The 991,266-nt window shown below is 34.1% G+C and overlaps 23 protein-coding genes and 3 long non-coding RNA genes across 75 annotated transcripts; 12 read left to right on the forward strand and 14 right to left on the reverse strand.

Moving 5' to 3' along the window:
* The first annotated feature begins 298 nt into the window (after positions 1–298).
* Positions 299–66,987, forward strand: LOC106620676 (uncharacterized). Its single transcript, XM_036361558.2, has 7 exons — positions 299–568; positions 45,653–45,923; positions 46,082–46,397; positions 46,469–49,402; positions 59,072–59,351; positions 59,556–59,676; positions 66,249–66,987. Exons 1-7 carry the CDS (start codon positions 512–514, stop codon positions 66,647–66,649), a joined length of 4,380 nt encoding a protein of 1,459 aa, XP_036217451.2. The 5' UTR covers positions 299–511; the 3' UTR covers positions 66,650–66,987.
* A 17,054-nt stretch (positions 66,988–84,041) lies between these two features.
* Positions 84,042–300,790, reverse strand: side (sidestep). Of its 2 annotated transcripts, none has more exons than XM_036361143.2 (17): positions 298,729–300,790; positions 256,194–257,763; positions 202,098–202,230; positions 199,526–199,740; positions 199,157–199,267; positions 194,481–194,693; positions 194,164–194,333; positions 188,652–188,787; positions 185,030–185,166; positions 160,656–160,794; positions 149,766–149,914; positions 146,865–147,015; positions 144,124–144,326; positions 137,297–137,471; positions 123,656–123,935; positions 102,729–102,937; positions 84,042–88,256 (listed from the first exon to the last, which is right to left on the reverse strand). In XM_036361143.2, exons 2-17 carry the CDS (start codon positions 256,531–256,533, stop codon positions 88,192–88,194), a joined length of 2,826 nt encoding a protein of 941 aa, XP_036217036.2. In that variant the 5' UTR covers positions 256,534–257,763; positions 298,729–300,790; the 3' UTR covers positions 84,042–88,191. The 2 variants fall into 2 exon arrangements, with proteins under 2 accessions (XP_036217036.2, XP_036217033.2); XM_036361140.2 differs by having other exon boundaries at positions 84,042–88,268.
* A 186,524-nt stretch (positions 300,791–487,314) lies between these two features.
* On the forward strand, positions 487,315–489,933 carry Cdk2 (Cyclin-dependent kinase 2). The gene is made up of 6 exons (XM_014239720.3): positions 487,315–487,605; positions 488,235–488,430; positions 489,044–489,154; positions 489,213–489,374; positions 489,452–489,649; positions 489,714–489,933. The coding sequence occupies exons 1-6, from the start codon at positions 487,481–487,483 to the stop codon at positions 489,828–489,830; spliced, it is 909 nt and encodes a 302-aa protein (XP_014095195.2). The 5' UTR covers positions 487,315–487,480; the 3' UTR covers positions 489,831–489,933.
* Positions 489,934–490,014: 81 nt separating this feature from the next.
* Positions 490,015–491,564, reverse strand: LOC118680633 (uncharacterized). Of its 2 annotated transcripts, none has more exons than XM_036361252.2 (3): positions 491,457–491,564; positions 491,073–491,155; positions 490,015–491,008 (listed from the first exon to the last, which is right to left on the reverse strand). In XM_036361252.2, exons 1-3 carry the CDS (start codon positions 491,472–491,474, stop codon positions 490,015–490,017), a joined length of 1,095 nt encoding a protein of 364 aa, XP_036217145.2. In that variant the 5' UTR covers positions 491,475–491,564. The 2 variants fall into 2 exon arrangements, with proteins under 2 accessions (XP_036217145.2, XP_036217144.2); XM_036361251.2 differs by having other exon boundaries at positions 490,015–491,011.
* A 2,680-nt stretch (positions 491,565–494,244) lies between these two features.
* Positions 494,245–524,679, forward strand: LOC106621036 (solute carrier family 35 member F3). Of its 12 annotated transcripts, XM_070105945.1 has the most exons (12): positions 494,245–494,987; positions 506,733–507,299; positions 507,375–507,825; positions 507,883–508,061; positions 508,146–508,274; positions 508,385–508,574; positions 508,633–508,722; positions 509,918–510,047; positions 510,556–510,625; positions 515,383–515,412; positions 516,511–516,530; positions 522,267–522,331. In XM_070105945.1, coding segments are annotated over exons 2-12 (1,740 nt in total). In that variant the 5' UTR covers positions 494,245–494,987; positions 506,733–506,849; the 3' UTR covers positions 522,268–522,331. The 12 variants fall into 12 exon arrangements, with proteins under 12 accessions (XP_069962046.1, XP_069962045.1, XP_069962047.1 ...); XM_070105944.1 differs by lacking the exons at positions 516,511–516,530; positions 522,267–522,331 and adding an exon at positions 519,989–520,355; XM_070105946.1 differs by lacking the exons at positions 516,511–516,530; positions 522,267–522,331 and adding an exon at positions 519,343–519,668.
* An 864-nt stretch (positions 524,680–525,543) lies between these two features.
* Syp (synaptotagmin binding cytoplasmic RNA interacting protein) lies at positions 525,544–648,667 on the forward strand. 20 transcript variants are annotated; one of them, XM_036361165.2, is made up of 14 exons: positions 525,547–525,776; positions 525,840–526,146; positions 611,935–612,053; positions 612,517–612,838; positions 612,904–613,145; positions 615,819–615,954; positions 624,835–624,968; positions 625,306–625,434; positions 625,503–625,643; positions 625,718–625,824; positions 626,504–626,631; positions 629,694–629,935; positions 633,950–634,193; positions 641,779–648,667. In XM_036361165.2, the coding sequence occupies exons 2-14, from the start codon at positions 526,134–526,136 to the stop codon at positions 641,949–641,951; spliced, it is 2,130 nt and encodes a 709-aa protein (XP_036217058.1). In that variant the 5' UTR covers positions 525,547–525,776; positions 525,840–526,133; the 3' UTR covers positions 641,952–648,667. The 20 variants fall into 20 exon arrangements, with proteins under 20 accessions (XP_036217061.1, XP_069962051.1, XP_036217069.1 ...); XM_036361167.2 differs by having other exon boundaries at positions 525,843–526,146; XM_036361168.2 differs by lacking the exon at positions 615,819–615,954 and adding an exon at positions 620,090–620,225 and having other exon boundaries at positions 525,544–526,146.
* Positions 526,915–534,173, reverse strand: LOC106621039 (uncharacterized). Its single transcript, XM_036361146.2, has 8 exons — positions 534,128–534,173; positions 533,086–534,072; positions 532,728–533,023; positions 532,408–532,588; positions 532,224–532,341; positions 530,875–531,404; positions 530,025–530,142; positions 526,915–529,885 (listed from the first exon to the last, which is right to left on the reverse strand). Exons 2-8 carry the CDS (start codon positions 534,003–534,005, stop codon positions 529,619–529,621), a joined length of 2,430 nt encoding a protein of 809 aa, XP_036217039.2. The 5' UTR covers positions 534,006–534,072; positions 534,128–534,173; the 3' UTR covers positions 526,915–529,618.
* Positions 648,668–650,790: 2,123 nt separating the features above from the next.
* On the reverse strand, positions 650,791–652,216 carry Mpc1 (mitochondrial pyruvate carrier). Its single transcript, XM_014245893.3, has 4 exons — positions 652,066–652,216; positions 651,783–651,938; positions 651,629–651,729; positions 650,791–651,297 (listed from the first exon to the last, which is right to left on the reverse strand). Exons 2-4 carry the CDS (start codon positions 651,866–651,868, stop codon positions 651,137–651,139), a joined length of 348 nt encoding a protein of 115 aa, XP_014101368.2. The 5' UTR covers positions 651,869–651,938; positions 652,066–652,216; the 3' UTR covers positions 650,791–651,136.
* Positions 652,217–652,532: 316 nt separating this feature from the next.
* On the forward strand, positions 652,533–675,625 carry Ppcs (phosphopantothenoylcysteine synthetase). Of its 5 annotated transcripts, XR_004976229.2 has the most exons (7): positions 652,533–652,838; positions 653,714–654,154; positions 654,550–654,993; positions 665,318–665,503; positions 669,155–669,292; positions 672,490–672,654; positions 672,722–675,625. XR_004976229.2 is itself a non-coding variant. In XM_036361255.2 (6 exons), exons 2-6 carry the CDS (start codon positions 654,029–654,031, stop codon positions 672,538–672,540), a joined length of 945 nt encoding a protein of 314 aa, XP_036217148.1. In that variant the 5' UTR covers positions 652,533–652,838; positions 653,714–654,028; the 3' UTR covers positions 672,541–675,625. The 5 variants fall into 5 exon arrangements, 4 of the variants coding, with proteins under 4 accessions (XP_036217148.1, XP_036217153.1, XP_036217154.1 ...); XM_036361255.2 differs by having other exon boundaries at positions 672,490–675,625; XM_036361260.2 differs by having other exon boundaries at positions 652,533–652,766; positions 672,490–675,625.
* A 1,071-nt stretch (positions 675,626–676,696) lies between these two features.
* LOC106622341 (cytochrome P450 CYP12A2) lies at positions 676,697–679,618 on the reverse strand. The gene is made up of 5 exons (XM_014241485.3): positions 679,471–679,618; positions 678,888–679,294; positions 678,180–678,296; positions 677,667–678,117; positions 676,697–677,601 (listed from the first exon to the last, which is right to left on the reverse strand). Exons 1-5 carry the CDS (start codon positions 679,552–679,554, stop codon positions 676,987–676,989), a joined length of 1,674 nt encoding a protein of 557 aa, XP_014096960.2. The 5' UTR covers positions 679,555–679,618; the 3' UTR covers positions 676,697–676,986.
* A 1,296-nt stretch (positions 679,619–680,914) lies between these two features.
* LOC106622343 (probable cytochrome P450 12a5, mitochondrial) lies at positions 680,915–684,129 on the reverse strand. The gene is made up of 5 exons (XM_014241488.3): positions 683,956–684,129; positions 682,825–683,213; positions 682,642–682,758; positions 682,122–682,572; positions 680,915–682,044 (listed from the first exon to the last, which is right to left on the reverse strand). The coding sequence occupies exons 1-5, from the start codon at positions 684,121–684,123 to the stop codon at positions 681,430–681,432; spliced, it is 1,740 nt and encodes a 579-aa protein (XP_014096963.2). The 5' UTR covers positions 684,124–684,129; the 3' UTR covers positions 680,915–681,429.
* Positions 684,130–685,214: 1,085 nt separating this feature from the next.
* On the reverse strand, positions 685,215–687,361 carry LOC106622344 (cytochrome P450 CYP12A2). Its single transcript, XM_014241489.3, has 5 exons — positions 687,203–687,361; positions 686,634–687,043; positions 686,463–686,579; positions 685,958–686,408; positions 685,215–685,893 (listed from the first exon to the last, which is right to left on the reverse strand). The coding sequence occupies exons 1-5, from the start codon at positions 687,281–687,283 to the stop codon at positions 685,282–685,284; spliced, it is 1,671 nt and encodes a 556-aa protein (XP_014096964.2). The 5' UTR covers positions 687,284–687,361; the 3' UTR covers positions 685,215–685,281.
* A 1,351-nt stretch (positions 687,362–688,712) lies between these two features.
* On the reverse strand, positions 688,713–691,223 carry LOC106622342 (probable cytochrome P450 12a4, mitochondrial). Its single transcript, XM_014241486.3, has 5 exons — positions 691,055–691,223; positions 690,099–690,469; positions 689,917–690,033; positions 689,407–689,857; positions 688,713–689,351 (listed from the first exon to the last, which is right to left on the reverse strand). The coding sequence occupies exons 1-5, from the start codon at positions 691,151–691,153 to the stop codon at positions 688,764–688,766; spliced, it is 1,626 nt and encodes a 541-aa protein (XP_014096961.2). The 5' UTR covers positions 691,154–691,223; the 3' UTR covers positions 688,713–688,763.
* A 2,274-nt stretch (positions 691,224–693,497) lies between these two features.
* On the reverse strand, positions 693,498–807,045 carry LOC106622345 (serine-rich adhesin for platelets). 5 transcript variants are annotated; one of them, XM_036361104.2, is made up of 11 exons: positions 806,897–807,045; positions 804,812–805,120; positions 780,822–780,873; positions 745,644–745,677; positions 719,387–719,438; positions 705,600–709,278; positions 697,175–697,960; positions 696,958–697,103; positions 696,212–696,349; positions 695,349–696,133; positions 693,498–695,271 (listed from the first exon to the last, which is right to left on the reverse strand). In XM_036361104.2, the coding sequence occupies exons 6-11, from the start codon at positions 709,177–709,179 to the stop codon at positions 694,839–694,841; spliced, it is 5,868 nt and encodes a 1,955-aa protein (XP_036216997.2). In that variant the 5' UTR covers positions 709,180–709,278; positions 719,387–719,438; positions 745,644–745,677; positions 780,822–780,873; positions 804,812–805,120; positions 806,897–807,045; the 3' UTR covers positions 693,498–694,838. The 5 variants fall into 5 exon arrangements, with proteins under 5 accessions (XP_036216997.2, XP_036216996.2, XP_036217001.2 ...); XM_036361103.2 differs by having other exon boundaries at positions 806,703–807,045; XM_036361108.2 differs by lacking the exon at positions 806,897–807,045 and having other exon boundaries at positions 693,498–695,268; positions 804,812–804,954.
* On the forward strand, positions 805,459–806,000 carry LOC138855847 (uncharacterized). The gene is made up of 2 exons (XR_011394956.1): positions 805,459–805,587; positions 805,716–806,000. It is a non-coding gene; the product is annotated as an uncharacterized lncRNA (long non-coding RNA).
* Positions 807,046–807,620: 575 nt separating the features above from the next.
* On the forward strand, positions 807,621–808,804 carry LOC106621706 (SRR1-like protein). The gene is made up of 3 exons (XM_014240662.3): positions 807,621–807,714; positions 807,774–807,935; positions 807,994–808,804. The coding sequence occupies exons 2-3, from the start codon at positions 807,802–807,804 to the stop codon at positions 808,685–808,687; spliced, it is 828 nt and encodes a 275-aa protein (XP_014096137.1). The 5' UTR covers positions 807,621–807,714; positions 807,774–807,801; the 3' UTR covers positions 808,688–808,804.
* On the reverse strand, positions 808,796–811,107 carry Ice2 (Interacts with the C terminus of ELL 2). The gene has a single exon (XM_014240661.3). It carries the CDS (start codon positions 810,851–810,853, stop codon positions 808,799–808,801), a length of 2,055 nt encoding a protein of 684 aa, XP_014096136.2. The 5' UTR covers positions 810,854–811,107; the 3' UTR covers positions 808,796–808,798.
* A 1,011-nt stretch (positions 811,108–812,118) lies between these two features.
* thoc7 (THO complex 7) lies at positions 812,119–813,315 on the forward strand. Its single transcript, XM_014240663.3, has 3 exons — positions 812,119–812,279; positions 812,340–812,463; positions 812,527–813,315. The coding sequence occupies exons 1-3, from the start codon at positions 812,270–812,272 to the stop codon at positions 813,197–813,199; spliced, it is 807 nt and encodes a 268-aa protein (XP_014096138.1). The 5' UTR covers positions 812,119–812,269; the 3' UTR covers positions 813,200–813,315.
* Positions 813,316–813,323: 8 nt separating this feature from the next.
* Positions 813,324–813,985, forward strand: LOC106621708 (protein FMC1 homolog). The gene is made up of 2 exons (XM_014240664.3): positions 813,324–813,454; positions 813,518–813,985. Exon 2 carries the CDS (start codon positions 813,519–813,521, stop codon positions 813,822–813,824), a length of 306 nt encoding a protein of 101 aa, XP_014096139.2. The 5' UTR covers positions 813,324–813,454; position 813,518; the 3' UTR covers positions 813,825–813,985.
* An 11,735-nt stretch (positions 813,986–825,720) lies between these two features.
* Positions 825,721–903,193, forward strand: FER (tyrosine-protein kinase Fer). 6 transcript variants are annotated; one of them, XM_070105956.1, is made up of 15 exons: positions 825,721–825,885; positions 831,557–832,018; positions 840,300–840,487; positions 889,901–889,997; positions 890,264–890,597; positions 890,657–890,935; positions 891,011–891,182; positions 892,406–893,012; positions 893,148–894,250; positions 899,507–899,881; positions 899,953–900,166; positions 900,331–900,417; positions 900,498–900,626; positions 900,878–901,060; positions 901,547–903,193. In XM_070105956.1, the coding sequence occupies exons 2-15, from the start codon at positions 831,823–831,825 to the stop codon at positions 901,696–901,698; spliced, it is 4,116 nt and encodes a 1,371-aa protein (XP_069962057.1). In that variant the 5' UTR covers positions 825,721–825,885; positions 831,557–831,822; the 3' UTR covers positions 901,699–903,193. The 6 variants fall into 6 exon arrangements, with proteins under 6 accessions (XP_069962057.1, XP_036217010.1, XP_069962055.1 ...); XM_036361117.2 differs by lacking the exon at positions 893,148–894,250 and having other exon boundaries at positions 825,728–825,885; positions 892,406–892,609; XM_070105954.1 differs by lacking the exon at positions 893,148–894,250 and having other exon boundaries at positions 825,728–825,885; positions 892,409–892,609.
* Positions 903,194–904,268: 1,075 nt separating this feature from the next.
* On the reverse strand, positions 904,269–907,619 carry LOC106620945 (phosphotriesterase-related protein). The gene is made up of 5 exons (XM_014239619.3): positions 907,443–907,619; positions 905,212–905,727; positions 904,979–905,143; positions 904,703–904,920; positions 904,269–904,642 (listed from the first exon to the last, which is right to left on the reverse strand). Exons 1-5 carry the CDS (start codon positions 907,459–907,461, stop codon positions 904,505–904,507), a joined length of 1,056 nt encoding a protein of 351 aa, XP_014095094.1. The 5' UTR covers positions 907,462–907,619; the 3' UTR covers positions 904,269–904,504.
* Positions 907,620–909,298: 1,679 nt separating this feature from the next.
* Positions 909,299–913,387, forward strand: Rsph4a (Radial spoke head protein 4a). 2 transcript variants are annotated; one of them, XM_014239621.3, is made up of 5 exons: positions 909,299–909,541; positions 910,897–911,254; positions 911,314–911,506; positions 911,637–912,549; positions 912,611–913,387. In XM_014239621.3, the coding sequence occupies exons 2-5, from the start codon at positions 910,926–910,928 to the stop codon at positions 913,315–913,317; spliced, it is 2,142 nt and encodes a 713-aa protein (XP_014095096.2). In that variant the 5' UTR covers positions 909,299–909,541; positions 910,897–910,925; the 3' UTR covers positions 913,318–913,387. The 2 variants fall into 2 exon arrangements, with proteins under 2 accessions (XP_014095096.2, XP_014095097.2); XM_014239622.3 differs by lacking the exon at positions 909,299–909,541 and having other exon boundaries at positions 910,728–911,254; positions 912,614–913,387.
* On the reverse strand, positions 913,302–915,632 carry LOC106620948 (L-threonine dehydratase catabolic TdcB). Its single transcript, XM_014239624.3, has 7 exons — positions 915,400–915,632; positions 915,266–915,336; positions 914,981–915,077; positions 914,565–914,918; positions 914,220–914,512; positions 913,923–914,143; positions 913,302–913,777 (listed from the first exon to the last, which is right to left on the reverse strand). The coding sequence occupies exons 1-7, from the start codon at positions 915,517–915,519 to the stop codon at positions 913,449–913,451; spliced, it is 1,485 nt and encodes a 494-aa protein (XP_014095099.2). The 5' UTR covers positions 915,520–915,632; the 3' UTR covers positions 913,302–913,448.
* Positions 915,633–916,834: 1,202 nt separating this feature from the next.
* On the reverse strand, positions 916,835–921,644 carry LOC106620947 (L-threonine ammonia-lyase). The gene is made up of 7 exons (XM_014239623.3): positions 921,193–921,644; positions 919,554–919,624; positions 918,335–918,431; positions 917,900–918,253; positions 917,541–917,833; positions 917,248–917,470; positions 916,835–917,163 (listed from the first exon to the last, which is right to left on the reverse strand). The coding sequence occupies exons 1-7, from the start codon at positions 921,511–921,513 to the stop codon at positions 917,035–917,037; spliced, it is 1,488 nt and encodes a 495-aa protein (XP_014095098.2). The 5' UTR covers positions 921,514–921,644; the 3' UTR covers positions 916,835–917,034.
* Positions 921,645–926,838: 5,194 nt separating this feature from the next.
* drn (doctor no) lies at positions 926,839–968,709 on the reverse strand. Of its 4 annotated transcripts, none has more exons than XR_004976200.2 (6): positions 967,483–968,709; positions 935,420–935,939; positions 934,715–935,326; positions 934,458–934,616; positions 930,205–930,373; positions 926,839–929,883 (listed from the first exon to the last, which is right to left on the reverse strand). It is a non-coding gene; the product is annotated as a doctor no (long non-coding RNA). The 4 variants fall into 4 exon arrangements; XR_004976203.2 differs by lacking the exon at positions 967,483–968,709 and adding an exon at positions 937,774–937,792; XR_004976193.2 differs by lacking the exons at positions 934,458–934,616; positions 934,715–935,326; positions 935,420–935,939; positions 967,483–968,709 and adding exons at positions 932,364–933,338; positions 933,415–933,983.
* Positions 937,873–938,672, forward strand: LOC118680631 (uncharacterized). Its single transcript, XR_011394957.1, has 2 exons — positions 937,873–938,054; positions 938,642–938,672. It is a non-coding gene; the product is annotated as an uncharacterized lncRNA (long non-coding RNA).
* Positions 968,710–991,266: the final 22,557 nt, after the last annotated feature.

The following is a 991,266-nucleotide window of genomic DNA, read 5'->3' on the forward strand; positions in this document are numbered from 1 at the left end:
TAACGCAAGCGCAGAACACAAGGGTGCGGCGTTGAGTATGAACAAGCCGGGTAACGGTAAACTTAAGAAGCGTCTACAATTCCAAAGTCCGTTATTAATGACAGCGTCAACTACTGCACCGTACTGTTCAGAATCTGCAGTGTCGACGCGATCAACACATGGTACTGCCAGCGAAACTGTTCAAGAAGACTACAGGCATACCGGCATGCATGCCAAAAAGCACACCAGCAACATAAAGAAAGAAAGAACAACAACGCCAACGGTTAGTGCTAGTGCGACAGCTTCCACTGCAACGCCTATATTTCCGGCGAGATCGACTTCGACATCGACACCGTCGGCTATAAAAAATGTCTACGCGTTGACAGCTCGCCAAACGACAGCTGCTGCACCGAAAACACTGGCATCAGCGACAGCAACAACAACGGCGACAGATGTATGCGACATCAAGGTTGGCGAGGGCGTTGATGAAGGCGGCGCGCAAATCCGCTTGGCGCGCGGCTGCACAAGTCTTATGTATGCATGTCAACATGGCGACATTGCCGAAGTTTTGGCACAGCTGCGCTCGCGGGTAAGTAGTTAATGACGGTGGCGACATGGCCGAACGGTGCATTCGGGGGATAAGCGCACAAGAACTTTTAAAGTAGATGCGCACATATGTGCCACCACAGCGTTATTTCGTTTCCATATGAGGTTTTATTGAAACTCATGGTGATTTATGTTTAACCTTTATGAGTTATTGGGATGAAATTAACTTCTACATGTATGAAGGTTTTTTACAGAAGCAAATCGCAGATTAAAGCTTAATTTTTCGCAACAAAATTCGAAACCTCTAAGATACTTTCTTCTATTCCTGCTGATTCGAGTAAGTAATTTATAAGAGCACTTATCCGGCGGGTTCTCATCCTCGATATGTCGGTGAAGTTATAGTTAAAGCTTTAATTTTTATTCTTGTAACAACATGAAAAGCTTTACAAAATAATATTTCGAAAACTGTCGTGTTAAAGTTTTTGTTGCATAAAAATTAGGATCTTTTCCTGTAGCTTATTTTTAGAAGGTCTCTTCGGAAGTAAGGCTGGTAGACTCATAAACTAGACTCATAACTAGATGTGCGACTTCGGACTACTAGTGTATTGTACTATATAAAGATATAGTTGCGTATCCCGTTAATTAGTCTGATAGACTAATGTCGAGTAGATTTTCGGATTTACTGAAGCTCCATCGATCTGTATTACTTTAAGACAACAAATTTGGTTAGTAAACCTTTATATATGCAAAATCAGACTCGATCTTCAACCTCGTTCTCTGACACTCCTTAAAGTTTAAACCTCCGCCACGCACGCACACAATTAGTGTTGAAAAGTGTGTAAAATTTTGGTGATGAAGTGTTGCAATATTATTTGTGCGGGCGTGGTAGTTACGCGCCTGCATGCATGCGACACTATAATCAGATCCGACGCTTCCTCAGCTGCTGCTGCTTAGGTTAGTGTTTGCACATTTCGAGCTCTCTTAGCTCCCACCGAAACTTTTATGTAAATCCACACCGGCATACGCCTTAACACGTCGCCTGTCGACACATCCAGCTGCCGTGAAAAGCTCATGCATACACACACACACATGCATAGATATATGCTTGTACAAATATGTGCTTAAAAACTCTCGACTGCTGCGCACGAGTGTGTATTTGTTGAGTTTAGTAACTCTTTACCTTGGCTCAGGCAATATTTTCCCCGAAAAGCAAACAAGTAAATAAGCAAACAAGCGGGAAAGTCAAAAAGTCTTCGAGGTTGCCAAATGTTGCAGCTCCATAGATAGCAGCAACTAACTATTTAGTATGCCTGAGTGGGTAACGATACAAAGGGTGAGGACAATGTGTAGGTCGCAACGAAAGAATGCCTTTGAACGTGTCTCAGGTAGCAATGAAATGTGCGCACAACCAAAGACAACAACTAACGCGCGCTGCCCCACAACGCGGCTACCAATCCAGCCACCGCCACTAGTTAAGCCTGGCAATGCCTAGGCGTCAGGGTTTGGTAAAGTTTTGCGCGTAATTTCAACAACAGATTTTATGGCGCACACAAGTGTCCTTGAAAAATTAAAGGCTTTAGCGGCTTGAAATGTGTGTATGTGGGGGTAGTGGAACCAGCACTGTGCATTTGGTTAATATTTCGTGTTGCCTCAAAACAAATGGCGAGTATTATAGCATAAGCGGTGCCTTTTCAAAAAAGTGGATTATATTTGTATTTGTAAACTCCGCTGTCGGCAATTTGAAATTGACTGTTTGTTTAGAACTGTATGAAACGACTGCTGGTTTCCGCGACAAATAAAATAAATGTATTCCCTTAAAAGAACAACCACTTAACTTTCCGTCTTAAATAACTTTTTTATACCTTTAATTAAACAAAGCGGGTCAGTTTGAACCCAGGCCTTTTCTACTTGGTATTTCCAATGCAATAGAGGTTTGTTTCTTCTTTCGTGGCTGTAGTTTTATTTTATACCACAAATACAGCAGAGATACTTTGCATCCATTCCAAATGTGTACACAAGCCGGACTTTCCGTTTGCGTAATCGGCCCCATTTTTATCCGACCAAGGATAATCCAGCCATCTAATTTGCTGTGGAAGATTTGACAACTATTTCCATACTATTGTTTTTCTAGCCTTTCTTTCGGCTGCGAAAGAAACTCCGTTTAATGTAAGACCACGTAAACTTAATATAAATTAATTTAACTCAAAAGCTTTCGCGTTTCCCATAAATTACGGGTTACATAACTATTCTGTATAATATATCTACTCTTACATTGCCATATCATCATATTTGATAAATAAAGATTGTCTTCACTCACATTTAAGTCACTTACTCTATCTTTCGCATATTTTACATGACTTCAATTCATTTTAATCGAAATTCATTAATTATTTTAACCCAAGTGGACTCACTTCACAAGCCGAGAGCTTTGTTTGGCCTTCGTACCGCGCTGCTTGTCGAATTAAAAGTATTGAAATGTGTCAGCTAAAGGACAAAACTGACATTTGTTGTTGTTTTCAGCTGACAGCTTCAAGTTTTGATTAAAAGCGCTGACGTCAGCGGCGTAATAGCTGTAGGGTTAAATAACAACAGCCGACGTAAGGAGCTCACAGTGGTTCAACGCGTTTGTTTATGTTTATTTGACTTTTAATCAACGGAAGAAAAGCTTTAAGGCTGTGAGACTACTTTAATTTCCTATTGTTTTTTTGAAAATACTGTTATTGGCAACGTCGCTTACATCGACCTCGTTGAGTTTGACAGTTTTGCATGCGATTGCCTTTGTTGGAGAGTTTTGTTTAAATTGCTAAATAGTTTTGGTGTAATTTGTCGTTTACTTCCTTCTATTTATCTTTTATGATTTCATATAATATTTTCTCTCTCACTCTGTCTTTTGTGGCCTCCGTCTCGCTCTCTCTATCTCTTTTCGTCAGTGTTTGGGTAATTGCCAGTGGGTCGCGTGTTGAACTTTGCTTACGCTAAAAATCGATGCGATAACTGACTAGCGGGGTGGCGGGGACTTAAATTCTATAACGAAATAAAGCGAATTGTCATACTGACAGCTAATGGAGATGTAGTAGAAGCACAGAAAAACATGCGCTCATAAACTTATTGACGAAATCCAAGATGTTATTTGAAGCTGCCAAGCTATTGCACTTTAAATGATAGGGTGAGAGAGAGAGAGAGAGTATGTGTAGGAAAGCGCGTCTAATAGATGTCATTTGCACTCTGCTTGCGTCTGTGTGTTAGTTTATGTGAAATTTAATTGAAATTTGAAAAGTTTTTAATTGGTGCAAGATAAATGGCGGCCGGAGCCACGACATCTTGGCGCAATGGCAACTTGAGCCGCACTGTTTCGCCATTGATGACGTATAATTGCCGCAAAAGTAATAGAATTTCGAATGCTTTCTATGCTGAGTGCTCTCTCTGGCAATGAGTGTTTGTATGCCTCGTTTAGCAGTCGACAAAACGAATTTGATTGCTTTGCATTGAAGTTCGGGTGAAGGCTATTGAACGACATTAATTTTGCGGAAATAATTTCCAAAGTGGCAACCACAAAAGGGGCTTGTACGTTTTCAGCCATCTAACCAAAGTACAAATAAAAGTAAGAAATCAAGAAAATATAATTTGAAGGGCGATGATAGAGGTTTGGGGTTAAAGTGACATTGAAACATTTATCTTGATTTTGAACACACTTACGCTCACTCCCAGCTTATTATATAACTAAATTTATATATCGCGAAATACTGAAGCTTTAGAATATTTTTGCTATTGCTACTTTCAACATAGCGGGTTGAGTAGAGATTACGGTAAAAAAAATATATATATACAATATATATGAGAAATAGCCTTAAAAGAAATTAACTAGCTTGTGGTGCAATATAATTGATAGTTGTTTTGGAAGAAGTTATGGATTTATATAATGATAGCTGAGTTATAAATTAACTTAAACGTTTTTTATTTTGAGTTTACATTTTGTTGCATACATTTGGGAGCAGTTTACGGGTTTAGCTAAGTTTCATATCCAATATGTTAATAAAATAATTTTTTTGTTTACCAACAAGTTAAAGTTAAACATAAAAGTTAACAAACATTATATTGTTTGGAAAATTTGTGATTTTTCAATCGACAAATAAGGCAACAATCGTACCCAATGCGGCGAGCAAAAATTCTGTTAAGCGCCTGAGATTACTCAACTATTTAATAGCAGTTCCAGGATACTCGAAATCAATCATATCACAATCGCTTTTAGTGAGATTTTATGCGAAATTTTCATAGGGATAATAATAGAAGAATCGAAATTAGCTACCAAAAAGGATTAACAAAAGGCGCACAATAATTCCCAATTTGTATTTATTTCTTGCTTACCTATGTAAAAAGCCTTCGTGGCGAAACTCCCAGAGAGGCAACCTGAATTGAACAGGATTAGCGGAATGTTTCAATTAAAGCCACATCTTCGCCTTAACAAATGTATTATGTGTCTTTTAAATGTTATGCATATCCACAAAATATTACAAATATAAAATTATTTAGTTTCTTCGGAGCAAAGTCTAATATATTCATGGTAAAAAGGTTGCCTTTCGCTACACTCTTCATTTTACTTATGTAATTTGTCAACATCCCGAATTAATTTTCGGCAAATGCTGCTGTGCGTGACAAAGCTAGCGTCATTCGTATCCTGTCGATTAAATACACTGGTATATTTTTCGGTACCCCAACACAATCGTCATTCTTGTTGGCTTTTGCCAATAACCTTGAGCCAAATTTTACGCATTTTGCTTTCGACATTACGAATACAAATACATAAATACATACAAATATATAAATTTCTCTATAATTCCACATGCACACCTTGAGACGTACCGCTAAATAGCGGTTTAGGTTATTACAAGTGTTTTGAGCCATTCAATTCACCGCGAAAGCATTCATCTGTCATGGCAAATATTTCATTTGTAACAATTATGTCATATTAGCCGCATATCAATTGTCAAGATCTGTGCGCATGGTGCGAGTGTTGATTTTTGCTTTTGACTGTATTTCTAGTACAGCTGCTTTGACCTAATTTCGGTTGAATAAAGTGAGCAAACAAAAAGTTGTGACACACTTTTCAACGCAACTTTGTCTCTGGTGGTTTATTTTTGAATGACAGTCAGTGTGTGTGTATTTATAACTGTGGTAGAACCTGCTAATATGAGTGATTCTAAGCTTTACTGATTGCAAAAAAATGTAGAATTAAAGTTTCTTACTTTTGTTTAATTTCGTGGCATAGAAAACGTTGATATATTGCTTGCTTAAACAAGTGAGTGTTTGAAAGAATAATATATCAACATTTTTTTAGAAAAATGTCTACGTGTTAGTTAATAATAATGTTAAGGTACAAGATCTTAGTGGTACTCTTTTTAGATATTGAAATTATAAAAGTTTGGAAAAATTCATTTATTTTTATTTAATTTTAATTGTCTTTCCTTACATTTCAAAATAAAATCCAAAACCTTGCCTACCTTGAGGCGCAAAATTTAAAAGTTTTCTCCTACGTAAAGTGAAGACAAACGCTTAATATAATCTGAAAAATTTTATCAAAACATACCACAAAGCTTAAGCAACTTCCACAAATCTTTAAATACGAAGAAATTACATACTAAGATTTAAAGGAATTGAACATATCCTTAATATGGTCGTATAATTTGTCAATGCTCTACTGATTTTAATTAAGGGTCGTTTTCCAAACCCATAAACACATTTGTCGAACTTTTTTTCTCGAAATTTTCATAATTGCATTGAATAATATTAATTAATATTAATTAATTATATCAGTGTTCCGTAAAAAAAACATTGTCGTGCTAAATCACCCCATCGTTAAAAAAAATAGCAAATGGTCTTGACATATATACTACAGCGATTGGTTTCGATTCCAGCTTGTTTGCCTGGAAGAAGCTATCAAAGCCCAAATGTTTTAGGCTTAACACAAACCTTTTTGGGGGCTAAGAATTCAAAGCTTTGCGAATATACGTGGTTGTACAGACACGCGAGGTCCAGTCGTCTAGCAGTAAATCGTAAGGGAACAGCGAAGATATGAGCCATCCCTAGTCTGATAATAAACTCCATACAATTTTGTAGCTGCCGTGGAGTTTAGAGAACGCTTGTTGAACTCTTCATTGTAGCAATTGCTCTCTTTCAGCAATGACTTCCTGCAATTCACCGGGAAATATCGAACTTGAAAAGCAACTTCGTTTTATGAGCTTTACGCTCAACTGGCCAGGCCCGTGCGTGTGGCGGTGTGGATGCGCTAGACTATCGTGCGCCAACAACAAGCAGCAAATGTAGTGCAAAGATTGCGGAAATCATTCAAAGCCATCTTGGCTCAACAAGCAATCAAGGCAAAGTGCGAGGAGCACAATAAGTAAGTTCAAGTGCGAACAATGTCGACGGCAAACTCGAAACAATGTTGGCTTTAGCAGCTCTGGGCTAAACTTTTGTAATTTCGTTGCTGCTGTTGTTGCCCTTGGTCTTCTTGTTGTTGGCGTTGGTTTTGTTTCATATTATTCTCATTTTGTGTATTGCTTTTGTTGTTGCATTTGCTGTGCAACTTTTCTCTGTAGTTTGGCTATCCAATTTTTGAGCCAATGCTCGAATGTGTCAGAAGCAACTCATTTTGTGATCTAAATGGCACTTCTCCCCCTTTTTGGGCAACACTTCCCACGCACACATGACGAGTTGACACAGTGCTCCGCTCAGTCCGCTTGAGTACAGCAGGTGTGAATTATTTATTTTCACTTAAAAGTGAAAAACGCTGCTAAAAGTTTTAAAAAGTCAAGCTCCAAATTCGGTTGTATTTGTGAAATGAAAGGTATGTGTGTAGGTGTGTAAGTGAGTCCGAACAGCTGCGTCAAGGTGTGTGCTGCCATTACCTACATATGTGTGCGTGTGTGTGAGTGTATGTTTTGGCTTGGTGGCAAGCAGTTCAGAAATCAAAATAAATGTTGTTTTTGTTGTTACATGGTGTGCTTGCTTGACTCAGCTTGGCTCGACTTGGCCACTCGGCGGCTTGGTTAGATAAACAAAGTTCATAAGAAGAAGTCGACGCTGGCGGCGGAGGCAGGTGTTGGCTGGCAGATGCTCGCGTTTTCTCGTTAACGCATAACTTCTTGACGCATTTGGGAGTTCACAGTCAAACCACTGTTGGCGTTGAGGCGAGGAACAAAAGCAGCAACAAAAACAACAGCAGGAGCAACAGTGGCAGCGTTATAGCTGGGAGTGTAAATACTTACAAATAAGTATATGTGTGTGTGGGTTTGACGGAAAGAGTAGAGATTAAATAGGTTTGGGGCACGTTTGGGGAGCTGTAGCGGGTGAATTTCAAATTACATTAATTCAAATTGTATGAGGGCAAAGAGTCACACACATACACACCCTCGTCCACATGGGCTATCATTAAAATTTGCACCTGAGGGGAAAGGTGTAAATTAATATGAAATTAAGATAAGCGGAAAATGGAAATACAAATATACAAACATAGACGCACGTACATATAGATATAGATATATACATACACACATTTATTCTAACTACTGACTTTGCCACAGGTAAGAGGGGATTGGTGTTACGTACATACGTGCGTTGTGTACCTTTCAGAAACTTTTGTTTAAAACCACGTATTTGCATTGTAATATTTACACACACATACACCCGCGATGTGGCGATTTATGCAACAAACTGCTTCTTCCGCTCTCTCGAAACTATATTCGCGCACTACTTCCAAATACTCTGTCAACTTCTTTGCTTCTCTATTGTTTGCCTGGGTACTACTGTTGTCTGCCAACGGAATTTGCTTTAATCTAGATAGAATATTTTACCAAATATACAACTTTAGCCTTGTACACACACACATATATGCTTACATATGTTGAAGAACCCCCTCCACGCAGCTGCATTTCCATTTTTATACATGTGAGTGTGCGCAATCTGAGTTTGCGGGAGCACTGTGTCTTAATTGTAGACAAAATATTAAATGAAAAAAGAAATTTTCGTTAATAAATAAAGGAGTATGTACTAGTTTTTTTATGAAGCAAGAAATAATGTTTACTTCGACTGCACCGAAACTATAATACCCTTCACAGGCGTATTTCTTAAAGCAATCCTTTAAAATTATTAAAATATTTAATTTAATTTTGATCGGTTAGTTTGTAAGACAGCTATAGGTTATAGTACATTCGGCGATTGTAACCTTAACTTGGATATTATTTTTTATACTAGAACTTGATGTGGTCGTTCAGTTTGTTTGATAGCTATACGCTATAGTGGTCCGATATCGGTGAATCCAACAAATGAGCAGCTTCTTGGGGAGAAAGTGACAGATGAAAATTCCAGATCTACATACATATCCAAAAAAAAAGAAAAAAAAAAACCGACAGTTATAGTGACCAAAAAAAACTTGTATTATTGCAAGATAAGCGTGGGTTGGTTTCTGCCATATTTTTCATATATCGAGCATACCACACCTTACTCACAATAATACTAGTATTTTTCGGTAAATTTTATTGTCAGTTTATATAAGGGATTATTTTTCACTTTTTAGTTTAAAATGCTTTAAAAGCGTGTTTTTTAGCTTTATTAAACTATATTTCTTTTTTTTAATAATCGCAAAATGCATATTTTTTCATTATTACTGTTTATAAATAAAAATTTTCAATAGTTTCAGTTTTGATAATTTTTTTCCAGTTGACAACCCTGTTATAGTACGTTGCGGTAGAAATCTTTACAATTCTAAGAATTATTAAACGTTTATCTAATTTAATTTTTCAGTTTTGATATTTTTGGTGTAGTTGGCAACCCTGTTATGATACTTTTTTCGTAGATTTATAAAATAATATTACATTATTTACACTTCTTCGCACTATGTAAATATATTTTATTTAATTGTTTAAGTTTAGTTTTTAATATAAACGACGACTCTATTATGCATATATTTGCGTACAAATTTTAAATTGGAATTTAAAAATTCATAATTTTGATTAAACATTTTTGTTTAACATATTGTGAGTGCCTTGTTTTATTTCGTGCATATCACAATATTATTAACAATAGATTTAACTCACCTAGATATTCTTTCTCATTTGATTTGGTCATAAAGCAGTTATTTTACAAAAAAATATATGTTGCCTACATTTAGGCATATTTAAGTCAAGTTGCATACCAAAATTACTTTAATTTGAGGTCGTCTATCTAAAAGTTTATACCCACTTGTGAATTTCAAAAAAGGTTAAGTTTTTTTTGCTTATGTGGTGAATGTACATATATTAAAAAATATTCTTCGAAAATTTGAAGTTGATCCGGTAAATAGATCTGTATGTATGAGCGTACTTTAAAGCATTTTTTAACTTAGTGTAATCGGCTCTCAAAACATAAAACGCATTTTTTTTTTCAGCATCGGTGAGAAAGTTTCTCTGAAAGGGCTGAACGATCCTCTTGAAATTTTTATGCGACCTTCTCTGTTTTGTCAGCTAATAATAAAATTAATAAGATTTTTGATAGTAATTATTTCGACCTTTTAAGTTACTTTGAAGTGTAAATTTTTCAAAAAAAATTACTTTTTCATTATTCTTTCTTTTCTCAAAAAGCCAAAACTTTTACTAGTTCTTGGAACAATACCAGTATTTTCATATAGTTATGATGTATTTTTTGGAGTAAAAATAATTTTAATTTACATATAACATTATTTTTATTTTTATGTATTATTAAATTTTGAGGAGAGGCATTTTCTCCTAAAAAAAAAAACAAAAAAATTCACGAAATTACGCGTTTTTTCTGAGTTGCTGTTGGATAATCTTTAAGATGTCGAATTCGTTTCGATTTGCAGAATAATTTACAAACGTTAATTAAATTATTTTGTTTTACATAAGCTCGGCATCTGTCCACTGTGCTGGCTTAGTATGCAAAACTAAGCGCGAAATTCTTCGAGTTGTGCATAATTTTTTTGTCGGTCCACTCTTTTTGTGTTGCACTGTATTTGCGATTCCTGTGAGTGAAAAAGGATGCTGCGCATATATTACTATATTTTGCAATTACAACCAAGGCACACGGGTGGTGCCACATACACACACACATTTCTATATATATATATGCGGTACAAATTACATATACGCGCTTGCAGATGAACGACACTGTGGGCAGAGCTTGCGCTGTAAGCCCCTATGCGTGCGTTCGCATGCAAACTGTGGCATTAACTGTGCTACAACAACAACAGCAACCACTTTAAAGCAGCTAAACAAAAAGAGAAAAAAACCGAAACTTTAATAAATACAACAAACCGATAGTTGCTGCTAAGACAGTGAAGTGCAGAAAACAACAATAAAACACATACACACACACAAACAAACACAAAAAGTGCGGCTGCAACAGCAACGCCAGCATCAAATGTCAAGTGACAATGAAAGGAAAATATTAAAAAATACTCAAGCGGGGCGCACTGACATGACCTGACGCACAGCAACACTTGACTGGGTGCTCTGACTGTCTGGCGGCTGCACCCTCGCCTCGTATGCTGCACGCCCGAATGTATGCTACCCAGTTGCATGCTTGTGCGCTTGTGTCGCGCTGTCAGCCGCAATTCCATTTCGCTCGCAGTGTGCAACCCGTTCAGCTAGTTCCGTCAGCTCTGCTGGCATTGCACTACATTTTGCAATGGCACACTTTAGAATTTAGAAAGTGTACAAGCAATATACTTCCCCCTCCCCACACACACACACACATTTACACCCATGTATACTTGCAGATGTTTATAAAGTATGGGTGTGTGTGTGTTTAGAAAAGTTGTAATTTATTATGTACACAAGCGTGTTTGGTTTCGAATTTGAATTGCGCTCAAATGTAGCTCCTGGTTGTTGTCGGTGTTTTATTTTTTTTTGGAAAATATTTGTTTGTTAGACCAAAAATCCTGCTGTTTGCTCCTTTAAACTGCTGGCCTACTGGCAGATTGATTGCTTGCGAAAAATTATAAAGGAGTCATGTGTGCTTGCCTACACTGTCGTTAATGTTTGCAGAACTAAGTGTTAGAGGGTGTAGCAATTGGTGCATTGCACTTTATTTATAAAATTAAAAGTCCAATCATTTCAAATGAAAGTTAAAGTCCAAAGTGCTCCAAATTTTTTAAAATATTTCTTAAGTGTCTGAATATTTATTAAAAGTTGATAAAATTGGCCAAAATTAAAAAACAAAAGATTTACCCTGGCAACACAGGGGGTCTCAATTTAAAAGGCAGAAAATCGAAAATTTTCCATGCAAAAAATGGTTTCTTATATTTTTGAGTAGTTACAAAACTTTTTATTTTATTCGTTTTATGAAAGGAGTATTTTTTTAAAAAAGTTCACACGCGTCAAAAAAAACAAAATCATAATAATAATTTAATTTTTTATTTATTCTTTGTACTTTGTTTATTAATATTTATTATGTTATATATTATAGGTGGCAACACTTTCCTTAATATTTTAGATTTATTTTTCAGATAGACATATTTTTTTGAGATTTCAAGCATTATGAAAGTAATATTTTAATTTTCAATATTTAGGTTTGTCTTGGAAAGTTATTTCGTTTAAAAAAGTTTAAACATGGATATCTTTATGATAAAGAGATAGAGATAATAAAATTCTTTAGTTAAAACGTACTTATATTTAATTGTTATATTTTTTATAGTTGGAAACTCTAATTTCGAGCCATCTTTAATTTTAAAATTATCAAAGAGTTTCATGTTTTTTTAATTATTTGAACTTGGTGCAATAATAATTTGAGCTGGCAACCTTTGTAATAAAAGAAAAACAAGAAAAAACGTTAAGCTGCATTGAAGCACTTAACATATACAAGAATTTCTTACCAAAACTTTGATCGGTCATTTTATATGGCAGCTGTATTCTATAGTGACTCGATGAACAATTTTTTCGGAGATTGCATTATCTCGTCAAATAAAAAAACGATCGTTGAGTTTGTATGGCATCTAAATGCTGTAGGTGTCCGATATTGGCCGATATTCCGTCAAATAAGCAGCTTCTTGGTGAGAAAATAACGTGTGCCAAATTTCAGATCAATATTTCAAAAACTAAGGGGCGGACATGGCTTAATCGACTCAGCTCTTCACGCTGATCATTTATATCTACACTTAATGTGGTCTCCGACGTTTTCGTCTAGGTGTTGTAAACATCATGGCAAATTAAATATACCCTGCTCAGGGTATAAATATGAATTTAGGGCTATCACACATTTTGATGTAATTTACTAAGAAGTAAATGAGGTTTTCTAATTATTAAGCGACAAACTACAAACAATCAAAACTCAAACCATATCAAAAAATATTTATTATTATTACTCATATTTAAGGCCCCTTTATTTACAGATCTCCTTCTGTGTGCGCATATATTTTGCTGAGAATGTGTTGGACCAGAATAAATGTGCATCGAAGTTGAGCAGGAAAAACAACTAGCCGAAAGCATTGTGCTGAGGCATTATTCTTCTGCAACACTTTATTGCTTTTCCAGCAGATATTTGTGCTAAATACTTGAAGAAAAGTTGTCCATATAAGCAGACATATGTACCATTTGTAAATGTATTATATATGTTATATATAGTTTTTAATTACATGGCAAGTTCCAGTTAAGTAAGCATATATAGATAAATATGTTAAATGTCTTTTGAATCCTAACAACATCGCCGAAATGTAGGCAACATTTTTTTGATCAGTATATTATCTACATTTAGGCGCTTTACTCATTAGCGAGAAAGAAAAGCAAAAGTTCATCAATCGCAAATTTATTGAAACTAGAATACAAGCAGCTTCTTAAAAAAAAAAAATTAATCTCTTCGAAGGGAATTAATATATACATCGTTGATATATAAAATTATCTATTTCAAATAAGTTATCTTTGTGCGAAAATATGCAATTATTATTTTTTTAACAGTACGCGGCACAAAGTTTATCACTAAAATTTGGAAAGCTCTGAAATTTATTTGCGGCAAAACATTCTCGTATAATTTAAATGCCTAGCTGCCTACTTGCCTCATCCATGTCAACCAGCTACCGCTGTCTGTTATAAATAAATTTCGCCTAAACGCATGCTTCAACTATTTGCCACATTTTATTTAGCGAAAATATTTTGGTCTTTTCTCATCGCACATTTAACTAAATGTCATATTAGAAGTAAAATGTAATGCTGAAAATATTTTTTGTTACGTAAAGGTAGGGAGGTATGATGACTGTGGGCAATTTGCTTTGTAATCACACATTCTGAGTTCTATTTAGAATGATTTGCATTTTTTCGACATTAGTATTTCCATATCAGTGATTCTGAATCGTCCATACAAATTTAGGAGGTTAACAGGTACCAATTATATGAGATGTTACCAGTATTTCGGGCAAGAAAAAATGAATTTAGCAGCAGTCTGCTGTGAAGAGATGCAACGAAAAGTTCGACTAAAATTTAAAGAGTTCGAAGTTTAATGTAATATCATACCTCGAAGGTACCTGAAAAATTTTGTTTCTTTTATAAAAAAAAAAAAAAAATAGCAAAGTCACTAAGACAACTTTTTTCTTTTACGAATTGAATTTTTTCCAATTAAAAACATATCTTTTAGAAGTGTGAAGTTTCTTGAAAACCCTGACACACTGATGTTTAAAACTTCAAATAGGTTACTCACTCGACTAAAAATTTGCGTCTTATTTGTTTGTAGTGCGCCAAAATGTAGACAACGCCAAATGCTTAACAATAACATGAAAGGCATTTGATTTGAAATTTAAATTCTGACTTTTTGCAACGAAAAAATATATTCTCTCTAAACGAATTTTCACAAATAATTTTTTTTCGCCAAGAAGGTTCTTTATTTATACAAATATATACATAATATTTGCGTTCAACGTATTATTGCTGTACTTATGTATTTATTTTTTATTGTATCATTATGCTAATGACAAATTTCTGGTATTGCTTATATAATATATACCAATGTCTAATGAATTCACAGCTACACGCGTGTGTGCGAATGTGTGTTATTTTGCATGCTTGCCGTGTGTGCGTTGAGGGGCCAAAGGCAAAGCACAACTACTCATGTAAATTAATGAGCTCCCTTAATATCTTGGTGTGTGTGTGTGTGCAGAAGCAGTGATGTGGGAACTTGGAATATTTGCAGCAGAGGCAATGGTGCTGAAGAACTAAGCTAAATTTGTGGCGTGCGTTTGACAGAAATTATAAGAAATATTTAAAAATAAAACTTTAAAATGTGATCATTTGCTTATTACGTCCTTGATAAAATTTCTCTTTTACTTTCACTTTCAGGTAAGTGGCTTCAAATTACTGTAAGGTTTTTGACTTGAAAAGTTACATCTCAAAAAGGTATTTATGTATGTGTGTATGCTCTCAAATGCTATGTTATTATTATAAAATTTGTTAAAAATATGTAAAATTACATATAAAGGTGCTTATTCTTTAGTGATAAGCTATACATTTACTTATAAACTTTAGTTTAATAAATAAAAATCTTAGTTTATTATATTATGTTATTTCCGTTATCACCAAAAAATAAATGGAGTTTAACAGCAAAAAGCAATATTGAGAAGTCGAGCTTAAGTAAAATGCTTTATATAGTGTTACTTACATTCGTGTTTAAGATTTTACTTAAATTTTTTAATTTGAGCGAAAAAGTAGAGGTTTGTTCGTGTTTATGAATTTAATACTACGATAAATAAACTCGAAATGTTAGTGTTACGAAGTCAAACTAAATGTTTGATATGAGGAGTTTATGAAAAGCTGTGTTTATTAAAAAGAGTTGTTTAAGGCGAGTTTAAGGAAACTCTTTTTGTATGGTAAAATTCATGTTTTTTGTTTAATGTTAAACTCGTTAGTGACTAATAAACTCGAGTTTATGCATTTTCCGTAAGTGTTCTCTTTAGGCTTTTATTAAAAAAATATATGGTTAAATTCATGTTTGTTGTGTAATGTTTAACTCGTAAATGTCTAATAAACACGAGTTTAAGATTTTTCTTTCAGTCTTTTAGTTGGAGTTTTTAATTAAACCTGTTTTTTTGTATTTTGTTATAAGCAATAAAATGTATATAACCCCAAAAAGTGGTATTTAGAGGCAAAGGAACACTTTCTTATGGTTTATTTCTACGTTGGTTCATGCTTATGATATGTGTTTAATGTTAGACTAATAAACTCGAGTTTATTGCGCAAACCTGGATATGTCTAACATTTGTATCTCTAGTGCTGGCACTTCTATAATTATAGTTCTCAAGGACAAACTAACTTCGGAAAATCTTCCTAGCCTAACTCCACCTTTCTCTTGTGGACTTCACTCAGTTTTATCACAAGTTTTAAATATCTCCAATTATCGCTAATTTTTCATGTGACAGCATAATTTCGCTTTCTCTCATTACTACAATTACTCGAAATAGATTTCCTTCAGCCACCTTAGTATTTTCTTACTTTGCCCACACTAATATTTAACTGCCGCCTCATTTTCGGAGCCAATACGAACTCCAACTATTCAGTGCCAATCAGTTGTCTTGACGCGCCTTCCATGCTCAATCGTAATTTCATTAAAAGCTTCACGTTTCCGACAACGAAAATTGCTGACTTCGCATCTTCGCGACATCTCGCCTGTCCCACGTTCTGATTTTGTCTGGTCTTTGCCAGCGTAGCAATTTTCTTTGTCGTCTTCGTCGTTAGGTTTTTGTCACTTCTTTGCGACATGGTTGTTGTTGTTGTGGTTGCTGTTGGCCTACAATCATTTCGTGCAGAAATTTGAAGTATTTAAATTTTCCATTTCGATCTTTAATTAATCTGCAATGCCGTTATACAATGTCGTTCGGGGGGCGCTTGAAGTCCGCACGCGCTCCGAAGCTTCCGACACAGTACGCAAAAAGTTAAGTGAAACTTGTCGCAAAAGCCTAATTTCACTTGGTGAGGTGCGGGGTGGACTGTTCGTATCAGGGCGAGAAACGAAAGGATGCGATGTGCAATTATTTGTTGAAATTTGAGAAATTTCGCAATTAAGAAAATGTCCTGTTCAATGAAATGTCTACAACAATTGTTGTTGTTGTTATTGGATCTGGCATTGTTGCTGTCTGCTGTGTAGATATATCGTAATAGATTCGGCCAACTCTGGTAATATTTGGAGACTACAACTGTATTTAATTAAGAAAACACGCACACATACCAGTAAACTCACACATACAGTCTTGCATGCTATCGCTGTCCCACACTGTATAACTGTAGTTAATTACTGCATTTAAATATGCTAGTGTGTTTGTTTGTATACATATATACATGTATAGGCAATAATCTACCCATTTCGTTGTGGGTCTGCAATCCACTACAAATATTCCCGAAATTATAAATACTTTTCTGTTCCTCATGAATAACGAAGCCAACTACAAAACTGTTCGTGCTCTATTAATAATGAAATCATTAGAATACAATCAAACAAAGTTATATAGAATATTGAAGTAAATTGTCTTGAATTGGAATAGCTGAACTTTCTTCAAAAGGTCAATAGTAAGAGGATGGTTTGAGAAGGCTTTTAAAATTTTGAGTTTCTGTTGTTAATGAACTAACTGTTATCAAGTTTTGAGTGTGTTATGTCATTTATTATGAATATAAGACTTTGTAAATAGAAAATCTCAGTAATTTTGCGAGAAGAAAATTATATTTCCTATTAACTGAAAAGTAGTCTCTATTGGTCTAGTATACATATATATATAGCCTTCTTTCTAATTGTTCTGTGAAGGAAATTTTTGCTTTTAAAAACAGCTTGTTGACTTGTTACCTGATAACTATCAGCCTTTATGTCTCAAATACGAGGTAATAGATAAAAATCGGACTTCTTTCAGCGAAAAGCAAAAGAAAGCCAATGAAGAAAGTTGCTATTTGTTGGGTTACACTCGATATAATTCAATTTATGTTATTCTTCGATAAATGAACGTTCCTAAATAAGAATTATTTTAAACTGCTGCACAATTTCAAACTTTTTTGAGCAAAAAACTCTTACTTTCTACCGAAAAAATCTGGGTTTGCATTGAAAATTCCTTCATTCGTGGTGTTAAAGGGAAAATTAGACTGAAAATATATTTTTTCAATACTTAGCAATCCCCACTCGTAAAACTAGCAACGCTGTGCTTATTGCCACAGTTAGTTGTAAACAACAATCGAATTCTAATCGGTGGCCCAACAGTTGCTATCGAAAACTAGACAAGCTCGTAGCAAATATATATCAGTATATTTATAATTACTATTATCCATTTTAATTTTAGATAGAAGAAAATATTAAGAAAATTATGTATTATCTTTAATGACTTAATAAATTTTGAAATATAGTAATTTGAAATTAAAGTTGAATATATTTTAATTGTTTATTAAATTATATACATGTTATTATTATACATATATATATATACATATATGTCCACGAAATTTCTATTTATTGTGCAATGTGTAATAACTTACGCTTGCGTATGAGTTTTGTTGATGCCTGGGCGTATGATGAACATTTTCACTATTACAATATGAAATTTAACAGTTTGCAGTGGATCGATTAGTAGAGAATATGGTATGTGTAGAGGTACTAAATTTTATGCAACCAAAAAAAAAGGTCTGTTGTAAAGTTCAGAAAAAATAGTTAAGTCTCCATATGAACAGCACCATCAATTTAAAACTATTCTGACTTCAAAAGACTCCACTGAAACTATCGCTATTACATACATTTCCAAACTTGACAAATTTTGAAACAGAAATGAGCTCAAATAGATTTTTTTAGTTACAAAATTAAACCTAAAAAAAATCAGTTAAAATACGCTTCAGCTTCAATCTGGACCATTATTCGAAATTATAGTTCAAAAACTCGATCAAAATGCTTACAGTGGTTGGATTTGCTATCAACGTAGCGCCTTATGGTTAGCGACAGACATGGTTTCCGTTATTTTTTTGTAGTTCGATCATTAAAGACTTGTGGTGGATAATTCCGTGAATATTATTAATAATTCCATTATATCTTTTTACCAACTTCAGCTATGAATCCTTGTTAAGATTAATTTTAATAAAGGAGATACGCCAGTTTTATCGTTTCTTAGATCATCGAAAGTGTTAGAAGGAGATCTTATTCACAAAGTGTCCAAAGACTTCGGACATCTGACTGATGTTTTTTGTTGCTGTCTTATAAAAAATAGTTCGACTGTACTTGTGTAAGCAATTGGCTAAGACTGGATGCAAGGTAAAGTCGTTTAGGCTAAACATACCAGTTTATTATAGTGTTTAATTCATCAGTAGTGATTATAAACTTGACAAAAATAGTTAAAATATAAAACAGAGCAGAATTTGCTGAGCGTAAATATGTAAAAAAGGAAGAGTTGTGAACTTCTCTGGAAAACACAGTTTTGGATTCATGATTTTACTTTTGAATTATAACGTCTCGTAATTAGATTATTTAGCAGTAACAGCTTCTGTATAAATACTACCCCAAGGCTTCGACTGCTAGCTTAGTGACCTGATTTAAAAGCGAATTCTAAGAGCGATGCATAAATAATAATTTAACGTAGAAGACCTGCAGCGACTACTAAAACGAGAAGCTACGGCCAAACCAAATACGATATTTAAATAATATGATCAGTCATTATATTTGGAAACAAGTACGCTTTATTAAATAGCCACAAAACTCAAATCTTATGCAAACGTTTATTTTTGGGCCTGCATATGCTACAAGGCGAAAGAGCAAACGCAAGAGCAACTTATGCAACTCATCAAATCGAGCAACTTCATCAAATTGCACCAACCCAAAAGGGCACTACCACTGAGGCAACATGCAACTTGCAGCATGCAACTTAATTCTAGCACAATCAAAACTTGGCCGAATTAACAGTTGCCTAACGGCACATAAACGGAATGAGGAGCGAGCAACTCGAGCGATTTAGCCGCACAAAGCTTGTAAGCCAATGCCTACGATGGCTTTTACCGATTATAAGTACTCATGCTAGCTAGCAGACAGAAGCGGTGAAGGTTCGCCTAAAGTTTCGTCATCCGTATCAAAATACCATCAGAAACTTTGGCACATTCCGTCCCGCAGCGCACTTCCGCTGCCCTCTCTCGGCCACCAATTGTGGCAATGCAAATATAGCAAAAACAAAAAAGTGTGTGCAACAACAATAGTGCGACCATTCGAACACCGACAGTCAGTCATATAGTTAGACAGTCAGTTAGCTGGTCGCTTGGTCGGTTGCGGCCACAATTAATTCAAGTCCTGCTAATTTGTGTCAACTTTCCTGTCATTATGCACTTTAACAAATATTACATTATCCTGCAGCGCATTAGCCGAACAATGGCAACTTTGACATGGGATGCCGAGCAGTGCGGCGCACACGTACAAACACCACACACATACAAACACATAATGCATGAGCGTTTAGATCTATGCATCGTTGCATCGCTTCATACTGCATGAATGTTGTATGATAGTGTGTGTATGTGCGTGTGCATGTGTGTGACTTCGGCAAGTCAATATATGCACAAAACTTTTGCCATAGCCGCCTGACCTGAACCGCACTATGTTCCGACATGCTCGAGTGGACCACAGTTCCTTAAAAGAGCGCCTGCAGCGGCCAGCAGCAGAACGACCTACGCTGGTAGTGGTAGTGGTAGCGGTAGTGTTGTTGTCATTGTTGGCGGCAGTGTCTGCTGCTGCAACTTGTGGCCACTTGCCACATGACATGCTGCTTTCGAGTCGAGCGTTTCCTTTTGACCGAAAATTTACAAATTCAAATACACGGAAATCCTTAGGCACACAAACCCACACACATTATTTCAAGTGTGTCTTTCATGACTTCAGATGCTCCATATGTATGCGCAAGGCTACCCTGTAGTAAAAAAGCGAGAAAAAGCCTAAGAAATGTATATATTCTATGGTTATTTTCGGGGCGTGTCTGCTTGTATAGCTGTATAATTAGATAATGGCCGGATCCCTCGATTCTTTTGCAATAAATGCATGATTGGCGGAAAGAGCTTTTCAGTTTATACCTTCCGTTGCACTAAAAATTTTTGGTGTGACACGTTCAGATAAAATTTCCTTGAAAAATATGTAGATGAACAGCTCTTCATCTCGGCGCTAATTTCTTTCCATAGCACAGCCCTTAGCACTTTCTTGCACCTTTCTTACAGATACGATAGTTGGGTAGAACTTTCTTTGAGCTGAACTTATTGCTGTCAATCAGCTTTGAGATAATCAATGAGACGTTTGGAATGCGAAAATAAAAGGGGACTGAAGATGAAGTATACTTATATTCTTGCAGGCAATCCCATTTATAATATTTAAGAAGTGCTTCATGGAATCGTTCAAATCCTACTAAAAATATACAATCCATATTGGAGGTTATTTCCGGAGCATGAACTTGGCTTACAAGCCCCGAGCTTCTTTGAAGATGGTTTAGCAAGAGCATTTGACGGAGTAAGCTAACTTTCAATCAGACGTTTCACTAACAAGCAAAGCCTGTATACATCGCTTGAAATATATGAGAAATTAAGTATATTCTTTGGTTATAATAGAAGTATGTATGTACATTAGCGAATATCTCTGCCTCAATTTGTCGACTGAAAATTAAAATAGCTTCTGGTCATGGAGGAATTTGCAGAACTCTATTAAACCGTATTGAATTTATCCGCATACATATATAAGCATACTTATATATATATAGATATATATATGAGTTTACATAAACACTCTCTGTGCGGCTATGCATGTGATCTTAACCAACGACCAGCTTTCGTGGCCGGAAGTCATTCAAATGTCAGCCAGAATGACAGCGACAACGGCAAATGGCTGTGCAAGGAACAGCAGCACGGATTGTAGCGAGTGGGCAGCGAATGTATATGGAAAATGTGTGAGTGGGAAGAGAAAATTTTAAAGCGGAGAAGATGCTGAACCAGAGACACTGTAACAGGCTAAAAATTTGGTGGCACATAAGGCGAATCAGGCAAGCAGCTAGTGCAGTGGTAGTTAGGATCTATGTATGGATGTATTAGATGTTTGCCAGTAGACGATTCTAACAATTATTAGGAACTCTTCACAAGCACTCCGCGCAAGACATGTATGTGCGACCTCTCGCTCAGCATACAACTTTAGTAATTAATTTCACATTTCGGCAGCCCAATCAGTGTTTGCTGCAGCCGCGTTTGCACCACGCTCAATCTCCCTCTCTCTATCTCTCTCACTATCTGTCTCACTCTCTCTCTCTCCCCCTCTCTCGATCTTCTGCCTGCGCCGACTGCGATAGACCGCCGACCGCCTGGGTAAACAATGGAGCATTTGACGGTATGCAATTAATTATCATTGGTGAGTGGCGTATGCGAAGCTGGTGGTATAAGTGCTCTTGCTGTTGTTGCTGATATTTGTTGATGTTGTAACCAAGCCAAGCATAATCTACCAATGCGTTATCAAGTTGCCGTTTGGTATTCAAATGCTATTCCAATATGTGTGTGTTTATTCATAAGTGTGTGTGCACCTATGTGCCTCAATCGGCGGAACGTGTTCTAAGTGTCAGTGGTAAACGTCATTTCGTAATTAATTAATATTTGATTTGTCAGTTATTGTTGGCGCAACTCGCTAATGACACCAACTGCTGATTCGATATTCATATGGTAAAACATACATACGTACATTTATATGCTTCTGCATACCTAGGATGCAGAATGAGCTGCATTATTCTAATACCTGAAACATAATGTTAATAATTGTCTTAAGTTTGATCATTATAAAATCAAAACTATTGCAGCTGTTGGCTGTTATTGGTACGCAACTCACTATATTTGAACTAAGGGACAGTTTCATCCGAAGCTATAATACCCTCTACAGGTGAATTACTTATGGCAACTATGTATATGTACAACTGAAAAAACTAAACTGTAAACGTAACTGACCAACAATTTGCAGTCAACGGAAAGCGTTTTTTTTTTGTTTGATATAAATAACCTTTAAGTCGAGTTAAAGTTGCTTAATAAGGAAAAACTACTTTTATAAAGATCCTTATGTCGATTTTGATCGATAACTTTGTATGGCAGCTATATGCTATAGTGCTCCGATACCTGATTTCGACAAATGAGCAGTTTCTTGAAGAGAAAAAAAATGCGCAAAATTGCAAATCCATATCTCAAAACTAAAGGAATAGTTAGCATATATACAGACGATACATGGACAGTGCTATAATGAATTAGCTTGTCACGCTGACCTCTTATATATACACTTTATTGGGTCTCCGCCGTTTCGTTTTCGGGTGTTCAAAATATAATGTATGTTATATTATATATTAGATATATGAATGCTAGGCGATGTACCGTGTCGATTTGAACCATTGTAGCTTATCTAAAAAATAACAATACCGATATTTTCGATATGAAATCAGATATATTCAACAAGGTTCTTACAATCGATATTTGGCGATTTCGACCATTTTACAATCACAAACCACTCCTTGACGGCTCTATTTGTGCAATTAAATACGAATGGCTAATTTCTATATTAAAAATTGAATTAATTTGATGAAATTCAATAATGTGTTCGCCTATTTTCATTGTTTAAATGACTATAAACTCCCTTTCCAACTACACCGCTTCTTCAGGGTAAATAATGTCACACCCTAATACAACACACCACACCTTGGAACACAACACGCACTCACAACATAAACGACCACACTGCACACGATGTCAGCACAGAAGTTACCACCATACACGATGACACCCCACACAATCAACAAAAAGAGGGATTGGATCTTCAATTCACCACATTCGAAATAATTCCGACCTCTTTGCGCAACGTAAATGTATGAAATCGCTATCTCCGCTACCAACCGTCAAAACTTTCTGAGTTTAAAATCGTAGTATTAATTTTTATCACAAAAGTGTTAAACCAATAAAAAACTTGTGAAACATTCAATAAAAAAATAAAGAATATTTCAATTTAAACCTTAAAAAGGCGTTTGTGAAAGAAAGTAATAATGTCAATGTTGAGTGCTAACATTATAGCATAATTATTCATTCATATTGCCAATATAAACAACAACAATATAAACACAAGTTATCGCTTTCAGGGACATATAGACATTTGGATTCATAAATTTTTTGTATATCTATTTAGATTATTATGCTCTAAAATATTTATTTTTATAAAACACATACGAGAATATATTAGCTGGTATTAATGCAATATTTTAGTTTAATTAATAATAATATAGTAAGTTTTTAAAATCACGTCACATATAGAATATGCAGACCTTCAACTTCAGTTAAATCCAATTGTGTTGCATCAAATAAATTCAATGCTAAAAATAACTTAATTCCATTAAATTAAGTGCAGGCTAAGTGGTTTTGTTGGCTTAAATTTGTGGGTTTACGCTCTGAAATAAATATTGATCCAAGTGTTCCAAGCATAGACGATTATTCACCTTGCCCATAAACACATATGTAATTTGACGATGTTATATGTAGCCTTCTCATTAATTGCTAATTATTTACGAAAGCTTCACACAAATACACGCAGCTATGTGATGCTACCAATTAAGTACAATAAAAGTTAAAGTAGTTAGGAGAAAAGCAAAAAACCAAAACCGAAAAAAGTTATCTGGCAACGTCAGCTTTGTAATTAACGGTGAATGGTGAATATTAGAGGCCACTGCGTTTGGCACACCTTAATCTAAGCAAATATGCGCATACTTAATCAGGAAGCGACCTTCTGACGCAACCAGCTAACGCCCACTGTTATTACACTATATGCGGCCGCTACATTTCTTTTATTGTTGCGCCACCTTCAACAAAATGAAGGTTAAGTTAATTTTCTACATTTCCTTCTGCTTGTGTTGCGCGACGATTTGCATCTCGTTTCATCTTCACCCCTCAGCACGCGCAACGTAACCGGTGCTTGACTGCTTTGGCGCTTTGCTGTGTGTCTTCCTGTTTCTCTGGCTACGCTCGAGTACCGGGGCGCGTCGCCCCTGTCGCTCGAGTGCCCATGAACGATAAGTGCATGACTGAATGACAAACAAAGCGGCTGGAGATAATTGTCGCAACTACTTAGGAATATGCAACGCATTTAATATGCATGCGCGCACACACTCACGTACGCATGTGTGGATGAGTAGATGTATGTGTGTGTGGGTGTGTATGTGCGAATTCGCCTGTCAGCATGAATAAGTAAAGTGTCTGCTGCATGACGCCTAATTCACTCATAACACCTTCTTCACACACACACACATACACATAATTCTGTCTCTAGTGCACACACATACATTTGTATATCGTTGTGTGTGTTTGGGTGTGTGCGCGCTTACTTAACTGCCAGTCGCCTCATGAAGGTCCTCGAACATCTTTGCGCTCATCGCTTTCCGTCTGCCCAGACTGTTGCTGTGCTCCTGCTGTGCTGTTGCGTTGCACTAATTAGGAGTATAGAATGCAATGAGCTTTAGAATTATTGTTGTAAACACATCATGCGTACGTGTGTGTGTGTGTGTGTGTTTGACGTCCATTTATCATATGTATGCAAAAAAAATTTGCTTAAGTAGAGTTGGCGTTGAACTGGTAAGTGGATTCTTCCTTATACTTTGTGCACATAATCTTATCGACTAACACACACTTAAATGCATACAAAAACCAGACACACACACACATGAGCATACTTAAATGTCACTTTATGCGCTATAAGGATTAACCATCTGTATAATTTTTAAATGATTTACATAGACTCGTTGCCTTGTCTTACACTGCCGTACTTCCGCACTCATATATGTACTTGTATGTGTACATGTATATTTGCATGTGTGTGTATGTGAGCTCTTTACATAAAATTGCATTTATTTGCTTTGCTTTACTTTGTCAAGAACTCAAGTCCTCGGCTACGGCTGTTGCGTGAAGCCAACCTTCTCCCACAAGCGCTTACAGCGTTTCAAATGTGCTCTTGCTCTTCTTAAGCAGCCACAATTTCCATGTATTTACACACACCTATACACCAACAAGTAGATATATATATATATATATATATACATAGTTGAGTCTATGCTGCGCAGGCTTCCCAACATCCTTTCACTGGTTGGTTATCGTAATCCTTTAATTTTATTTAATAACTTTGCTGTGCCTTTGAGTAGATTAAATAAGACTCTGACTGCCGCAAAGGCTCTGTGAAATGTGCAGTGCAAAATTGTCGAGGTATGCCAGGAAACCTATTTATGTCGCAGTAAATGGAAGTAATCTAATTCTCAAAGGCAGGAGATTCGTTTGAGTGCCAATTCTAAATTTAGAATAGACTAGAAGAGAGAATTTGCCATGCCAAATATAAGCTAACTGCCGTAGCTGCTATTGGAAATATATCTGGATGCATTGCGAGGGATCACATCCCATAGAAGAACTTTAATTGATCATATTCAAAAGCCTGTGGCGGTCAATTTATTTTGATGGAAAACAAATATTGGGCGTTTGGAGCAGTTGAATAAGAATGACATATATAATGTATACAGGTTGGTTGTAAAGTTTCTGTAAAGTTTGTAAAACGTTTTCTACGAACGAATTGTTCATGTTTATTAAGTGGTAGTAGTCGCTGGAAGCCAAATCTTCTGAATACGGTGGATGCTCAAGCTCATTGTTAAAACATCTTTGTGAGTAGGTGCTTTGTCTTGATGAAAAATGATTTAATTTTGTGCTGCAAACCAGGCCTTTTCTCATGAATTTTTTCCTCCAGCTGATCCAAAAGGCTGCAATAATATTCAGAGTTAATTGTTTTACTTTTCTGCAGATAATCAATTAACAAAATTCCTTTTTCACCTCAAAACACGAACGCCATAATCTTCTTTGCTGATCGTTGTGACTTATCATGCTTTGGAGCTGAACAACCAGCTTCAGTCCACTGTAAACATTCTTGGATCATGGTGGTAGATCCAAGTCTCATGCATAGCTATAAAACGACGCATGAAATCGGTTTTATTCTGCTTAAACCGTTCCAAGTTATGCTGAGAGATTTGTTTTCGATCCAGTTTTGGTTGATTGTTAACGTGTGCGGCACTAACTTTCCAAACAGCTTTTTCATATGTAACTGTACATGTAAATTATGAAGTACTCGTTCGTCTGAGATGTCCATGGTATTAGCAATTTCACGCTTAGTCAAGCTTGGATCTTCGCTTAGAATATAATTACCTTACGCCGTGATTTCTAGTGTCGCTACGGTTTTTGGTCCGCCTTCGCGTAGATCGTCTTCAAACCCAGAGTAACCACGTTTAAATTCACCAGCCCAAAACTCAACGGTGTGTTTTGAAGCTGCGGACTCTTTACACACTTCTAACAATTTTTCAAAAATTTAATTTGCTTTTAAGCCTTTCAAAACAAAGAATCTAATCACTGCGCAATATTCACTTTTTTCGATATTAAATGGCTTGTAAACAAAGTATTAATTGACAGAATGATTTGTAACTTTGCATGTGTTCTTACGACAGATGTACCGATTTGAGAGAAAATAAATTTGGAGCTAGTAGTGCTATTTCTGTGTGGGCACTACTCACTTTACAACCAACCTGTATATAATGTATAAGGGATGAAACTCTAAGCGATATTTTCAGGCGCCATGCAGTTGAATTACTTTGATTGGGCAGTAAGGACTCCGATTTCCTTATGACCAAGTACTGTAAAGGCTGCAATATTCAAATAAGTTGAGGGATATTTTTGAGATTATTACAATAATCGACCGAGACTTAATATTTTTCGGGTAACTTGGCATTCAGATACCCAACGTTTCCGCTAGAAACAAAATTTGAACGAAAATATAGAGAACTTGGTAAGCATATTTTTCTCCGCACATAATTTGTCAAATCCTTTTATGCCTTCTGAAATTCTCTCAAACATGAAGCACCAACAGTATATGATTTAAACAACGCTTAATATTAGATATTTAAGTTATTTGCTTTTGAGAAATCTATTTAGCACTTAACACTACTTACAAAGTTCAACTTTGTTTAAATGTTTTAAAGTGCATACAAGATTTATTTTATCGAAATTATCTTTTAACTCGAGTTACCGAGTTAAGCACTAAACTACACTTGCACAGTTTGGTTTATACAAAAAAGTCTTCGAAAACGTGTTTAGTAGTCATCATTTAGTAGTATTTGTTTAACTTTTGCAAAAAATTGTCATAACTCGAGTTTATTGATGAAGTACTCAAAATTTCCTGCGTAGTTGAACTTTTGCGCAAGCGTCCTTTAACTCTTGTTTAATGACAAATTCAGAATTTATCATTTACCAGTACTTGGATAGCTCAGCTTTTACAAAAAAAAGTGTCTAACCAATTTCGATTTTAGCATTAAACGACTCGCTTACCTTGAATTTGTTGATAAATTTTGTGTTTATTGATAACTCGAGTTTATTTATAATTTGTGTCAAAAACTGTTTACGTAGTCGAACTTATGCCAAGCAGTTGCTTAACTCAAGTTTATTGTTCAATTCGGAGTTTAGTACTAACATAAACAACACTTAAATAGTTTAACTTATGCGAACGCGATATTTAAATCGAATTTATTGACAATTTTACTTTATCAAAAAATTTGTTTTTACTTTTCTTAAACATCAATTTTTTGTTTACGGAGTTACAGTTCTGTTCGAAATCCAAAGTGGAGTTTGTGGTTAAGTATAAACGTACTGGTGGTGAAATATATAACTATTATACCACAAATAAACTGCAATAAAAAATAAAACTATTTACTCAAGGGAGTAGAATTGTTGCCTTTTCTATCGCAATTCCACACAAATTGTTATATTTATTATATACATTTACTATAAACAATTGAACTATACAGAATATCCAAAATCTCTTAATTGAATATTATTTATTTATATAACGAGTATGTAAGCATGCAGGCCCCTTTTATATACCATGAAATACAATGTTTCGTTTCAAAGTGCCGCCTTAATTAACAGCAAGAAGTTTCATTTTAATAACTTGCATTTTTGGCAAACAAAGAAATTCGTAAACTCGCACACACACACTCTCAAGCATTTCCACATTTCCATATGTGTGTGCGCGCTCGTGATTAAGGCACTTAACAAGAGGAATTTAGTAGCAGGAATATATGCGGTTGCACTTGTGGAATTTTGTCAAAGACAATGACACAGGAGCATTGTAGTCGCAGAAGACGCCTAGAAACTATTTAGCTGGCTTTGTTCGCTGTTAAGATAGAAGAGTTTCACTTTAACTTTTTTAAATCAGTTTATTCATGCACCTAACCTCTTTGCTTAATTGTGCTAAATTCTCTAAGGTGAAAGTTGTAAATTTGTTTAACAAAAATTTATTCTTGGAAATATTTTTTTTTGTTGTAAATTTGTACGGTGTACTTGGTTTTAATTAAAAAGTCAAGTTTTCGCTAATCAAGCCGCACTTGCGAAGTATTTTATACGCACGAGTACGCTCAGTTTGTAGCGGTACTTAAGGCAACTAAAACAGTGAAATATATATCTATTTACAACCAAATATTGTAAATTTAAACTTCTCAACTGACTAAATGTTGCAGAAGTATGAGATCAGTTACGTAAGGAAATAACTTAGTAAATACCTAAATGTAAGGTATGCATGTTTTAACTGAGATATCAATAAAATGTTATTCACCGGCAGAGGTCGTCTTTCGCTAAGAAAATATGCGGCAGTCAATTCCTATAAAAACCGATTAGTTATTTGATAAGAACTAAAATTATGCTAGTTCTTTTTAAATTACAAATTATAAGGTCTGCAAATGTTTAAATAAATCTTTCACGCATTTACTTTTAACAGAGGTGGTACCATCATCTATTGCTAGGCCTACTGTGTTAGTAATAGTGACAGTGACAGTCACTCCTAAAGTCATGAATTCGGCAGTCGAGTGGAACAAAATATTCGCAAAATTTTCTATTCATTCCAAAGTAATACAATACATACATATTAACAGGAGTGACTTCCAATTATAGATGTTCCAACTAGGGAAAATTTTTGTTTTTGGTAAAATAAGCGCTTAGTAGACTTATCAAACGGCCCTCATATCATTAACATATTAAGTCCATTTGCAGTTTGTCTATTTCGCGTTTCATTTAACTGCCGTGTTGACTACATTTGACCCGTCTGTGTCTGGTCACATCAAAGCCGCTACTTATGACGTCCGTCGTTTTTTATTGGTATATCGTTACGGCTGTTTCTTTGGCGCCGTCGCCGCTGTGTTGTATGTATTATTATTATGCTAATGACTTGCAAATAATGGCACTCTTATACAAGTCGGCGGCATGAACTGTAGGGTAGTCTCTCTAAAAGAGATAGTGCTTCAAAAATGCCTATATATTTTGTGTGAATGGGTATACGTCATATAAGTTATGTTATTTTAATATAACTCTCGCATATCATAGTTGAAGTTATGATCTTGTGGTTATGATCTTATGCGACTTAAAGTCAATTTAAGTATGGTTAGGTGGTAAAAATATGTTACATATTAGTCAACTACGACAGGCTTTGCTATTACGTATTCATCAAGTTTATAACACAGAGTGCCATCTGTCGGAAGCTTTGCAATGTTGAGACCGTTCGACTTTTGAAGCTTTACCAACTAAATTTCATTTCGTGCTAAAATTTCAGTATTGAATTTACTTTTAATTTAATTTGCTTGAAGTATTTTTATTAAAAAGTGGCAAGTCTTTTAAAAAATATATTCGGCAGAAAAATTTCTTAGATTTGTTAAGCTAGTTGCTCCCTCTTATACATTTAAGTTTTTAGTCAATTAACTGCTATAAAGCTGTTATTACTAAAACTTTTTGAAAACTTTTTTTCCAATAGGTGGCATTCCTCACAGAAATATGTTTAACCATACACTTTATTTTGTTTTGTACTTATAACGTTACAAAATTAGAGCCATCCGTACACTCAAGAACCGAAATAAACTTTTTAAATCGGTTTCATCTGCTCTATGGTGGCATTCTGCGCCTGATGTGCGTGAACAATTTTTGTTTCTCACATAATTTGCGGTCGATCGATTTGACAACTTGTTAATTTAAAGTTTGTCTTCCGAAAAATTCTTAGACGGAAAAGGACTAATACATTTTTATTTCTGATCATGACAACAACAAATGGATGCACTTGTATAACGGTTCCAGATATCCTATACTGTTATATTCGAACAGTCGTTTTTCAAACATATTAATGATTGTTGCCAATCTAGCAAAACAGCTTTTTACATGTATATCAACTATAAGCTTGGAGGTTAACAATCCACGGTGTATATATGTATAATGCTGCGAGCCAACAATAACTGTTTTTTGTTCTATTACAATTTTTCAAAAAAAAAAAAAATTATATGAAATATTTACGAATTTTTATCATATCATTAAAAAAAAAATTATAATAAATTACCACAAAAGGCGACTGTCATTAGCGCTGATTCGTCTAAGAGATAATACAACTAATAAGTTCGCGCAGGTGTTGCCCATTTGTTTGGCTAAGCTGCGCCAACTCCAGCTCCCGTCCGGTGTACGAGTATGTTGCAGCTACAGATGAAGCCGCTTCCGCCATTAGAGAGTTGCCGTTTAATGGCAGCCTTTGCCAAATGATTTGTGTGCGTTGGGTGGACAGGTGTGTGTGGGGAGTGTGTATGGAGAGTGAGTGTGAGTCTGTTGGCAGTGTCCTCAGCATTAAAGAGCTACTTTACTACAGTTGACTGCGTTGTTTTTTTTCCTTCGCATTTTACCGTTACTTTTAGTGACTTGAAAGCTTGCAGTCAACACATAGTAGCGGCACTATGACAGCTGCAGGAGTGGCAGGATAATATGTGAAGCGCAATGCACAACAACTCTGACGATCTGACGACGACAGCGTCAACGCGTTAGGGAAAGCTACTTTACATGCTAGCCAAACCTTCGAGGGTGTTCGCCGGCGACGAATGCGATGCTTTTTGCTTTGTTATTGCTGAGGTGGCTTTAATGGCTATTAGAGTGAAACGTCAACCTGTCATTCCAAAGAGATGAACTCACATACAGTTACAAACACACCGCCAAACATACACACACACACACACAGTGTGATTGTGAAGGCGCACAACAAAAAAAAAGCGCCGGAACAACAAAGACAATAATGACACCATTGACGCCAGTTGAGATGCAAAAAGTCGCAACAGCAAATGCGCAAAAACAACAGAAACAATATATGACCAAAAAAAAAGAAACAAAAATAAATAAAAAACAGCGAAACAAAAAAACATGAAACACAGAAATAAATGTAAAGCTGTAAAGCATAAAGCAAAAATAAATATATGTCTGTATATGTGCACGGCTTAGCGGGGGGAAAATACAACAGAAATAAATAAATAACACGCTGTGACTGCAAAGCGTCTGAAAGTAGACTTAACGTGGTATATCGCTGTTGGTGCTGACGGACAGTGTGCGGCTAACAGCCGTTCAATGTGTGTGTGTTTTTGAGAGGGTATATGTTTGTGTGCATATTCGAGTGCTTGCGTCTGTGTGCGCACACCATACATAACATTTATGCTCGCAAGACAGCGACGACGGGGCGCGACCGAAGTGTGATAATGCAAAAGAGCGCTGGAGTGTCGCTGTTGTAAGCACAACAACAAATAATATACAACAATAAAATGGCAAATAGAAAGCAGAAAAAAGCACATGAAACACTAGCTGGAACAGAAATAAACACCTACAACAGTAATAACAACAAATAACAGTTAAAAATTGAAATAATGTGTTAAGAGCATACGAAAACAAAACCAACAACAGCAACAATGGCATGAAATGAGTGAAAAGTGAACGCCTGAAAAAACAACAATAAATTGCGTCGACAACTATAAAATATAGCGCGGCGCTTGTAACAACGGGCGGTGCGGCGCGTCAGTGTCGCGGCAAACGCCAAGTGGCAGCATCAGCGGCGTTTGCGACTAGTGACAACAGTGCTTCGCCGCTTTATAATGTTGTCCTTCGCTGCTTGTGCAATTTCTATTGCGTGCTGTGGTTGTTGTTGTTGCTGTTGATGCCTTTTACTGCTTGTTACAAACACAAAAAAGAGCCTGTAAGTTGTGGTGTGGACGCGTAGAGAGGCAAGCAGCTGCGCATAGTGGCGCATAGTGGCGCAAAGCGCGATTAAAGGCTCGCTGAAAGGCTGCTCAAGTAACTAAATCAGTAGACACTGCGACCCAAGTTGGTTTAACTAAATTCGTACTTCATTTGGCTGTTTCAGGCTGCGCGCTTTCTTTGGTAAACGTAAGTAATAGTTTGGTAATTCGATGATGGTCTGGAGGCGGTTTCTTTCGACAAGAGTTTGGTGAGGTTTCCATAACCCAATTTTTGATACATTCCTCGACATCTTTGTTTTGGGAATTTTCGCTATGCCTATGTTAAGGCCGAAAGCTTTCTGGCGCCCACTTTGGACTGGGAAAAATTTGACTTCAATGTAGTAAACTAATTAGTATACATCATATCTTGATTTGTATCAGCTTTGAAAAGTTTGACTTGACCTATTTCTGTTGCTGCTCTGCATTTTTCACTATTTTACTATGTCTGCAATATTCAAGGAAGATGCCTTCCTATCTTATATCTAATTATTATTTAAGCAACAAAAGCAACAAACTTTTGCTTTAAGATCATTTAAATGCCAATGAATCAATCCAATCCTCTCCGTCTATTAATTCTTCTCAATTAAGCTATCTTCGGTTATTCAGTCTTAACGAATCAAACTTGGTGCCCGATCCCATAATCTCACTTTTCTTAAAAGTCCATTAATTTTTCTCAACTCGCAAAGAGGCCAGGAATGCATCTCTTCTTAACTGACAAAAAGAGAAGCAAGCGAATTGCAACCTTCTTCTGACTATCAACGACAGCTCAGGCTCAAAGATTACATACATACATACATACGATAAATAACGGTTTCATCAACTAGTTGCTCTCAAAACAACTCTATGACACTGTAGCTCAGCGCTTTTGCTGAGTGAGTCAGCTTAAATACGACTTTGGTATTCGCCTGCATTCACTAAAAAATATAATATTTTCATTCGGTTTCCACACCATTATTATTATTATTGTTGGCAAAGTTGCTGAACGCGCATTTGGGAGGTGCCGGCGCGATGGGCGCTCCGTGATGGACGCTCCGTGATGGACGCATGAAATGGCGTTTTAGCGTTTTTATTACTTTTTCCAGCAAAAAAAAAAAACGGGAAAACCCGTGTTAAACCAAAATAAAATAAAGAAAAATTCTAAATAATGGATTTACCTAGAAATGGTTGAATAACAACAAATAACTCCGTTCTGTGCTGTGAAAATTTAAGTGTATTTATTTAGCGATAAATGGGAAAGAATATAAAATAGAAAATATGCTGAGAATGTGGTCATCAGCGTTTGCATTTGACTGAGTGGCTTTGTCACCGGATTACTTAAAATATTGAATTTTTCGTTTTAATAGGAAATATGCGAGTATATTTAGTAAGAAAAAATATATGGAATGCATCAAACTATAATTTGTTTAATGAATTTTCCTTTTAAGGGATTGGTTGGCTGACAAAAATTTATTTCGTAATACTATAGATAACTACAGGTAATGCTGGAAGGACTAGTCAAATTTTTTTGACAAAATGGCAGCTTTAGTTCACAATTCAGAGTGGCTTAATAAATCAAAATTACTATCAAAAACCTTATTCCTTAAATCAATTTCTTAAATATATATCTAAAAAGATAAAAAGTTGATTAGTTCAGCCGCTCGGAGAAATTTCCGTTATCAACTCTTAACCAGCGTTTTGAGAAAAACGCGTTTAAAGTTTTGGGAGCCAATTATATTAAGCTAAAAAAATTTTTCAAACCTCATATCTCTAAAACTATTTGCTGGTACAACGTCAAATTTTCGAAGAATATATTCAGTAGTAGAAAATGATTCCAATATTTTGATCTCAAGCTGTGAGCTTACACGGCGCGCTTAATTGCCTCAAATTTTATATTCGAAACTATAAGGTCTAGTAAAAAGAGTGAATTATTTTTTTTTAACCAAACTCTATATGAATTCGTATAACGTACTACTTAGCAAGTGACGTTTTAAAGCTCATAACGTCATACTTGCATATTTCTCTGTCAAAGGCATTCAAAAAATGTGACGGGAGGAAACTGTCGTATTTTCTATTTTTATACTACTTGCACATTAAATACTCTGTCAAGCTAACAATTAGAGATTCATATAATTTGTAATGTAGCAGTTTTGCGAAATTTTTCTTAAATACTATTTGCTTTGTAATATTACAAATAGTTAGAAGCTTTGAACAAACGCCATCATCTCCATACCATTATATTGTGCTCTACCCTCTACAATACTTTAACTAGACGACAAGAATCGTATTTTAATCACAGTAGGCTTGCAGACTAATACATATTTTTTCCTTTCTTAGTGGCGTCTCCCCAATATAAACACAAACTTTTAATTGCAACTAAGTTATGCGAGATATTTAAAGACTTTTTTATGAAAGCTATGTCCGACAGCGGTCGTTACATTACTAGTTACTTTTTTTTTTAGTTTTTTGTTATTAGAAGTAGTTCACTTGAGCAAATTATAGCACTTTTTGAGATACAAGGTATGTAGCAAGATTTTTAAATTTTTAGAAATTATCTTTAAGGCATATGGTAGATTAAGTTACAAAATTCATGCTGGTTATGTTGTATTCAATAAAGCAATCAGTCTGATAGGTAAGTTTGCTGCTATCATATTAAGTATATATATAAGAATAGAACAGGCTATATTAAGTTTGAAATCGCCGATATCGGACCACTATAACATATAGTTGTCTTACAAACTGAACTATCAAAATAAAGTTCATGTATGAAAAGCTTCAGTATTTTTGAAGTGTATTTTAGCTTCGGTGCAACCAAAGTTAATGGTTTTTCTTTATATATTTTTCTGTTGCTATCCTTCTCTATGCCTTCATACTATGCTAGCAACTAGTAAAGAAGCCATCGTGTTTCTAATTATACGACCAACACTACAAACGCATTGCAACAGCTATAAATGCTGCACCCTTATTTAATTAATTAAGGAAACAAGTTGCTCGTAAAGAAGGGAAAAATTAAAAAATTCTTAAAGTTTTTATTAATCAAATTTGTTTGATCCTCGGCATTAATATGCGCTTTTATTTTTGTATTTTTAATTTCAATTTCAGCATTTCTTACTTTAAAACACAATAGGATTGTTTGTGTGTGTGTGTTGATATCGCATTCCGTTCGCCTGTTTTAGCCGAAGAATAAAGGAGCGAGGAGCGAGGGCTGTCTTTAGTTGGTGGTAGCGATTACAACTTATTTGAATTATTCTGAATTATTCATAAGTTAGCAAAAAGCTTGGAAACAAATATTTTGAGTGCTTTACTTACATATTTCTTCAATTTGCGCAAACTTTCTCTTTTTCTTCGTAGTTATAGCTGTGAAGAATTAGGTGGAATGCTAAACAGTTAGACGGCAATTGAAAAAGAAGTAAAAAAGCGAAAGGATGTATGAAAAATTAGATTGAAAGCACATTTGCATGACGTCACTGCAGATTATGGGTTTTGGTTTCACTTTCTTCACTTTGACACCGAGCCGCTGTGAGTTTATGCAGATTCTGTGCAGGCAGTTTATAAATACACTCAAATTCAGTTAATTATTAACTTTATTTTTTTTTTAATTACTGAATACTTACTGATTTGTTTTATTACTTTTTTTCGTTAATTTCGATATTTTTGTTCTTAAACCTTTATCAGAAAGGTTTAATTTAACAAAAAACTTTCCTTTAGAGCTGCCAGATCTTTCTCAATCTTAATTTTAACTGAAGGTTTTGTTCATTTTCAACTATCTATTTAATTGGATGCACAAATTATAATAATTCGTTTCCCCTAGCTTTTCAAATAGATTGGGACTATTAAAAAGGTGACAACCCTACTTGCAACAATTTTCCAACTGTAACCCTTTTTAAAAATTTTTTAATTTATACTCCTAGTTTAATAACTCTTTTCGCTTATCAGTTTTATTGAATTGAAATTATAAATATGTGGCAACACTTTTCAAAACTATTAACTTGCTATTTTATATATGTTGACCTCTAAACCGCTGGCAAATTTTCACATTAATTTTACTAAATTTAATATTTTGTGCTGGTGTCAACTTATTACTGCAAGCCGGCTTGAAATTCTTTAATTTGATACCGTTATTGTAATGTCTGCTTATTTGAATGCTTTTATTCATAATTTTCATACAGTTGACAACTTTTAAATTTTTTGGAAAATAAATCCGATAAGCTACAATTTCCTTACAATTTATATGATAGACAGGTTCACCAATTTTCCAGTTGTTTTCCTGCTTTTCTTTTTCTCCACTTTCACCTAAATAAACACGTATGTTTGTTATATATACTAAACCAAATTGTGACACTTGTACCAAATTTAATCACTCAAAAATTGCAGTAAATATTTTATTACGCGTTGGAAGGTGAAAAGCTGCTTTTCTACCCTGCTGTCCTTGATTGGTGTAGTGTTGAAGATATTATGCAAATGTGTCAAATAACCGTCATAAGTACAAATAATAAAATACTTGCACGCGAAGTCAATAATTAATGTACCCAGTAGGAAAATTAGCCATTAGTAAGGAAAAAAATGAAATAAAATAAAAAATAATGCAAATTAAAATCCACAAAAATGTATTTGTGCAAAATATTTGAAAAATTTTACATATACTTTAGTATTATTTATTGAAATTATAAGTTACATATATATCTGAATTAATCAAAAATATTGACAATAATGTTTTGTAAAGATGTGCTGCTAGTGATAACAGCCCCCATAATTTTTAAAGTTTTTAATGTAAATTAATAGTTAAGACCTAAATTCAGGGAAATTATGATTTCGTTTATTTATATAATTCTCCTTAAAGCCCTATAAGTATACACACTTACCTCTCCAGACCGCTTACAAGTTGTATATATATAGTTATATCTCCGTCAAATCTGCCACTAAGAAGCCAAATATTCTATATGAATTGCTCAAGTGCCTATGTATAATATCTGTGTGTGTGTAAGTGTGAGTATTTCTGTTATGAATGAGCGCGTATTTTTGTTTATTTCTCACGACAATGAATTCATGCAACTTGCTTAGCTTCCCACCTTGGATGACGTTGCCACTCGAGCGTCAAGTGTGTGGGAGGACAATTGTGCGGCACAAAGGGCACATGAGGTGGAAGTCAGGTGGCAAGCGGAAGTTGCCAGCGCACAAGTATTGGAAATCATAAAGCCGTGAAAAATTGCTTGTCAATTTCTTTTCGCTTTTTTTGCTTTTGTGTTTTTTTTTTCTTTTTTCATCGCATTTTGCGTTTGTTGGCTTTTGTGCCACACGGCGCTTGTATTGCACGTTGTAGGTACAACGCTTGTGTTATTGTTGTTGTTGTTGTTCTTGCTGTTGTCTTGACTCTTATTGTTGCTGGCTACGTGTGCTACATACACATACATACATAAACACACGCCAGACGCACCTATTGTCGTCTAAAGGCTCGCTCAGTTTTTGTTGTTGGCAACGCCGTCAGCCGCCTACGTAGAACGGTTTGGCGTGTTCACTGAATTCCTTTTGTGTTTACGCGATGTTTCTACATCATGTTTGCTTTGCTTTTCCAAGCGCTTACCCGAACATAACTTTGTGTTGGCTTTACGGTAAATAGACGCTTGTGCTATGTTTAGGCCTATGTTTGCTAGCAGGCTGCTCACTGCTCACTGGTGTTTGTTACCTAATTTTAGGTGCCAAAGCGTTGCCGATGGCGTGTGTTCTCACAGCTGAACGTAATTGAAATGCTATCGAGTCGCTGAAATATGACGAACTGCCATGCTTTGGTGTCTGAGGTTTAAAGCTTGACGTTTGGTCCGAGCTCGGCGTGTGTTTTTGTATTTTTTTGTTTTTCGAAAAAGATGAGTGTGCATTTCACGGTGGAAAACTTTCCTATGTACGTGTGTGTACTGGTTAGCGTTGTCGAGGTTTGTGGTTTATTCAAAGCACTTTAGAGAGGCGTTGCAGGTAAATAGCGGGTTAGTAGATCAATAATATGTATTAGAGTGCTAAAATTAGCTTTTTTAATCAGTTAAGATAGTAGTTATATTAAATGTTTTTCACCCTTACAGTGACTTGAAGTAACCTAAAAACCTTTTATAAGATAACTGTAAATAATTTTGAGGCATGTTGCCGAATTGACAGACTGCGCTCGGCAACATTTTGTTCTGCTTAGGTAGAACCGAGTGTCACGAGAACGGTGAGATCATATACTTTTTCAAATCGTGCGAATTTGGATATAAATTTATAATATTTATGAATTTTTCATTAATGCATCTTTACCTTTGTTTTTAATTTCCAGATGGAAATGGATTGCAGCGTTATGTGATCAGCAGGAGGTCCGTAGAAAGCAACAAGAATTACAATATAAGAACAAGTCACAGTGTCAAGTCAAGGGTCACAAAACCCCTTTGGTTGAAATATTTTACATATTTTTTATCTTAGAGCTCCAATTTATGTTGTTTATGGTAAATGAATATGCTAGTACACCTGCAACATGAAACCTAAAACCATGTCAACCTAAGGGTAAGGTAGTCTCGTATCCCACCTCTCCAAATATTTGTTGAATTTAATATGTTCTATATGTATTGTAGTAGTTGAGGTGAACCATCTAAGGTACTAGCGATAGTAGCGATGGTTCATTGCAATCTGGCGGCGAACTATCGGTTTGTCGTTCAGTATTATCAGCTCTATTGAGAAGCTGTACAATTGTCGTAAGGCTCTTACTTAACATATCTAATGCTCGATAATGTTGTTCATAAATTAATAAGTACAGAAAATATAATTAATTTTCGCCAGCATCGACAATGGCTGACAATGTTATCATCAACATTTTAGCAAGTCTGACGAAACATAAATTCATCGCCATGACCTTAAAGCTCAAAGTTTACTATGTCAAAATATATTTTTCCCAATAAAGCCCTTTGTCTTTTTACCTCCATACATTTTTCCGTGCAATTTCATTTGATGGAACTTTTTGCGAAAATAAATTTCTCTATAAATTATTATGAAGCGCTACAAATAAAACCAACATCCCTGTCTCAAAAGAATATACAGCCATACACACCACTTTCGTAGAATTCACCACTCGCACTCGCGTCATCAACTTGAACGGCAAGTAGCCACCACATAACGGTTGTTGCTATGGTCACGGCCATGTGGTCGCACAAAAGTTTGTTTTGCTGCACCGCCGCATACACCCCTCCAACGCCTTGGCCAGCATGCAGCGCCGCTGGCCGATTGTTTACCTGCCATGAATGTGTTATTAGCCGCATCGTTTCGTTAGTAACTTTTGACGTTTTCACGTTTTCGTGCATAAAGCTTTTGTTGCAGTCAGATTGTGAATTACTTTTTCCGAATAATAAACTAAACTAATTTCGTTGGCTTTTATTATTGTTGGCCAACAAAAGCTTTTGTTTTTCTTGAATTGTTGCTGCTTGCGCAACATTGCGGCGAAAGAGGTGAGAAAAAAGCAAAAACAAAAAATTTGTTTCAACAACAGTGGCGCGCTTGTGATAAGCACAATTGTTAACGGAATAAATGTATATATTATATATGTATATATAAATGTGTGTGTGTGTGTGCAAGTGCGTGTGTCTCTTAAATAATAAAAAAGAGAAAAAAAATTAAAGTTAAAAAAACAATAAGTAAATATTCATAACAAAACAAATTAAAATGCAGCGTTGCATTTAGGTGTGTAAATTTAATTGGAAACATAATTTTTTAAGTTAACACTTTTTAGCGAAGAGATAAGTAAGTAAATAATGACAATAGCTTGTGGGTGTCCTACACACACACAAGTTGAAACGCGGCAGGGAAATTAGTGTCGTTCTTACACTGCATGTTTCATGAGCACACCTTTTCTTGCAGGGTATTTACTAGGAAGCAGCATATAGAAATGTGTGTGATTAGATGTGTGTTATGATTATTTGTCTTATTAACAGGGTGATTATTCATGGTAATATTCTAACTAGCAATATATGTATTTAATAAGAAATAATTATTTGTTATTCAATAGTTCCTAGCAAACGCTAAATATACCAAGCAGGGCAGGGCTAAGTTCGAGTGAAATCGAATATTTTATACCATCGGAATATTTTCAAAGATCAAAGTAATACTTTTGGTGTATTTAATTGGTGAGCGATCCCACGTTTAGTAGTTTTCAACATTCCGGATTAGAGGGAGCGGGCGGGCTTATCATCCGATGAGCAAATTTAGTTTTAAAAAATTTTTAAACCACAGTTGGCTGTACCAAGTTACAGTTTAGTATCGTAACTAGTTATGTCATTTTATAGATTTTTGATTAACGTCATTTTGGGGGCATGACAATGTTCCGATTCTATCCATGAGTTATATACATTTTCATGATGACAAGAGACATGCGAATCAAGTTGATATCTCAATTTTTACTAGAACTATCCTGTGCACGGCCAGACGGACGGACAGGCACCCGGCTTTAATATTATCTCGTCATCCTGATCATTTGTATATTCATAACTCTGGTTGTTTTATAAACAACCGTTAGCTAAACAAAATTATTATACTCTATGGCATCATGTTGCAAGATTATAAAAAGTTATGCTGATAGCAAATGCACACACTGATCTTTGTAGTTCTAGTTAAAATCCATCTACTTGTATCTTAAATTTGATCTAATACCTTGTCCAAATAATTTATTGCATTAGATCAGCGATCCTTCTGTAATTTCGCGTTTCTTTTGCGAAAAGTATGTTAGGTTATGTGAGGTGTCTAATCCTCGAGATGGAAATTAATTAAATCTTTGACATGAAATATGGATATTTATTCTAACAACTATCCATTATATATAATATACCTATATTGGTATACCTATATTATATATAATCTAAATCAAAATTACCACAGAACCCCCTTTAAATGCGCGAGTGCGCTTGAAGGTCGGCTTGTTTAAGCGCTTAAATTGTTGTGTAATCATCCTTACATACCTAAATATACAATGCCGTTATTGTTGTATTTGTTATTTTTTTTTTGTTTTTTCACGTTCTGAATTTGTTAAAATGAATTAATTACCGTTTCACAGCTGATAAAAGAGCGCAATATGCGGCCTGTGTAACACGACCACCGTGCGGCATTACTGATAAACCTATTAATTACTCGCACGCATTCCCATACATACACACACACACTGGCGCGCAAAGACAATTACTTCACATGCAAAAATATTTCATAATTATTTAATTAAAAAGCGTTTATTTATATACAACACAGGAATGCCAACACAAACTTTCTTTTAATTATGTCCTATCTCGGTAATGGTATTTCATTTTTGCGGGATTTATTTTTCACACGCACGCTCACAGACATACCAATACACGCATACTTAAATGTTTGCATTCAATAAATTAAATTTAATCATCAGGTGGCAGGTGAACTCTCAAAGGAGCATTCTCGCATTACCTGAAGTCTACTCTTTGATACTCCTGACTGTGAAATTGTTTACCGCTGCAAATCAAAGCATTTCTTTAAAAAAAACTGTCAAATAAAAAAAACTTTGAAAGCTTTAATGCGTTATAAAATTGCTTTAAATTCAATTTGAATTACTTTGTATTTTGCCTTTAAATTAACCTTTAAAGGATGTGTTTGCAATCGCTACTAATTTTATTTTGAGTATTTGCCTTAACAGTTGATTTGACAGTTATCCCTCTAGGAAACTCACTACAGCTTTAAAAAACGTCTTTATACCATACATTAATTGCTCATCGAGTGGAATTTTCTTCTGAATTAAAAGCGCTGAAAGGTTTTATTAACTATTTTTATACATTTCGCAGACTTACAAAATTTCTAACATGTAGCAACATCCATATTTTCGATTTGGAATAATAATATCTTTAATAAATTTTTTTAAGCGTAAGTCCATTTTTTATAACCTAAATAGGTTTACTACGAAGTTTATAACACCCAGAAGGAACGTCGGAGACCTCATAAAAAAATATATATAAATGATGAGCCATGTCCGTTTGTTCGTCGGTCTAAACGATTATACGCACGAACAAATTCCTTAGTTTTTGAGATTTCGATCTGAAAAATTGCACACATCCTTTTCTACCCAATAAGCTGTTTATTTGTGGAACCGCCAGTATCGAACTACTGTAGAATATACCTTTCACACAAACTGTCTGATCAAAATTAACCTCTGTTAAGTAAAACTTGAACCTGTGAACGGTATTATAGCGTCGGAGCAGTCGAACGTTTTTTCTCGTTTATGAAACTTTGATTGCAATAACTCACGTTCCCTTATATTTTGTTTGAACTTAAATTTGTTTTTACTGTTGGAAACCTTCCTACACATAGCAGTTTGATTTTAATTTTGACTAGTCCTTGGATGGTTACTTTTATTTAACCATAATAGCAATAATAATTTTTTTGATTTTTTGATTTGAGGTAATTTTAAGCAGACAAATTTTCTTCAACTCGAGACACCTTTCTTCGGAGGTGCTGGTGGAATTCGGCTATGCGAACAAAGGAATCCAAATTTTGTCAAAACTAATCGCTGATTATTAAAGTACATTATATTCTCTAAATGTATGTTTTATTTATTTATGTTTTGAATAATATGCCTCATCAAAATAAATGTACAAGAAAAAGCTTTTTTTTCATATTGGCAACTGAATATAGCTCCTTTAACCATCCAAGCTTAGATGACCAACTATAAATGTTGACTAAGATCACAATGTTAGCGGTCTATATATTGTACATACCTATATATGTTTTCGATTATATTAAAAATATCGTTATTACGATGAAAAGGTGAAAAGTTATCAGCTTACATTAAAGAGAGATCATTAGTGAAGATAACACTTGCTAAAAAGTAATCTGCGTTAAATAGTTTTTCAAAAAAATTGTTCTCTAAATTTGAAATAATTACTTTGAAACTCAAAAAATTTGACACAAATATAATCTTTTTAGAAAACGCTAATTTTTCAAATATTTAAATTACCCCTCAACTGGTGAAACCTGCCTACCTACGCCTTTGCAAAAAGTTATGAGTGCAATAATTCATTATTTCATCCTATAAAAATATTGATGAATTAATCTTCGAACACATTAAATTTTGTAATTAATGTAGAATGTAATATGTTTATTAAAATTTAATAAGCAATTACTGATATCATTCTGAAACATTAGATTCCAATTAGAGTACTCGTATTCCAATATGCGTCAGTATTTTACACACAATTTTAACTTGCTTGGTGATTTTCAAATGCTTCCAGTGTGCAGTGATTTAAATCATTATTAATTATAAACACGATTGTGTATTTGTTAGGTTTCAGTTTACGGTAACACATACATAATTAAAAGTATAACAACAAAGAAAAAAATTATTAAATGCAAAACATCAGTTTATCTTTCATTAACCAATTTACGAGTGAAATATAATATGAAAAATAAATTTTTGCTTATTAAATTGTGAATAAAATTCAAACTTAAGTGTTTGCATATGGGGTATATATAAATAGTTCTTCACTTTTTTATATAACAGTTTGCTGCACATTTACGCACACAATTGGCCTTATATATCAGTGTATATAAATATCTACATATGAATATATATATAATATAATATATCAGTATATATACATAAATATTTTTATGAAATTCATTACGTTGAAGATATGACTCGTATTTGCTTTAAGCACATTTTTACACTAACCGAAAAAATATGAAAAAAAGTGTGCTACAAAAAAAATTGAAAGAAATATTTTTAACAATGTATTATATAACAAAAAACTACAAATACTAAGCTTATCATTTAGCGCGTAAATTTGTAATCAGAGATTTACCGTTAGTACAATGTTATATTTATTTTGTTGTTTATTATTGGCATAGATAATGGACTGGGAGTTCGTAATTTACTCGCGCGTTATAAATCATTTAATTTTATCTAAATTTACAGTTTTATATACAAAAAAAAAAAAATTTACATATTTACCTATTGAAATACAACACTGTATTTATGTAGTTTCTTTTTTATACACGTTTCTTTTTAATTTTTAGCTTTTAACAATAGCTTCGCGCAAAGTAATGTGAAGAGCAAGGAATGGTTCTACGGTTAAAAAATCATGCTTCACAAATTTAAGGTTTTTATAATCATTACAACTGAATTTAGGTCATATGACTAGTATGACTAGGTCTTTTGAAGGTCATGTTATTATTTTTCCAATCAGTTCACTTCTTTGATAAATCTATGTAATTTAATTTGACTCAATCATTCCGTAAATCATTGTAATACCCCAAAAAATATATAGGTATAATATCTATCCTGAGTACAATGTATAGCTAAGATACAAAGAACAGCATATTAATACCTAGAAGCCAAATGTATTGAGATTGAAAAGTTAGTTCGTTACACAGACGAAGCGAAATCGTTGCAAAAAACTTTTAAAACATCTGCTTTTTGAATGTCGCCATCTCCATTACCTCTGGGTCTGTATCTTTCAACTAACCCATTTACGATTTTTTTTGAGCCGAACACGACAGAACAGTTTATTCCTTATATAATATTTATCATTAGAGGAACTCAACTATAATACCAGTAAGATTCTTCTGAACTCGGCCGGACTAATATTAGTATTTTCTACTTCTGTAGAATGAAATATTATTGAAAAAATTTATTAAAGATCGCTGGTATAATTTCAAGACGTTAACTACGAATTATAGAAGAAACACGTTAAAAACTATCGATGTGCAATGTGAAATGGTGGAAGAAATTATTAAAGCTCTATTAGGTTAACATTCATTAAGAGCTCTAGAACTAAAAAGTTTTCTAACAGAGCAAACTCCAATTTAAGCAATATGTCTTATATCACATAAGCACTGTTCTAAAACCTACAAATCATATATTTTACTTTACATATATTAACAAACCATAGTTTTTATAATATTCTCCATTTTCTTTCATGACCTGGTCTTTCAACTATTAAATGGCTGCGTTCACACTTGATTGCCTCTCTACACCAACTGTTACACTGGAATGGCTAATACATGGCTTCGCTATTGTAGCCGGAACGCATACGTCAACGTGACAGTCGCAACAAAAACGCACTACACTATTGTGCCGCGCAAAACGCAGAGACACGTGAACTCGTGGCGGCTGCCAGCATCGCCGTCGCAGCTCCAGAGTTGCTGGAGTCTGCCGACGAGGATGGCTTTACGCCGCTTCACTTGGCTGTTATTCAGGGCAACTTGGCGATGGTCAATTTGCTGCTGGCGAATAAAGCCGACGTGAATGCGGTCGATAACGAGGGCCACTCTGTGGTGCATTGGGCGACGGGTAAGTAGCCAGCTCTAATGGCAAATGTCAATGGACTGACAACGACATTTCACACCAATATATGGTGTGCAGACTGCATGTGTGAAGCCACAATCGAAATCGCACGCACAGACACACACATGCGGCTACAAAGGCGATAAACCATTGTTTCATTACAGTTTGCGGTGAAGTGGAGGCTTTACGTTCGGTGCTGGCGGCTGGTGCGAATATTGCGATTCCCGATTTGAACGGTGGCACGCCACTACATTATGCGGCGCAGATGTGTGGCGCCAGTGTTGACAACAAAGTGGGTCAGGCTAATGCCACTAAGCTGGCGTTGGAGATACTCGGCATTCTGCTAACACACCCGCATTCCAGTGTTGACGTACAGGACAAAGACGGACGTCAGCCCTTATTATGGGCCGCCTCGGCGGGTTCCGCGAAGGCTGTTATTGCTCTGGTGAAGGCTAGTGCACGTGTTGAAAGTGCAGATAAGTACGTTGCCAAACTTTTTTATTTTTTTTTTTGAAAAGTTCTTAACTAATTTTGTGCTTGTAATTTTCTAGAGATGGCTTGACGGCGCTACATTGCGCGGCCTCACGTGGGCACACCGAATGCCTTGACACTTTGATAAGTCTTTGTGGCGCCCCAACAGACCTGATTGATTCGAACGGCTGTACGGCACTGCATTACGCCGTGACACTAGGACATGCAGATGCCACCGCACGTTTGCTCGATTTAGAAGCTGATCCGAATCGACAAGACCGCAAGGGACGCACACCGGCGCACTGTGGCTGTGCGAAGGGCCAATTCGAAACGGTTAAACTGCTGAAGGAGCGTGGCGCTAATTTGTGGTTGCGCAATGCTAAAGGCGACTTACCGGTGCATGAAGCAAGCTCATCGGGCAGACGTGAGCTCGTCGAGTGGTTGTTGGAACAGCGACCCAAGCAGGTTAATACCACAAGTAATGACGGACGCAGTCTCCTACATATTGCCGCGAGTAATGACTACACCGATGTGTGTAAAAGGCTGCTGGACTATGGTGGCGATATCAATGCCATATATCGCAGCAGCAAAGGGATGGTCTTCACACCGCTCGACTGCGCATTGCAAAAGGGCCATCGCGCAACTGCCAAATTTCTGCAGTCGCATGGCGGTTTGCCAGCTAGTAAACTGCGCTTGGCAGCACGACGGTCGAATCCATTTAACGAGGTTAGCAGCGATATGGTGCGTCCGTTGCGATATGTGGAAAAAGAAGAGCTGCATGATTTACAAAATTCCAAAAAATATGTTGTCTACCTGAAACACTCGGACTCGGATGGTGCTGGCGGCGAGGGCGATAGCAACTGTAGCTGCCACGAACAAACTTATCGCAGAGAACAAAAGTTTGCGCACACATGTCGGCGTCATCAGCACAATCGTCGGCGGCAAAGTCGACGACGCACCAGCAGTTGTGGTGAGCCGAAAGATTGTCACCATCATGATAGCGGGGAAGTTGATATTTGTCGATCTAAAAGTAATATTGAGATAAGGCGTCGAAAATCACGCGAACGTTATACCAGCTCAAGCGAATGGGAGGATAAAGCCGACGAAGACAATGACGACGACGAAGATTCTTGTGAGAATTGTTGCTATCACAAGCGGCAAAAGCAACGTGTTATACGAAGGAAGTCCATAACATCACGTCGTTCGAAAGAGCGCGATGGACGAGAACGTGGCAGTGAAAAAGAGTCATCACCGGAGAAAAGTAAAGTAAGAGAGGTTGAAGTGGTACGAGAACGCGAGGAAAATGCGCCAGAAACGAAGACGGAATCAGCAACACAGCCGAGTGATGGTAAAGAAGAGGATAAAGAAAGGGATAGCCGTCCACAATCGGCTACTATGCGGTCAGCAGCAAATACGCTGGGTATCACAGCAAAGGAAGCAACATTTATTAAGTCCACGAATCAAACTGAAACACAATCTATGGAGTTGACGGATGAAGATGATAAACTAGCAGCTGAGCTAGTAACTACACAAGTAGATGTGCATCATGAAGCAGACCCTGCTCCTATGCAGCCGCAAATAGAGCCCGCAGAAAAGACACAAACTGAGGAGGTTAATGATGAGTCGGAAGATATGACCACGTTGGCAGATGAGATGAGAAAAGAAGTGGATCAAGTGATGAAAATAGCTGCGTTGGCACTTGAAAGCGATGCGACGAATGATGAAAATAGCAAACAGATTGAAGAGCAAAATGGAAGGCCGGTGGAGGCGGATGATAAAGAAATTACAGAAGAAGCAGCGGACACCGCGGAAACCAATGTTATGAAAGTTGATGCACTATCTACCGCACAACCTGATCAAGCCACAAAAATTGTACCTAATTTAACGGAAACTCCAGCAACGCCAATACCAACACCATTGCCAAGTCCCATACCTGTAGAAACAGCTGAAGAGCACCCTATTTCAGCTGCTGCGACCACTACGCCAACTCAAACTGCTGATCCACCGTCCAAAGTTGTTGAAACCAAGTCATCGGAAGCTCCAGATGCACCAGATGACACTGCAGCGGTAGCGACAGCTCCAATTCAAAACAATGACTCATCTGATGTAGCAGAAACTCCTAAAATCACCCCAACTGCTGCAGTTACTTCCGAAGAAAAGCCCACCGCAGAACCAAGCTCACTTCCGTCTAACACTACTTCCGCTCAGCAGTCGCCAAAAATCGAAGCACAAAAACTGCCGCATGAACAAGAACCCCGGCGATCATTTACCTTATTGCCATCTGATTCAGCCGAAGATGACGGCACCGAAGAAGTCGTGCGCAAATCAAGCTTCCAAATTTTGAAAAGTGATGATTCCGGTGGCGAAAGTGCGCGACATCCAGATGAGCTTGAACTCAGCGATACGCAAGTCTTCAAAATTGTTTCCGAACCACAAATGCGCTTGGGTAAGCCATACCCGGAAACGGAAGCAAGCTCAGTGGACGACGAACATAGACAAGCTGTTGCCATCGATTATGAACAAGATGATGATCATATAAATGAGGAGTACGATAACGATGAGCATAAGAAAAGTAAAGCAGGTGTGCTTAACCGTCATGTCGTGGGAAACGCCGAGGGTCCATTGCCCAACAGCGCTGTTCTCGGCGTCTACGATTATTCGAACGGACGTAAACGTCGTTTAAAAAAGCGAGTGCGTAGTGGCCCAAAAACGCGTAGTAATTGGAAAACTAAGGCAGATATTACGGATGGCGATAACGAGCAGACGGGCAGCTATGCGCACGCTACACAATCCAGCAAAGATCACGATTCCGGTTTCGAGCCAAGTCCACGTGCTTCAAAGAGTAAAATACCGACACCGCGCAACATATACACAGCACATGTGCCGCGACGTCACATCTACGCCACGCTCGATGGTCGCTCGTGCAGCAGCCGTGTAGAGGGGCGCAAGCCCGGCGATCGCGGTACTTGCGATATGTCAGCAGTAACGCGCTCCATACAACGCAACATCCGAAGGTAAATAAATTTATGTTTGACTTGGCGGTTGCTCTTGTTTTTGCAGTTGTTGTTGCAGGCTATAAAAATTTTATTTGCACCGATTTGAGTGATTCCAAGAATGTCTTCATTTTCGGCGACTCATGACGTCCAACTTCATTGGTTCAACAAAGGCGAGCACGCCCGAAGCGCAACAGCGTCCTGTAATTGAGTGTTCACAACAGTGTCTTTTGGTGCGTGTTGCCTGCGGCAGCGGTAGTAACTTTCGTTACATTTGCTTAATTTATGAGCTGACGTAAATTCTCGCCCACCTTACGATTGGACGGTGTTTGTATGCGCATAAAATTCCACTCCTTCCACGCGCCGGCCATTCGCCGCTGCGATATACATATGTAAAACCGTCTGTGAGTTTTTCAATCAACATAGACCAGGTGCTCCACGCCAGCAGATGCTTCCGCAATTGCGGATGCATATTTATATGCGCCTATGTGTGTTCATCTGTGTGTGTGTGTGTATGTGCGGTGTTATTTATAATCAACTTTGAAATTTCATTCCTTTCTAACATCATTCCCCCACACACCTTGTGCCCGTTTTTATTACTGTGTAGTAGAAGATTTATGTTGAATTTCAGAGTGGCTCCTGTCCGCAGAGGCACTGTGCGCTCGCACACACAAACAAATACATAATTATGTACCGTTACATTGTTAAATAATCTTCCTGGGTGCGCGTATTATGCTTCCGGCTACAATGACCGGCCGAGACGCCGCCTATAAATATTTGCATATACTTACATACATTGCAGTACATGGCTACTCGACCTCTGAACTGCGCCAGCCTACCTGTGAGTGCTTGTACGCTCGTTCGTCCAGCAGGATTAAAATAAATTTAGTTAAAATTAAATGACTCGCCATCATTTTTCATTTTTGATTGTCAATTTTTATTTACCGGAGTTCATCGTCTGCCGGAAAATGAACGAAAATACGTAGTAGTATATACATACACATATATAATATTAGGGCGATTCTAAAATATGGGTAATGTTAGTGTAATGTTACAATCAAAGGTGTACACTTCTATATATTATTAGATTTTAAACGCTTGCTTTATAATTTACTAAAATTTCCCTTTCCATTTATCTGGTATGGTGTCCGATGCTTATAACCTTCTTAAACTGGAATCTGAATATACTTGGCGCTTTAACTGACATTAGAAAATTAAAATTTGTATTGCCTCGAAACGCGAACTGGGTCTAATATTAAGGTAATGGTGGTGTGCGGCTCCAGCAACTACTTTACGGTTGCTCCAAAAGTATCAGATTAATACGTCAGTCCCGATCAGTAGGTCGCTTTTAAAATTTAGATCAAAATGTATTTGTATCTTCGTTTATACTTATATCGGTTATTAAACTTAACCAAGAAAACGTTCTGACGCCAAAGCGATGCTCCATAACCAGCTTCGTCAACAAAAAAAAAATATATATATGATCATTTAAGCTATACAGTTTGAGGGCATGTTACTCAAGAAAATTAAATATGTTTTTTCGATTTTTTATGAACCACCCTGGTGTATACCTACTCAATTGACTTCACCTGTTTAAGTGTCTTTGGCTGCTGATGTTGTTGGCTTAAAGGTGAGAATTTAAGTACCTTTTAATGTGGTTCCCTTGCAATCAAAGTGGCATTCATGGTATTTTTGATGGGATTTTCTGGTGGGCATTTTTTGGTAAAAGTAACAGAGGGTACATTTTAAATGTTAATTTGTAGGGCAATGTTTGGGATAGTAAAATAATTTACGGAAGCGTCTTCAGTGTTAATCATAATTATAAGTGGTTTTGGTGAAATATAAAATTTGTTTTTAATACTTTTAACATATCCTTTTGTTTTTTTTTGTTTTAGTTTTTTGTTGCATTAAGTAGATGAAACGTAGTCTAGTTTCAAAATTATTTTAAAAAAAAGTTAGAAATATACTTTATTCCACCAGATCCAAAGTATCATAATGATTTATCAATTTTTTTAAATCGACTAACCTTATAACGATTTTATTTGATTTCATTCCGAAATAATTGAATTACTACCTGCCGAGTCTAGCCCTGACAGTAATATCTCTGCTGACTACTCTCGAGAAACTGAAAAGCTGATGAGCTTGCTAGGTCAGATTCTTCAGTGTCACTAGCTGCAGAATGGGAACGGGTAGAGCTCCTACCTCCTCCCCTGACTTCTTGTGGTTCATTACTGAATGGTTGGGTCTCAGGTGAGCTCGGAAAATGCTGGACAGATGCTAGCAACTGTGGCCCGCAACAGTGGTCCGCAACTGTACATCCAAGGTTCTTCAAGAGCACAAGGTTCTCAATTATACCGGTTGCCATTTGTATTAGCTGCTTGGAAGAAGATGGTGAGTTAGAATCGTCTCAATACTTCCAGAAGTTCACTTAGGCTTAACTGTAATTACTTATAACTTTTTACTAAGAATGAGCTTACAATCGATTCTTCAAACATCAATAAGTACCATCGAGTAAAATTTGATGGACTTGTAAAAAATATTGCATTTATTTTATTACTACTCTTTATGGTCGCTTTCAAAATAGGCAAAATAGGCCAAGCATTAAATCCAATTTTTCAACGCTTGTAATAAGCCTCGGCTAGGTGTTCAGCGAATACTGTTTTACCTTCAACAGGGTATATTAAGTTTGCCATGATGTTGGTAACATCCAAAAGGAAACGTCGGAGGCGCTATAAAGTATATATATAATATATAACTGATCAGCGTGACGAGCTGAGTCGATTTAACCATGTCCGTCTGATAGATATATAGGTGAACTAGTCGCTCAGTGTCTAAGAGATTGATCTGAAATTTTGTAGACGTCCTTTTCTCACCAAGAAGCTGCTCCTTCGTCGGAACCGCCGATATCGATTAAGAACTTTTCAGGTCAGATCAGGTCAGGTTTTAGATTTTTAAGGGTATTAAAACATCTCTTTTTTGACCTATACTCGACGAAAGATACAGGTCTTTTGGTACGAGTCCAGCGTTGAAACGCTTCGTACCCAAAACATTAACGAAAATGAGTTAATGTGATCTATAAGAATTGTTGAGATCCTCTGCTATTCCTCTGATGCAAACTCTGTAGTTTTTAATCATTATTTCCTTAACTTTTTTGTTGTTATTGTCAGACGTGGATGGACGATCTGCACGAAGCAAGTTTTCTGTGACTTCACGACCTTTACTGAGTGCTTTGTGACACTAAAATACTTGCGTTCGGAAAAAAATATACTTCCCAAAATACTTCTGAAACATTTTCAACAAATCCGTAGCCGTGATTCTATTGTAAATGCAAAATTTCAAGCTACTTAGCTCGTTGTTCTTTTTTTCCATGGTAATGCCATCACACACTAATTGACATATGGAGATCAAACAGCACGTAAACATAATAAAGGTATACTAATCTAGAAAAAAAAATTTATTGATTCGGTTTGCGCGCACAGTTTAATTGGACCAGTTCGAGTCATGTTTGATTAAATTGTATAATCGATTACTCAACATCAATAAAAAATATCGGAAGTTTTAAGGCAGAGTTAACGGAACTCTTCTAAGAATTACAAAAATGGCGCGAAATGGCCTTTCTTGTAATCCGGAAATTTCATTGGCTCAATATTAGCTGATTTTACTGTTTTTATCAAAAATTGTTAATAAGTTGTTAGTTGTTTGTGTTATTCATTTATGTTAATCGGCAACTTTATTTTCTTAATGCACTTAAATCTGTTAAGTCTAAGTCGCTGCTGCTTATTTCACCGCCTTGTTTCGCAGCAGCTTTATACAGCTGAGTCTCCACACACACATCTGCACTTTATTTGGAGCAAGTTTCGCGTTGACAAAGAGATAAACAGCCGTTATGCGCACATTATAAAATCTTCAATGCGCCTCTTAATGCGTGTTGTTTGTATAATTGCCGCTGTTTGTAATAAAAACAATACAACTAATGTGCAACATCAACAAATCAACAAATAAACAATAGCAATTCAGACAGCGATTGCGGGGAAAAACAACAGCAACAGCAGCAGCAACAACAACAATTTAAACTTGTCTAATAGTCACTTATTAGTTGACAGTGGCAAAGTAGGTGCGTGTGTGTGTGAGTGTTTGTTGGCATGTTGCATGTCGCTGCCGCAAGTCACTTGTAAGTCTATGAATAAGTGTGTATTTACCGCTTAGTCCTTGTAACTGTAAAATATATAAACGCATTGCTGGTGCCACCTTCAGCCTCGTGTCAGCAGGGCTGTAGTTGTTGATGTTGTTGCTGTTGCCATTGTTGTTATTGCTCACTATTTGCATTTGTGCTAATGCCAATTGTAAGCAGAATTAACAAGGATTTAATTTTGTTAAGATGTTTTCATCCCGCCGCGCCGCTCTAACCGCCACATTGTGCCTCCCACTCTTTGTCGCTCTATTTCATGAGTGTGCTTGTGTGCCTGTGTGTATGTCGGCTTGTTGTTATTAGCGCCGCTCAGCCATTTGCTCGCTGCCTCACCCACGTCATATCGTGTTTTGTGTTTATCGCCACTTTGCCGATTCAGCAGTTGTTGACTGTGTGTGTGTTGTTGTTGTTGTCGGCTAACATCGCACGGATCTAAATTAAACGCATACGCCGCAGCACAAGCCGCAGGTCTTCATGCTCACAGTAAACTTTTAATTCCCGTAAAATACTTTAAACTTGTCGCATCGAACCTTCACCATCCCCCGACCCTTCGGCCCCCTCGTCCCTTATAGATGTCGCGACGTTAACCGGTATCGGTTGCGTTCAACCGCACGCCCGCATCTTGTCGCCGCACTTCGTTTAGTCCCATGCGAATATCTGATATTAACAACAATGTTCTCCCGCTCTCCCGCTGTCGCGCTCTAGCGCTCTCACATTAAGCGTCTAAAAAGCGAATCAACAGCTCTGAATATGAAGCGTTTATTTACACTATTTTCCGTTGTTTTTGATGTCTAAGTAAGCGGATTAATTTAATTACATTCAACAAATTATAACAGTACACTTGCAACAAAATGTTGCTATTTGCGCTCACAGTTATTGTTGTGTGTTTATGTTCAAGGGTGTACGCTTGTGTTGGTTGCGTTACCCCCCACTGTCCTACACCCGTGTATATCATCTTTACACTCGCCAGTATCAAAGTAATGAGCGCGTAATTAAAGCTTAGTTGGTGGAGTTGCACTGATAGTTCTAAACTACCGTTACTTACTTTGGAATTTCATAAAGTGAATTGTCGCACAGATCAAAATAAAACTTTTTCCACTTTTGTAGTAAACTTTTAGTGAAGATATCTAGAATAATGGTTGCTATTTCGGTACATCACTTTTCATTGCTACTGTAGTGTTCACAAATCTCATTCGATTTGAATCAATTTCAAATTTTGAATATGATAAAACTTGAATAAAATAAAATAGTTTTTTGTAAGTAAAAGTCGCTACAGACTTTTCTCTAAATATATGAAAAAATGTATTCGATTTCTTAGAATAAGATTGAAGATACGTTTCCTTTTGATAGTCCTCAGACTATACTATATATAGAAGCGGACTAGCGAAAATGTTTGAGTCTTGTGGGGTGTGTGAAACGTTATAGTGTTGTTCCAGCAGGCCGATCTGTGATCAAATTTTATATTGCTGCCTCTAAAAGATCGGTTACTAATGTTTTCAGATTAAAGTTTGCAAACTCTGTTTTCTCATATTTTAATTTCGGTTTCGCTCTATTTCTCTACTGTCATTATTTTCCTATCTTTTTCTCACTCGGCTTCTTTCATCTCTCTGTGCTTATCTCTCTCTTCCTCTCTCTCTATCTCAGTGCAATTTCATTTCCTCTGCCTTATCTAAGCAGCTAATTTTATTGAATTTCAAAAGTTTTTGCTTTAGCTCTCCCCTTAGCACGTTATTGGTTTGTGTCAACGAAATCAACTACTTCAAGAATTGCCAGTCAAGAGATGATACCCGCTGAAATGTCAGAAAGTAAATAAGTCCATAATCAATTTGAGCACATATTCGAAGAACACATTGACTACTTCTAGGAATAAACTAAAATATATGCAAGAAAAATTCAAAATTGTAACGTGCAACCAAATCATTGCCATTTGTTGTCACATAAGCCGCAGCAAAGCACTAGGAAATGCGCACCACTCAAAGAAAAGACAATCGAAAGAAAATATTCTATCGCCACTAAGCCGCCAATCGCGGCATTCAGAATTGCCAACCAGTGGCAACAAGCAGCGGAAAAACGAATTTTTAAGTACGCAAATGCTAAAGAGGCAAAAACCGGGTCCCCAAACTGATAGCGCATGGCTTACTCGGCAATTACCGCTGACCCTATGATACAGCAGCGTGCTACAAAAACAGCAGCAAATCAGCGTAGCTTTTTAACTTTTCTTAACAACCAGGCATGTTTGGGTCAACTGTAGCCGGTGGTGGGGCGAAATCCACAACTGTAATCTTAAATACCCACTTCACCTTTATCTTCGTACGAATGGCCTTTTAAGTGCTTTTAACGATTTCCCAACGGCAACTTTACCTGCCAAGCGAAGGCGAATATCGAGCCGAATTGTGTGGGCGTCCGAATGCCGTTCGTTGCCATGGCGCGCTCACTAGCGGTTAAGTCATAAAAGAATGCGCGGCAGCGTTTTTGCCGCATTGCTAGTTTGTGTTGCAATTTTCGGTTTTGCCGTGTTGGCTATTTATCAGCACAAGCGGCGTGCGCTGTGCCGCCGCTCCCCTCAGCTAACACTCACTATTTAGCCACTCGCAAGGATCAACAGTTTTCACTATTCACTTTTGCTTGCGTTGCTTTGAATTTCATTCGTCAACTACTTTTTTATTGTTGCTGCTCAATATGTTTTTTTGTTTGTGAGCTTTATGTTGGCCTTGGCATAAATATTTCGTGCGATTTTCATTTATTTCCCTACCCTTTCCACCGCGTGCTTTGCTCTCTTACGGTGAATTGCAGATTTGAGCTTTTTGTCTCCATTGACATGCCTGCGGCTGTTCGAGTGCGCTGTGTAGCAATGCGGCTGTGCTGGAGCCGTGCAGTACTGCGACACCTCCACTTAGTGATACAAATTTGACAAGTACAACGTGTTGCTGTGCACCTTGCAACAAATGTCGCGTAAACAATGGCGAAAGAAATTCTAGCGAAAATATGCGAAAATGTGAAACCAACCAACTTGAGAACCCAGGAAAGAACAACGATGCTAGAAATAGTTGCAGCGCGACGCCAACGGCGTCAACTAAGCAAGGCAATGGGTTTTTTTCTAACTTTTGCTCACTTTGACCAATTTGGACGTCTCTTTCTGCTCGGGAAGTGTGGTTGGAGTGACAAGCTCTTAATAGTCATCATTTTTCTAAGTGAGTTTGCACAATTACATGCACAGTGGCCGCACTGGAATTGCAGGCAAATGTACACCGTGCAACGAAATATGCTATTTTCTGGCGTAAATGGACGGAGCGTTAAAAGGATTTGTGTACCGATGTATCGCTGAAAACTTAAAAGATGAAAGCTTAGCGAGAGAAATTTACGTTTCATTCTGTTTGCCCTACATTCCGGACACTAATCATATGGAAGTTTGCTAGCTGCGAGCTTAATGAGCCATAGTGCGTTTAGATTCCGTCCATTGGCAAAATTTGCAACTTTTGAAAGTTATTCAAATTCGAATAACATTTCCGACGGGAAAACCCTACTGCTTCTTTAAAACACAGTAGCCAGTAGGTTACAATGCATAATTCGCTTTCAATCTCTTCTCTTCAATATACTAAAATTTTATCTGCACAAAGTCGAAAAATTGATATCTGAGAAATCCAACACAATTCTGGAATTCATGGGATTCTATGGGAGCCGAAAGTCGAAACAAGCACAATGAAGTTGGGAGCCGAAATAGACGGTTTACTTGCACTGGATTCGATAGAACCCAGAAAATGCATATCGCTGATATAATTTGCATATTTAACTTTAATTTACAATTGAAATTATAAAATAAACATAATTTGTTCCCAACTTTATGCGACACAGAGAAGTAACAGGTGGACTGAAAAGATCGTGATGATAAAAAAACACTATTATAATGATTTTAAACTTTTCCAGCGACCAATACTTTGAAGTCTAAATCACGGAAAATGTCTCTATTGGCCAGATCCGAACAATATAGTGGATAGAGGAACAGTTGAAAATGTTTATAAATTTTCTTGATCATTTTCATTGATTTGTAACTCGGGAAATCGCTCCACTTTCCAAAAAGCTTTCGGATACCGATTCAATTTATATATATCTCTGAAAGTTATTCTGTATAACTCTCTCTTGTACGTCCCTTGCATTTACCGCCTTCAGTGCTGATATGAGCTATACGAAATGCGTCAAACCACGTATGAGTGAATGGCGCTATAATGAAAGAAGTAAATAAAAAAGAAAATGTCCTTAAAGAAAAATGTATGTAATGCGAAGAGTGTCGGTAGAGTTTATAAATTATTTAGAGGCGTTTATAGGAAAAGTAAAAGAATAGTAATAGTTTGGTATATATGAATTTCATATCGAATATATCGTTAAAAAAATAGTCAGTTCCCACAACAATAGGTTCTACATAACCGAAACGTACTCGGCGCCAACGACTCGAAACGCCAACGACTCTCAACACAGCAGAATTCGTGACGATAGTTTGAAAGTATTGTATTTGTATTGTGCGGCAACAGCAAATGCGTTGAAAACAAGCTAAATATTATTTCCATCTTTTATCGGGAGAATATTTTTCAGAGCCGTTTTTGTGCTAAACATTTTGGTGCGCATCTTTCTTGAAGTTGTTATTGTTGAAATAACCATTTTAAACAGCACAATATTTGTCTACCTTGGCCGTTACAAGCCCTCAACTGCGCACTATCTTATACGACATTAAAACTAATAAATTATGCCTCCAGACCTTATCTGCCATTTTGTGATGTTTTTCGTCGGCAATTTCTACATTTTTTTGTATTTGACGAATTGACGCAGACATTTGAAAGCTAAATGATCGAGTTTAACAAAGCAGAGTGTTGAAGAAAGTTGGTTGGAGAGTGCGTGCAAAGAGAGGGGAACGCGTGAAATGCCTTGCGGTCGAAAATTGACAATTCACTTCGTCATTCGTTTGAGTTTTGCATGCTGTGCCAGCCCCTCCTTTAAAATCTCTACTTTAGTATGTTTTCCTTCACAACTGTTATGGCTTAAGTCTTTGAAGAGCTGGCTTTTAGCAGCAAGTCCGTTTGAAGCGCAAACAAACAAAATATCATGCAGCAAGGCACACTCCCTCATTTCCCACGTCAAATGCAATACAACTCGCCTCAGTCAAATAAAATGTGAATAAGAGAAAGTGACAGCAACAACAAAAACAACCACCTTAGTGAGCCGAATCGTGCAAGAACAGCGGCAGTTTGGCAGCCGTTCGCTATTGCCTCTATTGGCTTTGGCATTTTTATGAACTTTTTTCAAAACCCTCCTTCCTCTCCCACACTTACACATGCACACACATACCTCTTTCTACAAATCAGCAGATGCTGAATGCTAGTCAGTATTTTGGTGGCGCTTTGATTTACTTATTTATGGCTTTCTTTATGCGTATGTGTGTGTGTGGCTTGGTGTTCGCTCCCTCTGTGCTTGCACAGTTTTATCACTTTACGTTTTGCTGTCTATCGCAGGTATTACATGGAGCGCAAGATCTTTCAACACCTGCTGGAATTGAAGTCCCTGCAAATACGCTCCACCAAATTGAACGAAGCTGTGCTGGTGAAGCGCGCCGTTGACGATTACCACAAATCATGTGCAACTCTGGGTGGTGAGACGGGCACACGCTTGCGGCGCTATCCATTCAGCGAGTACACATTCAAAAATTTCGAGTTGTTCCTCTACGAGACACTGAAGGCACTCCAAAAGCCGGGCACCTATAATTTCCAGAACATCAACGAGGTTTACGAGGAGGTAAGCATTTACATGCAAATACAATACATATAAATGTATATGCATTTGTGTTTGTGTCTATATTATGATTGACATGTGTTGAAAGTGAGCTTCCGGCTGAAAGTTATTGAAAATTATGCATACTTTATATGCATAGCACTCGAAGCGGCGCGAAAAATGGAGTGCGAAATGTAATAAATTAAATTTTTATTTGCATACTTTTAGGCGGAACGCCGTTTGAGTCCCGACTACAACGCTTACGAGAAGGCGCTCCAGTGCACCACCAAGACCCACCGCTGCCTGCATGCTGCCCACGCCTACACTGGCATACCGTGCGCCGCTTACAGTGAGTATTTTGCCTCATAGTCGCAAGTATGCAAATAAATGTATATATATAAATATGCGTGTGTGTGTTTGTGTGCGTGTGTTGTGCATACTTGCAGTGGTATTTGAGTACTGTGCTGAAGGCTTTATTGGCTGTAAAATCGAATGAAAAATTCGTATTAATCTAAAACTAAAGGGTTGCCAGCTGGTCGATTCACCGCGCGTAAAGTGAAACTTCTCTTCCCTAGATATTTATGTATTTGACGGCATATTTGCTGTTGATTACAAGCTGTCAATACTTGTTTAAGCACAGAAATAATTTATTTGCCTTTCTCTTAATAATTAGAGGGGAAGCATTGGTATAATTTTCACACGCTTTCCTCTCAATTAGAAAAATTATTAGAGACAGAGGGAATAAGTGCCAGTCTTAGGAGCACACAAGGTGAGAAATTTAAGAACAATTTTCTTCACTTGTTTCTGAGTGCTTGACAAGATTTAATAGATGGACCTAATTGAGATATGAGTCTACCATCAGCCACTTGAGAGGCACTCTAACTTGCCACGGCAATACGTTTAATACTACTCTTTCCTGTTTTTACACTTTTGGCTAGCTGTTGTATAATAAAGTATATTTCCTGTATACCATTATCAAGATCTCATCGCACTTATAACATCAATTGCGATGGACTTTATTGTACAAAACTCTATATTGATATATGGTAATCTCTCTTAACCTATTAGTCTTCTCTGCGTTGGAGAATGAGGTTTGGTACGCTTGACACGAATTATTTTAATATAGAACACTGGTATCGCTCTATCAACGGAGTTATTAGAGAGGATTTGTTGCCTCAGTGGAAGCAGTGAAGATATTTCAAAATTGTTTTCTGAAACCTATTAAATCGGTCGTGTGGTCTAAGTAAAGAATTCTCATGTTGACGACAGATGATGGGAGATTCGAAGGCAGAGCGTTAGGTGTCGGGAGACTGTACTAACTCTCAATTACCTACACTGAATTTTCAAAGGTTGGCAAGAATGGTACATCAGTGCCTTGAACTGTCATAGGGCTCATTGTTTATGCCGGTTCTACGTATGTTGGACAAGACGCCTTCAATTTCAAAGTAATTACTAACAGCAGTGATGTAGAAGGTAAAATGTTAACCTGCTGATTATTTCTATTTACTTAATTTCGCTGCTCCAATTGTTTTCACCAACATTATACTAAAGAAATCACATTTTTACAAGTTGGACTCTTTGAGTGTTTGATGGGTTAAGAAATGGGCGCTTAAAACTAAAAAATGGAATGAGGTTGATTTATATTTCTAAGCGTGTTTCCAAAATTCGACGTATTGTGAAACTGCTCGATTGGATACTTTATAAAACAAAAACTTGCACTTACAAATCAAAAACCTCACATATAATGTCCAACGATACTAAACGAAGCAAGCTTGTTATATGCAGTAAGCTTTCTATTAGTTTGTGGTTTCGCATTGCCTGCGTAATGTGAAGAGTATATTTATATTTGGTTTTTGAGCATTGTTTCGAAAATAATTTGCATTTGTTGATCTACATTCAGCAGACTTCTTGTAACTGTCACCCGAAGTTTTGTTGTTCTTCTACTTGAGTTTATGAATTATTCGGGTACGAAACATGAATTCCTAAAACTTGGTTTGTAGTTTTGAGTTCGCCGCAATTTTTGTATTTTTGCTTTATATCTTTTCTTATATGTACTCTGAGCGATATGAGATCAAGCGTTCAATGCAATGAAATAAACTAAAATATATAATGTGAAATTCATTTAACTAAAATATATTGAAAAAATTTAAAATTGAGATCCAAACAAGTACAAGAAAACCTGAAGAAATTTTAGAAATACTTCCCAGATTCATGAAACTTCCTGCTTAGTTCACAAAATATAAAAGAAGTGCCTTTTTGCTGAATGAAAAGCGAGTTAATTATGTGTTTGTCGCTGAAAGAAAAACCCCGCAAAAAAGGGACATAACCGTATTTTTAGCTTCTCAGTGGCTGCCACTTTAAAGTTGGTCTAAAGCAAATTTATCACCATTTTATTTTGCGGCTTGTTATTATGCTTATCATATTTGAAAACAAAAGCAGCTTCAAAATGTCCGACGACCATTATACCATTATACACGCAGGTATATTTATATACTACAACTGTATATATATATATATATAAGTGTGTGTGTATGTATTTGCATATCCGTTTTGTTTAATTTCGCAAGCAAACTTAGTTAGACAAAGCGGTTGAGCTTGACAAGCTTCTAATCGGGCCGCTTACACAAAATAAAGTCGAGAGCATAACTCCTTTGAGCGCAACTGAAGCAAGCGGCTGAGGACGAGCACAAAACACGGCGACAAAAGCCCGACAACACCGGTGTGAGAGGCCACGCGTGGAAGGAAGGAAGGAGCGACAGCAGAAAGGTTAAAGGGCCAGCAGTAGAGAAAAGTGATTCATTAAGCGAGAATTAAAATTTAAATAGAATGCAGGTGACAGCAGACACGAGCGATGCGCTGCTGATGAGACCTAAGCAACAACAAAAGCAGCAGCGAGTTGGAATTGATGGAAGTCGGAAAATCTTGAATGACTGGCGTTTGCTTTAGATTAAGTAAAGGGAGAAGAAAATTAGAGAGAGAGAGAGAGTGAACGAGAGAATTAGTTTGCAAAGATTGTAGGTGGGCAGGTCTAAGGGCAGCGGGGAGTAGACACTTTTGAGCTGTTAAAGTCAGTTTGTTGTGCGGGTTAAGCCGTCAGTTGCCTCACCTGCAGTGACTTTGAAGCATTTTCGTCCTTTGCTTCGTCTTTCGTGTGTTCTGCGCTGCCTTGTAGGCATTATTTGGCGCCTTTTGGAAAGACAGTCAACGACTGCGGCGGTTAGTTATTAGCATGCTCTAGGTGCGATAGTCGCACTTGGCATTTGAGGCTTAGCAAAACCGTAAAGGTATGTTTGTAGACTGTAGTCGCACTTTGTAGGCTTGTCCAGCTGCGACACCTAATGATCTGTTTGTTTGACACAGAGCGCACCGCCTGTAACCGCAAAGCAATTGAATTTGCCTACACGTGCGCGCAGATAAAATAATTATAATTATGAGCAGATGCTTATTATTAATCATAAATTTTTCGCGGCTTTCGACGTACAGATAATATAGAGCTATTTTGGGTTGGGAAATTGCTTCTATGTGGATAGAATATTAACAAGAAAAGTATGAAGTTGATTTTTATGAAACAACATTTCCTTTCAGCCGATATGTAAAATTTGCTTTTTGAGGACCTAAAAATAATCGATATATATACATATATATGGTTATGTATTTGGAAGTATTATACATAAATGATCAGAAGATGAGTTGAAATCGGAATGAATCCGCCTGTTAGTCCATACAAACGATAACTTGAGTCAAAATATAGATAATATTATGATTATAATGAGATTTTCTATAAGTGTTCCTTAGTATTATGAGTAGGTTGGGATGGGCTTAAATGTTATTTAGTACAGAGGATCGCTGTAGAGACTGACACCTGTGATTTGGAAATTAGCAAAAAGTGTGCGTGGCCCCGTCGCATTAAAGGTTTATATAGCTATATCAAACATACATACTTGCTGAGGAGGAACCCCTTGGAAACCTGTGGTAATGTGTGAAATCGTATGACAACTGCGCCCACTCTCCATATAACGGTTATGCAGAAAATCGGTAAAATTAAATCCGCTCTTGTTGTGAGGAAGTCGAGGTCTCTAACCTCAATAGTAGTCTTTTGTTTAAGGTCGACCACAATTGAAGATTCTTGAAGGGTGGTTTTGAGTGCCTCGCAGAAGCTGGCCTTTTTAGTTTTGCTCGGGATCTTGTTTTGTGGATCCCTTTGATCTTAACATCTGCTACCTTTAAGTTCACCTTACTTCGGATAGCTATTGCCTTCTGTTGGCTTGTATATTGTAGGTTTGCACATTTTATTCCTGGAATGAAGTCCCTAATTGTTTTATATTCAAAATATTTATAACTTGTAAAGCGAAGAGATCAAGAGCATAGTTATAGCAACGAGCTGGTTATGTGATCATATGATCTTATGTGCTTAGAAAAATTAAATTATATCATAACCAGTGTATAATATGCATCAAAATACTTGTTTGCAAGAAATATTACAACGCAGGTCATCTGATTTAATTTACCATTTTATCCAGATCGGTTGTACTGTTTTTGGCCCACGGCTTGCTGGTTAAAACGTATCGTCATTTTGTGTGTCCTTTCGGTGTACCACTTTACGCACACTGCGCCATTTGTCATTCACCGCTGTCTCTTCTGCATCCGTCCACCCGACTGGCTGATAGAACGCAACACTACTACAAACATACACAAACGTACTACTTATATTTGAACTCATTCCCTCAATCTTCTTCACAAGTATTCCGTTTTCTCTCCCACTTATGTTTAAAAATTCGCCTTTACTCGCATTTAAATGTCACTTTTGCTTCGCATTTTATTTATTTTATTTTATTTGTTGCTTTACTTTCATTTTGCCGTTGTCACTGTCGCTGCTTTGGCTGTGTTCTCCTTTCCGGTCGTTTTCTTTCACTTCTGCAAATCCATTGTTGCCATGTTAGCTGCCTGTTGTTGTTAGGATTGTTGTAGTAGTTTTTGCTGTTGTTGTCGGCGCTGTTTTCGTTTCTTTAATGTGCTGGCTCACAGCGCGCGCGAATGATACAATATTTCAGTGCGTCCCCCCGGGGAGCTCAAAATGCAACTCTGGTGGAACTTTTATTATAATTTTCTTTTGCAAACTATTTTTTATTTTTTTTGTTTTAATTTCCAACACAGTTGCTCAGACTCTGCTTCTTTCTCTGTGGACATCTTCGCCGCCATTGCTGTGCTGCTGCATTTTCGTAACGGAAAGATCTTAGCGATTTTCGGTTTCATGCATGTGTGGGTGTAAGTAACATAATTAAATATGTATGTGTGTATGGGTGTAAGGATATGCGAGTGTGTTAATATGTGTGCGCTGAACATTCCTTACAATTTTGTGTAAATCTATTTGTAGTGTTGTTGTTGCAATATTCAGTTGATGCAACGGTCTGACGTTGCACTGTTACATTACTGACAGTGTCCACATATGGTGGAAGTGGGAAATGAACAACCGCTGGCACGCATACATGTATGTATAGCAGTATGAGCGACAACAATCAGCAAATGCAATTTGTTTTGGTTAAGTAACAGAAAATAACGAAAAGACACAATAACAACAACAACAATACATCCGAAATTCTTAGCGCGAATAATGTGAATATAAATACAAAACTGATTTCTCTTGTGTGACATACATTCGGTTGCATACTCCCACATATAGTTACATACACCCGAACACTCACAAAGTCCAGAGCCGGACAGTATAGGAGCCTTCAAAAAAGTGCGTTTTTTTTTGTCAAAGTGCAATAAAGTGTGTCAGCAACTTGCAAAAATTTAAGTCAAATTAGTATCTGATTTATCTGTCTGCGTTATGAAAGAGGGGTTCTGGGGCTCTGGAAATATCAGAAAAAAGTACTGATATCCTAAAATAAAGAAATGTTTTAAATTTTTTTAAGTAGTTTTTTTTGCAACTTTTTCGGTACTAAATTCCCGAGCATTTTCACAGTTATTTAACGGCCAATATCTAATATCAAAAACTACTTCTATAAGTTATTTTGTTTAACCTTTTCTTGGAGCTATTGCCTTCTTGATTGATAGAATTGAACATACCTTGTCAGCAGCTGTGATTACTGACATTCCTACAGCTACCATCAGCGTCAGTATCTGGGTTCTTGGATGGCTTAAATGTAGACAATATACCAATTTTAAGACTTACACTCCATTGCTGGTTATTCATATTGCTGTGCCGCCGAGCCAAAAGCTTACCTCCTAAAGACTGTGAATTATGCTGATCTGCTGGAGGAAGGGAACGTTATGTTTTCATGTTCAAACATTATTATAATTTTAAATTTCGAACAGACCTCTCGGTGTTAGCTGGTGAAAACGATTATGAACATTTTTTGATTTCGGATGATCCAGCCCCAACTAATGACGAGCACCACAAACCTACATATTTACGAGACACGTTCGAGTTTTTAAGCATTTCTTGTTCTTGCACGAACGTACCAAACCATTCTGTAGTGAAATTGGTCTAAGTCTGATTTTCGATTTTCCGGTCGGAGATCAACCACGATAACATAATTTTCTCTGATTTTCCCAGTATAATTGAAAGGTTACAAGTCTACCTTCATGGCGATACATCCTGCCATCAAGTTATTTCTTGGTGGTTGCGTTCGCTACATTGTGCTGCTCTGACAGGTTGTGCTTGTGGAGACGGTGCCATTTTATCAACTCGCGTTCACGGTAACTCATTAATTACTCCGCCAATTCTCTAAATGACTTAATCTTGTGTAAAATTCGTTGTAATCACTTTTTTGCACTTTAATTAGCTAAGAAATTTCTCAACTTTCTATTTATATTTGCACGAGTAAATACTTGTCTAACAACTAACTGTTTGTTGTTTGTATATATTGTTTTGTAGTTGTTGTTATTGATAAATTTTACGCATTTCTTGCTTTGCAGTACCCATGATGAACCATCACACGATGCCGAAATTCGGCTTTGGCTCGTACAAGAAGACCGGTGTGGGGAGTTTCTATCTGCCGAAGATACTCACCAGCGGCGGTTGCGGCGGAACAAGTGGCAGTGGCGGTTGTGGTGGCGGCAAAGTTGCGCTGGAGCTATCGCATGGCAAGAGCAAACAACTTATTTCACTGCCCTCAGACAAGTTGGACAGTAATAAACGGTACTACGTCACATTCACCGTGAAGGAGTCGGGCGGCGGCGGTGGCGGTGCAGCGGCGATGGGCGCCACAACTGCGGCAGGTTGTAGTGGTGGTAATGCAATGGATAGCGCCGGTATTGCAGCCGATAAACAGGCAACTGGCGGATGTTGCGGTGGCAACGATGCAACCGGAAAGTAAAACAACAAAACAACCACCCCAGCGCTTGCTGTTCGCTGTCTATTTCAGTAGCCTCGCACTTCTACATCAGCCGGACAAGTTAATAACAAACGGAAATCAAATGCAATAATGTCGTGTGCACTTCCGCCGCACGCGCGTTGCACGTTGGTGGCTAGCAGCGGAGCGCGTTGAGTAGAAACATGAGAGAGAGAGGTTGCGGTGGCGGGTTGTGTGTGTTGTGCGGGGCGAACATGTTATGCTCGGGAAAGCGCTAAGCGGCGCTGCGTAGAAACTTTATTATTTGATAGCTGCAAACGCGCAACAACACACACATACATAAATATATATATACACATAATACACATATATATATATATATATGGTAGAACAGGGGGAATGCAGCGAGCAGCGCGGTATTATTGCTTCATTGGTTGCAGTTCAACTTTGGCCAATTTTGTTTTTAGTTCGTTTTATTTTTTTCAATTTTCTACGGTTTGGTTGTTGTTATTGCTGCACAGTAAAGCATTAATACCCTACCCGATTGTGTTGCAGGTCGATTACACAATTACAATTTTCGCCAATTTTGAGTTAAGATCTTTCCACTGCCTATTTTATGTGTGATTATCAATTATTTTACTATAATTTCCATTCATTATACTTTTAAGTGAAATATTATTAAATTGATTGCTTATGATGGCCGACATGTGAGTGAAGTGAGTGGTTTCGACGAAGCATTTTTTGTGCTTTGCAAGTCAAAGAGGCAGCACAGCACGACCCCAAATAAATATGTTGCAACATTCTGTTATATATAAATAAAAGTGATAAATTCATTATATATGTTTACTATATATTTTCCGATTTCGCCCTTTTTTCTTTTAATGTTTTGTTTTGAATTATTCTTTAATATATATTTTTCTCAATTTTGCTGAATTTTTCTCAGAACATATTGTACTTATATGTATACATACACAGAAGCCAAAATCACAAGTTTCTTTTTTTTACATTTTTATTTTGACTTTTATAAATTTTACGCCACCCAAAACTATTGAAAAATGCCAACAAAGCATTTCACTCATACAAAATGAGTTTGTGTGTTTGTAAGTGCCACGGCACTTTAGGGTCCAGTATGATTTTATTTAGCTCTCTCTTGCTTGGTTGCGCTTAAAAGTTGCAAAATTCTTTTGGTAACTCAGTTAGTTCATTAAGAAGTTGTTGCAGTGCTCGAAGGACAATGCTCTAAAAGTTTTATTTACGCACCGAAATTAAAGCGTGTGGAGTTGGAGCCGGATAACTGTTCGGCTGCTGAGCAAGCCACGATAATTTAATTTTTGGTGGAATTTCTGGTTTTCAGTTACTTGATTTTTTAGTGTTTATAGATATTTATGTGGTGAATAATTAATCGTGTTTTTTCGCCTAATGGCTGCGCCCTTAAAATATATATTTATATATATTTAGAATGGAAAAACATCTTTCAATACAATTTGTTTGTACTATAATAATAAAAATTTTGAAGAAAATATTTTTCGAGTTACCGTCATTTCCGACAGCGCTAAAAAATCCAAAAGATCCAAACGTCCTCCACGATTGCTGTGATTTTAGCGTTCGATATGAATGAAATCTAAAAAAAAAATTTCACTACAAGATTTTGTACGTTACGATTATTTTTGTTTGAAAAAAATCAAAAATTTAGAAAGTAGCGTCGTTTTTAAGATATAAAAATATATACCATAACTGTTTGCAGTAAAAATTTGATAGCGATTCGTGTAATCATTGCAGATAAGTCGAAAATTGTAGTTTGAGAAAAACGCCTTCAAAACTAAACTGATTGAGTTGATGAAACTGAGCGGATTACATTTTAGATGACTGTGACTCAAAACCTATTTAAGATATCGACTTTAAATTTTAGTATGTTATTTTCAAAGGTGTAACTTATTGAAATATTTCACATTAGGCATGCGCCTTAAACAATTTTAAGCACAATGTAACTGTAATATGAAAATAGTTGGCTCTAAAGCGACAACCTTTTGAAGCGTACTGTATTTTCCTCAATTGATATGTCATTGATAAATTGATTGTAATGAAGAATTTTATTACTCATTTTCATTCATCCGCTAAACACGCCGAGCCGACTCTGACCAAATTTGTTTTATTTTCAATAACGGTAAAGTTAGTGAAGCTGTTGGTGCTGTTAAGTGGCATCATGTATAAAGAACTGCAACCAAAGAAGTGTTAGATTTAAGCAAATTATCCAACAACAAAAGAAATATATATTAAAATTGACAAACAAAACGCAATAACGGTATAAACTTATATATATATATATACTTCTATGAGGATGTGAAATATGAGCGCAAATACTGTAATTAAGTGTAATAACTGCATTTTACTAATACTATTGAAGACAACAATGAAACAATTAATACTTAATTAACAAAGAAATATTCAATTGAAGAGTGCTGCTAATCGAAAGGAGCAACAGCACAACACAGTTATGTTCTATATGTACCATATATGTAATTGTAACCTTAATGTGAATCATACTTGTAGTTAACTGTAATATTTTACAAATAAAATGAAGATAGTAAAAACAAATTGCCGACACACATACATAAAGGTGCTTTTAAAGTGGGGCGGAGGAAGGCTTAATTTTTCAGTTTACACACACATAGACATGCATATACATGCATATATATATGCACTACTAGGGTGTCCGATATTTCCCATGTTTGCTGTTTTTTTGCAAACGCCTTGTGAAGTTTCAGTTTTTGCCATAAAAAAATTAAAAATTCTACAACATAAGCAAACTCCGTATTTTCCATTCAAACCGTGTCTAGGTCATGTTTCTTTTCCCCAGTAATAAGCAAGTAAATCTACAACTTTAATAAACTGATATTCTAATACAAAAATTTCCGCGCTGCAAAAAAGCTCCAAGCAATTTTTCCATAAAGCTACTCTTTTAAGAATTATACGCTTAGACAATAAGATTACTGAGCATTCTTATGGTATACCATGCCGTATGAGCAACTCAGATATTCTAATTCACTTGTGTGAATGCTCAGTACATTTGATTCACTTAACGGAATATTTTAATGAAAAAATCATTCAAACCTTTTTGTATAGCGGAAAACTTTGTATTAGAAAGTAATTCTTTTGTACGTTTATTTGCTTTGGAGATTTAATGCAAAACATCAAAAAATCCCATTTTAAATACTCGTAAATGGAAAAAGTAAATTTAGGCACGGTTTAAATTGAAAATAAATAACTTGTTTCCGTTGAATAATTTTATTTGGGTCCAAAATTGAAACTTCAGGGGGCGTTTGCAAAAATATAATCAACTTGGGAAGTAACGAACATAAGCATATGTGCTCCTGATCTACCCAATTGAGCACAAATTGGACTAATGCAAATTTATATTTAATTTAATTGTATTTTGTATTACAAATTCGATTGAGAATTTTTTTTTACAAAGACACACATATAGACATACGGATATTTCGAAACAAATAAATACACACACGTACACCTAAATGCCAATTTTAGATACTTCAATGATTAAAATGCAGTGGCTTTAGGTGAAATATTTGATTTCCTTTGCCAAACAGACGCACACGCACAAACCTACACTGACACACATGAATGTAAATATATAAAAAAAAGTATTGCCAAAGCAAGTTTGCAATACTATATTTTCAATAAGATTTATTTATATTTTTATTTGTTTATTTTTCTTTTATTTGTTTTTAGTTCGGTATTTTTTTCTTGCTGCTGTTGTTTTTGTTGTGCGACAAGTCACTTTGTTTTGAGTTTTATGCAGATTTTTTTATATCTAAATTGAAATCAGAATTTATTGCCGCACGATGGAGCTAGCACAGCGCTGGCGGTGCAATAGAGCCATCATACATTGCTGGCAATCGGGTAGAAAATTTATGTTTTCAAGTTCAGACGATATTTTCAGTTTATTTTGTAATGCAACGCTGACGGCGCGCAGTAAAGAACCAAAGTAGTGAGGAATAGCGTCTGGAGAAAAAAAAAAACAGAATGCGAATAATGTGCAATGCAGAGCAGAAGAATGAGAGAGTTGTATGAAAACAGTGGACTTATGTACTTTGTAGCGGCAGAACTTGCAGCTTTAAACGACTTATGAAAGGTAAGAGACAAGAAATATAGTTAATAACATACATGCATAGTTACAAACTGACTGTATATGTTTTTGCACTTTCCCGGTAAGTTTGATGATTACAGTAGTAGAAGAAGCAATTCATTTTGTTTTTATCAATTTTAATATTTATTCAAAAGTCACGCAGTTATATCAGCTGCTTTGCTAATATAATAATTGTCAACTATGTAGTTGTTTATCATATCCTCGCCAAACTCTTTATTAAAATTCCGACTCACTAATTAAGTTATTCATGAAATTAATTTTTCTTTCTAGTCAAAAAAAAAAATTACTCACTCAATTCTGAAAGTCTTAATCGTCCTCCTGTGTTTTTTTCACGTATAGCTTAGCGAATACTGCTTAATTCACCTAACGTTGAGAGAGCGTTAAGCATTAAGAAAGGATCAACAGGCGGAGAGTGGAGCAGGTAGCAGTTGAAAATGAGCGTCGACATTTTAAAGGAGCGTATGAGTTGCAGGATTTTTTACAAACTCAGATAGAAATCTGATCTAGGCTTAAATGTCTCTTGCCCATTTTTATGCGTATAATTTTCGGTTGACCAAAATCAGTTGAAAAGAGTGGAACGTCGGTTGAGCATACTCTCATCCGCTATATATTTAAAAAACTTACTTAAGAAGGACTTCAATTTACTTAGAATCGAGCGAGGCATTGAAGATAAAGAAGACTACAAACATTTCCATTTTACATAAGCCTTGAAAAAATGATGGTAGTAATCTAAGGTGATTTTAAAAATTACAAAAATTAAATATTGTATACTCAACATGTAAGATTTGCTTGTATTTTGCTAGTCAAAAAACAGTTCAGATTTTGTATGATATTTTCAAGTCACAGGAAAAGAACTTTGTCGTATTCCGAAAATTTTTTTTTACGGTTGGAAACTCTCTCGTATATTAAGAGAGCCCCTAAGTTTGAATTTAATCACTAATAAATTATTTTATTAGTACTTTTGGGCCCGTTAAACCACTTAATAAGAGTTTGAAAGTCATAGTTATATCAAATTATTCTGAATCATACTTACTTGAATGGATACAAAGGAAGTTCGTGCCACATAAAATCGATCCATTTCTGAAGCGGATAGTTACTGGTCAAAACGGTCGTGGTGGTATCGCAGTGTGCCGGGGCAAAGGACAGCTAAGCCATGATTGACAGCAAAGAAGCTTTAATTAAGTGTTTTGAGAGATTTGCAAAGAATCATCTACTATGAGCTGTTCATCTCCGGTCAAACTCTTAATACGTATCTGTAGTGGTAACAATTGGACCAACAGAAGGTAGCAATCGCACAGAAGCGGCCAGCCTTGGCCTATAGGAAAGGAAATATGTTCCATTAGAACTACGAAAGACCACAAAAATTGCTAGTGCCTTGCCAGAAGCTCCGGAAGCTTGTTGAGATGTTCTTATGCATCTACGAGTACCATATATTACGGGTACCAAATCAAGTGATTTCAGTTTTTAGCCTATAGAGACGGGGTTTCTATGATAGTGGCATTATTAAATTACCTTAAAATAGGCAATAAGTTATCAATAGAAACGGTGCTTGTTTGACCTAAACCTCATCATTCTAACTATGCTAAATAAAACCTTTAATTTAATGCAAAAAGTCTGAATTTAATTTTATTACACCTTATATAAAAGCCTCTGCATTCTTTAAACTATTTGAAAATATGAAAGTGCACCGTGAGACGAGATTCATGGTGACGAGCAAAAAATGTCCAACATTAATATAAATCTGTTTGCTATTTTACTCTTTCAATTCAAAAGCAATGTAAATTACACAAAATAAATGAATATAAGTTCGCGGAAGACTAATCTCGTTGAATCATTATTAAATTCTTCACGAATACCTGTTGCATTCATATGAGACCTACTAACACTATACACACCAACACAATCGCAGAAATTCACACACACACACAGGTAATTGAAGGAGTTCATATGTCAACGGTGTTGAATGCTGTGCAACGCTGACATTTAGTCGACATATTTTTCACTTGACACTTGTCACCGTTATTGCCGTGTGTCTGTTGCAACTCGATCACACACATGCGCGCACGTCCGACGACTACATATATATAGATGTGTGTAGTGATTGTCAAGTTAAGTTGTTTTCGTTCATGGGCTGGTGAAAGTGTCACTATGTGATTGTGTGTGTGCGCGCATGAATCATATTTGACAGAAATGCTAGAGTTGATATGACTGGGCCAACAGGCGAAATTACAAAAATAGCAACAAGTGGCGGAAAGAGGGCCATGTACTGCGTAATAGTGACAGCAACAGCAATAAATTCATTAATTAAGTTACGTGCAACAATATGTAACAACAACAGAAAACATTGGACCCATCGTAATCATAATGTCATAACGTTGCTCAGCGCTGATATGCACTAGTGTATGTTTATTGTCACAACCGCTAACGCAACCCGATAACCCATATGTAGCAGGCGCAGTAAAGGGCGACCCAAAATGGTATTTGTGCACATGTTTCTTGGATTACATATTATTAATACTCCTTCTTTATTTATTTTGATGACATCACGTTAGCTAGAGTTTTCAAAAAGTTTGATAGTTAGTAATATACCCGTATATGTTCATAGCCTAGATAAAATGCTTCATGGATATCCTTTCGGGGACATCGTATTTTGTAGAGAGGTAATATTGGAAGCCTGTTTTTATTTTCTGTGTCATACATGGACCAAAAAACGTGTTAAATAATGGGTGAATTGAGTTAATGGTGGGTCTGATTTTCAGTACTAAAAGATTTCTTTGCAATATTTTCTAGAGTATTGAAACCCACCAAAATCTAACGTTTTTTTGCTTTGTCCATCGTTTGTAAAATTCTCTAAACTTATGCTCAGAGGCCACGAGTATTTTTGAAAATGCCTGTACAACATGGGAAAAGCCGAGTGCCCTGCATGTATTTACGGAGACGAACCACTCGATGGTGTAAACCATACCTTCTTTAAGTGCCATCGATGGAATGAAGCTCGGAGAAGTCTAGAGAACAAAGTTGGAGAACTAAACACGGAAAACCTAATAGCGAAAATGATAGCGCGGCGAAAACTGACAAGGAATTACCACATACGTGGAACATGTACTACGCATCAAGAAAAGGGACATGGACGCGAACCCTCCGACCAATTCCACTCAATAGAAGATAGTCAGCCTGATGCTGGCTACATAGGCATCCCTGGACGAAGGGAGAGTAGAAACTGACCCGCTATGGGCCCGTCTTGGGATCTTGAAGTAATGCGAAAGCGATCCCAGGGAAAGGAAAAAATCAAACAAAAAAATAATCCATGATAGAAGGAGGGAGTATTTTAGTGGGTACACCACTCACGTAAGATGGCTATCCCTATATGTTGCGAAGGCATTTTAAACCCTCCTTACGGCCTAAACAAAAAAAAAAAAAATTTATTTTTTATTTTAGTTTTAATTTAAATATTTATTTCTATTTATACTCTTGTATTTCATTGGAATTTAATTTTACATTATACTTTTAATTTAAATATTTAGTTTAACTTAATTTAATTTTAATTTCCTTTTAAATATTTATTTTTATGTTTTTTTGATTTTAAGTTTAGTTTTAAAATAATAAATTTAAATTTAATTTTAATTAAAATTTTTACTTTAATTTTTATTTTATATTTTATTTTGTTTTAATTTATTTTATTTTATTTCATCTTATTTTTATTTAAATTTTGTTGTTGTTTTTTGCATTTAGTGTTACTTAATTATTTTACTTCATTATATTTGCTTAAAAGCAAACATTTTTTTGTTGTTCATTTTAATTTTAATATTTTTTTAAATATATATGCTGGTGTTTAATTTAATTTAATTTTACTCAAGTTTAATTTTATAGTAAATATTAATTTTAATTTGATGTTGTAATTTCAACTAAAATATTAATTTTATTTAATTTCGTTTAATTTCATTTTATTATTTTCTGAACCACCCTTTACCGGCAAGTGTATTGAGTATTGGGGTCAACCACGGTACACCGTGTACCGTTAGCTGAACTTTGCGGAGGCGAGTGAGGTGTATCGGTCGGCATATTAGATTGACACGCCGGTTCACTGTCGAAATGTGCAAACGCATATTGAACGAGGCAAGGACATTGGTTCCTACGAATATATGCTTGTGTGTGTGTCTTCATAAACACATGTATGTACGTAGATACAATAGCTCTCAGCGCTCACTTACTCATTCTAACTGTTGCGTCAACGGCAATGCAAACATCAGTAAGTGCGTCACACAAACACACACACACACAAGTAGTACTTATAAAGGTAAATATAAATGCATACACATAGGTAAATGTGTGTCTATGTGTGGGTGTTTCAGTGCAGGTGATTTCGACGTGCCTCATGCGGCTGCTGCTGTTATTGTTGATTTTGACTATTGACCATTTGAAGGTGACGTTGACGAGAATGATGATGTGAGCCTGAAATTGAAGCCGCAACCCCAGTGCTTGTTGATTCCCAGACCAGTAGGAGAGTAGGGCGAGAGGAGCGGGGTTCTTATAGTACAATTGTGGATAGTAACACTTTCATCACCTAACAAACGCTGCTAGTCACAAATCAAAATGCAGCGCAGCTGACGCATTCATATACGCAATTGCACGCACGTAGACACATACTGACAAGAGCGCCTGTATGCAAGTATATAGTCGCATGAATGTATATGTTTTGGTGTCTGCATGATGAACGAAGTGTTTGCAACACTGTTGTATTGTAGCACCTACCTGGGCGTCCAAGTGGTACATTAACCCTTCAACACACATAACAGATTCCGTTATATAAATACGTATATTTTTTACTCCTCCTACGCTTTAATGACACTTCCTGTTGATTCCACTTGCAGTTGCAATTAATGTCTGCTGCTTTGTTTCTTTCCGAGCCTCTACAGTATCCAAGCATATATAATATAAGATAATAGTTTGGCTCTCTGTGTGAAACCTTGGAGAGGATTTTTTTTTATATGAAAAAGGAATTTTCATCAGTTGTTTGTTGCTCTCTTGAAATATTTTAATTATTGGATGACTTTATCACTACCCCCTTTATGTTTAGAGTACTTCGTTTTTATCTACAATTTATAAAAAAAGGTTTTTTGCTCTTTAAATGTCTACTACTATTTGATTAAAAATAATATTTAATTTTTTATATTTGAGAGCGCGTAGCACCTGGCTGCAAGATTAAAATATGGGCGCTTTAAAGTATTTCACTCCTCTAAATTTTTGTTGTGACTAATTTGCAGGACCCTTAAATATTGTTTAAACTAAAATATAATTTTCTGAAAATCACACAACGAATTACATTGTGGTCAAATAAAGACAAAGTAGTCAAAAAAAAAATTGAGATGTTTAAAGAACAACCTTTTGTGAAATTTTGAAAGAACAATTTATTTGTATTTTTTACATATCTATATATTTAAAAATAACTTACTAAAATTTTAAATGAATATTTTAAGCAATTTTTGAGTTGCAGGCTACAAAAGTGTAGCCGCTCAGCTCTATCCGCTCAATCATGTTATCTTTGAACTCGTTTATCTTACATTCCAACTACATTTTTCAAAATTCCTTGTGTGATTAGTCGGCGAAAAATATGAAGTCATTTATCAATTTTATCAAATTTCTTTTCATATTTTTTGTATCTGATCAGAAGTCGTAGTTTGGCAGGCCTTCTAGTTTAACTTTTCTTTTCACTTGAAAGTCGGAATCACTGCAGCAGTGAAGGACCGTAGAAGATCGCGTGTATTTCAAAATATATTAAAATTTTTTATAAAATTTTTTTGTGTATTTTTAAAATAGGTAAAAATTTATTTTTAAATTTGAAATTTTCAAAAATCGTCTTTTTGGGCAGCCACTCTAAATGTGCCCTCAAGTAAAATCGCGGAAAAATCCTAGTCGAACTCACTTTCAAAATGTAATAGGCAGAGCTGACTACGTTAGCTGATGATATCTCTCAGCAAACATTTCACCTTAGAGTTACAGTAATGGTGTATTGCTATAAATGTATGAGTGCTAGCGACGACATCATGAACAATTCTTCTAAGTCTGTTCATTAATGTCCGCGAAAGTGGGCAAATTCACTAACATAGGTTCACATGCAGACTTCAGAACAGTGCATCGATGTTTTTAAGCAATGGAAAGGTATAGAAAGATTGCAACAACAAGCCGGAAGTTTCGAAGGCTGCTGAAAAACGAAATTACTGAACTGAAATACATATATATATGAAATACAATTTTTAATAGTCATTTTTCAGAAACAATTTATAAACCATTTAGTATCGAATAAAATAATATAAATCTTTTAAAAGTAATAATTCTTCCAGATTTTCTCTTAAAGACTTGCAATTTAAAGCGAGAGCAAGCTAAGCAATTTATTGACATTTTTGTGCTGAAAAAAAAATTGCAAGTCTATACAGTTGCATACTTACAAACACACACATACTCGCGCATATATACATGATAGCAGCAGGTAACTCTGGCACTTGGTTACTGCTGCTATCGCGTTGCTGTTGCGGTGTGGAACCTGTTAACGAGCGAGGTAATCGATCGCTCTACTTCAGGAAAATAGCTGCTCACTGCCATGCAGAGTAAGCGATAAGGAACACACATGTGCGCATATATGTATATACAGATGTATGTATGTATGGATGAATGTGTGTTTGTGAGGAGATAGCGTCGTGTGCGGATTAGTAAACCTATACGCTTATGGATGCTTTTACGCGAGTGGATAAAACGATAGAGCAGCATTCTAAGAATCAGATAAGTCACACAGAAACACACGCACACTCATACATATGCAGGAGCATTCGTAAAGCAGATACAAGCTGAATGAGAATGTATGGAAACCACTGCTTAAATAGACAGCTGAGATGTTGCGTGCATGCCGACAGCTCGTACACTAATGCATATGTAGTTGCGTGCGGCGGTGTATGTGTGATTGTGTATTGTAAATTCAACGCATTCATTGTAATCAATCTTGTGTCTGTTTCTTCCTCCTCTGCCCGCCGCCATTTACAACTTTTTCTTAACGCTTCGTCATTGTGCTGCTGCATGGTATTATTATTGCTGTTGTTGTTATTGTAAATCATTGTTGTGATACTATATGGTTGTTGTTATTACCTGTCTGTCTGCCCGTTTGTTGCTTCGACAGGCGTTTTGATGAAAAGCTGCCATGCGCCCGTGTCTCCATGTGTGTGTGGGCGTGTGTTTTGTACCCGAACGCCTGAGTGTATGCAACAAACGTAAATAGCAATTTAGCACTTTCTTCGCATGCGCCATTGTTTATTGCTTTGCCAGAGCAGCAGCAAAACACTGCTTTCCCGCCAGGAGCAATCGATTGAAAGCCCTAATCGAGCCGAACAAACGAATGCACGAACGAACGACGCAACGTAAAGGAAGGAATCAGAAGATGCACCAGGGCAGCCAATGTGAAAACCACAATTGCAGGCACGGCAGCATTGCAGGCGTCTTCCTCGTCAACATGTTGAGTACGAAAATGATAAATTTTTCTTCTTCTTTCATTATTTATTCATCTCAGGCCGAAGGCGCTCACATGAACACGCTTCAACTGTTGTACTACTAATGTGTTTGTTAGTGTGCATATGTGTGTGGGAAGTTTGTTTGCATTGCTACGTGACTGAATGGAAGCACTTCAATGCAATTTGATGGTTAGATAATTGAGCGCCATTGTGACGGATATGAATGCTGGAGTGAAATATGCTCGACGAAGACGGTAAAAATTCAATAAATAAATAAAATTGGTATAATTTCATTTTGTGTTGCACATACTTACAAGTAGTTCGTTTGGTTTCTTGTTCTTTACGCAGGTAACAATATTTCTCGCATAAAACAACTTTACAACTCTCTGCAATTTTATTTAATGATGCGACGCTTGTGGAATATTAATGCTATATTTCCCTGTGCCGCTTTAAGTTAGTTTTAATAGCATATTTATGCAGGTTGCTCCAACTTTTAGCCATAATAAAATGTGCGCTCTTTTATAGCAAGTCTAGTAGTATAGCGCTAATTTCCACACGAATGTTTGCCTTCAACTCGTTAGTGTTTCCAGTATTGCTGGCGCAAACTTCAAAAGAAGCAATGATAGTCGAATCTTAAGATCTGGCGGTAAGACAAAGCCACCTCATGTTGACCCAGTGATGTGGAAGACCTGTGGACAATGTGCTATGTTTTTTAAGGAAACAAATTCTAATCATTCTTCAAAATACGCTGCAAAGTGATTCTTCTGACACGCCTGAACTGATTGTTGCCGCTCTTCTAATTCTCCTTCACAAAAAAACTTGAAATTAAAGAAGTAATAGTGTAGCTGACAACGTCTGTTGGCCAATATACTATTCGATGCAATGTATTTTAAATGTTGATTGATGTTGAGAGTTCGAAGACCGCTTTCTACATATGTCAAGCATAATTTCACACCCTGAATAGATAGAGAATTTCTCCACATAGTATGTTGCAGCCAGTAGAAAACGTCGAAGAATTTATAATAAATTTAAGCAAAAGTTTTCGCTAAATTCTTTTATTGTATATACCAATTTTAATTGCTTTACGTTTGCCAATGCGTATACGTAACATTTTATATAATATTTTGTGTTCTTGTCTGTGCGGAAAGTAATTCAATCTTTAAAGGATAGAAAACAGAATTGTCGAAATTTCCATTTTCTCAAGTTAAAATGCTATTACAGAAACGGAACTTAGAGTCTGCACTAATACTGAACATTTAAATGATGACAGATATTTCGTACAGTCTCCATTCACCAAAAGACTCGTTGCTTAACTCATTACGTCGACATTTTCGTTGTTTTTCATTTCTTATTTATTTTCACAGTTTAAGAACGAAAATGAGTGGTCCTATTTGTAACTTTCTATGACATGACGGTACTGTCGATGCATCGTTAAGGACTGTATACTATTAATTCAAATATAAAAACCAAAAAAATATCTATATATTTTCACCAGAGATGAATATATGTAGTGTTTGAACGACTAGTCAAACTTTTGATTTTGCCAAAATGGCGGTTTTAATGTCGTGTTTTGAGACAAAACTTACACTTCAGAGGAGCTTAAAAAATCGAAATTATCAGCAAAACTGTAGTTCGATATAACCCATTAAGTATGTGCAAAATATTTTGTATTTTTTTTTATTGCAACTGTAACAAAATGTGAACTTTAAACACCCGCATTTCTTTCCCATGATCTACCCTTCATTTTTCTACTTATCGGCACCTCAATTTTCAACTGAATGTTTGATTTGCCTTATCGACAGTATGCTGTTCAACGTATTCATGTCCTTAAGCTTCAACCTTCTTAAGCTTCCGTAATCGGTTGCCTTTAACTTTTGAAAAAAAAACCTGCACGAGTACAATGTATTTCCTTTTCAGCTTTCCATTGCAGTTTTTAATGCATTTGGCTTTACAAGACACTCAGCCATGAAAAGAAGTTGCGACTTAATGCATCGAAATTGAAAGGAAAATTAATTATATTCACTGCGAACATATTATCACCATCATTGTCAATCTGTTGTTGGGATTTCATGTAGTCATTGAAGGGTATTGTAAATACATGTAACGTCGTGTTGTTGATTGTATTAACAATACCTTTTAGTGAAGCATTGAGTTGCGTTAATGTACCTTTCTAGTATAACTGTGAGAGTAGTATTTTTTTGGCTTTTACACTTATTTCGAAAGACTTACAATTACGTTAAATAAATTAAAAGGTATGAAGTGAGCATGAAGATACAAATGTGTTGGTAGGGAATATTTGTTGTGAATGAGGCCTATTTTATTTTTCCGTTGGCATGGTATCTGTCAAACATATTCAACAACCTTAAAGTCATTGAACAAACAACATGATGTTTTTGCATTGTGTTAAAAATGTCATTAATTTTTGGTTTCCATTTGAAGAAAAATGCTGCACAGTCGCATCGAATGCTTGTCGAGGTACATGGTGATCATGCGCTATCAGAAGCAACATCTTATATGTTTCAACGGTTTAGAGATATTGATTTTGATGTGAGAAATGAAGAACGTGGAAGACCAGCAAAAAAAATTTGAAGACGCTGAAGTGCAAGCAATATAGGATGAAAATGATACTTTGAGTCAAAAGCGAATGGCAGCCATGAAGTTTATTGTTATTTCAGAGTGTTTGAAAGCTATGGGATAGATCCAAAAGTGTGGAAAATGGGTGCCACATGAATTGAATGAAAGATAAATGGAAAACCAAAATAACAGTTGTGAAATTTTGCTTCAAAAATACAAAAGTAAATCAGTTCTGCAGCGAATTGTCACTGGCGAGGAAAAATTAATTTGTTTTAAGAATCCCTAACGGAGAAAATCAAGTTTTAACCTGGGACAACCATCAACATCGACTGCAAAAACAGATCGATTCGGTAAAAAGGCAATATTCTGTGTTTGGTGGGATCAGAAAGCTCTGGTATATCATAAGCTTCGAAAACCTAGAGAAAGTGTCAATACTAATTTCTACAAATGATCGATTTGAACCATACATTGATAGAAAAAACACTAAAATGGGCCAGAAGACACGACAAGTAATTTTGTTGCACCTGCACACAAAGCAAAATCGGTTCAGGATACAATCAATGTATTGTACTTGACTGGGAGCTGCTATCCCCCTGCCGTTTTCACCAGACTTGGCACCTTCCGATTTATTTATTTTTTTCATCGATGGGACGCGCATTGGCTGCGCAGCACTTCGTATCCTATGCAGATTACACTTGGTATAATTATTGCAGAATATTACTATAGAGGATTTATATATGCACAACTACCTTAAGAGTGTAGTGATCTTAATATTTGCGGTAGAGATTTTTACTAGAACATGAGTTTGCTTAAAAACTTGTTGATCTTCTAGTTAGTTTAATATTTGAGCAGATTTCGGTGAGTTTATAGCACGCAATAATGAATAGAACTACGGATAGGGGAGAACCTTGACGTATATCATTGTTAGGAAGATTTACCACGAAATACGTATTATTAACGCAAACTCGGAACCGTCGGTGTGTCATAAATGCTTTTATGATCATAAAGACTTTTGGACCAACCTGTAAAGTAAACGCTAATGCGATCAAGGGCTTTCTCGAAATCGGTAGCCAAGAGAATTTCGGCTGTAGAAACCTGTCTCGAAGATGTTGTTAATGAAGGATATAGAGGGATTATTTGTTTTGTTTGTCGCATACGATATACGATCGATACCGGATGTTTTGCCTTTGGCATGCCGCTCAGGACAAATTTGTTGGGACGTACGTCTTGGAAAGCCAATGATGCTTTTTTTGGCAAAATTTTTTAAACAACTTTGGGAAGGTGAGTAAATATCGGATAGATCTACTTCGGTGAAAGATGAATGAGTTGAAAAATGGGTATCAACATCATTCTAATACTGCTTGCAAGATAGTGCTTTGATGATTTCCTCTTCTGAAATATTTTAGAGAAAAGGAGCATACACGGTGCCATTCATGGGGTTGCGCGATGTATGTAGCCTGGCTGATATGGGGCACACGCCAACAAGTTGTTTCACTTTTAGAAATATTTCAGCAATTTTGATATTTTTCACATGAAGTGTTAATATCCCATCACGAAGTGTAGATATGTTGTTCATTTGACTGCTAAGAATGTATGGATAGTCGATGACTGTGTGTATTATTACTGAGTGTGCCTTCTTTTATTCAATTATGGTAAAAAATAATGCTTTCCAGAGTCCTTAAAAGTCACATCGTTGTCGTGTTCGTGCCGCGTCGACTTTAATGTTATGACTTTTGGCGAATTTTGATAAATTTTAATATTTAAATAATTGTCAAATAAGTTCAGAAAAAAGACCAACCGGATTCCGGATTTAACTGTGCTGGCTTCTCTCGTAGAGTTTGTTTGAAATGAAAATTTCAAGCCTACAATTCTCAAACTATTGACGAGCTAAGACAATCATTTGAGCCGCAAACTCGGTAGAGTATTGGTAAACTTTTTGGCTGAGTGAGCGCAAGTTTTGTTGAGATTAATAATTAATGTCATATCATTGTTGTTGTATTAAAAAAATAGTCCAAACTAATCGCAGAGGGGTTAAGTTAAAGAAATTTTTCGCAAATATCTTGTTGTTCCTTTAACTAAATAAAAGCTTTCGTAGCAATGAAAACGTAGATGACTCTGAATATTTAAGAAAACTGACACTTAAGAAGTTATATCCAATAGTAAATTTCAAAAAGCTGTTTTTTGTTTTTTAGTAAATGTCGTATGAACACATATGTAAGACTGTTCTCCGAAAATTTGAAGTTGAGCCGGCAAATAGCGTATTCTTAAGAAATTTCAAATTGGTGTAATCATCTCTCAAAGCTTAAACGCGTTTTTCTCGAACCGATGTTTTCAGAATCGACTTATAATTTTCACAATACCTTCTTACAAGTAGATATATGTGCGAGGTAACGAGCGAAAACTTTCAAGATTTTTAATAACAATTTCGATTTTTAAGCCACTCTGACACACAAGTTTTTTTTTTTAAATAAAGTAAGGTTTTTTGTAGGAAAGCCGCCATTTGTACCTGTATTCATTGTTGTCATTTATTGTTTAATAATACTCTTTTTGATTTTTGGTTTTGAGTTACTTCTAAGCAGAAAAATATTCCTCGCCACCAAATAATTTGATGTCCTCCTTTAAAGGATGTCCTTTTTAAAAATGAATTGCCGATTATTAAAGTATATTAAATTCTGTAAATTAAAATTTGTTGTTTATTTATTAAATATAATGCCTTAAAAAAAACGCGTTTTTTCTGACACGCAAGGGGTTATAATCCTTTAAATAAACTTTTCTTAAATATGTTGTTTTTTTTTTAACTCAAAGAAAGCTTTCATATCAACAAAACCGATAGATGATTCCGTATAGTTGAAAAAATTATAATACAGATATAAGTTTTAAATATCAAAATTATAGTTACGAGTTTGCGATTTAATTTTGTAGTTTGATTCTATGGATTCGTACTATTATTTAAATTTCATAAAAAAGCCAGTAAACTATTTTTTTGCATCCCAACACTTTAAAATATTTAAAGTATGCCTTCTCTTATTAATTTTTTTTCCATACGTTTTATAAAAATTTATTCACAGTCTTATATACTTACCGCACTTTCAAAATTTAGCATATTGCCTGCTAATGGAATGCCCGTGGAATGCCTGTGGAGGTTATGTATGCCTTGTAGGTAAATAAAAAACTCAATTCGTTTAATTGTAATTATTTTTGCATTTATTTGTTTTTATTGTGTTTTTGTTTTCTTTTTTCTTGTTCTCGCAAATACTTTTAGTCTTTGTTAATTTAATTTCATTATACTTTTATTACAATTATTATTTTGTTGTTTGAATGAATGCTCAATGAGTATATGCGCTTACAAATACATACATATGAGTCGCTGCAGTTATGTGTGTGTGTTTTTGTGGGTGTATGCTTGCGAGCACCTGCAAATGCAGCAAGCGCATGCATGCAACACACGCTGCTCATGAAATGTGCATAATTTTCCATGATGTTTTATTAATTATAAGTTTCGCCATTACGTACGACTAATATTTACTCGCTTCCATTACTATTTATTTATTTCCGCTGCAATCGACCAGATATGCGTAAACACGTATGTATGTGTATGCATGGCGTGTATATGTGCGATTTTTCGTGTTTTTATCAGTGTGTGTGTGTGTGTACAGTACTGTTGTGAGTTTTTAATTGCGATTTCGGTAATTATTTATAACACACTCATTAGTAATGATGCACTTTTAATTACACAACTAATGACCAACTGTGCGCGGTAAAAAAAAAACAATATACTGTTCGTCTGTATGTGTAAGTGTGTATAGTTAGTGCATTAAAATGAATAAGAAACAAAAACAATAAATAAATGCGCGTTATGTGTTACAGTTAGCTTTGAGTGCGCATAAGTTGAAATTGAAATAATAAACGCAGCAATCTGGCAGCACTAAAAAATTCCAATGCATTATTTTTGTGTGGTATGCGCCATAAATATGTGTGTTATTGAGGCAGGAAAAATGTGAAAAGTGCGCAGTATGCAAAATTCAGCGATAACCGTTATTTACGTGCCTACGATTTTGCATTATTCAAAATCGAAATGCAGATATTATAAGGAATGCTGCTGACATACAAGTTCCCGATGACTATGTTCTGCGGTGCTTAAACCGCTTTTTGTTGTTTTTTTGTTGCATCAGTTGGTCACTTTGCTGTTGTTGAGTTTTGGTTTACCGTTATGGGCATGTTTTGTGTTTTTATTTCAATTTTTTTAATTAAACTTTTTGTGTTGATTTTTTTCAGTACACCTGTTTTTGCACCTCCCGTTACTCAGTATGTATGCGTGTATGTATGCAATGTGTATTTGCCTATGCATGTATATGTAGCTATTGCATTGCCATGGCTGTAAATTCAATCGTATCACTTATTAATAACATTTATACATTTACATAAATTTTTTTCAGTGTATTCTCAATACTCGTGTCTTAATTTTAATTTTTATTGATTTATTTTTATTAACTAGTTCCTCAACAGCTGCAGTATAAACACATAGTTTTTTTTTTATTTATTACTATTATTTTTTTTATCATTTTATTTATTTTTAGTTTTTTGTATTTTTTAAATTTTATTTGTTTATTTTTTATTTTTAATGTTTTATTTGTTATTTCTGCAACTAAGTCTCAGAGAGGTTTAACAGCTGTTGGTAGCAGTTATGCTTCAGTGCAGCATTGTTGTTTTTTAAGTATTTGCTAATATTCTTTTAACTTTATACAAGAGTATCGTTTGTTGTTGTTACTGTTGTTTAATATGGTTCAATGTTTATTATTATTTTTAATTGAATGCTGTTTACTTTTGAAGAGAATAAATTACATTTAGCAAAAATTTGTGAATTTCCAACGGAGTTTATTGTTTTAACTGCAGCTCTGCTTGCATGGGTATGTGTGTGCGTGTGTGTGAGTATATGAAGTTATATATTTATGTATATGTTTGTTTAATATTTTGCATACACTATCGTAAACACTAAATGCCACTAACACTGTTGTTGTTGTTGCTGTTGCAATTGCATTTATTTTTATACTTTACTATTTTACATACATTTTTAATATATTTTTTAAATTTTATTTATATTTTTTATTTGATTTATGTTTTATCTCCATATTCTTTGTTTATATTTTGCGGTTAATTCGACATTTTCATTTACCGTTGTTCAACTTAAATGTAATTCCTTTTGATTTCCATCAGCTACACTAGTCAAACTTAACCAAACTTAACTTATACATATGTATATGTATGTATGTATGTGTTTATGTATATATATATATGCTCTAGATATATTTGTCTAATCGCTATATAAAATGAAATAATTTACAAATGATTTTGATTATTCTCTTTGTCTATTTGATCTTTGAATTTACTTGTTTGATTTCAATTGTTAGCTTTGTTGTTGTTTTTACAGAGTTATTTTTTAACTATACTATATATTTTGTTGTTGTTTTTTTTTTTTTTTTGGTTACAATGAAATAGCATATATACATATGTTGGTGTGTGTGACGCCTTTACTGTACAGTTTTTCATTTAGTTAGATTTCGTAACTATCCTTTTTGTAGTTGTAGTTGCAATTTTGGGCACACTATCGCTTAAGAGGCTTATTTATATAGCAAAACCAGTGTAATAGTTGTAAATTTACAAATAATTTAAATAATGCATTTTTGGCAGACTCTTGTAAGTACTTGGTTTTCTGGAACTGGGAACTGCGCTTATTGGCTTAAAATCATTTACAGTTGGTAATTTTTTTTTCAAACAGAGTGCGGCCGGATTTCAGTTTGCTTCATATTATCATAAAACGTGGCTTAAAATGTTTTTTTTAGTTATCCTAATAGAAGTAAAATTTAAATTTATGGCACTGCTCTTATATGGAATATAGTAATCACTAACTATTTAGTGCTTATAAATTAAGCTTAACAATTACTTGATAATAATCGTATATTAATGTAAGGAAATATAAAAGCTGTATATAAAATTATTATAATCGGCTCTCGGAACTAGAAAATATCCAGCGAGATCGCTACATTTATGTTTTGAATAATATCTAGATTATTCAGTTACTATATGTTCAGTTAATAAAATTATTTTTGAAAAGCGATCTAATTCATATAAAAATTTCCAAGGAACTTAAATTTTTTTTGTAAATTCTGGCTAGATCTTTTGTTGTTATTCAATTCACACTCTTTGTTGAAAATATATAAAGATTGTGGCTGTCGAACTTTGAATTCGATATATATCTTACCTCAAAACGAATCGACCTCAAACGATAGTGATAAAAGAGAAGTACGCTGAAACTATGGTAGACTAGTCCTTAATCGCTATAATGAAAATTATTTACTATTATAGCAAATATTATTTTGCTAGAAATTCAAAAAATTAGTTTTATTTGTACTGTAATATTTTTTAGGTAGACCCCAAAACCCCAAAAGACATCAAAAATTAGACCAGAAACTGTAGAGAAACATTTTTCGAATATTAAATCATTAACTACGGTAGATATATCTACTGCCAACTTAAACCCAAACACTACTAAATTAATATATGGTAGCTTACGTGCTTTTTAACCTATACGCCTAACTATTAGCAACTAGGACTATTTTTGAAAAAAAATTGTTATATATTTAATTTTGTTATAAAGATAACGGCTATTATGTTATAATTAACAAGAAGTCGAAGTTAAAAGTTCAATGCTTTTGGGTTTGCTCCAAAACTTATAGGTTTCATATATATATAACTTTTCTTAGTTTTTTAAATATTCGAAAATATTGGGAACATTATTTAATTTTCTTAACAACTCGATTGGTAACTGGCATGCCGCACTCTGTTGTTGGAATTCATAACTTAGGCTGGACGCATAGTGGCGAAGAAAGAGTATATGAGCGAGCGTCCAACCTTAGAAACCGAATATAAATTTTGCAAAGAGAGCTGTTGTCATATATGGTTTTTCAATTTACTCTATTTGCCGTATTTCTAGCTTGCTTTTACTGCGAAGTTTATTTGAACGATAATGATTTCTAGAATTACATATTTGCTTTGTGTACTCATACTATGTTAAATATTTACAAATTTTATAGAAACTATTTCATTTTTATTTTTGCTTTTATTTATTTTTTATTATAATACTCTGAACTTATGCTAGCTATGCTCTCTTAATTGGACTAAAACTTAAATTTATTTTAACTATAATGATTTTACGCTAAATTTGTTTCATAAAAAAATTTCAATCTTAGAACATGGCAAACTGAAATTCCTTAAAATGCATTGTTTCATGTTGCTGTTGTTGAGTTTTCAACTTCTCTGCGGTGGCAAGTTGTTTATTTCAACATCGGATCCATCGTCGTGAATTCCATTTCGCCGCGTGGCAAAATCAAGTCGGGGTCTGTAATGTAGACTGGCGTTGCAATAAAAGAAAACACACCACAGTTGCAAATATTTGAGCATTTATTTTGTTGTTGAGTGTGGTCATTGGTGGCAAGTGTGGAATTGAGGGTCAGGGATGTGGTGTTTTCGACGGGTTTAGAAAATTAAAAAGTACAGAGGTAGAGTAGAACAAAGCGAAAGCACGAAAAAAAGACAATTAATGAAAGTGTGGAATTATTAGTATTTTAAATACATACATATATGTTTATTTTTATAAATAAAATCAGTAGTGCAGTTAGTTTAATGTGTGTAATACTTTAGGTTAGCTGTAGAAGCCAACTGGTTTTGATATAAAGATTAATTTAAATTAATTAAAAATAAAAGGTTTTGATATGAAAACAAAATTAATAATTAATATTAATTAAAGTTAATTTAAAAACAAAACATTTTTTCCATAATTTTTTTTTAGAAAAATTATAGCAAAATATTTTTATAGCTAACAATTATAGCATATTATTTACTTTATTTTCTAAGAAACAATTTTAGTAAAACATATATATGCCATGAAATTTCTATAACAAATAACTATGGCAAAACATTAATTCCATGATGTATTTTAAGCAAAATGTTATAAAAATATAGCCCTACCATATTTTTAGAGAATATATTAAAACAATATTTTTATATGTAATAATTGTACTATAATATCTTTTTACCATTTATATTTGGTGTCAGAACTGTATTCTCACATTAACATATGTTAAATGTTAGATTTTGTTTTTACTCCACATAGCTGTATATAAAGGCACCTTCAGCGTAGACTAATGGGTTCTACATTTTATCGCTCCAGTCCCGACAAACAAGCAGCTTATTAGTGAAGAAGGCACAGTTGCAAAATTTCAGAGCGATAGCTTATAAACAGAGGGACTAGTTTGTGTATATACAGACGGACATAGCTAAATCAACTCAGCTCATCATGCTGATCATTTATATATATATTTTTTAGGATCTCCGACTTTTCCTACAGTTACCTACTGGGTGTTCGTGGCAGACTTAATATACCCTGTTCAGGGTAAAAAATCTTAAATAAATTACTAAAAAAATTAATTTTTTTAAAAGGCTGATAATTCTCAGTTTTGAATATTTGAACTTTTCAGCATTTATTAAATCTATTTAAATTATTATTAAAATAAATATAAATATTCAACAACTTTTTATTTCAATTATTATCAATGTGCTATTATTATTTATACCTAATGCATCAAAATAAGTTGACTTCTTCAAATATATTTATTAAATTATTTAGCAGAGTGTTTTGAGCATTTTGTATAACGGAAACGTACACATATACAACGAAAAGCATACAACACACAACGACAAATAAAAATGCATATTAAAAAGCAAAAAAGGTGAAAACGAAAATGTGCAAAACTACGCAGCGCTATTAAAAGTCATTTCAAAGCCATGCCGAAGTAATTAAAGCAAAAGGTGCTAAAGCTTCCACAAATCACAGAAAAACACGCAAAACTACCGCTTGCCGAGTAACACTGCTGAGCGCTGACATGCAATCAGCCGAGTGCCGCCTTGACCCCTGAGCCATAAAGGCATAAACATAGACATGAGTATGCATTTACCTATGTATGTGTGTGTGTAAGACAGCGTGACATCCACATATAGTTTTTATTATTTTATTTTCACTCGACGTCACCATTATGTTTTGAATTTATTTCATTTTTATATCGTTTTATTATGTGCGGAGCTATTGCTTTAGATTTGCTTACACTTCTTTTTTACTTCTACGCTGTCAGCGCCAAATCCCCGACGCGGCACTTACTCATACTTGCAACATTTTTATGCGACGCAACAAGCGTGCAACGTGTCGCAACATATATGAGACGCTTTATGTATGTGTATTGTGTGTGTGTGTGTGCATCACTCCTCCCGGACGCACATGACTGCTGCCGGCACACGCACGCTGGCAAGCGCTCACATTCGGCTTTATGCCGTTAACTTTCAGCTTTTATATAGCTCCGTTATTTCTGTACATTTTATTGTTATTGCACTTTATATGAGTGCGTCGCAGTTGTGTTGCTCACTATATGGCGTCTTATGGTCATAAAGACGAACACACAAATGCATATACGCACACTCACACACACGGAACTCCCTTAGTGAAGCTCATGCGGTTTGCCATCACGCTGATAGCATGTCGAATGTTGATGTTGTTATAGTTGTTGTTGTTTTTGTTGCAGTTGAGTGTATTAAACTGCGTTGATAGAAGTGTTGCATAAATGCGAACAAAAAATCACACAAAAGCGATATGAAGAGCAAATATATCACACTTGCCATAATACTGTACTCAGGCACACACAAATATGCGTATGTTTGTCGCATGTGTATATAACATACATATATAGCACCATATATATAGTATTCATGTGAAAATCGTAACGCACGAACCATCAGCCACAACCAAATCACCGACTTCATCATTTCGATTACATTCAGTTTGTGCAAGTAAACCTGTTTGTAAAGGCGGAAATTACGCAATGCACACACACACACAATCGTACTCTTGCGCATACATAAATGCACTTACATATATGTATATGTTTATACATACATAAAACCCGAGTAAGTGTAAGTATTGCAACTCATAGCAGTGTCGAGATGAAGAGTATCTGCCGCAGAAGCTGATTTCGACTCGGCCATCTCGAAAGGAAGACGAAGCTTTAAATGAATTTTAGTGCTTTAAGTACCGCTGCGTTGTGCAGCTTAAGCATTGAAGTTGCAGTAAAAAATCCTTTCACTTTAAAACTTAAAATGTGAGGGCACTGGGTGGTCACTTCATGTGTAATGGAAGTCGAATCTGGACAACAGCTTATCAGGTGGCGCAGACAAGATTATTTTAGGCTTTGCGTTTTTCTGCTGAAGCATTTTTGTAAAGGTATAATTTGCGAGAAATGTTTCGGAAAAACCGGTAACTGATGCAATTTGTGTTTACAGCAATTCGAAAAGAAATTCGATACAATTTTTCGATAGCATGAAAATAAAATGTTTAAAAAAGTTTTAATTCTTAGTGATGGCGTAGGCAAAAAGAAAGTGTAAAAAAGAGAGAGAGTGCGGTGTATTTGGCTTTATAAACTATATTTTAGGCTTCAAAACATCTACATTAAGTGATCGATTCTTTCATAGATATAAGCCATAATTGTTTGATTGGTATTTGCAAAACATCTTTCAGTCATATGTGCAACACAACTCAACCTTAAAAAAAGGTCCACCACTACTACAGTGATTCTGGCCTTCTTCGTGGATAAAACCTAAAAGTTAAATCTCTACTAGAAAATATTGTGCGTAGAATAACCTATTTTCGAAAATAGCTTGAAAATTCACAAAGTGGTTACGTTTTTAAAAAAGTTTGAATTCAAACCAAAATTTTGGTCAAATATCAAAATATAGTTTTGATAAAAACGCGTTTCAAGACAAACTAATGAAGCTGAGTGTATTAAGCAGAAACTACACTTTAGGAGACTGGAACTCAAGAACTATGTGAGTTATCGAGAAAAATCGATTTGGTGCCCCTGTGGCCCTTAAAGTGAGTTCTTGTTAGACTCTGGACAAATTAGCATTTATTAGAAGTGAAGACATGTATGCTAACGAACAGCATTTTGAAGTTGTGACTAAAAAAGAGATTTTAAAGCAAATGTTCTCGGGTAAAACATAACTTCTGTTCTCAAAAAGAACCAACAACACATAACTCTACACTCAAAACACTGTGAAATGCTATTTAAGAATAAAAATTAATTGAAATTTTGTTAAAAAATATTTTTTAGGTAATATAATATTTTTCTGCACTCAAGATGAGGTCAACTTGATACTATGACTTTAGATGAAGTTTCAAAATGCAAAAAGTATAAACCAAGTGTCAATTATGCTTTAGAAATATCAGAAAGACAGACACGACTATAAAAGTGCCATAAAAAAATTGCGCAATATTTAAAAAAATGAATATTTGCGTTAGAACTAAGCACATTTATCTGCATCTAAGCCTCCGTTCATATCATTAATTACTTCATAATGTCTGACTAGATTTTTAAAACAAATTATTTTAAGAAATATAAGTAAGTTCATAACTTTATTATACAGAAATATATTATACAAATCATTATTAATTTATAATGCACAGTAATTTGCGTTTGATGATAATCAAACTTCAGAGCGACGCGATATTTAAGTAACATAATACACTGGCCGTTATGTTTAACACCTTTGTAGGTGACAAAGGACATTACTCTAATGAGCTGAGGGTTATAGTGAGCGCTGAGCTCAAAGGCCAGAGAAAATTATGGCATTTGACACGCAACAAAAACAAGCATATTTTATTACAAAGTAAAGCAAAAATTTTCACCAAAAAAAATGAGGTGATAAAAATCTTACAAGCCAATATTCTGAAGTCACATTGTGCAACTTGAGCGCTTTGCTCAAGCTTTCATTGCAGCCGACGCTTCACTTGACAGGTGAGTTCGTGCAAAGCTGCAATTTTTTCTCATTTAATTTGACTTGATTGTCGAAGCAAAGGCAATTTTTAAACAACCAAAGGATGAATGCATTAGAAGAAGAAGAAGAAATAGTAGAGTTGAGAAAACAATCAATTGCCTGCTAATGGCGTACACAAAAACACATATACATGCACTTGTGTGTCATACACATTGATGTTGTGTATACGCCCTGGCTGTCATGTATTGCATGTTATGTTTTAATTCAGATACACGTATGTATATGTATGTGCGTAAGTGTTTTAGCATTAAACTGACCCATTACTCCTCATATTGGCTGATCACAGTTATTTGCGTATTCAATGCAAATATTTACATTTGTGGGTTGCCTAATTGGGCGCCCATCTATTACCTGCCCAACTGCCCACCTATCTGAGCGCACTGCATGGACTCTCGCATGGAAATAATACCTGTGCGTATTTTTACCTTTTATGCGTAAGAAATACTAAAAATTCTAAAAGTCTTGCACTGAAAAATGAATGTTGATTTTATTTGATTTTAATTACTCTCCTAGAAGTTTTTATACAGTATTTTTCTGGGCACATTTTTGTTACCACAGCAGCCAACAATCGAATTTTATAAGTTCTGTGAACTCTTTGTGATTTTTTAGAAAAATATATATTCAGGCAAAATAAACGAATGCACTCTCAGCAAGTATTAAGCAAAACTAATCAATGCGAAAAATTGAGAAATAAAAGCAAAACTTGAAATTAGAAACGAGAATGTGCTTATTCAAATAACACTTGTTTACGTGTGTGTGTATATGTGTTTACCCTAATCTCCTGGTAAATTGCAACATATGTGGGCAAAATCTTCAATTTACATATGTCAAAATACAGCGTTATGAACAGCTGTTGCTTTCATATCGAAGGTTAAAAAAATAATTTTTGCAAGTTTTTCTAGAATATCGCTCAATTTCACACACTTCTCAGAAAAGTTGAAACCAATATGCAATTTGATTGTAGCTATTTGCCAAATAACCAATTAAGAAAAATTTGAGAATGCACACAAGTGAGTTGAAGCAATGAAAAGTGAATGAAATTTACTATGAGTTGATATGATTTGTACATATGTATATTTTTAGTCAATAGCAAGCAGTTAAAACTATATTGCAAGTTTCACTTTTCTAGCATAAACAAATTTAAGCTTGTTATATTGCTGTTAATACTTGGGAAATTGTGTGGCTGAGGTTATGGAAATAGAAGCTCAAATATATCACGGAAATAGTGATAGAATTTTCTTTGTCGAATTAAGGATTAAATTAGAGTTGGTTACGTATACGCCAAGACGTTAATTTAATAGGAATCTCTGTTTGTTTTTACATATGCATATTAGGGTGTCCGTTATTTCCCGAGTTGATTATTTTTAACGAACGCCCTCTGAAGTTTCAGTTTTTGCCCTAAAAAAATTTTTTTTATTTTCAATTTAAACAGAGCCAAAATCATTTTACTTTTCGCATTTCTTCAACAAGGGATCTAGCGTTCTACAAGGGCTAATTCGATTACTTCATAATACTATTCCTTTGAAAGTTATACGCAAATAGAGCTAATACTTCCACATGTTGACTCTATTGATAGGTAATTGAAATCTCAAAATATCAGACTCCAAAGGAGGCCGTAAAAAAATCTAGCAAGAGTTCTGTGGTGACTCATTTTTTACAAGCGCTTCATTTGCTGGTTCCACAATCTCAGTCTGGCAAAACACGACGATAAGTCCTCATATTTCCATAGTGAAAGAATTGCTTTCCAATCGAAATTATTTGTACTATAAATGGCAAGAAGGCCCTCACATTAGAACGGCCGATAGTGGACCACTATAGAAAATAACTGTAATACAAACTGATTAAAAAATCTTGATGACGTGCTATAAGAAAGCAGAAGGTAGCTTGGCTATTAATTAGCTTAATTCTATTGAAGTCCAAACTTTCGTGCCTCTTTATATTTAGCAAGCGATTTCGAGCCACTGAAAGCAGACCAAATACCTGCAGAACCTTTATTCTTCTGTAGAGCGATGTAAAGACCTGAGAAGCTCAACCAAGCTGTTGTCAGATGTGTAAGTGGCGATCCCAGACACGAGCATTATAAAGACACTAAAAAGCTTCTTAACTTGATTTAAAAAAAAAAACACATTGTTTCTACATTAACCTAACGGCACTTAGTCGAGTTGATCGAGTACTCTAGCAATCAGTAAAGTTGAAGGAATTACCAGAGACCGAAAAGTAAAAACACATGTAGAAACAAAAGCGCATAAGGAGATGAGTTAAATGATTGAAAAGTAGGCAAATTGTGCAACTGTAGGTGTGTATATATGAGTGTGTGAGAATATATTGATGTAAGACCAAACACACTCGCAGAAGTGTGCAGAGGTTTGCCAGGTTTGAATTTATTAATTAGTCAAGTTTTTGTTGTTTTTTCGATTATACGTATGATCGCTTGTAAGTCTGCCTGTCTGTCTGTCTGTCTATCTGTAGGTATTTGTGTTTGGGCGTGTAGATACTAAGTGGTAGCCGAATTGTACAAACTCAAACATCACTGCAGCTCTGATAAATCAGCAATTTCTGTTGCCTTCCATTCAGTGGCGCCATGATTTTGTTGCCCCTGCCGCCGCACGGCACGAACAGGTAGGGGGGATAACGCTTCGAGCGACTGACAGCTGCAACACCCGAGCACTGCTTGCTCTTGCCACTTGTGTTGTTCGTGCCTTCGCTTGCTGTGACTGTGAAATTGTTGCTACTGCCGGCATTGTTGGTGTAATCAAGCAGAGGTATTAAGAAGTCGCCTACGAGAAAATTGTTTTTTTGTTGGTTTTGGTTTTTTTTTAGTGAGAAAAAAGCTGGAATAATTTTCTATGGGGGAAATTTGAATTGTTTTCTCTCATGAGTACTACAACCACTGAGATAAGAAGAAGTTGGAAAAAGGTAAGTACAAAATCGAATCGCTCGAATAACATTTTTGATTACATAGGAACAGGAGTTAGAAAAAGAGAGAGAGAGAGAGAGAGATAGAGAAAGTAAGTAAGAAAGATAAGATTTAACAAACGCTATGGCAGCAATAACTAATTGCTGGACTAACTAAGAGGGATATGAACGTAACAAGAGCGAGCAATAATTACTCAACCTGCTCGACTTGTTCAAATTTTTGGAGATATGTATGCAAAAGAAATTTCTAAATATTTGGTTCATCTAAAAGTTCTAAAAGTATTTTTTGTCTTAATTGCAGTGTTCGTATTACATGGTTGCTCATATGTTCATATCGGCTTTCAGTGTATATATGGGAAAATGTAAAATGTGGGTCAAGTGATTGTTTTATATTTACACATAGGAATAACAAAGTAATGTCTAACGGTAAAATTGAAATAATGGATCTAATGTAGTTGTACTATCATTACTTATTTTATGATTACAGTATACGAATTACTACCGAAATCCTGCGGCTTTTTTTATGCCATCGAACCAATAACTTGGAATGCTTTGGGTAGCTACTGGCCCTGCACGTTCTTCTAGTATACATATGCCATGCATTTGAAGCCCAAAACAACCATAATTTTATTCATTTAATATGTCTTGCTTTGTGCCTGAAAAAGTATTTTTGCGGGAAATTCTTTTTCAATGCTTTAATATAAAGAACCCCTCAGTCGAAAATCATCATATTTCGGTGGAAGTCATGGTGAACATGCTTTAGCTGAGTGAAAGTGCCAAAAGCGGTTTGCACAATTTAAAAGTGATGATTTTGGTGGCAAAAAAAGTTTGAAGACTGAGGGACTGAAATATTTACTCCATTAAAACTTGTTGGTCAACACAAGAAGAGCGCACAGAACTTTGGGAAACACTCGAGCAGCCATTTCCAAATGTAGCTTGATACATTCATAAAAACAAGGACATTCGGTGCCACCTAATTGAAGACAAGAGACGGTGAAAGGTTATGAAAAATTTACCCATTGCGACAAACCAGCAAGAAATGATTTCCGAAACCTGGCCACCCAGCCAAATAAACGGCTAAGTCGGATATCTTTGACGCCAAGATAATGATCTGTATTTGTTTGGATCACAAGTAGATGATGTATTATAAGCTGCTAAAATCAAATGGAACCATTAATGCTAAACACTACCGACAACAACTCATTAAAGCGTAGTGAGCGATTTCCGAATGACGTCCGGAAATTGGGACAAATACGAGACAATAATTTTCCATTATGACATTGCTCAACTTCATGTTGCAAGATCGGTTAAAAACTATTTGAAAAACAACGACTGGTATGTCTTGCCCAGATCTTGTCCCCTCTGACTATCATCGGCACAGAGCATCCAAACTTGACATGATTCATGCTTGATCTCGCGAAACCGCCGCAGTTCGTTTGCGATGGAAGCCACAAATTGCCAGAAAGTTGGGAAAATGTTATAACCTCAGATGCGCAATACTTTAATAATTCTATTCTATCGTACATGTTTTTTTTTTAATTAACTTAAAAATTTTGAATATAGTTACTAGGGTGGAGCGAATTTTTTTTTGCTTAGCCTGAGGGTAAAATTTGTAGATTAAAAAAAATGTTCGCTTCACCCTAATAGTTACAGACAATAGGGGCTATTAGAAAACGATATACCAGATATACCATTTTACTATTTTCCAAGACCCAAAATACAGAGAAAATTTAATTTAAGACCTTTTATTTTAGAGACGAAAAAGAGAAAGAAAAAATAGTGCCGTTTTAGATTCATTTGTGAAGAGGCCGTGTTATTTATCTAAAAGGTTAGGCCAGTTTATAGCTCTAAAAAATAGGAAAATATTAGATAGGAGCGATAGTCTCTGTGTACCATCGTTACCTGAAAAGTACTGCTTTGGAAAAAAGTCTGAAGTTTTACGCGCTGAAGCGGATTGACCTGAACACTTCGACACTTCAGCGAACTGTACATTTTGTCACTATTCTACCAATGGTATAATGTGTTTAAAAACCTAAGGAGTACTTTAAAACCAAAATAACGATTTTGTGAAAATTCAAGACCCACGTAACCCTTTAAGTAGTGTTGAGAAAATAATGGTATCTGCATGATAATAAATTTTCATCAAACTTAGATTTGGTATCGTTTTTAGGAAGAGAAGATATTTTGAATTGTCATATTGGTCTTCTTGTACCTTTTTTGTTTGACAACGAATGATTGGTAATGAAAAAAATTTACAACTTATAACGCTCAAATAATGCTCTCTCATGACTCTCTTAGAACAAGTGACTCTTATTTGAATTGGTAATACTTTAAATTAAGAGCTCTGATATTGCTACAAATCTTCAAACTACGACATGTATTTAGTGTATAAAAGCATTGAAACGCATAAAATAGGAAAAATGCCGCATTGCAACCACCACGGAGGAGGGGGTGGCGCAGCGGTTTGTTGTACCTCAATTTGTGCAATTGGCAACAGCCCTTAAATACAAACAGAGGTAAATTTATTGAAACTGCATGTGTAGGCACAAACAACTACACATACATCTGTGTAAGTGTGTATGGCTTTGTGCGGTGGATTTATTGGCGTACACATGTGGCACTAACGGAAATGTTGCACGTAAAGTTTATTTAGTTGTCGGTTTGGTGGACACCATTGTTGATGCTTTCAACTTCATCATGTTGACATCAAATAACAAATTGTAAACTTTCTTGTTATTGTTGTTGCTGTTGTTGTTATTGTAATAGAGCGTTGCTAGTGCCGGCCATTCAGGGTTGTTCTCGTAGCTCAGGGCATCAGTGGCGTACGCGCTGTGTTGTTGCTGTATATTGCATATATTTTTTTTTTAATAGTTTTTCATTGTTTCGTATAACTGTTTTTTGCCGGTGTTCCCTTTGTTGTATTGCAAATGTATTTTTCGTGTTTTCGCCATGATGCAGGCCACAAACTGTTGAGTGAAACAACGACAACAACAACTGCAACAATCAACAGCAGTGGCCACAAGTGCGTTGCAATGTTCGTTATTTATTACACGCACACATACACAGTAATATGCATAAGCGAATATTTATATGCATAAGCTCCATGCACACAACCAAACACATATACAAATCCATACATACAGACGCATACATAGCCAGCAATTATTGCAAAAGACTGAATGGCTGACTAACAATAAATGAAATTCAAACAATGCCGCGCACAATAAACACAAGCGCTTCGGCGGTAAAATCGTCGGTTCCAATCGTGCATGTCCTCGAGTGTTGCATAATTGAAATTTTAACTTCAATTTCCAATGGTCGATGGAGCGGCATAAAAGTTTTGCGCGTCTGTCCGCTTTGAGCCAACATTTGGGCTTAAGTGCCGCAGATTCTGAGGTTTGTACGACCATCGATTCACCGGAAGTAATGTCTTTGTAGAGCAACGAAAAAATTGATAAATCGAAGTAAATAAAAATTAAGTTATTAAAAATAAAGACAAGAGAGGATAAAATATTTCGCAGAGAAGCGAGCGAATGAGTGTTTGTATTTGCGAAACGATATTTTTCGGTCGCCTAACATCAGCTGAATTCGGATTGAAATACTAAGCAACACCCAGCCAAGCACTAGTTGGTGACAGATATTGCACTGTCTCTGAGCTTGATATCCTTGCTTGTCTGTATAAACTTGAAAATGAATTAATATTGTAGCTACCTAGTGGAAAATTAAAAAAAATCTTTTTATTTTATTTTATTTATTTCTTTTGTTTTTTGGTTAAGTTATTCTTTTAAATAACACACTAAAATTTTGAATCGATATTTCGAATATTTTTTTAGTTACAGGCTTCTAAAGTGTAGCCGCTTTGTTCAATCAGATTTTCTTTAAACCCGTTTTTCTCAGAATTAAATTTTTCGAATGGGCTGCACTGATTACTTGGAGTCAAATGGGTTAATGGAGTCAAAATCACTGTCAAATATGATCAAAACTAGAATTTTGCGAGCCAAAAACCACCAAACGGAGAAGGCTTGAATCATATCAGCAGTGAAGGACTGTTTTAGCGCCATCGGAGATCGAGTGTAACTCGAAAAGTATTCAGTTTTTTCTTTAAAAATTTCATTGTATTTTAGGAATTTAAATTGGTATAAAATGTAGCCTTAAACATTTTTTTATGCCGAAAAATCGTATTTTTTTAAGTCGTCACACTATGTGTGTCCCATAAACGATTTGAATGTTAGGAAAGAGGAAGGTTTAGAGAGTACAACAAAGAAACTTGTTTGTAGTCCTTTGTGTAGAACTGTAGGGCATATAAAAAAATATTCAAACGAATAATCCGATAGATGGCGCTGGTTTCAAAATATCGCACAAATCCGCAAAAGAAAGACATTAATGCACGATTCTCATTCGGTCAATTCGTGAACAGGTAGGAAAACAATTCGTGAGTATGAAAAGAATTGTCATTAAGTCAGAGAGCGTGTGCTTGCTGATGGAGTTTATGTCAATGTAAGAATTTTTAAAATTACATATTTTTGAAAGAAAAGAAATTGTAATTTGCAAATGGTAGATGTTGCTATATAAAATACCGTTAAATAGCTTTAGTATTTCAACGTGGAGTTATAAGAGAAGAAATCGATAGTTTGCAAATATTTTCGCAATTGGTTTGAAGTTGATCCAGTAAACAGTTTCATAGCTATGAGCATATATGTAAAAATTTTACGTTTAAACATGTTTTTTTTGAACGCTGTTTTCTCACAAATGGGTGGACTAATCGACTTGACATTTTCACCCTCCTACCACCTTGAACTTCTTTTATGGTATATATTATATTTGTCAGGTAATGTTCGAAGGATTCATAATAATTTCGATTATTAAAAATTTTTTAGGTCTTGGCTATGAAATAATTTTAAGCAGAAAAATTATCTTCACTGCAGGCAACTTTTTATAGTGTAAGCAGTGGTTATAAAAAAAATTAATTAAAATATTGCAAAAAAAAAAAAAATAAACAAACAGTCTTAATAAAAAATCAAATACGAGTACATTTATAGGGTGCAAATTGTCCATATATATTTTTCTTAAGCTACACACCATAATTTTTAAACTCTTAGTATGACTAGGCAAGTAATCTAAGTACTACATTACACAGAATGTTACAAATTTGATAAAGATATTTATACATGTAATTTGATTTTAATATATATATACAATTGCTTTCGAAGTATTTACACAAGCAATAGAAAATTTATAAAAAACTTGAATAAAATAAATTGAAGTTTAAAATAGAAAAATACAAACAAATGCTTAATAATTAAGTTTTCACATGCCAGCAGAGTAAAAAAAAATTACAACAATTATAAAAAAATCTTTTTTGAAGTTAGAATTATATAACTACAAAAATAGCTGAAATGCATGAAAATTTATTATAACTTAAAATATTTTGTGTTTAGTAAATAAATTTTTACAATTTTGATATTTTTTTATTTATTCGAAGTTTGGATATAGGTATAGGTATAGCCATATTTCAGTGGCAAGTTGCAAAAAAACAGCATAAGTTCATTTCGGTCAAGTTCGGTATTTGGACTTCTAGTTAAAATCTGTGATTATGCTTTTAATAAAATTTATTTTTGTTTTGAAGTTTACTTCTTTAAAGCAATGTGTAAAATAAAATACAGTAGAAAGTCGTGAATAAGTCGTTCGGAATATTTAAAATCGATTGATCGATCTAGCTTAAAGCAATTGAAGCTATTTGAAAATATTAAGTCTTGTTTATGTTCATATTGATCGGTTTTTAAATTTTTAGTAAAACAAAAAAAGTATGTGAAACTGATGCTACAATTTACACAATTAAAAAATGTTGTATTTAAAAATTTTCGGAATTAAAAAAATTTCGATAAGTTCGAAAGTTTTCAAAATTAAAGAATTTTTATATAAAAATTTTCATAATTAAAGAACTTTAAAAATTTTCAAGATTTATGTTAAAAAATTATAAATTATAAACAATAAAAATATAAGTTTTGTTAAAAAATTTTCAAAGTTAAATATATTTTTTCAAATTTAAAATTTTCAAATAATTTTAAAAATTAAAGGTATTTAGATTCAAATATTTTAGATTCAAAAAATGTTTCAAAAACAAAAATTTTAACAGTAAGAAAATGTTATTTAAAGCATTTTTTGAAATCAACACTTTTGTTCCATCGAAATTGGTTGAGCAATAAAATATGTTTTTATAAAAATTCTGTTTCAATTTTATTTGCCAATTTTTAGTTAAGTTAAAGTTGGTTCGCTTAAATAAGTGCATAAAATGCTTGCTGCAACTTCTGTGGTTTTTTATGTTGAATTCTCAGCAAATTTGTTGTTGCAAATGAAGTTATAGAATAATTGAATGATTTCGAATCTAGTAAATCAGTGTCTTTACATGTCACAATCTACAACTACTTACTCGTAATAAAATTCTAATGCAACCGCTTCGAAACATTGAATAGCAAATACGAACACAAATACAAATAGAAAACACACAGAAATGTGTAGAGCAAAGTGAAAGCGGAAGGAAGTTAGCGCAAAATATCGAATTGAATAAGTTTTTTACAAAGGTACATATGTACATACAATAAACAAAATCATATACATTTACATAGACATGAATATATATATATATACACAAAAACAAATAGAAAATAGTAGAAGCAACTTTATTAATTTTTTATTTTACTTTTGCACACACAAATACAAACAAGCGACGAAAAAAGACAGATGGGGAGTGGTAAGAGAAAAGTTGTAGAAGCACTTAAAGCAAATAAAATAGAGAGATTGAAGGAAAATGTGCAAAGTAGTGGAAAAGTTTGAACTAAATCTACTACAACTACAACTAAAACAAAGATTTGCAAACTAAATGTAATAGTAAATACAACACACACACATATACATACTAATACATATTTATCAAATAGAGAGAGAGAGAGAGTAGAGTATACAACTAATTTTGCAGATTATAGTTTATTAAGTATAGATTTAGGTATTTTTCTCGTACCATTGAGGCTGGGTTGTGCGTACTGTATGAAACCCTCGGAGATGTAATGGTGTTGAGTGCCCGTTGTGCTGGCGCTGCAGCGCGGCCCCAGCGTCGAGGGCAGCACGCGTGCGGCACGTATGTCGGCGGAGCGTGTACTGGCCAGCGCCTCTTCGTCATTCAGCGCGTCCTCCTCAATGTACATGGACGGCACATCACTGCGGGCAGGTCTAAAAATACAACAAAAAAAAAATATATATATTATATATATATTAGTTTAGAGATAGGCAACGTATTTTATTACATCACGAAAAATTTTTTGTGAGAGCATAAATTTCATATTTCAGCTTAAAGTTAATAAAGTTTGAAAGCGAAATTTAGGTGGAATTAATTGCTGTATTTTGACATAAAAACGTTTAATTTCGATTATTTTTCGAAACTTGCTCTATTATTCGGCCTCCAAACTTTTTACCACCAATCATTTTTTATGATCGTTAGCCCATTTCTTCAGTTATATAAAGTCGTAAATGAGGGAGTAATACGCCGCCGAGTAAATTTCATTGCATTTTAAAGCAGAATGCCATTAAATAAATATTTATAGCAATTTGTTTTCTTTGACTTTAGAACCTTCTGCTGATACTCACTTCTCGTAACCATTAGCACAGTTCTTAAGGTACCTACTGGCAAAGAGTTGCAAGGATGGCGTAAAAAATTCGTCATCTAATCAGTTTTGTCTCTCTGACCACTCACGAGCCACCTCTGAGAGTTGACCTTTTCCAAAAACATCTTTTTCAGCAACAACAAATATAGAACCAGTTTAAAATACCTTAAAAAAATCATGTTATCGTGAGAGATGTTATATGAGAGAGAACATGGATTTAACATATGAACAGTAATATTTCACTTCGATCCCCTTCAGCCAGATAAGCCCGCTAATAAGACTAAGCATTCTGCTAAAATGTAAGTTTGAATCCATGGTGAATTGTCTATCGTAACAAAACTCGTCTGACACATAAGCGCTTGGGTTTGGTGAGACCCAATAGCGTGTATAGATAAGCCCACGGTCTCAGTGCTTTGTTTCAGAATTGAGATTTGCATGCATCTGCATTTTTCATGTGTTTGAGTAAATGGAGTTAATTTAACTAACTGTCATTTTCCCTATATCAGTAATCCCATTCGAGTTCTGTCATCATTCAAATAGAATTAACTTGAAAAAATTTTAACTTCGGTTGCACCGATGCTATAATATCCTTCGCAAATACAAAAGATTTGTTACAAAAACTTTTTAGATTGTTTTGATGGCAGCTGTATGCTATAGTTATCTGATCTGAACAATTTTTGGCAAATTGCATTATTGCCGCAGAGAATAGTATATGCCAAATTTCCTGAATATATCTCGTCAAATTAAAAGCACTTGATTCTGATCGTTCAGTTTGTATGGCAGCTGCAAGCTATAGTGGTCTGATTTTGGTGGCTCAGACATATGAGCAGCTACTTGGGAAGGAAAGAACGTATGCAAGATTTCAGATCGATATCTCAAAAAATGAAGAGCTAATGCGCATATATAGAGACAGACGGAGAGATAGTCGGACATCGCTAAATCGAATAAGCTCGTCACGCTGATCATTTAGATATATAATTTATAGGGTCTCCGGCGTTTCCTTCTTGGTGTTACTAACATCATGTTAAATTTAATATACCCTATTGAGGGTATAAAAATCGTGTACTTATAGTTAAGTTGTTATTATCAACTGTAATGAGATTATACCCGTCTCGCTTAAATTGCATACGTATAGTAGATTTGCGGTTATATTTAGCAAACTTTTAGGCTACAATTTCAAAAAAATAAGTACATTTTTTTTGGTTTTTTGTAAATTGTTAACTACAGTTACAACTGTATATCACACCTGATTTTTTTTATTATATATTGATATCATAAAATATATCTTTGCTTTGGAGAAAAACTAAAATTATTCTGTAGAAACTTGAATTAAACGTTGAATTTTGTAATTTGATGAAAACCGTTGCTAAAAAACGCAGCAAAGTTATGAAGTTTAAATTTCAGTTATAAAACTACCATACAAGTTCTGCACTATCACTGTTAAAATAATAAATGCAACGCAGTGGCTTTATTTGTGAAACTTTGGCAACTCAATCGACAAACAATGTACATAGTCGATTTTTAAGTTCGGTTTCGTTTTTAGTTATGTTGTTATTGCCATTGTATAATGTAACCGAAAACAATGCGCAATAATATCTTAAATAAAGCAGAAATATTTGTATAAATTACTTGGGCATTTATGACCGCATCGTTAAAATGAAATAAAAATTTAACAAACAAACAAAGGCAAGAGCAAAACGGTAGTGCAAACAACGCAATATTCATATTTTTAGATACGCATGCGGTTAAAAGCAAAAATGTATCATATATTGGAAAAATGCGTGTGTGTGCGATTCCCGGTTCATTGATAGCGGCGCATTGTGATTTAAATTCATTGATTGTTCCACCAGCAATCTCGTTTTTTGTTATTACATTTTTTTACGCGTTAAGTTTTATTTATTTCCTCTTTCGGAATTATTTAAATTCTTTGTTATTATTGTTGAAGGCGCAGCCACTTGAAAAATATTGCATACTTTTGTGCGCATGACGCCCGTTGGAAAGGCAACTAGAGAATTTTCGATGTAGGTTTGACAATTAATACGCTAGTTTAAAGAAAATTTCTTTTTGAGTCGTTAAAATTTTTAAAAATAGGTTGTTTAAATATTAGTAAACTGTTTAAAAAACATAAATGAATATTGAAAAATATAGTGAGTTTACTGACTCACTCTATTAGGCCCAATTGTGTGTTCGTAGAGTTTATAAAAGGTGTCTTAAAATCAAGGGAAATATATTTTATCCTTAGACTCATCACAAACGAGATACATTGCTAGAAGATCTAAAGGCTCTACGAAATATTCGTCAAAAATGGTGACTTCACAAAAAATCTAAGTTATAGGCGTGTTATAAAATTTGCTACTTTTGAACTTCATCCAAACAAAAAATACGTATTATTCAAAGAATCTTTTCATAACAAAATTCAGCAATAATTTGAAACTAATTTTTATTTTATTTTAAATACTTCGCCAAAACTTTTTATTTAATTATCATATTTCACAAGTCTCATCAAAAAAAAAAAATTTAAAAAAAAATTATTTTATAGTCCACTCAAAATTTCCTAACTAGAATTTGTACATTTTTGAAAACCGCACACTTTATTACAAGCGTCGAAATACGTTGCGGAAATCGAAACGAAAAACAATAACAAGAAAACCAACTGCGGTGGACGGTTAATGCAATAAAAACGTTGCTGCATGCCATAAACAATAGAATGAATGAAAAGACAAAAGCGACAATAAAAACAACAAAAAAAAAAAAGAAAATCAAGCTGACGATTTCCGTTATGTTGCGGCGGTAGCAATCGTCAATAGCGAAACGGGAACCGTGGCATGTCCTGTTTACATTTCGACTATTTCGGTGTGCCGTGACTGCGTACACACGTGTGTTTTTTGTTGCAAAACAACAGTGGCGCTAACACACTGGCATTCACACACACATTTGTGTGACACTGTATAAAATTCATGTGTGTGTGACTGCGTAAACAAACACAATGCAAACATCAATACAATACTCACATCCGACAGTTATTTGAGCTGGAAAAATTATGAAACCACACAAACGAGCAAACAGACAAATTCATTTATAACGGCGAGTAAGCTTAGAGTGGTCTACAGTGCCAGCGACACAAATTTTATCAAATTCTTTAGTAGCTAATATCTAGTATTTCTTAGGCAGTTTTATGCTTAACGTTATTATTCTCGTTTTCTATGTGAAGTTTTTTTATAATGCATAGAAATGCTGTTATGTCTGTCCAAAGTCTTCTCAGGGGCCTTTACAAAAAATTTCAAAATATTAGTTTTAAGGAAAAGGCGCCTAAAAATGAACTGATGGAGCTGTTTGAGCAGGGCGATTACACTTACTTAAAAAATATTTGAAATACTCGATTAACATGTTAGTATGGTGTGTTTAAATGTATAGACTTTCAAAATATGCATAAAATAAAAAATTATTATTATTTTTTTAATCTTACATTTAGTGTTTCCTGAAAATTTTCCAAGCGATCAGAGTTGGTTTACAAAATTTTGTAGTTATTTGTCCATCCTTAAAGCTTTTTCTTTTAAGTACAAATATGTAGCCTTTCAATTTAGTAACTATCAGAAAGATATATTCGATAGCTCTGTTTCCAAGAAATTTTGCCATCTACTGCCTACCGAATCAGGGGAAATCTACTCGTAGATTGTAAAAAGCCAGATCTGTCCTGCGAAACTAGTAGTTCACATAATTCTATGTTAAACGTTCCGCAGGACAATAGACTCTCAATCAATTTATTTATAAATATGCACGATGCATTATGTGGAGAAAAAATTTTATAAGTCAAAGGTTTTTTGTAAAACTAAAAAAAAGAAAGAATCTTACTCAACTGTACATAACACTCTGAAAACCTTAAGGTAGTAATACGGATAAAGTTCAGTCTGAAATGAGCTTGCAAATAGTTGCTTATTGTTGCTTCGAGGTTGCAAATAGCCTTAATGCATTTTTGGCAGTTTATTATACCTACTTTTATAAATTTATAATTTTAACGCGTTTGTAGTTTTTTAGGGATTTACCAGCGATCAAAACTACTATTTGGTCATCAAATTTTTTCAAATTCGTTATACTACTTCTCACACTCTTCAAAAATTATGGAATTGTTTAAAGGAGCACAGCTTTTTATCCTAAGCAACGAATAAAAAATTAATTTCAATGAACATTGGAAATCGCCTCGTTCAGTGTGGTCCAGTCAGTCTTTGATTTCCAAATATTTAGAAAATATGTTGTGTTGTTGTAGTGGCAGAAAAAAACATTATTCAAATATTTTTGGGGTGACCTTTAACCTCAGCCATCTCAGAAGTTCCCCTCATTATATGTTTTGCTGTAACATCAGTTCATAAACTCAACTATTTTTTGTATATGATGGCCTACTTGTAAAACTAGAACATTTGAAGTTTTCTAAATCGATTTTGAATTTCATTTCGATTGATCTTTAAATCTTATACATACATAGTTTTCTGTCACAATCTTCATGACATTAATTTTTTTCATTATTTGTTAAACAGTTTAACAGTTTGGTCTTTAATTCATATTTATGGTGGTATATACGCTAAATTGACGAATACTTAAGTCTGTGACCACCTGGTATTGGCAGATGGATATTATGAGAAGTTTATTTAAAATCCAAAAACATTAGTGAATCGAACTAATCTGCCTAGAGCGTTATCCTAGAAACCATATATTTCTGAATTAATTATATACCACTAACTAGTGATCTTAGTATTTCGTGTGAGTCAAACATTAATTTTAAATACTGTTAACTGGGTTGCCACCACTCTTCGCACACATGATCTGTACATAAGCAAGCACTCATGGTTTAGCAGATACAAACAACATTACACTACACTGTCCACACACATCACAATACTTATGTATGTGTGCATACCTACTCGCTCAACTGTGTTATCATAGCGGCACACAATCAATGCGAGCACGGCGCGTACCCTAGGCAGTCCAATAAAAATGGAAGTGAACATCAATTTAATCAAGAAATTGACTCAATTAATGTAATTGAACGGAGTGCTGGCTACGGCGCTGGACCGAGCGGGCTGAGCAAGCAGGCGCTAGCAACTGAGAGGAGTTTGATGGAAAGCGAATTGTTGGCACTAGCGGGATATCTGGTAAGCGGAATTTGTGTGCAAGCAATATTACAAATTTGTATAAGTGCATAAATGTGTGCGTGTGTAAAGTTTATGTGTAAAATTTTAGACAAATTCGATTGGAGCAACAAAAAATTTCGAAGCAATTTGCATAAAATTATATTTCGACGATTAAGTTTCAAACTAAATTTGCGCAAATGTGGGAAATCTGCATAGACTAACTGTTAATGTATGCACATAAGTAGCTTAGAAACGAAATTTATGCGCGTGTGTATTTTTCTGGAACCTAAGCGGGTCACAAATTTGCACATACTCGAGTGACTGGTAATATAAAATGCAAATACACATTTGTTTGACTCCTTTGAAAGGACTTCTAAGTTTTGCCGCTTATTTGTATTCGAATTTGGTGACCTTTTCGAGCGCTTCGCTGACTCGCGTCGCTGTGGCGCATGTGTGTGTGCCCAATCATAAGCGAGTCACATGGACTTGGCTTCGTCGAAACATGAGGAGTGAGAGAACGCGCACTTATAACGCCACTATTATTGCCAAGTGGATGTACACACTTTAAATAAACCTTAGATGTGTGTGTGTGTATTTGCTGCTCTCGCCCACCAAGTTAAGGGTAAAAGTTCTTGAATGGAATTATGCTATTAGAAACTTTTTATTTGTTTATCAACAATCATAATTTCGGTGTAGTTTGTAGTGCAGTCACACGCTCACACACACACACACACACACACACACACACACACCCAATAAAATGCCACGCTAACGGCAATGTGACAATAAAAGTCAAGCCATTGATGTTGCGATTGCGCTTTTATTTTATTTTCTTCAACTTTTTTTTGTTGTTGGGTATATGATGTCCACCTTCGTTCTGTTGGCTGACAACTTTAAGTGCTCATTGTGGTCGATAGCAGTTTAGAGCCATTTTGGGACACGGCCGGGCAGCGGCTTAGCGCTGAACTCTAACACGGCAAAGATATCCGATTGTACAGGTATAGAAGAATAAACAGAAGTAAAGAAGGCAGTCACAAGAACACGGGTGAATCGGATATTCGGTACACACACAAACATATCTAAGTACATGCTGCTGTAAAAAAATTGTTTTTGTTTTTGTAGCCATTAGTTTTATAGCAGTTTTCTATTTTCCTTACGACTTCGTTGGGCGGTTCAATGGATTATTGAATTGAATGTGCCAATTTATTATTTTTTTCTGGGAGTAAAGTATATTTTTGCCATTAGTGTTACCTTTTTGTCATAACTTATGATTACCGTTAAGGGGTTAAGCGCTTTTGCGGTTGTTTCGAAAGTTTTTTGTTAAAAATATGGCGCGAAGTGGGTTAATTGTAAGCTGTTACATCATTTTTGAGGTTAAGGAGGCGTATCTTTCTATAAATATTATGTATTACATAATCTAATAGTTTAATAGTGATGCCAATGTAGTAACGATAAATTGTATTAACTGCAGATTTAAGTTTATATGAATATTATAATTTTCTTCCATGATACAAAAATATTGCAGACAAGAAAAATTTTTTAATAACGTTCTGTGAAATCATTGAAGCTTTTTTTGTTCGGATGTTGTGTCAATTAGTCGTATTTGCCAATATATATTCAATTCCATTTAGGATGTCAATCAATCTATCTGCTATTCAGACAATAAATAATTTAATGTTAATTCAAAACAATTGATTTGAAACAAGGTTGCTTCATAAAACACAAAAGATTTCTATTATCTGTGGGTATTCGATTAGATAAAAAAGTGCTCTCCCATATTGATTGCCCTCTTCAATAAAAAAATTATTTGGACATATTTTATATGAAAAGAATTCATGTTTAAATTAGACGGATTGTAAAGATAGAATATATAATATATGGTATATTAGGGTGTGTAAACAAGAACGAATATTTTTTTTTGGTTCGTACTCTAAAATACTGGTTGATAGACATCTCTAAGAAAAGCTCTCCAAGTTTCGTTGCATAGATTTTGTAGCTAATTGAATGCTCTACAAAATAGTCCATTATGGTTTTTCTTAAACTTAACAGTTTAAAAGATATAAACGGTTGAAGTTTGTATATTCTGGAGCCAATTTTTTTTTTTAAATTTTCTGTAAAAAATGGGTTAAAATCGGGTAACAGTGTGCCACTAGGATGTTTTAGAGATCGTGAAAAAGTAGTTAAGCAGTTAAGCAATACTCTCCTCCATGTAAAGTTTTTGATTTTTAAGCAGGATTCGGCTCCAGCTCACAAGGTGAAAACTACCCAGCAGTGACTTAAAACAATATTCCTGGTTTTATTGCTGCATATGCTTGGCTGTCTAGAAATCCAGATTTGGATCCCTTGGCCTCGTTAAGAGAAAAAGTGCGTGAGGTTATTGATTAACGGCCGAATCGTTTGAGGGCTTGTGTGATAGCGAGTGGTTTAGCGCAGTAAAGTGCTAATTGCAAGATTTTAAAGCTTAATTCAGGTTTTTAGAGTTGTGGTTTAATATTTTGTTGTTGTTGGTTAATATTTTAAAAGCATATTTGGTAGTAAGGTTGCCACAGTTAAGAAAATTAGAAATAAAACTTTTTTGTCTAAAATCTGGGGTTAAATATGAAGTGAATAATGTTTTAAAATAATTTTTTATTTTTTTGATTAAATCAAATATATAACTACGCTCTGAAGAAACCCAAATTAAATTGAACTATTAATGAGCATCACTTCAGTAGCATTACACAAGATTATTTATGAAAACATTATACCTATAACATTTTTTTGATACATTTGCCGCTTACTAGTCTTTAATAGTGATCATTTAGTCTTTAATACATAAAATAGGGTTGCCATACGCTAAGATGATAACCTTTATAAATTCTTGCCTAAAAGCTTTTACATGAAAAATACACCCGAGCACTTTATGCTATTTATATTTACTTTCACAAGCCGAAAATTATTATTAATGTAATATTGCTAAAATCTAAATATTAAAATCCGTTTGCCAACTACAAAAAGCACACTCATTAACCCGCATCTGGTTGAGTTTGTTTGCAGCAGTACGGTCAACAACAACATATGCACTCGTGCTATTTGCTTTCATATTAATAATACTATTTGTGCAGAACGATATTAAATTTCGCAAGCAGAGTTGCACATTCGACTGATATTTACAAGCAAAATCGATTAAAACTTCATTTGTATCAATAAACCGAATTTTGAAATTTAAAGTACACATGTGTGTGTGTGTGTTTATGCAAATATATTTATTTTCTCACATGTAAATATATTTGCCGTTGAACATCCACATACACACGCAAATATAATAAGCGCTTTGCTTTGGCTTATAAAGTAAAATAAACAAGCGTGTATGTATGTGTGTGTGTTTATGAATATAATTGCATTTATATTTGTATTTGTGTATGTGGGTGTGTTTGTGTAAGTGCAGCTCATTGCTGTAATTAATATGAAATTCAGTCGGTAAATTGCTACCAATTTTATGCCTACGAGAACACACCGAGCCTTTTCCACGCCACTATAGCACTGGCTAGTATGTAAGGGGTTGCTTGTGTATATGTGCGTGTATGTGTGTGTATGCTGCGTCTGTTTGTGCGTGACTACTAAGGCTCACTAACGCATTTTAACAATATTATTATGTATTCACTATGCGCCTTTTACACACACACACATACACGCACACCAGTAAATACCACCACATTTGCAGCATGACAAGGCTCAATACAGGCGCGCCAATAAAAATCGACATCGAAATGAAATTATTGCAATATAATTTCTCGTTTAATTTCATTGCGTTGCGGCAGAGTAGACTCTGTTGCCTTTGTGCCACAGATATTCATGCAGGTCGTAGAAATTAAAGTTCATTGAAGTTCATTAGGTTTGCGCAAATTCCAGCAGCCAATTGCCTTTTGCCTGTGTTATGCCAACTTACACCACGTCGCTCTAACCTCTTTTTCGCTAACCCCACACAATACATACACTGGCACTTTCAGTGTCTATGTATGTATGTGCTTGTGTGTGTGTGTTTGCTTGCTGTGCCAACTTTCACTTGCCGAAACCGCTTGGTCAGCAAAGGCTGCGGCATAGACCGACATGCAGACATTCCGGACATTCCGGGCGAGAATGACTATAATGGCCACAACTTCAACCTGAACATTTTCATTGGCATATCAATAGACGGCAATAAATTTTCTATCGATGTGACCTCACCACTGATTTCGTATACTCGTACGTCGTCCATGGTCTTTGATTTCGATTTGGTTTTGCTTTCGCAACGGATTTTGGCTGTGGCGGGCAACTAACAAACACACACACTTACACATTTACACGCACACACCTAAGCATACATAGAGGCGTATTAACTGCGTACGTGCGCCGAGGCAAGGTGAAGTGATTTCTGCTATAATCAGCGCTTTATTTTCGAGGTGTAGGACTGACGACGGTTGCTGGAGTGCGCTTGCGAGAAATGGCTGACAGAGCGTAAAGCGGAGAGAGAGAGTAAGAGAGGTGTCAGCGTCCGCGTTGAAAATTTTAAGATAAGCGGAGAGTATATACAATGTATGTATGCGAGTGTGTGTGGAATATATCTGTAAGTGAGTATGAATGTGTGTGTGTGTGTGTGTGTGGTCTATGCTAGCGTATGCGTAACCACTATATGAGTATGTGTGTGTATAGGTTTACTTATCCATGATCCAAGATAAATTGTTTTTGTGTGTGCGCATTGCTTTGTCTTATTTGTCAGTGTTTTGTTGCGTGTGTTTGGCTTGTCGGCAGTGTCGAAAAGAAAACGCCAACAAATTTCATCTGTTCAGCTCAATTAATTCGAAATTGAGATTGAGCATCAACGATAAGTGTATCCAATTAGGAAAAACGGGCGCTCGCCACACTAGAATACCGTTAAGAAAGCTCTGTCACTGTGTGCGGTAATAAGTTACGGTACATTTAGGCAAGAACGTACATAAGTTAGCAAACGAAAAGAGCAAGCAACATACAAAAACAACGAGAAAATGCAACAAAAACCAGAACAGAAGCGCAACAAAAACAACAGCAATCGAAATAGAAATGATTTACGGATTTTCTAGATTGAAAGTTTTTGAAGCGGCATCCACTAAATAACAACAACAACAAAATTACACACAGGAACTGACTAGTTGTACGCTGCGCGGGTCCCAAATGGCAAATTACGGAAATCACGAGTCATTGCTTCTGCCGATTGAACACTAAACGAGGGACGAAATATTTATGCTTCGGTTAAACCGCAGCATTTGGCCAAACTAAAAACTGACCTTTTATAAAAATAAAGCAAAAATAAAACAAGCGAAAACGTTAATCTCGGTTGCACCGAAGCTAGAATGCCCTTCACAAATAATGAAGTTTCCGAACAAAAACTTGAATTTGATCGTTCAGTTTATATGACAGCTAAAATATATGATGGTCCGATCTAGAAAACATCTGCAGATATTGTATCATTGTCTTAAACAATAATCTCGCTAAATTTGGTGAATATAGTCGTAAATAAAAAAGTTTTTCATACAAGAACTTAATTTGAACTTTCAGTTTGTATGGCTGCTATATGCTATAGTCGTACGATATCGGCTGTTCCGCCAAACTGTGGGCCCAGTTTGTGTATATACAGACGAACAGACGTACTTAAAACGTTAAGTCAATTCATCTCGTCATGCTCATCATATACAGTCAAACCTGGTTAAGAGAGAGTCCAAGGGACCATGATTTTTTTCTCGCTTATAAAGATTTCTCACTAAAACGACAACACATTGATTTTTCGTTTAGACATTATAAGTTGTTGTAAGCGCTGTACTATTCGTTGCAAATTATATCTATGAACTGCAGTGAGCATGACAAATAAGTTAATACAGTTAAATATTATTTCTTTGAATTTAAAGAAAACAACATAGTTCCTGATTCCTGAAAAAAAATAATGAGTCATACATAGGAAAATTGTCGCTTATAGAGTTAAAGACAAAAGAGGCTCTTAGTTATAGAGTTTAGAATGAGAAAAACGACTGTCACTTATGGAGTTTTTGTTTCTCACTCATAGAGGTTTTTGAGAGGTCAAAGTTCGGCACCTGAGAAGTATTCTTACTTATAGAGTTTTTTCGCTTACCCAGTTCTCTCTTACTCAGGTTTGACTGTACATATGTACATATTTCATGGGGTTTCCGACAACTCCTTTTGGGTGTTACAAAATTCGTCGCAAACTTAATATACCCTGCACAGGTTGAAAAGGCAACTTAAAAGAAAAAGCACTAAAAAAATAGAAGAAATTCTGCATCTGTGCGTGAGTATATCAATAAATAAACCAAAATGTGTAAAAAACATTACTTTTAATTCAACTCGCATTGAACGCCGAAAATCTCACTGCTTTAAGTTACACAACAACAAAACAAACAAGTAAGAAAGGGATAAGTTCGGGTGTAACCGAATATTTCATACTCTTGCTACTTGCAAGGATCAAAGCTGAAACACCGTCAGATGTTGACAAAACTTTATATTAAACTGTTCTCAGTTTCATTCCTATAACTTCATTGATGTTTTCTTTTCTTATCATCATTCTTGGAAAATTTAACGCTTGTGGCAAATTTATTCAGTAAGTTATCACACTTTCAGTGGTTTTCAACATAACCGTTATATGGCGAGTAGGCGTGGTTATCAACAGATTTTATACATTTTCACATAGTTTGAGGAGGTGGTAAAGCGAATTTGATTAATTTATTTTAAGCGGTTTGGAGATATGTACATTAAATCATTTAATCCACAAGCACTGGCTACCCGAAATATCGATTAGATTAGATTCTGCCATCTGCAATACGTGTCAAGGAGCATGTGTACTAAGTTTCATTAAGATATTTAAGTTTTTACTCAAGTTACCTTTACCTTATATCTCGATTACTTTTAGGTGATAAAAATAACCGTTAGGTAAACAAAACTATTATACCCCGTAATAACATGTTGCAAGAGCATAAAAAGTAAAAGTTTGTTGCCACAAAAACTTCATATGTCATTTATTGCCGCAGCTCAGGCAACTTGTACACCCAAATATTGTGAGCATGCTTTCCTCGGAAAGGGCTAGTTCTACAATGCGAAAACTTTCATCATTAAAGAGAATTGATAACGTTTTACGCGATGGCGAAGAAAGGCACCTTTTTCGCTCGTTTAGATGCACGTTTCTCGTATTGTTGTTATGGTTGCAGGGGTGTATGTGCATGTGTATGTGTGTCTACCTTTGTGATTGAAGATAATCAGCGTCAATTAAAAAGTTGGCAAATATATTGAGGCCCAATCGCTCACGAGTCAAGTGGAATGGGACCAATTCGGCGCACGTGCTAGTGCTTTTACCCAATAACTACTTCATATGCAATTAAATCGAGGAAAATTTGGCGCTTCTGTAAGTGGAAGCAGGATTTTGCTTGGATGAATTGTTTTTGGAAAGTGGTAAAATGTTCGATTTATTTTGTCAGTTAATGTTGTGTGGATATATTAGCAAGTGCAAATTTAAGTCAGAGTCCGGTTTACACATTTGAGTAATCTGATGTCGATCAGTAGTTCAATTTTATGCTGATGTAAACAATTCGCAGGAATCTTAAGGTTTTGTCTGATAGAGATGGAAAGAGAGAGAGAGAGTTAGCTTTAATACAATCACCTCGATAATATTGGCTGAGATATGTCAAGAAACATTTATTTGCGATGAACTTTTTAATGGGATTTTATTTTTGCGAATATTTACCTATGGCCTTGAATATAGGTCCTTGAACTGACCATATAATATATTAGTTATTCTAGAAAGCATTAAGAAACATACCTGGGTTCATTTATTAATATATTTTAATTTAATTCCCGACACTTGGCACTTGGTCTTATAAAGCATATTAATTCCTCTCGCCTAAGAAAATTTTCTTTAATAAATACACTATAGGCGCGAATAAAGGAGAAAAATCCTACCTTTATTCGCGCCTATAGTGTATTTATTAGAGAAAATGTTCTTAGGCGGGAGGAATTAATAATGTAAGGACTAAATAAAAATTTTATATAGTATCGAATTTTATATAGCTCGTTCGATTGGATTACATTTCACAAACAGTAGATGTTCCATCTACTAATACCTTTAAAACTTAAGTGAGTTGCAGACCTATCTCACTGGTTTAAGGCAGGAATCGTCTCGTAAAGTAGGTTTTTTTAACAATACAGAGAGCGAAAAAGAATATCTTATATAATTCTAACTCAATAACGTGCTATTGATAAAGCTTGGCCTACATTTAGGAGCAAAATGTTGAGTTAATTTATCGAAGACATAAACCAGTTAAGAAACAAATCAAGGATCTCGTTTATGTGAACATTGGTGTAACTATGTGTAATAATTGATAATTAATAATAGCAGTATAAATATCTGCATATAATTTCATAACCTATAAACGAGATTCATAAATAAAATGTATGAAATGTTGAAGACTCGGAATGGAAAACAAGAAACAAAGACTTTCCGATTAATATACATTTCATAAGTGCATACTAATCGCTCTGTGATGCGTTGTACAACAGACTAATTTTATAGAAAACGACTTTTATATAATTTTATATTTAAGCGGTGCGAAATTTTGAAAAATAAAAATTTTTACAATTCTATAGGTATACCTTTCAAAATATGATACTCAAATTTAAAATAATAATAATTTTTAAATATTTGCTGATTTAAAAGCTTCTTAAAAGGAGCCGCTCTGTTTCATCAGCTCTGTGAGTTTTTCTTCAAATGCAACTTTCTCATAGCTACTTTTTTCTAAAATTTGCTTGAGCGATTACTCAGAGACAAATAATCCGATCAATTCTCCAAGTTTTTAAATAGTTCTTCATACAATAACTTTTCAGTTTTTTTGATCTGATCAAAACCTAATTTGTGCAAGCTAAAAACTACCAATTTTTGAGTAAATTTTATAATCTTTTGACCTTAGATCATTGAGCTCTTTAAATTATGAAAAAATTCACTTAAATTCGATGTGAATGTGCGAAACTTCATTTTTGCAGAATACTTTCACAGAATACTTTCAAAACTTTCATAACAAATAGAACGAAAAGCTGTGCCAAATATAAAAATACAATAGCAATTAAATCTTCGGAATTGATGAGCTGACTACGTTAATATCTCTATGATCTCTTTCTATATATAATATAAACATCTATTTTAGATTGAAAAACGAAAGAAATGTCAACTCAATATAAACTGTTGAAATTATTGATCTATTTTTATAGACGTAAAGCAGCGTCTTCCAAATTTAACTCAGTTTTACTTAAACAAAATAATTCTAACTGTATTTATAATGAGCAGAAATTTCGTTACCCAAAAAAAGGCAGAGAGGAGAAGAGGTTTGCAAAACTGTCATCTGCAGAGTGCTTGCCTTTAGCCAGTGCGTTTTGACCTACTCTCACCAACATACACACACACACACATACACATACAATTCAACTGCGTTTCTTTACAACTTGTTAAGCCTCGCCTTTGTCTCTACCTCATTAGAGTGCTGTATTGTCCGCTTTGCTTTCAAATTACTGTGCTCCTCTCGCATGTCAGGCGCTGCCATTTTGCATTTTATCTTTCATACATTCACCCTTCATCAACATCATCAGTCGGCTTTCTTCTGGGGCTTCTGCTTTGTGTGCTGCATGTGCTGTGATTAGCTTAATTTAAAGTTAATTTTAGCTAAAACAAGGTGTTGTTGTACCTGCTAGGCTGCTGCACTACAAAGCAAAATAAACAACGAGTGACTGGAGTGCGCTCCGCTGCGCTCGCCCCTTGAAGAGAGCGCGTGTGCTGCGTCATTGGGGCAGCACCAACACACCTGCCGCATGTTGTCGCACGGATAATATGTAGCGCTTGCAACACCCAAGCGATGCTGTGACTCCCAGTGTAGCTGTCTGCTGACCGCCCTAGTAAGATTTCTATCTAAATTGATGCGTTTTTCCATGCTTTTGATGAGTCCAATTAAATTAATTACCGGGCATTAGATAATCCAGTGGATATGCGCCAGCAGAGTGCCAGACACAGCAGTGCATAGCACCTACTGTTTGTATGTATGTATGTATGCTTAAAGCTATGCGGCGTTAGTTCTAATCAAAAGGTGGCTCAGACGTCTCGCATTACACACAAAGTTGCCCCTAGTTCTCGTTTGTTCCGATACTTTTTTGTTTCGCTGCATTTGCGTGACGACCGGGGGCAGAAAGGGGTGTGAGCGCATAAATGGCAGACTTGACAGTAATTTTTTTCACCATTTTGCCGTTACACACGCACAAACAGCGCTACACCAGCTTGCGTTGGTTTGTGCGCCAGGAAGTATGCAGCGTTGTGCATGGCGTTCGAGTAACAAAGTTGCGGCGCTACGATAAGCAATTTTGTATTGATGTAGATTGATTAAGTTAATTGAAATTCAGACAAAGCCATTCAGTAGCTGAAATACCAGAGTAAACTGCTTAATTGATGCAGTAGCAAAAAAAAGCAGAGAAAAAGCAGTGAGAAAGCGAAAAAAGAACTCCTGAGTGTTTGCATCAAAAAGTAATTACCCATTTAATGACTTGCTCACGCTACGCTGAAACAGCGCTATTGAGCGAGAAAGAGAAGTGTTGTTGTGGTTATGTGCCCTGGGTTCCCGTGAATTTTACTTTATATACCATACATATGTCGATATATGTGTATTAAGCTCTAGGCAATCTACTCTTTAATAGTTGTAGTTTCTAAACTATTTAAGCTTGCTTTTTGATTTTTATAAAACATATAAGCGAATTCTGAGGTTTTTAGAAAACCGTATACTTTTATATTTTTAATATATTGTAGGTATGTTAATTAGTTAAATGTGCTCTCAATAAGGAATAGTTTAACGGACGACTTCTGCAAATGTGTATAGAAGAGGGTGAGATGGAATGATCTAGGAAATTTCGCTTCTGCGAGCTAGCCTGAGATTGAAGTATCACGATAGATACACTTTTAGAGACCCTAGCTAAGTAGCTGAGATTGATACTAACTTCCTTAAAAAATGTGTGGTAAACTCAAAATGCTTTGTGAATTTATGAGGACTTGGTGAACCCTTTTTAGAAGTTTTTATCTATCACAAAAGACCAAAGATCACAAAGGTACATGTGAGATCCAGCGCTACCTTTGGCATAAGTATCAACCCTGCAACCACTAATATGTGTGTTGTAACAGAAAACTCACTGAAGGGCTATAGTCTACGTTAGTTAGAAGATAGCACTTACAAGTACACTCTTACTCTCTCACTTTTGTGAACTTGATGGATAGAGATTGAGTTTTAATTACTTCTCGCCATTCAGCATGCATTCAGCTTTCGAAAGATTGATGTCTTTCTTGGGAACTTTGCTTGTGAGGTCCACTAAGTGCCATATATAGGACAAGACAAGCATGTCTTGAAGGCGAAATGCTCCCAAATTGCAAATTAGATTAACTAGCTTTAAAGAAAAATATAATAAATGGCAAACATGAAGCTTCAACTTACTGTAAACCAGTTTTCAGACCGATTTACAATTTGTGGTTTGCAAGGAAGGTAGCACTATTTGCAACACGACACAATAGTTCTTAGTAAAAAGAAGAAAAAGATTCTATACATACGTATACATACAACGTCATTAACATTTAAGTAAATTTTTTTAAAGCATTCTACATTTAATAAATATTTTTTTTTTTTAGAATTTATAATTAGTTAACTTTCATTAGAACTAACTTAAAACTGCTTGCTTGTACATAAATAATGAAATAAACTTACTATTACTTACAATACTCAAGCTTATTTGCTTAGCACGCTTACCAAACCGGTACTCCGTGACGTATAAGTAACTTGAAAAGCGCAACTTTGTATTATAATACATTCACACAGAAACACACACACACATACAATTGCATGCAGCAATAACTTAGAAAAGGTATAGTAATAAATAAAGAGACAGAAAATCAGTGGTTGCCACTTATTTGAATGGCCATGGCCTGGCTTGCCCCGCACTTTGCGTGCAACGTTGGCAAACCATACATTTTCTGATTAAATAATTTTTACATAAATTGTATGCAAATGGCAACTGCTTTTAAGACTTTGGTTGCCGCATAACTGGTAATTAGCGTTTACACATTTACACATAGAAAAATAATTGTAAAGCGAGTGCAACCAGACTGCGCCGCGCGCGTGTTGTTCTCATTTGCATCTCGAACTCAGTCTGTTTGACCACTGAGTAAACTATGCCTGCTTGTCGACTGGGCGCGGTGCAGTTGCGGTGCAGGTGGGGCGCGCTTAATTTCATTCACCTTTTTTGTTTGCACTCAGATGAAAGCAAAGCTCCTAAATAAACGGTGTAAAAGAACTTGCAATAAAGCTTACGCTTGCACAATAACAAATGCAACAACAAGCAGGCCATGCACACACCGCATTATTTATTTCCCTGCTCCCGTGTTGGACGAGATGAAAGGGGGCCAGGGGGGACTTGGTGTTAGTTGCGTGGTGCCATTTGGTGCGTAATGCGAAGCGGTTGCGTAAGTTTTGTGTGAATTTGCGTTTCCGCGTGGAGTTCAGAGCTCAACCGCTCGAGTTGGTGGGTCGGTAAGCGGCGGAAATGCCTGGATTCTTTTAATGTAAAGTTTCGCGCTTAAGTGAATGCTACTAATTACTTGGAGTTGAGAAGTTTGTTGACGGCACGCAGACAGACAACCGGCCCCAGCGTCTGCGTGAGTTTGTGTTCGCGGTGTAGAGGACTAAAGTGGCGTCAGAAGTTGCAGTTTGCCATTGGTAAGCTGCGGTAAATGCCAGTTAAGTTTGTGAAACTTCTATATAAACTCCTGTTAACAGAAATTGTAGTAATTAGTGTCTGCTTAAAATTTGTATGCTACGTTGCAAGCAGATATATAATAAATAATATAGTGAAATTATGAATGTGTTTCTATTTTGCATATTCAGTGGGCTTGCAATCCAAGCATGACACCGTATATTTAAGCCTTGAAGTTATATAAACAATGCTATGAACAAAAATGCTTTGTGTCTGATCAAAAGCAATAGATTCAGATGTTTATATCAGCGCTCTCCGAGTCAAGGCTTTTATAATTTTTAAGGTAAAACTGTTAATTTAGCGTCTCATATTTTTTTGTCCACTTGTCACATGTTGCGTGTCGCGTTACAGTTCTCTATAATTACAAACATAAAATGATACATTTGTATATTCAAAGCGTATTCTAGTGTAGAATTACAAAAAAAAAATCGATTTTTTTATATTTTCGAAGTTTAACTATATAAGCATATGTCTGCGAGAGCATTTTTGAAAATTTAAATTATCTTAGGAGATATAGACATTTTACAAACTGGTTCGGCTGGGTCTAATCGAACAAAAGAGTTTAGGCGAAACTTTTCGCAAAGACCAGAGTTTTCAATAAGATACCCAAAATTTCTCTGAACTGATTTACTTGAAATTTTCAGAGAATCTTCTTTATAGACCTCTCTCGAGTATAAACTAGCCTAAATTTAAATTTTTAATATTTTTACGATACTAGAAAATAAAAAAAAAATGGTAAACATCTTTTTTTGTTTAAACAATTGCCATTTTGTCAAACAAAAAATTTTTTTTCTTTAAATGCGACATCATTGCAGATTGAAAATCTTGTTTTTTTTTATTTCAGATGACTAGGAAGGTTGAAATCAAGGAAATCTAGGGTATGCTCATGGTTCACTTCATCACTCGTGGTCCGTTTCATCAGCTACCAGTTTTTAAAATTTTTAATTTTTTTTTTAACTTTTTTTTTAAATTTTTTTTAAACTCTTTTTTGTACTCTTGTAACATTAATAAATAACTGATTAAAAAATCGATGGTAAAAATATTGACTGCCCTTTTTTCGACACTTTAAAAATTACCTAAAATTCATGTCTCTAGACTAGAATACCCCCTTAAACTACATGCAAAACAAGAAAAAACTTAACTTCGCTTGCACCGAAGCTATAATACCCTTCACAAATACAAAATGTTCCTTAGAAGAACTTGATTCCGATCGTTCAGCTTGTATGGCAGCTATATGTTATAGTGATCCGATATCAGAAATTCCAACAAATGAGGAGTTTCTTGGTGAGAAACGGTCATATGCTAAATTTTAGATCGATATCTCAAAAACTGAGAGACTAGTTCGCGTTTGTACAGACGGACGGACGGACAGACATACGGATATGGCTAAATCAACTCAGCTCATCATAATGAGCATTTATGTATATATTTGATAGAGTCTCCGACGTCTGGGTCTTACAGACTTTGTGGCGAACTTAATACACCCTGTTTAGGGTGTAACTAGGTTTCATCTAGCTCTACTTGCCTAGTTTTCGACAAAATTTTTCAATTTTATGTATACTTTACTTACTGAACACTTGAGAGAACAGTATATATATATATAACAAAAGCATATAGTAGTATGATCGATATAGACTTTTCTGGATACATTGAAAAGATAGAATTGTTTACTTATTTTTATAAATTTACAATTAAATGCTTACAATCTATAAACAGTTTCACTTTAATCGTGGGTTCATAAAACTACACACTTTTGTTTTTGACCTCTTTTAGAGCAGCTGTATCATACATATACACATAATAGTAAATTATGTTCCACACTAACAACCGAAAGCGGTACATATCTTCCACCAACCAACGTATATCGAAACTCCTTACGTTCTTTTACTTTGTAAGAGTGCTCGATTCGCCGAAACTTATTTTTTACCTAGTGATTTTTGTACTCAATGAATTTTTACTCATTTTGTATGAAATATTTTAACCTTCCATGAACAGTTATTGAAAAAATATAGTTAGAGGATTGAAATTATTTAAAAAGTTGTTTAGATTTTTACTAAAAGTTACCAGCTCTAACTAACAATTGGAGAGAACTGACCTAACTATAAACCGAATTATATTTTGATTATAAAAAAGTAAATTAACATATCTCCTCTTAATAAGTTTACTGGCTATATATCTATACGATCTAATTAAGGCTTAAACAAAAGCTTTACAAAAACGGACACCCTAACTGCCTGTGAAGGCTTATTTCATCACTCTATGCACGCTTATTTCATAATATTCTGCATTCATCGCATTAAACACAAAAAAGATTATCTACAAACTACATATCCACTTACCGCATACTTTTGCGCACATCCTGCGGTTCAGGTGGTCGCGGTCGATGCCTGCAGACGACCACAATACCCGCGACGATAATTGACGTTACAATGACGGCACCTATCGCCACCACGGCGGCCAGTATGAGTAGCTGCGACTGCTGTTTCTCATGTCCATGAGCATTGATGCTCGCCCCCGCCCCAGCCGCCACACCGCTGCCGCTGGCGCTGGCGCTCAAACCGCCACTTGAATGGTGTGTCGTTTCCGCCGGTGTGGGATCCTCGGAGAGTATGGACTCGTCTGCAATAAAATAATTTTGAATGGTAGAAAAAAATTTCAAACAAATTGTATACACATAACCACAAAAAAGTGAAAGTGAATAATTTGCGAACGTAAAAAACAACATTACAATAATGTGGCAATGTGATGTACCATATGTATATTTCTAGGGCGCTCAACAGTGGTGGAAACCACTTGCAAGTTTGCTGGCGAATGTGCGCGCTGTGCAAAATGTAGGGCCACATTAACGCGTACTTAGGTCACAGTTAAATAGATTACATATACACATAACCAACTTACTTAGATGTGTATGTCTATGTCAGTGTGTATATGCATACATATATCGCGCAAAAGTTGAAGGTAGTTGCCATGTACTTCACTTTTCCCCAGCGTGGTACGCGTGAGCACATTTTCCACTCAAGCTGGTGTGGGTGTGTGTGTGTCTGTATGTGTGCGCTCAACGACTTACATTTCAACATACGCCACTAAAGCATATTTGCTCTATATTTGCTTAAAATTAGTTTACTTTAATCTCATTCCAAGCATACTTCCTTTTACATTCATTCCGATAAGCTTCTAGCAATTCATGTGGTTCTAAAATTTACTTCAAAATAAAGAGGTAATTAATTCGTGCCTTTTTAGTTTATATATTTTGCTTTGAATTCAATCATCCATAAAAATAAATTTATACTAGTATAATATATTAGGTTGGTCATATACTCATAATAAAGAGCGTATAGAGAGGTAAATGGTTAGGCATAAGATTTAGCGATTGCACGCACCCAATGCAATCGAAAATAAAAAGTTTCAGATATTTATCTTTACAAAAAAATCATCTAAAAAAATAGAGAATAATGCAAAAGATAATTATTTAGTCCAAGACTTTGCGGTCGAGGCTTTCAGTTTATAAATTATTATAATGAATCAGACAACAACGGTCGGACGAGTTATAAGCAGTTTTATATAAGTTAATAAAAAAAATGTATATTTTAGTCAAAACGTGAATAAAATTTTTAAAGGCGAGAATATATTATATTAAAAACTACATGCCATAAAGCGCTTGCCTGAAATAGAACTAGAAACCTTAACCAAGTCATATACCTAAAGTAAATTGATCTAACAAATTAAGTAATATCAATTGCGCAACACACATTTTAGCAGAGACATACACCTTAATACATATAACCCAACATTTTGAACGTTAAGCTTCAGTAAAAATCAAAAAGTATTTAAAAAAAAAAAAAAAATATGCTTAAATCAAATGTGAATTTTGAATATTGAATTTTTCTTTTAACAAAATTTTCAATTTCAAATTCCGCTTACATTTTTACAAGGAAAAGGTATTTTGCATGAAATGCTACATTTCAATTTTCCTGCAGCTCGCGTTTTACGCTATTCATTGGCAGATTTGTTCCCCTTCATTCAACAATCTCTCTCATTTCACCATTCTTGCAGTTTTTCCACACACTAAACGCTCAAGTTTGTTTGGCTAATAGCTTTCATCCTCCAGCGCAAGCTGCATGTGTATATGTATGTATTCCACTTATACCGTTCCTTACATTATTACATACTTACAATATGCATATGGGTATATGGTTATGTGGGTATGTAGGTATATGGTGATGAAAATTGAAATTAGTTGCCTGAATGTGGGTGTGAAAGCCATAGTTGCCAACATTTACTCACTTAACTGTGCCACACATATTTTCAACGAGTGTATGTGCGTGTGTGTGACGTTGCCTGCGAGCGAGGACCAGAAAGTTTATGACTTTGCAAATGGTTGAGCACCGTGCATCGAATGGACATAAATGCCTCAAAATTGCGCTGCGTCCCCTCACGGTCTAGATATGCTGGGGAAAATAGTTTGCCAAGCCATTTCACAATTCTTTAATTTTAACATATTGCTGCAGCGCTTATGATATGAAGTGTGTAGTTTTTTTAAGATCTGGCAGCGCTGAGCACATTTGTGGAATGTAAGTGACTTAGCCAATTGCATTTCGTTGGTATTGGGAAATTTATAATGCGATAACTGCGTTTATCAAATTAGAATAAATTATTTGTTTAACTCTAATGGATTTGAAAAGATTTTAGGGATTATGAGTATATTAAAGTTATTGGGATATTTTTTAAATATTATATATTAAAAATTTTGAACGCGGCTACTATAAAGTCATCTCATACCAATATAGAGATAAAATTTATTGCCTCTGGCGTGTTTAGTGCTTGATTTATCGTGCTTTAAGTAGTTTTTAACAGTACCGTTATATGGGGAGTGGACGGGGTTGTCACTCGACTTCACCCATTTTCACACCATCGATAGAGATGCTAAAAAAAATTTGTTCCCAGTGAATTTATTATAGCTTCAGTGGTATAGAAGATATGCACATTAAACTTATTAGGGGGTGGGACCACGCCCACTTTAAAACAAATTTAAGCTGCAGATGCCTCTACCTAATGTGATCCTGTATAGTTGTGGAGCTTAGTTATGGCAATTTACTTGTTTTTAATTAATGGCGTTTTGTGGGCGTGGCAGTGGTCCGATTACGCCCATCTGCAATACCAACCGTCTTACGGTACCAAGAAACATGTCTACCAAGTTTTATAAAGATATCTAAATTTTTACTCAAGTTACAGCTTGAACAGACGGGCAGACAGTCACCCGGATTTCAACGACTCTTCATCCTCATCATTTATACATATATAACCCCATATCTAACTCGATTCGTTTTAGGTGATACAAACAACCGTTAGGTGAACAAAACTATTATACTCTGTAGAAACAGGTTGCGAGAGTATAAAAATAAAAATTAGACTTAGATAACTTTGCTATAAAAATTAGCAGCCCTAGTTTATTTAAGATAGATCCAAAAACCCTAAAATTTGGAAATCGCAAAAATATCAGAGAATTTATGAAAATATGCCAAGTTTACCTGATTTTTTAAAGTTTGAATTAAAAATGTATCTACTTGTACAAGTACAATAAAATAATGTTTTTGCGTTTTTCATGGTTTTCAGAACAACTTAGCAATAGTTGATATTATAAATTATAATAATATATATATAATATAAAACTTATATAATCTAATAAAATGCATATTCATAAAAATACTGCTATTAAGAGAATTAACAGTTTTTGACTAAGCTGCCGCCATACTTCTGAAATTTGGGGGTCTCCGGCATTACGCAGAAATTTTTTCACATAAGAATTAAGCTTATTTAATGTTTGCATACCACCTTTATTTTCTAGTAAAAAACTTTTCTATATCTAAAATTTTTCTCGCAGTTATTTAAATCCGCGAATGTAAAAAACGTAATCATTAATAAATCATATTTATCGGAAGCTTCAATCTTTTCGAATTTCAAACGTCAAAGACAGATTTCAGTCTCTGTTTTACCACAGATTTCAACGAGCTTCCTAGAAAGAACCTTTTTATAACGATTATTGGTTTAAGTCGAATTAATGCTTTTTCAAATTCTAAACATTAGCATACGCGTAAACTCCAATAAACACATACTACATAAAACAATCTAACGCATAAAAGCTTCTTATTTCTACACCTCATACTAAACTGCGTTCATTTTCGGGGCTCAAGTGTATGTGAAAGGTTTAAGTTTAAATGATGCACACATGTAAATAATGGTAAAACGAATTGCCATTTAATTTTATTATTTCGTGCATGTTCGAAACTTCATTTCATTGTATGGGTGTGTGTGTGTGTGTGTGTCGGTTACACTGTTTAATATGCCGATATGCCGGCAATTGTTTTTATTGAGCCGCTTATGATTTGCTTAATGTTCACCTTTAACCGGCAAAATACTTTCGGAATCACTTAAGCGCCCCCGCGCCGCTTGTCGACTCTTTGCTCTCTATCTGCTGGGTCTTTGGCTGCTGGCTCATTTGCCTCCGATCGAATTTATATTTATGCCGGAGTATCCGCATTTATTTGATATTTAAGCGGTAACGGCATATTGTTTTATGGCCACGTTAAGCAGCAATGCCACATAAATTATAGGAAAATAAATTTAAGATGCGATATCCTACGCCGCAGACAACAACAGCACATTGGCAACGCACGTACACAGGCAGGCTCTTATGAGCGGCATTCGCTTTGTTTGTGTCTGCCTGCGTTCGCTGCGGCGCAGGAAAATGACCATAAAATATTACCATCTGAGTCAACTCTACGCACGGCATTAAGCGCCCAGAGCGATTTTCGATTCCAACAACGTACATTAATATGCACACATACGCACGCACACATGCGCGTACGTTCCTATAACATTGCTGAGTTTATATGTGCGTGAATGCGTATGCACCAAATCGGACGCTTGGCATATTGCGTGACTCTTATGTTAATGTACATGTGATTAGAACAACAAGTCATGGGTGCCTCATTGGTGCGAGTGGTAGACTCTCCAAATGCCTGTATAAATGCAGAAAAATTACGATTGCCGAAAGTACTTACACAAAGGAGTGAAGAAAGTAAAAAAAAGATGAAAATAACATAAATTTACAACAAGTAAGAAAGGGAGAAGAAGTTCGGGTACAACCGCACATTTCATACTCTTGCAACTTGCAAGGTTCAGAGTCGGGGAAATAACTTCCGGTGTTGGCTAAAGTTTATATTAAAAATGTAGCGAAACTGTTCAATTATTGTTCGACGAAATGATGAATGAATAACAATCAAATTTGGTATCATATTAACATATTTTGAAGGTCATAAACTCACTTAGTTTTATTCCTATATTTGACTTCACTACAGCGAAAAATCATAGAAATACAAAGGCTGATTGCATTAATTTTTAACATGGCTCAGGTATACTTGAGAACTTTTTTTCAAGCAATGTTATAAATATTGTATATACATAAGTATAAATATATGACGTAAAATAAACCAGGCATTTCTAAATCCTGCATATCCGTTATATAGGGGCTTACGCAAGTTGTCACCCGATTTTATCCAGTTTAAATATAATATAAAGATACACTGTTATTAGACGCTTACTCAATTTCATTAAAATAACTAGTACATTGGCTGATATATGTGATATTAAGTCAACTGGAAGTTCGAAAATCTTTATATTAGGTATAATGGAGCTTAGGGATGTATTAATCCGATTCAACCCATTTTTGACTTAAGTATATATTATTATCAAACAAAAAAAAAATATTTTTTTTGACATTTTATTATACAAGTATATACTTGTATATCTGACAGATTGAGCGATATTTTCGACAAAAAGTCAGCCTTAGGCTCTCTGGTCAACATTTCCGGTATCTATGGTCTTGAATAGTTATGATCCGATTTTGACAATTTTTAGACCTGTGGTGGCATACCTTAAAGGAAATATTGGTGCAAAGTTTTATTCCGTTAAGTTATCGCTTGCACGGACGGACAGACAAACAGACGGACGTCTCATGATCCTGATCATTTATATGCATATGTATAACCCTATATTGAACTCGATTATTTTTAGGTGAAACAAACAACCGTTATGTGAACAAAACCATCTTTACATCTTTCTTATGTGAACAAAAAAATCTTTACAAATTTTCAGCCGCTATTTAGAAGACGAGTCACGGCTAGTTGCCGACGAAAGTTTTTGTGGCATTTTCGGAGATGTAAATTGTTATTTACGAGATAAGCGTATGTGTTGTTTTTGTTTTTAACATTATTTGGCTCATAATTGTTGCCTGCTGTTGCTGCACTCCGTTACACACACATGTTCATAGGCAGCCGAGCATGAGCACATTTGCTTGAGTAACTGTTTATTATGAGTACGGTTGAAAATGCTTTTGGGGCAGCTATTTTCATACATGCGTATATACTATGTATGTTTGGGGGGCTCCTTCAGCTTTTCCACACTACTTAGGCACCCTATTCCCTAACGGTAATAATGCGGCACTTGTGTGCCAGTAATCTGAGCTATTGTCTAGAGCTTGTGGTCAGGTTGCCGGTGGGAGAAGAGTCTGTGTGGCAACGGGAATTCATGTGAAATAAAAGTGGCATACAATTATAGCAAGCATTCGTACTCTAATTTGTGTATGCGAACAAACACACATACACACGGTAGTGCGTTTGTATTGATGCTTTAATGCACATAAGAATATATAATATATATATTTTATTTTACTAAAACTATCTGCAAGTTGTTTGTATTACCCTAGAAAGTCCTCCTGAGAGCATTCAATGGCTCATAGAGAAAATGTTACTCATACGCATCCGCAGTCTAAGAAGGCTCAGCATTGTAATCTACTACTTTGAAAAGCAGTAATTATGTAGCAAATGCGCATTTTCAGTTATCTTTGCCACTAACGAAGTCATTTAATTGCGTCTTTTTCATCTTTACTCAAAATCGGATTACAGCATATACACTTACTGAGTATTTGGTCCAATTGTAAGTCATATATTTGAATGATAACGAGCTATGAGCGCTACAAATTATAGCGGATCTATGTACATATATGAATTGTAAAACCATAAAATTCTTTAGGAAGATTTGCACTAAACTAAGCAAGTTCTGAATATAGTTTTCATGAGTATATGCACTTGAAGTGAACAGAAATAAGCCATGGCGATGAATCGGGAATACAAATATTAATTTCGGGTTGTCATAGCAATCACAGGAAGCCTAATTGATCACTTTAACTTGATTTAAATATATTCCACTATATTTAGTATGCTTACGTATAAACATACTCACAGAAATCTTTAACAGGATTTCAAGCAGCAGACAAGTACCTCCACGAACTAAAAGTAATCTGCCTGCTTACACTCATGCGTCAAAACAACCGCAGATATTAATATATACTTGTATTATATATTTATTTAACTTAATATATAAGAAAGTCAAACTACCCGCCCACTCAGGTGTTTTCACTTGTTTCCACAGAAGCTATTATTAAATGCCTCCCTTAGCGCTCTTTAACTAAAACGAGATAATATTTCATTGATTCATAATTTGCAGAGAAGTGCGGGGCAAGAAATGTATTACAAATTGCCACTTTGTTTGCTCATAATTGATTGAACATTTGCGTCAAATATTTCTGATTCTTTTGGGCGTTGTATATGAGCACTTACAGTAACTAATGCAAGTATACAAATAATTGAAAGTACATAAAATATATTTTTTATTTAATTTTTTATAACGTGCCAAAAAAAATATTAATGTTAAATTTTTTAGGAGTTATTTTATATAAATAAGGTCTAATTATTAGGACGAGTATTTAAAGCCACCACGTTAACAAGACCGTAGGCCGTTCCCATGACAGTCGGGTCTACGTAACCGGAACGAACCCGGATTTTTATCCGGCCAAGGACTGTCAACTCAGCAATCTGCCGCTACAACAACAACAAGACTGCCGGATGAGCCTGACTTGTGCTACTGTCGTATTTTGGACCCTCTCAGACCCTTTTTTTCCGAACAAAAGAACCCGTTCCCCGAAATTTTTTTACAAACATTAGTCTGGCTAAATCCCACATTGCCCGATATTTCTCACGTGCGGTAAATAAGTCGTGCTTTGATTATGCGGCTCTTTAGTAACTTCAGCCATTTATCGTCCTGTTTTTTTATTTTTATAAATATCTGCACTTACACACATTTTTTACTAAACTAATTGATATTTTTCTATACAAGAAAAAATTGCATGCTAATCCAACTAGGAATAGCGAACTTAGTCAAACTTAAAGTGGGTGCAACTACTTGACCCGTCTTTAATGCCCAGTTAAGCCCAGTTAACATCATTCTAAATGTAGGCAATATATTTTTACAATAAACATCAAACAATGCCTATAAGGTAATATTAGGCATACATTTAATAATAACACTATTATTAACAAGTAAGGAAGGGATAGGTTCGGGTATAAGCGAATATTTTGTACTCTTGCAACTTGCAATGAGTAAAGCAGGGCAAATAACTTCCGGTGTTGGTTAAACTTTATATATAATAATATTAAAAAATGTTGCAAAACAATTCAACAATCATTTTACGATGAAATTTTTAATGGATTACGATCAAATCTGGTATTTTATTAAGTTATATTATAGGTAATAGACTCACTTAGTTTTATAACTATATTTTACTTCCCGTCAGCTAAAATTTTATTAAAATCATCTTCAAATGAAGTATATAGAATGCAATGTCAACTGAAGAAGCTAAATTTATCATAACTTGATGTGAAAACGTAAATCATAAGAAAACTTGTTAATTTAATTTTATTAAAGTGTGACACATTTTGTCAGGTGGAAACTCCGAAATTATTATACAAACTATACAGATTGGGAACATAGAAAGGGATGAGGGTTAATTTTGACAATGCTTAAGTATACTTAAGATCATATTTTCAAGCATTTTTTTTAAATATATAAATCACACATTGAACGACATGTTCGGCATAAGGTTTGCTACAATAACGATGGGGTAATACGTAGACTAAACTCACATTATTGCGGTATTTAACTATAGTATACCCAATACTATACGTTGAACTAAAGTATATCCATTATTAGTCAGTTAATTTTGCTAAGATATCTTGCATATTGACTGATATATTAGGTAAAGTAAAAAGTTCGTTCGGTTTTTATCTAAGAGACGGCGTTATTGTCCATAGTACTAGTGTTACGTGTCGCATCATGTCATACTATACGGCGCTGAAAACGTGTTTATTCGCGCTAAAAGTTTGTCTTTCACAGTTTTTCGATTGATTTACTCAGTTCGTTGTGAGCGCTCGTCAAAGATGGACACCAACAAAGAGAAAATTCGCTATATTTTACAATTTTTCTTCGATCAAAGCGAAAAAGCAGCCAAAGCGGCTGAAAACATTAATTTAGTTTATGGGCCCGATACTGTAAACGAACGTGTAGCACAAAAGTGGTTTGCTAGGTTCCGTTCCGGTAATTTCGATGTCAAAGATGCACCACGCGTCGGGAGGCCTGTCGTCGAAAATTGCGTTAAAATCATGAAAATAGTGGAAACAGCCCGTCACGTGAGCACTTATTTAATTGCTGAGGAACTAAAGATGAGCCAGAAAACCGTTTGGAACCATTTGCATAAACCTTGGATTCGCAAAGAAGCTCGATGTTTGGGTGCCACACGAACTAACGCAAAAAAACATGATGGACCGAATTTCCATCTGCGAATCGCTGCTGAATCGCAACAAAATCGACCCGTTTCTGAAGCGGATTGTGATGTAAAATTTAATATCTCTGACGAATTTAGTTACTAATTTATCACACTTTTAGTAGTTTTTAGCAAAACCGGTATATGGAGAGTGGACCTAGTTCACCTATTTTTAGAATATCGTAAGAAGTGTTGAAAATATTTGTTTTGTGAAAATTTGGATGATATAGCTTTATAGGTTTGGCAGATATATACATTAAACTTAGTAGAGGGCGAGGCCATGTCCTCTTTTTCAAGATTTTCAAACAATAGGTGACATCTTACTTAGATTCGTTGTGATTTTGATTTCAAGTTTCATCAAGATATTTTAATTTTTACTCAAGTTACAACTTGCACAGATTTCAACTGGTCTCTTCATCCTGATCATTTATATATACATAACCCTACTAAAAATTGAAAGAACTGTTACTTTCGCTCATATCACATACAAAAAATGACGCAACAATCCCAGAAAATATTTTATGTTTAACGTTGAGAAAAAACATTGATTTTAAAATATTAAAAAACAAACATGAAACACAAGCTCAATGCTTAAGCTTTTTTTTGGTTCCGAAAAGCTTTTTGTTTTTATTTATCGCGTTAGACAACTTATCTTTAGAAAAGAGTCAAGCTGAATGTTCCCTTCCCTGCAAAAAGATCTTGCCTATACGTACTTTGCTCAGTCACTGTACATTTACAAAATAAATTCGCACATATGTATGTCTAAACAAACTTGAAAGAATACAACTGAAATAGCAATTTAGCAATTAGATGAACAAAACAAAAAAAATTGGTATACCTTTGCGTTTGTGTTTTAGCCAAAATGCCGACAATAAACACTGTTATTTGCGTTATTATTTCACTTTACTGTTATTCATATGCACATAATTTGATGGCAAAAATTAGCGAAACACGGACAAATTGATTAATATCTCCATCAGTGGAGATGAAATGTGTACAAATGCGTAGTAAATGCTGATGGACGAGCCATGAATAAGCTTATTGCGCACGCACACATAAACATATACCTATACAAATGTGCACCAACATGCATACATACATATGCGCATACATAAGTGTTAGCAATCATCAATGAAAGTGAAATAAATTATTAGTTGCTATCTGAGACTTGGTAGTCGTACATAAATGCATATATACACACAGCTACACATATATAGTTTATTTATAATATTCTGCCGGAGAAAAACAAAAAAAAAAACAAATTCGCTGCGCTTGTACGTGTGTCTGTTTACAAGTGTTTCGCATTCATTTACAGCACAATATTTGTAAGTGGCAAAAAAAGCTGCTGGCGACACAACTCATAAAATCGCCATAAAGCAGCAATCAAAATAGAAATAAAAAAGTTATGGCAAAAAAACTGTGGCAGAAAATGAAATCATTTCTGTTTTTGTTTATGTAATAATATATTTTCATGCAAGGAAATAAGAGCAGAGAAGCCATTTGTTGGGAGCATCACGAGGTGAGAGGTTAAGTGCTTTTAAGTGGCATCTTTCTGCTTTCAAGCAAGAAGAAGAGTAATGGTGTCAGGGAATTAGCTTACTGTAATTTGAGCTGGAAAAATATATATTTATATGTAGGTTTCTGTGTATATATTACATAAGAAAATTTATTTATTGCGATAGTTTTGCTTCTCAAAATTATCTTACAGATATAACAATTTTTAATATTATTTTTATTTTACCACTATAACAATTTTTAATATGATTTTTTAATTGATTTGTTATGCAGATTTTCAAAGTTCGTTGTCGGCGCTCAAACTATACCCGGGTATTTTCAGCGCTACAAAATACGAATTTTTTAGAATTGTTTAGAACGGAGCACTAGAGCATATAGCTGCTATATAATGTACCTATGCTATAAGAAATGCATCTGTGAAAAGTGTTATAGCTTCTTTGCAGCGGAAGTTAAGTTTTTTTGTTGTTTTTAATCCTTTTTGTTGATATATTTTTAAGATTTTTAATCTGTGCTGACGCGGCTCTAATTTGCATTATATACATAAGTATAATATAGTATGGTATATATGTAAAAATAAATACATTATTTTACTTGCACTAACAAAGCCATTAAAACAATAACTCTAAGCTCTAGCAAGAAATCACTCAGTACTTATATAGTTTCATACATATACACATATGTAAGTACCTTCATATAAATATATGTATATACTTTAAGAGCGAATCCATTTTCTTTTCTTTTAAGCTTTTCGACTTATGCTATATATAGATATATATTTATTTATGTGCTCTTGGAATAACTGCTTTTACAAATATAGATACATATATATATTCTATATATATTTATATGTAGCTATCAATTGGCTGCTTCCTCACAGGTTTCCTTTCCATCAACACTAATACCGGTTTGTCGCATCCTGAGTTTCTTTTGATGACTGTTTTCTCGTTTTTCTTCCATTTTTTTCTTACTGTACTGCTTTTTTAATACTAATACTTCATATTTTGTTGCTGTACTTTCACTTTCGTCATTGAAGGAGAAAACAAATTCTTAACGCTTCAATGTTCACGCACGCATGCCAATTTCTGTACGTGAAAGTTGAACTTCTACAAACACACACATATACACAGAATGTAACCGTAAAAAATAATTGTACTTGTATGGTAAAATGTGGTTGTCTAAGCTGAGCTTAAAGTATTATGTAATAAATGAGGCGCACTTTAAAGGCTAAAAAGAAAGAGTCGTGAGAGAGTCAAAAAATAAAGACAAAGGTAAGCAGTCCATTAATCTCGTACAGAAAGAACGCAAGAAAAAAATAAAATATCTTAAGGCAGAAATAAACGTTTATAGGGTTTACCCTAATGTTATTTCTAAAGCATTTAATACATTTTTTTTATGAATTCGATATAGAAAATTCCAAGCTTCATTTGATTACTTGCCTCCAACCGTTGCATATAAAATAACTGTGACAGATAGTCAAAGAAGTTTCATATTCCTTGATGCGGAGAAGTGCTCTTTGTTTATCTGAAACCTTTTATAGTTTACCCTTAAGTAATTTAGTAGGGTGCAGCAACTTTGCGGCTATGCTTAATAGAGTTCCAGCTGCTTGGAGCTAACTATTGTAGATCTTCGACAGGAATCCATTAGTAAAAGGAAAACAACTTACTCTCTGATAAATATTCATTCATTATTTTTCCTCTTTACTATTTTGTTTGATTTTCGTATATTGATATGTGGTCAGTGTGAGAGTCCTTCTAAAGTAGATTATTAAAATTTTTGCATGAATAAGATTTTTATCTTCAAATAAGTTACTTCTAATAGAAATAACGTACACTTTTGTACTCTCTAGCTAACTACAGTTACGATAAAACTTTAATTCAAAGAAGTGCCAAGTTCTCTATTTGTAGAACAGCAAAGGCACAACCAGAAATTCGAAGGAATCATTTTCTAAAGACAAGCCGTACAAACTGCGGTTAACAAAACAGTCTAAGTTAATTCTCTTTCCACACTTTTCAAGATATTGACAATTAATGGAATTATCTAAGTGTTTTCAGGAAAGAATACGAATTCAGGTGCGCTTTCCATATACAAAAAGTTGTTAGAAGTCTAAAGAGGAAGAGCTCAAAATTGTGTCACAATGAAAAATTAGCAATGTTGCAAGTAAAAGGCGACGACTCAACAATTTCGAGCTGTGATATCAGGTTTTCTGGATTTCTAATATCACACAGTGTGGCAAAGCAATCTACTTGCAGCCAGCTAATGTAGAACTTTTCACATTGCTTGCAGCTATTGCCATAAGAGTTACCGTTATACTCGAAGAAATCGAATTGATGATGTGAAATTGTGTTTGTGTTGAACTGTTGACGCAACCAGGCGAAGAATCAGCAAATGAAAAGGAATTTTCGAGACTCAGGCAGCTTATTTGGCACACACGCAAACACACATATACAGAAAGGGACACAAAGCCATAGATGCAAGCGCTCTCACACAAATGTGAGCTCAAGTATTTGCTTGTGTCGCAAAGTGTGTGAAATCATTTGAGTGGAAGACGTGCGAATTCAAGAAGTTGCCGAATTATAATGGAAAAAGGCGAAATACGAAAGGCGACAGGCGTAAGCGGAAAGCTACCGCTGAATGCAAGCATTTTGGCGACATTCACTTCACAGCCACCAACAAATAGCTGACAGTGTTTGTAAAATTTCTGGAAAAAATTTCAAAAAATGGAAAAATGGAAAAATTTAACGTGACTTACCGTATGGTCCCAATTGTGCCGCCACTCGTACACGCTCGATTACGACCGGCGGTTCGCTGCGTCCCTTCGCATTAACGGCATATACGAGAAATTGATATTCTCTGCCCGGCTCCAAGCTGTTGAGACGAAATTGCGGTTGCGGCTCTTGCATGCGAAGTACCGGTGCTGACGTCGCCTGAAAGTATGCAAAATATGGGAATTCAAAAACAAAATTCTGCAAATAGCACGAACGCGCCCACAAACACACACACACACACACTCATACAAATAATGGCATAGAAAGTGGGCACAGATAAGAAAATGAAAGATGAAGTGTTGCAGAGCCTGCCATTGACCGGCTCATCATTGTTGGCAGCAAGCAATTTGTGGGGCCAAGGCGAAATTATTCGAAAACTTTCCTTTTATAGCGTCCAAATAACAGTGCTCTCGGCTTGCAGCATTCGAAGAGCGCTTCGAGTTCGTTATTTCTCCTTTCATACATTTTGCTTGAAAGTAAAAAATGTTTGCAGTAAATTTATGGCTTGGAAGTCGAGTCGTTTCCAATTGAATAGCCGTTAAGCAAATATGGTAGCGCTTTGTGCTTGACAGTCTTCAAAAACTCTTGCCGCGTTTTCTTACTAAGCCACTCCACATTATATGCTATGCGAAACTATTTAAAACTTTCCATTTGCAATCGCTTAAGAAAAGGTTTTTGGCAAATTCGATTGAAATGTGCGAAAAATCGCTATAAATCTCCTTAATCGTTTTTGATTCAGGCGAAGTTCGCAATCAAATATGATGGCTGATGGTGCAAAGCAGTTTGCGGTATAGCGACTTGAGGCTTTTTTACCGCTTAGTGTTGCATAATAGGCTTAACTTTAGTCGTACAAACATTAAATTTTTCTTCCCAAAATTATTTTTAAAACTTCACGAATTTCCACTACTTATTATGAATTAATTAGGATTTTTAACATAAACAAAATATTTTTCGTCAGCGCCAGTGCTGTGCGACTTTGCTATATTTGTACTTAATTGTGTGCCTAAAACTAGGCAATAAATAAATATAAGATTAAAAAAAAACTTTAGTTTTGGAGATTTTCGAACATTAGTAGGATTTTCAAAACTTTGCGGCGTGAAGTTTAAATTTGGATAAAATCATTTGCTCTAAAATAATTTTGACTTAAAATAATTTTTTTATTTTTGGTTAAAAGTAGTGTTAAAGAAGGTAAAAAACACGTTTAAATCTTCTAGAAATTGTTGTTCAAAAATATAAATCAATTTGGAGGTTATGGTCGGACTGCTTTATTTTTTATATTGAGTGAGTTCATAAAATTAGCTCTTTGGGTCATTGCTTAGGTAAAAGATTTGACATATAGTTTATACTACAATATTTTTGAGAAATCTTTCTGGAAATGAATAAAAGCGATATTTCACACGTGATGTTAACAAACTTGAGCTTTGAAGATCTTCAAGAAGTATTTTATATAATATAATGCTGACCAAGGGGAAGCCATGAGTTGTATGCACAGGAAGAAAAATGTGTCTAACGAAAAGTATTATGTAAGTGCTATCAGGCAACGCTGTATATAGGTATATTTATTCCTGAGTTCTTCCTCTTAGCTGATCTTTTTATACCCATATCAATATATAGTATAGTTAAAGCAGCATATTTGCATTGCCCCCTTATCAGATGAGAATTCCTTTACCTTACCAATTTTCTTATCTTTATAAAACACAATGAAAACGTTCGACTATTTTCCGTGTTTTCAAACCAAGTCAGCCCCATATACATTTGAATGTCATGCTGCTTACTAGTCTTCATCAGTTAAAAGTGCGTCTCCAAGTCATATTTCAATAGGATTACGCCTATAAGCGCTCGACTAGCCAATGGCAGTTGACTGATTGTGTGTCTGCGGAGCCGTAAGACAAACGCCAGGTAATTAGGCTTCTACGTTATGCGGACTTAAGTGAGATTTGCATATTCGTCGGTTGCATATTAAATATTTTCACGAGAACTGTTCAACACCTAGATAAGTCAACTCGATGCAGAGCATATAATCTTTGCGATAGGAAACTTGAATGAAGAATTCTTATATTTTGCTTGCTCCCTTCTATGCTGTCATATCGAGTCTCGTTTCTAAGCTGCAAAGAAAAGCAAAGCAAATGACATGTTCGAAAAGGAGGAAACTAGAAGAACGTGAGTAAAGGAACGCACATTGTTGCCACGGCAAGTAGCAATAATCGAACAAGTTGCAAAAGTTTCTCAAACAATTAATCATCCTTGCAAACTCTATTATAAACTTTATGTTCAGCACAGATCTTTGCAATTTTTTTTCCAACTTTGAATTTTTTCTTTTGCTCTTTCGTTGGTTCTTCTCTGTTAGATTATCGAAAATTGTTTATTCTCTTTTGTCTACGGCTCAAGATTTATATTGTTGTTATTTGTGTTTTGCTATTTTTGTTGCTGTTTGTCCACAAACGCCTGACTGACCACTTGTGCTACTAAATATTATTGTGTGTATATAAACTTTTGCATATATACATATACATATACGTATACAACAGTGACATACACAATACATAAACATATTTCTCATATACGTAAGTATATATATTTACCCAGCAGATAAGTAATGAACCAATTAAATATTTTGAGTAAATTACATCGACTAAGAGATTGCTGAAATACAGTTGGATTTTTCTTGATGAACCTCTGTAAGTAGCCGTGTATGTGTCGCCACTTCTCTGATCTTATTTATTGACATCTGCTCTCTTTTCAAAAAAAGTACCAGGGAGATTAAAATTACCTCACGAAAATGGTATAACCGCTAACAATACCAATTATTATTTTTAGCCCAGTTATAGTGAATTATACCAGTTGTTTGTTCGATTCGCTAAATAATTTGACAATTTAGCTTGCGGTGTCAAAACGCGGCTAGACGATACCTCAAGAAGTGTCGTATCTACCGAAAGATATCCGGATTTTTGCTTGAATTACTATCATTCACTATCATAAGACTTAAGTATTTCCGTATTGCGCAGAACTGATTCATATGTAAATATGAGTCTTTTACTTCGTCTATATGGTACGATATCGCAATTTTCGCTTTCAAACTCTTCTGCTTTTATTAACATATGAGTCGGACTTGTGGTACCAAATATTTTTAGGTATGTTTCCATAACTCACATTAGCTGATCAGAATTAGTTTTACTAGGTTCATAATCTAGCAATAATATTTGTATATCAGTAAGTATATGGTTCGATTCAATGTTTCGCAATATATTTGCTATAGTCACGTTTCTTGTTGATTCAGCATCAAATTTCTCTGGGAAGATATGTTTTCGTGCCCTCCAGATTACCTAGAAATGGAATGTATAGTTGTATAGTACAATATAATATATAGGTTCAAGTGGTCTATTATCCTTAAATTCCATACATGTTTTTGGGACTCGTTCAAATTTGAATAATATCATCACAATAATGTCTTGTTCGATTAAAGCTTCGGGTTCCCCGACTTCCCTTAGTGTACAACTTAAGTATGCTAGCTATTCAAGCATTACATTCTCTCAGGTATTCATGAGTCAAAAGTTTCAAAAGCTTCCGACCGTTTTTAACCTTATCAAAGCGGAGCTCAACGCAGAACAATTCGAGCGTAGAACTAACTAATATTTCTCTATAGGGATAACATAATATATATTTATATATGTTGTACAATATATACGCATTTATGTAATCAGCATGTTTCCTTAATAAAAGTTCGAAACCTCTTTGGAAGTTCTTAGCCATGGTCTTTATTGTTGATTCATGTCTAGCCAGCCATTGACTGAGCTGCTTCTTTTTACGAGTATTACAGTTGCTTTTCTTTGCTTTATCTACGCTGCGCTGTTTACATCTTCAGCTGATGCCTCTTCTTCCCGCACTTATCAGCGCGCGCTTCTTGTGCTTCTTCTGCTTCATTGTCTGCCTTTTCTTCTGCGCACTTGTTGTGTTGCAATTTGTGTTTGCCGCTTTTGCAGATAGATTTGTTGATTGTTCGACAGCGGAGTGCGTTGCTCGGAGGACGCGGTTGCAGCAGCAGCACGGTCTCTTTAAATGGTTACGCACAAATTCCCACTCAAGTAAGTGGAAGTAATTTATTGTGTGTCCCTTTTGTAACTGGCAATCATACAAATGCATACACATACATATATAGACACATACACAAGCATATAGAGCCCTGTGTGGTAGAACACGCAGGGTTGTATGTGTGGCTTGAGCTTGTGTGCGCGTATTCTTTACTTGCGCAGCCTGAAATACTCGGCACTTGGTTATGCTGAACGTCGAACCAATTGCCCATCCGTTCTTCATTCAAAGCTTTTGTTTGGCTTATTAAAAAGCTTTATTGTTTCTTCGCTGTTCGAGTGGAAGCAAAACTATGAAACTAATAATAGTTAGGTAATGTTAAGCAGCACGATAACGTTATTGCTGTTGCAATTGCCTGTGAGTTTAGACGTTGTTGTTCTTGTTGTTTTTTTCATTGTAATTGTTGTTGTTTTTCTTTTCAGCTAGGGTCAGGCGTTGGAATGTGGCACTTCAAGCATTATGGGTTGCTTGCCACTAAATAGATAGACACACACACAGCCTAAGCACATATATGCACAGTTAAACCATAAAATATATATATGTCTTTGAGTTAAATGGTGGCCAATGAGCATTTCGTAAATCGCATTTACCCGACCCTGACCCTGACTAATGCCCAAAACATTCAACTGCAAGCACTCCAGTTGCCTGTACATACCATTGTCTATACATATACATATGTGTATATGTGTGTCTGTTGCATGTGGCACGCGTGCCTGCTGGATAAAGTCAAGCGGGTCCGTTTGAGCAATAATTGACCGTATGAGTTACAAAGTTTCCTTTTAATTTGAATTGGCAGGCGTATAGTCATAATTGTTGGCAAACTCATTCATTTGCGCAATTAATACTTATGTACATACATACAAACATCAGGAATATATATTATATACGTGAAAGCAAACAATTGAATTAAATTGCATAATGAAATGCTCTTGATATTATTATTTTTTTCTTTTACAAAGTTTAGAGTTCCAGTAGAAAGTTGAAAGGAACAAGTTGGGCGGGTGTGGCGTATGAGCAACCTAAAATCTCTATGTGTAGTGTAAGAATTTTTTTTTTTTTGGTTAAATGGCTGAGGATATGAAGTACGTAGCTTGTTGGAAAATTCAATTAAAGTCCACATACTCGCATATTTCTTAATGATTATGTAATCTTAATTTTGGCTCCTTGTTAGTGTTGAGCTTATGTGACAAGGAGCAGCTGGAAACTTTGAAAAGTTTTGTCTACAAATTTGGCCTTTTTTATTATTGTAATTGAGCTAAGACTTTCCAAATGTTTTAAGACAATATGCTCTAAATATCTTATATTCGAAGTTTTCTCCATGGTTAGTCCGGTTTCTTACGCTGAATTAATTGCTCAACCGAGAGCAGCGAAAATAATTTAACTAATTTTTGTTTTCATGTTTAAATATTATTGGTGGTAAAAAAAGGTAAAGGTAAGGCATGCAATTGGAAAGTTATGATTTTATTTTAATAATTTTGATAAGTGATTTAAGATTTCTTGAAAAAAAATTTAAAAAAGGTATAATACTTTAACAAGAAATTTTCGATTGCACCAAAGTGATAATAGCCTTCACGAATAATTATACAAGAAATTAACTTTGATCGGTCAGTTTAAATGTCAGCTTAATGCTATGCGATGTGAATGATTTGTTTGAAGATTGTACCGTTGCCTTAAACAATAAGTCGTGTCGAATTTCGTTAAGATATCTCCACAAACAAAAAAAAATTGCATGCAAGGACTGTTTTGTTTAGATTGTTCAGTTCTTATGACAGGTGTATGCTATAGTGGTCCGATATCGGCGATTGCGACAAATGCGCATCTTCTTGGAAAGAACAGAATTTCAGTCTGACATCTCAAAATCTGAGGGACTAGTTCATATATAGATAGACACACCGGCAAACATGACAAAGTCGACTCAGCTACTTTGTACGGTATCCTATGTCCCGTTTCCTGCGTACTACAAACTTCGTGGCTTTTTTGATTGGATTATTAGTGGCAGAACTCAATGATCCAAGTCCACAGATGATCATATTTTCAAAATTTTTTGCTGATCTCTCACGACTTTTGTTAAAGTTTTCGATAGATGGTGAGTCGAGTCAATACCTTAATCATTTGCAGTAAATATATTTATAAAGAAAATATATATAAGTATATAAGTAATCCCAATATAGAACCAAATTTTTTGATGTGAGTAGACATAATATAACTTTTATAACACATTCAGCCGTATAATTCTCCTAGTTTCGTTGCTCATGGTACACTGATAAATTTTGATAAACTCTAGGTGTATATCTGCAAAGCCTCCTTAAAATTGGATCCAATACTGTATATTATTATAGAGTATACAGAATTTGTATGTCATACCTGAGTTGGTCTTAAATAAAGGCAACGAAGCAACCATCAAATTTAAAGACAACAGCCTATCCATATTAAAACCAATTTAACTCTCCTCTTCATCCATTGACTATTCAAATCCAAGTTTCTATGAGCACATTCCATTCAATAGCTATCCACGCACATATTGTACCCAATCAAGAAACTGTGCAAAGTGAATACAACTCTCTATATCACTGTGTAGCTTGTCTACAAAGCCATTGAGTTTGATAATAATTTCCAATATTTGCCTTCATTTGCACTCAATCATACAAGTATGTGCATCAACACTCATACACAAGTAAATACAAATAGCCAAACATATTGAAGCATGTGCACATATGTAAGATACCTGATCATTCATGGTGGAGAGCTCGTTGTCGCCCACATTTGCATCGGCAAAGCTACGCCCCGCATCGTTAGCATAAAGTGGATCGCCGCCAATTACTTCAAGCAGGAAATATTGCGTGAGACCACCGTCATTGCCAGCCACACAGACTACTTCCAAGACGGTGTCGTTGCGCAGTTCGCAAGCCTTTGGCGCCTCCGGTGGATCTGTAAGAAAAGCATTGGTGCGGGAGAAATAATTAATTACAAACACTTCGATAGCATATCTAAGTCATCAATAAATATACATATATTTTGGGTGTATGTTATGATAAACAACAACAATGCCAAACTTATTGAATTTGTGGTTCCGTATATATTGAGTGCACAAGTAACTATATTAACGGGACGTTAGTGAGAATAAAGAGAGCCCTGTAGGAAAATTTGTTTAACTATCCGAATAAAGAAGAGAGATCAATGTAAAAATGTTCAACCAAATATAGGCGACTGTATATAGAGATAAATAGATAAAACGTATAAAATATAAATATAAAATATTTTAAGTAACATAAAGCAGTTTTGTAACAAAACGATTTATCCTTATAAAATACCTACTACACTATCTATACTATCTTCTTCATGATAGTACCACAATTCAAACCGGCAGCAGAGCGGCAATAGCGCTTCAAATTAGTCAAAGAGTGTCTGTCCTCATTCGCATCACGTTACTTCTCTTTTTTTGTGCCTGACCATAGTGGAATCGCTGCAAACTGCAAAACCAATGAGTTCTCAAGAGGGAGCATCCTAGTCCCACTTACATCGGCGTGGCACGAACTGCATTTCGTGTGAGCTAAGCAGGCGCTCGTCAACAACTACTCCTGTGCGACTGCGAAATCTTTCGTTATGCAGAACGCAAGAGTTCCACTAAGCTACTTGCTTTCAGTAAGGTTCATCTCGGGGTTTTCAGTGAACATTACCTAATAGGTGCACATGCGGTAGAACCGAGAATTTCGTCGGACGCTATCTGTTAAAATTGTGTGGAGAAAAGTAAGGTAGAAACATCCAGGCACTTTGTCTTCCATTGTCCAGCTTGTAAAAGAATCTCCGATTCCTGGCCATATAACCGGAATTTATATCAGCCATTTTGTGCGAAATTTGTGGCAAGCTCAAAGCCCTTTTTCGTTTTTTGATAGTCTTTTCGATCAATACTTGGAAGTATATTCAAATAGCATCCGTTTTTGGATCTACTTTTTAACCCAAGCTAACCGAATTATGGGTTAGCACAACTATCAGGGATTTTATTAAAAAAAAATTTTCATACCTCATAACATAAAGAAACGGAAGTTTTTACTAAACAAATCATCTTAAAATAGACGATACAATTTAAGTGGTATCCTGTCTTGAAATGTATATATTACATGTACCTCTACCATATTTGTTTTCTTTGATGCTACTTCGAAGCAGAGGTATAGCCCATGTTCAGCGAAGTACATCACGAATACTGCTGTCAACAGTTGGTAGGATGAGATTCACTCGTAGCCAAAAGGAATTTGCTATCAACCTGTCAGTTACCTAAGACCCAGTGTGGAACTCCTCAGTAAAAAAAGTAATATACCGCGTCAATAAAGTTGATATTTTAAAAAGTTCCATTTACTTTCTCGGAATTTTTACGAGTATAATAGATTCATTTTCTAAAACTATTTATTACAGACTAAACTATGGGATAATGGAAGTTAACAACACTACAGCTTCGGAGCTATTACAAATCTATGGATGGTGGACTTTGAACAAATTTTAAAGTAAATAGATCAAAATAATAATAATTCAAGCTCCCTGAGAACGATCATTGAAGCTATTATAATATAAGACCGGCAAAGATCAAACACAAATTCGATGTAATATTTGTTAGCGAAAGAATTATAAGCAAAGGTTAGATCAGGTTTCGGAGATTTGAGCACAAGAATAGTAAAAAAACCTATGGTTTATGATACCAATACTACAATATATGGATCAAGATTTTTGTGATCGTCGTGTATCGATGAAGAGCTTTAAGCCTAACACAAATTTCTCGCAGGTAACAACCCAAGTCAATTCGCCGAGTTTGAGATTAGAGCACATTAGAGAGTAGACTTAGGATTAAATGGTAGTTCTTAGGGAGAACCTTACAAGATTTTTTTTTACAGATTTATCAAAAATTATCGAAGTCTCTATTACTATTGGTTTGAGAAATTGTTGGAATACTTTCATGACATTAATTGCTTTAATTTATTTATTTTTTGCAATATGTGTGTGTATCATCACGTGAATTGAAATTTACCAAATATTTGAACTGCTGTTGCAAGAGTACTTGCCACAGCAATGTGCCATTCAACAAATACTCTAATGCAACAGCTTATTGTTATTGTTATTATATCGTTGTGTGGCCGAAATTGCAATTCGGTAATGAAAACATGAAAGCCGAGCAAGTAGGCGAGAAGTAAGAAGAATCTCACATGATAAACGCATGAAATGCCAACTCACAAATTGTTTTAGTTTCAACTTAAATGTTCTTTTCAATCTTGGAGTTAACTTTGGACTTCAAGCAGCCGCCCATCCAATTCACAATCCAGTGTGTCGCCCCAGCTAAACGACACTTAAACATTTACGAAGCAAATTGCCCTGAGAGCTTAATAAGCAGTTTGGTTTTGATTGCCGTAGACATTTTTGTAGAATTCTCACCCGATTACATTTTCACTTCACTTCAATCCGATTCAATTTCACACTTACTTGCTGGTAGTATATGTACCAGGCAGGGGATGGTTTGACGCCCCACCGAGTTGCTGGCCCAGCAGGCGAGCGTTATCAGCTCCGAGTCCGTTTGCGGCAGATACGTAACGGTGCTGACCAATCCATTCGAAGTGATTCTCGAATTGAGCACCTGCAAAGAAGAGCATAGATATGGGTTTAGAAATGCCTGTATGTGTATGTGTGCGTGTATATATTATATGTGCGCCTCAAAACGCACAGATTTAAGTTTTCATCATTGTGTGAATGGAGTTATTAAAATAAATATTTATTTTCCATAAATATGAATACGAGTGTGTCGTTCTAAATATAAGCACTTGTGGATTTAGCATGAAATATCTGGCCAACTCGACGCGCACCAGTATTGCCACACGAAGCAAAAAGAAGAGGAAGAAGGCAGAAACGCCCACAAACAGTAGGAAGTATATAGAAGCGGAGGCGGAGTTGAAGACACGGCAGCTGCAGAAGTGCTGATAGCAGACACATAGCCTTGAAGTGCTTAGGGGTATGTATGTACTAATATGTACGTGTGTGAAATGCACACAGGAAGGAATAAATAATTTATAGTCGCACAAGTTTATTAGATTTTCCTGTAGTCACGTACGCTGCCGACTGTCTCGTGCGACGCTGAGTTGTTTCTGCACTTTCACGAACGCTGGTGTCGCTGCCACACTGAATGTCTTAAAAAACAATATACATATATACAAAATATATATATAAGCTCAGCGCAGTGTTGCATGGTACACTGACGCCAGCAAAGTGACCACCCAAGCAGCGGATAGTTGGCAAAGTAGAAATTGTGACGCTGGTTTTACTTGTCGCGCGCCTGTGTGTGGCTTTAAAGTAAACCAGAAGAAGAGGCGTGGCAAAAGCAGTGCTGGCGCCAATATTGCAAACACAACGGTATAATTGAGTCCCGAAGGTGTTGCGCTCGAGCATTTGTCGAAGGCACACAAGAGCAAGTTGCAAACATAAATGAAGTTCTACAGTGAAAGTTTATTTATTTATATGAACAGTGAATGGTTAACTAACTGTGGCAGCGCAGACAACAGATAATAACAAAAAACGTGCGTGAAAGCTATAAATAAAAAAATGTATATATATTTATTTTAAGACTTGTGGCTTAATCCACACGGAATTGAGTCACTGTTCGTTTTTATTTATTTACTTTAATTTAAAATTTGTTTATTTTTAAAGCAAAGTGACTGAAATAAGTTTAAGTAGTCGTGGCTTTTACGTGCGACCCACCAACACGCTTTTGCGTTTTTAATAAAATGAAGAGAAAGTACTCTGTCTGAAAGTAGTCTGCAAACGATGTTAGTTTAGAATGTTGAAAAAATTAGAATTTTGTTTAACCCTTCCCAAATTTCCTGAAGATATCTCCTCAAATGAAAATGTTTTCTATACAAGCACTTGATTTCGATCGTTTTTAATTTCAGATCAACATTTTAAAAACTGAAGGTCTAGTTCGCGTATATACAGACAGACAGATGGACTAACGGATAGATGGACAGACGGAACTGGTTAAATCGACTAAGTTCGTCACGCTGTGACGTTATTTATGTATTATATTTTATAGGGTCTCCGACGTTTCCTGCTGGGTATTACAAGCTTCGTGACAAATTTAATATATCCTGTTCAGGGTATAACTAGTTATTGTAATTAAAAATTTTAAATGGAATTATGAGAGATAATTAATAATATTACTATTTTCTTTTTGCAGTTTGAGAATTTTTTTGGAAAATACCATCTTATAAAATGCGGAAATTGTCAAGCATATCTTTTGTAACCTCTACTCGACGTCGTTTTTGCAAAAGATTCAGTTATTTTTATATGAGTCTAGTAGAGTATTGGCACGCTTTATGCCCAAAACTTTAACCAAAATAAATGGGTCGATCCGTAAGAGTTGTTGCTCTCTCTCTTATCTCAACACGTAACGTTTTATATAAAAAAATTCCTTTAGAAGGTGACTTGTTGAATACAAGTTCATACAAAAATTGCCAATTTAGGCAACAGCAACTTATTTGATGGGCAACTCTCTCAATATGTTCCTTATATTATACTCTGTTATACAGATTTAGCGACATAATGGTAGAAAATCCAAAGGTAGATCTGGTGAATGATTATCGTACTTTCTTCAACAACTCTGCTTTTCAGTTGAAAAAACAGTAAAACATATATTTACAGAGTCGTTAAAGAAAGTTTGTCCCAAACGGCTGACCGATTAACTTGTATGAAAATACGAACTTATTAGATATATTGGTCAACTAATGAATGAAGGAACAAACGTTTTGATAATAATTTAGATTTTTAAACCATTCTGAGGTGTAAATACTTTCATCTAAAACTGTTTTTTGGGAAGCCGCCATTTTGTAAAAAATCAAAATTTCGAATAGTTCTTGGATGATTACCTGTATTAATCGATTTTTACAAATATATTTAATAGCTTTTGGATTTCTAATAGTTTTAAATAAAAGAAGTTCAACTTGCCGCCAGACAGCTTTTTGTGGAGGTCTTGCTGAATATCGGCTACGGGATAAAGAAAATAACAATTTTCTTATATAAATTGCCGATAATTAAAGTACATTAAATTCCGTTTTAAATAAAATTGCAAAAAACGCATTTCTTACGACTTGAAAGTGAACTTTTAACCAAGTTGTACCTTTTAAAGTACTTGATTCGTCCCTCGTTATTAGCATTTATCCATTGCAATCGAGAAACAAGATGAAAATAAATAATATTCTCCCACATTTAATTTCATGCTCAGTGATAAATTTCAATTATTGATTGGAAACAAAATTTATCCTTTTAGTGAAGCATATCTATTTTATGTGGCACACACACACATATAAATAGCTGAAATGAAATCAACGTCATACTAACCGGCGACACATTTCTTGTGTTGTTGTAAGTCCAACTGAATTTCACCGAGTCTGGCGGATCCGCATCCACTTCGCATTTTACCTGCACTGAGTGCATATTCAGCGCTCCGATTGACGTTTGCTCGGTGCCCGGTCGACATCTGGGCGAGTCTGCAATTGAAGAGGAAAACGATTTATGTAAATGTCTTTGGTTTTTCGTGCACTTCAAAAAAGAAATAGGAAAATGAACATAAAACAAAAACAAAGCGACAACAACAAAACGCAACTATAATGGGCTCTAAACCGTTGCTTGTGGCGCCAAGCATTCGAAGAAGTTATACGACTGACATTGCGATTGTCGACTTGCGGTCGCTGGCAACGTATGCGCATACACACGCACACACACATATATGCAAATATACGTGGCATATACTTTGTTAGCTGCTATGCTCCTCCCAGCGTCTCAATCAAAGACTTCGAAGACTTCCTCCTGGAGCTTGCTCTAGAAACCAGAGGCAAATCGCCAGTCATAATCGCAGGCGACTTCAATGCGTGGTCAACTGCTTGGGGTAGCAGGCACACAAACCATCGTGGTCGTTTGCTACTGGAATTCCTAAGTCAAACGAACCTTACTATAATGAACAGCGGAACGCAAAATACCTTTCAAAAAGGAAACAAAGGCTCTATAATCGATCTCATGTTTGCAAACGATGCTCTAAGCAGGCACATTAAGTGGACGGTGTCGGATATATTCACAAATAGTGACCACATGGCTATTATTGCTGATGTTTCGTTTTCCGGAGAGACGGAACCCCGCAGCAAGGGCAGCTGCCAAAAACGAAGCTGGAAACAAAAGGAGTTTGATGCCGACCTTTTTGAGATAGTCTGGAGCTCTGCAAATACACCAGGCGAGGACGCCACCGACTTGGTGTCTGCAGTGCGGAAAGAACTGGTCACAGCATGCGACGCAACTATGCGCAGAACAGTACACCACAACAAACGAAAGCCCGTCTATTGGTGGAATGAAGAAATAGCAACGCTCAGAAAGCTCTGTAATGCAGCTAGACGCCGTCTACAGCGTAACCAAGGCGGGGGAAATTCAAACGCTCTCAGGAAAAGAAGCTTCTAAAGTCGGCCATTGCCCGCAGCAAAAGGAACAGTTTTGAAAAGATATGTGAGGAAGCAAACGTCGACCCCTGGGGTACGGCGTACAAAATATGCATGTCAAAATTCAAGAATAAGACACAACAACCCAAAAGCGCATCTTTTATGAAGAATATCGTGGAAACATTATTCCCTAAACATCATCCGATTACCTATGGTAAACCACGAACCGAAGTTGTAGAGCCACCGCTACTAGTTAGTGAAGAGGAAGTATTGGCCATAGCGGGAAAAATTAAAATCAACAAGGCGCCTGGTATAGACGGCATACCAAATAGTTAAGGCTCTAGCTCTAGGAAGCCATAAGTTTAAAACCAAATGTGTTCGTAAAAATGTACAATGCATGCTTAAAAGAAGAAATATTCCCCGACCCATGGAAAGTTCAGCGATTGGTTCTACTACCTAAACCAAATCAGCCTCCGGAGGAAGCCTCATCATATCGACCTCTGTGCATGCTTGACACGATTGGCAAAGTGTTCGAAAGCATAGTAAGAAACCGCTTGGAGTTAGCAATCCAGAAAGCCGGCGGATTATCAGAAAGACAATACGGCTTTATAAAAAAGAGGTCCACTATTGACGCACTAAACAATGTCGTTGGCACCGCGAAATGCGCAGTAAGTGGAAAAAGATGGAAAGGCGGGACTAAAAAATACTGCGCCCTGATCACCCTGGATGTGAAGAATGCCTTCAACTCAGCAAAATGGGCAAACATTATCAAAGCTCTGCATGAGATACGCGCTCCTCAATATCTGGTAAACATTATTACAAGTTATTTTGAAAACAGGCAACTGATATTTGACACTGATGAAGGCACCAAGACCTACACTATTACGAGTGGAGTACCGCAAGGCTCGGTTTTAGGCCCCCTTCTATGGAACGTGATGTATGATGGGGTGCTAAGAATAAACCAACAAGAAGCCGTTAAATTAGTCGCATACGCTGATGATCTTATAGTAGTAGCAGTGTCTAAACATCTTGATGACCTCCGGAGCAAATGCAATGAATGCGTCAATAGTCTGCGGCAATGGTTCTCCTCAAGGAGTTTAGTTCTGGCCGAGCACAAGACAGAAGTCCTGCTAATAAGTACTAGGAAAGTGGAGGAACGAATATCTCTCACCATAGGGGAGTGTGAGATTCAATCACAGCCACAACTAAAGTATCTGGGAGTAATAATAGACTCTAAGCTTAAATTTAAGGAACACTTAGAATACACCTCTGGTAAAGCAAGCAAAATCCTCAACGCCTTATCAAGAATGATGGCAAATAAAGGCTGCGTGCGTTCCAGCCGGCGATTTTTACTCGCAAAGGTAATGAGATCGGTTGTATTATATGCGGCCCCAATATGGATCCAGGCGCTAAACGTTAAAGCATATGCCAAACTAATAAACTCAGTGCACCGGCTGTCGGCACTTAGAGTAATCAGTGCTTTCCGAACGATATCCAGCGAGGCTGCGGAAGTAATAGCCAGTATGATGCCCATTGACATCCAGGGTGACGAATTCGCGCGAGTATACAAGTTACCAGAGTCGTCTTTAGAAGCCAAAAGAGCAGAGAGAGTCAAAAGCTTATCAATATGGCAGCAGCGGTGGCAAACCTCACTCAAAGGACGGTGGACCCACAGACTTATACCGGACATCCACCCGTGGATAGACAGACGACATGGGGACCTGGATTTCCACCTTACCCAAATATTAAGCGGACATGGGTGCTTTAGAAGCTACCTGTACAGATTCCATCATGATGTTAGTCCGAACTGTCCGATGTGTACAGAGTGCATAGAAGACTCTGAGCATGTATTCTTTTATTGCCCTCGCTTTTCGAGTACAAGGGAAAAACTTAAAACTTCACTCGGTGGTAGTTTTATGGTGGAAAACTTGACGACACTTATGTGTCAGTCCAGTGAGAATTGGAAAGCTGTCAGCGAAGCGGCAAAACTAAGACATATGGAACAGATTAGGCGTTCGTCAGTCCGTACTATAGAGGAGACGTAAATGTCTTATCACTCCCACGAAGTAATACTTAATCAGGTGGTTCCGTGGGAGAGTCTTGAGTTGGGAGTAGGTTAGGTTTAGCGGATTAAAGTTCCGCACTTCGGCTTTCGATGCTTCCCCCTACTTATAAAAAAAAAAAAAAAAAAAAAAAAAAAAAAAAAAAAAAAAAACACATATATACATATAAAATATAATATGGCACTGTACTCATTGGTGTATACACGTATTTAGGTGTATATGCAATCAAGCTGTGTTTGGTTTTCTTCGAGTGCCTCAAGGCGAGTAATTAACATGGTTCAGTTTGGTGTTGTGGTCGTTTTCCTTACACACGCATACACACATATATATTTATATGTATATGTAAGTAAACGCGTGAGTGTGTGCATTTACAAGCAAGGAGCCAAGCTGAGGCATATTTACATTCGCATGAAGATATTTCCATATATTTTCTGCATTTAAAGTATACTTTTTGGTGTACAACTACATTAGGGCAGTTATTTGCAAGGTATTTTTGGGTTTTTTTTTTGGGTGGACGCCTATTTTTATTTTAAACCGTGTCTTAATCATTTTACTTATCCCACGTATTTATTGCCAGATTTTGTGAATCACCCTAATCTACATATTCAAAGCTAACTGTTGCCCAACAAACAAATATATGTACATATTTATTTACAAAATCTACGTGCTTGGTTATCTGCGGGGTTTCCAATACCCTCTAACGTGTAAAGTTTACGAAAAACACATTTTAAATGCTGGTTGTTTGAAGATTACTAGTGGAAAACTTATTAAATTTAAGTTTCTTCTCATTAGGAAATGGCGGTAGTACCTAATAGATTACCGGATCAAACCCAGCCCTGAGTCGATTCACCTCGAAACTTTTATGATCAAATTACAATCCTCGCGAATTTACACTCCCCGGGCTCAGTTCGCCTGTCTTTCTTTCTCCATAAGTTTCATACTACTATTAAGATTATTTTGTTTCAAAACATATCGACCTTGGTCTATCTCAATATTTCTTAACTATTTGTCGGTATGCGAATTAGCTTTTCATTAAATTTTATTAGTATAATTTGTATTGGAAGTTTTTTGTCTAGAGTAGCAGTCTTCTGTTTGGAGATGCTTGTTTTTTCTCTTAACGAAAATTAAAAAGTTGATAATGTTTAGTATAGTATTGTGGTATAAGTTTCTGCAAAAGGCACTTCGCGCACTTCAATAAAGAAAAACATTAATAACATTACCAAATTTCGAAATTGACGCCATACTCGGACCAAAATATATACGAAATTATAGTATTGTAAGATTTCCTTCTATTCAATATTATTTGTTACATTTTTCTTAAACCATGTTTATTTTTATGATTTTGACCAAATTATATTTATATAATTGTTTTTTTGGTAATACTATAACATTTTTGTATACAGTCATAAAATTAACAATAATTTATTATTTCATGAAAATTTCCCTCCCTACGCCCATGCAAACAGTTAAACGCATACACTCAAGCAAATGTGTGCACTTAACTGTTAAATATTTCCTACTTGTAGTTATAAGCGCATGGAGATAAATATATTTTATAACGGTAGCGTTATTATGTACAAATTATACGTACATATATGTACCTTTATATGTTGTATATATGTATATTTTATATACGTATATACATATTTTTGTAGAGGAGATATCAGTAGTGCAACTGGCATGTAGTTTAGACCTGCTCGAATTGGAGCAATTTCCAAAGCCTCCATTTTTAAGTTGATATGAAAGTATATATATATATATATATATATATATATATATAGAAGAATATGCACACATATGTATATATATGAAATGCATGCAACAAACAGCCGCCTGCATCTCATTGCGGAAGTCATTTACTAGCACTTAGCCGCAGGGTAAATGCATTTCTGAGTATCTGTGAACCCTTTTCAAGTTTTTAAAGAGGACATAGTGTACCGTTATAAAGAGCCAAGGCAATATATAGTACACACATGCACGCATACTCAGATTCAATCGTAATCGTTTATTGAAATGTATTTATTATTTATATGACTATTTAAGATAATAAATCTATGAGGGTTAGGGTGAAATAAATCTTTACGATATGTTCTGGCAGAACACATTTGAGTTGGCATTGTATGTGTAAGTGAGTAGGTGAGCCAAAAATATCAAAATTCTGATTTTTCGGCGCTGAGTTTCAAAGATAAATTTACATGTTTTGCTGTCAGTATTTATAAGTTAACGAGCGCTTTGACAATGTCACAACCCAGTTAAGGATATTGAGTGATCGAAGTCTCAAATGGCTGTGAGCGTTAAATATGTGAAAATACGTTAGATTCGCGTTGTGTTGTTGCCTAAAATAATAAACATTGTAATGACTGGTTTATATCCGGGTAGAACGAGTTAAGTGTGATCTTAGTTACATTGAAATAATTTCTAGGTCAAAATTTTAAAAGGCTATATTGACTCATTAAGAAGCATGATTATGTATTCGAAATTAGAATGTTTTAGTTTAAAAAAATTTAATTTGCTCATTTTTTATTAATTTCAGCATACGAGGTCTTTGTCTTAGCTAAAGCGCGCCCAAAGATAGGCTACGTTTTTTGTTTTTCGCTTTTTAATGAAAAATCTTGCATCTGATATCATCTCATACGTTTTTATGTTACTAAGATGGAAGTTTTACATTAATATAGCACAATTTCTGGTTTGTGGAAAATATTTTACTTTAAAATGCCTAAATATGGGAACTGGAGATCGAAAAATGAATTGCTAAGGTGATATATATTTATTAGTTACACGCAAGAGCCCTAAGTAGTAAACATACGAAAATAGTTACAGAAAAAAGGTACATGCCTTTGCCAAAACTAGCCCAAATATACACAACGTTTTTACATATTTATTAGGCTTATGCAAAGTAAAGAAATCTTTTAATAAGTAACTCTAACTACGTGCCAATTGCAGTTAATAGTCTTGAAGCAAAATATATTTAAGATGATATTCTGAGGAGCACGTGTCTACTGGAGCATATGAACATAGTTCCGCTTTCTGGGTAAGATATGTAAACTGAAAACAAAGCTTAAAATAGTAGCAAATAAGAACCGAGAAAAATGGTGGGTAGAAATAAAGCATAAAATTATCAATGACATTACACATAAGTGTCAGTGGGCGGATATTAACAATACCCGACGAATAAGACGTTGTTCCTGTTCTTTTACTTCTTTTTTTTGTTTCGCCGCATCTTTGTTTCGTTTCTGCTTCTTTGCCACCATTCAACAGCATTTTTTAGCGCGTGTCAGAAAATCCTATATGTGTACCAATTGTATTTCCACCGCCCGTTGTCAAGGCTTCACTTTTGTTTTGCGGTTTCTTGCGTTGTTGTGATTTTTATTTTATTTTTTGCTTGTTTTCCATTTGACTAACGCATCATTTTTATTATTTCTGATGCTATGCCTTGTTTAAGTTTTCATTAATTATTCATGCCATTCTTGCCTTACGCAGCGCGCCGTTTAGGCGAGGACGAGGACGAGGCTGCGACGGAGCTAAGGCTCGTTGTGGCGGCGCACTGAAATTACTCGTACGAACGGATGGCAAAGCGCCACTATAGCGGCCTAAGTTTTATGATGATGATACGCCTGCAGTTGGAATCCACTATCCGCTATTCACTCATCATCTATTCAAATTCAAATTCGAATTCAAATGTGCTGCCATTGAACTGAAGGCAGTGAAGACAGTGGCTTTTGCATATGTTAATCGCCTATGCGTCGGCAGTGGTGGCGGCATTGAGCGCTCTGCTGGGAACCTGAGCACCGCTGACAGCGGCGGTCGGTGTGGGGGGGTGGCTTATGTGGCCTCAGTATAGTTACTTTAGTTTCAGTTTATTTATATGTGTCATTTGTTTTGCAAATAATATCTATTTTTCAATTTCGTTCGACTGCGGATTTGTTTGTGTATGTTTTTTTCGCTCATTTGTATTTTTATGAGCGGCTGGGGACTTGACAAACATTTGTCGAACCTTTCAACTTTTCTGCGATGGATTAGAATTGATGTGGGCTAAATGTAAATCGCTGCTTTGTATATGATTCATTTATCAGCTATATATACAATAGTGTGCGCAGTTGGGTGTTTCATGGTATAATGGACAATGTGCATAAATTTGTAAGAATCCAAATTAATATAAATTTATCGTAAAGCCGAAAAATTGTGTTATTTATAGTTAAATCGACTTTTTGTGTGAGTTATTTTACATGTGATTATTATTGACTCTTGTTAAAGTAAATGTCTATGCAAATATGTGTACCTATGTATATGCTTCTAATATTGTTTGAAAGGTGGATTTAATGGATTTAATGATACCCGTGGGTGTATTTCAGCTTCTTGAATACTATTTACATATTTTTACCAAAATTGTCTATTTTTTCTTACAAATATTTTAAGGGATAATTTAAATCCATTTCAAAAAAAAATCTATTCTGGCTTTTTGGAAAAAGGGGCGCTGAATCGCCATTATAATTTCCAAACTGGTACAAATGGGTCATCTCTAACTATAACTATGTTTATTTAGCAGTTTCATCAGAATTTTAGTTATTGGAATTTATAAATTTAATAATTGAAAAATGCCCACTTAAGATTTTGTAGAAGATAATTCATGAAGATATATTATGACGTCTAATATTTTTTCTAACAATAAACATATTTAAGTTTTCCATTAATTTTTATGATTTCCATTTACCACGTTTTTTTTTTTGCTGTATTTTGTCTCATTTTGAAATATAAAGTCCCATTGAAGTCGCTGGTAAGTTCTCTAGACAATTGTCAAATATGAGGATTTGTAAAAGTCCCACAGATACTCACGCCCAATGACGGCTTTAAACCCTCACACATATGACTTCACATAAAATACATACACATGCATCAGTAATATGTGCTTATGCCGTGCTTATGGGTATCCCCAGTCAATATTTATGGAAACATTGCGAATAATTTAACGCACTCCACAGGCGTGATCACAAGAGGATTTGCTGTAAAAACAATGGGGAGACAACGAAACGCATTAAAGCCCAATACACCATATGCCAAATAGACGCAATTCAATGCAAATATGCTGGTACGTAAGTATATATTATATTATTGTTGTTGTTGCTGTTGTAGTACAATGATGCGGGAATAAAGCTGTCGACAGTCAAATCGAGTCGAAAGTACGCTCGCATAGGGAGATCAAATGTTGTCAGCGGCCCAAATCCCAGTTATCCACATACAAGCAAGTTCATATGCTATACCATGGTATGTGTCTGTGCTCGTGTATGTACAGTAAGAGAGCAAAATTTGGAAACACTCTATTATTATTTATGGTTTTTGAAAATTTAAGGAAAATATTCAAGTTTTCATTCTTTTATGTGAGCCAGGTTCCACACATGAGTTTCGGTCGATTTGAAGTTTTAAAGGAAAGCCTAAAAAATTCCAAAAAGAGTCTGATCTCTTCTGATCTCTCTCTAATTTACTTTTATCGGCTTCGAAATACCATGCAATAATTAAAATCTATCTCTTTCTAAATCAGAATTTCACGTCGACCACTTGCTTGTATCTGGAAAGCTAGCATCTGTTTGAGCAACATATGCACTAGGGTAAAATTTTAATCAACCGAATCCTGATTTAAAATCGATAGCCCTTCTTCAACCCTTTTTTCACCTTGCGTAAATATAAGGAGACACTTTACTCAAAAGAGTAGTTATGCTGCCCTCTATAGAAAGAAAGACAGGCTTAATATATACCGGGGCATATGGTCAATCGAAAGTGGATACTGTAGAGTTACCGACCTTTCCTGTAATATAATATATTAATTATAAGAAATTGTATCCTCCCAAATCACACTTCTATTCAAGCAGATTCTAAGAAGAGTTTTGGTTATTAAAAAAGTATAAAAGATATCAAAAATAGCGCTTTATATTGACTTTGCTCTAGCAGCAACTATAATAAAACATAGAAACAGATCAACCCAATAATTTATCTTGTGAGCCTATATTTTTAACTTATGTGACCTCTGCAGTAAATCTGTAAGGTTGTGACAGCTGGGTATCGTTTATGCTCTGCGAATTGTGGCACAACAAATCTGCATATCAATGTTTCTGTCAAAACGTGAAATTTTCATTTGAATTGATAAACTGAGATTCACTAGCGCTACCACTGCCACTGCCGCTGGTTCTTGCTACCACATCTTTTGTTCCTAACGAAACATTGCTTCTGCTTGCTTAAGCATCTTCAGCGCAGCCAATGTACACTGCTCGGTGTATGCGAAGTTTGTTTTTATAACTTTTGCATAAATTTCAAAGTGGATCGGAGAACTTCGCATTTCATTGCGGCTTAACATAAAGTGTGACGGCTAAAGCGTAGCTCGGTCGGGTAGGTGGAGCGACAAGGAGGTTAAGCATCGCTGAAAGGCAAGCAAAAGAAATGCGTATGTATTGGGAGGCTTGAATGGATTTGCGGCCTAATCTGAAATTGATACGCTTCGAAGACGACTCTACGGCGAAATTTGTAAGGGATTTGGGTTTTTTGTTTGCTTTGTCGTTTACTTTTATCGGAAATTGTGAATAAAATCAATTCAATTGCTTAAGTAAATTTGAAATATCTCCAGTACTCGTATGTGTACATATATGTATATATTTCGGTGTTGGTTAAATTTGAACGAATAACTTTGAAAACAGTTTAAGTTACTGAATATATTGAACGAAACTTCATCTATACTTTTAATTAACGGCTTGAGGCGTTTAAAGTTTTTCGTATAGGTGTGGATCAAATCTTATACTCTACGGCAAAATACTTCTCTCAGAAACCAAAGTTATTATATGTTTTAAAATACAGAAGTAATGAACTGGCTGAAAAAACAAAATTTTTTTTCTTGATTTTAAGTAGTTTATCTGAACGTTAACCCTTGTATTACCTAACAATAATAAATATATTTGGTTTTTATGAATATATTATATTTGGCAGACCGTAAAAAAACACCCACATAGTTTTTAAGAAACACTCGAAATGTTCTAATATTCTTTTCTGCACTTAAACTTTTGTGTTACCACTTCAATAGCTTAGAATAATATTGAAAAGGCGCTGTATCAATGACAATTACAGTGAATGGTCAAGAATTCTCAAAAAAAAATTTGTTATATTTTTTTAGCACCACCCTAAATGTTCCGATATGTTTTTTGAAACCTTAACCCATGTGTTATAGATTCTAACAATTACTAAAAATATCAAGTAAGTGTAGTACTACTTAACAACAAGATATGAGATATTCTTAACTGACTGTAAAAAAACAATATTTAACTGTTAGAAGCACCATAAGTATTCTGACTGGCTTAACCAAAATTTAGCTCTTGTGTTTCACATTTTAACAAAACCTAAAAATAACAAATTAACGCAGTACTAATGAAGAAAGGTATAAAAAATCATACTTTTATTATTTTTAGAACCACCCTAAATATTTTGATAAACTTATCGAAAATTTAGCTCTGCTGATTCACACTCCACAGTCTCCAAAAATATATAATAAGAGCGGTATTACTTATTGAAGATGTGAACTATAAAAGTATCGATCGTTTTATATTTTAAGAACCACCTTAATGTATATATATAAAACATTATCTCCATATTCCAAAATAAATATTTAAAAAGCTGTTACTGCAGAAACAGACTATTTTAAATACTGAACTATAATAAGATAATAAAAATATATATTTTAAAATATATCTGCATAAATAACTCACATTGCACTTTCAGCGTCAAGCTGGAGCTACGCGTCTCTCCCTCCGTATTGGCTGCACCACAAGCGTAAGCTCCAGCACTCTCGCGCGCCAATTGAGTCAGATGTAGTATTTCGGTGCTTTCGCCGGACATACGCATGCCCTGTAATGAGAAAGAAAGTGAAATGATGAAATATTGACATATAACGAACCGATATAATCAAACGAAATCGATAATGAACAGTAGCCAAAAGAGAATATCAACAAAAAATTCACTCTGGCAAAACAAAAAGCTTAAATATGGCTACCTGCAATAATCATTTTACCGCAAATGAAACGCGGCTTCGCGCACAATTTCCTTCAATTACGATAAATTTTTTATGAATGTAGGTATGTATCACACAATCAGCGAGAAAATTGCCGATAAACGTTTTTTATTTAACCCACAAGTCGGTAAGGAAAGCGTATAAAAAAGCAATGAAATGGCGAAGGGAGAGAAGGAGCCCCACAAATTTGGGCCTCATTAAACATGAAAGCCGCCAATCGGAAGGTTGTGTCAACCGCAAAGCCTTATTGCCAATACTATCGTCGAACGCTTAAAGGTCCCACTGTCTACTTTCGACCGGGAGGCCGTCTTTCATTTTATTTATTTCCTACTTAATTAAGCTTCATCCGACTTAAGTTCTTTTTCGGGCGCTTTCGATACAAAAAAAAAAAATTAACCGACTTTATTGAATAATTCTTTTATCATATTTATTTTTATTTTTTCTGCTTTATCATATTTTTATTTTTTATCTCTTTCTTCTTGTCATGAAAAGCTTGACTCTCTTACGACACTCAGCGTGTTGCCATAGTTAATATTACTCGCATTTATCTACATTCATTTACGTAAACACTCGTACCAGTCTTTTGTCGACTGCCGCGTGACAATAACTGAACAACAACACGTGTTTCGTATAAATTTTTAATGAAAATTTTAATATACTTTACGGTATAAAATTATTAAAAGGAGCATAAAATCTTCAAAGCGTACTTCCTAAGTTTCAGCTCGTATTCTTGTTGGAAGCCATTTTAAGGTTTTCTTTTCAATTATTATTTATCAATGTTTTATCACGAATAATAAGTAATAATAAGCAATTCAATATACTTCTAGTAGTAATCAAAAACAACTCAATGAAAACTAACCAGCACTTTTGTAGACTACCTTCAGCTAAATAACTGTAAATTTAATAAAAAATTTACTAGATCTGGTAGCCACTAAGAATTAAATAGTTTAGTTATATTCGTCTTTTGGTTGTGTATTTGAAAAGTTGTGCAAAATGTCGAAACCATGCGCCGACAGCTTAGAGATGTGGTTTCATATGGAAGACGCCCTGCCAAAAAACCGCAATTAACACAAAAAATGAAGGCTGCACGACTTTCTTGGATTAAAAAGATTTTGTGGTCTGACAAAGCAAATTTAATTTGATAAGCTCAAAAAATTTGCTTTACGTGCGCCGTTCAGAGGAGGAAAGTTTCTTCAAAGACAATTGATTTAAGGCTACTTTTCAAACCATGTTTTGGGGCCACTACACATTGATGATGGAATAATGAATGCACAAAAATATATGACAGTGGTTAACAATTTAGTACCGGCAAATTTGATTGAAAACAAATCTTGTATAAAACATTTATAAAATATTGATGTATTCAGCTCGAATTCTTTTTATAGTTGGTCAATAGATTTAACGATATAGGGGTTCAACGCTTGGATTGGTCTGGAAACTCGCTCAGTTTAAACCCTTTTGAGGACTTATGGCACTTGATGAAGTGTGAAGTTGTTAAACAGAAGCCAACAAATAAAAGTCACTTGACAAAGATTTTATAACGGGTTTGGTATGTTCCCGTTATAAGGAAATCAATTGAGGTCCTAATGAATTCCAATAGAATAGAAGAGCCTATTTGGTAGTCTATATTTTTACCGTTAGTGGTGAAAATGATTTAGTCGCTTTAAATTAACTTCACATTGTCACATCTTTTAATTAATCATGAATATCAGGAAATGTATATTTCGACATTTTTTTTTAATTAATTGGATATTCCTTATAAAAAACCATTTTCGTAAAAAAAATTTTATGGATAACTAATTTACACTATGATAAGTAGCCAAAAAAAATAAGAATTTCCCTAATATTGTAATTCTAATTCTTATATTGAAATAAGTGGTGGTGCGCTTTTATTGACCGCAAGTGTATTTTTCTGCGTATTCGACATAACCTTAAATCAAATAAAATAACATCATCGAAATGGCAATTACCAAGCCAATGAGCACCGAATATAACTAAGGAACAACAATTAAAAGAATTCTTCAGCTCAAGGCAAAGTGAGGGTCCATATCACTGCTGATGAAGATAACAAACGAACGAAAAATAAATAACGTCCTCGTATACAAGCTATAGAAATACAAACCCTTTCTAAAGGAAGTTGGGGTCGAATGCAAATGTTGAAGAAACTTAGAAATGTTTTTGAAGGTTTAAATTTTATTAGGTATACTTATAAAGGCGGAAAACTTTCTATTGAAATATATGTCATTCATTGAGAAGGATTCCTAAAAACCTTGCACTCGCATTTATATGAAAAATCTATAGGTTACAATAACAAGATAACGATAGCCATTCTCAGAGCGTGTATTCTACAAGGAAGCAATCACTAGCGGTAAGCTTTGGCTAATTGGAGTGGAATTGTGCTCTGTCATGACAACGACAGTCCACACACATTGATAATGACTTGTCTAAATCTTCAGGAGCCTGCAAGAGAGGTACTTTTGGATCAAAAATTTACCTAAAGAGCAGAGTGTGGCCCCATTGATCCCCAATTAAATACAAAAAAAAAAAAAAAAACTGCCGGCTTATGATTTTAGGCCATTGGAGCCAGGCTAGGCGTCACTACGTGCCCTCAACCTTGTGAATGAATTAGGGTTAAACTGGCCCGTTCGGGCGTAGCTGGAGACACAATTCCCCTAAGCTGCCTCAGGCCATTCAGCTCCTTCAACTGTTGTTTGAAGCTCTGAAGCTCTGAAGCCGAGAGGAGACTTTTTATCAAGTTCACGGAGTTACTGGAGGAGGCTTAAATTGGTTACCACCCGTGAGCACAATGGCGCTTTCCTTTTCAACTAACAAAACGCAATGAGTAAGAATGTTGTCTAGTATAAAGATATAAATCTGAACGGATCGTCAACTGATAGTTTAAGGATGTAAATATCAAGCAAACGAATTAAAATTTTATAGGAGACATATTATAGTGGGCAAAAAGTTAAAAATGAAAATGAGTTATAACTTTCGCAACGAAATTTAAAGTTAAAATTGATTTAAAAATGTTTAAAATTGAATTAGTAGGGGTATTATATATAATTTTTAAAATATGTTAGTGGAGCTGGCGGACAAGTCAGAGGCTTCATTTGTGTGAGAGGATTTTCTCTGTGCAAATTTGCATACTCTCTGAATTGTGCAATTTCATCTGAAACTTTTATAATTTGCTCTGATTTTCATAATCGATAGCGAAATTGGAATTATATAAAATTTAAATAGCGTTTTTTTTTAAATTAATACAAAACTTACATATCACGGCTTATATTGGATTTCTTACATTCTTCATAGTAATTCTAAAGCATTCTTTGTTAATCTTGAGCTCTCAGCGTGTTTCTTAACAATAAAAAGTGCTTAGTTGACATTTTAATCATTACTGTTACATTATTTACTTTATTTCTTTTTTTGACACATATAATAATACTAAGAAGTATACAAAACTCTCGGTTCAAAGGTGGGAACTCTTCACACGTGCAGCTCTACATACATACATCTATACATATTTCCGAAATTGCTAAATAAACAGGCAATGTCTTTATTTGTGTAAAATTTAAGCCACTTTGCTGCTAAAGATTAGCTGGCTCAGTGACACCGAGCGCGTGCGACATAAAAATATACACACCTGTATGAGGGTGTATGTGCGCACAGGCTTCATGTAGCAAGTGAATTGAAGGTTGGCTTTGACTTTCACGGAAATTATCATAAGAACAGCAGATCAACTTGGATTTGCAGCTAATGAATGCTGATGCTGTTACCGCAAAAATTATTGTACCGTTAATGCGCACGCTAAGGTGGCGAAAGAACACAAATGTACAGGCATACACACGGTTTTATAGACGTATGTATGTTTGTCGGTGTGTGCGGCAGTCGTAAGTTTGCTTAATTAAAGTCAAATGCAGTGGTGCGAGCCGAGAAGTCAAAATCCGAATGCTAATGAATATGAAATTAACAGTTATGGCAGGCAAGGCGCCGTTGCTGAGCTTTTTAGATATCACAATAACATTGTTGTTGCTTGGCGAATAAGCTTTGCCAATACTTTTGGACAATCAGTGATGCAGATTGTGAATTAAGAAGCTTCGTGCCTATGCAGACAGGTATGTGTAAATATGACTGCGATAAAATATATTTAAGTATGTGTGGGTTTATATATGTGCCTGGGTGACGATGAGCTCGAACGCCGCTGACTTTAGTTCATAGACGCCTGTAAGGCGGCCATTTAGCTGCGAGCAAAGCAATTTGTAATTGTGGGAAGCAAAAATACAGCAACTGTCACAAACACACATACTATCTACACATACATTTTATGCAAGAAACAGCATCCATGCTTAGGGAGCTCCCCCGCAAGCACCTTTGTCACTTCACTATGAGTGCGCTCTTTGTCTCCAGCATGGGCCAAAAACATGCAAACACGCCCCAACAATTTCAATTATATTTATTAATGTCGTTTTTCATTAGGGAAACATTTTCCTTAACCGAATGGCAAAATGAATAAATGAATGAGCGAAGAAAATGTAAAATGAAATAAAAATAAAAATGCGCATAAGAAAATCATACTTGAAATGAAAATGAAAAGGTCTTGTCTACATTTCGCGAGCTACTCCTGCTGCTGAGCTAGTTATGCTTACTCTAATCATTGTTGTTGTTGCTGCTGTGTTTGACTGAAATTTAGCATTTATTGTAAGAACGCCTATTCAGCGCTGAAAAATTTTTGGGCGGCACAGAGCACCCGCGTAATTTAAATTACACCCACACACACATAAATACATACATAAGCACACACAAGCGCAAAATCACTTTGCGTGCCCTGTGACCCGATTTCGCTCCATATGCACGCTTCGATTAAGCCGCGCTGGGTTTTCGCCTCTGCGTTGGCTTTGCTACTTCCGCTGCTAAGCAGCGACCAACCGTTACTTTTGCTTCACTTCATGCGCCACTCTACAACAGTTTTGCGTTTTGTCATTACTTTCCATTTTCCGACAACGCGAAATGAATTTAATTTTCTCATTTGCGTAGCAAGAAAAGCAACGAAGACGACACACACACAAACTAGTGCAAATGCACGCACATACAAACACACTCACACACATGCACACAACTACATTTCCCCACATGTCTGCCATCCAGCCATATTTTTTTAGCGTGCAAAGAAAAAAGTTGGAAAAAATTACTCATACGCTCAGGTGTCTCATTGTAGCGCTTGCCACCGTGCGCACCTTCTTTTGCGTAAGAAAAAAAGTTGTTTCACATCTTCAATCTCTTGTTTGAGTAACAAAAACGCTGATTGCATGTGATTTTAATGTTAAATGGTTAATTTGGGTAAATAGCGGTTTTAATGTTACCGCGGAGAATGTGCAGCAGCTGAGTTAGAGACATAAAACTTACGTGTTGTTGCATATGGTTCCGCGCGGCGCACACGCGCATAAACATGAAATGTTTTCGGAGCATTCTTGTTAAAAGCATATGCTAGTTGGGCGCCGTTGTACGAGAAGTGCTCAACTCGCCTATAAATCTTTCAGTTCTCCCCCTCTGACATTACAACGCTAATTTTAATGAATTTTATTATATATTTTTATGGTGATTATATATATAATATATTATATATACGAGGTTTCCTTAGCATACGTATATAAAGAGATATGTAAAGAAGATAATATTCTTTTAAGTAATAATGAATCCTAAATATCATATTCATAAAGGAGCTTAGCAAGCTGTATTAATAAAAAATGTGTTTTTTTTCGTTTTTTTTTTACTTGTTTGACTTTTAATGTGGAGAAAAGTGACGCAAAGCTAAATAATGTCAATGGAATTAGCTGAAAACTTCAACTCAAAAAATAAAAACGAAATAATTAAAATAACTAAATATTCGATTATTACTTGCGCATACTTATTTCTCACGAAAATAAGCGGCAAATTTAATTTCAGCCAATTAATGGTAACTAGGCTGGTTACACACCAACACCAAAAACTAAAATGAACAACCGAGACCGGTGGCTTTTTTCTCTAGCTGCTATGCAATGAACCTCAAACCGACTTCCACTCGTTAAATTTTGTTTTGGGACTCGTATCTATATTCTTTCGAAACTGTAGGTATGTGTAGACTGCGAGTAATTAATCAACAGCACCAGTGAAAGACATTACTGTGAACTTTTCTGACCATTAAATTTAGTTTGAAGAATATTTTGGCAGGAAGCTTATAAAATTACTAATTTTTTATAATCTCCAAACTAAGCAACAATGAATTGATGAGCAACACTTAGCAAGAAGGTATCGAATCGACCAAACAACTGGTATAAATGGAAGAGAAAAAAGTTGTATAACTTTAGCGAGCATACTCTCTTGTATTGAATTTTGCTGCGCTACCTTATTATAACGATAAGGGTGTGCCAATATGTTTTAGAAATGAATTCGGGCAACGCCGTGGCTGGCTTGAATAAATTCTAGCCAAGTCGTCAATCGTCTCGAGCTTTTCTGCATAGACGAGCTACTTTACCAACATTAACCCATAAAAAATAATCCAGCCGAGTTAAATCTCACGATCTTGAAGGTCACGCCAATAAATTGATTGTTTCGTTGGTTGTATGGTATGTAGGGACGTCTTGTTGGAAACAAAACTCGTCCACATCAACATCGTCCAACTCAGGCACAAAAAAGTAACTAAACATAGTTCTATAGCGTTTTCTATATATGGACCAATAATTCTCTCAGACTACAGTGCACACAAAACAGTGACTTGTTGAGGATGTAACGGCCTCTGAGCAAGGGCTTGTGGATTATCATTACACCAAATGTGACAAATTTGTTTATTAACCTACTCATTCAACCAAAAATGCGCTTCTTTGCTGAACCAAAATTTTCTTGTGAAGATCGGTATTGGTGGCCACCTCGTTTTGTATTGTATTTTGTCATACTCGAGTAAGTCTGTTCAGTATGAATGGGCAACCCAAGCTGAGTATAAATCAAGTCGAAAAGACCAACTCCGAAAAATTATTAAAAGTAGCCTCATTCAAAATCACATGTCTACAAAATAGCCTTTACTTAACCAACGTTATCAATGCCAGTAACTAAAATTTTAAAAAATAGTGCTATTAGTTGTAAACGTAATGAATACTTTGGGTCCATATGGCAAACTAAGTCGCCCTGATTTTTGTATTTAAGTCTGTTCTTTATGCTATATTAACCGATATGGGCAGTGAGAGAATAAAAATAATATATATTTTGTTAATGGAAAACCTTTTATGAAACCTTAAGTAAGGCATGCTTAAACCTTGTCAATCTACTCAGCATTTATCTACAGTTTGTGGAAGAATTTTGTAAAGATTATTACTTATTGTATGGGTTCTACATACATAGACACATATGTAAATGTTTCCAGTATTTATTCGCATATAACTCTTTGTTTCAATCAACCCACCCACCAGTGCAGACATTTGAAATTCCATTAATTTTAATATTGACTCGAAATAAAACAAAAATCCATTTAACTTCACTAGAAACTCAGCTGCTTTTCATTTGAACTTGCTGGCTTGCTAGTTGCTTATTCATGGCAAATAAGTAACCACACTCTTATGTTGCTAAATTCCTACACCTACGTACATACTATATATAAATACAATATATCAATATCTCTGTGTGTGTATGTGTATGTATATGTGTGAGCAAACAAAAATTACCTTTTTCCCGTGGCAAATAAATGCACAAACCTTTGTTCAGTCGCAATCGTATGTGTTACACACACGCATATCTATGTATGTATATAACTGCGCATACACTCTAAATTATAAAAGCACATACACTCAGCTGTGTCGTAGGAAACACGTTTGTGCAATAAAGTCTCCGACTGTAAAAGACACGCACAGTCAATAAGTCAAACATTACAACAACAAGCGCTATGTGTATACATCAATAGTCGCAGCAACAACAACGACAATAATAACAACAGATCAAAAAGCAACAATAACAATAACAACAACAACGGCAACAATAAAAGTAATCAATGATTGCAAGCGTCCGAAATTTATTACTTTTCAATGTCACGTTCATCATCACGTTTCACCCATAATCACATAGGATTTTCCACCATTACATGTGCGTATGCTTAAGGATCCCATTTATTACACACCCGATATCCCAGCGACTTTGCACTTCACAGCACATTTTATCTCAGCTTAAAAATGTGAAACGGTTGGAGAAAATGAGGCGAAAGTCCTCGCTACGAGTGTTGAGCTAAGAATTTATGCCATTGAATTTATGTGTATGCGTAGCTGAATATTCGAGTTAATAGAGTTTTATATTGGTTTGCGGCGCGAAAATGAGTCTTTCAGCAGAGTATTGAAATACCAACGTATAAGTGTGTAGTGGAGGGCTCTTTCGAATATGAAGGGCTTTAAGAATTGTGGAAAGTCTTTGTGATTTTTGATGTCCACTAGTTTTAAGGTGTTTTTTTTAGCAATATCATTATATGTTTATGGTATTTCGTTATGCACACTTCTAAAGATTTTTAAAACAAGTGAGGCTGGATCATGACACTCCTTTCGAATCAAGTTGGCTATAGCAGTCCAAGCACAAAGTCACAATATTCGGCCGACTTAAAGAAAAAGTCGATTACTTGGATTCCTGAAAGGAAAACAATTTCCATCTTGCACTACCTTTCAGTACTAAGAAATGTTTTTTTCTTCCAAATTTAAATAATTTTTTTTTTATATATTAAATATTTATTTCCACATTAACTTGTCAATGTTGTGTCTCAATTTTTTTTCTTGCGGCCTATGAGTATTATTTTTCTTATGTATATAAATTTTTGTAATCGATTTTTCGATTGTTTTAATCCACTTTCATTAAATTTTTTGATCGAAATTTTGTTTTCATCGATTATTTTAGAGCTATAAATCATGCTTATACATACATTTATATCGATTTTTTTCGGACTTAAATATACATATCTCATCAATATATTAATCGGCGGATTTTAAATTAATGAAATTTTTCGATTCTTCAACAGAAGATTTTTGTACCTAGTTACGTATATTCCCGATACCTTTCCTACGCAGTTGATAATTTGACACTTAGGTTATTATGTTCAAAATTAAACAATTGTTGAATTATTTTAGAGTCGATAAAAATTTAAATGCTGCCTATAGTAAATCATTTCCTATAGGGTGCGCTTATAAACGCATATTTATATGTATATATACCCATAAAAAAAAGTTAATGTGTTGGTATTTGTAGTTATTTGCGCTATCCGCCTCAAAGCAATATGTTGCCCAATTTTTCAATTATGATGCTGATCACTGCACTTCGGCCCAGTCATAATTCTTACGCGCCGAACTCAAGAGGCTGGAGAGAGCACGAAAGCGCTTGACATGAGAACAAAACAAAGAAATATGACTTGACGAAAGTGGAAGAAAATTCGTTTGACACTTACCAATTTATGCGGCTAAAGCAAGGACACACATAAAATACATATTTATACTTTATATATAACTGAACACACACATGCGTATAATGTATAATATAAAAGCAACAATTCATAATCAACGTTAGTGAAACAATTACGTACATGAGTGGCCAATAAAATAAAATGATTCATTGTTATGGCAGGCGAAATGACTACGGCGCGAGTGTGAGTTGAGATTTTATGCGCTTGTGATGGGTGAGTGGCAAGCGTAGCATACACTTAGAAACTCATACATATATATGAGTGTCGGTGGGAAACATATAATTGGAAGCTGCACATAAGTCAAGTTTAAATTATATTTGAGTTTAATACATGTGTAACACATGTATTTGTGTGCTAATTGTATATGTGCAGCGCATAAATAGTATTTACGGCTTGTACGCCTTAATGTATGCAATGATTTTTTTTTATTACCCAAAGACATGAATTATTTTGGAAATAACTTATATCTACATATAAGCGGTTGCACTTTTGTAGCACGTAGGAATCTTTCGACTGCCAATTTGAGTAGAACAAAATTCTAATTTGGTAAATAATAATGCTTTTTGAGACATTCATAAATCAAGAAATGTGTCGTATGCAAAAGAATGGCATTTAATTAGTTTTATGTCAACAAGCAGATACATCCACATTTATATGTTGCAAGTGTGAGTGTATATGTGTGTGTGGCAAAAGTAGTGCACCGAGCTGTATTTCTTACTAATTTAGTGCTGCCTTAACTGCAGTCAAGCACACATTTCACGAAGTGCAGCGACATAGATGCCGCAGTTTTCAACTCATATACATACATACATAGATTGTATATATATTTATACATTATCCTTCCACACCAATAGTTCGCCTATCGTCGTTGATTTTCGATCGAATATCGCAGTGACATTCGAAGCGCAGACTTTCATTTCAGTTTTGTAGGTGTGGATGTGTGTGTGAGGAAGTTTCAATAAATGCGCGTGCTACGCGTTTGATTTTTTTTGTTGTTGTGCGTTGCTGTTTTTTCAAAATACTCAGATAATGTTTGTTGTTGTTTTTCTCTGTTATTGCTGGCAAGCCTTGGTGCTTGTGCTGCTGCTTGTTTTCCACTTTCGCTTCTGCTTCTGCTGCTCTTCCTATTTTTCTTTCAATTTAAATGTAAATGACTTGAGAGCAAATGAAAGAAATCCAGACGCGTCAAGAATTTAATTTTGTGCGCACTGAAGCGCATTCGCAACGGAATCAAGTTGCCGAAGTTATGGCCAAAGTCAATTGGGCTAGCATGTTGGCATACTATGGCGCAGACTGTTTGCATTGTTCGACACAATTTGGCGAAAAAATAAAAGTCTCTTTAAAAATGGAAATGATTTGAAAAAGTAATCGACAGATTAAGTGGTGGCGGGTGTGGGGATATGGTGAAATGGGAAGGCTTCATGGAACTATTTTTCTTATATGAGAGGACTATTCAAAGAACTGGTTGGAAAGTGTGGTCAAAAAACACAAAGAGAGAGAGAGAAAGAGAGAGCCACGCATCGCAAATTCTTTCAAACATGCGTTAGAACTATCGGAGCTTTTTGAGAACTTAAATAGAGACAAGGAAGAGAGTAGTACTATAAAGGTGCTTTCGGTTTCTTATCAGAAGACAAGGTTAATCAAGCCAGCGAGCTTAGGTTGAAACTGCTACAAGAACCATTTTAACCGCCTTATTTGAACAAATAGTTCTGGATTAGTTGTGACGCAATATAGAGACCATAAAGTAGTGGCATATATGTGGTAATGTAAAGTTAAGAAATTTTTATTTTTTTGCTCTAGGGTTAGAGTCAGAATATCAAAAAACAATGTTTTGGTCTCTCTAATATGCACATCGGCAATGCTTTCTATAGATTCTCTATATTTAGTTATGATACCAAGAGTTATAGATATTGTGATATTATGCGACAATTGGGGAATTGGCAATATGTGGGGTCCCTGAGGACGTCTCTCTCTCTGCCAGATCTAACCGAAGCACTTCTGGCTCAAACTTGGTTAGATTTTAATCGCTTTCCCTGCTCTACTTCTCAGTTGAGCGACTTTTATCAGACCTAAATATAATATATATTTCAGTAAATTATTTGTCTATTTAACTAAAGGGTTTTGCAACTCAGCCCTATATCAGCTTTCTAGGCTGCAGGTTGTTATCAACTATATTTCCTCTTCTCTAATAGGACCCCGCATTACTCGAAAGCGTCGAAGAAAATATAAAAACTAAAGTGAATTAATGCACTTCGCTTGAGCTTTTATGAGCTTTTTAGTGGTGATCTTTAAAAACCTCAAATTAAATCGAGTGTGATTTGAGCTTTTATAAGCTTTTTGGAGATGATCTTTAAAAGCTCAACTTAAATCTAGTTGATATGAGCTTTTAAGAGCTTTCTTGAGAAGTTCTTGAAAAAGCTCGATTTTCACTACTTAAATTTTAATTTTTAGTGGCCAAAGTAGAAATTAAGCAAGAACTATTTTTCTTATTGAAAATATTCTTTTAAATTTTTCTTTCTTCTTTTACAATTTTTCACTGCGTTTCGCATGCGCTTGCATAACTGTTCAAAACTTCGATTGAAATCAATGAGACTGTCACCGAAGTAGAACAAATAAAAAAGCAAAAGTATTGCGTAAAAAAAACAAACGAAATTTTTAAGTATAAACTTATGTTCTACTGCAAACTTTTGCATTTCTTCTTGAGTAAACAAGTGTGTGTGTGTGATTAAAGTGGGTTTTTTGTGATTTTTCACCAACTTCATTCCATTTAAAGAGAGTGCTTTCTTTTATTTTTTATAGTAAGTAAGGAGTACGATTGTTGACAAATATTGGTATTCAAAAAGTTTGGCAACCCCATTTTTCAGAGCTAACTAGTGAGAAGGAAATATCATGATAACAAAACCGAAAAACTATAAATTTTTAGAATAAAATAATTTTTACACTATAAATTATGTTTTTTGCACTTTTATATAAAAAAAAATATATAAATACTTTCTCGTATAATTTTATCCACCAACGCTTTAACCCTTCAACACTGGCAGCAACAAATTTATAAGCCACTCTCTACCAATAAAAGCTAATAAATGGGTCACAGCTGATGCGGACAGCACGATTTAATTTGTCTGCAACCGAAAATTAGCGGCGCTGGAAGCCACAGGCATGCGCTTGCACCAGTGTATATATATATATATATATATATATGTGCTTATGATAAGTTATTCTCAAAGTTGCGCACAAACAAAAAGCTGGCAGTGAATAATCCAAAATCGATCGCTGCAATTTGCACGTTTTAGGCGACAAACCCCTTCGAACAACAAAAACAACAACTGAAATTGCGCAATAAATGAATTGTTGAAAAAGTTTTCGAGCGTCAAATAGGAAAAAAATGCGAAAAAAATGGGGGAAATTGTGAAAATGTCTCGAAACATTTAAAGATATTAAAAAGTATAAGAGCCTTTGGCTTGTCAATGGCACAGCTGACAGCTTCACAAATTAGCTTTTGCCATAATTTCAATATGGCTGCGTTTTTTATTCCTTTTTATTGACCGTTTATTCGATGATGCAGCTCACTGTCGCGATTTAAATGCGGCCAAGTCTATTGTTTGCTTAACGGCTATATTCGGTATGTGTACCATAATTTTGTCGCATTGAAACTTAATAGAAAAATTTTAAAAATAAATCGGAAAAAAAAAATTTCATTGTATTGTTAAGATTTATACTATTTTTAGTGACCATGAACTTCTTTGCCCTCAGCTGATTGCGAAAGTAGGTATTATTTGCCATTGATTTGGTTGATAATTTGGCGACGAAACGATAAGTTTCTTTTCTAGACTTTAGCAGCGGCGATGAAGGATAAAAGTACCATGACACTTATAAAAAAACATCACTCTCATTAAACATATTAATCGATAGTATTCCGGTATTTAAGCAGGCAAATACTCATTCTTTTAGGACTTGCCGCCTAAACGACATTTACTTTTCAATCAGCAACATAAATAAAGAGGCAACTTAAAATACTTCGAAGAAAAATAATTTCGTTGAATCATCATCAACATATTTTTTGTAAGCGTGTAGCATACGAACACATAGAAAAATACAACAAAAAACACTAAAGCAACAACACAAACTCTAAATAAAAATTAACAACTTGATTTGAAACATTGGAAAGCTAAAAGACTTCATCCTTATCAAGGTCTCATAATTAATACTACGCATATTCAAGCAACCACAAAGAGAGTACTCTGATATGTTAGGAATAATGATTGGAAACTTCAAAATACCAAGTTCTGGTATAAAAATTGTTAGTGGAAAACTATATTAAGAGTTAAAATCTAGTAACAATCCAATAAACTTCCACTTAAGGTGAAAAAATTAAATTTTTAGTGTAAACCTGGCTAATTTGTTATTGATTAAATGTTTATATTAAAATTAAAATAATTAAAAAATTTGAAAGCGACTTCACGGCGTTATCACATAATATATATAAGTACAAACAGAACATTTAAAATTTCAAAATAATCGGTGGAATAGTTCTGAATTTATGAAAGGCACTGACTTTGTTAGCATCCATTGTGGAGAAAACGGGGGCATTCTGGTCTAGAAATTTCAAAAAATCTATTTTTTTTTTCATATTTTCAAAGTTTAACTATTCAAGAATGTGTGTACGAGAGGATTTTTCGAAAATTCGAATTATTTTCGGATATAAAGGCATTTTGCTGGCGCGGCATTCAAACTTTAAAAGCTTTAAAGCTGGCGGGCAAAACTTTAAACGCGTTTTTCTCGAAACTGTCTTTTTCAACCTGATACCCATGATATCTCGAGTTCTACTGGACCGAATGACTTGAAATTTTCAGGCAATCTTTCTCATAGACTCCTCTCGGTCATGGACTAGCTCCATTCCCAAATTCCAAAATTTAGTATTTTTAAAAAATGTGAGAAAGTCAAAAAAATGGTCCAAAAATTATGTTTTTTTTCAAACAGTCGCCATTTTATCAAAAAAAAATTTTTTTTACTTGTCCCTAGTTCATGATCTTGCGACATTCATGTAGATTAATAATCTTTTTATTTTTTTCATTTTATTTTTTTGTCTGTACTCTTAAAAGGTTAATAAATAACATACAAAAAAATTTATAGTAAAAATATTAATTGCCTATTTTATACAGCACTTTAACCTAAAAATCATGCCTCTAGACCAGAATACCCCCTTAAAGTTTTGAACACTAAATATATCGGCTGTAAAAGCTTCATAAGGTAGGTATAAAAATAATCGTTACTTCATGAATTTTGTTCCAATCGACCTGAAATTTTTACACTATATTCTTGTAATATTATGTATATATTTAAAATAGTAATAACAATAATAAATAAATATGAAAAATCACAAAATCAAAAATGGAAACAATTGTTAATTAATTGTATTTGCTGGCATTTAGAGCGCGAAATAGGAAGAGACGAAGAGAGAGAGAGAGAGTTGAAGAAAAGTAATTCTGAAGCATTGCACCTTATAAAGATTATTTTAAATATAGTAACTACCACTCATAAATTTTACCTACACACACACGCTTAGTTGTCCGTGTGTGTGTGTTTGCGCGTGTATACATTTCTAAGTGATTTATGATGTATTACATGTTGAGCGCAGCATTTTAGTTCACAACTACAAAAGAATTAAATTGCATTTGGTCGAAAGAGCAAAACAAAGTGGCAGTCAATGCATATAAACCAACAACAAATATGTGTGTGGGTGTGTGTGAATGGCAGTAAATAAAAGGCGTATGAAACTAACGACGGCATAAACAATGCAGCAAATGATGAAATGAAATTTATATTAAAGCGCATGCGAATGTGAAGAAAAGGAGGCAAGAATTGCTGCAGCAAATTTGAAAACGAGGCCAGGAGACACACATACACACATAAAAACACACGGACTTGAGGGTTAAACTACCCGCTTATGGAGGCATAAGGGACAAGTTCACATGTGATTGCATGTGTGCGTGATTTTGTGTGTGTGTGTGTGTGCGGCAGTGCAGCAAGTACAACGGCGGAAGTCCGCGCTCGCATCCGCTTTTAATGTTTTTCATTAAGCAAACAAAATACAAACGCACGTCACATCCGCAACCTCGTCACCACACATACATCTACTATATATGCGATACACACACATATGCATATGTATAAATGTGCGTGTTATAACAGTTTATAGGCGTGCTGCTGACATCGCTCCTCTTCTTTCTTCTTTCCTCTTTCTTAATTTCATTTTATTTATTTATTTTCTCCATTTTCTTTTTTCTTTTTTATTTTCCTTCCATATGCTGTTATTTGTTTTATTCTGCTACATGCGTGGAGGAAGCGACTAAAAAATTGTGGCAGCTAAGAAAACAAAAGGATTAAACGAATTTGTTTGTTTCTTTATTGTTGATGTTTTGTGTTATTATTTTTTTCGGTTTAACCGGCTTTCCTTTATTTTTAGCTTTTATTTATGCAAACGGGAAAAACCAATTACCACCCACACAAACACTCCTACACATATGAGATTATCGCAGTAGGTGCGTGTGGCAAATGTTGCAACAGAAAAAAACATAATTTTCCCGAACTGTAAATGTATGTGTGTGTGTGTCAGCAATAAATTATATCAGTTTCATTGCGCGCAAAAAAAACAGATCATAGTAGTAAGTTACATGCAATTAAAAACGCAAATATTATCGCGTATGAAATTTAATCATAAAGAAACATATTGCAGCAGCACAAGCGACGACCTTGGCTGTCTAAAGAATGACAATAGGGCTACCGTCAGACTTAGGTAGTGTTCAATTAGAAACCTGAATGACTTTGTCTGGTCTGCCATTATGTAGGTATACCCGAAAATTATTTAAATACAGCGCAGTCCTTTGAAAAGAAATGTTATTTTCGGATCCAATTTTCGTAGTATAAATAAAATAAAAGTGAGAATATTGCCATCTGTTAATAAAAGCTAACTTAAAATGTTCAAATAATAAAGAAATAGGACAAAACAAGTAAGGAAGGTCTAAGGTCATGTGTAAACGAACATTTTATACTCGTGCAACTTGCAAGGAGCAACACAGGGGAAATACCTTCAGATGTTAGGAAAACTTTATATTAAAAAATTTTGCGAAACAATACAAAATTCATTATACGATGAAATTGTAAATGAATTACGAACAAATTTGGTATTTTGTTAAGTTATATTATAGGTCAAGACTCACTTAGTTTTATTACTATATTTTACGTCCTGTCATTTTCAAATGAGATATATGGGATATAAACTCAACGTAAGAAAATCAATTTGATATAATGAGTTGATGTAGAAACGTCTACAAGAGTTTCACTATTCAATATTTTAGGCTTATAAGGTTTGAAACAATGTCTAGACCAACTTCATTCATATTCCCCTAAAATATTTAAGAAAACTTGTTCATTTCATTTTAATAAAGTATGACACATTTTGTCAGGTGGAAAGTCCGAAATTATTATATAGACTATATTGGGAACAGAGAAAGGCATGAGATAATTGGGTTAATTTCAACTTTGCTGAGGTATACTTGAGATCATATTTTCAAGCAATTTTTTTAATACATAACTCACACATTGAACGACATAATCGGCATAAGGTTTGTTAAAATAAAAATCAATATATGTAGTACATGGGAGTTGGGGTAATACATAGACTAAACTCCAATATAATACGTGGGACTAAAGTATATATATAGGCACTGGGGCCCACATATTCGTATCTAGGCGCTTAAAAAGTTTTGGTTCGATTTAGACAATTTTTGGTTACACACACTTTAAAGGGACTATTCGTACAAAGTTTTACCCCGATACAATCATTGCTGCTTAATTTGCATAGTGGTATGTGAAAGAATCAGATGGTATTTAAATTCTGTTATGTGAAAAGTAAACGTGGTTGCGATACGATTTCCTGCATTTTCACACCATAACTTGAGAATATTGTAAGAATATAATGTAATGAATTTGGTTGATCAAGCAGATCCTGAGATAATTTAATAAACTGACGAATTTATGTATCAATTTATCACACTTTTAGTAGTTTTTAACAAAACCGGTATGTGGGGAGTGGACGGGGTTATCGTCCGATTTCACCATTTTAGAAGTTTTAATACAGGTACTTGGTTTATAATAAACAAAAGAAAAGTTGAACCATTTAACTAGCTGAGGTTGCATCATTTAACTCCCTGAGCTTCTTTACCTGGCTAACCTAAACTAACTTAAACATTTGAGCTATAAAAGGGAGACCACAGGTGATTAAAAACCATCGCTTACGCAAAATTATAAGTAAATTTATAAAAATATTTTTAAAAAAATATATATAACTAACGCGAAACAAAATTAGCAATTGACAAAGCATTAAGCTTTACAACCACTTACACCTTTTTCGGAAGAGTCTATCACACGCCTAATTTCCATATAACAAACTTTTAAATTCCATCTGATTCTTTTACTACACAGTAAACAAATCAAACATCAATATAGTTATCAGAATAAAAATTTGCAAAAATAGTGCACTTAATGTATTTCATCTTACGTTCAAAAGTTGTCGAAATCACACTACAACTTGTGCTAAAAATGCGTAAAAGCAGGCCAACATTTAGTTTAGCCTCCATATACCCAACATAAATATTTTTGAGCTTCCGGTGCACTTTATAGTCTATCTAACGGTCAACATGTAATAAATCTAAAAGAAATTCAGAAATAATCGTTTTCTGATAATAGTGTATACTTTTTCCTTAAATGAATAGAAGCACAGCGATACTTTTCTTTGATTGATAAAAAATTTTGCTAAAACCTGAAGGTGTTCCACCGTCTTTGTTCCTTTCCCACCACTCGAACTTAGGCTTTCCTTACTTGTTACTAACTAGTTTTGTGGCTTATTTGTTGTTTCACTGCAACTCTGATATTTATTTATGATATGTAATTACGCTTGTTATGCGTATGTATGCAAAAGTATATGCTATGATTACCATCTTTCCATCTTTGCGCTTGTAAAAAGTATTTCATATTCAGTTCTAACATTCATTTAACTACATGAATATGAATAAACAAGCAACAAAGTTTGTTAGGGAAAACTTTACCTAAGGGTAGCCACTATGTATAGTGAAAAAAGAAAAAAATATATAAAAATACTTACAGCAAAGGCGAACTAAAATTTATTTAAAAACAGAAAATAAATGCAAAAAAGTAAAAAAAGTGGAGCAATGAAAATTGGCAACCACAGAAAATATTTTTTTTTGTATTAAATATACATAGAAATGAGAAAGGAATCATATACATGTCAAAGCTGAAAGTAAAGCGCAGTGAGTGAAGTCATACTACGTCTGTCAGCGAGCGCTGATGCAGCCTGCATAAACAGCAAGCGGCAAGTTGCAAGCAGGATGCGGGCTTGCGGGTTGCTGTTAGCGGGGTGTGTGCTTTTCAGAGTTTGTTGTGGTGAAATAAATCCTTACGTCGCATGCATATTTTAATTACTTCATTTCTGCATACATGAATTTGTATTAAGGTGGTTCCAAAAAAATTTAAATTTTATTATATTTTTGAATTTTCTAATTAATTACCGTTACCATATCAAAAATTTTCCATACAATAACCTGATTTTGATCGGTCAGTTTAGGTGGCAGCTATATGCTATAGTACTCCGATCTGATTTTTTTTTTTAAATAATTTACAGTTACTTTGAACAATATTTTTTGTCAGTTTGTATGACAGCTATAATTAACAATTTGTCCGGATTTTATACCAAATGCGCTGGAAAATCATCTACAGTGGATCACAGCTTATTTGATACAGCAGTCGATATAAATTTCGAATCCCAATATTTTTTAAACTGAAAGGAATATTGAAAAAATTTAAACGCTATATTTTAGAGTAAAGAATTTCATATATATAATGTACTTCATTTATTTAAAAAATATTTTATTTTCAACTATATGTACATAAAATTAAAATTACTGCTAAATTTCAGGTCACAGCTTATTTGATACAGATATTTTTCCATCACGAGGCGCCAGCTTGTCGCACCGCATAACTGTATTTTATTTTGCCATGCATATTGGCGTCGTTTATGATTAGTTTTAAATATTTTTTAGTGTGTTATAATAAACCATGGAGACAGCAAGTGCGTTTATATAAAAATGGGTCGTCGTACAACAATTGAGCAGCGTGAACTGGTCATAAACAAATTTAAAAACGGTAAATCGGTTCGACAAATTGGTGAAATTGTGAACCTTAGTGCCTCCACTGTACAGCACATCATTGAGCGATATTTACATGAAAATCGAGTGGAAAGTAAAGGCAGAAGTGCGCCAAACAAAATTTTTAGTGCTTCCGAAGAGCGCTATATTGTTCGAAAAATCAAGGTAAACCCCAAACTATCAGCTCCAAAATTGGTTGTGGATGTTCATCAGGAATTAGGAAAATCATGTAGTGCTGAAACTATCCGCCGCGTACTCCGCGAACATGATTTTAATGGTCGAGTTGCTCGTAAGAAACCATTTATTAGTAAAAAAAACCAAATATGTCGACTAAAGTTCGCTCAGGAACATGTTTGTAAGACCCATGATTTTTGGAACACGGTTATATTTTCAGACGAGTCGAAATTCAATATTTTTGGGTCCGACGGCATGTCTTACGTTTGGCGAAAAAAGAATAGAGAGCTAAATAAGGAGAACCTAAGAGCTACAGTGAAACATGGCGGTGGAAGTGTGATGGTTTGGGGTTGTATGTCCTCAGCCGGTGTAGGAAATTTGGAGTTTATTGAAGGGACAATGGACAAAAATATGTACCTTAATATCCTGAGAAGTAATTTGCTGCAAAGTGCCGAGAATCTTGGTATAAAAGAAAAATTCCGCTTTTATCAAGATAACGACCCAAAACACAAAGCAGCAGTCGTTCAATCCTGGCTCATATGGAACTGTCCCCATTTGATGACACCCCCGGCACAGTCACCTGATATGAATGTTATTGAAAATTTGTGGGCTTTATTAGACAAAAACATTCGAAGCCACAAAATTTCGAACAAAGAGGAATTGAAAAGGGCGCTACTAGAGGAATGGCAGAAAATTACCCTAGAAACCACACAAAAGTTGGTCCATTCAATGCCAACCAGGATCCAGGCTCTTGTTAAGGCGAAAGGCTTTCACACAAAATATTAAGAATTTAAGATTGAAAGTGATTTGTTTTTGTTATTTTAGAAAGAATTGAACTGTATCAAATAAGCTGTGACCTGAAATTTAGCAGTAATTTTAATTTTATATACATATATTTGAAAATAAAATATTTTTTAAATAAATGAAGGACATTATATATATGAAATTCTTTACTCTAAAATATAGCGTTTAAATTTTTTCAAAATTCCTTTCAGTTTAGAAAATATTGGGATTCGAAATTTATATCGACTGCTGTATCAAATAAGCTGTGATCCACTGTATGTCAAATTTCTTAATTATATTTTGTTAAATAAAAAGTTTTCCATACAAGAATGAACAAAATCCATTTCTCAATTTGTATGACAGCTATATGTTATAGTGGTCCGAAGCAAAATTTCAGATCTATATCTCAAAAGCTGAGGGACAAGTTCTCGTACTGTTGAAGTTATAATGAATATATGTGTATATGAATATATACATATCGCAGATTGTATATAGTTTATCGAGTCTTAATAAGATAATTGCAATTTTCATTCTCATTGAATTTAAATTATAGTTTTGATACATCCGCCTCAATTAGTACCAATTGTGCTTCGATTTCGAAAATCTATTTTACAAATATTTTTGCCACATTTAGGGGCCACTCTAATGCATGTAACAGAACAATGCAATAACTGCCATAAATAAGATCAACAACCGACAGCGCAACGACTTAACTCTTGCTCACGTAGATGCATACTCTCTCGCTCCCACACGCTTTCCTCGCCCGCGTCACTTTTTCAGCGATTTCCGCCAAAAGTTAATAACACCGGAATTTAAATGCGCAAATTCGCACACAATTCGTCATTTGCATTCGAAGTCAGTCAATTATTTACGTTCGCTCACATACAAATATACAAATATATGACCAAGCATATGGGCATAAGTGTATTTGTATGCGTGCGCGCACTTTAAACTTGACGAATCGAACGCTCGACACGCGCCACCACTTTCGACACTTTCATTTACAGCGGAAAATTGGTAAATCTCTTTATGCGAGGGCATAAATTGAATATTGTCACTTCTTGCTGTTTGCCGGCACTTTTTGTGCGGCGTGTGTGTTGCATGCGGCGCAGTGCCAACACCCGGGTAGCGGATCAGTGTTGCGCTAGTAGTGATGGTAGTGGTACTTCAGCACTTTGCGGTTCACCGAGCAATTTGCCAAATTAAATTAGACCACAAAAGTGCCGTCAACTCCAGGCAGGGTAACAACAACAGTGCAAACGCTGAGCTGCAACAACAATCGGTGCTGTGGCCACAGTGCTGTATAGTGGCAGCAACATATAAGTGATCGCCAGCAACGAATAAATTTCAGTGAGTTTAAATAGGGGCGTGCGTTGAACCGAGCAGTCGAATGGCAAAGGGGGGTGTGGCGCACATAACGAATGCCTCAAATAACTAGCAATAGTTGGTAAGACGCGCTGTTAGGCTGCTAAAAATATATATATTCATACATATAACGGTATTGCACAGTTGCTGGGGCACTGCGAGCAGTGAGTAATAATGTAAGGAATACTACATAATGAAATTGTGCTGGTGCTGGTCCATCAAGTTGAGCTATGCCGAACACGCCACAGCTTTGACCCCAATATAAAGTATGGATAAATAGATAAATGCTCGAAAGGAGCCGGCATAAAAAAGTAAAACCGTGTAAACGGATAAAATCGTAACTGTAATCTCTACGCGCTCGTAAACAAGGGTGAACAACGAAGACGGGCAGTTTAAGAGGCACGATGAGCGGGGAGTGTGATAATAATTAAATAGCTGCTTGAATGGCGAATAGTGCCACAGTTTGTGGACCCATTCACCGCTAGAAATGAGCTCAGCTGCATTTTGCAAAGTTGTTAAGCATTCATTTTCGCTTTTGTTGTGTTGTGTTTTAACCACCTAAGCATTGCCGACCGCGGCAAAATGACTGAGGGCAATTGTATCTTGTGGTTATTCATCTAAAATCTAAGAAGGATTTTAAATTTAACTTAAAAACAAATGTGACCTTAGAGACAAAGAACTAAAACTTTCTAGAACTATTTCGTAAGCTGGATCCATTCGGCTTGTATTAGATATTTCAAATTCACCTAGCTTGGCTTCTGGAATTCGAATATTGTTCAGTTAAGAAGGTTCTATTCATAGCTTTTTGTCTAAAAGTGTGTGGGAAATCGACATTCGGACTTTATATCCACTCTCTTTCATTTGTTTTAGACGTTTCTTTTAGCCCTCTGCTTGAAAAATCCTATTCGAGGTTATTAAAGAGTCATTAAATACAAAATTTAACTGCAATCACATTCTGTTACAGAAGAGCACATTTTATATGCTTACAATAACCTTAAAAAATTAAACGGCAGATTTTTAAGAATAATTATCACCAAAAGTTTACGGAAGATCTAGGTTTTAAAGTACCGCAAGCTCTCGAATGTACATAAGAGCCGGACGGCTTTAGGGATATACCATAATCTAAATATATTTAAAACAGCAAAATGTCTCTGTGATGATTAGTGCTCTCTTAGCATGAGTCTCTTAAAATATTACAAGCCAGCCTTAGTTTATGGTAAAAGGCAAAACTCATCGGTACAGAGTTAAGTTTATACCCACTATCATGAAAAGAGCTCCGGACTTGCATACATTTTTAGTTTTGAAACCATCGGGACCTCAGACGATTCAAATTTTCGCCGTACTATGTAGAGGTCGCACTTGGTATCGCTGTATATTCATCAATAACCATACCATTTTTTAGTTAAACTGGCGATTAGTATTTGCTGTCTCCCTATGTCTAAAGAGGCAAATGCACAATGACTTAAGCATACCAATCACAATCACTGATATTCTTACTGAGGGTTTGTTCAATCAGACCACAGGTCAGCAATTACTCACGGGCCTGTTCGAAAGACTACAGATACAGAGAACTTTTATCGATCTAAATTTTGTTCCTAAAACTCGCCTAAAGCTATAGTGGTCTTTTGGTCCATCCAGGGGATCCTCTTCCGATCGCTCATAGATAATAACATTTCACATGAAAATCTTTAGCTAAATCTTTCAAAGAAACTAATCTTGCCGTGCCCATAAAAGAAAATCTTAAGGGGCTTACGTTCGGAAATTTGCTTTTGAGTAATATGGCTGGGCTTAGCTTTTATTTTTCATTCGGTTTTCCAACGCGGAGTAGGCTGGCTTCAACAGTCGTATTCGTTATCTGAAAAGTTAAATACGTGAAAACTAAAAACAAAATTAAAATAGTGTAGCTTTTGTCACAAAAATACAGTTTTAGAGACCACAAGCCCACTTCAGCCGAACATTAAGCCAGGCTTTTGTGAAAATAAGTAATTTTAGGAGCCAAAATTGAATCCTTAACAAACATATACCCTATTTACAACATAACCAAAATAAATATTTATTAATAGTTGAACTTACATTTTTGAACCAAGCATACGAGCTCACTGGAGGACGCGCATCTGCACGACACTTGAACGTCACATTTTGTCCCTCAGCCTTAGTAACAAAGCGACTGGGGTCCTCGTTCGCTAAGTGCACCGACACTGTTGGTGGATCTGTAAATACAGTAAGGCAGAAATGTGCTATATTATATGCGACTATATATGTGTGTGTGTATTACACATTATATACATTACTCGCTTACGAGCATTTGCGCTGCTTGCGCATTTGAGCGAGAATGTATAAAATAAATATTTGCTCGGCTGTCTAATAAAGAGCAACATTAATAAAAATGTAAACAAAAACCAACTACAACAAACAATAGCAACAGCAAAGCAAAAATAAAAATTAAATGTTGCTGAAGTTGGCGGCAAGTTTAATGAGCGATACAAATTGCAGCATAAAAGTAAACAAAATTAAATAAATTTGAATGAGTCAAAAGCTGCCGCCACAATGAGCCACAATGCAGCAATGCGTAGCCGGCAAACGATAACGACCATGTACAATAAGGGCAACAATAGTAGTTGGCGCTGAAAAATCATTTGTGGCAAAGCCAAAGACGCGCACTTGGCTGCGCAGGACTCGAAGAATGCATGAAGGGTGGAGAAGATTTTGTATGGTAGGCACATATGTGCATGTGTGTGTGTGTCTATACTTGCTTAGCTATATGTTCGCGCAATATTTATGTCTCAAAAAGTTGTCAAAATTAGTTTCCTACACAAAATTTAAAAGATTTTAATAAAGTTTACTAATCTTTAATTATTTACGACTGACTTTTATGATAGCAACTGAATTCAAAATTTTAGTTTTAGTTTAAAAATTGTATTGCCAAGTATATTAACCAATTTTCAACCGCTCAAAAATCAACAGACTTGCGTGGGTATTTAAAAAAAAAAATTTGCTTTACAGCAGCTTCACCCACACCTGCTAAGGCAATTACTCGCTCGTGCTTTTTCTTATTATGTTACCCATTATATTTATAGCCACATATTTATTACATTTTTCAACTACTTGCACCCGTCTCAGCGCGTCGTGTGGCGCCTACTGTACGCAATGTCTATTTTATGTAAACAATAGCACAACTCAGATACTAAATATATACCTACTACAAGTATAAATAAATATCTTTATATTGCAAACTTTTCTAAACAAAAATGCCAAAAAGTTGGCAGTCGCCTTAAGTAAAATGTTGTCTGCCCCATCGCAGGGCATTAAGTGTGGCCCATTAGCTACGCTTCCGCGCGTTTCACTTATATTCCAATACAAAGTGTCTATGCCACAACACACACAATCACACATAGTAAAGTATAGTAGCGAGCACTGGCTCTGTCTGAGCTGAAGAAGATTCATTTGAACTAAGGTTATATGAAATTTACTGACTTAACGAGTACCATAGTGAAGTCGAGTTGAGTGGATATAAAATTAGGCTAATACGCTCACGGAATAGAGCGTAGCGTAATTGGATATATGATGTGCTCTACACTGATCACTAATTCACTTTCAAGCATGAAATTGGTTTGACTGAAATGCGATTATAAATATACACACATATATACTTTCGTATATATTTTTATTACCGAACAATATGCAATTTATAGTTTGAGGCGGCAAATGACCAACCAAAAGGCACTAAGCTAAGCGGTGTGCGTACTTTGAGGTTAACAAGCTTGTTATACACTCATTTGGTGAAATCAAAGCGAAGTACTTTTCTTTTAGATAAAAAGTAGCTGAAGACATAAAGAAATTGTTGGAAATTAAATTAGGCAGCATATAAATGACAAATTGAAGCTTTAAGGTGTATGGGAACGTGGATTTTCGAAAATAAAAGATAAATCATATTCTAAAAATCTATGACATCCCAAAATCATTGCTTTTACTTAGTATACTAGTATTACTATGAATTTAGTACAACTATCATCTGATCGAATCATCTCAAAAGCTTTCTCAGAACATTTTTTTCGAGTTTTTCTTAATAAGTTTTTTTTTCAGTAAAGTAAAAGAATCCTAAGCTAATCGCCACATATTTGATACTCTTCCCATATTTCGACAATGGACCCGTGTATTCTTTTTCTTTAAAGAATTCTTTCTCGTAATATTAAAAAAAATATATAGGTAACAGTCAAATAACCTTTTCAGAATCATTACATTCAATACCAAACATCTAACGTCAAGTGGCTAAATATCGGACACATTCCCTAACTATATTCCTTAAACTCAGCTACTGAAATCTACTGGTCTGCTTCTGTATTTTGGATGCATATTTGTCTACATCAAATCTTTAAACTGTCAATTTGGAGTCGTGAGAGCGTCTAAGAACCTGCGAGCTAATATAATATCTATAAGCCGTATAAACTTTTCATACTGAATTATTTGTTCACAAGTGATATAATACGTATGTATATCTGTTAAACTGGAATGTAGGTATAGACCCAGCGACATTACGTATCATTATATATATTTCGCATATCGAAAATCACGTCTTGTCGTTTCACGATATATACTGTGGTGAACTCTGAGAGTACTACTTGTATATTCAAAAAAAAAAATGTTTTTTTCTGAAATTCGAAGTTTGTAGATATCATATGCCTCCCTAAATTATCTATTTACATATATTCAGATTCAGAAGAATATTGGTATAAGGTATATGTTTTCGTCTAGTCAAAGTTGGCTTTAAGTTGACGTGGTTTGTTGATATGGCACCTTATGAAAGCGCACATGTAATATTCAATTATCCATTAAAAGTGATTCTTTGCTTAAATTTAATGCGATCTATAAGATCTTCATACAACATTTTAGTAATTTCTTTAGATTTGTCTTACATTCTAACGGACGCTATGTGTGCATTCGAATATTTTTGTTTTAGTTTTTGGGGTATTTAGCCGATGTAATCGTATTTCGTGACAGAGAGTTAACGGAGAGTGCGAGTTATACCGTAGGCTTGGTTATATCTCTGAGGGTTTCAGTGTCATATTTCACCCAAAAAGCTACTATAACATATTGCAGATTATCTATTCTGGGCCCATATATGAAGTGTTATATTAGTTATTCTTTTATACTATTGAAAATCCTTTTTAAACCTTTATAGGCGCAAAGACACAAGAAGAACTTGAAATATGCCGTAGTTGAGGTTGGCAGAGACTACAGCAATATTTCTTAATTATTCAATATTAGTTGGGTCGATGTAATATACAGTTAAAATTATTCCAGAAACTTTTAAACAGTCGCAGCTTTCGGGAGAAATCTATTTATATCACTTTTAACTGTAAATCGGTATTCGGATCTGAAGGTATAAGTAGTCTTTCTTACCTCGACAGGGTATTATAGAACCCACGGATTTATTTTTAAGGATCCATCAAATATATATATACTATATGTATATCAGAAAATATATTTTTTCAATTACGTTTAGAAACCTTCAGAACCATTTACCCATTTGACAGCAAAGATCGAATCGAATTAAATTTTATTTTTCGCATTACACACTCACACCAAGTACGCAAATACCAATTCACTTTAATGACTTTAATTGTACGAATATCTGTAATTTCTGCAATATGGATACTTATACTTATATATATCTACTCAATGTACTTTTACTTACATGCCACACGAATGATGCGCTTGTCCTCAATGGCGCTGCCGGAGAACCATGGATTCGACGCACGACACATCAGCTCGGCATTATCATTTTCCGATGTTACCTTTAAATTGAGTATGCTGGTTGTGGTATTTGAGTCCTGCGAAGAGGAATAAGCAAAGAAAGGATATAACGATGAGTAAGCGTATCAATACCCATAGAAATATATGCATGTAACTGTATTGAATAGCGAAATGTTAAAGGGAAATAGTGAAATGAATTTTTAGCATCTGTCGGAATGGCTAAGACATTGGCGCACATAATATGTGGATGGTTAGGGCCGTGAGAGATAGTAATTCTTATAATGGCCGACTCAGTGAAAAGGGGCAAGAGACAAGTGCTCGTGTGCCAGTAATAACGGTTAAAATGAGCACAATACACACACATACACCATCTGACATTCGATTACATTGGTTGTGGTCGGCGGATAGAGGGGCCCCATAGAGGTGCGGCGGTGTAGTGAGAACAGCAGGAAATAACAAGCGCCAGCGAGCGTAGAACAACGGTAAAGTATGTACTCGCATGTCGTTCTGCTGTTGCCAACGAAAGTGCCACAAACAAGAAATTATATTTAACAATGCCAGCAAGAACAGTGCCACACACACACACGGTCGCATTTTTCAGTTAAGGTATGTGTGCAGGCCGTTAGGTATGCTTTAATATATGTGTACAGATACTCGTATGTGTGGCATTGTGCCGTCTAGTGGATAACGGCAGCGTTGCTGTGATGTGACGATATGGTAATGGCTCAACATATGTGTCCATGAAGCACAGTGGGTGATCTTGAGGCAACGGAAGTTTTCTCTGTTCCAAAGGGATTTCTTTATTATTTACTCGATGCTGAAAGAAGTATATGTTTTTTTTTTGTTTTTGCGGACGATTCAGATTTAGAAGAAAGCTCACTGCGAGGGAGTAAAAATCGGCTAATTTCATCTTGGAAAAATTAAAAATAAAAACCAAACAGTCTTACAATTTAAATTTTAGGCTTGAAATTTTGTTTCAATATCATTTCCATTATAGATTAGGTTATAGATTAGTCGAACAAATATTTTACCATAATTTAATTTTAGTTTTAATTAAAATATGTTTATAGCTTTAAAATTTAATATGCTCTTTAAAATTAAGTAGCGATTTAAAAATATTAACTGACTTAATTATATTTAAATTTAAACGTAAATTAAAAATAACTAATGTTTCTAATTATTTAATTAACTAAAAAAACTTAGAAATTAACCAATTTTAATTTAGTGAAAAGTCCATATGTGAAAAAAATTAACTAAATTAACTCATAAATTAGAAATCCAAACAATATTTAAATTTAGGGTAAACAATATTTCACTTTTCTTTCAGCAGCATTTTAGTTAAAGTTGTTTTAATTTTTTTCTTTTTTTAAATTAATAATAAATTTACACAGTTTAAGTGATAAAGTCCATTTGCGGTACAAAAGTTATTATCACACTCTCAATAAAATTGAAACACAAGCCAATTAATTGCCTGACACTTAGCACCGGCAATAATAGTAATTCATAACCGCAAACAGGCCCACTGTGCGCCGATTTGGCAGGCAACGGTGACATTCTTTTAAGTACCGGCACTTACATACTTATGTGGTACCCACAAGATAGCAGTAGAAGAGAATCCCAGCAAAGTGGCATACCGAATTGCAAGTGTGTTGGTGTGTGTGTATGTGTGTGTGTCTGTGAACAGAGCCTTGTACGGCTCATTCTAGAATGTATGCGTACAAGTGTTTGTAAGTGTACAGTTGTATAGGTATTTGGATGCCTGCAAAAGTATGCTGCGCCGTGAGTGTATCACGGACAAAGTCAAATAACAAATTGGCTGCACAACAATGGCAGCAACAACAAGAAACAAACGGCTAAACATTACAAGTATGCAGCAATAATATCTGTGTATGTATTTGTGTGTGCGCTGCTGCTGTGGCATATACTGACAAAGATGAGATCAGACGAGATGACATAATTAGGTTAAGCAACATGAGCATTCTTCGCTACTAAACGCTCCCCCTACACCTTGATATTTACCCCTTCCCCACGAGTTGCTTCAGCTTCGCTTTTTCGTTTGCTTTACACAGCTGCAGGCAGTTTCTTATTGCAATTGGTGTCGTCGTTGCTTCCGTTCACTATGTGGCTGCTGCGGTGGCTTAGAATACCGTTAGCTGGCAGCTGAATTTCGGTGGAGTTGATTGGTATGCCGTAAACTCTCGCTAATACACCTACCTTAATTGCATGGTTTAGTGTGTGGTTGCTGTTGTTGTTGTGCGCCAATGGGCTTGCGTATCAGCTTGTAAGCCACTTTTCGTTAAATTTCGTTGACTGTGAGCCCATTAGATACATACATACTATATATGTGTGTATGAGTGTTAGCATATATATATGTATGTGTCAGTACCCATTATGCATGATTATTGCGCCTCTTTTGTCATCAGCGTTTGCTTTCATGTTCTTGTAATGATTTAATGTCACGACATTGGCGGCTTTCACTGCTTATGTAAGCAAGTGTGTGTGTGTGTGTGTGTGTTGTATGTATGTCAGTTATGTTCGCCTGCCTTTTGTGTTTAGCTTTCAGCCACTCTGAGTGCTCTAAGTGAAATTTGTCCAAAAATGAAGTTCGTAATTCAAGTGGCCTTGAAGAAATTTGCGCGTTCTTTTGTGTAATCACACTGCCCCCACCTCCTACCTCCAGTTTGCTCCACAGTTGCGTATAAACACACACAAGCACACACATTTCAATGGCAATCACTGTGCTGTGCTATGCGGAGCTATTTGCAACTATGGTATGCTATGCTGCGCGCTGGCAGAGGAAGCGCTTAGTTATGTTCGAGTCAATACAAGCTCTGAGCGAACTTCCAAAACCAAGCAAATATCCACATTTATTCTTCAACTACCACTTTATACATACAAGCTCAATTCCTCGGGCGAATTCATTTCAGTTGATTTCAGCATTTGACAATTGACAAAAGGACTTGATGTAATGGCAATGAAGAGCTCTGCGGTTGCGGTTATTTTTGCTCTTCGGCGGCCACTGGACCAACCAGACATGCATCTTTAGCTCATTGCTAATGCACATACATATATGTATACTCTATACTATTTTGTGTGTGTTTGTTGTTTTCTATTGCAGCACTTGTTTTGTGCGCCGAACAAAAGCGAATGCTTTTTATTTAATGCTTCTGCGTTTCACATTACCGACTTAACAAGCACTGGTGGTCTGAGATGAAATTGTTTTCGAAGATTAGTGAATGGCATAGTGAGCTGCTGCTGTAGTTACTCGAAAGGCCACAATGCACTTATTTTTTACTGGCTACTATTTTTATTGTAATTTAATTTCATTTTGTGCATTCGTTTGCTTCAAATGGCTGTTACTGGTGGAGCTAAGTCCCCTAAGAATTTTGGTGCACTTCCAGCAAGATGCACTCAGTTTGGGAATAAGAGAGTGCAATATGTGCTTGTAATACTCAAGTAATATGCAGCATTTTAGTTTTAGCTTAAGCCGCATTAGGCAAAAAGGAAGGCTATTTTAATTGCTTATCGATTTAATCTCAGCTTTGGAGCGTGTCCTCGAAAAATTGTTTATTATTGTTTTGAAATAATTTTAAAAGTTGTTGGTTTCAGTTTGTAAGTATCAGGTCAATTCACCCTAAATGTAGGCAAAGATTGCTAAATGCTGTGAATATAAATAGTAAAATGAAAACGTATAATAAAGTATTGCTTATATTTAGGCGTTATATGAGATTTAAATCAAAGTCACACACCAGCTGTAGTGATTTTATAGTTTTGCGAGCATATTTTTCGGCCCGAATTATATTTGATTCTTTTTAAAATTTACTTAAAGTACTTCGCTTATACTCGTATATGAATTTATAAAATTTATTATAGCTAGGCAGTTTTTTTTTTGAAATATATTTTTTTAATAATCTGTGTAGCACAGAAGAAATATTGACGTAATTTTTCTGCAAAAATAGTCCAAGTGGATAAGTTGGTAAAGTTTATTTTGCGAAGGCCATTGGATTGTTTGTTTCATAATTACAAATTAGTGTTTCCAATCCAACTATTATGCGTACCTAAGCTCAGTGAACATAATTTGAAAATACTCAGCAGGAGTATGCAAACATAGAGAAAACTGTTGAGAACAGCTGCCAAAATAAAGTTCTGAGTAACACTCTTGTAGCTTAGAATAAAGTCAATAAAACTCTCTCTCTTTGGAAGAAAACAATGTCAAGATTTGTTTTCTTATTCGAGTGATTTTGAAATTCAAACTCCAAAGTACAAGTCTTAATTCCACATCAAACTTCTACTTACAATGTTTGCCTCTACAAACTGTATCATATATTCTTCTTGACTAAATACCACTAATACGATTTTGATTCAGGTGTCCTTAATGTACTGACTACAGCTAAGTATGCTTTTAACTTGAACAATAAACTGTAAATCTTTCGAGAAACTTGCAGGAACTTATGCGCCTCAATCGTGAAAGCATCGTTGGTAATATTAGAGAAACTGAAGCGAACACATAATATGACATGTTGTTTAAAAAAGACAGCGTCAAAGACAGTATTGAACACTACTGATTCATAGCTTTTAAAACAAACAGAATAATTTCGAAACTAACTAAATTTTTAACTTTTTAGGGGGAACATTTGCAAGACTGAGGTTGAAACATCTCAGTAGTCATATCTTTGGCGAACCTGGCGAAAAAGCCGTAATTGATATCAGCCGCCACCACAAATTTGTGGTATGGTCACAGTGCTTTGTCAATTTTGAGAGTCTTTTCGATCAGTACGTGGAACTTTTGACATCCGTTATGAATCGACCTTTTTACCTAACTCAACCTAACTTAGGGGGTAAAACCTCTAAGGTTTGGAGATCTCTTCGATTATAGTAGCAGGAAATTTCCTTTATCTGTGATTCAATATAGCTCTCTCTCTCTTGGTTCGTCAAATTATAGAGTAGTTTCCAAAACTGCAGTACTTAAAAAATTCACCGAATTCAAACCAAATTATTTGCTAAGTCATTACAAAGAGAAGTTGTAGATGGTATAAAGGTTTTTAGCTGGTATAAAGGTATTTCAGCCACCGATTGAATAATTTTCAGTTATCAGTCGGTCATATTTGAAGCAATATATTTTTTCAATATTCAATATTTCAATCCTTTTTATTTCTCCTTTGCCATTTTCTTTTACTTAATTGAGAGGACAAATTTAATTTCTTTAAGAACTTTATGGATATATGTTTTCTCAAGTCATCTTATCATTTTACATTTCCTTATTCATTTTGTCATATTATCATCTTCGCATGTAAAGAAAAATTACATACGAGGCAAGGTCCTCATTATCCGCTGCTGACGCACTCACTTTGCCATTTCAGCATGCAAACATACGCACTTACTTACAGGAAATATATATATATATATAGACGCAAATAAGTATGTGTGAAACATATGCGATGTGAAATACGAACCTCTCTGTCGCTATGCACAGTCACTTCCGCATTCCGTATGGGTTCGCCGTCCAATAGCCATGTAATCTTCGCTGCCGGATATGAGCCCCATGAATCGCAGCGCAAAGGCACAGGCTGGCCGGCAGTTAGCAGGTCATTGGCTGTGAGGATTTTCACGCGCACCGGTTTCACTGTGGAAAAGTACATAAATACAAACATACATATTAATTAATTATATGCTAGGGAGCTGAACAAATATATGATATTAATGAATGTATATATTTATATATTATATATATTAATGTATGTATGTATAAGTGTGCAACAAGTTCACTTACAATGAACTTGCACCGTTACATCCTTCACCACAGGCGCTATCAGTTTGGTGCCTTGCGCTCGACACTCGATTTTTGCGCCGAAGTAGTCACGGGTCGTGGTGCCAATCAACAGCTGATTCACCATAACGATGACACCCTCCTCCACGGACGTGTGGCTGGTACCTTTGAGTTCGACGTCATCGCGCCACCAAGTGACTTTAGGCGCTGGACGACCTAAAAAGAGGAAATGAAAAGTTATAATCGATATAATTATTGAACTAAGAATCAAAATTGAATTTTAATGAAAAATTCCTCCGCTAAAAATCAGACTTATCGTTTATAACATGGTCAAACACGGAGTCCCACTGTACAAAAACATTTCATCCAACTTATGATAGATGATGATGACTTATGATATGAGAAAGTTTCACTGTTTAAATATCTATCGAGAGCTTGTTATTATAATAGTTTTTTCGAAAAAAAGTCCAGCTGAAGCTGTCAAGATCGCTAGTACATGTTGACCTTCAAATCCAATATTTTTGATTGGTATTGAAGGTACTTCATTTTTAGTGAATATGTAAATTTTAAACCACACTTTTCCAATTCGAGGATCATAAATCACAGCTACGAGTCTCTTTGGGTTCTAAGACTAGCAGGAAAGTTCGGCAGATTATGAATCATGAAAGGAGAGAAGGTTTGGTTGAATCTCAAAAGTTTTATTTTCATATGATAAACTATTTGCTACTTATTTAATATACTTCCTACACAGTCGCATTAAAAAATATATGTTTTGAAGCTTTCCTCTTTCTCTCTTCAACACTTGTGAGTACCGTTCATTGTAGCCTAATCCCAAACACCAAACAAAAGGAGCGTCTTCCTCTAGCGTCTATATATATTTAGTGTACACTGCTCAATACGTATATTTTTCTTCATAAGAATAATAAAGCTGCCACATAGAACAACTACACAACCAAAGTTCTAGAAATTGAGTAACATTTTTGTATACTTATATGTAGCATATTCTTCAAAACGATTTCATTTTTTACATACATGGTTGTAAATCTTAAAACATGGAATAGTTATCTCCTAGTACTAAACTAAAAAAAATAAGTTATTTTCTTTTAATGTCATGTTATTTACAAAAGCTTAGCTCTATTTGCATGAATATATTTACTAAATTCCACTTGAAATGCAATATTCACAATATTTATGCAAAGTGCACTCGTGAAGAAACAAAATACGATTAGCTGCTGCGATCAAAATAGTGTGATAACTCTTACAAAGAAATGCCAATCGCTGTGACAAATAAATACCAGCAATCTAGTTTTAAAAAACCAACACTTCACACACAGCAAAAGCGGAGAAAGCATATCTATTCATAGAAATTCGATGACACAAAGAAGTGTGGAGAAAACAACAAGCCACATGCAGCAAGCAATGTTGATAAGAGAAAACTCTATACATAAATACACATATGTGCACACAACTTAATATCGTTGCACTAGCTGGCATATCACAATCAAAGTAGATATGTATATGTAGCGAATTTAAAAGAGATGAAGGAAGGACATTGCTGCGTATACGCAACATTGCTGCTTATTTGCAGCTTTTCTATTTATCATTTCGACAGTGGGTGCTGCGGCAAATAAGTTTATATATATAAATACATGCATGCTTTTGCTTATGCCTTATATATAATATATAGTATATAGTATATGAAAGCATTTCCTACAGGTTTGAAGCTGAAGAAATCGAATTGAGTAAAATAGGTTAGCTATTTTCATAAAGAACATGTGCATTTATTGGTACTAGGGTAGTCTATATTAATGGTGGAAACTAAGAAAAGATCTAAACCCTACCTTTAAGATTTTTTTAATTTCTTTGTGCTTCCATAGAGGAATTTGATTCTTTACCACCTATAACTCAACTTAACCACCTGCAATCGTGAACCAAATGGATATTTAATACAACTTATGAAATGATAGAAGAATGAACTCCTTCATTTCAACGTCCTTAAGCATTAACCTAATGTAAACAAATTGGAAGGGGGTGAAACATGCATGTTCGATGGAAAAAATGTCAGCATAAATTTGATAACAAGAATGGAATGGTCGCTGTATAAAAATTCTTGTCATGGTCATGTTTGGCCACAAGCCAGCAGCAGTGAAGCCAGCAACGCACGTGAATGCCAAGTCGTGTGCATCAGCAAAAGCATAAACATTATTCCATCTGCTTATATTTTTTTTTAGAAATTTGTATATTCTTACATATACTTTTCTTGTTGCGGCTACCGACGAGTGAAATTATTATTAGCTAATGCGCTACCTTGTGCTCCTCTGTTAGAAATTCTACGCATGAAACCCTTTTAGTGAAAAGTTTGTGCACGTCTTTGTGTTCGTGTGTAGCACGAGTTGATTGGGTAAACGAAAAGCAAAATAGTTTGTATTAACAAAGGTGCTATGATGTTTTCAAGGACACGTGCGTTGACAAAGTTTCCAACAGCAAAATAATTAAATTAATTTTTGTGCGCAGTGCGTGGGTTTATCGGTGTCAGTGGGTATACAATTGACTCTTAGATTAGTTTAAGCCGGAAATCAAGTTAGGTTTTTATTGATGGGAAAAATATTTGCGAAAATGCGTACAAAATGTGAGCAAAGGTTATTCAATTTTAGTTATTGAGCAGAAAGGAGCATACAAAAAGGTGAAAAGGGTGCTTGAAGGCGATTAAAAGATTTAGAGAACATATGTATACTAGAGCAGGTCGATTTTTTTTTCTATAAAATCGCATATGCGGGAAATATTCCACGGATCATGCTGACAACTTTGCCTAAGAACAAATTTTAGCTCTTAGGGGTTATAAAAATTTCTTCGTCATTGCTTGAGATATCCCAATGAAATTTAATATATATGTGCACTTTGATATGCTATTGATCTTTTGGTGGAATCGGCCACATCGGACAACTTTATCACATATCCTTTATATTACTAATTATTCATATTTTTTTTCCTGTAATCTGCGTTTAATTAAAAGAACTGTTTTCTAACATATACTTAATAATGACAGCGAAAATTAAGAAAATCGGACAACTATAATATATGTGTACATTAGGGTGGGTAAAAAACATATTTTTTAGCTTGGTATTCTTCAAACTTATGAATCGAAATAAATTTTCAAGCGAGACTTGAATTTTTCTATCTGATTATAAGAAAAAAATAGAAAAGTGTGAGGCAGGGGACCTTCTCGTTACAATTAAGAGATCATACTTGGGGAGACTTTTTTAGAGGTGTTTTTCAGAGTATCAAGCGAAAAAAATATTCGTTTTTTTTACCGACCCTAATGTATGTATAGAAAAAAGTTTGAATGGAGAGTGAAAAATGTAATATTTTTCAAAACACCAAACAAAACTAGTTATTCTTAAAGAGCTTATATGAAGCATCATGAGTACATTTCAGCAATTAAGATCTGTAGTAAGCTACTTCGACTAAAATTAGTTTAAATATAGTTTACAAAATTACTTATAAGCTTTTGCAAAACAAATTGGGTAAGTAGAAAATTCTGACACATAGAAATAGTGGCGAAATATTCTTCTGATGGTTGAAAATCTTACAAAATATTTCAAAAGTAATAAGGAAAATATTCGCCTAACGTTTCTCAAATCTTCTATAAATAAAAATGTATCTAGTGAAAAGTTGAAGCCACAAATCTTAACGGCAGAATTAACTGTCCAATTAAGAAATGACGACGACTTAATTTGGGATCGTCAGAACATTGCGATTCAATATATAATTTAATTTTGTAATCTAACTATTTTAAACGATACAAGTGCATTCACAGTAAGCATAACCTTCCTTAAGGTCTTTCTTATATAATATCAGAAAGTACTGTTTTATCTAGTGAGAGTCATTCGTTGTTTCGACTCATTTGATATTTATTCAATGCTCAGCAAAAGTTACTGCTTATATCAACTTACTCTCTAGTTTTCTTAAATACTTGTAAGCTGAAACTCATAAAATGTTCTGTAGAATGGCTTTTTAGAGAGAATGTACTTGTATACCTAACAAGATGGCCGGTTCTAACACCAAAATAGTGAAGGCACTGATATTACATGGGAAATTAGGCATTTTTGACTTTCTTGTTAAGTAAGTTTGTCAGATGGTGCCTTTCCGTTCAGTTACGAGGATACGCGATTCCATAAAATAGTTGTTTGTTGAGAGAATCCCACGTTTCAATATCTTAGGGCGTTGTGGATAGAATAAATTTAAGTATTTTGTTATTATACAACACTACTTTTACAAAACCAATTGAAATTAATTGCGGATAAGGCGGAAATAAATGTTTTAAGTACAATAATTCCGCGAAAGCTGTCAAAAAAGCTGGTTATTAAGAGTCCTTTGAGTTTGCCTAAAAAGTTACATGAATTTAAAGCGTACCTTTTCCATTCTAAGGTCACTAGTTTGATCCAATGTATATCAGATTAAAATGCGTAGCCACACATACATGAAACACGTTTAGGCTAACATACAATTGCATACAACTGATGCCCGAAAAAGGAGAATTGCGGTTCTGCACGAAACCGCGTATACCCATATGTACATACAGATGGGAAAAGTCGAGATACATAGCGATATCACGCGCATTCCATTATGTGTTTGTATGCGTTGATTAAAAAAGGGACTGACATTTACAAATCACTTACCTCCTTTAACTTGGCAGCATAAAAACAGTTCATAGCCCTCACGAAATGGTCCGGCCATTTGGGCAATCTCCTTGCCTTGTGCATCGAAAATGCGTGGCTCCTCGGGCGGAACTGTCAACGCAGGGGTGGCAAATATGAGACAGCGCAGCGGCGAAGGATATGCGAAAAAGAGAGAAAAAAAACGAGCAAGATTAGAGAACGGGTTAATTGAAAGTAAAATAAAATTAATTTGTTTTGAAGTGAGCAATTGGTTTTGAAATGCCCGCAACCGCATGTGTGCGCTTCAAAACACAGAAATACATTTATAAATATATTCTGGTATGTATATATGCGTGCAATTTTGAAATTTTTATTTTATCTTTCACTCACCGACTAATGTTAAATTAATTCTAAAGTTGCGTGTTGGCGAATTGAAAAAGTCTATTCTACAACGGTAAATGCCGCCATCTGTTGGCTTCACATCGCGTATCTGCAGGCGCGAGTCCTTCAGATTATCGCCAATGGAGAAGAACAAACGCTGACCCAAATCGCTAGCTATGGCCGAATGCGGTGCTAATTTGATGTTTCCACCGCGCGAATCCAAGCTGCAATGAAGATGAAAAACACATTTTTAATTAGGACTAATGAAATCATAAGTTTTCTGTTTTAAATTTGTTGGGTAAATTTAGATCGCTAGAATTATATTCGTAGATTTAGATTAATTTTAGTTTTGAATATATATGAAATAATATATATGTGTAATTAATATACTACTCCATTTAATAATTAATTTTGTCATGTTCTTTTTATAAACAAAAATCGTTAACACGCTCTGCTGTCACCATATAAGGTGTGCGACTTTGCTAAATATCACAAGTGGAGAGCCTGGTTGTAGGCTAGGTTTTATATAATATTTAATTTATTTAAATATTTATTGGAGAACCAAGTACATGAGTTTGCTAACAATATTCCTTTGAATATTAACAGATGCAATTAATTCAAAAATGTTCAGCATTTCATAACTTTATTCATAATAATAGCCATAACACATACATTTTCAGCTGTAAAAGCCTCTATCATATTGTGCTTCTGGTTTGCGGTAAGAAATCGATATAAAGCTTAAAATTTAATTAGTGTTAAACCCTTGCTGAAATTTCAACCTGAGTTATCTGCGAGAGTAATTCCTTAGTATATGTGTGTGCAAATGCTTACATTTTAAACAAAAAATGATTAAAAAGCTTCAAAAGAAAACATACTTTATTAAGAGAATTTCTGATATGTAGGATTTCATTTCCTTGAAAAATTATTATTCTCCAGTTATTAAGGTAAATTTTAAATTGAATAACTGTTTTGAAGTTTAACATTACAGATACTAAAACTGTTTAAAATTTCTTATTCTCTTAAATGCCAGTAATATTCAAACCACTGTGTTTTGGGATAAAGGAAGAATATTACAAAGTAGTTTGAAGCCAATATTTTTATTTTTGGAGGGTACATCTCTTCATAAATTTCCCTGAAAATGTTTAAAATTATTTTCTGGAGCATTTCTTGTAGAATATACCATATATAAAAGAGCTTTCGGGACAATTTATTAGAACAGCACAGGTACCAAATTTAACAGCATTTTTGGCGAGATATATGTTAAACAGTGAATGTGAATGAGCTTGGGTTTGCGAGGGTATCTACTAGACAGTTAAAAAAAATTTATTACGGTTTGTTTTTGTGGCACAATTTGTGCGTCATCCTGTACTAGAGACTTATTTTTAGATATTTGCCATATAAAATGTTAGTAAAATTATAGATTATGAAGTAAATTCTGCCATTTTCACATAACATACAAGTATATATTTTGATAAATTAAGAAACAAAAAAAACATATTTGAACTTTTATATTGCTTTTAATACCAAATTGAATTTGCGATTAAATAACTGTGACTTAGATGCTTTAAAATAATAAATATAAATCGATAAGTTATGACGTTAAACCAAGACACGCCCAACCAGAGAACATTACGACATCAAATTAGCGTAAGACTTCGAAATACTCCCACGCTTTGAATACTGAAATTTATTTATAGACTTATACAACAAAGAAAAAACGAAAATACAACAAAAGTTTTTTAAAGTAGACACATATATCTCTACAGCAAATTTAACAAGTAAAACCACAAAAATGTCTACTTAAAATGGCGAATAAACCAAAACTGAAAACGGGTCTCGCAAATTGTGTGAACATTGGCGCCTTAGCGTTTGCGGTCTGCTGAATATGTATACATGTGGTTGTGTGTGTGCTGTGCATGTGTAACTGTAGTTTTTGGAGTATAATGTGTGTCTGTCACCAACCGTGAGCATAACGCGTCAGCACCCGAAAAGGATGCGAAAAGCCAAGACAGCGCCAACAAGCGTTGCTGCCGCTGCTTATGACAACTGAGCTTGTACCGCGAATCGAGCCAATCTGCGTTGCTAACACGTGAGGAAAATGACAATAAATAACGGAGAAAAATGGCTAATCGGAAAAACAAAAACAAGCATGTATACATACAAATATATCTATGTACATGTGTATGTATATATGTACTAGCTCTAACCACAAAATTCTCAATTTCCCTGCCTTTATTTGTTTGTTTGTTTGTGTGCAATTGGCATGGTGGCGAGCCACTAACCGTGCGCCTATCTCTACACATATATATTGTATATATGTATGTTTGTGATTGTATGTGAGTGGTGTTGGCCGCAGTGATGAGTTTTCAATTTCCTTTTAAAATTTATAACCTTCATTGTAGCCTTTCAACCATTTGCGAATCCTTTTGCCAGTTAACGGTACACTGGCTGCTTTCGCCAGTGATGCAACACTACACTTGCATGCATGTTTGTGTGTGTTACGGTATAACAAATAACTACACTTATAAATAACATAGTGAGCGCTTGTAGTCCGAGCTAATGATTAAGTGATTTTAACTACCTGTAAAGTGGTATTCCGGTAGAGTCCTTGAACCACAACAGCAGCTTCACGGAGTCCTGCGGCGTTGGAGGCGTTAGATCGCACAGCAAATCGACGCTTTTGCCAACTGCAGCCCAAACAACTCTGGCAGGTACTGCAAAGAGAAAGAAAAGAACGGAAAAAGAGCTAATGAAAAGTGTGCAATGAATATGTGAAAGAAGTAAGCAGGATAAACAGCATGTTGTTGTTGTGCTCTAAATAACTCGCTAGTGAATAAATATATCTATATACTACATATATATGTATTTGTGTATAGAATTGTTTACCGCTACAATGCCGCACAACAAATATGCTCATTGCTACTTATTACAATGTTTATTCCGTTTCCTTAACGAACTGCAGAAACTATTTCCTATTTTTACATCCTTTTTGCTCTGCGCCATTTCCTTGTCTATGGCACGCCTTCCCGCACTCCCGCGCCCAGTATTGCATAGTCTTAATCTTTATCGTCTTGCTGCTGTATAGCCTGCACAGTTTCCTCCACCTGATCCTTGCTCCCGCTCGCGCACTCCCTCGCTCACTAAGCTCTCCCCCGCCCTATAGTGCTGCTGCTGCTGTTGAAGGGCAATAATTTTGCTCTATTGATTGTTTGTATATATATATATGTTGCTACAACTTCCGTTCTGATTCATTGATTTCGTTCTACCCTCTTTTGCGTCAACGGATCCAGCTATTTGTAACACGCTTGAGTGAATGCAATTATGTGCTACTGCTGTCGGTTCCCTTCTTGCTTCGACTGTCCTCGCCGACGGTGCTCTGTTTAGCGCGCCTGTTGTTGTCGCCATGCGTCAGTGCACGGCCAGCAGACCATACGAGTCTTTATTTCTTTCATTACTTTTTCTCGTGTTTTTTCATTTTCATTTTCTTTTTCTGATCTTTCTTGGCGAAAGTTGTTTGCTACTTAGCTGGAATATCCGTTGCTGAATGCTTTTTTATGGCCCTACATTGTGGTATTTACGAGTTTCGACGTGAATTTGCTTATGTTGCCTACATTTAGGCGCATGTGGTTTTCTCAGCGCCACATCTCAGCATCGGCTGTCGTTAACTGAGGTGCCAAAAGTTAGCATATTTGGCATTTTTTCGTGAATTCTTTGTAAATTACGTTATATACGCGTTTATTGAACTCATAATTGAGAACGAAGCAATACAAACATTTTCAATTAGGCGTAAGTGCCTAGGACTATGCTAGTATTTCCAGATGTCGAATGCCTTGGTAATATAACTTAGATTTACAGTATGAACTAAATCAACCAATCAATTTGTATTATATTTTTATATAGTTTTGGGCTTATAAAAATTTTGTGCCATAAATTGGCAATCTTTTTTCAGTCTAAACCTTTCTAACCTAAGAGGATATGTTAACGGTCCATCCTTGCGCCAAAGGTCAATAAAGAATGGGCAGATACTGCTGCTGACCTTCAGATATAGCTTCGAATAGTAGCGAAGACATCCACCTTTTATATGACATTCAAGCCACTTTTTGTATGATAAGCGTATAATTACTAGTTTTAGTTTTAAAAAAAGTATTTTATAAAAAGTAAAAAGTAGAGAATGTTTTTATTCACGAACTTTTGATTCACTAATTTATTAAGACCTTTCTTCAGTATTTGTTACTTATTGGAAATTATTATTTTATATTATAATGTCTTCGAAATATTTTCAAATGACGATACTAAAGAAAGATATGGAATATACACGATATGTCTTCATCCGTTTCAGTCTTTAACGGAAAAGTCTACAGTGTTTGTAGAATATTTTCGAGCTAGTGAAGTTTTCTATTTGATTTGTTAGATTTTGGCGTTTCTTAAATTCGAAAATCATTTTCGTTGACTCAGACATGTCTGTCTAGGTTAGGATATATTACATTATATTATAATATATTATGTTCAAATTTTTAACTTATAATATATATTATTATTTCAGGCATTTAGGTAAAATAATTAATAAAACTTTTATAATATTTTAATAGAATATAAGCAAAACTAAAAATTTCATTAAAAAAAATACAAATTCCTTTCGAAAGAACTTAGAGAAATTGCAAGCAAATATTAGTTTTTGCAAAATAGAAGAGTTTCCGGACGGATTATAATGATTGGCTTTCTTGTTTTTGTGTTTAGTGTTAGTAAAGGTGATGGTCTTTCAGCAATGCTCGTTATTTTCACTTTCTAATTCGAAGAGGAACATGTTTTTTTCAAACGCACACTTTGGAAATGATGAGAGTTTTTTATCAAAGCTATTTAGAATTTCATATGTAATAAATTTTTTATTTAATTTTTTTTTATAAATTTTGAAGACATACATATGCACTATTTCAAGCATTATCTACTTAGTTCAAAATTTACAATTCTTATAAGAATGTACTTTATAATGGGAGATTAATTGGATACCTTGTTTAATTTCTATTTAGTAAAAGTGATGTTAGCTGCTAATTTAGTTCGCACTAAGTTAGTTTTCAACTTCGTTTTGAAATGAAAATATAGTCGACATATATTCAAAAATATAAAAATACTTTTTTAATAAGAATAATCCCAAAATAACACGTTAGTACTCCCCTCATACCAAAACTTAAAAATAAAAATTTACTCAATTCTGGCACAGAAATTCATTTTTAGTGAGAAATATTAAAAAATTTTAAGAAACTTAATTTAATTAGAAGGTAGACAAATTCACACATACACAAACCTCTATACTTGTTCTATATGCTCAACAGAGAAAGCAACCCACCTACGCTTTAAAACGTTGCTGTCGCTGACACAAATTCCATTTTTTCCAGCGGCAAATTCGAGGGGAAAATCATTTTCAATTAACGCAAAACGTTGCTTTCCAAATTTTCAGCTTTTAGCTTTGTTTGTTGGATGAAAAAAGAGTAGAAAAGTGGGAAAAAATGTGACAGGACAGACGACGCCCTTCATGAAAGCTATTAAACAGCAACAACAATGAAAGGGAGACATCAAATGACACTGCTTCAATATTTTCATGTTGTAATTTATGAAAATGTGAAATGCTTATAAAAACCTTCTGAAGCAACGCAGCGGCACATATCTAGATATAATATATAGTCATATATACATTCATATATACAGACATGTGTTTGTGTATGAAAATCTTTTATTTGCTTTTGACAGTAATATTTTCCATTTTCGCCCCTCTCCAATACACACACTCAATACACACACATCTATATTGGAAGCATCGACACAAATGAAATCGCTGCAGACCTTTGTCGGCCTACAAAATGATTTAGTTTAGTTTTTATGATTGCTTTTGAAATACAACATAATTTTCTAAAAATACCTGAGCGAGCACCCCAATCACACAAATTAATGCATTGTTGTTGTTTCAAAAACATTTCGTTCTTGTTGTTGTTATTGCATACACATAGTTGGAATGTTGCGAGCCGGAATGGAGCATGCCGGTGTTGACAGTTGCTCTGTTTGGCACGCATTTGCCTACAACAACAACAGCAGTGCTTGAAACCACACGCACTTGGCCCCCGCTTCATAACGGTAAGAATTTGATGAAGTGCATAAGTGAATGCGCTTTTATTTTAAGACGCAAAGTGCGCATTCGCTTTCGTCGCACAAATCACTTGATCGAAGTGAATAAAGAAATGTTGCAACCGAGGTGGGTTGAGGCAAGGTGTCAGGGCTACAAATGCATTCACCGTCTCTTAAGCATTTCCAGCTGTTCCGTGCAACACATTTAAGCGCTAACATTGCAGTTGCATTAGCATTTGATGCTTAATTCTGCCTTTCAACTTCCATGTTGCAAGCGTCAATAATAAAACGAAATGCTAAGGGGTAGCAAAAAGGTTGTTTTTCAATTTAAACTAAGAGTTGTTGCATTCAATCACCGGCATTTTTATAATGGGTGATCCAAGTAGAGGTACTATATGATGAATAATACACGATCGAATAGAGCACGTCCAGCACGCAGTGAAGAAAATATAGCGGCCGTAGTTGATAGTGCACACGAAGACTCTGGATAGTCGATTCTGCGCCGCTCGAAACAACTCGAACTGACGTACGGAACAACTTGACGCATTTTACGTCGAGATCTTAAATTGAAACCGTACAATATACAGCTGGTGCAAGAACTGAAGCCGCTTCACCTTCCCAAGCGACATCCCTTCACTCTATGTGCTCTTGAAAAGTTCCAAGAACATCCGACATTTTCGAGCCTCATTTTGTTCAGCGATTAGGCCCGTTTCTGGCTCGATGAGTATGTAAACAAGCAAAATTGCCACGTTTTGGACAAAGACTAACCTGAAGAGATTCAAGAGCTGCCATTTCATCCGGAAAAAAACAACGGTTTGGTGGGGTTTGTGGGCCGTTGGAATCATTGGTCCATATTTCTTCAAAAATTTTGCCGATGAGAAGGTAACCGTCAATGGCGACCGTTATCGCGCCATAATAACTGATTATTTGATGCCTGAAATTGAAACTGATGATCTCGGCGATATTTGGTTTCAACAAACCGGCGCATCGATCAATGTAGCTATTCAGAGAACACTTTGATGAGCAGATAATTTCACGTTTTGGGTCGATCTATTGGCCACCAAGATCGTGTTCTCGCTTCGATTCAGGCCTTGAAGCAAAACATCAGGCGTGTCATTTGCCAGTTACCAGTCGAAATGCTCGAACGAGTCATTGAAAATTGGACTCAACGGTTGGACCCAAAAGTTGTCAAAGAATGTTCTTTCAAATGATAATAAACATCCCATACTAAAATTTGAATTTTCTGTATTTTTCCTTCAAAAAAATAGCAATGGATCACCCTTTATGTTTCGTTTTAATTCGGCTGTTACAGCATTTTCATTTGTTGGCGAGCGCATTCAATTTGATTATTGCATGTCATTTCGGGCGCTAATGAGGTGCAAGAGGTGTAAGAGGTGCAAGTGGCACGCAATGCAGTCAAATGCGCTTTAAATTGTTATTGTTATTAATGTTGTAATTATTGTTATTGTTTTCTAATGCGCTGCGATGAAGGCGTGCGCATTGTTTGCTTACAACCATTGAACTCTGCATGCGCCTTTATTCAACTCTTTGTTTATGTTTATGGATTCAGTGCTTATTGGGTGCTAAATGCGGATTTATGTTTTCAAGTTACTTGTTTACATGCACTGCAGTGAAATTTAGTGTTTTTCCGATTAAGAAGACAGCCATTTTGACATGAAATGTGGCGATAATTCATAAATGATTGACAAGGGATCATCTATTCATAAAACAAATTGGTTGAAGTATTTGGCTTTGTTTTTTGTTTAGAAATTTTATGCGACAATCAATATGTGTTGAGTTTTTTAGGAAAAAAAAAATAGATTACATTCATACGTTATATATATATTTCGTGAAAAATTTTACGTATTGCATGACAATTAATTTTCTTTATATTATAATATATTTTTTAACATTTGCAAACAATAATTTTAAATTTTGTTTCTAAAGGAGCAAAAATAAGAAAAAACCTTTAGTTTGGAAACATCGAAGCTAGTTGCTGCTTAAGTGCATTTCTTAAACAAAAAAGTAGAAGCAGATCTTTATATCGATTTTGATCGGTCACTTTGTATTATAGCTATATACCATACTCATCCGTTGTAAGCGACATGTTCAGAGATGGTAGAGCTGTCTTGAGAATAATCCATGCCAAATGTTGTAAATATATAATATGATATCTTCTCAAATAACAAAGTTTCCATAAAAGAACCTGATTTTGAGCGGCCAGTTTATGTAGCAACTATACTGTGCTATAGCGCTCTGACCAATCTGTTCGAAAGTTGTGTCGCTGCCTTAGCCAAAATTTTATTCCAAACTTCAAGGTATCTCGTCAAATAAAAAATTTTTCCATACAAGAAATTTATTTTAAACGATCAATTTGTATGATAGCTATATGAACTAATGCTCTGAGAGCGACAGTTCCGACAAATGAGCAGCCTCTTGGGGAGATGAGGCCGTGTGAAAAATTTTAGTTCGATATATAAAAAATTGAGGATATAATTGGAGTAATTACAGACAGATGGACATGACTAAATCGCCTCAGCTCATCAGCTCGTCAGTGTGATCATTTATATATATATTCTCTCAGTGTCTATCGTCTTGTCATATATATGCACTCAAATACTGCTCCTCCAGGTTTATTTTAGGCGAATTTTAGTTTTTGTTTAATATTACCTTGACCCGTTGTCTTGGTTGTGTACTTCTAGTTGAGGGTGGCGTAAAATTTAGAAAAAAAGTGATATAAAAATGAGAAGGGTTTTCAAAACCCACGCGATCTAGCTCAACCGACTTACATCAGTCGTACCAAATATTTTTTAATCCTAAAGAGGTCGTTTATTCGAGAAAAGTAATTGAATATTCCTAAAATACAGCAAATGTATATGAACTTTTTTTGTTTTTAAACTTTTTGTACTTAACAGATCATTTTACTAAGACTCGCATAAAAAAAAAACCAAACATTACAAGAACTCTGGAAATTGAAAAACACCAAAACTGTACTTTCATATCAATAGACCTAACTTTTTATTTTTTTTGTGGATCTAAGACTCAATAAATGAAAGAAATTTGCATTAAATTATTCTATGCAACGATAAATGGCTCTTGTTTAAAAATAAAAATCATACACAATTTTTCATCGCTTTACTCTATGAGAGCGACAATATAATAGCAAATTTATTATCAAACAAACTAAAAAATCATCAACCCAAAGGATTTAGAAACAAAATTGAAGTTAAACTTGCCAAAAGTATGTTTGATTCGAATAGATCACTTTCGGTTCATACACTCCTAAATGTAGGCCAAAATTTTTGATTTGTAATTAACGCAAATATAGTTAAAGAAAATTTCAAAAACGAAGTGAATATGGTTATGCCTTAAATGAGCCATGGATACCAGTTATACCTATTGCCCTGTGTTGACTTCAGTAATTTGTAGTAGATTATATTACTGTGAATTACTCTTACACGTAATTAAACCTTAAAAAAACTTTTCAGATTGCGCTCTCACTTTTCGAAAGCAAGGTCTGACAAAAGTACTCACTAATGGTAAAAGTGCAGAAAATGTACGCCAGGTACACAGAGTACACACATTCTCACGCCGTGTAAAAGAAATTATTTTGTAATTGTCGCCAAACAATAACACACAGCAAAATATATGCCATCGACGGCAGAGCGCGCTTAGCAATTCACGCGTAAAACTTTTTGTTACATGTGGTTCATGTATGTATGTGTGTGTGTGTATGCGTTAACAAATTTGTATGCACAGCGCCATTTTGTAATTAAATCCCACAACCAGCGGCTCGGCGCGAGCTTTTTTCAGCCGCAGGGCGTGCGCTAAATGACATGTTTTGAAAGGGGTGGGCTATAATGGGTGCGTGGGAAAAAATTTGCAATATTTTTGATTTCTTACTGATTGTGCGCGTAATTTACAGTTATTGACGTGAAATCCGCTTAAATGGCTTCGATGAGCACACGATCTGCAGAGTTGCAACTGAAAGCAAAAAGTGTAGAAATCTGCGTTTTTCGTGGAAAAATTGCAATTCATGCGCATTAAAACGCCGTAATATGCCACGGTTGTGCAAGCTGTTTTTCGAGTATTGTAAAATTTGTTACAAAAGTTAGTTGGCGTAAAAGTTTTTATTAGGTAAACGCGTGAAAGTTTTACAATATTTTTAAAATTATTATTAATATTAGTTTTTACGTTTTTTTTTTTTTTAACTGCCACTCAGTAGTTGCACGCGATTAAGTTTTGTGTTCCTGTATGTCATTTGTGCCGCAAGCCGCTTGCCACCTCACAGTTGCCTGCTGTGTGGCGTCACCGATGCGCTGTGGCTACATTGTGTCTTTGCAAAGGCAGCAACAGCAGCGGCCTTTCTTCAGTTGTTGCCATCTTATTTTGATACCGGCAGGTCTTCAGCTATACCCAAACCATATTTGTGTGTGCATAATGAATGCGCGCCGCGCGTTCGCCCCCAAACGTGGGCGCCACACTCCTCGTTAGCGCACACAAGGCAGCCAAAAGCAAGGGGCGGCGCTGTGAGAGGCTCAGTTGGCGACAGAGTGTCCTTGACATTTTTCATTACACTAATGAAGTTGCCAACTGCTTTCGAAAAACGTGCGCAACGCTATGTTTTCACACAACTAAAGAGCTAACACACACTCTTACATACGCGTACGCACTTGAATGTAAACACACACACACACACATACATAAAACCCATGTAAACGCGTTTACATTTGAATGCAAGTAGGATGCATGCAATTATGTTTTGTTTTCCAAATGTCATCATTAAGTTCAAACAGCATAAATTATAGGTGTATGAGTATGTGTGTGTGCGTCGCCTATTCAAACAGCGGTTGGCAAATAAATAGTAGTGGCAGACAAAAAGAGATTCAAAAACGCAACAAAGGAAATTTTGCAAAGAATTTGTGTACAAAAATATGAAAGCTGAGATATTGAAGGTGATGCTGGCAAAAGCGAAGCGCTGAGGTGAAGGTTATAGAGAATTTGTTGATAAAAAATTCAAAAATAGAGAAAATATTGACACAATAATTGGAATAGTTTAATAACTTTTACAAAGATAGTCCTTGCAGATGTTTAATTTTGAACAGATTTACTCTAAAATCCTCCACCGGATCTATTGTCTCTTTTATTACTTAAAAATTTATTATTTAAAAAGAAGCTTTTTCAATAAAGCCTGAATGTAGGCCATATTTTGTCACTTCCTATGTTTTCAAATAAAGCATTGCCTACATTTAGGCACATTTCAAAAAATACGTAGCAAAGTTGCACACCGTCAGGAGTACTAATTAGAACTGCATGGAAACAAAGAAATATAAAGACCTGTTGATAGAGTACGTTTACATCAAAAACTCTTTTCACCGATAGATAATAAATAGTACGAATTCTTTATATGTATATTTATATATAAATGTCAAAAATTTTGAAATTATTTTAAGTTTCCGTAAATTTGTAAAAAAAAAAAATTAAATTAAATTTTTCGGCAGAATATTATTCGTAGATCACCGTCTTTCTCCAGCAGCATTTTATATTATTAAAAAAATTATTAGTTATCTTGCTATCTTGTCTATTGCTCTTTAATTTCTACACTTTACCAGTTCAGGATCAGAATTCGCTTTTTCAACCACATTAGTCACATAGTATATTAAGATTATCTCAGACCATACTAAAGTACTTTTAGTTATTAAGTATATTGTCTGGTGACGTCAGCTAGCAATGATGCGGAAAAGGGTTTAATATTTTTTATATGCAAAGCTTTTATTAGGACCTTTTTACTTACAATGAACATAGTAGCATTGGCTAAATAATTAAGTGAATTTGAAGCCTGGAAATTTAAAAAAATATACCGGTTTTCCTCACTTAGCTAGTGGGGAATATTTTATATGCTCTACTTCTGAAAAACTATCATCGTTGCAATAGAATAGTCTTTCTACGAAGTCACACAAACTACCAGAACTCAAAACTAAACTCCACAGCTTCCTTATGTTTTAAAAATATTTTTATTTACGGCGCAAAAGAGGTAGAAAGGAGTATTCCAATATATTTTAAAGACAACTTAAGAAAAGGCAGCGAATTAAGGGAATTATTAGGCAACAGCTGATATATTATTTTTCTCATACGTATGGTTTTGCGCCTAAAAGCTTACTACAGTAAACGAGCTCAAAATTCATCAAAAATTAGTAATTTTCTACAAATCTAGCGCGCCAAACATTTGCTCACCCCTGAAATGTTTATACTCGTGTATTTGTGTCAGTATGCGCTCATATTTCACATAGCCCCTTAGAAGCTAAAAAATTGCCACCTTCTTCATCTGCTGCACCGTCACTAATTTAGTTTTTTTCATTTACTGCTTTGCTGTTTCGCCATCCCGGCGCATTGCCACGTCGTTATTTGTATCATCTTCATTGGCGCTTCTTATTGCTTGTTGCGTTTTGTCGTGCTGGTGCGTGCGTAATGTTGCATAATTAATGAGGCAACAGTGGCAGGCATATGCGTCGACGAATAGACTTTCACACTGCACCAACAAAACCAAACGCATACATACACACGCATAAACGCACATGGCAGAGAAGAGTATCTGCTTGCGTTCTGCGCGTTGATGCTCATCTTCAGGGCCGCCTCTCCACATCACGCGGCGCTGTGACGGCAAATAAGTTGCTTTGTGTGTGGGTATGTGTGTGCGCTCGTGTTAGAAATGCGAGTATTTGCGTGAGTGGCAGAAAATATGGTTCCAAGCCTGTCAAGTGGCACATGAGAGTTACAAAATGAAATTTACTGCAACTATTCGAGTCGTCTGCATGTGTATGTGTGTGTGTGTGTGTATGTGAGAGCCTGCAAACAACTTGTAATGCAATATACAAACATATGTGAGTGTATATGTGTGCGTGTATAATTTACTGATAATAATAATAAGAGTGTTTGGCTAAACATATATTTGCAACTTAGGGCGGCGCTTCTACTCTGCTGATTTCACATTTCGAAGGAAATACCATCCACTTTTGCTTCTGTAAGTTCTAGAATACAGCTTAATGGTATATTCTTGCTAGAAAAGCTTACAAGGGCTAATCCTTGCCTGCTTTATATGTTATAATATCCTTAAAGCAATTCTAGGTTTCGAACTCAGCTCTTTCTCTGCCACTTGGCATCGTGAAAATGTGCTCGAGTACAGAAGCCAAATATAGCTCGCACAACAAAAAGTCAGCGTAATTGTATAATGAGTTGCAAACAAGGACACCATATTTTCTGGGATAATATAGCGTCATCTTAATTTAAATATTTAAGTGCGTGCGCGCACTTGATTGGAGATGCAGATAAGTGACAACAACAAGAAAAAGCACATACAAAAATTCAATAAAAAATGTAAAATTATTAAAGCTTAATATAAAAAAATTTAAGAGTAACGCAAACATTAGCCGCTAAAGATAGAAGGAATGCAGCAGCAGGCCGTGGCGTATGAGTAACCTGCACTGCAGCGGCAGCCTCCATTTTTAGCCACTTCGTCGCTTGTCAGCGTTTAGTTTGAGTTCTCTTCACTTTCCGCAGCTCATCAGAATTTCGACACTTCTCCCCAGTGACCTTAGCCAGTTCGCGAGCGCTTTTCACTTTTCACGATTTGTTCGCAGAAGTCCTTGTGCCGATTTGACACAGAGCGCTCGCCAAGTGGCGTGCACATTTCTAAGAAGCGAAAACAAATTCCGAGTTCAGCCTCAGTTCGCGCACAGTTGCTTCCGCTGCCCATAGCAGCAGGACAGCCAACGCCCGCTGGGCTTTTTGCAACTTGAGCAAGGGCAGCTGGGGGCGTGTTGCAGCAGCCGGATGGCAGCGCTCCTAGCGCAATTGCGTTAGTTGCGCGCCGAATTTAAGCTGTTGCAATGCTGACACATGCTGCGCGAATTGAAGAACGAAGACGTACACAAGAGATGAAAGTAGGGAGTGCTGCAACAGCGTCCGGAAGATTGCAAAAATGAGAATGTTGAAGAAAGATTTCGCAAGTAAATAATATTGAGGATGTAAGTGAATGTGAAGAGATAAATTGAAAAACGCGACGTGCAGTGTTAGCGCCGATCCAGCGCTGAGTGTGGTTTATGCTGCGTACAACGTTAAATTTCGATTTGGCGCTAATGCGTGGCTGTGTGCGTGTGGGCATTTGGTGCATGTCTGCTGCAGCATTGTATTATTAGATTTAAGGTTCTGCGTATTTACACTGCTTTCAATGAAATGCGATTTTGATTTTATTTTAATATCTGTGCGAAAATGTCTCTGACTTTTGAATCCGGCTGCTCGTAAACTAAAAACAAATGTTTGCAATGTAGTTCGAGAGGTCTGAGAGCTTAAAATATTTTAGGAAGTCAAAATTATGTAGGTAGCTTGCGGAAATAATGCTTTTTTAGCACGAAAATGCGTTGAAAGTTTATCGTCTACTTAAAGCTGTTGACGGTTTACTGCAGTTTACCGCTTTTTGAAGGTTTACTTTGGCGCTTTAGTTATTACTGACTGCTTCGTATTTCGTCATCTGCTAATTTTTACCTATTAACTCTTTACCTTATATGATTTACAAAAGTCTTTTATTCCTCTGCACGACTGACCTTTAACTTCGCTTTTAAGTACAGGCGACTGGTGAGCATGTCCGCGCTACTGCTTGCTTGCGTTTCCACCAACAATTAATGACTGCCAACTTTTTTATATTGACTTATTGACAGAATATTGACTACTTACTTCTTGACTTCTAATTTTGACCAATGATCGTTGCTGACTGTTGTCGCTTGACTGAACGATTATCGAGTGCATGTATCGAGGTAGCGACTTTCCCACAAGAGCATTTACCTAATTGCATTAACTAAGTTAAAAGGAGCTGATTCATAACTATCATTTACAGTTACTATTGACAACTGATTGACAATTTTTTATTAATTTTTTGATATTTAGTAATACTTATTTTTCAGTAGGACATTTTTCTATTTGGTGTATTTAGCACTACCTTTTATGATACATTGTTTTGACTAACTAGCTGAGTTTACCTTTGTTTGTAAATGTTTCTTATCACGCATTCTGACTACTATTTCTTCCTAATGGTTTGAGAAACTGACTTTGACTATTAATTATATTGAAGCCAATTATTATATAACCGAATTGAAGTTTGCTTATTTAATATTTTTGGCGGCCTTAGCATTGATTATGGATGACTTTTAATTTTAATGCAGATTATTGAATTGGAACTTTTCATAAACGCATTACGATGCTCGCTTATTTACCCGAAACTTTTGTTGATTGATTTACGGGATTTCGATTACTGACCGTTGATTTTACAATATAACATTACTTGACCGATATTTAAGTTACTGAATTATGGCTAATTACTGCTGATTTCGTTTATGGGGTACAGAAATAAATTTATAAAATATCGAATATTCGAAATTAGGAGTATAAACAACTATCTTTTTAAATACTGACTAATTTCAGTTGCTTACTTGTGAAATATGAACACCACGAAAGCAAGACCTAAAATAAATATGACAAAGTTAAAATGCAACTATTTACTTTTTTTTAACCATTTGAGCAGTACATGGGAACATGAAAATAAGAGAGCACACATTGCATATCGCCTAAATGTAGGCTTAGAAAGATAAAAATTAAGCTACTGAAGCGCGAAATCGCTTAAATAAGTAATTTATTAAAGAGTAATAGATATGTTACATATATACTTATCAGGATAGAATTCAGTTATGGCTTGGACCTGAATTTCACCTTTCAGGGGCCACATAAGGTGACGACTGAGAGACAGGTGATTTTTGGGTATTAAAACTGCATAAAAAAATGTAGTGTAGAAATTTTTTGAGCTGTTGTCAAAAGTTTAAGAAAAAGCGCAAATTGTTTACGCATGATCTTCGACTGAAGTTATGCCGGCCTTTTTAATAGTCGAAACAAGTCTCTACTAGAAGGTCTTGGCCGTACAATGACCCGCAGTAAAAAAAAATCAAAAATTGACAAAACTGTTTAAAATTGAATCCAAATTTTTGGTCTGTCCAATAGTGAGCTGCGTGGGGTCCAGCAAATTTGAAAAATGTTGTTTTGTTGGAAACGTGCTTGAAAATAAACTAATGGAACTCATTAATCAGAGCGGCTAGACTTTAGAAGCCTGCAACTAAAAAGCCATCTCAGATATCGATTTTAAATTTAAGTATGTGTTTTGTTAAGCTATCGAAATATGAAATAATATTTTTTTTAAATTTCATACCTAACATAGTGTCCTCTGTTACAACTTACACGCTTCATATTAAAAACAAAATACTTTAAACGAAAAATTAAAGTATGTATGTATGGTATGTATGGTATATATTCTTACATACCAAAAAGCAGGCTTACTTCATTTAGTAAGCCCATATACACTCGCTCCTTGTTGCTTCATTACCGCACAGCACAAATTCAAACGGACACACACTTGCTAGCAATTCGTACGCTTTTCCTCAACACTTTGATCTTGCTGCCATAATTACGCAGCAATGATGAAGATAAATATTAACTCATATAAAAACATAAATTTAAAATTTGCCTTATTTGTTTTACGCTTGAGCCGCAAAGCGTTCAAGATTGCCATTAATGTGGTAAGCGACGAGGAAAAAAACGAGCAAAGCGAAGCCAAACGCAAAATGGAGATAGGAAAAAGGAAAAAAACGCAAAAACGTAGAACGATATGTGCTATGCAAATAAGACTTAATTGTGATTACACAGGGTGTATGTGTATTCGCATAGCCTACGTACAGGGGGCTATTCTACAGGAGCCAAAGGCGTTGAGAGGTATGCGAAAATACAGAAATACCTATTGTATATGTATGTATATGCGAAATTTTTACACTCCAGAATGAGTTAGAGTAGCCGCGAAATAGTGCAGAACTATATTTAACGTGCGCTACTGAAGGTACCGTTAGTTCCGGTGAATTATGTAGAGAAGCGTTCGATTGTCAAGGTATGTAGATGCTAATTCCGTTGGATTTTGAGGCAGAAACTCTACAAACGCTTCTCAATGTAGTGGTGGCTATATGCTGAATTGATGGAGGTGAGTCGTACTAAAGATAGTAATAGTCATCATAATGAAAAGGGAAAAGTGTAAAGTATATATATATACATGTATAAATACTTATATACTTTAATTATAAATATTATTTTGTTATGTGTAGGTTAGTCCATACTGCTATGTATGTGTGTGTATGTGCGCTTTTAAAAAATAAATATGCAAGTAATGCGCCACAGCCCAACTATATACTTTTGCACACACAACCGTCGCTAACTACACTGCCGCATGAAATACTTGTATATACAAATATATGTATGTATATATACAGTTAGGTAAGATGGCTGTTCTCTCAGCATGGCAGTGAAATCGCACATAGCTACTAATGGAAACCGGTGCTACCACATGTTGGACGCTGGCAAGTGTGTGGTGTGCGAGTGTAGTTATGAGAATTTAAGTAACCAAGCGTTGGTTGCCAGCCGGGAAGGGCGCACAAAAAATAGTTGGAGAGGGTCACTACAGCTGGCCCTAATGGCGGTTTTCTCACTTTTCAATTTCTGACTGCATTGCGGCCGTGCAGCTCAACACTTTGCCTTTATATTTTGCGGTTGTGCGCAAGTGTGTGTTGATAAGTGTATGAGTGTTAGCGTATGAGTATGTTATGTATGTATTATATTATGTGAGTGTGTATATATGTATGTCTGTCTGTATATACAGTTAAGCGAGCAAATATCTTTTAAAGCGTTTCTCTCTGTTTTTGCGAAACCGCTGCTTTGAATATTTATGCGTGCGCTCACATGCACACACTTCTATGCAAACATACACACATACTTATCCACACACACACACATATATACGTGTATGTCGCACAAAAGCCTTGTGGCTAATGGCAAGTTTATTTATCATTAACTCGCAAATTTATGTAGTCTATGCGAGACTTTGGTTGTCCTCTAATTTAACCCATTAGGATTTTACATATGAATAATTGGTCTTTAAAATATAAGCTTTTTTCTGTAAAAAAAAAGGGAGAAGGATATGCATATCAAAGTGTACGAGTATGTATTTGCTATGAAATAGTCATGGTCAGTAGCTTTTTAACTAACACAAAACTTGCCACATACATATACATATTCATGTATGTACAATATATCATATGTGCCCACGGAGGCGGACGGAGTAATAAGCTACATAGTTTTTGATTACGCAAGTTTGCTTTTAAAGGACATTTTTTAGTAATGTTGTGTGTAAAATCCCTTTTAAGTTTATTTGTTTATTTTTGAGAATGGTGGTCACAGAAAATAAATATCTCACTTATACGTGTATAATGAAATGGATGCGGATAGTTAAATTATCTCTTAAATTTTACTCTGCATTCAGTATAGCGTGTATGTTTTACACTAACAATTTTTTTTTCATATTGCATTGAGTTTAGCAGGATTTATTTACTTAATCACTCGTCTAAAAATTGATTTTTTCTTTTTGAATAAGTAAACTCTCACTTGCTTTTGCTAAAAATAAATGTTATCTAATAATAAATATTTCTTCAGCTGACCTTTGGGTTTTTGCAGAGGTCACATTTGAACTGTAACTATTATATTAGTATAACAATCTCTGAAAGATGGATTCATACAATCGACAAAGCTGTTTTAGCCCATCACAAGTCTTCCAAAGCAATATATTTCGAAACCAGTTAGTTCAACTTTACCTGGATGACTAGATGTATGACATCCAATAGGCTTCAACCTTAGCCTTGCTAAAGCTGGATATTTTATAACAAGATGTTTACGCTCCTAACATCCTCATTTCTTTTATGTGAGCTTATATTCTTTAATTTCTGAATTCTCTCTCCCTCTCATCATCTTTCAAGATTACCGTGTATAAGAATTCTTTTGTTATTCGTATGCTCAGGAAAATTAAACCCAAGCGATTAGCTTTAAGTTGTAACCGGTAATTGATTAATTTTTAAATGTTATAAAATGTTAAAAGAATTTAAAAAGTTGATTAGTTCTTGTTTTGTAGCCTCTCGTGTATAAGCCGCTACATAAGTCTTGTCTGAACAACTAAACTGAACTGTTCATGTTATATAAAAAGATCAAAAGTGCCATTTTCAGGGAACTTGTTAAAAATGTTGCGCAGCGAATTTAATTGAAACCCACTGAATACACTCTAATTTAAGCAAATAACGAGATAACGGAAACTTTTCGAAGAAAAAAACAAAGAACGAAAGTAATAAAAAACAAACTAAGCAACTTTTTAGAGAAGAACAACCAGATGAATTAAAACAACAATGATGGGAAAAACGCAAAAAGTCTGCGACTTAATTTACTCGCCAATCAAAAAGTTTGGATTTTGGCAGGTGCGGCGAACGCCCGAAATCCGGGAAGTAAACTAAGTAAAATGACAACAAATTAAGTAGAGATTTGTAACTTCATTTGTCTCGAGGCGACGTTTTGTTGCAACAAACAAATGACAACACGTACGCAGAGCAAATTACGCACACACACACACGCACATGCTTATTTACGGCTACGTGTGTATGTGTGTGTGTGCGCCCCGCGTATTCCAACTGTCAAAGTGACCACAGTGACCGAGTTGCGAGAGCTGCGCTTAATTTGTGGCGAGGCAACTCATTAGTACTACCAAAAGACAGCTTTCAATGATGTTGCTCTTTTCGCATTATTGCTGCTGTTGTTGTTGCCATGTAGTCACTTCGCTGCAGTGGAGAGTAAATACATCTTCAAATGTGCTAAGATTCATTACCGTTGTGTTTCTAATTTAGTATTCGTGACACACAGAAAAATGCCTTCAACTGTTGCACGTAGCGCCGGCCACCGTCCCTACGTTTCCAACAGTTCGCCACCAGTTCGGTAGGACGCCGCTGCGTTGTGATTTATACACTAAACACCACCCACTCATTTGCACTCAGTTCGACTTACAGTTGACAGCGCCCACTGTGTCGGTGGCACTACAAAAGTCCACCAAAATCGCGCCAGCCCGAGTCTGCGTCGCAGGGTCGTTGTGCAAGTAATGCATGTCAGCGACGGGAACTTAGGACGTGGGCTTAAAATGAATCATTTAACTTCTTATTAAATAATTTATAAGAATTAGTCGAGATTTACATTATGCAAAAGCGGCGACGGCGACTCAAAGACTGCGGGTGTAGTGCTCGTACCAGCCACTAGCGACTGCAGGAAGCCCGCTACGCGAGCAGGCGCTTTCCCTTTGCCTTGGCAAAATAAATTTTCGCATAATTTTAAAATTCTCAGCAGCTCGGCGCATTGGTGATTTGCTGCGCGATGGCTTTTGGTAGGGTAGGGAAAATAGATGTCGAGCTTGGTGCTCGGAGCTCGAAGCTGGTAGCTGCTTGCACCAAACTTGCACGACTCACAGAGCTATCTGTCGAGTGCAGGGTTATATACGAATTTCTACTATTGCTTTTGTTGTTATAATATTTAATATACATACATACATATGTACTTATATAAAGAGACAGGGTTGCATGTAGTTTTGTAGCTAAGTTGAATTTATTAGCTGCCACGTAATTTGCGCACTTTTCGAACACTCCGCCATTGCTCGGTGTATGCAGCGTCATGTTGAGGGAAAACAGATAATGGAATATGGAAAATAGTTGAGCTGAGAAGAAGTTTCGGCTTGCACGACCGCGCCTGCTGTTCGCTGTCGCCGCTATATAACGAGTTCAGGTCTTAATTTTTGCTTTGCGGAAAGCTTGTATTTGCTTTAAATTTCGGTGGAACTTTTCGTTAGGAATTTATCTAATAAATTTTAGTCTTAGAGCATAGCTGACTGCTATCGTTTCAAAGCTGAGGCTGGGTGGTGTTATTAGTAGGTCACCATTTTACGGCTTAAAGCTGTCAGTGGTGTTGATGTTGATCGCAAGGGTTATTTATTTGGTTTAATGCGCTCAAAGCCGAATTTAGTTATTTTAGTGATATAATTTTAAATAAAAATATTTTGCCTGAAGTCAAAGCAGTTCATTTGGCTACTATGATGATTTATGTGTACCCATTTTATTACCAACGACTTTTTCGATAAATATTTCAATACCGAAATTTTAAGACGATTCATTTGTATGTAGTTAAGGTGGAGAACGTTCAGAAACGGGCTCAGGATTTGTCAGTTAAAAGAGGCGGCCACTCTGCAACGTAATTTTAGTTAGTTCTTTAAGGAATGATTAACTCCATATTGTGCTTTATTATTGTCAATATTTCCAAGCTCGCCGAAAAAAAAAAACTTGGAGCTTGTACTAATGACAGTGGTGGGGGAACCAAGGAAGGAGTACTCCGATTGATTACAAAAATTATTTGGAAATGTACTCCTTCGCGATGGTACTTCTTAAAAATACCATTTGAGTCTACGTAATAGGTTGGAAACAATACCTTCAGTTCTTGGTGATATCAGATTGGGACATCGCTGGTAAAATTGACGAAACTTCGATAGATTTTTCACTGTTTATCGAAACTTTTTTACCGTAGTCAATGCGAATATCGTCTACTTTTTCAGGAAGAAATTTGTTCCCTTATATATCTCTCACACAACGACCTCAACAGGTTTTCTAGTAATGTTGTTGTTGTTGTAGCGACAGAATTCTGCCGAGTTGACAGTCCTTGGCCGGAATAAATCCGGGTCCGTTCCGGTTACGTAGACCCGACTGTCGTGGGAACGGGTTTTCTAGTAATAAGACTTCGTGGTAATTGACATCGATTATGAAGTCAGCACCCTCATGAATTCGCCCTTTTTAAGCATAAAACCCTTAATCAGGTCTGACCATATTCAGCAAAATATCTGTGTACATAATAACTTTCCTCCTTATAATTTAAATGGTTTAAACGGTGGTCGAGCTACCCTAAACAATCCAGACCTTTCTTCATAAAACTTCAGACCATGGCAGTGCTATGCGAATCTCGTTAAAGTGTAGTTACCAGATAAACATTTTATACCCTGAACAGAGTATATGAACTTTGCGATGACATTTGTAACACACAGCAGGAAACGTCGGAGATCCTATAAAATATATATATAAATGATCAGCACGACGAGCTGAGTTGCTTTTTCTATGTCCGTCTGTATGTATATACGCGAAGTAGTTCCTCAATTTTGTGAGATATCGACCAAACATTTTGCACAAGACTATTTCTCTCCAAGAAGCTGGTGATTTGTTGGAATCTCCGATATCCGACCACTATGGCCATACCATACAAACTGACCGATCAAAATCGAGATAAAGATAGTTTTACACCTTTTTTGCTATAATATGTAAGTTCACCTCTGAAGCGTATTCTAGCTTTGGAACAGTCGAAGTTTACTAGTTTTTTATTGATTTCTAATCATTTCACTTCCTGTGTAGCAAGTACCAATAATTATTCAACTAGCAAAATAGTGCTTGCTTAAAATTCTTTTGAATTTCCAACTAGCTGCTCAAAAAGCACGACCTCTTGTACCATTATTGGTATAAGTGCAATGTATTGTGATATGTAAGCCTACTTTAGCAAAATGCCGCTTGAATGCGGAGAGTAATGACCCATATATAAAAATAAACGCTTTCCGTTAGAAATGTCTTCTTTGCAATCGGCAATAACAGTTGCGAGGCGCTTCCAATGAAATCTCGCAACAAAAACAAAATAGAAACGGAAAATAAACTACACTCGACGAAGGCTATCAGTAGTTATGACCTCTTCTTCGAGAAATTCCGTGAACCCTTTTTTTTAGGGCGGCAAAGAGGCGAACAGGCAAAGCAACAAATATTATTCAAAGGAGCGAAATAATCAAACCCAATATCAAAACTAATAACAACAATTTATTGCTTGCCATATAAAGTTGTTGTGTATATATATAAAGAAACGGATAGACACTGGGCAGCAGCAACGGCACCAAACCGCTTTGACCGCGGCACGGGCAGCGACAACCATAACCCCAGATCAGCAGCAGCAGCAAAGCAGTGACAAGGACATTGGCAATAAAGAAATGTGCACACGTGTATGTGCGTGTGTGTTGTTATACACAGCAATAAACAACAACAAAGCTTGCATGTTAAGAGATTGCTGCGGCAAGGCACACAAGCAAGAAAAACCACTCACGTGCAACTGCCACGACACGCCCAACCGCCTATCAAAACATACACACACATACACTTATACATGCACCGTTATATTAGGATGCTTACTGGCATTGTACGGTTGGCGCGAAGACCTCAAAGATGCAAGCAGCCAACCGCGCACGTACGCGCCACAGAATGCACGTGTGTGTGTGTTGCCATGTATATGTACATGGGCGTATGTGTGGTTGTGAGGCATGTGTGTGGCTCTTGGCCATTTCGGAAATGCTGACTTTGTTGTATGGCCTAGCAGCTGAAACATCGGTGGCGCCAACACTGCCCGGCATCAGTTTGAATGGCAGCGGCAAGTGAATACTCACCATGCTGAACCAACTAAACAATAACAATAACAACAATACCAAGATAGTCATGTTGCGTTATTCAAGCATGAACTGCATACAAAGCAGCGTTGATACTGCCATAGTATGTGACCATGAACGATAACGGAAAACAGGGGGTTAAAAACGAGTTGCAGGCGCCAAAGGGGGCCGCAGGGGAAGACCTGGTTCAATGCAGGCAACACTCACGATGAGTTGGGAATAAATTTTTGCTGCTTTATCGATTTTTGTTGTTGTCAGGTGCCTTTCACTGCGCTCACATGTGTGTTTGCTTCACTTTTTCCCTATCTCTCTTTGCTTGTGTGTGTGTGTGTTGGTTTAGTTACCGTTCGAGAAGTAGAATTTATGTTTGATTTCCATTTGAATCGTAAATGCACTGTGCAATATTTCGAAGTAACCAATTTGTTGGGGAATTGAAAAGGCTAAGGAAAATATTTGTGCACTCGGCAAGAAAAATATGAGGCATATTTCTCTGGATAGCTTAGCGAGTAAAGCTAAGCGCTTCAAGTAATTCACGTAACCATCAGTTGCGCAGGTTAAGAAATGATAACTTAATACATCAGATTGCATTCCAACAACTCAGTCAACTTGTTAGAAGTGGGTGGCCACATCTTTGAAGTTTGAGCCTATGTTTTGAGTTAGACTCACAAATGTTTTGACATAGATTGTGAGTTTATGAATTTAAATGGAAGTACGTATAACGGCTTTGCATCGGCCTATCTATCGAATCGTCGAATTGGTGTCCTCATATCACTTTTGTACAAAAATTCCACTCTAAGACTTAACTCAGATTAAAGCTCAATATTCAGATAAAAAATATACTTGGTAGGGTGAATTTTGGTAGTAATTTTGATGTCAAAGTTGCACCACGCTTTGGAAGCCCAATTATCGAAAATAACCGGCCCGCTTTGGCCAATTGGAGAGGAACTTTGTTCCGTTAGGACAACGCCAGCCACACACTGCCTCGCCACAAGATTCGGCAGTTTGATTAGGAGGTTCTCTATGCAATTAGTCCGAACCTGGCACCAATTGATTAATACTTGTTCCTGTTTGTCGCGAATGATTTTGCTGGTGAAAACTTCGCTTCAAGAGAAATTAGTAAAATTCGAATATCTCAGTTTTTGCCAATAGGAACCAGAGCTTCTATGCGAGTGGAGTTATGGAATTACCTTCAACTTCTCAAGTTATCGAACAAAATGGTAGATATTTGACCTAAATCAAATTATTCTAACTATGTTAAATAAATTCTCCATTTTACTGCAAAAGTTATGGTTTTCTAGACAAATATATTATGTACTATTTCTCACTTTCTCGCGTTCTCCCTCTCTATTGAACTTTAGTGACTCAAAATTCCTCTTAATTGAAAATCATTGTTTAATGCTTCTAAAATCAATTTACTCAAATGTGGCAAGCAAACAATGATGACATCGGAGGTTTCACTGTTCACGCCGAATTGAGAAATTAGAGTTTATGACTCAAGCTCCCTTATCGTTCTCTCTGAGGCAATTGTATGTTAGAAGACTGTGTGGTTTTGAGTATTTCCACTATCTTCTTATAAATACTATTATATCAAACTGTATAAATATACCCATATTGAGGTTACTAGTTCACTGCTTGACTTAAATTAACCAAAATTTTTCTCTTTAAATATTTTATTTGAACTCTTACACACGAGTAGAAAGAAGAATAATTGGTACCAAAATATATAAGCAGTCAATGAAAATAAAATCTCCTACAGACAGGCATTACTAATACCAGCGAATTCCCCGTCAGCTCAAAGCAAATTCATTCAATACTTGTTTAAGCTCCAGGTGTTAAGTAGAAACCTTGCTGGGTAGCCACAAGAGCCGTTACTATGCGGCAACACTGCTCTGTCATACCTAATAATAATTATTTTGTTGTTGTTGTTGTTATCGTTTTTTCAATCTCCCATCATTTCAATGGCTAAGCCACAACTCACTAACTCGCCAACTCATATCACCACCAATCACATTAAATCTGGATCAAAATGTCTTGTGGGCTGTCGGTGAGTAGGCATTTCATTTCCGCTACAAAGCCGGCATCAGAAATGGCAGCGGCGTAAATCAAAATAAATATCTGCCACTCACGTATCATCACCATTTAAAGGCTCTAAGCATGGCAGGTGAATAACTAGAACAAAGGAGAAAAAGTCGAACAATTTTAATTTCCCACACCTGAATAAATGCCGTGTTAGGGGGCGAGGTGGGTTCACGCTTCGCCGTTGTTCGCATGTCCTGCGGCACATTGCGGGCTTTCTACTTTGACTTCTTTTATTTCTTCTTTTAATATGAATTTTTTCATAAATTTTATATTTCAATTTTGCCGAAATCCGCTGAGTAAATGTGCGCACACTTCAACAGCAGCGACTGGCGCTCGGCCAGTCACTTGTCCTGCTTTCGCAAAGCATTTATATAGGACATATTATATATACAGTGGTGGTAGGGCTGTGTTTGCTGTCAAGTAGGTGCGCGTGCACACACTTTTTCACGCATATATATTTACATGCGCTCCGCATGTTGTACGTTCTCATTAAAATTGAATGTCGAGCGTTGAAAATGCCAAAGGCGCGGCGGCTGGTGGACTTCATGTTGCCGTGTCCATTTGCATACATACTGACGCGTGTATGATTGCTTTTGTTGCTTTTGTTTATTTTGTTGAATTTTTAAGTATTTTCCTTGAAACGCCCGCACAGGCGTCACTCACATAAGAAACGACCGAATTCTTGCGCCTGTGGCTTCATTTATTTGCTGGAAATAATTGTATGCCTTCCGCGCGCGTGCTCACCACCGAACGCAAACACACCATTGCGCGTTGTGTTGCGCTTTTGTTGCAGCTTAAAATTCTCGTTGACTGCGCTTCGCATACAGTTAATTACGCGCGCTTCATTTATTGATGGCGCTACGCACGCACTTATAAATGCATGAGGTATTTGTTGTAGTGATGGCAACAAACGTGTATGTGTGACATACACAGGCGCTGGCATGTATGCGCGCATGTAATTACATACAGAAGCACATCATTTCTCTATTTATTTATTTTTGCGCTTCGAGTATTTCTCGGAATTAATGTCAAATCATCAAAAGCAACAGCGTTTTGGGTGCGCAAACAAATAATTAAAATGTTGCTGTGTAGCTGCAGAAAGGTGTTTGACGGCGTGGCTGTTGCTTGTGCTGGCTGCGAAGAGGGCGTTCCTCTCGCTTGCCCCACACATGTTGTGGACTTTGTATTTTCTTCTTTTTTTCAACTTGAATGTGAACGCGCGTAACCCGCATGCCGCAGCCACATGCGCTTTGCCGTTTAATCGCCGCTGATGTGGAATGCAAATAAACGCGCGCATCATTAAGGCGCGCGCAGCATTAAGCGGCAGCGGCAAAATTAATCATCCGCAGTGTTTACGCATCAGCAGCAGTTGGGCAATAAGAATTAAACAGCACAATTTTAATGCATACACTGTGCGCACATATACGCGCGCAAACATGTATAAGTGTGTGCGCACGAAGATTGTTTGATGCATTGACATGCCAGCGCGTTGTCCCGCCGCCCTCGCCAACATGCGCACAACAAGTGCAACGCAAATGTTGACAATCACTTATGCATAACGTGTTGCTGCTTGCATTTTTATTTATTATTGTTGTTAAAATGCCGCGCTCCCACACTACAGGCTACACTGCGTTGAGAAACTGACTTTCTTATTCCGACTGTGTTTGTCATGTGGCGCACAGTGACAGCAACAAATTTGTTGCCATAAAAAAAGACAACAGTAAACATGAAAGCAGCAGTTTCACCCGCTGTCGCCTCAAATGCGCTTCTCTTATGTTATATGTTTTGGACTGTTTCCCATCGAATAGTATAAGTATAAAGCAGCGCAGATAATCACATGTTTATCGTCATCAAGTAGGGGGTGCCGTCAAGTTTGGGCGAAATTGAGCGTTGCCAGAAACAGGCATAATTGTTTTAAATTATTTATTTATTTATTTGTAGTTCAAAGGTCTCTGTAAATTACTTCAGCGCATTGTTTGCTTTGTATTGTTGTCTTCTATGGTTGTATTGTAAGGCAGAAGAGCAACAGCTTCGAAAACGCAGCTCTAGCAGACTAATTTTCCTTATGCAGAGGTGGGTTTCTTAAAATGTATATACGGATTTCGAAATGCTTCAGCACATGCTCATATGAAAGAAGAGTTCATAAATATACGAATATGATTTTGAGTTTCTTTAGTCGTCTATTTACAAAAAAAATATTTCAAATACTGCCATAAAGTATTTATTTTTAAAAAAAGAAGAATTTTTTTTATCAATACGTGTATCATAAATACATAGGAGTGAGAGTGTTAATTCAAACTTGAAGTGAAATAGAGAGAGAAGAAAAATCGAAAAATAATAAAAAAAACTAAAAGAGAGGTCGATAAAGCTCGTTTCGCTTTGTTTCAAGTGAACTTCGGTTCGATTTTCTTTGTCTTATTAACGGTCATTTTAAGAATTAACTTTTGATGTTTTTTTGTTTTTAAAGGAAAATGTCACGTTTATAAGATAATTTTCGGATTTAATATGGACTCAAAGTTTACGTGAAAAATGTCACAAATTTTTTAAGTTTTCTCTCAAAACGGTTACTAGTCATGACCTAATGTGTGACAGTTATGGATTAAATTTTATCGAATATTTTACTCGAAGTTTTACCATATTTTTAAGTAAAGAATTACTTGATATAGAGTCTAAGCTTGGTAATAATAGCTACAAATAAACTGAAAATTCTTTTCGAAATTGATAATATTAACTTAGTTAAATGTTAATTTAACCTTTCAAGCACCACTTTTTGATGGTGTTCATATGACTCAATTTGCTTTAAGACCCATAAGAGCCAGATATGGAAAAACCAGTTACGGGTACAATTAACATATAGTTAATAACTATTCGCAAGTTTCTTCTTTATACTTAAAGTTTCTTCTGAGGCGCCTAATGATAGTTTTCTTTAATTCAATTCAAAATTGCAAAACCATTAAAGTTGGAAACTTGGAATGTGTGTATTTACCGCACTTCATAATATCATATTTCCCGCAATAAGCACTAAAGCGTTGAACCGCCGTCACGCGGGAGCTTGCCGCCAAAGACAGCCACTAGTGGTTTCGCGTGTGTTATATCTGACCAAATCCAAGTGCCGGAAAAACCTTCACGCACATACATACATACATTCATACATATATGAGAATATGAGTTGATACACGGCAGGACGTTGGCTCTACATGCACATCAATGCGAACGCAATTTGTAGTTGCTCCGCCAGGCAAGACGTACTTAATGACAACGCATCGAGTGGCGTGCGGTAATTGTCCAGATTTAATTGTCCACTTCAGCAGCACGTTTGCTCACTCAATGTGAATGTATGTGTGTGTGTGTGTGTGCTCGCATTGTTAAGTGGATGTCTTCCCTCGGGCCGATGAACATGTTGGCAACAGTTTTCAAGCAGTCACATGATACATTTTCATTTTCAATAAAATTCGGAAAATTTCAGCAGCATACTTCACACATCTCGGACGTTGTTGCTGTCAGGCAAACAACATACAAAAAATGGAAATAAAATCAAGTGAAGAACTTAAATGAAATAATAATAAGTGAAGACACACTTGACAAATTGTAATTGTGTGTGTGTGTGTGGGTGTGTGTATATGTGTTGTAGGTAAAATTCAATTATGTTGCATGTGAAGTGTCCACTCGAAAGCAATTCTTACAAGTATCTACTGCTCGGAGATATTAAGCACTTGCAAAAATTGTTGGCAGACACACAAGCGCACGTACACACACACACACACATTCACAGTGTTAAGTTGATGAAGATGGTGGCTGTGGAAGACACAGCGGCGGAAAAGCAAATACTTGCATTGAAATTCAAAAGCTCATTTTAATAAAGTGATGCTGAGTAAATAAAATATATTATTCCGTGTATGTGTGTTTGTGTGTGTATGGGTGAGGATATCCTTAAGGATGCTGGAGCATGACTTAACTTGTTTTTACTTTTGGCATATATAAATTAACAATTAGATTTTGGAAAATGCACAAACGAATCAACATGAATTGCTTTTATTTTCAGACAAATTTCGTAGCAGGCTGAAGAGCGTTTCACTAGAATGCTAAAAAGACTAAATTCAAAGAAAGTTGTAAGTATAGACTTATATTATTGCAAGGCCTCTTGAGCTGCTAATTTCTTAATAATTTTATTATTCTTCTATTACTCTCTCTCTCTCTCTGAGCTGAAACACTCTGAATAACGTGCTTTGAAATAATACAAGTATGTCTTACATGCTTTTTCCATCATTACTCTTCCTTCATATATGTGGAGAAACATTGAACTCTTACAACTAAATAATATAAATATATTTCATTCGAGTCTTGCTCTATATTCATCCCTCTTTTCAGCATCTACTTCGATTTAGTAAATCAGCAAAAAGTATATGATGTTTAATGCTTACGTTTAGCAGTAGTTATTTAAGGGGTTACATGGGTTTCACGGCTTCAAAAAACAAAAAAAAAATTTATTGTCTTATTTAATTCTATAACATCTCTAGAATATTGTGCTAAATTCTCAAGTTAATAATACCAGTAATAATTTTTGGGATACAGCTTTGAAAAGTTGCGCGCTCGAGGTCAGCTTTATAGTTACTTAAAACTTCAAAAGCGTTTTTCACGAAACAAAGTTGGTTGTCAAGATTTCTTACGAACTACTCAACCGATCTTGATAAAATTTTAAACAGGTGTTTGTGAAACAATTTACTCGCGTTTGGACGAACATTCTTTTTTTCAATTACAACAATTTTAAGAAAAGAAATGTCGAGCAAATTTGACCGAAATTTTCATTTTGTTGGAAAAAGGTCTGACAAAATTCAAATTTTAACTTTTTTTGTCCTTCATTCAAGCACGAGTTTAAAATCTTAACTAAAACACATATTTTATTTTTTTCATATTAGATGATCCTGTCAGGAGTTATGCTGACAACGCGGACACACCTTTTTTTCGAGGGGTCACCGGAAATAACGTTACAATGGCGGAGTTTTAATTTCTCTTTTTTTGGAAATCTCAAAAATTATTCTTTAAATATGTATCTTTAAGACAGAAAAAAATTTAAATTAAATAAATAATTTTTTATACAGAAAAACATGCGTCTCAGCTCAAAATATGAGAGGTGCAATAAAAAACGGCACCTAAATGTAGGCAATAGTTTTTATTCAATACTGGTTTTTGGCAACTGTAGTACAGCTAATAAATTTTTACATGCGTTATGGGATATATTATGAATTATGTTAAGGTAAAACGAGTAGGAACGAGACGCGCCGAAATTTTTTTTTTCACAAATTAAAATTTAAGGTTCTCCAACTTTTATATCAAGCCAAAGCTTTTATCATAAAAATGTTTTGCGCTAATCTTTTTTTAATAACTGAAATTTATTTATACAACAGATGTACTTGCAATTACATTCGGACTAAAACAGAGTATTGAAAAATTTCCTTCGGCTGTAAGAGCGCTTCAACACGCCTGTACAATGCAAACAATCGTTTAATGGTAAATGAATTCATTCCATTTCATTTTGTAAGCGTTGGAAAGGAAATGCGATTTTAAATTTTACATGACTTAATAAAAAGATATTAAGACAAAGGCAGCGCATATATTTCGCCTTCAAAGCGATTACATATAATATATATACAAATATATGTGTGCCTGCTACTAAATTTAGATCAAAACGAAATGCGACATTTTGCGTGCTGCCGCTGCGGGGGGTGTGGCGCACTTCGACGGGAAAACTCAAAACTCAAGGGGTTTCCACATTAGTCATTTTCCATTGGCGCAACGCCCGTCAGCTGTATACAAGTTTTGTTGATACGCAGCGCGCTGCTCGCGGCGCTGGCAGCTTTTTTGACGTGCACGCTGTTTACTTGGACGTGTGTGTATTCGAGCGCGCCTTAGGTCTTGCCCAAATATTTGCTTTGATTTCCAGTTTTTTTTGCGCGCACACATACTTGCAACACAACACCATACACACGCAATCTACGCTGCTTTGACGCTGCTGTCATGTAAATGTAAATTGCAAAGAAAAGTGACTGCGGCGAAAGCGAAACAAGCGCCAAGTGGGAATTATGATGGCCGCCAGCACTTGCGCGCCCAAAAAAGCACACATGTATAAATATTCGGAAATGTTTGCGCTTTAATCGTAAAGCAAATTAGATTTTTAATTCTCCTTGCCAGAAATTTTTCACAGCAGATGCGTGCGTAAGTGTATGTGTCTATGTGTGCGACCTAACATATGTTCGGCGCGTAGCTGTGTGCATGTGTGTGTGCTTATTATTTGTACACGCTAACAGTTGTGTTCTAAAATGCTGTTTAAAAATACATTTTGGCAAAGTGACAATAACAACAAAAAAGAAACAACGAATTTTTACGCAATTTCCTATTTTTGCCCGGGTAAACAAATTTTATGCATAGCAAAGTATTTTCGTTGAATTTAGATTGTTGGCACACGCACAAACACACACTCACACATGCACGCAGAGATTTTATTTTCATTTCTATGTCATTTTATTTTTACTATTTCATGCTCTCCTAAGCTATGCGGTGTGTAAGCACTGCTTTATTTGCAGGCGAATATATGCAAATTCTTCAAAATAAATCATAATATCTCTGCAAACACACACACACACACACTTCCATATGCATACAAATTTACCATAACGGCACTTGGTGCAATGTCATTCACCTCGTGCGCAGTTGGTTGTGCTGCATTTGCTTGTGTGCATGTGTTATATGTTTAACTTCTACAGTTTGTAGACAAATATGGCAGCTAAATGCATAAACTTGTGCATAATTTGTAATAAAATTTAAATTTGTGCACATTTTCGCTTTAAAATATGGGCAAGTGGTTTTGTTCTTTATTCGGCACACGTAAAATTATAACGGCAATAGGCAGAGCAGGAAGTAAAAAGCAAGTAGACAGCTTTTGTGTCGGCGCATGCGCAGCTGACCTGTCAAAATATGACTTAAGATGTTGAAAAGTAACAATATATTTGAATATTCTCAATTTAATTAAAATTTAAGTAAATTAAAGGGGAGTTTTAAAGCGAGAGCATACATTGACTTCAGACGTTAACTTAAGCTTTTGAGTATGTGTGTTTGTAAGCTACTGTTCTAATAGATCTACTATAACAGAAAAACTAGAAAATAAGTGAAACTCATTTTTTTGAATTGAATTGATATATGAAATAGTTGTATAGAATTTAAGCATTTAAGCAGGCAGACTAGTCTCCCAATTTAGAGCTACGATCGGAAATTTGGTACACGTCCTTTTATTTCCAAAGGCACAATATACCCTATCGCGCGCATACTTCATTTCCATTCAATCCTCAAAAGGCTGCTCTTTTGTCGAAACCGTCGATAACCACTATAGCATATATCTGCCATACAAACTGATCGATCAAAATTCAGTCTTTGTATGGAAAACTTTTAGTTTGACATCATATGTATGCGAAAATTGGCATGGATTATTTTCCAAAGCAACAGTACAGAAGAAATGCTGAGATTGAAGCACTATAGCATACAACTTTTATATTTGCGAAATGTATTATAGCAGCGGTGCAACCGAAGATAACGTTTTTTCTTGTAAGTTAGCTTAATCGACCGGAAGTTTGTTTAGATAAAACAAAATGTTTAGCAGGGACTAGCAAAAAGTTTTTCGTTGAATGAAAACCGTTGGTATAAGAAATGTAACTGTGAAGAGTATTAAAGTCTCTGTGCAGCTGAAGTTAACATTTTTACTCGTTTTATTTTAAGCTAAGCGACTAAAGACAACAGTTTTATCAATAGTTTTGAGTGAGAGTATAGGATTGCACATGTAGTCTCTTGTAAGCATGTATTGCCAAGCGCCCTTATGTATTGGTAAGCTGTTGTAGGCGTTGACTTCATATGAAAATGATTGAAATTATTGCCATTTAATTTTTTGGAGCTTAATTAGACTACGCTATTGTTTTCTAGCGTTTTCTTTTCTCGATAAAAATGTTGCCTGTTTAAATGGCAACATTGTATAAATGTAACATTTTTTACATTAATAGAACAACAAATGCGAAACGACTACTACGAAAGCTCGATAACTCGAAATAACTATCAATAACGAAAAATAAACATCGCCTGGCCAACTCTCACTCTTTAGTTGTAAAATGTTGCACTGTTTTCTGGTTAAATGGTCACATTCTGAGAAAAGAATACGAAACTTTGACAGCCGGGGCAGTGGGCAGAATAAATGCAACACGCTATTAGTAATCACTTCGATAGGTAGCTCAAAGATTATAATTTTTTTTTTCTATACGAAATCAAATATTTCTAAAATAGTTTCATTAATATAAATATTTTTTTTTATTTAAACGAAGCATTATTCATGTTAAGCTTAATTGAAAATGTAATTAATTGTTTGAAATATTTTTCATTATTAAATTTTATTGTAAAAAATTTTTACTACAATACAATTTACTCGGAACTCATATGAACGAATAAATTTTAGCTAATTTGCTTCGCTGACGTACATATAAATGTATATATGTATATACAAACGTATGCATATTTGTATATATAAATGCAGATATGTATATATGTATATACAAATGTTTGCATATATATGAATGCAGATGTGTATATATGTATATGCGTGAGAATGTCTGTGCATAAATTGAGTTGCAACTGAAATGCATTATTTAGTGGCGCTAATCACTTATGCTAATTAGAGCAGAATTAGTAGCCGTTATAAAGCAAATAAATTTAGTTGATAACATAAAGCTGTTATATTTTTTTCCACGTATGCATTGCGCTTAAATATTGTTTTAATAAACCGAAAATATTCGGACCGCAACAAATGTACGCTAAATTCGCATGGAAACCGACAAAAATCCAGCTTTATTGTCATTAAAGGAAACACACACGCATATACGATGTGTGTGTGCATTTGAGCAATTGTCATTGTATGCGTGTAGATGACGTTGTGTGGTCATTATGGCAAACTAAAGTAATTCATAAGCAGGCATATCTATTTGAAACTAATTGCAATCCTACACTACGGCGCTCAAATGTTTGCGACCACGGTACATTGAACATAGAAAAACATATATATGTATATGTGTGTGTGTAGGTGACAACAAACGGCGGCCACAACTCATAAACAAAAAAAGTGCCGAATATATATACATTTAAAAATGGTTGTATATCTGTTTATATGTTTATAAGTGGTTATTGTGTGTGTGTGTGTGTGTGTGTGAATTGCTCAAAATTATAATTGCAAAATGTTGAATGTGTAAAATTCACTTCGCTTCACACCACATTGTGGTTTCCTGAATGCATTTCACGCTGCAATTATTTCAATTGTCACTAAATCACTTTCAGCTTTGGCCGCGACAAAGGCAGCCGCGCAACCACAACTTTGTGCAGACGCGCGCGAGCGTTCGCAATGGAATCATCGTCATCAGCAGCAGCAGCGACAACAGCTGTGCTTTTTTACACCGGCGCATTCCAAAGCACGCAAACAGGCGCTTCCACATACACACACACACATACATACAGTGATATGTAATTATAAACATCTCATTACAAGCACTCATACACCCACACACGCAGAGTTATCTCCAGTCTCTTGTGTTGTAATTCATAATAACTCATAACCCAATTCGCCGCCTTTCCCCGCTCTCTACGCTCAACAGTTTTACATTTCCTTATCTTCATTGAAAGTTGCTCGTATCTCTGCTGTCTTCTACTTTCTGCTCAGCGTTACTATTTTCTATGCTAAGGTGGTTCTGAAGAGCTGTGTGAGTGAACTTTTAAGTCAACCGCCTCAATTCGTAAGACCAAAGGTCTTAGTTCGACAAAATGGGTTCCAAGTTTATTGACCTAGGGCGAATATTGTTCGACAGGTTAAAATTAGTCGAACCGGATTTGAAATTTGAGCAACTAGGGCTCTAGCAAGATTCGTCAAAGCAGGCTAAAAATTCATCGAACCAATGGCAAATTTGTTGAACTAAAGTCAATAAACGTCGTACTGTGTTCGAAGCTCGTCGCACTCGATATCCAAACTCGAGGAAGTAGGGTCACACTGTATCGAAATTGGTTCAAAGTTCGGCAAATATCAATTGAAATTCATCGCACTGTTGACCACAGTTCATCGAATTGGGGTCAAAGTCAAATTTAATCCAAGAAGTAGTAGAAGATAGATTTTAGAATTTTATTTGGAACCGAAGTTATTTGAGACTTCGTAAAAAAAAAGGGAGGAGTCTAGTCATCCTTTGAAAAACATGTTCTCACTTTTGTTAAATTTTCAAAGCAAGAATTGCCGCTAGGAAATCCTGTATAAAACTTCCACCCTTCATATATGTAAGTACCGACCTAATGTTGTGTGCAACACAGTGCTATTTATTGCTTTTCCTCATTGCTGTGCAAAATAAGTTCATTTAAATTGTGCCATCGCGTACACCAACACACACAAACACAGGCACGCAGGACAGTCACACCTCTTTGCATATGAGAATACTCGTATAAATGTAAGATTGTGTGTGGTTGTGTGCGTGTGTCTGTGCAATAATGTGCCAAAAATGCGCTTACAACGCACTTCAGTTTATTGCTGAATGCAAAAATTTCACAAACATCCTGGCACCAAGGATACGCCACGAATACGTCGTGCCGCAGCATCCTTTTCTTTAGCGGCGTTGTGTTGCGTATGCGGCTGCGGCTGCGGCTGTGACTACGTTGTGTGCTTTGTGCTACGTGTCTTTGGGACTTTCTTGCTCATTTGTGTAATTTTGTTTACCTTCTTTTTTTTCTTTGCCCCTTTTCGTTTGCGAATTTTTAAATTATTCCATTTGCATTGTAATTGCATTCTTCTACTTGCGATTGTGTTTGTTTGTGTGGCGTGTACTCTCTGAAAGTTTAGTGCAAAATTGGTGGATTTGCTTATCGAATTTTTTTGTTTTTACGCTATAATTTCAGCGCCACTTGATATTGATGAGATTTTCGTTAACTGTGCGTGTAATTCTCAGCAGGTTTACATTTTCTGCTTTGTTCTAATTTTGTATACAATATTTTTGTGTGCGAATGTATGTTGGATTTTGAAGAAAGGAGATGTATTTTTTTAGTTGTTAAAGGCCTTTAGTGTATGTAAGGATAGCTGAAGCTCTTGGAAAGTTCATAGATTCAATTGTCATTAAGCTAGTTCAAAATTGTTTCTTTACAAATATTATGAATCAAAATAATTAGCAAGTTTAAAGAAGAATCTCAGCCATATACCATACACCTATATATATCTAGATCACACGCAAGTTCACAGAAATGGTATATATGGCAACATCTGCATTCTTCTTTTTAGGATTAATCTCGAAGGTTCAAAGAGAAGTCTAAAAACTGTTGAAGGAAGTTTTTTCGAATACAATATGGTCTGCTCAATTACAAGTATAGCTTTGTCAAAACTTATCATACGAGTACACTAGGTAAAACTTTAAGGATCGCTTCCAGCTTCAAGGAAAGTTCCGCAGACTTCTTATTTTTTCTAAAAGAATGAGCAACTACCTGGAGCAGCGAACTTAGGAAAAAATTTAAAAAAAAAGTATTATAAGGTGAAAAATTAGTTTGACCACGCATTAGCTGGAGCATATAACGGGATGCTCGGTCGAATAAGTTATACATTTTTTAGAGTTTATTTTAAGTTTTCATTTCATTGACGTTGGGTTGGGTGGAATGATTGACTATGACTCAGAGGTGTTTGGGTTTAAATCTTAATACTCTGCTGGAAATGTCAGAGACCCTATAAAGCGTATGTATATACATATAAATGAGCAGCGTGATGAGTTAAGTCGATTTAGACATGCCGGCATGTATATGCTAAGCTCTCAGTTTTTGAGATATCGATCCGAACTTGTGCATATATTCCCTTCTCTGCTCATTTCTTGGAACCGTCAATATCGGACCACTTATATTTTTTAGCTGTCATACAAAGTGGTCGGTCATAATCAAGCCCTTGTATGGAAAACACAAATCCTATCGGAAGAAGTTTTGTTCTTCTGAACACTATTTTTCACTACTGTCACACGGTACAAAGAATGCAATCATAATTATTTATTCTCAAAATCTAAGCAAAATTGGTTTTTAGTAAGCATTTTGGGTGTATATTTTTGTTTTTTCAATTTTCATTTTGGGTATTTCACTAACGTTCCAAATATTAGTTTTACACAAATGTTTTGAAAATCAAACTTTCTTCATACTCATTCACTAACACTTTTTGAAATATAACCAAAATACTGGAATGTATACCACTTATAAATACATACTAAAAACACAAGTATCTATTCTGGTATGAAATACAAGCCATGTTGTAAATGAACTAATATTTATGAGTGAGCCCCCTCACTCATCAACGGTCCGAACAGTCAAATTAAGTTTGGTTAACCCTAATTTGCTATTTACTATTCGCTTTCACTCGTTGCGCATTGTTCGTTTTGCAAATTTTATGCGAGTGAGGCCTCCGCTTGTCGCCGCTGGCTTTCATTGTTGCATTCTGCGCCGTAATTGCATTGACTTTTCATTGAGAATTTCGCATTTTAATTACGAATGCAGTGGCGAACTTTCATTTCCCATTCAATTGATATTCGAAAAATTTATTTTCATTTCATGGATTCACTGTTGCACGAATCGTTAACAACAACAACAATTTGTGGCGCATTTTCGACCGCCAAAATACGTATTGGTTGGCAAATAGAAAACATAATACAACTAAAAAAAGGAAGCTGTTGAAAAATACATAATGTATGAAACTGGTTTCGAATTCGTTTGCTGTCTATTTAAATATGCCAACGCGCACAATTTATTTATTAGAAAGTAACCATTTCGCCTCCAGCGGCAATACATTTTTAATAATATTTGTTTTTCACGCTGCGCTGACAGTGAGCGAATGGCAAATTTACAGTTATTTTCGGCGAAATGAAACAGACTGTCACCGTTATATGTGTTTAAATGATGAACGTGTTTTTTTTTTTTTACAAATTAAATAGAATTATTTGCGTTAAATTATGGTAAAAGGACTGGAGAGACTGAGCTGTTATTTAATGATATTTGGAAATTGAAAAATATAAGTCTATTTATAATATTTTTACTTACAGCCTTAATAAGTTTAACTATTGGGTGCCTAATATTTATAATATCAGTTTGGCCATGATTTATAGAACGAATATTAAAAGTGAGCAACGTATTTACAATTAGTTTGGAACTGGTCGGGTAGTAATTCCTAAACTAATAGTTTGAAACTAGTTTACATTTAGTTTAGATTTATTATAGAATAAGTTGTAGTTGGTATAGAAAAGTTTTTGATATAATATGTTTGGAACTAGATTGCGATTAGTTTGGAATTGGTCTACACCTAGTTTGGAAACAGGATAAGTTTTGAAGTTTTGAGTTAGTTTTTTGACTTATTTACAGTTACATTTTTTAAACCCTGTAAACAGTGTATATATAGTTTGCCACGAAGTTTGTAACACCCAGAAGGAAAAGCCGGAGACTCTGTAAATTATATAAATGCCTGTCTGTATATACGCAAACTAGTCCCTCAGTTTTTGAGCTATCGATGCGATGTTTTGCACACGTTCTTTTTTTCACAATAAACATTTGTGGGAACCACCGATATTGGACCTCTATATGATAAAATTGCCATATAAGCTAAACAGTCAAAATCAAATTCTTGCATTTGTAAGTGACAAGAATCTCTTATTCATGCACTATGTAATAATCAAGGTGGTCTAAAACACCTCCAAGAAGTGAAAACTGACAGAATGTTTCCACTTCTATAAGAGCTTGGTGTTAATCGACTACTGTTGTTGTAGCGCCGCAAAACATTTTTAAAATTATTATTTAAAACCTCTCCGAATTGACAGTTTTATAAGAGTTCGATCCAGATTTATATCTTGGTCCATTTCGGTTTTGTAAAATCGATTACTGCTATGCAGATTTGGTTTGATATATCTGCTCCTTACATGCATGTCGAGCAAATGGTCTGACGCTAGTGATAGGAAAATTGAAAAAGCGAGAAAAAAGCGTGCTAATCGCACTGAGCGACTACACTTTAAAAGTCTATAACTCAAAAACTATTTAAAATATAGATTTTTAAACGTATAATATATCAAAATATAGAAATTTATATTTTTTAATTTCTCCAGGTATGCCCCTTAAATAATTAGGGGTTGTCAGACTGGTCATTACATCGCTCGTGTGTATTTGTAATCGTGCGAGCAGTGAGTGTTTTTTTATTAATTCGGTTTATGCTAAAGAAATAATTACACTCAGAAATATTTATGAAAATAGCCTCTTATGTGAAAGATCCTGCTTTTACTAGGATATAATTGAAGTTTCTAGCATCAGCTTTTCAAGCTTTGGTTTGTTTGTCAGAAAAGCATAGGGTTATTGTCGATGGAAATAAGAATTAGAAGGTATTTTTTCCTAAAGGGATAACACTACAATAATCTTCAGAAAAGTAAAGCAATTTGAAGTTACCTTTAATATCGTGTACTATAATTGATATTGCCCGAGTTATTGAAGGTATGCCCAAAATTTCGGAGATATTAAAGAGAAGAAGAGAAGCAAGGCTTATACTACTCTTAAACCAAAAAAAAATATATATCCTGGTTTAAAAGGTCGGCTGCTGCACTAAAAAAGTAAACCAAACCAATATAGACATTTTTATTTGTTCTCTACTTCATAAATAGGTAACGCATATTGTATAAGTATTGCATAAGTTTATTGTACACTTCTTCAGTGTAGAAAAATGAAAAATTATTTAAATTCGTGAGCAAAAACAATAAATGTTTTCATAACTGCAATTTCTGTTTAAAATTATTTTAATATCATTTGTTGTATGAGCAGATTGCCTTTATCTCGGCGAGTAGATGCCAGGCAGCAAATCCATTATGTGGCATGCAACCGCAACTAAAAACAACTTGTGCAATAGTTATGCGTAAATATGAACACGTAAATGATTTCAATCTACATATGTTTGCGGCGAATTTAAGTTCAACACACTCACACGCATACACACACATATATGTATTGCTATTACGCAACTCACTTTTCAGCAATTTTTTATTTATTACTAGTAATAATTCTGTGTGTGTGTATGTATGTGTGCTTTCCACGCATTTATTACGCTTTTTCAGCTCGCTTATTAATTTTTTCACCTACTATTTAGATATGACTGTATATTTTGCTGCTCAAATGAATTATTACATTTAATTAAGTGCATATGTGCGCACACATGACCGGCAACATCATTAATCATTTTGTGGCAACAGTCTAACAGGATTTACGTGTCTTTTGTTTTATTTTTGCAATACATAAAGCCTTTTTCCTACCCCCCCGAATACAAACACACACACATAATATGATCGGCCTGCGTTTTTGTGCAGCTCCCAGTTGCCAGTTCCCGTTAGTGCGTCGGTGGTGAATAATTGTTCATTAGAGTAAATTATTTTCGCCGCATAGCTTATCCTTTAACGCATTGTTGTATTATGAGCTATTGGCAAACACACGCGCATACAAAAACAACTAAGTAAGCGGATAAGTTTGTGTAAGCGGTCGTTTATAAAAATAATTTATTTAATTTATGCATTCAACAATTTAAGCGCTTTTATGTGTAACTAAAAAATTTCGAGTTTTTCGTATTTTCATTAGCATAATTCAATTTTTTTTTTTTTAAGTTACTTCATAAGCTTATGACATATTGGTAATTGTCTGACTGGATAATTATAACTATAATGGAATGTAATGGTTGAAATAATGACGCAGATATATTGCACAGCTGGAATGAATTACTTTCTTTAATTTCACCCACATATTCTAGATTGATATTTATAAGTTATAACTACTTTTAATCATATTTATAAAATAGTTGTGATTTAAAAAAAGTTCACGCCCCAAAAATGTTTGGGAACAGTAATTGATCTACTATGGTGCTTGCCATAAACAAATTTAACGTGTTTTGAATTTAAGGTTATATCCACTTGCAAGAGAGAAAAAAACGAGTTTTTTCCTGATTTTTTTTTTTTTTTTTTTTTGAGGAGACAATTAAAAAATAATTTCAAAAAATTTACATTTACAGCAGTTAATATACTTTAATTTGCCTATTTATATTTGATCTCAAGGAAGACCTCTACAAAAAGGCAGTGAGGAAGATTGCTCTGCATAAAATTATCTCAAATCCTAAAAGCTTGTTATTGCATTAGATGAATACAGGAAATATTCGAAGGAATAGACAAAAGTTTAATTTTTAACCAAATGTAGGCTTTCAAAAAGAAAAGCTAATGTTTTTGTGATAAATTTGCATTTCAGAATGGCTTAAAAAATCAAACTTATTATACATTTCTTATTCCTTCGATCATACATGACATATATACAAATGTATGTATCTAAGAAAGCCGTGTAAAAATTTGAAGTCCCAAGGGCCAGCTATAACTCTGACTATATGACTCTGAAAACAGTGTTTCGCGTTTAAAGTTTAAATTTTCTCACAAATTATTTTATTTTCGAAACAATATGCCTGATCAACATCAAATTTTTGAATAATATATTTAAATATACATATGTAGATTCAATATATGGGAAAAATATTAGATAACTAGGCCTTCTATAATACAGTATTTCCAAGTTATAATGACACTCTACAATTCGTGCTGAACCAGCTTTCTGAAAACTGCTTTAAAAATCTGTTGCTTTAAACTTATTTTTGTAAGCTGACTAACTGACGTCAGAGAGTTAGTTTAATTCAATTCTTAGTTGAGCATTATACTAAGCGCTAATATCTGAATTGAATAACGCGATCAATTCTTTGCGGTCCACTGGTTAATATCTGACAATTAATTTTTCGATGACTTCACGATGAAATCTTCATTTTAGTGTCTTGTTATTTGAAACCAAACTTAAAATGCTTTGGACGTTAATCTATTCCGCAGTAACTGCAGCGGCACGGATACCAGATAGCCAAATGTTGTCAAAGCGAGTTTTGACAACATTAATACTAAACGACAGAATAGAGTCTGAGAGAGAGAGATACGACGATTATAGATTAAAAATTATATCTATCTAACTCTTCGTTTCGAATAAATACGGCTTATGAAGTAAAACCTCAAACTGAATAGGCGCTAAAGCTTCCTTGGAACTATGAACTGAAGTTGGTTCATATGCCACAGATTATCCTCAAGTTCAAAACCCATGTCCCACGGACGATGCGACAACATACCCACAATTGAAGTGTTACGAACACAATCTCCCGAAGGATATTCGGCTCGAAGATTTAGTTACTTTTTGTTATACCTTAATTTTTTTTTTTTAGTTAGGAAGAAGTTTTTTTCGTAAATACTGAGTACTACTTTGCTAAGTTTCTCACCAGACCAATAAAATATAGCTGATTACTTCTGATTGAGAGAAAGAGTGAGTTCTCTAACAGCAGTCTTATTTAACAATGCTGCTAATAGGTGGCGCCATTTTTGTAACTTATTTGAAAATTCACTGCGTGGTTGATTGCAGAGCATATATGTAAAGTATATAACTTACTTATCGATATCTATAATAAATTAAAAGGAATCCAACAGGTTACGACTACAGATTTTAGCTTAGTATTATTATTAAAGTTATGCGTTAATAAAGGTAATTTTCAGAAATTATTATTTTGCATGGATAAAAAACTTTCTTTTTTTTGTATTTCAATAAATTTTCGAACAAAAGCTTTCAAGTTTTAAATTATTCAAAGGATCCGAGCTGAGTCTTTTAGTCGAAGAACTTTTCTTGTTATGCACTTAATATCTCTTGTATACTATTTATATGCTACTTTGCATTCTTATTTTCCAGTTTTTATGAATTAACTCACACTTTCATTAACACTTTAACCAGTTTAACTGCTACTCGTGTTCGAAATCAATTATGACACTTATTTTTGATTGTACCCGCCCAGCTTGCAACGCACTTCAAGCTCATACCTTAAGTGCTTAAGTTTTGCGATTTATTTCATTTGCCTCACCACACCCTTGCACCCGCCACCATTCAAACATTTTCGTAGAGACTCGAGAGTAAGACATTTGCTAACTACCCCTTTTTCAGTAGCATTTAAATACGCCCCTTTGACTAATTTTCAATTAACGCTAAATTCCGTCCAAAAATATTATAAACGAGGTATGTAGTTGTGTACTCTCTCTCCCTCTCTCTCTCTCTCTCTCAGCTAACTGTTGGCTTCCCTGCAGCTTGAGCGTCACACAAAGAACAGGAAACTAATAAAATTAAATTTAATGACTTTTTGTCATGGCAATCCACTTGACCCCGCCATAATCTACATACTTAAGGGTTCTATGAGTACAAGCGAGCGTTCTGTGTGTTGGTTAGTATACTTGTAAGTGTGTTGAGATGTGTGTATGTGAGCACGCAAATGCCACGCGAATTAGTGAGAACTCGAAATCGACTTTCCGCTTTGTCATAATTCACATTTCAGTGGGTGGTATGACACATACATTCAAATATAGACGCATATGTATATACTCAGACACACATACATACACAAACATGTAGCGACCCATTCGTTAATCGCTGTGCAATATGACTAATCTGCACGAAATAAATCGAGTCTATGGTCTGAGCGCAGATATACATACATATACGTTTATACTTTAGTCCCCAGCGCAGCAAATGTCAATAGTTAAGTAAAAACAGCTGGGAGCCATTAAAACGCACGCTTGGCTTCCAGGTGTTGACGGTGAAACGTTAGCGCACTGACCCGCTCATTCACTCCCTACCGTCTTCACCTCCTCATATGGTCATCGGAAGCGTGCCAAAATGTGATAACGGTACAGAATGACAAAAGGGCGAATGAAATAGAATATTATTACTAAGAAATTAAGCAGCAGAAATATTTGCGCCGGTGGCGGTAACGTAATATTAACGATTACACATTCATTTCGCCGGCGGCAAAAGGGTTTGGTCAGTGCAAATACAAACGAACACAATCACATACACACTCATAACAGCATACCCATAAACATAATTGTATTGGTAGAGCACGCAAACTTTGTAGCAAGCGCCGTCCGTTAATGAATGAATTCCTGTCTGACTGCTGTCTGGTATGTTGCATGAAAGTATTTCCAATTACTGAATGGGTGTGCCGTTGAATTGCCATTTAAGATTATAAAAGGAATGGAGCAATAACCATAATACGAATAATATAAGTACGTAATAACTTTAGTTAATATATATATTTTTTTATTAGGCATTATAGTAAAATAAGTGATTTACAAATATAATTTTATTTTAATAACTATAACAAGAAAAAATAGTAATATACCCTTCACAGGTGCATTTTTTATGGCATAAAATGGTGGTCGGTTCACACAAATAAGGAGATTCATGAAGAGAAAAGAACGTAAGAAATTTTTCAGAATGATATCTCAGAAACTGAGAGACTAGTTTGCGTATAGGCATACGTACGAGTACCATCGACAGTACCAGTGGCTAAATCTATGTGGTCACCCAAGAATCCCAAGGTGAAAGAGGAACATGATCTCGCTTGTTCTGTAGTATTCCAAAAAGAGAAGGTAGAATCAAACTAAATGATTACAATTCAGTCCTTCAGGCCAAAATTGTTGCAAAAACAGGGCGTCAAATAGTCTTCTGCTCTTCCAAGCCAATTTTATAACTTCCTTGTGGATAGCCAAGAGCCAATAAAGACGCAGGGCATATCGCAAAAGTACTTTGGGATAATGTTAATCATGGACAGACTAAAAAGCCTGTAGGGGAATCTAGGAACCAACCTTCAGAAACTTGGTGAATTATAATCGATAGAATGCTGAGTATAAGTAGAGGATGACGAGATGCCAGAATATTAGCTCTGCGAATGCCCAGCCTTGAGACGTTTGATTGATGGATTATCTTTCACGGCTTCCAATGTTGCAACTTAAAAGACATTGATCAGCCAGGTTAGAAAAAATCAGGTATTTTAACAAATCTACTGAGTTGCTGGATAAGCCTTAATTAATTAGACTTAAGTAGAGCATTTTATAAAAAAAAATCCTGATTTTTATATCTTAAAAAAACCGGCTACTAGCAATTAGCTTAAAGTTTACATTTACTACTACTAGTAACATTTTTTCTGCATGAATCTCAATCAAAAATATTTCATAAAATGCTACCAAGTTTAACCGAATAAACCTTATCCAGCAACTTAGTAGATAATTTCGCATAAATCCTAATCGGACAGTGGCCAGTTACTGGATATAGAACAACTTCTTGAATGTTTCGTCACTACCAGATCAAGACTAAAATATCTCAGATCTCATAGTTTTAGACGTTCAGATAAAATAGCGGAAATAGGAATAAAATACCTACAAAGATATGTAATGGGTTCTAAAGCGCTTTATCGATATTTAACATCCAACTACAGCAAAATTCCAAACCTATTTGTAAGAGCCGTAGAAATTATTTTTGTATGCTCTATTATTGCAAAATTCCTCTTTCAGATTTAAACGTCGGAGAAAACACGTGCATTTTCCACTACATCGCCGTTAATTATAACTTCAATTCATAAAACTGCTTCGTGACGTTTTGCCATTATATTCTACATACTTATGTGAATATAAACTAGGAATGTCACATAAAATAAAAACACAGTGTTGCTGGATTTTCGAATCAGAAAATAACAAAAAATATATAAACAATATTATTATGATGCACGTAGCACAGCACCGTAAAACACAACACAGCATAGCAGAGCACAGCACGTACTCCACATCATCATATGTTGTAGAATTTGCGGTTTCGCCACCACACACAGACGTGCACACCGACGCGCATCTGCATATGCTGCAGCAGAAATGTCCAAAACTTTGCGAGATGCCAGAAAATCCGATTTCATTTGCATTTCGCGCTATCATTTCGCTCGAAAAAAGACGCTGCATAATGAAATCAGGCGACACACACAATTATTTGCGTGAACTTGCGCTAGGGGAGCGCCGACACCGATGGAACATCTGTGTGCTCATAAATAAGTATATATATATATATATATATCTAGAATATACTTATACATATATACATATTTATGTGTCTGTGCGACCTTTGTGCACATGCCACGCAGCTGGGAAATGGCAGAAAGGAAACGCGTGTCAGCGCTAAAAAGTTGGAGCGCCTACCGATAATGACAGTAACATTGCAACAGTAATAACAATAACAACAACAGCAAAACCCATTGCTGTAAGCATATAAAGAGTAATAATCGTTGCTGTTGTCGGCCGCACACACACAGAAACGTGTGCGCCACTACCCTTGTTGCATGCCACCATGTGCTGCTTGAAATGTGAAAAGGAAATGTTGGCGCTTGTATTTTCCGCAAATAGCAATGACAGCAACAGCAACAACAAAAAGGAAGAAGGAAAACAATGACAACAACTACAAAACAAAAGTAAATAAATGAAATAAAATAAAATGCGATGGAAGCTCTGCCACAAGGCTATACTATCTGGCGGCGGTTTCTTTATACAAATAAACAAATTATATATAACTATATACATATATATGCATGCAGTGAGATGAATGAATTTGTGTTCATTGCAGTGACAATTATAAGTGCTAAAGAGCTTGTCCGCCCACACACATACGGACAAACCTACTCACTCGTGTACAAGCGCTCAGTGCATTACAGTTTGCTGCGTTGAATGCAGGAGACGCCCATTTAAAAATAGATAATAAAAAATTCATTATTTATGTAATATTATATAGTGTAGCTTTGGTCCAATAACCTTCACAGATGCCTTTCTTATAGCGTGAAAGGGTGTCAAAAGATCTCTATCATGATCATGATTTTCATTGATTTTCATCGTTCGTTTGAATAGCAGCTTTATGCTATAGTGGTGCGATCTAAACAATATTATCGGTGATTGTAGCCTTGCTTTGAATAATAATCTATGCCAAATTTCGTGAAAATATCTTGTCACACATGTCAAATAAAAAAGGTTTCCATACAAGAACTAATTTTTTGTCGGACAGTTTGTGTGGCTGCTACATGCTATAGTGGTTCGATATCGGTATTGCCGACAAATGAGGAGCTTATTGGGGAGAAAATTACATGTGCAAAATTTCAGATCGACATTTCAAAAACTAAGGGACTAGTTCGTGTATATACAGACAGACGGACGTACATAGCTAAATCTACGCAGCTCGTGACGCTGATCTTTTATATATGTACTTTGGGTCTAATTTTATAGGGTCTAAGGCGTTTCCTACTGGTTGTTACAAAATCACAACTAAATACAGAAATGAACAATAAACATTTAAGCATTGATGCCACATAAAGCAATTCCAAAGTGATCTGACTTTTTAACAGAGTTGCCAACATTAACAAATATAAATATCCAAATGTTAATTCGAATATCATGTTTAATAATAATAAACTGAGCATCTGGTACATACATTTTATTAAAAGTGATTATTGAACGTAGAGTTGCCAACGTCATTTAAATATTTAGTTAAAAAATTTAAAGAAACTTGCCTATGAATTAAAAGATATATATAAATATCTAAAATGTAAAACTTCTCAAGATCAACATATCTGTAATACCTAAAAATTTGGTATCAGGGTTGCCAACTTTAACAGGCATACATAAACTTACACAACTAAAAAAATAACATAAGTAACTTTAAAGCAAATATTCTTTAAACAGAAGCCTAAGGCTATTTAAAATTTTTCATAATAGAGTTGCCACCTATTTTTGATGATACTTTATTTGAAGCGTAATTTTTTTTGGCTTTTTGGATTAATTTTTAATAATATACTATTTTTAAAAGAAATTATGTAATTGATCTTGAGCAGAGTTACCAAAAAGTTTTAAATTTTAATTTTAAAATTAGAAATTACAAATATTCAAATTTAAGCGTATAGTATCAAACAAAAATGTGCCGTTGTTACCGCTACGCATTGCCATTTGATGTGTATTGAAAATATTTTTCAACAACAGTTATTGATACCTAATAAATATGGAATCAATTATTACAAGTATGCGTCTATTGAAATATCAAGTCAATTAAAATAGACTAAAAATTGTTGAAAACAGAAAAATATGAAATATTAAAAAAACAATGTATAAGAGTTGCCAACATATTTTTGCATGTTAACAGAAAGCAAATATGTATTTGTATTCAGTGTGGTTTCAATTTAAATCAAAAACTCGTTAAGTTTTGCCAATTAGCAAGAAAGCATAGATAATTACACAAATTGTAAAAGCTATAAAAATTATGTGCATAAAATAGTAAATATGTATGTACACATATACGAGTAGATGTAATACAAGCTAATTTTATTATCTAGCTCTTCAAACTTAGTACAAAAATGCAGTATTTCTGGTGAAACGCACCAGTACCAGCCCTCTTAAAGGTTACAGAAAGTATATGAAGACAATCATACATGAGAAAGCAGGTGTATGCATGCATGTGTGGCATCAATGAATCTATAAAAAGTCTTCTATTCACCAATATAACCGCTGGCATTCTATATGAGCAACCAGGATCTGCTTCACCCTAACCTAAACAGCAGAGTTGTATGCGCTCACTCCCTATCTGCTGAAGCTTCTAATGCACATGCTGAGCGCCCATAATAGATGCGCGCCTGTTGCATTTACAAAACAGTTTCATATGGCAATTAACTTTGAAAAATGCTGGTGTTGCATGAAAACGCTGCCACGCTTAGCCTTAAGCATCGATAAAAACATGTGCAGCAAGTATATAAAAGCTGACAGAGCCAGCAGTAGCAGCCAACAACTGACATCGCCTCAAATCGCGGCACCTGTAGCATTAAGTCAGTGTGTACAGCAACAAGAACGAAAAGGAAATAGCAACAACAAAATGCACATGAAAAATTGAGTTCAAATGCCAAAAGCGAGTCAGTGCCAAAAGTAATGTTATAACGGTGCTTTGCATGCTCAATATAGGCTTGCACACACCCACACGCACACACTTGCATACATGCATAGACACATATACATGCACACAGCATTCAAATGGAAAACAAAAAGTCGTAAAGCATTGAAAGCACACCGGAAATCCCGCATGTTGACTGCATTTTTACGACCCTCGTGCAACGTCAGCGCCGCGCCCCGCCACACAACGCCTGCAGTTGTGGCAACAATCGTACGCAAACAACAACAACAACAACACCACGAAGAATAAAATTGCAGTGGCCACGCCGCCACTGCTGCTGCCACCCAGCGTGTTCCGAGTACTTGCCACAAGCGTTAACGTGTACCAAAGCCCCGCTAAGTGCTAAATCGTAAGTCGTGTGTCGCCTTTATCCGACTCCGAGTCAACCGCTTGACATCTGGGTAACACATAAACTCGCCTTTTATGACTTTGCTTTGTAGAGCATTGCTGCTGCGCCATGCTGCAAGCATGCAATGTCTTCAAGGCCAGTGGCGGCGTGCAGTCGCTTCGCAAGTTAGTTCTAAAGCGTCTTTTAATGCTACTTTTTTGTATGCAACGTACCGTAATATTTCATTTTTTATAGTCCGTTTTGTGTGATACTTCTGTTTTTCCTCATTTTTGTGTGCGCTTTCTGAATGACTTCCTGCCGCTGCCACCGCTACGTTGACGTGCCGCTTTCCCCTCAATTTCCTGTCCTAACACGCCCTCTACTTTGGTATTCTCGTATGCTTGCTTGAGGTCGTGCTTTGACGCATGCATCTTCTGGCGTGTCTGTCCGCCCCAACAATTATTGGCGGCGTCGCTGGCAGCTACTCCTCATCGTAAACAGACGCAACAAGCGATGTTAAATCAAATTCATGCGCTTGCTTGCAAATGCCTTCATGTGCAGCATAATTATGCTAAGCAGGAGCTAATGCGGTACTAGTCAGTTTTTAGTTCGATTAGAAGCTTGACTGGTTTTTGTTTGTAATCTTTTTGCTGTAGCGTACTGAATATTTATGAAGGAAATCGCGACACTTTGAGAAAATAACTAGTCCATTGACACTAACTAGTTCTGAACTCAATAAACTAGTTCATTTTATAACACATTTATTTATAAATTTTGTACCACAAATCAGGTTGATTATTGATGTAGCAGCAGACACAATAGAACTATAGCATAATATAAACTAAACTGAAGAAGCGAAATTTAATATATTGAGTTGATGTGGAAAACGTAAACCAAATGATCGGAGAGGATTATATTAGGGATATGGGATTTAGACCTACTTTATTTATATTTAGCCCTAAACTATTAATATAATTTTATAACATTAATGAACACTTGTCCACTTAATTTCATTGGAATATCACACATTTTGACCAACCTAAACAATTTAACGACAGCGGGAAAGTCGGAAATCACTATACAGGGTATATTAGGGGCAGAGTAAGGTTTGAACTGATTTTATAAACTTTTCCCATTACTAAAGTACACTCAAGCGCATGTTTCTATGTATGTATGTAATATATAGGTGCTGGGGAAATACGTTGTTCAATTTCACACAATTTCGGCTTTAAACTGTAGTATATGTATGTTAGTGTAGTGTTATATTTTGAATTAATTTTCTTAGGATACCTTATGTATAGATCGATATAACATATGGTATACGGTACAAAGCCAACCGGATGATTAAAATTATCATACATATTAGGTGTATGGGAGCGAGGGGTAGTATTGACCCGCCTTTATCTATTTTTGGCACCACGACACATCATTGGCAGAAAAAATGCTCTCTGAGTTTAAATAATATACATCCACATATTGACTAATATATGAGGTGTAAAAGCCACCGGATACTTAAAAATCTTCATAGAAGTTATATGGAGGCTAGGGCAAGTTTTTTCATGACTTTATGCACGAAGAAACACTGTTAATAGAGAAACACGCTCTCTAAACTTTATTAAGATAACTCTTATATTGGCCGATATATGCGGTATCTGGTCAATCGGAAGTTCGAATATCTTTATATTAGGTATATGGAGGCTAAGGGAAGCATTGTCCCGATTGAACTCAATTTTTACACAGAGATATAGTACTACCAGATACAGATCTCACAAAGATATATCTCACACAATGATCGATATTTCTAGTCAAAAGTCAATCATACGCACTGAACAGTAATGTTCCGATTTTGACAATTTTTAAACTTGAGAATGCATACATTTAATGCAAAATTTGTACAAAGTTGTATCCCGATATATTCATTGGTGCTTGATTTGTGTGGAAAGTGAAAACAGTATATGGCATTTAAAGTTATGTTATATGGGAGGTAGGCGTGGTTGTAGGAATGTCAGGATAATTTTACGGACCGAATTGGGTTGAAATCGGTGGCATAGTTCCCGAGATATGGGTTTGCACCTAAATGTGGGCGGTGCCACGCCAATCGTACAAATTTGACAGCGGCTCCTATAAAGCCCTGTACCATCCTGGGTATAAAATTTAATGTCTCTGATAAATTTAGTTATTCATTTATCGTAATTTTGATAGTTTTCAACATAACCGTTATATGGGGAGTGGGCGTGATTATAATCCGATTTCATCTATTCCAACGCTGTCTGCTGAATTTGTCAAAAGTATTTCTCTTGTGTAAATTTAGGTGACATAGCTTAAATAGTTTGGGAGATATTTATGTACGTTAAACCTATCAGGGGGCGGAACCACGCCCACTTTTTAGACACTTTCAAAGCTGTCCCTATTTAATGAAATTTCTTATACCAACCTGCACTTTTGTGTTTTTATTTTCAGCTTAGTTATGGCTATTACTTGCCCCGAAAAAGTTTACGTATTCAAGTCTGGTAATGTCTAAGATAGTTCATAATCTTTAGATTATGTTCTAAGTACCATTAACTTTCTTAACTTGCTACACTAACACATTACCTTGCTAAAAATGAGAAACAGATAGATAACTGTACACATTACCACTTCCATTACTTCCAATACATATTTTGCATTCCACAGTATTTTTTCTCTGTTTTATAACACAAAAAAAAAGTAATAATAATTTGCTACGCATCTCGTCAGAGCTGCTCTAAGCCGCTCACACATACAGTTAGATACTATGCAGTACGTTCGTATGAGTGAAAACATTTTAAGTGCTGTGATGTTGCATGCAACAAATGATTCTCGGAACGTTATAAATGTGTGGTTTTAATAAACATAAGTTTAGGCGTTTTTAGGTGGAATTATGCAGGTATTGCCATTAGCTTGGGATTTGTAATGGAATTATTTAACACTCCTCTCGGTTCTCAATACCAGCTAGTAAATTGATAACGAAGTGAATTTGAAAACGAACGATGTTCTTAAATCGTTTTCCGTGAATTCAAAGTTTGTGATTTCATTCCTTGAATTCTGTAATGACAACTGCGTGACATTAGTATAATCCCAGGATTGTTGTGGATTTTGAGAAAATGTTAGATATAAATTTTCGAAGAACAAATTTGCCATCTCTGATAACATTTCTGGAAATCGCTTTTGATGCAGAAGAAGAAAGTAGAAAAGAATAGCTATTCTAGTTTGAATTCTAAATATAAATTGCACTAGTTGAAGTAAGAGTTTTCAAAAGACTTGATAAAGCTACTGGAAAATGAGGAATCGAACATTTTTTGGATGCAAACTTAAATGTATTTAGATGCAAGTTCCTCCGAAGCTATTCAAAGTGTTCGGAATTCGTAGTTGCTATGAGTAAACATTTTTTAGTTTGCTTACTTAGTAGAAATTTGAAAAGCTATAGAAGAAGAAAAGTTAATGGCATTAAGATAATTAAGGAATCACACATAGGTTTGCCAAGTTAAATTTAGTCAAGGATATATAACTGAAATTAAGGTAAACACAAAAAATGTTCGATCAGAGTGGCCAATTGTTAATAATATATTTGTTTTTAAATTTTTGAACTCCGAAAATAAAGGAAAAACATACTTAAAATTATAGCATGCTACTTTTATAATCGCAACTAAGTTTAACTGAGAATTCTTAAAGGGAAAACGAGAAACTTTTGGGAAACTTGATCTAAATAGCTATAATTAGTTTGCATAGACAAACGTTGTTAAGAAAGTTTCGACATAAAAATTAGGGTCTAATTAATAAGGGGTTGCCAATTATACAATTTATTTTATATAAAATTTTAGCGTTGCCAATTTTTTTTTATTCCTGCCATTATTTAAAATTTTTCAGCTTACGAGATATACCTATTTACTTACTTTATAACTTATAATACCCAACATTGCCACACATTTTTCATTTTTTGTGAAAAAGAAAAATTTTGCATACGAGTGCTTTGGCTAAATTATTCATCTATAGTAATATTTCATATGAGCTTATCTTAACATATGAGTATTTTATTTAAGTATTATGAAGCTCTTGAGTTTTATTTGAATAATTTTTTATGAGAAGCTTCTTTTGACAAGCACTTGCCGTCATATATGCATATATAATCTGCTTTACGAAAAACAAGCAGTCGTTTTTTACGCTCATATTGATTTATCATATTCCAACACAGTTTTGAGTTCGTTTCCTGGTTTGCTAGAAGAGTTTTTCAACGAATCGCTTGCCACACTCTTTATAGCAGTTAAAAAACCGTAACTTCCACACAAAAATAGTACGATTCTCCAGTGCGAATTAGTCATTGCGACGAGTTGTGTACGTAGCATGTATGTTCGTGCGCCCTCGCGTGTGTATAAGCCGAACATTTTTCCTTCACATTTGAAATTTTCAGGACCGAGGTGCGTTGCCACATTCGGCTAAATGCTGTCCTTTGCACATTTCTTCGCTCCAACTCTCAGCTGTTGGCCCGCAGCTATGCAGTGAAGTATTGCAAAGAAGAAGCAAGCGCAAAAAAAAGACAAAGCTCTATGCAACAGTGCGCGCTACACACACACACACCGATGTCTGACTGTTTGCTGTTGGCGTTGGTGTTGCTTGCGCTGTCAATGACAGATTGGGAATTTGAAGCAGCAAAAAAAAAAAATGCTGAAAAGGAAGCCGAAGCAGCAGCGGCGCACATGTGACGCGCGTTACAGCAATTGGTAAATGCACCAGCACACACTTACGTACACATATATTCATATGCATGCGCAGTGGGCGTGTGTTTGTTTGTCTTCATGTTTGACTTCCACTTAGCGCGTTGTCAATGCAACGCCACGCCACGCCAGCGCATGTCAATGTGTGTATTATATTCAAGCGGAAATCCACACAAACACACGCACATACATATATACAATATATACAAATATATGCTTTCATACATTCTTATATTTTTTTCAGCGCCTTCTCAAGCCACTAGAAAACTCATAATGCTATGTTCGCTCGGTTGCTGGCAGCAAGTAGTCGCCAGAGAGCTAAAAGCAATCATCATTTAATGTCATAAATCGCTTTGGAATTACAAAAACTCTCCACATTACTATCCAGCATGGTTTATGAAGTTAAGAGCTAGTTCATTTTATGGCATTACGAATGCTGGCGTATAAACTGAATTTAAAGTTTGACACATTGTGTGTCAAATTGTTGCTGAAATAGTCACTTAGTGTAAATTAAGACTTAACATACTTGTCAGATGTCATATGCAATGATATTATTTGGAAATCAGGAAACGTATGACTTTACTCTAGCACATGCTACCATGAGAAAGAAAGGGCATCAGACATATAATACAATTTATTTTCTGGGTGAAATATCTGTAGGCTGCACCGATATGATTGATTTTTTGGATAGTTACACAAAAAACAAAAAAAAAAGATTTTTAAGTAAAAAAATAATTTAGATTAGTAAAAAAAAAACAAGAATAACGTTAACAAACTAAAAAGGTTATAAAAAGCAATTGAATTTATTTTTGAGGGGTGTTGCCACCCGTTTACATTTACTAATATAATAGTATATTAAAAAGATAAAGTAGAAACACAATTTCTGGTTGATATTCTTTAGAAAGGTTGCCAGCAATTTGAAAATGTAAATTAATTTGTATGTATGTTCATATAAGATTAGAAAACACTCCAATAGGGGTATTCAACTGGAAGGGTTAAATCTCGAAAAAATAAAGTGAAACTAATTGTTGAGATGAATTTTCGAATCAGCGACATTGCTGTTGGAGATATTCTTGAGCACTGTTGGCACATTTTTAAAAATTTATATGCAACAAATTTTAAAATATATTCAATTTGAGTATAAAACTGGTGGGGTTCACGAATGTTGGCAACAGAAAATACTTTTTTAATAAGGTTGCCACCTATCATAATCTGTAATTTAATTCCGTGTTACGCAATTGCATTTTTGTATTAAATTAATATTGTACATATAATAAAACAAACAATAGAATTTGCATACTAATGTAAAGATAAAGTATAATAAAATATCAGAAAGGTTCTTCCGGATATATTTTAGATAAAAGCTGTCGATTTCTTGAAAACGCGTAGGCAAATAATATATTATTGTATATAAAAACAAAATTAATTAGAGGCATAAAAGTGGTATGGTTCCAGGAAGCATGCAAATGAACCATTTATTTTGAGAAGTGTTGCCACGTGTTGGAGTTTTCAGTTTCATAAAATTAAAAATTTCTCTTAAGGCGTCAAACTAAATAGCGTCAAAAAAATGTTGCCAGATATATTTTTGAGATGGGTTCCGATATAACTGAAACTATTATATGTTTATGTATAAACAATTTGTTTCGGAAGCATACGTAATATTTACTAATACTAATCGTTATTTTTTCTATCGATATATATTTTTGAATCTTTTAGGAGTAACTTTTTAAGATATTTTCATCACATAATCTAATTAAATGGAAAATTTTTAAAGAGTTAAAATTAAAACTTAATTTTTCTCAGTAAATTTGACTAAAATATTTTTGACATAAAATTGCTTGCAGAAAATAAATTTACTCTAAAAATGGGCTCTTCAAAGAAACTAACTAAAGCGGTAATTTTGGTCACAGAATTAGAACCTCTAAACAACGCTAACATTTTTATGCATTACTAATCAATCCTCCATTCAAGAATTCATATAGACATGTGTGGTTCAAATATATGAAAATTTCGACTCACTCGCTTTCTGAAAGTCCTGTGACTCGTCGCAGCCCGTTGGATCCCACGTGCTGGCGAGTAGAATGCATACCAGCAGCAATTGTTCGCTCCAACCAAGGTGAAGCCAGTGCAGCGAGTGACGAGTACTGCCGCTGCTCTTGTTGTTGTTGTTGTGCTTGCTCTTCAACCCAGTGCAACAATGTTTTCTTCGCACCCAACGACTCTCTTGAAGACGACATAGCTTTGTGTTTGTTGTAGTTGTACTTGTTGTTTTTGTTGTTGTTAATTGGATTTGCGCAACAGCATTTACAAATGGGAATTTTTGATTGATAATGACTTGGGAAATTTGCGGGGTTGCCATTTTGTTGCACAAGTCTGCAATCCGTCATTTATGTATGTGCAACACCGGATAACTTTTAGCGGAATTTCTTGTGTTGCGTAGCTTTTGAGTTTTATCTTTGTTGTTGTAGTTTTACTTTTTAGTTGCTACTTTACACACAATACTTTGTATTTATTTTTAATTTAATTTTACTTTTAATCGCTTCGTTTTTGTTGCACTGGCAATGCTTGCACGTTCTCTTGATATGTTGTTGGTATTGTTGTTTTTACTGTTGTAATTGGCAAGAATGTGTAATAGTTTTTGATGCGACCGAATGTCGGCAGTGCGTCTAGAATTCTTGCCTTTTGTAATTGGATAGTTTTCATGCTGTTTGTGGCAGCAAAAACTTGGTATTACACTTAATTACAGTGTTGCCACCTATATATGTTTTGTTTTTGTGGCGTTGCTGTTGGTATAGCGCACGCTAGCGTTTGTTTGTGTGTAATTGCTGTCTCAAACATTCGGCGTTGGAGCAGTGACAATGGCATCAAGATGTAAGTACTTATTATTATTATTTTTGGCTGCGTATGGCAACACTTTGGTTTTATGTTACGTGAATTTTCTTTTCCGTGTTTTTGTTTGGCGCTATTACAGCAACTACTGACACTACCACTTACCGGAAGAACTAATGTCATTTACAGTTGTATTTGTTATTGTTATTATAGCAGTTATTCTTGTTGTTGTTGTTGGCAGCAACATTTGTTTTAAATGAGCTTTTGCTGTATGCGTGCACCTCTGCAATGCCATAACATTTTATTTTCGTGCCAAATATTTGTAAGTACTTATTGTAGTTGTTGTTGTTTCGCATTTATTTAATTTCTTGTTGCTTTCACCTTCCTTCGTTTGGTTTGTAATTTTTTCTGTTTGCCTTGCTGTAATCAGCAGTAAATATGCATGCAGACGGTGCAGTGCTGTTGGTTTGTTGGTGTGTGTGTGCGCTTACAAGCACTTAAAATACACGCTATTAATGTTTATTGTTGTTGGTTTTTTATTATTTACTTGTTTGCTTTATCATGCGAGTCCTCACTCCACCTTGTTTTCCCCTATTTAAGTATTATTTTTTTATTTATTTTTTTCTCTTTTCAGGTTAACATTTACGCTCGATATTTCAACTGTCACGCTTACGCTCACATTTTCGAGCAAGGTCGTGCCTTCTGGCGATCCTTGCGATTGTTCAACCGTTAAATGTGCCGCACCAAGGTTCACAAAAATCTGAAAAATTGGCAGAAAATGCAAAACATTTATAATTTTATGTTTTATTAATTTGGACAGAGAAGAAGAAAGGAGAAAAGGTTAAGGACACAAAAAGAAGTAAATTTAAGGCGCTTGATATACCCAATGCACACCACAGTTGACTGTAACCATTAACTGTAAGTGGAAAAATTAAATTAATAAAATTTTACTCACATTGTGAGTCTATTTGCATTAAATAGTTGTTTGCCGAGATGATCTTTGATCTATGAGGTCAAGATATATACTTGAGGGGATTCAGATAAGTCCTTAATTTATTCAATATAATAAAAAATTGTTAATTGACTCAATCATCGACCACTCTATATATGTAGGTATGTATAACGATATTTCGCCCAACAATAGCTGTCTACGATGCGCCAAGCGTTACTCTCCAGCATATCGCACAAACTATACTAGATGCTCAAACAAACGGGCAGCACTTGTGGTGCAAGCCTACGCTAACCTGCCTTCTGACGCATGCGCAATAGTGTTATGATTCTTTCTTAGTGAATAAATTCTTTTTTTTTTGCGTTAAAAAACATTGCTCTAACCATTAAACTTATGCTTTTTATATGTAAATTATTATAATTGATTTTATCTTATGTTTTAAAAATACAAGAAAAAAAAAAGAAATTTTCATTTGTCATTTGAACCATTCACAATAGCAAAAGTGAGCTAAAATATGCAATACAAAACTTGGCTCCAATTAAAACAGAAGTTATATCCCTTTAATGAGATATCCGCATACTCTCTTGCTACAAATCATATCTCGATAATTTTGTTGTTGCTTTCACATGTAAGGTTTTTAACAAGAGAGCAGCAGCGTGTACATAAATGGTAAATCGAAGAATGAATTGAAAGTCAAAATAAGGGTTTAATGATTTTTGACTTCAAGCACGCCATGACATAATCAAAACTACGAACCATTCATTCGGCACTGATGTGTTCACTCGTTCTGAGCTGAAAATGTATGAACCTGGTGGTACCCCAAGGTACCCTAAAACCTAATGTGATAAAAAAAATGTATTTGGATTTCAAAGGATGATTAGCGAACAAGCCTTGAGCTCAAAAATCACTCCCAGTCACACAAAAAAAAACCACAAGAATCTGTAGCCCAATATTGATAAGAATTCATGTCCAATTCATTCGAATTGGTTCTTCTTAGATTTACATTCCCTTTTTAACGTAAACTATTATACTTGTCGCAAATACTCGATGAACCAAAGCAAAATATCAGAAATTAGGAATACAGTAATCTATTGCTGCTATATCTTCGAAACTTCGAAAAAAAACCTCTGTATTATACTATATGACCAACAGGAACCCCTCAAATATTCTCTACCACAATCAAAATTTGCCTCTGCTTAGTATGACTGAATTTGAGAATTTTCAAGCTTGCACGCTGCAGACGCCGAAAAACTTTTTTTATTTGTGAAAGATGTTATATAGATGTCGAAGTTAACGGTTTTCTTTTTTTTTTAATTCTGTGTCTAGAAAAAGATGGGAAAAAATATTTTTATTGCGCACTGTATAAAAAAAAAAATAAAGTTGAAATAAGCTTAGCACCGTAAAAACTAAACTACTACTAAATTTAGCCCACAAAAAAGTGTCTAAAGGAAAATTTAAAAAATCTGTTAAAGAAAGTGTTTCTTAAATCCTCATAGGCAAAGTATTTCGTTCCTGTTACACTTTTTGGCATTTCTAGTAAATCGGTGCTGGACATTCATGGCATTCTTTCGCCAAGCAGCATAATTTCATTCATGCAAAAAGTCACATCAAACGCACAAACACATATACACACATATATGTATATATATATATATATATATATTCACAAAAGCACATACACACAAACACATTTACAACCTTACAAACAGCACTAGCCGAGGCAAAAATGAAGATGAAACAGCGCAACCAACAGTAAAATTGTTGAAATGCAGCAAAAATTTACATGTTTCTATCTACATACCCTATGTATATATATAGGTATATATATATAAGTATTTGCGCATGTGCGTGCGTGTGTGAAAAAGTCATTTTTATTGACAGACGCAAAATCGTAAAGTCGTAAATTGTGATCGTAAAATGTAAAAACATGAGGTTAAAGGGTTGAAATAAGTTGTTTTCGCATATTTTTCTACTGCTGTCATTGTTGTTGTAGCTGCCGTTGTTGTTATTAGTACACGACTGTTTAACACTCTTTTAAGTGCTAGTTGACTGGTGCAAATGGCGATGATTTCGACTCAATAAAATACATTTTTATGTGCCAAACACATTTACATATGCAAATCAGTGTGTGTGTGTGTGTGTGTGTGGGTGAGTATGTATAACTTTAACTGTCTGTGGACACATGTAACTTCTGTGCGAGCATGAGCAGCCATAAAGCTAGTGTTAAATCTTGAAGGCGTCAAGCAGCAGTTCGTCAAAGAGCAGTGGCATATACAATTCTGAGTGTAAAAAATTGTAAAATTATTCGCTATTTACTTAGTATGTTGCAAGAAATTCATAAAATTGCTGCGATGTTAGCTTACTTTAAACGGTCGTGAGAAATTATCCAAGAGTAGGCTGCAATTAGTTCCCTGTTAATATTTTATGAAACAGCAATAATATAGAATTAATATAGCCAGGCTCAGAAGGCGGTTCAAGGGTGCAGAGAAGTAGGTGTGGACTTGTTCGAACACATCATTCCTACAGTTCGCCTCAACTTTTGGCTGCACTTTTTTTGTATTTTGTATAAGTTCCTTTCGAGCTTTTTGTGTGAAATTTTGAAGTCTCATACTGATTGGGTCTTAAAAATGTGAACACATACCTAAAAATATATTATTTGGCTTATTAGCTAGTACAGACTAGAGGTATTCTAGTCCCATGGCGGTCGGGCTTACGTAACCGGCATTGAGATTCAAACTTCTCAAAATTATTTAAAATAGTGTATAAGCCGGTTTATCAGCCTAAGAATCTTCTAGGGACTTGGATCTTGTACGTTTGTGTAGTATAAAATGATCGCGAGCACGAACTCCGATAGCTTATGGATGAGCTTACCAAACACAATGTCAGTGTTAGATTTTATAGAAACGTTCTTTCTAGCTAAAGTTACTTCGAATACAGTTGACAATTTAGAAAAAGAGTTTTCCCAACAAGACAAGCTGTTTTTCGTCATGCAGGATTTGATATTTGATGTATAAATAAGGATGATAAGAACTTGATATGAAACGTCTTTGAGAGTCTTCAAGAGAAAGTCCGTGTGCAAAAGCAGCGACTTATACCATATATGACGATGTTATCATTTGGGAGAAGTCTTTAGATTAAGATCCATGAATATATTTGTGACGTAGCCATTGAAGATTATGGTTTGTGCTGCGAGCTCCAAATAACCTTCTTGTGAGACAAACAACGGCAGTTTGTTAAGTAAGATAATTAGCTTAGATCTATATCAAACCGGCTCATGTTTGTAGAAAAGAAGAAGATGAATTTATAAAGTCGTGGCAAAAATAAAGTTGCCAAGATGGCTATCTTAACCGACGCTCGCGACTCGTTGCGTCTCGGGTTAAGGCGGATAAACCCGAAACCAAAGAGGTTTATTTTTGATACCGTTATAAAATGCAGAATATAATCATGAACACTCAAACATACGCTTGACATACCGGAGTAAAGAGAAAGAAAGAGAGGTAGAAATATTTTGTAAGAGAATGCCCTTAATTTACATTAAGAGGAAATGAACATAAAAGTCAAAGAAATACTGAAACTTATAAAAGCAGTTTGTGTATATTAAAGACGTAAAGTCGAAACTATGATAACCTTTAATAATTCCAACTCCATTTTAGAACCTCTTAGCAACCTGCCGTTTTGCAGCTAACACATCTGTTACAAAATCAATAGTAAGTAAGTGGATTTATTTAGATTTCGAACCTTTTTTTGAGAATACCAAGTGACAAAAAAAATTATTTTTTTTACCCACACAAACGTGTTTGTTTTTTATTGGACCTTCTATATGCGTTCAAGAGAAATCGTGACCTCAAAAATCCCTAAAAATGCAGTTATGGCTCAACCATATTGTCATCGAGTTACTTTTAAAGCTAAAATAAGTAATTTTGAACAATACACTCATAGGCACATTTGTACCTACTATTATTCAAGTTTTCAGCGTCAATTTTATTGCGCAAAAAACAACTGAGTTCCACAAATCACACGGCGCGCTCTGTGGTGAATTGATGGTTGAAATGTGATGCAAAGCAGAAAATAAAATTTTGATAGCTGCTCTAAAATAAAATATTCACGCTATGAATATTATAAATGCACATTGTACGTTTTTGTTGTTTTTTTTTGTTTTTGTGGCACAATGCGACATCGCACGGGTGGCCTGGCAAGCCACCCTCTTTGCGCGCTGCCGTTTCCGCTGCTCGACTGTACTCGTCCCGAGGGCTAAGCGCGCATTCTCATATTTATGCGCGTCCCCACCAGCTGGAGAAGGCTTGGCAAAATAAGCAATTCTACAGGAACCAACAACAACAAAACAAAAAAAAAATTTTAATATCGAAACAATCAACACTTTTATTGCGTGTCAAACTTTTCAGCAGATGCACTCACACTAGGATAACAGCAGGATGACGGCAATTAACTCGCAGTGAAAAATATTTAATGTAAAAAAGTGTGGAAATAAAAAAATGCATATAATAATTATTACAACAAACACAATGGCCCGTTTGGTGACAACCCGTCGGTAAAGTGCGTTACAGAGCCAACAAACACACACGCGCCAAACAAATAAACAAATAAAGTCATAAATACACAGACACATACATAGCTACTTACATACAAATGTACCTATACTTGTATATTGTGTGCTGGCACTTGAGAGGTTGACTAAAGGGTGGAATGCTTCATGCTACAAGGTTTCTATTGATTTAATGAAGATACTTCTGAGCGTAAACAGTTATGCGGCGTCGCCCTTGTCTTCACGCCACATTAAAATCGCATAAATATACAGTTATGTTAATGTGCACGCAGCTACATATGTGTGTAGATGTCGCATGCATAAAAAGTTGTTAATAAAAAAAAAAATACACACATACAGACACAGCCATGCGCACACGAGTATATTAAGTGGGCTGTCAGTGAGCAGACGAGATCCACTCCTTCCATAACGCGCGGCGTACGGCGCCAGCTAATTGCTTGATTCAAAATACGTCTACCGAAACCGAAAAATATGGGTGGACCCACCCAACAAACAAATACATTTGTAACTCCAATGGTTGTGGCACCTTTTGGGCAAGTTTGAATAAAAATATGAAAAACTGTTGTCAAATATGCATTAATAGGTGCTATTTGTGTATGTAAAATACAAGATCGGGTTAGCTCAAATGTGTATTTAAAATAAGCAGGGGATTATTAAGTACAGGCATGCCCTCATTATTACTACCTCAATCTGTAAATATACAAAGCGAATGAAATATTTTAAGGATCTGCGAAAATTTTGAAAATACAGTGATAAAGCAAATTTCTTGTACCGATTTCCACAATTGTCGCATTATACAGTTATCTCACTTGGTATCTAAAAAATCTACTTGAAAATAATCGGATTTATTACCCTTAAGTCACTTTTATCGTTATATGATGGTCAAGATAAGATATAGTTGGATTTGACTAAGTTTTCGTATGGAATCTGGAGTCAACCGTAATAATTTTATTCGGTATTTTTAAGAAAGTTGATACATAGAACATTCTAAAATACATACATATTTTGATAGTCATAGATGCATGAATAATCGTTTTGAAAGTCGAATACGTTAAAAAAATATATTCGATTTTTACTGGTTTCCAATCTTACAACGTGCAAAGATCACGTTTGAGAAGGCAATGCATACAATAATATAAAAAAAATTCAAAAAGTGTAAAATTTGCCACCTTATTTAAAATGTTAAATAAATAACATTATTAAACTGAGAATTGTTCCTTACTGAAAAATATATGAAATATGATAGAAAATACTTACAAAGACTGAAATTTGTGAGGGGTAGCCATTGCTTATTAAGTTTTGTTAATAATTAAAAACATATTAATTTTTCTCCTACAACATTTGAAAAAAAAAGTTTCATGTAAAGAAATATATTACTACAAAGCGAGTAACAAACTAAACAGATTTAAAAAGGCTTACTGGAAAAATTTGTTTAAAAAGTGTTGCCACCTGTTTAAATTTTGCATTTATTTACGTAGTTAGACAAAATAATTATAATATTACTAAAGATTTAAAAGTTTAGGGAAAAACTATATTTTTTTCAATAGGGTTGCCAACTCTTTAAATATTTGAAGACAAATATTTAAGCTAAGAAAACACAATTAAATAGGTATCAAATTAAAGAATTTAAGGTGGTTTGAAATTATAAATATGCTTGAGAAGGATTGCCACCTTACTACTAATTTATTCAAGTAACTTGAAAGGTAAGTTAAATATGGGGACATCAAAGTAAAAATTTTTATGTCGGAATACTTGTCAAAATTGTTATATGTTGTGTCTTCGCCAAAGTATGACAGAGAAAAAATAAAAAATTTGTTTAAAAAGTGTTGCCACCTGTTTTCATTTTGCATTTATTTACGTAGTTAGACAAAATAATTATAATATTACTAAAGATTTAAAAGTTTAGGGAAAAACTACATTTTTTTCAACAGGGTTGCCAACTCTTTAAATATTTGAAGACAAATATTTAAGCTAAGAAAACACAATTAAATAGGTATCAAATTAAAGAATTTAAGGTGGTTTGAAATTATAAATATGCTTGAGAAGGATTGCCACCTTACTACTAATTTATTCAAGTAACTTGAAAGGTAAGTTAAATATGGGGACATCAAAGTAAAAATTTTTATGTCGGAATACTTGTCAAAATTGTTATATGTTGTGTCTTCGCCAAAGTATGACAGAGAAAAAATTTACTATAACTGATTTAGGAAATTTAAAAAACCTATTTGTGAAATACTCCTAAAGTGTATGGCACTCTTTATTTGTATATATTTCTGTTTTAAGAGTCTTTAATAAATAAACTTAGGTCAAATCTCAGAATAAGTCGGCTTTAACAAAATAATATATGTAGCATGTACATCAGTGAAAAGTTATGTTCTTCAATGAAATACAGTTATTTTGACGTTTGCCCCATTCACACCCCACTACAACTTTTTGTACTTCTTTATAGAAAAAAATAATCTTGAAGTATAAAAAGAATTGTTATGCAACAAATATATAAAAAAAAGGGCTCTAAGACCTTAAAATCGCATCCTTACTAGAAACCTTTTAAATACTAATTCCGTTTAAGGACTTTCAGTATTTACTAAGCGTTGAATATTAGCGATTGCATTCATTTCATCGAACATTTCAATTTAAACTGCTGTTAATCAGAAAGGTAAGCAAATCTTTTATATACTCACAAAAGAAAGCTAAAGCAGATTTTTTCTAATCCCAAAACACACAAAAAATTACACAGAAGCAAATAAGAAGATAAACATACAAAGATAGAAGCATATGCGAGTTATTTAAACTGCAATACAGAGCGGCTAAATAAACGTATAACACACTGGATTACGACAGCAGTGAAAAGGTGTGATGACGAAGAAACCCGTATTAACAACTTTGTGCAAACAAAAGAACTGCTTTGAAGTGTTTTCGAAAGTCACTTAATATTTTTCTTTGACTTTTTTTCCGTTTTTTTTTTTTTGTTTTTTGTAACTTGTCCGACAATTTATAAGTGAAATTCTTATGCAGCGCCAAGGCAGAGTAGCTCAGCTTGCCGAAATAAAGCTTGGAAAAAGTGTCGTTTCATAGGACACTGCCAGCTGTTGCCTACTTTAGGGCGCACGGCAGCTATTATCCTTTCAAAACAAACAAAATAATTACAAATAAAATTTGAAGAAAGTTCACACAAAATGGAAACCAAAACAACAACAAAAAAATATTAATGCCGTAAATATAAAAGTTGTCTAAGAAAAAATGCCAAATCCGTTTAACATGCATTGTTTGTCTTGGCGTGTTATGTTATCACCCAACAAACGTAACGACACCAGCAACAGCAGCAACAACAGACACCGGGTAAGGACTAACTGAGCAACGCAAAATGTGGTATTAAACAAAAACACAAGAAAATAAAAAATAAATTTATTCGACTCGCACAAAGGAACAGCGAGGTGGCAGGGCGCTGGAGAGGCGTGAAGAGAGGAGATTTAGAGCGAGGTTCAGGTTTTTTTGATCATGCCGTGTGTTTGTGTAAGCCTTTCATGGCCAAACAAATTGCGAAAGAAATGCAACCCCACACACAAACAGAGAGCATAAAGTGCGGCCAGGCAAGGTTCGGCATTTGTAAACTTTCGGACGCATTTGTGTTGAGCCAAACACAGAAAAAGATTTAAAAAAAAAAAACTGAACATAAATGCGAATAAAAAGTGTAGCGCCACTAAAAAGCGAGAGTGTACGACAAGATTATTAATTAAAAGGGTTTGGAAGCGATTTAGAGCGCTCGCCAGAAAGTGAAATTAAGTCGAATTTGAATGGTGGACCCAGCCACCGCGTTGTTTGCAAGGTCGGTCGGGCGCATAAGTGCAGCCGTTGCTTGCCAGTATGAAGGCGTGCAAAAGTTTAGAAGTTACTAAGCTCAGTAATTGTAAATTGAAGTGCCTTTTTAATAAGATGAAGGCAATTTTTTAAATCCACCCGAGCAAATTTGACAAATGACATGAACGCTGTAGCAGGGAGATATGGCAGCTGTCATATTTGAGCACTTCTTTAATTCTTTGTTATAAGTTTGCAAATGGCTAGAGTTTGACTGACGGCGCATAGCTTTCACTTTAATTTAGCATAAACAAATAATATGAGATGACCATTTAACTAAAGCGCTTCTAAGCGTAGGGGCGTTGCAATGGAATGTTGGAAAGAAATGTCAAAAGCACCGAATGTTTGACATGATGGGCGTAATTGAAAATTTAAAGGAAGTGAAAAAGAAGTTGAAAATTAAACAGATATGAAAAACAACGAAATTCTTAGAAAAAAATGCGTGAAAAATTTTAAAAGTTTTTGACTTTTATTAAGCTAATCTAACTCGCCATTTGTTGTTGTTTGGCAACGGTCTGCTTGTTAGCTTAAGTTTTGCACTTGTGAAATGCTTAGCAGTCAAAATTGATACGGGATGAAGTGCAAAATGGTAAAACCGTCTGTGGCATCCTTATTTTATTGCACTTGCTCATTTTATGAGTTGTTGGCTATATGAAAAAGAAATTGCAATAACAATAAGTGGAAATAAAACTAGAAAAAAACTTAAATTTCGGTGCAGGCGGTAAGCTATATTACGCATAATAGGTGCATTGTTTATAACATATATACACTTATATGTACCATACTTGTATATCATATCTTCATTTTGAATTTGAACGTTCAGTTTATATGACAGCTATATGATATAGTGGTCCGATCTAAACTATTTGTTCGGAGATTGAAGCGTTGCAAATATTCCGTATACAAGTTCCGTAATCTCGTAGTAGTCCGATTTGAACAATTTGTTTGAATATTGAAGCGCTGCCTTGAAGAATAGGCCGTTCAAAATTTGGTTTAGATATCTTGTCAAATCAAAACAGTTTTCCATACAAGAATTTGAGTTTGATCGTTCAATTTGTACGGCCAACATATGCTTTAATGGTTCGATATCAGCGATTCCGACAAATGAGCACCTTCTTGGAGAGCAAAGCATGTGTGCAAAAATCCAGATGGATATCTCAAGAACTTAGCCCTATTTTTAAACTTAACTTATCATATATGGTCTTTATAATTGAAATATTTACAGCAAATATGAGAGAGTTTCATAAAATATTTCACATCAGCAAAGTTGCCCTGTAGATTAGTCCACTGTTACGTGATATTATGCTTATTTTCGAGATGATAAACTATATTTTTCTCTTTCTTACTTTATTTCACCCAAACTGTTATAACGCTTTGCTCTGCCTAATTTGCAGAAATATCGGTATTCCTATAGATTACTTAACTAATGAAGATTTTCATCTGTAGTACAATTTCAAAATGACATTAACTGTTGCACCAGATCCACTTGTTGTTTGTCTTTTTGTGCAGTCATTTGAAAAGCAATGTGTATGAGAACAGTCCAGGGACAACCAATGGGTTGAAAAAACATTTTTTTATTTAGACATTCTTAACGAATTTATCGATTTACATAATACCCGAGATGCTTGAAACGGTAATGAATAATGAAACAAATAGTGCTCATTTCGGAAAATGACAGTAAAATAAGTTATAAAGTTTAATATAAATAGAAATTATGCAATTATAATTTATACATGAGCATGAAAATTTTTCTCAATTCAAATTTAAGCTGAAAATAATAGATTAACTGAGAAGCATACCATATATTATTTATGTAAGTAGTATATTTGCACTACTGGAAAAAGTTACATAAATTTTCAGTCTCTTTCTCAAATACTGCTTTCGTTTTCACTCTTCCCAGTCTGCTGACATAAAAATAGTAAAAAACAAAAAAAATCGGCAAACTCCGCTTTGTGTTAACTAAAGACCATTTAAATGCCACAAATACCAATTCCATTGAACTTACACAACTTATGGCTGTAGTAAGAGAACTTGCGCCCGAAAGCACACTACATACTGATCCATCCGAGGCCACCTTATTATTTTTGGAAAGTCTAAGCAAAAGTTCTGCTGTAGCGGTAAATACGAAACTAGCAAGTAGTCACTTGAAAGTGCTGTAAAATTATCTCCACAACAACAATAACAACAATACCACTAACTAGGTGTATGTGTGTGTTCGCTCTTAAAGCTGAATTTCTTGAGCGTCTATCCGATTTAATTGCCACTTTGACTAAGCGAACGCCAGCAGCATGAACAGGTGTTGCAAGTATCGCAGAGGGGCAAGCGGTGGCTGCATATAAAATGAGAATAACAAATATTTTGCGTAACTAAGTGCTTTGATAAAACTTGCAGCAAGTGTAAACAGAAATTTCACTCGAAAGTCCAGCAGCTTAAGTTGGTGCTTCGAAACTACTAGTAGCAAAAACAACAACAATAGGAAAATAACACAAAAACAAGAGAGAGTACTTGAAATGTGAGGAACTGTAAATTTAACGAAATTCCATTGAAAAGTGTAAGTTCAAAAGTTGAAATATAAGTCGATAAGAGCGCATTAATTACCAAAATACATACAGATGCGCTCGTACAGACGCTTAAATCAGAGCACAAAACTTTGCGCGCGCTCAAAAGCTGAGTAGCTGGATATGCAATCTTACATATATAATATATAGGTATATATATATATATATATGCGTAGAGATGCATATACATAGACACAAGCGAGCGCGCTGCGCGGAAAGGTGTTGCTTTAAGCCAACATCTAAAAATGCAGGCTGGCGCTGCTTTCCGGCAGGGCCTAAAAAGTTTTAAATTTTTTTAATTTTAATTTTTAATTTCATTATGAGTTTTTTTCGGATTGCTGTTGTTTGCTATTCGTTCTTGTTGTTTGTTGTTGTTGCTTCGGATATTTTAGCTTAATGAAGTTCCCTGGATTCGGCGCACACTAACACCGCATTTTATCGCTGTTCAGCAAACACTTGTGCGCAAAACGCGTTTAGCGGACCGCCGGATGGACGAACGGACGCGGCTACAGTTAGACGGGCGGACGGACATGTGCCGCTATATGCCACGCTGGCGTACGCAAACTTTATAAATAAATAAATAAGTTGGCCTGGCGCACAATCAACCCAACTTTAACAAAAATAACGCTATAATAAAGCGTACAAACTGAAAAAAACACACACACACAAAATGAACCAAAAACAAAAACAAAAGAAGCATAGCCGAAAAAAATGAAAATGAAAATTTTCAAAATGAGGTAAACGAAAATGAGGCCAAAAGGTCAATTTGACTGCGGTGGAATCGTAAACAGCGAGACTATGTGTGTGTGTTCATGCTTACGTGCAAATGCGCGAATTAACGGTGTGTTGGTGCTCGCCGCAATCAGATTTTTGGTCCGCCGACAGGCACGCAGTTAACTCAAGGGACACGCACACACACACACACAGAAACATAGCAAACCTACACACACACAACATAATTAGCCATGTACCGCTATGTACGCGTAATTATATATATGCGCTTGTAACGGCGCGGTGCAATGCTGTGTATGCTTATTATTTAATGGAGCGCGAAAAAATTAAAAGCAACTTACAAACACATACACACATAGTTACATGTATTTACACAAGCGAGTAAAAGCAGGGAAAAAATACTGTTGAAGAGCAAAGCATTCATTGTTGTTGCTAAAATGAGGTGGAAAGGGCTCCTACTGGCCGCTTCCACAGATGCCGCAATCACAGGTGCTTCCAGTGTTTGGCGTAAATTTATAATTTCAGCGCAAAAAATGCACGCACTCACACACACATACATGTATACATTTAATAATAAAATGTGGAAAATGCAAACTCACAACAATAAATGTGCAAGTGGCAGCCATTCACTCCACACTCATAAATTATGCAAAGATTTAAATGTTCGGGGATCCGATAATTTGCTATAAGCCATTTGAGAAGCAAAATCAGTTGTGGATTTTGGGTTTTTTTTTATTTAAAAAATTAATAAAATCAAGTGAAATTCATTTGGTATTTTGTTTTAGCAATGAATTTGCAATTCTTTTCATGCTGCAACAATACGCTCTGCTTAAATGGGTCAATTAGCTGACGCAATTAGTGTTTCGAAGTAGACGGAGGAGTTGTTGATGAGATTTGAAAGGAAAACTCATACTCTAGAAATTGTGACTTAGCTTCTCAATAATTTCATAGAAAATGCATTCGATTTTTCGGCAATTAGTTAATTGCATGATTAATATAGTCTCAATTAAGTGTTCAATTTGCAATTAAAGCTTAGAGTACAGATGAAATTAGTAGTAGCGGGATTTCAACTTGTCCATTGAATGGATAATAAATGGTGTATAAGCTTTAAGTTAGGATAGGAACTTAGTTACGTGACTGTCCTACTGCTGTAATATAAAAAGAGATGGAGAAACGAAGAAGTTGTTAAAAGCGTAACAACGTCTCTATTTGGTTCGGAAAAAAATTATTCGAAAATATAAAAAGTATTGTGTTGGAATATGAAAGGGTCACCTTAAGTTTTCTAATTGTGCTCCCTAAAACATTAACGACGCCGTCAAGTTTTAAAGCTCTTAGCGGAAAAGGAGAGGGAAAAAATTTAGTAAAATAACAAATAGGATAACCCATTTTTTTAATTTAAAAGTTAAGGAATTAATTTAATCAATTAAGAAATTGAGTAATTAGTTAAGACACTAACGATTTGAGCAATAAATTTAGTTAATTTACACATTTAATCATTAATTTATTTTATAAAACAAAAATAGGAGTTACTTTAGTCACTTAACTAATTGAGAAATTTATTTAAACACTTAACAAATTTAATAATTAATCAATTCAAATAGAAAATCTAGCAGTTAATATAGGCAATTAAAAAATGCAGCAATCAATTTATTATATTTAAAAATTGAAGTGAGGACTAAATTTATTCCATTAACAGATTGAATAATTACTTTAGTCAACTAAAAATTATGAAATTTATTTAGTCAATTACGAATTGAGTAATAATTAATTTACTAAATTAACAAACTTGATAATAAATTTCGTCAATTAACAAATTTAGGAGTTAATTTAGTCAGTTAGTAATTTAAGGACAATTAGCTAATTGGCTACATTAAGTTCAAATTTTTATTTTTTGAAAATACATATAAACCGATCATAATAATATTGACAACCCAAAAAAACACTTCAGCGATTAGTCTATAGTTGTACTTAGGTAAGATATAATTGCAAATTTCGAGCTACGCTACACTCAATAACAAAAGTTAGCCGGAGATTAGTACAGTCTTACGAGATGGGTCCTGGAGGATTAAGGAACTCGATTTATTCATGATCTTTTTCGCGGAAATTAAAGCGTACAGAAAGACCAGTGACTAGTTATTGTCGCTGTCACGGTAATATTTCAAATAAATACATTATACGCCAAAAGTATTGATTCTAAAATTTCATATTACGATTTAAATTTATTTATTTAGTAAGTTCAAGAACGCATTAATCATTTTAATGTCATAAAAGCACATAAGAAGCCGAAAATGTATGTTCGAAAGCTTTGAATATAGATTATTTATATATAGCCAGCTTAATGTGAGTGACAATGTGTATGAGTGTATGTAGAATGCAATTCAATTTATTTAAGAATTATCCAATTAAAATCCACTGAAGAGGATGAGAAAAATCAAAGTGCGAAATTCAGAAAATTCAATATAAAATTATTGAAAAGCTGCTTTAAAGTGTCACAGGCAGCGATGCACTTGCAAACATATAAGCACATACGCAAGCATAAGTACACAAACATACTATTATGAACACCGAGTTTAAAGCAGACTATTAGAACGCATCTTTTCAACACCACAGGCGAGCCGTACATGGCGTATACGCAACATTGGTGCGCGCTTGCGTGCTCAGATGCTTTTTTCTCAGAGCTGGCTATCGGCTGCTGTTTGAATCTATTATATTTGATGGAAAAGATTTTACGCTTTTGTTGTTGTCAACTGAAAGCGCAAACAAAAAGAACAAAACCAACAAAAACAAATCGAATTTTTCATGCAACGCCAGCGCCGTCCGGCTGCCGAAGTCCGAAAATTCAACAGAAGGGAAAATAATCGATGAAAGTGTGCAGTCTTTTTTGTCAATAAATAGCTGCTATAGCGTAGGAATATTGCATATGTGCACTTACATATTTACACACACACACACATGTATGCACATGCTAGCCATCATTATTACATACTACCCATGGAGTTTGGCTGTCGACACCAGGTAAATAAACTAGCATAGCGTCGCAGGCTTGTCTCCTGCTGTTATTTGCTGCGCACATCTATGTTACGGTGTATAAGTGTGTGAGTGTAGGTGTGTGTAGACCTGCCAAGCGCTACGTTAAAGCCTCATCTGTGGCATACTGTATGCAATTAATATGCGCTGCTCGCTTGGAAAATATGTTGCGCTTACGTTATAACTACGCTGAACGTGTATACCATATACACACACATGACTGGTGCACATGTAATGTACAAAAAATGCATGCGCCGCAGCTGCATAAGCTATGAACAGGATATGGCAATAATTCCAGCTTGCAGGTATATACATGTGTATGTGTGTCTTTGTATATTTCCTCACAGTTTAATGTTCAGCAAAAAAATGTATCACAGCTGTGTGTTGCTGCCACTGAGCCGGACCCAGGCGAAAGAGTATTTAAATTGGCGATTCGTGGGAAAAACTAGAGACCACACACACATACATACATTCATAAATGAAAACATACATATTAAAGTGTGACAAATAAAAAATATTTTTGTAACAAAGGTATAAGTCTGACAAGTGCAATCAATTATTCGCATATATTAGTTGAGCCGAATCCAATACACTGCAGCAACTGACACAGTTTTTACATAATAATAAATTTTTAATATTTTTTCCAAATATAAATGCATTAAAATTATTAAATTTTGCACAATTCTATAAATACTACAAACTCTTTTTATTATGAACCTTACGTTTCAGCGCTGCAGCTCCACGTACAATACTTGCCACATAATTCTGTGCTTTCTTGAATTCTTCACCCTCTCACTGGAAGCATGCTTGTTTGTTGCACAAAAGAAAGAAATATTGCGCATTCAACGTGCAACACTCGTGGCAGCATTCTTAGCCGCTGTAGCACGCAACATCTTGGCATCTTAAATTGTCAACAGCTGCTGCTACATGCCAATGACCTTAACCGACCGTATCTAGGCGGCAAGGGCGTGGCTAAAGAGGGTTGCATTTGTGAAATTACTATTTTATGAATGATTGGGCAGACGCATCTTGAAAGGCATGGCCAAAAATGTACAGAAAACTTTTATAAAATCAGGCGCATATTATGAATCATTGTGACTTTCTTAAGGTACTCGAAATTTAAAATTATAAAATTATTCATACTGGGAATACCAATAAGATTGTTCCGAATTCGTCGGTCAACTAATCTAAACTAAGTTTAGACCAGCAAGTTCAAAAACTTCAAGATAGTTGCCAATTCGCACGGTATTGCAGATAATTTTTAATTTTTAGGCCCCTTTTCCACTCTACGTAGACTTTCTCAATACTTATCCTATATAATGTATTAAGAAAATCAGCAGCTCAAAATATTGTATCGTAACTCAGACAGACATAATTACTATACATATAGTGTACTAAGGAAGACTACTTGAGTCAGTTGAGCAGGCACTGTATAAAAAATTTGATGTGAAAAGTTTGTCCAAATGTGGATGCTTAGTTTTCAGATAAATTTTGTTAGGTGAACGAATCGCACTTAGATGCGGTGATATATTAAATTTGACCGTTGCGACGGAGCTCACTCTTGAACAGTTGTAGTAGTGATTTGTAATATATAACTCCCCTATAGATAGATTGAATCTCTCTTATAGCGACAAAGCATTTTAAGCTAATTGCAGATCTACTAGGGCCACTGGTTTGGATGCCAGCTGATTCATCTGGATTACTGAGGGTATAAACTGCTATTTGCTTAAGCGAAATTGGAGCAGAAAGTGCCAATATTAATCGGTCTAAGTCTAATACATATTCTTCGTCTTGTCTAGTGTCGCCTCGCAGATATTACCGATTTCAAGACAAAAAAAAATTTTAAAATTCCAAATTCGAAAAACTTAACATATTAATAATATTTAGAGAGAGATTTAGCCTTCCGTGATAGTAAGAATTGATTCTTAAAATTCTTATTGATATGCATTTATATTGAGGTATGATACTTGTGCCAACTTTTTGCCACAAAATACATTTATTTAAAATTTTGGTTTTTAATAGAAAAACAAGATCAAAATTTCATTTTTATATTATTTTAATAATTTATATTTTTTTAATTTTTTTTTAGTTTAATATTAATTATTCATATATAAGTTTTTTTTTTAAAGAAAAAATTAAAATTGTGTAAAAAATTATTAATAAATAAAACAATAATTATAAAAACTAAAAGCTTTTTTTTATTGTGAATTTTCAATAATATATTGTAATTATTGTAATAGGTAAAAAAAAAATTATAAATAATATAAATATTTTTAAATTTAAAAAAAAAATTATTAAGTGTTCCTTAAAATTTTTTTTATAAAAATATATTTTCTATATTTATCTCAATATTCGACAGTTAAAATTTTGTAATTTTTCAAAAACAATTTGATTTTATTAAATTTTTTTTTTAATTTGACAGTTATATACTAAATATAATATGTATTTTAGTGAGTTAATCTAGAAAATATTTTTTGAAAAATAATTTTTAATATTTAAATTGCATATATATTTCTCTATAAATTTTAAATAAAAAAGTTGTAGTATACCAAATAACCCTACGTAACTACGCCACTGCACCGCGTGTGTGTACATACATATATTATACATGGTATATTTGCTAATATTTATACCTCAACAAGTTTAGTGCACATATCGCCGGCACAATGTACGAGTGAATTTCCAAAGCGCATATACACACACGCGTGCATACATGCATTTACGAGTAGTATGCGCAAAATGCGATTCGCCAGCACTGCCGCCACCCAACCAATCGCGCTGCACCTAGGCCATGCCACAACCAGCTGCAGTCTTGGCAACGCGTTTCATTTAAAAATAGCTGATTGAAATAAGACTTCAAGAGCACATTACATGCGCGCAGCCATAAGTGAATGGAACATTTTTTATTTTTCTTTTAATTTTATTATTTTATTCCGTTTTATATCCATTTCACAAACGCGCGCTTTGTGAGGCCGCGACACCGACGACCGATAGAGTTTTCCAGCCACGCGCTTGATATATGTTTGTGTGTGTGTGTGTGCGTGTAAACATTTATGTGTGCTGCCAACTATTTGGGTGACATATTTGCTGCATGGTGCAAATGGCTTGGCAGGATGCTGGGCGACGCAAGCCAGTCATATACTATATATTAGTATGCATGTGTATATGTGTGTGAGTTTGTATGGCGTGTGTGGCTGTGTGAGTAATTAGCTGTCTGGAAAAGTGGTATTTTGTGAAAGTTATAATTATATTGCTGTTTATACCGTTTATAATAAGCGTTGGTAACAGGAAGCTATGAAGATGATTAACTCGCCAACACACGCACACACACACACATACAACATATCCGTATGTTTTTGAAGTACGCGCGGTAAAAATATTGAAAATTTAATCATTTTTATGTGTTAGTCACTGAAGCGTAGAGAAAACAGTCATCAATAACTGTCAAATTAGCGGCAGCAGCAAAAAATTTCACCAGCGTCAAGCGCACTCACCAACTCACACACGCACTTCGGCTGGTTAACAGTAGCATAAAATTATGACAAACGTCATGCATTGAGCCTTTGCGCACATAAATATGACAGCGACGTGACAGCAGTTATGGCGATAATGCCAACAACAATGTCACTAATAAATCAACCCTCAACTTGTCAGGGTAAACACTTGGCGTACGAAGCGACGAACATATAGACAGACAACCGCGATGTGCACCGAAAAGACGGCAACCAAGCAAGTAGGCTTCATTTGTGCTTTTTCGTTTGCATTTGTCGCGTCTACCGTTACGGTTTGCCGAAAGCTGCTTTAGGCTACACAGCTGGTATTCAAATTTAAATGAGCGCTCTCACCAACATGCCGCGTATAATGTGCAGTAAACACATGTTTTTTATGAGTAGCGAAACGAAAATTAAAATTGACAGATGACATTTGCTGTTTGACAACCCACGCGGCAGCCGAAGTTGACAGCGGATGCCACGAAGCGGCAGTGTAAGGGTTTCCAAATAACAGACAACGAACATAACAAGTAAAGCGTTGATAATGTTGAAAAAAGTACGATACAAAGAAACATTAATGAACATAGCAGCAGGGGAGTATAGCTGGGAGGACCAGTTGTCAAAAAAGTTTCGAGAAAGCTTAAATACATTCCCACAAGTCTTTTTTCGTATACTATTCATTGAGTTCCGCATCTTTATTTTCTGTGCCGCCTCTTGGCTGTCAAATGCACATTTGTGTCGAGTTTTTCAACGAGCGCTACCGAACTGGCCCAGCGCTGCTGCATTGCGCCGAGATGCCAAGTGCGCGACCCCACTTAAGACCAAATGTTGCATTGCTGTGCACTTTTTTCTGCTTCATTGTTCATGCTCCCGTTCATTTATGAAATTGAAAAGACATAATTTATGGCAATTCATTTGGAAATCATGTATTGAATGTGCGAACGAATTTAGCAGAGCTTCGGTAACTGTTGCTGTTGCGGACGTCTGTCGTTAACGGCAATTAACAACAAGTGTTGCCATACTAATGCGTTAATTGCGCTATTGTCACTGTTGTAAACATTTTTCTTTTCTCAGCCGAACTCATTTTTAAGGTTCGGTGACAAATACCAGGGTGTTCGGCACAAGTGATGCTACGACGTTGTGTCGTCATTATTCAAGCAATAAAACACATAGATGTGAGTGTATGTGTGTGATTTGTAAACTTCTTTATTGCCATATTGTTGGCAAACAAATTCCAAAGTTTTCAAAGTAATTCAATGTTAAATTTATGACTGCCATTTGGCTGAGAACTTTTAAGGCATTCGTAGGAAAAGAAATATATTTGAAATACTCATGACAGTCTCAGTCTTAAGATTTAGTGTGTGTAAAAAAGAGCTTAGATTATTTCGAAAACATATGTGTGTGTTTGGTTTAAAATAGTTTGAGTAATAAGACATCAAAAAGTGGCTTCCACTGTGGGAAATATGATAAAAAAGTCTTGGTGTTGGTTCAAATAGTCCTCTACAACTACTTGTTTTGGTGGGGTATCTCGAATTTGGTTAATAAGTGCCTTTGGTAGTTCGTAACTTGTCACCTATTGAGTCATAGTGAAAACGTTGAACACTTATTAGCTAGAAGGAAACGTTGCTCTTGTTCTAATACCATAAGGGAGTTACTACTGGAATACTGAGTCATAAGTGAACTCGAGCTCCTCTGAGGTTATCAAGACGTACCAGAGCGACAAGAACAAATGGAATTCTTTGCACTCAGCAGTTCTAACTAGTCATGAGCCCAATGTGTTTTTGTGCAGTGCGATTAAAAACCTTTCGTTGTGGTTACCAATTGTCGAAGATATTGGGAAGAAAGCGAAATGGAATAATCTGGATTTTCCAACTTAGGTTGAAACAGCTTTGACGCTCAATTTTTTGTCATCCAAACTGTCATCTTATAACTTTAGTCATTTAGCTCGAATCTAAATGAAACGGAACAACAGGGTTGTGATGGAGTAAATGAACTTTTCTGGAATATACTCGTATGGCTTTACATCGAACTTTATGATTATTTGGAGCTATAAACCACCGGTCTACAACTTAGAGAAAAATTGCATGCGATCTTTGCATTCAAAATTTCAGTTGTTCTATACCAACTTAAATACCCCTATTAGGGAAGATAATGACGAACCTCGAAATGAACGTTTCCAATGATAAGATTTCTCTTAAAATCATATGCTATTCAGAGGCGGCTTAAAACATACAAGACATTCCAATTTGTAGGAAGACATACACCTCGGACGCACAAATATTTCTTTATTTTCTCTCAAACTTTCGAAAAACCAAATATATTCGTCATCATAGCAATTTGATCACATAGATATAACTGCGTAGTTGCGTTTAAGATTGTTATTTCGGAAGATTTGTAGAGCGGATACAAATCTATTTGCCAAGAAGTCAAATGTTTTCGAAACAAAAAAACCGCTTCGGGGAACGCACCAGGAGTTTATTCAAACCATTCAAAGTCATTTGCTGAAGGCCATAAAAGCAAAGGCTTATAACAAGTGCATGAAGATTTTAATAAGGCGTTGACATATTTTTATAGCTTAGAAGGAGCCTGCTTTGAAGGCGATGATAAAGATACGTGAAAAGTTTTAGTAAAATATTAGCATTTAGTAAATTTTTTGTATTGGTCCAGGTTCAATTTGATCAGACGGTATATAAATGAAAAACGATATGATTAGAAAACCATATTCATAAGTAAACCACAATAGGTTAACAAAACCTTAATTGCTGGAAAAATAGTAGAAAATGACACCCAAAAAAAAAAACAGCAAAGCGATTTGTGCTCATGATATTGGGTCATATGGATATTCCTTAATGGAACGCAGTTTAAGTGCAAATGTTTGGATGCTGAGCACACACTATGTTACTAATAAATTATTTATACTCATACATTAACATCAGAAACAGACATATACTTGTGTATATAAATACAGAATTATTTGAACTAAATGCAGTGTCTCTTGTTGTAATATGCGAAGCTTCACTTACAAAATGTCCAACCAGCACATGCATAAATACATGAGGCTTATTTTAATTTTTTGCTTTTTTTGTTTTGACAAATACGCACATACATATACATATAGCTAGGTGTAGTTGTTTGAACTGGGTTAAGATTACAGAATTTCTATTGAAAATTCACATGAAATTTATGCTAAGATATTTTCGGTTTTTGTGCATACTCAGCTGGTTGAGTATTTGAGGTTTCACGTTGCCAATTAAAATTTGGCAAAGCATAAAAACACCAACACAAGCAAACACGCACACATACACAGCAAGCACTACTATAATGTAAATAATATACATGTGTGTGTATGTGTGTGTGTGTGCGAGCATATGCTTTTAGTGCAACGCAGAGAACGCCATAAATCATAAAAGTTGGCAGTAAGTGCATATGCATGCGTGAGTGTATGTGTGTGTGGCGCTTATGCCGACATAACAATAAAGCACAAGAGACAGTCGAGTGAAATGCGTTTAAATAACTGTAAATTAAAAGAAAGTAAAACATAAAAGTAAGCACAAATTGAATTTAAAGTGCCAAAAAGCATACGGAGCACCAACGCACACACATATACATACATACATATCTAAGCATAAGTGCATATGCTTGTGAGTTGCTAAATGCTGGAATTATGATTGTACAATTGTGTAAGCGAGTGTGTGCAAACGAATTCGAGCGATTGCCAAAAATTTCTTCATAACTCAATGTCAGTGAATGCACATGAACACCCACATACACATATATATGTGTGGATGTGTGTGCGTTTGGGTGTGTATGCATAGGAATACGAATGAAATCATAGATAAATGCATTTACGAACGTTATCAATTGCAAACATATCTACATTGAGTACAAAAACAAAAAATTATTCTTTCATTCATCCTGGTCTTCTGTACAGTAGTCGACGATATTTTTCATACAAAGTCGATTTTTTTTAATAATGGTAGAATAGAACTTTCGCGCCAATATCATAAGACGGCAAATGTTGGAGCTCGGATATTTTCATGCGAGTTATTTCTGAAATTCTGGGTCGCAAGTAAGCTCAAGCTCTTCTGAGGCTATCAAGACTTACGTGATTGCAAGACCATTCTATCCCGCAGTCGATTACAAAAGGCCCATAGCTGCTTGCACTCAAAGGTACTAACTCGTCAAGAGTCATATGTGGACTTATGCGTTGAAGTTAAATATTGGCAATATAATACCAGATATGAAATTGAATCATCTAGATTGTTCACTTATTGCAAGACTTGGATCGAAACACTCTTGGTTTTCAATGTTAAGCTAACCCGGCTTTGAGCTCATTTTTAGATATTTAGATGATTGAAAAATTAAACATCGGTTTGGAATGAAGTAAAAGCACTTTGTTGATACAAAGACCTTATATCGGTCATTATGAACTTTTGCAGCTACAAAAGACCAGTCTATGACCAACAAGTGTAATCTCAGTGGCGCCATTAGCGTTCAAATTGTACTTGACAAATGTTCTATATTTCATTAACTATAAGATTACAACCAGGACACTTTTGAACTCAAAAACTGATTGTTTTAACTAACATATAGCACCTCAGAGAGGTTTTTAGAAGTACTTTGATATCTTGATAAAGTTTAAGACTTAATGATCTTTGAACTCACTTCAAGGTGAGCACTGTTAGTATCGAATTTAGTAACGATATGATGGTTTTTCTCGAGGCTCATGGATCGAGTATTAATGCAAAAATCTTTGGTTAGAGGCAATAACTTCAGTAAAAAAATTTCAAAAAAATCGGAAGCGAATATATGAAATAAGGTTCTTCCATTGATGATTAGATGATAAGTAAATATTATCTCAGAATTTATTTACAGTTTCTGCAGTACCCAGATTTGTAATGTGTAATAATTTAAAAAAAAAAAAGTCATAATATTCGTTAAATCATAGTATCTAGCTTAGCGAATACCACTACAGTCATCCGTCCGCACTCATTCCGTTTTTTTTCTAAAAAGTTGTAGAATATGGGAAATACTAAACTAAATTTTGTCAAAATATTAATCAAAAGATGTAGATTCTCATCATGAAAACCGAGATTTTGTGAGAAATGAGTTTAGTGGGTTCATCAGGCCGAACTTTTAGCATCAATCCAAAGGCACTTAAATAACCGTAAAGATGACATTGTAAAAGCTGCATAATGAAAAACAAAAAAAACAAATATGTATAAATAGATTAATCGAGTTCATGGAATACATTAGTACAACACTTTAGTTTAAATAGAGAGTTCTTGAGAGCATATTTGATATGAGCTTTTCTAAGTACGATCAGCTGTTTAAAAGCGCTTAAAAGCTTGAAAGCTGCTCTTTTTTTTATTTATTTCAAACAAAACGAAGACCTACATATATTACGTGTATACTGGAAAAGAAATGCTTGAACCAACATGTGTGATGGTAAAGCTTCGCTTACCTAACAACAATCTTAAAAAAAAACAAGTTGAGGGCTCATCCTTATAAAGCTTAAAGCATATATTATTGTCTAAGCGCAATATTTTTGTGGCACAGTGTATGTTATGATAATATGATTGCCTTAACATGAAAACGTATGCATATTCCCAAGCTGTTACAACACGACAAAATACAGCAAAATGAAGTTTTGTATCGTCGCTCACCCAAAATGTGTCAAGAGCTTCACAATATTGTCGAATTACTTAGTGGATGGACTGCAACTGAATACATTTATATTTATATTTAAATAATTCAAAAGTATGGCATGCAAAAAGCATGTCAGCATACACATACATACATGCATAACTATTTAACCGCAACTGTGCTTTGCCTGGAGCACGTGCGGCATGTATACTATGCGGAGGTGTGTATGCCTGCGTTTAGTATTCTCAAGATGCTGACTAAAACTTATTTGTGTGTATATTTACATATAAGCAGATTTGCTATAGCTGCTCGCACTGACCAAGAAGCCGTGCTAATACCCACTCCCACACACACACACACACAAACGCGCAAGGTATGGACATATGCCTGCTGAAACTGGGCCGGTCCGGTAAATGGAAAATTCATTATGCCATATGGAAATTTCTTTAGTGCTTGCGGTGCGCTCATGTGTGCCATTGCCATTGCCAGCGTCGTCATCGCGATCGTCATCCACGTCGTCAGAGTCAGCGTCAGCGTCGGCGTTGGCGTTGGCGTCAACGTGAACGCCTTATTGCGTATGCATGCCTTTGATAGTGACAGTAGTAGTAGTTGTTGCTATTGTTGTTATTGTTGTTGTAGATGACTCAGTGAATATGTAATTCAATGAGTGCACACACACATTATATACAAAGATTTGTGAGTGTGTGTGCGAGTGCGCGTGTTGGCACGTACATTGCATCTAATAGAATATATTTGCCGCTCGCAGCACAATGGCATACGTCTATCTCAATGGAATCAGGCAGATTTAAAGTGATTTATTTGTGTTTATTGGTCCGAGAAAAATTTGTCTGCAACTCTTGAAAAAGCTGTCACACACATATGCACAAACTTATATAATCACTCTGCAAGTATTAGTGCTGAAATAACATTTGACCTCGTGCAATGCAAATATGCCCGCACACACCGACATACATACACTTACCCACATACTAACACATATGGACTCATACATATATTGATACAGTTACCTAACGCCTTTCGTGTACAATACTCAATAACTGCCGGCATTCGAACTCATCAAAATGCAAGCTCAAGCAAATAACAGCGTCGAAACGCATATGTATGAGTGTGTGGGTGTATGCGACTGTGTGCAAATGCCATACCAGTGCAGATAATTCCCATGAGCGGCAACTAGTAAAATTGCAGGATTTTTTAAATATTTTCCAGCTTTAAATCGCTTTGCAACTGTGAAAATACTAGTATATAAATATATGAGAGTGCATGTGTATATATATAGGTGTGTGTGTGCGCATTTTAGTGCATGGAGACTTGCTCACTCTGCTCCTGCTGCTTTTTCGGCTCTTCAGTAACCTGGCCTAACTAACTTACCGTTACGCAAGCACATCTATTGGCCTACAACAAATATTACAAAAACAACAGCAATAACAACAAAATGTATTGCACATGTTGTGCTTATCGTTTGTTGGACAATGAATGTTGACGTAAAAATATATGAAGCTTCGACTACGTTGTCAAGACAATGGCTATTATGCATATACAGGGTGCTTCGGTGAAAAATACAGCATAAACTTTTAAATGTTTATAACAATTTAAAAATTTCTATGATACTAACATAGTGTTTTTATGACAAAATGCAAACCTTTTAAGTCTCCAACGAACTGGAGCACATGTATTACATTGAATTTGGAAAAAATTAAAAAGTTAGATATATACATATATAGCAATTTTGGAAAATATATTTGGACTTTAGAAAATATTTCCTCACAATAAAACTTCGTTTTCGGTAGTTATAGTTAGTATATAAAACGAAGCATGTTAAAATATTAAAAACAAGCTGTCTTTGCTATACACGATTGCATGACGCCTAATGGTAGGCAACGTTATATTTATAATTTTTTTTCTGTGTAATACTGAGTTTAGCTGATATTTCGGTTAATTTTTCTTTTAAAAGGGTTTGGATGCTCCCTACAAATACGATTTTTACAGGTCTAAAAAAGATAATAATGAAATATATAAAACAATCTTGGAAAATAGTTTCCAACTCAAGAATAATTTTGCTTTCAATAAAACTTTGCTTTTGCTAGTTGTATGACTAAAGACTGCTAAATTTGTTATGTTAGAAGGTACAAAAAAGGTTTGCGACTTCGGCATATTCTTTTATATGACGCCTAAGTGTAGGCAATGTTGTATTTATTATTTTTTTCGGTGTAATATAGAACACCAAACAGATTTAAATTTAAAACGATTTGATGCTGTCTAGAAATACGATAATGGGATGGTTTTATTAAAAATACGTTCCCCTTATGATATGATCTTATTGAAACGAAATATTAGTTTTAAGAATTAATATTAAATGTATGCTTAAAGGAATTTTGATAGATGTGCCAGACTTAAATAGACTTTTGGATAGTGCGCCTAACTGTAGGCAACATACTTTTAGCATTATTTATTTACTGTTAATATATTTTTTAATAATTTGGAGTAATCGTGAATAAGCGATAGTAAGACTGAGGTAGAAGTAAGTATAGTGCGAAATGGTATATTACTATTTATCAAAAAAAAAAAACTATAATTCTTATTAATTATGAGAAACTTCATTCACATATAGAAGCAGATCAGATTAGTTTCGCTAAAGTTTCAAGTTTAGATCTATGTGTAAAAAATAGTAGAAGCTATATATGACTTTGGCTATAGGCATTTCGATTACGCGTGTCAATGTGGGCGAAATGTTATATCAAGGTTTTAAAATTCACCGTTATGTAACCTTAAATGTAAGGTTTAATTTAGATATTAAAGCTGTACAGGTCTATAGAAGTAATTTTGGCAATTGGACCACTTTCAAATCATATCTTAAGGATCACAAATCTTAATTTTTTGAAAGAAGAAAAAATTGAAGACGTAAAATTCGTACTTTAATATACCTAAAAAATTTAGTTAAGTCCACTTAACCTCTAAAGTGATTTGAAACGCTCACAGACATAATGTTAGTAGTGAGCTTATGAAGGGCCAGATAGATCTCAGAAAACTATAAAGCACCGGAATTTATATTTATTCATTAAGGTTTCTTCATGTGAATTCTTCATGTATCTTTAGGGTTCTTTTTAGATGGTTATAGTGAATTAGTGAGGTCATGCTCCATTATTTTGCTGTCATACATACCAAGAACATTTAAAAAGGAAGAACCAAAAAAAATAAACCTTCTTAGTTCAATAAATGTATTCAAATAATATAAAAATATTCTATAATAATATTTGTATAATAATATTTCGAAAGAAATATGAACAAATTTTTGGGGAGTAAAGAACAAAGCTCGCCCTGTATCACACGCACTATTGCCTATGGAAATCTATGGTCATATAGAAAAATATTTGTCGTATATATACAGCAATGCCGGCATTAAATAAATTTGTTGAAATATGATGAATTTTATTTCATAAATTATTCGCCTGAGCTGCTTCAGATCCACTTTCTCTCCATTTCTATTGCTCCTGGTGGTTCTTTGTTCTACATTATATACGCACACACACACACACATCGATATTGTTATGTATGTGTATGTATGTATATGAGTGTTTCGCTGTAGTCTGCGTACAAAAAGCACTCAAATTACTCATTCGAGACAAGTTGGAGCAGAGCTTGTGGCGCAAGTAAAAAAGCAGATAGAAATAGAAAAATAAAGAGTGGCAGCAAAATCGTTATGGATTCGAAATGTAACAAAATCTCGGCAGAAACGCTTTGGGGCCTTAATTAAGCTATACATTCATGGGAGTACGCATATTCTCCATACGTTAGCACGACTTCAGCTCGAAAGGCCCTCCTGTATCGTAGCGACGTATACATATATGCATGTATTATATGTACGTGTGGAGGCTGCCGCGTGTGTTGGTTATATGACATAAATGTCATTGAAGGATAGTAATCCTAGAAATATTAAGCAACAACGCACAGAAATTTTCTTTTGTATTATACTTTTATTATTCAATTTGGTATTGTTATTCTTGGAAAAGAAAAAATGAATGAGTCAATTTGCTGCACTTTCAGCGTTCAAATGATATTCGAGTAAGCAAATTTTCAAGTTGAGCTGGAGCGAGTTTAATAGCCAGAGCCACCAATACAGCCGATTTCCAACAATAATTGGTGGATTAAAATAGCTGTCGGGAGAATGCTTGGAAAATACGTAATTATTTTATGGTGCTTTGCAGAGGAAAGAAAAATGCGGAGCAAAGACTGTGAGCGGCATGAAATTTGAAATTTAACAGGCAATAAATAATCTTTAGCTCGAAAGGTTGAAGTCTTTGACAATTTAAATCAGTATAAAGACTGCCATTTTTTATTTTTGGAAATATTTTTCTCTAAATGTCACGGTATTTACTAATAATACTATATTTATCATAGAACTCTGACTTATGTCTAAGCTTTTTAAAGAGAAATATGTAATAGCGATCTAAATAAACTCAACAGAGAAAATGTATGGAACCAAACAAAAAAAATATTGAGAATTTAATTCCAGAACTTTTTTTAACCATTTAGTCTTTTAGCAGATGTTGTTGTTTCAAACAATCTCTAGGATGCATCATAATAAGAGCTTAAACCTTTTCAACTCAGTTACAGACTATAGTTACATCGGTTTAGTGATGATTTCCATGGTTGGCGAGCTTTCACTGAGCTTTCATCTGACTCATCGTTGAGGAGCTATCTTTGGTTAGCCAACTCAGTGATGACTACAGTTAGTTGATTTAAAGTATGTTTAGATTTTTTCAGTGGAGAGAGTTTTAGAAAGAAAGAAATAAGAGTTTCCGGATAAAAAATTAACACTTAATAGAAGAGGATAGCAAAGGAGCTTTGATGTTCATTTGCTGCTTTATTGATGGAAAAATATATTTTGATTCAACTAAACTTTGGGACTATTTTTACGCTATTCAACACCAAATATTAATAGCTTTATAATATATAATAGCTGCGCACAATTGAACACATTCAGCAACTCAGCACTAAAGTTGTAGTGCTTCGGAGAGCTCTAATGATTTCAAAAGGCACAATTCTTAGCTGTTAAACTTTTATGAGTTTTTTTTTATGTCTAGTTAATATATATTATAAAATCTTCTGAAGACGCTTTAAAAAAATGTGAAAAACGGTTGGCCTCAAGGGCCATCCCTGCAACTTCCGTCTAATTTCATACGCTAACGTTCAAATTTCGCTTTTTTCACTGCTTTTGAGCTCTTCGAAATTTTTCGTTTTCGATATCTAGCAAGTAAATCAACCGATTTCGACCCGGTTTGCGGCAAACGATGTGTTTCTTCAAGGTTTAGAACTGATTAGTTTTTGGTGTCGATCGGTCAACGATTTTTCAAAATGTTTATTTTTGAGATTTCTCGAAATCTACTGGTCCGATTGGGTCCAAACTTACACGAAATTCAAGTGCAATGAAACCCTTTGGAATGCCGTTTAGTTTATTCAGCAGTTTAATAGTTATAAGAGGGTCACATACATCCACACACACACACATACATCCACACATACATACAGACATACGGACATCATCGTAGAAATGTTCGGGGAAGCTTCCTCGACCCTCAGAACGTCGAGATCTGTTGAGAACTCGATTTTTGCAAAATGGGGTGAAACCAATATCTTCCCGATTTTTAGAAAATTTTCCATTTTCTTAGCGGGAAGTTAAAAATGCATAACCTTAAAAACCTTTTTCAGCTAGCTTCCCGATTTCACCAGCTCAACTCAGTCGCTGACAGTTCAGCATCGTCTCGCTCACCATCTAAGCCACTCAAAGCTGTATTAGCAACTAACTTTCTACAACTATAAAGTTAATATTAGTTTTAAAATTTAATTTAGCTTGCAAATGTTTTCATTTCTGAATTCTTGTGATGTCAACAGACTTCCGTTGCTCGGCTCATATCGCCTGACTTCAGTACAAAGATATTTCCGTCATTTTTCAATACACTGACACATTGACAATGTACAAACACACAGATAGAGGCTCACGCACACATATACCCTGACAATTACTCACACACATATATGTATATATTCTCCGCACTGACATTGCTTTATGTTCGCTTTCATCAGCCTTCAGCCGCTCCGCCTCGGATAACAACCATATTCAGATATTGCAGACAATGAATAGAGACTAGTCAAAGCTTAAGCTCAATAAAAACGTTTCGAACACACTGCAGCGGAGACGGACACTGCCCATGGCTGACGGAAGTCTCTTAAATGACGAAATACAAAACAGAAGCAATAACAACGACAAAAACAAAAGCAAACTGCAATGCGTCCACCCAAAGCGGCGACGAAAACTACTGAAGAGGCAATGAATTGAACTGCTGTACACACACCCTCACACACTGGAAAATATAAACACATGCACGCACTTGGAGAAATAGCTTATCCTTCTCCGTTTGCGTCAAGCAATAACTCACATGCACAGATATGCAAAAAAGTTACAAAACCAATAACAACAATGGTAGAGCTACCAAGCCAAACTGGGGCACAAAAACTGAGTTTGATGCTGTGCTGTGCTATGCGGTGCCATGCCATGCTAAATTTGTATGACGTAGCTATGTGCGAGCATATTCATATGTGTGTATGTGTATGTGTGTGTGGCCTACTTGTATGTACGTGGCCTACTCGTATATGTATGTTTGTGGGTGGAACCAGTTTCTCGCACAAGTCGCATTGCCGGTGTTGTTGTTGTTGTTGCTGCTAACATCAATCAAAATCAAAAGCGAAAGCACTTTTGACGTTAATTTATTCAAAAGGACACGCATAAGCAACAACAACAACGGACACTGCGTACGAGCATAGCGAGAAGCTTAAACTTCTCAGCACACCAATACACGCACACATACGTAAGTACTCCTGCGATTAAAACATACATCTAAATGCACACAACCGCAAAGAGACACATACATACACACATATTTTTACGGTTACGGTATGTTTACTCTACGACTAGACATTAACACAGCGAGCTACCAGCCGAAAGTGTTGATCATGGTCACGCTACGGAGTTTTCTGTGTGTGCGTATGTGAGCATATTCACTGCTTTTGGCTCATACGCCCCTTTGCTTGCTTACTCATACATAGTTAGACAGCCACTATCTGCCATGCGGGGCTTCAAGTGTTGGCGCCATTTTGCATAGATCAACGATTTCGGTTGACACTTGCTCAAAAATATGCAGCGAAAGCTGGGCAAAGAGCCAAACGTCAACCGCGCATCAACCGCTGTACTGGTCAACTAGTCAGCAAGACGATGGCAGCGATAATCCGCGTACGCGCCGAGTTCAATTTTGGCAGACCACAGCGTCAGAGCCCCGCTAAAGTTAGCGCAAGCTTCTGTGAGTACGCGCGTATTGCGTTCCGCAGAGAGTTGGTAACTTCATTTCGACTTTGGCTTAGGGCAAATCCAGCGGCAAACTGGATTTCGTGAAAGGCGTATAACGGTGTATGCATAAAAATTTGGTGGACAGCGTTAGTCTACTTAAGCTACAGTGGCGTGTGTGTCTATACAAATATCGCCGAGACTTTATCACAATGCGCGGGCTATTAGCAAAACGTCAGTTTGTATTTGACTTTTTTTCATTTAGTGCTGCACTCTTGTTAGCCAACATTCTGCTTCACCTTGTGCCCTCACGACGAGCACTGAGTAAAATTGAAAAACTAGTTAAAATTGAAAACCAAGTAATTCATATGCAATTATATTGTCCCATCCTGCAAGAGAACTTTCCGTAGCAGCGAGAGTTCTGAGAATCTTATAATGTCCTCATGGCTTGAGCAGAAACTGAAGACTTATGCATATACTTACCGATCCAAACTTAATTTTTATTGAACTAATTCTGAAGTCGAGCAAACAAAGACAGAAAAGCAGCATGAAATATGGACTACATACTAGAATCTACAAAACAACTTAGAGTTTAGTTAAGTTTTGAACATATTTTTTATTTACACATACATCTGTATTATTTGAAGGGAGTGGGAAGTGGTAGCATTTCAAACGAACTTAATCAACCAATGAACTGCGTAATCTGAAATATTACTATTTTGAGGGAAACTTGCAATTTAAAACATGTTTTGACAGCAATCTTCTGAATACCAATAGAGTCTTTTAAGAATCGATAGAGTCTGTGATACCTTTAGTAGCGAAAAGAAAATTTATTTAATTATTTAACAGAAAGATAATTATAAATAATTATATTACAGTTTAAAGGCACTAGCAACGAAGGCTATTAGCCATAAGCGCCAGCGAAAAGAAAAAATTCGGATGCTAACATTAAACTAGAATTAATAAACGGATCTCATAGAAATATCGGAACTGATCGAAAAAATTGAGCGCTGCTGAAAGTAAGCTTCTCCTACCTAAAGATTTACTAAACACTGAAGAGCTGCTCGGAGCATTTAGACGACTGGTTTTTTGGGATATCTAAAAGGATGAGCAAAATACTTCTTTAACTGAAGCGTACATAAAGAGCAAGCAAATATTGTCATTAACTTCAGGAATGTACCATTATTAAAGTATGCACAAACAAATTGTTTCTTTACCGGCACAAAATTTAGAAAAAACTTCGTTTCGTCTAATTTGTAGTAACTGAGTGTTTAGTTCGAGAGTTTAGTCAATCAAAGAAAGATTTGGAAGCTCTTTAACATTTTTAATATTCTTCATATTCTGGTGCAATATTTCAAGTTTGGTTTCAAATCTAACTTGTACAAGATATCGTATGCTTACTTAACACAAAAGGGATTAACTAAATCTCCAAAACTATTGTAGTTATAGTTGATAGTTTTTGTAATGAGCAAGCTTTTTTTTATGAAGGAAAAGTGTAAGTTGTTACTTCACAGAACCATAAGTTTATAAAAAAAATAAAATATACAACAAGTAAAAAGTTAACTTCGGCTGGCAAGGCAATGAAAAAATACCTTATATAAAGATCTTTATCTGGAGTTTGTAGCATTGCCTTGGATAGCACTCCACGCCAAATTTTGTGCAGATGCGAGTATCTTGTCAAATAAAAAATTTTTCCATACACTGGCTTAATTTTGATAGATCAGTTTGTTTGGCAGCGATGTCGGCGATTCGGACATTTTAGCAGTTTTTTGGGCAGAAAAGGCCGTCTGCAAAATCAGATCGATATCTTAACAACTGTGGGAGTAGTTCGCCAATTGGGAGACATACTGACGGACGGATAGACTGTGAGTGTGTGAGTGTCTGAATTGAATCAGCATATCATGCTGATCTGTTATAAGATTTTCGACGTTTCCTGCTTACAGTTACTCTGTTAAAGTTATAAAAATGTGGAGATAAAGCCTTAATATTTGAGTGAAATTTTCAATATTAAATTATTATAATAATATAGTTATTGCTGAAGATGTGTGAAAAACATGTTTTAATAATAATTACTTCGCAAGCTTTCATTGAGTTAATTCGAATATAATATATTTTACATAACAAATATTTGAACACTTACAATATATATTGTTATTATTATAATGTTTCATATAAATCCGAATGCTATATGTATTTGTTTTTTTTTTTTTTTTTGTAATTGCATAAGTCATTTCATACACCGGCATACATATACATATATGTACTACCGAGCAAAGAAGCAGTCGCTCTTGATTAATTGATTAATTTGCAACTGCCAGCCAAATGGTAATATTATCCTCACATTTCGTTTGTCTTCCGCTGCCGACTGTGTCTGACACTTGATGCTCCACTCGAAAGACGATGTGATGTGCCGCAAAAGCCGGTTTTATGGCCGCAACACAATGCATAACAACCTGCACAAACACACACACACACACACAAGTAAAAATGTACATACATATGCACCTATATAGTATTTTGTACATATGTATATATATAGATATGTGAATAGTTTGTTCTAATTTAATACAATGCCATTGAAGACTCACAGTTCATTTCGATGCTAAATGTGATGGTTTAGGCTGGGAGGCGGCTTGGCGAGACAGTAGGTAAATAAAATGAAATGTACATATGTGTGTGTTTCTAATTTAAAATGTAAATTTTTGTTATGCTAATTGTCTTAATTGCATAAAGGTTATAGAGAAAAAGCTTTGATTACGTATGCTTTGCATATATGTACATATATAAATATATTCTCTCACATACATATATATAAATTCACTCAAATATCACACAAATAATGTAATTCGAACAAGGAATTTAATAAAAGTTAATTTAGAAGTGATAAGTATTTTTTTACTGTCCAAACATTTTGATAGAAAACAAAAGAAAAGTGGCAAAAATATAATGGAGCGATAGCAGAATCTATATTTTACACAATTTGCGTGTGAAAAAAACCGTTAGAAGTACGATTTCAGAATAAATATTTAAACAGCTAATAGCTATGTATATAATTTGTTGATGCAAACGGCATATGTACTGGTGTTCAAACTTATTAGAACATTGCAGTGGAAACAACTAGTCATAAAGTACTTACTTATTCAGCCGACTGTCATTATTTTGCATATAGATGTGCTTTGAGTAGTCAATTGTCAGCTTTTGGTCAGATATTGATCAGTTTCATATTAGACCCAAAAAGATATTCAACAAAAAATTCCTGTTTTTTTATAAATTCGCTTTTAGTCAACATACTCTAGTTCCGAACTGTCATTTTCCCAGAACTCTTTGCCATTTAACTGCTGGGTCATTAGAATTGCATGCAATTTACTTATTTACTAATAGAAATATGCAAGCTGGCAATCTGCCGTCATCAAATGAAATGTAAATATCAGCTCCAATGCAAATCCAGTGAAATTAACAATAAATATTATGAAGCTTACGGTGGTGAAAATATTTTTTGTGGGTTTGAGTAATTAAATTTTAAATACTATTTCTTGTATTATTTCTGGTATCATATTTAAATGCGAAATAATTTCTTTTTGATTTTTTGTTGGCAACTTTGATTGGGTTTTGATTAATTTAGTGCAATACTAGTATAAATAAATTATTTTTCAAAAATTTCATAAATTTTATATTATCTAATTCTTTAGAGTAATTCTTAAGTTATTTTATACCTTTAATCATTTGCTGTATATATTTATATAGAAAAAAAATGGTTTTCTATGCTGGCAGAAACAAAATCAACTGCATACATAGAATTATTTAAAGCATATATGCAATTATGGATATGCTACTAAAAATTTTGCTATGCCTAATTACATTGGGGCTTTTCGCAAAAAATATTCAAAAAAAATTGTGTTCGTTATAATAAGAGTGTTCAATACTTTAAAAACTGTGATTAAAAAGTTGTTATTGAAGTTATATTCGGCGATATTAAACACCCACATACGTATGTGTAATTTAACAGAGCTGCCATGATTTAAGTTTTTATTGAATAAAAATTAACATTTCTGCTACCAAGTATATATTGTATACTATGTACACATTATTGTAGTAGTAGTAAAATTAGGCGATTTTTATTTGAGCCATATTTCAAAATAGCGCTAACAATGATTTTTAATTAGAATATTCAAAAATACAATGAGATTTTTTATTTAAATTTAAATATAAACTTTTTGAGTAGATTTTAAGTTATGTGTAATTATATTCGCTCCACTTCACTATACTTAAGCACTCAAATACCGTTCGAAAAGTAAACGGACTATACTTCGACCATATAGCATCGAAATAGGTGGTAAAGAAAACAAAACAAGAGTATGCAATTAAAAATGACAGTAGTCAAAACTTATTACATAAGTTCAGTTGCCGCAAATATAATTTTTTTTTTTCTTAAAATAATGGTTTTTGAAATGTTTAGAAATTTTTAAAATCTCTTTAAATAAAAATGCATATACCATCATAATTTTTTTTTATTTAAATAAAAACTATATTGCACATATTTTAAATAAATAATAGATTAGTAGAATAGACTAAAGGTTTTTCGAAAGTTAGGTTTAATAAAAACTGTTGTTTTATACAAACTAGGTAAAAAATGGTACACACAAAAATGTCTACACTTAGATGCTTATTAAAATATATTATATTTCGTTTTCGTTTGTTAAGATTGGTAGCAGCAGAGTTGCATTTAAAACATGTTTCTCCTATCTCTCCCTTCATGCTAAGGGTTTTCTATTCACCACAATTGCGCTTATAAGAAATAAGAATAATTTGAGGCAAAAGCTCAGTTTTGCAGTTGCATGATAGTAAAAAAGTAAAAACATGCATACACTCAGGCGCATTTGTATATGAATTGCTAAATTCTAATATTAACGAGCAAAGCTTATATCCCTTAGTGAATACTAGTAAAAAAAGTAAGCAAACTATAATGCCTACATTTAGGAGCATACGTTATCAAAGTCACAAACTATCAGTTAAATAAAATGAAATGATCAGTGGAATACGAAAAAAAAAACTTTTCTTCACAGAAAAAGTTACATAATTGAGCTTAGCTTTTCAGTTATTTGATATATGATACAAACGCAAAAACATTAGGCGCATATACGACCAGTAGTTGAAATCCCAAATCATTATGTTTTAGTAAAAAAAAAAGTGTAGCTTTACTGCGACTGATGTTTGAAATAAACACATATATCTAAAATTAAATGCTAGTATAAAAAAAATTGCCTACATTTAGGCGCATATACATTTTTTTTATCAAAATCGCAAACCATAAGCTAAATAAATTTAGGGAGCTATAAAAATAGTTTATGAAAATAAAACTTTCAAATTCCTCTTTTGAGTACAGAATTGATCTGCTAAGCATAATCACAAGAATTTATATAATATATTTATATACTTAATTGATGCTCTAAGCTTTGCTTATTTTCGGTTTATAATATTAGTAAATATAAAAAGAAATATTAAAATTTATTCATAAATACCCGAAATAGACTGCCACTCAGTGGGCGATAGCTTAAATATGCGATGCAATTAAATACAAATACATTTATCTCAACAGAACAGAAAGAAATTTAAAAAAAAAGATTTGCTTTGAAAAGAATTTTTTTGAGACTATTTTTTTTTAAGCAGCTTACTCTCTATCTCTCTCTACAGTTTTGTCCTTCAAATTTTTTTGTGTCGTTTACTAGTTATTATGTTTTGCTGCACCGACAATGCTGAATTATTTGTGCACATTTTCACTGCTCAAATTCCTATTAAAAAGCTTTTCTATTTACTGGCAAACGTCACAGTTTTTTTTTTTTGCATACACTGTGCGTCAACAACTCACAAAAAGCAAACAGTTTTCGTGGTGATATTATATTTGGGAAATAATGTCATACAAATAGCATAGAGCAAATGGTGCCCACCTTGACACATACACATACTGTTTCTCGCTCATACAAGCGCACGTGCACGCAATTAGTGCTGTGAAAGTAAATTAACTCTCAAAAGCCGTAAAAACAAACATTTTGCCATTTACTTATTATTTACATGGATTTTTATTTCGAGTGTGTGCTTTACATGTGTATGTACAAGTATGTATGTGTGCGCATGGCTGGCTGAGTGTCAATGTGTTGCGTGGATTTTCAAAGCTTAGCGACTGCATGCCGCATGTTTTATTACGCTCTAATTTATGGTTAACAATTTTAGTTAGTTTTATAACGGTTGTTGGCAGAGTTGAAAGCGTTGAATTTTTAACCATGCACTTTGGTGGTCGCAAAGTTTCCTCATTTCAACGGCAGTACACACATACATACAACGGCTCATATAGAAATTCGTGGCCGCAAGAAAAAAAACACACACATACACAAACGTGCATGAGCGATTATGCCATCATAAGAAGGCACGTTGAAAAACGCTTTGAATGGCGCTTAACAGCACTGCGGCGCAATCCAATTGCGGCTTTTACTCAACATTTTCGCTAACTCATCAACAAATATGAGCTAGTTCTATATGCGAGTGTATGTGCATGGTTGTTGTACAGCAACATATGTAGCTGAGGCAAAGTGCTGGCGCAAATTTAGGGACCATTCAGCCTTGATGTGCCCTTTCGTTAGCGCCACGTCAGCGTCCTAGACGCGCGCGCGTCGCTTTGCATATCAACTTTGTTTTGCTGTTGTTGTGTTTTTTGTTATTTTTGATGTTTTTTGTTTTTTGTTTGCTATTTTCGGCATGATTTTGTGTTTATGATGCGTTGCAAAAGAGTCGTACATCATACTTTCGTTGGCGTTTATGGCGCTAAAGCACACACAGACACACACATGTTTACTCGCACTTAGGCTTACATAAACACTTATACATTCATACATACATTAACACATAAGCGCACGCACTTTTGCTCATTTGTTCATATTTATGCGCATTCGACATGATAGATTCACATGATACACTCACAATACATATTCTATGCATGTATGTATGTGTGTATGTATGCGTTCATTAGTAGTAGTATTCACCATAAATAGGTATGTGCGGCTTTGGGAATGTAAATTTTATGCGTGTAACTTACATTGGCACATGATGCCTGGCGCAATTTTATTGTTGTTTAGCGCGTTGTGCGTTTGCTCTGCTTAAGCGCCCTAAAATATACTACTTTTTTTGTTTTGTTTATTTCTATGCCAGCATGCGTTCAATTTACTACTCATTCGTTGTGTGCAAATAGGTAAATAGTTTTAGTTTATTGGCATTCTGGTTTTGATTTACTGCACAAGTACGCCTGACGACACACACGCGCGCCCACAAAAATGTCTGTATACAATATCCACAAAAATATACTTGCACAGCCATATCTAGCATGAGAATTGATAGCATGGTGGCACTAAAGCGCAGAAACCCATTCAAGCGCGACCAAACCGGCAGTGAGGTTACTCGAACAAAAGCTTGGCGCTGTTGGCAACGCGGGTCTTGTTATTACTGCTTACTCAGGGTAGCAGTAAATTCAATTGTTAGTGCGGTTTTCAAGTAAATTCAATCAAACTCTTTTCGAAAAGCTATTTGCGGCATTAATAAATAACTCATATGTGTCTGTGTATTGGGAAAGCTATATAATATCTAGAATTTTGATAAATTTTATCTTCGAGTACTTAAAGAAAATGTATTGCAATCACACAAGAGAGAGCCTTGAACATTATTGAAAATAACATAAAAATATTCTTGTCTGTTAAGCACACTTAACTTATGAAATTTCGGAAAAGTTTCCTTTAAGGAGTTTTACCTACTTGCAAGTCTGAGAAAATGTGTTTTTTTTTTTTGGGACTTTTTTTTTTTTGAAGAAGCATTTTATTTAAAAAAAATTATCGAAGCTATAATACTCTTCACAATTATAAAAGATTTCATACACTAACTTGATTTTGATCGATTAGTTTGTAGCACAGCTATATGCTATAGTAGTCCAATCTGAATAATTTCTTCGAAAATTTCATTATTGGCTTCGACATTGTCATGCCAAATTTGGTGAAGCTATCTCGTCAAATGAAAACTGTTTTCCATACAAACACTTGATTCCTATCGGGGTGTTTGTGTGATAGTTATATGCTATAGTAGTCCGATGTCGGCGGTGCAGACAAATGAGCAGCTTCTAGGGACTAGTTTACGTATTTACAGACAGATGAACAGACATATGGACATGGCTAAATCGACTCAGCTCGTCATACTAATCATTATTGGTTATATTTTGTAGGGTCTCTGACACTGCGTTCTGGGTATTACAAACATTGTGCCAAACTAAATATACCCTGTTCATGTTATCAAAATTAAATCCAAGACCATTGTCACTCAGAAGGAGACATCGGATACGTTATTAAATAAAATACATATACATAAATTATTAGCATGACAAACAGAGTGGATTTAGTCATATGCGTCTGTTTATCTGGCTCTCTGTCTGTCTGCATACACACAAACTAGTTGCTCAGTTTTTGAGATATCGCTCTGAAATTTTGCACATACATATCTCTTCTACCACAGGAAGCTGTTCATTGGTTGAAAGCGCCGATATCGAACCGTTAAAGGATATCGCCGTCATTCAAACTAACCGATCAAAATTAAGTTCTTGTAGGAAAAACTTTTTAATTGACAAGATATCTTCAAGAAGTTTTGTATAGACTACTATCCAAAGCAGTGATACAATCTCTGAATGAGTTGTTCAGATCGAACGACTATAGCATATATATAGCTGTCATACACGATTGTCTCAACCAAATTAAGTATTTCTTTTATAAATTTTTCTCACGAAATCTGACATAAATTATTCTCTAGTGCAGCGGAATCTGGAATCTCCGAGGAAATTATTCAGATCGGACCACTAAAGCATATATCTGCCATTCAATCAAGACACATATTTTCATAAAAGATCTTCTTTCCTTTTTAATTAATTCGATTTGAAAGTTATATGCAAGTTTATAGCCAACATTGTGGCTAGTAAGAACTAGCAAAACGGTTTACATTCGATGCAAACCGTTGGCCCGTTAGGTCTTCCGCTTTACCATAGCAGCACATATAGGTGTTAAAAGAAATGTAGTTGTGAAGGGTGTTATAGCCGATGAAGTAGTTTATTTCTATACAACGCAGTTAATATCCGAAATTGTAATTTTTTTATGATTTAGCCTCTGCTTTTCGAACTAGCTTTCCTAAACTAACCTAAGCAACTAAAACAAAAGTTTTGCAAGTTCCAATTCGAAAATAATAGCAACTACACTCATTTACTCTCAGCAAAGAACCATTTCAAATTGCGGCTGTTGACTAATTATTATTGGCTTTTTGTGTGCTTTAGAAAATACGGCAACCACAGCGCATAAAATATTAAAACATTTTACTGCGCTTTTAGTATCCATATGCGCTTTTAGTATCCATATACGCTAGCTAACAGGATGCATGGAAGCGTGCACCAAGCACGGCGCCATAATTACAAAAACAATTGGCAACATAGTGTAGTTGATTATATATACATAACGGTAAAATGTCACTCACCAAATACACTATACACTTGACTGTGAAACCATCAACACTGTTGTTGTTGTTGTTTTGCTTGTAGTTGTGGTATATAATTTATTTGCTATTAGTTTCACTTTCGTTGAGCACCACTACAAAAGCGCTTCGCTTAGCCACTTTGACTGACTGCTTGTGCCACAATCGGCCAGTTGGTCACTGCACTAATCGCTTGACGCGCACGCCGCTGTACTCACGCACGCAAATTGTGATAAATTGAAATTATTGCATGCGGTCAGTGGTGGCTGCGCCAATTATTCAACATCAAACACTCAGCACTAGCAACAGCTACACTTCGCTTTGTTGCAGCAATGTTGCAAACAAATTTTAATGCGAATTTTATTGACGCTGACAAATGCCAAGAAGCGGCGCCTGAATTACTATGAAAAAAATTAATTTTTTTTATTAATTAAATTTTTTTTTATTATAAATTTTTAATATTTTTGTTTTTGTTGTTTTTTGTGTAACGGATATTAATGGTTTGTTGCAAGAATAAGACATAGGCTAAGTTGATCTTCGGCGAAGTTTATCTTGCTGTTTTTCTGTCAACAGAAATGTCGGTTAGCGCTAAGCAAATACGGTAAATGGGTCGAACGCCAAGTGGCATGCACATATACATACATATGTGACATATGAATGTATGTTTATACGTGTGTGTTTATATGCTTACTGCCAAAATTCGACCAGATTGTATTTACACAGGTCTGACAGCTGGCTCGCAAATTTCTTTTCACCTTTTTTTTGCTTAGCTTTTTGCTTTTTGCTCGTTGTTTTTTGCTTTTTTTTTTGCTTGTGGCACTTTATCTGCACTTATTTTTTTATTTGCAGTCACTCAAAACACTTAGGAGACCGAAAGGCGCACTAACTCTGACGGCACAACACATGTGTTAAAGTAATAGTAGTTGTTGCCGTTGTTGTTTTTGTTGGCCACAATTCGGTTGTTTGGGGATATATTTATACACAGTTGCTTGTATGTTTGTGTTTTATTTGCTGATTTCAAACACTTTCAAGGACTATTACCAAACTGTTTAACGGTAGAGACTTTTTGATTTTGAGTTTGTTGCCTTTTTGATACACTATGCTATACACTATAAATTAACGTATTTTAGTTATTTTTGTTGTTTGTCTATTTAGCTTCGTAACTGATTGTTTTTTTTACTGTCACTTTTTCTTCTCACGGCTGCCTTTACCTGATACTATTTTTATTTATATTTTTATTTTTTACATTTATTTATTTATATTTGTTTTTGTTGTAGTTTTTTTACATTATTCACCATTTGCCCCACGAGTGGCCCAATTTCATTACATCAACCAGCAAAGCTGCCAGCTAACGCGCTCTCCGCTGCTTTGGCGCGTGTTTATTTTTACGCAAACGAGAATCGCACACGCTTCTGACTTCAAAGGCGCCCAAGTCGAACGAATTTAGACGCGTTCATATCGCGGCGACACAGCGCCTACACCGTTAGCAAGCACAGCTACTCTACAAGCCACAGTACGCACACACGCACAGCACTTGAGATGGAAGCAGCTGCTGGGCGACCTGTATGCCTTCGGCTGTAATAAAACGAATTTCGCCTATTTAAATGTGAAACTTTCCAATTGACTTCTGCTGGTTTTATTACTTTTCCTTTTCGCCCCGAAAATTACACGATAAACATTTTCACTTTCACGCATTCACACACACACACAGGCGCGCGCGTACCCGCTTGTACGCCTGTGTTTGTGTTGTCAGATTTTGAAAGCTGTGCCACAGTCACGCAAAATATTGTTATAGAGCACGAACAGCTTCCGGCAGAGCAGGCAGCGCTGAATCAGCTACACGCAACATAACTGTTTGCTTTACAACTATTTCTGGTTAGTTGGCACAAATAAGGGTCCACAAAATATATGCACTTTTTATTTTCGACTATCTAGAAAGGCACCAATTGCCTTGCCGCAACGCGCACTAACGTTATTAACGACGAACGCTAAATGTTCCGTTAGCAATTCGCTAATAAATCACCGTGTCACCGCGTCGCATACGCACGTTGTAACGGAGACGAGCCACGAATTTGAACTGAGATGCACGAATCTCCCAGCAGATACTTTTTGTGATATCAACAACATATTTACACTCGGCGACGGAGCGCCCACACGACACGACGAACAGCTGCGCGCTGACAACAGCGCCGATGACGCCGGCAGCGCAGCGCATCGCACATCGTTTGTAATGTAAAAGCGCACGAAAACGAAAGCAACAGCAGTCAAGAGTCGATAATGCACAACAGCTGTTCGCAACACTCTAGCTGTTAGCAACAACAGCGCTGTCGACAGCTTTACAGCGACGCCTAAATGTACGTAACATCGTCGTGGCTGCGCATGTTACTTGTAGTTCGCCAGCACACGAGCATTTGGCAGCGCTGACGATGTCGTCCATGTTGACGACGAGCGCCCGTACTGACCTGTGTTTGGTGCGTGGCTGCGTGTGTGCGTGTGTGCGTGAGTCGTCACCACTACGACGAGTGCGTTGTGTGCAAATGTTTACTTCGTGTTTTGTTGACTAGTTTTTCTCGATTTTCATCACTGTTTTTCACTTAATTTTCCGCTCACAATGGCACATGACCAGCATTAACTTCGTCGTACTGCGGCAGACGATGCGCACGCCACACGGTTGATTATATTATATTATATGTGTATACGTGTGTGTTTTTTGGTATGCAACATTTCTGTTCGACTGTTTGGGGTGCGTCGTCCGCGCTGTAAAGCACTTCATTCGTAGTAGCAACAATATATTTGCTTCGGCAATAATGTTGCCGCAACATTTGTTACTTTAACAGTTTGTGGAAGACGAAATATATTGCGAGCGCGTCTCTCACGTTATTTGAAGTAATAACAGCGACAAAGAATATAAATGTGGTTCATTTAGCAGTGCGACTGATAGAGAATCTTTAGAGGGCATTTAACAGTCCCATTTCTTGGCATGATTCGTCCTTTAAATTTAGTTCCAATATAATACCTTTTGTCTTTTAGTATTTAGAAAAGTGATTATCAGGGAATGTGAAATAACCTGCTGTCAGCACCTTCTTCAAATTCAGAAGAGAACTTTCGAGCAGTAATCTGATTGTACCGAATTATATCCACAATCGCTCCAATAGCTTGGTACAGTAGAGCATTGTGACTATTTTGCCCATCTCCACTTTCACTTTCTCTACTATACTTTTTAAATACCAGGAAACCAGGATGGCCTCGCCTTCTTAGGGTTGGTTTAAATGCGCTATTTCGGCTATGCCTAGGACTCTGGTGCTCCATGTTTCGTCGACGGTTACGAAACGACTCAGAAGCTTCTTCGGGTTGCACTTAACCAGCGTAAGCAATTACTTTAAAGTGATCTTACCGTTTATTTGTTGACTGGAGTGAGTGAGCGCATACACATTTCGCTGACAGCTTTCTCATACCTAACATTTCACCTAGGATATGAGCCATGCGGTATTTTTAGACACCTGCGCGCTCCTTCCATTGACGATCTGCCAATAAGAGATCAAGAAGTTTATCTTTATTTAACTTATCCGCCGTGGTATTCACTTCCAAATGTCGTCTAAAGAAATCTACTTGTCCACTTCGGCAGCATGCTTTACATTAGCCGCCTACGAATACTCGTCATGTTGAATTACCTTCCCACGTATCTTAACTTCTCACAATTTTTTGTAATGCTTCGTTTGAAGATTTCTATAGAATTTCTTTTTTAATTTCAAATTTGGACTCAGAAAGTTGAGCACTTTCGTTTTCTGCTTTATAATTTTTGAATTTTAGAAGACCCCTTAAAAAATCGAGCTAATCAACTCATCACACGAGGAGCTCAACTAACGTTTATTGCCTTAATTAATCCTGATTAAATGACGAATCTTCCAGTATATGTTGAGAGAATGCCAAAAGAAAAAAAAGATCATTGAATATTTTTATTACTCGTTCCATTATGAGTCTAGCTTTGCTATTAATTAAGAATAAATATTTACGCTCTTTGTTAGCCTTCGACACAATTTTTTAATTCCGATAAATGTTCGTTAATGAGAATCTTCAGTTAATGAGAAAGGAAATAAAACCTCAAAAATCAATTAAAGGTTTAATATTATGCGAATTTAAGGGTACTATACGCTAAGCGAAATGATTTTTATCTGATTTGTAAAAATTTAATGCAGCAACTACGGTTGCATTACAAGGGAAAAATCGGATCCCACGAGATGATATCAAAATGCTGGAACTTCATGTGCCGACGTACGTGCGAGTACATATAAACAACGAAGGCTGCCGCAGATTTGTACAGCCGCATAAACAGGGGATTAACTTTGGGCGGACCCTGACATTGCAGATGTGTCATAAGCGACATAGACACACCAACGAATGCACCCTCGGGAATACAGCCAAATACTTGCTCTCTTGTGTGTGTGTATGTGTATAGGTTCACTCGAGCCAGACTTGCTGGTGCATCTGTGTGTGCTAGAACCTGATTAACAAACAGGGATTTAGCCGTTAGATTAGATGTGTCTATATTTTGGGCGTTAATGAGCACACAATGCGCTGCTTGACAGAAAGTCAATTGAGTCAATGACATTGGCGATTACTTCACAGCAGCGAGCGTAGCGTGTGAATTCGTTGGCGCTAAATCAATGTCGCCGTCTTATAGAACTCTAAATGTAATATATGGCCTTTTAGCTATTATAAGAGGCGGGATAAATATTTTGTTGGTTTTGCTTCTTTTACTTTTATACATATGTACATGTGAGGAAATGGATGCTACATGGTTCCATCACTGAACTGTGGAGTCTAACACTCAGTAACCGACCAAAGCGGTAATGGAACGTTGGAAGGACAAAAATATGAAAAAATCCTATCTTAAAACCTTTAGCAAATAATTCGTATATACTATATATACAATAGGGTGGAACGAAAAAAAAAAAAATTTTTTTTTTACTTAGCTTGAGGGTAAAATTTGTAGATTTATTTTAACGTCTAGAAAAAATTCCCCACACAGCTGTAAAGTAAATTTTCAAGTTAAAACTTTTATTTCGTAAAAAAATTTTGATAAGCTGTGTAGAGTCCTCTTTCTGGCCAATTAAAAGTTATCAACCTAAAAAAAATGTTTGTGCTCAAAATTGGAGTTTTAAAAAAAGTCATAAACGACAACATGCTTTCCATAAGCGTTAAAATAAAGTTTGAGTCAAAAATCGTCACATTCGGTAATTTTTATATAAATGTAAAGAATTTAAATTACAATTATTTTTAATTGTCCCAAAAAATTTTAACTTGAATTTTACTTTAAAACTGAAGGAGCCGCCTTTAAATGTTAAAAAATAAATTTTTGGACAATAATCTACAGATTTTACCCTTAGTCTAAGACAAAAAAAATATTTTTTCGCTCTACCTTACTATACATATATATATATATATATATACATATATAATATTTGAACAGTAAATTAGGAAACAGTCTTTCACGTTCACTTTTTCATCTCTAGTACTGTATATATTGGTCGAAGTATTAAATGTGATAATTCAAACCAGCCGTTCTAGAACCCATTATTGGTATATAATTATATATTATCTCTTCGTTCAAATATATCAATCACTCGGTGAAGCCGAGCAGCTTTGTCCTTCTAGAGAGTATATAAATAGATGATTATGTACGACATCCCCAATTTAGCAAATTTTTTGCTAAATCGACAGACTTTAAAACGATTACGATGAAGTCCTCAAACATTTGTCACCAAGCTAGAAATAACTCATTCGCAGTTTTGGCTCAACATAAGGTAAAAATAAAATTTCATGGCGACATCTATCGGAATCTCATAATTAATATAAACTATATATAATATAGGTATATAATATAACTAAATAAAAAACAAAAATTGAGGAGCATATCGTTCATTCAATTAATTATGTAAAATTATTTTTTAATTGATAACTTAATGAAACTATATGTCTATATTTACAATTTATCTTAAACTAATACTCCCACTCGATAAACCGGTTACCCATCAATATAAATAGAGCGGCATTCTCATTTTCGAAAGGCAGAAATAACACCTCTGACTCTCGTAAGCCAATCAGCGGTGTCGATGACCGCTGAACTTTCTCATATCCGTTTTTCCATTCACAGTAGTCCTTTGCTTCAGGCATAGTAAAACTAACTATATCATTTAGTATATTTTCTTGCTCTTCTTCTATGTCTTGCTCGGACTCGATAATTCTGTAACCCATCAACATAAACAAAGCTGCATTCTCCTTTTGAAATGGCACAACTAACATTTCTGAACCTCTTGAACCAATCAGCGGAGTCGATGATCGCTGAGCTGCGTGAATTTTCCTTTTCCATTCGACGTAATCGATCACTGCTATCGATTTATTAATATTGGTTGAAATATTTTCATTGATTAATTCCTCAAACTCTTGAGCTGCGCAGAAGCGCTCGTAGAATCCACCTTGGTCAATCTCTCGTAGTTTGTCAAACCTGCCCGTAGAGATCATTGCTAAATATTTGGCTATTTGTGTCAATGTAATTCCGTGAGTGGCCATATTTTTGAAATATTTTATCCACAAGTATTTATTTGTAATGTTGCGGAAGTGATTTAGAAGTTACCGATGTGAGTGTTTGGAAGCGTATGACTTTAGACCATATGTGGCTTCCCTTTCATAGCTGAAATGTTGAGGTGGAAACAGGTAGTAAGGCTTGGGTAGTTAATTGGCGCAACCTTCTATTTGTTTTGCATAAATCAGGTAAATAATATCATTTGAACTTGGTTATTGACCTTGGCAGTTACCATTTACTTTAAATATTTAACTAAAATATTTTCATTAGTTACGCGTTTGGAGCGATTGAATACATTGCTCTTGAACTTCATAAGTAATGGTTCGATTTCGTACCAATATTAAAAATCGATATTTAAATTGAAAGACTGGTTACTCTCTATCTCTCTATCTCTAGTACCAAAACTGCTCTGGTCTATATTTTGGCATTTGCATGAAATAATATCTATCGACAATCTTAAAAAGATTTTCATTCAATACACATGCTTTGATCCATTTATTACAAAAATTATAAAATCGAAGAGCACACAAAAACGCGACTAACCTTTTCTGTTATCACAAACAACTACAAATCGAAATTGGCTCCTAATGCAAGCGCATAATAAACATATGTGTCCAATTATATTAAAAACAAATTATCGATAATCGTATGCACAGCCCGCGAAAAATCAAAATTCACCTTTTCCTTTGAACACACCCCGTATAATAAGTATAAGACCGTAAATTTTGCTTGGCCGAACTTAATAGTTATTTAATTTTTAGTACCCCAAAGGTCCGCGATAGAGAAATCTTGAAGCGAACGGGTTCATTCATTCATAATATTGCATTCATTCAAAGAACGAATTACTTTTTTGACTTTATCATCCAGTACCTCATTTAAGAATTGCAACAAGCCTCGATTGAAATGGGTCATCACTAGAAGTGATGAGTGAAAAAGTGGGTAAAGTGTGCGAAGGCATATTCTGCAGAAGCTTTCCTGAATTACTATAAAACATTTTAGGTCTATTTGCTGTCCACTTTCTCACTTTAAATTACATCAACAACAATACTTTATTCTTTTTAAATAACTGTAAAATTTATGAATAAAATAAAGTTGCCAACTAAACAATACCCGGCAGCTGCTTCAAATTGTTAAACCAACTCCAGCTACCTTGTCTGTGCCGATCCCTTGTCATGTGTGGGTAAAATGAGGTGTCAAAACTGCGGTTGTTGTATGTGGAGCACAAACCGACCGGAAAACTAAAGTACACACGCACCCACAACTTTTATAAATAAATATTTAAATGTAAATGTACATATATATAATATATACTAGTATATAAATGTATATGTCTAACAATGCGGTCCACACGTGTGCATCCTTTGGTGTGTTGTTGTGTGGCAGTTGGCTCTTTAAGTTGCTGACATGTTGTTGTTTTTCCACTCAAATTATGAACATCAACAGCTTCACTCAAGTCTTACATTCTAATGGACGTGGACTCCGACTCCACACAAATGTTACTCCTCGTTTTGCTGTCGGACGATACGGTGGCATATTGTATGTTATTGCTGCCGCAATGTGGATATTTCTAAAGGTAACTCCTCCATATTTGATGAGTTCATGATGATTGTAGGTGGTGCAATGTGGTCTATGGACAATGTGGTTTAATAAATTAGGTGTTAGTTAAGAAAGAAATTTCATTAACTAAAGCTCCTCCAAGCAATTTGTTTCTATATATGGGAGAAATACTACAATGAAGCAAAACTATAATATCCTTCACAGGTCCATTTCTTATAGCATGAGAATTATAAAAATATCTCTATATTGCTTTTGATCTGTCAGCTTGTTTGGCAGCTATATGATCTGAGCAATTTGTACGAATTTTGTACCATTGCCTTGGATAATAATCCATGCCAAATTTTGTAAAGATATCTTGTCAAATAAAAAAGTTTTCCATAGAAGAACTTGATTTTGATCAGTCATCTTGTATGGCAGCTATATGCTATAGCGGTCCGATATTAACGGTTTCGACGAACTGAAAGTTTCTTGGAGAGAAACGGATGTGTGCGAATTTCAGCCCAATATCTCAAAAGCTGAGCGGTTATTTCACGTATACACAGACAAACAGAAGAAAATGGCCAAATTGACTCAGCTTGTCATAATGCTGATCATTTATATATAATATATATATCTTTGGTTTCCGACGTTTCCTTCTGGATATTACAAACTTCGCGGCAAAATTAATATACACTTCACAGGGAATAAATATGCTGAGCAGAAGACAGTAGAGTCCGCGGGTGAGTTTACGTCTTCGTTTCTCTCTTTATAAATCTCTTGCTTTTCCTTCAGGTATTTAAGCCCACGCCAGCAAATTTTGCCTGACTGGCTCTCGCGCTTCATACTCTCGCCCTTCATATAACTAAGACTTGCCGGCAATACTTGCTTACAAAATCCGTTAAAAGTTCTGATTCAAACTATAGACACTGTATAGTAGCCAACATAAGCTCGAGCGAGATATTTCTTGGAACAAAGTTTAATAGAGCCTTATCAATGGTTTTGAAAGTTTTGGCTAATTATTTGCCTAACCAGTAACTAAAGTGTAGAACCATTAGAGGTTGTCCGTTCCTTGGTTCCTATATGTTTGATTTATTGATTGTATGGAAGAATATACATAGAGCTTATACACAAAACTTTTGTAGTTTTTTTCCTGGGCTTCGGACGATCAATTTCCGAAGCCGAGTACGTTGATTGGTTTTTTTTCACTCGACAGAGAATAAGTCCCACTAACAGTAAAAGCGCAAAAGGTGCGTAGGCGGCAAAAAAACTCGCGGACAGTATTTTTACATGAAGAAGTCCCTAATAAAAAGATATCAAGCTTTCACAGACATTTAAAAGTTTGTAGTCGATCAAAGTACATATAAGAAGTGATATAGCAGTTTAAAACTAAGCATAAGGGATTAGTGTCAGTTGTTATGTCCTCTATTGTAGAGAGACTAAATCAGAGCATACGAATATTGGGCAAAGTGTAAAAATAATACAATAGAGCTCAAGATTTGGGAAATTAAGAGAAAAATCAATTGTAAGCATTATATGTATATGCTTCTGATTATATAACATTTCATGTCCTTATGTTTCTGAAATTTTTCCTGCATATTACAAATTTAATTTCTTTTCAAGAATCTCGTGCTTTCTTCTCAGAAAAATTGATGTAGCGAAGAGGAAGCAAAGAAAAAGTTGTATCATCATCAAGCACTTTTTTTAACAGGCCTACTTATTACAAGCGCAAACCCAAATTTAATTAGTCCCACCAAAAGTATAAATTAAAATTTAATTTTCCGAAATTTATTACTCCGACATAAATAAATTATATCAACAGCTAATAACAAGCACGAACAGCTAATCTTTAAGCTAAAACACATTTCCTACCACTTTTATCCATTTTCACTGCCGTAAGCCAAGGTTAATGTACTCCGACCAACTATTGTACTGTTCCCGCCGACCAGCATATGGAGTCAATATTTAATAGCTGCTTTCGGATGAAATTTATAGAATGACAGCCAAACAATGCACAGCTGGTCAAAGAGCTGATTGGCTTCTGATTATCTTTGTTGCGCTAATTAACAGCCTTGGGGGGCATTTTTGGCTAATTATGGATAATTGATCGCCTTTAACATTGCAGCACAGCAGTGGTGGCACTAACAACAGTAACCACAGCAGATAAGTCAACAAACGCACACGCGCACATCTCACTCACACACACACACACACAGCGATGGTCGTAGGAGAGCGGAAAAGGTAACTGTGATAAGAAAAAGGACACTGAGGTATTTACTACTAACTCATATGCGATGGGTGCATATGGCGTGCAGTGATATATATGCCAGTAGTTATGTGTGTATGAGCATATATACATATTCATTTATTTTCGTATACACACCCTTTAGGAAAAAGTGTACTAGCAGGAGATGCTTCGGGTTCGGTACTGGAGCGGGTTTGCTTGAAGTTGAAGAATTTCTCATTGTTTAAGCTTCCTTTAAATAATCGAGCGCAACTTTTTTTTTATCAAAAATATTCCCTCAGACCTAGAGAGAAACAAATTTGGTTAAAAACCCGTATTAATAAGTATATATAACAATATAAAATATATAACAATATAACATTTTTTAAAAATAAAATAAAGATGGTTAGACCAGTCTGAGATTGTCAAAACTTCAGTATTATTTTTTATTTATTGGCTTAAAGCATACTTCATAGTTCCAAAAGCAGAGTGTCCAATTCGCTGTGGTTTTGATACGTTCAAAGCGGTCGGCTTCAACACGTAAAACTTAAGTCGCGTTTTTTCAAATTACAATTTTCAAATCGAACGACGATTTTACTCGGAAGTGCACATATCCACTTGTAATTTTTAACAGCAGCTTTACAGTAACTCTGTATGGTAAATTAATTAAGGTTGTTTGTAATTTTAACTACTTTTTTTATGCACATATTAATTTTTTTTGGTAATTTACTTTTTACAACGTCGCACTTTTGCGAATAATTGATGTAAACCCAAAAAGTACGTACTTTACTAGCAAGTCTTATAGTATATATTAAGATTCCTTTATATAACTTTTTTTCTTTGTGGACTTGAGTTGATTTCACCTCAAACCTTTTAAATATAGTTAACGGCTATAACTACCCGCTACTAGCTATATTTTGGAGTCTTTCGGCGTTTGATTTTTCTTCCAATTTCATATAAGATCGGAACTAACTAAGTCGGTATTTGATATGTTTTAAGGCCACGTGACTAGCTAGCGAAATAGAGCAAGAATGCCAGCTAGTAATGGTGTGTTCCACTAGGCCTGCAACATTTTACTGAGCAAGTGCATTTTCCTGCAGGGAATGTGTGCCTCGACGGACCTTTCACATCACGTCACTCATCGATAGATATCTAAAGGCACACAAACACCACACAACATTCCCATTCGCACTTACACACTCACTCACTAGCACACGTGTCCCACCGAGAGTGTTGAGTGACAACAACAAGGGTGAGCGACATTAGATGTAATGTATATATGCCAGCGTGCTGGCCTGCGCCCTGCATCCGTTCTTGCCGAACACCGAAGTCCTCATGTGAAGCGCTCGATCGCTTGTACGTTCACCTAACAATTCCCTTAACAGCAGATTCGGCCGAAAATGACACAGGACGAAGTCAATGAGCGAGACTCAAAGTATGTGGTGTGTGTGTGTGTGTGTTATGAGCAGCAACTAGCAGCCAGATTACAAGGACACAATGCGTCGCACTTTCCCTGCCAACATCTGTTATTTGTGTTATTCAATAAGTTTGTGTTTTCTACGCTTTATGTTGCATAAATTTTCTACAAAACACATATTTTATTGTGTGTGTGTGTGTGTGTGTAGTCTAGTTTATAGCTAGATATTGTTTTCATTCAACACTTTTTTGAAGTGTATGACGAGGTGCCACAGGACAGGCATGCTCACAAGTATTACCACACGAGTATACACAAACACATACACCCGCACACCTACAAATTGTGCTCTGGTGTGTCATGCTGACAGGCGCGCAGTTTTAAATGCCACTGCCGGTCGTCAGCACCACAGTACCACAGCGCGCCACAATGTGCTCCCTGACTTGCTGCCCGCCTGGCCGACTGACTGGTTGCCATTCGTTCAGCACATTGGTTGTGTTCACACCTACGCGCCAGCACCGCTGCCCACTTGCAGTCAAAGTGTGAAAAATGAAACCACTGAATTTTTAATGAGGAAACAAAGGACAAAAGGTGTCGCTATCATTGATTGAATGGCTGTGGAGAGCGCGGCGTTTGCAACGTAAATAAATATGTGCCCTCGGAAATGTATTGTTTGCAATTTTTAAATCAATATTGTATAACAATAAATAAATAAATAAAGCTTGGTATTTATTGCAAGCGAAAAAGTCATGGAATATATTTATGTGTGTGGACTTAGTGTTCAATCAGCTACATAGTTGCAATTATACGACTGTCCCAGCGAAAGCTCACTCACATAGCAGTGTGAGTAAATCTTTGGCGAGAGAGAGCGAGTGAAAGGGAGATAAAGACCGAGAGAAAAGGCTTGATTAAACTTTCTTTGACACTCTTGGATTAAGGAACTCGGGCTTATAAATTGAACTCCAACAATGACGATCACTCAAATCTGCTTAGATCTACTAGTACCGGTGTGAAATGAGCGATATTTGTTTGTGAAAATTAAATACTAATTTTGAAAGCGAAAGTAAAAAAAAATGTATACAAAGTATTGACCATTGCTTTTACACATTGTAACCACCTTCTTGGCAATTTTTAAATACTATGCCAATCGTCTTTTGAAGCAAACCAATCAGACACCCAAGTACACACAAGTAGTTTGCTTGTATCCTGAACCGATTTTGCTTTGTGTACAGATGCCTTGTCGTGTAACAAAATTACTTGCCGTGTCTTCTGGCCCATTCTGGCCCATTAATTTTAGAAGCTCATGATATACCATAGCCTTCTGATCCCAACAAACACAGAGCATTGCCTTCTTACCGAATCGATCTGATTTGGCAGTCGATGTTGATGGTTGTGCCAGATTAATGCATGATTTTCTACGTTAAGGATTCTTAAAATATATCAATTTTTCATCGCCAGTGACAATTTAAGTTAACTAAATTCCTCTAATTTATCCTGAATTTAGTGTTTTTCAAACTTTTCCGTTACCAGCGCTTTAAGCTCGCTTTCTGTAAGCTTAAAATCACTCATATGAGTATTATACAAATATTTACTGTGGGTATATCATTTGAGAACTCATCAAAAATTATTGTACTGCCATTTGCGTCATGTCTGTAACAATAGTGTGCGTTTCGGAGTTAATGGGACTAATTATATTCTACCAAGAAGCTTTTATTAGTCTACACATAATATAAATTGTGATCAGTTCCTAGTTTACGCTCTCTGATATGTATGTCGGTTATAAATATATCATTTGAAGTTCATGCTTTGAGCAGTCTTTTAACAAATTGTAACCAAGGCAAGTTAAGGAAGAATTTACCATTAATGTTGGACCCCAGTCTGTCAAAATGTTATTATGTTGTCAGAATCTTAAAGATAATCTTTAAAATTATCTTTTTTAAATATTCTTTTCAGAATGAAAATTCTTATTCTCTTGTTGAGCTTTGAGAAATACAACTCAGAATAGAGTAGACAAATTTTTAAACAATTTTTAATATTTAAATATCTGGTGCTTTCGTAAGCTTATAATTCGGGACTAACAGATTAAAATATCTCATATTGATTTGATTTTACTTTGCTCTGTGGCTCATTTCAATGCATGTATCAATAATTTATATCTGAAAGAGTACTTCTTTCCTTACCATATATTCAGCTCATCACAATTCTTCGTCTACTTTCTTCGAAAGTTTTCTCATAATTTTCCCATTTTAAACAAGACAAAAATCCTGTGCCACTAAAATAATATTAGTTTTAAATTGGGTATATAAATAAATAAATCTGTGCACAATTTGAAGTTATGGTGGTGCAGTATTAAGCAATATGCCGAAGCGCTCAGCTGCCAGCGAGTGCCTAATCTACAAATACCGCAATAATTATTGTCAATGATTTATTAGCGAACCGCAAATAGATTAGCGAGCGACCATTGAATTGTTTACTGTGAGGTAAGATAAAATAAAGGTAGATATATTTCTTTAAGTGAATATATATTTTATATTTAAATCATCATTGATGTCAGTTTGAAATTAAGATTTCTGAATTAAAGATAAAATTTTGAATTTAATTGAAAGATAGTATCATTAATAGAGTTCGTCAGCGAATGCAAAAAGGCAGAAAAAGCAGCACAATGATAGTGAGCAGAAAAAGCGCAACAACAAAGGAAAATCTTGCGTTTTTAGAAAAATGAACGAGAGTAAAAATTGCGATGTAAGTGAAGTAAAAAGCTAAAAATTTCACTTTCGTTTGCTGGCCGGCTTTGACACATCGGTTTTGGTGGTTGAGTTCGCATTGTGCGGGCGACAAACGTTTGCACTTTTTCGCTCGGCACCTCGCGCTTTGTGTTCGGTTTGTGTTTTTTTTCATATTTATTCGATTGTCTTTTCCATTTCATATACTGAATGTTGTCGGTGTTGATTGCTTTTTTTTAATTTTTTCTGCATTTATTCTTTATTTCTTTCATTCTTTGACTGTAGTTGGCATTGACGGCAACTCAATGTTGCTGTTCCTGTGGCTGATTTATTCCCATTGTTGTCGCTTTGTATTGTTGGCAGTGTTGCCATTGTTAACGGAAATGCAATCGTCGTTTTTTGCTAGCTACTTTTATTGCTGTTGCCATGGCAAAACTATATATGTGTGTGTGTTTCAACGATGTGGAAAATATGGAGATTATCAATTTGATTGATAAAGTGGACATGTTATTTTCTGAAAATATTGCTGAATTTTTATGTGTTGAAATTTTGTAGAAAAGTGAGTGAAGAGATTTGATAAGTAGGTTGAATTACAATTCTACAAAATTTCAACACATAGTCATAAAAGTTTTTGAAATGTAATTAGTATTTAAAGAAATTTTTTTAAGTATTTTAAATATTTAAAATTTATAGACTATATAACTAAATCAATTAAAATATTTTAAGACTAACATAATTTTTTTAAGATTGGTGAATTGAGATTTCGGGATCCCGAAAAATTCGGTTCCTTTTAAAACGTGTTTATTTTGGGAGTTGTTATTGTAAAATTATTAAATTAAAATTAATAATAAATAAACTTTGGCCCAACTCAAGCAAAAACCAAGCAGTTTCGGTCGGTATCCCAAAAATTTTAGTACATTTTGCATTGAATCTTTTGATAATATAATATAATATAATAATAGATTTAGTAAATATATGAGTTCAGAATTTTTAAATAAACTAATAAATATAATAAAACTCTCAAGGAAAAGGTTAACATTTTTCGGGATCCCGAAATATTTCGGGATTTGCAAAATTGCTAATTAAATTTTAATACAACTTTATTTAAAATTAAATTAAAATCGTAGAGATATTTAGTAAATATGCAAAACAAAAAGTTGCAAATAACGATATGGAGAAGAAAAGGACGAAGGAATACTCCTAATTTTTAACGACTTATGCTTATGTTATATTTCAGTATTCTATTATTATACATATATTTTATCGACGAGTAAGTTATTCTCGTTATAATCAGTGTTAATTATTTTGCAACAAGGCTTTTCTTCAGTAGTCCTGCCCCTCTTTTTTATCACCACCACTCTTAAAACTCAATCAAACTTCGCTTTTTGTTCATTCCACAATATATATATTGAGTTTTAATTTATTTGCAATTATTACTTTTAATTAATAACAACAATCTAGCATTGTTGAATTTTGTGTGAAATGTTCATATGTGTATTTGGACATTAGGGTGGCACTTCAAATTATGTATCAGAAAAACGTAGCAAAGCTCTTAAAATTGGTTTTAACACGGCGAAAAATAATTTCGGTTTAGAGAGGAAATTAAGGCAGATGGCAGAAGTACAAAAGGTAAGAGTATTGTTTTATACATAAGCATTAATAATAATGTGTATAATATAATATTGTATATATCTCGTAAATCGGTAATACATAATTTATAAATGATTGGTAAAATCTGAACCCTTCCCTTCTGACAACTGCCAACTGAAAAGTGGAAAAACAAAATACCAATGAAATTTTCTTCTTCTTACATTTTCGATCACCCTAGCAATTGCGTCTTTATGTGGTTTTAGTGAATGCAGACGTATATTTTTTAAGTAGACTGCAGCTTGCTGAGCTCAAAGGCACAATAAATGCGGATAAAATTCCAATTAAGCAAAAAATGTCTTCTGCTAAAAAATTATTTAAGCTTTTAACTTGCGTATAAATGAGATATGAGTACTGTTTAATAACTCTTTGATGACAATTTAATTGATAAATTACTCTCTCTACCACTCTTTCAATAAATATGCTTTAAAGATCGAAAGGCATCAATCTTAGTTAAGGTAAAGTTCGTAGTTTGTAGAGTTTTCTTTAAGTCTACATTAGTGAATTTAATCTGTATGTACAAGAAGTGCATAGGTCGATATGAGCTTTCGTTTTTTTGCTTAAATACTCAATGTTTTTTTTTTTATAATTTTTCAAATTCAACTTTGTTCAACCGACTGTATTAAACTTGTCAATTCTCTACTAGCAGTTTAATAATATCTTGCCCGGTTCTCCGGTTACTTTAATATGAAATATAGATAGCTTGTTTCCATTTTATCTAAAGCAGAATATTTCCAAAAACACACGCACAATAGAATATGAGAAGCCAGATCAATAGCATGGCGTTCTTCAGGAGAGAGGAGCGCAGTATAGTAAACTTGCCTACTTATATATTATACTTGTATATAAGTAGGTCCATCTTCTCGCTGCACATTGGCTAGCTTACGCTTGTTGCATAGTAAAGTTTCATAAGTTGTTGGACAATATTGCAATATTCGCGTACGCTGTAATGTAAACGGAAACATTATTAGAACAAACTGTTCGATATTGCAAACAAAGCCATAGAGAATACTTTTGCCTGCGCTGTATGTTGACGTTGTTTACAGTTTTTCTCTCATCTTGCTTCATGACAACACAATTGCATGTTAATAAATACAGCAATAAGCATATTATAAAGGACACGCTGGGAAATTAGAGCTACAGCGATGAGACAGGACTTAGAATTTCCGCAATATTTAAAGAAGAGAGAGAAAATGTGTTTAAGGTAGAAAGGTTAGATGCAGCAGACTTAAGAGGATAACTGTTGAAAACTTAGTATTTCGCTGAAAATTTTGCAGAGCTGCCAACTGTAGTAAATAGAGAGAGCTTATGCCCTCTCTTATCGAGAATAAATACCTATAACAAATACCTACAATAATTCCTTGCGGTGCGAGGCATTGACAATTAAAGGAAATATTCACAATTAACGACAGTAATTTCAGAGAGATAATAGAGTATCTCAAAATCTCTTATGGATCGACTCAACCATTTTGGTTAATGTCATACCCATAATACCGGATTAATTCGAACAAAAGTACAAGCTAGTCACGATCAGGCTGTTTTGCATGTTTTTTCCTAGTCGTGAGCTCATGGCGGAAATGTCAAACTGCTGTAATATTTTCTTGAAGCATGTAAACACACTTCTGTGAAGCTCCAATTGCAAACCATTCGTGCGTACTTAAATATAAATTTCAATATAAGTAATGGGTATGTATGTGTGTGTGTCTTTATTATTTTCCTTCTTTCTTTGCGAATATGTTCCAGTTAAATTCACGCTACTTCTCGTTACTCCGGCCGGGTGGGAGTGAGTGGTGTTTATTATTGCTTCATAATGTACTTGTCCGCCGTCAGACATCCTGTTTGCCGTTCGCTAAGGAAACGGAAACAAGTAAGGCGAAATTGGCAAAAATAACGTCCGCAACAAGTAAAGTGATAGCACGGCATAAAAGCGAGTAGTCGAAGGGGGAGAGAAAATGAAAATCGTTGCACAAATATTTTGCAATCATTACAAAAAAAAAAAGAACTAAAATTGAAACTGTAAATATGTATTTGACGCATACGCTGGAATTAAGCTGTATTAACTGACTAATTTCGAATTAGTGGAGTGATTTATCGGAGCATAAATATTCGACGTTTTAAAAACTTAACTAATCACTGGAAATACAGTTTGACGGCATATGTATATATATCAGATTATCAAAAAATTTCCTCACGGTATATTTGCGAAGTTCAGTTTTCGCGCAAGCTTTCGTAGCTACCTACTTAACCTGTCAGATGTCTCCGGAAAAATTCTCACCTCTGAGAGCGCCAACACAAAAATGGCGTTAGAAGAGGAAGACGTTTAAGACGTTAATGTCTGATGGTTGGTTTGCTGAGTTAAGGTTAGTTTAGGTTAGGTTCAATAGCGAATCCTCAAGATGGGGATAGCATTTAGATGACTACATACATATATACAGTCCTTTGTAAAGTCACAAAATATTACAAGTCAACAAAGCGTCTTGAAGTCAATTCCAATCTGTTGTCTCGTTTGATTGCTCTTCTCACCAACTTATCGGGATGTCTAAAAGGGTGAGTAGTAAGGAGTTTCTATGCAATTTACAAATAATATATCATGCCGAATATTGCAAAGTATTTCCGCCTATCAAAATTGTCAAACCGTCACTTTTAGCGACGAAAGCATTTTGCCAAGATATTTTCAAATATTTTTATTGCAATTGAGTATGTATTTTTTAAAGATAAAAATTGAGTATTGACACTGAAAGAATAACTCAAGTATAACCTCCTCAATTGGGTATGCTTATGTATGATTTCCTGACTAATTAAACCAGTGTGATTTCGTCAATTATAAGAGGCTTTATTATCTCGCCGCTCTTTATACAAACAGTGCATCTCAACGAGTATTGTCGGTTAGTTTCGATACCTTTGAAATTTTTGAAATTCCATAATTCTCACGCTATGTGTTGCAATTCTGCAGATCAGACTTCTTCAGACTAGGCTACTAGTGATACATATAACCCAGTTATAGATTCAGAGAATATTATTGTATTTCTAGGTTCCAGAAATATCATATTATGATAAATTTACCGATCTTTCTACTCCAAAGCAAAATTTCAATGGTTGATACTACTCCACTTAGGTTCTAACCCCGTAGTTCGACCTTCGGTGAAAAGTGAGTCATAAATAATATTATATAAATTTTAGTTTGCCATAAAGTTTGCGCTTTTGTGCTTATTAAGATAGAAAAATATTAATTTATATATTGGACCAACGACTGTCAACTCGGCAATGGTCCCCAAAACAAATGTGTTGATAGCATGAGTTTAGCAAAATTGAGTTTCTTCTTAATTAATTAATTCTATATTAGCCCACACGCAAATAATCGAAAACTGATTTTCTCTGCTTATTTGTACGTGCTCTCTCCTATAGCTTTTGACTTCCGACTTTATTTATTTTTGCTACAAACACGGTAAATTGCGAATGAAAATTGCTAACTCGTTCCAACATACGATCCTTAGTAGCTGCGACTTCTCGCCTTGGCTGGAAAAAAGTTCGCTTTGCCGCGATTTTCCCAGTCAACGCTGACTTGCATACAAATTTTACTTATGTTAATTAAAAATGCTCAGCATATTTACAGACAATATGCAATTTGAACTAAGCATTACTATTTGCTATTTGAAGGAAGGCGGGCGTATTCTCGGTAGAGAATGAAAAATATAAATTTCATGCAATTTTCATTATACGCTCTAATGCTAAGTACCAGCATGCATAAGAGTGTAGAGTTTTATACTGCTTTCTTCCGTTATGTGAAAGTAGCAAAAATAACTCGCACTCAGATCCATATAGAAAATATTTACCACATCATATAGAATTTACAAAAAAATGTGTTGCAAAAGAATATTTTTGCTATGCAAATAACTACAAGCAGACGGGAAGATTACAAGTTGAGCAGAGAAATTTACCAAATGCATGCTGCATGTGGAGAGAGGTGGCAGAAAATTTTATAGCAAAGATAACAACAACAAGTAATGTGCTAAATAACTGACAGCAAACATGTAGGGTTAAACTAATACTAATACATGCGTATATATTTAAAAATTTGATTACACCCTGTAGTGAAGAATTGTAAAGGTTGCTCTCTCCTGCATACTCGCGTCAATGATCTAGCTGTGTAGGCAAGGCAAAGCCTCAGTATTCTGCACCAATTTATCGAACAATCGGGATTGTTACAACTCTAGATAAGAGAAAAATACACGATCTGTTGTCTCTATACTTGATCAAGCGTAATTAGAATCATCTTATTGTGCTAAATTAAAAACTATAAAAGAGAGAGTGAGTTCAAATCGATCGTAAAGAGGTTTTCTCTTCCGAGTCACTTTCTGACATCGATAAGGTACGTATTTGCTCAGTTACAGTTTTTTTGACAATTATGAGTCCTTTGTACTACTTATAAAAAAATATTAGAGCCGAATATTGTTGATAAAACAGTATGCGATTTAAGCAAAAAATTATTCGCAGAAGAGAAAGCGAGAGAGGAGAGAGTTCAATCACATAATGACATAATCATAGAGTTTTTGTAATGCGGAAGGGTTCTTCTAACGGCATATAAGTGTTCGATGATTTTAAATAATTCTTAGAAATTAGCTACGACTAACATGTGGAATTTTGAGCTTTTTTCGGGTCTGGAAACTGTATAGCAATCAGAATATCTCAGAATATGTAAATTATTTGCTTTGGATTTTAACACAAAAATTCAAACAAAATAATCACATTTTATTTCCATGATCAAAGGATTTTTTTCAAAATTTCGACTTTTTTAGAACAATGTTTGTTGATTTTTTCCCAAAAATGTAGATAAAAATATCCTGAAGCCGCCAGTTTGCTAATTTAAAAAAGAAAAAAAAAGCTTAGGTCAGGCCCAGGATTATGTATTTATAAAACTTACTTTTAACAGCCGATTGATTTTAGATGAATCTCCAAGAACTTATAATTGTCACCGCAAGGACCTTATTTTGGAACTTGGGGCAATACAGACAGCTATAACTTTGGAAATAAAATTTTTTTTTTGAAATTTTCGTGACTTCAAGTGAAAACATTATATAATAATGCCAATTACTACTTTTGTAAAATAACATGATTTAATAACAAAAAAAAACAAAATACTGAAAATTCTAATTTTTTCGTGCGTCTGACTATCCCTAATCCTTTATGCCCAATGAAATATATACAAACATATGGAAAATTTTTTTATTTGACAAGATGTCTTAACGAAATTTGGAAATTAATTAATAATAATCATCGATGACAATGCTATAATTAGGAATCATAGTGCTCAGATCAAAAACTACAGCATATAGCTGTCATACAAACTCGACCAAAAGCAAGGTAAAAAACTTTTGAAACCCTTTTATGCTATAAGAAATATACCTGTTAAGCGTATTATATAATTGCTTCGGTGATGCCGAACTTAACGCTTTTTCTTGTTTTAAATAGTTCGGTGCACATAAATGACAACAGCAACAATCACCATAAAACACCAAAAACAATAACATATTTTACGGTACTCACTTTGGTAACACCAGAATTTTCTCGCTTGGCACTGAAAAGTGTATAAATCTCAACACAGGCACACACACACACAAAAACACACTACTGCTAATATTCACTCACGTGCAAAACATCAATCTCGCATTTTAACCTTTGAGACTGAATTTTGATTTACTACGAGTAACGGAATTAACTACAAATGAAATGTAAACCAAGCCAACACTCCAATAAGCAAACGCATACACACACACACAACCATACACATATGTATGTAAATATGTATTTGAAGCAAATCTGGCATAATAACTACTGTCACTATGCCGCTTGCTTTGCCCCAAAAGTCTTTAATACACATACACTCGGGTAAATGCGTTCGTGTATACGTATGTGTGGATGTGTATGTGCTTGCGCCTGTCTGGGCATTCTATAAAATGTGCATCAAAATTGCTTGCAAGCGACTTTGCATATTTTGCGTCACAAAGAATTTTACATCCTGAATTACAGTTATTTTCATTTGCATTTTAGTGCACAACTTTGTTGTTTTTGTTACTATATTTTTGCTTTAAATCTTCTTTTTTATTTCTACTTTTGGTCGGCAAGGCAAATGGAAATGGAAATGCGTGCAGAGTGCAAACTATTGTATATATGCACACACACACACATGTAGAACTAAATACATGCATACATACACATGCATAATAAATACTCTTCTCGAATGCGTTGAAAGGCCAGATGGATGACCTTGCTGATATTACTGTCCTGTGCTAAATGCTGACAGCAACACCGATTTCAACACACCCACCTCTCATCTGCGTTGTTGCACAAGCAATGAATGTTGTTGCATGCACGTACAGTGACTACATATACATAATTGCACAAACAAATGCTGGACAAAAGTTTCACCATGCAATTTGAAAGTAGGATAGAAATACAAAATAAAATTCACCCACGTGAAACGGAAATGCATAGCAACGAAGGATGACAACTGTGAGAGCAGCAATTTGCTGAGAAAAGTTGTCAAGAAAAATTTGAATTTATTTGTGGCAATTAAATGTGCTAAAGTCAAATGACTTGCGGAAAATATAATATGAAAATTACGCATGCTTTCTAAATTTATCAGACAAATCTAGTTAAAGGTAAATTTTCAAAAGCAGCTTAAATTTAACTTCTGTCAGTTTAACTGTAAAATTTGTACGCCGTTGTCTATGATTCTGAAAGATTATTGCTGGCAAAGGTTATCCAAGTTGGTGTTATCTAAGTTTATCACCGTCAGTTAGATATATCGTTACCCATGTTCTAGAGTCTTTAAAAATTAAGTTTAGTTCTTAAGTTTAGACTGAAGACCCACACCATTAGTTGTAACTGCAACATAAAATAAATTATTATTTCTATTTTATTTGTCTCTGTCAGCAGAAAGTGGTCCGCGCTGCCTCACTGAAGCTAGCGATCATTAAACTTTAACCGATCTCTCTAACTAAATTGATGAAATGGAATATTTCTCGGAGAGACAGATTATAAAGGCTTATTTTCCAATGGGAATATGTAAAAAAAAATCTTTATTATTTAATCCAGACTATGATTGTTATCAGACTCCGAGACTCTCATGGTCATAAGACTCCGACGAAATGCTTAAAATCAGCGAACTTTTTTGTCAGACCCAGCATCTCTTTTACCTGTATTGGTGCCTATTTGAAACTCATATTAGCAATTTTTTTCCGAACCTTATATTGAAGGTTAGTTAGGGTTAGATTAGTTTTTATGATCGCACTTAAAGTGATTATAATCAAGCTTTTATGAGGTCAAAAAATACTGAATTAATTAGATTTTAAGTGTTGAAAAATCATTTGGGACCTATTAAAAATTTGCTTAGACTATTAATTCATAATTTAATTTCCCGCCAGCTTTGTTGGGTGTCTAAAGGTGTAAGGTTCAAGTTGTTTTAGCTTAGATGTCACAAATGTGGTATAATCAAGAAGAAAGTATTGAGATGTTTCTACATCGTATTCCCCAAGCATCATCCTCAACTGGCATCAGGTAAGCTTTTTAAACTTGCGTGGTTACCAATAAGACAATGTCCTAATGTATGGGTTATACATTAGGGAAAGCTTAACCTTGCTGAGAGCGAACAGCTCGCTGATTTTCTTACGTTTGACTTTGGGCCAGAAGGCACAGGTACCGTAAGTTGACCAGCGCTCACCAAGTTTCCGCCAGCCCCAGCTGTCCCATAGTTACCCGAAAGAGGACAGTGGACCTCCGACTATTTGTAGTTGTCTGCGATCCACTATCACCTGGTAACCAAACTAGCCTTATCCAGAAGTAATCTGCTTTTGTTGCTAGTAAGGTGAGGCATTCCTTGCCTAACCTCGAGCGCACGATCATTGAGTTCAACGCTAGTATTGCGTTCCATTAGTAGTGGAGGGTCATTTCGCGAAAGGAGGCTGCGCTCGGAAATAGTAGATCAACTGATACTTTGATGACAGCAAACTCGGCTTGAAAAATGCTAAAATAGTCAGAAAGCCTGAAACTGGTATTGACTAACCTTTCCTCAGAGCTTTGAACCATCCGTGAAGAAGTGCAAATTTAAGTAGTAAATGTATATATGAATGCAAAGTATTTTAGGGTTATAACTATTATTTATGACCAGTTCCTGCAATGTCACTTCAAAAATACCTTTTTTTTTACTTGAAATAAATTTTGTAATGAAAATTATATATAGCTTTCCGATTCTCTGATATGCTAAATTAAGTGACGAAGAACGTTCAGCTCGTAGTTGCCTGAGCTCAGCTCCTCAAAACTGGACGGCAATAGCATGAAATTCACATGCTTGCTACAGAGTGCATAAAAGACTCTAAACACGTATTTTTTCAGCGCCTCCGTTTTTTAAATATAAGAGAAAAGTTAAAATCTACAGTCAGCGGTAGCTTTAAAGTTCCGCACACCGGCTTTACCCTTACTATAAAAAAGGTATTGAATTTACCTTTTTGTATACTAAGAATTTAATCTGAAAAATATAATATAACAAAAAGGTTTGCTCGACCCACCGTCACTAGCGCAGGATTAAACTAATGAGGTTTCCATTCTAGCATACTTTTAAGCGCAAATAGTTATTTAATATAAATAGAAAAATACAAATAAGCACTGCATACAAATTTTGTATAGCATTATTAATTTGCAATAATCTATTAAGACCTACTAAAGATTCTTCTTCTATTGTAAAAATAATCTTCAACAGAAATCTATTAATGCCTTTGGTGACAGTTGAAATTGATGCGCTAATTGAAATCACCAGAATACACACAAAAGTTTAAAAAGCATGCTGGGACTTAACAGTAAATATATTGTTAGCATGCTTTCAATGCTAAAATGCTAATAAAAGCTTACATAATTGCGTTAAATATTTTTATATAATTACTGATGGGAAAAAGTTTCTATTACTATTTTATTCTAAGCTTTAAAAATATTGTCACACCAAATATTTAAAATTCCGATTATACCTATGAATAAAAACCAGCATTTCATGAAATACCAACAAATACATACATATATGGTATACTAAGAAATTATTTTTGTTGTAGTTTAAGAGAATAAATTTTATTTATAACTAATAATATTGACATACCTTTGCATTTCTATGAGCTTTTGAAATTCTATTTAATTTTTACGCTTTTACACACACACACCTGAATTTTCCTGCTTCTATTTTGATCTCAAAAGTTTGAAATTCACAGTAAAAAGTTTTAAGTACTCGAATTCATAGGAATGATATGTAAACACAGAGGGAACTTTAACTATTACCATGGTAGGCCACCACGTTCTCAACAGCACACGAAGTAAAAGTTAATTGCTGCCATATCAATGCAAAAAAAAAATTAATAAATAAAAGTAAGGGACTTGTTTGCAAATCGCTTGTATTTGGTTGGCACATTTTGCCTGTGTGTCGCTGAGTACAGAGGCTTGAGTTAAATGGGTTTGGTTGTAGTTGCCATATGCCAGTGCGTATGTCAACATGTGGTGTATAAATCAACACAGATGGTGTGTTAAATTCATCCAACTCCGGCAGAGCATAGCAAGTGCAACAGCCGCAACGACACATCATTGGTGTAATGGAGCTGCAGCATAGTGTTGTTGTTGTGAGTGCTGCTGTATGAGTGTATGTGAAATGAAAAAAAAATTGTAAATTTTTCTGTAAGTCTAACGAAATATTAAATAAACAAAATAAAATTGAAACTCAAATTAATAAAAAAATTAAAATTAATGTTAAAAATAAAACCAACATTAAAACTAAAATTCAAATTCAAATTCCAATTAATATTAATATTAAAATTAAAGTTGAGATTAAAATTAAAATTTATATTAAAATTAATATTAATATTCAAATTAAAATTCAAATTCAAATTCAAATTCATATTCAAATTAATAATAATACTAAAATTAAAATTTTATTAAAATTTAAATTAAAAGTTAAAATTGATTTTAATTTTAATTTTATTATTTGAAATTTAAATTTAAATTTTAATTTTTTTTAATTTAAATTTTAATTTGAGTCTTAATTAAATAATTAATATTAATTTTAAATAAATTAAAACTGAATTAAAAATAAAAAATCAATAAAAATTTTAATTAAATTTAAAATTTAGACCAAAATTAAAAAAATTAAATTCAAATTGATATTATAATAAAAATTAAATTAATATTTGAATTAAAATTAAAACTGAAACTGAAATTGAATTGAAAATAAAATAAAATTAAAATTAAAACTAAAAGCAAAATTAAATGAGAATAAAAATGAAAATGAAAATTAAAATCAAAATTAAAATTAAAGTAAAGTAAAATAAATTTTAATATAATTAAGAAGTATATATATATCAATTTTAAAATTGATTTCAAAATTAGTAATTCTAATCTTAGAGTTAACTAAGAAAACCCAAAATTATTACTAACATTATTATTATTATATAAATAAAACTAGATGAAAAATATTTTCAATAACTATTTTAACTTTTGCAAAAAACACCTATTTCGGTATATAATAAGTGTGTACTGTTCCATTTTTTTATTAAATACTTAGTAAATCCCAAAAAAAAGTTTAAGTTCTAATTTTGTTGTGAATTTAAACTATTTTTTCAGATTTTTTAATTGAAACCACCTGGCAACCTTTTAAAACATTAATAAATTAAATATTTTCCTTGTGTACTCATATTGTACACTTTCATAAACATTTTATGCTATACCAATTTATTATTTACATTTATATGCCAACCCTGTTCTTCTGACTAGAAATTTGGAAGACGTTTCGTTTCTAACCGGAGTGTCGCTTTGTCTAAAATTTTTGTTTTAATAATGATCAAAAGATTTTTTTATAACAATAAGTTCCCGCAATAAATAAATTCACAGTTAAGTATGTGCAATTCGATGACGATTGAATATGAATATTGCAGGGTCTCAGTAACCTAATGAGTTCAAATCATTATCTTGACGAGAGATTGAAGCTCCACTAAGCAGAAAAGTTTTCTATAAATTCTAGATAAAATTTGCATCTCTTCTGAATGTAAGTTCTAGCTACTTTGCTTAGAGCTAAGCTCATTAGCATTTCTGAAACGCAACAGGTTAAGACCCAAATAGTTTTTTCAAAAGGACATAATACTCTATTTGAATATTAGATTATATGTTTTGATACCTTTGATTTACCAAAGACTTCTCTGACTTTATGCATCGATATGTTATTATCAAGAATATAAAAGCCTTGACATGTAATGCTTTATAAGCTCTAAGACTTGACTACCTAACTTTTATAGACAATTTGTCAAGTCTAATTTGTGGGGCGGGTCTTCTGGTTGTACCAGAAAGTATTGACATCAGCACGATTATACGTTTAAGGTATACCTAGTACCAAAATGTGGTACCGCAATTGTACCGATTCTTGTATCTAGCCTACATTATTTCCCTGTACAAATTCTTCATTTTCAAAGAATACGTTTAAAAATCACAAATCAAATCCTTAAACAGAAGAAAATCACCGTTTAACAAAAAAAATCTGTTTGTACTCGTATAGATGGGAAGGCGCTGGAGGGCGGTATTGTGCGGAAAATTAAACTTAGCCCGCGTGGCAATAAGATAAAAATTAATAATTTATGAGTAAATAGCATATGAGGGAAATGGGTCACCAGCGCTGCGGACACATGAATGGGCAACTCAATTGCCTGTGGAGACACGCGGACGCCGGTGCGGACCACTGTGGATCACCGAGTGCGTCCTGCTGTTATCAACAACGAGCGCAAAATGGAAAGTGGGACACGCGCAGCATGCAACGAAGCATGTAAATGTGCAAACACATGTTGGTATGTGTATCTACGGCAAATATGTTTGCATGTGTGCGCGTATGTAAGTGCACAGCTGAGCTTGTAAGTCGCACAAACAGCTCGACACATCAGTTCTTTTGGCATGCCCGCCCGTTCATCAATGCAATAATGCGTGACTGTGGCCCAAACTTTGCGTGAGTATCAACATTTGTGCTACTGATGTATGCATGTGCCGGCGTGTGTGTGTGTATGTTCACCTGACGTTCAACTATAGCATGCCCACGAATTGTTGTTATTGACGCGTGACCCAATTGTAAAACCCACACAGCACTGCAAATAAAAAAAAACCGCACATGCGATTTGTATATGTTTGTAGGTTTGTAAGTATGTGTGTGTGTGTGTTCAAATGCAGATTCGCTGCAAACACAATAAAAAAGCAAAGCAGCAGCAGCCAGCGGACAACCAACAATGCAGCAGTGCTATTTGTTGATGTAATTCCAGTAGTTATCGCTGTTGTTGTTGTTGCCAGTGTGCACTCCTTTCATCATCAGCACCACATATTTCGGCGGGCGTCGGTGGTCATCGGGTTTATTTTTTCTATTTCACGCCATTGTTTGGCACTTGCTTTGCTTTGGTCTCAGCATTTTTTTTTTCTTCTTTTCTTGCCTTTCCATCCATTCCTTTCGCTTTCCAATTGCATTTGCACGGATTCGTGTCCTTGCAGCCAGCAATGCGTGTGTTAGCTATACGTATGCCTATATGAAGTGTGTGTGTGTGTGTGAAAATGCTCATGTTTATGCACTTAAACGCTTACGAATGCTTGCGTGCGTTTAAATATGTGCAGATGCATTAACACATTTACCTTATGTAACTACACGACCATTCGGACACAAATGTAATGCGCTTGTGTGTGTGCGCTGACGGTGCGGATGTAAAAAACGTGATTTTGCAAAATTGGTTCTTCGCTAATTTTGCACTTCCTCACTTACGTACGCTTGTTTTCGTTGTAGGTGTGTGTGTATGTGTGCGTGCTTTGTATTTGTTGCTGGTTGCAAATTACATTCGCACTGTGAGTGATCGATGCGTCATTAGTGCAACTCTAACGATCGCAATTAAGTGTCAAATAGAGGAACGTCAAATACTTATACACACCTTTGAATTGAACACTCCTCAAATGGATGCATATATTAACATATATGACTAGCAAATCTGTATACGCACAGGTTTTAATATTTCTAAACGTCAAGCCACCATGCATAGCTCTGTCTTTGTTCTTGTCAAATCCCGTAAATTAACAGTTTTCGGTTTTGATCGAGCACTTTATCTAGCAATATTTTCCATTTACTTAAATCAGCCTAAATGTATGCTATCTTAATATCAGCTCTGTAGCAAAATATTGCCTATGTGAGTTGTGCGAATCAAATAATGTTCTATCGAAGTCAAACATCTACTATAGAAACAAATGCAAATGATTGAATCTTATTATAAAGACATGGATCTATGGTACAATATAATACCCTTCGCAGAAGCATTTTTTATAGCATAAAAATAATATATATGAAAATGATTTTGTCTTAATTTTGATCGGTCAGTTTGAGGTGTATCCGATCTGAACATTATGTTCGTATATTATAGTATTGTCTTGGACGGAGATATATTGTCAACTAGAAAAGCTTTCCATACAAGTTCGATGTGATCGATCAGTTGGTATGGCAACTACATGCTATAGAGGTCCGTTATCGGTGATTTCAACAATAAGCAGCTTCTTGGCAAGAAATGAACTTGTGCAAAATTTAATGGCGAAATCGACTCAGCTCTTCACGCTGATCATCATATATATATGATCATCTTATATATATATATATATATATACGTATACATATATATATATATAACTGTATAAATTAAAGGCTCTCACATGTTTCCTTCTGTGCTCTACTGTTACAAACTTCATTCCAAACTTAATATGTGTATACTCGGTTAAGGATGTAGAAAACCAGAACTAGAATATATTGATCACAGATCATTTTTTAGAACTGTAAATCTATATGATTCATTGGTTGTATAACAAATATCCTCAATTATCGGCTTAAGTACTATGAACATTTTGGTAAAGTATGTTATGATCTGTCACTACTAAAGACCCACTTTAGATTAAGACATGTATTGTAACTATTTGATGTTAAAGCGAGCTAATTTTTAAATGTTTATAAAGTTAAAAAAGATTAAACGGTATTCATAGAGCTGAGAAATTTTCATAAAATTTAATATAAATATTGTACAGTGACTTCTATACGTCATTCCTTGTCAAATCGACAAGTAGGTAGACGCGACCCTCACCGATTCGAATGAATTTTCGTGGAAAGTTTTGTCTTATCATAAAACGAAGTTCTGACAAAGGAAAAAATTTGAAAAAATTTTTTTCTAAGAGCTATGCAAAATTAAAAATGTCATTGTTTTCCCCATTTTATGAGTTTATTTACTTAATATTTCAGAAACTATTGTATATTAAATAAAAACCGTTTATGCGTTTTCAGAGCACACTTGGAGATGTGAGAAAAAAATTTTGAAAATTACCAAAATTAAAAAATTTTGAATTTTTCAAATCCTAAAAAGTGACTAACGCGGGAAAATTTTGGCCTCAAAACTTTTTATATTATACCTCTAACATATCTAAACAAATTCTGAAATTTTGAGAGTAGCGTTCTTTTTCGTTTCACAGATATGAATTTTTGAATTTCGGCAAACAAATTTTTTTCTATTTTTTCAACTTTTTTTGTTGAATATCATTATTCTATCACACGATTGTCGATTTTTCTTCAAGAATCTTCAGTAATGAATTTAAACTTTATGCTAAAAGAATAGGAAGGATAAGTGAGCTGGTAAATAAGTTAACTAAATTTAAAAAAAATGCGAATATAAAGAATCTTCTTAAAATCCTGCAAACAGGTGAAGATCCTCTATAATGCGATCTGTAATAGATAATATTCCTATATAAGCTAATATTATTATTTAACTTAGTACTCTCTAGACTTCATCTTTTGACTTCAGTGGCAGTTTTGGGCAGCTCTGGAAAACGTTGTACAACGCTGCAGTTTAGAAAAGAAGCTAAGGCTGTATATTTTGGTTGACCATATAAATAATATATATAAATACTTGATAAATACTATTTTTAGATTCCGTCCTTTCCGGACTTTAACTTTTCTTCTATAGACTTCTATTGGGGGGCTATAAGTTAAAGTTCTAGAATAGAACGATACTTTTGCAAACCAGTCACCACTTTACAACACATAAATCAAGCGCAAATGATATATAGCATGATTATTTCTTAAAACGATGACAATGTTGACCAGCAAGTTCGTTCACACCAAACTTCCTACAAAGTTTCTTCAATATTAAACCGACCAATGTACCAACTGTCGAGTGCTATAAAAGTGATTACTACTTTAACATTTCTTTATGTTCCCTACACACAATTACACACTCTCCAACAGACACAAGCTCGCCGGTGATAATTCAATTCAGCGCTGCACAGGGGTGCATTATTAACTGCCAGTGGTGCTTTATGACACCGATTCACGCACGTTCCGTCGCTGCAGTGGACGCACGCACGCACACTAATGTGCACGAAATAGCGGACACCTCGTTGCATGAACGCATATCGATGCAACGACCGCGTTGTTTTTGTTGCAGCCATCTGCATTGGTAGCACACACTCAGTGAGCTATGGACAATGTGCAGTGGTCAAGAGGCAGCTGAGTCGCCGGGCCGCTAGCAGATGCTGCTGTTGTACAACTCGCCGTATTTGCACTTTGCCGGTCACTCACGATTTGAGGCAGCCATTAATGCACTATTTGCAGAAATAATAAAGATAATGGTTTTCGGCTGCTCGCACCTTTCGTGCCTCGCCGCAGCGTTTCATCTGTCTGTCCCGCATTTATAGCATATGTAGTTGTTATATGTAGGTCAATGGCCCCATTCGGAGGAGGGCTACAAAAATTTGTTGCATACAAGTATATGTGTGCGTGCGTGCGTGCGTTTTTGTGTGTACATGTCCCATTTTCGAGGATAATTCCTCTTTTGTATTGTACTGCCGCGCATATGTCCTGCGCACACAGCCTCGTGCATCAGGCGACAAATACGAATAAATGTTGGCATGTATGCATGTATGTGTGTGCGTGTGCATATATGCAGATACGTGGTCTTATGTCAGTTGGCGTAATCGATGTAATCAGTTTAATTTATGTTCATTTTTACTCTTCGCTTTACACACTTTTGTCGCGTGCGCATGCGTTTGTAAACTTTAATGTCGGTAATTTGCTGCCTGACTACACTCATGTAAACGAAGATGTGTGTGTGAATGTTTGCAAATTCATGTATATACAATAGTTAGAATAATGATTTATTTAAATCGGAATTGTGTAGATTTTAATATTTTAACATATTTCTTTAAAGAAATCTAGAAAACCAGCTTCAACTTATACCTTTCATAAAATTAATGAAGAAAGCTCAAAGACCTGCTTCTAGGAAAAAATTAGAAAAATAATGGAGCGGCTCTGATACGCTTTTATTTGTATAACCATATGTAATACTGGTCACTACAATCCTAGTGAGATTGCAAAACTGTATCTCTTTAGCAAGGTCTCAAACCTATTCATCATAGAATGGTTGCTGTCTGTGCCTTCGAAAAATTACCCAAGTACGTCAATGAATAAGCTGAAATCATTCCGGCAACTCGATTGACCTTTTAATCGATTAATCTTAAAATGTTTACCAAAATTTTAACGATTTTAAGATCTTAAGCTTTTAAGAATTCAGATCTCAATCTGCCAAAACAATGTTTCTTTTACTTAATCCTTATACTAGTCATATATGCCGACTAAAGGAAGAGGGGGTTAAAATTGGAGAAGTAAAATATACTGATCATCACTTTTTGGTTACGCGAAAAAAGCGTAATTTTTAGCATTTGGAAATGGAAATCTTTAAGCGGTTAAGAGGCACTGTAACAATGATACGCTTTTGATTTTCTTCTATTGTATAGAATCTATGAAACGGATTTGAAGAGAATATATATATATAGATATTATAGATTTCGCCATAAATAGTATAGAAGTATTTCGGAAGTAGAGTAAGTATCGAATGTTGCCGACAGAACGGTACAAAAAATGTGTCTTTGGGAACGTAATAGACGACTCGTAAAGCTTGAACTTAATTATAGGCAGGCTTACGTTAAAACTATGACGCCATTAAGAATGACACATATTTTTTACGGTTACTAATTGGCCAAGGTAATGAAAAATGTGTAGAGACAACAACAGTGACAGAAACGGCGGCGCTGACAAAACCTAAGATAAATAAAGAAGTAAAAAATAGAGCAATGGAAATATAATATATAGTAATAAGTATAGAGACATAGATACAGACATAGAGAACGAAATGAACAGACATAAAGATATAGATAGAGAAATCGAGAGATAAAGATAGAGAAAGAAATTGATGTTAATATAGAACAAAGTTGAAGATATAGATATTAAAAAAAATAATCAAAAGTAGAGATAATGAGGCACTAGGGTAACCATTACATAATTTAATAAAAAAAATAATATGACTAATTTCGTTTCCTTTTTTACATTAATAAAGGATAAAAGACCTGGAGGCGCTAATAATACCTGTTTGGAAAAAATTCACTTAAACAATGTCAGAGATAGTTTTTCTGTATTGAACGGGTGTATGTTAGTATTTGAACTATCAAACATGGTTCACATCGATCTCATTACCAAAATTGGAAAGAAAGTCATATATGTAAATTAGTAAAATAAATTAAAAATGGAAAAATAATTCAAACAAAATGCTTACTGCCCAATATGGAATTAAATGACCGACCTTTGTTACAAAATTTAATTTTTTCATCCACACTTTATTTTACTTTGACTAATGGAAATTGCCTGAAACCTTAAACGCTCGCAATTCAGATATATATGATATTTCAATTTTGAGTGGCACATGCCTTATCACATAATTGTTACCCAAACATAGATCCCCTTTGCCACATATCTACGCGTATGTGTGAATATACGGGACATGTGTTGGTTGCGTCCCAACCACTTAAGTTTTATGTTGACCCTAAAAGTGGGTCAACTTGTGGTTCGCACCAAAGCAACACACGTGACAATGGCATCGGTTACTCACTGGAAAATAAATCCAAGCTTACTTTTGTATTTACTGCCTAAAAAACTTTACGTTATTCCTCTCCGCAATCTGACCAGCCTCAACACTCTCCATTTCAACACACGAGTGCGACGTGTCCCGTGGCAAAGGTGTCGGCTGCACAACAAGCAAATGAATTTGGATTTGGTGGTGGGGCGATTTGTGGAAAAATCGTTGGTCAAAAGCTGACTGCAACCAAAGTTTATATGCAAGTCACGTACGCGATACCGCCGTCCAACGTTCGCCAAAAGGCACAACGTGAAGGCGACAACGCCTTTCAAGCCATCAACAATTTGACAAAAGGCCAAAGGGAGGAGATAAAAATGTTGGTCTTTCTGTGCCTATGCCTCATGGATCTAAGTGAAAATACATGTATTTGAATTATCGGTCTGTGCACTTTAAGTATCTGATTGTTCCATTTATGATTTTGCAATTTAATTCTTAAAGCTAAGAAAGGATGTAGAGTAGTGAAAAAATTCAATAGAAATAAAATATTTAATATTTAATCTATAATCTATAATCTATAATCTATAATCTATAATCTATAATCTATAATCTATAATCTATAATCTATAATCTATAATCTATAATCTATAATCTATAATCTATAATCTATAATCTATAATCTATAATCTATAATCTATAATCTATAATCTATAATCTATAATCTATAATCTATAATCTATAATCTATAATCTATAATCTATAATCTATAATCTATAATCTATAATCTATAATCTATAATCTATAATCTATAATCTATAATCTATAATCTATAATCTATAATCTATAATCTATAATCTATAATCTATAATCTATAATCTATAATCTATAATCTATAATCTATAATCTACAATCTAGAATCTATAATCTGTAATCTACAATCTATAAACTATAATATATAAACTGAAGTCTATATTGATGAATGAACGTATGTCAGAAAATTTAGTAAAACAGAGTAATGCTACCCACCGAAATAGGTTGAAATCGGTCATGTAGGTTCCGAGATATGGGTTTTCACCTAAATGTGGGCGATGTCATGCACATCGTCAACTTTTGGCAGCGGCTTTCATAAAGCCCTCTCCTATGATCTTGGCAGTAAAATTGTATCTTTTTGAAGTATTTATTTATTGATTCATCGCACTTTTAGTAATTTTTAACAGTACCGTTATATGGGGAGAGGACGAGTTTATGATCCGATTTCATCCATTTTTAATGCATCTTTAGGGTTGCTTAGGTGATTTGTTCTGAGCGAATTTGGTTATAACAGCTTGAATAATTTAGGAGATCAATCAAGTATCTTTAATTTGGTGAAGAAAACAATTATGCTCTCTAGCAACATGTTGCAAGAAAATAGAAACCAGCAACCAACTGGAAAAACCAAATCCAAAATTATAAACTTAAAATCAATATTTCAAGCCACTGACGGTTTATTATGACGATGACTAAAAAAAAAAACAAAATCTTCCTTAAATTTAGTTGTTTTTATATGCAAAAGCATATCCAAAATAAATATGATTTCCCACATATGTGGGTGGCCGTGCTATTCAAAAGCAGCTTTTTGTAAATCCCCAAAATTGAAAAATTCAAAAACAGTCAATAAATAAAACTCACTAAACCAACTAATCGCTGAAGGAGTTTTCAACCATGCGTCAATGAAATAGACCCTAACACACACACACGTGCAACAAACGGCTTTAAACCCACTTAAATGCATTACAAAGGCTGGTGAATCGCAGTTTTCTGTTTTCATTCAGTTCATGCCGCTGGAAGCTCTAAAAATTTTCAACACTTCTCGAAGCTGCAAAAGTGCGTCCGTTGTGAAATAAAAGTTATGAAAGCTGGAGTTTTTTTTCTGGTTTTAGTATTACCATAATTGAAACTGGAGAATTTTGTAGCTATGCTTGGTTTAGCCAATTAAATTTTTTTTCAAAAACAGTTCGATTACAACTTCAATACGATTACATAAATATGTATGTGTATGAATACGTTTTGAGTGCAATGTGTAGTATACATTTATGCGCCAATGTATAAAATACTTGCATATATATCTATTTAAACACTACGTACTGAAGACACACATCACATTCAGCTTTGACAAGAACCAACTGATATCAATAGTTTAGTATTGGTAATTTGCAAATTATGTTTGGAGTCTAATACAGAATTATTTATGTAAAATCTTCAGGGTATTTCAGTGTGTCATTCTTGGGTTATTAAAACAATTTAATTCAAATCCCTTCATCATTGCTTTTAGTTAGAATATTTTTGGTAAAGAAATTAAAAGCTTTTCAGGTATCGTTGTCACTTTTTGAAGTTTTAGAACTGACTGTTGAGAGAGTGCATCATCGGTTTTATATAACTGAACCCCGGAATTTTATATGTAAATTCTCAATCCAGCAGCAATTTACAAAAATTATTGAGAAATATTTTTTTCGGATATAATAACAACAATGTGCTGTGGTGAAATACTATATATACTTTGTCCAATAGGCGTGGGTTATTGCCTAAGACAAAAGTGCAATCTGACAAGAAATATCAGATCAGGCCACTATAGTAAATATTTGCTTTATAGTTATAATAAATTTTTTGTATTTGTGAGGGGCATTATAGCTTCGGTGGAAGCGAAGTTAACGTTTCTCTTATATTTTATTTCCTAAATATTCATATATATGTATGAGCGCATACATATATACACATTTGCATACAATAATGTACAAATATAGAATAAAACTAAATTTTTCGGAAAGTGCAAATTGAATAAACAATTTATTTTGCTCTAATTAAATGTTGCATATTTTACTATCATAAAACGTTTATTTTACCGTAGATGACAGCAAAAATAAAATTATACGAAAAGGTTAGCACGCATACAAACATAAACTGCAATTTAGCTGTTCATTTGTCACTTATATACTGTTAGATCTATATATACTTGCATATATTATATTTGCATGCATGCTTGTGTGACAAAGTCGCTTTTGCAGCACTTAGTCGCAATATCATAAATTTTTCCGAAAACACAAAACCATTGTAATTTATTAGACTTTTCCGGCATTTCCCCCTCCCAACCATTTGCCGCAACAACAAAGTGTGCGCTAAGTGCGGAATGAAGTGTGTGTTAGTGAAATTAAATGAGCGTTTGCAGGCAGACCACTCAGTTGTCGGCTCAACCGGTTAGTTTAGTACATTAATAGTCAGCATTTTTGAGCGCACTGCTGTTTTCTAATGAACATACAGACATGCCGGTGACCTCTCTTGATACATAATGTCGAGCTATTAGCGCTATTCAGTTTTACCTCGGGCTACGTATGTACATATACAAGTATTTCATCAGCTTGGGTGTGGAATTCGTGAACGAGCGAATTTCGCGATTTGAAGCATATAATTGCCCGCAATATTTATTTACCGTTGCATGTGAGCGTTTGCGCGCAATGTGATCTCCAAAAAAGAAATTATGAAAATTATAATTCGCATGAAATCCTGTCTAAATGCTTAAGTTAACCGAGCTACAAAATAGTAATAATTATATTGCATGCAACAGCGCTGCGACAAATGTAGATAAAAACATAGTTTAGTATGGCAGTATAAGAATATTAAAGGCGTTTCAAAAATACACTAGCGCCACTTAAAGTATTTTGAGACTACTTTGAACTTCCTTTAATCTAAGGCGGTCGAGAAAAACCGAGCAGAGTAGTTACTTGTCTCGAGACAGCTGTCTACTTGATTGATTTAATTATGATATGAGCTTTTAAGACTCACTAGAGTTTTTAAGCTTAGTACTTTTTGGAAATTTTCCAAAACTTAACTGCACTTAACTTACTTTTGCAGAGTGTTTGCAAGAATTCTTTAGCTTAGTGTAATCGTCTCACGAAACTTTAAACGAGTTTTTTCGAAACGTTACTTTCAGAGTCGTTGCGGAAAATTTTCCCGAAATATCCCGGATAGTAAGCTACTCGAAATCTGAAAAAACTGCAGTAACCTTATTCAAATAAAACCACTTTAATCAAATGAACTTAACTTAATTGTACTCAATAACTCGACTCAATAAAACCTAATTCTTCTTAACTTAATATAGAAAGCATTTAATGAAATTTGTCTTGTATAAACGTATAAAATCAACTTAACTTAAATAAGCTTAATTTAGGTTGACTTGGCGTAACTTAAACTTAAATAAATTTTAAGAAAGTAACATAACTTCACTTAAATAAATTTTAATTTCATTAAACTTAATTAAAACTAACTTAAGGTAACTTAACTTAAACAAATTTCAAGAAAAGTAACATTAAATTAACTTAACGTAGTTTAAAAAAATTTCAAGTAAGTAACATAGCCTCACTAAAATAAATGTTCATTTCATTTAACTTAATTAAAATTAACTTAACGTAACTTAACTTAAGCAAATTTCAAGAAAAGTAACCAAACTTCACTTAAATAAATTTTAATTTCATTAAATTTAATTAAAATTAAAATAACTTAGTTGTACTTAACATACATAAATATAACTTTAATTAACTTAATTCAAGTTAACTCTAACTGCCTTCGGAAACTTTTAATTGCACTGTTTCAATTTTTTTAAAAACTTAGTTTCACAGGCGCATGCCGAACTACCATTGGGATCATATTATCTACAGAATTGTCAACTTTCACAGCGCCAATTGTGCACAGAACTCGAAATTGCAATTAAACTGTAATTTGAATACAAGCGTAGAACATTGAATATGGCATGTGGCATGCGGCATGCGGCGCGCTCAATACAGCCTGCATGCGCTGTTGTTAGTGGTTCGTTGGAGTTCATTGTAATATTCAGATATCTGACCGAGCGGAAAAAATGCGGCCAACACGCAGAAAGGCAAGGCAAAATGGCAACCAGGGCCACTCAAATTTCCACCTGCGTGCCTTAATGACATAGGCGGTGTAAATGTTGCAACTATTCCGGTGTTTTTACCAACGCCAAGGCAACGCCACTTTTATGGCCGTCATTCACTGCATATTGTATTGTTTGCAATTTATTAATATTTATGGACATTTTCGATGCAAAGAGATAATTACGCACACCCGATGGCCGCGGCGCGCGGATCCGCTGGTCAACCGGTGTACTAGCGAGCGCTCAATGCCTATAATAAAAATCTCGCGTCCACCCACGTGAGCACATGTGGCCACATGCACGAAATGAGCTTGCTAAGCACAAAGTTTAGAGCTAATAACGCGCAATGGCAAACTAATTTCATAGTTTTCCTTACTATTTCATTTCATACGCGGCGTACGAGCTCATAAATGCCCATTTGGCATTGATACTCGTGCAGCTGTGAATTTAGCGATGCCCGCAGCGGCGGCGGTGAACATCTTTCGGCTGTCTGTAGCATAAAAATTTAATCAGGCCAACAAATAATGATTGCTCAATTAAGCGATTATACACACACATACACTCACATATGCATATGTGATGTGGAATATTGTTATGGATAAGAAGGGAGGAGGATTGCGTTTGTTGCTTTTCCTTGCAACAAGTAATTAGCTAAATCTCTAAATTATGCCTAGCGCTTATGAGCTAAGTCAGAATAAACTACATATTTGTACTCATGCACACATATGTATATACTCATAAACATGCTCACATAATAAAATAGAATATATAGTAGAAGTGCATTGCATTGCTTATTGTTTCGAGAAATTAACTTTAATTGCAACAAATAGTAATGACTTAATTGTTTTTAGCTTTCAGCTCGAACTTTGAATGTGTACATATATCTAAAATTACATAAAATTCTTGGATAAAAACATAATAATTTACTTTTGCACTTCCTTTTGTGCGTAATTTGAATTGATTTAACCTTTTAGTAGAAGCTTAGATTTCAAATATTTATAAGTTTTGTTAAAATATTAATTTCAATAAGCTGAAAACATGTACGGTCATCTCTGCTTCTTCTTTACTTTTCTTCTAATAATGTGCAGAACCTCACCGAAATCGAGGTATCATCTAGCTATATTTTAGAAACATATTAGTTTTGAAGCTTTTTTGTACCCTAATTACCATATATAGTATATCTACGGACTGAAGAGCCTCTTCTTGGCAATCTGCGCCATTTACTCACAATTTAAATTAGGCGGAGTATCGTAGTAATCGACGATATATCCTTTAAGCAACTTATCCACTTAAGCACTATATCCTTTAAGCAACTTAAATGTATTAGTCCAATGACTTCCATAAGCATAAAAGCGGACTTTGTCGTCGAGACAGTCATTTCTAAAGACTCGCTTCATGTTATGAGAAAAGACCGCCTATAGCATAAACTATTTTTTGGTTATCTATCAAATTTTTTTGAAAATCGCTAACTCTCAGTACTACCATTAGGCATTTTAAAAATGATATTTTTTTATAACAATATTTGTAAATTCCCAAAAATTTCATGTAAAATAAAAAGGAGATATACTCTAAATTCGATTTTTATTAATTATGCCTGAACTTAACAACTAAATAAATTCCAGTTCCGGATGATATATATTATACTTGTATGTATACTTGTACATATGATTTAAGCAGGAACATTTTTCGAATTTTTGAAAATATTGGTGGTTAACGACCTTCTTTAAAAACTCGAGGAAAGAGGCGACCGGGTAATAGCCTACGATGACGACGTTGGTTATGGTTAAAAGGAAATTTCTACATACCGTCGACGAGACAACCGAAGGGTACCTCAACGTAGTAACCAACTAGGCAAAAAGAAGCGAATTAGCCGTCAACCCAAATAAATTTGAAATGGTTTTATTTACTAGGAGGTATAAGAACTCGCTGATGTAGAGGCTTTAATGTACTCATTTTTACACCGTAATATACAAATGTCAGAATAATATTATGCATTTTATTATTATAGCTTTTATGATTTAAGTGATATATATATCAAACTAATTAGAGTGCGGAGCCATGCCCACTTTTAAAAGATTCTCAAACCACAGGTAGCTCTCGTCACTGTAATCATCTGCACCAAATTACAGCTTTGCAACTTAATTTGGAACTTAGTTATGGCACTATAAAGATTTCGATTAATAGCGTTTTATGGGCGTGGCAACGGTTTGATTCCACCCATATGCAATACCAGCTCTCCTTGGGCGCCAGGGGACATATGTACCAAGAGTCATCAATATATCTCAATTTTTACTCAACTTAAAGCTAGTACTAATGGACGGACAGAAAGTGACTCGGATTTCAACACATTTCGTCATGCTGATCACTTACAGGTTGGTTGTCAAGTTTCTGCTCTCACCAAGAAATAGCACTATTAATTTTTTTTTTCAGTTGCTACATCTATCGTGAGAACACATGCAAAGTTACAAATCATTCTGTCAATTAATTTTTTGTTTACAAGTAATTTGAATATAAGGAATCCTTACCTTCAAAAGCCATCGTGGAATTTTAGGCTGGTGAATTTAAACGTGGCCGTATTAGGATTGAAGACGATCCACTTCATAATATTTTTAGTAAAGATCCATGTTTGACTAAGCGTGAACTTGCTAACGCCATAGGCATCTCAGACGAACAAGTACTTCATATCTTACAATTCAACAAAAACTGGATCGAAAACAAACTTCTCAGCATAATTTGAAGCATTTTAAGCCGAATAAAAACGATTTCTGGCGTCGTTTTATAGCAATGGATGAGACTTGGATCTACCACCATGATCCCGAATTGAAGCAAGAACGTTTACAATGGACTGAAGCTGGTTGTTCAGCTCCAAAGCAGGTGAAGTCACAACGATCAGCAAAGAAGGTTATGGCATCACTTTTTGGGATGCAAAAGAAATTTTTTTGACTGATTATATTTTTGCAGTGTTCTAAGTTAGCTGGATAAAAAAATACGTAAAAAAAGACCTGGTTTGAAGCACAAAAAAATCATTTTTCATCAAGGCAATGCACCTGCTCACAAAGGTGTTTTAACAATGACAAAATTTAACGAATTAAAGTACGAATTGCTTAAGCATGCACCGTATTCACCAGACTTTGCTTCCAACGACTACTAACGCTTCAGAAACCTGAAACAATTCCTTCGTAGAAAGTAGATACTATCACAGGCGGAAGTCGGAAAGTCATTATAGGGATGGCATAAAATTATTGGAGGGTCATTGGTTTAAGTATATTGAGGGGAGATTATATTGAATACAAAAATATATTTCGTACCAAAAATAGTTTATTTTTTCATTTCAACCAACTTGTATAGATACATAATCCTATATCTATCTCAACTAGTTTTAGGTGATACAAACAATCGTTAGGTGAAGAAAACTTTTAAACTCTGTAGCAACATGTTGCAAGAGCATAAAAATCTTGCACATCGTCAGACACCCTTTCTGTGCAGCAGCAGGATGTTTAGAACATTTCAGGTGCATTTCTTACACTCTCTTCGACAAGTTTTTTATTATTTTAAATGAAAGGCAAAAATATGTATAAATTAAATTGGAACGAAGTTTTTCACACTTAAATTCACCTTCGAAAGCAACTTTCGTTGCCAAATGAGAATAGTAACCCTCTAGAGAGCATTCTTACTATTTCTTACTATTTACATATTTGAAAGTATACCCGTATTAAAGAACTATCTCAGATACATATATCGCCACTATGCATACAACATGGTCAAGTGCGCTCAAATCATATTCAAAGTCAGATATTTTTTCTTTTTTTCTGCCATATATTGTTCCATATGCTTATTCTTGTATGTTTGTAGGGTTGTGTATTTGCGCAAGCAGTCTATTTGAGTCTATACTCGAAGCAAGTATGCATAGTAAATTTACCATTATCTAACTTCGGCAACAAGAATGTATGATTATGTAAGTATGCAACTGCCGCTGTTGTTGATCCCGCACTTCCTCCACCATGCGCCACACGAGCACAGAATGATGTATGTATATCCAAAGTCGGGGTCCAATGTTAGGCAGTGAATTTATTTTGTTGCAATTTTGCAATTCTCCAGCAAGACTCGTAACTCTTTCGCACGACATTGACATGCAGAGAACGTGTGTATGTTCGGTTTCTAATAATATCAGGTTTTCCAAAAGGGATGATATGATTTCTAAGTCTCGTTTCGGCATTCTTAATATGTCATGATGGGGGCCATTTGAATGATGTTATATTTAGAACTTAATTGTATCAATTGTACTTCACACTTAATAAAAAACATTTGAATCTCCTTAAGAGTTAGTGTGTGATTTTTTTTTTTTTTAAACCTTATCAGACGTACTGGAAAACCCTGTAAATGCACATATGTTTGTATTGGTGTGTATAAGTGGCATGTGGTACGTGCGAGCGCTTTGTGGCACATTCCGTTGCAAGAAGCAGGCAAAAATGCCAGCGATATGAAATGGAGAGTAGTGCAAGAAGAAGTAAAAGCAACGCCTGATAAGTTTCTGCGGGGGAGCGGCTGCTGTGTGGTACAATATTGGATGCAGTTTCTTTAAGCATGTATATGTGTGTGAAGTTATTTATTTTTATGCATGTGTGCGTGATGTGGCAGCACTGGCACGTGCTTGTGTACAAGCGAATTTATCACTGTGTATTCATATTACACACACACACACACACACATACGTAAAAGAATGTGCGTGTGTATTAGTAAATTAAGGCGCTTGCTATTATTATCACATTTCGAGCGCATTTTACCGCTACAAGTTGGTCACTCTATACACATACACATACCGTATCATATGCACTCTGCCATCTCCCTGCAGCAACAACAATAACTTCCCGCCTCACACACCTCGCAGTGACATCCACTCGCTGTCCATGCCGCCGCTACTGCCTCCACTCTTACACGGTTAGTTGACTTGGTGACGACGTCGCCTTTTGTCGCCAATTTACTTCTGTCACTGGCACTTTCCTAACGCATTTTTCGCGCACATTTTGCGTGCAACAAAGTAATGCGTTTATCTATGTGTGTGTGCGCTCAGTTTTCTTTTTCGCCCTGGTTGTCGAGGAAATTAAGTTATATTTTCGCAATTTGCGCTTTCACTTTTTCTCGCTTCACAGTTTGTTAAAGTGATGTCCTTTGAGTGAAATAGTAGCTAAATAGCGAGTAATATGCCCGCAGTAACACGTGTTGTCATACTCACGCACACGTGGCCAGCAAAAACACAACCGTTCATGTGTGGTGAGTGGAGGGAGGAAGTGAGGTGGCATAAGTTATTTACGACATGTTTTCATCTAAATAAAACATATATATCTCGCTCTGGGACACATAAAATGGTGTTAACTCCTCGTACACGGGGTTTATTCCAAAAAGGCATAAGTGCAATTCGCTCACTAAAGAAAAAGAGTGCTAAAACATTTACGCTAATAATATTACAAGTTACTTAGATATTTGGGCGGTATAAAAAGTTCTTAAGCCATTCCCAAACGACTGATAATGTTGCGTTTAAAATACTCTAAAGCGTTTTCGAAAGGAATGTATTTAATAACTAAAAAAAGTTCCAAAAATATAACTAATTTATTTACTTAAAACATGTTTAACCATATGTGGTCTTATCAATTGAAAAATGGTAGGTAGTAATAAAGGGGAGCTCATATGATATGCTATTGGGATCTGATTTGCCTTTTTTTTTTTGCAACTTTAGTTAAAAAACTTCACTTGATTAGCTTACAACAAATTTGTTTCGCTTTACACGAATGAGTCATAAAAAAAGAATTTTCACTGAAAACCTGCAAGGCCACGCCCATAATAAAATATAAAACCTATCTTACAATTTAATTTTAACTTCTAAACACTTTTATATCGTTTTTTTATTACTTTTGAAAAAAAATAAATACTGCCTTTTATTTAGATGAATGCGGTGATTATTTGCAGTTACTGTACACCAGCCAAAGTTGAAAAAAAAAGTTTTCCACGCCACATTTTCAAGTTTAATCTCAATTTTGCGGTGAACTTATAGATAGTTTTTAAAAACTATGCACACTTAATTCTGTAAAAAAGGCTAGAACTTAAACTAATTAGTTGAAACAATATTCCTAAAATTGTATCAGTTATTTAGTTCATTAACATTTTTCCACTTATGGTATAACCTGAACAGGCCACGATGTTTGTACCACAACAAAGGAAACGTTAAATACATTTATAATTAATATATAAATGATCAGGGTGACGAGCTGCGTCGATTTAGCCATGTCCGCCTGTTTTTCTGTCTGTACAAGTATGTACGCCAATTAATCCTTCAGTTTTTCAGATAACAATCTGAAATTTTACAGCCGCCCTTTTCTCCCTAAGAAGCTGCTCATTTGTCGGCATGGTCGATATCGGACCACTATTGCATAGAGCTGCCACACAAGCGAGCGATTGGCAACAAGTGCTTGTATGGAAAATGTTTTCATTTGATATTTTCATGAAATTTGGCATAGACTATTTTGCAAGACAATAATACAATCTCTGAAGAAATTGTTAAGATCGGATCACTATAGCATATAGCTGCCATACAAATTAGCCGATCAAAGATACTCTAAGAAATCTTTTGTATTTGTGAAGGATATTATAGTTTTGGTGCAACCGAAGTTTACGGTTTTTCTTGGGTTTTTTTTTTTTGTTTTGTGAATTGTTTATTTTGAGCTTAGAGGGAAGATATACATAAGTAGCCTAAGACAACGGATTAATACCTGAATTCAGATATTTTCGAAAGCGACACTATTGTTAGTAGAAATGGAAAATCTGAGCCTAAGTACCCAAAAAGTATATGCAGCAATGTTTTTATTGCCGAATGAAAGTAGCATATTAAAATTTCAATGAAATTTTAAATTTAAAAACCCTTAATCGCTTTGCCTCCATCTATTTCAGCTTTGAATGGTCAACGTGGTCATATACTATAGTTGATTAGTATATACCCCTCATGAAGAAGAGATATAGTTATGATTTTGGCTTGATATTTAAGAGTATAAAAAGTTAAGGAGCGATGATCCCCCTGATTAAGATGTCCTTTCTACTAAACACTATCCTTTATGTGAAATTTTAAGAAAATCGTGTTTATAAAAAAATATTTATTTATAATTGAAGCAATAAGAAACAATTAAAAAAAAATACTAACTAAAGATTTTCATATATCAAAATAAAGCATTTTTTCGTAAATTAAAATCAGCAAACACAATATCCACTTCTGGTGATGAAACCTAAATTTTGACAAACTATTTTACTTACATAAGGAAACATTATTGAAAGAAATATAGAGAGAAAGAGGAGAAGATCATTAAATTATTAAACCTAAACAAATGCGACGCCTATGAGACTCCACGTCCATACTTAGAAATTGATTTAACGAATACTGATAACCTAGCTATGTCTGTATGGCTTCATGTCTGTATGAAAGTAAATATTATATATATTTATAGGGTTTTATATTTTTTAATGCTTTATGGTTAGAGATAAAGGTAGTGCCATATTTATATAGCAATTTATCACAGGCCATTCAAGAAATAACACAAGTATTGTAAACGGACCAAAGCTTCCACCATCTATCTATCTATTTTTCTATAAGCACAAAAGTTATAATACAATGTAATCTACGTAAATGTTGCAATCTTAAGCAATATTTAAAAGTTTCAAAACTAACGACTCTAGTGTTGAATGTAACTCTTTTTCACAAAAGTCTTATTTTGCGTGAGACTAACATAAAAATTTTACGAAGCTATGCAATAAAAGGCACCCTTATGTGTAGAAATCTGACAATTTATTGTTCACTCGTCACTGTCAATGCGATTATTCTTACATATTACTGTAAAACCGATATCTATTTATATATTTATAAACTCCAGGTTTGTATATGTCTGCTTTATGTATAGTTACTAATATATTACATTACAGCATCAACGCACGCCAGCAGACTGCAAATAGACCCATACATTTATAAATAATAAATTCGGATGCAACACGGCGTATGAGTAATTTTTAATTAAACTCTCTCTTTCCAACCACCTACTCGCTGAAGTGAGCGATTCAATTGAGTTGCATGCAGTATGGCACTCGATGGCAGCGCTTAAAAGCAATGAAATCACACAAGTGGCCAAAGCTGAGTCAGCGCACCACTACACAACCGCAAATCAAGTGGAGAGCGTGTGAGTGAGTGTGTGAATGTGTGAGTGATGCTACTGCGCAGCGAGTGGCTAAGTGATAGTGTGAATTCAGCTACAAATCGATGTGTATACAATTACATATATATAGAAATATATATATATATATATATATACATGTGTGTATACGTGGCATCACCTTCGGCGCTGTCAGTCAACGAGTCATAAGTAAGGGTATGAATTAAATTTTTTTGTAGTAGTTGCGGCTCGTTCGTACGCTTTCATTGCCATTGCAAACGGTGGCACTTCACATCACGTGTACACAGATATGCTAACGGCTGTTCGTAAATGCATAAAATGCATAATTGTGCGTCAATAGCGGACTAGTAAATAATTTGACGAGCTTTCGACAACGCGCTCGCCGCCTTCACTGTCCTCACCATGCTGCCAACAAGCGACGCAGTCAACAGTTTTCGTATGAGTGCGGCAACTAAGTGGCTGTAGCTGTGTGGGTGAGTGAATGGGAGTGTATGTAAGTACAATATTATAGTATGTATGTATATGTACATATGTGTATGTATAAGTGTATTTGTGCGTTGGGCGCGTGTGCGCCACTTGAAAGTCACATAATTCGTTAAGTCGTTGCTTTAGCTGCACTTAAAATGCACATGCAACGACAACAAAAACAACTCATGCATACATGTGTACATGCATACATAGATGCACTAAAATTGCTAATTAACGTACAAGCCGACGTCATTCTACACTGATTAAATGACAATCAACGACTGTTGCAACATCATAGTGGCGCGTTGACATCATTTTCCATGTTCGAGTGCATGTGTAGATGAGTGTGTGTGTGTGTGTGTATGTGTACGCGTAATAGTTGCGCCTACCTCAACTGACACATGCCAATCGCTGTCGTCATACACACACACACACAGGCACCAATACATGTGCTGTTGCGAGTCAGCGCGTCAGCTTGCCAGCAACTGATAAACGCCACTGCATGTATTGACACATTGATGGATAACAACGCGGTCGTTATCGTTATTGTTGTTGTTGTTGTACGGCATGCGATACTATGTAGCAATGTTGCAGCCGTAAATGGATGTTTGATATTTAGCTGCGAAATGCAAATTGTGAATTTGAATTGCAAATATGCGCAATTTTCGTTCGATTCAAGCGTGTGCTATAAATAAGTCGAACTGAAAGCCTATCAAAACGGCACACAATTTGCAATTTTTTAAATTAATTTTCCAATGCTGCCTGCTAACAACAATGCAATTACAATGTGATAAAAATAATTGGATTGCTGCAAAATGGTGGGACGACGCCGTAACACAGCGAATAAGTGGGGCAAATATGCGTGCAGTTATGTGAGCAGGTATCGTATACCGTTTGTGTGCATGAATACTAGTATGGATATGTATTTTTGTTTCGCGATCCGCAATACTCGCATAAAATTGGATTTTTTATTTTTATTGTAGTCACTCAATCAGTTGAAAATTATAAGCCGCAAGCGAACATTCGGACTACGTGAAATATTTCACAATTGGTTTTTGAAAGCTTTATTTGTTCAATCGAAGAATTTAAAACTTTCGATTGCCCTTATACCGAAACTATCGGTCAATCAAATCAAATGATAATAATGTGTCAAAAATGTGGAAAATCTGTGCAGTACTTTTCCTAGCCTCCACACACCCAATATAGTCATTTCCGAAAATACAGCCGCTTTTAAGCAGTGATTTAGTGGTACTATGAAAAACCTGTAGAAAAGCTGGTAAATTGTTATATAAAAACTATTGCCTACATTTAGGCGAGGTTGACATTTGCAGAAATTCTTCGCAAATAAATAAAGAAACTGTTAGGTTATGAAAAACTTAGACAAATTTTATTATTTCATTGATTGAAACTGCAAGAGAAACTCTTTCAAACTTGAAGAAATTACTATGCAATGTGGTTAATTATCTTACTTTTCAGCATCAATGGCGTAAACGTTTACTCCGATAATTAAATAGATTTTTAATTGCTTGTGAAATTATGTGTTGTCAGTTAAAAGGCTCGTCCTCTATTTCACGCAACAATTCAAATTATTTCTAGTTACATAGCGTTACATATTCATATGCGTATATACATGTAGCTATCTCAGCGGAAGTGATTACATACCAACACCCTCCTGGAATGACAAACCGTTTGTCAAATTGTGCGCATAATCACTGCTAAAATTTATTGATGCCATTTTCCTCACTGCATACTTGAACGCGAACTCATTCGTACTGGCACGACACCGCCGTGGACACATACACAGCGGCAGTAAACGGGATGACGCAGGGCAACGAAGTCAACTGCGAGAAAAGATGCTGAATAGCAACGGGTGCAGAGTGTATAATTAATTACATAAGAGCTGACTGTGATCCGCTGTGTAAACAACGACAAAGCATAACAAGCAGAAGCAATTTCAGCCAAAATATGCTCGACTTTATGAATGGTTTATCTGTTCTTGTAATTGGGTTATGTACATACGTATAACATACATACATGTCTAGGAGTTTGGTTCTTCTTTCGACTTTCTTCTGTACATATTTTCAAGTGTGAGGATATATTTGAAATACATGGGTTTGATAAATTTAATTTTGCTAATTTGTCATACCCATAAAATGGATTTTGCTGAGAACGAACTTTAGTTCTTAAACAAAAGCTTAGACGCCCTGTACCTAAATTTTAATTCAATCAAAGTTTCTCGAAATTTACGAGCAGAAGGAGCCTTCTAGCAAAGCGCGAATTTACTATTTCAACACATCATTAGAGATCATTTATAAAATCGTTGCCTACATTTAGGCGCAGATTGCATTAACCGATATTTTTACGAAGAGACTACAATAGATAGGGGAACAGATATCCAACCATAATTGAGAATGTGTGGAATAACTGAACAGCTACATCTTTAATAATTATATATATGTATATAAAATGCAGCACCGAAAACCTCTTTGAAACGATGTCTTAAATTCGATTACCAATGCATACGTCAATCTACATATATTGTATAAGCAGCAATCTACGTCAGAATTATTTCGAACAGAAACAATGTATAAACTTAAATTAGTGCGACTAAATAATTATAAACATATGCAGAGTAAAAAGAAAATATTACTGGAAAGAGAAATATTTAAAGCAAGGAGGAACAGACATATTGTATAGATGGAATTACAAAATTTTTGACTCAATTTATTTCAAATAGATTTCCAAATAATAAGCAGCTGAAAATAATTTCCACAGTTAATGTCTACAAAGTCAAATTATATAGTGATGTAGTAACCTATACCTTGATACTGGTATCAAATAAAAAGTTGTAGAAAATTTGTATATTAAATGTTTCGAGTGAGAGTTTCAACCTTAAAAAATTTTATTATTAAAATATTAAAAACTTTATATATATATTTTTTTTCATAAAAATATCAAAGCTTACCTAAGTATACTAAAAGTTTTATATCCCAGAGTTGCCATCCTTTTTATACATAACAATTAGTATTCAGCATGCAGAAAATAAAGGGCACAAGCGATTTGAGCGTTTTTTATAAATTACAATGTAGGCACTAAGCATGATATATTCAAGAGTTGCCACCTTTTTAGATTGCAGAAAATACTAAGTAAATACAAAAAATTTGGAAAAAATTAAAATATTAGTTGCAATAAATCAATTTAGAGTTGTCATATTTAAAAAATAATTAAAAATGATTACGTTGCTGTGTAGTTCAAGTTGCCATATTCACAAATATTTATTTTATACTTGTATAAACCTTTAAACATGTATAATACTTCAACAGAAAACAAGTTTAAGTGTTTTCTTAATTTTGGTTTTGATTAGAGTTGCCACTTTATTATTCGAAAGTTATAAGATTTCGTATTATTATATTTTTGGTGTTAGAGCTAAGGAATTGGCTATGCAGAGTTATAGCTATTATTTTAATTAAATACCGGCTCTATGTACTTGAAACAAATAGAGTACTCGTACGAAGAAAAAGTATTACAATAAATAAAATCTGAATCTTCATATCACTTTTTATTGCAAATAAAAATGCTTAAAGCTTGTAAACTCTGTAAAAGCATAACACAATAGAATATATTTCTCAAAAAACGTATACTTGAAACACAGGGGGGCTCATATTTTCTAAAACAAATGTATATGCATATTCAATATGTACCGTGAAATCTGCAAACCAACTGAATAGACAATTCTAGAAAACATTTCAATAAAAGCACACAATAAAAATGTTTGGCATTGCCATATGATGTGTTTTTTTTCAGGTATCTGCCCACACAGTTGGAAAATGAATATGGCAAAAAATCATAAATAAAATTACACATACAATGGCCAACAAATGAGAGTGCAAACGAGGAAAATACCACGTACACACCTACCTAATAGATGCCATAAACTAAGAAATAAATATTACAATGAATATTTTTGGCATAAAACGTTGACAAACAACCGAAAGTAACGACCAGACACAGCTTATCTCTGTTCGCATGAATGTGTGCGGCACTGAGCGGCATGGCAACGCAGAAAGCGAGGTATGGCAGGATTTTGTAGATTTCATTGTGCGCTTAGGAAAGTCGGTTATGTAACATCAACTCCACCTGACGACATTCCCACACACACACAACACGACACCCGCCGGAGCACAGTTGTTGTCATTAGTTTGGCTTGAATAATGCTTGTTTTAGAGTTTAACAACAATAACAAGTGACAAATACAACAATTTACACTTAACCAAGGCATAAACTGAAAACATTCCCCTAATGTCACTTTATTTGCTGCAACATAAACTTATTTTGATTTTTTGATGTGCCATTCTTGTTGTAGTTTTCGTTTTTATTTCCTAGTTGTTACTGTTGTCGCTTGTTTGTTATTTTGTGTTACTTTAATATTGTTTACGCCATGGCGGCTGCCATTTTTGGGCCCTTTCGCTGGCAATTTTCTATTTCCGGCAAACTCATTTTCATTTTAATGTGCCTCCAGTACGGTTACAACTACTATACATTACTGCCCCTACTACTCATGGCAACGCTCACACCAGACCAGAGAACAGTCGGCGCGCCTTAAGTGTGAGAGTCGGAGGTGTGGTGCTTGGAAAGTCAGTGGCAGGCGTTACAAAGCGAAAGTGGTGTGTGAACTCTACACTACTCCGCTGCTGCCTGAATGTACGTGCAACAACTCATGTGTATTGTTGTTGTTGTTTGCATGTCATACATTATTTGCTGTTGTTGCTCGTACATTAGACAAGCGTGAAGCTCTCGAGTTACATGTCGCTAGTTGGTGCCTGGCAAACTCCAAGTTGCTTGTTGCTATTATTGTTGTTGTTCTCAGTTTTCGGTGGGTGTCGCTGTGTGCTGGTATGGCACATAAATGCCGTACCGAAATTTACGAGGCGGACACTGCAGCGCCGTTTCATTGTTTAAAATCAAGCAAAAGTGTAGTTTGCATTTTAAATATGGCAACTCTTCCGTTCGGCAACCGGAAATTAGTGTCTACTGTAGTAGTTGTTGACGTCGACGAGTTACTTGGCTGCCTGACTGCTCGGTTGCTGGTTGTTGTTGCAGACATCGTTGTTGCACTTCCACTTACAATCCGGCCTTCTTGCATACAAACAGACATATATAGTATACAGTTGCCTTCATTTGAATGTGCTTTTGATGCTGATTTCTGATTGTATGTTATCGGAATGACAGAAATTTCGTACTTCCGCTTGCCTGACATCAAACGCGCTGAAGTCAAGTGACGACTGTAACGGAATCTAGTGAATTTATTTCGCAAAGTAAATGTCCAAGATTCGCATCTGTATATATAAGCGGAACGGTAAATAACTCGAAATCATTTACTCAAAGAATGTAATATTTCTTGAAATTAGGGTGGGCCAAAAACACAATAGCACAAGTTAATGTATAGGGAGTGAATTCGTATAAGAAATTTAAGGATTTTCAAATAAGTATGATTGTTTGTTAAGTCGACTCGCCCAAAAGTTATTCGAGGTCAAAGTCCAACCTTAAATTATAAAATATAATTTTTAAAATTTTTTACATTATTTCACAAATTATTGCCTCAAAATCATAAGAAATCTTATTTTGTATGACCTTTAATGGTCCATCTTAATACATACGCGTACATATATACATTTATAGAGCTTCTCTTGCTACTTGCGGTCAGTTTGAACAGCAGTATGTTTATGCTATAGTGGTATGACCTGAATAAAATGTGCAATGATTGTAGCCCTTCCATGGACAGGAATATCTATGCAACATTACGTGATGATATTTTGTAAAATAAAAACGTTTTCCATGTCAGAACTTGCTTTTGATGGGTCATTTTGTATGACAGAATAGGAGGTGTTCAATTTCAGACCAATATCTTTAAGGTATCGTGTATATACTGACGCACATAGCTAAATCGACTCAACTTATCAGAGTGTAATGGAGTTTACAGTTCTTGGTCGGATAGAAATCCGATTGCGTTTCGATAACGTAGACCTGACAGGGAATAAAAAAGGAAACCTCGTTGAGTTCGATTACAGGAAATCGTTGCTCGAACAGCAAACAGTTAGTTTGAAATAAATGGGAACCGAGTGCTAAATTCAATGAGTTTACCAGATTTTTTTCCAGAGCGCCTCACGCTATTACTAGCTAGTTCTCGCTCTTAAAATCTTGTGTTTAAATGAACAATAAAACCTCAATTTTAAGGTCGACATTTTAATAAGATTTCAAATACCCTAGAGTATATCAAAAATTTAACTCAGCGAGTGATTTGATTTCAAATAGGGAAAGTCAACAAGATTCGCCAGCTTGATGACCTTTTACATTTAAGACTTAAAACCTATATAAAGAGAAGAGTTCTCGGGCTGGTAATTCATTATATAGCGCACAGTTTACTGGATTGGACCTTTTCAAAGCTACTGAACTCGAAAAAACTGGTTTATTATGGGATTGAAAAAGCTTAAAAAGATTGTCATATGATTATGAACTTACCAGAGATAAATCCACAGGTTTACTGAAAAACGTAATTCTACTAGCTTTACTGGAATAATGAGATCTCTTATTGTAGCGATATCTCATAGAAATAATGCTTCAAGCCGATTACTATAAGCACACTTTTGAGAATCCAAAACGAGCTTAAGTTTTGGCTATGTGTGTAGATATGCTGTTGAACTCCGGTTAGGTCCATGACTGCATGAAAATATGCATAAATATTAAGAGAAAATCTTCCTCTCAACAAAAGATGCTGCCAACAAAAGCTTCCGTTTCGACAAAAATAGCTGAAAGCACCGGAATCACGTGTTAAATAAAGCAAACAACTTCCCGCTGGTTTAATATTATTCTCACTTCATGCGCACTTTATTGCTAAGTATTGATTTAAAACGCTTACAGAGCAGGTATAAAAATAAAAACAAAAAATACACCCAGCACTTTTTATTTGCTGGAGACACAATAGTTATGAGACCATTCACATTGACCTACACCTGTTAAGTATCTCCTCAACCCACACACACACACATACATATACAAGTGGGAGTATTGGAATAACAGCTTTCACACCGAGTGCCACTACAACTTTTCAAAAACACGAAAATATGACAAAACCAATTTAACAACACTGCAGTAAGTTCGATTTCGCCACAGCAGCCCCAACAAGCTGCATGGCATGCTTTAGGTGTTTGTTGTTGTTGTTTTAGTGGTGTATATATATGGGTATGGATGTTTTTGCTATGCTTCTTTACTTTGTTGTTGCATAATCCTTAGTCCTGATACTCGCACACGTAAAAGCGATGCGATTTATACGAATTTGAATTTGAATCCTGATTTTCTACACTCAGCACGTGTCGAACGCGACTGCAGCGCTAAGAATTCAGTGTAGATATGTTACGTGTACACATATCTAGTATGAGGAGCACACTGTCGTTGGTAAAATGGCACTGCGTAGAAATTTTTCAAATAAATTAAAAATTATTTTTTTTATTTTTTTAGTTGTATGTTTGTTTGCGACAGATATTGTGAATAATTTTTCTTCTACTCGGTCAAAGAGTTCGCTCTAACGATAACGCAATTAGCAAAACCACATCTAAAGTCTGTGTAAAAGTAGGTTAGATAATTTGGAAAGCACTCAACGGCTAGAGCTTAAACCGTTGGTTGAAGGTTGAGAGTCTGGAACAAAGAAAAAACAAATTAAAGTAAATTATTAGTATAAAAGTGGCAACATGATCCAGTTATAGGTAAATCATACAGTGGAAGCATGCAGTTATGATCGCAAAAACATCGACGAAGTGATTCGTAATGACCGCCTGAAAGTAGTTTAGAAGGAAGTAAGACACAATTATGGGACAAGAGGCTCCAAAAAGGTGGTGTAATTAATCGAAGTGGGTCCTTATCTAAATGCTGTCCACCACTTCAATGTTTCTCATAACAATTATTTATTGATATATTTTTTTTATAACAAAAACAAATGCTTTTTCACTGATGATGAAATACAGGAGATCAGTGGATCAGTGATCTCTTTAGAGAGTATTTAAGAACACAATGATATATTCTTGAACATATGAACAAGAAATAAGAATCGGAATTTTTATTACAGTTCAATTGGTTTTTTATGCCTAGCTTGCCACGCTACAAAAACCAGTTAAACAAATAAATGTCTTCTCTAACATCACCGTTGCAGTCTATTAATACAGAGGCGACTGTAGACTAAAAAGTTTTATAGTATAGTGTTCAATCTCGAAAAGCAACGGTAAACCTGTGTACGTATATCTGCGTTGAATAACTTCACATAATCACATAAGAGTTCTTTGAAGGCGGGTTTAACCTTAAAAAATAATCAATTTGCTACTTAGTCTTTACTTAGGCGGAGAAAGATTTGGACCCTTAAAAATTCAAGTAAACTCAATGTAAGCGATGAACGATGATAACGCTAGGATTAGTTAGTTCTTGAGGTATCGATCTGATCTTTTGCAAACGTTTTTTTCTCCCCAAGAAGCTGCTCGTTTATTGTAATGCTATAAGAAATCCAGCTTTGCAGGGTATTACAGCTTCGATGTAGCCAAAGTTAACGTTTCTCCATTTTTTATGCTGCATTCTCTCCAAACACCACTGTATAGTCTTGTTGATATGTTGTGAGTCTGCGTGAGTGCATACAAACCAATATTTTCGATGTCACAAGTGTTTGATACGCGTCTACTTTTTTATTTGCATAAATATCAAAACCAGTGTGTGTGTATGTGTGAGCCTGCAGAAATCTACTTGTACTCTGCTACACATATATCCGGTTCCGTTGCAGTCAGCAGCAAGCAGCGAGCATGACAAAACCCAACGAAGTATGTGGGGTGCATAAATCATGGTCGACTCAATTACAATTGTTCTCACATTGAAATGTTTTCACTACTGCGTCATTTTGTTGTAGCTGTTGTTATTGTTGTTGTCGACACTTTTCCACCATTTTTCATTTTTATTTTTTGCTGTTTTGTGGCATAATCCTTTTTCCTTCATTGCGCGTGCTAAGCGCCTTCGCTGACGATTTGTCTGTGTGTGTGTGTTCATATGCTTCTGTAAGGCTATTGTTGTTGTATGTGTGTGTGTTAAAACTGTTTGTTTGAGTGCTATATACAAATCTGTCGTAATTGCGTAAGCACTTCGTTTTTTATACTCAACAAACATTCTTCCCAGCCTCCTTGTCGCCTCGTTCGTATTTACGTGCACACTTCTTGTAAATTTTTTACGGGTTTGAAGAATTCCTGGAATATTTGTTGTTACTTCTAACGGTTATTGCATAATTGAGGACTAGCAGCGCGGCATTTAAAATTTTATTTTTTACTTTTACGAAAGCTTTTTAATACACATTTAAATGTGTGCCACAGTCAGTGTGTCACAAAACCGGCACCGTGACTTTAAATTTTCTTACCGTTAGCTCAATAAAAAAGTCATAGTTTTCACTCAATTTTCTGTGCTTCAGTTTTGGCACTTTTTAAAATTATTTTGTTATGACTTTCATATTTCCACGGTTGTCCCTGGCACTCCAGGAGGAGCGTCACCATGACACATATTTTTGACGAAGAAGTATATATGTACATGCACAAATACTTAAATTTACCTATTGACACATTTCTTTTATAAACTAATATTAACATATCATCAAAAAAGATGCGCTAAATGTTCTTGGAAACAGCACTTCCTTTCGAGAAAAAGAAAAATATGGCATACAAATAAACTGTCTTCTAAGGAAAATATACAATATACATTTGCATAAGTATGTATTATCTGAATATATATTTGTGTTTTTGTGATGGCGTATCCACGGCAAAGATAAGCACAAGCAAACTTCAACTTCGTCAGCAGCAAAGAAAAGGAAAAGTATGGCAGACAGAGGAAGGAAAACAAAAAAACGAAATATGTATATAAGCACATACATACATAAAATGATATTATGAAATCAAAATCAAACTACACAAAAAAAAACAGAAACCGGCAACAACATTCAAACGTAAAAAGTCAGTGTGTCAGAGGCATCAGCGCGTCAACTTGAAAAGTGGCAGCTATGAGTGCGTCACGCAGTCGGAGTCCCGTTTGCACGGCAACTCATATGGAGCACGAAGGAACTGACAAATATATGTATATGCATACATTCACATGCAAGCCCCGTAAGAAAATATTTGTGCAATTCAATGAAGATACTGTATACTTTAAGGTACAACTGATATTTCAGCAATGTTACGCACCCTATGCTTTTAACATATGGCTGTATATTGAATAAAAATATAATGCAGTTTTAATGATATACATAACGTACCGTGTGAGGTAATATAATTTAAGGGATTATATTTACTTCTGGATTTGAAAAATTTCGAATGTGCATAAATTTCAAATTATTTTTCGAAAATTTAAATTTGATCCGATAGTCTGGGAGTCCGTAAATTAATTAACTTAGTTTAATCGACTTCCAAAATTTTAAAAGCATGTTTATCGAAACGATGTATCAATTACTAGGTGACCCCCAATTTTTCCGAAATAGCTAAACGGCCTGTTTTAGAAATATTTTATATTTGTCAGGTAATGATCAAAGGAATAAGAGTTTTGATAATAATTTCGACTTTTCAGCCACTCTGAAGTGTACATTTTTTTTATAAAAAATAAGTCTTTTTTTGTGAAGACGCCACTGGTCAAAACAAAAATTTTGACTAGATGACGATATTAATTTTTTTTTGGTTTGAGAAAAATCCTCAGCACCGCCAGAATTCTTTTCTCGGAGATTGGCTACAGGATCAAGAGAGTCCCAGCGGTTTCAAAATTAATTATCTATTATTAAAGGTTATTAAATCTTGTAAATGTACATTATTTTTATTTATTTATTAAGTAAAATGACTCTTCAAAAAAAACGTACTATGACGAAAAACGCTTTTCTGTCTTACAAGTGGATATAAGCCTTTAAAACACATACCACTATTTCAAAAACTTTAAAAGAACGTATTATACTAACTTATGAAAAATTAAAGGCTCAAACCTTACAAAGAAATAAAATTAAGAAATTCAAAAAGTATGAACGAAACTAACTTTTGCATGCATAAGAAAAGTGCAGACACGAAAATCTTAATTTCTTTACAGTATCTGTCGACTCCAGTTTAGTTGGGATTAGGTTTCGGAACAACAGAAAGTTCGTCGATCATAGCTATAATCCGAGTCGATTTATTAGGAAGTTTGTTTGGCTTAATCGGCCAGGTGTTCCATCTACTTTTACACCTAGAGCAGGGATTGTTCAAGAATAATTAACGTCTGCGGCTGTTACTAAAATACGGACTGGTGAATTTATAGGCCGAATTACTCGGTTGCCAACGTCTAGTAAGCGTGAACAATAGATTTGCAGGACAATAAATATAAAAGAATTTAACTATCTCCTAACTCAGAAACATAAACTGTCGAACATCAAGCTGAAAAATCATTGACACTTGCGTACTCAGAATATTATAACTGTTACTAAAGCTTCTTTGTTCGTATATAAAATTATAAAAGATTATTACGATAGTTTAAGCTGCATTATGTTAGAGCATGAGAAGGGTCGAATGAAATTTTAAAATGTTAAACAGAATTTAAACAATGCAGGGGCAACTTTAGTTAACTGCAACCCTAACAAGCTGAACAATTCTAGCATCGTGCCCAGTAACAGAGCTCTAACCTAACATTACAAAACTGCGTGAGCAAGCAATTCATCGTAGTTATTACTAGAGCGCAATGGTAATTTTATTTTTCTTTCATTCTTTTGGACAATATTTTCCGCAGGGATTTGTACCGAAGCTCTTTCAACCTACGACATATTTACTGCTTGCGACCTCATAAGTTGCACAGTATGTAGCGTGTGTGGATAGTAGATATGAGAACAGCTTTTTATATCACAAATTCAATATGAATTTCAATAACGTTGCTTATTACCGTGCAAATGTGTGACTGACAGATGGTGCGTAGCAAGAAGCACACAGCCATCTAAATACATAGTACTGTAGACCTAGACGTAGGTACGCGAATGCAAGCATGTAGTTTAACCCACAACAAGTGAAAGTATTCCCTGCTATATAGGTCACCCACAAGAACATATGGTAATACATATATATATTTATGTTAGAACGATGAAAAAAGATAGACGCTTAGTAACATAAGCAAAGTTCTTAAAGTGCAGTTTTTAAAGTGGCTTCCTACTGTTCCTGCCTTGGATTCAGGTATGTCGAAAAAAATAGCACAACTTTCTAAGTAAATATTTAAATGTAAATCTAAGAGCTCATTAAAAAATATTTCTAATGCTTATTATACAGTCTTAGTTTGCGAAATAGAGCAAGATTCTTTCAATTGGTCGGAACCTTCTATGTTTTTTTTGTCTAAGGTTTGATACAAACACCCATATTCATTGAGTAAACCAGTATTAAATTTAAAAAAAGCTACATAAAACTCTGGAAAATTTGAGAAAAACAGGAATTTCTTTTAAACAAACAAAAATTTTAGATGAATAAAAATACGAACTATTCAGAGTTTGGTACGATACAAACAAACAATCCTCTTTGGAGGTAGTAAACCCACGCAAGACTATATTTAAGTTTATTTTTGCTCTTGTTCCACTCAATTACACACGTCTTAAAAAAAATGCTGTGAAGTAAGTAATTTACATAAATCGTTTAGGTTGCACCTTAGATATTATCAACGGATATGAAGTAATATGGATATATGAATTTGAATTTCTTAACCTTATAAAATCTCAAATAAGGTGTCTACAATTCTGAATGTTCACGTTTGTTCTAAAATGCGGTCCAAAGTATATTAAACCCATTAGAGGCGGTAGAATGAAATCTGCTCTAAAAGAAACCTCCTAAAAGGCATTTTGGTTAAAAAAATTTATTAAACCATTCTTAAAGACAACTAGCGAATTCTTCCTTATAATCGTTTTGTACTAATGTAACTTTCGGTTAACAAGTTAATGCTCGACGGGTTTCAAAACACGATCCGATTAACCACTGAAAAATAAAAAAATTTTTTTTTCTCCTAAATCACCTTACTTTCTTCTTTTTCTTCTCATTTTGCTATTATACAACAATTTCCAAACTTTTGGCTTTGCATAAGTTATAATCTAATGGATCCATTAAGTGCTGAGAGCTAAACTATTAATTTTTTATTCTTAATTCACTTTAACCGCCCCTTTTCTCCAATTTTAATCTCCTCTCAATGATATTTGACTTGCTTTAAAACACCAATTTCACACTTATTTATCTACAATATGCTTCAATAAAGTGCGAACAAAAAGCATTTTTTTTTCAAGGCCGTTTCCAACGTAATATGCTATTTTTGTTGTTATCGAATCTATGCTAGCTCAATTAAACTTTGCTAATTACAAATCAAAAAGCTTGGCAAATTAGAGCTTTCAATATTAGGACTTTTACTTTAATAACTTAATAACTAGCGGCCAGAAGCGTTTAAAAGTGTTTTTACTAAACGCTGCGGTACATTAGGGTGCGAAAGCAGAGTGAAAATTTTATAATTAATTTATTATAGTTTAAATATATATTGTAATTAAACTTGAGGCTCTACTATGCACCTGCTCCCCGGGCGCCAACCTCTTAATTCGAACATGGACTGTCAACAATTGCACTGTCAGAAAAAAGTAATCTTCATTAAGCAGCTAACTTTAGCCAATAGGAACCACCCTGTGTTCCAACATTCCAGAAGCTTCGGGAGTTTGATTCGGATGTTTTTATGCATCCACCTTAAAATCTGGAACTACCGCCAAGTAGTTTTCTATTTCTGTCTATTGTGAGTGATTTGGCAAATGAAAGAAAAATTCGCCACAAGAGAAGCTTATGAAAATCGACACTCCCAGGCTTTTCAATACGGACAAGGGTGCCGATGAGAGTGTCATTATGAAATGACCTTTAAAATGGCAAGTACTTATCACGCATAACGGTGCATATTTGACTTAAATCAGATCATTCTAACTATGCGAAATAAGATCTTCAATTTAATGCAAAAATAATGATTGTTTTTTGTAAATCTTATATATACTTATTCCTGCCATTAATTAATATGTATCTCGAATAAGTCCTTACATTGATCTGGTCGATATATCTATTTCCTTTGACATAATTTTCTGTTTTCTAAGGGGATTTCTCGAATGCGTTTGCGAACGATTTCTATGGTAAAATTGGTTGGAGGAACACTACTTTTTCTGTCATCAACTATAGGTATTTGGGAAACACGATCAATAATGTGGTAAACATACGAGTTTATACTCGAAATTTTAAGTTTTTTTTGAGAAGCTCATAAATTTCACTGCCAAAAGCCAAAATGAATTGTACGGATACAGCGACCATTTTATGGACACCTGATATATTTCAATTCAAATTATTAATCGAAAAGTGAAAGCTTTCAGTTTTAAAAGCTCTCGGTGTAAGCACATAATATTTTATATACCGCAACAATTCTGGATCATCCTAATAAAAATACATATATTTTTCCACACATCTATCTCGACATGGCCACTTAAATGTATGCTCCATTTTTTCGCATTTCCGCTGAATTGGCGCAAATGGCTCCAATTTGTTGCCGCAGTTTGCAAAATTACAGTTTATTTCATGTCCAATATACATAAACATACAAATGCATTTGTTTTTCGAGCTTTTTGTTTTTGTTATTTTTGCGAATGTTTTCGTACTGTTTAGTTTAGTTGTTGTGTTTAGTGTTTTGCCAGCAATTGAGAGTTAATTGCCACTTGCTTAGCTGCAATGTGCAACATGCAATACAACACACACACACATACATGCATGCTAATGTTTGAAATCATCACTGCCGATCCACCAACACAACCGCCAATCGCCGTCATCGACATTACAACTTCACCTAAATGCGATTTAGCTGCCATTTGCCGAGCACTTCACTCGCCCATATTTACGTGTGAATTGCGCTGTTGTGCGGTTGCAAGTATGTATACATATGTATGTATGTGTATGATTTTTTCTTCGTGCTCGCCGCTGTGTGTTCGGCGTTTATTTGCGTGTTGTGCAGCAAATGGTGGCAGTAAATGGCAGTGTTGCACTAATAGCAATGCAATTAGTTTTAAATTTTTCAAGAGCTCACACACACACACACCGTGACAAAGCAACACAACGAAGCCAATTGACGAAAGCAGTAGAGATATTAGTTAGCCGGTTTCAGTTGAAGCACGTCATTTGCACGCCGCTGACACATGCCCAGAAACCCAGAATTTATATTAGTTGAGTTGTAAATATATTGCAAATTTATGCACTTGAAAGCAAGTATATGTACCATATACAGTTATGTTAAAGTGCATTTATGTTAGCATATAAAAAATCATAAGTGCTTGTTTATACAAAATATTAAAATAATACATGCTGCATGTCACGTGCTTTATGAATAATAAACGCGTTTTTTAAAGCGCAAAAATGCATTTGACTTAAATGTTAGTAGTAGAAAGGGGTTAACACCACGCATGCACTATTTTTATACTACAAATAACCTAGATTATAACCTACCTGTGTCATTCCCGCAGTTTTAAATGCTTGTAAGCAGAAGGAAGCGATGATCTGTTTACTATAGGCGAGTAGGGAGACATATTACACATAAAGGCAAAAAATGACCGTGACCGTCCACCACCCTTAATTTTTTATTAGGAAACATTAATATGTGCAAATGAGGATATGTTCATAGTGATGAGAATGAAATCTGTTGAAAGTAATTAACTGCGAGTTATAGGCGAATTTACGCAGCCAGTATATAGGAAAAATACATAGAAAAGAATAGTGAATGAAAATGTTATTTAATATTTATTTCAAGTTAGCAAATGGTCATGCTGATTCGTTGCGAGTTAAAGGATTATATCGAATTGCAAGTCAAAAAAAAATGATTTTGGTGAATTTTTTTTTAACAACCTCAACATAACTAATTAATAAATAAATATAAAAAATATTATTTTAATACAATTTAAAAATCGGAAATAATTTTGAAAGTTTCTGGATTTTCTTGATCCCATAGGTAATATTCATAAGGACCTCCGAAAAAAGGTGTATTACGATGATGAAGAATATTCTGCTTAAAATTATCTCAAATCCATAAACCAAAAATAATTGTATTGCTATAGATGAATACTGGACTAGTTAGAATTTTTATTTTTCAAAAAATTGGCAGTTTTCAAAAAAGGTTGTGTTCAACAAAAAAAAAAAAAACAGCGCCCATTGTGACCAAATTTGAGTGTTTTATTTAATTTTAACATCACGCCGCTCTAGTTGGTAAACCCTATATGTATGTGTGTGTACTTGAAAAGTAAATAAATTCAAAAATGTCTTAACTAATCTTCTGGTAGTGAGAAAGTTGAAAAAATATCTTCAACCCCGTATTTTAAAACAAACTTAATCATTAACATATAATTCCGGTGCTTCGAACAAAACCTTCCACGTCCTAATCAAATATTCCGTGGTATGGATCGTAGCTGTTCATCAAACGATCGTCATGAACTGATATATTCTTTGACGAAAAAATGTTATAGCGTTATATTTTAGCACCGTGCTTACTTTTACCGTAATCTCACAAACAGATCTTATGTTAGTAAAATAGCAGCGTGGCCATTTACGGACTTTGAAAGTCTCAACAAATCGCCTAATTTACTTTCACTGTGCCTATGATCCATATTTTTACAGTTATTTAAATTTAATACAAAAAAAATGTGTTGCTCCTGGCAGATCAATTTCATTGTTTTAAGTGTCTTATATATTTAAGTAGTATCGGGCCGGAACTTAGTTTCGGAAATGATGCGATTCTGTAATTTTTCGACAATATAGTTTATTTGCCCTTAAAAATATTTATATAGTGCGGAAATGTTCACGGACCCACGTTGGACCATATCGAAAACCGAAGGTTTTCCCTAACCGTTTCCTAAGCGCAATACACGACACTAAATTTCTTGTTTAACGCCATTCTTCTGATAGGATTTCTACACTTTGGGGATGGGCTTCCCTGGTTAACATCTCATGTCTGTAACAATGGAAACATTGGTATGAAACACGCCGAACGTCTAAGTGAAGCGTTAGTTTGTTACGTTGTTGTAGTCAATATATTTTGGGTAAAATTAGACATAGATGTATGTATATTTCTATGCTCTAAGTAGTGAGGATTTGAGGAAATCTGCAAAAGTGGGCAGTCTTTTCAGTTTTTTCAATAGTTATGTTTTTTTCATGGCAGTTTTACTTAAGAAATTCCTTAATGAAGATGCTCTCACAGTCTAACATTTAAAAGGCATCTATTAAGATTTCTGAAAACATATTAACGTTTAACGGTATTGGTCCTGTGTTTGGGATAATATATAGTCCTTATAAGAATCATACTTTACAGAAACCCAGATCAGCGATTGAGTTTTTCTGCCATTTCTATCACCACAGAATATAGCAAGCGAATCATAAATAATACTGTTGGCCAACATCGACTCATGTTTTGATATTATATTGGAAGTTTTTAAATGTAGAGATGTAAAGAAAGCACTCTGGGCGTGACATAGCTTTATTCCATAAAGTTTATAATTAGATTGTAATTTTATTTTAAGGTCTCGGTACATTTTTTTATTCGTTTCTGATGTTAGTAAAAGAAGTATTCATATCTCTTATCTTTAACGCAAAAGCGGAAGTCTTCTGAATGATATTACTTTCCACAATTTTTGCCAAACTCACACAAAACAAGACGCCACAACAAACTTTTAGGATAACGGTAATAATTTATTATTAATTATATAGTTGATAGCTTTGCTCATTCGGCTGCACTTTGCCAATAAACTTGTAGTTCAATTCAAATTACTACTAAAAGGAACGCAATAAAATATAATATTTGCTGCTTCGGCTATAAATACGAGTTACGCGTTAAACAGCAATGAGCAATAGAAGGGCACAGCAGAAGCGGGTGGGGCGAAAGAACATAATTCAGAAGTCACTTTATCAGTACGCTGCCATCCTGAAGCCATAAAAATTGGCGTAAAATGTCAAAAAGTGTTGGAGAAAATAAAATTTCGGTTACAAACAGCTCAGGCACACGCACGCACTCACAAAAAAGAATGTGTGTGTGTGTGTGTGAGTGACTACATAAATAAGAGCACAATACCCACAAAGGTGGCACACATGTCATATGGCGGAAGGACGCGGCACAACTTATGGCATAAAATAAACAACAACAAAAACAATGAACGGATATGTTGAGCGCCGCAAAGCAATGAAACAAACGGCAGCAAAGCAGGTAGTAAGACAAGAAAAAAAAGTTTTTATATGGAAAAAGGAAGAAGAAGAAGAGAACAAAGTGAAGTTGAGTGGAAAATATGCACAACATTGCGCTTAGCCCGTTTTTTTTTTGTCGATGTTTTTGTTGTTATTGTTGTTGTAAGACTTCAACTCGTAAAGAGGGCCGATATATGGCTGTTGTGTTGTGCCAAAGTCGAGCGTAACCAATCGTTTATGGTGAATTGCACCTGCAGCCGATACCAGCGCCAACACCTCTCCCCCCCCCTCTCTCTCACTGGCTTTCGGTTGAAATCGAAGCAGAAACAACTGTTGACTGGGCCAAAGTAAGTGGGTATGTAAGTAAGGCTTGTGCAGCTACGTGCGAACTCGGCATCGGGAATGGATTTTCCGCATTCTTAGCTGTAAACACAACAACACGCAAACGCCTTTCCTGCACACATACATACTTATATACACATGCAGACATCCGTGTGGCAAAAATGTGTTCACACGTAGGTACATTACTTTTTAAATACGAGTACTTAACGGTACACACACTCGAGTACATGCATGCCGTTATGTTTATGTGCTTATAGTCAGCACCTAAAAGTTTAAGCTCTTTGTTCTCGTTATGTTCGATAGCTCGTAACTTTTGCTTTGCGTTTATTTATTAATTTCTCGTTGTTGTTGCTGTTATTGGTTTGTTGTTGAAGTGCTATGTGCCCGATTTTGGGCAATGGCTGAATGCCTCGGTGCAAAAATCTTATAAATTGCAGCATAAAAGCCAATTATGAGTTGGAAAATTATTTACTTTACTTTTGATTGCGAGTGCGGGTGTTGTTGTTGTAATGTGAAGTAAAGTACAATTGTCGTAAGCTTGCAGTAAGTCCGATTACACCACTATTTAAAGGAATTATGGTTTAATACCAGCTGTAAAAAAATAGCTTGACAAAGTGAAATGATTATGTGATTTACTTCCGCTGTTATTAGTGTTGTTGTAACAGTGTAAAGTGTTGCAAAAATCATTCGTTTTTTACGGGCTTTGGTAGTAATGACTTTTCGATGCAAAGTTTTCGCTAATAACTTTGTCTAAAATTGTACGAGTTTGGCACTAATCAATGTAAATTGTGAGGTTAATGTAAAAATAGAGTTGCCACAAAATCTTAAATATGAATTGTATGTCAATAGTGGAGACCGAATTCCGAATTTGTACCAGATTTTTTCGTAAATCTATTTGAGAAGTTTTGACAATCAACATCTTCATTATAAAAATTGTTAAAGAAAGCTTTCCTTGAAACAAGCTCCTTTTTGATATTTTTTAGATTTCCCCGTTTTTCAATTTTACTTGGAAATAAGAAATGCGCACATTACAGGTAAATATACTAAACGTCTGTGCGTTCGTTCACGGGTTCCTATAATTTTGCTCGAGAGCAACGTGATTATCAAATCGAAATTCTCTTATTTATCGGAGACTGCAAATAAACATTTCCAAGCAGCATGGTTCAAGCAGCTCGCATCTTTCATTTATTAATTCAAATATGCACTGATTAGCTGAAAATCAGCCTTTCACAACCGAGAAATTTTTGAGAGACTCATTAATTAAGACTGTATTACTTGAACCATGTACAAACTCATCTGCACTAACTTAGGCAAAGCAATTCCGATAAAAAATCGCTCTTCGATACTTCAAACCGCTCTGTGCCTTGCCTCAGGCTGAATAGTTCAGATTAACAAGGACTGCTAACAAAATAAAAATTAAGTCGCTTTCCTTAATACATTATACTAGAAATGCCTAGTTGACCTTAGAATAATTAATCATTTGTATGAAAATATGAATCAGATTTCAGTTCCGTTGGTTCCTTCCACTGACCGTTTGAAAACATCTTTTCGATGCTCACGAATCAGTTACTATTTGACAGTTACTATACTTGAAACTCTGCTTTAATCGAAAAAGAAGCAAGTAAAAACAGTCTAAGTTGTGACGAAATCCATTTTGAAGCAATCTCACCTATTATGATCTAATTTAAAAACGCATTCATAGTAAATTCCTAATTATTTAATACGACAAATATTTTTCTAGAAATATTTTAGTGAATGATCCGTTCACTAATATGTTTATTTTTTTTAGGTTTCATTTCCATCTAGGCGGAACCGAAAACCACGAATTTTCCAACTAGTTTATTTTCCCATTAAAAATGTGATCCCAACGTAATTTAAATATATTCGGTTGACTGCCGGTTTTCAATTTGTGTTCTTCTCATACGAAGAGTAGCATCGCAACGCCAAAGACACGCTTATTTAATATAATTATTTTATAATAAATTTAATAATTCGTGAATTTGCTTAAAATCCAGTACAGTCACGAAAAACTAAAAGGCAACAACAGTAGCACGACATTTTAATTTTAAGCTAACTGATAATATAAGAAATTAACAAATCCAAATTATTTACACCAGTACTAACACACACACACACATGTGTGATTTTAATGTTTAATTGCAAGCTCGCTTTATGCACAGAGGATGTCCGTTCATTAGATAATATATATGTGTGTTTGAACATGGCGTGAGCCGAAACTGTCTAATATTATTTACTATTAATGCATTTTCTGTATATATGATATTCCTACTACGCATACACACATAAAATTACACAAATTTTTGGCATAAATATGCATATTTGGCATATTTGAAAATATTATATTCAAAATTATTTAACTCTAACTATATACGTATATATTATACATACATATACACATAAATATGTACTTCAAGTTCTGCATTTAGCTGTCTGCTGCTCATTTGTCGCTTCTGTGGTGGCATTTCTGTGATTGCAATGTAATTAGTTGAAATAAATTGCATAGACCTCATATTTATTGTTGTTGCCTTTACTGGTGCTCTACACTGCCATAAACAATATGCATATTTATATCGCTCTGATTAGTTATATATTTATCTACATTAATATACCTATACTATATATATTTCGCTTCTGTGTTTGTGTGTATACATATGCTTCGCCATGCCAGGCAACAACCTCAACATAACTAATTATTGCCCGGCACATGTTAATTTGTGAATATCAGTTTCATTATTATAAATTTCTTGCTAAATATGTAGACTCTTCCGCTTGGCGTTTTGGTGAACAGCAGCGCATGCCCTGCCCTGTCGTATCATGCCATGTTATGCCGGTCATGCCGTCAGCGCCTTTTGTGCGCTTTATGTAATTAGACTGGGGTGTATTTTGCCCAGTTTATAAATCATCTACATTTATTTTGAAATAAATATTCGAAAACACACACACATTTACATACTTACATCTGCAAACGTGTGCTTAGGTGTATAGCTAATGCTCCTATAGAGCTGAGTTCGATGCAGAGGAGTGCGAAATAAGTACATTACTATGTTTTGATTCTTGTACGAGGGCGTTTGACATTCGCCAATAATTCGCCGATAAATACTTATCTTCAAAGCTTCCATTCTTATCGTCTTATTTTCTATATATGGTATTTGCAGAGCTCCGCAAAAGTATGGCCCAACAACCGTCAATATTTAGTACGTCATCCTTAATTAACTAATTTTGGGCTGAATCAGGTGTTGTTCTCGCTCAACTTTAAATTAATTTCAATAATACTGTTGCAAAGTGCCAAAATAAGCGATTTAATTCATTTTCGTGAATTTACCGTTGCGCAGTAATCATCGCAATTGCTTTGTATATCCATCCACACAATCATGTTTGTATATATACAAGTATAAATATTTTATAATAAATTAGTTAAATTAATGTTTGATGACTCAGACATTATAGCATACAATTAAATCAGTAAACTTTCTCTGGGTGGATGTTATGAGTAACTTAATTTCTTACCACAGTTTAGATGAAGAAATTTCCACCCAAAGCGTTTTCGTCTCCAGTGCTAATATGAACCAAATTTCAGATTACTGAAAAAAGTCTGGGTAAATCTATCCGCAATAAACAATTTCCACTCTGTGCATTAGCAAATAATAAATTTGAAGTGATTTAAAGCGAAAATTGATAATTACTGAAGTAATTTACTTGAGATAGTTCTCTCCGTCACAGCTCGTTCCTAGCCACTAAGATTTCGAAGCGGATACCAATTATCTCATAAAACAGTTGAACCAAGTGCTCTGGTATAGAGCTATGCTATAATTGTTGTTTCGAAGGCGAAAAATGTTCTAAATGCTTTAGTGAAACAGTTTGAAAATAGAAACAATTATACACGAAAACAAATCGAAAATATTTTTTTCTAGATTGGTATAACTTTTTTATGTTCGACCGAAATTTCATGTCCATATGTTTGGCAGCTGTTTGCTTTCGGAACCAAACATTCGTTTTTACTTATTGGGTACATAGACTCATGGTGCATTTTCCAAACCGAATTTTTCAGTTTCGAAAACAGAAGAGAATCACAGAGAGCCAAATATGGCGAGGCCAATGGTAAGTCACAATAATGCTAGAATGTGTCGGCACATTTAGGTCTTCTGGTACGAGTCTAGCATTGACACGCTTCATACCCAAAACATTAACCAAAATATTTTGCTTCGATCCCTAAGAGATGTTGAGATCATCCGTTATCTCTCCTATTGGCCTGATATCTCTCTGATCTCTTCTAGGCAAACTGTACAGTATGGCATATATTTTCTTTACTGCGTATATTTTACAATTTTTATACCCTGAACAAGGAACCAGGGAGTAAGTTTGCCATGAAGTTTGTAACACCCAGAAGGAAACGTCAGAGACCCCATAAAATATATGCATAAATGATGATACATAAATGATCATATCATCATATTAACTGAAGGATCGGAGTAAAGTGCTTCCATGAAAAACATTTTCATTTGAAGAGGTATGTTCGTAAAATTAGGTTAATATTTAAGGCAACAATGTGTTCTCCGATGTGTTTTTCAGATCAGATCACTATATCATATAGCTGTCATACAAATTGAACAATCGGAATCAAGGTCTTGTAAGGAATCTTTGTATTTGTGTAGGGCTGTCAACTCGGCAGAATTCTGCATCTACCACAACAAAAACAATGTTGAGATAATGGAATGCATCAAATTTGATTGAAATTGCTCGTATAATTACTGAGGTAGGAAATTTCACCTAAAGGTGGCGACACGCCCATTGTGCTATTTTGTCACCAGCTCCTATGAGACCCTGCTGTTTCATAGAGCATATGAAATTGAATGCTTCTGTCGTTATATATTTTTTTTTAATGCTTCGTGGCCTTATTAATAGAATGTCAGATAGCTGGCATTTTACTTGTGAACGCACTTTGAAGCATTGTCAATGCGCCTAAATGCACAATAACTACAACTACACAAACACTGCGATAAATTAATAGCATAAAGAATTTTCCATCAAACGAATGAAAGCCGCAAAATGCGAAAATACGCTTTATACTGCACTTGTTTGCAACTGAATGCCAATGCAAAAGTGTCATTAGCACACAGACATATGTATGTATATATGTGTACTATATATAAATGCATGTGTGTATATACATTATATATAGCATAAATACATGCACTTATTTACGCTCATGTATATAGAAACTAATTTCTATGAGCAAACATAACATTTATTTATGTATATCCAACACATCCACACACACATACACACGTTTATGAGTGCGCGGGAGTGCTTACTCAAGTATGTATGTGTGTGTGTGCGTGGCTGTTTGCTTGCTTGCATTGACAAAATTATTGCAGCATATTTAATGAATTTCCAATAATGCCGCTGCACTCTACAAGTAATCCATTACACACACACACACGCACACACTCAAACAAACGCTTGCCACGCAAAACAAATTGCCTCATCATGAGTTACGTGAATCGCGCATTGACAAAATAATTTCGTAAGTTTATAAATATTTAAATATTTGCTGAATATGCAATGGCAGAAATTAGTTGGATAAAATTAAATTTTGCCAAATATTTTCAGCGCTCCGGGCAATATAAAATGGAGCGCATTACTTATTACCCTGCGTGCCAGCGTGTGTATGTGCGAAAATACCGTGTGTGATTGAAAATGCGGCAATAGCATATATTCGCGCATTCATATACATGTGTGTGTGTGTAAATTAGTGCTCAGGCAGCTGGCTGTTGCAACAATTTAATGTTTTAGAATTTTATACGCGCTCCGCATGGAAAAGCGACGCATTCAAAGGCTTGCAATTAGTTAATTAATAGTTAATCCATTCTCATTGATGCCATCGAAATTTACGTTATTCGATTAAAGGCTTTACATAAAGCCGAAATGCAGCTTGTGCATATTATAGAAAGCGCTTTTGTTGAAAAATACAAAATATATTTATGTTTTATGCTTATTGTTATTGTTGTAATTGTTTTTAAGTAAGGGATTTCGTAAATTTTTAGCCTTAGCATAATTTATTTAATTTTATGTTTTCATTTGGAAAGCTATTTGCTGCTATAACCACGGTTGGCCTAAGTGTTGGGCGCTCAAAAGTATGCAGTGAACTTTGGTCTCCATTTTGCTGTCAGCTGAATATGGGAAGGCTGTCAACTGACTGTCATATTCTTACAGCTGAAAGACAACACTTTCTCAGAAAACGAAGCGGGCTGTTAATTTTGTATTCTCGGTATTTAAATTGGGCCACCACGGATAACACTTTCTACTACACGAATAGTTTAATTAGATTCCAAAATGCATACCCAAGGATTCAATAGATTTTCGAGAATCACCAAAAATCTAAACTATTCGGCACCCATATTAAGACAATGACATCCAAATACAATGACTACGTCTAGTCAAACGTATATAGACAGGGACACCATCACTAGATAACAAGAGATGGAAGTCGATACAAAATTCGCTACTACTTATACCTTACAAACTAGTTTACTAAAAGTTAGAATAAGAGGTAGAAATTACGAATACTTTACTAAAATTTATGATAGGTTCTTATTTTTAATATAATACAGGATAATATTTAGTATAGTAAGGTCTTTTGGATTACGTGCGCATTGTTATTGATCAATTGCTTATAAAACTTTCATCTTATGCCTGCTGTACTTGACTTTTTGCCAGAGCTTTCTGCAAAATTAAGGCCTTAACATATTACCAATATTTTTGGAAAATCTCTCTTGCGCTTAAAAATTTTTCAAACTATTTGTTTACATTTCGGCCGCTATTTGTAGTAGTCGAATCATGGTCAGAAATTTCAATATTTACTACTGTAGAGGGACTGCTGTCTGGAAAAATATTGTTATCTTTAAGGTAAGGTATCTAAATACCGGGCGAAAGTAGCATCTAAGCGTATTGAAATAAATCAATCTTTTAATAGTTGAATTTACGGCGAGATTGACTATTTTACCGTATATCCTCATTTAAGGTTTGCTAAGATAGCTAACATGTAATAATTGTAGGCACATTTAATTTTAAGGGAATATGGTTAAGCTATCCTAACTCAAATATTTTGACGAACTTTTTATAAGTAGAAAACGTAGTTTGATTAATTGTGACTTTTAAAATATTTTATACATAAAAATATTGAAGTATATATTATTGAGGATATAATTAATTATGTGTGTGGGTTTTTTTTTAACTTTCAAACATTATTAAAAAAAGAACATGAACAATGTTATTATTGAAAGTATTGGTCAATTAAGCTATAATATTTTCCCTTCCTTTTCGAACCATATTCCAGTGTGAGCGTTCAGTAACAACCGGAATAAGGCCAAACCTATCAGCCGTTGTTTTCCAAATGGTTTGTAACCGGTCTTGTAACACGAGGCCAAGCGTTGTCATTTAATGGTTTCATTAATGGTTTCATCCGGTTTTAGAAGCTCATAAAACAGCATGCCCTTCTGATCCCACAAAAAACATATATTGAATTACTTTGATGATTTTTTTTCGTTTAAAGCTGTCGTAATGGGTTCATTTTTCTTCACCAGTCATTTCCTTTTATGACTTATAGCAATAGAACGAGTTGGATTTTTTTTTTAATTTTAAGATCATATTTTTCAATAGTTTTAAGATGAAAATAGTTGTATATTTGTGCAAAATTTTGTAGTCCCTTCCTATGAGGAAACATTTCAAAAATAACATAAAAAATATATATGTAAGTATGTGAATCTTTATAACAGTAGTGCATACGCAGGCTTACTAACACTTTGTTATGGAACTGTGTAAAGCTCTTGAAATGGTCTGATATGTGCATATACATTTGTTTACCGTTATATTTGCTTAAGCTATATACCTATACTTCTCAATAATATTTTTATACAAAATATTGCTTATGCTTAGAGGTTATTATAAACAAAACCCTCAACATAGAATATCACTTTTATTGCTTGCTTCAATTTCCATTTACATGCCTACACATATGTACACATACATGCAACGCAAATTACTCTCCAGTGCATTAACGCATGTCTGTATGTTTAAGGGATTAACTTGTAGCAAGGTCAATTGGGACCAATAAAACACTCAAATCTCGACCAAACTAAATCGCTGATTAATTTAGCTCCGCTGAGAAGTAAATAGGTAAACACACAGGAGTAATAACAATAATAAACTTACAAGCACACAAACACATACATACAAACAGAAATGCATAGGAATATGCAAATACGATTATCAGCAAATAGAAATGAGCATATTTTAATATGCATTCACACACACACACACTTATACACCCCTGTTGCCTGGCGCATTGCGTTTTGTTTTCCTGATTTTATTTCATCCAGATATTTACAACAAATTAGCCACCCGCCTGCTTCTCGTTAGCAGCGCTTTGTTAAACAAACACTAGTGCAATGTGAATTTGACAGCATTGTTACGTTGTTGCCACAACTTCCGGTATTATGTTGCTGTCCTACCTGTGTAATAGCAAAACCGCAAAATTTCGAATTATTTTGCGTCCGCCCGCAAACTAATAAATGCCACAGAGATGTGTGTGTGTATGTGTGTGTGTTAATACCAGCAGCAGTCGTTTTAAAGCAAGTCAGAAACAATAACAATTGCAACAGCAACAACAGTGTTTTTGTATGTAATAGCAATGCCGTTGCTACATGTGTGGCGCACCAAATCCGCTTGTCGGTCGAACATCTCACACGTGCCTTGGGTTATGAGAGCACAATGTAAATACGCACATCTACATACACATATATATATATACTTGGCATAGAAATGTCCATAAAAGGTACATGCGATAGCTTTATTGTTCAACTTGCAGTAATTTATTGAAGTGGTTTTATTGGTTGCTAGTTTGGAACTACTTACCTTCTTTTCTTAATTTCCTGTCCAGCAGTAAAACTACATCTGATATATGAGGAACAAGTATTCAGTATATAAACCCTAAACTCCGAACTCCAATTTGAGAGAGCAAAACGTTTGAAAAAAAACCCCTGTAAATGTGTCAAGCACTTCACGAAGGTTTTTTGTTCTTAAAAAAAGAAATTTGAAGGTCCTTCGGCAGCTGTTACCCCAATCTTTATTTATTGTCTCAATTTAGGGAACTTTAAGGTATGGCATATTTCCTCACATTGGAATCTAATACACTTTTCAGATCAGGCTGATCTTAAGATTTACATAAAACGTCTAACAATAGATGATCCTTAAAACCAATCTCACCACCAGGCATAATAATAATTATTGGAGACACATGGTTCCAGACTGTAGCCTTTTCTAGTTTTCCTGCGTGAAAGACGTTAAAACTCCAATTTATACCAGACATTTACGCAGTCGGTCCTGAATGGATCTAATATTCCCGATATCAGAGACGAAATTTATGCACATTAGACAGAGGAAGCGAGAATTTCGCAACCAATGCTTTCGAGCCGGCTAACTTAAATTTTTTATGAAACTTAATCAAAACAGGGAAAAAAATGGAACTAACAGAGCCACCATTTTCAGCCTAATACTTCCCTGAATGCGATATTTGCATCATAATTCTTTGACAGAAATCTTTCTTCTCCTGTGAGCCTTGCCATTTCAGAGCCATTAACAATAAAGGTATGCGAATCTGAGCTACTAAGTATTATATTTCCGTGCCAAAAAGTCCGCGCCTACCAAGATTCAGTTTTATATTAAGATCAGCTTCCATGACAGGAGGGTCTACGCTATCAACATGAACCCCGGTTTCATACGGCCAAGCACTGTCAACTCGGCAGCAATTACCAAAATTATTTGAACTATATTTAGACACATCGTGACTAAGCTGAGATATCAAACCGCTACAACAACAACATCCAACCACATCGTGGCTATGCTTAGGTATCAGACCGCTACATAAAGGTATAACTTAAAAAACGGGATAAAAAGGAAAAGATACCTTCTTAGCTGCAGGCTTGAACTCCTTGAAATTATTTGAAGTTGCTTTCTCTCGACCAAACTCAATTTAAAATCCTGAGGTAAAATATTGGTAGCAACAAAGGAACTAGAAGCACTTGCAAGACGTAAGTGTTAAGGTATTTCAAGTTCATAAACTAGTGACGACTCAAAATTAATAGGGAAGACAGCAGCTTGTAACCAGCACAGCAACTATTTCGTTGTGCACATTTGCATACAAACATAATTACTTGACTACAATTTTATACTCATATGTACTCGTATATAGCTGACAGTGTAAAGTCTGCTTTCATAAGCATTTTTCTAAAGCTCTGGGGACCACAGAGTAAACACCAGCGCATACTAACATATGGTACATATGTATGTCTTTACCTACATGTATATATGTAAAAACGAACGGGGCCACCTTAAATACCGGATAATCCTTAGCGAACACACACGCGTACAAACATCCACCTCGCCCTTGCCAAGTGCAATGCGAAATTTTGTGGTTTCATTTACCGGCAATACTATTATGCGGTCTTACATAAATATACTTGCTTATAAATGAGTGTGTGTATGTGTGTGTTTTTTGTGCTACTCAGCTGAAAGTCCATCATTTAAAATGTTTAAGCTTAAATCATTTTTAAAATACCCAGCATTTAACTTGCCACAAATCAGTTTGCACAACTTCTAAGCTACTTAGGAAGCAAATATGTGAGTGTATTGGTGATTTAGATATAAGTGTGTGTGTGTGTTGATACTATAAGGCGCTTGATTTGAACAATTTGCAATTTATCTACTTATCGACTTTTCTACTAGCAAATTGTTTAGACGTAAACAAATATATATATACGTATATATATACATGTATATATAAGTATATATGGTACACCTACATTTGTTGTTGGTGTTGTAGTTAGATAAAACCAGGCAAAACATTAAATTCGCTCACACCGAAGCTATAATAGCCTTCAGAGCTACATTTCATATAGCATATAAGGGTAAAAAATATGTCTATATTGATTTTGACTATATACTGCTATATGCTTAGTGGTCTGATCTGAACAATGTGTTCGGACATTGTAGCGTTGTCTTGGACAATAATCTCTGCCAAATTGCGAGAAGATATCAGATATCTTGTGAAAAAAAAAAGTTGTCAAAGAGCGATCAGCTTGTATGGCAGCTATGTTCTATTAGGCTCTGATAGCAGCGTTCCAACAGCGTGACAGAATTCTGCCGCTACAACAACAACAACAGATCGATATCTTAGAAAACTGAGGGACTAGTTCGCATGTATACAGACGGACGGACAGCCGGACATTCCTTAATCGACGCAGTTCGTCAACCTGATCACTTATATACATATATACTTTATAGGGTTTCCGACGTTTCCTTGTGGGTGTTACAAACTTCGTGGCAAGTTTTTCATAGACAGATTTGCAGTTTTCGATGATTTAGCTGTGACCAGACCCAAAAACTAGTTTAAGAAAAAAGAAAAACTAGTTTAAGTGTACCGTTTTATAGTGCCGCTATTTCCAAAACAACCGGCAGGGTCCCGAATTTCTCTAACATTGGAGTGTATTGAGCGAAGAATCAAGGTTCTTAAATTTTACTCTCGAAATTCAACTGATATTTTAGTAATGCAATAATCTTAATTTTGAGGTTAGCTAGTACAACTCCTAAAGACCTTAACTTTGATTAGGGCTAACCCAACAATTTCACCAAAGTTTGTCATTTACTTACTTGAAAGAATAATTTTGAAAGATCCGAAATCGACTTTGAAGACAGATCTGTCAGAGAAGTGGTGGTCTGCAAAAAAGAAAGAACGAATTAAAGCGTACTCTTCAATCAAAGTGCCGTCTTCTAGTCTCCAATCGTCGACACGGGTGTTTTGTGAATGAAATCATTAGTACCCACCGCTGATATTTTAGCCTTCAAAATTAGTTTGCGAGGTTACTACTATCTCTGACCCAGTAGTTGAAAATTCACGTGATATTTAAAGCTATTGTTTTTGTTGTAACGATATCCTACAGCCAAAGGAATATTAGATGTGTTAGAACATGCAATTAGGTTTACTATAAAAATAGAACTTTTTGTGTACAGGGCATATGAAAGTTTAGTATAGCGGAGTTCAGGGTGGATATTCGACGATTTCATGTAGTAGAGCCTAATGGAGCGCAATGATGAATCTGGATATCGAAATAGATCAGGTTTGTATTTTCGGCCATTTAGCGAAATTTGAATCAGTGTGTCTTAGGTCAAGATAAAGCTCGGTAGTTGTAAAGCTCGCTACAGCGCTTTACGTATTTTACTCAACCGAAAGAGAATGTTAGCTGCAGTAATTTACAGCCAGTATGCAAAGCATCTTCTTCATCAACGAAATTTACAAGACATCGAAACACTCTACTTCAAATATTCACCCTCTGACCGATTTTCAAGGAATCACAACCGAATTTAATTATTTAAGAAAAAGTCTCTTCAAACTTTCCGAACAGCAAAGACACAACCGTGTTCTACACATTCGTGTGTGCAGCAACAATTTCGTGTGTTTTTTTGCACAATTAATAAATTCTTATGAACTTCGTATATACTCGCAGCACAAAAACAAGCCAAAATGATTAGATGATAAATTAACACACACTCTTTTAGCGGCACTTGAGGAGCTCTGATGAGTTGTGGAAGATGTTTTGTGTGCAAACTTTTGCCACGGCTGCGCAAGCGTTCGCCTTTGCTGCGGTTCTCTTTGTTTCTTGGTCTTTGGCCACAGACAAATGCTCACCCACAGGCACATACCAAATACTCGTACATGTGTGTATGTACAGAAGGTGTGATGTACAAATATAAATGCCGTTAGTTTCTATCTCTGCTCCTCTTTACCCGCTGGGTGATGCCTGGCATCTTCAGCTCACCCACCCACACAAACAAATATTTCTTAGAGGTTTCAATTTTTATTTATTTTTAGTTGCACGTTTGCGCGAAATAAAACATTGCTGTGCTGTTGCATACATTCGCCGCTCGCAAATAGCGTGTTTATGCGCTGACTGCTGGAAGTTTACTCATTAGAAATTGCATTTTCATTGCAGCACGACTGAAGGGCGTTTGATCGACTGCAACACACCAGATGTATATATATATATATATATATATATGTGTGTGTGTGTGTGTGTGTATTTGTACACCACTGAACGTATGTTGCATGCAACACATGCTGTTTCATTTTCACATTGCTATGTATGTATGTGTGCATGCGTGTGTAAGTATGCATGTATGTATCTGTGTGGGCGTGCTAAAGTTTATTGCTGATTAATTAACTTGTTGTTGTATTTCATTCTTTTCCCTCTTTATTTGACTCACAACTCTTTGTTGCTCAGCCATTGCGAGCATTAATTGAAAAAGTTTTGCAGCAACAAAAAAAGTTCGAATTTTTACTGGGTCCATGTAGACAGCAGAGACCTAACGGCGCGCCTAGATGCCTATTGTTGATGCAGTCGATATGCGGCAGCACGCGTAAGTGGCGTAAAATATGGTTATATAGTAATATGAAGCGATAAATTGGACTATATCCGGTGTGATAAAGTACTAGTCTATTCTGTGGTCTATAGATTGTACAGACTTTATCTAATCGGCTTTATTTGACTAGAGATAAGTCTGACTTTAGCTTTTCTGTAAAGAATTTGGGAAGCGTTCGCAAATATTACACTTCGACCTTAGTTCAGTGAAAGTTATTTAGTTTATTGAGATTACACAAAAAATTTAATTTTAATATTATTGTAAGCTAAATTTCATTAAAGGAGTATGTAATACTATTCTTTCACACAATCCATCTAAATTCCTGCTCTTATAAAAACTAAAAAAAATATATATATAAATCGTTGCCTACATCCAGGCGCTTAGTCACATCTAATCGAAGATATGCACCCGATGCAATTTAATTATTCAACAATTATGAATAGTTTTCTAAATGAAAATTAGAGTTCATGCGATTAATATCAGATTCCAAGATATTACATAAAAAAAAAAATAAAGACACAACAAAACTAGTTATTTTTGAATATGGACAATTCTTAACTACTCTAGCGCGCAATCAAACGCAATGTAGGTTTATGTGTATTCTCGCATTCTGTAGTTAAGTAGTAGCACTATTTGCTGTGTAAAAATGTTATTTTGTTCATTTTTGCTTTAGCTTGGAATCCTTTGTTGCTGGATGCTCAAAATTTCACAACATTTCAATATTGCATTGAAGAAACTTTGATCTACTTCACATTGAAAATCCTTGGTGAATGTTTAGTTCAATGACATAGCATAAGTATTCCTCTGAGCATTTAAATACGTACCTACAAGTATATAAGCAGTCAATAAATACTGTTAATGTTAAAAATCGTTCACCGAAGAAGATATAAATAAAAACTAACGGAAAATAAGTTGAGCATGTAAAATTAAAAATACAGTTATCACTGAAATAGAAAAGACTGTTTATGTTAAACACGAAAATTATGTATATTCAACGTTTTAACTACAAAAATCAAAAACGAAAATTGTGCAATGAAAATTGGTATTCGTGAATTAAATTTTAATATTTCAAAGGGTGGTAGTTACTAATCTTTAATTGCTCAAAAATTGCAAAATTCGTATTTACCTTGCTGAAAGTATTTTCGACCAAATGAGTGCATCTAGCCAGCTTATCCAAAGATATAATTAGTTACGGTAAGCCAAAAAGAACCAAAAACCTCTTCGAACTTCGCGCCTTTTGAGACAATTTCAAGAGACATAGTTGAAGCTAGACTTTGGATAGTTTTTCATAGTCACTTTATCTGGTTTATCAGACTAGAATATTAAGGACCAAGGTACAACCAACTTTGAGAAAAATGTAGACTGTAGCATCTTCGTAAAGTCAGTATTCCGTATCAAAAAATGTACCAAATTAGATATGAAAATCTAGAAAAAATTTTATTCTTGTGAACGAATGGAAAGGAAGACTTTTGCTTACGATAGTATTATACTTCAGCTTCCACTGCATTCTACGTATACCCACTTCTCAATATTTTGTTCGGATGGGTAGTAGCTAAAAATGTTGTACGACAACAAAATGATGAGTAAAAAGTTAATGGCCTACATGATATGGGCTTAACTGACTGCCTAATAAATTGAAAAGATGGATAAGCAAGAGTATTCATTATCTTGTCAGTGATAGTGCTGAACCTTCAGCCAAATAATGGAAATAAATTCCTCCCTTTGGACGTAACTACTTTGAATTTAATGACTTCATATCGAAAGATCTATGCATTCTATCCTTCGTGGTTGTAAAATGGATTCCACAGTGTCCACCACAAAACTATCTATATAATAAACATATATTTGGCTTGCCTCTTCATCCATTGTTCCAATATTCCGAATTTAAAGCTAAGCCTAAATTTGCGACTAGAAACGAGGCAATTATTTTCAAGTATGATAACGCCTGGCGACCTGTTGCAAAACCGATTAATAATCAATTGGCAAACAGCGGCTGGGAAATTTTGCCTTATCCGTCTTATAGCGTAGACCCTGCACTTTTTGACTACCACTTGTTCCGGTTGATATAGAACGCTCACACTGGAATATGGTTCACATCAGAATAGGGTACCAAAAATTTGCTAGATTCATTCTTGGCCGCTAAAGATGGGAAAATATTATAGCTTCAGATAGTAATGGTGGATAATATTATTGTACAATTTCTTCTTAACATTTTGCAAAAACTTTTTCTTCGCCTTAGTATTCCATTTTTAAATTAGTGAAATCTATTATGCATATTTCCAGCTGGCAATTTTCCATCAATTAGCCCGTCACAATAGAACGCGAAGCATACTCTTAAGAGCAACGAACACAAAACTATCATAAGGCGAGCGCCGCCGATGTTATCTCTAGCATTTCCATAAACAATTGAGTGTTTGCCTCTGTGTGTATATGTGTGCGCTGTCAAAGTGCATAAATCAATGCGGTTTGAAAATGCAATAAATCATCATGATTACTGCCGCCCTAATTATTTATGTTGGCTAATTAAGGCGACGTTGCGGCGATAGCGGCGCATCAAATCAACGCTAATTAAGTTATTTGTAGCGTGCAAAACGCGTTGCCACTTGCAGCCAGTTGGGCAAAACGAGCGCAGTGCGCCGAACGAGTGAAAGTGCCGGAAAGAAGCCAAGAGCCGGCGAAGCGACTGAGAAGAAAGAAAATAGAATAAAGTCATAAATTAAAATTAAATTCGCAGCGAAAGTGAAAAGCGCTAGAAAAGCAAGCTGCCGACGCTTGCTGACTGGCAAACGGCTTGTTTCTCTGTGTATGTGTGTGTGAGTTTGCTTAGGGCACAAGACGTCTACACGCTTGAAACCGTCCAGCGTAGCAAGAATTCGAAGGCAGCGCATAGTTATTGTTACTGCCATCGGTACGGTATTTCACGAACGCTGTTACTTGCTGGCATTTAAGCAAAGCACGTTCGTGTAAGTGTGGACTGAGGCAAATAAAGCCGAGAATTCCACAAATTCAAATAATACCGCGGCTCTGTACTTTGCCGCTTGCTGACAGTGCAAGTGGCGCCACAGCGCACTGCAACAGTGATGTTGCATTTTATGGCATATTCGAGAATTCATGTGCGAAATGCAAGTGGTTGCATGCCCCTTAGCTTGAACGCGGTCACGCGGACAACGGGTCCATTAGTCGGCGGGCCTCGAAATGCACACGTCGGAGTTGCAAGCGAACGACCGTTACATACATGTGTAGCTATATGTGACATCTGTTGCATGCAAGTAGACGCGGCAACAATTTATGCAACTCACTGTGACTTAAGCCGCTAAAGAAAGTAGTGAATGCTGACATATAAGTAAGTAAGTGAGTAAGTTGTCCCAGTTACGTTGCGGAAGCGCAGCACTTGCACTGGCCGCAAGCACACGTAAGCACTCACACACATTCATATGAACAGTCATATTTGCACTACTTGCAACAGCTTGCCAGATCATCATGCCGCAAACATGTCTCGCAATAGTGCAAATCACATTTAAGGCGGCAAGCATTTGCTCCCACACACACACACACCCACTTGTGTTATCGCTCACTTACGTTTGCCCACACCCACTCTACCCCCCCTCCCTCGCCAACAGCTGTTAGCGCGCTTCGACTGTCAAGTAGCGCATAAATTTGTCATAAAATTCATTGTTGTCTGTGACAGGCGGCGAATGTGCGCAACGGCACTCCTCCGACGTGGAATTGTGACAATGCTGCCACACTCGCTGCCAACCGACGAGCAAAAGAGTCAATTCTCGGCGCTACGAGCGGATTGCCTCAATTGAGTTACTATGTATTTTAATTTCAATCATTGTATGCAGTGTGTCAAGCTCAATAAGCGGAAGTTACGATTCTGATGGCATATTTGTAACGGTACATACATTCATTTGATGCATGAAGTATACAGTTGAGTCTATAAATAGTTAATGGGCAAAATTGGCACTTTTACTCAGTTGATCCATTTGCTTAACCCATATTTGATTTTCAAGATTTCATTGAGGGAGAGTGAACCAAATTGCAAGCTGGAATTGATGCCGCTTATTTACTCGGGCATAAAGAGAAGGCAACGGTAACGGTAAATTGAGTTCGAAATTGAGCTAATAGAATCGACAGAGGAAAATGGTTTTGCAGATTATTATTATTATCAACCTAGGGGAATCTTTTGTGATCCGAGATTAGCAACAAGATTTTCGGTTCGTGAAAAACAATTTAATTTTGTGGTACTTCAAAAATTTGTACTCCTCTTGAGTAGTGTGATCTAAAGCCATTTGTTTCTAATAGATGTAAGTATGACTTGAGAATTCTTGACTTCTGCAAAAGTGTGCTTTAAAGTACAATCTCAGCCAACCAAGCTATACTTTTTTAAGATGCAAACTACAAAAGTCATAATCTTTTCCTTTGAATGTCAAAATTTAGTTCGACCGATACTCTTCGGAATACACTTGGAGTTATATAACCAATTAGAGATTTGACTCAAGAAAATTATAAAACCTCTTGCTTTAGGCCGGCAATTGTTTGATTGATAACTTATACTGATAGACGTCTTAAACTCATTTGATATACCTACACAGACAATTAGTTTCAGGTATATACAGGTTGGTTGAAAAGTGTCAGCGCATGAAATGAAAAAATACTGTTTTTGGTACGAAATATATTTTTTTATTCAATATAATTTCATTTAACTTAAATACACTTATTCCAGTGATTCTCCAATAATTTTATGCCAACCATATAATGACTTTCCAGAAGCTTCTTCTTTCGACGAAAAACGTTTTTCACGAAGCAATTGTTTCAGGGTTTAAAGAGATAGTAGTCGCTGGGAGCCATATCTGGTGAATACAGTAGATGCTCAAGCAATCCGGTACCTTAACTCGTTGAATTTTGTCATTGTTAAAACACCTTTGTGTGCAGGTTCTTTGTCTTGATTAAAATGATTTGATTTTTCAAACCAGGTCTTATGCCACGAATTTTTTTCCTCCAGCTGATCCAAAAGACTGCAAAAATATTCAGAGTTGATTGTTTTACCTTTCTGAAAATAATCTGTCAACAAAATTCCTTTTTCATCCCAAAAAACTTATGCCATCACCTTCTTTGCTGATCGTTGTGACTTCACCTGCTTTGGAGCTGAACAACCAGCTTCAGCCCATTGTGAACGTTCTTGTTTCAATTCGGGATCATGGTGGTAGATCCAAGTCTCAAAATATGAAAGTTTTTTAAATAAAATTTTCGCATTTTCAGTTTTTACATAACAGGAGCATTGACAAGGTCTGTAAGTATCTTCCCATATTACAGCGCTACAAGAAAACATATGGAACGCCTTTTGAAAAACTCTGTCTAAACATTGATCAAAAAACTCTATTTTTAAATAAAATACCTAATGTTCGAGTGGAATATTTATCTTGAATTATCGCAATATTGAAATTTGAATTGCCATCGATTTGGAATTTTTTTATTGAATCACACGTAACAAAAATGCGCCACTTAATACCGACAATGAAGTCTTGTCTGCAAAAGAAACGAAAAAAACGCAATCTATAATAAATTTTGTCCATTGTATCAACTCAATTCATTAGCGTTAATACACATTTACCGTTAATTTATTACTGCGAAGCATATAAACAACTGGATAACTGTCAGCCTTGAGCTGACCAATTTACCATTTGGATTTAATGAACTTTTGCGTTGGCAAAAAGAGTGACACTTCCGCTTACATTGCAAGTTCTTAAATTTAGTGCGAAACTGGATTTATTTAATTGAGTACCACGCACGCATACATACATATGCGTATAACTGTTATTTGTTGACAAAATCTAACTTTGACCCTTGTAACGCCGATTCCATTAATTTGCGTTCATTTGCGCTAACGGTGTTGCTAATTAAATTCACTTCTTTTACATTACACCTCATCGGTCGGATGTCAATCATTGGGCGACTGATTGATGAAATGACACATTTGCGCATTAATTAGTTGCAAACGCGTATTTATTTATTTGCCTGTTTATTTATTTATATTCATCCGGCTTAACGCGTTTAGTGTCACTCAAAAGAAAGGGGTTTCGAGTTCGGAAGGTATTTCGCCTCTTCAAGCGTCCACACTAAGAACTATGATTGCGTGTGTGTTTGTGTAAGCAGCCTTTACGGCCACTAACACATATAATGTATATACTTGTATATACAATAAATATATACAATATGTATATATGTGGCTTACATAAATGAAATTAATAGAATTTGTCCAAAATGCTAATAAATATTACGCAACTCAATCAGGCTTAAGGCATACATATACCTACAATTATAAATATACATATGCACATTATATAAATATTTATATATTAAATTAAATTTATATAAGCCTCTATAACATACCTATACTTATGAAATAATTTATTAAGTAATGCGTATGAATTTATACGATCTAGCTTACGTCGCTTTAAATGCGAGTTAAAGCTTTAATTCCAATGATGTTAATCTGTGTTGAGGTATTTTCCACAAAATGTTTGGGAATCGCTGGAATCTTTAGACAAATCTTCTAACATATCGGCTGGGCATGCGAAAGAAAATAATCATTAAAACAAAAGAAAGCATTAACTTCGGCTGTACCGAAGCACTAATATCAATCACAGGTGCATTTCTTGTGGCAACTATGTTTTATTGCGATTTCGACAAATGATCTGTGTTTGAGGACGTATGTATAATTCAGAACGATATCTCGAAAACTGAGGCTCTAGTTTTCATATATACAGACGGACATAACTAAATTGACTCATCACCCTGATGACTTATATATATACGAGGGGTTATAGAGTTTCCGACGACTTCGAAAAGTTTAAGGTGTCGCATGCTTTAATAACCAAAACACTGGAAAATATATATTTAAATTCTTGTAGACCGATAAGATCTCTGTTTGGATCACGATTTATCAACCAAGGTAGTACAAATATACTTGCACCTCTACTCAGTGTAATGGTAAGCTTTACAAAATTGACAACGCCCATTTTTAACGGCTTCATTACGATTCTTATGTTTTAGGAAAGTGTTACTTAAAGATTAAGCTAATTTACCGGAAAATAAGTTGAGCCAAAATCTACCAAAATCCGATGAACCACCAGTGCTAGAAAGTCCTATCATAACTGCATCATAGAAAGGCCAGGTGGATAACAGAAGTGGACAAACTGACAATCTTCTTAAACCTTCCAACCCGTTTAGCTCCGTTCACGGCTTATTAAAGCATTGGATGCAAGAAGAAAACCTCAGGTCTTGGACTATCTCCAATATGCGATAGAGCATAAAATTTTTTTGGTGCAATGCGCTTGGCTCACATGCCAAAAATCGTATATTTTTTAACAACCGTGAACTAAATGATAAAAGTCATTATAGCGGATTTAAACCTACAAGCATAATATTATCACGAGAAGCTAATTAAAGTCAAATCTGGTGTGTGTGGGTTGCAGAACTGTAATAAGTGGGAATCCCTGAGGAATATTTTTTAAGACTTCGACTAGCCTCGCGATAAACTTAACTAGAGAGTTGTTGAGACTACTTGTTGATACCTTTATCAGGATAAAATAAACCTTTAGACTACTTGTTCTTTAAAACATCGACCAACTCATACATAATCGGTCATATTATGGATAGCTGAAACGATATTCCTATTTAGTTTGACCGGAATACCTTCTGGCGTCGAAACATTGGCTGAGCTAATAATCATTTCATTATATTACAAGTACAATATGATTTTAAGAAGTCTGTGAACTGTTATTGGATTCAGACTTTTTCTATGGACCGCTATTGAAAATCAATAATTTGTATTTAATCGGATTGAGAAACTTTCTGTGTTCGAATAAAAGAATTTATAACATAATCTGCAGTTAGTGCTGCTGTTACAGCATGTGGTACTGACCAAATGCAAATCCAGTCCGTAGTGCCTGAGTAGTCCCGATTATTTGGTAATCCTTATATTTGGATACTCTTATTCTAATATGGCGTTCTAAAGATAAGCAATAAAGGTCTTATAGGATACATTAGACATTTGGTTGTACCTTCAGCAATGTGCGACTGTTTGTTAAACGGATAATATCAAGTCAAACCACAAATAGAGAAGATGTTTGCAAAAGCATCTCGTAAAAATGTAAGACTCTATGTATCAGCGGAACCAATACGAACTATAGCAGCGTTTTGGAGCTTTGAAACTGAAAGAAGTTCGGATGAGAAAAAACAATACTCATGCTTGTATCACCAACTCAGGGAGTACTTAGATAAAAATTATGAATTAATTGCGGAACCACAAGTAGATTCCGATACATAACTCAGAGCAAAAAAGTGATATAATAAAAAACAATTTTCGCAATAAAAAGCTGGTCATATACTAAAGCAACAAATTCCGTAGGGATAGTTTCAGATATGACTTTATATTTTCGAAATATAAAATAGTTTTTTAGAGAGAACTTTTCAAGTTAATGCAGGACAAAGAGGGCTGAACAACTAACAAAACTGAAAACTTTTGGAACTTCTAGGGTCAACATACTTGATGTAGATATATATACTTCTAAGAATAAATACGCTAAACGTTGGCTCAATTCCGAAACGTAAAGGCTTTGGATCACCCTGGCAGACAGTGAACTAGTCGAGCGTGAATAAGTCCCTTGAGCAAAGCATATGTGTGTGTGTGTAAAATACATCACCGTGAACTACATATGTTGTCTTTGTTAATTTTTATCCTTGCCTTTATGTTTTCCTACCGATTTTATTGTTGTTCACATCCTCTACGCCTTCGCACCGCCCGCAAAACCGGTAAATAACATGTTTAAGCCATTATTTATTTCAACGCACAAGAAAAAAAAATTAGAATAACAAACAAAAGCCACAGCTACGACAACAAACAGAAAGAAGAAAAGTAAGCAACAAACAGCGATGATACCATTCGCTCTTAACGCCCCCAACCCGCAAAGACTTTCAAACAATGCGCTACCGCATTGGCTGGCGGCGACGGTATCTTCAGCCGTTAGCTTTCTCATATATCCTTGTTATTTTTATAATTAAATCCCGAGACGAGTGGCTTTCTTTTTGCCAACTTCTCTTATTTCTTTTCAACTGCCATTTGTTCTTGTTGTTATATATTTTGCATACCCACGCAGCTGAATTCTATCTGTTCCATACGCCCACGCACGTGTAAACATGTTTTTGTTTCTAATGGCATTTTTGACACAGACACACACTTGCATACACACATACATACACAAAAGGCAAAGGCGTCTACTATTTATGTGTGTGCCTTTATATTTATACTTTGTTCCCACTTTCGCTTTACCGTTATTAAACTCGGTCTATCAGTGGTCCCAGCACATGTCTACAGACGTATGTGTGTGAGTGTCTCCTGCCGCCGCCTTGAAGGTCACATCGAGTGTGAATAATGTGCGAACATATAAAAATTAATTAATAATCCTTTGTGAGTGGCCAGTCAGCCAGCTGAAGTTTCGCGCTGGAAGAAAGTTTGCGCTCTGCTCTGGATGGCAGTAATTTGGCGAAATTTACGCATTTCGTTAATACTACGCGGCATCACGCAGCCGTCAAGACGCTGCCGCGTTCATAAATAATAATCCAGCTAATAACTTTCAGGCGTGCTGTTGAAATGCTTGAAGTGTCTTAAAGCGTGCTTGCAAAAATTGAAGATTAGTCCGACTCGTTGTACAAGGGGAAGTTTATTGCCTTCTAATTAAATTAAAAACAAGAAAAAAATTGGCTGCTCCGAAGCTATACTACCCTTCACAGGAGCATTTTTTATATTGTCTTGATTTTTATCCGATGGTCTGATTGGAGCAATTTGTCATTCTAGAGGTCCGATATCAGCGGTTCCGACAAATGAGCAGCTTCTTTGAGAGAAAAGTTCACGCTGATAATTTATATAAATACTTCATAAGGTCTCCAACGTTTTCCTCTGGATGTTGTTTCGTGGAGTTAAGCTCATTATTATTTGGCTTTTTACAAAAAGGCTAGTTTGTTTCGAGTTATCGAATAATTTTTTAAAAGTTTTTTCGGAAAGCTCAACTTAACTTATCAACCATTTAATACTTTTCCTAAAAGTAAAGAAAACCAAGCAGTAAATTTATGGTAGAGCTTTCAGTTCGCTAACCTAAAAGCTTTTTTATTTGCCACGTTTAAAGTGAGAGTGTCAAGTAACTACCCGCCGGTGAAATGCCATTTATTTCAATAAAATGTGTCGAAAAGCCATTAATTGATGTACATGTAATGCATAGCCTTTCATTACTTTAATCAAAATGCCTGATTATCCTTATCTTATATTATTATACAATATAAATATTTCAAAAGTGCATAATGTACTTTTAGAACAAAGTCTTTGCAGGATAGTGTTCGTAACTTGTTATAAGCTTGTTAAAATAAATTTTTAATAGGGAAAGGTTTGTGACATAAATATCATATATATCTGGTCATGTAGATTAGTTCATCTTTAGAATAGGGTTAAATTTACTATCTATATTCAATGCAATTATATCATATGAGAGTGTTTTTTATATTTGAATGATTTGCAAAAACTGTTTCGCTTTTGATCTCCGCCAGTTAGTAATTACACTGCGATATTTACTGCAATATCCTAAACATTCAACTCTTTTCAGAACCGAACACTGCCTAACAAATTGTTCTCTCTCTCTGCTAAATGTGTTGTCTTCCACGCAAACCATTTTCCATACTTGATCATGCCGAATAACTTCAGTCTTGTAGGCTCATTAAACTATATATGAATGAATATATATGAATCCCACAGTTTTTGAGATATCGCTGTGAAAATTTTCACACCTTCTGGCAAAGATTATTGTCCAATGTCGTGATACAATACAAACATATCGTTCAGATTGGACCACTATAGCATTAAACTTCCATACAAAATGAACGATCACAATCAAGACAATGCTATAAGAAATGCACCTGTGATGAATGACATTTTTTTACTTTTCTAGAATTTTTTTTTTACTGATTAAAAAAAATTCCATAATAATTTATGTGTTGGCTAAAGGATTTGGCTTTTTTTAAATTAGTTAATTAAAATTAAAATTAAATTAGAAAGGCAAATAAACGCATTAGTTAGCGTTTATTAAATTAAATGCGCTGGAAATAGAAAGTTTGAACTAATCAATTACTAAAATTATAAACCAAAGTGGAAGTGGTCTCATGGACCTTGCCACTATCGAAAATACCACTTTTTAGCATACATATCCAGTTTTATATTTGCATGGTATGATTACACTTACACACATACAAGTATGAATGTATTTTTTTTCTTTAGTTAAAGTACCTTGGAGGCTAAATTCAAATTCATAATGCTAATTTTTTTCCGATAATTTTTATTTTTTATGCCTTCAGTAGTGCTATTAACGGATACTAACAAGTATGCAACGGAATTAAAATAACACACACCAACACAGGCACACACACACGCGCACCTTATGCGAATTGCTGACAGAGACAGAGGCCGACGGACGAGCACAAGTTTCTAGGGCATTTGTGGCGTTGCGTTGATTAAAAAATATTTTCGTAATTAAATGAAATGGCGTATTTATATTTAATAATTATTATTAATGAGCAAATATACGCCGTTTTATTTGCATATCCAACACTCATACATAATACACACATACTTATACATGAAAGCAACGGCCATTACTTTTGAGCATTAAGAGTAGCCTGCATTTGCAGCTTCCTGCGAGCGGGCAAGCACTGTTATGCCGTTATTCGTTACGTATTCAATGTGCTGACGGCTCGATGAGTTGAAAATATTATTAACACGAAGCAAATATTATGCAAGTGAAATATTATATTATATAATCAAAACAATAAGAATGCCGTTGCGTGCGCATGTGTGCATGTGGAATATGTGTGTGGGACATCATTGTTTTATATAAGTATTCATATTTGTTATTTGTTTACCCAGCACCTTGGCCGGCAGCTGTCCAAGCGTTGTTTACTTTGTGTTGCCTATGGGTGCTTTAACGGTGTGTGAGTAAGCGTGTATGTGTGGGTGTGGTTGTGCTTTTATATCAATACATAAATACTCTTAATATACATATTTAATTAATTATTTACTGACCGTTATGACTAGCGGCTTTAAATTACGTACGTTGCACGCATGGCGGATAAGCTACTGCTTTGTGTGCGTGTGTGAGCTTTTTGGTGAACATTACATTCGTAATTGAAGATAAACATGAAAGCTACATACATATGTATGCACTTGGGTTGTGTGTTGGAAACTCAGTAGTTACATACTATTTAATTTTCATTAATTTTAGAACACTCACAGCATTGGTTAAGAAAAGCTAGTCTGCAGACCGGAATCCAGATAAAAGAGCAAAGTTTCCTGAGCACACACACACAAAACTTCGAGAATAAACGTGTCCAGTTAACTATTACTTTCTGGTGGCATATTAAAGATGTTCCTCGTTTATGCGCCTATAAATTGTTTAACAAAAGCAAAAGCCCAATCTTTGCATTAGTTATAATCTAGAAAAATGTTTTATGACAAACAACGATTATAAATTTAAAATAACTAAGCATTCTTATCCATCACAAACCCTCTTCATCTTGCCAAGATATATAATTGTGTAAGATACATATATAATTGAAATTCATATAACAAAATAATTAAATGAAACTCTCTATAATAGTATTTTTTCGTATCAAAAATGGGTTGAATCGGATCAATACTACCTCTAGCCTGCATATACCTAATATACTTGTAATATATTCTTAGACCCATTGACTATATAAATTATTTTAAATCTTGAAAATGGCACTTTGGTCCTTATATTAATATTTTAAGCAAGCCAACCGAAATTTTTTGATTTAATTTTTTGATAAAGCTGTTTTTATGTTCGTGTGCAGTTCAAACAATTATCTGATATATCTCTAATATTGTAGTTATGTCATCTCGTACAAAGCGGATTTATATTGCGGATGGGCGGAGTCATAACATTGCCACGGCCACATAGTGCCGTTTAGCGAAATTATATAAAATGCCACAAAATACAAAAATATGATGTGCCGCCACCCGCTAAATGGTGTAATGTATTCTTGCAAACATCTAAAGTTAAATCAGTCAAACTTGCTGAGAAATAGACCCTTCAACATTTCTTCATACACTGTGAAAACGGATAAAATCAGACAATTACCACGCCCACTACCATACAACGGTTATGTTGAAAAATTATAAAAGTGCGAAAATTCACTAATAACGAGTAAGTGCGCCACAAGCATTAAATATTACAACAAAGGTAGTTTGGAAAGGCTTTATAAGTTGAACAGTAAAAATTGGACAAGGGACGTGGCCCCGCCACCTTTAAGTGAAATCCTATATCTCAGGAACTGCATGACCAATTTCAACCAAATTTGTGTGTGTTATCCAAACATTTTTATTATACGCTGTGAAATGAACTAAGCCACAAATTAAAAAACAATGAAATTATCAGAATAAAACTTTGCACAAATATTGCCCTCAAGACATTCCATCTTACGCCCAAAAATTGTTGAAATCGAACTATAACTTTTTAAGGACCCACAGAGAAAATATGGGGATGGTGCATAGGTTGAATTTTTACCGAACGTATCGGTTAATCTGTGAGATTTAGTATTGAAAATCGTTTCTTCTTCTCTTAGTTCCCGTATACCAAATATAAATATTTTCGAACTTCCGGTTGACTTTATACGATATATATCGATCAATATGTGAGTGATCTTAATGAAAATAAAATGCCTGTTAAAACTAATTACACAAAACAACGCGCTTTTTCTTAAGTAGTCTCTTGTAAAACTGACCATAAAGGCTTTTCTTCATATTATATTTCTAGCCTGAGTGAATCATTGCATACATATCATCGAATAGGCATAATCATGCGGTCGAATGGACAAAGCAGGCGACTAGTTCTTACCATGTAACAGTCAGCATTCTGGGTTTGAACGCATTTTACGCGAATAAAGTTGAGTTTCAATAAAATCAGAAAAAAATAATAATAAGAAAATAACCCGATTTAAAAATATATGCAACGGCGCGGCTGAGCGCTTTAAATTCTTCGCCATCCTTTGAGGTTTAATTTCCGAAAAATTTTATCTGGGCTTGGCCTTAATGGAATTTCTTTGAGAATAAGTGCAAAGTGTTGGCACATAAACAGTGCGCTTGTGGCATGCATAGCAGCAGCAGTGGCGGCAGTTGCAGCTGTTGCCAATATCTTGAGACCGTCACTTCGGCTTATGCTGCACTCTGATCTGTATGTGAGTGTGTGTATTTGTGTATAAAGCGCGGAGCTGCAGCACGTACGGCGGTCTCGGCGGCACGAATGCCACTTTGACAGGGTGCGCGTTTGGCAGCGCGGCGTGGCAGGAGTGTATGTTGCATACACCACTCTCCACGCCAATGGTGGTCACGAGTGTAACAGGCAGCCGCGCGTCAACACACCAAATATTCATAGCGCACCAACAAATGTGCATACAGCACATATACATACATACACTTTCCATAAGTGTATGTGTGTATGTGTGTGTGCGCAAACGTTGTGTCTTTTGAATTTTTAATTAATTAGCGCTCATTAAATTGAAAATTTTGTGTGACAAGAAAATTCGTTTTGTGGTTATTCGGTGGCGCAGGAATAGCAAATGCACAGCCAGCGGAGCCCAGCCCCAGTAGCGGCGCGAGCCCCAGCCGCCGGCGTGGCAACTGCAAGTTGCTGTTGCACGTCTAATTACAAACAATGACACTCTGCGGCACTTCACAAGCAAATCCCCTCAGGAAAATTGAATTTGTTTTTAAGTTCACCAGGGAACACATACCCACATATATATGTTTATATGAGAAGGTACATGTCTCGTACTAGAATAACAACATATTTGTAATTATAGATAAATATCGTGGCAACAAAGTACAAAAAGTCAGCATAAGTTGGAAATAGTAATTGTAACGAAAACAAATGAAATATCTTCGTATTTGCTTTACTTTCCTTTCAATATGGATTCTTTATTTGTAAGTATTATGCCTGGATTCTTAGACTATTTAATCAAATTAAAATTTATCTGCTAAGTTTTTAATATATCGAGCTATTACTATGAGAAATTATGGAAAGCAGGGAAAGCCAATTTTTCTTCACTTTTCCTTGCTGGACAGAGGAGGCCCAAATCGTCTTATAAACCTCGTCAAAGCTATCTTCGCTAATATCTAAAATTTCATATAACCGCTGATCAAATTTACTACAGTGAACAGCGCGCTTAAATAGGGTATGGATAAGTTAGTTGCTTAAGACCTGACGTGTTTATAAAAAGTCAAAGTTTTCGAAGTATTATTCATAAGGCTTCGTTGCCTGCGCCTGTTTCCGCTGCCCTTCATTGTTTCCACTTCTACCCGAAAGAATGTGTTACGGTCAATTAAAACCCTTGATGAACATCGTTTTACAATTTGATCACCCGAAATGTACTCTCATCCTTCAGCTCTTAGTGCCCACTGTGTATAAGCCATTAACCTACAAGTCCGTGAAAATCGATCATTTAGCCTTCCTTAACACTTAATACTCAAGTCATATTTATGCCAAATTAATAGGTTATATAGGAGCAGACATAATTTAAAACCATTCGTCGGTAATTCAATTTCGTTTTACTTCTGACTTTCATTACTTTGATCTTCTATCTATTATTACTTCAGCGTTATCCAGTTCAAGTTTATCAGAATAGCAAGGCCTACTGGTTCACCTAGTGGTTGAGGTAAAAAAGGGATTCGAAAAGATGAAATCTCGTTTACTCGATAATCTAACAGATCTTGAAACATTTGATTTTAAGAACATTACACACTGAACAGTATTTGTAGTACCAGAAATAAACAAAGAAGCGGTTCTCTAGTTTCTTAACTGAATTACTAGGTTTATTCAAAATATCTAAAGATTCTATGTAATTAAGAGGTGAGGTCGACGAAGAATGAACAGATATCATTATATTTGGATAGCTTATGTTTAAGGAAGGTTAGCGTAAGAAAATGACTGATATAATATTCTAACCTCAAAATATCAAAAGTCATACATTCGCAGACATTCGATGAGAAAACCTCCAAATCGCTTCCGAAAAATTAAAAATTAATATATAAAGTATTTCAAATATATGGCAAAACAAGAAATTTTATTGACAGAAATAGCCAAATATATCGCAGTCATCTCACAAAAGTTCACAAGGTTTGGAGATATTAGTTGTTCCGCTCGAGAAGGAGAACGCAGATTATAGATTTGCTTATGTTGATGTGTCACAAAATTAACGAATCAGAGCAAAAATGTATATTGGATAATACAGTTAGTTTTACTATGACTGAAGCAACAGATTACTGTGAATCGAAAACGGGATTTGAAAAAGTTCAACGGTCAACGACAACATTGTTGCGAAAACAGGGTTCGGAGTTATTTCAAAGGGTGATGCAGTGTTGTTTATGTTGATGGGCGATAGTATTATAGAGTTGGTATTTTTCATTTAGAAGACTAGGAAATATTGTACTTATATCTTAATTATATAGCTTTCAGAGTAAAAAATGTTTTACACGTGGAGATAAGTTTTTATAGATATATTCTAGTTCTAAGGCCTGACACCACAGTGTTTCGTACTTATTTGGCTCATATTTCAAAAATATTATTATGCATTGTAGTAGAGTATTTAAATCGGTATTACAATGGAGTTTGCTCCATGCTATCTAACATTTTTCCACCTACAGAAAATTTGCTCTGAAGCGTCTCAATCTTAACTGAGACATTAAATTCTATATCCAAGTAAGTTTTTTTAAAAATAGAAAATATCGACTTTAAACCAATTTAAATATCTCTTTTTTTAACTTCTTATTAAATAAACATATGAGATAATGGAAATGGAATGCAAACAACCATTATATTTTCATAAATTAAAATTTGAAATTAATATTCCCGTCTTTATTCATAACCACGAAGGTCAAAGCACAAACAGTGAAACCGAAACAACAAAAAGGGTAAACAAAGAATTCAATATTATGATTACACTTTTCGCTCACATTCCATTTACGGTTAAACTCGAGTGTTTTGCATTTGCTTACAATTCATTTAATTGCGGTCCGAGTCCACGTCGCGTCACAACGAAACCCAAACAACCAACAACAACCCGTACAATGTAAGCCATCCGGCGAAAGGCGCGAGCGTATTCTTTGTAAGCCAAGGACCATGAACACTTTCATGGTTTCACGTAATTAGCTTGTTGTTTCCCCAAGCTTTAGACACAACTTCCACTTTCGGGCACATGTCATTCGCCATGATTGCCGGCCAATGCCGCCAACAGTCGGCAGGCCGCGAGAGATGTGCGATTTCATGTTTTGGTATTTACCCGCGCACAGAAACCCAGATAAGCGCGTCACCGGCCAGACAGACAACGCAAATGTTTAACTAAAGTGTAAAAAGGAAAATTATACAACATAAAAAACAAATCGGTTCAAAACACACACATGCACGCGCATATTATATGAATTCGTGTAACACTTGGTGGTTGTTGGGCGCGCTTTGTTTTTGTAAAATGTCATTTAAAACAGCACGAAGGCGTGGGATCAAAAAGGATGTTAAATGTTCAAAGTATAGCACTTTATTTAAATAGGATGATGTCCTTGAAAGATAAATCAGTCAAACACCCGTTCTCGCTGTGTACGCTTGCTCATGCATGTACTTGTATGTATGTTAGTGTGTGTGGGTGAATTATGTTTGCATCACGTTTTGGTGTATAAAAGTCTAACTAACTGTTGTCAGCAATAATAACTGTTATCATAAAAGTAATTGCAGGGAATATGATAAAAATGTTCACACATTTTAAATCTGCCACATGTACATATGTATGAATATGGCATTTATATTTGGTTTTTTTGTACTCAAGTTATATATTGTACATATAATATATCTTGTGGCAAATATAGTAATTTTAAGAGAAATTATATTATTTACAAAAAAATATATTGATTTGTAAATATTATTATGCAAATTTAAATAATGTGCATTTAAATTATGTAATTACTAAAGTAGATACAATAAGTTGTAGGAAATTATAGTCATGACTGCAATGATACATAATTTATGAATTTCGATTCATGGGTTTGATTTTGAATAGCAAATTTTGAATTACGAAACATAAATTACGATTTATCAATTATGAATTATAAATTAAAAATTATGAATTACGAATTATGATTTATAAATAATTAATTATGAATTATGGATTACGAATTACGAATTATGATTTATAAATTATGTAAAAATATAATGAATTATGAATTATGGATTACAAATTACAAATTATAAATAATGAATTATGATTTATGCGATATGAACTTTAAATTATAAATTATGAATTACGAATTATGCATTATAAATAATTAATTATGAATTAAGAATTTTAAATTATGATTTATGAAATAAAAGTTCTTATTTCTATTTATTTTACAAATTCAACATACATATCTGTGGAATTTTATACTCTTGCAACATGTTCGTACAGAGTATAATAGTTTTGTTCATCTAACGGTTGTTTGTACCACGTAAAACTAAAAGTGTCCAGCTGTCTGTGCAAGTCGTAATTTGAGTAAAAATTTAGTTATCTTGGTGAGACTTGGTGCACATGTTTCTCGGCTCCGTAAGACGGTTGGTATTGCAGATAGGCATAATCGGCCGATTGCCCACAAAACACAATTAATCGAAAACCAATAAATAGCCATAACTAAGCTCCACAATAAGATATAAATACTGTTGTGTCGAATCACATTAAGGAGGGGCAGCTTCAGTTTAAAATGTTTCGAAAAAGTGAACGTGGCCGCGCCCTCTTATAAGTATAATGTGCATACCTCCTAAACCGGGAGGGTACAAGAAGGCTTTATTAGAGCCGTGGTCTACACCTTGGTCCTAAACTCATACCCTTAATATCATCAATGGCCATCTTCTGGTGGACGTTTTGCACATAAACTCAATATATTATATATTAAATTTAGCCTTCCGGGTTATGTTTATGTAAAGTACATCTCATTTGTGAATGGTTTTAATATAATTTTCGCTGACGGAAGGTAAATATAGTTTTAAAACTAATTGAGTATATGATCTATAATATAACTTAATAAAAATTTGATCGTAATCCATTTCCAATTTCATCGTATAATAAATGTTTAATTCTTACGCAACATTTTTTTTCTATAAAGTTACTTCACCTGCTTTGCTCATTGCAAGTTGCAAGAGCATAAAATGTTCGGTTACACCCGAACACTAAGCTTTTCCTTACTTGTTGAGAAAACAACATATTTCACAGTAACAGGATTTCTCTAGAATAAAATTTTAAGGACACATTTTTTATAATTAAAATTTCCAAATCAGTAAATATAAAACATTATAAATATAAATTGCTGCACTCTAATGACTCCCATAAATAGTTGAAATAAATGCGCCATAATTTATCAATATCTTTTGGAGGCAGACGACACCTTAAAAGTCAAATGAAATATTATGTGCCGCGTCTGCAGTTCGATCAATGTTACGCCCCTACAAAGCATTTTAGCATTTACACATGTCAAAACACAAAGTAGATGTGCGTCTAGTGTATATATGTGTGTATGTATAATACACGCCTAACGAAATAAAAATGTTATTTTTTTTTTGTAGCTCAAAAAGCACACAGACGTCAATTGAGCCCCCCTTTTAACACACTCACACCTCGTCGCCGAAATTGAAAAGTCGTACGCAAATTTTACACCAGACGCGTTGCTGCATAAATTCAATTTAATTATCTGCCCGAAGAACAAATCAGTGTCGGCATACATCCATCAGCGAAAGGGAAAATAACAGGCGAACACGCACTTCGTGACACTGATGTATGTAAGCTACTAGGTTACGTTTATGAAAGCCTAGAGGGGATTGTGCTACTCAGCTGATGAGTCTGGGATCATTATGATTTATTTTCACTTTTCAAAATGAATGAATGAATATTAAATATTGAACATTGATCACTTTTAAAAATCAGTGTATTTATAATAACAAAAGATATTACCCAAAAAGCCATATATGTTGTACTTATATACTTATACAGATTAACTTTTCACAGGCAAACCTGATACAAAGGCTGAAAACAAAGTTTCTCTCCATCCGAAATTATTATTATTATATATTCCTTTAATACACACCATAAGAGAAAATTGCGTGGTACTGGCTTAGCTTTAAATACCACTAGTTTATTTTGGTCATATTCGTACTAAGTAAGCTTAAATAAGAGCATCCGACTACAAAAAGATGAATAAGTTCTAGGTTTAACATTGTGAGAAAAATTTCTTTGCAAAAATTTCTTTTCGGGTCTACATAATCAAAACTGACCCGAATTTTCGCCCGCCCAAAACCTTTCAACTCGGCAATATGCCCGCAAATTACTTCAGGAGTGTTGTTTGTCACTACAACAACAACAACAACAAATTTCATCCTCATTCCAAAAAATCCACCTTTCTTGCCAAACTGTGACTTAGGAAGCTGATAAAATAAATCGGTAGGTGGTCTGTATAGTGTTTGAATCGATAAATTTTATAAACCATAAAGCTGGTAGTGGGAGTTCATTAATGTCATGATCCCTTGAAATAAATAAAACTCTGGGTAAAACATTTCATTCCATAAAACCAAAAATACTGGGTAAAAATTTCGCACAAAAATTGTGTGTCTAACGCAATGTTATTGAAATATGCACACATCTCCTTAAGAATATAATGCACGCAAGTTCCGTTGCATAAACATACATATCTATATATGCACCTGTGCGCCACCAACAACAACAAGAATTATGGCATTTCATCAAGCATCAAATATTAAGCTATAAATTGAGCTCAGAGCAGCGATGCCATCAAAACATCAGCAACCGAACGACCACAACTAAACAATAGTAGCAACAACAGTGACAACAACTTCAGGTATAACCACCACCACCACCACCAACAGCATTGCCACGAAGGGAAGCCAAAAACTAACTAACATTGGCATAGTCGGTGGCAGCGACATGAACTCGTTTATCTTTATTGTCATCATCAGCGATGAAATTGGTGAGTTGGCGTGTGTGCAGTGATGTTTGTGCGCCAGCTTTTAGGCAATTCATCACGCAACAAATGTGGCAGGGAGAGAAAACGGCGGCGCCAAATGTAAAGGCACGCGCTCCCGTGCCACAATAGTCGCTATTGTTGTAATTGTTTGTTGTTTTTGCCGCCATTATTGGTTTTATTGTCATGTTGAACGCCAATGACTGCGTGTGTGAACGAGTGTCAGTGTGTACGAAACAAATGGAATCGATACTTTGAATGGCAAACAATACTGACGGAGGCCCCTAATAACGATAGTTGATGGGAGGTCGGCGGGAGTGTGCAGCAGCAAGCAAGTGAAGATTTGATTATTTGCATGATTAATGATTTTTCCACAAATTATTAATGAAATATGAAATATGGTGTCATCTATGCATAGGCGCAACTGCCGTCAAGTCAAACGCTTCCGAGTGGAGTGTGGCTAAGAAACATGTGTAGTTGTATATGCAGTTGTATATAATCATATGCGTGTATATTATGTGTGAGTGTGTGTTTCCACTTGAGAAAGTCAGGTTGCCAGATATATACACACACACACACACACAAATATATAAAAATGTCGGAAATGTTTTGCAGGCAGTTTGACATGTCGACTCGGAGCTTTAAACACACACACGCATGTACATTCATGTTAGCTTAGCTCACACAGTCGTACATGTGTATGTGTGTATTTTAGATTTATGTGTAGAAAAATGCATTTGCGGTCTATTAAGGGCTTTCCTTCTTTAATTTGTATTGTTTACACTGAAGCCGCACAAAGCTCAAGTTGACTCGACGTTTTCTTATATTCTCAGCCGTTCACATGGAAATTCACGCAGTAGAAATGTTAAATTTATGTATGTATATATGATAATGGACAAGATTTATTATTAAAGAAAAGAAGCACAGAAAGATGTGAATGCAGACTTTTATTATTAAACATAAATTGCAATAATACTATATTTTTAAAAGATTTCTCAATAAGAATTGAAATATCATAAACTACTCTTTGAGAGCGCAAATGAATTAATTATTTTGAAAAAGCTTGTATGTGAATTTTTGGAACGAAAGCTATTAAAATACCTACTATTGTTGGCATTTTTTACGAATATCTTTAGTTGAGTAATCGAATATTTAATGATTTTTCCTCTTAGTGCACATACTTTGACATAAATAAAAACCCACAAGCTCACTTAAAAGGATTTAAAGCAGAAAATTGTAGGAAACATTTCTGTGAATAATTAAAAAAATAATAATTTTTGTACATTATACGCATAGAACAACAAATTCAACCGCAATTGCAACACTCTTCACAATCTTACATTCAATTTTAACAATTATATTGCCATTTTTATAGATTTTCGAGCTATAAGCGTCAGTGTATATCCAAATGAGATCTAAGCAACATAAAAGCCTAAACTTGAGAAAGAAACATCTCGAATCATGCGTCAACTAGCTTTACTAGACTCAAGAAACTGAAGATGTCAAAAACTATGAGCGCATTGCTGCAGACAACAGTATCTATGCTAATGGAGTTTTAATAATACCTTTCAATATCGTTCTACAGAACCGTATAAGCTTTGTGGAAAAATCAACATTCGAAAGTGAATTTTATTCCGCGATCTTGTTTTATAAAGTGTTTGAGAAATTGAAATGTGGTATGTGTCCATCTATGGAACGTTGATATATCAGTCTGGGTTCTGAAAATATGACCAAATTTTAGGTCCAACGACAAACTCCAAACCATTCCAAAGCCCAACTGTTATGCACAAAATAGCACAAGTTTATACCAAATTAAGGATTGTTATGTGATATTATAATAGGTTAAGAGATTGCTTCTGTTGTTGTTAGTATACTTGTAGAATATACCGACCCTTTTCTAGATTGAGAATATCAAACTTAAAATTTGCTCAACAAACAAGCCACAATCGGGAATACTTATTATACTTATATCTCGAGCTAGTTTTCGTCTACTATGTTTGAATAGCTAAGCACATGCTGCTTAACTCTCGTCCAAACTTCCTCTTAGGCCACTAAAGAGACGTTAATTGTATTATTTACAATTACTGTTTTATGTTTTGCTTTCCAAAATGCCTCTTCGCTGAATTGGAGTGGTTCTGCCTTATGATTAACTTATTTCTTGGATGCCACCCAGCAAATCTCTGATAAATTTTTACAAGACAATTCCTTGGCCATTGTAAGGCAGGACTCTTAGTACTTTTCTTGTCTACTTAAAAATCTTCATTTACACACATTCTGAACCCCCTTATATATAAATTTTTGTTATTTTTTCCTCAAAAATTCTCTTAGACTTTTCTTGTCGGTTCAAATTTCTGGGCCCTTGTATTTGCTGGGTAAGAAAAAGACAGATGAAGACAAAAAGAAACTCGTTAAAAGATCTAGAAATATCTCGCCTCCCATTTTAGCGCCCGTTAACCTTCACATATACCAGAAAACCCAATCCTCTAACTGCGGCTATATACATTTTGGTCTTGAAGGTGGCAGCATTTTGCAGATGATCCCTTAACCAGACTGATTCAATTTCTATGATGTAAATGGTATATGTTAAATCTGGCATTCTTCTATGTACTTTAATTAGTTATTATTATTCATTTAATCCACTCTGCAGAAAAAAAATGCTTTAGAAGTATATTTTAAGCAAGAGTAAAAATTTTTCGAAGTACAAAGCAGCCACTCGCACCGAAACACCAATCCCGCTTAACGTTAAGCGTGCAAAATAATAGCCAACTGATGTCAAATCGCTTTCGAGTGGCTATCACATTCCCGTTCGAATAATTTGATGCACTGTTATATATGCGAGCGCAAGCAGAATTCCCGATTAAATCGCCAAGCGCCAAAGCAATTCAAGTAGTGCCAGTTGCAAATGGTCAGCAATTAAATGACGAAAATTGAGACGGAGAATGCAAAATAGCGATTTGTGAACTGCAGCACGAAATGCGAAATGCGAACTGTAAAATGCGATGTACGAAATGCGAAACATGGCTGAGTGCACAAAGCAGAAAAACTATTGTCGTTGAATGCCAAAGACAAAGCATTTGTCGTCATGACAATGCCCCTTCGGTGTAGAGTGGCAAATAATGAGTGTGTGTGTGTGTATGTGTATATGTGTGCCAGGAACAACCGTTTCGTTGTGTTATTGTCTTAAGCGAAAGCATGTGAACGCTCTGCAACTTCACACACACACACACACACATGTAAACCTGTATTCATATACTACCACAAGTGTGCATGTGTATGTGTGTGTGTGTGCATCTTTCTTTTAATGAGTATTATTGTGCGCTCCAATCGACTGCACCGGAATGCTCCATCGTATTCAAATGCCAAAAGCAATAGACAAACTAGTCGATATGCTACGTACTTGAACAACAACAACAACCGCAACAAGAACAACAACAATAGCAATAACAACCTGAATATCTTCTTCGTTTGCTGGCGTCCACCAAGCTTAGCGCTGTCTGTGCTGCTCCGCTCCCGTCGTGTGTCACACCTTGCGGTGCATCCATTCGATGCGGATGCGCAGTGAAATCAAGTCCTTTTCCTAATACGATTATCTCCATCGTTACACCGTACTGTGTGCGGTCGAGTAAATTAATATGTATGGCTCTATATGTATGTGTAGTGTGTGTGTGCATTTCTAAGTGAGCGAGGGGCTGTTGCACTCATGCGTGTGGCATGGTGAACGGGTATAAACAACAGCAGCTCAATGCGCCCTTAGCTTTGTTGTGTTCATTAATGTTTAAGTGTGTATGTATTTACATATATATATGTGTTGGTATGTGTGTGTGTGTGTGTGTATATGTGCGATTATATGTATGGAGTGCTTATGACCGTTCGAATGGTCGCATTTAGAGCAGTTGATTATCGTTGATATTTGGAAATGTTCGCAATTGTTGCGTTAGCGTATGTGTGTGTATGTGTGCTCTGAATGTACAAGTCAGTGGCTTTTAAACGACTTGGTTACTGCACTACAGATATTAATGGACACCAATGTTGCTTCGAATACCGTCATGCGAAACACTTTTGTCACCGGTGTCATTACACACATACATACACATATATACACATACATGTTCGCTTAAAATTACATACTCTCTTGCTTTGCTATTTATATTAACTTAAAAATAGTTATGAATGGGAACCATCTGCTCAACGTGTGGAAAATGTGAGATCTAACTATAATTGAAACTGTGAAATAAAGGTGGAATGGGTCAATAATTTAATATATGTTATTCGCGCATTCCTTTAACTTAATACATTAAATGAAAGAAAAAGAGGCACATGAGCAATTAAATACTTTAGTTTTACTTTAAAAAATATATAACAATAAAATATCTAAAATAACTTTAACTTTTGCCATATGTCAATCCCCGCTTAGGTGGTAAGTCTCAAATTAGTTATCATCGAAGTCATCAAACGGTGGGCCGACGTGTTGTTTCGGCGGGGTCGGACTTTAGCGATACTATTAGATGACTGTTAGATGAGTGGGATTCATTTAATTGCAAAAAGGTGGTTAAATGCAGGCGGTCACACTTTAGATTGTCGGGGCAATTTGAGCTCTTCGTCTGCTTCATTTTGACTCCGAATACGCCAATCACTGGGAAGGAGTCGGTGAAGATGTTGATGGCTACACTGTAAAGGAGGTCAAGGCGCGTGTGAAGTTAGTTGCATTCGTAGTCTGGTCGGTGTACTGTTCTGCGAAAACATTCCAGCAGAAATTGCTTGGAGTGGAGTGCATTGTGTTCCTTGATCGGAAGCATACAGGCCTCACTATGTAGGTGTTCAACAGGAGACATCAAGAAGCATCCGGTAAATGTACGGAGAGCAGTATTCTGACACATCTGAAGCTTATTCGTCTACGTTTCACTACAACCAAGCAACCATACGGACGCAGCGTAATTAATGACCAGCCGGCCCCTTGCCTCCTATGTTGCCAACAACGTTTTTTTGTCCTTTCCCCGGAGCTGCTGGCTACCGACTTAAGGATTTTTTTTCGGCTCTGTACTTCGTCAATAACCGTGGTCGTTTGTGGAATGAAGGAGCAGAGATTGTCAAATATAACGCCTAAAATATTTGAATTCTTAACAGTCGGAACATTAACGCCATCGACTTTGATATTAAGATACACTCTGTACTGCTTCGTTCGAGAATGTGAACGCTGTGGATTTAGTGGAGGAGAGTGTCACGCTCCTTGCAGAGAAGAAGTGAGAAAGATCGGTAAGATAGCTGTTTAATTTCGAACACCTGTCATCGATTCCATTACCTGACGACAATATCGTACAATCACCTATATATGAGATGATTCCTTCTGGTAATTGACCTCTAAGGTTTATTTGTATGTACATACAATATATTCCAAATGTAATCTGAAAACCCAATGCTTTTATAGGAAAATTTGGTAGTTTTGCACTGTTTCTAATACCCACAAATAACCAATGCCATCTATTAGAAAAATCGATTTTATGTTAATGGTAGAAAAGTTTACGTCCAGCGTTTTAGACATGACACCCATTTTCGGAGATTACTAACTCTAATACTAATTAATTAATTAAATTTAAACTCTTCTGTAAATTTATGTATACCACACATTAAGGTATAATAATAATAATAAGAGACGTTCGCTAACAAGCTTCGTTTCTGTAACTTTTTCTCATTAGTTTCATCACATGCTGATGGCAACAACTTTTTTTCTTCTTAACTAGCCAACAACTGAGCATCGGTTTTTATAATATAGTATTGCTGAATCGAACTTCAGTCTAATAGTCCAGTCGTATAGTAAGTTCACCTCGGAATTCAGATACCCAGCTGTAAGTCTGTAAATACTTGTATATTGACACCCTAAGAGTTGTCTCAAAACCTACATATGGTAGGGTGTACACAACTATTAAATATCAAGGTCAAAGGTCACAAAAATCGGTTTTTTGCGCTTTTTTTGTAAATATCTCATTTCCTATGGGTTTTTTGCTATTGGTATTTATTATCAATATTGTAGAATACAAAATTCTCTACAAATTTTGTTTAAAAATTTTTTTCATACGGTGAACCGTTTTCGAGATAGAGGGCTTAGAGCGCGCGGTCACAGCATCACTTCAGGTCAACCGGTGCCTCCGATCAAAAACGCGCCATATATAGTTGATGAACTATCGATAAATCAATGATTATAAATATTTGTCAATTTTTATTAACTATTATATTATATTTTATCATTTTCTTCATGCCTTAAATCTTTATCTATTCAATAATACTGATCACCGTTTCCTAAAATTAAAAAATAATGAAGGGAAAAACTTAAATCTTACTATAATTATATTCCCATTAACACTAATGACATTTTAATTAGAAAATAATTAAGTGCATCTTCTTTAAAATCTGTAAATTTGTAAATAATAGGACAAGATATTGATTTACTCATCATTTTAATTGGGCGTACACTGTCTTACGAACAAGAAATTTTCTTTAAAAATGTTGGGAAAGGCAATGTAAAAACGGAGATATACTCGACTAAAAGTTTTGATAATTATCCTCATTCCAAAACACATATTTTATTTCTGCACGCATTAAGTGGATGTGACACAACTTGTGCGCTTTTTAAAAAGGGGAAAAAAACATTTTTAAAAGTTTTTGAGAAACTGACCAATTTGGAAGAACTAGCTGCAGCATTTGAGGAAGAAAATTGTTCGGCCCAGAGATTATTAGAGAGTAGAACTCAAACCTTATTGGCAGTCTATAATGCTCCGAAATCTGTGAAAAGTCTCGATCATCTTCGTTATATGCATTACGTCAAGTCTACAAAACTTAATAAACCTGTGCAGTTTTCAAATATTCCACCAACAAGTGCAGCTGCTCATCAACATTTCGAACGTGTATATTATCAAGTTCATACTTGGTTAGGGCATGATTTGGAACCCCAGGTATGGGGTTGGGCAATGCGAAACGATTTTCTGGAGCCTATCATGACAATTTTACCACCTGCTCCAGAACATTTGCTAAATACAATTTTCTGCAACTGCAAGAGTGGTTGTGGTTCGCGATGCGGATGCAGGAAATCGGGCTTGCATTGCTCTTTAGCTTGTGGCCAATGTAATGGGCAAGCTTGTCTCAATGCTCTACCATATCAGAACGACATTAACGAAGATGGAACTTTTGACCCCGAAATCATGGAAGAACTTGAAACAAATGTCGTTGAAGATGATAATGAAGACCAGTTTGAAATTTACCAGCAGCCGGAAGACGACGATGAAGAGGAAGAAGATGATTAAAATTATAAATTGTCGTTTTTGTACCCTTTATTCCATTTTTTTACTTTTAATAATAATAAATGTATTGAATGATATTTTTTAATAAATTTTTTTTATTTTTTTTTTATCATGTAAGAAGTTATTAATATTAATAAGGTTTAAATTCAAATATAATTCCTATATTTTCATTAACAATTCTGCAATTTCATGGGCAGGTAAGTGTTGTTAAATAAATTAATACTGAATAAAAAGTGGATAGGTTAGGCAAAAATGATAAAATATAATATAATAGTTAATAAAAATTGGCAAATATTTATAATCATTGATTTATCGATAGTTCATCAACTATATATGGCGCGTTTTTGATCGGAGGCACCGGTTGACCTGAAGTGATGCTGTGACCGCGCGCTCTAAGCCCTCTATCTCGAAAACGGTTCACCGTATGAAAAAAATTTTTAAACAAAATTTGTAGAGAATTTTGTATTCTACAATATTGATAATAAATACCAATAGCAAAAAACCCATAGGAAATGAGATATTTACAAAAAAAGCGCAAAAAACCGATTTTTGTGACCTTTGACCTTGATATTTAATAGTTGTGTACACCCTACCATATGTAGGTTTTGAGACAACTCTTAGGGTGTCAATATACAAGTATTTACAGACTTACAGCTGGGTATCTGAATTCCGAGATTCTTACCTAATTTAAGCTTAAATTACTGGACTATAACACCTACAGCGCTATGAGTTTTAAAGAGCAATAAGAGAATGTAGAATTTCGAATACCGAAATAGAAGACAACCTTCAATCAATAAATACTTTTATTAAATCACCGGGAATTCCATCTTTCGTGGGTTGGAGAAAGCAGTAAGCAATAAGAACGCGGAAAGACAAAACGTGTCCAATTATGCAATCATTTAATTAATTTGGGAAAACACGTCATTTACAGAGATATTTTAAACATTTTCATACAAACATAAAACAATCAATACGGCTCCGGCTGAGATCTCTCAACACAGTCTGCGTGAGTTTTCGATAACGAGATTTTTTCATCTCGTGGAAAGAGGCATAGTGAATAGCAACCAAACGGAGCAGTTGTCAAACTTTGTAATTACGATGACACAAAAACATGCCAAAAATTAGATGTAGTAGAACAAGAATTAGTAGTGGATCTATGATCAATACCATGAACTATTTATCTTGAGCTCTACGAAATTTATATTTGTTGATGACTATAAAGGGTGAGCTTACTGTTATGCCAGTTTGTAATACTGAATAGCTTTAAAAATAGAATAATTGCCGTTTGTACTTAAAATTTTTTGCTTAATTTAGCCAATAAAATAACTGCTTTTGTTATTCTTGAGCTTAAGCGACAGAGGCTGTTATTAGACTCAGAGAAGCTGGATACATGATCGGTCCCAAATAGGGGCATTCGAGGAGAAAGGCACTTTCTACTCAACTTTCCAGCTGTTACCAGAATAAGGAGGAAACATCGCTGAAAATAAACCTTCTGTAAACCTGAAGAATTGGCTGGGATTGATATTAGCCGCCTTAACAAATTTTTAGTAGGTTCGAGCTGCTTTATCAATCTATAAGAGTGTGGTGGTCCATATCCACAAATTGAAGTCAGTTATTACCAAATATGGAGATCTGGTAAAAAGCATATTTGCTACACAAACTAAACTATTCACTGTGACATGGTAAGGTTAAACTTTTACTAAATTGAGAAGACAGGTGCTTAAGCACCTTAATTGGTTACCTTTTTTTTATCATTGTTAATTCTTTCATAGTTATTACATTTGCTCTCCAACTTTTTCAGCTCCAAGCTTCTTGAAAAGCTAAAAAACGCTTCCCTTTCTTATTTGCATATATTCTAAAAGCACTGGAATATAAAGATTTCAAAAAAGGTATTAACAAATCTAAATCGAAATTAATAAAACATTTTTGCTCTTGGCATATATATTCGCACCGAATAAAGAGCAGTCTAGACACTAGGCCAAAAGCCATTTAATTTCAAACAAAAAATATTACGCAGCATAATTATTCCACGTACACATATTAATGAATCTATACGTACACTCAACGATAAAAGTATGTGAACATGCCAGAAGCATGTAAATTTGCATTTAAAAAAAAACGTACTTATATACATGAATACAACGCTACTCTCGTTACATATGGCTGGGTGTGTTTTTATCTCTATGACTCGGCGTGTAGCAAAGTGAAAATTTCACCAATAAACCGCAAGTAAATCCTTCCAGGTTCCCGTTAATGGCTTATAAAGTAATTAAACGTGCACACAGTGCGAATATTGCAGCCGACAAGGATCGATTTGCAGCGGCAACTCAGCCGCTAACAGTTGCCTATTGCACGCTCCGTGCTGCAGGCGCCGGAACAGAGTTTGGCGGAGAGCAAGGAGAGCGAGAGAGAGCAGCGACCTCCGTCGTACATGTCTGTTCTGTTATGCTGCGTAAGTTTATCTGCCTGAAAAGTTTGCGAAAATTGGCAATTATGAATGCAAATTGCGATTTAATAAATTGGGCACCAGCCCCCTACACTTCACTCCCTCAAGATAGCGCCGGCAGAGTGCACTGCCTGTAAACGTGTTGCGCATTGCTGCTTCGGAGTGCACACATTGTAGCAGGAATCGGTGTATATGTACATATATATATGTAGGGTATGTGTATACAATATTGTTTGTATATGTGTGTGTGCTTGCATATTTAAACATTCCGCTGGCCGCAACATCAGCTCGGTTTGCCTTCTGCGCCATGCCCACCACAAGATACGTTGCATATTTTCGCAACTTAGCGCTGTGTAAACGCGAGCTATGTCCATAAATATGCCTTTAAATATATTTACATATGAATGTACAGTATTGGCAAAAAGAAAAACATCGTCACCATTTTGTTTGTTATTAGTATGATTAGAAGGATGTAGATCCTACGAACAATGTGTCTTTAATAAAGCTAAATATTGAAATAAAAGAGTTGAAAATTTCGATATTAAGCTTATTTTATTATACAAGATATATCAATCATATTTTTTTATGTTGCTGTAGACTTCATGGCTTTCTTGCTATTGTTAAAGAAAATAGTTAGAGGTACATTTCGGTTATACAAGCCCAACTATGGTGAGAACGTGAAACCATCCATCAGTCCGCTTTACATCCGATTGTTTATTCTAGCTCTAAGGCTTAAAAATATTTAGGGAGTTCTCAAGCGATCTTAATAGAGTCATAGTTGGAGTTTTCAATTCAAATTAGATGTTACAAATGCTTTAGTCTAACCAAATATTTTTACTCAGAAGACTGTGAGCTCAATCTGTAACTCAACTGAACAATTTATTTGGTAATCTAAAGAAAGTGCAGCTCCAATTATATCTTACAAATCAGAAGATTTCCGCTGGACAAATCCAAATTTTCTCAAATTTGAACGAAAAAACTTTCTCTCTATCAATGTACATAGCTTCCAGGTTTTTACTAATAGAACTCAATGCCTCTTAGGCTTTACTACTGCTTTCCATTTTTGCCATCTAATTGTGGAACTAAATATCAGGATAACGCTATCTTACTTTTATACTTACTCTATCTTTTGACTAAACGAGTCAAAGCTTAGAAGATCGAGTGGAATCGCAACAAGAATATTATGTATGATGATGAGCTCTCTCTTTCTCTATAGACCTAAATAGATGAAGTGAATAGAAAGTCCAAAACCCACGCTTGCAGCATTTCCAAAGCGAAAGAAACACTTTTCCAACTCACTGCTAATCTTCGATTCCATACTGTAAGCAAATAATGGTACATGTGTGTTTATTCACATGCCATGCTATGCACTTAAGTGGCAGCGATTGCTTTTACTATGTAGCCAATTGCACGTCCATCGCTTTTCTGACGTCGGCACTAAAGTTTGGCGGCGCCGTAAAGCGGTTAGCTGGAATATTCATTTGCCTGAGCATATCCGAGAAGAGAGAAGCTGCAATGGAGAAGAGCGCATAAAGACAAATACATAAGTGGGGTGGAGGGTCGAATCACGTGAAATTTCTTTGAATATCTCGCCTCAGCGCGCAATCAAATGCCCGTGCAACGGCATATCGCCCCAGTTACTTCCTGTTGCAATGCATATAGCTTGCGCACACACACACACACATAGTGCAGTGCATACTGCATGCCTGTCTTCATCCCGCCAAAAAACCGCCATAATATGCAGTCAACTATGTATGCTGTAGCTTCATAAGTTCAGCGGAGCTCGTCAAGTGTGTGGTAGTTCGTCTCACGTCTAATGGATGTATGTTATGTTGCACTAGTGAAGGCATCCACGGATTTTATGTACGTATATGTGTGTTCACTTATTTGCATTAGCGCATGCCAGCATACAAATAGTCATCATTCATATATCTCAGATATGCATTGATCATAATTGCTCCGCTTGCTTTTGTATGGCTGGCATTGCTTCACTAAGGCGAATACTTATCAAATATTTCTTTTTGTTCCAAATCGACCAATGAACTATAACAGTAGTAGTTTGTTTCTGCCTCTCCTTAGGCATACGAGGAATCATATTAAAGATACTAATTTGAATTACTACCCTTTAACCGTAGTTTTAATTAATAGGGAACTTGTTTTCTACTTTCCAATAGATGGCTTTAGTAATCTGTATATCACGTTGTATAAGATCGGCTTGCACTACATGGCGTTAGAAAGATAAGGTTTCAACTAAACAGCTTTCGACAATTTTGTGATTGGTTGACTCAGTATTGTGTAAGCACGGTTCAAAGATAGACGCAAGAAAATTCACCATATTTTTAGGTTTTTTTCGAAAAAGGCGAAAAACTTAACTCCCTACAAAAAATTTAAATAGTGTTTATGGCCATGAAACTGTAATATCATATTACTAGCATTTTCGGTTGCGTCGATGCTTTACCGGTAATTTGGATGTCTAAGATGCACCACTCTCAGGGAGACCAACCGCCCCGTCAGCAGTGTTTCGATTTCTCAGTAGCTAAACATTGCACAAAACCCGTTCGGAACCATTTAAATAAAACTGAATAGATGCTTCATTTATGGTTTCCACTCGAGTTAACGCAAAAGAACCTTATAAACCGAATTTCATCAACGAATCGATATTTAATCGCAACAAAATCGATAAATTTCTAAAGCAGAGGATTACCGGTGATGAGAAGTGGGTCACTTATGACAACGTCGAGCGGGACACGACACGACAGGATTGACGCTTAGGAAGGTTTTGCTATATGTTTGGGGTGATCTGCCAGGAATAATCTACCAAGAGCTGCGCCTTTACGATCACCCTCTTGATGTAGACCTGTACTTTAACAAATGGATCGTCTGTTTTAAGCAATTGCTCTGAAACGGCTAGCATAGGTCAATAGGCATTGTGTTCCAATAGGACATCGCTAAGCTAACATACACACATCGCTAGTTACTCGCCAGCTGCTCCGAGAGCTTGGTTGGTAGGTTCTTATGCCTCAATAAAAAAACTTGTGAAAATTACTGTCCCTAATAGGGATGAGAATTTTAAGAGAGTGGCATTTTTATTTTCAAAGTAGCAATAAATCAAATTAAATCAATTATAACCGCTCTTTGGTTTTGTAGGTAATATATAACCGTCGTTTCTCTGGCCTAAAATAACTTTTCATAAAACGTATTCAGACATTCGGATAGCGAATTAGTCCGGTAAGTCTCTTGTTAACAAGGACACACACCCCAACTAGCAGCAATAAATTACTCACAAAAAGAAGCAACTTCTTAAACAGGCTTCAGAATTTATGTACGGTGTTTATAAATGAATACTTATTTTAAAGAAGTTGGACGCAGTCATCTTTCTGCCATACATATTTGCTTTTTGGTATAAATGCATATTTACAAACGGCCTACATCATATGATATTTTAAGAATAATTAAACAACCTTTAACTCGTTAAATTTAACATGCAACACATTAAAGATGGTGTGTCTGTATATGTGCCTGCCATTAAACCTACCAGTATAAGAAGATAATTAATGCGTTGGATAACCTCAATAAGTTTCAACACGTCATTTGCAAAACAAAAGTGTACCAAAAAAAAAAACAGAAACGAAAACAGGCAATTGAAAACCGGCAATGCCACTTCAATAGTAGCATCTACTCCAAAGCAGATTTTGCGACTGAGAGCAGCGTTAACACCCAGAAACGCTCGGCGATACGAGTTCCGCTGAAGGTCTTTTCATTTGTATGATGTTCGCAGTATCGTGGCTTCGCCAAACCAGTTGCACTGTAATATGTACATATAAATCGAGCAAAGTGTAGCAACATGCTGCTGCAACATTGTGTCAATGTGCATATGTGGTTGTGTGGAACTTGTTTGTGAGTTTGCGCATGTGTGATCACGTGTGTAGCAAAGAATAACAGTTAGACAAAAGGTGGAAATTCTTCAAGGAAAATAATGCGCAGTTAAAATATATACAAGTACAAGTACATATGTAGATGTATGCACATTTTTAAGTAAGACAGCAATTAATCTCTGACTTATAAATGTTTTATTGTTATTTAATTACTTAGGTCAGAGCATAGGGTGACCTTTCAATATTTTGTCTTCATTAAACGTTTGCTTAACTGCTAAATGTGTTAGAAAAACAGTTGGTGCGCCTCAAGGTATACTGTATACATATACTTGCATTTAATGTATGCTGTAGTGTAAGTTTACGGTTATTTTTCTCTGATAGAATTTAAAAATTTTTGAGATATAGGTACGTTCGAAAAAAAAAATTTTTTAATAAAAAATTAAATTTTATCAGAATTTTTTTTTGTATGCCAGGTGGAGTTTTAAAAAGTTTACTAAAATTTTTTAAGTCACAATAACAAGGTTCCCTTACTAAATAATATATTATGTATGGCAATTGGTTTTATTTTTTTTCTCTAATCAAATCGTGTTTCCTTTTGGTAATTTGTATAAAGTCTAGATAATCTTATTATAAAACATTAAAATTTCTTTTAAAAAGTTTTCCTAAAACCACATATTGTTATATTGAAAGCAACAAGTTGAATTATGTATGGAGAATTTCACGTTATTCTATTTACAGTCACTTTCACTAAATAATGTTAATTAACATGACAGAATATTTCCAAGCTCTGTAAGTGGATTTCAATTAACATTCACCGACAAAATCTACTAAGTACTTATACATATATGTTATTTGCCTAACTGTTACTCACTCACTAAGTCATGTCTGGAAGCATATTTAAATTAACCTGATTATTAAGCTATTGCTGTTATTAACATCATATGGTTTCTGTAAAAAGTTCAATAATTTCAAAGCATTCAAAAAAATAATGCTTTTGATATTTGGTTAGAAGATCGTCGAATTCTTCCGGTTATGTTCATTAAGTGGCATACTTAGTGTGAAATTAAAACAAAATTAATTTTTTTAATATGTCGATCGGTTATACCTTTAAAAATAAAATATTAAAATTATAAATCGACATTTCCAATATTTTTATACCCTTGCAACATGTTGCTACAGAGTATTATAGTTTTGCTCACCTAACGGGTGTTTGTATCACCCAAAATTAATCGAGATAGGTATAGGTTTATATATATAAAAGATCGGAATGATGAAACGAGTTGAAGTCCGAGTGACTGTCTGGCTGTCCGTCTGTACAAGCGATGACTTGAGTAAAACTTAAGATATCCTAATGAAACTTGGTACACCTTGGCGGGAAATAAAATATATTGTAGTATTAAAACTAAGTGAGTCTATGACTTTCAAAATAAATTAATATGATAACAAATTTGGGAGTAACCCCTTCACGCTTTCGTCGAACAATGAAGTGGAGCTTTTTCGCTAAATTTTTCAATATAAAGTTTCGTCAACACCTGAAGGTAGTTAAACGGCTATGATACTTGCAAGTTGCTAGAGTATAAAATTTTCGGTTACACCCGTACCTAGGCTCTTACTTACTTGTTGTAGTTACAGTGTTACAAAGTGTAGCTGCTCAACTCAATCAGCTTCATCTTAAAACGCGGTTTTCACAAAACTACACTTTTCAAATATGCCTGAGTGATTACTCGAATACAAACGATCCGATCGCTATCACATTTTGCAGCCTGTTTTGTACAATATATCACCTATCAATTTGATCTAATCGAAATCAGAATTTTGGCAGAAAAAATACGACCTAAACTTTGGGTAAATTAAATTTTTTTAAATGCAGCCAGTTTGTAAATTTTTGAATTTTTTTCAACTGTAGTTACAATACTTTGTACAAAGACACGTTTAGAATCAATAACGTAAAGACTACAATATAAAACTAAAATATATAATATATATAAAGTAATATAAGACTAAAATATAAAAGTTTGTAAAGTAAGCAGTGGCATCATCTAGGTTTTCAAGAAAGCAATTCGGCCATTAAGTCATAATAGTAGATAAAGGTTAGGCATTTTAATTGAAATTAATATATTTTAATGAAAAAATATATATTAAAACTTAATGAGACGAAATTCATATATGATTATTAATTTGAATTACTCTGAGTCGTCGTACTGTTAAAAATCAAATAAAGGTTTTATAGGTATTACTTTTCACAAAGGAAACTGTTTAGTCTTAAAAACTCAAATTCGAAATGCTGCTTAAAGCTGGTACTACGATGTTAAAGCTTCAGTTCGAATATTTGGTTCAGTGAAAGCAAATCATCCAAATATTATAAATGCTGAAAATGATAGGTTCTTTTAAGCAAGCAGCCTTATTAATTGTTTTCTGCCGTGAGGACTTTAAATATTATACGAAATAGCTGCTACTTAGCCTGAGGACCCGCATCCTTCTAGGTTCTTCAAAGTGTACGCCATCAACCGCAATACAAGTTTGTCACTCTATTCAAATTAGTTCATCGTTTATACATTTCCACCCACACAAACACACACACACACATATGCGAACTCGTACAAATGCTTTCGGAATGCTTGCATTTGAGCGGCACACTTGGGTCTAGGTTAGCAGTGGCATTTGCAGCCGTTACAGTAACACCAATAACAATTGCCATAACATCGCAAATAAGCCGAGGACAACCGTGCGCAGAATGAGAATAAAAAGTGTAATAACAACAACAAACAAACAACAGATTAACACATCCTATGCAGGTGCATGCATTCATGCAAAACCGAACAGTGGGTCGATTTAGAAAAAATACAAATATTTCGTTCGGAAATGATAATATATATGATTTTGAAGAAGTATTGGAAGTTTTTAACACCTTTTTGGGAGTCTCAGAGAATCGTTACGGAAATCAACAAAAACTTCCTGAGTTTTACCACATATTCTCCTTGATATGGAAATCATACCTATTTATACGTTTCTTCTCAGGGCTTACGAAGAAGGCCAATGAGCTTGATATGATCTTAGTTTAGCTATACTAAAGTTTGAACATTTTCTACTTGTCTACATTTCAGTCACTGAAATTTTTATGAGAGAATTCTTTAATGTCTGAAATATATCCGAAATATTTGCAGCTGAAGTGGTCAACTGATTTCTAGTATTTTAGAGACAACTTAGCGGCTTTTCGTGTAATCGTATTTCTGAGATTTTAAAGTATTTTTAATGAGTTAGGCGACTACCCTTGCCTTTAAGCTGTTCCATAAAAAGCCATGATCGGCTGTCTCCAAAATCTATGTTTCTTCCCGTCAATATCTTAGCCTTTATTTGATCCAAAAAGATTTTCATAGATCTAAATTATTATTATTTTCTTTTACTATGCAAAGAAATTAAAATAATCATATTTTGATAAGGATTATTTTTAATTCTAATATTTGTAGGAATTTTATTTTTGGTTTGAACTTGAACTTTCTTTGTGAAGTGTTAGCGAAAAAGCACAAATAGATCAACACTGGATACGGAGATGAAGGGTTTCGAATGAGTTTATGATTGACAGAGTTTGAGACCGGAGTTTTCTCGATTTATGAACAAAATTTTATATTTTTCGAGTTACACGCGAAAAGGTCTACCACTGCTATAGTGTTTCCTGACTTTTCCGTGAATGAAGTTTAAAAAAAAATGTGTCTACAAGAAGATATTGCCCTAGAAGTGGAATCAAAATAACGAAGAAGAAATCTAAAATTGACAAAATTGCGACGTTTAAAAAAAATATAAATTTAACCAAAATTTTAGATGTCAAAACTCAATGATTTGATTAGAACATAAAGCTGATAGGTAGGTCATTGTATATAGAACTATATAGAGAATAAAATTTCGGATAATTTATCTACGAGTAATCACTCAAGCAAATTTGAGAAAAACAAGGACAATTGTCTCTCATTCCTACCAAAATATTCTGGTATGGCTTTTATAGTACATAAATTTTGAAATTTCTGCAAAGACTTTTGCAAACATCTGATTTTCTTATTAAAATGTTCACAAACTTATGATACATACATATATAGTATATGTAGGATATGTATATACATATTTCTATTCCCCTGAAAGTTCTGTGTTCACTACTGCATTTATTCAGCTGTCTTGTTGTTGTTGTAACATTTTCCCCTCCGTTTTTCCTGAATCTTAAGTAGCACACTGAAAATCTAAATAATCTCACCGGTTATTTGAGAAATTTAACAAATTAATATCAACACTTTTAGTAAGCCATCAGTATCCCTACAACCCGCCCGCTCGCAGGGAAACACTAACAAAGTCAATGAATTACTTCGAAGCAGCTCGCATCTGCCAAAAGCAAAAAAGCAATAACAAAAGATCCCTAAGGCTACTTCGCTAACATTTTTATTTTTCATTCATCTTCTTCGCCGAGTCGTTCAACTGTGCGCCGCGCACAGCAACCCTTCACCGCCGCTCATTTCATCTCCATAGCGCTCTTCCGCCAGTCCGTTAGCCCGCTGTTACGGCTTGCCAAAGCGCGGTGGCTGTTGCTAGTTGGCACATTGGCCGCGTTGCTGTTGCTGGTGTTGTTTATGCCACGTTAAGTTGTTGTTAGCATGGTTTTCTGTTGTTGTTGTTGTTGCTGTTGTAGTAACGATAGTCGCGGTTTAAGTGCAAATTCTCTCGACGTTTGTTTTTGTTTTAATATTGTTGCTTTCGGTTTTGTTTCTGTTTCACTTTTTGTTATTGTATTTGGCACTTTGTTTCGTTGGTGTTGTTGCTGCTGCTGTTGTTAATGTTTTTGTTTATATTTTGCGTTTTAGATTTCATTCGCCCGATTTTTGCCCGGTCTACTGTGCCACTTTCCACTGTTGAAAGGCAAAATATGTAATTCAAAGGCAGCGTCGTAACCAACAAACAATCAGCAACCAGCTGCAGCAACAACAAAAACAACAACAGCAACGGCAACCACACCTGCGTCTCATATACATTTTATAATGCTCCTGCATAGCTGCGCACACACACATACATACATAAATTTTTACTAACTGTAAAGTGTGCGTGTTTTGGTGTGTGAGTACAGTTATGTACCTATGCATGTGTGTGTGTGTGTGCGTTGTTGCGTTGGTATTCGTTAGGTACCAGCTGTGGTAGTGACTTGCTGGCACGCTTTGTTGTTGCTACCTCTACCCCACATACTTTCTTTCACGTGCCATCCACTTTGTTATTCTAGTTGTTTTTGTTGTTGTTGTTCGCATTTTGTTACTTTTTTCTTGCCGTTGTTGCCTGTGCTTATTGTGCATGTTGTTGTTGTTGTTGTTTTTGTTGTAACCGTTAGTGGTAGATGTTAGCTTTTAAGCTAAATGAAGTTAAAATCTCAACTAGAACAGTAGTCGGCGACTAACTGCATTTGAGCTGTTAAGTGCATTTGGCAAAAACATTTAAGAATCGACACACAATCATACATATTATATATAATGCCCTACACACACACACACTCTTACACTTATGCTCACGCATTATCTAAGAACTTTGGCACATCGTAACACCTACCACAAGCACACTCACACACACGCATATACGTATACATAGATATACATACATATGCTCATATTCATAACGGTCTGCTTGTACGGTGGCATGTGTAATGTCCTTAAGTATATCTGCCAACAATGCAGGAGAATCTCTCGTAATGCGTCCTCTTAAAAAGTAAAAAGTCTTTAAAATTTGCAACTTTGCTTGTTTTCAGCTTTGGAAATTATTCTCTGCTTTTGCTACCTTACCCACATATAAGTACATGAGTACGTAGAAATTCCCATATACTTGTATGTTAATAACATGACTCATGTAAATACACTTATATATTCATTATATTACCATAACAGCATGTCATCTAAATTGAAGAAGAATAGAGAAATAATGTGATAAATAAAAATATTAAATTAAGCACGACAACTCCGGTAATAAGTTGAAACCACTTAGAAAAAATTTATGATAATATTTTTTTAATATCTTTATAAGAAAATACATTAACTTCGGAGAACCCGAAGCTAGAATACCCTTCACAAATCAAAGTTTTCCATACAAAACTAGATTTTGCTCATTTAGCTTGTATGACAGATATTTGATATAATGTTCCAATTCGAATAATTTATTCGGAGAATATTCTGCTGTCTTAAGCAATCATTTGTGCTGAATTTTGTGAAGATATCTTCTGAAATAAAAAGAGTTTTCTATACAAGGACTCCTTTTGATCGGTCAGTTTGTATGGCAGTGTATTGCTCTAGTGGTCCGATATCGACGGTTCCGACAAATGAGGAGCTTCTTGTAGAGAAAGGAACGTGTAAAAACTTGCAGATCGATATCTCAGATTGAGGGACTAGTTCACCTATATACAGACGGACATGGCTAAATTGTCTCAGTTCTTGACGCTGATCATTTATGTACATACCATATATTTTATAGATCGGACGTTTTCTTCTGCATGTTGCAAACTTCATGGCAAACTTAATATACCCTGTTCATTGTTTGTAGTGCAAGTATATAATTTCTGAGAGATATTTCGAAGAAATCAATTTTTTTTCTTTTTTATTTCTATTTTAAATACTCGTATATATTATATGTATCTCCTCTGTACTGGAAAATTCAGTTTGCTTTAGGCGATCACACTAAGTGAAAGGTAAGGCATTTTGAATTCGAAAATATAAATATCTCCACTACTCAACATTTCGAATGCGAAAATATAAATATCTCAACTACTCAATATTTCGAACATTTCGAGATTTTAGAACAATCTTTTGTCATAATTTGTCATGCACATTACAATTGAAACCAACGATCCACCAATAGATCTGTGCATTGCTTTAGTAATTCGTTGCCGATATAGAACTTTTTAAAATATAATAAGGAGTTTCCTAGAGGGGTAGCTGCCGAAGCAGCTGGCAAAGCATGTACATGTGTGTGACTTTTAAGTGACAAATTTATCAAATTATCACCGAAATTAGTTCAAAAATATGATTTATCGCCAAATCGTCTTCAAGAATGAGGCAAATTGCAAACTTAAGAATGAAAAAATTGGCATTTTTGGTATAAGAAACATTTTGAAAAGACTTTTCAAAGTCTGATCTGCATGCCAATGGTACTATTGGTGCATATTCGCGACTCTCTAATTCGTGGAATCAATATCATTCGTTTAATTGCTAGGTGATTCCTGCTAGAATGCTACGTCTAGGACTGCAACACTTAGTCTGTACAGAAAAATCAATCTACGATTGACCATTTGAAAATGAAATTAGTAGTAAAATTAGAAAGTGGTGAAAAATTAGAAACGAATGATAGTCTTTATAAGTTGCAGTCGCAGTGAACATATGTACGAAATTTTATTCAAACACTGAATACCATAAAATTTGCGAACCAATTAAAGCTGTAGCTATTCCGGATTAAATTAATTTTCTGAGTTTGATTAAAAGACTTAAACACTGAGAAAACTCCATTTTTACTTAGCTTTCCTGAATCTGTGGAATCTGAGAGCCATAAGAAGCAAATCTCGATAAAGATATTTTGTTTTATGGTTACACTTTTTTGTATTTTTTTTTTATTAACATTAAGTTTTTTCAAAATACAAGTAAGTTCCCTAAAGGTCAAGCCACCACATATGCTTACAAGAGAAGATGCTCAGACCCAAAATGTGTTCTAGACCGAAATTAAAGAATCGAAACAAACTCCGAACATTTAGCATAGTATGTACATAATTATAAGATCATTAGGGAAAACTCAAGTTTCATTGACAATACTTCGAAAGAATGTAGTTCTTCTAAAGACTGAAACTCGAACTGGGACACTGAACAATAAGTTCGATTCCAATGCAGATCAGGTAGTTAGTTTCATATATGTGTAGATGTATACATTCGAAGTGGGATCCTATGTTTAGTAATGATTTGAGAAAGTAAACTGTAATTTACAGTAATGTTAATGACAAAATTATAAACGACCAAGCTAGTTAGGTACCCTTTATGTTTGGTCTTTCAAAGGCATATTCTCAATAATAATAAAAATTAGGCTGCCTTAACCCATCGGTATACGAGGTGATAAATCTCAGCATGCTGTACTAGGTTTGGTTTGCTATAGCACAATCTACAGTAAAATCGGCAAAATTGTTATTTATAACTGTTAAATAATAATAAATATATTTATACCATATATCTAAAAATAAAGGTAAAAAAAAAATTCTTTTGACATTAGAATAGACTTAATCAATAAAAGTACAAAAGCTGAACGTTAAATTGTAACGATTTTTTAACTATTTAAGATTATGCTAACTAATAATACTCGCACATTTTACATCAAAGCCTAAGGAGTGAAAGTTATCTGAAAACACTTAAGTCAATTCTTAGCTTCTAACCAAATCCATGTGCCGCCTTATGGCAATCACGCAGGTTACCACGTTTTGAGCTTCGCAAATAATCAGAAAGTAATAAATAATGCTACTCTCATGAGAGCCTATTAGCTTTTCATGCATACCTAAGATTTTTCATTTCACTAATCACAGATTCTTACTCCCACTGTGCACACATACATTTATAGAATAGGAATAATTCATACTTGTAGAGTAGTGAAAAAGAGAAGTTCATTGTAACATTTCCGCAAATAAATAAAAGTGAGTCTAACGACAAACAGACGAAGATACACACATATGGGAATCGAATGTTTTCATTAGACAAAACGGTCCATTACCAAACGAAATAAACATTTCTGAGGCATCTTAATGCTTCGGTGAGAGCAACAAAGCTCCCAGCTGTCATCATCACGACTTACTCTGACCACGAGTACCGTTCGTTTGTACGCTTATGACAAGTGGACTGTGCCTGCTATGGACATTCATATGTGTGTACGAGTATGTACAAGTTGTGATGAGACAAAGCGGTGTAGAATCAAAACTGCTGAGGGTCTGACTCTCACACATATACACACACTTCTGGAGTCAATGGGGATATGGCTTGGCCCACCCAATACCCACTGAATAGGCGATTAAGTGTAAATACCACTTAAGGTGAGTGGATATAGCTGTCAAACAGATAGGCAGCGCCGCAGCTCGAGCTCTGCTTATGGCCACTACTGGCACACTTACGCTGGCGGTTATGTTTAGTCAATAAGAGTAAATGTGGGTGTTTATATGTTTTATTCATATGTGTGTATTCAAAGCCTCGTCTTCGCTTGCCCTGCTCAAAAACTTACATTAATCCCCAACGTATGGAAATTCATTGCTCATATGAATGAGAGTGAAGCTTTCACAACAATAATAAGTCTTTGTAATTCCAGCTGTGCAATGATTCGGAAATCGGCAACCCTTTCTCTTTCTATACCTTGTTTAAGACACTTAAGTCGAATATGAAATTTAAGGAACCTTCTACAATAGGCTTCTCTTACACATTATATTGCGATATTCCTAAAACTTGCTTCAATGACCGATTATAGTTGGTTGTGTGTGTGAAAGCTTTGCTACTTTCAATAGTTATCAGTATTGTATTGATTGCTTCTGACATTTGTATTTATTGAGATACTGGCGTACAAATATTTATCTTTTGTAACAAATCAGCAGAAAACAATGCAGAGATATGACATTGGAAATGTAAACTGACATTTGCATAAAATCTTTGTGCTATTGCGAACTTTCACACGCATCAACTTAGCTTGCAAAAGCTTATCAGTGCCGCTGACAGATTTGAGAGGTTATGTTTAGTTATGGAAATTTATTAGGGCTGTATTTAAATGAATTGATTTGAACGAGTAGAGCCTGAGGTCATAGTAGAAAGTAGAGAGTGGAGTATGAGTAAGAAGGGTTTCGCCTGTTATTATAGGGTGAAGAAAAAAGTGTGAATAAGAAAGGAAAAAGTAATTTTTTATTAAAATTGTCTAAATCTTTACGCTGTCTTGTTTTGTAAAATTTTTTTTTTTTCAGGAAAGAAAGTATGAGTAAGAATGAATACTTTTCATAATCATTGATATATTCCGCTGAGCTTCTTTTAATTTTTGTAAAAATTATTTCCAACCAGGTACTTCTTTCAAATTAAGCAATATCAAATAGGTACTCTTTTCTTAACTGAAAAGTTTTCCAATAAGTTTTGACATAAACTTAAAGAACTAAAAAAAAATTGCGAACATTTCCCTATACAAGTAACGAGTCCGACTTACTAGTTGTACCCATGTTTAAATATTTAAGCATAATAGTGGCAAAGATATTTACATATCATGAACGCACATAACACACAACAACTCAGGTAAGCTACTTCCAATGAGGACAACAATTAATATCATCAGCTCTTATGTAATATCCATGCTGAGGGTTAACAACCAAGCAAAGAAGAGGATCAGAACACTTTAGAAATATCTTTAAAAATATTTAAAAGCTGTTCTGATATGGAATATCAAGAAGTTGAACGAGAGAGTTAAGCAAGGATCTAACGAGCGTTTAAACGATTTGATCTCACCGTCAGCAAACTGAATAGATCCAAGAGTTTAACTGATAAGATCTTAACAAATACCTGTGTGAATTAAGTTGAAATCCATCGTTATTGATATACATTACAGTCGCTTTTGTTTAAAGATGACGACGAAGGTTTATTGCGTATTGAAAAAAAATTAAGTTAGGTTCTAAAGATCACCACTTAGTGACTAAGAGCAGAGACAGCGCAAGTCGCTTAGACGTTTACAACGCCAATCATAATAAAAGAATATACAATTTATTTATTTTTTTTAGATTAGATTGGATTTGTCTAAAAAAATTTTACAAATTAATTAATTTTTGATTTTCTTTTCCTTGCCTAAACCTAATCTCGTGTTCATTGGTCTTCACTCATCCAGTTGACATCACAAACGGTGTTCAAACAACAGCATGTACCTGCAAACTTCGTATGACAACAGTGTTGCCGGACTTTCTGGTCCCTTATCACACGTAATTCGAGCTGTCAGTTGCAAAACCTCGAAGATAAGTGACACAAGCACATCAATTTCGAACCGTACACAATCACTCAAGTATACTTCAATTGGGTTTGACAATCCCGATCAAGTAAAAATTTCAACTTTTTTCATTAATGAAGGCACAAACTCCACTTTAATTTCAAATTCTCAAGACATAATTAGTTTTCGAAATATACTGACTTTAAATTGCTCCAATGAAACTAAATTGTTTTTCTAAATTATTAACTAATTTAGTTTCATTTTTACAGAACTAATCTTTTCGGGACTAATCGAGATCACGGACAATGACAATTGTATTAAAACTATTGGATACTATGTATATTACAAAATCTACCAATATAATACTAAATCCCGAAATTTCGGGATAATCAATATAGGGACTATCAAATCACTTCGGGATTGATGTATCTTCTTTTGTTCGTATGAAAATATTCCATCGTGCGTGAACACGATACACACTAATGTTACAGCAGCATTTGTTGTTGTTATTGTTGTCTTGAGTTACATCAAATTTATTCAAAGCTACCAATATGACTTTCGTTGCGCTTCAATACCAACGTCACCTTCCTTCAACACTATTGATGCCGTAGTCATTGACAACAGCATCATTATACAAGACAATGGATACCTGCATACACATACAAACGCACAAAAACTTATTGAGCACTGCCGACGAAAGTCTGTAAGATATAGGCTGAGCAGGCCTTGCTTCCTGCAACCTACGTTTGTACTATTAACTAACCTTGTGATTTGACGTCTTCACATCAGTTTTTCCTGTTTAATTGTTTAAAAATGTGGGTATGTTCTTGTAGGTTGATGCAATTGTGTGGATTGAACAATCAATATTGTGGGTAGATCTTGAAGAAGTTTGTCTGTGTGTTGAGAAGTTAGACAGATTGAATAAATTGACGAGTGGAATTGTTGACTCTTTACGAGTACAATATAGGTAAGTCTATGAATGGTATCCGTAACTTCCATTGCCGAAACTCGGACAAAGTTATATCTTTTAATAACTTGAGTTTTGAGTTTTCGGTACTTTTTCTCGAAATTGATAGCATATCAATACTGTCCGATTAACGAAGATGACTGAACTAGCAATGCCAACGACTAGACAACAGAAGTTGCAGTATAGTCGACTATTATTAAAACCAGACATCATAGGATAAAATCTAAGATAGGAAATCGATGGAAAAAACCGACATAAGCCATAGATGGAGAATTAGAAACCTCAGAAAAGTTTACACCTAATGATAGTGCTAACAGAATTCAGTGAGCTCCCGATCTATATTTGAATTATACTAAAATGGTTTTGAAAATTTGATTCTGAACCTATAGGAAGCAGAGTTCTATACAAAAGGATATGTTAAGTACAGTGATCTGATTTTTTGGAAAAGTCAAAAGAAGCGATGGTACTACTTCTCCCGAAGAAAAGAGGAAGATATGCTACATAATTGTAGCTGTCAATCGAAAGCTAATTATTTAGTAATTTTCTTAATTCTGACTTGAACTGAACACGATTCTTAATTTTTGGCGGCATTATATGTGGCAAGAAAATCAAGTTCCAAATTAAATACCATAAAAATTGCACTTATTTCGCAGTCACAAGAACTATAAGCCATTAATTTTACAGCAATAAAAAAACTGTCACGCAAATTACATACAACAAATTATGCATAAAACTCAACACACTGTTTTTTTTTTTTCTTTAAAATCCTCACAAAAGTTGGCCGAAAAGTGCACACACACACTCAAATTTCAGACAGTCATTGAAGCCAGGAAGTCGCTGGCACCAATGGACTCGACTACAATGCCTTGCAACGTGCATACATTACCGCTATTCACAGCATTTCGCGTTGCTTGTAAACTTCGCACCCTTGCACTCACTCTCCCTGTCTTACTGGCGCATTTCACGCTGTAAAACTCACTAATTTCACATTTCCTGGCAGCTTTTTCATTTAATTGCTGCCAACTTCTTGGACAAATGCCAAGAAAATTAATTTATTTGTTGCCATTTGTTGGTCACACATATAAAAAAAAACCCTATAAAATGCCAAACGAACGCAATACAAATACGTTTATATGTATATCAACTTGTGTGTGTGTGTGTATGTGAATAATGAGTTGTGAATGTAAAAAACAAAATACGAAAGGAGAAAGTGAAAAGTAATTAGGAACTCATTGCGGTGACACTTGGCGCCAAAGTCGATAAATATGCCGAGGTACATACATATATATAGATTTACGGGAATGTGCGGCTAGTATTTTTAATATAAGTCCTGGCAGGACCGTTCGTTGTGACTAGTGTTGCATTTAAGAATTTTAACTAACTTCAAGCCAAAGTCATTATTTTGGATTTCGGAACATAGTCGTAACAACCGATAGCCGGTGACAGTATCCCAATATTTACAAGGAGTAATTTTCACAGAATCAACGAACGCTAGTAAATTCGGTGTATAACACGAACTTTATGTATGATTCTAGAAATAAAAACTCTTTATATTTAGTGCCTTCATACTATCTGGATTTTTATTGCAAAGGAAATTGGTGAAATTCTGTTCCAATGTTTTAGAAGTTCATTTAAAATAGATAATCGAAAGAGTAACTTTACTTTTTTGAGAAGGTGACAACTCTGGTTAATATATTTCTTCAATACCTCTCACTATATATTCTTATTTCATTTCAAAAATTTCCAATATTCACAAAAAACTATTCTTCATGGTTTTTAGTTTTTAATGTCTAGGATATTACAACCCCTATAATATGTCACTCTAATCAGTAAAAGCCCATAGTTTCAGTTTCAGAACGTCTTTCTTGCCTCCAATCCGAAACGTTCACAAGCATTTCATTTATTTCCTTATAATATAGGGTTACATAAAAGAAAATTGAGGAGAAATATTCCTTAAAATCTCACTGAATTTTTCAAAACCGTTCTGATGGTAGCTTCCATAGTAACCATCGGTAGCATTCCTACTTACATAGCTAGTTCTGTGAATATTAAATATTTTGTTGAAAAATTTCAGTACAACATTCCTGAAGCGCGACTGGAAGGACAAATGAGCAGTTAATTTTTATGGGCAAAACGGCAAAGAGCATTGCAGGAATGTATTTTTAAGTATGTATCGCTATGCGCAGGAAAATGCGGTCATGTTGACTTCCCTGCAAGGCAACGTCTCTGTTCTGCTCCTCATTAACGATGGCAAACAATGTCAAGCGAACGGACACGCATCCATGTACGTCACAAGGATCGTCGAAGATACGCCGTCGCAAGTAAGAAAAGTTTGCATAACAGCATGTGGCATGTTCACACATTTGCACACATTTGCACACGATTCCGCACATATTTAAACGCTACGAAGAAGCACTGAAATACATCAAACAGACACGTGAACCGACTTACGCCTGACTTCCACGCCCTTTTTCTTCCTTATGCACAACGAAAGGGCGAATGCGCATAAGTGCAGCATGGCATCAGCAACAATTGCAACAGCAACTTTCCAGCAATTATTTCGCAAATCCTCATCCATTAGCACACTTCAGTGACGACTTTTCTCGGTGACTGATTAAATGCACGGGCGGAGCCACGGCGCAGCGCATTGCAACAACACAGGTCGGGTATTGAATCGTGTTGTTGTAACGAGATCACTTGGTCATCCTGCCGGCAGTTCGTGCCGCATAGTCAGCAGTAATGGAAATCACAGTCATCGTATTGCACTTTAAAAATCGTCACTGCATCCCGTTGCTATGCAAATAAGATTGTTTGCGAGTCGTTAATAAAGTTTAACTCGTCGAGTCATTTGGTGGGCCACAAGTCGCAATATATTTGCATTATTTTCAATTTTTCACCATTTCCCTTTTCGCCCTTTTAATTAGTCATTAACAATTAACAATATTCCCTGTTTAAGGAGTCCAATTAAACACAATTAGGATGCTGCTGCGTTGGCGTGTATATCGAGAGGAGATACGGAAGAAAAACTCCTTGTTAACGTCTGCCATACAATACGTTCCTGGCCACAGTACTTCTCTGAAAGAAATTTCGGAGCAACATTTGAGCTCCTGTCTGCAGTCGACCCGTTCCTTGCAGAGGGTCCGGACTTTGACTTAAAACTATAGCCTAAAATTCATCAGTCATCGGAAGCAAATTATATGTCGCAGCAGAGCGAACCGAATGAATGTCGATCGATTTATGCCTTGATTAAGAGCCTAGACCTCAATCTTCCTTTAATCTGTTTGAGTGTTCCATGAATTTATTCTGGTTATGGCATGAAGACATCTTAACTTCTGAAGTCTTCTTAAGCCTTTTACAGACTTCCTTCAACTCTCTTTCATAAATTAATTTTCTTTCAGTAAAAATTTCATTTTTATCCCAGGTTACCGACATCACATGCATTATATGAATTACCCGCTACTTGACTGAATTCATCGGAAAATTTGTTCCTTCCTTCGATCGTAACAACATACTTCCTTGAGTTTTCAGCCCAGCACCGTTTGTCTATGCGAATTCTCTATTTCTCTACAAGAAATCCACAATCGTCTTGCTTCAGCTTTTAGTGTTCTTAAAAACAGTCGAAAAAAAACTCATGGGCCTTTAAGTAGCTTTGCGTAACAATTATTTACCGCTGGAATTGGTAATTGGAAACTTTAATTTCTCATTGTCTATTTTTTTAGCATTCTTTACCAAATGTATTCGAATTACATATCCCATTTTGTTCACTTATCATGTAGAAACGCTATACATAGTGTCCTAATTAGCATTTATTCAATGCAAAATTCGACCAGTCTGAGCCGGCTGACTTCATTAAAACTGCTCCCGTCATCACCTGTCAGTTAAATTTCACATTTTAACTAAAAATTTCATCCGCACACCAACACACGAAAATCATGCTGGGGAGGGGTGCCACTTAACCGGTAGAGCAAACAGCAGCAAAGCCGACTGACCGACATAAAAAGGTAGCTGGAATTCGTTGAAGCGTAAACGCCACAAAATGTTTGCATTTCACTGTGCTGGAAGAAAATAAAAACACCAAGAAAAACCACATCGAAAGGTAAAAAAAACAACAGCAACAACAATTCAGAAAAAAGAGTGTTGAAACAATAGCGCGAAGGAAAAAATGCAAGCGAAAATTTTAATTGGTTCATTTTTGCCAACCCGGCAAATACATTCAATCAAAAGCTGGGGAAATAATGGTAAATAAAAACGTAGTTAAACATTTCAACAATTGACGCAGCCTCTATCACAACGGGTGGTGGATATTTAAATTTTTTTTTCCATCGCGATATCTGAAATATGTGGCTACACTGCCATGCTGGATTATAGGAATTTAATTTAAAAAGCGCTTTAAATGCGCCTTGAACTTAAAAGCGTTTTAAATGCTGGATAATAACTGCTGTTCCAGGTGAAGTAAAAACAAGAAAAAACTTTTATTTTGGTTGCACCAAAGCTTTAATGCCCTTGACAAGTGCATTTATTATAGCAACTATGTGCATAACTAAATCTGAAAACGAAACCGGCGAATGGTCTGCAACAACAGCAAATTACTTATTAAAGATCAAAAGTATTTAGGTAGCACAATGAACCCATGTTCTCAGCGGTCCAAGTGGGTTTTTGCATCGACATTTTAGCCTAAGCTACTTAATGGTAAAAAAAATATCTGTATCTTAATTTTGATCCAATCTGAACAATATGTTTAGAGATTGTAACATTATTTTAATAGATAATAATATATGCTTAATTTCATGAGAAAATATAGTCAAATAAAAAAGTTTTCCACACAAGGAGCAGCTTCATGGGAATAAAAGGACATGTGGATAGTTTCAGATTCTCCCATTCTCCATTCGCAATAATCTGTTGCCTCAGTCACTGCACCATCCAATATATATTCTTGCGCTTTCTCCTTTTCAAATGGCACAACGTTGATTGAACTCTGTCAATTTCTCAAACCTTCCAGTGGAGATCAGTGTTTGACAAAAGTAGCACTTTATTTAGTTAACAGTCAAATTTTGGTAACACATCCTTTTTGCCAAGTTTTTCCAAAACACTAGCACTTACGTCGCCCAAAACGATTTTTCTCACTCTTGGTAAATGTTATATTAATTTAATTCGAGATCTCGAATCTGAACAGGCTGTTGGGGCGTATGAGTAATGTTGCGGACGCATATACAGCTTCATATCACCACTTACTTATTTGTACTTTTTTTACCCTGAACGAGTTATTTTAAGTTTTCAACGAAGTTTGCAACACCCGCAAGGAAACGTCAAAGACTTTATAAAATATATATATAATTGAACATCGTGACGAGCTGAGTCGATTTAGCCATGCCCGTCTGTCTGTATACCAGACTAGAAAGTTTCCGGATTTTGTAAATTTAACGAAATATGCTTCTTCTTAAGCGATATACATATGCCACCTCGATTTCCATTCCATCGAAACATGCCTTGTAGGCGCAGACCGGGATCGTATTCAGTTCTCTCTGCGAATTTTCTTTTACGGCTCAATCGAGTGAAAACGGGTACCACGGAGTGTTAACTTGAGTTTTGGAAACAAAAACAAAAAGGTCACATGTAGCTATTCGGTGTTACGGTGGCTGATCGATGGTATTGAACGATTTTAAGACCGAAATAGTCTGTAACAACATGTTGCACAGAAAGTTTCCAAAAATTGCATTTTTTTCCATATTCGCGGTTTGGTTCACCATGAATTCGTTTTAACGTGACAGATGTTTAATAAAGAGTAATATTTGAGCGGCTGGAATTGTGGGCCAACACTTTATGACATATAGCTGGCATACAAGCTGAACGATCATAATCTAACATGGCTAAGTTGACTCAGCTCGTCACGCTGATCATTTACATATATATAATATTTTAAAAGGTCTCCGACGTTTCCTTCTGTGTGTTAGAAACTTCGTGGCAAACTTAAGATAGCCTGTTCAGGGTATAAATAGAGATATTATATCAGCCGAAAATGCAAGCAATTGAGGCTGAAAATAAAAACTAATTACTCAACTTTTATGTCAGCGGGTATACAAAACCCAAATACAAGGCTTTTGACTAAATTTTCATGCCACTCTCTCTCCCCTTTGCCAGTCGAACCCAAACTTCTCCAAAAAAAAAAAACGGCTTAATGAGCACAGAATAAATAATGATTGCAGCAATCATAAATACACTAACAAAATCAATCACTTCGGTGAAAGTAATTGTATGAACATACATATGTATGTACGAATATATATGTACCACTCAAAGCACTTGATAATCATAAGCTTAATTTTAAAGCGAAATTATTTCCTTCCTATATCCTTCCGCTCTCACTCGCTGTTTGATCGCTTCACAATTATCTGCAATCGCTTGTGAACGCCAAAGGGAAATGCAGCAACAACACACCAGCACCCCTTCTCCTGCTTCCACTCACCTCCTTCCACACTCAATATTATTTCTCACTTGGCGAATATTCACAAATTAACTTCAATTGCTGTGCGGAAGCAACACAAGTATAACGGTACAAAGCTTAATAACCCAGCTGCAGCACAGCAAAGTGAATCTTAATAAAGCAGCCGAAGAAAGCATGAGGAAATCTGCCGCCAGTGCTTCCGCTGAATTATCGAACCAACCGAGCGCACAGCCAAAGCGAAAGAAGGCAACACAAAGCAGCGACTGGCAAATGAAAATGAAAATAAAATTGTGCAAAAAAAAAGCAGAATTGAATTGAAAAATCTTACGTAAGCGACACTCAACAGTGAAAACACGACGCATGTTTATCTGCGGGTTTCCGCCAACATAAATACAAATCGGTGCGAGCACATTGGTGGCACAGAAGACTTCGAACGTCAGACATTTGGGCAGATGTGCGGCATGTAACGGTGCAAAAGGAATGCGATTTAACAGAATACAAACGCTGATGAAATCAACACTGCGCGCTGACAGGCGCCAGCAGCAACAACAACAGCAGCAGCCACAACTACAAACTGGATAACCACTAAAAACCCAACACCAAACGCATTTTCAACGAGCTTTTAGCAAAATTTTAAATGCCAAATGGAAAAAGAACAACAAAAACAAAAGCAAACAAAAAGCAAATCGAAAATATAGCGAAAGAGCGCGGCAACAATAAAAGCGCCGCGAAATGAGAAAGCAAACGAAAAAGTATTGTGTTTGTAGCACAAAGCAGTGTTTGCATTTAGCTGTCACTATCAGCATAAACAGCAGCGCCGCCAGCAGTGAGGGAGTGGTGTGTAGCTGTGTGTGTGTGTGTGGCCATTGGGATGTACGTCATAGCGGCAGGCACCGTTGGGTTTGACACAGCATCATCATCCGTTACGTAAATAGCAACCGCAAAGCAGCAAGCGGTGTAGTGGGTTTCATGTGGCGACGGCCAACGTTAAGTGGCGGGGCGTCGACGACAATTTCAGCTCAATAACCCAATCACACCAGATCACTTGGTCGGAAAGCGCGTTTGGGTAGATTTGCTTATTTGGCCGCATTCAACACGGGAGTGCGCCTGGGAATATCAAATTTATAGTTCGGATTCAATGTGTGCAATAACAAATGGATGTAGAATGACGTACACAGCTTTGGAGGACCCGAAAAGCGAGTTGCCGTTATAAAGTTGGCGTGTGTTTTGGTTGGAATTTGTAAAAATACGATTGATAGCACTGTTTTGGCACTGTTCCAAGCCTAAGTGAGGTTAGTTGAAATTGCATTGACTCAATTCGTTGGCTTTCGAAATTGTGAAAGAATTCAGCAGCTCGGAATATGAAACTTGTCCTTACAGCCGGAGAATTTCAATCGATACAAAATCTAAATTTAGCCCTTTTTTTTAATAACTTAATCTCAATCTCAACGAAGGCTTCCGTAAAAGCTTTAAGCTCCGACACAAAATATTCTAAATAATACATGAATAAGAACTAAAGAAAACTGTTTGTCATACTGGCCACTGACAACCATTTGAAATGGGTTTGAGTCGTAGATGTAATTTTTTACATTCCTCTTCAGAGAATATTCGCACGACAAAATTCACATTACACAAGATTAGCGAAGTTTCATAGTCTAAGATCCGGAAACTCAAGGGTTATTTTGAAAGAACTTTAGAGTCATCTAAATTTTATTAGATTATTAAGTCTAAATACATCAGAACTGACTTGCAGCTCACTGCAGTGATTCTTCCATATTTACGTAAAGGAAAAGGTTCATTATATTTTAAGCTATAATGTTGACAAACTTTAAAGAAAGAAAGGAAAATAATAATAAACGCAAAGAAATTTTGAATGAAATATTTGACATATTGTTCCACAGTAAAAGAATTATTTAATTAATTTAAGAACTACAAATGACGCTCCGTTAGCGCAATGAAGCTAAAGTATTGACTCAGCTGAACACTAGATATGAAAATAAAACACAAAATAGCAAATTGGCGTTGTTTCATTCCGTTACTGGTAAATGTTTATAGGTAAAAAAGTCGGAAGCTATACTAGAGCCGTTTTCCAGTTAGTTAAGCAAATATATGAAGGGCTGGGTTGGGATGGATATGAGTCAATATACCTAGTTGTGAAGAAAAATAGAAGAATTACCTTATACTATATCGAAAAAAGTTTTGGAATCATTAATACACTACATACGTATATGTACAGATTGAATTAAATGCATGTCTGCTATAACTCGGCACTACCAAAATTTCGAATTGCACAACAGGTATTTCTTCACACCAAAGTGGTTACTTGGAAAATATAAAATTCGTTACAGGATTTCGCTTAGATACAATAATTACTTGAATCTGAGTAAGCAGTTAATAAAAATAAATTGCTCCTTAAAATAACGCTCCAAGAGCTTTTAAGAGAAGTGTGAAAAAGCTATTGATTAACGAACTAAACGACCATCTTATTACTATCTTACATTCATATCTAGTATAGAAGTAAAGCTTGTTTGGTTAGTCCAAAGTAACCGCGTTTAAACGTTTTTTAAACTGTTAAGCTGTTAAGGACAACGAAAGAGGACGATTTCCTCTGAGCCACAAAATAAAGACTCTTTTGTTTTTTTTTTGGGTAACCTCGATCGAACCAAACTGAACCAAATTACAGACCAACATATACTGTCTTGAAATCTCCACTTTCGGATGCTATAAAATATGTATACAGTACTATTGAAGATTTTATCAATAAATACAAAAACAACATTATGTTCAAAAGCACTTTTTTTTTATAGCATGCGCCTGTTTCTTCGTCAGTATTCGATTTTTCAATGAAGAAAAATCGCTTTTTTTAATAAAATAATTTATTTTTGACGTAAAAATTTGTGAATCAAAATTGGGGTAATTTTTCGCAAAATCAGTTGAAAAATTAAATATTTTAAATTCAAAATTACGGTGAATTTGACACACTAAAAGGTTAGTTTATCTCAAATTTCGTGAAAGAAATTTTGCTTTATAAAAGATAAAAGAAAAATTCCAAGAACTTGGTTATTTGAAATTTTCATAATTTTTGACGTTATGTCAAACAAAACGTAAACCTTTACGATTAACACTTAAAAAATCTACCACCCTCTCGCGTCGACTTCCCGACGAGAGATCGCCCGTAAATTATTTTTCCTTTCATTACACCCTGTACACGGTGTACGAGTATTACTTGTATGTTTACCACGAAGCTTGTAACACGCAAAAGGTAACATCGAAGACCTTATAAAGTATATAAATAAATGATCAGCGTTACGAGCTGCGTTGATTTAGCCATGTCCATTTGTATGTACTATATACACGAAATAGTTTTTCAGCTTTTGAAATATCGATCTGAAATTTTGCACACGTATCATAAGCCCTTAACTCTACTATGTTTTCAGCCTTACTTTGGCAAAAAAAAATTTTCTCCTCAACGTTGCCACTTCGTGCGTACACTTTAACATTTGCAATAAATAGTGTTATCTTTTGTTGCAAATATTAGACCTATTTTCTGCAGTGCTCCACCATCACAAACTCCTTGAATTAGCGGCAGCGAAAAGCAATAAACATTTCGATTATAAATACATTTGTTAAATTTATCATTACTAGCACAGCCTTGATTAGCCATTGGAAAGCAAAGCGAATTTATTGGCTCGGGTTCAACACGACCAGCTCGAGGCTGAGACTCAATTTTCAATCGCTTACTTAGCACAAATTCCGGCAATCGCCGTTATCCCACCGTTCTTGGATGACGCAAAGTGTTGTTGATTTTACTTCACTTTTTTATTTAATTCCCACCGTTTTTATTTAATTCCCATCTTTTTTTTTGTTATTGCTGTTGTTGTTGTTGTGGTAGTAATGTGAAACGATTTTCGTGTGTGCGTTTTTAACAATTTCGATTTTTCGCTTTCAATTGGCCCACTTTTCCTCGACTACAACTCTAAACAGTTTCTAATGCTTTCGCGTGTGTATGTGTGCGTGTTAGTATATATTCATGTGTGCGTTTGTGAACGGGTGTATCACTTTAGTAAATGTGCCAAAATTCCTAGCTTGCACCACTTACTACCCGATACTTGTGTTTCTCAACAAGCTTTTACTATTTTCCAATTTCATTCAATTCCTCTTCAGCTGTTTCCAGTTTTCAATTCCTTTTTTTGTTTGTACCTTTTTGCTCTGTCGAAATCTACTTTAATACCTAGTGTCCCACCGCCCTACTCATTTAGACTCCTTACAGTTTGTGAATTGAATGTGAAGTTTCGCAAAACTTATATGTGTGTGTGCGTATAGCACTTGCACCCGAATATTGTTGTTTGTGTACAGTTGCAAGCGAGCAACGAAACCAATTTCAACAATTTATCGCACATGCAAGTTCATATAACTCGTGTATGCCATCACAGACTACCAGCCCCACTCACTATGCGCTCTTGCTTGCATCGGTACTTCAGGTCGTCATTTCGTCGTTTCTAATTTCTATTTTTATTCCACTGTTTCCATTACTTGCAACCCACTTTTATTTCGTGACTGTTTGATTAACAATTTTGCTCATTTAATGCATGTGTATATCTGCGTGTGTGTGTGTGTGTGTGTGTGAATGAATATCGCATTGCATTATGTTACAGCAAGTAAGTACCTTGGCTCAATGCTCTTACTTCCACCAAAAGCAGTGTCTAATTTAATTAGTAACTTTTAAGATGCCGACAAATGAGCTACGTTGATCGAGAGCGTGGGTTTGCAATTTTCATTAGGGAATTTCATTACCGTTCGTTGTATTTTAATACCAACTTACAAGCAGTGCAGGCTTGAGACTCAGTAGAGTGCTAGTTGGAAGCTTTGCTCTTCATATGTAATTTATATTACGGTAATTTTAATTATTTCATGCTTGAATTGCATTAAGAACGATGAAAAATTCGAACTAATTTAAAGGTTAACATATTAGTGTTTTCAGTTAAGTTTGAAAACATAATCACACAAAAGTTCATCTGGGAATCTCTGAAAACCTAAATCAAAATTTTTAAACAAATGGTTCAGCTTTCGAATCTGAGACGAAAATGTAATCGAGATATAGCCCTGGATTTACATTAATCCCAAAACTACGGCGTTGTGCTTTTTACTTTTTTGAAATATGAATTTTTATATTTTTACAATAACCGATAACATATCCTTCCTTAGTATTGCCACTATGGTACTTAACACAATTAAGCCTGAGATATATTTTTCATTACTTGAACTACTCAGAAGCGATTTTTAACACTTGTCTACGGCTCTTTTAATTAACCTTTTCCCAAGCAATCTTAAGAACATTCCCTCAAATGATTCACGCTGGTCATTTCCAAGAAATTATTATCCAGTGGTTGAAAACGGGCAATGGCAACTCCAAAGAGCCGACAATGCTTCTAAGTGACTCCACCGAAGCAGCCATTCTTTTGGTCGAGCTCTCCAATAATTTGTTACCTCATCGTGCACAAGCGCTAATGAAAAATGCCACAAAAGCATTTATTTTTTATGGTAACCCCTACTACTATTTTTTTAAGACCTTTACCTGAAATCACCGAACATGTTAAGGTGAAAAATACATACGGTCTAGTTTAGCTTGATGTTCTCGTCGTAACCATCAAAGTTATTCACTTGTAAGACTGACCAAAAAAATTAATGATAAATCGCTCAAAACTTCCCCCTTTGAGTGTGATATAGCATAGCTTCCGACCGACCTGAGGCTGAGGCTGTCTTCGCCAGGTCCCATACGTATGTGAAGAATAATCCAAATTTTTTAAAGATGTCTCGTCAAATGAAAGAGTTTTCCATCCGGGGTTGCGAGATCGTACTGTTCCATTGATGTCCTTTTAATTACTTGCTCTTAGCATTATTCTTCTCGCCTCAATTGTTGATGTTCTGACTCTACAATATCATTCAACCAGAGAGCAAGGTTTAGAAATTGCCCGCGGTAAAGCATGCCTGTCGTAAGAGGCGACAAAAATCAACCGGCAGGTTAGGACGTCGACGGCAGGTACTCACAAAAAACACAACGAAAGTTGGACAATATCCTATAGGCTTACATACGGTTAGTCGAAATAACTGACTTGACGCTAATTGCCAAAGTTGAATGGAGTGTGGCGAAGTCAGACTGAGGTTAAAACAACTCGATAGATACACCTGGGGCGAACCTGGCGAAGGGGCTGGGATTAATATTAAGTAATACGCAGTATGGTAACAAAAATTGGTCAAACTTTTCAGAACCCATATAATAAATATATTGATTTCAATCCGCCGGATTAACTTCAAAGTCATAAGGTTAATTGGTATGAAAAAGTTTCACAAATAGTTCGAAAAGTCACCAACTATGTTGACTTTTCTTTAACCTTGGAAATTTTCTAAATAAATGAATGCCGGCAGCACAATATACACATTTCAACGATGTTTAGTGATTAGTTGGTAGTTCAGTTCATACTAGTTCAGTTATACTTATTACAGTTCCACTCGGCCAAAATTTAACCCAGGTCAGTGGCTTTCGGGCACTAGTCCTCCAAATAAACTATATTTTAACCCTAATATCTAGGCATGTAAAGAGTTAACACAAAATAGTAGACTGAATTTATAACGAAAGTTATTGATTGTAGAAAATATTCGAAGATTGCTCTTTAGCCTACTATTTTAAAAACCCCTCGAATAATTGAGGCCTCATAACAAAGAGATTCGTAAGCCAAAAACAATAAAATGGAATTTAAACAAATCCCAGCACTTGACACAGAGCAAACCCAATGCGATAACTTACCGAAGACACACACACACAGTTATCTAAACCTGTACAAGCTAAGTATGAGACCACGATTCTAAAGCAATTTAATTTAATTTTATTTGTTTTGGCAAATTCCCATACGAACAGCTGTTTTTTCTCGCGCCGCCTGGCGCATTAACCACACCAACACCACTAAGAAGTACGTGTGTGTTTGTGTTTCCGCAAATATGTTTACAAGGCACCTTCGCCCGTAACCCCATTCAATTGTTGAGCAACCTCGACGAGTTGTCACCAAAATATATATATACAAATCTCTGAGCTGGGAGATATTTTGTGTGTGCGTTTAGCTACTTGACGTCGTTCCGCCTCCTTTTTGTGGCATAACGAATGTCGCTACGGCGCCAAAACATAAGTTAACGGTAATAAAGGAGCCAGCCACAGCGACAAAACTCGGCACAAATCGACGTAAATGACCGGCCGCAGAGAGAAAAAGTGACAGAGCGCTCTAACGAGAAGTGGAGAGAGAGAGGGGGAGAGGAGAGTGGCAACAGCTAATAGCGAAGAGGAAACGACAAAAGTGTGGAAGTTTTTAAAACTTTTATCAATTCCTGATAATCCTTTTTGGATACAACCCAATGCCATTTTATATTTCGGCTGCCAAGTGCGTTCCGTGTTTGTTAACGGCTTTGCCATTTGCCATTTGCCCTTTCTATAAATGTGTGTGTGTTTGTTATTGTTGTGTGCTGCCAAAGACGCTGTCGCCATTTGTAGCAATTTTATGCGAATTGTTTCTATTTTATTGCAGTTATACACTTTGTTCGAGAATTTATTTGGTTTTATTTTTTTCCCGTTTTCCTTTTGCTCTTTTCATTTGATTTCCTTTCTATTATTGTTAAGTATTTTTTATTACAGTCACTACGTATGCTTTTTACGTTGTTGGTGCTGCACTTAATGAGGTGTACATGGACTCCAACTGATTAAACTTTCACAAAGCCAACAACAACAACAAGAAATCTCTGATTTTCATCCCACTGACCGCTTCGTCCACAACAAGCTCAGTTGTAAGCTACTGGTCGGTTAGCAGTCCATCGAACTTCCTCTTAGTCGAACGCAACTTATTAATAATGTAGTTATGGCCTCATTTCTATGTTAGTGCTTGTAGATTATTTGTCTGAAATTTGGGAAAAGTTAATAATAATAACCAAAATTTGCAAAGCCATCGATAATCATGAGTCTCTTTGGGAAGCCTCAAACGAAACAATGATGATAAGTTCATTAGGGTGGCCCTTGAATGTTAAATTAACAATAATATTTTTGTCACTACATCTTAATCGGCACTTGGGGCCAGTCATAAAGGATACGGTTTCATTAAAACTTAACAGAAATCAGTATTTTCATCGTATTACTATTGGATGAAGGTAAGTTGGCCATCACTTATTTTTGATGCCAAATCAAACTATGCTAAGTGAAATAGTATTGCTTAATTTGCTGAAATGTCTCCTTCACTAAACGATATGGACAGTATAAAAGCAAAAAGGAAGCCATATTCAAATATTTTGTATAAGGTATATACATATATAAACGATCAGCGCGACGAGCTGAGTCGACTTAGCCATGTTCGCCTGTCTCTCTGTATATACGCGAGCTAGTGAGTCAGTTTTTGTAATATATGCCTGAAATTTTGCACACGTCTTTTTCTACCCAAGAAGCTGCTCATTTGCTGGAACCAGCGATATCGCACCTCTATAACATATATAGCTGCCATACAAACCAAAAGCAAGCTCTTTTTATTTGACAAAAAATGTTCACCAAATTATACATAGAATATTGTCGAAGTATGATTGCTATAAGAAATGTACCTGCGACGGTTGTTATAACTTCAGTGGTTTTTGTTTTACTTTCCGAACTTTGTGCCTGCTTCTGACGACATTTTGAAAACAGTTACAGCACTACTAGTATATTTAAACGTACCTTTTATATTGGTGGTTATTTTCCGATGTTAATTCGTGACCGCTGACCAATTTTATATACGAGATGTGTTCACAAAATAACGGGGTATTTGTTTTTTGTAAAAAAAAAAATTATTCATGCATGTATATTAATTATGTCGCCTTCAAAATAGACTTATGTCAGCGCTACTTCCAATCGTCGAAACACTTCTCAAACTCGATTTTTGGGAGAGTCTATATTTCTTCAAAGATTCTGTCTTGTAAAACGACGGCTCTTTAAGGTTCTCTATATTTTTGATTTCGACAATTGGACTCTCCAAACCAGCGAAATCTTAAAATCCAAAATTCCCGTTATTTCTTGAACACACCTTGTATAAATAAGTAACTCTATAACAATCTCGTTTAGTTCTTGATGTTACAGAAAACTATTAGGTGAAGAAAATACTCTGTTTGCGTATATATTGTAATATTATAAAGCATAAAAAGTTTATTTTTCTCAACATATGTACAATACGTAGCTTAATTTCAAATTATATTTACATTTTTCTAATAAATGTTTGTATTAAATTATTTAGCCACCCTCACATAGCCTTCAATAACTGCTTGTATATAAAGTATAGTATATAATATTGTAAGAGTTCAAAGCCCTTTGACTTTTTTAATGGATGTTAATAATATAAAAATACTAGATATAAGTATGTATTTCTGTATTTATGACACCATCTGTCATTTGTCTTGGTGGCAGTCCTTAGCCGAATTAAAATATTAAACAAGCCGAAGCAAACCCTGCTGGTGTCAGTCTACAAGCTGAAAACAACTCAATTAAAATTGATCTAAGCAGTACTTACGTTTGTAAGCAAGCACAACCACCACCCCTGATATTAAGCAAAGAGTCGCGAGAGCAGCTGGACACCGAAGAACACATAAAAACTGTGAAACCATAAAACTTATAAACTGTGGAGAGCCTACGTAGTAAAATCATTTTATTGCTATGTATTAGAAACTTTTCTAGCAATAAAATTTTAAGAACAGCGAATTGCTTGTGGCAGAATATCGTCGATCGCCCTTCCGCCCTTGTAAACTGGAACCGAATTAGTAAGCGCTCTTAATCAATTAACTATTAAGTGTGGATTAATGGTATGAGGAGTTTAAATAGAAAATGCATATTAACAGAATTTCACATTGCTCATAAAACCATTATTGTCTTAGAAAAGTGGAGTTTTATTGTTAAAAAAACTATATACGTACATATTTTTATATATGTAAAAATGATTTTAGAGTTCATATTTTGCTTGAAAGTTTTTGTAGAACTATTTTACTTTTAATACAGTAATCGTTCGCAATTTTCCTGAATAGTAACTATTGTAATTTTTACTAAGTAGACTACCTAAATAGTTCCGGAACTGATTCTTACCTGAGTTTTATGAAACCAGAAGTTCAATCTCCACGCGGGCTTAATTCCCATTTTAGGCTCAAATGTGACGTTAATGTCTAAAATAAAAAACTACACGCTATGTCTACCGCTTATTTCCTGAAGACATAGACATAAGAATGCCTAATTTTCGACGATCTTTTTCTTATACTAAAAGATGAGAAGGAAAAAGCCACAAAGTAGTGATTCCAAAAGGAGCCAACTTCTTCTCTCTTTCAACAGAAATTAACTTTAAAAGCGATTTGAGAACAGTTGAGATTTTTGCAAAACCACTCAAAACAAAGAAAGAACTTTGTAGGCTTTTTGAATTTTATCCGCCTCGCTCCAAAAGCGATTTGAGAACAGGTTTAGATACCAGCGAAATAAATAACTTGTGAACTACTTTTACATGTACATTTGTTCAGCCTCCTAAAATTTAGCATATTCTGACAAAGTACGGTAAACAGAATGAGAAAGGGATATGACTGCCTTAAGGATCTGTGTCTTGATTTACTTGATGAAATTTGATCCAGAGTAGTCCATTTAAATTATCTGCACAAACCGAATGGATAACAAATTTTTTTTAGATTAAAGTCATCGAAAACTTGCATCATGCCATTGGTCCATCCACTTCAGTTAATGACAATATGGTAATATCGAAATATCGAAATAGTTAAAGAAACAGTGCTTGAAAATCGTCGTGTTGGCATTAGAGATAAGAAGAGGATCTCAATATCTCTTCGACTCAACACATTTTGGTTAAAGTGCTGGGTATGAAGCGTGTCAATGCTAAACGCATACCAAAAGATCTGGATCTTTCACAAAAACGAACAGAGGACGAAGAGATACTTGTCAACGTAGCTGTGTACCTTATATTCATTAAACAACAATCTAGTGAATGGCGCTCCAAATATGAGTCGAGACCGAAAAAATCAAATACGCTGAAGGCACTCAAGGCCCACTTAGCCGAAGCTAATAACAAGTGTTGATGGTATAAGCCTTCATATCTCCAGCGACTGTCCTTTACATGAGTTTCTTCTCTTCGTTCATTACAATAGTTAAGATTTCCACAAAAGTTATCGTTATTCCTCTCCCAAACGGTTTTGGTAAAATATTAATGTTGAACCTACCTGAAAAGAGAAAATAATATTTGCATTTAATACAGATATTATATTTTAAAATTAAAAAGCAAACAAAGTATACATATATATTTATCTATATACAAAGTGCAAATAACTGATCTAAATGCTCCTACAAAAAGCAGTATAAAAAATTATTGCGGAAGAACACTGAATAAAAGCTAGAGCACTAGAAATCAAACTATGAAAGAATCATTTTTCAACAATGTTTGAATATTTGAATGCAACCAACAGACACGAAGAAAGTTTCCTCACAAAAATGGGAAAAACTCGTTCGAAACGGAACTAAAATCGAAATAAGAAATCGCGGCAATAAATTTCATAAAAGCGAAAGACTTTGTACTCTACTTTCAACTCGAACGTGGCATGTGTGGCGGTAAGGATTGCAGCCGTGTCTTGGCCACCGACGCCGTCAACACCACCATCTCTATCACTATTACTGCCACCGTCGCCATCGTCGTCGTGGCCGCAAGCTGAGATGAAACTCAACTGCAGTTTATTAAAGCTCAGAAATTTCACAGCCACTGCACCAAAAAGCGTTCTGCATCGGCGACTTGAGCGTGAGCTGGTGCCTGTGATTGTTTCCAGTGCGCATTATCCTGCGGCCACATGTGCAACTGGCATTGCTGCCTGCTGTGCACAGCTGAGTGCCGACACATTCACACCGCGCCAACGCTACGCCGCCACTAAGCGAATTTGCGAACGAAAAGTTTTGCTTAACGCCTTGTTGTAGTTGTTGCTGTTACTGGGGTGCTGGTGTTTTAAGCAGCAATCCACGATACGGAGCGTTATTATTTAAAAATGCAATATTTCAGAAATCTTTCGCCGTTCGCTTTTGGATAAATATGTGCATTTCGGAATGGTTTTCATAAAATTTTATAAAAGCCGAAATTGAAAAAGGCAGCAGTAGTAGCAGTAGCAGCAGAATGTGATCACCGCCGGGCAAATTCCGATGGAATAAAAAGTCGCATATAAATTTCATTTTATGTTGCACCATCGCACCGCGAGCAATACTCGTAATGCAAAATGGCAGTGGCTGAGCAGGAGGGAAGGTGCGACAGCAGGGGACGCTTGCTGCTTATGCTTCTCAATGTATGCATGCATTGCAAGAGTGGGCTCTGTTGCAAGTGCATACTTATAGATTTTTATAACCATGCATTTGAATATGCAAGCGCTTATCTGTATGTGTAAATATGTGGCGCTGCGTTGCTGCTCGTATTTACCGTCATTGTGGCCGCCTGCAGTTGATTCAATTTTATGAAGCTTTTAAGAAACACTCGCCAACTTTGATTCGGCACGCACACAAGCGCTTATACATCCACACACACATACATACATACACACATACATCCATACATACTCACATACGAATACCCCATATAATCACACACACCCAGCGCGCGCTTCAAAATGCAATCAACGCTGCATATTCGGCTGGGTGTTGCCGGACGCGTTGCTAAACGTTAAGTGTATTTGCATACAACAAGTTGAGCGGCGAAATGCATTGGCCGTGCGGGTAGCAGGGTGGTAGGTGTGTAAGTAGTCAACTTTTACACTCTTTGCTCGATTGCTTTGAATTTACTCGCCTCTTAATATACATGTGTGCTTATTTTATTCCATTATTTGCTTACTCTCATATGAACTTGTTCAAAGAAACGAGAAGAATACCTTTTGTTTGTAGTGCTTCGGACCATAAAAGCGTAGGCGAGGGAAGAAAAGCGAGCATATGATTTGTAATTTCAAACGACTATTGCATTTCATAAGCTTTTAATATTTTCTTGCCATGAATTGATTATATGTTCAAGAGAATTGCGTATGAATGACATAAATATTTTATAGAATGATCGCGAAGAAATCAGATTTAGAAATGGAAAAATCTGCAAAGGGGCTTATACAGTTAAAGTAATGAGGATATAAATATGTAATACCAGTATTTCGAACATACCGCAATTGAGAGGATTGGGTGAGTGACTATCAAATTGGGGTTCTACATATATTCAAATCCCCGCGGAGGCATGACAGTTGGATTTATGGAGCTAGAACGAAGCCAGATTTTTATCCGACAAAGGACAGTGAACCCGATATAATTTCTCTAAATTATTTGTAGCTACAACAACAAAATTTTATTTGACAATAGCAGTGTAATATGGAGATCACATCCAAGACCATAATTTGCGAAAATATATTTTTTCGTATATACTGAATATTTACTTTAAATTTTTTCTTGCTTTCTTGTTTTTTCTTGATTTCTAAGTTTTAACAATTTTCAAGCAATATACAAACTACCATATACATATATGCCACTGTTCATCAGAAATGTAAAAATTACCTCTTACTTCAAACCAATATCTTTGATATGCCGTATCCACATATTCTGAATAAATATATTCCTCTAAGGTCCTAAATAATTCATGTTAGACCTTCATGGGACTAACAGCATTAATCATACATTCGAGGTACTCAGTTGACATTTTCAACATGGCTATTGTTGTTATTGTTGTAACGGTTACCTAGTTCCCGCTTGGATGATAAGTTATAGTTTGATTGTCGTCGAGGTCATCTAACTGGAGGCCCAAGAAACAAGCTGTTTCGACGGGGTCGGGCCATAGGAAAAAGGGTGTTAGATGAGTTGGGTTTGTTGGGCATGCAAAGAGGTGGTTAGTATCATGCGGAGACTCATTGTACGCAGGACATATGTTTGGAATGTCGGCGTCTATTCTGGATAAGTATGAGTTTAACCTTCTACAATATCCAGAACGAAGTTGCGCGAGGGTCACTCTGGTTTCGAGAGGCAACTCGAGCTCTACGTCTGCTATGGGTGGTAGTTTGACTCCTAGTACGCCATTTACTTAGAGGGAGTCGATGAAGGTGTTGATGGCTCCATTGTGAATGGCGGTCAGTGCTTGTTTATGGTTTTTTGCGTCCGAAGTTCGGTCAGCGTACTGTCTGTCCTTTTGATGTTCTGAGGCGGTTCCGCTTCAAGCAGACGACTGCAGGGGTAATTTCTACCAAAACACCCCAGCAGAAACTGCTTGGAAAGGACCTCATTATGTTCCTTAACCGGAAGCATAAGGGCCTCACTGTGCAGGTGTTCTATTGCGGACATCAAGAGGCATCCCGTGATAGTCCGGAGTGCAATGTTCTGACAAGTCTGAAGCTTCTTCGTCTGCGTTGCACTACATCTAGGCGACCATATTGGTGATGCATAGTTTAGGACCGGCCGGCCGATTGCCTTGTATGTTGCCAACAATGTTTCTTTGTCTTTTCCCCCGTTCTGAAACTAAGGAACATCGATTACCAAAACGACGTGATGTCCAAAATGTCACTATCTGCGGATGATAATTGTCTAATCCCTAAAAGGGGCAGTTACGCTTAGCTGTTTATGTTAGTTGTATTATTTTTGTCAAGATTTAAGAGCAGAAGCAATAATTAACCTTAATCTACAATGATGCCGAAACTAACATTCTCTGAATGAATCTAAATAACCAAATTACGAATTAATTACGAAAATAATGTTGTCAATTATTACCTATTGAAAAATATATTTAAAGCAAATGCTCTTCTGCATAAAAAGCGAAATATTTCCAACTATAAAGATTTTAAAAATAAGTTTAACTAAAACCCATCAATTAAAAATGAAAAAGAAAATTCAGTGCCAACAGTCAAATATAAACGACAAACTATCACCTTACATACCTACTCAATACCGATATGTAACGGTTACTAACATACTTACATGCAAAGCGTAGAATATGTCAACTGAGGGAAAAGTCGCCAAGTCTCGAAGTTTTAATGAGCACTCCGAAATGTGTTTGCCTGACGCCAACTAAGAGGGGCTCACTTGGAAGTATCTTCATGAATTGGCTCGTTTCATGTTCTACTTAATAGGTATGAACGAGCGTAAGAAAGAGTACGTTGGCCTTTGGGTCTCATTTTCCGTTGCAACTGTAAAGTAGTACAAAATTCCTATTGACCAAACTAAAGTTTGCAGTTAATTTCTACTTTAGTTAAAGTGCTCATAGTAAAATTTTAAGAATTGACAAAATATGTAGGTATATGTAGGGGGGTGTACGTCTCATTTAACGGAGAAACTATGACCCCCAAAGGTTATTAACAGAACTTAAAAGTAAAAATGAACATTCAATTGTTTTACAAAGTTACAATTTACAAGCAACAGTCGTCGCTAAGGATTAGGTGAGGGAGAAAAGGGGATGAGTGTTCCACTACCTGGTATAAGGCCAATGAGCGTTAAATAGAAAAATAGTCATAAATAATTTATAAATAAGTAATTCTCTTTAAATTTGGGCAAAATTAGATGGGAACGAAATATCAAATGAGATGTTTTTATCATTAAGCTCAATAGGAAGCTATGGGCGTCTTCTATGTGAGATTGAGTATTTTTTGCTACGAAATTTTTAGAATTATTTTCTATTTTTGTAGTTATCTGACTTGCCTAAGGAACATAATATCATAACTGTGGACACCTAAAATATTCTTTGAAAGAGAAGAAGTGAAAAAATAGATGTGGAGGAGTACTTTTGGTAAGATTAGAGGATACGAGATCTTATGATTCCATTGCTCTGATCGCTTCTACTTCAATGACTGTTCAAATGACCGCACAAACTCGTATACTCAAAGCTTAATTATGCACATTTTTTGCGCAAGATGTCGCTCTAGTATTGCTTAACAAAGAAACATTCTAAAGATTTACTAATTATACGATTTTTATCTAATGAAAATCTCTTACTCCGTGCCTTTTTTACCTAAGCTCCAGAAATTAGATACTTTAAGTTTTGACTTATATCCGAAAAAGTAGTTGTAAACCAACTATCCAACCTCATTTTATAAGAGGTAGTATTATTGTAGCTTTCAGAGAGGAGTTAGAAAGGGGCGTAGTGGACAGCGAAATAGGGATAAGCTTCTATAAGGATAGTTAACTAGATAACCGAGTAGGCTGCGGAATCTTCTCAGCTAAACTAGATAACAAACTCACCTTTCACTAATTGAAGTTCTTGAAAGTAAGCCTTTTGAGTAAAGCTACATCAAATAGAATTAGGCGAAAATTTTGCCATTTATAATTAATTGGGTTCATCTAAATACTTTCTTCTAGTCACCACTATATCACAACTTAGATCAAATCAAACTATTTCTTAATTTCTTGAAGCAGCTTCATGGTGTGGCCATGACACACCGATTTCAGTCAATGATATAAGGAGTCCTGAAACTTCAGTTAGAAAAATTTATACGAACTTTGAAGTCTTCTCAATCTGTAATCGGTTTCTTTTTGGCAGTTAACAATATTAAATTGGAACCTTTCTTAATGCACTCAATTTCACCAGAGTCCAAGACTTTCCTGTCGGTCTCCAAAGGATCTCACTACTTAACGAAATTGCTCTCCTAGCAGAGCCATTTCCAGTCGATACTCTCAACTAATTTTAAATAAATATAACTTTCGAAATTCAAAGAATGCCAATCAGCATCTTGAAAGTGTAGTATACCAACAACAATGTTTAAGCATTTTTTAGTTCGTCATAAATGAGTTCAATTGATTGAGAAAGATGCTTACATTCCAGCTATTAATGGCATTACAACTAAAGCAAAAATAATAATAGCAAAATAAGTGGAATAGAAAGAGGGTGTAGCAAACAAGTACAGTACGCTTGCAATAAAATCGCCTGCCTTCGCCTTCATGCACGCCAACTGATGATGAGCCACTTCAGCTCGGACGATGGTTGGTGCTCCATCATACTCCATGCTGCAACGCTCGCGCAATCATTTATCCACACTCTTGAGGATGTGTGTTAGTATTGTTGTTGCTGTAGTAACTGTGCTTGGCACATGGTGCTTAAGTTCTCTCTCAAATGAAAGCACCGATATGGTTTCTGTGGTACGCTCAAATGACACTCACCAGACCAATTGTCATGATGAATTGTACTGTTGGTAACGTCGCAGTGGAGAAAACAAAAACAACAACTGTCACTTCATGGGTGGTGGCTTTGACATTGCTGGACTTATTCGAAATGAAGTCACGAATCGTTGCTGTCGTGTGTTTGCTTGTGACTTCGAGTCATTTATGTATGTACTTGATCTCACCCATAAAGTGTCGCGGTTAAGTGGCCGATTGTATGTGATTTTGATATTCAATGAATAATATTGTGTGATAATGTTGTCATCGCTTGCACTATGCTCCATTTCGCTTTCTCTTGAAGTGGGGTACATCTTTGGAGATTTGTAAAGATATGAAGATCGTTATGAAATATACTGATATATATAAGTATATTGCAGATATGGATAAAACAGAAGGATCGAACATTCAACCTAACCTGCTATTATAATTCTAAAATTTGTACACTACTAGATGCTTTGAGAATATGATAGCAGCATGCTTCGATTACGAAGGCCCGACTTTTCGTAGGTACTTAAGAATCAGCTATTAATTGTCGTTAAAAAACCAAGGTTTATCAATTTTCGCGACAGTAGAGTCTAAGTAACTCGAATGAACCTGACTTTTTATACGGCTATAGACCAACAACTCGCCAGCATTTCTCATAGTTAATCGAGAAATTCATGCGCTACAACAACGACAGCAAAAATCTATAAATCTTATGGAGAGATTGAACCGCCCCAAAGTCCAAGCATCTGATATATATTTAAGGAATGAACATAATTAGTGAATTGTCAATTATATGTATCTTAATTTCTTACTAAAATTAAGGTATGATTTATGATTTCAGAGAATAATTTTTTGATTGCTAAAGTAGACGATGCACAACTTCAGTAGTGACATGGAAATATTTAGAAAGGAGGCGTGTGTGAATATTTTGTTTTATTAGATTTTATTGTAGGAGATTTTTCCTAATTAATGAGAATAGGAATATGGAATATATTTGACAGGCTTCTATATAAATCTAGAAAATATATAACTCTCTTGGTATTGGTTTACAGCATCTGTTGAATCAGTTGGTAAATTTAAGGTTTTGCGTCGTGGTTCACTAACTTTTAACTAAGATTCGAAGGTTAAAAACAGCTACCGTGACACTACTCTTAGCAATTAATCAAAATTCAAGGTCAAAAGACTTAAAGTGACTACAGGAGGGTTGCTACATGTACGGCCCTGAATGGTTGTTGGAGTTTATTGTAATCTTTTTAAAGCTTGGTGTGAACATGTTCAAACCTCGGGTCCTATAAGATGGACTCATTTAACAAATACACCACGACTGCTGGCTTGAAATTCTCAGAGGAAACTATCGCATTTTAAAGGGGAAGGCCGGCTTTAAAGTAAAAATAAAAAAATTTCATACATTCCCAATCAATGAGTTAAATTTTTGCAATTAAATTTTTTAAGTAATTAAACTTCAACAAAAACAACAATTTCATATATTCAAGTGTTGTTAAGTTTAAAGCGTTAAAAAGTGGAATGCTGCCTTTGCGCTCATTTGACCACCTCTCGGCGAGCTGCGTTGTCGTCCGCCAAACACTTTGATAAATCCTGCCTGCAACTACTTCTGTATATATATAAATACATGTGTATGTGTGGGTGTTTGATTAAAGGAAGGCGTTTAGAGGAATAGAGCGTCAAGAGCTCCACTACAAAGTGCACTGATTTATGCTCGAACTTGTGCAGCTATAAGCATTAACACTACAAATGTATGTGTGTGTATGTATTTTTTAGCGACTGTGTGTGTGTGTTTCCGTGGTTATTCTGCGGTTTGCATGGAAATCCACGAACGTTCCAGCGGCTTTTATTGCTGATAAATTGTATGCATTAACGCGAAAGGAGACTAAAAGGCTTGCAAATTGAGAGGCGCTGCACTGCAGAGCGAGTGAGGTCTATTTGTGTATTCCTTGTTGGAGCATTTGTGCGAAAAGCATGCCAAGGCCATGGCGATAAGAGTTATATAGTATAAGTACAAGTATATAAAACCGAGATTCTAACTCATGCGGCCATTGTTCTATATAAAATCACAGCTTAAAATGGAAAACACATTTTAAATATTATTATTCGTGACATCAATCATGACACATTTAAAAGCTTGTGCTCTCACACTATTTAGTGTCAAAATAAAATTGTACTAAGTGGAGCATAATTGTCAGACCATTCATTCTACGATGTGAAAGTGCGTGAAACAAAGGGCAATAAAAGAGTAATAGTGGAAATTTGTAATTGTGAAGAAATAATAAATGAGGTTAAGCGGAGCTCATGATACATAACTGATCATTTGTAAGCAATATATTCAAACAGGTGGCAGTATTGTTCGATTCTATAATATTATTCGGTTTAGATGATATGTGATGGGAAAGGCAAAAATCATACACAGTATTCTTAATATAACAATGGTGTCTACCACGTGACCACTGTATAGCAAATGTATAGAAAACTAAAATCAGAGTCGAAAGCTCAAACTAATAGATAAGAATACGTAGGTATATAGCTAATTGCCGATCAAAATAACTGTCATTTGTCATCTGTGGAAGATGGAAACTAAACAAATGTAGCAAATAGAAAGCTTAAAGACAAAATTGTAAAAAAAACAAATTTTAAATCACATTTATCTTGTCATTTGTCACCAGTCACTAATGAAAATTTAAATTTAATAGTAAATGAAAAAAATTATGTTATCTGTAGTGAAGAATACGTAGAGAAAAAGAGACTAGCTGTTCACGAGCACGATAAGGGCAATAAACAATACTTGTACATATGTATATAATACCACGTCATGTATCACTGATTAGCTTATAACAAATTCGGTAAAATTTGAAGCTAAAAACAACTTCAGCTGCAAAATAACAGTAATATGTGAGACACACTATCATAAATACAAGTATTTGTGTAACACCGATCTGTACTCTGTTACTGGTCATGTGTCATTAGTCACTTATGACAACTGAAAATAGTAAAACTATGCAACTAAAAGCAAGGATTGCTAACCATTTTTTAATATACATGCTATTTTTATCCCTAAAATAAAGTAATCACTTATTAAATTCAAATCAAAAAATTTAAACAACTTCTCATTTGTCAATAAATATTTGTGACAGAAAAAATACGTGCCAAATAAAATATCGTAAGCCAAATTAATTTGTCAAGGAACTGTCACTCGCAAAAAGTTAAAAATGTTTATGAATCACATTAATTTAATTTAAGAAAAATAAACTCATGGTAAATAAAAAGGCTATATTGGCTAGTAAGAGTTGTCATAGTATGTCACTCATGTCATCTGTCATTTACAACTGCCAAATGAAAAGTTGAATGATTGAACCGAGGATCGCATAGAACTTGTCCGAAAGCATAAAACGCATTGGTTTTAATGACGAAGAGGATGGCAGGAGTTGTCAGAAATCCTGTCATCTGTCAATTTTTTAATAAAACGCAAAATAGATATTCAAGAAACATTTATTAAATGACAATATGCAATCAAGTGTTGGTCAGTTAGCTGTCTACAAGTCGCTTTGAAAATAAGCTCCTAACCAAAGCAAACATACTTGCGCTTAATCCAACATTCCATACACTTGTTATAAGCCTTGACTGGGATGACGTTCAGCGAATTTTGGTTATTCGATTTCGGCTAATTTTTCAAGCGTCATTCGCTAGATTGTTGAACAGTTTTGACGAAATATTCATAAACCCACGTCTCGTCACCAGTGATCATGCGTTTGACAATAGAGGGCGCTCAAATACGTTGTCAAACATCTATTTTCCGACCTCTACTAAAAGACGTCTTTGCAAGAGATTCAGGTCATTTGGTACGAGTATAGCACGCTTCATTTCCAAAACATTATCCGAAATGCGTTAATTCGATCTATAAGAGAAGTTGCGGTGCTCTGCCATCTCACTGATGATTTTCAAACACTGTTCCTTTAACTCCACTAAATGCTTGAGCCGGGTCGAATTTGATGATGTGATTTTAGTCTGTCTAGCAAAATTTTTTAATCTGCATTGAATTAAGTAATAATAATAATAGAGTAACTTTTGGAAACATATGGAATATATTCAATTTGAGTGATGGTATCTACTCTATAATATAGCGGGGCCGAAAAAGCATGTCGAACAAAATTTATGGTTCAAATTAGCCGAAGAATCAGAACTTTTTTATTCTGCATTTACTTTATATTCTTCTTTTATATCTCTTTTACCTGGTCTTTCTGTTTTCTTTGGAGTTTAGAAATACTTTATTATATGCGAAGTAATTATTAGGATTCTTCCGAACTCTATACATATCATTTTTGTCTCTATTGCTTTAGCCTTTTTATAGCTTTTACAACATTACTTAGTCAAAGTTTTCGAGAATATTCTAAATATTCTAATTATTAATCCGATTAATTACGACGACTAATTTTGTATAAAACTAAAAAAATACACACCTTTAGTAGCACAAACATAACGGAAAACAAAAGCAATAAGAAGAAGAAGTCTAGTGGGTTTCTTGGTCATTGTAAACCGCAAAGACTTGAGAATTCAAAGAGTAAGCAGGCAAGCAGCCAGCAATCAAGGCAAGCGGAAAAGAAAATGAAAACGGCAAGAAAAACAAAAACAAAAATAAGCGCGGGAGCAAGAGCGATGATGCCATAAGAGGAAATAAAAACGAACTTAAACCGCAATTAAAGTGAATGTTTTTACACGCTTCCACAATCCGCCAAGATGAAAGTTTTCGAAGGCTGACGCTGTCGTGGCCACTGTATGGATAGTCGGTCAGTGTACGGCTCGGTAAAGAGATGTAGTGCACTTAAGACGTTTTGGCAAACTTTTTGCATCGCATTGCCCGAAGAGCGCGCGCGAGTGACGCGATCGCGTTATGCCAGTTACTGCGGCGAGGTGCAACGGCAGCGGCAGTTATTGCTTTTAATTGCCAGCACTTTTATACTTAGCAGTTTAGCCATTTCAATTTTCACTTAATAAATATTTTTTTCACTTTTGCCGGCTTTTTTGTCTTAATTTCTAAATTGCAGCTAAGACTGTAAAAGAGTTATTCTCCCCAACTATGCGGATGGAATAATGTAAGAGTTTACTGTTTTTTGTTTGTTGGCGAATTGCTGTCAGTTGGGTTGGCAATTCAAGGCGCAATTATTAAATAAATATGAGGCGAAATATTGCTAGTTTCTTTATTTGAGTTTAAGTATTTGTAAAGTTGCCCTAAGTTTTGATACTAGAAACTGAAATGAAACCTAACAACAACAGTATTCTGTAGACAGCAGCCCCTTTAATAGACATGCAATGCGATAGATTCTAAAAGAATTTGTGTTAATACTTTCATTCTAGGATATACATATCATACTTCTTTCCATTAAGTAGCCACTAACCTGTTTATTCATATGAAGAATTCAGATTGTCGTAATGTCTCTTCTTTAACAAAAGAATGAAAAGTTTTAATAAAAATTTAATCTTATTTCCCATTTGGAGTTTGCTAAGCTTTACCGCACATTCCTGGACTAATAATTGTTTTATCTTGTAAGTTAAGATGAGATTGCCTAGAGTGTACAAGTATATGCATAGATTTCTCAAGTGGTTCCTCTCACCTTAACTAAAGATGCAGATCTCTCAATTTTCCTTATCAGGACCTAACGGAGGAATAAATTTTAAGCCAAACTAACCTCACTTATCGCTAAAAGTAACAAATTGTCATAAATAACAAAATTTCGGACTCACGAAAAAACAGTTAGTCAACACTTTTTAAAAGTGATAAAATAAAGTATCTGGAAATGGATAAACATAAGTAATCTACTCACATAAATGTGTCGGCTTTCAAATCCAGTTATGCTACAACATTCCATTTCATTGCTCAAAAAAAAAACTGCTTTATAAGCCAAGTCTACCAGGAATATGTAATTATGCATGTTTCGACAGAGAATTATGCAACATAAAATGGCAAAAAAATGTAGAAAGAGATAAAAGGCAAATGGTCAAAAAGTTTATTTTAACACGACAAAGTTGATTTTTATTTGGTGCTTTTTTCGGTTTTTGTTTTTGGTGTTCTATTTTTTATTATCCTAAACAATATTTTTGCACGCAAATTGTCGACATGCTCCTGCTGTCCTTGTGTGATCATTGCTGCTGCTGTTGGCACACACTTTTGTTGCAGTAATAAATTATGGTTGTCAACACTGGCAAGCAATTTCTCATGCACTTTCGGCATTTCAGATCAACAGCCAGCCAAACAAACCGGCCCAACGGCCAGTCAGCTGCCAAGCGAAAGGACACCCCTTTGAAGTTGGCAGGGCAAAAAGGAAAGCTTACAGGATATTGTTTGTTGGTATAAGTATTAGTTAGATGGCGATACAGTTAGATGTTCACACTACAATACTATATGTATAGTAAATGTGTAACTAGTGAGGTTTGAAAGTAAATGAAGAGAAATTCGCTTTTTATTTACTGCTTTATGCAAATTCAGCTGGGGGAGGAGGCGTAGTGCTGCAGAAAAAATGGACAGCAAGTCGGGTATGCATGTACGTATGTATGTTTGCATGTGTGAACCGAAGCATATAGCCACTACTACTTAAGCATTTATAATGTTTCGCCGCCTCCAGAATCCGTACGTTGACAGTCAGTCATTTCTCTCTAATATTGCTTATATAGCTACAGAAATACAAACATACGATATACATACATACCATATATACATACAGATGCATTTGTAGAGCTTATGTGACTTAAGCAATTTGTATGCAATGGAATTTACAATTATTGACATATTAATAGAAACGATTTGAATACTTTACTTACATATTGAAATTTTAAATTTTCCTCTTCAAACAGAATTAGAAATTTATTGCTTTAGAACAATTTATTACTTTTCGACCTTACATTATATGTATACTATGTAAGAGTCCCCTCCTTGGTGAGAGTAAAACGGAGAAAGTGCAAAATATATCTGTGCGGCTTTCAGTTTTTATACTTTTAAGTCTTTTGCAAAGCAATAATTTAAACTTCAGAGTTGCCAAACAAATTTAATACAAATGTTAATTTAATTATTTTTTTAATGCATTATTTGCAACCCTGGTTGCCACCCCCTACATACATACTACTACATACCAAGCCTTGTTGTTCGAATTAGAGCTACGAATCTAATAGTTCCTATATTAATATAGCACATTGAAGTAACTAAAATATATGTAATGTAGTCGTAATAATTTGATTTTTTACAACACTTTTTTTCATTTTTCCAGAGTTCCCACCTTTTCGTATTCACAGTAAAATTCTTTATAAAAGGCAAAGTTAAATTAATAAAATGAATTTAATAAAGCTTTTATGCATCAAAATTATCATTTAATTCTGGCAGAGTTGCCACACTTTTGATAAAAAGAATAAAGTAAAGATAAGCTTCGTAAATATTTATCAATGTCAAGTTTTATGTTTCAAAATATTTTTGAAAATAATTTTAATATAATTAACTTCGATAAAAAGCGTGTTTTATGATGGTCAGCATATGCCAACTGCAACTTTTTTGCAAAAGCCCAACTATTATGAACGAAATAAAACTATCAACTGGCAATGCCTCTAGTTCAATATAAAAGACAAAATATCTTTGATAAGCCAATATAAGTCTTGGCTAAGTCTTCCATACAAAATAAGCTAAAAGCTTAATAATTATATTACCTGCTTTTGAATGTATTTCAAATTCATATAAGTTGTTTTTTATTCTTGTTAAATTTCTAGCAATATTGGTAACTATTTTCGTAATCAAATATTTCAAGTGAACCAAAGAAAAATTAATTAAATGCAGGGATAAGTATACACTATCCAAACTTTAAAAAAGTATGGGTATAAAACAAAAGCGAATTTAATTTTGTATAATCTTTTCACAGTGTGAACAGGGTTGCCACCTTTGTCGTTAATTTAAAGTTTTAATAAAAATATAATATGAAAAAGGCAGTTTAACACATTTTTGGAAAACACTTAAATATTCGAAAATAAATAGAAGCTTAAATATATTTCAGGGTTACCACACAGTATCATATATAATATGAGATATATATTATTTAGTAATAGTATAGTACATATAAGTATGTGAATTCCAAAAAACTTTCAAAATTAAGAAAAGCATATACATTTTTGACAGAGCTGCCACACTTTCGGAAAAAAAAATTATTTCAAAAATAACTAATAGAAAATAAAGTTTAACACTCGTTTGAAAACGCTTAAATATTAAAAAAAAATTTAATCTTACATTATACATAATTTGCATTGGAATTACATAACTGAAAAAAGTAATACAACTTTTGTTGTTGCTTTTGTCATCTAAAATAATTTTAAGGCAATTTGTATTAACCCATGACAATCAGTAGTTGCATTTACATTTTTTTAATTTAAGGGATTGCCAGAATGCACTAAAATTATTGTAAAACATTAATTGCGCTATTAACATGAACAAAGCTGTACATAAACTGTTGAGTGTATACTTTAAAAGACGCACAATTTCTCATTATACATAAAATATACGAGCAGCAATCCATCTTTTCACAAAACACACCAACCCACCGAGAAATAGTCGGACCACCGGTGTTAGGTGTGGATATGTAAACTGAATTATATTCAAAAACATGTCGATTACCCTTTATACCAAAAGAGACAGATAGCGACACGTACGCACCAACACACAGCCACATAATTTGCCACTACCAGTTCCGGTGAAGGACAGCTACAGCTTCACCAATATATGCATACATGCGAGTATAGGAGGAGTTCAGGGGATTTGAAGCGACACAACTTTGAGATGCCATGTTTTAATAAACCCAGAATTATTCTTATCACACGTGCAGAGTGTCCACAAATTTATTTGCGACATTTTTCCACAAACACACACCCATACTCACACGTATATAGATTCAGAAAAAAACCTTGCACTTTACATGAAACTGTTTGCGTTTGTACATAAATATATTATGTGGGTGTGTTTATGTTGTCATTTCTTTTTTTTTTTGCTTTTACTCCTCAAGTGACCCGCTGTGTTGTTGGGCAATATATTTTACATGGAAAATGTAGAATTTTAAGTGAAAGAAATTAAAAATGTGTGCAAGTAGCTTGAGCACGTGATTTTTAGCTAAAATATTAAAAGCTCTAAACTAACAGTGTCGCTCTAACAAATAAATATGTGCACACACACACATGCATATAAGTAAATGTTGGTGTACACGTATACGTCCAGTGTTGCATGTAAAAAACTGTGTACTTCTGTGCTTCACCAGACGATCCAACGGAAGTTGTTAGATACGAGTACACCAATCCAATGCCATTTGCCGGCCGGTTTTTCGCATTCATATCACGTTCGAGCTTATTCTCTCTTATCAGCAGAAACTACGAACTTACTAGATATTAGTGCGCAGAACTATCCGAATACGAATACGAATGCAGATGGAAGTGTGTGTGTGTGTATGTGTGAATTTAATTGTATAGCTTCTAGTTTAGAGTAGATATTCTAAGGAATGTATAATTTATTCTCCATCGGACCACCAAGAGATGCTGAACTTAACTTGTTTTCCATATTGATAAATTATATTAGATAAGGGGGAATAATTTACAGTTATTTAAGGAAAAATGAAATAAACGTTTTAAACAAACACCCAATTAGTATTTCAAAGAAAATAATTAAAAGCTGGGTTGAAAAGTTCATATTGTTTTTAAACAGAGCACTTTTTTAATTAAAACTGAATTTTATTATAAACATTACAAATATATATTTTCTTTGTTTAAACTACATATTTCTAACAAAAAAGGGAACCGTCTAGGCTTACTTTCTCAATGTAATCGATACTGCCGTTACGCTTCTCTGCAGAGAGCATTTTATTGCTGTCTGACTACAGAAAATGTCCGCCACGGCCAGATACAGAGAACAGGCTGAAAGCAGGAGCATTTTGAAGATCACTTCATGTATAGTAATTATCGAGGCAACCATAAACAAATATTCTGCACGATATATACAATATATACAATACGATATATACAATACGTTTGATATAAGGTCTAGTAAAAGTAAGTTCAATATTTTTCCAAGAGATGGCTTTATATATTTATATTATATATCGAGAGTGGAATCTCTGGAAGGCGAATAATAGCTGAATACAAAAAGAAACTCCATGTATGAGTGCCACACGAGTTTACGCAAAAAACCTCATGAACCGAATTTTCATCTAATCTACTATGAGCTACTCCACAACTGCCAAATTATTAATTCGGATTGATACCGTCTAAAGGAAGTAATCGCCCAGAAGCGGCTAGCTATGGCCAATAGAAGAGGAATTTGGTTCGATCAGGATAACTTCAGACCTCACACATTCGTAATGACTCGCTTTAAAGTTCCGAATGACATCGCTGGTTCGCCTCAACAGAAGCTTGTGAAAATCGTCTTTCCCATATATAATATTTATTAAGTCAGCCTTTTCGTTCGTAATAGCCGCTTTCCCGCGGCCACTAGGTTTATCGTCCTGTGTATTTATATGGGCCATAGAAAATTTAGTAAACTCCCAATAGTTACCTCTCCTGTTCTATAGCCCGAATAGCACTCATGAAGTCACTTTTTGGTATAAGCAAATGTAGCCATTGAGAAAAAATCATATAGGAAACCTTTCTCCATCGGCTTCGTTTGTCCACAAGTCCGTAAATCCGCTCATATAAACTTTCTTAACAAAAGCATTTATCAAGTCAAGTTACGATAAATTTATCTGGATTGTGTAGAACCTTTGTACTGATTATAAAAATATTCAGTTGAAGAAAAGCTCTGTGAACTCTGTTTTTCTCATCTAAAAGCCACAGACCTTTAGACTTTTTCATTGATCTTTAATGACACTGTAGAGACCAAAACTACAGCTTCAAACTAACCTAACAGTGGTTCATTACATTTGGTTTCATTGCATTGCATAATACTTGTACTTTAATCTCAGCATCAAATGCCAGATATATTTGGAATAACAGGCACACCAGTTATCGGCTTTATGCAAAAAAAACGAATGGTTGCATCATTTAACTATCTGCGCTTTTGCAGCTATAAAAGCGACGACACAAGTAATCTAAAGTCATACGCTCCCTCAGACTCGCAGTGGAAACTTTCAAATCGCTTCACCAAATTTGCAAATAAATTGTTATACTATATTTCTAAAATATGGCAACTCACAGAATTATATTGACACAATTAGCCAAATACATCGCCATGAATTCCATAGGCAAGTTTGAGAAAATTACAGAGTTCAACCAACAATGATGCTACAAGCGCTTCTGCGCAGCTCAAGACTTCGAGAAAGCTGTGGGAAAGATATTTCAACCAATATAAATTTTTTCATTAAAGCGACCGATTACACCGAATGGAAAATTTTATTCGTTCACGAAGTTCAGAAATATTGGATATGCCGTTCGAAAAGGAGGAGGCAGCTTTGTTTATGTTGTTGGGTCACAGAATTATCGAGCTTAAATATGAGTTTTAATCAACAATCTAAAATATATTGTTAATATTTAAGTAAAATTTTAAATTTATGTACTTAAGTCAACGATATAGCAAAATGATTGTAAAATAATATAGCTTTTCTGATTCAATGAGCATGGTATAGTATTTGCTTATCGACAAGCGGCGCCGTAGTATTTCTTACTGAGTCTTATATTTATTCATTGGCAGTCAGCGACACTGAGGTAATTGGGAAAGGTTCGCCACTTGTAGCACTCACATCTTTGACATAGTATCTCAAATTATATTCGACATACCAGGCTGCTGCCACAAAATGTTTCTTGGCGGCTAAGTGGCATATAGAAAAATTGGCAAACCACATGGTAATGTGCAATACGACGGTTAAGCCACGGAATATCAGGCTTATGCACTTGCAGCCAATTTCCTCAAGTTATATATATGTATATTGAAAACAGGGTTCATGACTTAACTATAAAAAGTAATTCTATCGGAATACGAGTATTCGCATACCTTATCGATAATACCTTTTTGGTTTCGATAGTAACCGAATGATAATGATTAGGTCCTTATGATTTTTTTAAAATGAATCTTAGAATCTTTAATGCCACTTATTTAAAACGGCAAACAACCCCTTATAATCATATTGCAGGTATAAAATAAGTTGGTAAGATGATTATTTTACAAAAGGCAAATAGCTGTTTAGGTGATATCTTTGTTTCTGGCTTTCCAATATATGATCGATGGTTCTAAGTTATTTAATAAGATAACTAGTATTGCCAGCTTCCTCTAAATAAATATAAGATAGATATTTAAAGGCAACATAAACATGCTTATTACTATGGTATACATAGCAGATAAAGTAAATAACAAGATTCAGGTCATTTGGTTCGAGCCTAGCATTGACACGTTTTATACCCAAAACAATAACCAAAAATTGTTGAGTCAACCAGTAAGAGATGTTAAGATCCTCTGCTATCTATCTGTTGCCAACACGATGTTTTTCAAGCACTGTTTTTTTAACATTTGTCGATGTTATCGTTATTAACAGAGATGGATGGACGACCTGTAGCCGTGATAACATTGGAAACACAAAATTTCCAGCAAACTCGTTGTTCAATTTTTTTTTTCATGGTAAAAATCTCCAAACAAAGCGCTGCCAAAGGCACACTAATTGACATATGGAAATCAAACTTCACAAGAACATAAATAATAAAAAAAAAAGTTAGATTTGGTTTTCGAAAACACTTTAAATGGGCCTGTCCGAGTCAAATTGGGTTATATTTTGAAGTGGGCACCATTTTGGTCCTATTTCTGGGCAGAAGTTAATATCCGATAATAGTGATTTAATGAAAGTGTCACACGTTTGCATACCAAACATTGCAAATGTTACATGTCACACCCTGTAAATTTTGCATATTGAGTCACTGTGCCAAGCTATAAAAAAGCTTTGGTTGGTAAGAGCTGAGCTAAGCGGGCTTAACTAGTATTTATAGTAAAATTTTATCACATAGAGAATCAAAATGAAAAAATGCACGTATGCTTTAGCCTGTCTATAAACCGCGAAAGAGAGAAATCAGCAGCAGAAATTTTTTTTTTTTTCACCGAATATTAATAATAACACCAATAAAAATTGGCAGCAAAGCATAATAAAAGCAATAAACATCTAACGAAGTACAACAATAATGCCAACATCATAACAAGCTAAACAAATGATGTCATGAAAGTGTAACAAATGTCTCCACTATAAAAGCGGAAATGCAATGCTACTCTAGAAACTCTAGAATAATAAAGCAATAACAATAACAAACATAGTATCAGCTTACTCAGAAACTTGACTAGGTCGCTGACAAGAATGCGAACACCCAACGAACCCATGCCATTAATCTCCAACCTCAAACATAAAAGCCCCACTCCCAGACCCACACCATTTCATCACCAATATCTCTGTGTGGTCCTTTGCAAAGCAAAAATATCAAAAGAGCACACATTGGTTACTAATGCACCACTAGAAGCTTGTGTATGCTTGGCATGATAGCTGTGTGTAAGGGGCAATGAAGATTCCGCTGAGAGAGAACTTTACAAGTCATCACATACTTCCGATTGTAATTTATGTGACACGTTACATCAATAGATCACTGCCGCACAGCCAAAGGCGATGAGCTAGAAGCGGAAATCGAGTGTTTTTACTGGTCGCTTGGTGGCACCACAGAGTTGCATGTATACCATTGCTGTCGACAGTGCTTTTAACGTTTGGCTATTTTCAGTTTGCGGCATTGCGTGTGTGGACCCTTATTTTATACCCGCGTTCAATGTCTAAAGGACCAATAGAACTTTGAAGATGCAAATATATATATGTATGATACGATATGAGAGAGAAATAGAGATAAAATAATTGAAATGTTCAAACAAATTTTAATAAATTTATGAGAAGTTCCACAATATTCAACCGAGGGGCATATTAACACCATAAAAAAATACTAGACAGTTTGAAATATGCAGACAATGGAGTTACTAAAGTTTTTGAAATGTTTGGGATATGAATCCGGCATCTTCACATAAATAATACTGAAATTTATCTATAACTCACTCTCATAATTTAAGTTTCGAACCAAAAACTCTCAGTTAGAAAAATTTTCTACATAGAAAAGTTCACAGCAAGAAGCATATTCGTGTTCGGCAAGAAATGAGAAGCAGCTTATCTTTAAACCGGAACCACGAGCCAAAATACTTCTGCCAAGTAAGAATACTTTAGTTCCGAAAGAAGAGGTCGATAAAGGATTCTGCTGCCAAAAAGGAACTTTTTTCAGCTTCCTAAAAGTATCTAATATACGGTCCCACTCGAATGCATCACTCTCCTACTTTTTTTATGTAATGTTAACTCTTGGTCGCCTTAAGGTATGGATTTTCTTTACTGATTGGACGGAATGCCGTTTGCTGTCGTTATTGCCACAAGTGTGGCCACAATGATGGCACCGAAGACGCTAGAATGCGTTCACCGTTCAACTTGAACAAATTGTTATATCCACTGCTACATAATATGTATATGTATGTATGTGTTTTTTCGCGTACTTAGGGAAGGTGATCATTCAACGTTCAGCGTGTGCAGCACTTGACGGTGGCTACCTCAACGAATTGTTGCACATTTCTCTTTTACACCAATAATCGTCTGGTCAATACTTGTATTCTTCACTGCCAAACACTCTGTCAACGAGATTCGCAGTAATTTTAAGGATGACTGTGCGTGTGCGCCTGTGTGTATGTGTGTGCGCATTTGCGTTGAGTGACACTGACACATACTCCGAAGTTTGCTTTAAAATGAGAACAATAACTAAAATGGTGCGTTATTGATTGGACATCATTCTGCACTTAACGAAAGTTTTCCTCAGTTCCGACGACTATGCGAGAGTAGTGGTGTGTGTTTGTGGTGAATCTGTGTTTATTTATGGCGAGTAAACTTTTCATAACCTCTCGTTAATAGAGATAATATCGAAAGTTAGAAAAACGATTTTATTAATACTGAAAGTGGTAAAGTAACTTTAATTATTTTTTTTAAGTTATAATATATTTTATAGAGTATGAAATTGTTTGATTTAGAGATTCTTAAAGAAAATTTAAATTAAACGAATTTTTAACAAATTTTAAAAACAGGGTTGCCACTTTGAGATATCAAAATTAAAATTTTTTTGAGAAAAAATTAAAATATACAAAAGATATTGTGATAATATTTTGAAGTAGTGTTGCCACTTTGTTATATATTAGGATTTCTATGCTGAATTCAAAAGTTATAAAATTCAAATTTTGAATATAGGTATTGACACAAGCAAGACACATTAAACTATAGTTTTAAAAAAAATTCAAATTTCCAAGTAGGGTTACCACCTTATTTCTATGTAAATATCATTAAAACCACCAAAAATGCGATTTGTAACTATCTCCGCATTTTACCTGATTGCCATATTATTTTTTAATGTTTTTAATTTTATCTAAAATTATACTGATAGCTGCTTATTAAATATTCGACTAGAGTTGACTACGAATGTTCAAAAGTAATTGCTCAATATTTCTTTTGATTGAAAGAATAAAATTACTTGGATCGTCACTCTTCTAATTTAACAAGCCACTTGCTACTTTTTGTTCAGTATATGTTGTGTACTGCCAGTTTTTTGATCTTATCAAAAATCGAACTTTTGTAGACCAAAAGCAACTAAAATTTTGGGTAAAATTCAACATTTTTAAAACGCCGTCATTTTTTCTATTTTTGATTTTATCTTACATCGTAGGTCATTATACGGACAATATCTTCTAGCGAATTTTTTTTGTCGGTTTCATCCACCGAGAAGTCCGCAATCAGTGCAGCATTGGAGTACTTTTTTTAGCGCCGTCGGAGATCGCGTATAACTCTAACAATAATCAATTGTTTCTTTAAAATATTTAGTGTGTAATCTTAAAATTTGTATAAATATACCCTTTAAATTTTTAAACGTTTGGTACAGTAGTTTTGTCTTTTAATTCCCAAAAGTCGCCATTTTTAGGCTTACGCACCCTCTAATAATGACCAGATTGATTTCTAACAAATTTTGAGTGTTCAGCAAAATTGTAATTAAAATTGCCAATAAAGAGCGCTGGTAAAATAAAATAAATATATATTTTACATGGTAAATATTAAATATAATTAAATTATATAAAGCGTTAACAGTCTGCTGAAATACTACAATATTTTCTGTATAATAATTATTAATACTTTATAATTATAATCAATCAAATATGTCTCTATATATGAAATGTCTAACATGCAACAGCGCCGAAACTCATTATCTGTCGTCTGCAGCTGCGATGGGATCAAAAAAAAAAAGTTTTTCAGAAACTTTCAAAGTAATTTATTGCTTACTATTATCAATTATAACAGTGTAATGACTTTAACTTCGGCAACATAAGGCGTCAGAGAGGTGGAATGAAACGGTTAAGAAGATAAGATTTTATTCAAATAGATATATATCTAAAAATGGAGGGCAGTTTATAAAAAACATGGCAACTCTTATAATTTTCCTAAAAACTAATTTCTATTAAATACATTTATGCAACAAAGCGTTGAATACTATTCCCGAAAAGCTACTTAACCCAACGTAAGTGGAATGTAAATGTTTAAATATACAAGTAATATCCTATATAAACCTATAATAGAACAAAGCTTGAGATTAGAATCATTTTGAAATAGTCTTCTTTTTCATATTCGTACAATTGTAAGGCATACACAAAAAAATTTCTAATTGGTGCTAATATAATACAAACTAATAAATATTAAGTTCGATGTGTGAAATTATTTGTTGACTTTAACACTTTCAAAGCTAATTACGGTACTTTGGCTTACTTACGGTAAACAAATAATAAGGATATTTGCTTGTACATTGATATGTACTCATAAACACCTATTTTAACACATACATAAATTTACTTGAAATAAAATAGACTTGCTTCCATCGTAAAGTATGCAAATAGAAAGACTGTTCCGCCTCTCTTTTAATAGATCAACCCACTCTTTCGCACGTTGACGTGATTTCTAAGAGATTATTATTCACCCAAACATACATAACAATATACAAACTGAGTGTAAAGTCATATTCTATTAATTTAATTAGTTTTTGAACGGAATTTGATTAGAAGGTAAGTAATAGCAAACATTTGGCTTCTTTAGAAAAACTGAAGCCAAAACGCTTGAGTTTAGGTCGAAAGTAGTGAAACGAAAACAAATAGATAGAAATTTCTCTTACACTTACAAGATAATTCTTACTTATTTCTGATACGAACTATATTCTTTCTCTTCAATCTTTATTTGTTTATTCTAGAATTTATACCAGTTGTTTGAACGATTGGATAATATTATACCATATGTATAAGTAACTCGTTGAGTTGTGTATGTATACGGAATTGAGCAAAGCAACACATAATATATATAAGAAGTTGTCAGTTTTAATACCATGTTTGCTATAAATGATATATTTTTTACTGTTGTGAAATATATTCAAATTTAGTAAGGTCATTAATAAAGTATAATTATGTCTATAATATCTGTTATTGAAATTGGTTTGGCAGATTTTTTCTTATAAATATGCAGTGTTATCCAAATAAACAGAAAAAATAGGCTTCGAAAGTGAGTTATTAAGTAAATTTGCCCTGAATATTTCAAGATGAGGAACTGAAAGTATTACTCGATGAAGATCATTGTCAAATACAAGAAGAGGTCGCAGAATCTTTGGGAGTAACTCAAGCAGACAATTCAAAACGTATAAAAGCAGCCGGATTTCAAATTCAAGGAATTTGGGTGACATATGAATTGAAGCCAAGTGCTATTGAAAGACAATTTCGACGACGGCCTCATGTTTTATATACTGACTGGGTGGATAGTGTGAAGCTTTGAGGTATTCAAAATGGACATGCCGACAATGGTTTCATCTTGAACATCTCATTTAATCTTGGAATCCTTTTCAAATGAGGCGCCTTTTGTGTATCGGAAAAAGAAAGCAGTTGCTGGAAGACAAATTTGACGAATACTGTGGGTAGAGAACTAATTTATAGCGTAATTCTTTCTTTGATCTTCCTTCGGTCATATAGAATTTTTTAGCAATATTTTAGTTAAAGTTTGTGACGGAATCTCTCGTTCAAACCAAAGATGTTTAAGCCCGTGTAGTACTAGTACAGGAAATAGGTAAAAACTGATGATAACTGCTGCTGCTACAAGCAGATTTAATAAAGTTTGGGAAATTGATGACACATTGCGATTAGCTTAGAGGCAATGGAATTTTTTAGAAAGCAATAACTTAAAAGAAATAGTAATATTTGACACATATATATGTATGTGACTAAATGAATGCCCATCACTGTATATCAGCATACTTAGTTCTACAAATAAGTATTTAATGAACTCTGAGTACAAGCAATCAATGAAACTAATAGAGTTACTTAAACAGTAGTTAAGCCATCGATTTATTTGCTATGTGGATACTTGTGTGTGTATGTATGTTTATGTAAGTAAGCATTGATGTCTATGTGTGTGTGTATATCGATGTGAGCGCTTCATGCGTATCGCATTACATTTGAGCCATGAAAACCACACTTAATTTGATATCAAAATGAAAAAAAATCAGAATGATTGAAATACAATTTTTAAGCGCTTTTTATAACAGATTTTAACACCGCCATTTGTACATTTATATCATTTTATTAACATATCAAAAAGTTAACGCAATAAATGTCGTAATCATGTGGAAATCAATTAGCTGCAAAACATTGTGTGACTGTGTAGAAGCAATGAATTCGATGTGAACATGTGAAAAATATGGAAATGAAATAAATATTGACTTGGTGTGCATTCACACACACACATACAAACATATAATACACAAAGGTGAAAATACAAAAACACATGCACACTCGAGCGTGCAAACTTTGATCATAAACAACAAAAAATCGCGTGCATTTTCACCGGTTCGCGGGCGCAGTGAACCGTTAAATAGTGGAGTGTGGTGCTGGGTGTTTCCGGCGCAACTGAATGATGAACGGAACCTGTCAGCTGCATAATTCTTCCGTTGCCAATACGCTCTTTTGAGGTTATGCTCTCACAAATAAACGAAAGAAAGCACACAAGCGAAAAAAAGAGAAATCAATGTAAGTCAATTGGGTTGCTGTCACTACTCAAAATCAAAGTTGAAAAAGTCAGTCAAAGGAATTTTAATATTTACATAGTGGTTAAATAAATACGAGGGTATGTGAAGGGTATTTTTTAAAAGCGTAGAAGTGCTTAGAGTGTCAACTATCAAACCAGCTGTCACAGTTTACACATTTATTTGACATATTATATGATCATGAAGAAACTTACAACGTACCACAGTTTAAGAGTTGTGCACAACTATTTACAAAACTATGCAGAGAAATTTCGGAGTATTTCTCAAACACTAGCGTTGAAACTAAATTTCATTAAATTTTTGGAGTTTTATTTTTGTTCTATACCTCTAAAAGAACACCCTGCACTAGTAAAGCGCGTTTACTTAAAGTATGAATATTTTTAAAGTCTTCTACCACTTCAGAACTTCCATTACGCTTTGTCAAAGTGGTATTCTTTTGAAGTAGCATATCTTAGTTTGAGTATAACTATGACTAAATGACATTTCGATAACCAGACTAAAAGAGCAATTCGGTTACAGAGAAGTCCTTAATATTGCAATAGTATAAATATTTCAGCCTGAACTAACCCAGAAGATAGTTTAATGGTAAATCATTGCAAAAGTCAGCAATTGCAAACTAAACATTATAGCTGTAAAAGAAAATTTTACTTTAATGAGTAAAATACATTTCAACTTATTGCTAGCACTTAAGTGGCTATATGCACTTCTGAATTTCCAAACATCGCTCTTTTTCTGAATATATAGCGAATGTACATATATTTTAGAATATTATGCAACAATTTAAAGTTAATCCGGCAAATAGTTTCGGAGATATGAGCGTATTTTTTAACATAGTGTAATTGGCTCACAAAATTTCAAACACGTTTTTCTCGAAAAGCTGGTTTCATAGTCGCTGAGAAAATTTCTCAAAAACGGCTTAACCGATTGACTTGAGATGAACTTCTTATATAAAGTATTTCTCAGGTAACAATTAAAGAAATAAGGTTTTTAAAAATTATTTCTTTTAAAAAAAAATACGACTTTTTTGGAGAAGCCAAATAGCCTTTTTGTAAAAAACAAAATCTTTTGTCCATTACCTTTATTGATTGATAATAATAATATTTTTGTTTTTTGGATTTGAGATAATTTTAAGTAGAAAACTTTTCCTCACCGCCGTTCTCCTTTTTCCGGAGATCCTCATGTAGATCGGTTACAGGATCAAGGGAGTAAAAACTTTTTTAAAATGTATCACAGATTATTAAACTACATTAAATTCTGTAAATGCACATTATTTTTATTTCATTACTAAATAATATGCCTCAGAAAACACGTTTTTTCTGACTTACAAGAGTTATATCACCTTTAAGTAAGGTTATAGGAATAATAAGATTCCACTAGATGCCGCCATAATCTTACAAAATATTTAGAGACTTACGAAGTGTGGGGTAAAAATCGGTAATCACATAATATTTCAAAATATAAATAATTCATCGAGGATTGCAAGCATTGGGGGCAAGCAGACTCCGACTTGATGAAATATTTTCAGTACTCAGGCATTTTGATGATATCACGTGTTGTTATATAGCCCTCGAAAGTAAAGTAATATAATTAATAAATTATAAAAGCAATTTTTACTAATATTCATTATTTTTATTTCTTAAACATAACTTCAAGGTGACAATCGTTTATAAGGTAATCTTAAAGAACTATAATTACTATGTTTATTGTTATTATTAAAATGTGAAATATTACAAAGCCTCAAGTGGATTTTCTTAAATTTCTGCTTAGTTATGGGTATTCATACCTAATTTTACCTCCCCAATGTGTAAATTTCAAATTCGTTAAGTAAGTATTTTCTCTGAAAGAAACTCTGCCTAAGGTAATATTATTAAGTCTGAAATACTTGTTGCATTTTTGACTCAACTACGCAAGTACTTGTATGTTAACAGTATTTTCATGCAACAAATGTGTTCTCGTAACCATGCAACATCGTCATAATGGCTATGCAATCGGTGGCAGTCAGCATTGTCCCTGCTGATATCACATTGTTCCACTTTGGTAACAACAACAACAACATCAAACACAAATTGACAAATGCAAATTTCCACTCTGCATATTGTGACAGCTTCCCTTTTTGTACATACACACATATTTTTGTTTTTGTCATTTCACTTGACCTTATTGTTGACATTGCCATTGTAGTGTTGCCATTATTATTGCACTGACTGCTGTTATCAAACGCAATAATTACAGTTATTGCATTGTTTTTGGTAACGGTCGTGTTGAAGCCACTACAGTGTGCTTTGTAGAGAAATTTTGCAACAGAGTGACGCGAAAGACGTTGGAATTTGAGGAATATGAACAATGAAAGTAAAGAAGAATATTATGATAACATTTATTTTTAACAGCGCTGTTGGAAGTGTACAAAATTTTAAAGTTTTAATTATACTTTCGGGATAACGAGTGAATTCGAAATAATTGTAGAATTATAAGCTATAAAAACTGATTTTTAATTAATTTTCCGAATTCTTTATTGTACCTATCACGCTTTTTGTAAAAGTTAGTTAATGGAAAAAATGTTGACTAACTGTCGGCGCAATATAAAAAAAAAAACAAAGTAAATAAATAAAATCGGGTAAACTGCAACCAAGTTCTTTTCCATAAACATAAAACATATTCCAATTTAGCTCATGGTGACCTTTTATAGTTGAATAATATTTTCAAAATTTATCAAGAGTCCATATTTATGATTTTTATAATATTATATTTTACCAAATATTATATTATGAATTCTTGCATTAACTGTTATAATTACATAGAATAATTATCAGTACATACCGAAAATAAACTTTGATGCCATTGACATATCCAATAAATCATACAAATCCGCTTTTTTTAATTTTATAAATCTTAAGGCAACATAAATTAGTTCTTAAAAAAAATACCCTGATACTTTGATTGATATGAGAGACTTTGCATGAAGTTGGATACTTTGGATGTGACAGTGACACTCTCCATAAATTAAGATTTTAAAACAACAAAATTATTGTGTTTGTAAAATTAATATTAGGATTATGATAGGTATATATGTATAGAAAAGAAGCTTTGCTAATAAGTATTTCTTGTCTACCTTTAGGCTTGCTTTAGCGAAGGCGCGCACCAAATATTGAAATAAATAGTTTTTATTCAAATATATAAATTCACTTTGTGAGGTTTGTTGATATTTATTGCATTAAAAATATATTACTAGCTCACATTTTAGTGGGGTTATATAAGATGTTTAAAGGAACTAACAACGGGTCCAATATTATCCCAGTTAGTAGATAATGGTAAATTCAAAGGACCCTCAGAATTTCTACTTAAATGAAGAAAAGAAAATATTTTATGATTATATAATATTTTTAAGGATTAATATATGGCAAAAGTGTACTCTCACTAAAAATGTGTGTAAAAAAGTATAAGTAATACGTACGTATGATAAAACAAGAAAAAACGTTAACTACAAGAACTTGATTTGGAACAAAAAAATTTATTCGAAGGTGGTACCGTTGCCTTAAGCAATAACTCGAGCCAAACTTCGTGAAGATATCTTGTCAAGTAAAAGACTTGATATTGATTGTGTTTTTTTTTTTTATACGGCAATTATACGATAAAGTCGTCTGTTATCGGCAGTTCCGCCAAATGAGCAGCTTCTTGGGGAAAAAAAGACGTCTGAAATTTTGATCGATATTTCTAAAACAGGGACTAGTTCGTATATACAGACGGGCATGGCAAAATCAAGTCAGCTCGTCACGCTGTTCACATACGAATTTATTTCAGATGGTTTCCGATATTTTCTTTCTTCGTTACAAACTTCATGACAAACTTAATATACCTTGTTTAGGGTACATTATGTTTAAGTTTTGCAGCGAAGAAACATTATTGTTTTCTTTTTAAATTTAAAATTATTTTGCAGTAATGCTGATATGAGTATTATTTGTGTTAATTGTCCATGTGGCAATGAGTCATGGTTTCATATAAAATTTCCCATGAAAAAAAGTTTCACACATAAAAATCCTTTGAGTTACGAGAGATTGTGGAATCTACCAATATATTTAAATTTTCCTTGAATAACAGCATACACATACCATGGTATGTATGTATATATGTGTGTGCTGCTTTAGTAAATGTGACGCGTTATCAGTGACCATACATTTAAAGAGCACACACACGCTCGTAACTGTATTACAGCGCAAATTTGTTGTACGAGTCAAACAACGCGGTTTCACAACAACAATAAAAACTTGCATCATACATACCTACATATGTTTATGTGTTCGTTGTAAGTTGTAAATTTATTAAAACGTTCATCCTTTGTAAACCGGCACTGACCTGCTGATGCGGGTGTCAACGTTGGCTGGCGTTGTTTAAGCGCTTACGCTGTGGCAGCCAGCATTGCCAAAGCCAAAGCCAAAAAACCAAAACTGCCAGCGAAGTCGCAGCCATTGCAACCGCATTCACAGTTACAGCTGTTATTATCATACATTGCTTTTATTGTTGCTGTTATTAATGTTCCTCTTATTGTTGTTATCATTATTTCTGCTGTGGTTGTTGCTATTTTTGTTGTTGTTATTATTGTTGTTGTAGTTGCTGTAGTTGCTGACACTACCATTAGTCCATATCTGCATCTGTCAATTTGTCCAATAATGTCCGACCTTTTGCTCTCGCTCACGCCAGGGCCACCCCTCCTTTCGCCAGCGTACGCGTGAACCCCCTCAGCGTCCCTTTTGATAAATTATTTTTAATTTTAATTAAAATTTTCACATAAATTTGCGGTTTAGTTCCACAACATCGCACACATACATGTGTGACAGTGGCAACACCGCATTGCATCGGCCTATTCGCTCTTCGCTCTCGCAGCCGCCGCTCGCCACATTTTCAGCGGATTTTTCGCATTAGTCTCTGTATGTAATTTATCTCATTTAGCGCTTTTAATTAAATGCCAGAACATGACACGCCACAACGCACTCTCGTCACATTAGGACGGCAACGCACTCACACACATGCACGCGTAAGCGTTAATAGATAAGCACTGCGCGCTACTTAAGCGATTGATGCGAAGTGAGTGCAATCGATGTGTGCGACATGTTTTTGATTTATGTATGCATTTGACCCATTCTAGTGCAAGTACAGTTAGCGGTGAAATGTTGCAAAATATTATGGGCACTCTTGTGGTCAACGCACACACACGCATGCTTTGCAATGTTAAAACCCGATTTATTTTATGATTATGTAAACGATTTGTCATAAGCTCTGATTAAAGGAAATTAAAATAAATGCCGAGTTGCTGGTGTGTGAGAGTGTGTTTGTGCGCTGCTGTGTGTGGTTGTGCTTAGTAAACATTAGCAGATTAACTGTGGTGAATTTTTGGTGATAGTACTACACATACATTCCATTACATCATACACATACATGAAACTGAAATTTTAAATAATTTGTCACTAAATTTAGATCCAAAGCCAGTCGGTTGCGGTTATCGTGATTTATTGCGCTACTGCTGTCGGGATTTATAACTTTGCTCAAATAACGGTTGTTTGTAATGTTATGGAATTTTAATATATACTAGACTAAATGTACATAAATACATAGACATTTTATTGCGTATACGAAAAAGTTCACAATTAAAAATCAAATAGGCACAGCCATAAAGAATGGTTTGTACGTCGAGAATTCGACTCAAAATTCATGCTTAGACAAGAATATAAGATTTTTCTTTCCTTTCGTTACTTCGACGAAATTGTTTGCATGTACTTAGAAAGCATCATCCTGGGTCATATTTATATTTTGAGAACAGCAAGAAGTAACAGAGAGCCAAATCTGTTGAACAAAGTGGTTGAGCATTAACTTTTTGTACTTCGAAGCTAACGTTTTTTCTTGTTTAAGTTTTTTTATTTAATATTTCTATTAAAAGTTCTTGTTCTTGAATGGTGGTTTTGTCACTTAAGACTTAACTTTTATATCAAATATTTCCAATAGAAAAGTAGCAATGAATAAACCCTGATTACGTAACACAAAAAGTCAATAAGTGAAGGAATTAGGCACAGGTAGTCGATTAGATAACTTCCGCCATAATATTTTGTGATACACTGACCCAGGTAGCAACGAAATAAACGCTGTCTTGTTGTCATCAAAACGCATCGCTATCCTAACCTTAAAATCGTATATTTAACTGTGTAGATAACTGTATACAAAAATACAAAAAATATTGTTGAAACTAATATATAGTATATGCTTGTTGCTGAAATGTAGCTTTAAATACAGTGTAAACACAAAATGGATTAGTTTTATTGCAACTGGTTTGCAACTAGTTTAGAGGTAATTAAAACTCTTGTAGAGCTTTGAAGTGGTTTTATAAAATTATATAAATTATTTTGGTAAAACAACCAGCATGCATGATCTACCTTACATAACCTAAAGACTGTGTAATTAACTTGGGTTCACCATGTCGTATGAGTAATTTGATTTAACTTTTTCATAACTTAGTATTTATATCATTATACCCTGAACAGGGTATATTAATTTTACCACGTAGTTTGTAACACTCAGAAGGAATCTTCGAACAGCCTATAAAGTATATACACGTATCTGACCTGAGTGACGAGCTAGGTCGATTCAGTCATGTCCGTCTATCTCTCAGTCTATATATACACAAAATTTTGCACATGTCCTTTTCTCCTCAAGAAGCTGTTCATTTGTCGAAACGACCGATATCGGCCCACTATAGCATATAGCTGTCATACAAACTGACCGATCGGAATCAAGTTCTAGTAAAAATCTTTTGTATTTGTGAAGGGTATTTTAGCTTCGATGCAACCAAAGTTAACGTTTTTTCTTGTTCTTCTTGTTCTATCAGTTTCAATCAAATAAACATCATAAAATAAAATGAATTATTTATTTAATACTACTTCACACACATATGTAAACATATGAAAAACACACATAAATATTGCTTACGTAGCCAAATGGTAAAAAAATGTGGCAACAAAAAACAAATTGTTGCACATAAAAATTTTTAGCACCAAAGAACATGATTATTTCGTTAGCACAATTTGTTCAACATGCCTTAACAGGCCTTCGAATTTTTCTGTAGCAATCGCACATCACTTTCACACATTTACGCAACTACATTTCACTAATGCCATTGTACAACAGCTTAAATGCTCTACTTGTTGTTGTTGCATAGATTTCACTACTGCCTTATTGATCATTGCCACGCAGTGGGATAGCAATTAACGCTTTTTTATTGCATTAACAATTGACAATTAAATTGTGAGCAATGGCTGGCGCTGTGCTCTTTAACACATAGATACATACATATGTATGTATACATAGAGCACTACGGCAGCAGCCCTACGCAACATGTTGCCGTCATTGCTGCCACGTGGAGGGTTTAACACTCTCTTTCGAAATGTCAATAGTCTTATAGATTAAGTGCTATATATAAATATGTATTATACATATATATTCTTATATATATATATTATATATAATATATAATTATATTATAAATAATTATAATTATAATTACTATAAAATTAATCAATAACAATCATTTCCATACATTGGCATATTTATGCCTAAAAAACCTACATACGAGTATATCGATGTATTTAAATATAATACTGTGCAACAAAATAAGTTTTTCTCATGAAATTTAATAATTATGACTATCTAAAACCTCGTGAACTCATCTAGGCTACCTCAAACCAGCAATATATTTGAAAAAATAATACTTTTGTTTCGAATTTAAATTTTTTTTTGTAAATTTCGATTTTGAAAAATTGTTTAAATTTCACTGTTATTGAGATTTTATTTATAAAAAACTATTATCAGGTGTCTCGCTTATCTGGTTAATCGAGAAAAACGTCTTGTAATAGTGTTCTGTGAGTCATACAGAATAAACAATATTACAGTTTTTGAAATAACACATTGTTGCAAACTTTTTGTAACGTGTATATCGATTTTTGAAATTTATAACTGTTCTTTTTTGAAAAAAAAAATTGTTCCATCCAAACTAAAGCATTATAATTACCTATTAGCATTTAATTCTTGCCTACATTTAGGCTTCTAATATTGAGGCGCACACGCAATACGTTTTTTCACATTTTTTTCAAAAATAATAATAAAATATGTGCAAAAAGAATTAAGAAGTCCAAAAATGCATGCCAAATTTCGTTAAGATATATTTTCAAATAAAAAAGTTTCCCACACAAGGACTATATTCCCATATATTGTGATCCGATATGTGGAGAAAAGAACGTGTACAAAATTTCAGAGCGATATCGATAAACTGAAGGACTGGTTTTATATATACCTATATACAGACGAACATGGCTAAATCGAGTTAGCGCGTCAAGCTAATCATTTATACACTCTATAGAGTATCCGACGTTTGCTTCTGGCTGTTACAAACTTAATATACCCTGTTCAGGGTAATTTCTTGTAAAAAAAAAATATGATTAAAAGCAAACACATATTTTTTTAGGTCAAAAAGTATTTTTCATTATAATTATGTATAATCTTAATGATAATAATATTAACTTAGAAATATGAAATTTCAACGTATAACTAATAATGTTGATTTTTAGAAAGATATGCAGACAGTATCACAGAGGCACCGAGAAAATATCACGCTGGGTGGCACATGCTCATACAATACAAAGATACATACATATGTACCATACATACCTAAAAATGTAAATTTGTTGCGAATATTCCTCGGAAACTGCATTTTGCCACAATAACCTTTCCCGTGTTGCATCAACGTTGCTGCGTATGCATGTGTGCATTCGTGTATGTGTGTATTTGTGGGGCATTAAAAACGCATTAAACCGTTGATGCCCAAAACAGTCAGCGTTGCATAATTAACGGCCAAAGATGCAACGACACATGCGCCATCATTATGCACATAACAACAATTACAACAACAACGTTATGAAAAAACGCCAACAACAACAACAGCGATATTCATCAATATACGAAATTGTGTCGAGCGAACTGTTTTTCAATTGTTTAAAAACATTTCGTTGTTTTTGTTGCATTCCCTGCATTAAATCAGCAGCAACAGCCTTGTTGTGATTACACTACTGATGACCGGAATCTGAGGGTGCCGGAGGTGCCGCGGGGCGCTGTGGATGATAATCAGCAGTCTGATTGCCGGTCAGCCATTGTTCTTAACCGATGAATTGCCTATACAGTTATAATACGTAAGCGATTTATGTGTATGTTGCTTTCTTGTTGTTGTTGGATGTGGGCTTTGCACAACATTTCCGTTGGTGTTGCCTAATTGTTTTTACATGAAATTAAAACACGTTTTGAAGCAGTTTGAGTTACGCAATTTTCCAATTAGCAGAAATGTTGAGCGATCTGTTGTGCTTCGAACTTTTTGCGCTTTTTTTTTTGGTTTTTTTTTCTGTTTTGCTGCTGTGGCAATTACATGAATTAGCAGTTTAATTGTAAGGCTTGCAATTGTCCGAAAACAATCCTTTTCGTTGTTGTGGCAAATGATTTTGTAAATTTTCAGAGAAATACGAACCATGTAGACAAATGTAATTGTGTAGGTATATATGCACTCATATTAATGCTAATGCTTACACCGTTTGTCATACAAATACTTCAGTGCCTATGGGAAAGCTTGAAAATCTGCTGGGGTTTTATATTTTGACATGCTCTCCACATATGCGCCGGTTCTTCTTCACATTCACGCAAGTCACTTGTGCACTTTGTGTTGTGAAGCCGCACTGAAGCCTTACTTAAGTGTGATTTAATGTGATGCTGTGCGCCTGAGGTTCAACGTCGCGACTCCAAGACCAATGTCGCCGACTGGCCGGCCACTTACTAAAAACGCCATAAATCATTGTCCATTTAGCGCGGTCGGCACTTAATTGATTTGATGTTTATTGAATCGCCGTAGCGAAAATATGTTTGCGCCATATGCTTTAGCAATTAACTGTAAATTAATATTTTCGCATTGCACTCTGAGCACATTTGGCGGTGGAATGCCAAGTGAAGAGATTACTCACAGCATGTTTGACACAATGACATAAGAGAGCTTTATGATTTGGCTGTAGTTCAAAAAAGCGACGAGACAGTGAAATTTAAGGTATTGATAAAGGAAATTCATTATTTTTCTAATAAATGGCTTAAGTGATCTGTAAGATGCTGTGCTAAGAAAAACATGTCAGGCAATATTCTGTTACTATTGTCAACTCAAAGATGAAGATCAGGAAAGAGAAAATACGCCATATTTTACGATAAAGCAAAAATTCTAAGCCAGTCGGCTGAAAATGTGAATGGTGTTTATGACCCTTTGGTTTCCCGTAATTATTATGACTAAGATGCACCACTCTCTGGAAAGCTAATTTTCGAAAATATTCATAGAATAATAAAGCCTGTATAGGTGACAATTGAACCGTGTGAAGGAAACAATCGCGCAGAAGCAGTCAACTTTGGATAAAAGGAGAGGCTTTTGTTCCATCAGAATAACTCCAGACCACACCCAACGATAGTGACACGCCAGAAACTCCGGTAGCTTAGTTGTTCTCATGTAAGTACACAAGACCATTACTACCTAATTTCTATCTAAGATTAATGATTTTGCTAGTAAAAAATGCGCCTCAAGAGATGTTTTTGGCAATCTACTGTCGCATTTTTTTGCCAATAGAAATGCGGATTTGTTAAAAATGGCAAGAATTTATTGAACAAAACGGTGTACATTAGGATGGGTCAAAAAAAAATAATTTTTTTTTCGCTTCGTATTCTGAAAATATTGGTTGATAGACACCTCTAAGGAAGGCTCTTCAAGTATGAGCTCCTTATGGTAACGAGAGGTTCCTCTGCTTAGCGGTTTCCTATTTTGTTCCTATTATCAGATAGAAAAATTCATATCTCGCTTCAAACTCCTTTAAAAAAAATTTAATAGACCTTACGGTTTTTTCATAAATCTAACAGTTAAATTAAAGAATTTGAAATTTAAAAAAAATTTTAAATTGCAAAGCTCATAGTCTTATAGGAAATTTTCTACTCTATAAAAATTCTTTATTTCTTTCTCTTTTTTATTTTGTGGTTTTTTTTTTGTTGTTTTTTAATCGAAAAATTGTACAAACCATTTTTGTGGAGCAGAAAATTTTCTACCAGACTCTGAACAAGCAAATTAATTGAAACGATCGATTAGAATGTTATTTAGTACTAAGTAGTAGTTACTCAGAAAATTTTGTTAAGCTAATTGATATATTTTGAGATTATGGAATAATCCATAGTTTCCATAGTTTTTAGCCATCCATAGCAGCGATCATAAACATTCTATCAAAAGATGGACGCTTTTCTTCTTAGTTCTTCAGTTAGCTTAAGAAGTATTTCAAGATAAATAACAACAAAGCTGATACAGCCTCATTTTGAGACACATTTGGACCTTTTCTCGCTCTAGCCAAGCCACTCTCTTTCATTGTTGTACTGCTACTACTGCCTCCGATCCAGTGCCCCAGAGAGTTGCTCAACATTTAGCGCAGGGATCTCAGTGGCTTCGCACGACTAGCTACAACAAATGTTGCTAACGTTACATAAATATGGCACATATTAATTCACTTATACACATACACATATGCATACGCGTGCATGTGAATGTGGAAGCCTTCATACCCACAGCGGCGTTAAATACATTTACACAAGAGCTTGGCATTGCAAACTGCGAAGAGCTTCGCACCACCAGCGAGTGCTTACATGCCACCAGTGCAACTGTCACATGCACACTTGCACAAAGCACTCGGTTGCTCTTCATTTGCTGCACAATATAGCATACATACATGCACACATTTAAGTATATGCAGTCAAGTATGTGCCACTGCTCTAGCAACACAACGGCCGACATGGCATTTTCTTGCCACATGCAGCAGTGACAAATAAAACTAGTGCACCGGCATTTTGCATTTGCTGACACAAGTCCCCAAGCGCAACATTCACCTAACCTGCCGCAGACATACATGCGCACATCGGCACATAAACATGCTGCCGTTACACGCTGGCCAAAAACAAAACAAGGCAACACCACAAAAATCACCACATCTGACACGGCCGCTTGCTCACGTATTTATCAAGTTGCATGCACCTAAACAAGTACCGAGATATGTAGAGGAATATATCGGTAGTGAAGTAAGTTGAAAGTGAAAGTATGCTACATGAAGTCCTAGTGCTGAAGATTTATTGCTAGGTTCTTACATTGAGACGCTGTCCTTAAAATTATTGCACTGACATAGTTTCGGATTTGTGACTCAAGCAAAGCGATTGGGATGTTTTAGAAGAAAATGTAAATGTGAACTCAAGGAGAGCTCGAACTGAAGCAAAAATACAGACCGAGCGTATAGTTATATAATATATCCCTGAAAGACTCCTAGACCAGAACTGCAGCATTAATTAATAACTGTAAAATACTAAATGCTAATTTCCAGTTTCATGTATTCGAAAATATATTTTCAAAAGGTATAACTCATGGTTGATAAATTATATATTATTTGGTGTGTGTCTCGGATATATTTTAGCATATTAAATATTATTGTTTTTAGGCTCAGCTATTATGTCATTAACTCGTGGTTATATAATAAACGTTTTTTGAATGAAAACATGTTGGAAACAAGAAAAAACATTGCATTTGAGCTAAAATACCCTTCACAAATGAAAATATTCAATTATTGATCGATCATTTTGCAGAACAGATATATGCTATAGTGATGTAATCTGAACAATTTTTTCGGAAATTAGATGTTAGAATATTATCACGCATCAGTCTAATATGTTATTAGAGGCCAAAACGTAAATTTTTTTTTGGTTCACAAATTGTTATTAAAAGTTAAAGCTCCACGTATTACGGCGTTAAAAAACTCAAATATGATATATATAATTTTTGTTGATTTCTGGTGCTAAGAACCCTTACATTTCTGACTTGATCTTACATTTGAGCGAGTTTGATAGTTTGTCTCTCGTCATAGCACTTTATCTAAGCATATTAACTAAAGGAAGTAGACAAAAAAATGGAACGATTTGTAAATATCGATGGCTTTTATTTTCTATATTCATATTCAGCTTTAAAACTAGCACTCAACGACCGCATTCACCGACTTCATTCCTTTAAACTTAACGGCCCCTAAAGCGGTTTGGACTTTGCGACATTTCGAAAGGAAAGAGTCATCTTCCTACAACATTCTCACGCCTAATGGTATGCCAGTTCCTTTGCCCTCGGCTATCCTTCCGCCTTCATCAGTCAGAACTACAAATTGGCACGGTCTTGCATATTACAAGCCAGCAGTTGCATTTACACAATTTTGCTTTGCTTGTAGCACACAATCTGCTTGGGCAGCATTTCTTCTCCTTTCCTTTGTTTTTCAATTGGCCAACTGCGCAGCTTACTTGTAGACGATCCTACTACACTTGACATCTCGTGTAGAGGCACTAAGCTGCACATACCCAAAAACTGTGAAGTAAGGCGCTGTAGAAGCCTCTCTACACTCCTTGCATTACCACTCTCATCCATTCAACGCCATTGCTGGTTAAGTTATGCGCATTCAATTTTATTGCAATGTTGCCGCAAGTTGCAAATGTAGGACTGATGTTCCAGCCGCTTTTTGTGTGATGTCAATCATTGTTGTTTTTGCTATTGTTTAATATCAGTGGTTGTGGCTTGGTCATACGGGTATGAGTTTTGAATCTCAAATCTAGTAGCAATTAGAATCACATGTCGTTTAGTTTTGTTATAGAATACAATTAGCGGAAGAGTGGGAATAGGCGAGACATATTTCGGATTTATTTTACCTAGAACATATACAAGTATGTTGCTTTCTTGAACTTATGGAACGGTTTATTTTGTACCCGAACGGAAAACGATTCGAATCGCCTAACTCTTGTGCATAACTACTAAGAATTAACTATTTACTAGTACAAAACTAAGTCTGAAATGAAACGTAAACTGTACATCATTCCATTTTCGAAGAAGTTAAGATATTTGGTATTGATTTGAATTCTTCCAGCAATCTGTATTACTTTTCGGAACGGAATACAAAAGCACAAATAGTATATTGACAATCCCAAACAAGTTTAGTTTCATAATAGCTTTTGTGCGATTATCTTTATTGTCCAGACAACTTTAAAGAAAGAATTTATAAACATTACTTTACAGTAATCAAATAAAAAAGTGAACAAACTCTATTTCTTCAGTTTTGAGTCTTTTTGGGGAGTATAATTATTTGGTTTAAATGCCATTATCACGTATCAACATTTCGCACGCGATTACAAGGCTTTCAGTCATTCAACAGTTCATAATTGATGCTTATGCGGCAGTTATTGTGATTAAATTTATGAACTTTTGGAACGTACTCTAAATCTGTACTAATCAAAGTAATTTAACTGGATACGAATGGTCTAAATATTTCACATTTACCGTCAATGTATTCCGCAAATAGATTACTTACAATTTCTTTTACAAAGAAAAGCTCGGTATGAAAAAAGTAGGACACCACTAAGTCACTAAGTGAAGATCCATTAGTAAGGTTATGTCTAATGACAAATATTTTTTGCATATAAGTTGATTAAGTGTATGGCTATTACCTAGTGGCTCTTGAGTTCAAACAAAAGTTTTTCATAAACGTAGTCATTGTAACGGATTTCCGTATATTTTCGAAGTAAAAAAGTTCACTAGAACCCCATTAGCAAACCTTTAATATAACTAGATCTTAAAAGATCTTAAAGATCACACCCAGTCTGCCAACAAAATTAAATATTTTTCGAGTTACATGCGATTACAATCGGGGCTATAAAAAGGGCCCTCCATTACTGCAGTGATTCTGGCCATCTCCGTCGTAGCTTTAAGAAAAACGGTTACACTTTAGAGGCTGTAACTCAAAAACAATTTCAGATACCGATTTAAAAATAATATTTTAAAGGGTATAAACTATCATATAAACGGTATTCACAGGAGCTGAGGGCATTAAATAGTAAAAAACATCATCTAATCTTCAGTTTCTTTTAAACATGAAGAACATCATCTGAAAGTCTTTCAGTGATAAGGAGGGTATAAGTGAGAGCAATTTAACATTTTTATCCAAAATTGGAGTTATTTTAAAGTCGTCAGTGGTGCTTAGTAAATGCTACATAAAAATTGAAGTAAAATATGTTCATTTCACTCTTTGCTCCACTTATTCATAAAGTAGCGCCTCTCTCAAGCGACTAAGAAACTTCAACTTTGGTTGACTGCTTAAGAATAAGCAGCAAAAGAAGTGGCAAATAAACGCACAAGTCCAATGCAAATGCGTCAGCTATAATATTGACTATACACTTCCGCACACATACAAATATGCGTATAGACACACTCAACTACAGCTACACCATATGTGTATGTGAGTGGAAGATTATGATTGGCATACTCATATCTACACACTGCACTCATATTTATGTATATTTTACAAGTCCCTTTGCCACTCACTTTGACCGTTCAACTCGCCATTTGCAACAGTGTCCAAAGTGGCAAAGAAAAGTCAAGGAGTAGCAGTAGAGAATATGCCACTTTTGTGAGTTTCACACAAAAAGACGTTGATATTGGCCACTCCGGTGGCATTGCTCCGGTGGCCAAGTGACTGCCGGCTGCCCCATAATGTTGCCAAAGTGGTCGCTCGCATTTGATTCGTCATTGGAAGCGTTTTTGGTGCATACAACAAACAACAATAACAATAAGGCTTTCTTGGCGATAACAAGGATGTATGAAGTAGTGAACCATAGTACTACTTTGGTTACGGAACTTTTTTTTTTTTTTTTGTTTATATATTTACTACTTTTTCTTCAGTTTATTTTATCAATAGTTTTTGTTGGCGTTTTTTCGTTTGTTTGCTCGGGAGCAACCGAGATTTATGTGTTTGCTATTATCTTGCGTCTCAGCGTACGCTGCCGTATTTTGTTGCACAAAGTTAGTTTACCGTAATTTTTTTTTTTTTTTTTTTTTATTTATTTATACTTCTTTTTCACATTGTAAGCCAGCATTGACTTTGTCTGTGCGCAAAAAAAGGCTTTCACAAGTGCAATGCAGGCGTGTATGTGTGCGTTGTCGGTTGTTGCTTTGTTGCTGTGCGATTGTGTTGCTCGTTCGAGGTGACTTTTGCACTTTCTGCAAGTGGAGTGTGGCATAATACAACTTTGATCTGCCACATTTGGCCGAACGGAGATACTTTCGGTCAGATTGCTGTTTCAGCTAGTTAGACTGCTGCTACAACTACTTCTGCTGCTGTTGCTGCTGCCGCTGCTTTGATAACGTTTCGCTTCATTCAGTTTTTCCACTTGTTCAAGTCGAAAAGTCAGAAGTTGTCGAGCATTGCAATGGCAACATTTTTTCCAACTGTAGTTTATATCGTCTTGGTTGGTTTGTTTGCGCAGCAGTGACACTAAACTTGTATCAGTGGTTCTTGACGTTAATATGGAGGCGAAATAAAATTGGTTGTAGTTATTTTTTAACTTTATAGTTGTCGCTAGAAAATGAAAATAATGCACTGAAGTTACTGAATGAAGTTCTTACATAGCTTTGTAGTAGCTAAATTGGTTGAGCAATAAACTCAATAGGTTCGCCAATACCCTAGACGATTATGGATGTGTTTTTTTTTTAAAGGAGTGGCGTAGAAAGCGGACGTAACGGATCATTGTGTGAAAATTTAATACTCATTATTCAAATTATTGCCCATCTAAAGCTATAAAATATTCCCCTCTTTCTGGCAATTTCCAAAATGAACTGCGCCGACTTAACGAACAAAAACGAATCAAGCCAAGTTTTTATACCCTGTTCTGAAATTAACCGTATTCCAGTAAGGCGTTCTGTATCGAAGTGAAGAAATGTTAGTGAGGAGCCTTAACTTGGCGCCAAGGATATTCAGCTTTATCGTTGATGTCAATTCATACGGCATCGAATTTCCTTGCTTTTGAATATATCCAGTTGCAATTAAACATTTTAAAATACCTGCTTGAGTTAGCTGCAAGCCCTTCTCGTAATCGGCAACAATCTCCGTGGAGTAATGCTTTCAGTTTCCCATTTTCAAACCTTTTTGGCCGCCGTCTTCAAAGCCAAAATGACATTTTTTAAATTATGCTCTGCGGCTGAGGTGTTCTTCATATTAAAATAATGAACACAAACAGCAAATTTATATGAAAAATCTATTGTTGTTTACGCTTCAAATGAATGACATATACTGAAAAAGACGCACAAAAACAAATTGCTTTCCAAATCATGTTTGGAATATACTAGTTATTAAATAGTTCGACGGATAAAAGATTTGTCTCTAGTGAATTTGGTTGTTATAGCTTTAGTGGTTTAAGAGTTATGCACATTAAATCTATTATATAGCGGGTTTATGAACACTTTTTTTTAGACTGAAGATACCCCTTTATAATGCAATTCATTGTATCAAATAGCAGTCTTGTATCGTGTTATGTAACTTAGTTATGGCAATTTATTGGTTTTCGATGAATGACGTTTTATAGGCGTAGCAGTGGTTCGATTACGCTCATCTCCAATACCAATCGTTTTACGATGCCAAGAAACATGTGTACCAAATTTCATTGAGGTATCTCAATTTTTACACAAATCACAGCTTGCACTGACAGACAGACAGACAGTTAGGCGGATTTCAATTCGTCTCTTCATCCTGATCATTTATATACACATAACTCCATATCTATCTCGATTAGTTTGAGGTGATACAAACAACCGTTGGATAAACAAAACTTTTATAACATACTCTGTAGCAACATGTTGCAAGCGTATACAAATATGAATAGAAGTGATATATAATTTAAAAGTTTTGCAGAAGAGCTACAAACAAGAGTAAAAGAGAATAAATTTGAGAAAATAATCACAAATACCTAACAAATCAAACAATTTTCAGATTACAGTATATTTGTATTGACTTTGCTTAATGGTTTGTGTCTTTGCTAAAATGCGCTCAAGGCAAAGCAGCAATTCGCCGTGGGTCAAATAACTTATAATCGGTAGCAATTCCAAATTAATGCATACATATGCTCTCATATTAGGAGAAGTTGCAACACTAGTTACCTAAGCAGTTTAATTAGGAAATAATACGGAATAAAAAAAGTTCATACAAAATATAAAATTATAATATACATATGTTACCTTGTAATTGCAATAGATTACACTGCTCCATTCAAACACGCAATTCATATTTTCACTTTACTTTTCAATATCACCTAAAATAACTTTTGGCATGTAAAATCTTATAAAATAATTAATAAAAAACATGAATACGTTAATGTAATACGAATATAAAATATAATATATAAAAAATAATGTTTTTTATATTTTAAAGATTTTATAAATATTTTATTGAAATATTTTTTATCTCGTAGAAGGCGATTCTATTAAGATTATTACTGCACACATTAATATGTACGCATACTTATAACATTAACCGATTTTTAAGCAAAATATGTTCTGCAAGTCACTAGCGTAAGCACTTACTTATCAACATATGCGAAAGCTAATTTGCTGTAAATGTACCAATACATATGCAAGTGCGTAAGAGTAAACGCATCGAAGACTCATTATTTTCGCTTCCACTACCAAATTAAATAGTTTGCTCATTTGCAACAAAAATTTTCTCATAGCTTAAAAATTGCGGCTTGCTTTAATTCCTCGACAACAAATTTCAGATTTGAACAAATAGATTCAAATAATTATAGATAATTTTCGTATAAGAATACTAACCTCACTTTTTCTGACGCCACCATCCGCCGGAATTCCTTTCTAACAAGATTTGAATTGGCAGACATTTTTTTAATAAACACTTTGACTCAGTAAGACTAACGCACACGTAATCTAAACAACACATAAAATACATAATAAACACTAAGCACTTAAAAAACACGTAATATTACACTACACTTAATAATAAATTTACTTTCTTAAACTTTTGCAAAATTTACAGTTTCCGCGCACAACGCTAACAACCGCTACTCCCTGTTTGCCAGATCGTATCATTTACTTGCATTACCAGACTTACTAATTATAGAATTTCAAGAAATATTAGTGAAGTTAAATAGGTTTTAAAAGTATTTCCAAGCAAAAACAAGTTGCAATGACTTAAAATAAATATAATAAAAAAAGTTTCAATAATTATTGCGAGTTCTTCATGAAACATAATAAAACCGTTCAACTTAATAAAATATAGCAGAGCAATTAGAGTGCTATGTATTTGGCAACGCGACTCACGCCGCGCCATCTAGCGTAAAATCTGTTGAGAGAGCCGCGCGCTTTTGCGGCGCGTTTACCACTGTCAATTTCTTATTTTCGTTTTGTGCATTTTCGCTTGACGCTAAGCAGTTTATTATTGTAGCTTATATTATTTCTTATAAATCGTTGACACTGTGTGAAGATAAATAAAAATCGTTAGCATATCTAATAAATGTTATTGCTTTTGAGGCTTGTGTTAAAGTAGTGACGGCCGGCAGAATGCTTGAGGTAGGCGACTTTAAGAAAATGCAAAAAATTGGTGAAGGTACTTATGGCATCGTTTACAAAGCAAAGGATAAGAAAACAGGCCGGGATGTGGCGCTAAAAAAGATCCGTTTAGATAGGTGAGTCAACCAATATACCAATTAGGCGAGCAAGTTTATTATTTATATTTAGCATGGAGTAATTTGCGCGCTGCCAACAACGCCGCTGTTTTACGTTTGTACGTCTATATCCTTGGCGTAGGTGTAGAGACAAGACACAAACACATATGCACATTGAGAATAACGTAGTAGCGCGGCGTATGTTGGTAGCAGGTGCGTTGTCCTTGATGAATGTCATTTGCCTTGGGCAATCGAATGCCCATTGCGTTGACATGAAAGTGTTGATAAATAAGCATAAGCATTACAAACTGGTGTATGTCGGTGACTGATGTGTTTATTTTAGTTGAAGCCAAACAAGTTTGTTGTTTTGAATGAAGCAGCCATACAAAGCCCGTATCATGTGGATGCTGCGCTTTCATCAAATAGTACACGTAGCACCACATGATTCGGCTTTGTCGGGTTCAGCAGAGTGCAACGTCTATGTGTGTACTTAATTTAATTATTTACACTTTATTGATTAAACTAAAAATGTGCGCCTTTCTTTTTTATGCACTCACTGTAACATGATGAATGGACAACTATTAAGTAATGCAGAAATTAATAGCTTCATGAAGCCATAGTAAATAAATACATTTGTAATTAATTTATAGTGAAACTGAAGGCGTTCCATCAACGGCAATACGTGAGATTTCGCTGCTTAAGGACTTGACCCACAATAGTATCGTACAACTCTACGATATAGTGGTGGCGGATTCCAGCTTGTACATGGTATTTGAATATCTCAATATGGACATGAAGAAATTAATGGACAAAAAGAAGGATGTGTTCACGCCTAAGCTTGTCAAGGTGTTTGTATTTACTAAGTAAAATAAGTGTTTACTTCAAAATTTTGAAATTTAATTGTTAAATGCGAGTTATGTTGGGATATTGGCGGTATTATATGAAATAAAACACAATAGGAACAATTTATTTTTGAATATTATCTTTTTATCCACCACTGATAGACCACGTCTTCTTTGTCATTTACTTATAGCTTAGCCTCAAGTTTTCATTTCTATTTGAAATAGTTTAAGTTTTTTACTCTGAACAGGGTGTAAAAGTGACACCCAGAAAGACACCACGGACCCTATAATATATATATATATATATATATATAAAAGATCAGCCTGACAAGCTGAGTCGGTTTAAATATGTCTGTCTGTATATACGCGACTAGTCTCTCAGTTTTTGACATATCAATCGATCTGAAATTTTGCACACATCTTTTTTTCCCTCAAAAGCTGTTATTTGTCGGAACCGCCGATATGGGACCAGAATATAGCTGCCATACGAAATTTTTTATATTTGTGAAGGGTAATATAGCTTCGGCGCAACCGACGTTAACGTTTTTTCTTATTATATTCTCAGTTCTGCAATTACTAATTTAATTTAATTTTCCTTACTTATTTGTTTCATTTAGAGTTACATGCATCAGCTTCTGGATGCTATATGCTTTTGTCACACAAACCGTATATTACATCGTGATCTCAAACCACAGAATCTTTTGGTCGACACTGAGGGCCACATTAAGGTATTACTTAAAAATCTTAAAAATAGCTTTAATATTTATATATATGTATGCATTCCAGTTGGCAGATTTCGGTTTGGCGCGTGCCTTCAATATGCCAATGCGCGCTTATACGCACGAGGTGGTAACGCTGTGGTATCGCGCACCAGAAATACTCTTAGGCACGAAATACTATGCAACAGGCATGGATATTTGGAGTTTGGGTTGCATATTTGCGGAAATGGTTAGTAAACTACTTTAGAGTATAGCTTATAAAGAGTAAGTAATAATTAAAAAACAAAATGTCCCACTCACTTGCAGATAATGAAGCGTTCGCTTTTTCCCGGCGATAGTGAAATTGATCAGTTATATCGCATATTCCGCACATTAGGCACACCGGATGAAAATGTATGGCCAGGTGTTACACAATTACCCGATTACAAAGCCAATTTTCCACGTTGGGAGAAAACGAATATACCTGAAGTGCTTGTGAAGCACGAAGCTTTTAATCTATTTAAGGTATTTCAGTTGCAGCTATTTTATTTCCTTTAATTAACTAACTAACATATTTTTTTCTACGCAGAATATGATGCTTTACGAGCCAAATGAACGAATATCGGCGAAAAATGCAATGATCCATCCCTACTTCGACGATGTTGAACACGTGAAACATGTAGAACTGCCCGTGGATACGCCTTAGCTGCTAGATTAGTGTACATTTTATAATTTATTTAAATTTTAGCTAATTTACCGATTTATGTGTATAAAAATAATTAAAGTAATTTCCCTTTTAAGAAGTATAAGATAGCTTTTTGTTTTAGTAATTTCAATTTTTAAAATTTAAGTAAAAGTAGTCAGTTTAATTTAATTCAATATATGCATCGCTAAATTTGTTGCAACCTGTAGTGAGTAAATGTTTGCTTTGGGTGCGGTTTCACTCTATTGCGCAACATTTTGTACCTCTGCGCTGTATTCGCTTGCTGTCGCATTCTATTGAAACGATCATCCAACATGTAAGCGTTAATCGCATTACGCAATTCTTCGACACTTTTAATATTTTTTGGTTTGCTCATTTTAGTTGCTTCCATCAATTGTTTTACTGGCGTTTGCACTTCTTCGGAGTCGTCGAAATTTTCCATATCCGCTGGTATAAGCTCCACTTCACCGGAAACTTCTTCAGCATCGCTAAGAGCTTCCTCTTCGACTGCTTGTGGTATCTCTTCATTTTCGGTTTCACTGATTTCCGCAGCTGCTTCCATCGTTGGTGGCTCGATTTGTGCCGTTTCTGTTTCCTCTTGCTCTACTAACTCATCTATTAGCTCTTCTGGTTCCTCGTCGGAATCATCCGATTGCTGTTGTTGCAGTTCAGGCTGTGTGTAACTGTTTACATATGGCGTCTGCATTTTAAAATATTGACCAGTGCTCGGGTCGTAGTAGTAAATAACCTTGTGTGGATCGAAGTCGAGTGTGTAGGGCGTTGCGTAACCATTATAACTGACTGTGTGATAAGTCTCATCAACGTCATCATAAGCATCCGTATGTTTCTGCTTCTTGGAATGCTTTGTCTTCGTATCGGAATGTTTACGTATTTTTTTGCTCCTCTTACGCTTCTTGCTTTGATGATTGGAGTTAGCCACAGGCGTGTCGATGACATTCGTATAGCCAGCGTTGAAGAGATTCACCAACGGATTAGTCATATTCCAACTGATCGTGGGTACAGGTACGCGTATATTACGTATGAAATTATTCCAATAGCGTATAAATGGGCGCTGAGTTGTGGTTGGATTGGAGTTTTGATGACGATGCGCAACTCTCCGTTCCTTTGGCGCAAAATAGTCATAGTCAAAGGCAGTGCCTATAAGATGCTGCTTCGATGCGCTGCTAAAAGTGATAATTGGGACAGTTATTATGTGTAGTAAGTATATGTTTAAGTAAATTTTACCCAACATTTCGTTTCTTCATTGTCTCCTTTAGTACTTTTGCTGTTCCCAAATTGAGACACACCCCAATTACCACGAGCCATAACTGAAAATATTTAAAGAAATATTGTGTAAAGGCTCGTTTAAGACCAGCTGACAAATATTGATTTTATGGGCTCAGGAAATAAACCGCTTCAGAGACATTTCTCAAGAAACGAAGGGATATTGGATGCAGAGATTTCTAATATATGAAACGTCGCTTTGCAAGGACTTAAACAGTCGTAGCTTCTAGAGCGCAATTATGACTTGGTTGGGCCTCGCAAAATAACACAGGAGCATTTTATCTTTATAACTATGATATGTTTACATGTTTCAAATATAAATTATATTCCTTATTATTTACGCACCAATTGTCTCAAAAACATTTTCACTAGTTACAACTGTCCGCTTTAACGTTTTTCTATTGCAAACTCTTTGAGGAATTCCAAAAAACTGATTTCATTATTTGCAGAAATTTGCTCATTAACCGTAAAACTATCGAAAACTCGAACTACTTACTAAAAAATAATCTGTAAAGCTGAGGAACCATTGAAGACAAAATGATTGCAATTTTATTATAATATACCGTTGCAGAGCCGCAGAAGCGTAGCCGTAACGCATATATGTTTGCCTGTCCCACCTTTTGCCGAGCCACTTTATTTTCTCCAAAGAAATTTGAATATGAATACCAGCGTAACAAGGAAAGTTTGGCGCATCTATTTGTTTGTGTTTGTGTGCATTAATGAAAAAGTAAGCGATTTTATCTACAACAAATTGTCATTTGCATAATTTTTTGCGGCATAAACAAACAGCTGGTCGCCGGCCGAGTTAATGACCGTTTTAAATCAAAGTGGGGCTTGGAGGTGTCGCTGGTGACAGCTTGGCGTTTGGCTGACGAACTTTAAAGGCACATAAATGCCCTTTGATTTGACTTTTGTTTTCGTTTATTTTTAGCATACAAGTTTTATTTTTACATTTTTATATTCATTTCGCGGACAACTATTTACATTTGCATACATATTTACATATAACATATATTGTTGGTAAATATGGTAGGTATTTGCGGCAACCTAATTCTCTTTCATGCTTTTCAACATTTAATGCTCTGCGCTTTGTATTCTTATGTGGTCAATGGATTTATTTTTAAAATTTATTTTAAATTTACTTTTAAATTTATTCATTAATTAGGTTAGTCATAATAATGCTTTTTATGTCTAAAGAGGTTTATGAAAGAAAATGTATTATATTATAAAAGTAACATAAAAAACAAGATTTACTTATTTAGATAGGTCAAATAACATAAACAAATTTTTAAATGATACCTGTAATAGTTTTTGAGTTACAGCCTTCTAAAATGTAAGAAGTTCAATCAACTTAATCAGTTTATCTTTTAAAGCGTTTTTCTCGAAACATAATTTTATAATTTGGTTAAATGATTACTAGGAGCTAAATTATCCGATCTTTAACAACAAATTTTGAATATTTTCTTAAGATAACTGAACTAAAAGGAATATTGTTTGTATTGATGGTCCGAAGACCTTAAAGATAGTTATTATAAACTATTGACTTTCTCGCTTCTGCTTTACTTGTATGTAGAATGGCGTCACTTTATGTCACTAAAACGCAAAGTACAAAATACCATACATATTAAAGGCCATGCCTGACCAACACTCTCGGATTGTAGAATACGAAAATCGAATGAACTCGGAAAGAAGTCAAGTTGAAATGAATAATATATGGCTATTTCCAAAAAAATAAGTAACTCAAAAGCAAATAATGTAGCACAATAATAGCCGAGATCTGTCCGAGTGCAAAGGAAAATGCGTTTAGGAGAGGAATCGGATGCCTTCAAGAAGTCTATAGTATATTTAATACAACAACTTTGTGCGTAATCCCATACAAAGAGACAAGCGAGTTCTTTGCTAAACTTTCAAGTATTTTAAATCAAATCTTTATTATATTAGACTCCTTTGGTGCCAATACAACGTGTCAATGCCTAATACAATTTACAAATACTTTTAATAAGCCGCATCCTCTTAGGATGGTCTTAAGTCTTTAGTGCCTTTAGCGATTTTTGGTTTCTTCGGTTTCGACTCATTCGTGGCGCGCAATTCGCTAGACAGTTGCGCTGTCATATTCACAAACCGATACCTCGTCACCAGTATAAGTGCGTTTAATGAATATAGGGTGCTTAGCAACGGTCTTAATTATCTCTTTTGCAACCTCTATTCCACGACAGCATTGACACGCTTCATACCCAAAACATAACCCATTTGGCTTGCGACCGCAGTTTAAATGGAAATGTTCTGGTCAAATTTGATCAGATAGTATGTGTATAGTAAATAAGGGGCGCATAATGTTGTTGTATTATTCAAAAATTCTACTGAAGCTCGTTGTTAAACATGATTCATCATATCGTTTTAAATGTAACGTGACTGCAGAGGCAATGCTATGTTTTCATGCATTCCAATTTGGCAATTGATGCTTAAAAATAGCTATTTTCTAGGAGATTCAGAGCCGATCTTCTTTCATTATAGTAATTCGACGGAGCTTCCACGAAAACGCATAGTGGTGGCAATATCTTTCAAGCTGAAAGTCAATCCGAGTATTACTTAAACGGGGCCGAGATCGAGTGGTTAAAGTTAGGCAGCGACTTTTTGTGAGTAATGGCCACATAAGATTCTAATTTATTTAGCAAACCACAAATTCTAAGTGAGAGACTTTCATCGATTTGGAACTTTCTTAACTATTTGCTCAGTGGACTTCAGCACATATATAAATAACACGATTTTCCTCCTGGCGATTTAAAGTGTAGTGCTGGAAAACGCTTCATTTATAGGTATACACACTTCTATATTTCATTAGCATCATGATTATTCATTATGCATGCGATTTAAAATTAGTTGTTATTTTTAAAAATACCACACAAACAAATAACAACAACAAACAGATAAAAGTTAGCAGCGCTTGATGAAAGGATGACGAAATGACACGCAAACGAGTGCATTGACACCGAGCCAAACGCCAATAATATCGACGAAAGCAACCGTGCGCATGCACCAAAAATGTTTGTTTTCACCAACTCGTAACAACAACAAGTGTCGCTGTAATAGCCAAACATAAACAAACCGCCGAAGGGCCCATAGCAAAGTAGGGAAGCATTTTTGGCGCCAAACTGCAGTGAGCAGACGTAAACAGCTGCCGAAAGCCGAGGATGTAAAGTTAAAAAGAGGCACAAGAGAAAACACACCACCAAAGGGGGTGAAGAGAAGCTTTTGAGCTTTCCACCCGCCACCCACAAAGCCGACAGCAAGCGCAATTGTCTTGAGAAAGTCTGCCAACGACACGAAACGAATGGTCAATTCAGTCAAAACGGAGCTCCCCAGACAGAAACGCGACGCGGCAACGGTACTTCGCTGGCAGTTATGGCAATAAAAATACAAAAAGATAAAGCAGGAAGAAAAAAGTGAACAAATTAAATAAATGTTTAAAGATCTACATATTATTTGTACAGCAGCTTATTGTTACTCGCCTATAGAGGCATTGCATTGTGGTGGTGGTGCGCTGGAAAAGGGCTCAACGCGGTGCCGTTAATTTTGTGTGCGTCCCTGCGTATGCATCGGAATGTGGCTGTGGAAAAATTGAAATTATGACCACAAATTCCGAGTGTAATCAAGTGCAGAAAAGTGCTCCGCCAAAGTGAAGGCGTGTGTGCGGGGCAAAAGGGGGCGTGAATGTGGTAAAGAAGATTAAAATAAAATAAAATAAAATATATATGCATGTCAAATTACTCGCTGTAAAGTGCATTTAATCCATAAGTAATTCAATTAAAAAGAAATTGCATAATTTTGTTGGTGAAAATGTTGCGGGCACTTTAAACCACAGCGCCAAGAAAAGAGGTATGCCTTCAATTACATATGCATACCATCCAATTTTCATAAGTATAATATGTAATTAAATTTGAAATGCGTTCAAGACCTCAGGGATTGTGGGAATACCACCCATTTAAAAATTTAAAGCGTTCGATGTGAACGAAAATGTGTATGTATGTGGCAAGTAGGGAAAATTTGTGTAGGTATAAGGAGAGAAAAGTTAAGTATTGTACATTGAAAATGCTATGCCAAGTTCGGGTGTACTGAGGCGCATACATATTCACAAACACACACACGAACCTGCTGGCGCGTACTTACAGTTGTGTATGCTACGAAGCACGCATGAAGCGCGAACACATAATTCTTGTACAAGCACAGCGGTGATATTTTAGCCAAAAATTTAAGTGATTATTGTGAACGATTTCGGTTGAAATACATAGCTACAAACCTGATTGAAGTTAAAAAGTTGTGAAGCATAGAAAGCTTTGATAATTTTTGCATGAAATGAGTACGTGCACCAGAAATACGAGAAGAAGCTTGATCAAAAATCAAGAAGTTATTGGAAAATATTAATGTAATAAGGGATCTCAAAATTTCCCTCTTTAGAGCTTTGTGCTTTGTGCGAAATTACAGACAAATTTATTCTTAAAGGTATAAGATGATCAATCATGGTTCAAAGAAAAAACCCAGAAAAAACGTATCCTGTTTGTGATCAGTCAGTTTGTATGGCAACTATACGCAATAGTAAGCTGATATCGGCCATTCCGACAAATGGGCAGTTTCTTGGAAGGAAAAAGTCGAGTGCAAAACTTCAGATGTATATTTCAAAAATCTAAAGACTAGTACGCACAAATAGACAGATATGGCTAAATCGACTCAGCTTGTCAACTAACCATATACTCTGTACTCAGCCGCGCATTTTTAGAGTTCGTCAAGTTTGTAGGTCTCTAAGGAAAAAGGTAGCAATAAAGTCTAACAAATCTGTGATCCTTTTTCTTAAAGGGTTAAGCATCGCACCAAGAAATATTCTGTCATCTAAAAAAGGAGAGGTCGTGTTTAGGACTTTACCTAAAATTAAGCTGAAGAAGATGACTTAAAGTACGGTCATCGCTTAGAAAGAGGGTTATTAGGATTTATAATTTTTATTCCGCGTATCGAGCTATGCAGCCGATCGATTTGAGAGAGAGTAATGGATAATGCCAAAACTGAAAGTTTGGGAAGTAGTTTTCTTAGTAGCATGTTATTCCCTCAAAGATATACTTACCTGAAAACAATAAAGTGAAGCTCCCTTTTCTTTTAAAAACAAATTCAGAATCTTTGAGTTATTTAAAAACACAATCGAAGTTTGAGAAAATTCTACAAGGACTCGGATATGCGTACTTTTTCCCTAAAACAATCGAAACAAATTAACAAGTTCAAAGACTTTTGTATTAAATGATATAGATTCAATTCACAAAAATCAAGTAATTGAATTAAATATCCATAAACACATTTTACCACTTTAAAGATAAGCTACACAATCCACTCTAATTTTCCTACATGGCATTTAACCCACGATGTTACGATGTTGGCCAAGTCAGGGAATAAATGTGCTCGGCCACTGAGCTTCGTGTCCTATTTAAACATGCGCATATATACACATGCATAAATAAGAGTTTGTCTGTGTGTGCGCGAAGCATGTTGGATTACACACAAGTATACGAAGATAAGCTGTTGAAAGCAAAAATAAAATATAAAAAATAAATAAATAAATAATCCCAACAAAGCAAGGATGAAGGAAAGTGCAAAGCAAAGAAAATCTTGTATGGTAGAAGGCTGTCCAACTCACAGTAGAACTTAGGTAATTACGAAAAGTATTCCAACCCAGCTGTTAAGCGTTCACACAAAAAAAGAAGGAAAACTCAGATGGAAAACGCAAAGGAAAAACCACAAACAGCAATGTGCAATTCGTACCCCGTAGTGACCGCGCTTGTAAGCGCAAATGTAAGAAATGAAACATAAACACAAAAGCGGAAAAAAGACAAAAAACAAAAAGAAACACAGAAGGCGCTGCGCGTTTAACCACATTCGTATTTTTTACATTTATTTTATTTTTTTCTTGTTCTTTACTTTTTTTTATTTTTTTTTTTGTCTTTTGTTTTTTCATTTCGCCTCGCTCAATGGCATGTAGAAAGCGCCTCATTGCCTTTTAATGCATTTCCTACTTCCGTTTTGCCGCCGTTCAACATCAAATCGTATGAATGAAAGTGTAAAGCTGCATGCTCCTCACCGTCAACCAAGCGCCATCGCTTCGTTCACCTTTCGTTTGGCACTCTGCTTTTACGTTTGTGTTTTCTTCTTTTGATATCTGTCGGTTTTCAGTGTTTATGCCACTCACAGCCACAAAGCGCTTTTTGTGTTATGCCTGAAGGCCTTTCAGTGGTTTATCTTGTGTTGTTGTGTATCTTTTTTTTTTCGTCTTTCCTCCAGTGAACATTGTTTGCATTTTACTTGATATTTTTGTGGCTTGCTTTTTCCTCAGTCTCTTGTTATTTGTTGACTGTCTCGTTACATCGCCTTTTTCTATTGTTTTTGTTTTGTTTTTTCGGTAGACAGGCCATTTAACGTTGCGTTTGACCAGCTCCATAAAACTGTCATGTCGCGTATACGCCATGTTGAGTGTGTGCTTGTCTTCCCAAGGCAATTTCTTGGCAGCTTTTAGACGCGCACACATGCGTACATATGTGTGTGTAACTAGGTATGCGCGTTTGATTACCGCTTATTTTAAGTAACGGCAGTACATAAGCACACAAAATATTTATTTCGCAAATATTTGCCTAAGCAGTCAATCTATTTACGTATAAATATAATATATTGTTAGCAGAATACTGTATTTAAGTCTCTAATACAAGTACAGTAGTATCATTACGATATAATATATTTGTAAGCAACATATAATTGTTTATATTCATAATAGGACAATATTTGTTGTTTTTGCTGTAATACTACTACTTCATAGAATAATAAATTCAAAATTCGAGTATAACCAAAAGTTCCACCAAGGCTGGAAACTGGGTGAACAACAGTCACTAAAAACGGCATCTGGCCAAAATACTTAGTTAACTAGAGACATCGATTAATTACTAGATTTAACATTACTTTAACGAAACCTATTTGGTTTTTTAATTTAAGATGATCCAGTTCAGAGATATAGTGGTCACCGAAAAACGTCTTATTTGAGAAGAGCTCCGGGAGATCAGCTGTAGCTCTTTTCCAAATAAATATTTTTACTAGTACTAAGTCTTAAAATATAGTAAAAAGATACCGTAATACGTGTATACATTTTTGGATCAATAAATTTTAAAGTTTTCTCAGAAAATGTTTTTGGAAAATTCACTTTTTTCGGCCTTCTAACTGTATATAAGCCCTATACACAATTGGATGGTTCAAGAAGATTTAAGTCATTTCCTCAGGCAGAGAATTTATATGTTAACTTCAGCATATACTTTCCGTTAATATTTTAGAGACCATTGAAAAGAAGCTAAACAATAAGCAAGTGGCTATAGCAATTGAAAATAGTCAAAAAGATTATATTGTTCCATTTATGACTTAGGACATACTACAAGGTGCAATACAAAAGTTTCAGGACTTTAATTAAAAAAGGAATATTATTTTTTTTTTTTTTTTAATTTTTTGGTCGCCTTCAAAATAGTCTCCTTCCGCCTGAACACAACGTTTTGCACGTTCAAGAAGATTATCGAATGACTTTTTTAGGTCATTTGTCGGTATAGCGTTGAGGATGGCGGTCGTCGCCTTTTGAATGGCATCAACGTCAGCATAGCGGTTTCCTTTCATGGCCAAATGTAGTTTTCCGAACAAATAAAAATCGCAAGGGGCCATATCAGGCGAATAGGGTGAATGGTTGATGATATGAATGCGATTTTTGGTCAAATTGAATGTTGAATTCTGAGGTATTTTTCGTGTTGTTTCAAAGTGTGCGGGACAAATCGAGCACAAACCTTTCTGAGGCCCAAATTTTCTGTCAAAATACGATAAATCGACGCTCCGGATATCGATAATTCCGATTCCATATATTTAAGCGATGATTTCAGCTCTTTTTTTAATGAATTCACGCACAATTTCCGTGTTTTTTTCGTTCACAACATCTTTTGGCCGGCCCGAACGTTCGTCGTCTTCCAAGTCCTCCCGTCCCTCTTGAAAACGTTTAAACCACTCGTGAATACGGCTACGGGATAGACAATCATCGCCATAAATTTGTTTCATCATTTGATGAGTTTTGATAAAAGTTTTACCAAGTTTAAAACAAAACTTAATGTTGGCTCTTTGTTCGATGCTCATTTTCCGACCGACACTACAAATGTAATGTCACATGTAGCGCGATATCTCAGCTGTTATACAAGCCAGCTGTTATATAAATTTCATACGACAACACTGAAGAATACACAATTGAGGGATAACAATTTCAGACAGATGGCGCCACTAGAAACCGCGTTGTTTAATACATATATACATTAATATACAATATGTAGATAATAAAATGACTTGTGTCCACACGAGTTTTTGTTCAGTTTACTTTTGTGAACAAATTTTGGACTCCCTGTGTCCCTTACATTAGGTTTGAAATATTCTTCGAAAAAGTCGTACATTTATTCATCCCATATATATGCCTAAGACAACTCACATTGTAATAGCTATCTTTCTGCATCATCTCTTCCTCTCTCGCGAACTATTTATTACTGCTGTTGGCTTCACTGTAATCATTGCATGTCCAGTTCGCATTTATCATTTCAAATTGCCAGTGCTCAGCTTGTGCAAAATTCACTCGCAATTACATTAATACATTATTCTTCGTGTAATTTCGTGGATTTCTTATTTTGTGTGTGGAATGATTAAATTTAAAATAAATGGTTGGTAAACAGTACAAAATTGCTGTTATTAGAGAAAAGCTTTTATCTCGATTTGCTTCATAACATATGCTTGGATGGCATTTTTAGTCTAAGTTATTTAAACTATACATATATGGTTGACTCTTTACGAAAATTCCTCCAATATAGTTATTAGTGGTTTGTTACGTTATCATACTGACGGCATTGACTAGCTTTATCTTATTTTTTTTTTTTTAATAAGGATAAAAATATCTTCCGCCTGAAAACCACACCCGTCAATGTTTGTCATTATTCTTAGATCCAAGTAAATCTATAGAAATTTTGAAATTGTTCACACTTTCGGTACGAAAATTTCGCTTAAAAAGTTAAGCCAAATCTGTTAGAAAGGCAATATATCCATTTCATTTGAGAATTTTTGCACTGAACCCTGGCGTACTCAAAATATGTTTCTGTGGTCTTAAGCTTACCATGCAATATACCCATGTGTACCTCCTGAAACCTATATAATTGACACCCCTTTTACTTTGGCTCCACCCTGTTAAAACGGAGCGTTTACGGAAACCACTCTTAGATGACCTTCAAACCTAACCTACAGCGCTTATAACAAATAAATATTTGGCTAAACTTAATAACAACAAGTAACGAAGGTCTAAGTTCAGTGTAACTGAACATTCTATACTCTCGCAAAGTAAAGTGATATACCGGATTTTCGTATATATTTTAATTAAAAGTTGGAAGCATTGCATCCATTATTTACATTCTGGAATTTCATTAACATATCTTATATATTGAACGATAGATGCAGCATAAAGTCAACCGGAAGTTCGAAAATATTTATATTGTTAATATGGGGGCTAAGGTAAGTATTCACCCGATTTTACCCATTTTTGTCATAAGGACATGCTGTTATCACAAAAATATTCTCCCTGAATATCAATATTAGAACTCATAGACTGACCGATATGTTCAGTTAAAAGCCAGCCAAATGCACTAGTATCCACAGATTTGGTGTCTGGGTCCTCAAAAACTTATAGTGCAATAGTAATAATATAATAACCTCATACACCAAATTTCGTTGAAATTGGTTAAATAGTTTCTGGGATATAGGATTTCATCTAAAAGTGAGTGGAACCACACCCATTGTCCAATTTTTACACTATCGCCTATAAAGCCGTTCCTGCCATCCTGCCTGGGAATGCTTGTGCCATTTTCACAGCGCATAAAGAAATGCTATCTCCATTTTTACTCAAGTAATCAATAATCACAGCACTATTATCATAAAGGAAATTATCTTTCAACACGTCTTTTTTGTTATTTATTACAATATAACACGGTTTTTTGCGTACAAATTTGATTTTATCCTTTAATTCGATTTGGCTATTACTCCCTACTAATTATAACCTTAACTACTCGTATATTAAGTTTACCACAAAGTTTTGTAGCACATTGAAGAAAAGGTCGAAACCCTGTAAAACCAGCGAGACGAGCCAATGATCGTCTATCCGTCTGTCTGTCTGTATATGCGCGAACTAATATATCGGTTTTTGAGATGTCGATCTGAAATTTTGCACAGATCCTCTTCTTTCCAAGGAGCTGCTTGTCATATCGGACCACGATATCATTTAGCTGCCATACAAACTAATCGGCTATAGCTTTTGAAGTAAACGTTTTTTCTTGTTAAATAATAATTCAGTCAGCATAAAATTTAATATTAATATATGTAACTGGTTTGCATCAAAAAATTGGTACTATCATATAAAATTAATGAAGTTTCGATTTCGAGGAGGAATAGTATTGAACTCGAGCTTATTGATTAGTGTAAGGTAATTATACAATTAATTTACATGGTTTTTTTGATTAAACACCTCAAAATTTGTTACTAAAATCAACCTTTCCAGGTTACATTGTTGTAATTTAATCTCCCTTCGAATTTGTAAATTTCATTTCATTTGAATATGTCACTGTCAAAGTAATTCTATTGTAATTGCGCCATATAAATGCATGAACATATATTGTATATATGTATGTATGTGTCTACGTATAGGAGCAATTAGCTGGCTTACCTCATTTGCTCTCACAAAAATAATACTCAAATACGCACATCAGTCCTCCATATTTCTCGTATCCATATTATCCATTAGATGTTATATTATAGACCACTAAAAGTGTCTATGTGTGCATGTCCTTCTGTTACAGTAACAATGCAGACTCAAATCGTCAGACAACTGCAGCAAAAATGCAATGAAATGTCATGGGAAGACAGACAGAACGTTAAAAATAAAAAAAAAGAGCAATATTCGAAAGGAACTCAGAGATCGACGGAATAGCGGTCGTCCAAAAAGAATGCAAGAAATAAATAAATAAATAGACCGCATACAAATAATTTCACCTTGCTCCAAGTGATTGTTCAATTGCGACTGTAAGCGCTGCAAGTACGAACCAATAAATAATAGATATGCGAACACACACGCACATGCAATCTTAAATATGAGCACACTAACTTCTGGTATATACAAATATACACTTATAACGGTAGTGTGTTGTCAGTCCATAACAGCTCGTCGGTCCACCTGTTGTACACAACGTTATTCCAACTAACGAAGCCATCTCCAAGCTGACAAGTTAAAAGCATTAGCATACATATAGGCGCGTGTACTTGCACAGCTGTTTAGAATATTAATTGGCACAGCCCTGACCACGAAAATGGGTAGTTGGTGTACAAGGCAAAGGCCTGCTACTTGTCAAGTCTTGTGGCTTTAGATAGCCCGCCTAATAGACTGCCACGAGCCTCAATCGTTTCATCACTGAGCACCCCGCCGGTCTCACCACAAACACTCAAATGCACGGACAAGTTGTGGGTGTTGGTGACGTTTAGATGAGCTTGATTTCTGTTTTCTCTTTTGATTTTACCAAAGCAGCACTCGCTACTTGGGCTCGGTTGTTGGTGGCTACTAAGCTGCCTATTTATATACACACACATATTTACATATGAAAGTTTATATCTTTATATTTTTAATACTCACACAAACACAAATAGTCGGTTGGTAAACAAGTTAGCATTGTCACATACATATACAAATGAGACAATACTAGCAAGACGCCTCAAAGTGTGCTACATCAAACTTGTTTGGTTGTTGTTATGCCTTACTTTTATTTTTCCACAGCCTGCTTTCACTTGTAGACATTGTGTTTCATTTATCTTATTTATTTTATATAATATTTTGTTTTTGCGCCTGCCAATGCTATTGCCACCTTTTATTATTTGTAGACCTTTATTTGCTTTTTGCATTTTTCATGTTCTTTGTTGCTGCTCATGCTGTGCCACTGCATTGGCTTGGATTGCTACTACTGCTGTCATGCGGCACTTGAGTTGATTGCTTTGCGCCGCTGGAGAACACTAAGTCTATGCCTCAGTCTACATACTCACATAGCTACGAACATATGTTTATATATAATAATATACATAAATAATTCTAATCGTTTACTGTCAGTTTTTTTTTCATTTTTCATTCAAAGATAATTTGGTTGAAATGAATTTTATAATTTCCACTTGACCTAATTGCACATTTCATTCCACACAGTGCAATCAACAGCAAATAATACATATTCTCTATACAGTAGGGCAAGCAAGTATGCGACAACTTTAAAAGCGCGCACAATGAAAGAAAATTACTTCTTTTTGATATTAATAACAGAAACGATGAGAAAAACATTTTTTTCCAAAAATCGATTCCTATTTCAATAATCGATAATAGATACGATTCGTTTCACTAATCCATAAAATTAACGACTATTTACAATAATCGATTACATAAAAGATTTGTGTTGAATAATCGATAATATAAACAATTTAATTACGTGAAAATTATTATTTATAAATTATTCATTGTTGTGGCGCAATTATTCGTTTATTGAATTTAGTTTAAAAAATCTCCTGCACTAAATTACATACCAACGCCCTTGGATGCCAAGAAATACATGTACCAAGTTTCATTAAGATATCTAAATTTTTACTCAAGCTATCACTTGCACGGATGGACATACGGAAAGACAGACACTCACTTGAATTGCAACTCGTCTTTTCATCCTGAATATATATATACATATATATAACTCCATATCTATCTCGATTAGATTTGGGTGAACAAAATTATTATACTCTGTAGCAACATGTTGTACTAAAATAATCGAGGTTTATGACCCTTCACGAGTTTACAAAAGTGTTTACGTTTTCGCACACACTCAATTTGACGGTTTTTTACGTTCCCTCTTCTCATTCTATAATCTAAAATATGATGTTATCTGGTCTCTAAGCTTCGTAAAAGCAATGAAATCACAGAACCGTTTTTGTCTAAGCACCAGCCATTAGCTTGCCAAAGTCTGTCATTTTGAAACAGTCGGTTCCCTAGCATTCGTTTGAGAAACTTTTGAGTTGGGAAACTTTTATGTAGCTTAATTTTGCTTTATTTTAGGTGTGTTCCAAAAGATGAATGCAAGTAGAAGATTTATATAGTACGCGTTCCGTAACTCAGATGTTTGAGCTGCCTATTTCAGCATCTTTCGCCCCGAAATGGCAAACCACTGATGTCTGGTATAAGAAGATATATTAGTCATAACAAAAATAACGTGAGATAAACACGGCATTATGGTTTATAACTTATCTAGATGGGTGTTTGCCACGACATTTCTCCACAAGAAGCTAACAATTTGTCGAAAACGTCGATAGCTGCCATACAATTTGTACGATCACGATACGATTACAATCAAGTCTTTGTATGAAAAACCTTTTTATTTGACGATGTATCTTCATGATCAACATATGGTCAACATATTATTGTTCACGTCAACGCTGCGAACAGATTTTCCAGATCGGAATATTATAGAAAAAGCTTCGGTGTAACCGAAATAACGTTTCTTCTTGTTTAAGTTGAATTCAAGCCTGAGTTCTTCGTAGAGTTGAGTAGCTAACTGTCTGGTGTTCTGTTACAAACTTCTCGAGACTCCGTTGAATAACCGATCTGACTTTTTAATAACAGCAAATTTTTCTCTTCAAAGATTAGAGACTCAATTTTTTAGTGTCAAGTCATCTTTCTCACATTTATTTTGAGAACAAATTTTGTATAGTTTGAACTTCTACCCTGTCATCCGTCATACACGATTTAGTTAGGCATCACCACCCACATCAGCCTATCCCAATTGAATAACCCTGTCGTTTTCTGTCATGCCAGCCCCATGCGCTATTACAACACACAACTCTGCTTCGTTTTAATTAAAGCTTCTGAAATTGCGTGAACCAAACACTTGTGAGCGCATAAAAAATGCAAATGCCAATGCGAAACGAAAAGTGTAAGGATATTGTAATAATAACAGTTAAGCCAACACAGCCTTGGCAGGTATTTTGGGGCGAGTTTTCAGCCGAATATACTCAGCTGCAGCAGTTACCACTACATACATTCATGTACCGTTCCATACTACATATATACATTCATGTACCGTTCCATACTACATACATACAAGTATGTACTATATGCATCCAAGTACGTGTTTGAGTTGAGGAGATCACGTGACATATGCAAATTTTCAACAGCAACATGCAAGCCCAACATTTCTCAATCATAAATGTGTAAATTACGACATTTTTAGGCTGACATTGCCTTCAGTGACCTTCACCGAATGAGTTGTAAAAGAAATTTTACAACAAACACACAGATCATGGACCAGAGCAAAGACCGTCGAAATTGCTTTGTTACAGCGCTCATTAGGCCAACAACCAAATCGCATAATAATGCGACTCGATGCCTTGTAATGACGTTTAGCGGTAGCGTCTGTGTATATGTGAGTGTGTTGTCGTTGTACTTGACACTGTTTAAGGTTGTGTCGCGTAGACCTCAATTCAATCTCGTCGGCCTCCCTTTAAGCCTTCACAACACTCAACGCATTGAATCTCTTCCACACACTCACTCATACTCACACACATATGTATAATGTAAACACGTGCGAGTCACGTAATAGCGGCTTTTACGCTTATTTGTCAAAAAAGTGCCTCTAAGTTGACAGTTGACAGTTAACCGTTTCTTCGCTTCGACGTGCAACACTTAACGGATTTTTATTTAGTCCGTTAAAAGCGTTTTTAATTCATTTTTCTCACTTTTCGCTCGGAACAATTCGGTAGTTTGAAAAACAAGTTGATCGCAGGGAAGCCGAAGTGTGCATGGCCTGTGGCCGTTAATCAAACATGGCGGCGATTACGGTTAGTATGGCTAAGGTTTTTTTAGTGTGTTTGCGTACATACATATGTATGTAGGTATGTGTGTATGTCGACGTGTAAATTTATAACAGTACAACTGGAGCTTGAACCTTCGCCTAATCGTAATGCGAATAAATTATATCGTCATTTGCACGTTCGCAATTTGGCGCTTCGCAGAATTGCCGCCAACATTGCACGCATGTGTGCAGCTCACATTCACTCGTGCACGTACGAAACACTTCACGATTGACGATTGTGAGGTTAAGTTAGTTTTAATTAATTTCCACACGTAAAGCCTCCAGATGCATGAATTTGATAAGAAAGTTGAGGTTTTGCATGCAACCAAATTATGCATAATAAATTTGGACTTTCTTTTAACTTTGGAACTTGGCACATATTCTCAAATTACCAGAATTAGAGGTAATGGAGGTCAACATTGAAATCTTGTTTTCCTTTATCTACCTTTCGTAAGAGGTTTTCCTAACTCTAGGCCTTTGGGGTCCATGGGGTTAAGACGTATGGTACATGATGTACCGATGACAGCCGGACTCGACGGTTTCCATTGTTTTATCGATATTTTCTACAATTACAATTATCACCTAATCCTTACTAAATTTTGGGTTCCTCAATTTTTTGCAGCTGTCAAATTACCGTGACGTCAATTCATTAACTAACTAATAGTCGCTTAACTCTAAACCCGCAGCCGAAAAATAATGTATCGTCATCATTGTGAGCGCACAACGAATCATCGATAGCATGACCCGTGACGGAGAGATACCCGCCATTTTCAACCCGAAACGGGTGCGTACACCATCCGTTGTCGTAACCGGTGACTCTCCGAATGGTCCCTATGGTGGGTTTAGTAATGCGCTCAACTCCAGCAATCCACAAATTGCCCACCAAGACTCAATATCATCGAGTCAACAGGATCCGAGTGAAGTTATAACAATACATCCGGATACACGTGATGCGTCGACGCCGATTGGCACACATCCAGGTCTGCGACGTGGACTTGGTGCTGGCGGTGGCAGTTTCGTAAGTAGTTGTGGTGTAAGTGGTATTGTCGGTGTGGGGCCCGGTTGTGTTGTTAGTGGTACAAATGAACCGGATACACCCACTTTGGAGGCGGGATCAGATGGCACCGAAGTGCGGTTTCGCCGATTAAAAGCATGCAAGGAGTCGTGTTGCTCCGAACTGGCGCGGAAGGTGAGTAATTGTATTTTTAGTAGTTAAGCTTGAAATTTAACATTTTGGTCTATACAACGCCTTGTTTCTGCACAGATGTACTTTGGTGTTTGTGTCACCATACTCGTCACCGCGTCGTGGGTCGGCGCAACGCACTGTATCAAATTTCTCTACTTGAATCGCAGCACGTATGCTAGTATTACGGCAGATGACATCGATAGCACATCCAATCGCGCCATCGAGCTGGACTTGGTCACAAATATGGATGATGACGATGATCCAAGAAATATTTTGGGCATAAGTGATAACGCCTTGAGCGCCGATGATATGGAGGATGCTACAAAATTTTTCCATGTCGCACAGCCAATTTCGCCAGAGTCGACAGTATTTCGTGCGCCCTTCTTTGCCGCTTGGTTCTTCACAAATTTTTCGTTCTTCTTCTTTCCCATCTACATCTTGGGACGTGTGTCGTTGCGCAAATGTGACAAACCAGGCGAGATCTTGGGCGATGTCTTGCGCGGTTTCCGCGATCGTGGTTTCACCATCGGTAAGAGCCCAGAATAATGTATTTGATCTATGTAACTCACCTAAACCTTCCGCATAGGTCGCTTCCTTAACCGTTGTCTCTCCTTCTGCATCCTTTGGCTGGTGACCACTTACTTATACACCATGTCCCTACGCGTACTATTTGCCACCGACGCGATGGCGCTGTTTGCAACCAATGTCGCTTGTGTTTACCTGCTGTCTTGGGTCATTTTACACGAACAGTTTGTGGGCGTGCGGGTATGTGTACCTGAAGCGCCGTGTGACATGGCATTAAATTGTTACCGAAATAAATTCAATTAATTGCTTTTTAATCTCCTCTAGATTGTTGCGGTTATTCTGTGCGACACGGGCATTGCGCTGCTCGCCTACATGGACGGCATTACCGAGAGTCGCACGCTGAGCGGCGTTGTGCTGGCAACACTAGGCGCTGCTGGTTATGCCGTATTCAGGGTGGGTATTACGACCGTGCGTCATTTGCATATTGTTTGTGTGTTCGCATTGCGGAAATGTTTCGCATGCTATTTACCTCTCTCTTTATCATATATTTACTTTGCTTTTAGGTTATGTTCCGCAAAGTGATGGGTGATCCGCCGATTGGTCAAATTGCTTTCGCTTTCACCACTCTCGGCTTCCTGAATGCGTTGCTGTTATGGCCCGTCTGTGTGGGCCTTTATTTGGCGGGCTATGAGAGCATGCCACCGGATCGTATGCCATGGATTATTTTATTAATCGCCAGTATTTTATTATTGGGTAAATGCACTACTGTTAACTATATAAAAAGTTTATTAAATGCTTTTTAATATTTCAGTTTTCCACATACTAATGCAATTCAGCGCAGCGGTCACTTATAATATGTTTGTTACGCTGGGTTTGATAACAGCAGTGCCAGTTTCAGGAGGTAAGTGTAAGGACCGAAAGTAGGGGGAAATACTCTATTGAGCACAGTTTAGCGTTATCTATAACACTATAAATAATAATTATGACCACATCAATCAGAATAAGAAGTATACAAGAAAGAAAGGAGCTCAGCTTCTCCTTGGTCATTTCAGTAGATGACCACTTCAAAGATAGCTACAAAATCAGCTTCTGAATTGTTGTATTTCAAAGAGCTCGTCATATTGAGTTTTACATGTATCCCATTTTTGTCAAAACCGTTAGCTTTACAGTAGATGAACCATTAGATTTCTAGCTGCGACAATAGAAGTTTTCAGCTGCTTATCACTGAGGCTGTTGATTAGGGTTTCAATAAGATGAATATCATTTTGACAAAGCACTGCAAATGAAACTAGAGAATTAGCGAAAAAGACGACGACGACATGTTTTCGAGTTTTCCAGTTAATAGACCAATTGCGCTCTTTCAGTCATTTGGAAAATGTATGAAAGAGAGGTACTGCATTTTTGTCTACACATCTTCTCGATCGCTACATCTTTGAACTACCATATCTTAACTAATAATATTGTAGTATATATTTTACGGATAGTCTGTCCGCATTTGAGACTGAAATCCAAAATCTAAATCATTTTTATTTTGAATAGATTATTAGATTTTCATCTCGGCCTTTTCGGTCTCGTTAGTCTACGACGACATCTTACGTGCATTGGATGTTGCTTTATGGACGATGCAGGCTGAAGATGCTATAACGCTTATTTAGTCAAGACGTGAAAGAAGTCTCAAGATGAGATTAGACATTGCATCCTTTTGTGACATATCCATCAGCTATACATTTTCGGGAACCGTTTAGAGAATTTCACCTTCATTTTCCTAACTTATGTTCTCAATGCAATAAATCTCTTTATGTCAAGATGTCTTGGCTTGCCTTCTGAAGCCTACCCATTTAATACCTTTCCTGTCTCCTTTTGAGATTAGCTTAGTAAGACTTCTTATTATCCGACAATATGGTCCTTCATGTTTCTAGCCGCCTATAAATGGTTGTAAAGAAGATTTTCATGACCGAGACATTGTCTCTCGAGCTAAAACGGCCGTTAGAAAAAACATTTTATTTCGTAATAATTTTTTTCATCGTAGATCCTAAATTAAACATTTTTTCAGACATTAATATTAAAGTTTCTTATACATTTTATATTTATGCCAGCTCTGGACGTTGTACTGTACGGCGCCACATTTGCTGGCATGAAATTGGCTGGTGTCATATTAATCGCTGTTGGCTTTTTCCTAGTTATGTTCCCCGAAAACTGGCCAGACTATATAACACGCTTGCTAAGGTAAGACCAAATTTCAACTGATACAAGAAAAAATTAATAAAAATATCTAATCATTTCATTTGTGCTTGTGTTAATATGCTAATTTTTTGTCTACGTCCAAATCAAAAATTATTTATTATTAAAATTAGTTGACTAAATACTTTGATTACACACTTTCATAATTAAGCTAGATAGCAGTCGAAAATTAAATAAAATATAAACACTTGAAATTCATTAAAAATACTTTTAAATACAAATATTTTTTAGTAAGAATCGCTAATTTTTAAATTAATTAATTATTTTAATATTAAATGCTAATTCAAAAGTTTAAACCCGTTTATATACAACCCATGCATATATTTACATACTTTATAAGCATTGAACTTTTCTTGTTTTTTTAAACAAAATACTAAAGCATAAATTTTCAAGTTATTACATTTCATTTAAAAGAAAAAAAAATAAATAAATAAAAACTTTTTAAATTAATAAATTTTAATTTTTTCATGTTCTTATGCCCGTAATATTTCAGAAAGAGTGGTCGTGCTATACTGCGTTACCAATGTTGTTGTGAATTAGCCGAAATTCATTATCCCCATGCGGTAGGCGAACACCAATATTATAAAACTGCCCAAAAAATAAATTTATCGAATGAGTTTACTTACCATCTAGACAAAATGGAAAATTGTGAAGTTTTTTCTAGAGTACTTTTTTTTTTTATAGCTTCGAAGTTAGCCTTGCGCTTCTATAACCAAATATTTATGTTAATAAAAACAAAACCAGCGAATGCGTCTGCCGGCAACATTTTAGGATGTTAAAACGCAAATGCATAACTGTTTAAATGTTTTTTGAAGTTTGAAAACACTTTCAAAATCCCTTATAGAAGGGTGTTGCACTGTAAACAATATTTAACAGCTACTTTGCATTCGTATTTACCGTTATAGTATGCCATACAAATGTTAATTTTCACTAGCGCTGCTTTGTAAAAAAAAAACAAAAACAATCTTTCTGAGAACCAGCTATTTAGAACTAAATGTTGTTTATTCTTTCAAAATTTTGTAACAGCGAAATGTTACAACACAATTTTTTTGTTGCAATTAGCGCTAACAGAGACTTTTTACTGAGTTCCTGAGCTGAAGTGCGTTTTGCGTTTCTTTTACCAACTTTGGTTGCCTACCACTAACTACAACTACTATATGTATGTTTCTACTATCACTACCACTACTCTCAACCTACTCTTACTACTATATACTACATATATATAAACTATCAAATAATATAACCTAACCGCTATCTTACTCTATATACTAACAACAATCCCTAAAGCAAACACAAACAAGCTACTAATATGTACATAATATACATACGTACTTACATATACATATGCAGTTACTATTATGAGTTAGACATATAATACTTCAATAATGAAATAACAATCTTGCCACCCGCCCAACCCGAAAGCGTTTACAAAAACAAAACAACACAAAAACCATACACTTCCTTACATATCTCTTTATGTTACATACATATAAATATGGCTTGGGGGCGCGTCTGTAGTGTTTCCCTTTCGCCTCCGGCTTTCTGGCTTTTTGTGCATTTTTCGTAAAGATTTGCCAGTGTTTATGGACTGCCCAACATCACCTATTCATTTGTATACCGCTATTTGAATACTCTTGTACACAAAAATTTACAGTTAATATTCGCCATATACATACATACATACCAGTTTAATCGTTGTTGTGGCTAATAAGTGATTGGTTTGTAATATATATTTTTTGTTTTTTTGGAAAACCACAACGAACACTAGAGTTTGCTCAACCCGTTTCTTTACCCAGGCGCTATATATACATATATAGAGAGTTTACTGTATCTAACCTGTATTTGGTATTGTAAACATATACATACAGACATATTTGCTTGTTGATAAGCCTTTCCAATAATTTTGAGATTTGTACAGTAAAGACACGAACCACATGTAAATCCACATGTACATAATTAATATTTACACTGAAATTTTTTTAAATTTATTTATAAAAAATTTTTAATTATCAGCGCATATTAAAAAAAACTATATAATTTTTTTAGCATTTCTTTACGATTTATGTATTGATATCAATATCTTTTGTTTTATCGGCATAAAAAAGCAATCATAAGCAAATAGGGTTTTTAGCCAAAACTAACCTAACTTGCACACAAAAAATATAAATTTATTTTTTTTTTTGTTCAGAACTTGAAAAAATTTAAAATTTTTGTATAGAATACCAAATTTAGTGAAAGAGATTTTAAAGATTCTATAAGAGTGTTCATTTAGAGGCTAAAATTGATAAACAGAACCCTCAAATTAATGCCTCTAAAATCCTCCGAAAAAATCATAACCTTTTCAATCTAATATTGAGGGTCTAGATAGTTATTAAGTCAAAGAATACCTATGTACATTAGGGTGGAGCGAAAAATAATAATCTTTTTTTGCTTAGCCTGGGGGTAAAATCTGTAGATTATAAAAAAAGAAAATTTTTGGACAAAAAAAAAATGTTTGTTTTAACATCTAGAGGCACTCAGTTTTAAAGTAAATTTTCGAGTTAAAAGTTTTATTTCGATAAGTGTTCTAGAAGCTATAAAGAGTCCTCTTTATGGAAAATTAAAAGTTATCAACTTTAAAAAAAATTTTGTGGTCATTATTGGAGTTTAAAAAAAGTCTTAAACGACAACATGCTTTCCTTAAGCGTTACAATAAATTTTGATTGACTCAACCCGTCACATTTGGTAATTTTTATATAAATGTAAAAGGTTTAAAACAAAAATAATTTTTTCTCTTAAAACTGAAACAGAAGTTTCGCTCCAGACTAATGTACATATGTATGTTTCATATCACCTTAGAAATATTACAGAGCCCGATTATTAAATCACTTATCGATAACTAAATTTCTAACAAATTTAGAGATAAACAAAGCAGCAATAGGCCCTAACTAATGCCTAAACAGATAAAATAAAACAAACAAAACTTTTATCCACGTGTTCCAAACCCCTAAAAACTAATTCGGTCGCAGTTTAATTTATCGATTATTAAAGGAGAAAAGTCTTAATAATGGCTTAGTGGGTATATTTAACGGCTATATGCCTAATGGTTTCTTCCTCTTTTTAGTATGTTCAAAAACTGACGAGGTCTCTTGTGTAGCCATTCAGTAACCACATTTTTAGATACCTACCTCAGAAGGAAATAACTTTTCCATTAATTGAATTTTTCAATAAATGCTCAAACAATTTTGAACTTTATCTAGAAGTACCTGAATCCAAGTAAACGCTTTATCCTTATGTACTTATACTTTCCAAAAATATATCCGGGTTCAAAATTCGGCTTCTGCTTCTGTATTCTGTTAGCTCTTGACTAAGATAAGGCTCTTACTCATTAGGTATTCTCTTTCTGATGATTTTTAGCGATCTATCTTCATATCTTGTAAGATATCGAAAAATAAGAAAACGGGAACTAAATATGAACGCTCCACTTCCACTTTTTCAAAATTTTTTTATAGTTGAAGGTCAGGTCAAATAAAAATCTACTGAAGCCTACAGGATTTATTTGATATTTTTGATTAATATTTTAAGATTTTCTTATTATTTAAGTGATTAATATTGCTAACGTTTTAAGTTTTAACAACAGTTTCGTAAATTTATAATTAATTTTTTAGTTGAAAGATTATTATAATACTTGTATATTAATATTTTGGAGGAAAATTCAAATAATTTTTTTTTGTTACACATATCTACATATATTTTTTATTTAACATAATACTATATATTTTACCAAAATAAGTTGTACTCATATTTTTGTTAAATTTATTTAATTATAAACAATAATGTTTAAAAAGTACTTATATTAATTAATTTATAAGTAAAAATGTGATACTAAAATTGCCTTCAAATTCTTAGCTTTTTCTATGCAATTGAAGTAATTTTTATGTTATTAACTAAATTACTATTCAAATCAAGCTTTGTATTGAAAACACAAAATCAAACTTTTCGGTATGAAATTGAGTTGTTAATTGCACCAATTGCTTTGCGGCATTTTTCAGAAGCACCACCCCAAGTGTTGAAGAAACGCATGCAGCTGAAAGCGATTTTGAAATTTATTCTATTTATTAAAAAAATAAAGTTTTTTATTTACAATTATGATTTCATAAAAATACAAAATGAAACACTAGATTAATTTAGTATCAATTTAATCAAATAAATAGCAAAAAAAAATAAATATTAATATAAAAAACCCCAAAAAGATATAAATTAAAAACTAATTCTTAATATTAATGATAAAAGATATTAAATATTCAAATAAAGCGCTTAATTAAAATGTTTAATATATTTTAAGTCTTGTAAGCCAATTTAGACTTGTATATACAAATACATAAAATAAATCATTTTATATATTAAGAAATATAAATAAATTTTGCGTTATAAGTGAGAGACATACTTACTAGATTTTTTAGAGCCATAAAATGCAGAAAGGTACGAAGAAAAAATAGAAATAAAAACAGATTCTAATATTCCGGATAGTTCATTAACAAAAAATAACTTTAAGTTAATAAATTTAGATACAATTTTTTATAAAAAATTTTCTGAAGACTAAGAAAACTAAAGAGATTGTACTGAGTTGTAACTTAAACTCATACTCGTAAAAATGTAAAATTTCCGACCAAGAAGAATATGGATATAATAGTGACAACATTTCCCAAACTTTACCGATCAAAGAACAGTATTCTAACAGTACTTAGTGTGACTTTACACCGCATTAACGGTATAAAAATACTTTCTTTCGATTCTTCGTACGCATGCGAGAATTTTTCCATAATTTGCCAGTTGCCGAATACTTATTAGTTCATTATCTGATATCTGAGGTCGCATATATGATTAAAGTTCGTTCAGTGCAGATTTAGCAAATTAATAGCAGCATAGATAAGATCCTGGTCAATTGGATAAATATACTCCACTGCTAAATGTATGCTTTATTTTTATTCGACAAATATTTCTTTTATTTGAGCGAAAGTAACTACATTTTTTTAACTAAATAATAAAAATGTTGACAACTTATTCGAATTCTATTAATTTTATTACATAATTAAAGTTATGCATGTATTTTTTTAACTAAAAAATATTGTTTAAATAAAATTGTAAAAAATCACAAATTTTACATATTAAACACACAATTTAAATTGAAATAAATTAAATTCTATGTAAAGCTATCTTATGATTTTTATTTATCACAAATTTTTAAAACTTTTCGTTTTTAAGTCTTAAACTATCTATATTCGTGTTATCCTCTCATTACTCGTATAAAACGGTATCGATATTTCCATTGTATTTGCAGAAATATCATCTTGTTGGGTCACAACGCGAGGTGAGTTTTGTTTGTAATGCTTTCATTTTCACTTTTCTATTTTTTGCAAAACGAAAACATAAAATAAATAAATTAATAAATACAACAAACAATTTGATTCAAATACAATATATTTTAACCACATAAACAAACCAACAAAAACACATGAGTTTGAGTAATTTTTACTTTGAAATTAGGAAAAAACGGAGGTTTTATAATATTTTGTAATGAAATTAAATTTTGTGTATATTTAAATTCTTATGTACTATTTTTTAATAATTATTACTTTTTTTATTTCATTTATATATATATAGTATATAATTTTGTTTAATTATTTTTTTTATTTTTATTTTTTTTTAGTTCAAGTTTTTAAAAAATTCTAAAAAAAAAAATTATTGATTTTCACCAAAATCACTGAAAAAAATTCAATTTCTCTACTAGAGACCTAATTAGCGAGCATAATTAGTATTTTTATATTGTAACTATATACATATATTTTTTTTTTTGTTTTTGTTTATATTTCTATTTTAATATTTTTTCTCGCTCTCCATTGGTTACACCTTATTTCTCATCTAATTTGCATTTCTTCCTAACTGTATACTCTATTTGCATTAAATTCAATTTCAATATTAATTTCTAACCCAACGTTCAATTGTGAGAGTGTCATTGTTGTTATTGTAATTTTTGCGTAAGAAATTTAATTATAATGCCTTGAAATATCCATTATAACCAATATATAAATGTGTAAATCTAATTCCATTACTAATTATATACATTTAAATACTATATATACCGGAAACCAGAAAACTCACCCACAATACATTATGTAATACATCACGACTTATACTTATACTATATACATACTATGAATATTGCAAAATGTTATTGAAATGTGTTTTTTGCTCTACTTCCTTTATACATACATACATACACACATGCCACATATTGATATTGTAATGATGAACGAGTTAATGTTTTTTGACTGTGTGTTTTTTCTCTACTTTTTTGCATATACTCGTACTCGTTTACCTACATAAATCAATCATATGCATATCTATATGTATACCTGTAATCAAATCAAATCAAAATAAAATCGTTAAATTTAATGCGGATCAGCAGATATACAAACTATTATCCTGGTACAAACCTTCATAACTTTTATTGCGATTAACTTTCACCATTTTTTCTAAATATTTAAAAGCATTTTTCTATATAAAAATTATGCATTTCAGCAAAGTCTATGCAACAGCTTTAGTTTGACCTATTTTTGTAAATATGTTTGCGTAATCTTTGCTTTCTACTTAGCTGAGCTCTGTCACAGTTCAAAACCCCACACTTGGCTTCAATTATGGCTTATATTTATATTTTGCGAAAATAAGAATCATCCTATACTTTAATAGATCAAATAGTTTACACTATTTTCGTGTCGAAAATAATAGCAAAGAGTATAATTGGAGACTATATTTTGGATAAGTTGTAAAAATTCTAGGAACGGACTTGATAAAATTTTTAATACTTGATAATTTAGCGTCTATTTTTTACAACTCTTGGTAATAATCTAAAGTCGTAAATTAATCGAAATATAATAACGATAAGTATCATTACGAAGCACCACTTATTTCGAGATGCTCTCCAATCCTTTCGATGGTCAATGCCGGTCGAGCTTGAATCTAGAAACTCATGGTCCTTGATATCTTAAGAAATCGGAATTGGCTCCATGCCGCACACAACTGTGCGATCCAAAAGTCAAAAAAGTGCTTTTTTAGCTACAAAAGTTTTTCACATTTAAAGATGTCGAAATAACATCTATCATATACATATATGTAGTATCTCACATTTGTGGCAATTAATTAAAAAAATTGATGAATTCGGTCGATACCTTGTTTTAGCCGAATAAATTCCACTCGGTTAATATTTGGAATTATATATCTGAAAATTTGTGAGTACTTTTATTGTGTTAGGTAATGTGACATGGTTTATATTTTCCCATAGGTCCCGTTTTTACCGTCTAATTCTACATTAGGCGGGAATATCAGATTGAGTGCTCGGTGGGTATCTTCCTCTAGATAATCTTCTCATGACGCCACTAGGAATTTTATTTCAACAATTATTTTTTCTCTTGGTGTAACGAGTCGTGAAACCAATTTAATGACTAACAAGTAAACACGTTAGCTTTGACTGCACCGAAACTATAATACCCTTCACAGGTGCATGTTTTTAATAGAAAAGCGTATACAAAAATCTATATTCTGATTTGGATATATCAGCTTGTATGACAGCTATAAGCTTTAATGGTCCGATCTGAACAATATGTGCGGAGATTGTAGCGATGCCTATAATCCATGCAAAATTTCATGAAAATACCTTGTCAAGTAAAAAAGTTTTCCATGCAAAGACTGGAATTCGATCGTTCAGTTTGTATGGCAGCTATACACTTGTAGTTGTCCGATATCGGCGGTTCCGATAAATAGGCAGCTTCTGTAAGAAAAGAGGGCGTGTGTAAATTTTCTTAAAAACTGTGGGACTATTTCGCGTATATACAAACGGACAGACAGACGGACGTGGCTAAATTGACTAACCTCGCCAGCTGATCATTTATATCATTACACTATCTTCGACGTTTGCTTTTGGGTGTTACAAACATCGTGCAAAAACAAATACGGAGAGGTATTGATTGACTTATAACCGACCTGAGTTCGTCCCAAATGATATATAATATGTATGTACGAGAGTATAGCTCTATATACTCCAAATATACTTATGTTTATTTATTTACTGTTGAAGCAGAATATAAAATAAATCTTTTTAGGAATAGGCCGCTAGATCATAAGATTTCTTCATCTAGCAGTAAATTATTTTATTATAAAATGAGTTTGTAATTAAATTTTGCATGCAATAAATGTATATAAAACATTTGCAACAAAACGTATATCCAATAAATGTAATTGAATTTTGTGAAAATTTTTATCAGACTTCGTGAATTGCTCATAATATCGACATGCTTATTTTTTAACGCACAGGTGCTTTAAGGCCGCACTGCAAAATTTCAAGAGATCTTATATTTTCCCCACAGAAGAATCCTAACGAACACTGCCCAATCAATTAAGCCAAAATTGTGGGAGAGTCATGGTGCAGATCATTAAGTGAGGAAAGAATTGGGAAAAAAATCCAATAAGTTGTCTGAAAATGTATTCAAGAACTGAAGTTTTAATATATTTCGTAAAATGGTAAAAAGCTTATAGACTGTTTACACAGTGCACTCTCTTTTAGCATAGTTGGGAATACGTTTCTCACCACAAGCAAGCTATAAAATTATTTTTATGTAAATGAATGCATCTAATGTTTTTAAAGTTTTCCCATAGAGTATCTCAAGGCCTTTTTTTCGAAAAACCTGTCTTCTAAACAGTTACAGTATAAGTAAGAATACATACATACTTGTATATTGCCGAACAAAGCTTCTACTCACTAGCTTTACTTCGATGAGCATTTACGATCTCTGATTTAACCCTTCAATGACACTCTAAATCCCATACTTTTAATTTTTTGCTTCAACAATCATTATTTTCTATATTTTTTTTTAGTAATTAAGAGTTACTATTTAATATATATTTATGAGTATGTATACTGAGTTCTCTTTGTGGCTTTAAAGTATATTTTTTATCACACGCACTAAAATTTTAGTTAGTACTTGTACGTTGAAAATATTTCATAAATAAAAATATACGAGTATAAAAGATTACACAAACAAAAAGTATATAACACACCACTGTCGCTTCTACTCAAATTTTATTCTTTCATTTTCCTTTTCAAAATTTTTTTCTCAACTATGTACATTTTAAATAAATTGGTAAAATCGCCTCAAATGCTTTCGAAAAACAAAAATATATGTAAATTCAATAAAAAATTAAACCACGCATTGACGTAACCGTAAATCACGCAACGTAACTGCAGTCGCCCAGCGTTTTGTAGAAGAGATGTTGTGGTCGCATCGCCCACCTCAAGATAGGCGTTCACGCAATGCACAAATTCATATGTCAATTCTAAAACGTCAAATAATGTTAAAACACAAATGTCAAATGAGCGCACAGCATAATTGCACAGAATTCACCATGCGTAAACGTAAAAGAACTCACCTCACTGTACAAGAACATATAAGTATAGAAAATTTACAAAAGAGCGAATCAATGAGGGTTATATCAAATGATTTATATTGTAACGGTTGTACACATTAAAGAGCAGACAAACGTAACGTAAGCGTAGCCGCTGCCAGCCCCTTTGGTAAGTAGATAAGTGTCAAGCTGTACAGCACATAAGCTGTCGAACGCCACGTAGCAAGCAAGCAACGTACAAGTTTTAAAACCGTTCGAAAACATCGAAGAACTTAATTTTTTAATTAAAAATATTGAGATTTTTTTGAAAAAAATAAACACACACAAAAAAATTCTGATTTGCTGCTGGGTAATGCTGGGATTGCATATACATAAATCCTTTTTTTATAATTCACTTTTCTTTATTACATAATTTACTTCTATTTTTGCAAATATTTGTGCGTTTTTTGGCGAAATATTTGATATTTTTTCTACTTCGTAATTCACAGATACCATCAAATACACGCGTACGATTGCAACTTGAGTCAAAAGTATTATACGGTCAATTTTAACGCCTTTGCCGAGTAAAATGATCAAAATATTACAAAAATGTTATATAAAAGCAGTAAAATAGCGTTAACGTAACTTAGTAAAAACACAAACGATCACTACTCACCACACGATACTAACAGTACAACGTTTTGCGAGTCGCTCTCTCTCTCTCTCACTCTCTCTGTCTCGCTTTAAATGCGCGCTTAATTCATTGCAAGTACTTACTACAACTACTCTGGTTGCACGTCTCTCGAATTGGCCGCTTCTTCTTCTTCTATATAATTACTTTAACTCACTTATCGTTTATTTGTAAATAAATAGAAGGTAAAGAAAATTGTTAAAATTTTCGCATATCTCACGCCTGCAAATACACCGCTTTTCTAGTGCTAACTCTATATATTTGCTGCATAAAAATTTTAATGTTACCATTTTATAGTAATTAATGAAAATTAAAAATAAACAATAACAGTAAAAGTGCATGTAATAATTATAAATATTGGAAAAACACTCGTTCTGATCAAACACACATATTTCTAGTTAAATTTTTGTAAATTTTCTACTCGTTGCCATTGTAAAATATTATAACCTCACTTTCTCGGCAGGCTTTTTGGCGCTTTGTCGTTACACCGTACATCGTAATGCATATTTCGTAACTCCTTTGCGTTTTTCTTTGGCTTACGCAGTCCTTTTGCATCCCTTATTATATAAATAAAATGTCTACCTCACTCTCTTTCTCACTCCGCCTCTCTACCCACGCTGTACGAAGCTGTTTTCTTCTTATTCCTTTATTTATACTTTTTTACTTGTAACTCCATTAAGATTTTATACTATTTTGTTAGAACTTCGATTTCTCATCAGTAAATCAGTAAAAATTCTAATAACTAGATGCATTTAGCATACATACAAGTATATGTATGTATGATACATATGCATATTGTGCGAAAAATATCATACATGTACATACATACAAGTATGTATGTGTACGTAAAATATTTGAAATAAAATCACATGTTTAGCTAATTACCAATAATTCACGTAGATTTGATAAGGATGAGTTTACATATACTACTTTTGTTGTGGCGAAATACAACAAGAGGTATTTTTGGTGACAGCAACTTACCACAAAAATTTTCTGTTTACTTTGGAAATATATTAAAATAATAGTTTTCTATGCTAAAATTATGTAAGCTCACCCTAAATTGTATTAAAAAACATTATAGAAAATGTACACCTTGTTGCAATTGGTTCGAAGTATTCTAAAATAAAGTTAAGAACTAGGTCACAGCGGTTTGACAGATTTATGAATCCAAAACAAAACCTTTAAATCTCTGTCAACTGAAAAAAAATCCATCTCAAATTTCTCTGCTTCTGCTTCATACCAAAAATAAAGTTTAGGTGGATAACTTTTGATGGAACAGAAAACAATCAGAACACTTTTTCTTAACATTTACGGCCAACAATCATTTTACAGATATTTTTTTAAGTTTCCTAATAAAAGGCTCTTGAAAATAAATTCATATTTTGCGCATTTAGATGAAACTTTTATTTTGCGTAGTTAGAGTGATCCGATTTAAGTCAAATTTGTCCCGTTTTGTAATTAATATTGCCATTCTCACAGAAACCCTAGTGCAATGCAAACAACTGGGATAGTCGATCTGTACAAGTTCCTCTTGAGGCAATTTTTGGAACACAATTATTTTCCTATTGACCAAAGCAGGCCGTTTCTTTTCTACCTTGTTATAATTACAGGCCCGAATTAAGAGTTGTCCGTAGGGGAGCAGCTTATAGCATATGAGTTCTGTCAATCCGACCACACACATACCAAAACCTTCATGATCGTCAATCTTTGCTTGGCTACCGTTTTCGCCAACTCAGCGTTGTCGTAAGCGATCCACTCTTCATTACCAGTAACCAGCGATTCGCAGTTGAAAATTCAATCCAAGAATGTTTTGCGTTAACTCGCGCGACTCCCACTCAACTCTCAAATACAATAAATAACTAAACTCACAAAAAATTCTTCGCGCTCCGAAAGTAAAATTCAAATTATTTGAGTGATATTTTACATAACCTATATCAATTTCAGCAAGGTCTGCATGCATTTTATAGCAATGTATCTAAATTCAAGTAGAGAACTCATACCTTGCAGTCTTTCACTTTACCATGAGTCTAATATAGCATTTCTTTTATTTTCTTCAAAACGTACACGAATGAAAAAATTAAATTAAACAAAATTAGATGGGGTCGAGGTCCTCGCCACGGATCGTTAGCCGGTCAGCATCCCACCATTATCGATTATCGGACGGGATACATAAGGTCCCATCTTCGGTCACCATCTGGCCGTGTGAGATGACTGATATGTCGCCTACTGGATTCCTACTCAATCAACAGCAACAGCAATTACAACAACAACAAAACGCAGCACACCAACAACAATATGCCGGCTATTCGACATCATCGGGCGCACACTCGAGCAGTCACAGCCACAGCAGCAGCTCAACGGCACGTGCGCCACCGATTGGCAGTGGCGGCGGCGGTGTTGGCGGTCGTCTATTCCCCTATTTTGGTGGTGATCACGAACGAGAGCGTAAAAAATCGGAAACGTCATTCTTCAATTTGGGCTTTCGCCGCAAATCGACCGTGGTCTATTACGCTTCCACTGATTAAGGGAGAGTGCACAGCATAAACGGTGCTATTGAGGCACTTCGATGACTTGACTTGTTGACACACAATCATAGAAAGTAAGGTTAGATGGCGCTTGTGCAGTGTTGCTGAGCAAATAATGAATTTAAATTACGAAAATGAGGTTTGAATTTCACAAACGAAATACGAGTATAAGAATTTATGCGATTAACAGTAAGAAATAAAAAACAAGACAATTTAAAATGCAAATTAGTTAATAAAATATAGTGTATGTGGAATTATTACAAATAATGCATTATTTTAGCGTAATCCATTTAACCAGCAAACACTTGGGAGTACATATGTATGTTAAAAATATTGAGGCGAATTAGTGCTGCGATCTAAATAACATATATGTTACATATATGACTACTAATAATATAATTAATCACATGATATCACCTTCAAGGTTGACATACACACACATATAACCATAAAAAATGAGTTACGCGTACACACATGCATACAAACACATATATCGTACATAGATGCATATCTGTGGCCACAAGTCACGTGGTAAAGTTATACTGGAAAAAAATATTTTTATGAAAAATTCGCAACATTTTTAACTTTTTGACTATAAAATGTAAACTTTTGATTTTATAAAGTTCCCAAAAATTTACTAAAATAATTTTTAAATAATTCTTCAGCAAAGACCGTTTAGTTGTAGGACCTTGTGGCTACAGACATGTATAAAAAACAATAAAAAAATTTAAATACAAGTAAAAATTGTTTCTGCTCAATTCAAAATCTCGTAGAGAATAAATGAAAATAAAATATAATTATTAAACAATTTTAAAACACTTACATACACCATTGTACTAAATGATAGCAGTTATTACTAACGTTTCAATTGTGACAGACGTATTCGTTTAAAAATATTTAAAAAATTTTAATGAAAAATATGTGTATAAGATATTTAATAAAAAAAATAAATATAATAATAACATAGTTGTTATTACTATGCATTGAAAAAATATATAAAACAATCTGAAATTTTTACTGACAACTAACTAAAATCCACTATTAATTGTAACGCCAACTAACTGTAACTGTTCGCAATAGAGATCACAACACGATAATCGATATCAAACCTCATAATATATATTTTTTATTACACACAATTTAGGAGACAACTCCAACTACAGTTTGCAGCCGCCTCAAAACTGTTAGAACTCTTTATTATTAGAAATATGTAATAACCAAATTTTTGAACTGAAGGTGTTTGAAATAAATTTTTAACGGTCGTTACTTACCATATATCCATATGTAATTTTGAACCAATATTATGTTTTCAAACATTTCAAAGGAACTGACCAAAAATGCGAGATAATTACAATAATTAATTTTTTTAAATGTTGCTTCTATTCAAAGTTCTTTCATTTCATTAAATAACGATCATCAATCATGGCACTACATCTTGATTTCAGATTTCACCTGATCCCAGCCATTCACTTATCTAAAATAATTGTACTATTTGTCTCGAAGAGCTATTCAGTTTCGTTCAAGCCGTTATAGGGGAAACCAAACCACAAGTCAAACTTCGTAGAAGGCAAAATATAATACATTTTTCAAAAACCATTTATGATTTTGCACTAAAATTTGATAAGAAAGATGTGCGAAAATACGAACTTGTTTGTTGTTAAAATCGATTAATCGATATACTCGTACATACATATTGTTGTTAACTCTTGAAAATGCGTTAAAGTAGTAAAGTTTATTTTTTTATAAGTTGATAAATAATTATGTAAGGAAGTGATGAGATGTAATCGTATAGTTCCATGTTAATTAACTGTACTTGTATTGTCAACACTTATTTATAACTAAAGAGTACATTTCGGTACAAAAATACCGAAGAAATAAAAATGTGAGAAAATTGTTCAATTACAAAAACAAATATATTGTGTTATAAGAAATACTATAAAGTGAATAATGTCGAAAATAAATAATAACTAAATGGAAAGTTAAATACTGTTTTTTTATTTGAGAAAGTCAAGCTGTATGTTAAGCCAATTTTTTTAAATGAGAAGTTTGTGTAGAAAAAAATTTAAATTTAAAACAAAAAAAATATTAAACTTCGGTTGCACCGAAGCTATATGCTATTGGGGTCCGAACTAAGCAACTTCTTCGGAGATTGTACCGTTGTCAATAATCTATGCAAAATTTCGTGAAAATAACTCGTCAAATAAAAAAGTTTTCCATACAAGCAAGTTTCTATGCCAACATAATGCTATAGTGCTCCGATTCGGCGGTTCCGACAAATAAGCAGCTGAGAAAAGGACGTGTGAAAAATTTCAGATCGTTATCTCAAAAACTCAGGGACTAGTTCGCGTACATATATACAGACAAACGGGCATGTCTAAATTGACTCATCTCGTCATTTACATACGTGTCTCCAAAGTTTTCTTCCAGTTGTTGCAAACTACGTGTCAAATTTAATGTACCCTGTTCGGTGTGTAGCTTTTGCTAATTTATGATTTTTGCGGTATTTGTATTTAAAACCGAATTCGGAGGATGCTATTCTGAGTATCAGACAAAACACTAATACATTTCTTTTTCTTGTTCTTGTTAAAAAAAAAAAAACTGCGCCGAATATTATTTTAATAGAATGAAAACAACAAATAATGTCTCTATATAAAGCCATTTCTCTTATATCCTCACGACATATGTACATTATTTATAACATTAATTTTAAAACCCGTAAATTTCGAATACATGTGTAAAGGTCTGCATATGGTAATTAACACTTGTGCGAAATTTTGAAAAAAATCACCGCCTTTGTAAATGCCACATAAGCATAGATAACCATGAGAAAAACGTTTCATTTGAGAAAAAATATTCATAAATTCAAAAGCAAATAAATTTTTTAATTAAAATTCAAAAACGCTTTAAAAATATTAAAAAAAATACATATATTATAAATCAAAATTTCGCCAAATTTATAAACAAATTATATGGATATATAAGCGGAATACGAAGGCATATCCAATTTGAGAATTGAACGAGAAAACGAAATACGATTTTTGTGCAGTTTCTTTGGTGTTGTTGTTTTGAGCGTTTTTTCCTGTATTGTGTTTAAACAATTGTTACAAAAGAATCAATGAAAAAATAGTTTTTTTTTTTTAACAGCAGAGCAGCTTCAACGAAAAGAAGAAAACAAATTGCAAATTTTCCTTTTAAAAATACTACAACTATCTCTTATTCTATTAATTCTTTTCAAATTCTCTACGCCTCGGCGGCAAAGCAATTGGTATACAAATCAAAATAGCGCACGAGAACTTTAACTTAACTACAAACACCAACGATTTCAAAAAACATCTTTATTTAAGCATTTAATTTTAAAGAACAAAACTACAATTAACAATTAACAAGCAACAACAAGTGACAACCGCTTTCGAAGAGATTTATTTTAAGAGGAACAAAATGAATAAGTACGGTGAGTGGTTTTATACGATTGCTTAAAGATTATTTTACGTTTATAGTTTATATTGCGTTGTAGCAATCAAGCAAAATAAATGCAATTTTGAGGTTATGTGATGTTGTATGAACTCTTTAATGCTTAATTTATTAGTTTTAATTAATAATTGAAAATAATGGTAATAAATGCGCGAGTAATACAGGTTCAGCAATAATTGCTTTTAAATAGTAATTGTTTCAGTAATGATATCTTCAATATGTATACTTAGTCCTGCCAGAAGTTCTGTTACACGTTCGGGCAGTTATAAAAATGAAACTATAATAAATTGTTTAATAAAAATAATCATACATATATTATATGAGTGATGTACAAAATTATATTCGAATTGGTCACCATTTGCTTTCACACAAGTCGCTAAACGTTACGACCTTTGAACAAAAGCAGCACGCACAATTTCTATTTGTACAAAAGCAAAAATCAAAATAAACGCGCGTCTTAGAGTTGTATTGAAATACATATAACTTATAATATAAAATATAAAAATGTTACAAAAATAAATTGTTAAAGTAGTTACCGTTAGTAAGTTCCATACAAGCAGCTGTAAATTCAAATTCCATGTGCCGGAAAAGTCCTAGAATACCAAAAAAACATGCTTTGCTTACAGCAGCAGACTACAGCGAAATTTGTTACATTTTAAATATTCAATGCTGACGAGAAAGTTCTGATCAAAAATACAAAAATAAATTTTACGCAATTTTGGGTACAATAATAAAAACACATTATCGATATATATATATATTCATTTCAATGATTTTATTGTATTAAAAATGTCTTTTGTATTTTTTCATTTTCCTCCAAGTTGATATAAAAGGTCTTAAGCATAGAATTACAGCAGGCTCTGTAAGTCACGGTTTGTAAAAATAGAATTTGTCTAGCATTACATTTTTAGCTTCTTTAAAATGCCTTACAAATAAACGCTAGCTTATTTCATTTGTAAACTATTGTACTTATATAAGTATATAAATCGATATGTATATTTTACATGAATTCAATTTTATAGAGACGCGATGAGTACACGCTTATCAATTCATTACGATTCTCGTTAAAAAGGCACAAGAGCAATACATATACACATATATAATATATATAAAAAAATTTAACTTGCAATTCTTATTATTTATGTATTCGAGTGGTTTTTATTTATTAAAGAAATCACTATTTTGGACGGATTCTATTTTGCCGTAGTGGCAAGTAAATTTTTGTAAAAAAAAAATAACACAAGCTTAGACGATATTCAATATTGCATAGCGAAACATTATTGTGGCTATAGGTTCGACAATTAAAAAAATATATATATTCGTATAGATATTCAGTTCATAAAAATTCAATGATATTACGGTCACAACAACAACAACAGCATATGCACAATATAATCATCTTGATATTGGTTTGCTTGTGCATAGAGCACAGCTGTGGCGCAGACAAAGGCCGCCACACGTTGGTGGCGCGAATACAATAGATCACGGAGCGCATCTTCAGCAATCCACAAAAAAAAAAACGCAACATGAACTAATAAAAAATATAAGCGCTGAAGTTTAATAATGAAGAAAAGCAGCAGGAGGAGGTACCACCTCAACGCTTACCACCGTCCTGTTTGTCTGTCTGACTGCGGCCAACGGCAGTATGCTGGAATGCTAGAACTAAATGCTCGCTCACTGAGCGCTGACTATGAAAAATGTGTGAAAATATTTTGCTGCAAAAACGTTGGTCACTAAAAGGTACGTGCAAGCATTTATGCAGCGACATAATCATGCACAACGTCTTCGTATTTTTTTTTTTTCGTTTTATATGTGTAGATATTTTTTTGATATGAAAGTGCTGCTATGCGCCCGATTTTTTGTGACTGTTCAAAAAAGTAACGGCGTTTTTGCCGGTCCAAGTGTTGAACTGGTTTTTTATGCCAATGCGTGAAACATAACCTCTAGCGGCAGTGGAAAAAAGGTTCTCAGGGTGTAGTCGCCAATAATAAATATGCAGGCACATTTGATAATCAACTAGAAAAAAATTAATTCATGCAAAAAATAATGAAATATATAGAAAAACAAAGATAGAGGCCACAAAAAGGAAAAAAAAATTATAATAACAGAAATGATGCAGGCAACACAGGAGGCCACAGGAAAGCACAATAAAAAGCGTCGTAAGGTACAAAACAACTGAGGATGGACGGACGGACTGGCGATTTGGCATGCCAATATGCGCATCCTTGTGGACAGTTTATAGAAATACATGCATAAAGGGGTGCCAGGCATACAACAAACCAATAACAACAACAATGGGCACACTCAACTTTGATCGCCTCTGAATGTCTAAGACTTTGCGACCACAACGTTGAATAGCGTAGCCAAACAAAAAATGAGCGCTTTCAAATGGTTTAGTGTGAAGTAAAGCAGTAAATCTCTATGAGCGGCCGCAGTAGTGTCATCGTACTGTATAATGAGGCGTCTTGAAGGTAGAATTCAACCCTTTCGGGTAGCACTCAGTCTACTCAACTCAGTAGAATATAGCGAGTGAGAGATTTTCGCCAAATATTGTAGCGTTTGCAGAGAGAGCGGTAAATTTGGTATTTGATTGAACAGGTTTTCTTTTATTGCGATTTTGTCGCTTTTGCTATATTATAGTTTTGTTGTAATTTATACGCTCCCTCTGCCAATTTATGTAGTTTCTCAAATATTTCGTCCGTTGGCATTTCCGTTCTTTACATTTGCCGAGTGTAATATGAGCGCTGAAGGCGGAATAAGACAACACTGTATAGTGGTTGCTTGCTCAATGAACATTTGCGCTTTTCTTGAGCGCTGCTATCACGTCTACACCGCTTCAAGGCTTGCTGTTGCATGGTTTCCCGCTGTCTCCCCACCAACCAACTAGCTATTATACAACAAATGACAAATAACTAGATGCATTGTAATAGATTATGTCTACAACTTAATCGCCTTGGATAAATGATGACACTGTTCACTGCTCCTCACATTACTAGCATTGTTGTGCAGTATTTGCTGATGCCATTGCTACATTGTTGTTATTGTTGCTGATGCCGACATTTACCTATGCTGCTCATTCCGCAGCCTTGTTGCTAGCTATTTCACTTATGATTTGCATATGCTGTTGATGTTGTTGTTGTTGTGGTCTTATAAAGGAATATATGTGTTGTCTTTCGTAGATATGTCATTTGAGATTCCTGATTTCTTAAACATAACAAAAAAAAATAAAAATAAAAATTATAAAATAGTAAATGTATGTTTGGCATTTAAACTGCTTTGGAAAAGAGATAATTGTATGTTTGCTGCTTTCTTCAGCTTTTTGTTATCAAATATTTTTACTTACAAACTAGTACTTATGCGAAAATGGACGAATTGTTTGTGTGTAGTTTTTGTGGAAGGCGATGCAAGGCACTTGCTTATGTAACAGCATCACTACCAACTCATTCGTCTGCTCATCTAAACTTATACATTAGTATTAGTGTTAAGCCAAGCAGCGATACGAGTAGTGAGGTGGCGACTTGCAGGGCAGATGCACCAGCCAAACGGCAGTGGAATGTATCGTAACGCGACTGCTTATCGACTACGATATTCTGATATTCAGCTTCTACTAATTGACCATCGTAATAGGTGATCAAATCTTCAAAGGGATATTCGTAGCCTTGCAGACACTCACATTTGTAGCCACCAGTTTCATAGCCACGACCCATAATAGGCACACACTGCAAAAGTAGAGATTACATAGTTAAGGAAAGTATATATAAGTAAAAGATACTTTAATACTTTGAGGTTATAATTATATACATACATATTTATATATAATATCTATGAAATAGTATTGCTTAATTAATTTTTACTTACATATGATGTGAGATCATCACATTTGTGTGTATTTTTGAAAGCATTCGGTTCATAGAAAGAATCGGGACATTGATTGATATCCAATTGCAACATATCCATAGAGACTGCAACGACACCCCTAAAAATATTTTGAACAATAAATATTAATAATTTTTATAAATATTAATTACAAATTAAGTTACTAAATAAAGTTTCCGTTTTCTAAATAATTATGCTTTTATACTACCCTGTGCGGTAACTGTCATTTATTGTTTTGAGTTGTTTATACAGGATTCTTCACATTATATTTTTGCAGATTGTCATTTTAAGGAAAATATGCAGTTATGAAACAAATTTATAACAAAATTTCATAACAAAATAGAAATAGAGTGTTTAGCATTACTGATAAATAAGAACTTAATTATAAAATATGTCAATTCAACATTTATGTGCAATATTTTAAAAACAAATTAAAAATAACTCAAAAAGTATCCTACACTTTAAAATGCAAGTAAATGGTATCAACAATAACCAGTTATACAATTAACATAAAAAATCCAAACAGCACATTTGTAATTTGTGACCCATAAATTCGACAATTGTTATTGAAATTAGCTTAATACTTTGCCCCGACGTTACGCAGTACACTTGCACAAGGGTTCTATGATTTAAAGGTGACAAAAGAACGCAACAAAAAACAAAATAGAATAACATATCTGTCTAGCATTTGCTAAATCATACAAATAATAGCATAATGAACATCCCCGTATATACAACAATAAATACAAACTAAACCCTAATAAAATAAATCCGGTTGTCCCGCTTGTGCGTCAACATCCTTATTTCAATACGAATGTCCGCTACTACTCACTTAAATTCCAGTTTCACTTTAAGGCTATCCCAGCCGAAAAAGGGTGCCGCATAGGTCACGAGCCATTTCTTCACATAACCATTACAGTCGAATTGTGGTTGTGTCCAATAGCCGTGCTTCAAGCTTGCCGCACGATATGAATTCGGATAATGTTCGTATTTTTGCATAAATTCACCTGTTTCGTTGTGACGCAACTTCATTTTTAAATAGAACGTTTCTAGGTCATCGAAATTTGTAGACCAACGTTGTTTCAAAAACTTGAAATACTTCTTTTCCGTGTAGATTTCGTGCGTCTTATTCAGGCGTGCCAAATCTTCAACTTTGAATTTACGTGTATTCAATTCGGTCTTGTATGCGTGTGGTGCAAAATATGTGCGGTTGGTGAATTTGTTGCGTTCCCAGAGCATAGAAGACGACCAGACCTTTGTGTCGCCCAGAACAATGGCCAGTGTTTCGCCGATCATTTGATCTTCGGTCAGCGGTTTGTCGGCCACACGTTTGCCGGTATACACTTCATTGGGATCAGAGATCTATTGTTGGAGAAAAAAATAAAACACAGAAGGGAATATGTTACAGTAGACGTATAAATAGTAAATACATAGATATTGTAGCATATGAATTACGAAAACAAAGTGCTCGTCTAACAGTTCAATGCAAGTGAAACTAGTTCCACTGGCCCTGCGCTTGCTGTGCTCAAGTGCGATATCTAACATTATAATTTTTGTCGTTTCTTGTACTTTTATTTGCATATGTTGATTTTTAGGATCTTCAATTGTTTTTGTATTTTATGAAACTATGCAGGTTTTACACAATTTTCATTTGTTTTTACACTCATTTGCGCTTACGACAACGTCATTTGTTGCGCCAACTTGTGCAAATAAAATTGTGGCAAACATGTTTTTCTGGAATTATCAACACTTTTTGCACAAATGATTTTAGCATTTTGATGATGTTGCTTTGACACTGAATATTTAATTTTATGAACTTTTCAAGGCGACAATGTGCCTGTGGACACGTTGGAAATTTGAGCAACTTGAATTAGGCGTGGAAAATCATAGTTCACACTTGAAGGAATATTCATAAAATTTAATGATGTTACTTTGGTAATGCAGTTTTTTGAGAGACGCAAACAGCCGTTGCGTAACGGATTTTTAAAACTTGATATTTTACGGTTTAAAACAAGAAAGTCAATAAGAATTTTAAGTGTCCATAATTAAGAGCCAAGATATACAAATATTTTTGTGTGAATCACTAAAATAACTTCAGACCGCATTTAACTATCACTTTATTATTTTATTTAAAAGTGTAAAAATCTTAGCTATAATTAGTAAATTTAACAAGTCAGTTACCTGCAAGAAAGCGCTAACAAAATTCGCCAAACGCACGGCCATTTTAGCTTCATTTTCAAACTGTTCCTTAGCACCGTAACCCACATCACCACGCAATATCAGATCTTGGGGATGGAAACTAGAATGGAAATGCAATGAAATTAATGCAATCTTGGAAGGAAAACAATTTATTATGCCCACTCACTTTTTACACGTGCGGTAATTTACGCCGTGAATGAATTTGAGCACTTGATCGATATTAACATGTTCCTCATGCAAAGCACGCGAGCCTGTAGAATAGTTGCGATATTCCGGATGTAGATCCAAATATTTCTCACGCACATCATATGATTCGCGCTCCCATTGAATTGGCACCTTTTGCACCCCTATGGTCATCAAAAAAATATATTGGTCAGTAGCGGAAGTGTTCAACATATTTTTATGCATTTTGCCACAACAATAACGAGCGACTTTAGAACGCACGCATGACACTATGACACTGGCAATGACATTCTCAACACTTACATCCAATTTTGAGACAATCATAATCGTTATAATATTGTTCTGCCGACGCTCGTTCTACTATTTCACCCAGGTATGGTCGCCTCACAACGTTCGGTAATCGATAACCGGGCTTACATCGACATTGGTAGCCGCCACGCCGGAAGCCCCAACCGTGCAGCGGCTCACATTCTGTAGTTTCTTTTTTGCAACGGGCCGTGTTGGCAAAATGATTTGGCCCCTTATTGCCCTCGCCCTTCGGACATTGATTTATGTCTAAACGCTCGAAATCCATTTCCAACACTGCAATTGCAGTGTATCTAAAAAGAGGGTGGCATTTTAATATTTAAAATGCAAAGCATTTATAATTGATGGTACTTACTTGGGGTATTCAATGTGTCTGAATTGTGTATGGCGTGGGTAAATATCTGCAATGGGTACAACAGCTGAAACAAGCCACTTATTAGAACGACCACAGTCAAAGTAAGGGCGTGTCCATTTCACTGGACCAGGACTTTCATCGGCTCCAGGTGGGCCGTGGAATGTAAATGTTTCGTTTGTATTGTTCGAATAGCGTATCTCAACTTGATAGGTAGTTTTCGTATCGTGTCGCCCCTCTACATCATCTGGCAGCCATGTCTTGTACCATTCATTTATTTTATACAAGTCTGATGAGTAATCCTTTGATTTGGTATCTGGCAAATGCGCACCCAGATCTTGTACATCGAACGTATTCCAAGTTGAAATTTTTTGCAAATGTATGGGATCGTTAAAATCATCCAAACGGAATGTTCGTGGCCCAAAACGTGGGAACGTCTTATTGAAGAAACCGCGATAGGAGGACGTATATGAGCTGTTTGGCGCAAAGTAAATAGCAGACGCGTTTATGTAGGGATTAGCAGACACATCTGCCACAGTAGACAAGAAATAATACATCATGCCAGGATCGTAGGTGTCATTTATAGCTGGTCGTATAAACCGTGACTGTAAAATATAACTCCAAAAGAAACTACGACTCATAGCCATATTGTGCAAATGAAGCAGTGCTGTCCGATTGGGGAATATCGGATTGATATTGATTTCCTTGATATCCGGTTTGTGAGAAACTGTGTCCTCTGGCAAATATAGATCACTCACATGTTGTATTGGACAATTATCACCGTTTACTTTGTCAAATCTGTATTTTATCTCGTCAAAAGCATCGCGTTGCTGCCACTCAAATTGGGCGAACACACCCACCACCAGCGTCAGCAGAAACAAAGTATAACTCCGTACTAAAATCGATGTTTTTGCGCTCAACATGTTGGCGCTGACTACGACAATTACTTAAATTATTTATTACAAACTGCGGCAGTTGTACAAACACAAACTATAATTAAAATTTATTAAACACAAAAGTACAAACACAAAAATACAGCACCCACAACAAGAAAGATTACTAATCCAAACACTTGTCGACTACGCCCTGTTAAAGAATGACGTGAAACAAAGTGGGAACGAAATAGCGAAGCAAGTGTCAGCGCACAGTGTTGCCGTCAGCAATAAAATTGTTTTAGAAACGGTTACATATTTAAAATCGAAATGGATTTTATTCAGTAGCAATAATACAAGTATTTCAAATAGAAATTAATAGTATAATATAATAATATATTTGTTATGATAATTTAACATTGTTTATTGCTTAAATTTTTAGAACATGGAAGCAAATATGCGGCATCAATTCAGGGTGGTTTTGTTGGTGGTTATGTGGCTATCAGCACTTCTGTGTTTGTTTTTGGATGCCTTCCGTTAAAGCGCTGAATAGTGTTGCCAATATCAGATTAATTTTGTTTCTTTTTCAAATTTGAATGTTGGAGAGGAAGTAACTGCAATACAGCATATGTACTTACATATATGCACGTATTTTCATATCAAACCCATGAACATATATTGATATTTTGCTATACATAATAATATTCACTGTCAATATTGTTTTATTTTTTATATGCTTGTTTTGATATTTTGTACTTTGACATCAATCATCATAAATTTTGTTTACTTGCTTGCGAATTTTAAATGATTTTCTAATTACTATTTGTACTTGTTTATAATTCAGTAAAAATAATCAAATATTGTTAGGTTAAAGATAGATATGTAACATGTGATACGAGTTGGTGAAATTTTAGCATGAAAGTAGTTTATCGCAATTCCGCGCAGCTATAGGTAAGGTTCTGAAATTCTCATTCTTTGTAAAAAGTTTACATACATATGTACATGCATTTATACATAGCTCTTCACGCAAGCGTGGTACTATTCGGGTGTCGTGCTATCATTTGTTGAGGTGAATACTAGAGTAACTGAATACTACTCTTATCAGACTGATATGATTAGGAGCATATTTCCTTTCTGCAAAATTTTTATATTCAAATCTGAAAATGCTCAATTTTCACGGGATATTTTATCAGAAGGGGTGAGTTCATAAATGAACGCACACTGATTAGGTTAAACAAATGAATATATTTGTATAAAAATATCTAAATGTTTAAAAGTAAACTAGTAATTAACATAGGAACAACGTCCGTTTCCACGAGTCGGGTCTACGTAACCGGGACGAACGAAGATTTTCGGCAACATTTCTCAAAATTACTCCAGGAATGTTTTCTGCAGCAACAACAACAATAGATGCAATGTAATCACAACCGACACTACTTTATGTATTGCATATGTAAATATGTATATTCGGTTAATAGCTGTATTCAAAGTAGTGTTGTATAGGTATAATCTTGCAAATCGCTTTTATTTAAATGTCATTGATAGGGAATTGGATATCAATTTGGATTGCAAGCAAATATATTAATATTCCGACTACTCTCTAGAAATTATTTATTGCAGAAATATCCAATAAAAAAAAAACTATCATACTCTGTGCAACATGTTTCAGGTACTCAAATCTCCGAGGTAGTGAAGAAGTCACCAAGAGACAGTTTAGATGTGCAACTGCGAAATTTTATTTATACATAAATATTTTTCCTCCAATACACCATAATTTTGCATACAAAATTGTAATTGTAATAGCATGTGGACATCAGTGTATGGTTTCTGTGGCTGCCAGTAAGCTAGTTTAATTTGCAATAAAACGCCTCCGCCAACATTCATAAGTAGTGACAATTTATCGCATCGAAAAGTGTCCTCAAAATCGGATAGCAAACAACAAGTACAAATACACACATGTATGTAACATATGTGTCTACACTATGCAGCACCATGACTTTGGCAAAACGCCAGCTCGCCGAAATTGATGAGGCACTGTTAACGACAACATGTAAACATGTACATACACATCTATACATGTATATATGTACATATATGCGCGGTTTTGGTACCCGAGGTGTCAACTGCGACGGTATCGTTGGTCCTGCGGTGCTATTATTTAAATCACGTTAAATTTATGCACTGCACCAAAGCCAGAACGAAAACCTAAAGGAGTTATAAAGCAAAAACAAATTGCTCGTAATATCATCAAAACAAATGGCGAAAAACCCCCTTACCACACATACATACACGCATGCAAAAGTTTCGAAAATCAGGTCAATTACTTGGCAGCGCTTATGTTGTAATGTTATTATTGCGGTTGTTTGGTGGCTCTTAGCGGTAGTTAGCGCTGGCTGCTCTGGTACGGGAGACGACCGCTTGGTGTGCACTGTTGCCCTACTAAAAACTTCACTTCCTGACATTATCATCAAATGTCAATCTCTGACCATATCGCGGCTATGACGGCCACAAAAACAATTACTTCGCATACAACAAAAACAATGATCAACGTCAATCCGATGAATTAGCGGTTTTAGCCACTACGAATTGAGGTTAAGCAACTGAATCAGCTGCAGCAGCTGTTGAATTGTTTCCCATATGAGGGAGAGTTTGTGTGTTTTTTTTTCAATTTTATTTTAGTCTCACCTGCTTATACCGCTTAGCGGGAGAGAGGGCAAGTAAAGATTTAAAGAACTGTTCGGTAATTGGCGATCGAGCGTATAAATTTATGAACTTTTGCTTACTTGGTGTGCTAAAAAGGGAAGTCTATTGGTAATCATCAATTTGCAATCAGCCCTCTAGATTGAACCTTTCGTTTTATTAGGAAACTCTGTGGGATTTATACTAATACAGCTTTCCAGTAGTAAGCTTTCGACATCGGTTAGGGTTAGTCTATGGACACGCTCTGCTATAACAAGTACTTACATATATCCAATCAGTAACTGTCAAAACTATTTGGTTTGTTGTGGCGGTTGTGCAGGCCGACACTATTACTCCTAAAGCACCGGCCCCTTGAGAACTCCGGGCCCCGGGAGTTGTCCCTAAACTCTTCCCCTCTCTCCTTCACTATCGTGGAAACGAACTATTAAAAATATGTTCTACGCTTTTATGACCACAGATCTATTACAGATAATCTCCATTAATTACGAATAATTGAAAGTAAGAAGCCTTACAACCACAAAATATTTCTAAATAGAAACTAGATGACTAGGTAATAATAAAACGACAACAATTAATTTTGATCTGTACTAATTTGCTTCTGTTAGTGCCACTCAGCACTATTCTTTCAGGGCATATGCATTTTTATTGAAATAACTATTGTGTTTGGTCATAATTGTTTTGCATAAGAGCTTGTTCACTTCGAGTACAAAGGAAAGGGTGTCAAACGCTAATATGTGTAGACTCGTGTGTGCCAACCAGCGCAGATGCGCCTCCGTTAGGTGTTCACATTTCGGCTACTGTAGACTTTTCCGGTTGTCTGAACCTTCGGGCTACACACACACACACACACACACACACACACACACACACACACAAACAGTTATCGCCACACTTGCGCAAATAGTGAAGCATATGAATTGTGTTATCCTTTATATTGTCGTAGGTCCGTAAAAATGCACTTGTGCCGTGCGCTGTTTTTGTAGCACACACACACACATATATGCTCCTTGCTGCTCGTCCTGTTATACGAGTGCAAACTTGCAACTGTCGCTGCTTCCAAAATTGCCCTCAGCCATACAAGCATATGTACATACATACATGCAAATATACTGAGAAATACCCTATATGGAGCGGTAAAAAGTGAAAAGGTTTGTAAAAGGAGAAACAAAATTATCAACTTGTTTTTTGTTGTACACAAAATGGCAAGTGGTTTCGACTAACTGGCTTATTGACAACTTGCAACATTTAGACGACGCTGTTATAGAATATATAGTTATACATATCTGTATGTATACAAGTAAGGCCACTGAGCTTGAAATGACGTCGGAGTACCAAGTCGAAGCGTCAGCTTACTGAAAAACAATGCTATCTTCAAATTTTCTATTTCTGCACTTGTGTTTCGGCCATTGTTGTGATATTGTGATATTCCTCAAGAGATATTCCTTGAATGCTAACTTTTAACTTAAGACTAATGTGAAGATAGACACAAAAAACTGAGTTAAGAACTGCGAAAAAAAATAAAACATAATTGCAAAGTTGTATTCTAGACTCGATCGGGTTGCCTTTTTTATGTTTAATATATTTTTAAAAACTCTCGACTAACATTAAAAATTAACATTTGACCTTCGTTGCCATGGTCCGATTATATATATATTTCTTTTAATTTTTGCTTTTCATTACGTTTTATGATGGCAAAATAACATTCGAGACTCGATCGACAACGTTGTCATGGCCCCATTATATTTATATTTTTATAATTTTTGACTATCTTTAAAATATTAAATTGTGTTTATGATGGCGAAATGCCATTCGTTACTCGATCGAATTTCGTCACAATGATCTAATTATATAATTGTATTACGTTTTGAGATGACAAAATGACATTCGAGACTTGCTTGGCTTTCCTTGTCATATTCCAACTACTTTTAGGTACATTGAAAATACATATATTCACACCCACACACACCTACATTTTAAGCTATACGGGACTGTTTTTATTCTCAACGAAATCTGTTTTTTCTTTATATTGCCACTTTTATGTTCGTTTTTGTTTTTATAGTTACAATTTGTTGTTTATTATTACAACATGCATACGTACTTACATCTGTACAGTTCAGATATATAGAGGGTGTACACATATTTCAATATGTTAGCTCTAGTTGTTGTTATGTATATATGTATGTACTAGAATGGCAATACACTGTTACACATACATATTCATACAGGACATTTCGGAATTGTTACTTGTCGTCGCCCTATCGAAAGGATGAAAAAAAAAACTTTGCTTGAGCGGAAATTAGGTGACAGGAAGCAGGTTTCTTCCATTGTTATGCCTTTGTGGCTTTTAGTAATTATGGTATGGCTTTTGTTGTGCTCCAACACGAAGGGGACAACTATTGTTGTTGTTTGTTATTTGTTTTAACATTTTTTCGCTCATTGTTCTCCATCAATAAATGCCAGCATATATACTCATATATATATATATACATATATACAAATATAAAGTTCATGTGTGGCTGCAACGACGGTGACGAACAGCATCGAGCGGCTTGGAAGCAAAAGAAAATGGAACTTTTACATGACAACTCACGTGCTGGAAAATGTGACGACAGGCACAACAGCGAGATCTACACTTAAATAAATTAAAGTAAAACTATTTGACGTGCGCAAAAGTAATTTTTTCCTTCCAAATTATAGCTGCATATACACATAGATACCCATACATGTAAATATGTATGTATGTGTGTGTATTTTTGTGTGTGTAAATGCCTGTAAGTATGTGTGTTTGTTGCAGCAAATGAAAACTGCTAGCGATTGTCAATCATGTTGTTCAACGCTGGAAAACTTTTGGTTTAATTTAAAGTTGCAAATACTTTTCTTTACAAGTTGTTGGTTGAAATATTTCCAATTTGGCTTGATGTAACTATTGCTAAATTTTAAATACATTTAATATTGGCTTATATGAAATTGCTATGTTTGGATGCTATGTAGATAAGGAGTTGTTACTCCAGTTATAGTACTCAGAATGTACAATAATTGCAGCAAAGCATACTATCTTTTGGTCGTTCACTAAGTATGTAATTTCGTTTGATGACAACAGCTGATCTTATTGCATTTTTTCGCAAACAACTTCACACTTAACCGCTTTACCGTTATAACGTAGATGGCAGATCGAAACCAGCATTTTCGGCATATTTTACTGTTTTACTATCAAAATGCAATTCAAGCAAGACGAAAATTATGTCATAAGTAAGGAGAAGAGGTGTTGATAGAACGCCTACCCAAAACTATTTTGCTAAATTTCGTTCCGGCAATTCGATCTTGAGGATACACCACCTTCTGGAAGGCCTCATGAAACCCATGTGGATAAAATAAACTCGTTGGTCGATGCAAATTATCGAATAAAAACTGGAGATATTGCCAAAATATTAAATTGGTCTTATTTCATAAACTGTTTTGCACAATAAAAAAATACTCTTTAAATTGCACTAAAAAAATGAAATTACTTAGTGAACGACCCAATAGTTGATTGCAGTTATCGTGCATTTAAATAATTTGCTTTTGAGAGAAAGTGTTCCAATTTTCATCGATTATTCTATCGTCGTAGCCAATTGTCCGAAACAAAATATTAAATTATATGTTGTCGTTCCTAGGAAAGCGATAGCAAACCTCATAATATTTTCTATCAAGAAAAATATTCCTTTAAATACTCTCAAATTTATCAAAATATAAAAATACCCACGTCCCTTAAATTTGTTCATAACATGACAAAATTTTTATTTATTATGAGAGTAAGCCTAAGTGTATTTTTTAATGGATAATATTATATAATACATATCTGTTTTTGTTTATTTAACTCTCACTAACACTTAGATTGACAATTTCCAATATCAACAGCACAGGTGTTTATTATCAGTCTCAAGAGTCACTGATTGGCCATTACATTTATTTCTTTTTTTTCGAGCACGAACACGTGCCCTTCAATTTTGTTTTTAGATTTTTTAGTAATATTCGACTAAATAGTAGTTTTCTTGAATTCCGCCTGGATAACTGTTAATCTATTCCTAGGGGTTTGATTCCTTGCTGCTTGAATTTTACATGTTCATAAGTGATCTGAAGATGTTCTAAGCACCTTTAAAGATAATTTAAGTGGCTCACGAACAGTTGCTTTTACTCTTTAATTTTTCGGGAGCTCTTGATGTTTGCTAGGTTCTAATGCGATTGACTCATTTTCAAATCTTTAGCTTCAAAGTGAATTTCATTCTATCCTTTTTAGAAATTTTAAAGCCATTTGCAATGATACATATGTAGTCCATACTGGCTTCCAAAAATCGCTGTACAGTCAACCCAAATCTACATGAACTTAGTAGATGTCATGGATATTAATGTATGTGTGTATGCTTGTGATGCAAATATTCTGACAACACAATTAAATGCATTTAACGCTTTGTACCTGAACGTATTCTGCTTCTATTGGCGTATTGACGGTAACAGAATGTAGGGGCGAGGCGGTAGTGGGGCTACGAGAGTACGACTTTCGAATCGTGTCGTTTTGGGCTATTTCCTGTTCTTTGTTTCATTGTTGTACAATAAGCACACTTATACATACATATATGTAGATATGCATATGTATTCGTTAACTATGTATGTGTGTGTGAATTACATTTATGCGTTTATTTGTGCAACAAACGAAGAGCACGCACGCATACAACCGCAAACTTAAATAGACATGTGTATATAAGTATAGCAAGATGTACATACTTATGTGTGTTGTATGTGCATATGTGTGTGTCGCACAGGTTCAGTGGTAGAATAGGCATTTGAATATTTCCAACTATGTGCCAGCTTGGTTGGAGGCGAGCCAGACACGCCAAACGCGCCAGACATGTGCCAGACAGCAGAAAATGTCTTTGCGAGTGTGCATGTGCGAACCGTTATATAACAGTATGCTTATTGCAAGTATGTAAAGTGTAAGCTTGTCTGTCGGTGTCTAATATCGCCTCGTACATACCTCCCGCCACCCGTTCACCGGAAGTGGGTGTCTGAAGACTTCGACTTGAATCTAGTCTTCCTCTCAATGCAGCCCATATGTCGACTGGTGTCGGCTGACGCCGCTCAATTGCACACACAATCCATTGGCTCCACCAGCCATCCCACTGGCGGGCGCTAGCAGTGTCGGTCTCGGGCTGTGTGACTATTTGTTCGGCTGTTGTCGCAAATTCAATGCCCTTCAAGGTATTTAGTCCACGAGTGTGTTGTGATTTCGTTCAGTGTATGTCTAAGTTGAAGGTGTCTGGCTAATAGCACTGCAGTCAGCAATGCATAGCAACAACAACAACAACAATGCATACCACTCGAATATCATATTGGTTGTGGCAACGCGTGTTGGGTGTTGCAACTGTCTGGCGGTTGGCAATCTGAATTCAATTCAAATGTGCATTTTCCTAGTCCATCCGCCCATAGAATGCATTATATCTTGAATCACGAGACAATATACAAATGTGCAAAGCTGACAATAAAAATGCCAGAATAATGGTAAGCTCAAAGCGGGGAGTGTTGCTGTCGCTGTTGTTGTTGCTGTTGTTGTTGCTGTTGGCACTGATGACGTCGTTCATGACAACGAAAGACGCTCTCATGACAGACCGCAGCCACAGCGACGGTGAATGTGAAAACGGCAGCGGCAACCTCAACCTCAACCTCAACCGCCAACAATGCCAATAAAAAAAAAGCAAAAACAACTTGTATGCTCGCATGCACACACAGACACTTGTGCACACATGCAATAACAGCGTTGTAGCAGTTAGTCTTCGTCGTCATTATCATGCCTGCCCATGCTCATTGTCGATGCCGTCACCCGTCAGACACCAGCCATCAGCCACCAGCCCCCAGCCACCGACTCGTCTGCCGGTCATTCACCCTTAACGAAAATTACGCTGTTTAGGCTTTGGCGAATTTTGTGTTTTAGCAGCTTCCACAGTGTGTTGTTGTTGTATTTCTTTCAAATTGTATTCGCTCAGCCGCAGCAACACAACGCTCAATTTGCGCCGTAATAACATAAGCCTTTCCGCCCCACCACGTTCCGCAGGGTCCACTTGCTCGCCTCCTCCAACTAATGCAGCGAATTAATGTGAGCTTTTGATTTTGTTTTTGTATTTTATTGCTTTTATTTTTGGTTTTTCAAATTTCGTTTCTCTGTTTTGATTTGAAGCCTTTGTTGGGGTCCATTGTTGTATGGTGTTTACTCCACACTAACTCTACAGTGTTGTGCAATAAAGAAGGGATTTCAAGTTATTGTCTTTTTGATACCTAGATTTTTTTTTTGAAGTCAAAACCTTTAACTTGCTAATAAAGTTGGTCGTCAAATTAATCATTTTATTTGTCTAAATGAAAGAGAATACGCTACTAGGCAGCAAGTTAGGCCACTGCAGCCAAGCTTTTCTATTTTAGTTTTTGAAAGCATCCTTGCTTTGCCTCAACACCCGTTCGACTAGCCGAATTTTTTCAAAGCTGAATCTTTAATAAATTTTTATAAAAAAGTGCACACATCGCGGCAGAGCACCTTCGGAAAAGTTGTTTTCCTAGTTTGGTACAACCTCGTGTTTTCCATATGTCAATAAGAGTGTGTTTGGAAGCTGTTTGTTTGACGATTTTTACCATGCACAAAAACAAATTGAACAACGAGTTCAATATCATGCGAGTCGTCCATCCAATTCTGTTACCGACTGGATTGTAGAGGATCGACTCAATAAATTTTGCAAAACAACGTCAAGTAGAGGTCGCAAAAGAAGAGATGCTTGACAATTTAGATGTGGACTCTAGATTTATCAAACGCATCATTGCTGGTGAGAAAACGTGAGTTTATGTATATGACGTCGAACTTGTCGAACGATCTAGCGAATGGTGCTCTAAAAATGAGCCATAACCGAAAAACCTCATTAAAGTCAGTATTTTCGAAACTGAAAAGAAAAATGCGCTTCGGTGAACGAAACGAAGTCTTTAAAAGTAATTTACTGAAGCCACTGAAGGCCATCCTGCCGAGGCTTATAACATGTGTATGGAAAATTAGATTTAGCTTTGGTATGCTTGTATGGGTCTAATATTTTTCTCAGTTCGGGTCATATTTGATCAGATGGTGAGCTGCCGATATTTGTGTTATTTACTCTGGATGGGTAAAGGTAAAGTAAAGGTAGGCAGCATCCGAAAAAAGTCTTCAAGGACTTAAAGATTTCTCTAGAGCAACATATTTAAGTAAAAAAAGCAAAAAAATATTGAATCTAAAATATTAATTGCTGAATGTTGCATAGACATAAATGAAAAAAAGCCATGTATATGTATTCTATTTCGGTATTTGGATATCCGGAAATTATGGACTACAGTATAGGGGGCAATATATCTGAAATAAGAATATAGTGAAAAAATATAATTATTTTTAATTTCGGATAAGTGAATACTTGCACGGATAACCCCTATGGATATCCGGGCGTACGACTTTGGGGATAGTCCCGTAAAATATCTATAAGGGGACGTAACTAGAATTGAATCTATTTGTTTTGTAGTTAGTCGTAACATGTGCCGTCAAGACGCTGACTGAGTCTTGTTTATATACTTAGACAGTTTTCGATTGTTTCTAAAAAGTTATCTTTCGAATATGATAACCATAGCTTTCGACATATGAACCGTGATATAAGGTTATTTATTTATTTAAACCAATTGTAATTAGATTGCTCATACGCACAGTACGATTTAATGCTTACGTCACTTTAATATGCATTTTGACGATGTTGAACACTATGCGGAATAGATTTCCGAAATATGAATCAAGCTTAAATATATCAACTACAAAAAAAATTTGTGAAAAGAAAAAAAGACAAAGGAATTCTCAATTCGAATTCAAGTAGTCTAAATTTGCATTTATTTTTAAATTTATGGTTAGATGAAAGAAATGTTTACATGTACCTATGTAAATATACATATGTTATGTATGTATATTTTCACATATCTGTATATACAAGTACATATATGGAATTTTTGCTCAAATGCTCCTTGACCTCAACACTCAGCCCTGCTGGCAACTTACTTCCTATTGCAATTATTTTAAATTAGAGCCTGTTTATACAAACTTGACAGTAGACATTTAAAATAATATCACAGCTTTCCGCAATTCCTCATTTAGCTTGCGGTTCGCGTGCTGCAGTCCCTAGCGAGATGATGCGTTGTGATCTCTTGAGTTGGTAATCAGTCGTGACCGAAATTTCGCAAGTACTGACCAATAATGCCTCGAAGCCGACCAAATTTTAGCTGCCAACCAAATGTCTGACTCTCAACTTGTCCAGCTTCCCTTGACTACCGTTTCGGTCGCTGCCGCCCCCCACACATTCTTAAGTTATCTTGTCTTCCCCGTTTTGTTCACTTTAGCTTGCGGTTGCTTTGTTCGCCTTTTGAAGATTTCTTATGCTCGATTTCTTTGACGTTTCTTTTTTCTTTTGTGGAGCCAATAGACACAGTCATATATACATATGTACATGAATGCTATATATGTATGTATGTATATATAAATAAGCGCAGTTATGCACATTTGTCTGCTAAATATCTTATAAGAGAGGAGCAGCGAGTACCACGTCTGTCTGGCAGCCAAGTAGCAGTCATTGCATACAAACACACACATATATACACACAGACAGACATATTGTTGTTAAATTGTTTTATTTTCGCATGTTTATTTGTTTTTTTTTTTTTGAATGCTTTTGATTGTAGTTTTGTTTGCATTTTTTATGTTTGCACAAATTTGTACATGTGTATGAGTATCTGTTTGCACTTCGTCTGCCATGCATTAGCGATGTTTGTCTGTATGTATGCTCGAGTGCTGAGTTTATCTTCGACTTTCGATATTTATTTTTTTCCTAAATTTTTCGCATCATCCAAAGGAAGCTTTTGGCATATTTTTTCAACTGTCAGTATTTATCGTCGCTTTGTACTGTTGACGTTTCTATTTTTTATTAATTTCTTTATATATACGAGTACATATATACATATACCTAAATGTACAAGTATATATATTTATATGTATGCATGTATTTTTTGGTTTTTGAACTTTCGCAATTCATGCGCGATTTCGGTGGCAATACCCCCAAATTTCGCCGAGAGTTTGAATGCCGACTGGTGAACGGGAATGCAATGAGAAAGATGATTTGTGACAACAAATTCCATATTGTTGATTTATGCATGCATTTTTGAGTAATTCCGCAAAATTTGTGTTGACTTCTTGGCTGCGACGAATTTGTGATATTTTTTTAACATTGAAAAATATGTCACTAAATAACTTACTCATGTGTTAATTAAAATATTTTCACTTCTCTGCAGCTTGTGCAGGAAAATGTTTTCCGAAAAATTCATAAATATGTGATTTCAATTTGACTGCATAGCATAACAATATACATATGTATATGGAGACTAAAAATATATTCATGCACTTTTTTTCAAAATTTGATAGTTTGTTTAAGTAAAAGCTCTGTCCATCTGCGAACTAGTCTCTCAGTTTCTGAGATATCGATCTGCAATTTTGCACACGTCCTTTACATCTCAAACAACTGCTTATTTGCTGGAACCGACGATATCGGTTGTGATCCGAACATTAGCTGCCATACAAATTGATTTTTGTGAAGGGAGTTATAGCTTCAGTGCAACCAAATTTAATGTTATTTTCATATTTGATAAATATTTTATAACCAAAATATCAATAGTTTAATAGGATTATCAAACAAATTGAACTTCAAAAAATTGAATATAATCTTTTTGGTTGGTTATAGTTGAGTTTTGATGAGATAAGCCGTAAGCTCCGCCAGCCAGTGCTTTTTTCGCATAACTAGCGCTATTATTGCTGGTATTTATGAATTCTATTAAAACTATCGATACCAATTATATCGGTAAGCTGGTTGAATAGCCAACTAAACCATTGTAACGGAATATCTAAAAACTTGTCTTGTGAAAAACATGATTTCTAAACAAGAAACAAAAATATTCTACTTATTTTAATTAGGACTACAGATAATTTCGTGAATAAATTACTAACATATTGTTGTAATCGATATCTGTTAATGAGTATCTTTTCAAATAATTTATGAATAAATCTAGCGCCTATGATGATTGTACAGTTTTTGATCACGGATGTAAGATAACTAAAGGGCAGGCCGTAGTATGGACAACAAATCATACACATCAAAATACTTGTAGGTTATCAGTGCCCTGTAGAGCCGGTTGTTGACGGTTTAAGAAATATCATTGAAAGGCTTCAGAATGCTAGATGATATGTTCGCGTTTAGTTTTGATATTCTTTTAAAGCTAACGAAATGGCTTTCGGGCCAATTGATCAAATGTTGCTTAAAAGGATATGTGTTTTTTGTTGTTGTATAGCCGCAGGATAGAATTTACAATAACAAGAGTATAATTATGCAAGTCTTCTGCTGTCTGTTCTTGCAATTATTTACAAATGCAGTTTTCTTAGAACTGCGCATATTAATTACATTCGCATCATTTCTTAAGAATAAAGCCTAAATTTCAACCATTTCCTGTTTTCTTTATTAATACCTACGACATTGCAGTTACATCTCGGTATGTGTGTTTGTATGAGCATAAGTGTGTGAGTATCGCATGTGAGATATGCTTGATTTGCATTTTATTGCTGCTATTGCCTTTGCTGTTGTTGTTGTGGTTTATAGTTAAACACACATGCATGTATGCCGCCACAAAAAATTGCATTCCCTTGTTGCTGTTGTTGTTGCTTTTATGGAATTTGAATTTTTTTGCGTGTTTTATTGCTGTTCTGCATCGCTGGAAGTGAAAGAATGCATTTAAATTTATGGTCAAACGGTCGGCACAAACAATTGCGCTAAACTGCGCCAAAATGAGAGAACAGTGAATGAGGAAAGGCAGCAACAGCAACAAAAAATGGGATTTGCATTGTGTTAATTCCCAAACAATGCAAAAGCAATAACAACAAAGAGGCATAATGCCGAACGGGTAAGGTAGAAAGCAAAAAAACAAAAAAAAAAAATACAGTTGAAAATAAAAACAACAATGTCTTGGAAGGTAGTCTCCGAAATGCAAGACGCTCCATAGACACATGGACGGGTTGTGGCCCTCGTTTGCAGTCACTGAGGCTCCCTTACCCCTGGCCAGCACCTTGCCTTCACTCTGCAATTGCAGATCTCAGAAGTACCCACGTGTTTTTTGAGATATACATGTATGAGTATATCCTTGTTTTGCTCCTTTAATTATACAATTGGTTAATGTAAACCTGCCGGTTGTTGCTTCAGCCGCCTCGATGGTTGCATGTGCAACTGCGTATGTCCTCAGTGCAGTTTGCAAGCAGACAGCGAAGGGGTCCAAAAGCTGTATGAACGCACACACACACACACACAAGTAAACTCATACTGATTCCTCTTTGCGATGGGCATAAATAAAAGCGGTCGAGGGTTTTACGAGCACTCGTAGATAAATCAAAGTGGCCGTTGCTTAAAAGCGTTATAATTTTTGCAATGAGGTCATCGCTCGATCTACTACCATCCCTTTGAGGGGAACCCTGTTTAAGGTGTTGTAGTTGCAATACACTCAGGCTATGCGTCGTGGTTTTTGTTTTTAAGATCGAAATCAACGTTCGACGATCAAAAGCGGAAATAATATTATGCGTAACTTGCAACGAAAGCAAAATCAAAAGAGTTTCCCTTTTCGTAAAAATTTATTTTGTTGGTATACAGCATTGTTTTATTACAACGAAACAATTTCTTCTTCTTCTATAAATTCATCGAAATAATAATTTCTTCACAAATTTGTGTGCTACTCACAAAAGAGAAAAGAAAGATATACTTTTGTTCTAAAAGGACATGCAACAAAGTTTAAAAAAAAAACATTCATAAGAAACCTGTGATCTAAAAATTAGCTATATTTTGAGCAAATAAAAATAATGATTATTTATGATTTTTAGTAAAATTAATCAAAATGGTGAAGAAAATCATAATAATCCGAAATTAAAAAAATCATAATGGAAACGCTAAAGATGGTTGAAAAAGGATAAATATGACGTTATCTGTCGCTTTGTATATCGATACGAAGTGCTTGATTTTTTCATTTAAAAATCGCAACAATAATATTTATTTATGGTCCTTGAATAAAATTTTATCTCCAAACCGTGAAGAGTCAGAGGGTAGGCTCAAATTATTTAATTGAATAACTCTAAGCCAGTGATTTCTGAAGTTTATATTCATACCGTGAACAGCGTCAGAAACCCTACAAAAGATTTATTTAGCCATGTTTGTCCGTCTGTCTATATATACGTGAACTAGTCCTTGTTCCTCAATACTTGAGATATCAATCTGAAATTTTGCACAAATCTTTTTCAACACAAGAAGCTGCGTATTTTTTAAAACCGCTATCGGACCATTATAGGATGTTGCCGCCATACAAACTGCACAATCAAAAACAAGTCCTTATATGGAAAACTTTCTTATTTGGCAAGATATCTGCACAAAATTTGCCAAACTTTTTTTTGAAACCGACGCTACAATCGATATATATTAATATAATATTGTTCATATTCAATCAAAATCAAGTTTTTGTATGCCAAACTTTTATTTGTTCTTCAGCCACACTTTTAGATGACTCAAGAATCTTACTACTTATGAATATGTTTGTCTTAATGTCCACATTAAATCTTCATAGATAGACTCTTTGTAGATAGTTTTGCGCGGGACCAATTGTTCATCTTAGCGCGCTATCTCTTTAGCGTTGGCCGATGACCGACTGTTTATGTATTCAGTGCTGGCAACGGCTGCTTAACGGATATAATGCGTATTGCTGTTGAGTCTACCTTGTGTGTCTCGATGTGCATACTAACTCCATAAACATGCAGACATGCATACTTACGAGCTATTTGTACTACACGAACGTGTACTTAGGACAGCTTACAGGATAAGTGCAGATATAAGCTTCGATTTCTGCGCAAAAGTAGGCCATTCAATGCTGCAAGTAAAAGCAAAAAGCAAACGAATGGAAGGAGGAGGCTTCATCAAAACAAATTCACTTAAGATCGAGAGTTGCACACGCTGGGAACTTTTTCCCTACACTCTGTATGGGCGAGTGACGCGCAGATGCAATTCCATGGCTGCATTGCAGACAAGGGGTTATCGAACAAACACACACACACTCATGCGCACGCAAAGCATATTAAAAAAGTTATTTAAATTAAATAAAGTAGGCAAAACAAACAAAGCACAGCCTGGACGCTGGTCTAAGCAACACAAAAGCGCGCGCGGAAATGCATTTTCCGCCATTGTTGTTGCCACCGAATGCAGTTGCATGCATTTAAGGGTTGCTGCAACCGGCCAAAGAGAATGCACTTAATGGCGTACAAAAGCCAGTACGTTAAAGATTTCCAATACGTCGCGAGCTGCAAGAGATGATGAAGAAAGGATAATAAATGATATGGGCGCATGTAGCATGTGTGCGGCTGTGTGTGTGTGTGTGTGAGCGCGCGCATTTTGCATACGCATTGTTGTTAGTTTAATTGTGCTGCGTTTTTTGCATTGTTTGTTTGATTTCACATTTTGTTATTGCTGGCGCGTACAATGCGGAACTGGGCTGACGTTGGATTTATTTATTGCGAAAAATGCCCATAACAAAAGCCCAACAATGCCGGCCAAAGGAAGTGAGCTATGCATGTGTGCGTGTGTGTGATGCGAAGGGGTTAAATGCGTAACACCAGCGCGAATGCAAAATGCAAAACGGCAAATGATGCAGCGTTCGTTGCAGCTGGCCGTTGGCTGCACTACTAACTCACCCCTACTAAGCGAGCGCCGCCGATTCCACGAGTGGAAGGAGGCAAACTTTATGTGTAGAAGAAAAGCTGAAGAATAAGAAATACGAAAAAAAAAATTATAATAAAAACAAGTTTGCAAATGCGTAGCTGCAAGGCGCTTCGCAAGAAGCTAGAAAAAATGCCCGTTGCCAAGCGTTGTGTTGCAACGCGAAAGGTGGATGGAGACTAGTAGCGCAACATGCGCTAGCGGCCAGCAATTATAGCAATGCGGCAATGGACGCTTAGAAAGCATATCCTGCAAGCGATATCCTGGATGGGTCTAGCTGAGGTTGTTGTTGCTGGTGAATGAACTTTACACGCGCTTGCAAACATATATGTTTGCATGTATGTATATATGTATGTGTGTGCAGAAAAAGTGCATTTCAAATGCTTAGCACTCACACAGTTGCACCTTAGCCACAACTGAGTGCCTAGACTACAATATGCTGCAGCTTATTGTTATTTGCAATTGTTGTTGTTATTGCTTGCCGCTGGCTTTTTGATAGCTTCATGTGCCAAAACATACAAATATGTACATATGTACATTGAAGTATTATATATGTGCATAGCAGCTTAGTGGTGCGCTTATGCCTGCCTGTGAGTGGCCTTCCACGCTGTCATTGAACCCATCGCTGTCGTCCTGACAAACATTGCCTGACACGCCACGCTAACAGTCAAGCCATTGCTGACACCACAAAACTGCATAAAAAACATACTCGGAAACTTAATATGCACAGTTGTAGAGGCACACACTGTTGCATGCAACATGCACATATGCATATGCCCGCACCATTTCGTCCTTGTTGGTCCTGCTGCGCCGCATAGTTAGGCACGCATGCTTTTGAAGCACAACTCGAATAACAAAAAAAAAGTGTAAATTAAAAATATAATGGAAAAACAACAAAAACTGACCTATTCAATGCAATCATTATTGCGGTATTACGGGCTCATCGGCGCTGCTGCAGCGGCGGCGGCGGCGATCATGGCTCAAAACCAATATGTGCTATGCGCTTAAGCGCTAATTTCAAGTATTACATTATTGGCATTTTCATATTTATGCTCGTTGACAGCCGCAACGTCGGCAGCGCCGCCACTTATGCTTATAGTTATGGAAATAATTCGAAAGATGGTGTGAAAAGATTGGCATTTTAAGTGTAAAGCATTGCAACGACCTGGCAAATAATAAAAAATTATACAAAAAATTGTAAAAGTTCGAAAAAAAAACAAAAGAAATCCTAAACTAAATGCAAAATAAGCACACACCCCTTCGTTGCAAGTTGGTGCAGTTGCAGATGCTGCTAGCAACTGCGCTGCGAAGCAAATGGCAGCTGTTGTTTTTCACTCACTTATTGATTTGATCAAAAAAAAAACAAAAAAATAATAATAATAATAAGCATAATTGCGTGTTCGTTTAATCGTTTTGTAATCAATTATGCTTCTACATGATTTTTATCATGTTTCCGATGTGCAATTTGTTCGCCACTAACATTACCACACACACACACTTACATACATATGCACTTCCATATATGCGTCTGCATGCGGTTGCGGCTGGCAGACACATTTTATTTGTTATAGGTCAGTTTTGTGCTAAATAAATGTACTTGAAACGTAAGTAAATGCTATTGACCTCGTTTCGGTTCAACTCTTCATGGTTCGATGGTTTGATGCCATTCAAGCGTGAGTGCGGCACTTAGAGCAGAAATTAATGTAACGGACGCCATTTTATTGGCTTACAGTGCTTACAGTAGTAAACGCCTAAGCGATGTTGACTGAGTCGCTGAACTCTGTTGATTGGGGTTTAAAAATCGTGTGAGCTTTTTTCGAGTACGCCAAAAACCACCTAATCAGCGGAAGTTATAGTTTTCGATTCTTCATCAGGTGAAGCATTATGAAAGATTTATAACTTTATAAATTGAAGAGAAAGTATTAAATATTATTACAGTAGTTAACATTTTGTAATTATTCGGTTTAATAAAACAGGCCGCGACTATAGATTAGCTGTATTAATAATCACTCGAGAAGTAAGAAAGAGTTCGCACGTATTTTATAGGAGCACACCCAGTGTAAAATTTTAAGAAAAACGATTTTTTCATATTTTGATAGTTTATATCTGTAATAATAACATACTAACATTTTAAATTGATATCTCAAATGGTTTTCAAGTTACAGCCTTCTTAAGAGTAGTATTGCTCCATATTATCTACTAGCTTGAGTTTAGGCAGGTCAAAAATGATAAAATTCAACATTCTTTGAAAAACCGCCAATTTGGCAATTTTTGATATTTTTTTCAATTTTCGACCGTAGATCATTATACTGACAATAATTGTAGTAGAGCATTTTTTTTTAGAATTCATCCACGGAGAAACCCGGAATCACTGCATCAATGGGGAACCTGATTTTTAGCGCCGTCGGGATCGCGTTTAACTCGAATAACATTTAGTTTTTTCTTACAAATTTTACATTTTTATTTTGCATTCATAAAATATGTTTAAATATACCCTTTAAAATTTAATTGAGCTGATACGGCAGTTTTCGTGATATATGTTACAGCGCCGCCTAGTTAGCCTTCACACAGTAGAATGTTTGCTGTTACTGATTGTCGTTTGTCGTAGGTTTTGATTTTTTACGTTCGACAACTGGTAGCTCTTCTAATTTCTGTTCTTACAAGGCTTTACAATTTTAAGGCCGTTGAAAACTAAACTCTACGGAAAATGGGAATGGGTTTTGTGAAATATATTTTTTCTCGTTAACTGACATTTACGGCCTCGTTGCGTATTCCCAAAACTAGATAAATATATGGATTTCAAAACCTTTTTCAAGTTTTCGAAATATCTTTGCAGTATTAAATGGTCTTAATGATATTCTATGTGAATTTAGTATATTCTTATGGACTTAAACTAAGAAATTGTCCTAGATATCTATCATTAAGTTATTAGGATTAGGTTTGATAGTAGAAGTGAGGCTTTGGTTTAAATTTGTCGACTGAATTACTTAATTAATGCATAAACAAGTGGGTACCAGTTTACAGAAGTTAAAGTATGCATCAACTAACTAAAACCCTTGATATACTTGTTCTGGTTATATAGGTATGTATATACTTGTATAGTATGTATATATAGTATATATGGTACAACTCATCTATCGCCGTTTTCTTGTGCTTCCAGTTGCGCTCGTTCATGCAAGTATTTTACAAAAATCTTTAGATCGAAACTTTGCCTATTGTTGCTAATAGTTTGAAGCAGCTTAACTTATACAAAGTAGAAAAGTTGCAATCAGATTGTTGCTTCATTCAAATTAGCATGCGACAAAAGTTAACACAAGAGTTAGAGCAGCTTATTTACCACTACAACTTGTACATATCCAGCAATAAATGCAACAATTCCGGGATGAGTCTGCGATTAGTTGCAAAAGCACATGTGACTGAAAGCACTTTTGAACATTTCATGTGAAGCGAACTATTCCCTTTGGTTGCGTATGTCCTATAAAGAGACATTCTCGACAGCTTACAAAAGAAGATCGTAAAAAACAAAAATAGATGTCAACAAAGATTCAACCTATCGCCAACTTTACCTCAAATATATTCAATTTGGAATTAATTAATACCTAATTGCATCATAAAGATATGTGTTGAAGAGTAAGTCATTCCTTACTGTACCCTATAGAGCGTAATTAGGCTGTACTCTTATTATACTCTCGCAACATGTTGCGAGTAATCGTGTTAGATAAAGGGTTATATACACGAATATAAATGATCAGGCTGATCAGGCAATCACGCACAAGCATTAAATTGCACAACCAGGATGGCAGGGAAAGGCTTTATGGGAACTGGCGTAAAAGTCGGGCAATGGGCGTGGCACATTATAAATATTGTATACTATGAAAATCCGTTGACAGCCACGCCTAGTTCCTATATAAGACACATTTCAATTCCTAATGATGCTTTAAATTTACAGTATACAAATCAAGCATCACTGAAGTTATTAGAGTAAAACCTTGCACAAATAGTGTGCTTAAGGTCTGTCGAAATCAGAATATAACTTTTCAGCGACGCAGCCACCAGAAATTTCGATCAGTCTGTGAGTTCTAGTATTGAAATTCGGCTATTAATGGAAAAATTGGGTGAATACTTACCCTAGCCCCATGTACCTAATATAAATATTTTCGAACTTTCGGTTGATTTTATGCTGCATCTATCGGTCAAGAAATCTTATTCAAATTCCGAGATAATCTCTTTCTAATAACAGTGTATCTTTTTGAATGTGATTGTAAATAATGAAAGCAATACTGCCTAATTTTAATTGAATATATACGAAAATATTGTATATCACATTACCTTGCGACAGTAAAAAATGTTTATTTACATCCGAACTTAGCCCTTCCCTACTTGTCTTATCATAACATTAGCAGCAATTATTTAGCTTAATTTGCAGTTTGACTTCTGCACTGAATAGTTGCATGTATAGCTCTAAATAACAGTACGCATTTTCATATACTTATGAATTATATTCATTCATTTTTTTTACTTCCACACACAAACTCGACCCAGTTTATATATTACTCATGGGTATTCAATTAGTGTTCAGTTGTAATAAAGTCATTTACATACTCTTGCAATTCGTTGATACAATTTGTTTACGAAGACAGTACCAGTAATACCATTCTTTACATACAGATGGACTGTTCGAAGAAGTTGCGAAATAATGCAACAACTTTTTATCCCGATGTATATGTATGTTTGTTCTACATGACATAATTAATTGACTTCAAGAACACATTTTTTTTTCTCTATGATTACTCTTATCTAACACATTATAAGAATAAACATACATATTAACAATACAAATATCTTCTGAATGGAATTTGCATGAATTTTATTTTTGAATCTGAAATTAATTTTTCACTGTAAAAGTTAAGGCCCTAAAATTTCTATTCCTCTAGTTGATCCAGAGCTCTGAAATAACAAACGGTTTTATTTATTGAACACGAATATGAGTTTGAAATTTAATTAAATATTTGGTTAAAACAATCGTTGGATTGAATATTATTATTATATTGAACAAGTAAGGAAGGGCTAAGTTCGGATGTAACCGAACATTTTATACTCTCGCAAAGTCAAATGGTATACTCGTTTAAGATTTCTTTGTGGATTGACTGATATTTTCGGTAGAAGGTCAACTATAGGCACTGGGGTCCACATATTTAGTACTTAGGGGCTTAAACAGTTTTGGTACGATTTAAACATTTTTTGGCCGCAAGGTGGCATACTTTAATTGCATTATTCACGCAAAGTTTTACCCCGATATAATCATTGTTACCTGATTTGCATAGTGGAAAGAGAAAGAATCAGATGGAATTTAAAATGGTGTTATATGGGAAGTAGGCGTGGTTGTAGTCCGATTTCGCCCATTTTTGCACTATAATATAGAAACATGAAAAAAACGTTATGCACCGAATTTGGTTGAAATCGGTTAAGCAGATCTCAAGATATGGGTTTTCACCTAAAAGTGGGCTGTGCCACGCCCACTGTCTCATCTTGAACGCGGTTCCTATAAAGTCATCTTATACCATCCCAGAGATAAAATTTAATGTATCTGGCGTGTTTAGTGCTTGATTAATCGCGCTTTTAGTAGTTTTTAACAGTACCGTTATATGGGGAGTGGGCAGAGTTGCCACCTGATTTCAACTATTTTCACACCGTCAATAGAAGTGCTAAAAACATTTGCTTCCCGTGAATTTTGTTATTATAGCACTAGCGGTTTAGGAGATATGCACATTAAACCTATTAGAGGCGGGACCACGCCCACTTAAAAAAAAATTTAACTGCAAATGCCCCTCCCTAATGTGATACTGTGTACCAAATAACAGTGTTGTATCTTATTGCGGAGCTTAGTTATTATATTTTTTGATTAAAGGCGTTTTGTGGGCGTGGCAGTGGTCCGATTACGCCCATCTGCAATACCAACCGTCTCACGGTACCAAGAAACATGTCTACCAAGTTTCATAAAGATATCTCAATTTTTACTCAAGTTAGACCTTGCACGGACGGACGGACGGACGGACAGACAGTCACCCGAATTTCAACTCGTCTCTTCATCCTGATCATTTATATATACATAACCCTATATCTAACTCGATTAGTTTTAGGTGATACAAACAACCGTTAGGTAAACAAAACTATTATACTCTGTAGCAACAGGTTGCGAGAGTATAAAAATTACTTAGACATACATATGTAAAATTAAATCATAAGCTACTTTAAGCCTAGTACAAACCGCAAGCCCAACTAGTTATATACTTAAGTTATATTTTTCTAAAAGTCGAAAACATATTCAACATGTTGTGAGTTTGTAAAAAATGTTTCGGATAGTAATGGACGTTTGACTATAGGAGCCAACATATATATGAAACGACTTGTTTTGTAAAAATGAAATACTAATTTTGAAAGGGAAAGTAAAAAAAGTAGATTCAAAGTATTGAGAATGTAATGTGGATTATACATGAAAGTTTGTGCAACTCAAGAGGATTCCACTCCAATTAATTTTCAGAAATATTAGTATCATAGTTAAGTTTCTCATTCACTCCCAACCTGTTTTATAACTACTTACGTCATAAATGCAATAACATCTATACCTTGGGATCTGAATTTGGCGATTTTGGGTTCTCCGCTCTCTAGCAATACTTCTTAAAGACCAATGTTGAAAAAATAATGACTTCTCAATAAATTTCTTTTGCACACTTTCCGGCGACGCCTCGGCCCAACCGCCCTTCATAATAAATCACACTTAATTATAAGATTTAACAACAACATCAATATCTTATATATATAAGTGTAAGTGTGTGAGTGTATTGATAAACTATTTTCAAAAACAAAAGCCAACGGCGGCACGAAGTGTAAAAGCATAAGTAGAATTACATATTGCGTGTTTGTTTGCATGCAGCAATGTTTGTATGTATATACGTATGTATGTATGTACGTGCTTGACGAAAAGAAAGGAAAACTTTTCAACTGCATTACTTGCTGCTGGCGTGTGTACAGTTTGTGCCAAGCGATGCGCTCTCGCCGCTCCTGCCACTCATCGATTGCGAAACATACACACATACACACATTTACATTGTTGGTGTTAATATATGTATGTATGTATGCATGAGCAGCGAAAGCAGCTCAGCAATACATTTGTATGCGCCTGAGGTTTTTTTTAGCGTGTGTATGTATGTATGTATGCATGTTGGTGTGATGTACTTTTTGCATCTGTGTGTAACCGGAAACCGTCATTAAAAGTGCATTTTTAGCGCTGTTGTACTCGAGCTTTGTGACCAACGTTCGGAACTCGAAAAGTTTGAAATGAATAACGAGGAGGTGGTGATGAGCTCGTGGAGCCTTTTTTGGCGCTGCGCTGCGTGGAGACCGCTTGGACGGTGGGACGGTGCAAGGTTCGAATTGGTGCTACAGTAAGCCAGGCTAAGCTCCAGGCTTAGCTGCAGTAGAATAAATGCCGAGCGGTTTTCATCGCTAGCAGTTGATGTGTGCTTTTACTTTGTTTTTTAGTTTACAAATTCTATCTTATTTCTGCATCGGTGCCGCAACGTGCTGGGCCAGTACCCACTTTTTCTTCATCATAACTGTCAACGGGCGAGATGAGTGACATGTTGAGTTTGGTTTGTTGTGGATCCTGTGCCTCAAGTGCACATACTTGTTTTGTATATATGTATGTATGCATATATGCATGTTTGTATATTTGTATGCATGCATGCTTGTATGTGAGTGAAGTGCTTTCCAAGCCACTGTTTTGCGGCCACTGAAGTCTATGCATATGCATAACTGTTTGTATGTACATATGTATGTTTGTATATGTGTGCATATCTTATGATTTTTGTCACGCCTTGCCTGACGGACAAGTTGAGTGCTGAAAAAATGCAAGAGCTCTTGTTTGTTATTACAATTTTTTTATTATTACTGCTTTGGCTTTTTTCCTCAACAGATCCTGGCATTTGTAATTTAATTCCTTCACACTTACATTCATTTTAATGCTTTAATGCCGAAGAGGTGTTGGAAGTTGAGTAGGTAATGCCGCTAACCTTCTGCCCTTTTGTCCTTCTGTGCGAATATCGATTTTCGTTTTAATATTTTTTTATATTTTATATATTTGTTTCTTCATAATAATCAAGAATCAAGAAGAAGAGTGCAAAGGAAAGGCTTGTAAGATAAAAAGGTGTGAAATGTATTTACAACAAAACGCATGTCAAAATTTGATACGCGTAAATCTGTATGAAAATCATGTAAAAGCAGGTGAAAAAAAAATCTGAGTGAAATTATGCTTTTTTCTAAAACTACTTTTTTAGAATATTACATGGAACATTTTTTATTGGTTAACTCGGCTTACAATTTAGTTTGAAGAGTGTTGAGAGGCACTAGACTAAAAATATAAAATAGCGCCAAATCGCAGTTCACATAAGTAAGTATATATATATATACATGCACTTGTGTTCACGTGTAAATATACATATACATATATATACAATATGTAAGTTCTTTTTGCGCTCCCAACGATCCCCTTACACATTTGCCAGTGGCGAGGCGCTGAAGTGGAAGTTACAAACAGCATATGCTGGCAAAAAGCGCACAAGTGAACAAACATCAGCACATATTTTGCAATGTAAATACCACATGTATGCACCCAAGTGCATAATTTTTTACATATAATATAATTTTATACTATAGAGCTCATGAAATGCATGCTGCTGCGCTGGGATGTATGCGCGGTGCAAGAAAATTCGACGTTGCGAAGTAGCAATCAGAATTGGCAGCAAAGTTCACTTCGTAAATTTATTGGGCGCTATATACCGTTAGGGATCTCTAAAGGTCTCGACGTAAGTTATATTATATATTATAATAAATGTCTTATACATTCCAAACTACTTTGTAATATAAAACTCTTTGATAAAACTCATGCCGAAAATGTGTTGTAGTCTTGCGGTTAAAAAATCGTTTTATTGTTTTGTATAATTCCAATGTAGATAACATGCCTTCTAAAGAATTCGATTGAAAGCAGGTTGGTTTCCGAGATATCGAACACTAAACACAGCCCTACGCTGACTGTTCATATCGCTCATTCAGCTTTAAACGAGTTCCCAAAAGTAGTGTGTTTTTTTTTTTAAGTTTTGGCACGAATCTAGGTTTTAAATATATTCGAATTTGATTCACGTCTATAAAAAATATTCGAAATCAGTAAATTTACAAAACAAGTAACTAGTTTTAGACACGAGATTTTTGGAAAGATTTTAACGATTTTTTACTGTCGTTTTAATTTTGTAAAATACGGCCAAAAATTCCTTTTCTTTAAATCCCTGACAATACTGTTTTTTGGAAATCCATCGTCTGAAATATGCCTGAAATGTGCGAAGTTTGACGACCTCTTTAGGAGATGATCGTAAGTACTTCTCTGTTGTGGAAAATCTTGCAAAGTTCAAAGTTTTTTGTCAAAAAATAACAGTAAAGCTCAGCTCGACACAAACATAGAAGTAATATTTGGAAATGTGACTGATAAACATTGTGGCTTGGAACTTCAAACGGTTTTAAAAATTATATAAAAAATCGAATACTCGGGCAACTGATTATTTAAAAACAATAGGTATATACGTATCACAAATTAATGAAATTTAAAAATAGAGAAAAATAATTATATAAAAGGCAACATTATTAGTTGTACGTCTAATCACAGAAAAGCTTTAAAATTTCAACCAGATTACTTTGGAATTTAGTATACTGGGAGTATCATGGATTCTTCTGCATCCAACTTTCATGGAGGCACGAATATTTCCCATATTTTATAACAGTTATCCGTAAGAATATCTGAATATTTGAATATATCCTACTCCTATTTAAATTAATAGACATATGCATGCCTATAACTTAGCTCTGTCAAAAAACTTTAATTTATAACGGTTGCATCATATATTAAATTGTGGGCGCTTTTTGTACTTAATTCCAAATATATCTGAGCTTTGAAACCATCACTCCTAGAAAAAAATCAACTTCGGTTGCATCGAAGCTGCACAGGTGCATTTCTTTTATCAACTATGTATATGTACAACTAAATCTGAAAACATAGCCGGCCAAGGGTTTGTATCCAATGGAAAAGGGTTTGGTAGTTATTTCTAGCCATACTGTTTGACATAAGCGACCTTCAACTTTATCTTGATCAGTCTGTTTGTATTGCAGCTATATAATATAATGGTCCGATATCGGCGGTTCCAGCAAATGATCAGCATCTGGGAAAGGAAGGGTTTTGTGCAAAATTTCAGATCGGTATCTCAACCACAGAGTGCTTATTTCACGTATATATAGACAGACAGGCGTACAGTTGAACAAACAGACGGACATGGCTAAATCTAGTCAGCGCGTCAAGCTAATCATTTAACACTTGTATATACACTCTATAGAGTATCCTACGTTTCCTTCTTATTGCTACACACTTCGTGGTAAACTTAGTATACCCTGTTCAGGGTATACAAACTTTTCATATACTTGTAGATAAACAAAATTACACAAAATTTTTGCTGCCAATTGTTGGTAGTGCGGCCCTATATTTTTGCTGCAGCTGCTACTTATATTCACCAGCAAATTTACACCACGAACAATATAAATAGCGCCCTACTCCAAGTACTTAGTGACAACACTGGAAAATGTTGGGGGATCCTAAGAACATCGCATATGACTATACATTTATATATGAACATATTTACATATATTTATATTTACATACATTTTTATACGTATGTTTGCATGTGTGTTTATATACATATTTGCGTGAATGTATGTGTATGTAGCATATGAAGTGTTACAATCAGCTACTGTTGCCGCTTCAAGTGCAGCTAGCAGTCACTCATACATAAATATATATATGAATATGTGGTGGTTAGGGAAAAGTGTAGGGTGGTAGGGGAGGCTGACAGCCACTCAGTAACTAACAGATTTAGCGAAGCGTAAATATAGAAATAAATTCGCACAGACAAGTGTAGACAATTCGTGAAAGCAGCTTAGAAGAGGATGTAATTTGAATTGCGGTTGTTGTTGTGTTGTGTTGTTGGGCAGCAACAATATATGATACGTGATTAGATGCGATGATTGAATTGAATGCGTTGTGTGATTGTGGTATTAACCACATTTGATTATATAATCCCAAGCTTACTGCGAGATTAAGAATGTATGCACTTCGTTAAATTAAATGTTATATTTTTTCATAAACAAACCATTCAATTAAACCCGTCCAAAAGCCGTTAAATGCAATTAAATAATTGTCGGTAAGTAAGGTAGACAAAATATGTGGAATGAAGAAGAATAAGGTAAGGAATTTACGCAAGAAGTTCATTGAACGACTTGCTCCTAGCAAAGTTTATCTTACCTTGAGGGTCCTTCGATCTATATCTAAGAGCTTTTGGTCTTAAGGGAACGGTGTTTCCACTGTTAAATTGAATTCACAGTTATCTCTGCCGCGAGTATCAACATAACCCTTTTAATGTTTAGCACCTCGATTTTAATCTAATTGTTCTGCAAAGTTCTTTCATTTTTAATTACTGTTTTAGGACAATAGCCAAATGTAGTAAAAGTTTTTAACCTAGACACGACTACCTTTGAAACACCTCGAAACAGTTTACTAACTACGATCTCCCTCCTAGTGATCGTGTCGTTCCCGTAAGTACTTGTATTTCAAAGTTTTACCACTGGGTATGCGCAGTGTAAATTCTGGTTTGTTGCAACTTACAGCTGAGAGCGACACAGCACTATGACATAAGTTGAGAAGTTTAGTTGGACACAGTGCATTTCAATGACGATCAAGCAGCCAAACGAAACGAGTTTTGATGCAAGTTTTTTGTCGTCACTTCTTGATTGTTTTTATTGACTTGTTGGCAAATACGCCACAACATACATCAGATAGTCGAAATGCGTTCTGCTGCATTTACTGCATTTCAAGGACTTTTGGGCTGCCCGAATGTGGTCGGTCGTTGGCGGTGGCACATGATATCGAGGTGATGTTATAAGACAATTTAAAGGGCTACGGGGGGCTGCTAAATTACTGTGGCGTTGAAGCGTTGCAAAACCGCTGTGCAGTCAGACGGACAGTGAAGATCGGGAGAGAAAAGTGCGGCAGAGAGTATAGTAAATATGTATCTAGACTGTCTTTAGTAGTTCAGTAGTGGCTGCCACACACACACATACATGCATAACTGAGTTACATATAAATATGTATTTATGTATGCACATTTTGTGGTATGTGCGTGCATATGGTGTGACATGACGGCGTCTGTTGCTGATCGAGTATAGAGTTACATAGAAGCGACGCGATGGTGGCTTCTGCTACTGCCGCTGCGCACGGCGATGGAGGCAATGTGTCAGCAGCAAGGTAAAATAAAATAAACACCAACTTATATATGTATTGTAAGAATATGTGCTGTAAGCTGGGGTCGCACACACAACGCTTAACTATCAGTAGACAGCTTGAGCAACACGCCTGCTGCTGCCGTTGATGCCGCTGCTGTAGCCGGCCAGTAGCATGGCGTGCTAAGTATTTGCACTTAGCTAAGCAACAAAGAAAGAGCAAAACTAAAAGAGAATATATTTTAAAAAAGGTGTGCATGTGTGTGATGCGCAAAGCATTTGCGGTTGCGCTGGTGTGCAAAACTAAAACGTGCAGACTCGGCATGGCAACAGCGCGCTCGGCGCTTAGAAACAGCGTTGACGAACGGCAAGCGCTTGGGACGCAGCTAAGCGGAGGGTGGTAGTGTGCAGAAAATACGGGCGAAGGCGGTTGGCGGAGGGAGCGCCACTCATATAAATGTAAGTATGTATATATGTGCATCTGTAAATGGCAATGCCGGCTTAGTAAGCAGCGTTGCATTGGCGTCAATTGCAATTGGGTTGCAATGGGCTCAAGCACATGCACGTGTTTGCATGTAGTTATATGTGCCCGTTTTTTGCTGTGCCTCTTCCACTTCACTGCCACTTTTTTGTTCTTTTCTGAAAACAAAAAAACAACCTCTCACATAAAATGCACTTCAGCGCCGCGTGTTGATGTAGGTCCAGTCTTTCCAGGTTGCAACTCACGCATACACTCACGAAAATACATACATATCCAAACACATGGTGCGTTTTTGTTTTATATTGCAGCTTAATGAATGCGAAACTGCGGCAGCGTCAGCGGCGGCGGCACAGGCTGCAGTATATACAAAACACATGCTACTAGCCCATAATGGGTTAACAGAGAGACACATTTTCCATTTTTTATACATACACTTACCACGTTTTCAGCATTGCTGTACAACGCCTGATCGGGTAATAAAGGCCGCCCGTACTCCGCGCTACGCTTTGCCCTTCACCTGCCGCAACTTCTACAATTTAGTGCCGCACAGCTGCGGCAAATGCAGCAATGATTTCTTGTTGTTGGTACCCCGTTTGCCCCCCTTGTGCCCACAAGTGCCGGTATTGCTGCTGAGCAACCTCTGCCTCTCCTGGCCGATATTATAGCCTTCAGATATGGGACAGGATGCGTTGCTCGTTGTATTGTGCAGTGCTTTGCACGCACTGTACATTTAGCCTACTTAAAATGTGCTCGACTACATGCGCTCCCATACATACAAACATGCATACATGCATATGTGTCTGATGCACCATTTGTCCGTTGCAAGCTGCATTTCAACTGCAGCGAAGATACTCTTTGTTGTAGCGGCCGTGGGACGCTGAGAAAGCTTGTTTTTTGCTCGTTGTATGCTTTTTGATTTTCGAATCTCATTTTATATTCATTTCGCTACAATTTTTGTTTTGAATGTGTGTGTAAGTAAACGCACTTCGTTTGCTGCTGCGCGATGTTTGCCTTTCAAAAGTAGGCCAAGTTAAAAATGATTTAATATTCCTGTTGTACGTTATTGAGAAAAGACATTTAGCATTAAAACCAAAATTTTGATTTCAATTATATGTGTTTAAATCATATTAAATTAATTTTTAAATTATCCTTAGCTTCCTCATTTTTGAAGGTTTTGACATAAAATTATTCATAAGGTTTGGGACCGTAAATGTATGTTTCATGAAGTTAAAAATGTATGGTAACCCAGATGTAAATTTAAAAATCATAATAGAGTGTGTTGAAAATTAGTAATAACATCCCCCCTACAGACAAAAAGAAAATTATTTATTACCGCCTTCAAAATAGATTCCCTTTGAGCCAATACAAGCATGCCAACGTTTAATTCAATTCTCCAGACAATTTGTTATAAGTGTTTGTTATAATGGAATGACCTTCAGTGCCTTCAGCGAATTTCGGCTTTTTCAGTTATGGCTCATTTTTGGACGGACATTCGCAAGATTTTTGTACACTTTCGACGTCATATTTATAAAATCACGTTTCGTCACCAATGATACGTTTGACGAAAGTAAGGTCCACATATTCATACATACGTTGCCAAGCCTCTCTCTTGCGACCTTTTCTCTCCGTCGTTCTTACAAAAGATTCAGGTTTTTGATACAAGTGTAATATTAACAACCTTCATACCCAAAACATCTCCCAAAATGTGTTGATTCGATCTGTAAGAGATGTTGATATTTGGCCTTAGCGGGATCGTAGTGAACTGTTAAAGTAATGAGTTTGCAATGCTAGGTTCTCTTGCCGCAATATTATGAGACTCGGAACGAGTCGGAATTACTCTTCTTGTGGTTTGGAGTATTTAGTTTATCATGAGTTCTTTCTAGTTGCGGCGTAAATTCCAATAAGTCTAGTAAAATTGCTGTTTCCAGTAAAGTTTTCGTTTCTCTATTTGTAAGAGATCTTACCTGCCACCTTACAATATTCACTCATCTAACAAATGTTTTCCTATTGTCCAAAAAGTTTCTTCTGTTTACGTTTTCTTTGTCATTGGTGGGCCAAATTTTGCGTTACCTTCTCTACCTGGATGACTAAGACTCAAATAATATTCCTCACTCAAAGGCTGCTTTACAGAAGAACGCTTATGCATTTGTCTTTATTATTTATTTTTAATAGAGAGCTAGGAAGGTACAGAGAGTGCAACAGATGTAAAGAATGATTTTGGTTTTTAACTTCAACGCTTCGAATGCAAAACTCGTATAAAATCAACATAAATAGATACTGTGTAACTATATAATATGTAGTATATAATAAGTAAATATATCCTAAAAGCGTAAATTCCGCTCTGTAGGGCATATCAAAAGCAAATCCGAGCTTAAATTTTAATAAACGCTGATGGAGACATTAGCAGCAAAAAGTAGCATTTCAGCGAAAAAGTTAAATTAAAAATTAGATTCTTCACATGACAGCAAAACGAAATGACAAAGCAACTTTCTTTTCGCCAACAAACGGAACGCATAGCTTCCAATTAACCCAAATGTGCCGCTGACTGTATGTTGTTTTGCCGCGTATTTGCAACACCAGAGTTGCACACGCACACATACGCGCTTGCTATTCACACGTGCAGTGGCTTTGGCTGGCGGTAGGCAGCTTTTGCGATAATGCAGTGGAACTTCGAGACGAGGCGAGGCGAGGCGACACGACGCACCGCTTGCATTTGTTTGTTCGCTCGCCTGTGTGTATCTCCGGCTCTGACTGTCTGCCTTGCGCACTGTCACATCGCTGTGCTTTGCATGCGCGCTTTGTGCGCCGTGTTCAGTGCTAATGTCGTGCGAGGCAAAAGTAAAGGTTTTTTGGGGCATTGACCTAACAACGAACAGCCACAAGCGGTAGCAGACACCACCGTCGACCGCGTCAATAGCAGCACCCTTTCAAACACTGCGCTCGTTCGTTCATATCCAATATTGCTCCCATTGTTGTTGCGCTTGCTGTTGATTATTATTGTTGTTGTCTTTGGCTATGTGCAACATAATTACAGCCGTTGGTGCCGCATTGCGCTGAGAGCGTTGTGCCGTTGCACACGGAAGCCTGATGATGTCTTAAGCTGCACACAACAAACACCAAAACAACAGCAACAACAACAATAACAATAGCGATGCAGCGAACAATCAAATCACACACACCTATCCGAAGAGAAAGGGGCTTAGCATGTAAGGCGAAAAGGCATTCGGCGGCGTCGAGTGCAGCAAGCATTGCAATGGCTGCCTTGCCACCGTGTTGTGATGTTGATTTCGCAATTGTGGTTGTTCTTGTTGTTGTTGCTGCTGTTGTCAGTCAGCTTTACTTTCGTTTGATAGTCGTAAAAACATGGCGTTGCATTCGCCCATACGAATGTTCTTGCCACCGAAGAAATGCCAAGCAGCACAATGCAACTTTACCGTATTATGCTTCTTTTCTAAGGTGGAGGGTTTGCAAATACATATGTACATATATGTATGTACAATGTGTAAGTAGTTACTGCATACGTGCAAAAGTTGCAGCTTTAAGATAATCTTATTAAAATAAAAACATTATAGCAAACTAAAACTTTTTTTACGTTTGTTTTGAGTAATTATAGGTTAGATACTTTACACATAGACCACACCGCATCCAATGTATGTAATGCACTATTTCACTAGCATGCAGACACTTATAGTAAATTCTTCACTTAATTCCACTTCAATAACCTTAATCAAAGAATATATATAATTTCGCAATTTAAATCAATTAGATATGTTTAAATGTGCTTTTATTATATAACGTAGATTAGATAGGTTGTGTAGAAAAGTTACTTTTATCGAGTATTTTCTAACTCGCCGTATACTGACAGAAAACCTGTGGTTTAGAAGTTTTTGCTACAACATTGGAAGTTATCCATAGTACCGTTAGTATCCTTAACCTTAATGTGATCTATTTCATTAAAATAATTTATAAAGTTAGGCTTTGCAGATTTTTGTTTAGAAATCTTTGGTCTGAAAAATACTTTGGAATTGTGAGCGCTTATATGACTTTTGCTACGATTTCTACTCAAATCTTTTAATTATCTACGAAGATATTGCAATCGTAGCCAACCCATCAAACACAATCTTAAACATTAGAGACATTTTGATTATTGCATTAGATAACTGGTGTAGTTCTGCGACTATACTGGATCTCAATTAGAGACTGGTCAGATAAGTAATACATATTAGCTAAATCAAATATCCAAAAATTCATTTATACGATCTGAATCAATTTGACCCGGACCATTAAACAAAAAAATACATGTTCACTTATTTTAATACAAATATAAATATTTATAATCCCCTTCAAACTGGGCTTCTTTTGTGCCCATATAAGCATGCTAACGTTAAATGCAATTTTCCATACACTTTTTATAAGCCTCGGCTGTGATGGCATTGTTGTACTCTTTCAACGTCATATTTATAAACCCACGTTTCGTCATCAATAATGATACGTTTAATGAATATAGGGTGCTCAGATACCAAGCGTCCCTTTTGCGAACTCTACTCGCCGTTGTCTTTACAAAAAAAATCAGGTATTTTGGTATGAGTCTAGCAATGACACGTTTCATACCCAAAACATCTGCCAAAATGTGAGATAAATCAATCCATAAGAGATGTTGAGATCTTCTGCTATCTCTCTGATGTCAACAATACGAATATCAAGCATTGTTTCTATAACTTCTTCGATGTTATCGTCTTTAACAGAGTTGGAATGAACTCGCAAGTTTTCGATGACTTCAGTGGATGCTTTGAGCCACTCAAATATTTGCGTTCGTGATAAAGTAGAAAACACTTCTGCAACATTTTTAGCGATTAAGTAGGCGTGATTCCGTGAGAAACACACAATTTCAAGCAAACTCGCTCTACTATTTTTGTTTTTTTTTTTGACAAGAAGTTGCGGACCAATTTCATAAAATTTTGCGACCAAACCAAAAAAAAAAAAACAAAATTATTTTTATTAATGTACTTTAAATTTTCCCTATGTATAGGAGTTTATGGTATAAAGTCAATCGGAATAACACTTTGTAGAGCAGTAAAATCCCTACAAAACTATGAGTTGTCCGATTTGTAATGATTTTTTTCATTGAGTTATAACATTCGTAAGAAAAAAATTTCCTTAAAATAATAGCGTTAATATCTTTTAAACGTTTAGGTTTACGAAAAATTAGTAAAAGACTTTTTTGTAATTTTTTGTTTGGTAATAAAAAAAGAATAGAAAACTGTGTGGCCTTACAATTAAGAGCTCATACTTGGAGAGACCTTTTTAGAGCTACCAAGCGAAAAAAATTTTCGTTTTTTTTTAAACCAGCCTAGTATATATGTGTATACATATTTATATATATTTAAAGTCGTAAATTTTCAATGTTGGATCTATTAGTTTGAAATTCGTTTGTCTACGCTTGAATTATGTAGTAAAAAATTTGAAACAACGTCGGTTTGAAGTTAGTAAGTATGTAGCAATTTCAAAAGTGAGTATATTTATTATTCAAAACCTCTTCCAAAAGGGTTTCTACTGTTCTCAAAATAAAATCAGAATTATTTTTTTAGTTAAATGATTAGACTCAGTGTCAAAATCAATTGCCGAGTTATTAGCTCCATTATAGCTTCTTCAATAATTGTATATTCAATAGTTTGAAGATACGGTTAACTACGAAAAAGATGTTCATGGTTCTCTTCGTTATATATCATAATTGAATCCATAATTGCTTTCTGAAATATCGCGATATCATTTAAGGATCGATATTTTTTGGGCTGTAAGTTAAGTGTTAGTATTTCAATAAGTTAGAAAATGTGGATACCGGTAGAGGAGATGTGCCAGTTGTTTAAGGTACTCTGAATAATGTATAGCTCACTGGGCAAGAGTCTAGTCTTGTCCCGGTGAGGGTTCTAGCAGTAAGACTTGCATTAAGTTAAACACTATCCTTCAAATCTCACTGAGAATGTTCTAATAAGGAATAATGAGAGCTTTATAAAAATTTTCAATGGTATTGGCTATGCATTATGTATACTTCAATTTCAATTACTATTTTCGTATCATGACAGTTGGTGGCATGATTATAAAAACTACCATATTCAGCTGTATTCAGCCGTTATTTTAAATGAGTATTAACCATCTGTTTGCTTGAATATCTCATAGACTTTGGGAATCCTTTTATGTTTTTAACACCTTCATCTAATTTCATTATTGTTCTTCCGCCATATAGCTTGTGCAAGTATGTGTGCGCGTGTGTGTTCTTATGGGTGTACCTATTTCACATCTTTAATTTATGGACTTTAAGTATTTTCCTCATTTTGAAAAAGTGACGACAAAACATTCCACAATATGACAAAAACTTTGCATTCTATCAAAAAACAAAAAGCACGCTGTCTTCAAATGAAAAGATCAGCAAAAAAAAACCGAAAATCTATAAAAAAAAATGTACGCTTCGCGACGAGCAACAACAAAAGTATGCAGCTCCATTGCACCAGCGTCAATTTAGATAAAATTTTCCCACCAGCGGCAATATTGGCAGCAACAACAAGACAACAGTACCGCATAGCCAATACAATAGAGGGGTGCCCTTCAATGTGTTGTCTCATTGAGGAGGGTGTCCATCTACATGAAATCGCCAGCGCAGAAATATCGAACTTGGCGCGACCCCTGCGCTGCTGTTTTGTGATTGTTGCAGCGCACTGAGGTAACGTGTGGTCATTTTATTATTTCAATATGTGCCTCAAGCAGTTGCAAGCACACAGCTACACGCACATACACACACAATCGAAAGCGCTCTGCATTTGCTTGGCTGCCGCTGCGTTTCAGTTGCAATTGTAGTTGTGTGTGCCTAAAAGCTCAGTGAATGCCGAACAAAAGAGGGGTAAGCAAGCCACCCCACCCCACAGCACACCACCACCACTCTTGTCGCTCAGCGCAACTCAAGACGCTGGCGACACGGCCTTACTCCACGGCTGCGAGGTACAACTTACTCATATATCACACAAAAGGATAATTGTATATATGTGTGTGTGCGTGTGTGATTTTATTATAGCAGCGTCTTTGATGTTTGCTACTGCTTATCAAAAACTTACGCCCATAGTTTTTCATTGCTTTGGTTTCGCTGCTGCTGTCGGCGCTTCTGTTGCCGGAAAAGATAATGATGGTGGGGTTGGTGAGCAGCGGCGGTGACCATCAGCGGAGATTGAATTGAATGTGACACCAACCGCATTGAACAGAAGAATCCGAAGCCGAAGCCAAAGAACGCATATTCGTTCAGTCGCATCTTCCGCCTTGACGTTTTTTGCAGTCGCGGCCTCATCAAGCGCACAAAAAACAACAACAAAATTATTACCCACAACTGCAAAATGACTGCGCTTTAAATTGCGATCCGTTGGCGCAGAATGATAGCGCGAGTAAACTCCAAAATTATTGAATGAAACAGAGAAATAAGGTTGCGCCTGCGCGCAAGTATTTGAATAATAAAAATGGTTAGCAAAAGCAAAAACAAAATTCTTAAGGGAAAATTTTTTTTTTAATTATTTTTTCTATGTGTGCGCTTCTGCTTATGCATTAAAAATGCAAATATTGCCTTATGTGCAGCTTTCTTGCCGATTTTGTTTGCTTGCCGAATTTAAGATTTTAGGTAAACATTATTTGCATTGAAGTGGTCTCGTCTTGTACGCACATACACATATCTGCAAATATACAAAATTGCGTGATTTCACAAGGTCTTTGGAGAGTAGTTCTCGAAAGGAGGGCCACGGGAGGTGGGCTGGTGTCTTTTTACGGTTTACTGTGTTCTTTCTTCGTCACAAGAAATCGATTAATCATTGTCCTTGCGTAATTTTTGTTGCACATAATCGCACACATGCTTTATATTATTATATATTACATCGGATCGGTCCTAATACCCCCAATTTTAGAGTTCTTATTGAGAGCATTTCAACCGCGCGGTCAAAAAATATACGTCCTTAGATAATGGCAACTCAGAAATTCAGATATTTTCAGAATGATTACACTGTTTACGCCATTTGTAAGTATTTTGTTGAATATAGAGGCATTATCTTCATGGAAAGAATTTCGAGAATAATAGAGAATTTATAGAATAGAGAAAAGAATAATTTTTAAATTTCAATTTCGAGTGTATTTAGAATAAAATTAAGAAGTAGCTACATATTTGTATAATTCTAAGGTCCTGTCAATATAACTTTCAAGCATAAGGAAAAATTATATATTTTTTTGTGACCCTGCCTAATGTAAATTTATACAAACAGATAGATCTCCCTCTATGATGATATTTCATATATGTATAAGTACATATATCTTTGCTCGTAAAAAGAGAACATAACTATATATTTAGCTTGTTTAAAATTACGCCTTTTCTTTTAATTTCTCTCAAAACTGCTTAACTGATGTGAGTATTACGATAAGACTAAATAGCCTGAATACCAGGTTCAAACTCTACTTTAAGCTATGAGTGGGTCTCTTCTGTAACAATGCTACACAATTGTATGACACTAGCTCTAGCACACTAGCACAGAATCTTTGGACCCCAACTTTTGCAATTAAAGGGATTTTCACTGGAAATCTATTTTTATCCGGCGATTCGGTCAATACTGTCTTCTAAAGACAAAATTCATTGGTATGAGGTATTAAAAGAGAGGTAATAGTTGGCTAGTAGCAGATAAGGAATGCCAGCTGCTTTGGAAGTACTCTGTTTTTTCTCCTTAAAAGGGCATTGTTGGTAACTCAACTGATCTGAAAAAAGGGAGTTTTAAAGATTGATTGAAGGACTGTAAGTACACTAACTTTTGAAGAGGTGAAGTCGATGGCTAGCATTTTGGAGGGAAAATATATTCAACTAGTTTTTAATATATTATATATAACAAGAACAAACCCCCTGTCAAAGCATAATCTTAGTACCGTACCTCGTTGTTACGGAGGTTAATTATACGCCCTCGTATGCCATTACACCTTAAATATACTCAACTTGCCGGAAAAACATCACAAAAAAAATATAACTAGTCAAAATCAGATCCTCTTTATAGATTTACCCATCTCTAAGGGTAGGTAACTAACAATTCTGTATATAATGTCAAACCTCGACCCGGCCTTACAAATATAAAAATGCAGATAATACGTACACACTATTCGCCGGTTTTCAAGGAGTGAATTAGTATAGCGTAAAAAGTTATAAAAAACAAGAAAACCCGTTAAATTTGTTTGCATCGAAGCTATAATACTAGAACATTTCTTATAGCTTGAAAGGGTATAAAAGGATATTTATCTTGATTTTGATAAGTCAGGCTGCCTTACACAGCTATATACATGCTATACTGGTCCGACTTGAACAATTTATTCGGAGATTTATTAAGTACTTTGATAATAGTCTATGCAAAATTTCATGACCAATAAAAAAGTTGTTCATATAAGGATTTGAATTCGGTCTCATATCGGCTATCAATAAACCGGTTTCATGAGGATATAAGGACGTATGTAAAATTTCAGATCAATATTTCAAAAACTGAGGTACTAGTTCAGGACCAAGGTTAAATCCATAAAAATTTATGGCAAACTTGATATACCCTGTGTTCAAGGTATAATAAATTTTGTATGGAGTTGCCAACTGTATTTAAAACAAATTGTGTCGAAATAAATATTAAATTTTAAATGCGCAGTAGAGAGTAGAAAACTTTATGCATTTTTAATAAGTGAAATATAGAAAAAAATTCAGCTGAGTTGCAACCTTTTAACGTTATTTTGGCGTTGGCGTTATTCAACAGATACATAGCATGAAGAGAATTCAGAAATTGTTATTACATAAATACCACCTGTCTTTTGAACGATTAACGGTAAAAAACGGATTCTTAAAAGCTTAAAAAATGCAACTATTTTGTGTAAGTGCAAAATCTAAGACATAATCTAGTAGAATATAATTTTAGGACCGAAAATTTAAAATTCTAGAAATGTGGTACTGCAGCAAATTCGAAAAATTTTGTGAATCAATCATTTATATGTGGACATCTTAGGTACATGCAACAATATTTGACACACATCCGTATCACCGCTCGTACCATCGCAATTTTTCCACAAACAATCCGTTTGCAAATGCTGGACAATATAGACCATCCGCAACATCCCTTTTGCCTGTGCATGCCACCACTTTCCACGACATGCCGAGTCTGTTGCACACTCACTTCACCCTGACACAAGCTGATTTTGCCGCACGCTCGCCTTGTGTACGTGTAAGAATCGAATGCAGACAAGTCCTTGTGACAATCCCTCCCTCCGCCGCCGGTGTAGATTCGCCACATAAAAAGGAAAAAACCTATGTTGTAAGAAAAAAAACTTTATTATTTCGTTGTTGTTGTTATTGTGTGCATTATTTTTGCGATTTTGTACCTTTTTTTGGGTACATTTCGTTTGTGGAGCGGCAGTTGCTCGATTCGCGATCTGAGTCGCGGCGCTGCGGTGCCGACTAGCCAAACGAAGTGTTGAATGTCATTTTATTATATCAAATAGATGGACGGATGCGATGCGATGCGGTGTGCATATGTTTGTAGTTATGTGGATATGTCGACGTAAGTCGCTGGGTACCAAAACGAAAACTGTGGGAATGAAAACAGGATTCGTCTTCGACAAAATAACGATGGTCATCTTGTGTGTCAGCATCGTCATCTGCATTGATACCGACACACCGGTACACCGGCACAGTAGCGGTGCAGGGGTACTTGCCGGCACTAACAGACGTGTGTCCTCGCTTAATTTTCTCCCCAGTGGTACATAAGTATGTTGGTAGCTATGCAGCATACGCTATACTCGTGTATAAATTATGCATTTTATCGGCATACACGATTTTACATAAATTTATTTGATTTTTATTTAGCAAAATTAGTAGTTGAATATAAAAGTAAATTGAATATTTTAGACAGATAAAATAAACAGTTAGATTATTTGCCAATATTTGCTCTTTTGCGGATGAGGGTGCGCCCGTAGCGCTTCTGCCTATTTTAAATTACGAATGCATGGGCTTCAAATTCAAACATGCTTACGTTGACTACCAAGAAATAGGTTTATAAAAAAGTTATATTTTTATATATCGGTTTTCGGATAGATAAGTCTTACACAATTTGAAGGAATCATAGGCAATAGTTTATAGCGGTGTGCTCTAAGCACAATATTAAGATCATGAATACTGTAATGTTCCAAGAAAAATCTTTGAAATTTTCTTCCTCAAAAAAAACTACAAGATTGTCAATATGCACAACCGCGACGGCTGAGCTGGGCTCGTTGCAAGAGAGCTAACAAGTTCGTATCGTTTTAAAGAAAATCATGATTTTTTTTGGAATTATCCAATTTTATTATTCAACATATTATATCCTGACTGTAGTAATCTTCGTATTACCAGCACTCGAATTGATCTGCATATTGGTAGGAGTCAGTCTCGGTGATTCTTTTCTAGCGCCCATATTCTTGGGATTTGAGAACATGAAAAAGTTGCCGGGCCCTGATCCGCAGAGTGCGTTGGATGCGTAAGCCGTAATTGGTCGATTCTGAGCACTCGTGGCACCCATTTTGATAGGAACTTTCGCAGAAACAAATATTTATGAATGATATATCCAAAATTTTCTTTGACATATCTAGAGTGGCAGCTATATCTATCGACTTATCTCAGGTTATGCTTATCAAAAATAATTTTGTGGATTTGGACGCGCGGATCACTATCAACTTGGGAGCTCATCTGGACCTTATGAATTCTAGTAAACCACATACGAATGATACATCTAAAACAGTCTTACCAACTCACCAAGCTATTTTTTGTATATGTGTTGTGTTATTTGTTTTCAGCCTGCTGGCTTTATAAAGATGTGCCGAAAAATTTGGGTTATTTCGGTGTTTTAGGGAATGTTACCTAGATTATAAGTCAATATATCGAAAATAACATATAATCAAAAAATGCTATTAAATTTAAATCATGGTATTCAAATCAAAATGATTTTTAATATTCCATTCTGAATCATTTGAATAACTTAATGAACCGCTCTTTAAATAAAGCTTTTGAGAAATAAAGAAACTTGTCTAAAAGCTAACAGTTTATTAAATCATTCACTCGGAAGAGATTATAACAGTGATGACAATGCCATATTATGACTACTATATGATGAATTTTCAGCAGTATGACTTCATACCGTACACACCTGTTCGCCGCACAACAAAAGGCATCAGTCAAAGTGACAACAAGACATGGAGCAGTCAGGCGGTGTTGCCATTGTTACAGTGTTGTGGCGACCTAGAGGGAAACGATTAGGCAAATCATGCGAGATCTTATCGCTTATCGTGACGCTCCAAGCGCACAAAATACACACACGCTACAATAACAACTGCTTGTGTATGTGTGTGTATATTGTCAGGAATGGCCGAAAGTTAATTAATGGCAGAAGAAGAGCATTGTAGAGCGATTGTGTGCCGAGGTAGCTGCGGGCAGGCAGGCAGGCAGAAAGGCAGGGTGGAGAGGCAGTGCGAATATCTTTAAAAAATGCAGTTAATTGAAATGTTCCACAGGCATATCTGATGGCGATACTTAAGCGCTAGTAACTGCACAAAAATTTAGGGTAAGATGCACGAACGGACGGACATGGCGTAGAGGCCACTAAAGAAATGAAATGGAGAAAAAATGAGATAACTGCGGAAAAGAGTACTTAACTCAGTTACAATGCATAAGATTTGCTTTGGAAAAAACCTAAAAAAAAAAATGCGAGAGTCGAAAATAGCCATTGCGCCTTGGATGTGGACTCGTGTTATGAACCTGGAAGAGCAACAAATTTGCCTCAACTTTTGTTGTTGTGGCTATTTTGCGGCTCTAATTGCATTCGCCAGCGTTTGGCTGCACGAGAGAAAGCCAAGCCAAAAAGTTTAGGAATAATGGAGGAAGTGAGAGGTTGAGAAGCAGCAATGCAACGCTGTACGGGCCGCAAAAGCGATAACATAGCGGCGGCGCGACAAAATGTTGGCACTAACACACACATACATACGTAGTTTGAGTAGTAGCTCAGCGCAAGTGCTCAAGTGTGAGCTCGATTCGCTGCACCGGCTGTCCAAGTGAGCACGAATGGCTGTATGGGTGCCTGCTTAGGTGTGTGCGTGTGTATGTGTTAGTGCAAAATGCAACTCTGTGGATGGTAACGAGCTACGGAAGAGAACAGCAAAACAAAAATTTTAAATTTAGCAAACTTAGCTGAAAATACAAAGTGATAGACGAACTACAATACCCTGACGGAAGTTGAAAAACAACAGCAAAAACAATTAGCAAGAATATTTAATTGTATATGTGCATAAGGGTTGGCGAAACTGTAGAGCGCTGCATGCTGAGACCGGCATTCGGCGCACACATGCGAACGCCAGCATACCCGCCACACACACACACACATACACTTTAGCTTTTGGTCGAGACAAAATGCACTCACACTAATACAACTCTCAGCGAATGCAGCTGATGAGAGAGCAGCGAGCGCAAGCTTTCCGGCAGCCATGGCAGCGACAGCAAAAAATGTGTGTAGCGAGGAAATGAAGAAAAAATATGTGCACATACATACATACTGGTGAGTGCAGCAACGCCGTACATGCGAGGAGGGGTATACGGCTAAGAGTAAAAGTAAGGGTAAATAGTGTGGACAGCACCAAACGGCCAGCCAGCCAGCCAGCAGCCACTCAGGCAAGGAAGACAAGGAATTCAGATACATTTTTGCGCTACAATATTTCTGCAGCGACAAACGCCATCGCCGCCGGTGCCAATTAAGCCAGACACACACACACTTGCATACATGCTCATTCACTCAGTGAGTTTGGCAGTTTTGCACTCCGGTACTCTTTTATCGTTACCAAAGCAATTGTTTTTAGCACTCTGGACTTTTTGTCGGTAGAGAAGCGCCGAAGCTGAGCCAAGAACTAGAAGCGTCGTCGTCGATGAGACAGAGTGGTTAGCCAAAACATCAGACATCAACGCAACCGCTACACTTAGCCACAGTATCGCGGACGGACGACGATGAGAAGATATCGCAGGCACAAATATCTAAAAATTTTCACAACTTCAATTGGATAAAATCTCAACCAAAATACGGGCACAATTATACTTTTGTCTAAAACAAAAAAGTTTCCAATTTTGCAGTACGAAATCGGAAATTTTCAAAATTTAACAGCACAAAAATACACAATCTAAAACAAAACGGCATAATTAACAAAAACGAAGGCAACAACAATTTGGCGGCAGCAAAAACGCAAATGCAACACGCAACGAGGGAAATGTGCGCAATTTTCATGTTTGAGAAAACAAATTGATTTGAAAAATTAAAATTAAAATAAAAAAAATCGGAAATTTATTTAACTTTCGGTTACCGTTATAAGCGTTCTGCAACAACCGTTAGCAGCAGCGCCAAACAACAGTGTCCGCGTATACTCAGCTTAAAACAAGAAAAAAATTATTAATTTTTCAAAAACAACAACATCAATGCAGCAGTAAACGAGTAATTAAGCAAATAAATTAAATTTGCACAACAAATACAACAAAAGTCGAAATTGGCAGTTCGCAGTTCGCAGTCTACATAACACAGCAGCAACAGCGGGTGTGGAAAATTAGCAAACTAATTTTAATGCAAAAATCCCAAAAAAAAGTTTTGCTACAATAAATAATTTACCACATTAAATAAGTAAAATAAGTTTTCAAACTACTTACGCCTTAGTGACTTCGTTTTAAGTTAGTTTTTCAACTGAAGCTTGCATAATTTTTAAACTTTTTTACGCTTTTTTCTTAAATACATACAAGTTTTTAAACTAATTTTAATTATTATTAATATTAGTACGCGCATTTAAGTTAATTTTTTTAATTGTAAAACCCATATACATTTAATACAAGTATATATAAAAACTGTAACATTTAAAACTACGAGTGCGCAAGTAAAACTCTTTAAAGACTGTTTCGTGTAGGCAGAAAATATTTTCAGTGCTTGATAACACATAATTTGTGAAAAGTAGACTGTGAAAAACACTTTAAACAAACAACAATTAAAAATAAAATAAAATAAATTAAAAATACTTTACCGCTAATTTTAAGCGCTAATGAACGCTTTTAGTGAAAAGAAATACAAATAAAATTAAAAATATTTGAAAACTAAATATTTTTTTTGCATTTTTTGCTTCGGCAAGTTTTTACTCTCTGTACCCCCAAGTGCGTGTAATGATTGTTTAAAAAAATGCAGCATTATGACGCGACGTGCGCCAATCACCTAAATAATTTTATGAAAACATTGGCGAAAAGTGCGGAAAATAATACTTGAAGATCGTGAGCGACTCAAGCAAGAGGCATAAACACAAATGCAAGTGTGAAATATACTAGTAAGAGTAAATCAAGAAATAAATTATAATAATAATAACACAAAAAACTGAATTAAAGTGAGTGAGAACAGGCAACGAAGTGACAATCGCAGTATAATATAAAAAAAAACAAGAAACTGAAAAAAAAAATATAAATTAAAACTTTAGTTAATTAAAATTATTAACTAAAAAATAATAATTAAATTTAAAAAAAATTAATTAAGAATTACTAATTAATTTAAATAAAATTAGTAATAACAAAAAAGTGACACAAATCACAAAAATATTATTAAACAACAAACAAACACAAATCTATAAGAAACAAGCAATAAACTTGGGATTTCGTTACGTCAAATCACAACCCATTTACTTACCATAGACATAGAAACGCCGGATTAGCTGTACATTTGTGGAGAAACGCTTACAACGGCAACGCAAAGGTTGTGAAAACTTGGAACAAAGAAATCTGACTGTTTTACTAAATATGATAACACAGCTATTATAAATCTATAGAAGTGACTATATGCATACATACAATAAAGTGCATGCGAATTTGCTATAAAAGCAACTAATACTACAAAAACAACTTAAATTTTCGCAAAAAAAAACAAAAAAACATAAAAATAAAATACAGTAAAAATTATTTTACAAAACAAATCAATAATTTACACTGAGAAAAGAGTGAGTGAAGTAGAAACAGCTGATTTTTGCTATAAAAATAATTATTGTGTGCCTACAGTTAGAAAAAGTGCAAAAAAGATAACGCTCGCTTCTCTGCGAACTTCGAACTGACTTCTGCTACAACTCAATATTTTCATGAGGCATTTTGATTTTAGCAATAAATGTTAACAATTAATAAATGCAATTAACTTGTACTAAAAACGAAGTTAAACTAGAGAAGAAGGAGACCGGCTTGGAGAAAAGCGCTTGCTAAGTTGCTTAGTGCCACCAGCACACGCGGCTAATACAACCACTTTCTAAGCTATCAACTGTAGCAAAGCAGAAAAGGCGGTAAAAAGTGCAAAAGTAGCAAAAAAAAAACAATTTAAGAGAGTACAACGCACTTAGAACTCGAGGCGCAAATATTACGATCACCATAGCAGCAACAATTTTAATTACATAGCAACAAGCGCTCGAGATAGTTAGTTCGACGACAACTTTTGCAAAAGGCAAAGCTCCACAAGCTCACTGTATACACGCCCACTCTAGCGTGTGCACGCTCTCTCGCCGGCATTTTAAGCGCTTACTGCAATTTTGCAACAACATAGAGCGAATATAATGAAATAAAACTGCACTGAGACTAGATACCTTGAGCGATTTAGAATCAGTCGTTGCAAGTTCGTGACTTAAGCTGCATTGGAATTGTCCATACATTAGTATTGGTGCATCGTACACTAACGCTATCTGCACGCCTTTACTAGCAGAGATTCGAGCAGTACGCTTTATAGCCGGACGTCACTGTTTAAGGCACAAAAAGAACGACAACAACACCAACAGCATAGCATAATCGTATTAATCACAGCAGTGATCGTAAGTGCAGGCTTTTTTGCTATCGCCAACAACAACACTTGCGTGTATTAGCATCAGCTTTGCCGACGGTTAAGCGCATTCGTTAATATTCGTCGGTCTAAGATCGGCGCTGCAGCAGTAATTACATCGTTGCATTCGATTGCATTTCGTGTTGAGCGCAAATACGCTCTCACCAACACCAGCACGACCACTAGCACAGTACCACCATAACCACTACTAGTGTGGCCATCGCGCCAAACTACGACGCTTTACAACGGAAACCGGCCCCAACAAGCCGGCGGCACAGCACTACATATTGAATTTTGATCAGTTCATTACTGAAACGCAGCATACCCTGGCGCGCGCGTACTCTGACACTGCGAAACGAAGCACTTTTTTGCATTGCACCCGATTGCAACGAGCCGAGAAAGTGCATCCGATTCATTGGTTGCTGTTGTTGCTCTCGCATAGAGATTTGAATGCGACAACCGGTGTTAGTACGGCGACGAGCGACTCAGTCGGTTAGTGTGCAAATAAGTAGTATCCGGAGCAGGAAGGCAGTAAACTGACGACGGTCAGCGCAAACGAATTGCAGTGAATCAAAATTTTATTAGAAAATATATAATTAGAGAAAAGTAAATTGGCAAAAAGAATACAAAAAATAATTAACGTGAATGTGGTGAATGCAGAAAAAGTCGCATAACGAAACAAGAAAGAGAGTTATTAAGTGCAGCAGTAAAATCGGTAATTAACACGAGAAAATATTTGCAACGACGGCCAAGTGCAACGAGGTCCATTCATAGCACTTAGCAAAGTTCAGCGCTAGCAACAGCCATCGCCGCCATACGAACACGAGCAACTCGAGGAGAAGCAGCGGCGGTAGCTAAAGAGCACACTCACTGCATTGGCATTGCTCGGCGATCCGTGACGTGTACTCCCTCGTACAAGTTGTGTGTGTACGGCTCGTTGTTCCAGATTCGCGTTTCGTTTCGTGTGATCGCCGCGTGGCAACGTGCAGTTCGCGTCTGCAATCAATACGTTTAAGAGTCAACGAAATTAGCAAAACGGCAAACTGTTCAAAAAATCTGCAAGTGGACGGAATATATGAAAAACGTGTTCAAAGTGCTACGAAAAAGTATTGAACTTTCAACAAAAAGAAAATCAAATAAATACTGTGTATAAAAAAATTAATTATATTAAAGCATAGAACAAATTATTGAAACAAGAAAGTAGAAACTTATAAATTACAAGTAAATTTTAAACTATTTCGTGTTGTTTGAAATTTAACTGTGAATTAAACGAGCAAAGCAAACGCTACAGCAGCAAGCAAAGCGTATTGGTAGAATAAGAAGAAGCAGAAAAAGAAGAAAAGCCCCATCAACGTGTTCTCTTAGTGAAATTTTATACATTTGTTTGAATATTTTTGTGTGCATTGACCGTTTTGTTTTAGTATTATACTATTTGTTGTTAAATACTACAATACATCACATAAATATATACTTAACTTTAAGAACAAGCGACTACATTACATATGTACATTAGTTAATAAAAAGAACAGAAGAACAACAACAACAAAAAAACATAAGAAAAAACAAAAACGACGCAGTCCAAACTTCTTTTTGGTGGTGTTTCTACGTGCCTCTACATTACATTAGCTTACTAGGATCAGCAGTACATAAGGAATACAACAAGTCTGTCAACATTTTCAAACGTGCATTAAGGATAAAACAACACTAAACAATTAGTAAGTGCATTGATAATACTGTTTTGTTAATACTATAGTTATTGCTTATAAATTTACAAAACCGAATAATTCTGCAGTTGCATTGTCAAAAATTCTTAAGCTGCTATTTTAAATTTTTGAATTATAATATATTTACAACATACAAAGAGATGGCTATACATACTCTTTCTAAATTTTTAACTTCTTGGCAAATTACTGGTGAAAATACCGGCAAAATAGAGTGTTGGTTAAGACTTGGATTAGGTCCTGGTTTCCACATTCACATATTTTTTATAGTATTTTCTAACAAGAAAATTAAATTAGCAATAAAATTATAAAAAAATTAAATGTTTACAAAATCGATTCCAGATAATCAAAAAATTACTTTTTTAATTTAATTCGGTAAAATGCTACATAAATTTTGTTTTGTTCACAAACTATTTTTGAGAGTTCAGAGATCATCACCAGAATAAATAACGAAACATACACATAACTTCAGAGTAACACAATTTTAAAAGCGAAAAATCGTTGAGAATCGTTGAATATTCCAGATTACATAAAACTTAGACTCTACAAAAAATAAATGCTAACACTAAACTTATACCATAGAAATTGAAAGCGCACTGCAGTAAAGGCTTACATTTAGTTCTAACTTAAAATATAACACAGTAAAAAGTATTAAGCTTTTTTTTTAACAACAATGAGTACAGTGGAACATTTACATTTTTGGCCATAAAAATAACTATTATATTTTTATAGTTTGTTATGCCATATATATGTATATGGCCTCCATATGTATATCCGCACGATTATTATGCAACTAACGTTCCAATTAGAAATGGTGATTATGCAGTGGAATATGGAAAAACAAATATAATATTTCAAATCATTTCGACTAAACGACTACTGTAATTCGTTCAGCTTATTAAAAGTATTTTCTACGATTTGTTTAAAGTTGCCTCATAAATTAATGTAAACAGCGAAACTTATTAGTGAAATTTTACGGCGCTTTTTACGATAATGACGCAGGCGTTAAATATGCTCTAAGTTTAGTCTAGATTTCTACTTCTAAATTACTTATGTAATAAGGTGCAGATTATACTCTTTTTGAGATTTGAAAAAAAAATTTAATAATAGAAATAAGGGGGAAAAATATTATATTATTATATACTGCAAGATCCGGCCACGCGTTGCCCTGGCTATGGTATGTAATATATTGAATATTATAGTCTCCCACCATTATAGTTTCGCCAACCTAAATTGATATATTAACTAAGATCGGTTCAGTAGTTTAGGATTTAATTAGATAAATAAAGTACATAACTTTTATGTATATAATTCTATAAAGAAAATAAACCCAGAAATAGATTTTATTTTTTTAGTGACAAATATTGCATTATTACCATTAAATTACAATACATTACTATTACCAATTTTTTAAATCAGTAATTATCTATAATAAAGTAAATATATCAGTTATGTCAAATAAAATTATATTAAATCAAGTTTGTAATATTTTTTGTCTAAATGTCTCCATCAAAGAATTTGGACATCAAAACTTAAAGCAGACATTTTAATTTTTATTGGGTATTTGATGTGGTTGGGATGTTCCACAATAGCGGGGATTGATATTATATATTCTGTAAAGGATATATATGTACATAGATAGCCATATACGTTTCAGCCCCTTTGAATGTGCGGATGTATAATTTATATATTATATATAATAATTTAAAAAATATATTCTAATGGTTATTTGAAATGACGGCTATGCAGGTCTATCGTTTTTTGTCAAACCAACTTATCGTGTCTTAGTATATTTTATTCGTTAATATTTTGAATGGAATTGTTCTTATGAAATTTTCAGCACGTTCTCTACATGAATATGTCGTCTAAGGTACCAAATTCATTTTAATTGGTCGAAAGTTCTTTATTTGCTTATAAAAATGAATATAAGTGCGTTTTAAATGAATTCTGCTTAATTCAAATAAGATGTTTGGTCAAAAATTCAACAAATATAGAAATTGACTGTCAAAGTGAAACTGCATAATCAGAGCTTGACATCTGGTTAGTAATTATATGTTTATCAGGTTTATTCGGATATGCGAATATCCAGAGTTGTCGTTTTAAATTCTGGTAGTTGGTATTGTATATTCTGTTCAACCGGGTGATAGAAAGATTTGGATGGAATTCAAAGCATTAATGCATGCTCTCTCATACAACAGAATTATTTTTCAGTTCCTTGCGCTAGACAAATTTAAAAATCTTGATAGTTATGAGTAATAAATATTTATATTTCTTTTATCATTAAATATTCAATGGCCTCCGTGCTCAAAGTTCGTTGTAAATAAATGTTCTAAAATTATTAAAATTGTATGAATGTGTGCAAACGTTTAAAATTAATCAAGTACAACCCTTAGCAACAGAATTATGTTAATTTATATAATACTGATGTGAAGCACGAACATATTTTACATTATGGATGAAACGTGGCTTTGCCAAGGACCATATTTCAAACTCTTAATTAATTCGCGTAAATTTATATACCATTCGAGAAAACTATTGCATTTTATTTGCCCATTTCATTCTTTGTTTTCGATTAGCAAAGCCAACGCTACCGAGTAATGAATTGAAAAGTCTCCTAACAATAAAAATAGGAAGCGAAGCAAAGATATTTGTACAACTATTTAATATAAAATAAAAATACATCAGCTATTATTTTTGTGCATTAACGGGTGCATTTCACACAGAAATTACTTTTTTATATTTAAATCTCCCCCGCCACCGCGCAAGCGCTTTAATTATCTAATGGCTTTTGCCTTGCTGTCCTTTTGGGATTGTTGGACTGGCTGACTGCCTTCATACTAGCAGAGCTACCATGTGCCTAAGTATGCCCATCAATGAGTAAAATATCTAAAATGTACGTGCATATATTTCCTTTGTGCCCGCCGATCGCTGGAATTCGCACGAAGCGTGCGCTCATCGCCACCGCGAACAGCTAAATTTCAACTTTGTGCAATGGCGATGATTAATTTCTAACAAAACTTGACAAGTCACTTGATATACTAGTAATTTTGCATTATTCCTACTTTTTGTTTTGCTTGCAGTGCTTAACTATTGTATATATACTGCCATTCATATGTACTTACATACATTCGCACGTATATGCTCACCACAAGCAAACAGCTGCTGTCATTTACCGCTCATAGAGACGCTTGCATCAGGTGTTGACGTTATTATTGGAAATGGAAATGATTGTTGGTGGCTTCCAGTAGCCATTCCCTTCGCCGGCAACAAGATAATTAATGTTAAAATATGACTTCCTTTGCGTTTGATCACGAACCGTTTATGGCGAAATTTTTTCTTCAAAGCCACTTACTGATCGGTCATCACTTTGCGCTCACCTACATAAATACAAAAATATGTATGTATGTGTATGGGAAGATATATAAATATAGGTATGCCCACCCACCGCTAGTGCTTTACCGCTGATGAGCTTATTGAAAGCGTTATTTTGCATGGCAGCAATAAGCTTTAGTGTAATCTTCAATAGTTTGTCAGTTAAGTCAATGAGGATGTTGCGGCATGTTGGTTTTGTTGTATTCGTTGAGACTTGTTGTATTCCATAAGCCTTATTATATTCATAGCCATTTTGGTGGTGGTGGGTGCGAGTTTGGCTGTTGCTATTTCTGGCGAGGGACGTGTTGGTGGTTAGTTGCGCGGGTCATGAGTGCGTAGCAAGTGGTGGTGGTTGATAACTATCGCTATTTCGGGTGAAATTCTTTTGCAATCTTGACTATTTGCATTCACTGATATGTTATAGATACTATATTTAGTATTCACACGGTAAAATGTTTTTTTTTTTTTTATTTAATGCTGTGGTTTTGACATTATTCGCTTCTAATTTTTTTTTTCTGTAAAAGCTGGCATTTTTTGGAAATACTTTATGGAGCAATTTTTATTCTTGTTTCAGTAGAAATTCAAATTTTATATATTTAGCACGAAGAAAAATATGCAAAAGTTTTACTAAAATAAATATAAAAAAATGTTCAAATTCACATTAGGGTGTGTCTATATATTAAAAAAAAAATTTTAAAACATCACTATGTTGAGAAGATCGTAACCATTATAAATTTTATTTTGTAAATCAAGTAATAAAGATTTTACGATTTTTTTCACCCGTAATTATTTTTAAGCAAACAAATAAAAATTATAAGTAATGATTCTTTACTAAATTAAACTAAATTCTTTTTTTAATTACAAAAAGACTAACAATAAACGTTTTGATTACAAAGTGAGTTTTATTTTAAGCAAATAAAACATCATTATTTATGATTTTTATTTTTTTGCCCAAAAATAAAGAATAGAATTAATCAAAATTAGTCATTATTGGCGAAGAAAATCATAAAAATCCGAAATTAACCAATCGTCAAGGAAATGCTCAAATCGTTTGAAATTTTAATTCCACAACTTGCCTCAAAAGATGTAAATTAGATTTAGAAAATACGTAGAAAAAGGAATTTAGAGTCCATTAAAGAGTAAGTAAGTCGGTGCATTTTCAACAAATTTAATTTAAATTTTTAAATTAGTTAATATATACGTTCCGAAAGCAAAAGCTGCCTAAGTTAAAAAAATTTACTTTTTACTGTTATTGTTAATATTTAAATTTCTTTTCTTCTTTAAAGTCTAAATTTTCAAACAGACATTTTAGAACATTACTTTTTAATTAGCATAATGCCGCCCACAGCAAGCAAATCGGCAATGAGCGTACTAAAAACATATATACATACATAATACATACTTTAAAATATTATATATGCGCTCCAACTGTGTGCAAAATTCCCTCAGCTAAGGTAAAAATCATCTGTACAGCATACATTCACACTCATATATACATATATGTTTGCTTGACTGTGTCTACTCGTGATAGCTACAATAAATTCGCAACTACCTTCACTTTCCGCTGGCTTTTAAGTTGTGATACAAATATATATACAAATTTTATTTCGATACATACAAACACTTGTATTGTATGTGTACATCGGCAAATACAAATCGGCAAAACTTCGACGCTCCTTATAATTTCTTGCGCTTTCTTACGCTGTTGCGCTTCTCTGACATTCGTCGAAAATGTCAAATTTTTCTTTGCAAATCTTTTTGCGCTGCATGTTTCTTTATATGGTTCTTTACTGCTTTCGTTCGTCTCACGATGTTTGCAATTTCGGTCCTGAGCCGCCCAACATTCGCAAAGCTAAAATCGCTAAGAAGTTTTGTATTCGCTTGGTGATTCACACATTCGCTTGATTGAGAACCGACGATCGTGCGAGCGACAAACTTTTTATATGCCTTGGTTGTTGCTTTTGGTTTGCCAATTCTTTGTTATCTTTTTATACTTGAGCGCTGGCTCACTTGCCATACATACACACACGTGCCTACACAGATACAGCACCCCTTTCGCATCGCCGGCGTCTCCAATTGTCCAGAGACTACTGGGGCTGTCGCTAGCCGCGGCTGCTGCGCTGTAAGCTCTAGCGCAAGCGGAAATTGTGCTAGTGAGCACGCAATGCTCACGAGTTTCGCTCATTTGCGCACACACATACAACATGTCTCATTTGCGAAATTTTGTATTTTCGCATTCCGCTTTGCTTTGCAAATTCAGCGCTACCCTGACCAACGCACTGTACTCAATTGTCGCTGTGTATTGTGTACATATTCCGGTATATCTGCGTATGTGTGCGTGTGTGTATGCGTGCGATGCCGTGGCGATGTACGCTGTGCATGAATATGTATAAAAGCCAGCCAGAGCACGCCACTTGCGCGTGTGTGTGTAGGGTTGCGCCTTTAAAACATTGTCATTTGCAAAATATCTGCGGCTTATCGTTGCGCGCAACACACACACACACACACACACACTTCGCATACGTATGTCAGAGAGCAAAAGAGCACGCTCCACTTCATTGCAGCAATGGCGTAGGGTACATGCGCTGCAACAATATGTGTTGAATGCATTTAGGCGCGCTCACTATTGCAGCGCTTTTACTACGCTTTTTGCAACTTGCCGCATTGTCGACGCTCTCTTGTCGCTCGTGTTGCAGTGTGCGCATTTCTGCCTTAGCTTTAGCGCTACCATTTTGCAACTGCAGCGGTTGCTGTCTGCTCTTTTACAGTGTATGATAGTATATATGTGTGCTAATAAGTGTGTATGTGTGTGTGGCGCTCACCCATTTTCACTGTGTTGGCACGCTGAGCGCACTTTGTGGCGACCAGGCAATCTGCCGTCGCCGGCGTAGCCAGCCAATGCGAACGCCATAAGACCAAGACCAGACCGTCTCCGACTGTGACTACGCTGTGCTGTGCTCCGCTGTGACTGTGCTGTGCTGAGTGCGAGCAGACGGTATTTCGCGACAGTTTCCATAATCAACAATAAGAAATTTTTTTTAAAAACAAAAAATATATACATACATCAAATAAATAAAAATAAATGCGTTTGGAAACAATAATTAAGTTAAAACGGTTTACAAAATATTTAAACAATTTTTAAATAATTTTCGTTATGTTTTTTATATGCATACAATTTTGTTACGCCTAGGAATAATTTTGTGATCTCAATCAAAAAGAAAAGTGTACGCGCTCCGACAGTTGTGTGCATACGTTATACTGTTTTTTATTAAATTTATAAGCGCGCGCAGCAAGTGAATAATAAAATCGCGACATATACAATACATACGTATATGTGTGTGCATACCGGTATACATATAATAAAAATATCTCAACAGTAATTCCAAGCCAAAATAGCATAGAAGTTGGAAGGAAGCTTGAAGCAATTGCAGTTCAAAAGTGACAAAATTCCAAATATAAATTCAAAAGGTAATTAAAAATTGTGGCTAGGTTGATTTTTTCTAAATTATTTGCAAATTTGCATTGTGGCTGCCTGCAGCGAAAAGCGAAAAAATTATTTTAACTTTGTGTCTGCCTGTGCATGTATTTGTGTCGTCGTCTGTGTCGGTGTGTTTGCTTACGTGTGTGTATGTGCGGTGTTGAAAAATATTTGCCAAAGCACAAGCGAAAGTACCAATGAAACGGAATGCAAAAAATATTGAACAATGAAATGAGTTAGCGATTAAAAATAAAATGGACAGATGAAAATAAAATAAAACGAGTAGGAAAAGTGTCGGAAAAAGTATGTTCGATTTGTAGAAACAGAAAAAAATATATAATTAGGCGCATAACTGCACAGAAAGCGCTCTTATAAACGTTTGTGGTCAAAATATAAACTAAAAAATAATTTAAAAATATATATTTATAAAAATGTTTGCTAGTAGTAGTGAATTGCTCGAAACAAATTTTTAATCTTCGCCAAAATTTGTCTGCAATATTTATAAAATTGCGTGCAAGTACATAAAAAGCCATTTAGATACACACACAAACATGTTTAGCAAGCATACGTCGGCAGCTAAGCGAAAACTGTGTTTGTGTGTGTTTGAGTGTCTGCGTTCCGCCTGCGCAGCGCTCTCGCCCCCACATTACTCCGGCGACGCCATTATCAAGCAAACACACGTACTTCTACGCACATATACACACATTCATACATATTATATAGAAAATACATCTTGAAAAGTGCATTTGTGACTGTGTGCAGCTTTGGAGCTCAAACATACATACATACATATGCACTTGCCATGCTGCGAGTCCACACAGCAAACGTCTACCTCCATTTCCACTTCGCCTTCTTCAATTCGCGTTACTGCCGTAGAATGCGCCAAAGCGTTGCGCCTTTATCGCGCGCTATTCGCGCCCCATAACCTCCTCCTCTGGTTTTCGTTTACTGCTGCTGCTGCTACTTATTCTCAGTGTGCATGTGCAAGTGTATTCATACATATAAATATATATACAGAAATATGTACTCATATACTCATACGTATATATATATATATATGTATATATATATGTGTAGTATGTGCTATGTGCCTGTGTGCGTGCAATTGAAAGTGCAAACATGAGATATTAAAGTTCGAACATATATACATATGTATGAAAAGCAGTAATTCAACTGCAGCAACCTGACAACCGGCCTACCAGTCGACCAGCCGTCCGTCCGACAGCCTGCTCACCTCCTCGTCTGCACTACCTCACTCACCTTCACCTTGCTAGCCAGCACGCTGGCTGTCTGGCTGGCTTGCTTTGTTAGCTGTCCGTCAGTGCGCCGTTCATTGTTGTCGTCGTTGCCATCATCATCATCATTGTCGTCCCCATCGCCTTTGTTTCGTTCCATTTCGTTTCGTCTCGTTCACTTCAGTGCAACCCCAAAAACGCCAACTAAAATCCAGTCAAACGTAAATTTTAGTAGCAATTCATGTGATTGCTTGCATGCGTGTGAGTGCACAAGTGTGTATGTGTATATATAAGGAGCTGCAGTAAGTTGTGTGCGTTTGTTACAGTGGTGCTAAATGCGAAAAAAGTGCAGCTAAAATTATGAATTTCAAATTACAACTGATTAATGAGTGTTTTATATGAAAATGAGAGCGAAAAACGAAATGAGAAAATAAGAAGAAAAATAAAAATAGAAAATAAACGAGAAAAACGAGGGCATATGAGTTTATATAAATATTAGTGATTAATTTGTCAACTATTTTAATTTCCATTATTTTCACAAATACAAACTTGAAGCTGTGTTAATTAAAATTTTATTTCTTATTTTTTGCCTTGCTTGTAGCTGAAATATAAATTTAGCGCTTGATATTGATTCGTTTTGGAAAAATGAGCTCAAATTCGCCTTTAAAAGTATTAAGAAAATTAGATATTAAAATTTAACGCTACAAATTTTTTGAAACCATGAAAGCTTACCAACTTAATTTTAAGTTTTAGTTACATTATTGATAAACCGGTGATCGTGGTAGTGGTAACATCCAAGAGTTCCAGCAGTACTGCCGAAAACCAATTTTATTACAATAGGCGGTTTATTAGTGACATATAAAACTCAGAAGACAGGCTCTGCTGGCAGGCCTCGTAACGTCACTGCTTCTCCCTGGAGGGATGTATCAAACGTTCGCTAGAAGTGTATTGTAAAAATATGGATATTTGGCAGTGAATAAAAGTAAATAAATAGTGATTTATGTTAAATTCATAAGTTAGGTAGCTATTACGGGTAACCGGTACTAGTGTCTCGTATTAAGAAAACACGGTTGTAATAATTTGAGCCGATCAAGAAATACAGCTTCATTATTGGAGAATTTTTAGGCAATATGCATTGGACATGAAAACTTACTGACCAACATAGACTAAGAAATTATTACCGAATAAATATCAAAATCGGAATTGCTTTTCTAAGCCAGTCAACTTTTGATTATATCATTGTCACATTGTTTTTGGAGATGAAGAGTAATATATGTACATACAAATGTATATTCCATTTTTGTAAATAAAATAAAAATAAAAGTTTCTAAAATCAGAAATTCGTATTAAAAGAAAGGACCTAAAATAAGTTTTAAGATAGGAGTCAAATGTATTTAAATATTTTTTCAAGGATTTTCGGTTATAGAAAAATAAATAAACATTTGTATAAACTATAGAACTGGATGGCTTCCATTCTTTAAAACGTTCAAAACTATGTTTAAAATGTTTGATTGAAAAAAAATATTAAATTATTAATTTTCGCTAAACTTTTTTACCCTTACTTGCTTACCACCTTCCGTAAGATTCATAAATCGAAAATTATGAATATTTTCCAAAATTATTTTTCTTATTTTCTACACTAAACCCATAAGCTAGCTATTTTACTCGCTAAAATCGGCATGTGCTAACACGCAAATCGTCGCAATTTGCCGGCTACTCGTTGTTGTGTGGACGCTTTTCATTTGGCATACCAAACGTTGATTCTCAGCCCGCCCCTCCCGCAAATTCTTTATTTTTATTTTCATATCATTTGTAATTCTTTTTGTTTTATTTAATTTTTGATTTGTTAAAAGTATGCTCACACGCTCCTTCATCGCTTATGCGCTCGTTGCTAACGCTACGTCGCTTTGTGCATAAAATAAAATGGATAATTTTCTGCCGGTTGCAAAGTGCAATGGTATTAGTAGCAGTTTCTGGTGCTTTTGCTCGCTTTCGGTTGTTGTTGTTGCCTTTTTGTGTTTGCCAACAGTTGCATTACAGCTCCAACATTCTCTCCATTGTTGTCATTAGTCGACGATATTTGCAGTAACTGTATGTATGTGTGTGTGTGACGAGCATACAATTTACTCAGCTGCATTAAGCCCTAGTAGAGCAGATAGCGCGTTTTGGAGCGCTTAATTTTTTTTAAAGCTTACATAAATATATACATATGTATATACCATATTTATGAAATTGCAGTTGTAAAATATACGATAAACTGGCGATAAAGGTGGAAAGCATGTGGCAGAAAGCAGCGAATCTAGAACCGTGTGACAAGGTGGAACAGCACGTTAAATTTCAAGTTATTAAGTAACAAAAGCTCAATTTGGAATTTGCTACAATAAAATAACGGGATTTTATTAACTTAACTGATTTTTGACAAAAAAAAAAACACGAAACGTAATCAAGTATTTCTTGAAATAGAAAGCAAATTCCATATTCGTGACAAGCTGTGGCGACATACAAATAAATTTGAGAATTCGAGCATCAGCTCGCAAATGCTCAACGCCCACAGACGCGACATGCAATTTTATGCACACTTGTATAGACATATGTACATATCTACAAATATATGTATATATGTATGTACTCCAAGCTGCATGTTGTTAGTGGATCTAATAGCTAACTAAAATTTCAACCTACAAATACAGAAATACAGAAATATATATTTTGCATATGTGCAGCAAAGCCTCATGCAAAGAAACCTATGCGCTGATATAAAATCTCATACGAAAGAAGAAGCAATGTTTGCTTCGCTACATATTCACATGCCTGCTTACATATATACAGGCGCACTATCTATTTATGTGCCTACTTATAAATTATTCCCGTTCCGTATCTTCGGCAAATAAGTAGATTCGCGAAAAATGTGCATTGGCGGCTGACAGTGTTGTTGCCGCAAAGTCTTTTTGTCCGGCCGGCGGACAAGCTAAGTACGTGCAAACAAACATATGTACACACATATTTACATACAAACACACTGAAACCAGCAATGAGCGAATGGCCCCAAAATGCGCTTGTTTGCGTTTCGAGTGGCTTCACTTGCAAATACTGCTGTGTTTGTTTGCATGTATTTTTGTGTGTTTCTTTTTATTTTTGTTGTTGTTTTTTATTTCTGTTTTTAGTTGCTGTTGTTTGCATTGCGACTGCAATTCACGTCACAATCGCATTAACGCGCCATGGGGAGCACCATTTTGTCCACCATTTTATTCTTGTATTCGCCTTGTTGCTTTTGCTGTTGTCGTCGCAGCCGGCTTCGGCCTTTGCAGCACTCGTCGTACTCGTTGCAGTCGCAGTCCCTTCAATTGTAGTCAGAGCGTTGTTTTTGTTGCTGTTGTTTTGCTAAATGTCTTCGGACAAATTTAGTCATTGTTGTTGTTTGTTTTGTTGTTGTTACTTCTTTTCGTTTTCTTACTTTGCTCGCATGTTTCACTAAATTGTCTACGAGTATTTAATGAAATTCGCCAAGGCAAAAAGGTAGCCAAGAGGCATATGAAACAAAAACAAGCACACACACATACATAAGCACACAAACAAACACGACGTGCCAGACATCAACCAACGAACCAAACAAGCAGTCAACCAGCCAAACAACCAACTAAACGGTGAAGTTAGCGATCGTCTGACCCTCTGCCAGATTAATCGACTAAAATTACTTACATACATACATATAAGCATAAATTCTTATGTACTTATGATATAAGTACATACATACAGACGTACACAAAAATATTTGTATTTATTTTATATAGGCCTCGCTTAGTACAGAACTCCAGTTTGACTTGCACATTGCAAACGTGAACAAAAAAACTAATTTGAACAGAAAACTTTGGTTTGTTCGAAAGTTAGGCAGAAAGCCAAGCATAAGAGGATTGCTATGTGAACATGTGCTTTGAAGAATTTTTATTTACTTTTAATTTCTTCGCATTTTTAGCGGAGATGCGCACCACTTTGGGCTGTAGGGTTGCCGATTTATATAAAAGTATTCATAAAATTTTTTTTTTCATTTTAATAAAATATTTAGTTTTTAAAATAGGTTTAGTTTTAACTCAGGAATCCAAAAAACAGCCCTAGAACAATAAAAAGCAGGTGTTTGAAGTTTTGTGCGAGCTTTAGTCGATCACCGGCCTTTTCATAATCATGTGCTCGGGCTCAATATTTAAGCTTAAGACTTTTTTTTGATCTGCTTTTTACATTAAGGTACCGTATAGTTTTAAGAACTTAGTAAAAGCGCCTGAAAATCATAGAAATCCTAAATTGCTAATTGCCTTCCAACACTACTTAAAATGAGATGTACACCAAATAAACATATATATAACATATATAATTTTTTGCCAATGCGCTAAATCGGTCTAATATTTATACTTTTTGCCGAACTTGTTATGTGACCTATAAAGTCCAATGGTTCAGAAAAAACTCGTTGTGCAAACGGTTTACTTGAAGCAATGCTAAACCTCTGTATTTATGCAGAAGTTTTTTTAAAACTCCTTGATCCATTTTTTGACTAGTCTATGGCTAGCTACTATAGTACCGTACAGAAGTACAGAAGACGATCACACATTTATATAACATTTTTGACCTTTGTAGTGAATTAATTTTGAAAAATGTCATAAATTATGGCAATTTTCTCAATATTCTTCTTATGATGCTAAGATTCGAAGGCTTTAAGAAAATCATAAAATTTCTAAAATATTTGTGCTGTATTTGCCAAAATAAACAGATAAACAAAAACTTGTTCGCACTCAGTAAAATGCATAGCTTATGACAAATGTACGTACATACATATGTACATATGTACTTATGTAATCTGCATAGAAATTGTGCCAAAATTTTACAAAGAGATTATGCCAAATATAAACAAGCTGTGGATATATGAATGCCTTTGGTATCATTTGAAGACTAACGACAATTGACAGTTGTGATAGTTGTGACAGTTGGAGAAATGAAAACATAAAAGTAAGACTGTCCAAGTTATTAAAAAATAAGTAAACAATGAATATAATAAAAATAGCATATAGACTAGATTTACAACAATTCTCAACAAAAATTGTACAGAGTTTGTCTGGATAATCACTGTCTTAAGCAAATAAAGATATGAACTTACGATTTTAGTTATTTAAAAGTTGAGGGAGGCCCTTCAGAATGCATTGCAACTCGATTTAGAGTGACTGACAGGTTATGAAACACAGTTAACATAATTTTTTTTTATTTTATAAAATATTGCAGTCTGCTCTTCCAGTTCATTCGCTCGAGAGTAATCGACTAAGCGCTAGCTAAATAACTTTTTTCTACTTCTTTACGATCTTCAAGCACATTATCGCTGCACTCTGTTGCTTTATACATAAAATATATACAATAAATATTATTTATATATACACAGTGTAATTTTTATTACTCCTTTTCATCGTTGCTCTTATCAAGCGGCATGCACGTGTGCCGGTTTTGATTGCAATTTGGTTTGAGGGCAATCTTTGCACTTCCATTAAATGTCCGCACGGTTTGTAATCGCCCATTGTGATGACTCCACAATGTCTGGAATGTTCTTACTTCTCGCAACAAGCCAATTTTTTTTATAAATAAAAAGGCGTGTGTGGCCTGGCAAAGCCGAGAACCGTGTTTAATTAACATAAAATTGAAATGATAATGCAAATAATTGTGTATAAATATTGGTCGTATTAATTTAATAAAGGGGGGACTATGCTGCTATTTTAGTAGTCAGCTATGTATGAACATATGTTTATAATTATATCTCTCCCTAAAAGAAACATTTAACAACTCTTCTTGCAAGTAGCGTAAACATTTTAGCTCATAGTTTGTGTGAAGAAAAAAAGCCATAGGGGTTTTGTAAACATAGATATTCCCTACGCAGCTAATCATTAATTATATATAGTGCAAGCAGTATAAACCGCACCACATTCTTTTACACAATCAAACACATGCGTTCACTTAATAGCTGTTCTATACAGACATATATACCTTTATATATACATAGAGGCCCATATGTATGACAATCACGAATATAAGAACAGAATTTGATCAAAAACTTGGAAAAAACGAAAATGCAAAAAAAAAATTAAAAAATTATAATGAAAAAAAAAAAGAACATAAACACAAAAAATAATGTAAAAAAAAAAATAGATTGCAAATCGCGCGCGCTGCCAAAACCTCCATAATCAACGCCCTTTTGTGTTGGCGACTAACAATTGCGGCATTCACGTTGCATGTCGCCTCCGCCTTTCGACGACTGCAGCCTCCCAAAGTCACGCTTTGCTGCATTTGCAAGTTGCTTCACTTTGCGCTTTTTGCCTTTACCACGTCGTATTTAGTTTTATTCGTTATTTTGTTGTTGTTGCTTTTTTTTCGCTGCGCATGTTTGCGTTTGCCTTTTCGGTTGTCCGTGGGCTTTCGCCTGTCTTTGTGGTCGCTCCAATCTGCAGCGCGGTCGCCATTCTTCTGCTGCGGCTTGACAAGTTGTTGTTGCTGCCGCCCAACTGCGCGCTGCTGCAGCGTATAGCACATTGCCGCCATTATTGCTTGCCGTTGCCGCTTTGTGGCTCCCCATTTCGCGCTTCGCGGTGTTTGCGGTTGTCACTTTGCAACTGTATGTGCGAGTGTGTGTGTATTTTCATGCATGTGCAGCTTACATTGCAGCGCGGATTATTGCTTTTTTGCATTCTCTTTTAATAATTTTAAAATTCACAAAGAGCTTTCATCGTTGTTTGCGTTGTCTTCGTCGGCCTGACTGTACAGCGAGCGAGAGCAGGGCGCGCTATGGCTCTCACCTCCAGTGCCGGCAGCAATTTTTCAACTACCGACGCTTGCGCATGCATATTGCAGCGCCCACTCACACACACACACACATCTTATACTTTTGCATATGTATGCTTGTATGTATGTGTTGCATTATTGTTTTAACAGCATTGCCAACACAACTGCCGGCACTTTTTGGCGGTTCGCCATTTTTCTACACTTGCAATTGCGCCGGAAGGCGGTTGGTTGATTTTATATACATACATATATATATATATATATATATACATATGTACTTATGCATCTACATATATTTAGAGGGAATGAGCAGTAGTAAAGTGGTCTTGTTCCGCTAAAACATGTTTTTAGCCACATGAAGTAGAAAATGTACGTGTAATGTATTTTTATGCTTGCATGTTCGTTAGGTGTACTAAGGTACATATGTGTATATATGTGTATACACTGATAGGGTTTTGTTGACCTTCAAAGTGTTGAAGCCACCTGGAAATTTTTTGTAAAGCTAGATTTCTCTCTGAAACTATACTTGCGTACGTTTACAGCGAAATTTTTATTCATTTCATGACTATTACAATTAATGATGGATATGAAATCAAAAATCCCAAGAATCAAGATTCGGGATTTTCGCGTGGTCTGAAAATATTTGCTCAACACTCCTATAAACATAAACTATCATACTCTCGAAAAATATTCTTAAACAAATTGCAACACAAAAATTTAAGCAAAGTAGAAGAATGAATGCCATTTATGTATTTGAGTACTTAGACGAAAAAAAAAAAATTGTTTTCCAAAATTAAAATATTAAAAAAAAAATTGAAAAAAAAAGATTTGTATATATGATTAAATATTTTTAATATGCATACATTTTTGTATATAAAAAAATTTAAAAGTATCACCATGGAGAATGTGAATCCTTTTACTATACACAAGTTTATGACAAATAAAAAAAAGTTTTCAAGCTAATTTGAAATTCTCAGAAATTCTCAAACTTCTAGATTTTATAAAATTTTCAGATTTTACTATGCAAACTCAAAGTTTGAAATTTGAAACTTTTATTAAATTTTTCTGCTTAATTCTAACTTGCTCCAATTTAATATATTTAAAAACTTTTTTGATTAATTTTTAGTTTTTTTTCTTTTAACGTTTTTGCTTGTCACGTGAGGTTTTTCCAACTTTCGTACACGTAATCTAGAATTAAACTTGCCCATGATATTCATTGACATCTCCTTGTCACATATATTTCATTCAATTTGCTTGTCAGCCTACATTATAATGCCAAAATTTGTTCTTCATTCTTCCATTTATACCCTCAAAAAATGCAAAAGAAATTATTTTCCTAGACAGCTATCCATGGCAATCAATATCAAGCACTATAGTCCTTCCGCTTTTGCAATATTTGCACATATTTATGCCTGAAATTGTGTAAAGTGCACATTCTCACACACATTCCTTGCTGCACTTATACACTGGTAAGGCTGTCAGACAGACAGCCTCTGCATTGCGCACTGCACATATAGCTCCATCAACATGAGTCTTGACGGCATTTCACTCTATTTCATTCTGTTTTTTGCACATTTCCTTTTCGATTGTCATGGCTCTTCGCCAATTTCGCAATGCAGCAAATTGTCAAAAGAATGCAAAGGATACGAAAAGCAAATACATTATTTACAAGACTAAAGTGCGCACACGACACGTGTTTGACCCGCTTACAGTGGACATGCCATCAGTAAGCCGGTACTCTGTTGTGCCCATCGTACCATCGGTGCATAATACGGCGTGGTGCGGTGCGGCGACGCAGAGCAGCCGACACGTTTCAATGGCTGTGCAATTATATTTTAATTAAAAATTTATATAATCTTTTAGTGAGCAGATGACATTAAATGGGGTCAGACAGTTAAATGCGACTGAACTGAAATTTAAAAAAATATTAAAATAATAAAATGTGCACTTGCATATGTATGTGTGTGTAAATATGCTATTGATTGTTTTATTTACGGTATTTTGACTATTGAGTTTATTATGTTTTGTTAATTTTTTTTTTTGTTTTGCTATACAAAGCAGTTATTTCCTAAAAATTCTCACATTATTTTTGAATTTGAAAATGTTGTCGATAGGCTATGTTGAAAATAAGTGTTTTATATAAAATATATTGGGAAAAAAGCCTATTTTTTCTGTTTGCTTCTATAAAGTTTTGTGCATTCTACTACTCTGAAACTTCTTTGGAACTAAAGTTTCTTCGTCTACAATTCAAGAATTATGTTATTTTCTTTTAGAAATTTAATTTTATGCATAAAAATGTTTTTATTTTAAAACAGAACGTTGTCAAGCTTAAAATTTGTTATCTTTTTTTATAAAAAATGCTAAGAACATTCCAAATTGTTTTCGGTTTTTGAACATAAAAGTTGCCTTTTTTTTATAAAAAAAAAATTTTGAAATAAAAAAAAATTAATTTCATACTAATATTTTCATTAATTATTATTCGGTTTTTGAACATAAAAATTGCCTTCTTTTTTTTATAAAAAAAAAATTAGAAATTAAAAAAAAAATTAATTTCATATTAATATTTTCATTAATTATTAAAAAATTAAAGTCTGTTTTAACATTTTTTTGTTTAATAATTTTTTAACAATAATATAATTACTTAATTCGTTGCTGTCAATAAATTTTAAAATTTAACTTTTATTAGTGATTTTAGTTCTAATTATTCCCCAAAACTTTTTTAAAATTTAACCAAAATTATATATTTATGTTAGCTGCTCCAAAAGTACTTAATTACAAAGATTTTCTACAAAAGCAAACTTTTCGAATTTAATTGTCTTTTATTAGAATTTTTGCATCGCTGATCATATATTTCTTATTTTTATATTCAGCTTAGATCTGGTTATTCTTTTAAAAACTACATTGAAATGTAATCGATATTTGCGATTATTCTGCATTTTTAAAATTAGCGATTGTAAAAACTCTCCTTGCTTTCGGTATTTCTCCACTTTCAATATTAGTGATCAATAAATTCATAAATTTTGTTATCGATAAATATTGGTAAAAACATGCGTTTAATTATGGTCTTTTCTTTAAAAAAATCGATCAAATATATACTAAAATTAAACACAATGGAAAATTCAACATATTAAGTCGTATAACAGAAATTTTTCCCACTTTACACTTAAACCTCAAATAGTTGAAACTCCCTGCGGACAACAGCATTGTCATACAAACATATCCTTAAGCTAATAAGTTCGTGCTCGTTATAAATAACTGCATAATATTGCATTTAGCCACTGCAGCAACAGTACCTGCCTGTCTGCCAGCATAGCATGGCTATTACCATAAATCACTAGGATATTCGAGCAATGCACCGGTGAATAGTCAACGACACGCCATCCGGCCACCCAATACGCTCATATATACACACATACATACATGCATATAGTGCTTACATTCGCCATCCACAAGCAGCCCACAGCTCCATGCTCCAAATGGTAATTATACTATGTCACCGAGTGGCACCTCTGCTGCGGTGCCTGCTGTCGACTGCGGCAAGCGTTATCGAATCCATAAATATTTTCACCCCAACGATTAAACAGAGATTTTCCATAGTCAAATATGTGCTCACACACACATTCATACAAATGCACAGTATTTATGGTGACTGGGCACATCCGTGTTATTCAATGTTGTTATCCTTGCAAGCCAAATGCAGAAAAATGGCAAAAACAACAATAACAAAAACTCATAAAAGTGTAACTGTGTTTGTGCCGCATATGTGCGTGTCTGTGTGGGCACTAAAAAATCGATATTCAAGTTACAAGTTGCATAGCAGCAGTCAGTGCCAGTGGTGGAACTCTTCATGCATTCATAGGTGTGTGTGTGTGTGTATGTTTCCAAACAAGATTGCCCATCCTTGCTGCTCCCCCACCGCCGCTCAGCCTTTCCAGCCACATCAACAACACCCCAAATTTTGGCGCGCCCAACTTTTTCCCAGCAAGAAATTGCTGCCGGTGTTTCCATGGCATTTATTGTTGTTGATATTTTGTTTTCTCGTTTATCCTCGCGTTGTGTTGCTTCATTCCAGAAATATTTGTCCGGCGGAATACCTAACATAGCGAGCCCGGGCTCAGCCAACACCCATTCTTCACGTGGCTCAACTTGACTCGACTCGACTCAGCCGTCAAAGCCGACTGACGAAGCGCTAAACTGCTGTCGTCAAGGATTTATTTGTTGATGCCGTGGCGCAAACGTTTGCATATGTATGTATGTATGTGCGTGTGTCTAATGTCTATGGGCCTCAACAACACTGCAATTGTCTATAAACAAACACTGTAAATGTCAGTGAGAATGTTGACAGCCGCGACTGTTGTTGTTGTGGACGTTGCGTAGCGTCTGCCTTGAAAGAATGCGAGGCGTCTTGCGTGAAATTAGCATTTTTGTTATTGCAGAATTTTTCAAAGTTTGTTTTCATGCTATATATTTATTGTTTTCTGCTAGCATTTAGACTGTAGTCGTCATTTTTGCTTTGATGTTTACTTCGTCGTGCTTGGTAAGGACAATCAAACTCAAAGCCTTGCTGTCGAACTTCCTTGTTGTGCATTGCAAAAAGAAAAACAGAAAAAGTAATTAAACTCAAGACGCGTCTGCGCTGTAAAAGTGAGCTTTTGTGGTTTATTTTCAAATTTTTTATTTCTTTTTGTAAGCGTTGTTTTGTTTTGAGTTTTTACAATTTCGTGAGTTTTTTTAACTTTTAACTTTACACTACATTTTTGTATAAACTACTCAATTTTGTGCGCTTACATACTGATTTTCAAATTTATCGGTTGTTTCAATAAACAATTTTAACGGTATTTTCGATAATTGTGCATTTTCTCGCTCTCCGCACTTTCGTTATTTCTTCAATTTCAAAGTTATTGTTCAATAATTTCATTAATTTGGTTATCGATAAATATTGAAAAAAACTTGCATTCTAGTATGCTTTTTCGAAAAATGGTTTATTAATTATTTAATCTATGCTTAATATAATAAAATTTAAAATTTTATGTTTAATATTTAATATACCGCAAATCATATCGATTGTTGCCAACTTACCGTTAATAAAATTATTAGACTTAAAAAAATATATTTACACAGAATTATGTAATAAATTTTTGTTTGTACAAATAATTTTCTTTATACTGTGTAGCACATAATCGATTGTTTCATACAATATATGTCGATAACAAAATTAATAGATAAAAAGCTAATGACAAAGTATTTTGTTTTTTATAATGAAAAAGTTTTATTTTATAAACAGTATGCTTAATACATATTTATCGATAATAAATTTATTTTTATTTTTTAAAACTATTAGAATTATACGTTCTTGTAAAAAAAAAAAATTATTTCATGAATAACAACGTTTTTTCTTTATAAAAAATATTCTGCTTACCAAGTACTCACCAAACACATTAGGTCTACTTCAAAAACCTATCACCTTTGATAGAAATATTTTTGTTTTGCATAAATGAAAAAAAAGGATTTTATTTAAAATTCCACACCCGATTCAAAATCGCATCACATTACCATAAAGAAAATTTTAAGCATTCGCGTAATTTTTCGTTAGCTTATTCTGCACAAAATTTTGTATCACTTTGCCATTCCAAAATATTTACAAATATTTATGTATCTCTACACAAGTGTAATTTGTTGTCGCAACAAAAATATGCCACCCTTAAAAATTATGAAGCTATTTTCGGCTGCGAAGTTGTCTGCATTCGCTGGCAGTGCAAATATGTGAGTAAACGACACCCCAACAAGGCGGTGAACTTGTTTTGCTAATAAAAATACCCAACAGTATATATGTATGAATGTATTTGTGTAAGTTTTTGCCGTTACAAACCCGCTTCGAGGGTGTGTCTTGCAACATTTGCGCCCACTCGGCTGTTATTCGTTTATATGAGCCTTGTATGTGAATGGCTGGTGGTGTTATTGTTGCTTTTGTTGCAAGGATAACAGCAGACACATAAACAATACTGACAAAATAAACGTAAACACAGATAGGTTTTTGGTAGTGTGGGAGTTGTTGTTAGGTTGGTGGTAACAACACGAAAATTATTGAGGTAGCCGAAAGAATGTTTGCCAATAAATATAATACATAAGCACTGTGCTCAGTGAAATGCAAAGTACATAAAACAGAAAGCTAATACGTTGATGGGTAGTTTAGGCGTTTTGCACTTATTATTTTTAATTTTTTTTTATTTTAATTTTATATATATATTTTTTTTTCCGGTGAAATTTGGCTTGTCAGCCGAAATAATGGCATAGTTTGTTTGTATGGGCCAACACCGACGGCATTTGCTTGGCAGTGTAAAGGTGCATTTCATGCCACACCGACAAAGCGCACGAGGTTTTTATTGTTGCCACATACCGCGCTGTGTATTCCCAGGCATCGATTCAATTACTTCAACATTGTTAATTTACATGATAGCCATTTGGAGCTTGACTTGTTGTTGTAATCCAAGCCATTTTGTTTGCATTGTTTAACCCCATTTGCACATTTCCTCTTTGACAATTTCGCATTTATGTACATAGACACGGCTAGTGGCGCTTGTGGGGCATAACAAGTATGCTGCAGGTGTGTGTGTATGCAATTTTGACATTTCCAAAAGCAATGCGCCAAGAGTCGAATAAACAAACATGCAAACAAACTAGTCTGGGTAAACGGCGGCACTTGCAATTCTGCAAACACATACATACATATCAACCATTGCCATTCCCTATTTTACATTCACACACATACATATGTACATAAGTTTGTAGTAGAACTGCTCTTTTGGGTTATTGGCAACGTTTCGTTGAGCCCTACAATCTGCAATTCTGCTCCGCCCTTGCACCGGTAATGGCAACATAGCTTCCTATCGAGCGGAAGTGCCAATGCGGTGGCTATAAATTTAGTGGCATTCCGTTGCACACACACATACATATACACATTTACTACACTCACATGCAGAACTAACTAGTAACAACAATCAGCTTGGTGGCTTGCCAAAATTCCTGCAATTTATGGGTCACAGCGGTCGATGTACTAAGTTATAGCCACTGCGTTTAAGTAATACTTTCAAAAAAGAAAATATTTTCCAATAACTCTGAAATTGTTTGCATAATTAAAAAATTTTTTTTTTAGAAATACCTATATATATTTGCTCCACTTTAATGCAATTTAAAGTGTTCAAATTTTAAAAAATAATTGTTTCCAGTTTTTATTCAAAAACGCTGTATTTAAAACGAAAATATTAAAAAATAAGTTTAACTGTTCCTTTGAAACGTAAACAAGGCTCAATGAAAAGCTTTTTGCATAGGGTTGCCAATGCTTCAATTTCACAGAAATTTTGAAAGAAACAATTTTTTTTTTTTTTAATATGAAATATTTTTATGTATTTTGTCCTTACCGGTAAAATATAAACTGATATAAATAAATTATTATGAAGCTGAAATTTAATTTGTGTCAAAATTATTAACAAAAATATAAATATATATAAACAATATATTATAATAAGAATAGCAATATTAATAATAACAATAATAATAATAATAATGACATTAATAATACCAATATTAATGAAAAAATTTAAGTCTTCAATTCCTTAGCTGTATTTCTTTTTTTGTTTTGTAATTAATATTATATTCGATTTATTTTTCAGTGAAATCTGATTTCTAATTTAGTGTTTAAAATTGATTTATAAACAAAAATAGTTCCAAAATTAATAAAAATCTCACGAAAAAGTAAGTAAATTGGCAACTCTGTGGGCATATATTAAGATTTTGTAGTGACGAAAATTGTTTTAATAAATAATGGTTTTAACCACTGAAGTACATGCATATATCAGAGATTAGTCACTAAAATATCAAAATTCAATTCGAAAATAAAATTTTAATATTTTTGCTTATTAATTTTTATGAAATACTCTTTAATTTATGCACTTGTGATTCCTTAAGCAAATCATTTTCGATAAAAATTACTTCATCTTTTAAATTTTTTAGAATAGAATATGCGCCGACTAATTCCAAAGCGTTCGTTATTGATTATTTTGTATATTTCCAAGTTAAGAAATATTGCCAAATATTAAAAACTATATTTCCATATTTTACTATTTCCGTAAATATTTTAAGAAAATTATTAATTAAAAATAAATTTCAAATATTATTCACGAAATTGAATATTTTATATCCTAAAATATAAAATTTTCTTTTTTTTCTTTTTTTTCTGAGTGTACATACGTATGTAATCATCCTTAACTGTCACAGCTGACAAAATAGTTGTGTTGTGGTTTCATTTGCGGATATAATTGCACACACCATAATATATGTATGTGCCTGTGTACCATAAAGTTACCACGAAAGCGTGTGCTGCTGCGCAATTTGCACTCGCTTATATAGATATTAAAGCACTTAAATATCCACAAACACAATATAAATATACAAGTATATGTATATATATAGATGTGTGTGCTTGGACAATACGGTATTTAAATAAAATTTCGCAAATTCCCCAACAGACAGATAGCACACTGCTATAATGCCTCGGGCAGCCCTACTGGGCTTGGCGCATTTGTTACTTGCTATTGTATTGTAATTTTGTGGAAGTATTTGTTTATATATATATATATATATATAGGTAGAAATATAAATACTGACAAATTTACCGTCATGCGTTGCAATATTTTGCATTCCCGCACTTCACGCATTTCTGCATATATTTACAATACATGCTTTTATAGATATGTGTTGGTGGGGATTTAATGCATTTAAATGTGTGTGTGTGCGTTCGAATGTACTTTGAGCCATGTTTTGAATAATTAATGAATGAAAATGTTACTGTCAAAGCTTGTAACGTGTGTCCATGTAAACTGTCAAGCTTCATTGCACTTACAAACACATATATATGTACATATTATACATGTATGTATGTATGTATGTATGTGGATGCATGCAGAGGTAGAATGCACTTTTGCGGCATAAAATGGATTTAAATTGCAGTTGCAAACATTTTATGCGCAAAGTTTTTGGAAAAGCGCAAAGTAGCACACTGCGGTTTTCCACATGGAAGATTTAGTGAATATCAGTAAATTTATGCTAGAAAGACCTTGAGTATTTAGTTAATAAATGATATGTAGATATGAAATGTGTTTATTTTCCAGAAGGCATTCTTTATACATAAAAGTATGGGTATAAATATTCATTCGGGTTAACGAGGAAGAGTGGTTATGGTTAGTCATGAATAAGATACATATATTCGAAGTAAAAATATTTCGAATATCCTAATTCTATTTTTTATTTTTCACCATTTCAAAGCGTCCTTTATGTCAAACTCAATAATTTGTGTTGACGCCAAAATGTAGGCAACACTTAAGCAAATATTTGATATTCATAACTATACTTGTTTAACACCATAAAAATAGTAAGAAATTAGCTTTTATTTTTAAAATACAAATGATAAAAAAATAAATACAATTTTCAAAACATAAGAAAAATTCAAAAAAGAATAATAAAAATAGCATATTAAAAAAAATATATAAATATAAATACAAAATATTTTCCAGGAGTAAAAATGTTCTTGGTATATAATTACGTTTAACCTCATAAATTTCTATATCAATTCTTATTTCTTAATATATTTTTTATTTTTCATTATATTTTGACATTATTTAAAGTAGATAATAAATTGTACACCTTATTTAAAATGAGTAAGATAATTTCTGTGCAGAGAAAAATAAATTACTCAATCACAAAATGGATATATGTATAAATTGATATTTAATGAAGCTCAAGTATCGTGTTACAATTCATTATTGCTCTAAAGTTTAACAAAAAATAATTTCTTTTCCATTTTAAACTATTATCTTAACTTCAAAATTATTAATTTATCATTTTAAATATATTAGCTGTTAATAATAACAATAAAAAAGAATTATAAAAAAATCGAATAGGTATATTATAAAATTAATATGGCATAAGTAACATATGTATATACTTGTATATATGTGTATGTACATCTTTCACTTTTAGAGACGAAATGCCATTTATTTCGCATTTAAAATGCCATTTCATTACCTTTGCTTCGGTGCTATTTTTAATACTTCTCAACCGTTGAAATGGAGGTAGCTGATAAAAATAACAAACACAACAAAAGCGATAATCCGTACTAAGTTCATTGCCAACCAGAAAAACAACGAGAAAGATATATATATATATATATATATATGTATATTTAATATAAGTATATATATTTCTAATGTTTAAAAATATTTCCAATTTGTATTAGCTTTCTAACAATATTAAATTAATTGCCTATGCTTTCATTTCTTATTTAATTTAATTTATGAGTGACATTACGCAATCTCTATAAGCAAAATCTTCTTCTCAGCGCACAACTGTCTTTTTATTTACAATCTATTAAAGTATGCTATTATTAAGTATTTTATTTTCATACTTTTTTTTTTGAAATTTATGCGACGAAAATTGATAGCAAATTGCTATGCATTGCACAAACTAAAAGCTTTATACATACATCTGTATACATATGTACACAAATATTTATGTACAAATTAAGTTTGATGAGAACTTCAGTTTGCTAGAGAGAGTTTTGCTAGAATAAAATGCAAAAGAAAATAAAATAAATAAATTTCGAATGTTATTTGAGTTTGCAAATTTGAATATGCTTTGGCTCATTTGTGTGCAAACACGTGCGAAGTTTTTTTGAATTCCTTTTTGTTGCTGTATTTTGTTGTATTTCTTTATTTATTTTGTACTACTTTGTCCGCTTTGCAGTAGATACGAGCACATATAACATGTACATATGTGTATGTGTACGGTGTATTAGAAGAGAACTTCTAGCGAGCTGTTAAAAAACAAGCTTTTGCATTTTTTATGCGCGCTGTCAACGGCAAAGAAAGCCAATTGAACATTTTGACAAACGAAGAAACGTTCGCAATCGTTTGTAGCGTACGAAATACTCAAATGTGTATCGTGCAAACATTTGACCAGTTTAAGAATGTACATACGCACATATGTATGTATGTACATACGTATATGTATTTATATATATATATGTGTTTGTAATATATGTATGTATATAAATACTCTATATGAATATGAGTGTTGCTTTCTGATTTGAATATCTTATCGCTTCATCGATACAGCAATTGTTTATACATACATATATACAAATTTATATATACACAAAAGAGCAACAAGAAAAATAAACTTAGCCGTTAGCTGATCATTGTAATTTTGTTTTACTTGAAAGTTCTCTAATTTGCACATTCTATGTGAGCAGAAATAAAATAAAGACATAGTTACATACATACATACATATTATATGAAACGTTAATTCGCATAAGCAATGCCAGCACAATTATACTAAAAGTATGAGGAAGTGGGGCAAGAGTGCGAGACGTGACGCTTAGATACACATTTTATGTATTTTAACAACATTTGTTGAATTTTGTTTGAACCCACTCAACACAAAAATTCGCAAAAATACAAAAGTAAAAATGAAAGTGCAAAAAAGCACTACAAAAATAACACAAAAAAATAACAAAGGCAACAAAGAAAAAATTCAAATTAAACAAATAATATAAAAAGAGTGGCTGAACTCGTAAAAATATGTACATGCATATGTATGTGTGTTAGTTGTATACGCTACGGCGCAAGCTGCGGCGACAGTTGGCACTTTTCTATTATTTGTGTTTGCACAAAGCTGCTAAATTCTATGGCTAGCATGCTAGCAAACATTGTTCTACCTTCATTTATTTCGATATTTCACTATACAAGTATATACTTATGTATATATCTATAAAAATATTGTATATCTAAATATGCGCTCACATATGCACGCTTAGCATACAGTCGATTTCGTAAGTAATGGTACGCATTTGCTAAGAAAACCTTATTTATTGAAAAATATATATATATATATAATAATAATAAACATAATAATATATATATAATAAACAAAAAAAATTTAAATTAATTAAAATATTAAAAATAAAAAAAATAAATGAAAATAAATAAGTATAAAATAAAATTCCTTTCCTTATTTATAAACTAAGAAACATTTTGTTAAAAATATATATTGTATATGTAATAAAATAAAGATACGAAGTATATTATAAAAATAAATTTATTTTCTTAGCTTTTTAATCTGTACCATTAATCACTGCCTCTACGGTACATTTGATATAATATGTAAGTTACTTAAGTAGCAGCAGTTTGTTCACGCGCCGCTTTGGCTACACGTCAACCTAATTGCCCGTATACACGTATATATATAACTAACGTCTTCATACATACTCATACACATAAGCCGGCTTGTCATATACATAAAGCAGCTGATTAAGATTTTTTGAAAAATTTATTTATGTGATCTAAATTTATTTGCCTTGCTAACCCAGTTTGAACAAGTTTGTTAAAAAAAAACTTTTTTTCGCAAAATTCGCATTCATGCTGCAGAGCACTGAATAGTTTGCTGTTTCTACCTGATAGATGAACAGGTGTCTTGACTAATCGATTTATATATTATATTGTATTCTTCCGAAATGTTGGTAATAACAATGCTGACTTTGAAAAATGTTCTAGATTTACCCAGGAAAAAAAAAAATTTATAAGAGATAGGTCCATAATAAATATATTTTTGAAGTATTTTATGGCAGCAAACTTATTTTTGGTCGGTGTCAGTGACAAGGCTGCCTAAATGCAGGCAATAGTTTTTATTATAATTTTTTTTTTTATTACCATTAATTGAGAATTTCAGGTAATTATTTTCTAATTAATTCCTTTTCCCTTTGCCCGAAAGCCAAAGTGATTCCTTATATTTTATGTCTATTTGAATCAAATCAATTGTTTATTAAATGAAGTATAACCTCTAAACAGTATTTCTAAATATATGTGGCATATTTTAACTATCACAGTTACTACTACATAATTTTAACGGAATATTATATGTTAAAATTTATTTGCAAATTATATGCATTGTGTGTTTCATGTACACAACTTTATAATTAATTAAGGTGATCAACACTCCTTTTGTTTACAAAAGTTGTCTGCTTGTCAACTTCTTATCAGTTGCATTTTAGTACTATGCCACAACAATATTGCTTTAACTTTATTATATTTACAAGCTAATTTCTCAAAGCTCTAATCTCTGTAGCCTAGGTTTATCTGGCAGAGTATGGAATCAGCAAGAAATAATGCAAGTAATAATAAAAATGAATATAAGTAGGCCAAACAAGGTCCGCTCTAATTGTGCTAGAGAAGTAGGGAATAAATAGAAAATTTGAGATTAGTCGCGAAAGATTTCTACTTTGATTATATACCTAACTATTGCGAAGAAAGGCCAATGTTTGTATGTGCATATATGATTATATGTGTATGAATATGTACCATATAAATAATAATGTATGACCAATGTGTAAAGTTCTGCCGTCAGCCAGACATTAGCTAGCAAGACAAAGGAATTTGCAAAATAAATGCTTCGAAACAGCGGTGGCATGAATGGCAGTGAGAATCGAACAAGCAGCTGCGTTAATAGTATGCTTTGTGTATGCGTGCGTAGGTGGACCGCAGTGTTGGTGACGTATACGCAACGTGGTGCAGCTGGTATTTCTCAATGCCGAACAGTATATTGTGCGTTTGAGCATAAAATAATTGCAAACTAATTTGTATGTATTGTATTACCGCACACATATACATACACGACAATCAGCTGCCGGCACGCACTTTACATACATACATACATCTGAAAAGGTACCTATATCGATTCATTATGCTCAACACACATTACATTAGCGATCGATGCTCATTCATTAACAGAGCAACACTCATTGTAGCCGGCAAACGCACGCACAATAAAATTAAAAGAAGCAAAAAGCAAAAAGCAAAAAAAAAAACTAAGAAAGAAACGGCGACCAAACGCCTACCGGCCGGTGTCAACGCACTTTGTACGCGCGATTTTCAGAAATTTGCCAAATTTATCATTTTTGTTATTCGCTTTGCGTTTTTTCTTTTGTTTTGTTAACTATTTTCTATGCTGACATGCGCTCACGCACGTGCGCTCTCTCTGGTACTCACTCTTTACCTTTAAAGCAGTTTGTGAACTAGAGAAATCTATGCAGAGAGCTGGTCATTAAACTATGTGTGTATGCTCGCGATATTTCCACTCTTGGCAAATTTTTGCAAATTGCGAATTTGTGCGCAGCACACAAAATGTGCGTCGAAACGTGCGTCAACCTATTTAACGTTCATTGAACTTCACTCAAGGTACATTTGACCGGCGTTTCCGCAGTCTTTCGGCGTTTACGCATAGCTAGACGCGCGTCGAACATCAGTTTGCTGCGCAGAGAGAGTGCGAAAGGTGGGAAGCTGACTTACAGCATTTGATTAGTAGGTGGCGGAGAGCGTTTCGCCGGCGTGCGTGGATTTGCAAGTGGTTGATCTGGCGTTGGTGATAGCGTGCTCTACTTTTCGACAAATACACACATACATGCATATTTAGATATGTGTAAGCACTTGTGTTGTGCGCTGACTTCGGTGAAGACGCTACGCATAATTCATGATTTCTTTTGTTTACGCTTTACTTTTTGCAAATTTTGCGCGTTCACGTGTCGAATTTATTTGTTATTTATTTATTTTCTGTGTACTACAACTCTTGTAATTTTGTGCGGGTGTGAGTGTGCTTTTGCGTATTTCGTGACAGTTTGTTTTGGTATTAGTTGAATAAACTCAAACGCTTTTAATAACGAAAATTTTATTTTACTTTTAAAGACAGAGCGTTACGATCCAAAGAAAATACTATTGTAAATAAGAAAAATTTCTCTATCTATTTCAGACTTACATATATATTTGTACAAAATGTACCGGGAGAGATACATAATTTATATTAATATTTGATTTTTTTTAAATTGTTATTTGTTATTTTAAAAAATATTGCACTTAGTATATACATAGGTAATATTTATATAAGTATATTATTGTAAATATATTTAATTTTATTTTTATTTTTTATTTTTATAGAAATGGCGGAAGGCAATGGCGAACTGGTAGATGACATCAATCAAAAATCAGAAGATCGCGGCGATGGTGAAAGAACGGAAGATTACCCAAAACTATTGGAATATGGCTTAGATAAAAAAGTGAGTACAGCAGATTATAAAAGTAAAAATAATACAGATAAAATGCCGAAAAGATAGGTATTATTTTTGTCGATATAAAATTTAGGTGAATATTTTCAACAGTTTGTTAAATCTGGCCCAAAAATGTTGAAAAAGGCAAGTGTCTCATACTTTTGAGTAGATTAAAGTATTAAGATAATATATGCAAAAAAAACACTACAAAAAAAAAAAAAAATTTGTTAAAAATATAATTAAGGATATAAAAATAATATATTCGTCATCCCTGTAAAAATTTATATTAATGCTTTTTAGGAAAACGATCAGGTGCTAAGTTAACACTTGCAAAGCTTAAATGCACATAAACCGTGCAATAATAAATAATTACAATAAATACTTTTCACATTTTTATATTTAAATATGTTTTTTTAATTAGTAGTTACTAACTTCAACTAACACTTTACTGCAATTCTTTCACAACTGTTAGGTTGCCGGCAAACTAGATGATATTTACAAAACAGGTAAATTAGCGCATGTGGAATTAGATGAACGCGCGCTAGATGCGCTTAAAGAGTTTCCGGTTGATGGTGCCTTGAATGTATTGAGTCAGTTCCTCGAATCAAATTTGGAACATGTATCGAATAAGTCTGCGTATTTATGTGGTGTTATGAAAACATATAGACAAAAAAGCCGCGCCAGCCAACAGGGAGTGCCAACACCAGCGACCACAGTTCAAGTGAAGGGACCGGATGAGGAGAAAATTAAGAAAATACTCGAAAGAACTGGCTACTCCTTAGATGTGACCACTGGTAAATATTGCTTATTTTTATGATTGATGTAATATGATTTTATTTTCTGTGTAATCTTCCTGCAGGTCAACGCAAATATGGCGGACCACCACCCAATTGGGATGGTCCAACACCCGGCAATGGCTGCGAAGTTTTCTGTGGGAAAATTCCAAAAGATATGTTTGAGGATGAAATAATACCGTTATTTGAGGAATGCGGTACAATATGGGATCTTAGACTTATGATGGATCCGATGACGGGTACAAATCGTGGATATGCATTTGTTACCTTCACGACGCGTGAAGCGGCTTCAAATGCCGTACGACAGGTAGTTTGAAATTCATTTGCCCTATACAATAATTCCAATTAAACACTTACTTCAGAAAAATATACAGATTATTTTTTTTGCAAACGCTTTCATAAGAGTTGTTGCGTAAACGAAAAGCTTATATATATTTAGCAAGCAGTACATTTACTATTTATCCATACGTTCATCTATAATTATTGAATTATTTATTGTATTTTATACTATATCAAAAAAAAAAACAGAAAGAAAACGCTTTAATCGATTCAACTATACTTTCTTTTTAATAGTATAATTTTAGGCAAAAAATACATTTCTTTAGACTGAGACCAACCAAAATTATGCTTCGAAATTCATATGACAAAAATGCGCTAACAAAATTGTCAAAAAAAAATAAATAAAAACAAAGCAGTAAAGTATGCTTTCTGCAAAAAGTTGCTATACAAAAATATATGTTTTGGATGAATTTAATCGGATTATATCTACCTTCCTTCCGGCCACACTGAATTTGAACGATTAATTATTTTTCATGTCATTGAGTCCACGCTAGCGACTCACGCTGTATAAGTTTTATTTTTTATTATACCGTTGCATACATATATATATTTTAAGCTATGTAAATTTTAAGTATGTACTATTTTTGTAGCTGCTTTCGCGTTCTCTCTCTCTCTCTCTGAACTTTACTGTACTTTTAAGTTGTACTTTATTACTGGAATCTTTGTTCTCTCAATTCTACAATACCGAGTAGTAGTTTTTTTTACTTGCATTTGCATGCTGTTTCTTATTTACAAAAAAAAAGACATTAAATCAACTACCACATTTCGTAAATTGAGTTTTTTTGGAAAACAAATATTGCAATTGGATGCAACCAAAAACTTAGTGACGCATTAAAAGTCTACTACCTTCAAAATCCACGACGAAAAGCAAAAAAGAAAAATCTATATATTTAGTGAACAAAATTAAAAAACAAAAAGTTTATTAAACAAAAGGTTCAAACAAACAAACCAAGAAAAAAACGATTTGAAAAGAAGTCTCGAATGCTAAATACAAAACCAAAACCTTTTCGCCACTTCCGATTAAGTAGTTTAGTTGCCTGTCCCCTACCGAACCTTCTTTAACCCTATTTTAGTTGTATAAATACACTTTTTTTTAATTTCATAAATATAATTTTTACAATTATTTCATAAAATTTTTGTTCACTGCGAAAATTATACATATAAATAGTTAACAAATAATTAATAATTAATTAGCAGTTTTTGGGGCATAACACAAGTTTCGACTGCAACAACTGGCGAAAACAAAACAAAAAAATCGTAAAGAAAAATGCGATGAAATTCAAAATTCAAAAATTAAAATCAAAAACATAAAAATACCAAAAATATACTTCGAAAATTTTGTAGTAACGATTTCTCCTCTTTGCAACAACTGCGTACCCTATCAACGTTGCTGTCTCATGCATCTCTTCCATTTTACTTGCATATATTTCTTAAGCTTGTTCTTAAAATTTAAGTAGTTTCTTGCGTACATACAAACATACATACTATTAGGATAGTATTATTGCTGTGCTTATATTACAAACTCTGCCTCCTTGAATTGCTACGAAAATGGTACTTGATTAAGAATTAAATTAAAAGTAAAATACCGTTCGTATATTAGTTAAACAAATTGTCTGGTTTTATTTTTTTTTTAATTGCGAGCATGTTCTCTACTAAAGTAACAACTTATAAAGAATATGTATTATTAATGTCCCTTTGTTTATCTTATCCTTAAATTTTCCCAAACTATCGACAAATGCAAAATTACGCTCTCTTTGGAATCGAATCGAAAAGTTGGTTTTCGAAAGTTTAAAAAAAAAAAACTTTAATTAAATAAAAAATGTTGAATTATGTAATTTCGGCTAATATTATCCATCTACAACTTCTTTCGGCACTGCTCTCATCAAATCACCCTAACCTGAAAATTCTTCGGCTATACAAATCGAACAGAACTGGTAATTGTGTACGTTCAGCACTTTACAAACACAAACACATACATTATTCCCGAATATCCAAAAACTTCCGTTAAGAAAAAATAAATTATGTAGTTTATTTACGATTTTTTACAACCTATATAAGAGAAAAATCATACCTAGCATATTCTCCTCAAACCTACTATTTTCTCCCTACAAATTGGATTTTCATTTCAATTGGCAACTCTATCCAGTTTTTTTCCAAACAAATTGCATTTTCATTTCTCTTGGCAATCCTCTCTTTATCCCCATTTTTCCTTACAAAATACTTTTTCATTTCAATTGGCAACCCTATTGTTATCCAAGCCTTTAAAATACTCTGTACCTCCTTTCCTTCATTATATTTCTTCATTCCATTTGCATTATTTGACGTTTTATATTTTTTTAATTTTATTATTTAATTATTAGATACATTACAAATATGTTGTATTACCATTTCTGCTCAGTATTTTTGTTATACTTTTTTTATGTTTTCTTTTACCATTTTTTTATTAAATAATTATTTATTTATTTTATTGTATCTTGTTCGTTATTATTATTGAAATCCTACCAACTACAACTGCATTACATTTACATTTACTACAACTACTACAAATGAAAAAAAACTAAAAAAAAAACAACTACAATGACAACAACAAACGCTTAAAAACACACATATAAATATTTGTATACATATTCCCCATCTACAGCTCGATAATCACGAAATAAAACCTGGCAAGTGTCTAAAAATTAACATTAGCGTACCGAACCTGCGCCTATTTGTAGGCAACATACCCAAGTCGAAAGGCAAAGAGGAGATTTTAGACGAATTTGGTAAATTAACAGGTAAATTCAAAATGAAAATTTTTTCTAAAATTTAATTTGTATAAAAAAAAAACAAAAGAAAGTAAAAATAACGTAAGTACAAATGCGTATGTGGTGGAATTTGATAAAGTAATATGCAAAAAAATATATAATATATAAAAATTATAAAAAAAAATTGTTTAATAAAAAAGCGGATATAAAATATTAAAAAAAAAGCCATATTGAAGAGTACTAGCAAAATAAAAAATAAAATGAAAAATAGAAATTAAAGTAAAAGTTTAGTAGGAAATTATTATTATCTACTCATTAATGTAAATTACAAATATTCACACGTATACAAAATAATCTCTGATTATTAAACCGTTTATATTTTTTCAACACAAAAGTTGCCCTCAAAGAGTTGAGTCGCGAAATTCATAAGCTATTGCGGTCCTCAGAAAGGTTCTGTCTAATAAAACTCGTGAAGACACAATAGTCATCAATAGCTTTACAGTAATATTTTTATTTCGAATTTTTTTAAAATAACAAAATAAAAAATACTTCATTGCTTGGTTGAGATGTTCAAAATACCTTAATTTTGGAAAATTCTCCCAACAACCTTGTATGTATTTTGTAAAAAAGGTTTCAAATCGGTTGCACATACTCGAAGTGAATATACAAAAGAACTCGAAATCATATCAGGAGAAAATCACTAATAATAATCTTCAAGACAGCAGTGGTTGCAATGATTTTTTTCTTAATGATTAATTGATTATGTAAATATAAATTTATATATACTATATGCTATACAAGTATGTTAAGTAAAAATATTCGTGTTGTATGTTGTAGCAAGTCATCGGGTATTCTTTATAGCAAAACATATATACATTAAAATTATCTGGTAAAAGAAAAAAAAAACGTGTGAAAAATATTAAATATCTAATTTTCAAACACACTATTTTGCATATTATACAACAAATTCCATTACAATTCGCATAAATACGCGTAGCGAGATCGCCAACGCGATCAATTTTAATTGGCTTGTAAAATACAAAAATCCAATTGGCTTTAAGATTGGCTCACACCCAATTGGCAAATGTGTAATCGGCGTAAACGGTGTATATAAACAAACATTAATTACATAAGAGTATGTAGATAGGTTTCTAATGACCAAATTTAATATGTGCAAAAGAAGAATGGGGGTTAATTAAAAATTAAAAATAGTTGATAGGTGAAAAATAGCGTGAAATGCTATATGAGCAATGGTAAATGTTTGCTTTAAAATTACCATAAATAAAAAAATCTTACAAATTAAGCTTTTTTTGTTTTGAAACTACAAATTTTTATTTCGAATATTTAAGTAATTATTTATGTTAGTAAGTAATATCCCATCAAAATTATTAAACCCTTTATCCCACCACACCACATCTAATCATTCACCACAATAATTATCAAAAGTCAAAATTTCACTCACGAGTATTACAACTTTCTCTCATTGTAGTGAACTCAATTAACCGTTATACTTACAGTCCAATATCACCCTGTAATATATATATATATATTATTATTATTCTCTGAAACGACTGAGACTCTTTTCAAATGCGTACCTAACCAAAGTCACCTTAGTGTGTAATTCACCACAAATGCTTAAAATTTTTATAAAAAAATCAAAAAAGTTGGAAGAGAAGCGCACGCACACATTGGCAAGCATATGTCACGTTGCCACATGTACATACACACACACCTTTGCAATTATGCGGCGAATGCAATGCTCCCACCCTCACATTATACACACGCATACACTGGCTTTGTGTTGCACCACTCAAACTCAATATTATTGCATAACATAACACGCACACATATGCAATTTAGCGCGTTAACTGTGTAAACGGCTATAAAAAGCTTTAAGTTCTACTTTTTTTTTCTTATGAAAGCTTTAAAACTCCACCACGAAAAACTGCAAGAAAGCAAATGAAATTAAACAACGACAAAGATATCTCCAGTCATTAGCTTTCAAAAATTATGGAAAATGTAAAAGAAATGCTAAAATTTTCAATAAATAAATAGAAAAAAAAAAAATCATTACAAAATTTTTGCATCAATTTTTCTTCATAACTTAGTTCATATTAATTAGCATAAAACATACATACAAACATATTTATATATACATACATTTGTATAAAATATATATATACTTTTGTATTTAAACATTCGAGTTTTCAGCAGTCGGTTAGTTGCGGGTTACAAAAGTGTAATTAATTTTATATTAATGTAAATAATGTTTCGTCATATTCGTTTTGAGAAAATAATATCGAATATGTTTTCGACTTGATTAAAGGAAATTAGTTTACTCAACATATTAGACTCTAAGGGAAGTCAAGGCGCAGTGAAATTTAAAATCATTACATTCGGCAAAATAATTAAAATTTAAGATTATCACCGATTTCATCAAATTTCATATCTAACGGCATTGTGATCCAAAAAAAATGTCCATGTTATTGCTTCGTAAACATATTTCCCACCCTGCTGACATACATACGAGCCAGAAAGTCATATATAAGTCATAAAATCATTCAATGGTGCGAAGATCATTATATGCGGTATAGTTAATCAAGGTCTAAATCATTTTAAGCATCAAGCTTATATTTGCTCAGGGGATCATTTTATTTTAATATTATTAGTGTAGCTCACAGCTTATATGTTAAAATTAGCAATTTGTCGTTTTGAGCAGGGTTTGGAATTACATCTAAAATTTTTTTCTACGAAGAAGTATTTTTAAAGTTGAAAAAAGATATAATTATTGCTTTACACAAAAAATTATTGATTTTTCACTGAACAAAATGTAATATTTGCATATTTTTTTAGTAAATTGTGACTAACGAAAATTGAAATTTAAGTACGCTCATACTAAAAATATTTAATATAACTTGACTACTGAAAACTCGTCATACTAACTAAAAATTATGCTCACCTTTAATTCATTTTGTGTTTTCTTATGTATAACGCATACATATTTACACATTACGAGAAGTTATTTTCTTAAGCAATTTTTTTAATGAAATTATTTACAAACTGTATTGCTAATAATTATGCATACATACATAGAATGTTTTAAACGTAATCGTTTTATATAGCAGTATTGAATAAAAAAAGTAGAAGTATTTAAAAGACTTAAGAAGTGATGTTACTCATACGCCATGCTGATCGCTTGACGGTAGTAATTAATTTGTTACTAGAGATTTTTCGAATTTTCGTAATTTTTGTTGAGAAAAAAAAATGTTATGATTAATATTAATGATATTGATATTTTTCGAGGAAAAAGAGTGTAATGACTAGAAATGCACTTAAAAATTATTATAATTTTGAATGCAATGCAAAACTTTTCTGATATTTCAATGAAATTTAAAGGTGTTAAGCCTTAATGATTATTTTTTCAATATTTTCTGATCAAATACATCTATTGCTGCCCTTTTGAGATTATTTTTGCTTTTTTATGGAGTATTGAAATCAACAATAAGAGAAAGTACTGAAATAAATGTTTCATACATATTTATTTAAAAAAAAAAAAAACATTTTAAATTAATTAGGAAATAATTTGTTCTATGTATGTACGAAAAGCATAAAATTTCAATATTTAGTATGTAGGCCTTTCCCAATTCATGCATAAATAGAAGGTATTTGAAAACGTTTGTTATCCGACGTTCATATTTAATTAGCGAGAAATTGTGAAAATTACTTATTCTGTTTTATTTTAATTATCCAACATTTTGTTCGTACGAAATGTATATATTTCAGACTGTTGGAAATTTTGAAGTATACACATACGATTATCATACATTAATTACTTACTTGAAATATTATCCTTCCTTAATCACTTTGAATCACAATTAATTAAATTTTTTTCTGAAGACTTGCGATTATTTTTGTACTTTAATTACGTTATATTTGGCACGATTCTTCAAAAGCTAAATTAAAATCAAATTTATTATAAAAACTCATATACTTTTAAGTATCTATTTATAAATTGAAATTAAAATTTTTTTTATTTTTGAAAATGTAATTAGAAAGATAACAAACCGTCTATCCCAAACAACAACCCCCCCAACAAAAAGTTACAAAATTATTTAGTAAAAAAATAAAATACAACATTTTTTGTGTGAACTTTTGACAATTCCAGCTAAATGATTTTGAAATTCGGAAAGGCAAAAAGATTGGTGTTACGATATCATTTAACAATCACCGACTTTTTGTCGGCAATATTCCTAAGAATAGAGATCGTGACGAATTAATTGAGGAATTTACCAAACACGCACGTAAGTGGTACATTTCAAAATCATAACCAAAAACAAAACCAAGAACCAAAAAAATTAAACAAAATCAAAAGCAAACCCCAATTGATTTCCACTCCTAATTACTCGCCACCTAATCCTACCCAAACCATTATCTATATATAATCAGACATACATTAGTACTAAAATGCTCTTTAATCCACCAAAAAAAACTCTCCCTAAATGTATGTATTACTCAGCTCTAAATTTATACATGTAACGAAATTTCAAAAACAAAAAAATATCTTTTTAAGATTCGAAAATGGTTAATGTGAGTTGAAAGCCCGCTATGTATACATACATACACTTATACATATGCATAGCGAATAGTATATAGTGAAGAAATTATCGTAATTTTCAGCCATGCATGACTTTCTACTCTTACTTCACCTTCAATTCGCAATACACCATTTTGAAACTGTGAAAAATTGGTTAACCGTTACAATTGGCGTGTATCGAAAAGTGAAAAAGTTTATTTTGTTAGCGTCAGTTGCAGAATATTCAAACAAAATATAAAAATATGAAAATCAACAATTGGTGTGTAAAGACGAAGAAGAAAATTACTGAGCCTGGGTAAGCGCCATGGAAAGCTTTACAAAGCCTTGCATTTGATTGAAATGCGCTTGGAAAACGTAGAGCTGTGAAAATTTAAACGAATTGGATTTTTGTTTTGCAATTTTCGCTAATAATGCTGCGTACAAATCAAATCATTATATTTAGGAAAAACTCACGCCAGAGCAAAAGCGCAAATCCAAAAAGTCTACAAAGAAATATGTTTTCGAGCACAAAAAGAAATTTGATAATGCTTCCGTTTAGTTTTCTTGCATTTGCGCTTTTGTGTTGGCACGAAATTTTTAGTGTATGTGTGTGCTTGCAGCATTGTCCCTCCCATTTCACTTGAACGAATTGAGTGCGAAATTATTAGAAAATACAACAAAAATTTTATGAATATTTTCCTTTTAATTGTACAATCATGAAATTTAAAACTGTAGCTAACAATTAACATATGGAACAATCAGTGGGCTGAGATAAAGCGAAATCTAAAATGAAAAATCTCTCCAAAAATCAAAACATTGAAAAATCATTGCCAAAATTTTTTTATATTTTTTGTTTGTTTGTTTAGATTTGAAATTGTGGAAAATTTAAAATCTGAAGTTACGAAACACTTTATGTGTTTTTTGGTTAAGTCCCCAATTTCAAGAAGCAGACGCGGTGATGCAATGGTAACAGCTCAAATTATGCATACGCAGAAATCGTTTATTTTAACCGTTATGTGTATTTGTGAGAAATTTAAGCATTTTAGAGAAATTAATTTGTATTGAAATCAAACTCTTCTTGTGTATTAAAATTACAGAACACCAATTACTTCAGTGGAAAGAGGTACCTTTTCAGTGCCTTTAAAAAATATAATTTTATTGCAAAAGTTTTATACAAAAAATAGTTTAATTAAATATATATAAAAACCCATTTGGGACTGTTAAAAATTAATTTTCGGTGGTCGAAAATGACAAAACAGTACAAAACAGTGCAAACATATTTGGTACAGAAACGCTAACAGCAACAGATTCGCCTACAGCACTGTAACAGAATTTGAAACAGAAAGCAGCAGCAGCTGTATTGTTTCTATTTCTGTTACAAATTATGTTATGTGTTCTGTTGTAGTTTTAATGCACAAATGTGCCTTCTTCAGAGGATTTTAAGTATAGAAAAGACGGTTATGTTAATTAACATATTATAGCAACTGATGTGTAAACAGTCCCATCCTGTTATAATAAACTTTCAATTAACACTTTTTCTTTCTGTATTTGTTAAATATTCCGGTACAAACAGAACATAATAACAGCATATGCAATAAAACATTTAAATATCATAGAGCAACAGTAGTCTGTTATATTTTTATGTTTTTCGTTAAAGGCCATAAATAACGAACTAAAAAAAAGATTTAAAATACACATTAATGCTACTTTAATAATATATAAGACATTAATGGATAAATCGGCTCTAAAAATTGTTTAAGTTTTATGAAAATATACATTTGAGTTATATTACATATTGTAATAGGCGCAATACACAATTTAAAATAATTATTGATAAAAAAATATTATGTAAAATTTTAATAATATTTTATAATTTGCGCCTTAATTAAAGTTACAAAATATTGTAGAATATTTCATTCCGTTATAAAAAAATATATGTATGCATAAAAATAAATTAATGAATAAATTTTATTAAAAGTTGAGCTTGAATTAAGACTTTGCATCACACCAAATACCTGCAACAAAAGCTAAAATATAAATAAAAAATAAATGTGGCTCGATATTGTGAATGACTTCGAAAAAACTGACTAAAAAAACTTTTTGTAACCTCAAAAATTCTATATTTATTATGACATTGAAATAAATTTCTTATAATCAAATAAAAATAATGAAAAAAGCGTTAAAAGTAATCGCGCTATCGAGCAACGTTAGTTTATTATAAACACGCAATACACTAAAAAAAACTGGAAAAGCTGTGTTTAATTAGAAATAAATTTATATTTATTAATACAAATAATTTATAAAAAATAATTGTCTAGCTACAGATATAAACAGTATCCAGTGACATATGAAACTATATTTTTGTTTCACATTTCCTACTATTTAGTTACAAATCTATCTCTCTCTCTATCTCTATACCTCTGTGTCTTTGTGTCTTTCTTCCCTAATTTAATTTTGTTATGCGTTACTTTACATCATTCGTGTATTCATGAAAAGCAGATTTAAGAGCGGAGCTAAAAAGCGTTAATGCTAATTAGTTTCTTAATTAGACCTCAAGGATTGCCAGCTTCGCATTTCAATTGCCACATACTAGTAGTAAATACAACATCAACAACATTAAGAATGATAAAAAAATATTAACTAAACATGAATTTATTTAACTAAAATATGAGTAAAGAGTGTTTAACATTCGGTCCATTGAGCAAATTTATTAATTTCGAGTGAATTATCTCAAAAAACACATGGTAATGACTGGAGAAATACTATTTAGTACTATATAAAAAAAGATTTGTTTAACCCATTAAATCCCGAGTGTACTCCTTGTCCAAAAACAACCAGATGATTAGTAGCTCTCAACAAACCTCTGTACATTATTCGTATCGAACATTTGTATTAAATTGTGAGCCAAAACAAGAGAAAAAATACTAACTGTTAACAATAAAAGAGTATTTTCTGTTTTTCAAATTAGCTAAACATTTTACAAATAAAAGTAAAAGTTTGGAAGCCATTTTTGAAAATAGGAGCTATTTTCTTAGAAAAACCATTACAAATTGACAATCAAAATTCAACTTTATATTAATGTGCGCTTAAAATTCTAAAATAAAATGTTTAGTAAATTTCTAGTAAATAGTTCTTAAATGCAAAGAATATAAATTTCTAGAAAGCAGTGTTGAATATTTAAAATATTTTGATTTATTTTCTGCTCAATTTTCAAAAAAAAAAAAAAACAATTAAAAAAAGCAAAAACTCTATATATAAGGCTTAAAAGTACTTAAAGTTGGAATTCGAAAATTAAAATTTTTTTGCGTTTATGCATAAATGTAACTCCATTTGTATACAATATATATGTACATATATTATACACATATACGCCAATTTTTTAAATACATATGAAGCATAATCGTACTTATAAACCACATATGACTCATCTGTGTTTTATCTATATTAGGTACATACTCGTACATATTTATTATGTACTCATATATGGTATCAATTAATGTTTTCTTTGGATACTATGGTTTTACTTGGTGTCTCTAGTTTTAAAAGAAAGTTCATCTTGGTTATGTACACAAAAACACAATTAAATAAATTTCGATATGTTTATGGTTATATTATATACAATATTTAAGAAAGCAAAATTAAATGTATGTAGTATATATGTACAATTTTTTAGGCAATATCATACGACATTAATTTTTGATTAGATGTGCATTTGTGAAATTTTATTTATTTTGCGCTTAGGTTTTAAAACATAAAAATTACTATACTATGGAAAATTAGAACTTAAAAAAGATAAGCAAACAAATTTTGGCATTGGTTTTTCACACGTTAAAAAAAATCAAATGAATTATTTTTCAGTAAACGAAAAAAAAACTATAACTAATTATAATTATTTTAAGCATTTTGCACATTCTTAAATATATTATCTCTGTATGTGCAATTTATTGATTGTTGTCTATATACATAAATTAATCCCAAATGAAATGCGTGGAAATTCACTATTTTGCATAACAACGCCCCCTCCTAATGCTTGTGATGTGAAATTTTGCAATTTTCGATGCTATTCCTTTTACCCTTTGGTAAACATGCGAAATTGAGTAGCAAAAGCAATTCGAGAGAGTATTAGGAGTAACATTAAGAGCTACTCCCGTTATTGCTATTATCCTCTCCATATGTTATAATCATAATTTTTGTTGTATTTTTTAATAAATTTCCATGAATTACCCTTAAATTTTTTTGAATTTACTTAGTAATTATTACCAATTTTACTAATGATTGTCCGCATTTCTTGTTTTTGTTCAAATGTTCGTTATTGTTATGCGCACACACACATTTAGCTGGCCTTATTGAAGTGATCATCTACAGTTCACCCGATGATAAGAAGAAAAATCGCGGATTCTGCTTCCTCGAATATGAGTCACACAAAGCCGCCTCGCTGGCAAAACGAAGACTTGGCACTGGTCGAATCAAGGTAAGTGACACATGAAATGTAATCACAAGTACTGAGTGTAATTATAAATAGTTCAATATTTAAATAGCAAAGCAAACATTTCTCAAAAAGACTACTCAAAAAGTTCAGAACGCTATTATTTTATGATTATTTTTGAATCGAAGTGGCAACATTAGCAAGAAGAGATCAAATAAAAAAACTTTAAATTAACAATAGTTTTTTTACTGCTCTTCTTTTTTTAACTCTGTTAAAATTGAATATATTAATTGGAACAAAATTAAAAATAAAATTTAAAAAATCATTAAAAAATAAAATTGTTATGAATTAATTAAGAACACTACTAAAATTATCCACTCAGGTCTGGGGATGTGATATCATTGTCGATTGGGCCGATCCGCAGGAGGAACCAGACGAGCAAACAATGTCAAAGGTGAAGGTCTTGTACGTGAGGAATTTAACGCAAGACGTTAGCGAGGAGAAACTAAAGGTAATGTGACTTTTACCGTAACAATTGAGATAACTATTTAAAAAATGTTAAATTCACTCTAATAACAGGAGCAATTTGAGCAATTTGGTAAAGTTGAGCGCGTTAAGAAAATCAAAGACTACGCTTTCGTGCATTTCGAGGATCGTGATAGCGCCGTTATTGCAATGCGCGGCCTTAATGGCAAAGAGATTGGCTCTTCTAATATTGAGGTAATAATTTAACTCAACACTTTAATTTTTGTATTGGTCAAATTATTAAATGTCAAAATTTTGGAAATTCACAGGTCTCACTTGCAAAACCACCATCGGACAAGAAGAAGAAGGAGGAAATCCTACGTGCACGCGAACGTCGCATGATGCAAATGATGCAAGGACGTCCCGGTCTCGTTGGGTAAGTGCTGCCGAGCTACTAAACTAATAGAAAATAAATTTAATGTAAAAACATTATTTAAAAATACACTAATCTAATCCCACCCTCTATTGGCGTGTCAAAATTCAAAAATACTACTAACAGATATATTGTGAATATTTACAATAACAAAGTTCCCTATACATACATATGTGCATCGGCTTTTGTGCTGCGTTTTTGATCGCAGCAAATTTCGGATTACAAAAACGAAGTTCACCACCACCACTTCGTGTGCGTGTGTGTTTGTGGATTGTCCTTAACCGTTTGAGCTCGTAATTCCTTTAAATGCAATTTACATTTTTTTAATTAATTTTTTATATTCTCTCTCTCTTTCTCTCTCCCCCTCTCTCTCACTCTGCACGCACTCAATTAATCATTCAATCAAACACTCCATTTGTGTACTTATTCACAATAAACATGTGACAAACAACAAATGAAAAATTAAAACAAAAATTAAAAATACAACAACAACGCAAACGAAACAAAAATCAAATATAAAAAAATACAAAAATAACAATAAAACAAAAAAACAAACATAAACGCATATAATGAAACTCACAACTGTTACATTGGCGCGTTGGCGCAACCGTCGCCCGTTGTTGTTGCTCCCTGTGTTTGTGTGTGTGTCTCTGTGTACATGTCAATTTGTAACTCATACTAGCTATGAACAATTATCTCCATACAGAAACCTATCGCCTACACATCCCAATATGATGTCCTTAGCAGCGCCAATGCGCTTGCCTGGTGGCCCACGAATACCGCTGCGCGCACCAATACCACGTGATTACGGTAAGTCACATAGCGTTTTTTACAAATAATAACACTCATTTAAATTAGTTTTATTACGTATCAACTAAATACATACATTCATATTATATATATAACTATGTACTTTTTGGATGGTTTATATTACATATACAAATACAATGTATTTTAATTACTTGAATTACAACTAAAAAAATTAATATTAAATTACAAATTAAATTTGAAAAAAAAAATAAAAAATTTTAAAAGCACTTGCTACAAAAGCCAGGATCGCTAAGAGGCGTCAAGTTAGTTTTGCAGTTGACATACGCAAAATTGTATTGTATATTCTACATAACTACCCGTTTAATAATTGGAAACGATTTTTTGTTGTCTAAATAAAGCAAGCGTAAAAAGCAGTTGTAAATTTTTGGTAAAAACAAAAACGTTGTAATCAGCCATTATATAATACAAGTACACGTATTTCGCTAGGCAAATTAGCTACTTATAAACGTATGAAGTATCGTATCACTATTGTGACTGTAACTGCATACCCCCTAGAGCAATGGGTGTAAAGCAAAACTAAATTCTACATTGAGAACTAGTCTAAACTAATTTACAATTAATAGTTTTAAAAAATTTTTCTATTTTATATTTTAGTTGACTCCAAAAAAAAAACTTATGTTTAAATTACTACTAACAATGAAATATCCCTCCCATTGTCCTTTTTGCGTAGTTTGTTTTGTTTGTCTATTTCCTAACCATTTATCACGCACCGTTAATTTTAAACCCAGCTTTTGCAAATAGCTTTTAACCCACAGAAATCATGCATTTTCTCATTATTTTCATATTAAATTTTCACATTAAATTTTCATCAAATAAATTTTTTATATTGTAATTAAATAAAAAAAAAATGATAAGCAAATTGAGATGTTTTTGTAATCGGTGTGTGTTAATGCGTGTCTAAGAAATCATTAGTACTATTGCATAATTTGTGTTAACGAAATTAATGTTGCACCTTTTCTATTACATTTCCTTAATTTCTCAAACATTTTCTAAATTAATCAGCAAGTATATAATAAATGTTGATTTATTGTTGTTTTTTCTCATCATCTATGTGTGTACTACTTTGTGTTCCGTTAAAGATACTGCATGTTCTTGTTGTTATTTACTATTACTACTACTGTTTGTTATAACCTTTTTGCATAAATTTGTTTTTATTCCATTTTTTATAAAGCAATGTACTAAAAAATTTATAACCAGTTTTTTTTTTTCTAAATGTTCAATGCAATTAAAACTCAAGTTTAACAACAAAAAATAATAGCAACTAAATATTTTAACTTCAATGTTTAGTAATTTTAGTGATAAATTTCTTTTTTACTCAATTAAATATTGCAAATGCCTCAACGTATAGCGAATTTCAAGCACCCTGTATACTATATGACGTTATAACAGCGGTAAGTAATAGCACTTGCAGTACGATTTATTAGCACTAGCCTGTACGCTTGTTTAAGAAAGCCGGCTTCGCACAAATTGAAAAACGGAATTTCGAAAAATTATGAAAAAAAACAGCGAAATGCGAAAAAACTTCAAAAAAAATGGAATAAAAACAAAAAACCTACAGCAACATTTCAATATGTTATAACTAAATTAACAAAAATTAAGCGAAAATCACAAAAATTATTGAATCCCTAACACGCAAAATTAATACGACCCCTATTTGTACCCTTTGCGTTCCACAACCCAAAAAAAACTTTGCTTCCAAATAAAAATTATGTATACGAAAAGCGTTCCTGAGCAAACACAGCGAGGTCTGTCTTCAATCGGTTGTAAACGTCTTGACCATTACCCTGTATCCTATGCATAACATACCGTACGCTATGCTCCGCCATAAATAATGAAGGCTACTCTCTCACACCGCTCAGTACACACACTTATTCTTTGTAGCTATAGAGAACTATAGCTTTGGTTTTAGTTTGGAATATTTATATTTTCTTTTAAATTCTTTGTAGTTAGTCTTACATTTTAAATTCTAAATAAGAAATTAAGTTTTCGTTAAAGTGGTAACAAAGCAAAGTTCTATAGCGTGACCTCTCTGAAATATATATGTATCATTCTCATAACACGTCAAATAAAATCTTTTTAGGCATTATTTCATATTTAGGTTAGATTAGGTGGTATAAAATAATTGGTTATGGATTTATCTTTTGAATGCAGCAGGTTATAAGTACTAGGTTGAAATAAATTTATTATTATTTAGTAGAAAATTGTGGCTGGCATTTGAGATTATAATTTTTAAGTTATGAAACAAATTCCGCGTTGACAATTGGATCTTAAAAAACGTAAAAACTGGCGATTACAAAACTTTACCAGTTCTTATGAGAGGAATACGGTGGAAAGTTTCGGAATAAAAACGTTATAGAAAAGGGCTACAAATCAAGTTCAATTTTAATTTGTTTTTGTTTTTGAAAAATAAAATTAACAAACAAAGTTAGCAAAAAACATTATTTTACTTTTCAAATCATCAGAAAAATATCAGAAAACAGATTATGACTAAAATAGGTATGCGTCGAAAAATCTGAGAATAAATTTTTCGAAACCAAAAAAAAAACTGATGTCCCAGAGAAGGGGTAGAAAGCAGCTCGAAATTTATTTTGGCAAATGAATATTCACATACAAATTGGCAGAAAACATTATTTTACTAGTCAAATCATCAAAAAAATATCAGAATAAAGACAATGACTCTACTAGCTATTCCTCAAACTTCCAAATGTCAAATGGCAACATCAGACAGATATTTAATGTGTCGCAAACTAATATAATATAAATGTTAAAATATAGATGAAATTTTAATAATTAAACTATATAATCTACTATTTTTTTATTACTAAATTTAAAGTTGCATATAGAGAGGTTAACGCTATAGAATTAAACTGCATTACCCATATACATACGTACATATGTATATAAGCATAGTTATTACAACATATTTACATCTTCTAAATTGTTGAAAATTAAAAAAAAAAAAAAATTAATATTTTTGTTTAATCTAATTTGTTGTTTTGTAATTTTCGAACATTTGGTCGACATTTCTTAATAATTTTTAGAAGAAAAAGTTGAAAGAAGCACGAAAAGAATACCACAGCAAAATTTTTCCCAATTTATAGATTATGATTACGACTTTTATGGTTATTCGGATTATCGTGGCGGCTACAATGAATCCTATTATGACGATTTTTATCGCACCTATGATGGAGAGTACTTCTTTGATTATCCACCGAGCGGTGTGACACCATTGCCAACTGGTGGACCCGCTGGTGGACTGCAGAGAACGGCCAGAAATAATGTGGTGGGTCTTACATTCTTCTACTACTACTTACTACTTACTACTACTACTACTACTACTACTACTACTACTTCTATTAATACATACTGTTGCTCCCACTACTATAATACAAAAACCCCACACTATACAAATCCCGCAGCTCCAAAACCTGTCATAAACGCAGTTTGGCTTACACTTTAAAATATGTATTTGGAAACATTTTGCATTTTGAACCAGCGACATGTCTTATCTTTCATATTTCAAATTAGTGGTGAACAATTTATTTATCTTTCTTTTTCGAAATTGTTGTAGAAGCGCTCGTAGAATATTGAAATTTAACCAACTTTTGCTTTTAATTGAACAAAATTTAATATTTTTTTGATTTTTTCTTTTCATGCTTTTATTTATTTATGCTTTGTTGAATTTTGGAATGTACGAAATTTAATTTTGTACAAAATTTAAAACTTAAAGTCAAAGTACACACAAAAGGATAGAAATAAAGACATAATCTTACACGAACCCATTCTTACCATTATCAACACTGTGTTTAACAACTGCAACGACAATGCGAAGACAACATCACAAATTTTAAAATCGCCACAACTAGGCATCAAAATTTTGGCCTCACTCATGCTTTCAGGAATACTTTTTCGAAAACCCTAACTCTAGTATTAGTTTTTATCTAAATCCTTATATTATCTACATAGTATGTTAAGTACAAACATTTGCCGTACCGTCCTGTGAGTGTTAACCGTTATATGCACCCACCTGCATTTAGAAAAGTAAGAAACGTAAAGAAACCGCCATACCTAGATACAAATTCATCCGATACTATTAAAAACTAAAATATACTATTTTTTTTAATTTTTTGTTCAAATCCTCAATGCATTTTCTTAACACCAAACCAATTCAACACTTTTCCATTGAACAAGCTTTTACTAAACATTTTTTAAATATTTTTGATTTTGTTGTTTAAATCGCTTTTTGTATTCATTAATTTAGAAAGCTTTTTATTTTTAATGCTGATTTCCTTCATTAATTTAATCACAAGTTATTTCTTTGCCTAGTTGTTGAGTTGTTGGCTTTAGTACAAATAGTAACAAAATTATAAAAATAAAATATGTGAAATACAAAATAAAAAAAATACAATTTTTTTTTTTCAAATTTACAAGCATTGCCAACAATTATAGTACAACTAGGCATAGTAAACTTCATTTTGTTTTAAGTTTACAAAAAATGAGCTGAACGAAGTGTGCTATTAAAAATTTGTATTTGCAGAATTTGAATATTGAGTTGGAGAGTACATTCACAAATATTAAGTTGGTCTAAGGAGTTATTACACTATTTTAAAATTCAAAAAACACCTAATTTCTGGAAAAAAATTAATTTATTGCTTAGGCGTTTTAATTAATGAAGTTTTCAAGGAATTTTTTTTTCTTGAGATCGTAAGCCTGAAGGCGTCGTAGGTCAAAATGTATATTTTTCTAATTCTTAAAATAACAAAAAAAAGTTCAAGGAATACTAAAACGCCGAATATTTGGAGAGAAAGTTGCCTTTTTATTCTAAAATAAAATCCCAAAATTTTTCAATTATCCAAATTTCTAGTTAATCAGTTAAGAATTGAAGCACTCCTATTACCAACCTATAGATAATGTTATATCTTATTTCTAAGGTCCGAGTGTAAATTTTAATCTTAAAATTATTTTTCGTAAATTGAAGGATAACTCTTTATATAATTGAGAAGTGAAAATAACTTAAGTCGAATTGACTAATTTAGTTGATAGGAATATGGAAATTTCAGTAAACGAGTTACTAAATTAAATTTTATCATAAAAGAAACCTTTTTTTATAATTGCATTTTCGGAAGCCCTTGTTTAAATTTAGGGGTTTCTTAATAAAATTTTCATTACAAAAGAACATTACAGAATTTTTTCTTAAATTTGTGAACAACCATTCATACTCTAAATTTGAATTTTTTTTTTAAATTATTATTTAACTTGCGAGTGTGCATTATTAGCTTACTTTACAATAGTTTTCGTATTCCACTACCAATTTCAATACATACTTACGGAACTTTGGCCCTCCATACCCGCCGTCACCAACTTACATATGCATATATTCTCCCCTCGATATTGAAGTTCTTGCAGCTCACACGGAGAAAACAATTATGTTTTAAATTTGCTTTATATGCTTTTTGTTAATTAATTTTAAAATTTATTATATTAGATAAGTGCTCACTGCCGCCTACTAACCTAAGCAAACTAACCTTAAGCTTATTTATTTCATTTAAATATCGACAATAATATTGGCATATGTGAATAAACACAATTTGTATGTAATATGGCCTCGTAAATCGCTTAAATATTTTATAACCAAATTATTTCTTTACTTCCAAATTTTACAATTCAGCATTTTTATAAATAATGATTTTAAATTGAGATTTCCAAAACCAAATGTGTCAATCGCAAACTCGAAAGAATTTTTTTTTGGTTAAAACTTAAAAGTATTCGTACATATTTTGAAAAAATAGTTTATTTTTATGAAGCCTGCATTTAACTGTACCGTTTCAATTACGTGATCAAGTTAAAAACAGGCGTGCCAAAAGTACAAAAATATGGGGAAATTATGTTTTACGTAAGTTTTATTCATGCATATACTACATACAAACATACATTTATTTCAAATATATGTTATATATTTTTATGCCTATGTATATATACTTAAGTATTTCATATTTTGTTGGAGCCTTAGTGACTTGAAAGTCGCTAGACCAAAAAGTCTACAAAATTTTATTGAATTATACAGTTATATGCTGTGCAAAAACAAAAAACAGGAAATTTATATAAATATCTGGCAATACTACATTTAGAGACTATACATTACATATGAAAATTTTTTCCAAGTACAAATTGTGTCGCTTTGAATTTGGAATTATTAAGTTTAAGCTTTTATACTTTTCACAAGTTTTTTATGAAGACATTAATTTTTATTATAATTATTCATATTAATTGATTTTTAAACATGAAAATCTAACGCGTTAATTTCGATTTTTTCTTTTCTTTCTTTTTCTTTTTTATGTTTCGGTAAATACCAAATATATCATCTTAAAAAAATTATATATATATGTTCGTCAAATCACAAATACCAAATACAAAACAAAACTTACCAATCCACAACAACAAATCTGAATAAAAAAATTTGCAAAAATGCTCACAACTGCGAAATTTTAAAACTGCAACCACAACCATTTGTTTTAAAATGAAACCATTTCGAAATCACCTGTTATCTTTCGCAAACAAAAATCAAAAACAAAAACCTCTTTTATACTATCTTTTTCCAAACTTACTAAATGAATGAATTCTATTTTTTTTTTAACATTGAACCGAATTCAAATATGTGCCGGAAAAATATTATGAAAACCCTTCAAAAAATATGAAAATTTGAACCATACACCGGAAATCAAAAATCGTATGTTTATCGAAAACCTATTTTACTAAAATCGTATACCGTTACTATACTACCATTGCATTATTGTCTAAAACAAAAACCATAAATTATATTGTTAAATTTGGCTACCACCCTTGGCGATTCATGTATATGAATTTATATATAAACAACAAACATATATATTGTGTACATCATGTATTATATATACATAATGTTTGTGCGAACGATTTGACAACGGCGCTCTGCACGTTCCGAAAACAATGCGGGATAAACGCAAACTAACATCGTCCAAAAACCACCAACCAACTGAACTACCAACCAACCAAACAACCAACCGACCAATCAACCAACGAATTCGATATTTCTCAATTGAAACTTGCGAAATTTGTGAAAACCCGAATACCAAATAACCAACTTTTACACACATACATACGAACACACAATCATACGCTACTCACACATATACAACAAATATATATATAAACACATAACTGAAACGATTGTAAACCACAACAACAACAACAATAACAACGACAACTACAACATCACCAACAACCACAACAACAACAATCACAACTATAACAACAACAGGGGGTTGGTCGTGGACGTGGAATCACGGCCACGCGTGGCCGAGCCGTTGGGCTCCGTGGCAACATCAGCCGTCAGGGGGCCCCTCAAGCGGCGGCGGCGGTGGTGGCGGCGGCGGCGGTGGCAGTTCAGCGGGGGGCCACCGCTCAGGGGGCTCAGGCAGCAACCGGGGGGGTCCGTGGGGTGGGACAAATGCGTCCCAACGCTCGTGGCACCCAGCACGCCAAGCCGCTACAAAATTTACCAGGTGAGAAATTCATTTCAACCAAATTTATTACAAGAAAAAAGTAAAACAAAAAGAAAAAAAAACAATAAATAATAGTGCATCAAAACAACATTGAAAATACCATAAAGCAGAATAAACAAAAAAAAAATTAAAATAAAATAAAAAAACAAAAACAAATCCATAATAATTATGATTATAAAACAACAAAACAACAACAACTACAGCAGCAACAATCACAGCAGAGTCAGTGTGTATGTAAGCTTAATTTACAACATAACAGTATCAGTAATCAAGCAAACAAAAACAATATGAAATGAAATCAAAGGATAAGCATTTGTTTAAACTGGCTAATACACACCTACATATAATTAGCATTAGTAATTACAATACATTTTTATATTACCAACAAACATACACACACATACATATATATACTCGTACATACACATACGCTTACACACTTGCAAGCAAAAAATCACAGAGTTGTATTTTGTAAAAGATTTCAATAAAATTGCATATGTGTGCGTCAACGAATTGCCTACACAGCCAACGCACACATATATTATATACACACATTCATCGATGTATTTGATGCAACAACAATGTAGGAAGAAGTCAAGTTGGTTGTATTGCATACAGCTGAACTGTGTACTGTTATTTACTGTGTTAGCGAGAGTTCCCTTAGAAGTGTGCTACGATTACTACTTTTAAGTACTTTTTATTATACGAGTAATCATACAGATGTAATGTTGTTATTGTGCTAGCGGAATATATACTTTTCTACGATTTTTTTTACTGCATACATGCATACGTACTAGTAACACTTACTCTATTGTTAATTAATTAGTTTAAAAAAAACAAAAACAAGTTTACTGTTATCATAATTATTGCTAAACATATATACATACATACATATATTGTAACTGTTTCTTGTAATTAAGTTAAACAATAGTTGCTAATTACAAGTTTGATATTATTATTATATTTTTTTTTCTTGAATATATTCACAAAAACACTTACAGTTACGCCACAACTAGTTTTTGAAATTCGAACACTTGAAATTAAATGTTATCATTTTTATTAAATTCTATAATTTTTATTTCCTCGTGTGCACCCGCACATACACGACCCCCTGGCTCTTTGATGACTCGCTTTTAAGTTTCAATACTTCAAAAATACTTACAATACATTTATATGTATGCTGTATGATTTGTGTAAATCTATATATTTTCTCTGTCACTCTCTCTCTCTCTCTCTCTTGTTGTCAAAGTAATTTTTAGTAATGTGAATTATCATATAATATAGTTGAAATTTATTCATTATAATCTGCAAATTGTAATTATTTTATGCATAATTTTAGTACTTTACATTAATTATTTAATTAATTAATTACTCGATAGTCGTTTACTGATATGAATAATTTGTTGTTCTAATAATAACACACAATTAATTTTTAAATAAGTAAATAAAATATTGTATTTTGTTCGCATTTTGTAAGAAAGAAAAAACATTTAAATAAATATGAGACTTGCGCTCTCGCACTCGAACTATTACTTGTGTGCTCTCTTTCTAGTACTCCTACTACGAAATATATACTTCGCTTGTTTTTTTTTATTTTTATTTTTTGTTATTATGGTCTGTCAAAAATGGAATGTAGAGAATTGCGCCATTTTTCTTTTGTTGTTTGTTTCTCCACTTCTCTTTCACTTAGTTTAAAAAATTTGTTTTTGTAGTACGAAGGTTTCATTGGGTTGCTGGTTGGGTTCGGCGCGAAATGTATGCATTCTTTTGCACTTTTGTGTGCATTATGCGGCCGTGGCTGCACGTTATTACATTGCAGTCTAAAAGTACAGCTACACGAGCATAATTTCCTTCATAAGCTTTAGCTTGCGTCTAAGCTTTTTGTATCTACTACTTTTTTTAGTGTACTCTCTACCTCACTTTCTCTGTCATATAAATATTTCATATATTTTTATGCCCTGCATGCAGTTTGTGAATTTTGATATGTATGTACATATATTTTGCAAATAAAATAATTAAATATTTTCGATACTTTCGTTATGCTTGTTGTTAGTGTGAAAAAAAATTTTAAATAAATAAATTTCAAGAATCATACATATGTACGAAGCTTAATTGTTGTTTACATGTAATTGCATGTTTGTGTGTCTGCATTTTGGCAGCTTAGCAACAATGACGCAAAAGGAGAATATATATAAATACTCAGCGACCCAACCACGGCACATTCATTTCTTACAAACAAACATACACGCCCTGTATGTTCCTAATTTACTTTTGCTCATTATTATTATAATTTTTTTCTCTCTTCATACACTCTTCATTTTTTATATGGTTTAAAAGGCAGTAATGAATCGATTAGTATTTAATAGTCAGAAACAAAACTATATACCTAAAAAGTATGACACACACAAACACATATTTGTATGTATGTGTAATCATTACTTACTTCCCGCGTCCGCTTTGATATCCATGTTTCTTAAATCTGTGGCGCTGAGCAAATTTTTTTTGTGCGGCGCTTCAAACTGTTTTTTAATTAAAAATTACTTAATATATATTAGTATATATTATGTGCACATATTTTTTAGTTATATAGTGACCTAATGCATATAAGTTCAAAATTAAATACATATATATATATATATATATGTTTCTCTACACGGATACATGCGAAAATGAAATCGGTTTTCAAAAAAATTAATAAATAAACATTTATATGAATTAAAACATATTCGGAACAAACAAAAGAATGAAAAAAAAAATCAATCAAAAATACAACCACCCGGCATAGAGTTTTAACGGTTATTTGTTATAAAACAAACCTAAGACAAATGGCATTTCATATATGAGTAATATATGGAAAAGCGAAAACCCCCAAAAAAAAATTCAAACCAAACACCGTACAAAATTCCTCTTTCTCCAATTGACGTGTATATATAATTTTTTTAAGATTCGATATTTGTTTTGTATTGATTCGAAATCTTTTTTGACATGCAAACATACATACTACTAACATTACATAAAACAATTACATTACAGTTATGCAAACAAAAAAAAATACTTGCCTTTGTTGTTAACGGAAAACTACTAGTAGTTTTTAGTTTTTAAAATTTGACACTGAAAAGCCAAACGAAGTAAGTCAATGAACACACAGTGTTATATGAGTGATTATATTGTTAATAGTTAAAATTATTGGATCTAGCAATTTTTTGCAGTAAATAATATAAATATTTAATGTAATTATAAAATACTTTTTAGGGAATTAAAATTGATTTGCACTAAATTAGTAATGGTGCCGTCGGCAACATAAAAGCACCAAAATATAAAAAAAAGAAAACAAATTCGTTTTATCTTATCTTATCTGACAAACTTTCGTTCTCATATTTATTGTCTACAACATAACAACTGGAATTTTCTTTAAGCTCTTATTCACCTCGTAAAGTCTGAGAAAGCTTCAAAAGAGATTTCAAGGAGTGGCAAATATTCGAAAAATTTTTAAACTTACAATTTTCATTTAAGCTACGTTCTCCATTAGAAACTTTTGATGTTCCAAAAAAAATTCTCCCTAGAAAAAAAGTATAGAATTAAAATAGGTATTTACTTCATTCCAAAAAAAAAAAACTCTTCAAGATTTATCAATTTTGAAAAATCAAAATATAAAAAAATTAGTTTAATAATATTAATCACAATTTTCTTAAAACACGCATTTGTACAATAAGGTTGAGCCTCACACACAGCGGAATGCGTTTCGGTGCTGCTAATTAAGACTACGCTAACGAGAACAAGAAACAACTAAATTATATAAGCCTCTTTAATATCCATGCCTAATGAAGACAATGCAGTAAGAATGGAGAAATATTAACGAAAATAGGTAGAGATCAATATTGATCAATTTGCCACGAGAGTCGGGCCTACGTAACTAGAACGGTTCTAGATTCTGAACCTTTCCAATATTATTGAAGCGGCAGTATATTGAAAAATTATTTGAAGACTTTTTTTACTCCACTACGACAACAACAGCCAGTTTTGCCAAAGTTTAGAATAGACATAAACGAGAAAGGTCATACATATTATGAACATATTTACCCTGATTTTTCGTATCACACCTCTTTCGACGGCATTATCGCTTAATTTATTTAGAGAAATAGATAAAAGTAATTGGAAACTTATATTGATATAAATCGAAATAAAAATATATTAACATAACCACAAAATTTTTTATATATACATATATGTATAACCTTAACATTAACAATTCAGCAACAAAAACAAATATTGCTCAAACTCAAGCACGCAATTTTCAAAAACTATTTTCAAAATCTTGTTGCGATTACACACAATTGAATAAAAACTCAACTTTGGGAAAAAACAATTTTAATTAAATGAATAACAAAATGTCTTGTAAAATTTGAATACTAAAGACTATTATTCGATTTGCGTGTTTTAAACAATATGTGCAAATATGTTATTAGTAAATAAATGCAAATAATTTGGTAACTAAATATAAATATGTGTGTTCGTTTGATTTATTTTCTTTATTAAAATTTTATTTATTTATAAAGTAAGTGTGCAATTCTAAAACAAAATATTCATGCCACACTAAGTTTTACACAGCTAACAATCGTTCCTTTTTTTATAAAATCATTATTATTTTTAATATATATTCATTAACAAAACATAAATGCACAACTGCTACAACCACAACTACCACTATCCACTTCGCCACACAATTTTCAGAAATATAATTTATAAAATAATGCTCGTTTATGTTTTAGTGAAAGAATAATCTTAAGCAAATATACTTTCTTGGTATTATTTAAAGTATGTATTCATCTAATTATGCGCGCAAATCAACATACATACATACATACATACTACTACTATGGAAATAATTGAATTGAAATATAGAGAATACTAATCGATTCGTTATTTTGCATTAAGCTTTAGTTTATATACAAATTATAGACATACATACATACATACATACATATGTGTAAGTAGTTGATGTACGAATTTAAAGCACATAAAATCACACACATACATATATACATATTCATATAGCATTGTAAATATATATTTTTGATTCTTATTTAAATTGCATCATTATCATTAAAAGTTAGTCTTTTTGTTGTTGTATTTGCATTAAGTTTTCTTTAAGGTAGTTATATATGATATATATGCTCTGTGCTTCTAATAACTGTTTTATCTTAGAGTTTGAACAGTGTCTTGTCGTACTTTGTTGTGGAGTCTATTGACTGAAATAAATTAAAGCTTTTATTACATTTTATGAATAAGTAATAAAGGCGAAGGAATATGATGCTATGAAGTGTTATTATTTTTTTTTTTGATAGGTCGTATAACCGTCTGAGTGATTTTGGCCAGGCCTTAATAATTCTCCCGCCGTTTCTTTGTTTCGCCGACTTTGTTACAGTCAGTTGATAAAATTTTTGAATACAATTTTTTTTTCTATTAGTCTATTTGAGTTAGTATATTTAAAAGTTTCATCTGTGATCTCTCATACGATAATATCAACTTTACAACAACTGAAAAGTTCATTTTAATACTGTTTCTGATTCCGAAATTTTATGATTTTTAACCTCAAATTGAATTAGGTTTTAGGGATTACTTTCTAAAATTGCGCTAAGAGTGTTTAAATCGGTTGCATCGGAACAAATTTTAAACTTTTTGAAAATCATCGTGTTGAATAATAAGGTTTTTAAGGTCATATGTAGGTTATATGAACTCGATCAATTGTAGACTTTCCATAAAAAATGATGTACTTGAAACCATAACCTAACTTTATTTATTGTAAACATTTTTGTAGATGTTTTGTTTGCAAGACATAGTTCATTGTTATCAAGCACTATTGTGTATGTAATTTTTGCAGTATCTCCATTACATATCATTTTTCAAACATTCTTTCTCTTTTCTGCACTGACAAACAAACGGTGTTCTCTTAGCATCCATCGGAGTACATGCGTAAAAATTTAAACATCAATAATAATTACCGTCTACAAGTGAAATGAATTTACTTACAAAATTGATGAAGAATAATGAAAATAATTGACAAAAAAAAATATTGAATTTCTACCAGTAATGAATACCAAATGAAACGAATGAATGAACAAACATACCAGTACCAGGAATTAAACTATTCATATGAACGCAAAATTACAACTTCAATCAAACGAGTTATCCACACAAAACAATATTTCAAATATAAACTAAAATTAAACAGAAAGTCAACTTTGACACCCGTTTAAAACCCCAGGGAGAGAACTACTATCAAAATTATTACTTGCAAGTACTTTTGTTGGACAAAAATTTCAAGAAAACATTAAAATACAAGAAGCAAGGGAGTCCAACCACAAACCAAATGAGTACTCCTTTTCTATATATAATTTTGTTTCAAGAACAAATTCAAGCAGCGTCCTCAGTCTACGCGAATTCCTAACCTCAACAACTACCGACGTTGCCAACATTCTTTACATTTCTCTCGCTCTACTACTGCCGCTAACTATTATCTATCATTCAATTAGCTATTTTCTATGTACATATATCTGCACTTGATTGATTCATCTAGATATAGTATGCATATATAATTTTAATATGTATGTGTAATAATATACTCATATAATTTTTTGTATTTTGTTTTTTGTCATTTACTATGTTCGTTGATTGTTTTTTTTTCAATACTCGTACCTCACATATTGTAAATTTTCTATCATATTATTTCCTTTTGACGAGAGAAAAACAAAAAACCATTTTGTATAATGCAAAATTTTGTCAAATTCTGGAAATAAATTTCTTCTTGTGTAATGATACAATATTAAAATACAACGAAGGTATTTTTATTTAATTACTTTTATTTAATGTTTTACTCCGCTTGTCCAAAACCGCTTACCAGATTACATCGAAACCATATATACAATATATTTTCATTTCCATACAGGTTGCCTCCGTTGATTTAGTGCCCTTTTGTATATATTTTCCATTATTTGTTGTAATTTTTAATTTTTAAATACCCAATTGTAATGTATGTATATTTTATGTACCTAATTATTATTATTATTTTTTTTCAATTGGGAATTTGAATATTGAAAGAAATTACATAAGTAAGGCAAGCATTTATGAATGGAAATGAAAAGAAGTTTGGAAAAAATATTTTTTTTAAATAAAAAACAAACAAATAAAGAGAAATAAGAAATGAGACTATTATCTACGAATTTCCATTCATAAAATAAACAGAAACTAAAAGAAATAATCGAAGTTTGTATGGAATCAGATTTTAAAATACCGTTAATGCTTAATAATCAAGAAATTTTGTCATGATGCATTGAACAGGTCAAAAATAGAGTTTCGAATTGTTCATATAACATTCTTAAAAAGTTTATATAAACATAAAATAATACCGTTTACTTTTCTCTTTTCTCTTTGAATAAAAACAAAACACACACACTCACAAAAAACAAAAACAAAAATATTTCGACGAAAAAAATTTACAAATTCTACACAACAATATGACAACCTCCAATTTTTGCAATCCTGTGCAAACACACACGTGACCGACGACGACCTTTAACGAGTGCAGTAGTCGGTAAACGTAAATTCGATGGAGGTCACCAAAATCCTGCAGATATTAAGCGACGTTACCCGAGCGGTTTAATCGGAAATGGCAGTTGGGGCAGTATACCGTTACCACAACAACCACTGGGCACCAATGGCGAGCAATGGTACACAGATACATTTCCAAATTGGGCTTAAATAGTTATGATAATGACTAATATAAAAAAAAAACACAAACAACAACAAAAAACTACAACAACAAGCGCATATTACAATAAAAATAATAACAACTACAACAATAAAATGAAAACGACAACAACATTCAGTTGCAGTCATTACAAAAGCAATTACATTAGCAATAATAACAACAACAACAACAAAAATTATATAATAAACACATTAAAACAACAACAATTACTATAACAGCACTTTGTTGTATATTTCAAATTTTTAAGCAGTGGAAACAAAAACAAAACGGTAAACATATGTGACAACAATAATAACAAAAACAACATAATTGAAAATTTTAAATGCATGTAAATAAAAAAGTAGCTAAGCCGTTATAAAACATAAAAATAACAAAAACAATGTTGCATACCATAAGTCCATAAGGAAAGTGGTGCAAAAAATTGTCATCTCATAGTCTCTTTTGTAATATCCCATAGACATACTGCAACAACAATAACAACAACCATGCATATGTGTATATTTTCTACATATGAATTCATAAGTGCATTAAAATAATTACTAAAAAAATAATTAGAGAACGTAGAGTGACAATGATGCGGAGAAAATGTTTAAAGTTGCCGAAAATCTTACAAACTTCACCTTTTTGCGGGAGGGAATATAACGGAAGTCAGTGCGAAAATCTATAAAATAAGCATAAAACAGGCATCATGAAAAATTATGTATAAATGTGTACTTGTATGTAACTTTCCATATACATATGTATGTATTTGTGTGCAAACACTTAGAAAATATAAGAGTTGCCTTTGCAGCCCGTAATTAGCAACAACTTCAGTCACACAGACATACTTCATAAACATATTTGTACACACATTGGATAGCAGAGGGTGTTATTTTAAATTACAAAAATAAAAATTATATATACATACATATGCATACAAATAATAATAAATAATTATACTTAAACTTCTCCATTGCGAAAATTAGTAAAAATTAAATGTAATAAACAAAAACAATAGAAAAAACATTGAGCTGTACACATTTGAAGATTCACGTCCGTAAATTTCACAATTAAAAAGAAAATTATTACGTAAAAACTGCATGTAAATGCAAAAAATTTTAAATAAAATTTGTAGTCTGATGCGGCGCAGAATAAAGCATAGCAAATCAAAAATATATTTGCAAAAATAAACAGACAACAATTTTTAACAGGTACACTCTTACGTTTCTTCGCTGCTTTGCGCATTTTAATTACGTACACACATACAACAATAAATTTTTAAACGCCATAAAAAACAAAAAATATTAGTGATTTGAAAAGAAATGCATTTTATCTAACATTACAGCTGCAAATTCTTAATTCTTGAATTAAAATAACAAATGGTGAAATAGTAAAAAATTCAAATCTTAGGTTTAAGAGTGAACAGTTGTCAGAAAATATGGCTATCATTTAATTGTTAAAACAAAACAAAAACTATTTCGACAAGCACTTTTTATACATTATTATATACAAAGTACAGACAAGTATAAACAATACAAAATAAAAAATATAAATTTAAACAAAAAATATTTTACAGCAAAAACCTCCCAAAATATCTAAGAAACACACACGAATTTGTAAATATGTTGCCGAGTAATTAAAAAGAAATTACAAATTAAATACACATAAGACTAGTAAAACTTTAAATAAAGCGTCTTAATTTTGAACACAAAAATATATGCGGCTTGAGTGCTGAATTGAAAATTGCAAAAAATTTAAAAAAAAAATATAAAAAAATATTTAAAAAAAATATTTACTTTGAAAATTCAAAAAGCAAAGCTTGGCGAAGAAATTGACTGACAATTGAAAATTCTTAAAAATTATACATGATTAGCAAGTATGTATGTATATGCAAACTCATACGATTATAATGGACAACAATTTATATGATAATGCATACAACATATGCATATGTAGTAAAAAAATTACAAAAAAAAACAAAAACGTTTGCAATTATATGATGCAATTTAAGGAAAATAGCCGACAAATGGTTATTTTGTGTGCAAGTGGACGGCAGCATGTGGCATTATTGTGTAATGTTGACATGCTTGTATAAAAAAAAAAATTAAATATAAATTTTAAACCTTAACGGATAATATACAAAAAAAAAGAACAAATTGTTGAAAAAACACTATTCTCTGTTTTAAGTTTTGTAGTTGATGACAAAATTTCGGCAATTTGTTTGTGCATTTTTGATTGAATAATTTTTTATAACTTAACAAAAATAGTTAAAACTTTTTGACTTGTGCGTAACTTAAAAAAATCAATATTTTCGAAAGTATTTCAAAAAAAAAAATAATTCGCAAAGTAAATATTTCTATAAATTAAAAAAAAAACTTTGTATTTTCTCAAAAACAAAAATTGTATTATACGTAGAAATGTTGTTGGCAATACAAAATATAATATTATCTTAAAGCAGAGCGAACAGTTGGATCTATTTTTATTTCAAAAAATAAAAAAATAGTAATGTTGGGAGGTGTAGATAATATTTCAAAATAAATTACAAGAACTCATGAGAAAAAACGTAATTAAAATAATAAAAACTGCGTTTAGTGTGTAACGTACAGTAACAAAATAGATACAAATAAATAAACTGGGTTAAGTGAACCAGCAAATTATCATAAAACACGGCAACGAACTAATTAAACATCACATTATGATTTTATATTTATGTATTTTTAATGCAAACAAAACAAAAACAATTTCCCGTAAGAAAACCACTATAAACAATGAAGATATCTAGAGCAAAAATTAAGCTTAACGGTGAAAACATCAGTGTCACATATTTATATAGTATAAAACAAAATATGAAACTTTTAAAATATTACAAAAGTAAGCGAATACGTATAAAAATCTTAAAAGAAACATATACTTCTTTAGATACATATACATATATATGTATATACAATATATAAATTTCCCTAAATACAATTGACTAATCAATAATTAATAAAAAATAGTAATGCAAAATCGGAATTAAAATAATTCATATATATATAAAAGCAAATAAAAGATTCAAGTATCCACATGCAATACAAAAAAAAAACAAAAACTAACCTAACATAACCTAGAATTATTTATGCCCCAAGTTACATAACACACGAGTAAAGATAATCATACATAAATGCTCTTAAAATAAATAACAAAAAGTGAAATAGTGAAGAAAATCAATTACTGCACACGCACGCCACAAACACATTTCGGTAGCAGTCAACCAATAATACAGGGTATCTGGTGTTCCATTGTTTGAAAGAAAGAGCAGTGCGACAGAAAGAGAGAGGAGCGAAATTACTAAAGAATTAGATTCTGTTTCTGCAGTTTATTTCCACATTCTTATGCGTAAAGTAAAAATGGATTGAACATTTAAAAACCGATAGAATTTCTGAAACTTTTCAACCGAATAAAATATATTAGTTGGCAAAATTTAATAAAAAAAATGTATACAATTTCTAGAAAACAAAAATATTTTTGCCACTTCATCTCCCACTTAATAAAAAAGTGAAATAAAATTTCTAAAAAGTAAATTCTAAATATTTTTTGGCACTTCATTTTCCACTTGATTTTAATAAAAAGTGATTTCAGTTAATGAAAGTCATCTATAAATTCAAATTGAACATTTTAAAACAATCTCAAAATAAAATTGTGTATAAATGCAACTCAAACAATTTAAATTTGACTAAAAATCCATTTTGCTTTCAATCACATCCATAGTTTACGCTTTTCAATAGCTATAATAAAAATAGTGAGTCTTGCAGCCTATGCAAACCTTCTGCATTTTCGCATAAAAAGAAAAACGATTCATTGATCAAAGAGTAAAGGGGAAATTATTATAATATATATATTTAATTCAAACCTAAGCTTTTGCACTTTTTTTTACCTTTTACCATTATATATTCATTTTATGTATTCATATATATTACACACTTAAAATATATTTCTACAATATTTTTGTTTTCAATAAAACTTGAATTATAATTAATAAAAAATTACACGTACGCACATAAAATACTATAAAATGTAAACACACACCATATATATATTTGCAAATTCTTTTAAAATTTTAAAAAAATTCATAATTTTACGTATGCCTGCCCCAGAAAAGCCGTGTGAAAAATTAAAAAAAATTTAAACTATTACTAATATCACGTTATACACATAAAAACTAAGAGAAATTTTGGCATATACCATATTAAAAAAAATATATTACATTATGATTGGTGACTTTAAAGCATATATGTATGTATGTAAAACCACTTCTACATTTTAAAAATGAATTGCAAATATTTTGTATTTTTACTATAAACTTATGTTTTATTTTATTTAGTCTAACATTTTATTGTTTTATAATTAACACTTAAATTTAAACTTGCAAGAAATGAAATTGTACTGATTTATGTTATATGTATGTATTTTAAGTTATGTTGTTAAAAAAAAAAATAAAAATATATTAAAATATATTTGAGTACATTTAAAAAATATATTTAATCAAACAATAAACCACTGTACATTGTCATATCTGAGTGTATATTTAGCAATAAAATTTATTAATAATTGATAATATTCAAAATTGTTTAAATATTTTATAATTTCTTTCACAATTTTCCATAATTAAAATTTTTTTTTTTTTGCAGTGCAAGTTTAAAAAAATGTTATTTTGTCACTAAAATTTAAATAGGTATTTTAAATTACTTTCGTACCATTAAAAAACATTAGTGTTTAATGAAATTAATATGAAAATATTAATTTTTTGTTTTGATATTGACTAATTTTGTTTCGTAAATTTATAACTGTTTTAATTGTAACCATGTTCTGTTTAATTTTTATTTTTGGAATCGGGAAAGCAAATCGTTGGCAAATAATTTAAGCAGATCTAAATGTTCAGTGGTTTAAATTTGGCGCTTTGGCTATTTTTAATTTTTCGTTTTGGCATATAACAAATTATGTATTTTTCCAACATTTATAATTTTTTTTCACGTGATTTTCGTTTTGTTGTAGCAAAATATATTTACTTTGTATCTTATTTTATAAAATTACTAAACATATGGATAACACTCATTTGATTATTGTAACATTTTTTTGAATTTATTGCTAAAAAGAAAATTTGTTTTAGTGCATAAATCTAAATTTTAATAACATATATATATATATATATATATATATATATATATTTTGCTTATACACATGCCGTTTGTATATTAAATTTAAGCAATGTGTTAAAATTACGCATTATATAATTAACTAATTGTATTTTAAATGGAGTAAAAAACTAAAACAAAAAGATGTATGAACATAAAAATATATTGTGCGAACATAAAAATAATGTTTTGATAAAAAAAAAAAAAACATTAACAAAAACATAAATAATATGATATAAGAAAAATGTGATCGCAAAAGTAGTAACGGAATCGTTGAGTTAGAAGAAATGGCATATACATACAGACATATTTTAAGTAACTACATATTTAATTAAAAAAAAGTGGCGCAAGTAATGCAAAATGAGTTGCAACGGCATACACGTAATTTCTGAACAAGAAAAAACAGACTGCGAACTTTAAGGTAGATTTTTTGTTGTGTAAATCATTAAGTTTTAATTGGCAAATAAAGTAATAAAATAAATAAAGAATAAAAAATAAATACAAAAATAAGTATTTTTTCTTATTGGCAAATTTAGTTATTTTCTAAATTCGATAGGCTTGCATGTAGTTTTCTCATTTCTTTGGGTAGCCATATATTATATGATAATTTTTACAACCAACGGATAATCACCAAACATTTGGATTTTGAAATGCCATTCATAAAGGTATTTATGTGCTTATTGACACATGTATATGTATGTATCAATACTTGGCTTGACGCTGATGTTAGCTGAAATAGTGTTTTTGATCTATCATAATTATATTATATTATTATTATATTTTCAGTATGCTTTTTTAACTTTTTTTAACTTCACTTTAACCGGTTTTTATACATACAAACATTGTTTAAGTAATTAACTTATAGTTTTCATAACTCATTATTTATAATTACTATTCAACTTCAATTGTTCTAAATCTCCATATTAATTTTGTAACAATTTGTAAAAGCTTATTCAGCACCAAGCACTTGATCTCTATCTCTCTACTAGTGCTCTCCATTTTAAAGATGAACATTTAGATCAAAATATTGTATTTAAATTTGGACTTGAACGCACTGAATGCACGAAATAGAATACAGCGCAATTACTTTAAATAAATACAAAATTATAAGAAATATGCAAATTGTATGTGGTCATAACGGAAGAAGAGAAAACCATTTGACGAATGCGTGCAATTTCCGTTAATGTTAAGACCGAACACAGAATGGCGTCAACTACGAATGCACAGTCGCCGCGGCCAAAATAGTGTTGGCCAACAACCAGTTTATATCATACACCAACACTAAATCGCAAAACGTAACGTCGCATACACATCCACTCGCCGTAACCGAACTTACAAAAAAAAAAAAGAAAACATTTATAAAAATAATATTAAATAAACAGAATAATGTATCATCCGTTTTTTACATTGAAAACGTATGCCTTTTTCTAAAATTGCTACAATTTTTAGCTGTTAATTATTAAGATTTAAGGAATATAATGGAATTACTAAAAGAGCTATAAAAAAAAGAACTATACACAATAAATAAATAAAATAACTTAAATTTAAAGAAACTGTAGTGTTATTTATTTGACATATATTATTTTCTCTTTGCAAATACAATAATGTCATACTGTTATATTATTCTTAACAAATAAATTTTTTCATATAATATTTTCAAATGAAAAAATGTTATAAATGACAAACAATATTTAAAAGAAATTTTAAAGAAAGCAAAAGAAAGCCACAATACGTCATATTATTTCAGCCTTTTTTCATAGTATACCTTAATAATGAACCATCTTTACTTTTATATAATAATTTTAATTTTCAATAATAAAAAGTTCTCAACTTAAAAAATTCTAATAATGCAGAAAGCCGAACACATTACCGTTAATCTAACCAATTACCAACATAAACAAATATATTTCAACGTAGAAAGATTTTAATGGATGAAATTATAAATAAATAGTCGGAAAAGCATATTTGACACAATATTAAAATAATGGGGATTTCACTTCTAACTAATTTAATATAATAAATTTGTATTTCGCAACATTTGGTCGAAAAATTAATATTTTAAAAAGGGTCAGGACTTCTCTCAAAGTAAGCCACAATAAGCATCAGCTGACTTAAATTTTAAAGACATTGTGCTTAATTGCTGTTATTTTAACCAAAATATGGACCAATCCTTTCGCAGTTTACCAGCAAACAAATGTAAACCACGCAAATTTTCTGGCAAAAGTTCAAAATTCTCTCCTACTCCTAATGTTCTCGTAAGTAATTTAATGTGTTACAACTTATATGATTACGAAAATTCTTGAATAATACCAGTTATTAATAAATTGGAAATATAAATATGTTAATTGTAAACAAATAACTATGTAACGCGTAATAATAATAAAAAACCTGAACCAGAAAATAAATAAAAATACAGTAAATAAAAACAAATTTAATATAGTTAAAACAAAATATTCTTGTTATTTATTTTAAATGATGCGTACTGGTAAGTCAGTTATACTCCCTGAAACATAACAGAACCGAAACATAATTTTTTAAATATAATAATTAACAAACAAAATGTTAATAAGAGGATTAGTTGCAAGTTTTTAAAATTATCGATACTATTCAAAAGTGGGTATATTTGCTTAAAGTTTTATAAAAAATCGTCTTCCTCTACTTAGAAATAGCATTTGGAATCATTAAGCATATTAAAATTTTCAATTTAGGTAAATAGATTTTCAGTACGTCTATTTATGTCATATTACAATTTCGATAATAACTTTCGATACGTTGTAGTTTGATATTCTATCGATATTTTCTTTGCTTGCGTTCTCGGAACTGTCGGTTGACGCTACAAATACAAATGAATTTTAAAAGATTAAGAATCACTTGTTGAAGTTAAGTACATTAAAAATATAAGAAATTAAGCTGCAAAGCACTAAATTTCGATGTTACAATATTTTTAAAACAAAAGTGAAGATGTTATTTGTAAACACTGGCATTGCAAGCGAGCTGGTGCATTCTACGCATGCAATAACTTTTAATGAAAGTAAAACATTTCATTGGCGGTTAGCTATAGATTTGCAAGGGAAAGCAAAAATATTCTACACTATTTCGCATTTGAATATTGGATGTGCAGTAAATATGTATTTTTTTTTTTACTATGTTTACAATATACAATACCATGTAGTAACCAAATGGTAAAATCATAAATTGATACTTATATAACATTTCGGAAACATTATTTTCCCTAATTCGCAAATTTATATACAAAATCTTTGTATATATATTTTTACTAGCATATGATTATAGGTGGAATTATTTCCAATCAGGCTACATACGTAGAACCAAATGACAATTTGTAGATAAGTACTGGTAAAATAAAATTAGTTTGCGTGCTGATAATTATATGCACACGCTTACATCACCTACAGAAGTATTAACGCATGCTCAGGCCGTCATCTAGGGAAAACTTAAATCACCAAAAAATGAGATAATTTTCGCGGAGTCTCTTCACACTTTGTTATCAACAAAAAATTTCAGTCATTGAAAACAGTGACAAAAAAATTTATTCAAGTCTAGTTACTGCTTTATAATATCATTTTCGAAAAATTTTCGTTTAAGTATTTCCAACTTCGCTTATCCTCAGTTTTAGTTAAAGATTATACATAAAGCTTCAATAAAAGACATGAAATTATTTGTTTGTTCTATGAATATATTGCTAATTATATTGAATTTTTTAATTAGGTCTTTTAGATAAACATGCAATATATGCATAGCTACTTATTTATAGCTTATTAGCTTAATAAATATTTACATGAAGTGATGTAGTGCCTATTAGTTTTGATTGTGCTATATTTTGTTGTTGTAATAATTCATTTCATCAATTTTTATTAAGTGCATAAGCCGATTTTCTTAGCCTCATCCAATTCACGCTAGTTTTTGTACATTTGTATATTAGTAGAACTATAACTTCATGACATTCTAACAGCAGCTCATGAAAAGCACCAATACGTAGATATATTACAATATAATATACCTTACGCCGTATTCTTCTTCTCTAAAAATTCATATTTGATAAAACGTATTCCTTGTATTGTTTGGGCAGTGGCGTTTGTTAAATGGCAAGCGAATAGGAGCATATTCCTTGGTTGTACCTTCCATGCAAATCTCATAAATACGCAAGAATAAAGTGTGAGAGCTGAAATAAAAGATTACGCTGATTACTTAAGCTTTTTCGCTAGTGGCTAGAGATAATGTGTATGACTTTCAAGTGTGCTGATAAAAAAACAACACGTTTAATTAAATCACAACTATGTTGAATCTAGACCGGGCAGACAACTAATTGACCAATACGACACAAAAAAAATCACATAAAGCTTTTAACATTGATAATACTCGATAGTCTGTATGTAAATGTATTTATTGCTAAGCGTGCAAGATGACTAGCACAGTTTCACCAACAAAACACATTAGAAAATTAGCTAAATCATCAATGAAAGAAAATAAAGTACATATAAATACAAAATTACCAAGTGTCATTTTTCCTGAAATAAATTTTGGTTCTTTCTTGAAATCTGCAATTGCTGCTAGTGGAATACCCCAATTAGCTACGGGTCCCCAGAAGTGTGTGCTGCAAACGACAAAAAATACTTTATAATGCTAATTTAAAAAAAATTTACAAACCTCATTAGGTATTGGCGGAACTCCTTACTCTTCAATTGGTTCATCAATTGAACAACAAGATTTTTGTTAGGTGCACGTTGGGCCATCCTGATGTTTTTATTTACGAAGGTATTTGTTGAATACTAACCGCTACCACTTTTGAGACACGTATGGATGCTTGACGGAAAGAGAGGTTATTTAATAAATAGCCATATGTCAACAGAGGAAAATAATAGAAGCTAATTTTTATTTCGCATTTTTAACATTTGCGTATTACGCTGGAGTAGATTAGTAAGATGTATACCTTGCGCAAAAAAGTTATATAAATGACAGCTGCGTACACCGACAAATAAATCAGCAAAACAAACCGTCGAACTGCTCTGTCCACTCGCTAACAACAAACAACAATTCGAAATTATCAAGTTCTCAATATCTTGACGTTTACGATTTGTTATCATTCAAATAATCTGGGCACCTTAGCTTTTACAACGATGCCACATTAACTATAGAGTTGATTAGAAATATATATTGTCGCAGAGGATAATAATCATATAATTAACCATCGATTTAGTAGCTTTCTTGTTAAGTTTAAATATTTAGAATTCAACAGATTTCAATTTAGTTCAACATATTTATTTTGAAGCCTTTGTTAGTAAACGACCGGGGAACTAAAAAATAGAAAACTTGCGCAACTTGAATGAAAATAAATTTTGAGTCCCCCTATATTAACATCTGTTATGCTTGCTAAAGCTGGCGGCAACCCTGTTGGTTTGACATTTGCCCATATGTCGACTTTGGACGTTGCTCTCTGCGCCTGTGTAATTTACGTTAAAATTCTAGTGGACATAGAAAATATAAATGAATTTGGAGTGTAATCAGAGTTTTTTGGAACACAGTGCGGTACGAATGTAATATGGTTTTAGTAAAGTGCATCGAAATTCCTAATAGTTTATTAACGAAAATTAAGTGAATTCAAAGCTCCACTTTAATGTTTGTGTATGTGCGGTACGTTGTTGACATGTCGTGAATGTTATTATATCCATGAATTGTTAATTTCTCTCAAAGTTTAAGTTAAAAGTAAGTGTAGTGCAAGTTGTCACGGTTTGTAAATTAATTGTTGATCTTAATATAAAACGAAGTGGTTAAATGCGAGAAAATGAGAATGGTCTAAGAAATTAATTAGGGAAAATAAAGCATGAATATGTGTGACGAACTTAATGTTTGCTTTGAAAGTATAGTGGTTTGAGTCCAAACATGTTCCTTAAAAGCTAATTTCTAATTAGAAATGTTTGGTTATTTATGGTAATTTTATACTTGTTTTACAACATTATAGAACTATTAATTAACCGAACACCGCGTAACAGTTCAATGTCTTTACAATTAAAGCAAAGTAATGGATTTTTTTTTTGTCAATATTTGATATATTTATTAATAACTTTGCTGGTGGTTATTATGGCAGCATAAAAAAATTTGCCAACGAATTTTGAGATTTGGTGTTTTAGTGTAACATAGCTTTTAGTTATTCCGTTTACGTGTATGCGATTACCTTGGAAACCGGGCAATTACATGTGCAGTAATGATAAAAAACCTCTAAAGTTTTCGAATGAGCCTTCTGAAATGGATGTACTTCTAACAGGGTCCTAAATAAATATTTGGAGGCATATTTTCAATAATTTTCTTATATATATTATTGTAAACTATTAGTGAATCCATTGTTTTGACCCGCTGTTAAAATTAAAATTGTTGTTAGCATCATGTGCTTTTAATTACACCAAGGATTTCTTTTAAACGCACAGATGAATCTTAATTTATTGGGATAATTAGATTTGAGCTATTGAAAACGTTAATTTCTTCAGTTCCATACAAAGGTGCCAAATTTCATTGTATATTAGATTCATGTGTGCATTTGAAAGATTCTCTTTTCTAATTTCTTCATATCTCTTTTCTCACAGAAAAGCTACAAGTTTATTTATTTCCATTTGCCTGCTAAGTTAAAACATAAAACTGCTCATAACAACTCGCATACAGATATCATCGTTAAAGCTTAATTTTCGTCAACGAGTTTGAAAGTCAACACAAACGCGCCACATTTAATCCAATCAAAATTGAAATTGAAAAACCAAGTCAACTAAATCTAAAAGCGGAAAACTATATTTGCTACGTATAAATTTAAATCAGTTGTGATCTTAAAATTCACTTAAAAAAAACATTTAAAACACGTCGCACAGTTTATATAAATATTATATTCCTATAAAAATTTGTTCATCATGACGCACTGGGAGGATTTTTATAATACACATTTACCGCCAACCGATTTCGAGGATAATCGCTCGTTATTGAAAGAATTTTGTGAACGACACAATAAATTACAGAACCGTATCGTCCTTGTAACGGTAAGTGTACACTTATAATTATTGTAGATTTTAATATAGTGCATATGATTGTGATTATGTATGCCGTTAGATTATAAAGAGTTCTATGACGCCATTTGGCATGATATAAATTCGGTATTATTTCGCTTATATATGCAACTTATTTGTTGATAATAAATTTGGCCAAATATTTCCAAATTATTTGCGAATATTAGCTTCTTATATTATTTGAATCTAATTTAGTAAAATACATTTTTTTAAATTTAATTTCGATCAGGTAACAAAATGAAAAGGCCGATCAAATCCATTTTCACATACATATGTATGTACCGACAAATGCTCTCAAAAAAATGTATATCAAACCAGAAACTCTTTCTAAGCATTTTCTTTTCTTATTCCCATTTTTCTAATTTCAGTCAGGTGGGACCACAGTACCTCTGGAGCACAATACCGTACGCTTTGTAGATAATTTTAGTGCGGGCACACGTGGCTCAGCATCTGCCGAATATTTCCTCGATCAGGACTACGCCGTTATATTTATGTATCGCGTCAAGTCACTAGAACCGTTTACACGTCACCTTACCGGCCAACAATTTTTTGATATGCTCGACATCACTGATAATGGTCAAAGTACATCCATTACGGTGAAACCGGACTCCGTTGATGTATTCGCACCGATATTAGCCAAATATAAGCAAGCCCGCGAATCCCAAATGATTTTGTATGTTAATTTTAATACGGTGGCGGATTATTTGTGGCTATTACGTGCCGCATGTGAATGTCTGGCGGCGTTCGAGGAGAGAGCGTTGTTATATTTAGCAGCGGCAGTATCAGATTTCTACGTTCCTCAGGATATGATGGTAAGTGTTTTTGCGTGTTTACTGGTCAAAGTAAAAGGCAACTATTTTTCAAAATAATTTGTATATGTTATTTATTAAATGCTCAATTTTGTTGTATGATTAAATTTGATTTTATTAACATCATATAATATTATTGTTTTGACATAAAGATTCATTTCCCTTATTGAAATTCATAAACACTGAGAATGAAGCGATCGAATTCTGATTAGTTAAATGAAATCATGCCCCCAATCAGAATTTAGTAAAATCAAAAATCGGTCTTCAATTCAGTAGACGTGCAGCGCTGAATTAAATATTCATTTAGATTGTCAGCGACGATCTAATAAGAAGCAGTGCAGGGCAGCTCAACAACAGCACATCATATTCAATCTGAAAAAAATTTAAATAAAGTTTCAATATACCGATTAAAATATATAGCATACATTTTTTAGCAGGGGAATTAATATTTGCAATAAAAAAATTACGTGAATATCGTTAAATACGAGTACATGTAAATGAAATCTTGATAAAAAATACAAAAAAGAATAGTGCTGTTTGCAATATTTCTTAACTGTTCTTTGAAAAGTTTGAGCATATTTGACAAAAACTGATAATTCGATATGCAAAATATTTGTATTACAAATAGGTAGGTAGGTAGGCAGAGTGGCTGTCTAACGACGCACCTAGGCCTATAGGAGGCCCATTGTGATCATTTAAATAACACTGGTTAACAAAATTTTAACTTTTTTTGTCACATAAAAAAATCATATAAATAAAATTTTTACTGTACTGCAGGCCCGAGAATGAAAAAAAATTGACACGTCAGGGTTTCTTGTGATATCAAAACATATATTTTCTTAAAAAGTTCACACTTCTATGAAGTTCCATGGTAGATAATTTTTGAAAACAAAAAATCATAGTAAGTTGAAACCCATCCAAAACGAAAATAAAATAGCAAACTCTAAGGGAAAAATAATTAACGGTTGAACTGAGATAGGGAACAGGAAGGGGAGGGGCGTGGTTGAATTTTTAAGGGCTAAAAACGGTTTATCTCGATTTCCGTTAAAATACGAGTCCTATAGAAAAAAATTATATGGCAATGTTGTAGGTAATGAAATGATCTATAACTTTTGTGTATAGACTTTTTTTACATAACCTCAAAATTTATTAATATTTTCATGAAATTTAGTTTAAACTTGCCTTCTAATCTCACAAGCGCACTGTATTTATTTTTATTTACATATTTATAATATTTATGTTTTCTTCTTATATTGACCTAGTTCGAAAAAAATCCTAATTTTCAAAAAAAAAAACCCTCAAGTCAAAATTAAATTTTATTTTTAAAGATGAGTAAATTTAATTTTGTGAGCAAACTTACCATAGTAATGTACATACATGTATATGTTTAATACCATCTAAAGTAAGAGATTTCTGCAATCATATAGCCTACTCACATATAAAAAAAATTTAAAATTTTACTTGAGATTTTTTTATTGATAATTAGTGTTTTTTTTTCGAAATAATTTTTCCTCTTTAATAATAAAAAAAGAAATACAATGTATTTGGGGCATAGGTATGTTGCGTAAGCTTATTCCAAATTTCGAAAAAAAAATTTGTAAAAGATAAAAGAACGCAAAAACTTGATTTTTTGAATTTGTCATATAAATATTGAGTCTATGCATAAAAGTTATAGATATATAGATTGCCATAAAACTTTTTTTCTATAGGACTCGTAGTTTTGCGAGAAATCAAATTAAACCGCTTTTCACTCTTAAAAATTTAACTTACATATACATATATGATGTAAGTTAGTCGAATGCAATAGTAGTAGTAGTAGCATATGTATTCGTATAAATAAAGTTATTAAAAAAAAACACGTATATGAGGTTAGAAATGAATAAAGCTGTCAAAAACGGATTAGACGTGATTTAAACAAAATTATTATACAAATATTGTTAGTAAGGCTACACCAACATAAACAAAAATCATCGCAAAGTTCGTGTGACAAAAACAGTGTTTACCAGTACAATTTGAACAAGCATATGCATATCAGAGTGTTTGTGATGGAAACCGCAATTATTTTATACATAAATTTTTAATCGCCGTAATGATTATCTTCAGCCTCAACATTTACATATGTATGTATGTATTCTCGGCAGTCAGCTGCGCTATTACTATTTCATCTTTATTATTATCTATATTATCCATATGTCCATTGGCAAGGTCTTTTGTACTCCTCCAACTCAGCAGCTGGCATTCTTCGATCATTTTCTGCTACTGCTGCTGGCAACCGGCTTGAGTGCAAATGAATGAATGAAATTTTTAGAACAAAGACAACATCTACTTACTTATAAACCGACACTTTGAGTGGTTGTGTGTGTTGCAGCAACAGGGCGATAACATGCTGACGCTAGCGGGCTCAAGGGCAGATAGCAGCTGATTTGACAATGCTTTTAACACAATACTTTAGCTGTATAAACACTTTACTTTCTGTACGAGGGTTGTTCGAAAATAGTAAATTTTATTACACATTGGTCCTATGAGAGAACTTGCTGGATTGCAGATCCAGACACATTTGTTACAAAAAACAATCAAATAAGAGTTTTCAGATCTGTTCTAACATCAATTGTTGGTATGACTTCACGAAATGTGATGCATCGCCGTTGTAAAGTAGTTGAAAATTAGCAGTTAATATTACGAGCTTTTAATCTAAAGGAGATCTAGCATCGTTGTTGTTGTTTTTTAGCGTCATAAGCTATCCACTACAAAATTTACATAACTGCCACACAAAGTGATCGATCAAAACCAAGTTCTTGTAAATGGTATTTTATTGGCTTCAGTGGAACCGAAGTAAACGAATATTCTGTCTTTTGTTTTTATTTTTATTTTTTTTGTTTTTTGTAGAAAAGGGCTCATAATAAGATAGTCTTCTTGCTAACACTGTTTATTTGATTGTACTTCGTAAAAAATATATATGTATATATAGTATACTTATGTACATTTGTATACATATACATACTCATGTAAATGACTTTATTATCATTTTCAATATTCCATTCAGTTTAATTTTATCATCCGCTTTGCGTCAATGTGCCACTCTCCACCAGCACTTGCAAGGGTCTCTTGAATATGCATGCCTTCGGCCGATGTCCCCAACTATGTTGTGGTGTTGGTATGACATCTTTGCCACTACAAAGACGCTAAGCAGACTAGATATGTTAAAGTGCGTGTGTGTGAGTCAGCTGCTATCGCCTGTCATTTATTTGTGAAAAGTTTGCTTTCCATGTTGGGTGACGGTCGCCTTGACATTGTCCTTGCTCACCACCACTGTCTTGCTGTCGCCAGTAGCAGTGCAAACGAGCGTAGCTTAGTTGCTTCACTGACTCGATGCTTAAATAACTGCAAACTTAGCCGTCGTTGTTTTGCTCTAATTCTCTTTGCCTTGATGTCGTTGGTCCGGACTTGTGAATGAAGCACGGAAGTGCCATTGTGCGTCATACATATTTGCATATGTATATACGTATGTATGTGTGTGTGTATATGTGTTGCAGCTTGTTGCCATGCTCGACCAGTTATTATTTGTAGTTTTTAGTGGCGGTTGTTGAATGCCTTTATTGGTGGAATTATTTTTTCAACGCTAGTTACGATCTCTTTTATTATAACGACTTAAATTATGTAATTTGTACGGAAATGTTAAATAGCATTATTGTTGTTGAAACACAAAATTATTTTAATAATTATAATCATTTAATAAAAAAATGGACTCTACGATCAAAATAGTAAGGAATTATGGCTACTTGAGTGTTGCAGATAACATAAAGTAAATGTAAAAATAATAAGATGCTTACATAACTAACTCAACTACTTATATCCAAACCATGACGTAGTATTAAACTTCAAAATATAGTGACTGTTATATGCGGGATCAACCTGTCCTCACAGCAGTAAGCTCTTCGTAAGTGGACCGCCTCCGTTTTTTTTTTTTTTTTTTTTTTGCGACCAAGAACCGTCAACTCGGCAGAATGTTTGCAACTAGAGAAAGATGTGGACCGATTTCATATCCTTTGGCGTTTATTCTAGATAAATCACAAATTCCCCGCTATACCATCTGACTTAATTTGACCCGGACTGACTTTTGGGAGTGCCATGCGCGAGTTTGTTGGATAGTTTGACGTTATATTTATAAACCCACGTCTCGTCATCAGTAATGATGCATATGATAAATGTAGAGTCCTCAGCTACATTGTCAAGCATCTCTTTTTTGAACTCTAATCGATGTCGTTTTTGCAAAAGATTCAGATCCTCTTAGCTTCATCCTCAAAACATTAATCCAAATATGTTGAGTCGAACTATACGAGATGAGAAATGGATGCACGTCTCGGATGTGACTAGTTTTGCTGACTTCACGACCTTCACTAAATGCTTTGTGCCACTAAAATTCTTGTGTTCGTGTTAAACTAGACTCCCCAAAACACTTGGGCAACATTTTCAATGGTTCCATAGCTGTGATTCCATTGGAAATTTTGAAGTAATCCATGGTGAAAATCGCTAAACAAACCTTCTGCGGCTGCAAACACATACTACTTGACATATGGAGACCAAATTTTCGATGAAAAAATAAAAAATTGTACCAAGACAGGAAGAAATTTTTGATCCATTCCGAGTCAAATGTAATCAGATGACATAAATTCAGCGCGAGTAGCAAAAATCATTATATTAGCTATAAGGGATATGCGGAAATTATTGTATGTATTTTTAGTAGCAGACAACATAATCGTCGGCAATACTTACCGATCCAAACAAGGTTAGATCGCCGATACTGATCGATACGATATCGACATGGATACTGCAGTAGGTTATACTTCTACTTATCCAGAATAGTCTCCGACACACCAAATATGTATATATTAATCGTGCAATGAGTCGCCACATGTCTCTAACTACCTCTTTGCATGCCCATAAATACTTAACCTTTAACGAAAGTGTCAAATCCTTTTTAAAAAACATAATGAAGGAAAGCGTAGGAAGTCTGCTTCCTATAGTAAGGTAACTGTAGGAGCTGTCATATTACAAAGCTATAAACGGGCATAGATATATATGTAGGCCATGGCGCACATTCACATCCTTTTGCTGCGAAGATTTACTTGGCTTAAAACCCGCTCGGTGACAATACTACAAGATGACGGTGGTTATAGACGTCATAGGCAAAGAAAGCCAACTGTTGCCCACAAGGCGATAAAAAAGTAATCATGGCATTAATTCACCGCCATCGAAGTGAACGGCGTGTGGAGCGCGTGGGAGCGAAAAGTAAGGAGCGACAAGCATTTACAAGTGAAATTATGCAAATCATATTATTTAACAACGACACTGACTGCTCGTTAGAGGGCGACAACAATATCAATACTGATAATGTTACAACTTTTACCACAACAAAAATTTAAAAAAAATATATACGATGCTAAAAATAGATTGTTGGCGTTGATATTGACAATGGTGGTGATGTTGGCGAAGATGCTGGCGTTGTTGTTATTCTTAGTAAGTGTGGCATATAAGAGTTCCGAAATTGTTTATGCAAGCGGAAAGTAACTGTAGTTTGGCACGCGCTGTTAATTACAAATTGGGAAAGTGGAATATGTAGTTAGAAGTTTAATAAAATTTATTGTAATAATTATACCAGGGTATCTTAAGTTTAACATAATGTTTGTAACACCCAGAAGAGACATCGGAGACCCTATCAAATATATGTATATAATTAAATGAACAATATAACGAGCGGAGTCGATGTATCCATGTCCTTCTTCCTCTTCAGCGAACTAATTATTTAGTTTTTGAGACATAGATCTGCAATTTTGCACACGTCCTTTTCTTCCCAAATAGCTGCTAATTTGTCGGAATCGCCATAATCAAGCCACTATAGCATATAGCTGCCGTACAAACTGAAACTTTTTTATTTGTGAAGGGTATTATAGCTCCGACGCAACCGACGTTAACGTTTTTTTTGGTTTGTATTAAAATTTAATTTTTTTGTTTTTTTATAAAATAAAATTTAATCCTGAGTTTAAATGGTATTTTAATTGAATTAAATTTATTATATTTGCATAATCATAGAACTTGCCAAAGTTAAAAAAATTCAATTGCACAAAAAAACTTTTTGTTTTTTTTTTATAAAGTCAGATCCAACTGTTTATATATGTACATTCGCCTTAAATTGCTTCGACTTCGCTCAAAATTACATAATCGAACATGACTTGTGTGTTTTTTTTTTTGTATTGCTCCTAACGTAATCATGTAAGCGTTACATCATTAAATATATGCTTTCCGTCAGCTTCAGAAATTAATGAAATTAATTTCAAATCCCCAAATTGCACACGACTCAAAGCATTCAACATTTATTTTCCTTTTCCTCCATTTTTGGATGCTTCCCTTTCCGCGCTTGAGGTTCACTTTTATTTATTTTACGATGTTAAGCTCTGTTTATTGGCGCAAAAGGCTCGTGGGTTGATTTATATGCAAGTATTTAGGTGTGCGTCTATATATTTAATATTTATTGGAAACGTGCAATCACTCTTACATAAATGAAAATGAATTATTTTGTATGCAAATACACACATACATATTCACACATGTGTGTGTGTGTGTGTGTATGCCTTTAGTAAATGCTTAAGGCGCATAAAATACAAACGCGCTTAACATCAAATGCCTTTCTGAGCTCAAATTCCGTTTTCTAACATGCACGCATATAGTATTTTATTATTATTTCTGCTTATTTGTACATGTGTGTGTGCGTTGCATAAATCGCATTTAAATGTGTGTTGTTCACATCATCTACGAAGCTCAGTCAAATTATTAAATGCAAATAATTGAAATGTCGAAATAAATGGCAGTCATGACAATGGCTTTGTTGAAATTACCGTTAATTCAGTTTATTCACATTTGTGCATAATTCATATTTTTGCTTGTTGTTTCTGTGTATGTGTTCGTGCGTGATTGATTATTCTCTGTGTGTGTTTATTGCGAAATTTCGAAAGATTTATTAGCAAAATTTTAGAGTATTCAAAAGCATCTTTGGCATTTAGTTAGAAGCTGTTCAGACACACACTATCTGCAAAATCTACTACATACATTCAGAAGCGCTATGTATTTCCGTATGTAACATATGTATATTTGTCCGTGAATACACGCAATTCCACAAAATTGCCTCTCATTTTGTTTTGATACCCGCTCATACACAACTCATCTAACTGACAAGTCCAGTCAGCCACGCAAACAGGCATCTTCTCCCTCGCCTGGTCAACCAACTGCTTATCACTACTATTTACTTATAGGTTGTACTATACATTCCGTTATGTATATATATATGTGTGTGTGTGTATGTAAGTTTGGCGCCTATGGCTATACTATATATTTGCTATCGTGTCGAAGCAGCGAAAGGATTTTATGTGGCAGCAAGGCTAACTGCGCTGCTCACTTGTCATTGAAGCTCTGTCGTTTATGAATGAATTTCAAAATTGCATTCTTTTTAACATATTATGTTGTGTGCATATTTTTGTGATTTTCGTTGCCTAATTAAAGCTCAAATAAAGCAATTTGATAGCATCTATGTTGATTAACGCTAGCGGACAGGGTCAAAAGCAATTGAAATTGTTGAAAAAAAAATATATATAAAAGAAGGCAATTTAATAACATTTTCAGTATTCATAATTTAGTAACAGGAAAGTTAAATTGTATTAGTTCTAATGACTTTCGAAGACCAAAAATTATGGAAATTGGTTCCAAATGTTGTTAATGTTACGGAAAGTATTAATATTATTATCATAATACTTATTAAATGTCAGATTACATCACCGAAAATGATATTAAAAAGTTGAATTTGCGATTACTGATAGCACAAGTTCTTTAATTTGAATTTTTTTCAAGAAAAATATTGAAACTTTGTATATTTATTGTTCATACTTGTTTTTCGTGCGGAATCTGATTTATAAAAAGTAGCATTGCGACCGTTGCCTACATTTCGGCGTTTGAGTGTGAGATATACAGTTATAGACAAAACAATAGGATCCTCGTACTGTTGCGCTTTGGTCGTGCGAAAGAAAAATAAATTCACTGAGAAATAATGGCAAAACGTTTTGGACCCGAATTTTATGTCAAATGAATTTCTTATGTGGTCAAATATTTTAATTTTCAGAAATTATGTGTTTTTTTTATTAATTTCAATTTAATATTTCAATCATATTTGCAATGAAGACTAAGTTGAAGTAATTGCTTTTGAATTAATTTGAATTTTAATAATTGTAAAAATCATATGTATGCATATAAGCTTTTCGAAAAACAGAGCGCGTTAGTTTTTATTATATTCTGGGTTATTCCATTTTGATAAAAGGTGTATACAATTTTGAATATTATATACTTAAGAATATATATGACATTTAAGAAGGAAGAATTTAAGCAGAAGTGTTGACACTTGTAAATAAACTCAGTAACAGATACTATGAATTTACCAGATTATTATATATTAATTCATTACACGATAAAGTAATATAAAACAATGAAGTATAATTTTTTCTAGTATTTACTTTAAAAATTATATTTAAACTTGTAATTTAATTACTACAAAAAATTTGCAGCACACCATCCGAATGAAAATCTTTAAAATTTCTTTTAATTGCTATGAAAGGTTAACGCCCACCTTCATATTTCATTTGCATAGCTATTCACTTAAATATGAAAAAAACTAACAGTTTTCATTACTAAAATCTCCATTTCAATGATTTTTATATGCAGAAGCATCGAGAAATTTCATTTACGTTGTCGACATGTCACTGACTCTTTGTATTAGCATACAATGGCATCCAATTGATTGTAATGTCTTAAATACAGATGCCATTGTCAATATGTACATATGTATGTGTGTATGTGTATATGTGTATGTATGTGAGAAGGAATACGATTCCTGTGGAAAGTTATTATTATATGCATAATTGCATATACATTCTTATAAATACTTTTGTATGCAAACGAATTGCTAATGCAATAGTGTAGACACCAGGGCGTATGAGTAACCTTACAAAGCAATATTTTTATGAAGATAAATGAAAGTTTTGAAAGCTTAAATGCTTAATTTAGTAATAATAGCAAGTATTAATTTATTAGGGAAAGTAATTTCTATTTTAAAATAATACAATATGAGGGTCCGAAAAATGTCTGTGGTATTGGAAAAATAATGTTAAGTATTGTACTTTTGAACAATTTAAAGGATTTGGTTAGAATTATTTAGAAATAGTTTTTTAAAATTAGTTGCTAAAATTTGGTTTTTTAATTTACAGGCTGTTTAAAAAAAATTAAATATAAACATTAGGACTTTCAAAAAGACGATATTTACCAAAGGTTTTAAATGGCGATATTTTGTAAGCAAATTATGTTAATCCTATTATGTAATGCTAATGGAATGTTCAACGTTTTGAAATAAAAAAACTTTACATATTCGGTCTAGTAAAAATAAATTCATTATTTTATTTAGCAGTTAGAGTGCTAAGCTTAGTTAGAATGAACTGATTTAGGTTGCAACTTGTTAACGAACAAAACGGTGCATATTTCCGCAATCGATTGTCACAAGCTTCTCTTGAGACGAGCTCTATTATTATTAACCATCATCAGTAACAATCCGCTTTCGAAATTGATCGATTTTGAAACAATTCCACAGTCTATGAGAATCTTTTGCTTCAACCCGTTTGAGACCCATAAATCGCGCTTATTATGTATCTAGCCTTATTTATTTGGCTGATACTGTATCTGAACCTTAAATATTATTCCTATTTTTAGCCGCCTGGTCCATGTTTTTGCCTTTATCAAGAAAAACTGTAAAATATGGCACATTTTGTCGTTGTTGGTATCCATCTTTGACGAGCACTCCGAGTATTTTTTTAGTAGGAAAACTAAGCTTTATATTGCCATAAAGGTACAGATTACTACAGCCATCTATTGGCAAAAGAATGGACTATATAAATATGTTACATAAAGAAACGATTATGAGATTTGTTTAATCGATCAATCATTCCACATTATTCGGTTAATCAGTCATACAAATCACAGAATTAACAACACAGAATGCATGAAAAAATCTCAGTAAATTTGCTCATTACATCTATAACTCCCATATACCATATGGTTACACATCTTCAGTTTAATAAATAAAATTATAAATGCAGTTTGCCATTACTCATCTCTTAATTCTCATAAATATTATTGTACAGATTAGTATACATATTGTATACTGCAAATCCTTTTCATCACTTGTCATGTTAATCAATGTGTATACTATATAGCATTTTTTTGATTTACTTTGCAGCCTACTCACAAAATACAGTCCGGTCAAGGTGCACCCACAATCTCGCTGCAGTTGGTGCCAAAAATGCTTGCGCCACTGGCAAGTCTCTGGGTGCCACATGCATTTGTTGTCTCATTCAAGCTGGAAACAGACGAGAATTTATTGATTACCAAGGCGCGCGATAGTCTCTTCAAGTATAATCATAAGGTGAGTACATGTGCACTGCAATTATGAGTATATGAATATGTACATATATACCAAATATTGCCCTTTATGTTAGCATGCTTTAGTTTACCTTACGGCTAACATGCACCTTCAACTTCGGCCATTTGCATTTCTGTAGTGTCTTTATGAATTAACCCTATTCAACCCATCGATGACACACCCAAACAACCCAACAACAAAAAATTGAAAAGAACACTACAAAACGTGTTGTGTAATTTAAAATATCAATATTTGCATTTGTAGTCTGAACTTTGTTGGCCCGGTGGCCTGTTGGTAATGACAGTGGTCGGCAGTATGACAACAGACTGACACGCTAACATTTCAAGGCACAAAAATGCCTTCGATCGCTGCATATTTGGTTTATTAATACTCATAGTTATTCATAACCGAATATAGTTGTATAAATGTATATACTTGTAAGTAATGTTGTTGGTGGTTAGTAATTTTTGGTATGTGGACACATACACTCTCTCGGTTTTTAAACGTTTTTTTTGCATTCGTGATTTTTTGCATTTTTAATGATTTGCTAGCAAGAACGGTCATCCTGCTCCTTGGATCGAACATATTTCTTGTAAAAACTAAGATTGCTTCAACGAGTCATAAGAGAGCGATTAGTAAATGAGCAGCTTCCGATGCATAATTTATACCACTGAAGTAGTACGAATTCTAATGCAGAGAAAATACCAGATCATTCCGGTACAAGATATATAGACTGGATAAAAGATCAGCAGAATACTTGTAGAATTGAACTTATCCTTTCTCAATAGAATAGTCTGGAACAAAATACAGTCGTACCCGCTATTACCAGTGCTTGAAAGTCTCTCCAACTATGCAAAAAGGCTATCGCTAGACTTGAATATGATATGAGTTCTCTACCGTAGGTCTAAGTTGGGGACCGTTTCAAATCCTTTGATGTTATCAAAAGTTGTTTAATACCTTGGAGTATATGCCTTGACACCACACAGAACATAATCTGGGGAATGTTAATGATCTGTTTGGTTGCTAAACTTCTTAGTCAAACGAAAATTAAGTAGAAATGAACTTACTTACCAATAAAACTTCATCTTTGTAGGGTAGAACGCGGTGCGTGTAGATGTTAAAACCGTTTGATGTACAATATTGAAAAACTCGTTTTAATTATTCAACATAGGCGCTCCTACTCCCAACTCCGATAAGAATATTAGTAGGGTGGTCTTTTGCTTCACAATAGGTCTCCCTTTATATAATCACGTCTTCAGTGCCGCTAAAGATTTTTCCAGCGAGAGTTGTGGTTTGTGGGCAGAAAAACGTGGTTAGAGGCCTGATACGGAGAATACGGTTGTTGCAGAAGCAATTTTAAGCTCCATTCGTTTTAATTTATCTGAGACACTCTGCATTGCCTCGATTCAGAGATTCTGTGGCACACTCTTTATTCAAAACTTTTGCATACCCAAATATCCAATACGTCCTTTCGATATCTCTAGATTGTCAGCTACATATTATATATCGATTAACCGCATGTTATGGTCATTCAAAATCATTTTTGGATTTTTTGATATTTTCGTTCGTAACACCCTCTGTTAAGAGTCCGTCACCGTTCACCATTTTTGGACCTCATATTTCATACAGAATTTAGCGAACCACTAAAACTTGCGCCTCTTAAGATGATGTATCTAACCGATCAATACTCCGACAGTAGTGAAATTTCTACACATGTATTTTGAAGGTTATGTCTAACTACAAAACATATCCGTACGAAGTTAGCAGTCTGCTGGTATACCCAGAGTTATATCACAGCAAGGTTTGTAACGTCAGCAGAAAATAATATTTCAGTTATATTTCATGATGCTGCAACAACGAAATATCATATGACGCTTAGTTGATTATCTAAGGTGTAAGTTCGACCTACTAGCTAGTTTGAGTGTGGCCGCTTGCAAATAGCCAATTTGTCAACGCTCTTATGCCTCTCCTCTATCATAAAATTCCATGGTAATGCTGCTTCACCAAACATGCCAGTCTCTAAGGCGTGACAGCTAAACATTAATGTTGAAATTGTTTAGCTATTTGTGGGGAGATAATTATGTTTCCTGTAATTAGCGGATAACCAATTCAATAATCATGTTTTGGTCGGGGCTGAACCACCCTTCTTTTAGCAAACATAAATGCTGAACATATTGTTTCCAACCATGTATTATTCACCATGAACTCTTCTTGTTATAGACAATGACTTAATTGTGTAGCGAGTACAGAAAAATCGTGGAAAATTAATATATCAGTTTAGTTTATGACAATTTCTAAGGTTAAGTCTCGTACACGCCAACAATTTATTTGCCTTTGAAAAGCATACCAAATGTTTTTATTTCGAAATTGTCACACAGTTTTAGCGCGTTTTCAATGCCATACATCTCAATGCACCTTTATTTACTCACTTACACACACACACATACCAGTGCACACAAGCACGCAAAGTTATTTTTTACAGTTTACCTGTTTTGCATTGCTGACCTTCATTTTGTCTAAATGTGTGTGTATGGAAATTAATATTTTTTCACAGCATACATACCTACATTCCACTCTTTCCTTCTTTTTTTTTTTGTTTTGAAACTATCACAATCACGTGTGCTACGCAAAACCCTGTGGCATGGTTTCAAATACAGTAATGTGCATATGGATGTATATAGTTTTTAGCATTTTATTTTGCTTTCGTGCTACACACATGTTACCATGTAAATATAGATATTAGGGTGGTTAAAAATATTTTTCGATTTTATCGTCGAAAGTAATACTCTTTTGTTAGAATTTGGAAAGTGCCAAATGGTTGTAAAATATATGAGCTTCATTAACTGAATTAATATATTTATTCAGATAATTTTGTTTGTAAAGTGACATATCCTATTATGGAAGAATACGTAGTTATTATTATTATTTTTTTGTTACAATATGGCACACCCTAATCCTTAATGGATAGAAAATAGTATGCAATTTTTTTTTTACAAATGGCACGCCCTAATGTTCAATTTTTCGTACAATTATTTTTTGCTAACGAAATTGCATGCCCTAATGCCCAGCGATTTGAACAATACGCATTATTTTTTGTTTGCCTATTAACATATTCTAATGCGCAATTCTGCGTAAACAATTATTGTTGCGAACTGACGCACCTTAATATCTAAGGGACACAAAATACACAAATACTTTATTTAAGTCAATGAACAGACAATACGCAAATATATATATATATTTTTTTTAAGTAATTTCTCCAGATATAGTCCAAAATAAACCGCACATTAACTGAAATGTTATTTTCATTGTTGCAAATTAACACACCCTAAGGTCCACTTATTTTTACGATAATGCCTCAAAAACTCAATCTGAACTATATGAATATAATACTAAATAAACCAAAATAATGCGTATGTAGCATATACAACTATTATTTGACACACCCTAATGCTGAATTTTCCTACAATAATGCCCTAAAACAACCGACTGAGCTCTTACAAAATATGTATGTATATTCATTTGTATATAAAATTAAATAAGTACACTTAGCCACTTAGGCGTCGTTCAAGCTTTTCGTTTTGGCCCACTTTTCACCTCTTTGCATTTATACTTTTTTCTATATTCTTTGTATATTTTTCTCCCACCACGCAGATGGTTATTGCGAATATTCTACAAACACGTAAACATCGCGTCGTTTTCGTTTCGCCAACCATGTCGTACGAAGTGCATCTGAGCAGAGAGCAAGCGCTGCAAGGACTCGAAATTGAGGAGCCGATTGTTGCCGATCTCGTAAGTACTATTCACCAGTTAATTTATTTACTTACATAACCATATTCAATTACTAAACACTAATTGACTGTTTCCTTTTCACGAAAACTTTTTTTTTGTACCTCATTTATATTTTATTTCATTACTATTGTACTCTTCATTGAAAGGAGAGGTTAATAACGCTAAGTAATATTCCTGTCATTTTAAGTTAACTGATAATTTTTTGTGTTTATTGCGGTTGCAAAATATGTTGGGATTATAAGAATTAACAAGATAATAATTGAAGGTAAAAAGTATTGTAGTATTACATAGTGACAACCGATTTATGTAAATTAAGTCAAATTAAGATTATTGTCATTATATTATACATTACGAATAAATGAGAAGCACTCTAAAGGACCTTAAAAGAACTTTTCTTGACCTTAGAACACTCTAGATGATATTAGTAATTTTATAAATAGATGCCGAAGTTCAAACATTTTTATGTATAAAGTAAACCTAATATAGTTTACCTTGTCAAGTCGATGAATATGATGTCTGATAAGCCAACTATGATTAACCGTATTATCGACGAGCAATCTGATGTCTAGTTTATTGGAAATATCTCCATTTTGCAGTGTTTTTTTTAGCCAATATTCTTGCCTTTGTAATTTTTCGGACCATTAATATTTACTGTGTTTCGCAACGATCGTTTTTTGCTGGCTCTACCAAAAATCTCTGTTCTGTCGCTGTTTGTGCCACGGTTCTAATGACCGCCTGTTTATCCGTCAATATGGAGACATCTCTCATCTTCTGGTGGGATTTATTCTGGTATATGAGATAGACAGAACTTCGACCTGAAAACGTATACCCTACGTTTATTGCATAGAATTTCCGGTACTTCCTATTCATTTATATCCAAATACTTTAGAAGAATCTTAATAGACTCTTGTTAAAGATTTCAATCGAAGAAAAGAAGTTCTGTAGAATAAATTATTATGCTATTGTTGGTTATCCGCAGCAATAATAAATAATATTACGGAAGCAAAACAATTTCGAATATATACTAATACATTTTTTTCTGTTGTTCTGTTCGTGTTCTATTATAACTTGTTGTTACGGTGTATTGTTGCTGTTAATGAGCTTCTGTAACAATTTTCAAATAAAACCTTTTTTACGGTAAAAACGTCAAAACATAGAAAACATTACTTAGTAAGTTAAACTTTTTACCAGTAAACAATCCTTTGTTATAAGTTATTGTTTTAAGGAGTTAAAAAATATTCTCGGGGAGAGTGAAGAGTAATACAATAAAGGTTTATCCTCTTACCTGTCCACGCCTACGTACTAATTGTCCTTCTGAACTGTTCGATAGTTAGAATCAACCCAAATGATTAGCAAAGCTTAAGGCTACCTGCTACTGCAACTGTTCGGCAGACAACGATATAAAGTCGAGAAAATTTGCATTTCGGCACATTCACTCAATATCAGCACAGAAGTAACACGTTGCAATACTCGTCTTAAAAAATATATATATCAGAATGCCTGGAATCATTAAGAAGACCGAAAACGAAAAGAAATCCAACGCCGTTGGAGGTATGGCAGAGACTAATTTGTCAGCTCTAACAACAGACGCGTTAGCTGTGCCACAACTTATACGATTAACCGCACTACAACGTCTGTCTATATTAGCCGCAATAATTGCTTTTCAGGATCGCATCGATGAGGAGGAGGAAGAAAGCGATAGTGATAGCGACACGGATGATAGCGATAGCGATTGGGACGATTTTGACTATTTCTATTCATCTGCACCATTTCGCCCATATTCAAAGGACACACCCACTGCTAGTTTTGGACAGAAAGTTATTGATGAAATGCAGGAACAGTTATTTTCTGAACATCGTTTACGACGTCCAAATAAAAAATCGAAAAATTGTGTTAAAAAGCGAAATTGATATTTGGATCGAAAAAAATCAGTATTTTGTAGTTACTACAAAGAGGAATTGGTCAATCCACTATCCTCGCTGAAAAATTGTAAATTTTCTTTATTGCTTAATAAATATTATTAGAGCATTACAAATCATTAGTTAATTTTTCCACAACAGTTTAAAATTTTTTGATTTTCAGCATTATATAGAAGGGAAGTTAAATCGTCACTTAAGCGGGAGAGTTGTAATTCTGTTGTAATAATACAACGATTATATATATAACGATAGCTGATTCTTAACTAGTGTAAAAGAAAATTTTCTCTTATAATATGTGTTTATTTAAATTGAAACTTTGTAAATTAAAGGAGTTTTTTAACTCTATGACGGCAATGCATATCAAGTCAAAAAGATTGGTAAACTCGGATGGTAACCAATATAGAACGATAAGCGTACTCCTCACAGTTTTAAACCAAATTTTGAGCTGCACGCCAAACTCCACAAATTTAAAAGACAAAGCTGTCATACAAACTGACCGATCAAAATCAAGATAAAGATCTAAGAAATGGACCTGCGTACTATCGCTTTGGTGCAGCCGTAGTTAACGTTGCTTCTTGTTTATAGGTTCTGTAAAGGTCTTAGCGAAGCCGCAATAAATTCTTTTAAATGCAAAGTGTCTGGATTCTTTCGAACGAAGTGTTCTAGTCGGGGTAACCGCTGTCATTTACTTCACTTAGCTATATGACCTTTGTCGAAAATGCTACCGCCACCTCATTTAATATTGCCAAACTTTAAGCTTTGATAACATATGTTATTCTTACATTAGGACGAACTAATTTCTTCGAAGTTATGTTAGAGAAATCTATAAATTGGGTTGAGTTTATTCAAGGGGTTAGTCGATTATAGAGCCTTCACCAGAGACACAACTTTGAGAATTTATTCTGCGAATTTGAACAAAAATGATAGAATTTCTCTCTTTCAGGCTTTATTAAACATGACTTACACTTTGAGTGTATAAAAAGATTATTATTTACTTTTTTCGATTATTTTAAAATCATAGACTTGCCCATATATATATATAGAATAAAGTTATACACATAACAACTTTCATAATTCTTCAATCTGCAGTAGTATTTAATATTCAAAGTAGACGCTTAAGTCATTCCTTAACTTATTATATATACACTACATTTTAGAAAGACTAAATACATATATTCTATACATCTTTAAGATTTGTTTTGCTTTACCACGCAACTAGGGTTATATTTCTATATTTAATATAACGGTTTACTATGTGCATATTTCTTTTATTCGCAGGTGAAAAGGCACAGTGAATACATAAACGGAGCATCAACGAATCGACAATGACCACAGTCGGTGCGGCAAAGACGTCACATGCAGGTCGACTGTCGCGTGACAACACCACATTTTTGTCGTCTATTGAATCCAGGACCAGGCGTCGGTCGTAAATATTAATTTAAGGTAAATGTGTGTGTACTACATCGCTATAAGTGATAATCTATATATATATATATATACATATAAAAAGTGGGGGAAAGTTATTGGAAAAGCAACAGAGGCAATAGCATCGGATGAAGGTTATATCACAATTAGTTTATAAAAATAACATAAGAAATATTAAAGTACTCGTACATATATAGTTTTTATACAATAAGAATGCAACAGAGAAACAATATACGATTAAAAGTAACTTTCATATTTTTTACACACATCTGTAGTATACATATATAATATACAACCCATATCTGACGCCCTAAAATACCTCTTATAACCATACACGGTATATTGTACATTAGTATTTTTGATTGGCTAAAAATTTTCGAATATTTTGTCCACAAAATTACGGCATAGAAAACAGAGCGAGTACCTATATACCATTTCTTGTATCTTTTTTGATTTTTACTTATCTTACTTATCTCGTAAAAGCTCAGTAAAATATTATTTGCAATACCACAGATTATTAGAGTTCTTCAGATCTCTAAATCGGATATTAGTTCTTAGGGTCTAAGAGAATATCTTGAATTGACTGCTACATTGCTCATTTCCCTGTGAGATAACTTCCCCAAAAACACAGTGTATTGCATAATAACATGCTTGAGGGATTTTAAGATCCATATGTAAAAGCTTTACTACTTTTTCCACTCCTTGGAGTCTTGTTACTACTGTCTTCGACTTCTTTGGATATCTCGTTCCGAATCGCCAGCTTCACTGTCTGAGTATTGGCTTCCTATAAAAAGCTCAGACTACAAATTTTAAAGGAGAACTAAAACTTTCATGTGTTCCTTTTGGTTTCGCGTAGTCGTCTACTGTGCTATTCTGATATTCGCACTTTTTTGTCTTCACTTCAAAAACCCAGTTGAATTTATATCGCGACACACGAAAAAACTGATAAAACGATCATACAATATTTACACTTATAAACGTAGAAAAAGAAGATCAAAACTGTAACAGATCAGTGTAATTATATTTATTGTACTAAATACGGATTTATATATAGAGCGATTAACTGTTTCATGTTTGTAGGTATGTAAAAGGCTTTTGCATTATTACTTTTGCTGATATTAAAAATATTATTTTAAACTGCATTGAGTTTTTTTTTTTAAGTACAGTCTGGTAGTGTTCAATTTCAATCTCGGTAGATACAGTCGTGGTCAAAACATTAGGTATTTCATTATTATTATTATTTTTTTTTTTTGGTCTTCTTTGTACAAAGTATACTAAAAGCCTTTAGAAAACTTTGTAAAAAATTTCTATAAATGTTAAAAATGAAAGAAAAAATATTCATTGATGTAACGTAACGTAACGTAATATATAATGTATATAAAATTCAAAACCCATCTGCTATAAATATCATAAAATCGCAAAAAATATTAAAGTTGTTATTTTATGGTGGCAAACAAGAATACTATTAGTGGAAGAATTCGTAGTTGCTAAATTGGTAACGATCTACTACATATGATAGAGCGTAATGGCCGATTAACATATAACTTTCCTCGATTGCATGACAGTTCTTAATTTGACATCGAAGCGAAGCAAACATAGGGTATGTCAGAATGCATGCTGTGCTTTCGGTGTTTCTCTCTGTTATTTAAAATTTCGTGTTTTGTTTTTTTGGAATAATAAACTAAAATAAACCGCGATCCAATCTATTGAAAAATAAAATAGAAAAAAAAAGTAATAAAAATAGCGACAGCTGATTGTCAAATCACAACAAGATGAGAGTTGCCCAGCATTGTGCATCGATTTGCTTTGCTTCGCCTCGAAAAAAATATATGAATTTATTCATACAAAAGCATATCAGCCATAAGTGTACGTGTGAGGTCAAAGTCGAGACTTCCTACTATATCGGGATTTTCGCACTTATTTCTTAAAAAGTAAACAATTTTTACACCCTCTTATTTCAAATTATTTAATTAATGGTGTACCAAATATTTTTTGGCTATTCTTGTGTGTTTCCACGTATTCGATTTTCATAACAGAGTTGCTTAAACATAACGCATAAATAAATAAACTCTACCTTAACAGTGATGCCAGACTGTTGCTTTTAATTATTGTATGCAGAGAATGCTTCGTAGTATGTAAACTTTTAAACTTCTCGTTTTTTTAAATTCGTATAAAATTCACAAAACGGTTTTCAGCTACAATTTTAAATTAATTCATATTCATATTTTGTGCATTACAAAAGCAAAGCAGAAATGTATTTGAACTGTATTTATGCAGAAGCATTTATGGATTCATAGTTAGCACTTATTTATTTTGCTTAATTCTTTACTGCCGTTATAAGCGTTCGTGCTATGAACAATTCCTCGCTGCTTTTATACTAATGCATTCATAAATGTATTTATATGTATTTATACGAGTACTTCATATCAAAATTGCAAAGCAAACTTTAAGAAATAAAAATTAACAAATATTTGTTGCTGCATACGGGCTTCGAAAGCACTATCGTTTATCATAATTTATACGTTTCTTATTGGAAGTAACCATTGCAAAAGCAAGTAATATCAAAGCCCTTTAAAGCGTAACACTTGGAATTGCTCTAAAATTATGGAAAAATCGTAATTAAAAGGAATTAACACTTTAGCTTTACTGTAAAAATTGACTTACTATACATAGATGTACTTAAGTATATACATATGTATGTATATGTATGTACACATAATCATTGTAAGAAAAAAATTCGAATTATACACAAAATACACCAACAAAAATGTAATTAAATTGTAACGGCATTGTTTGTTAAAATGTACACAAAACGTTGTATGTGTGTAAAACTATGTGTGTAACTGTATGTAAGTGGGGGGGAAAACTCATAAAATGAATAATAGCAAATGTAATTAGATGCGTATAAGTAAATTTGTTGTAAAGCGTAGCATATAAAATGACAAATAATATATGAAGTAAATAAAGATTTAAACGAGCTTTAAATAAATATTAAGTGTTTACTGATTTCAATACAATGTTAAATGAAAAAGAAGTGCTGACTTTTAGTTAAATTAATAATTTATTCAAATAATTTATAGTTTTGTTATGTACATACGAGTACATATATTAGACCGTATCTAAAAAGCAGTTTAAAAATCGTATTTCATCAAAGTTTAAAACGCGGGATCATAATAAAAATACGATTTTACAGAGCAAATTCTAAACCCTACAGGTGAACTACCAACTTTTTCTCACCATACATCGCATTTCAGTCTAATGTGCATACGAGTGTTTTTAAAAAAATTTAAGAAATATTTATATATTTTATATATAGAAATTTAATCTCAAAAGGCGGTTCATTGACGCTGAAGAAATTTTGGTGTAACCAGCGACATTGCAATTGTTTAACTTTGGAAAGAGGAATAAGATATTTTATAATTTCGGGAGAGCCAACCAAAACTGGGAGGAACTTATGCATGGTAAAAATCATGTGCACGGAAACGACAGTTCAAATAACGGTCTGTTTTTCGATCCATCTACCCAAATGTTTTTCTTTAACTGGCATTTCCATATATCGTTAAGACCTTTGTTTATGCTAGGTTAGGTGTTTTCTCCTATTAGTGTGCGACTTGTTGTTTGGCGAAAAATAGAGGATATTACAAATTTTGAATGGTTTACAGATGACTGATATTAAATGAAGATACGCTACTCTCTTTATATATACTAATTTTATTGTAGAGTCGTAGAATGTTCTCAAAATAGCTTTTAATTGAACTATGCCAGAATCAAAGCTTTCCCTTTGAACTATGTACTCAATAAAGCTTAGAGCTTCATTTTATTTTGTTCGAAGTATGTTGCTCGCCTTCGTAGATTTCATGGTTTCTTTAGTTGCATTATTTAAAACGTGTTTATTGCAAGCATTTCAGAATAAGAAAAATCACTATCGGATATCCTTTGAAAACTTAAATGGCTAAGAACAAGGAAGTTGTTGTAGAAAAAGTTAGTTATACACTCCAATATTTTATTCTTCGCAATTTTGCATTTACCGTTCGTTTAAATTTCAAAATGCGATCTCATATTTCATAAAAAATGCCGGATATATATATTGTTCTTTATTTAATGACTATTTATACTGAACAGGGTATATTAAGTTAGCACACGTGAACTAGTTCCTTAGTTTTTAAGATATCGATCTGAAATTTTGTACACATTCTTTGCTCCTTAAGAAGCTGCTCATTTGTCGGAACCATTTCTTGTATGTTAACCGAAGTTAAAATTTGTTATTATTTAAATTATATTTTTTCATTTAATTTTTAATAAATGAAAAAGTCTGTAAGTGGTTTATAATTCACCACCTCTCCATCACCTTTACTCAATATCAATGAATTTAAATTTTAATGGCGCATTTGGCATATTAATCAACATATTCTTGAATACATTATCTGTCGCATAATGAAATTCAATTTGAAAATTTCGCACCAATCTGGCAATACCCAATTCTATTTCCAAATCACTAATTCTACGACCCAAACAAGCTCTCGGACCGACACCAAAAGGCAGAAACGTAAAGGGGCTACTGGCTTTCAATTGTTTAGTATCTTCAGTTGCTGCGCATCCCGGTTCTTCAACTGTTTCATTATTTGGTCGCAGCCAACGTTCCGGTAGGAATTCCAATGGACGCGCGTAATGTTCTTCACTTTTTAGTAGCGTTGAGTAAATCATGCTAATCACGGTGCCCTTAGGTACTCTATAACCGCTCAAAACAACGTCTTTCTGCGGCACACGACTATTTCCAATAGTCACTGGGTACATGCGTAATGCTTCCTTCAAGCATGCTCGTAGATATGGTATCTTGCTGAGTGTATCAGTCGCGAAATCTCCATTCTTTTCTGGTAGTATACGTTTTACTTCCTCGCGTAGTTTTTCCTGTTTGTCGGGGTTCTTGGCCAAACAAAGTAGAATTCCAACGGTAAGTGAAGTTGTCTACAATATGGAAATAAAAATATATATATATAAGTCTCCGATTATTTTGAAATTTTCAAATTTACTGTATCAACACCGCCTAGCAATAGATCCATGGCCATCACTGTAGCAATTTTCCTATCAATTCTCAGCAATTTCTCCAAAATGCTCTTTTCATTCTCCTCATGCTCGATGCCCAGTTGTTGCTCCGCTTCTAGCTTAGCAATTGCCTCTATGGTATACTTCGATGTTATATCTTGTATGTCATCCAACGCTTGCATCAAGCGTTTAAACTTCGGGGTTGCCACAATACGCCACAGCGATGGTGTGTATTCTAAATCCAGTGTAAGATACATCCATTCCGTTAAGGCTGCAAAAAGTTTGGAAGCATCAGCGAAATTTTCGCTATCATCACGCAGCAAACCGAGTTGCTTGTCCAGCGCCACAAGAGCTACCGATTCCAGTGTCCAACGCTGTATGTATTCTTTAAAGTCATCGGGCGTTTCCAAAGTTTTGACATCACGTATCAAACGGATTCTAGGTTAGTTAAAATAATTGTAATTTCGAATGAGCTTCGAAAGTACTTTTTACCTTATTACCTTTCTACGAATTCGTGGTTCACCTGTGCCATTTTGTTGAGATATATTTTAATATTCTTCGGCTGCATTAGCAATGGATTAACGACCGTTCGAAATGAGCTCCATTGCTCACCATGGCTGTTTGAAGACAAGATATAGGGTTAGAAAGGTTCTACACATATTCTGCTTCAAGCAAATGTCTACAAGGCTGATTTCGTTGATGAAGATTATTTACTCAATTAAATTGCTTAAAAAAGTTTAAAAAAATGTTGTAAATATTGTTGGCCTATAGCGACCATAAATGGATAATTTTTATACTGTACCGATAAAACCCATAAACAATAGGTTTTGTAGTGACTTAACATGCGGGTTGGGCGTCAGAAAATTCAATTTTCGAAAAAGAAGTACCCCTGAAGGATTTTAACGTGTTTTGTCCGGGACTACTGTGGTATTTCTTAAGAGAAAAATTATTAAAAAATAATTGTTTAGATGGAGAAGTGCCTAAAAAACGCTATAAAAGTTCCCACATTAGGACGATAATGCAATTTTATTTCTCGTCAGTCGAAATCTACGGTTTTGGTGGTGTTATTTTTAAGCCTTTTGTTTTTCTTCTTTTACCTGACTATTTTATTGTAATTACTTTATTACTTTCTATATTTTTTTCCCGAATTCACTTTTCATCTCAACTCCCGAAATTTTGCTCTTTCTAGTTAAATGTTCCATAATTACGTTGCAAGTATTCCCTCGACGTCCCCATAGAAATCAGCGCGCAGTTTGTTGCGATGATAACGCAAAGTCACCGAATTGGGTCTTATCGGCCAGATCCCCTCATTGCGAAAGACACGCTCAAAGTCAGCTGGATTATGTGTATATAAGGCATCAGGTCGACCAAACATGCCAGGCATTATATAAATATCGCCATAATCCCTTTGCATTGCCTTCAATAATTGTGCGGAATCTAATTTATAATATCGGCCACCGGGCAGCAATTGCCGCAAAAATTTAAAAACGCCTTCCCTGGGCAACTCAGAGAATGGACGTGCTTGCTGCCACTCCGAGGCCGCATCAGCTGATTTGTTTGAGTGTATGTGTGTGGCTGCGCCTGCAGTGGAGGCGGCGGTGCATTTGTGTGCGTGCTATTGTGATAATGAGACGGCACGTGTTAAATACTTTGCAATGCATGTGCATTAATTTTGAACGCAAGGTTTATTCAACCACGCAAATAATTTTTTTTTTAGTCAAAGATTTAAATATAAGCATAAAATTTCGGCTCACATATTTCTTCTTGCTTTTCTTGGGTCTTGATACTCACATTTTTTGTATTCAACCAACACCTTGTGTTGGCGATAATAACGTTTTTGCCGAGCGATACAAGAGACAGATTGTAAGCACACATTTTGCGATTAACTGCTCTTATGGACTGCACATTACCACAGTTTCAGGCAGACTAAAATTGTATTTCGATTTGATTTCTATAAAAAACTCAAATCTTCTTAAATTTTTTTTGTTTTAATAAAAAACTTAACCCGCTGTAGAACCATGCTGTTTACGTGAAAATATCATTCATATGTTAAAGAGAGTTACTTGCGTATGTAAATATATAAGTACAAAAAGTAAGGAGTATTCTAAATTCGTGCGAAACCAAACCAAGTCTACCTGTAAGTACCCAATCGACTCTATAAAGATTTTGTCAGCTGATTTAAGATAACCCCATCCATGCTTGAGGATATGCAAAGTGATTCCAAGTTTTCGGGTTTATTTCTTCGGCTTAATTTAGAAAATATAGCCAATTAGCCACGTTGTTTGTAATAAATAATAATCAAGTTGAATTAAGTTTAATGAATTTTTTTAAAGAATTAAAAAAGAAAAAAATCTTTTATGAAGAAATTTATCTTAATTTTGATCGATCAAACTGAACAAAATAATAATGTTGCCGTAGAATATAAATCTATGCTAAATTTCGTGAAGATATATTGTTAAATAAAAGAGTTTTCCATACAAGAACTTGATTTTTATCAGCCAGTTTGTATGGAAGCTATATGCTATAGTGTTCCCATATTGTCAATTCCGACAAATGAGTAGCTTCTTTAGCAGATCGATGTTTCAAAATCGCGTGAATACAGACAGAAAAACGGACATGACTAAATCGACGAACTTCTTCACGGTGATCATTTATAAATATATACTTTATAGGGTTTCCGACGTTTCCTTTTAGCTTTACAAACTTCGTGGCATCTTAATATACCCTGTTCAGGCTAAAAAAAAATAAAAATTATGGTTAGCGGGCTTACTTATATACAAATATTATATATTCCTATACAAATTACAAAATTTACTAAAAAATTAAATTTTATAAACAAAGTGCTCGAGAATAACTAAGAAATGTTTCCGATAACACTCTTTTCAAAAATTACTGACATTTGAAGTAAACATAAACATTTGATCAAAAATGAGTTAAAGGGAAGAAAATCATTATATCGCTAGATACACTCGTTTAAAAGATGAAGTGGTATCTGTGCTTCATTTCTTATCTCTCCAATTTATCTGCTGAGATGACATATCTGTGTACTGTTTCGATGAATCTCCCAGACTATTTCACTATTTCATTGGCACATTCGAGACATTATTAGAAAAGCTTACAAACAAGTCAAGTGCTGAGAGGAATAATTTCAATATATTTTTTAACTTCTTAAATCAGAAAATGTGAGATTTGAATAAACTTATCCCAAGTCATTACTTCCTGCAAAAACACATCATTTTTTATTTTTCTTGTATATTTATTTCATCAATAAACCATTTTTGTATACAAAATTTAATTATTAGTTGTAAAAAGCAAACAACAGTATTTTTAAAAAAGTAAAAAAATAATTCCCGAGTTTAGTACACTTAATCTACTTTTACGGTTAAGCTAAAAATCAACTTTAGTCTTTGATGTACTTATTTCTTTGATCAGGGTTGCGAATTTTTTATTTAAAAAATTTGAGATTAGAAATCCCGATGTTGGGATTAAAAATAAAATTTTCATTATTTAATCTAAGATGTTTAGAATTAAAAATTTAAAATATTACTTTTTGATTTGAATTAAAACAAAAAAATCAAATTCATTTTAAATTCTTAAGATTTTTTTTTTTAATCCGGTATGTAGGATTAAAATTGTTTTTTTTATTGAATTTTTTGCAACCAGCTTTAATGATCAGCTTTTTATGTACATTGCTACATTAAACAAAAATGTTTCGATATACCGGAATTAACAAAATATTGATTATAGAATTTATTCAACATCCGTAAATTTAAATTTTAACGGCATATTTGGCATATTAACAAACATACTTTTAAATGGCTTATCGATTGGATGATTGAATTCAATTTGGAAATTTCTCACCAATCGCGCAATACCCACTTCCATTTCTAACTCACTTATTCTACGACCCAAACACACCCTCGGACCAAAACCGAATGGTAAATATACAAAAGGATTAGTCGGACGCAACGCTTGCGCACCCGCTACGGCTGACTCGTGCTCTCTACCCTCTACCATTGCACCCGAGCGTAGCCAACGTTCGGGTAAATAGTCGTTTGGGCGTGCAAAGAAGCTTTCATTCGTGAATAACGATGTTGATACCATATTCACCACAGTGCCTTTAGGTATTCTATATCCACTTAGTACCAGATCACTTTGTGTCACGCGTACGATGCCGACAGTCAGAGGATAAATACGAATGGCTTCTTTGATGCAGGCACGCAAATAGGGTATACGATTGAGTGCATCGGCTGTGAAATTGCCGTCTTTTTGTGGCAACACATGCATCACTTCTTTGCGTAAAATTTGTTGTTTTTCTGGGTTTTTCGCCAGACAAAGTAAAACCGCTGTCGCCATTGAGGTGGTCTACAAAATAAATTAGTGAGATAAAAATTGTAAAATTTCTGGAAAGTGCTGCTGGAACGATGGCGCTAAATATTTACCGTATTAATACCGGCGAGAAACAGATCTATGCACATCACCGTCGCTATTTTCTTGTCGATCTTCAACAATCTCTCAAATGCGCTCATCTCATTCTCCAGCCTCACGATACCCATTTTCTTTTCAGCTTCCAGATTGGTTATTGCTTCGTCTATATATTTCAGTGTTATCGCTTGCATGTTGTCTGCCGCCTGCAAAAAACGTCTGAATTTCGGTGTGCGCACACGACGCCACAATGAGGGTTTCCACTCTAAGTCAAAGGCGACTGTAAATATGGTGTTTAAAGCAGTAAATAATTTCAGCGCATCCTCGTAATTTTCACTGTGATCACGCAGCAAACCGAGCTGTTTCCCTAGTGTGACAATGGAGAGAGACTCCAGCAGCCAACACTGCAGATAATCTTCAAAGTTGTTTGGCACCTCTTGAGTGTCACGATCGCGTATTGAACGGATTCTGTAAAAGATAAAAGAAGAAATTATAATACTAAACATTTTCAAGTGTATAATGATTTTACAAGCCTACCTTTCGACAAATTCCTGGTTCACTTGCGCCATTTTGCCGAGATACATTTGTACATTCTTGGGCTGCATAAGAAGTGGATTAACGGCTGAACGGAATGTGCTCCAACGTTCACCTTGCCTTCGGTAATATAAAACAACAATTAGTGTTTCAACTAGATTTCAAGCAAATTAATTACGAACTCACGTTGTTAGCACACCCTCGATCTGCTGAAAGAAATCGGCTTGCAATTTACTTCGATGATAACGTAATGTTGCAAACGGTCTTATTGGCGACACGCCCTCATTACGAAACACGCGTGCGAAATCTTCTGGATTGTGTAACACCACGGTATTGGGTCGACCCATAAAAGCGGGCACTACAAAAATATCACCATGATCCTTTTTCATTGCCATTTCTAGTGCATTGGAGTCTAAGTTATAATAACGGCCGCCAGGTAAAAATTTAGTTAACAGTCTGAAAACGCTATCTTTAGGTAATTCGCTGTATGGACGTGCTCGTTGCCACTCCAGGGTTGCAACTGTAGACTGTTCTAAGCTGACGGTTGGTTGTGCCGGGCAAACCGGCTGCTCGACCTGTTGGCATAGTCTGTATTATTAGTTTGCTTCCATTTTTTGGTTAAGGTACACATTTCTTAGTGACGATAAATATTTAGAAATATATTATTTCAGTAAAGAATTTAACTTCTTATGAGCGAGTCATTCTTAAAAATGATATTTTTAAAGCATATATAATTTTTTAACTCTTTTAATTCAAATTCAAGGTATATTATGTATTTTTCTAGCAGACCTATTTCTTTAATCCGTTATCTCTTCATGTAACTTAAACATCCTAACGTCCTGATTCCGTCGTAGTATTAAGTAGGAGAGAGTCTTAACTGAATACTATGTTAAAGCCCATATAGGAATCTTATTGACAGATCCAGAATTGCCTTGTAGCTAGCATTGTTCTTGATGTACGTAAAATTGCTTCTTTAAACATTTATTGGAACCGTTGCTACGCCTAGCAGAGATCACTGACAACACTCATCAAACCAATATTTCAAACCGGTGACATTTTTTCCACCAATATTTTATTAACACAGCAAAACTTGTGGCACTTGAAACGCTATATGTCACGAAGTCATTGCGTGAATGCGGTGAGATATATGCACGTATTTTTTGAACGTTGAACTATAGATCAAATGTATTAAATTCTATTGGCTTCCCTCACGGAAATATCTCATTTCAGCCTATCAGACAAACGCGAGTTCATATATACGTAAACAATAATTTTATTCGAAAAAATGTAAATAATATATTTGTTAATTTTATCCACCTGTTTTGTTGCTAGCAAACGCTTACTAATCGCCGCAAAGTTCTTTGCGAGGCCAGCGCATTCGCTGAGCGCAACACAATTTATTTTCGCGTAAAACATTTGGGAATTCGAATTTTTTGAACTCAACACAAGCACCGCTGCAGCTGAACTAGTTTTATGCATTCGCATTCATTTCCACAGAACTCAATTTGTCCAATCAACCAAACTTTTTATTTAGCGAATAATTATTTAAAATATTTACATATATATGTAGCAACACATTCATTTACTTTTATAGGGCTATCACTCGCCGCACATACTTAGTATACACTTTGCTCTCTTGTCTTAATCAGTATTATAAAATAAGCAAAATGCAGAATAGACGACAATCAGATAACAATTTTGAAAAAGAAATTAGTCTTCTTCTTCAAAAGCACTTTCAATAATTTTCTCTGCTTTAAGCTAACAAAGCTTTGCTTTTACTTTGCAAATGTCTTCGATCAAGAGCTTGCGTGCTAAGCAGGCCAATAATGATAAAACAAGCCTTCATGTTGATTGCAGCTCACCATTGCCTTCAATTCCAAAGTTCCTTCGCTCTCACTGCACCATTGTAATATAATAAAGAGTGCGCCGTCTTTAAATTCAGTATTTATTAAGCGATTGCAGCGGTTAAACATGTTGTGGAAAGCTAAGCTAAGCTTAGTACAATTTTAACCACGGGAAATAATGATGAATTAAAGATTTTGGTGGCTTTTTGGATCATATGTTTTTAAACAAAACAAAGCAGTCGTTGGAAATCGATATCGAATTCGAATGTTCAATATGAATGTTCGGAAATGCGTTAAAAATGTCTTGACTTTATTACTGTTCTCAACATGTTACACTGCAAATCAAACAATTCAGTTGCGGCAACAAAAATTCCCTGGATGTTTGACCTCGAAAAGCAGTGGCCTTTACCTTGATAATACTGATTCCCAAATTTGATCTCTTCTGGCTATTTTGTGAGATGATTTGAAAAGCGAATTGTGCGCTAGCAGTCCCCAGATCATAGAAGAATGAAAGAAAAGTTAGTCTAATTTTTTTAAAGCTATTCAGTGTTTACATGCTGACATAATAGATTAGACACCCTTTAAATTTGATAGGTGTGCTGATAATTATTGATACCTCGGTGTCATTCCGTTATCAATTGGGTTTCTGACGACCTAAAACTCACAAGCTTAATCATTTTTACAAATTGTCAACTGTTTTAAATTTACAAAGATGATTGTTATTTATTGTTTTACGATTATTACATACATTTGTATAATATATTTAAAAATAGTATTAGTTTATAATCTCAAGCTCGGTTTAATCAATATCGGTGAATTTAAATTTTAACGGCATATTTGGCATATTAATTAACATACCTTTAAAGGCCTTATCGGTTGGGTAATTAAATTCTATTTTAAAGTTCCTAACCAATCTCGCTATACCCAAACCCACTTCCAATTCACTTATTCTACGACCAAGGCACACTCTTGGACCGAAACCGAACGGTAAATAAACGAAAGGGCTGCTTGCCTTTATCGATTGTGTACACCCTTCTGTCGGCTTCTGTGGTTCATCGACTTCAGTGTTCGAGCGTAGCCAACGTTCCGGCAGAAATTCCAAAGGCCGTGAGTAATAACGCGCATCTGATTGTAGTGGCGCAAAGATCATGCTGACGTACGTGCCTTTAGGCACTTGATATCCACTTAGTGCTAGATCATTTTGTGGCACACGCATATTTCCCATCGCTACGGGATAAACACGTAACGATTCTTTAAGACTAGCACGCAAATACGGTGCATGCTTTAGCGGATCCTCTATAAAAGCGCCGTCTTTTTGTGGCAGCACACGCATCACCTCAGCGCGTAATAACTCTTGCTTTTCCGGATTCTTAGCCAAACAGAGTAGGGCGCCAACTGCTAAGCTGGAGGTCTGTAATTAATTCATTTGATGTTAGATAGTTGGTTAGTCAGAGAATAACTAATTTGTCTCTCACCGTGTCAACGCCCGCCATAAGCATATCCATCGCCATCACAGTTGCTATTTTCTTATCTTGCTTAAGTAATCTTTCCAGTATACTCTGCTCATGTTCGGGTCTTTCGATGCCCTGTTGGCTTTCCTTTTCAAGCTGTCTAACTGTTTCGTTTATATACTTCCATGTTACACTTTGTATATTATCCATTGATTGCATAAGTCGTTTGAATTTGGGCGTGGCTATAAATCGCCACAAAGTTGGTTTATAGTCCAAGTCTACGGAAAATGCCATGAAATCATTTAAGGCCACAATAAGTTTCAAAGCGTCAGCATAATAATCACTGTCCCCACGCAGTAGACCGAGCTGCTTGTCTAGTGCCACAACAGCCACCGATTCCAGGGTCCAACGCTGTATGCATTCCTCAAAATCGACGGGCATTTCTAAAGTTTTCGGATTGCGTATCAAACGTATTCTGTGGAGACACAAACCACAATAATTAGTTGGCAAGATCTCTACTTCGACTTACCGCTCTACGAATTCTTGGTTGACTTGCGCTAATTTGTTGCAATACATGTCAATATTCTTCGGCTGCATAAGCAAGGGGTTAACAGCCTTACGAAAGGCGCTCCATTGTTCACCTTGTCTGAAAATTTGACTTTTTGGAAAAACCCTTTACATTTTATATATGCAAACCTACGTTGCTATTGCGCCCTCCACGCCCTCAAAAAAATCTGCGCGCCATTTATTCCTATGATAACGTATAGTTTCCGAAAATGGTCTAATGGGCCAAATACCTTCATTGCGAAAGATATTTCGAAAATCGTCGGGATTGTGCGTCACTACGATATTGGGTCGACCCATCATGGCTGGCAACATGAAAATGGGTCCATAATCCGTACGCATAGTCGTCACCAAATCTTTGAAATCTAGTTTGGCATAAGCTCCACCTGGTAAAAATTTGCGAATCAACTTAAGTGCACCAACGCGAGGCAGCTCGTTAAATGGACGTGCTCTTTGCCATTCTACATTGGGGTCGGTTTGCTCTGGCGTAGCGATGTGTGAATTTGCTGCAGCGATGGTGTCGACATGTTGTTGATACAGCGATTTCTGTTAAAATTAAATTCAATTTGTTTATGTTATTTTCCTAAGTATATAAGGGAACAAGTTTTGAGGTTTCTCCTTCAATGGTTGTGCTTTTTTTTTAATTTTCCACTTTATAGTTTATAATTTTAAGAGGCTAAAGTCAAATGTTTATATTAAATTCACCTGATCTGTCGCAAACAAGCGAATAACCGAAGCTTTCTTTATCGCACAGCCTCTTTTCCTTCGAAGATTTGCTAATAACATTTTTTGAAGTAGATTTTAAGAAACTTGGCACAATCACTGTTTAACTTGAACTGAAACTCTTCAGTATTTAAATTGTAACTCTTGCAAGTATACTATGACAGATATACAAGAATAAGATATGCAAATCTGCTGAATACGAATATTTGTGGCATTATATTATATGTGTGTATGTACTCGTATATATAATAAAATATATCGTGATAATATTCGATGCAGCTATTTTGGTACTCACTTACTTGGATGGCAGCCCATACCAACGGTTTTTGGTAACAAAAGATGTGGTTAATAATAACACGGCCACACAGACTCCGGACTAAGTGAGTTGAAGTGTCTTTTCAATATTGCTAAAAATAACAATTACTTTTATAAGATCAACCGCGCGGTCGAGGCAAAGTGTAAAAATTTTTGTCCGAGTACAAATCTCCTAGCATACTTGCTCGATATCTTTCCTCCACTGTAGAGGCTTCTTATTTTTGAATCCAAAATAATTAAGTTTGTAATAATTCAAAAGATGCCAGCTTAAAGTGAGGAAGTTTTTCTCTCAGAGAAACAAAGACTTTTTACCAATTGTACCCAGTTATATAGCAACATTTCCGAATTCCGATTGACGAAATCTTAAACGTATTTCTTAAAGCAGTAAAAAACATGCTAGTTTGAAAATTTATCGTTAACTGGAGGATTTACCGTTAAGAGGACTGAGTTCAAAAGCACTTTTTCTTCTTTTTTACACCGAAGTATTTTTTATTATAAATATTGAGAATTTAGAAAACATTTGTATGAATAGCCCTCTAAACATTGTAATTTTTAATAAATCTATCATCAACTGGCGAGATAGCTAATAGCTTTGAAAAAAAAAAAATAAAATCCGTATTAGTCCTCAATGCATGCTTGAGCTATGCTCCATATAGCCTTCCTACTCCAGACCAGAGATGCTAATTGAAATTTGCTGACGCCTGTGGCAGCCTATAGAACCTACAAATCTAGATTATGATCTGTAATCAGTTTCACAGCTCGTTAGTTTCTCTACCCTTGCGGTTTCTATTGAAATATTCTCTAATCTAATTTACTTACTTGGACCTACAATGACTCTGACTGCATTGACAGCTTTCTGTCCGTAGTTTACCTAAACGTCAGCTGTCACATCATAGTTAAGTCAATAATTTTTCAGAATATAGCTTAAGCTTACATTCCTAGAAATTTTTTATATATTATAGTTAGGTTGTTAATGTCAATTTTTCCAAATTATCTCCAGCGATTTCCAATTAAAGCAGCGTTTCCCCATCTTATCCAAAATGTAATACAGTCCCAAAATTTCTTCCGATTTATAAGCAATGTTACAGTCTTGAAGCCAAGAGCAAACAAATTTTCTAAAATAAAATCTATGAGAAAAGAAACGCACCCACCTTAACCTCCTTAATTAAATTTCAGATTTATGTTTAAGGATTACATTGGTTTATTTAATTTTTTGGTTATATTACAACTATTCAATGTCGGTGAATTTAAATTTAATAGGCTTGTTGGGCAAATTAATGATCGCAGTTCGGAAAACATCCTCAGTTGAATAATTAAATTCTATATGGAAGTTTCTAACGAACCGTGCGATACCCAATTCCAGTTCCAAATCACTAATTCTTCGGCCAGCACACATTCTGGGACCGAAACCGAAAGGCATGTAGATGAAGGGGTTAATCGGTTTAAGAGGTTCAGCACCCTCATCATTTTCTGTCGAACGTAACCAACGTTCCGGTAAGTACTCTTGCGAACGTGGATAATAACGGTCATCCATAAGTAAACTCGCCGCTACCACACTGACCCAAGTATTCTTAGGCACTTGATAACCACTTAATACGAGATCTTTTGGTGTAACACGTATATTGCCGGTACCTAGTGGATAAATACGCAGCGCTTCCTTGATACAACCACGCAGATAAGGTATGCGACTTAGAGCGTCGGCGGCAAATTTGCCATCCCGCTGCGGCAACACGCGCATAACTTCCTTACGTAGTAACTGTTGTTTCTCGGGATTCTTAGCCAAGCAGAGTAGAACACCAATGAAGACTGTGGTACTCTATAAAATAAGAAATATTTGTTTGGATATCATAAGGTCAAGCTTTCGAACGTACCGTATCGACACCTGCCATTAGCATATCCATTGCCATAACTGTCGCAATTTTCTTATCGATAAGCAGTAATTTCTCCAACACACTCTTCTCCTGCTCCGGACGTGCGATGTCTTGACGTTGTTCCAACGCTAGACGCTCCATGGCAGCATTGATGTATTTCAGTGTTATATTTTGTATATTATCCAGTGAACGCATGAGTTGCTTAAACTTTGGAGTGGCGATGTAACGCCAGGGTGACGGCTTGAAATCCAAATCGAAGGGAATTGTGAAAAAATCAGACATACTCTGAAAAAGTGTCCACACTTCGGGCGGCACCGCGCTATTCTCACGCAACAAACCTAGCTGGCGGTCCAATGCGACGATGGAAACTGATTCTAGAGTAAAACGTTGTAGCCATTTATCGAAATCGTCGGGCATTTCTAGTGTCTGAGGATCACGTATGGTTCGAATTCTGAAATGAGTATCGTGATTTGCGGCAATAAAGTGTTTTTGCTTTGAATATGAGCTAACCTCTCCATGAATTCCTGATTAACTTGCGCCATCTTATCGAAATAAATATTGATATTTTTGGGCTGCATAAGTATCGGATTGACAGCTGAACGAAATGTGGCCCATTTCTCGCCTTGACTGTAATGTTTTAGAGTACTCTTTTTTTACAGAAAATACGGACAGCTTATAATATTTCAACTCACGTTGATATAATCCCCTCAACACCCTGATAGAAATCTGCGCGCAACTCGCTGCGATGGTAGTCTAAAGTTGATGAGCTTGGCCTGTTCGGCCAGACGCCTTCGTTGCGAAAGATTTGTTCAAAATCACTGGGGTTCTGCGTCATAACTATATCGGGTCGTCCCAACATGCCGGGCATGATATAAATATCCGCATGTTCGGCAAACATCGCCTCAAAGATTTGTGTGGCATCCAGTTTATGATATCGTCCGCCGGGCAGAAATTGAAAGAAAAGTGTGTACGGGTTTACACGGTGAATTTCCTTGAAAGGTCGCGCCTGCTGCCATTCGGAGAGTGACTCTTTACTCTCATTATTAAGTGCTGTCTGACATGTCTGCAATAAAAATATGATATTTATCGCTTAATTGCTATTTCTTTTTGCTTTTTTCTTCTTTGGCGGTTATTCACCCAAGCTCCGCTTTATCAGAATCTGCTCACGAGAAATAAACGCAAACTGAAGTGCACATGTACTTTTACAGCTGGCAGAGCTTACGATAATATATGTATATATTTACATATATATTTACTTGTTGTTACAAATTTTGTCAAATCGTTTGCTGAAAAAATGTATATCTTTAAGTAATGTCGGCATTGAGAAACGTCTACGTTATACGAATGATCTGCCATGACTTGGGACCATTTATATATACGACCCACTGTTCCTAATATACTCTTGAACTTTATACATTAACCCTATTCCAGGGCTATTGTCCTGACTCCTGTGCCAGAACCAGTAGTAACAGAAAAAGGAAAACTTGTTCACTAGTGTATTTGTATGGATGTATTTAATTGACCTCAACTTGCATCCAAAGTAGAGGATTAACCCTCATATTCGGTTGTGTCCGCCATAAATAACAGTAAAAAAGCAGTCGAAATTATAGATTTTTTAAAATAAATTTTTTACTGCTTGTATAATTACCGGTTGTTTGCTCAGTAGACGTTTTACAGCCGTAATGTGTTTTGACACAACGTTCAACTTAAATACTGCTACACACTCGCGTCTTCGCACAACGAACATTATGGCTGCTAATCCGTCTGTGTCCAGTTGCTGCTGCAAATGAATGCAAACTGATTGCAATTCCTGTTGGAGCTGTTGCTAAATTTAAGCACTTCAGTTATTAATTTGACGATCATCAGCAAAAAAACATTCTTCGTGCTCGTTGGAAAGTAATATAAGAAAGTATACATATAAAAATATTTATGATACAGGCGTGTACGAGTTAATAAAAAAGATCACAGACGTAAAAGTGCGGACTTAAAAGTAACATAATCTTTAAAATTATCGAACATTATGTACATATTACGTCTACGATTAGTGATTTCGTCAAAATTTCGGTCCAAATCTAGTTAGAATGTGACAGTATTTTGTCCTGGAGGCAGATCTTTGAATTGGCTGCATACAAAATCAACTGTTTATGACGGACAAAAAGTATTGCGAACTGCCCATTGGATATCCCGGTTTGATGGTTGGTGGTTAATTCATAATAGAATAGTGTAATAAAACGACAAAACGTTTTGATTTTGTAGTGTGCATTGCATTGTCTACATTGTTTGGACATTTTTGACGTCATATTCTTAAGTCCACTTAACTTTTTATTTATTAAATTTTAAATTTATTTTAAAAACAACACCCTAGAGATATTGTATATTTTGAAAACTTTTATTCACTCCCGAAAATAAGTTTTAACCTCACACTTAAGATCTCTATTGTGGCGATTCTCTTACTAAGGTTTTTTAGATTGTTGCTCGCAATTACATTTTCTAAAACACTTATTATATTTGATGTCCTAAAAAGTATTATTTTGAATTTAAGCGAAGATGGTCTTAACCAAAAATATTCAAGAGGTTTTTAAAAAACATAAGACTCTTTATATAGATGACAGATTCGTTAATTTAGTATATAAAGGAAACCAGTTGTTATTGTTGTAGCGGCAGAATTCAGCCGAGTTGACAGTCTTTGGCCGGATAAAATCCGGGTCCGTTCCGGTTACGTAGACCCGACTGTCGTGGGAACGGGAACGGAAAGGAAACCAGTCGAACTCAGTGGCTTCTGAAAGATTACACCCCAGTATTAAGACCACGAATCGCGTTTTGGACCTCATGCAAGTATTTTCGGATTACTTTGAACATTCTTGAACTTGAAGCAATTGGGGGAAATTTTACTATACATATAATATAGAGCAACGTCAAAATAAATGTAGTTAAAAAATGGCCTTAGAAATACTTATATACATTGATTAGAATATATTGAAACTCGTTTTTCTACAAAATAAATGGAAATTAGAAAAAAATGCATCCTAAGTTGTTTTAAAATTTGGAATCAAGGTAAGTTTTTAGATGGTATATATTATAGCTAAAATCTTACATAAATGAAAATTTGGAAAATGGAAGTTAGTTGGAAATTTTGGATAAAAAAACGGCCCAAATATCGGATAGTTTTCAAAAACCTAATTAACTAACTAAAAAATTTTAAAATATGTTTTAATATTTTGATAATTTTTCTTTTGTTTTATTACTTTTTGAATATAATATATTTTTTTACTTTAGCTTAAACTTTAAATACTTACATACAAAAAAAGGTGAAATAAAAACATTAAAGATTAGATTTATAAACAATTTAAAACATTTTTATTGAGTTTCAATCATATATTAATTTTTCAAAAATCAGTTAAAAAGTTAGGAAAAGAAGAGTTTGTTAGAAGATCAAGAAAACATGTAAAATACTAATAATAGCAATGCTAATAAAATTACCAGTAATAATAATAAATTTATGACTTCTAGTTAATACTCTAATATCATATTATATTTTTTTTTTGCAAATTATGGTATACAAAATTAAAAAATTGTAATATTCTATCATACACAACTATACAATTAGCTCAATGCATGCACAATATAATTTGAAAACATATTTAAAAAGAAAAATAATAATTAAATTTAACTGTTTGTTAAATAAAAGTAATAACGTTCAATAAAATAATATAAATTACATATTTATAATGTTTTAAACACAAAAATTATTTTATATATAATATTAAATCTGCCTAGATATAGTCATTTTTGCGGACAATATGCTTTTGTGTGTGTTCGTGTGTGCGTGTCGGCGAAGTTCGCCGCTTTAGTCATTTTTCCTTAATGCCAACATTTCTAACAGACGCGCAGAAAAGCTAGAATTGTAGGCAGTTGCTGCGTTCCAACACAGAGTGAGTAAGACGTTTAGGAATGCCGAATGTAACTTGTGGCTGCAAGTGCTGCATACTTTTAGGCACCAGATGTTGAATAGAACAGCGTGTGTATTGATTGCTTACTTAACCATATTAGTGTTCTTTAGCGCTGCTCACTCATAAATAAAACAGCAATAATTTTTATTTTTTTATTTATTTTTAAATCAAATTCATAAATATTCATTTATTCAGTGAACTGTTATACAATATATTTAATATTTATAATAATATATATATGTAGATATATATAAAATTTAATTTATGATTTTTCAAACACCAACTTATTGCATACAAAATTTAATGATACAAAAGGTTTTCATGAATTACAATTCTTTTATATATATAATATATTTATGTATGTTAGTAGTTTCTATTATATTTGTTCGAGTAAGACGTTCATAAATATGTAGACAGTTTGCTAATTCAACAAAAATTAAAAAAAAAATTACATGGTTAACGAAACAAATGGATTGATAGAAATTATTAATATATAAATATTTAAAAAAAAACATTATATTAGAAAAAATGTACACAAACTTAACATATTTTATTTCTTTTTACAAAAATTGTGCGATAATCTTGCTTTCTTCATTACTATTGTATTATAATTTTTTTTTTTACAAATTCTTTGCAATAAATGAGACTGATAAGTTTACATGACAAAAAGTTTCGAACATCATGTTATGTTGTTTTTTATATAAATTGCCATGTGTATATTTTGTTATTAATAGTACGTTAAGGCTTGGAAAGTAGGTAGAGAGCACATATAAAATATTTGTATATTTAATTTTTTTTTGCAATATTTTGATAAATTTGGCACTTTACATAAGCGAAAGACTTCTAAATATTTTTAGTGTTTTTGTAGTGAAGCGAATGTGTGAGTATGTATATAACAACAAATTTTATTTTCTAGAAAATTGAGCTGCTAATCGGTATGTTTATATATGTATTTTTCTTCACAGAAAAAAGTTAAGCAGCAAAATACAAAACTGCACTACTTAAAATCTTCAAAAAACATTTTTTATTAATTTTCTAATATTTTATATGAATTTACATTAGAGGTGAGCTTAAAAGCAAAAAATGCTTTTATTTTAAAAATTTCTGAAATTTAATTACATTGACTATATAAATATTAAATATAAAAAAAATAGTTAGTGTGATATTATTTGTAAAAAATAACGGTAATATAATTCACTTTAAATTTTTTAACTTTTTTTGATGGAAAATGTGAATCATTAGAAATATCGAGAGTTTCAGTTCAGAATAAATAATTTTAAATGCAGCATTAATTAAGGTCTAAATTTGGACCACGAGTTGCAGCAAAAATAGAAATTTCGAATTTGTTTTGTTGTTCCATTTTCATACACATTTTTTGCGTGAAACAATTTTCTTAAATCTATTTTTTTTCTAACCTAACTCACACTACAACAACCACTTCAGCTAAAAGTTTATATATTTACATACCCATAAATGGAAACACTAATCCACTTGCTGACGCTGCTGTGATTGCGACAGCTCCGTCGTCGATTTTTGATAGCTACAGACAATTTTCGCCGCATCGTTCATCATTTTCGCCGTCGAACGCACCAAGAACATCAAATGGCATTCATCGTAGACGGTGAGCTCGACACGCGTGCGCACCAGGCCGTGCAACACGGTGGCACGTTCTAAATCCAACCAACGCTGCAACGCCAGTTCGCGCTCTTTAGTGGAGCCGGAGAGTACAACATCGGATGGACCCCAGAGCACGAATTCCAAGACGGATTTCGATTTCGATAGCGATTCAGCGCGCTCTTGCAAGAGTATATCGGCTAGGATGGGCGTGATCTTAGTGGATGGCAGCAATTCGGTAAGCGCGATGTGTGCACATTTGCAGAGTGTGCCCATGGGTTCGTCCTCGTCGTTGTTACTACTGTAACAATATGATTAGAGAAAGATTAACAATATACATATATTTCTCGAGTTGGCTGGGTCTCTAACTGCACTCACCCTTGCAACACGCAGAGACGTGCCTGCGCGTCCTTATTCTCCACATCCTTCGACAGCACTACATTTGACAAACTCAGTGGCATCTCCTCGATCGCCTTCGCTTGCAGATTCTTCATACCATTCACCAGTTGCAGCATTATGAAAGCCACTTCACGTGTCATGACATCGTCAAATGCCGGCATGCCTGCCGCTGTGTTGGTATTATCGGTCGCCGACTCCAGCGATGCGCCGCCACACTTCTCCAGTGATGACTCCTCGTTGAGTGTGCTCAAATTCTGCACGGACATGACATTACGCAGCGCATTTACGCCGGCGCTATCCTTCAAGCCGGCAGCGGCCAAATTCGGTATAGAACCACGGAAATTGAAGTTGCTCTTGTCGAGCACGTGCGATTTGCCCTTCAATATGCCGCCGATCGACTGCAGCGTATCCAATTGCAAGCGTGGCAACACCGATATTGTGGCCTGTAGCAAGGTCACTGCCGTCGAGGGCATGAGTGGCAAGTGATAGCTGGGCACTATATCGCAAAATTCCGTTATGGGATTGAGTACACCGCTGACGCCACCCGACAGCTGATTCAATTCGCCACCCACACCGGAAAGTTGATTGCAATCGGCCGAGAGTGCCAGTGTAACGGGTGCTGTGGTCCAGAGCGCCGCATGGAAAGCCTTCTTACCGACAACGAACGCTTGTGCGCCATCCAATATGGTGAAATCTTCAAACCGTAAATTAATGGCATTTGCTAGAGGTCGGAGCGCCGCCGGTATGACAGGTGTTTGCTGGAGCTGCATGTTTAGGAAGTGACAAGGGTAAAGGTTTGTGTTGGTGTAATGAGCGCAAACATTTTCCGAATAGTTACTCACCTGATCGAGCACCTGCGCCAAGGCCTCGTGGTTAGCCACAACCACGGCGGTGTAATTGTCCTCTATGGTTTTGTGCACGACGCTGCGTCCTTTGCGCATCCGCAAACGATTTGTAGCCTTTGTACGATTTTTGATGGCCTTGAAGAGGAATTGTCAGTTTTAGAATTAATAAGTAAGCCTTGGTAAATGAGATCTTTTTAATTTTTAGAAAGAAAAATAATTATTTTACTTTGATTTTTTCGCGGCTTTGAGTTGCCTCATTAAGTTTGTCGGCACAAATAGATGATGGTGGAATAACCTTCAAACCTCAACAAAGATAATCTTAACTGAAACTAATACGAGTATACTACAAAATTTATTGGAGATCCCGCATAGGTATCCTACGAACCGACACTAAATTCTTTGCTTATCCGCAAAATAAGGCCCTGAGTCGACTCAATGTAACATTCGTATACGAATCGTTACGTTTAAGCGACCAAGAACTGACAACTCGGTGCTTGTTTTTTCAAACCATTTGGAGAACGATAATAATTTATGTGATCTATTCAAATCTTTTTCATACTTTTAGAAGTTAGTCTAAAAAATGGAGAGATGAAAAATTCAAATATATATTTCAATATAAAATCTCCAATTTCTTTCAAAAGATTGTTTACAGATAGAGGAAAAAATCATTCAAAATCAATTCGAATTGCCGCAAAAGACTATTTTGTAAAAACTTCAATCGCCAAAACTGAGAATCCGCTTACCGATGGTATGCCCCATACGCTGTCATTGATGTCTGTAGCTACATCACCGCCTGCCTCGCTGCCGTAATAACTGTACGGCGCATAAATCTCAAATTCGCCCGCTTCACTGCCACAATAGGAAGCGGAAATAATGCGTGGAATGTTGGCTGTAGGTAAGTGAAAATGTGAACATAACAGTTAGTTTAATAAATAAAATCTTTTGATACCAAGACCCTACCTAAACTATTGTTCATTCCGTAATTGCGTCCCGGTCCATATTCGCTGCGCGTGTAACTCGCCACCGACATTGTGTCCGAATATATATTGCTGTTATTATTGTTACGGCGTGGCGGCAACACACGCTGGCCGGCGGTCAAATCCACGGAACGTGTCGGCGGCAATGGTGGCGACGAGGGACTCTTCACCATTTCATACATATTCTCGTAATCGCGTTTGTCCTTTAAGTAACTGTCAATTGTGCTGTTAATTTTACGCACCGAATCCTTTAAACTGGTCGGACGCACTTCGTTGTGGCTGACGGTGAACGTCGCACTGCCGCTGCCGTTGCCAATTGTGCGATTTTCGAAAATTTCCATTTTATTGGCGATTGCAATTTTTGGGTCGCTTTTGCGACGTTCAAAGGTACTCGTACGGCTGCCGATCGGTGGTTTGCCATCACTCGCTATTGTTGTTGTTGTTGCTGTGGGCGTGTTGGCTCTATCGGCTGGGGAAAGTTGTGGACTCATTGCGTTGGTTGCGATTGTGTTTCGCTTGTTACTGTTGGCGGCGATTGCACCATTGGGATTGATTGAAGTGTGCGTAAGGCTATTGTTGTTGTTATTGTTGTTGCTGTTATTTTCGAACGATACATTATCACCGTTTGACGAGCAAATCGAGATAGTATCGGCGTTTTCATTGCGCGTCCCGGCATGTCGTTTACGTGCCAATTCCAATTGTGCTTCACGCTCCCGCATGCTGGCCGTACGCTCTGGTTTGCGCGGTGCAATCGATGAGCGAATTTCGCCTGCAAATATATGCATGAGAAGAAGAATACAATTTCAGTAAGTATTATAACTATATTTGTTGGTTTTTGATCAATTATTGTTATTATTATTATAAATGATTTATTTATAACCAGATTGCCACCCTAATGTTAACGATTTAAACTTCATGAAATATATATACTATTATATTTGTCTACAAATTCCACTCGGCTAGTTTGAAGGAGTTGTTTACTGGTCTCAATAAAAAATAGCTGGATTAGATTTTGTGTATGGGTGTTGTGTGTTTTGCCTTTACAGAACCTTGAGTAAAGCTAATAAAAGCATATACTCAGCTTTAAACAGAGGCCATTTTATTTTTAATATTACCTATACATATTTAAATTGCATAATGGTCGTGAATAGGTTCAAAGATTTGGATGGGATGGAGCAACATATTAATTTTCTTGCGTGAAAAGAAAATAACTAAATTAATATGGAAGAAGTTAATTATCATACATAGATTTCCGACTTGATCCGTGTTAAAAAAGTGTTAGGTTTCCCCTACGTTGTCCGTAGGAACCAGTTTGGCTTCGAAGTATAACCATGAAGTCCAAATATAAGATATGCCGTCCTTTTTTTAATATATGATACAATGTAAGACTTCTAGGTAAATACTGTAAAATTAAAATCTGAATGAATTAGGTATTCTAATATTTTAAGTGTTAAAAAGTGTATTTTCGAGCAAGAACTCCATACTTTCCATACTTAAGGCGCCAGTTTTCTCATTCAAACCGTAAAACTAATCAGATTATTTTTTAATTTCTAAAGCGGAAATGTCAAAGAACACATCATCAATGGATAACTTTTATATAAAAAATAAATAATATTTAAAAAAAAGTTTGTAGAAGTTTGACGAACTCCTGTTCACAAGATTTAATATTTATGTATCAATTTAACCATATTTCACAGTTATGTCTTGAATAACAGGTTTTCACCTATTAATTGATGACCTACATATATTATTAAAAGTTGAGAATTTTTTAAGAAGCAATTTGGAATCTTAAATATTTGAATTTCGCATTGATAAAAGTCAGCTGATAACCAAATCAGAACAGAGAAGTCGGTGAATGGTGCGAATAAATTATTTTATATATCTACAAACATACAAATATTTCTATAGCATGTAGGTTTGCGTGCAAATGAAAATAATTTTTTTGTTAATAACGCATATACAATATTAACACAATATTAAAATTCATTATATAAAACACTAAAAATAAATAAACATAATTGGCGATTAGCAGAAAAATTCAACAATAATTTTAATAGCTATAATCTGCAAGCGCTAAGTTTCTCAAGCTTGTGTCATTTCTTTTTTATATTCAGATCTATTTTCTTTGCCAGTTGGTTATTCAATGGGCATGACCAATGTTTATGAAATTGTATACCAGTTATTGTTGTCTTTAAAAACAGAATGGCATTTGTGCGCTTAGTTTGTATTCTTTTGTGGCGTTTAGATGTAAGCTTGCACGCCCTATTGTTCATTTTTCTTGCAATCAACAATCAAAACTTGGTTTAATGCTTGGTTTAAGTGGAATATATAAAGAGCAATGAGGTTTAAACTATATATTTTCAATCTTTAGATGATACTTGCTGCTTAAAAGGGTGGTAAGGAGCATAAAATAGCTTCATACGGTGGCGTCAATTGAGATAGATAAATTTTCGTAAGCCCATCAAGATGTTTAGAATGGAATTTAGTGCGATTATTATATATATAATTTATTGTAGTTTAGGAGAAATGAGGTAAGCTTATTATTAAAACATTTATGTCGAAAAATATGTATGTATATATGTACCTATTTGCTATTACATTTATATAAAAATGACCGAATGTGACGGTTTTTGACTCAAAAGAGACTTTAAGACTTTAAGACTTTTTTTTAAAACTCCAATAATGACCACAAAAAACTTTTTTAAGTTGATAACTTTTAATTGTCCAGAAAGAGGACTCTCCACAGCTTCTAGAACACTTATCAAAAGTTTTCTACGAAATAAAAATTTTAACTCGAAAATTTAGATGTTAAAAAAAATTTTTTTTGTTCAAAACTTTTCTTTTTTTATAATCTTAAGATTTTACCCCCAGGCTAAGCAAAAAAAAAATTTTTTTTCGCTCCACCCTAATACATATGTTACATATATAAATGATTAGTCAATTTAGCCATGTCCGTCTGTTTGACTGTATATACGCGAACTAGTTCATCAGTGTTTGAGATATTGACCTGCAAATGTTTGTTGGAACCGCCGATATCGGACGACTAAAGCATATAGCTGCTATACAAACTAATCGATCAAATATAAAAAATATATAAAATATTTGTGATGTGTATTATAGCTTCGAACCGTTAACCGAAGTTAAGGTTTTTCCTTAGTTACTTCATTCGTCCACATTGAATTTTATGTAGATGTAAATGCAATAAATTCATATGGTGTCTGTAAAATTACAATAACTGCAGATAAATATTGCATTAGTAAAAATAAATATGTACGAGTAATATGTATAAATGTATGTATTGTACATAAGTCTTCACGAGGCCTGCATAGTCTCCCGTGTATACCTTACATTCAATGCAATTGAAAATTCATTTAACCCCCATCTAAATGCGAATCCGGTCGAGTGTGCATGCAAATAAATACATATGCACATATATTTAATTTTTGCAAATGTATATACCATACACACATACAAAGACACAAACGAATGTACGTATTTATGTAAATAATATGCGTGTAAGCATGTACTTTTATTTGACTGTACAGTTATTTTCATTAACCTTGTGTGAACGGTTAAAACCTCAAATGCCACAGCATGCAAAAACAAAAACACATGTACTGCCCAGAGGTGCCCACAGCTGACCAAGAATCATTAATCTTGAATTAACCAAGTGGCAGCATCAACCCTAGTGGCACAACAACATAATAAAAACATCGAAAATAAGAAAAACAAAAACAAAGCCACGACTGTAACAACAGCAAACAGCTAAGCCAATAGTAGTTGTGACCCAAATTCGAAACAAATCACATAAAGATGCGCGCTCTGTCAGCTGCCCGCAAACACCAATGCATACACACACACACACATGCCTATATACACATGTGTAAGCCCGGTGGATAACGAAAATACTGTTAGGCAGCGCTTATGAAAATGAGCTCTCGACATTTATGCGGCAGCAACAAACTGCGACGGCAAAGAATGCGTGCTTGAATCCAAGCTTAAAGATTTCTGGTTTGCTTAACTGCTGGTCAAGTGAGTGGACGCTTCGTTGGTTGTGCCGCTTACGATTGGCGCAAAATGGAAGTGGCACTCAGAGGTCGAGAGCTGCAGGTGCAAGAATATTATACAAGTAAGTAAACATTTATACGTAAAGTTCTTCACATCTACCGCATTACGAAATTACTAAAAGTTTGCCAAATTACCTGTATACAATGGGCTAAGTTTGTTCTCATGAAACTAACTATAAATATAAAATTTTAGAAATTTAAGATTTAAAAAAAAAAGTTACCATAAGAAGAACTCTACACAGGTATTTTTTTATAGAGTTGCCACCATATAATAATGTAATATTAATTATAATAAAAAAAAAAAAAACAATTTGAAAATAAAATATTAAGCGAGAAATTAGTAATAGAGGTTGCATAAAAGGTGCTTACAATTTAGAGTGGATTTTTTTAAATTAAAAAATAAACAGTTTACAAACTTGAATTAAAAGAATAAAGACTTGAAAATATATTCTGAAAAATATTTGTGATTTAAAAATCTCAAGAAATTGAATTTACTTGTTATTGTATTAGAGGTAAATTATCTGTCCAATTAAATACATAACCTGAAAAATATAGCATGTAATTTATGTAAAGTGACGGAACACCTTTAGGAACTTGAAGAATTCTTCTTTGTTATTGGATATCAAAACTTCTAGAAAAATATGTAAGAGAGCTGATTAGCTTATCAATACTCAACATTTTGCATTGTTTTCCTACCTTAATTAGCTACATTATCAACTGATTTAACCGCTGTTTTATAAAGTTTATTAATCTTTAGGAAATCCGCATTGTTATTTTTGATGAATATTATAACTCTTGAAAGTGAAATAAACTACTTTTTTATTTGAAAAATATTTTCTATATGATTTTTAACAAGTCATCTCAGTCAAGTCATACCTTTTTTTTTTTAATCATAATTGGCTTACATTTATTTAAAAATATTGCACAAAAATTCACCAAGTTTTGAACAAATCTTTGATATTTAAACAACAGTTTTGAAAAGTTATGTAAATAAAAAAGCAAATGTTTGAGAATTTATTAAATTTGAGTTAAAACTAAATTTGAAAAATAATTTTTTCTAAAAACTTATTCCTCAAAAACACATATTATTGTTTGAACCTTCTGTAAATATAATATTATATTCGTATATATAATGTACTATAACTTCGGCTTCGTTATCGTTTCGAAACACTGTCATTTCCGTTGTAATTATACCTGCTGATGAGCCGTATCGACCGGCCGGTTTGTTAGCCGCTGCCCGGTAATCTGGTCAAGAATGCCCGAAGCTTCGATTCTTGGCATTTATAACGCTCGTACATTCTGAATTTACACACGTAAGTATGTAGGTATAAAAGGTTATTTATTATTCATTCACGTGCATAGGTAGTAAGTTACAATGTTTCTTAAATAAAAGCTCGCCAACTAGCTTCGAAGTGTACTTAAATACAAATAGCAACCGAAATTTTTGTGTGGAGGGGTGTGTGTATGCCAGACCATATGTGCTCTTAACCCAGTTAATCCAGTCGACAGCCAACGTTATATACATACAAATTACCGTTATATTTAAGAATATATGCGACTACCCATCACATATAGCATAGCATACTTAAGTAAATATTCATAAACCTTTACACATACAAACATGTAATATATAATATTTATGCTTCGAGCAAACGAATGATGTACATATGTACATAGTTATATGTATGCCTGTATGTTTGTAAGCAGTCAAAGTTCTATTCATGCCATTGCATTTTTTATTTTTGTATTTCATGGCAGATTACGACTTTGATGATTGATCCAAGTTCCCTAGCTACCAGCTAATCAGGTATGCATCTAAGTATGTATGTATGTACTTCGCTTCTTCATTTCACATTTCGACTTTATACTTGCATATTTTTTTCATATTTTTGTTTCGTTTTTACTTTTGCTTATTTTCAGTAGTTTTGTAGGTAAATGGGTTGCTGACGAGGCTGTTGGGCAATTCGTTTTTCTATTTTCCTCTCGAGTTGGCACATTACTTCGCCTGAATTTGAATTGGGTTCATTATTATCGTTAGTGTTTTCAGTGTTTTTTGTTGTTTTTCTCATTACATACTTTGTTTTTAGCATTTTGAAGGTCGTATGTGTTTAGCTACTCAAGTGCCGGGCTGAGCTTTTGTGTTGGTTGAAACGTGACGTGTTTTTTTGAGGAGATTTACTTGCGTGGTGTCGTGTTCCACCTTATTGCCCTAACGATCTCGCCATTTCTACTATGCTTGTGACTGGTATGCCATTTTATTTTTTTCTGTTCAGGCAACTCTAATCCATGAATGTTAAGCACAGTTATGGAACGTGCATCTTCATCTACACACATACATGTGTACACAAATAGCAATGCAAGCACACCTCAACGCAGACATACATTTCCCAATACATGGTTGTCTACGAGCTATTGAAATTTAGCATTCGAATGTTATTTGCTGCCGAAATCCGAAATTCTTCATTGGTATTTTATTTTGCAGCAAATATTTTCTATTCTTGCTTATCTATGAATGTACATACATATATATGTGCATATATACATATACCTATGTGTGATATGTGTGTCGTTTGATTTATGCAAAAATGTCTAATAATTTGAGGCAGCATATTTTGTTGCTCAGCATTGCACGAAAAACTTAAAGAGTTTAAATATTCTAGTACCTTAATAAGAATTTAGTGACATTTTAACAGGCCAAATTCCAAAATCGTTAATTATTAAGTTTAAAGAGAACGTTGGAGAGATATGCGATATTTTATAAGAAAATTTAATGTTCTTTCTATCAAGACGAAAAGTATTATACTCGTAAGTAAGAATGGCGAAAAAAGACATTAATTAATAATTAAAAAGAGAAATTTGTAAATTTTTTTTACTTATACGGGGTCTGTTTTCTTTTATGTGGGAATATAAATATTGAATAAATTAAGATAGAGTTGATTTGATGAGTTGAAGAAACCTCAATTCAGTTCAATACTAATTGCTGCACATTGAGCTAAAGTCGTTTATATTATGGAACACGACACTTAACTCAAAGTGCACATCTTCGAACCCATTTTATACCATCTGACCTATACTGTAATTTTTGTGGAGCAGAAAATCATTTCAAAAAGTGACTGTTTCTGGTCACCAATAACATTATTGGGTCAAATGAAAAAAAAAATACGATCTATGGAAACCGATATCGATAGATGTTGGAGCTATATGTATACCACCAATGCATAAAAAGGATCTTGAAGTTTATGGGTTTCTAAAGGACAGTGCGCCATATCACACTATACAGTTTCTTCAACAAAAATCTAAACAAGTAAATCAAAAGAGCCAAATCTAAAAAAGTAATAGAAAGTGCAAGTAAAAGAACTGATTTTGATCTGGTCAATAAAGGCACGCCTTAATGCAGCCTGTACTTAAATTTGAAGTATTATATTTCATATCGAACATCTTAAGAGCACGTTTTCTTTTTTCAAAATTCGACTAAATATTGGAGACGAACTATTTCTGTTAGCTTAGGCAAAAAATTGGTTCTTTCTATAGAAGCTTCTGTTGCTTAAACAGGCCATAGATGTCTGCACAGAAAATGTTGTACATCGCATTAAAAAAAAGCGCACAATTTCTTAAATAAATCAAATATTATTACAAAAGCAATAGTTAACGTTTCTCGAAGTGCCGGTGAGTCTTCAATTTAAAGAATATAGAGATAAAGTTGTCACCTACATATTCAGAGAATTAAAATGTTGAAAAATATTTTAAATTGTGTGCCAAACTCAATACAAATGTTTAGGAAAGCCGTCCGAAAGTCTTCCCTTTAGCCATTATAGAAATGGACCCCTCTAACGCAATAATATTTCTGTACCAAAGTATGCCAAACCTTGACCTAGACTTATTTTGTTAAGCCTTTTAAGATAAGAAATACTCTTAGTGAGGGTCGCTAAAAGAATGAAAACATGAATTTAAGATACATTATTGTTGACTCAACTTGTGCTAGCGAAGTAGAAATCGGTCAGCTTAGACTTCGAAATAAAGTCCATTTAATATAAAAATATATTGGTAGAAATCAACAGCTTCTATACCCACAAGTTAAAGGACAAAGTAAGGGCCAACGTGGGGAAAGCGTTCTTTTAAGAACATGATTCTCTCTGACTATAAGGTAATTTACTGTGCAATTATGACATTATATGGAAAATAAAAATTACTTAAATATCATACCTAAGAAATGGGACTAAAAAAATCAAAAATTAAACTATACAAAACAATAAATAATAAGGATGACCACATTACCTCATGATTCATATGCTTGTTCAAACAAAATATATTAATTGCCCATAAAATGTGCAAGACACTTACCTAAATTGGCATAAACATTGTCCGCCTTTGATTTTATAGAACCACCTGCTTCGCACGTGCTTAGCCCGCCGGGCTTGCGGCCAACCGGCGAGTCCGTCACTGACATAGAAACGGCATTTAGACCGATGCTTGCTTGCTTCCGTCGTAATTCGGCGCTTTTTGGCGGCGGCGGACGTGCCGGTTTGTTTAGCTCGTGCGAACGTTGTGCGTCCATGTTACGCAATGGCGGTGCTGGCGGTTTGGCCGTCACCACGGCCACTGTTTGTGCTGTGACCGCATCACTGGTCTTTGTTATATCTTTGACCACTTCCACGGCGGTCGGATTAATGTCGATCGGATGAATGATCACTAAACGTGGCTTACCTACCACACCCGCCTCCTCGCCCGTACAAATCTCCGAGTAGATACCATCTTTTTTGTGTAGATTGTCAGTCGTTTTGCTGGCACCCATGCGCAAGAATTTCTTAATCGAAAATTTCGTCTTGGTCTTTTGTGGCGGCGTTGGCTGCTGTTGCTGCTGTTGCGATGCCAACAATTTTTTGTCACTTGTCGGCGGTAATGCTGGCAGGTTCAACATCATTTTGGTCTGTGTCACATCGGGCAGACATTCCTCGGACAGAGACAGGTTTTTATGATTCTTCGGCAGTGGCTCTGGAGTAAGCGATTGCTTGAGGCTGAGTGATGATGTAGCCGTTTGCAATTGCATGTTCTTCAGCGCATTGCTGCGTTGAGTCACAAATGTATTGAGGCTGCGGAATTTCGGATTAACAGTGGCGCGCTCACGTTTGTCCTTCTCTCTTATAACCGGCGATGAGGCGTTCTTTGTACTATTCGTAAGATTGCTGTGTGCAGCGTTCGTTGCTGTTGTTGGCGCTACTTTGCGCGTATAAATGCTGTTTGGGTTAGCCATGGCAGATACGGCCGCATTAGCAGCGCCGGTTGTGGCGGCTATTGCTGTTGTTGTTTGTTCGCTTGTCGGCTGAAAAGATGTAACATTCGACTTGTCTGCTTCCAAGCGATCAACTGACGTTTTAGTGTCAATACTCTGTTCATTATTTGCTTGTTTCTCGGTTTCAGTTTGTGCTTGAGCTGTAGGCGGCGCCGATTGTTGTTCTGTAACGGTGACTTTTTTGGTAAATTTCTCTTCTACCGCGACATCGATTGTTTTGGCGCGTGCTTTTTCGAATTCTAGCGCAACATTGTAGTCGCGTTCGGGCGTTGGTGGTGCGCTAGTTTTTTGCTCGGGCGGCGGATTTGGCGCTCGGCCCTTCTTTAGCTTGGCATCATCTTTTAGTGCCTCTGGCGTTACAGCGCTCAAGTTTAAGTTTTCATTGGATTTTGACATCACCAAGTGTAATTGATTGATGACTTGTTGCTCTGCATTTGTTGGCGCGCGTTTACTGAAAAATGTCTTCAGCGGTGTGCAAGTTGGCGACACCACCGGCTTTGCGGGAAGATCCGGTTTCTTCAGCAAAATTGGTGCATGTTGCTTCTGCAGACCATGTAAGAAGGAGGGACGTGCATCTATCAGTTTCGTGGGTGGCGGTGATTTAGGCAATGCTGGCAGTTGGGCCGCATTTGACTCTTTGTTTTCCAGACGCCCATCCGGATCTGCACTGCCATCTGGTTCGCCATGTAACTCTCTGCTCTTCTCCAATATGAAAGCTGTTTTCGCTGTGGTTGCTGGAGTTGCTGTTGTTGTCACCTTTGTTGTGGCTTTGCCCGTGGTTGTTGTGTTGGTTTGATTCGCCACTTGGATATCCTCGTAGTCCGAATTGTTGGTACTCACACTTAGCTTCTTCTCGACACGCACGCGTTCCTTTTCAACGCCACAATTCTTGTATTCATTGCCAATGCTGATGCCGATGCCAGAGTCCGATTCGCTGCGTATCATATTGTATGAGGTTTCCTCATCACTGCTGCCATCGAAACTGCTGCCTGTCGAGTCGAGTGCATCGTCAGAGCTACACTTGGTTACAATCAGCCCGTCGGATGTTATTTTGCTGGTCATAAAGTTGCCTTCGTGCAGATTGTATGAGGCAGCGCGTGTCTTCGACGACAACAACATGTCCGTGATGTATTGCGAACTAGAGAAGATGGAAGTATCGTTCTTACTGCTTGCATTCTTGCTGCACTTATTCTCCGCTGTAGCTGCGGTTGTGGCTGTTCCGATATTGACCGCATTTGGCTTATCTTGCGCATCACATTTGCCGTCTGGCAGATTCTCGTAGCTTATTTGTGTTTCGACAACATCATAGTATGCCGAGATGCCATTCTCGTTGTCCGAACAGTTGCTGTCGCTGTCCGAGTATTTATGGAAGACATTTATTTTGGGTTTGGCATGATCCTTTGTAATAGGTGGATTGCGTGCGATCGGCTTCTTAAGGTCAAGAAATGGCTTATTCTCCACCGCGTCGCTCAGGCTGCTAATCTCGAATTTGATCTTTGACGGCGCGGCTGTGGAAGCCGTTGTGGCTAAGAGTGTGCCATTCGTGGCGCTGGCCGCGCTTGAACTACCGCTGTTTGTGGTTGAGTTGATGGACACCTCCTTTTCGCTGGCCAGTTTTTTGCTTTCGCTCTGTTTCTGTTCCAACGTTTCGGAAATCTCGTCCAACAGCGATTTCTCCATGGCGCGTTCGATGGGTGGACTATTTTTGCCGTCGCTATCGCTCGCCGCCAAAGCTTCTTGCTTAGCTTGCGCCGAGCTCAACAAACTGCTTGCACTGGCTGTCATGTAAGATGTTGTGGTTTTCGTTGACGTTGTTGTTGTTATCTTCGTTGCATTCTCTATGGCTGTCGCTGGCGGTGCTGCCGTTGTTGTCTTCTTTATTGACTTAACAACGGTTGCACACTGTTTGGTCACCATTGTCGGCTCACTCGGTTCACTCACTTTTGTCTCAAACTTAGCCTTAGCTGTTGTGGCAGTTATCGACGATGTTGCTGTTTTGGTACTGTCAGTGGACCCTGTAGCTCCAAATGGTGTAACATTTATTTTGAGCGTTTGCTTTTTACCCTCCTTATCGACCTGTGGTGCGCCGAGTTTCAGCGCGGCAAATGAACGCTTAATATTCTCTTGGGGATCGCCTAACAAATTGCCATTGTTCATGTTGAAGTCGGTATTGGCACGCGTGATGCGCTTCAGCTCGAGTGTTTCCTCGTCGTCGGTGCTGGTGGCGGCATTATCGTCGCGTTCATTGCCAATATTCATGAAATCGTGATCATCATCGTCATCCGAGTCGTTGTCGGACCATTCACCGCCAACACCAATAACCTCGGAGATGTTCTTCGGAAAGGTCACCTTATGCGTTTTGCCTTTGCTTGTTTTCGTTTTGAGCGAAGCAAAGGACTTTTTCATAATGCTTTTTGCAGGTGATTTATACTTGTTAGGGTAATCAGTCTTTTTATTATCCAAATCGAGTTTAGACATTAAATTCGTGGTGAATTTCGATCTATCCATGGCGCTGGTGTATTTGTAAGTGGAGTTGCCGGCCTTGTGTTCGTCTTTAGATTTAAAGCAATTGGAACAGAGATCTTTCTTCCACGCGTTCTGCGTAAAGTGTGGACATATCGATGAGGACATATTGTGGTGAAGCTCGAAACCGGTTAATCGTTTGTGATTTTATGCACGTAAAGCAAGAGGAGGCGGTGTTTAAGATTGTAAAAACTCTCTGGCCATAGTCTGGAAATAAAAATAAAAATAATTTCTTAATTATAAAAATTTGTTTGATTTTCTAAGTATCAGAAGTTTTATTACTATAATTGATTGACTTAGTATTAACTTTAATTAATTTAGAACTAAATGTTCTTTAAACGCAATTTTTTTAAAAAAGACAAACACATAATTTAAATCAATATAAAATGGTATAAAATACATTTGGAGAAATAATAAAAAAAACCTTTGTAGAATACTGTTTCTAGATTATATGACAATACTGATTTTTCGAAAGATTACCTTTTTGATATGCACTGACCTTTGTGGTTTGTTTTTGTATTTACTAAGGTTTTAGTTTTGGCAATTTGTGACTACTTAAATTACTGCTTAAATATTAAATTAAATTAATAAATAATAAATAAAAAAAAACATATTATAAGATTTGGTTGGATTGTCTAACAATAATGGAGTAAATATTTTTCCGCAGTTTTCTAATTAAAATAGTTTAGGAGCTTGATACATTTTTTTATTCATTTTACTTAATTTATGTATTTAAGCATAATTCTTCTTTGCATCATCGTTTCTGACACAAATCATCAAAACTTCTCACAAAATTTGGTATTTGGTAGAGTTCATCAACTCTTGTGGGTAAATGTAACCAGCTCTGAATGAAATTAATCAGCCAACGGCGGCTGTGTTAGAAGTCCACACGAATTTTTAACACACTACTAATCCGGAAATATGATTATAACAAACGAAATTAGCTAACATAGATTTTCGCTGCCAAATAAGTCTAAATGAGCAAATGCTGATTGAACATGCTCACCCACGTATGCGAATTCACTCTGTCTGAGTGACCATAAATAGAAAGATTTGCGTGAGCGTACAATGGAACGGGGGTGGTTTGATAGAGCCGTAAGATATTTTGATTTAATGTTCTTGTAAGGTAGATCGCAGGAAACTTTCGTGCTCGCTAACGTTTTGCTTTCCCTTGTTGTGGAAAGTTTATCTGGTCTTTTTCAATCTGAATCTACGAGGCAAGATTTAAAGGATATCATTTGTTTAGAAGAATGTGTGGTAAAAACCTATCACCACTTCCATCTTCATACCTTTAGCTATCACGATAAACTATTGAGAATAGAAATAAAATCAAATGAGATCTATTGATAGGTTCAAGGTGCTTTGTCAATAGCTAAGGGGAGTTTTCTTTTCTTCTTTTTAGCACATAATAAGACTCCAAATGTTATCGGCATTTTTGGAGATCAGAAGAGTGACAGTCTGTGAGATTAATTTTGTAGAAGGTTTTTCAATAATCTCTATTATAATTTTTCCACGTTAGGCTTCGGAATTGAAACATTTGAACATAAAAATAAGCCAAATATTGTATCAACCACACGGCTTCTTTGGAAAACAGAAGAGTTTTTTATAAATTGATATGAACCAGGACTTTTTTTTAATATCGCAAATAAATGTTAGAAGTATTCTCAGGTATTCCAGATTTTTTCCTATGCAACTCTTTCTGATGAGAAAATCTTTGATATACAATAAATCCATAAAAGTATTAATCCTGTTTCCTAAAACTACACCCGTATGTAATCTTTTTTGTTCACAGACCTACAAAGAACAATTAACAATGCCACATAAATTCATTAATCATGAATGCTGAGTGCTGAAACTGGAATAGGTACGAAAAAGAAAAAAAAACAATATTTCTTTCAAAATTAAATAAATAAACAACTGTTTGATTTTTGCAAGTGCTTGGCTGTAGAAATGTGAAAGATTTGGAGTTAAAGGAAGCAAGAAACGTAGGTGTGAAGAAATGTTAATGAAACTGTATGATGCCAACACCAAGAGCCGGAAGAGGCGGTGGGCGGGTGGAAACTCAGCGCATTCACACCTCAATGCTTTGGAAAGTTTCAGCTTAAGTTCAATGCTGAAGAAAAGAAGAAGCATGCACGGAGGTGAAGCAAAAGAAATGGAAAAAGTTGGCGGCTCAAAGTATTTTAACTTGCACTTGTGATGCATGCAACAATATTATTTGCTGAATTATCAGTTATAAAGTGATTGTAGGAAGTATAACAAAGCCAGGAAAACTTACAAAAGTATGAAGAAAAGCGAATTAAACAAATATTTTCATTTCTTTTCGTGGCAGATGAGAAGTCAAATTGAAATTGTAGCTCAGTCGTCTCAAATTGCCACAAGTATGCGCTTCGTTGCATATTTGATGACTTATTTGTTATGGCTTACTGCTGGTATTATTTTTTTATACACTTTTATATATGAGTATATACATTTATTTCTTTTTCTGCTTACAATAATTTTTCGTTTTTTTTTGTTGTCGAAAATCTCGGTTTTCCACTAACCACTTGACACTCATATCTGCCACAACCATGGCCAGCAGTAGCAGTCTTCGAAGCAACTTGAGTCGTTAGCTTACCACTGTAGACCAAAATAGTGGCAACGACATACATATAACATATACAAATACAGACATATATGCATACATATCTATATAAATATATAAGGGTGGGTCAAAAAAAAAGTATATATTTTTTCGCTTGGAAATCTAAATAATAGGTTCTTAGACACCTCTAAGAAAAATCTCTCCAAGTATGAGCTCTAAATTGTAAGGAGAGACTCCTCCGCCTTGAAGTTTTCTATTTCTTCTTAACATCATATAGAATAATCTCGCTTTCAACTACTTGAAAAAATATCTCGTTTCGTTTTGATATTCATTGAACTTTGTTCTCGTAAACGCTTAACTTAATCGAGAATAGTATAAGGGGAACATTTTTGTAGAGCATTAAATTTTCTACAAAATCAATGCATAGAGATATTTTTTCAAGTAGCTGAAAGCGATGTTTGATTTTTTCTATATGATAATAATGATATTACGAAAAATAAGAAAACTGCAAGGCGGAAAACCTTCTCCTTACAATTTAGAGCTCATACTTGGAGAGATTTTTCTTAGAGGTGTCTAAGAACCTTATATTTAGATTACCAAGCGAAAACCAATAGCGTTTTTTTGCTCACCCTAATATATATGTATATACTTATTTATATATGAACATACAAACTACTTATGTATTAGCTTACGGTAAAGCTGTTGCAATGCCGTCAAACTGGCTTAGATGCGTTCTACTTGTAGAGTTGGGATTTGGGTCAATTATACTTGTTAATACAGAGTTACCCATATGCATGTATTTATTGTACATATGTATATATGTTTCTACAAGTAGCTTGCAATTAAATAATATTTTAGGTTTGGTGGTTATGATTTTTCTTCACTTCGTAAATTTATGAACTTCACACAAGTTTGATTTTGGGTTAACAACAATATTTTTTCTACTCTAATACACTATTTTCTCGTTTTCGATTTCGATTAATTTCGAACACGAAAAGAGTTATTATTGCATACTCAAATTCCCTTAAGTTGAAAGAGATCATATTATATATTGCAGCTATACTTCCAAAATTTTATCATATAACGGTGTTGTTAACAATCTTATCCCAATTTGACTCAGAAAAGTATTTTTTGATTGGTGAAATAATAACGAATAATGGTAAACGGCACGACAAATACGCGAAATCAACCGGTTTCTTCTCTCTCACCATTATGTATTATATATACTCGTATATATACATATGTACATCTGTATATCTTTAACTATCAAACAGCACGTTTCGTAGTGCTAAGCTTTTCCTAGATACATACAGAACAGTAAAAATCGATAACTGTTAGTTAGTTAGAGTTAGTTTTCGAATATATTTGGTGCAATTGATTATGGAAGAAACTTCATGAATAGACTTCAATTGTCAATCAAGTTGGGCGATAGCTTGTAAAGTAAAAATTACTAATTAATATAGCTACTGTGGAAATTTAGTGACAAAAGTGGCTACTATCCATTCCTTGGTCGAGTTCCGTAATCGGTTTCAATGCAAATATCTCTTTTTTCCAATATTTTCGGGCTTTCAGTTATTGAAATACTAATTAGGGTGGAGCTTGAAATTCTCTTCTTAGAGCTAAGCTTTAATAAAAACTATAATAGCTTAATATAGCGGAATGTACTACAGTTTGCTTCGATATATATTTTCAGGGCTGAGTTTTGATTCATAGAGGCGTAACGCAATTAGTTGCTCCTTAACACAAAATTTCAATAGGGTCGTGTTGCAGAACAAGAAATCTTTGTAGGGATCTGGGAACCGATTTCCCAGGAACAAAGTTTGGTAAAATTTACAATTGTAATTTCACTAAAATAATATTTTTCGCCGATCAGGTTGTTAGAATTTTACATATATGTTTTTTTTTGAGAAGGGGTAAACTTTCCAGTGCACTCTCAATACCTCAACTTCTTTTAGAGCAAAATAAAGGGAATTGATAAAATCATAGCAATCTTTATCTGTACGATTCAAAAATTTTATTTTGCTTTTTGAACTATTTAAAATTTTAATGTTATGTTGACACCTTTGCCTGTATTTGATTTCGAAAAATGTACTATATTTTTCTAAATAAATCAACTAGATATATGAATAAATGTACTTTATACTTCAATTGAGTGAATGATTTTCTTGAATTGAATTTGAAATTATATACCCATAATTAAGATATAGTAAAACTACAAGTACAACTGACAGGACAGAAACTATAAAATAATTGTATTTACAGATGAGAAATAAGATTTCAACTAATCAAATAGGAATACTTATAGCTAACAATAAATTCGCCTGTCAAGAAAGAAAACTAAGAAAGAAAGTAAAAAACTAAAACGAAAAGAAATCACGTAAATAATAAACAACAAAATCGAATGGTGGCACTTAAACTTCGAAAAAATAAACAAAACGCTCCTCGCCAACATTAAAGTCTAAGCCGAAGCAATAGACTGCAGCTACAATTGTTGTTGCCATTACTGTTACTGCTCCAAAGCTTCACAACGGAAAAGTAAAAGAGCAACTAAACGCCCGACAAACTGGCGCACTTCCACGAAATATTAATATCTATAATTCATATCTCCAAATTGGCGGGTAAATGTAGACATTACGAGTAAATTGGCAAAAACCAAAGCAGCCACGGACAGCAGCAGCAGCCGAGGGCAGCGTTGGCCTCAGCTGTGTGGTGAAACTGTTGCATCGCTGCATGCTGCTGGCGGAAATGAAAAGAAAAAATTAGTTTGGAAATCGCAAGGACAGTTGGCAACTTCCGCTTGTGTTTGCGATGTGTGGTCGCTGGTTTTGTAGGTACTAATTTTGTATATTTTTGGTTTATTTTGTGTTTTAGTTTTCGTTTTTGTTATTGTGAAAATATGTCAAATATGTTAACTGGGAAACGCTGTCACAACTTTGTGTTTCCCCACCAGATCGCCACTTCGGATAATGTTTGCATATTGTTTCGCATTGTTGTTGTTGGCATTGGGAATACGTGTTTATTGTGACAATAAATTCATAAATCAAATCTCGCTGGGATCTTTCGGTGTTTTTTCTCTTTTCGATAGTCGTAATAGTCATTGTATTTCTGGTTTTATTGGCCATGAGTTAATTAAACGGGGTTGAGAGTTGAACAACTCTATTAAATTTGAATTGTGCAATACTATAGGTAGATAGTGGCTAGAGTTTATACAAAGGGTAAGAAATCAATTTTTAAATAAAAATACATCTTGATAATATGGGACTTTTTCAATAGCGATAGTTTAAAAAAAAAAACCTTATATATATTTTATATGTTACTTCTTCCGATTAGTTTATGTTCTAATTAATTATTGTTTTTAATTGTATATTTTATATCTAATATATAGATCTTAATATATCTTAGTTATTTATAGAAATTTAAGCAATCAAGAACATTGATGGAACTGAAAAACTGATTTATTTTGAATCTGTTAAATTTAAAAGATTTTTGGTTCAACCATCTACAATAATGGGTTTTTTCAACCAATAACTTGATTCCGAATAGAAATAAATAAAATGAAATGAAGTCCCTAAACGTTTTAAAAGACTGCCGCGTGACTGATTAATTTTGAAAAATACCTTTTTTAGTGCGGTCTACGTAACGATGTTCGTATCATTTGTTGGTTTTGAGCTTTAATGGCTACAGTTTCGGATTTCATCACGCCCAAGATTGAACCAAGTCAGTCGTATTCCAAAAAATAATGTCCACCCTCGTAGCATTGGAAAGCATTCTTTAGTTTTTTTCATATTCTATTTATTTTGGTAAGAAACAAACGAAAGTTGTTCTTTCAATACAAATAAAACGAGTGCAACTTTTGAGCCGTTCCCTAAGAATCAAAATGTAAATCGATAATTTAGTCAATAAACTAAATTTTTTTCTCAATTACACTAAGTCCCTCATCGCACAATACTGAACTATACACATTTACTTATACCATAATTGCCACCCATTAAAAAAAAATATCAATAAATTTATTTCTAAACTCAAGTGAGAAGTTTAAAACGAATTGCGATAAAATATTTTGTATCCAAAAAGAAAATATCTAAATGTACACAAAGATATAAAGCGATTAACTGCAATTTGAAGTGCTCCTCACCATACACACACAATAATTTATTGAAGCACAAAATGCATATATTTTAAATATGTCAGAAAATAGAAAGAAATATACTTTTAAATGCAACGCTGTGTGTTTGTGTGTGTTGCAAGTGACTTCAACCGCCTAGCAGTCTGGTTTTCATCGAGGGTTGCTTTGCTTTAATTTTCCAGCACAATTTTTATTTCTAAATATAAACGAACCAAATTTAACACGCTAAAATTTGAATAGCAACAAAAATAATATAAAACACGTTACAAGCTTGTGAACGAAATAGTTTTTCCTTTTCCATGTTTACAATATTTGTGCTTTGAAATATTTGATTAGCCTCGGAGGTAAAATTCTGCATAACCCAGTAAGCAATTTGAAACACAGAAATCAGTATCTTTGTATATATATTCGAAAATTACTTTTTTAACACCCAACTATGTTATAATCTTATGGTTTATTCGGTTAACTCACTGTTTATCGGCTGTTTTAGACCAAAAAAGAATATTTCACCCTTTTCATATGCATTTATTACCAATTTAGTTTTAAGTACGCATGTATATGTCGATCAATATCGTTTATTGGAGTTTCCGCTATCTATAGTAGGCGTCATTGTAATATATCTGCACAAATAAAATTTCCCCATTGCATTTGATATTCACGTAAGTGTAGGCCCAAAAAGAAATTTGCCATTTGTCACCATTGAGTTAGAAGTATTATTTTTACTATTACTGCTGAACTGGATATTAATACTTGTAATTAAAAAAAGTTAAATTTTATTGAACTTTGTTTTATTGACTATTTTACTTTTTTTTATGAATTTTGAAAAAAAGGTTTTTGAAAAAACTTAGCCTAGTTAATTTTTAGCTCGATTTTAACGAAAAAATATTTTTTAAATACTATATTATAATATAATATATAGCTACATACATTAAATAAATTAAAAAATGTGTATATTATGTTCCTTTCAATATATAAATCAAACTTTCAAATTAAATCGGAAATCCGCAAACTCTAAAATTTCCAACAGGGCACTCCATTGAATACCGACAGCCTCCCATTGTCCATTGTTGCTGCCCATGATCAATTCACTCACAATTGAAATATGTTTGCCCTAATTTGAGGTAAATTTTTTTCTTCGAGCATTTTTGATAAAGATAAATGCACGCGTGAATTGAAAATGCTTTGATTTACACTTTTCGAATGCAGCACATGCAAAATATTTTGAATTCAACATTAATAGAATATCTTCTTATTGAGTGATATATTAATGCAGCCATGTATATAAGCCTGGCTATTTATTTATACGTGTGGGTTTTAGAAAATACAAAAAAAGTCTAAAATTAAATATTTCAGTAGGAGCGACTCAGTCAAGAGAGTGTAATGGGATTTAAAAGCTAGCTGCAAAAAAAAATTAATTCAATGAATACTTAATAAATGTGTCTTCTAGAAGTTGAAAGAGGTTTTTATGTTTCAGCTATTCATCTTTAGAGAATATAGCAAACGCCTCATTACGCTATTTCATGGGTAAAATCTATGGGATTTAAATGAATATAGGCTTTCTTTGGCATTCGTTAGATTATGATTTTGCTTCTTATAATATGTATTATATTTGTAGTGGCATTACAAAAACTAAGCTTTAACCCTACTTTACTAATTATGTTTAAATAAATAATTAATAAGTATGCTTCTGTAATCTTAAGTAATTATTATTGGAATCCAAAATAAAGAGGTTTATTTTTATATAAGTCTGTTATTACATTATAAGTTGAAAGGTGGAGTCATAATAATAATGTTGTTAGAAATAACAATTTAATAATCTTGTGTTCCTCTTGTTGGAAATAAGATTAGATTACAGGATATATACATTTTATTTTAAATAGACGTAACCAAATTTGTTTGAAAATATTCAAGTACCTAAGAGCCTTGATTTAGCAGTGTCAAGCAAATTTTTAAATTTTTATATCCTTGAAAAAGTAGAATTAAACGTCCAAAACTTGTAAAATATATACATATATAAATGATAGGCGTGGGGACCTGAGTTGCTTTGGCAATGTCCGTCTATTTATCCTTTTCTTCCCAAGAAATTGGTCTTTTGTCGGAAACGCCGATATAGGACCACTATAGAATATTTCTGCCATACAGTGATAGATCAAGATCAAGTGCTTGTATGCAAAACTTTTTTATTTGAGAAGATATCTTCATGAAATTGGGCACAGATTATTATCTAAGACAACGCTGCAATCGAATGCAATGTTCAAATCGGACCACTATAGCATATAGCTTTCATACAAGCTGGCCGATTTCACTGGATTACTTGTACATACATTTTTTTATTTCACAAGAAATCTTTGCGAAATTCGGCTATTTTCTAAAGCAACGCAAAAATCTTCAAACATATTTTTCTGATCTGACCATTTTAGCATATAGTTGTCATACAGAGTAACCAATTGAAATCCAGGTAAAGGTCGTTTTACACCTTTATATGCTATAAAAGCACAAAATCACCTTTGAAGGGTATTATAGCCGAAGTTACTATTATTTCGTGTTTTCAATATTTTATCCAAACTGAATACTTATCTAAACTATACATATTTATAAGTTCTTATATATAGAAATAACAATTTGAAAAAATTAATTCCTTTTAACTTATTTTTATTTTTAATAACTGTACAAATCAAGAAATTAATTTTCAAACACTCAAGCTTAACTAACCCACAGCGTTCAGGATTATGCTGATTATGCATAAAACATTCTGAAAATAGCTCAGGAAAATTCGCAAAATTTTTTTCTCATAAATTCTCGTTCACTCAGCGGTGAGCTTTCCTGTACTAAAACACAAACCACCCACATAAGCATGGAATTACTACTTGCTATACAGCTTGCGTTTATATGGTATTATACATAGTATATATGTATGTATGTAGATATCAAGCCTTCGCACGCACTTTAATTAAATATAATTGGCTTAAATTCTCAAAGTTCTTGCTACGGCGAAGTGTTGGGAAATTCAAATACTAATCTACTCATATTACGTTGTCGTTGCTATTTTAACACTTTAGGCGTTAGAAAACACACAGGTGGCTGGGGCGTATAAGTAACGCAGGAATTGAGATGGATGTAGGTGCAGGTGCAGGATATGTATAGACATAATTAATTTCGAATGGTAAATGTGCTTTTGACGTATATATATATATATATATATAAATATATGCTGAGCATTAGCATATGTGTATTTAGGGTACTTTGTAAGTTTCTATGAGTATAAATAAAGTTTAATTTTAACCAGCCAATTTGCAGACCATTTTCCTTGAAAACCCATTTCAAACAAAATCCATTTTCAAACGTATTGCTAATGGTTAGAAATATTTTTAGCTGCACACCGCTGCAAACATTCAAAAGTACGGTATCGCTATTTGGGTAGCACTTTAGAAAGGAGCTGCAAACGGAGTGACGTGCGTGTGCAATAAATTTTAAGTGGAAAATGTTAAAATGCATTAATTTTTCAGCAATATTTTTATTGAACAAGCTCGCTTACAATAATTAATTCGTGTGCTTTTAATTAGTAGCGCGTTTATAAAGTAATTTATGCTATTGCAATAACTCACCTCAAATGTATGCTAAATTTGTATTTAACCGCCGCTGCTTAATTGAGGAAGTCTGAAAAATACAAGACGAAAAAATAGTCAAAAATAGAGTTAATTACATAATTATTGCAAAAATGAGCGATAAGAATGCAAAAAGTTAAAAAGTGAGATACAGTAAGTGTATCCATTGAGTTAATTTTTTTGTGAATAATTTGAAAGTTAAACGTTGCTTGAATGCATATGGCGCTTTTGTGTATTCGAGACATGGTTTTAATACATTTGATGAATATAAGCGCTGGAAAGAAGCATGTGGAAACGTATATAGATACTTAAAAAGGTAAGGTACATACAAATATGCAGATCCAAATATTCATATATGGTATATATGTATTTATGTATATGCACATATGAAATTGTGTTTTATTGCCTTCTTAGCAGAAGAGTGTCACACCGGATGGGACAGAACAAGACACGCTACGACATATATTATTATAGAAGCACACAGTGCTTTCTCTTACAGCTCAAGTCTGTTTTTGTGCGCGAACATATGTATGTGCTTAGCTCTTCAAGTCAATTTCAGAGCTAACTCATATATGTACTCACAGCTGATGGACACACTGTAGTGGCATGGAGGATATTTTGTGACTATATTTAATCTCTAAACTAGTAAAACATTGATGAGAATGTACATTTTAAAATTTAGGCTAATGGAAGAAAATGTTCTTATAAGTCCATGCAAAAAAAAAACCCCCATAAAATACAAAATATTCCACATAATTGAAATCCCTAGAGAATCAAAAGATATTTATTTTTTAGATACATTATAGGTTATTATAATTGATCTATAAACATTTTTATAATGCACTTCTTCTTCTTCTGCACCATATTTCATTCAGATGTCTCTAAAACGAAGAGATGAGATTGTGTTTTAACAGATAGTTGGAAAAACCAAATTGATCGCTGGGTGCAGATATATTGAAACATATTGCTTTCCTGATAAATTTAGTATAAAATTGGATTAATCTAATCCTTCTACTTAAGACCGAAATTATAATAGTGCTATATAACATTTATATTGTCTGTATAATTTGTAAAAACTTTACAAATAAATTAATCTTCTACCGGTCACTTGAACAAATCGTCATGGAAAAAACATAAAATTAAAAACTACAACCTATGCAGCAGCGGTCCACAATGAACTAGTTTCACAATAGCTTATCTACATAAGAGTTTACTGCATGTCACTCATACTTATTTTATCTTATATGAATGAATTTTAGTATATACTCTACCGATGTCAGCATGTCATTTACCACATTAAACATGCTCCTTAGTTGTCAGTCTGACAACTCTAGCATTGGAAATCATTGCAATTTAGCCATTGCTGGAACTACACTATTACATACTGACACTTATTTACTTTTGCTATTTCTTCATGCAAGTGGAGATGGGTTTTGTTGTTTTACTCCTGCATCTTCTTTCTTTAGTGCTACTTTAGGTCGAAACGTTTTTGTCAGCTGTAAGTAGCACTCACATCCATAAGTACCCATATACATATGTCAGTCATTTAGTCTGGCTGTCAAAGCCAAATAACTGCGGAGTGATGAAAAGTACACAAACGAATAAACATATGTTTTCAAGCTCCTCACAGCTCATTGTTTAAACATTAGTTTTTTGCTAAGAAATTTGGTAATGTTTATTTAAGACTTTTGGTAGAATTTTTTGAGGGTACGAAGTGTGTTAGTACATTTTTTGTGTTAAGTAGTTGCAATTTAAGTCGCTAATATTGCGCGTCTGTTTTAGTGTAGTTTGCCTGGCATAACGGTGTTACGGAAGTGTGTTTCATGAAGGACTTATTTGCTTGTGCTACTCCCACTGTGTGCTTAAAAATACTCCTTTCTTTATGGGAGTAGGGGTAGCTCATGAACTTGTGCACGAACATTATGCCAATTAAGTTCAAAATTACTCTAAATTCTCCTTTAAGATATTTTCGAAATGCCGTTTCTCTCAGAGAAAGTAATTAAAATGGTTTAGAGATTAATTATACAATACATTAATTTACAATGGTTCAGTCCAAAAAGCACTTATCTGCATTGCCCGATGGTGTCTCTATCGCAAAAGAAATTTACCATCAACTTGTATATTCTTCTAGACAATTACAGTTACATTTTAGCTGAATCGGACGTCTAGTTTTGCCCGCGAATTATAGTATAACGGTCGGTGCGGTTCGACTCTGGTTTTTATTCTACAATTGTCACGCATTGATTTCTGGAGAGCGCTGCCAAGTAGCGATTACCACGTAATTATATAAATATGGCAACCAAATGTTAAACGGACTGGTCCATTGTCTACACAAATCGTATCAATAATTTTTTTTCTCCTAGCTTGGTACAACTTTTGTTTATGTTCATGTGAAGTTTGATCTGCATATGCCAATAATTGTATGTTTGGCAGCTTGTTTGTTTGTCATGATGACATCGAAAAAGTGTACAATGCTTGAAAGTCGCTATGCTGATCACAGAGATATAGCCGAGGATCTCAAAATCAGATGCTTGACAACGTAGCTGACAACCCTACGTTCAACAAACGCATCACCATTACTGGCGACTGATAACCTGAAAGCAAATACTTTAAGCTATATATGTACATAAGTGAATTAGAAAACGACCTTCGTAAATATCGCAATCATAAATTAAATGATCTCAATAACAAAAAGCATTAATAAAACAGTTTTTAGGTATGCTACCGAGTTGACAGGTCTTAACTAGATATGAATGCGGATTCGTTTTGGTTACGTAGATCCGAGTACTATTTTGGACCGAGTAGGCAACCGTAGAAGCTTTATCTCACCGAACTGGTGTATAAGCGGGATCGATTGCAGCTTTTGAGTTGTTCGAAAGAAAATTTTGCGAACGTTTTAGGGACTTTTAAGCCGTGATAACGATGAATGATGCTTGTAAGGGAAAGAATTAATGGATGGACTTTAAAACATGTAGTACAGAGAATTATAGATTAACGCGTAATAGTATTGTACTTTCAATCTTTAAAAAAATTATAGGTTTTTATTTTACTGATACGAATTTTGTCCCAGAAAATGGTTCGTTTGTAGCAATCAAGTACTATTTATCACTAACTGAAAATTAAATAAGTTAGTATGCATCAAAATATAACCTAAAAAAGTGAAGCTAGTTTATAGCTAAATATTTGTAGAAGACATTCACGTTTAGTTTCTTACTCAGTAGAAAAGCATAAATGTAAGCAAATAATTAAAAATGAAGTAGAATTAATGCAATAACAAAATTTGTATATGGCTTCCAGTAAATGAAGTCAAGTATGTATGCCACAACATGCCAATTCCACACCACAAAAGCTGGAACCAAGTTGTTATTTGAACTGCATTCGCCTCAGTTCTCAGTCAGTACTGCCGAATGCCGAATGCCTAATGCAACCACTGTGCTACAACAACAACAAATGCAGGAAATATTTGCGCGCACACAACTCCACATGCATTTATATGAATAGCATATTGCCTAGCTAGTAGAAAACACATGTTGCCGACACTTCACAGCTGCTATGTTTAGCTCCAGATAACTTCTCGAAATAGTTCGAGTTTTTGCTTTTGTAATTACATTCGCAATGTCTTTCTTACTTACGACTACTCTTGCATTTGCGGCAATTGCAACATATGTTTACGCCGCATCTGCACCCGTACTTTCATACACTAATTACATACGAGCGAGTCGCATTGCCATGGCAGATAATGAGAAAAGAAGAGACTGTATCCAGCACATTTATGCTGAATGCGAAGAATTATGGCATATACTCGTTTGTCACTGACGCGTCATCTGACTGACAGCCATTGTGTGTGGTGAATGGGCTGCGGTTGCCCCATATGAGATGCTGTCAATAATCTTCCCCTCGAAACAAGCGAATTGCTTGGCTGGCTTTGCAAATGAGCAACACAATCGATGGTGGTTTTTCCATCAGAGCGGAGCTGATTGTGGCAAGAATGTGTGCAACTGTCTGATAATCCGCAGCCAGTTGGAGAAATGTTGTAGTGTTGAAGTATGTGGGCGCCATGAAAATTTACGACTAAAATGTTGATTTTCAGGTTCATAAAAATCTGCGCTCACACATGCATACTTACATACTTACATACACATAACTGCAGCTAAAATATCATAAAAATCTGCTGCAGTGCATATATTTTCATGAATGTGTGTATCTCTGGGCCAATACAGAATTTCAATCTGTCCAATATTGCAAATCGCTGCTGCGGGCGACCGTTCGCTGCTGCTCCTACTCTGCTTGTTCGCCTGTCAGCTGTGCCGTTGGCAGTTTCACATAGCAATTACTCATATTTCAGCTATGCAATATTCCCCACCAAACGTGGGAGTTTTTCGAGACTTTCCGCAAATCCCCTTTGCCATTATTCGTTTAGCGCTTTTTCATTGGGAAATAGTTCGAAAATCAATATGAGTGTCAGCTGACAAATCAGTGGTGCTTAAATTGCTTGCTCTCGACACAAGTGCCATTCATTCTCTCATTCATTGGTTTTGTGGTATATGAGTGATTTTTTGTATGATTTGTCGCATTTTCCATTAAGTCTATTTCGAGTGGTGGTTGGTGAGTCACCCGAAAACCGGCCGGCATGTTGCATATGTATGTGTGTTGTCAAAAGCTGCTAGATCTGTGTACTCTAAATGCCAGCACTTGTTTGCGATCCAGTTTATAAATATGTGTTAATATGCTTATATATTGCTTACTAATTTGATTTCAGGTCATAAAATTTACATAAATATTTTTTTTTTATAAAAGACATTATCATAAAAGTATGTCATTTAAATAAATGAGTCGCAGAAGCAGTAATTTTTAGGTAGCGAATCAGATAACTGTGTTGAAATACGTTTTTCTGTTATTCCTAGACAAATATTAAGATACATATCAATACTACTATATTGTTTGTGTTATAAAAATTGCATTACAAATTCTTCAAAATCCTATTAACTGCAACTTTTTGAAATCGTTTCGAAATTTTGTTTGTTTGAAAGAAATAAGAGCATTCGTCAAAAAACTCAATGTTCTAATAAGAAGTTTTTACAAGAAATCTAACAAGAAGAACAGATGGTTAAAAATTTTTTTTAATTTCTTCGATGGGAACAAATAAAAATTTAATTTTAGATTAGAGAATCAGAAGCAATCATTTTTTTTAACATTTTTTTAGCGTCCATAGTCCCGAGTAATGTATAATAATGTAGATTAATCATATACCTATATTATTTGATGCTTACTGCTGATGGTTAATTAAGAGTTTTATAAAATCTTTGTAAGTAGTCGGTTTTATCGTGAACATTCCAACAACCTCGCGAAAAATTCGCTTCATGTGATGCGCCGAAACAATCGACGATAACAATGGAAAGTTAGAGAAAAAGGGGTCGAGCGCACTTATTGTAAAAAAAAAGAAAACCCCTCAAAGCTTCTTACACTTAACACAGTAAATTTGGTTGAAATATTGATATTTGAATTTTGATTAAAAGTAATTTTTTTTTTCGTTTTGCAAAACATACTTCTTTGTAACATTGCAAACAAAAACTTTGCATTGAAACATAAAAAAATGCAACGCTCAGCCATTATATTCATGAGTTTTCTAATTACCAAAGTTAAAACAGGACAATTAAGAAAAAAGATTAATATAAAGAACTAATTGACTTGACGTCAGACGCCTTTAAGCAGTGTATGTAAAATTGAATTAGTAGTTTACAAGCTTATATTGACATAAATGAAGCACACTTTCAAGGTTGTTATAAATATTGTTTTTGTAAGGAATCCAAAAATGCTAATATTTTATGATATGGCTTCAAAGTAAATGTTATTTATATTAACATATTGATTATATTAAATAAAAATGTTTATACCTTCATACAATTTAAAAACAATGTTTGATGACTAATCTTTATTATGGCTCCACATCATAAAAATGTATGTAGGATTATGTTCGGCTCAGATTACTCATACGCCATGTATACTCGTACTAAATGGCAGTAAATTGTACATACATAATATTATACCGTGTATGTATACACTAACGAATAAAAGCAGTAAAATAAAGTGAGTGATGCATGTTCTACAGTATGATTGGAATGTAACTACCACTCGACATATCATAGGTTCCAATAACAAAAAAGGTAAATGTTATTCAAACTTTTGATTCTTATAATGACAATTTAACTTCTCCGAGTGTATTCCTAACATTTTTAAAATCAAAAAACACCCTAGAAATAGGAGAGGATACTCGGTCAAAAAAGTGTATATTTAATGGTTTTACACTTAATATATGGTTAAGCGTAAATTTTCAAATACTCTCTCAAAAAAATATGCAGTTAAACATTTTTACGTACAAGTTAAAAAAATGGGCAAGCTTATTGTTAACTCAGAATAAATCCACTCAAATTTTCAACCTGACCAGGTTATGTAAAAAAAAATGTATAAAACGCTCCAGATACATAAAAATGCACGAATAAAATCTATTTGCATATTTTATAATGAACACACCTACAGCACTAATACGAGAGTGGTTTGATAAGACTGGGACTTTGGAAAATATTGAATTTGCAATTATTTCTTGTTTTCAAACTTGGATAATGGGTTTAAGGGGCCAAGATTAGTCTATGCGCTGAAATAAAGATTATAAAAGCCATAGTCTAAATATTTTATGATACCCTTTTTTGCACATAATATAGAAGCTTAAAATATAAATATGTATAACGTTTTAGAAAGAGGATATCTTAGAAATAAGCAACATTTGCTACAAAACAATAATTTTGGTTAAAAAAAAATACTGATTGAACAGCCCGCCCTCGTAACCATCTATGGAAAATCACTAGCCTGATAAATTCTAATTAGACTATGTGACAAATTGGATTTTTAATGAACAATAGCTAGCAGACAGCAGTTGATAATAAATAGGTGGTACAATAACACCAACAACAAATACATCGACTTTATTAACATGAACTATTTTTGGGTGCGCACCAACACACACCAATACGCTTACATTAACTTCAGCCAACATGAATGACCCATCGTTTAGTTAACAAAGTTTGCATGAACCCGAAGCGCGGCGGCTAAATGCGGGCAGCTTTGGGTGGCGTCGGTGTTGGCGGGCCAATAAAATGTTGCGAATTTCATTAAATTTCGAAAACTTTTCTCGACGCTGCTGTAACTGCGAGTGATGGCTTGCTGTCGACCTGACAACTGTGTGGCACGCAGTGGAGGTTAGAGTAGAGAGAGTTAGGAGTGGGAGGGGAGCGGCTGTGAACTAATTTGGATATTTATTATGTGGCGTGTGTGTGTGTGTGTGTGCATATATAACCGCTTGTTTGTGTGTAAGTGTGTGTGTGGTACGTAATTTCCTCATGCCAACACCAATAAATCAAGACACAATTTTCATGTCTCACTGTAATTTCTCGTGGCATTTTCCTCAGTACAAAAACAAAAAAATTGTACTTTTTATCTGCTGAACTTTTCTACGTGATATCATTTTCTTTTCTATGCTTTTCGAGTTTACGTTTTTTAAGACGTAAATTACGGCTCGAAAAACACTATAAAAAACATACACAACAACAATAAAAAATTACGCTGTAAGCAAATGTGTCAGGGATATTTTTTCTTTTCGACAATTTTCCAGTAATTTGTTATTTTTTGTGCAATTTTTTTCACCTGAAAGTTTGCCTCGTGTCGTTTTAATGCTTTAAAAAGCGTTGCTTCAAGGGATTTCGCACTGCACAGCCGTTAGACTTTACTGGTAATTATTTCGAAATGCACAAAATGAGGAAATTTCGTTCGCTTCTTTTTATTTAGTTAGCTTGTGCGATTGATATGCCTTTCAAGCTTGTGTCAGGCTTACAAAGTAGTAAGCGTGAAAAAAAAAATATAACGGTAATATGTGGTCTTAATTATAATGCGTTGTTTAAACTAAACTTCGCACGTTTCTCATTTTATCAAGCAGTTGCAAAAAAAACTTTTTAAACAATAGAGACGTAAAAAAAGTGCTGAAAAGGCAGTGAGAAATAAAAAGAAATGAGAAAAGTGAAAAATTGAAGAAGTAAAGAAGTGAAGAAAGTAGAGACAAATGTTGCTATAAAAATTTAATCACAGTAATGCTTCTGAAAGTTGCCGTAGCAGTCCTTAGTCATACCATATTGTACAATGTTGGAAGATTCAATAAAATATAAACTGTTTATGCATATATGTACATGTGTTAGATTTTCTTTATGAGAAAAGGTTTTTTAATTTGTGAAGTGGAGAGTAAGAATAGAAAATACATAGTTTTATAAATACCCTGAAATTAATAAATTCTATAGTAATACATGTTCAGAACATCAAAATAGACGATTTGAATTATGTTTAAAAAAATTTTTTTGTTTTTCTTTCCGAAAAATTTGTTGAATCAGCGTTCTTCACAACTTCATAATACATATGTATGTAGATATTATATGTACTATGTCGCTTTATACTTTTTCACTGAATTTTTTTCCTGACCAGAATTTAGGCAGACTGATTGTACTCTAATATGGTTTAAAGAAATATTTCAGTTACGTCTTCGAGTTGTTTTCTATAATTTCGTATGTTTCTCCGCTTCCTGCCTGTGGTTGGACATCAAAGGAGTCTTTGCCAAGCTTAATGAAAGTGCGACGTCTACAGATAACGAAATTAGTTTCGATAAAAACGCGCTTAAATATTAACTGATGGAGAGGATTGAATTAAGCGGTTACCATTTAAAAAGTTGTGACTCAAAAACTATTTGAGATATCGATTTAAAATTTTATTACGTTGTTTTTTAAGGTGCGCTCGAACGATTAGGCTGCCCTCTCATTTTACTATTTAGATTGGCATATACACTAATACAAATTAATAAAATATCCAACTTACTCAATAAAGAGGCTGTCTGAAATACCTATTCGAAATAGTCGTTATTTACGAATAAGTTCTCTCATATTTGGAACCTAAACACGCACCCTCGTATATGTAAGAAATTATAGTTTAAAGCAATATACGGCCAGCAATTAATAGTATAAGTCTATGAAATTAATAAATTATCTACTTTACTAAAATCAAAATTTTCTATATTTTCCTTTGTCAAAACTTGAACGCACAACCTACTAACTGCTACCCACGCACTCAACACACATTAAATGCATTGAATACACTTTAAAATTTGCTTGCCCACAGTCGAGTGTGCGAAGGCTGCACCATTTCACCCGCAACTGCAACGTAGAGTCTCCACTAATTTGTAGTGTGTGTCTAAATATGCACGAACACGCACGCAATGCGCCAACAACTCCGCTGCCCGTCGCACTCGCCAATCGATTCATTCATTCATAGCTTTTGCGAGTATTTTTCTTACTTTTTGTTATGTGTTTGTTTTTGTTTTTACTTCTTTTTCACTGTCAACTGCTGGAAAGTGCAAGTTGGCGCGTATTGTGTTGCCAGCGAGTCATGCCAAGGTTCATTGGCCACACACACACACACACACGTGCGTTCATTTCAAAGTAGGGCCAAGCTCGTGCATGCATATGCAAAATTGTGTTTGTGTGGTTGTGTGTGTGTGAAAATGTTGTGCAAGCAGCCACAAGTGATGCGCCACGGCGCTGCAATGCCACTTGGGCGCCATTACAAACAATAGCTGCGATTACATAGTTGCAATAACAATTATTCATGCTAATGCGCATATATATTACATATACAGTACTGTGATAAACAAAAACAACAAATTAATTTCAACCGAAACAGTTAACATATTTCCATAAAAAAGTTTTACAAGAATGTGATGGCTAAATATTTCATTATTATATTTCCTCTAACTAAAAGAACTTTAGTTTTGCAAGCTTCCTAATAGACTATGAAATAGTTTTTGTTATTATACCCTGAACAGGTAACAGCAAGAAGGAAACGTCGGAGACCCTACAAAATACAATATATACATAAATGATCAGCATGATGAGCTGAGTTGATTTAGCCTTGTCGGTCTGCCGTCCGTCTGTCTGTTTTTTTATCGTTTGTTTTTATTTGACGTAATATCTTCGCGAAATTTGGCATGAGTTCATGCCCAAGGCAACAATGTATTCCCTGAAGAAATTGTTCAGCTCAGATTACTATATCATATAGCTGTCATACGAACTGAACGATCGGAATCAAGTTCTTGTAAGTAGCTTTTGTATTTGTGACGGGTATTATAGCTTCGGTGCAACCGAATTTAACGTTTTTTCTTGTTTTATTTCATGATTGTTTACTAAGAACTAATAATTTGAATTTTTTTAGTTAGAGAGAATACAGGATTGAAATATTTACCCATCACATTTTTGCTAAACTGTTTTTTTAAGAAAGTATATCAAAATTTTCTGTTGAAATAAATTTGTTGCTTTGTTTTTGCACAGTACTGTACATATATATAGCACATATAAAGTAAAAATATTTATTTTGTTGCCACAGTGCCGGCGCTTTGCTACAATGCCGCCAATCACAAGCGTTTTCATTCTCATTGCAATTGCTATTGTTTTTGCCCTGCTGCCTTGCGACCCGGCTGTAATCAATTTAACCGAAAGTTAACGTTTAACATCAGTAGCAGCGGTTTGTTGTTGCTGTTTTTGCTATTACTTTTTCATTTCTGCTACCAACTGCCAGGCCACTTTGGTCTATTGTTTTCGTTTGAAATTTTTGGTTGGTTTTTCTACTTCCTCTTTGCCAATTTCAGCCAATGCAACGGTATGCGCACACATACATACACATTGACGAGCGCACATTTTGCTTGTTGTGGGTTAATTAGCCGTTTAGTCGCTTGAACTCTTACATTTCGGCTCTTTTGTGCATTGAACTTCTTCTCTTGTTGTTATTGCAGTTTCGTAGAAATTTTCTGACTTTTAGATTTGTTAATTATTTACAATTGACTTTTTGCTTGTCTGGGTTAAATCGGTTTCAGAGCTTTTAGCTATGGGTTTATTTTTGTTTTCATAAGCTTAAAGCTGATTTGAGCGTTAAATTCGTAGTAATCTTAAGTAGATAATCAGTAATTATGCTTAATTATATTGCAGTTAAGACGAGATCTCAAAAGGATTGTTTTGCGAATTAGTTATGGGTGTACATATTTCTATGGGTGGCACTGACGGAATATATTCGGAAAATATGTATTCTTCTTTTAAAACCCTAAAATATATGCTAGAATATTGAAAGTAACTTGATTTCTGTTCAGAAAATACTCAGAAAAAGGCAACCAACAGGTAATGATTTCCACCAACGCACCATTTGCTGGCGCACTACTACTATGAGCAGTTAATACTTAATATCATCATCATCATCACATCACGTATAAATCCTCAAGAGAGTCTCAACATCATGCGGATGTTGCTTACTTCATACATTACCTGTAATCTGTTATGTAAAGAGTGTCGCTTACAAAGTGGATACGCATACAAAAGTAATTAGAATTGTAATCGATGGCATACCTACATTATTTCACCGATAGTTTAATTATAATTTGGCCGCTGCAAGAAATATTAAGAATAAGAAAATAATTCTCAACATCATAGACCGTCTTTGTATCGACCTATACTAAAACTAGCCTTGACCCGTCAGTTTGTGCGTATGACAGCCGGACAGACGAACATGGCTAAAATATTATTATTTCGTGTTATAAAACATGATTATTTACATATAGACCTTATAGGGTCTCCGGCGTTTCCTTCTGGGTGTTACGAACTTCGTATTAAATTTAATATTCCCTGTTCAGGGTATAAAACGAATTCTCATTAAAATCTTATTCTCTTATATCTTATACTCCCTGACTTGCCCAACAGGCAGGAAAACGTGGCATGAATGGAATTTGGGCCGCACATGCCGACTTTAAAAACTCTAAAGGAATAGCATAAGAACTCTACTAGGAGTGCTAAGAGGTCACTGTCTAATTGGTAGATATGCCAGCAGACTAGGTGCACCATGCAATGACTCTTGCAGAAGCTGTCAGGAGGCAGAAAAAGAGGAGACTGTAAAACATCTTCCATGCGAATGCAAGGCTCTTTACAGGAATAGAATCGCAACTATCAGTCAAGAGTTTCTTGGCGACATTTCAAATGTTGCACAAATAAAACTTTTTGTACTGCAGATTAATCGGGCAAACGCTCTCGCTTATAAATTCTCTTTTGAACTAAGTTCCAACTTCATAAGCTTTGACATTCATCGCTGTATTTAGCGGTTAATTTTCTTAAGCTGAAGAAGTGCTGACAGTCAACAGAACCGAGAAGTCTGATTTGGAGATGCGTTATTAGTAATCAACTTGGCAATAAATTGCTATAATAAAAAGATATATAAGTCACTCAGCATCAGTGATGACAATATTTGAAGTGGGGGTTCGATGCAGAAAACACTGATGTTATATGTGTTAGCAGATGTCAAGTACCGCATTAATTAAGATAAGAAATTTAATGAACACAAAGTAAACAGAAGGTCAGATTATTGGGTTGGTCTTATATTACTTATATATTCACTCTATAAATCTAAAATATGCAACATGATTACAATTGAGAAAGTGCAAACCCACTTGAGGCCAAATGGATAAAGACTTGACTTCGCTAGGAGTTCACTGTTCTCTATTTAATCGAAATCGTTCAGACTGTTTAATGTTAGTAAAGAAGGAGAATCATCACGCGCTTCAGGCGAAAATTTTAACGTAAAATTAATAATTGAATTGTTTAACGCCCAGCACCGCGAAAATTTTTCATGAAAGTAAAAGTGAATGATTAATAGTTGAAAAAAGAGAACTACGTTAAAAAGTTAAGTGCAAAAGTTGTGTATGAATGACCATTTAAATAAGATAAATGTGCGGCTTTTGAGTGCTTAGCTGCTGAATAGGCAGTAAAATACCGTTATAACCACAAAAAGAAGCAATTTTGGTCAAAGCTGAGGTTGAAGGTAAATCTATAAATATTTGACTTTGTATTTTGAGCAATGAACTTGTAATTATTATTTAGGTGAGGAAAATATCTCTGAAACGGCTTGACTTGAAAGTTTAACAATATATGGTATTTTTTAAGCCACTCTGAAGTGTACATTTTCTCACAAAACACTACTTTTTTTAAAAAACCGCTATTTTGTCAAAAATCAAAATTTTAACTGGTCTTTCGATCCCTACCTGTACTCATATATAGTAATAATACATATTTTGGGTTATAAAAAAATTTTTAAGCAGAACATTTCCTAACCGCCAGACAACTTTCTTCGAAGGTCTCCCTGGAGATCGGCAACGTGATCAATCAATCGAAAAATTGTAAATGAATCGCCAATTATTAAAGTACATTAAATTCTGTAAATATAAATTTCTTTTATCTATTCATTAAACTATATGCCATCTCAAAAAAATTAAAAAAAAAACGCGTGGATATAACCACGAGTACTATAGTACAATTAATGTTGTTTTGGTTTTGTAGCAATTTATTTATTGTGTGATTTACTTAAATTTCGATTTAGTTTTGTTTTTGTTAAAAATTTTTATGCCGCTTATCGTGTCGCTCTTCATTTGACGCTTCGATGTCACGCTCCTTCGCTATTTCGTCACGAAAGCCAAAGTGAAGCAGACAAACTTTCACTTGAATTACAATGTCGCCTGATGCTCATCAACTAAGTGGCGCTGAGAGTTGCTGTCGCAACAGACTTTTTTTAATTTTTCTAAGTGTTTTTTAATTTTACGGCTTTTTGTTTCTACCATTTTACTCTTATTTTTGTTTTCTCTCCAAGCCTTGTTTGCACTGTAATTTAGTTGTTGCAACTAGAGATCGTGCAAACATAGTTATGTACATATATATGTGTCGCTGTTGCTTTGAAAGTCAATACAATTGGCAGTTGCCAGAATTAGATTGTCGCATAGCTGGGGCGGTTTGAAGGCGACGTGAAATATCTGCACAAAGTCGCAGATATAAAGCAGTTACCTTGGTGACCATGAAGCAGCATAAATAACTGTATGTAGGTTTGTGCAAATTTAATTTCTTGCAAGCGCGCTGATTGTCATAGTTACCTAGCTGAGCCTTAACCCGCACACACACATACACATTTTTGTGTTTGCAACCAATTAACTGGCTTTGGCGTCGCTGAAGCTGTAATTAAAATATTTTGCGCTTTTCGCTGAAGCTGTAAAATTTTGTTTCGCCTTTTTTTTTTGCAACTTTTTACTGAACTGCCACACTTTGTGTCACATTGTACCGTACAACCTGTCGCAGACACAACAACCTTTTGTGGTATGCAACAACGACAGCCAAAAGTTGCCTGCATTTTATATACAACAAATAGAAATGCGAGTGTATGTGTATATTTATAACGGCACAGTTGTGGCATCGACGGAAATCTCTCGTTCATTTCGTGCACTCGCTTGCTTTTTATTTCACCAGTAATGTCACAATGAAAGTGCAAAGAATGGCGAAAAAACAGACAAAATGAAATTGAAAAATTGTCACAGTGAAAATGCTAAATAAATATACAGAAAATTACAACAAAACCACGAGTAGAGTAGGGGACCAGCAAAAGCCGAACACAGTGACTGTGGTGCAACTATGGAGGTGTGCATGGCGTATGATTGACGCGCAAAGTTCATGCCTCAATTATTTTATTTGTTATTGTTTGTTTTGCTCCTTGTTGCAGTTGCTAAGTGGGCGTATGTGTTGTTAAATGGGCGTACTCTGTTGTGCACTTAATAAATTTGTATCATGACAATGAAATCATATGCATTGACAGCCTTTTTCGCTCGTAGCGCCGCGGGTGACCTTAAAAATACATGCGAAAGCTTGTTTTTAATGCTCACTTCAAAATAGTGTTGTGTCACATGAGTAGTTGGAGTGTCACTGTATTTGTGTGGGTTTTTCAATAAAGAGTACTTTTTGACTCTCACAATTTATTTTGTTTAGCTTAAATGCAATTTTAAATTTATTGTGATCAGCCACCAGCTGTTAGGCACCGGCGGGAGCAGGTTGAATTTATATTAGGCAAGATAAGATTAATTATAAAAATAACTATTATCCAGTATCGGACCACTACAGCATATAGATGCTATACAAACTGATCGATCGAAATCAAGTCCTTGTATGGTAAGTATGTTTACTTTATATTAAAGTATACAAGTATATCGAAAATATTTAAAATTCAATTTCAAATTATTTTTTCCACTAAGTACTGAGATAAAATGAATAGAATGGTAACCCTAAAAGACAGACATGACATATGTTCCATGAACTATGTTCCAACAGCGATTATTTTAATGGCATATGGGATGAAGGGCTGAGGTATAAATATTATATATTCATGTAAAACTTTTTAGAGTGGCAGGTAGATAAGGTCGTTTCGAGGGAGGACGCTACATTATCTATGTTCATAAGTTTTGCAGTTAGACCTTACCCAAAAACAAACACATGTATAAATCACAACTTTCGAGCAATTTGTTGGGATTATACAGTAAATGATTAAAAATAAATTTCTATTAATAAAACGTAACATTTTTGTGGAAAAAAAATCCGCTGATACCAAAAAGAAATGTGATCAGCGAGCTTTCCTTTAGGCAAAGCATAAATTTGCGAGTTATGAACGAAAGGATCAAATAAACTGACATATTAATTTTTGATAACTCTAAAATAAAATCGATCGAGGTAGTTGTATTTACTAAACTCTGAAGATACCAAAAGAATGTTTCGGATATATCATTCAGTAATAATTGGGCAATAAGAACCGTGTACCGTGACAAAAATCAAATAAAACAATAATGAAATTGGACGAATCAAGAATCGATTCACTAAGGCATTAACCGTATTTACCGATCTTCCCAAAAATCGCTGGCCCCTGTTTTTAGACCTCGAGAGATGGCTAGTTGGAAATAAATTTAGTCACCATGAATAGCCTTGCTTTATGCGGCAAAAGCCAAATCGCGCTTCACAAATGTTATCAAATATTATTTTAGTCGATGTGTCGATCTCGATTTTGAAAGTCCAATTCTGTTATGTACTTGTATATACGAGTATTCATACCCTGAATAGGGTATAATAAGTTTGCCACGAAGTTTGTAATACCCAAAATAAAAAATTTGTCCGTCTGTCTGTATATACGCGAACTAGTCCCTCAGTTTTGGAGATATCGAACGAAAATTTTGCACACGTCATTTTTCCTGCCAAGATACTGCTTATTTGTCAGAATCGCCGATACTGGACCACTTTAGCAAATAGTTTCCTTACAAACTGAACGATCGGAATCAGGTGCAGAATTTGATCAGATCCGTTTACTACAGCATATAGCTGCCATACAAACTGAATACTCCGAATCAAGTACTTGGACGGAAAAATTTTTCATTTAATGAGATATCTTCACAAAATTTAGCATGGATTTTTATCTAAGACAATGATGCAATCTCCCAAGAAATTGTTCAGATCGAATCACCATAGCATGTAGCTGTCATACAAACTGAACGATCGAAATCAAGTTCTTATCAGAAACCTTTTGTATTTGCGAAGGGTATTATAGCTTATGTGTAACCGAAGTTAACATTTCATCTTTTTTTTTGTTTATTTTGTAATGCAAAATATCAATGCATCTAAGCCAAATTTATATATTTACTTTAAAGGTTTTTAAAGTAAAAATATTTTGAAACCTACTTATGCTGGCTTCATTGGCAGCTTGTTACATTTCTTTAATTGACAGTGGGTTATTGGCAGCCAACGAAGCTGTCACCGTCAATCAGTTGTGAAGGAGCAATCAAATTAAATATGAGGGACAAGCGCTGAGTTGTGAGGGCTGACTTATAACATAGGTATTGCTATTCAAAGCTCATGTTGGCACAATTTTGAGGTAATCAGTTTTTCATTTTGGTTTTGCTTAAATATCGTAATATTTTTGTGTTGTAATCTTATAACTTATGTATTGCTGATCGCAGCACACACATCAGTATGCGCTCAAATATCTACATATGTACGCTTTTGAAGTCTTTTGTGCCATTGATGGCGCTGTCATTTCAATTAAGTCTGACAACTACTGCGTCACTCAGACGCTGCGCTGCGCTCTTCTCCACTGACTGCCAAACTCATTGCGTATGCACCGCATTTATGGATGCTTTCAATTTACGAAAGTCCGAAGCAATAAAATGCAGAGACAATGCAATAACAAGACAAACAACCGTACTAACGGCACTTTTGGTACAAAGCCCAACAGTTATGAGAAACTTTAAGATTTGCATTTTCGAAGCTGCAAGTAAAACTTTGGCAAATCAATGCAGGAGAGGGTGGCGGGTGGCATTGGAGTCTGCAGCACAAATTTTATGGCTGCGCTGCAGAAAAATAAAAAAGGAAAATAAAATGAAAACCTCTGCACGCTTGCTCCAGCTTCTGAAAAGTTTCTTTGTTTAGCTCACACTTTGTACTACTTTGGCGTTGTTTTTGTTGTTGGTGTTGTTGTTAGGAAAAGTTCAAGCAACGTTCGGTCAGCGAGTGAACGAATTTTGTATGGTTTTTTCGTTTTTGTTTCTTTAAAGTGCAAAGTTTATTATTCTCTTAACGAATTGAAAATTGTTGTTATTGTTGGTGCCACACTGCCACATCACTATTCAAGTGTATTGAATTGTAATTTGACAAAAGTGATTTTGGGTACATTAAATTTGTTCCGAGAATTGTTGTACCCGAAAAGTTTTCGCGAAACTTTTAGCAAAACTTAAAAAGTTCAGTTGGGCAGTAAATAACGGGTGTTATGTTATTTTTGTGCGTCACGTACATATGTCTGTGGCTTGAGGATTAAATATACAAATATTGCAGTACCAAGAGAATTTAAAATTAGAATAAAGGCTAGCATTATTTTAAAACTAGTAGGAAAACTGTGTGGGGATAATAAAGTTTTGTCAATGACTTAGTCTTCAAGAAGAAAGTACCATTTGTGAGCATAAAATTGATTGTAATCCATTTTATGCAAATAATTTTGAAATCAAAGCTCAGTCACGATGACACAGCTGCAGAATTTTGCGACGACGGTATAACCACTAACAAACTGAAATATCATTGGGCTTTGTAGTCGAGGCTAATGACCAAAAGATTTTTCTACTAGAAGACTTTGTTAGCAAAATGACCTGCGGTCGAAAAAAATCTAAAATGGATTTTAAAAATTTTAATTTTAACAAAATTTTACTCTATTATGGCCTGCCAAAATTTTACTTTGGTTGTAGTTAAAAAACTGTTAGGTCATTATATGAAGAACTATATAGAGACCATGCCGAAAATGATAGCGATCAGATAATTTGGCTCAGAGTAATCATTAAAGCAAATTTGAAAATGTAGTTTAGAGAAAAACTTGTTTAAAGATAAACTGATAGAGCGAAGGCTAAGGCTGTAAAAACATATTTCGATTCGATATCGATTCAAAACTTTAATATGCTATTTTTAAAGGAATAACCTATCAAAATATGAAAAAATGGTGTCCTTTATCATCACTATCACTTTCAGTATCACTTTTTTCCAATTTTTCCTTGTAATTCCAGACCTTTTAATAATGAACGTGTTTCGAGTTCATTAGATTGGGATTCTTCACGAGATTTCTCGTAAATATGGATGTTGGACGAAAAAATAGAGCAAAAAAGTATTGTTTTATTGGGAAACATTATTTAAATTTTATTTAGAATTTCTTACAACTGAAACAATAATAATATTAATATTACTATTAGATGCCGTCCTCTTTACTTTGCATACTTCTTCAAGAGAGCTATACTATATCGTATATTAGTATATTAGATTTTATTTTCTTATGTATATATTTTTCGGTATCTAAACTTTCCATTTCACAATCAGAAGACAGATTTTGAAAGTCAAAAGCGAGGGCAATAAAGCATAATATAATGGAAACGGAAAAAGCGAAAAAGTCACATTTTGGGAATGTACCACTTTGGCTATACAAAGTCTTCATTAAAATAACAACAACAACATCACAGACATAACAATGACATACTGTTGACATTTTCATGAAAAAAGCCACAGCAGAACTATAAAAAAGACACACAGTCATACAATTGTCTACATTTACAGTGCATGAACATTGCAATAGGTACATTTACATATATATGTATGTGTATGTTTGTATGTATTGTACTTGTATGTATGTAAGATTATGGAGTTTAAAAGTCCAACAACATACTCATAAGCATAAAACGAGTTGTAGGCATTAAAAGGCAACGAACGCAAAAGCCGACAACTCCAACGAATCCATTGGCCACAGATGCTTGAGTGACCGAGTGGCAGCCACAGCGACAGATAAAATGCATTTAAAATTGAATACTTTAAGTAAGAAATGCAGTTTTTACCATAGTTAACACACGACTGCGAGAAGTGTAACTGTCTGCAGTTTTCCGCATTATATTGAAGTGCTGGCTGCCCTGTAGGAAAAACAAATGATCAGTACCATACATGCAATTGACAGCTTTAAGATTTATACAAGGAATTATAAAGTTTTGCCGAAATTTTATTCAAACTATTTGGTAGGAATATTGGAAACGTTCAGTTTCTGTTCCTGCATATATTTGCTTTGAAGGAAACATGGTCTGATTGTCAATTCACTTCTTTATTAATGAGGTACAAAAATGGTAAAAATAAGGTTTTTAGAAAAAAATGCAGCCTAAAGCAGTAGCGTCATGCTGATCACACATATGGCCTCACTGGGAAACGTCTCCTCCAGACAATATAATTTTCTTCAAAAATACAAAAATTTGGGAATGCAAAGAATTCTAGACCAAAATGGGCGATATCCCAATGTTCATGTACAGAAAAATTTTTGAAAACAGACTTTTATAGTGTAACACAATAAGAAATTTACAAAAAGTTTCTAAGAATGCTCTTGCTATAGCCCATGTCAAATATAAGAACAGTGTCATTTTGGTTAAGACATTATGGTATATCCACTTACAAGACAGAAAAAACGTATTTTGTGAATTTCTTTTGAAGAAACATTTAATTCAATAAATATTTATTATTACAATAGATGAATACAAGTAAGGATCGAGGGTCTAGTTAAAGTGTTTGAAAAAATTAATAAAAATCTGTAGATTCCTTAAGGCTCAAAGTATGCAATATTATTTGAAGTATTATATACATATTTGGCAAAAACACGGGAATTCTAGGAGATGGATATAACTACATTAATATGTATTTTTTATGAGGAATAAAGAAACTCTAAAAGTATACAAATTAAATGAGGAACATTAAAAGTGAATATTTACGATTCAAATAGTATTGAAATCAAATTTATTTATGCGTTATTTATTGCTATTGAAGTATTAGTTTTATTGCTTTTGATAGCAACCATCCCAAATCCCTACTGGGTTTGCATACACACAGTCTGTCTCTTTGGAGACACTCACTTTCACTATATAAGCATAAATCTTCTTAAATGATTAAAAATTGCTTATATTTTTGGCTTTGTATTACACAATGCTTTTTTCGTTGCTTTGGTTGACCGACTGTGCTTAGCTGTCTGTCGCCTGCCGCACACAATTTTAAAATATGAAATAATTCATTTCCTTGCAGCACACCTTTAGGTTTTTAAAATTGAAAATTTTATATTTTGGCATTTGCTAAATCACTTTTTAATAATATTTGTTTGTAGTACACAATTCCGTAAATAAATAGATGCAAGAATGTTGGAACGAATTATCCTATAAATCTATTCGAATGAACATTAAAATCTCAGCTATTTCCGTTTATCTTTCACTTACTCAGTTCTAAGTGCATGAATCAATTGAAGATTTTCTTTAATTTACACTGTATATATAGTATCTATGCAAGTATTGTTAGCTGGAGTGCTTTGCTTTCATTAAGACAATTGATTTTTAATTAATTTTCAGATGCAGCGGCTATGGAGCAATTTTGTTGCATTACTCTATAGATCGCACCTATTATAGATTTCTGAGTCAGCAACAGCATCATTAAATTGTGTGTCGATTCATGTCTGAATGATTGGCGCCATGATATCCATATAAAGGGTTTTCCAATAAGATGGATATGATTTTTTTCAAAAAAAAAAATACATTAATTGTTAAGGAAATTCAAATATTCTTTATTTAATGCGAAGTACATTCGATATAATTAGGTTCGGAATGTAACATCATTCAAATGGCCTGCACGACTTCGTTCGCAGGAATGAATTCGATGAACCCAATTTTCGAGTACTTTTTCAACTAAATCAAGTCGTATATATTGAATAGCACGTTCAATATTGACTTATAAAACTTGAAGAGAGTCTGGTTTATTGCTAAATACCAACGAATTCAAAAAACCTCACAAGAAGTACAACTTCAATCTCTTGAAATTATCGACTCTCCAAACTTTTTACACCATAATTTATTTGGTAAAACCAGATGTTGTTAAGATCAACTTCTTTCAATTGCGGTCATAACAATTTGGTTATCATCGATCTTTACCGCTCTCCATTGCCAGTAACGATGTTACCAGCTGCATTTCGAAAGAAGTACAGACCGATGATTCCATCATACCAAAAACCACACCAAACTGTCAATTTAGTTGAATGTAATGGTTTTTCATAAGTAATGTGTGGATTTTCGTCGCACCAGAATCGACAATTTTGTTTATTAACCGCACCACTCAGATGAAAGTGAGTCTCATCGGAGAAAAAGACTAAATGGCAAAAGCCCACTAAAAGTTGCAAGCTTATTTTGATAATAAGATTTAATAATTTGTAAACGCTGTTCTGGCGTATATCTTCTCCCAATGAAATTGTAAACATTACTGAATACAATGAAAAAAAATTTCAGATCATGACTTACTAAAAATGGCCACAACGACACTTAGAAATCATATCAACCCTATTGGAAAACCCGTTATTTATATATTTATCTGTACACCTGCATATGAATGTCTGTGACTCATGTTTATGAACTCATCCAATTAATTTTATTTTCAATATATCTATTCCTTACTCAACTGGGTATCTGTTACCGTATTTTGAGACGAATTTGCTAATGAAAACGGTAATTATTTAAAAAAAAAAATTATTTTAAATATTAAAAATTGAAAATATACAATATCGTTTATACATATCATACTTAACTAAGCTGTCTAAACGCAACTAAAAAACTAATTGAATGCACGAGGTTGTTTGTTGAATATTTTAATTTTTATTCGAATATCATACTCCACTCTTTACAATAGTATTAGTATTTTTGTGAGCGAAGTAAATAAAAGCATAATAATACATAAGATTCCCTTCTCTAAGGAAATAAGAGTATACAACTTTTTAAAGATTTAAAGATTTACTCCGAACAAGTTAAACTAATAAAATTTCGTTAAAAGTCAATTTATTAACATTTTTGTGTGTTTCTTCAAGGAAATAAATTTTTATTTCAAAATTCAGCGACACATTACCTTCAGTTTTTTGCTGTTTACCATATGCTCAGTAATACTATTTTTCTATCACTCTCTTTTCCATTTCATTAATTTCAATATAAACAGCGCGAGCTGGCCAATGTAAGGGCATTGGTATGAGAAATAGTGGGTGGTATGAAATAACAAAAGTTTTGGGCAAAGTATTAGACCATATCATATATGTATGTATATGGTTTTATGAACGGTGAGAGAAAAGAAAATATAATATATGTATATTGTCAACTAAAAATTAAAATAACTTATTATTAAAAAAATCGAAATTGACTTTTTTATTGATACCGATTAACATTATACATATACATATGTATGTACAAAATTTTAAGGTTAGATTATCAGATAAAACCAAGCTTATAACCAATTTTTAAAATTCGCTTTAATTGAGTAGTTTTTATTTTATATCGTGGTTTTTTTTTTTTTTTGAAGAAAAATTATGAAAAGTTATGTTATGTTATTTTGCATTTTAAAGGACGATATACAGTGTTTAAGATGGCTGGAACCACGTGCAAAGCACTAAGCAACTTGTAATTTGGAAGTCACTTTCGAATCTACAATAGGTTTTTAGATATTATGTGGTTTTTTCAAGTTAATTATTTTAGTTGTTACTAATGCTTATAGTGCATATTCTTAGTCAAAACATAGTGTTTTTTTTTGTCAAAATACGATTTTTTTCCAAAATAAATATTGATCAAGTAATTTAATTCACAAACAAGTACAAACTATTTCCCAATAAATTCATGATTTAGCAGTGTAAATGCAATATACAAACAATGGCACTCTAAAATGCAAAGACCCACCTGAAGACTACCAAAGTCGCGGCAGTTATTATTACAAAGGGTAATCACTAATTAATCTGCTTGACCTGAAGCTCTGAAACTCAGAGCCTGTTTCCTTTGATAACCACTATAGTATGTATATACACACAACTAGTTTACTGCTATATATCTATAACTACATATCCAAACAATGTCTGAAGCGATGAGTAGATAGACAGAGATAAACTAAAATGCTTTAAGACATACATACATATGTGTATATATTATATATCTAACAAACGGTTCAAATGATCTAGGTGACGATTGGATATAATAAGAAGTACGCAAGGTTAATTGTTTTTCAAAGGGGCTACTACTTTAAAAAGCAACAGAGGTCCCCTAAGAAAATCTGTGCTTGCATATTTTTCATTTAAATCACTATTTAACTACATACATATGTGTATGCATATATTTTATTGCAACAATGTACATATATGCATATATGTATATACATCCATACTTAATCATTATTTAAGCGTAAACTCGTAGGCTAGTTGCTACTGCATCTGCTTGTTGTAAGTCATTCATCAAGTTAGCAATGCGCTTTGCAATAAGCTTCAAGGAAGCGACAGGGCAATACCTTGCTGCGTGCAGCTAGACGAGTGCATTATGAATGCGCAATATTTCTTGCCTTTACATATAGACAAGCATGTTTGCATTTGAATGTTCGCTTGTGTGTGTGTTTCTGCCTTAATGCGAACGTTGCACTAAGCCGCGTGCCAGTTGTTTATATACATATATACATATATATTTTGTTTGCAAATTTTTGCTTCGCTTCGTTTCATTTTTATTGCCTTTTCGCATCTTTACGAGAATTATGCTTCCTGGTTGCCGGTTAGTCCATTTACTTTAAAAGCATTAAATCGTCGCTACTCGCTACTGCTTGCTACTGGCGTTCATCTTGCACAGCCAGACATATATATAGGTATATGCAAAGCAGCCAGCAGAAATACTGCTATATATAATACAAACATGCAGATGTAGCTGTAGCTGTTGCAATACACTCTCATACATGCGTATATACAATTATGTGTATATACGTGCAATATCTGCTTTGGCTTACGAATCTTCTGTCATAATTTTTAATACTTTTTTTTTTTTGCTTAATCAGATTTATAACACATATTTCACAATCATTCAGCCATCAATCCAGACAAGCAGCGTTTTACGCGATTGCATCAGAGCGCTTAAGCTGATTTTCGAGGAGATATATGTATGTGTACATAATTTTTATGTTTAATTGTGAATATATATGTACATGGGAGTGTATATGTGTGTGTGCGTGTATCTTGGCAATTTGCATATCATTTTATGATTTATGTTCACATACACTCATATAGACTCCCGTTCATACATACATACATCAGTGCCATTTCGCTGGCTCATCTGCCGAGTTAAACGCTAACATTGGAAAACAATAATAACAACAAGACGAAAAAGCACAATTCTAACTCAACTTCCTTTTATGATCTGTGATTAATGAACCACATGGCGCGAACATCATTTAGCCAAATGTTGGCCGCAAAGCAAACAATGTGTTTACAACAAAAAATGAAAAAAACATGTTGATATGTTTGCACATAATCGTGTCGCATATATGTACATGTAATAAGAAAAAACTTTAAATTAGGTTGCACCAAAGCTATAATACTCATTACAAGTGAATTTTTTATAGCATATATGGATATAAAAAATCTTTATATTGATTTGAATCGCTTAGTTTGGCAAATTTATGCTATAGTATTCCGATGTGAACAATTTGTTTGCCTAATTTCGCGAAGATATCTTGTTTTCCATGTAAGGACTTTAGTTTGTTCGAGTATGATAGCTTCATGCTTTTGTTACGACAAATGAGCAGCTTTTTGGTGAGGAAAGAACGTGTGTAAAACTTTAGATCGATTTCTCAAAAACTGATGAAGTACTAGTTCGCGCATATACAGACGGACAGGCAAGCAAACGAACATACAGAGTCATGCTGATTATTTATAAATATATCTTTTGTAGAATCTCCGACGTTTCCTTCTGGCTGTTATAAACTTTGTGGTAAACTTAATAAACCCGTTCATCGTGTAAAAGTTAATATTAATAATTTATATGTACTGTCTACATTATAGTCCGACTAAAATTTTTGTCCGAAAATACCATTTTATAAATCTTACAATCTAACTCTTTCGACTATTTATAGGTCTCGTGCTTTAGGTTATAGTCTATAGTGTGTGTTTCATATGTATATATATCTCTCTTTTTATCTGCATTTAAAGACCTTACTCCTCATATACTCAAAGTTATCTAGACAACAAAGTATTCCAAGCTTTTCTAATCATATCTAGGGCCCTCACTAGATCTAACTCTATTTTCGATTTTGTTTTCTTTAAAAATGAACTCTATCATGAAAAAATACAATAACAAAGTCAAAAAATGTAAATTGAATTTTTAACTTCACAATAGTGAATAAATCTATGCATGTTTATGAAAGCAGCTATGTGCTCAAACTTCAGTATCTTGCAGATGCAATATCCAAAATGCATTATTTGCTCACATTTCAACTTCGAAGCTTCTTGCAGTTACATGCATAAACAGCAAAATACCAGAGAAACATAAACATTTGCATGTGTACATATATAAATACACATGTTGCAAGTAAACAAATTTGCAACCAGAAAACATATGCCACATATACTTGGGCTAATATGAAAGCGAAAAGTGAATTTCTACCTTGAAACAGCAAGTTTTGCAATTAAAGTGGGAAGTTGCTTCTTATGCACAGCGCAACTATACATATATATGCATATATAAATATGTACTTAAGTGTTATGTGTGCATAAATTTGCTATTTTTGAGAAGTTGTGTTAATTAAGTGCATGTACTCATATATACATACATGTGTGAGTGATGTGGCGTTTATGTGTGGCATAAACTTATGCATTTTTTAAGTTGTGTTATTAATGAAAAGTGAAAATGCTTGTAAGTTTGCTAATTAACTTTCAATGTATAGGTAGTAGATATTTGACTTACCTTCTAAAGTTGCATTAACTCTTTGCTTATGGTGCTACAATGAGGGAGAAGAGCAAATGAAGAAACGAAATTAGTTGAAATTGCAAGTACTTTATATTAAATTTAATTGATTGTATAAAAACTAGAATACATTTTATAATTATAACTTTTGAGTATAGACTTTTTTCACTTTTTTACTGCTGCTACTACAAAATACTAGGTAGATGAGATAAAAAAAGCCGCTTTGAATCGTTTTCAGCTATTTAGTGGGTGTCTTTTTTTGCAATTTCTGACCATAGCATCATACCACACCCCTCCCTTTCCTTTTTCTGGTCTCAGATCGCCTGTAAATTATTATTTTCTTAATGTTTGTTATGTTATCTTTCGCTTCCGATGGGTTTCATCCTACTATAATTTTTTTGTTTTCAAAAATTATCTACGCCGATCTAAAATGGGAGAATAAATCTGAAGCTAGCTTATCATCAGGTACGAGCATAATGTTTGGAATAAATACTTCTAAAAAATAGTTTCATTAATAGTCTTGTCTTGGGAATTATGTTTTAACGTGGCAGCCGAAAAAAGGAAACTTTTGAGAATAAAAAAAAAACAACAACTGTATCAACAGTTTTAAAATTTAAGTGTATAATTATGCATATTTTAAGAATACACTGTAAAATTATTGAAGAAAAAAATATATTTTGAGTTACACGCTTCTCCGTGAATAATTCAAAAAAAAATTGGCAAAATGGCGGCGTTTAAGAAAACATGAGTTTTACTTAAAATTTGGGTCGTGTTTTGGCCTGCCAAAATTCGGTTTTTGATCACATCAAAATACTGGCAGGTCGTTGTAAGAAGAATTACCAAATATACAAAACATGCAGAAAATTAAAGGTATTTTCTTTCCGACAATGGACCGATAGTGTTTAAATCAAAACAGAGGTTTTTATAGCATATTTTGAGTTCAACCCGGATATTTTTAATTTTGAGCCTTATTCCGAATTTAGTATTATTATTGTTTAGATTATTGTATAGTATAAACTGAGTATTTCTAGATGTTTGATGAGTCCAAATAATATTATATTTATGGATTTCGCAACTATTACTTTGGCTGGATTCATACACCGTTACCTGCTATTCACAGGACTAGTTTTAAATCCTAAATGATTAAAAATTCAATTTATTATTATGTATATTTATTTGTGTAAACTTCACCTTCTTCCCTTAACATTTATTAGAATGGGCTGAAATGTTTTGTTCATATTTAGACTACACAGAAAAATTCCTTTTTAGGTCATCGAAAAGCTCAATTGGCAAATATTATATATAAAAGTATAAACAAAAAGTGGAAAGTGAAAGCGATAGAGCGTCGCTATTTTCCCGGAAATAAATTTGTTAAAAAGTAGTGTGTTCAGTAATGAATTACAATCCTATTAACCCAATTGAAAACCAGTTTTTTGAAATCAAAAGGATTTTATGAAAGTCACTTGTCACTCTCAACTTTCGGATTATGAACAAATGAATGGATACTAAATTTTTGTAGTTGTTGACACAAATGTCAAATTGTTTGGCTAGCAAAGTCTAAACTGATTAATAATCTATTCAAAGTTAAATAATGGAAAAGCCGATAATAATTAAGGAGAGCATTAAATGCACAAAAAACAATGAACTTAATTTGGGCTTTGTGCCGCGAAAAGCCATCGAAAGCAATTAAAAGCCAATCAGCTAGTCAAACAATGGAATTGATGAAGAACGATAAAGCTATTTACATATGTAAGAATTTCATAGCTAATAAAGAATAAGAAACAAGAAGTAAAGTAGGTAATAGGTAAAAATAAATAAAATATAATACTAAATGTGTATGAAGTTTTGATGATTGGTGATTAAATGAGTTTTAAAATGTATTATGTTTTAAGACTATACTAGCGTCATATTATGTATCAAAGAATATATTAAAATATAGATTTCTTACAGAGAGATATGATTTTTTTGCAAGTGATTTTTGTAAGTTGAGAGCTCTAAGTATCAACATGATTAAAAAGTAATAATAAATTTAACGAAATATAAAAATTATAATTTTGCGACGATTTTCAATTTAGTTTAACTTGCGTAAATACTTTTCAATATATATATTGCTTCTACACTTTTTTCTGTTGCAAAAACGGCACACCTTAACGCACATAAATTACATAGAAAATATAGTGTTTTCAGCTGGTGCAGAAAATGAAAAGTTGTAAATCACGTTCTGTTGTGTGTTTTTTTTTTGGTTTGTTTTTTTGAATAACCAGGCCATTGGGGGTGAGTTAAACGTTTCAAACATTTTGCGGCAGCGCACGATTGTGCTTTTGGTAGCAATCAAAAACATAAAGTTGTAAAAAACAACAACATATAAAGGTGTGTTGCAAGTGTACAATTTGCTGTTGATTTTATGAATGTAATGGTAAACTCAGTTTGGTTTTAATACACACGTACACACACATTCATTCATGAATGAATATATAATTTGTGCTTTAATCACGCTTAAAAGCATTGCGGTTTCTTTAATTTACATGAATGAGCTGATTGGCAGGCGATTGTGTTGCTGCAGGTGGTCACAGTCCGGACATGGCCAATTGGCTGGTTGAGAGCACACGAATTGGTTCAACGTGTCACAAAATGGAAAGCCACGCTCACTGCTGTTGTTCTTTTTATTGTAAAATGTTCCTTTCTCTCCTTCCTTTCTCCCGTTATCGCGCTTCTTGCTGTGCTAACAAATGATTTTTATACATTTTGCACTTTTCCTGCAATTCATCGGTGATATTTAATATGTTTTCGAATATTCTCGTTTTTTTCTGGTTTATACTTTTTATATATTTGTTGTTGTTATTAGTATTACTGCGCTCTAATTGCATTTGGCACGAAATTGTGTTTCATTCTAGTTTTATTATCGAAACAAATAGACGCTCGTTCGCTGCGCCGCCGCTGTGTGTTGTTGTCTATTTCTAGGACGAACGTGTTAACCTTGATTTTGTGCAGCGGCGGCCTCAACACCAGTGTAATTTACGAGCAGACGTGGTCTTTGTGTTTCCACTACTTTTATTTACTGTTCTTTTTATACCCTGAACAGGGTATATTAAGTTTGCCCTATAAAATATATACATAAATGACCAGCATGATGAGCTGAGTAGATTTAACCATGTCCGTCTGTCTGTATATATACAAACTAGTCCCTTAGTTTTTATGCTATCGATCTGAAATTTTGCACCTGTCCTTTTCTAACAAAGAAGCTGCTCATTTGTCGGAACGGCCGATGTCGGACCACTATAGCATATAGCTGCCATACAAACTGAACAATCGGAATCAAGTGCTTGTATGGGAAACTCTTTCATTTGACGAGGTATCTTCACGAAATTTAGCACGGATTATTATTTGAAGCAACAATGTAATCTCCGAAGAAATTATTCAGATCGGATGACTATAGCATATAGCTGCCATACAAGCTGAACAAACGGAATGAAGTACTTGTATGAAAAACTCTTTCCTTTGACGAGGTATCTTCACAAAATTAGGCACGAGTAAGTGCTTAAGGCAACAAATTATTCTCCACAGAAATTGGTCAGATCAGATCATTATATCATATAGCTGCCATACAAATTGAACGTTCGGAATCAAGTTCTTGTAAGGGGCCTTTGTATTTGTGAAGGGTATTATAGCTTCGGCGCAACCGAAGTTAACGTTTTTTCTTGTTTTTTTTTAAATATTTTATTACCAGTTAACATATATTCTACTTTAAATAATCTATAATCATAATTTTATGTCTGATTTATTCAGAGTTAATTGGCTTAAATCGCTTTAAAAAGTGTTCAAGTGTTTAGAAAAATAAATTATTATGTAGTTTGAAAAGCTGTTGTTGATTGTAATCTTAATTGAAATAAATTATTCTAACATTTTAAATTAACTCGATTAAATGAAGTATTTGCTGCTGCATTCTCTTTAAGTTTCGCCTTCTTCTCATAGAATTATAACATTAACATCGTCGAACCTTTGTGGTCCCTAGAAAAACGCAAAAAGAAACGTTACCTTTGAGCAATTTCTTTGGGAGGAAACCGAAAATATGGCTTCAACAATTTTAATTTCTCTTTTTGTCGAATGGCACGACAAACAGAAGGACGAATTCAGATAAAAATCTGGCAGGTAGTCTTACATTTTAAAAATATATTGTATATAAAAGTACAAACGCTCTAAAGGGCTATTTCAGAATGGAAAGTAAATAAAATGATAAAAGAAAAAATAATTTGTGAAAATTGCGTTACCGCTTTTTTCTGCAAACTTCTGTAACTGTTTATTAATTTTTATTTTGCGTTCCGACACTCTTCTTGTAAATGAGCGACTAAACGATATATGTATGTAGGTCAAACTCAAACTCAGGTATTACTACCGCTAATTCTCCGCTTATGCTCATTTTTCATAATCCTAGCGGCATTTTCTATCGAACTTTTTGAATACAGAGCTTATTTTATCAGCCAAGCGGCCTAGAGGGCCCTATAGAAGTAACCACTAAGTCTAGCGATTAATCGCAATTAATTGTGAAGCAATAACTCGCGCACGCATACTTTGTTATATATTTACAGTGCAAAAAGTTCGAAAAAGGCATTTTATTAGCATTCTTTGTAGTCGAAACATAGTGTCTTCGTTTTCGCCTGCGTCATGATCACCCTCTTTACGATGGCAGCGGCGGAGGCAGCGCTACGTGAGCTGAATTCAGGTTAATTGACATTTTGCATAACTGCAAATTGAGTGCACAAATTGAGCTTTATCGAAATACACAATAAATTTTATTTTACAGTCTATCCCCCCTTCCCTCCTCCTCCTCACTCCATTCATCAACGCTGTCGCATCGAATTCAAATGCCAAATTGATGACTCGGTTTGTTTTGGCCAAGCTCTCAGTATGAATTGTATTGTTGTATGTGGGTAATTTATGAAGGGATGCCAAGGGCAATGAACGCTTGCGACAGCAAAACGGAATAATCAGCGCAGCGAATAAAAACTATAAACCACAATAAAAGTGTATTGATTGAGAAAACTTCGATAAATTGCCGAGATATTCACTTTATGCAAAATATTGTCTGACAACGACTTTTCTATGCATAAATCAAACTTTTTTTTCGGGTTTCAGTGACAAATTAATAAATAGTTGATTGAGGCAAATTGGCAATGTATATTTTTGTCGCTCGTAAATGCCAACCGAGCAAGGAAAATAAAAAAATAATAATGCATATTTTTGCAATAATTTTTTTCACGATAAATCTACCATAGATTAAAAACTATTCTTTGAACGCCAATATTCATAAAAGCTGACAATAAACTATTTTGAATACTAATTTGTAAAAAAATCAGTTTTTAAGCAAGATTTGTGGGCTGGTTCAAAGAAAATCGAATTCGCGTTACTATAAGCAAACTTTAAATTAAATAATACTCAAAACTTTTTTTACCTTTACCTATATTTAGGAGAAAGTTACAATGTTTGGGCCCACCTTCTACGACGTACTTTAAATCAATTAAAAGCAAAATTTTAATATAAAACCTTTGACATTTTTTTGTTCACATTCAACTAAAAAAGGTCTTAGAAGTATATAAAAGCATTGAACACCGTTTTCGAAAAAAAAAATTTTTGTTTAATCATGCTTTTTTTCTAAGCATAAATTGACTTAAAGACCAAAACTCAAAAACCTCAGTAAATATAAATTTATTGAAAACATTGCTACGAAAATACAATATATGCTTTCAATAATGTTTTTGAGTTGACTTAAAAATTAAAGCAATAAATAAAATAACTTCTAAAATTATTTCATAAATCAAAAATATATTTCAAAAATATTTCAAATGTACTCAATATACCGAATCTATATTAAATAAAACAAGATAAAACGTTAACTTCGGTTGCGGCGAAGCTATAATACCCTTCACAAAAACAAAGGCCCCTTACAAGAACTTGATTCCGAACGTTCAATTTGTATGGCAACTATATGATATAACGATCTGATCTGACCAATTTCTGTGGAGAATAATTTGTTGCCTTAAGCAATTACTCGTGCCTAATTTCGTGAAGATACCTCGTCAAATAAAAAAATGTTCCATGCAAGCACTTTACTCCGATCGTTCAGTTAATATGGCAGCTATATGCTATAGTCATCCGATCCATACAATTTCTTCGGAGATTAGATTAATGCATTAACTAATAATCTGTGCCAAATTTCGTGAAGATACCTCGTCAAATGAAAGAGTTTCCCATACAAACATTTGATTCCGATTGTTCAGTTTCTATGGCAGCTATATGCTATAGTGGTCCGATATCGGCCGTTCCGACAAATGAGCAGCTTCTTGGGGAGAAAAAGAAGTGTTCAAAATTTCAGATCGATATCTCAAAAACTGAGGGACTAGTTCGCGTATATACAGACGGACAGATGGACGGACGGACAGACAGACGGACATGGCTAAATCAACTCAGCTCGTCACGGTGATCATTTATATATATACTTTATATGGTCTCCGACGTTTCCTTCTGGGTGTTACAAATTTCGTGGCAAAATTAATATTCCCTGTTCAGGGTATAAAAATTGGGTGATTGTAGTCAAAATATTTTCGTTTTCAAAGTTGAAAGCAACTTTTTCAACAAAATTTTCATTGAATAAAAATATTTGCAAACTTTTTGAAAGTTTATTAGAAATAAAACTTAAAGAAAATTTACAGGATTTCAAAATATTACTTTAATGAATTTTCGAGAGAGAAAAAATTTAATTTATTCATTTTGTTTATTGTTAAATACAAATTAGTAAAACTAAAATTTTTTAGCAATGATTTATTTAAAATAAATATTTAAAATGTTTTTTTTTTTAATTTCAATGCTCATGTTCTGTTGAGGTCTTAATTTGACGTAATATAAGTTTTTCTGAGTTGGATTACAAAAAAAATGTAGATAATAAATTTTTACATATTTTAAAAAATTTTTGTGTTATGAATTATTTCACTATTTCATTATCATGAATCAATATTCGGAAATAAAATATTGACGTACTTTTTATTCTTTGAAAATTAACCAAGAAATGCATACCGTGGTACTAATTTGGTCATTTGATTATTTTCAGAAATTGTGAAATTATTAGACACTTTGAACTCTTTACAAGACCTAAAGAGCGGTTGTAAGAACCAGTTTGGGCAAAAGGTCAAAGTTTTACGTAACTTTGTAATGTACGTGAATTAAAAAAGAAAAATATACAAGTATGTCCAAATAAGCATTGGAACACAAAGTGCTAAAGAAGTTCGTCGCTAAGATCTTTTGTTTCCAGGAAGTCTATTTCGAAGACCTGCGTACATAAAAACGTACAAAATACTAACAGCATTCAAAATCAACGAGTACACAGAGCAACGTTGAGCAAATAAGAAAAAAAAACTGCAACAACAAATATGTAAAAACAACTAAGCGTCAGCGCTTCGGTAAGATTAATAAAATACAGAGAAAAAAGTTATGCACAGCCATTTAAGACTGCTCTTATGGCCGTAAAGAATGGATTGTGCAAACAAATAGGTGATACTCGTAAAAGTGAACAGTCATGGGCACATTGGAGAGCCAGTAAGTCACAAATTACACATACATGCTTATGTGTGTTTAAAAAGTAATAAACATGAAAAAAATTAGAATCAACATTAGCACCTCGAGCAGCAACTACTAAGCGCGCTGAAGGTCATTACTGCTGGCCAAGCAAGTAAGCAAGAAGAAGCATAAAGACAAGTATATGCTTTAATGTGCCACTACATGCTGCATATACATACATACATACATACATATATGGAATTGAAAAGCGGTACTTGAAGACTTAAATATGTTTTCTTCTCTGTAACCCACTGCCATTGGTAATAATTCACTTTGTACGCATGCTCAATATAGCTGACTGCACACAGCTGCATATCGAACTAAAAAAGTTTGACTGGCGTCGTCGTCTACGTCGGTGTCGCTCGACAATCAGGCTTGACGATGAAGAGCCGCATTGATGCATAAATTAAATGCGGCAATGTAGAATGTTGAATGGCACCGTGGCAAATAAAACAAACAGCAACACAACTAAATACTGTAATTGCTTATAAACATAAATACTCGTACATATATTTGCTTGCGTGTGTGTGTGCGGTTAGAAGTCGAAACACACCGCATTTGTAATTTTTAATGAAAATTTCCACAACAATTTTGCGTGCAGCACTTAACAAACGCAATACAATGGCGTGCTGTGGCCGTTGTTTTGTTGGTTTGGCGGCGAGGCTGCGCATGCGCAAAACCACTTCTTTTAATTAGTTGAATTATTTGCAAATGCTAAAGGCGCATTTGGTAAAGGTTAACTGCATAAATGTTAGCCATAGAAATGAAGGCGATAAGTTGGTTGAGAACATGCCAAACTGGTTTGTGTGTGTTTGTTTATGAGTATATACATTGTACGTAAAATTGTAAATGTAATTGTCTATAAAAGATTTACTGTTATAAAAGTGTGATCGCACAGTGGCTGCGGAATATATTTATTTATTTATAGACAATACGACGTAGTTCTACGCAAGCTTACAAAATTAAGTGGAATTATTTAAACTGTAACTAAATGTTTCTTACTTGTTTCGATCATTTTTCAAACTTTTTTCCATAAAATACGGAAATTTCTATTAATTTTGAAAGCAATACAAATGACAGAGTTGGTATATTTCCCCTTTATGAGTTTAATTATATTCGTGCGGTGTGCCAAGAGAGAGAGTAACTTGATTATTATTCCATTTTTCCAATATTTCAACCATGCCTTATCGCTGAAATATGTCGAACTTTGTGCCTGAAAAAGTGTTTTTGTGAAGAAAACCTCAGCCTAAATGATTGTATTTTAGTGAAAGTTTATGGTCAATATGTTCTAGCTGAGAAAAGGCGCCAAAAGTGGCTTGCCCGTTTTAGAAGTGATGATTTTCGCTTGGCCAAAAAACGCATCCAAATACATTCAAAAGCAAGAAATTTGATCTTATATAAAATGAAGCCAAGAGACGTTGGAAGATGATTTTGCGGGTGAAAGCTAACGTCAATAGTAATTTTAATTGAGTGAGCGATTGCCGGAAAATTCCCGGAATCGGGACTAGTTCTTTTAGGAATTGAGTCCAAAATATGCCAGAAAGATAGAAACATGTTATAGATAAAAAGTTTAGACAGAAAAAGTTATTCATTAAACTAAACCTTATCTTTCCTGAGTTTACGTCTTATATTATAAGCGCCTTTTTTAAACATAGCATGTTTTTAAGATTTTTAAGAAATTTCAGTGTAATTTTTTGTTTTTTTTTTTATCTCAGTTAAGTGTAAAATAGTGCTTCCCCAATTATAAAATTGATTTAAAATATTTTTTCAAAAAACCTTAACTAAACATAATTCGATTCCTGAACATACATATAAAGGGCCCTGTAGTTTTTCCAATACATTTATAAAGTATATAACCATATTTTTCATTTAGAACCGAAAAAAGAAGAAAGAACCGAAAAAAATTTTTGTAGTCACAAGCAATTGCATGAAAACATTTTTCTGTGGGCGTTTTTGTTTAATATTTATGTGCTTAGCTGGGATTAAAATACTGAACTGTGTCAACGAATTCCCGTTGCCACTGCACTATCGGCAACGTTGCCAAACAACAGAGACCAAAAAGAATGTCAAAAGCATTAGTTCACAGTTTATTGGCAATTTTAAATATTTATGAAGTGGATGCCAAACCAGTTCGCCTGCAGCGAAGAGGCAACCCGAACACTATATATTCTACCATTAATAGATATATAAATACCAGAATAGGCATTCATTAAAGATAATATATAGTTTATATAGCGGTATGAGCGTATAGGTACCCAAGTGGAAAGTGGAAGCGTTGGCTATGAATGAATGAGCTGATTTACATAAATTAAATTTATTAAATTAAATTTGAATGAATTTCAACAAAAAAGAAAAGTGACAGAGAAATAAAGTCAGATGGTATAAAAAGAGACCAATAGCTACATGGAAAGAGAGAGATTATATACTCAATATATAGTAAAAGTTTCGAAAACTCAGTGTTAAAGTAAGAAACTGACTAATGAAAATATGCGAATTTTGTATTTCTTAAGAAAGTGTTTTTTTATTAAAAGTAATCACCCCTAGATGTAATGCACTTGTGCTAGCGTTTTATCAAATCCTTAAAGCACTTAAGAAAGCCATTTTTTGTGATCTTGTTCAGCTCCTTCCTCGAGGCAGTTTATATCTCCTCAATCGTAGAGTAAAAAAACTCACAGGGGGCGAGGCCTGTGTTGTTTTTGCCCAAATATTTGTGCACAAACAACGATGCGTGAGCAGGGGCGTTATCATGGTGTAAAAGACAATTTTTGTTCTTCCACAAATCAGGGCGTTTCTAGGACCTAATGAACATGACAAGAACTAATAATGCACGACGCCCCTGCAATCGAAGAAAACTGTGACTAAACCCTTTACATTCGACCGAACTTGGCGCGTTTCGGCTCATGCGACAGCTTCCATTGGGATGACTGAGCTTTGCTTTCGGCGACCCAACTTATACCCAAACACAAGGCATTCGATATGTTTAGTTCCTTAGCAATTTCTCTAATGGTGATTCGACGATTGGCCGACCTTGTCAGCATAAGTAAGGTATATGAGTACCAACATTAAGCAATAACACAATAGAAAATCTAATACACGTAGCTCGCGAATATTCATATTTCGCGATACTTTTTGAACAAACCTCGTACACTTGAAATAATTACCTCATTTAACTGGTATAACCATGTGCTATTTTACATGTATGCGATTATGCCAGTTTATTGCATTTATACCAGTTGCTAGTTCGATTTACTTCCATCAAAACCTGTAAAGTTTGCTCTTCTTTTAAACAAATATCATAATTGAAAGTGTATTAGCATTATAATCGAATTATACAGTCAACTTCCGACAGGGTATACCTTAATATTGTCATATATGGTATCTATCTGTTAGCTTGTATCTGAAAATAATGTATTTGCGTATGTGTTAGTGTAAAGAATGCAAGTAGCTTGCGGGAAACGAGAAATAAAGGTGAGCGCTTTACAAGCAACGCAAACATTAAAACGGGAAAATCTAACGGCTTACAACCATTGATTGACTGCAACGGCAATGCAATGCAACAGTCGGTACAACAATCGGTAAGATTAACAACAACTACAACAACAATAAATACACACTCAGTTACATTGGCAATCGCATCGGTCCATCGACAGCGAAATTCCTGACTTATATGCGACTACAAGTAAATTTGTGGCGACTCCAGGCGCGGAATAGAGGAACACACACATATATGTACAGTTGTTAGTTATATGTGTAAGTCTGCAGTTGAAAGTGGCAGGCAATGTGTTGCTAAATGACCGAACGACCGAAAGACAGTCACGAAAAGTGTGCCACGCTTATTTCAGTTGGCATATTCTGCATAGCTCCATTCCCGCTTCCCAGTTTAGTTTTTCTTTTCGCATTATACCTGCGCAGCTTCTTGGTATTTTCATTGATTAGTTACCGCTACCAGAATCGCTGCTGTATGAACTAGATAGGAACGCCGGCGCGCTGCTGAGCCACCACTGAAGTAGCGTTATGGCCAACAGCGGTGCAAAAGTATGCCGCTAGACCAGTTCTTTTTTACGAGTGGCGAAAATGCCGATTTGACCAACTTTAAGCGGCCAACAAATAGCCTTGCAATATGTGTGCGACTGCAAGAAATTGGGACACCCGCTGTGTGTCTGTGTGTGTGAGTTGGCAGGAAAACGAGCTGGTGTAAACAATGAGCAACAACAGCAACCCATTTTGACCATTGACTCTTATGTGATTCTGCGATATCTAGCATTTTTGTTGTTATTAATGTTCTACGTTATACAGATTTGACTACTATTAATTAATTTAAAAGTGGTTTAGCAGGTGGAATTTGTAATTTACTTCAAACTTGAACTTTTGACCCAAAAATATTACATGACATAAGTGCTTGGAATGTTGAAGCCTGGACTACGAGTATTTGTTAGGCGAAGTAAAGTAAATTAGCCTTTTATTGAATTTATGTTATGACTTGCAAGACGTCACTGTACCAAGGTAAGCGATATGGTAGAATACCAAATAGCCATTCTAACCATTTCTTCTCCTCACATATCTACTTCTTTGTACAAAAACAAGAGAAAACACATACAAAGTGGAATTTTGCCTATTTTCTGTTTTTGTGATAGTTTAATTTTGGCTTTTCGGACTGGCTCATGGGAATAAAATGTTCACACGAGAGATGTAAATATTGCACAAGGTCAGATTTGGTGGATTATTTTATCCAAGATATAATATATTTCTTTCCATTAAACTTCGAAGCTCAGAATGTATTAGCTGTTCGGAAAAAAAATTAAACAAAGTATGGGTAAATTCAAACATAGATTCAATAGACTGATGTCTGATCGGTATGAAGGATCCTGTCAACTCTGTCAGAGATAAATGTAATGAGAGATGAAAGTTCATAAGAATAAAATACTGACATCATATAAGTCGGAGAAACACCATTTACAATGGCCACCACGTCTATGTCTTTTATAAGTCGGACAATCTCAACTTTCATCGAAAAGGCTCCAAGGCATCAGGTAAAGAAAATAAGTGTACTATCTGAACTGGCAAATAATAGTTATTTTAACATAAATCTTTATTATCGCTTTCAAAATAGGCTAATCTTGAGCAAATACAAGCATGCGAACGTTTAATCTTATTTTTCATACACTTGTTATAAGCCTCGGCTAAGAACGCGATTTTGTTTTTTCAGTTTCGGCTCATTTTCGAAGCGCCATTCGATATATTGTTGAACAATTTCGACGTCATATTCATAAATCCACGTCTCATCGCCACTATTGGTGCGTTATATCAATATAAGGTCTACAGCTACGTTGTCAAGCATCTCTTTTGCGACCTCTACTCGATGCCGCTTTTGCAACAGATTCCAGTACTTTGGTACGTGTCTAGCATAAAAACCGCTCATACCCAAAACATTAACCAAAATTTAAACTTATTTGTTTTAAGATAAAGGGAGCCGAAAACAATAGTCTGTCTTCGGATTATCTTCTAGGTCCAATCCTTCTTCCGAAAAATTAGGGGTATAACAAGTTTTTTCTTTTCTACAAAGGATGATGTAGTCAGAGACCACTTCTAGTTTTCCCAAGAGTTGCTTGACTGCTTTTTACTTCACGTAAAATCTAACAAGTTACTTAATGTTAGTTGACAAATTCCAAGCTCCTGCTTTTCTAGTTATAAATTCCAACATTGAACTGGTATTTGCTTGCTGTTCTATTAACGGTTTTCCACGAAATGTACAGTAAATATGGTATATCGACATATATGTACACATCTCCAGTGTCACAACAAATATAAAATTCTTAAATGCTTGCATAAGAACAAGCACAATAATAACAGCTGCCGCCGAGCGAGCAAGCAGAGAGGTGGGAGTGGAGTTGAAAAGCAGGCGCAGCAACTCGTTAGCTGAATGAGTTTAGCTGGCGGTGGTCACTAACTGTTGCAAGACCCAACGGTGTGGTGACACATTTAGCCAACTTGAATTTGTGCTGCGGCATTAGATGGAAACTTGTATAAGTGAGCAATTGTATGTATTGTATATTTTAATAAAAACATTTATGCTTATCTTTTTCATAACTTTCTGTTTTTGTTTTTGCATACTAAAACTTAAAATGAGCGTTTCCCCAGAGCGCAGACATTCTTCTTGCCATTTCTGGCCATTTTTTTTTTTCATTTGGTGCAAACTTTATTGCTTCTTCTTCTTCTTTTTATTCAGTTTTTGCGATTTTCGCCTCACATCTTGCAAGCGAAAGCTCTGCCCCAACGGCAACGCACACAGTTAGCTGTCTTGCAACGCACTTGCTTATGTGTGTGTGAAAGTTTATGTTTATGAGTGACAGTTGGTTTGTCAACAACATTTACAGTAGCAACTGAAGAAGAGGAGCCAGTAAAACCACTAACGACGGCAAAAGTAGCAGAATTAACAAAAACAATAATTTAATAGTGGAAATTGTATACATACGGTACTGGCTGCAACAGCAACCGAAACAGTAATAACACTATATTAATCTATAAATAATATATAAAAACACAGATACTTATATAAATATGCACATACATAAGAACCAACAACAGCACTGCAACTGCTACGTTTACGTAGTTGCAACAAACGGCACTGTGCTGCCAATTTAATTTAAACGGGTTTCACTAACTAATGTGGGGGAAAAACTGCAGAAGCAGTGCAGCGGAAAGCCAGTAGGAGAAGGAGCAGCAGTAGAAAAGCAAAAACAAAATAAGAAAAGACATTAACTTCGGTTGCAGCGCAGCTAAAATACCCTTCGAACAAAGTTTTCACAAAAGAACTTGATTTTTATCGGTTAATTTGTATGGTAGTCCGATTCAAAAAATATGTTCAGAGATTGTAGCCTTGTCTTAGACAATAATCCATTCCAAATTTCGTGAAGTCATCTGTCAACTAAAATATTTTCCATACCAAAACTTTTTTTTTTATCAGTCAGATTGTATGACAGCTATATTCTATAGTAGTCCTATACTGGCGAATCCGATAAATGAGCAGCATCTTAAGTAGAAAAGGACGTGCGCAAAATTTCAGATCGATATCTCAAAAACTTCACGTATTTACTGACAGACAGACGAACATAGCTAAATATATACAGTTTGTTACGCTGATAATTTATATATACACGTGTGACGTTTCCTTCTTGGTGTTACAAACTTCGTGGAAAATTTAATATACCCTGTCCAGGGTATAAAAAGCAAAGAACTTATCGCAAAGCAATACGAAGAAACGTGAAATGAAATAAAATAAGAACGGGCTGTCAAGCAGTGGCAGATACAGTTCGGTGACAGCAATAACAACAGCAGCAACAGCATAAAACATTGACATTGACAACGTTGACAATGGCAACAACAACGCACATATGTATGTAGGTATGCATTTGCGTGCAATTGCAACTCTATCAGACTGCAGTCATTGCTTCAATTGCTTGTTGCTGCAACATCGACTGTAATGCAATGTCAATTCAATGCTTCATTGGAGCAGAAAACTTTGTATTTGTTGGAAGAATGATTTTGTCAACGACGAAAGTCGTGGACCCAGTAGGACCGGATAACTTAAGGGGCTATATCCTCTTGTTAGTCGGAAAAAACGTGTTGAAGAGGTACTTTATTTATAACAAATAAAAAAAAATGTGTCTGGGATTGAAGAGGATTTGTTTAAAATAATCTCAAATCCAAAATTAAATCAAAATACAATTGCTATATACGAATACAGATAATAATCGAAGGACTAGCTAAAATTTTGAATGGCGGCTTCTGAAAAAAAATTATTCTTCTGTGAAAAAATTTACACTTCGGAGTGGCTTACAAAATCGAAATTAGTATCAAAATTCCTGTGCCTTCGATTCCCCCTGCGGGTAGGGGTAAGAATTTACCCGCGGTAAGGCATGCCTGTCGTAAAAGGCGACTAAAAGCCAAATGCACTATGACTGTTATTATGTACCTTGCTCAGTAATATCAGCATAGTATGTCAGAAATAGTGCTATAATACTCAGCTTGAACTGATATTATAGACTTTAAATGAAAAAGCAAATAAAAAGACATTTGAAGTTCAAGCGACAAATGTCACCAGTCATTGAGTAATGGGTTGCTCAACTGGCAGTAATTTCGGCTACGCAGTCTTACCGGAGACTTTCTGATACCACGGGGAGCAGAAAGCCCTTGGATTTCGGTCTAATCTGCTCATTGGGTTATGGCCCCTTTGGGGAGATTCGTGGTGGCTGTGGTTGAAACCTAAATGCAGAAAGAACTGAAAATTCAGCCTAACTGTTTTTTCAGTTCTAAAATAAAGTTGCAAAAAGCAACTGGGTTCCGTACCCGAAAACGGAAGAGGTTTAAGGTCGGCCTCGAATCATACCAAGATGGTAGTGTGGACCCAGACACACTGCCACTGGTATCCAAATAAATACTTGCAAATAGCTCGTATTGTTTGGGGCGCTTATCAACGCATTGTATTGATACGTTGTGTTTTGGAACACCGTGAGGTAAGGCCATCGCCGGCAGGTACTTACGTAAATCAACAACGAAAGTTGCGCCTTCGATCAGTTCGATTATATATAAAAAGTAAAAGCTAGTACGGAGTATGAAATAAATATAGTATAATTGTTCATGTACACTTCTGTATGAGTACGTTCATATCGAACCAAAACGCAGTAAATTATTGGGCAACTCTCATCTCATATGTTGTCCCCACTTTTATTAGAAAGAAATACTGAAAACAAAGCGTTCATACTGGCATGCCCGTTGCTTTCATCGCTTCGCTGTTAATGTATGAATTGGGAGAAAAGTTCCATGTGAATGGGACATTTGTTACATATAGTCGGCTCATGCTAACTGATCTACTCGTATATATAGATCAGTTTCCGATCTTCTAATTCATCATATAAAGGCATATCAGTGACATATTTTAGATGCAGAAAAATAAGAAAAAATCCAAAGATTGTTTTTGGAACGCATCTTCTGGGTTCTAAACATAGAAGGTCAAACTAATAATCGTGATTGACCACAAAAAATTTGTGGAGAGCGAGACCAACATCCAGCGACAAAACAGAAAGTAATCGATATAGCCTTACCAGCACTGGGCCATTAAGAGAGTGCGGCGGGGAGCACCGGGTTATTTTCATCTTGATGAATTAGGTGTAAGGGTGCCGATTTTTGCCAGTTCAACGGATTTACAATTTTCATGACTAGCTTTGAGTTGACTATCAGCGAACTGCGTACGTACTTAGGAACTGTTGAAGTTATGAAGGTATATTAAGGTTCCTTGGATTGTGTTCTCCAAAGTAAATACTAGAAAAAAGTGGTTTTCAAAAACAAACTAAACTGATAGATTATTCTATATCTCCATAATGAGTACATTTTCTGGTTTTTATCAGAGCTTGAGTTTCACAACTTAAAGCTTCTTTATTCCACGCAAAAACTGCAAACTACAAAAGTTTCTCACTCTTACTGGGTTGCTATGAATAAAATATGCGCTGGTGCATGTCCAAAATGGTATTGACACAATGACGATTGCACGCGGCAATCAAACGCCAGCAATCATCCGTTCGACATTTTCATTGATGCAAACATTTCCAACGTGCAAAAGATAAAAAGTTTGACTGAAAATGTTTGCCAAGTTGAAATGAAGATTTTTCAATGGGGCTAAGGCAAGCTTTCAGTGCCAGCCAAATGAAAACGACATGCCGCACAAACACACAAATACAAATACAGAAGTACAGCAAGTGAGTAAACTTTGAAAAGAGTTGGTAATTCAGCGGCGCGGCCGTGTTGACCAGCCAATTGAAGCGTGCCGTGTACCAATCATGTATATTAACAGCAAAAATTGCAGGAAACTTTGAAATGTCGAAAAAAAAAAAAAAATTCACAAAAGTAAACAAAGCAAGTAAAAAATGTTAACACCCATCGGCAAAGCCGGATATTCTAGTTGCCACACTAAAAACGCAAACTTTCTACACATCGCTGAGCGGTGCAGGCGCTACCATGTGAACGCGGAAAGCGGAAAACAACCTAAGATATGCAACATTGATACAAGTATATATAGGTACATACAAACAGTGTGTGCAATACGTATGTGTACGGCAAAGCGCGTTTATTGTCTTCAATAATATATTTGTGAAAATTGTCGAAATGTTTTGTGCGTTAATTAGTGCCGTTGTTTAAATAAAAGTTAGCGCACACAATGGCAACAACAACACCAACAACAGCAGCAAGTAGCAACAAAGTGGCATATTGTGGTATGCGGAGAGCGAAAAAATCGCATAATTTCTCAAAGCAAACAAGTTGCACGCTCACGCTCAGCCGTCGAAGCGTAGAGGCGACGCATGTCACAACTTTCACCTTGACTGCCAGCCAGTCGGCATCGCAGCACGCTAAATGGTCATTTCAACGGCCCACCAACATACCACCAGCGCGGCGCAGCATAGCTTAGCGGTGTAAAACCGCCAGCTCACGTATTTGACGTATAGTAAACAATGAGTGGCCGGCGAAAAGCCGCGATTAATAAATAAAAAAGAAAACACAAAAATACAAAAAGAAATAAAAAATGAAAATTGAATGGATTTAAAAAGAAATGAATTTCATTTGCTATGCACGCATATATTATACATACATATTTATCATAGCCTTTGAAAAATATTTAACTGGTTTTTAAGTTTTACCTGTTTCTCCTGATCGCCATAAACATCACACTCAATTGGCTTTTCACTCAAAAAATAATCTTTATATGTGGATATTTACTTACCACTAATTTCTGGCACCTTTCAAAGTCTCATTAATCTTTTGTTATTGTAAGCTATGTAGTTGGAAATATATATATATATATATATAAAACGGGTGTTTTTTTTTAGAGGTATAGAACTTTAAATTGCAATAAAACAACGATGGATATTCGATTGACATGAATTTTATTTATCCGAAAGGTAATCTTGTGGCATTACATTTTATATATGATTTCTGGCATATAACCGCCACGGCTGGCTCGGGTGTAGTCCAATCTGGACGTCCAAATTTCGATGACTTTTTCCAACATTTGTGGCCGTGGATCGGCAATAACACTTCGAATATTGTCTTCCAAATAGTTAAGCATTTGTGGCTTATGCGCATAGACCAATGACTTTACATAACCTCACAGAAAGTAGTCTAGCGGTGTTAAATTACAAGATCTTGGACATCATGCTTGTTCAATTCAAAAATAAAAAGGTTAGTAATCATGGCTCTATACCGATTACAATTGACTGTAACGTTCTGGCCATCATCGTTTTTGAAGAAGTACGGACCAATGATTCCACCAGCCCATAAAGCGCACAAAACAGTCAGTTTTTCTGGTTTTAACAGTGTTTCGACATACACTTGAGGATTAGCTTCACTCCAAATGCCGCAGTTTTGTTTGGTTACGTAGCCATTCAACCAGAAGTGCGCTTCATCGCAAAATTTTCGAAATAAAATTGCACTATTTGCAAGCGTTGTTCAGGCGTGAGTTATTCATGATCAATTGCCAAACCAAACTGAGAATAAATCACTTGACAGCTGTTAAATCGGTTGCCATCTTGAACAGTAATGCCAACTTAAAGTTCTATACCTCGACCCCCTTAACATATCGATCTTCAAGAGCACTTTCGAAAAATTACAGAGAAGAAGAACTTCCTTTCGTAAAAATAGAATAGTAATCTCGAATTTGAAATTTGTTTGTGTAAAGTTCAAATCAATTTGAAAAAAAATTATATTGCCTTCTTAATCATAACTCTAGTGGATACTTTTGACTTCTTTTCCGTGGTATGGTGCTGAACTTTTGCTAATATAAAATACGCCCAAATGTAGGCCAAAACTTTTAATTTATTTGTTTTGAACCTCACTCAAAGCTCACTGAGAATGCTTCTAAGTATACTCTTGAATTAATCAATTTTTTTTTTGAACAGGAAAATGCAGAAGGCACCTATTTGCGTACAAACAATGAATTGGCACTACCAAAAACTCGGCGCAAAAATGTAAACAGTAGAGATGAATTAAGAAAATTCTGATTAAATTTTAAAAGTAATTACCTCATGGAGTACTTATAACCAAAAATTATCCACACGGAAACTTTTTATGGTGGAGTATTAATACTTTTAAAAGCTACAGTCAAAAAAGGAAGAAAATGTTAAAATACTTGGATAATTTAAAAATACATATAACGCATTCCAGTTCATTTCCCAAGATAATTTGGTAATATCTTGAAAGAATTTCACTTGGAATTCACATGAGAACTCACAGGACTATTTCATATCCCTAAAACGTTGAAAAAAAATGCAAGCTGGAACCATAAAAAGTGGCCATTAAGCATACAAATTTTTTTTTATAAAAATCCTTTAGAGACCACAAAATGAACGTCAATATTGAAATAGAAAAGAATAAGAAGATAACAGTATTGCCATTATATTGCGATTTTCCATTAGAACTCTAAAACAAAAAGCAAATGATTCAAAATCTAAGTACTCACTTTATTTTATCTTATATTTAACTATTTTAAAAATTCTACAAACACGTTTAAGCAGCAACTTCCCAAATAATTATTTTCCCCCTAAATCTTCAACAAATTCACACATATCTTAATAAACAAAGCAATTGTACGCAATCAAAGCTAATAACTGTTTCAAATGATTTCACACATAAATCGTGCTATCAAGCTATAACTACAAAAGGTATTCAAGGCAGATATATATATATATTTGCATATTTATTTCTTCGATAAGCTTTGTGAAATCTCAGCAGAACCAGAAGTTTACCCAACTGCCCCTCCAATGTGTTGAATGGTATTAAGTGAATAGATAAAAAATAGAAAATATAAATAAATTAGTGGTTTGACCGACAATTCAACGCTGGCTTAACTTGCGCTGTGGCGTTGAAGCTCAGCCAACTCTGCGCATGATTAATATAATGGCATACATTTTCAACTAACTAATTGAGGAATATACCCGTTAACAGTAACGGAAGCAATAAAAATGAACGTTTGCAGAGCAAAATATTTATAGTACATAAGTACAGTGGTGAGCAATAAAATTAAACGGATTTTGGAAAAAATTTAATTCTTTTTTGATCTATGAGTAAATATATTTATCAATTCTTTCCATATTTCATAAAATCTCTTTCAAGTAAAATTATTCAAATGACAGCAAGAAAGGGTGACCCTGCTGCTGGAAAAATTGCATAAAACAGATTATTTAATCTTTAGATTGTAAATACTACATACTAAATTCATAACATTCTGTATAATATAACGAACTCATTAAGTGTGATCGTATTTGGGTTAAAGATATATAAGTATAACCGTACCAAATCGTGTTTGACTAGTTTAGATTTTTTTGGAGATTTTTAAAAACTTTTTTCAAAAATTTCTAATTACCACAAATTTTTAGAAGTTTTAAAAGAAGTATCTTCCGTTTTGTTATTTATAGTAGAACCAAGTACAATATTTATGTGACTTGACCAGCTAAGGAACGTAGTGAAAAAAAACTAAACAAGCCACATATTTGATCAAGGATATTATTATAGCAGACCAAAGGTCAAATAGAGCAGGAAAATGTGTTCAAAAAACACATGCCATAAGTTTCTTTCATAAAAACCACTTTTGAGAGAAAAAATCAATTTAGGTGCTCTTCAAGCTTAGTAGTCATCCCTTACTTCACGTGAAGAAAATAGAGTTTCAAATTTCTGCAGTATACTTCTGGAGCATCGATGTCTTTCTTCACGGTTTGAGTAGAGAAAAGGTAACAGACAAAATAGAAAAATTATAGAAATTCAATTGTTGGAAAATCCAGTATAATAGAGGGCGCATCTGTGCATGTAAATAACAAAATCGTCCAAATATCAGTTCAATTCATTTAAATAGAGGAGTGGTTTGCTTTTCACTCTTACCACTCAATATTTAATAGAATTTATTGGCCATAACAATGGAAAAATAGACACAAAAAAGGTAAAATACAAATATCTAGCAATTGGAGAAGGCGCTCACACATGCATCCATAATATACTGATATAATGATTGGGTTAACAAACTGCTAGTTTGCGAAAGTGAATTCCAAATCTTGAAAATACAATAGTAAAGAAGATACAGGATACGCAATGCTTAAAGACAGCCCTAGGTATATCATATGTAGTTCCCACATAGTATGTATTTATGTACATAAATGTGTATAAATAAATATTGTGGCATTTAAATATATGTAAGTACATGTGTAGAAAAGCACTCATGTAATTTGAACTTGAAGAAATTCTTAGCTTGGCTACTAAACCGTCTATTTCATTCTCTAGTAATAAAAAAACTCTGAAGCTATTTCGCTTTTAATTTCTCTTGTTATTGCAGGCCCTTTCTTCATAATATTAATTACGACTCCTAATGAGTACCCACGAGCTATAAGCAGAGGAAAAAACAATATTCAGAAACAGGGGAAAATCACATATAAAACCCGCCAAACGCACAACAAAGTGAGGCAGCCGGTTGTACGTCCGTCGGCGTGTAGGCAGCGCCGCAAGCAACATGCGCAGCGCGCGTGGAATGGCCAGCAGCAACAGCAGCCAGCAGGCAGTTTGTTGCTCTTAATGTACTCTAAAAAAGCAGCAACGATTAGCCCAACAACAATGAAGCAAACACTACCGCCAACACCACCAACTGGGAAGGTCAATTAATTATAGGTAAGGTATGTACCATAGGATATGTGAGTATACAAGTATATGTGTGTGTAAGTAAGTGAGTCGTAGGCACTCAAGGGAGCTAGGTAGGCATGGAACGCGTGTGAGACGTCAAAAAAACTATAAAAGTACCGAAATAATTCGGTTTCAGTGACATCGTCTCGGTTTCAGCGGAACTGGTGCGTGAAGCTGAAGAATACACTCACAAAGATGTGAATTTTGAATGAAGAGACATAAAAGCACTCAGCGCTAAATGAGAAATGCTTAAACAATTTATGGGTATGTGTGTGACTTTTTAGAAATCTAAAATAAATAAATGGTGTATTCTGGAGGGAAAGTTATTTTAGAAGTGTTTGAAAATTTTTTAAACAAATATGAACTTAAAAAAATAACTCACTTTGCTTTCTTTGAGAGGTAAGGCGCTAAAATAGAAGTGAAGTAAGGAAAATGTGTGAAATTTAAAAAATTTCATTTTATTTTCTAGAGAATATGAATAGACAATATAAACATAAAACCAATAATTGACATCTATCATTGACTGGAAGGTACATATGTCTTTTAATATCCGATTTCTTTGAGCGCATTAAATTGTGAGCTGTATGACTTCGTTAAAATGCGCCAAATTGTAGGCAATGCACCACAAAGATAAAACGTTGAACGTGATTTGCAATAAGATTGAAAACAGAATCCACGCACTTGAAAGTAGTTGAAGATTGGTAGAAAAGCACACAATAATAAAGAAAACTTTCAACTAAAATACAAAATAATAATTCTATATTTTCAATAAATTAATAAGTCGTTAATTTTTAACGAGATTTTACTATATAAAGTAATTTTTGTTTAAATAGATAAAGAAAACTTAAACTCAACAATTGAATGATATTTATGTACTTTTAAGTTTTCTGTTAAGTAAGAAAAATTTATTTGGCACTTACTTTGTCACCGAAATAGTAAACAACTTTCTGCTGCTCCGTAATCCTGCATACAACATTCATCATAAATCAGCGGCATTGTCACCAACTATAACCAAGAAAGTACGCAGAGCATGTAATTAATGCGGAAATTAATTAACTCCATCTGACAACAATTGTCCGACTGACCCACATAAACAGTATATTTATTGTCTACACTTTCTTTACTTTTCATTGCAACAAAAGACCATTTAACATCCGAAAAAATTATTATTTCGTCACATTTGTTTATTATGCGCTGCTTACAAAGCACTTTTTATTTCACTTGTTGCAGCTCATAAGCGTAAAATATTTTAATTACAGCCACATTAAAAAATACTTTCCACCGTAGAAGAGAGGTTTAAGGAGGTTGCAGTTACAAAACATTTCAGTCGAAATAGTCGAACTGCACTCTGATATTGAATATTTGAGTTGTGATCATTTTGATAAGATTTTCAATACAGTTACTTGGTTTACTCCTCACTTCTGAATAGACCTGTGTCTGAACTGCTGATGATGACGACTTGAGAGTCAGTACTCAAAAGAATATTTTTTCACGGAGAACGAATTAGATTTTGTTTCTTTTGACGAAGCACATAATCATCTCAAAGGTTATGTTGACCAAAAAATAAGACGATTTTGGGAATAGAAAATTTTGTATGTGATCGTTACAAGGAATACAGTATGCCATTGAAAGATTGCCAATTTGCTGACTTTAGAATCACGACATCATTTGCACATTTTCTACTGAAAATGCTTGGGGAATTTTCATTATCGTTATATTGTGCCTATTGTCCTGCCCCACAGAAAGTTTATTTCACATGAAGCTCTATAATGGTGTGATCTGTCGTTCCGCGTAATTTATTGCATTTTCAAGGGCTTAAAGTGAATATAAAGCCAATATGATAAAGTGTTTCATAAATACTTGTATTACGAATTAACATTTATATAAACCAATAAAAACAAAAAAATTAAACATTAGGGTGAGTCAAAAAATCTATTAATTTTTCACTTTATACTATGAAATATTGGTTTGCAACAAAAATGCTCTTTATATTAATAGGAAAGTCCTCCGCCTTTCAGTTTCCTCTTTTTCCCTTACTGAGTTCATATCTCAGTATCTATTACTTGAGAGAATATCTCGTCTGCTATATTTCTAGGAAATTGAATTCGCTACCAAAAATGTGTCCTAAATTTTTTTCGTAGACCTCATAGTTGAAAAGTTATTAAAGGTGCAATAGTATTTTTTTGTTAACAAGTTATAAAATTCATTAAATAACAAAAATATGTCCCAAATAATTAAACTTTAACCTTTGTTATGCAATCAATGAATTGTATAATTTTAACAAACTATTACGCCACTTAGTACTATTTCCATTTATTATGAGCTAATATAAAATATTGCAAAACATATTAATAAAAAGTCCATTAGTGCCTAATAAATTTTTAAACTCCAGCAAATTCATTTATCAATCAAAATCAGTAATCAGTTGCCAAAACACCCGCTCAAAGAACTTTGCGGTCGAAATGACGCGTGCGGTGACAGCTGAGCGGCTGCGCATTGCGTTAGTTAACCTTGTGCAAAATATAAATCAATTCACGTCAAAACTAGTTGCCACATATGGTTAATAGCATTGCGTAATTTGCAAAATACAAATGTAATTAAAAATGTAATTAAAAATGTAGTTAAAAATATATTTATTTGCACACATGTAAGTGCACGCATTAAAAAGCTAACAACGAACGCTAATGTGCCACTAACTATTTGCCACGCTCCACACATTGGCAAAGCACCACACCAGAGTGCATGAGCGTTGCAATTAGGAAACCAAGCCAATACCAAAGTCAAAATGCGTATAATACCTTTTACAAATAGAAAAGATTCCTTACAAAAACTATGAGCGAACAGTTTGTATGGCAGCTATATGCTATAGTGACTCGATCTGAACAATTTCTTCGAAGATTGCCATAACCCATCCTAAAATTTACATACAAGCACTTGATTCGGATCGTTTAGTTTGAATGGCAGCTGTATGCTATAGTGGTTAACTGGTAGCGGTCCAATATCAGCCGTTCGGACAAATGGGTTCCTGTTCAGGGTATGAAAATCTGCAAAATATTTGTTGTTGTTGCTGTTGTCTGTGTGCAATTCAGTAAACTTCGTTCAAGTAGATCCGTTACGGTTCAGTTTATACAAACTCGCTATGCAAACAGTTAAGGTTAATGAGACACACACACATACATATACAAGCTGTATCCACACATATACTCAGATTATCCTGTTTATTTACTCTGAGCTTAACTGCACTAGGTGGCAAGTTTCGAGTGGCCCTATGATACAAAAAGCGCGCATGCCACCAACAAATAGCTGGGAGGTGCAAAAATGACAACAACAACTGAAGACCGCAATTTCTCTGGTTTGCGTGGGTTTCCAGCACGGTCGGCTCTTCTGCGCACACAATTCCCGCGGGTATTTGAATCAATTCAAGTGAATAAATCGGCAACCACGTTTGTGCTACTGCAGCGCAGCGTTGCTATCAAGTGGCTGACGGGGCAAGTGCGCCTCAGTTGCATTTGATTTGATTTCATTTGATTTCAATTGCATGCGGCATGACCTCACTGGTGCGCTTCTTCCGCGGTCGGCCGCAGCAGCGTTCGCTGCGCCACGTGCTCAGTAGCGGCCAGTTTCGCCCGAATATAAATATGCTTATTTGCCTCAATTCCCTTTTTGGCAGACATCGCCTTTTTTGGTTGTTACTTTGTATTTTATTTGATTTCTTTTGTTGTTGTTGTTGTTGTGTTTTTGCGGTTAGTTGCCATTTTAGCGGGTACGCTTTCAGTTGAAACCGGTTAGTGGCATGAGACCATATTTCAAAAATATTTTTCAACTACAAATACGTCAGCCTTGCTGCTGTTTTGCCTTTGCGGCAGCTGTTGACCGTGACTTACAGTCGACTAATGATGCTCAAAGTATTTGCTGTTAATTCGGAGACACATTCGGTAATCTACGATCTGTGGCTGACACCTGATGAAATTCATATATGTTAAGTAATTAACTGAGCGTTATGAGTTGCTGAAATATTTATCGATTTTCGTTAATTGTAATGAAGTTCATCACCAACGGTGTTAACTAACAACAATAACTTAATGTTCTAACTTTTAAATATGGATATGGAGATTCGACTAATTGATTAATACATTTTTACTTTAGTTGACCACAATAGAGGCACTATTGATCTTCAGTTGATCTTTTGCTACCACTAGAAAACGATTCAGGTTCTTAAGGTGAGTATAGAGAAAATCATTCCTGAGATCGATCCAGACAAGATCACGAAGGTGAGATCAATTTATCAATCCATTGAGGTTATATTATAAATATATTGGTAGCCGCAATTGTAATATTTTTTCGAAAAGTAATGAAAATGCTCTTTACTGTGCTACTTTAAGCTCTAAGCCCTTTAAAGCTGAGCGAGAGTTTCGAGCCCATATATTTTATAAAATCTTTCAAAAATTATTCCGACGAAAGTACCAATGCAACAAACAATCAAAAGGATGTATGAGAACATTCCACCAAAATTCGGTTTTACGTAACCAGAACCTAAGTATCGGGAGTAATATTCAAAATTATTTGGGTATTGCTTTCTAACAAGGAAAAGTATAATATCGCACCTGTCAATGAAATTAAAATTAAATCTAAACAATTCTGGCGCTTAAATCTTGTTGCAGAGATGAAAATGTATATCTCTATTTTTCCTTTTGATAGGGATTAATGTTTGACGATGAATATCTCGTAAACCATTAACTTAAGCAGAAAATTATACGATCATTTTTGTAGAGTATATCAAGCATTATTGTTTTCATTGAGTTATAAAATTCAAAAGACAAAATTGCCTTAAAATAATTTAGCTTCAACCGTTAATAGCTTTTAAACCGGTAGGTTTACGAAAAAATCGTAATTGACCTTTTTAGAAGAGCATTCAATTTTTAATATATTTTTTAAATTATTGTACTTGGAAGCGTTTATATCTCGCTCTGTCCGATAATAAAAAAAAAAATAGATAACTGTAAGGCGGTGGATCTTCCCGTTGCAATCGGAGCTCATACTTGGACAGGCTCTTTAAGAGGTATCTACAAACTAATTTTTCCGAGTACTAACTAAAAAAAAACATTGTGTTTACCTACCCTACTGTTCAGGGTATAAAAAGTAGCGTGAATAACAAAAAATCAAATATACTTTACAAAATAATATTGCTGAGAAGATAAAGTTAACATTCCAGGTAGTAACGTGCTATTGTCTACGAGCGACATCGTGTCCCGATTTAAAAAATAAAAAGCTTGGAGGAAAACGCATTTAAAGTTTAATATACCGAAACTAATCGGAGTGGACACGAAAAAGTTTGTTTCTCTTTTCTACCAAGGGACTAATGTTTTTAGGTCTTTAAATTGTATTTTATGCCAAAAACAAATACAGTTAATATCGATGAACAATTAATTGCAACAGCAAAAATAAAGGAGTTAATTTCTAAAACAGATTCAAAAGGTATTTCCATACATTTCAAAAATTTCCAATTAAATCAAAGCACATGCCATATTAGCTAACCGTATAAGCAATTAAACGTGAAATTATTTAGTATAAACATATTAAAAAGTTTTTACATATTTCATAATGAAATACCACACATTTCGCCTTGGAAAACATCACATTATCATCATTCGCACATTTTTCCAACTGTTTATTTAAGGCAAATGGATTTTCATATGATAACTAAAGCAGCAACCTGTAAATAATTGTTGTAAATATGTATTTATACGATATATGATAGCAAGCCGATGTTGCAATAAACACTGCACAACTAAAAGAAAATTATGCGGCAACAAAATACTGAACGTACTGAAAAATTGAAAATTATTTGGATAAGCAATTTAATGGTGTTAATTTCATTAATTTTTTCACACAACGGCTTGTCAATAACTGTGTACATGCACTTGCTATGGATATATTCATATAGTGTATATCTTAAGTAAATGTTTTACTTTGGTTTGCTTCGCTTGTCGGGTGGTTGACGAAATAAGTATGTAATTAAAATACAGGGTGTGTTCTAGTTGTTAAATAAAATGTAAGTAACGTCAAACTATCAAAACTGTCTCCGCAAATTGAGAATTATATTTTAAAAAAATTTAAATATTATGCTTTGGTTAAAGCCACTAATGAATTTCCAAAAATCGATTTCGAATTTCGAATGTACATATACTTGAGAATATCCTATGAAAATTTAATGTTGACGCGGAAGATAGTTTTGAAGATATGAGCGCATTTTTGTATTTTCAACTTAGGTAAAAAAAAACTTTAAAGTTCAAACGCGTTTTGTTAGAAATTCAAAGTCGGTTTCCCGCAAACTGTTGGGCCGATCAACTTGAAATTTTCACACAACCTTGTTAGAAATATTTCTCAGGTAATGATCAAAGGAATAACATTTTTTATAATAATTAAAATTTTTTAAGCCACAGTGAAATGTCAATCAAAAAAACTTTATTTTTTTTGGAAGCCCCGATATTGTCAAGAATCAAAATTCATCTATAGCAATACTAAATTTTTTTGCTTTTTGGATATAAGATAATTTTAAGCAGAAAAATCTTGCTCGTTCCCATACAACTTTTTTTGGAGACAACGGGATCAAGGAAATCCAAAAATTTTTAAAATGAATCGGTTATTATCAAAGTAAATTAAATTCTGTAAATATTCATTATTTTTGTGTATTTATAAAATAAAATGCCTATTTAAAAATAAAATCAGATAAAACGCGTTTTTCTGACTTGCAAGAGGATAAAACCCGTCATTTACTTTTAATGTTATAACCGTTTTAATGACGCGGCAACTAAACCGGTTTATGAAAAATTTTATACATTATATTGAACTTTATTTTCTTTCTTGAAATATGAATAAACAAATGATAAAAAAAATTGCAAAAAACTCGAAATTCAGGCCACTAAACAGGCATATCCACTTAAGATAATTGGCATAATTTATTTGGAAAGATTTTTTTTCTAGAAACGTTCGTTTATTGTTGTTCAATTTGAATGGAATTTAGCTCTCACCCTGTATTTACCACAAATATGTAACTGCAGCAATAAGCAGGCTGTCCATACGTTTTGCATTCACGCTATTCCATCGAAGCGCCGCATTCTTCAGCTTTTTCTGTTTTTGTTGCATTTCACCATTTTCTTTTTTCACACTTTTTCGAAATTTCATTTATTCCATAATACCATTACGAAATTCAATTATATCTTATAATGCATTTTTTTTTGTTGTTCTTCTAGTTGTTGTAAACACGCTTAAATGAGTTGAGCATTTGTTGTACGTGCTACTGGCATTTCCTGATTGCGCCACAATGGAGCTGTGCGAGAAAGCGCGTTGACTCTTTGATTGCAATTTACAAATAACACTTCTTGGATAAGAAAAATTAGCGCAACACAAATAGAGAAGAAGAGAAATGCAAAAGGAAATTAATTAAAAGATTACTAATATGCCAGAGCCGATATAAAGATCTTTTATTATTTTTAAGAAATTCTAACAAAATTAATTTCGCAATCCGTCCATTGCTACTGCAATGCTGCCTCAAGTGGTGGCATTGACGTAAATCAGGCATAACCTCACAGTTTCAGCTCCTATGTATATACAAGGATATGTGTGCATATGTACATATATGTATATTAATGTGCATATGTATGTATTTCGACTTGTATAAATGCTTTTAAAAGCATTTTAGAGTTTTCTTTTGTTTTTGTGCATTACAAACACGCGTTACACCCATCCCTCTCGAAACCATTCATCGCTGGTATCACACATTTCACCGCAATGTAGAAATTCACCACAATTACTTAGTTTACGTAAACCACAGATCTTAATAAACATAATATGACCACTATTTGTTTCTACAATTTCTGTGATATTTTTATTTCATTCGTTTTTGTTGTTTTATTGGTGCCTGCATATCAACCGGCACTTGAGAAGACTCGCAATTGTATCTCTGCAGTATATGTACTTAATTTTATTTTTCCATCACACCACATACATGTTGCTCCTATTTGGTATCTGGCAGCCCAATCACATGAATTTCAGTTTGCAGTCATCTTCAAGCGCTCCGTTCAACGGCCGGCAAATACCGACCGCTCGCAACAATTTGCTAAAGGGGTTTGTGTGTGCGAGTTTCCGACTCAAATTTCAAGTGAATTTCGCATACATAAGTAAGTATGCATGAATGGATTGATATTTTAAGTCACAAAGTACACTCACGATGGAATATTCATTTGTCCAACAAATGTGCGGAATCCTATAAGTGCTGATCTGCTCTTTATAATATTTATATATAATTTTATAACCTTCACGGCAGTTAAACCAAGAACTACCGAAAAACAGTCATTTAGGCGATCTCTTATGAAAATATCACTACAAAACAGCTTAGAGGTACTTCTATCTGGAATAGTTGGGGTTTGGTTGAGACTAATTCAGGAACAGATCTATAAATGTCCATTACGAATGTCAAGAATAGATTTATTTATATAACTGATGACATACTGATTCATTACAACTCTTCCTCGGTTCTCATTGATTCCAATCTCCGAAATTCGAACGAATACTGTTAGGAACAACCTTAACCGTAAGACAACCTTAACTACCTCATGTCAATATCAGCAAACATTATATTGATGTTAAAGGACCACAGAGATATTAGCTTTAACACTCGGTTTTCGTAAGATCGCTTTGATTTCTAACCTCGTCCACCGTACTACATACTGTCTTTTCAGCAGTGTACTAATAAACTATTCGAATACATACTTGTGAAGATCCGCAATGCGATCTACAATTTACGATCAGCGATCTTACGGCAACGCATCATCGCCTGGAGATGAACGACCGCAAATGCAGAAAGTATAGAATTTACTCGTGTATTGTATATAGTAGTGGCGTAAAAATATTCATTGATGCGCTACTTTACCCCTGCATTCATAATAAAGTATATAAATGCGTATAAAAGAATAGGGCGCTCAATTTCTCGATTTGCTCTGGACGACACACATTTGCAGCAGTTGTGGCTAACGACGCACGTCCACACGCTTCTGATCTACGTGATCTGTTTTATGTGACAGATAATGGCTGCATTGTCACACCATTCCGAATCTGAGGCAAGGGAGCGCATGTATATATATAACATGCAATTATGGACACATTGAAGCCAGCACGACTGCCACAGATCGCCGCGCCCGCCACTAATACATATATACACACATATTTGAATATATATATTGATTGCATTCACTATTTACCCTCGTTCTGTCGCTGCACTTAAACGACTTCAATTGTCGCGTATCAAAGTGAGTTCTGCTCCTCAAGTGATTGCATTAACCCCTGCGGGCTCTTGGCGGTTGCTGTAGCTCAAACAATTACCGGCTACTCAGTTGGAGTGACCGAGCCAATAATCTGCGATAGTATTTAGTATGTCGTTTATGTTGTTAAATTTATAGTTTATAACATTATAATGTCCGTGTATCTGTTGCATCTGGCCGGATAAGTCTCTATACTTAATACTGTGTTGAAAAGAATACAGATTTTTATCCAGTTATAGAGATGTCACCTTACCTAAGCCTTTGTTTTTGCCGATTTTTATTCTAAAGTTTCAAATGTCACAACTCCAAGTATATTTCTAAGCAAACAAAGTAACTAGCGAAATCTATCAGCTGTTCGGAGTTAGTTCATTGTTCATTGAATCTTCTATTTTTCTTGTTTTGACACCACTTTCACCAAAGGATTTGGAAATAAATTGTTATCATAAAAAAAACCAAAACATAGAAATTTAGACTCCAAGCTAACTAGTTTGATAAGCATTTAATCAATAACTGCAGGTCGCCAGTGGATCGAGAGATATCAATATCTCTGAGAAATCAGCTTTTCGTAAACTCGAAAGCGAATTCGAAACAAGCAGAGCCGTTTATCATTAAAACGAACAGCAAAATGTCAGGCAATATATGACTGAATATAATATTTAATAAAAAACGAAGCAAAAGAAGAATAGTTCGAGAGGTGAGGCATAACGAAACCTCTTCGGTGCTTCTGGATACAAATGAGTATGCTAGCTTTTAATTTAGTAATTTTCCATCTGATTTAGTTTGACTGGAACTGCTCCATTTAAACTGAGCATGTATACCGAATTGGTAAAATTTTTTTTACTAGATTAATACAACTTTTTTTATGTTCATGTAAAATTGAAACTCCATGTGTCAATTAGTGTGTTTTTGGAAACTGTTTGTTAATGATGCGATTTTTACCAAGAAAAACATTTAACAACGAGTTTCCACGAAATTTTGTGTTCCAATTGCACCACGGCTACGGAATAGTGGGAAATGTTGTAGAAATATTGTAGAAATGTTTTGGGGAGTCTAATTTATCACGAACACAAGTATTTGAGCGGCACAAAGCATTCAGTAGGTCGTGAAGTCATCAAAAACTTGCCTCGTGCGAGTCGTCCATCCGCCTTTGTTAACAACTATAACATCGAAAAAGTTAAGAAAAAGAAAATATCGTTTTGATGGCAGTAAAGAAATAGCAGAGGATCTCAACATCTCTTGTGGATCGACTCAACACATTTTGGTTAATATTTTGGGTATGAAGTTAGTCAATGCAAGACTCCTTCTAAAAGCACTGAATCTTTTGTGAAATACGTAAATACTTTTTTGTCAGGCGAATTTGATTAGATCAAATCTGTCAAAAAATAGGACAACAGAGACGAATTTACAAGATTCTCTTCATGCTTTAACAGTCGGCTGCAACTAAAGTCAAATTTTTAGTTTAGAGTTCACATAAAAGAGCAGTACCTCTTTTGAAAATGATTTGTGGGAACCCTTGTATTGTACATCTATCCTACACCCACATTAGTGATGATTTTTACTAAGCGCACAACCGAACTGTGTGGAATTTTATGCTCCATCCGGCACACAGATACCATAAACCCACATAACGGTGCACATAAGTGCATACACACACGAGGGATCTAGCAAATCGCTTCGAGAAACAACCGCACTTTGCGTTTTGCATTACACAATTTCAGATTTGACGGCGGCAAGGGGCCAGCGCCGCTATTGTTGTTGTCGCTACTGCTGCCAACGCATCTGCATTTTGATTGATTTCGGTATATTACCGTTGCAACGCTTGCTGCGTGCCGCTTGCGATATTATTTACCGCACCATGTTGTATAATATTTATTAGTGTATATGTCTGTGTGTGCGTGTTCGCAAAATTCATTATATTATTGCAAGTGTTGGCGTAAAATGCATTCTACAGTCTGGCATGCATATTTTCCATACTTCGGCACGACCCACAATTCTTTTAGAGACTTCTATACACTCACGCTTATTTATGGTGATTTGTTCTGCGGCTTTGCACTTGGGAAAATTTATAGCTCATGTAGCTGTAAAGTGTGGATTATGAACATTCTTTATACACCATACGTACATAAACTACCGCGCGCAAGCACTTATGCAACCAGAGCCAATCTATGGAAACCGATATCGACCTCGTCGCGCTGCATTCCCCGCATTTGTTATGACGGCAATGACACTTGACTCCAGTTATGAATGGAAATATTTCAGTTATTTTAAACGCATAGTGCCTTATTCATTATTAGGAAATATGTTTTTTAGATTATGCTGGTCTGATGCAAGTATTCGAGAATAGATTTGGTTCTTTTTGAATCTTGAACTCAGTATCAGTATCGAGGAGTTCGCTAGACTATCACAGAAACCATAACTCGGCCACAAATTAGAGACAGAGTCCTAAAAGTTCTGCTTTCAGAAAACGGACAATGGATCACTGAAAATATCACACGGGATTGCTCGGAAATATAGACAAAGTTTTCTTCGCCTGACAGTCGCTTAACCGGAACGTTGGAAAATATTTTTATTTACTACAACAATAAAAACATATACGGGTCTTTTAATATAATATATCTTTTGGGTCTCCCTTACTCATAAATCATGTGACAACAATAAATAAATACTAGAAAAAGTTCTGAAACCTTAAGGAATAAGAAGCAGATTGCAAAAGTACTCTACTGACTTCGGTAATTGATTTTTTTTATCTGATTTGGAATTTCGATATAGGCATTACTGATTCTATGGAGAATGAACTAAAGTAAATTTTCCGTGAGATCAGATATTAAGGCATAAGACTTGAAATTACTTTATTTCGAAACCTTTTTATAACATTTTAAACAGTTAAGATATCTTAATATGAAAGTATGGACAGGTGATAGGATTAAATATTATTGAAGCCCTAACATTAACGTTTTCCAAACTTTATTGTTTCCAAAAAGCTTGATTTTAAAAAGGTTTTGAAATAATGTAGCTTCACCTATTATATTATAAATATGGTAGAAAAAGTAATAACGGTATCTCGGCACTGTCGAAAACCACAGTTAGCTTTTGGTTAGACAAGCAACTAAACACTTATAGTACAATAGATCTTCGTTAGATTTTTGAGCAAGTCTCTTAACAGATATGTGGTATATATTTTGAGGCTATGTGACAAAGGGAATGTTTAACAAGTTTTATTCTGAATGAAAACATATTTTTATAAGTCAAAGGCCATGCAGATTTTATATTGTCTAACGCGGCCAACCAGTAAAAGTATGATATTAGACTCTTTTCTAGTAATTCTGCAGTCTACTGAGACAACGTAAATGAATCAGGATAACCTAACCAAATAGTTCAGATATCGCATTTAAGGTGGTGCCAGTGCCATCATGCCCCAAATAGATAAGTACAATATATGAGTAAATCTAAACTTACATTATTGATTGTTTACAAAACTTTTCGTAATTAAACTATTTTCCTTCCGATTGCTTGTATAACATATATTATAATAATAGTTTACCTTTTTAAAGACACCAATCGGCGCTGATAGTGACGTGACTCGGTGTTGGGAACTGCAAATAAAAGAGGAAGAGAGAGAGAAGAAAGAAGAAAGAGGAAGTTAGTATTATATGGCAAAAGGAAAACATTATCTCTGCATAAATGTGTATTTAAAAACGCTAATATTACTGTTTGTAGTGTTACAACAGGTAAGACAATCAAGTTTATAAATTATAATAAGTTACAACACTTAATAATTATAGTAAATTATGGCATTAAACAGCTGACGGCGATTGCCAACAGGAAATTGTTTGTAAGTTAGCAAGCACAACTTTAGCTGGGACGCATGAGCACATAGTTATACATGCAAACATACATACATACATACATACATATAATATGTACATATGTATATATTTTTGTACGTTAAACAGAGAAATTAGGCAGAATTAGTTGGCAATTCGTGTAAGTGAAGCTAAGTATATATCTATTTATATAAACGTTTATTAAACCCTGAACAGGGTATATTAAGTTTGTCACGAAGTTTGTAACACTCAGATAGAAACGATAGACCTTAAAAGTTTTAGTATGTAGATTAGCGTAACGAACTGAGTCGATTTAGTCATGTCCCTCAGTTTTTGAGATATCGACCTGGAATTTTGCAGACTACTATAGCATATAGCTGCCATAGAAATTGATCATTCAAATTCAAGTTCTTGTATGGAAAACTTTTTTATGTGACAAACTATCTTTACGAAATTTGGCACAGTTTATTGTTGAAGACAGTTCTACAATCTCACAGCTTATCGTTCAGATCGGACTACTATATTTTACAGCTGTCATAGAAAATGATCGGAGTTAACGCTTTTTCTTGTTTTCAATTCCAATTCCAATTCCTCAATGTATATATAATACATACATACGTATACCTATGCTATATAAACATAGTATGTTACATAGGTATAAGCCTATCATATCACTACAGGCAGGTTTTTACAATTAAATAATTATAGCTTCTACAAAATTAAAAACTTAATATATAAGTATGTATGTACATATTAATATACTCGTTTATATGTATTTTTTCAAAGCGTATCACTTGTACTGCGTCTCAATTTAGTATTTCTGTATAAAACAAGAATGCATTACAATAATTACCAATCGATAATTACATTCGACTTTCAAGGCAATCGAGTACAAGAACGTGAGTAACAGTTCCGTTCTTGTTGGAATTTACAATATTTATTTATTTTTTCTTGGGAGAGTTGAAACACTTTACTATAAACCAAACTCATGAATAGGCGGATATTGGAGAATTACTTTCAATTGCAGAAAGAAGTGGTTTCTAACAACAAAGTACCAACTTCTTGAACCATATACATTTGTACAGTTGTATGTATGCACATATCATTAATGTATGCACTTAAAATACTTTCGAGTGGCCAACACAGTGGGCAGCTGGTGAGAAATGCTAATGCAATAATTGCCGAACGCAATTAAAAAAAACTTTGCATACGCGCCAACAACAACACAAACTAAGCAAATTATATTACCCATATGCATTACGAGTATTTAAACGTCGGCAATTATACACAATTAATCTTATATTAGCATAGTCGCGCTTTTTGAATGGACCTTATGTAATATTAAATGCGACAGCGAATTATATACATATTGGTACATACTTACAGAGATATGTTAATCATGCGTACGAGTATACTATTATATGCCGCAACCTAAATTTATATTTATTTGCGGATAATATGTTAGCAAAGCGGTGTTAATTGGTATGACATACAATAAGTCTCGAGAGGTATCTGTAATTTTGGGTCTGTCTGAGTATACCACATATGTCTATGAAAGGAAAAAACCCGAATGTTTTTGTGACTTATTTATCATGAAATATGTGATTTCATAATCTAATTTTGAGAAGCTTTGATTACAGTTTTTTCTCAAAGGGAGAGAACTGTAATTGAATAGCTTGTTGTTTGTCTTGTAACGCCAGAAATCATACCGAAATAATTATGACGAATGCTACCGAAGTCTACAACTGAAGTCGTTCGGCCACTGAAATATGTGAAATATGAATGTACGTCTCGCTATATGAAAATGCTGAAAGCAACTTCGAGATAATTAACGGAATGCTACAGATCATAAAAATCCTTCCAGTGTATTTTTGCTATAAAGAAGATTCCGACAGTATTTTCGACAGTGTTTGAATCGAGTTGACTTATCTCTATAGAATTCATTTAAATGTTTTTCAACATTTTCAAAACGAAACTTCAGATATAGGGATCTACCTAACCCGAGAGGACTTATATTAGATCAATACCTTTGACTCCACCAAATTCCTCAAACCTAATTATAATACATGTAAACTACAACAACATCTCTAGTATATGCAGATAAAATTTTTGCTAAGAATTACTCGGAAAAGATTGTTGAACATATCAGTTTTAATAGCTCATGACAAGATAATAGAAGCTAAAATTAAATTGTACCATATCATCTGCCAAACAGGGTAGAACCTTTCTTGGCAACAGTAAAGTGTTCTCCCGACTAACATATAAAATAAATACGGTCCATGACAACAACTACCATCAGGCTTTGCCTGAATTAATGCGAAAGCCATAATTCCATAGTGGGCGACGGTTCCCTAGAGGAGAGTTTTTTAGCGACCTGCAAGTAGCACATACCATTGCTGTGACGACACAATGACGATGCGGAAGGCATTTTTCTCAACCTCCTCCGAAAAAAAAAAAAATCAGGCTTTTAAGGCTTTGAAGGTTAGATTATGAAATTTTAGACTATATGAATGATTACAGTTCTCTTTGCATGCGGTTAATATAGCACAAGATGAATATATGATAATGTACATCATTTACTTGAGCTTTATAATCACTATGTAGACCAGAATCAAGTCCACAATGGTGCCAAAGGCGGCAACTCTAAATACCAAGTGAATCAGCAACTACAAACCTTTGCTATGAGAATATTCAATACAGTAAAAAACTCGTCTGAATGAGAGAGACTAAATTTGACTGAATTTGACTTCACATATTTTGGCAATTTTTTAAAGTATCGCTTTCAAGCTGCTGATAACAGTAAACAAACTTACAAAAGCAAAGCTTTATATAAAGTTGAACTCCGATAATTGTTACACTAAAATATCTAAGGTAAATACGACAAAAAATTTAATTCGTGTTCTAAGAACGAAGTACGGATATAAAGTCTTTCCAAACACAATAATTTCTTTTATGAAAGTTTCATCGAAATCTTTTTGTTTATTCAAAAATATGTTAACTAAAGTTGATATTTAAAATTGAGAATATATAAGAATTTAGATAATAAGTTAATTTCATTTGAAATAGGTTAATTTCCTTCAGTTTTTTTTTTTTTTTTTTTCTATACTTAATTTTAAAATGTATACATTATTTAATTAATTATAAAATTTTTGTGATTTACATAAATAAAAAAAGTAATCTAAAAATTAAATTAATAAGTCAACTAGATAATTTAAAAGTCCAATATAGACATTTCCGAGAATTAAAAGACCAACTTCATATAAATAGAAAGATGAATATAATATATTTATTTTTATTATTTTCCTACAAAATTAAAATTAAACTACTATTTACATTTAATTTCTCACTTATATTTAAACGTAAAACATATGTACTAAATTTAACCACTGCGTTTAGAAAAAGCTTGATTTTTTTTGCATAACAAATATTTACCTACGAACAATAAACCCTGCTGGTAAATTCAGTCGTGCGGAATCGCCTGAATGGTGTGATATGAGGACTTTTGCATGCCACAGCCACATGGGAAATATTTTAATTTACATATGTAAATACATATGTATGCATACAATGTAATACATCGTGTGGCACCAAATCCTACGTGCATTATACATATGTACTAGACGCTTACACAATAGCATCTATACAAAATTGCATAAAGTACGCTTGCTCGATGGACGCCTGGTCCGCCAGTTGGTTGCTCGACCATATGCTTGCGCTCTTTCCAGCTGGCATGCAACATATACAAAACTACAGGCATATACATACAAATATTATGAAGGTACGTAGTTCGGTATGTGGCACACGGAACTTTTGGCAGCAACGTGCAACACAGCTGTGGAGTCAGGCACCGCCATTAGACGTGTGTGCTTGTAAGTCGCTGAGGAGATGGTGTCGTAATCGTTGCGATAGTGTTAAACATTGCGCTAAACTATTTCTTTTATTTTTTTATTTTTCATTTATTTTTTTTATTTTTTTTTTGTACACAAGTACGGAAATGTGCATAATGCCGAGAAATCCCTTTTCAAAATCCATTGAAAAGTGTTGGCATGAAATGTGGTAAACATTTTCGCAAAGCTTTTTGCCGTCAATGAAGTTGGCTGTGGAGCGCATTATCGTTGTTGTACCTCTGTTGTACCACAAGTGGAAATCTGAGAATAATGGAGGTGGTACTTTGTTTAAGTTTTTATTTATTTCAAACAATTTTACCTTGTTAAAAAAGTTAAGAATGAAAATAACTGGATTTAAAGCGAAATTTGTGAGAAGTAATGAAATGCGTAAGAGCATGTACAATTACATATCTATACATATTGGTTTATATAAATATATAATTAATACATTTACACCTAGAACTTTAATGTATTAAATTAATTTAAATAATTTCCTAGAAAATTATACAAATTCGCATAGCGAATTGGATAAATGCATAATAAACGAAGAGAAATGCAGAATTTGGGAAAAAATAACAGTAACAAGTAAGGAAAGGCTAAGTTCTGGTTTTTGTTTTGGCAAAACTTTATATGAAATTAAGGAAAGTATCGCCATGACTTTATTCGTTTAAGGAAAGAGGATACAATATTACTAGAAAGAGATTATTTCTGAATTTCATTAAGATTTCTCAATTTCAATAGGTGCGGTATAAAACGAACCGGACGTTCGAAAATATTTATGTTAGGTACATGGGGGGGGCGTTAAGGGAAGTATTGACCTGCTTTTATCCATTTCTGCCATAAGTTATAGTGCGATTTCGACATTTTTGGACGTGAGATGAAATACCTTGAGGGTACTATTTTCACTGTAAAGTGAAAGAATCAGATGGAATTAAAAAGTTTGTTAAAGGTGGGCGGTGCCACGCCCACTGTCCAAATTTCAAATCAGATTCTATAAAACCCTTCGCTACCATCCTGGTTGTGAAATTTAATGCTTGTGGCTCATTTATACAGTCAGCTAACGCACTTTTGTGGTTTTCAACATAACCGTTATGTGGAGAGTGGGCGTGGTTATTATCCGATTTTACCTATTTTCACAGAGTTTGAAGAGGAGATAAAATTACTTATACTACAAGAGTATAAAAATGTCAATGGATGATCTATATTGTCCCAAATAATCCTTTATTAGTTCACCTTTCCTTAAGACGCATAGAAAGTAGAGGTTTTTTAAATTTTTAAATATTTCAAGAAAATTGCTATGGGTTTTAAATTTTTTTCTGTAGTCTAAAAAGAATTCTGACGTTGATTGAAGTAAAAGCAATTTGAATGGCCGCTATATGACAGTAGTAATTTTTTGTGAATATATATTACTTGCAATCTATAACAGAAAATAATAAATAAATTACATAACAAAAAAAAATATTTTTTTATCCTCAGGCTTAAGAACAGTGGCAACGAAAATTTTGTCTTCAAACCATACATATTTATCTCCTTTTTGTACAACACAACACGATGTTTTATATAGGTCGTTTGTCAATCTGAACATTTCTTTGTCATCATAAATATTTAATAATAATAAAAACTATAATTCTTTTATATCCTTTTGAAACAAAATTCAATTAAACATAAAGGTAAATAATGATAACCAATTGTCGTAATAACTTATAAATATGGCAACACTTAGAATCATTTTGTATTTTCTGTTACATTTTAATGCCGTTTAAGGTGAATAACTATGGTAAATATTATTAATTATGAATGAGCCGAATTGTATACCAGGGTTTAAATATACGAAATTTTGCTTTCATTGAGGCTGACACTTTAAATACAAGTAAAACCCCAAATCAGCAAATTGCAAGAAAATTTAATTGGTATTATTTCAGTAACACATTTTAACATATATGTGTTTATATACAATCTGATATGCCCCGGTGCTAGATTAGTAAAACCTTTTTTTACATACATCTGAAGTTTGATCTCCAATGTCAATTAATGTGCTGTTTATTTACGACGTGAAAACTGTGTTTGGCGACATTTTTTGGTTAAAGTTATGGGTATAAAGCTTGTCAATACTAGACCCGTATCAAAATACCTGGTTATTTTGCCTATTTTGCAGGCGATAATAAATTTTTTAATAAAAATACATGAGAATTTACTTTTTGTTTGTCAGTCTGCGCCAAAGTAGATTAGATCATATTCATTATTAGAGGTTTTCAGACCGAACATGTTAATCTGGTAATTCGATCTATAAAACACTTAACTGTGAATATACTTTTAGCTCTATCTCAGGAATGTGGTATATTTTGTTCCAAAACAGCTGACTCAATTCTATTAAATACTTATTTTTTAAGAATTTGTCTAAATTATTTTGCAGCGAGCAGGAATTCAATCAATCAATCAAGCTTGCCAAGCTGGTACTTTGTTACTCGGTAGAACGATAGTCCGTTAATTTTACATAAACAAAATGCACGTAAAAACTACCGAATAACGACTAACGAATTAACTAAGCTGGTCTGAATACCAATATTATTTTATTGATTTTATATTTTTGGAAACTTACCTTTGAACATTGCACTGTCTCAAAACAATACAAGCGAATAATACGTTTGTTGACAAATCGAAATGCTAAAAGCTACATTGAAATCATTAAAAACTTCACAGCCACTTTGCTTAAAGTGACCACATATTTCCAGTTAAATAATATGTATATTGATGCTCATTAACCCAGCAAAACTGAACAGAGAAGCTATTAAATTTGTCACCAACTGGTTTTTGAACTGACTAACTCAATATACACATATTTACCATATACACCAAAAATAGGTACATAAAGAGAGATGTATATATGTATGTATATGTATAGTAGGGTGAGCCAAAAATAACCTATTGACTTTTTTTATTAAAAAATATGTATAGTATTTGAAAGCTTTGAAATGTAAAAAAACGATTATTTTTATACATATACCATAGATTCATTTTCACAGATATATTCGATAGCTAAGTTTTTTTATGGCTTACCCTAATAGTATAGTTATTCATTTTTGAGTTTAAACTAAATTTTAAGATTGATCATTCTTCATACAATTTCATTATTTAAATGATCATCATAGCCAGCCGCGTCGATTTAACCACGGCCGTACGTCCGTTTCTCTGTCTGCTAATACGCGAAATAATTTCTCAGGTTTTAAAATATGGGTCTGATATTTTGCACAAGTCCATTTCTGCGCAAGAAGCCGCACATTGACAAAACCCCCTATATCAGACAACTATAGCATATAGCAGCCATACATACTAATCGATCAAAATTAAGATAAAGATAAAGATATTTTTAATGCCCATTAATGCTATAACAAATGCACCTGGGAAGGGTATGACGCAAGTATATTCAATGTACTAAGTACAAATGTACACATACAAGTATGCAATTTGTCTATTGCCTAATTTGAGGGCGTGTATATGGAATTGTTATTATTTTGCAACAACTTGCTAACAACGCCATTAAACCGCTCAGACTTGCCCCATTGTGGCAACTTCGAGACCTAATTTACACCTCCATACCCTTGTAAATATGTGTGTATGTTTGTATGCGGTTCAAAAATCCGTTCCTTTTGCCATTACCGCCAACTAAAACAACAACAAAATAAAATAATTATCATATGCAGACCTCTTTAAGTTGAAAATGTGCTGCAAATGTTTAGTAGCAATTAGCTGTTAATTAAGCGCAACATGTGTAATTAGCATGGCGACATGATCACTAACAATGGTTATCTGGGGAAATCCTAGAGAAACGTGATGCACACAAATGGCAGCAGCCTACATTCGCTGAACAAGCAACAAAAGATTACCATGACTAAGAGAAGACATGCAGAAGGGCATAAGTATGCTTTTAAAATAAAATCACGCGTACACACACATATACATATTTACATACATAAGTACACAAATTTAAGATATAGCGTAGAATTTACATTTAGTCACAGGTAAGCAGGTATGACTTATTTTTGTACACACAAATCCATACAAGAATTTAAATGTATATGTATGCATGTGTGGGTATAAAGATATGCCCCTCTGCTAAAGCGACATGCACGAGTGGTGTAACGTCACTACGGCAGTGTGTGTCAATAAGCGACAAGAGTCACATTTTAAACATAATTCCGCGCGACTTGACAAATACTCATCAAATCGGAGTGTTCGAACGAATTGTGGACTTTTTCCAACAGAAACACACATACTAACGTTTGTGTTCATGCATGTGTTTCGAAGACTTGGCACCTTTGTTCTAAGTCTGGAGAATTTTTTCTGTTCTTCGCACCACTTGCAGCCGTTCAACATGTGGCGTCACACATTTCTAAAATGAAATTCATACTCTTGGCTAAGCAGGCAGACGCGCAAACAACCTGGCATACAACTAAAAATGAAAGTATTGTATATGAGGCAGATACATACACTCATGTAGTTTTATGCACGGAAATTGTTTCATTAAACTTTTGAGTGTCCGAAAATAGTTGCTTCGTCGTTGGGTGGAGAGCGGATTTGGAGTATAAGGCAGCTATGTATGTGGGAGCGGGGTGTTTTGTTTACTTAAGCAAATATTTGAACCATACATATATTATAATATATTGTGCTGCGAAAATATTCGATTTTATATTTATTATTTCAAAAGTGTTAAGTGCTTTATGAGCTGAGGTAGTTTTTAGTAGTTAGTTTTGAATTTTTTAGTAGATATTACAAGTACATGCATATTGGTGAGGTACACATAAGAGTTTTAGAAAAACAAAAACAAACATGAAATAACTAATGCAAATGAAAACCAAATAGAATTATTTATAAATAACTTTTCATGCAGATAATATTAAATTTTCGAAAATTTATAAAAATATTAATATTATTATCAATGCATTGCAATTATTACTAATTTTTTACAAGAAACAAGGGCAAGTAGGAAATATAAATATGTGTAAATTATCAGCGTAACGAGCTGAGTCGATTTAGCCATAGCCGTCTGTATATAAGCGAACTAGTCTTTTGGTTTTTGAGACATCGATCTGAAATTTTACGCGGTACTTTTCTCCTCAAGAATCTGCTTGTTGGTCGGAACCGTCAATATCGGACTATTATAACACATAACTGTCAACAAACTGATGAATTAAATTCAAGCCCTTGTATGAAAAACTTTCTTAATTCACGAGATATCTTCACGAAGATTTGCATGGATTATTGTGCAAGGCAACGGTATAATACCCAAAAATTTTTTTTTGGGATCGATATACTATAGCACATATCTACCATATAAACGGTTCGTTCGAAATCAAGTTCTTGTATGCAAACTTTTTTATTTGTGTAGAGTATTAAACATCGTTGCAACCGAAGGTAAATTTTTTTTCTTTGTTTTAATTTAATTAATATTTTATAAATATTAACGATTTCGGATTTGTCATTTGATTAATACTTATTTTATAAAAGTGATAGTTTTTTAAATTTTTATAAATTATATTAAAATTAAATTGACATTGGTATACTCATATATATATCACTTAATTTTTGCTGATTTATTAATAGTACAACCAGAGAACTTAGAAGAACTTCTAACTACGATAAAATATTAATTATGAATGCGGCAAAATAAAGACAATGTATCAAATATACATATTATATATTGCCTACATTTAGGATAATATATTGAATTTGAAAAAAATAACAGCAATTCAAAAAAAAATAAATTTGAAATTCTTATTTTTTAGTGAAAACTAAATTTTGAGTAGCGAAACAAAATAAAATAATTTTAGAATATTCGGCACAGATTATTTTAAAGACTCTTTATTATATAACCCATGGGTTGGGATGCTGTCCGCTGCAAAGGCTTTTCCAACAAATTTTGTAGGTTAAATTGATTTGTACCTAGCGTATTTTAAGAAAATAGTTAATGTCATGTCGAATGCACGTCCATTGTTTTCATTCGAGAAGAACACGATTTATAAATAAACGAAATAATTAAAAAATGTGATGCTTTTAAAAAACTTATAGATTCAGACAAAATATTGGAACATAAAATCTTATGATTTAACTTAGTGTCAAGGTATTTGATAATATTTTTTTGGCATAAAATCCAGATTGAAACAATTTGCCAAGCATGTTTATTAGATAACAACTTTTATAACCAAAAATTTTAATAAGTCAACAAATTGAGCCTTCACCACAAACAAACCTAAGCTTCATGGCATGCGACTTGTGTTATTATCTTTGTGCACAAAATTAAATACACTGCTTAAATATAAAATTATTTGCGTGAATATCAAAGTGACCTTAAACAATAATTGAAGGTTACACAAATTCACTTAACTTCTTTTTCGCCACAAAGCTCTCTAATCATAATTGCAATAGAGAAACTTATGTATAATACATAAAGACATTTGTATATATGCATAAGTACTCGTATGTATGTATGTATTTTTTGATGTGCTTGTGGTTATATTTGCTCATGAAATTTTGCGTGTAATTTAAAACTCATTTTATTATGATGATTATCAAGTGTCCTTTATGTCGTTACCACAATTGTTTATTTACTTATATACTTGTAAGTAAATTAACACTTGTTCATGATTATTTACAGACCAATATACATAATATATGTATATACATATGTATGTATAGAAATGGGCATACAAATATAACTTAATGTGGGAGTTTAAAAGTGATTGCTTGTTGAAAGATATACTCGTATATGTGTATGATGTGACTCCAGTTGTACCCGACTCATCTACGAATTTTTACAATACATACATACATACAAGTTGACAGTATTTACATATAACTGCCTATAATTACACGATTTTGCAATAAAACAAAATGCATGTCGAGGTCACAGTGGTAGACAAAACTTTGTAAACGTAAATCCCACATAAATGACAATTTTTAAAATATACTTGAAAATAGATAGTTGTAAAATAAAATTTATACAAAATCAAATTTGTAAATTTAAAAACAATTATTTGCATTGCGAATATTATGGAGACCTCTTTTTTTCAATATTGGCAATAAAGCTCATGTTCATAAGTATTACTAAATGTATATAAAAATTTGAATAAAACTCTGCAGCAGCCCACTTTATTTGCCGAGTACCGGCTGTAGATCGGTGTGGCGCCACACCACCTCCATAGTGCAATGACTAAAAACGGATATGAATAATCGCACTTGTAGATAAAGCTTATATACAAAATTCATTTAAGAAGCTCGTCAGGTTCACCGAAATTAACTATGTATTTTTATCTTTATTTGCATTTGATTTATTATTAATAGTTGTGTGTTTTGCAAGCATTTGCACTTAAGTCTGTACGCACGCATATTATATGAAAGTCACACATGGCTTTTCTATACCTTTTTGTATTGAATTAAAAAATTTTTTAACTTATATTTTATTTTATTTTTTTATTATTTTTAATACGGGTTTCTTAGCTATGCGTTGCTTTTTATTAACACTTTATTAATTTTTTTCGTTCGTTTTTAATTTAATCTCTTTGTGGCGTCGTTCGCCTTGCTTTCAGCGAGTGATCGACCAACTTTCTCCGCGATGCGTCGATGAACGCATTTAAAATACCAAAAGCAACAATAAAGTGAATGCTGGAAAAAATTGGCCAAAGCAATAAAGCTTTTCGTTTCAACATTTGTTTTTGTTTTTTATGTTTCTTTCCTTTCGTAGGTGACCACACCATGAGTAAAGCAAGGAGTTACGCATATTTGAGAAGGTATTTTTGTGAAATGTTGAATGAAGAGTTTGTACTTGTTTGTAATACTGTGAATGTTTTGCGCATGCGTGAATGCTGCGATTGTTGCATGCGCGAATGTACTGCAGGTGGAAAATATTTTATAATATATAATAAGAAAAAATCTGAACTACGAATTGTTACAATTCAATAAAATAAAATGTTGTAAAATTTAGTTAAGTTAAGTTAAATTCGGTTATAAATTGAGTTAAGTTACATATAAGTGTAAATAAATTAAGTTTATTTACGTAAAGTTGCGTTAAGTTAAGTTAATTACATAATTCACATTAAGTTAAGTTACTTTAAGGTTAAGTTACATTAAGGTTAAGTATAACAAAGTTAAGTAAAGTTAAGAAAAATTAAATTGAACAAAAAATTATTAAATGTAAAATTATACGAAAATTAAATTCTCTGATAAACACTAAACTTAGAAACAATAAAAAGATTAAATACGTTCATTAAATTGCAGAACAAAAATTTTACAGAAAATTAAGTAAACTAAAAAAAAATATTAAAACTTTTATAAATTAAAAATAATATAATTTATGAGCCTACGCCAAGCACTTTCGCATTATGTTAACCACCAGTTGGCTATGTAATTTTTCATTTAATTTTCTACTAAAATATTCATTCATGCAAATTATGTACTTGGCCTCTCATATGATTTCCAGTCGTGCAACACCAACTTGTGGTACATTGTGCTAATGTGCATGCTAATTTCCCACTGGAGTAAGCAATCAACACCGTATAAATACAGGGTTTTCTAATAAGAGTGATATGAGTTTTTTTCAAAAAAAAAAAAATTAAATACACTAATTGTTAAGGATATGCAAATGTTGTTCATATAATGTGAAATACAATCGTTACTATTAGGTGCTGAATATAACATCATTCGAATGGCCTCCACGACTTCTTTTGCAAGAACGAATTCGATGAACCGCGTCGTATGTCATGAATAGCACGTTCAATATTGATTTTTAAAGCTTGAAAAGAGTCTGGTTTCTTGCTGAAGACCAATGACTTCAAATAACCCCACAAGAAGTAGTGCAATGGTGTTATATCACAACTTCTTGGAAGCCATTCAATGTCACAATTTCTTGAAATTATCGAATCTCCAAACTTTTCTCGCAATAATTCGTTTGTTACACGTGCTGTGTGGCATATACCCTACCCCGTCTTGTTGCAACCAGATGTTATCAAGATCAATTGCGACCATAAAAAGTTGATTATAATCGTTCTATTCCGCTCATCGGAGAAGATGACTTCCTTTAAAAAAATCGTTATTGTTTTCAAGTTGTTCCGAGGCGAAATCGGCAAATTCACGACGTTTACGTTCTGTTCTTCAGTAAGAACAATTTTATATGGATGCAAGCCCAAATCGTTTCTCAAAATCCGCCAGGTTTTGGTTTGAGACAGTCCCAATTCTTGAGAATGTCTTGGAATCGTCAAATTGCGGTCTTCAGCAACACTTGCTTGAACGGCTGCAATATTTTCATTACATTGAGCGGTTTTTTGTCTTATTGGCACTTGAACATTATGTAAGGGAAATGTACGCTTGAAATTTTCAACAATTCGACACATAACGAACACACTTGGACGATTATTACGACCATAAAATGGCAAAAGCGCAAAAGTTGCAATTGGAGAACAATGATTTTGATAATAAGACTGAATAATTGGTAAACGTTATTTTTGCGTACATCTTTCCATAATAAAATTGTAAACATTACTGAATACAATAAAAAATAGTGAGTAAAATCATGACATTAAAAATGGCAGCAACGACACTTAGAAATTATATAAACCCTATTGGAAACCCCGATACTTATGTATGTACATACATACACAGCGATAGATGTGAAAACGCAAAAATATGCTTTATTTGCCTATTGGCGAGCAAACATATAATGTACACATGGAGATATTTCTATATATGTATTATATTTATGTGAATTGAAAAAGTTTCTATATTTGTCAGTAAATATGTTTATGTACAGTATATATGTATATATATGTTTTACGTACATATACATTATGTTATATATGTAGGCTTGACTTGAGTAAAGTTTCCAAATCTCGCCGATGCTGCTAAAGTCGGACCGCTCCTGTTGTTCATGCTGATGTCTATCACGCGGATTGTTTAACTAGCTGCCGGTTGTGAGTCGCTGGCGAATTTGATTGCTTTATATGCACTTGCCGATTGCGTAGCTCATGAATATACTTGTATATACAAGTATATACACAATATGTAGTTCAAATGCTTGTGCATATTGCAAATATAATATATACATATGTATATAAATAAATAAATACCTAAGTACGATAATCTGCTGATTAATACCCTGACTCCGGCTTTGAAGTTTTGCACAGTCTGTTATGTTCTATGGTTTTTTTTTTTTGTATTTTTTATGATTATGAAAATGCAGTTTGTTTACGCTTACATTACTTAATAGTAATTTTTATGAGCATACATACGGTAGTTCGGATGGAAAAATATCATACAATCTCATCAAGTTCGAAACTAATATATTAACTATTTATATATTTTTTAATATAAATCGCCCTTATGACCCTTAGTTCTTTTACACAATTTACTGTTACAATTATTGCAATATGAGTTCCATGAGTAAGATTTTTTAATTCCATGAACAGAAAGTCTTATGAAGCAAATTTGAGACAATAATGGTGGCTTGGTTTTGCTACAAGATCGGGGTACAAGATAAGACATCCCCATTTATACTCAAAAATAGAACAAAAATAAGTGAAAGAGATTAAAGAGAGCCTCAATATTACTCACATTAACAGATGTGATCAAATTCGACAATTTTGAACTGACCAAAAAAATACACATTTGCAAGTATTTCAATAAAAATATTTATCATAATAAAATTTGCGAAACCAATATTTTACAATGTAAACAATGCTTGAACGACACAATAATGTCAAAAATTCTACCAGCTTACGAAAAATTTACAATTCGATTTCCGAAATTATTACTTATTTATAAGGGTTTTTCATATTATTATAAAAACCAAATAACACTAACAAAAATGCACAAAATAGTGGTGTAAAGAGTACTGATTCATTTGAAATATTTTTGTTTTTGTCTTTGTAGAAATTCTCAGTTCTCTACAAGTTCTCTTAACTACGGGTACCCAATTTTCTTTATAACTTTTTAATTTTCAGAGTTCTGCAAGATACCCTACGGTGCTCAATTTTATAGCCATTGCAATATCAAATAAAATAATGAAAGCTCAGCACTTGAATGTATGTAAGCACATCAAAGTTTTCAGCGCGAAAACTTTTCCATTTCATTAAGTAGCATTATTCTTATTTCTTAAATTCTACCTCACTACAAGCGCTTATATATGTATGTATGTTTGTATATAGAAAGCAAATATATAATTTGATATTCTGTTGTTAGTTTTCGCACTTTGCCACTGTCAAGAAGCCATTATTATTTTAATTATTTCTCTTCATTGAAACCGTTATACGCACCAGTGTATCCAAACATACATGCATACAAATACGAATAAGAAAACGATTGGCATACTTGTGCACCATGCAAATGTTGTTTGTTTCACCGCATGGCACCGGCGGCAGCGACCGCAGAGAGCGCAAAGTGCAAAAGGCGCAAAGTAATAACTCTTGTGCTAAAATTGATTTTCTCATCTGCCAAGTGAAATCTTGCAGCGCCATTAGAAATATTCCGAAGTGGCTACATACATACAAACATAAGTTGTTATACATACAGACATTTATATGTACATATATAGTACTGTTATACATAATTACCTTCACCAATCTTCATTAGAACAGCGCGCGGCGATCGCTTTTGTTATTTGCCGGCGTTAAGAAATCACTGCCGATCGCTTTGGAATGGCATACATCGTGTTGTATCGGATCGATTTAGATGACAAAGCGTGCAACCGAACTATCTGTCAGTTTGCCATTAATGTCAGTCATCGAGTCGCATGCTCTTAGAGTTGCTTCAACGCTCTGAGTGTGACGCGTATGTGTGGAAAAATTATAATAATCAACATACGGATTTGTAAAAATGTACCGTTATCATATATTATATTATGTTTTCTTTTTGCAATTAAAGTGTCTTGGCTCTGGTCGGGAGGACTCATGCTGATTTTTAAAGTAACGGCGAGTCAAGAAAACTGCTTCTTAATTAAAAATTATTGTTATAAGAAGCTCCGTTTCTTAATAATGCGGTATAACGGAAGTAAATATTTTAAATTAGAAGCATTCAATTGATCACTGATCGATTGTGGTGGGTTAGTTAGCAACCATAAAGTTAGTGTGCACATACATAAAGTCTTTTTTATCAAATTCGATTGAAGAATCAGTTGAAGAACAATGTAAAGATTTGAGTAAGCTTGATGAATCCGAACATGGCTAAAAAAGCTCTTTTGAGTCACATATAAGTAAATAATGGCGACAATTGCTTTAAGCAGCACACCCAGTGACAGTCTAAAACGAAAGCAATTTTTGAGAATTAAAACTGTATCAACTCTTTCAAAATTTCATAGGTATGTTGAAAAATATTTTAGAAATGCACAGTAAAATTTTTGGAAGAAAAATTAAATATTTTTCGAGTTTAAAAAAAATAAAAAAAAAAAGTAAAAAAGGTCATGCACTGCTTGAATGATTCCTGCGTTCTCGGTGTATGTATGGTAAAAACAGAACTCTCGGTAAAAGAAATTTGATAGTAATCGAGTCACATAAGTAATGTTATAGTAATAATTTATTGAAATCTGGGAAACACAATTGATTTTTTTTTAATTTCACACTAGTAGTACTACTTAAATAATATTATTTTTTGTTTCAAAACTATTTTGCGTTAATAAATATCAATACATTACTTTGACAATTGATCAATATTAAAATTGTCAGGGAAAAACTTTTACATAATAACGATATTTTGCTGAGTGACAAATTTCCTTTAACCCAATTGACAAAAAACATACTTTAATACATACGCGTATATACATACATAGATACATATGTGTAATGTTCGAGCATCACATAAGTTCCTAAATTTGGCTATTCATGTTACCCCAATTCGACAAAATCATTTCAATTGCTCCAAAAAAAAAGTGTTACTTTATTGTGAGCTACTTCCAGTCTACTACAACTGATGCTAATAAAGTTATACACAACTATATTGAGTTTAGCTACATAGATTACATAGTCAATAAGTGTGTGAGTATTAAAATTATTTAAGAATTACTTATAAAGAGGAAACAAATTAAGCCGATTTATACGCTTCATTACACCGAACACTTTCGGTTTCACTTAACAGTGCCGAAAGCTCATATGTTGAGTTCAATTTTTTTTATATCACTTCAGGTTCTTTCAATTTTATTTAAATATAATTATTAATTTTTGATTAATTGCCCTAGTTCAAGTGCTTCAGTTCATGCCCTACATATATTTATACCCTGAACTATACCCTGTTGTGTGACCCTAAGTGGGCCATGAAGTTTATAACAGAAGGATACGTTGGAGATCTTATAAAATATTTATATAAATGAAGGACTAGCAGTTTTTGAGATATTGATCTGAATTTTTGCACACGTTCTTTCCTGTTATTGTGCAGGGCAATGTACATTTGCGAATAAATTGGTCGGACTGATTAACTATAGCATATATCTGCCATAAAAACTGACCCATCAAAATCAGGCTCTTCTATGGAGACTTTTTTATTTGGGAAGTATATTTAGCTTTAAATTAATTTATTTTATAAAACAAAAATTAAATTAAAACTATAATAATTATAACTAAGAACAACTTTTATTTGAATTCGTTTTTTTTTTGTATTAAAATTTATTTAAAATTAATTAAATAATTTAATATATTTACTTCATTATCTTCTAACTCATTTTAATGTTTGCATTAAATTTGTATTTAGTTTCATAATATCAGGCATATGTGATACTAAACTAGCGTGAGAGCAAATTCGAAAAATGTATTGCATAACACTAAAAATTATACAGAAGCGAGGCAATTCGCATTTACACATGTTTAATACTTAGCGCGCACTTTTAGCAATTATTATACATAATTAATTGCGATTGATTTTCAATTTCAATTTGTTTCGAATCTATACCCGGATTTATACAAAAATTGCTCATTTTGCAAAACCTAATAGCCTTGAGGGCAAGATTAACAATAGCTAGTTATTTCCAGTTATATTTTCACATATTTACTTTTGCGAGCCAATCTCAAGCCGAAAGCAAACAAAAGAAAAAATAATAATTTAATAAGAATACAATTTTCGATTTACAGAAGTCGCAAACATTCAGCTGAAAGGTTCTCCAATACACATGTATATGGTTAACGAACACCCACCTAGCATATTTATACAAACGAATGTAAGAAAACAGGTAAAAAAAAATTTAATTTAACACACAGCTACATAAAAAGTATACTTTTTTTATATCATAATTATAAAAAAATTTCGCTCAAACATACTCGTAAAAAAAACTCGTTACATAACCATGCTCTTATTTGGTAATGAGCTTTTATTATATCGCCTATGCTTCATTAATTATATCTTGTATGTTATTATAAATTTTTATTTGACTTTTTACAGCTTTCATTGTGTAATTCTTGCTTCTGAACAGCTAATTTCTTATGTCGCTGTTCACCGATCATTCAATGGCACTTGATTGTACTCGTATTCGTGCGCGAGCATCGCCATTTACAGTTCACATTTCCGGTAACAATGACATTTACTGTTCTTTGCGTAGCACGCCATGGCTGATATTGGTAGTGAGTACTGGTTCATGCTTGTTAATAAGGATTTATCGTATTGTATTAAAAAATTATGATTTCGTAAATAATAAAACAAAATATATTTTTTAAGTGAAATGACAGATTTTACAAACAAATTTGCTTTAGTACAATAAAACATAATAGCATAAAATAATTAATACAAACGCATTGTTACTATTTACAGTTAAAACTTTATGAAATTCTATTTTGGAAAAGTCAAATATTTTTTTAAATTTCCTAATTGTAGATACAATATGAAAATATTATTTCTGAATATTTAAAGTAAAAAAATATCTTTGTATGCGATTTAGTGCATTTTAATAATATTATACAATAATTTGGAAAAATTAAATCTTTTAATTGATATATTTTTTGTATTGAGACTTGAAACTATTTTCGCACATTTGTTATATAATATTTATTTGCTTTTATTTTCTATATTTTCAACATAAAAGTCAACACATTTTCTGAAAATTAATTAATTTACAATATTGAAACATTGCCTACATTTAGGTGCAACTGCTAAATAGTTATACCAGATACAAAATATCACAAGAATTAACTTGGATGAATTGAATAAAAAAAATATTTTGCTAGAGCGAGAAAAAATTTAAATTATTACTAGGTAATTGTTTTATTCTATTTTTATATGCAAATAATTTTTATAAAAAAATAGTAAAATAATTATTGTTTTATTCTATTTTTATATGCAAATAATTTTTAAAAAAAAAAGAGTAAAATAAATACGATATAAAATTTTTTAACAAACTTTTTTTATATCTATAAAAAGCGATATATGGTACAAATTCCAAAAACACCAAATTACAGAAATTATTTTTCATACAATATTAACGGTTTTTTTTATTTAAGTCAAAACCATTTATAAAAAAATTTTTAATTTCTATTTACTTTGGTATTAATTTTTATTTTATTTCATATTTAAATTATTTGTTTGTTTTGTGAAACTTTAAGAAATTTATCAATGAAGAACATTTTGTAAAAAAAATATTATAATTCTTAGAGAAATAAAATTTTCCCTACTCATTATGGCTTAATGCATACTACTTGGGTATACAAATTTGTTCAACAGTCAAAAATGGCGTAACAGCTTTTGGCTATATATGTATGCATGTTATCATAAATTTCTATTAATTTTTTTTTATTTTTATTTTAATTTTTTTTTCAAGTCATCTTCAATCAACAGCTACTTAAATTGCAAATAGCGCACATATTTCGGCAACACCGAAAACAAACCGAATGAATCGTTAAATCACGAACCGCCTCAAGTAGGTTAATAAAAAAAATGCTAATGAACGATAATAATAATATTCAATAACGCATTCGGCGAAAATTTTATTATTCATTCACTTTGCATGGGATTGCTCACATTAGCAAAGCCACACTTGTTTATGCGTGTGTGTGTGTGTGTATGTGGAGGTGCCAGCGGCCGCTTAGCTATAGACATTGCATTTAACTTTCTCCGAGACAATGCGAACGTAAATATTTAGGTAATATCTCCTCAACTTGACTATTTGCGCATATAAATTGGCAGCGAACGTGTCACGACGTTGCCCATAAAATGCATAACGGTATTGGGGCCCGGTGAGCTAATCGAGCGAGCAACAGGTGAGCGCACTGCTCCACTCATCAACCTTAACAAGCCGCTGCCAACGCTACTGCTGCTGTTGTGTGTTGGTGGTGTTGGCACAGACGCTTCTGCTGTTGGGCGCAGGCGCAAGTGGCCGCTATATATATACATACATACTTACATATGTGCATATATGTGTAATTTATATTGACTTTTATTGCATAATTTGTACGTGAAAAGCGTTGAAGCTCTCAAATGCAGTTAAGACAATTTATAATTGGATGTATATATAGGTATACATATGTATATGTGTATATTAAAATTAACTCTTATGTATAAATGAACATGTTATGCGAACAGGTTGCCACCGAAAGTGAAATTAAAATGTTTTCTAATTGTTTTGATTTTTCAAAATGTTTTTTTTTTTTGTTTTGTATTTATAATAAAGGAAAATTTATGCAGCACGCCATGGAAACGGGTCTAGACTGCAGTTGGCGATGGGCAAGGTGTCAACGAATTTGCTGCAACTAAGTTTGTGTAAAAGGGAAAGTGAAAACACAAACTCATTGAAAAATTCGAAAAACTGCTTTGCCAGGTATTTAAATCATACGTATACATATACATATATATGGCAGCTGAAAATTAAATTATTTTCGCAACATTTGCGCTTTCAGGTTTGAAAAACAACACCAAACTGTTTTCTTTCAACGGTATGATTCTTTTTACACTTTTCGAAAATTTTAATCACCAACTTGTACACATTTTCAAGTTAACTTGTCTATGAAATATTAGAAAAACTTGAATAAATTCAATAAATAATTGCCTAGTGTTGACTTACTAGTTAGAGTTTGCGATTTTATTTATTTTTTGAGTTGAGTGAAAACAAAAGACTTAAGCCACAAACTTATTTATATGGTTGTTGATTTTTGTAAAATATATTGAAATATCGGTTTAATTGCTTTCAATATGAAATGTTTTTTTTTTAATTTTTGAATGACTTTTATAAAATATTATGGATTTTAAGTTCTGATTAAAAAAATATTTACTGTAAAAAATATAAAGAATTAGTTAGCTTTTTTTTTGGTTTTCGAACGAAAATATTTAAAGTTTGTTTGTGTATTTCTATTGTATTGTTCAGTCGCAGAGATTACTATCTTACAAACATACACACCAATTTTATTCATCCGTAATGATATAATGTTTACATATTTATAGAACTACATAAGTACATTTCCTTTAAATTTCAACTAATTCTAAGATCACTTATTTTAAAATAATTTGCTACAAACACAAATACGTTTTGAAAAATCAAAGTATAATACTAAAATTCGAGTTTAAGTTGTCTAGAAACCGACTTTACATGAAAGCAAGCAATAAGGAACCTCGAAACAAAAATAAACCAGTGCAATGTACCAGTGCAGATCAAGCAAACCAAGAATAACAGTATTTATATAGTTTTCAACATAAATTTTTTTTAACAACTACATACATACCGCAATATCTATATATATATGTACATATATACAAAATAAAAAAGTAAATACACACATATTTACAAACTCTCGGTTGAAACATAAAATCAGCAGCCATAACAACTTTAGGACAAAAAAAAACCAATAGCAACAACAAAAGTATGAAAGAAATTGTTTCAATGTTTGTGAAAGTGTTTTCTGTTGTCTGAACATAATCGCGGGTACCAAACACCGACGCTACACCCCCACCGACCCATCAGTAAAGCAATAAAACAGACGACGCAACAACTGTTAGGCTTGCATATTACCGCTGACTTGCTGTTGTTGTCACTGCACTGAATTTTTATCATGACTTTGTTGCCAACAACGAATAAGTACATATAAAGAGCAAAAACAACAATAACTTTTTTTCTGTTTGTTGTTATTGTTGTTGGTTAGTTGGCTGTTGTTTAGTTGACTGTTGTTTGTGGTTTTCTTAGAGAAGAGTGTTGGTTGTCCGCACTTTGCATTTATGTTGCTTGTGGTTCATACATATGTACATATTTTTATATGGATGTGTAATGCACAGTCGCTTGCATAAGGCCAGGCATGCAGGCAGGCGACAGCAAAATGTTTTTAGGTGAAACTGCAGCACAACAAATTGTCAAGCGAGGGACTTTAAAAATAAGAAAAAAAAACACACACACAACTATTGATGCCACTAAGCCGATTATTACCAAATTTTTGTTATGCAATTGTTAATCGATTTTTTTCGATTTTCTGTTTCGTAAAGTGAAACCCCAAAAGTTTGTAATGCAAAATTTTCAAATATTAGTGTAAACATTAGTTTCATGAAAGCTTAATTTATAGTGGTAATTTACTTGTAAGGGAAATATGGGAACTCATAGGTATTGGAAGTAGCAATAATTGTATATAGCATAGCAAGCTGACATATAACCTATTAAATGACTAGCTGTTCCCTTTAATGCAAACTTTTTAATTAAAAACTTTTGGATTAAAAATTTAAAATTTAAAATTTAAAATTTAAAATTAATTTTTAATGTAAAATTCGAAATAAAAAATAGTAAATTGAATTCTTTAATCCAAAAATTGGAATCGAAAAAAATTGGAAATATAGTTTTTAAGCCAAATCAGAATTTAAAATTAATAAAATATTTTTAAACTCCAATAAACATTTACATATTTCTTACTAAAAGTTATAATTTGTTGATATTTTATTAAACATCCTCTCTTATTTTCAAAAGGTAAACAAAATGGTAAAACACGAAGATCAAGCGCGAAATAATTTTAAATTTAAAAATACCGCTTTTTAATTTACGATTTTATACTTGGTATAATAGTTTTTCATTTTCTAATCCAGTATTTAGAATTAAAATTTTAATTGTTTTTTTTTAATCCTGTTAATGGAATTAACAAATTATTTTTTTAATTGTTGTTTTAATTTTTTAATCCGCAATTCGAGATTAAAATTTTGAAAATTAAATTATTATTTAAATGCAAATTAAGTTGTTTGAATGCATTATTTGCAACCCTGTTTTTATGCAATCTCTCGACAAAAATTTTAAATTTCATTCTATATATTGGTTAAATAATTTTAGACATAAAAAGAAGGTTTACTATTAAATTATTTATTTTCCTAATTCAATTAAAAATAATATTTAAAAAAACTTTATAAAAAATTGCACCTGCATACATTATGTTATCCATCACCAAAATCTGACTGATTATTAAATATTCATAGCCAAATAACATGTAAATAAACAAAATATTTAGTTTTCATTTTAATCTAGATATACTTTGATTTTCTTGTTAAATCAACGGTTTTTCAAAACCCCACCAATGAACATTAAACTTTAACAGATCTAATCAGGGCTTCAAGCAAAGAATCCGCGCGAACTTAATATATTTAAAATTCATGAGCAGTACTCAAGATCTACCCGATTGCTTTAACATTGTCACTCAATTTACTTGTATCGCGATAGAAGGGGCGCAGGGCATCTGTGTCGTTATAATATTGCAAGTGTTCAAATTTTCAGCACCTTCACTTCGTTCCCACGCTTCAAATGCGCATGCAAAAATCTGGCGAACTATTGCAACTTCACACACACACACATACATATGTATAGCTGAATTCTCTCTTTACATTGTCAATTTGATATGCTTAGCACTTACCTTCCTTTTTCGTAGTCGTTTTATATCTCCCTTCACTGTCGATATTCACTTTATCGTTCAAATGTGAAATGGTGGCGTCAGCAGAAAAGTAATATTGCCGATATTTTGTGGCTACACAAGCCGGCTGTTATTCTTAGTGTCGATTTTGTTCTTAAATGTTACTACTGTTGTTGTTGTTATTTGCACTGCGTCTTTTTATTTATGCTGTGACTATATGTATACTTTCAATGACTTTCAGCGCTGCCTCAAAGTAATATAAAAGAGGTGCAAAATGTCGAAAAAATTTATGCAAATTGAAGTGCTTACACGCTAAAAAAAGATATAAAAATGAAAATAAATTGGGAATAAACGAGACAAAGTTAACGTAGCAGCAAAAAAACAAACGAAGAAAAAAAAGAACGATTTGCGCTCACAACGGAAAATTACAAAAAAGGAAAAGGAAACGTTCTGCCAATTGGCTTCTTTTGTCTTCACAGCATATTTCGATGTCGTCGGTTATTCGTTTGTGTTTTTATTTTTATTTTTTTGTTTTGTTTTGTGCTTGTGTGGCTTTCGAGCGTACCTTAACTTTGGCACTATTTTCTTTTATTTGGTTGCTTGTTCTACTTGCGAAATCTTGGCGTTAAAGGAGCAAATACACGCACGCACGCTCACTCACCGGCTTTAAACACGAACGTGTGCGAAATTTTTAAAGCTAATTCTTTGTAACCGTACCGTTTGTTAACTAACTGACTGACCGACCGAACGTAAAACTGTTGCAAGCCTTGCCGTTTAAGGTAAGTTCTTGTTTGTTGGCGTTGTTGTGCCAAATTTGCACTTTATGTTTTATATTGCTCACTTTTTCGCTTATGTTTGTACATACACATATATTAATATGGTGTTTGTTGGTTTGTTGGCTTTGCAGGCGCAACAGCTGTAGATCGACACCATCAACGCCTTGGAGGCAGTTCTGAATAAGGTGCACACCAAAATGGGAGCAGCTCGAATTTAAGCACCAAAGTCGAAAATTCAGCAAGATCAACGAGTGTATAAATGCACTTTGTAAAAGGAGCCGTTGTAATGTATACGAGTAACTGGTTGTTTGTTTTGTTTTTACCTAACTCGTTGTATTGTTTTTTTTTATAATCGGTGTGTTGTTAGTGCGCTATTAAATTCGCGCAAAATAAACCTCTGACAGTGTACAAAAGAATATCAGTTACAGGTTTTTTATTTTTATCTCACGTGAAGCTGCGCTCTTGTGTAGTATTGTGCTAAAGGTGATATTTATTTTGTGCAAAATGGTATATAAATAACGAGTTGTAATATGTCGGAGTAAATACGTAGTTAGAATTAAGTTGGCAATTTACAATGAGTCAACATGTGCACTCGTGCTAATTTTCTTTTTCACCAACACTGCACTATGCGCGTTTTTTATGTCTCCATTACACAAACAAAAACACTTGAGCATTTAACGTACATACATACATACATACTGTTTGCTGACGGCACTGCTTTGGCACAGCGGCTTTCATTGCATGAGTGCGCTCTAGATGACTCTCTTAACTTTGTTTTTGCTTTTGCATTGGCAATCTGCCTACAATTGACATTAGTTAAAAGTAGTTGTAATTTTTTCGTTTTAAATGGTTTTGTTATTATGAAGTTAGTATTCGTTGTTTTTCATAAATTATTTTTTTGCTTGCTGTTTCGATAACTTTAGATTTCAGTGTTATTTATTAAATACCACATAAATATGATAGTATTTAAAAAAATGTTGATCTGTAAAATTAATTTACACAGAAAAATTAATTTTTAAATAAACTTTTCACGCCTTGAAGTCCAAATAGTTTGTTAAACTTTTAGAATTTCCCCTTGCTACTAAATTAATAGTTAATTTTTTAAACATAAAATTTACCGTTAAGTGTGTGTGACACTTTTCAAATCAGTTTTACACAGTGTTTCACAATCAATCTTTTTAACGGCCAATTAATCACATATATGTAAACATAAATAAGTTTGCCTTAATTATTTCGTTGCCACTATGCGTTGTTCAACACAAAGCATTAAATTGTAAATAACTGAAGAAAATTCGTTTAAGCGTGTTAGTACTTCACTATTCGTACACGATCAAAGCTATTTCCCGTTTATTGTCCGTTTTACACGTTTGAATTGCAGCCCTGCTCGTTCGCGACTGGCGTACGATCACTCGCCTGGTAAGTTCATGTGTGCCAGAAAGTCGTCGCGGCCAGTTTCACCACAGCAGAGTACCGAAGTAAACAAGTTTCTTCTTCGTTTTGATCTGCTCGCAACAGCGAAGGGAGTCGGTAAGTGAGTTAGCCGAAAATGCAAATATCTCAATTTTAATTCCACATACACTGCACTAGAGGAAATCGGAAGTGCAACACTAAGCAACAACGGAAATGCTGTCGTTGGATGCAAATATGACAGAGCATGGTGAATTTGGTCCCTTCAGCATTTGGATTTGTTGCCTGTATTAAGAAATACTATAAGAACAAGCTAGACTGCGGCAAAAAAAAGAAAAACGATAGCAGAAATTGTGACTGATATTTTCGTATAAGATCAAAAAATATACCAAAAATCAGGTCAAAAATCTGTGGCACTGGAAAGAGTATAGGCCAGTGTTATTTTCAATATATTTAAAACATTTGTTCCTATATTTCGTTTAAATATGGTTTTTTTAGTGCACTATAAGCAAAATTATTTAAATTAATTTGACTTCCAAACGTCGGACACAAGTTTGAACAGAGAACGCATTTTATATATAATTTACGTTATATGGTTTGAAATATGAAACCATACAAGAAGCTGAATATTCTAAAACTGTGTTAAAATTATAACAGAGAACGTACGCTCTCTGTTTAAAGACAGCGTGTTTACGAATTAAACAACGAAATAAACTGTCAACGGTAAGGATACCAAGTAGAGTTTCTTGAATTAAAAAATTTAATTATTTATATTTGTAAAGTGGAATAAATAAAACAACGTTCTGCAATATGTCTGAAGAATTTCGCGCAGTCACAAGGAAAAAATGGATTGCACGCAGATCTATAAACCCCAGATTACGAAAGTTATCGGAACGGTGTAATGAAAAAGACGAGAAAGAAGTGGATGTGGAGATATTTCTTAAGTACAACGAAAGGCTGGAATTTGGTTCTTTTCCAAAATTAATTTATTTTAATTCCTAGACGCCTGGAACAGTTATGCACGCAAATGGTGGGCAGTGATTATTTTATACAGGCAATGGAGACTGTGGACGAAAGCCTCAAGGCGCTGACGGACAATGAGAAGATCTCACGTCTAGTTTGTTTTGGCATCGGTCCTTTCTCTCGCAACTTCCAAGCATTACACCAGCTGGCTTTCATTATTTGTACACAACGGCATTATAGCATAGAAGAAGCTATATACTTTGACCCAGTATTTCGTGAGAGTGAAAAACAAATATTGCAACGCCTCAATTGTGCGCTAATGTCGGAAAATTGTGAAGCAAAGTATGCCATAGATGAGCGCACACTATTTTATCTGCCACATTGTCCGAATTGTTTGACCAACAATTTGCTATGGAGCAATTGGCGTCCAAAATGTATAAAACATTTGGTACTTATAAATAATAGTTTTGAAAGTTTGTCGCTTAGCAAACCGGAGCGTTTATTAAGGTTAGATTCGGGTTATATATTAGATGTGCTGCCTTATGCAAAAGAATATCAATTGGATGATGACTACGAGACACACAATGTTTTTAATGACTTGTCAGTACATGTATTTCCTATGGCATCACTACCTGCACCCGAAAATTCTTTTTGGACGGCAAGAGAAGCACCAACATATACTGATGTTGAAATGATCTCTGCCGAGGAATTCGAAAAACTCAGCCTAACCTAACGCTACTAATTAAATTCGTGGTATAAATAAGTAATTTAAGTTAATAAATAATACACAAATGGTTTTTTAATAGAAACCAATCTTATTTTGCAAATAAAATGTCTAATATAATCAAAATTCATTTATAAATTTTTCCAGAGCTTCTTCATTAGCTTTCCCGCCATCTCTACGTTTTCGCCGTTGCAAAGCCTTTTTCGCTTTGACTTTATTTCGAAGAGCTTTAACTAATTGCAAACGTTGTTCATTCCTTTTCTTCTCTGATTCCAATTTAGCCTTAATACGCCGTTGTATATACTCCTCGTCACTGAGTACTTTGCTAATTTTTTTGGGTTGTGTTTGATGCGGAAGTCGTGGTCTCAATGCACAAGGTATAATTTTGTAGTGTTTATGTAGAGCACTACACAATGAGTCATTTATTGGCAAGTGCTGAACTTCTGTCATAAAAACTAAATCGGAGGGTTCCTCCTGAATAAGGGAATGTAAGAAAACTGTGCTCGAAGTGATTTCTTTAGATGGAGCTGACAGCAAGAGTGTGTTGGAAAATTTTGAATTGAAACGCAAGAAATATTTTCCTGTTGGCATTTTCGCCAATAAATTTAAAGTATCTGCTAGTCCTGTTAGCAATTTGGGCATATTTATTTGATGCAATTCAGCGAGTTGTTTCTCGATGCCTGTTAACAATATTTTATGCTCCAACTCCATGCTGAAGTCATTCGCTGCAATACGAAGACATATAGCGTAATTGGAAAATCCTCTACACTGGCCAAACAACTTTATTCGCAACCATTCTTGTATTAATTCATACTTAGTCATTTCTTCGGCACCGAATTGTGGTTTATATTCTAATTTGAGTGGGTGACTGCTTAATAATTGTACGCCATATTCATCATTTGATGGTGAACATTTTAATTTTGTAAAAAATTGCAATTGTGTTGTGTTCTGTTCATCTATCTTTCCATTGAGATCCCATTCAATAACAGCATAATTAGTTTTGATACAGTCTTCAGCTTTTGTATTCGTGAATTTTTCTAAATACTCATCAATTTTGTATACACGAAAATCCGTGTCCGAATGATTGACAGCTCTAATTTCGGGTGCTTCTTTATTTTTTCGCAATTCGGCATCATAATGTTCCACATGCAACCACTGCGTATCGTTATTTCTACTCAACAAAGCTTCAAATGCGTTTTCCACTACTTGTTTGTGCGCAAACCAACCACAAACGCGGGGTGGAAACGGTTCTTTAAACTTTATAATTTTAAAATTTCCTTCACTGTTATCCGCAATGTCCAGAGGCACTTCGGTGGGCAAGTCAGCGCCACTGCCTGCTGTCAATAGAAATAATAGCGATTCCAATGGTATATAAATCTGGTGCGCTGGTTTTTCAGATATTATACTTTCTTGCCATGTATTATCGTGTTGGGATACAGATTTCATGTTACTAATATAATAATCCATGTAGTTTTCTATCCACGAATTTAATCGTTGGAATTTATTAACATAGTTTCCTAGCACTGGTACCCAACCGCGACGTGTAACTAAACGAACATCTTCTATGTGCAAATACTTATTCTGACTACCGTTAAAACTTTGTGGATGTGGCAGGCCGGCACATGTGTTTAATGCCAAATTATCTGGATATTCCTCTAATAATTGTTTTAATTTTGCGGTATATAATTGTTTGTAAAGGTTGACCAAACGTTTACATGGCGCGAAAATCGATTTCTTTTGTGTGCGGAAGAACTCCATAACATATTGATCAAATCGAGTTTTGTCTCTCATTCTTGCCTTGTCTAGTTTTCGCCAACGAACCACATCCTCTTCGTTTACTTCTTTGTATTCTTGCCATGCTTCCAATACGCGTAATCCTACGATATGATCCTTTTTCGTCATATGGGAAGGCAGTAAAATTTGAAAAAATCCAACCCTTTCTTTTACGCCTCCTGAGTTGTCATATATAATGTTATCCACCGCTTTTCCATTACGTGGATCCAACAGAATTTCGTATTTATAATCACTTACTTGGTGTTCAGGATTCATGAAAACTGGATGCAAATCGTTCAAATGACAGAAAAGCGCGTCGGTAGTGTCTTCAAATGGTTTATTGAAGTGAGTATAAGGCGGTTGATTTTGAAAAAAAATACTAGGCGGTCGTTTACTGTTCATTTTAATACAAATTAATAATAAACGGTATAATGAATTCCATTCAGTTTGATAATATGCACCGTTCTATTTGTGCAGCGCGTTTTGTTTATAACCAGTTGAAAATTTCTCAGCTGATAGTGTTACAAAACGAACGAGTCCAGCGGATAGGAATGTCAAATTCTCCAAACGATTGATTGAAAAATAAAAATATTATACTATTTTAGGTACAATTTCTTTATAGACAACATGTTTTTCGCATGTGTCATAAATTTACCGGTTTATAAGTGGTATGATTCGTATAATTTACGTTCTCTAGTTTAGAAGTGTTATGATACCCAAATATTATTGAGTCGATTATTGTACTTGTAGGTGAATCCGCCCTTACACATTCGCTGCTTTTACTGCGTTCATATGGGTACTCTTTTGTCGCTCATTATCGGCAAATTCTCTTTTGGTGTCGCTCTGTGCGTACACACGTGCAAAAAGTTTGTGCGCAAATGTTTGCGCGGTTGTCTACACGACACTCAGAGCGTGTTGCATAGTTCATTTGAATGTTGGTATGGTGGTTGCTTGCAAGGAATTACCATGAATGTGGTAGAACAATATTAGATTCAAAGATATACTTAAGTCGGTAATTCCCTAATCTACCAGAATGTATAGAATACAAACTAATAATATTTTCAATGCAAAGTTTATTACAGAAACTTCCTAATCATTCGAGAACTATTAAAAAGTCGTAATTTTTTTACTCCATATACATATGTTTCTATTTATTACAAAATATTCATGAATAAATTACAATTCTTGTTGTGCAGCTAAAAGAAATATATATGAAAGCATCTTAATATATTATGTAAATGTATAAAGTAAAAGTAAATCCATTTTTATTAGAATTCATGTTTATTAAAAATGTATATATTTGAGCACCTTAATTTTCTCTTTATTCACTATTTCTCAAAATATTTCTATTGTTCTATGCATACATATTTGCATATTACATACAAAAAATAAATAACGAAATTCAAATTTTCTAACATATCGTATATATACATTTGAAACCGAGCGCTATTGCACTTGTGAAATTATTTTCAAACCGGAAAGGCATCATGAATTGCGTAGCAGCGAACTGTTATGAACAAGAACACTAAGCGTGCCACCCAAGCACGAGCGGCACGGTCCGTTCGTCTAACCTCATCGTCCACAAAAAACCGGCTTGGGCCGCAAAAGGCTCTATGTGTGAACTGGGACATTCTCGCCTCTCATCTCTAGATGTATGTATGGGATAATTCGCTATAAAACATGTAGTTTTATCGGTGTCTCTTTTTGTTTGACATTTGTAATTGTTATTTTTCAACAATAATGTTTAATCTTAAAGCTTGTTGAATTGAATGCAAAGTTTTTGGTAATTTCTTATAATAATCTCTTAAAAATTCCACAATGTCTGACGGTGAGTACTGTAAAAAAACATTTATTGATATATTGAGCAACAACTTTTCACAATTCGTAGAGGAGATTATAAAACGTCGCTTATTAATTGATGGAGATGGCACAGGCGATGACCGGCGTCTTAACATGTTACTTAAACAATTCCTCAAATGGACCTTTTCCAAAAATGATTCCCCGGAAAACAAGTAAATATCTCTAAAATACTTATGTTCATTTATTTGTTATGTTGATCATATTCTTCAACTTAGTCAAATAATCTACGATCGATTGCTGGCACAAATGGCGCAATGTGAATTTGCGGCGGCCAAAACAGATTATACGTCTAAAATGATACAAGAAGAATTAAAAAACTATGCTAAGCTTTCCGATTCCATTGAAAAGAGCATCGAGTTGGCTAGAAATGAAATTGAAGAAAGTAAACGAGAACTTGTTCTAGCAAAACAGATACGTAGGAACAAAATGGAGTACGACATGCTGGCAAAGGTGATTAAGGAGCAACCCGATCGTAAGGATACTACCAAACAGATAGATGCTCTCAAAAAAGATCTTTCTGAATTAATGGAAAAGAAAATAAAGTTGGAGCGTAAATTCCAAAAACGGCGTAACGATTTTACACTCCTCATGTATTCGATTCGAGAACTACAAGCACAGTTAGAAGAAGATAGTAGCAGTGAAAGTAGTGATGATGAGGAATTGAATGGTTTGGACACGATGGATCTTAGTGATGATGAGGGCATAACTGTGCGTGCTGAGAAAAATAGCATAGAGTTAGCTGACGGAAAGTCTTTAAAAAAGGATTCACCTACAGATGAGAATGGTTCCAAAGGAAATATGTCGGTGGACGAAGACGCTATACTCGAATTAAGTATTGATAAGGACGAGAGTGATGTGAAGATGGAAGAAACCGTAACAGTTCCCTAGCATTTAGATTACCTCGTTATTGATTCCGATTAAAAATACTACATAAACAAAAAATTTAAATAATTTACATACATATATTTTTAATATACTGAAATAAACAAACAATTTACGACAAATATCTTGCATAAATTTACTATAGTACGACTAGCGAGTAAATACAAAATTACAACGAATGGCCGGCAACTAGTTTGATCTGTCAATAACAGCTGGTAAACGGCCGTAAGAAAATTCAGTCAAAGTTGTTTTGTAATTCAGGTGATAAATAAAAAATTAATTATTACCCTATTTAGTTAATTATAATTTATTACCTCATTTCAGTATGGCTGTAACAAAGACTTTGCGCACATTATTGCAAGAGCTACGTTTGGCTTCACCTAACGGCTGCATCAAAAACTCGCTGGCCGCACGCTATATCCTGGCACAATACAAGAAATACTCCACTACAGACTTGCAATTGTGTAAGGCGCGAGATGAGGCGTTATTCCTGGGTCAAACTTATTTAACATACTTATCCAGCTTGCGAAAATACAATGAATTGTACAAAGAGTACCATGGTCGTGGTGAACGCAGCGTCAAAGAAACTGCGGATTTGGTTGGCTTCAAATTGCCAACGGATCCTAAATAAAAATTGATATGTAATGATGAATGTTAGCTCTATTTGGTTTCTTGATATGAACGATCTTTTTCAGTGAATGAAAATAATATAGTATTGTAATATTGATAAGAATGTGATTTTTTGATGGATTCAATAATACAAAGCAATGTAGCTGACTACTGTAAAAGCAACTATGTATGTATATACTCAATTCAGGTTTTTGAGGTAAGCTTATTTCCAATTATCGTATACAGTTGTTTCTATTATAGCAGCAGTAGTTAATATGAAAAATATTATAGTGCCGTTTTTTTTTTTAATTCAACATATTCTTTGTAATTTATAGCAAATTTTTTTTTAAAAAAATGTTCAGATATGACAAGAATATTTCATAACAGTTTGGTATTGAATATTCTCAATTATAATTTTGTTGTTTTTATACTCTTGCAACATGTTGCTACAGAATCTAATAGTTTTGTTCACTTAACGGTTGTTTGTATCACCTGAAGCTAATCGACATAAATATCGAGTTATGTATATATACCATATACATATAAATGATCAGGATGCCGAGAAGAGTTGAATTCCGTGCAAGCGATAAATTGAGTAAAAACTGAGATATTGTATGGTGGACCTATTCCTTGGCACCCAAGGCAGGTTAGTATTACAGAGTGGTCGTGGCCCCGCCTAAACCAAACTTGCTGAGAAAAAGTAATTTTAGCATATCTTCATCTTTGTGAAAATGGTTTAAATCAGATAATAACCACGCCCACTTCCCATATGTTATATCGGTTATTTTGAAAACCACTAAAAGTGCGATAACTCACTGAATAAATTCGCCACAAGCATTAAATTTCACAACCATAATAGTATGGAAAGGCTTTATAGGAATAATTGTAAAAATTGGACAATGGGCGCAGCACCGCCCACCTTTAGGTGAAATCCTATAACTCAGAAACTATTTGACCAATTTCAACCAAAATTGGTACGTGAGATTTCCTAAATATTCATAGCATACAAATGGGTGAAATCGGATGGCAACCATGTCCACTACCCATATAACAAACTTTTAAATTCCATCTGATTCTTTCACTTTACAGTATACAAATAAAACAACAATTAAATTATCAGAGTAAAACTTTGCACAAATAGTGCCTTCGAGGTATTTCATCTTACGTCCAAAAATTGTCAAAATCAAACTCTAACTTGTGCCAAAAATTGGGAAAAACGGATCAACACTTCCCTTATCCCCCGTATACCTAACATAATATGTTACGAACTTCCTGTTTATTTTATACCTCTCTCTTGCCTCAAATGGATGAAATCACGGCGTTACTTTCCCTAATTTGATATAAAGTTTTGCCAACTCCTGAAGGAGTTTCCCAGGCTTTCATCCTTGCAAGTTGCAAGAGTATGAAATGTTCGGTTACACCCGAACTAAGCTATTCCTTACTTGTTTGTATATACATACAATATATAGATCAGATATTAACTGAATGTCGAAGTCAATGAAACCTATAGGAATCATTCCCGCGTATCACCTGCAATACGAATACATACAAAAGCCAGAAGTACACTGTTTGTTTGTTTGTGCATAAGTTTTCTATGTATAGATGTGTACATCGTTTTTAGCATTCATACTTACATTGTTCGTTATTGACAAAAGAAATTCTTGCACACTTGTTGCCGTCAGCTCAGTGCCCGCCATGAGAGTGCAATTGATGTTGCTGGGTAAATGATTCGTAGGTGAACGATTGACTTGCATATGCAAATGCTGCGAGTAAGTGATGTGGGTGTGTACGATATTTGTGTTTGGTTTTTTGTTAGCATTTTTGCAAATACCTCATTTCAGCGAGCACACTTACAGACATGTGGGTGCATTGCGGTTAGGTGGTTGTGAGAGGCGGAAAGCCGCAATTGACTATCTGCGCATGCAAATATTCAATTAATATCAGCGCTCTGTAGCATAAAGTATAAACATAAATACAAAGATATACATATAAATACTTTGGTAGTAGAAAATTTATAAACTATAATTTTTTATTTGACAAATATCTTCACGAAATTCGGCATGGATTATTGTCCAAAGCAACTCTATAATTTTCGGGGAAAGATTGGACCACTATATCATATATCTGCAATACAAACCGAACGATCAAAATCAAATTCTTGTACACACAATTTTTTTAAATTTAAAATACTGCTCATTTAATAGTTTATATTGTATATTTTCAAATTCATCGTATCATAGGATTTTCATCATGTCCTTATTGTGTCCATGTCGGAACAGTTCCAGATTATGATATTTATCAAATTCCTTGGAACAATAACTATAAACATTAATAAATTTATTTATTTTTATAGTCACTTATCTACCACATAATTTCAGATGCATTCTTGAAAACCACCAAACATATGTACATAGTTCATTCCTATTCTATTCAACATATAAATTAGTTTATTACTTTGTTTGCATTATGAAATTCTAAATTGTATGCCATTCATTGGGCTCGCACTGACGCAGTGCCGATCGCTGTGCCTACGCTTCTGCCAGCTTTCTTTATTGTTATTGTTATTGCTATGAGCTGCAAGATCTTGATATTAAGTAAAGTTAACTACTGTACAACAGAATTCGAGAAAACGTTTGTATGTATAGTGTATGGTTGCTCAATGCCATATAAAGCTGCACAACAATAAATAAGTTCAACGCGCTTTTGAACTTTTCATCAATTTCTATAATTTATTCATTATTTTCAATTTGACGAAATGGTTGGTGGTTAAGTAAGTACACAATGGTGAGGAGAAAATATATGGTCACTACATAAATATACAGATGTAAATATGTATATGTATATTCTAAAGATGTATAATATTTCTTATATGATGTGACGAAGAGGGAGTTAAATAAATATATTATATAATATAATTAGCAGTAAATTTTAAAGATACAGCAGATATGCTCTAAAAATAATAAAATGTTTTTAGACTTAGTTATGTTTTCCTTAAGTGGTAATATCCGCTTGCAAGCCAAAAACTGCTTTTTATTTAATATTATTATTTTTTTTTTTTGAAAAAATAAATAAATAATGATATTAATATTTACAGAATTTAATGTACTTTAAACTTTGGGTGATTCATTTTGAAAAATTTTGGATTACCTTGATCCCGTAGCTCGGACCTACAAAAAAAAAAAGGTGTCCGGAAGCGAGAAAGATTTTTCTGTTTAAACTTTTCTCAACTCCAAGAACCAAAAAAAATTGTTACTAGTATAGATGAATACAGGTAATGATAGAAGGGTTAATTAATTTTTTAATTGATGACAAAATTGTTGTTTCCTAAAAAATAATCTATTTTCTGAAAAAACTCACACATCATTTCAAGCGGATTGGTTCAGCCGTTTTGGATTTCGCGTTTGAAGTTTTGGAAGCCGATTACACTAAGTTAAAAAATTCTTACAAATATCATATCACCGAAACTATTAACCGGAGAAACTTCAAATTTTCGGGGAATATTTTAAAATTTATTTACATTTGATATACATATGTATATGCAAAACAGAAATCGATTTTTTGAATTTCACCAGTGGACATAACCCCTCAATATGGAATAAACATACAAATTTTATTTGAGGGGCCCAGGATTTTGACTTTCCTACATAGGATGTATTCAGATGCAAGTATAGTCCTGAAGAACCGTTAATTGCCGATGATGGAAACGGTGTTTTAATAGATCTGAATACTTCTCCACTGTATGGTACTGAAAAGCAACTGCACTGACCGTTCCCACGACAGGTCTACGTAACCGGAACAAACCCGGATTTTTATCCGCCCAATGATTGTCAACTTGGCATTATTTCTCCAAATTACTACGGCGATATTTTCTGCCACTATAACAACAAAAAACCGAGCCTTATTTTCTTCACCTTTATTTCTGCTAATGACTTTTGTGCTGCTACAAATTGGTAACGGTTGATATTCTGTCACTTGAAAACAACGGTTAAATTGCCGATTTCCGACGAGGAAGAGAAAACTTTGAGTGGAAGAAACATGGAAATACCAAGGATAGCACTAGCCTCATTCGTCTCATTTCTTCAAAGTGGTCAGTATTTCAAGAACCAATTACTAGGTTTAAGAGATTCAATACCATTCTAAATTCACCTCGTATAAAGAATTGCAAAATCTACGCTTTTGACATTCGTTTAAAGTAATAATCGTCCGCAAGTGATTCTCTTTCTTCTTGTAAGAAACTGATTATGCGAAGTTTTCAATTAATTTTAATTGAAGTTAATTGCACGACAAGCGAAAGAATTTTCTTTCACAATTTAAATGCCAACTACTGTCTTTTATTGTTGTTATTCTTGATATGCAGTGCAAATTTCTATTGTCGGCCAATAAATGAAATAAACTTCACCGAAGGATTACCAAGAAAGTGAAAGCATTGAAGTAGAAAATACTATGAATTGACCTTGAGGAATGAACTTTATGCTCAATAGGGAAAGTGTTTTTGTTGTGAGTGTGATTTTCGGCTGCTCTTGAGAAATTGATTTTCTATACCAATGCGACGCAATAAACTCATTTGGTTGAGCATTCTATTTGAGAACCGAAAATTTGCTCGTAATTTTGGTTAAATATTATAGATCAATGTTCGAAAATGAATTTTTATGCAGGACAAATTGGAACAATGGTAGCACCTGAATTTAAAGATTATGAAAGCCAAGCCTTAGTAATGGTAGGAATTTATACTATCTACAGTTTGTTCGATTCATCATCTTCAGTTTGTTCGATTCATCATTCTCTAAATTTCTATTAAATTTCAGAATTTTTATCTAAGCAGTCTATTAGAGATACATAAATAATATCTAACTGTAGTTTTTAATTTATTTAAATTTTCGGCCACTTATGTGCTTGTACATACATACATATGTATAAACCTATAAGCGGCAAGTTTTTGATATTTGAAAATCGCGATTAGCAGGGCGGCGATTTGGCTGCATAAGCACCTGAAAAATAAAAATATTTCTACTTTGCACCTTTTATATGCATTTTTTTGTGTATGTGCATTTGTGTACCGCTATATCGAAAATATCTCTTGCATTTCGTCGTTGCTATTTTTGTAAACATTCTTCGCGCCTATGTATTTCAAATTGTTGTTCTTGTTTTTGCTGTTTTGATTTTTGGCTCAGTGTAAATATTTAAGCAACACAATCCGACGATTTGTGCTTTTGTGCTTTGTCTTTTTGCCAAATCGGCCACATTTTAGCCTAATTATTATGCATTATATACTGTAATGTGCGTTATTGTTGTTGTTAATATACATATACATATACGACATGCGACACTTGCGAAATGGAAAGTATTTGTTCACACTTTAACTTGAAACAATGGGTGATGGCGTTATTCTCAATTTGTTCGGAAAGTGCGAACATTCCGAGAATGAACACATTATAGTACGTATTGAGTGTTCCTTAAATGTTGGAATAATTTTTGCGACAGCTTTACAGATTTTATAAACCTTCGACGTTGATGTTGCTGTAGTTGAGTGTTTCACTTATAATATTAAGTTTTGTTTGGTTTTGTTTGACGACGACCGGAATCTAAATATAAAAATAATGTATTACCTAAATAAATAAAAAAGCTCATACAATTATATACATGATTTATATATTTAAAAAATTAACTTCCCATCCTACTAAGAATGCCTAATTCTTAGTCTCAAGCTTTTATTTATTTGCCATATTTTCATTGCCAATGATTTACTAATAACCACATATTTTCTTGCGTCGGTCTGGTTCCCGTGGTTTGAAAATTATTTTGTAGTTGCGGATGGCGTTTTAAAATAAAATAAATAAAATTAAAATTTTAAAATAAAAATACGAGCAAATGATGTCATTTCAAATATGAAAAAGCTAATCTAATGGGCTAATTAAGATGTCAGGTTATGACAGAATGGTTCAAATATAAAAGAATTTGTAGTGATTTTTCTTCAGTATATGAGTAACTATGCGCGTGTGAGGTTAAAACATAAGGTTAACTCATTTAGAATCTAAATTGTGTTTTACTTTTTATTAACTTTAATATTTATTAGACTTTAAACTGTTGAAAATAGTTGAAAAAGATATACATATCTTAGGGAAATATCAACTTTGTAAAAGTTGAAATGGAAACATTTTTTACACATTCCTCACAAATATCAATAACAAAAAAAAAAATAAAAAACGTTATACTATATAACTATAATATCTTTCACAAACATAAGAGATTCCTCACAAGAACTTTGTTCGGTCATTTTGTGTAACAGCTATGCGCTACAGTAACTCGATCTGAACAATTTCTTTGTAGATTGCACTGTTGTTTTAGGCAATAAATAACCCATGCCGAATTTCTTGAATATATCTCGTCAAATGAAGAAGTTTCCCATACAAGCACTTGGTTTCGATCGTTCAGTTTATTTGGCAGCAAGATGCTATAGTGCTCCGATAAATGAAGTGTTCCGACAAATGAGCAGCTTCTTGGTGAGATAAGGACGCGTGCAGTATTTTAGATCGATATCACAAAAACTGAGGGACTAGTTCGTATATGTATAGACAGACGGATTGTTTCTTCGTATTTTGAAGGACAACGTGGGTTTTTACTTGAATTTTTCTGATCACTGGATGAACCAAATAATTATAAAGTGCAAAAACTAGAAATTTTTGTCAATTTAGGTTATTGTGTTAGTGTTATTATGCAAGAAGGGCTTTATTTCCCGGAATGTTACTCGATGTATTCTCAAAAATTTTCGCAAATTTTCATATTTTACAGTAACCTTTCTTAACCTTCGCAGATTTAGTCACTTAACCTGAGATATCCACCTTAAAATTCTAAAAATCTGTCAACAATAATTTTCCGAATTATATATAGTATTGAAAGTCGGAAGAAGCATTCCAAATATTTATGCAAAATACTATCTGATCTAACTTGACCCAGACTGACAAAAAAAAAAAAATTTTTTAACATATTTTATTAATATAAGTCTTTATTATCGCCTCCGCAGCAAATATAAGCATGTCAAGGCAATTGCATAACATTAACCAAATGATCGATCCCAAAAGATTTCTGCAACATTTTCAACGGTTCCGGTGCCGCAATCAATGGAATCACAAAAATTCAAGCAAACTCGTTGTTAAATTTTTCCATGTAAAATCGCCAGATCAACCTTTTGCGTCGTAAGCGTACAGCTGCCAAACACACACTAATTGATGTACGAGTATAGAGATCAAACCACACACGAACATATAAAAAGGTTGTACTAATCTAGGAAAGTTGTTTTTATCAATTCGGTTTGCGCGCGAAGTTTAAATCAATAATCCATTTTGTCTTCTTATTTATTTTGGACTACGGATAAAAAGCTCGCTTTGTCATATTTTTTAGTTTTGCTAGCATGTTAATAATAAATTTTTAAAACTATACTTCTCTGTGCGAGGGAACATTTGAGAGACGCGAGTGCTTTATATAAATTTAAATGTTTTTTATGAATTCCATTCTTGACATGACAATCTGCATTAATTGCTTACTTTTTTATGAAATTTCGTAGAGTCTTCAAAGATATACATTCATACCCTGAACTATACTCTGTTCAATATAAGTTTGTCACAAATTTGTGTAACGAGCTGAGCCGATTTAGCCATTTCTGTCTGTCAGTCCGTCCGTATATACGCGTACAAGGCCTCAATTCTTGAGATATCGATCTGAGCACACGTCCTTTTCTACCTAAAAATTCATACATTCACATAAATAATTTTTCCATATTAAGTAACCTTTATTTACTTTTTTTTTTACTTGAAGGTTGTGATATTGATTGATTTGTAATGCATATATGTATTCGAGTAACAACAAATGTGTGTACATACATATATTGTGTGTGTTTAATTATAGCCAACATTCTTACTATTCTAATGACATACTCCAGAATTTAGAGTGCATCTGGACCTTGAAAATTGTTACGTCTCTCATTTCAGTGCTTTCAATTTGGCTATAAGGGCACTTCCAATAACAAATGCATGAAAACACATACACACACACAACCAATTTGCGCTGTGTGCACGTGCACCGACCATCACTTAATGGCTTGTTAATGGTGCGTGTCAGGATTTATGCACTCAAATGACCGCCAGACAACGCAGCAAGCAAGCATAATAACATTTACCAATGACCAGCAACAACAACGCGCCCAAGAGTCCATAAGCCGACGACGAGCCGACTTTTTCATCCTTCCACACACAACAGTGCAAACAATGGCGCAACAAGAAGCAACAGCCAGATCCTTTGTGCAGCAACAACTTGCAACGCGCTGTGTGGCTGCTTTGTGAGGTGCTTCGGTAAGTCGGTATTAATGGATGCTAGTCGCCGTTTTACGGTCAATTGACTGACTGACAATAAGTCATAAGTGCAGTCGTCAGTTTCGGCAGGCGTCGGTCGCCTCAGCTGGGCAGCGGGTAACGGCGCTGCAATCAACGAGCGCGCTAGCGAATTTCCGCCTCGATTCTTTGCTGAAATTTTTCAATTTCATTTATGCTTTTCATGTCAGCCACATAACCACATGCAGCAGCCAGCCAGCGGCGGCAGTAGCAGCAAAAACAATTATCGACATCGACAGTTCGATGCAGCTGACTTTGGCATAATTCGCGTTGTTGCACTTTCCAACAAACTCTCTGTGCCGCATACACACTAACACATGTACAAGGTGCGCACACACATTTACAAGTAGGTTTTGCTTGAAGCGATTTTGTTTTGTTTTGCGTCCATTTGTCGGCCAGAGCGTGTTGCATGTTTGCTGTGTTTCTGTCGTCGTCGCCATTAGTGCGTTTGTGATCAGGGTGGGAGGTAAACAATAATAAATGCCAACAAGAACACATACACCACCAGCGCGTACACATTTTCGTAAACAAAATCAGCCACCAGCAAGTTAGTTAGAGCCGTTTCAGACAGGGACGCAAAAGAGTCTCATACCAGTTTATTGTGGGCGAGGGGACGACGAGGAAAGACGAAGGGACCGTGCCACTCGTGTTCGGGTGGCACGCTTTGTGTTCTTTTTCGTAACAGCTCGCTGCTACCCTTTTCAGCATTCCTTTTCACTTTCAAATCCTTTGAATGGTTGCAAGAGCGCTCGGTTTCAAATGAATTCGATCGCAAATTTGAGTTCTGTTATCTATTTTTGTATGTAATATGCAAATACGTATGCATAGAATAATAGAAATATTATGACAAATTGTAAATAAGGAGAAAATTAAGATATAGATTATGGAGTAAAGAAATTATGAATTTTTAATACGCAGTAAAGAAATTATGAGTTTTTAATACTTAAAGATTAGGAAATTGCTATTATAAATTTGGCCTTGAAAATATTAGTTGCGGATATTCAATACATTCTTGTGGATTAGGGAATTCCCGTCTTTAGTATTTTTTTGAAACTATTTAGCGGGTAGGTACTTGTATTATGCATATTGTTCTACCATATTCATGGTAATTCATTGCAAGCAAAATGTGTGACCATCATCTCAACATACAAATGAAATACGCAGCACGCAGTGTTGCGCGGTGTTGCGCAGTCGAACCGCACAAATATTTACGAACATTTTGTGAAAAGGAATGCAGAAAAACTAGACTCGAGTTGCTGGACTCTTTTTGACCGTGTGAATGCCCAGAGCGACACCAAAAGAAAATTTGAAAAAGATCAGACTCTTTTGCATCCCTGTCTGAAACGGCACTTAGCAAGCCGGATTGTCAGCACAGCTACACCACCGCCAGACAGGCTACTCACCTCACATATCTGTGCAGCTGAGCTGAAAGACTGTGAAACAGGTTGAGCGACTGATTTGCGCTCGTTTGCCTCATTGGGCTAAATCGGTTGGATTGTCTGTTGGAATTAACTCGCCACTGTCGGTTCGATGTTGCAACATCAAATTTGAGTGGATTTTCTGGCAATGAGTTTATTTTCGAATATACAAATTTGTTTCAAAATCATGATTCATGACCAAAATATAATAGCTTTTGTGAGATAACAAATAAAAAACAAATTTTTTTCAAATCGAATTTTGTATTGTATTAGAACTTTAAGTAATTCTCTATGTTCTATGTATACAATTTTCTAGTGCTATAGTACCGAGTATTATAAATTTTTCCATAAGAAAAAAGATTGAAACAAGATTGAGACACACAATATCATAAAATAATTAAATTTTCCAATTTTCATAGAGACTTTTTCAACGGAAGAAACGTTTAAGAAGCATACATTCAACTACAATATACCTGAGTTTGGTCAAGAAAATGTTTTCGATTCTACAAACGACCAGAGTCTATTGCCACTATTTATATAAAAGGGAGGGTTCAGACTTTCATAAAAAAGGTGCACAAAAGGCTTTTAAGAATGATAATTTTCTGATTTTGATTTTATATTCTTAAGCTCAATGGTGAGAAAGTTAGTTATGCAACTGCTCTAACCTCATAGGATAATACAAAAATAAACATTTATAGAGGTATTCTTCTTATTTCAGCTTTAAGTCTCTATTGATAATACAGCACGGCGGAATGAAAGGCTAGTTCTCTGGCTGACATAATCTTTAAATGAGTTCGAATGAGTTTGATTCGGACGTGTAAAAGCTAAGACCATTATTATTGTATTGTGTTTATTGTAGTGGTATCTTTTGTAGTCTTCTTCATACACATCTTATAAGAAGAGCTTGAAATTCTAATATCTAATATATTGCAATATATATATATAAATATACTATTAAGAACCGATCACGTGATGCTGTGTGTTACATTATATACTACAAGTATTTAAATAAACTATTCAATACATTTAAAATATTGTTTACGAATAAAGGTGAGAACGTTAACGTCGGTAACAGTTGAATTAAACTGGACACAATGTGCTAAATTTTACCAAAATCGGTTCAGTAGTTAAGGAATTAACCACGGAGAAAACATCACACGTAATTTTTATATATTGGGATCTGTTTAGCATTCATTTATATATAAAAAAATATTGTGAGTATATAATAACCAATTTCTAAGTATTCCTTCTTAATATTTTCATACACCTTAAGAGACCCAATTTCCGCTGTAATCCTCAAAATAGAGACCTGTCTAAACCAATTTTCCATACCTCAAATGACCGTATATTTCGCCGATCGGATATGTTTTATATATAATACATATGTATATATTATTACTAAGTTAGCCAATTTTGGGAGTTTTTTGCCAAATATTTAATGCATTGTCGATATTATAGAGTTTCGACAACATATCTAAAGCATATTTAATGCAGTAATTCCTTGGGATACTCAAAATTTCTAAGAACAAGTTTTTTCCAAATATTTTAAGACATCAATACCTATCACAAGCTTCATTTAAGTGCCCCAGTGTGGGTAGAAATTTTGTTTGCTGGTCTATCATTTAGAATAATCCAGACAATAAAATCTATTTTATTCAAACTGTTACTTCACAATCTCAAACTATGACACAATAAAATCCCCGGGTTGATTAAACAATGCCAAAAATTAATTAACACTCAAATTGAAGGCTCCAAAAAATTTCATAGGTGGTTGACCTCATTTCAATACCTACACTTTTCCAGCGTTGACAATCGACGCAATTGATTCAGACACTGCCATTATGTGGTGGAAAAAAAAATACAACAACACCATATACAAAATACTGGCACGCAAGCAGCCAAAGAGCGGCATGTCAGAGGCGTCTTAATAGGTTGACAAGATAAAAATACGAAATAACGAAATAAAGTAGAGAAATCCCCAAGAAACACTCCACTCATCGTTTGAGTGCTTGCAGCAGGGGGTCACGCTCGAACATGTTTGAGTGATTTTGCTTTTGGTGTTTTAGGTTGTTGTTGAGTTGGGGAGCTTTGCCAGTGCGTTGTGTGCGGTTGCTATTTTCATTTGGGTCTCCAACAGTTGCGGCGAGTCTTGTTCGAAGCGTGTACGTGTGCAGTCTGAAAGTGCGGCCGGTCGGTCAATTCTTGGATTTATTTATTTGTTAATATTTTAGCCACTCAGTCGAATTGTGTGTGAAATCGAAAGAGTTTTCGAAAACAAGTTGTGAGTAAAAACAAAGCAAAAAAAAAAAAAAAATTGTATGAAAATAAAAATTTGGTAATAAATTTGCTGCAATAAAATATCAATTTACAAAGAAATAGCGAAATGTCAAGTGCAAAGAAATTGCATGCAAAAAATGCCAATGCGAAAGTTTATTGAAGTGTAAAACAAATTGAAAGCTGATAAAATCAAGTGCTAAGCAAAGTGAGTTGTTAGCGCCAACAAAGAATGTGAGTTGCCCCGTGCGCGCTAATATCTTACGCACCCGCCTCCGTCCATCTTTGCCTCCCTGTGCCTGTCAGTACTTTCTACGCGTGAATAAGCAAATCGAATGTGACATTTTGGCGACCGAAAACGTTACTGTTACGGAGTAGCTACTGAACTATAAAAAAATTGTGCCCAAATTAAATAATTTAATGTTGAAAAAATTGTGAAAAAGTAGTTTAGTGCGCATTGTAACCAAGGAAGCGAAAGAATACAAGATCTTTCTGTGCGTCGTCTAGATACGCGATTGCGGTTTTGCGAATATATATTATTGTTTGTTTATAAGCTAGATAGCAGCAGACCAGTGGCAATTGAAATTTTGTGAACTTGTTCTTGTAGTAGTTTATTTGTGAAACACTTTCGTTTTAGCGCATTCCCGTAAGCGCTAACAAAATATTGGCTACACAGGAACATGCAGAAATTTATACATACATATAATCTGTAAATACGAAGTTGATTGAAAGCAGCTAAAATCGTAGAAATATTTTTTATCCAAAAAGAAATTTTAACTAACAAAAAAAAAATAAATAAATAAACAAAATTTTTTTGAGAGTGAAATCGTTTTTTTTTCATTGTTTTGTTTGCTTTTTGGCTTATTTATATTTTCTTCAAATTTTTTATCTCACGACGTGATACCGATTTTATGCTTTGTTTTTGATGTTTTGCGGTATTTTAGTGTTCAAGTTTGTTTTATCGCTGATTGAACACAAGATTTATTTGCTGCTTGATATTTTTCGGTTTCTGGCGGCGTCCGTCCGCTCCTTCACTACCACACAAGTATATATACGTGTATGTGTGTGTGCCTGATGCGTCGCCAACTTACAGCCTTTGCATCGTCGCACTTTATTCTTCTTATTGGTGATACTATTGTTGTTGTTGTTGCTGTAGCTGTCTTTTATTGACTACGGTGCTTTGTGTATTTATTGCCGCGCTGTTGGTCTGGTTGTAGTTGCCTGCAACGAGTCGCCTTGTTATTAAGCTAACCCGTTTTCACAGACACACACAAACACAAATACATACAGGCACAAGCGATCTGTGGCGACAAAGCGTTGCTCAAATCCAGCGCTGTGTAGCTCCCGCAAGCAAACAGTCAAAGTGCCGGAGAAAAGTCAGTAGTCAAGCAATGCTGGAGCTGTGCTCCTGCCACTTCACTCTCAAGCGCGACAGTATGTGTATGTGTGTGTGTGTGTCGTCTGTATTTATTTTTGTTTGCTTATTTATCTACACACACACGTACATAGCTGCATAGCTATCCAGGCAACTACCTTAGCTTACCTTACTTGCACCAGCTCAACGCTCGGCATTGTTTCTTTATTTGCTGTTGTTGTTATTATTGTAGTTGTTTTTATGCTGGAAAAACTAGTTTTACGTAAACATCGGCAACACGCTCAACAAAGATAGCAACACGTCAATAATAATAACAACAACAACAGCAACAGTGACGCCAACTATATCGGTGTTAAGAACAATATTGCAGCTAAACATGGCTTAGCAAAAGCAAAACAATAGCAACAAACAACATTATATTCGAAAAAGGCTTAAAGTTCAAGTGCCATTGTGGCTTATTTAGGTTGTGAAAACATGAATATAGTAAAATAGTGTAAATAATTGGAGGCATACAAATAATCCGTGAAGGTGTTTGCACTTAAATTTTTATTTATTTATGACAAAATCGTATAAAAAGTAAGTGAATGTTAAAAAATATATTGGCAAGTCAGCTCTCTTTGTGGATGTTGTGCACTGTTTTCTTAATTACTGTTTCTGGGAGTCGAAAACACTCAAGAAAACAAGAAAAATCGCTAACTTTGGCTGCACCAAAGCTATAATACCCTTCACATTTGAATTTCTTATAGCATAAAAGAATATAAAAATTGATTTTGATCGTTCAGTTTGCATCGCAACTATATGCTATAGTGGTGCGATCTGAACAGTTTGTTTAAAGATTGTACCGATGAATTGGACAATAATTGGCTAGAGGGATTGTTTATCGCTTATCTTGTCACGTATATACATATATATGATATATACTTTTTATATATACATATATATGATATATACTTTTTATACTCTCGCAACCTGTATAGAGTATAATAGTTTTGTTCACCTAACGGTTGTTTGTATCACCTAAAACTAATCGAGTTAGATATAGGGTTATATATATATAAATGATCAGGATGAAGAGACGAGTTGAAATCCGGGTGACTGTCTGTCCGTCCGTCCGTCCGTCTGTCCGTCCGTGAAAGCTCTAACTTGAGTAAAAATTGAGATATCTTTATGAAACTTGGTAGACATGTTTCTTGGTACCGTGATACGGTTGGTATTGCAGATGGGCGTAATCGGACCACTGCCACGCCCAGAAAACGACATTAATCAAAAACAAATAACTTGCCATAACTAAGCTCCGCAATAAGATACAAGACTGTTATTTGGTACACAGGATCACATTAGGGAGGGGCATCTGCAGTTAGAACTTTTTTTTAAAAAGTGGGCATGGTCCCGCCTCTAATAGGTTTAATGTGCATATCTCCTAAACCGCTAATGCTATAATAACAAAATTCACTAGAAGCAAATGGTTTTAGCACTTCTATTGACGGTGTGAAAATAGTTGAAATCGGGTGGCAACTCCGCCCACTCCCCATATAACGGTACTGTTAAAAACTACTAAAAGCGCGATAAATCAAGCACTAAACACGCCAGAGACATTAAATTTTATCTCTGAGATGGTATAAATTGGCTTTATAGGAACCGCGTTCAAAATTAGTCAGTGGGCGTGGCACAGCCCACTTTTAGGTGAAAACCCAATTCTTGAGATCTGCTCAACCGATTTCAACCAAATGCGGTGCATAACGTTCTTTTCATGTTTTTATGTCATAGTGCGAAAATGGGCGAACTCGGACTACAACCACGCTTACTTCCCATTTTCAATTCCATCTGATTCTTTCACTTTCCACTATGCAAATCAGGTAACAATGATTATATCGGGGTAAAATTTCGCGTGAATAATGCAATTAAAGTATGCCACCTTGCGGCCAAAAATTGTCTAAATCGAACCAAAACTGTTCAAACCCCTAACTACTAAATATGTGGACCCCAGTGCCTATAGTTGATCTTCTACCGAAAATATCAGTCAATCCACAAAGAAATCTCAAACGAGTATACCATTTGACTTTGCGAGAGTATAAAATGTTCGGTTACATCCGAACTTAGCCCTTCCTTACTTGTTATATATACATATATATGATATATACTTTTTATATATACATACTTTATAGGGTTTGTGACGTTTCCTTCTGAGCCTTCAGGGTATATAAAATTGAAAATTTGGATTAAAATTTCTCACAAATTAATTTATGCAACAGCGAAAGTATTTCAGAAACTTTAGAGTGTTTGGTTATTTATAAATCTAGGTAATGTATTGTTGTTGTAATGACAAAAATATTGCTCGAATGCTATTTCCATAACAACACCAGATCATGTTAGTTTTAAGCTCTTATAAAAGATCCTGTTTCTGTTAATTAATTCTGGTTTTTTCCATGTATAAGAACGTTCCAAAGATAGGCTTCCAAAAGAACTCCCTCTTTCGTTTTGACTTATATATGGGTGAATTCAAGTGTTTCCAGTGCATAGTTTCTATTTATCTAAAGTGAAAATAAGTATATATGTTTGGAGCAAATTATCTTTTCATATTAGATATCTGCAATGATATTTCTAGAAGCAGTGGTCATATAGATAATTTAACAATTGTTAGGTTAGGATAGTAACTGCTGATCTTTAATGGGGCTTCTTGCTTTAACGGCGTCATTCATTTTTTTTTTGTTATCAGTAGGTTCTGTAGGGAACTACGAAACTTTATATCGACGCTTTTTGAGTACATCCAAAATATGTGAAATAAAGAAGATATTTAACTTAGAGCCTTTCTACACTAACTTGTGTTATGCACTATAAAATATATAAAATGTAGACATATAGATTGGTTACATATTGTATTATGTTGGAGAAAATAAAATATAAATTTTTAATTCATTATATTGATATTTGTACCGGTACTCTCTTTCGTTAGGTGACAGGGTCTTGCTGTTGAATAAAATAATACAATCCATTAGATTCTGAATGGTTACGACGAGCTCACACGCTCCACGTCTTCGTGTCGAGACAGGCTTTTTCTGCAGGCGAGTTTTCACTCAAATCGGTATCTAGGGTCGATTATTGACTTTTAAATACTATAGATACATGGGGTGGCTTTCACTGAACGTTACCTAAATCTGTTTTTTATTTTTTATTTAAGCTGATTTGGAAGTATGATTTATCATAATACTGATCAATCGCTTGGAATGTAAATAAAAATATTAAAGAAATACTAAACGATTATATAATATAATTAAAAAAAAGCAAACATATTTACATACTTAAGAAGATATTGCCTTGATTATATAATTAAGTTGTTCATAAAAACATATATTTATTATATTTATTTAAAATTAGCAAAAAATATTTTGCATCACTACATTTTTTACCAAAGCCAATTATTGTTATTGTTATTTTTCACATTCCGAAATAAGCACATACATACTTACTACGTACTTATGTATGCCTAAGTAAATGCTGGCCTGTACATCTCTCTGCAATGTGTTGTGATGCAAAATGTTTCGCAAAATTTGCAAATTGGCATATGCTCGAACATTATGAAGCTCCAGCCGCTGACTTGGCCAATAAATGTGCCATAAAATTTCGAAAATCACAACAACATGCACAGAGTTCATATAACTGGCATGCCAGCAAAACATTCGCAAGAAAGTTGAGTGTAAAGCGAATTGAATGAAATGGAATTGAACGAAATGAAATGAAGTGTCGAAATATTCTGCGCAAGTTGAAAATAATGCAAATAAGCAAAAGTAAAAAAAAAAAATGTGAAAGTCGCAAAATATACATAAACAAACATACATGTTTATGTATACTCGTGTATGCACTATAATCTTGTTTGTATAATCACATAAAAAAAATTGGCATCATTTATTTTTGTTTTTTTCATAAAGCTATTTCTTTTACACAGTTTCTATATTTTTTTTTAAATTTTTTATTTTTCTTACGATAATTTTGTTTCTACGAATATTGTAGTCAGTGCTTTCTGAAATGATTTAATGTTTTTGAAATATTGTGCTTTGATGTTTATATTGAGCGCCACATGAATAAATATTTGTATAGTTGTTACTGATTTTTTTGAGTATTTAATGCTCTTGTGCTACTGTAGATATTCCATTAGCACTAGTTGGATAAATCAGAAATCTTACCAATTAATTTGTGATTGATGTTAGATTGTAGGTTGATATTTGCTTGTAGGAAACTCTTTTTTATAAAAAATCGTTAAAAAATATGTGTAATGAAATAAATATCTCCTTATATCTACTTGTAGAAGAACAAAAGTTTACACACATAACTATCATCACCTTTACATACTTGTGAATAATTAATTAAAAAACCATGTGAAAAGCAAATACAAAAATTCTTGAAATAAATGTGTTTTTATTGAAAAAAAAACCGGTGCTACCTAACCACATAATACCAACCGCATTACAAGACCACAAAACAAAAAAAAAAAATAACGATTTTTTTTTAATATTTTAAAATTTGTGAAAAAGTAAAAACAACTTAAACAGTTATCAATACAAGCCTACAGCAATGGGTTTCTCATCGGCCCTGCAGGGCCGTGCCGCGCACGAGGCATTAATCGTGCGCCAAGATGCCGAACTACGACTTATGGAGACCATGAAACGATCCATACAATTGAAAGCCAAATGCGATCGGGAATATGCGATCGGTTTGGCTGCGGTTGCACAACAGGGTATGAAAACTGATCGCGCCGATGAAATGCAAGGTGAGTGCAAAAGGGGTGCAGTAGTAACAAAAAATATAAAAGAAAAATAATAAATATAGTAACGTATGTAAGTATTGCCTCTGATAATCAATACGCAAGTTCACTTTGTTGTGGTTTTCAATAAAGACTTTTCCTATGCTGCAATGCGAAAGCTATTTAAAAATAAGTCCATTATATCTAGAAGGAGTACATATATATAGGCAGGTATATCAGGTATACGTTTGTATGTGTATATAACATATGAATATAAGTAAGCCAGCGAAATTCTGTTTGAGTAGATTTACTTTTTTAATTCTTTTGTCAACGTTCGTATGACGTAAACCTCGATTATCTTTGGGACAAATGTATTAGCTCTCTTCGATTCACAAAATCTATTAGAGGGGCGAATCGAACAAACAACCGGTAAAAATATAAGATACTGGCATAATCAAAAGCATTAAGAATAGCAATATAACCTCACTTTAATGAGATTGTTTAAAAACTCTCTTGAATGTATAACTTTGTCATAAACACATTTTTTGTTAAGAAAACATTTTTCTACCATAGAGTGCAGAAAAGGTGTGAATCGCTGATAAAGGAAGATTTAATATAAATATTTTGTACATTTTAAGTTGAGGATCAAGTAGAGCTACTGGTAGAACTGTTATTTGTTAAAATTTTTTATTCGTTATTTTGTTTTATATTTCCATTTTTTGGCTAAATAAACCACTTACAAAATTCAAAACTTTTTATTTCATTCATTTTGAACAATCCAGTCGTTGGGCAGGTAACTCGGCCATATACATAGGAAAAAAATTAGTAACGTATTTTTATATTCTTAAACGTTTCGAAATGTTTTTAAGTTCTAAAAATCTATGCTTTCCTAATAAATTTGATTTATGAGTACAGGTTGCTTATATTTTAAGCTATCATAATATCACATACTTAAATGCAATCTCAAAGTGTTGCTCTTTCAATATGTCTCGAAAATCAGAAATTATCTTTTCGGGATCCCGAAACTATGATGTTTGATTTTTGTGCATTAGGGTCTCTCTTCATTAAATATATAAATATTCATTAAATATATATATATATACATATGTATATTCCCACAATATGCAAATATTTTTGGCGACAATCCGAAATTATGTTTTCGGGACCTTAAAATTTGATCGGTGTGTTCATATATATACAATATGCAAATAATATTCTTCGAAAACCCAATTTATATTTTCAGGATCCTGAAACGTGAACATTTTTAAGTGATATCATATATTTTATTGTGCTACGATTCCAAAGGGATCCCGAAACTTGAAGTTTTGCTGGTGATTTATTTTTAATAACTACGGTTTTAATGGATAAAATTTATTTTTCGGAATTTCAAACTTGGAAATTTGCATGTAATTTATTTTTTGTTTACTACGATTTCAATGCATAAGATATTTATAGAATTTTATACATTTTCCTGTAATACTTTTAGTGAACTGCTGATTATGTGATTATGATATTAATTTTTCACTTGCTAATAAATTTAATATACTTTTAGTGCATTTAAGATTAATAAGACTCATTTATTGGAGCCATAAAAATAGCAATAAAGTTTAACACCAGCGCATCGAAAATATGCGATTTGAGAAAAATCTTTTGAATGACTTAAATGCACCTCGAGAAATTCTTAAAGAGAACATAGTATGTACATCCAAGTGATATAATTGAACCTTGTTATAATACAAATAACCTCAGAAGCTCATTGATAAAACAGTGAATTGTATTGAAATGCAGACAGCTTACATATTACTTAATATGTACATTATAAGTAAAAAAAACTTAGATAAACAGAAAATACCAGCAAAACACAAAATAAATAAATAAAATCACGATGAAAACAGTATAACCGCTCTACTAGTTTCCATTCTAAGCGTTTATCAGCGAAACTTTACATTTGCGTCACACAAAAAGTTTCAACCTAATCATTCAAACTCTTTGTTATGCTCTTGAATTGTAAAAGAAACAACAAAGTCAGATAAAAGTGTCACTCAGCTTACTGCAAGTTCTCCGAGCAAGGGGAACTACATTGAATTGTTTTTTTTTTTGTTTTTTTTTTTAACTGGAATGAGTTTTATATTGCACATATGACCACTTTAGTATACATAAATATGCATGTCTGTATGTAGATCTGTTAGCTTTTGTTCGAATTTGCATACTAACTTTGTGAGACATACTGCAATTTAATTTCTGCTAAAAAACAGCCGATACCTCGAAAACATATTTAATACGGGATTTGCATAAAATCAGCTACTTTGCCAAGCAAAAACGAACAAATAATGAAAACAAAGCTAAAATGAAGTCACTTGCGTAGGAGAAGCGTGAATAAAGACGTCAATGTGCGTCAGAATATTTTTTAATCGCAAACTCATTTTGAAATTCCAAAAACAAAACAATAAAAGTTGGTATTTCTATATTATTTATAATACAATGTGGTTTCACGATTAATTTAAAGTACAAACTGTGATCAATTTACGAAACTCAATTAGAAATTTTGAAAAGCAAAAATTAGAACGACAAGAAAATTCTGTGAAAGTAAAACATGAGCAGAAACTAATTAACGCTATAGGCCTAGCCTAAGAATCCAAATGTTTTCTGAAAAAATATGCAATTTTCTTATAAAAAAATGTGATTGCGAAAATTTCTTACAAAAATTACAATATAAGACACATACATGTTTAATAAAGCCTAAAAGAGAACAATTCGATTTCTTTTCCATACTCACAGAATAAATTGGCAAAGTTAAGCCTTCTTTGAGGGTTCTACAATAGATTGACTTAATTCCTTAGGAATTTTTAATTTTCAGCTTTATCAGTGGATATGATAAAGTAAAATTTTGAAGAAACAAATCCGGTATAAATAATCATTTACCAAGTCTGACTCCCTTTATGTTTTTAAACATTTCCATTTTTTTTGAATACAACTATGCTTATTTTGACCAAAAGATCAATAGATTATCTACAATAAAACGTTGATGGTCTTTTAAAAGTTGTGTTTCGAAGTCCCGAAGTAATGAAGTCGAAACTTTAACAACGAGTATTTGCGAATTATTTTTTTTGGAGAACTCTACGAATCTCCATTTGAGGTTATGTTGAGAAATAAAGTAAGAAATTTGAAGAGTTCTCAAATTAAAATTAAATTTAACTCAAATACAAAATATTATTGTGATAACGTTGTATATTAGTAACTAACTAATGAAAAGATATTACTTTGAAAAGTAGTCTAAAACAATTTTAATAAATTCTTTAAAAATATAGTAGAGAAATCCAAAAGCACAAATATCTACTAGTTGAAATGAAAATGTCGGAACTACCAAAATTAATAAAATTTCCTTAATTGAATACACCAGCAATGAAAAAATCAGAAGGAAAAACAAAAATAATAATAAATTTCTGCAGCGATAAATATTAGCATACATAACTGTCTTTTTTGTGAAATATTACCAATATCGCACCATGTCGCCGATTATTATCTACACGCTCATTTATATTACAATCTACGCACACATACGCACTCACGCAAATTCACATACGCACACACATTCTTTGCTGCGTGATGTAACATTTGCATGCAGTCCGTCCAAATGGGGTCGCGGCCGATGCGGTGGGGTACAGTGCAGTTTATGGTTTGCCAAACGTTTTAATTTCTCACACGAGCGTAAAATGTGGCAACATGTCATGCTGCCAATGCAAACACACACTCACATGCAATTGCAAGCCAAAGCACCGCTGTAATCGCCAGAGTTATTGCGCGACCGGCCCGTTGTGTGCCTTTTCCATCGGTGTGACATGGATTTATGTATGCACTACATCGTTACTTACTTGCTACATATATATTCTCGTATATACTTATAAATGTATACATAAATATATACGTATTAAGTGCCTACAAATTTATGCATGTACTTCGATATTTATTTATCGTTGTTGTTAGTTTATCGATATTGTTGCATTTTCGGTTCTTTTACGACTTTAATCATTAGCCAATAACGGTGATTTATGCCATTTATGTCCAATGCACTTTCACTATTTTGAAAATTTAAGAGTCATGATTATCGAAGTATTTATTGGTGATCCAAGACTTCTTATATGTAGCTACTTAAGGGTATGGTAGAGCTTTCTTTCTTTTCTTTAAATAATTAAAGTAACATGAATACTAACATATTTAAATAAATAATAATTTTTAAAACTAGAATAATTTCGAAAATAGTTTGTTTTTTTAGAAACATTAAAAGTTTTTTGTGTGGAGAGTTTTTCAAATACTAAAAAAAAATCGTATGTCTGTCTATTTAACTAAAAGAAAGAATATACGTTAACTTCGGCTACGCCGAGGCTACAATGTCCTTTACAAATAATAAAGTTTTCAATGTAAGTACTTGAAATTGATCGAATCGTTTCTACGGCAGTTTTATGCTATAGTGCTCCAATATCGGCGATTCTGACAAATGAGTAGCTTCTTGAAGAGAAAAGTACGTGTGCAACTTCAGATCGATATCTCAACAACTGAGTAACTAGTTCGCGTATATACAGACAGACGGATATAAGGATCATTCATATACGATATGTAATTTATAGGGACTTTTACCTTTCCTTTTGGGTGTTACAAACTTCAAGATAAACTTAATATTACCTAATCAGGGTGTAAAGCAAAATGGCGTTCCTTTGGAAACCTATTTGTGAAATACTTTCTATACTTAAAAGACCCAGAATAAATTAGCAGGAACCCAATACTTTATAAAGAGTTTAAAAACTCGATGATCTGATAGTGGTTGCAGTCAGACTTTTACCGTTACACAAGCTATACTATCAGGATGTACTCGTATATGATAAATATTATAAATGACTCGCCCATAAAGTAATTCATATTTTCTGAAACTATATTGTTTAATAAACTTTTTGTTTCAATCAAATCAGTGATTTCTTCAATAAAATAAATTCTTATCTTTTGAAAAAAATATAATTCCACATAAAGGTAAAAATCCATATTTTCATCGGATTGCTGTAGGTCAAAAACTTTAAAAATCTGAACTTGATATTTCTATGACTATAATTCGCCATAGTAGTAATGCATATTTTGCTTCTGTTAAGTTTTAGTCCACATGAAAGCACAGTTTTTTATTATGCTACAAATTGATTTTTTTTTTGAATTTCTCGTATAATTACCTAATAGCTTGAATAAATATCCAGCAGTTTAAATTATAAGTGCACATAACACACACTTACGGGTACAACAAATCACACGCCAGCAAATCGATAGTTGTACTGGATACCGCTGCTGGCGAGCATTATACCATAGAAATTAATGGCGGATATTTTCGAATTATTTTTAAAATATTTAGTACTGGTAGTAATGTCGTTTCTAAGGCAGCCAGTGCCTGCATATGATTTGGAATGCTGTAGAGCGGCGAGAGATCGCTCTATCTTAATTGTAAACGGCGCAAGCGCAACCGCCATGACCACATACATATATGCATATGTGCATATAACTTAGTAAATAAATATGCAGTTATTTATGTAAGTATATAAAATGCTTATGCATATATCGACACATTTCTGAGGTGCAGTAAGATTACTGTTAATCACTTGCAATTACCGCGATAAATTCAATAAAGTCACGCGACGAGGTTAAAGAAACGAAGAGACTGAAGTTACTTTTAGACAAAGAATCTAGTTGCTAGCGATTTATTGATGAAATTCAGAAATAAATAATGGGTAATTGACATTTTTTGCCCTTTTTACTTATGTAATTTACAAGCACCTAGAGTTGGCTGTCCAAGCTCAAGGGTTTAAGTGCTTTGTTGTATGGGCTGCCAAAAAAACTGCAAATATGTTTGTGATTTTCATTTTGGTACAGTATAATTTTTTGAGGCATATAAATGTGTGCAACTTGGTAATTGTTATGGTTTGCAAAAAATAAAATAAAAATGTACATTTACAGCATTTAATGTACTTTAATAATTGGTAATTCAAAAAAATTTGGATTCCCTTGATCCCGTCGCTGATCTCCAGGAGGATCTCCGCAAAAGATGTCTTTCGGTGAGAAAGATTGTTCTGCTTAAAAGTATCTCAAATCCAAAAACAAAAAAAAAAAAATGATTACTATATGTGAATACAGGTAAGCAAAAAGGACTAGTCAAAATTTTGATTTTTGACAAAATGGCGGCTTCCCAAAAAGCAGTCGTTTTTATACTTATTGGAAATATTAATACGAAAAATACTATTCATTGGATTATTCTGAAAGATATATCCAACAAGATCGTGTAAAGTCGATCGGTTCAGCTTTTACGGACAACATTTTTTCACCAACCGATTACACCAAGTTAAAAAATTCTTACAAGACGCTCATATCTCTGAAACTATTTGCCGGAACAATTTCAAATTTGGAGAATATTCTCAAATATATATATATATAATATATAAGATATACGCTTATGCAAAAAGTGTATGCACATTTTTGAAGATCATTTACTTAAATATCTTTTTCTTCGTTTTTTCAATTGTTACTATTTTTTCCACCCATTTCTTGTATTATATTTTTGAGTTGCTTGAAAATATGGTAACCTTGGCCACGAACTTGGCTGCAAAAACAAAAACGCGTAGTAAAATAAAGTAAATAGTAAATAAAGTGTGTATGTGTGGTTGCCACTGGGCTTGGGAAATATGTAAATTTGATTTTAATTTATATGTATGTGTGTTAAACTGAATATTTATATAATTATTTGCATTAGTTGAGGCATTCAAACAGCTGCTTTGCACTAATTTCGCACGATCAATCGCACATTTCCTTTGGTTGCTGTTTATTATTGAGTTTTTAGGTTAGGTTTCTCATTGGCAGCCTCAACGCCTTCGCTCGCTACATATGTGTATATATGTATGTGCTATTGTGCTTTTGTATTTTATGAACTTTTCTGCATTCATAATTTGCACATTTGTTGCTAGCAATTAAACCAAATTGCAACTGCAATTAATTACAGTTTCCATTCACAACTCTCAGGCAACGAGCGATTTATTACAAATTTTCTGCTTCCTTATGTTGTGGCATTGCGCTCAGTGAGCGTGACTATGTGCGCTAAACGCTAACTACAAAAGATATATATTAATAAATCAGTAATAGAACGAAAATAATTAATATAAAAAATTTTAAAATTAAGATAACTGTGTTGGCACACATACAATCGTACATACACATATGTATATGTTCATATGTTTACATACTTGCAAAATAAACGATTTTACACACAGCCATATGAGACATACACATAAACATGAGTGTTTTTAATTGCTCTACTAATGCAACTATAAAATTTTCCCACATCAAATAATTTTAAGCAAACATTTTATCGCCGTAATATCACAAAAATAACAACAAATAACCAATGTTTTGACTATTAACCTGTTTATTGCAGTCATTTCGTTAATTCTTTGCATAAACTTACATATGTAACGGTTTGTCGAAGATTTGTAGACTATTTTATTTTGTATTCCGCATTTCGTTATTAAAACGGTGCTTTTAAGATTGAAAATTAAAACAGAATAACAAATAAATCTTGTAATCTTATGCGTACAATATTTAATTAGTCCTGCTCTTTATGAAATAACATAAGTTAAGAGAGTTCAAGAGAGTCAACTTTGTAGCAGAGTCTATCTTTCAAAAGTCTTGTTTATTGCATTCTGAAAACGCTAATATACTTAAGCGATATTCACGGCATATGATAAGAATTTTCATAAATTCCTTTAATCTCTAAATATAAGCTAAGTTCGAAATGGTAAAAATTCGGACATTCGAACCATTGAAGTACTGACAGGTTATGAAATAATAAGTTAGTATAAGAGTAAAGTTAGTCAGACAAACTGTTCGCGTCGTAAAGAAACAGATACGGTTTGCGGTTTTAAAAACCAAAAAAACTGACATGTTATAAAACCATTTACCATTTACTGTATTTACTGACTTTATTTTCTATAGAAACTATACAAATTTCGTACTTTGATTAATATTAGCTGAATTTATCAGATCAGAATATGCTGCTGTAATCTTTGCTACACCGTAAACGAAGCCTTAGATGTTTAGTTAAAATTTTCTGTAGAATTTATTGGTTTGGCAACTATCTCGTGTGAAATAGTTCTTTACTATTTTACTTTATTTTATTTACTGCGATCAGTTTTATTCATTTTGGTCAAAGTGTTATTAGTATCATATTTTATAAAAATTTTTAAGTTTATTAATTAAGTATAAATAAATTGTATTTTCTTTTTTTTAGGCAGCCTCATAACGAAAGCCTGGCGCTCCTATATGGATGAATTGGATCATCAAGCTAAACAATTCAAAAGCAATGCAGAACTACTTGAAGTTGTCTGCGAAAAGCTGACACATTTATCACAAGATAAACGTAAAGCACGCAAAGCTTATCAAGAGGAGCATGCCAAGATTGCAGCGCGCCTCAATCATGTAAGTTTAAACAAATAAATTTTAATTTTTTCTTTCGAAATAAAACCAAAAAATTATACAAAAAGAGCGTAGAATTCAGAGTAAATAAAGAGCAGCATAAATGAAGAAATTTTTAAGAAAATATAGGAACAATAACTCCGATTACCGAGTACGTTTATATAATATAATAACGGGGTAGACCATTGTATAGACTATCAAAATACATAAATATACGATATCGGGTATATAATATAATTCTATTTAATTTATGTAGGGTGATAGTTTTTCCAAAGTCACCTAATGTTGAAATTTTTCATCCTATGTGCTCTAGAAAACTTACCAGCTGTCTAATATCCGTGAAAGTTTTATGGCAAGAGAGCGTCCGCTAAATGTAGTGAGCAGAAAAATGGCGAACCTTTATGGGCTTTTATTACAAAAATGTTTAAATTCATAAAAATATGCAGAGACAATCTTTCGTACAGTTTTGATTTTAAAAATTTTGCATATAAGTTATCATTTCAGATATTTACTTTTTATTTACAAGTAATTTTTACTTTACAACAAAAAATAGATTTATGGAAAATGTGGGAAACTTCGAAGCTTCGGCTAACTATTTAAATGCATAAAAATTATGCGAATAAAATTGTATATTTATTATTATTTTAACCACAAACATTTTACGATGCAAACCTTTTACACGCACTTTTGCCTAGAAAATTTTTATTGAGTCATAAACTGTGAGCGCTCAAGTACTGGGGGTTTCTAGAAAACCACATAACGTAACACATACAAACATATATATATATATATATATATACATGTATATACATATCTGTCTATGAATGTATCTCTAGAGGCTTGCATAGTCTCACACCTGGCTGGCCACTTCATTGTAATGTGATATGTTGACAATCAGGCGAACCAGCGCCAAAAAGAAGAGAGGAAAATAAACATTTAGTGCTTTTCTACATAAAAACATGGACGCGCATAGACAATTTTTATGCAGCGCGCAGCCGGTTCATTGTCAATCAGTTGTTGTTTCAATCCGTCATAGCGTCAGTCAAGCGATCATACAATCACTCAGTCATTCGATAATTCACTTAGGCACCGAGAATATTGCAGCAAGCACCCAGCAATTAGCCGGTCAACTGTTGCCAATGATTGATAAGTATTTTAGAGACATACATGTGCACATATGAGTACACAGTTCCATTGTACCCGCAAATGTTCGAGGTAAATTTAGACTTTTCTTATTGATAATTTTTCATGCTACTCACATAAAGTGGCAAATTAATAAAATAATAATACAAAAATCTATAATCAAGAATTATTGAAAAGATACTTCAATGCTTACCTTCTGATTTCTTACTTAACATACGCAACGAGAGGGGTACAACAGCAATAAAAGAGCTGTAAACACAACAAAAAGCATAAAGAAGAGTCATAACCACTTAAGCGGCTTAAAGGTGTGCGTCAACATAAACGAAAAATTTATTGCGTCGACAGTCAGACAGCGGGACGAGTTATGTTGTAGCGCTTACCTGTGTGTTTTTGTTGTTGTAACGAAAAACACTACATGGCAATAATTCTCGATATCATAAGTGGCAACTATGTACAAGCAGAGGTATTTTTATGCGTTTTCGAATGGCTGTTGATATGATCAAAAAACGGCGAGGTATTTAACCGATGAAGTGCTGCTTTTTAAACTGATAAAATATATAATGAGCGTGCGCATATTTTATTACCGAATACTAGAATTATGAGTACTGCTGAGTTTCAATATAAAATAATTTGTATTTGTGATGGCGTTGAACTCTTATAGTTTTTGCAAATTCACAATTCACATAGACATATTGATAGGTATAGTATAGTAGAGCACGTTTTAGAGTGGCGCAATTTAAAAACAATTTTTAGTAAAATTTGTTAAATAAATCTAAACCTTATTAAAGCCTTAAAGCTCTCGTGAAAGGTAATAAAAAGTCATTAAAAGCATGAAAGCTCATAAAAGGATGAAAGCTCAAACGAAATATTTATATATCCCAAGGAAAATTTACCAAGTTATATGTTGTTTAAATGAAAAAGATATCCGATAAACCTTTCAAAAAATGTTATATATATATATATAAGAATGGGTGTGAAAGCTCGTGAAAGCTCTATCTAATACAAAATAAAAATGTTTAATATATCTTTTAATCAGAAAAAGTAATTTTGTGAATTATTTGATTCAGCCATATTAATTATTTGTTAAAATGAAAGCGCGAATACTTTTTAATACACATACAACATTTAAAGTTAATATTCCACCATAAAGCTCTAACTAATTTTACCTAAAAATGTGTTTTAAAATTACTATCATACTCAAATTTAAATTTAAAATCTTAGTGAAAGCTCTAACAAAACTATATTTATGATATTTGTTGACATACAACTTATTTTAAAAATATTGTAGATAACAATGTAATTTGTAAAGTACAGCTTACGGATATTTTTATGAACACATAGCTTTAGTATGGAAAATTCGTTAAAAATTGTACGAAAATACTGGCATTAAGCTTATAAATTTAGAGTTCATAATTATTTTTTTTTATAATTTCTGTTTTGACTGCCAAAATGAAAGCTCAAGCGCTCAATATATGTATGAAAAGTTTAATTTATTTTAATGAAAGAACATTTTGTTTATATAGAAACTACTATAAATATGAAAAAATTTCTTATATATTTTTACTCCAATTTTCCGAAGGTTTCACTTTACTTTTGTTATTACTGATACAAACAAGCAAGTTGCTAAAGGCTTAAATGAGCTTCATAAGCTTCAAAATTTTAAACTCATGTAAATTATGTTATTTTTGCTTATCTTGCTGAATGATTTTTAAATAACTGAAGTTTTTTTTTTTCTTAATTATTCCATACAAATTATTTTCTCCGATATATTTCACTTGAAAAGTTAAATATTACTCATGAACTTTGATATTTGTGCCTATCTTTGAGAATGTGTTGAGCTTGAGTTGCGGAAACATGAGCTAATCAAAATATTTATAAATTTATTCGAATACGAAATATTCTAAACAAAGGGTCCACAATAAGTTGTTGCACTAGAATATAAGCTTAGTTATGCTATACACATATTCATATATACATAAGCATAAAAGAATAATATACTTATATGAGCCATTGACCAACCGCTACAAACCGGTCAAATTTCGACCGCCTGCAAAGCTTGCGTCTAAATTCTACTCCTATGTATGTATTTTTGTTTTTGTGACTACATAAAAGTCAAAATGCTAAAACATATAAAATTATTAATTTCTCCCAAATGTTTATATAAAATTTAGCTTATTGCCTCGAAGCTTTCGACATCTGCTAAACACATTTGTGCACTGTGACACATTTCCTCATCTTTCTATGTACTATGTGCGTTTGTGGTCTGTTTGAACGACCCGTCAGCGCAAGGAAAATGCGCTTGACAAATTTTCTGTTATGCTTTTGCTTCTGTTGCTGCGCTTGAACTGCAATAAAATACACAAACTGGCAGATTTTGCGGCTGACTTTTTGAGACAAAATTTCATTAGTTTATTTTTATGAATTGTATCATACACTGCACTTCACACACACACATGCATACGTACATTATTGAATATTTATGACAATTGTTGAGTGTTCGGGCGGCTGTTCCGACTCTTCGCGTGAATCAGCGAGCGGCGTGTGGCCTGCTATTGGGCGCTTCATTGCTGCTCGGTATAGCGAATTGCCAAGAAATTGTTAATTGAAATAGTTTTATGAGATTGTTCTGATGCATAGACGGCATTTATTAATTTTTAATGTGTATTTTATTCTTAGATAAACATATTTAATTGTTTTTTAGTTTGTTGTAATAATTGCGCTTTATTGAGATTTTAGCAGTTACACCAAATTGATTGAGCGTCATACTCATTAAGCGCTATTGTGGTCATTGGCGATATATACCAGTTCAATATAGAATAGTTTAATATGGAGCGAAAATAGTTTTGTTCGGTCTGTATTCTCGGTAATAGTTTAACTTCAATTTTGTTGAGGTCATCTATATTTTGAACTACTAAGCTTTTATTCATAAGATAAATTATACTCTCTAACCAAACTGGCATAAAAAATTTGTAGTTGTAAGGTTTTTCTCCGCTTCAATGGAGGTTATGTCCATAATACAAACGATTTTTGAATTTCAAAATTCTTATCATACTTATTATAGTATTTTTTGTTACAAAAACCTAAAAACCTTAAAAAGGTTACCTAATTTTAGTAAAATTTGTACACCTACGCTGCTTCTGTTACAAAAGGCTATTTTAAAGTTTCAAGCTATTGAAAAAATCAACAGGTAAATGCTTGCCTTAATTCCTTTTAATAATCTCCAATTAATTCAAATTACAATTCATATATAGGTATATATGAATTTCGACATTGTTATATTCCACCAGCATATTACAAAAAAAATCATGTTATGGGGGAAAATCCTGCCAATTTGCCCATCAGCGTCGCGGCGCCGATGTGAAAATCCAATTCAGTATTCAATACAACGCAATTCAGCTGAATAATGCCATTTGCATGGCGATTAATTACCTTCAATTAATATTGAATAGCTGCATTATTTTTGTTTATGTTTTATGGTTTTATTTTTGGTGCACCGCAGTGTTTAATTTATGTTGCCAATACACAATATTGACTTTGTGAGGTATTGGCTGGCACACATTGCCAAACCCACTATAACATGCAATCTGTTTTAAGCCTGATTAATGCTGAATCATATAGCACTGGCCACAAATAACATCGAATATGGAGATAAATAATTATAATGCTTGCATATTGTGATGATATAATAAAAAGTAGTTGGAAGTAGTAACAGTGTCGGCATGAGAAAAGCAGACAGTACTGTCAGAATGTGCAGATGTTCTTAAAGGGCCTTTATTTGGTTGAGTTCTTTTTAAAACTAATGTTATCATATCTCTCTTGCTTGTTCAATTTATCTCTCTTTTTCGTTAAGCTAAATCTTTTTACATTACCCTAAATACACAACTTTTTTATTCAAGAAAAATTGCCTACAATTAGGCGCAAAGCTAATACCGCTTGTCTGTTGACTTCAACTCCCCCTAAGCTCAATATTTTTATATGATATAAGTATAGCAAACTTTTTGTGTTAATCAGAAACATTATCTTTATGGTATTTAGGCGCGTAGAATGGATAGTTGTTAAATGTATCATAACAATAATTGAAAAAAAGTTGTAAAATATAGTCTACAACTAGGAATATTATGAACACATATATAACAAAAAAAAAACAGCTTTAATTTTTAAAAATTAAAATTCCCTAATTTCGGAATTAAAATTTTTTAAAGAAAATTTCCAAAATTAAAAATTTATTTTAGTTAAATTCATGATAATTTATTCTGAAATTAAAAATGATAGTTTTATATAGTTGGTCTGTTTCTTTACCCACCAGTGTATTCTATATTAATAAACTGGGCTTGCAATAATTGTATAAAGCAACTTTAAGCAAAAACAGTCGTACAATTTGTATTGTTAGCAGCACAAAAAGCCGTTGACTACAAAACAAACAATTAATATTTTGACAGCTTCATAATAGGGCTAATTAATAGGGCCCTACGAAAAACAAACATATTTACATTATTAACTTTGTTAACTAATGTTATTATGCGCAGGCATAATGTAATAAAACATATCAAGCATTACAACAAAAAACGATATTTTTCGGAATTTAGTTGGAAAAATTAATACTTCATCAAACTCCATACTCTGCGGCATTCAAAGCTCATGTATTAACTTCAGGGAGCGCACTAAGTCAATTACTGAATATATTTAAGGTTTTTATATCTAGATATGTATGTGTATTTGTTGTGGGTAAATTTATTGCCGAGCGATAAATAAAACTTTAAGTAATAAAGTTGTTGGCCAAGTGACAGTTTTATGTGTATTTGCGGATCACCATCACGAAACGTGCTCAAATGAGTTGGATATTTAACCTTTGATATTTCCTGGAAGAAAAGTGAAGAAAGTAAAAGCTAAAAAAAGACAAATAACAAAATTTTTTTTTCCAGTTGCTGTAACTTCTTCCACCAATTTAAAGAACTTTTTGTTTAATTTATAACTTTGTTGTTGTCAGAAATTTTGTAGGAGTCAAGGAACTCATTTCAACACCAGCTTAAGCAGCATCTATATGTAAGTTTATCTATATAGTATATATGAATGTAAATATACAAGTAAACTGTGTTGCAGTGTAAGCTAACAGCATGTTGCCGCCACCAACAATGTTGCACCCAAACAAAGCACAAGCGCACACTTCAACAATCACATATATTATATATAAATATGCTTATATATGTGTGTGTATGTATGTATATGCGGTAGATTGCAGCTCAGCTCATTTATCATAAAGAATGAATGTTGGCAACTTGCGCAGCTTGTTGCATTTCATGGTCAATGCACGTCTTGAACGGCTGAAACTATATTATATTGTTGTTGTTGTAGCTGCTATAGTTGTTCTTGATAAATGTTTATGCAGCTTAAGTAACTTACATGCATGCCGCCACAAATGCCAGCGCAGCAAGCACTTAAGCGCATACATAAACATACATATTGACATGCACGCACACATGCATAGTTGTGTGCACGTGTGTGTGCGAACCCACACACAAGGCATTGTATTGTGCAGCTTCAACCAAACTCCAAATCAACTTATTCTTGGAAACACATGTTTATGGAACTTCAAGCGCAAGGTATGCATATATAGCCGTAAATACATATTTGAGCATGAAATGTATATGTACATGTGTGTGTATAAGTGTATCAACCGCTGCTGCATATAGAGTACCCAGTGTATTACGCTTTTGCCAACGCTGCCGTTGTCAGTTGCACAAATAATAAATATATATCTTTGTATTTATATATATATTGTATATATATTTATGTATATTATATGTGTATGTATCTAAGCACTTAATATTTATTGCTGCCGCTTGTGTGTGGCTTCTTCTGCAATTTACAGCACATCCCTGACTTTCTTCTCGTTCTTCCCCGCCTCATAGAAAATAATCAGCGCTTCATGTACGCTCCAACTCCATCTCCATTAGCCGCTAATAACTGTTGAGCTTCAACACATGTTAGTTTCTTCATATATTTTTTTTTCCATATTTCCACAAGTATCTCTACTCTTCTTTTACCCCTTTTATCACGTGGTGTAATCCATTTTTCACCGACTACCGAGCGACTTTATTAAATTATAGTTGCATTCGAATTTGTTGGCATTGACGTTGGCGCCATTTTACTTTTTATATTCGCTCCTGCAGCTGTAGACAATTAGAAGTTCATAAATTGCATAGAGAAGCCAATTAAAGGAGAGAATTATATAATTTGTATATGGTGGGTGTGTTGAGAGATTTTAGTATGGAATTACTGCATAAATGGCAAAATTGAAATCTGGGATTGTGGCTGTAGGTTTCAGAACCACAATTTCCATTACAGTAAAGTATAAGGTTCGTTATAGACCCTAGCGCATAATGACAATGAAATATGAATATATTTCTAAGAAGGAGAAGGAGAAAGCTTAGTTTTCTTGTGAAAACCTCACGACATTAATAATACTATAGCTACCAGTTTCGTTCATATTATATATTCAAGGAGATTCTCACTGCATAAAAAATACCGATAAAACGCATTTAGAAAGACGGTTTAGAAAGCATTGTTTAGCTGCGAAAATCGTGGTATTTTTTCAAAATTCTTACGGGTTTTGCTCGCAGGAAAGTTTCATGCAAATATCGTCCAGTATATCAGTAAGCCACCTATTGAAAGCTGCATTCTATTTTCGACCAATATCAATTATATGAAGAATTTGGAGAAGTTAGAGCATCGAAAGCAAAATTCTGAAGATTCAATAATCAAAGAAAACTTTGATTTGCCAATAGTTAGAGAGTTGTGAATCGAACGCATTACACCAACTTAATGAGGCATTCACTTACTGTCACGTTTCGAATTCGATTCGCAAGCTTTGTTGTGGTTTTTATATGGAAAGATTTTTGCAAGAGAGCACCACCTAAAGATAATGTGTAGAGAAATGACGAGTAGATGACATCTTAATTAATTTGGTCTTCCATTTTCACTTTTCGATTACCAGCAATATTTAAGATCAAATTAAACTCTTATTAGAAACTAAGTTTCTGCATTTGATATACTTGAAACGGTTTAACTACTTGCTTAGTATTCATTTCAAAATCATCTGTTTTAAAATAGGTTGTTGCATTTAGAATAACATCAGTATATTATGACCTTCCAATGGACTAAATCGGTTAGCTAAAGAAATGCATTTTTTTTATTTCTCCACAGTTGGGTCTAAAATAGCGTCAAGTAGCTAAAGTATTTTCGTCTTATTTAGAGATATATGCCATTTCAGTCATTGGTTATTCCGAACCCAATGTAAAATATGTGCCGTAAACTGATGGATCTTACGCACCGTCTATAATGACGTTATATGCACAGAAGTACATAGAATTTATTGAAGCCACTATTTGCACTAATATCCGCTTATATTATTGACACGTTTGCCATGCCATAATATCTTCCGGGTAAGGTTTTCTTTCGCATGCTCGCCACTTTCATTGACAACTATGAGACTCAAAGACGGCGGCGCGTATTGATTCCCAACACACTTAAATACGTACATACATACATATGTACAAGTGTGCGTCTTTCTATGGCTTCATTTGTCATTATTCGCTAAAGAATTTTGTTGTGACCAAGCTGCATTGATTTAAATCAAGATTAAGTCTACAAGAAAACCCTACACACATCCATACACATACATACGTATGATAAGAGTCGGTTATTTGGAATCAATACAAATGCCACGACGCTCACGGACAAAGTGCGTATGACCATTTACATTGAGTTGGAAAACTGTATGTTAAATGGGGGGTAGGTGGTAAGGGGAACGGAATTTTCTCGAAGCAAAAGAAATTGAACTTAGTAAGTAACATATACATATGAGCGACGATGTAGGAAATGCCGACACTGAGACAGTTTGAAAACCGCAATAATTCTAATAAAATCTTGTACGAGTGGAAGCAATAAAACAGTAATGCAGTCGTGAGTTCAAATGAAACCAAACTTTTTAGACCCAACGCAAAATAAATAAAAGTAAGCATTTACTTTTGTATCAACTTGAGATTGCGTTGGAAATAAAATAAATATATATAAAAAATAAAACTGTATTAACAGATTAACTGTTAATTAAGCAGTAATGTTTGATTATTAAAATAAGTTAATCGTATATTTCAAAAATAGTTGCAAATACTATAAAAAAACAAAATATAATAAAAATTTATAAATTTTTTTCCAGTTTTTTAAATAAATAATCTTAATTTCAAATTAATATATAGTTTTTGATCAGTTTTAAAATTTGTTTATTCATTATTTAATTGTTTAGTTTTTGACTAACTGTACAACAAATAAGTAAAATCGGGCAAAGTATTTTGGAAACTACAATTATTACTAAATTTCAGTGAATTGGCATTTTTATTCACCAATAAATAATTTATAATTTGTGTTTGAATTTTAAAATATCATTATTCTGGAATCAAATCTTCTTAAATCTTCCAATTTGAATCTCCTATTTTAAAAAGTAAACTTAAGTTATATCTAAAAGCTTTAAAGTTTTAAATTTAATATTATGAAGTTTACTATTAAGTTTCGTATTATTAATTTTGTTTCATAACTGATATTAAAAAAAATTTAATTGAAAAATTGTTTCTTGGTAAAAATTATTGTAAATCTACTCGTAAAATTCGTTTAAATATAGATAGGAATTTATTTTTGACTTACTTAAAAACAGAAATACTCCCAATCACTATATTATCATTATTTGTTTATAAAGCTAAATATATTCAGCTTCCCTTATTCTAAGTGTTGTGCGAATTCTTGTTATTTGGGAAGTTGTTGATCTTCGAAGTCAGACTTTTTCAATTTTCACCGAAAGAGCATTACTGAAAACGGTTTACTTCATAATTATTTATTTGCTGGTTAGGGTTAGAAACCTATTACCCCTCTACTTGCTACTTACTTGGTTGCATCCAAAGACAATATAAATCATATTTTATGGTGTGTGTCTAGGATAAAATATTGGACGTGATTTATAGTAGTTCAAATACCTTTAGTAAGTGAATATTACTTACTATATTGAAATAAAAGTATAAAAATAAAATAAAGATAGAAGATAAAAAGAGACTTAATCATATTGTATACTACAATGTGGTTTTTTGGTAATGTAAGTCACAGCAAAATTATATGTATAAAAGTGATAAAGAGGCATCAAGCAGTCGTATAATATTTTAATAGTCAACATACATTTAGGAACGCATTACACATTGGGTACAAAACTTGTTTCCCCAGTACAAGCAATGAAATTAATATCTCAATAGTTTAATTGTATGCGCATGGGGAATAAAAGCTATGAGAAATGTCTGCTTTGAGTTTGCCAGCAAAAGGAGAGGGAGTTAAGTAAATATTTGCATATTTACAAATTTATAATTCCTTAGAGACAATTATATACAATTCTTTGTATTTATGTGCATATTTATGTATATTTACGAATAACTATGAATAATCGAAACTTTCTGTTGGGGTGTCTGGTTGCCGATATTACCATTGCTGCTGGCGCTTCAAAGCCAATGAAATGTTGCAACATAAATTGAAATCTATTTACTTTTACTACTTTACTTTATTACTCAAACTCCTAACGTGGGGTGGAGCAGCAAGCTTTAGCTATAACGAAGAAAACCTGCTACTAGCAGAATAAGAACTCTTAGCTGCTGGCGAGAATGGCTTACTATAAATTGTTGTATTTGTAAATAGACGAGCATACATAATTTCAGACAAAACTAATATGCCATTTCAGTGCCGATGCACGACCGAAGCGGACCCTTCCACAGCGACACACCAACAAAAGCAGCAACTTCAATAAAGTTCCCCTTTGCCAAAGCGGACCATCCGGCATGCGGTTATGGAGTTATGCTTGATTAAAAATTTCTGGATAAATGGGGACAGTCATGTCACTATAGAGGAACACATACTAACATATTTGGTGCTATTGTGTAAAGCTCTACGCCTTGCTGTTGTTGTCGTTTTGGCGAAAATAAAGAAATGCTTTTTATGCATTTCAAGTGCTGGCGCCAAAGTTTTAATCAAGAGGGCCCCAAATGAGGGCGCTGAGGCAGCGTAGACCCGACTTTTGTATAAATATAATTGGCGTTTGTGTGCGAGTGTTCGTGCAGACTGGCAGCAATAGTGTGAGTGCGGTGTTTTAGCCCGCTTGTTGTTTTGTGTTTTCGCTTTTGCTCAGCATAGTGGCTTGCGTGCAAAGTAACGGCATTGGCAGCGCCAGACGCGTCATTGGTAATGGAGATTAAGTGCGTCTGCGTTTCTCAGTCGCGCTTTCGCCACCTTACAAACATCCATATTTTGCTATTGCTGCACTTAAACAGAACTTGTGGCATGCAACATGACAAAGAAGCATGCAGCAAATGCAAATGCTTTCAACTCTCCGATATGGATAGCTGTTAAACGGTAAAATGCCAGCAGAGAAGCGTGCTTTAGGGCGTTTCGATATTCTAGCGGGCGTCTAGCTGTTATACTTGGTGCACATATATTTTTGTAGTACTTTGCTGTTGTTCATTTTTCAGCGCCGTTGTAGTGTGTTAGTGCTTGTGTTCGCATACGAAATTTTGTTTCAAATAAAACTTGCATAATGATGAAATTCACAATTAAAATCCGTAAAAAGTTTCAAGTGCTTTCTGAAGTGTTAATAAAAGCGAAAGTAGTGGCGAGAGCGGGATTTTGATTAATCCCATCTGAAAGTGAAAATATTGCACGATTCGCTTTTTAATACTTTTGAAGTAGTTCATTTATAATTTTTTCTTCTGCTTTTTTATTCATTAGCTAATGCATATATAATATATGAGGGAAGATTCACTTGAACGTGATTAAAAGGGCTTAAACACTATAATATATGGGAATTTGTTTAGACATTTAGTGTTGGGATGTAATTTTTAAGAATTTTAATGAATCGCGTATCGAGGTTGTGTCAGTAATTCTATATATTATAATGAAATTAGAAGCCGTCTGCTGTCAAGTATCTGCGTTCATAGTATTTAGGAGATATTAAAGTTCCATTGGTTTAGAAGATTCATTGATAGAGCAATGTAGATAATTTTTGAAAGTAAAAAAAAAAACCATAGCAAGATTCAACCTTGGAAAGATAATTAATGGGCGATTTGTGGTCGGACAGAGGAAGGGAAGGCGGGTGGTTGAAATTTTTAGGCTTAAAAATGTTTTTTGTTTGTCATATATTTTTCACATAACCTCAAGATAAATGTGAAAAATTAAAAAAAACTATGTTTAAGGTTTTTATTACAACATAATTTTTAGGAAATTAGGTGTAAATTAAACTTTTTTGTGTCTTAAACACACTGTAATTTTTTTAAATTCAAAATATTTATTTTTTCACCTTATTTTGACTTAATATCGGAAAAGAACCCAAATTATCAATAAGAAATTCTCCCCATTAAAATATGAGATTTTTGAAAAAAGTTGGTAGGATTTTTCTTTTTTGTGATCTCTATTTTCTGATGATATAAAAAAATATAAAGTACAAACTCTCAGAAAATGCAAAAAAAAAAACTTTCCTATGGGTTTTAAACTTCTATGATTTTCTTTCACTTTTTACCATTTTCAAAGGCTTCTGCCCTGACCTATGAAGACTGAAATGTATATCAAACAAACCTACGGATTTATGGAATAAGTTGGCTGTGCGAAGACTTTTCTTCGTTTTTCGTTTGCAAGATTTAATTGTTGTCTAGGTGCGAATCTAATGGAGATTTTACTTAAAACGTTTTCCAACAATGGTGACTCGATCCATAAATAATATCTGTAGTCTCTGTTATCATTTAGTTGGTACTTCAAGATGACTGTAGAACAAAATCTCTCTTCGTTCATCGTCGATAAGGTTGTCGTTAACGAAAGATTGGTGAGTCGTTAGAGTAAATTTTGCTTCCTTTTTTAACGGAAGAACTAGGGTTCTCAAAAGCTCTTTAGCAAAATATCTCCGATTTCGAGATAATAATTTATTTGAAACAGATATAGTTTCAGAAAAAAAAAATCACCCTGTCAATGAATATCCAATTCCTGAGAGTTTTTTTTGCCAACTCAAAAGATTGGATCAACATTTTTTTACCGTCTGACGCACACGTTCCTATATAAATTTTGCTTTTCATCATATGCCACCTGTCGGATTGGTAGTGAATACTGCTGCCTCTAATATTATTTTTAATAATATGAAGGAGCGCATAATAATTTTTGAAATTTTGTCAAATTTATTTACAATAAAAGTTTACAATCTCAAATAATTACTTCGATTATATATAAAATATGAAGACAAAGTAATTTTATTGCATACTTCTTTTTATTTCTGTTTACACTTTAAATCAAGTTTTGCTCACAATTAAGCAAACCTTTGCAAAATCTCTCTAACATTACAGCAGTTAACTGATAGCAGCTGCAACGTTCAATTGATAAACTTCATCTTCAAAGAATCATCAGTTGGTTGCCTCATCGGTTTCATGCGCACAACTTCGCCATAACCCACTAGAGCAACAAAGAAGAGTAAACCCAAGTGCCAGCTCATGCAAATGATTTCTGGAAATGCTGTCATTATCAACTTCACTCACTTTTGCCACCAACACGGCGACCACCAGCAAAGTAAGAATGTGCCAGTGTAGTGGGTGTGCAAGCGTTTGAGGTGAACTTGACTGTTTGTGTATGTGTATGCAGTTGGGAATTTCTATTGAAAGTTGCCGTCATCGAGCTGAGTGCTCACCCACTAAACGGAGAACTTCATTGTTGATTATCGTTTTGCGTTTGGCAAGCGAAAGTTGCATGCTGCATCATCACCAGTAAAGGAAAAGTTTATTGACATTGCGACAAAAGTCCTAAATTACCGCCATACTACAAGTTGAATGCTCCTCCTAGCTTTGTTCATCACTGATCATTTCCTTTGTAGCTTCTTTAAAGTTAGTATGTACGAAGCTTTTGCTTCGCCGTAAACTTGTGAATTTTGAACTTCCGAATAACTGTAATAAAAGGAAACTTTGTTTCAAAACTATTGCTATTGTTGTTGTTAAATTAGTTGTCTTGTGCATTCATATTAACAAGCGCTACGGTTGGGTTGAGTTTTCTTCCCAGTTAGCAGTACTTATCGGGGCAACTGTTTGTAAGTGACGCAATAACAACACAACAACAATAATTTCGTTTGCCTTAAATGTAAGGAGTATCTACTTTAGCACGCCCACTATCACTATTATCACACATACATTTGTATGTACAATATACGCCCAAATGCACCCGATTTAAAAGTTCACTCAAATTATGTGTGAAGACCAATAAACATAGCAAATATATTGCCAAACTTTTTTTTGCTCTTAAGTTGAAGGAAGATTTTAGTTGGGATGTTTTTTTGTACTTATATTGTTTACTCTTCACATTATGGGCGAACTTGTGGAAGTTATAAGTGCTCCATTTGTAATCATTTGCCTGACATCGTTTGTTTATTGTTTTCACGAAAAGATCCAGAAGAAGCTGCTGAGGTTGGCCTTAGTGTACGAATATGTATGAGTGTACTTTAATTATGCAATATATAAATTTTTCACTCTTAGATCCCTTCGTTTCACAATTTATACTCTATTATTTTGTTTTACTTGCACATTACCATGTCAAGGTGTAGTGGCTAGAAGCAAAATCACTTCGATGCCATTTCCTGATCGCTGTGTAACTAAAATTATTTAATAATGGTCGCCCCATTGCCAGCAAAGATAATCCTTCGTAACTGTTTCTGCTTTTCATAAATTCTATAAGCCTTTTAAAGAGGGATTAAAACTTTTAGGAATCTCGTTTTTATGTATAAAAGGTGAGAGGGAGTATATCCAAAATAAGAGGAGAAGTTAAACCAAATATGTAATCAAAATGTTACCGTCTTTGATATTAATAATGACATTCTTATAAATGTTAAGGCCCTGGTGAAAGACATTTGCTCATTTACTATATAAGATTATAACATTAAGACATATAAGTGATATTGATAGTAGAAAATAAGTAATTCATTACACATCTTTTTGTTTTTATCAACTCAGTTTATGTTAAATGTAATCACCGTGACGAGCTAAGTCGATTTAGCCATGTTCCTCTATCTTTCTGTTCATATACATATATACCCGTACTCGAATTTCCATATTTTTTGAGACATCGATCTAAAATTTTACACACGTCTTTTGTTCGCCAAGAAACTAGTTTTTTTGATCAAGCCGCCGAAATGTAGGCAACAGCGAATGGAAGAGGTATTTGTTTCAATAACATGACATGATAAATAAAGTCAAGGCAAGAACAGATTCCAAAGGTTTTTAGCTTTCAATTACATATATATATTTATATTTTAACTTTAAACAAGGTTTTTAAATTTAGCTCCTAAATGTTTCCATTTTTTTGTTTAGATTCTTTCTTTCTTTTTATAAAGAATTAAAAAAATTGTAGAACTGAAACCTACAAAAGCTATAGTCCCATCGTTTTGTGAAATATTTTTTTTTATTTATAAAATATTTGTAGTTAAACATTTGAAGCATTTGTTCCACTGCTTCGTTTTGCCGCATTATCCATCTGCCTTGCGACAATATTCATTGAATATAATTTGAGTATACATTCATATGTATTTATAGCTGCGACATATTGCAACAATTTTACGGCTTTGTAAAATCATACAAACAACTCCATACAAAAATGGTACAACGACATTTGTTTACTCACTCATATCCAGAGGTCCGCCTTTGGTGCACGCCCGGATAGCTGCCTAGCAGTTTGTACACCTCACCGACTGCCGGTGTTAACGTATGCATGATTGTTGTTGGCGCTTATGCTTACAGACCTATTTGATAAACATGTCCAGCGACCCTTCGAAAAAAAACATACACATCTAAATATATGGGTGTGTGCACATAACCGTGCCACACATATAATTGCGATATAATGGATTTTACCATAAATTCACTGCAACTTTGCCCACAACTTGGAGTATGTTCAGCTGCCCAGCCAAGCGGTGAGGCGACCATTCCAGATCGTCACCCCGTTACCGTGCCTCAATTGATGTATGTGTATGTGCATGCATGTTGATATGCGCTTATTTGTTTACATTTTGCTTGCAACACACCGCCGCACACTCAGCCTCGCAGCGCATCCCTCTTCCCCAAAGCTGCCAATGTACACATTATCTTTTCTATCGCCGGTTGGCTGCTTTGTGAATTGTTTATTTTTGCCAACTTGTCTCTTGGCGTGAATGTGTGTGTTTGCTTATCTGCCGAGCAATCAATCCACCGCTGTGTTGCCAACAACTGGCTGAAATTTAAAATTACAAAAGTGAAAAAAGCGAGCAATGAGTGAAAATCGCATTGCAAAATTGTGACAGCGAATTTTGTCGTTTTGACAATGCGCCTGCAATACAAACAACAATGAGTGAAGGCCCAGTGACTTCGCGTCGCTGAATGGCGTCAATGGGTTTTCCGTCAATATTGTGACGCAATTAACTGGCTGTCAGTTGCAAGCTGAAAGCTCATAAACAAAGGCAAACATTTTGTTGCATCAGCTGTTGTACTCTCAGCGAAACTCTTTTGCTTTGTGATAACTGGAAATTTTCAGTTTTTGATTACATAAAATATGAAAGGCTTCCTTGGTAGCTTGATGTCACTAGTGGTTAAGGGTTAAGAGTTATGAAATTTGTGAAAAAGCGAAGTTTGTTAAAACAGAAAAAATGTTAACAATAACAGTTACACCGAAGCTATAATACCCTTCACATGTTAATTGCATATATCATAAAAGGGTATAAATAGATCTTTCACTTGATTTTGAGCGGTCAGTATATGCTATAGTGGGCCGATCTGAAAAATATACATTCGTAGATTGTACCGTTGCCTTAAGCACTCATTTATGGCAAATTTCGAGAAACTATCTTGTCAAATAAAAAAGTTTTCCATACAAGGACTTCATTTTGATTAATTAGTTTGTATGACAGCTATAGGAAGTTCGATATCGGCGATTCCAACAAATGAACAGCTTCTTAAGTAGAAAAGGACGTGTTTCAGATCGTTATATTAAAAGCTATAGTGCCTTGGCTCGTGTATTTACAGACAGACAGACGATCATGGAGTCATCTTAAAAATTGAATGCAACAAATTTCAGAACTTATTTAAACCATTCAAGTAGTATTGGTCTAACAATTTTGTCTACCACATTAAATCAAGCGATTTCCCAAAACTTTGCAACTCCCATATCTCCGGTTATTTCGTTGGTAAACCGCAAACTCACATACACATTCACAATTTCCATAAACGAAATTACAATTTAACCACCACACCAGAAACGAGCACCGACTGCTGTTTCACCGCTACCACCAAAATTTTCAACTAAATTCCAAGCAAAAATGCCAAATTGTTAGGCGTCCAGTGAAGGCGGACGCCGGAAAATGATTTTCCTGGCTAGACAGTACATGACACGGACACAACAGTCGCACACACACAACATTACACACACATGACAGAGAGAATACTCGTGTATTAACACTTAGTAAAATTTGCCAATTGGTGCGGCACTTTGCAAAAATTTGCCCTAAAAACAACAACATAACTCAAATACGAAATAAAATATAACAAAATCAAACCCTCCTCGTGGTGTGTCGTTGCAAATTGCCGGCAACATGTTGCGATTGTCGCTGCAATTCTTCCACGGCGCTTACATCCTGCTGAGAGGGTGACACTCTATATGATACCACAAACACACACACACACATATCTTTGCAAAAAAATTTGAGTTTGTATTTGCAACCCCCCATTCGTGGTTTGTGCTGTTTGTTTGGTCGGCACTGTTGCCGTGGTTTTGTTTAATTCCATGTCCACTGGCATAAAAGGCTCTGGCATGATACGAGCTGTAGTTCGAGCTCGGGCTGTGTGGCGGCTGCGGTTGTGGTTAGGTTGTGGCTAACACTCATCACATGTCCAGCAGCATCCCCAATTATATGGCTTGACTTTGATATGTCGCTTCTGTTTTTTCTTACACATTCTCGTTGTCAGATCCATAACGACAACTGGAGATTAAAACGATGCTTTGTTGCCTTTTCACTGGCGTTTATTTTGATAGCCAGCTCTGAAAGTGAATAGCCTTAGGTATTGTTAACGGATTAACAGTGGTGTAATGCCTTTTGGCTGCTTACTGTGCGGCAGATTGTAGACTGTTGATTGGGAGATCATCACTGTTTTATTAAAAATTTAAAGAACAAATGCGTTTTTCTCCAGTTTTTCTAATTTGAAAAGGTTCTGTGACATTACCTCTTATTAATGTTGCTAGTTTAATTACTACCATATCTGCTGTATGTACGAAATCTGGAGTACCAGAAAAAAAGCGAAAAACTTTGCCTACATCTTGGCGTAGTAATTAAAAAATTTATCTTCCGAACTGATTTTCAAATTAGTGTCATAGCATTTATATTATATTTCACTTAAGTATGAAAAAAAGTAGTGAAAAATTAAAAATTGCCCACAACTAATTTTACTCTTAGATTCACCAAGTTTGATGGTCTACTTATGAAGACCGTCATAAAGATTGTGAATAAAAGACGATTCTCCAAGCTTGGTTAGAGTTTGTGGCGTTAAATGTTGACGAATTGTTGAACGTGGAAATTACAATAAAACAAGCACCATGTTATATTTCAATTTTTACACTGTACAAAATATTTATAAATAAGACTCCTAAACATTTAGTCTTGAACTTTTGAAACTTATAGTGTAAGCTCCACTAGAACTCAAATGATTTTATATTTAATTGATAACTAAAGTTTATAAAATCTCCTAGAAAATAATGTTTGATTAATGGTGAGAGCCAGGATGATAGTTATAAAGAAAGTCTAGTAAGAAACTAGCAATAAATTCATAATAATAAAACGTTGCCTACATAAAGGAGGTCCTAAAAATAATATTAGCAAAGTTCCACACCTAATACGCTCCTAAATGTAGGCATACTTTGTTTAGATATAATAACGACCTTTTTTCGCCACACGAGATGCTCATTTGTCGAAACCGCCGATATTGGACCATTATAGCATATGGCTGCTATACAAACTGACCGAAAAATATCAAGTGTTTTTAAGTCCTGATATGGAAAACTTTTTAAGACAAAAAACGAAATTTGGCATAAGTTATTGCTTAAGGCATCGCTACAATCTCCAAACATATGTTTCTGATTGGACTCTAGCATATAGCTGCCGCACAAACTGAATCAATATAGAGATCTTTTTATAAAATTTTATGCTTTAAGAAATGCATCTGTTTTTGAATAATAACATTACGGTATCGTTTTTAAGTTTTGTCTACTGTTCATTAAAACTTATATATACAATATATACATAAATATGTATTCATTTGCTGTTTAAATTTAGCCGAATTTATAAACAAAATATAGGCATGTAAACACAGGCCCGCCATATGATCTAGCTTTCGACTTATTTATATTTGTACTATACATATACAAGTATGTATGTTCACACGAGTGTCTACGACCAGCCTTAGCCGCGCACAAATTGAGCTCTACGCCCACCTCTAAGCAAATTAGCACCTAAATTTGCGTATTTATTTAAGCATTTAACCTCATTTCGATTTCGACTTAACTAACACGCGGACCAAAAAAATTCCCAAAAAAAAGTAAACAAACAATTTAAAATAGTTATATATATTTATATATATAAAGCAATAAAGGTGCCGCGAACAAACCTATACAAAACCTTCTTTGCTTGCTTGCAAACATACCGCGCACGTCTCCATTGTCAACTATTCTCTTTTGTACCCTGCATAAATGTATTCTTTCCTTTTTCGGGCACATAAAACCGCTCAAACATTTCCGCGACGAGCGCCGGAAAAAATGTGCACAAAAATACCGAAACAACGATGACGATAACGCAAAATGTAAACAACATTAACAAAGAAATTTATTGTCGACAAGGGAGCGAAAAGCGCACAGTTGGCGTTGCTGGCGGGGCAAAGAAAGTTCCGCAAATGAATGCACACACTATCGAGCAAAAAACGGAAATAAGTAGATCTTGCGCCGAGCAGTGTGAAGCGTCATGACATGCTATCTGGCCTGGCATTCAGACAGACACAGCAATCAGCCAGACGCATTTAATGCGTTGCCTACAAAATAGTGGCCAGGGCGGATACGTAACCCCACACGCATGCTTTTTGCTACACATCACTTAGGCATTAGTTTTCCTTTTTGTTTGGCGCGCAACCACTTGTGGGTGGGGATAAAGAATGTTTCTATTTTGATTTGTGCGCTAGCTGCGCAAGACACATGCATACTTAAGCACTTACGTATACAGACATTCGCATATTTTGGCTCGCTTCGCAACAGCAGTGGTTGTCAGACAGCTCGTAGGCAGCAAATGCTTTCCTCTCTTCGAATTTATCATCGCTTCTATTTTTAATTACACGCTTTGCGTATTAAGGCTTTGCAGTTATTTTCAGTTTCGGCATATTGTCTACAGAGTTTCTTGAGTTTTCTTTAATACATTTATTTTGCTGGCTTAGGCATAATATTCTACATATGCGATGCAGAGAATTCACAAGTATTTACTTATATTAAATGAGCTATTTCATAAAATATTTGATTTAAGGCAATAATACTAATAAGTATCAGATCTCCCGAATTTTGAAAATATTAAAGAATATAATTTCTTAATAATTTATTTCTTTACAATAAGAAATCAATAAACAATTTTTATATAATTAGGAGTTCTCATTAGTTGCGAGTTAGAACGCTTTGATTCCATATGATATTAATATTAGTTAACAAAATAATTGGAAATATTTGTCACAGTACTGTCATAATCATCTCATTAAGTAGTCAATCGTTCCCACCGTTTTAAATAGAGCAAATATATTAACATAGGATTAGGTTAAGAGGACGATCCTAACAAGGATCTCACTTGAAGTTGTTGTTTGTAAAACTGCTCTATAATTGATCATAAGATCGTCATAAATTGACAAAGCGCTTTTAGCCGAACAGTTTGCGTCCGAGAAGATTTTTAGCCTTTCCGTATGAAAGTCTAGGATGAACTTTCTGCAAGAAGTTCTGTAGATCTCCTGCATGCTATGCTAGTCCAAAATGATCTCACAATCTTACAGAAGCTGGTAGTCGACCAACGCCTGCTAAGCTATTCTCCTAGATCTCTAAAAATTTTCTTAGATATTGGAACAGTGTGAACCAAGATATAAATACCTTTGCTTTTGCTTACATACAATTTTTTCACATTGGTTTAATATCTTTATTGCGTGCTGTTGAATTGCAGCAAAAAACAATGACAGGCGCCGTTAAACTGCAGAAAACCGTTGTCATTTTACTTGCGTCAAATTTTTCGACGCAAATTAGTCAGATTTGTCATTGTGCTTGTCAATTAAGTTGGTGCGAAGTGTCACCACAATTGAATTTGAAAACTTACATGCTGAATAGTTTGATTTCATGCAGCAACATAAGTACTATTGTCAATTTAGTGTCACTGAATTTGATAGAGTAAAACCCCAGCATTAGCATTGCAATTTTATTATCTCCATATAATAAATACCCCAATTATATGAGATGTAGAAACCAATTGTATTGTAAATATATTTCAGTGCCATTTGTCGAAATTCTTGTGACCAATGGAAAACCCAAATATTGAGAAGAGTTTCGTAAAACACTTGCATTTTTAGAGATTTCTATTCATACATATATGAAGTTTAAGAGATTTCTTCAGTGCATTTTAGACTTCAATAACTCTGCAACGAATAATTCTAGAAACGTCACGTTTTTGTTTATGAATATAAGTGAAAAGATAAATATGTTTCTACTAATATTATGTCAGTTATTATCGAAAATTGACAAATCCCACTTCTTTTCTACGAGTATAAAACTGGGACAGGTGTGATATATTTTTTATTTTTTATATTTCTGCAGTCTCCAAAAATATCTCTTCCTCTCGAATATAACTCTCTCTTTCTAGTTATTTATTATTATTTGACTTTTTTTTTAACCTACGCCAAAATTTCTATTTTAAAAATTAAACAAATTTTTCTAAAAGGTTTTATTTATGTTAGTGAGTATTTTTTATAATTTCCTTTCCAAATTTTCAATGAATTTTAGTAAAATACCCTCTTAAAACAATCAGAATCATCTTTCCTTATGATATGAATATGTTTTTTTTTTTTTTTTATTAATTTTGTTTTGGCTTGTTGTCCTTTGCTAATTTGGCAACATGCCACAACGAGAATGTAAGCAATATGGCGCATTAAATGCTTCGTAGCGTCTTTTTCAGCGCGCAATTTTATTCTAATAATTTTATCTATTAACGAGATCATTACATACATATGTTCATATACTATACATATATGCTTGTATGTGTATAAAAAGCATTTATTGTAGTTTAGTGCATTGGGGTTCAAATGTTCAATACAATTTAATACATTTAAGCACGCAGCGCGCTGTTGTTGTTATTGTTATTGTTGTCGTTGTCATCGTCGACGTTGTTATTTGCAAAAGTGAAATTTATGTTGACCATCGCTGACTGCCAACAGAAAATTTATGGTATACATTAGGCACAGACACACACACACACACACTTATATTTACTTATTGTAAATACATGCGAGTGCTCAGCCGACCATCCCCAGTTCACCGACTGTTCGATTCGCCGTCGATTTGAAACATAATTTCTGTTCGAAACATGAGTGGTTGGCTGAAAGCTTTTAAAGTAACAAATTGAAATTAATGTTAGTTATTGTTTGCAAGCCCGTTATTTATGTTTTCAATGAAGTATATGTTTTAGGTATAAATGTACATGTTTTTGAGAAGTACGAGTTCATGGATAGCATATATGCTTGATTGGTCTTTCTTCATCCATTTCAACTCTCAAAATTTTGAAAAAAGTCAGCAGTGTTAATGGTGGAAAGCTTTTCAAGCGATAATAAACGGTTTAATACTTGATTCGGTTCTTTATAATTTACTTAAAATAATTTTTGTTTAAAATGGTTTGTAAATGCAGCTGATATGTACACTATCTCTATTAATATTTATACCATGAACAGGGTATATTAAGTTTGCCACGAAGTTTGTAACACCCAGAAGGAAACGTCGGAGACCCTATAAAATGTATACGTAAATGATCAGCATGATGAGCTGAGTTGATTTAGCTATGTCCATCTGTCCATCTGTCTGTCCGTGTGTCCATCCGTCCGTCTGTATATATGCGAACTAGCCCCTCAGTTTTTAAGCTATCGATCTGAAATGTTGTACCTTTTCTCACTAAGAAGTTGCTCATTTGCTCATTTTACCTTCATCATTTTATCGAGTAGTAATTTTTCTGGCGAAAACGCTTATCATTTCAATCAAAAAGCTTATGAGTCATCTGACATTGAACGCTTGAAGCCATTCACTCGTGGCTAATCAATAGAAAAAAACATATGTTTATTGTTATTTCAAAATTACGCATTTATTCTTGTTAACATTCTTTACTTTACGTATACATATGTACTTTCTATTTCATTTTCATCGGCGAGACTTTATCTGAAGTATGCGTTAGCACAACAAATATTTATTTCTCAAAAACACTTTCTTTCTCTGAAGACTAACCATGTTTCCATATTTTGTAGTTAGTAATTATTGTTTATATATTTCTAGCATTTTTATCTTGCTATCAAGCAAGTCAATTCAGTTAAGTGAGTCATCAGTCGGTTTTATTGTGATTAAAATCGAATTTACTGTAGTTACTTGTTGTACAACTGTATATTAAGATAGCAATCGAAATAATGGAATAGTATAGCTAGTAGATTTAATTTACTGAAAGTGAAACAAAAATATAGAAAATAAATTACATAATAAAAGACTAGCATGGGTATAGGACCATTACATTTTTTTCAAGATACATAATCATAAGTAATAAAGTAATTTCTTCGTTTTTAATGTTTCGAAGTTAGTCTCCAAAGTAGAAATATTTGCCTTCGAATTTGAAAAATGAGGCTATTAAAAAATCATTCATAAAAATATGGACACCGTAAAAATTTTCCTTGGTGTATATGTTAACACTTCAATGGTGTTTAACAATTTCAATGGTGTTTAACGTATTTCGGTCTCTACTGATAGATGCTGAAAGGTTTCAAATTCGAGCAACAGTTTTTTTCTCGAATATCCAGCTTGGATCTCTTAAAATTCGAAAGTCTTTATGAAAGTTATATTACATATTTTTTTTTCAAATATCTGACTTTTATATCTCGATAAAATAGGATTTGATTCAATATCCAGAAAAAAAGTCGATTTTGTCATACAGTGATATATTTTAGTTTAAGTTTAACACATATTCGTATTGGTAAGTTAAGTAACGGGGTAAGAGGTTCTACTATGTGTTATAACTATAATTATGGTAGTGACACGTACCACTTTGGACTGCATATGATTCTTGATTGTGAAATTAGTTCATGTTTATATTGAAGCCATAGAAATGTGGCACAGGTCAAGATGAAAAAATAAAAATAAATATAGTGGAAAAAGGCACATAAATCACCTTCAGTACACAACAACAATAACAATTACTACTTTCACATTGATTTGCATTAATGCCATCGAACCAGAAGAATATGTGCACTTTTGCTTTCTTAGCTACAGGGCATTTCGCAATACATTTGTTGTTGCTTTTGTTGTTACCTTTGACGCTGTGCAAAGCAATTGAACTGTGAACGTACTTGAATTTGCTCATAACCTTAACAACGGCATTAAACGAAAGTGGGTGCTCGTGCGTGCCACAAAGGTAAAACAAGACAAGCCAAAGCGTGCCCTCACAAATACACACACAGTCACACATACGCACACGCGCGTGTATGTTCTTTGCACAAGTGCAAGCTTTGTATTTGCATTAGTGCGCGGCAACGTGCAGCAAAAACGTGACATTGTTGCATTATGCTTTTGGTGCAACAAAAAACGAATTGACTGACGAACGAAACGAAAACGCGAAAAGTACGCAAATTGTATGAAAAAATAACAGAAACGTGTGCCAAGCGAAGCATAAAAATTGTAAATGCAGAAAAAGAAATATTTCAAGCCGAAATGGAAATTTAATTTCAGCCCTAAGGCAGGGTTTTTGTTGTTGTGGGCAGTTATTATTAAAAATTTTAATTTTAACGAGTTTACGCATACATAGATTAATATGATTACTTTGTAAGTGTCTTCTTCATTTGTGCTTGTAAAAAATTGAAAACCCTTCATGTGTAATAAAAGTTCGTCGTAAACTTCCAAACCAGATTTGAACAAATAGACCACCTTTGAATGTTAAAAAAATTAGGCATCAATATTAACTTGTTTAGCCACCCACATGTGCCTATATCTATTGTAGCTGCTTCCTAAATTTAATTGATCGCTTAATTCTCTTAAGAGTGGGAGTCGACTGGTGGCCAGCGTATAAAAATGACAATTATAAGAATTGTTAATAATGGTATCAAGATTCAGAGATGATAGTCAAATCAATTCGTATCAGGGTATATATGCTGTGATAAAACAATAAATGCACCTGAACAAAAGTCTTAAGGTACGAGTATCGGGAAAAAAACTTAAATGTATGGTTAGAAGAAACACTAAGGGTACTTAGACCTATTGTTGCTACGAATTAGTTGTCAGGATGAGATACCTTATTAATGTATAGATTGAGGGTCGGGTCTGGCAGAGCCTTAGGTCATTGCTCTCAAATTAAAAGTAAGAGCCATTATTTGCTTCTTAAATTAAAAATGTTTTATTATTTAAAATTTAATTTTAATATTTCAAAGCTGTTTTGAGATTCAATTCTTCTGAAAATAAATTTTATTTGCATGCTTTTGTAGTTGTGATCACGAATGCATGTATAAGTACCGCGTGTAGAAATCGTGACCCCTCCTAATCATGGCCATAATTCACTGCATTGTTTATACAAAAGATCTCACTTACATATGTATTAACTATTTCGACATTGAACTCCAGTTAAGAGAAGCTCTTATAGTTGAACTCAATGCAAAAAATTTCTGCAGACTACAAAATTTTAACAAAGCAACTCAATATTAATTACAGTGAAGTAAATTGCGTTATTATTGCCACCATTTCCATTTGCAACTAACAATTGCACGGGTCAAGCAACCCACAACGGTAATTAAGTGTGCCGCCATTCATTTTCAGGTATTAACTTACACCTTAGCGACAAATCTTTGAAAAAAATTTTGCGCAAAATTTATGTCACAGTCAATGGCCGAAAGCGTCAACACACGTTGCCGTAAGCGAACAAAACATAAATTCAAAGTCAGTGGCGCATGCGCAGAAGCAAGCTAATCGCCATGGCTGTAAACTATCGCTCTTACTTAGCGACTTTAGTTGTTTTGTTGTGCGACGACATTGCACTTGACTGTGCTTTGGCTTCTTGTTGCGATCTTTGTTTTGCTTTGCTCTTTTAGCTTTTGCCGCTACATTTGTGATGATTACAAAACAGTCGAGTTGTTGAACTGAAAATTGTTGCTCACCAAATTTGCAACTGCCTACTCAGTTATTTGGCAATTACACATCGTAGTTGTTGTCGTGTTTTTACGTTTGCAGTGACCTCGTTACCGCGTCGTAATGTCACGACAGGTTTTATGTCAGGTTTATCTCGGTGGATGAAAGTTGCTGTCTTTGAGTCTGTGGATGTACAAAATACAATTTACGCATGGCTTTGGGTCTAAATTTACACAAACCGTTCCGGTATGAGCACACACATTTTTATACCCTGAACAGGGTATATTAAGTTTGCCACGAAGTTTGTAACATCCAGGTGGAAACGTTAGAGACCCTATAAAATAGATATATAAATGATCAGCATGATGAGCTGAGTTGATTTAGCCATGTCCGTCTGTCTGTCCGTCTGTCCATCTGTCTGTCCGTCCGTCCGTCTGTATATATGCAAACTAGTCCCTCAGTTTTTAAGCTATCGATTTGAAATTTTGCACCTGCCCTTTTCTCACTAAGAAGCTACTTATTTGTCGGAACGGCCGATCTCAGACCACTATAGCATATAGCTGCCATACAAACTGAACAATCGGAAGCAAGTCTTTGTATGGGAAACTTTTTTGTTTTATGTAATATCTTTACGAAATTTGACATGAGTTATTTTCTAAGGCAACAATGTAATTTCCGAAGAAATTATACAGATCGGATGACTATAGCATATAGCTGCCATACAAACTGAACGACCGGAATCAAGTGCTTGTATGGAAAACTCTTTCAGTTGACGAGGTATCTTCACGCAATTAGATCGGAATCAAGTTATTGTAAGGAACCTTTGTATCCGTGAAGGTTTTTGAAGCTTCGGTGCAACCGAAGTTAACATTTTTCTTGTTTGCTATTATATTGAAATAGTATTAGGTAGGTTTGATTGTAGTTTTAATTATAATCCATGTTCAGACTTCTTGTCAACCCGGGAGTGTCTTGTCGATTCGAATCGATATAGAAAATCATTAATTTTATGTACAAAAAATTACAAGTAAAACCTATTTTCATATTTACATGTCAAAATTTCAGACAAAAAGTACAGTTTCAAAATTTGGTGACAGAAAATGTCAAATTAGTTCCTTAGCTATGGGTGACTTCATAGTAGTAGTGCTAGGATTCATAATTTTTCATCATCAAAATGCGCCAAAATGTAGGCAACGAGTTTTGTTTATCTTTGGTCTAAAAAATTGTTGAAGTGTCTCTTTATATCCAAACCTAATATTTCTTCAGTAAACCTCTGTAAAGAAGCCTCAATTTTATAAAACAGTGTATTTTTTTTAGTCTAGCATTTCTAAGAAGGACACAAATGTTCTACCATAAAACTTCTGTGACATAAAAGGAAGGAATCATCGTAGTTGGTTGATTAGACTGTTTTTGTTTTTATGTTTGGAAACAATTTCCGTACCTTTGATGCATTTTTCATATAGTAACATTTTAATATTATAAAATTTTCACAAATGGTTAGGTTTTTCAGTTCTGTTAAAGGAGAATTGGTTCAGTTCCATGGCTACGTCATTATATTCTCCATAGATTTATTCATATACAATCTTTAGATTTTTCAATCAATAAATAGTTTAGCTCAAACCACCTTTTAAATTTGTAACGCCATGAAGTGTGAGATTCAACAGAAAGACACTTTATTTGTTAAACTTGCCACAAATGTTGCATGCATTTCCATCTCCAAAACGGTTGTAGTCCATCAACTAGACGCTGCTTATTTGCGAAAGTAGAGCATATCCTACTCAGGCATAAAAAGCAGTAATTTCGAAACCACATTTTTATCTTCTCAATATCATTGGGTTTTCTATCGCTACCGGTTTCTGCTTATCTCTTCTCTCAATTTGGATTTTACTTGTAATCTATAGTTTATTTTATTTTTCTTTCTGATATTTATGAACATTGAAAATATTTATTAGCTTCTGCAGCACACTTTTACGATATTTTTTCTCGTAAATCCAGTGGTTTTCACAAACAACTTAATGTGCAACAACCAAACAGTAGCAATACCAATTGTCCAGCCGGTCAACTGTGATTAATATGAAAGAGAAATTCTGTTTAGCTCTCGCCATCAACGCTGCAAGAATGCTAAATACTTATTAACAACTCATTGAAATCAGCAGCAGTCGTACACACTTACATACATATTCACGCTGCAATTCAATAGTTGCGCATTTTCTGCGCAGGCGGAAATATTCGATTTGTTTTGCGCGAAAGCTAATAACTCGCTGTACTATTTACGCTGGAGATTTGCGTTATTAGAAGTTTTCATTTCTGCTTTGTTAGCATCTTAATGGGAGTAAAAGTTGCAGTTTTAATCTGGAGAGAGTGATAGTGAAGCTTTCATTTGTGGCTAGTTGAATATGATAATTTAAATTTTGAAATTAAAGTGAAGTATGTTCATAAAGTAGTCCTAATAATGAATCATATCCTAATTATTTTAATAGTTTTGTGGAATTTTATTCTTTTGTGGATATTATTCGTTAATCTGTGCCTAAGGCTGAATATATAGTGGAACCTACAGCTTTGCAATGATGCATGACAGTGATTTTATTTTTTCTTTCTGTGATTCTGAAATCACTTTAAAATAGTTATCATTATATTCATCAAATAATGAGAGGTCTCTTTTGACTCAAACCAAGCTTTCTAAGCACTGAGGGTTTGTTAACGTTGATGAAGTCTTTGTGTTTATTTTTTTATAAAAAGAGTGGAAAGAAATGCGAACTCTCCTTACTTCAGACCTACTTTCAATCCTTTTTCTAGTTTTTTTTACTAAGATGTTCTCTTCGTAAACAATTGCTGTTCGGAGTCGGTACAAAATTTCGAAGTTTCCCCATATTTAGGTCTGAAAGACGCTGCAGAGAACCAGAAGTATAAATTTATAACCCCATCGGCGTATACGAGCAAGTTCGGCGGTTTTTTTTTTGGCATACATATATTTTATGATGAAATCTGCAAACATAAAATCTTGTTTTTGAAAGAAGATACTTATTGTCAGATCAACGAGTTCGGCTGCGAAACGTGAGATACTTCTTATACCAATGAGCATTCGTTGCACTTTAAAGTATTTTATGAAACCGCCGCTAGTTTAATGAACCGATAAATAAATTTTTTAATAAAAAAGTGTAGAACAAAGTGCGAAGGAGACAAGTTGAAATGCTTAGATAAATCTACTCAAATTAGTAATAAAGTATTTAAGGCATTAAGGCCGAGCCTAACCAAATGCTAATGGTGATGCTCGTAATTATAGTGAAGCTGGCGTCAAAGTTGAATGGCTTTTTAACGTCACTCGTGACAACGACTTGGTTAATGGGACGATGATGCGAACTGGTACAAAGCCCATAAAAATTAATGGTAATACGGAGAGTAGTAAAAGGCAATAAGGAAAGTAATGCCATGACATAAGTGTGTATGCGCATATGTATGTATATATGTATGCAAATATATGGAATTGAGCGAAAATGCGCGTATGGCAAAAGTCTTTCGCACAGTTCACTAGACTACACTTTAGTCATGTACGCGTATATACATACAAGTATATAAGATAGTTGCTGCGTAAGGCGTGTGTGAAATAAAAACTAGAATTAAAACAGCAAAATGAAATGAAACGCCATAAGTTGACTGGCGCGCCGACTTTGCGACGTTTATGGTTAAGTCTGCTTGTATGTTTGTATATGTGACACTTAAAAGTATAAGCTTACATATACACGTTCGTGAATTTCTAACGCTAGACATTAGTGGCCTCAAAGACATTTTTACGATCTCGTTAATTTAAGAATGATTGGAATGCGCTGGACCATTAGAATTACTATGTATTTCACAACACTAGCGCCTGTATTTGCTACTTTGTAATTTAATCTGTTTTTGTTATTGCTGTAAAAAACATTTAAATTGACTTGACGTATGCCATTATCCTGCTTTAGATGTCAAAAAACAAGTGTCAAACGTTCGCTTACAAAAATTAATTCTCAAATGAAAGTTGTCTATGTGCAGTATATATGTATGTACTATATAGCATCCCTACAAGAAACTGCTCTCACTCACATTTGTTATGTCAGTACTGACGGTCTATTTACCCGGCAATCGACCGTCACTGTTATTGTTAAAAAGAGACCCTTACGATTTATATTGCTTACTATAGCTTTACATGTGTAAGAATAAAATAGCTGCCCTCTCTTAGTATTCTCAACACTGACTGTCAAATGAACAGTAAAATAACTGTCAATGTTTACCATTTTTCTAAAAGCAAATTCTATATACGTCGAAAAGAGACAGCATGCGTTTCCATAGTTGGTACAACAATAACCTACATATGTAGCTGTGATTCCGTGCAATAAACCAAAAGTTTTCCGTGCTCCTGTGCAATAACTCTTTTTGTGCTAAAAAAGTAAATAAATAACGCAGGAATTTTCAAATATAATATACGTAAGTTATTAATAAGTTTCAAATAAAATTATATTATTAGTTAGTTTTCATTTTTATTTAGACATTTTTAAATTCCGAAATATCCATTAACTGGAGAAACACGTACAGCAGAGTTTTTGAGAGGAGCAGACATGGAATCAGTGAAATTTTTTTTCATAATTTATTATTTAATTATATTTTTGTTGCACTCCTGTTTTATATTTATGTACTTATATATTTTTATAACTAATTTTAATTAAAAGTTTTGAATTTATTAAAGAAATAAAAATTGTATTTTATACTGCAAAAAAGAATATTTCACTTGTGATAGATTTAAGTCATAACTGATAAATTGCAGCCATGATAGCTTTTCAGTCATAACTGACAATTATGAGCTTTGATGGATTTATGATCAGCAATGACTTTGGCAAAGGCATTAGAGTGAGCAGTATAGATATATAGTGAATCAATTCCGAATATCCATGCGTTAAAGGCAGATGCAAAATCACACACATGCGTTCGTTTCCATCAGTTTTTGTACACGGCTTTTAAGAAAGTGATAGAAACTTTGTTCTGCGCGCTGACAAAATTTTTTCAGCTGTGACTGTCATATTACCGCTCGGATGACTGTCACTGTTTCTGTAGGGATTTATATATAAATATAAACATAAAAATATCTTGGCACTTTTCGCTTGCAAAATCGTAAACCTGATTGCGTTCCCACGCTGCAACCAAAATTAAATAATAGCACACAAAACAGGTTCAACATTTCGCTGCAGAAAATGAAGCTAAGCCAAAATAGCAACAATAAAACCTGCGCTGCGAAAGAACAATGATAATTGCCTGCCAGCACGGATGCAGAGTCCTCCAGTGTCCAGCACTCGTTTAACGCGGCGTTATGGGTACAGCAGTGGCCGCCGAGGGCGTTCCTGGCTAATGCAGTTACTTGCCGATACGAACGACTTCGCGTCACGTTTAAGACCTGATTGCCTGATATTTATGTGTGTATATATATGTCACACACACATTAATGTATTTGTAGCATGTACCCAGTTAACCGAAAATCATTCAAGATACATCATAAAATGTTATTGAAAATAAAATGGTTGGGATATGTAATCGTTTTCTTAATGAGCGAGGGAACTATAATAAGTACATACTAAACAGCGTTACAATTATTATTTCACTGGCTATATTTTATATTTATTTAAACAAAATGCTTTTATAAAAAAAAACTATTCTATTAAACTCCATTTTATCTTTCCAAATGGGTATTAGCTGCCCAAAATGCTATTAGAATTTGACACAGCTCTTTAAACTGGGCTATTAGCAAATTGTCTGTACTACTACATATTAGCAAAATTAACAATTGCCTCAATTAAAAGTCTACAAACTTTGTTAGGACTTTAGCTTTATTGTACTGTATTTTTGGGTAATATATTTTGTTCAGGTCCAGATTTCAACCAATATCAAAACAGTTTTTCTAAATATCGGTCGCTTCTCGGCAGACAATAGCCAATCATTCTCATTTTTACTGTGAAGAAACTTCTCATAAGATTCATTAGTCATTCAAATGCGCCTTTAAATTTCCAACATCTGTTTTTCAATTAAATTTTTTGCAAGCTGAATAAAAGATTTAAATAATTTGTATGAATTCTGAGATCACAAGTAATAATAACTAACATTGATAGAATAATTGAAGAAACAAGTTTATTCGTTTTGGAAATAAAAAGATCTAATTTTAGTAACCAATTGAGTTGTGGTTATAAAATTTTCTGAAATTTTAATTAAGTATTCTTATATGAAAATTTATGTTTTGTTAATTGATAAATTTTAGAAACCATACTCGTATATTGTTCAAACGTAAAAATTCCAAAAAAAAATGTAAATCTTGTAGAATTTTTATTAGAAAATTAATTTGAAAATGTATGTAAATAGTATACTGAAAACTATTGCAACAGATTTTTGAAGTAAGAAAAATAATAATTGTTAATGATTTCCAGAGAGATAACTAAATTTACTAATTCAGAAATGACTCAAAACTTTTATCATATAAGAAATAATTAAAAATAATAAGAATCGTGGTTAAAAATATTTTCAAACCTATCTCACAAAAAGAAAGGCTTAGAACAGTGCCGATCATTTTTGAAAGCAAATCCGTTGAAAAAGAAAGATAAAGTAACAAGCTGAAATAAAAAACTGACTTCGAGAAGAGAAAGGGGAGCGGTTAATTGGATTTGAATTAAAACGGCTTATTTTGATTTCAGGTAAAACTACGAGTTCTGTGGAAAAATGTTGAACGACAAAGTTTAGGGTAATAAAAAGATCTTCAACTTTTGTTATGTGAAAAATTGAAACCCCAAAGTTGGTGTATTATCTTCATCAATTACATTTTTTGAAGAAATTTAGTGCAAACTTATTTTTTTATGTCTCAAATACACTGTATTATTCTTTATTTAATTTTCACCTAATTTGGACTGAATATCAAAAAAGCACCCTAATACTTTATGTTAATTAAAAATTAGATTTACAAACATTTTTTGTTACGAAAATTTTTTTAATTGTTCTTTCCACTGAGATAACCAAATTAAAAAATTCATTATATCCTTTCAACAAGTGTCTGATGCCGTTTTTATTTCAGTTTTTATTGGCTTTAAGTTTTGTTTACAGCGTAATATGTGTCATTAAGGATCTGTGAAATTAAAACCTTTAAAACTATATAGAAATACCTATACACACATGATGCTTATTATTGTTGATGTGGCTACCATTGCTTGCCACACATAAATTTGCTTTATTACACACTCTCCACTAACAAGTAATAAGTTTGCCCCTACTCGCATTCAATCTCAAAAAAAGTCCAAACGAAACGAAGTAAAATATAGTAAATAAAACAATATATTATAACCTCTTCTGCAAGCTACACCAGCAGACACATACTACATAATATTCATTAACTTGTTGATACCCTTTTCTTTTACACAAACCAAAAAAAAAAATCGCAAACTTGTGCCTTTGCTTGCTCTTTGCCAACGCCAGACACTTATGCAAGCGCATGCAGATAACAAACAAACGCACACACAAAGCTAATATATGAATGTATGTATCCGCATTTAAGCACAAGCGAACGTGCACAACGAGTGTCTGAAAAATAAACGAGTAGATTGGTAAAAGTAAACAAAAAGGAAAACTTCTTCGCGTTTGTCGGTCAAAATCAAAACCAACTGCATACGCACACATACACAAGTACTCATGTGTGACTACGGTCCAAACTCCAACTTAGCAATAAGCCTCAGCTTGAGCCACAGCTTTGGCTTAAACTACAACTTCCACTTCAACTTTTTACTTGCGAACACGAGCGCAAGTGCTTTTTGTTCTCATTGTTACCTCGCTGCTTGCCGTCGCAGCCGACACAGCTTCTTTGTTGGCAATTCCAAGAAACATGGACCAGTTATGAAATTAAATAAGAAGTAAATGAAATAAAACAATATACAATATGGGGGGAAAAAAAATTAAAAAATAAATTAAAAAAACAAAAGTAAATGCAATAAAAATTTATAAAAAGTAATCAAACAAGTACAACAACAAACAATTGTAACAGGAATAGAGTTCTCGTAAGCTGGCGGCAACTTGTTGGCTGCACATGCTAACAAACAGACGTGCACACCGTACTCGTACACCGTTCTATATGTTGGTATTGTTGCAGCAGCTGTGGATCGGATAGCTCGCTCTATCCCAGTAGTGAAATTCGTTTCGGTTATTTTTAGTTTTCCCCATTTTGTTTTGGTTTTCATTATGTGTTACGTTTTTATATAAAGAGAATCTTTAATTATTATGTTCTGTCTCGCGATGCCTGCCTTCAGACTTTGTTTAATAGAGAACTTACGTTTAATGCATTTGCTGCAAACTGAAGGTGTTTGCTAAAACAGTTAAGGCGAAATGAACTAATTTAGAGCAGATTTAAAAAAAAATAAAATGGGGTTAATCCAACATGACTAAAGTTTTTCCATGTCATTAGACCATTAACTAGATTTTCCAAGCTGTTAGTATTTCTTAATTATTATATATTTATACACAGTACTGTTATTATTGTATGCACTAATTGACTAATTCAATTGCCTCTAAACAGTAAAAATTAGCTCTAAATTCCTACTTTAAGTCTGGGTTTGGCGAAGGCCAATTAAGCTTAAACATAGCTTTCAAGCCGCACGCAATGCTTTACTATAAATATGTAATTAAATTAATTAGCATGTTAAATATGGTAATGTTTTTTGTTGAATAATTTAATATTGATAAATTAACCCTAATTTGGGGAAACAACACAAAAAGCATGAAACATAATATAAATTTTAAATATAGAAAATAATCAACCTAGCATAGTGGATTGGTCATTTCGTTAAAATTGTTATCAAATTTTTTCTAATCACCAGTAATATTGATCATTTACTACATCGAAATCACTAAACTAATAAATAATGACGAGAAAGTGTTGCCTACAATTTGGCTTATATTATCCAAGTTATCTACCGCTATATAAGTCTTTTGAGGAAATTTTAAGCAAAGAGTTTTAGCTTACTCTAAAACAATTATATATATTTTTTTGTTTTCACAAAAGGATCACACTGAGGCTCTTATAAAACTATTCATGATTATTATAGTAAGAAATTAAATTAGAAAATAATCAGTTGCTCATACAATTTTGTTTTATTTTCACTCTAACCTAACCTAACCTAAGCACTCTTTATAGTTGTAATATTGCCAAGTCATCTATCTAGCACGGCAAAACACTATTTTTGTTCGAGGAGACTTCCAATGAAATTTTCTTTCAGAACGCTTTTTTGGTAATTTTTAACTTTATTTATTTAATTGTTTGGTCCGAAAAGTTAAAAAAATATTCTGCGTTTCTTGGTAATTAAATTCTAAAATATTCCTGAAAAATATGTGCCGTGGAAAAATCGTATTAAATTAAATACTTGAAAATGTTTGAATAGTTTGCTCCCATATGATCAATTTTGGATAACTTTAGTGCACTGTAAAAAATATTATGACGCTTGTATCTTATTAGTAAATTTAAATATTTTTCTCTTTTCTCATTCGTTTAAATCTCATTTTTACAAAAAAATCATATAGTTTTATTATCTACAATTACAATATAGAAAAAAAAAAAAAAATTATAATTTTTTTGTTATACCACTTTATAATTAGCAAAAAAAAATTTATACTTTTTAAGGCGTTTACCTCAGCTATTACTACGAGAACAAAAGACTTAAGTCACAAACTTGCTACAGCGCCTTGCTTGAGCATTGCTGTTTGAAAGTAAACAAGTTGTACCTAGAGCGGCCAACATTGGCAATATCGTCTTTAAAACTTTTACTTTTTTTTATCGCGCACTTACTTAAGCTTTCAACCCTGCTCGCTGTTTTAAGCTGACTATCAATATGTTAAGCTTTCACAGCGTTTTCTATGAGCTAACCAAGTTAGAAAGTTTGTTAGGTTAAAAAGTGTTACAAATGATTTGCAAAGCTGGGAAAAGTGTGAGTTGTAGAAACATTAACAATTACACACAATAAAAATATAAATATATGTATATACAACCGTTATTTAGTCCAATGTCAGCTGCCAAATTCGTGTAAGCACGCGCCTATTTTTGCTTTCGTTTTATTGATTTTTTGTTTACTTTTTTCGCTTTTGGCAACCAAATTGGAAACGGGGCTTGGCTGAGTTTAACACGTGATTATGCAAAATTTGTGACTGATAAAACTAAACTTCCACTGCGATTGCATTATAATATTTATGCAGTGCTGGCTTGTAGCGCTTTTCACTGGCAAGTTTAACCGGTTGATTGATTTAAGTTTTATTAGAAAGGCGGCATTGAATTTTGTTTTTAAATACATTTAATAAATACGAAGATTTTAGTTTATGAAGATAAAGATAAATTATTCGTTAAAAATATCAATAAATGGAAAACAAGAATTTCATGAGAAATCCAATATTACGTTTGTAGTTAATTATTACTAATCTAAAATCATATAAAAAAATTTCCATAAAACTTTTTGTTCTTTTTAATGTATTTTTCTTACACTTTATCTTTTTATTTAATAAAATCAAAAATTCGAAAAAAAGACCAGATTGAAAAAAAATGTGCTTATGCCATTAATTTTGTGAAAAACATGTTATGTTTAGTGCGTAAGATCCCCACTGCTAATGGCTTCCGTCAGTTAAACAGATTATCAATAGATTAACGCCTTGCCTTCTCTTACGCAATCTCTATCTTCTCTCTGACTCATCTATTAACCGAAATAAATTTCACAACATTTAGACAACTCAAATATGTTAATTTTTCGCTATACAAGCGTAAAAATAGACAATAAAATATTGAAAAAAATCGCAAAAACCGATTAGTTCATTATACACTTGAAATGCTAAATTATAGTGGAAATAATAGAAGTAGCATTTTAGAAGAGTTAAAAAAGTTTTAAAGTCTCATAACAGATGATTTAATTGAAGTTAAACAGAAAAAAAGGAATATTAGCTTTTTAATTTACTTTTATGCTCGTAGGAAAAAATTGTTTATGTCAAATATTATTCTTTTGAGTTTGAGATGTTTTCAATCCTTTGTAAAAAATTATAACATATACAAAATTATAATATATACAATTTTAATAAATTATAATTGTTTAAAGTTAAATTCCAAGAAAATTGCAAAATATAATATTACATTTTATATGACGGTTTAATTTTTTCTTCAGTCGCACTATGCGGCTCTTTCATATTATAACATATTATGATTTTACTTTTGAAAATGGTACTAAAATATTCGGTTATTCTTGAAAATTGTACCAATATTTGAAGGTATATTCTAACAATTTTAATTTATATGTATATAACCCCAATTATTTGCTGCTTCTCGGCCTGAGCAGATCATATAGCAATAGAACATTCTCGCAAAATCATTTATTTTTTTAATTTTAGGAAGCTCTAATATCTTTGCTACTATTCCTGAAAGAAATGTTTCATAATCCCTTTTTATCTTTTATAGCGTTTTTCGGTCATTTCTGATACTGACACTGATCTGTTTATTAAAAGTATATCCTGAACACGGTATTTTAAGCCGTTGCTAACTTTTTGTTTATAACACCTAGCAGAAATCGTGGGAGAATATATAAAATATATGGGTCACTATATCCAAAATTTGCATTAAAAAAATTTTATCGTACGAAATTTTTTTTTTGCGTTCTTTGATGCAAAATATTGAATATATTATATGTGTTTTTTTTATGACTCAATATGAAAAATTTTGGAGTTATGAATTTTCAAAATTTCAACGCTCGAAAAAAATACATTTAAACATTTTCGTATACAAAGAAAAGTATTTCATTGTAAAAATAATTAGTCGGCCTAATTTTCACGATTTTTTTTCAGCTTTCCATTGAGATACACGTTGAATTTTTTCGACATATTTTTATAAACAATTATATTTTTCCATTTGCAACTATTTTGATTCCCTTCTTTTTTAATGAAAAAAACACATTCAGTCTTGACTGCATAAATTTGAGAATGGACCGTTAAAAACTCCATCCACAAAAAATTTTTAATCTTCAACAATCGCGTTTTGAGCGCACAATTGTTCGTACTTTATAGCTGCGAAAAAAATTGAAAATCGCAACAAATTTAGACAAAAAATTGGATTTTAGATAGTTATGCACATAAATTTTCAATCGTTGAAAATCATAGATAATCGTTAAATATTGAAGATTTCATAACATATATAAATCAGAGACACTCATTTTACACTTTAATTCTAGTTTAACACTCGCATTTAAGCAATCACCCTTCATTAAGATCGATTTGCATGAACTGCAAATTTCTTTGCGTCACGCACTATTAGCTCGTTTATCTATTGCAAAGCATTTAAAATTATCACAGCAGCGCGTAAGACCGCAAACGTCGCTGTTCACCTTTACGGCTAACGGAATGAGCACTGGAAAAAACAGCATTTTCAAAGTCAAAACTTACGTAATACTCCAATTTCGATTATGTAAATTGCAGCTGAAAACCGAAAGTATTACAGCTGTGAGTCGCTGCCACAACACACATGCCGCTAAATCAATACAGGCAGGCACTTGTATGTGTGTACATGTGTGTGTAAATTCATGCGGCAACTTCACGGCCAAGCACAGCGTGTGACGTTGTTGCATTGTTGCCTGCAATTTCGGTCATAATTCAACCAAATAATAGAGCTTTCAGACGACACACACACACCCATTAATAGTTTTTATGAAACTTTAATCTGTGTTTACTATCTCTTACTTTGTTCTTGAAATGTTTATCTTTTGTTGTGTATTGTTGTATGGCAACATAGAGACCAGTTCGCTATTGTCGTCACGAAAAAATGCAGCTCAAAGCACACAACAAACTATTTTGCTTTTATCTGATTCTTCTAACTTTGTAGTAATGATTAAATTAGCGCTCGTAAAATTTGTAACAATAACAAAATAGCTAGTTACAATAGCAAATAATAGAATTGGAATGCCACTGAAAACTTTGTAGCACACAATGAAATGTAAACTTGAAATGAAATTGAAAGTTACTCATACGACCTGCTCCACTCACTCGTTTGAAATAGGAAAAATAAATATAATAAAATGGGTAAAAATTTAAAGTAAACTTTTTTTTGTTTGCTTTTATGAATTGTGTAAATTTTTTCAAATAAAATATAAAATTTTGTAATTTTTATTATTATTGAAGTTGGTTTGCTTTACATTTAAAGCACTTTATTGAATGGTGCATCTTTGCTGAGACGTATTTCGATCATCGTTTAATCATGTTAAAAGTTTATATATAGTTTATATGTACCATATGTACTTGTTGTTGTAGTTATTCATTTATACTGTACATGCAAATTTTTCTTCACTGTTACTATTTATTTATGGTCCAATAAATACAACAGTAGTCACTGTTGCCAATACAAAGCGTGTAATTATTCACTTTCGACCTTAAAGCTTGTTTCATAGAATTCCCAAATCTTTTATGCGAAAACAAAAGCGGCGACCTTATGAAAATAGCAAAGGCACACATGGTTTTTGAATTTTGGGTGAAGGATAACTGGCGATGAATATGTTTGTATGTGTTGATGTATGATGTGTAAAAGATTAATTTTCTTTTTTTCCTGAAAACATTAGTCATCAAAACCTTTAATGAATGTAGGTCAATCTGATGGATGCTTTTTCAAGTTTTCATATGACTCAATTGTCATAAATAAGTGTATACCTTCTGGCGTTTTTACGCATTACTTGTTGAGATTATTAATATTTTTATTTATATTGTAAGGAAATTATGTTCTTGTAATGTTATTATAATCAAAATATGGAAAATATTGCCTACCTTTGGGCTTAACTGATAAAAAGAAATTTCAAATTTCATCATTAAACTATGCATTTGCTAGAATAGAAAGGTGTTTCTTGCCATATATAACTTCAAAATTCATATATCAACATATATTATATATTGCCTTGCCTACCTTTCGGCTTTCAGCTCGTTGTTTTAAAAGAAGCGATATAGATAAAATTTAAAATAGAACATCTCACCCGTTCTTTTATCATTAATTAAAAACTTTAATTATCATATGTGTAAATGGTATCTATCTTCTTTGAACAGTAACTTTTCGGAATCAAAACAGTTCCTATATTGTATAAATATGCAAACTTCTTTTTGGATTAGATACAACAAATTTTGAAAAATTTTATATTTCATAACATGTTCCAATATTATTCAAAGTATACAGAATATGTTCATGTGTTTACTAACCAATTTTACATTTATATATTAAGTAAATATGTAATAACAATAAATTATGAGAAATTGATTAGCAAACCCAGAAACATATTCTGTATACTATGAATATTATTGGAATATTTTATGAAATACACCAGTATTATGGCCTGGTTTATTCTCTTAAATAATTCCTTCTGAAACAAGAATTTGAAATAAAATCTTTGAAAAAAAAACTTTTATTTTCGAACTATGAAATCATTCAAGTAAAAAATTATGAACTATAGAGCTGCTTAAAACTATCACGACATCATCATTTTATCAGACAAGGGCACAACCAAACTTTCATACAAATTTAGCCTCATCTCCAAATCATTACAAACCCAGCGCAGCACAATCCACAGCTTGAGAACAAGCTTAAGCTTGGTGGCTAACGTCATTTTGGTTGGGACCCAACAGCATAATAAATAAAATATAAAAAACACAATAAGTAAGAAAATAAAAAAATTAGAAAAAATATAATAAAATACAAACCAAAAAGGGAGAAAAGAAAATTAATATTAAAACAATAAAAACTCATTAATTTGAAGATGCATTAAGACGCCACAAAAAAGTCGTAACAAGTGAGAAAAATACTGTAAATTTATTCATAGTTAACTCACGAATGACCCAATTCCAAAGAACAGCGTAAGCTGAGCTCAGCCGCAGTTAGACTTGTGGCGCGGCTGGTGATGAGACTTTGCGAGTTTGACTTTTCGAAAACCTGCGCGTTAATATAAAAATTTATGTGTATATGGATGTAAAACCATTGTCGTCTTGTAAATATTGATAATGTATGTGTGTGTGTATTGTGATTTGTTCGTCCGTATGTTTACATATGGCGTGACGAAGAGCACATTGACTGCTGTCAGACGATTCATGTTGAAAATTATGGAGACGCATACTTAGCAATGGGTCGCCGTGTCACTGTACCTCCGGTTTAGTTGAAGGTTTTAGTTGTGTTTTTGTAATTTTTACGATTTTATTTTAATTTGTATTTTTGTATGGATATATTATATGGTGTGTATACATATGTACTTTAGAGCACTTTTTATAACAGCCTTTTACTTTTTAAATTCTTTTTTCCGCTTTTTCCGATTTAAATTCAAATTATAATTAGTTAACATTTTTATTGTAATTTATTTTATTAAATTTTTTTTCCAATAATTGTCTGGTTATCTTGTACGCCACTTGTTGTCAAGGCATTAATCTGTGTTCCTCATTTGCAACTTATTATGACTGTTTGGCCACTGCCATTTGATACATTTAATGGTGACAAACACGGAAAGAGAAATCAAAATCCACTGCCACTGTGCAAAATGTCTCTAATATTTAAATAACTGGTTCGCACTTTCGCTATTGTCGTATCATCACTTTTTCTGCGATTTTAATTAATGCTTATTAGCCAGAAATATATATATAAAAACAAACTCAGATATCTGTACTTTAATTCTATTCACCTCATAATATTTTTAAAACTCGGAAATTCGTAAAATTGTTGCCTACATTTCGGCGCGTAGCTAAAATGAGCTTGCGATTGTAGAAGACGAGAAGCCATGGCGCATAGATTGGTGAACTAGCATCAATAGAAAACATTGAGGAATGTTAAGTTTGACAAATCAATGGGGGAAAAGAACATTAACGAATAATATTTTAATATAACTTTTGGAAATTGTAAAACAGTAAGACAAACAATTTTGCTAGGGTCAAACATATATATATATTTTAGATGGAATATATTGCATATTTTCAAAATATCAAGTGTTTAAGTCCATACATCTTTCTGCTGAAAGTATAAAATTACGTGACACTGTAATTTTTTTCTATTCATTGAAAATATGGTATGTATTTAACAAATATACACGAATGTACGATACATTGCGTCGTTACTTCTTACGTACAAAAACTTCACCTGCTTTACGCAAATAGTATTTATACAATGAAAATTTGATTGCTTGATCATGTGCTCGAGAGATAAGCTTAAGTAAACACATATGCCATCAACTACAGTGGTCACTACTAAACAACAACAACAACACCGGCGAGTTGCCGCAAGCTAAATATGGCATAGGGTTGAGATAAAATCATAAATTTGTCAAAAGCACGCGGATAAAAGTAAATATGTAAATTTTGGCAAAAAAATTGTGAAGAATAAAACAAGTAAACACAACGCGAAATTAAATGAAAAAATATACATACAAGTATGTATGTAAGCATTTGTGTGAAAACCAAACAAAATATTTACGTAGTAGAAAACCAAAACAAAGTCAGGCGTATACAAAAATTATAATAAACAAAATGCTTTGAATATTTCCCAATCGATTAATAATACAAAAATTTAATTTTTGAAATTTTTAAGTTAATATTAAAATAATTATGCATAGCAGTGAAAGTGTTTAACATAATGGCATGCCAAATGAATTTCTGATCTTTCATTGATCGTTTTGTTCAAAATATTCAATATGTGTTCGATTCTCACGAAAATTCATCAATCTAAAAGGTTTTTACGCCAGCAGATAAACATTACCCCTTTGAGGTCTGTCTTAAAGTCCAGTACCAACTATTCCTTGTCGAGTTTATATGGAAAATGCCAATTTTTCAGTTTACACTCTGGAATAATATTCTAGTGTTAATTGAACTAGACTCTCAGACTTTGCTTTTGGTTTAATATACTTTATTAAGCCTTCTCCAGAATTTTAAAACACAAAATTTTAAAAAATTTAATGTTATTATGTTAGAATACGACCGACAGCCATTTCTTAGAATAATCACTACATGAACTTCGAAAAAAAAGTAGACAATAATAGGTGACTACTATTCCTTGAGCAGCATTCTTTTGCTCTTGCAAAACACAAGTGAAGCAAGTATGCAATGGCAGCAAAATATACCAAAACCGTAGTCAATTTTCATGCAACGGAGCGTAGCAAAATAATTGCAATTCTGTGCCAGCTATCATAATACATATCCACACGAACATCTCGAAACAGAAATATCTGCAATGGGGTGTTCTCGTTCTCTTGCATAATTTTATATAGAATTTTTGCCTATGGTACAATCGTGAAGTCTTGCAAGACAATTCTCCTGATATAAAATAACAGTTTCTGAAATTTTTTTAAGGAAGATATTCTTTTTTTACCATGTAAGGTGTGCCACTTGGGATAGATATTTATCGTGCGCCTAATTGTTGGCAACATCAAATTTCTTATGATCACCTAGAAGCCATTGCTCACTAAATGCTGATAGAAAAGATAGTACAAAACGATAACAAACAAGTAAGGAAGAGCTAAGTTCGGATGTAACCGAACATTTTATACTCTCGCAAAGTCAAATAGTATACTCGTTTGAGATTTCTTTGTAGATTGACTGATATTTTCGGTAGAAGGTCAACTATAGGCACTGGGGTCCACATATTTAGTACCTAGGGGCTTGAACAGTTTTGGCTCGATTTAAACAATTTTTCATCACAAGGTGGCATACATTAAACGTATTATTCACGCAAAGTTTTACCCCGATAAAATATGGTGTTATACGGGAAATAGGCGTGGTTGTAGTCCGATTTAGCCCATTTTCGCAATATAACATAGAAATATGAAAAGAACGTTATGCACCGAATTCGGTTCAAATCGGTTAAGCAGATCCCAAGATAGGGGCTTTCACCTAAAAGTGGGCTGTGCCACGCCCACTGTCTAATTTTGAGCGCGGTTCCTATAAAGTCATCTCATATCATCCCAGAGATAAAATTTAATGTCTCTGGCGTGTTTAGTGCTTGATTTATCGCGCTTTTAGTAGTTTTTAACAGTACCGTTATATGGCGAGGGGGCGGAGTTGCCACCCGATTTCACACTGTAGGTAGAGGTTCTAAAAATATTTGCTTCCAGTGAATTTTGTTATTATTGCATTAGCGGTTTAGGAGATATGCACATTAAACCTATTAGGGGCGGGACCGCGCCCAAAAATTTTAACTGCAGATGCCCCTCCCTATTGTGATCCTGTATACCAAATAAGAGTCTTGTATCTTGTTGTGGAGCTTAGTTATGGCAACTTATTTGCTTTTGAATAATGGCGTTTTGTGGGCGTGGCAGTGGTCCGATTACGCCCATCTGCAATACCAACCGTCTCACGGTACCAAGAAACATGTCTACCAAGTTTCATAAAGATATCTCAATTTTTACTCAAGTTATAGCTTGCACGGACGGACAGACAGTCACCCGGATTTCACCTCTCTCTTCATCCTGATCATTTATATATACATAACCCTATATCTAACTCGATTAGCTTTAGGTGATACAAACAACCGTTAGGTGAACAAAACTATTATACTCTGTAGCAACAGGTTGCGAGAGTATAAAAAAAAAAAAAATTGTGCAACAACAAAAGAATTAGAAACACTAACAATAACAACCAAAGCCAAAATTAGTAAACACGCAATAGAAAAAGTAATAAAAGAAAATTTAAACGTACAATAATTTTATTATCCACCATTAGAAACATGCATAAACATTTACCGTACGGCAGTCAGCCAACGGTCACAGCAGTCGCAGCTGCATGCCACAAACGTAATGTAATTGCAACAAACATGGCGGCAAGCTACTCGCATCTGCTTGATTGAAACTGGACTTTGCATGTTAAATAAAGCAAATAAGCCTTAATGTAATGCAAAAGAAACTACACTTGCGAGCACGCACCGCCAGCAGCAAACTCGCCTATGCTAAGGCTAAGCTTCGGTGCCTCTTTTGAATTTTCCTGCGTTCTTTTTGTTTTTCTTCGAGCGAAAGAATCAACGAATGGGTCAGTTTCATTTGGCTGTCGGCCAGATGCGCCAACAAGCAGCATTAGACTCCTACAGCTGGCGGTCAGGAAAATGTGTACCACTTAGATTTCTTAATTGAATGCTTGATTGTGGTCACTTAAGTGTCTTCTTGTGGGGAAAAAAGCGTGAGACGAAATGAAGACGAGCGTTGTTGTTGGCGGTGTTTAAAGCAAACGAAGCTACGAATGTAGTGCTAATGGTGAAACGGGCAAAAGCATATCTGATGATCATGTGGTAAGTGCAGCACTAAGTTGCACATTCCCTCTTCGTGTGAGCGAAGAGAAAACTTGAAGAACTTCTATGCAGAAGTGCAAATCAGCGATTGCTAGTAATGACCAGTTCGCGGCAGACATGACAACGATAATAATGATGATTATGCGGATGACTAGTATGTTGATGAGTTTGATGATGAGGGTGCATCACAGCGTGGCTGTGTGATTTTTGTTGTGTGCAGTTCACAAGATTGTGATTGGACCGACCATTGTAGTGTTTCGCTTAAGCAATTTTTTTGTGGCAGCTCAGTGCAGCGCAGTTATGTTGGCGGTGAATGCATAATTAAGTGCGATAACTGCATGAATTGCGGAAGTATATTAACTAATAGCAAAAAATAATTGCGGTAAGATCAGTGTTGATATACGCGCATACAAACAAATTACACTCTAACTATATATGCGGTGTAACCATGTATATGATATATATTATAAGTATATATTTTAGACTAAAGCTCAAGTATTCTAATCATTTTCTTGAAACAGCGACAGTTTTCATAAAATATTATATTTATATATATGTGTTTATGTTTATCTATAGTTGCTTACCACTACTACTACTTGAACCATACTTGAAAAACATAATTTCGATTATAAAGCAATTAAAATTATTTGCTTTTAATTTAAAGTCTACTTCCTATTTTATGGCTGATAAGCGCTGAGTTCGAGCTACTACTCAACTTGCTTAAGAAACAAAAAGTCTGTCTCCAAATATCTGCTGAGTAAAAGTTTCATCTTGAAGTACTTGTGGAATCAAGCATTCATAATACGCATTCTTCAATTTCAAAAAACTTAATTGTTAAGAAACAAGGTAAACTGGCTTTCGGCGAGCTTTCATTTAGAAATAAGGAAAACACTCCAGATGCCTCTAATTTTAATTTATTTGAAATGATTACCCTTAAGAGAGCAAACGCTTGGTCTGCAAAAAAAACTGCTCGGTACTGCTTCGTATTTTTGTGACTTACTCATGCGATATCTTTCTTGCTTTTATTTTTAAATACTATAACAATTTCTACGCATTACCATACACTTTTATTTTATTACTAACTTGGCATGCCTTCTTTCATCTATATTTTTACCAAACATAGTTTTGTATTTTGCGTTTGAAATTAAGTGGCAACACCATTTAATTATTTGTATTTTTTTATTAATAATTTCAAAATATAATGAGGTTGGCAACCGCTCCCGTTGTGTTATTCAAACATTAAAAACATTTGAAGATTTATACTTATGGTCATTTCTTTACAAGTTTACTGTCGTAGAAGTTGAAACACATTTTTTGCTTCATGAGCGATTTACAGAGATTAAATTAGACTTGAAAAAATTCAAAATCATCAATTCATAAGTTCAGATAAAACAAAAACGCGATTGTCGTGAAAAGTTTGGTGGTAAAAAATCCCCGCAAAAATATTTAAAAATCTCCAAATTGAATATCCTAATTGTGGCAATAACGCAATTTCTTACAAATATGTTTCCTTTCAAAAATATTACACTAAAATTAACTAGAACATGATTTTACCTTGAATACACTTTGTAAGCCGCAAGTTTCAGCATTTTTCCGAACAAACGAAAGTAATATAAATTTTTGCCTACATTTCCAAGAAAACTGAATATATTGAATAAAAGTTTTAAAACGAATCCGAATTACAATAAAAAAAATGTAATTTCAAGTATATTCACAGATATTTAAGTAATGTTTAGATTGAATAAATATAGGATAAATCAATAAATTAATATAGCCTAATATTTTACTTTTCACTGCCGCTTTGCGCCACATATACTCTAATGAAAAATGTTAAATGTTAAAAAAATTGCATTATTAAATAATAAGTGAGCTTTAAGTAATTAAAATACCTGTAATTATTTTCAAAAAATATATTCCCTATTTACCTTTCTGCTTCAGTGCATATGCACGCGTTAGAAAATAAGTGTGTGAACATAAAATTTCAGCGTTATAATTACTTAGGTACATACAAATATGCAAAACTTTGCATAAGCAACAAAAGCTCAGCGACAATTGGCCTAAATAAGCCGCAATGTAAGACGCCGTGCAACGCTTGGTACTCGCGTGTAGTATTAAAAACATAATAAAATCGGCAAACGTGTTTTGTTGCAATTTTACGTGGTCTTTATCACGTACGGTGCGGCAAAAATGCGACAATACCGAAGATATGTGGATAAAAGGCAAATAAATTTAATGCCTATACGCTAGATACGTTTATAAATATCTGCATAGCTTGTGCATCTATATAAAGACATGCATACATCCATACATACAAACCTACATACATACATACTAACTTATTATAATTTGTATTAAGACAAGTGTGTTAAAAAAAAAGTGAAATACGAGATGCCGCGAGGCTTCTCTCAATTGTTAATACACGTGTATCACACATACATAAATTAACGTTTTGCATCTACATTATAAATATACATATGTATATATACATACATACATATGTTTATAAACAATTGGTATGCACAAGTAAAAGTGAGTTTCAATTAAAGTCTCTGGACTTTGCTATTATTAAGGCAATTTGTTGTGCATACTACGAGCATTCGCGCATGCAAACACACACACACACACATGTGTCTATGTGTAAGTTGTCATAAAAATGTGTCCAATTTGTGGGTTAGTGTTATAGCGATATGTTGTTGTTAGTTTACCGGTTATTGACTTATCATCATTAAATTCAACACTCGTACGTCAGCTCTTCAGCTTTTGCGCGTAATTTGTGAAGTGCCGGTAAATGGTAACAGGTAATAACAATCACAACCACAGCCAGCACATTAACAAGTGTGCATTAAATAAAATTATTTCAGAAACACATATCGTTTGCTATTTATAACTTGCACTTTCTCATAGCTACAACTTTTTCTCTGGGTATTTGGGCTAAACAAACACGATCAGTACGGTAAATGGGTAGAAAAATATAAGCACCTGGTACACTGATGTTTGGAAATTTGCGTATAAACATAAATGTATGTAAAAATATATATTGATATACTTTTCCCATGGTAAATGTTGTAATCGTACCTATTGCGGTAAAAAGTTGCCATAATTCGGTTTTATATGCAGGGAATTAATTGAGTAATTAAATTTTGCCGTATTTATGACTATTTTTATGTCAGCTGAAAAAATGATATGCATAAACATTGCACATAATTATATTATATATGTGGATGTTAGTATCTTTTTACCTCTAACTAATTGTCTACACTTTTCCAAAGAACAAATATATTTATTCATTATTTTGGGTAGTGATGTTTGCGAAGTTGTATTATAATTTTTACCTCAACTGATATGCCCACTGATTGAGTAATTTACCTAAATAGATATAACGGGAAACTGATGATGTTTTGTTACATTGCTTAGGATATTTAGGGCTTTTTTGAAATTTATTAATGGTTGATAACTTTTAACATAAATTTTCTAATGTTTTTTTTTCCTTTTCTTTTCAGCTCACAGACGAAGTTGTACGTAAGAAAGCCGAATATCAGAAACATCTGGAGGGATATAAGGCACTGCGGACGCGCTTTGAGGAACACTACATAAAATGTAATTATGGAAACTAATATATATTTAACTTAATATAAATAAAATGTGTGTGTCTTAAATTTGAAATATTTCTATTTCACTTTATGTCAATACTTTCATAACCTAAAAAACCTATAAAAAATTGTGCTAAGGTTTCGCAATAGAATTACCTTTTATTTCTAAAGTTATAATAAAACATTCTTAATTAATAATACATTTAAACCTACTCAATCATATAATATTAATTTTTGATAATAAACACTCTATAATCCTGCATTCATTTATAGCCGGTCGTGGTGGTCGAAAGTTGGATGATGTACGCGATAAATATCAGAAAGCCTGCCGCAAACTACATCTCACCCACAACGAATATGTACTCTCCATCACCGAAGCCGTCGAGGTGGAGAAAGATTTCCGTACAGTATTGCTACCCGGTCTGTTGGAGCACCAACAATCTGTGCAAGAGAGTTTCATACTACTGTGGAAGAATATACTGCAAGAGACCAGCCAGCATGGAGATCTCACATCTGACAAATTCAAGGAAATACAGAAACGCATCGACAATGTGATAAACAGCATAAATCCCAGTGAGGAATATCGGGAATTCACCGAGAAACACAAGTAACCGTTGTGCTGTAAAGTACTCACTCCATCAATAATCATAGTTATTCACTTTATAGAACCTCCCCCACCACACCTTTAGTATTCCAATTCGACGACGCACTTATCGAGGATATACCCGGCAAATTGCAATCGAATACGCTCACCGTTGATAATCTCACAGTCGACTGGCTGCGCTCGCGACTCATTGATTTGGAAATGTCTGTGAAGGAATGCCAGGAGAAACAGCTGAAAATGATCGAGCATGCGAATGGCGGTTCACCGATAGCGAATGGAAGCATAACGCGCAATGGCAGCACCGCCAGCAATGGCATACAATCGCCCAAAGACAGTCAGAAGTAAGTGGAAATGTTTGATTTTAGAAAATGAAAATTTCATTACTATAACATTTGTATTTGATTTGGTAAAAACAGCAGACAATCCAAGGACCTCAATGCATTGCGCTGTCAAGAGAAGCAAAAACAAAAGTTGGTGGATATGATTAAGTGCGCTTTGAATGAGATTGGCTGCGAGGAGTTGCCATCTGGCTGTGATGATCATTTGGAACAGAATTTCATAGAGAATAGCTTTAATAATGATCAACAGGTAAGTGTGTAGGTTATATAAATATTTTTATTTAATAAAATTTATACTCCAAACATACACATACAAAAAGCAGGTGAAGGGACTTAGTACCACTTAGTGATTACTTTAAGCAGCTTAAATTTAATTCTAAGTACATGTCATTTGAAGGCAATGGTTTTGAGATACTTTTAGTACACTTAGAAATAGCAGGCACAAAATTAGGAGGTTTTGGTGAAAGATGTATCGAAAAGTATAAAGATTTCTTGAAGATAACAATCGTAACATATTGTATTGGCGTTAACGAGTTTCATATACATATGAGCACTATTTTTTTACTGGACCAACACAGTTTTGTTAAAAACGTGAATAGAAATGTATTACATATTATAAAGAGAATTAAATTTTGATCATTTTCCAAGTAAAGTTCAGACTTGAAAAAAAACTCATAAAAATTTGTTCGGTCGTTTGAAAGTAGCCAAGATCCGCATATACAAGTAAAAACATAATTTATAAAATTAGTTATAATGGATTTTTAATCTTAAGAGGCATAATAAAAGTGCCTTTTGTAGAGTTAGCTCTTTTCGATTTGTCACTCTTTTGCTCATTATATTTGAGCACCGCTTTCATTTCACAAAAAGTTACGGAAGCAACAACTAAAATGTTGTTTCTAATAGAAGAGTGTACATATATAGTTATCTGATTAAAGTTGTAAAATTTGCTTATTATTCTATCTCAGTTTGATTATGACAGCCATTCTGATACAATATATACTGATTGTTTGATCGATTTGCCACTCTCTAAGCTTTGACTAATCGAAAACAGTCAATATTGAGTAATTGATCCACTATTAAATGGTATATGGTTCAAGCTTTAAAAAACTTTATTTTTGCAGACGTCTGACTTTTTTCAACTAACATGGAAATAATTCAATAGCGTTCAAGTTTCAATTCTTCTTTTAAATCACACTATATCGAGAACACTATACTTCTTGATACATCTATCAGCACTTTGAAGTTAAGGTTTGGGTACACTAATTACACTAGTTCATCTAATGTTATAAGCTTATGTACTTTTACTTATAAAACTCTCTTTTTCTCCCATATAAATATATTTTTATATACCCTACTTTAATTCTATAAACACCCAACCATACGCTTGCAATACAAACAATCATATGCAAAACGAATAATGTAAAAATAATATTTAAAAATAAAATAAATTTTGGCAACTAAAAACACGCTTAGCAGAACTCGGCAACTTCGACCAATTCCACAGGCGTAAGTATTATCAACGAGTTACGACGACGCGGTGGCGTGCTCACACTACTACGTGGTAGACCGTTCAAACGCAAATCGACACCGCAGCCGACCACGCCCACCGTCAACCGTATGCGCACGCAACGCTTCAACAAGCTACAACCTCGTTCCCAAAGTCTCGGATCGTTGTCGGTAAATACCAGTCCTGCGAAATATGAGCCCATTACTAACCCCTTGCGCATGGCTACAAGCCTCGAAGCTAACACTGGCTACGGTCTGCATGACATCGATCCCGATTCAGTGATCATGTTTGATCGTAGTGCCACTAATGCAAAAATGTTTCCCAAGTTGCGACGCACGCAACTCTCAATGTTGTGTTTAAATGAAGAAGAGACGCCAACCGCTTTTGTTATATCCATTGATACTAACCCAAATGAGCCAGAGTTAGACGATCACACGAACAACAATAATAATAGTATTAATATATATGCCGATTTGTTAGGGGGTTGTGAATCATTGGGGGGTGACTGTGATAGTGTAAGAAGTGGTGAGTTAGCTTTGCGACGACAAGAAAATGTAAAAATCGAAATCAATCGTGAAGACAGCACAAGACTAACGGTCGCGTGTGCACCTGAATTGCGCACGGAGGTGGTGGAAAAGAAGGATTTGGATATGGTTTCGGAGAGTAATAGTAGTGGGACAATAGTGGCAGGAACCACCGCCATTTTAGAAACAAAAGTGACAGTGAAGAACTCAATTGATGCGCATTTGGATAAAATCGATGAATTGAATCGTACACTGGATGATCGTCTGAAGCGTCAGTTGCCACAAGCTGCTACAACGCGCCCGCAATTGAACTTTGATGCCATCGAGTCAGCTGATGCCGCCGGAGTCACAACACGCACGAAAACCGCCGGAGACCTGGATGCACATTGCTCTTCCAAACGTTCATCAAGCTCAAGCTCCGACTGCCGAACATGTGCTACGCGTAAGGAGAAAGATACTGATGTTGGTAGTGGCGGCAATACCAAGAAACGCTCTGTCTCATTTTCACAAAAGTCCATAAACGCGATTATGACCAATTTCAAGGAGTTTACGAAGAAGAACGCCATGCCGAAAGTGCCAAAGACAACCATTACATTGGTGGAATACAAAGAGAACAGCGATCAGTTTGAGTTGATCGATCCGGAGCTCGGCAAGTCAACGCAGAGCAATGGTCGCGCCAATGACGGCGCTGATAAAACTGTCGTAGAAACGGAGAGCGATACGGATACCAAGCCAAAGAGTAACGGCAGTGTGACCAAAGAAAAAACGACATCTTACAACAATAACAATGCTAGCACAACAGACAATACAACGAGTACTACAACGCAAACACCGGTGTTAGCTGCCTCAGCTGATAGCACCACTAATCCGTCCAAAACCGAGCCATTAGCCATGACCGCTAAGCTACGCCTGAAAGTGCCAAAGATACAAAAGAAGTCTAAAGCGTTGCGTCAAACGTTTCGCGCCAAGCTACTAAATTTCCAAATTAAACGCGATAAAATATGCAAACAATGCACGAAGCGCCGGCGCGTGCACCCGTCCAAGAATATGTTCAGCAAAGACTTCGGCTTCAAACGCGACGAAGTCAATACGGAAAACTGCGTTGCGGGAGTTGAAGAATTCTGCACATGCCCGCCCGATAAGTGCTCAAATAAAATCGCCTTCATCGAACCAACCACACACTTCGATTCGATGAGCTCTGCCGAGGCCGAAGACGAGGGCAGTGGTGGCGAGGATCACCTCAGCCTGAAGGAGCATTGCTACAGCGTTCCCAGCTTGGCGATGAGTGTGAGTAGTTGTAGTGTAGAAGAAACAGCAGCCAGCGCAGTTGCACGCAACGCAGGCGCAGAAAAGGAGGCGCCGAAAGGCATATATCATACCATATATTTTCTTTGAAATTTGCATCCGTAGCTGCATTTATAATTACTCACAACTGTAGCTGAATTTTGCATCCAATATAGACGTAGTTGTGTTTTGACCAGAATTTAGCATTTTGTTTATTATATTTTTTGCGTTTCTTGATTTTGACTACTCTCACTCTCTGCACACTCTATTTATGTATGTATGTACATCATCTACGCACCAGACGCGCACCAACAATAAAAAAAGACACATATTGCCACCCACTTTTTCGTAATGTATAGCAATTAGCGCATCCAGGCGCTGTTGCTGAGCTTCTTTGACCTTCACAATCATTAAACTTTGTTGTCGTAAAACGGGTTTTTATGTTTATATTGTTAAACATTTACTGGAATATCTCTGCATTATTTATCATTTTTACACACCTGAGCGCTTACGAGTTCGCATATTTTAAGTTTTCAGCTAATTAACAGGAATTCCTTTGTAAATATATATACTTGTCTGATAAAGTTTCATGCATGTTAAACCGTTGTAAATAATATTGGTTATTAATTGCGAAAAAATGTTGAGAATTTTCCGATTGGCTGAAGTTGCTTTGCAATTACTACCGGGTACAATTAAAGAATTCCACAATTCATTATTTTTAATTAAAACTAGGTTTAATAATCGTCATGTTTTTGCTAATCAATGTAAATAAATATATATATATATGTACTCATTTAATTTATTATATCTGTATATATGCACATATTGATCATGTATTTTTAAGTTAAAACTTTCTTATTGATAATTAAGTAAAGTTATCAAACTACAAAATCATAACTAGAATTGTATTTGAAAAACTTAGCGCCGCTAATTCTGAATAAAATAATAATTTACAAAATTCAAAATAATAATGAACAAATAAAGTTAAAAATTAACTAGTTAATGTCAATTACCCTAAAAATATGTCATGTATTGAATTTATGTAATTCGATGGAAACGTAGTCTACATTTAGGCAAATGAATTAATTGAGTCACGGTTCTATCTGCGGCTCACATCTATCGTATAGGTATTAAATGAATAATTTGACACCTTTCATGCGTCAAGTTTCAAGTGTCCATAGTAGAATAGATTACTTACATTTTTCGATAAAAATAATTTTATTTTTCTCTATCATTATGAATAAACTTATATGTACATAACATACACAGTGCTTAATATACTATATATTGTAGATAATATTTTTTAAGTTGTACAACATTGACATAATAGTAATAATATATGTGGGAGACACGCATTTCACATTTCAGTTAATAACGATAATTCATATTCAGAACTATATGTTGTAGGATTTCACTATCTTTAGATTTTTAACGACATTCTCAAACTATCTATACCAAAAATTAACAACTAGCAAGAAAGAAAGGCACTTACTTGAAGCTGAGTATAAAACATCTATTTACTAGGAATTCATTCTGCCTCTAGGCAAATGAAAGCGGAAATCAAAAACAGTATAAATAAAAATGCAGTGTCACCTATATTTTTTTTATATTTTTCTCGCACACATTACTATTAGGCAGGCAATAAACGCTGAACGCATCTCCACCTGTTACATGCTATAATACTTGTATACTGCAATTGATTACAAATAAATAAATTTGTATGCTAAAGCAGTCGGTTAATTTCACTTCTGGTTATTTGCACTAAATCAAGCAAATCGATTTTTGGATACGTTCCAACATTGAGTCATACGGCCACCGACTGGCAGGCAATGATTTCACATAGGCAGCGAAAAGGAAACTCTTTCCAAAGAGCAATGAGAATTGTATACTAAAATTAGCAGTTATCCATTGAACTATCAAATAAACTGATCTAAGCTTTCTCAGGTGGAATTCTCTACAGAGTATTATTGCAAATTGGGAACGGCTGGGGTTGAATAAAAAAACAAAAACGTAAAGCTCGAAGCGGAAAAGAACTAGAGCGCCATATAATGCTGTGTACCCATTTGTATTTCTCTAAATAGGCCAATGCTCTCCGATCGAGCGAAAATTCAAGTGTAGCGCGATAATATACAGGGTTTTCCAATTAAGAATAAGAGTGATATGATTAAAAAATAAACACTAATTGTTAAGAAGTACAAACAATACTATTAAGTTTGTAATATATAATCATTCAAATTCGAGTACTTTTTCCACTAAATCGAGTCGTATGTCATGAATATCACCTTCAATATTGACTTATAAAACTTGAAGAGAGCCTGGTTTATTGCTAAAGACCAATGAATTCAAAAAACCTCACAAGAAGTACAACTTCTTGGAGGCCATTCAATCTCACAATTTCTTGAAATTATCGAATCTCCTAACTTTTCTCGCAATAATTCGGTTGTTGTACGTGCTGTGTGGCCCCGTTTTGTTGCAACCAGATGTTGCACGAAAAGTTGCAATTGGAGAACGATTATTTTGATAATAAAATTGTATAATTTTTAAACGTTGCTCTTGCGTATTTTTTTCCATGATATTGTAAACATTACTGAATACATTGAAAAAATTACAGATCATGACAAATTAAAAATGACCGAAACGACAATTAAAAATCAAATCATCCCTATTGGAAAACCCGATATATAGTTGTTGTTTGCATGAAAGTATAAGCAGCGAAGACATACAAAGTATAGGCGATTTTCATTCCACTTTTTCAAATTTCTTTTCGTTTGTATAATATTGAAACGATTTTTGGCATCTAAATATTGCGGAATATCGGCCGCATTCAGTCAATCGTCGGTCGCATACAAATGCCGCGTTTTTTTGCCGATACTTGCCTAAGAAAATTATTATTATTTTAGAATATGTGAAGATCAACAGGCATTTCAAGAAAATTGTAAGATAAATATTGAACTGTCGTGCATTTTAAATTACGAAAACTAATAATTTTAAAATACCAAACACGGAGGGCATCCTGCAGCATTTCAGCTTCTTCAGAATGAGCTCGTCGGGTCTAAGTAGTTGTAGCTCGTCACAACTACTGACGCCACCGACAGAAATCGTGGGGCCGCCGGTGGCGCCAGCCAGAAAGAAACGACCCAAATCGTTTATGCTTGTAAGATTCATGGCTTCTTAAGTCTTTTACCAAAGATGTAACATTTTATTTTGATTTTTAAATATTACGTGTTGCGATAAAAGGAATTAGCGGCATACAAAATTAAAAGAAATGTGTATGAAATTGTTAAAAGTACTACCTCAAAATAAAATAACAAATGTGTATGCAGTTATGCTTAAGCGAAAATATTTGTGAACTGATTAACCAAAAAAACATGTCAAATACGAAAGCATCTCAATTGAAGTCTAAATAAAATATTATACTTTGGTGCCATAAGTTTCCATAAATACGGTATGCAAGCCACAAATTTGCTCTCAACCGGATGTGAGAAATGCCACATTTATTGCCAAACGAATTTTTAAAAAAGTAATAAACTTAGTTTATCCTACGTAACCACCTAAAAATAATATGAACTTGAAATATACTTCGAACCAATATTTGACAGCACGAAATATTCCATGCAAAATATTGACGTATGCGCATGTGTTGTGCTGTATATTTCTGTTGTCATTTTATTTATTTATTTTTGTTTTTGTGATTAAAAATAGTCGACTAAATATATACAATTATATAGATATTATAGCGTCGCCAATACTTGCCAAGTAATACACATATTTCAATATTTATATTGTTTACATTCTCAGTAATGTGTGAAAGAAATCAATAAATGATTGCAGATCTTACCATAAAACCACATTAATTTTGAAATAATAATTGTTAGTAGTTATCAGCTGTTTAAGATATATAAGCTTATTAACCTTCCACCACTTTTTAACTGGTGATAAAACTCTTTCCCGAATTTACTTAAATTAGCTGGCGTAGCATTTTGGTATATAACTTTTTGCTCTGCTCAGGTTATTAGCTAGATAATGGTTTCATTAGAGTAAATGAGTTTAAGGGTTCATTGAAATTTTATAATTTTACGCTTGAGGTCCATGGGAATAAAAAAAATTTCTCCATAAGAAGTTTTATTGAACCTTCATACATCGATTATGAAAGTTCCTATCCAAGATATATCATAGTGCTTATTTGACAGTGTTTGAATAAAATTACGATTTAAACATTTTGATTGACTTCTTATGCCAAAGCTTTAATAAATAATAGATAACAATCCGTTTAACCTGATATTATTTAATCCCAAACCGTCGAGTTAACTTTGACCTCAGTACTTTCCAGTTCAAGCAAGTCATAGTGCAACTGGCATCTTTTCTTGACGGTGTTAAAAGATAACAATGTTTGATGGAGTCAATTAAATGCCACAAATATGTTTAGAACTACTTAAATCATTTTTGCAACTTAACTCTATCTGGTAGAAAACTTCGTGGTTCTATCAGTACTCTGGACGTATTGTTTATAAACAGGTTCTTATAAAGAACAGTTGAAATTTTAATTCAAACATTTGTTAAAAAAACACACGAGATTGGTATCGATTACAGCATTTTTTATTGGATCATTTTGGTGTTCCACTTCTATGCTTTGTAATTTGTCCGGTATAGTTATAGTCAAACATATGCAGTTCAGACTGTTAGGAACTGTTCGCCGATTGTGATGGCTAAAGCTCGTAAAAAATTCTCTCACATAATTTACTGTGTTTTACTATATAAATAGTTAGTAATTGTTTGTATGTACATATATAAAATGTTGGGTGCATAAAATAATTTTAGAAATCAGTAATTATCTATTTAAGCTATTTTAAATAATTTAAAAATGTTGTTTCTAAAATATAAAATTATTTTCCAATGTTTTTCTTAAATAGAAGTACTAATTTTATTTTTATATATTGTTTTTAGTTAATAAATCTAAGTAAATATAATTGTGTAAATATGCAAGCTAGATTAAAATAAAACGCTTATAATTACTTTAAGATACTGCTCCACTTATGCAGCAAAATAATATTTTATTCAAACACTCTTTTGGTTTTCTCTCCAGCTCTTTATAATATTTCTGTGGGCATGTAAATGTACAAAGATTTTATGTATGTAAAAAGCTGCTTACGCTGACCTTTATGTTTTAACAATTTTGTATTACTAAAATTAAGCAAATCATTTGAAAGAGTATCATTGATTATATAAGTCTATTAAATCACACACTAATTTACTCCACAGATGTCACTGTCCACAAATCGGCCACTCTACGAAGAAGAATGGTTCCATGGCGTATTGCCGCGCGAAGAAGTCGTGCGTTTGCTCAACAACGACGGTGATTTTCTGGTACGTGAGACCATACGCAACGAGGAGAGTCAAATTGTGTTAAGTGTTTGTTGGAATGGACACAAGCATTTCATTGTGCAAACCACTGTCGATGGGCATTTCCGTTTCGAAGGTCCGCCATTCCCCAGCATTCAGGAGCTCATTATGCATCAATATCAGTCGGAGCTGCCGGTCACTGTGAAATCGGGTGCCATCTTGCGACGTGCCATTTGCCGCGAACGCTGGGAGTTGAGCAATGATGACGTCGTGTTGCTCGAGAAGATCGGACGTGTAAGTGTGAATGCAATTTTCAGTTTAAATGTAACAATTTTAATAATTTTTTTTACTTAATAACTATGCAGGGTAACTTCGGAGATGTCTATAAAGCGAAGTTGAAGTCCACAAAACAGGATGTCGCTGTGAAAACTTGCCGCATGACGCTGCCCGATGAACAGAAACGCAAATTCTTGCAAGAGGGGCGCATTCTCAAGCAGTACGACCACCCGAATATTGTGAAATTAATTGGTATTTGTGTGCAAAAGCAACCAATTATGATCGTTATGGAACTCGTGCCAGGTAGGCCAAATGTAGATAAAATGGAAGCAGGCAATTTAAAGCAATTTAAAAGCAATTAAACAGAGTTGATTTGAATGCCGGTGCCATATTTTTAAATCAACAATATTCCAAACTTATCAAAAAAATTTTATACTAAATTCATAATTATTTTTAATACATTTCAGGTGGCTCTTTACTAAATTATTTGCGAAAGAACTCAAATTCATTGACGACTCGTCAACAAATGGGCATGTGTCGAGATGCGGCGGCGGGTAAGTTGAAAATGGAATAGTATTTTTAGTAACTAAGAAATTTGGTCTAACACTAAAAATATATATTTCACCCAATTAAGGTATGCGCTACTTGGAATCTAAAAACTGCATACATCGTGATCTCGCAGCTCGTAATTGTTTGGTTGATTTTGAAAACTCAGTGAAAATCTCCGATTTCGGAATGTCACGTGAAGAAGAAGAGTATATAGGTAACTAAGAAAATGATGTAAAAATTAAAAACAAAATACGATAACAATTCTTCATCTCCTGGCCATACAATTTCCACACTGATTTAACCGATAAAAAATATTGCATACAATATAAGTACATGTATGTCAATTGTTCGGTATAATTTTCTAAAAATTATGTATGGAATTATATAAATAATTAAAAAAATAAATTTAAAATTTTTTTGGTAATGTTGTATTTAAAATTATAAAAATATTTTTAAAATTTACAGTTTCCGATGGCATGAAACAAATTCCTGTTAAATGGACAGCGCCGGAAGCATTAAATTTCGGCAAATATACCTCATTGTGTGATGTTTGGTCCTACGGTATTTTAATGTGGGAAATTTTCTCCAAAGGTGATACACCCTACTCAGGCATGAGTAATTCACGTGCACGAGAGAGAATCGATGCAGGTGAGTAGAAATAATAATATAATACCTAAATCTTATTTTCAAAAATTTTAATCAATTATAAGAAAAATTGTTTTTGATTGGAGTAAATTAATAAAATTTTTCGGATGTTTTGGGTTCTCAAGAGAATAGTAATTTCTTTGTTTCACTTGGTTTACTAATTTTAAGCGTGTTTCTTCTTCTAAATGGAATAGCTTCTACCTTATAAAGGGTTTTCTGCGGCCTTTTAAAAAAATAATCTTATATCTTTACTATAACGTTGCAGAAACCTATACAAATTTATATTGTTACAATGATTTTTGTGTTTTCGCTGTTTCTGGAAAACATTTTGAAAACTTGAACTTTTTAAAAGGCTTGAATTAAAATAATTTACATTTAAATTTATTTATAACGAGGCAATTTAGTTATTACACAGTTATAATATCCAAAAGTATTTATGAAAGTTGAATTTATGTATAATATATTTCTTACTCTTTCTCCATCTGACAGGCTACCGTATGCCAACACCTGAAAACACACCACCCGAAATGTATCGGCTCATGTTAAAGTGCTGGTGCGCTGAAGCTGAAGCACGACCACATTTCGACGAGATCTACAACGTTGTCGATGCACTGATAATACGATTAGATAATAGTCATTAGGAAGCAAATATAAATTGAATGCAATAAAAAAGGAAACTAAAACATTTAAATATTTTCATACTGCATATATGTACCATATATAAATGTATAAATATAAACACACATGTTTGCATACAGTTAAGGTGATATACATACATACATACATTTACTTATACATACAAATATAATACATAAAGCTGCTTATACAAACAAAAACAAAATGAAGGATAATGGAGCAGCAGAATCAAATTTTATATTTTGTAAGCATATATTTCGTGTTTTAAGATAGACTCTCACTTATATTTTGCATATACATATACATATACATACACTATATACTATGTACGTAATTAACTGCATAATTATGTAAGTATGTAATATGGCGTAGCCGCTTTAGACTTTTACTGTATAACTTTATAATTGCAACGATGTGCAGCTGTGTAAATATTTTACTTGCATTGCAAGTGTGCAAGCTATAAACATGCATACATATTTACGTTTTTATGGATGAAGTACATTCGATCAAATGTTCGCGTTTATAATTCGCCAGCAATTTTGAAAATTTATGTTTTTTTTTTTGAAATTTTATAGCGGTAAGTTCATAAATTTTCGTTGCTAAACTGTACCCTCGATGTGCCAAAAAAGAAAAACAAAAGTTAATTAATGTAAACAGCTCATAAGCGTCGATTTGCAAATGTTTATATTTTTTAATTAGAATCTTAAGTTAATCAACACACACACATACACATAACACATGCTTGTAAGCAAGTGTCTTCTGCATAATACATTTGATATTTTTTTTGATAACGCTTAACATACGTTAGTAAAAACATTTCAAAACTATTCGTTTTTGCAAAAGCTTTGAGTTAAAGATATTGTAAAAATTTTAATATTATTATAACATATATTACTGATGGTTATAATCCTTACATTCGTCAATTTAGAGAATAAGGAATATTATTTGCAGCTGCTCATTGCAACGAAAGGTGTTTAAAATCTTATGCATAATTATATTTTATACATATTACTTTTTTATATTTTTTATTAGTTGCACTTTTTATATTTTTTTATTTTTTATTTCAATATTTAATTTTTGTTAACATTGTGTTATTTTTATAATACACTCATTTTTGTGAAATACTACTTTTGAATCAAATCACACGAATTTACTCAAACCATTTAGCTTTTAAGATTTGATAATCGTCGTTTATATGTATTAGCATTAGCTCTCATAACATATATGAATACTTTTTTTTATTTATATAAGTATGTATGTATATGTATGTATAACATTTTGTTAGCATTTTTGTTTTTTGTATCAAATCTCTACATATACTTAGATATTTATATTCAGTTGCAACGCAATTTTTCCACAAAATGTTACTCGTATCATTAAGTTAATTTTTATTGCATATATAAATATATAATTTAGTTACTTTTAAGCATAATTTTTAAATTGCAAAAGTGTATATGAACTGCAAATTATAAATAAATAAACGAAATTATAATAATTGAATATTTCGAGCAACAGCCGGATTACACCAAAAATAGCACTTAATGCCATTTTACACTTAGCGCCCGTCGGCTTTGCCGGCAGTACGCTCTATGGCTCGGAGTAGCAGGGTATATGAAGGTGTCCGAAAAATGACACACTCTGAAATTCTCTCCTCCCTAAAGGTCATTCCTGAACACATAGAGGCTACAGGTGGTGGTTTTTCTCTGCTATGTGCATATGTGGATAGGGAGGAGTCGCTGGAGAAGAGGCGCAGTGAGCTTTTTCACGGATGGATCGTTGTTGGGGGTGAGTTTTCAGTAAGCAGCTCTCTGTCTATTTTAGCTATAGGTTACCGGGCTACTGTAGTGCTTTTCCGACAGAAGTAACTGCTATTAAGATAGCAGTAGACGTAATGTTATAAAAAGCAACCACTTTCAGGGAGGTGAGCTTACACTCCGATAACAAAGCAGCAAACGAACTCTGCGCTCAAAGTTAGTCAAGGAGTGTCTGTCTTCACTAGAAATAGCATTAAACTCCTTCATCATCAGACTCGTTTGACTGCCCGCTCATAGTGGAATCGCTGGTAAATGCAAAGTCGATGAGCCGGAAAGAAGGGGTACCTTCGCCCCACTCACGTTGGAATGGGTACGATATGGATCTCCACAACCATTTTGATTTCAAGGCTAGGCCAATGGATCTCGCGTGCGCTTAGCAAGCGTTGGTCGACGACCAACTCCTATGCGACAGCGAGATCTTTTTCGCCTAAAGTATCACGCCGGAGATCTACTGAAACACTTTCCCCTAGCATAGTTCAACTTGAAGCAATCGTAACAGTTCTTACTGGACATTGACCAATAGACACTAAGCGAAATTATTAGGACTTAATATCTTGGTTATATTGTTGTGAAATGCTTAAGATTTCCCAGGCACACATATAGCGAAATATTTTTAAGCCCTTGAATTTTAGAAATTTTGAGACTATATAATCCAAAAATTTGCCCTTTCATGCTTATTGTATTTACATATGAAATGTTTTTTTTACAACCAAAACAAAATATTAAAGAGCACATTTTCTATAAATTGTGGTTAGACTCGATTAAAGTTCAAATTTGAAAATCTTTTAGCTTTATTAACTCAAATACAATAAAAAAAACTTTACAAAATTCAAAATAGACTTCTAGACATGATATTATATAACAACTTTAATCATTGAATATAATTTTATAAAAACAGAATTTTATAACAAAATTAATACACATAAATAATAGCAGTTAGAATGCAAATTATGTTTCGAAAACTGTTTGACATTCTTTCTTTTAAGCTTTCTACAAGTTATATGTTAAATTGCAGCCAATTTGCTGGGTTTGTAACGGTTATCTGCTCGACATCTTCAACTGAAACGCCTTTGGCAAACATGCGTGGCAGAATATTCATATAAACGTGGTGATAGCCATGGCCGCCATAGGAAGTCTGAGATATTAAATATTTATGTTGTGTATTAGTGAAATAATTAACTTTTCATAAACTTACCAAACGATGTTTCGTATGTATATCATGTGATAGGAAAATTCGATTCACTAAACCCTCCTCTAGCAGTTTCAGTACATTCGAAATGCGCTGACCATCTGACGGCATGTCAACTGTGGGACTTAACTGGTAGAATGAGCACTCAGTACCGAAGAGATCGTATTGAATGTAGCTGCCTAACTTGGCGAACTCTAGCACTTGGTCGATGTCCAATAGGGTGCCTAACAGTAAAAAATTAATTGGGGTTAAACATCAAACAGAATTAAACTTCCAACTCACGATCCACATGCGACATAATGGCCTTGTCAGCACGACCACCGGCCTCCAAATAGAGACGCATTATTTCGAAAGGCGCCTCTGCATCACGACCGGGATGGAAGGAAACACCACAGCCGAGCACTTCCTGTATTTCGCCAGTGGCCCGTATGGCGCGCTTCTCAAAATCTGAGCATGAAAAATATTTATGATGATTATATTATTTCACTCTCTCTCTCTTTAGTACTCTCACTCACCATGTAATGGATAAACGCTACCCACTTCACCAATATAGCCGCACTTCACCATACCCACACCCTCCACCTCAACACCAGTAATGATTTCTCTCGAATATAAATCGGTCAATTGCTCCACCGTCATACCCAAGTGATCCTTTTCCTGCAGATTGTGCACATAGTGTCCAGTGCCGGCAATTATATGTACACCTGTGCCTTTCGCCACATCTACCATAAGTTCAAGATTGCGTTTCAGTCCATGCGAGCTATTCTCTACAATTGAGCCACCGCCGTATTTCTTATACAGTTGTATATCTTTCTTGACCGCCTCGTGTGCCTCCTCGTCATAAAAGTGAATATTTTCATGCGATGAATAGGGATACTGACGCACGTAGCCTACGGTTTCCAGACAGATTTTTTTCTTCAGATATGGCTTAAACTCCTCTGGTGGTTCACAATAGAAACCTTCGAAATCGACTGCGAGATGCTCATGGGTAAGTGTACGACCCAGTAGATTGGGTTCGATGGGTCCAAGAACTGTAAGACAACAAGTGTTTAAAAAATGTTTGTGCACTATGAAATGGGATCTGGAAAATTCTAATATTCTCCTTCTGTAGTTTATTTTCTTAATCCATTCTTTGAATTTTGGAGAGAAATATAAAGGGATAAACCGCGGCAACCTCGAAAGAAGGATAATACTAAGGTTATCTGATGATATGAAAAGATGAAGCTTGGTAGGCAAGAATTTCATCTTAATCTGACTGACTGATTGCTCTCAATACCATACGACTAAGGAGCCCAGGGTCATGATGTGCTCGGGTAATCACTTTAAGTGATACAAACCTGTGAAGAAACACCAATTCAAAACTGTGTACACGTTCTCTTTCGTTCAAAACAATAACTAAAGGATGCTGTAGAACTCACGGCAGTATAGTTTCGGTATATTTGATTGGAATATACAACTGAAAGATGGATAAAATTTCAAGACCCGAAATCGATTTCGAAATCTATTATTAGGGATATTTCGAACCAATGTCTGACTTTCAAAAATTTTTCGCAATAAATATGTTTCGAATTGACTTAAAACTTTTATAATCCTCTTTTTGTCAGCTAAAAATCTAGGCAAGATAGTAAAGATAGCTAGGTTTCGGCGAAGATCACACTTGGACAATTGAAACGCGGTTCTTTGTGAAGCCAAAATTTTCTTAGTGTGGTTGAAGTGACACTCATGTACTGGCTTTAAGCCTTTTACAAATCTACTGTGGTGACTAATTTCGATTCCATTCAAGTTGACCGATTGTTGAGATGTTTATACCTTGAGTTTTTCCGAACAAAATGGCATCTCAAATGGCATCCGCCAAAATTTAAACATCAGTATGAAAATTTAGTTTAATCTATAGAATAAAATGTCAGTAAAACAATTGCTACTTCTCCGTCGCATTCGTTGTTCTCTCTATATTGCTGTTTCCAAGACTAAATCCCGTTGCAAATAAATTCAATAAACTTATCAGTTTTGCTTTGGATCGAATTTTCTTAGATTTTTTTTTAAATATCTGCATAAGAGTGTATATTCCAAAAATATTCTGTGCTTATGACCCGTTCTGTATAAGATTTATGAGATCCATGAGTGGTTGTGATAAGGAATTATATAAAATATGTTTTATCAAGTACCATATAAGGTACTGTGAAAAGTGGAATTAGTAATTTTGAGGATATAAAGAACCGACGGTTAAGATATAGTCCTTAGAAATTAAAAAAATATATACTTGTACTTGTATTAAAGAACTACCAATTCAATAACTCTTATGGAAACCCCAAATTCAACGACGCAGTTTTTTAGTCGGGAATAAATAACTGGTAAACATGGAAAAACTATTTTATTTTAGAAGCTAAAAACCTCTGTTTAATTTCAGTTAGGTGGTCGAAGCATTTTCAAAGAAACATACAAATTTATTTTTGCAGAACTATTTTAGTTGAGATTAACTTAAATAAAGCTCGAGTATTAAAAAAATAACTAACAATTTCAACAGTAATTTAATATGATAAACCAAAAGGTTATCAGAGAACTCTTCTCACAATTAAATTATACACATGATACTACAGCCGGTCATGTGACCAGTTATTTTTCACTTACTAGTATTCATTCATATGCAAAAATGTGAAGTAATTAATTTGAGATATAAATAGCATTTTTATTGTAATTATAATGCAATAAACTACATAAAACAAATGAATTATGCATTTTTCCTCACCAGTTTGAACAATTGGCATTTTTAGTTATTTTCAGCAAAAAAAAAAAAAAACACAAAACAAGAAACAAACTAGAATTAAACACTTTGTTTTATCAGCACTAGAATTTATTAAGAAGTTATCACTTTGCTCGCTTCTATAATACTGTAAGGCTTCAGCTAACGCTCAGTAAGATACTGGCTCACAAGTTAACTGCAAGGCAAGTAGTCGAACGAAGGAAAATCCAAAACAAATACACAAAAACAGAGAAACAACCATATATTAAGGCAGCAAGATGCAAATAGAAATTAAAACAAGAATAAAATATTGTTTGACACAAATACATACATAAATATTTGAACTCATTGCACTGCTGTTATGGTGTTTATATGTGTGTTTTATTAAGATTTCGGTGATAAGAAATTCATAATTCTATATGGTATTATCACTGAGTCCCACTAGGAAAGTTAAAACTTGCGAAAATGTGAAAGATTTGGTGTATCAAAGTCGAGTTTAGTGAGTTGGTGACTTTTAATACATATTATATTGTTGAACAGTTTCGTCGTCATGTACATAAACGCACGTCACCAGTAATTATGCGTTTGATGAATATAGAGTACTCGGCTACTCGACATCGTTTTTACAAAAGATTCAGATCTTTACGTATGAGTCTAGCATTGACACGCTTCGAACCCAAAACACTAACCAAAATGTGTTGAGTCGATCTATAGAGATGTTGAGATCATCTGCTATCTCTGTACACGACTATTTTCAAACAATGAGTTGGAACGACGACTCGCATGAATCAAGTTTTCGATGACTTCTCGACTCTCACTACATGCTTTGTGCCACTGCAATACTTGTGTTAGTGTTAAAAACTCTTCAAAACACTGCTGCTCGGTTGTTATCAGACAGAAAAGAAAACAGAATGTTATTGATATTTTTTATAGTCGAATTTCTAAGAAGAGGATCGAATACCTTTGTAACTTTCTACCTAATTAAAGCGATAAAAGATAATTTGCAACCCTTTCTACTTCTTCAAAGATATGTATATATAAGCGATCATTCCGACTTAAATGGTACTATCTACTATATATATATATACAAGTATAAAGGTGCTAGTGTAAACCTCATACCTAATTTATCTGTATGGAAGTAGAAGTAGAGTAGAATATAAGTCATAGATATTTTTTTTTTGTTTCGAAGAACACCTTTCAATTTCGGTCGGAAGTGATTTCTGTTTTATAAGTAAGTCTCTTAAAAAAACTCTTTACGATCAATAAGAATCTTGATATCAATAATATTAACAAATGTGATCTTAATGAATCTGAGGATAAAATAAATAATTTTGGAATACGATGTGCCTTTTTCCTATTTCCCTAGTCAACGGCAATCTCCTGAAATAAGTCACGTACACATTTCTTTACATATTTCTCCTGACCACCCACCACTACGTGGAATACTGTTCTGAATATCGTGTATACAAATGAGCCGAAAAATTAATTAGAGACTACATGTGAACTTATTTTTCTCTTTATGCAAATTGACAGACAGAATCTATCTTGTTGATCAGCCTGTGGGGTCATTATTGATATGAGAAATCTTAATGGTAAATTATATATGTACAGTAATGTCTGCTTCTGAAAAACTTTTTACAGAAATATATATATACTATATGTACTTGTATACTTATATACAAAAATTATATATGTATATTTTGTAAACAAATTTAAATTAATCTATGACTTTTGAGCCTATTTTTAAAGCGAATTATTTAGCAGTGCATTGTTTACTTGTTTTGGAAGACGCTCTTTGCAATATTATTGTTTTTTTTTTATTATTTTATTTTTCATATACACTCAGCACTATTGAAATTTCGAGGCATGTCAAAATCATATGATACGTAAATTCTCACAACACACTGCAAATTATAAAAAATAAATGAAAAATAATACGAATATTTAATTGTTTGTGATGCTATTATGCCTGGTATATAAACAGGAACTTTCGCCAAGTATATGTACAACCATGAATTTCACCCGAAGGGAGGACCATACTGTCTGCGCTGTGATAGGGGAATGCGCTCCACATTTTACGATCATATGATTGTAGTGATATCTAAGTAAGTCAGCAATACTAACACGCTGTTTTTCTTATGTGTCAAATTTTTTATTAATATGCAATAACTAAACTACAAGAGATTAGATATATTATCTTATTACAATAGATAAAATATGTAGTAGTTAGAGGTCCCAAAACTACGTCAAAATATCGTACAACATAATTTTTTTTTCTTTAAAAGATTTCAACATGTCATAGCAAACATTTGAAGAAATATCCTCATGAGCCCATTAGTCATGCGAATTCGGGTTAAAGTCGTCCGTTCTCAGATGTTGGAGTGAAATAAACATGACCTTTTTTCAACAAAAAATTTTGATTGTATTTGTTACTAGCAATTACTTAGTACACAATTTAAAAGCGACCTCTATCGACTATCATTACTAAATGGTCCTAAGGCATATCTGTTAAACTCTTATGAAGAAATATTAAAAATTACGTAATTAATTTGGAGCGTCTCGGAAAAAAGTTGAATTACGGTGCCCTGCATAACTCGGTAATGGGTCTTCTGGATTCTAAAAATCAAAATTAAATCGTTAGATAAGTTCAAATGATCAAAATAAAATTTTTTTGGAACTCTTTGAAGTGAAAAAACGTTCGGCGTTATCTCATAAATTAGGTATAGTAATAGTGTTCAAAATTTTAAAACGATCGTTGCAGTTGTTTAGAAGTTATTAGGGCACCGACTTTAAAAATGTGAGTTGTGAGGAAATCGCTTTAAAGTTTTGAAATCTGATGTAAAAAGTTCATACGACTGTTATAAAAATACTCCTAACTTCATCCATTTTGTTCCAAAAGAAATTTAGATACAGCATTCTTGAGATGTTATGCAATCATTAAAGACAACAAAAAAAATTCGGAAAAAAATTTAAAAACTCTACCACGCCCTTAAGAATAACATAAGGAATTTTGGGTAATAGTTATCTGTATCCGAACAAATATATAGAGATAGAATTCTATTCTGTTGATGATAGACAGGAAGTTTCAAAGGGTCTGTCTCCATAGTTTTGGAGCGATGAGTAGTAAATAATTTCTTAAGTACTATTTATTTAACGACTTATTCCCTGCTTTTAACGATCGGTGAATGCTGCATTCATCAAAATAAAATTTTATTATTCGCCGTTTCTTTTAAGACATTGCATTAAACGAGGTCTACAACAGTAACCAACACTGAAACAAGAATTATTTCACCTGAACCTAAACACAAAGAAGTTATCCGAAGGAAGATGTCTACAAGGTTGAAAGAATACAAAACTTCAAATTTTTTCTAAAGCATATTTTCAGTCATCAAGAGTTATTCATTTTTCAAAAAAATAATCGTACCTCATAACGCTTTAAAAAAGATTTCTATTACATTAGCAGATTTAAAGAAAAATTAAATCATACCAATGGAGTTCGGAGAGAAGCAATCTTGTGATGGTTTTACATTCGATACAACCTCAAGTTCCAAAATTGATTTCCCCTGCGGTGGTCCTGAATCGCGACAAAAAGTCGAACACATTGAAAAGCCAGAAAAATCAGAAGAATCAGACGATCCATGTGCGCACATGATCTCGACCTCATCTTCTTCGTCCACCAACACAATGCTGAGTCAATATTTCGGCTCCGAGTGTCACAAACGCGATCACACTCGTAAAGAGCCGCCCAATATTGGATATGAGCTGAATGTTGCCAAAGCCATTATGCAACAATACAGCACTATTAGTGGTGATAATTTGTAAGTGATAGCTTTTTAACTTCAAAACAGTGAATGGACGCCTATTTTTATTTTTGTAGATTTGACCATTTATCCGACATTATCAAGCGAGTTATTGACGAGCGTCCACCGAACGTAATAGATTTCTTTGAGGAATTCAGTCGCAATGTTCGTGAACAGAAATTGCATTTGCCAGAGCGGTTTCCACCGGACGGAGTTTTCGAAGAATCGCGTATTTATCGTGTGGCGAAAAAATTTCTTTTGTCTATGAAGGTGAAGAAATGCTTAACATGTAGTTTAACTAGAATGTAGTGAGGCAGATATATAGAATACATTGTAGGGTGGTACACATTATCATCTAAACCAATTTTCGGAGCAATTTTTTTTATTTTCTTCATTTCAGCTACCTATACCCGAACCGAACGAGCTACAAGTCGCTGACGAAATGGCCACTGTCGAAGAGTCCAAATCTGCCATTTTAGAAGGTTTCAAGCTCGATATCTTGGACTTGAGTCGCTTCATAACGTTCAATGAGCGCGTGCAGCATTTGCAATTCTTCTGGAATCAATGCGGTTTCGGTATCAATTCCGACGATATTTTTCAACTCGCCTGTGCCATGGATCGCCTACAGACACATCCTTCTATAATGCAATGTCGCTTTTGGGGTATGATAAATGGTCTCAAAGCTTCGTATTACATTGTAGAGGCTTCACTATCGCATGAAGAAGTGCTATCGCGCGTCGATCAAATGACAGAAGAATTACAAGAAAAACATAAGGATCTGCTGTCACGTTTAGTGTCGGGCACTAAGCCGCTGCCTACGTTTGTTGGACCCGAATTAACGCCCGGAAAATTAGGCTGGGAAGATCATCCAATTGAAGAAATTGAGAAAATGATACCAGAGGCTGCGCCCATACCACTGGCTGAAACTAAAGAAGTTTTCAATATACCGCCAGAAACTGTCGGTACCGGCGCAAATCGATATTCGTATTTTGTTGTGAACTCGGTCTCAGATGATTGGATGGAACTGCCAATGGTAACGCCTTCTCAAATTAAAGTGTCACGGGAGATAAAGAAATTCCTCACGGGTGATCTTGAAGCTGATATTCAATCGTACCCATGCTTTCCGGGGAAAGAGAAACATTATCTACGTGCGCTCATTGCTCGTATAACAGCTGGTACATACATTGCACCCTATGGTTACTATAGAACAATGACCAAGAAAGAGAGACGTCTTTTCGATGGTATCGAAGATGATGAAGAGGAGGAGGAAGAGGAACCATCTCTTCTAGGTGAAGGAGAGGAGGATATTATTGGTAAGAATTTATGTATGTTAAGACAAATTTCTATTCAAAATATTTTACCTTATTAACTCAGCAGATAATGATATAATGCTATTGAAGAATGAAAAATATGTACCAGAATCTCTAGAGTCTCTCACAAATTTACACAAATGGTTACATGTACGACCAAATCTATTACGTCAGGGACGTGTACTTTGGTATGATGAACTGAAGGCACATAAAACGCGAGAAAAAGAATTAGAACGCCTTCGAAAATTATTGCGTATGGAAGAAATGGGTGAAGAGGAAGAGGATTTGGATCAGGAAGAAGAGGAGGAAGAGGAAGACATGGAGGGTGAGGAACTTTCCGTACCCGAAGAAGGGCCACCCATACTGCACCCGTGCTCAAATGATCTTAGTGATCAATTCACCATGCCATGGATCACACGTTTCACCAGTAAGTACACGAATCGAAATGAACGTATACTCATCCTCCAATCCAATGTCTGGCCTGGTGCTTACACCTTCACCTTTGAAAAGATGTGCGAGTCAATATATGTGGGTTGGGGTCATAAGTATGTTGCACGTAATATGGTATTGAAACACCTACCACCTGTTTTGGAGGAATATCCGCATGGGGACGAGGACTTCATCGAGACAACCGATCCAACACCAGAAGAGGAAGAAGCATATCGTTTGAGTTTAATCAAGAAAGTAAAGAAGGTGGACGAGGAAAATTTGGATGAATATGATGATGAACTTTCGGCTGAAACAAATACTGCGGATGAAGATGAAGCATGATTTATTGAAATATTTTTTCTTGTTAGTGCAACAATTTTTGCAAACGTTTTATAAATGAGATGAAATGAAATTGTATGAGTTACATAATTGTAGTTGTCTCTTAAAGACTAGTCTTAAGCTCGACAAATATTTTATCTGGCTTGCTTCTTAAATGTGAGTTTTCGGTTTGTTATTGAAGGTCTTCTGGATTTCAATGGAACTTGTACAGGTTTCAGGATCTTATCTTGAGCTTCTTTGACTGGCTTTTCTTCTTCATCCTCTCTTTGTGTCGCTCCGCTTGTTTCTTCGTGTTTCGTTTCTGGTGCCTTTTTTGGACTTTTTGCGGCTCCCTTTGGACTTCCGCCTTCGTTTTTGCTTCGTGCTGACGTGGTTGGTTGCATTTCACCTTCTTCGTTATCGTTTGATAATTTTCTCATCTCGGCTAATGTGAATTGTTGAAGTGCAGCCTTGGAACGTTGTTCTGGAAAGTCAAGTATATTTTTAGGTAATAAGTGAAGATTAAGAATGAAGCTAATGAACCAAACCGTGGTTTTAGAAAAACATGAACTTAGATATATACTTGTATGTACTATACTCACAACTTCCTTATTTCTCTTAGCTCTTACCAAGTTCCAAATTATAGGCTAATGGCAACCATACACATTCTGATAATATATCCTTCACATGGAGGCCAATTTTGGTGAGCTTCTCGATAAGTGTAAATACGCTACAGACACTGTGCTCAGTATCGTCGGGCAGTAAGCGTCGTTCAGCAGACAAACCACATTCTAGAGCACGTCCATAAGCTGCCGCATAGGTATTACAGCCAGTAAGTAGAACCACAACTCTGTGAAAAAAATAAATATTAAGGTGTAAAGAGAAGCGTTTCAAACTCTCTCATTTACTCCACAACCCTTCTATACCTTTTGAAATGCAATTCATTCAATAGACCTGCCAGTATTGCCGCCAAACCCACAGCACCAGCACCCTCGACTACGCACTCCTCTTCCACAACTAGTCGCAGCATTGCCAACGCCACCCAAGGATCGCGCACCAACACCAACTTATCGATCAAAATGGCAACCATGGAGAATGCATTACAACCCACCTTGGGCACCAGCAAACTCTCAGCCAGCGACTTATTTGGTGGCGTATAAGTAGGCGTTTCATTCTCCATTGCTCGCTGGAAACTCGGGCACTTCTCCAGCTCGACACCCTGTAAATCAAATATTTAGTTAGCGCTGAGAGTTAACAATTCAAGTACTCACAATAACTTGTGTCTGAGGTGATACCGTCTTAACTGTTCTAGCAATCCCGGCTATAAGTCCACCACCCCCAACAGGTACCACGATAGCGTCGATTTTCGGTACTTGCCTTAGTATTTCAAAGCCAATCGTACCGTTACCGGCAATAATATGTGGGTGATCATAGCTATCGATATATTCCAGTTGTCTGACCTTTGATAAAACCAAAGCAACTACTCTGGACTCAGCAATGTCGCGGCCCTCGGTGATCACTTGCGCATGATAAGAACGACATTTTTCGATTGTAGCCGTGGCGGTACAAGTAGGCACCACAACTGTAATGGGAATTTTGAGCAGATCGCCTTGATAACTTAAAGCCTGAAAACATTATAGTGTAACCTGAGATTTAAGGGGTTCGTTTAAGAAATCATGTATATTACCAAAGCGTGATTTCCCGTTGATGCTGTTATAACACCAATTTGCTTCTGTTTGTCGGAGAGTAGAAGTAAGGCATAACGTGCACCTCGTACTTTGAAACTGTGAAAAATAATATTTTAGTGTGTACGTACGTGGAGGTCGAGTTAAAGTGAAAACTGAGTTTATGTAGCCTGAGACATGGGACCTGAAGAATTGTATGCAACTAATACCGTGTTTATCTTTTAATATTTTCTCTTTATCGAAATGAAACCTGATGCTGTATAGACACACGGCCTCTTATTACTCACCTGCCCGTCGGCTGCATGAATTCTTTCTTTAAAAAAATCTCCATTTTGTATTCAACACAATTCACTGCTCTCTACAGAATTAATAACATGAAAATGTTCTTTCTGTGCATGTAAGAATATTCTCTAAACATTACCGTACACGGCGTCTTAGTCACTTCGTCCATCAAAAGCAAATCAGCCGTGGTGATGTCGTCAAAGGATACTTCATGCGGTTTCTTTGGATCACAATGGCCATCGATTATGTCATCATCCATTACAAGAAAACTATTTCACGTATTTACTCATTATAATAATAATCTTAGTAATTAAATTGGAAAACTAGAAAAAAATTAAAATGTTAAATATTTTGACAGGGAACAAAAATTTCAATTATTTGAAATTCAATTTTTATGTCTTTCCAAATTGTGAACGTAAAGTAGTTTAGTTCTAATTTTTATTAATTCGTTTTGTTTTTAATGGAAAGGAGTCCAAACGTAATATAGGTTAATAGCAGCAGTTCTAATTATTCTAAAAAAAGTTTGGATACGAAATGTAATTTTTTGTCTAAAATGAATTCGCAATCTTTAAATATAGGAAAATAGAATACCATAGTTTTATTAAAAATTAGTAGACTTATTTCAGCTTAAGTAGTCTTAAGCTACATTAATACTTTGCTGAAGATATAAGATGTCTCGACTTCATTTCATTTTAGGGTTATATTTGAGAAAGATAATTTCTTTGTCTGTTGGTCCTCTCAATCGAAAAAAATCTTAGTAGCAACTCTTCTATCCATTTTAATAGATCATTTATGATCTGAGCTATGTTACCGTCATAATAGTTGATCATTAGATTATCTCAAATGTTCTTAAATAAATATTAATAGTATTGTAATTGTCCTTGCTTTTGACAGTTATTCTTTGACCGTAACCAAGAATAATTCCATCTGATTACCCGGACTGCCCGGCTTTGACTATATTAACTGCAAGCGCAAACCGAATCGATACAAATTTTTTTCCTAGATTGATGCAACAATTTTTTATGTTCGTGTGAAGTTTGATCTCCATATGCCAATTAGTGTGTGTTTGGCAGCTGATTGTTTACGACGCGAAAAGTTTGTTTAGCGATTTTTACTATGGAAAAATATTTAGTAACGAGTTTGCTTGAAATTTTGTGTTTCCAATGCTTCGTGCGAGTCGTCTATCCCCCTCTGTTAACGACGATAACATCGAAAAAGTTAAAGGGAAAGTGATTGAAAATCGTTGTGTTGGCATCAGAGAGATAGCAGAGGATCTCAACATCTCTTATGGATCGCCTCAATATGACCCCCAGTTAATATTTCGAAGTACGGCTTAAAATATCTTCCAATACATATATAATACGTACGAAAGGTTAAATCTGATATTTGATATACATACGTCTATATATATCATAAACATACATTTATATAACTGTTATGTACTATTTATTGTATTACCATTTTAAATCAAATAAGAATCGTTCTGAAATTTCAAAAATTACCTACTCGTAGTTCTTTTTACTTACATATGTGCTCTATATGCACCTTTTTAAATAAAAATATATATATATATGTATATTTTATAATATGTATATTTAAAGAGCTTATTTTGACGATATTTTTATACATAACATATTAACAATAATAATTAATCAATTTATTTGGTCGTAAATTAAATTATTATTATAAAAATTAGAACTTTCGTATTTCCCTCATACATATTTATAAATAGTAAACAAAGTATTTAAGTAAGTGTATATTTAAATTAAACTCATTAGGAAGCTACGTTGTTAAGTATGGCCATGGGTTCCTCACTGAACTCGACATTTGTGTAATGCTTCTTCAATTCATTTTTCAATTCCATGCTATGAGACCAGTCACGAGTCTCACAGACAACTTTAACCTATTGAGCGAGTAGAAGGTGATTAGTAAAACGTTCTAAGTAGGTGTGCATAGTATAGAGTACAAGGTTTTCAATAAAACTCACCGACACTGTGTATATATCTCTGAGCCAAGCGCGCTCGTGCATTATATCCTTGATGGAGACACCTAAATCGGAAAGAAGTTTGCAGAGTTCATGTATACCACCAGGCCGATCACTAACTTCAGCTTGAAACTTCACTAGACGACCTTCGGCGGCTAGACCACGCTCCAAACAGCGTCCGAATACAGTGGTATCTATATTGCCACCACACAGGAGAATTACAACTCTGCAGAAATGTCAGTGTATTATTCTCCAAACTCCTTTCATTAAACCACATGTACTCATAACTAACTCACTTTTTGCCCTTCAATTCATTTAACTGTCCAGCCAGTATAGCAGCCAAGCCCGATGCGCCAGCGCCTTCCACCACACATTTCTCCTCCTCCACCAAACGTAAGATGGCCAATGCAATCCATTCCTCCTTCACCACTACCATCTTATCGATGAGCGGAAGTGCAGTTATATAAGCGTTATAACCAACTTTGGGCACTGCCAAGCCATCAGCAAGCGTATTGTTGATTGCTGTATGTATGGGTCCATTATTTTCCATGGCTTGCGAAAAGCTGGCACACTTCTCAGACTCAACGCCCTGGCACATTAAAAAATTAAATTTATAAATATATCTATTCTTTCCGAATACATCCTCACTACTTACAATAACTGTGGTGTTCGGCGATAAGGCCTTAATCGCTGTTGCAATGCCGGCAATAAGTCCACCACCACCAACAGGTATAATCACAGCATCTGGATTGGGCACCTGTTCCAATATCTCTAAACCGATTGTGCCCTGACCAGCCATAATTTGTGGATGATCGTAACCATTGATGTAGAGCAGTTCCTTATCTTGTGCCATTTTCATGGCTATGACCTTGGCTTCGCCCATATCTTTGCCGTCCACAATTACGTTCGCCTTATAATTGCGACATTTCTGTATCTTCATTATGGGCGCAGCTTTGGGCATTACAACTGTGACGGGTATGTTTAGTTTCCAGCCATGATAACTAAGGGCCTGCAAGCAGGAATTGGGATTTTTTAACGGTATTTTTCTAATTATATTATAACGTTTTGGATATAATTAAGGGGAACCAACCTGCGCATGATTTCCCAGCGAGGCGGAAATGACACCAGCCTTCTTTTGTTGTTCGGAGAGGCAGAGAAGAGCATACCGAGCACCACGTTCTTTGAAACTGAATGAGATTGAAAGCAATAAAATATAATATATATCACAGGGTTAAGGTTTTCACAAATAAGATATTTTATATACACAATTTTAAATATTTGTCCTTAAAATACTTTTGATTGATTGTCTTTTGAATATTATAAAAAATGCCACGACAATATACCTAAACCTTTCAAAGAGATACCAAAAATATGGTTGCGGTAATTGATATATATTTCTCGAAAATCTCCGAATTAACAAAAATCAATTAACACTGCCTTTATTTATTAGTTCTGTCTGATATGATTCTCGTTCACGCTGTGCCATTTCCGTGTCTTACTTTTATACTCGACTCATTAAATTTCAAATAAATAAATCTTTAACGTGTAGACTGGGTTTAGATTTCATCGTATTAGCATCACTGGATTATATAAAAGACAGTGCTAAAGAAGCTATGGATTTGGAGACCACGTCCAACCGTTAAAAGATAATTAAAGAAGCCTTCACTGCAATCTTATTTAAAATGTCAATTAAAGACCGCGACTGGAGTCACGAATAAATTCTTTGAAATAGTGACTACTCAGAGTGGTGACAATTCTACGGCAAGTAATGTTAAACTATGTAATCATAATTTAAATATTCGGAGGTTTCTTAAACTTGCAGAACGATACATTTGCGGAATAACTACAAGATGATATATTTACATAATCTGTTTGAAAACCTCTAAACTTTCATTAGGTGAACTGAATTTATTTCACTAAATTTTGGTTTTCTAAATAAAAAATCCGAACCGATATTGATTGCAGTAAAAGTGAAACAACTAAATAAATAAATATGCGTCAAATAATAAGAACATATATGAATATTTATGTGTTTACAAGACCGAGACAAGTACAAAATTGTACTTTGGACTTGCCAATCATAAATGTAAATAATTAGTGGAAGACTGTACGGTGCCGGCAATGCATAAATTTTGATAGCGTTAATTAATTTGGAATACACAATATAAAGATAAGCAACATTTTTTTTTAAATGCACGCTTAATTCTTTATAGATTTTTAAACTTATCATACATTAATTAATTATGTGTTTATGTTTTATTTTGACTATTTTTAATTAGTTACTACAAATGAATTTAATTAGATTTTACCTGCCAGTTACTTGCAGAAAGTCCTTTTTTAAATACAAATCCATGCCATAAGAGTCTGATGAGGTGGAGCGCTGAAATTAAAAGCAAAATAAGTTTATATACATATATACATATATGTATTCATATTATTTTTCAGATATGGAAAATATATATATGTTTAAAAAAGTATATACATTCAGCGTATATAAATATACATATAATAAAAATATATAATATATCTTTCTTGCAAATAGGGTAGAACACAAAAAGTTAAGAAAAACAAATATATATACTATATGTAGTTAAGCCCACCTAAATAGTTATATTTCCATAATTTACAGTTTCAAAATATTAGAACGGACTGATTCTATTTTCACCCTTGTTATAAGCCCCAGTTTAAATGGCCTTTATTGTCTTCCTCGAATTTTGGTTTTTTTGCTTTGCACCTCTACTCGACGTCGTTTTTGCAAGAGACACGCTTCATACCCATAAATTAACCAAAATGTGTCGAGTTGATCCATAAGAGATGTTGACATCCTCTGCTATCTTTCTAATGCGAACACGACGATTTTAAAGCACTGAGGTGGTAGGACGACTCGCAAGTGGCAAGTTTTTGAGGATTTAACGATTTTCATGAATATACATATATGCTACATCAGTACTTGTGTTCTTGTTCTTGATAAAATATACTCCCCAAAACACTTCTGCTCCACTTTCAACAATTCTGTTTCGCGTCAGAAACAAACAGCTGGCAAACACATATATATGGAGATCAAACTTTCCACGAACATAAATTTTTATCGGATGGGTTTGCTGTTTAAAATTCATTTGTTAACCATTCTGTGTGTCTTTTCTTAACTGTTACAGATTTGGAGTTATTGCTTTATTCCAGTAAACACACGATATCAATATACTCAAAACATATTACATAACACAGAATATTTTGTGTGAACTTATGGAAAATTGATATACATACATCAGAATAATAAATCTGTAAGCCACAGAATTTACCGTTTTAAGAGTAGTGATTAACCTAACTTCTTGTTAACCATTACATGACTACAAAGTAGAGTTTCGCACGAGTTTCCATTTTTTTTTTTTTTGTTTTTTGATATAAAATACTCAGCTCGTCCATATTATTTTGTTTACATGCCTTGGATCTTATCATTACCTCATAATTTAAGCATAACCCAAACAATAACATTCCAGGCATAGGGTCGTACATGCACATAGATGTATGCCAATATAGTTATTTCACTAGATGTAATAAATTAAAAAATATTTGAAGTAACTACTATCTTCCTATTTCAACACGTTCAAAAATCTTAGATTGTCACACAGTTAGCTTGCCTTACTATCGTCCCAGTCACTTTGTTTTAAGTCGCATTAAAACTTAAAGAGTTTTACATATAAGAGCAATCAATAAGATTAAGAAAAATCTAGTGTTTTCAATTTTTAATAATAAAAAAATATTTTAATTCACATTGAACATCGTCACACTTTATTAGTTATATTTTATATATTATTTATATTTAATTGTGTGCTATAATAACATAATTCTAAATATGTGTATCCGAACACAATCTACCGTTACGCATATATGTATACATGTATGAATATGAATTTGTACATAATGCCCTTCAAATTAATTATTACTCACCGGACATGGTGTTTTGGCAACGCCATCCTTAATGAGAAAAGCCGCCGATGTTACATCGTGAAAGGATATTTTCTGTGGCTTCTCAGGATCACAGAAGGGATCGAGCACATTTTCCGTAGAATTGAATTTCGTTGGCACCGGTATATCGTGATTAGGTAATAGCACTGTACCGCTACTTTTAATTACATATTTAGCTTTTATATTTTTATTACTGTTATCCACTTTCACATTTACTTGTACACTTGCCTCGTTGCCAAGCAATTTTGGTACAGTCGCTGTGGTTTTAACAAGTGTTTCGCCATTTTTCTCTCCTGAAGGCATTTTTGTTTTCAAAGTGTTTAACGTTCACTGCAGTGTCACGAAATATGCTTTTTAAATCCGTTGTATTTCCGTAAAATTAATACTTAAAGGCTCTTTCGACTTAACACGACTGATCAATTTTCATTCGAGTATTAACAAAATATAAACTATTAATTTCAAGTACAATAACAATGGCGAATTAAATATAGCGACAGATTAATATTTTCGTATACATTTCGTATGTATTCTCCTTATACAGGATGAGTATAACTTTTAAAGTCTAATTTAAAAGTCTACCATTGATTTGTGTATACGAGTATATCAATATTTTGCCAATCAACTTAATAAGGCTTTAAGTTCAAATGAATTTAAATTAGTTTAAGCAATTTGTATTTCGTAGTAATTTTTGAAATTTCATTCTACTAATGCAGAAAACGTTGGGTAAATAAAATGTATAACTACTGAACTCTTGAACGGGTCTTACACATGTTTAATAGAAATATTTAGTTAACATTTTACATACACCTTGGTACTAAATATTGTAATCCTTATCACTTACAACAAAAATTGTGATTTTTTAAACATATTTTTACTTTATAGATTTGAAAAAAAAATCATCATTTTTGTTGTAAGTGAGTATGCCGTTCACGTTTGTATTGAGACTTTTTTATTTCCATTAAATACTAATTGAATAATTAAACAATGTACAGTAGAGGAATATTGTACAAGAAATTGATAACATTTACTGATTAATTTACCGAATTTCTCTTAATCGCCCAATTCTACATTGTCGTTTTGATACAAATGACAACATTTTCGTCAATTTTGTAATTTTCGTATTGATTCAGTAAAATCATACATCACCCTGTAAACGTAATTAAACCTCGATGTTTGTACAAATGTTAAAACATGTTTCAGTCATTATTATTGAATTATGCTGATAAGGAAACCTAGCAATGGACATATTTTTATTTGCCATTTTGATATTGATAAGGCAATAATATTGCTTTAGCAACAGTAAGGCCAATAATTAAGACGAAATTGCGACCAATATCAATATGTAGCTACACAAATTAGGGCTGTTAACACCGTTTGCCACCAAAAGAAAATTTTCACTGTCGTAGCATTCCTAACAATGAAGTATGGGTTTCTTCCGGTAACTTTTAAATTTTAAATTTTCTCGTTTCTTTTAAACGATGTGCAGTTCCGCAGCTTTTGGCATTCAAACATCTTCAGCTCCAGTAAGACTTTCTGTAAAAATGTTATGAATATAATATAACTTTTACAGTCTTGATCCATATTTAGCAGCATGGTTTTTAAATACTTGTATATATGGAATGCTTTTTAGTACTCGTTATTTTACAAATAGAGGTAAATAGAGTCCTAAAGTGATTACTTTGTACAAATTTTATGTAAACATCAAAAGAAGATATGCTTGTCATGACCATACTATATACAAGCATACAAGTATGGGTCTGGATTATTTTTCAGGGTTTAGAGTTGGTTATAATTTAGGTAATAGAGGGTTGGAATCTATACTCTGAATTTCTAACTAGATAAATAAAATATTTTTATTATTTAAGAAAAAAATAACATTCATCCGGGTAGACCATTTTTGAAACCATATTCTATTAAACAATTACTACCGTTATAGGAATATACCTATGTCGGCATTTAATTGAGTGCTAAGCTATAAATTGCGCTGTTGAAAACTATCTATTAGCGCTGATAACATGCTCATATTGTTTTATAAATACTCCTAATTATTTATACTCGTGCCGCACTTATGAACTACATATAATACTATATGTACTACTATAGATTTGACTTAATCTTGTTTTGAAAATTTACACGTTTTGCCACACTTTCTTTTATTTAGAATTATCGTAATAAGTATACAGATGTTTCCAATTCAAATCTTATCTCGAAAAAAATATATGTGCGACTATTTTATTCGGCAATTTTTCCAAAGTGTAGTACACATAGGTGTATGTATGATAATCGATTTTATTGGTGAAAATTCTTTTTTTACTTTCGGATACAAATATTTGAAAAAATTTTAAACTAACGGAGATAATAAAAATAATAATCACAATAATAATGGACTCTAGGTAGCTTAGGTGATTATTGTTAGGCCGACTTTCCTCAATTATATTTTGAGATATAATATATGTTTCTGATATAAATAGGAATACATGCGTGAGCGATATTTCATGATGCTCTTTTATTTATCAGTTTCAAACTAAACCATTTGTGAAGTAAACTTGTCTGGTCTAGACGCCTAAATGTTAGGCATTTTTCAAACTAAGATAGAAAAAATTAAAATCATTTTTTTATAAAATTTTTATTGACATTTAAAGAGTATACAAAAAAGAATAAAATAAAACAAAAATTTGTCGAATTACAGGCCGGTAGAGTGGGAGCTGCTAAAAAAACTGGTGCTTCCTGGTTGACATGATTCCAACCCTTGTAGTGACCTAAAACAAACGAATTGAAAAAATTCTTCATTAATAAAGATGTCGCTATCGGATTGAGCTTTGAGAAAACAAAATTCACAAAATGGCGTCGACTTGAAAATAATTTGTTTTACTCAATTTTTTTAGTTTTTCGAAATTTTTAAAAATACTTAAAATTAAAATTTTCCCAAATCCGAGGCAGGTGCGATAGAGAGATGTGTAGCAAAGACTTTTTATAAATTTCAAAGAAATCGGTTAAGTCGAATTTCGATATCATGTCAACCCCCTCAAAAAAGATAGTTTCGAGAAAAACACGTTTAAAGTTTCGTCGTTCGCTAAAGCGGTTAAGTTGCTACGACACTAAAACGGCTATAACTTCGAATATAATTTGAATTTTTAAAAAGCTTTTTAGTGAAATATTTTTGAAGGCATAAACTTTGAAAATATGCAAAAAAAAATTTTTAAATTTCTACACCAGAATACCTCCTTAAATCATTAATTAATTTCCGTGCAACAAGAACAAAAACATGCTAATACAAGTACTTATGTACTTCTATACATATTTTCGTTATATTAATTGATAATATTGTCTTTTTTTGTACTTTACGATAGGATCAAAGTGCGTATCAAAGGCGTGACTCAAAAAATCTGCTAATGCTGTTCTTTTTTATAGATTTTGGTATAAATAACTCGAGCTCGTTGAATTTTGATAGGCAATTGGCTCTCTCATTTATAAATACATTAGCGATAGGCGCTATATATAACATATGGACAACTTCTTTGAATTGTTTACGTAATATAAAAAGAAATTCTTGGCATACTGGTAACGGTGAAAGCGATTTTGTTATCAAATATGCTATTCTTGTTATTCGTGTGTGTGTTTAGGTCGCATGCCTTATGTAACCTTTATTTGTTTTTGCTCGGGTATACGTTTCAGTATCTCACTTCTAATTCAAACACCGAAATTTTACACTTTCAAAAAAATAAATAAATAAAAATAATATTTTGATGTGTTTTTGTTGTATATTTTTATTTACACACACAAACTAAGATGTTTACTTGTATACGTCATTAAAATATTAATGGTTATTTTAAAATATATTTTAGTGATATTATTATTTGGATTATGCCCACAAGCCAAGTAAATTTCCATTAAAGTTTATTTCCTGCTCTTAGTATTATGTTGTTTACTCTGTTATATTATTTTGATATAAACAAGCGTAGCGTTTAGTGAAATTAAAAAAAAAAAGAATAAAACACAATTATTTTAGTTCTAAAACCGAAATTTATTTAAATTGATATTTTAATTACTTACTAACTATGTTACTAAGTATGTGAATTTTAAACAGTTATAAAAAAAAAAAAATTGTTGATATATAAAGCTATTCATTTTTTTTTATTTATGATCTATTTATTTATATGGAAAAACATAAAAATTAGTCGAGATATATAGTTTCTCGTTAGCATTATTTTTTTTTAATTATTATTTATTTATGAAATAAACAACATTTGTTTATCGAAATTACTAAAATAAAATTATTATTAAATGTTCCAACAAATAGCTTTCATTATACTCGAGAATACGCGGATAAAGTACTGTTTAAAAAAAAATTGGGTCACAATTTTCTAGAGCGTTTTTGAAAGTCTTTGGAGCAGTGCTTTTCAGCATTCAAATTTTGAGACCCATGAAGGGTTTGAAATAATGGTATCTTTCAAATATGAGAGTATTAATATTTGGTGCCACAGGTTCTTTTGTATTGGATATTGCTATTTTTAATATTGAAGTATGATTTTAGGCGTCAGATACAGCATTTTGAATAACGCAAGTTTTGATAGGAAAAAGAGGAAATAAATGGGAAATTTGTGTGTTAGTGAATTTTTTGATGCCAAGAAATTACTTTATAAGTATTTTCCGATCTCTACGCTGTACGAAGAAACTATTTGTAAGATATTTGTAATTCACAAAATGATGGCCGAAAATTAAGCTTAATCAATACAGCTGACACTCTAAAAATATCCACGAACCGTATTGGACATATCATGCGTGTTACGCAAATGCTTTGAAAAAGCAAGTGTCGCTTTAGCTCTCAATTGGCTTATGCACAATGTCTCAATTCAGTGAAAATGTACGCTAAATGGAATTTGCTTCCGCATTGTATTCTCCAGATCAGGATCCTACTTTTTTTAGCATGAAAAAGCTTCATTTAATATCCTTTAGTCGTTCAAATTCGACCTAAATCTGGTATGCCAGTTTGCTTGCCAACACCAGTGGTATGCTTACATGACAGATCCGTATGTAACAATGCAGAAATCTTTAAAAATTAATGATACATAAAGAAATTACCGTAGCTGCTTCCAAATACGATACTGATAGCATGATGAAACTTTTATACGCCAGTTGGTGCAACCCTCAACGATCTTTTGTACAAAACAAACCCAGCCCCAAATCTTCCAACAGACGACAATACAACTAAAACAATCATACCTCCGTAAAAGCGTACCTATTTTTAATTAAGGTCACAGCAATCAGCCTTTAACTAATATTTCAAGGCGCGGATATGAAACGCTATAACTTCCACTTCGTAAAACTGAAACTGAATCGCCCCTCCATTCAAGAGATGACGGGATCGGAGCAATATCAACTTAATAGTTACAATTTTTTATTAATAGAATAAGATCAGGCCGCAATGAGCAAAATAAGGTCTACCTAATTATCAATAAAATGCCTTATACCATTTTAACAGTAGATTTTCATGGTTGTGAACTCAACAACACAATTTTTGAATTAGCCTCTCATACACATAATCTTCATGAAGTTTTCTCTAGCAGCATTATTGGGCATACAAGTACTTTGCTTCCACTACAAGCATAATCATTAAAATACATAGGGTAGATTTTATTATAATTCTTTCATTCATTTATTCATCGTCAAATAATTACAGTGATTGGTGTTAGGTTGTTTATTAATTAAATTGTATTCATTTCAATTTACGCATTTATTTCCTTCCTTCATACACATTAAATTAATAGAGTTCATTTTTTCCCTTTTTTCAGCAGCTTTCATTTACTGTTACTTATTGCTGCTGTCTGCACATAACCAATGTACGAAGTTGTTGTTATATTTAGTTTAAATCTAAGCAACACTGCTATTATTTTTCGCTAAACCAAAAGACATACCATACATACACATACAAGTACATAAAGGGAAATAAAGGCGACAAAAACAATTGGTTTTTTTATATATTTATGTATTTATTACTTCACCACAACTAATCAACTTATAAAACTACATATACAATATGTCGTCAACTGCAATTCACTAAATATTTTACATTAACTAAAATTAAGCGAAGAAAAATATATGTGAAAACAAACTAAGCAACTAGGGTGAAGGGGGAGAGTCGATTCAAAAACATACTTATATAATGCTAGAAAATTACATAAAATGTGCAGCGCCGAAAAGTAGACAATGCAAGTGGTTAATTATTGTTTCTTTTTCGCATTGTTGTTGCCTATTTTTCAGGCTTACCGTTGCTCTAATGCATTAAGTCGATAACAAAACCGTTGTACACATGCCAAAGTTGCGGCAACACGTACTCCCCCGTCAGTGCGCACCTTTTTGAAGCTTTTGATTATCTGTTATATTTGTTTTTGTTATTTTTTTTTTAACTTTGCTAGGCCTAACTCTGTCACACTGCCATTCGATAAACAAGTTGCAATTTTTCAAAATGTATATTTTTTATTAATAATTAATTACGAGTTACTTCAAAATTAACTAAAAATCGACTTCTACTTCAACAATAAAATTGCAGATTTACGGCGTTTCTGCTAAGTTTTTGTTTTTGCTTGTTTGTTTTGTTACGTTTTCCAATTGATTTACAGCATAAAACAAGGAAGAAGGGTAATTAATATTAATATTATTATCATAGTTTGAGGGAAGAAACTAAATAACGCTTAAAGTAAAAAAAAAAAATTAAGGAGTAAACTCAAATAAAATCATACTGGAAAAGCAACAAAAGGTAGTATGGGTTTTAATTGTTTTTTTTTTGGATTTTTTTTTTGTATAGAACGAACCGTGGTGAGATAGTAGATAATCTTATATTGCTAGGTCAGTTAAAATATAACTTTTATCGCTTTCGCCCACTCATCTATGTATTATCATTATATATATATATATGTAGGTAATATGTATATTTTATTAAATTAAATTAATCCATTTGCATTTACTCTCATTTATGATTACTCTTACATCTTCAGCTTCGATCTTCCATTTATTTATAGTTTTTTGTTGTTTTTTCTTTCTTTATATTTAATATTTACTTATTTTTTCCTTTCGTTTACCGTTTATTTTACTGCACTATACACTAAGTTTTTTGTTTTAGTTTTTAATTAAAATATGTTGTTTACTCCTGCACGCAATTTTTAATAGTAAACTAGGTAAAAGTATTTTTTTTTGTTGTTTTATGATTTTTTTCATTTTTTTTTTTGTTTGTTTGCAATTTTCTCTTTTCTTATTTTTTACTTGTTACTTGTTTTTAGCTCATTTTCTGTCTCGCTTGTGTTGGTAATAATAATAATATAATGTAATAGTAATAGTATTAATAATAATTAATATTTTGTTTTTGCTATTTGCTTCGTTTGTATTTACTTTTTTTGCTGTAATTGAAATTAGTATTAATAAAGTTCTATAGTTTTCTTATTGTTTGGTTTGCCAAGTGTGGGTGTGTTGTTTGTTTTCTAGATAAATTTAATTTTCTTTTTGTTGTGATAACTGTATGAATTTTGAAATATATAGTAGCTTAAACGCTAAACGCAGCCAAAAAGCAAACCAGCTTCCTTCCTTCCGGTGAACATGTGTACGCTCGTGAGTCGCATGGGGGCGTGGTTGGTCTGTACATATGCGCAATGTGTTGTTGCTGTGCTATGTTTTGCAGAGTTGCCGCTGCCTTGGAAAGTGCTTGAAGATAGTTTTGTGAGTTACATCTTCGTAGACGCCGTCATCATCACTGCTGCTCAGGTTTGCGGCGGCTGGAAGTGCGCCGAGTTGATCGTGCGCTGTGCTGCCGCTACACTGTTCGCTTTGAATCCGAAGCGCTGCGAGATATAGTCATATTAATAGAGGTGTTCGCTCCAAGCAAGCGCTTCTTCTGCACTACACTGCCTCAGCTGCTTGCGGTGATTTACCATGCGTTGAGTGGTTGGAGCGTGTATACACTGCCGTAGCGGCACACGCCCGCACTGCTGGCCAAATATTAGACGCCTGCTTTCAAGTATTCACTTTATTTGGCGGTGCATTATGCAAGTTTGTCAGTATGTTCCAGCATACATTCGTCGTATTTGGCGTTGGGCGAGCGCGCTGATGGCATTGCAGTTGGGATAGGCGTTGCAACTATATGCCGTTTACGTTGGCAAGTTTAGAATTTGCCCCGTGTGTTGGTGGTACTTGTCTCATTCTCGACATATTTATATAAATATATGTGTATGTAAGTTTCTGCGTGTGCCTGTGTATCTTTATGAAGTGTAGCTCTTCTTTTGTTTTTTGTTTTTCAATTTTCGCTCTACTCTTTGCGCTATAAACTATACTTTCTTAACTGAGTTCTTTTATGTTTTCTTTTCGGTATTTTGTTTTCATTTCATTTGTAGTGTTGTTTATATTAATTATTATTATATATATATAGTTATTAATTATATTATCATTATTATTTATATTTAATTTTTATGTATATATTTAATATTTATATTTATATATATATATATTTATATTATAAAGTTGATGGCACAAAAGTTCAAATTTTTTGTATTTTTTCGCCAACTACCACAGGATTATTGCGTCGAATTTCTTGGGCCCCATGTTCCCGATAGTTAAATGTGCAGTCGTGTTTGTCGCTGTATCTGTGTACAGCGCAGTAGAGTCCACCACATCGGCACTGAAAACCTGCAAATGAAAGATTTAGGTTATAAAGAAATTTAAAATAAAAAATTTGTATATGGCAAGAATGAGGTGTAAATAAATTAAATGAAGAAGAGGTAAGATATGCAAGCGGCTAGCAAGGCACACTCATTTAGATACTAAATATATTCTCCTCAAATTAGTGATATAAAGCTTATAGGTGCCTCTATTTTCAAACAACAAGGAGAGAATCTCATAAAAGCACCTATCACCTTTAATTGTATGCCACACGCTCGCATATTTGTCCTTACTACATCAATATTTTCCTTTCCACTTTTTTTCTTTCTTTCATAATTCGCTTCTCACCTGTAAGACCAACTTTCTTGCGACATTCAGCGCAACGGTTCTTTTTCTTTTTTGCATCTTTGTCTTCCTCCTTGTCTTTATCATCTTCGGCTGTTTGGGAGGATGTTGATGGACCGGCAACGGCAGCAGCTTCGGTGCTAGTCTTAGCTGCGCTTTCTTCGTTTATTTTCTGCAAGCAAAAGTATAACACATAAATTGAAAATTGACTACATTGTCATAACAATTAATATCACATAATTATAAAAAAAAATTATATACAGATATATATATATGTATATATTAAAATGCAACCTGCATTCACTGATACGATAAGGTGAAATCAATAAGTTTAAAACTGCCGCTTATTCTTGGTATACATAGAACTATTTAAAATACTAGGGTATATGAGTATAGAGTACATGCTGTTCAATGATCTTCCTTTACGAGCGAATATATATCTATTTATTTTTCTGTATGCCTGTATATACATAGAAGAGAAGAAGCATTGTACATTTTAGGTGGCCAACAGCCAAAATTCCTTTGCTCGAATGCCAATTTTATTTGTTAATATTGAGACGAAGCAGAAATTGTGCCCTGCTACTTGGTGCTGCAGCCTAGGCGAGTGCAGTGCCCGTGAAATTTAATCAAACACTCGAACATATACTAGCAGCGAGTTGCATACTTATTCAGGTGACTTTTATGTAATCTCATTGCTTTTTTATTCAGAAATCGCGGAAGTTTAGGGGCAGGCAACAAAGCATTAAATAAATACTGTAGAGTATAAAAAATAACAACTAAAGATATTTACATAAAACTATTACGACAATACTTTCAAAAAATAAATTAAACTAATAAAATTAAAACCTGAAAATACGCTAACTTCGGTGCACCGAAACTAAAATACTTAACAAATAAAAAATTGTGCATACAGGAACTTGATTTCGATCGGTCAATATGGCAACTATATGCTATAAAAAATTTGAGAGATAGGTTGTAGCATTGTATTGGACAATACTGTATTCCGAATTTCGTGAAGATATCTTGTCAAATAAGAAGATCTTCTATACAAGAACTTGATGTTGATCATTCAGTTTGTGTGGCAGCTATGTGCTATAGTGACCCAATATCAGTTTCCGACAAATGAGCAGCTTCTTGAGGAAAAAAGCACGTGTGCAAAATTTTAGAGCAATATCTCAAAAACTGAGGGACTAGTAGTATATACGCACAGAGGGATATGACTAAATGTACTCAGCTCGCTACGTTATTCGATTATATATATATTTTATAGGATCTCTGGGTATAAAAATATTATATATGGTATATATAAAAATAACTTCAATGTTATGGAAGACAGCTTAATAAGTTTAAAAGATATTTATTTTAAATAAAAAAAATTATTTAAATATAATAAAACATCATAACTGATATTAAGAAGTCATATTTAGTGTGCTAATCAAAAATTAGCCTACACTTAGGAGCAGACATATGCTATGTTTTCTAAAGCCATGAAAAATGTTGATTTTACGTTTTTTTCACTAACTTTAGGATTAGACTTTTAATATGTAACATTAAAAAGAAAGGAAATCCAAATAAAAAAATTTCATACTTTGAGGATTCGCTTGAACTCATCCATGACACACTCAGTCCACATATAAGTTTGAAGTCAACTTTTTTATGGGATGGTTCAGAGACCAATGTGCATAATATACAAAAAAAAAACATAAAAAAGAACAAAATTCTTAGCAAGATTACTACAAATAACCCTTTAAAATGATTTTATAGATCAAAAGTTTCCAATATATAAGAATTAAAACTTCTCTCTAAAACCAAAAGTATTAAAAATTAACCAAACTTTAACTATTTTTATACAAAATTCTAAAGTAGCAAATAAATAGTTAGATATGTAAGGGCAAATGAGAAACCAATAGTTCTTGGCACATGTATGTGTTTATATAAATCGTGAGCAATTGCATAACATTTTGTAACTTAACGTTGCAATATGTTTGATAAAAAAATGAGGAAATAAATAGGACAACGCAAAACCATTTGCAGAGTATAGGGTAGGAAATGCAGACGAAACACCGTTCAAATTCAAGAGTGCGCGACATTTGTAATAAACATTCTAATCAAGAAGCTAATTGGTAAGACATTTACCCCTTTTTTAGACGAATTATTATTACTAGTTGAGGGAGCCGTATTAATGGGTTCGGCGATTGGCACAACCATCGGCGCTATTAATGAATTTTGCAACTCCTCAGCTGCAGGTGCACTACCACCGCCACCAACAACACCACTACCGTTGGCAATGTTGTCCACATCGGCTGCAACTACGTTAGTGACCACTGCATTACTAGCTGCTGCATCATTTTCTGTTGCTGCTGCTGCTGGCGCTTCTTCATTGCTTGCATTCTTCTGCTTGGCATTATGCGCTTCTTTGACCATAGCCACCGTTATATTGTTGCTAGTAGTGGGTATATTATCAAAAAATTTCAAATTATTCCCAGTAAACATTTCAGCACCATCATAAACTTTGGTGGTGTGTGCATTAAGCGCCGATTTATCGTTTACAGGACTAAAGCGACGCACGGGTGGTACATTCACCGAACCCGATTCGACAATGCCAGCACCGGATGCCACATGCTTCGTACCGCCACTGTGGCGGCGCTTGAGCAAACGTTTGCCGCTGCTACGTCTTTTACTAGCGCCCTGCACATTTTCGTTGGAGCTTGTAGGTGCATTCGAACAATCTGCTGAGGGCTCATTTGGTGTGGGCACCGGTGCGTTCGGTGTCTCTGGTTGTTTGGTCGCGAATTGCTGTTGCAATTTGGACAACTCGGCCGCTTCGAATTCAGCTTGCGCGCCTTGCGGTACTTTCTTTAGTTTCGTAGTGACTTTATTCGTGCCTGCTTTACGTTTTACCACCGCAACATGCTTCACTTTCAATATCGACTTGGACTTTTCCACAGTGGGCAGCTGGCTACCAATCGTGTCTTTGCTGTTCGCAGTATTGGTTTGTGACTTGGTTTTGGCAGTTGTAAGACGTATTTTCGATTTGGTGTTTGGTGAACTGAAATTTACATGACGTTTTCGTTTCGTGGTTGTTGTTGTTTGGCGTTTGATGTCGTCGCCGCTTGCAGAGCGTAATTTTCTAGTGTCTTGTGAAATACAAGTAACAAAGGAAAGGTATATGAAACAATATGCAATTGGTTAGCTTTATTAGTTTGTGCTCACGATTTCGGCGTGCACCGCGCAAGGTAGTGGTGGCCGCAGTTGCCGTAGTTGAGGTGGTTGGCAGTGCAACGGTGGCATCGGATGCGGCTGTAGCCGCCGACGACGTTGCAAAGTTATTAGCAATTTTATCATCTTGTTGCTGTTGTTGTTGCTGTTGCTTACGTATACGCTCATTGGCGTCTGTGGTGGCTGTTGTGGCCGCACTGGGTGCAGTCTTCATTTTAGCGGCGGACATAGTTTTCGCTTTCGTTGGCTTGATTTTGAAAGGATTTACTTAACTAGTGGTGCAATTGGAAATTAGCAAATGCGTTGGGCGTCGAAAAAGCGGTGCCGAAAAATTTGCGTTAGTTTTTAAATTAAACGAATTTTGTTGAATGTAAATTTTCATCATTAAAAAGGCATTTTATACAACCCGCACTACCACTTCGGCCACTTTAGAAAATTTAATAGACATGTGTCGGATTTCGATTGTTGTGTTTTAGTATTTACTTATTATTTTTAAAAATATAGATAATTTTTTAAATTTTTTGAAGTTTTTTGAAAATTTACTTAACAAACGATTTAAATTTCAGAGAAAAGGTTTGTTTTATTCAAATTTTCAATTTAACGCAAGCACAAGTGCGATATCGCAAGGGATGGGTTATTTTTTTTTTAATTATAAGAAAATTCGTTTTCAAATTTACAGTCTTCTCTGCTTCAGCGGTAATATTTTGGTGTATTTACCATCAGAATTGCTACTATGGGTCTATTTAAGTTTTTATAACCTGAATACATCCCAAGTTGGCCGCGGAGTTTGTAACATCCAAAAGGAAACGTCGGGAATTTACGATGACATGGATTATTTTCCAAAGCAACGGTACAATCTTTGAAAAAAATGGATTAATCGACCCAATATGTATAGCATATGGCTGCCATACAATCTGACCGAACCAAATTTAGTTCTTGTATGGAATTTTTTTCTTGTTTATTATATAACCTGCCTTTATTACAAGCAATTGCTGCTCTTAAAATATATTAACCCACTACCGTGGCTTCTCACTCACCTCTTTTATTTCATTATGCTGCAGCTGTAAACTTTGCACTGTCGGCTGTGCTGTATTGGTTATTGTGATGGCTGGACTGAATGTGGGACTTGGCTGAGGGCTTGGAACTGATACAGGTGTGCTGCTAACAGGTGGTTGTTGCTTTTTTCTCAAAGAATCCTGTGTAGAACAGAGAATAACAAAATTAATAACACTTCGTGAGGACAAAATTCAATCATATAAGGAATATCGACTATCAAGTCAAGAGCGATACTCACCTTATAGCACACTGAGCAGAGACCATCGGTGGCTGGATTGCCGTAGAAACCGCAACCGGAGCGGCACATAGGTTGCATTGGATTGGATTCACGTTCCATTGTTTGTTTTGTGGTTGTTGTTTGTTCCTGTACTTTAGTTGATTTGCTTAGTTAGTAGTGTAGTTGTATTGATTTATTAACTGCTTTGTTTTTTTGTTTTTTTTTTTTGTTGTACGCGCTTCAGCAACGACTTTGCTAACTTTGCCTACGCCTTTTTATGAATTTATCACTACTTCTTAGCACCGCTCGCTCAATAATTAGGCTGTTTGTTGCAATCACGGGGCTTTATTGCCGATTATTGTAATTTAATGTTGTTATTGTATTTGGTTTATGCGTTGTTGACGTTTAAGAAATTTAGAGAACAGTGAAGTTTAATAACAGTTTATTCTTTGTAACACAACTCGTTGATAGAAGAACACCGAAGAAGATTTGCAAATAACTGTTGGCTTTCAATTTCAATTTAAGCTAATAGCAAATTCAATACAAAAAAAATACGTGTGAGTGAGAGTTCCGCTGTTTCAAAAAAATCCAATAACAACAACACACGCTGACTCTGCTCGCTCGTTTTAGATGCTGCAAAATAAAGTAAAGAAACGCACAAAATTAGTACAAGCGCTTATTAGCAGCAAATTGTTTAGAAATATTATTATTTTCATACACACTCACCAGGCACTGGCACCACAATTAAAGAATTTATTTGATTTGTGTTTTTCTTTTTGAAGATTCAGTTTCAAGTGCTATACTTTATGAACTGATTGTCCAGTTGTAGCTGGTTGTATGCCTGTTTTTCTTGCTGTCGTTGTTGTTGTTGTTGTGCGCATACAATTGCACTTGCAATTGCGGAGAACTAAGATTTAATAAGAGCAGTAAGTAAGTAAGTAAGTGAAAAAGCAACTGTTTTGTTGCTAGCTATTGGTTGTTGTATTTGGCGGTGGTGTTGGTGACAGTTGACCGGTGACTGGCACACAGTGTCGCCTTGTTGATTTGACTCTACTTTCGTTTATTACTCCTCGCACGCCGATAGCCGCTGATGCTGCCGCTATTACCACTCTGGCTCAGCTTTGATAAACTCACTCGTTTTCGCTATTGCCCAGTTATTTATTCTTAACGCTGAAGCCGCCGCCGCTGCTGCTGCTACTGCTGCTATTGTTGTTGTTGGGGCGTGAACTTTTAATGCTCAATAGAACTGTAATTGAAGAAAATAAGAGAAATTATTAATTTTATGTGTGTATTTGGAGCATAAAATTTTTATTTTATGTTTAATATTTCTCAAAAATGTGCAAATAATACAAATATATGCGCTTATATGATTACTTGCGCGTTTAAGTGATGCATGTGTAATATGAGACGCCGGATCAACTTGTGAGAAAAATAATCGTGTGTGTAATTTTCAAAGTTATTACTCATAGAAAATTGCAAATTGTTTTGGAATGCGCCTGGCAGCACTGGCTGGTGTGCATTGAAAGCTTTCGAAAGTAGAAAATCATGATATTTAAAGGAAAAACTAATAATATGTGACTAACGGCTAAGTGAGCGAAACTAAATATCAAATTAATACAGGAAAATTGCAAATATACAATCATCGACTATCATCGAATATATAAATTATTAGAAAAAAAAATTTAGTCAGTCATCAGCAGTGACTATTATTTGGTGTGCTGCTTGTAGGCAACTGGTGAATTTTTACACACAATGATATCATAATTCTTTAATTGTAGTTTTTTCATAAATAAATTTTTTTAAATTGTAATTGTTGTTGTTGTTTTAAAAATTGGGGTTCGTTGCGGTTACTTAGACCCGACTGTCGTGGAAACGATTTAATTGTTGCAGTTGTAGATTGCTTTAAAAACATGAATTTATAATAATAAAAAAAACTACTTTCGTCCACGCAAATATTTAAAATATTTAAATATTTCAGCAAAGAAAGAAAGTAATATGGAATAAAAGAATTAATTTAATCATATATGAAGAACATCGAATTATTTCTTGAACCGTATCGTATAGTAATTACACTTTAATTAAATTTTATAATTTTGAAATTTTTGTAATTCATTTGCAGCAGTTTTTCATATTTAATTTGAAATATTGACTGTTGTCTTTTCTTTTTTACTATTTTTTGTTACTAATATTAATTTTAATTTTTATTCTTTAAAAACTTATTTTAATTCTTTATTTTATCAATTTAAATAAAAGTTTTCTTTCCATCTTTCGTATTGTTTCGTATTATTTAAATCTTCAAGCTTGATAATATTGAAATTTTAGAAATTAGTTTTTGTATTTTTGACGAAACTATTTATAATTGTTATATAACTTTAGAAACTAATTTATTTATTTGATATCATATTTATTTATTTCCTTACTATTATTTATGTTTTGCAAATTAAGTCCACATTTTAATATATATTTTAGTAACCAGACGAATACTTATTTTTTCTTTCCGCAACATCACAGACGCACTTTTATCTATTTTAATTACTTATTGAATTAATTAAAAAATTTTATTTAATATTTTTAATAAATATGCCCAATTTGTAATAAATATTTTACTGCATTTTTCACTTCTATTTGCATTGTTAATTTTTTGCATTCTCATCAGCAGTCGCCATTAGAAATCAGGGCACACAATAGAGACTCGAATCAAATACATACACAAACATACACATGTTTTTGCGAAAAATATTGCAAATAGTAAATCGCAACAACAAAAAGAAGTTAACAATATTGCAACAGCTGCGCGCCAACATAAAAAATGCAACAAAAAAATTACACTAATGACAACCACAACAAAAACAAACACACTACGGCAAAAAAGAAGCACTAACAATCACAATTGTTTTTGTTTTACAACTGATACAACAAACAAAGTGGGCGCTGTTATAATAATTGTCAAGCAAATGTTTTTCAAGGCTGTAGCTGGACCAGAAGTCAGCGGCAAATCTGGAGTCGCGTTCAAAACAAAATAAAACCGTGAAGAATGAAGTAAAGCGCGGAGGAGAGACGAACATTTATCGAATTCTTACATTTGTTGCAAAATAATGGCGAATTCGTGTGGTTGCGACGATTGCGATCGCTACTGAGAAGCTCCAAGCACCAACCATCGAACAAACTGGCACCCAGTCTAATATACTTGTATATGTATATATGTATGTGTGAACACAGCGTTCGTCCAGCACAGCAGCCAAGCTCACAACTGACGCACCAAGATAGCAACTGAACCGGATTGAGCTGTGAACAGAAACTCTAGCTGGCGGTGCTAAACACACACATACACACATAAGTGCATATGTGTGTATGCATGTATGTATGTATGTATACCATATATTATTGTAAACGTACACAAGTGACTGCAAACGCTGCTGATAAAACCTCTGCGGGAGCAATTTTTGTACTGTAGTGGAAGTTTTGCTGTTATTTATCGAGTTTTTGTCATATTATTGTTGCTGTTTTTTATGAATGTTTAGTGTTGCTGTCATTTTGCTGTTTATGTTATGCTAATATAAGTTTACTCATTTATGTAAGTATATAAGTACATATACATACATATATATATAAACTGATACTTGTTAGTCTTCTTCTTTTTAATCTGCCTCAAGCCTGGAAGAGTGAGTGATTTCCTCCTCCCAGCACTCGAACTTGTATTCTTTGTTGTTGTCTAGACTTTGAGGGGTGTAATGTTTGTTGTCATAGCAGAGAGCACAGGTAAACAATTGCATATGCAGCATGTGTTTATGTTTGCTCGTAACTCTGAGCCTGTGTGTGTTTGAGTGTGCGTTTTTTAAACGTCTTGCCTAACGGTGTTAATTGTTGACAAGAATGAAAATGTGCTCTTTTTGGCAATGTCTGTTGGTATGTTTTACATTGTTTCTTTGTTATGGTTTTTCTATGAAGACGATTTCACCACGAATTTTCAAGCTGAGTTGAACTTGAACGAGGCAACAAATACAAGTCGTGACTGGAGAAGCACTATTTCGGAGTGAAATCGGAGACACTACAAAATATATACATACATACACACATTAGGTCTTTCCTAGAGACAGCTGATTTGTCGAAACCGTCGATATCGGACCACTATAACATATACTATGTATACAACTACACTGGCATACAAACTGAAGGATCAAAATTAAAATCAAGTGCAACCGAAGTTAACGTTTTACTTGTTTTGTTATAATTTTTATTTATTCTTACTATTTTTTATTAATAGCTTTTTATAATTACTATATTCTTATTATAAATCTTATTTTATTATTATTTTTTACTTTTATATTTTTTGTTATTTATATTTTTTATTTTTTTATTATTATTATAATTATATTACTTTTTACTAATACATTTATTTTATATGCCTAAATTTTTAATATTTTATTTATCATAAAATTATGCTCGTGCTTCAAATTAGTTATGATTTTTGTAAATAAATAATTTACAAGTTTGGTTTGAAATTATTGTGTACCTATTTTAATAATTTTTAGTTAACCTTCCGACGTTTCATTTTTTTTTAATTTATGAATAAATATGTATATATTTTTCATATTAATTTTCGTTGTTTTTTTATAGAATTTTTATTTCAAAAATTTTGTTACGTTTTTTATGTTAAACATTTTAATAATTTTTTTTTGTGTACTTTCTTTTTTTATAATTTTAAATAGCAAAGCACTATTTGTTTTTTGTGACTTTTACGCTAACAAAATAACTGTATGTACTATACGCTTAAACATGCACGAATACTACAAGCTTGACTTTGTGGTTCGCTGGCTGGCCTGCGTGCTTGAAACCGCGATGGGAGCGCAGACTTCTGAATAAAAGAATACGACACAAAAGCTACGCCAAAGTCAATAAACATACACACAAACATATGGTAGATTACAAAAATGGAACGTGCTTAAAGCGGACAGCGAAAAACACTAGTGGTGGTAAGAAACACTACCAGCAACACCTTACGAAAAAGCAAAACATTAAAAAAATAATATAAAATAAATACAAGCAAGAACAAACTTCTTTTAAAAAAAACTTCCACTGAAAAATGCATTTCATGCTGTGGTGTGTTTGCTTTGAGTGGGTGACATGCGCAGTAACATGTGACCTTATGGCTGGCAGAAATTCAATACCAGAGCAAAAGAAAAATGAATTGAGTAAATTTATCTCGCACACGCACACACTCAAAGAAAAACTAACATGTTTCTGTAAACGGCTATTTCACCACACTTATATGTCAGCTGTATCAGTAGTGGTAGTGCAGCACTGTGCGCCATCATGTGGTGAGTTAATCAGTCAAACTGTCAAAAGCAGAAAGAGCAAAGTCATGGCGTGTTGACAGCACAACTGCATGACATTACAAAACGTAAATATATGCTCAGACATTGGGTATGCACAACCCCGCCACTAACAGCTGGTATCAATCCAGCATGGATGCATATATGCACCTTTTTGACAAAGTAATTTGACTCGTACGAAACCGAATATCATTTGACATATGAGCGGTAATGCATTTGAAACCATAGGAAGAGTCTATTCACCACACCATGCTCATATTCCTTTTAATTTACATAACTGCAGTAAGAAAGAGAGTAAATTGAATACATGTAATTACTCAGTTTCAAAGTAAAAGCAAACATTTCTATAAAAATTCCGCGACTTAAGTGGCTGGAAATCATATTTTCCTACGAATTTGCTCATCGCTGCCCAACTGCACAACTTGTGGTGTGCGGTGAAAAGTTATGGTGGTATAAATTTAAGTTACAACTTATATGCGCGTACATAGTATATTTATTTCCCCTCAACCTTACGCATTCGTCTGCACGCACATTTAAATAGACATCAGCATAATTAAGACAGACATGGCGCTGGGAACCCCGCAGTTGCTGGGTCTGCGCTCACGCTGACGCTGGCTATAACGCTGCACGCGCTCGTCAACGCTGGCATTGCACAATACGGTTTGTTGATTTTCCACGTCTCACTCCAAATAAATTTATGTGAAAAATCACACATATACATATCTATATTTGTACGTGCATAGCAACTAAGGCCGAGTCACGTTTTAAATTACAGGGTGTGTTTTTCAGCATTTCATACACGTATTAGCACATACTCTTACTAGCTTGTGGGCTAGATTGTGTGAGGGCGAATAGTCATTGTTTCTTGTCAGCTGTGGAATGAAGTAAATTTGATTCCATGTATGTACACACGTACTTATGTATCTATATAGCAGATACACATACATAGATTGAGAGAAAAGGATTATTTTTGTAAAACCTGTAGTATATTAATTGGGGTCTGTTGAAAAGCAAGTAATGTGAGAATAAAGGATTATACCTGTATAGTAAATATTTAGTTCTGAGGTTAGCGAAATTGATTAAAAGTACTTCGATAAATTTAAGTTCTTTATTAAGTTCCCTCTTTCCTACAAGTATGAATTTATTCGATGGTAGTGGGCTTGATCGCAAAAACATATGTCCCTCTGTTTTAAGACGTCTGATATGAAAAAAATACACATCAAACTGAACTAAATATTTCTCCTGAAGGTAAAGTCGATTAAAATCCACTTAGAACTATACCAATAGGGATTGGAGGACGCTCCAGTCCACTGACTATATAATAGTCATAATATCATCTGATCTAATTTAATTCGGACTTGTTCAAACTGCGGGCGCAAACCGAATAGATAAAACAAAAAAACTTGTTTTAGTTTGTTACAACCTTTTTTATGTTCGTGTGAAGTTTGATCTCCATATGCTAATAGGTGTGTGTTTTTTGTTTGTCGGGTGGTTTTACCCATTGAAAAAAATTTAACAACGAGTTTGTTTGAAATCTTGTATTTCGAATGGAATCACGGCTACGGAATTGTTTAAGAAACTGCAAAAGTATTATGGGAAGTATAATTTATCGCGAACGCAACTATTTAAGGGGCACAAAGCATTCAGAGATGGTCGTGAAGTCATCAAAAATTTGATTCATGCGAGTCGACCATCCACTTCCTCTAACATCGAAAAAGTTAAAGAAAGAGTGCTTGAGAATGGTTGCGTTGACATCAGAGAGATAGCACATAATCTTAACATCTCTTATGGATTGACTCAACACATTTTGGTTAATGTTTTGGCTATGAAGTGTATTAATGCTAGACTCGAACCAAAAATTCTGAATCGTTTGCAAAAACGATGTCAAGTAGGGGTTAAAAAAAAAAATGCTTCACAACGTAACTGAGGACTCTACTCTCATCAAACGCATCATTACTGGTAACGCGACGTAAGTTAATGAAAATTACATCAACACTGTGCAACAATGTAGCAAATGGCGCTCCAAAAATAACCTAAAACCGAAAAACCAAAATTCGCTGAAAACACTGAGCGCCGCCATCCCAGTCGAGCCAGGGTATGGAAAATTGCATTAAGCATTGGAATGTGTGAACGCTTCCATTTGGGGGCGATAATATAGATTTGTACTAAAGTTCGGGACAAATATGATTGGATGGTACGTTATATTTTTAACTTCCAATCATCAAATTATAAAAAAATACTTTCTCAAAAGTGGTCGGTTCTCAGCAAAGTTTTAAAGGGAATCTAATATTTAGGAAACCAATGCGTCATTCACGCATACACCACTCTCTCAACGCGCAACTGCTGGGTTGATGGAGTAAATATGTAACTGCAGATACACAATTGACGCAGGCAATGCATTTCTTGCTTTTATTTTGCTTGTCAGATTGCATTTGCAGTTTTTGCAGTGGCATTAGTGTTGGCGTCGGCGTTGACGTTCTGCTGCTTGGTACTTGTGGCAGCTGACTTTGAGCTGACAGTGTTTTATGGGGGCGTATTGTATGCACCAACTGTGTAAAGGAGTGCTTACTTCCCTGCCGAAAGCAATTGTTTGTACAAAAGTGTGTGTCTACATACATATGTATGGGTGTCGGTATTAAGACTTGTTTGAATATTTTGCTTTTATAACTGCATAGTCTCATGTATTTGTAACAACTACAATACATTTAAACATATGAATGTATGTAAGTATATATTTGACTTCATTAGCTTGTTGCAGCATTTATGCATCAACTTTTATTTTTATTTTTTACTTTTCGTTTTGCATTTTTATTCGCTTTCTGTTACTTTTGCGTTTTAGTGCGCTATTAAAGCTGCTTTGAACTTCTTGCTCGGTTATACATATGTACATATAGTATATATGTACGTATAAGACTTAAGAGGTGTACATTTACACACATGCTTATGTACATACATATGTAGTATACATATTTACTTATATTTGCGCTTTTATTTATTTATCTTCTTTGGCATGATTTTGTATTTATTTTACCCGCTTTTAAACTTGTTCAGCAATATTTCATTTTTAGCAACAATTTCGCTTAACAAGTTGTTTATTTAAATGCATAGGTTCGTAATATACGTACATATGTATGTATGTATGTATTGTAGAAGCAATAATTGCATGATCATCAATAACGCTACACAGTTCTATTGAACAGCAGGTTTTAATGACTGCTCCGACCAGTTGGCTGATTAATTTTGTTGTATGTATGTACTACATATTTAAATATATGCATACATACATACATACATTTATAAATGTGTTTTAGTTAGTAGCAGCACAAAAACATCATCATTGACTGGCCTCCGCTCTTCATAAAGCTACAGCCACAAAGTAACAACATTCGTAATCGAGTCGAAAAAAGCTTGATTTCATAAATATGTATGTATGTATATATACAGACATACACATGTATGCACATACCTATACCTATATGAATATATTTCTTTCATTTATGCGTTCAACGTGTCCGCAGTTAGTCAACAGTTCTTTATCATTCACCAGCATATACTTGTACATACATACTTATGTATAATTTATATAAGTGCATACATATGTACATACGTATGTATGATTATCTGAATAACAGAATGTTGGCGGACACACGGAAATATTGCTTGGCTGGTTGCTACGCTTCGCTAAGCAAAGACCACAACCACACTGGTCGAAAGAAGTACGTACATCCCACATGTGGGTATCAAAACTAGGAAAAAGCAAGAAAAAACCTCAACTAGGGTTGCACCGAAACTACTTGTAGAATATCATTTACAAATTAAAAGTTTCCATAAAATCTCTTTATTTTGATCGATCAGTGTTAATGACAGCTACATATATGCTATAGTGATCAAATCTGAATAATTTGTTTTTTGTACCGTTGGCTTGGGCAATAACCCATGCCAAATTTCGTAAAGACATCTGGTCAAATAAAGAAGTTTTACTTACAAGAACTTGACTTAGATCGTTCAGTTTGTATGCAACAAGTGAGCAGCTTCTTAGAAAGAAAAGAGTGTACAAAATTTCGATATCTCAAAAACTGAGAGAAATAGTTCGCGTATATACAGACGGACGAGCATAACAAAATCGAGTCTGCTCGTCCTGCTGATCATTTATATATATACTTTATAAAAAAAAACGTCGTGGCAAACTTAATATTATATATTCAGGGTATAATTATTAAATTTGTTAAGCTCAAATTAATTACTGTGTTTTTGTTTTGTTTAAATCCAAAGTCACTAATTAGAACCTCGTGTTCATATGCGGCCACTAACAACATTCTGATTAGATTGAAAATACGAATCGTAAGTTTATTACGTGCTCTTTACTTGAAAGTAAAAAATAAATGTTATATACACGATTAAAATTGTCAATAATTGAAGCAATGGTAGTGTAAAAAATCCAAATTTTGTGACAAAGAAGCTACTCCCTAAAGCACTACTCACAACAAAGCTTTATGTTTTAAACTTGGTATTTGAAGTATCGTTTTCATGTACTTCAAAACTGCAAAAAGAACATTCTCACAAATGAAAGTCATAAAAAGTAAACACTTCAAATTAATAACCAAAATGAAGTGAATGCGATTGGTGAAAGCTTCCAGGAAAGTAGATGAATGGCTGATGGGAGAGAGCAACGAATTGAATATTTAGTGTAATTGCTTGAATTTTACGTCATAAAGTGTAAAAGTGAAATGTTCTTGTTAAAGTGAAATGTTCTTGCAAAAGCAGCATTTAAGCTATTTGCAGAAGCTATTGTACAAGATTTTTTAAAATCCTAAAAATGATGTTTTCAACTATAAAACTAACATTTTGCTTGAAAATTACTTATTTTGAATTAAGTGTTTGTCGAGTTAGCGTAACAAAAGTTGTATAATAAATTATGTTAAGTAACAGCAAAAGCTATAACAAAGCTAAAACCAAATTTTATGACCAAATCTACTAATTATTTCAAACATTTTTAATTATGTGTGAAAGCTCAAAAGATTTTTAAGTAGTTTCCGTTGAAAATCTTTAAAAGGAAATCTTAAATTTAGCATATTCGGCAGATTCTTTTTAGTAATTTCAGCTTTTCGATTTCTGCGTGAAAGCTCGAATGATTATTACAGAAATTTTTCATATAAAAACTATTAAAAATGTTCATAAACTGACGTTTGCAGTATATTTTTTAACCATTTCAAGCATTTCAATTTTCTTTGTGAAAGCTTGAACGAATTTAATGAAGAGCTTTCACTTTATAATAGCATAGATATTTTTGTCTTAGTATAAAATATTTTTGTCATTTCTTCATACATAAATCGCTAATTATTTTGACGTCAGCGGCTAAATATATTTCACAAAATATGTCAGCTGTGCTTTTTGCGCAAAAATAAAACAAACATTCCCGCCTCGTGTCGGAGTACTACTTGTATACAAGCGGAGCAATTAACCAACGTTACGTTATAAGTGTTTAAAAATGTCTAAATATATTTATACTAAAGTATATAAACAAAGATCACTAGACAGGTATATATGTATATACAAGTATTCATTCTAACTTATGACAACGGTTGCGATGACGACTATAAGCCAAATAATTAACCAAAACCAACGAAGGTGGAAGAAACCCAAAAATATATATTGTACAATAGTTATGTAGCAATTAGCGCTGTATGGCTGGCTTGAAAATTATACTTATGTATTTTTACCTTAAAGATTAATAAAAAAAATTTTACTGCCTTCAGGAATATATAATTTGTGTTTGCACTAATGCTCATGTAATTTGCTATTATATTTACTTTTAATGAGTTTCGATTTTATTCTAATTTCCTTTTCAATATTCTATTGGATGCGCTTTTTCGCTATAAACACTATATTTATACATACTTATGTAAGTATATAATAATAATGTATTTTCCACACTTGAGCGATTCTATAAATTTGCAAATATTGACGGAGGGGCGGATTGGTTTGCACAATTAGTCGAGCGTTCATTTTTAAATACTACTTCATAAAATAATTGGCAATGCTCGTATATACATATAACATATTACATACAGACATATACATACATATAATAGAAACGCTTATATTGCAATGGTTGTGTAAATGTTTGTAAAATCATTTAGTTTTTAATTTGTTTTGCATGATGCAACGCCAATTTGAATTATTTATTTACTAGAAAAACACATACTTGTATATATACGAGTTTGTAAGCATATACGAATATGTGCAACAATAAAATTGAAAATTATTGACTTGAATTGTCCGATTTAATGTGGCAAATTTTGACGTCACGGTTATAGATACATACATACATATATGGTATACAACAATGTTGCACTTAAATGTATATGAATGGTTGAAAAGGAAACCGGAAATTATATTAGAATCATTTCCGTCAGGTGGTTTGCTGAAAGCGTGTTCTTTTGGAAAACAAACACACCATTTGTGTCGATTTAACTATGCAAATAAATGGGTAATTTTATTATTTTGCATTCTCCGTGTAAAATATAATGCGCGAAGAGCAATTAAAATATAATTAAACTAGAATATAATAAGTTTATGTAATAATATTTATGTTGCGTGATATTTTAGTTAGTTTTTAGCCGATATTTCACAAATTTAAATTATAATTTTATAATAAAATTATAAATAATAAAATTGAAATTTTTCCAATAAATGCGTTTAAAATCTTTTCCACGCTTCACTCTCCAAAAAAACAACAAAAGAAAACGCAATGACTGCCGCAAACACTAACTATGAGTCAAACGAAATAGTAGTCAGATTATAGTGCCCAGTTGACCCGCATTTTAATAAACAATTTGGAAGGGAAGTAGTGCACTTAACCCATGCATATGCACACTTCTACATACATATATAAGAAAACAGAAAATTCTGAGAAATTGAGAAAAATTTACATAACCATGCACAAGAGAAACCACTAAAACACCACTAGCATTAAAAATAGCGGTCTATTAATTGTGTTGCATAGTGTAGGTTGTTATTAGGAGCTTTCGTTCGGTTTACTTTAATATACAAATTTTGAAAATTGATACTTTCAGTGTGAACCATTTTTTCTTGCTCATTAAATTCGACAATGACATGCAAACGTTGTTGAAATTTATAGCATAGAACCGGATAAGGCGGTGCGGCTTGGAAATTTATGTTGAATTAAAAGGGAATGGAAAATAATGTACGTAAAGTAACGGTAACGGTGAGTGCATATTGTATACATAAATACGATGTTACGGTGAGAGATCTGTTATGAGATAAGGTGGATTAAGAAGGTTTTTACCTGCTGTGGAGGTGTTTGTCATTGAGGTGGAATTGAAATGGAAATTACTTGCGGACCGAAATTCGTTAAAGATAATAACTGGAAAGGAATTAGTTATTGATTTTTCGAAGAATTTTTCGCGGGTTAAGAAAAAGTGTTTTACATTTTAAGCTTAATATTTTGTGTAAAATCATTTTAGGCGTACAGGTGTTTCATTTAAGTTTAGTTTATTTTTATTATTTATCTTTTTTTTTTTTATATACTAATATTTATTGTTGTTAATTTTATATTTTGCTTTAAATACATATTTATTAATATATTTCGCGCAATAAAAAAATTAAAATTTTTAAAGTTACTTGTATACTGTTTGTAAAAAAAATTATTCTGTTATTGTAATATTTTTTTAATTTTTTCATGAAATTTTGTCACTTCTTTCATAATCTATTTTGCTTCATCGACTTTTCTAACTATATTTTAAATTTTCCTCTATACAGACTTTATAATTTGCAATACTCTAAACCGCTTTTTACAATTAATTTATAATAATTATTTTCTTTAAATTGTGCGAAGTTAATTATCACCTATTTCCACACACGACGCAGGTATGCATTTGTTTGTACGCCACCGCTTTCAAGCTAATTTTGTGCAGCAAAAAAGAAATAATTCAATTTCGCAGAAATAAAAAGCAAGCGGCCTTGAGGCAATGCTGGACAGGTTTTTGAAGACTTAATGTTTGCAATTTCCTACCTTTTGGCTTCTTTTTAGAATGCCAATTTTTAATGATGACTCAAAAACCAGAAAGAGTTGCTTAAGCCAACAAAATTATTGTAATTATACCCAGCACTGATGAGTAGATAATCAAACTTGTATATTGGTGTTGAATTGCGGTAAATTTTGTGTGTTGAAACGAAGTAATTTAAGAAATTGACGACGTGGCAGAACAGTAATTACCACCACATAATAAGTATTTATTTTTCATTTTAATGATTTGATTTTTAATTCACTATTAACGATTTATGGGAAATTTCCACAATTTTAAATATAATTTTTAAATTTATAGTATTGCACTAATTTTTAAAAACTTACGGAAATCGCACACTTATGATAATTATCAACACATTAGATTTAGACTTTGTACATACCCTGGAAAAGAAACAAAAAATTATATATGTATAAGTATAAAAATGCAATTGAAAATATTGGAAAAATATAATGCAAAAATAAAGATAAATACCAAAGTGTTTTTGAAAAATGTTTGCATGTAGAATTGTTAAAAATTTCGAGCGTACATTTTCTTTACATAAAGTTCAAGTGCCAATAAGACAAAGAACCGCTCGAAGTAATGAAAACATTGCTGCCGTTCAGTTAAGTGTTGCTGAAGACCGCAATTTGACGATTCCAAGACGTTCTCAAGAATTGGGACTGTCTCAAACCACAATCAAGCCGATTTTGAAAAAGGATTTGGGCTTGCATCCGTATAAAATTATTCCCACTCAAGAACTGAAGCTATTGAACCAACGCAAACATCGTGAATTTGTTGATTTTGCCTTAGAACAACTTGAAAAAGATAACGATTTTTTTAAAGAAAATCATCTTCTCCGATTAGGCTCACTTTCATCTAAGTGGTTCGGTTAATAAACAAAACTGTCGATTCTGGTGCGAAGAAAATCCACAAATTATTCATGAACAGCCATTACAATCACCTAAATTGACAAGTTTGGTGTGGTTTTTGGTCTGGTGGAATCTTTGGTCCATACTTCTTTCGAAATGAAGTTGGTGACACTGTTACTGTCAATGGAGAGCGGTATTGAACGATGATAACCAACTTTTTATGGCCGCAATTGAAAGAAGTTGATCCTGACAACATCTGGTTCAAACAAGCCAGGCTAAGTGCCACAACCGACTGATGGTGCGAAAGTTTGGAGATTCGATCATTTTAAGAAATTGTGACATTGAATGGCCTCCAAGAAGTTGTGATTTAACACCATTACACTACTTCTTGTGGGGTTATTTGAAGTCAATAGGCTTTAGCTATAAACCAGACTCTCTTCAAGCATTAGAAGGCAATATTGAAGGTGCTATTCATGACATACGACTCGATTTAGTGGAAAAAGTACTCGAAAATTGGTTTCATCGAATTCATTCCTGCAAAAGAAATCGTGCAGGCCATTTGAATGATGTTATATTCAGAACTAATTGTATCGATTGGACTTCACATTAAATAAAAAAACATTTGAATTTCCTTAACAATTAGTGTGTTTTTGTTTTTAAATCATATCACTCTTATTGGAAAATACAATAAAACAAATAATTATAAAAGATTTTCGAACATATTTTCAGAGTTGCACACTGACCATTAAAAAAAATTAAGAAGAAACACAGCGGATGTTAAATCCCTGTGCAGAGGGCATATCGGTATCGATGTACCCATTTTATACCATATATAATCAACTATTTCCGTAAGTCGAACGAGCGGTCACGCAGCTGGCCACTCAATAGAAACGTGAAATTAAAGAAAACGCCAAAAAAGTCAATCATAAAATATTAAACGAAACCGAAAAGCCCAACAAATAAAGGAACAACAACAGCTACATACACATGTCTATATACCGGTAGAGATATAATATATGGCATAGCTGAAAAAAAAGTGTCGACACAGGCACACAGGCCACAGTTAGAAAACCAGCAAGAGAGAAAAACCGCTGTTCAAAGCCACACGACGGTAAAGAGCGGAATTTGTTATAAATGAGAATCTCAAAGGTGTGCATGCAGGCAGTCAGGTAGACAGACAAGCAGCCAACAACAGCAAAAACAAGCACACCTGTTTTGATAGCAGGGAAATAATAGAAAAAGCGGTTAAAATCAGATATGTCTGGATATGTATGTACTTATGAGCGATGCTGGAGATGAACAGGCGGCGAACTAACGCCATCAGCGCCAAGGAAACGGACCAAACCACAGACAGAGTGCGACACAAAAATATGTAGACCTTTGGAGGCAGTCAATTCCGATTGTTGTTAAAAAAAAATGGCGGAATTCATTTTATTTCGATCCCATTTTTTAACATATGGGCGCATCAATTAAAATTTAAGTGGAACACAGCCGTTTTTAAATGCCCCGAAGAGCAATGCAGCGAGTGGAAATGCTAAAAAATAAAATTTTTTGCGTTGGATTGGATTCCTGGCCAGCGACAACTGAAATTCATTTATGGGAGTTGAAAGTGAAGTCAAAGAGAGCAACGCAGACGTAAAGAATTTGCGAAAATGCTTAAAGGGAATGCGAGATACAGAAATTATGGAATTTAAAAAATAACATAGTGGTGAAAAAAATCATAACGGGCAACGTAAACTAGTCTTTTTTGCATTAAAATTTATTAGTTGTTAATTAAACTTGTTGGGCTCGAATTAGGCCAAAATTAAACGGTTTTAGGTGTGTGTCTTTACTAAAAACAAAACACGCGCCTAGGTGTAGGTAATATTTTTGTTTTACAATATAAGAAATTGATAGAATCATAGCCTACATTTAAAAATGAGAGTGATCTGCGAAATAATTTTAAAGTATTTTCGATTTTGTGGCCATTGTTGAATATACAAACATATACCGCAAGTTATGAACACTTTGGGACTGCAACACCGGCAGAAACTTTTCAGCGCGAACGGTAAAAGTAACTAGAACAAGACTCTGCTAACTAACACATAAAGTAGGAAAAGTAGTTTCCGTGAAATTAATATGTGAAGGGATTCCCAATAGTTATAGTGCGGAGAGGAGAGAAAGAGCTGGAGGCTCGCAAGTACACAAGTGTTTTACGTGTTTGGCGTTGTAATGGAAAGATTATCGTAATTTGAAACACATGGCCTGGGCACTGCAGCAATGAGACCCATACAAATACGTATCAAATATGAGAACGCGCTTCAGGTGGTGTCTGGACTGACGCATTTTTCTAGTGAAAGCAATGCACTCATACATACTTATATACTTGTAAGTGCACAAGTGTGTGTGTGTGAGCATGCAGTCAAACGACATTCAGAGACCACAAGCAAAGTAGATACGTTTCTTAAACAGCACGCAAGAGCGTTTAAGTGCCAGACGGGAGCGAAGGCTCGTCTCATGCGCTGAATGCGGGGGGTACACACACACATATACATACATAGAAATGTACATATGGAGATGGCAAAAGCGAAAACCGAAAAAATGCGTTGAAAAGATCCAAAGTGGAAACGCAGAGAAGAAAATAAATAAAATTAAAAATAAAAAAAAAAATTTATAAAAAAATAAAAAATAAATAAAAGGATTGCTAGGTCGCAACCAGAAATAGCACCGCTGCATGCGAATAAGACAGACAGACGGTCGAAAAAACAACAACAGCAACAATAATATACTAAAGAACACGCACATACCCAGATTTCTCCTTGAACTCTTAACACAGAGGCCATTTATATACCTGATATATACCTATGAACATACATATATACATATAGCATGTATGTATGCGAGTATATGGTTTTTATTTATTTTTTATTTACATTTCTTTTACAAAACATGCATGCTGCCGCATAAGCAGCAACACACAAAAGGCAAAAATCAATGCGAACGACAAAGTTGTTGATTTCTACGCGGCTACTCACATGGCTTGCTGGTGGTGGAGATTAAATGGGAACTGCCTGTGAAACGCACGCACGGAAATACATACATATATACATACACACAAATACGGTATATGCACCGGCATTAACGATATTGGAGTTCGAAGTGCACATAGACCTTTGAACACGCTGCTCGTCGGAACCGATACCACTGAGCAGCAGCAACAAAATGTTCGCATATCAAACTTCTTGCTTTGCACACAAACACACACTCGAACAAGAAGAAAAAAAACGCATGTGCTATGCATTCGATCGCTTCGTTATTGCTTGGTAAACGCAAATGCGACGAGGGGCTTAGTTGGCTCCCCTGCAGTCTGCATACTCACTGCCTTTTTGAGACACAAGTCAAGCTGAAAGAAGCTGTGGTGCAACACCGTAGGCAGTAAGTAAGCAGGCAACCAACTGGTGAAAGACACTTATGACGCATGCATGTACGTACATACATATGTACATACAAGTATGTATGCATGCGTTTGCACAGGTATGAGTAATAAAATGGCATAAAAGTGTAATTGCCGTGGGCTTTGTTTGCTGGTAATGTAGGAAATTAGTGGTGCTTGAAAAGGAAATTTATATTCATTAAAATATGTATAGGCACATATGTGTATGGTACGATTACTAATTAATAGAAATAACGATAAAAAAATATCTTAAAAATTTCTTCGGTTAAATCCAAGACACTCAATACTGCAAATGTGACATGTTTGGCGTGTAGCAGTTGTTGTTGTAATTGCATAGTATTTAATGAAATCACTGGGATTACTCACTATTAGTTAAGTAATCTAAATAACGGGTTCTGGGCTATTAACAAGTACTGCTTATGAAACGCAAGTACACAGTATTACTTGAGAGCATCCTTTGTTGTATAATTCATTTTTTAATAGGGATTAAAAGTACTGAATACTTTTCGTTTATTAATATAATTATTTTCTTCTTTCTATACCAGAAATGTCGTTTATAAGCAATTTCTATTCAAAGAAATTAGTATTTTATAATAACTTATTCGAAGTAATCAGTATAAAATTAGTACTTATTCAAAGTAATCAGCTTCGATTGTCTTCAAGTAATCAGTTTGAGCGAAATTCCTTAATACAATTTAAAGTGCGAAATTTAAATTAAATTTACTCAATACCGCACTAAAGTGCTTGGTATTGTTGCAGTTTTATTGTCATTAGAACTCATTGTTACTGCTGTAATACGACGTTTTAAACACGAACTATAATATATTATTGAACAAGAAAGGCAGGGGAAAGCAATTAGCTAGCGATCGAAAGATTTTTTTTTTTAAATAAAAAAACATTTGAAGGCGACATTATAGCCGCAACAGAGCTTTCGCAAAATATACATGAACGTATGTATATATGTAGATATATACCGACAACTTTCACTGTAATGAAACTGCATGCATAAATAAAACTTACCCCCATTTCAAGAATATTTATATCATTTTTCATTTCGTATTATTTGGACTTTTCGTTTAAAGAAATATCAAGATTAATGTTGCACCGCATGGGAACATGAAATGTGCAAGCATAAACAGACTTACACAAATTAAGGCGAACAAGGCGCCTGGAGGTAGCCACTAAGCGCTGCAATGTGTAGGCAGGAAGTAGTGCAGGCAAGGCTGGCAATCCGGCAGACGGGCATGACAAGTTATTTCACTGGTTGGCTGTGCGAGGTGCTGTTGAGGGAAATGTGCTGAAATTGGAACTGAGACTGAGGCTGCAGCGTCGTAATATAACACCGGCCGGCCATGAACGTAACTGGCATACATACGCGCTCGCACTGGACGGGAGTGATTGAGTAGCTGGACTGCTTCGTGGCTTGGCTGCCTAGACGGCAGACGACAGACGCTGGCGGTGACCATAAAGTGCTGTGAGTGGAACTAATATGGGAGCGGTGGAAGACGATAAAGTTGAAATTAAAGGCACAACAAGTATATTGGCGCAAGTATTTAACTAACTGTACATATATGCACAAACATACATATGCGTGTGTGTCTGTGCAACAAAGAGTGCTAAAGAGTTATTGTCCGCAGGAGGTGCGTCGTACCACATCATAAATTCTCAAGCAAAATTTATGAATCGAAGCGAAAGGGGCGTTGCAAGGCAGCAGGGTTGTGACTTATACTCTCGAGTGGACTGTCTGCGCTATTGGCGACGCAGCCGAAGCAGTCAATTCCAATTAAGCAGTATTTTTACAAAATACAATTTCGTAAGCGTTAAGAAAATATAAAGAAAAAACGAATAAGTGAAAATATAGGTATATGTGGACTCACATGAAGCCCACAATGTATGCGCCGACGACATGCACAGCGGCGCATAAACAACAAAATAAATCACACTTGTGAAAACACCGAACGAATTACAGTGCAGATGAAACCAGTTCGAAGAATTTCTTAAATGAACGCTAAAATACAAAGCGCTCCATGAACCACAAACGAACCGCAGAGCTTGTGCAATTTGTGAGCAGCTTGTTTGCAAAAAATGGACCAGGCCACGACACTGAGCGGCTAACCAACTACGTAGGAACCATATGTGGTAGAAGACGCGCTCAAACAACAGCTCGCTCAAAAATAATTTATTAACTCATTTCTGGAAATTATAGTAAGCCAACGCTTCTTGAGGATGATACCACACGGTTGAAAGTTAACGTCGCATCAAGTCAATAACTAGACATGAACTAAGCTGAAAAAGCCTACAAGGTGAAGCTAAAAATTGCCATACAACAAAATTTGCGGAGTCAATGGTCTAGAAGTTTTATTGAAAAAGCGCTAAATAAAAAATAAATTTAACGACTCTTGAACGTAGACAAAGCAGCTAAAAATAGTAGAGTTCATATAGATTTGTTTGCTGTATTGGCAAAAGACGCGTTCGCTCGCACTCTGCTGAAGGCCGTTCGTAGACTTCGAAGACCGTTGAACTCAAGTTGGCATTCTACGTAACAGAAAGAGTACAAAGTGAGTGTGCTTCACATATAAAAATATATTTTTTTAGACTTTTGCTTAGTGTAAAGTTTGTCTGCGTCTAAAAAAATAAAAATTAAACTGGCTAAATAGCTGTAATTAACGCGAATATCGCAGTAATTTAAGCATATGTATTTGAACAATTTATAGAGACAACGTAGCTCTTGACTAAACTTGTAGCATATGAAGAATTACTGTAGACTCATTATAAACTTATTATAAATATATAAAACGTAGCGATACAGGCCGTATAGATGATATAGTACAAGTAACGATGCTGGAAAAAATTGTAAACGAACGATAAAACGATGGCAAACGTGTCACTGCAAGAGATTCTCTCACGTTTCTGGCAATTATCAATTTATTTTCTTTTCAAAAGTTGTCTGGTTAGGTATTAGGGCCAATCCGAACGACGGATAGCTTCTTTGCACATTAACAGACCGGTTTGTGGTTCCGAAAATTTCTTAAAACGGAAACTAATCCCTATTGTATCAACTAAGTGCCTCGAACACATCAAAAATCTGTTGATATAATTCATATTGATTCCTTCGACTTCCTGTGTTTTAACTTAAGTCGGCTTCTTCTACCGCTTGTATTGATATACTTAGCTCAATAAAGTAATCTTGGACCTCTAAACTTAAAAAGTTTCAAAAATTAGTAAAAATCGTTATCGATTATTATAACCCGGTGTTATAAACACCCAGCAGGAAACGTCGGAGACTCTATAAGGTATACGCATATGTCTATATAAATGATTAGCGAGCTGAGTCGATTTAGCCATGTCTGTCTGTCTGCATGTATGTATATACGCGAACTAGTTCCTCAATTACTGAGATAACGGTCCAAAATTTTGCACACGTTCTTTACTCCTCAAGAAGCTACTAATTTGTCGAAATCACGGATATTGGACTACTAGACGACTATATTATATAGCTGCTATACAAACTGACCGATCAAAATCAAGTTCTTAAATGGAATAATTTTCTATTTAACAATATATATTTTCAAAATCTGGTATGGAACACATCTAAGCCAGCGATAAGATCTCCGAACAAATTGTGCATATCGGAATACTATAGCATATAGCTCTCATACAAACTGCATTCTTTTCTTGCATGGAAAACTTTTGTATTTGACGAGATATCTTTACGAAATTTGGCATTGATTGTTTTTCTTGGTAACGGTACAATCTTCTAACGAATTGATTGATCAATATCAAATAAAAATCGTTTTATACCGTTTTATCCTATAAAAAATGCACCTGTGAAAGGTATTATAGCTTCGATATTGTTTTTATTTTATTTTATCATTGAATTTCGTGCCATTTCAGAGCATTATTAGGCAATCTATAGTATAACCAGCTTCAGCGTTTGCCTAGGTGGCTGAGGGCAGACGAGTTAACTTTATGATACAATTAAAGGGTTTGTTGAACTCGACGCCCTTGGTACGCGGCAACTAGCTGCTAGATTTATAGCAAATATTTACGCTTATTAAGTGCAGAAAACAATGTTTCTGCTGCTTGCTTTAATGGTTATAATAAAAATCAGCTAGTTTTTAATGAAACAGCGAACCCGAAAGTGCATAAGGATGTGTGCACATTGTACGCAAACGGCTAACCAAAGTGGAAGAACATAAATATTTTAGTACATTGTACATTGGAGTAACATTTAGAACTTATAAGTATGTGTGTATGTATGTATGTATGTATGTGTGTGGATTTGTATGCTGCTCAAGTCCATAAAACTTAACGAGCCAGAGTTAAGCATCGACTATGAAAATATAGCAATTTGAGACGCTTTAAAAGTAACATAAACGATTTATGAATATTTACATTGTGACTGTAAAATTACAAACACACATACAAGCATACAAAAGGCAGACTGGCCAGACTGGGATTGGAGCGAGTGTTGTTGTTGTTATTTATGTGCAGTGCAAATACGAAGATTATATTGACTGATATTGTCAATGTGAATTTGCTTTTATTTTCATTTTTAATTGTATTTTGTTTATCACAGCTCGCGTAGGGGCCCGCTTTCCTTCTGTAATTGTGGTGAATGTACATATGCATGTGTATGAAATTGAAAAAAAAATATATAAAGAAATGACCGCAACATAAAAAAGTCATGAAAACGTGTTTTAATGTGACATTGCAGTAGCAAAGCAAATATGGTTGTATAATTTCTTCTTTTTTTTTTTTGTTACTTTTGTATGACGTATAGTAAAAACATACACACACACAGGTATATACATACATTAAATCATTACAAAATAGCGCTTTAAGTTGCAACAAAATGCTTAAACAGTAGGAAACTTGATTAGCACGCTTTTCAGACATAAAAAGGCTAACTTGTCGCAAAGGCAATGGAATATACATGCATTGTACAAGTAAGTACAATGATATATCTATAGCATTTTTTTGTATGTAAATACTTATTAGAAGCTTTATTTGTTAAAGCATTTGTCAGTCACTAATCGATACGTCATTTGTCTATTTAATTGTCATATACACCAATAACAATCATATGATTTTCTTTTTATGCGAATGCATTGTTCGCGCCAACCAGCTAACTGTTAATTTATGGAGTGTCGCGTTAGCAACCTTCGGATGAAGTAATGCACAGACATTGCAGGAACTGAGTATTGATTATTTCCATTACAAATGCTATGAAACTCGACAAAAATAAACAAATTAAGCAATGAAGGCTGCCATTTACATAAAATATATACATATTTATATACAGTTATATGTGTGTGCTTGCATAAAAGTACATGGAAAATGTCTTAAGTTAAATATTTTATCAAATGCTATTTTTCAATGTCACATTTGAGAGTGAAGTGTAGGGTTGACGTCAGAGCGAGCGCTAGAAGCGATGCGATAATACGCTGCTACATACAAGTACATACGTATGTATATGCATAATTACATCAAATCGAAGTGTTTGTCATTTTTCGGTACTTGTGCCAACTGTGTGAAGCGCAGTGTTGTGTAACGATGCACTAGAAAATGTATAGTTCAGGTGTGACGTCATACTAGCATATCACTGTCACAGAGCTATCAAAACGTTGTGTTAAATAAATTAAAAAGCTCGATAAATACTGATTATGTTAAGCTTAAAGAGCAGAGCACTGTTTTCAATTCATAATTCGGTTTACGGTAATTTTTTTACAACTGTGTCTGTTCAAATATTATTTAAACTTTTGTTTTTAATTAAGTTCTAACAAAAATTTCGCTTATTTTTTACTAAAAATTAAATTGTTTACAAAAAATTTAATTTAGTTTTTACTAAAAATTAAATTTTAATGATTAAAAATTATTGAATTTTTATGTTTATTAAAAAATTAGTATAATAGAAATATTTTTTTCTTAATAAAAATCAGATTAACAGTTTTTATTACTAAAAATAATTTTGTTACAAGTTTTTTGAACCTTCTTTTTCAAAATACATATATAAGAAACTCTAAGTGCGGGCAACATTATATTCGTGACAGCTATACGACAACCAAAAGTAATCAACACGTTGACATATAAAACATACTTGTATCTATTTCAACACAATTTTATAATAGTTTTCCAAAAAAATTTCTGAAACGGCTAGACCAATCGGTTTGAAAATTTCACTTTCTTAGATTTATTTTTCAGGTAATGAACGAAAGAATAATTTTTTTTTTGATAATTTCGATGTTTTAGGTCACTCTGAAATGCAAATTTTTTTACAAAAAACATCTCTTTTGTTTTGGGATCATAACCTGTATTCATCTACAGTAATAACACAGGTCCTTCCGGAGATCGACTAGGGAATCAAGGAAATCCATCATTTTTAAAAATTAATCGCCCATTATTACAACACTAAGCGAAATTAAATTATTTTTTGGAATTTCATTAAAGACATTATCTTATAAAATAAAAAAACGTTGGTACTTTTCAAAACTTATGCAAACCCATACATAAATTTAGAAACTTTTTGCCACAAAATTGAGAAAATCATAAAAACGGAAACAAAAATACAAAAAAAATTACAATTTAACTATGCGTCAAACTTTCATGCGAAATTTTCGTTTTCTACTTAAATCTACTTACTATAGAAATAATCACACAAAAAAATGAAAAAGTGATAAAAGAAATACAAAAGAGGTTGGAAAGGCAAACGCTGAAATCGCAAACAGCGATTGAGCAAAAACGTCTTATTTTCGCAGAGATAAATATAGAGATAGAGAGGGAGAAATCGGCCAGACATTGACGACGACGACGACGTGGTGTATATTGAAGGCGCGTGACAGACATTTCGATTATTTTTCAATACACACCCAAAGCAAGACAATTGTATATGGCTGGTATGTAGTAGTATGAGCACATATGTAGGCAAACAGATACGAGAAGTAGCAACAAAAATGGCAGCAGCATATAGGAGTTCAACTTGTATATAAGTATTTAAATAAAATAAAAATACAACTAACATAAAAACATATAAAGCGTGAGGAGATTAGGTGGTGTTGCCTGTAGACAATTTTTCGCGGTTATATCAATCAACTTTAGAAGCGCACAAACCAGCCTATATATGTATGTATGGACATGTATGTATATAAATTTATACGAATAGATGACGTTGTTAATTGAAGCGGTGTTTAAACAACAAAAATATATATATACAATATGTACGAGTATATATGTACATACATATGTATGTAGTTGAAAGCAACGTCAAGCAGCAAATGGCGTAAAAGTCGGGGAATGCGAACACAAAAATAAGAGGCAATAACCCAGAAGAGAAGTTCAATCAAAAACGAAAATAAATTCACAAAGAAAACAGCAGTAAACAGAAGACGAATTGAATTGAGAAAAAATAATAATATATAAAACAAATAAATAAAAATGTACATAAATACAATTACATATTACATATGTATATAAACATAAATATATAGCACACAATCAAATTGAAATGTTGATATTTTTATACTTCACTGCGTGTATTGACCTAAATTTTTATTTTTAATACCGCATACCAAAAGTAGGGTGCCCACACACACACATACGTACAACCAACATGCATGTGGCACACACATTATACGTTAACCGCACGTAGACGCCCAATAAATCGTCGTATTAAAGTCAACACCATTAAGCAGAATTTTGTCGCCACACGTTCGCATAGCGAACCGAGCTTACACGTAGAAATTACAGCGTACATATGTATATTTATTATTATGAGAGTCACTTATTGAAATAAAACAAGCCAAACAAACAAAATTAGCGAAGACAAGTCTTTAAGAAGGAACTACTTACGAAGTCACTTGTAAGGCAACAGGCGCAGAGCACAGCAGAAGCAGCACTTGACCCGAACCACTGAGGCACACACACACACTACACATTTGTACAAAAATAGTACATACATATACATAAGTAAGTAAAAAAAGAGTGCAGAAAGTATAACCTTGGCACTCATACGAGCGCATAGAAAGATAGTGGCTTCAAAAGTGGAAACAAAATGAGTTTAAGCGGTAATAAGCTCAGAGCACAAGTAGCAAAAATTAAGTTAAAAAAAAAGAGTATATAAATAAAAGCTACTAAAACTGAAGCGTATAACACACGCTCAGTTAAAAGCAATTTCTTGTGCCCACACATGGCATATCATGACACCGTTAATGCTAAAACTTCATACGCACAAGAGCGCCTACGCCCAAACATAAAAGAGCGCACCCTAAAAACTGTCAGCACAGGCTGAATATAACAGCAGTTAGCGAGATAACAAATGAAACAACGGAAAATATCAAAAATGAAAATAGCCTAAAAGCAGTGCTCGTGAAAATGAGGGCAGCGCTCTTGCCTGCTGTCATTAGTTAGACACTCTTTGAGGCCTAAAAATTAACGTGGCACAGAAGATGGTATAAAAAATAATAATATGAAAGAACTATCAAAGGCAAAATATCATTTCATGGCATCAAATATGGTATATTAGTGCATACAAATTAACACATTCGAATGACCCTAATTCGATGTGGTAAAAAAACAAAGATTCCGAAAATATTTTTTGAATTTTTATAAAAGCGCTATAAATTGAAAAAAAAAAAATCAATTCACTGTCAAAAGAAGCAGTGCAAAATAAGGCATATTCTCTATATACTTAACTACACCCTAAGTGTAGGCAATATATTGCTCTATACCAAATAGAACTAGGTTTATATAAAAATTGTTGCCTACCTTTAGGCTCACTATTCTCATTCTGCATGAAACATATAGTACATATATATTAGTAGAAGTATTATTTTAAACTTATAACATTATATATCGAGCAATAAGCATTTTTCGCCTCCAAACATTTCAAATAACTTTTATTTATTTTATATTTCTTATTAAAATCACCTTATATGAAAGCTCCGGAAAGTTACTCGACCCATCAAGTTGACTGAACTCAAACTCCTCTCAGTTAAATCTTCCAGCACATTAATACCCCACAAATAAAGTGGTCACAATTCTTTGCTTATTGCTTTAGATAACATTATTATACAATAGTAAATCTTGTTTTTACGTAACAGTGGATTAAATATATAAAAATATTTAATAAACAAAGTAATTGTGTAATATTTAAATTTCAAGAACACTTGTGAATGCGTAGAAAAAAATTATTCGTGAAAGATTGTTCAAATAAATAGGCGATAAAAACAATTGTATAAACACTTGCAATATTTTTCAAGACAGTGCTAAAAATTTTATACAGTTAGTATACTGGTTTGTCATACTTTTTAAATAAGTAGAAAAATATGGAGATTAATGACGGTGAAGTGCCATTACAGCCATAAATATTGGAACTTTTTTTGTATGGCTTAATGAACTAGTTAAATTTAAATTTAAATGAAGTATTCAAAAGTGGAATTAATGGTTGTAGATGGGTAAATCAGCTAAAAATAACCTATTCACCAGATGAATATGAAACCGCTAATTTATACCGGTTTACGGAGTTTTAAAGCATTTTTATTACAAAAATATAATCTTTTTATGCATTTGTTGTAAATTTAGTTCCAGTGTGTACTAAGGCTTAGCTTAGAGTATTAGTTACATATTGTTTATGTTATTTTCAGTTGACTATGAAAATAAACACATATTTTATATTAAGCAACAGTTCTAGATAGTAGTGATTTAGTATAATATGCCTGTGCGCTTTGTAAAAAATATTTTATTTTCTAAAGAATAAAACAGCACGTGTCATGGTTTATTAACATAATCATGGTAAACATATGCTACGTGCTTGTGTTGGATCAGGTTTAACATAACCCTAAGAAAAAAAGGGTAAGTAAGGGAAGATATTGCAGCTGTAGTATATACTATTTTTTGGGTATGCTTTTCACATGAAAATTTAGTCAAGAATTAAATTTTTTGTTTTAATTTTTTTGTTTTCTTAAATGTTAAATAATAATTTTTTATTTATTTCTTTTTATATAATTTTTCATTTTTTTCTTATTGTATTTTTTATTTAATTTAAATTTTTTTTTGTTTATTTTTTATTGGTTTAATTTTATTATTGTTTTAAATTTGCACTCCTCAACTTGCGTTCACATTTCCTATAGGGAGTGATCAGCTGTGCTATGAGTGAAGTGAAACTATTGCGTTTTTTCTTCGTAAAATAAATGTACTCGTGCCCCTTGAGCTGCTACCACACTGTTACACGTGTACAGTTGTTTTATACGTTTTTTTGCGCAATCAGCTACTGTGTGGGTTGAGCTTTTATGAGTGACTATATAAATACATACATATATGTATATGTAAATATGTAATATACAAAGTAAACATTTTGACGCATACTAAAATGTGTTTGGATATCTTTTTTGATCGTCATTAAATGTAACTTTTTAAACTGACTTTTCAACAGTATACACACACGCGCATACCAATAACATATTATCTTTATTGACTGTATTTTTTTTTGTTGAAAATTTATCAGTGTTGTCTAGCTGATAGTAAGTTCGCCGAAGTTCAGAAATTACAAAGGAAAACTTTTTTATAATTTTTACTAGTTGATTTTAATTTAAAAAAATTTAAAAAAAAATAATAATAATATAATAACAAAAAACGTATGCGCAAAAATCATGGCATCTTAAATAAAATGAATGTCAGTAGGACAATCAAAGCCATTTTAAGAAAAACAGTCATTCGCAATTTTAAACCGCTCAAACCATTTTAAGCTCACATTAAATTTGTTTTAATGCATTTATACAGTTACTAAAAATATCTGCACAAAAAGCAAAGAAGTGGTGAGTGTATGCACTCAGAAAACGCATTTCTTGCATCACCTCGCATTAACACAATATTACATCAGTGTAAAAGCTAATGAATGCGGATACATAAAAATATATTTGCATATTGAAATGCACAAATATCAAGCATTTGCCTTTTGCAAGTAACGTAAAAACTCGCTAAGGCGAACCAGCTATAAATAAAAATTTATAGTGCGACTACAAACACGCCTAAATTAATTTGATTGCATATAAGTATTTTATTATTAATAAAAATGGGTGTAAGCCAGTGGCAATAAATATAAAAATTTATTTTTAAAATAAGCACAAGGCAAATCGTAAAATATTTTTTTAGTTCATATGTATTTACTGCACCTACATTCACGCACTTTTATAACAAGATGTGCATTTTGATGGGGAAAATATAACAGCTTCTTTTACCCGTTTTTTATTTTTATTTTAAACAGCTTTCCTTATAAAGCAAACATTCTACTCAGGTAAATTTAATACAGCGAAAAGTAACTGTATTATTTCATCAGCTTTCGAAAAAGATAACTTTATATTTCCTGAAGAATAATTAATGCTTCCTGCTTTATAGTAAATGGTTGTCAGATTATAGCATTCTTTATTTGAATGTTTTATATATATTTAAAAACTATAGTGCCATATGTATATGTTTATATACAACGCCAACCACAACTTACTAGATATTTTGTTATGTTTTAGTGGTTGAAAGGTAGAGGTTGAATAAAACACTTTTTAATATATACGAAACCACAAAAAACGCCACCGAAGAAAAGAAAACGAATGTCAAAAAAAATTAATTTTTCTGTATTTTTATCTTTACGATTAGGATTTATAAGTTTCAGCAGTATTTAATATGAAATTCGCTATTAATTCGCGGTTATAATATTATGCTTATAAACTTGATGAGTCAGCTATTTTTACAAGTGCGACACTGTATGAGTCACTATGTTTTTCGAAAAAAAACCCATTCATCCAAAAAAAAAAAAAAAATGCGAAATAATTGAGATTTTAAGTGACTTGCTACACATATAAAGCGAACAAAATGGGAAAATTAAAGTAATTATGGCAGATAAGCAAAAATTAGACAAACACTTCAATGAAAATTTCGAAAAAAAACACAAGTTGTATAAAGGCTTTATGGAATTTTGAATTAAAATGACTGTTGTAAAATAAAATATCAAAATAAGGATTGAAAAGGTATACAAAATCGAAAGAAAATATTCGAAGCTTAAAGCGCGTGCAAGCTTATGCGCGAAAATCATGAAATCTTGTATGGCATTCCATTTATTTATGTTTGGTCGAATGATTATAAAAGAAAATACCAAAAAAAAAGCATAATAGAACAGGATTGAAAGTGAACACAAAACACATGAAACTTTTTCGAAGCTTAAAAGTTCGTGAAAGCTTACAAGTGAAAATGATGAAAGCTTAAATAAAAATAGAGTTTTTATGTTTCCTCAACTGATTATACCTATAAGCAAACATGCATTTAAACTTTAAACAAATTTTGTGTACAATCGCGTAAAGCTTGTAATCAGTGAAAGCTGACAATCAACATTATCTTCTCTGTAAAAGAATAATTATTTATTGACTCATACTTGCAGAAATTCATAGTAAAACTCATATATAGTGTAAATGCTTGAGGAGGAATAAGGACAAAATAAGCATAATATATAACTTCATTTACGTAATTTATCATTATAAATATATGAATTATTTGTTATTACTTTATAAACATTGAACTTATAAAGAAAATATGTAGATACATTTATTATTATGAAAAGAAGATAACTTATACTTAGCACGGCATAATAACAGCTGAATGATAGTTATAGTAAACATATTTTTATTAGAAAATGTTTTTCTGAAAAAAATTCGGAAAGCACACACACGTACATATATTACTATCAGCACATAATACGTATAATCTGCGTGAATTCCCGATATGGAATATTTACCATATATAGTGTAAGTCTATACACAAATATTTACCAGTTTCTCATATGAATTGATAACTCATAAGTGGTGATAATGACAAGCTGGCTAATGTGGCCACGTATAGACAAACAGAAGGGTATATTTCAACTCATATGTACTTATTATCAGTATATGTACGCACATTGAACACATATGTATGTAAATAATTATGTGTATGCAAAGTGAGAATCACAAAGTTATGCTGACAAACAAAACGCCCATATCCGCTGTCTTGCAGATAAATATATAAAATTATAAGTATGGTATATATTATGTACATATGTACATATTGCCTCTGATCCACACAACAGAATACATACAAATATAATTTATTAAACAATATAATTTCTAGTAGTTTGCATTTATCTCGAATAGCCAACACTGTGAATGCTCAGAATGTCTTAGATTACTTTCATATATAGTACATAAGTCCGTATGGTTGTACATAAAAGTAAACAGCCTTAGTGCAAAGGCTGATAGTTATCTAGCACAGCAGCAGAATTCAAACAAAATATTTAGGTGTTCGTTAGCAATGTAACATACTCATACATATACATACGAAGTGAAAATTTGCACAGCAATAACAACAATAACAAAGGGGAAAATAAACAATCGCAATTATTTAAAACGAGTAAATGATGAGTCACAGGCAGCTAGGAGTAGGTGTGCAATTAATTATGAAACCGTATATACATATACACACATAATTTTGTATGAAATACTCTGCATTAAAAAATAAGTATGCAAAATGTTGATAATTAAAAAAACAACTAATGAAATATAAGAAAGCATTAATAAAAATTTAAAAGCAAAAGAAAAATAAATTAAACAATAATAATAGATAAAATATATTTTAGTTAAAATTAAATTAAATTAAAAAATAATAATATTTATATTTACAAAATTAAATTTAAAAATTAAAAAATAAACAAAGATTAATAAAAACAAAAAATTAAAATGAGTGCAAATTCATTTTTGCAGCATACTTTTTAATTTTATCAACAGACATTCGAGCGAGAACTATCGATTATTATAATATTAAAAAATAATACTACGTAAAATAAGTCAAACGAAAAGAAATGTGCGCGCGTGCAAAGGCAGGAAGTACGTACAAGTAGAGTTGGCATTTTTGGCACAATATTGTTATGTGAACATATCTAGAAAATAACGAAAACATAAAAGCAAATGCTGCAAAAATATAAGCTAAATAATACCCAAACTGACGGCATCCATAAAAGACAAACAGCTTGTACGCCAAGCGGATTTAAGATCCCAAAAAAAAAAACTTGCAAGGCTGCAGCAGCAGATATTAATGTATATATATACATATGTATGAGCAGACCGCATGACTTTGTGATGTATAACACATAGAAGTATATTATAAAGTCTTTACCACTACATACAAATTTTTTTATAAATGCTACGTCATTTCAGCAATAGGCGCTTTCTCTACCGAAAATAAATTATGATAATAATCACACAAAAAAAAAACGATTTGACAAGCTTCTACGTTTTGCGTATTTAAATTGCTTTGCTATGTAATAATTTTGTATTTTCCTTCACATAGCTTAATGTTGTAAGCATTTTCAAGCTGCCAGCGCACTTTACAGCAACCCCCCTGACCTCACTGAACACTTGTCTTATCACCTTTGTAACTTTTTGGTGTAAATGCGTAGCGCACACATACAATCTCTGCTCTGCTCTTCCTAACTACGCGCAGCGTTTGCGTTCACAAGAATCGAAATTCACCAAATTAACTACTAGATGCCAGGCCATTGACAGCACTTTGGAAGTTGAAAATAACTATAATAATAACAAAAAAGTTGTAATTTTAAATTACTAAAATGAAAGAACAAACACCAAAGTCCTCATTTTAAGTTTTGTAAAAATTTAGAAACTGCCTTTCACTATTCACCACAGCAGCGCGCTCAGCGCTGGTTATGCAGCTACACTCGCTCTCTATGTTAGATACAGACATATGTGTTCGCACTGTTATGTCCTTTTGCTGCTGCTTTCTTGTCAAACATATGGATTTTTTTTACTTGCACTTAAAATTTCTTATTTAATTATATTTTTTTTTTTTTAATAACATTTTCGTTTGATTTCGAAAACAACTACAATGTGCTCATGAATGTGCTCGTAAAAATTTTGAAGTTAGTTTTGAAATTTTTGTCACATCGATTTTCTGGCTAATTTTCTTTTATGTGCATACAAAAAATTTAACTGCAAAATTTTGACGCACATACAGACAAGCACACGCACGAAAATCCCTTTACATTCATTTCATTTTAGTACAATTATTTATTTATTGTCCTTTAGAGACTTACTATTCTTTAGCGCCTCCTCGGTCGCTTTGGGTTTGTTGAAAAAAGGCGTTGTGGGTGTTAAGCTCCGCAACAATTTTAGACTTTTTCACGAAAATCTTTTTGTTGATCACAGTTTTGGTTAGTTTAGCTTTGCTTGATTCTTTTTATATTCTTATAATATGAAATTTTTAAATTGAAATTGAAATTTTTTTTCACAGTTGATTTTTATTTTATTTTTTGCTTTTTTGCTATGCACGAAAATTTTTGCCGTTTCGATAATCTTTTAAAATTATTTTTTTATACTTTTATTTTTACTGAGTACGGTAATTTGTTTTTCTTTTCTTTAAATATGTTTCCTCTGCTCTGTTGTTTTTTTTTTATACGAAATTTAATTTTTGCCCTTCCAAAAAAAGTTTCGAATTGCTATGTACTTTTTGGTTGACGTTTTTTCTAGATTGTGTAAATTGTAAATTGCACTAGAATCGTTAGGAAAACACTCGTTTATATTTTGTATTTTGCTTTCCGAAAACCGTTTGGTCGGGAAAAGTTGCGTTCCAAAAAGACAAAAATTAGTTATTTATTTATTAGCACACCAAATTATCGTACTGATTTAGATTTTACTCAGGGTTCAGGGATCAGGATTTCTTTTCAGCACTTGCACACAAACGTACAAACAAACACACACACGCACCGTGTCTGTTTGCCTTTCAGACTTAGAATCTCGTCGTACCACGAATCATTGAAGTTAAGAAATATCCACACTCCTGTATGCTTCGATTTCCCTTTATGTAGTTATATTATTATCGCACTTGACGTCGTCGTCCTCTATCGCCACAGCAAACGAAAGGAAACACAAAACGAAACGTAATTTCACAAAAATCAAAATTTTTTCAACATCAGTCGCCTTCTTTCACCAAAATCGAATCGCACTTTTTTATTTATGTATTCGAACAATTTGGCTAACAGAAAATATTATCGTTTTTTCGCCCCTTTTTCTGGTTTTTTTAAACTTCAATTTTTGGTTTCTTACTTTCTTGTGCTCGTTTAGTTAATTTTAGGGCACTCAATTAAGCGAAAAGATATTTCATACACAATATATGCACTTGCATATATATTTATATGTATGTTTAATACACAGACACACGAAGAGTGAACGAGACAGAAAAATTCAAACGTTCAAAGTAGAAAATTCAACGTGGATTTGATCCTCCAATATGTGAAGTCTCCAAGCACTCGTTTTCGACTAAAACAGAAATGGCTTGAAAAACTTTGCTAATGCCAGGACAGAGCGCAGCGAACACAACCAACACACGTAAACGTCGCATGCTAGTGCATGGCGAAAAAACAAATACAAGTAAGGTAGAGAGTGAGTGAGTGGCGGACGACAGTCATTGTTATTCACCACAGTCATATGCATGTGGGCCAGTTAACAGCCAGCCAGATAAGCTGCCATCAGGCAGGTATCTGCATATACGTCTGTACAAGTCCACCGCTTCACCCTTCCGCATACGATCAATGGCGAGCGAGTGGTATTGATAGCATTACAAAGGCGCGTGTGTTATTGTACAGCAGTCAGCCATTGTTGCCTCTACCGCTGCTGACGTCGCTGCTACAACACTAATGTGTTTGTTGCTGCTGCAGGTGAATGTGTGTGTATCTGTGTGTATGAGTGGTTGGATGTGGCTGCCAGCATTGTGAGTGATTAAGTTCAGCGAAAAACGAAATAATAACCATAGCCCACAAGGGGAAAGTACTGTTCGAAGTGAACGTGCAAGCATGCACATATACTTACATAGAAATATGAATGTGTGGACTAGCATGCATGTGTTCGTTAGAAGAGCGGTCTCAAACTTGTGCTCAATCTCACGGACTTGGCTCGCTCATTCGGGTGAATAACGTTGAAATGTCATCATCCGCAACAGCAGTGAACAATGACGAAACTATACGCTAAATATCGTATGTATATACGCCGATAATTGTAAATGGCTGTTACACCCTACATTGGGACTTTACAGATTATTACAAGACTTATTAAAAAATAGTATAACTACAACTAAAACAAATAAAAATTAAAATATTGAAATTCAAAATTTAAAAATAATTGTAAACTTATTAAATATTTAAAAAAAAAAAAAAAACATAAAACTATATGAAAAAATTTAAAGGTAATTAATATATTATTTATGGATTACATAAATGTTCGGAATAGGAATCACTCTAAAAGTCTGTTAATTTTTTTCATCAGAGTTGCATCAAACAATAAAAAGTTAGCAATTATGGTTACTAAATTATAGTTATTATATAAGCTACTTCTAAAACTATAAAAAAGAACTGCCGACTTACAATAACTGTAAATATGAGCTTACACTGCAAAATTGTAGCTGTTCAGCGTCCAAAAGCTTTCCATATTATCTAAAAGTTATTCGAAACCCCTACAAAATTTTGTATAACATCAAAATTGCAGATATTAGAAATTCCACGTTTGTTTAAATTTCAGTAATTTTAGTAAACGTCGATTTATTCTTTTTGCTTACCTAATTTTCCTTTAATTACACTGAACAACTAATGACTTCACAATTATATATCGCATTATATAGATAAGCGAGTATAATCACACTTCTGAAGAGTACTAGTGAAAACTTTCAACTAAGGGTATATATACGGAAATGTGGGCATTATGACTATATTTAGTTAGGTAAGCAACAATATAACCTTGAAAATAGTGAAGAGTGTTATTATAGCTACTTAAAATTTAAAAATCATTAGTGAGTTCTTGACAGCTGACATAATCGGTCTCACTAATAGTGGCTTGTACCTAACCCGAAATATGTTCGTACCTGTATAAAGTTAAAGAAAAACAATCAGGCTTGATTACTTCTAAAAGAATGATGAACATTTAAACTTAATTTAAAATATGTTCTACTGCTTTCTCGAATTTTCTTCGAGCTGTGAACCAATCAACTAATATACAATTTTGAGCTACTGCAGAGCAAAAAGCCCGATTTTGTTCTAAGAACAAGACTAAGAACATTGATTTAAAATCTGTTATAAACATCAAATAAAAAATTATATAGTTTTTATATTTTAAAAATTTTAAAACTTAATTGAACATTTAAAAAAATAACATATTAAAATACATATATATTATATAACTGATAAATTATCTAAGCAAATAAAAAATAGATATTTTTAAACTGAAAATCGAAAATATAATATAGTATGTATATGTGTACATATTTAACTGAATAATCATCTAAGCTCATTTTAAAAATTAGTTGTACCAAATACATCACTGATTGACGAGAAAGAGAAAGTGTGGCCTCCATTAAATAAATGTCTTCTAGATTTTTCAAAAATTTTAGATATTTCCTCGGCTGGGTTTTAAGACCACCACCTACAGGGTAGTAGTCATGCACTCATTAAACTCTATAAAATCGACTATTATATAAGTATGTATGTATGTACATTGTATATATGTATGTACATATGTACTTGTTTTCAAAATACGTGGGGCCACCTAAAATGTATGTATTTAATTAAGAGAATAGCGTATTTGTACATAAACGTAGCAAGGAAAAAGGAAATCGCATTAATAAAATTGAACATGCGGGCACTCAAAAAGTATAGAGTAAAGATAAATAACTTTTGGACTCGCAAGCAACGTTTATGCGACGTAGAAACACATACAGACAGCACAAGCTTAGCATGTACACATATACTTATATATGTACATATTTATATGAAAGCATATGGGTGGATATGTGAATATGTATGGAAGTGCTCATGTAGACATGACTGCGAAGTACTATGTTATCTATGCATGTATGCATATCGGTGTGAACGAGTATATGTATATTTGCTGTATATTTTAATATTCGACTGTGGTGAGTTGTAGACGTGGTAGATAGTACATATGTATGTATATATATACAAATATGTCGTTTTAACACTTAAAGAAAGAGTATGAAATATAAGAAAAAAATAAAAAATAAAATTTAAAAAAATTTAACAAAAAAATAAAAAACAAGATTACATGTATGTGTGTGCATGTGTATGCTATCAATAACTGACTTCATTCTCAACACTGCTGCTGTAAAAAAAATTTTAAGAAGACTCCAGCGCAGTTTTTAAAAGCACTACGCAGAGAAGTGCTTGTAAAGCAGGAAGCAAGCGAACAATGATAAAATGTATGCGCATATGTACTGTATATTAACAATAGTATTAAATTTATATTATTGCAATAAAAGAAATACATAAAACAACAACCTAAGAAGCAAAAAAACAACAATAAAAAATTTAAAAGCAACAAAAAAACCAGCATTGAGCAGAAAGAGCGAATAAAATAAATCAACAGCACCAACACATACACACAATGTATATGAAAAGTTGTACGTGTAGTGGTGAATGATACCATAAAACGGAGACAACTTACCACACACACGCAGTAACACATACACATGCAAAAGTAATAACAAAGAGCATAACAGGAAACGATGACGTTGGCAGCGTTTTAATTTTTCTCAACTGGGTTGAGCGCTAGTTAATGCTAGTAACAGCTGTGGTGAGATAATATTCAATGCATACTCACCAGCAATTCTATGCGAACATACACACACATCTATGTATATATATTTGGACACAAGCAAAATAAAAGATAACAGCGTAAATTTATACGAAAGCGAGCAAAGAGGCAAATGAAAGAGCGCGCTTAATACCGATTAGGTGTGGTGAGAATATATGTAGATGTAAAAACTCCCCAAGGCAAGTCAATTTTATAATGAAAAAGACGTAGTAAGGCCCTTTGCAGTTGATTAGGAAATCTCCCAGCAATTACCAAGTGGGAGTAATCAAGTAATCACAGAGTTCGCAAGGCGCTGACAGCAAAAGCGACTGCAGTCTAGTTACTTCATACTATATCTAGTACAAAAGAGAGCTTAATTGACAAAACGAACATAAAATATGACTTTATCAATGGCAAACAGAAAGATGGCGGCGGCCTTAATGACACAAAATAAATATGTGTGGGGAAACTTTTGTGTTGGAGATTCAATTAATTAATATATCTTTATGTGTACATATTTTTTTAACAAATTGCAAAGCACACTTTAAAAAAATATCTACAAATATTATAAGCACTGTTAGCAAAATTATACGAAGCTGCAACTTTTCAGGAGAGTACTGCGCATAAAGTGTAAATTTTTGGGTACAATGTATGTCTTGAATATATATGTACAAGTATGTACAAATATATGAACGCTGTAAAAATATTTATGCGCATATACCTAGTTATGTGTGAAAATAGTCAATTTCAACATGCGCTAACAAAGAGCGAGTCAATCAGCCAGCCAGACGGAAAGTTAGCCAGCGCCAAGTGCCAACAATGCATAACTTGCTCAGCAAAAGGCAAATGTGAACAATATCGAAGCACTTGGCTACATACAGTATACAAGAAAAGTACGTAACGTGCTATTTAACAGTATAACAAAAATATTTTTGCTTTCGCAAGATTTCTTTTTCTCCGAATTACTTCAAGTATGTTTCCTGCCGGTACAACAACAACACGGTGAATGCTGGTTTCCAACTAGACACTCTTGGACGGTTGACCTTACTAAAATAACAATGGTTATCGTAAGCCTGTCAACGAAGAAAAAGTGCTGTAAAAATAATAAATATTTCCTTAATATTACCAGAGGTGACCAACACTTTTGGTGAACACTGTGCGCTTACATGTGTAAAGTGATGTTGGCTCTCACTTACACAGCACGGAAATGTTAACTATATATTCAACAATGTGGTTGCTTTACATGTAGATATAAGGTAAAGCCACAGCGACATGCTGCATAATTCAATAAGAATAGATAGAGGAAGAAAACACAAAGCAAATAAGCAAGTCGAAAATACCAAAAACCTACAAACATATTTGTGTAGATGAAATACATACAAACGGCTAGCAAATAGTAGGAAGCATATTAAACTAAACAAAAAAATAAAATAAAATGAGCACAAAAAAACTTTAAAAAAGGGGGAGCATAGAAGTAAAAATGTGAAAATGTTGTGAAATAACATTTCGCAATGAGCAAGCAACTTGTATGGGAGAGCAGAGCTGCGCTGAGCTGTCCAACACACGTTGATTATTACCATTTTGTTTTCAGCAATGACTGACAGTCGACTGTGTATGTTATAATGGGTCTGAAGGTTTCTGCGATACATATACCAATGCGAGAATCATGAGAGCGTATCGAAATGTCAGAACATGCTCCCTTAATTGCACAGTGCTTTACGAAATTGAGAGTGGTGAATTGCAGAACAACAGATAAATAAACAAAATAAACTACAAAACACAATTTCTGTGTAGTTGCTGTTGCATACCGGAGGTTTAAGGGCACCAGGAAACGAACGTTGCAACAAAAATAATTTTTATTATATGTAAGCAAAAAGGAGTACGCCTCACTGCATTTCGCGGAATTCATTACTCATTGCACTCGTAGCACGGCAATGCAATTACAATTAATGAACTTATAACCACTTACCAATACAGCTATGCAGCTAAAAGAGCAATTTAATATTCCCAACAGCACGGCACGGACACGAATAAAACCAACAGAAAAGAAATATGTTAATTACAATTGAGCATAAAAGAATTAAATAAAAACGCTAGTGCGAGAGTGCACCGAGCCGCAGAGAGCGTATGACGAATTTAACATCGACACACCATCAGCATTTATTCCGTGGATTGCACACCAACACCAATGCAAAAGCAGCGTACATAGTCGCGCTAAACGCCTATAGGTGTGCTGGGTTGCGATAGTGCACTGTGGTGAGTTTTGCACAGACAATACAGTATTGTCGCCACACAATCAGCACACATTAACACATGCATACATATGTATATCATATGTACAATTGCGTTTTATAAATTTTTTTTTCGCTGTTTGTTGCCTTCGTTGTTGTTTTCGTTAGCTTTCAGCTGCTAATTTTTTTTATAGATAAGTAAATTTTCGTCGAAATCCTTTGGCTGCTCGTGAGAAAAATCATTATTTAATATTGCGTATAGAAAATGAAATTCGTTGCAATAAAATCTGACTTAGAGCAAGAAAATAATTATTCATATTGAAAAAATAAAATGGAATTGATTGAAATCATCGCTGAGTCATTATACAATCAAAAATCGAATCACATTTGTTCGATTGCAAATCGACGTTTCTGTTTGTTTGGCTGTCATTCATAATAGAAGTGTTCATGTAATTATTTAAAATTTTAATTATCAAAAATTTAGATGAAAATGAAAATAGCAGGTGTTACTAATGTTGAACAGCTGATATGGTTGTAGCTGATTAGATTACAAGGAAACTTAACATATGAAATAGTTAGTGGTAGGGTATAACAAACACTAATTATTTAAATGCAAGTTTTTAAGGAAATATTTTACAGGCATATACCTAAGATTTAGGTCACATAACATTTTCTTTAGTTTGATAAGACATTGAAAAACAAAGTATTCTATTTTTATAAATTTGTAAGTGATTATGAAGGAATAGTGCACAATTTTTATACATTCATATATCAAGTAAATCAAAAGTTTTAATTAAACAGTACATTAAAAATATTAAAATTAATAAAAAAAAAATGAAAAGATCAGAAATTTGAAGCCTCTTACCTTAAAGTTCTGTAAATCAATTGAGATTTTGTGGTGTCTCTTAAATATTTCCCATATACCGTTTTTAAAAATTATAAATATGTTACACCAAATGTTGATGCCTTTAAAGAAAAATATATCAAATCATAAAATAAATTATTAGCAGATTTAATATGTATCTATGTACATAATATTATAATAATTTTAAAATACAAATCGGTATTAGAGTAAAATAGAATGGAAATTTCCTCTAGTTAGATGTGGTTGTTGTAGCAGAAAATATTATTGAAGTAATATGGAGGAACGCTCCGAGTTGACAATCGTTGGCAGGCTAAAATTCTGATGGTCTTCTAATTTGATCTGAAGTAACTATAGTAAAATCTACAATCAATAAATTATGTGTAAAAATGTGCTTTTTTCAAATTATTTTAATGTGTTCCATAGCGGCTGCGTAGAACACCAAAGTTAGTCTAATAAGTTTTAATTATTCTTAACCGCTCCAAAAAGAAATATCGATAGAGAAGTCCCTTATAAGTTTTCTGTTCGATTTACATAACTTCAAAATATGCCATATTCAACTTCAAAGCACAATTCACAAAAAATGGCATAAAGCAGTTAATATATTGTGAACAAAACCAAACTCAGAAAGTTTAGCACTACAAAAGAGTTAATGACGTCATACTAGCATGCTGATAAATACGTCAAGTACAATGGAGAAATTTTGACACATAAGTAATGACCAGAAATAAAGAGTTACCTTTGGAATATAGTCTCGTTCTATATATGTATATTATATATTTTGAAAATGTATAGTAGCGATAAAATAATATATTATATTGCTTGCGTTATATGATTTATGCTATCATACCAAATTATTGAATAATTGAATATTTCTCAATTCAGACATCAACATTTAACACACGTGTATTATAAATTAAAAAAATTAATAGTATATACGAGTTTGCTAGATATATATTGTATATACATGTACATGTATGTACAACTGTGGCTTTGTGTTCTGTATAATTCTTTATTACTTTTTCATTATTTAAATTTTTGCGCGTTAAGTTAACGAACTTAAAATTTGAAATGGCAGAACATATAAACGACGACGACAACGCAAGGTTATTGCTAATCAAAAACACATGAGAAAAACAAAACAATATTTACATACACACACAATATGGATGAACAAACACATGTTATTTGCTCATGTACATATGTACGCAGCAAATAAAAGTTTAAATTATTAACATACAGGTTTTCATTTTGGTTTTTTAAGTTTTTCTGCGTGCGCTGGCACAATTCAGGTTGAATGACAGTGAGTCTTAAGATTTTTTTTTTGTTTTGCAATTTTGCATTTTATTTACGATGACTAGGCAGGCGGTAACACAAAACAATATTTCCTGCTGTGAAGTGCTGCCATATCTGAATCAACAAATAATTAAATTCGTTTCCATATATAAAACTATGGTGCAGAAAAATTGTTTAAAAAGGATTAATTTGTAGCTAATAAATACATTACATGTTTTATAAGTACATATTTAAATATTAAAAAATGCTAAGTAGGGATGGGCAACAACTAGCAAAGAATTCGAAAAAGTTCACAAAATTTTACAAAATATACGAAATAAGGTTAAACAGCGGTGAATTACATAAAATAAATACATTATCTGAAACAAAAATAAAGCAGCTCACTTTCTACAGCAAAATAATCGCAACAAAATAAAGCAATAGCAAATAAAAACAATAAGAAATAAAAAACAAACAAACTCTCCACCAAAGAATCAATCATGGCAGCTGTTATAGGATTACTGCTATGTAAATTTGTATGTACTTACGCAAAAAAAAAAAATACAGACAAACAAACTGGCAGATTGAGAGTCATACAACAAGCCAACAAGCATTTAAACGATTATGTAGGAATGTAAAGAGCAGAAAAAATCCTACACAGCGATAAAAAAATGTACAGAGATCTGAAGGAGCCAGCGCCAGAGCGGCCTTCACTGTTATACTTGCAGTAGTAGTCATATTCTGTGGTAATTTTAGAGTCGTGGTGAGTTCGTGACACAAAAAAAAGGCAATCAAGTTAATAACACAACACAATAAAAACTCACTAATAACAATAATACTCGTAAGAGCAAAATAAATTGCAGTAGACATACATACCATACACACAAATACATAAATATTTGTTCGAATTTGTGTGTATGTAAAGGAAATAAATAAGAAATTGTCGACGCCGAATTAGCAGGGCTGTGAAGAGACTCACACGCGGCATAAGGTAGCCAGATTTGGTGATTTTGTAGATAACAGTAATATTGGCTGATAATTTGCAAAAAAATAAACAAATATTCGTAAAACCGTTAATAGTCTCCATTTTCAAATTTCCATTTATATTAATGCTGTTTAGAATTTAGGAACCAAAATCTAGAACTGGATGAGCCTGAAGCAAAACAAACAAAAAACTTGAGGACATTGAGGATGAGGGCAGTTCGCTTGTTATTGGAATGACCAATTAGGTAATGTCCGTCGCTCCGTCGGGCTTTGATGAAGGAAGCTTAATATCTAGTAGAACATGAACACTGCATTTTCGATTGGGAAATAAATATAAATTTAACAAATGGTCACCCTGTCAGGCAGCAATACGAACAGCTAATTTTAAGATTCTCTGACAGAATATTTTCCCTAAAAATAAAGCTCTGTCGACTCTGTAGCACTGTTTGTCTGCCATCGCTGAGCCGCCAACGGAGGACAGATCGCTGCCAACATAGCAGAGCACTACCAAAAAGTGTTATCATTACATATGAATGTACAAACACATAAAAAAACAAGTAAAAGCGTTAACTTCGGTTGCACCGAAGCTATAATACCCTTCATAAACACAAAGGTTCCTTACAAGAACTTGATTCCAATCGTTTAATTTGTATGGCAACTATATGCTATAAAGGTCCGATATCGACCATTCCGACAAATGAGCAGCTTCTTAGTGAGAAAAAAACAGGTGCAAAATGAAATATATATTATATACAACAAAATAGCTTAAAAACTGAGGGACTAGTTCGCAGACACACGGACGGACAGACGGACATGGCTAAATCAACTCAGCTCATCATGCTTATCATATATGTAAGTATGTATATATTTTATAGGATCTCCGACGTTTCCTTCTGGATGTTACAAACTTCGTGACAAACTAAATATACTCTGTAGAGGGTATAAATATTAATTTATACTCGCACATAAAGCACACGCGAACTAATAAAACTAACAAGCAATAAAGCCAAAAAAGAGGAAATAACATCAGAAGAAGCCAAAAGCATAACAAATTGTTTATGGTGAAAAGCAGACAGCCGACAGCGGACGGCAATGGCAACGACGCCAGCAGCGTTAGTGACGTCGTAAAAACGTTGAAACAAGGGCAAACGGGCGAAGAGCGTTATACCCAAGTACATACATACTTACGTATGTACGTATTTAACAGGGTCTACTTATTATGTGTATAAAAATGAGACTCATGCAAAGGGCATAACGAAATTCGAGAAAATGTTGGTAGAAATCAAAACAACAATAAAAATGGTGGGCCCAATTACTGACGATTGTTTGTGAGTTCTTCATGGATTCGTAGAATTCTAAAAATCAAAACGATCTACAATGGACAAAGCAAAATAAACGTCTAATACATACAAACAAAAGGTGTCGACAGTGAAGAAAGAAAAAAAAACAATAAAAAATCTTAAATTACCAACATTACAAATAAAAAAAGAAACATAAAGAAGACTCCGCAGTTAAGAAAAAAAAAAACTTTAAAGATATATTGAAAATCGAAATGACAAACGTTAGTTATCAAAACAAAGACTAACAAAGAGCGATAAAAGCAGAATAACGTCTCATATTTTTCATTATTTGGGTTTTGTATTTAGCTTAAACTACAATTAAGTACAACACTTGGATCCATACAGATTTTGAGTAAATCCACGAAATATTAAACCAAAAACCTGGTATTAAAACTGTTTCAGGATCAAATATAACTTATAAACGGAAAAAAATTCCAACAGAAATGAAAATGCAATTCATCTACAACTAGGGATTTCAAATGTTAGCCGCTTCGGAATGAGCGAACAGATTTTAGGAAATGTATTTTGATGCCAAAAATGTATGACATATTTTAAACGTACTCGATGAAATTCTGCTATTGATATCGAAACTTTTGCAACAACATCGAATATGAAGAACTGTAACGATAACTGATTTGGAACTTATAATATAATATATTACTACTACTACAAATTAAATATTGCTTATATATCTGTGTCGATCAATGGTACATCAATTCTAAATCAAATAAAACAAAAAATGGTTTAATTAAAAAAAAAGTAATAAGTTATCAAAATTGTAGTGCTATGGAAATAAATGTCTTCAAACGGACAAAATGCGATTCAATTTATATCAATTGCAAATCCAGAGTGTCTTAATAAATCTTTACAGACACTTAATTGAAAACCAGAATATCATTAATAGCAGACATACATATATTTAAAATTCTAATCGAATACAAAGCAAACAAACAAGATAAGAAATATTTGGTTAAAATATGCGTAGAATAAAAAATTGGGAAAAAGAAGGAGATTGAGGAATGATAACAATATTCAAAATACGGTTCTGAGTACTGATCTCACTGAACTCGTCGGCATGAGTATTTTTTATATAAATCAGAATTTGTGATTTAGCTAGAGTATAGACAATTAGCTAAGGAGACTTAAAAACTGGTTGAATGGAAAATTTATTATTTTCTAAATATATCAAAAATATTTGCAATATCTTATATCTATAAATACCGCCTGAGTGTAGGCAACGTTTTATTTTAAAATAGAACACATTAGAAATAAATTATGTCCTAAAATTTGCACATTATTAGCGAAAAAACAACTATATGGAATTTGAGCATCTCCCCCATTCTGAATCAAAATTTTAGCATGCGCTCGATTTTAATGTAATTTTTGGCAATATAAACGAATCGAGATTTTTGAGGACATATTTATCCAAAAAAGGTCGCAATGCGGTGAATCAATTTAGAAATGTCTGCTTGCCGAAAATATTAAAAATATTCTTATCGAGTCGAGGGCTATGATGTATACATTTCCTATGTAAAGATAGGGCATAGACGAACATCTCAACTCCAAAGCACGGTGGCATATACTTTTTATACCGCCGATCAGACAAATTAAAGTTTCAAAGTAATTTCCGACTTAAAAGGTTTCTCATAAAAAACGTTCAACGCCTCAAAGCGCTAAGCTTGTGATACCTTACATTTTTTCAACCAGAGAAGTTTGAGCTAAATAATTATTAGAATTGCACTTTGTTTTTGCACTTCCAAATAAATTTTAGCAGATATTTTGCTACCTAACATTTATTGTATACTTGTATATCACAAATTCATAAGTACATACATTTATATAGATCATAAAAACATATGAAGATATACATATATAGACTCTTATATACTCGAATTGATACACCGCCACGCTTTGTGGCAACTTGTGGGTTTTCCAACTGTCTGCAACATTGGCTAAGCTAACAAGCGCACTGGCAGCTACGGCAACAAACGAGCACCAACAGTCAAACCAGACCGCCATCAACTGTGGTTTAGGCCACAGCAATCAACGGCAACGCACCTAGGCGCATGTCGTGGTAGCGGCAACAAGGCAACCATGTAGCAACCACACCGACAAAACGACCGACAATCCGCGAGCTAAACCCAACCAGGTTCGTGGCTGGACTGCTGTGGTGGGGCTTGCATGCGCTGCAGGTATGCCGAAAACGACGGCACTGTGCAGAAGACATGCCATTTACCACGTCTGCATCGCTGCCGCCAACGGTGCCTTGGATATTTGTTTGTTATGCTGTACCTGAGCAGCGTTGAGGTGAACCGACGACGACGCTGGATCGTGCGCGGTGAATGATGGGAAACAAAACAAAAGGCAGAAAAGTAATAAAAATAGAAATTCAAAACAAAAACAGAAACAGAAAAGCAACAGCAATTGCAACAACAACGGAACGTGTTATATAGGCGCATTACTCACATTATTGATCGGAGCGCAGCAGGAGACGGTTGGGGCGAGCCGACAAGTCGACGAGCTGGGCGATGGCTGCACTTTCGTGTTGTTTACGAAAAAGTGGTGCAGCGTGAACAGATGATGATTGACTGGAAGAGGTGGAGGTAGAAAAAAGTTTAACCAGCGTGTGGTAGTGTACGAGTAGAGTAAATGAGTGAAGTGGGGAGGAAGAGGCGAAGAGCGAAAGTGCAAGGCGAAAATAAAGGAGAACACAAAATACAACAAACAAACTAACAAAACTGACAAAAACAAATGGCAACAGCAAACATAAGGTGAACTGATGGCACTAACATGTCGGAGTGAGGATAATTGGATGAATGAATGTGGATGTGGGATGACACATGCATCGCTGCAGAGCCCAGGAGTGTAGAGGGAGAGCGAGGAAGTATGGACAAAGTGCATACATTGGATGCAGAAACTATATGGACAAACATATCTACATACATATATACTCATATGTACAGGCATAACTATACATGCATTGCGGATTAAGAATATGATGGGAAGGTCTGCATATGAGCATGCCGAAGAACAAAAGCCGACATAAATAAATGCAACAGAAAAAGAAATAGAAGACACACATGAAGACTTTTGTTGCTTCTATATGTACAGTGTACAACATAAGTGAAGGTACGGTTGGTTAATTCCACTATTTTGGATAATATTACTAAAAAATAATAAAAATAACCCGAATAACTTGTTAGCATTTCTTTATTTAATTATTTATTTCTCTTATAAAAACAAAAAAACAAATTTTTCTTTTTCAATAACATCAAAAATGCTCAAAGTTCATTAAAAATATGAAAAATGACATCGCAAAAGTCTTGGTACGGCCAAAGAAAAAGGATTTAATTTTAATAAAGAAAATAAAATTTAAAATGGAACTTAAAATTAATATTTCGTAGGGTATCCTTTAAGTCTAATAACCTCTTTTAACCGTTTTGGCATGGAGTGGGTTAACTTTTTGGTCACATCTGATGATATTAGCTGCCATTCTTTCATTATCACTTCTTTCAGTTGAGTTTTTGAATGTATTTCATGTTTTCGAATTCTATCTTCTAAGTATTTCCATAAATGTTCGATTGCATTAACATCAGGACTTTGTGGAGGTGTTTCCAAAAGGTGAGGTACTTTATGTATCAGCCACATTTTGACAATTTGTGCAGTATGTTTAGGATCGTTGTCCTGTTGGAAGTAGAAATCTGCCTTTATCCCCATTTTTTCCGCACTCTGCAACAAATTATTTTTCAATAAATTAAGGTAAACCTCCTTGGTCATTATTTCATCGATTATAACAATGTTTCCGACACCAGCACTGGACATACACCCCCATACTAAAACACCACCTCCTCCGTGTTTAACTGTTTTTATGGTATTTTTCGGATTGAGTTCATCGTTAGGCTTTCTCCATACTCTGATACGTCCATCTGAACCAAATATATTAAATTTTGACTCATCCGAAAATATAACTTTGTCCCAAAAAGCTAAATCTTTGCTTTCGTATTGTTTAGCAAATATGAGTCTCTTCTGTTTATTGACATCACTAACAAAGGGTTTCTTTCTGGGCGTTCTGGAGTTATAACCACTACGATGGATTGCTCTGCGCACTGTATCTGATGACACTGATATATTTTTACCTATTTCCAACCTAGTGGCTATTTTTGGAGCACTTTCAAATGGATTCTTTTTGACTATGCCTTTGATAAAGCGTTCATCACGATTCGAAAGCAATTTTGGTCTGCCAGACCTTTGTAAATTTTCTATTCTTTTCTCACATTTATAACGATTTACCACATTTTGTATAGTTGATTTGCTTCTTCCCACAATTTTTCCGATTTCCGATAAAGATTTACTATCTTTGAAGTTAGAAATACTTAGAAGATAGAATTCGAAAACATGAAATACATTCAAAAACTCAACTGAAAGAAGTGATAATGAAAGAATGGCAGCTAATATCATCAGATGTGACCAAAAAGTTAACCCACTCCATGCCAAAACGGTTAAAAGAGGTTATTAGACTTAAAGGATACCCTACGAAATATTAATTTTAAGTTCCATTTTAAATTTTATTTTCTTTATTAAAATTAAATCCTTTTTCTTTAGCCGTACCAAGACTTTTGCGATGTCATTTTTCATATTTTTAATGAACTTTGAGCATTTTTGATGTTATTGAAAAAGAAAAATTTGTTTTTTTGTTTTTATAAGAGAAATAAATAATTAAATAAAGAAATGCTAACAAGTTATTCGGGTTATTTTTATTATTTTTTAGTAATATTATCCAAAATAGTGGAATTAACCAACCGTACCTTCACTTATGCTGTATACTGTATGTATATAAATACATACGTACATATGTATTAACGAGAACCAGGTGAGTTTGTGAGTGTGGCACTAGGGAACTATAGTTGGCCTTGCAATGAGCGCTTAGACAAAGAAGTGGGTAGTTGATATACGACTGAGGATTAAAGGACCTCAAATATGTACATTACAATGAGCGAAAATGTATTCAGAATTTTGCAGTGCCGCAAACTGGATATCTGTAAGGGTTGTGGAATGATCACCAAAATGCAGAGCAATAAGGGCAGATGTGTATTCTTCGATCGAATTGTCGCTGTATGAAGTGCTTTCAATTAAGAACAAGTGTTTTGTGAAAACAGTATGTATGGTAGATACATGAATATTGTACAATGTGTAACCAATATTGAATATGCTATCGATAGTTAATATTTTTAGCGCTTCTAAATTAAATCATAATTATCATTAAGTTAACAATTATATATGTATTTTAACCGAACTCAACATATGTCATAACCTTTTCTGGATACTAGGATATAGAGATAGTTGAATGCACTCAATTGTTTGTCTAACGAGTTAGAGTTCGTTCCTCCCAAGGTATCGCATACAATCCGATTTCAAATTTAAGGTTGATCTCAGCCTGTCTTTCTTAATTATGTTAGGAAAGGTGAAGAGTCCCGTCAACTCATACACATTTTTGTATATCCAATGTCCAGCACAACCCATATTAGGGTAACTATGTTTTTCAAAAAATCAATAATTATACTCTAAAAGGGTATATGATATTAAGTTTTCTACGAAGTTTACAACCCCAGAAAGAAAGGTCGAAAGCGCTATAAAAAAAAAATATATATATATAAAGATTTGTGTCACGAGCTGAGTCGACTTAGTTAGGTCCGTCTGTTCGTCACTCTGTATATACTGCGAGCAAGTCCTTCAGTTTTTGATCTATCGATCTAAAATATTGCACACGTGCTTTTCCCCCAACGAAGCTGCTCATTTGTCGGAACCTCCGATATCGGACCACTATAGCATATAACTGTCATACAAACTGATCGATCAAAACCAAGTCCTTGTATGGAAAACTTTTTTATCCGGCAACCGAAATTTAGCGCAGATTATTGTCCTAGGCAACTTCCATACAGCTGAATTCAAGCTGACGAATCAAAATGAAGATAAAGATCTTAATTCGCCTTGAAGTTTGCTTATATCAAGCAACGAGGCTATAAATAACTAGCAAATCATTTTCCGTTTGATAAAAACGGTTGACCGGTTATATAATTTCAATATAAATACTTTTAATGATGATGATCGAAAAGGCTGAAAGATGGAAATCCGATACCTTTTCCTTACAGCCAGAATAAATTGCAAAAGCTAGGTCTTTTTGGTGCTCTAGACTGACATCAACTTGGTGGCACCTAGTTTTTAGATGCCATGTTAGACCAAGCCTCAACAGTAATAAATATTGAGTGCTTGTAATTAAATTGTAAATGTGCAAATGTCTATATAAATAGGTACTTCATGATGCCAAAAAAACAATTACATTTCCCACCAGAAATTGCTATATAAAACGGTGCCAAGAGAGCGACAAAGCGGAGAAGAAAAATATAATACAATGCAATATCGAAAATTGCAATAAATACATACATACATAAGTATATAAACTGTACATATGCACATACAAATGCCATTTGGTATATAGTGCACACACCTGAGCTATATTAAAAAAGAGAAGCGTGTGAAGCGAAAAAATGTACAAGTTGCAAGTGTTGCAGCTAACGGGGGTGAAGCTGAGAGCGAGTTGGTGTTAGTGTTAGGGTACCTTTTCCAGTTATTTCACGCTTGATGCTTTAGCAACAACAGCAAGCAGACGCTTGGTCGACCAGCCAGCCAGCGACAGGAAAAGTCGTCTGTCTGTTGCTACTCATTCAAGCAAGCGGCCAGACGATTTTGGCGCTGCTGCCTGAGTGCATTTTCCACATTGCACTACTCAGGTGAGGTGTGTACATACGAGTACAAACAAACACACATACCGATGTACATATGCATGTAGGTATGAATGTGTTTTTGTATGTGAGGGCGCTTGCGGTTGCTAATCATAATTACCGTGTAGTTATTGTTGCTCTTATTGCATTGTTGCACTTATTGTTGGTTGGTCACTTACATACATACATATACATATGTACGAGTATATGTACATAAATGGATGGTGTAATGAACTGTTATTGTCGCACTCTTTGTTACAGTAACAAATAAAAAATAAAACAACAAACGCAAAAAAAAATAATTACCGAATGCAATTTGCTGACTAATGGTACACGAATTGTGTTTGTATGTATGTACACATGTGTATGGTTGGTGTAAGTGCCTACGAAATGGCCAATAAGTGTGTTTTAACGTTCGGTTTGTTTACAGAAGCGTCACAAAGTGTATACAATTACCGCAAATAATCCAAACAGCGCCATTACGTTGTTATATACACTTACATACCTACATGCATACATATGTACATACATATGCATATGTATGACAGAATATAGAACAAAATTGCATAGTAGTATAGACCTACGCACATACTACTATATGGGCCATTGAATAAAACTGCAGGTGCTGGAGAGCAATGTCGAGGTCAAGGTTCAAAGCTCGGCGCACTGGCAAGCAAAATTGAGACAAAGAACTGATAGCGGAAAATAAAATGAATTTCTCGTAGAATAATTTTTTAGAAATGTCATGAATATTCTATGAACCTTAATTTTAAATATAAGGTCTTGTAATAAGAAATACATCATCCGATTTAGGTCAAATACGCACCGTTCTGTTCGATTACCTGTGGCCATTTCGAAAGCAAGATCAGAATGCTACTATTACAGAAACTGTTGCGTCTATTTGCAAACAACTGAAACAGTCGATATTCACAAAAAAAAACTAAAAAAAAATTTTTTTTGATTTTCGCATATTTCGAATGTTTGTATGTATAGTAGTAAAAGTGAAAAGTGAAGTTTATCCGGTAAATACTTAAGTAGTTTCGTAGATATCAGCATATTTGTACGAATTCTTTAATTTGGTGTAATCGACTTTCAAAACTTTAAACGCGTTCTACGAGCCGGCTAGACTGATTGGCTTGAAATTTTCAAACGACCTTCTTAGATTTATTTGTCATTTAACGATTGAAAGATTCAAATTTTTGACAACCGTTTCAATTTTTTAAGCCATTTTTTAATTGGGCATGTCATAAATCAAAATTTTTACTATTCCTTCAATAAATGCCTGTATTCATCTTATAATCAAAATATTTTTTTTATTTTGGTTTTATTGATTTAGTTAATTTAACGCAGAAAAATCTTCTTCATCGGCAGACACTTTTTTCGGAGATCGTCCTGGAAACAAGGGTCTATGGAAACAAGGGAATCTAAAATCCTTCAAAATTATTCGCAGATTATAAAAGTATACTATATTAAATTCAGTAAAATTCGAGTAAAAAATTTCAATAGAAAAACTCGCCCATCTAAATTCTTATGTCAAATAAACACTGGTTGTCTCTCTCTAAATTTTCCCACGAATGTTGAAAAAGATTATTCCGATCTGAACAATTTGTTCGGAGATTATAGCGCTTGACCTTGAACAACAATCCTTGTCAAATTTCGACGTCTGCCAAATAAAAAAGTCTTCCATATAAGAATTTGATTTTGAGTTTGAATTGGATGTACTTATATACCGGCATATAAAATATATACTCAAATAGTCACACTGATCATTTACATATGCATACATACTTTATAGGGACGTTTTCTTTTTGGTGTTAAAAACTTCAGAACACATTTAATATACTCTTTTCAGGTCTTGAAATTCGAAATTAAATCATATGATAATTTTATTGTTTTTAAAGTGAATAACGTTTTACATTTAACAAGCCAAGACCATGAGATATACATACATACATATGTACATACATAAGAATCTTCATGATCACTTGCCTGCTCCACATAAGGCCAGAGTGATCTTTATAATTGCAAATCATTTCGGATGCCTCATTTAATTTATGACCAATAAAAACTGGATCGATTGCAAACAGCTGATCTTGTGGAGGAAGACAATCGATAAGAACACAAACTATTCGAATAATTGATTTGCGGGTGACTGTATGCACATGTGTAGTTGATAAATATTTATAATTGAATGTAGGCATATATTGTACATACATGTATGTATGTAGAGATGTGTACTACCATTTCCGTCACGTCACACATTGAAGACGTGGAGTGAAATAAGAAATTGAAGCCACTTAAATGTAACAGAAGCGATAAATTTGCATTTCCTCTGCAATTCTACAAGGCGGCGCAGTACGAGAACGGAGACGACACTTAATCTACATACATACATGCATAAAATATATACATATGTATGTAGGTAATTGAAGAGAGGATGATGACGATGAGGCGATAACAGGCGCAGAATAAACGTCGCACCATGCAAAAGTCAAACGGAGGCAGTCTTAAATTATACTGAAGAATAACCGGGGTACATATTTGCAATTCAACCGACAAATACACCTCAGATGTTGTTGTTTGCATGCACCGGTGCAGTGAAAAGAATGGGTAGAGAACTATGAGTATACGGTACGTCGCATATTCGTATCGCCATACGCATTAATATATTCTTAGTGCGTCTTTTTGACACGTCATCCGCTGTGTCGTCTGCCATTTGTTGTTCTCCTTATGCATACAAGCAACCAAGTAAATGCAATTAATCAAATGTCACAAGGTATAGGAAGTCGCCGAGAGGTAAAGTGGGGTAGCAACACATACAAACATACGTACATATATATACAAAGAACTTTTACGTTTTTAGTCGAAGGGAAAATAATAAATAACTTGGCAAACTGTCACATCAATTCTTAAAAATTTCTATTCAAAAACGATCGAAAGGTCGATAGGGCCTCATGTAAGTTATTACATAGATTAACTTTGTAAGATATTGGGGCGTGCTTCTGCTCCCGTTTTGATAGATCCAACAAGTTTTTGCTGACAAATTTTTTTTTATGTTTTTTACAACGCTTCTCGATTTTCTATAAACTTTTATTTCGTCTTAACCGACATTGGCACTCACGATTTAAAGAAATGTATGACTGCCGCACAGTATTTGTCGCTATTATACAGACCTTACTTGTGTTTAGGAAGATAGCCCCTCAGCCGGGAACTTTTAATGACTTGTGGGTACTATATATGTAAGCTCTCGTCCAGATTCTTGAAAATGCTGTAAGCATAGTGTTTCACTGAGGACTTTAGTAGAAAGAGTTTATTTGTATTCGATATTACCGAACCATATACCTTACATACGACACATTGATCCATTATAAATATCGACCTTCGCCGGATCCTTTGTTTTTATACCCTGAACATGGTATATTAAGTTTACCACTAAGTTTGCAACAACTAGATGAAAACGTCGGAGATTCTATAACATATATATAAATGATCAGTGAGACGAGCTGAGTCGATTTAGCTGTGGTCATCTATCTGTTCGTCTGTCTGTATATACATATATACGTGACTTAGCATTCTCAGTTTTTGAGATATCGTTTTCAGTTTTTGCACACGTCCTTTTCTTACCAAGAAGTTGTCTATTTGTCGGAACCGCCAATAATGGACCACTATAGGATATAGCAGCCATACAAACTAAACGATTGAAAAGAAGTTCTTGTATGGAAACCTCAATAATGTGACAAGATATGTATGTATCTTCACGAAATTTTGCATAGATTATTATCCAAGGCAACGCTATGTTCTCCGATCAGACCACTATAACATATGGCAGCCATACAAACTGAACGAACTAAATCAATTATTCTTGTGTGGAAACCTTTTTGTTTGGGACAGACGTTTTTATTGCTTTCTTTTTAGTATAATTAGTATAGTTAGTAAATAACCTTAATAAATATAAATAAATTGGAATAAACCTGTTTTTTTTTTCTGTCGCATACTTCAATTATTAAGCATAAAACTTAAATCCGAATATTCTTCTCGATCATTGTAATTTATAATCGCCGTCATGATAATCATGCTCATCAGTAACCACAAAAACAATATCAGCCAACGACAAAACAGAAATAATGGATGATAATAAATGAAATAAGCAGCTCGATGTAACAAGACAGACGCCACTGAACTTGTGGCTCAAAAGGCGATGCGCCATCTCTGCATGCCACATACATACGAGTATGAACATACATGTGTATATATGCAAGTGTATGCATGAGCTTTTGATGCCCGCCCGTTTAATGCGTATGTCAGTCGAAAAAGGCAAACCAGCCAGACACGCGCCCGCCCATGTGGCGGCTGCCTGATGCTGCCACCGCTGCTGCTGCTGCTATTGCTGCATTATGCATGAGAATCAAGAAGAGAGCAAAGAAACGGTACATAATTCGCTCTGCAATGCACTTTCCTACCTAAAAACATATAACTGCATATGTACATAGCTACCATAAGTTTATATAAAGAAAATACATTAGCCACATATGTACATATGTATGTATGTAAGTACATAGATACTTATATCTGGGCTATGTACTAGCACGCAGTTTTCCACACCAATATTCTAAAATAAACAAAGAGCACAAAGAAAATTGCTTAACACTTTGCTGCAGTACCGTAAATTGAGACACATGCCGATATTGGGATATACTCATGCACGTGTGTGTGTGTATGCACATAGAAATGTACATATGTACAAAAGTGGAATGAATTTCGAATATCGCCAGCAGACACGCAGTCATAGTGGAGCAACATGCCAAACGAAGAGGAGATAAAAACAAAGAAAAAAAAAATTGTAAGGGGCGGAGGGGGTTAATGAAGGTAACCCGAGGCAGCATTTGTCTCCCCCCGCAAGGGAGGTACTTTTCATAGAGCTGAGGAGCATAAGTGAGAAGAATCAAATTCTACGTTTCTTGTTTGTTGTTGTGGAGAAAATAGTAGCAAAAGATTGCTATGTGCCAGCAACAAAATCGTGCTGTGCAATAAATGCGTTCGACTCGTTCTTTGTTGGCGATAAGTACATAAGTACATACATATGTACATAAGTACATGTATGGTTAGATTTCTTTGTGCAGATGTGCAATATTGCCAATATTTGTTTTTGTTCTTGTTCTTGTAAATTGACTTTTCTTGTTGGCTGGGTGGGTCACTGGCCTTCAAGAAAAGTCAACGAAATTTACTACAATCCAGCAAAGCAAAAAAAAAAAACAAATTGCTTGTGGCGGAAAGTGAGAGCAATAGAAATTCAAACAAAAGCAACAATGACAACATAAGGCGACAATACAACAAGGAGATGAAAGCAAAAACGCATGCAAAACACAAAAGAGCGTATAGGTCATTACTTAAGGGTCAAAGGGACCAATTAAGGGACACGAACCAATAATGAATAAAATTGTATGTTAATAATTAGTTTTTGTTTTTGTTCAATTCATCTAAGAGAGAATTGCAATAAAGCTCCTTAACATAGGCAATAAATTTAATTGCTGATATGCGATTGTTGCCTACATGCAGGGTGTTTGTAAATAATAATGTAATCCCAGGCATTTTAAATGTCCGAAATTCAAACAGATGCATTCTTAAACACATAGACATCAAAGTATAAAACTATTTCCAGATTCAATAATCTTTTGACGTTAGTTCCACGTAATACGTAATAGCTAAGCAGTAAATCTGAGCCCCTCTCTCTCTAATACGACCCAAGTTCAAGCAGGTTCTTTTGAATATGAGT

This window comes from Bactrocera oleae, chromosome 2 (assembly GCF_042242935.1).
Source record: "Bactrocera oleae isolate idBacOlea1 chromosome 2, idBacOlea1, whole genome shotgun sequence".
Lineage (NCBI taxonomy): Eukaryota > Metazoa > Arthropoda > Insecta > Diptera > Tephritidae > Bactrocera > Bactrocera oleae.

Coding starts and splice junctions, on each gene's coding strand:
- Ppcs (XM_036361255.2), top strand. CDS start 654,029: ATGACGCACTGGGAGGATTTTTATAATACACATTTACCGCCAACCGAT. Junction 654,155..654,549: donor ACCGTATCGTCCTTGTAACG/GTAAGTGTACAC, acceptor TTCTAATTTCAG/TCAGGTGGGACCACAGTACC. Junction 665,504..669,154: donor TCTTCAAGTATAATCATAAG/GTGAGTACATGT, acceptor CCCACCACGCAG/ATGGTTATTGCGAATATTCT.
- Cdk2 (XM_014239720.3), top strand. CDS start 487,481: ATGCTTGAGGTAGGCGACTTTAAGAAAATGCAAAAAATTGGTGAAGGT. Junction 489,155..489,212: donor ACACTGAGGGCCACATTAAG/GTATTACTTAAA, acceptor TATGCATTCCAG/TTGGCAGATTTCGGTTTGGC. Junction 489,375..489,451: donor GTTGCATATTTGCGGAAATG/GTTAGTAAACTA, acceptor ACTCACTTGCAG/ATAATGAAGCGTTCGCTTTT.
- Syp (XM_036361168.2), top strand. Junction 626,632..629,693: donor ACCAATACCACGTGATTACG/GTAAGTCACATA, acceptor AATAATTTTTAG/AAGAAAAAGTTGAAAGAAGC. Junction 629,936..633,949: donor GAACGGCCAGAAATAATGTG/GTGGGTCTTACA, acceptor TAACAACAACAG/GGGGTTGGTCGTGGACGTGG.
- LOC106622342 (XM_014241486.3), bottom strand. CDS start 691,153: ATGTTCGTTGTGCGAAGACGCGAGTGTGTAGCAGTATTTAAGTTGAAC. Junction 690,470..691,054: donor GTCTACTGAGCAAACAACCG/GTAATTATACAA, acceptor TTTTTATTGCAG/ACATGTCAGACAGCACTTAA. Junction 689,858..689,916: donor AATCAGGAATTCATGGAGAG/GTTAGCTCATAT, acceptor TACTCATTTCAG/AATTCGAACCATACGTGATC.
- LOC106620676 (XM_036361558.2), top strand. CDS start 512: ATGTATGCATGTCAACATGGCGACATTGCCGAAGTTTTGGCACAGCTG. Junction 45,924..46,081: donor TGTGGTGCATTGGGCGACGG/GTAAGTAGCCAG, acceptor GTTTCATTACAG/TTTGCGGTGAAGTGGAGGCT. Junction 49,403..59,071: donor ATACAACGCAACATCCGAAG/GTAAATAAATTT, acceptor TGTCTATCGCAG/GTATTACATGGAGCGCAAGA.
- FER (XM_070105956.1), top strand. CDS start 831,823: ATGGGTTTCTCATCGGCCCTGCAGGGCCGTGCCGCGCACGAGGCATTA. Junction 894,251..899,506: donor TTCCCAGCTTGGCGATGAGT/GTGAGTAGTTGT, acceptor TTTACTCCACAG/ATGTCACTGTCCACAAATCG. Junction 900,627..900,877: donor TGAAGAAGAAGAGTATATAG/GTAACTAAGAAA, acceptor TAAAATTTACAG/TTTCCGATGGCATGAAACAA.
- LOC106622341 (XM_014241485.3), bottom strand. CDS start 679,554: ATGTGTGCTTACAATCTGTCTCTTGTATCGCTCGGCAAAAACGTTATT. Junction 678,297..678,887: donor GTCGAGGGAATACTTGCAAC/GTAATTATGGAA, acceptor GTCTTCAAACAG/CCATGGTGAGCAATGGAGCT. Junction 678,118..678,179: donor AACCACGAATTCGTAGAAAG/GTAATAAGGTAA, acceptor TAACTAACCTAG/AATCCGTTTGATACGTGATG.
- LOC106621708 (XM_014240664.3), top strand. CDS start 813,519: ATGGCTGTAACAAAGACTTTGCGCACATTATTGCAAGAGCTACGTTTG.
- LOC106621036 (XM_036361197.2), top strand. CDS start 506,850: ATGACCCGTGACGGAGAGATACCCGCCATTTTCAACCCGAAACGGGTG. Junction 507,826..507,882: donor CGATCGTGGTTTCACCATCG/GTAAGAGCCCAG, acceptor CCTTCCGCATAG/GTCGCTTCCTTAACCGTTGT. Junction 510,626..515,382: donor AAATTCATTATCCCCATGCG/GTAGGCGAACAC, acceptor TTGTATTTGCAG/AAATATCATCTTGTTGGGTC.
- LOC106621039 (XM_036361146.2), bottom strand. CDS start 534,005: ATGTTGAGCGCAAAAACATCGATTTTAGTACGGAGTTATACTTTGTTT. Junction 532,342..532,407: donor AATTACCGCACGTGTAAAAA/GTGAGTGGGCAT, acceptor TTTCCATTCTAG/TTTCCATCCCCAAGATCTGA. Junction 529,886..530,024: donor GTGATGATCTCACATCATAT/GTAAGTAAAAAT, acceptor CTACTTTTGCAG/TGTGTGCCTATTATGGGTCG.
- LOC106620945 (XM_014239619.3), bottom strand. Junction 904,921..904,978: donor CATTATGTCGCATGTGGATC/GTGAGTTGGAAG, acceptor TTTTACTGTTAG/GCACCCTATTGGACATCGAC. Junction 904,643..904,702: donor TACATACGAAACATCGTTTG/GTAAGTTTATGA, acceptor TTAATATCTCAG/ACTTCCTATGGCGGCCATGG.
- LOC118680633 (XM_036361251.2), bottom strand. Junction 491,012..491,072: donor ATGAAGAAACGAAATGTTGG/GTAAAATTTACT, acceptor TATCACTTTTAG/CAGCGCATCGAAGCAGCATC.
- LOC106620947 (XM_014239623.3), bottom strand. CDS start 921,513: ATGCCTTCAGGAGAGAAAAATGGCGAAACACTTGTTAAAACCACAGCG. Junction 919,625..921,192: donor TTGCCAAAACACCATGTCCG/GTGAGTAATAAT, acceptor TTTTAATTTCAG/CGCTCCACCTCATCAGACTC. Junction 917,834..917,899: donor CGCCGAACACCACAGTTATT/GTAAGTAGTGAG, acceptor TTAATGTGCCAG/GGCGTTGAGTCTGAGAAGTG.
- LOC106622344 (XM_014241489.3), bottom strand. CDS start 687,283: ATGTTATTAGCAAATCTTCGAAGGAAAAGAGGCTGTGCGATAAAGAAA. Junction 686,580..686,633: donor GTGGAGGGCGCAATAGCAAC/GTAGGTTTGCAT, acceptor TCAAATTTTCAG/ACAAGGTGAACAATGGAGCG. Junction 686,409..686,462: donor AACCAAGAATTCGTAGAGCG/GTAAGTCGAAGT, acceptor GTGTCTCCACAG/AATACGTTTGATACGCAATC.
- side (XM_036361140.2), bottom strand. CDS start 256,533: ATGGCAACCCCGCAAATTTCCCAAGTCATTATCAATCAAAAATTCCCA. Junction 199,741..202,097: donor ACCGGAATACCACTTTACAG/GTAGTTAAAATC, acceptor TCTTCATTGCAG/CTTGGATTCGCGCGGTGGAA. Junction 199,268..199,525: donor AATTAATTTAACATTAGTCG/GTGAGTGAAAGA, acceptor CTGCGTTGACAG/TTCCGCCCGAGGAGCCACGC.
- Ice2 (XM_014240661.3), bottom strand. CDS start 810,853: ATGAACAGTAAACGACCGCCTAGTATTTTTTTTCAAAATCAACCGCCT.
- LOC106620948 (XM_014239624.3), bottom strand. CDS start 915,519: ATGGATGATGACATAATCGATGGCCATTGTGATCCAAAGAAACCGCAT. Junction 914,919..914,980: donor CAACGGGAAATCACGCTTTG/GTAATATACATG, acceptor TAATGTTTTCAG/GCTTTAAGTTATCAAGGCGA. Junction 914,513..914,564: donor CACCTCAGACACAAGTTATT/GTGAGTACTTGA, acceptor TTTGATTTACAG/GGTGTCGAGCTGGAGAAGTG.
- LOC106621706 (XM_014240662.3), top strand. CDS start 807,802: ATGTCTGAAGAATTTCGCGCAGTCACAAGGAAAAAATGGATTGCACGC. Junction 807,936..807,993: donor GATGTGGAGATATTTCTTAA/GTACAACGAAAG, acceptor TTTAATTCCTAG/ACGCCTGGAACAGTTATGCA.
- Mpc1 (XM_014245893.3), bottom strand. CDS start 651,868: ATGGCCCAACGTGCACCTAACAAAAATCTTGTTGTTCAATTGATGAAC. Junction 651,730..651,782: donor TTCCGCCAATACCTAATGAG/GTTTGTAAATTT, acceptor TGTCGTTTGCAG/CACACACTTCTGGGGACCCG. Junction 651,298..651,628: donor TTCAGGAAAAATGACACTTG/GTAATTTTGTAT, acceptor CTTTTATTTCAG/CTCTCACACTTTATTCTTGC.
- thoc7 (XM_014240663.3), top strand. Junction 812,464..812,526: donor AATGATTCCCCGGAAAACAA/GTAAATATCTCT, acceptor TCTTCAACTTAG/TCAAATAATCTACGATCGAT.
- LOC106622345 (XM_036361104.2), bottom strand. CDS start 709,179: ATGTCCTCATCGATATGTCCACACTTTACGCAGAACGCGTGGAAGAAA. Junction 697,104..697,174: donor CGGAATGAACAATAGTTTAG/GTAGGGTCTTGG, acceptor ACTTACCTACAG/CCAACATTCCACGCATTATT. Junction 696,350..696,957: donor GCGTATGGGGCATACCATCG/GTAAGCGGATTC, acceptor TTCCTCTTCAAG/GCCATCAAAAATCGTACAAA.
- Rsph4a (XM_014239621.3), top strand. CDS start 910,926: ATGGAGTTCGGAGAGAAGCAATCTTGTGATGGTTTTACATTCGATACA. Junction 911,255..911,313: donor ACTATTAGTGGTGATAATTT/GTAAGTGATAGC, acceptor TTATTTTTGTAG/ATTTGACCATTTATCCGACA. Junction 911,507..911,636: donor AATTTCTTTTGTCTATGAAG/GTGAAGAAATGC, acceptor TCTTCATTTCAG/CTACCTATACCCGAACCGAA.
- LOC106622343 (XM_014241488.3), bottom strand. CDS start 684,123: ATGCGAATGCATAAAACTAGTTCAGCTGCAGCGGTGCTTGTGTTGAGT. Junction 683,214..683,955: donor GTTTGCTAGCAACAAAACAG/GTGGATAAAATT, acceptor CTATGCCAACAG/GTCGAGCAGCCGGTTTGCCC. Junction 682,573..682,641: donor AACCAGGAATTTGTCGAAAG/GTAGGCTTGTAA, acceptor TATCTTTTACAG/AATCCGTTCAATACGCGATC.